General features: G+C 47.3%; 7 protein-coding genes, 2 long non-coding RNA genes and 1 pseudogene across 16 annotated transcripts; 3 read left to right on the top strand and 7 right to left on the bottom strand.

The window, feature by feature from the left end:
• Positions 1–188,302: 188,302 nt before the first annotated feature.
• On the bottom strand, positions 188,303–229,311 carry C8H1orf94 (chromosome 8 C1orf94 homolog). The gene is made up of 7 exons (XM_047788689.1): positions 228,983–229,311; positions 209,194–209,891; positions 205,627–205,887; positions 204,092–204,267; positions 198,757–198,834; positions 194,429–194,625; positions 188,303–188,378 (listed from the first exon to the last, which is right to left on the bottom strand). Exons 1-7 carry the CDS (start codon positions 229,309–229,311, stop codon positions 188,303–188,305), a joined length of 1,815 nt encoding a protein of 604 aa, XP_047644645.1.
• A 16,121-nt stretch (positions 229,312–245,432) lies between these two features.
• Positions 245,433–894,399, top strand: CSMD2 (CUB and Sushi multiple domains 2). Its single transcript, XM_047793175.1, has 71 exons — positions 245,433–245,616; positions 309,914–310,130; positions 361,959–362,071; positions 462,427–462,621; positions 480,432–480,639; positions 552,924–553,036; positions 566,989–567,066; positions 572,163–572,250; positions 572,940–573,064; positions 582,860–582,981; positions 599,429–599,532; positions 603,494–603,606; positions 620,421–620,603; positions 649,360–649,686; positions 653,934–654,128; positions 668,480–668,618; positions 669,630–669,817; positions 670,506–670,694; positions 670,869–670,985; positions 681,553–681,768; positions 683,088–683,276; positions 689,112–689,281; positions 699,512–699,668; positions 701,626–701,817; positions 705,244–705,370; positions 729,361–729,563; positions 736,015–736,206; positions 741,273–741,411; positions 745,516–745,703; positions 756,551–756,745; positions 757,711–757,827; positions 760,720–760,833; positions 767,456–767,551; positions 768,073–768,276; positions 768,646–768,770; positions 769,658–769,754; positions 770,876–770,980; positions 774,183–774,301; positions 774,836–774,905; positions 777,037–777,153; positions 781,255–781,464; positions 784,234–784,422; positions 788,952–789,129; positions 790,988–791,133; positions 803,894–803,974; positions 804,455–804,568; positions 812,282–812,470; positions 814,915–815,061; positions 818,552–818,740; positions 825,588–825,773; positions 826,717–826,911; positions 829,073–829,246; positions 830,852–831,025; positions 837,863–838,036; positions 841,141–841,329; positions 856,800–856,973; positions 858,706–858,888; positions 864,517–864,693; positions 866,180–866,359; positions 866,775–866,948; positions 869,777–869,950; positions 870,272–870,345; positions 874,147–874,258; positions 874,877–875,056; positions 881,725–881,787; positions 883,201–883,362; positions 884,845–884,957; positions 886,769–886,856; positions 888,291–888,429; positions 888,652–888,866; positions 892,319–894,399. Exons 1-70 carry the CDS (start codon positions 245,433–245,435, stop codon positions 888,809–888,811), a joined length of 10,818 nt encoding a protein of 3,605 aa, XP_047649131.1. The 3' UTR covers positions 888,812–888,866; positions 892,319–894,399.
• HMGB4 (high mobility group box 4) lies at positions 532,444–541,879 on the bottom strand. Of its 2 annotated transcripts, XM_047793177.1 has the most exons (3): positions 541,610–541,879; positions 538,183–538,373; positions 532,444–533,640 (listed from the first exon to the last, which is right to left on the bottom strand). In XM_047793177.1, exon 3 carries the CDS (start codon positions 533,046–533,048, stop codon positions 532,452–532,454), a length of 597 nt encoding a protein of 198 aa, XP_047649133.1. In that variant the 5' UTR covers positions 533,049–533,640; positions 538,183–538,373; positions 541,610–541,879; the 3' UTR covers positions 532,444–532,451. The 2 variants fall into 2 exon arrangements, with proteins under 2 accessions (XP_047649133.1, XP_047649134.1); XM_047793178.1 differs by lacking the exon at positions 538,183–538,373.
• A 24,815-nt stretch (positions 894,400–919,214) lies between the features above and the next one.
• On the bottom strand, positions 919,215–940,540 carry ZSCAN20 (zinc finger and SCAN domain containing 20). 3 transcript variants are annotated; one of them, XM_047793171.1, is made up of 8 exons: positions 940,463–940,540; positions 933,486–934,009; positions 928,087–928,273; positions 927,593–927,669; positions 927,263–927,347; positions 924,619–925,302; positions 921,615–922,043; positions 919,215–921,058 (listed from the first exon to the last, which is right to left on the bottom strand). In XM_047793171.1, exons 2-8 carry the CDS (start codon positions 933,900–933,902, stop codon positions 919,800–919,802), a joined length of 3,138 nt encoding a protein of 1,045 aa, XP_047649127.1. In that variant the 5' UTR covers positions 933,903–934,009; positions 940,463–940,540; the 3' UTR covers positions 919,215–919,799. The 3 variants fall into 3 exon arrangements, with proteins under 3 accessions (XP_047649127.1, XP_047649129.1, XP_047649128.1); XM_047793173.1 differs by having other exon boundaries at positions 921,615–922,040; XM_047793172.1 differs by having other exon boundaries at positions 940,467–940,533.
• Positions 940,541–980,859: 40,319 nt separating this feature from the next.
• PHC2 (polyhomeotic homolog 2) lies at positions 980,860–1,092,393 on the top strand. Of its 3 annotated transcripts, none has more exons than XM_047793152.1 (15): positions 980,860–980,940; positions 1,038,988–1,039,212; positions 1,041,986–1,042,144; positions 1,043,131–1,043,208; positions 1,043,643–1,043,807; positions 1,045,613–1,045,765; positions 1,046,862–1,047,174; positions 1,061,163–1,061,590; positions 1,061,862–1,062,027; positions 1,081,710–1,081,912; positions 1,083,607–1,083,736; positions 1,084,596–1,084,710; positions 1,085,811–1,085,952; positions 1,087,011–1,087,287; positions 1,090,957–1,092,393. In XM_047793152.1, exons 2-15 carry the CDS (start codon positions 1,039,036–1,039,038, stop codon positions 1,091,109–1,091,111), a joined length of 2,661 nt encoding a protein of 886 aa, XP_047649108.1. In that variant the 5' UTR covers positions 980,860–980,940; positions 1,038,988–1,039,035; the 3' UTR covers positions 1,091,112–1,092,393. The 3 variants fall into 3 exon arrangements, with proteins under 3 accessions (XP_047649108.1, XP_047649109.1, XP_047649110.1); XM_047793153.1 differs by having other exon boundaries at positions 980,861–980,940; positions 1,045,679–1,045,765; XM_047793154.1 differs by lacking the exons at positions 980,860–980,940; positions 1,038,988–1,039,212; positions 1,041,986–1,042,144; ... (4 more) ...; positions 1,061,163–1,061,590; positions 1,061,862–1,062,027 and adding an exon at positions 1,067,255–1,067,444.
• Positions 1,014,479–1,025,178, bottom strand: LOC125134181 (uncharacterized). The gene is made up of 3 exons (XR_007136578.1): positions 1,025,106–1,025,178; positions 1,017,672–1,017,873; positions 1,014,479–1,016,265 (listed from the first exon to the last, which is right to left on the bottom strand). It is a non-coding gene; the product is annotated as an uncharacterized LOC125134181 (long non-coding RNA).
• LOC125134182 (uncharacterized) lies at positions 1,072,786–1,075,219 on the bottom strand. The gene is made up of 2 exons (XR_007136579.1): positions 1,074,825–1,075,219; positions 1,072,786–1,074,526 (listed from the first exon to the last, which is right to left on the bottom strand). It is a non-coding gene; the product is annotated as an uncharacterized LOC125134182 (long non-coding RNA).
• Positions 1,092,394–1,094,482: 2,089 nt separating the features above from the next.
• A3GALT2 (alpha 1,3-galactosyltransferase 2) lies at positions 1,094,483–1,108,474 on the top strand. The gene is given in 7 exon segments (XM_047793684.1): positions 1,094,483–1,094,505; positions 1,103,960–1,104,043; positions 1,104,245–1,104,334; positions 1,104,649–1,104,786; positions 1,107,361–1,107,386; positions 1,107,389–1,107,724; positions 1,107,727–1,108,474. Coding segments are annotated over 7 exon segments (984 nt in total). The 3' UTR covers positions 1,108,014–1,108,474.
• Positions 1,108,475–1,111,477: 3,003 nt separating this feature from the next.
• Positions 1,111,478–1,112,348, bottom strand: LOC125134179 (uncharacterized; annotated as a pseudogene).
• On the bottom strand, positions 1,111,478–1,152,559 carry ZNF362 (zinc finger protein 362). Of its 3 annotated transcripts, none has more exons than XM_047793148.1 (9): positions 1,152,391–1,152,559; positions 1,137,951–1,138,076; positions 1,132,625–1,132,688; positions 1,132,206–1,132,452; positions 1,128,797–1,129,118; positions 1,127,904–1,128,128; positions 1,117,394–1,117,472; positions 1,117,115–1,117,273; positions 1,111,478–1,113,072 (listed from the first exon to the last, which is right to left on the bottom strand). In XM_047793148.1, exons 2-9 carry the CDS (start codon positions 1,137,986–1,137,988, stop codon positions 1,112,956–1,112,958), a joined length of 1,251 nt encoding a protein of 416 aa, XP_047649104.1. In that variant the 5' UTR covers positions 1,137,989–1,138,076; positions 1,152,391–1,152,559; the 3' UTR covers positions 1,111,478–1,112,955. The 3 variants fall into 3 exon arrangements, with proteins under 3 accessions (XP_047649104.1, XP_047649106.1, XP_047649107.1); XM_047793150.1 differs by lacking the exon at positions 1,152,391–1,152,559 and adding an exon at positions 1,144,341–1,144,358; XM_047793151.1 differs by lacking the exon at positions 1,137,951–1,138,076 and having other exon boundaries at positions 1,152,391–1,152,557.
• Positions 1,152,560–1,153,433: the final 874 nt, after the last annotated feature.

Raw genomic sequence — 1,153,433 nt, 5'->3', positions numbered from 1 at the left:
AGTAATGAGTTGAGAAACCCTGGTTTAACACCAAAACCATATTTGGACTTTTCAATTATATAAGCCAATGTGTTTCCTTGATTTTTTTTTTTTTTGGAGTCATTTTGATTTGGTTTTCTTGTGATTTGAAATGGAAAGAATCTTAAATGATAGTTTTCAAACAATGCCACCTCTTCCTTCCTCCCCTAAGATCCCTCCTCTGTGCCTTTCCTCACCCTTGCAGATTTCCTCTTAGGTATATTGAGAGAGCTACATCTCTGTCTCCTTGATGGCACTTTTTAGAAATTGTGTCCTGCCCCTTCCTGTGCCCCCATCAAGGAGGGGAAAGTAGGAGGGACAGGGAGTTTGGGGTTAGCAGATACAAACTACTACATTTAGAATGGATAAGCAGTGAGGTCCTGCAGAATAGCACAGGGAACTATATCCAATCTCTTGGGATAGAGCATGATGGAAGATAATATGAGAAAAATATGTATGACTGGGTCACTTTGCTCTACAGCAGAAATTGGCACAACATTGTAAATCTGCTATACTTAAAAACTGTCAAAAAATGAATTTTAAAAAAAGAATTCCATCTCCTCAAATCTTAAAGATAATTGGGTGAAAGCATTTACAATTTTGCTTAAAAATTTCAAGGTCACTCTTTAACACTTTTATAATGAAAGATTTCAGACCTCCAAAAGGAGTGCTGTACTATATGGTCTCAGGTACTCACTCACCTTGCAGCTTAATAAATAGGTCCCCTTCCCCAACAGAACCTTCCTCTCTACCCTCAGAGAAATAACCATCCTCAATTTGGTGTCTGCCTTCTCATGTGTTGTTTTCGTATCATGGCACCTATATATGTATTCCTAAACAACATGGAATATTTTGGAGTTTTTATGTGCATTTGCACAAAGGATATCATATGTAATCTCCTGTGACTCTTTTTCTTGGTGATGAGTCTCAGAATCCTCTAGGCTGTTTTAGGTAGCTGCCTTTCCTGGAAGTGGCTCTGTTTTTCCCTTCCTGAAATCTGGAACACTGATATGCCAGGGAATTCAGGGAAAGATTCTAGAGGAGAGAAGGAAAACGAGATGGAAGGGGTCCGGGCTCCTGAATGACTTCATGGAGCCGAGCTGCCCATCAGCCTAGACTCTCTGGACTGTTGTGCGAGTGGGAAATACATTTCTACTTTATTTAAGCCAGTCTGTCTCTGGGTGTTTTTGTTAAAGAAGCTGAGTCATTTTACCTTAATTAATATAACTACACTGTACACAGCACCAAGAGAGTGATTACTCAGGCTCTACACTTGCAGAAAGGATTAAAGTTATTTAGAAGAATAAGCCTTGGTTTTTGACCGCATGGATTACAAACTGGATCATTCCCCTATCCCTACTTCACTTTTGACTATAGAGTAGAACTACATCTTAAGTTGGGGTTAATTTCTAAAATTAGGGCATAAGGTAACAATGATTAATATTCAAAAAAAACTTTAATACTCTTAGTAAGTCCAGTGCAGCAGTGTTTTCTTCCAGTATTGAACACTGGCTGTGTCTTCGGTTGAGCTCTTGATGGGAATTGACAATTAAGGACCTTATTTTGAAAAATATGTTTTGATATATGCTTGGTTTTTCCTCCCCCACTGCAACTTTTTTCTTTCTGATGGCAGGTGGATAGGATTGAATTTACCCAAGTTTACTGTATGCATGAAGCAATTTGGTATAAACATTGGTGGCCAGTAGCTTGGCTGCCAGGAAGGACGGGGACTCTAAATGCTGGAGGCTAAAGAGCTCCCAATCCATCTGGCCTGCTTCAGGTTCAGTCTTGCCTTGAGTTAGGGAGCTGGACACAGTGATTTAACGAGATTGCTTTGAGCAAAGACAGGCAGCCCCCAGAGTCACAGAGGGAGCAATTGCTTGCATTGGTAATTTTTTCTGTCTCTCTTCCCAGCTTCTCCAACATCTATTCTAAGCACACACCAACCTATACTTAAAATTCCACAATTAAAAATCTCCTTATTCTGACTTTTTTTTTTTTTGTCTTTTTAGTACTGTACCAAGGCATGAGGAAGTTCTCAGGGTAGGGGTTGATTTGGAGCTGCATCTGCTGGCCTACATCATAGTCACAGCAATGCCAGATCTGAGCTGTGTCTGCAATCTACACTGCAGCTTGCAGCAAAGCCAGATCCTTAACCCACTGAGCGAGGCCAGGGATTGAACCTTCATCCTCATGGATACTGTTGGATTCTTAACCCAATGAGCCACAACAGGAACTCCCTGACTTATTGTTTTAATAGATATTTCAACATAAATCCTCACATAATTTTTTTTTTCTTTTTACGGCTGCACCCATGGCATGGGGAAGTTCCCAGGCTAGGGGTTGAATCCGAGTAACCGCTGCCAGGCTATGCCACAGCTACAGCCATGCGGGATCTGAGCCGCATCTTCAACCTACACAGCTCATGGTAACGACAGATCCCTGACCCACTGAACAAGGACAGGGATAAAACTGGCATCCTCGTGGATAATAGTCAGATTTGTTTCTGCTGTGCCACAAGGGTAACTCCCAGAATTCTTTACTTGCATTATTTACATATTATTTTTGCCACCTCATATTATCTATTAAGCATTCACTGTGGACATTTGGTAAAGAAAAAAATATTACTCATACTCCCATCACTTTTCCCCAACAACTGTCTTCATTTTAGTGCAATTCCTTTTAGACTTTGTCCAAGGTTTTGGACACGTTTTCCTTTTTTTTTCTTCTTCTTCTTTTTTTTTTTTTTGTCTTTTTAGGGCTGCACCCTCAGCATATGGAGGTTCCCAGGCTAGGGGTCGAATCGGAGCTGTAGCTGCTGGCCTACACCACAGCCACAGCAACACCAGATCCGAGCTGCATCTGCAACCTACACCACAGCTCACAGCAACTCCAGATCCTTAACCCACTGAGCGATGCCAGGGATCGAACCTGCGTCCCCACGGATGCTAGTCAGATTCGTTTCCACTGAGCCATGATGGGCACTCATTTTTCCTTATTTGTAATTATATCAAACCTGCTTTTTTATAACTGACCCTTTAATTTAAAATTTATTATCAAAGTCATTATATGTAAGCATTCCCTTTTGGTGCAATTGGTTAAGGATCTGTAAGGATCTGGTTTTGTCACTGCAGAGGCTCCGGTCACTGCTATGGTGCTGGTTTGGTCCCTGGCCCTGGAACTTCCACATGCTGTGGGCGCGGCCAAAAAAAAAGAAAGAAAAAAATCCCACTATGTAGTTTCCTCTTCGTAAATATAATTTTAAGAGTTTCACAGAGTCTATTGAATTTATCAACTATATTTTACTCCACAGCTGCCACAACCTGTAATGGAGAGAAGAACATCTATTTCTCAGAATTGTTGAGAAAATGACATGGCCACGTGCTGCTTAGCCTGGGGTCTGGCATATCCAGGACTGATGGAGAGTGTTATTTTTGGACCCAGATTCCCTGACTTGGGATCCCCACTTGAAAAGTTTCTTACCTTCTCAGTGCCGGTTTCCTCAGCTGTAAAATGGGGATGATAGTAATCTTAGCTCATAAGTTTGTCATAATAATTAAATAAGTAAGAAATACATGTGTTAGTTGTTGTCATTATGATTATCATTTTAATTTCTCTCCAGTACACTTGGTCTTGGTCCAGTCTCAAGAACCAATCTTTTCAAGGTATTCAATGTCTTGTCTTGTTGCTTTATCTGAAACACCCACAATAATGATAACTGATTATAAAGTGATCTGGCCTAATTGTTCTGTTGCTTATTTTAAGTTTGTGTTTTTAGAATTACCATTAAGTGTTCAGTTGAGCTTTTGTACATAATGAATATTAATTTTTATATAAAAGTGGATATTTCTCTCCGTTTCTTTAAAAGTCTCAGCATAAGGAATAGCTGTTAGATGTATCAATGATTTGTTTCATTTTTTTCTTGCTTAATTATTGAAGTGCTGAGCTTTTTTTTTCTTTTTCTTTTTTTTTTCTTTTCAGGTCCACAGATGCAGCATATGGAAGTTCCCAGGCTAGGGGTCAAATTGGAGCTGCAGCTGCCGGCCTGCACCACAGCCACAGCACCATCAGATCCGAGCTGCATCTGTGACATACACCACAGCTCAGGGCAATGACACATCCTTAACCCACTGAGTGAGGCTAAGGATCGAACCCACATCCTCATGGACACTAGTCAGATTCATTACCACTGAGCCAAAACAGGAACTCCAAGCATTTGTTCTTAGTAAGATCTGCTAGGTTAAGTCTCCTTATCTTACCATTTAATTATCATTCTTTTTCTTTTGATGTCCTTTTGTGTTTTTGTTTTTGTTGTCCCTTTCTACCTCTGCCTGTAGCCTCCGTACACACATTAAAAGGTAGGAAAGTTTAGATAAGATCCCTCTGGGTACTCCAGCCAGTAAATGAAAAAGGGCCAAGTGATGAGTGAAAGCCATTCTTATTCATTTTTAAACATTGACATTGATAGACCAGCAACAGGTGACTATTTAAAATAATGCATTTAATGCATTTTGAGTGCTTATTTACTTAATATTTGAAAATTAAACTTATTGTTTCAGTAATGTATAATGTTAAATATTTCACCTTTTTTGAACTTAAAAGGATTTCTTGTATGTGGTTCAGGACAGACTTTTGACTGAACCACCTTATATAGTCTTGGGAACCTGTGTTTAGTCATAGCCAACACTGTATGACTCTTAAGAATAGTTTTCAGGACACATCAAATATTGTATCTACTATGACTATGATTGTTGATTATGTTTATGATATTATCTGTGGATAAATAATAGAATAGGTGAAGTCAGTAACTATTAAGATATTATAGACCAGCATATGGTATGCCAAGTATGGTCCATATGAATACGCTTCCTCATTTTGCTAGAATAAATCATACATGCTTCTGGTATGTTATTCTTTTAATGTAGGGATGATTTTTATTCCTGATATTTTATTTCAATATTTTATATTAATATTCAAATATGATGTTGGCATAGATCATCCTATGTTATCACATCTTTATCAGATTTCAGGCTTTGTATCATACATACCATGTAGACCAATATAGGCACCCTGAAATCCTTTGTTTTGGAACAACTACAGCACACAGAAATCATTTGTATTGGGAATAATTAGCAGCACATCTTTTTGGCACTTGTAAATAATCTCCTATGTAAGCCTAATACTGTTGTCCATTTTCCCTTGCATGAAGTTTGGAATGCCATGTTTTTAAAGACATTATTCTCCCTATTTTATTGAGCTTTCAAATTATCTGATAGTTTGGCATAAGATACCCTCATAATTAAAAAATGTTTTATATTGGTCGTTATGTCAGGTTTCTGATTTTAGTATTGTTAACCTTGGGAGTTCCCATAGTGGCTCAGCTGTAACAAACCCAAGCAGTATCCATGAGGATGCAGGTTTGATTCCTGGCCTCACTCATTGGTCTAAGGATTTGGCGTGGTTGTGAGCTGTGGTGAAGGCAGCGGACCCGACTTGGATCCCACTTGGCTGTGGCTGTGGTGTAGGCCAGCAGTTGCAGCTCTGATTCGACCCCTAAACTGGGAACTTCCATATGCCACAGGTATGGCCCTAAAAAGCCAAAAAAAAAAGGAGCAAAGTTATCGAATTTGTTTTGATTAGCTTTACTAGCTTAGGTTTTCTTATCTTTTCATTTGCTTATTTCTACCTTCCTTATTTCCTTTGGATTTCTGTTGCTGTTACCCTTAGGGACAGTCTGCCTTGTCCATATGACTTCGCCTCCTTTCCCTAGCCGTAGATGTTTGGCTGATACAAGCGCAAGTCTTCCAAAAGGTAGAGTTAACTATTAGATTCTTACTCACTAAAAAATATTATTAAGAGACCAAGAGACTGTTAGATTGGTAACTGCAGGGAGTGAAGCTGCGATGTCAGAGTGTGTATGAATTGATATTGTCACCAGAAACCCCACATGCAAACGGAAATTAAGGGAAAGAGGGATACCAGCCTGAGCTATGGAAGCTGATGGAAAAAGACATAGAGGTACAGAGAGAAGCAGAGACCAGGGAACAAATAACTGCAGGGAGAGAAAGATGGAGAATCTAGCTGACTCGTATCCTTCTTGTTCCCATGAGGCTTGACTATATTCCTTCATCGTGAATTTCCATGAGGCTCCGCCCCTATTTTTATATGTCTATTTTATCTGAGTTTCTGTATCATACAACCAAACATGTCTTAAGATAGTTCCTTGCCTTTTTTTTTTTTCTTTTTAGGGCCACACCTGTGGTGTACAGAAGTTCCCAGGCCAGAGGTTGAATTGGAGCTGCAACTGCTGGCCACAGCCGCAGACACAGCCATGGCCACTCGGGATCCAAGCCATGTCTGGGATCTACCCAACATCTCGAGGCAACGCCCGATCCTTAACCCACTGAGCGAGTCCAGAAAACTAACCCGAATCCTCATGGGTACTAGTTGGGTTCGTAACCCACTGAGCCACATCAGAAACTCCCTTATCTCTTCAAGCTTAATGCTTATTTGTCTTATTTGATTTTAAAAAAAAATAACAGAAGCATTTAAAAGAGTTAAAAGGCTAAATTGGTGGAAATTTATAATTTTTCTCACTAATTATTCAGAAATATTTGGGCCACTTGATTCTCTGATAATCTTTGGCCATTTTCACATATGCCTAGCAGCCATTACCATCCTGTGTCCTACAGTTTATTCTCCTAACAGTTGTCCTAAGTTTCTTCCAAATAGGAAAGAGAGTCTCATCTCACCCTCCTCCTTCCACAATGAGATTCTGCCATGTAGCATTGAGAACTATGACTAGATACTTACATCACAACACAACAATGGGAGGAAAAATTGTGTAACTTGGTCCCCATGCTGTACAGAGGAAAAAAATAAATAAAAATTAAAAAAAATAAAAATAAAAAATAAAATGACCTCATGGCTGAGTACCTTTAAAAAAAATCCAAAGAGGCAAAAATAAAAGCCATCTCTATGAATATATATCTATATTCTATTTTCATTCTACTCTATATTCATATCTATATCTACATAAGGAAAAAAACATTATCAGTGATTACCTACAGTTTTTATTTTCTGGTTTGTTCCTTCCTGTTTTCTGCAAATAATGAGAGTACATTATTTTATAATCAGATAAATGCAATTATACAATACTGAAAACTGAACGATTAATTTTCTGGACAAAGTCTGACTTTGCTGTACTAGAGGGGATTTTATATATAGTGTTTTTATTTTTATTGATTTCCACTTTTGTTGTTATTTGACCTAAGCGCAATTTTGTAAAGGATTTTTTTCACTTACAAACTTCAAAAATGGTTTGACTGTTTTAGTTTGTATTACTAATGAAGCATTGTTTACCTGACCACCAGATTTGGAATAAATAGGGTCACAAATCTGTTTACTGTTTATTTGCATCTGCTCTTTTGACTGGTTCTGACTTGTCTTTCCCAGGTCCTGGTGGAACATAAATGGTTCATGCAAGTACATTTGTTTTCAGCAATTATTTGCGTGGGATTTACAGCATGCCTGGCACTGTTCTAGGGTTTGAGGATCCAAAAATGAGTAAGACACATAAAATCAGTTTTCATGGGGCTTATTCTAAAGGAGGAGCAAGCACATAAGTCATAGTACAACGTATAGAAATAAGAGCTACTCCCACCCCCAAAATTTGCTTAACTGGGATGTGATAGAGATTGAGTTTTTAGCAGGGTATCAGTGGCCATTTTTATAATGCAATCTGAAAATACAGGGAACTCACTCCAAGCAGCAGGGGCACTTGGTGAAGGCTATAATACAGAATGAGCCCAGATATTGGAGAAAGACAAAAAAGACTGAGTGGGCAAGAAGTGTGGTAAAAGATGAGCCTGGAAAGGTGGGCACCAGACAGTTCATGAAAGTGCAGACCAGGGGATGGGGTGTGGATTTTGGTTTAGGTTGGATATGAAATCACTGGAGCATTTTAAGCAAGGAAGTGACATGATTTGTTTTATGTGTTAAAAGGATACCTCCAGGACTTCTGCTCTGGGCAGATGAAGTATGTGTCCTTTTTCTATTCTTTGCACCAAGTATATCTAAAATTTCTGAATGTTACATATAAAACAAATGCAAGAAAACTCTAAAAGGTGGAGAGAAGTGAGGCTGCTTAGAAGCTCAGGGCCTAAGGAATGACACAATGGTGAGTTCCTGAATTTTAAACTTTTAAAAGTTTTGATGCATATATTTCAGACTTGGAGCTGAAGAAAGCAAGCAACTCATAAGTAGGTACTGACAAAAGATCAGGAAAGGGTTGGGCTAACAAGAGACTTTTAGACAATAACCTCTCTATTCTAGCCAAAGACTGTGGAAAAACGGGTGGCCCCAACCAACTCACACCAGCAAAGACCAAGGGAGGAGCCTAGACTTCCACATTTGCCTGGCTATAACAGGCCGTCCTAGACCTGTCCGGGTTAGGAAGGTCTTAGTGAAAGCTAAGTGGGGAGCCAGAACTCTTAACTCTTCCTGGAAATAATGAGAGACATGCCCCCAGGTGTTCATAGAGGTGAGCTGGGAACCTGGATCTCACCCCCACCTGACAGTAATGAGTTGGCCCCATTCTCCTTCCCCTGGAAAAATGCGTTAGAAGCCAGCTAAGGGAGAAGATTTAAATAAGATTCATAACAGCATACCCCAAATGTCCAAGCTTCAATAGAAAATTACTTGTCATACTGAGAACTAAGAAAAGCTCAACCTAAATGAAAAGAGACAATTGATAGATGCTCACACTGACAGGGGTTAGAATCATCTGACAAAAATTTTAAAGTAACTATGATAAAAAATGCTTCAATGTATAATTATGAACACACGTCAAGCAAATGAAAAACAGAAAGTTTCAGCAAAGAAATAGATGATATAAAATAGAACCAAATGGAGATTTTGGAATTATAAAATACAGTAACCACACCCAGCCAAAAAACACAAGAAACCCCAAACTCATGGATGGACTTAATAGCAAAATGGAAGAGATAGATGAAGGGATTGTTGAAATGGAGGAGAGAACAGTAGGATTCACTCAAAATGAACAACAGAAAGAAAATAGATGAAAAAGAGTGGAGCATCAAGGACATATGGGATTATAGCATTCAAAGTCCTGGAAGGAGAAGAAAAAGAGAGCAGGACTGAAAAAGTGCTCAAGGAAACAATAGTTGAAATATTCCTAAACTTGACAGAAGACATAAATGTAAGAAGTTGAGCAAATCTCAAACAAGAAAAACCCAAGATAGCATAGTTAAAGTTTTGAAAATTTAGGGAAAAAATTGAAACCATTGAGAAAGAAATAACATTGTGTTTATAAGGGAAAAAAATAAATAACACTGGATTTCTCAGTAGAAACGGGACGGGGGTGGGGCAGGAAGAAGTGGCATAGCATTTTTCAGGGGCCGAAGAAAAGAGCTGTCAATTCAGAACACCCAGAGAAGTTGTCCCTCAGGAATGAATGAGAAATCAAGAAATATTCAAACGAAGGAAAACTATGAGAATTTGTCACAAGCAGACATACCCTAAAAAAAAAAAAAAAAAAAGGCTAAAAGTGTTTATCTAAATAGAAAAAAAAATAATAAAAGATGGTACTTTGAGGGGAGTACCCTCATGGCACAGTGGGTTAAGGATCCAGCATTGTCGCTGCAGGGTTGTCATTTGGTGTGGGTTCATCCCTGACCCAGGAATTTCCACAAGCTATGGGCATGATAAAAAAAAAAAAAAAAAAAGAGTTCTTGTTGTGACACAGTGAAAATGAATCTGACTAGTACCCATGAGGATGCAAGTTTGATCCCTGGGCTCACTCGGTGGATTGGGGATCCAGCTTTGCCATGAGCTGTGGTGTAGGTCACAGATGCAGCTCAGATCCCACATTGCTGTAGCTGTGGCATAGGCTGGCAACTGTAGTTCCAACCCCTACTCTGGGAACTTTCATTTTCGGGCCATGGGTATGGCCCTAAAAAGCATTAAAAAAAAAGGCAAACCTAAGTCCTCATATATAAATGATTATATTTATGCAAATGGTCTAAATATATCAGTTTAAAGGGATATATTGGTAATATATGTTAAAAAGTATGACCCAACTATACGCATCAATAAGAAAATAACTTCAAATATAGCAATATAGGTAAGTTAGAAGTAAAAGAGTATAAAAGCATGTATGATGCAAATTAATCAAAGGAAATCAGGAGTAATGTTTATTTCAAACGAAATAGATTTAGAACAAAGAAAATTACCCAAGACAGAGAGGAACCTTATATAATGATTTAGAAAGTGTTGATCCACAAGAAGACATGATAAATTATAAATGAATATGCACAAAACAAAGGAACTGAAAAATATGTGGGGAAAAAATTAATATAACTGGAAGGAGAAATAGACAAATCTACAATTGTGGCTGGCTTTTAACATTCCTCTCTCAATAATTGATGGAACAACTAGACAGAAAATCAACAGAAATATAAGAGAACCCCAAAATACTATCAAATACTAATTGACATTTATGGAGCACCCCATTCAACGAGAACAGAATACACATTCTTATCAAGTACCCACAGAACAACACCAAGATAGATTAAATCCTGGGGCATAAAACCTCAACAAATTGGAAAGAATTGAAATTATACAATGCATTTTTTCTGACAAAAAATAGAATCAAACTAGAAATCATTAACAGAAGGATGACAGGAGATCTGCAAACACTGGAAACTAAACAACACACTTTTAAATAATCCATGCGTCAAAGAGAAAGGCTCAAGAAAAAAAAATTTTAAACATTAAACTAAATGAAAATGAAAATATAGCATATCAAACTATGGATGATCACAAATAAAGCAGTGATGAGAGGGAAATTTATAACATTAAAAGTGTATGTTCGAAAAAAGTAACACTTCAAATCAATAACTTAAAAACCTCAGACAAAGAAGAGCAAAGTGAGCCCACATCAAGCAGAAGTAAGGAAATAATAACGAGCAGAAATCAATGAAATAAAAAAGAGAAAAAGAATAGAGAAAAATCTGTGGAAGAAAAAAGGTACTTTGAAAATGTCAATAAGATGGACAAATCTCTAGCAAGATCAACAAATTAAAAAATAGCAAAGACATATAGAGTACGAATATCAGGAAGGAAACAAAGGATATTGCTACAGACCCTGTGGAAATCAGAAGGATAGTGAGAGAATACAATGACCACTGCAGTGAATACTATGCACTGCATTTTGACAATTTAGATGAAATGAACAAATTGCTTTCAAAACATAAACTACCATAACTCACCCAAAATGAAGCATAATTTCAATAGACCTCTAGCTACCAAGGAAATTGAATTCTTAATTTAAAAACTTCCCTCCCCACAAAGAAGTCTTCAGGCCTAGATAATTTCGTTGGGGAATCCTACCAAACATTTAAAGAAGAATTAACACCAATTCTAAACAATCTCTTCCAGAAAACAGAAGGGTGAGGAAACACGTCTCGATTCATTTTATAAAGCTAGTATTACCCTGATAACCAGAGAAAGACAGCATAAAAAAAGAAAATGCAGGCCACTATTCCTCACGAATATGGACAGAAAAATCTTTAACAAAACTGTAGGAAACAAAATTTAGCAATATATAGAAAGAATTATACACTATGACTGAGTGAAGTTTATGATGCAAAGCTAATTCATTATTCAAAAACAAATCAAGGGGAGTTCCTGTTGTGGCTCAGTGGTAATGGACCCAACTAGTATCCATGAGGACGCAGGTTCGATCCCTAGCCCTGGGTTAAGGATCCAGGATTGCTGTGAGCTGTGGTGTGGGTCACAGATGTGGCTTGGATTCTGCATTGCTGGGGCTGTGGTGTAGGCCAGCAGCTGTAGCTCTGAGTGGACCCCTAGCCTGGGAACTTCCATATGCCACAGGTACAGTCCTAAAAAGAAAAAAAAAAAAATCAAGGTAATTTACACATGCAATAACATCAGTCATACAACATATCTGTAATGAGAGTCCCAAAAGGAGAGAGAGAGAAAAAGAAATAAAGGTTTTTTTAAATCCTCATATGAAACAACAACAAAAACACAGATATAGGAACTCAACAAATCCCAAGAAGAATACAAAGAGGTAATACAATATATAAAATATAACAAAAATAAAACCAGAGACACCCACAGCAACACCCTCCAGCAAAACTGTTTAAATCCACAGGAAAGGAGCTCTCATTGTGGCACAGTGGTTAACAAACCCGACTAGTGTCCATGAAGATTCAGGTTCAATCCCTGGCCTTGCTCAGTGGGTAAGGATCCGGCGTTGCCGTGAACTATGGTGTAGGTGGCAGACACGGCTTGGATCTTGTGTTGCTGTGGCTGTGGCGTAGGCTGGCAACTGCAGTTCCAGTTCGACCCCTAGCCTGGGAACCTCCATACACCATGGGTGTGGCCCTGAAAAGACAGAAAGACTGAATAAATAAATAAATAAATAAATAATCCACAGACAAGAGAGGAGCTCGAAAGCAGCAAGAGAAAAATGGCTTGTCATATGCAGCAGAACATAGAAGATTCCCAACTGGTTTCTCTTCTGAAACAGTGAAGGCCAAGTGTAGTGGAACAACATAGTCGAAGCGCTGAAAGAAAACAGAAATTATCCATCGAGAACTCTATACCCCACAAAACTAATCTTGCAAAATGAAGGCAAAAAAAAAAAAGATATTTGTATATAGGCAAAGACTGAGAGCATTATTATAAGATAGTGAAGGGAAGTCTTCAGACTGAAAGGAAACGACAACAGACAGGAAAACACAAAGGTCTGGAGAGCACTGGAAATGGTAAATATGCGAGTTAATATAATAGAGTCTATTAAATTTTTCGCAGTTCTTTTAATTTTTCTAAAAGAAATAAAATTGTATAAAGAAATAATTATAGCAATTGTTGGGTTAGTACACACGTGGATGCAGTAAGTGTGACAGTAATGGCACAAAGGTAGGGGCAGAGAATGGAGCCATATTGGAGCAAAATTTCTATATTTTACCAGAATTAGGCTAGTATTCATCAGAAGTAGACTGTAAGAAATTAAAATGCATATTGGTTTGGGTTTTTTTTTTTTTTGCTTTTATTATTTATTTATTTATTTAGCACTTTTTAAGGCCACACCCATGGCATGGGGAAGTTCCCAGGCTAGGGGTTGAATCGGAGCTACAGCTGCTGGCCTATGCCACAGCCACAGCAACGCAGGATCCAAGCCTCCTCTTCGACCTACACCACAGCTCATAGCAATGCCAGATCCCGACCTACTGAGTGAGGCCAGGGATCGAACCTGCATCCTCATGGATACTAGTTGGATTCATTTCCACCGTGCCACAACAGAAACTCCACAACCCACATTTATTATCTCCGAATTTTCATGGATTAGGAGTCTGGGCATAGCTTAACTGGCTTCTTCAGATGCATCAAGAGTGAATGTGGGAGCATATGCTATAGAGTTCACAGTATAGGTCAGGCGAAAAGTGATAGTACTTTAGGCTAGGTTCATAATACAAAGAAGTGTTGGAAGGAAAATGATATTTATACATACTTCCCTATGATTAATTAGTAGACTATAAAATTCATGCTAGATACTAGACTTTTGGCAGAATACATTTTCTGGTTATGAGTCTGGGGAGCAGGTCATACACAAGAATTATATTTAGCCTAAACCAACCACATGGTTATTTGCATAACATTCTCAACAAATCCACAGCTGAAGATCAGGTCAGATGGAGATTTACATTAATCTAGCCATATGGTAAGCTGATATAATAATCATATAAAAATCCTGAGCAGAATTGAGGATATGCCAGGTCTTCATTTTTCACCAGAGTAGATACCAAAAAGTGCTTAGGTTTCTGAGACTTTTCACTTAGTGCTCCAGTTAAGATCACTTTTTTTTTTTTTTTTTTTTTGCCTTTTTAGGGCCCCACCTGTGGCATATGGAAGTTCCCAGGCTAGAGGTCGAATTGGAGCTGTACCTGCTGGCCTACACCACAGCCACAGCAATGCAGCCACGTCTGTGACCTCCAACACAGCTCACGGCAAAACTGCATCCTTAACCCCCTGAGCAAGGCCAGGGGTCGAACACACATTCTCATGGATACCAGTCAGGTTCGTTACAGCTCTGCCACAAAGGGAACTCCTCAGATCACTTCTTAAAAGTAGTGTTACAACTCTAAGAAGGGATAGAGAATCTCTAATGGTATTTTTTTAGAGCAGAAGTACTTAACTAGAAGTTGATTGTGTCACCCAGGAAACATTTTTGTGGTCACAAATTGGAGGAACAATTAACATCAAGTGGATAGAAGCCAAAGATGTTACTAAATATTCTACAGCAAACAGGACAAGTCTCACAACAAAAACTGACCACCCCAATACATCAGCAGTGCCAAAGTTAAGAAACCTAGTTCAAAGTTCCATCCTGCTTCTGCAGCTGACCACTGTATATCCACAGTGTGTACTCGAAAGGTCCAAACAGCCTGTTCTGCAACTACCAGGCCATTTGATTTCCCAATGTTCCTCTTTCAAAAATAGGCTTTATTTTTATAGTAGTTTTAGGTTTATAGAAAATTGAGCAGGCGTTCCCGACATGTCTCAGTGGTTAACGAATCCGACTAGGAACCATGAGGTTGCAGGTTTGATCCCTGGCCTTGTTCAGTGCGTTAAGGATCTGGCGTTGCCCTGAGGTGTGGTGTAGGTGGTAAACATGGCTCAGATCCCACATTGCTGTGGCTGTGGTGTAGGCTGGTGGCTGTAGCTCTGATTAGACCCCTAGCCTGGGAACCTCCATATGCCGAGAGTGTGGCCCTAGAAAAAACAAAAAAAAAAGAAAAAAAGAAAATTGAGCCCATAATACAGAGAGCACCTACATAACTCTTTCACCCCTACTCCGATGCTTATGTTAATTGATTTTCTAATAAGGAACCAGTTTTGCATATCTGGAATAAATCCCACTTGGTTGTGGTGTGTGATACTTTTTGTAGATTGTTGGACATAATCCACTAGTGTTTTGTTGGGGATTTTTACATCTGTGTTCAAAAGAGAAATTTCTTTAGTTTTCTTTACCTGATTTGTGGTTTTCTTTATCTGATTTTCATTTTAGGGCAATGCTGGTCTCATGTAATGATTTAGAAAGTGTGGTTTCCGCTTGTGTTTTCTGGAGGCGATTATAGAGAAATGGTATCATTTCTTCTTCAAATGTTTGGTAGAATTCACCAGTGAAATTTTCTGGGCCTGATGCTTTCTATTTTGAAGGTGATTGATTAATCATTTCATTTCTTTAATAGATATGGGTATAGTAAGACTATCTCCTCTTATGTGAGTTTTGGTAGTTTGTATCTTTTAAAGAATTGGTCCATTTAATCTAAGTTATCAAATTTGTGGGCACCAAGTTTTCATAATATTCCTTTATTATTCTTTTAATACTAGTAAGATCAGTACTGAAGGTCCTGCTTTCATTTCTGATATTAGTTATTTGTGTCTTTTTTCTTTTTTCTTGGTTAGCCTGGCTAGAAGTTTATCAATTTTATTAATCTTTTCAAAGAATCGGCTTTTGGTTTCCTTGATTTTTTTTCTTCTACTGTTTTCCTGCTTTCATTTTTACTGATTTCTACTCTAATTTTTATTATTTATTTTTTCTACTTCCTTTAGGTTTACATTACTCTTCTTTCTCTAGTTTTCTGAGGTGGTAGCTTAGATGATTGATTTTAGATATTCATTCTTATATACTGTATACATACAATGCTATAAATTTCCTTCTAAATGGATTTTGCTGCATCCTACCAATTTTGATGTTATATCTTCAGTTTCATTAGTTCATATTTAATTGTTTTCTTTTTTAGATAAACAATGTCATAACTTATGAATTCTCTGGGTTTTCCACCTGATCAAATTGTCACAGTAAAGTGAATGAACCTGATGATGTCATTTGTAAGAAGTGAAAGAGACAATAACTAAAGAAAAGTTGACTTAGTGTTCCTCTCCAGTTAAGAAGGAAGAAATAAAATGTATTATCTAAACAAAATCAACTCAAAACACTCACTAAGGAATTACTCCCATCTTCAAATCAATTTCTGAGTACCATTAAATTTAATGAAAACTATTATTAAAATCTCTGAGCAGGTCATAAAAGCAATAGTTCAAGAATGTCAAACAGATACAACATAAACTAGCTTTTTCATGCTTAACAGGCATTTGCATGGAGAGTTAAAATTTTTCTTTGAGATATCTTTTTTGATCTATATGTTATTAAAAATTGTGTCACCTAAAATATTTAAATATATCCAAATATTTTGGGATTTTCTGGCTATATTTCTGGTATTGGTTTCTAATTTAATTTCATTGTGATCTGGGAGCATGCTGAGTATGATTTGTATTTTTTGTTTTAATTTGTTGAGGTATGTTTTATGGCCCAGAATGTTTTCTGTCATGGTGAGTGTCCCATGTGAGTTTGAGAAAAATATGTATTCTGCTGTTGTTTGATGAAATATTCTATACATGTCAATCAGAGTCAGTTGATTGATGATTCTGTTTAGTTCAACTATTTTTAACTAATTTTTCCATCTGTAGGATCTGTCAATTGCTGATAGAGGTGTGTTGAAATCTCCAACAGTAATAGTCTCTTTGTTTATTTCTTCTTGCGCTTGTATTGGTTTTTGTCTCATGTATTTTGATGCTCTGTTGTTAGGCACATACACATTAAATATTGTTGTGTATGCTTTGAGGATTAACCTATTTATCATTAGGTAATGCTCCCCCCACCTTTTACTCCTGATAATCTCCCTTGTTCTGAAATCTGCTTGCTTGAAATTAATGTAGCTGTTTTGGCTTTTATTTGATTTATAGGACATGTCTTTTTCAATTACTTTACATTTCCCCCCAACTTCCTTCAAGATTTTCTCTTTGTCTTTGGTTTTTCCACAGTTTGAATATGACATGCCTATGTGCACTTTTTTTTTTTTGTATTTATCTTATGTGGTATTCTCTGAGCTTCCTGGATCTGTGGTTTGGTGTCTGGCATTGATTTTGGAAAATACTCAGTTATTACTTCAAACATTTCTATTGTTCCTTTCTCTCTCTCTTCTTCTTAGATTCCCATTACTTTCATGTTTCATGAAATTTTGTAATTGTCTCAAAGTTCTCAGCATACTGTTAAATCTGTTTCATTTCTTTGCTTCTTTCCATTTCAGTTTTGAGAATTTCTGTTGACCTCTCTTTAAGTTTACCAATTTTTTCCTCTACTACGTCCAGTCTATTGATGAGACCATCAGAGACATTTTAAAATTTCTGTTACAGGGAGTTCCCATCATGGCGCAGCAGAAACGAATCCGACTGGGAATCATGAGGTTGCAGGTTTGATCCCTGGCCTCACTCAGTGGGTTAAGGATCCAGTGTTGCTGTGAGCTGTGGTATAGGTCACAGACGTGGCTCAGATCCTATGTTGCTGTGGCTGTGGTGTGGGCCAGCAGCTGCAGCTCTGATTAGACCCCTAGCCTGGGAGCCTCCATATGGCATGGGTGTGGCCCTAAGAAGCAAAAATAAATAAATAAATAAATAAATAGTAAAATTTCTGTTACAGTGATTTTGATTTTTGGCATTTCCTTTAGATTCTTAGAATTTCCAGCTCTCTACTTATGCTACCCACCTGTACTTGCATGAGGTCCTCTTTTTTCCATGAGAGCCTTTAGTAGGATATTAATCGTAGTTATTAAAATTCCTGGTCTGGGAGATTCCATGGCAGCTCAGTGGGTTAAGGACCCAATGTAATCCCTGTGAGGATTTGGGTTTGCTCCCTGGCCTTGCTCAGTGGGTTAAGGATCTGGCATCCAGCATTGCCATAAGCTGTGGCATAGGTCACAGATGTGGCTCAGATCCGGTGTTGCCATGGTTATGGTGTAGGCTACAGCTGCAGCTCTGATTCAACCCCTATCCCAGGAAATTCCATATGCACTGGTGCAGCTGTGAAAGGAAAATAAATAAATAAATAAATAAAATAAAATTCCTGGTCTGATAATTCAAAAATCTCTGTCAAATCTGATTCTAATTTTGATCCTTGCTTTATCTCTTCAGACTGCTTTTTTCCCTTGCCTTTTAGTATGCCTTATAATTTTTTGTTGAAAGCTGGACATTATGTGTGGGTAATAGGAACTGAGGTAAATAAAACTTTAGTGTGAAGGGTTATTTGTATCTGATTAGGAGTATGCTGTGTTTACTATTTGCTGTAGTTTTGGGTGCTGAGGCTTCAATTTTTTTAGCGTCCTTATTTTTCTCTCCACAACTGTCTTTGTGTTTACGTAGAAACTTTTTTTAATTTTCTCTTTTAATTGCAATTTTTTTTCACTGTCACTGAGTATCTTCTACTATTTTGATTTTTTTACTCAATGAATTTTATTACATTTATAGTTGTACAAAGATCATCACAACCAAATTTTATAGCATTTCCAACCCAAAGACTCAGTGCATCCCCCCACCCCCCAACCTGTCTCCATTGGAAACCATAAGTTTTTCAAAGTCTGTGAGTCAGTATCTGTTCTGCAAAGAAATTCATTGTGTCTTTTTTTAGATTCCACATGTAAGTGATAGCATTTGATGTTGGTGTCTCACTGTCTGACTGACTTCACTTAGCATGATAATTTCTAGGTCCATCCATGTTGCTGCATATGCCATTATTTCTTTCCTTTTAATAGCTGTATAATATTCCTATGCCAGAGCCACAGCAACACAGGATGTGAGCCGCATCTGCACAGCTCAAGGCAACACCAGATCCTTAACCCACTGAGCAAGGCCAGGGATTGAACCTGAAACCTCATGGTTCCTAGTCGGATTTATTAACCACTGAGCCACAATGGGAACTCCTTTTTAATTTTTTTTTTTTATTTTGGGAGTTCCCTTTTGTTGTAGTGGATTAAGGAACCAGCATTGTCACTGTAGCAGCTCAGGTCACTGCTGTGGTACAGTTTCTGTCCCTGGCCTGGGAAATTCCACATGCCACAGGCATGGCCCAAAATATTTTCGTTTGTTTGTTTTATTGAAGTATAGCAGATTTACAATGTTGTGTTAATTTCTGCTGTACAGCAAAGTGATTCAGTTATACATACATATTCTTTTTCATATTCTTTTCTGTTATGGTTTATCACAGGATATTGAATATAGCTCTTTGTGGTATACGCTAGGATTTTGTTCATTCACTCTTTATGTAATAGCTTACATCTTTGTTAGTTTTCTTCCTGATGTTAAACCTGGAGTGTCGCCCTCCAAACTCTTTACATGTTGGAGTGGAAAACAGAATTCCCTGAGTTGTTTTATACTACTTTAAAAATGATTAAAAATCATGTGTATGTGGTCCATGAAAATCAGGGGAATTTTTTTTAATTGATAAAATTAATCCTGATTCACTCATGTAGTTAAGAAGTATTTATTGCATGCCTATTGAGTTCTAGACTCTGTTTTAGGCGCTGAGGGTAAAATAATAAAATAAAGGCAACCTTTTCCCTCAAGGAGCTAACATTTAAATGCGAGAGATGCAAGATGGATCAAATTACAGTTATTTAAATTACAACTACAGGTATTGCTAAGTGCCCTAAAGCAGGATAAGATGGGGGGAGGGTTGGGGGGGGGCATACTATTTGCAATTAAATGATCAAGAAAGGCCTTTTTGAGGAAGTAGTTTAGGCAGAGGGATAGGGGATTTTAAGCTATGACTTAAGGCCTTTTTTCATTTTTTTTATAAAGTTTTATCGATGTGTAGTTGATTTACAATATTGTAAAAATTTCTGCTGTACAACAAAGTGATTCAGTTATGTATATATAGACACATCCATTCTTTTTCGGATTCTTTTCCCATATAGATGATCACAGAATATAGGGTAGAGTTCCCTGTGGAGTTTGGGATTGGCATATGCACACTGTGGTATAGGGAATGACTGGCCAACAGGGACTCGCTGTGTAGCTCGAGGCCTTTGGAGCATTTGGAGCAGACAAGAGACACGACCTCACTAACACCCTGAAAAAATCAACCCAGCTGCTGTATGGAGAGCAGACCGAAGAGGAAGAAGGGACATGAGCTAGAAGCTATTGCAGTCATCCACTCCAGAGGTGCTGGCAGTTTGGACCAGGCTGGTAGCCACAGGGGTGGTGAATATGGTCAAATTCGGGATATATTTGGAAAGTTAAGCCAGTTGGAAAAAAGCAAAAGAAGAAAACATTCTAAATCCCTCTAATCTCTTTCTTTAGAATGAAAATTATTTTTTTGGCTGTGCCCAAGGCATGTGGAAGTTCTGGGGCCAGGGATGGAACCTGCACCACAGCAGGGACTCAAGCCACGGTAGTGATAATGCCAGATTCCTAACCCACTGAACCACCAGGGAACTCCTGAAAATTCTAATTACCAGTTGTCTGCTTTTTCTTACATATATTAATATTTTATTTGCCACTTTATCATGTATTACAAACATTTTCTACATAAATCCTATTCTAAAACATAATTTTAATAAACACATAATCTTGATTATGAGATGCGCCAAAATTTACTTCGCCCATCTTCTATTTTGGACTTTTAGGTTATTTTCAGTTTTTCACTATTTATGAAACACCTACCATATATGTCTATTCTATTAACTAAATGCACACGTTCTTATTTCTTTAGGACACTTTCCTAGGTGCATGTAAAGGGTTTGCATGTTTTTAAGGATTTTCACGTGCATTTATTAATATCATTCGCCAAATTATCCTCCCACCAGCAGTTTATGAATATCCTCTCCACAGCACCCTTGTTAAGCATTATCTATCTACTTACCTCAGAGCATTGTCTTTGCACTTAATCTTTGCCACGTTTCTAGGCAATGTTATCTCATTGTTTGAATTGCCTACTCTTTGACTATAAGTGTGGTTGAACACTTCCTTGACGACATGGATTGACTCTTACCTAGTCGTTACTCTGGTCACAGTTCACCTGTGCTGGCATGAAAGATAGACTAGTCCGGGGTGGGAGGGGCAGGGGGTTTCTATAGCAAATGGCAAACAGACCATCTCATGTAATTGGGAAGTCCAGGGACAGAAAAGCCATATTCAGGTCTAATTGGATTCAGTGCCCAAAGGGTTTTCTGAACTTCATTTCTCGCTGTCATCCTTAGTTCTGTTTCCTACTGGGTTGTGTTTTTGATCTCAAACTCCTAATGGTACCTCTGTGGTGGCAGCCATGGGAAAGCTTACTCTTCTCAGGGTCAATTGCAGCTGGCGAATATACCTCCCTCTGCCCAGAAATTACACCCAAAGCCTCGGGCACCCACTGGTTCTGTGGGCCGAGCTGCAGCTCTCGAAGCAGGTTTGGGGAGTATGGGGTTCCCATTGGCTTGGGTTGGGGAGTATGGGGCTCGCATTGGCTTGGGTTGGGGTCTCTGGAACTAGGGGTAGGGCCAGCCTCATAAAATGGACCTAGGAGGAGAAAGCATGGAGACTCAACTGAACACTGAGATCCACTTTGGAACAAAAATGGAAAACTTCCACCACCAATTTCCACCCCAAAGGAAGTAAATAATCCTTCTCTCTCTCTCTACCCCTTCAGGTTCACTGAATTCATTAAGAACTCTTTCTACTATCTATGGCCCTTGGCTGGGCAGAGCAGAGCGTAACTAGCCAGCCTCACCGCCAAGGTAATGCCACATGGTACCTATTTATTGATTATATACAGTGGGCAAAGAATAGAAGTGGTGCTGGAGAGAAAAGAGGATGAGATCAAGATGTTTTAGACGTGGTCTTACCCCTCAGTGAGTTTTCACTGAGAGAGGCAGAAACAAACAACCATAATTCAAAGTAAAACTGTAGTGAGCACTAAATGCAGGTGAAATGACTGGAGGAGAGTAGATAAACTGGGGGGGAGGAGAGCTTCCTAGGGAGACTCTGCGGGGGCAGCACTTGAGCTGAGCCCTCAAGATGGAGCTGGCTTTCCATAGGTCGAGGAATGGTGATGATGCCCCAGAACCCACGGCTTACAATATACGGTTTCCAAACCCTTTCTCTCGGAGCTCCGCGCAAACGACAACTTGTAAATTACAAGGAATTAATTGCATCATTTATATTCCCTACAGATCCAAGCCAGATCTGGTCTCAGCCTCTTTAAAGCAAACAGTACAGCCACATTTCTCCCCTATGGCAGCTGCTGCTTCCTTCAATTATTTAAGCTCATTTGGATCCAACACCAAGGTCCAGCTGTCCAGGCAAGTCCTCTGGTCCAGGCCTGGGGTCACCAGGGGCAACAGGAAGCCAGGTCAGGAAGCAACAGGCTGGCCTCTGCTGGGTTCAACCTGATTCTGATTGGGAAAGACTTGTTAGTAAACAACCTTCCTAATAGTTACCATTTTTAATTTCTCCTGAAATATTGGCAGGAGAGGGCCCTGCGGAAGAAAAATGAACCTTGAGAGATTACTCACTGACACAAGGTGCAGTCATGCTCAAAGCCAAGCCAGGTTGCTTGATCAAGGGCTGCTCCATCCATTCCTTCTCCCAAATTCCCATCAATAACCCACTAACAATAACAAATTGCTACTTGACGCCCACACGGAGCTGTTGGGACCAAGCACCTGATGAGGTGTTTGCAATAGATTCCACTCCTCTCCTCTCCTTTCCTGGCCCTTATTTCAGAGTCCACGGGTGTTTATGGAGGACCCATCTTGTGCCAGGTACGTGGTGACCAAGACTGGGAAGGATCTTCTCTATGAGATACTTATTCTATGGATGGACACAGATACCAGGAAAGGAAAGGAAACTCACCATTTCAGACATTTCAGAATGGCTATGTGGGAAACAAAATGGGCTGATATGATAGAAGGTGATGGGGGCTGGAGGGGACTCTGCCTACTGAGTGGTTGGGCACGGCCTCTCTGGGGAGGTGAGTTTTGAGTCACAGCTTGAATGATGAACAACAGTCAGGTATGTGAAGAATATGGGGGAGAATGTTCCAGAAAGGCAAGGCATGCCAAGACAGTGGAGGGTGAAAGGAGGCCTGTGGGGTTGGGTTGTCATGAGTTGCGAGAAGGATGGGGCCATCTAAACACCTGCCGTCTGTCTCTCCGTTCTTTCCTTCTTCTCTTCTCCTCTTTCTCTCTTTGGCCCTGACTCCCTCCCTTGTCCAGGCCGACAGGATTCTCTCCATCAGTTCCTTGGTCTGTCCCTTCCAAACTCACAGACTTCTGAGAGTCTGGATATTGTGTTTTTTTTTTTTTTTTTTTTTTGAAAGTTTGGCTCTTGGCAAAGAGCCAGTGCTATTTCCATCTTGTGTGGAAAATATAGAATTACCGTGAATTATATTGAAAAATTAGATTCATTCACTGCTGTGATAATTTATCTCCCAATCTGTCTCAGAGAGTTAGCAGCTGGTGAGAAAATAAAATGTAATTTAGGCAAAAAAAAAAAAAAAGAAATCACTTTTAATCTATGTCTGGCAGGGAGAGAGCCTATTAAGTGAGTTTACTCTTTGCCAATCAGGTGGTTTTCTTTAGCACACCCTCAAATGAAGTGTTGAGATGGAGACTAATGGATAGCTTGCCCTCCCTGATGGGCACTGCCAACTGTGGGTGAGAAGTCAGACCCCACTTAAAATTCAAAACTGCCTAACCCGGGGCTCCTCCCACGGCTCAGCTCCCCGCGAGCCACTTGGACTTGCTCCTGCGAAGAGAAGAATTGACTTTGCAGCGCTAGGGTTTTCCAGGACAGTTTCTGCCTTGAGAGAAGAGGAGAACCAGCCCCCCAATTTTCAGGCATATCGATTTAAGGTGTTTGAAGTATTCCTCTCTGATTGGTAATGACGGCCATTTTTCTTCTCTGGAGTGCCTGATTCTGTACCCTGGAATTGTCCTGACATCATCGAATGAGTCAGAGCTCTGAGCTAATCGCGCTCTGCCCAGAGTGGAGTCCAAAGCTCTCCGCCTCTGTGAGTCAGCCTCTCACCTCAGCAGGCCCAGGCCAGGCCATCTGGGAACAGCAGGCTTTAGGCGGCACCTGTTTAGTCACTGACCTAACGTGCCTCCCCATGGCCTCCTGCAGCATCTCAGCAGCCTTTTCTTCCTCCTTGCAAGGGGTCCTGAGCAGAGGAGGACAGGGTTAGCCTAGCCCACCTGCTTACTGGGGAGTGAAGCCCCTGACTGGCAAGGCTGGAGGCGTGGAGTAGCAGGCACTTGATGCTTTCCATTCTTCCCGGCTTAGAATCCAGCATCCTTGGGGAAACGGAGACACAAGTGGAGGGAGAATGCTCTGGATTGGAATCAGGAGATAAGGAATGAAGTAGGGGTTCTGTCGTTTGCTTATTATATGAGCTTGCATTGGCGGGCAGGGGGTCTCTCTTCTTTTCTCCTGGCTAAAGCTGCCTTATCTCTAAAGTAAGGGGCCTGGGGGAGATGGGCATGTTTTCCTTCAGCTCAGAGTTTATTAATCCATGAGCTTGGAATTCAGGCTTCACAGATGTGTGCCCAGCTCCACTCTGTACATGTTTGGCAGAGCATACACCTTGTACCTGTGCTCCAACCTCCCGAGTCCTTGCTTAAAAGAGGGTGGGTCAGGTGACTCTAGGGAATGGACAGGGGCTCTAATTGAGGGAGGGTACCAGTTTTTCATTGATGGCTTACACATTGGGTGCATCTTATGGACTGCCCCGCTGTGTTGGCACTTGGTTTTCTCAAAGCAACCTGGGGACTCTCCCGCAGTAGCCGACGGGACCCTATGGGTTGGGAACAGAGATAAAGTACCCAGGTGTTGGAGAGCCCTCCTAGAAGTCTCCTTACCCACCAGATGTCACTCCAGGCAGAACTCATTCTGTTCCCCAAAGATCTTGCCAACTTCTTGAACATAACCTCTGAGGTCAGGCAAAGAGAGAAAGGATTTGATTTAGATTCAGTTTGAACTTGCGAGAAAGCCAGAGCTCTCATTAGAGATTCCACCTGCCCCGCCTCCCTCCCTCCGCCCCTGGTCAGGTTACAATTACCAGTGGAATATAAAAGCAAGAGAACATGCATAGGCAGAGCTGATGGAGACCGAAGAGGATGCTTGAAAGGTAACAGGCAGGCTGGCCCGGCTGGAGAGTGGGCTGCTTCTATCCGCAGAGGAATGGGCTCCATCCATTCACTCATTTAATGAGGACATACTATGAGCCAAGCAGCACTTGATATATTTGAAATGCATTCCAAGTCCAAAGATGCATTCCCTGGTCTCACGAAGATTATGTTCCAGTCTGGAGAGACAGACGGAAAACTAATAAAGACAGAAACCAGATATTTCAGAGTGAAAACCACTGTGGGACTTCATGGAGGGCAAGTCTGGGTGAACGGGGGCAAGAAGTTATCTCAATAGGTCATCAGCAAAGCCCTTCAGGGAGTTCCTGTTGTGGCGTAGTGGAAACGAATCCAAGAAGTAACCATGAGGTTACAGGTTTGATCCCTGGCCTTGCTTAATGGGTTAAGGATCCAGCATTACCATGAGCCATGGTATAGTTCGCAGACACGGCTCGGATCCTGCATTGCTGTGGCTGTGGTATAGGCCAGCGGCTGTAGCTCCAGTTTAACCCCTAGCTTAGGAACCTCCATAGGGGTGCAGCCCTAAAAAGAAAAAAAAAAAAAGGCCTTCAGGGGAGATGAGCTTTGAACTAAGACCTGAATGATAAGAAGTGTGAGAAGTTGCCAGTGGATTCTGAGATGGGGGCAGCCTGGCATGCTGGAGGGAGTAGGAAGAAGGGCAGAGTGTAGGGGTGTGGACCAGGAGGGCTGGCATAGTGCAGAAGGGGGTCAGGAAGGCAAATGGAGCAGATCATGTAGGGCCTTGAAGGCCAGGGTGAGGAATCTGAATTTTATGTGAAAAGTGATGGGGATACATTGAAAGGTTTGTGCAAAGTAACACAAGCTGGTTTATATTTTTTACAAAGCACCCAGTCCCTGCAGATTGGATTTTGGTGTCCTCCTAAGTTAAAGAGAGAGATCCTGGCAGAACTTCACTCTCTCCCCCTCATATCAAAGGGAAAGCCTGCAGGTGCAGGAGGGCTGTGGGCACATCAGGGGCACGTATGGCTTCAACCAGAACTTGGAGAAACATGCCAGGGGCATGGGGTCTCATGAGTGACATCTGTTCTTTACTGGGTGAGGGGAAGCAAGAGCCACTGCTTCTGTACACCTCTCCAGAGACAGCAAGGCCACCTCTCGGTCCTTAGGCAGTGTTCTGAAGCCTCTGCCTCCCTCCTCCCCAAACTGGGTTTCTGATCATCTAGCACATTTACTAGAAGCCTGATTCTTCTTCTTCCCTCTTCTGCCTCCACCTGACAGGTATAAACAAGGGCCCCTTTCTGACCATCTCAGCCAGCACTCCTTTCAACTTTCAATATTGAATGTGCCAACCTTGGCCCTGGGAGGGTGAAGTTCCAAAAAATTACCAGGCACCGGAGAAAAGTTAAAAGTTCAAAAGAAGGGGTCCATCTGCAACATCCGAGAACATGTCTTCCTAAATAGTAAAATTATGGGAAGGAGCAGGAGATAATTTTAGACAACTTTTAATATTCCTCTCAACGAGATTCAAAATGTCATTGCATCTATGAATCTAAAGCAGAAAGTCAGCCATGAAAATATGAAAAAGGACAAATTAGGACAGACTAGGCTACAAGGCTATGCATGCAGAGGGTGAGGAGCCTTAGCTGAATATTGGTTCTGTATTTGCTGGTTCTGTGCTTCTGGGCAAGTTTTAGAACTCATCAATTTCCTACAAAAAGGGCATGTAAGGAGTTCCCATTGTGGTGCAGCAGAAAGGAATCTGACTAGGATCCATGAGGACACAGGTTTGATCCCTGGCCTGGCTCAGTGGGTTAAGGATCCAGCATTGCCATGAGCTCTGGTGTAGGTCACAGATGTGGCTTGGATCTGGCGTTGCTGTGGCTGTGGTGTAGACTGGCAGCTACAGCTCTGATTCGACCCCTAGTCTGGGAACTTCCATATGCCGCAGGTGCGGCCCTAAAAAGCAAAAAAAAAAAAAGGGGGGGGGGGGAGGTGGTAGTGGATGTAAAATAGTGCTTCTCAGAGTGTTGCAGGGGCTGAGACAAGATGCCAGTGTACAGAGTACTTACCACAATGCCAGGCACTTAGGAAGCACCCAACACACATTATTCTTCTTAAGAAAGTATACAAAAATGGAATGTGACTGCTGATTTTAAAGATTGCAAGGAAGGTAAAGAACAGCGGGTTAGATTCTTCAGGAAACTGAAAGCAAAGTGGAAATCAAGTTTTGGGAAACGCTCCATGATTTCAAAAGAAAAGAAATAGAAATCAAAATAACAGGGTTTTTTAAAAAAAGAGAGAGAGAGAGGCATAAATCACGGGAACAATAGATTCAAGACAGAAAGTGGAGTAGGTGAAAAGAGAGCAAATGAGGTTGAATTAATTATTTTTACAAACTGGGAAAGCATTTTCTGGCATTTCTGCAAATCAAAAAGACAGACTGAGCAACAGCAAAGGAAAGCCGACCAACAACCGGAAATAGCCTCGTCAGAATTTTGAATCGCAGGGGTAAGGAGAAAGAGGTGCCAGATGTAAGAGAAAATAGAAGTTCATTTCAAAGGAAGAAAATCAGGTTAGCTTTGGATTTTTCCACAAAACCAAAGACCCGATGAGAAGGCACAATAGGGCAGGAAATCATGATGGCGGGTTCCGATTGTCATCCTGAATTATCATTCCCGTGGCAGAAGCAGGAAGGTTTCCTCTTACATGGCAGGGCTCATAAGTACACTTCCCATGGGGCAATGAGAAAAAAATCGCTTGAAGACACGGCCTGCTGCTTGAGAAATGAATTAAGCCCAGAATTTAAGATCGTGGAAGACATAAAGAACTAAGGTGAGGCTAAAGCCAAATGATTATCTTTAATGAAGTTTCACAATATGCAAATTTTTAAAAAAAATATCTTCAAGCAGAGTTCCCATCGTGGCACAGTGGTTAACGAACCCGACTAGGAACCATGAGGTTTCGGGTTCGATCCCTGGCCTTGCTCGGGAGGTTAAGGATCCGGTGTTGCTGTGAGCTCTGATGTAGATCACAGACAAGGCTCGGATCCTGAGTTGCTGTGGCTCTGGTATAGGCCGGCGGCTACAGCTCTGATTGGACCCCTAGCCTGGGAACTTCCATATGCTGTGGGAGAGGCCCTAGAAAAGGCAAAAAGACAAAAACAAAAACAACAAAACTGCAAGCAAGTTAATATCTAATGTTCTGAATTTCTTTTTCCCTTTTTCTCTTTTTTGGCCACCCTGTGGCATATGGAATTCTCTAGGCCAGGGATCAGATCCAAGTCGCAGTTGTGACCTAAGCCACAGCACCTACAGCAATGCCGGATGTTTAACCCACTGTGCTGGGCCAGGGATTGAACCTGCGTCCCAGTGCTTCCAAGATGCTGCCAATCCCATGTGCCACAGTGGCAACTCCTGAATTTCTTTTTGAAAAAAATTTTCATTGAGGTACAAGTGACATATAATATTAAATTAGTTCAGGTATACAAAATAATGCTTTGATATTGTATACACTGCAGAATAATCAGAATGAATCTAGTTAACATCAGTCACCACATATAGCTACAATTTTTTTTCTGTATGAGAACTTTTAAGATCTACTCTCTTAGCAACTTTTAAATATGCAATACAGTATTAACGATAGACCCCCATGCTGTGCATGATCTCCCCAGGACTTATTTATTTTATAGCTGGAAGTTTGTGCCTTTTGACCACCTTCATCCATTTCTCCCACCCTCAGCCCTCCTCTGGCCACCACCAACCTTTTCTCTGTATCTCTGAGCCAGATTTTTTTTTGGTTTTGTTTTTATTTTTAGATTCCACCTATAAGTGATATAATGTGTCTTTCTCTGACTTATTTCATTTAGCACAAGGCCCTTAAGGTCTATTCATGTTGTCACAGGTGGCAAGATTTCATTCTCTTTTATGGCTAAATTATATGTATAATGCACACATTTTCTTGATCCATTCATCCATCAATGAACACATACATTGCTTTCATGTCTTGGCTATTCTAAGTAACACTGCAGTGAACATGGGGGAGCATATATCTTTACAAGTTAGTGTTTTCATTTTCTTTGGATAAATACTGAGAGGCAGAATTGCTGGGTCGTATGGTAGTTCTATTTTTAATTTTTTGAGGACCTTGCATACTGTTTTCCATAGCAGCTCCACCAACTTACGTCCGTACCAACAATACTCACATCTTCTCTAACCCTTGTTATTTCTTATCTTTTTGATAATAGTCATTATAATAGGTTCTTTTTTTTTTTCTTTAACTGGGAAATGGGGGTGATAGGAGAGAAGTCAAAATTGATTAGATTTCTCATTTTTCACCAGGAAGTATTGATCAAAATTCTTTTTTCAGCACGAAGTAGGATTTTCTATTTTTTTTTAACCTTTAAAAGCAACTCTTTAAGGGAAAAAACCCAGGATATAAAGTTAATTCGTCAGACAAGAAGAACAGAGGAAATGTATTTCCAGACAGCAACAACAACAAAAAAAGCAGAACAAGGAAGATAATAAGTAAGCATAAAAACAAAAGCTTAAAATAGCAGAAATAAAACCACCTAGTGTTCATTGTGAAAACAGATGTGAATGAGCTAAGCTTCCTTATTAAATTTAAAAGACTCTCAATTAAATGATGAATTGAAATCCATCAAGTTTATATCACAGGAAGTTACAACCCTACTCTAGGACATAAAAGAAAGTGAATTAATGTCAAAATACAACATGTTCCCCAAGAAGTTTGAACATTTTAAAGATGTGATTTATTTCTAATTAACTCATGAATGCAATATAATTCTAATAAATATTCAAATATAATTTTTGAAACTTATAAAGATGATTTTAAGCTATTCTGGAAGAATAAACACAGGAGAAGTCAAAATTTGAAGCAGTGGAAAAAAGAAGGCTCTTACTTTTAGACATTAAAATATATTTTAAAAGTGCATTAATAGAGAGTGCAGTGTGGGTATAAAAATGAAGATATCATGTCAGTAAGCTAGAAACCTCCAGAATAAACCCATGTAAATAAGACAGCATATCACGCTATTGGGAAAGAATAGATTGTTCAATACTTTGTGATAAGGTAACTTACTAATTATCTGGAAATTAATAAAATTGGATTACTACATCATAGTACATACCTAAATGAAGACCAAATTGATTAAAATGTTAAAAGTTAAAACCACAAAACAACTAAAATAAAGATAAAACAAGGCTAAATATTTACTCGATCTCTGGGTAGAGAAGAATTTCTAGATCAAAAAGCAAAAGCAAAACAAAATAAAACAAACAAACAAAACCAGTAGAATAAAATGTAGGACTTTACTATGTAAATATTAAAATAATTTAAAAAATAATAAAACTTCTCTTTTTCAATCAAGTTTAAAGGAGAATAAACAAAACTGGAAACTAATGCCCCCCCAACAGGGTTAATGTTTTTCTGATTGTATATAAATTAATATCCATTAGAAAAAAAAAAGCACCTAACAGGAAAAAACCGGGCAAAATGAGCAAACTGATGAGTTATAAATGAAGAAACACAAGTGACCAGTCAACATATATAAAAATGTTCAATCTCATTAGTAGACAAAGATATTAAAATTCAAACAACATGACTATCAAAATGAAACAAATCAAAACATACACATTTACTGAGTGCTGGAGAGGGTACCAGAAATAGACACTCCTACACACTTATTGGTGGAGATGTTAGCAATATACATCAAAATCCTTAAAAATGTTTATAATCTTGGGTATAGATATCCCATTTCTAGGAAGTGATTCTAGGGAACCATCCAAGGATTTACACTAAGATTTACCTGCAAGAAAAATCTTTACAGCATTTCCAAAGCAAGTCAAAACTGATGATAATAAATCTAGTATTTATACATTATTTCATTTTATCCTCAAACAGCCATGTGAGGTCTGTCCCACTGTTATCTCTATTTTAGCAGATAAAGAATAGATGATGAAAACAACTCAAATGCCCAGCAAAAGAGGGCGGTTACACATATCATGGAACAAAAATAATGCCACTTTAGTAAAGTCACATGAAACCGTATTTCTCAGACAATATAAAGGGACCTCACAAAATGCCTACGGTATATTTGTAAACATGCGTGTGAACAGGGTGCCAAATGTATGGCCACATGACTTTGCAAAAAAACATATATCGAACATATGTACCTTCTTAGAAAAACAAGAATTGATGGTGAAAGAAAGAAGCAGAGTGGGGGGAGAGAGATAGAAGGCTAGAAAGAGTGGGTTTTGCCATCTAGGTTATAGAATGGTGATAATCTTAATTTTCTTTTTTAAAAATCATCCTTTGTCCTCAAATTTTCTTCAATAAATAAGGCCTTTAGAATAAAATACAGTTTTATTTAAAAGGGGCAAAAATTTCAAAAGTCTTCTCTTTTTTTAAGTCTTCTTTTTAATAGAGAAGAAGGATTGTTTTCAGATTTACAGCTGAGCCCTAAAAGTCTATCCAAGGTTGCTGGGATCAGTGAAGTTCACAAAGCTACCTGATCCTGGAAGAATAGGACTGATCTATTTACCTTGGAAATTCCACCCTTTGGTCCAGAGAGACTCTGGTTTAAAAGCTACTCCTTAGATCACTAAGTCCTCCCTCTGGCTAAGGGTTTTGTTTTGAGACTGAAGCCCCTGTGCTTTTTCCAGCTAAATATATACGTCCTTACGTTCATGCTTGCATGTTGGTATGTCTTCATGCTTTCAGCTCCATGCTGGTCTGGAGGGAGTGACAAATGCCATCTGAATTTCCACAAACTAAGATTTTTACTAATAGGAAAAAGAAAATCCTCAGAGTTCCTGATCAAGTCGTTGCAGCAAGGTGATGTGGGCTGCCAAACGAGGGCTTAAATGTAGAAGAGGGTGTTAGGGTGTCTGTCAAGTCTGGCTGGCTTGGGGAAGGTAGCCACAATGACAACCACAGGAAAATGGACCATAGCTCTGCCCAAGGCCGAGGACCACAGACAGGAGGGCTCCTTCTAGAAAGGCAGCACTTTGGAAAACTTATAAGAGTTGGGTTTTCAGGTCAGGAAAATAAATGATGGCCTCAGATGACATGATACTATAGGTAGAAAACCCTAAAGTCTCCACCAAAAAAACTATTAGAATAAATGGATTCAGTAAAGTTGCAGGATACAAGATTAAAATATAGACATCTGTTGCTTTTCTGTATACTAATAATGAGATATCAAAAGATAAAGCAAAAAAAGGCTAGAAAGAGTGGGTTTTGCATAAAGAATAAAATACTAAGGAATAAACTTAACCAAGGAGGTGAAAGACATGTATTCTGAAAACAGTAAAACAGTGATAAAGGAAACAGAAGATGATGCAAAGAAATGGAAAGATATCTATTGGTGCTCTTGGATTGGAAGAACGAATATTGTTAAAATGGCCATCCTTACAGAATGAGCAGAACTTCAAGTGGACAAGAAGAGAAAATTATTCTAGGAACAAATAGGGAATAGCACAAGCTAAGGCAAGGAAGCTTAAGAGGCCTCTGGAGCTACAGTGCCAAGGTTGGAACCTGGCTCTGCCACTTACTGTGTGACCCCCAGGCATGTTAGTTAACTTCTTTGTGCCTCAATGTCTTCATCTATAAAAGAGGCAACAATATAGTACTGACTTCATAGGATTAGCATGGAGATTTAAAAACTTTATATATATATAAATTGCTTAAAAGAGTATCTGGCACATAGTAAGCTCTATAGTGGTATTTGCTGTTACTACTATTATTGTTGCTACTGCCATTGTTGTTATTATTGATTACCATCATCTTTGCATGGTTGCCCAGGGAGGACTCAATGAGGCTGCAGGTGGATGAGTGGTCAGACATGGGATCTCCAAGGGAAACGAGCCAGGTTGAGAACAGCAGATCCAGCAAGGATTTCAACCCTTCTCTTCTGTGGGTGAATTTTCATAAGCAGAAGGCCTGCAGCTCAATTAAGGGGTCCCATGCCCTAGACCTATGGAGCAGAAGCTCATTCAGAGCCTGAGCCCCAGGTTCAAACACTTATCCAGCCAATTAGCCAGCTCAGTTTGTCCTCCAGAGATGACAAAATCAACCTTACATGCCCCCACCTTGGTCGTTAAAGGAAAAAGCACAGATGGCTTCAGGACTAGAATAGAAGTTGCCACCCAGCAGGAGAAATTATAGGCTGTGGATCTGAAACCTAGATGGAGGCACTGGCAAGAAGTGGCCTTGACACCAGGGCCCCAGCCAGGTAGAGTTCAACATGGGCTCAGTCACCAGGGAAGTGAAGCTCTTAGGCTGATGCCATCGAATGAGCAGGATGCCAGCAAAAGACAACTGCTTTCTCACACCTGTCATTTTATTATTATTATTATTTTAATAGTTATTTCCCCAGTACAATTTTTTTTCTACTGTATAGCATGGTGACCCAGTTACACATACAGGCACACATTCTATTTTCACACATTATCATGCTCCATCATAAGTGACTAGACTTAGTTCCCCGTGCTACATGGCAGGACACACCTGTTCTTTTAATATCTGCTTTCCTACCACTGGGTGATCTCATAATCTGAGCTGGTCACTCCTTTGCCATAAAGTCTTCTGATCTCTTTAAGGCACCCCAATTATATCAATTTAGTAATTAAAGCACCCAGTCCAGTACAACAGTTAAAACTCAAAACTTTATTTAAAGGAAGTGTTCTTCCCTTTTCCCCAGCTTGGCCTTCAGCACATTAAGGGTAAAAGCCAAAGGTTATCTTCTCTTTTCCTCTCTTTGCATATCTCCTCTGCCTCATCCAACTCACCAGGCTGACTTGGCACCTCTGGGGATAAAGCAGGAAGAGGGAGAGAAGGTTGGGGCAGGCAAGACAGTGCTGGGCTTTCTATGATTGCTATGGATTTTCTTTGGGCTTGATTGATGTTCGGTGTAACTCAAAGACCATTCTTGGAGACATTCTATGCAGGTGGTCAAGCTTGTCACCTGCCTCCTTTCCAGACTGAGAGCTTGTGAGGACAAGGATTGTGTCTGTTCACAACTGTGTTCTCAGTGCCTCAAGCTGCATTTGGAATTTAATTGGTGTAGTAGGGTGAATAACCCCCCACCCCCACCCCCAGGGTCCACACCTTAATCCTGGGAACCTGTGAACATGTTAGGTTACATGACAAAGAGGAATTAAAGTTGCAGATGGAATTAAGTTTGCTAATTCCTTATCAACTGACCTTGAGAAGGGGAGATTATTGGATTTTGTAATGCAAGTGTAATTACAAGAGTCCTTATAAGTGGAAGAGGGAGGCAGAAGATCAGAGTCAAAGAGAGACTTAAGGATGCAGCTGGTTTTGAAGATGCAAAGAGACCACAATGGAGTTCCCATTGTGGCTCAGCAGTAAAGAACCCAACAGGTACCCATAAGAATGTGGGTTCAATCCCTGGCCTCACTCAGTGGGTTAAGGATCCAGATTTGCTGTGAGCTGTGGTGTAGGTGGTAGATGCGATATGGATCCTGCATTGCTGGGGCTGTGGGATAAGGCAGCAGCTACAGTTCCAATCCAACCCCTAGCCTGGGAACTTCCATATGCACCGGGTGAGGCCCTAAAAAGACAAAATAAGTAAGTAAGTAAGTAAGTAAGTAAGTAAGTAAGTAAGTAAGTAAGTAAATAAATAAATAAATAAAGCAGAGAGAGTGAGAGACCACAAAGCCACAGAGCCATGGAACAAAAGGAGTAGCCTCTCCTTAGAGCTTCCAGAAAGAAGTGCAGCCCAGCTGAGATATTGATTTTAGCCCAATGAGACCGATTTAGGGCTTCTGATCTCTTGTGATCTTCTGTAAAGATAATATATTTGTGTTGTTTTCAGCCACTGAGTTTGTGATGGTTTGTTACAGCAGCTGTAGAAAACTAATACAGTCAGCACTCAATACATACTAGTTGCATCATAAGATAACATTGAATAGAAGGTTGCTTTGCAAATGTGGAAGGAAGGACAAAAATCTGGAGGGCTGTTTCTTTCAGGCTGTTGTGAGTCTGTTGAACCATCCCTGGACACTCACTCTGCCCACCTCTGTAGTGACTGGTCTTCAGGTCTGCCATGCTCCAAGGTGGACCTCCATGGACCATTGCTAGATTAACTGTGCCATTCCTGGTTTGCAAACTTCTCCTTTTCCAGTCTGCTTGAAGACCACTCTCTTCTGCAATTTTGCTGTTATATTTCAAAATTATAAATTAATATATGCACTTACTAAATGTTTTTCTTGCAATTCAAATGAGTCTTATAACATGAAAATAGAAGTACCCAGAAGTACCCCTCCTACTCCCAACCCCTCATTGCTGATCTTCAGAGATAAACTACTGTTATGTTTGTGGATCTTTTCAGAATTTTCTACACATATGCCAGCATGCATTTACATATTTATTTGTGTACACACGTACATGAAGTATTTTCATACAAAATGAATCACTCTGTAGACATTGTTCTACAATTTGCTTTATTCCTGTAACAATATATATATATATCTCCATTGTCTTCTCCTACTAGAACATCTAAACACATTTTGTTCTTTTTGAATGTTTGCATGGTTTGCCATTGTTTACCATGATTTCTACAACAATTGCCACAGTGGCACTTAGACAGCTTAGTGTATAATATACGAGATTCTTTACTATTTAATCATGTTCTCCCAAGGCCACATACATGCTCACAGGCATTTTATGACTTGCATAGGCCCTAAGCCTGTGACACTCATTTTTGGAGTTTCTACCCAACATCATACCAAACTATGTAAGTATGCCCACATTCTATGTCATATACATTTTGATGTAAAAATTAGGAGGATTTTTATGATTTTGCTTTTGAAATAGTTTGCCTCTACTCATTTAATTTATGGTTGACTACACTTTCTCAGAAATCACCAGGCATACTTGGGAGTTCTCTCAAAGTGGGACAATTTAACCTGCAAATTGTTTGTAAATGGAATGACGTTTTTATGAATATGAAATTAAACCATTAATGGATGTGAACTAATGCCATGCTTTGCAAACTTTTAGGCAAACACCTATTAATTTTGATTTTGCTGCTCTCTTTTTGTGTTTTGAGGCCAATAGCTGTCTTTTTTGGACCTCATATTTTTCCTAGGGGCTTGGGGAGTTTACAATTCCTAGAAACAATGACTAGAGAAGCCAAAAGGTAAATTAGTTCTGTGCCTGGTACCTCCTGCCTGATGCATGGACTCACTCTCAAGGTCAGTAGGTGGGAGAGGTGGGGTGTGCCTGGGAATGAAGCTCACCAGAATCCCCAAGGTAGGTGTTTCCCAAGGTGGTCTGAGCAGTATAGTGGGGCATGGAACTGGAATGGGTCATAAAGAGGGACCACAATCACAGCTAAGGAGATGAGGGTCATAGCCCAGGGCTGGCCTTTTATGAACCAAACAAGGCTGGTCAGGAATTGAGTGCCCCCCACCCTAATTCCTCATTCACATATTCCAACACTGTCTTGCAGAGGCTTGATTTTATTATGGGAAGGGTATCCCCTCTTTCTCTTTCAAAGGGTAGCCAAACCTTCAAGTTCTGAGGGTCTCTAACTCTGCCCCTATGCTCTGCCTACTATAAAACCAGAGCAGGCAGCTTAAGCAGAGCTGACAAATGGGCAAATGAGGGGTCTCCATCAGGAGGTAAATTTCCCCATCTGCATGGCTACATGTAAAAATGTCACACTGATCTGAGCCATAAGTGCTCAGGAGGGAAGGGCAACATAATGACGGAGACAATGTGCCATCTCATTTGATTTCCTCACACACACACAAAAATTAACATTTTTGAAAAGATTGACTTTCTCCATGGAAATTCCTCTCCAATGTAAGCACTTGCTCGATGATGGGCTGTTATAAATGCGATGGGCTATTATAAATGCTTATGATCACAAGGATGAGATTTCTATAGCATCAGATGCTGTTATTACTTTGAATGAAATCACTGTGAGGACAATTTCAGGTCCCACAAGCAGCTCTTAGCTTGAAGAAGTCCCCGTGGATCAGTATACAATTTCCATAGCTCAGTGACACAGGCGGCCAAGAAGCAGGGGCACAGCCAGGCGGCGAGGAGAGAGGCCAAGGGCATGGGATGCGTGTGACCAAGAAAAAGCCTTTAAGGGAGAAGGCAAAGGCTTGTAACATTTGTCACTAGGGTCACGCCACCAGAGATAGGGAAGAGCTCACAGTTTTAGGCACACACAGTATTTCCCTGGATTGGTCTTAACAGATTCTGTGGGACTCCCCAGAAGTCTCCTGCCAGGGATTATGTGTATCCTAGATCTTCCTTTGGGGGCAAACATCAATGTTCATCATCTTCCTCCTGTCCACTGTAGGTCACTGTAGAAATAACCTCTGCCACCACAGGAGCAAACATGCAAGGATGCTGAAGGCCAAGACATGGCAACAGTTACCAGAATGGCTGCCAATTTAAGATTGTGGTTGAGGCTGCCCAGAATCAAGGGTGTCTACACTAGTGTTTTCTCTGTGTGCGAGAAGCTGCTTGTGGTCCCCCAATACCTATTATATTCTTTTTTCTTCTTCTTCTTCTTTTTTTTTTTTTGGACTACTGTATAGTGTTATTTTTTCCTTTCATTTTATTAAAGTATAGTTGATTTACAATGTTCTGCCAATTTCTGCTGTACAGTAAATTGACCCAATCATACATATATGTGTGTGTGTGTGTGTGTGTGTGTATATACACACACATATTTTTTTCTCATATTATCTTCCATCATGTTCTATCCCAAGAGACTGGATAGTTTTTTTTTCCTTTTTTTTTTTGTCTTTTTGCCTTTTCTAGGGGCACACCCGCGGCATATGGAGATTCCCAGGCTAGGGGTCTAATTGGAGCTATAGCTGCTGGCCTACACCACAACCACAGCAACGCAGGATCCGAGCTGTATCTGCAACCTACACCACAGCTCACGGCAACACTAGATCCTTAACCCACTGAGCAAGGCCAGGGATCGAACATGCAACCTCATGGTTCTTAGTTGGATTTGTTAACCACTGAGCCATGACGGGAATTCCAATGTGTGTATGTGTGTATATATATACATACACACAAACACACACACACACACACACATTTTTTTCTCATATTATCTTCCATCATGTTCTATCCCAAGAGACTGGATAGATTTTCTTGTGCTCTGCAGAAGGACCTCATTACTTTTCCATTCTAAATTTAATAGTTTGTATCTACTAATTTCAAACTCCCCGTCCCTCCCAATCCTCCCTTCTCCCTCCCCCTTGGCAACCACAAGTTTGTTCTCCATGTCTGTGAGTCTGTTTCTGTTCTGTGGAGAGATCATATTTTAGATTCCATATATAAGTGATATCGTATGGTGTTTGTCTTTCTCTTTCTGACTTACTTCACTTAATATGAGAATCTCTAGTTGCATCCACATTGCTGTAAATGACATTATTTCATTCTTTTTTATGGCTGAGTAGTATTCCATTGAGTATATGTACCACATCTTCTTAATCAATTCATCTGTCAATGTACATTTATGTTGTTTCCATGTCTTGGCTATTGTGAAGAGTGCTGCTATGAACATATGGGTGCATGTATCTTTTTGAAATGTACTTTTGTCTGGATATATGCCCTAGAGCATATGTCCTTTTTTCTTAGTAAATGAATGCTAACATTTAGCTAGACATATTGACATCCAGCAGAAAGACCATCTCCCAGACTTCTTGAGGCTACTACACATAACTGTGAAAGTAAATTCTGACCAGTAAGATTTAAGGAGAAATGCTATGGGAGACTTCAGAGATGTCTTAAAACGACAAGAGAGGGTATGAAGGTACTTCCCTTCCCCTTCCCCCTTATTTGGCCCAGAATGCAGCTCATGACATGGTTGGAAACAGCCTTAGACTGGAAGCCACAGCTGAAAATGATGGAGACTTGCTCCCTAAAGGCCCCATGGAGCCACCATACAATTTCGTTTAAGCCACTTTCATTTTGGATCTCTATGTTTTTGTTTTTTAGGTAAAAGCCAAGCTAATTTCTTTCATATTTATTAAATAAGTTCTTGGAAAATGCAATAGCTATTATTTACTATAATGTGTAACATCATTTTCACTGAGTATTTATTTATTTATTTGTTTGTTTGTTTTTTGGTCTTTTTGCCTTTTCTTGAGCTGCTCCTGCGGCATATAGAGGTTCCCAGGTTAGGGGTCTAATCAGAGCTGTAGCCACCTGCCTACGCCAGGGCCACAGCAATGCGAGATCCGAGCCACATCTGCGACCCACACCACAGCTCACGGCAACGCTAGATCCTTAACCCACTGAGCAAGGCCAGGGATCGAACATGCAACCTCATGGTTCTTAATCGGATTCGTTAGCCACTGCACCACAACAGGAACTCCTTCACTGAGTTTTTTAAAATCGAGATATAATTGACATATACCATTGCACTAATTTCAGATACAGAACATAACGATTTTGATATATGTATATATTGTGAAACAATGTTTAGTTAAAACTCATCACTACACATAGTTACAATGATTTTTTCCTAAGATGATAACTTTTAAGATTACATCTATAGGGCTTTTGTTTATTTTATAACTGGAAGTTTGTGCCTTTTGAACCCCCTTTTCTCATCCCTGACCCCTGCCTCTGGTAATCGCCAATCTGTTGTCTTTATCTACGAGTTCAGTTTTTGGTTTTTAATTTCTTTTTTTTTTTTAATTCCAAATACACTTGAAAGCATACAGTAATTGTTTTTCTCTGTCTGACTTATTTCACTGGGTCTTTAAGTTATATGCAGTCAAACTCTATGCTGATACATACCTGTTGCTGTAGAAACCCTGGTTCCAAAGCTTCTGGAAACCATACAGCAATAGTTCTCTGAGATTTTTCTTCTGCCCATGGAAATCCTTTTACCCTGTACCCAGATGGGAGTTCATGGCAGCTGAGGACACTGAGTAATAGAAGAAGCACCCTACTAAGCTCTCCCTCTTATGACATCTCCTCCTGACCACTCACCACACCATGCACTTCCACATAGCCCTTCCTGGGGTGACTTACTTCCCTGCAGATTCTTCTGCATCCCAGCAAAATAGGTCCTCATGGACCAGCCCCAGGGGATGCCTCAATCCCCAGATGAATACCATTCATGATAGAGTCCTGACTTCTGCTCTACTTTTTCCCTTGTAAAATGCATGTGACCTCATTCCTGAACTTCCTTTGAGAGGGCTTCCTGGAGAAGACTGAGGGATGGTTAGGCTTCTTGTAGGCATGCTGGTCTTCTCCAGCAGGAATCTCACAGCCCAGCCGAGAGCACCAAGAGAGTGAGGTACTCTTCTCTGTGGTCAGCAGGCAAGTTTGCCCTTGGGTCAAGTGCTCCTTGGTAGAAACTGTGAGGTTAGATATTTATTCCACAGGTAATTTCTCCCTGCCACCCATCCTTCATGAGAGGAGTGTAGTCCCCTGCCCCACTGATGTTAAGCTTGGCTATGTGACTTGCTTGGACCAATGGAATGTGGGCAGAGTGATGGTATGTGAGGGCCAAGTCTTAAGAAGAGATGTCTAAGGAGGTATCCCACCCTCTACTCAGTCCTCTGGGAACATCCACCTTACACTGTGAGAATAATATTGTGGGTTCCAGAATGAATCACATGGAGCAGGGCTTCTCCAGCAAATCTGTAGTCTGAAGTAGAGCACCCTCTGCCCCTGCTCTGGCTGACCTATAGACCCGTGAGCTTGAAAATAAGTGCATTCTTGGAGTTCCTGTCGTGGCACAGTGGTTAACAAATCCGACTAGGAACCATGAGGTTGCGGGTTCGATCCCTGCCCTTGCTCATTGGGTTAACGATCCGGCGTTGCCATGAGCTGTGGTGTAGGTTGCAGATGCGGCTCGGATCCCGTGTTGCTGTGGCTCTGGCATAGGCCGGTGTCTACAGCTCCGATTAGACCCCTAGCCTGGGAACTCCATATGCCTCGAGAGTGGCCCAATAAATGGCAAAAAAGACAAAAAAAAAAAAGGAAAAAGAAAAGAAAATAAGTGCGTTCTATTTTAAGTTACTAGATTTGGGGATGGTTTTCTCTTTTCTTTCTTTCTTCCTTCCTTCCTTCCTCTCTTTCTTTCTTTCTTTCCTCTCTCTCTCTTCCTTTCTTTCTTTTTCAGCCACCTATCAGCATATCAGCATATTGAGTTCCTGGGCCAGGGATCAGATCCAAGCTACAGTGGTGACTTACGCTGCAGAAGCTGTGGCAATGTCAAACCCTTATCCACTGTGCTGGGCTGGGGAATTGAACCTGAGTTCCAGCACTGCAGATCCCATTGAACAACAGCAAGGACTCTACTTGGGTGGTTTAAAGGTAGCATCATTTCAGCAGAAGCCTTGTCAATATATCAGAAACCCCTCTTAGTCCTTACAGCATCTCTCAAGGCCTTGGTGGAAAAAGACTTTTTAAATCTTCTGGCTGTGAATTCAAACCTGTGAATATGGACTGATGAAGGGGGGAGGGGGAGCCTCTCCTCTGGAGGATCCAATTCTTCTTCTTCTTCTTCTTCTTCTTCTTCTTTTTGCCTTTTTAGGGCCACACCTGCAGCATATGGCGGTTCCCAGGCTGTCTAATCAGAGCTGTTGCCGCCATCCTATGCCAGAGCCACAGCAACACCAGATCCAAGCCGCATCTGTGACTTACACCACAGCTCATGGCAACGCTGGATCCTTGACCCACTGAGTGAGGCCAGGGATCTAACCTGAAATCTCATGGTTCCTAGTCGGATTCATTTCTGCTGGGCCATGATGGGCACTCTTGGAGGCTCCAATTCTTGATGTCTCTTTGTTCTGAGAGAGAAACTTGGTGGCTGGGCACCTGTCTGGAAGTGCCTTCTCCACCAGATTGATGGCCAGCTCCTTCCGAGACCACCGCCCCCAAAGTTCTCTCCAGCAGTTGATTCTTTTCAAACCACCTTCTAAAAGAGAGCCAGGAGTTCCCGTCATGTCTCAGTGGTAGGGAAGCTGATTAGCACCCATGAGGATGCAGGTTCAATCCCTGGCCTCTACCAGTGGGTTAAAGATCCAGCATTGCCATGAGCTGTGGTGTGGGTCACAGACATGGCTCAGATCCCATGCTGCTATGGCTGTGGCATAGGTGGGCAGCTACAGATCTGATTTGACCCCCTCTAGTCTGGGATCTTCCATATGCTGCAGGTGCAGCCCTAAAAAGACAAAAAAAAACACCCAAAATCCCCCTATAAAATAAAATAAATAAAAGAGAGACAGAGCTACCATCCTAGCTGTTCTTTAGAACATCTTCACTGGCCAGGTCAGCTCCATGCTGACAGCCTTTCAACGGTTCTCTGCAAGTATTTAGTGCAAGTTCCCGTTACTTAGCTGAGAGGACAAAGCCTTTTATGGTCTGCTCCTGCCATGTCTGCCAGCACCCTCCCCCACCTCCCGGTCCACCTGGCCCTGACTCTAGAGAGTGCCAGGAGTTCCCAAAGGCATCTTGCTGCCCCATACCAATGTGCATGCTTTCCACCACTTGCATGCTCTCCCCCAAATCCCTGGGGTTCGACTGTCTCAAGGTGACAGTGATATGATTGATGGAGAAATGCTAACAGTCACAGGAAAAGGAAATGAGTTCCTTTAATACAAAGTGAAGGATACAACAAACTACACAGAGCAGGAGACACAGCAGCAGGTACATTATTGGGGGAGTTCCCATTGTGGCTCAGTGGTAATGAACCCGACTAGTATCCATGAGGAGGCAGGTTCAATTCCTGGCCTCTCCCAGTGGGTTAAGGATCCTGGGTTGCTGTGAGCTGTGCTGTAGATTGCAGAAGCAGCTCAGATCCAGCATTGCTGTGGCTGTGGTGCAGTCCAGCAGCTACATCTCTGATTCGACCCCTAGCCTGTTTACTTCCATGTGCTACAGGTGTGGCTCTAAAAAAGACAAAAATGACAGGGGGACCATGATTTAGACTCAAATTTAACGGCAGACACAGAGACCCAAATTCCTGATGCATTCTTCAAACCCAGCTCAAGCCTCACCTCCTCCAGCCTTCCCTGGCCTTCTTTGCCACCTGCTACTCAAGGCCTGGGCTCCTAAGAGACTTAACCATACTATGGCACCATTGACCTGTCCAGGTACAAGAGCCACTTTAGGAGCTTGGGGAGGGCAGGTAACATGTCATAAGCTTTTTTTATTCCCCAGATGGCACCCACATTGCTGGTGCTCACGGCCTCCTTGATGGGTGACTGGGCTGCGTGGGTTGGGGATGGGAGAGACAGCAGCCCTCCTGGTTGATATGTGCTGCCAGGGTGGCAGGGGTTTGCCGTGAACCTGTAAGTGCCCTCGAAGCTGCCTTCCTGCCTTGGGCTTGTCTTCATAATGCAGCCAATGCAATTTTCTATAGCACACTCCTCTTTTTAAAACTTTCCAAGAGCCCCCTTGGCTGTGAGGTTGAGGTCAGAACCCTTCCAGATGGTCTCCAAAGGAGGGTTGCCATATTTAGCAAATAAAAATATGACACACAGTGAAATTTTAATTTCAGACAAACGACATGCTTTTTTTGATGTGAGTGTGTCCTGTGTGATATTTGAGACCTACGTACATTAAAAACAAACATATTTATCTGCAATTCAAACTGGGGGTCCTGAATTTTACCTGGTAGCCCTATTTCCAAAGCCCTCTACCTCCTGCCCCACCTTTTTCTGTAGCCTCTACTCTCACCCTAGTTCTAATGAACCACTCCAGTCCCTCCATTTCTTTCTTTATTATTATTATTATTGTTATTATTATTTTTGCTTTTTAGGGCTCTACCCTTGGCATATGGAAGTTACCAGGCTAGGGGTTGAATCGGAGCTACAGCTGCTGGCCTACACCACAGCCATAGCAACAGAGGATCCGAGCCATGTCTGCGACCCATACCACTGCTCTTGGCAATACCGGATCCTTAACCTACTGAGTGGGGCCAGGGATCAAACCTGCGTCCTCGTGGTTACTAGCCGGATTCATTTCCCCTGTGCTACAATGGAACTCCCCTTCCATTTCCTCTTCTGTACTTGCTCCTGGGAAGATTAAATGAGTTAGCACACATAAGGTGCTTCGGACCATCTCTGTTCTAAGGGACAGCCATGGCCCATGGTAGGAGATACTGAAGTTTCAATGTTCTCCCCAACTCTGTCAGGCACACCCACCCCACGGCACCTTCACTGCCCCATTTTGCCAGGTTAATCATAACCCATCCCGGAGCAAGTTGGTGATCTCAGACCACTGATCTCTACTTTGAGATGAGATGCTTGGGGTATAGGTCCCCAACCACCCTGTACTAACCATATTATAGCTCCTATCACCTTTTGTCATGGCTCTTAGTGATCTGTTTCCTACCAGATGGTAACTCTAGAGAGAAAGTGGTCCTATCTGTCTTGGTCACCTCTTTTCCCTCAATTCCCAGCACAGTGTCTGGAATAGGAGGTGACATCCGGTACATCCTGAAAGAATAAACGGCACCCTGGGGCCCCCATATCACTCAGGAGCTGGATTCCAAGAAACTTTGATCTTTTTGTCATCGAGAGGTGTTTCTTGTTGGTTTTTTTTTTAATATCCGCTATTCACTATACTCCTTTTTTAAAAAAATTATAGTTGATTTACAATGTTCCTTCAATTTCTGCTGTACAGCAAAGTGAGCCATCCATGCATAATATATACATTCTTTTCTTTTTTTCACACTATCTTCCATCATGTTCTAACCTAAGAGACTGGACACAGTTCCCTGTGCTGGACAGTAGGACCCTGTTACTTATCTGTTCTAAATGTAACAGTTTGCATCTACCAAACCCCACACTCCCCATCCATCCCCTTCTCTCCTTCCTTCCCAGTAGCAAACACAGGTCTGCTCTCCATGTCCATGACCTGTCTCTGTTTTGTAGATATAGAATCGTTCGTGCCATATTTTGGACTCCACATATGCTGTCTAGTTGTGGTTCTCACTTCCCTTGAGGTGTTCAACCCCTGTCCTAGTAGAAAGGAGGCAGAATAGGGGAGTTTTCACTTCAGTTCTGCGTTACTGCCTGCGAACAATGTTTGCAAGTTGCTTCTCTGCCCAGTGTTCTCAGCTGAGATATGGGGCCAGGAAAACTCTACCTGGACAGGATCAGGCACAGACTTAACTCTGATGATGTTGCAAGAGGCCCCAGGGCAGAGTAGATGCTAGTTTTCTTCTCTTCCCTCCTAGAAGGCTCCCAGGGCTTCTTCCCTTCAGAGAGAATAAAACTTTGGGTAGCATGGGACCCATACCTGGTCAGTTGTCATAAGGCAATGTATTTCATTTTCAGATCAGAACCAGGAAATCCCACACTTTAAAGATGAGAGGGGAGAAGATGTGGAAGGGAGAGAGAGGCCATGTCCATGGACTTGAGAGAGAGAAAAAAGGGGCTGGAAGTAGCGGATCAATCATCAAGGTGAAAACTTAAAAGACGATTGATTTTTCTCCTTGATGTCCATGTTTCAAGGGCCTTGTTGGATTCCTCCTGGGAAATCAACTTTGAGGCTCATCTGCCACAGAAAGTCATTTCCTCTGAGCTCTTGTTTCCTGTGGCTCCCCGGGCTCTAAGCAGGGAGCAAACACCATTATCCTTGGAAATGAGCAGCCTGACCTTGGGGCCAGCCCTCACTCTTTTGCTGTAGCCCAGATGGTGTCCAGAGTGCTGAGTTCAGAGTGGCCATACTTGGGCTCAACCTGGCTACACTGGCTGTGTGGCCATGGGTGAGCCTCTTCACCTGTCGGATTGACAAGAGCCAGACACTGTCCAGAAGGCAGCAGTGTGGAGTCTTGAAGATCATAGGTAGGTAGACAGGATGGGCTTTAAACCCATGATGGGTGATGATGGGGATGATGGGCGTACATGTCCTTGGGACACGGAGTCAGAATCAGAAGTCCAGTGTTTCCCAGGGGGGAGGTCAAGGAGGCGTGGAGGAGTTCCCATTGTGACTCAGCAGTAAGGAACCCGACTAGCATCCATGAGGATGCAGGTTCCATCCCTGGCCTCACTCAATGGGTTAATGATCTGGCTTTGCCATGAGCTGTGGTGTAGGTCGTAGACTTGGCTTGGATCTGGTGTTGCCATGGCTATGGTATAGACTGGCAGCTGCAGCTCTGATTGGAACCCTAGCCTGGGACCTTTCATATGCTGCAGGTGCAGCCCTAAAAAGACAAAAAAAAAAAAAGGAGAGGCGGAAGCAGGTACAAGTGCAGAAGAAAATGAACAGGCTCATATTGGCTGCAAGCTGGGAAGGGTGTAAGGAAGAGGGTCTGGAATGTCCAAGACCCTGGCTGAGGTGGGCCAATCTGGTTTAAAGCCCATAGTCAAGGTTGACTGCTGTGACCTTAAGCCCTCAAGGATGGTGTGAGGATTAAGTAGGGTAATGGATGAAAAGCCCTGTCAGAGAGGGCTTGATCAATGGTCTGAGTTGCAAGAATACGAATCAGGCAAGGGACAAAAGGATCAAATGGAAATGTCTCTCCCTTGCCTCAGTGACCTGGGCCCTCAGCTGGACTCTTGGGCACCTCTGGACTCCCATGACAAGTTTGGCCAGAGCTGACCTGCCCCAGGCAGCAACTCCACCAAAACCCCTTCCCATCGGTGGTCCCTTCAGCAGATGCTCTTTCTCTGGTTTTCTAAGGCAGCTAAGGCCTGTGGACTAAATCTGGCCCAAAGCTTATTTTTGTCAATAAAGTTTTATTGGGGTTGAGCCACGCTCATTCATTTATACACTGTGGCCACTTTCACGATCCATCTGCAGATTTGAGTCATTGCAACAACGACCTCATGGCCCACAAATCCGAAAGTATTTACTATCTGGCCCTTGACAGAAAATGTTTGCCAGTTCCTGGAGTAGATGCATAAATGTTTATGGGTGAAGCCAGATGTGTTCCTTTACGGCTCGGGTAACATTATCTTTCCCAGAAGGCTTCAGGAGGCTGCAGCCTGGACTTTGTTGTTCAAATCAGAGCAATGAGGAAAGAAGGAGAATTTCAGGGCTGCAAAGAAAGAAGGAATTATAGAGGAGGTAGAAGATGGATGCTGGTCTGACAAAGACTTTCTAGCCTGCTCCCTGGGTGAGAAGCATCCTAGAACAGAGGCAAATGTAACAGAAAGGTTAAGAGCAAGCTCAGCCTGCTCAGTTCAGTTCAGGTCTGCTGCCTCTTTGCTGTGTAACCTGGGAAAATTGCTTAACTTCTCTGAGCCTCCATTTCATTTCCCATAAAATTGTAAGGAGCGAGAATAATAATTCTCATAGGGAAAAAATCTTTTCACACTTGTAAAGTATTTAGCATGGAGCCTGGTATATGGAAAGGATTTATAAAATGTCATTATTATCACTACTATAAACAAGACTTGGGATGGAGAGAGGGATCTCTGTCCCCTTCATTCTCAAGTTCCCAGAAGGAAATGATTTTTAAGTTTTGGAATACATAATAAAAATTGTCCTGAGTACAGAAAAGCTGCTTCAGAAGTTGCACAGCAGAACTCATCATTCTATAGATTCTGGAATAGTGTAATATTAATAACTGTCCATCATATGCAAAAATAAAAGTTACTCACCACTTCATTGGTGCCACTTTCCCCACTCCGTTTTTAAAAAATTGGCCTATGAAAATCATTCAGCCAAAAGAATGCATATATATGTGTGACTGGGTCACTTCGCTGTACTGCAGAAATTGGCAAAACACTGTAAATCAACTATACTTTAAAAATAAAAAAAAGTAAAAAAGAAAATTACTCAGCCACATTCTCTCATCTTTCTGATGAGCACCCAGCAAGCAGCTCCAGCTTCTCCTCCAGCCCCCACTCAAGTTCCAGGTAGAAGTCAGAGCTTTGTCCTACACCCCCAGCTCCAGCTTCTCCTCCAGCCCCCACTCAAGCTCCAGGTAGAAGTCAGAGCTTTGTCCTACACCCCTATCTGTACCAGAGTCTGGCTGCTGGTTGAACTCTGCCCAGGCCTGTTCCCTCTCCCCACACACAGGCCTCTAGGGTGGAAGCAGGCTCCAAGGCTTCCACACGTGACTGGAGGATGCTGAGCCTCTGGGAGAACAAGTCTGGGGTCAGTGTCTCTCTCACTCCAGTGATATGCCATCGGCTTGCAAAATTCCCAAACCAGTATGACCCACTCTAGCACACCAATGCCTCCATCCCACATACTATACCTATCCCTGTGTCCCAGCTCCAGGTATGCTGTTTGAGAGAACCCCTTAGCTCTACCTCTGGGGGACTCCTTCCTGGACCTAGGATCCCCAGTGAGTTTTACGAGAGGGTCTGGACCATTGGAGAGCATGCATTCACCCAGGCTCTGCCCCTTGTAGCACCTCTGCCCCTATGTCTGCAGGTTCATACCCTTCCTTATATTAGAGCTAGCCTTCTCTGTGACCCACTAGGCGATCCACCAGCTCACAAGCCCATCCCTCCCTTAAAGGCTCACCTGCCTCTCCCAACCTTTGACCCCAACCACCAGCTTTTGCATTTTCCCCTTGACTGGGCTGTAATCTCCTCACTGGTCTCCCCAGCCCCAGACATTCTCTCTCCAATCCATTCTCCAGAGAGCCACCCAAGAATTTTTTCTAAAACATAAATAAAATTTTATTACCCCCCACTGCTTAAAAAAACAAAAAGAACAACAACAACAAAAAAAACTTTTCTCCCTATTTCCTACAGGGCAAATCAAAGAATGCTTTTTGTTGTTCGTGTTGGATTTTTGTTTTGTTTCTTTGGGGGATCATTTTTGGACTCAGGCACAAAGGATCAAGTTATCACACTCCTTGTTTTGAGGGATGCTAATGCCATCAGCTGTACTAGACCTCTCTGATTTCATTTATTTATGTGTATTATTTTTCACCCTTCCTATTATTATAAGTAACTACACCAGTATGTTTTGTGTACATTCTTCAATTTGATTGGCTCCTTGGAAAATTAGAATTGTTTTAATCTACATTAAATGGATCTGTGCTCAAGATCTGCCATGCTTCTTGTCTCTTTACTCAGCACTAGGCTAATGCTTGTCCACTCTGTTGTGTATTCTTATAGTTCCGTTGCTTCTACTGCTTCGAAAGAGAAGCTGGATCACCTCCGACTCCCTCCCCTGCGCATTGTGCCACCATGCATATTCCCGTGCATATCCCCTGTGGACTGGCGTGAGGGTTCTCTGGGGAATTGTGAAGTCACAGGGCATACACCTAGTTGACTATCCCACTATGTTGCTCTCCAGTTTGGTGCACCATCCATACTCCAGCAGCTCCAACCCCATCATCATTTAACACCCGACCCCCACTTCACCAGCCCCATCTTCTGCCACCCCCACCCACATTCTATGTTCTCACCACCTAATAGACTCACTAATTCACTGAAGGTGAATGATTTTGGAGACCAACTAGTCCAACACCCTAGTTTTACAGATTAGGACACTAGGATCCAGAGAGGGACATGAATGATTCAAGCTCACATAGCACAGAACAGCTTAACTAGGGCAGCCTGAGTCTCTTGGTGGTTTGAGACAATTTCACTTCATTCCAGCTCATTTTGCAGGAGTGGAAAAAAGAACTCCAGAATTATGAAGTCATAAACTTTAGGTTATGGAAAGTTAGAAGAGGAGGGAAAAATCGTGGTCTATTTGTTCCTGAAATCCTACCTTCAGAATAAGCAAGAGCCACACTCTCATATCAACGTAGCCCAGGGGGTTGTACTGGGCTCAGGCCAAGTCATGCAAAGCAGCAACAGCTGGGGCTCAAACAGCACCCCCAGCTGCGCTCACCTGTCATCTGGCACTGGCCTCTGAGGCCTGGATGATCGAACAGGTCTTTCATCAGCCTGATCTTCCCAAGGCTTCAGCTAGAAACGGTGCGTTTAGAGTGAAGTTTGTTTCCATGTAATTGTCAATTATGCCAATGGATCAAAGTTGGTTTGGGAAACCCGAGGCTAAATTTAAAAGTCAGTTAAAGCTTATGAAATTGTTTGGGGACAATGATAATGTAAACAAGCAGGCTCTTTAATACATTTTAAATGAATTCACTTCATTTTTCATGGGGTTTTCATCTGCTCTTCCCCTTCCGTCTTCAGGGCATCATTCGTAAACAGAGAAACTGTCTGGAGTTGGGGGAGATGGACAACAAAGCGATACTGTGTCTGGCCTCCCCTGAGATTCTTCTTCATTCAGGTCCATCCACAGGGGCCCCTAGAGAGTGGTTCCCACACTGAGCGAGGAAGAGAACTCCCCATCTGGACCCAGGGCATCCCCAGACTACATCACTTTTCAGTTTCTGCAGCAAGAGCCAGGAAAATGGTCTCCTTTGGTGCCTGTTCTTTATGCAAGAACCACTCCATCCCGCCTCACCCCTCCAGCTCCCCTTGGCTCCCCCAATCCACCCACGAGTTACAGGCAATTTAACAGGTGGATCTAATCTCACCAAGATTTCAAAGCCATCCAGTCAATACCTCCTAGCTCTGCTTTCCTCTCCCTGTTCTCAGCCTCCTCTCCTTCTCCTCCCAAGCTGCACCCATAGCAGAGACCTGTCAGATGGATCGGAGGCTCTCCCCTTCTGGCTTTGTTGCCTTGCACCAGCATTCGCAGTGGAGGAATGCAAAGTCTTAGTCTTCAGCGTTTCTGAGATAATGTAGAGCAGAAGGGCCCAGAGCCTGGGCTCTGGAGGCAGGAAGCCTGGATTTATGCTAACTGTGTGCACTGAGCCACAGTTGCTCTTGAACTTCTCTGTGCCTAGGTTCCTTGGATTAGCAAAACGGGAGGACTAATAAGTACTTACCTACTACAGGACCTACTTCATAGGCTTGTTTGTGAGATTTAAATGAGTTAATGCCCTTGTTCATGTGCTAAGAACAAGGCCTGGCTTACAGTAAGTGCAGTGCAAGAGTTTGCTATGATGAGGAAGATTGATGATGGGGGCGGCAGTGATGACTGTGATGTGAGCAGCTCAGGAAGGGAAGAGAGATGGGAAGCGGTTGAGTTGATGATTTTTGGATCATCTTCCCTTCATTGTCCTTGGAGCTGAGATTCTCCATGTATGCAAAGGGGCCTCCAGGAAACCAGCACTAAGCTGACTGGAATGAAATCAGTCCCTGGACTGAGGTCAGTGATAGGAACAAGCTCTGGACACCCAGGAGGGTGGGGCTCACCAGCAGATGGGGTTACGGATACAAGGCTATTGTCAGGATGGCTGCAGTTTTATCTTCTTAGGAAGGAGAGTTAGCATCTTGCCACACGCAGTGTTCTAATTTCTTGTTACTCAAAGTGTGGCCAGAGATGAACAGCATGAGCCCCCGCAACCCAAAGTTGATCAGATATGCACTGAAGTTGATCAGATAAGCAGAATCCCATGTCCGTCCCAAATCTACGCAATCAGAATCTGCAGTTAAGTAAGATCCTCAGGTGATTTCTACAATTTTTTTTTTTAAGTCTGCACCCTTGGCATATGGAAGCTTCCCAGCTAAGGGTCAAATCAGAGCTTCACCTGCAGGCCTACACTACAGCCATGGCAACACAGGATCCAAGCCACATCTGGGACCTATGTCGCAGCTTAGCAATGCCAGATCCCTAACTCACTGAGCGAGGCCAGGGATAGAACCCACATCCTCACAAACACTATTTATTTATTTTTATTTTTATTTTTTTGCTTTTTAGGGCCACACCCACAGCATATGGAATTTCCCAGGCTAGAGGTTGAACCAGAGCTACAGTTGCTGGCCTACACCACAGCCACAGCAATGCCAGATCCAAGCTGCATCTTTGAATTACAGCACAGCTCACAGCAACGCCGGATCCTTAACCCACTGAGCAGGGCCAGGGATAAAACCCATGTCCTCATGGATACTAGTCAGATTCTTTTCTGCTACACCACAACAGGAACTCCCATGTTGGGTTCTTAATGTGCTGAGCCACAACGGAAACTCCTACGCATCTTACAGTTTCAAAACACTCTTGCTGTCCAAATGGGACTGTGTCTGTTTTATTCTCCATGGTATCCTTTGAATTCGGTATCATGCCTACCATCATCACATAGCCAGCCCTTGTAAATATTTGGCAGAGAGATGTGTAATGAGTAACTTTACAGGTGACGGAGTGAGTGGATGACTGCTGGGCTCAGAAGTTCTGCTGATTTTTTGGGGGTCCTCAGTGACTGGGGCTGGGCTATGCCAGCAGGAGGCAAATGGGTGAACCGGACAGCACTTCATTTGCTGTCCAGATTGAGCAAGATTGGCCGCAGGGACCTAAGACTTTCTGTTTCATGCAGCTGGGCAGAGCGGGGGGCCTGCAGGGCCTGATCTCATGTCTACTGCGAGTCCCTGCTCTCAGCATCAAGTGTCCCTGACAAAGAAGAAAATCAGGTCAGTCTGACATGACTTGTTCCAAATGAGCTTGTGCAGCCCAACACTACGCCTGAGTTCTCATCTGGGCACTCACTGTCCAGCCCCTACCGACACTGGAGGCGCTTTCCTGGGTGCAGACAAGGGCTTTGGAAACCTGTCCTCTCCAAGGCTTCGAAAACGTAAATGATATTTGCTGGTTTTCAGACCTTCAGCCACTGCCAGACTTGCATGATTCCTCAAAGATCAACAAACCGTGGTTGGGCAGTGGCCTTTGCAAGTGTTTTTAAATACTCTCGCACATCATTCGTCTGGGCCAAGAGGCAAGGGACAAACATAGTAACTTAGTGTTTGATTGTAGTGACCTCTTCCTCCTCCTTTGGATGTCTTTTATCCCTACTAATATTTGCTCTAACCTTTACAGTCTAAAGATTATGCTAAAGATCTGTCCAAAGAATAGGGGGCCCTATGTGATAGCCCCAAAGCTTTTGAAGATCTGTTGGCAGCTCAGAGAGAACCCCGCTGATTAGGGCTCTCTTTATCTGGTTTCCTGCCAGCCCCATCCCCTGTGATTACTCAAATAGAGGAGAATCTTTAAGAATGAAGGCAGAGGTTCCTGTTGTGGCTCACCTGTAATGAACCTGACCAGTATCCATGAGGACACGGGTTCCATACCTGGCCTTGCTCAGTGGGTTAAGGAGCCAGTGTTGCCATGAGGTGTGGTATAGGTCACAGATGCAGCTCAGATGCTGTGTTGTTGTGGCTGTGGTGTAGGTCAGCAGCTGCAGCTCTGATTCGACCCCTAGCCTGGAAATTTCCATATGCCTTGGGTGCAGCCCAAAAAAGATTAAAAAAAAAAAAAAAAAAAAAAGCAATGGATGCAGAGGGAAATGGGCTTAAAGTTTGATGTTCAATGAACCAGGGCTTGGATCCAAGCTTGTGAGGGACACGCTAATGGGGAGAGATCTGGGGACAAGGGGACAGCTGCTCACTGGGCATAAGGCCATCTGGGTCCCCAAACACCTGTGAAACGTGAGGCTCATCCTCTCCTCTCACCTGCCCCCACAACTCTGTTCCTCTCCCCTGCACTGCATTGAAGCAGAACATTCCAGCTCTCCCTTCACCTCGTGAGCTGGTAAGTGTGGCAAGTGTGGTGGTTACTGACACCCGATATCCACTCCTACCCTTTCCCAGTGGAACCCCGATTATGTTGGAGATCTCATTTTCCCAGCTTGCCTTGAGTGTAGGGAGAAGTGGACACAGCCTTGGTGATGCTTCCTGGTGAGTCTATGGTTATTCCCATTTCCACTGCTGGGGACTGGGCATCAATTCCAGAGAGTAAAGTGTGAGAAAAGCCTTTGTGTGTGTGTGTGTGTGGAGGGGGGGGTTCTGGGAAAGACTTACCTGCTCTTGGAAGTCAACCCTCAGAAAAGATGGTATCGTCCTTTTCTCAGTGCCAGCAGGTCCAGATGTGGTGCCTGGAACAGAAGGTCTAGGCGTGATGGCGGTAGCTATGGGAAGAACCAGACCCAAGACAAAGCCCAAGATATTTTAGGCAGCAGAGAGAAAATAGAAAAGGAGCCCAGGTCCTTGATGACATCTATGGGCCACTGAATTAATCAACCTGGGAGCTGCCCTACCTCTGGACCAGTTGTAATATGAGGTAATAAATCTTCTCATTGTCTGGAGCTGTTGAGTTGAGGTTGCTGCAGCCGAAATGGAAAAAGCAAAATGTGTGATTAGATGTACCGGTCTCAGGAGGGGCGGTGGTGCTCCTGTCTCCTTTGTGGTGATTGATCTGAAGAGAAATTCAGGCCTCAGTGTCAGGCTTTATGCCTCCTGTAAACACGCACCCTCACATGCTTCAGGACACTCACACAGACACGCGTGTCAGCATCCGCCAAGAAATGGAAGCAATTATCTGAATATTCTTACGAGACGAACCTAGTTATGCTTCAAGCCTAAAGAACAAAGGCCCAGTTTTGTTCAGATCAGGGGAAATGAAACACCACCAGGTGGGATTGGATGAGAACAAGCCAATTAAATTGTGGCATTTATTAGTATCTTGTCCTTGAGCCTAGGGCCTAATTGGGCCAAGTTTTCTAAGAGAGGATTTTGAAAACCATAATTCTGCTGTTAAAACTAAAACCCATAATATTGATGCTAAAAGGTCCTTCTCCTGTTTGGAGCTCATTATGTAAAACAAGAGCTATGCAATAGCTGAGGTATAGAGTTCTCATGAGGAAGATGGTGCTGAGCCTGCTGAGTCGAGCCCCACCCGTGCCAGCCTGCTGTGATCCCAGGGGCCATCCTTACATCTTCAGCCAAGCAGAAGTGAGGGCCTTACACCTGTCTCAAGAGATAGAGATTTGCACACAGGAAGTTTATTGTCCTGAAGTAGGGGTGTGCTGGGGCTGGGAGGAGGGTGCTCAGGATCACCTGGAAGGAAATGAATGAGAGAGACATGATTGGGCAGAGGGAGAGGTTGTAGTTTTGACAGCTCTTAGCAGATCCCACAGGGGGCTCTGGAACTGGGGCGGCCCTTCCTAGCTGCCCTGAATTAAGGCCAGGAGCCTGGGTTTTGACCCTACTCATAGACTTATTATAGGATGGGGGCTGCCCCCTGGAGAAGGCATGGAACCTTGGACGAGGCAGTTCACTTTGAGGGAAGGAGGGCCACTCCCAGGGAGGAAACTGTGGGCCATCAGCAGCCACCACTCCTGATTCCTTGGGGACTAAGTGCCTTAGTTCTGTGGGAGGCTCTGGGTGGCACCCCACAGCATCCACTACACATCTGACGTGGATGTTGGACTGTGCCGCCCAGAAACTCATCTTACCCTCCCTCTATTCTCAACACCTCACAGAGTGCCCATTGCAGGCACTTCTTAAATACTGTTGGATAAATGATGATGGATGATGATGGACATGCAGGACCAACTGAGGCAAAAATTAAAGCATCGGGAATTCCCATTGTGGCTGTAGCCAAAATGGAAAATGATAATGAACCTGACCAGTATCCGTGAGGATGCGTGTTTGATTCCTGGCCTCGCTCAGTGGGTTAAGGATCCAGCATTGCCGTGAGTTGTAGGTCCCAGATGCAGCTTGGGCTCTAGCGTTGCTGTGGCTGTGGTGTAACCAGCAGCTGTAGCTCCGATTCGATCCCTAGCCTGGGAACTTCCATATGCCACTGGTGCGGCCCTAAAAGAAAAAAAAAAAAATGAAAGCATCATGTTCCATTTCTCTCTTCAATCTACCTCCCCAATCAGCGAAATCACTGTTACCTCCCGTAGATATGGTTCAAATTGCATAGATCTTCTTCAAACGATGGAAGAAAAGATGCTGTGGTGCTGGGAGGTTGTTTTTTGCTTTTTTTAAAAAAACTATTTGGCGAAAAAAAGTTCAAGCATTACTGCAAAGCATGGCACAAAATAAAATTCAGGTGGTTAAAGAGTTAGATATAAATGAATTAAAACCATAATATAATTGGAGGAATATTCTAGAGGCATGTTTATCTAAACTTGGGGCAGGTTAGGCCTAAGTATCACTAAGCACTCAAGCATTTCTAAATAAAAACAATAAAGAAAAAGATGGATGAATGTGATTACTTAAAAAGAAAATCTTCTCTGGATAAAAACAAAACAAAACAAAACACCACAAGCAAAATTAAAAGGCTAATGATACACTGGGAGAAATAATAAACGCGTATTATAGACAAAAGGTTGATGTATATGAAGAGCTTTGAGAAGTCAGAAGATAACCACCCCCATAAAAGTGGGCAATTGACATAAATAGGTAATTTACTAAAGAAAAATTACAAATAGACCATAAACATATGAGAAAACGTTCAGCCTCACTGGGAACAAAAGATATGCAAATTAAATCAACAATGCGTATGGGGAATTGGGTATTTTAGCACCCTGCTGGAGGGAGTACAAATTCGTGAAACCTTTGTAGAGGGCAATATGGCAGTATTTATCAAAAGTCTTATAAATGTGCCTACAGATCTTTGACTCAGCGGTTTTTATTTCCAGGGATTTATCGGATGATCGAAGGAAATATATGTGCAACTATTTATGTCTGCATAAGTATATTCTATAAAGAATTATTTATGTTAATGAAACCTGGAAATAATCTGCATATCCATAGGCAGTTGGTTAAATGATGGAACATCTATACCGTGGGATGCTATAAAACCCATTAAAATGAAGTTATGGAAGAATATTTGCTGACATGTTTGTAATATAGTGCTAAGTGAAAGAGGCAGGCTACAAAAAACAATACGGATAACACCTTAAATGTGTGCATGTATGTGTGTCTGTGGGTGTACCCAGAAACGTGTATTTCCCAAATATTTACTTTTCACTTGGCAGTAGATTACTTTTTTTATTTCCCTTGTGTTTTTCTGTGTTCTGTCCCAACTTTCTGCATTAACAAGAACTACTTTTGCATTTAGAAAATAAAATGTCATGAACAAAATAATGGAATTTGGTAGAATTAGCAAAAGTAATAGAATTGATAGAAATATCAGTATCAGGAACAGACCCCTAACTCCAAGGTGGACCTAGACCCGGCTTGATTTTGAAATTGAGGACTGACAGCCAGAGCAGAGCTCACCAGAGTTCCAGAGAAGATGCCCCATATGAAGTGATTGGTGGTATAAGACCATCTGTGGTTTGAGGGCAGGGAGAAGTCCTAAGCATCTCTGTGACCAGAACAGGACTGGCAATGAACTGAATGAAGTTATGAATGAGTGGCGTAATTAGCAAATTTTCCTTCTCCCTACCACCTCTCGTGAGAAGTTTACTGCATATTAAAAGGACGCAGCACGATGCTCTTGACCCCAAGATACCCTGGTTCTGAGCAGAGGTTGCAGCCCTACTGGAGCCACCTTCCACTTGGGTTCTCTTCTATATGCCTGTCCCTCCCCCCCCAGCACCCTCTTGTCTGATTCTCTCTCCAGGGACAGTCAATCTCACTGAAGAGACAGTTGGCTGCTCTACACAAAGACGTTTTGTATTAAACTTGGACTCCAGGTGCAGTTGCATGAAACTCCTAGGGGCTCCCAAAATAGCATTGACTCAGCTTTACTATTGGAATTGATGGTGAAACTGTAGTTAAGCTTAGGTGCCTGGTTGAATGGATAGATGGGTGGATGGATGGATGAGTAGATGGATGGATATTAGTCAGTCTTAACTAAAATCAAGGAGTAGAAAAGTAGGACAAGGCTGGAAGTGAGCAGGAACGCTGACAAGCAAGGACGGAGGTGATCTCCATTCATTCTCACCTCCTCTGATTTCCATGTGTCAGCCCAACCTTTTATTCAGGACTGAGTGACCTCACCACCCACACATAGCCCTGGAAGCTCTCACAGCCCTTGTTTATATCCATAAAAAATCTGCCACTCTGTGTCATAACTGTATTTTCATATCTGCCTCGCCTTCTGACAGGGAATCCTCTGAAGGCAGTGATTTTGTTTCAGTCAGCTATCTCTCAGTTGCAAGTTAGAGACACCCAATCCACACTGGCTTGAGCACATGGGAATTTGTGTCTACTAAAACTGTTAACAACCTAAGAAACTAGGGCATAGGACTAGTTTCAGGTATATTTTGGTTCAAGGGTTCAAGCAACTTCACTATGGATGATCTAGTTTCTCTCTCCATCTCTGTGAATTTTTTCTTTTAGGTTGGCTCCATTCTCAGACAGACATTTCCCTTGTGGTAGTAAGAGGGCTGCAGCAGCTCCAGCAATCATATCCTCTCTGCTCCAGGCTCAGACAAAGAAATATCTAGAATCTACCCAAAAGTCTCATTGTACCCCCAGGCTCTGATTTGGCCTTCTGCCCCTCACTGATCAAATCACTGTGGCTAGGTGAAGGTAGAACTTTACGATTGGCTTAAGTTTAGGGAAGAGGTGGTTGCCCAGAGAGAACCTGTGTTATCTAAGAAGGGTAATGATGCTGATTTGCACAAGGAACAGATGCCCATGGCAAATCTTATCTTCCTCAACACTAGGTTTCACCAGCTGGCACATAGACAGCATCAGTACACATTATTGCCACTACCCCATTCCAACGGAGGACACAGTGTAAGCTTGTCACAGAAGCCCTTCAAGACTTCACTAGTTCAGTGTTGGCTCTGTAAACATGAGGTTCATTCACTAGCCACTCCCTCAAATTTCCTGTGTCACCTCCCTGCAGCCCTCAGCTCATTAGGCCTAAGCCACAAGCAGCTGTCAGAAGGTCAGCCCACCCTTCCTCATTCTGGAACACTAAAACTGAATTGGGTTTTTTCCCTCTTTTTTGCAGCATACATTTTGTTCAGCCAGCCAGAATTGGGGGCAACTGACACGACTGCCCAGTTCTGTGCAGTGATAATGACCATACCAAGGACAATAATAGTTACTGTTAGTACAGCTATCATTTTAAGGGTCTACAGAGCACCAAGCCCTTTAAACATATCCTCACATGCCTGTACAATAACTTTGTACGAGACTGTAATTGAGATCATCCCATGCCAGTATGATAACTTTGTAAGATAGTATAATTGAGAGCGCCACAGTCTTTGCCCACCGTTAGTTACAAATGGGACCATTTTACTAATAACTACTCAAACTTCACAGATTTGTTGCTCCCCCCAAATGCTGGAGCTAATCTCCTGCCCCCTACAGATGTTTCTGTGGGTTCCTATCTAATATGGGCTCATAGGCTCTGCCAAACTTCATGCTCTCCACGCTGCTGCTCACCTGCACCTAAGTCCTTGCCACAGAGCCACCAGGCACCGTGTTCTCTGCACTGCACTGGCACCTCCACTGTGCCAATCTGCACAGTGGTAAATTGGGGGAAGATGCCCCTCTCATCTCTTCCACTCTATGCCACACTCCAGTAGGGCCCTAGTGCAGATCTGTTTATGCCCTGATATGTAATAATACAGTTACTGAAATGGCTCCCACTGTACCCCACCCCCGTCACTTACACCCTGACCACTGGATGCTGGTGTGAGACAAGTATAAGGACAGAAACCAGGCTTTACTCAAGAATCACACCTCCCTCCCTCTTCCTTTTTCTCTTTCTACTTCTTCCTTTCTCTACCCCACCAACTCGAGTCAAGATTGTTTTTCTGGGTCAAGTCCTATACTTCTCATTCTCTTTTCTCAGGAGAGTTCCTCCTAACTGGCTGAGAGTAGGCATTCAATAAAAATATGTTGAATGGTTGGTTGGTTAAATGGATAAAATACTGCATCAGTTCTCATGTCGATTAGTTTTCTGGTGAGCCTACTCCACATATATCTTAATTTCATTTATACTCAACCCAGCATCCTTGCTAGAGCTGGTGTGATTCTCTTCCATTTTACAGATTAAAACATGAAAGCCCAGAGAAGTTAAGTTGCTTGTTGAAAGTCACAGAGCCAGCAAGTGGCAGAACTGGGATTCAAACCCAGCTAATTGATGTTCAAGTCCTTTCCTCTTTCCACAGAAAGACGTTGGATATATGGTTAATGAAGTGCATGACTACCTAGTGCAGAAACTGCATCCCTGGGGGCTGGGCCCCCAAGAAAATGTTGGCACTGCCTGCTTCTCCAACACACTCCCAGATTTAATGAATCCAGGCTAAAAGTCTTCATGGACGGCCCACCCCAGGAGCTGGTTTGCCTGCCTGTCCTGGGGGAAGAGGATGGCAGCTCCACTGGTCTGAGCCTGATTTTCCTGTTCGTAGGCCTCTCCCACAACTGCATCTGAGAGGCCAGCTCTGTCCTCTGAGTCCTCCTGACCCCACTGGCTGCCACATCTTTTCCCAACTGTCTCTGGTTCAGAGGAGTAACAGTCTTGAATAGTGTCTTTAGGGCTTCTGGAGAAGATGGGTCAGCCCTTGGGGTCAGTTCCACTGGTGGGGCAGGAGCCCTTTGAGGTCAGAAGTTCCTGGCCCACCACGTGGGCTGAGATATGTTCCCTGAGCCTCAAGCCATAGGCCCCTGTCCTGGGTGTATGCTCGGACCCACTGACAGGATTTCTGACCCAGCCCTGGTTTTTACTTCCACCTCTTAACTCCTGAATCAAAGCAGATGTCTTGGCTGGGGCCTTGCCTCCCATCTACTAAGATTCCTCCATACCTCCCTCTGGGCTGGTCTTGGTCCCTGTGATTTTAGTTCACAGGCCCACCCATTATAACCTCAGCCTGAAATGACCAGGACCTGCTATGGCTGCCTTTTTCTTGCTTCTGGGGCCAAGCCTTCAGGTATCGATCTTGGCCCAGATCAAAGTTCACTGGTTGGACTTTGGAGATTGAACTCCTGGTCCCTCTCTCCAGCCTGAGTAGCCTCTACCTTAAATCACTGCCTGGCAAAATTCTTCTCATCTGGACTTTCAAGCGGACAGAGCTAAAATCTGTGTGATTGATTTCCAGTGTGACAGTTGGAGATGTCCTATTACAACGCCATTGGTGGAGGCCTCCACAAACCTACAGACTCACTTCTACACACTAGGGTGATTAGATACACAGTAATAATGCAAGACTAATGTCTGGACTCTGCCCTGCAAGAATCACTAAACAAGACCTGGAGATCAGCCAGACTGTATGCATATGCATGTGCCTGGGTACATTTCCATAGAGGCATTTCTATCGCTTTTATTAATTACAGCAAACATTTACTCAAACTTATTGTGTGCCAGGTACTGTTCTAAGCACCAATGCATTTGCATATATTAACTGCTTTAATCCTTATCACTCTAGGTGATAATCCTATGAGACAGGCACTACGGTCATCTTTACTTTATTCATGGGGGAACTAAAGCACAGAGAGATTGAGTAATGTATTCAAGATCGCACAGCCAGCAAGAGGTGGAACCAGTATTTGAACCCAGATCCTGTGAATTCCAAACCTCTACATCTGATTATTAAAGTCTCAAAGACATGTATGGCCCAACAAAGTCTAAGGGGCTTCACTCAATGAGAAAGCATTTAAAAAAAAATGGAAAAGAACCTTGCTTGAGTCAAAGCACAGGGCAAGAGAGCAGGGCTCTGCATAGGTTTTTCATTTCATCCTCATGAAAACGGTGGAAGCTTCACAACCCCATTTTACAGACCAGTAAAGTGTGGCTCAGTAAGGATGAGTCACCTGCTAATGGACACTTACATATGAACACATGGGGATTTCAGATTCAAACCCAGGCCTTTTGAATCTTAAACTTGGGCCACATGAGGGATGAGACTTCCTAATATGGATTTGCCCACCATGGACAGCAGTGAAGTTGGGAGAAATGGCCCTCTGTGCTTCTCTTTCATCTCTTCTTGCATGTCTCCTCTCCCTGCCTCCCTGCCTCCCCACCTCCCTCCCCCACTCCCCGCCCCATCCACCATACATATCCCTCTTCACTTGCTGAGGATTAAGTTAGGAAAACAAAAATGAAAGAACACTGCTCTGCCAACCCATCCCTGGAGATGCCGATTTACACGGGTCTGACGCCGTTGATGATGTTCTATCGATTTCCCCTCTAATTGCTGCAGCAAGATCTATATTCATTTTCTGTCTCAAACTTCTCTTTTGTTGGTTCAATCAGCTAAATGAAGGGCCCATTTCTCATTGCTCCTGCCCTGAAAAGCCAAAGAGTTTTCAGATGAAGATCTCTCTTTAGGGGTCAGTGAGGTCAGCAGACTGGGGAAAAAGGGGGTCAGAATTGGATGACCTCTTTTGAAGGCTTGGCAAAGAACAAGACTGGAACTGGAAGGCCCAGGAGACAGACCCATTTGGCAAGAAGCAGAAATGTTCTACCTTGAATTCACAGAGCAGGAGTCCATTTGTTCATTCAATATCTTTTTTGAAACTCCAGGGTAGGACCTAGAAATATTCAGGACACGTGTCCTGGCCTTAGGGAGTTAAATGTGAGTTGAGTGGATGGATATTAATCAAATGGTCTCGTAGATAAAGAATTTGTGCTTTGGAAAATGTCTAGGTCAACCTCAAGAACCAAGGAATGAAACTCAGGTAGGAAATCAGAATTCATTCAAGTAAGACTTAGCTTTCCCTTTGTTAAGTTGGCCAGCTTTTCTGATCCACTCAACTCAACACGTACAATGAAGAAAGAAAAGAGGAGGATCTCTAATCTGGAGAAGACTTGGTGCCTTTCTCCTAGAAGCTCACCACAAAATGAAAAAGGCAGGTGCTGTGGCAATTGTACTTGTGTGCATAGGACCTGGGGTAGGGGTAAGATGCATGCCAAATCAACCCTCTTCCTTGGTGATCTGACTCTGGCTTTGGCCTTTTGAGTAAACCTGGCACTTGCCCTTGGAGTTCACCCCTGAATATTCTTTCCTTCCTCAAGAGGCATTTGAGACAACTTAGTCCCCATTCTTAGACTGTGATTATACCTTGTCTTTCCAGCTCACCTCATTGCCAGTTACAGACCTTCCAGAACATTCTTCCCCCAAATCTTTAATCATTAGACCAAGTGAGTGTACAAGGTATTCTGAAGCATTAATCAGGATAGACTAGGTTATGCTGCAATAACAAATAACTCCCAAATATCAGTAACTTAACACAACAAAGATTTGTTTCCCATTTTTGCAAAGTCTGCAACAAGTTCAGTGGTTTTCCAGGGCAGTTTCCTTCTAAGCAGTGATTTAGGGATTTGGTGAGCTTCCAGCTTGTGACTCTGGCATCTTAACACATATTTGCTGTGGCAGGAGAGGGGGCTGGAGAGCCATATGGAAGCTTTTCACTGTAAGTTCCCAAAAGGGCCACACACTATTTCTGCTCACAGCCTTGACTAGAATTCATCACATGGCATGACCCAACTTCAAAGCCCCCCAGAAAGAAGAAAAGAACCACATATATATAAGATCTAGTAATGTCCACCACAGTGGTTCAGCCTCCAAACAAAGGATTTATTTACAGACATTCTTGTCTGGGGCCCCAAAATTTCAACACATCATAGCCCAGCTTCTTATATCTCCTGTTTATTCCTTTGATGCAAACTTAATTCACAATCCATCTCTCCATTTTCACAAGACATACTTCCTAGCAAGTAACTGGTAAGCTATGATTCAAGATGATAACTATTTTCAAAAGGAAAATTCACATCTTTTCCTGTACATTAGACTACCTTCACGGGGAATGTCCATGTCCTCAACATATTTCTGTTCTGTTGGGACAACAATACTGAGACATACATTAAAGGTAGAAAGGTTCAAGTGCAATGGCAAACAGCTTAGTTCATGAAGTGAGGCACACATAGGTTCAACAGTTGACTCCACCATTTATTATTTTAGCAACCTTAATTAAATGACTTATCCCATTTGCACATCTGTAAAATGGGAATTGTAATAGTAACAACTCAGAATAGTTATGGTGCCAAATGCTCTAATGTAGTTAGTAAAGCCTCAATAAACAGTAACTGCTATTAGTATTACTATAGATTTCTTTAAGTCAATATCTAATCAAGAGTTTGATAATGTGTATCAGACTCAATGCTAGAGATGCTTGGAGAAGAGGGAGGGGAAAGCAGAAGCACTTGGAGATCTTAATTTTCTGCAGGCTCCAAATAAGTTGCTGGGCAATTAAGCTGCCAAGAAAGCCAGGATGCTGAGAATGCTTCAGGCATACATCTCAAGAGTAATGGGGCCTATATGTAGGGGCAGATAAATCTCAATATAAGGAAGGGACCAGGGGAATGCAGATCTTACTGCCACACTGAACTTGAGTTAAATGTTGCCATGCCTGTAAAATGCATACCATAATCCCAGGCTTATAATTGATTATCAATAAATAATAATTATAATGATAATAGTTATTATTATTGTTCTACCCCAATAAGTTGGCACATTGATATGGGAGACCATACAAAGTCAGCTATCTCTAAAGAGACTTATTCTGCAAATTGTCAATCCCCACCTGCAGCTTCTTAGGGGACCCTATTCAAAAGCAAAATCTCCCTTGAAAAGTGTGAGTTTAAAATTAAGGAATGCATTGTTTCAGTCTTTGAGGAGCTTATAGCCTAGAAAGGGAGCTGGATATGATGCAGTGACAAGGCGTGTGGAGTACCTAGCTCTGTACTGTGACCATCACTGGCATTATCACCAGACTTCACAGCAGCCAAATAAGGTAGGTCTCATTCTCCTTATTTTTCAGATGAAGAGAATTGAACCTTCATTTCTTTAGCCTTAAACAGGGTACAATAAGAAACTTCACTGCCTTGCTATGAAGATTAGACACAGCAACTACACAAGGCATGGGATAATTTCAGGCACAATGATATTATGGAAGATTATAGGGAAGTCTCCAGAGCATGATCAGAATGTGTCTATTGATTTGCTTCCAGTACTAGGAAGGCATGCGGGTGGGAAGTAAGGTGACCTAGGATTCTGATAGCTGGGGTATGAGATAGAAGAGGTGTGTCCAGGGAACTCACAATGACTGGCGGAGGATGGGGAAATGAGGGAGAGAATAAGTTGATGAATAGGTGAGAGGGAGATGATATGAAGCATAGCAGCTATCCCCATGGAGATGGATCTCAGACTCTACAAGGCTGCCAGACTCTACAAGCTACTGCAGGGCTAGGGCTTGGTATGGGGATGGGATACCTCCCTCAACCATGTTCAAGATAATCAAAACTACATCCAGTTCCTAGCCTGAGATATATAGACTTTCTGCAACTTTAGCTTCTTATGTTTCCCCTAAGTCTCCTTTGTAACAACCAGATCCAGAAGTAAATGAGCCAGAGGTAAGCTCTGGGTGGGGCAACTCCAAGTCTCCCTACAACAAACTACTTCCTCCTTTTGTATCATTTAAGGCTGTAGGACTTTTGTATCCCCCTTTTGTATCATTTAAGGCTGCCTATCATTCCCATAGCAGCACTCCAGATCAGAACACACTGAGCTGATCCAGAACCACAGATTCTGCTACATGTACACATCTCCTTCTTCTCTGCTCCTGAATGTTTGACTCAAGGTGACGTATTTATAGAACCTTTACAAGAAAAACAGAAACACATGCTTCTCAGATTAGCTGGAGAAAGCTACCTGTAGGGTGGACTTTTTGGAAGCCCCCTCAGTCCAAAATACTTCCTTTGCCTGCTCAAGTTCTATAAATTCCATCATCGAAGATATTTTAATTTGAATTAAGAATCCTTTAAAGTGCAAATATTTCTAACAAGAATAACACATCAGGTTTCAGGCAAAGCCTTAAAAATTGGAGCTTCTTGATAAGGTTGCCTGTGGCAAACCAAGAGTCAGAATGCTGGAGGGTGAAGTGAGCAGTCAGTTTAGACTTCATAAAGCCAGGACCATGGAGAGTTCCCTCCCAGTTTGTAGCAATTTCAGGGCGCTTTCCAGATCTGCTCCATGTTCTGGAGGCACCATTGCCTTCAGGCCATCTGCCTCTCTGGAATAGAGTCTTCTAACAGAGACATTAGACATTGAAGTCTTCATTCCTGAGAAAAGGCAAAGGTCTTTCCTCTGAACAGAGTTAGAGATTGGCTTGGAGTTTGTGCTCAAGAGATCAAATTGCGACATAAGGACACAGAACCCCCTGCCTGGATTTGTCTTGATGATAATGGTGGTGATGATGGTAATGGAAATGGTAATGATCATGATAGCTAATATTCATTGTAAATTTACAATGTGCCAGATACAGTTTTATGCAATTCACACGAATTAATTCACCAAACACCCAGGATAAGCCTAAGATTTAGGAACTGTTATTATCTTTATTTTACAGAAGAGGAAGCTGAAAACACAGAGGTTCAGGGTTTCCCTGAACCACCGCATCACCCAACTCCAAGGGTGTCTGTCATTCTCACCTGGTCTATGCGAATGGCGCCCCCTGGAGGTATATATGGCTCAAGGGGTACAGTTAGTCTGTGGAGAGGTCAACAAAGCTTAGGACCAAAGAAATGTTCTAGAGTTCCTGTTCCTAACCACTATCCTTGATGAGACGCTCTTTATCAGGGATTCTTTTCAGTTAAGTATACAGTAGCATGATGGATAAAGTGGTATTTTTAATTTATTTTTAATCTTTGTTACTAAAAGATGACACACACTCTAATAGCAAATCCAAACATTACCAAAGTCAACAATGCAAAGTCAAAGTTTCCTCCCCACTCTCCTTCATGTTCTCCTTTGTGGGTGTCTCTGCTCTATGTACTTTCTACTAGTGTCCTACAGACAAGACATCAGAAGACAGGAGTTGATACTACTACTGATTTGATTATTATTTGGGAGCAGGTGTTGATATAGGCAGAGAAGACAATAAAGCTTGAATTTCATAACAATTTTTGGCACTCTGATCCAGATCAGAGACCCCTGGATCTCTCATTTGAAAGGATAAGATGTGTACTCCACTGTATACACAACTTCAGAGTATATGTAGAACAGTTTTATGAATGGGGCTTTCGGAGTTGTTAAATCTCACCTACCACTTCCTAGAGCCCTGCCAGGAGGACAAAGCAAGTATCAGCATATTGCATCAGGAGCAAAATGTTTTCTGGCCTCATTTTACGGACTTTGAAGATGGTGTGGCCCTTCTGAGAATTTCTATAACCATAACCACAGCAGCAACTGCCAGAACATTACTAACCAAGGATCATTTAGCCTAGGACAATCCTCCTAATTTTATAAACATAGGCATTTTTTCTTTATCAAAGTGGGATCAATAATATATTTGCTCACAAAGAGTTTTCAGTTTTTCTACTCAACCCAGTTACATATCATGCACGTACCTCCCTGTCAGTACAAAAATGCCTACCACTTTTTTTTTTTAATAGAGGTGTGGTGGTCCACTGTGAAATGGCACTACAATTTTCTGTCATACTCCTGCTGATGGATGTTTAAATTATTTCCAATTTCTTTTTTTTTACTGTTGCAAGCAATGCCATTTCAAATGTTCTTACCTATGTCTTTTCACCTCACACTAATATTTTTGTATAAAGAGAAATTACTATGTCAAAGGATAGGCAATTGGTTGGGATTTTTAAAAATTTTTGTTACAGTATAGTTGATTTACAATGTTCCTTCAGTTTCTGCTGTATAGCAAAATGACCCAGTCACCCATACATACCTGTTTTTGTTTTCATATTTTTTCCCATCAGGTTCTTACCCCAGAGACTGGATACAGTTCCCTGTGCTGTACTGCAGGACCCCATCGCCCATCTGTCCCAAATATAAAAATATGCCCACCAATCCAAAGCTCCCCAGCATCCCTGTCTCCCCTCTCTCCCCTGGCAAACACAAGTCTGTCCTCCATGTCCATGATCTGTTTCTGTTTTGTAGATAGAGCATTTTTGCCATATTTTGGACTCCACATATGAATGATATCATATGGTGTCTGTCTTTCTCTCTCTGACTTACTTCATTCAGTATGAGAGTCTGTAGTTCCATCCATGTTGCTGCAAATGGCATTATTTTGTCCCTTTTTAAGGTTGAGTAGTATTCCAATGTGTATATGTACCATATCTTCTTAACCATTCTTCTGTCGTTTGACATTTATGTGTTTCCATGTCTTGGCTACTATGAATGGTGCTGCCAACTGCACATAAGAGAATGAAATGAGAACATTTTCTAACACCATATGCAAAAATAAACTCAAAATGGATTAATTGGTTGGCTTTAATGATATAGCCAGATGGTGTGAGAAACAAAGGAGATGTGTTAATATGAGTGGATGCATAATGGCTTGAGAAGTGGTCATGAGGACTGAGAAGAATGCTGACCTGAGCTTTTGTCCCTCGCAGAATGAGCAGTCTTGACTCGGGAAGATCTCAAAGGCAGCAGGGTCCTCTGGGAGGCAGGAATCTCATTCTCACTTCAGGCAGGAGGTGAGAGGAGTGTTCTGGGAAAAGCCAGGCATATAGGTAGGTCTGTTTGAGAGACCAGCTGAGAAGGATTAGGAGTGTGGGAGCTATGAGCTTGGATCAGGGTTTAGGGAGCAGGGAGCAGTGTGGGATAAAGGATAAGAGTTGAGAGAGGGTTTTTCATCTGTGAGGTGGACAGCGACAAACAACAAGACTGCAATGCTGGCTATAAGGTTTAAATGGATCTCAGGCAATAGTCCCTGAATAGTACCCAAGGCTTAATGACATTTGCAGAATTTGGATTTAGCACAGGGTTTATCTTAGGTCTGATTCCCTAGAAAGAGAGCCTGAGGAATCTGGGTGGAGGGCTCTTGAGGAAAACCTATAGAGGAAGGAGGGAAGCAGAGTAAGCAAAGGGAAAGAGCCAAGCAAGTCTGTGGCCTCAAGTAAAGCCTAGTGTTGTCTGACCCCAAGGATGCTCTAGAGGTAAAATCCCACGTGGAATGGTCATTCAGTGAGACAAAGGGGCAGGTGTGTGTTCCCTCATATCAGCCAGACACTGGATGCCCCTGGAGGAGGGAATGTCACCTCCTAGGCTTCTCCAGGCTTGGGGGGTTCCTATCAGCTAAGGGAAGGTCACAGGTGTTAAGTCATTAGCTACGTACTTTCAGCAGCTCAGGAAGAGGTAAAGGGATCTGGGAGATCTGAAATTCCTATAAGGAAGGAACGAACTCTCCCTAGTCCTCATCCTCTGAAGTCCAAACTGACTTGGCTCTCAAGAGATGCTTGGAGCAAATTAATGAGGATGCCTCCAGAAATGTGCCAGCTAGACAGACAAGGAAGCAGTGGGAACTGCAAGGTTCACTCATTCCGGGAAACTTGCCCCACAGTGGAACAGCGAGAATGACAGTGAGTGGGAAGACTCAGATTTCTTCAGGTGAACAGCTTGCCAAGGGCTGGCTTGGGCACACACTTTAGAGGAACACTTGTTTTGTGGAGGAGTGTCTGTCCTGAGAACCAAAAGGCTGATGTAGATATGGAACATCTAGATGCTAATGCTGGGACAGGTCACTGCTTCAGGGCCCTGGAGGGGGTTCCAAGAACCCTATGGAGCCTGGAGAGTGTGCAGTGAGCTGCAGACAAGGTGGGGTCAGGCATCCCTTTTCCTGCCTCTGCCCGTGTTTTGCCTCGTTGCAGCATCTCACACCTACTAATGCCCTGCTCCATGGAGATTAAATCCATGGGCATTGAGTCAAACGTGCATTCAGACTCCTTTCTAACTGGGTGAGCTTAGTGACCTCACCTCTCTAAGCCTCATTATTCTCATCTGAAACATGGATGCGACAGTAATCACGTCATTGAAAGTTGTGCAAATAAGATAATGTGTGTGAAGCACCAAGCACAGTGGATGCTCAATAAATGCCAGTTGCCTTTATGGTTGTATTTTTAAATCACTATTATTGTCATGCCTAGAAGTGTCTAGGCTGGCTCTCTCTTTGCCTATGGGCCTGAAAACATACACCTCATAAGAGGGTTTCTCTCACTTTTTTCCTCTGGGAATCTTCCCAAGCTCTGCTTCCTGATTCTGCTGGTCCAGCTTGTCTGTTCCTTATTTATGATTGATCACAAGATATTTGCATTTTTATGATCCAACCGGAGTAGGAAGGAGATAGGACCAGATGGGACCAGGACTGAGAGCGTAGCTATGCTCTGGATTTTGCCTGCCAAAGAGGTTGCGTTCATCCTGTATGTAGTGTTCCTAGGGGCATGGAGAGGTCAGGCTGGACTCCCACAGGTTCCTTTATTACTTAGGAATCTATTCAAGCTTCAAGTAACAGAAAAACGGCTAAAAGTAGTATAAATAAATAGGGGGTTGTTTTTATCACACTGCAAGGAACCTAAAGGTAGGAGGCTTTGGGAAATGGCTCAGCGGCCAAATGGTGTCAGAGGCAGCCTCTTTGAGATGCTCTTGGTCTTTGACCTGCTCTAGGCCTTTATCTTTGCCCTTTGCTTCTTGGTCACAAGATGGTTGCTGTAGCTTTGGACATGACACCCATGTTCAAGGCAGGAAGAAGAGGGAAACTCTTCTCCAAGTCAGCCTTTCTCTCGCTTTAATCAGAGCAGTAGAAGCCTTCCCCAAATCACTCAGAAGACTTCCAGGTGGCTGATGTATATGAAAAACATGCTTTTTTGTTTTGTCTTTACTCATATCCACTACCACACTTCACCTCTGGTCACCAAATATGTGGGTTTGTCTCCATACATCAAGCAATTCTCCAACACCGGCTGGGCGTCCTACAATTTAACTCAAGTCCAACACTCTCCACCTGGAGATGGCATAAGATCACACAGGTTAAGTGCTCAGTTCCACAAGACTGTCTTCCCACACTTCAGATGCCAGTCACAAGTCCCAGGTGGTCATCTGTACGTGTATCCAACCCACGATTAATCAGCCTTCCCTCCTTAGGTTAGATAATTTGCTAGAATGGCTCACGGAACTCAAGGAAACATTTATTCACATTTACCTTTTTATTTTATAATAATGGATAGGATAAAGGATACCAATGAATAGATACACACAATGAGGTCTGGAAGTGTCCTGGACGTGAATGGCGTAGGACCTCCTGTCTCCTTGGATTTGAGGACGCAACACCTTCCCAGCACATAGATGTGTTTTCCAACCTGGAAGCTCTACAAACCCCATACTTTGGGAGTTTTTCTTTTCTTTTCTTTTTTTTTTCTTTCTTGGCTGCCCCGAGGCATATGGCATATGGTATTCCCAGGCCAGGGATCAGATCCGAGTGGCAGTCATCGTGACTTAAGCCACAGCTACAGCAATGCCTGATTCTTAACCCACTGTGCCAGGCTGGGTGTCAAACCTGGGTCCCAGTGCTCCCAAGACCCTGCGCCATAGCAGGAACTCCATCCTTTTGGAGTTTTATGAAGGCTTCATTGCATAGGCATGCTCAATCATCAGCTTGACATCCAGCCCTTCTCCCCTTCTTAGAAGATAAGAGTCAGTTGTGACTTGGTCTTTCTGGTGACCAGCCCCCATCCTGAAGCTATACGGGAGATTCCCAGGAGTCACCTCATTAGAACAAAAGACAATCCTATCACCCAGGAAATTCCAAGGGATTTAGGAGTTCTGTCACAGGAAATGAGTGCAGAGATCTATATCTATATAAAATTTCACAGCACCCCAAAAAAGTTCAGATGTTATTGCCAGGAAAGCATGGACCAGTATGGTTATATTTGGGTTAGAGACTAATCATGGCTCATCTCCAAGGATGGAGCACGTTGCTGACCTGAACAAAATCAAAGGTTACGGCCAAGGAAGAAAGAGAATGGATATCGAGGAGGCACTGAACAGAGCTTTGCTACCTTCACACCCAAGAAACTCAGCCAGCGGGAAAGGGCATGGCAGCAGAGGTGCTACTGCCAATAGGGGCGGCACCCAAAGTCTGGTGCATCTCCCTGGGTCCCTGAGCCATTGTGTGCACCCAGCTCCCAGCCTGCTCTCATTCTCTCCCCAGCTCCTGCATCTCTTCGTTGGGGGGTTGCCATGGGCAACCTTACCCATGCACACAGAGAGCTAGCAGGGTACAAATACTTTTACCTCTCACTGAGACAACTCTGAGGGGTGACTTGGGTTATCTTCAGATCTCCCTTATGAAATTCAGGCCAAGTTACCCTATATGGGATTTTGCTTGAGAGCACAGCTTGCCTGGTTTCTTCCTTCATGTGTCCCACTTTCCCACCCCCTCAAAGCAAATTACTTTCATATGGATCTTTGGGGTCTTCTTCTGGGGGACCCAGCCTCACATCCTGTCGTGTGATTCAAGTAGTCTAATCAGAGGAGCCCATGAGAAAAGATGAGGACTGGGTCCTGGGAAGGCCCAAGCCATGCATTAGGGCCCCGCTGAGCAGACTGGGATTTAGGGCAAAGACTCCAGCTCAGGAGTTCCTGTTGTGGCTTAGTGGTAACGAATCTGACTAGGAACCATGAGGTTGCGGGTTCGATCCCTGGCCTTGCTCAGTGGGATCTGGCATTACTGTGGCTGTGGCATAGGCCGGCAGCTATAGCTCCAATTCAGCCCCTACCCTGGGAACCTCCATATGCCAAGGGTGTGGCCCTAAAAAAAAATAAAAATTAAATTTAAAAAAACAAAAACAAACAAACAAAAAACAGCAAAAAAACAAAGACTCCAGCTCAGTATTAGCTGTGGAGGAAAGAAGGAAGTGGAGGCAGAAGCTTGAGGTGAGGGACAGCATTTCAGGTACTACAATGCTGCCAGGCCAACCCGGGGACCAGCGTTGACATGGGATCTCCAGCTCTCCAGAAAGAAGACGAATTCCAGGCCATGCCTCCTAGTGGCTGAGGTGCCCGGTACCCTGGTAGCCTGGGTCGAGCCATGCAGGGCGAGGAAGTGCTAAGTCTGAGGTACCGGATACCTGTCCTAAAGCTCTTGCCGAGCGTGTATACCAAGAATGCCGACACAACCTGGTAAATCAACTATATTTCAATAAAACTTTTAAAAAATGAAAAGAAAGAGCTGTAAGTTCAGAGTGGGAACTGTTGTGCAGAAGTGACTAATCTTAGGCAATTGAGGTGGAAAAACTAAGCAGTGGGGGTGCGGGGGGCGGGTGTTGGGTTCCAAGCCCAAGAGCTAGTTGTTCTGCTATGGGACAAAGAACAAGCTTCTCCAAACCTTTGTTTTCTCATCTATGAGGTGGGAATAAATAAAAGTTGTAAAAGAAGACCCATACCTAAGAAATATTTTTTAATGCAATCTATAAAGATTAGATGAGAGGGTGTCTGTAAAATAATAGGCAGAGTGCCTTACGTAGAGTAACTGAAGAGAGATGAGATCCAAAATATTTACCAACTAATATGACATGTGTACCAACCCATCAACATGCTGCACTGACCAATCAGAGCAGATCCACTGTCCACTGAGGATAGATGACTGCACACACAGACCTATGGAACGACACCCTCGGGTGCTCCTGAAAGCTCTTAGAGGGGTTGTATAACTGATGGTCAGCTAGCATGAACTGCTAAACAATTTTGCTTCACCCCTTGCTTTGGAAACTCTGAGATGCTCCAGTTATCTTTCCCTTCCGTCAATAAGGACAGAGGGAGAGAGATTTCGTGCCTCCCCCTTTCCCTGATAGAGGCTCAACAGGAAGATGGAGAGGGGAGAATCTGAATCACTGAGTGTCATCTCAGGCGTACTCTTGGCTGAAGCAGGGCAGAGAGGGGAAGGTCAGAGACAGACACGTTCCCCCAGGGACGCTGGCAGCTTCTCTACCAGAAGCCGCCATCCGGATCCAACATCTCCCGAGCACACTGAGTTTTGTCTTGTGGCCTTGCTCACGATTCAAAGTTCAGGGAGCCAGAGTCTGAAGGAATGGGTTTTATTCACAGATTACTTTTGACTGTACCAAGACCCTGAGCAGGAAGGTCCACCAAAATGAGATAATTCTCAAAAGAAAAAAAAATTGGAGAATTAGAAAAGGGCGATGAATGCAGAGAGATAGAGATGTGTCATCCCCATGAAGAGACCTATGATTCACTCCTTAATGTTCATCCTCTAAGTTGACAGAAACCTCAATTCGCCAACTCACTGGAAGCCCTATTACAAATACTCTATGCTGTTCAATTTCATTCATTCAGCAATGGTGATCAGAGGAAGGGAGGTGGTGTCTGCCACTAAGATTTCCTGGAGGTGTCCAGGTACTGCCAATTCCAAGTGTGTTGTTGTTGGTTTTTTCTTTTTTTTTTTTTTTTTCACCTCCTGTTACGTTTGCAACATACTTGCCCCTCATAGTTTTCTAATAAATGCCACTTGGGATTTTTCCTTTCTTTTTATAGGGCTGCACCCAAGGCACAGGGAAGTTTCCAGGCTAAGGGTCAAATTGGAGATGTAGCTGTCAGCCTACGCCACAGCCACAGCAACATGGGATCTGAGCCTCCTCTGCAAACTACACCACAGTTCACGGCAATGCCAGATCCTTAACCCACAGAGCAAGGCCAGGGATCAAACCCACACCTTCATGGATACTAGTTGGATTCATTTCTGCTGCACCACAACAGGAACTCCTCCTCCACCCTCACCTTTGGCTTAAGAGAGCCCACAAACCTTAACTAAAATGATGGTAAATAACTGGTTCCCTTTGTGCACATAAAATATGACATGATTAATGGATATTCTGTGTAGACATCATGTCACAGACATGGCACAGAGAAACAACACCAAAGTCACTGTTTTGCCACAATCACACCATGCACCTTTTTTGCCTTCATGCCACAGTGAGTTTGCCAGTACAGCTCTCTCCAAGCAAATGTCCCCTCTCCTTGCAGTGACCATCTCCTGCGGTGGACAGTAAGCCCATGATGACCCTTCTTTGGGAATAGTCCTGGACTCAGTGTTGGGTTCAGAACTCTCTGAACTCAATTGCAGCTCCAGCTAAATAAACTAGGCATGGGCCTATGACTCGAGCTTAGCCAATCAGGTTCTTCAAAGAATCAGGAATTTGGGACTGAGACACCCAGAGGGTAGGCGATGGCGGAGGAGAGTTACATCCACTCACACTCTCTAGAAAGGAGGATCATAGATTCCTGGGGTCATGGTCTCCTAAAGTTCTGGGTTCTTGACATTCTTAAGATTTACTTGTTCTTCTCTCCCTTGGAATCTTTGAAACAACCAGGACACTTCCAATAATTCTCTTTTATTTGAACTAAGCAGTTGGTTTTTGTAACTTAACAGCCTTATTTAACACACTCCTGATTCTCTGTCTCTTTTTCAAGTCAGCCACATCCCTTTTTCCATGAAGACATTTTTGACTCACCACCCCCTGGCTGGCATAATGCATCCCCTTCCTCTTCTGGTTCCCATAATACCTAATGCTCACTTCCGCTGCAACATTTTGTACACTATTATGTAATCTGTTGTGTTGTGTTTTTAGACCATGAGTTTCTCCAGGAAAGAAGCAGCCTCATTTACACCAGGGTCCCTAATGATGATCTTAGTACTTGCAACATCGTAAGTGTTTATTAAATTCTTCTTGATGAATTGGTTAAATGAATGAATAATTAGGGCTAAAGGGGAGACAGGCTCCATGAAGGGTTAAATCTTATCCTGTTTTGTGCGGGTAAATTTTGCTGACAATGTGAGCAGCAAACCAGTGCTGTTCTGCTCCTCACTCCATCAGGATGAACTCCACCAGCTGCCGAGTCCCTTTGTCCTGCTGAACGTTGTTAGTTGCATGTTGCTTGGAATGAAAGGCCATTCGATAGGGGGCTAGAGAGTCCCTTGGTTGTACAGAGATTTCTTATTTCTAGAGGGCCCGACCTAGCCGTCTTTCTGGCAGCCCTATTGACCCGTGTCTGTCTGGAGTCCGTCCTCAAGGAGTAGAGAAGCGTGCCTGGGGAGGAGAGCCGACAGGAAGCATTGGAGAGCCTAGCCATGCTCTTCTCATTCACAAGGGTTTGAATCTGAAAGGATGTTTTGCTCTGACTCTAAGCTGAAATTGACAGACAATTGCAGGAGTTCCCGTTGTGGCTCAGCAGGTTAAGAATCTGACATAGTGTCCATGAGGATGCAGGTTTGATCCCTGGCCTTGTTTAGTGGGTTAAGGATCTGGCATTGTTGCAAGCTGCAGTGTAGGCCACAGAGACGGCTTGGATCCAGTGATGCCGTAGCTGTGGTATAGGCTGGCAGCTGCTCTCTGATTTGCCCTTAGCCTGGGACCCTCTGTGTGCCTTGGATATGTCAGTAAAAAGAAAAAAACTAAAGACAATTGCAGGATGGATGAACATAAGACTCCTGGCAAAGTAAGGATTTCCAGAACAACCAATCCCATAATTGTAACTACTGTACAAGACAAGCGCAATTTGGAAAAGCCGGGTGGGAGTGGACAGAGGCATCTTAGGCCAATCAGAGTTCAAGTGGTCAGGATACAAGTTATCTGAGAAGTAAAGCCCAAGGCCAAAGCTTAGGTTTCAGCTGAGCTGCAGCATCTATAAGAAAAATGCCTTTGCCCCAGGAGGACTGTCTTTGGGCCATTTGGACCCTGGATTAAAAAGGTGGAAACTGCCTAGAAGGAAGAGTTCTCTGGATGTTCCCATCATGGCTCAGTGGTGATGAACACAATTAGTATCCTTGAGGATATAGGTTCGACCCCTGGCCTTGCTCAGTTGGTTAAAGACCTGGTGTTGCCATGAGATGTCGTGTAGGTCACAGATGCGGTTGTATCCTGTGTTGCTGTGGCTGGCAGCTGCAGCTCTGATTTGACCCCTAGCCTGGGAACTTCCATATGCCTTGGGTGTGGCCCTAAAAAGACAAAAAAAGAAAAAAGAAAGAAAGAAAGAAAGAAAGAAAGAAAGAAAGAAAGAAAGAAAGAAAGAAGGAAGGAAGGAAGGAAGGAAGGAAGGAAGGAAGGAAGGAAGGAAGGAAGGAAGGAAGGAAAGAAAGAAAGAAAGAAAGAAAGAAAGAAAGAAAGAAAGAAAGAAAGAAAGAAAGAAAGAAAGAAAAAAGTTCTTTGAACCAGGGCTTAGGCAAAGGATGGTTGTTAATTATGATAAAATAGTGATAACATAATAACAATATAACAATAATGTAATCCCAATAACAGCTAACAAGTCAGACACAGTTTTAAGTGCTCTAAAATGTGTTATCTCATTCAATCCTCCTATTACACTTATGACAGCAACACCTCTTTTTTTTTTTTTTTTGTCTTTTTGCCATTTCTTGGGCCACTCCCGTGGCATATGGAGATACTCTGGCTAGGGGTCCAATCGGAGCTGCAGCCGCTGGCCTACGCCACAGCCACAGCAACACGGGATCGGAGCCGCATCTGCAACCTACACCACAGCTCATGGCAACGCCGGCTCCTTAACCCACTGAGCAAGGCCAGGGATCGAACCTGCAACCTCATGGTTCCTAGTCGGATTCATTAACCACTGCACCACAACGGGAACTCCAAGCAACACCTCTCTTATCCTAGTTTACATAAATGAAAACAGCCCTGGACATTGCATAGTTTGGCTAAGCTCCACAGCTAACTGGTCGGTGGTAAACTCGAGGGCTGAATCCTGGGTCCTCACCCAGAGCCTCCAGGCCACAGATGCTCTCCAGCCAACCTGAGCTCTTTCCTGCCTCAAGGCCTTTGCCATGTTGTTACTTCTGCCTGGAACACTCTTGATAATTGGTAATAATTGTATAACGAGGTGGGCATTTGCTCCAAGCCTCCATGTAACAGATCTCAGAGAGCTATTAGCTTGGGTTGCGAGATAGGGCAGCCAGTAGAACTTTAAAGGGTGAACAACAGCCAACTAGGGGTCAAATCCATTTTAAACTTTTCAACATCTCTTGGGGGAAGAGAAAATGGGAGAAGAGGATTTTTAGGGGAGAGGAAATGGAGGCATAGGGATTTTTAACTTATCCAAGGTTATCTAAGAAACAGAATTTGTCATTCTGTGGCCTGGAGCAAGCGAACATTGACCTTCATTTCTCTTTTGTGGCAGTGACTAAATTGCTATTCATCAAAACCATGTTCTTTTTCTCCAGGCCACAGGGCTAGAAGGCATCTCCCAGCCTCCCTTGCAGCTGGGTGTGACCTGAGCTATGGGCATTGGAATGAGAGTGGGCACACTGGCATTTCCCAGGCTGGCTCGTACAATTCTCCCATTCTTGGTACCCTTTTTCCATGCCTGCCAGCAGGGCCTCTAACAAAGGACTCTTAGACCCTAAGGGGTGATGGAACCACAAGATGTATGGATCTGGGTCACAGAATTCCTTCATGGAAGGCCACTCTCCCAACAGCTGACCAGATTTTTCATGGGTGAAAAATAAGCTTTATTTTCTTAAGCCACTGAAATTTGGGGGTTATAGCTGACACTGTCTGACACATCTCTGCTGAGACAAGAACACAGGTAAACAAGCTCACCATAATTGCAAAGGGCAATTAACTAGTTAAAGTGCTAGTTCCAGAGTCAGATGGGAAATCCCACTACAGAACATCTCCCAGCCCTTCACGGCTCCTACACTTCGAAGCCATCAATTTATCAATAATGCTTTACTGGGAATTCCCGTAATGGTGCAGCAGAAACCAATACATCTAGTATCTGTGAGGACTCGGGTTTGATGCCTGGCCTTGCTCAGTGGGTTAAGGATCTGGTGTTACTGTGGCTATGGTGTAATCAGCAGCTGTAGCTCTGATTTGACCCCTAGCCTGGGAAATTCCACATGCTGTTGTTTGGCCCTAAAATGCAAAAAAAAAAAAAAAAAAAAAAAGTCCTTCCCCACCCACCAGAGGCTTTTAGGGGACACCTAACCTGTCCATGGAGTGAGAGTCCATAGTGGTCTGGAGGCCTATGGCGAATGCTTGGTACATACACCATTCATTCTTTTGGCTCCTCTCTGACCTCAATAGTGGTAGCCCCAGGAGTTATGCAAATCAAGACAGAAATGTTGCAATTGTAGAACCTTGGAAGACTTGTCTCCATGCTCCAGGCCAAACTACCCTATGAGAGAGGTTCTCATAAATAATATAGAAGCGACAAAATTGTATCCACCTCCCCAGTCCTTCCCACTGACCCCATCACAGTGCCAGCCCAACCCTATAACCTCTACACACTCGTGGTCAGTGGTTGGAGGGTAGGTTCATTTATCTGTCCATCAGGCAAAGATTCATTGAGACCTACTAAGTGTGCTAGGCTCCTGGGTGAGAGCAGTGAACAAAACAGATTAGAAGCCCTGCTATTGGAGAAGTAATTGGGAGAGCTGTGGAGCAGGGTAAGAGAGCCAGGGAACCATGGAGTGAAGAGGTTAGAAGAGTTCTCTCTGAGAAGATGACATTAGCACACAGACTTGAATGCAGTTAATCAGCAGGCTGTCTGGAGGGAGAGCTTTCTAGGAGAGAGAAGAGCAAGTAAGTGCAAAGGCCCTGAGGTGAGCACTTGCTCGATGCATTCAAGGAACAGCAAAGAGGCCAGAATGGAAAGAATAGAGTCAGTGCCAGCAAGAGTCATTGCAGCTGAGGTCCTGAAGGCAGTGGGGACCTTTGGCCCTTATACACCATTGCAAGGCCTTTGGTTTTTCCTCCAGGTGAAATAGCAAGTTAAGGGAGAATTTTTTAGCAGAGACGTGACATGATCTGATGCGTATTTTTTAGTTTTTTGATTTTTTTGGTTTGTTTTTTAGGGCCACAGCCATGGCACATAGAAGTTCCCCAGCTAGGAATCAAATCGGAGCTACAGCTGCTAGCCTACGCCTACACTGCAGCTGCAGCTCATGGCAACGCTGGGTCCTTAACCAACTGAGCAAGGCCAGGAATCGAACTTGCATCCTCATGGATACTAGTCAGATTTGTTACTGCTGAGCCACAGTGAGAACTCCTCTGATGTGTATTTTTAAAGAACCAAAAATCCACCAAGCTTCTATGTTGAGAATAGATGTAGGAGTGTGGTGGTGGAAACCAGGGGACCAATAAATGGGGTGCTATAACAAAAATACCATAAACTGGATGGTTTATAAACAACAAACATTTCTTTCTTATAGTTGTGGAGGCTAGGCACTCTAGGATCAAGGCACTGGCAGATTCAATGGCAGGTGAGGGTCCACTTCCCTGTTCTCCTCCCTGTGTCCTCACATGACAGAAGGGGCCTCTTTCATAAGGGCTCCAATCTCATTCACGAGGACTTCATGCTTCTCACCTAATCACCTCCTGAATGCCCCACCTCCCACCACCAACACTTTGGAGATTAGTTTCAACATATATATTTTGCAGGGATCCATATTCAGGCTATAGCAAAGGTTATTGAAATAATCTAAGTGAGAGATGATAATGTCTTTAGCCAGGGTGGTAGCATCAGTAGTGGTGAGAAGTAGTCTTATTCTGGCCCAATTTCAAAAGAAGAGCCAACAAGATTTGCTGACAAATTGAATATGGAGCTTAGAAAGAGAGCAGAGGAGATCATTCCAAGATTTGGGGCCTTAACAACAGGGAGAGTAAAGTGGCCAACTTCTGAAACAGGAAAACTTCAAAGGGAGCTAGTGTGAGCATAGCTGTCAGATGTTCAATTTGGGGAGAGTTCCTACTGCGGCTCAGCAGGTTAACAACCTGACATAGTGTCCACAAGGATGCCGGTTCCATCCCTGGCCTCACTCAGTGGGTTAAAATCCGGCATTGCCACAAGCTGTGGTGTAGATTGCAGATGAGGCTCTAGTTTGGTGTTGTCATGGCTGTGGCAGCTCTGATTCAACCCCTAGCCCAGGAACTTCAATTAATTAATGAAAAAAGAAGTTCAATTTTGGATACTTAAGGTTAAAGTTATCCATTCAATAGTCAAATGGAAATGATCAATAAAGTGAAGTGTGGGTTGGAGACACCTAGAATTTAAAGTTCCAAGGCCAGATATGATGACCTAGTTCAGGCAGAGAAGAGAACAATTTGAAACTGAGCTAAACTGCACTTTCACGTTGAGAGGCAAGAGAGCCAAGAAGGAGCCAACAACGGAGGGTGAGAAGACTTCCCACCCAACAAGACAAGAGAAGAATCCGAACCTGAGAGAAGAAAGTGTTGCAGGAAGCATGGGAGGCTCAGCTGTGTCGGGTGACCACTGAGAGGCTGAGGAGGCGAAGCTCTGAGACCCTTCCTTGGATTAGGCAGCATGAAGTCTCTGGTAACCATGATGAGAGCTGTTTGGTGGAGCTGTTGGAGTGGAAGTCAGGTGGGTCCAAGGGGAATAAGAGGGAAGACATGGATAGAACAAGAACAGGTAATGCTTCTCTAAAGCTTTGCTGTACCAGGAGGTGGGGGGTGAGGTAGTGTCTGGGGTGAGAGAGGTGCAATCCAGAGGGATTAAAAAAAAAAATCAATGTCTGGGTGCTTATGAGAATGGTCCAAAAGAAAAAAGAAATTGATATGAAGAAAGTAGAGGATATATTTTCAGGTCAAGGGACATCTCTGGAGGTGAGAAGGAATGAGATCCAGTATACAAGTCAGAGGGTGGCCTAAGACACAAGATGTGCTGGTCAGTAGGAGGGCAGGTAGTGCTTAGCGACAAAGATGCAGGTATCAGTCAGGCTGTTAGCTGAATTGCTGGAAACCTGTGACAGTTATCTTCCGAGTGTTTCCATTTTCTCAAGGAACTAGGAAGCAAGATTATAGCTAAAACTGAGGAGGAGAAGGAAGGACGTGTTAAGTCGTTTTCTAGAAGAAGGGAGAGAACACGAATCTGGAGCATGTCGGATAATTACCAGGTTGCACGAAAGGCTTGTCTGAGGTCGATGGACAGAAACTGAGAAAGAGAGAGCAATTAGCATGGTTGGGGTGTAGGGGCTTTTTCCTTCAGCCCCATCCATCTGTAAAGATGCAGGCATCAAGTCAGGAAGAAGGTTGGGTTTAACCCAAGCTGGTTAAAATGGACAGTCGTAACAGGGCAGCCACCTTGTCTGCAAGAGAGCTCACTGATGCCACACTTGTATTGTGCCCAGAGACCTCTTGCACTTGGATGCCTTTGTGCTTTTGGAACTTTATGACATGTTATTGTGGTAGTAGAGCTTGTTAATGTTTGCTGAGTTCCTCTCTGCCAGATGGCATGCTAAGCACTTTACACAGATGAACTTATTAAACTTGGTGACAATCTTATGAGACAGGTGCTCTTATTATTCCCATTTTGCTGATGAAAACACTGACACACAGAGAAATTTACAACGCTTGTCCAAAGCCACACAGGAAATAAATGGCATCTTGACAGTTCCCACAAAGCCCAGAGGTTCCACCGCTACTCTATGCTGCCCAAACACCCGAAAACACCACAGCACCCCACAGAACCATGGGCTTTGTCATAAATCTCAGCATCTCCTGGGAAATCGCAGATTCCCTAAGTTTGGATACCAGATGGGGAAACATATTCCAATTTATTGCCTAATTTATAAAGGGCTCCAACTTAGCTTAAGTTCTGGAGGCATGCTTGTTTAACTTAGGCGTTCTAACCCAATTACGGGAGTTGGAAAAGGAAAGAATGATGGCTGGTAATTCACAGCCAGCCTGCCTTAATTATCAGTAAATGGAGGTGGGAGAAAGTGTGCCTCAATTCCTAAGCTTCCTCATAATTAACAATATTGTGACTCAACATCACATCCACACACGCCCACAAACGTTTGCATTTTGGCATTCCAAGGGCGGATGCCATAGCCACCAGGCTTCTTGGTGAGTAACCAGGGAAATGGACTTGATACGCCCAGAGATTTGAAGTAAATGCCCCAGCTAAAGATTCTAAAAATCAGTATATTCTTCCCCTCAACTCTTTGATTGCCTAAATCCGCTGGTCCCCCATGTCCCATGACCCCCCAATCATTTTGCCATTTCAGCAACTGTTCCCCAGTCTTTCTCAGCTGCCAGAATCCAGCCGTAGCTGCCTCATCAGGATCATCCACCCTTACCAGCGCATGTTTGTTCACAATGTGACAAATAACCTTTTGGGTAAAAAGCATCCACTCTTGCAGTAGTGGTTGGAATAGTTCATTTTGCTTTCAGCAAAAGCTTAAGAGAATAAATGGACCTACAAGGCTCCTCCAGGAGGAACTAAGTCAGCTGTAAGGGAGGCATCAATGGGGGATGTTTCAGGGCCCAGAAAACTCCCCAGAACCAGGAGCAAAGACAGTGGGGACATGGGGAGAGACAGTGCTAACCAGAGTGGACCATTCATTTCCCCCAGGGCCTGGGGGCTCTCCTGCTAAAATTATGGCTAATGGACATTCTTGATTTAATAAACATCTCAGCTGACCGTAGCTAGGGTGGTGGGTGCCAGCCTCTTTCCTTTCAGGTCTGATGGGTCAGTAGTGTTGCTCTTGATTCATAGTGAAGCCAGAGCAGGAAGCTGCAGCCCCCCTCCCCATATGTCCTAGACTGTCCAGTGCCCAGCCACTGCCATGTCCTGGGATGCAATCTTGGATGGATTCGGGGCAGCCCCAAAGGACAGCCAGCCCATTTCTCCCCCAAAACTAACTTCATGGGGACACTTAGGGCATATGCAAGGAGCAGGAAGAAGAAGTAGCTGTAAATGTCCTCAGAGAAAAAAGCCCCACAACGAAGGTCAGGAGTGAACTGCTGTAGCCCCTGAGGAGTTTCTGGAGAATGTGCCTTAGAGCCTCATGGAGGCACTAGCTTTTTCACACCAGGCACCCAGCACAGGGCCTGACAATAACAGGTTCAAAATCTCTCAGTGCCACGTTCAAGGCCTGGCATACAGCAGTGGTTTTGAAGCCTGCCTTCATGGTGACCCAGAGCAGCTCTCCACTGCAATGTGTTTTGTTTATTTGTTTTATCATTTACTTATAAATATTTTTTCTACTGTACAGCATGGTGACCCAGTTACACATACATGTACACATTCTTTTTTCTCATATGAAGTGCTCCATCAGAAGTGACTAGACAGTGTTCCCAGTGCTACACAGCAGGATCCCATTGCTAATCCATCCTGAAGGCAACATTCTGCATCTATTTACCCCAAGCTCCTAGTCCCTCCCACTCCCTCCCCTTCCCCCTTGGCAACTGCAAGCAATGTTTTTTGTTTAGTTAAGTAACACATTTCACTCTAGGAAATCTAAGATTAAAGAGGAAAAAAATTCAATATTCTCACTACATGAAGATAGACATGTTAACATTTTGATATTTTTCCCAAGACTTCCAAGTGTGTTTATACACATAAGTATATTTTACACAGGTGGCTTTGTACTGTATGCACTATTTTATAACCTTCTTTTCCACTTGATAATATGTCATGTTCTCATGTTCAGTTTTCAATGTCAGCACACCCAGATATACACTATTTTATTATTTTATTTTATTTTATTTTATTTTATTATTTTATTTTGCCTATTAGAGCCACACTTACGGCATATGGAAGTTCCCAGGCTAGGGGGTGAATTGGAGCTACAGCTGCCAGCCTACGCCATAGCCACAACAACATGGGATCTGAGCCGTGTCTGTGACCCACACCACAGCTCATGGAGACCCTGGATCCCTGATCCACTGAGTGAGGCCAGGGATCAAACCTGCATCCTCATGGATACTAGCCAGATTCATTTCCGCTGCACCACAACAGGAACTCCTACATTATTTTAAAATAACTGCACTGCAATCCTTTGGGTGAATATTCTAAAATTCTTTTAACCAAGCCCCTATTGTTGGATATTCATGCCACTTTCAAATTGTTTCCTGATATAAACAAATTTGCAGTGAATATTTTTGTGCATACAGTCCAAGCCCTTAGAAGTCACAGGATAACAATCTGGGATTGGAATTCTGTTGCTTTAGTTTATGGCATGTGAAATGATGACTTGTTTTTAATGCTAATTGTGAGAATAAAAGTCACTACATGAAGCATTTGCTCTGTGCCAGGCATGGTGCTAAGAGCTTTACACCCCAGCCCTGCAAGATTGGAATCATTAATATCCTTATTTTGCAGAAAAGGAAATGGAAGTTCAAAAGGAACGTGACTTACCCAAGGTCACACAGTGCATATGAGGCAGGGACAGAATTCAAACATCAGTTTGAAGACTCCCAAGAACAAGCCCTAGGCTAAGCATTAGACTCTCTCTTGATGATTACTTGGAGCCTCTGTTCCTGGATTTTAGCCTCAAACCTATTCCTTTCCAGGTTGAGGTTGAAATAATGAAACAGCAGCAACGTTCTCCTTATGGCAGATTTTTTTTCCTTGCCTATATGCACATCTCTTTGCAAAGTATGTTGCAAACCTTTCCCTTTGAGAATGGAATGGGTTTCTCTTTCCCTGGAATCAGCCTGTGGTTTGCTTGAACGAATAGAATGAGATGGATGGGACCTTCTTCCAGTTCCAACCTTACGTCTCAAGAGGCCCTGCAGCTTCTGTCCTCACCTGAGAACCTGTCTCTGTCATGTAAACAAGCTCAGGTTAGCCTGCCAGAACCATGAGAGATATTAGACTCAGTGGCCCCATGTCCCCAGGGTTGCCAGCCAACAGAACCTAGCTGACTGGCAGGTAACCAAAGATGGAGGAATCCAGCATAACCACCCACCCAACTGTGAGCACTCAATGCTTAACGTTGTAAGCCCACAAGTTGTGCAGTGGCTGTTATGTATCAAAAGCCGATAGGTGCCTGGCTTGGTTATGTGTGGGTGATGCAGTCTTGGAGAGGGGGGCTCCGGTGGGGCTGTGAGCCATGTGGCTGGGAAGGCTTCACAGAAGAGGTGACAGCTCGTGCGTTGTGGGATGTGCAATAAATAGCAAAGGCTCCTGAAGCAGAACAGGGAGGTGGGCCTGCATGTACAATTAGATAAATCTCACCACTGGGGCTGCGGGTTGCCAGAGATGGCTCTCCAGAGTCTGAATTAAGCAGGAACCATCCTCTGGCCAAAAAGACAGCTAGATGTCATTTACACACCGATGAGAAAAATAAAATACCTGGCAAATTCCCTGGCAGCTTCTCTCAGGTCTACACCGAGGGCTGAAGCGGAGAGAAGTTGGAGGCTGGTCTCCCTTTCAAATGGAGAATTGGAATCCCAGTCTGGGGCCACAGGAAAATGTTGCTCCTTATCCAGCTTCTCCTCCCCCTGCCCCTACCCCCCACCAACTGGGGTGGTCCTGAGGCATCCTGTGCCCTGGGAAATCCTGAAGGAACAACTTTCTTGCACCCTCTCATAAGGCCTGGGTTTTCCAGTGATCCTCACACATGTGACCCAGTGGGGCTGCTCTTAGCTCTGTCCTGATGAAAGCATTGCACCAAAGAATCTGCCAAGGTTAGCAACTCAACAAGTCATTCATTCAGTCAGTCATGCCTTCATCCACAAACATTTCCAGTGGTTTTAAGATGCCCTGGAGAAGTTCACAGCCTTGGGTAGAAGGCAGACACAAGCAGAAGCCTGGGGTTCACAAAATCTTTTCCTAGTCATCTCTTCCTTCTTTGCTTCCCCTTGTTGCTCAATAAATGCAGCTCTTGAAAATTCTGTTTCTTGTTTTAACTAAACCTGTGTGAGAAAGTGGGAGGTCCGAAAGGTAGACCGGGAGTAGACCCTGTCTGTCCTGCTTGGTGATAGAGGCAGTGAGCTCTCTTCTCTCAGATCTGAAAGAGCCTGGGGCCTTGGATGGTTAGAAGAGAAAGGCAGATGAAGTGATGTAGTGGAGGTTGGGTCTGGATGCTGAAACCCATGCACTTCTGGGTTTCAGGGTCACCCAGGGGACGGTAACAGGTTTTTCACACCTAAAATTACTTTTCAGCACTTGTTTGTTAATGCCCTATTGTACTGGCCTTGGGAATGTTGAGGAGATAAAGAGGCGCCAGGAACTCATGGTCCTGTCTGCAGACAAACTGTTGCATTCCAAGGTGATGACACTGATGGGAACAAGCCCAGAGGCAGCAGGGAGCAGAGCGAAGGGGCCTGGCTGGGAGGGCTTCATATATGGGTTGGATGAGTAGGAGTTTTCTGGGGAAGATGAGGCATTTGGGGAGGAATAAGGAATGGAGTACACCAAGAAGTAGCAGGATGAAAAAGCAGAGAATACCCCAGTGTTCCTGAGTATAAGATGAACAGGATTCAGTGGGAAGCAGGCTGAAGAGAGGCAAGCAGGAGCCAGACCATGCAGGAATTATGGGCCAGCTAAAGGAGCCTGAACTTCATCCCATGGAGAAATGCAGAGTCCTTGAAAGGCTTTAGCCAGAGAGTGATGTGACCAGACCTGCCTTGTGCAAAGGGTTCTTTGGTAGCTATATGGAGGATGGTTTACAGATGGGGAAGACCAGAGCAGTTATACAAGCTAAGAGATACTGCAGAAATCTCAACAAGAGACCACGGTGGCAGGTATGATGGCAAAGTGTTAATGCAGTAGTTATGTGCTCTGGAGTCAACCTCTGGGATCCAACACCTGCCTGGACTCCTTACTAGCTGTGTGATCCTGGATGAGTTATTTAACTTCCCTGCACCTGACTTTCTTCATCTGTAAAGTGAGGATAATAAAAGCAATGACCTTATAGTAGTTTTTCTGTGAATGAAATGAGTTCATCCATATAAAGCATTTGAACCATCCCCAGTACATGGCAGATGCTCTGTAGTTACCGATTATTCTCATTTAATCTATTAGACCTATGATGATTTGAGGTGGACAGTGAGCTGGATTGTGTCTCAACTTGCTTCTACAGAGCTAGCTAGGGTGTTGCCATTCCCAGGAGCAAGACATATGAGAGCACTGCAAAAAGTTTACGCCCCTCCAGGAAAATGGAAGTGGTATCCACTGCTTAGAACTAAGCTTTTCTCTGAGGACTCCTACTGATGCTGTAGTAGTTTTGTGTGAGCAGGTTAAATTCCTGCCCAAGACTAACAGCAATAATGGGCATCAACAGAGCCTGTCATACTTTCTTCTCTTCTTCAAGGCTCACAATAAGCTTATAATACTGGCTAGATAGCTATGCCATTGTCTCCATTTTTACAGATGAGGAAACTGAAGCTCAATGCCATTGCCAAGGAGAGATGGATAAAAAGGGAAAGAGCCATGAATCTGACACTCAGGTCTTCTGACCTTCAAAGACAGTACTCTTCCTTTGACCCCAAGTTGCTACCATCCTTTACTTCCTCTTGGGCTTCCCAAAGTCCGTGTAATAGCGTAGAGCCCCACTGAAGCTCCACACGCTGATCTTCCTGTCTCCCAGGGGAGATGAGATTTCTGAGTACCACAAAAAGGGTGGAGCAGGAGGGTGCCCTCAACTTGGCTTGAGTTTCCAGAGAAGGAATTTAGTGCCCTGAAGCCCCTGATACAAGCCTGGAGATCTCTGGCAGCACTGAGAGGAGGGAGGGTGAGATGTCGCTTAGATGTGCTTTAGAGAGCAGTCTAGAGGAGAGCAGAGAGGGAGGCGCAGGATGACTATTCTTCTCCAAGCTCTATGTTCCAGGTGCCAGGCATTCATCATCTCATTGACTGCTCACATCCACCGCGAGGTCATCAATATCATTTCCATTTTTTATCTGAGCAGACAGAGAGCCAGAGAAGTTAGATACCCAAATTCTTAATCATTCTATTAAGGCCATCTTATCTACAGATGAAGAAATAAGGATGCTGGATCCTCTCACTCTGGATGTGCTTTCTTGTCACCTGCGAAGGTGCTCTACCTTTAATTACTGCTTTTGTGAGAACAACAGGGTGAATAAAATACTGTTAAAGAGGTTCCAGGAGCAGCAGGAGTGGGAAAAGGGGGCTTGTTTTTTCCACCAGGCTCAATGTGTATGTGTCTCTAGCCTGAAGGCACATTTAAATAAAACATGTCAAGTGCCAGGATATGTGATAAGTACTTTATATACATAATTTAACACCTCAAGCACCCTTATGAATTAGGTTCTACCATCATCCCATTTTCTAGCTGAAACCTGAGACTCAGGGAGATGGAGTAATCTCTTACTCCAGGGTCACATAGCCATTAATAGCAAAGCCCAGCCCATGTTCTTAATCCATTTGTTCTTAATCAGTTTATGCTGCCTTCTGAAAGGGGAAAAGAATACCCCTGCTAGTTTACAGGACATTGTGGGCATGGTACATAGACCATCCATGGCATGTGGGTTCACCTTAGAGACCAGAGGGCAATCTCCAGAGTCAATCCCTAGTATGCAACTCAAACAGGAGCTCTCAGCCTTAGGATCCATCCCTGAAGGGGGTCCGCAACTTAAGAACCTTCTATCATCTCCATAGCCAGGCTGTCCAGACAATTGCTTAATAGATGGAATGGAAATAGATGGAATGGACAGTGGCAGCATATAGGCTGACCACACAGGCCAAGTGGTGCAAAAGACCTAAGTTTCCAGTCCTAACCGCTTACTAGCTCTTTGACCTTGAGCAAGGGATTTACTTTGTTTGGTCCCAGATTCCTCAACTTTAAATCAGAGCCATAGCAATAACCTATAGTAGTTTTGGTTACTACTGCTTTGTAACAAACCATCCTGCAATGTATTGGTTTAAAACAATTGCTCATAGATTTCTGGGTCAGGAGTTTGGGGAAGGCAAGGCTGGGCAGATCTGCCCAGAGACTCTCATGATCGCAGTCAGATATCATCTAGGGCTGCTGTCTTCTGAAGGCTCAGTGGAGCTGGACATCCAAGATGCTTGCTCTGGGGGTTCCCATCATGGCTCAGTGGTAACGAACCCAACTAGTAACCATGAGGATGCTGGTTGGATCCCTGGCCTCGCTCATTGGGTTAAGGATCTGGCATTACTGTGAGCTGTGGTATAAGTTGCAGGCATGGCTCAGATCCCGTGTGATTGTGGCTGTGGTGTAGGCCAGCAACTGCAGCTCCTAGCCTGGGAACTTGCATATGCCATGGGTGCAACCCTAAAAAGCCAAAAAAAAAAAAAAAAGGATGCTTGCTCCAAGGCTGGCCATAAGTAATGTCTATTGGCTGTGAGCACAGCTGGGCTCCCCCTTGGAGAACTTACACATGGTGTCTCCCACTTAAGTCTCAGGGTGGACTCCTTACACGGCAACTCAGTGGTCCAAAAGAGAGTCTCACTGACAAGGGGAAGCTGCGCCCCTTTTGGGACTGAGCCTCAGAAAATCACTCAGTCACTTCAATTGCACTCCATTGATTACAAAAGAATCATGAGACAGCCGGGTCCAAGGGCAGTGAATTAAACTCTGCCTCCTAATGGGAGAGTGGGAAGAAGAGCCTATGAAACAGGAGATATTGTGGTAACCTTTGGAAAACGCAATCTGCCAGCCTTGTATTATGGTATTATACACAGATTAAATAAGGCATTTCGTGGAAAGCACTTAAGACAATGCTTGGCATATAGAAAATGTTCGTAAAGGTTAGCTATTGTTATTAGATACAGCACATTTGGGAGCTGTCTTTCAGCATATCAGGATGCCGGAAAGAGTTGAAGCAAGAATAAAATGCAGTTACTGGTGATTAAATACTGGCAGCCATTGGTTCAAAGCAATGACAGAGACAAGATTTCCCTCAAGAGACAGTCACTTGACCATTTAGCAAGTAAACAGGGAGAGAAAAGGGTAGGACCTCTGGGAGGGTAAAAGAGTGGAGAATCAGATTTGTGCTGGTTGAAGGGCCCAAAGTCTTGGTCAGAGGAGGTGCAATCGAGAAGCCAGGCAGGAAGAGGTGAGAACACGGGTGGAATGACTGTGACCGAGGCTGAGGTGGCTAGAAGCAGCATGTCCTGGGCTGTTAGTGACTGAGAAGAGAAGAGAAGAGAAGAGAAGAGAAAAGAAGAGAAGAGAAGAGAAGAGAAGAGAAGAGAAGAGAAGAGAAGAGAAGAGAAGAGAAGAAAAATCTTTGAGAGAAAGAGTCCACCAGGCCTGGCAGGGGAACAACATGCAGTGCAAGGTTTTAGATCTTGGTCCATAGAGTCTGGCTGGCTCCTTCTGACACATGTCTGGGGCTAGTCCCGAGGATGAGGAAGTTGGTTTTAGAGCTTGGTCCATAGAGGCTGGATCCTTCTGCCCCATGTGTGGTGCTGGTCCCAAGGATGAGGAAGTTGGTTTTAGAGCTTGGTCCATAGAGGCTGGCTCCTTCTGACACATGCCTGGAGCTGGTCCCAAGGATGAGGAAGTTGGCCTGCAAGCTCTTCACTTTGAGGAAAGAAGATGGACAGGAGGTGTTTCCTTCTTGGTTCCCTACAGCATTTCTTAGCCTTGGAATTCTCAAAAGGAGATGAAGTTGGTCATAACTGAAATTTTCAACAGGAGATGAAGTTGGTCATATCTGAATTTCTCCGATTTGAGAAGATCTGAAAAAACATTTCATTATTTTACTATTGTATTTATAATAAAATTCAAACGTCACAAAGTAGCGTACCAGATCATACATAATTTGGCCTTTGCTGTTTCTACACTTCCCTTGAACTTCTCTTTTATTTGCTAAACTTCAATTCCATTGAGTTTCTTTCAGGTGCTCAAGCACTCCACTTTTTCCTGTCTCGGGACCTTTGCACCTGCTGTTACCTCTGCTTAGAATGGCCCCCTCCTTCTCCCTTTATATTGTTGACCCCTTTTCTTTTTCTAGCTCTCAGATGGAACATCACTTTTTCAAAGAGGGCTTTCCCAATCACCTGATCTACACTGACTGCTCCTTCTTGTTCTCCCTGTTGTTTCTCTTCATATCACCTATCACAATTTATAATGTATTTATGTATTGGAACATTTCTTTGTGTATTGTCTCCTTTCCTACTAGACCATGAATGGTATAAGAGCAGGGGTCATGACTGTTATTTTCATTCTATATACCCAGAACCTAGCCAAGTGCCTGGTACTCAGTGCTAGTCAGTAAATATTAGTTGTGGGGAAGCCTGTAACCTCAGTGTGGCTGAGCTAAGGGACATAGACTTTGACCACTCTGAGGCCACAAAGCTAGGATAGGTCAGAACATACTGGAATGGAGTTTCTGCTGTGGCACAGCAGAAACGAATCCGACAAGGAACCCAGAGATTGCGGGTTCAATCTCTGGCCTTGCTCAGTGGGTTAAGGATCCAGCATTGCCATGAGCTGTGGTATAGGTCAAAGACTCGGCTCAGATTTGCCATTGCTATGGCTGTGGTGTAGGCTGGCAGCAACAGCTCCAATTAGACCCCTAGCCTGGGAACATCCATATGCCATGGGTGCGGCCCTAGAAAGACAAAAAAGACAAAAAACAAAAAACAAAAAAACAAAAACCCAAAACCCCCACACTGGAATGTTAGAAGTGGTGGTGACCATGAACCCTCATGTACAAAGCTGATCTCCCTTTCCTGGTTCTCTGGAAACATTTGAGATGGTTCTCTGGTTTTCTAGGAAATATTTGTGTGTGTGTGTGTGTGTGTGTGTGTGTGTGTGTGTGCAGATGAAGTTGCATGTTTTCTGATGTCAGAAGATGAAAACTATCACCCAGTGTGCTCTTTCTACCAGGAATTTATGGTCTGACACTTAAGATGGGCTCTGCTGTGGGCCTGACGTTATCTGCATTCGGTTTAGGCTGCTCTCCTTGGTCCTGAAATGAACTGTCTTTGCAATGCATACTTGCAGAAGCCTGTATTTCAAGAGCCTTAGAAGAACATAAATTAACACCTGTACATGTATACACACACACATACACACACACACACACACACACGAGAGACACATACACATCATAAACCCATCCACACGTACTCCTTTGTCCTGCTTAGCGAGTTGGCAAAACTCACTTAATATGTATGCATTAAACACCCGATATATTTATGCTAAGAATGAGGATGGCTTAAGCCTTTTTTGGAAAGAAGAGGCAACAATATGCCCCATGGTGAGTTGGTTGCAAGTCCATACTTATTTCCCACCCTGCAACCATACCTCCTGAAATGTGAATTTGCACTTTTCCCATCTAGAAGCAGAATCTGGCCATGAATCTGGGCTGGACTTATGAACTGCTTTAGTCAATGGAAAGTGATGAAAGTCAGATAACACTGCTTCCAAACCTACATCTTAAGAAGTCTTGAACACTCCCATTCTCTTTCTTGGAACCTTGCCCATCTGCTATGTGAACAAGCCCAGGACCACATAGAGCAGAAATGAGCCATCTTAGCTGAGCCCCTTCTAGACAAGTCAGTCCACATCAGACAGCAGATACATGACTGACAATTTTAGCAAGTGGTCTGACCCAGCTCAGACCAGAAGAGATGTCTAGCCAATCCATGGACCTGTCAGTTATAATAAATGATTGTTGCTTAAAGTCCTAAATTTGAGGTAGTCTGTTACCTTAAAATAGCTAAAAGATATACTTCCTTGCATGAAGGACTAAATATGAACTTTCCCTGATCTTTCATCTTTTTAAAAGTCAAATGTCCATACAGAACCCTGAGGTAATTCTACTTTTAATTATAAAGCCCCAGAGGAAGATGATCAAAAGAGCACTGCTTTGAAAGCAAGGAGACCCAAATCTTAATCCTGACTCTGCCACTAAGTGACTATGTGACTGTAGGTAAGTCATTTGACATCTCTGGATCTTGATTCCTTTAACTATAAATTTCAAAGCAAGTTTAGCTAATTTTAGGCCCTTCAGGCTCTGACACATTTTGTGCTCCCATGATTCTCAGCCTCCACTACTTTCACCTATAAAGCGAGAAAAGATAATTCACGGTTCTTTCTGTCTTGCAGGATAATCCAAAAGGATGAAGTGCTATTTCCTTGGTGGCGCCTCTGCTTCCAGATACTTTCAAGAATTTGAATGTCTATGCAGTAGGAACAGACACCCTGAGATGCTAGTTTTGTGATAATTCATTGGGTTTTTATCAACATATGTGAACATCCAGATTTTCAGCTAATATTAGAAGTTGGGATAGAACTGATGAATGTGACTCTCAGACAATCTCCTGACTCTCAGACAATCTCCATCACATCTCCTGAAAGAAGTATAAGCATCCTATTAGAACATGCACCCTTGTCCTCTCTCCTTTTCTCTCACGTTCCTTCTGGAGAAAGTTGCTTGGAGTTGTTTGCATAGTTCTGACCACCCAGAAATCAGTGTAAAATTATTCCTGTACATAGTTCTGAATTAGTTCTAATAATTTGAATAAAGTTGTTCCAGAAAAGGAATCTAGGAAGTGCAAGGTTAGACACCAGAGTCTGGAATCCGCTTTAAGATAGAGTAGGTGGGAGTTCCCGTCGTGGCACAGTGGTTAACAAATGCGACTAGAAACCATGAGGTTGCAGGTTTGATCCCTAGCCTTGCTCAGTGGGTTAAGGATCCGGCGTTGCTGTCAGCTGTGGTGTGGGTCGCAGACGTGGCTCAGATCCCGCATTGCTGTGACTCTGGCATAGGCCAGTGGCTACAGCTCTGATTAGACCCCTAGCCTGGGAACATCCATATGCCACGGGAGTGGCCCTGAAAAAGGCAAAAAGACAACAAAATAAAACAAAATAAATAAGATAGAGTCAGTGACTCAGGAGACAGAATTGTGTGTGGGCTGTGGGATTATAGCATCAGGATTAGGCATTCCCATCAGAGGACATTAAAATCAAAAGGCCCATCAAAGAGCTATAACTCCAATGTGCACAGGAAAATCAGAGTCAAGGACCATGGCCAGCACCAATGCTGGCACACAACAGAGGATAAAGCAAGTAGGGAAACTTTTTCTGGAGGTGTTTAAAAACAACATTTTAAAAAAAAACATGACTAGTGTATTGTTCGGGATTTGGGGGGGGCTGAAGATCACAGAAAACTCAATCTAACGTGACTTAAACTGAAAGGGAATTAAGTGGATCACAAAACTGAAAAGTTCAGGGGGGATAGGATTATTTTAAGGCATGGCTTATGCACTGGTAATGTCACCAGCACAATTTTCTATCTCCTGCTCCAGCCTTGCTCTCCCCAATGTTGTCTTTGATAGGTTCCTCCTTTCTAGGCATAAGAAAACTATGGCTGCACCAGATCTTTTATCTACTGCAATATCAACCCAGCAGGAAGAGAGAGCTTCTTTCTCAACAGAGTATACAAATCCTGGATCTGACACTTTTTGGTCCATTAGGTTACTTGAGCATACTTGTACCAATCCTGGTGACCAAAGTTAGCCTATACACTTATTGGCTTAAGTTGCTTAGGGCCCTCCCTGAGAGCTGGCAGGGCCCAGTCCTTCCCAAACACCAAGAACTTAAGAGTGGAAGAAGGGTAACTTCCCAAAGGAATTCTAAGATTCTTTTTGCTTGTTTTTCTTTTTTGTCCATCCTGCAGCATATGGAGTTCCTGGGCCAGGGTCAGATCAGAGCTGCACTTGCCACCTATACCGTAGCTGTGGTGACGCAGGATCCTTAACCTACTGTGCTGGGCCAGAATCAAACCTGTGTCCCAGCACATGGAATCCAAAAACAGGATCTTCCAGCCAGTTGTAGTGTTAGATGATACATCTGAAACTGAAAAACTAGTCAAATGGAATTAATGTTTCCAGAGACTATAGGACTCAGAAAGATAAGATGCTCTGAAAGGAAACAGGTTGGATTTCTTAAAAATATAGGCATATTTTAAGGCATATCAAGCAGAGCTCTTTCTTTTGTACGTTGTATAAACCTCCAGTACAGACTGCAGAGGCAAAGGAGGTCTTGTTTAATGCTCAAATTACCATAGCTCCGAGGGCCCACCTGCTGGATTACAACATTTATATAACATGATCACAGTCTTCACTACACCTCTGTCACACTCTGTCACCTGGGCCCAAAGCACGTCTGCTTGTTCCTTGAGTCCATGATAGCACTCAACAAAACAACTCAATCAGCCGTTAGCTTCAGCCCTCTAACCAGTGAGGCTTAAACTTAGCATCTGGAACGAGCGAGAAGCAGATATCATAGCATCTCTCCCCTCGGTGTTTTTGCATCTCTTTCCTGTACCTGAAGTTCAATAAACTGCAATCCTCCTCTCATAGCTTCTTGACACATACAAATAAATATATAAGGGGGTGTAATTCATTCATTTAACTAGTGTTCATTGAAAATATAATATGCTAAGTGCTCAAGTTTACAGTTTAGAGGAGAAGATAGAGAATAAAAAATAAACACACATGTGTGCATGTGTGAGTATATGTACAACTAGTGATAACACTATTAAAAACTATCTGGATGAAATAATTGCTGTTATGTAGCACATCAATAGGCTAAAGAAAAAAAAATCCTATGATCATATCAATAGATGCAGATATAACATTTGACAAATTCCAAAACCCATTCATGATAAATACGCTGAGAAAACTAGAAATGGAGGGAAACTTCTTCAGCTTGATAAAGAACTTTGAAAAACCTACAGCTAATATCACACTTAACAGTGAGAAACTACATTTTTTCCTGTTAACATCAGAAACAAAGCAAAAATGTCCCCTCTTAGCATTCATTTTCAGCATCATCCTGGAAGTCCTATTCAATGCAGTAAGATGAAGAAAATAAAGTGTATACAGACTGGGAAGGAGGATAAAAAGCTCTCTTTGTTCACAGAGGACATGATTTTCTGTGTAAGAAAATATCAGAAAATGAACTACAACAACAAAACTCCCATAATAATAAGTAGTTAAAGCAAAGTTTCAGTGTACAGCGTTAACATAAAAAAGTCAATTGCTTTTTATTTATACAAGCAATGAACAGCTGGGATTTGAAATTAAAAACATAGCGTCATTTACATTATCACCAAAAAAAGAGAAATATCTTTGTATAAATCTAACAAAATAGTTACAAGATCTATATGAGGAAAGGATAAAAGCCCTGGTAAAAGGAACAAAAGAAGATCTAAGTAAATGGAAAGATATTCATCTTCATGGAAAGGAAGACTCCCTGTCATCAAGATGTCTATTCTTCAAAGCTTGATGTGTGGATTCCATGCAATGCCAACCAAAATTCCACTAAGTTATTTTGTGTATGTAGACAAACTGATTCTAAAGATTACATGGAGAGGCAAAAGACCTAAAATAGCTAACGCAAAATTGAGAGACAAGAACAAAGTTGAAGGACTGACATTACCTAATTCAAGTCTTAATATAAAGCTACAATAAACAAGACAGTGTGGTATTAGTAGAAGAATAGAAAATAGGTCAATGGAACAGAAAAGAGAGACCAGAAATGAATCTGGGCAAATATAGTCAGTTGATCTGGGGTGAAGGATCAAAGGCAATACAATGGAGAAAAGATAGTTTCCTCAACAAAAAGCCCTGGACCAACTGGATACCCACATGCCAAAAATAAATCCAGACACAGACTGTACACCTTTCACAAAAATTAACTCTAAATGAATCATAGACATAAATGTAAAATGCAAATCTATAACATTTCTAGAAGTTAGCATAAGAAGTTGTTAACAAGTAAAAGATGTATATTATAATTTCCAGGGCAACCACTAGAAAATATTGCAAAGAGACATAGATAAAAAGCCAGGAGAGTACTCAAAATGGAATACCAAAAATATTTAACCCAAAAGGAGATAGATAAGAGTATCAGGGGAATAAAAACAAAATGATGCTGGAAACATCGTACATGCCTAGACAAGAAAGTGACTTTAAATCTAAGTCTCACACTTTAAATAAACATTAACTCAAGCTGGATCATATACTTAAATGAAATATGTAAAGCTATAAAACTTTTAACAAACATATGAGGATATTCTTAGGAACTAGGGGCTAGGCAAAGGATTCTTGACACAACACAAAAAGCATGATTTCTAAAAGTAAAAACCAGATAAATTGAATCTAATCAAAATTAAAACTTTCATTCTGTGAGAGTTCAGGTGAAAAATATAAAAATATAAGACTAGGAGAAAATATTGGCAACACATATATCAAACGAAGAACTAGCATTTGGAATACATAAAGAACTCTAAAAACTCAACAGTCAATTAAAAAAATACAATTAGAAAATGAATGCAAGACAGAAAAGATATTTCATCATAAAAAACTACAGATGGGAAATAAACAGAATAAAGATGTTGAATATCATTAGCTATCAAACAAATACAAATTAAAACGACATGAAGGAGTTCTCATCGCGGCTCAGGGGAAACAAATCTCACTAGTATTCATGAGGATGCAGGTTCAAACCCTGGCCTTGCTCAGTGGGTTAAAGATCTGGTGTTGCCATGAGCTGTGGTGTAGGTCGAAGACTTGCTTGGATCTGGCGTTGCTGCGGCTGTGGTATAGGCCAGCGGCTACAGCTCTGATTCGACCCTAGCCTGGGAACTTCCATATGCCGCAGCTGCGTCCCTAAAAAGATGAAAAGAAAAAGAAAAACACATGAGCTATCAGAGTACACCTATCAGAATGGATACATTTTTAAAAAATAATAATGGCAACACCAAATGCTGGCAAGGAAGCAGAGAAAAGAGTACTCATACATTGATAGAAGGAATATAAAATATTGCAGTCATCTTGAAAACAGTATGACAGTTTCTTTAAAATCTAAACATGCAATTGTACTCTTCAGCATTTATCACAGAGAAATGAAATTTTATGTTCACCTAAAAGCTATACATGAATGTTCATAGCACCTTTATTTGTAATAGCCAAAGACTGGAATCCCAATGTTCTCCAACAAGTGAATGGTTCAACGAATTGTGCTATATACATATTATACCATATTACTCAGATAAAAAGGAGTAAACTATTAATACATACAAGAAGTTACTTGAAAATCTCCAGGGAGTTATGCTGAGTAAGGAAAGCCAATCACAAAAGCTTGCATCCTATGATTCAATTTATATGACACTTTTGAAATGACTAAATTTTAGAAATGGAAGACATAAAAATTTTTTGAACTCCTGGGCTTACCCTCAAGCTACATGTGTATGAATCCAATCCTAAGTGGCATATTAAAGAATCTGAAAATTAAACTAACCTATAGCCCAACATCCAGACCCAAGACTAGTCTCTAGGTGGTGCACATGAAGAAAGCTTAAAATAGCACTGAGAGTTTTGAAAGTTGAACTCTCATTGAAAGAAGAATCCACAGAAAGCCTGAATTTGAAGCCTATTGCTCACCTGGTTGATTGTTGGCTAAACTAACAGTATCAACATCTGCATAGGATTTAAATAAGACTCAGTCTCTTAACATAATATTCAAAATGTCTAGAATACAATCCAAAAATTACTCACTGGAGATCCCATTGTGGCTCAGCGGTTAATGAGCCTGACTAGTATCCATGAGGATGAGAGTTTGATCCCTGGCCTTGCTCAGTGGGTTAAGGATCTGAAGTTGCCGTGAGCTGTGGTGTAGGTTGCAGACGTGGCTTGGATCTTGCATTGCTGTGGCTGTGGCGTAGGCCAGCAGCAACAGCTCTGATTCAACCCCTAGCCTGGGAACCTCCATATACCGCGGGTATGGCCCCAAAAAGACAAAAAAAAAATGAAAACAAAAAGCCAAAAATTACTCACCATACAATGAAGCAGGAAACAACTTTCATCATAAAACACGATCAACAGGTACCAACATCAGGATGGCACAGATGTTGGAATTATCTGAAAAAGACTAAAAGTAGCTCTCATTAAAACATTCCAACAGCAAGTTAAAAACTCTTGAAACATGTAGGAAAATAAAAAGTCTCAGCAAAAAAAAAATGTTTTTAAATTGAACTGGAAAACAGTAACAAATGAAAAACTCATTGGATGGATGACCAGCTCAATAGAAGAATGGAGATGACAAAGGAAAGAGTGAATTTGAAAATAGATCAATAGCAATGATTTAATCCAAACAACAGGAAGAAAGGAGGTTAAAAATAGTGAACAGAGCCTCAGGGACCTGTGGGACAGTAACAAAATGTCTAACATCTAATACATGCTACAACATATGCATCAGAACAACAAACATTCCAAAGGCTGACAACAAAATATTACTAAAGATGGAGCAACCAGAACCCTCATATATTGTTTGTGGGATATAAAAGCAGCACATCTACTTTGGAAGAAGTTCTGGCAGTTTCTTGTCAGGTTAAGGCTGTGGGTCACTAATTTCAGTCCCAGATATTTACCCAAGAAATAAAAGGAATGCCCATTCAAAAAGTTGTTCGTGGCAACTTTATTCTAAATAAGCAATACCCAGAAACAACCCAAATGTACATCAGTATAAGAACAGGCTTTAAAAACTTGATAGATTCATACAAGGGATTAGGAATCAACAGTAAAACGATATGCCATTGATACATACAACATGGTTAAATAGCACAGGTATTATTACATTGAGCAAAAGAAGCCAGACACTAAATTTTTCATATTACATTATTCCATGTACATGAAGTTCTAAAACAGACAAAACCAGTAGTGAAAAATCAGAACAGGAGTTGGGGGTGGGAATTGACTGGGAGAAGATATGAAGGAACTTTCCGATAGCAAAGCAAATAACGCAGATGTATGCATTTGTCAAAACTACACAACTTATGTTTATTTATTGAATGCATATACAAATTTTATTTTAAAATAAGAAAATTAAAAAATATATAAAACATCAAATAAAAAGGAGCCAGCCGTGTGTAGTGATGGCGAGAATGTCAAAGATAGACCAGCATCTGTAAAGCCTGATTGTAAAAAATGCTTGTTCGGTTTGAGAAGGTAAAATATCAGCAGGACTGGAAGAGTTGATGAGATAAGAATGGAATGAGAAAACCGTTGAACCAGATATGGTCCAGATCATGCAGTCCCAGTTAAGCCAAAATAAGGAGTATACATTTTATTTAAAGCTACCAGGGGTGTTAAGCTGGGAAATACCATTTTGACTTTTGCTGCTGTGGGGGGAAAAATTGAAACAGCCAAGAGCCATATTAGGGAAGTTAGAAGAGGCTGGTGCAGTGGTCTTGGTAAGAAATGAAAGTTACTGGGACTAGGAGGTATCAGTAGCAGCACTAGAGAAAGGGAAGTCTATTGTTCCAAGCCACATGCAGATGGAAATATTTACACTGGATAAAGGATTGGATGTGGAGGAAGGAATTAAAGGAGACAGAGAAGCAAGGATGGTATCCAGGTTTCTGAACTTGAGAAATTGAATATAAGGTGGTGCCATTTGCAAAGGTGGGAAAGATTAGAAGTTCATGCATGGGGAAAGAGGAGCCCAGGGATGTTTGGACACACTGGCTCCAAGAATCAAATGGAGAGGCCAATGAGGTCATTGGTCAATGAGGTGCATGTGGAAGTCAGAGGAGAGTTTCATCTGGGGATACAGATCAGGGAGTCCTCAGCATGTAATGACACTGAAAGCTTTGGAAATAGATGAGAGTGCAGGACGGTGAAGAGAGCAAAGATCCCAAGGAATGTCCTCATGAACACAGAGAAGACCACACAGACCGACTCATCGCAGAGAAGCCAACATCTGTGAGAAGACTGAGAAGCGGCCAGAGGAATGGGAGGAAAACAGGAGACAGTGATGTCACAGAAAGTGTTTAGAGGAGAGGGAAATAATTAACTGTGTCCAAAGAAGCTGCGAGGTCTGGTAAGAGTAAAGTGAGGAGTAAATTGTCTAAAGGATTTAGTAACAAGGAGGATGCTGGTGACCTTGACAAAATCAGTTATGCTTAGATGAGGGGCAGCTAAACCCAGACAGCACAGAAGAAAAGAATAACTGGGAGATGAGCAAGTACAGTGTAGATGTGGTCCTATATTTCTAGAACATTTGCTGTGAAGGGAGCCAAGAGAATTGGGGCATAGAGAGTATAAGAGGGAAAGCATGAAGCAGACTTCTTAGAGAGTAGAATTGCTGATCACTGATGGGGGGTCTTCCTACAAACAGGCTGATATTCAGCTGTGTTCAGTATGATATTTCTTTCTTTCAGTGAATAAAAGGATGAAATTAAAAAAATCATACCTTTGGAGTTCCTGTCATGGTGCAGCGGAAACAAATCTGACAAGGAACCATGAAGTTGTGGGTTCAATCCCTGGCCTCACTCACTGGGTTAAGGATCCAGCGTCGCTGTGACCTGTGGTGTAGGTCACAGACACAGCTCGGATCTGGCATTGCTGTGGCTGTGGCGTAGGCCAGCAGACGTAGCTCTGATTAGACCCCTAGCCTGGGAACCTCCATATGCCGAGGGTGTGGCCCTAAAAAGACAAAAGATAAAAGACAAAAGAAAAAATGATACCTTTGTATCATTTTGATCACTTTGATCAGAAGCTGATCAGTTTGCAAGTGTGATGTATTTAACCTCCTTGGATGCAGGCTTGGGAGAAAACCAACGGTTGAGTTTATACATAATTGGAGTTTTTCAGGAGAGTATGATAAATGAAGAGATGAGCCAGGGAGTTGAGGCTCTTTGCGAGGGGGTAGATATAGCAATGGACCCCAGAATCTCAATGGTAAAAGAAGTGAAGTGATGACCAAGGGGAGTTGATGAGGTGGGAAAGCATGTGTGTGTTGGAGGAGGTGGGGATCAATAACTGGATATCAGAAGGATTAGTGGGGGCATTGGAAAAAGCGAATGTAAGTTGTAGTCAGAGGGCAGTGTGCTGGAATTATTTTGGAGGTAGCAGTACCGCTTGGGGTGATATTTTAGAATCCAGAGGAAAGCCTCGGGCATCACTTTTAGAGTGGAAGAAAGTGTCATTGGAGGATAAGGAGGCCCCCAAACTCCCAAAGATGGGTTTTTAGTTTGCTAGAGCTACCATAACAAAAATACCACCAATAGGATGACTAAGCAGAAATTTATTTTCTTGGTATTTTTGGAGGCCAGAAAAAACAACATAAAGGTTTGGTTTCTTCTAAGACCTCTCTCCTCGGCTTGCAGGTGGCTGTCCTCTCACTGTCTACACAGAGGGTCGTCCCACAGCCTTTGTGTGTATATGCACCTTAATCTATTCTTGTAAGGACCCCAGTCATCCTGGATCAGGGCCCACCCACCTGTCTTCATCTTACCTTGATTACCTCATTAAAGGCCCTCCAAATGCTAGTAAGGACCCTCTGAACTGTCTTCTCAAATAGGTCCTGCCTTTTGGGTTTTCGTGTTTACCACACAGCATTGCCCAATTTCAGCAGTTATTTTGATCCCAATCACTCAATATCTGATCATATTCCTCCTCCTTCACCCTGTCCCAGCTGATGTCTAATCACCCCAGCATGACTTCAGCAAGACTATTGTTAGATCAGTTTAGCCAGAATCTCACTTTACCCCTGATGCTTCATCTTAGTAATTTTCCATCCACCAACACCACCCCCTCTTTCTGGATCCTTGGCTAGAAAATCCTCACTTTCCCTTGTTGTATTCATAGCTCTCCCCTACTGCAAAACCCCAGTAGAGCAGCCCCTATACCTATTTCAATCATCTCCTGATAGTCTGCCTTGATGTTCTTTAGCAAGTGGTACCAATACGTTTTTAACAGTCTTTAAATATAGTCATATTCTGAGGTTCTAGGGGTTAGGACTTCAACATACGAACTTTAGAGGCACAGTTCAGCCAACAGCAATGGGGTATTTGATGGGTATTTACGCAGACCTTTGGGTGCTCATAAACAAGACTTAAAGGAAGCTGAAGAACCAGGGACAAAGTCTTTAGGGAATGGAGGTGCTGACCAGGCCATGGGTGGCAGCAAAGGAGGTGTATGTATGAGGGGAGCTGAGTCTCAAAGGAACAGTGGCTTTTGAAAAAAGAGATATGGTCAGGAAGCAGCCATGAGGAGTAAGGAGAACAACCAGGCTTTCATTCCTGGTCCTGAGGCATTTGGAAATACAAACCTGAAGATAGAGTTTCCACCTGAGAGGCTGTCTGAGCAGTGATATGGCCAGGGAACAACCATGTTTTCACAGAGACAGGAGGTGGATGGGATTTGGGGAGAAGAGGCTGAGGATAGAGGGGATTTTGCCAATCAGACCAGGAGTCTCCATGAGTAGTGTTTGGGCTCCAGCCATATAGCATCTGTGTGTGTGTGTGTGTGTGTGTGTGTGTGTGTTACATTTGTTTCAAGGCTTTCCCTCCTCCCAAGCAAGAACTGTCATTGTCTACCACCCTTGTGGGACATTTTCCCCACTTCAAATTGGGGGCTGGAAGAACCACACTTGATGCTAAGATGGGTCTACCTGTGAAATGGCAGGTGACTCTTCAATTGAACTTTCAAATCCATTTGTCAGTTTGCTCCTGGTGAGTAGGGCCCCCAGGAGTTCACACCGCCAGCTTTCTCTCTATTATTCCAAGGACAGCCTGAAGCTGAAGAATCACATCCTGGGATTTAGTGTCTCTGTTGGCTTTTCTCATCAAAAGGATCCAATTAAACTGCCAAGCACTGAAATGCCTCTTTATTTCATTCATGTAAGGCCAGGTGATTCTTCCCCTTCAGATTTGTACATTAATGTTCAAAATAAAAAGTCAGCTGTGTGCAGTGGCTTAAACTAATCCTACAAGATACATTTGGCCAAATAAGCATGTGCAAATGCAGAAATTTGAGTTTTGAGCTGGAACATCTAAAGGACAGGATGTGCCTGCACATTTAGTACATTTTACTCCGTGGAACGAGCCAGGCACTTTACTAAGATGATGCATTACTGAAGACTGTCTAGAAACAGAAAAATGAACCTGAGCCAGAGCAGGCTCCCGCAGCTTAAATAGACAGAAATCCAAAGACGTGGACCCTAAGGAAATGGGTTGAATTTGAATCATCTTAATCACTAGGGGGCAAGAAATTAGGACTTAAAAAAAAAAAAGAAAGAAATAGGATATGTGAGACTATCTGGGTATCTCACATTAATAATAAAATCATTGTGTAAATAATTCTATTTTCATTCAGTTATAATTTTCTAAAAGCTGTTTTGTCTTCTGTCTTATGCTAGATGCAGGGGATTTAAAAAAGGCAAAACTTCTCTCCCTGAGGATGCCCCAGTCTAGGAGGAGGGCAGACAGTGACAGATGGTATCAAGGCCTATTAGAAGATGGTCTAGACTAGATCTTGATTCTCAACCTGTAGACTCCAGACCTGGGACAGAAAGCATTTAGATATGCAAAGTTTTATTGCACTAGGCATTTTCTAGAAGGAAATCATTCCACATATGTGTATACTACTTTTTTTGGCTTTTTTTCTTTTTTTAGGGCCACACCTGTGGCATGTGGAAGTTCCCAGGCTAGGGTTCGAATCAGAGTCACATCTGTGACCTACACCACAGCTTACGGAAATGCCAGAGCCTTAACCCACTGAGCGAAGCCAGGGATCAAACCTGCATCAAACTATGCAGCTTCATAGTTCCTAGTCGGATTCGTTTCACCCGCACCACAGTGGGAACACCTTGTGTGCTATTTCAAAGGACTGTGGATAAAATTGTGATTAACAAAGAGAAAACTCATTTAAAAGATTTTTTTGAACTCACATTACTCTTTGCCACTATCTATTTTCTCAATCAATGGATATTAAAAGTATAGCTACATTTGGAAATCCAGGAGATATTTTGAAATTCAAAAAGGGCTTAAAATAAGGAAAAGCTGGTCACCCACAGGTCTAGTCACCAGCATGGAATCACTGTTGCCAGTGTAATCCCAGCCCACTCCTGCTTGGGAACCCCTCCTGTTTCTCTCCTGCTTGGGAACCTCACTCCACCAATTACCTCTTCTCTTTGATATTTTTAACCTTTCCCCCTCTACTCGATCTTTTCCTTTAGTCCATATAATGATCAGGTCTCTACCATCCTTACAAGAATATTTTTTATCATGTCAGTTCCACAGACATTTACCGGGCTTCTTTGTAACCTTGCAGATGTCAGGGAAAGACCCTCTGAGAAGGTGGAAGTTGACCTCAGAATACTGAGTTGGTACTAGCCAGCAAGTACAGGAGCCGAGGGGAGGATGGATGCTCCAAACGCTTTGTTTTATCTCCTAAAATATCTCTCAACACCATTTGCTTTTCTCCATCTACAACACCAGCTGGTCCAAGCTGCCATCAACTCCTGCCTGAGTATTATAACATCTCTGTAACTGATCTAACTGCAGTCATTCTTGCCTCCCCTCTGTCTGGTCTCCACATGGCAGCTAGAATGATCTTTTCAAAGGGGGACTCTCTCACCTTCTCATCACCATAACCTCTAAGGCCCTGGGGGTCTAGCCCCTGCCTATCTCTCCTGCCTCATGGAACATCCCTCACGCCCTTGACACCTTCCTCTCTAACCCACACTGGCCTTGCAGTATTTGTATTCACTCTGTTCTCTGTTCCCTCTCATTGAAAGAGATTTTCATGTGATTCCTTGGCCTGGATTCACTAGTAAGGAATTTGATTTCATTCTGAGAGCAATGGGAAGCCTTTGAAGAAGTTTTAGGCAGAAGAATACCTACATATGATCTGACATATTCCTAAGAGAGCACCCTGGCTACTGTGTGAGCAGTAAATTTGTGGGGGCAACAGGTAAAGCAAAGAGAACAGTGGGGAGCCTATTTCTGAGGTGCAGGTGGGAAATAATGGTGGCTTGGGACCCCGATGATGGCAGTGCAGGTAGAGAGAAATAGACATATAGAGACATATTGGCAAATGGACCCAATAGAATTTGGTAATGGATTCAGTGACAGAGTGGGAAATAAAGGAGTCAAGAATGACTTTGACTTGAGCAATTGAGTGGGTGCTGGTTTCATTTACTGAAAGACTGAGGAAGGATCAGATATGGAGCCTCCATGCCCAGTCTTTACTGATCCCTTTCCCTTTCCAGCTCTTTATGGGATGTGAGTTGTTAAGGTAATTGGGGTGTGTGTACTTGATTAGGAATGGATTGAAAGATACCAAAGCATGGAGAGGACTAAGGAGCAAGGCCTATACAGAGCATTGTGAAATTCACTCCTTAGAGATGGACTTGAGGTTGCCTTGCTGGACCGTAACACCAACCTTTATTCTTCCCTATCAGCCCCTCCTGTCTTTACTTCCTTCCCTACCCAGGACAGATAGTATTTCTTGTCACTACAACCTCTCTTTACCCATACTCTTGCCCCAAAGTTCCCCCAACTCAACTTCTGGCAAAACTCCAAGTGCAGATGAATCCAGTTATCACTCATCTCTGGTTGCTAATCACAGCTGGAAATCCACACCGATTGGTGTCACTATAAATCATGGGTGCCGCTCTAAATTTATGGTTTCCGACTTCAAATGGACCCTCGGTGCTGCCTGGCAATCCTTTTCTGCTTCCCCACCAGCTCTCGCTCTCATTCTCCACTGGCCATTGCAGATTTTAACCCCCTCTTAAATCCCACTTCTCCTTCTCTCTGAGCAGATGAATACACTCCTACTTCACAAAAAAATATTTAAGCCGTCAGAAAGGCGACCTACCTCAGTCCTTGTCTATCAACCTATATACTTACTTAAGTCTAAAACTATCCTTTCCTGTCTTCTCCAGTCACCTCTTTCTTCTATGTAAAAATAATACTTCAGCTTGGATCTCATTCCCTTTTACTTTTCAGGAATCTTCCTGATGTATCCCCTCCATTCCCCGCTGTTTCATCCACTCCTCTACCAGCTCCTCCCCAACTGCACTGAGACTTGCTCGGTCATTCCCATCTTTAAAGTATTTTCAAAGACCCCAGTTTTCCCTCTGCCCCTAACTAGTTACTGCCAGATCCCTCTCCTTTTATCTTCTTAAAACTTTCTGAAAATACTGTCAACACTGTTTGTGTCTCCAGTTCTTACTGCTCACTCTCTCCATAAACCACTGTAGTGTTGCTTTCATCATGAACGTGCCCTCGTCATTGCCCTTCATTTGAAACCACCTTCATTTGAAACTCCAGTTACCATCTTTCAGTCATTAAGCACCTTGAGTTCTTGGCCGTCTGTTGCTGTCAGCTACTTCAGCCTTCTAGAAACTGTCTCCTCTCCTTGGCACACTCTCCTGGTCTTCCCATGACCTCTTTAGAGTACTCTTCAGCCGTATTCTTCTTGACCTTGAATGACAAGATTTCTAAGCTGGGTTTTCTTCTCTTTCCCTGCTATACTTTAAACTTGGATGCATTCTGTGGAGGATTATTTACCAAAATGGTCCCAATTTCCTACCCCTCCTTATATCTTTGCTCTTTATAATGTAACTTTGCAACTTATCCTATCAAGAGGTAGTGTTGTTTTCTCTACCCCTTGAATCTGGACTGGCCTTGACTTACTTTGGCCATAGAACATGGCAAAGCAATGCTGCACCAGTTCCAAGCCTGGGCTAGCCTCCTGGATGATGAGACTATGGTTCAGTCACCACAGCCAATAACCAACCTAGCAGCTGGTGAGTGAGGCCCTCAGAGATCAGACAACCTCAGCCAACCATCCAGCTGACCATCAACACATGAGCAACCCCATTTGAGATCAGTCAAGCCTGCCTGAGATCACAGAACTTACAAACTCATAAACACTAAGTTTGGGGATAATTTGCTATGCAGCAAAAGCTAAGTGATATAGTTTCATTCTCTCTCATGCCTCAGTGGTCATCTCTATAATGATAATTTTCTAGACTACACCTCTGACATAAATCTGCCTTCTTAAGGCAAGACTCACATCCATACTTGCCTATAATACAGTAGCATTTGTCCAGCTTTTTGTATGGTCTGGATGCAATGCTAAAACTCACCTTTCTCTTCACCCTCTCAACCACCCTATGTGGTAGATTTTTTTCATTACTGTAACTTACCAATGAGAAAAATCAAGGCAAAGAGAAGTTAGTAACAAGCCCATATTCACACAGCAGCAATTGGTAGATTTAGGATTTGAATCCAAGTCTGTCAGGCTCCAGAAACCTGTGATTGTCACCACTCTGGGGGCCTTTCCCCACTACTTGTGGTTCCATGTAACACATTCTTACATCTCTGACTCTATGGATGTTGACTTTTCCCTACATGTTCTCACCTTCTGCTCTTCTTGGCTAAATCCTACTTATCCTTTACAACTCTGTTTGGATATTACTTCCTTAAGGACTTTCTCTGGCTTCCCCTTCCTCCCCAGAATGGATTAGGTGGCCCTCTTTTCTGCCACCATAGTATCCCCTGAAAACATCCCTACTCTCACTGCATTATATTGCGGTTATGTCTCTCCATAGACTGTGGTCCCCTTGAGGACAAAGACTCTGGCCATAGGAATGGGGTCAGTGGGGTGAGGTTCACTTCATCCTGCCAGGTACCACAAACCCATGTACACCAAAAGAATGTCACTTAGATAGCACCATGGCGCTGCCCAAAGTGAGGTAAGTAAAGCTGGAATACCTAAACCTGATCAAAAAGCCAGCAACCCATCTAGAAATGGAAATCTCCATCCATTTGGCAATTTCTGAGACAGTGGGTCTTAGAATGAACTTTTCACAGACGGGAAATTTGTGAAGGCACTCACCCCAAACTCTGATGTGTGGGCTTGAAACTGCAGGCGATTGCAGGGTTCCTGCTCTTTCTTCTTTATTTCATTGCTAGACACTTTCTTATGGAAACAGACTCTCAAAGGTGCTGGAAATGAGAGATTTAAGGGATGGAAACAATCACTCTGACCATATCTCAGGTGATGTGAAATTCAAATGGCCCCCAAAGAGCATTTTGCTTCTGGCAATGAAAGCAAACCATCTCTAGATGGGTGGGGTTTCCTTAGGGCCCCCATCTCAGAAGCTGCTATTGTCCAGCTGGGGAAGGGAAGGTGTCATATGGTACAGGGCTATCAATTCCACTTTAACCAACTATGATGTGATGAGACAGTGATGCAAAAAGCTGCCTTTAGGAGAGGAGAATCTTTAGAGAACAAAATACTGGGTTCTCATAAGTGTCCCAAGCAATTAAAAAAGCCATTACAAGGTGTGCAGGGCATGAACACTGATATGGTGGTATGACATGTCTAGAATACATTTTGCAAAGCTTCTCAGAGAAACACCAGGGAATCTTTTCCCATCTACTTTTTTTATAGCCTTCTCTTAAAAGTCTTTGATTCTAAAATTAAGCCAGTGAGGGGATGTGGAGCCAGCATAATCACAAGGAGTTGTGGGTTAGTTTGTTCTTGAGTTAGTGATGTTTGCATTGAAATAATGGCTTGGTACTGTTTTGGAATGTAAATATTATTGTACATAAGTATTTACTTCTTACTAAAAAAAACCCCATGGTTTTCCTCTTCTTTGACTATTTTGTCAAAGTAGAGATAAACTACATTTTCCAGTCTCCCTTGCAGTTAGGTGTGGCTATGAGACTAAGTTCTAGCCCTTGAAATATGAAAGGAGATGATGTGTACCACTTCTAGGCCTGACTTCTTAAAAATTCCTATCCCCTAGTTTTGCAAAATGAAATAGCTCTAGAGATGGACGTTGGTGATGGGTACACAAAAATGTGAGTATATGGGAGTTCCCGTTATGGTGCAGCAGATATGAATCAGACAAGGAACCATGAGGTTTCGGGTTTGATCCCTGGCCTTGTTCAGTGGGTTAATGATCAGGCATTGCCATGAGCAGTGGTGTAGGTTGTGAATGTAGCTGGAATCTGGCGTTATTGTGGCTCTGGCATAGGCCGGCAGCTACATCTCCAATTAGACCCCTGGCCTGGGAATCTCCATATTCCGTGGGTGCGGCCCTAAAAAGACAAAAAGACAAAAAAATGTGAATATACTGAATGCCACTGAACTGTACACTTAAAAATGGTTAAAACAGTAGATTTTATGTTATGTATATTTTAATCATAATTTTAGAGTTTTTAAATAAATTTTTAAAAATTCCCATACATTGTCCATTACACACTTGTTCCCTTCCAACCAGTTGAGATGGAGACAACTTCAGGGAAATTTTGGAAGCCATTGAACATGTTGAAAGTGACAGTCTCTGTAAGCATGGTTATGAGTATTAGACATAAGCTTCTAATGCATTTGAGCTATATATACGTTGGTGTTGGTATTTATTATCTATGGCTTGTAACAAACTGCACCAAATTTAGTGTATAAAAACAATGATATTTAAGGAGTTCCCATTGTGGCTTGGCAGGTTAAGAACCCAACATAGTGTACATGAGGATGCAGGTTTAATCCCTGGCCTCACTCAGTGGGTTAAGGATCAGGCGTTACAAGCTTCAGTGTTAAGTTGCAGATGCAGCTCAGATCTGGTGTTGCCATAGCTGTGGCATGGGCCACAGCTGCAATTCCGATTCGACCCCCAGCCTGCACCCATGGGTGCAGCTGTAAATAGGGGAAAAAAATGCCATTTGTTATCTTACAATCTTTGGGCATCCAGGTTCGGGTTAGCTGAGTCTTCTACTTCAAGGCCCCTTACAGGCCGAAATCAAAATATCAGCCAGCGCTACAGTCAGCTTAAGCCTCAACTGGGAAAGGAAGTGTCTGCTTCCAAGCTCACTCATGTGATTGTTGGTAAGATTTAGTTCCTCATAGGCTGTCGTTCAGAGGCAGCTCTCAGCTCCTGACCACACGGACCTCTCTGTGGGGCTGCTCGCAACATGGTGGCTTGCCTCATCACAGCAAGCAAGCACAAAGAGTCAGAAAGAGAATAGGCAAGACAACAATCCTGGTCCTCTATAGCCTAACACCAGAAGTGACATCGCATCTTTTTGCTACATTCTACTCATTAGAGGTGAGTCGCTAGGTCCAGCCCACACTCCAGTGGAGTATGAAAGGCAGGAGAAAGGGATCATGAAGCCATTTCAGAAGCTTCCTACTACAGGGTCTGTTTGTTACAGCAGCTAGCCTACCCTATCACAGTAAGCCTGATGGAGTGTTTTCACCTTTGGTATTGCTGAGAATTTTGCAAGTTGTTTGAACCTCCTATCCCAGGATTCTTGCTTATCCCTGGGAGCAGAGGCAGAGGCAGAGGCAGAGGCAATTTCATGTTTTTCATAACCGAAGAGAGGAGTGATGACATTTCAAAGAGGACTGAAGTCTCCTGGCATGATTCACATCAATGTCATGAACACAGCTGACCAAATCCAAGGCCAAATGGAGAATTAGTTTCTTCTAGCTGCCAGATGCTCCTTTCTTCCCCCAGTGGCTAAAAACCATGACAGCAGAACCTTCCCTACAGTAGTGACTTTGCCACCACATTCTCTGAAGGGTCTGATTAGTTCCTGATATTTTAGAAGGTGGAGAAGAGGACACTTGCCTGGCTTTCACAAATCCTGTATGGAGGAGGGGCTGGCCAGACAGCTGTCAGATGCAAAGATCCTCACTATGTGTGTAGTTCAACTTAATTGCTCATCTGGCTAAGCCCTTTCCCTTCCAGATGTTGTATCATAGCGCTGCTGGAATTGCTGCTTTCGGCCTCCTCTCATCCCCCTAATTAAGCCAAAATAATAAGGCAACATGTTAGACGTGACAATCAAGTTTTTAATTAGACTTTGATAAAACCCAATGTGAATATGGTCTTGTCAGGTGCAACATTTCTGACAAGGAGTGAGGCCAGTGAATCATGAGATGGTTTGGGTATAAATAGCAACTATGGTCTCAATTTCATCTGTGTGGAGGGAGGTCAGGGATTGGATGTGTATGTAACCATAATAACCCTTCACCTTTGAGGAACACTTTCCAGTTTGCAAAGTCCTTTCAGCCCATTGCTCTGTGACAGTGGAAGCTGAGGCTCATTTGGCAAGAAGACATCCAGGCCCAGATGGGGAGATGAAGGCAGACGCTAACATTTAGTCAGTTTCTAAGACACACCAGAGACAGTGCTAGGAGCATCATATAAGGAATAGAAGTCAATGTCTCACCCAAAGTCTCAGGACTTAGGAAGTGTCAGAGCAGAACACCCACCCAGGTCTATTCATTTCCTCTATAGAATCCTCTTCACCACTTTGTGCAAATAATCTCCCAAAGCCATCTTGAAAGGCAACTGAATTAGAGCTGAAAGTACCTTAGAGATAGAGCTATAAATCTTCATTGTATATATATGGAAGCTGGGGCTCAGAAAGGAGAATATGTGTCCCCTTGTTATAGAATAACTTGGTGTCAGAACTAGGCAAGAACTTAAGTCTGACACCACCACTCTCTCTGATTTATTTAATGCAGTTTGAACCAAGAAATATTTGCTGAGCATCTACTATGTGCTGAGTGCTGTTTTAGGGATGTATCCATGAATTAAAAGAGATGAAAGTCCATGCTTTAGTGGATTTCCATTCTAGGAAGTGGGGAACAGAGAGTGACATGAGTAAGTAAATTATATAGTACGTTAAGAGTGAAGAAATGCGATGAATAAAAACAAACAAAACGATAGGGCAGAATAAGGGGGATGGAGAGCTGATAGAGAGCTGAGATTAAATTTAAAACAGGATTAGGGTAGGTCTCATTGAGACTTTAGAAAGCATCCTAAAGGCAAAGTTTCCATTCATTCATCCATTCGTTCAGAATTTACTGAATACTCACTTGTGTCTAGCCTTTTGATAGAGGTGGGCAATAATGTATCTCAAAGATCCCAGCCAGCCATCTCTCTCAAGGATCCCAAGGACACCACTGTGGTCTGAGCTATTTTTTCCCTGACAAATGGTCCCCAAGCTCAGGATCAACCAAGCAGGCCCAGTGCTACTGACCACTTCCACGTGGTACAGACCATCTGGATACAAGATGAAAAGTGTGATAACCAGGCAGTGGTCGGGCATGGAAGTGACAAAGCATCCTTGGTCGTGCTGGGGTTCAGGCAGTTTATCTGGAGGAAACTTCCTCTCCTCTCACTAACTCACTAAGCATGTCACCCCTACAAGTCTCCCCTTCTGGAAAATGTCCCACCTAACTTTCACCCACCTTCAAAATTTCCCCAGACTAGAGCTAACCCCACAATCAGACCCATGTATGAAAGCCCCAGGGGTCAGCTAGTCACCCCATAACCTAAATGAATCTATAGATTCCTGTGTCTATTCTAGTCTGCTAATTGGAATCTACTGACCCCAAACCATTCATTTTCTCCCTCCTTCTAATTTGTTGAAGTAGCATTCTGGAGATGCGTGGTCTCTGACGGTAGCCTTCATATTACATCATGCGGGAGCAATAATGCTGGGCATCTGGATAGAATTTTACGATTGACAAGGGTATTTTCTCATCCATCATGTCATTTGAGCCCCACAGAAGTGCTAGATCATCATTATGCCTATTCTTTTTCTTCCCAGATTAGGAGGCCTATGTTCTTAGGACTGAAGTATATGTCCAACATCACACAGCCATTGAAATACAACTGAATACCCGTGCTCTTTCTAGAACTCCAAGCTGGCTGGCCCTGTGGATAACATTTGGTAACAGGCCAGATGGGCAAAATAAGGTGACCCAGCCACAAGTTAAGAAAAGAAGATAGCAGAGACAAGAGCATAAAATCCAGGAGCAGTACAGTATTTCCCAAACTTCAGTGTGTAACAAAAATCAGCTGAGAATCTTGTAAAAACACAGACTCTGAGTCTCTAAGTCTGGGGCAGAGCTTAAAATTTTGTATTTCTTTAAAACCCCCAGGGGATGTCAATGCAGCTGGTCCTTGTGCTGCACTTTAAGTAGCAAGAGGATGATCCAAATCCACACACTGAATGGTCCAGTTGGAAGGAGCTCAGATCCCAGTTCTGACCTTCAGCAGCCATATGACTTCAAGTGAATCTTCACCAAGCTCAAAGTCAGGGTGGTTTTTACTTTTTCTTTCCAAACTTGAGAAAAGAGAAATGTCATGGTGGGCACTCACATTTGTCCCGAAAAAGACTTTGATGAACCAACGCCCTGAGACCATCAAGCAGGATGAAGCCAGGTGTGTCCTGCACAGAGGCACCGATGCGGGGGCTGGCTATCTGTGGAAATCCAGCCCATACTGCACTCACCATGCAGCATCCCGTGCAGAAGGCTAATCCGCCTGGAGGATATTATTGCTCCCATTTTCACAAAAGCACCACATGGACTGATGGAGGACCTGACCTTCCCACCATCCTAGACAACTGCTCATGGTCTAACTGAGCTGCCGTTACAGAGCTCGATCCAGTTGCCACGCTTCTCATCTACACTGTCTCCTCATTCAGGTTGTGGCTTCTTTGACTCCTCTTCCAAGTCACTACTGAGTCCTACCCCATCCCTAGCTTTGTGGTAGGGGCCACATTCACTCATTACCTTTCATCCATTCAATGGCAAATATTTACGTGGTGTTCTCTGTGTGCCAGGCATGGTCTCAGGCACTGAGAATACCGTATTGAACAAAATAAAGCCCCTACACTTATGGAACAATTATTCTCAAAGGGAAGATGCAATCCATAAATAATGTAAGGGGTAATAGCAGGCAGTAGTATGTGTAATGAGGAAACTAAGGTAGGAGGTGGCGTTTGAACCTGAAGGAGGTGAAGGAGTAAGCCTTGTGGCATGAGGTGCAATCTGAGTAGAAGAAAGGCTTCTGCAACAGGTCCTAGAGCAGTAGTGTGCTTGGGGTGGTCAAGGGAGATGCAGGAAGGCCATGGGGCTGGAGTCTCATTCATCAAAGAGAGCATCTAGGTCACGCAGACAACTTTGGGTTTTATTCCAAATATGATGGGATAAGGCTGGTGAGCTTTGAACCATGGTCATAGTCGCTGCTACAGTTATGTCTCGCTTTTTCTTCCCATTTAGGTGTTTTAGGGAGATGGGGTATGGAATAATACATTCAACAAATTCAACATAAATGTCTAGGTCCCAGGAATAGCGCAGTGAGCAAGGTAGGTCAACTCTCCACCCTTGTGGGGTTTACAGTTCTATGAATGGGAAGATGAATCTCCATACTGCACACTTCCTGCTGAGACCCACTCAGGGATGAGAGAGTGATGGCACTGGCCTGCCTCTCCTTGGATTTACAAGTGGAGCTGGATGCAGAACAAGCCAGAAAGAGCTGAGGGACCACTGCTACCAGCACACAAATAAATGCTTTGTGTTGGTAACACTGTGGAAATCAAGAGCAAGTAGTTGATGCTATGTTGGGGTCAATGTGAAGGAGAGGGAAACCAAAGTCCCAGGTAGGAAAAGCCTGTGGGGCTGAGCATCCTGAGGGAGCTAGAATTAACCTTACAAATGAACATAAACCTTGAGAAGGCACATAAATTCTGGGGAGGAAAGGAAAAGAGATGGGAGGCCCGACCTTGCTGATATTTTACAGGCATGGTCATAAGCATTCTGCCCAAATGGTACTTGCCCTTCAAATTCCAGCTTAAACAGCACCCTTCACAAAACCATCCCTAAAGCCTTCATCACTTCTGTCTTTCAACAGATGTTTGGCCTCGCACCTAGCTCAGTGCTTCTAGTGCCTATCGTCAAACCTGGCTCATGGCAGGCACTCAATAAATACTTGCTGGATAAGTAAATAAGTGGGTGGATGGATGGATGGATGGATGGATATATCTATGGATGGTATGATTCCTTAGATTGTTGGTTCCAAGGTGTGTGCATGTGGCAGTGAGGGAGCCCACAGGAAAGATCTGAGACTGCTTAATTAATCTCTTTTTCTCCTACACCACCTAGACTGTGGCCTTGTACATAATAAGAGTCCAACAAATGTGTACTGAATGAAAGGAGATAAGCTTTGACCAGAAATATGAGTCCAAGGGATCCGTTTTTTCCCATGAAACTTTAATGCCAAAAAGGATTTCTGCATATGAAATTCACCCTTCTCTGCTCACCTTTACATAATTCAAGCAGCATGTGGTTCCTTGGGGACTTCTTTGGACATTAAGTTCTCTCTCAACAGTCCGAGGATTGAACAGCTGCACTTAAGCAATTACCATCGATTTGTCATTAGGAGGCGAGTTTGGGAACAGTGGGAGGAAGGGCATGGAAACGCAAGACAGAGGTGCAGAAGAGCCCAGGGACAGAGGGACCTGGGCACCAAGAAGCCCAGGGGCTGCCTCTGTGGAGGCTGGCAGCTTGGGGAAGTCAGAGTCCCTGGAAGAGCAGGAATGTGAGGCGAGACTGTTAACACATCCCATAGGCATGGAAGACTTTCAGCAGCTTCCTGGCATGTTTCTTTCTTTCTCCCTGAACAGTAGCTGGCTCATGCCCCTCACCATGGGCTTGACAAGCACATCTCAAAAAGGCAAGTCAGAAAAGGGAAGAGGTCAGAGAGGTTGTCTTTATTTTGCAGCAAAAACCCAGGAGACGATGAGGAAAAGCATTGAGGTGCTCTTTGAAGATGAGAGTCTCCCGGGAGCTGTCAGAGATGTGGGAAATGGCTTAGGCAGGGTCTGCTTGCTCCCCCACCCTCAGCTCCCAGAAACATCTGTGCTGATGACTTGATAAGGAGAGATGTCTTGATAAGGAGAGATGTCTTGATGAAGAGAGATGTCTTGATAAGGATAGGTCCAGGTTGGGGATGACCAGGACTGCAGAGGAGCAGCTGGCAAGGACACTCTGGGAGGAAAGAGAATAAATAACTCCTGCAGGCATCCAGAATTTAGAAAGGGGAAGCTCTGAGTAAACGAGGAGTCATTTCCCTCTCCTGACTCCTCATTTCAAAGGAAATTTCCTCCCAGGGAGTGGGAAGGGTTGGAGAAGAAAACTCTCAGCCTCTCCTGCACCATTGTGAATTAGCCGTGCTCAACCCTCTTGAGGACAGAGACACCTGGAGAGGGAGGAGTGGGGAGCAAACCAGCATTTAGCAAGGCATGTACTACTCCTAGGCAGGCAGCTTCAAACACCTTGTCTTGTCCAACCCTGACAACAGTTCTCTAATAAAACAAGTTCTCTGACTCCCATCTGTGGTGGGTTAAATTGTGGTCCCCAACAAGATACACCCTAGAACCTGTTGTGGAACTCAAGCTGTAGCATATCAACTCAAACATAGAACCTGAATCTGATATATAAAACCTGGAGCCCATGCTCATGACAGGCCTGGCTCTCTTCCAATAAGGAAGTAACCTGCCCCAGCAACTCTCTCATGCTCTAGATAAAGAGCTGGCTTACCCAAGCAGGCCCTTATCGGGGATGTGGAGAGTTTCAGACCCTCAGCAAAGCCCCACTACCCTTTCCCCTACCCTCTGGCTATATAAAAAAGCAGCCATCTTCCACTGGAGTCGGATCTCTCTGATCACCAGGAAATCATTCCGCTGTGCTAGAAGCATTTCTTATCCCAATAAACTTTTCTCTTCACCTCGCTGTGAGTCTGGAAATTCTTTTTCTGACCTGTGCTAGGACCACAACACCTGCCACCATGATTTTATTTGGAAAAGAGATCTTTGCAGATGTAACCAAGTCAAGGATGTTGAGATGAGATCATTGGATTATCAGATGGGCCCTAAACCCAAGCCCAAGCTGGGAGAGAAGTGGTAGGGAAGGCCATGCAAGGATGAAGGCAGAGGTTGGAAGGATGCTGCCACAACCGAGGAAATCCTGGAATCACCCACAAGCTGAAAGATACAAGGAGGAGATGTCCCTTAGAGCCCTCAGAGGGAGTGGAGCCCTGCTGACCCCTTGACTTCATGCTCCAGCCTCTAGAACTATGAGAGAATATAGTTTTGTTAACTTAGGTTCCCAAGGCTGTGGTATCCTATACAGCAGCCCAATGACATGATTTCATAGATTAAAAAAACATGGCTCAGAGAGGGTGAGCAACTTCTCTAAGGACACCTAGCTCTGATGAGAGTGATTTGGGTTACATACCTTGGGATAAAGCATAAGGTGAGTATTTTCCAAAGAGCCCTTGCAGACCTGCATCCAGAAAGGCCCTCTTGATAGAATTCCACAGTCAAAGAGCTGAGAAAGGCCCTGCTTTGGTGGTCCTCTCTGCTAGCATGTTTGGTAAAACTGTATAAAACCTGCCTAAATTTTACTTCCTCAGCAAGACCTGTCCTCACACTCTCAGCCCAGCCCAGTTCCTTCTCATGGCATCTTCCCTTGGCTTCGCTCCATCCCACTGACAATCACAAGGCCGAGCAAAGGTGTATTTGGAGTTTGTTATTGTTTAGTGTCTTTTTCCCATAAGCTCCATGAGAGGCAGGTTGTGTCCAATTTCTTTCCCACGACACACACACACACACACACACACACACACACACACACACACACATTATTTTTCTCATGCTATCTTCCATCATGTTCTATCCCAAGAGACTGGGTACAGTTTCCAGTGCTGTATAGTTGGACTTCATTTCTTATCCATTCTAAACGTTAGGGTTTGCATCTGCTAACCTCAAACTCCCAGTCCATCTCACTCACTACCCCCTCCCTCTTGGCAACCACAAATCCGTTCTCTAGGTCTGTGAGTCTCTGTTTTGCCTATAGGTTCATTTGTCCCATATTTTAGATTCCGCATATAAATGATACCATATAGTATTTGTTTTTCTCTTTCTCTTTCTGACTTACTTCACTTAGTATGAGAATCTTTGGTTGCATCCATGTTGCATCAACGTTGATACAAATGGCATTAATGCATTCTTTGTATGGCTGAGTAGTATTCCATTGTGTATAGGTACCACTTCTTATTCCATTTATTTGTGGGTGGACATTTAGGTTGTTTCCATATCTTGGCTATTGTGAATAATGCTGCAATGAACATAGGAATGCATTTATATTTTTGAATGATAGTTTTGTCCAGATATATGCCTAGGAGTGGGATTGCTGGATCATATGGTAGTTCTATATTTAGTTTTCTGAGGAACATCCATGCTGTTTTCCAAAGCGGGTGTACCAATTTACATTCCCACCAACAGTATTCTCTTTTCTCCACACCCTTTCCAGCATTTGTCATTTGTAGACTTGTTAATGATGACCATTCTGATTGGTGTGAGGTGATACCTTGTTGCAGTTTTGCTTTACATTTCTCTAATAATTAATGATGTGGAGCCTCTTTTCAGGTGCCTATTGGATATCTGTACGTCTTCTTTGGAGAAATGTCTATTTAGGCCTTCTGACCATTTGACCATTTTTCTATTGGGTTGTTTGGGTTTTTTTGTTTTGTTTGTTTGTTTGTTTGTTTGTTTGTTTGTTTTGCTGTTGAGTTGTGAGTTGTTTTTATATTTTGGAGATAGGCCCTTGTTGGTTGCATTGTTCACAAAGATTTTCTCCCTTTCTGTGGGTTGTCCTTTTTTTTTTTTTTTATGGTTTCCTTCACTGAGCCAAAGCCTTTGAGTTTAATTATGTCTTCTTGGTTTATTTTTGTTTTTATTGTCATTATTCTAGAAGGTGGATCAAACAAGATGTTGCTCTGATATATGTCGAAGAGTGTTTGCTGCCTATGTTTTCCTCTAGAATTTTTATAGTATCCGGCCTTATGTTTAGGCCATTAATCCATTTTGTTTATTTTTTGTTTATGGTGTGAGAGAACTGTTAAACTCTTCCCCCTTACAGCACCTGAGAAGGTCAGATTTGGGGGAGGATGGGGATATCTGTCAACAAGTTGGGCTGACAACACTGTTTTTCCCTGAGGCCAGCTTGAGTATAGACCATCCCCTCCCAGGGGTCTCTTGGCTCAAGAAAAGTCTTCTCTATCCCTAGGAAAGGGAGATACTCCTGATGCAACATAAACTCAAAGAACATACTGTGGGATCTGAGCGTGAGGAGGAACAAATGAGCTGATTTAAAGTCTATGTGGAGGGAGTTCCCCTTGTGGCTCAGTGGTAGCGAACCCGACTGGTATCCATGAAGACACTCATTCGATCCCTGACCTCTCTCCATGGGTTAAGGATCCGGTGTTGCTGTGAGCTGCGGGGAAGGTCACAGATGCAGCTCAGATCCCACGTTGCTGTGGCTATGGCATAGGCTGGCAGCTACAGCTCCGATTCGACCCCTAGTCTGGGAACTTCCATATGCCACAGGTGCGGCCCTAAAAAGACAAAAAAAAAAGTGTATGTGGAGAAATTAACATGTGATGCTAGCCACAAAAATTCTGAAATTAAAAAAAAGAATAAATTAAAATGGCAAGACTTAACAGATATTAACAAACAATTTAAAAAATTACTAATCCTTAAAGTGTTTGGGAGTAGGACAAGCCAGTCAAGCAAAGGAAGATAGAATCCAGATAAAAATTCAAGAAAACACAGGAATTTCTTTATGTAATGAATACAGTATTTCAAATCTGTTAGGCAAAAAGGATTATTCAATAAGGGGTGTTGAGAGAACCAGCTTGCCATCTGGAAAAAAAATAAATAAAACTGGATCTTGTCTTCACTTCTCACATCAAAGCAAATTCCAGATGGAACAAGGAATTCAACATAAAAAATAAACTCATAAAGATACTAGAAAGGAACATGGAAGGCGCAGTGGAGGCAGCCTTTCTCAGCAAGACAAAAACTCTAAACTGAAAAAGAAAGGAATTGATTCATTTGAATAGAAAAATAAAAATTTTCAGAACTTTAAAAAGTACTGTAAGTAAACTCAAAAGTCAATGAACAAATTAGGAAAAAAATATCTACTACACATATGACAAACAAAGGCCTGAATGACAAACAAAGGCCTGAATGACAAAAGCTCTTATAAATCAATAAGAAAATGACAATCAAACAGAAAAAAGAGTGGGTGAAACACAAATTGAAGCAAAAAACAAAAACAGACAACTCAGAGGAAAGACCTACAGGTGGTATCTTTCATAACTAAAGAAACGCAGTTAAATGAGAAGTTATTTTTCATCTTTAGATGGGCAAAATGCAGAAATTTGACAGGACACAGTGGTACCACAGGGTGGGGAAATAGGCATTCTGCCTGTTGATAGAAACATAAATTGGTGCAGGTTTTTCTGGAGACATTGGTGACATTTCTCAAAATGAAAAGAGTGGTTCAGATGCTCAGTGGGTGCAGGTTCCTGATTCAGCTGTTCTTGGGTTGAACCCTGGCCAGATCCTCGAGGTCCCCAGGGCCGCCTATCCTTAGCCTCCTGCAAGGACCACACATCCCTCTTGAACGCTCACAAGCACTGGAGACCTTGCTCAACCCCAAACCAACTGCTGGTGTCTCTGTATCTACTCTCCACATCTTACTATGTTGACCAGGATATAAATGGCTTTGCTCTGCAAATACTTTCTTCTCATGTCCCATTAGCCAAAAGCACTGCAGAATCTACAAGGTGGTGATCTTTTTTCAGAATCAAGAAAGCAGCCCAAGGTAAATGGAAGTGGGATTGAATACAGGGAAGTGTGCCTTTCACTTGAACAAGACTGAATTTGCAGTTAAAAGTAATCGCATAAACAGGCTGTTGGCTCAAGTGACCCTCACTTTGCGAATTCTCTGAGATCTGTTACCTGATGAGGACTTATTATTCATCAAAGTATGGGGTGAACGTGGAACCAGCTTTTACACCCTGTGTAAGCTTTTCCAAAACACACAACAAACTACACCACCTGGTTTGTTTGTTTGTTTAATATTTCTACTAATCCTTCCATAAGGGATATTGTAGCTTTCCCCAAAGATTTAACCCGGAAATCAATCTTTTAGGAATATATCTTTCAGATAGGCTCACAAATGTGCTAAAGACATGTGCAATTATAGGATTTGTGGTAATAGCAAAAGACAGAAATAATTTAAATGTCAATCAATAGAGAACTAGTTAGATAAATTACAGGACATCGTGCAATGGAAAATCAGGCAGTCATGAAAAGGGTGAGACAGCTGCATAGATGCTTCCAAGATATATTAATTTTTTTAGCGCAAGTTACTGAATGTTCCACCACTGATGCAAAAAAAAATCTATATATGCGTGAAATATATCTAGAAGAAAAATTGTCAGCACAAAAAGTATACAGTAAAAAGGATCACTCTGTTCCATTAGAGGCCAACCCTATCCTAACTCTAAAGAAGGGAAGACCTCGCCCCCTGAAAAGTGAGGATCTTCAGGTGTGGCCCTCAGTCCAGAGTGTAGAATTAGACTGTTTAGGTTTATCATTCAGAATCTGCTTGACCAGCCAGGCCCCCAGCAAGGATGCAGTGGGGCTGCATAGGGTGGGTGCAATCGTGAGACCCCCAACTCACAGCCTTGGGGCAGAAACCTGTTCCCAGGATATATGTCTCTATTACCAATCGCCCCTGACGTGTTAAGTGCAGTCTGCCTAGAATACCCAGGTCCTAGAGTCCTAGTTGTGCCTCCTCCATGAATGCTGCCTCCTGTAGTATTTACAACTGCACCTAGAGTACCAGGCATTCCCTCCCGGAGCGCTGAACTCTACCCTCAGGTAAACCAGGTAGAACCCACTGGATTCATCAGCCCCCAGATGCCCACATGGCTCAGTGTTGGCACCTGGGGTCCCAAGTTCTCAGCCTGGATGGCTGATGGCCATCTGTCTGGAGCACAGAGCAAATGCTGGCCTGGAGTTCAGAATACACCAGTCCTAGTTCCTGCTATGGCTTATCGGTAGCGAAGCCGACTGGGGTCCACGAGGATACCAGTTCAATCCCTGGCTTCACTCAGGATCTGGCATTGCCATGAGCTGTGGTGTAGTTTGCAGATGCAGCTCGGATCCCACATTGCTGTGGTTGTGGTGTAAGCCAGCAGCTGTAGCTGCCAGGGACGTGTGCAGGCAAGGGCTGATACAGGGACCACTGAGTCCAGTGTGCTGAGGGTTGTGAGAACAGTCTCAGAGACATGATCATCATGCCCACCCCACCACCACAGCATGGACCATTACTGTTTCAGATTAGGTTTTGTTTCTTAGACCTACTATCTGACCTCTTGTTCAGCATCTTCCCCAGGATTACTCTATCCTACAATAGCAGTCACATTATTTTTAATTTGTTAAAATGTTATTTATTTTTTTAATTATAGTGCTGTGTCAATCTCTGATGTATAGCATAGTGACCCAGTCATATATATATACATATATATGTGTGTGTGTGTGTGTGTACACACACACATATTCTTTTGTTCATACTATCTTCCATTATGGCCAGTACCTATTTATTGAACACCTACTATGTGCTGGGCACAGTGATACCTTGATACTGACTGTGATCTGAGCCTCGGAGAAGCCCTATAGGATTGGTGGTTAATAGCAAAGGACAAGCCCTGCTTTCTTGACCAGGTCTTGATTAGATGCATGCACAGTGGTCTGGCAGTTTTCTGAGCTGCTCAGACTGAATTTAGCTGCCAGGATATAGATCTTGGTTGGCCAAGCTCCCAGAAAGCTGAGGGCTAGAAAGATGGATTGACTTCATTTCAGGAGAAGCCAGGAGATCTGAGATTGGTTATGAATGCTGAAAGATTAGAGCCCAAGATATGCTAAGTTAGTCCCAGTGTGGGTCAGGGAGACTCATGGGTGTCCTATGGGTCAGAGGCAGGAGAGCCTAGGTTATGCCACAGGACCCAAGTCCCTGTCTTTCTCCTGACTTGGCCCCTGCACTGCCCACCCCTCCTTCCAACAACAATTTAAGCCACACTTGTAATTAAACCATTCCAAATTATGATGGCAGGTTTTGCCAGATGCAACCTCTGAGATGGCATCAGCAGCCGGTTTGCCCCCAGGGCTACCCATCTAGGCACATGGTCAATGGTTTGTAGGTGGTAAATTTAGTAATTATTCCCTGCCAGGGGTCATTTTCTCTCCCACTCCTTCCCTATGCTAATAAGTATTCTCAGTTCTGACCCAGGCTTTCTGGATAAAGACAGCTCCAGGGGGACCCATGCCTGTCTAAGATAAATCACACACTATAATATAATCAAAAATTTCTGTGGCCAAGGCTATCATGTGTGGTGCCCCCACGGTGTCCAGGGGTGTCTGGTGGATGAGCATCGAAGCCTGGGGAACTGGGCTGCAAATTTCCATCACAAGCAATTTGCTTTATTTCTCCATGCCTTCATTCCTTTCTCTGGCAAAATAGGATCCAATTCACGTCTCTTTCATAGAGTTGATGGGGAGACTAAAGGAATTAATCCATCTAAAACCACTTTTTAAACGATGTCTGATCCACACTAAATGCTCAGTAAGTATTAGTGAATATCACTATGGACAGTGTTATACTGAACAGGAGACATCGTCCTTCAGGTGTGTTGCCTTATTCAGTTCTCATATAGTGCTCAGAGGCAGCTATTATCATCTCCCCTTGATGGATTAGAAAACTGAATAAAAGAGATGCAAAGTAAACAGCCCAGGGTCTGCTGAAATGTGAAGCCAAGCAGTTGACTCTAACCTGGAACCCCACTGCTCAGCAAGGCAGTCTCCTCATCTTGATTTGCTAGAAGCAGCATCAGAGGCCAGGTTTCTTCTGAGACAGGCGGCCATGCAGAGCCCACTTCAGGTATGCCAGGAACCATTCTTTGTGGCACAGAAGATCGCCTGACTGAGGTTGCTATAAGAACAGTCCTTGGTATCAGGGAGCTGGCTCCAACGAGTGCAGGGAAATTGGGACGAGAGTCAGCACTCATTACAGCTAGCACTTACCTAACCCTGAGTTCAACACTGCATCCTCATGTAAGCATCAAATGGCCCTAGGAATTAGGTACCATTTTACCCCATTCTTTAGATGATGAAGCCTAGGCATAGACAAGTCAAATAATTTGCCCAAGACCACACAGCTAGGAAGTGACAGAACTGGGACTGAACTGAACCTCAGAGGCTATGGTTTAAACACTAGCCTAAACTGTGTTTGAAGTGCTCAGCTCAGAGCACATACACAGAGGGCAAAGGATGGACCCCCTAGGACCTCCTTCAGAAAAGCAATTAGGAGCCTAGACCCTGGGAAATCTGGGAAAATTGGGCATTCCAATGGGAGCATATACCTGGAACCAGTCAGATGGTGCAGAATTCCAGTCACCCCTACGTATTGCACGAAGGAGGCTGCAGGGCACAGAAGGAGGAGGACAGGGCTGGGGAGCCAGGGGAACTGAATTCTGGTTCCAGATTCGTGAGCCACGAGCACCATTTTCCCTGTCTGCACATTCATTTTCTTGGCTATAAATTAAGGTCATCAACTGACATGAACTCTAAAGCTCTCTTTTGTTCTGATGCTCTTTGTTGTATCAAGAGAATTATGGTCCATCTGGGAACAGAGGCTTGGCGTGGGTTGATCTGTCTGGGGCTGACACCACCCAGAGGGTGGGCACTCTCCCTCTACTAATCTAGGAAGAAGCCTGGTGGGGTACAGCAAACACCATCAACATGAGAAAAGGCTGAGAAGGTGATGGCTGCCCCTCTGATGTGATGGCCCCTCACAGGGCCCAGAGGTGGAATGCATCCTGGGCAACCTCCCAGGCCAAAGCATGAGCCAAGAGGAAAGGTTGAAGAAGGACAGAATCCAGCTCTGTAAGGAAAAGCAGTATAATGAGTATCTTACGAAAAGAGGGAGCTCTCCACAGCTGAAAGTGTCCCTGCAGAGATGCATGTTCATTGACAGGGGCCTTGGAGAGTCCACTCCTTCTTTCCCCAATGGATTCAAGATGTACCACATCCCAGTCCATTCATTCATATATCATTTATTCACTGAATGAATATTGAATGAGTACTTTCTGTGTGTGGGATACTGGACTATGAACAGTTGATGCAAAGATGAACAAGACACAGCTCTACCTTTGACCACAAAGGTGTCCTGTGGTATCAGGGCTGTTCTGAAGGATGCTTACTCACTGAGTTGTAACCTTTCAGTGAGTCATGTACCACTTGAAGAAAGCTTTGGATGTACACACTTACACAGTATTTTATATCCAAATTTGAAGTCCATAGAGGAAGAAGAGATGGTGTCCTAGAGACCGTGTTTCCAACCTCTTAGCTCCCCTGCCCACACAGCTGAGCAGGGACTAGCTGGCTCCTGGCAAGTCTGGGAAGATGAAGACCCATCTGGGGACAAGAGTACAGAGCCAGCAGGGATGCAGAGCAACTGCTGCCTGAACTAGTGTTAAGGGAAGCCAGCCATCGGGACAGAACCCAAACTCTAAGAGGGCATAGGCAGACATGCTTCATCAGATCAAGGTTCAAGAGGAATGAATGCTTCTGGTAGGATGAGTGGGAAAAGATGTTTCTGAAGTGCAGGGTAGGAGGAGGGGAGAAGGAGATTCAGAGCCAGGTCATTCCCGAGATTCCAGGAGAAAAACCAAACTAGGCTCATTCTGGCAGGTGAAGACCCAAGCGGAAATCAGAGCACCCTCAGTCCTCCACCAATCCTTTGAAGGATTAGATGCATGGAGGAGAAAAACCCAAAGGATCTTGTCAGAGAAGAGCCAGGCAGCCACCCCAAACTCCTACAAGTATTTCTCTGTTTTTTCTCTGCAAGGAGCCATCAAAACTATTTCTAATTCTTATCTGTTTCCAGGATAACATCTCTTGTGGTTGGGTTCTATGGGAGGTCAGGCCTGGCCACAGTCCCAGAAGGGTGGGACTTGAATGAGTGAGCACTGCTCAGAGCCCCCAGGAACACCACTATACTCCGAGCCCTGGGGTCAGTCCAGGTCATGTGGAGAGAGGGGGCTGGGGCTACTCTCAGGATGGGTTCCGGAGAACAAAGAGGCTGGGACCTCCCCCAAAAGGCCTTGGAGATGGCAGAAAACCAGATGAGAAGTTGGGATGAGAGCCAGGCTCTGAGATGAAGCTGACCATTGATTCATCTTCCATCAAGAAGTGGTTCAAAGAGCGTCTCCCATGGTGACGTTGTTCCAATACCGGTCTTTCATCATGAAAGGCTGGGGTAGCTGTTCTCATTGGCAGAAAGGCCTGTAGGATGGACGCGGCTTGTCTCCAAGCACTTCTCCACTAACTTAAAAAAAAAAATAGCCCACTGTCTCCCTTCTGCTAAATGCTAGAGGCTTCTGGCCATTGCACACACCCCCACACCTCCCCATAATCCTCAACAACCACTATTATCTTTAAGAGCTAAGTCAAGGGTTTTGGTCATTGTCCAAGATCACAAGTCAATCATAGCAGACCTGGGATTCAGACCCAGTCAGCCTGGGAGCTGCAGCACTGGGCCACCCCACCCGCTTGTCACCCCACCTGCTTATCAGCCGGCTCCTTCAATGATGCCCCAGGGGCATGTGGTTTCATGGCCTTTCATACTTTGGTGTTTTGATAACCACAATGATGACACACCTTCTTGATGAGGATCTAGACTCTGCCTCTGAATGGTCACGGCTCTGGCTTTCTCCCTCAGATGGCAACAGTAGGTCCAGGCAGCTGGCACCCCCGCATTTACAATCCCCACTCTACTTCCTCCACCTGGCAACTGGCACCTCCATGCCACTGACCCTTAAGGCTGATGCTCCTCCTTTAGCAATTCTTTCCCCAAACTTCATGACAGCGCTATGGCTCTGCCTGCTCCTCACTTGGGTTCAGCCCACCCACAGCCTGCCAGCTGAGATGCAAGAGGCAGGCCGGCTGGACCTGACACCATTCCCTTTATCTCTCCCCCACCATGATCCCTCCCTAAATATCTTTTGATGATGTCAGAGGCTTTAAGCTTGAGCCTCACCCACATGTTTCTCCAAAACGGTTCTGCCTGCTGTGATTTTCTATCCCCAAATGGTCTAGCCCAGGATGTCCAAAAATCTTTCTCTGGGTTAACTGAGGTCTGCTCTGTTGCGTCTCAGCTCAGGATAGATCTGGATGTTCAGTAGATTGGCCACTGTGATCAATAGGAGACACTGCTCCATCTAGTACATCTCTAAACAAGCCTGGACATTTGGCCCTTAAACGAAGGCCATCAAGAGTTGTGACTTCACTGTTCCTTGTCTTCTCTCCCCAACTAGATTGCAGTGTTCTAAGATTAGTCACAGACTATGAGTTCAAGATTACTAACTGAATTAATGATTGGAGGAGGGGAAAGGGACTCTCATTTACTGGACACCTACTTTGGAAAAGGCAGTAAGGGGCTGCCATGGACTGAATAATATCCTCTCCCAAATGTGTTAAAGCCCTAAACCCCAGTGTAATGGTATTTAGAGATGGGATTTTGGGGAGGTAATTAGGGTTAGATGATGTCATGGGGCCCTCATGATGGGATCTGTGACCTTATATAAAGAAACATCAAAGTACTCCCTCTCTCCCTCTCCCTGTCTCACTGTTCTTACACAAAGAAGAGATCATGTGAGCAAACAGCAAGATGAGTGCTACCTATCCCTCTAGAGAAGAAACCTACATTGCTGGCACTTTGACCTTGGACTTCCCAGCCTCCAGAACCATGAGAAATTAATGTCTGTTTTTTAAGCCACTCAGTCTATGGTATTTTATTATGGCAGCTTGAGCAGACTAGGACAGGGGTATTCTGCCTTTTAACTCTCTAACAACCTTATAAGGTAGGGGGGTAAAATAGACACCACTGTTTTCTACTCCAAGCCATTCCTCATTCTTTCTTAGTTTATAGAACCCAAATTTGGCCCCTGTAGTAGGCAGGTCTAGGAACATAGAGATGCCTGGAGCTGCCATCTTGGTATTTTAAAACCCAAGAACAAAAAAAAAGCAAACATGCTGATATGGCAAGATAGAAATTTACAACAGCCTAGTTCCAAAATTCTCTTTATGGGAGATAACCATTAACCACTCTGTACCTTTTTTTTTTTTTTCTTGGCATGCCACCCTGTGGCATGGAGTTCTTGGGCCAGGGATCAGGTCCAAGCCTATCCACAGCTGTGGCAACACAGGACCCTTAACCCACTGTGCCTGGTGGGGGAATCGAACTTGCATCCCAGTTCTCCAGAGACACCTTCCATGGCGTTGCACCAGAGCGGGAACTCATTCTATGCTATTATTCACCCATTGTGCCAATGAGGAAACTGAGGCTGGCAGAGTGATTAAGTCATTGGCTCTGAGTCACCCAGCTAGAGGACAGGTCTAGGACGTAAACTGAAGCCCAGACTCTTCCCTTGGAACCAAGAGGCCTGGAGGCTTGGAGAGGGGGTGAGGGAGGGGTGTGCTTCTCCTGACCCCACACTTCCTCTGGAAGAGGTGTATCAGAGCAGGTGCCTGCCTGCTTCCAGCGCCTTGGCTGTCAATAAAACCCCCAGCCTGGCTGTGGCAAGCTGCAGATTCATGCAAATTCAGGGCCTATATTTAGCAGTAATTTAGCTGTCATCAGTCAGAGGGAGAAGAAAAAGCCCTCCCCGATGTAATGGTTATTCATATCGACTACCTACTCCTCCGGTGCCTTATAAATCCAAAGGAATCCGGCTCAAAGCAGTGGTGACGCGCAGGGGGCTGGCTGGCTGGGGTTATTTGACTTATTTGACCCCTGCCCCCGACCCCTTGGCAGGGATGATGGGGCAAGAACCTGAGCACAAAGGGAAAGAAGGTTCATTTTTCATGGAGGGTGATGATAAAGAAAGAGAGATGGAGAAAGATGAGTCAGTCGTAGAAATCTAATAAAAACCCCGAAACAAGAAGGATGCCAATGAGTCAGAGGATCTCAGAGCTGGGAGGGCCCCGGGAAATCAAGGAGTCCAACCCTGAGGAAACTGAGGCCAGGGAGGAGAGTCATCACATTAACAGCTCTCATAATTACCGCTAATTGAAAGCTCGCTCTCTGTGCCAGGCACTGTCCTGAATGCTCCGTGGCGCAGAGTCATCTGTTCCTCCCAGTAACCCACAAGATCAGTAACAGGCCCCACTGTCAGACCAGAGACCAGAGAGATGGAGAGATTAGGTCACTTGCTCCAGGTCCCAAAAGAGCAGAGCCAGAATTGGTATCCAAGTCTGTCTGATGCCAGAGTCATTGCTTGTAACCATTTGTCAACAGGTCCATGGTTGATCAATGTCAGAGCTGGACAAGACTTTGCCTTGACCTGCTGTCTTTTTTTTCCTTCGGTATCTTCTAAGTAGAAAAGAGCCTGACTAGAGGATGAAGGAATGAGAAAGTGAATGTGAGAGATGAAAAGCAGAGTGGGTTGGGTTTGTTTTTTTTTTCTCTTTTTCTTTTTAGGGGCACACTTGTGGCATATGGAAGTTCCCAGGCTAGGGGTGGAATCAGAGCTACAGCTGCCAGCCTATGCCCCAGCCACAGCAATGCCAGATCCGAGCAACCTACACCACAGCTCCCCTCAATGCCAGATCCTTAACTCACTGAGTGAGGTCAGGGATCGAACCTGCATCCTCATGGATACTAGTTGGGTTCATAACCCACTGAGCAACAACAAGAACTCCTGGAGTGGGTTTGAGCTTGAGGCAGTTGGAATTTGGTGGGGGTGGGGGGGTGGGGGGAGAATTACTCTTTTCTCCCTCTAGGGGTATTCCCCTTGGATTTATCTGAGGGTGTTATGAGCTGCCTGGAAGATGAGAACAAGAGGCTGCTTTGGAAAGGGGTGTGGGAGGCATGTCTGGGAGGCATGATAACAGGGGCTTGGGGGCATTTGGAGGCTGCTGGGGAGACGGGACACAGAAAGAGAAGGCACTGAGCTAAACCCTGCCTGCCAAGTCTCTGCTCTTTTGCCTAAACCACAGCAGGCACCACTTTGCATGAGGAAACTGCAGGAAAAGAAACAACCTGAGAAGGGAGTGAGATTCAGACTTTATCATTGATTTAATAATGGTTGGGCCAGAAAGAAGCCACATCCCTGCTCTCGGTCCCCAGAACCTGACCTCAGATTTCAAAAGGTCTCGGAATGTACATCCAGAGCTGGTGTTGGGATCCCTTGCATGGAGCCCCTCCAGGACTAAGAGCATGGACTCTGGGACCAAAGTTCACATTAGCTGTGTGACCTTGAGCACATCCATTAACCCATTAACCTCCCCATGCTTCAGTTTCCAGGCATAGCCATAGTTCCAGGGTTGGTGTGAGGATGAAATGAGTTACCATATGGAAGGTGCTCAGCATAGCGCCTGGCAGAGGCAGTACTGTGTAAGCGTTAGCTATTACTATTGCTTTTGTTCTTGTTCATTCTGAGATGCTTTTGTCTGCCAGCTCAGGAGGTCTGTAGGACTAAGCATTTTCCTTCTGTAAACTCCAGATGATTCACTAGCCACGCCACGGAGTGTACAAGCCAGTCACTCAGGTGATATGCAAAAATGACTGTATTTCTAGTCCTATGATTTTCTCCACTACTTCCCCATATTTTACCCACCACCCCAACCCCAGCATAAGCACACACACCATCTCCTCATAACTACCTTTATCTGGAGGAGAATAGAGAAACAAATTTTCTGCTTTGTCATCAAATTGCTCTGGCATCTTAAAGCCAGCTCATTTGAGACAGTTTTGGCCCAGAGTGACTCTGGCCTGCCTCCTTTTCTGCCTGCAACCCCCCCCTCCGTGCCTCCCTTCCACCCCTGACCCCCCCACACACACAGACCACAAGAGGTGCTGCTACTGCCTCAGGTTCCCCCACCCCTGCCTCATGCAGCTCTGGTCTTCTGGGTCAGAGACTATCCTAACCCTCCCTTCCGTCCTGGACGTTTCAAACCACAAGTATGGCTTCACCGTCAGCATTTTATATCCTGAGCAGCCAGGAAGAGGAATTGCTGCAAATAAGCGTGCTAATGGAGGTAATGGAAGGAGAAAGACTGATGTCTCCAGTTCACAGGAGGGCTGGTGGCACAGGCTTGCCCAGCCAAGCCGGCTGAGCACTTCAGGCAGCTGCTAGCTCCTAAAGGAAAAGGAAAAAAAAAAAAATGCCATGGACCAGACTGCCCAGAGCGACAGCATCTCAGGAGAGAGTCCCTCGGTCCTCAGGTCTGGGGAAGATGCAGAGAGGACATTCAGTCCATTCTCCCTGCCTCCGAAAGTCCTGCCCCAGTTTCCCGTTTCAAAGCGCCTCACAGGAGGGACATGCATGGGGAGCAAATGGTAGCATCCATCAGTGACTGTGCATGAGTGGACCCTGGACCAGTGGAATCAGCATCACCTGGGAACTTGTTAGACAAACTCCCAGTCTCTACCCCACATCTACTAGACACTGATTCAGAAATTCTGGAGGTGGGTCTTTGCAATCTGGGTTTTAATAAGCCCTCTGGGGAATTCTATAGTATGTGCAAGCTTGAGAAGCACAGGTCCATATATAGTTCTCAAACTTTGCTGAATATTAGAATCACCTGGGGAGCTTTTAAAACTCCCAACGGCCAGGCCCCACTTCAGCCCAATTAAATCAGAATGCCTCAGAGTGGGATCCAAACAGCAGTGTCTTTAAGTTCCTACAGGTGATTCTGATAGATGTTGAGGGTTGTGAACCACTGATCTAAATATTTAATAGGCGAATCCACAAAAAGCCTCTTTCCAAGACGAATGTACTCAGCAAAAGCTGTAAAGATATTTGGTCTCTGTGCAAGTGAAGGGAAATCAAGTTCATTGAATCTATTAGATGCCAAGATGTCAGTAGATCTATTTTACCAGGGAATAAATGAAGGCACATAATTTGCTAAGTAGATTGTCTGAAGTCAGAAGTAAATCCACACACCAGGGGGCGGGCTATAAGTTTAACCTGGCATCTCAGGCTAGACCCTGTGTCTCTGGCTAGACCATGACACCACTTGCCATGTAAATGGTTTACCACTCTTGTCTCCACAAAGGATGGTCTTGAAACTCAGCTTTTGTGAAGGACAACACCAGCTGGCAGACCTCAAGTACATTTAACCAATAAGAATTCAGCCAGGCCAAGATAACACACCAGTCAGATACACAGAACAGCTTGGATACAATAGCTCACAAGATAGACATTGAACTATAGTTGTAGAGGGTGTGGCACACTATAACAAATGTAAAAAAAGGCATTTCCTCTGGCTAGTACCCAAGATTATAAATTAGAACACTTTAACCACCACTAATGGAAGATATTATGTTAAGGGTAAAAAAATGTAAATCAGATTGTGCAACCAAACCAAAGCAGCCAAGACATGAAAGCAACCTAAATATCCATCAACAGAGGAATGGATAAAGCTGTGGTACATGTATACAGTGGAATATTATTTAGCCATAAAAAAGAATGAATGAATGCCATTTGCACTACATGGATGGACCGGCAATTACCATACTAAGTGAAGTTAGAGAGTAAAAGACAATGTATGATATCACTTATATGTGAAATCTAAAAAAAGAATAACAAATGAACTCATTTGCAGAGCAGAAACAGACTCTTAGCCTTTGAAAAACTTACGGTTACCAAAGGGCACAGGTTGTGGGGGTGGCGAAGGGATGGACTGGGGGTCTGGGATTGACAAATACACACAGAGGTATATGGAATGACAGAGACCTCCTGGATAGCACAGAAAACTCTACCCAATACTCTGTGATAATCTATGTGGGAAAAGAATCTGAAAGAGAACAGATTGTGTATATGTATAATCAAATCACTTTATGGTACAGCAGAAATGATCACAAACTTGTAAATCAACTATACCTCAATAAAACTTTAAAAAAAAAGGAGTTCCCGTCATGGCACAAGGAAATGAATCTGACTGGGAACCATAAGGTTGCTAGTTCGATCTCTGGCCTGGCTCAGTCCATTAAGGATTCAGTGTTGCTGTGAGCTGTGGTGTAGGTCACAGATGCAGTTCAAATCTGGAGTTGCTGTGGCTGTGGCGTAGGCCAGCAGCTGTAGCTCCGATTAGACCCTTAGCCTGGGAACGTCCATATGCTGCAGGTGAGGCCCTAAAAATCAAATAAATAAATAAATAAAATAAAAATAAATAAAATTTAAAAACCCAAAGCTGTGATCTAGTTCTTACTGATTTCATATACCTTCTGGCGTTCATTCCCCATTCAGTAAGTTTCAGTGCTAGAATTTGATTCTTCCTTAGCCTGGTCTTAAGCTTAGGCACTTAGTACTAATTTTGATGATTAATTCTTTTTTTTTTCTTTTTAGGGCAGGGCCTGCAGCATATGGAAGGTCCCTGGCTAGGGGTCAAATCAGAGCTGCAGCTGCTGGCCTACACCACAGCCACAGCCACAGCAATGCCAGATCTGAGGCACATTTGTGACCTATACCACAGTTTCCATCAGCACCAGATCCTTAACTCACTGAGTGAGGCCAGGGATTGAACCTGCATCCTGACGGATACTAGTTGGGTTCTTAACCCACTGAGCTACAACAGAAGATCCTGGTGATTAATGCTTAGGCAGCTATTCAATAGAAGCAAAAAAATTTCTCCATAAGGATATTCATCAAAGCACTATCTACAATTTCAGAAATAAATTGAAAAACAGAATAACAATAACAATAATAACATTAATGATAGTTTACCCTTTAATGAGTGCCCTCTATGTTCCTAGGACACCGTGCTAAGAACCTTACATATATGGTCCCATTTTAATTATATGTTGTGGAAATAAGCATAATAATATATAATTCCACAGTCATGTGTAGTGGAAATCATCAAATGCTTCTAGTTCCCCCTCTCTAACAAGGTAAGATGGTACTTCTGGTCTGCTTTATGGATGATTGGGGCCATGTAATTCTGTCAAGAAAGTTATAAATATGTGACACATGGTTGCTTTGTCATTCTGTGTCCCCAACTGACTACAATGAGCAGAACCACACCAACAACAATTAACCCCTGATATGCATGTAATGAGGAAGAAGTAAACCTTGGTTTTTTAAATTACTGAAACTTGGGGTTTTTTGTTATGCAACATAAAACTTATGCTGACTGTTACATAGATAGTATCTCATTTCAACCCTGGTAATGTCCCTCCGTGATTAGTATTGATTCCACTTTGTAGATGCAAAAACTGAGGCTCAGGAAGGTTAAGCTGCTACCTTTCCCAAGGTCAAAGAGCAAGGTTTTGAATGAGGCAGGCTAACTCAAAATCATTAATCATTACACTAAGGAAATGGTATATCCACCTCACAGGACTATTAGGAAATCAAGATCAATAATTTCAGAGATAATGGGAAAACAGAAGGAGAATATGTAAGATGAATTAATAAATGAAAGAAGTGGGTTCCGAACGGTGGGAATTCTGTGTTTGCAGTTGTATCTGAGATGAACCAACCCAGGAACGGAACTACGCAAAAGTGGAAGTGGTGGTTGTATTAGAACAGTGGGAGTATGCGTGACTTGTCAAAACTTTATCTGACGTTATTTCATCCCTTTTTCATTAATCAGACAGATCAATCTTCTTTCAGAAATGTCCGCATCTGCACGGTGTCAAACACGTGGGTGGCAGGTAGAAAGTGCCATCCGTCAGCAGCATGACTCTCTTGTCCAACATCAGACATCTGGAAAGTCTGAATGAGCCAAATAACGGAATTTTTCATGCTTCACTGAAGACTTTGGGGACTAGGGAGGGCGGATCTCTCTGAATAGCTTGTAAGCTTCATGGAGAAGCTGCCTTGGGGAGATGTGCCATGGATAGCAATGCCCTATTGAAGAAAAGTAGGAGAGGGCACGGATACTGTCTCTGAGCAAATCGGATGAAAGATGCTGCCCTGGTTAGCCACTGCCACCCCAGGTCCTGGTAAGAAACACGGTCCCTAAAGAGCTGACATCTAGCTGGTGACAGATGTTGGATTTACGGGTCAGGTATACTCTCTAGTCAGGTCCTCTGGGCCCCCATCTCTGAATTTGGGATGTTCCGAGGATTCCAACTCACCTGAAAGAAACAATATTTGTCAAAATACAGAGCAGATAGAGTTTCCAAACAGGCGTGCCTGTTAGACCATTATTCTGAAGTCCTCCTACAAAAATTGTCATGCTGGGGGTTCCTACTGTGGTGCAATAGGATTGGCGGCATCTCTGCAGTGCCAGGTTTGATCCCCGACCGGGCACAGTGGGTTAAAGGATCTGGCGTGCTTCAGCTACAGCTTAGATCTGATCCTTAGCTTGGGAACTCCATATGCCACAGGGAGGCCAAAAATAAAAAATTGAAATGCTGGAATTACATGACCAGTCTCACGCAGACCCCTCAGATGTCCCCATAGGACTGCACCTAAGCCAAGGGGTAGATGAGCTACAGACTAGTGAGTAGCACCTGACATGGTCTAGCCAGAAAGCTCTACTCAAAGGAAAATGTCAGCTTCCAAGTCCAACCCAACTCTATGCGGATAGTAAAATAAGGCAGAGACTGACCAGTGGGTGGCAAGAAAGGAAGCAAGAGGGGAGAGCTGGGAAGAGAATGTGTCCAGTCAAGGTGGATTGCTGGATACATTCCTGCTTCTGGGGGCAGATGGGCAGGACTTCAGATGACTTGGTGGTTAAGCAGTGTTGGCTCCTGGAAGGTCTTCCATCCCCAAGTTATGGTCCAGTCTTGGGATTCTGAGGCTGTGTGGCTGGTCCTAGGATAGCTTGTCTGGGGGAGTTTCCTAGGGTTGTTCCCACCTGGGGTCTGATGGAAGGACATGGAGCTTGGCCCAGGGAGCTGGTCTAGGACAGGGATGCCAAGGAAACAGTGGAGGGAAGTGACTACCACGTCCTGCAGGAACACTCCCAAGTCTAATCAGTTGGGCCAGGAGTTGGCAGACTTTTTCTATAAAAGGCCCTATTGGCAGCTTTGAGGGCCAAATGGTCTGTCACAATGATTCAACTCTGTTGTTGTGGCTGGAAATCAGTCGTAGACAACAAGTCAACAAATGGATCTGGCTATGGGCCAAAAAAACTTCACTTCCAGAAGCAGGTGCAGGCTCGTTTGGGCCCACGGGCTACAGTTTGCTGACCGACCCCTGGGTTGGGCCATCAGGTTTCTCAACCTGACAGTGGCACCTCCAGAGGCATCTCAGAGAGAGTGTGCCCGTGCTCACTGAATGCCTTGCCAGGGCACAAAGCGGATGATGGTAGTGGAGGGGGAGAGCAGGAGCCAGAACATCAGTCTCCAGTTAATGTCACTTTCTTCCGCTTTGTGGCCTCTAAGTCTTTTGCAGCTCCCGGATCCCAAGGACAGACTGATAATGAGGAGATACAGGGATGACAGAGGGCCTGGCTCCAGGGCTTTGCCTCTCTTAACAACTCCTCTGCCTTCTGGGAAAAAAAAAAAGAAAGAAAAAGAAAAACAGCTTCCTAAGGTGAGGGGAGATGTGACTATTCAAGAAAAGAAAACACCATCGGGGAAAATAAGAAACCTAATTCTGACTCCACCCATCCTTAAATAAATCCTCTTGCTCACAGCAAAGCAGATTTCTAATACTGCCCAACCTTGCTGTAATAATCCTCTCTTTCAGACATACACACATTCTGGTCCAAGCCTCTGGCCTCTGCCCCAGGTGCCCACGGATGACTGTCTCCACTTGAGTGTTCAAACAACGTCTCTTGATTTCTACTCCCCATGGGTCCCAGATCTGTTTTCCCCCCAGTTTTCCACATCATTAAAATGTCACTTTCAATTACTCAGGAGTTCAGACCTGAATCCACGGAATCCTTGTTCTCCCTTATCGTGTACATCCATCGGATTCATCAGCAAGTCTGATCTGTTCAACCTCCAAAATTTATCTCAGGTCTTTTCTCCTGCCTTCTTCCCCAGTTTTACTTCCAGAGCTCATGCCTGATCATCATCCCGGACAATAACTTCCAAAATACTCTTTTTACTTCTCCTCCAGTTCTTTACAGCCCACCCTCCACCCGTCCTCTGGAGTGATTTTTTTTTTTAAAGAGAAAGATGGGGATCAAGTGTTCTCCCTCCACCCCCTGTTCCACATCCCCCCTTGGCTCTCAGAATAAAACTCAGTATGCAGATGTGGCTTAGAGGCCGGGAGGAATCTGAGACCGGCTTCTACAGCCCCATCCTGCAACACTCTCTTTGCTCACAAGCTTCCTTCCACAATGGAAGAAATTCTGTTCTTTGAATACAACAGGCTTTACCATCCTGCAGACTCTACACTCGCTGTTCCTTCCACCTGGAATGCTCTTGCCCCAGTTCTTTGCATGATTGAGTTATTCTCACCCCTCAGGGGTCATTTTCCTTTCTCTTTCTTTCTTTCTTTCTTTTTTTTTTTGTTTGTCTTTTTGCCTTTTCTAGGGGCTTCCCAAGGCATATGGAGGTTCCCAGGCTAGGGGTCTAATTGGAGCTGTAGCCACTGGCCTACACCACAGCCACAGCAACTCCAGATCCGAGCTGCGTCTGTGACCCACACCACAGCTCATGGCAACGCCACTGAGCAAGGCCAGGGATCGAACCCGCAACCTCATGGTTCCTACTCGGTTTCGTTAACCACTACACCACGACGGGAACGCCTCAGGTGTCATTTTCAATGCATCTGCTCATAGAGGCCACCGTATCTACAATCCAGCCCCCAGTCACTGCCTCATGACACTGTTTCCTTCAGAGCCCTTACCCTAGTCTGAAACCATCTTTTTGGATGTTTGTTTACTTGTCGGTTGTTGCCTCTCTCACTAGAATCGGATCTGGAAAAGCAGGAATCTTGTCTGTCTTCTCTGCTACTGCCTCTGTGAGTACCTGGCACAGAGTCGTGTTAATAAATACCTGTTGATTGACTGAATGCATAACCTCCCCTCACAACAAATGGGGGGAAGAGCCAGTGGTCCTCCTTTTCTTCTCCTTCTCCCTACTCACTTAGGACTCAGAATTTTAATTACTTGAGCCACACTTCCAGCTCATGGGAGGATAGAATGTACTCTCTTGTGTGTCCCTTGTACGTGGTAAGAACAGGTAACAGAGGATCTACCCTCTTAACAAATCGTAAGCGTACAGTACCATACTGTTACCTCAGTGCAATGTTGTACAGAGGCTCTCTGGAACTTATTCATCTTGCAGAAGCAAGATTTTACACATGTTGAACAGCAATTCCCCACCCCGTCTCCTCAGCCCTTGGCAACCACCATTCCACTTTGTGTTTCTAAGAGTTTGTCTACCATAGATACTTTGTATAAGTGGAATCATGCAGTATTTGCCCTTCTGCGATGGGTTTCTTTCATTTAGCATAATGTTCTCAAGGTTCTTCCATATTGTCACATAAGACAGGATTTAAGAAGGGACTTTTTGCAGTGTGCCGGGGGCCCCATAGACTTTGGTACACAATCAAGAGCAGCAGATAGAAAAGTAAAGATTCCAGCAGTCCCACTCCTGGGCACATATCTGGAGATCATTCCAGTTTGAAAAGATGCATGCACCCTTATGTTCACAGTAGCACTATTTACAATAGCCAAGATATGGAAGCAACCTAAAAGTCCATCGACAGATGAATGGATAAAGAAGATGTGCGCACACACACACACACACACACACACACACTCACAGTGGGATATTACTCAGCCATTAAAAAGAATGAAATAGTGTCCTTTGCAGCAATATGGATGGACTTTGAGATGATCATACTAAGTGAAGCAAGTCAGAGACAAATGTCATCTGTATCACTTATATGTTAGAATCTAAAATATGATACAGATGTATTTATTTACAAAATAGAAATAGACTCACAAACACAGAAAACAAACTTATGGTTATTAAGGGGGAAATGGGGGAGGGATGAATTAGGAGTTTGGGATTAGCAGACATATATTATGTTATATAAAACAGATTTTAAAAATAAGGTCCTTCTATATAGCACAGGAAACTATATTCAGTACCCTGTAATAAACTGTAATGGGAAAGAAAAAAAAGTAAGGATGAATGTAAGCAAGTGCCCAGAGCAGCAGTGTCCCCATTAGCTTTTTATATCCTTTACTCCAAGGAAACTCCTTGATCAAGAGTTTTCGTGTCTTTGCTGCAAGATGGGATCAGTAATGGCTAGCACACCAGGTGTCGTCAGGATGAAATGAGAGGACAGTCTTTTTTTTTTTTTTTGTCTTTTTAGAGCCACACCCATGGCCTATGGAAGTTCCCAGGCCAGGGGTCCAATCAGAGCTGAAGCTGCTGGCCTACACCACAGCTGCAGCAACACAGGATCAGAGAGAGCCACGTCTTCAACTTACACACCACAGCTCATGGCAACACCGGATCCTTAACCCACTGAACAAGGCCAGGTATCGAACCCGAGTCTCCATGAATACTAGTCAGGTGCACTAACCGCTGGGCCACTCTGGGAACTCCTGAGAGAACATTCTTGGAGCTAATTTGGTACAGAGAAACTCTAGAACCTGGGAGCAGGGGCAGGGTTTTCCAGTGCTGCTTTGATGGGCATGTTGCCCAGTGTCCCCTAAAAGGAGAAGGTCCAAAGACTGTCTAGAAGAATGCAGGCTCCCTGGAGCAGCAACTCCATCCTATCCTTGCAGCCTGCCAAGTGCCTGGAACAGTGACCAGCACAGAGCAGGCACTCAAGACCCAAGAGAAATAGTTAGCAAAAGGCAGGTGCTCTTACTTTTTATTAGTCAAGAGTGAATGAGACCAAAATCAAATGAGTCTGGGTTAAGACTGCCAAAATCCTTTGCTTTCAGTTATAATGAAAGAAAGGAAGAAAGGAAGGGAGAAAGGAAAGGAAGGTAGGAAGGAAGGAAGGAAGGAAGGAAGAGAGAGACGATGAGAACAGAAGAGACGCAGATGGAGAGAAGGCGAGACAAGGAATAGTATAAGGATAGGAAAGAACGGAAGTCGGGAAGATAGGAAGACCGACATACACAAAGAATGAAAGAAAGGCAAGAATGAAACAAAGAAAGAAGAATGACGATAGAAGACAGAAACAAATAGCTCATAGAAACTGAAAGAAAGAGAAAGATAAGAAAAGAAAGAGAAGAAATGACAAGAAAGAAAGAAAGGAGGAGGAGGATTCCGCCAGCCAATGGCAATGACAGAAGGCAAGAGCAAGAATAAGACATAGAGCAAGAGTCCAGGTAGTAGAGGAGTCCAGAAGCGCAAAGAAGTCAAGAGACATAAGGAAGGAAGAAGGACAGAAAGGGAAAGCGACAGGAAATGGAATGATCCCCTAGGAGTAGAGGATCTAATACAGAAGGAAGGAGAAGGAAGGAAGAAGGAATGGAAAGGAGAAAGGAAGGAGGAGGAAGGAAGAAAGAGAAAGAAAGAAAGAAAGAGGAAGGGAGGGAGGGAGGAAGAAGGAGGAAAGAGGAAGGAAGGAAAGAGAGAGAAAGAAAAAAAGAGAGGAAGGAAGGGAGAAGGAAAAAGAGGAAAAAGTGTAACCGTATAGCCAGGACTGTAATGAAATACCTTGAACCTGTTTGGAGCTAATACAGGACTTGGCACTTAGGCACCTTGTTCCTCTGCACTGTTATTTTGCCCCTTTCTCATCTCTCTCCCGTTAGGACTCAATATATTTCCCAGCAGCAAGCCTTCCATATTACTTTTCTCCCATGCTTCACTTCCCTCAGACAGACTCCGGGATTAATTCGGGCAATCCGTTCTGTTCCGATGAGGGAATTCTTCATTTGGTCTGATGAATGTGGAAACACAAGTAAATGATTCACTCAGGATCACTCACTCTTTGTGACTGTGGTGAGGACACAGCAGGCTGGACTCCAGCCTCTCCTCCTCCTACCCCGTGCCTGGTGCCCGGTAATAGGGCTTCTTGAAAATTGTTCCGTCCTGAGCGCTGCCACTGTCCTCCTTGGCCAGTTCCCAAAGCAGAGTGTTCACAGTGGACGTTTGGGTGTCCAGACACAAACCCAGGCACAAACCAGGGACCACTCCTGACTTGGGGTGGGCGTCTGAGCTTTGTGAGTGAGCTTCAGGTACGGATGAAGTTGAGGAGTGGGGAGCAGGGTCTCAGAAGCCATCCGGTCACTTTGTCTCTTGCTGAATTCCTTCTGCGCTAAGACACAAAGAACTTGAATCCAGTGAGTCCAGACACCAAGTGAGAGATTCTAATTAAAAACAAACAACGACAACAAAACAAACAAACAAAAAAATGTGGGTTCAGGAGTTCCCGCAGTGGTGCAGCTGAAATGAATCCGACTAGGAACCCTGAGGTTGCAGATTCGATCCCTGGCCTCCCTCAGTGGGTTAAGGATCCGGCGTTGCTGTGAGCTGTGGTGCAGGTCGCAGACACGGCTTGGATCCGGTGTTGCTGTGGCTGTGGTGTAGGTCGGCAGCTGTAGCTCTGATTAGACCCCTAGCCTGGGAACCTCCATATGCCGCAGGTGCAGACCTAAAAATACCAAAAAAAAAAAAAAAAAAAAAAAAGTGAGTTCAAGTCCCAGTCTGGGTTCTGGCTAGGTTTGAGTCAGAGGTATTGTCAGTTTCAGGCTCTGGGGACCATTTTGACTCCCTAAGGAGCTGGGAAAGAAAAGAAGTCAAAGACGGACTAATGCCTAATTATAAACTAGACTCAGACTAGTGACAAGCAACATGGGGGAAAAAAATCAGGCGATACCACTCAAAAATTCAGATGTCTGGACCCTAGAGAAATTGGAAGATGAAGCCAGGCTAGCTGGCTTTCCCATGTGGCAATGGTTGGCTAGCACTGAGTAATGGTGCAGCTGAGCATGGCTGCCCCTATTAACTGGGACATAAGCTCTGGTCTCCAGACAGACACAACCCCCTCTCCCCCCAAAGTCTGAATGTGCACCTGATGAAACTGAGCAGGGCCCTTGGGGCTCTTGGGCACAAAAGCCTTTCTGTTTCCCCCATCTCTTGCCTGTAGGGAATAGGTTTTATTCAGCTTCCCTGACTTTCCCAAAGTTCCAAAATGCAGGTTCAAACAGTTGCAAATCAGGGAAGGGGGTGGGAGGAGGCAGAGACCAGGGCGGAACCGTCAAGAAACAATGGTGCAGCCTTGGGGCAGGGTCCTGGTTCCCCCTTTGAGGAACATATATAACAGTATGTTTGAGCACCTCTGCAGGACTAAAACCCCCGAGGAATGGAAGATGCTAAATATCGTCCATCGCTAACTATCTAGTGATAAATTATCCTTTATTTCAGGACCATTGAAACATGTCCCAGGGCCACCAAACACCAATTTGCAGAAGGAAAGCTTGCATCTACCTTGATCCTTTTCCATGGCCCTCTTTTCCACTCCCACATTATAAGACCACCTCCTGTTCTCTCCCAAAGGAGGGCATAATCTTTAGGGCTTTAACCTGCTGTGGCCTCCTTTGCCTGGCAAAGCAATAAAAGCTATTTTTTTCTCCTTCACCCCAAACTCTGTCTCCATGTTTCTATTCAGCACCAGTGGACAGAGGCTGAGTTTCAGCAACACTACCTACACATTCTCGCCTGCTTCACTCATTTATAGTACTCACATGGCCCCTGTGGGTACCTAGAGTTTTCAACTCATTATTTATTTATTGCCTGCTGTGAAAGAGGGACTGTTCTAAGAGCTATTTGTTCTCCTTGTTCCATGACCTTCCCCATGAACCGTGCAAAAGATTGACCCTTCCTTTTCCAAACTTCCCACTCAATTCAGTGCTCTGCTGAGAGGGTCACAGAATGACTTTGGGGCCAGAGTGACTGGTATCCGAAAGGTCCAGTGAATTGTCTTTTTTTGTTTGTTTGTTTCTTTTTAGGGCCATACTCATCGCATATGGAGGTTCCCAGGCTAAGGGTCTGAACGGAGCTACAGCTGCTGGCTTACACCACAGCCACAGCAACGCCAGATCCAACCCGCATCTGTGATCTACACCACAGCTTGCACCAATGCCAGATCCTTGTTCGATTTGTTTCCAGGGGGCCATGATGGGAACCCTCCAGTGAACTGTCTTATTTAGACTATTGATGTCTTTTACCTTTGGAATATTCCCTATTAACTCATCCTTGTCAGTCCTTATGAGGCCATCACAGTTTCCTCAGCCCCTGTCTCACTGTAACAAAGCATTGGAATGGCAGAAGTTTTACAAATTTATTAACGTGAAAGTACTTTTTCAGAGAGGGAGTGAGAGAACTCACGTATGTGCAGGTTAAAAAATAGGGCCTGACTCACTCTTCAATGGTCTTTATACCCTACAATGTGACCTGAGTGGAAACCCAATTTGATGTTCTGATTGGTCTTGGCGGAATACCTTATTTGCATGGGGAACAGGTTATATGGTGGCCACGTGAGGAATGGGTGACATTCCATCTCTAGCAGGAAGTGAGCAGCCCAGGCTCGTCAAGATGGGGGAAGGGACATTACAATGAGACATGGCCAGAGGCTTTTGGGTTTAATCTCCTTGAAGGGGACTTGACGCCTATAACACTTATTGTTCACATTTAGGATGATAAGAAATTTGCAAGAATATGGGTTTTAGGTCAAACTGACCTGGACTCAAATTCCAGCTCCAAGTCACACAATTCTCTGAGCCTGTTTCCTCATTTGTAAAATGGGCATATTAATTTGATCTCAGTGGGCTGCTAGGGGGATGGAATACATGAGATCATGTATGTAAAAAAAGCAGACAGTACCTTGTAAAATATTCAATGTTTCAGCTCCTTTTCAAAATCTCATCCACTCTGCAGCCTCACAAAATATGAATACTTGAAACAGGTAATAATTATACAGAGAGAACATTAGCTAACAGATATGAATGAGAGTAGTCTCTCAAAGAGACAATGGAAAAGAGGTGGGTCCCTCAGTTTTAGGAAGGGAAGGAATGCACTATTGACCATGGATACCATGCCCTATTGAGGCAGGAGGTAGATGCTCTCCAGGATAGACACTTAGAGCTAGCCTCTTGTTTATACTTCCTGAGACAGAAGATAGGTGGACTCTGGGATCAATATTTATAACCAGCCACCTATCTATACCTCACTATAGAAATAACAACAGGCACAAGGCAAATAATTGGTACTTGTCTTCTGTGAACTTGTTAAACAATGGTAATGACAGGATCAGAAAAGGGGCTAAGTCCTGCTTGGACAAAAGACCAAGAAGTCACATGCTCCCCATCCTCAGGGTCCGGGAGACCCCAACTACACATGCGCGGAGAGACCCCTCTGGGTCAGAAAGGGAGGGGGCACCAGGCCATAATGAGTCTAGATAACCTTCCCACCATGCCTTGCTTTGGAATCCATCTTGCCAAAAGATGCTCACACAGCTCAGGGAGGGCCCTGGGTCTGGTCAGGTGTGAAAGATAAGACAAGATAATTGTCCAAAGGAAAACAAAGACCCGGGAAGAACCATCCTCTATAAGTGATTTAAATAACCTCTTTGGCATGCTCCTCATTTGGGGGATGCCCACACTCCTCTTTTAGATGTGCATTAGTGCTTTGCTTATGACTTAAATAAATAAACTACTTCTCTGTGTTCTCCCACATGTTGTACTGTGTTTCTAACAATAAACGTTATGCCTGTTTTCACAATCTTTTGCCTCCTTGAAGCATTCTTGCTTTCAACAGGAGGCAAGAATCAGGTCAATTCTGCTGCTAACCTCTAGTTAGTCCAGTGGCTAGGATTCCTGGTTTTCATCCAGGTTGCCCAGGTTCAATTCCTGAGCAGAATTGAGATCACGCTCCATACCGTCACTCACTGCTGCTCTCCAAGATCACTAAGACATGGCCCAGTAGACAGGCTAGTTCAGTTTCGTCTGTGAAGGTATTTTCTTACTTATTGTTGTGTTTTTATTTCTTAACATTGCACTTGGCTTTTTGAAGCTGGCTGGGCATGTCAACTTAAGGAAAAAAAAAAAGCACAACCTGAAAGTTGAGAGTTAAGTTTTAACTGGGGCAAAATTAGGACTTAAGCCCTGGAGGCAGCATATCAGGTAGCCCTGAGAAACCAGTCGGAGACCAGGGGGAGTCAGGGTATATAGTTTTTTGCAACAAAGGACAGGTAGTAGAGGTCTGGGCTCACTGAAATCATTCCTTTGATATGCACCTCCACTATGGGGCAAGTTAACATGTGTTTTCACAGCCATGAGTTCATGGCTTACCCTTGGAGGTGACCGCATTTGCAGATGACTGTGACATCCTTTGTTTTGTCCACTCAACTACTACCACCCCAAAGAGGCAGGGGGAAATAATATCAGTGTATATGACAAAGGTGAGGGGGAGGTGCATGTAGCTGTGCACACATTTTACAGATATTTGTTGCTGATCTCATGAAGGTTACTACTAGCCATGAGGAGCAGACATCACCATAAAGGATTTTAATGGTTTTCTAGATATCAGGACATGCAAGAATTGGGCTCAGAAATCTTATCCTAAAAAATATCTGACTGTCTGAAGACCTGTTCTTCCAGTTTTCTCAGAGCACAGAGTGCCTCAACCCTGATTTCCACCCTGAGCTCCTCTCGGGGTGCTGCAGGTCAGCAGCTGCAGCAGCTCATGATTTAATCCATGGAGAGGCGGACAGCAAGTGATGGCAAGTGCCAAATTCCAGTTCACAGGCAGACGCTGTCCCATCATACAGATACAGAAAATAAGGCTCAGGTATTCTAGTCAGTGCTCTTGGTTGCAAAAGCCAAAAACCACTCAAGATAGCTCTGGTTGGACAATCTAATAAACAGGAGCAATCTGGCCTCACAGTACAGCTGAGAGTTGCAGGGACAGAAATTGGCAAATCAGGGACCCAGGCAGTTCTTTCGCTGAGCAGGCTCACAGTCTCTGTCATCTCTTTTTCTCTCTGTGTACTCAGCTTACAATTGGCCCAATGTGATCACCAGCCTGACTCTACCTCTTGTCCTTTGAACTTATCAGCTCCCTACAGCTGAAGGTCGTGCCTCTGTCCTAGAGTCTGAGGTTCTTGCCCTGCCTCTGGGAATAAGATGCCAGGTAGAAGACCTTATCATGTAGACTGCACCTGTTTGGATGAGTTTTTCTGCCCTCTGGACATTTTTCATAATAGAGTGGAGGAGTGGCAATATTCAAAGTAATAGCAACTTGGAATTTTCCAGAACTGATAAAGGAACATATTAACATGTGGGTAAATCCACAGAGTTTCTGCTGTGGCTCAGTGGTTAATGAGTCCAACTAGGAACTACAAGGTTGCAGGTTCGATCCCTGGCCTCACTCAGTGAGTTAAAAATCCGGCGTTGCCGTGAGCTGTGCTTTGGTCACAGACACGGCTTGGATCTGGAGTTGCTGTGGCTCTGGTGTAGGCTGGTGGCTACAGCTCCAATTAGACCCCCTAGCCTGGGAATCTCCACATGCTGCAGGTGCAACCCTCAAAGGACAAAAAGACAAAAAAAAAAAAGAAGTAGGTAAATCCAGATAAATACTGACTGTACAAATAATAATAATGTCTAATTTGGGATGTTAAAAAAATACTCATCAACATTAGCTTCTCCACCTTTAGTCAGGAGGAGAGTAATTGCAATTAAACTGTAGTGGAAATTCTTTGATTAATTTTGATGGAAAACATATATTTAATTTATTCAATTTAATTTGCTCAATTTAATTTATTCAATTAAATATGCTTAATATAATTTATAATCTAACACTAAAAGAACAAAAATAGGATGTGTAACTTCCATACTATCTGAGGAATAATGACTAAGTATAGAGAAGAATCAATCCAAAGGAGAGCAAAAAGTAGAACTAAGTGGGAAAAAAATAAAAGGACAAGACCAATGGAAAGCACAAAATAAAATGGTAAAATAAAGTCTGACGCTACCAGTGATCCCAATAAATATTAAATGACTAAAATTTCCCATTAAAATCAAAAGGTTACTAGAACTTTTTAAAAGTTGATAGGATAATAAAAGGTTACCAGAAAAAAATCTTATATATATAAATAGTAAACAAAAGAAATATTAGTGCTCTATTAGTATTACCTGATTAAATAGACTTTAAAGTAAAAAGCATTACTAGAGATAAGATGAGTCACATTGATAAAAATTCAATTCACTAGGAAGATTTAACAATTCTAAACTTGCATGTAATATAATGATACTACCTCAAAATAATGAAACAAGAACTGATAGAACCAAAAAGGGACTGATAAATCTGCCTTCATAATGAGAGATTTTCAAGTATTCCCATAGTACAATGGGAGATATTAAAATAGTCTCATAGCACAGTAACAAACAGACAAAGCAAGAAAAAAGTCAGTACCAATACAGAAGATGAAAACACAAAAGTCAAAAGTTTGATCTAATTGAAATCTGTAGCAATAGCTGGAGGAGAATAACCTCTCCTCATAAATAAGGAACATTAAACAAGATCTGAATGAATTTCAAACAATTTGTATTACATTTCATGACCATAATGCAATTAAGTTAGACAACAAATGAATGACTATAAAAAGCTATTTGAAAAACAAAAATCACCCATCTAACTAATTCATATGTCAAAAAAGAGAACATACTGGGGATTAGAAAACACTTGGAACTAAAGAACATTGAAAACACAACATATATGAACTTGTGGGATGCAGCTAAAATTGTACTTGTAGGAAAAATCTGTGAAGTGAAATGCTTATATTCATAAAGATTGGAAGTTAATGAACTAAGCTTATTCCAACTTAATTAAAAACAGAAAACAATGAAATAAGCACAAAGACAGTAGAAGGGAGGAAATAATGAAAAGAGCAAAGTTACTAAAATTAGAAATATGTGCAACAGAGACAGTCAGTAAAGTCAAAAGTAAATGCTTCAAAGAGACTAAAATAATTATTATCTGCCAGTGTTCTTAGGGAAGATAAAATTTTGAAGTATAGAAGATGGCACACAATGCAGATATAACACAGAAAAAAGGTAATAAGAAATTATTATGAACAACTTTATAGTAAACTAGGAAACAGATAAAATAAAGCAATACCTGGGAAAATACCAAAAGTTATTCAAACAAAAGAGATAATATGAAGAGTTCTATAACAATTAAAGAAGCCATCAGTAGTTTATCGCTTATATCTAGAATCTACTACATGGCACAAGTGAACCTTTCCACAGAAAAGAAAATCATGGACTTGGAGAACAGACTTGTGGTTGCCAACAGGGAAGGGAAGGGAGAGGGATGGACTGGGAATTTGGGGTTAATAAATAGATGTAAACTATTGCCTTTGGAATGGATAAGCAATGAGATCACACTGTATAGCACTGGGAGCTATACCTAGTCACTTACAATGGAGCATGATAATGTGAGAAAAAAGAATGTATACATGTATGTGTGACTGGGTCTCCTTGCTGTACAGTAGAAAACTGACAGAACACAGTAAACCACCTATAAAGGAAAAAAATTAAAATCATTAAAATAAAAAAATATTAAAAAAGAAGCCATCAGTAGTTAAAATTGTCCCACATAGAAATACAGAATAGAAATACAAAATAAAAATTGTCCCAGAAAGTTGTACCCATGAGTTCTACCAAACATTTAATAAATGGGTAATTCCAATATCACAGAAATTCTTTCAGAGATTATGAAAAGAGGGAGCACTTCTGAACTCATTGAATAAGGCTGGTATACCTTGTTACCTAAATCTAACATCTTAGGAGATAATGAAAAGTAGCCAACAGAAGTTAACACATATTAAGTTTTTAAAAAACACACTATTGCGGAGTTCCCACTGTGGCGCACTGGGCTAAGAATCCAACCGCAGTGGCTCAGGTTGCTGTGAAAGCGTGGCTTCGATCCCCACCCTGGCGCAGTGGGTTAAGGATCTGGCATTGCTGCAGCTGTGGCATAGCTTACAGATGCAGCTCTGGTTTCAGTCCCTGGCAGGATAAATTTCTTATGCCATGAGTGCAGCCTCCCAAAACAAAACAAAACAAACTATTGCAAGCTAAGAATAGAAGGAAACTTCCTTAAACAGATATAAGATATTTATAGTAACATTATGGCAAACAGCAAGCTGAAAAGTTTAAATTTTAAAAAATTCTCCTCAAAATTGAGAACAAGTCAAAGGAGGTTGCTGTCACTATTTATACTCAACACTATGCTCTAGTACTAACCAGCTGAGTAATATAAGAAAAAAAAGTCATAAAGATTAGAAAGAAGTAAAACAAAGCTATCATTATATATAAATGTTGTGATTTATCTATGAAGATTTCCAAAGAACTATCTGCAAATTATTCAAATTAAGATAATTTAGTAAAGTTGCTGGGTAGAAAATCAATATGTATACTGATAATTTTATTTCTATACACTAGGTTAAATTGCAAAAACAGTTAATCTAACAAAAATATGCATGAGAGAAAATCACTCAACTGTATTGAAATAGAGAAGATCTAAATTAATGATCTAAATAATATTTAATTAAATTGAGAAATATACATTATTCATGGATAGGAGGAATTAAAACTACAAGAATATTAGTACAATACTATTCCTATTGCAATCCCAATAGGGTTTCTTCATGAAACTTAACAAGTTGACTCTGAAATTCGGGTGAAGAACCAAAAGATAACTCCTGAAAAAAAATCAGTGTGGGGGCTTACTGTACCCAATAAAAATGTATTGTGCAATTATCATAATTAATACATTGTTCTTTTATTGCAGTGACAAATAAATTGAACAATGGAATAAATTGGAGAGCCCAGAGACAGACCTACAAATATTTGGAAATAGATATATAAGAACTGGCACTGCAGATAAATAGAAGGAAGGTCTTTTCCTTAAATCTTTCTGGGAGAATTAGTAGTCTTACAGGGAAACTGTACATTGTAATTTGTCTCAATAACATGCAAAAATAAATTCTAGATATGTTAAGTATTTCATATAAAAGGAGAAACCATAAAACTTTTAGGAAAACAATGGAAAATAATATCTTTTAAGACCTCAGAGTTGTGACATATCTCTAAAACTCCAAAAGCACAAATCATAAAGGAAAATATAAAGTCAGCTCATTGAAATTAAGTCTTTTTGTTTATTATGAGAACCCATAAAGAAAAAAAAAATCACCAATTAGGAAAGCTTTAAAGGATTACTATTCAGCCTATAAAAGTAGTCGTAAATACCATATGATATCACTTATAACTGGAATCTAATATTCAGCACAAATGAACATCTCCTCAGAAAAGAAAATCATGGACTTGGAAAATAGACTTGTGGCTGCCTGATGGGAGAGGGAGGGAGTGGGAGGGATTGGGAGCTTGGGCTTATCAGACACAACTTAGAATAGATTTACAAGGAGATCCTACTGAGTAGCATTGAGAACTATGTCTAGATACTCATATTGCAACAGAACAAAGGGTGGGGGAAAAATGTATACGTGTAAGGATAACTTTATCCCCTTGCTGTACAGTGGGAAAAAAATAAATTAAAAAAAAAAGTAGTCGTATAAATCCATAAGAAAAATTTAAAAACAGAAAAACCTCATTAAAAAATAGGCAAAGGCATGAGTAGTTAGCTACTTGACAGAGGTGGAAGCAAAAATGACCAACATGAAGGGAATTCCTGTCGTGGCTCAGCGGTAATGAACCCAGCTAGTATCCATGAGGACTTGGGTCTAATCCTTGTCCTCGCTCAGTGAGTTAAGGAACAAGCGTTGCTGTGAGCTGTGGTGTAGGTTGCAGACACAGCTCAGATCTGGTGTTGCTGTGACTGTGGTGTAGGCCAGCAGCTATAGATCCAATTCAACCCCCAGTGGAAACTTCCATATGTCTTGGGTGCAGCCCTAAAAAGACAAAAAAAAAAAAAGGACCAACATGAAAAAGCAGATGTTCACTTTCATAAGGAATCATGAAAAATTCTAATCTTATACCCTTAAGAATTTTAAAAATAGAAGTTAATTTCTTTAAAAGATAATTGACTTTAAATTTAAATTAATAATAGCCAGGTATTTATGTACAAGGATTTTTAACATAAAAATGAAATGTATGCCATAAACAGCACAAAGAATGGGAAAGGAAAAATAAAAGCATACTGTTTATATTTGTTTGCTAGGGCTACATTAAAAAAGTACCACAAGCTGGGTGGCTTAAACAACAGAAATGCTTTGTCTCATAATTCTGGAGGCTAGAAGTGCAAATACAAGGTGTCAGCAGGATTGGTTCTTTCTGAAGGCTGTGAGGAATAACCCATTCCAAGTTTCCTTCCTGGATTCTGGCAATCTTTTTCATTCTTGGCTTGTAGAAGCATTACTTCTATCTCTGCCTTCAGCTTCACATGTTGTCCCTCGTTGTGTGCTTAATGATGGTGTCCAAATTTCCCCCATTGGTCATATTAGATTAGGGGCCCACTCTTCTCCAACATGACCTCATCTTAACTAAATATACCTGCAACAACCCTATTTTCAAATACGATCACATGCTGAAGTTGTGGGAGTTAGGACTCCAGCATATGAACTGGGAAGGAAGGCACAATTCAACCATAACTGTCTGTTCTCTGGAGCCCTCAAATTCACATCCTTCTCACATGAAAATTACATTCACCTGATGCCAACATCCCCAAAAGTCTTAACCTAGTTCAGAATCTTAGTCCAAAATCTCATCTAAATATCATCTAAATCAGGTTTGGGTGATACTTGGGATATGATTCATCCTGGGATAAAATTCCTCTCCATCTGTGAATCTATAATCTGTTTTCAAACTACGATGGTACAGACATAGGCTAGACATTTTCATTCCAAAAGGGAGAAATATGAAAGGGGAGAAAAAGGTCTCAGTCGATTCAAACCCTAGCAGAAAAAAATCCATAAAATTTCATAAGTTAGGAGTAATCAACAGTCCTTTTTGCCTTGATGCTTTGCCCTTCAGACCCACCCCTAATCCTGGTGGCAGCTCTTCCCCTGCTCTTTGGACCTTTGCTAGTGACAGTGGCAGCTCACTGGAGTAATTCTTCCTTCAGTTCATCCCATCACTGCCCTTTTCAGTCCAGGCCAGCAGTGTATCTGTTAGTAAAAAGTCTCAAAACCCATGTTGTCCTCACCTGAATTCCATGAAAGTTCAAGCCATTAGACAAGAGAGTCTTCCCACATCCTTCCTGAATAACTACATCTCTATTCTTGGATTCTGCTAAGGTGGTTGATTGGACCCATGAGTCATATGTCTAGTCTCTTGAGCCAGTGGTTGTCCAGTCACACTCTTAGCTCCATTTCCAGAACATACCATCTGGATAGGCTGAGATTCTTCCCAATTGTCAAGTGCTGGTTTGTTCTTGCCTATTAGTTCGTTCTTCAGTTTACTTCTCCCTACCCACAGCAAGGAGACATTCTGTTGCACATTCAACACTTTGCTTAGACATCTCCTCAGCTAAATATCCAGGTTTATTTCTCTCCATCCAACACAGCACAATTTAGCCTAGTCTTTTGCCATTTTACAACCAGGATCACCTTTCCTCCAATTTTCAATAACATGGCCCTCCTTTCTGTATGAGATCTCACCAAAAACATCTTTAGCATTCATGTTTCTAGTGAAATTCTATTCATGATGCTGTATTTATTCTCTAAATCAAGAATCTTTCTCTTCAGCTCTCTTCTTTTCTTTCTCCTCTTTTCTTTTCTCTTCTCTCACCAGAATCTCCTTTAATATCCATATAGCCACTAACAGTCCCCTTAAGGTAATCTAGCTTCCAATTCAACCCACAATGTAGATGAGGTCATATATTACACATTACTTGAATCTGATGTAACACATTAAAGAAGTGTATTATAAATCCCAGGGCATCTACCAAAAAATAAATAAACCAATCAAAATACGGAAGTATGGTTAATAAGCCAAAGTGGAAATTAAATGGAAGATTAAGAAAAAAAACCCTCAATTTAAAAGAAGGTAGAAAAGAAGAAAAAGAAATAAAGAACAGATGGAACAAATGCAAAACAAATTACAAGACAGTAAATTTAAACCTAACCATATTGATACTTACATTAAGTGTAAATAGCGTAGGCACTTCAATTATAAGGCAGAGATTGCCAGACTGGATTTAAAAAGCAAAGCCTGGATTGACATCAACAAGATGGAGGAATAGGAAGTCCCAGCCCTCATCTCCTCACTGAAATGCCAATTCAATAGCCATTCCCAGATGAAAATACCTTTATGAGAGCTCTGGAATCCAAGTGAGAGATGACAGCACACAATGAGAAAAGGTAAGAATGATTTCATTTCACACTCATCGCCCCTCCCCCAACCCAGATCAGAGCAGTACCTGGAGAGATCCCCTTGGCCCAAGAGTTCCTCCATGGGGGAATTCAATAGTAAGTCTCCCTGGGGACCCCATTTATGGGTCCACCCTACCTATAGGCTCTGCCATCTTGCCTATTCAGAATCTCTGGTGATATTGACTAGTGAAGGTCTTTCCCTGTTGAAAAGAGTCTATAAAAACTGAAAGTGGTTACTGCCTCTTTAAATGTGCAGACACGAGTGGAAGCTACAAGAATCATGAAAATCAGGGAACCATGACACCACCAAAGGGAAAAAATGAACCATTAGTAACCAACCCTAAAGAAATGGACATCTATAACTGACTGATAAAGAATTGAAAACAATCCTTTTAAGGAATTTCAATGAGTGACAGACAACACAGAGAACTAAATGAAACCAGGAAACAATACATGAACAAAATCAGAGGTTGAATACGGAGAGAGAAAACATTAAGAGCTTTGGAGCTGAAGAATATGACCAAACTGAAGCTCAATCAAGAACTTCAACAAGACTTAAGAAGAAAGATTCAGTGGATTCAAAGACAATTCATTTGAAATTATCCATTTGGAAGAACAAAAAAAGAAAAAAGTGAAGAAAGAAAAAAGTAGTGAAGAAACCTGTGTGATTATAGGACACCATAAAGAAAGCCATATGCATTATGGAAGTCCCGGAAGGAGACGAGAAAAAGAAAGAGGCAGCAAGTTTTATTTAGAGAAGCAATGACTGAAAACTCCCCAAATCTGAGGAGGGGAAATGGACATCCAAGCTCATGAAATCTGAAGGATTCCAAAGAGGTTGAACCTAAAGAGGTCTATACTAAGACATGTTACAATTCACTTATCAACCATCAAAGATAAAACGACAGTTTTTAATGTAACAGCAGAAAAGCAACTCATCGCACACAAAGGGCTCCTCTACGTAAGACTCTCAGCATATTTTGCAGCAGAAACCTTGAAGGTCAGGAAAGAATGGGGTGATATATTACACTAACAGAAAAACCTGTAAAGCAAGAATGCTAGACCCAGCAAAACTGTCATTTTAAAGTGTAGGAAAGATAAAGACTTACCCAGACAAATAAAAACTGAGGAATTCTGTCACCCATACAGCTGTCTTACAAGAAGTGCTAAAAGGAATTGTTCAATTTGAAATGAAAGGATACTAAAACAGTAACATGAGAGTGTAAATCTCACAAGTAACACTATTGGTACTGGTAGTAAAACAGACATGTAGGTGAACAAGCACAACAGCAAACTCAGAAATAAACTCATGCATTTATAGTCAACTGAGCTTCGACAAGGATGCTAAGAATACACAATGGGAATGAATAGCCTTTTCAATAAATAGTATTGGGAAAACTGGATATCCACATGCAAAAGAATGGAATTTGATGTTTACCTTACAACAAACACAAAAAAATTAACTCAAAAGGGATGAAACACTTAAATGTGAACCTGAAACCATAAGATTTGTAGATGAAAATATATCAAAAAAAGCTTCTTGACATTGGTCTTGCCAATGACTCCTTGGATATTACACCAACAATACAGGCAACAACAACAAAAAAATAGACAAGTGGGATTATACCAAATTTAAAAATTTCTGCACATCAATGGAGGCAATTGACAAAATGAAAAGACAAACTGCAGAATGGGAGAAAATATTGGCAAACCATGTGTCTGATAAAGAATTATTCAAAATATGTGAGGAACTGCTACAACAAAATAGAAAAAAACAACTTGATTTTTAAATTGGCAAAGAAACTGGAGACATTTCTTGAACGAAGACATGCGAATGGCCAATGGCTGTATGAAAACGTGGTCAAAATCACTAATCATCAGTGAAATGCAAATCAAAACTACAATAAGGAGTTCCATGCTGTTGTCACTGCTGTGTCTCAGGTTACTGTTGTGGCATGGTCCAATACCTAGCCTAGGAACTTTCACATGCCATGGGCATGGCCACAGAAAAAGAAAAAATGCTTGGACATGGTTGGTGGAAATATAAATTAGTGCAGCTACTATAGAAAACAGTATGAAGATTTCTCAAAAAATTAAAAATAGATGTCCCATATAATCTATCAATCCCACTTCTGGGTATATATACCAAAAGGAATTGAAATAAAGATCTCAAAGAGCTATCTCTGCACTCCCATTTTTACTGCAGCCTTATTCACAACATCAAGATTTGCGATTTAAGACTTATTGACAGATGAATGGATAAAGAAAGATGATATACATATAATGGAATATTATTCGGTCTTTAAAAAGGAAGAAAATCCTACCATTTGTAACAACACAAATGGAAGATATTATGCTACGTGACATAAACCATATACAGAAAGACAAATACTACATGATACCATTTATATGGGAACCCTAAAATAGCCAAACTTACACAAGTGGAAGGTACAATGCTGGATGCCAGGGCTGGAGAGAAAGGAAACAGGGAGTGATGAATCAAAGTGTACAGTTTCAGATATGCAAGATGAATAAGTCCTAGAAATCAACTGTACAGCAACTATAGAGCCTATAGTTGACAATATTATGTATTAATGAATAATTAACATTTTTGCTAAGAGAGTATACCTTATGTGCTCTTATCACAAAAAGAAAATAAATAAAAAGGAAATTTTGGAGGTGATGGATGCTATGGCATAGATTGTAGTGATGGCTTCACCAATATTTACTTACCTCCAAACTCAACAAATTTGTTTATATTAAGTGTGCATGGCATTTTAAAAGTCAATTATACTTCAACAAAGTGGTGTTTAGAAATTTAAAACATGTTTAAATAAAAACAAGGCCAAGGAGTTCCAGTCATGGCTCAGGGGTAAGGAATCTGATTAGTGTCCATGAGGATGTGGGTTCAACCCCTGGCCTCACTCAGTGGGTTAAGGATCCAGCATTGCCATGAGCTGTGCTGTAGGTCACAGATGCAGCTCAGATCCTATGTGGCTGTGGCTGTGGTATAGGCTGATTCAACCCCTAGCCTGGGAACGTCCATATGCCACAGGTGCAGCCCTAAAAAGTGAAAAAAAAAGCAAGGCTCTGTGATAAACTGTCTATAAGAAATACAATTTAAATATAAAAACTCAAGTAGGTTAAAAATAAAATCACAGGAAAAGATATACCATGCAAATACTAAACATGAAACTTGGTTACTATACTGATACCAGACAAAATAGGCATCATGTACACACACACACACACACACACACACACAAATTAAAAGGATAATTTCATAAAGGGAACATGAATTATTAATTAATTAATAAAGGAGCCATAGCAATTTTAAATGTGCATGCACACAATTAAAGAACTTCAAAATACATGAAATAAAAACTGACAGAACAGAAAGGAGAAATAGACAAAACCACAATTACAGTTGGTTACTGAAAAATATCAATTATTTTCTTAGTAACTGATAGAACAAATAGAAAAGCAGTACGGATATAGAATATTTGACCAATGCTGTCAAAAATCTGGAAATAATTGACATTTATAGAACACCCTTTCCAGTAACAGCAGACCACACATTCTTTCACATGTACATGGAGTTTTCACCAAGTTTATACTGTGTGCTTGGCCATGAAACAAATCTTAGAAATTTAAAAGAACTGAAATCTTATAGCGTATGTTCTCTGAATAAAGGGGAATTTAATGAGAAGTCAGTAATAAAAAATATTTGGAAAATTTATAGATACTTGTAAACTGAAGCAACCATTTCTAAATAATTCATATCAAAGAGACAATCAAAACAGAAATTCGAAAATATTTTGAGTTGAATGAAACAAAACCAAAACATATCAAAATTTGTGAAATGTGAGTTACTTTCATGGCTCAGTGGTTAACAATCCTGACTAGGGCCCATGAGGATGCAGGTTCGCTCTCTGGACTCTCTTGATGGGTTAAGTTTCTGCACTGCCATGAGCTGTGGTGTAGCTGCAACTCCCATTCGACCCCTAGCCTGGGAACTTCCATATAACCTAAAAAAGCTAAAAAAAAAAAAATTGAAATGAAGCTACAAGTGTGCTTTAGGAAAAATGTATACCTTTATATGTTTTTATTACAAAAGAAGGACCTAAAAATCAGTTATCTAAGCTTCCATCTTAAGAAAATACAAAAGTAACATATTAAGAACAGAGTACAATTAAATAGTTAAAATAACATAAATTAATAGAGTAGGAAATAGACTAAACACTGTGAAAATATAATTGTTGCTAAAACCATAGTGAGACTGATCAAGAAATAAAGAAGGTACCAATTACCAGTATGACGAATGAAAGAGGGGCCATCACTACATATCATGTAGGGAATATGGTTAACAACTTTATGCTAACAAATTCAATACTTTAGATGAAACAAGCAAATTCCTTTAAAGATAAAATATACTATAGCTCACTTTAAAAGAAGCAAGGAATCTGAAGTGTCTTATATCTATTAGTAAAATTGAATTCCTCAAGTCTTCCCCCAAGGAAACAATGTGGTCCAGATGACTTTGCTGGTGAGTTGTACAAAATATTTAAGGAGAAAAAATAATAGTAGTTTTATATAAGGTCTTTCAGAAAATAGAATAGGAGAAGTATTTTCCAAATAATTTTCTGAGTCTGGAATTATCATGAACCAAACCTAGACAAAGGTATTATAAGAAAAGCAAACTATAAGCTAATATCCTTTGTGAACATAGACACAAAATCCTTAACAAAACATGAGCAAATTTAATCCTGCAAAAGTACAAGAAGATAATACATCTTAACTAATTGGGGTTGGTTCCAGCAAGGTGATATTGGTTAACATTCAAAAATCAATCAGTGTAATTCGGTATATTAACAGAATAAAAGAAAAACCTTACTATCAGCTCAACAGATGGAAAAAAAGCATTTGAAATCTTCGAGACCCATTTGTGAATCTCTCAGCAAACTAAGGATAAAAAGGAATTTTCTCAACCTGAAAAAGGACTTCTGCAAAAAAAAATCCTACATAAAAACAAACAAAACAAAACAAAACAAACGAACAAAAAATTTCTACATTAAACTTAGTAGTGAAAGACTAAATGCTTTACCTCCTAAGTTGAGAAAGAGACAAGGACGTCTACTATTGCCATTTCTATCTGATATTGTTCTGGCAGTCCTAAGCAGTACAAAATAATAGGGAAAAGATTTTAAATTCTTTAAGTAGAAAATCCTAAGCAATGTACCCAAAAGCCACCAGTACTAATAAGCAAGAGTTTAGCAAAGTCAATATACAAAATCGATTGTACTTAAACATACTGCCAGCATTCGACTGGAAATTGGCATAAGCAAACCATGACATTCACAATAACATCACAAAATATGAAATGCTTGGGGATACATTTAATATGTTCAGACCTATAGCACTAAAAACTATAAAACAAAGACCAAGTGAAGAAGACTAAATAATGGAAAGATATATCATGTTCATGGATGGGTACTCAATATTGTTATGTTGTTTGTCAGTCTTCCCAAGCTGATCTATGGATTCAATGCAATCCCAATCAAAACCCTAGTAGACTTTTATACAGACACTGAAAAGGGGAGTTTAAAATTTATATGGAAATGCAAAGGAACTAGAATAACAAAGCCTTTCTTTAAACAAAAAAAAAGAACAAATGAGGGATTTACACTATTTGATTTCAAATTTGCTACAAAGTTGAACATAAAGATATTGTAAGCAAGACAGAGATGTATTGATCAGTAGAACAGTATAGCAATACAGACACACACACACACATATGGCCAATTGATGGCTCAGTATTAATTTTTTGTTGCTGCTGTAACAAACTACCACCAATTTGGCAGCTTAAAACAACACAAATTTATTATTCTACAGTTCTATAAATTAGACGTTCAGCACAGGTCTCACTGGGCTAAAGTCATAATGACAGCAATGCTAGGTTCCTTCTAAAGGATCTGGGAGGAGACTGTTTCTTTGCCTTTCCCAGCAACTAGAGGCTGCTGTCAATCCTTGGCTTGTGGCCCCTTCCTCCATCTTCAAATTCAGCATTGGTGGGGCAAGTACTTTTCACATTGCATGACTCTAACTTCTATTTTGCTTCCTTCTTCCATTTTTAAGGACCTCTATGACTGACATTGAGCCAACCCAAGCAATCTAGGACAATCTTCCTATTTTAATATCATGTTAAGATTTCCCAGTGTGGCTCAGTAGTAACGAGCCTGACTAATATCCATGAGTGTGCAAGCTCAATCCCTGGCCTCGCTCAGTGGGTTAAGCATCCAGCATTGCCATGAGCTGTAGTGTAGGTCGAAGATGCAGTTCGGATCCTGCGTGGCTGTGGCTGTGGTTTAGGCTGGCAGCTACAACTCCAGTTCGACCCTAGCCCGGAAACTCCATATGCTACAAGGGTGGCCCTTAAAAAAAAAAGGCAAAATAATAGTAGTAATAATAAGGTCACTCTATTAACAAACTTAATTTCTTCAGTAACCTTAATTCCTCCTTTTCATGACATGTAACATAGTCACATGTTAGGTTAGTACATGAACATCTTTTGGGGGGAAGGGCATTATTCTGCCATAGATGCTAAGGTGATCCTACAGTGAAAGGTAGTCTTTTCAACACTAAAGTGTAGTCTTATACTGGTACAATTAGATATCCATAAAGAAAAATATAAACCTTGAGCATTATCTTATCCCACCCAGAAAAATTATGATCTTGAAAAAGATCAAATCTCTAAACATAAAAACTAAAACTATCAACATTTTAGAGGAGAATCTTTATGATCTGAGAGGAATGGCATAGACATCTTAGGACACAAAAGATTCAAACGATTAAAAAAATTGGCAAGTGAGTCTGCATCAATATTAAAAAATCTTTGATCCTCCAAAGATGCTATTAAAAAATTAAAAGCAAGTATCAGACTAGAAGAAAATATTCACATGTATGTATATAACAAAGGATTTGTATATAGAGTATGTAACAAATTCTTACAACTCAACAATAGAAAGACAAAAACTCAATTTCTAAAAACGTGCAACTGGTTTGAACAGACACTTCTCCAACCAGATATATGAATGAAAAATAAGTACCTAAAAAGATCCTGAACATGATTAGTTATCAGGAAAAATGAAAATCACAATGAGATACTCACAGACATTCATTAGACTGGCTAAAACTAACAAGACTGATAATGCTAATGGTTAATGAGGAGGAAACAGAACAAAACTTCCATAGTTTCCTGGTGGGAATGTAAAATGGTACAACCACTTTGGGGAAAAGTTAGAAGATTCTTATAATGTTAAACCTACACTTTCCATAAACCTAGCAATTCCACTTCTAGGTATTTATTTAAGAGACATGAATACATTTGTACAAAGACTTATACTTAAATGTTCACACTAATTTTATTCATAATATCCATTAATTAGAAATATCCCAAAGACCTAACTTCAGGAAAGCTGTGGTGTATTCACGTATCATCATGAATGAAGAATGATCAAATGCATCAACATGAATGAATAATATCATTTGAAAAAGACAAGTCACAGGGATTTCCCGTTGTGGCTCAGGGGTAATGAATCCAACTAGTATCCGTGAGGACACAGGTTGGATTCCTGGCCTCACTCACTCAGTGGATTAAGGATCTCACACTTCTGTGAGCTGTGGTGTAGGTGGCAGACGTGGCTCTGATCCCGCATTGCTGTGGCTATGGTGTAGACTGGTAGCTGTAGTTCTGATTTGACGCCTAGCCTAGAAACTTCCATATGTCTAGGGTGTGGCCCTAAAAAGGCAAAAAAAAAAAAAAGAAAAGAAAAAGACAAGCCATAGAAGAATATGTACAGATTGGAGTTCTATATAACGTACATAAACATATGTATCATCTATATGTGGGAGAACTATAAAGAAAAGCAAGAGAATGACAAATATAAATGCAAGTGAGTAGTTAGGGTTAGGAAGGAATATGGGTTTGCAGTGAGACAGGAAGAAAAAGATAGAGGTGTTGGCAATATTCTACCTCTTATGCTGAATGATGGTAACATAGATTCTTATTCTTTAGAAACATACATTATAATTACTCTTTTGAATGAATATAATATTTGAGAGTGTAAAAAAATTAAAATCACTCTGCATCTCAATTGCAAACCTCTTGACCCCTGAGACCCCTGAATCTATGGACCCTGAGCAGAATAGATCTTATCATCCTGCTTCCAGGTTGAAGTTGAGTTTGGCAGGCCGGGGAGAGGCAGTCAATGCAGTAGGTAACTGGGAAGACAGCCTTCACCCAGCTATTTCCATAGATATAGTTAATATCATCTGCCTCTTCTCTCCATCAAATATCTCCTCTGGGTATTAGGACACTGGATAATAGATTAGATCCTACAGAGGTTAGATCTGCCACATAGTGACTTTTCTCCTTCCTAGTGAAAGTAATAGACAATGAAGATGCTGGTGATTAGCATACGTTCATTTTATCCTGAAGCAGCTGGGAGCTCAGGGCAAGCTCTCCATGAGATGGGGAGCAGTCTGCTGGGTTCCCTTCCCTAGCCACAGGCAGAAAACCACCTCTATTACAAAGGGAGGACCCATGGGGTCTCTCTGGAGAAGACTGTCTCCATGTGCCACCCACCCCCCTGGCTGGCATGACAGACCCATATCCTGTTATTCCTCCAGGTCTGTCAAAATGCACATTCGTTACCTTGGACTGCCTGTTGGCCCTCTCCCATTAGCACATCTGTCCCAATGGGATCCAATCTCTAGAAACTGTTCCTTCCTCCACTCATTAGTCCAATATTTGTTAAATAGCTACCAATTGCAGGAGCTGTGTCAGTAGAAGAGGTGCAAAGATGATGAAGTGGACAAGAGATCATCCCATAAAGAGTTTGTAGGAGTTCCTGTCGTGGCGCAGTGGTTAACAAATCCGACTAGGAACCATGAGGTTGCGGGTTCGGTCCCTGCCCTTGCTCAGTGGGTTAACGATCCGGCGTTGCTGTGAGCTGTGGTGTAGGTTGCAGACGCGGCTCGGATCCCGCGTTGCTGTGGCTCTGGCGTAGGCTGGTGGCTACAGCTCCGATTCAACCCCTAGCCTGGGAACCTCCATATGCCGCGGGAGCGGCCCAAGAAATAGCAACAACAACAACAATAACAACAACAAAAAGACAAAAAAAAAGAGTTTGTAAAGGGGGAAAAATATATATACATATAACTGTGGCACACTAAGCTTGGTGCATAATTGAGGAGGTTTTCTTTGTTTCTTTGTTTTTGTCTTTTTAGGGCTGCACCTGCAACATATGGAGGTTCCCAGGCTAGGGGTCGAATCGGAGCTGTAGCTAACAGCCTATACCACAGCTCGTTGTAATGCTGGATCCTTAACCCACTGAGCAAAGCCAGGGATCGAACCAGGTCCTCATGGATACTGGTCAGATTTGTTTCCACTGAGCCATGACAGGAACTCCTAAATTGAGTTTTGTACAGAGGAAAAAGTAGCAAACTGCTAGGCTCATCAGAGGAGATGACATTTGAAATGGGATTTAAAAGAGGGGTAGGGATTTGCCCAGAGAGAAAGTTGACCAGAGACCCTCTGAGAGGGTATGGAAGGTTCTAGGGTGCACTGAAGCCCTTGGCTATACGTACGAAGGTAGTGTGCATAGAGGCATTTTAGGAGAGCTGGAAGGAACAAGAAGTTTAGAGTTAAGTTTTAAGTTTTAGGCTAGTTGTTTTTAACCTATGAGACCCCAGAGAACTTTTGGGAGATCACGAAGTTATATGGAAGTTATTCTCAAATTATGTGCCCCAAACCTTGCCTGTTGAACAAATAGTGTAAATACATATGCTACTCCTTTTTTTGGGGGGGTGCTTTTTTGGGGCTGCATGTGTGGCGTTTGTAAGTTCACAGGCTAGGGGTCCAATCAGAGCTGTAGCTGCTGGCCTATGGCATAGCAATGCAGGATCTGAGCAGCGTCTGCCATCTACACCAGAGCTCACAGCAACGCCGGATCCTTAACCCACTAAGCTTCACCAGGGATCAGACCCTCATCCTCATGAATACTAGTCAGGTTTGTGACTACTGATCCATGATGGAACTCCCATATGCTACTATTTTTAGAGCTAAATAAATATTGCCATGATTTTTAAAATCCAGATGCGCTTAATAGCCATAGCACGTTTTGGCATTACGCATTTTCCCATTTGACAGTTACTCCAAGTCAACCCTCTATCACGCGTCGAGGTGCAGGGAGCTGTCTAGGAACGTGTCCAATGTGTAAGATGGGGAGCGATGGTCCTCCTCATTGAAGTCTGGGCATCCTCTGTGGCGATGAGGAGAAATGAGACAGTTACGCAGGGCAAGGGCAGAGTCAGGTTTCCAGTTTGGAAAGGTCATATTGGCCACGACAGAAGCAGAATGGACCACAGAAGGGATACCCCCCTGGAGACAGAGCCATACGTGTGGGGACCCTTGCAGGGATGGCATGAGAGATACAGCCCGCCTGTACCAGATAGGTGGTGGTGAAGGTGGCAGAGAGGCATATTTAGGAGGTATTAAATCAGACTTGGTTTGGTGGAGGGACGTAGAGGTGAAACACTGAGGATTTTTAGGGCCGTAAAAATGCTCTGAAAGAGATTCACAGACATAGAGCATAGACTTGTGGTTGCTAAGGAGGAGGGGGTGGGGGAGGAATGGATGGGAAGTTCGAGATTAGTAGCTGCAAACTATTATATATAGAATGAAATGAATAACCAACAAAGTCCTGCTGTATAGCACAGAGAACTATACTCAATATCCTGTGATAAACCAAAATGGAAAATAATATAAAAAAGAAGGTATAGATGTGTAACAGAACAGCCTCGCTGTAGAGCATCAATACAGCCTTGTAAATCAACTATACTTCAATAAAAAATACTCCAAATGACACCATAGGGATGGATACATGTTGTTCTACATCCGTCCAAACCCACAGAACTCCAGAGTGAACCCTGATGCAAAGTACGAACTTGGGTGTTTATAATGTGTCAATGTAGATTCATCAGTTGTCGCTAATGGACCACTCGGGTGGGATACAGTAATAATGAGGAGGGGATAGAGGGCCTATGGGGAATCTATGTACTTTCCCCTTAATTTTGCTATAAACCTATAACTGCCCTTAAAAATCGTCTTAAAAATTATCAATGTTTAAAGTCATAATGCATGCAACTTAGTGACCAACTGGATGCGGGAGGAGAGGGAGAAGAAGGAGTCCAGGATACCTCCAGGTTTCTAGCTCTGAGAGTCCCTGAGGCTGTTCATCAAGTCCACCTACAGTGTCTCCTGTAATCCTATGATTAACCCCATTCTTTTCTTTTTAGGGTATGGAGCTGCATCTGCTGGCCTACGCCACGACTACAGCTACGAGGCATCCGAGCCCCATCCGTGACCTATAGCTTGCAGCAACTCTGGATCCTTAACCCACTGAGCGAGGCTAGGGATCAAACCTGCATCCTCACAGACACCATGTCATGTTCTTAACCCGCTGAGCCACAATGGGAACTCCAATTAACCTCATTCTTGAGATGGCCTGGGCTTTGAATTTGGAAATCACTAACCTCTACATTAAAAAAAACAAACAAAAAATAAAAATTAAAAAAAACCTACAAAACCCCAAACCAAAAAGCAGGCATGAAAACTTGGCCAAATATTTGAGACAGAAAGAAGTAAAAGGGGCGAAGTAAAAAAGTGTAGCCACTGATGCATCCTTAAGGGAGAGGCGATTGAATGACACAAGTTACTAAATACAGGTAAGTCTTCATTCTCTGGGTCATGGCCCAACCAACAGAAAACCTTCTGAGCCAAGAGGACAAGGCTTGTCTTGTTACCCAATCCTGTTTGCTCATGGGAACGAAATCAGGGCTGCCAGGAGACAAGGAGGGAAGTGTTGGAGCTGGGGCTTAGATTAAATCGCAGCTGGCACATGTTAGGGAGGGGATTCAAATACCTACACGTACAGAGCCCTTACTAGGTGTCGAAAACTCTTCGCAGTTCACAACACGTATGAATCCATTTCTTAAATTTCTCCTTTGCTCCCGAAAGTAGGTAACATTTGTAACGCCATTTTACAGATGAGAAAACTGAGGCCCACCATGTTTAGATAACTTATCCAGGATAGCACACGCGGTAAGGGGAGGAAGCTAGGAATGGGATCCCAGCAACCTTGGCACCAAAGCTTGTTCTCTGGCCCCACTTCTGTCTGTCTGTCTGTCACTCAAGACCCCAGTTCTGTTGGTCCAACTCCAGATACTGATTGAGACACCATGTGTAACTATGGAGCCATAGGGCCCTGACATGGGAGGGGGTCCAATGTCAAGGAAGCTGGTGACACCAACCCAAATTCCAGGCAGTCAAAGGTCAGGAGGTGTGGGGTGGCACCTGGGAGGTATCTTAGTTCAGTGAGGTGGGTCTGGTGGAACCCTGTACCCAGGGGGCCTGGGATGGGGAAGGGCAGCAGCAGAATTGATGTTTCCCACTCACCCTGGACAAAGGCAGGTGAGGGATGGAGAGACTGCAAATTTCCACAGAGGCTGGAGCCATGGCACAGGGGTGGGAGGGGTTAGGAGCCTGGAGATGCCTAAGCTTGTTGAGATTCTGTGAGGACACTTCACGAGCATCAGACTTTCTGGGTCTTGTGAAATTGATTTTATTTTTATGTCTTAAGTTTGTGCCAGGATGTTATTTCTCAGTTGAATTCCTCTGACTACTTCTATCTCCAAATTATACTCTCATCTTCCTCGTGTAGCTGTGCATTCATTCCCACGTGCAGACAAGGGACGGGAAGCCGACAAGCCTTGTTTCCTGTAGGCTAAGGATGTTGTCTGCCTGTTGGCCATGGCCCAGGAAAGGAGCACTTCTGAGCCTAGTAACCTGTGTTAAGTCAGACCTCCTCCCTGAACCATTTTTACTTTTTCTTTCTTTTTTAAAATTTCTATTTGCCTTATTAACTCTTCATTCTACAGCCCCACTTTTTTTTTCTTTTTTTAGCTATAGAAACTCAGTGACTACCAAAGTTTAAAAGTACCAGGAGCACATACCTTTGCTTCCTGCCTTTGGCCTCCGCTAATAGGCTCCATCTAAACTTCAGTGCCCTTGGGCAAGGCGATGTCCTACTTAAGGCTCCACTTTCCCCGGAGGAAATCAGGAATCAGCAGAGGGCAAAGGGGCTGGAGGTGTACATTTACGGAGACTTGGTTCTGCACTCTGCAAATACTGGACATTCTCCAATTTAATACTCACATTTACCAGATGCTGGACTCCACGCAAACTGCTATACAAAACCCACAGTGGTCTTTAAAAGTACAAATCTAGGGCTGCCACCCTCCTGCTAAAAACCAGTCAAGGGGAGTTCCTGTCGTGGTGCTGTGGAAATGAATCCAACTAGGAACCATGAGGTTGCAGACTCGATCCCCGGCTTTGCTCAGTGGGTTAAGGATCTGGCATTGCCATGAGCTGTGGTGTAGGTCACAGATGCAGCTCGGATCTGGCATTGCTGTGATTTGACCCCTAGCCTGGGAACCTCCATATGCCACAGGTGTGGCCCTAAAAAGACAAAAAGAAGGGAAAAAAAAAAAGTCAAGGGTTTCCCATTACTCTTAGGATGAAGTTCAAAATGGGGTTCTTACCAAAGGCTACAAGGCATCTGTGGTCTGGTCCCTGAGAACATCTATATTTTCATCACATTTCCCCTTTCCTCCCGCATCTATTATATATATATATATATATATATATATATATATATTTTTTTTTTTTGGTTGCACCCACGGCATATTCTTAGGCCAGGATCAAACCCAAGCCACAGCTGTAACCAGAGCCACAGAAGCAATAGTGCTGCATCCTTCACCCACTGAGCCACCAGGGAACTCCCCTCATCTGCTTTCTTAACTCTGCCCTTCATCCCTTAGCTCTCAGCTCAAAAGCCACAGTATGTGGCAGGGAGGGGAATACAGTAATTTGGGGCATAGCCTCTGTGGCCAAACTGTCTGAGTTCAAATCCCAGCTCTGGGCCTGATTGGCTTCATTAGGATCAGGTGTCCATGAAGAAGCCAATCACCGGCCAAGGTGATGGAACATCCTGTGCTGTCCCCGGGGACCAGTTGTAAAATCAACTTCACTTGGAGCATGGTGGTCCGAGCATGGGAAAGAGATGATTCACCAGAGTAAATCAGGAAATGTTGCCCCAAGAAGGGAAAGCAGATGCAGGAATAACACGTGTCCTCTTCACTGTCACGCTATGTTTTCCAGACTTTGATCACCGTGCCCCCCTGTGATACTTGCTACAGTCACATCTCACGTGCACTGCTACTTAATTTGCACTGTCACCACTGCCTTTTTGTACTCCCAACCTTATTTTTAAATACATTTATTTATATCACTGCTGTAAATGAAAAACCAATATTACTTGCCATAAATAGGAGGTAATCTCAAAGTTGTTTTGTTTTTTTTTTTCAGTGAAAACGAAACAATGTTATTAAATTCCAACTAAGACTGTGGCCTGCTAAAAAGGCTTTGAGATTGTGGCCTTGTTCTCCTTTTGTTAAAAAGAGAGATTATCAAGTGTTAGAGAGGTGTAAAGACATACTAACACCAAACTGAGCCTTTCTCCCTGATGTAATCAAAAGGCCTAAGAAAGAATTGAGAAGGAAATTACTTTCTCACTATGTGATTCAATGTGATGGTTTGCCGTATCCATACAGCATTGAAACGTCATTGGCCATGCCACTTGCAACCATCTGGTAAACCCCTAATGCTACCTGCCTGATGCTTTGAGGAGCACTGTCTTGGAAGGTTTGAACTTGATCAAAATTGTTGAATGAATGGCCAAAGATAGTGAGATTGAGGACGAATTGGCCATTGGAGGGGTTGGCAGTGCATTTGATCAACGAAAAATTACCTCTTGGATTGGTCCTCTCTGTTGAGATATGAAAGGAATTAGCTCCAGTCATCTTATTTCTCCCCTTGCTTCCTACAGAGCCACTTCTCCTCTGTGTCAGACACGGTCCTTCTACGCTGGTGCCGACACAGTCTTCAGTGCATATCCCTCTAGCTGCCAGCCTCCATCCTTGACACCTCCTAGTCACTCATCATCTTCACCAGGACAATTTCCCCCACATATTCAGTCATTTCCACTTCTTAAATATTTTCTCCAACCTGTCCATTTCTGTTCCTCCCCGCTGCAATCACCATAGTTCACACCACTATTTTCTCCATTCTGGACAACTACCACCGCCTCCTAACTGTCATTCTGTTTCTCCCTTTGCCCTAATTCACACATCCACTTTCTACCTATCATCCAGGGGGATCTTTTTAGAAAGTGAATTGGAACATGCACTCCCCTGCATTAAGACCTCAATGGCATATGCATCTGTATAATCGAATTTGTGCTGTATGCCTGAAAATAACACAACACTGGAAATCAACTATATGTCAAAAGAAAAATTATGTCAAAAAAAGCCTTCAATGGCTCATTGAGATTAGAATAAAAGCTGTGGCACGGGCTACCTGACTCTCACCTGGCCCTGGGCCCACTTCACAGCTCACCTCTTTCTACCCCCTCCTCCATCCCCACACTAGAGATTTCCCCTTTTTCCTAGGGTCCTGGATAAAGGGGTTCCCGGTCCCTGGAGCCCTCTTCCCCACACTCTGCCCCTCCTGCCCCTCTGGCTGGTTCCTTTTCATCCTTCAGTGATGCTTTCTCTGGCCCCAGTATCATCTACATCCCCTCATCACTGGACTCCATTCTTGGCCCTCTGAGCATTTTCACTTTAACTACGTATATTCGAGTGTGTGTTTGCTAAATGTCATTCTCCTCCATCAGACTAAAAGCTCCATAAGTGGAGGGAGCAGGTTTGTCTTTCTTATTCACTGATACATGCCCAACCATTAGCCCAGAGCCTGGCACTCATTTGTGTTTGTTAAAAAGCATAAATAAATACTTTCCATAAAGCAAATAATGTCCTTAATGTCTAAAATTGGCTGAGAGGGAAATGTACTGCATTAGAAGAAGAGAATTTGTAAGTTAAGCATTAAGTGTATTGAATACATTGGGTAAGAGGTTTGGTTTCGGGTAAGGTATAATTTTGCAGCTAAATGTGGTTAGGGATGATTTGTGTTTTATGTTTAGCTGGTGGAAAATTTTAAAAATCTGTTAAAATGGGAAATTCAAGACAAAAAGTGAAAAGTTCACTAAGGCTTTGGAGAAGACAGACTGGATAATCGGAGGATGCTGTGTTCACCTCCTTGAGCCCACGGGAGTGAGGCGAGCCATGGGCGTGGCAGGATTCCAAAGAAGGAAGAAAGAGGACCTTGCAAAGGCCAGGTGATATGACCACCACTCCACTTGCCCTGCTCCTCCTGCAATGACATCAGAAACGGAAAATCCTCGTTCAAGTGAAACCATTACTACAACATGGAGTCAAGGTCGTTCCACCCTGGGGAGGAACTGAGTGGAAATGTCACATCATTTGGAAATGACACAGGGGATGTGTATTAAAAGAATAAGCTGGGCCTGTATGCTTGAGGTCATCTTGAGCAAGCTACTTTCTTGTGTTTCTCCTGCAAGCATGCGGCAGCCAGTGTTAATAAAGTAAGGATCTGTGAAGCCACATGCCCCCCCCCACACCCCACCGTCCTGCTCACCACTACTGCTGCCTGGAAGGCAACCCCACAGGGAGGAGGGCAAGGAAAATCAATAGTCTCCACCAGATTTTGAAAGTCAGGTGTCTTCTTCCCATTATGCTGATGAGGCCAACAGGACCAGCAGACATGAAATAGAGACAGGATGCGCTCCTATGTGATCACGACATTCACACTGTGTGTGTCTAGTCCGCATGGGATGCCCAAAATGCAGACGTACGATAACTCTTCCTGAGAGCATCTGTTTAATGTGCATCAGCTGGAGAGTAAGACTGACTATCAGCACAAGCCCTAAGGAGGTAAACCAGAAGTGTGCTAGGACCAGTCCATCCATTCCAGCTTTCCAAAGTCAATTGATAAATTTTCTGGAATTTTGTGACCTGGAATTCTAAGCACAGATATTGTTAAAAATTTGATTCTCTAAATCTACAATTAAATACATTTTATTAAAAACAAAGGTAACAAAGACTCAGAAACTCATACTTCCCAATTATTTTGCATTTTACTACCATCTATTCTCTTGAAGTTATTTACTTCTATTACTCCCGAAGGGGGAGAAGTACTATATAAACTTGTGCGACAACCGTCTCTTCCCAGTTCAGTGTTTGATGGCATCACATGGGTGGCTTGACATCGGCCAAGGTGGGAGTATTTATACCAAGGAAATCAGAAAGTGCCACACATCAGGGCTCTATTTATTGTTCTGTTGATTGTCTAGACTTAAGAAAGTGATGAAGAAAACGTTAATAATGCAGCTTAAACTTAAAAAGGCTGTCCTGTCTGTACATGTTGCATTGAGAATGGCACAAAAACTGAAGAAATGTTCTTCCACTATTTGAAAACGATTATCTGGTTCAGCAAAGCATTCACTCACATCACTGGCGAGCATGTGGAGTTCCAGCACACGCCTTCATTGTTTCACTTTCATCTGACTTGTTAATGTACAAGCATCAGCCACCATTCATATCAGAACCACATCCATTCACCGATGCCTCCTTAGGTTGGTTATAGATACAAGTTTGGCAAAAATCGATGAAAGCCGCCTATGAGAATCAATTGGCTGTGTGGAATTTACGGCAGCTAGTGTTGAGTATTAAATTATTTACAAACTGTGTGAATTTTAACAAATGTACGTACATATGCTCAGTGTATGTGTATGTGTCTTTCTAGTTGAACACTGACCAGTATACCCCTCGGTACCTCCCAAACCAAAGCAGGAGGGAGGCTTAGGAGATCACTGGGTTCTTATCAAGATCATGGGTAGTATTGCAGGAAATACCAGTGGAAGGAAGCTGAACTTCAAAAGCCCTAAAAGGATCCAGCAAAGGGGAAGTTCATGGTTTATCCAATCCTGCCCGAGAGAGTAGACACAGGAGAGACAGGGAGTGAGAAGCATTAGAGAACAGTTTTCTGCTGGGACGAGCAAAGGTTTCGTCAGATCTCACCATTGTCTAGATTATGGTTTCTTAACCTTGACACTGTTTGGGGCCAGATCATTCTTGGCCGTGGGGGCTGTCCTGTGCATTGCAGGTTGTTTAGCTGTATCCCTGACCTCTACCCACTGGATGCCAGGAGCAACTCCCCAGGTGTGGCAACCAAAAATGTCTGCAGGCATTGGCTCTGGGGGGGTGAAATTGCCCCTGGTGGAAAATCACTGGCTGAGATGAAATATCACTTCAATACCATTCAACTTGGCAAATAGCTACCATCACCCACTATGTGCAAGGCACCCTTCTAGACACTGAGTAACCCGATCAACAAAACGAAGGGGCTGCTCTCACAGAGCTGCCAGTCGTCATGATCAGCTTCGATGATCCACTGAGTTGATTTATCCACCAGCCTGTGAGCTCCTTGAAAGTATTACTGTGTATCATTGAGTTCAGGATCTGCAGCCTGTCTCAGCACAAGGCCTGGCACCAAGGTCCTCCTTCAATGTGGGACTGGAGTGCCCTGAACACCTTGGCTGCTTGATGGCACTGCCCACCTCTACAGCCCCACCCCCTTTCCCACCACAGTGCTTCAGCTATTTTCCTTCTCCAGAGGTCTCATGCCATTTCTCGTCAAGATCTTCCTTAACCTGGTTCCCTGGGTATGTTAGTTTTCTGCTGATGCATCACAAATTACTAGACACATAGCAACTTAAGACAACACCTGGTTATGTCACAATGGTCACAAGTCCAGGCCTGTAGTGCCTGGTTCTCTGCTCAGGTCTCATCTGTCTGAAATCCAGGGGTCAGATGGCTGCATTCTCATTGGGAGCTTGGGTGGAGTCGGGGTGGGGGGTATTCCAAGCTCATTTCTTGTTGGCTGTGCACTAAGGGTATCATGCTCAGCTTCGAGAGGCCACTCTCCTGTCCTTGTCACATGGGCAAGTCCATCTCCAAAGCTGACCATGGAGAACTTCTCACACATCAAATCCCCCTAGTGGTTTTTTTTTTTTTTTGTCTTTTTAGGGTCCACACTTATGGCATATGGAAGTTCCTGAGCGAGAGGTCAAATCAGAGCTGCAGCTGCAGGCCTATGCCATAGTTACAGCCATGCCAGATCTGAGCCATGTCTGTGTCTTAGACCGCAGCTCACAACAATGCCAGATCCTTACCCTATTAAGTGAGGCCAGGATTCGTACTCACAACCTCATGGGTATTAGTTGGGGTCTTAACCCGCTGAGCCCCAAGGGGAACTCCCCCCATGCTTTGAATCTCTCCGACTTTGATCTCTTTCTCCAAGAAGGGGCTTGTCCCTTTGAGGGGCTCATGTGATGAGGTCAGGTTCACCGAGGACAATCTCCCTTTCTCCATCAACTGTGCCGCAGAATGTCACGTAATCCTGGAGGCAAAATCCCTTCCTATTCACAGTTCTCCCACCTCGAGATGGAAGGATTTTATAAGGATGGGGCGGAGTTCCCATCATGGCTTTGCAGTGAAAGAACTCGACTAGTAGCCATGCAGATGCAGGTTTGATCCCTGGCCTCACTCAGTGGGTTAAGGATCCAGCGTTGCTGTGAGCTGTGGTGTGGGTGTAGACGCAGCTTGGATTCGCGTTGCTATGGCTGTGGTGTAGGCCGGCGGCTGCAGCTCTGATTCAACCCTTAGCCTGTGATCCTCCATATGCCCCCCCAAAAAAAGCCATGGGTATGCCCCCCCCAAAAAATTATAAGAATGGGGCTTCTTGCAACTCCCTTTCAACGTCACTACTCCAGTGCTCTTACCTTTTAGATCTCTTCACTTAGCTGTTTCCATTTAATGACAAAAGTAGTTTCTTTGATGGAATTATTTCTAAAAGCTGTGCACTGCTCTTTACATACTGTTTGTATCTCCTTTTCACTACAGCCATGTGAAGTACGTATTATTTTTATTCTTTGCCCTTAGAGTTCCCTCTGCCTAACACTCTTCCAGATAATCTTCACGTTCATTCTTTTACTTCTGTCTAGTCTCCATTCAAAGGGCACCTCCTCAGAGAAGCTTTCCTAGATAACCCTTACTAAAAATAGCTCATTGTAGATTAGCATCTAATAAATGCAGAAAGAAAGAATTAGAAAATCACCATGTGGCAACCATCAGATTAGTAATTGATTCAGGCAAGAATCATCAGTGGAACTAAAATTAGTAGTAAAATTTTGATGAGGAACAGGACAGTTCTCTAGGCTCAGAGTACCTCCCCACAAAATGCTTATTAATTATAAAGGAAAAATTAGTGTCTTTATAATGGAGAAAGCTGACAAACACCATCTTAACTAAATGATCAGACTTAATATCACCAGTAATGGGACAAAGCTACCTCATGTGCCTCCTGATAGGAGGCACTGAGAAGAACGCAGTCCTTCTGTGGTTTTCCTGTGTTACCAGATAGGCCCCAATTGAGGAATTGCTAGCCTGGACTCTTTAAAAATATCAGGACAAAGAAAACTGAGCAACTATTCCCAATTAAAGGGGATTAAAGAAATGTGACAGCTAAATGGAACATATGATCCTGGATTAGGTCCTGGACCAGAAAAAGAACTTTTTTTTTTAAGTATAAAGGACATTATTGGTTCAACTATTAAAAATTTAATATGGTCTGCAGAATAGATAATAGTATTAAGATAAGGTCTTGATTTTTGATAATTGTCTTGTGGCTGTGTAAAGAAACTATGTTTGCTCTTAAAAAATATATGTTGAGGCGTTCCCGCTGTGGTGCAGCAGAAACGAATCCAACTAGGAACCGTGAGGTTGCCACTTCGATCCCTGGCCTTGCTCAGTGGGTTAAGGATTCGGTGCTGCTGTGGTGTGGGTTGCAGATGTGGCTCAGATCTGGCGTTGCTGTGGCTGTGGTGTAGGCTGGCAGCTGTAGCTCCTATTTGACCCCTTAGCCTGGGAACCTCCATATGCCACAGGTGTGGCCCTAAAAAGCAAAATATACATATATATGTTGAAGTATTTAGGGGTAAAAGGGCTGCATGTCTGCAACTTATTGTCAGGTGATAATAAAATAATAAAATTAAATAAATAAATACTAAAATGGTAAAATGTCAGCAATTAGGAGCCCTGAGTGAAAGATATATTGGACCTCCTTGTACTATTCTTGCAATTTTTCTGTATACCTGAAATTATTTAAATTATTATTTTTCAAACAAAATAATGTCATTTGCAGCAACATGGATGGAACTAGAGACTCTCACACTAAAGGAAGTAAATCAGAAAGAGAAAGAAAAACGCCATATGATATCACTTTTATCGGGAATCTAGTACATGGCACAAATGAACCTTCCCACAGAAAAGAAACTCATGGACTTGGAGAACAGACTTGTGGTTGCCAAGGGGGAGGGGGAGGGAGTGGGCTGGACGGGGAGTCTGGGGTTAATAGATGCAAGCTGTTGCATTTGGAGTGGAGAAGCAATGAGATCCTGCTGTATGGCACAGGGAACTATATCTAGTCATTTATGATGCAACATGATGGAGGATAATGTGAGAAAAAGAAGGTATATATGTGTGTGACAGGGTCATTTTGCTGTACAGTAGAAATTGATAGAACACTATAAACCAACTATAATGGAAAAAGTTAAAATCATTTTTAAAAAATAAATAAAAATTCTTAGTTATTCCTAAAAATTATTTTTCTAATATTAAAAACATAATTTTTTACAAAATAAAATTTAGCAAGAGTTCCCATCGTGGCTCAGTGGAAACGAATCTGACTAGCATCCATGAGGATGCAGGTTAAATCCCTGGCCTCCCTCAGTGGGTTAAGGATCTGGTGTTGCCATGAGCTGTGGTGTAGGTCACAGACATGGCTCAGATCCCACATTGCTGTGGCTGTGGTGTAGCCAGGCAGCTATAGCTCCAATTTGACCCCTACCTTGGGACCTTCCATATGCCATGGGTGTGGCTCTAAATAGACAAATAAAATAAATATATGTTCCACAAAACACGTCCATTTTAGAGTAGAGGCTTAGGAAAAGAAGATACTATGAGAAAACAGAATATATATGACTGGGTCACTATGCTATACAGCAGAAATTGTAAATCAACTATACTCTAATAAAAATAAAATAAAATAAATTGAAAATGAATTTTAAAAGTTAAGAAAAAATTGTAAGTCTTGAATCCAGGCTTTGAATTCAAGCCAAATGATTCTAGAACTTCTACTAACTACTCTGCTTTCTGGCTTCATTGTTCCAGAAACCCCCCTAGATTCTCTGAACTGCCCTCCTCTTGAGTGTGGGCTGGACCTTGTAACTCACTTCATTTTTTTTCTTTTCTTTTCTTTTTTTTTTTTTTAAGAGTAACTTGTTTTCTTTTCTTTCTTTTTTTTTTTAATTTATTTTTTTCCCACTGTACAGCAAGGGGATCAAGTTATCCTTACATGTATACATTTTTCCCCCACCCTTTGTTCTGTTGCAATATGAGTATCTAAACATAGTTCCCAATCACTTCTAATAATAGAATGTGGCAAAGATGGTGAGAGGCCACTTTCACGAGTAGGTTAGTTACAAGAAGACTGTGGCTTCCTTCTTCTAATGGACAGTTGCTGGCACTTTTCCTGGCTTTCTCGCCAGGTTTCTGTCCTTGTGAGATGCTTGATGGAAAGGCCTACCTGGCAAAAAAAAAAAACAAAAAACAAAAAAGGGAGGCCCCTGCAAGGAACTGAATCTTGCCAACAAACACGTGAATGAATACTCACTGTGGGAGTGGATCCTCCCCAGTTAAGCCTTCTGTTGAGATTGCAGCCCCAGCAGACACACTTGGACTGCAGCTTATAAGGGCCCCTGGAGCAAAGGGTGGAACTAAACTGTGCCCAACTTCCTGACCCACAGAAACTGTAAGACAGTAAGCACTGCTGTTTTAAGCCTCTACATTTTAATTTGTTACACAGCAATAGGAAATGAATGCTTCAACCCTCTGTATCTCCACAGCTATGTTACACTATTATAATAATATTTTGTGTTATGTTTATTTATATTTTCCATCCTCCCCGTCACCCATACTATAAGCTCTCTGTAGGCAAGGACTGTAATTAGTTTACTGCTTCATAGTGTGCTGCCTGTCTCATATTTAGAGCTCAGTAAGTGATTGTCCAAAATTAAGGGTACCTCAGAAAACTAAATACAGAACTACATATGATCCAGCAATCCCAGTTTGGGGCATCTATCCAGACAAAGCTTTCATTAGAAAAGATGCATTCACCCCTATGTTCAATGTAGCACTATTCACAATATCCAAGACATGGAAACAACTTAAATGTCCATTGACAGATGATTGGATTAAGAAGATGTGGTACATAAACACAATGGAATACTACTCAGGCATAAAAAAGAACAAAAGAATGGCATTTGCAGCAACATGGATGCAACTAGAGATTCTCATACTAAGTGAAGTAAGTCAGAAAGAGAAAGACAAATACCCTATGATATCACTTATATGTGTAATCTAAAACATGGCACTAATGAACCTATCTAAGGAACAGAAACAGACTCACAGATATAAAGAACAGACTTGAAGTTGCCAAGGTGGAGGGCAGAGGGGGATGGACTGGGGGTTTGGGGTTAGTAGATGCAAACTATTACATTTAGAATGGATAAGCAATGAAGTCCTGTTGTATAGCACTGGGAACTATATCCAATCACCTGTGATGGAACATGATGGAAGATATTTTGAGAAAAAGAATGTGTGTATATATGTGTGTGTGTGTAACTGATATATATATATATATATATATATATATATATATATATATATACCTGAATCACTTTGCTATACAGCAGAAAGTGACAAAACATTGTAAATCAATTATAATTAATTTTTTAAAAATTATTGAGGGTGTCCCTCATCAGAAATAAATTGTATTTGGGTTTATACATCAACCTATGAATTTGCAAAGCTCTGAAGCAGAGTCTGAACTGTGGGCTCTTCACCAAAGTTCTGCTCCCCATGAGGCCCCATCTGGGTGGCCAGCTGGTCCCTTAGATGGCTTTTCCTTCTCAGCTTCTTCACTATCATAATTCTTGAAACTAGTGTTTGTAACACTAATCACATGAGAGGACAAAGTGACCTGCCCATCCACCTGTTCTAATTAATATACTTTTAAACCTCTCAAAGAAAACCATTTTTCCTCCTTCTTTTACACCAAACAAAGATTTAGCTATAACATTTCGGCTTAGAGTAATCACATCCTTAATCAATGGCTTATTTTTTGAGCTTTTTTTTTTTTTTAAAGATCCCTCTAACATGCTCATTTTAATTTTAAAAATGCTATTTTAAATGGTAGGGAGCCTTTTAATTCTTCACTCTGGGTTATAAAAAAATAATAGATAGGCAGAAATGTGTTATTAAAGCTATTTTTCTTGGCGTTCTGGTAATTTAATAAACTGCTGAAGCTAAGCCTTGAGACTTTATGATGCAGAAAGAAGACGACTTGGCTGTTGATTAATAGTTTCTGATCATCCCCCAACCAACCCCCCTGTTTCCTGGGGGTGATTCTTGAAGGACAACGGGTGATGTCTGAAGAATGAAGATTTGGAGAACTGTTATACAAAAATGTCTTGTCCAAGGAAGCTTTATATGTGAGATGACCCACACACTCTTCTCCAAGACTGGGGGAGCTGGGAAACTGGTAGAGGTGAGTCTCAGAAGGTAACTCTTGAGATGATCACTTCTATATTTGACAGCTTCAGGGCATTTCACAACCTTGAAAAGCTTCCGTGTCAGTCATGGAAGAATGTCTTAGTCTGTGGGGGCTGCCATAACAAAGTACCATACACTAGGTGGCTTAAACAACAGAAATTTATTTCTCCACGGTTCTGGAGTCAAGGAAGTCCAAGATCAAGGTGCCAGCCAGGTAGGTTTCATTTGGAGGCCTCTTCTCCTGGCTCCTAGGGGCCACCATATGGCAATGTGCTCACATGACCCCTTCTTTGTGTGCAGATGGAGGAGAGCAATCTCTCTGATGTCTCTTCTTCTAAGGGCACTAATCCCATCATGAAGGCCCCACCCTCATGATCTCATCTACCTCTCATTACCTCCCAAAGGTCCCACCTCCAAATACCATCACACCAGCATATGGATTTGGTGCTTATATAAACATTCAGTCCATAATTGGGGCAGGGATACCAGTTATTAGTTTTTCATTACTACTACTAATAATCCTGAAACTCTGCACACCACAATTCTGCTTTGCCTGCTGTATCTCTGTTAGGCTCTTTTAAGAAGGAAAACTAGTGGGAGACCCAAGGCTGGAAGAGGAAGAAGGGATCTGTTCATCCCTGTTTGGCTCCTATTCTTATTGGCATAATGCTAGAAAGAAAATTTTCTTTCAATACAGCAATTGCAGACAGTTTACTATTTTCCCAATACTTGCAAAACTGGTCTCACCATGCTTTCTTAGAACATCAACCCAGTTGGCTTTCCTGTTGTAGCTCAGCGGTAAAGAAGCCAACTAGTATCCATGAGGATGTGGGATGCCAGTAACATCCCTGGTCTTGTTCAGTGGGTTAAGGATCAGACATTGCTGTCAGCTGTGGTGCAAGTCGGCAGTTGCAGCTCCAATTTGACCCCTAGCCTGGGAACTTCCATTTGCTGTGGGTACAGTCCTAAAAGGACAAATAATAATGATGATGATAATAATAATAATAAATAAAAATAAAATAAGAACATCAACCCCAGTAGTCTGATGCCTCCTCCTTAGAGGTCTGGGTTCCTACCCCCTTGGAGTCCCTTTTCTGAGTGCAGAGACACCAACACCAACCAAAGAGTTCCTGCTCCCTAGATCCACACATCCACGATCTTTTCTTTAGATGGTAGCTGCTTTTTTGCAGTGACTACTATGTTACCCTTGGAATTTAGAAATTTTTATTTTTGCTCTTTCATTTTCTCAATATAGAGTTAATTAGTTATTCATATTAAATTATTTCTGCTAATATAACTAACATTGTTCTGTCTCCTGTCTGGGCTCTGACTAAGATTGGGGAGTTGGCTCCATTTACATGACGGAAAGATGCAATCCCCCCAAATGGTGACAGGCCACTCTTGCATTCTCTAGTCCTGTTCCTCTCCCTGTAAAGTGAAGCAAGTGGTAACTATGTTTCCTGGGTGAGACTGACCCCACTAAGCCATTTTTTTCCCCTTTCTTTCAGTAGGAACTGGGTAGTATGGCTGTGGCAAGGAACAACCTTCCTTGTTGAAAGGTTAGCTCCGTGAGGGCAGAGATTATGATTGTCCAACTATGGAACTCAGGACTTAGTCCATTGCCTGATGCAAGGGAGGCAATCAATAAATACCTGCAAAGTGATGAATGAATTGAAAGGTGGATAGATAGATGGATGGGTGACTGGATGGATTGGTAGATGGAAAGATGATGTAAGCTGATCGGAAGAACATCTAGCAGTAGAAAGAAGAAAGTCTTGAAGAAATGGTGTCATTTCATTTTTGAGCAGGTCACCATAGGATTATCTTTGGTTATGTGTGAAAGAAATCTCAAATAACAGGGGCTTTTCAAAGGTGGTCACTTTCCTCTCGGGTCAAAAAAGTTAAGGGACAGGCACTCCAAGGCTGGCCCTGCATCACCACAGTCATCAGAGGCTCGGTTCCTTCTTTCTTGCTGCTCTACCAACTTCCTAACGTGGCTTCGCTCTCTAGAAATCACACATAACGCTTCTGCCTACATCCCATCTGGCCAGAACTAAGTTGCACATTCTGGGTGGTCCTGTGCCAATCTGGAAAGGGGTGTCCTCTTACAAGGGGGAAATGTATATTTGATGCCACTGGAAATCCCTGTCATGCTGAGGAATAAACCACGCAGAACTAAAGATGCCCTCCCAAAGGAGGGAGACTTGGAGGAGAACTTGAAGTCAGAAGGAGGACTTACTCCTGAGGATCCCACCCCCTTTCTGGAGAGCTGCATCCCCCCCAGTCCTCAGCCCCTGCCTCCCACTTCTTCTTCTTCCACAGTGGCTTAATGCTGGAAAATGACTGCAAGCTCCTAGTTGCCTGGGAACTTAATAGGCATTAACCATTTGATCTGTCTTCCAACAAAAGTTCATTCACTCTGGGCTGTGTTACTACAAACAGGGAAGTGGGAGGAAAGGGCATAAGAATATAGACTTTTGAGTCATTTGCCATGTGACCTTAATAATACTTAATCAGGGGCTCCCATTGTGGCTCAGTGATAACGAACCTGACTAGTATCCATGAGGATGTGGGGTTTGATCACTGGCCTCACCCAGTGGATTAAGGATCTGGTGTTGCTGTGAGCTGTGGTATAGGTCGCAGATGCAGCTCGGATCTGGCAGTGCTGTGGCTGTGGCTGTGGCTGTGGCGTAGCCCAGCAGCTGTAGCTCAGATTCGACCTCTAGCCTGGGAACTTCCACATGCCGCAGGTGCAGCCCTAAAAAAGAAAAAAAAAAACACCTCATCACTCTGAACCTTAGTTTCTGCATATGTTACACGCACTCACACACACATACACACACACACACACACACACCTCACAGAATTATTAAGAATGTTCCATTAGATAATAAATGTGATGTACATAGCACCGTGCCTGTTCCAGCCTAAGTGCTCAATGTTAGTAGCTGCTTTTATTTTATTAAGTATTTCTGGAACCCACAATTTTGCTACTCCTCAGTGTTGTTGCTTAAAGGACACATGGACTATCATTAGTTTTAAGATTTGCAAATAAAGTATGTTCTGAGGAAAGAGACAGGGGTGGGGAGATGTGACTTGAATCAGATGAGAATGAGCTGCAGAGACCAGGGATGTTCGAAGATCAAACGTCACTTACCGGACACTGAGCTGGGGTGGACACATCCCTTTAATAAACTCCTCCCCTTTAGCAGTAACTGTGATTTACCGTCTGGTCGTAAAATGCATGGGACAGGCACAGTGTCTGTCTTGCTCACTACAAGTTGAATGTGCATTGAATGGAGGGGAGAGCTCCTTGGAAGGAACACAGAGCAGAGATGAAGATTTTCCATCCCTTCCCAGACTTTAGGATCCCACTTCCCAAGAGTTCCAGTTGCCACTACTCTCCATCTGTTTTTGGAATTCTCTCAGAGGAATGCAGAGTCAGGGAGTTTGATGTGTTAGAAAGACTTTGGGCTCTGGTTCCAGCCCTCCCTTAAGTTTCTTCCTAAAGAATTTCTTTAGGGAAAAGAATCCATAGAGGCTTCTGAGAATCTGATTCTCAGACATGTTAGCCTGGGGACTTAGGCAGTGGGTCCTGTGTCAGAATGCAGCTCGATACAATTCCACAAGCCACAGAAAGGCGGGATCCGAGCCACATCTGTGACCTACACCACAGCTCACACAATGCCAGATCCTTAACCCATGAGGGAGGCCAGGGATCAAATCCACATCCTCACAGACACTATGTCAGGTTCTTAATCCCCTGAGCCACAGTGGGAACTCCATCAACAGGCATTTTTGATACCATGTTCCAGGCACTGTATTAGACAGTGTTCTGCATGCATTTTCTTTCTTTTTTCTTTTTTTTTTTTTTTTTTTTTTTTTTTTGCCTTTTCTAGGGCCACTCCCATGGCATATGGAGGTTGCCAGGATAGGGTCTAATCGGAGCTGTAGCCACCGGCCTACACCACAGCTCACAGCTCACCACAGCCAGATCCTCAACCCAATGAGCAAGGCCAGGGATCGAACCCAAAACCTCATGGTTCCTAGTTGGATTTGTTAATCACTGAGCCACGAGAGGAACTCCAGCATGCATTTTCTTCTTCTTCTTTTTTTTTTTTTAATAATTCTTATTAAAGTGATATACATTTTTAAAAAGCCAAATAGTGCTAAAAGATTCATAAACAAAGCACCGATCCCCATATCACCATCCCTCACAAACCCATCCTGCTTCGGAGAGGCAACTCTTTCAACTCTCTTTATTGTGGGAGTGACCTCCAGATTTCTAGATAATTATGGGAATTCCACTCCCTCTCAAATCAACCATTTTTAGATATTACGTATTGGTTTCCTATTACGATAAAGGGATCTCAGTTCTTTTCACACCCTTCTCTTCACCTCCATCTTCTCACTATAGTTATCACTAATTTTTGGTTAAATCCATATTTGGGCTTTTTATGATTATGACCACGGAAGTACTGTTCACCGCCCAGTTAATAACAATTGTTCATTTCTTACTGGAATTTATAGCTAAATCTTCCCAACCCCACCAATGGCTATAAAACAACTCTCAGTACAATCTTCCACCCAGTCAACTCTGTCAGAATAATCTTTTTCTTTTCTCCAGCCACCTCCTTCCCCACACCAACACACCTCCCATCTGAGGTCTCCAACTTTCTGCCCTAATCTGGACCCACACTGCAGCTGCGGCAATGCCAGATCCTTTAGCCCACTGCACATCTGGAACTGCAGAGATGCCCCATCCTTCTCGTGGCGGCACAAAGGGAACTCTACCCACTCATCTAATGGGGCACATCTTCCCTTGGCTCCCCTGACAGAGGTGCAGGGAGGCAAATTTTTTGAGATGCTGCATGCCTGAAAACATCTTCATTCGACCTTCACAGTTAGAGAGTTTAGTTTTCAGGAGTTCCCATTGTGGCTCAGCAGTAACGAATCCGACTGCTATCCATGAGGATGTGAGTTTGATCCCTGGCCTCGCTGAGTGGGTTAAGGATCTGGCACCACCATGAATTGTGGTGTAGGTCGCATATGTGGCTCAGATCCCACGGTGCTGTGGCTGTGATATAGATGGGCAGTTGTAGCTCTGATTCGACCCTTAGCCTGGGAACCTCCATATACCGTGGGTGTGGCCCTTTAAAAAATAAAATAAAATAAAGGATCTGGTGTTGCCGTGAGCTGTGGTGTAGATCACAGACACGGCTTTGATGTAATATTGCTGTGGCCATGGTGTAGGCTGGCAGATGCCAACTCCAATTTGACCCGTAGCCTGGGAACTTCCATACGCTGCAGGTATGGACCTAAAAAGCAAAAAAAAAAAAGAGAGAGAGAGAGTTTAGTTTTCAGATTTTCAGTTAAAAATCATTTCCAGGCAGGTTGAGAATCCAACAGTATCCATGAGGATTTGTGTTCAATCCCTGGCCTCACTAAGTGGGTTAAGAATCCAGCATTGCTGCAAGCTGCAGCGTAGATCAACAGATGCGGCTCGGATCCTGCTTTGCTGTGGCTGTGGTGAAGTCCGGCAGCTGTGGCTCCGATTTAGTCCCTAGCCTGGGCATTTCCACGTGCCACAGGTGCGGCCCTAAAAAGAAAAAAATATATGTATCATTTCCACTCAAAGCAGTGACAGCTTTGTCCCAGGACCTTCTAGGTTCCAATGTTACTCTTGAGATGTCTGATGAACATTCTGATTCATGAACATTTGTATGCGAGTGGGTTTCCTGAAAATCTTAGAATCTTGCCTTTATCCCCGATACGCTGAAATTTCACAATGATATGCCTTGATATAGATCTTTTTCATTCATTTTGCTGAGTACTTGTCTGGACCGTTCAATCTGGGAAATTTTCTTATGTTTTTCTATTGATACTTCCCACCCCTCTCTTTTCACTGTTCTGCCTGGAACTCCCTTTAGCCAGCTATTTGGTTTCCCGGGCTGATCTTCTCATTTTCTTATCTTTTATCTGCTTTAATCCATCCCTGTGTCTTTTAAAAATTCTCCTTTCCATAAGATCTCTTTGATGTTAGCCTCCAACCCTTTCCACTGAAAAAATTAGCTATCACTCTTTCAATTTCAGAAGCACTTTCTTGTTCTGGTTTTTAAAAATAATCATACGGCAGATTGCCTTATTTTTTAAATGCACGATCTTCTCTTATCTCCCTGAGAACATTACACTCTCTCTTTCTAGTTCCTTTTTACCTTGGTTTTGATCTGTGTCTTTCTTGTTGGAGATTGTCCATTTCTGTTAAACATTAAATGCTCAAAAGTTGATTGGAAGCTCTTAGTAAAAGGGCATAGTCATATGCTAATTTTCATTGTGCCTTTGGGGGCCATTTGGTTTCTTCAGAGGATCTTCCAAATTTCTGCCTCTTGGGTCAAGTCTATTTGCTGGCATTGGAAGCGGGTGTGTATTTCACTGAATGTTCAATTTCTATCAGCACCCTCATCTCCACAATCCTTATGCGTGGTCTGTATGTTTCTCTTCTATCTCGTAGAGAACTATCAATGCTCCTGGATTTGTGGGGCCAGGATAGGAGCTCCCTTTTTTTTTTTTTTTTTTTTTGTCTTTTTAGGGCTGCACCTGGGCATATGGAAGTTCCCAGGCTAAGGGCTGAATTGGAGCTGCAGTTGCCAGCCTCTGCCATAGCAACACCAGATAGATCCAAGCTGCATCTGTGACCTGCACCAAAGTTCACATCAACTCCAGATCCTTAACCCACTGAAAGGGGCCAGGAATCAAACTTGAGTCCTCATGGATTATAGTCTGGTTTGTTATCCCCGAACCACAATGAGAACTCCAGGAGCTTCCTCTTACACCAACCCTTTCATCGCTCTTCAGCCCTATCCTCCAACTGACACTTGGAACCTCCTGAGAACTTCAGGCTCTGCGAGAGAAAGTGATTTGCTTCTTATTGATTGGCAGGTATTTTAGAAGGCATTTCACCATGCCCCTCCCCTCTTCTGCTACAGCATTTACCACTCCTTTGTATATAGCAGATAGAGTTGCTGGCTGCTCCTAGCATCACTGAGAATGGAGTTTGTGTAGATGTTCTTGCTCTCCTTCTGACTTGGGGGAAAAATTTTGTAAGAGGGACAGAAACAGCCTTACTCCATCATCTTAAAACCACAAGTGTATATGAGGTAGACATGAAGCCTATGTTAAGACTACAGGATTTCCCACTGTGGCGTAGAATCCAACTAGGAGCCATGAGGTTGCAGGTTAGACCCCTGGCCTTGCTCAGTGGGTTAAGGATCCGGCATTGCCGTGAGCTGTGTTGTAGGTCACAGATGTGGCTTGGATCCTGTATTGCTGTGGCTATGGTGTAGGCTGGCAGCTGTAGCTCCAAGTGGACCCCTAGCCTGGGAACCTCCATATGCCATGGGTGCGGCCCTAAAAAGACAAAAAAAAAAAAAAAAGACTACATTGTCTTTTTATCTATTAACATTACAGTTAATAGAACAGGTTCAGAGAGGTTAAGTTCTCTGCCCAACGTCAGAGTTGGGAAGTGGCTAAGAACCCATGTCAGGTCAAGGGCAAATTCATGCTCTCTCCTGCCTCCAGGCACTCTGTGATCCAAAGAGGGTGGTAAATTATGGCTCAGCCTGGGTTAACACCTAGAGGCACAATGTGAGGAAGCCTTCCAGGGAGCACAAGAGCTCCTGCTTTTGCAAGAACTCCTAACCAACCAGCCTCTCTCAGTCAGTGGAGGGTCTAGACTGTTAACCACGGAAGCCAACAGGAAACATGAGGCACTAGAAGCGGGGTCAGCCTTGGGGAAAGGGACTAAAGGACTCAGGGAACCTCAGCCTGAGACCACGTCGAAAGGGAGGAGGCATAAGTCCTAAGAGAACGTGGCAGAGAAAGTGCTCTCCAGGGACCCAGGAAAGAAGGTCAATGAGGCCCACTGTGCCACATTGTGAAGGCAAGAGAAATGCTCTAATGGGCACTGAACACAAGCCCATCCCGAGACACTGGAGACTCCCAGACCTGGCCTGTCACCGCAATCAGGAAGGGGCTCCTAATGCCCTCAGACCTGGCTCCTCCCGGCCTCGGCGGGCGTGGGGCCGAGCTCTCAGGTGAGTGACGGGGTTGGTGAGACAGCAACTTGGAACTGACGGTGGGGTCCTTCTGTTCGTGCATGGTTCCTTTTTGAGAGCCTGAGGGAGATCCTTCCATTAACCCTATTTGATTTCCTCTCTGGAGGATTTGCCAAAGGATCGCACATGAGGGTCATTTCATAGACTGTCCCTGATCAGTGATGGCTGCCTGGACCACTGCAGGCAGAAGTAGTCTGTGGCTTTGTCCAGGCTCAGGGGAACAGCTGCGTAATGATGCATATGCCATGGGGCCGAAGGAGAGTTAAAGCACATGCGTAGCACTGACTTGGGCATCTCCTCTTCGCAGATTTGTGTCCCCCATAAAGGTGATCAGGACACTCTCGATGTCCCTCTTCAAGTCACTGATAAGAGCTGACTGAGAATGACCCAGGGACATGCCATTAGGGGCAGTTCTGAGACTGACCTCTAGCTTGGCATTGAACTACAATCACTGGATATAGTCACACTTGGGATTATTTTTAGAAGTGATTTTCAGGCCACATTTTCCCATTTTTCCCAAAAAGAGAGACTTTTTCTGTAACTGCACCCCACCCCCGGACAGGCCAGAGCAGGATGGACTTTGTTGATGGTTTCATTTGGGGCCACCCTGCGCATATGGAGTTCCCAGGCCAGGAATCAGATCCGAGCTGCCGTCGTGACCTAAGCCACAGCTGTGGCAACACTGGATCCTTCATCCAGTGTGGGGACTGAGCCCATGTCCCAGGGCTCCCAAGACACCACCAATCCCATGGCACCACAGAGGGAACTCCAGGATGGACTTCTTTTACGTCCTTTCCTGAGATGCATCAGCTGGGCTGTTAGGAAATGAGTAGATCACAGAAGAGAAGAGATAAACCCTCAAGTTTATGGTCCTTGGGGTCCTGTATTCAGAAGGAAGCACTAGGAGGACTGAAGCCTGTGCTCTCTCCTCCTGTCCGCAGGAACTATGAGCCTCCCTGAGGGCAGTGAAAATTATATAGAACATAACAGAAAACAAACAGGCCCACTCCATTTCAAGTAGCTCATACTTTTATCATACAATACAAACTTTCTAAAATTAAGTGTCTTACTTCTATTTTACCAACAACAACAACAACAAAAATCACTCATGTTAGCTAAATATGGGATGAGCAACTGAGTAGGACTATAAGGGGTGTGTGTGTGTGTGGTTTGTGTTGTGTGTGAGGGCTCTGTGTGTGTGTCTGTGGGCGTGAGTGTTGGTCCGCAGACAGATCTAGTCTTGGCTCTTTTGTGTCTGTGACCTGGTCAGAACCTTGGCTTTCCAAACTTCATACCAAGCTGTTGCAGAATCCAGAATCCCAGAGCCCTTAGCCCTGTTTCAAGGGTTGAGGAAGGAGGAGGCGGATGAGAAGGAGATCTAAAAATTTATGCCATTCCCACTGGAGGAAAAATAGTGGCCGTTCATCAGGGGCCCACCAGACGTCGCGCCGAACCTGGAGGGGAAAGAAACAGACGTCATGATGACATTCCTGATGTCAGCCAAGATATGAGGAAATGTAACATATTAATTTTGTGGCTGTCAAAGACTGGGGAGATCATGACAGGCTTGGAAGCTGAAAGCTTTAGCAATAATAAAAAAGCGTGGGCTCTGGGAAAATAACAAATGAAAACAATACAACTGAAGGACAAGGCGTTCCCGTTACAGCACAGTGGAAACAGGTTCGAGGACACAGGTTCGATCCCTGGCCTCGCTCAGTGGGTTAAGGATCCGATGTTGCCATGAGCTGTGGTGTAAGCCGGCGGCTGTAGCTCTGGTTCAACCGCTAGCCTTCTAACCTCCATGTGCCGTGAGTGTGGCCCTAAAAAGACAACAAACAAACCAAAAAACAACTGGAGGACAATAAAGCTTTTTCTGCCACTTCCCAAAGTCAGGAAGCCCTTGGCAATCTGTAGGGACTATTTCTACCAGGACTGCGCTCTCTCCATGTCCAGGACCACAGCCTAGGGCACTTCTCTGGATCTGAGCACCTTACCCGTGGGCCTGCAGCCACTCTACCTTATGTGTCCCCCAGGAAATTCCACATCTGAGACCTCGGAGCCACGTCCCAGTGGGAGATGCTGGTGTCTGGGCCATCCTAGGGCTGCTGATCCCTTTCTCGGCACCAACCTAGATCAGCCCTTCCGTTTCATCACCAGTCTCAGAAAGAAGGACGTGCACGGGCACCCCCGACACCCGGAACTTTGCTGGAGCCTCAGGGAAGGAAGAGCTGGGAGGCTGTGCGCTCCGCCTCTGGGAGCAGACACACCCCCTTCTGGCTTTTCTCCCTGGCACACGGCTACTCAGACTTGAAAAGAGGGTTCAGAAGCCGTCTCCTCTGTGAAGCCTTTCCTGGCCCTTCCAGCTGGAATCGTTTACTCACACTTCTGGGATCCGATTACACTTTCTTTCCCCATCTGCTGGGATACGTTGAATGAATGGAATCGAGCTCACCACAAATCACGGCAGAGCAAATGGCTAGATTTAGCCTAATCCAGGGATTCTCAGTCACTTTTCAGCTGGGCAGATGCATTTTACAGAAGATGTGCGTGGCGTCCTCCCGTGAATTGATGAAACAAAAAGGGGTGGGGGGAGTGCCGGGAAGGGAAGAAGCGACGGGAACAAACCAGCACATTAATTTGTAATGCCTCAGCTGGTATCAGTGTCTGTCGCTCACTGTGAGCAGCTGTGGACAAGCTGGGCTTTGGGTTGTTTGATTCCCTTCTCACTAAAATCCACTGCATGAGAGAAGGGACGCTGTCTAGACCCTTTGCCGTTTAACACCCAGCCCCCAGACCAGGACCCGGCACAAGGTAGATGCCAGAGAAGCAATTGATGCCGGCGGTCACCCCAATCTCTTTTTCTCTTATTCAAAAATCATATTGGCAAAGGAATGTTTGAAAGCGCTGTTATTTATTATAGGGATACTTTTGAATTTCACTCCGATTTATAAGAGATTTAATAATTACTGGTCACAAGTCATTCACGAGGCATCTCCTATCTGATTGCCACACCCCATGGACCTGACCCCTTCAGGCTGAGAACTTCAGATCCACTGCCAAGGGTATGGTCTGAGCAGGATGTGTACTAGAGGGAAGAGGGGCAATCCGTGTAGAGTTTTCGAGGAATGCTTCCTGGAGGAAGAAGAGTTTGAATTGCGTCTTGAGCATGGTGACCTATCCTGGTTGGTCGGGGACAATTTCTACACTGGTATTCCCAGTGTGATTATCATTTGTTTTGTTTTGTGTTTTTCTTTTTTACAGCCACACCTGTGGCATGTGGAAGTTTCCAGGCTAGGGGTCAAATCATAGCTGCAGCTGCCAGCCTAAGCCACCGCCACAGCAACACCGGATCTGAGATGCATCCACAACCTACACCACAGCTTTCAGCAACACCAGATCTTTAATCCACTGAGCAAGGCCAGGGAGCCAACCTGCATACTCATGAAGACTACATTGGGTCCTTAACCCACTGAGTCTCGATGGTGACTCCTGCAGTCGAATTCTTAACCCACAGCACCACAGTGGGAACCCTGTATTTGTGGTTTTTTCAGTTGTCACACTTATTATCATTTGGAAGATAAACTAACCGTATGTCGACCTTGCCCTCATGGATGGATGGATGGATGGATGAATGCAAATGGACTTGGCAGAGGGCAGGGAGGGATCCTCTCCTCCTTCTCTGAGAACATGAGGCCATCTGCTCCTTCCTCTCCCACTTCATAGAGTTGAGTCCCTTGGTTCTCTCCTTTGCTCCTGACTCAAGGAAGCACTCACCGGCTTGTCTTCCAGACCACACTCTCCGCCCAGGCCCCTGAATCCCTCCCTGCCAAGTGCAGCCTCTCCTTGACCTTGTTCCATCCAGCACGACTGATAACCCCCAACACCACAGCTGTGTTGCTCCCTACAGCCTTTGGCACCCAGGCTTCCTTGCCGTGCCATGATCCCTCCCTCTCCTCACCTGGCTCCCTGTGCTCCACTCCCTCCTATTTTCCCTCTGACCTCTTAGATCCTTTGCTGGTTCTTTCGCATCTCCCCGATCCCTCTCCCTATGTTGGGGTCCAGGCTTCAGTCCTTGGGTCTCCTCCTGTGTACATGTGCTCCCCGGGCAAGCCCATCCTATCCCAGGCCTTTCAGCGTCATCTATATGCTAATGATGCACAAAGGTATATTATCAGCCACAAACGCTCCCCTGAGCCCCAGACTCATATTTCCACCTGCCTATCAACAGCTCTGCTCATGGGTCTAACAAGCATCTCGAATCTCATATATGCAAAACCAAACTCCTGATCAACAGACACTTGCTCTCATCGTTGTCTGGACCTTACTTAGTATTTTGGCATTGCCACTTATCCAGCGCTCAGATCAAACATTTCAGAATCACATCGGATTCCTCGCTTTTCTTCATTGAACAGCCAACCACCATCAAGTCCATCAGTTCTACCAAGAAGGCAAACACTCCAGGTCTTTTCTCACCCCCTCCCCATGGTCAAAGCCCTAGTCTACACTACCAGCACCTCTTGCTTGGGCAGCTTTAAAGGCTCCTATCCTGGTCCCCTCCACCAGGTCTCACTCCACAGCTCACTCTGCATACAATGGTCAATGTCAACTTCCTCACTTGGAGAATTAGAACAGTCCTAGCCTCCCCCTTCTCTTCCTCACCTGCCTCCCAGGTCCCCTCTCCTCTGGCCCTGCAGCCCCTCTGACTTCAACTCTGCCCACTCTCTCTGTCCCAAGTTTCCCATCTCAGGGCCACTGCACTGTCTATTCTTTCCGCCCAGCATGCTCATCACCCATAGATACACATGCTTCAATCTCTTGTTTCCTGTAGGTCTCGGCTGGAGAGCCATCCCTCCATTCTCTCCCCGCTTATCCCTTGCCCCTAACATGTGTGATGCTTGTTTTCTTACTGTCTAGCTCTCCTCCTGGAATGAGAGAAAGAAACACGTTGTCTTGTTCACGCCAGTAATCAGTGGCTAGAACAGTGCCAGGCACACGGAAGAGGCCACAAATATTTTTCAAATGAATGAATCCTCCCTCAGTGGAGTTCCCGTTGGGGCTCAGTGGTAACAAACCCGACCTGTATCCATGAGAATGTGGGTTCGATCCCTGGCCTTGCTCAGTGAGTGAAGGCTCCAGCGTTGCTGTGAGCTGTGGTGTAGGTTGAAGATGCAGCTCAGATACCGCATTGCTATGGCTGTGGAGTAGGCCGGCATCTGCAGCTCTGATTTGACCCCTGGCCTGGGAACCTCCATATGCTGCAGGTGCGGCCCTAAAAAGAAAAAAAAAATCATCCCTCGCTTTGCCGTTCCAAACTCACTTTCCTGGTCTTCCCAGCCTCTCAGGTCCCACTCCACCCTGCTGACTACTTCTCCCCTCTCTCTCCTCTGTCACCCACAGAGTCCCCGGATGGCCCCAGGTGCTCTCACTTCTAAGGCTGCTCCTTCTTCAGCCTCCTGCTACTCCTTTTCCTCTCACTTCTAAGGCTGCTCCTTCCTCAGTCTCCTGCTACTTCCTTTTCCGCTGAAGACAGACAGAGGCCAGGTTTCCACCCTCCACTCTTACGGCTCCGATCTTGGGACCACGCTCCCTCCCGAGCACAAGCGGTTCTGGCTTCTGCGGCGAGTCTCTCTTCCTTGAGCCCAGAGTCACAGTGTGGAAGACGGATGTTTGCCAACCTGGAATGCAGGCCGTCTGCCCTCTGAAGTCTCATCTACTTTCCCCTCCAGGGAGGTGAGAGCCCCTCTTACAGACCCCAGACTACACTGTCTCCTGCCTCCTGTTTTTCTGCCCCCTCCAGCCCTTTCAGTCCACTCCAGTGTTCACAGATCTTGCCCCTAGCCTTCCAGTCAGAGCTTTTGATAATCCAAGCCCAACCTCCCTTTTCCTATTTTCACCTTTTTCAAGAGATAAATCTAATGCTTCAACCAGATGTCTTTATTCCCCAGGCCTTAAGCCTGCCCCGCACCATCCCACCCAAGGGCCCTATTCCTCCAATTGCTGCTCACTGGACCCTGCCCATCCTGCAGCCCCTGCTGTCCACCCATCAAGGATCCTCCCTCTGCCCTCCGGCCACTCTGATGGTCTTCACTTTGTCACGGCACCAATACCCCTGTGCCTCCTTCTCACCCACACTCTGGCTTTGATCAGATCTGATGGAAGGGAACTTGGCTTAGTCATTGACAGTGCCCCGCAGGCTAAATTTGTCCTAAATACAGGAACTGATGGGACATAGCATGATGTGCTCTCAGAGAAAAGGGAAGGAGAAAGGGAGGGGGGGAAGGAAAGAAAGGAGGGAGGGGGGAGGGAGGGGGAGGGAGGGGGGGAGAGAGGGGGAGGGAGGGGGGAGGGAGGGGAGAAGGAAAAGGAAGGGGGAGAGAGGAAGGAAAGGAGGGAGGGAGGAAAGAAAAGAAAAAGAAAAAGAAGGGGTGATGGGTTTTATATTCAAATGACACTATCAACCACCATCTTGCATGTTCTCCATGCTCCCTAGGAAAGTAAATAATCTGCAAATGCCACAGTTAACACATTTGTTTATCCCTGTTTCTACCTTTCTTTTCCCAAACAGATCTGAGTATGGAAACCTCTTTCTAGCATTTATTCCTATAACAAGACATTCGGAGGCAACGCTGAAAGGCTAAGAGTCTGGAACCCACAGTCCACACTATGGTGAGGGGCTGTGATGGGAGGAAGGGAATCACTGGCAGGCTGGGGAGTTGGGCCCTCATCCTATAAACCGAGCTGCCCAGACTGGGGCACACATGCTCCAGGGTGCACCCAGGACACTCAGAATCTCGGGGCTGACACGGTACCACCTGCCTCGCAGAGCCTCAGCAGGGAAGGTTTGGTGGGGGGATGCAAGTTGCGTGTGTTATTATTATTAAAACAACAAACACAAATTCCCTACTGACCAGCACGTAAAGTTTGTGTGCAATTGCCAGCTAACATGTTGAGCCTGTGTCAGCTGTTCACAGCTAAGCTCCTCTCCTCTGCTCTTTGGGGCATTTTTGGGGGAAAGTGTGAGCAGCCAGATAAGCAGTGGGAGGCCCTTCAGCAGGGCCTGTCTCAAACTCATTGGGATGTTGGAGAGATTAGCCTGGCAAGGAGCTGAGGATGCGGAAAGTGGGAGACAGGGCTATAAGAAGATTACCTGGCCATGTCCTGCTGGAAGCCAGGCAAACGGGGAAAGGGAAAGGCATATGAGACACACGCCACCACCTGCCACCTGCTGTGGGTGGTGTGCCCGTTGCTACTGAACGACCGCACAGCTGCATTTCTGCACCAGGCTGCAGGATTCCAGCCCCAAAACAGGTCTCCAAAAGGACCCCAGCAGGCCCAGAACAGGCTCAACCTCCATGCCAGGTCCACCCAGGACCCACATAGCCTCTGGACACAGGCTTGAGGTCTCCCCTCCCCGCAGCCATGGAACAGAAGTACCAAGAAAGCCCCAGTGAGGCCCAGCCCTTTTAGATACGAGCTGGACTTCCAGTGTGGGCTCAGGACTCACCCGTATGCCTGGGGGAACAGGTACTGCGGCCCATCTCCTGCCATGGGGGAAGGGTCTCGGGCACTGCTGGCCAGCTTCTGAGGTGTCCTCTGAGGGTACGGATAGTTGGGCTGGACGAAGGGGATGTAACTCAGCAGGGGAGTGTAGGAAGAGCGGAAAATCTGCTGTCCCATCTGTGGTGGGTTGTATGGCGCCACCTGCAGGGCAGAGAGGAGAGGGGGGCTAGGCCAGGCAGAGACCGCTGCTTCTGAACGTCCCGTTCACCAGCCCCTGGGCCCCTCGGTCACACAGGAGGCTGGAAAAAGCACAGAGCTCAGCTTCTGCATGTGAGAACGGCCAGTTGCTGCGTTATCTGAACCTCAGTTTTCTTACCCATAAAATGGGCCAACACCTATCTCCATCGTGCGGGCACTGAGTCAGTTGTATAAGCAGAGACTGGTGCATCATAAACAGCAAATGAAGATGATTTCCATTCTCTTCTCTGTCCCCTGCCTTTCCCACAGTCAACGTCCACCTCAAAAGCCCCTTGTTCATTTCTGAAGTCTTTTACCATCTCAGGAAAGGCTGTTGAGGTTTATACATCCCTGGCTTCTATCTCAGGATCTCAACAGATTCCAGGTCCAAGACAGCCCTGCCTAGTGGAAACTCCTGTGATAGATGATGGAAACTTCTGTGTCTGTACTGCCCAGTATGGTAGGCACAAGGCAGAAGTGTGCCACCTGAGCACTTGAAATGGGGCTAGTGTGACTGAATGTTAAGTTTTACTTAATTTTGATTGATCTCAATTTAAATACCCACACATGGTGGATGGTAAACAGTATTGGACAGTGTGAGTGGAAGAGGAAGCCCAAAGGGGGGGCAACGGAATTCAGCTCAAACCCTAGAGAAAAACAGGACCTCACTGGGTCTCTGAGACTACCTGGATCAGATCCCCACCAAGAAGCAGGATTCCTACTATCTTGCCCCCAACAAGGCAGGACCCCACCTGTCTTATTTACTGATTTACCCTGGGCCCTAACACTGTGCCTGTCATATAGTAGCTGCTCAATAAACATATGAATGAATAAGTGCAAGAAAGGGAGTTCCTGTTGTGGCTCATCAGGTTAAGAACCTGACATAGTATCCATGAGGATGTGGGTCCGATCCCTGGCCTCACTCAATGGGTTAAGGATCCAGCATTGCTGTAAGGTGTAGCATAAGTTGCAGATGCAGCTCGGATCCACCACTGCTGTGGCTGTGGTGTAGGCCAGCAGCTGTAGCTCCCATTCAACCCCCTAGCCCAGGAACCTCCATATGGCACAGGTGCAGCAGTAAAAAGGAAAAAAAAAAAAACTGCAAGAAAGAAAGAGGAGGAGGGAAGAAAGAAAAGACAAAGTGTCCCCTTGATTACCCCAAATGACAGGGAGCTCATTACATCTCGAGGACTGTATTCCACTACTGACTGCTCCAAATGTCTTGTCTGGAGCTGACATCCATCTTCCTGAGTGTTTCTGTCAAAACTGAGGGACGTTCTGGATTTCCACTTTAATAGCAAGAGTTTAGAGTCCAAGCTGTTACAGAGGTCAGCGTGCCAACAACTCTCTCTCTTGCACATCCTTATCTGATTTTTTAAAATCACAAAGGCTAGAGCTTATTAAGTGCTTGGGGGGTAACTGGCCCTTCATATGGATCCTCTCACTTAAACTCCAGACAGCCCTGCGAGGTAGGACCATTACATTCCCCAGTTTAGAAACGAGGAAATTGAGGTTCAGAGAAGTTAAGCAGCTTGCTTAGTACGTTTCAAGTGTCTGAGTTTTGTCAGAATCCCAGTTGGGTGAGCCCAGAACCCGCGGCCCTGAACCACACCCCTACGCTTGCTGCCTCTAGAAGCTGAAGCCCCTCACCCCTGACCTCTCCATCCTTCCCTCAGTGGACATGTAGGATCTGGTGATGCTGGACAAGGGCAACAAACCCCCAAAAGGATGAGCTGAAGGTCAGAAAGTGCACAGAGCTTACAGAGAGAACCCAGGACCCAGGAATGCACCTCCCAGGACAGACACCTGTGAGTCAGGGTGGCAGAAAAAATCCCTGCTTTTCACAGTGAGGGGGTCCTGGACCTTGGAGGTCACTGATGTGAAAGAGAAGATGTGTGTCCTAGAGCTTAAACATGCTTTACTCAGCAATGGCTCTCACTACATGTCACTGATAAAAACCACAAAACAGGGAGTTCCCATTGTGGCTCGGTGGGTTAAGAACCCAACTAGTATCCATGAGAATGTGAGTATGATGGCCTCACTCAATGGTTTAAGGATCTGGCATTGCCGTGAGCTGTGGTGTAGGTCACAGACGTGGCTCAGATCCCGTGTTGCTGTCACTGTGGTTTAGGCTGGCAGCAGCAGCTCTGATTCGACCCCTAGCCTGGGAACTTTCATATGCTGCAGGTGTGGCCCTAAAATTTTTTTAAAAAAAGGAAAAAAACAAAAACAACTCCCCTACACACAAAACAAGAGGTGTGTAGAGCTCTGGAACCTTCTCCAAGATACACCTGTTGCTGACAAAAGCAATGATACAGCAGTATGTCCAGAAGGCCACAATTACATAAAAATATGTATATAAATAGATACCATTGGAAGGATACTTAAGGAACCAGTCACAGTGATTGCCCCTAAGAGTTTTAAAATGTCTGCACCAGGTTTTTATATTACTTTTTCCAATACATGCACAGGCATCAATGGTCTAAAAAGCATTCCCTTTGGAGCTAGGTGGATGACGTCACTGTTCGCAGGGCGGAGGGGATGTGGCTGAGAGACTGTGAGCCCAGCTGTCTCTTCTCTACTTCATCTCAGGAGGCAAAGCTCATTCTGCTGAAAGAGCAGTCCTGGCCCATGTAAGAAAGCAACCCGTACCTATGGGTCCTTCTCTACCTTCTGGAACATTCTAACATCCTTCAGGTCAGAGATGGAGTCTGAGGGCTCCCCAGGGAGAGAGGAGAGGCAGAGGGGGTCTGTGGGTTTGAGCGTGGGGATGCAGGGCCAGCCTGAGAATGGAGCTGCTTCTCTGCTCCTTTCCTCACATCCCCAGCCCTGCCCCAAGACCTGTCTCAGGACCTGAAGTTTTGTGTTTTGCACATGCAGCTTGATGGCGTGTATATAACTCCATCTTTATTCGAGTTGGTGTGTGTTTGTAGTTTTGTCTCTGCTGCTTTATTTTGACACCATATTTTTGTGAATCGGTGTCCAAGAGGCTGTAAGCCACAGTCATTGGAAATGTGGTGCCCAAGCCACGCTGCCCAAGTTTTAAACCCCAATCCTATTGTTGGGTTACTGTTGGGTAGGTACTGACCCTGACCTATCCATGGGAATTGGGGTGAGGCAGATTTAGCTAACAAAAATTTATAACACCCAGTTAAATTTGAATTTCAGATAGACAAAACAGCCAATTTTGTATTCTAAGTATGCTCCACGCAGTATTGGAACAGAATTCTACTAAAACCTTATTGACCATTTACCTGAAATTTAAATTTATCTGTCTTGTATTTTATTTTTTGGCTGCACCTGCAGCATGCCAAAGTTCCCAGGCCAGGGATCAAACCCAAGCCACAGCAGTTAATCCCAAGGCCACCAGGGAACTCCAGTGTCTTGTATTTTAACTGATAGGGGAGGAATATGACTCCCAACCCCACCGATGCTGGGCGAGGCTGTGTGATTTGCTTTGGCCCCTGGAAGGCAGGTGCACCTCACCACGTCCCAGCTCTGAGCTGGGCCTCGCGGAGGCTTTGAGTGTTTCTGCTCAGCCCTCCCACACCCCCTGCCATCCAGCATGGCAGCAGCAAAAGCTACCATTATCTTCAGCCCGGGCCCCAAAGAGGGATACATGGAACAGGCTTGAACACAATCTCAGCTCAGCTCAGCCAATCTGCAAACCCATGGGTAAAAAAATAAATATTTTATTGCTGTAAATCTGAGATATCGAGGCCGTTTGTTGCCACAGCAAAAGCCAGCATATGGGTTAACTTTATAACTTTGGACAAATTATTTAATCTCTCTGCACCTCAGTTTTCTCATCTCTAATCTACTTCATAGGGTGGTTCTGGAGGTTAAATTAATGCAGGTAAAGCCCATAGAGAAGGGCCTAACAAGCAGTCATCTGTAAGTGCCAGCTGGCATTAGCACCTGGGGACACTGGTTTGTTCCCACAGGCATGTTGGTATTTGTGTCTGTTCTCTGGGGTCAAGGGTGGGCGGGAAAGTGTGGCTGGTGACCAGCTGGACAAAGACAAGGGAACAGACATCTTTCTGACCTGAAGGCCTTCATGGAGCTGGGTCGGAGGTGAGGAGGTCATCTACTCACCTGTCGGGAGTAACACCCCAGCTGGGGGGGTAGGGTCTGCTGATAGGGCATCCTGGCTGCTCGCTGTGGATACAGGCCCTGGGGAGAGAAGGAGCAGGCTCAGAGCCATGGGGCCATGGGCTCCCAGCCAGAGCACGGTAGCCACTCAACCCAGCTCGCTCGCCTGCCTCGCGGACACAGCCAAGACCGTCCCATCACCCTGCTGGCCAGAACCACCAGCTGCCCAGTCCAGCTGGAATCAAGTCCGGCCAGCACAACCCACACCATGCAGGCAGCCCCTGCTTAGCAGGATTCACAGCCTTTGGGGGTGAATAATTCAGGAACCTGCTTGCCTCTCGATTTCCAGATCTGCCCCTTTAGAGGCTGTGTGACCTTGGGCAAGTCACTTCCCCTCTCTGAGCTCTTGTTCCTGGTCTCTAAAGTTATGTGTGGTCAAGCCTGTAAAGCTGGTGAAAGTAGCCAGATTATCTTTGTTGCTGTCTCTACCCCTTTTCTAAGTGCCTTTCCCCAAACCCCACTCCCGCCCCCAAGACGTGAGCGGCCCATGTCCATCCGTGTGCATGTGTGTGCAGTTTGCCTCCATGTTCATTTAAGCCCATCTGCACGTGTGTTTCCAATCGTGTCTGCAGCCATAGGTTTCTGTGTACAAATGGGCAACCGGGAACCCAAGTGTGTTAGTTTGGGCCTCTGCTGCTCTGCGTCTATCTGCCCACACGTACATCTCTGTCTGTGTCTGATGATGGAGATTGACAGGAAGATAAATGAGTTAATCCATCTAAAGGGCTTAGAACAGTGCCCAGCGCATTGTAAGGATCCTGCAAATGCTAGGTATTTTTTACCATCTCTCACTGCCCCCACCCTCCACTTGAAGAGGTCGCCTGGCAGCTCAGCCCAACAGGAACAGAAATTTAATTCACAACTCTGCCTGGGTGGCCTTAGGCATCCATGTGTATAAACACACACACACACACACACACACTCAGCAGACCTGCTGCCGGGGGTGGGGTCAGCCCATGACCCCTCCAGTCCCAGACTGCTTCTATCTGTCAGTCCTATGTTACCCCAAAGATGCAGCTCAAAACTCAAAGCACCTCTCAGACCCTATGTCTTTCCCTGAGATGCTGCCTCCATCCTGGGCTCAGCTTGTGCCAACTGTCAAAGGGTTGGTGGCTGCCACTGTGCCCTCGACGGCATCCTCAGGGCCCACGAGCTCCTCATAAAAGGCTCCAAATCCCCCAGCTCTCTGACAGCCCATCCTCCAGGCTCCCCGAGAGCACACATCCTCTCAGAGGCCCTCCTTATCTCTGCTCCCATGCACCTGACACTTGCAGTGGGGCTCTTCCACTTCCACCAACCCCTTGACCCCAAACCAGTGCACCTGCTTGCCTTTTCTCCAAGCCTTGTAGCTCGGGGCAGCCTCACTCACCACCACGACCAAAGTCTGGTCTCTGACCCCAGGCGCGGCCCAGGCGTGGCCTCAACTGGGACAGAAGAGGCGCCCGGATGGCTCTGCCCTGCCCCCTGCCTGTTCCCAGCCCTCAGTGGGCTCCAAGGCCACGTTCTAAGTATCCCTACTATGTATCCCTCCCTCCCCCCTCAGCTCTGCTTTCCAGGCTGCCATCCTCCCCACGCCTGCCTGGGTGAGTCTACGCCCAGGATCAATGAACTACCCATCCCTGCTCCATCCTAGGCAGGATTTCAGGAGATGATACTATTATTCATCAATATGAGCCACACTGTATCACTATATGACTTCAAGCTTTTTTTTTTTTTTTGCTTTGTAGGGCCGCAAATTCAACCCCGGGCTAGGGGTTGAATTGGAGCTGCATGCAGCTGCTGGCCTACACCACAGCCATAGCAACACGGAATCCAAGCTGCATCTGTGACCTACACCACAGCTAGTGGCAACACGAGATCCTTAACCCACTGAGAAAGGCCAAGGATCGAACCTGCGTCCTCATGGATACTGGCTGGGTTTGTTACCACTGAGCCACAAGGGGAACTCCTAGTTGTTCAAATTGCAATTCTGTAAAATCACAAGCCAAGGTAAATAAACCTTCACTCCTCTCGGCTCGAGGCCATGGCCTCTCCCACGTGCCCTCCCTCCTTAATTGGGAGCTGAGTTCCTTTGTGCCAAGCAGCCCAGGAGCCTCTGCAACTTCTTGGTGCTGGGGGCTTAGTCTCTCACGGCTCTGCATCTGTCCACAGCAGGGCTCTGAGTCAATTGGATTTGGGACTTCATCTTTATTCCTAACGCCAAGCAGGGAAAGAGACTAGCATAGACTGTTTCCCGTTTCTCCCCTGCGTCTTCTCAAGGTCTGCCGAGCTCCCTGACCCTGTTTCCTAGGAAGATCAGGGCTGAATAATAATATAAACCAACATCTGTATCATACTTGAGATTTGACCAAGCCCTTTCCCAACTACCGACACAATTAACCTGACAACTGATTTAAATCTTTGCTGCTGCTGCTGCTGCTGTAATTATTATGAGACCATTTCATAGATGAAGAGGCCAGGGCTCAGAGTATTTGGCTCACTTGCCCAAGGCCACACAGCTTGGAAGCAGCAGAATTCCCTTAAACCCAAGCCAGACGATTCCAAAACCTGACTTCTTTTTATCGTATCAGGCCCCTTGAAGGCATGACGCAATCATGAGGAGCTGGGAGAAGGTAAATTACACTGTCCCTGGTTAGCACCGGGGAAGGTTGGCAGGTACAGCCAACCTCAGCTGGGCCTCTCAGGTGCCGAAACTGCAGGAGCCCCAGCATTCAGGGCCCTCGACCACTTCTGCCCAGCAGCCAAGGAAGCTCGGAGTCAGCCCTGGGATGCAAACACCAGCATCTCTGAAGATAAGGGAAATTCAGGCTCAAAAAGATATGTCCAAATCTCACCTACCCTATAAGTCAGAAGTTAACAGTGTCAGGTAAGAAGAGACACTGTCCCTCAAAACAAAACAGAAAACAAACTTCGTGAATTAGCTTTACATGGTAAGGCCTGAGAATGCATTTGAGAGTGAATCGGTTTATGTTAAATAAAATTATGCAATTGTTTCTGTCTCCAAGGTGGTCTTTGACTTGCTCCTGATTTGCACTGGACTCAAGTTTCTTAGTCATCTTGGAATCCCCTCACCTAAGTCAAGGCTCAGCCAAGAGTCAATGTGAAGCAAGGGGATAGAGGTTCCCAGGCTAGGGGTCAAATCGGAGCTGCAGCTGCCGGCCTACACCACAGCCACAGCTACACGGGATCCGAGCCCCTCCTTCAACCTACACCACACCTCATGACAACACAGGATCCTTAACCCACTGAGCTGGGCCAGGGATCTAACCTTGCATCCTCACGGATATTAGTTGGGTTCATTTTTGCTAAGCCACAATGGAACCTCCCACAAGGGGTTTTTAAATTACTTAAACAAATGAGGAAATAAATAAATACAAATGAGAAGGTCAGGAAGTCTGCGGATAAATGACGGAAGAAGGAGGGAGCAAACTCAAAAATGAAGAAAGCAAAAATGAGCAAACGCAAAAATGGAAGAACGTCCATGAGGGATGGGGAACCCCGAGAATGGGGAACGGGGCATTTCTCTCAAGACCTGTGCAAGGACCTGTATCACAGGTATGGAATGTGACGGATGCAGTGGGATGGTCCCCATGAATCACACCTCATCTCAGCGTCTCACCTGATGGGGCCCAGAGAGGGGGTGGGCACTCGCTCTCTTTAGCAAACAAAAAAGGGCTTGAAAACAAAACTCTGCAGAGAAAAAGAGAGACCATGCTAAACATGTTTTACTGCAGTTCCTGTTTAAGATTCAAGGGCTAAGCCAGGTGGACCCGCTCAGAGAGGCTTTACATGGAGTAGGGATGATCCACCTTCCGAGGGGATGTCTAAGCCACCCTGCCGTAAAGGAGGAAATGACATGGGGACCCACGGGGCAGGGGGAGGGGCCCAGAGGCAAGATGAGACAATCTGGGGGGGATTTCCTTCTGTCTTTGCCCTCTTGGGCTTGGCCATGCCAGGCTGGGCCAGCAGGTTCCTGAGAACCTGGCCCTTCTGCATGTACCTGCTTGCCATTCTGGAAAGGAGCCAGGGAAGGGGAGAGAAAACTGAGAAATCTTAGACACCAAGCACCCTTCCTGGAGGAACTGGGCACTACCTAAAGGGGCAATTTAAGATCTTGGTTTGGACTATGGGTTAAAGCAGAGTGGACATTGATTTGATTTTTTTTCCTTCTATCTACCCAGGGGGACGGCAGCTCTTAAAGGAGATTAAGTTAACTAAACTAAAGAAACCACATTTTCCCTGCATAAAGGAGTTCCGTGAGTAAAATTTCTCACCCTGCAAGTGGTTCCCCATTCCTCTGTGTCTGGTCTCTTAGCTACATACCCCACGACCAAGAGTGTGTGCTAAGCCACCTTAGCTGGTAGAAGCTAAGGCTTCTGGGCCAGAGTTTAAAGTGGCCACGGAAATTGTCACCCACACCAGGACACTTCAGAATGAAAGGGTGTGGGATCAATAATTGGGCTGGGACTAAAGACCTGAACTGGGACTGTCCCAAGTAATCTAAGACACATGTCATGCAACTGTAGTGAGAGTCACCGGAGGTGGGGGAGGGGAGGGGAAACACAGACTCTGACATCAATCTGTCCTGGGAGCCCAGATATTTCATAGGCCAAAACTAGGCAAGCAGCTCTGGAAGACACAGCATAGAGTGAGCTGGAATTCAGACAAAGGGAAATGAGAAAAACACACGCAGATGCATGTGGGTGCACCTGTTTACAGGTGGTTGGTCTGATGTGGCCACAATGAAGAAGCTAATGGAGTTCTCTTGTGATGCAGTGGGCTAAGGATCTGGCATTGTCACTGCAGTGGTTCGGGTTGCTGCTGCAGCCTGAGTTCGATCCCTGGCCCATGATCTTCCACATGCCGTGGGCTTGGCCAAAAAAAAAAAAAAAAAGAGGAGACGTTAAAGAACAAATCTAGGAGTTCCTGCTGTGGCTCAGCAGAAATGAATCTGACTAGTATCCATGCAGATACGGGTTTGATCCCTGGCCTTGCTCAGTGGGTTAAGGATCCGGCACTGCTGTGAGCTGCAACTTAGGTCCCAGATGAGGCTCGGATCTGGAGTTGCTCTGGCCATGGAGTAGGCTGGCAGCTGCAGCTCTGATTTAACCCCTAGCTGGGAACTTCCATATGCCACAGGGGCAGCCCTAAAGAGCCGACAAAAACGAGTCTAAAGGTTCTCTGAGAGCCACAGCTCCCCATGGATGGCCACCAGAGACCCCGGCCTGGGACCCGTCACTCACCTGGTACTGCGCCCGGCCTGGGACCCGTCACTCACCTGGTACTGCGGGAAGGTGGAGGGGTTGCTGAACACAGGCGGAGGTGGATAGTTCAGGTTGAGCCAGAGTGGCTGGTTCAGGGTGGCTGAGGTCAAGGTGGTGGTAAAGCGTGGAGTGAAGACATTCCCTGTGTACTTGAGGTTGTTCTTGTCGGCCCCCATCGCTGGTGGGTTAACTGTAAGTCACAGGGGAGGCAGAGCATTTCCTTGACCGAGGAAGGGAGAGGCCAGGAAACCCTCAGCACCACGACCGCCCCCCGGGTTAATGTTCTCAGAGGTCAGGCCTTTTACGCTCCCAGAAGGTTCTTCAAAAGTTCAGGTGAATTTCCAACTCTAGGAAAACACCGTTAGCTCACATCGCTGCCCATTCGGAAGGGGCGAGAAATCCCAGCTCAGGCTGGCATGGAGCATCTCTCTCTCCATCACTCACTAGTAAGGAGGCCGTTTAGGAAGAGAATACAAGAAACCAGACTGCCGAGGCTGTGTCTCAGCTACGTACAAAACCATGTTTTTCCAAGGGCTTTAGAAAAATCCAGTTCAATACAAACAAATTGCCATGTGATAGGAAGTCAATCTTATTAAATCATTAAAGCACCCCCCTGAGGACAAGTACATGGCAACAGGGAGGGCCTTGTGCAGGTGGTTGTATCTGTGCTAGAGTCATTTTTTAAAAAATATATTTTAGGAATTCCTGTCATGGCTGAGCGGAAACAAATCTGACTAGTATCCATGAGGATGCTGATTGGATCCCTGGCCTTGCTCAGTGGGTTAAGGATCCAGCATGGCCGTGAGCTGTGGTGTAGGTCACAGACGCAGCTCGGATCTGGCATTGCTATGGCTGTGGCGTAGGCTGGCAGCTGTAGATCGGATTAGACCCCTAGCCTGAGAACTTCTATATGCTGCAGGTGCAGCCCTAAAAAGACCAAAAAAAAAAAAGGAATAAACAACAGATTGCATTATTATAAAAAACATTTTTAAAAGTTATATAATTCAGGATGGTAGAACCCAAAATTAGGCAGAATGAATGAGATTTGGTTGGGTTGTTTCAGGATACGAATCCTGGATTCTCTCCTTCTACCATATGCCTGTGGGCTTATAGAGTCAGAGATAGGGTGACAATTTCCCCTTTCTGGGCACATTTTTGGTGGCGAAGGAGATTTGACTAAAAGAGTTGCAGAAGTGCAAGGGAGGGAAAACAGGGACATGAATAAGCTCAGTGTAGAACGATCTTGAAGAATGGATTTTTCTTTGGCTTGGGCAGCTGGAAGGGATCTAACACTTGCCGAGTCAGGGCTGCATTCAAACTAACCACTGACCATGTGACCCCTGAAAGCCAAGGGCATTTCTCCTAGCGATTGTATTCTCTGTAGGGGAGAGAGAGAAAGCAAGCCATTTCCCCATTTTATGAGACTCGGGAAAGACAGCGACTTGCCCATGGATAAGACAGCTGTTTGATGGCCGAGCCACTCCCCAGAAGCCTATGAGGGCTTCTGAAATCCCATCCTCTACAGACTCCCTGGGCGAGGTCAGCTTACATTTCAGCTCTAGCCCGTCCACCTCCACTCTGCTGCGAAGCTTCAGCTGCCCGCTTGAGTTCTTGGCGGCCCCGAGGAACTCATAGAGCAGGTTCTTCTCGGCTGGCCAGGCAGGCTTCTTGGCCGGCAGAGCCATGGACATGGAGCCCCCAGGGTCAGTGCAACCCTCATCACCACAGATGTCCTTCTGGCTCTGGGGCCACTGACTGAGAAAGAGGCTCTCTCGACCCTTGGTCAGCTCCTTGATGCCAGGGTTCCGTTCTACAGCAGGAAGGAAACTGAGTCACTGACTCTGGAAGGCCAAGTGCTGGAGTCAGGGAGCACCGTCTCCCAGACCAAGTGATGGATCCTCCACAGCACACCTGAGGCTCCGACCACTATGGACTCTCTCTCAGCTCCATCCAATCCCTGAAGCCCCTCATGGACCAGCACCCATTCTGGTCCTCCCCTCTCCTGCTCACGTGCATGGTCCAGTCTTATCTTCCTCCCTTCCATCCTCCCATTCATCCTTCCATTATTCCTTGCTTCCTGTTACTTCTTTTTCTTTCCTTCCTTCCTTCCTCCCTCATTCCTTTCTTTCCTACCTTTTCTCTTTCCTTATTTCTTTTTTGGCCGCACTTGAACCAAGCGGAAGTTCCAGGGCCAGGGATTGAACCTGTGCCACAGTAGTGACCAAGCCAGATCCTTAACCTGATGAGCTACCAGGGAACTCCCTTCCTACCTTTTCCCTTCCCTCTCTTCCTTCCTTCCAACCCTCCATAGGTTGGACTACAAAGGTTCGAGATACAAAGCTGACTTAGACATGGTTCTTGCCCCCAGGGAGCCCCTGGCTTAGTGGGGGTCACGTGTTCCTGCAGCACACACGTCTGATCCCTCGTCATGCACTCTGGCTCCTGCTTTGTTGCTCACAGGCCGTTCAGCACACTCATCAGTGCCAGGCCCTGACCTGAGTCCTGGGGACACTGTGATGAGTCAGAGCCAGACTTGGCCCTGCAGGAGCTCACAACAAGGAGGACAAAAGAGACGGTCCCAGAAATAGCTCCGGGACAAGGCAGATGGGGACCAGGAGGTGACAGAGGGACACAGTGGGAGAAGAAGGTGGCTGAGATGGCTTCTGTCTGAGAGGGCCAGAGGGCTTCCAGAAGAAAGAGGGCCCTCAGCAAGGCCTTACAGCCAGGGCTATGGGTGACTTAGGCACAGGCATGGCAGCATCCAAGAGACACAGTGAGGCACTGGCTGTGGTCGGTGCGAGGCTCAAATCTCTCCAGATAGACTGAGATCTGTCTGGACCATCATGGATCCTCCAGCAGCAGTGGTTTTCATCCATACTTCCTTCTGACCAATGGAACTTTCTTCCAACAAAATGAAGTATGGGGGGGAATATATGTGCATTTATATATTATATATTTATACAATATTACATAGTATAAGTTTATTTATAATATTACATTAGATATTTATATATAATATTGCATGTTATATACAATATTTCATATATATTACATGTTATATTTACATATAGTATTGCATGTTATATATTTATGTATAATATTGCATGTTGTATACAAAATACATGCTATATATTTACATATAATATTGTGTGTTATATATTACCTGCTATATATTTATACACAATATTGCATATTATCTACAATGTTATATGTTATATATTTATATACAATATTGCATATATATAATATTACATGTTATATATATGTATATAATATATAAATGCACATGTATAACATATATACATATGTAAACTTTTTTAAGGCATTGCTTGGTTGAAGCAGGGAAGAGGCCCTGGCTCCCAGCATCTTCACACCTTCCCCAGACTGGAGGTCCTGGAAAAGTGGAGTTTGGCTGGGAAATGGCACTGAACACACAGCAGGCACCTGGGATGACTCTGGGATCAGAAGACCTGTGCTCAGTGTTACCTGTTGGGAGTGGATGTGATCCCACAGCTCTTGGCCCCACTGGCCCAGTGTCCTTGGGGCCGAGTCTGGACAGGACTGGGCCTGCTCTCCTAGTGCCATCCTAGCGAAGGAAAGAACTCCTCTGGCTTGAGCCAATTTAGGAGAAAATGACATTTTTAGCAAAACATGTCCCTAGAGTCTCTTCCAAGAGTTTCTCTGGTTGCTGAGTGTAGCCCCCAGCCAGCGTGCTGAAATAACAGTACCCACTAATAACAGCCCTCTCCCCAGAGGCCCCCACACCTGCAGTCGCTTGAAACACGCTTTCCGCTCACTCATCTCCAAAGCTCCCTCCTCCAGCCTCTGTGTCCACAGACACACACACACACTTCTGCCTGTCTTTCCTTTGGCTCACACACACATAACTACAAACACACAGAACAGAAGCACGCACATGTACACGCGGTCACACTGGGTTTTCTCTAACAAATACACATGCACCTGCACAGCTCCCCTTGACACACCTTTGCCCACACACTGTGCACACAGACACACCAAGCAGTGGGAGAGTGGGTGGGACAGGACAGCCTTCAGCCCAGCAGCCCCCTCCGGCAGAGACATCCCGGCCTCCCTCCTGGAGAAGGAGGAGGGAGGAGGGAATGTCCCCTCCCCCAGGTGGGGCTCCATACAGCCCATCGTCCCCAGAGTCCTTGGGCTCCTAGAGGGCTGCCCAGAGCCCAGCATGCCGTCCACAGCTCAGAGCCCCTGGCCTTCCTGGAAAAGCTCCGGAGCTCAGAGTGTTTGCTATGGTTCCCCTTGTTCCTCTTTTTTTAGGAAGATGGATTTGGACCCTCCCAATACAGGCATCTCTCCATTACCCGCCCATGTTCACAGCCTGAGGGAGAATTTTTCTTTTGCTTTTCTCCTAGTGGCTGCTGATGGCAGGCAAATGCCACCGCCATCAGTCTACCTTCTTGGAACCATCCAGTCTGAGTGGCTGGATCAGAACAGGCACAAAATGCAGAATCCTGGGGCGGTGGGGGGGAAACCTGGAAATGGCTGGATTTCCAGGGCTGGGGAGGTGGGGTGTGGACTCCTCAATTCAGGTGAGGGAATGCACTTTTCTAAAGCCCTGTAGTCCCTGGGGACAAATCCGAGGACCAACAGCCCACACTGGACTGGAGAGTTTACACGTTCAACCCCCTGCCCGGAGAGGGGCTCAGGCCTCGTGGTCAGAACAGGTGTCTCCCTCAGAAAGTAATCAGATTTCCCTCCTTCCCAGCTTAAAACCCCACGCTGCAATTAATCCTTGGACTCAGCGGGGGTAAACGCTTCCTTCCATTGTACCTGGGTACCTGTGGATTCAAAAACCGAGTCAGTTACCAAATGGGCCCATCTCTCTTCCCAGAGCACGTTGAATTCAGGACCACAGGACCTGCCTGCACGAGCCGGGCCCTGTATACAGGCATCCAGCAGAGGAGGCCTGTGGGGGCTTGAAAACAGCCTGTGCCTGTGGACCCAGCTCACCAGCGAGGCCGTCTCTTCCTACTTTGCACAAAGAGGCTGCCTGTGCCTGATGCAGCCTGACTCGCTTCCCAGCAAGTTTCTCCTCCCTGCAGGCACACTCCATAGCCCTGCTGCCAGTCCCACTCACCCATCAAGTGGTGCCCCCCCGTGGCGGGGTCAGCCTCGGGCTTGGAGCAGATCTTGGCAAACACCGGGAGCTGCTTCTTCGGAGCTGGGAGTTCGAGGAGCTTGTCGAGCTTGTCGGGAGGCCTGGGAGGAGGGGGAGGCGGCAGCAGCAGGAACGGGCCCAGCCCTGCAGGCTCCTTGGGTCCAGGGCCAGAGAACATGCTGTTCTGCAGGAAGTCTTTGATGACTCTGGTTTCCTCCAACACCACCTTGCTGTCGGGGGCCTTGGACGTCTCAGGGGACTTTAGTGGGAACTGGGCCAGGAGCTTGCTGATCTCCAAATTGGAGGCCCCCAGGCCATGGCCCCGATCCTCCATTCTCTTGGCACCCTTGACCTTGGCAGCACGGAGGATGCCCGTGACTGTAGATAGGGCAGAATCGCAGTCCTGCCGGCTGCCGACAACAGACACGGCCACCTTCGGCTCCAGAAGCTGGTCACCGGTGATGATGGAGGCCCCTGGGCACTCACTGCTGCCTGCCACCAGAGAAGGCACCAGAAGGCAGGGAGCCGGGGGTCGGGGTCCCCCGGGAGGGCTGCCGGGTGCCTCTAGCTCTCCCGAGCTCTCTGCGATTAGGATGAGGTGCTCTTGGGTGAGGTTCAAGAACTCCTGCTCCACCAACAAGGAGATCTCATCTTTGCCACTGGTGAGCTCCAGAGCCCTGCCAACAGGTCAGAAAGAGGTGGCTTTAGTGCCAGTTCATTGAGGGTGGACCTGCGGATAAGGTGCAGGCCCCAGGGAAAGGCGCTGGAGGAAACACATTTCCAGGTATGAGAAACTGACAGCTTTTTTTTTTTATTTTTCCCTTAAATGGCTGCACCCACAGCATATGGAAGTTCCCAAGCCATGGATATGGCAATGCCACATCTGAGCCACATTTGCAACCTTTAGCCAGCTGGCCGCAACACTGGATCATTAACCCACCAAGAGTGAGGCCAGGGATGGAACCTGCATCCTCAGAGAGACTCTGTCAGGTCTTTAAACCACTGAGCCATACTGGAACCCCTAACTGCTTTTTAGGAGAGACAATGGACCACCAGTGGACCCCAAGGGGTTTCTACACCACACCACTGGGCACAGTACCAAGAGCTTGGTTCTGGGAATCAAGACACTTCCCGATACTGCATCTTGCTGAGAGCTGAGCCTTAATTTCTATCCATCTCTCTCTGTTCTGCTGTGCCCAGGACTTGAGCAACAAAAGACCAGCAACAAAAGGGGCAGGAGTGAGCCAACAGCTCTGAGCGTGGAGGCCAGCGTGCTGGGGATGAGTCCTGGGAAGCCTTCACAGGCACCGCAGGATGGCTGGGTGAGAGCAGGGGCGACAGCTGGAGCTCACAGCCTGGCTCCATCACTTCCCAGCTCTGTGACCTTGGGCATGTTGTTCAGCCTCTCGGTACCGCTATCTCCTCACCTGGTTAATGGCATATCACGGAGCCTTCAGACCATGTCTGGCACAGAGCAAGGGCCACACAACTCCCAGCTAGTATGCCTAAGCTCCTGGCTGGTCCTCTGGATCCTGAAATTTGCACGGTGGCTCCGTGGATACCCGTGTCCTCCTTGGCTGCCATGGCCCTTTGACCAGATGGCTGCCTCTGCACTGGACCCCACTTCCTGGGAGCACTAGAAATTTCTTGAGCCCTGCACTGATTCACAAGCATCTCCCTGTCTCTAAACATTGGCCTCTACCTGCACCTCTGACCCAGGGCCCCCAAGTGGACCCTCGATGGCCGGCATCAGCCTCACAGGGCCTGAAGGTGCCATGGACCCTAGGCTCCTGACTGCTGGATCTCTCCAGGTGTCGGAGAGCGTGGCTTGTGGCCCAGCCTGCCTCACCAGTGTCCTCAGCAAGGGGGAACCTTCCTCCTGGCTCTCCCAGAAGGACCAGGGTCACCCAGCTTAGAACCATCTGCTCTCCCTGCTAGATGTGTTCTCATGAAGAGGGGATGAAGTGACCTGCACAGAACATCTGGAAACTGTTCAGCATTCTACCCCTGGGAGAAGGTGGTGAAGACGGTAAAAAAGAGGCAGAGGGACAAGCGAAAGCTTCCCAGGAGTGGAGCTCTGGGGAGGCCTCAGGGCACATTCCTGCTTGGACAACCTGTTCAGGGGTGAGTCCCCCAAATAATGGCTATGGGATGGTCCCAGCAGTGACATGCCTCTCTGGTACAGCTCCGTGTCTGAGCACACACCACACCCACCCACATGCAGTATGGGTAGACAGTGAGACACAGTCACCACACAGAACGGGGGTGGGGGGGGAGGCCATCACCACACCTGACAACCAATCAGAATAGGCCCAGGCTATGTTTCAGATGTGCAGGGCATGAACCCCTTAGTTGCTGGGGTCTGTTGAGGCCCAGGGGTCCTGGAAAAGGTGCTGGCTGGCTAGAGCACCTGGGAAGCACAGGGAAGCATTTAAAACATGGGAGCTTGTCACTGTTCTAACAAACCCAGGCAGCGGGGCCTCCTGAACACCAGCCCTGCATGTGGCCTCACCGGGCCTGGAGGCAGCCAGTGGGGTCAGGAACCGCAGACTCTGGCCAAACAAACGGAGGACAGAATTGGGTACCACTGCTTATTTCATGGCAGACTCCAAGGCTTGGAGACTCCCCTATGACCTGAGTAGGACCCAGACCCTGGGTGGTAAGAGAACGTGGTGGGGTCGCCCCTGTGCGGGCCCAGCACAGACACACAGGAAGCACTGGGCAGGTCCACTCAGTCTTTCCCTTCACCCTGCCCTCGGTCCTATTCCCATCCTTTCCTCCTCCCCATGTCTAGACTTGGTCTAGAAGTCGGCTCCCCACTCCCCCACCCACTGCTGTGTCCCTAGGAATAAAGAGGCTGCCCCATGTTCTAGATTCTGTCTTCCTCTCCATCCTCCTTCTCAAAGGGAACCAGGGAGTCTCAAGTCACAGAAACCAGCCATTTGAAGGACATTTTGCCTCTTCCCCACCTAAAAATTGCAACGTAACCTGTATACCAACAGATTTTCTGAATTAGAAACACTGACCCCAATTATGCTAAGTTTTAAAATTCAGATAATGGGGAGTTCCTGTCGTGGTTCAGTGGAAATGAATCTGACTAGTATCCATGAGGACACAGGTTTGAACCCTGGCCTCGCTCAGTGGGTTAAGGATCTGGCATTGCTGTGAGCTGTGGTTTAGGTCACAGACAAGGCTCGGATCTGGCGTGGCTGTGGCTGTGGTGTAGGCCAGAGGCTGCAGCTCCAATTTGACCCCTAGCCTGGGAACCTCCATATGCTGTGGATGCTGCCCTAAAAAGATGAAAAAAAGAAAATTGGCGTAATGGTATTGTGGTTACACTTCAACAACAATAGAAAGGGTCCTTACCTCTGAAAGATACATACTAAGGTATTTACAGATAACACTATGTCTGGGATGGGCTTTAAACTTAATCCGGCAGCAGGAGGGAGAAGGTGGGGATGAGGGGATAGATAAAACAAGACTGGCCGTATGTCGACCTTCGCTAAGGCTGGGTACCTGGGTTCATCACATACTATTTGCTCCATTTTGCCTGTGTTAAGTTTCTGGTGTCCCCCCCCAAAAAAAAATTAAAATGTTCTATAATAGATGCACATTCCAAAGTCTTATTACTGAGTCCTTTAAAGTATCAGCTGCAAGAAGTCAAAGCAGTTTCTGAAAGACCCATAGGACCTGAGGTCCCTGTACCAAAAACCACCCCACAGGTGGTGACTTCTCAGCTGCTGGGAGGACACTCCTGCCCTGTCCCACCTCAGAGTCCCTCTGGAGGACAGAACTCAGTCAGAGCTGAGTGGAAACCCACTCTCCTCTGGACCTATCTTAGGTCAATGGGCCTCTTAGGAAGATGGCATTCCCAGAAGCGTCATTGCCAAGGACTCTGGCTGTGGGTCCTCCATGTGCCCCGGAAAGGCTCGCCCAGAGCACCTGGCTCTCCCGGCAGATGGTCTCTACAAGCTCCTATTTCCTTTGCACCTGCCATGAATCCACTACAGGCCAGACCAGAAGCCGGGCATCCATCTATATACCTGCATTTAATCTTCTCCACGCCCCTGCGCAACAGACAGTATCATTCTCACCTTACAGACGGGAAAAGTAAGCCTGAAAGAGGCTAAGTACCTTGTCGCTGAGAAAGTGAAGACCCTGGTGTGGGGATGCTGCTGAGTCCAGCTGACTTCCCCACGTCTTCCCACCCCGCCCCCGGCTTCCTCTCCAGGGACAGTTCTCCAGCACCGTCTCCCTGCTCCGTGGCTGGGCTGTAGTCCCCCACCTGAATGCAATCAGGGCTATTGCCGGGCTCATCCCATCACTCCAGCCTGTAGAGGATGGTCACAGTGAATCCTGAGCCCGTCATCCGTGGCATTAGCTGTCCCTGACAGCTCTGTGTCAGCTGCATGTCTGATGAGAACCTCTCCTGCGTTCTCCGCCAATGCATGGATAGAAATGTTGAAGGGGAGAGCGTCCAGAGCTGAGCCTTAGGGACAGTGCTGGAAACCCGCCCCCCTCCGCCCCCGGTCTGACAGTAATCCTGGCTCAACACTTTGGGGGAATAAATCAATCCAGTCACTATCATCCCATCGCCTCTTCTCCAAGACAGCCTTTATCAGACGCTTCGTTGCAATCGAGATTCAGGACACAGTCACCAGCGCCTGAGCCAGGGTCTCCCCTACCTGCCCTCTCCAACCCCAAGAAAACAAGATCCGTTTGCTCTTTTTTATTCTAGAAAACGGCACGTCGGCAGAGCTAAGACATTCTCAGAACTTAGATCAAACCCTTCCCCTATTTCAACACTTAAGTGGGTTCTCGCTACATGTAGAATAAAAACCTAAACTCCTTTCTGACTCTGAGGGCACCACACAGAATGGCCCCATCAGCCCCCCCTGCTCTGACTCCTCTATTTCCAGCCACTCTGGGCTTATACCTGTTCCTTGGCATGGCGAACTCATTCCAACCTCAGGGCCTTTGCACCTCCTGTGGATGCTGGATCATCCCTTGACTGGCTCTTTCTAGGCACTCTCTGCTCCATCAATCTGTTTATTTTCTTCCTCCTATTTCTCAGCATCACATATAGTATTTTTGATGCCTTTACTCCCTACAACAGCATCTACTCCCTGTACCTTGTTCACTGTGGAGGCCTCAGGCCCCCAAGCAGTGCTGGGCACCTAACCCCAGCTCGGTAAGTATTTGATGAATAAATGAAAGAAATGACTCATGAACTTATTATTATTATTATTATTATTTTTTGGTCTTTTTGCCTTTTCTAGGGCCGCACCCGCTGCATGTGGAGGTTCCCAGGCTAGGGGTCTAATCGGAGCTGTAGCCCTGGCCTACACCAGAGCCAGAGCAACGTGGGATCCGAGCCGTGTCTGCGACCTACACCACGGCTCATGGCAATGCGGGATCCTCAACCCACTGAGCAAGGCCAAGGATCGAACCTGCAACCTCATGGTTCCTAGTCAGATTCATTAACCACTGCGCCACGACAGGAACTTCTCATGAACTTATCTTTACCCTTGTCCATTTCTTAGAACTCTTGACATTAAAAGGTATGTTGCCCAAGACCACCCAACCCCTTACACTGGTGGCCACTTGCCTGGCTGTTTATTCCATTCCCTGGCCTCCCATCACATGTCCCACCTTGAGCCTGGGATCCCTATGAGCTGACAGGATGGCACTGACCAGCCTGCTTGGCCCCGTCCTAAGAACTCGCAGCCCCAGGTGCACAGCAGATCCCATCCAGACCCATCCCACTCTTATCGACCACCTTGGGGCCCCCAGAAAGATCTCTCACTCTCCCCACGACTTTGCTGGGCTCCACATCCAGCTTGTACTTGCTGGAATCTATCTTTTTTCCTCTCTTCTTAAGAAGTTTGGCCAATGCTGGCATTTCTCCCATGCTATTTGCTTTCTCCTTTGAGTTGGTAAAAACCATAAAATCTGCCACAGACTCTATCACAGTGAATCATTTGGGGAGGTGAACCCAGCTGCCAGGCGCTGACAAAGGAAGCTCGTCAGAATTGGTGCCGTGGCTCCAGCTGCTGCCCCCACCTCCAGAAATGATAGGTGTCTGATGGGGACCCTATACACGGGTGCCACGCATTATTTCTGCATTTGCAGTGTACACAGTCATATAAAAATAAAGGCTATTGACTGGCTGGCACCCCTTCCTAGAATAATGACTAAGCAAGCATGCTGTTAGCTCCCTGACTGCAGTTCTGTGTACATGATAACACAGAGCAAAGATGAAAACTGCTATTCATCTGAGCCAAACAACAGAAAAATGCAAGCAGAAAATTGTTAGTGCTGGAAGAGGACACCAAAACAAATATTTTCTTCCCACTGTGGCATTTCAGATCGACGACAAACACGGTACTCAGGCCCGGTGCCTGGGCAACATGGCTGATTGAAGAGCACAGCAAGGGAAGGGCTTGGGTTCCATCTGGAGACTCTGACCTCGTGGCTGCCAGTGAGACAACCTCTCCACGTGTCTGCGTGGGTGGAGCAGCAGAGCACGGTGGCTAACAGCTCAGTGCCTGGAAGGAGGCAGAGACTGAATTCAACTTCCCACGGTTTAAGGGAGGCCAGCCCTCAGGCAAGCTGCCTAATATGTCTACACTTCAGGTTCCAGTGCACAAAATCAGAAGGAGCATTTATGGAGAATGAACTAACCAGCCAGGCACTGCACTAAGCGCTTTCCATGCAAAACTCTCACTTGCATCCCCACCACAGCCCTAGTGGGGGTGCTGTGAAGCCCAATTACCATCATGACCTATGGTAGTTCCTGCCCATCTTGGATCAGTACTAAGCAGAGGCTTGGAACATGCTTGGGTTTTAGGGCTTAACCTCGTTTCTCTTGGGACTCAGCAGCCTCCACATGAATGAGCCCAGGAGAGCCCAGTGGAGGATGACACCTTCCATGGAGGAAAACCTCAAGGTCCTCGGCCAACAGTCAGCCAGAGCCAGCTGACTATAGAAATGCGGGTAAGCACAGGCTACATCCTGCCAAGCCCAGCCCAGCCCAGCCCCTACCAGAAGAACCACCCATCAGAGCCCAGCCAAGACTGCTGAACGACAGAAATGGGAGCTAAGTGGGAAGCTGTAGTTTTGAGCCTCTAAGCTTTGAGATGGTTTAGAGTTAGTTCCCTGGTGGCCTAGCAGTGAAGGATCTGGCATTGTCACCCCTGTGGCAAGGGTTCGATCCTTGGCCCAGGAACTTCCACATGCCGTGGGCACTGCCCCAAATAATAACTAAATAAACATTGAGGTGGTTTGTTACACAGTCAGCCCTTCATATTCACAGGTTGGGCATGCACAGCTTTGACCAAATGTGGACTGAAAATATTTGAAAAAAAAATTTCAGAAAGCAAAACTTGAATTTGCAGATACATGCACCTGTATGTTCACAGTAGCACCATTCACAAGAGCCAAGACATGGAAACAATGTAAATGTCCATCAACAGATAAATGGATTCAGAAGATGTGGTGCATATACACAATGGAATATTACTCAGCCATAAAAAGGAACAAAATAATGCCATTTGCAGCAACACGGATGCAACTAGAGATTCTCATACTAAGTGAAGTAAGTCGAAAGAGAAAGACAAATACCCTATGATATCACCTATATGTGGAATCCAAAATATGGCACAAATGAAACTATCTAAAGAACAGAAACAGACTTACAGACATGGAGAACAGACTGCGGTTGCCAAGGGGGAGAGGAAGGAGTGGGATTGGAATGGACTAGGAGTTTGGGGCTGGCAGGTGCGAACTATTACGTTTAGAATGGCAAGCAACAAGGTCCTGCTACTCTACAGCACAGGGAACTATAGCCAATCACTTGTGATAGACCATAACAGAAGATAATATGAGAAAAAGAATATATATATATATATATATATACACACACACACATATATATACATATATATACATATATAATTGGATCATCTTGCCGTACAGCAGACATTGACAAAACATCGTTAATCAACTATAATTTTAAAAATGTTTAAAAAATTCAAATTTGCTACACATTGGCAACTACTCACATAGCATTTGCATTGTATTTTAACAACTGTTTACATAGCATTTACACCACACTACATATATTACTAGCTATTAAAAGTAATCAGGAGATGATTTAAAGTATATGGGAGAATGTGTGCGGGTTATATCGCAAATACTATGCCATTTTCTACAAGGAACTTGAGCATCTGCAGATTTGGGTATCTGCGGGCATTCTGGAGTCAGTCCTCTGTGGACCTTGAAGGATGACTGTTTATCAAAAGCTAACTGACACAGAGAGATACAATTACCCCAATTTTTAAAATGAAGACGCTGAGGGACCGAGAAGTTAGCAAAGTTTCCCAAGGTCACAGAATTAGGAAGGCACAACGTGGGTGAACAGAAGCGATCTTGTTCTGAAACCACTCTCTTATTAATCACTGGGCTATACTGCTCTGAAAACCAAGAGTGGCATGCTGTGTGTGAGGCTACTTGGGCTCCATGCTGTGCTGAAGTTAAGGAGGCCCAGAAAGGCCTCTTCAAGAAAGTGTCATTTATGCGGGGGCCTAAAGGGTAATAAATATTTAGCCAGGTAAAGAAGACAGGGAAGAGCTCTCTGGACACGAGAAAAGGCTTCACAGGTGCAAACATCAACAAGGTGGGAAAGAGGTGGTACGTGGGGTGGATGCTCCAGTGGGCGGGGCATATGGGAGGGGTGGTCACACAAAGAGAAGTTGGAGATACAGGCAGGAGTCAGTACCTGCCAGGCCTTGGAGTGATGCTAAAAGATTTTCTTCTTAAAGGCATGGGGGGGGGGAGTTCCCATCGTGGCTCAACAGAGACAAATCTGAGTAGTATCCATGAGGACACAGGTTCAATCCCTCGCCTCACTCAGTGAGTTAAGGATCCAGTGTTGCTGTGATCTGTGGTGTAGGTTGCAGACGCAGCTCAGATCTGGCATTGCTGTGGCTCTGGTGTAGGCCGGCAGCTGTAGCTCCAATTAGGCCCCTAGCCTGGGCATTTCCACATGCCTCGGGTGTGGCCCTAAAAAGAAAAAAGCGAATAAATAAATACAGGCATAGGGAAACCACTGGAAAGATTTCAGCAGCAAAGTGACAGGCCCCGGATTTCCTGGATGAGAGGGGTTTCTCTAGTCCAAAGGAGTGAGAGGAAGGGACCGAGGCCTGGGCCAGGAGCTGTGCTGTGTCTACCAGGTTCCAGGTAGACTTGGCACTTAGCCTCAGAAGCACCCTGAGAGATAGGTAGCATCTAGAAAGAGAACACTGAGGCTCAGGGAGGTTTAAAGATGGATTGAAATTCACCCAGGAGAGTAGGTGTTGGTGGAGGATGGAGTTCCAAGTACACGTGGCCCCAAGCCTCCTCTCAGCAGTACTCCACCCTCCTAAAACAGGAGAAGTGGGAGAAAGATTGAGGCCTTTGCAGGCAGGAGAGCTGCTTTCAAACCCCAGCTCTGTTGTTCCTTCTGCAATCCACTCCCCTTCTCTGAGTCTCAGCTACCGGAGGCCCAGGGAGCCAGCCATGAAAGAGGAGCAGGAGGAGGCAGCAGAAGGCAGAGCTTGGAGGGCAGGTGGGTGTCCCACTCAGGGACTTGTTGGAGCTGTGGATGTGGGGTAGGGTGAGAAAGAGGTACCAGAGGGCCCCAGACAAGGAGAGGCCTCCATCATGGCCTTTCTTGACCAAGGAGGCTGTGGACTTTTCTAGGTCTTTCTGTGTGGGGAACAGGACCCCATCTTCTCTTCCCCTGGGGCATATGTCACAGCCCCACGTGGAGGGCAAGGCCACAGCCACCTCTGTCAAAGCTACTTTGTGTCTCCATCTTCCCTTCCCTCTGGGTCTAGGATTCACTGAATAGTCCCAGGGCCCCCTCCCCATACACACACCACACGTGTACACGCCAACCCATGCAGACACACACAGCAGACATGTATGTGCACAGGTGCATATCCTGACCCATATGTGCACACACACACACCCTCACAACCTCTCACACACGCCTCACAGCCATGCACACATACACACTAAGCCATATGCACACACACACACAAAGCACAACCAAGTACACACACATGCTGCAACCAAGCGCCCACACATGCCACAGACATATACACACATACGCACATGCAAACACACCAGAGTCATGCGCACACACCTCACAACGATGGATATACATCCATGCACACTTGCACACACAGGCACACACCACCACGCTCTGTAGAAAACCAGCAGGAAAAAAGGGGACAGGAAGGAAGGTGGACCCCCCCTTCTCATAATCTGAGGGGCCTGGGCTGATTGTTTTCAGTTTGGGGGGAAGGGGACAGTGGGGAGAAGCTGCAAATTCAGTTGTCATCCCAGGGCCTGTGCACTTGGCAGCCCAAAGGTACCTGGAAGCTCACTGAGCTCCCCTTGAGTTCGATCTGCCGGCCCTTCTCTGGTCTGGTGGGGGCGGGGTGGGCAGAGAGCCTTCAGGAAACGCTGACTCCCGCCCCTCCCCCACCCTCCAGGCCGCGTGAGGATTAAGTGAAATGATGAATGTGAAAGCGCTCAGTAAACTGTAACGGGCGCTATGCAAATGTTAGCGGCTCTGATGGAGAGACTGCGGTGCGGAGAGTCAGCCCGGCTGCAGCACGCTGACCCTTCACAGCCCAGACAGAGCCCGGCGGGTCGGGGTGCAAAGTCAAAGTTGGGAAGGGGTCACCTGCACCGTGGGGATGGTGACACGGCCCAGCGATAAGGGAGGTAACACCGCGAAAACGTCTCAGCTGCCCGAATTCCAAGTCTGGACTAGATGTTCAACTCGTTTCTGTGCAAAGGGCTTCCCAGAGTGGAGTCTATTTTTTACAGCCATCCCTAGTCTTCTCTTAGAATTCAAAAAAGGCCCGTGTCCTTCCTTCACACTTGTCTTTGGAACACTTCTTCCTCAAAGCTGTGTTCCTCTTCAGCCTGAGGTTCCATCATCTTTGATCCCAAAAATATCAGAGAATATCCTACAGATGTGCACAGGAGTCACCTGCAGTACTTGTTTCAAATGCAGATTCCTGGGTACTCTTGGGGAAATGGTGACTCAGTCGGTCCAGAACAGGACCCAGATATCTGCATTCTGAGCCAGGATCCCCTCCTCCAGCCTCTGCCCCCAGGCCTCTGGTTTTGAAACAAACAACTAAGCACTTGGAGACACACATGCTGGTGTGAATTTCCCTCCAGACACTTTCCAGCTCCTCCTCCCTCCCACCTGTCCCTCAGGGCAGATGCAACCATCTTTGAGGGCAGACCCGCAGGTGGAGGTGAGCCCTCTCCCCACCACCCTCCATCCCCCAGGAGGGGATAGAAGGGAGGAGACAGGAGGCAGGCTGGGGGTGCGCCTAGGACTGGGAGGGTTGGGGGATGAAGGATTCAGTGAGCTGGGGAATGAGACAAGAAATACTGGGGAATAAATACAGCAATAAAGGAGCTTCGGCTGGGAGCTACAGAGTGATTCTTATTGTTCAAATTATCTTTAAAACTTTTCATTTGAATCTGTTTAATAAGAGGAGGCTTACCCTAAGGAAGAGGTATTTTTTTAATGTGACTTGGGAGCTGAATTGGAAAGAACGTTGCAACAAAGATATTAAAAAGGGGATTAAACCAAACCACTGGTGGCCCATCTCTGCAGGCTCCCACAACCTGCGACACAGCTCCTGAAACCATAAAATTAAATTAAAAAGGGGGACACGGGATGTGGGATGTTAATCATGATTCATCTTCCCTTCACCGCTCATGGCTCCCGGTGCTAAGTAGGTACGGAAAGGCTATTCTGAAGGGCTCCTGGTGTTGGGAAAGAACTGACCTTGAAGTTCCACTAGGTTCCTATCCCTCTCCTTACCCCTCTGAGCTGGATGACCCCAGGCAAGCTGCCTAACTTCTCTGAGCCCCAGCTTCCTCATCTGTCAAAAGAGAATATTACTGACCATCCACTGGGAAGGACGGCTAAGACAGTGAGATAAACAGAAAATCGGCCAACAGAGCCTGGCATCTATCAGGTGCTCAAGAAATTGTTAGTTCCTTCTCTGCAGCTTAATGCAGAAGGAGGAAAAGACCTTGCAATGTCTTGGCTTCCTGATATCCTGTCCCTACGTCACTCCACCCGCTTCCTTTGATGGCTGTGACCTCTTGCTTGGATCCTGGCCACCTCTGGGCCTCATTCTCCTTGCAGTGGCATTTTTATGGTTCATCCATCATTCACTTACTCATTCATTCATACACATTGCATTGCCACCGAGTGCCAGGAACTCGGCTGGGCACTGGGGAGACGGAGATGAGTAAGACATAGCCCTTGCCCTTAAGGAGCCGTGGTCAGGTGGGGAAAGAGGGACTGCTGCCATAGGCAGTGTACTAGATGACTACCTCATCAGAAATCCCATGCCAGAACTGTGCTGACACATCCGCCTGGGACTCTGTGTCCTTCCCTCTGGCCAACGGTCAACACAAGGGCTGATTCTGAACCATTCCATCACCCTCATATAAAGACCCCTACCGTTTGGTCCTCAGGGCTAAGGACGTCTTTGTCTCGCCTGACGATTGCTCCTGTTTTCTCTTATTAGATGACAGGAGTTCTGGAAACCAACTGCTATAGTCCCTTTCGGCCGCAGCTCCCAAGAGTCTCAGAACAACATGCTGGCCTCAGCTGAGTACTTGGCCTTAGCTTAGGTTTTCTGGTCTGTGAGCCTCCTTTCCCCAGACCATTCTTAGTTACTCAAGCCCTGTCATTTGGTCTTGACGGTAACTATACTAAGGTGATAATGAAGACGGTGAACCTCCTCGAGTCCTTATTTCCTGTCAGGTAACTGTGCAAACTTTGCATACATTCTTTCATTAACCTCCACAACAATCCTTTAGGGCAGTCGCTCTGACTTTTTCCATTTTTCAGATGAGGAAAATGGGGCACAGAAAGCTTGAGCAACTTGGTTATAGCCAGGAAGCGTAGTGGGATTCTAAGCCACCTGCCTCAAGTTATCGTTGTCTGAGCCAACTTTAAAAACTCTTAGGAAAGAGAAGGGAGGTAATTGTTCATTTAAATTAAGAAGAGGAACAGGGAAGAGGGAGGAAGGAAAAATGTTATGGGGGGTGAGCAGTGAAAAACTCAGAGGATAATGCACTAATTCTAGGTGTTGAAGGATGGGTAAGATGGCACAACAGGCAGAGATAGGGAAGAATAACTTGAGCAAAGGCAAGAGGAATGTGCACCTGCTGGTGGCTTATCTCGGTTTATAGAGAGTTTGAAGAAGAGCAGCCAGGTGTGCTTCTTGAGATATAGGTGGGGCTAAATGTAAGACTCTTGGGGACCAGATCAAGGAGTTTAGAAGACAATGAGGGAAACTTGAAAGATGCCTGAGCCATGCTGTTGATGGGCTTCAGAAAGGTGAAGTTGCTGAAGACTGAAGGACATCCAAGAGGGAAAAAAACCAGGAGCAGCAAAATGAGATGCTCTGAAAATGGCAGGGGAGAGACCAGCAGGGAGGCAAGGAGTCAAAAACCACCAGGAGGGTGACCGACAGATACGTAAGGAGGTGGGAGGAGGGATGGGTTGAGGGCCTTGAACCTCTGTGTGCATTACCATTTGTGCACCAATTCACTTGACAACCAGGATGGAGGGTGCATTGAGGTCAATGTGATTGGGGTCGTAGGAGCAGCCGAGACCCAGCCCTGGGAAGCTTAAGGGAGGGGGACACTTAGTGTCCTGGAGAAAAGGATTCTAACCTGGGGTTCCAGGGAGTCTCTGATGTTCAGAAATGTTAAGGGAGGTGAGGACGTGTTTCAGGCAAAAGGGCCTATGGCAGCTTCCTTCAGGTTCTCAAAGAGGAGCCTGACCTCTCCAAGGGGAGAAAATGCTAGCCTAGAGCATTAGACCCCAAAAGTCTCCAGAGCCAGCTTCTCCTCTAGGGCAGCAGTTTCCACACGTGAGTCTTGCCCTCATCACTCCCATCACCAGGTTTCAAGCTTGTTTTTAAAAAGTTAATAAATAAAGGTGGGGATATATTCCAAGCAATTTTTCCAGAAAAGTAGGATCCATCTCATTTTTCCTGAGCTGAGTCTTGAGAAGAGAAACTCCAGAGAGTCCTGTGAGTGCAAGGAATGACGGGAAATTCCCTGGGGGTGGGGTGTAGCCCTAGGTGGGATGGGTGGAGGAGAAAAGTGGCTCTCTTACTGTGTAAATAACAATACCAACAAAGGACTGGTTTGTTGGGAAAGCAGTTCAAACAAGACAGCACCTTGGGTTTCTAGTGTCTGTGGTTCCACCAGCCTGGAAGACCAGCCAATGGGTGCCAACAGTGAAGATTTACTAGTTCTTCTTGCAACAGATACCCCAGAAGGCTGCCAATTAAGAAATTATTTGTTTTTTAAATGCTTTAATGGATTTCCCTTTTTCCTGTAGACTTATCTTCCTACTTGAGTCCGGCTCGAGATGACCTTCTAGCTCACCTCCCTCAGCCTCCACAGGAAGCCTTCTCTGAACCCTAAGCCCGGATTGTGTGTCCCCTCAGTGTGTCCCCAGTGGCACTGGTGTTTCAGGACACTTATCCTGATATGGTGTCTTTCTCAAGACACTGCAGGTCCATGCAAGAGTTAAGAGGCTGTCCTCATCTTTTCCACCACTGCATCGTTTTCATGCTTTGTCAGGCATGCAGTGGGTGACTCGATAAATACATGTTGAAAGCCATTGTTGTCACATGATCTGTGTCCACCCCACTCACTAGACTGGTAGCTCAAAGAAAGACGGGCTTCTGTCCTACTTGTCCCTGTATCTCCAGGACCCACCGCAGAGCCTGGCACCTGTAAGTGTCTGTTGGATGACTCCATAAATGAAGGAATGGAACAAATGCCATTTCATAGTCAGAGCAATGGAGTCAACACAAAATCCAAAACCCCTTTTCTGAGGCTGTGAACTTTTAGCCACGAGGGGATCGAATGAATAATCTTCCAATATGAGTCAGTAAGTGGCTTTCCACAATTCTCTCAGCCCCAATTTAAGACTAGTTAAAAGATAACTAAACAAAATTCTAGAGTTTAATTGATCCTAGTCAGAATGACTGATTTCTCCCCAGAATCCATTTCTCCCCATTTCTTCCCACTTTCATAAAAGTACCACTGTCCAACCAGTGCTCAAGCCCAAAATCTTAATTCAGCTTTATCGTCTCTTGTCTGTGGGCCCCCCAAAGCATCAGCATGCTCTGCTGGCTCCTCTCAAATACACACCAAACCCCCTCTTTTTTTCATTTTCACTGCACTCACTCTGGTCCAGCCGCCATCCCCGTCATGCTCACCTGGACTACTGTAGCATCTTCCCAGAGGTCTCCCAACTTGCTCTCGCACATGCCTGATAAACCATCTCCACACAGCAGCTGGAGACATCTTTAAAAACTAGTGAATATGATCATGTTACACCCCCTTCCTAAAAACCTCCAAAAATGGAGTTCCTGCTGTGGTGCAACGGAATCAGTGGCATCTTGGGTGTGCTGGGATGCATGCTTGATCCCCAGCCAGGCACAGTGTGTTAAGGATCCAGCATTGCTGCAGCTGTGGCTTAGGCAGAAACTGTGGCTAGGATATCTGACCCCTGGCCCCGGAAACTCCATAGGGCAGCCAAAACAAACAAACAAACAAACAAACAAACCCTACAGTGACCCTCCGAGACCTTGCCTGCCTGTTTCCAATATCACTTTGTACCATATCCCATCACTCACTCTTCAGCCACACTGTCCCTCTCCAAGGCTACTCTCACCTCAGTCTCTGTGGATTCTCCCCTTTTTGCCTGGACATCCTTCCCCGGATAGTCACCTGACTGGCTCCTTCTTGGTACTCAGAATATATCGTATCCACTGGTACTCAAATGATCATCTCTCCTCGGAGAGTCCTTCCCTGACCACCTCATCTAAAGGTGCTTCCCCTAGTACTTTAGTCAATTTTATTTCCATGAGCGCACTCACTGCTATCTGAAATTATTTGGTTTATTTTTTATGTGTTTATGATTGTTTTCTTTCCAACTAGAATACCAGTTCTTTTCCCATTCTAAAGTTATCATTTACTTTTTTTTTTTTTCTGTTTCTCTCCCCTACTTAAATGTACGCTCTAGGAAGATAGGACCTTATCTGGTTTACAGCTCTTAGCATACACTAGATGCTTAATAAATATTTGTTGAATGAATAATTGAAGGAACAAATGAATGAATGACTTCAGAATCTGTCCACAGGGTGAAGTCAGCTGGGGAGAAAAGTGAATGTGATGCTAATGGCGATTAACTGGAATACAGATTATAGATGGGGAGGATCCAGTCTGCTCGGATTGGATCATACCTGGATTACTATACTTGGTTCTGGTTGCTACACTGCCCCAAGGACCAGCCAGGTGAGCAGGAAACTGACCAAGGTGGCATATGAAGAGAAACAGAAAAAAGAGATGCTCAGCTTGCAGAAACAAGAAATTCCAGGAGGGGAGTTCCCATTGTGGCTCAGCGGGTGACGAACCCAACTAGTATCTATGAGGACACGGGTTTGATCCCTGGCCTCCCCCAGTGGGTTAAGGATCCAGCATTGCCCTGAGCTGTGGTGTGGACCACAGACATGGCTCAGAACATGCGTTGCTGTGGCTGTGGTGTATGCCCCTAGCCTGGGAACATCCATATGCTGCAAATGCAGCCATAAAAAGTAGAAGGAAGAAAGGAAGAAAGAAAGAAGGAAAGAAAGAAAGAAATCCTAGGAGAAATGTTGTCGCCATATTTTAAAATCAAAGGGCTATTGAGAGGAAGGGGGAATAGATTTGGTTTGGGCCCTAAGGACAGAATCCAGATCAATGGGTATTAGTTTGATAGACACATGTCTTAGTACAGGAAGAAAAATGGTTTTTGACAGTAGGGTTCATGGCAAGGGAAGGAGCTACCTTAGGAAGTAGTGAGCTCCCTGTCTAAGAAAGTATACAAGTGGATAACCACTGGGCAAGGATGTCGAGGAAAGGAGACAAGCAGCAACAGATAACCCCCAAGATCACTTTCAAACTTGAGATGTCTGGGTTTCTAGGATAAATAGAGACAAAGTGAAAAAAAAAATCTGGCTAACAAGAGTTCTAGAACTTCTCTAGCTATCCTGATCACCAAAACCAGGTCTACAAATTAAACAGTAGACAGATTGGCTGAGAGGCTAGCTTGTGGGCCAGAAGTTATCCCATAACTACCCTCCCTAGATTTGAAATCTGTTACCCTTGGGTGATCACTCAGAACATGGGACTGTCAAATATTCTGACTCTCCAAAAAGATGCCTCTGTTTCTAGCGGAAGATAGCCAACACTATCATGGACGGCTAAGATGGTCCTGGGTTTGCTTTCTCAAACTCCACTACTTCCTAACTGTAGGACTTCTTGAAAAGGAAATTAACCCCTCCAAACCTGTTACCTCATCTGTAAAAAGAATTTGATTTAAAAACAGGGGAGGGAAGAACTGAAACAAGAATGGCACAAAGTTAATAATTAATGAAGCTGATTGATAGACATTTCACTATACTATTCTCTTTTATGAGTTTGAACATTTGCATAACAAAAAGGAAAAAGAGAGGGAGTTTAAAATAGTACCCACTTCATGTAATAATTGTAGGGCTTAAAGAAATCATCATCATTATTACAAGGAATTTTTACAAATCCTAGTTATTACCAGGAATGTTTAAATATCCATTTAATCATCCCAACAACCCCAAGAAATGCATAGTAATCATCTCCATTTGGCAGATGAGGAAACTGAAGCTCACATAAATTAAACAAATCCTGCAGCTGGCACAGGGCTGAAATGCGATCTGAAACCAGAGCTATCTGACTCTACCATCACAGCTGCCTTTATTTCAAGAATAGCTCATTGTGTTCGACGTGGTTGATATCTGCACGACTATGGTATTGCTTATTCATCAAAGGCAACGGTTTCCTCGCTCTTTTATCATAGCAGACCCCTTTTATCAAATGCAGCCAGTACGCAGAACTTCAGTAAATAAAACCCCTAAAAGCTGAACAGCTCTGGTTGAGGTGGGGATTGGGACTCCAGCAGGGCCCCTGAAGCACCCTAGGGTCTATGAGGATCCCGTGAAAACTGCAGATAGAAGCCATCAAAAACACCAACCAAACCCAGAACCCCGAGAACTGCAATTAGGGACAGCCTCGTTGGTATAACGCAGCTTCCAGTTTTCTGTCTCCCATCACATTTGATCCTCATTATCAACTCTGAGGTGGACAAGGCAGGGCATATTAGCCTCACTTTGCAGATGAGAAAATCAAGGCCAAAGGGAGTTAAGCAACTGGCCAAAGGTGTGCCAGTTCGCTTCTTGGCCAAGCACAGACTGGAAGTAGAGTCTGGCTCCATTAACTCCCTGTGACCTGGCAGAGAGGGTGCCATCGACTGGAAATTGCCATTGACCCTTGGTCCATAAAGTGGACAATCAGCTCCTTGGCCACTGAGAGCTGAACACAGCCCCACAGGCCCCCTGCCAAGGCCTCGTCCCAGAGCAGATGGTGGTGGGCAGAGGAGAGGGGCTCGGTGGCACTGGAGGGCCGGACAGCAGGATTTGGGCTGTAGACAGGCCATTGCCATCCCAGCCATGTCCTGCTGAGCAGGGAGCAAGGGAGGCGATAACAGCCAAAGTGCTTTCCGCCTTCCTGTGTTGCAAGTAAGGGAGCTCAAAAAAGGACAGCAGGTAGCGCAGAACTGGGGAGCAGTTACACTTTGCATAGAAATTCCTGAAACCAGATGCAGCTGATAATTGCCTGAATGGCTCCCTCACTCCAGAGCATCTCTGAGCAGAGCTGGAGCATGTGTTGAAACAGGCAACACTTAATTATCGCTTAGTCTTTAATTAGCACTTAATTATTAACACCTAATCCATCTGTAAAATGGGGACACTAATACCTGCCTCATAGAGACTCTGGGAGGATTAGTTAATGTTTGCAGCCCACTTTGAAGATGCAAAGCAGCGAACAACTGCTCAGTGGTGGCATGAATAACTCGGTGGATTTACTCGCTCTTCCTAACGAGGTCCCTTCTTCCTCTCTGTTGCTCCCTTTCCTTTCTAATATCCATCCCCAACAACATCTGCCCAACTTTGCCCTGGTGGAGAAACATTTAGCTCTGCGTTTCCCAGACACAGGATTTCCCATCCAGGAAACGGGCTATTTACAGCCATCTTCCCGCACTTTAATTTTCTATTATGTCCTCTGAATATGTCAATGCCTTCCCAGTAAATATTTTGATGTGCGTTCTTGCAGCAGCTTCTGTGGAGGCTGAATGGGACAGCTGCTCCCTGTATTAGGGAATTCCAGATGTGGTTTAAAACCATCAGACTCATCTGTGTCAACGCCTAGCCTTTGGGGGTGGGAGGGGAGAAGGATCTCCTTGTGCGTCTGAGGAAAGCCGTGGACATCTAACCCTCAGCCTTGGCTAGGGTGGCTTTTCAAGGTCTTCAGACCTACATCCGAGTAGCCTATGCCTTGGAATGAGAAATTGCCCTTAGTGGGCTGGGTCAGAGGCAGCAGCAATACAGCCCTGGTCTGGTTCTTTGCCCAGGTAACTTCAGGACCCCAATCAACGCTCCCATAAAGACTGGGAAAAAGGACCATTGTGGGTAGAGGAAATATACACAACCTTTAGTGTTTAGCCAGACTCAACAAGAGGTCAGAGCCCTCATCTCCTCCCTCCTCCCCTGGGTCACGAAAAGGGGACACTTACTCTTCTTGGAAGCTGGGCCCGTTGTCTCTTGGAGTGCCAGCCACGGGGGCAGAGAGCTGCTCCTTTGAGGTCCTGGGCTGCAAGGCCTCGGGAAGGCCCTGAACTCTCTTCCAGATTTCATGGCAAGTCTTGTCTAAGCTGTCTTGGGGTGTGTCCTGGTGGATCCAGATGTATCTGGGGAATGGGCCCAGGGCGGAAGGGCGCTTGGCCACCAGGGCCGAGGACAAAGCCAGCCCATTCCCACTGGCCATCCTCTTCCTCTCTTTCTGGAAGCCCCTTTGTCCACCCAGAGCTCGAAAACAGGGCGACCATCCACCACCACCCCTCATTCACCAGAAAGGGAGATGAGGATGGGGCAGAAGCAGGTCAGTTCTGTCTGGCTGTTGGTCCAGCAAAGTGACTCTGTTCAGAGGCCTTCGATGTGTGTATGAGTGGTGGCTGGAGGACAGCTTTCTTTTGGGGAGGGGGAACTTATTTTGATTTGTTTTTATTTGCTCTTTCCTGACTTTTGCCCCCCTCACCCCCTCCCTTAGAAGAAAATATTTAAAAGTCAACAAAAACCAGTAGCTTAGTAACCGTAGAATCCCCCTGTGCTCAGGAACCAGGCGCCTGAGCCGGCAGAATGACATCTGGGAACAGATGAAGGGGGAGGGCTGGCTCTCCCCACCGTCCCTGGCTCTCCCCACAGTCCCTGGCACTCCCCCGTTGCGACACGTCCACAGCAGCCCCTGACACCTTTTGGTGTCTGGGGCTCAGCGCATCATCGCTGGCTAAGCCTGGAGGATGACCAGGTGAGGGCCTGGCACTGTGCTAGGCACCAGTGTCCAGCAGCCTGCCATGGGATTCTCGCCTGGCTTTCCCAGGGACCCCGCTCCCACCTAGGGCCAACGGTCCCCGGTCGGCAGAGGCCGCTACCCCCTCCCCCCCACTTGCTCGCCCACTGCCGCCTCGGGTCCCCCCTCTCTTGGCTACTCCTCCGCCTGCAGGAACACTGTTGAGTGCCCTGGCGACCCCCCGGAGACACCTGCCACGGCCCTAGGGGTCGACAGGAAGGGTCCCAATGCTTTAAAAGAGCGCTGTCTCAGCGGGGCAGCTGGGGCCGATTCGCTTGCGGTGGTTCCCACACCCTTCCGTCCAGCGCTGGAATTCCGCGGAGGGTTTCAAAAGCAACGGCTCGGTGCGCGCGCGCGGCGTCCTAGGTTGGGAGGCCCAGGCCCTCCGGTGGGGGAGGCTCCTAGAGCGCTTCCCCCGTGAAAAGTCGAGGGCACCGCGCCCTCCGCCTTGTCCCCCTCGCTCCTCCGCACTCTCCTGAGAGCCTACCGGTCCCTGCCCCAGGATCGCTGATTTCACCCCTAACTGTCCTTTGCTTGGGTGCTAACCGTGTGCCAAGCTCCCGGCTTTCCGTGGCCGGTTCACTCCGAAACAGCTCATGAAGTTAGTACCTTTACATATTATCCTTCCACGTTTGAAGAAACCCAGTCACAAAGTCCTGAAGGGACTGAGCCCACCAGGAACAAGGTAGTTGGGGTTCAAACCCAGGCACCCCAGGCTGCTGAAATAGACCGGCCGGGTCCTCCAGCGCTGCGTAAGCCTTCCCTGGGGGTGGACGGAGGTGCAGAGAAAAGGGCTAAGCTAACCTTGTGCTGCTCAGAGCGCTCCGCCCCTCGCTAGAGGGACTTTAACTCGGAACTGACAAGGTGCCTCTGCCTGCCCCCGAGCTTTCTGGCCCTGGGAGTCAGTGGTTGTTCCTCCAGAGTTTCCCCAGAAGAGGAAGTGCCAGAGGAGGGGAAAGCAGAAAGAGGGACCGACTCGATGGCAGCCCCTACACGGAGGGCCCCCTTCCTCCTTGGGTGACCCTGACAACGTTCTTCACTTCTCCCGTCCTTCATTTATTCGTCAGATATTGACAGAGCCCTGCTCTGTGCTGGTGAGTGGCTGGACACTGAGGAAGCATGAAGATGAGCAAAATGGGCGTGGTTCTCATGGAGCCTGTATTCTAGGGGAAAAAGACAGACGGCCAACTAGCAGAGCAAGTAAATAATAATAATTGCGGATGTAATATGGGCTCTGATGGAAACTAACCAACAAAGTGAGGCAATGGGGAGAGGGAGCATGGCTGCCTCAGATGATCATCCAGGTAGGCCTCTTTGAGAAGGTATGGTGACATTGGAGATGAAACAGTAGGAAGAGAAGGGGTCCTTTTTTGTAAAATGCTGTTAATAAATTATTATGAACATCACATTACTGGCACAGAGTAGGCACGTCATAAATAGGTGTTGGCTGAATTTGTGGTGTACTGCATGGACTGCGTGGCATACAATAGGTGCCCACTACACAACCTTGCTCTTTACAGAGGGCCTGAGTTCCTGGAAATGTTGACTCTCAATTTTGAAATCCGAGCTTGATTCCCTTTTGATTTTCATTATAAAATTGAAAATGTGCTCCTTTGGGGAAAATTCCAAGGACTCAGACTGAATAAAATTATAGTTAAGAATGTAGAAAACCTTTTAAGATAGTGTATTTAAGGGAAAAGTGATCATTTCTGATGAAATATTAATAGTTCTGAAAATGTCACTCAGTGTTTGTGCTGCTTGGCATTTGGTTGGCTAACACCTATGCTTAGAGCAGAACGCCAGTGACCCTGTACTGCCCAGGCTACAGGATTCTGGAAAGGTAGCCAGCTCACTCCTTCCTTCTCCTGTTCTTTCTCCCCTTCAGCAGGAGACCAGGCAACAGGGACCAAGGATTGCCAAAAAAAAAAAAAAAAAAAAAAAAGAAGAAGAAGAAGAAGAAAAGAAATACAGCAGGGATAGGGAACAAAGATGGGGCATGTTTCTAGGAACACACAGCTGAGGTATCTAGAAGAATCTGCAAAAAACAGATTTGCAGTGGAAAACAGCATGAAGGTTTCTCAAAAAACTAAAAATAGAACAACCATATGACCCAGCATTTCCACTCCTGGGTATATATTTGAAAAAAAAAAACACACTAATTTGAAAAGATAGATGCACCCCCAATGTTCATAGCAACAGTATCTACAATTGCCAAGATATGTAAACAACTTAAGCATCCATCAACAGATAAGTGGATAAAGAAGATATATGTGGAGTTCCCATTGTGGTTCACTGGAAACGAACCTGTCTAGTATGCTGGCAGCTTCAGCTCCAGTTCAGCTCCTAGCCTGGGAACTTCCATATGCTACACCTCTGCCTAAAAAAAAAAAACAAAGAAAAAGATATGTGTATCTTCTATAACTGTACATATATATGTATTTATATATGTGCGTGTATGTGTGTATGTATATATACATATACAGAACTATATATATATATGTACAGAACAGTATATATATATATATATATATATATATATATCACATTCCAAATACACACACACACACACACACACACACACACACACACACAATGGAATATTACTCAGCCATAAAAAAGAATGAAATTTTTGCCATTTGCAGGAACATGGATGGACTGAAAGGGCATTATCCTAAGTGAAGTAAATCAGACAAAGACAAATATTGTGTGATAGCACATATGTGAAGTCTAAAAAATACAAATACGACAAACTAGGAATGTAACAACAAAAAAGAATACTCACAGATTTAGAAAACAAACTAATGGTTTCCATTGGGGAGAGGGAAGGGGAGGGGCAATATAGGGATGGGGTGTATGAGATACAAACTATTAGGTATAAAAATAAGCTACATGAATATATTGTACAACCCAGCAAATATACCAAATATTTTATAATAACTATAAAGGGATCATAGCTTTTAAAAATTGTGAATCACTATATTGTATACCTGTAACATGTAATATATATCAACTATACTTCAATTAAAAAAAAAAACTTGTGGAGAACTTAGAGCCAGTATAATGAAAGCTCTATCCAAACTGGTAGCCATTAGCCACATGTGGCTTTTTTCATCTCATTTTAATGTAAATTAAATTAAAATTTCAGTTCCTTAGTCATATTAGCCACATTTCAAGTATGACTGTGGTTTGTGGCCACCATTTTGGACAGCCTAGAGGACACTTTTCATTATGGAAAAACACACAGACTTTAGAACCAGGCTATCTCAGTTTAAATTCTGAGTTCCTGTTTTCTAGCAACATATCCTTAGGTAAGTCACTTGGTGCCTTGATACATTAGCTGGCAAGGGCTACCATAACAAAGTGCCATGGACTGGGCAGCTTAAACAACAGCAAGTTATTTCCTCCCAGTTTTGGAGGCTGGAAGTCCAACATCAAGGTATTGGCAGGAATGGTTCCTCCTGAGCCTCTCTCATTGGCTTGTATACGGCTATCCTCTCCCTGTGTCTTCAAATGGTCTTCACTCCTAATCTCCTCTTCTTGTAAGAACACCAGTCATATTGGGTTAGGACTCACCCTAAACCACTCTTTGAAGGTCTTCTCTCCAAATAGAGTCACTTTCTGAGCTATGAGGGGTTAAGACTTCAACATCTGAATTGGAATGGACACCCTTCAGCTTATAACACTTGGTCTCCTTATCTGTAAAAATGGAATGGTAATAAAGAAAACCGCTTTTGCAGAAATGTTGTAGACGTTCTATTACTAAGTAATTCCTTAACACACAGAAAGCCCCTAAAACAACGCCTGGCATGTAAGAGACACTTGAAAGTGCTGTATATTAGTTTCCTTATCGATTACACAGAAGTGTATGCCATTGGAGTTTCTCCATAACAGCTTCTGTGTTATGTGTAGGGAGAGAGAATTTTAGATGTGCTGGGGAAATTGCTTTGTGATGGAGAAATGGACTCGAATCATCAACTAAGCCTTTCTGGGCTTCATTGTGTTTTTAGCACCAACCATGGCCAAGAGTGTGCAAGGCACAGAGCTGGGAGACGAATACGACCTCTAGCCTACACATTGCCACAGGCCAGTGAAGGGAGTGAAGCATCTCATCAAGTGCCTGGTGCACAGCAGGTATGGGAAAAACTGACCTCGTTTCTCTTTCTGTTCAACATGTAGTTCTGTTCCTCCAGCATATAAATATCGATGTGCCCAGCCCCTGAAAGGGTGTCCATGACCATTGCATGCTTCACTTTTTTAAAAAAAAATTTTTTTATCATAGTCACTGTACAATGTTCTGTCAATTTCTGCTGTACAGCAAAGTGATCCAGTCATACATATATATATATACATTCTTTTGCATACTTCGCTTTAAGTGCTAAAAAAAGCAGACACCAGGCTTCACAGTTCTATCTTCAGCACTTTGAACAGTGATTTCAATTTGTGTGAAAAAATTCTTAAATCACCCATTACACCCCTGTTACCCTGAGCAGTTTGTTTTACCTCTTTATGCCTCAGTTTGCTCATCTGTGAAATAGGGATAATAAAATACTGACCTCATAAAGTTGTTTTGTGACAACTGAGATAATACACGAGCCATGCTTAGAATAGTGAGTCTGGCACGTGCTACCAACCCAGTGAATGTTCCCTTCTGCTATTTAGGATTCTGGGATTCTCACTTTTCTATCTGAAACCAGGGAAGCCTCATGAAGAGGCAACTCCCTCTACCTATTCTCCAGCCCAAACCTGGACGCACCTGTTTCCATCAGAGACCCATATGCGGCCAGGATGGAGAACTCAGAAAGGTGGGCACGGCCTATGCTCTTCCGAGATTCACAGCTTCCTTGTGGAGGCCCTATCCCTTCTCTAACAGGTTTGAAACACACCCACCTCTCACCATAAATAGAACTTTTTGGCTGTAAAAGAAAATGGAACATTCTTTTGCCACTTTGCTTTTGCAAATGTTTGGCCGTGAGTTAATTTATTTCATTTATGGTCGGCTAAGATTGCTCACCAGTCTTGGTGCCTACCTGGGAAATCTTGCATGGTGTGAAAACGCCAACCTGCAAATGGTGATCGAATGTCATGAAATTTTTATGACTACTAAGTTCAACAGTTAATGAAGTTGACATAATGGTACATTTTGCATTTAATTAAATATTTACTGATTCCCACATTGCAGTTTTCTTCTTTGTATTGTGGAGCTTATAATAACACTTTAAGGCCTCAAACTTTTTTCTGTAGGCCCCTAAAAACTATGGTGACACTCTATACCTTGCTGATGATGCCTAAAGAGTCAAACTACCCAGAGGGGGTACCATGCAGAGGGAGACCGCAAGCAGGAATTTGTTGTTTTTTTTTAATTGAAGTATCGTTAATTTACACTGTTGTATTAGTTTCAAATTGTATAGCAATGTGATTCAATTATATATTCTTTTTCATATTCTTTTCCATTATAGGATATTTCAAGATATTAAGTATAGTTCTGGGTGCTAGAAGTAGGTCCTTATTGTTTACCTATTTTATATATAACAGTGTGTATATGTTAATCCTAAACTCCTACTTTTTTTTTGTCTTTTTAGGGCCATACCCACGGCATATGGAGGTTCCCAGGCTACGGGTCTAATCAGACCTACAGCTGCCGGCTTACACCACAGCTATGGCAATATCAGATCCGAGCCGTGTCTGCGACCTACACCACAGCTCATGGCAATGCCAGATCCTTAACCCACTGAGCGAGGCCAGAGATTGAACCTGAAACCTCATGGTTCCTAGTTGGATTCATTTCCACTGCGCCACGATGGGAGCTCCCCTAAACTCCTACTTTATCCAGCATCTCCACTATCCGCTTTGGTAACTGTAAGTTTGTTTTCTAAGTCTGCAAATGTATTTCTATTTTGTAAATAAGTTCATCTGTATCTTTTTTTAAGATTCCACATATAAGCGATATCATATATTTGTCTTTCTTTTTCTGACTTACTTCACTGAATATGATAATCTCCAGGTCCATCCATGTTGCTGCAAATGATGCAAACGAGCAGGTTTCTTGAGAGACAAACCATGGGAACTGGAGGAAGAGGAGGGTGCAGCCATTTGTCATTCAAACGGACCTCCGCTGGATGTTGTTCCAGCAACTGAACCTGGCTTTAGAGCAGCCAGCCCTATCCAGGGCTTTGAAAAGGACACCAGAATGTTCTAGAAGCAAAGCTGTGACTCTGGGACTCCTCTCTCCTGGCAGCACCATCAGCAATCCCTGCCATTTCCTGGGGGATTTCATCCCTTATTATTGCCTCCCATCCTTGCTCATTTGTGAGGAGATGGTTAAGAGCTTGGGCGCTGGCAGCTGACACACTTGAATTTGAAATCTGGCTCTGCTACTTACTGAAGGGTGGCTTTGCACACGCTCAACTACTCTGGCATTTCATCCTCTGCAAAGTGATGGAGACAAGAGACAGGTCTGGAGGGGGAGAGGTTCAAAGAGGAACATTCATGAAAGTTCTCACACAGCTCCTGTCATGTGGTGTGCCCTCAATAAAAGAGATTGATTATTGTGGTTGTTATTAGCTATTAATGTAAAAATGGTGGCCCACGAGATCTCCACTTAAAGTTAGGGGGAAGGAAGGCCATGGTTGGGAGAGGAAAAGAATATGACTTGGCAGTGGTGGCCCAGAAAGGTGGCACCAGAGTCAAAATGAAATGGGTCTTCATTTCCCCTTCGGCCTTCCTTCCAGACACCTGTCATGATAGGAGCCCCAAGAATTCCTGGAGAGGCTCTCTCTGTACAGGATCCCTTTCAACTAGAAGCTCAGTGTTCTGCCCTTCCTTCCAGAACTTCCATGCCTGGACATTGGTCAGCGGTATACATTCATTTAAGATTTATACACGCTTACCCTGAGATGATCTGAAGCAGCTTTCAGATTAAAAAGTAAAAATTTCAGCATCGGAGAATAAAGCAAGAACTGACTCCATCTAAAAAAAGCAGAAAGAGTTGCTACTTTCAGGCACCTGAATTGGTCAGAATGCATGGAGGTAATAAGGTAATAAAACTGGGTATCCCTATTTGTCAGCTAAAGCAAAAATGGAAACACGTTGGAAGGCAGAGTTTTTATTTTCTGACAGCAGAAAATACACATCTTCATCTGCAGAGACAAAATGTTTCCTGGAAATAACCCCAAGCATGAATTTATCATGAGTCCTTGTATAAAGGACACTGAGTGACATAGTGGGCAATATATTCAATTCTGTTTTCATAAAGACAGAAATGCCATTAAGTTGGTCAGTTTCTCACATCAGGGTTCTCTGAAGACAGAGAGCATAACATTAAATCATAACTCAGAGAAGGCTTTTTTTTTTTTTTAAAGAACCCAGATAATGGAGTCTAGGAGAGACACCTCTGGGTCCATGCCACAAACATTACCGAGCACCTACTCAAGCATCCATCCATCCATCCATCCATCCATCCATCCACCCATCCAGCACAGATCTACTGAATACCCACCATGTACCAGGCACTCTGAATGGTACTGGCGAAGACTATAAGAGCTGATGCCTGGGTTGACTTTCGAAGGACAAATTGGGGAACGCCAGACACAGGAGGAGGGGAGAGCGTTCCAGGCAGAGGGAGCGGCATGCACAAAGACCCAGAGGGAAGGGAGAGAGAAAGCATGGCTCATTTCAGGAGTGCAGAGGCCTCTGAGTGGCCAGCGCATGTGTGGTGGTGAAGAGTAAGGAGACAGGGAGCACAGGAGCAGCGAGGGGCAGCAGGGAGGGTCTAGAAAAGAGCCTGGATTTCATTCTGTAGGCCCTGGAGAAACATCCAGGGAGGGCAGGGGAGCTGTGAAACAAGGTTTTTTTGTGTGTGTGCATGTGTTGTTTTTTAGGGCTGCACTAGCAGCTTATGGAGGCTCTCAGGCTAGGGGTTGAATCAGAGCTGCAGCTGTCCGCCTATGCCACAGCCACAGCAATGTCAGATCCAAGCCACATCTGTGACCTGCGCTGAAGCTTGTGGCAACGCCAGATCCTTAATGCACTGAGCGAGGCCAGGGATCAAATTGGTATCCTCACGGACACTACGTCGGGTTCTTAACCCCTGGAGCTACAACAGGAACTCCCAGGTTGCGTTTTAGAAGATACCCCATGGCGAAGAGGAAGACATGTTGGGTGGGACAAGAGTAGAGGTGGGGGCACCTGTTGTGAGAAACCCGGAAAAGAGACAGGGCCTTGCTGGGACCCAGGGCACATTAAGGAAGCAGAATTTAGAGGACTTGGGGGCTGCCTGGATGTGGGGGCTGAGTGAGGGGGGAGTCCCGGATGATCCCCCAGCTTTCTGACTCAGAAACAGGGTGGATGTGGACACTCATTCCTGAGATGGGGGGCCGAGTAGAGAGGCAGGTTGGGGGGAAGGGTGGGGAGAAGGCGAGTTCCCTGTGAATAGGCTGGGCCAGAGCATCCTGCAGGAATCCCAAGAGCAGAGAATGCCAGACACCATACAGGCACTGGGGACTCGGGAGACCTCCAGGAGAAGGTTTCTGCCACAGGGATGGGGGGGTGGGAAAATGAGAAAGCCATCATTTAGAGAGACTGCAGTGTGGCAGAGCAGAGGTAGACTGCTGGTCCGCCGTCGCTCTGGCACCCTGGACACCGGACCCCACAGATTCTTCATGCTGTGCCCACCTCCCTGCATTTGTTCACACTGCTTTCTCCCTGGACTGTGCCCATTCTCACATGTCTCTCTCCTGGGCAGAGCTGGAAGCCCTTCTTATTTCCACAACATCCTCTCTTTCTCCCCAAGTCATTAATTATGCATTCCTGTTTAACTCTCTTCTCATAAACCATCAACTCCCTAAGGGTGGGGACCACTGGTCACGTCTTATTCTTCTTTCCATGTGTTTCCCCAGCACCTAGCACAGAGCCTGGCATGCAGATACTTGCTGGTGCCCCTCCACAAATGAGAGAATGAGCGAGGAGTCAGCCAATGACTGTACACGATACTGCAGGAAACACACGGAGGGGCATATGAAGGTATTGCCAGCTGCTGTTAGCACCCCTCAGTATTGCAGTGGCTTCTTCTTGTTAAAGGTCACTTCTCACCTACCAGTCCAATTCAGGTGTCTCAAATTGGTGGGTGGCTTTCCTCCACATGGTGATTTGGGATTCAGGCTTCTCCCATCTCTTGGCTCTGCCACCCCATAGGGACCCCAAATGCTTGGTATCCAGCCAGCAAATGGAGGAATAAAGGTGGGAGGGTTTTATGGGATAGGCTTTGAAGTGACACATATACCACTTCTGCTTACACTCCTTTAGCTAGACCATTGTTTTACAACTGCGCCAAACTACAGAGGGGACTGGAAAACCTAGTCCTGGCTGGGCAGCCACTTCTCAGTGATAATTCAGTACCACGGATATTTTTGCACAAATAATTCTTTGGGGTGGAAGGGAGCTTGTGGGCCATTGTCCAATGTTTAGCACCATCTCTATGCCCCTAGATGCCAGTAGCACCCTCCAGTGGTGATGACCAGAAATGCAGACATTGCCCAATGTCCCCTGGGGGCCAAGCCACCCCTGCAGAGATCCATTGATCTATACTGTGGAAGAGGAGGCCTACAGCCTTTTTTTTTTTTTTTTTTTTTTTTTTCAGCCACACCTGCAGCATATGGAAGCTCCCAGGCGATGGACTGAATCTGAGCCACAGCTTCGACCTGCACCACAGCAGGATCCTTAACCCACTGTGCTAGGCGGGAACTGAACAGGTACCTCCACAGAGATAAGCCAGATCATTAACCCACTGCGCCACAGCAGGAACTCTGAAGCATACAATCTTTTTTTTCTTTTTTCTTTTAAGGGCCGCAACCATGGAATATGGACGTAACCAAGCTTGGGTCAAATTGGAGCTGCAGCTGCCAGCCTACACCACAGCAATACTAGATCCAAGCCACATCTGCGACCTACACCATAGCTCATGGCAACACGGGATCCTTAACCCACTGAGCGAGGCCAGGGATCGAACCCACGTCCTCATGGATGTTAGTTGGGTTCGTTACTGCTGAGCCACAAGGGGAACTCCCAGGGTCTTGATGTCCATTTAGCTGTCCATGTTGCAAGGGACATCTATCCCAGCAGAGGGTATGTGTGTGGGAGGGGTCGATTACCTGAAGGGGGTGACACTTAAGCTGAGTCATTAGGAAACATCTACCACACACGTCTCACACAGAAGGAATGCAGTCAGAGGACGCCGCAGACGTGAAGGCCTATGATAGCATAGCTGATGGGAGAGAGGTCAAGTAGAGATGAGAGCCTAGAATCACCCCTCTCAGGGGACTGTGGCCTCTGACAAGCAGAGGAAACATTTGACCTCTTTTGCCCCTGGTGTGAGCTCTGGCCCTTTCTCTATTTCACGAGTAGAGAATTTTCTGCAAGAAATGTCAGCCTTCAGTGGCCCCAGCATTTGGTGGCACTGGAGGAATGGCCCAGGCGGTGGGTCCTTCTCATGTTCCCTCTCCTGGCTGTGGCCCCAACTGCCTGACCTAAGTTTGGTCTGGGCCTTTTTTTTTTTTTTTTTTGTCTTTTTGCTATTTCTTTGGGCCGCTCCCGCGGCACATGGAGGGAGGTTCCCAGGCTAGGGGTCTAATCGGAGCTGTAGCCACCGGCCTACGCCAGAGCCACAGCAACGCAGGATCTGAGCCATGTCTGCAACCTACACCACAGCTCACGGCAACGCCGGATCGTTAACCCACTGAGCAGGGGCAGGGACCGAACCCGCAACCTCATGGTTCCTAGTCGGATTCGTTAACCACTGCACCACGACGGGAACTCCAAGGTCTGGGCCTTTTCTTTGTGAATCCCTGTCATCTTTCCTTGGGAAGCAGATCACTGTCATCTCTACGGTGACAGCCTTGCTCTCGGGAAACACTAGCTTCTGTCTGATTATGCGCATCATTCTAAAATCCCCACCCTCCACGCAGATCCCAGGCTCTTCCTTTGAGCCGTGGCCTCGGCTCTGTAGCCCTCCTCCGCAGTCCTGCTTAGCCTCAGCCTCCATTTCTGCGCTCATTACTAGAACAATCCCATTTGTACGCTCATTTTTTCTCTCTCTCGGCTTCAAAAGGTTCTTTTATTTTCTTCTTAGGTCAGAATGAAACTTTCAGGGCACAAAGAATACAGCCCCTACCTGAATCGGGCTGGGCTCTCCAGAGCATCAGGCCCTTGTTTTCTTTCTAAAACAAACTCTGATCTTATCTCGATATTAGACTTATCTTGGTGAGTCACCACATCTCATTGGGCTTTTCTGCAATGTGATATTGTGAAGAGACCTTGACCCATGGCTGTCTATTGCTCCTGGGGAGACTGGAAGGGGTGGGCAGGGAGCCAGCCCTGGGGGCTGGGCTGAGAGCCATACTCCCCCAGGAGGGGAGGGCTGTTGTCATCTCATGCACCCCTGCCTCTCCCCTGCCCTGCAAATGTTCCCAAGGCCCCCATCAGAGCTGTCCACCTTGAGAGAACTGTCACACACACTGCCTAATGGACATCCCTTTAACTATATCTTTGGACTCTCATGTATTTCTTCTCTCTCCTCCAGTCCACTTGGAAAGTCCTCCCCTCTTGTTATGGACTGAATTGTGCCCCTCCCTATGCCAAAGTCCTAACCTCCAGGACCTTGGGATGTGACCATATGGAGACAGGATTTTTTTTTGTCTTTTTGCCTTTTCTAGGGCCACTCTCACGGCACATGGAGGTTCCCAGGCTAGGGGTCTAATCGGAGCTGTAGCCACCGGCCTACGCCAGAGCCACAGCAACGCCAGATCTGAGCCGCGTCTGCAACCTACACCACAGCTCACGGCAATGCCGGATCTTTAACCCACTGAGCAAGGGCAGGGATCGAACCCGCAACCTCATGGTTCCTAGTCGGATTCGTTAACCACTGCGCCACAACGGGAACTCCTGGAGACAGGATTTTAAAGAAGGAATTAACTTCAAACTAAATCTGTAAGGTGGGCCCTAATCCAGTATGCCGGCTATCCTTATAAGAAGAGGAAATTTGGACACAGACATGTCAGAGGGAAGACAATATGAAGATGTAAGGAAAAGGCAGCCATCTACAAGCCAAGAAGAACAGGTTCAGGGAGTTCCTGCTGTGGCACAGTGGGTTAGGAATTGACTGCAGTGGCTTGGGTCGCTGCAGAAGTGCAGGTTTGATTCTGGTCCAGCACAGTGGGTTAGAGGATCTGGTGTTGCAGCTGCAGTGTAGGTCACAGCTGTGGCTCTGATTCGATCCCTGACCCAGGAACTTAGTATACCATGGGTGTGGCCATTAAAAAAAAAAAAAAAAAAAAGATTAGACTCTGAAGCTAACCTTGTTGGCACCTAGATCTTGGATTTTTAGCCTCCAGAACTGTAAGACAATACATTTCTGTTGTTTTTCAGCCACACAGTGTGTGGTACTTTGTTATGACGGCGGCAGCTCTAGCAAATGAACACACGTGCCATTTCCCCCTGCTCAAGACTAAAATCGAACTCCTCAACACCCCCGACGAGACCCTGTGCCTGATCTGGCTCTGGCCCCATGCCCTCCCTCAGCTTAGGTGTCTCCTCTTCCTCACCTTGACCCAGACACAGCCTCCTACCCTGGGCCCCCTCCCTTTTCAGGGGCTCGCTCTTCCTTTTCCAACTCTGCATGGCTGTTTTGCTTAATTTTTACTCCCACTTTCAAGGTCACTGCCTCAGAGAGGCCTTCCCAGACCACTTATTTAAGGTATGCCCCATGTATGCTTTCTCACAGTACCATGAACTTTTTCTTCATAGCATCCTTAATTAGTAACTTTTACATATATTGCTTATTTATCATCTGCCTTCATCAAGCCAGGGACAGTTCACTCGGGTGGATGTATCTAGCACAGTGTCTAGCATGTCATGATGTTCAATTAATACCTGTTGAGTAAATCAATCTTCACCTCATCGAAGTTGATACCCAGCCTTCGGGGTCCATCCCAAATTCTACTTCCCTCCTTAAATTAGCCTTATGAGTCCCCAAGTCCAAGAAAAGCTTGCTCTTTTGATAGGGCTCTGTAATATGCCTTCCTCATCACGGTGATTAGCCCTGCCTGACTGTCTGGGTTGTGCGGGGGTTTTCCATCTCTGCCCCACATCCTCCAGCGCTGGACCACACACTGTGCATCTCTGCATTGCCCACAGCATAGGCTGGCAAAGGGCCCAGAGCTCAGGAGGCCTCGGTAAATGTATGTGGACCCAAATAGATCAGAGAGAGGGAGGGATGGTGGAGGAAGTGAGTAGCTGGGCCCCAGACAGGGATAAAAAGGGTGCCCCGCCCTCCAGGGCCCCCAGGGAGAGGGATAGCAAAAGTCCCATTGCCAGGGAAGGTTCTGGGGTAAACATCGCCTGTGGGCTGCAGCCACAAAGCAAAGTCCTGGGGCCGAGAAGGGGGTGCGGGGAAGTCCACTGGCCTGGAGCCCCAGAATTATAGAGCAGCCCAGAATCTCTTCTGCCCAGCTGTGGGCTGCGGGGGAGGGCTGGGCAGCTCTGCCAGCTTCTTTCTCTGGAGAAGGACCCCTCCCGCAGGAGAGGGGAAAGACCCAAGCTTAGGAGCCAGGGCTTTCCCCCAGGGAAGACCCTATCGACAGCCCCCCCTCCCCCCAAGGCTGCCACCCACTTAAGGCCCAGCCAGTAGCTCCCTCCTCCCAGCGCAGGCAAGGCTAGTCTTGGCTGTCTGAGCCTCTCTTTGGGGGCCAGGGCCTAGACAATGGGAAGTGAGGAGCCCCCTCCTCACTGTTCCGGGGACATAAAGCAGGCCTTTCACTGTGGAGTTCTGGCCGCTTCGGTCGGCTCTTGGCACGCAGCGAGGTGGTGTGGGGAGGGGCGAGAAAGCCAGCATGTTGGGGGTGGGGATTCGGAGGAAGCTCACCGGCCTGGGGCCACAGGGCTGGCTCCCCAGCTGCGGGATGAGCTCATACAGGGAAACCGGAACAACTTGGGGTGGAGGAGGGAGCCAGGCGTCCAGGAAGCTGGGAGATCGGGGCTCTGGGGAGCAAGTTTTTCGTGAGGGGCAAGGGGCAAGCATCCACTCCTCCGGCCCTGTCCGCAGCCTTCCCCACTTGGGATGGTCAACCCCATAGCCCTTTCTACGCTCCTTCCCGGAAATTCCCAGGCCTCACTAACCGCAAGCCATTGCCCCCGGGGCTCCGAGACAGGAGCGCTCCGGCTTGCCAGCCCCCCCTAGGGCAGCCGCTCTCCGGTGCCTCGGGCAAAGGGGGTGGGTGCTCACCCGCTAGGGCCTTTCTGCTGGGCACGCGGACCCGCAGACCCGGGCCTCCTCCCCAGGCCCAGCCCCTCCCAGTCCCCCCCACACACCGCTCCCCCGCCCAGCAGCGTCTGTTCCCTCTCGCGGAGAGTTTGGCGTAGACAGCGAAGGAGCCATCGTGACTAACAGAGGAGCCTAGGAGAGACGAGACGGAGACGGCGACCGAGTGGGGGTGGGGGATGGGGTGGGGACCGGCGCTGAGCCCTTGGGGCCTGGCGGCAGCGGCGGCGGTGAAAAGATGGGGCTGCTCACGCCGCTGGGAGAACCTCGTCTGGTTTGGGGCCATGGCTGGGAGGGGGAGGGTAAGGATGAGAAGCAGCAGCGTTCGGTTATTTAATTTTGAGGGTAAATTGTACAAGTAACTCTTTCACCGTCTTTCCACCACCCTCACCTGCCACCCTCCCCCTCCCAGCGCACACACGCATTCCTCCCGCCACCCCAAGATTTTGCCTTAGGGTAGGGGAAGGAGGGAGGCAAACCAACGGGTACCCCCGCCCCCCGCCCCACTGTCCCTCCAGTTCTTAATCCTGGGTCTGCGCACCCACACCCTTCTCCTCGGATGGGGCAAAAGGCTACTGCCAATGGGGTTGGTAAGCATCGCCCCCTGCCCCCAGATGGCAAGTTCAAAACCACCACCCAAGAGCAGCTCCTTAGAGCCACGACTTGGGAGCCGCGTCTTTCTTTGGTTACCTTTTCCCAGACAGTATTCCAATTTTCAAACGTGGAAGAGGCGTGTGTGTGTGTGTGTGTGTGTGTGTGTGTGTGTGTATGTGCGCGCCTGTGTATGAGTGTCCGTGTCAGTCTCACTGTGTGTGTGCGCGCGCGTGTGTGAGGTGTATTAATGGTGATTTTATAAATGGAAACGAGAGGACCGAACTTAAAAGAAACTGGTCAATTGTAAAACAAACAGGAATAAACAACCCTTTAGATGTAATTTGTGGTTTATCTGGAGGTGGAGGTGGCGCTGAAGAGGAACACCCACCCCCCAATATTTTTTCCTTTGCTGCGCCTCCACCCCCAGCATTTGGAGCGGCGGAGAAGCGGCTCCGGAGTGATTAATCCGGGGATAATTCACCCCCCCCCCGCCCCCCGGCGCGAACCCCGCGAAGCGGGATTGGAGCGAGTCATTTCCGAGAGCGCAGCGCGCCTCTCCCCGGCCGGGCGGACACTTGGTTCATTCCAGCCGCAGAAGCTCAGGGCTCCCGCGTACCGGGATTTTTTCCGAGCAGAAAAAAGCTCCAGAGCTCTCCTGACCTCCTTTCTCCTCAGCGGCGAGTGGAGCCTCTCCCTCGGCGCTGCCGGCCTCGCCATGCCGCGCTCGCGGGGACGGAAGCAGGGGCGCTGCGGCTGCCCCGCGGGGAGGGCTCGCGGTGAAGCCGGGATTTCGGCGCTGGTGCCGGGCGCTGTGAGCCGCTGGGGCCGCTCGCCGCCGCTGCCGCCGCCGCTGCTGCTGCTGCTGGGCTGGGGGCTGCTCAGCGCCTCGGCCGCCGCGGGTAAGTCCGGCCGCGCCGGGGAGCCGGCGGCTGCCGCGCGCCCCACCCGAACCCCGAGCCCACCCATCCCTGACAGGGTCCCCGTCTCTTCCTCCGCCCTCCCCCTTAACCTCCCGCCCTCCCAGACGCCCACCCTCCTGCTCAGCCTCGCCTCTGTTGCTCCCCATTCTCCCCCCACCCTAAAGCGTCCTCACAGCCACCCTCACCCTCACTGCTACCCCCAACCCCAGCCGCAACTTGGCCGGATCCGGCCGATGTGGGGGCCTGAGAGACAGACATCCTCGCCCGTGGTTGCGGGGCGCCCGGACCGTGGCTTCAGTTTCTTCAGCCTCCCAGCCCCCAAGGTGCCAGGCTTTTCCCCGATAAACTTTCCTGGAGCCCTCCCCGCCTCCCGATCCCGGTTGGCACACCCGTTCTGGGGGCTGGAGAGGAATGGCGCGCCCCCTCCCCATTTCCGCGTCTGCTGGGTCTGCCCTTCCCTGCCCCCGCCCATTTTCTCGCGACTGAAGCCCGCGCCCCCGCCGGAGCCGACTGCGGCCGCCGCCCCCTCCCCAAGTGTCCCCCTCCCTCGCCGCTCTGGGCTCGGAGGGGATCAGGTGGGCGGGGGTCCCGAGCTTGCGGCACCGGAGGACTCAGGTGGGGGCTGGAGGGTGCTGAGCGACGGGCGTGCGGGGGCGGGGGTTGTGCCTGGGGGCGGGGGAGGGAGTGTCGCCGCCAGGCTCCGCGCCGCCACATTCCCCTCCGTTGCCACTCCGCGCCAAAGTGCCCTTTCCCGCGCCCTGCTGCAGCCGAGTGCCGGGGCTGCGGCAGCGGCAGCGGCGGCGCGGGTGGCGGGACCTGCTCCCGGCGACAGAATCGGGGAGGGGAATAGACCTGGCGGGTGCGGCGAGTCCCGGAACTTCGGCGGTGTCTGGCTGCGGCTTGTGGGCCGGGAAGGCACGCGGATCTTCGAGAGAACCCAGCCCCCACTGGGGACCACTGGCCTCTGATGGTGCCCTCCCACTTTATCCCCGGCACCCCTTTGAGGCTCAGCTCTAGCCACAGCCTAGAAAGTTCTGTGTCCCCGGGTGGGGATGGATTCAAAGGACGATGCCGGGGACGGCATTTTTGCTCAGCCCAGAGGCTGACACCCACAGAGGAGAGAAAACCCGTAACACCTGCTGCCCAGGTTTGGACTTAGGGCACTTCCGGCCTGCAGCCGTGTTGGTTTTTATTTATTTACTTATTTATTTATTTTGTATTTTAAACCACCGATTGAACCTTTGAAAGCTTGGCCTCAGCCACCCAAGCCTCCAGGTACTCCCTTTTTGGAAAGCGGCGAGCTTTCCGGTCCACTCTAGGGTCCAGCACCTTGGGAGCCGGTCCCCGCAGACCGTGTCGCCAGCTCTTTGGCTGGAATGTTAGGATCGCTGGTCTGGAAGGGCGCCCCAGCCAGCCCTAGCTCTCGCATCCCTACTTGACCGGACTTTCTCAGGTTCTCCTAAGAGCCATAGCCGCCTACACCCAGAGAGGGGCGCCCGCGGTGCGCGTGCTTAGGAGATCAGGCCTCGCGCGCACACCCACACCCACTGGGTGGCTGCACTGTTCGCAACGACGCCGCTGGTCAGCCAGACTTGCCACATGGGCGGTGGGGGGTTCCGCTGCTTCTGGCTGGGGCTGTCCTCCTCAGGGTTTGTCCAGGTGTGGCTCCTGCCCTGGTTTATCAGACCTGAGATTACTCTTAATATGATCCAACTGGTTTTCTGTCTAGATTTGTCCCTGCCCCTTGGGCATGCCATGCCCCCAGGGAAAGAAAAAGGCCAACTCACCTGAGCTTGCTCACTGATGGGTTGTGCTGGAATCCTGCCTTGGAGAGATCCGTTGGTTTGCAGCTCTGATCAGCAGAGAAGTTGGGGGTAGTGGTGCAGCTGAATGGCTTGGGGGAGGGGGTGCTTGCTCTCTGGCCAGCCTCCTCCCGCTTCCCATGCTCTCAGTACATTTCTTTTTAAACCCTTCTCGCATTTAGATGTGCTGTTTGGCCTTGCAAGCAGCAGAGATTTGGAAATGGACTTGGTGACAGATGATGGCAGGATTTGGCACATTAGAGGGGAAAGCACATTTATTTTGTGTTCTCTTTACACTGTTGACTTTAAAAGACGTTCTTCACTGAGCTGCCTCCCTTCCTTGGCCCAGTGATGCCTGGATGAAATGAATACAGGATTCAAAAGGGGGAGCCTCTTCACCTACCTTTAACTTGGACCCCCACCTTTCCCCTGGCCCCCAGCCTCCCTAGACGCTCCATCAGTTACCGCCTCTCTCTACAATGGATAAATTATTTTCCCTTCTTTTGTTATAAACAACTTAATCTTTAACACAAAAACAAGTCAACCAGACTTGTTGGTCCTATGGACCTTTTAGCTCCCATCCCATCTTTTTTTTTAAAAGTCAGCTCTCTTCAAACAGGCCTTCGACTCACTTTCCCGGCAGCCATTCACTCCCTACCATCTGGCTTCTGTCCCCAGGGCTGGAACTCTATAGGAAAGATCACCGATAACCATCCTACCTAATTGCCAAACCCATCTACCTTCTCTTGCTTTATCTTCCTTTACCTCTTAGGACCGTAAACACTTTTAAAATTTCTCTTGCTTGAGCTTCCGGGACACTGTGCTTGGCTGATTTTTTTCTGCTGCCTCTTGGCTGTTCCTTCCCAGTTGCTAATAGTAGCACTTATTCCCCTCTTGAAAGTCTACTTTCCTGCAGTGTGCCGTTCCTTATGCTTCTCCCCATTTCCTTTCTTCGCTCCCTGGGTGAGCTCATCCAGGTCCATTTCTTCCACTACCCCGCTCTGAAGCTTCCAGCCAGGTTTCTCCTGCCAAGATGCTTCTCCTGATATATATCTATTGGCTTCCCAGCCCAGGGAAGCTCTGGTTCTAGACAGCCCATATATCGGGCTGACTCTTGGACATCTTCACCTAGATGTTTCCCTTCCAAAGCAAACCCATTAGCTCCTCGCCTGACCTCCAGTATCCCCCATGTAGGTTGGTGGTACCTGCAGCCTCTCAGTTACCCTGCCAGGAGCTCAGGATCTTCCTCAACTCCTTCTTTATCAGGTGGCCTTCCAGTTCTGTTAGTTTCATTCTCTCAGTTGTTCTCAAACCTCTCTATTTCCCCTTGGATTGAGATGCTCTAAGCATTGTCAAGGTGGTCATGCTTCCCATTTCCTTAATAAGTAATTTAAAATAAAGGCAATATTAAATTGTAAGTATAAGGCATTCTGATAAAGTTCAGATTTTTCCCATGCTAACCACTTCATTGCTTGAAAAAAAAAATCGAATGCCAAATTATTTTTTTAAAAAACCACAATGCTCTCTGCTTTGCTTGTTTTCAGAGATCTCTTAAAGAGTGAAGCACTGACCATACCCAGTGTTTGATTAGAGTGCTGTTTGGTTGAATTGTATTCAGACTAGTTATTTATCTGCTTATTTACTTACTTATTAAATAAGTAGTTATTGAACTGTGAGCTTCATGAACGCAAGGACAGTGCTTTATTTTTCTTGGTATTTTCAGCACTCAGCTCAGGACCTGGCATAGACTTGGTGCCTGATAGATAGTGGTTAAATCAGAATAAGATTTAAAATTTTTTTTTTGCTTGGACAATTTTCTAGGGACTGATAAGGCTAAAATCAAGAGTTTTAGGGATCAAGGAAGCCAGCTGGTTTGCAGAGGTGATTAGATGACAAGGGCACTGATTGCCAGTTACTTTCCCCCTCAACCAAATGTCACAGATTGAGAAGCTAGCTCCTTGGGTTCTAGAACCAATGCAACAACAAGCCCTGAGCATACACTGCATTCCTTCTCCCAAGCAAAGGCCCTAATATATGGATTTGAATTTCCATTTGCAATTGAGCTGTGGGTTTACGGTTTTAAAAAATAAGCTGACTACAGCGGAGAGGGGTGACCATCCCTGGGGCTGGGGAGTGTGTGGCTTTGTTGAAGGTGAGACTAGGATGATGTGGAAAGGCACTGGAGAACCACATTGCTGGGGCTGGGACACTGCAAGGTTTGGTGTGTCCAAAAGAGTCCAGCAGGTGGCTTCAGCGACACCACCTTGCCTCATGTGTCTCATCTGCCTTCATTATCATTGTCAAGCCAGCAGGATTAAGGGACTCTGATGGCTTAGCTGTTCTTTGCTGGGGAACTAGCTGATCTTCGGACCTCTCTGAGGCTCAGCCTCTCTGAGGCTCAGGCCATCCACCTGCAAAAGGGACAAGTCATCCCTGTGTTTTGGACAGATTAGAAATCACAGATGCAACAGGCCCATGCATACATATTGAATGTGCCCATTCAGTGGAAGATTGGGGTGAAACACTGAGGGCAGAGGACTCGGCCAGGCCAGGAAGTCCGTGTACCCTCCCAATATCCTCTTCCACTCAGCCTGCTCAGGAAGCTAGCTGTCTGAGTACCCAGGGGAGTAACACTGACAGTTGATGTCCACTGAGTCCAAGCCACGTGCTGACAGTGACCCAAGCACTTGCATATATTAGCTCAATCCTCATAGCAACCCGGTGAGGCTGACAATAGTATTATCCCCACTTTATACAGGAAGAAATAGATTCAGAGAGGACATATATCTTATCCGCACAAGTAGCCAAGCTGGGGATTGAACCCGGGTCTGCCTGACTCTGAATCCTTTACCAGTAACCACAGTGTTATAGTTCTAAGGAGACCCAGCTGGTGCTACAGCCCTGCATTCCTTCCACTCAGGCTGCCTGTCTCTGCCCTGCTTTTCCCTCTGTTTCCACATCAGTTATGCTGTGCCGCTTTCGGCACTTGGCGGCTGGCTTCCAAACTTCCAGCCCCTCAACATGGGTCCCATGGGCTGCTGTCTCTCAGGGCAATTTTGATATTTGATGTTTGATGTGTCAGAGTGGAGGGTCCAGGCTCAGTCCCTGGAGAGAGGTCTGGCCTTGTGTCCCTGCAGCCTACATCTCAGTAGGATTGAAACCCACTAACAGCACCTGGACACCATTAGAACTCCCACCCTGCAGATTTGCTAATCAGGAAGTGAGTGTGTGTGTGTGCGTGTGTGTTGCGTGTTGTATGTTGCAGGGCCCCCAGTACTCTGGTTGAATGATGAGGATCCATAAGCCTGAAGCCCTGGGAAACTCCTTCCCCCCACCACTGCCCCTGGCCAGGCCCCCACCCACTTCATCCCACCCCCAGCCCAGGCTGCGCTCACTTCTCCATCCTCAGGACAATGTAGGAACACTGTAGCCTCCATCAAAGGCATTCAACGAGCGCTGCATGATCAGCACCCATTGGGCCCATCCATCTCCACCGCAGCTCTTGGGAGCTGACTGTACAGTCATCCTAGATTTGCATCTAGTCCCAGACACCCATCTCGACTGAACTCTGCTGTAAGCCCTCCCAACCCAGGTTTTAAAACACCCCATGTTGTAAAACTCATCAGGACATATTGGAATTTCTAGTTTAATGAGACCATGTCCGCCTTTATTCCCTAAGGCTCTATGAACTCAGGCGAGTGGTGTAGCCCAGATCACAGCACATGGCAGGCACTCAGTAAACACCTGTTGAAAGCATCAGAGGTAGGTTCTCTGAAGCCCATGACTCCCTTTCCCTCAAACTGCCCTCTTGGACACCCCCAAGGCAAGGGACTCGACTTGGAGGAACAGAAGCAGTGAAGGGGGATCCCCCAGTGGGAGGCAGTGGGAGGTCCTTCTGCATATTACTAATAATAGCTCTCCTTTACTGAGTGCTGGCTAAGTGCTTTATAGACATTACTCTTCAATTCTCAACAATTCAGACACTATAATATATTTGAAGAGACCAAGGCTCAGAAATTAAGCCATTTGGCCCAGGTTATAGATTAAATAAGGAGAGGAGACAGGATTGAACCTCAGGCCTACCTGACTCTAGAGCCCATCCTTTTAATTCACGGAAAGCATCTATCACAGTGCCGGACCCATCCTTAGCATTCAGGGTATGCTAGACGCTGCCACTATCTCAATGGGTGCTACTACTTGCCACTTGCTTTCTGCCCCAGCCTCTTAGAATTATAAGAGAAACAGTTATAATCCTATGCCACTCTAAGATGCCACCATATGCATCCACAAGACTCTTTCCTTTTTTCTCCTCCCATGAAGAGCACCTGCCCTTTGAACCTCACCAGGCCACAGGACATCAGCCCTTGTCAGCACGCCTCTTCCCAGAGAGGTAAAGCAGGAGGACCTTCTAGCTCCCCCTAGAGGCTGGAGATTGTCACTGATGCTGTCTTTCTTGGGGTTCCATCTCCCAACCCCTTCCTTCTCTCTGCTGGCTGCAGAGATTTTCCACAACAGGTGAGCATCTGGGTGAACCTGTAAATGGAGGATTATTTCAGAGTTTTCTGCCTCACAGAGGCACTGTCTCAGGATTCATTGGTTTTGACTAGAAATTGACTTTCCTTGGGCCCGCAGAAAGCAAAGGGTGGGCTCTGCAGTGTGAGTGTTTTCTCAACTTTAAAATGACCGTGTGGTCCTTACAGCTCTTTCCTGGTTCTTGTAAGTTGTGAGAAACCTGAAACTCATATTTATTTTCTTTCTGGACTTGGGAGATCAACCCCCTGCCCTGTCTTTTCATACTTAACCTTTAATTAGAGATGGATTCTGGGGAGTTCCCGTCGTGGCGCAGTGGTTAACCAATCCGACTAGGAACCATGAGGTTGCGGGTTCGGTCCCTGCCCTTGCTCAGTGGGTTAACGATCCGGCGTTGCCGTGAGCTGTGGTGTAGATTGCAGACGCGGCTCGGATCCCGCGTTGCTGTGGCTCTGGCGTAGGCCGGTGGCTACAGCTCTGATTCAACCCCTAGCCTGGGAACCTCCATATGCCGCGGGAGCGGCCCAAGAAATAGCAACAACAACAACAAAAAAGACAAAAAAAGACAAAAAAAAAGATGGATTCTGGGAGTTCCCATCGTGGCGCAGCGGAAACAAATCCGACTAGGAACCACGAGGTTGTGGGTTTGATCCCTGGCCTCCCTCAGTGGGTTAAAGATCCAGGGTTTCTGTGAGCTGTGGTGTAGGTCACAGACGCAGCTCAGATCTGGCTGTGACTGTGGTGTAGGCTGGTGGCTACAGCTCTGATTAGACCCCTAGCCTGGGAACCTCCACATGCAGCGGGTGTGGCCCTAAAAAGACCAAAACAAAACAAAAAAATGAGATTCTGTATCTTTTTTCTCCTCCTCTACCACCCAAATATACAGTTAGCTCTTAGCTCTTCAGGGCCTTTTGGCCTTCTCATGCAGCTTCAAGAGACGTGAAGCATGGTCATGCTGTGTGTGCAATCACAAATGGGAACTTTGGCCAAGCGGAGATGGGGGTGGTGGTGGAATGGAATATGATGGGAGTGGGATTGGAGAAATATGATAATCTGAGATGGACTAAGATCAAGTAGGAAGGAGTGAATTTGGGTAGGAACAAGAGTGGGTTGGTATGTATTGGGCTGGGATAGATAGAATGAATTGAGATGGACTGAGAAGGGTGGTGGAGTGAAACGGAACAGGATTGAGTAAAATATGATGGTTAGAGGTGGGATGGAGAGAGTGAGATATAGAGTATTCAGGGATTGACTGGGATAGGATGGACACAGATGGGATAGGAATTAGAATGGGTTGGGATGCGATGGGAGAGGATGAATTGACTAGAGTTGGGTTGGAATGGCATGGGACCATCGAGATATGGTGGAGTGGAGGGGAGTGTGTTGTGGTGGGTGGTGATGAGATGGGGGTGAATCTGGGTGTTTTGGGGGTGGTTTGGGTTGTGTGAATTGGGCTGGGATGCTGGCCGATGTGGTGAGATTCTATAGCCAATTGAGTGGATACCATGGGGAACTGGGAAATTAAGGAGGGTACCAGAAACAACATAACTTGCTTCACATTCTTGTAGCATCTTCCTCTTCCTCTGCAGAGGCCCAGAGTTCCTTATTTGCCTGAACTGTGGGATTTCCAGCAGATAAAAAGTCCCCATTAGTCCTTGGTTCCACCCTGGTGTAGATCCTAAAATGCTAGTGGCTCCACTTCCCTGTTGTCGGGGAAATAGGGAGCCCTGTGTGGCCACCACCAGGAACCCTATCGAAGTAATATGCCAGGCACATGGCAGGAGCCCCAGTGTAGCCCATGTCAAGACCCAAATCAGAGAGGGGCACTGTGCCCACCCTAGAGCTCGAAAGGTGGCTGTACCTACAGGAAGCAAAGTTCTAGGTGGTGTGTATAGGGATTCACCTCTGTGGCTCCCTCTTTAGATGAGTGTCCCCACTGGAAACTACCTTTTTCTTTCTACCTATTTGTTTCTGTATTGTTGGAAGTTTTTAAACTGATCTCTAAAGGGATGTCAACCTTACCCTTGAAAATCATCATTATGAGGAACTCTTATGATGCTAAAAATAATGCATGTATGGTTGTATTACTGAGAGCACCAGGATATCTGTAGAAACTTATTTGAGAATCTCCTGTGTGGTCTGGAGCAGAAAATAAGGGCTCATGTTGCGGCACAAATAGCCTTTCCCTCTGCCAGTGCCTCGTTTATACTCAATTAAGTGCAATTATAATCCAGAAACCTCCAAAAATTATGTGTCCATCTTCTTGGTTTTCAGCTAGGAAATAGAATAAGGTCCATTGTTAAGTAGTGACATCTACTTATTGATTGGAAGTAAGCAAGTGTGACAGTTGTAACTTGAAAGGGAGAAAGCGGAGACTTTGAAATTTAGACCATTTGAGATACACGTGTGTTATCAGAGAATGTGCGGGCATTTTGGGCCAAATGATTGATGGCTTTTTCTGAGATGCTCAGGTGTGGTAGAGTTGACTCGGGCTCCGGGAGTTTTGCCTGTGGGCTGCTGCCCGACTCCCCAGCCCTGCCTGAGTCTCGCTCCCTCTGGACCATGCGTTCTTCCCCCAGCGCCATGTCAGGGGTGGGAATCAAGGGTGGAGAGAGGCTCAGAGATTAGGGGAGGCTCAGAGATTAGGGATGATGTCTGGCCCATTTCTTGGCAATAAGAAGGAGGCACAAGATGAAGGATTTCTTTCCAATCCATGTTAACACATCCCTGGCATGAAAACCGCTACCTCAAGGTTGTCATTCCTCCTCCTGGGGACCTATGTGGCATGTTCTCCTGGCCCTTGTCATTTATATCATCCTAGAAGGACTGACTCACAATAGATCATGGCTGGAAGGAAGACGTTCTGATGTATTTGATATGTATCTTTTATTTTTTTGCTCTTTAGGGTCACACCTGCAGCATATGGAAGTTCCCAGGTTAGGGGTCAAATCGGAGCTGCAGCTTCCAGCCTACACCACAGCCACAGCCACTCGAGACTCTAGCCACATCTTCGACCTATGCCATAGCTCATGGCAACACTGGATCCTTAATCCGCTGAGCAAGGCCATGAACCAAACCTGCATCCTCATGGGTATGAGTTGGTTTTGTTACTGCTGAACCAGTCAGGAACCTCTGATATCTGATCTGTGTCTTGAAATTTGGCCTGAAAGTCAGGAAACTAGTCTTTCAGCCTTGGTCCTGCCTCTATACTTTGTCTTCCTGGGCCTGCAGTTCCTTCACTGTAAAATGCAGATAATAATACTGACCTTGTCTATGTAATGATGGACTTGGAAGCTCTTTAATCATCAAAGCAAAAAAGGAATTCCTGTTGCAGCTCAGTGGGTTAAGAACCTGACTCAGTGTCTGTGATGGTGTGGGTTTAATCCCTGCCTCAGTGGGTTAAGGATCTGGCATTTCTGTGGCTATGGCGTAGGCAAGCACATGCAGCTCCGATTCGACCCCTAGCCTGGGAACTTCCATATGCTGCAGACATGGCTGTAAAAAAGACAACAACAAAAATAAACAAACAAACACAAAAAGCAAAAAAGGATCCAGGGATTTTAGGTCACTAGTCCAAGCCCCGGCCAGTGGGAGAGCCTGTCCAGTGGCCAGGCTGTCTTGGTGTGCAAAGGAAGGCAAGAATCTCCCTTACCTCTGCCTGGCTATGCTTCAGGGCACAGGGGTAGTGGGTGAAGGAGGGTGGCCTTGCTGAGCTTCCTGGCCCCGATCCATTCATACCCTCCAAGTGGCTGATCCTGAAAATTTGAATTTTGAAAGCATTTCCCATCCGCCGCCCATCAAACATCTGCTGCAACCCTCCCCCCAACTCCCCCCATTCCCCCCAGGGCAGCATCACAGAGCCCCATCCAGAAGAGGTGACGGCTAGGGCTTCACTTTCACTAACATATCCAGCCAGGGGACAAGATTTGCCCTGAGGCCTTTTAACTCGAGTAAGATGAAAATTTCCTATGTTTAGGAACCACTGGGATTCACATCTCTTGTGACGTTTTGTTCCGAGAAACATGGGAAGAGGGATATGTTACAAGGAGAGTTTTCTTGGCCATGTGGAAGGCATCACTGGGTGTTTTTTTGTTTGTTTTGTTTTCAGCTTTTTTTTAATTTTTGGAGCATGACAGTGAATTAACCAGCCCTCGGATCATGACATTTTATGATCATCCATCTATGAAAGGCTCCTCTCTTATTTTATGTAAGACATTTTCCACCCTTTTCTCCAAATCCCAAGACGCTGATTGCCTTCCCCCATCAGTACCCACTCTAATATATTTTATATATATACATCTTGAAATATGCATGGATCCTTATAAAATATGTAGGGTTGTTTTGTATGCATATGTAAATTTGCATAAATGATAGTGAACTTATAAATTTTACCCGGTTTCCTACTTTATTTACTTAGTAGTATAATTTTACAGATCTAGTGCTGCTCCTTGTGTGGGTCTAGACCTGCCTTGCATTATGAGTTCTGCATCCATCACTTTCTATGCATCCACTCCCCTTCCTTGTCTCTAACTCCTCCTGGCTACACATGAAGTTCTGAAAACATCCTTGTGCATGTTCTCCTGGGACTCCATGTGAGAATAACTCTGGGCTTTACAAATGGAGGGTTAAGATCCCTGAGCCAACCTGTAATTTCCTGTGTTCTGCTGTAGTGTTTTCTAGAACATCTGAGCTAGGGCTCATTTTCACCAAGAATGTGCAAGAGTTTCTGGCTCCCCATGTCATCACCAGTACCTAACACTGTCCGCCTTTCTAATTTTTGCCATTTGGATGTGTTTAAAGTGCCATCTCATTGTTTTATTTTATTTTGCGTTTCTCTGATTACAAGTTTGAATATCTCTTGTATGCTTGTTAGCTGTTTGAGACGTCTGTTTTTATGAATTGCCAATTTTAAAACTGGACTTCCTGTCTTAATTTAGAAAAATTGAGGTTTGATTTACAAAAGGTCCTTTTATATTCCAGATATTGCCCTCTGTCAATTTTAGAGGTTATAAATAACTTTTCCTAATCTTTAATCTGTCTGTTTTGTTTATGATGTCTTTCTTTGGACAGAAAGGCTTTATTAAATTTTTTAGGTTTTCCCAAGGTTATTTTTAAAGGAATCGATGCATTATATAAAAATTTTTTAAAAGTGAAAAAAATTGTGAAGTAAATTTTTCATAAAGTTTATTTCAAAGTTAATAATCCTCACGTTTTTTAAAATAAATTTTATTGGAATATAGTTGACTTAGAAAGTTGTGTTAGTTTCACATGTACAGCAAAATAAATCAGTTATGCATATACAAATATCCATTCCTTTCAGATTCTTTTCCCATATGGGTTCTCACACAGTATTGAGTAGCTTACCCTGTGTTATTCAGGAGGTCCTTGTTTATTCAGTAGGTACTTTATATATAATAGTGTGTCTATGTCAACCCCAAACCCCTAGTTTATCCCTAGGGGTTAAGCCCCACGTTTCCCCTTTGGTAACCATAAATTTGGTTCCAGAATCTTTGAGTCTTTTTCTGTTTTGTAAGTTCTTTTGTATCATTTTTATTAGATTACACATATTAGTGATCTCAATCTCTTACGATATTTGTCTTTAACTTACTTCACGTAATATGATAATTTCAGGTCCATCCATGTTGCTGCAAATGGCATTACTTCTTTTTTCTTTTTCCTTTTTTTTTCTTTTTTTCTTTTGTCTTTTTTTACGGCTGCACCCACGGCATATGGAGGTTCCCAGGCTAGGGGTCTAATCAGAGCTGTAGCTGCCGACCTATGCCAGAGCCACAACAATGCCAGATCTGAAGTGCATCTGCGACCTACACCACAGCTCACAGCAATGCTGGATCCTTAACCCACTGAGCGAGGCGAGGAATCGAACCCGCAACCTCATGGTTCCTAGTCGGATTCATTTATGCTGAGCCACAACAGGAATTCATTTTTTTTAAATGGCTTAGTAATATCCCCTTGTATGTATCTTCTTTATCCAGTCCTCTGTTGATGGACATTAAGGTTGCTTCCATGTCTTGGCTGTTGTAAATAGTGCTGGGATGTACATTGTGGTGCATGTATCTTTTTGAATCATGGTTTTCTCTGGGTATATGCCCAGGAGTGGGATTGCTGGATCATAGTGTAGTTCTATATTTAGTTTTCTGATCAACCTCCAAACTGTTCTCCATAGTGGTTGCACCAGCTTACATTCCCACCAACAGTTTAGGAGGGTTCCCTTTTCTCTACACCCTTTTCAGAGAAATCCTTCATGTGATGTAGTCAGATCCATCAGTGTTTTGTGGAAGGCAGAAGTTGGGACATATGGGGGCCCTGATGAACTAAGGGGCAGGGTGGGTTCCCAGGCTTATCTGGGTCCACTCACCTACAGGGCTGGCTCTCTGTATGGAGGGCTTCGAGGAGTTCCAGAACCTTCCTGTCTATACTGGGCTTCCACATCCTACAGGATGTCTTTCTTCTGGCTCATGGCCCTTTGTTTCTGGGAGATGCCAATTAAAGTACCACACTTAAAGAATGTGAGCGATTATTCAGTCCTTCAGCTGGCATTGATGGAGGGTCTGTGCTGATCCTGAGCTCTCAGATATAATAGGGACCACAGATGAGTTTCAGAGATAAGGGTACATAAGAGAAGCAACTACCCATATGCCCATAGCAGTGTCATTCACAATATCTAAAAGGTGGAAATAGCCCAAGTGTCCATTGACAAATAAAGAGATTAGCAAAATGCGGCATCTCTATACACTGGAATATTATGCAACCTTAAAAAGGAAAAAAAGATTCTACATTCTCCAACAAGGATGAACCTTGAAGACATGATGTTGAGTGAAGTAAACCAGACGCAGAAGGACAAATACTGTTATGATTCCACTTATATGAAGTACCCAGAGTAGTCACCTCCATAGAGACAAAAGGTAGAATGGAGGTCACTGGCGCTGGGGGGTAGGGGGCGGGTGAATGAAGAGTTATTATTGTTTAATGAATAGAGTTTCAGTTTTGCAAGATGAGAAAGGTTCTGGAGATGGACGGTGGTGATGATTACACAACCGTGTGGCTGACCTTGATGCTACTGACCTGAACACTTAAAAATGGTTAACGTGGTAACTTCTAGATTACGAATATATACTGCCACAATTAGAAGAAAAGAGGGGTGACCATCTGGACTCAAGGGGTCAGGGAAGGCTCCTAGAGCAAGTGCAGTTTAGGCTGAGACTTGCAGGGTATATGAAGGGACTTGAGGAATATGAAGGGTTTGGAGCAGGGGTGTGGCCGGCTGGGCTCCATGGGCTGATCTCAAAGGAATGAGGTCTTGGTGATGAGGGCAGGGAGGGGGTGAGGGCTCTGCTGGGGAAGGCAGGTCTTTGTGCCCCATGGGGAGAGGTCAGAAAGGAGGAGCTGAGGGCATCCTCTTCCTTCCTCAATTTTTTTACCCTGTTCCCTGCCTTCCCAGGGAGGGTGACCCATCTGTTAACACTGTCAAAAGTCCATGAAACCCAGACTATACGTTGTGGATTATCAATCACTTTTTTTTTTTTTTTTTGCATTTTAGGGCCACACCCGTGGTATGTAGAAGTTCCCAGTCTAGGGGTCAAATGGGGCTACAGCTGCCAGCCTATACCACAGCCACAGCAATGTGGGCTCTTAGCCACACCTGCGACTTACACCGCAGCTCATGGCAATGCTGGATCCATAATCCAGCAAGACCAGGGATTGAACCTTCATCCTCATGGATATCTGTCAGGTTCATTACTACTGAGCCACAATGGGAACTCCTCAATCCCAGTTCTGTTAGTCCTGCCTAGTGAGAACATCCTGCCTCAGTGGGAACATCCCACAACTTTCTTCAAGCAAGAAAATAAAAAGAGTTAATCTCCCTGCTCGGGGGTGACTTGGCAGGACGTTTCCACATATCATCTCCTGGGGAGACCTGCCATCATCTGCTCTGTCCAGGTCATGTGTGACCCTCCACATGGTCATTCTACCTCCCCTGTTCCCTCTCCTCTCCTCTTCCGACCTTTTCATTTATCTCCTGGCCCTGGCCCTTCCTGTCCCCTCCTTTCCCCAGTCGTGTTACTTTCCCGACACCTAAAATCTTCACCCTCATTGTGGAGTCGTCCTCCTCCCCACCCCCATCACTATTAGTTTGAGCCTCTTCCTGACCTTTGACCTTGTTGCTGCCACCCCCTCCCCACCTAGGACCCGCCCTCTCCATGGCCTTTCTCGTGGCCAGACTTCAGCCCAGCAGCTCTGTCAACAGGGAGGATTTTCAAGGCCTTTCGCTGCTCCCAGCTGCTTAGGACCAGTGGACTGGGTCATTTGAACATTCACTGAGTACCTAGTGCAGAGGCCCTGGCCTGAGGGGTCAGAGATACAAATACCATTTGAAACCAAGTGCTTTGGAGTTCCTTGGTGGCCTAGCAGTTAAGGGTTAAGGCTTTGGCATTGTCGCTGCATGGCTCAGGTTTGATCCCTGGCCTGGGAACTTCCACATGCTGTGGGCACGGCCAAGAAATAAAATAAAATAAAACCAAGTGCCTTCGCCAAGGACAGTTACATGCTCCCAAAGGCCCAGGGAGCAGGGTGTGGAAGCTGCCTCTCTGTCAGATTTCTGTTATTCTTATGCACATCAAGTCTGTCTAGGAACCTCTCAGGCCTGCAGCTTCCCTGGCCTCAAGGTGGAGCCCAGAAATGGGTCTTCAGCTACCCCCTCCTCTGCTCACCTTGCGATGACCCTGGTCTTGACCTTGCCCAAGAATCAGTGGTAAGAGGGCTTCCCACTCCCCCTCTCCCTCCTATCCTCAGCCCTGCCCTGGTGGAGTGGGGACTCTGGAGGTGACCAGATGTGTTCTGCTGAGATTTGGGCCCCCCCGGTGGGCAATGAGCCCCCCAGGCTGGCAGTCACATTCCTAAACTGCTAAACACACAGGACAAAGGCCTGTTGCTCAGGGTGGGCCTGAAGCTCCTAGGGGCCTCATGATTTACTGTGTCTTTCCACCAGCTCCTCATTCGTTAGAGGAGAAAGCAGAGCGCCCAGTGAAGTCTTATCCTCTACTTCCTTGTGTACTAACTCCTGTTATTCCAGATTTAATACTTGACCAGCAGACACAAAGCACCGAAATGCCCTTTTCCCAGGGGCCTGTTGATGGGAGGCCGCTCTGGCATTTTAGGACAGAGGCAAGGCCAGCAGGCTAAGGCGGGTCAGCCAGGGAGTTGGGACAGACTGGGAAGGAATTTGCCAAGGGTGGAGCCAAGGAGTCCAGGTTTGTTCCAGGCTGGAGCAGGACCCAGCCTCCAGGGGAGGGGTCCTAGCCTGGTGAAGGTACACTGAGGGAGTCTGTGGTCCCTGTGAGGAGCCAGGGACTCTGCAGGGAAACCGAGGCAAGGGGCCAGTTATGCAGGGAGGGACACTAAGACAGGAAGTACAGAGACTCTGGGAGGCCAGGAGGAGGGGTTTGTTCATTCATTCAGCCAAGTGTTTTTTGGATTTCAGCAAGTAGGATAGGGGCAGTTGAATGAGTGCCCTGGGAGAAAAAGATTTCATGATCAAATGAGTTTAGGTCCACGGGGTGGTCCAAGGCCTTGCCAGGAAGCTTCTTAGAAATGCAGCTTCCCGGAAGTCCCATCGTGGCTCAGCGGTAATGAACCTAACTACCATCCATAAGGACACAGATTGGGTCCCTGGCCTTGCTCAGAGGATTAAGGATCTGGTGTTGCCGTGAGCTGTGGTGTAGGTCATAGATGCAGCTCAGATCTGGTGTTGCTGTAGCTGTGGCATAGGCTGGCAGTTGTAGCTCCGATTCAACCCCTCGCCTGGAAACTTCCATATGCTGCAGATGCAGCCCTAAAAAGACAAAAAAAAAAAAAAAAAAGAAAGAAAGAAAAAAGAAAGAAATGCGGCTTCCCAGTTCTTCCTGTAAGCGTCCATGTTTGCCTAACTCTCAGCACGTAGCTCTCCTGCCCCTTGTCCACATACATTCCTGCCCCACTGACAAGGGTTTGGATTCTCTTATTTACCCCTGTGTCCTCAGCACTTAGGACAGTGCCTGGCACATGGACTGAACAAACAAATGCTCATAGGCCTTTGTCAGGTCCAACTGAACACCCTGGAAGCTGCTTTCTGAGCAGCAGAGACAGTGTGGATTTCCTTTCTGTTTTCTGTTGCTGCACTAGATTGCAGCAGGTTTCGCAAGGTGAAGGACTGCCGAGAGGCTGGGGCGAGGGGGCTGTGCAAGTTTTGGATGCAGAGCAGTTGGGATAGCTGCTGTTTGCCAGTATGTGTTTCTGGAAGATCCTGATGTTGCTGAAATATTTGAGTTGGAAGCTGTTTTTAAAATTCCATATTTTGAGAGTTATTAGCCATTAACACCTTAGTAAAAAAATGAACTGATCCGGGGTTCCCACTGTGGCACAACTGAATCAGTGGCATCTCTGCAGTGCCAGGATGCAGGCTCGATCCCTGGCCCAGAACAGTGGGTTAAAGGATCCAGTGTTGCTGCAGCTGAGACATAGGTCACAATTGTGGCTCAGATCTGGTCCTGGACCCAGGTACTCCACATGCTGTGAGCAGTTAAAAAAAAGGGGAAAAAAATGAATTCAACAGTCTGGACAGATTAGGGTCAGGTAGGTGGGAAAGGGTAGACTTGTGTGTATCTGGACCCACCCATTGTCCCCAGGCCTCCAATTTTGAACCCAGAGGTTAACCTGACCCAACCTTTCTCCTCCCTTTTCTCTTGATCTGGCTCTTGTTGACCTCTGCCACTCAGCTCAGTCCTGCCTCTAGCTCCGTGCCGCTCAGAACCACAGGCTCCATCTCGGGACAGCTCATTCTCACCTTGGGGGCAGTCTCACCCACTCGATCTCCTGAACGGCCTCGCATCCTACACCATGGAAAAATAGACACTCAAGGAAACAATTGCACAAAACCTGTTGCCGAATTTGGGTGGGAAAGCTGTGAGGATGCTGTGCCTCAAGCCACCCAGGAACCTTGCTGCTTTAATTGGGATCCCTGCCCCCCCCGTTTCTCTAACCCATCCCCTCTCTGTTTCTTTCCATTCGCCCAGAAACACACTTTGTTTTCATCTTAGAAAACACACTAAACAACACCCTTTCTTTGACTCTGCACCCGCTTTTGGCTGTCACCCTGTCTCTCTCCTTCCTTTCCCGGTCTTGCTTCCTGAGAGCGTGTCTGCCAGTGCATTTCACAGCCCCTGTCATCTGGCTTCCACACCCTCCACTCTGGGGGAAGTGCTCCAGCCCAGGGCACCGTATGACTTCCTGTTTCCCAAATCCAAAGCTCTCTTTTGGCTTCTAGACTTTGCTCAGTCTGCCTCTTGCCCGTCTGTCTGTCCTCCCCCATCTTTAGCATCTGACACTGCTCATCCCTCCCTCCCATTGGAAATTTGCTGTCTTATTGGTGTTTCCAGGTCTTTGGCTTTAGCTGGGTGACCTGTCTTTTTACTCGACTTTCATTCCTCCCTGTGGCTTTAATGCCACTGTCCAAATGCTGATAATCCCCAGCTCCCATGGTGAGGTGAAAATCTTGCCTCTGGACCTCAGATCTGCATATCACCCAGATGGTCCAAGGCTCTACCTGCAGCAGGCCAGATGCCAAATTCTTCCTTTCTGTTATCATCTGTATCATGCCTCTTGCCCCCAGCAATCTCATATCCTGTATTCTTTTGTGGCCCGTTTCCATGCATCTTCCTAAACCAAAAAGCTGGGAATCATCCTTGAGTTTCACCCCTACTCCCTCCCTTTCAATAATCAAACCCACCCTTCACTGCTGGATGCTTGGACTTAGCATTCTGGCCTTGGCCGTGGCAACCCCGGGGTCTCCCACCGCCACTCTTGTCTTCTTCCAATTTGTGGTGCACAGTGGGGTCAGAGAGATACAGGAGAGTGGCTTGGCTTTCTGGATGGAAGGGGAAGGGCAAGGCAAAGAGCAGTGAGACCTGTGCATCCCTTAAGAAGTGGCCAAGACTCTGAAGCTCTTGGGATAAGAGTGAGCCTGAGAAGGAGTTCAAGCTGATATGCCACGGATGCCTGTTCCTATCACCCCTTCCCTTCTGGGGTCCTGAGTGATACTGTGTCTGGGCAAACATGCTAGCAGAGAGCAAGGGTTAATTTATAAATAAATGAGCACTGGTTCATTTATTCATAGCTAGGCACGGGCCTGACCCCCCTCAAGGCACAGGCCTCTGGTCCATCATGTTGGTGAGCATGGCTCAGGCCTGAGACCCCTGGTGCTTTCCTTCCCCAACCCTGAGAGTAAATCTTGGGAGCTGAGCACTCAGGAGTGGCTGAAGAATTAGGACAGGGCCTGGGTCTACAGTGTACATGCGGTGCTCTCTGTCCCAGCCAGCTGTCAGCGTGGGAATACGGGCTAGCTCTGACCAAGGGTTTTAGGTAGGATGGGGGGCTTCTGGTAGACATGCTTTGCCTTTCAGTCCAGAGTCCCTGTCCACTGGTACAACAGGGCCCAACGAGGGGTGAGGAAGGATGGGGCAAGGGGCGAAACAGCCTTCGGAGGAGCCCTCATTTGCCAGCTGGGGAGGGGAAGGAGGCTCTCCCCTCCTCTGTGTGCCCGGACCACGTGGCGGGAGGCAGGGGACAAGGCTCCTATATGTCCCCCTCCTCCAACACAGCTCAACTCTGTTATGCCCGGGCATGCTCCTGTTCTCTGGGTTCCTCCCAAGACACCTGTATTTCAAGGCACTGTTTCCACCAGACTGCGTTTATCAAGTGGGGCGTGGATTCTTTCCCCCACTTTTATTCCTAAAAGACATATATTATTGCTTGTTGTTTCAGACCCTTGATCATCTCTCCCCACACTCCACCCACACCCCACATCCCACTTGGAAACACTTACAAGGAAACTGTGCCGAGGGGCCAGAACATGTTCACTGGAGATCCCAGCTTCCTAGACATCTGCCCCCAGACTGAGGCAGGCAAGGCCACGGCCAACCTGTGGAAAGCCCCTCCTTTCTACCTTTCAGCTCTGCTCCAGAGCCCCCACCTCCTCCCATCTTCCTTCGCATCCCACGAGTTGTCTGAGTTGAGGCCATGAAATGTTCACTTTCCTGACTCAGGTGGTTCAGATCTTCAGCTCTGGGAAAAGGCATCTTCTTGGAAACTCTGATTCTCTTTATCAAGACACTCCCATTTATTCCTCCTGATGCATCTCATTGCATTTCCTCTTTCAAAGCAGCAGACAGCCTTGGCAGGGAACTAAAGTTTCTCATGCAGTAGGCAGAGGGGCTGGGGAAACCAGCATCTCTTAATTGTCAAGCCTGTAGGGCCCCGAGGGGGCCATGGCTCCATCCCTCCAATCAGAATGGACAAAGGGCAGTGTGACCTCACTGATTGGGACTCATTCCAGCCCGAAGCAGACACTTGGCATTTATTTGCCTGAGCATTTTGATAGTGGATAAAATGCAGTTTCTCTTGGGTTCTTTGAAGTGTGGAAAAATAGCTCAGAAACTCTCATTACTGCCTTTGAAGACCTGCAGGGGTCTGGGAAAGCCAGACAGGGCACACGGATCTTGTCCAATTCCTCCTCTGCACCCTCCCTGCCACACCTTTCTTTCCCTCTCAAGTTTGGAACCAACCGAGTGAAAACCACAAGAGGAGTCAAATGGAGGGATCAGAATGTCAGCTCATTACCGATACAGCTGACTGGAGAACGTGGCTTCAGATATGTGGCCAGACTGGCTTGTTAATACATCACTCTTGAATGAGGCTTACCCACCCTTTCAGGGGCACACGAGGGGGACAACCTGGTTCCTCCCTTACCAGGGCCAAGCCTGTTGGATCAAGTATAGGGAGAGGTGAGGGAGATGGGGCTGAGCTGAGTTTGCCAAGTTCTTCTCCCAAACTCACCATATAGACAAGTCACTCTCCTCCAGCGTGTGGAGAGGGTGAGGGGGCCAGGCGAATGGAGACACATCTGTGCCTGTGGTACTTTGTCCTCTCGGGCTTCGCGTGGGAATGCTCCCCAATCTATGGAGATGAGGGTGGGGCAAGCATGTGCTCCCCTGCCTGGCTGTGGTGGCTCTGGGCCAGAGCAGGTCTGCATCGCCTGCCACTGGGGTGAGGGTCTGGGGCAGGCATGACCACCACCCACCCAACCCCCCGGGAGGGATGGTCGGAGCCCTGCCCACCTGGGGCACAGCTGTGGATGCCAGCCAGCCTCGGAGATTTTTCCAAGCCCTTACCCAGACCGAGAGGAGATGTTGACTAAGACATTGATCGTCTGGCCCGCTTATTTCTGTGACATAGTTAAATAAGAAAATAAATTGTTCATTTTTCTTTTCCCTTCATTGTCCCCTGGAAGAGTGGATAGAGGATGTGCTTCATCCAAGAGAATTGTTAGGAAATGGGACTGCTGTTTAAAATGCATCTGCTCTGGAGTCAGACCCGATTCTCTTTGGTTAACTCCTTGATAGAAACTGATGTCAGATTAGGGCCGGGCACCATACATTTGCTTTGCAGATGAAGGACCAAAATCGGGTAGAATAACAGATCCAAGGCTACAAGAGCAAGTAGGGGACAACGGACGGGAGAAGTTACTAGCATGACATTGGCAGTGCCAAGCCTTTTCCCCTCCTTCCTCCCTCCTCCTTCCTTCTTTTTACCTTCCTTCTGTGCATCCATTCAGCCACGTTGTACTGAGCTCCCACACTGTGCTGGATTCCGTGTGGGGTCTGGGATCTGGACGTGATGACTTGCATGGTTTCTCTCCCCCATCCCTAAACTTTCATCCTCTCTAATGTATCACCACTGGGGTGGACAGATAACTAAACATAATTTAAATGCAGCGTGATGGGTACCACAATAGAGTGTAGCATGAGACTGGAATCAGGGTTATGAGAGCCCAGAGGAAGGGCAGGAATCCAGTCAGGAGCCACCAGGGATGACTTCCTGGATAGATTTTGAAGAGCCAGCACGGTCCAAGACACCACTGATCTCGTTGCACCATAGCCGGAACTCCAAGGAGATTGTCAGTTTTGCTCCCTGTGGTATGCCCAACTCTAGAATAGTGTTTTACACATAGTTAGGGCTCAGTGACTATTTGAATGGATGAATATATATACAGAGGCTGTGGAAGCTCAGGAGATGGTGCAAACAGCTCCATGTGTGGGTGGGAGTGTGGAGGGTCACTGGGTGAGGTAACATGGGAGGTGGGATGTGTTGGAGGAGCAGGCAATTTTCAGGGGAAGGAAGTGGGGTGGTGATCCTGGGAGGGACCTCCGGACCTCCAGGGGCCCACTGGTGACAGGAGCGGTGGAAAAGTTCTCTGTGGAGTTGGGAGCCAGGGAGAGTGGGGCCACTCCCTGTGAAGCAATTATGAGTCTGGACTCTGGGTTCACATCCTGGCCCTGCAGAGAGATCTCCCAAGTCACTATTTGAGGTGCCGAGAAATCATCGCTGGACCTCGTAGAAAGCACTGGTGTTGTCAGAAGCGCAAGTTGCAGCTTCAGAGAGACTTAGGCTTAAATCCTGGCTCTGCTGGGTACTAGCCTGCAGAAGAGGCTAACCAATCTCTTTCGGCCTCAGTTCCCATCTCTAAAATGAGAACAAGAATCCCTAATTCACAAAATCTTCGTAATGGTGCAGCAAGATTATACATGAAGCACTTACCTAGGCCTGGCTTGGTACTGGGTCATGGTTGCCAAGGCAACAAGCCTGCTGAATCCAGTGGGATCAGGAGCATCCGGAGGAAACTTGCTCTTTAAGCTCCCAGCAGGCCGCAGGTGTTCTCCAGACATTTGCTCAGAGACCCTGCCCTCCAGCCCACTCCTTCCTTCAGGTCCTGAGAGGGCCATGCCCCCTCCTGCCTCTGGGCCTTTGCACATACCAAGTCCTCTTTCTGGATTATTCCTGCCTCCTTTTGCCTCATTAACCAAGGCTTATCCATTACAGAGTTGTGTTCCTTGCCGTTGGAGAGCTTATCTCAGGTAAGGACTGTACAGCAATCAGAGTCATTAATGTATTATTATCACTCTCTTCATAGACTGTAGGCTTCAGGAGGACAGGGACAGTGTCTAGCTTATCTCTGGACTATGGACAATCCCAAGTGAACAGCAGTTTCTCAGTTCATTTCATTTGAAGACTGACTCAGGGAAGGTGGAAGGGACAATCACAACTGTCATGACCTTGTCTGGGAAGACTGAGAGAGGCGCCTTAGCCGCGAACCTCACACCGTTAGGAAGGATGCCAGTTCTTTTTAAATTTGCAACAACAACAATAATAAATAACACATACTCAACACTCTAGTTGCTATGCTAAGTACTCTGTAGACATTACTTCATTTAATTGAAACGTCATTATGCTGAGTGAGAAAAGCAAGATGCCGAGAAGTATGTATAATATGATCCAATTTTTAAAAGATAAACAATGTCAACCCCCTACTATATATGTAAATGCGTATATGGGAGTATGTAAGTTTATGTTTGTATATGGCTTTATGAGCAAGAATAAAAACAGGGAAAGATGCAAACTAGATTGTTAACATGGGTGGGGGAGTGAGGGAGAAAAAGCCAAGTGAAAAAAACGAGAGTAAAAGGTAAAATTGCACTTAAGGACTCAATATGCATAATAAGATCATACTTATGTATTCATGCAAGAGTGTATATGAGTGTGTATGTAAAAAGAAATAGAAAAATTGTTCCAGAAAAAAGTATGAGATGCTGGCAAGGGTGCAGTGTGATGGGCACTTTCATAAACTGCAGGTGGGAGTGCAAATTGTTACACAGTTTCTGGAAAGCAACTTGGCAATGCATTATCAACAGCCTTAAAAATATTCGTATGTTTGGACTCAGTATTTTACTTCAAAGAATTTACCCTGAAGAAATAAGCAGAGTGGCAGTCAACTATTTATGTATAAGATGCATAGCATTCTTGATAACAGAGTGGGGGGAAGTCGTTTGACCTTGGTTGCCCTAGTCTCTTCACCTCCAGAGGCAGAACCAGGTCCAGGCTATGGAATGGGATAAAGAGATGCAGTTGATGAATGGATGGGTGGATGGATGAATAAGATAGTAGGTGATGGTAGGTGGATGGGTGGAGGAGATGGATAGCTAGATGGGATTGATGGGCATTTGGCATGGATGAACAGAGGGATGGGCTTTTATATAGGGGTGGTGGATGAATGCATAGATGGCTAGGACGGAAAGATGAGAGTCAGTTGATAGCTTGGTAAAATGGAAAGATGGATGGGATAGATAGGATGGGTGAATGGATTGGGTGACTAAATGGAAAGGTGAATGAAGAAATGCAACAACGGGCTTGATAGATTATACAGATGAAATGTGATGGTTGAAAAGATTGAGGGGATGGATGATGAGTAGGTTCATGGGATGGGTTGATTTAAGAGTGTTTGGATAGATGAATGGGTAAAAGAGAGAACCCAAAGATGTGTGGATGGAAGGATGACTGGGTAGATCAGGGTTTTCCTAATTTATTGTTCAAGCAAACCCACTTCGGGGGTGGGGGTGCTGTCTGGTCAACCATGGAGATAAAGGCTGAATGGGAGAATGAAATATATTGACTTCTTAGAGGGACTGCCTGGAGATAGGAACTAGACTCTTCTGTATCATTCTCTTATCAGTTCCCATGATGTCCTTAGCAAACACTTGATGTATCAGGCCTAGAACACAAACACAACATGTTCACACACCTCTGGGTCTCTTCTAATGCGCAAACCGTGTATTTATTGACTCACACACAAACACAAGCTATGTCCTCCCTGGCCTGTACACTCACATGTGGTTTGTGAAGGAGACAGCCTCTTTGTTCTCTGCTGGAAACCAAATGAGACTCCATGGCAACAGTCCACAGCTGGCCCAGTTGGGTGGGATGGCCTAATGGGAAGGAAGATCAAGTGGTCCAGGGGCCTTTATCTTTTAATGGATGTGGGGTTTTACTCTTTGCTAAATGAGTAATTTATTTTGAAGGGCATCTGTTCTGTGAAATAGTTTTTAATTCTTTATCAAAGCAACATGGTGGCTGAAGATAAAACACCTAAGGGGTCTCTGAAGTGGTCAGTTGGGGCTGAATAGTCTCTAATTAGAGACTATTAGTTAGTCTAGTTAGCCAAATAGTCTACATTTCTTCTTCTCCCGCCATGCTTCTTTCTTTTGCTCTTTCTCTTTGTCGTAACTTAATTAGTTATAACTACTTTCCAATCACTATAAAAGTAGTACATCCTCAGGGCAAAAATTCAAATAGCCAAAAAGGGCATATGGTGAAAAAAAAGATCTCCTCACCGCAGGTCCCCAGTCCCACTTATTAATCATTTCTTCTGATTTACTCGAGAGATTTTCAAATTCATAAGTAGAAATACAACACAAACTCTCTGTATTGCACACACATGGGATCATCTGAGGTGTATCAATGTACTATCCTGTAACATGCTTTTTTCTCTTGACAGTATCTCTTATACATTTTTCTGGGTAAGCATACATTGATTCATTTTATTCTTATTAATGATTGTATAATATTCCACAAAGTACCGTAAATGACCTAATCAGCCCCTTGTTATTTAGGCTTTTTCTAGTTTTTGTTTCCCCAAATAACAACACAATAAAATAATTGTGTGTGTGTATTTGTGTGTGAGGGATTTCAATATGAATGAACGAGTTGATAGAATGCATTTAATGCTTCAATAGGTATATGAATTTATGCTGATAAAAGTGCCAAATGATATTAATTTAAATACTGCCAATAGTATTTTAGGGTTCTTGGTTTCTCTACATCTTAGAATGTATTAGAATCATTGAGAGGGCTTTTTAAAGTACAGATTTCTGGGCCTGAGAGTTTCTTTTCAGTAGATCTGAGATGTAGTAGGTCTGCTACAGGACTGAGAATTTGCATGTCTAACAAGTTCCCAGGTGATGCGATTATGCTGGTCCAGGAACTACTGCTCTGTACCTTTACAATAGCTTTTTAAAACTTTCCAATCTGATATATATCAGGTATCTTATTATTGCATTTCTTTAATTATAAATGAAGTTGATCATCTTTTCATGTTTCTTAGTTATCCTTTTTTCATAGAGATTGTTCATGGCCTTGGCTTGTATTTCTCTTTTTCTATGGCTTGCTTATATTTTTTATTGATTTATGAGACCTTTTTGCATGTGAAAGACACTGACTCTTTATCTGTAGCAGTGTGACAAATCTTTTTCCCAGGTTGGAGTTTGTCTTTAGATTCTATGATGCATTCATTTCTTTCCTTCTTCCTCCCTCCCTGCCTTCTTTCCTTCCTTCCTTCCTTCTTTCTTCATATAGAAGTTCTACATTTTTATGCAATCATATTTGTCCATGCTTTGGCTTTCTATTTTTGTGTTATATTTAGAGAAAGATCTGTCTCATTCTAAGATTATATAAAAGTTAACAATGAATATGTGTTAATGCTTTTTTTTTTTACTTCTAATCTAAAATAGGGCAGCAAGTGTTACTATGGCAATGTAGTAATTACTTAATTGAAAATGAAAATGTGAAGTCTTCACATTTCTGAATTAACCCAAAGGGATCTTTTCAGCCTCTTCATCCCTTGGGCCTGTAAGAGAGAAAAGAAATTCCCATTTGATGATTTCCTCCTCTTCAGGCTATTTCTGTGATGAGCTGAGATTTAAAAAAAAAGTTGAAGTTTAAGGGCAAAGTGTGTAGGCTGTTTTCAGACAAACAGATGTTTCTAAAGTAATGCAGGCACAGAAAGAACTATGGAGGCCACAGGCATGAGGCAGCATAGCAAACAAAAGCTCCCTCCTCTTCTGACAGTCTGGCTGCCAGAGCGGCCCAGGCTTTCATGTGTACATGCTTGTCCCCAGGCATACCTTCTTCCACTGAGCTGCAGGGTTTTGCATTGGAAAAGAGGACCAGGAATGCAGAATTGTGAAAGCACCCTTTGCACAACCTGTAATGATGTGTGCCTCACTAAATGTGAGCTGACTGAATTAATGGAACTATCATGATTTTGAAAGGTTTGCCTTTTCTATTATTTAGAAAACTTCATGTGCAGGGTTTTGGAACAAGGTCCTAGCTGCTGGGACAATATCTTTAATCAGCCACTGTACTGGCCTCAGAGGAACTGATGGCCTAGCGGACACCTGCAGATGGTAACAAGTGGTATTTGCTAAAAGGGAGAGGGGTGCTAACAGAAGGAGCTAGGTTGTACAGGGCAAGGACCCTGTCTTATCCATCATTCTGTCCTAGGACCTAGCACAGAACCTGACATGCAGGGGCTCAACCAGTGTTTGATGACTGAATGAATGAGTTTGAGGGCAGAGAGGAGTGAGCAAATAACTCTGCTCATGGAGGTAACAGAGGAGGAGATAGCTGAGTTTTCTTTTTCCTTTTTAGGGGTACATCTGCGGCATATGGAAGTTCCTGGGCCAGGGGTTGAAACAGAGCTATACCTGCAGGCCTATGCCACAGCCACTGCAACGTGGGATCTGAGCCACATCTGCGACCTACGCCACAGCATGTGGCAATGCTGGATCTTTAATGCACTGAGTGAGGCCAGGAATCAAACCCACATTGTCATGAACACTATGTCAGGTTCTTAACCAGCTGAGCCACAACAGGAACTCCTGATAGCTGAGTCTTAACAGGAAGAATGTTACAGAGAGAAGTGGGTAATAAGCAAGATGGGTCTCTGTAGGTGCTGCCCATTGCTCAGCAGGGCTCAGGATGAATTCTCTAATGTCACGTGGCAGGGAGGAAGGGAATGATGACAAAGTCAAGGTCAGCAAGATGAGGCCATCGTGCTCTATCTGACATCAGTGGGGGTCTGTGTTCCAGAGGAGGGGCCACCCCCCTCTGTTGCTCTTCCTCCTTACAGGTCAAGCACTCATGCCTCCTTATCAGTGAAGGGACAAGCTGCTTGGGAGTGGACTGTTTATAAGATTTGCCTTGGAGTTCCCATTGTGGTTCAGTGGATTAAGAACCCAACTAGTATCCATGAGGATGCAGGTTTTACTCCTGGCCCTGCTCAGTGGGTTAAGGGTCTGTCATTGCCATGAGCTATGGTGTAGGTCACAGGTGTGGCTCGGCTCTGGCATCACTATGGCTGTGCCATAGGCCGGCAGCTGCAGCTCCGAATCAACCCCCTAGCCTGGGAATGTCCATATGCCACCAGTGTGGCCCTTAAAAAATTTTTTTGTCTGGGGAGGTCATTTGTCCCATAATTGGGAAATTTGCAGCCCATGGGAAGTTGGAGTCCCCCTTATCCCTTGGAAAGCTGAGCTTTGGTGCTCTTGGTCCCAGCCAGCTCATGGTTCAGGGGACCCCAAGTGAGCTCCCCAGGATATTTTCAGAAAATCCTGATGCTTGTGTCACACTGTGGAAGGGTATTCTGGGCTGAGAGATGAGCTTGTGCAAAGACTGCAAGGCATGCCTTGGTCCATTTCAAAATCAGAAGGACATTTTAGGCCTGGAAGGGAACGAGCAGGTTTGTGACAGTGAGTTTCTGGGCCCCCCTTTCCCTGCTCTGTGCTAACTTACAGGGAGGCCTGGGCTGGGCAGCTATGGGTGGGGGCAGAGTGAATCTGAGATTTCAACCTGTGCTTCACTTTCTGCAATTCCTGGGGGGTGGGCAGGCCTCTCTCCAGCTGGGTGCTGGAGGTGGAGTGGAGGGAGAAGGTTCAGGATGTCGAGGCCAAGTTCAGTCTGTGTGTGGTCCTGAAGAGGGCACATGGAGGAATGCCCAGGCCATGCCGGGCATAAATAACTTGCAAGATATATTTATCCATGTGTTTATTAAAAATAATTAAGGAGTTCCCTTGTGGCACAGTGGGTGAAGGATCTGGCATTGTCACTTATGTGGCTCTGTTTGCTACTGTGGTGCAGGTTAAACCCCTGGCCTGGGAACTTCCACATGCCACAGGCATGGCCAAAAGAAAAAAAAAAATTAAGGCATGGCCTACGCCCCCATCCCCACCCCACCATCCCAGTGGAGCAGGTAGAACTTAAAGTCAGGTAGAACTTGGCTGTCATCCAGTACTGCCACTACTAGCTGGCTGTGCCACCCAGGGCAAGTTATTTCCTCTCTTTGCATCTCAGTTTCCTCATCTGTGAAGTGGGCTTACAATAGCCCCTGTCTCATAGGATGATTGGGAAGTTGAAATGAGAACGTGTACTTGGAAAGACTGAGCACACACACAAGTGCTTAGTAATGTTTGTGCACAAAAACAAAGCATCTGTTGGTAAGGTAAGAAGTAGGGTGACACTGAGTGCAAAACTCTGGGCGGACTGGGGCCATATTGCAAGGATGCATTTATTGAGCACCTGCTCTGTGCTGTAACTAGTGGGTAGGTATGTAGTCCTAGGTAGGATGGCCTTGGCTTGTCCTTTAAACCAGGAACCAAGTGCGGGGGGTGCACAGAGGTGCGGCCCAGGGAGGGTCTCCTGGGGAGGTGGCCTTTGAAAACATGGCTCACAGAGTTGGAACGTGGCCTCCGTGGTCTGGAGTCGTTAGAGGAGGTATCTTGAGAGAGGAAGCTGAGATGGGTGGGAAGGTAGGAGATAGTGGGGAGGCAGGGAGGGCTTTGGGCAGAGTCAGTCCTTAAAACCCTCTTTGTCTCTCCCCAGGGACTTTAGCTCCCTGGCTTCTCTGTCTCCCTCCCTCTTGTTCTCACCTGTGTTCCTTCTCTACACAGCAGCCAAAGAGATTCCCCCACCCCCCGCCCCATGTACACAGTTCACACCATCCTGATTTGATCTGGCCTTGGTCTACCCCATCTCATCCCCCGCCGCCCGCTGCACTCTTTACACCCCTGATACCTTGAGACCAACAGCTTATTCCTGTCTCTAGGCATCTCTGCCTGATCTTTTCTCTGCCTGGAATGCTCTCCCCTTAGATCAGCTGTGGCTCTCTCTTACCCCCTCTTCTGGTCTCTGCTCCAGAGTGACACCCCTAGAGGTGGGCCACCTCACAATGGAGTGGCAGGGGCAGGTTAAACTCCACCATAGCCCCTTCATACTCTGATCATGCTCCCTCGACCCCCTTCATACTCCGATCGTGCTCCCTCGACCCCGTTCATACTCCGATCATGCTCCCTTGATTGCTTATCGTTTACTTGCTTCCATCTGTCTCCCCACTAGAAAACAAGCTGTGCTGAGGATGCGCACAGGGGCTTTGCACCTGCCAGGGCCTACAGCAGGCTTGATGCACAGTTAGCACTCAATAAATACTTATCAATTGTGCGAATGAAAAGCACAAGGGTAGGTGGAAGGGAAAGAGTCAGTTGTAATTAGTGTTTATTGAGTTCCCTGTGCCTGGTGTTTCACATCCATAATCTCATTTAATCTTCCCAGCAGGCCTGCGAGGGACTATTATTACCCTTCCCTTACAGATGAGGGAGCTGAGGCTCAGAGAGGGTGAGCTGGGTGCCCAAGGTCACACAGCCAGCAAACGGCAGAGTGGGGCTGGGAATTCAGGTCTGTCCCTGGAATATGTGTGTATATGTGGTAGCGGGGTGAGGGGCGGGGGGAGGTAAGGGAGAGGTGGCAGTGCAAAAATGTATCTCTCATTTACCCCCTCCCCCATGCTCATATGCATCTTTCTGTGTAGTCTCATCTATGTGTGTAAGCACGATTTCAACACACACACACACACACAGAGCACTGCCACTCACAAACAGCATCAGGTGGAAGAGACCCTCAGAGCTTTGCACAGAGTCTTCCAGAAGGCCATGGGGATCCTGGTGGAGGGAGAGGAGCAGCAGGAGGGCCCATTGATCCCTCCATCTGGGACGGTGGAGTGACGAGCCTGGGAGTGTGGGGCGTGCACCCATATACTGAAGAGCACCTCTGTGCACGTGGTAGAGCTGAGTGAGTGTGAGTGTGTGTGTGTGTGTGTGTATGTGTGGTGGATGTGAGTGTTTGTGTCTGGAATTATCAGTGGGCGTGTGAATTCTGTGTGACTGGAGTTGGGCATCCTGTGGATCTTATGTATCCTGGGTCCCAGCTCCTAGTTCTAGGGATGGAATCAGGTCTTGACCTTGAAACCTCCCTCTCCCAGCCACCATCTTCTCTGTTGGAGAGTTCATGGGCCAAGTCCCTCCCAGGCCACACTCAAGGGCTTTTTTTTCCCATCTCCATGCAGCTTTCTGATGACCCAGGATAGGAGTCTGTGCGTGGCAGCCATGGCAACATTCAAGGCCCAGCCAGGCCAACTGCACAGAGCCCACTGGGTCACGTGGATGCTTCAAGGATGTGGATCTGGTGCCCCGAGGTAGCAGGACAAGGTCTGCACCTTCACTTGAACTTCAGGCCTCTTCAAGCATCTAGGACTTCTCTTTTTGTGGAGCCCCTGCCTCTTTGAGTACCTGCTGGCTTGGAGCCAGCGTGGTGGGTATTTTCTGGGGGGAGGAGGGCCAGGGGCAGGCCCTCAGACCCCAGCAAAGCAGCCCTGTCTGTGGGTGCAGGCTACAGGGGAGCCCTGATTGCCTGGTTTCCACAAGCTTTATTTCCTGCCTCAGTCTCTTCACATGCAGAAGCTTCCAGAAGTGGGGTGGGCAGGCCAGGCAGGGGGCTACTGCCTGGGCTTTATTTATGCCTCTGAGCAATCAGTGCTGAGTCTCCAGCAAAGGAGCCCTCAAACCAGTCTGGACTGAGCTCAGAGTCCAAAGAGAACGTGGGAGAAAGGAGGTCCATGCCCTGGTGTGGAGCAGAAGTGGTGCCAGGGAGCAGCCGAGGCCGGCTGCTGAGAAGGTGGTGGTGCATGCCACTTCCCCAGGGGACGAGTCACCGACCACAGCCAAGGGCAAACCGAGGTCGAGAATGGCCAGGGCTGGGCAGAGGAGAGCCCAGGAACCAGAAGGCACGAGAGGTGGGTGGCATGATGGCAATGCCCAGCCGTGCGAGGCCTCTTTAGAAAGGAGACCTCATCCTCTCCAACAGTTCCTTTTCTTTGGAGTCCAGCCCTTGAATGGCTGTCACCCTGACCCTCAGCCTCTAGTCCTCTGCTGCCCTTGCTTTGCACACTTGGCTCAGGATGCATTGCACACATCAGGTCTTAGGCGGTAAACCCTGCTGCCACTGAGTCCACGCTCAGCTCAGCTTAGCCCACCTTTTGTCAGCTTCCCAGCCAGCTTCCTGCCTTTGTCCTGAGAGTGGCCATCCCAAGGCACAGCTTCCTGGGTCCAGCACAAGGTAACCTGGCCAGTACCCTGCTGGCATCAAACAGACCATCAGGATTGTGTTTCTCCCCAGTCCTGCTGCCCTTCCTGCCTGTCCCCTGTGCTTGTGGCCCCTTCTCCCCTCCCCCCACTCTCCAGAGAGGAAGGGAGGGGTCCCTGCCTTGGTTCCCATTCCCAGATCTCTGGTCCCACCCTTTTCTCTCAAACCTCTGGGAGCTGGCTCTTCTCTCCCCTCCACCGCTCCTATTTTATTTTTCTTCTCCACTGACTCTACTCTTCAGAATATGTTCAGAAGGAAAAAGGCGGCTCTCTTTGGACCCTGACCTTCTCTGGCTCCTGCCCTGTCCTTCTTCCATTTAAGGCTGAGCTGCCCTCAATGGATACACTCAGTCTCCTGTTCTTCCCAATTAACTCGTGCAGGGCCCGTGGTTCGGTGATGGCCTTTGTCACAAGGCTGGGGACCCATGGATCCTCTTGACTCCCAGTCCACATCCCTCTCTTTATTGTTGCCTTTTCTGCCCCCGATTTGGTCTCTGTCTGCCTCTGTCGCTTCCATCCCTTTGTCTTTTTCTCTCCTCTTCTGTCTCCCTCTTTCTCACGCCCTCTCACTGAGTCTGCCTTTATGTCTTTTTTTCTGTCTCCCTTTCTTCTGTCCATTTTCCCTTTGACTCTCTGGTTTTGTCTGTCATTGTCTTTCTATTTTTCTCCCTTTCACTGGGGTGTCGGGCCATAGATGGTGTGATAAAGGGGGTGCTCGTGGGTCCTGAGATACCCCCTCAAGAGCCTGTTCTGGGGCCTGGGCTGGAGCGGCGTAGGTCTATTCTGGGGCCTGGCACCGTGGTCCCCCTGCAGGCAGTGCCCTCCAGGCAGCAGTGGGGCTAGGAGAGAGTCCATCTTTGTGTGGATCCGTGGAGGTGTGCAAACGGCGGGGGCCTGGAGCACCTCCAGTTAGTGTAATTACATTCTTCCTGCTGACAATTCCCACCATGGTCTCAATTGGATGTGACATTCTTATTAAATAACTTCACCAGTCACTAGTAATAATAACACAGCCCTTACTTCCTGACCTAAATTGCACGATGCTATTTTGGTGAGCAGCCACGGTGGCCTGCCAGATTGCCAGCAGCGCATGCACATGCTTGCAAGAACACACACATGTGCACGCTGTGCGTGACTGGGGCTGATGGGAAGTGCGCGTGTACGCCTGTGCGCAGCCTACTTGCATGTGCCTGGGAGCGCCTGATGGTCCAGCATCCCTGGCGGGGGTGACTCTGTGTCACACAGTGGAGATTTGACTGCGGAAGGATCTCCTGATTCTCCGGCCCTTTCTCTACCTTGCTCCAGCCTCTGTGCCTTCCTCTGTCTCTCCAAGTGGAATTGTATTTGTCTGTGCTTTCCTTCCCTTCTCCTCCAAGTGGAATTGTATTTGTCCTTTAAGGCCCAGTGCCAAGGTCACCTCTTCTGAGAAGCCATCTCTGATTCCACCATCACAGGGTTCGTCACCCCCCCGAGTCCTTCTCCTACTTCATTCTATCTAGTCTGGTGCTATATCTTAATTTTGTTAGCTGGATATAGGATTATCTTTTGAGTGATAAACTATAATTTATTTAAAGGCAAGGACTGGGTCATAGCCATTTCTGATGATGTACCCACCCACTCCCTTAGCAAGAGTCCCTGAGTGTTTCCTGAGTGGAACTGATTCAGGTTTAAGGGGAGGGGGTATGGCTAGAAACTGAGAGGTGGCCATGGGTTTCTCCACAAAGATGTAACATTGGCAAGGCTCCTAGTCTTTGTTTTTATTTTCCATCTTGATGGAAAAAAAAAAAAAGAAAGTGAGGTGTTCACTCTCCCAGAACAAATAGAACTGTGACTTTGGCTTCACAATTTATGTGGCTGATTTTGCCTGCTTTTGACAGTTCTGTCGTGTTCCTGACAGTTACAATTTGGTTTCTCTCTGGGACCTCAGGATGATAAGTTGGGATGCCAAGCCTTCATCGATCCATCGGGGGAGCACATAGCCCCTTTGGTTTCTCCCCATGCTGTGCTTGCGAATTTAGAATTCTGTGCAAGCCAGGAGAGCACAGATGGGGGGTGGGGCATGAGGCCCAGTGAATACGTGTGTGGGTGACTCTGCGCTGGGGGAGGGCCATCACCCGGATCGTCTGACCCAGTGGCACGGGAGGATACAGGCATTGCCCACCTGGACTTCCCCAGACCTCTGGCCCAGAGCCACTTCATCTCCCGTTGGAGTTCCCTGCCCCCTCTTTCCCAGTCCACCCACCAGGCTGAAGCAGTTGTCTCCCAAACTTGGCATGAGCTTTTGAATAGAGGGGTCATGGTTGATTTCTCTCTGGATCCTTTACCTGAGACATGAGACCTCAAGGAGCATCAAGAGTATGTGTGGCGAGTGCGTGATGAATGGGTGGATGGATGAATGGTTCTGTCTTCCATAGCCTGTTGTTTCCTCCCCTGACCTGAGCAGGGAATGTTGAGTCTGTCTTAGATTTGAATCCTAAGTCCCCTGATCACTACCTGACTGACATTGGAAAGTTCTTTTGCCTTTGAAAAGCTGATTTCCATCTGTAATATCAAGAACAGAATCCAAGCCTGCCTGGGTTGTCATTGAGGTAAAATGCACTGTGGGCCATGTAAAGTATAGTAGTTAAACCCATAAGCTCTGGACTCAGGTTGCCTGAGTTCACATCCAACTCACCTACTTCCAACCTGTGTAGGAAGTAACTTGGGCAACTTAAGTCTCTGTGCCTCAGTCTGCTCACCTGTGCATGGGGCAAATGTAGTACCTACTTCTCAGGGCTGTTGGGAGGATTATATAAGGCAAAGAATTTCAAGCAGGGCCTGGCATATGGCAAGTGCCCAAGACGTGTGACAGAGCACCTAGGCTGTCACAGCTGAGATTCAGATATAAAGTATTAAAGAATCAGGCCGTACCCTTCTGTTGGGCTCTCTGTCCCCTGGTCAGATGTCTTCTTACATCCCATGGAACTTTTGGGGTGACTAGCCACAAAACCGGGTTTGGGTGGAGTTTAGGAATTTCAGAGGAAGAACTTGAATCCTGAGCAGAGGCGAGGTTTGGAGATATGTAGACCTCAATCCCATGGGTGGGGGGAGCTCCATGAACATTAAAATGCTGGGTGAGACAAAGTGGCAGCAGAGAGAAAATTCACCATGAATAAGTAAGGGGCTGGACAGCACCCCCACCCCCATAGCTTGAAGGTCAAGAGAAGACGGGGCTTCTGGATCAAGGACAATGAAATACGTCTTCAGACCATTGCCAAACGGCCCCTGGGGGGCAAAAATCCTGGCAGTTGAGGATCATTGTTCTCCTAGACCAGAAGAAGAGGACAGCTCCCTCCCAGCTGGAAAGAGAAGTGAGAAGGGGAAGTCAGGAGGTGGGAAAAAACAGGAAGGTTGCTTCCAGCTGCCTATGAGTGTTGGTGCTGCCACATATCCCAGATCCCCATGGGCCGATGTCAACACATGGCTCTCAGTAGACCCTCAGCAGCAGTAGTGAAGTTTCAGTGGCCCAGGCAGTCAGGAAAGAGCCCAGGGGCTGGGTGAGGACTGCAGAGTCCAGAGCAGTGGCTCTGCTTTCAGGTGAGTTAATGCCCTTGGAGAGCCCTCTGAGGGCTTGTTCTTGGCCTTGGCTGCACTGTTGCTGGGGTCCCACTCCAAGATACTCTAGTTTCCATGGTCTGGAATGGGGGTGCCTGGAAATTGATTGGGAGCCTACAAAGCTTGTCAAGTGCCATAAGGTTGAGAACCAGCCACTGTTAAGATAGGTTTTGCATTGTATCACCTGAAAGCATGTGATGAATGCAGATTCTCAGGCCCCACCCAGACCTACTGAATGCCCAAGAGGTTCATACTCACATTAAAGTTTGAGAAGCACTGACCAAGGGTATGAAAAGTGGGAGAACTGAGGACCTTTCAGTCTGGCAGGTAGAGCCTGTTGATTCAGCACCCTTAAGGAAAAACAGCTGCATCAAACTGGTAGGAGCTAGTGGGCATAGTCTCTGTTTGTTTGTTTATTTATTTGCTTTTTTGGGGCCGCACCTGCAGCATCTGGAAGTTCCCAGGCGAGGACTTGAGTTGGAGCTACAGCTGCCAGCCTATGCCACAGTCACAGCAATGTAAGGATCTGAGCCACATCTGCAACCTACACCACAGCTCACAGCAACACCGGATCCTTAACCCACTGAGTGAGGCCAGGGATTGAACCTGCATCCTTATGGATACTAGTTGGATTTGTTACCACTGAACCACAACAGGAACTCCCATAGTCTCCATTGTTTTGCTGAACCAGAGGGAACCAAGGGCAGAGATCTTCTAGTGGACGGGTCTTCCACATTCCTCATACACTGGAAACTGGTCTGGCTGCCCCCACAAGCCCAACTAAAAGGTTTGCTCATCCTGGTGTATTCTTGTCTTCCTCTTTCTCCCTTTCTCTCGTTACCAAGAAGATTGACACAGAACAGATGCCCCAGGCTTCAGATGCTCCATCTTGTCTCTCCTCATTACCATATTCATTCATTCATTCATTCATTCATTCATTCATTCATCTATCACATACTCATTGTGCATCTACTATAGATCACATGTTCTTCTAGACTCTGAGGATTCAGTGATAAGCAAGCAAGCAAGCAAGCAATTCCTGCCTGCAGGGAGCTTGCATGTCTGGTTATTTGCAGACAGTAAACAAATAAGTAAGTAAATACATAGCATGTTGGGTAAGAATAAACTCTCTGAAGAAAAATAAAGCAAGGAAAGATGGTCGAAAAGGCTTCTGAGCACATGAAGGAGGAAGACATTTTTTTTTCTCTAATTGGAAGGCATGAAATTAAAGTCACCAACTGATGGTTGTCCTGCCCCCCTCACATTTTTGTCTGTATAATCTTACCCAAACTTCCAAGTCCCCCATCTTTTCTATATTATGGTACAAAACATGTAGCATAAAATTTGCCATCCTAACAATTTCAAAAGTGTTCTATACAGTAATGTCAGCCATCTCCACCTTGTTATGCAACAGATCTCTGGAACCTTTTCATCTTGCCAAGCTAAAACTCTGTACCCATGAACAGCAACTCCCCTTTCCTCTCTTCCCCCAGCCCCAGTAGAACCACCATTCTACTTTCTATATAATAATGTTTAATATAATCATGTATAATGATATCATCATGGTTCATTCATATTACAGAATATTCCAGGAATTCCTTCCTTTTTAAGGCTGAATAATATTTCATTGTATGTACATACCATATTTTACTTGTCCATTCATCTGTTGATGGACATTTAGGTTGATTACATTTCTTGGCTATTGTGAATAATGCTCCAGTGAACATAGGTGTAAATATCCCTTTGAGATCCTGATTTCAATTCTTTTGGATATATATACCCCAAAGTAGGATTGCTGGATCATATGGTAGTTCTATTTTTAATGATTTGAGAAACCTCCATACTATTTTCCATAGTAGCTACATCACTTTGTGTTCTGACCAGTGCTATGTAAGCGTTCTAATTTCTTCATATCATCACCAACACTTGTTTTTTTTTCCATAGTGGCCATGTTGATAGTGTGAGGTGCTATCTTATTGTGGCTTTTGATTTGTATTTCCCTGATGATAAGCAATGCTGAGCATCTTTTCATGTGTTTATTGGTAATTTGTATATTTTCTTTGGAGAAATGACTAGTCCAGTCTTTTGCTCATTTTTAAATGAGATTATTTTGTTTTTGGTTGTTAAGTTGTAGGAATTCTTTATACATTGTGGATATATGGTTTGCAGGTATTTTCTTGCATTCTCTAGCTTGCCTTTTCACTCTGTCAATTTTTTCCTTTGCTGTGCAGAAGTTTTAAAGTTTGACATAGTTCCATTTGTCTATTTTTGCTTTTGTTACCTGTGTCTTTGGTGTTATGGCCAATAAATCACTGCCAAGTCCAAAGTCTTAAAGGTTTTTCCTCTTTTCTTCTGGGAGTTTTGTAGTTTTAGGTCTTACATTTAGATCTTTAGTTCATGTTTGAGTTAATTTTTATATATAATGTAAGGTAAGGTTCCAAGATCATCTTTTATGTAAGGATATCCAGTTTTCCCAGCACTCTTTGTTGATCTTTTCCCCGTTATGTAGTCTGGGCACCCCTGTTGAAAGTCAATTTGACTGTGTATGTGAAGGTTTATTTCTGGGCTACCTATTCTGTTCCATTGGTCTATATGTCTACCTTTATGCTAGTACCATCATGTTTGAATTACTGTCAGTTTGAAAAAGGCCTTGAAATCAGGAAATGTGAGGCTTCCAGTTTTATTTTTATTTCTCACATTTTTTTTTTTTTGGCTCTTTGGGATCTTTAGATACTGTGTTTTAGGATTCCCCCCTCCTCCTACTTTTTGCAAAAAACAAATACCACTGGGGTTTTGATTGACATTGAATTGAATCTGTGGATAGCTTTGAGTAGTGTAGACATTGTAACAATATTAAGTCTTCAAATCCATGAACAGAATCTTTCTGTTTATTGTGTTTTCTCTAATTTCTTTCAGCAATGTTTTAAGTTTTCAGTGTGTAAGTCTTTTCCCTCTTTGGTTAAATACATTCCTAAATATTTTATTCTTTTGGATGCTATTATAAATTAGATTATTTTCTTAGTTTCCATTTTGGGCTGTTATTGTTAATGTATAGAAACACAATTTTTAAATTTTTTTTTGCCTTTTTGTCTTTTTAGGGCTGCACCCACTGCATATGGAGGTTCCCAGGCTAGGGGTTGAGTCAGAGCTGTAGCCGCTGGCCTACATCACAGCCACAGCAGCGCCAGATCCAAGCTGTGTCTTCAACCTACACTACAGCTCACGGCAACGCTGGATCCTTAACTCACTGAGCGAGGCCACGGATCAAAGCTGCATCTTCATGGATGCTAGTCGGATTCGTTAACCACATGACGGGAGGCATGATGGGAACTTTCAATTTTTTAAATTTTTGATAAATATAGCAAAGTGGGAGTTCCCATCGTGGCTCAGTAGTTAACGAATCTGACTAGGAACCATGAGATTGCAGGTTCAATCCCTGGCCTCGCTCAGTGGGTTAAGGATCTGGCGTTGCCCTGAGCTGTGGTGTAGGTCGCAGGTGTGGCTCAGATCCCAACTTGCTGTGGCTCTGGTGTAGGCTGGCAGCTACAGCTCCAATTTGACCCCTAGCCTGGGAACCTCCATATACAGTGGTTGTGGCCCTAAAAAGACAAAAAAAAAAAAAAAATACAGCAAAGTGACTCAGTCATACCAATATATACATTTCTTTTTTTAATGTTATTTTCCATTTTGATATGGTTCTGTGTGCTATGCAGTAGGATGATATTGTTTATCCATTTAAATGTAATACTTTGTATCCACTAACCCCAGATTCCCAGACCATCCCACTCCCTCCTCCCTCCCCCTTAGCAACCAGAAGTTTATGAGTTTATGGAAACACAATTAATTTTTGTGTGTTGATTTTGTACCCTACAATTTTGCTGAATAGGTTTATTAGTTCTAACAGGTGTGTCTCTGTGTGTGTGCGTGTGCATGTGCATGTGCGTGTATGTGTGTGTGTGTTTTAAGTCTTTAGGTTTTGGTACCTAAAAGATTATGTCATCTGTGAACAGAGATAATTTTATTTCTTCCTTTCCAATTTTGATGCCTTTCATTTCATTTTCTTGCCTAATTGCTCTGGCTAGGATTTCCAGTACTCTGTTGAATAGAAGTGGTGAGAGAGGACATCCCCCTTTGATCCTGATTTTGGAGGGGAAGCTTTTAGTTTTTCTCCATTGAGTATGATGTTAGTTGTGGGTTTTTCCCATATGATCTTTTATTATGTTGATGTAATTTCCTTATATTTCTAGTTATTTGTGAATTTTAAAATTATGAAATGTTGAATTTTGTCAAATGCTTTTTCTGCACTGAGATGAACAAGTTTTTTTTCTAAGCTTTTGTTCTGTTAATGTGATATATTACATTGATAAATTTTTGGTATGTTGAACCATCCTTGCATTCCAGGATTAAATCCCACTTGGCCATGGTATATAATCCTTTTAATGTGTTATTGAATTCAGCTCGCAAGTATTTTGTTGAGCATTTTTGCATCAATATTTAACAGGGATATTGATCTGTAGTTTTCCTGTAGTATATTTGGTTGATTTTGATAGCAGATCAAAATCATAACACTGGCTTCATAAGATGAGTTTGGAAGTGTTCCCTCTTCTTCAGTTTTTTGGAAGAATTTGAGGAGGATTGGTGTTAATTCATATTTAAATGTTTGATAGAACTCTCCAGTGAAGACTTTGAGTTTTGGACTTTTCTCCGTTGAGAGGTTTTGTGATTACTGGTTTAATCCTACTAGTTGTAGGTCCATTTAGATTTTTTTTTACTACTTTATGATTCAGCCTTGATTGTTGTATGTTTCTAGAAATTTCTTCTTTTTCTAGGTATCCAATTTTCTGACATATAATTGTTGATAGAAGTTTCTTATGATCCTTTATATTTCTGTAGCATTGGTTGTAATGTCTCCTCTTTCACTTCTGGTTTTTGTTATTTAAATTCTTCTCTCTTTTTCTTAATCTAGCTAAGAGTTTGACAATTTTGCTGACCTTAAAAAAAAAAAAACCTCTTAGTTTTGTCAAATTTTCTATTGTTTTTCTATTTTCTATTTTGTTTAATTTTTTAGATTTAAAAATATATTTTAATTTCATTTTTTTGCTGTATCTACCTCTTTCTATTTTTTCATTTTTTAAAGTTTTATTGAAGTGTAGTTGCTTTACAATGTTATGTTAATTTCTTCTGTACAAGAAAGTGATTCAGTTATACATATTCATGCATCCATTCTTTTTCAGATTCTTTCCCCATATAGAGTATCACAGAATATTGTGTAGAATTTCCTGTGCTATATGGTGGGTCCCTGTTGGCCAGTCATTCCATATACCACAATGTGCACATGCCAATCCATCCATCCCCCAACCTGTCAGCTTTGGTAACTATAAGTTTGTTTTCAAAGTCTGTTAGTCTGTTTCTGTTCTGCAAGTAATTTCATTTGTATCCTTTTTTTTTAATTCCACATATAAGTGATATCCCATGATGTTTGTCTTTCTCTGACTTACTTCACTTAGTTTGATAATCTCTAGGTCCATTCATGTTGCTGCAAATGGTATTAGTTCATTTTTTTCATGGCTGAGTAATATTCCATTGTTTATATGTATCACATTTTTTTATTCATTCCTCTGTTGATGGACATATAGGTTGCTTCCATGTCTTGGCTAATGTAAATAGTGATGCAGTAAACATTGGGGTGCATGTATCTTTTTGAATTACTGTTTTCTCCAGATAGATGCCAGGAATGGGATTGCAGGATCATATGGTAACTCTATATTTAGTTTTTTGAGGAACCTACATAGTGTTTTCCAAAGTGGTTGTACCAATTTATATTCCCACCAAAAGCATAGGAGGGTTTCCTTTTCTATGCACACTCCCCAGGATTTATTGTTTGTAGGCATTTTGATGCTGGTCATTTTTACTGCTGTAAGGTGATATGTCATCATAGTTTTGATTTACATTTCTCTAATAATTGGTGATGTTGAGCATCTTTGGATTTTATTTTTTTTACCATCCGTATGTCTTATTTGTAGAAATGCCTATTTAGATCTTCTGCCCATTAAAAATTTTATTATAGTTTATTTACCATCTTGTTTAACTTTGTTTTAGTCTTTATTACTTTCTCCATCTGCTAACATTGAGTTTAGCTTGTTATTCTTTTTCTGTTGCCTTGGGATATAAAGTTAGATTGTTGATTTGATATCTTCTTTTTTGAGATAGGTATTTAGTGCTAAAAACTTCCCTCTTAGTACTACTTTTCCTGTATCCATTGTTTTGGTATGTTGTGTTTTCATTCCCATTTGTTTCAAGATGTATTCTAATTTCCCTTATTATTCTTCTTTGACTTATTGATTGTTCAATGGTGGTGGTGTTTAATTTCCATATATTTATGAATTTTCCTGTTTTCCTTTTGCTGTTGATTTCTAGTTTTATTTCACTGTGGTCAGAAAAGATACTCATATGATGTCAACTTTCTTAAAATTGTAAGACTTCTTTTGTGTCTAACATGTGATTTATCCTGGAGAGTGATTGATGTGTGCTTGAGAAAAATATTTATTCTGCTGTTTCTGGATAGAGTATTCTGTATGTGTTTGTAAGGCTTAATTGGTTTATGATGTTGTAATTAAACACTTCCCTTATTGAACTTCTTTCTTGTTGATCTATCCGTTATTGAAAGTGAGGTATTGAAATCTCCTACTATTATTATATTATTGCCTATTTCTCCCTTTAGTTCTTTCAGTGTTTGCTTCTTTATTTGGGTGCTCTGCTTCTAGGTACATATATTTTTACAATTATATCTTCTTAGTGCATTGGCCCTTTTATCATTATATAATATCTTATCTTGTGACAGTTTTTGACTTAAGGTTTATTTTGTCTGATATAAGTATGGTCACCCCTACCCTTTTTGGTTACCATTTGCATGAAATATCTTTTTCCATACTTTTACTTTGAGCATATGTATGTCTTTATATCTGAAGTGAGTCTCCTAGAAAGCATATAGTAGGATCCTGTTGTTTTATCTATTCAGCCACTCTGTATCTTTTGACTGGGAGTTTTAATCCATTTACATTTAAAGTAATTGTGGGTAGAGAGGGACTTACTATTACCATTCTGTTAAGTGTTTTCTGTATGTCCTGAGGTTATTTTGCCCCTCTTTTCCTCTCTCACTGCCTTCCTTGCATTTCATTGATTTGTTTGCAAGGATATATTTTCATTCTTTTCACATTTTCTTTTGTGAATTCATAGGTAGTTACCATGGGGGTAACATAAAATATCTTATAGTTAATGCAATCTATTTTAAACTGATAACAACTTAGATCACATACAAAAACTTCACTCCTTTACATCTCTTCCCCAACTTTTTGTTATCAATGTCACAAATTATAGTTATTTACATTTTGTATCCATTAACTTAGTTTTATAATTATCGTTATTTTTATGTTTGTCTTTTAAATTCTATACCAGAATTAAAAGTGATTTTTGCACCACAATTATGTATTAAAGGATTCCTTATTTTCTATATATTTACCTTTACCAGAGAGCTTTATAATTTTGTACTGCTATATAGTGTTGCTACACAGTGTCCTTTTTGTGTACTATGTTGCCATGAAGTGTCCTTTCATTTCAACTTGGACTCCCTTTAGCAATTATTGTAAGGCAGTGGTGATGATTTCCTTCAGCTTTTGTTTAACTGGCAAGGCTCTTATTTCTCCTTCATTGTTGAAGAACAGTTCTGTCAGATATCATATTTTTGGTTGCCAAGTTTTTTTCCCCCAAGCACTTTGATTCTATCTTCCTGCTCCCTTCCAGCCTGAAAAATTTCTGCTGAGAAATTTGCTGATAGTCTTATGAGCACTGATAATCTTATGAGCTCAGATAATCTTATGAGCTCATTGTATGTGACAAGCTGATTTTTGTTTTGTTGCTTTAAACATTCTCTATTTGTTTTTGACTTTTGACAGTTTTATTGTAATCCATCTCAATTTGGGCTTTTCTGGGTTCATTCTAGTTGAAGTCTTTAGAGTTTCTTGAATTTGAATGTGCATTTCCTCCCTCGGATTTGGCCGTTATTTCTTCAAATAAGCTGTCTGCCTCCTTTCTCTCTTGGCATTCTGGGACTCCTGTAATGTGTATATTGGTCCAATTGATGATGTCCCCTAAGTCCCTAAAGCCTTTGTCACTGTATTCTTTTTTGTTTCTCTGAACTTGATGGTTTCAAATGATCTGTCTTTAAGTTCACTGATTATTTCTTCTGCTTGTTTTTTTGGCTTTTTTTTTTTTTTTGCTATTTCTTTGGGCTGCTCCCGCGGCATATGGAGATTCCCAGGCTAGGGGTCTAATCGGAGCTGTAGCCGCCGGCCTAGGCCAGAGCCACAGCAACGCGGGATCCGAGCCGCGTCTGCAACCTACACCACAGCTCACGGCAACGCCGGATCGTTAACCCACTGAGCAAGCGCAGGGACCGAACCTGCAACCTCATGGTTCCTAGTCGGATTCGTTAACCACTGCGCCACGACAGGAACTCCTCTTCTGCTTGTTAAAGTCTGCTGTTGAACACCTCCAGTGAATCTTTCAATTAGCTTTTTAAGATAAAAAAAAAATGTTGGTTCTTTTTTTTTTTTTCTCAGACTTTCCATCTTCTTTGCTGATATAATCATTTTGTTATGCATCATTTTCTTTAGTTCATGTAGTTGTCTATTTGTGTTCTCTTGTAGTGCATGGAACTTCTTTAAGATTATTATTTTGAATACTTTGTCATTAGTAAATGGATCTCCACTTCTTTAACTTCAGTTTCTGGAGATTTATTTTGTTCCGTTGATTGAGCCATGTTTTTCTATTTCTCCATGTACCTGTTTATTTTTTTGCTGTGATTTGTACATTTGAAAAAATAGCCACCTCTCCTCATCTTTATGCACTGGCTTCATACAGGGGAGGATCTCCAGTTAGCTTGGCTAGAGACTCTGGAGGCAACTCAAACCTTTTACAGAGACATGTATTCTCTGTGTTTGTGTATGTAGTTTCTCAATTAGAGAGGTTTGCTATTTTCTTTTTCAGGAGCTTGTCATTTCTTGTTCCCTCTGGTGTCTGTGTCACTACAGTTTCCTTGGTCCTGCAACAAGCACTGAGCTCTCTTTTATTCTCTATGGCTCCCAGACATCCAAAGTATGCTAGTTCCCTGTTTGCAGTCTAAGTCAGACAAGACAGAAACCAGTTCCTCAGTTTCAGACTCTGGAGCATTGGATTTATGTTTCCTTCTTCTCTTTCCTCCCAAGGGAGAACCTGCTGGTTGGGCTATTCATCTTAATCTTGCTGAGCTATGCTGTCTTGGGGCTATTGTGCTTGGTATGAAATGGCTTTCTTATCTGTTTCAATGTGACTGTTCTTAAGTTTGAACTTGCCTGGGGTACTGTGGCTTATGACTTCTTAACAGGATTCTGGAGGTTTTATAAAGACTTTTGGTCACATATTGTTAACTTGGCATCCCTTTTGGGGGAGTGAAGTCCAGAGCTTCCTATTTTGCCATCTTGCTGATGTCATTCCTTAAACCTCTTTTTAATGGCACTTCCTCCAGTTACCCTTTCTCACTGTCCCTCAGCAGAGACTACTGGACTGTAAAGGGTATAGGAGCACCAGGGTCTTTCCCTTGTAAGTACCTTGCTGGGCCCTAATAAATGCTCTCCCACCCAACAGTTGACTTTGGGGCATAAGTTAGTTGACTGTAACTGTGTTTCTGCTTTGTTTGAACAAGTTCAGCCTGCATGGTTTCCATGCTGCAGGTGAACCTGTGCTCCAAGCCATTTCAGGGACAAATGTGTTTTGAGAGGGTATTTTATTTGTGGGGTCCGTCAGGAATCAGAAGTCCTGGGTATAAACTCCACCACCCCAATAGATGTGTCACTTTTGGTTTCTCTCTAGTCATTCATGATTAGACCCACACCTCCCTCTTGGGAGACACAAGGAGATGGGTACCTCTATATCCTAAGAATCCACATGGGAAGTGTCACCAAGAGGGAACAGGAAAAAGGAACAGAACAGATTCCCCAGCCTATGCTGAGAGATTGGAGCTGAGGGATGGCCCAACCAGAGTAGAGCTTTGTTCACAGCAGTGAGAATGAATTTGACTCCCACCTCTCCCTCCATGTTCCTCTTTTTCTCTTTTCTATAAATTCCCTGTCCTTCCTTGTTATACGCCTGCTTGCCAGCTGCCACTCAACCAAGAGCATTGCCAGGGAAGGGTCAGACTGTCTTGTAGAAGGCCCTAGTAAATATCCATTGAATTGCATTGACTTCTGTTCTTCCCATAGCCCCATACCATTCCTCAAGCAAGTGTGTTTCCTACCATAACCCCCCAGCACTGGGGCCAAGTAGATTCTAGAGACCCTTACTTGACTTTTTGCTTTACAGAATCTCCCACTATAACGCCATTTCATTCATTCATTCAGCATACACTTTTGATTTTTTCTCATGGCCATCCATCAGATGGCCCTGGGAATTCCTGCCACTGTTTTAGTGTGTCCATAGGAGAAGGGAACCAGCACTAGCAGGATTTCTGGAGGCCCTGAGGGTCTCCAGGACTATCACCCATAGATCTCTGCAGAGCAGTCCTCTGGGAAGCCCTTTGAGTGGCCTCATATGCTGAATGTCTATGGATGGGGCTCTTGTTGGAGCTAGGATTCTACTGAAACAACAGGCAAGTATTTAGGCTAGGCTGTGGCTAACCATGTTGGAGGAGGCTGAGGGTGAAGGAAAATTTCTAAGGCCAGCACTAGGCATTTGGGGAGACAGCCGTATGTCTTTTAACCAAAAGTCTGAGGCCACTGGGGTGGGTTCTAAATCATATGTTTCCACATGTCCAGCTTCATTGTGCTGTTCACCATGCTTGCATGTATATAAGTGAAGAGCAGCAGTGGAGCCATGATTTCCTTCTATAGAGATTCTAAGAGGAAGCACATTTCTCTTACTCCATGACACAATTTTTAGATTATCTATCCACCCACTCAGTCATAGTTTTCCCTCTGTTTATTCAATCTCAGAGAGACAAAAAGAGAGAGAGAGTAGATTTAAAGGAATTAATTAAAATAAAGTCCCTTCTAGGACAAGGTGTGTCATCTCTGTGCTTCCTCTGGGGTGGGGGTGCAGGACAGGGCTCTAATGGAGTCACATCCAGCCAAGAGGAAAAGCTCCTTAGCTCTGATCAGCTCTTTTTGATCTCCATGCTACATCTGGCATATGGCCTACCCCACCATCTTTTTGTCTTCCTTCCTTTTCTTCCTCCTTCCATCCTTCTCTCCCTTCCTCATTCTCTCTCTCTCCTCCCTCTCTCCATCTTTTTCATTCCAGTGCAGTGATAGAGCATATACTTTCAGATCTCAGCCTCAGGAGTCAGACAAACCTGTGTTTGAAGACCAGCTTCACCATCTATTACTGTGTGTGTGAATTTGGGCAAGTTACCTAACCTAAGCCTTATTTGTGAAACAGGGTAAAACATAATACATACTTCTTTGTAGGTGGTGAGGTTTGGAAGAAATAATGTGAGTAGGGAGTGCAGCATCATCTGGGGCACATAGTCAGTGCTTGATAAATGATGGCTGAAATTCCTTCAACCTTGTGCTCACCGACATTTGCTTCCTTTGGCAGCCCTGGGCTGGGCCCTCAAGGATATGGGTGAAAAAGCCTGACTGTGCTTACTGCCCTCAAGTTTAGTCTGGTGGGGAGATAGCCATGGAAACAGAGGGCAGTGGCACCTGGGAAGGGCAGTGGTACCCCCTCTTTAACTCTAATTGCACTGTGGGCTGGATCTATGGGCTCTTCTACCCTAAACTGCTTTCAGATAGAACCACATCAGAGGGTTTAGCTTCCTGAGCCTTTAGGGAGCTGGGTTTATATGAACTGTGCATTTGGGAGTGCACTGAGTTGTAGTTTATTCATTCATTGAACACTCGTTGCCTTACTATGTGCCAGGCACTGTTCTAGGCATTTAGCGTGTATTAGTGGATGACACAGAGACTTTTCTCTTGTGAAGTGAAGGTTCTAGCAGGAAGAAATAGACAATAAACAGTAAGCGCAATATATAAGTAAACTCATGGGATGCTATGGAGTGATACATTCTATGAGAGAAAGAAAATATGAATATAAAACAGTTAAGGGAGCTTGGGGATGCCAGGGATGGAGGTGGGGAGGCAGGATGTGATTTTCTAAAGAGTAATCAGTGTAGACTCATTGAGAAGGGAATGCTTAGCAAAGACCTAAAGGAAGAGAAGGAGTTTGCCCTAACTGGGGTAAAGAACTTTACAAAGAAGAAGGAAAAATAAATACAAAGACCTTGAGGCAAGAACATGGACGTTGGTGGGAGGCACAGGAGGGAAGCAGTACGTTTGGTGAAGGGTGAGCAAGGCAGGTTATCGCTATGAGGGCAGGGATTGTGTCCACCCCATGCCTGGCAGGTGGTAGCGGTACAGTGAGTATTGATTGAATAAATGAATTTTTATTGGCTTCTAGGCTGGTCTGAGCAGAGCCAGGCCAGAACTGCTCCATCACTGATTTTCCTGAACAAAGAAGTCTGACTTAAGTCCTCTGATAGGAACAATCTTCAAATCACCAACAGAGCTCATATAAAATTCAAATGTGCAGTTGGGGGCATCAAAACACAAAGGCCTTTCCTTAGCATGTGTAAAGAACAGTGCATCTGCTGAAGAGTGGGGAAAACAAAATGAAATTATAGATGACCTTTGAATGCCTAATTTAAAGAGAAGCCTGTGCTGAACTTTTCCTGTAGCTGCTGTGAAAGTCTCCATGAGGGAGCCTTCTGGATTTGCAGCAGATGTCCAGTCTGAGGCTGTTGGAAGAATGAGGGAGGTAGACTGTCTACAGAGAAAGAAGAGGCTGCACCCAACTGTTGGTGACCACACAGCACGTCTTCATTTACTCTGGCTTTCAGGCTGTCTACTTTTGTGTCTTCCCCTGATTTTGTACTCAAGTCTTCCTGCCTCTCCTCTCCAGAGAGCTAGTCTCCCACCTGTCCTACTCCTTGTGCTGTTGAGGATTAAGTGCTAGGAACATCTCAGGAATACATTCCCGAGGGACCACCCCCTTCTCCCTCACCCCAGGCCTCCTATGTTAGAACATCTCTAGTGTGGCCTCTGGTTCTGTCTGGCCTAAGGCTAGAGGACGTTGTGTCAGGCGCTTAGGACCTGAGGAGCTCCAGTGCTCTCTGCCCCGAAAGCCCCTTTCCCCAGCTCTTCCTCTTTCCCTCTGCTTCTTCATTTCACCAACTCCCTTCTTCCTTTCTCACCTGGCACAGAAATCCTGGGAGAGGTTGAACAGGCATCTTGATGGCCCAAGGTCAGGAGAAACTATACAGTCCCTTAGGACAGTAATGGTTCAGGACCATGGATAGAGCTCTTTTGCTACACAGGGCACTAGCCATTCACTTGGGTCAGGTGACCCAAGGCATCTACCTGAAGGTGGCCTTGAGATCCCTTTTATAAGATGGAGTGGTGGGGGTGGTAGTGACTAAGGGGCTTGGCCATATTCCTTGGTATGAAGTAGCAAAGCAGAATTAAAAACCCAGGCTTTCAGATGTTAGGCCCCCCCTCCCATTTTTTAAAATTAATTTTCAACTGTGAGTCACATGAGACCAAAGTGCTTGAAGTTGCCTCTGTCTCTAAGAGATGAAGGCCAGTTCCACCAGAGATGTGTGCATTAGAAAAAGTAGCAGCCATGAGCTTTTGAGGGATAATGAAACAAATGAAAAGCAAGACAAATAAACAAACCAAAACAAACCAAAAGAAGCACAGATGACAACTGGATGTTTTAATCTATTTGCTCAGCACATATTAACTGAGAGTCTATGAAGTGCCAAATTCTGTGCTGGGGATTTAATAGTGAATTAGATATGCTCCTGGCCATCATGAGGCAGTCAAGCTGCTTGGGAGAAACAGAGACATAAGCTTGTTTCACAATTTCACAAAACAAGCTTGGTTTTGACAATTCACCCCTGTTTTCCAAGATAATTGTTTTCTTTTTGGAAGTCCAATGTGGGCAGAATTTTCCATGTGGCCTCCCTTCAGATGTCACACTGAGCCTCACCGTAGTGGGCTCAACCCCCAAAAGGCAGGCAGAGGACAGAAGCCTGGGAGTTTGGGATGAGATGATTGACACTTAAGAAAAGGGCTCCCTCCCCAAGGGAACATTCTCTGTCTATCAGAGTGCTCTAGAAAGAGATACGGCTTATCATATTGGCTAAAATAGGCATCTAGCCACCCCACCCCCACCCCCAGTCCATCCATCCATCCATGGAGTAATGGTTAAGAAGACAGGCTTTGACAACCAGATCGCCTGGGGTTGAATCCTGTTTCCACCATTTATCGGCTGCCTGACCTTGGGCCAATTACTTAACCTTCCTGGGCCTCACTTTCCTTACCCAGAGATGGAAATCAGAATACTGCATATCTAATGCAGTGGCGAAGATGGAATGAGCTTTAGATGTAAAGTGCATAAGACAGCTCTTGGCACAGGATCATTTTATTATTTTTAGACAAAGCTCCATGAGGGCAGAGATGGTGCCAGGGACACAGTGGGTGCTCAATACTAGCTTTAAAATGAGTAAATGAATGAATTTGCCAGGACCTGAACTTTTGTGTATCAGCGCCTGAGCCCAGCTACCATCCCTTGAACCAAAGGCACAGCTCAAGAGTCTTCTCAGCTGACAGGAACTCAGTGAAAGCTCCCTATGTTTGCTCTGAAAGACCCAGCAGGAGTAGGACCAGCCTGGCAGAGGCACCTGTCCCCAGACACTCGTGGCCCCTTCTCTTGGTGCTGATCCAGGGATGTAGCACAACCCACAGAGTAAGAAGCTCCACCATCAGCAGTGCAGAGGTACCTCTGCTGGTCCAGGATTCCCTGTCAACATAGGAATGTTGGTACTGGTACTGGCTCAAGATGCTGACAGATGAGCTGCATCTGTATCGCCAGTCAGGGAAAATCGTATTTGGTCCACTGTGGTGGCTTCTGTGTTCAGGATTTTCTGGAGGATCAGAGAGCCTGAAGTTAGAATTAGGAATTTGAATGGCCTGGGATTATTCCCACAGAGCAATTGGATGTGCTACAGAGACAAGTTTGCTGCCTTACCCTGTCTGCCATACATTGTTTTGCACCTTTGCTGCATGCATCTCGAGCTTGGGAGGAAGAAGGAGACCCTGCTTTTTTTCCATGTCCCCAAGGAACACCAACTGCACTAAGCTCTTTTCAGTAAATCCCAGGCTTTGCCCCTGGAGTAGAAACAGGACTGTAGCTTTGGATGATGTGTGAAACTTTGCAGCCTCGCAGAGGGAGGAGCCTGAGCTTTGCTTTCTCATCGATCTGGCTTTGAATCCCCAGTCTTTGAGGGCCCCTTCTCTTGAGATGGCTTCACTGCTACCTGTTTGACCTTGAGTATGTGCTTAAACCTTGAGGAGCTTCATTTCTCCACCTGTATAGTGGGTAGGGGTCGGGTAGGGGCATAATAGCTGTTTCAAAGGGTCATAGATAATGTTAGGGAGGCACATGGATAAATGTTGGTCCCCTTCTCAGACCTGCACTGAAGCATCCATATTTCTGGTGTGTTTGTATATGTTCTCTGCTATTCCCCTAGGACCCAATTATGAGGTTTCCCCAAACCGCTCATCAAGTGGAGACACTGTTAGTGGGATGGGCTGTGTCTGTCTGTCTCCTGTACTCCACTGCAGACTCCTTGAGGTCATAGACCATATAATACACAATCCACCCCTCCCATTTCCCCACCCCTCCCTGGGATCCCCACACACCTCCCCCCACCATACACACTTACAGCCTGGAACCAAGCAGCCCTCCCCAGACTTGCTGAATGAGAGTTGAATTTGGCTTGGACCTCTGGGGTTCTGGATAGATTCCAGGGCTTTCTTAACTTGGATGGGAAAAGTTGCATCTTTATTTTCACTAATCTTGTACTGAAACCCAGCATTTCTATTAATCATGAATGTAGGCAACAAAGCACAGCAGTATTAGTAGTACCTGTGAATTTGTTACTGATAAGATCACAGGTATTTTCATAGATCAGTACAATAGTGGCAACTATCTAGAAAGAACATTTATGCTTTGAACTATAGTATTCATCAGGCCCACTGCTAGATCTTGTTAATAATGCATTCATAAAGGAGCACCTATATTACTGTATGACAGATTTTTGAAATATTTTGAAAACTATATTTCAATATAATTGGTTTCCTTTGAAATTCTATGTATTTGGTTCTTTGCATTTAAAAAGATAATTTGAGATGGCTTCATCAGACTGCCAAAGGGGACCATGGCACAGGAAAGGTGAACACCTTGCCTAGGAGATCCATGGGTGGCTTTCTTTGGCCTGCAAATCTAAAGTGAATGAAAGAGGTGGGAGGCTGGGTTCTATGTATATGGACATTGGGCAGTTTCTGGAGACATTTTTGGTCATCACAACTAAGAGGTGCTCCTTGGCATCCAGGGATAGAGGCCTTGGGTGCTGCTAAACGTCCTCCGTGCCCAGGATAAAAGTATCTTGCCCAAAATGTAAATAGCGCTGTTGTTGAGAAACTCCGGACTGGACTGCACATGAACGAACATTTCTTGGATTGTTAAGACTTCGGGGGGAAAAAAAATCAATGTATGACTTTATTAGAAACACCTGTGATAATTCTCTCATTCAGCATTTGATGCACATTTGCAGTCTATACCCGGCACTGGGCACTAAGATCACAGTGAGGAGTATGACCTTGGAGATCTGGGCCTGTGATTCAGCAGGATGTGTGACCCAGTAGAGTTGCATGCAAGGTGCAGCCATCACGAATGTCTCTACAGGGCACCTGTTGTCCAGGCAACGTGCTGGGTGCTGGGGATTGGTGTGAATGTGACAGGTCATGATCTCTACCCCATGGAATCCACACCTGTTAGGAAACTAAATGATGCCGTGATGTATGCTGTGAAGAATGATGGAGACGCAGGGCTCTGTGGGGACACGCAGTGGGGTGTGTGCTTGGGTATGTGTTGGGGTGAGGGCAGTACAGTTTAGCGCAGTGGTCAGTAAGGTCTTGTGGGGGTGCTGAAGTTTCAGCTGAGACCTAAAAGATGAATAAGAGTTGGCCAGACCAGAGGATGGGGAAAGGATGCTTCTGTCAGAGGGAACAGCAAGTTTGAAGGCAGAGGGAGCAAAAGAGCATGGAGCATCAAGGGAACCATACAGAGAGAGTCTGGCTTGGGCTGAAGTGTCACTTAAGGGAAAAAGTGGCAGCAAGCAAAGGCTGGGAGAGGAGCAGGGGCCGGCTCAGTGGCATCTTGAACTCCCTATTTAGGATTGTGGACTTTCTTCAGAGGAGCCATGGAAGGACTTTAAGCAAGAGTGTCAGGCCAATTTTAGTGTGTGTGGGGGGGTTGTTTGTTTTTTAAAAGGATATATTGGGGAGGAAGAGGCATGGAATTTGGCGCCTCTTCCCTGCATGGATGGTTGTTGCAGGGAGAGAGTAAGAGAGAGCGAGAGAGAAAACATAGAGGGTAACTGCACCGGAAACCAAGGGAGGCTCCTTGGAGGAGGTGCTCTAAGAACTGAATCTGGAACAGTGAGTGAGGTTTGCTAAGTTGAGAAGGCCAGGGGAAGGCATTCCAGGCAATGTGCCAAGCCTTGTACAGGCCTGAAAGAGCCTGGGGTATTTATCGATGATGAGCTGTTTGTTGTGACAAGCATAATGTGCAGAGGAGAGGGGCTAAGATGAGGCCCAGTGCCAGCATCTCTATGACCCTGGGCTCTTGTTGGCAAGTCAAGGGTGACAGCAGAGGCCAAAGATACTGTTAGGCCCCTGCTTCTCCCATCTGTCCAGACAAGCTGCCCCTGCAGAAGACTGGTATAGAGATGGGCCAGAGTCCCATGGTAGGAGGAGTGTGGTCAGCTTCCCATGTGCAGGTGAGACATCGTTAGTGGGCACGGTTTACCTGGCATCTGCAGTGCTCCTGTGTTTCCTCTTAGGGCAGTTTCATTAATTGCATGGCTTCCATAAATCCATATCTCCAGCCCAGATTGCACTCCAAATTCCAGTCTACAGCCCTAATTGCCTTCTGGCCATCTCTGTCTAGATGTCCCACTGGCTTCTCCAACTAAATTTGTCCAAAATTGACCTTATCAGTCAATAAATATTTGCAGAATTGAATTGAATTTTTCTGCCAAACTTCTCAAAGGAGTTATCTCCTCAAAATTATCATTATTTGTAGACAACATGATTGTGTACCTAAAACACCCAAGGGAATCAACTGAGAAATCTTCAGAATTAATAAGAGTTCAGAAACCCAGTTGGAAGCAAGATGAATATATAAAAATCAATAGGTTTTCTGTATATCAGTAATAACCAGCTAGAAAAAAAATAATGGGAAAAATGGCACTCACTAGAGCAAGAACAAGTGCATAAAACATCCAGGAATAACCTTAACAAGATGTGACTGAGACCTATATAAAGAAAAGCACAAACCTTTATTGAAAGCCTAGCTGGTATTTATTGGTCACTTGCAGTGTGTGAAGTACTGTACCAAGCATATCACAGTTTGGTATGTATTATCACATTAATCCATACAACCATCCTAGAAGTGAGTGTTAATTTTAAAGATGTCAAAATAAGGGTTTGAAGAGTTTACATAAATTTTCCCAAAATTAATGTGGCAAAACTAAAATTTGAACACAAGACTTTTTGTTTCCAAAACCCAAGCTTTTAACCTTGTTATGAAGTCATCTCCAGAATATACCATCATGTAAAAATGACACCCATACATGTGGTCTAAGTATTATAAAAGGATTAATTCATTTCACTCATCCATTCATCCAGAATATCTACGGAGTGACTACCATGGGAAAATATTGAGCTAGGTACTAGAGATAAAAATATGAATAAAATCTCAAGTAGTCTATGGCTTGAGAAGCTACATAAACATATCATTATATCATCATTGGTCAAAGCAGTGATATTCACTAATTCCTTCATTTATTCACTAAGGATAAGCAAGCAAAGGAAGAATACTTGCTGTTATCTCAAGGGTTCCAAGAGGGCTTTCTGGAGGAGGTAACGAGTCTTAAAATGCCTGGAGTTCACTGGATGAGGGAACTAGAGAGAGTGCTTTCTAAGTACAGAGAGCTGGGTGGGCAGTTAATAGGCATGAATCATTTGTTCAACCAACAACTCTTCTGTGAGTACCTGCTCTGTGCCAGGTACAGGTCTGGGAGCTGGAGAGAGAGTAGGAACAAGCTAGCCCCTCTGCTCTCATGGAGATTGCTTTCTAGTGTGAGGGGCATACTGAAAAGAAACAAGCAAAATTGAATGTCAGAACTATAATTCAAAAAGCTGTAGAACCCCCATGCTCATAGAAGCACTATTCACAATAACCAAGACATAGAAACAACCTAAATGTCCATTGACAGATGAAAGGATAAAGATGTGGTACATGTGTACAATGGAATACTACTCATCCCTAAAAAAAGAATGAAATAATGCCATTGGCATAACGTGGATGCAAATAGAGATTATCATATTAAGTGAAGTAAGTCATAAAGAGAAAAACAAACACCATGTGATAGCACTTATATGTGGAATCTAAGATATGGCACGAATGAACCTATCTACAAAACAGAAACAGGCGCATAGACATAGAGAACAGACTTGTGGTTGCCAAAGGGGATGGAATTGTAAGGATGGGGTGGGAGGTTTTGGTTAGCAGATGTAAGCTATTCTGTGTTGGATGGATAAACAATAAGGTCCTACTGTATAGCACAGGGAACTGTATTCAATGTCCTATGATAAACCATAATGGAAAAGAATATTATAAAAAGAATTTGTATGTATATGTATAACTGAATCACTTGGCTGTGTAGTAGAAATTAACACAGCATTGTAAATCAACTATACTTCAAGGAAAAAGAGGAAAGAAATGCCAGAGGATGCTCGGCACTATGGGAAAAGTCAAACGGGAACCGGGAGCAGTGGTTTGAGAGGAGGGAGGCCTGGATTTTCTTTAGGGTCATCTCTGGGGAGGTAATACTTGACTCAGGCTGAAGGAAGTGAGGAAATGGGTCACACAGCTCTTGGGGAAGAGCTCTCTGGGCTGGAGGTCAAGCATATGTAGGGTCCCAAGGGGGGCTTGTGATGGGCTTAGGCAGCACGGCCAAGCATAGGGATAAAGGGATAAGCGACTGCAGAGAAGGTCAAGGGGCCATGAGGGGTCCCTTCAGGGATGGCTCTCAGGGTGTGGCAAGGACTTCGGCTTTTATGTTGAATAGGATTAGAAGCCAGAGAGAAATCTTTCTAAATGTCAATAAAGGAAAAAAACATTACCAAGAAAAAGATGGGTAAATGTGACTGCCAGTAAAAACCAAACGTTTTACTCTGCTTAAAAAATCTAAAGGAGGGAGTTCCCGTCGTGGCGCAGTGGTTAACGAATCCGACTAGGAACCATGAGGTTGCGGGTTCGGTCCCTGTGCTTGCTCAGTGGGTGAACGATCCGGCGTTGCCGTGAGCTGTGGTGTAGGTTGCAGACGCGGCTCGGATCCCGCGTTGCTGTGGCTCTGGCGTAGGCCGGTGGCTACAGCTCCGATTCAACCCCTAGCCTGGGAACCTCCATATGCCGCGGGAGCGGCCCAAGAAATAGCAACAACAACAACAACAATAACAACAACAAAAGACAAAAAAAAAATCTAAAGGAAACAAAAAGCATATGACAGGTGGAAAACAATATTTGTGACAAATATGACAAGAGTAAAATCCTGATTCTGTAAAGAGTTATTACAAATTGATAAGAAAACTATGGAATATTTAAGAACAGAAAAGTTAAATACTTTTGTATGTCAAGTATCACAAAATTAAAAGGCCAAAATGACTACACATGTGTATGTAGCACGTAGGATGCGTAGATGATATAAATTTGTAAATCTGTATGAAAAAATAGACACCACAGTGGAAAATGAGCCAGAAATTTCATCAGATAATTCCTCAAGGGAGGAATTAAAATTATTGAGGAACGTTGAAAAGATGTTGAATCTGAGAAGGCGATGCTCAATAAAACAAGATAGTAGGGAGTTCCTGTTGTGGCTCAGTGGATTAAGAACCCAATGTAGTCTCGCCGAGGATGTAGGTTCAATCCCTGGCCTCACTCAGTGGTTTACGGATCAGCATTGCTGCAAGCTGCAGTGTAGGTCACAGATGTGGCTCAGATCCACTGTTGCAGTGGCTGCAGCATAGGCTGGTAGGTGTATCTCTGATTCCACCCCTGGCCTGGAAACTTCCATATGCTGCAAGAGCAGCTGTAAAAAAGAAAAACAAGAAAACAAACAAACAAAAATGGAGGGATAAAACAAGTAGGCATAAAACATCTCAATAAGAAAATACACAATGTGGGTAAAGTTGCCTTGAGATAAGCATTTCTAGACATGGCTGTTGAGAATGTAACTGTACTCTTCTAGAAAGTATGTGGGCAATCCGGAGCCAAAGCCTCGGAAATGTTCCTACCGTTTGACCTAGGCACCTGTACTTTTGAAAGTCTGCCCTAGGGAAATCATCCAAAAACAAATGCATGAACAACAACCCGATGACTAGTTCTTCAGGATTGTTCCTGAACCCCAAACAGGTCTTGGCCATATTTGGCAGCTGCACAGAGAGAGAGGCATGGATGGGAGAAGGCGCAGCATCCTGGGTACTGGGAAGGAGAAGCACAGTGTCCTCGGGTGCAAGTCTGTAGCAGTGGTCCTGTCATCTCCAGGGCTGGTCACCAGACGTGCAGAGCAGGTAGCTCTTTGCTTGGATGAAATTCAGCATTTTCTAGGCATGAAAAGCCGTTGAGCCCTTTTGGCATATGGCCTCCCACTCTGTTAGCATTTCAATCTGGAGTGGCTGCCCCGGGTTGCCGCTTTCTCAACACACTCACTAACCAGCATTTGATGCCAGGGCGGCATCCAAATGAGTCCGGCTTCCAGCCGTATCTCACCATCTCCCACAGCGCCTACCGCAGAGGTCAGCCAGCATCGGATGGGTGAGACCCCACCCCCACCCCCATACTAAAGCTGGACGCTGTTACCGCATAAGTGAACATTCATTCTGGGACCCTGGCCATGGAAAAGCATTTTCCACTGCACTGACCAGCATGCTGCCACCAGACCTTACTATGAGCCCAGGTCTTCTTTATAATGAAAAAGAATATCCAGAAACAATTTAAATGTTTGACAAGCGGAGAATGGTTGCGTAAACTCTAGTATAACCGTGGACCAGAATGTGGTGCATCCATTTAAAATGCTGTTTTGGACAGATTCAATATCTTGGGGGGAAAGCTCATGTTATAATGTTTACTGAATTGTTGCAAAAGAAAACCGAGAAATGACCTGAATGGCCATCAGCAGGGGAGTGGTTGAGGACATTGAGATACATCCAGGCTATGGAATATTACACATTTATATAAAAAATAAGTTAGATATGGATCTACTGACCTGGAAGGTGTCCCTGATGTATTGTTAAATGAGAAAGCAAGTTGCAGAGAAATGAGTGAAACTACGATTTCATTTTTAAAACAAGGTAATAAAAATTCTCCCAGAACGTGTCCATTTGTTTGCATGAGAGAGGAGAAGGTTGGAGAGGAGAGTTGCCTGTCTGTTAACTCTGCTAACTTTGGAGCGGGTGGAAGGGAGAGAGAGGTCTTTATACATTTTTGTGTTGCATGGGTGCATATCCATGTATACCACAAGGGACATGGCCTTTTGTAATTTAAGACTCAAGAATAATTTACTGAAAAGAAGAGCACAGAATTACATATACAGCATTACCTCAGCGATATGAAATGTGCATGGAAAATTCTAGAAAAAGAAAATATTAATGGCAGTTGCCTCTGAAAGGAGAATGAGATTGTAATGTCTTCTCTCTCTTATTTTTGTTTTTGTTTTTTCTTTTTAGGGCCACACCCACGACACATGGAGGTTCCCAGGCTAGGGATCTAGCTGTTGCCGCTGGCCTACACCACAGCCACAGCAATGCCACAGATCCAAGCCGCATCTGCAAACTACATGTTGTAGTGCAGGGTAAGGCAATGTCAGATCCTTAACCCATTGAGCAAGGTTAGAGATTGAACCCACAACTTCATGGTTCCTGGTTGGATTTGTTTCTGCTGCACGATGGGAATTCCTCTCTAATTTTTTATTCTTGCCTATATTTTCCAAATTTTCTACAAGGAGCAACTGTTTAAAATATAATGGGAGTTCCTTGTCGTGGCTCAGTGGAAATGAATCTGACTAGTATCCATGGGGACACAGATTTGATCCCTGGCCTCACTCAATGGGTTAAGGATCTGGTGTAGCCATGAGCTGTGGTGTAGGTCACAGAAGCAGCTCCGATCTGGCATTGCTGTGGCTTTGATGTAGGCCAGTGACTACAGCTCCAATTCGACCCCTAGCCTGGTAACCTCCATATGCTGCTGGTTTGGCCCTTAAAAAAAATACAAAAAAATAAAATAAAAATAAAATATAATGGCTTCTACCTTCTGACTAGTCAGTCTTGCCTTGACTTATTACAATCTGGCCTCTGTCCACTTGTCACCCACCATCTGTCTTTGCTGAAATGCACATATCCATTTGGCAAATACTTAGTGAATTCTAGGCCCTGGGGAGGCAGCAGGAACCAGGACAAAGCTCCCATTCTCAGTGTCCTTACTTCCAGAGGGACCATTTGGACATCAAACCAAGTGACCTCATCCAAGGCCCTCATCTTGGCCTTTCTGTGGTGCTCAATGCACAGAGTCACCTTCTCCTGGATGGAACTGTCCTCTCATTCTCCTCCCGCTATTCTGCCTGCCTCCCTGCCTCCTACTCTGTCACTTTTCTTGTCCCCCTATAGGTAAAGTGTTCCCAGGTTCTCTGTTCTGAGCCCCCCTCATTTTTTTCTCAACAGCAGGAGGGACTGTTCATGCCCAGGTTCTGCATCAGAAACTCCAGACCCACACACATCTGAATGGAGGCAGTGGCTGGGATGCTGAGGCTGGCAGCGAATGTTGGTATCCGTGGTTGTCCAGAACATGAATGAGGGTGGTCCTTAAGGTGTGGCCCCTGTGGGGTCTATACTCCAGACATCCTGTGTACCCCTGTAACATGGTTCTGCCACTTGGAGGTATTTGCTTATGTCTGGTCTATGATCCAGACCCCATGACCCATCACAGGGTCTAACCTAGAGGAATGAATGAATCAGTGAATGCATCAATCAATGAATGACGTGGTGCAATGACATTGCTGGATTTCGGCCCTCTGTCTGCTGGTGCTGAATTGAAACGCAGAGACACAGTTTTGGGTAAAGGAAAACAAAAAATGGCTTTATTGCTTTGCCAGGCAAAGGAGAGTCACAGCGGGCTAATGCCCTAAAGACTGTGCCCCTGCCTCCCTTACAAAGAAGCATGAGGAGTTTTATAGTAAAAAAGAGAAAAACGGGTTTTCATATAGGAATCAGGATTGGGACAAGCGTGCATTCTTCTTTCTTTGGGGGAATCTTTGTCATCAAAGCTGGAGTCAGATGTTCCCGATGGTGGTCTTCTGGGTTATTGCCTCAAATTAACAGTACTTGCGAAAAGGGCATATTGATCAGAGATGAGAACAAACTAGGAAAGTTCCTGAGCAAACATCATGTGCTAATAATCTTTCACCCACAGGCCATTGTGCTCAGGGTGCCTAAGCACCCTGGGGTGCTTATGGGTGATTGTGTCTAGGGTGCAATTAAGTCAGGGAGAAGGACAAGGAAGGACTCTAGGCTGTTCAGTTTCCAAGTATTCATTTCTAAAAGAAGCATAAGGAATGTAACTTTTCTCTTAGGTGTATAAGATGCCTATGTTATTGTGTGTATTCCTTGAGAGGGAACCAGGATCCTGCCCCAAGGCTGTACTATCGTTGCTTGACTGTTCCTCCCTTCCCTGATCAGCAACTGTCTGAACATGCCCTAGGAACTCAAGGAAGGTCAGGGTGGCTGAATGAGGCCCATTTCCTAAGAACAGAGAGGCTCTTGTGCCCCGGAGCCCCACAGGGCCGTGTCCAGTTTCATCACCAGGCAGGTTTCAGAGACATGAGCTGAGTCGATCTGGCACAGGTCCCAGTGAGGTGAAGTTTAAGAATGTGAACCCACGGATAGCTTTGAAAGTTGTGGATCTGGCATTGCCATGAACTGTGGTGTAGGTCGCAGATATGGCTTGGACCTGGCATTGCTGTGGCTGTGGTGTAGCCTAGCTGCTACAGCTCTGATTAGACTCCTAGCCTGGGAACCTCCATATGCCATAGGAGTGGCCCTAGAAAAGGCAAAAAGACAAAAAAACAAAACAAAACAAAACAAAAAAAAACAAAAAAGAAATTTGTGGAGATAGAAGCTCTATTGCATTATTATTGTAGTTGATTTTTTTTTTTTCTGATTTCTGGGCTATTATGTTTTCCTTTGTGAACAAAGCTGTTCAAGACCTTGTTCAGTTTTTTTTTTTTTTTAATTTCAGTGCTTTTTGCTTTCCTATAGATTAGTAATAATTCTTTCTACATTAATATATTACTTTACTACTTAATTTTTTATGAGCCTTTTGATTTTATTTTTAATTTTAATTTTATTTTTTGTCTTTTTGTCTTTTTTAGGGCCGCACTCTCGGCATATGGAGGTTCCCAGGCTAGGGGTCCAGAGTCACAGCAATGCAGGATCCGAGGCACGTCTGCAACCTGCATCACAGCTCATGGCAATGCCAGATCCTTAACCCACTGAGCAAGGCCAGGGATTGAACCTTCGTCCTCACGGATGCTAGTTGGGTTTGTTAACCATTGAGCCACGACAGGAACTCCTGATTTTGTTTATATTTTTGACCTACACATAACTTTTTTGTATAAACTATCAATTTGGTGGTATCCTCCATAGCTTTTACATTCAGAAAATCATGGTCAGATAATTATTTGCGTACATTTCTTTCTAATTTTGTTTGGTTCTTTTGGAAACAATTCTCTTTATTCCACCTAGAATTCATTTTACGTATAGTGTGAGTTGAGTTGATAATAATTCTTTTCTCAAACAGTTAATTAGTTAACTTTGAAAAATGCTTTTATTTTCTCATTGATTTTTAATGCTGTCTTGTACATTTCAATTTTTATGTGTATTTAAGGCTGTTCCTATAATACTGTTTTATGTTCCGCCTGTCTACTCTTGGACCACCTCCACACAATTTTCTTAAGCATCATTTGGTGATTCTATTCAGTATCTTGTAGAATGAGAAAAAAAAAATAGCCATTGTCTGTGACCATCTATTTTTTCCAGTTAAATTTAAGTGTCCCTTTACTAAATTTAAAACAGGTCATTGGGCTTTTGATCAAAATTGCATTAAGCTTATAAATTAACTTTTCAATAACTTTTCAAAAGGTTAATATTCTAAATTAACCTTTCAGTAGTTAGTCTTTCCACTCAAGATTATGTTATGTCTTTCCAATTATTCAAATTCTTCTATCCTCTCTAAAAGTTATTTTTATACCGTGACTGCCCATTTCTTATTAACTTGATTTGTATTTATTATATGCAATTTGTAGTTATAATAAATAAGACCTTTTTTCTTTATATTTTTATCTGTCACTGGCATATGGAAATGTCATTGATTTTTTATACTTATTTTGTGTTTGGCTATTTCATTGAAATTTTTTTATTAGTTCTAATAGCTTTCTAATTGATTCTCCTGGGTTTTCTGGGTATATTAATATATCATCTGCAAACCATATTTTGCTTGCTTCTTTCTCATTTCTTTTTCTTGTGTCGCATGGATTAGCTCTTCCAATAAGGTGTGAAATCTCAGAGGTGATAGTAGCATTTCTATCTCATTCCTGATCTTAATCAGATGTTTCACCGCAAGTAAGATGTAGGTTATTGTTCTAAAATGGATGCTCTCTCATGCTAAGGAAATAGTCCTTCTCTTATTTCCGAAAGCTTATTTTAATCAGGGTTATGTGTCTAATTTTATTAAATGCCATTTAACATTTATTCAGAAGACTTTAGCTTTTCTCCCCCCTCTTTTAATGGGATCTTTGTGTTATCCCTCTTTTGTGTTAAAAGAGATTTTTCAATATTAAAGTCATTTGAGAGATTAACTGTCCTTTGTCAGTTTAATCCCTAAAGTGGGCTTTAAAAAGAAATAGTGTTGAGTCAATTTATCAGCATCATAATTGAGAAGGTAGCTCTGAAGTGGACTGCTTATGTTTGAATCCTATCTCTGAGTAATGGGGTGACGGTCCCCTTCCTTAATTTCTCTTTGCCTTTGTTCATTGGTAAAATAGAGGCTATATGAACAGTATTCACCTTCTAGAACCATTGTGAGGATTAAACAAGTTCACATATGTAAAGTTCTTGGAAGAGGGTCTAACCAAACAGTCACTAAATACAAGCACTATATTATATTATTGAAAACTTACTGTGTGTCTGCTACTGAGCTTGGGGTATGGATTCAAAGATGGGAAAACTCAAGTATGATCTGTTTCCTGGAGTGCGCAGCTTGGCAAGAAGACAGATACTTATACATTAATCACATGGAGGCATGAGAATTTGTTTCTATGGGAAGTGCTACTGAGGAGAGGTGATGGTGCCATGAGAGCATACAATAGGGGGTTTGAGCTAGTCAAGGAGAGATACTTGACTGAGATCTGAAAGATAAATATGCCAAGAATAGAGGGAAGACTTCTAGGAAGAGAGAATAGCATATGCAAAGGTCCTGTGACTGTGCAATGAGAGTGTGGCCAGTACAAGGGACTGAGAAGAGAGGGGAGGGTGGGGGTGTTTCTGCCAGTTTTATTGAGAAATAAAGGACATACATCCCTGTGTCAATGTAAGGAATGGTGGTTTGATTTACATACATTGTGAAATGATTATCACAATAGGTTCAGCTAATATCCATTTTCTCATGTAGAAACAATAAAGAGGAAAGAAGAAAGGAAAAAAAAATATTCTCCTTGTGATGAGAACTCTTAGGATCTGCTTTCTTAACAACTTTTCCTGGCCGTAACACAGCAATGTTAGTTATGGCCATCGTGTTGTACAGTATATCCCTAGTATTTATTTTACAACTGGAAGTTTGTACCTTTTGCTACCTTTCTCTGATTCCCTTCCCCCCATCTCCTGCCTCTGATAACCACAAGTCTGAACTCCTTTTCTATGTGGTTGGGTTTTGTTTGTTTGCTTGGAGTTTTTGTTTATTTAGATTCCACATATAAGTGAGATCATATAGTATTCAATTTGTCTTTTTCTGTCTGACTTATTTCACTTAGCATAATGCCTTCAAGATCCAATTCATGTTGTTGCAAATGGTAAGATTTCCTTTTTTATGGCTGAGTGATATTCCTATCTCTCTCTCTCTCTCTCTCTCTCTGTGTGTGTGTGTGTGTGTGTGTGTGTTCGTATCTTATAACTAATTTATCCATTCATCCATTAATGGATACTCACATTATTTCCACGTCTTGGTTATTAGAAATAGCGATTCTACAAACATCTTTTTGAGTTAGTGTTTTTGTTACGTTGAGATGTATTCCCGGAAGTGGAATTGCTGGATCATATGGTACGTCTATTTTTAAATTTTTGAGGATCCTCCATACTATTTTCCATAGTGGCTGCACCAATTTACATTCCCACCAACAGTGCGCAAGTGTTCCCTTTTCTCTATATCCCTGCTGGCATTTGTTATCCCTTGTCTTTTTGTTGGTGGCCATTCTAACAGGTATGTGGTTTTAATTTGCAACACTGGATCCTTAAACCCACTGAGCGAGACCAGGGATTGAACTCGCATCCTCATGGATCCTAGTCGGGATTGTTAACCACTGAGCCACGAGGGAACTCCCTGGTCTGCTGGCCTCTTGTTTAAACTCTCTGAGCCTTTGTGTCCTACCTCACGGAGTTGTTCTGAGGCTTGAATACAAGGATGCTCATTTTATCACCTGGACAGCGCACGGCACAAGCAAGCTCACACTCAGGGTCTGTCACCCAGGCCCCCTTCTCTCTGGGCCCAGCATGGGGTGGTCCAGAGGAAGCAGTTGGAAAAGGGGATTAGCGATCCTTTAGGACACGGCTCTCATCTCCCTGGAAGAGTCTGCGAGTTCTTCTGGCTATACTGAACTGTGCCCTTTCTCTCTCCCAGGCCAGAACTGCACGTTCCAACTGCAGGGTCCCAATGGCACCGTGGAGAGCCCAGGCTTCCCTTATGGCTACCCCAATTACGCCAACTGCACATGGACCATCACTGCGGAGGACCAGCACAGGATCCAGCTCGTGTTCCAGTCCTTTGCCCTGGAGGAGGACTTTGATGTCCTGTCGGTGTTTGATGGGCTGCCCCAGCCAGAGAACCTGCGAACCAGGTACTACTCCTGCTCCCTTGGCCAACAGCTGGGGAGGAACCCCACTGGAGTGAAAGGTTTATGGTCATCTCCAAAGACCTCTGAGTTTATAACACCTGCCCTCACCTCCTCTGCTTTCTTTACATTTCCTTTCTCCTGCTTAGAAGTTCTCAATAGGCAGGATTGATGAGCAAGGACATCTGGGAAGACCAGATAGAAAACATACCAAGCAGTTCAAGTCTTCCTATTGAAACTGATTTTGCATATCTATGTGTGTATGTCTGTAGATCTGTTGGTATACGTGTGCAAACACAGAAATATATTTTCTCCCCCTTGAATCCAGCAGATGTGAGTTGAAGCCTAATAGTGACTATGTCTTGCATCGTGTATTCAAAAACCATGACTACTTTGTTGGAATTTGCCTTGCATTTGTGTGGCTTTGGCTGTGCATATAGGATTGAGAATTTAGGGAAGTTCCCATTTTTTTTTTAAACCATCACAGTTGATGGAAGAGAAAACAATGGAGAGAGCAGGACTGCTTTTCTGCAGCCTGGGCTGGCTCCCAAGAGAAGTGTTCACATCAGGGAGGGAGATGGGGAAGAAGACTACCACCTCTGTGGAAAGCAGACTTTGGGGGGGTGGGAGGACAAAAATAAAGACCCCAGAGTCACAGCTCTCCATGTTTTGTTGACCAGGTGACCTGGTGTACTCCATCTCAAGCCTTGTCCTAGTTCTGCCAGATGGGCTTTGGATGCAACAGGGAGTCAAAGGGTTAATGGCTCACCAGCCAAGCCCTGGGCAGCCTACGATGCTAATTGTGGGGCACTAAGGAGAGATTCCTCACCAAGCCCTTAACCTCAAGGCTTTAAGATGCTTGAGAGGAGAGTCCTAAACAACATTCTCTGGACTACACCGGCCCCCTTCTTGCTCACTCCCTGCCCTCTCAGGGCAGTGCAGAGATGATACTGCTAAGCCGGCAGCAGAGGTGGGCATCTGGGGCTCCCCTGATTAGTAGTCCCCCCCACCAGACAAGATTGGGCTTGTCCATCTCATGTTGACATTCTGCAGGGATTGGCACACAGTAGGCGTTCAGTGAATTTTGGGTGAAGGGCCTGGCGTCCTCTTCACTCATTCATCCCATAAATGTTTCATGAGCACCTACTATGTTCCAGACACTGGCTTGAGTGCTGGGGACATAGCAGTGAGCAAAACAAAGCCACTGTCTTCACGGAGGTTACATGCTAACTGGTGGAGTTGGGGGTAGGGGAAGGGTAGACTTGGACTTGAATATGTGAGTTTAGAGTTCAAGGACATGGAGCTAGAAATATAAAATTGGGACACCAGAACTGGATAGTGCTTAAAACCAGGAGACTGGATGGGGTCTCAAGAGAGCAAGTCCTCACCATCAGATGTCGTGCTCAGATGACTGCATCTGTGGGACACCTGCATAGACTCCATGAGTTGAAAGATAGAAAGTCAGGAGTTCCTGTTGTGGCCCAGTGGAAACAAATCCAACTAGGAACCGTGAGGTTGCGGGTTCGATCCCGGGCCACACTCAGTGGGTTAAGGATCCTGCATTGCTGTGAGCTGTGGTGTAGGTCACAGATGTGGCTCGGATCTGGCGTTGCTGTGGCTCTGTTGTGGGCCGGCAGCTATAGCTCTGATTAGACCCCTAGCCTGGGAACCTCCTTGTGCTGTGGGGTGGGACCCTAAAAAGACAAAAAAGCCAAAAAAAAAAAAAAAAGAATGAGTCTAGGAAGCAGCACCTTCCTAGGACTCCCAGATGGTGGTCAGCCCACCCCTAAAACAAGTGATCAGTAAGAATTAGGCAGAGTTCCCACTGTGGCCCAATGGAATTGGCAGCAGTTTCTGCAGTGCCAGAACGCAGGATCAGTTGGGCCCAACACAGGGGTTATAGGGTGTGGAGCTGCTGTAGCTGCAGTATAGGTCCCAACTGTGGCTTGGATCTGATCCCTGGCCCAGGAACTCCATATGCCCCAGGGCAGCCCCAAAAAAAAAAAAAAAAGAAAGAAAGAAAGAAAGGTGGACGGAGACAATGGGGAAGTTGGTTGGGGCATAGATGGCTGGAGGCCAACTCCACTTCTGCATCTTGAGATTCTTCCAGCCTTCTTCTCTTTAAGGCAGGGTCCATGCATGTGCCAAGCTCTTTTTTTCCCACCTGTGGATTTTCTGGCTCTGAGAGTGAAGTGTGGAAACCCCATCCAGAGGTGGGGATTGCTATGGCCTGTAAGGGTGAGGCTTTTCATGACCTAGAGGGGTAGTCCTGGTGTGGGAGGCCCTGGACATGTTCCTAGGTATCTGAGGAGGAGGCTCCTGGGGTTTGTATCCTCTCTAGGTCATCACTGCTTGGGCCCTTTATCCCTGTCGTGGTCCTGATGGGTTCACTTTGGTTCATTTCAGAATTGTATATAGATTTCTTTTTTTCTTTTGTCTTTTTAGGGCTGCACCCGAGGCATATAGAGGTTCCCAGGCCAGGGGTCTAATTGGAGCTGTAGCTGCCAGCCTATGCCACAGCCGCAGCAACGCCAGATCCAAGCTGCGTCTGTGACCTACACCACAGCTCACGGCAACTCTGGATCCTTAACCCGCTGAGCAAACCCGCAACCTCATGGTTCCTAGACGGATCCGTTTCCACTGTGCCGTGACGGGAACTCCAGAATTGTATGTAGTTTTCTCAGGCAGCTTTTCTACCTCCACAGTATCTGGGATCACCTCCACTTTCTTTCATCCATGCCTGTGCATTTGCATTTTTTTTTTCTCAATTAGTTCTTGCCGGAAGTTTGCCTATTGTATCAGTCTTTTTAAAGCTCCAACTCTAAAGCTATCAACTTTATTCCTTTCCTAACTAATGGATTTCTGCTTCTATCTTTATTCCTTCTTCTCTTCCACATACCTTAGGCTGGTGTGGCTCTTTTACTATTTTCATGAATTGAGTTAATTTCATTATTTCTTTTTTGATAATAACATTGAGACATTTTCCCCTAAGTACAGCTTTGACCATATCCCATAAGTTTTGATGGATGGTTGTTATTTTAGAAATAGTCTCTAACTGCAATTTTGTTCCTTCCTTGATGCTAGGGTTTTTTCCCCCTCTCAAATTTTCCAAGTAATGTGTTTTTTTTTTATACTTAAGAAGTTATTATCTAGCTGTACTCATTATAATTTCTATTTTGCAGAATTTGTTGACTATTTTTCCTCATTTTAAGATCATTTTTGTTAAATGCTCTGAGTATTTGAAAAGAACATGTGTTCTGTGGCTGAAGGGAAAAGAACTTCATGTTATTAATGTTGTTTAATTTTTCTGATTTCTTGTTTATTACCTAAGCGGTGTTTGTCAAAGATGAGCAACTTATTGTTCTCACATTTTCACTCTTGTTTTTGTAAATTTCTCCTTTTATTTCTAAGTCTTTATTTTATATATTTTGACTTTATACTCTTCAGTATTTTTAAACATCCAGTATTAAGAGTGGATTATAATTCCTTCAGTATAAAAGCTATATTTATTCCCTTTTGCCTTAAATTCTGAATTCTACTTTTGATACCAATACCATCACTTTCATTTTCTTTTAGGTTTGTTATTTATCATCCGTCTTTGCCAATTCCTCTTCTTGTAATATTTTATGTCATTTTATATATAGCTCTTAGATTTTTATTTTTAAACATTTCATGAGAGTTTTTATTCTTTAACAGAAAATTTTAATTCATTCACCCTTTTTGGTGATAACTGATGTATTTGTTCTATTTAATCGTTTCGGTTTTTAAGCTTCCTTACTATTCTTTGTATTTCTCCATCTTTAAGCACCGGTTTTCTTTGCCTCATCTCTGATTTTTATTCCACTCATGGTTAAAGTTACTTCTTAAGAACAGCTTTGAAGCTGTGTTTCTCTGTCCACATCCTGGCTAGTGAGCCGTCTTCTGCGTCGTCTCACCTCAAGTTTTCTGCATCTTATAGAAATTCCTTAGTGTTTGTAGCATGTAGGTGTCTGTCTCTTTTTCCTAGTTTCCCTCATGACCGTATATAGGCTCTCTTTTTTATACACCTTAGACCATTTCCATGACAGCTTAGGAGGCCAGGTTGAAGGAGAGTTTAACATGTTGTCTTGGCTCTCCATCTTCAACTGGAAAGTTCTCTTATGATTTTTATTCTTTTTGATGCTGCTGTGAATAGAACTATTTTTATTTTATTCTCAGATTGTTAATTGCTAATAATAGAAATACAACTGATGTTTGTATATTGATCTTGCATCCCATGACCTTGTTGAACTCCTTGTTAATAGTTCTGATAGTTGTTTTTTAATACCAGTGAATAAAAATGGTTTTAGTTCTTCCTTTTTGATCTGGATGCCATTTATGTATGGATGTATGTATTTATGCTTATTTATTGCACTTGGCTAGAATATTGAGTATTTTCAATGTTCAGTACAATGTGGAATAGACGTAGTGAGGGTGGACATTCTGACCTTGGCCCTGTCTTAAAATATTCTGTCTTTCCCAATTAAGTATGATGTTGGCTGTAGATGTTGGGTAGATGTCCTTCTAACTAAGTGGAGGATTTTGGCATGATCTAGTTGCAGTGTGAAAATGCACTGGGGTGAAGGCCAGACTGATGAGGCCAAACAAGAGATGGTGGTAGCCTGAGCTAGAATAATGAAGAGAGATGAAGGCGTGGATTTGCATGATGTTGGGAAAGTGTGGGACCTGGAATTAAGAGTGGATTTAGAGGGCATGGGAGTGTGAAAAAGGAAGGAGTGGAGGATGATTCCACAGGGTCTGGCTTGGAAGCAGAAGACAAGCCAGGCCAGCCTGACAGGAATTCTAATCTCGGGTAAAATGTGTTCTCAGGACATCCCAGGGCATTTTCCACACTGATGTCTTTCTTCATTCATCTAACAGAACAGGTAGGTCACCTCCTCGCCCAGGGTTTTCCTGTGAGACAGTAGGGTACAGTGGTGACAAGCCTAGATTTATGCCTGGCTGGCTTCTCCATTTATTTGCACTGTGACCTGTGCAAGGTTTGGCTTCTCTGAGCCTCATCTATAAAATGGAGGTGATGCTGACCCACCTTATGGGGTTGTTGTATGCAAACCACCTGCCACGCACCCCCAAGTGCTCCGTAGACATCATTTGCGTCCTTCCCTGCCCTTCTGTTCTTAGGAACTCAGACCACTCCGGGGGCTTTGGTGCCTGGCTTGACACCTTCTCTGGGGCCCACCCATCAGATTTTCTAGATCAGGGGCTGCAGATATGGAGGACAGACACTGGAGAAGGGATCAGGCTCAGGGGAAGTCACTCCTTGTAGGTGGCATTGCTGACCCCATGGTAGCCCAGCACTGGGGCCAGACTGGCAAGAAGCTTGCAGCAGGGTTCTCTCTGCATCACTTGGGGCTTTCTATCTTGAACGTGACAGGTGTAAGTTTTGTAGTTCTGCTCTTTGTGCATGTTAATGCATTTCTCTTTTCCTCCCTTACCTTCAAGCCCTTTCATTTTATTTATGGATGATGCATTCCAGCAAAAGGCTAAAGAGCCACCTCCCTAGCCCAATCCTCCACCCTTTTTAAACTCGTCTTTCTCCAGCTGCTTGCTCACGGGTTGTGTTGTGAGCAACAAAACTCCTTCCTGGTTAGATTCTAAGCTCCTTGAGGGTGGGAGACAAGCCTCCTGCCACATTTGACCATGGCCAAGCCATGCAGTGAAATACACATCTTGCTCATGGATGACATGAGTTCCAGTTCCTTGTGAGCTGCGTGGTGTAGACAAATCACTTTGTGCCTTATCCTCAGTATCCTTGTCCACGAAGCGGGTGTATCAGTATCGACCTTCCAGGTTGGGTGGTGAGGATTACATTAAATAATGTGTGTAAACTGCTTTGAGTTGTGATGAGATATAAACAAAAGAAATACTTGTATGTTGGTAGAAAAAAATTAGAAAACGCAATTAAGCCAAAAGGCACACACACACAAGCCCAAGACATTCATAAGACACGAATGGTTCTCAATTGAAGGTGATTTTGACCCTCAAGGGATATTTGGCAACATCTGGAGACATTTTGGTCATCACAGCGGGAGAGGGGCCATGGCATCTGGTGGGTCAAGGCCAGAGATGCTGCCAAACGTTCTACCATGCACAGGGCAGGCACCCCTAGCAAATGCCAGGGGTGCTGAGGTTGAGAAATCCCAAGGTAGATGATTAAGGAGTTAAAGTCGTTAGCATCATACTTCCCCGGATGCTAATTTCTTTGTCAGTGACCTTCTCCAAGGAAACGAGGAGCCTCAGTTTCCTCCTCTGCAAAATGGGGAAGTCTTAGCGATGCTGTGTACCGACAGCCGCACCAGGCCTCTTAATGAAGAGATGCCAGCAGACGCAACACACACAGCTTGTTCTATATGCAGATGCCATTCATTCCCCAACGACTCCCTTTCTCCACCAGGAGTTCACAGCCATCTTCTTGAAAGCATCTCACATTTCATCTAGAGCTATTCACAAGCAGCAACATCCCAGGGTGCCAGAAGGCAGCGTCTGGCTGCTTGAAATTAAATTTACAATAGAAGCTGATCAGATTCTTCTCTTAATGGATCGGGGTAGGGAATCGGAGTAGGAGCTGGTCCTGAAGGCTGGGGAGCCTGTAGGAGTTTGGAAATGAGCATGAAAAGAACAAAGAACCTCCCAGATAATGCAGTGTCAACCCTGCCTGGATGAATGACTGCAACAATCCCCACGTCTCTGCTTTTGCACAATTAGGCGGCCTCTCCTTGCTGGCAAACATCCTATTGCATTGCAGTTTAATGTGGGATGAAGTTTTCTAATGGAACACGAGCAAACGTCATCTATGGAGATGCTGTTGATAAATGACGTCCCTGTATAGTGAAGGGTTTATAGGGTACTGGTGATGACGGCACCAGTTAAGCACAGCTAAGCATCCCTTAATTTAGACATGTGGGCTCAAATTATGGGAAAACACTGCAACTGGTTCCCTTCTTTACTAGCAATACACATTCTGTCATCAGCCTAAGGTGGAATGCAGTTTTAGTCATTTGGGGCTGGTTGCAGATTTCACTCAACTGGCATTAGACACCTGTTTGAAAGCTGTTAAAAAAATCCACAAATTTGCCAGATTTCCTGTCTGCTTATGACTGTATCTTGCAGCAGAGGCCCCTAAAGGGCCTGCCTGTTGGATTCCTTAAAAAGTGTGCCTCGCTGTGATATATGGGATGGTTGGCCAACGGAGACCTGCTGCATTGCACAGGGAACTCTACCCAATATTCTGTGATCACCTATGTGGGAAAAGAAGCTGAAAGAGAGTGGAGATGCGTATACGTATAACTGACTCACTTTGTTGTACAGCAGAAATGATCACAACCTTGTACTAACTTCAAAAAAACTTTAAATAAATGAAAAATAAAAAACACTAAAAGAAAAAAAAGGGTGCCTTACCCATCAATAAGGCTGTCCATGGAATGTTCTCTCCCCAGAGTGCCTTGAAAATGTGCTCTTGTGGTCAGGAAGTGTCTGGAAGGACCCATGGAGGAGGAGGGAACGTTGCTGTTTAGGGCTGAACTGGAGGGAAGATACTGGAAAGGAGAAAGAAGTGATGGTGCAGCCAACCGCCAGCGGCCAATCACCATGCTAGACACGTTCATTCACTCACTCATTGTCTTTTTTTTTTTTTTTTCTTTTTTAGGGTTGTACCTGAAGCATATGGAAGTTCCCAGGCTAGGGGTCAAATTGGAGCTGCAGCTGCCGGCCTACGCCACAGCCACAGCAAAATGAGATCTGAGCCACGTCTGCCACCTACACCACAGCTCATGGCAATGCCAGATCCTTAGCCCATTGAGGCCAGGGATCAAACCTGAGTTCTCACGGATACTAGTCAGATTCGTTTTCACTGAGCTGCAGCAGGAACTCCACTCACTCACTGTGATGTATTCAACACTATTGAATGCCTACCAGGAACACCAAGCCTTGGGGATACAGCAGCTAATAAGACAGCCTGTGCTTTCCAGGAACTTCCAATCTCTTTTGGGAGACAGGTAAATAAGCAGGCAGAGAAAGGCCAGGAGGCTGTGACTGGGGAACCTGACCTAGTCACGGGGAGCGCGTTGTGGCTGCTGGTCTGTGGGCCTGGGATGCCCTCCCTCCATCCGCCCCTTTGCTGACTTACTGCTCAATCATTTTTCACATCTCAGCTCACTGGTCACTCTCTCACCTGGGGAATCCTCTGAGACACCCCTGCTTCTCAACCTGGACACCCTCCTGTGATACCCCTCAGGTTACCATGCGTCGGTTCTTCATGGCTTTGCATGTGTGTCTCTGTGATTCGTGGATTTCTGCCCATTTTCCTCACAAGATCATTAGATCAAGCTCCTTTTTTTAAAAAAATTGAACTATAGTTGGTTTACAACGTTATGTCAATTTCTGCTCTACCGCAAAATGACCTAGTCATACACACACATACATTCCTTTTCTATTATCTTCCACAATGGTCTCTCACCAGAGATTGGATATAGTAGGACCTCGTTGCTTATCCATTCTAAATTTAATAGTTTGTGTCCACTAACTTCAAACTCCCAGTCATTCCACTCCCTCTCACCTCCCCTTGGAAACCACAAGTCTGTTTTCTCTGGCTGTGAGTATGTTTCTGTTCGTTAGATAGGTTAATTTGTGCCATATTTTAGATTCCACATATAAGTGGTATCGTAGGGTGTTTCTCCTTCTGACTTATTTCATTAAGTATGAGAATCTCTAGTTGCATCCATGTTGCTGCAGATGGTATTATGTTGTTCTTTTTTATGGCTGAGTAGTATTCCACTGTATATATGTACCACATCTTCTTCATCCAGTCATCTGTCCAGGGACATTTAGGTTGTGTCCAGTTCTTGGCTACTGTGAATAGTGCTGCTATTGATCAAGCTCCTTGAGTGTTTCTGTTTTATTCTCCACTGCATCCCTAGGACCTACCTGGCCCATAGGAGGTACCCAACAAATATGAGTAGAGTGAATGCATGAATGCTCTCTGGAGGCAGGGATGCCTGATAAGGCATGAAAGGAGGGATGGGGAGAGTGTTTCAAGCCAAGAGAAAAATATATGCACACGTCAAGGCAAAATCAAGAGAAAGGCGAGGTGCAGAGGGTTCCGTGTGGGTGGGGCATTGTGGGGAGGTGGAGGATGGCCGGGCCGGGTCACCAGGGGCCCCATAGGATGATTCTGGGGAGGTTGCACATATCTTAGGGGAAGTTGGGTCACACCGACAGGTCTTAAACAGACATTACACATGTTTTGTGATAATCCAGTACCACCCCATGAGATGGGGAGTAGTAATATTTTTTGCAGAGGTTCAGTAAGCGTTGACGGTCTCTTAGCTCCTGCTACTGGAGGAGGGGACCATGGATCTCCTTGAACCAGAAACCAGGCTTCTCCCTACCCCAAGACATCTTCTCACAGCTTCGGACTCATTTACATTCACTCCATTTCCCTGTTAAAAATTCATTCCATTTTCCTTTCAAGCTGTGTCTTTAAAATGGTAAAAGTATCAGGAGCTCACTACTAAAAAAAAAAAATAAATAAATAAATAAAAAGTCAAACAGTGCAGCAACGTATAGGGTGAAAGAACACAAGTGCCTCCTTTCCCAGGCCCTTTTCCCAGTCCTGCTCCCTGGAGGTAACCATTGCTAACAGTTTGGTGTGTGTCCAATTTCTTTTTAAATAAAGATTCATTAAACTGCCCATGAGGCTTATTGGGACATCCATCAGCCCTTTAAAAATTGTTCTGATGAATTAAGTGTAAACTAATTAGAAACATGGATTCAATTACCCTCGAAACACACAAGGGTTTAATAATTAATAGCAAGAGGGCTTGAGGCCAAAGGCATTATGGATTTTATCAAACCCCTAACATCTGAAAAGTAAATAGGTTTGACTCATCCTAAATGTGGGCAGATTTGCCATCCAGAGGCAAACCTGTCAGTAGGAGCTTTGTATTTAATCCAGAAAGTTATCTATGATTAATAAGGAGTCGGATGATGCGTATAGAGGCCAAGGCTTGCTGGACGCCACTGGCTAGGACTGCCTGGGACAGGGCCTTGGCCTGTCTTTCTGGGCTACCGCAGTCGTCTTTGTTCATGACCTTTCACCAGGCAAGATTTGGGGGACTTGCTGAGGTCCCCAGAGAGATCACTGACCCCTTCTGTGGGCTCAGAGCATCTGCAGAGCCATACTGGGGCAAGAAACACTCTAGGACTTTGGGGGGAAATATTCTGTTTATCCTCTTGAAAATGAGCTCTTTGACTTAGATGGACTTAGAGAAGGGTCAGGGGTTTGGAATAAATACTTACTTGTTGGGTGTCAAGTGCATTATATACCAGCTTTCACAAAAATGTCACAGTTTCCCCAGAGGTAAGGATTATCACCTCCATTTTATCACTAAAGAGACTGAATCTCAAGGAGGCTGCCTGCCTTGGGGCAGCTGTATTCAAACTCCCATGTTCACAGAGGTTGGCACCAGTGCCATGGAAGGGAGGGTGCAGGGTCTGCCCAGCTTGGGGCTTGGGAAGCCAGCTGTGACCCACAGGCAGCCACGTGCTCCATTACCTACGGCCAAGGGGTTTGGGGCCAGCGTGGGGCAGGGAGGGGCTGGCAGTGGGTTACAGAGCCAGGTGGGCAGCCATGTCGGGGTCCTGAGCAATCTTTCCATTCACAGTAGGACCCTGTGGTTCAAGGTCAGAGTGAATTTTTGTGGCAAAGCCTTACCTTGCTCATTTGCCAAGTCTGCTATGTAATTGCAGCCAAAATTTAAGGCTCCATGGAGCCTGAGGCTTGGGCCAAAAGGCTGTGCTGCCTACACCCCTCCCCATGATCGGAGCTGCCCACAGGGTCATCAGGTGTTGTCAGAGATGCGACATCACCCCAGAATGGAGTTGGCTTCCCCTCGACTCTCCTCTGCCCCTTTCTTGCAAGTGGTGGCCAACAGGGGTGTGGCCGAAATAGGAACATGTCCCCTTCTTTATCCTCAGCTCTTATTCCCTGAACCTTTGGGACAACAGAAATCAATTGCAGGGGACCCAGGTAAGCCAGAGATGTGGTCCTCGGCGTAGAGGCAGGTGGACGTGTGTACTTTCAGCATTTACTCCATTTGTCATCAGAAATGGTACCTGAATAAACACCTCTGGTTACTGAGCTCCTAGTTTCCTTAGAGTTAAGGTAAATATAAAAGAAAACCAATTCTCAGCTTTTAAGCGAACTGAGAGCCAAGTTATTGCTTCCTTGGGTGGGTCTGAGCTGCCACAAGGTGTGGTGCCAAGAGCCAGGACTGCGGTGAGGAGACCTGGGTTCTCTCCCAGCAGGGCCACCCGGGTCCTTGTGACCTTCACCAAGTCCCATCCCTTCTCAGGGCTAGCAGCATTTTCCCAACTTAGAAATTAAGGACCGAAGTCCAGGAGAACTCCCAAGATTCTTCCCACTCTGAATTGGGTGATTGAATGATACTGGAGATGTATGAAGAAGGGCTATAAAATACCCCTGATCTTCTCAGATTATTTCTGCCCTATTCCAGTACTGCTCTCAGCTTTTTTCAACAAGCTCACCATTCATCTTTGGCATAAGGGTTTATTTTTCAGTGGCCTGTTAAGCAGTGTGGCTGAGAAGGCTAACTGTTCACCGTCATTCTCGCTCCTCTTACGTGGGGCATCGTTGTCTGTGGGATGCAGCTGCCCAGCCAGGGACGATGTTTTTCAGCCCCCTTTGTACCTGGGTGGGGCCGGGTCACTTAGTGATCAGTTAAAAGTGGATCAGGTCATGTGCATCCTTCCCAAACAGGACCTGGGAAAGCTCCCTTATCATCTGCTCTGTCTCTTTCCCTGGAGACGGATATAAGAAACTTGGATGCCTGGATGAATCCATGAAGTAGAATCTACCCTCCACCCCCACCCCCACTGCTGTTAATTGACTGAATTTTGCATAAGTGAGACATAACGTTGTATACAGCCTTGGACCTCCGAGAGTTTATCTCTCACTGTAGCTAGTGTTTCCTTAGCCATTGCAAGCTCTGAGTCTTGGCATTTCGGAATTTATTTTAGAACCAAGAAAGAGGTAGGTGAGGGTTCTAGATAGCAGATTCGTTAGCTTTCCAGATCTGGCGCTTGGGCTTGTTTGCTTTGGGGGAGATGAAGCTCCTGGACAGTCTGGACTTCGGGCCCCTCAATTAAGCCATGGGCCCATAAAGTACAATTTTTAACAAATTTTTTTTATTAAAGTATAGTTGATTTGCAATGTTTCTTCAACTTCTGTGGCACAGCAAAGTGACCCAGTCACACACAGTTGCCTATGCTGTACAGTAGGACCCCATTGCCCATCCATTCCAAACATAACAGTTTGCATCCACCAACCCCAAGCTCCCCATCCATCCCACTCCCTCCCTCACAACCACAAATATTCTCTCCTGGGCTGTGGCCAGAAGAGTTCTTGCAGACGGAGCCAGGCTGTGAAACATCCACCATTGAGTGCCTAGTATTGATCCCCCCCAGTTCTGTTTGGCTGTTTAAGCTTCCCAGATACCTTGTGTTACTCACTTCTCTCAGCAGTTCCCAAAGGGTCTGGTTTTGGTCCCCATTTGCAGAGGAGAAAGCTGAGGCTCAGAATGGCCAACCAGCACGATGTTCACAAGAGATGACCAAGCTCTCAGCTCGTCATCCCTGCTCTTTGTCAGTGCCCTCTAGCCATCTAGACGGCTGATGCAATGAGGGATGGGGCGGAGGGAAAGGCAGCCTGATGTGTTCAAGGACCTCGATGGAGATGGATGCGAGAGAAACCACCAGAGATGTGATTTCTCTTCCACACCTCCCCACCCCCTACCCATATTAGAATTGACCTGAACTTGGGCAAAAAATGAGAGAATGGAATGACCATCTTCTCTCTGCAGGGCTTTTCCTCCAGCGTCAGCCAGGTGAAGACCTCAACATGGCAAATGATTTGTAGACCCCCCCCAAAGGAGTGGGTCCCTTCTATTTTGGAGTATGTAGAAGTGTAAAGATTTTCTTTAATTAGATAGTGCCGGATAGATTTAATTAAAACTTCAAACCTGCAATTTTCTTTGTTTGATTGATCAGTTGGTGCTGATTGCCTGGAGTAATTATGAAGGAGGAGGTGGAGTTTGCAGTCTGGTGGTGATAAGAAGCAGACTGCGTCGACCCCTGGATACTTAGGTTGTCAGTGTAGATTCTGAAAAGGTTTAAATGCACCAATGTTTGCTAGCCGGTCGAATGAAAAATAAGGTTTCTAAATTATACTTTTGTCTAAATTGTGCTCCTGGCTGATGCATTTCTGTAGGAAAGTTCCCTTTCCCCTCCTTTTCTCCAAACGTAATCACGCCCCCGAGATCTGGCGATATTCTGTTATTTTTGTCTTCTTTTGTGAAATAATTGAAGCGCACTGTTGGGAGTGGCTCCTAATAGCCTTTTTTAGATTGTGGGAGCCCATGGCAGGTCAGGCAAAAAAGACAACCTCTCACAAGCGCATTGTGAGTTTAGGGAATTCAGAGTTTTGAAGTCAGGCCATCCTGGGTTTGAATCCTAGCTTGTGACCTTGGGTGAGTACCTTTTTCAAAAAAAAACTTAAGCAAGTTTTTAAATGTTTTATTAAAGTATAGTTGATTTATAATGTTGTGCCAATTTCTGCTGTGCAGCACAGTGACCCAGTCACACATATATATGCATTCTTTTTTCTCATACTGTTTCCATCATGTTTTTTTTTTTCTTCATTTGCAAAATGGGAGCATTGCTGAGAACAGATGAACTGATGTACAGATAGCTAGTGCCTGGCCTGCAGTGGGTTTTCGGAGAATATCACTCCCTTCCCCTTCCTGTGCTCTGACTCCTCTTGGAGGTACCACTATGGAAGTTCCATGAGCTCAGGAGACCAGAGCCCCTTGCTCACCATTGCAAAATAGCCTCCTGGTGCATTGCTTGGTATATGGAGGGTCTCAACAAATATTGTCCAGTGGATGAATTAATGAATGGATATCCTGTGATTTAGGTGTTTCTTTCCCCACCCCACCCCCAATAAGTGACACCAGTGCAGGGTGGCAGAGAGGGCTCCATTCATGACACCCAAGGAGGACTGTGTCCCTATTGGACACAGTACAAAGAGTGAGGTGTGGGGGCTGCTGTTTGAGAGCATTGGTGGGAAAACTGTTCTCTTTTCTTCTGAATGGGAGACTGAGTTTACTCCTCCTTTAGACACTGAAAGAGGCCCTAAGGATGAATGTCACAAGTGTTGCAGCATAAAAAAAATGTTGGCATTAAAAAAACAAATCAGGATTTCCCATTGCAGCTCAGTGGAAGTGAATCTGACTAGCATCCATGAGGACAGGCAGGTTTGATCCCTGGCCTCGCTCAGTGGGTTAAGGATCCAGGGTTGCTGTGAGCTGTGGTGTAGGTCACAGACATGGCTTGGATCTGGCCTTGCTATGGCTGTGGCATAGGCCAACGCTACAGCTCCGATTCGACCCCTAGCCTGGGAACTTCCATATGCCGTGGGTGCAGCCCTAAAAAGACACACACACACACACACACACACACACACACACAATAAATCAGGCTGCAGAATTGCCAAGTGCATGATGTATGTCACTGTGTAAGAACAGATACACAGGTGAAAACGATTGGAGGGAAATACAACAGCCTGCTAATAATAGAGGTATGAGGATGGCTTGATTATAGATTTGAAAATTTTTGGGGGGTAACAAACATAGTGGTGTTATTTTTTACAATAAGAATACATCTTCAACTAATACAAAGTTAAATGCACGAGAAGAGGACACACTCAACTCTATTCCTTTCCACGCCTACCCACAGGAGGACACTGACAGACAGCAGAAGGCCCGAAGGAGCATGACCAGGGTGAAGAGGGATTTCATGTATGTTGCGAGATGGCAGTTGAAGGGCTCCAGGGTGTTTACTTGGAGGAAGGGGATTCTTAAGAGAAAGGATGGCTGTTGTCAGAGGCCCAGGGGAAAGACTCAAAAGCTGACATCCGATGGCGGTGCACAGGCTGTGACGTGGAAGGGACAGGGGAACAAACTTTAGCTCACTTGGAACACTAGCATCTATCTGGAAATGGGGCTCCCTGTATCAAGAGGCACCAAACTTCCTGCTTCTGGAAGAATCAGTGCAAAAGCTGCGGCATCTAGGGCTTGACCCACTCTAGGCTGCAGACGTGGCACCTGTACCGTGGGGGCCATGGCTTTGTAGATGTGCCACCTGGTAACATGCCTCCCCCAGACCTTGACCCTTGGAGCGGGGCCTGGGGCAGGGGAGTGGTGTTGCATCAAATATCCTAGGAAGGAGCCAGAGGGGAGGCATACATGCAGTTTTAAAAAGCCTCTCCAGAATACCCATTTCTTTGATTTGTTTGTATGCACTTGATTTTGAAATCTGAAACCACATTAAAGAAGGAAGTGATCATTTTATGGGGCTCACAAGGAGTCTGAGGGTTTTCAGAGATTGACACGCAGTGGTTTAGATGGGTGCTTCACAATCTTTAATGTGTATGCAGGTCACCTGGGGATTTGGGAAAGTGCTGGTTTGGATTCTGAGGGTCAGTGGGGGCAGAGGGACAAGATTCTGCAACTCCCAGGGATGATCCCAGGGATGCTGATGCTGCCGGCTCCTGGCCTGTTCAGGAGAGTCTCTGAGCCCTTCGCAGCAGCTCCCAGGACCCTGGCTCCCGAGAATGGCAGAATATTGGTTGCTTACATACAAGTCCTTGGTCCATTCCTTATAGAGTCTGTTAAATGGAGAGGAACCAAGAATGAAGGCCCAGGCATGAATGAATCCAGGCAGGCCGTTAAGAAGTGGGGTTTAATAGCAATAGAACTAGGCATTCATTGCTCAGATTTACATCTGCTGCACATGTTTATGTCTGTGCCCATTGACTGCTGATCATTTGCAAATAATGCTCTGTTGTCTTAATCCTGCTTTTATGGCTAATGATGTGTGTTTCATTCTGATCAAGTGTAGAATTTGAGTAAACAGAGATTTCTCAATATTTTCCCCTCTAATCGCCACCCAGGGCTGTGAGTCATTGAAAGAAATCATGTGTGAGGGAGCAGGATTGTTTCTGGGGCCCATCCCCTAACGCCAGCCTTCCCTGGCTGCCCACCACGGGCACACCCTCCAGCGCTTCTCCCGTGTGATTTTGCTGCTGACAGACGGAGCCAGCATGACTTTCTCCAGGAATTTACACCAGCTGGACCAGCCTGCCAATACCATTGATCACTGGTCCTTTAGAGCAGAGTCGTTTCACTCTGTTTCCAGGAATGTGTGATGTTTCTAATTTAATTATTCAGTATCATTATCCACAGTCCTCATTCCTGCTCAGCTTCAGACAGTGCTGTTCCCCACACCCCAACCCATCCTGTCCCCAGACTGACTGTGGAGAGACCCCCTCCTTACCGGAGGGTGACTAGGGGCTGAACATTCTGGGCCTGGAGTCCAGGGACCCCAGATGCTCCAATGCCCACTGGGCTGCAGTGCCCCAGGCCCCTTGACTGGTCCAGGTCTGCTGTGCCCCAGCCCGTCCTGAGCCCTGGCTCCCTAGGCCAGGGCTGGGCTCCACTTGAGTCTTGTTAGCCCACTTCTCCCAGCAGCTGGGCCACTAAATTTGGAAATTCAAACTGAAATAGAGCCAACTATCCTATGACTTCTCTTAAAATAGTTGTAGAATAATTAATTAGAAACCATATGGAAGCAAAAGAATGTAGACACACATTTTTCAACTTGCACAAAAACTCCTTCAAATTGTCCATAGAAAAATGTGAAATGCAAAACTATAAAAATTGTATATGAGGAGTTCCCATGGTTGCACAGCAGAAATGAATCCAACTAGTATCCATGAGGATGCAGGTTCCATCCCTGGCCTTGCTCACTAGGTCGGAGAGCCCGTATTACTGTGAGCTGTGGTGTAGGTTGCAGATGTGGCTCAGATCCCGAATTGCAGTGGCTGTGGTGCAGGCCAGCAGCTGTAGTGCTGATTTGATTCCTAGCCTGGAATCCTCCATATGCTGAGGGTTCGGCCCCAAAAACAAACAAAACAAAAACAAAAAAAAAAGGAAAAATTGTATATGAAAATATAAAAGGATATCTACATAATCTTGGGGTTTTAATACAGCATACACTTGATAAACTTTTTTTTCCTGACTCTGGACTCCACATCCCATGGGGTCACCAGCGCCCTGCCCCCAGGCTTTGAGCCACCAACATCACTGCGTTCCCCCCTCAGCCAGGCTTGGTGGCTGAACCCCAACCTTTGACTCCCTCCCCTCCCTTCCATCCTCTGCCTCTTTCCTCTGACGATTTAGAGGATGTTTTCTGATTCCAGCCAGCAGGGAATGCTGATCTAGAGGCAGTTCCAAGGCCAAGGTGGGAAGCAGGAGGGAGTAAGTGAGGAAGAGGGTGGGAGAAGGAAAAGCAGCCTTTGGGACAGTGGGTCCTGATAATAAAAAATAACAAGAAGTTTTTTACATATAATATAGAAATGCAAATATATTTATATGACACACATACACACATATCGACCACGTATGTCCATGTGCCTGGCATTCTTCTAAGCCTGACATGTGACATGTCATTTAGGGCTCTCAACAGCCCAATGAGGGAGGCGTTGTTATTGTCCCCATATCATGGGTGGTGCCTGGAGTGAGGAGTAGCAGAGTAGGGTCACACAGCTAGTGAGCGGCAGAGCCAGGATTTGGAGCCGGTGGTCAGACTTCAGAGCACTATTGTCCCAAGTTCCTGCTTGGGGGGAATGGGGGTCCTGGACCCCTCTGAGCTCCTGATGATAGCAATGGACTCTCTTCTTCCCCCCAAATACACAGTCATCTAACTGTGTGCATTTAATTGAACGGATGGATGCATAAATGCCTTGGGACCCATCTTTTAGCCCCAGTTCAGAACTCCTGCCTTAGAGGCTGTGCGATGAATGGCAGTAATAATGGTGACAGAAATTTATATCTGTGAGCATTTGGGCACAATGCGACGGGCTTCCTGGGAATTATCTCGTTTACTCTTTTTTTTTAAATGATTTTTATTATTTCCATCATAGCTGGTGTACAGCGTTCTGTCAGTTTTCTACTGTACAGCAGGGTGACCCAGTCACACATACATATATACATTCTTTTTCTCACATTATCATGTGCCATCATAAGTGACTAGATTTGGTTTCCAGGATCTCATTGCTTATCCATTTTCATTGACTCTTGTTTACTCTTCATAATTCCAGAAGGAGGAATCATCACTCCCATTGTGCAGGAAACTGAGACTTAGAGAGGCCAAGATGCTATTAAGCTCTGGCAGCTAGTAAGCCCCAGAGATGGACTTAAACCAAGGTCTGCTGATGCCTGCGCCCTGTACACACTACCAATACCCTCAGAGGCCTGGGCAGTGGTGCAGGAGAGAAATGGAGGTTTGAGGGGTTGGTTTCTAACAGGTGTTTCTAGGAGATTTTGACCTCAGCCTGGGCCTTTGGTTCTGTGCACACTCTGCAGAGTTCTCCCATCTTGGAGAATAGGAAGGCAGTAGGAGGAAAAGAGGGAAAGAGATGGGAGACCCCAAGGCAGAATGGGGCATAGGAGAGAGGAGGAAGGTTTGTTCCAGGAAACGGAGAAGGCAGTCCCAGAGCAACGGACAGCAGGAGAAGGGGAGGGTCGAGGGGAGCCTCCTGGAAGAGCGAGGCTTGGGGCATTGCTTTCTGCAGCCAATTTTGTTGCTTGGCTTCTCCAGTGACTGTCTGTTGTAGAGTCAGAGAAGGGTCTTAAAGACCAGCAGAAGCAAGGATGGGGCTGGGGGCCATCAAGCAGGACAGGACAGGTTCAAATGCAGACATGTGTGGGTCGCCCTTGGCTGTCCTCCTTTGCCGCACCGTCTGTGATGGGTCCTGATTCTCTCTTCTCACCGTCACGGTCCTCCCCCCTCCCGCCCCCTTCTCTGCCCTCTCCACCACCTTCCTGGTCCTCTACATCCCCTGTCTTCCACACGACTAGCTCAGGCCAGCTCAAATGTATATCCTGAAACGGGGCCCCAGCAGGACTTTCTGACTTGGCCATTTTAAAGCATCCACATTAAAGTGACAGTGTCAGAAGGCACAGGCCACTCTTTTGTTACCAGGCGTATGTGCCACGGACACCCTTGGTAGCTGCCAGTGACATGTCTTACTCAGTAATAAAAATAGCTGAAGGCTTTAAGGTGTATTTTTAGGCTGAGTCCAAATGTTGCTGCCTGAAAACGCTGCTGCAGAGTCTCGGAGGGCCTGGTTGGTGGGTGTTTATGCATCAGGTCTTGAGCTCTTGACAGCTCCTGGGGCTCACTGAGGTCAAAGGCCGAGCTAGGAGTTCCTCTGATTGATTTTAGATTCATCAAGGCCAGGAGTTGAGGGTCCTAAGAGCCACATTTTTGTCCTGCTTGACTCCCTCCTGGAGGGGAGGCCAGCAAATTCTCCCGAAGGGGGTCTGGTCTCCTCCTGGCCCTGGCAGTGGGGATCCCACACCCAGATAGTGAGGGGCTTGGAGAAAGTCCCTTTCCCAGCTGAGCCAACAATCTCCTCTTGGGCAAATGGAGATAATATGTCTGCCCGCTTGGGCAGTGCCTGGGGGTGGCGATCACAGGAGCAGGTTGTGAGGCCTCTGAGGCCCGTGGGAACCAGAACCGCAGTGTGTGTTCCCGTGCGTGGTGAGGATGCTTTGCGGTTGTGGTGAGTTACGGTGCCCGGTGATCAGTTTCACTCCCCTGAGTTATACCTTTAGCTGCCCTCTCCTGTGCTCTGCTGGGTAGTAGGCACTGCTCTGAGCCCTCTGCTTGCATTGACTCCAAGTCTTAGGACAGCTCTATGAAGTAGGTATCCCCCTTTTATAGGTGAGGAAGCTGGGGCACAGTGACGTTGAGTGATACCTAAGTGGCCGTACTTGATGTTGAATTCAGGTGGCCTTTGAGCCCCACTCTTACCAGGAAGATGGCGCAGAAGCTGTGAGCAGTGGCCCGTGGTGCCCAGGAGAGGCCAGAGTATTGTCTTTGGCTGGGAGAGCCTTGGTGAGTGTCTGGAAAATCCAAAGATGGGACAGGGACAGAGGCTGCCTTGCTGCCGAGATTAGAAGGCTGCTTCGAGCCTTTCTTGCTCATGGCACCACTGCCGTTGGGGGCTGAGTAATTCTTCGTGGGGGGTGGGGGCCTCTCCTCCATGTGGCCGAGTATTTAGCAGCATCCCTGGCCTGCGTAGCGCCCACTCCCCACTGGAGAAAAAGTCTTCGGACATTACCAAACGCCCCTGGAGGGGAGCACACTTGCCCTTGCAGAGGTCCGCTGCTCTGGGGTTAAAGAGCGAGCTCTCCTTCTGTCCCCAGGTCTTTTCCATGCCGGTGGGTCATGGTCTCTTGGGCAATTAGCTGCCTGACATTGCAGCCAAAAGCTGGCATTCCTGCGCCCCACCCCCGGGGATGCAGGTGGGTGGGGTCTTTGTGCATCTCAGCTTCTAGGTAGAAGCAGGGGCTTGAAAGTGAGACCTGAGGCTGTGATGGGGGCTGGGCAGTAACTGCTTCCCAAGCCTTCCTGGCCTTCTTATCCTGTCCCATTACCAAGATGCATGACTCTTCTGTTACTCCGTTTCCACCAAGAATCAATTGAAAAGATCAAAAAATATGGCATCTGGAGAGTTTAAAATTAGAGATTTTTTACCAAATACAAAGTGGAAGAGAAAGGGGAAAAAATAGAAACAGGGAGCTCCATGACTTGCACATTTGTTGCCTGGGAGCAGAGTAGCGTGGCCTCCCACGGGAAAGGATTCCAGGATGCCCGGGGGCGGGGTCTGTGCCCTGCGGAGCAGGGGAGAGGCGCCACCCTTCCGGCTCCCTCCAAGCCTCCTCCGACTCTTCCAGGGCTCCCCCATCCTCCACCTCCTGGTTCTTCTTCCTTTCCTTCAATACATACGCTTTTATTATATAAATATATTCTAATTATAGCAAACTTATAAAATGCAGACTATTCTAAAGGAGAATAAAAAAAAATAACTATAACGTTGCCTCCCCCAAAGAACTGCTGATAACACCCCTATACACTTAGACATTGAGTTTACCCGAATTAGATCATACTGTATGTCTTATACTGTGCCTCTTATTTTATTTTGCTTTCTTTCCCCCCATTTAATTTGTCCTAGACCAGTGGGAGGAATCCAGCCTTTCTGGGGTACCCCTGCCATGAGCTCCCTGGTACTCAGTGTTGTAGGTACTGATAGAAATGAGACCAGGACCCCTCCAGACCAACTTCCCTGAGCCCTCCCAGGTTGGAAAAGGACACAAGACCACAGATGGTCTGAATGTTGTCAAAAGGCAGTGTCTTATCTTTTTTTTCCCTCCTTTTTATGGCCACACCTGCAGCTTATGGAAGTTCCCAGTCTAGGGGGTGAATCCTTAACCCACTGAGCCAGGCCAGGGATGGAACCTGCATCCTCACAGACACTATGCCAGGTTCTCAACCTGCTGAGCCACAGTGGAAACTCTGGCAGTGTCTTATCTTTGAAGACTTCCTGGAGGGACCCAAGCTGGGCTTGGAAGAATCAATGAGATTCAGCTGGGAGGACAGGACCAGGGAAAAGGCGCAGTGGGAGCAGTGGCCAGGAAGAGGGGCCGGCCCAGGCAGGTCTGGATGGATCTTGAGAAGTGAGGTTCAGAGCTTGTGAGAACTAAGCATGCTGTCCCAATGGTCACACTGAGGATGAGCGGTTCCTGGAAAACTCCCACCATCTGCTTCTAGGGTCCTCGGAGCTGCAGCTGTGTGCCGGCCACCTCCATTCAGTCTCACACTGGCCACCTGGGTCCTTCCTGTGGCCTGGGCCGCCCCTGTTATCTCATCCTGCATCTGGGATCACATGTCTTTGCTGGCCTATCTAAATGTCCTCTGGTCAGCTGACATCCTCCACCTTCTCATCTGGGTGCACAGCCAGTGCCCACTTCACCGTGTGTGACCTCCTTGGTCACACAGGGACCTATGCTTGGAAAGGACACACTTGGTTTAATGTTATGCTGTTACTGCTTTGAAATTTCTAATGATTTTTGAACCAAGGCCTGCTTTTTATTTGTTCCTACCACTGTACCTGAGGCCCTTCTAGGGGTCAAATTGAAGCTGCACCTGAGGCCTATGCCACGACTTGCAGCAACTCTGGATCCTTAACCCACTGAGCAAGGCCAGGGATTTCACCCACATCCTCACGGACACTGTGTCAGGTTCTTAACCTGCTGCCCCACAACAGGGACTCTTGGGCCTGTGTTTTTATTTTGCATGGGGCCCCACACCTTATGTGGCTGGTTCTACACTCAGCAGAAGGCCTCACTTCTCATTGTACTGAGGTCCTCTTAGAGGCCTCTCTGCCACAGGGACCTGCCAGGTTTCCATCTGCCCCTCTTCCTCTGAAGCCACCCGCCTCCCTGGCTCTGCCGGCCGGTCCCACCTGGACTGTTCCCCCTTGACTGTCTCTCTCTCTGCTTCTCACTCACCCTCATCCTGTTCCTTCACTATAGCCTACACGCAGGATTGGTTATTTCTATTCCTCCAAAGCAAATTAAAAAAGCCAACTTTTGCACCCCTATGTGCCCCTCCCCTCCCAAATACCCTCATTCTCCCCCTCCCCTTCTCAGTGACTTCACAGGAAATCTCTGTTCTCTTTGTCCACTTCTGTGGCATCTCCTGAAGTCTTGCTTCTGAGCCCTGCATCCCCCACCTGCACATCCTCTTCGCAGATCATCAAGTACCTGACCCAGGGCTCTTTTCTTAGTTCAGGCTCCTTGAACTCCGAGGCATCACATCTGTTAGGCCTTCCTGGTCCTGGTCCTCACGCTCAGCTCTTGGCACCCTCCTGTCTTTCTTCTCTCCCTTTCTTCTCCATCCCACAGATGTAGTAAAACCCAAGGGGTCCATTCTGTCCATGCCCGTGACTTCTGGCAGCCCAGAGCGAAGATGTGAAGATGCCTGATGGTCCAGCGTGGCAGAGGGTGTGGGGGAGTGGGGATGGAGAGGTGGGCATATGGACTTACACAGATGAGATGATACCAGCCAAAGGGTGGTGGCCGATGAGGACTCAGACTCCAGGGATGTGGGGCAAGGGGATTGGGAAGGCAGGAGACACCCATCTGGACCAGGGCGTGCTGCAGTAACCACAGGAGCAGCCTCTACTGCCTCTCTTCACTCACTCATCCCCCCAAACAGTCGCCGAGCACTTATGGGGCCAGGCACTGAGGGCTCCGTAATGTGTTAATTATACTGGGCCATGTGGTCACCCTGCAGGGGTAAGCAAGGAGTTGGGAACACAGTGGAGGGACAAAGTACACAGATTTCCATCTCTCCCAAATTTAGCCCATTGTAGGAGAGATCAGTAAGGAAACAAAGAAATAAACCAAACGAGGGATTACAGCTTGCAATAAGCTTTCTGATGGAAATAAATGGGGTGCTAGAAGAAAGCGGGCCAGGGTAGGGGTGGGGCAGCATTGGTGTGAGGTTTTACAGAAGGACCGCCAGGGATCCAAAGAGTAGGGTGGGTAGAACAGAGAGGAGAGGGTGCCAGGCAGGGCCCCCCCTGGCCAAGGTCCTGAAGGAAGTCCCTGCTTGCCCATCCCAGCCAACCAGGCATAGCCATCACTGGTCGCTGGAAGCACCTTGACTCCCAGTGATAGTGATGGTTTGATCCTTTTGCATGCATCAGCAGCCACCTGAGGGCCACAATGTCACCAAGGACTCAAGCTCTCCTGACTCAAGCAGGACCTGGTCAGGCATGTTGCTGTGGTCATTGCTCATTTCTTTGTGTCATGCCTGACCTTCATGCTTCTGTCCCATGGGACGTAGCCAGGCTCCCAATCTCCAGATTTGCAGAGACCTCAAATGTGGGACAAGGTGGAAGCAGGGGTAGGGTGGGGACCAGGGCTGGGCCTTACTGCCTGGGATGTTCACTGACCAGTGCCCGGGAAGCAGAAGGTTCTAAAGCGGGTTTAGGCTGGGGGCCCGCCCCAAGCTTCAAAGCAAGGTGGGATCTAAGGGTGTAGCATCCACGTCTGGAGTAAGAATGCCATTCAGGCCTGGCATGTGGGGAGCAGGGTCCCATCTTCCTGGGCAGGGGGCTGACCGGACCTTAGTAAAGCTGAACAAGCAGGGCTGAAGGCCAGGTGTGTGCCTTGGGTACCGGGACCAAGCAGCCCTGTGGGCATGTGACCCCCTCAGAGCTGACACCCCCCCCGACACCCGCCGACCCCCAGTCAGCAGGCAGAGGTAGCAGTTAGAGCCCTAAACCCAGCCTCTCCCTGTGCCATCAGCCCTGCTGGGTACCAAGCCCCCCTGCTGCTGTAGGCCTTTTGTGTATTTCTGTCGTGATCCACAGCTTTGTAGACTGTGGCCTGACAGCTCATTCCTTCTCTTTCCTGAGAGTACATCTTGGTTTATTTTTCTTCATAAATTGTGTTTGATCACTGGAGGGATGTAGAGGATTTGTTTTTACATCATTATCAGCATTGTATCGACCCCTTACTCTGTGCCAGCTTCCTGCTAAGTGCCTTCCCTAAATTAACTCACTGGGTCCTCAAAGACATTCTGAGGTAGGTGCCGTCATTCTGTCCATTTTGCAGGAGGGGAAAGGAGAATCAGAGAGGGGAAGTGACCTGCCTGGGGTCACGCAGGGAATGCACGGCAGAGCCAGGGTTTGATTCAAGGGTTTGAACCCTTTGCTGGGATGAGCTTCTATGTGATGGAGAACCCTGGGGAGGGGCCCTTGCTGCCCTCTGGCACAAAGGCCATCCTTTGCAAAGGGGCATCTTCAGTTATCATCTCCCACTACAGCTGTGCCCACCTCTGCCCCCGGACTAGGTGCCTATACCTGGCTTCCTCTCCTTCCAACCCCGCACTGATCTCCTGGCTTTTAGGCCAGGAGAAGCCAAGTCTGCCCCACAGTCTGGGTTAAGGGAGAAATCAGAAGCCTCTCTGGCCAATGCCACTGCCCATTGAGAGCACTGCTCACCTCCTTGCCCCAGCCCCCAGCCTGCCTGCCAGTGCTCAGATGTGTGGTGCTATAAAAAGCCAAGTAGTAATATGCAAATCACCCTGATTATTTATGGCCAAGTTAGTAAATAAGCCACAGAGACAAGGTGGGTTGTTGTTTTTACGATCTCTGCAGTCCTTGCAGGAAAATCTACGGTAAGCAGAGTTCTGGTGAGCAGAGCCGGAGCCCATGGTTTAATAAACACAGCCTAATTACCAGGCACCAGGGACAAAGGAGCACGGGGCTGTGGAAAAGAGTAATGAGAAGCAGCAGCGGGAGAGGAGGAGGTGGAGGGGGCGGAGGGCAGGAATGGGCAGCTGGGTCCTGGCTCAGCCCACCTCTCTCCAGCCCAGCCTCTGAGCCTCCTGCTGGGAGGGGGCGGGGAACTGGCCACAAATCACCATAATGGCCTGTACGTGTTGCTGTGGGTCTTGCCAGAGTGCCAGGAGCCACTGCTACTAAAGCTGCAGAAAAAAGATGTTGGAATGGGACTGGTGAGGGAGGCCAGGGGGATGCGGGGTCTAGCAGGGGGAGAAGGGATGCTTTTCGCTAGTCATCAATCTGGTGCTAAGGACAGCGTGGCTCCCTTGCCAGTTACCCTGATCACTTTTCAATGCTGTTGCATCTCTGCAGTGCCAGCCCTTAGGAAGCTGTGATCAGGATGGAGTCAGGGGTTGAGATGGGGCAGAGGGCCAATGGCACTGAGCCACTTCTAGGAGAGCAGAAAGCCAGTATGATTCCTGAGGGCACCTTGTGTGACTAGGACCCCTTTACAGGACGCATTTCCTTTCCAGCCCACTTCCCCTCTCCCTCACTTTCCTTCCTGAGATCAACTCACAAATAAACTCACTTGCATCCAAATCCTTAACCCAGGTCCTGCTTTCATGGAAACCTGACCCAGGTGGCTATAAGCTACCAGGTGCTAAAAAACTCCGGTAGAAAAAAAATTATGATAATGGCTATTGAGCACTTACAATATGCCAAGCACTGTTCTAAACATTTTACCTATATTAACTCATTGAATCATCTCAACACTCTATGAAGGAGATGTCATTATTAATCTCCGTTTGACCAAGGGGAAAATGAGGCACAGAGATATCAAGGAACCTGACCTTGGTCACACAGCTAGTAAGTGCAAACCCAAGCACTACCAGCTATAGAGACTAGTTTCTTAACTGTCACACTAAACTGCAGGCCTTTCAAATATCCCCCAAGCACCTCTTCATTCCAAGCCTTATGCTTGTTGGATGTTGGGATCTAGAGGTGAACCAGACACAGGCCATGACCTTGGGGAGCCTGCAGCAGAAGCCTAAAGGAAATAGACAAGTTGGTGCCGTTTGGAGAGATGTGTCCAGAGCAAGGGGAGTTTAGAGCAGAGTATCTGGAGGAGACAGGAAGGTACTGCTAAGGAGGTGCCACCTGGGCAATGTCTTAAAGAGGAAATTGCGCAGTTTCTGACTAGGAACCATGAGGTTGCAAGTTCGATCCCTGGCCTTGCTCAGTGGGTTAAGGATCCAGCATTACTGTGAGCTGTGATGTAGGTCACAGACACAGCTCAGATCTGGCATTGCTGTGGCTGTGGCATAGGCCAGCAGCTGTGGCTCCAATTAGACTCCTAACCTGGGAACTTCATAGGCCATGGGTGTGGCCCTAAAAAGCAAAAAAAAAAAAAAAAAAAGAAGAAGAAGAAGAAGAAATTGGGATGCAAACTGTTGCCTTTGGAATGGATAAGCCATGAATGACATCCTGCTGTATAGCACTGGGAACAAGATCTAGTCGCTTATGATGGAGGATAATGTGAGAAAAAGAATGTATATATGTATGTGTGACTGGGTCACTTTGCTGTACAGCAGAAAATTGCCAGAACACTTTAAACCAGCTATAATGGAAAAAATAAAAATCATTTAAAAAAAATAAAGAAGAAATCAGAATTGTAAGATCGCAGGGGATGAATGGGGCAGGAAGATTCCAGGCAGAGAGAATAGTGGGTGTTCAGGGGCTGGAGTATCTTCAGGGAGTTACCTGATGTTCTGTATGGCAGGAGCGCTGGGGCTGAGTTAGTTCTTTGCTTGTGTGTTTATTGTTATTGTTCCGGGTGGAAGGCTGATGGGAGAAGTGGCAGAAGCCAGATCACAAAGGGTCCTGTTGCCCTGCCAAGGGGAGGGGGAGCTCCCCAGGGCTCCGACTGTGTTTGCAGTGCTTCATTTCCTTAGTGGGTGTTAAATGCAAGAGTGCTCATTATAGTCTTCTCTAGCCTTCCTTATGTTTCTGAAAGATTCTTTTAAAAATGATTTAGGGAGTTCCTGTTGTGGCATAGTGGAAACAAATCCGACTAGTATCCATGAAGATGCGTGTTTGATCCCTGGCCTCGCTCAGTGGGTCTGGGATCCAGCGTTGCTATGGCTGTGGTGCCGGCCAGCAGCTGCAGCTTGGATTCGACCCCTAGCCTGGGAAATTCCATAGGCTGCAGGTGCAGCCCTAAAAAGCAATAATAATAATAATAATAATAAAATGATTTAGATAATTAAAAGCAGTTAGAAGGTAAGCAAACCCACATGGATAGACCAGAATTGCCACCCTCTCCCTTCAGATACTCTAGCCCTGGGAAGATAATCCCAGGTCTCTTGAACTTTCTTGACACCAAAGCACACAATGGGAGTCAGCCTTGAGTTCCAGGGATGTCTGGCAATTACTTTTACAGTGTGAGTCTAGGACCCCCAAGGACAAAAATCTTCTCTTAGCTGTTTTCAACACAAATCCTCTGGATTAAGCCTGGGGGGACCTTTTGAACTGGGGTCTCCATCATACCAGTTCTGAGCTGACCAGGGTGCCCCCTGTGTTTCCATACAAGATGTTCAAAATGAAGGCGCTAAATGCGATGTAGTGTCCTGGGCTGGATCTTGGAACAGAAGAAGTGGAAACACTTAAAATCCACATAAAGGCTGTAGTTTAGCTACCACTATAATGCCGTTGTTCCTCTCTTCATTTTGGCCAATTCCATCGTTATGGAAGTCGTTACCATTAGGAGAAATTGCATGCAAGGTATATAGGAGCTCTCTGTCCCATCTTTGCAACTTTTTTATAAGCCTTAAATGATTCCAAAAAAGGGCTTTATTTAAAAATGATGGTGGGCAGACCAGGACTGAGGGTTGGGCTCTGTTACAAAGCCCGGCTCCCAGTTGACATATGGGCATGGGGAGCCCATAAAGAGTCGATATTATTGAGATGATGTCTAGTCACATTTTCCTGATTTTCCCACCTGGTAACTTTCTAAAAGGAAGTGACATGATGAGAATATGCACTTGGAGAGAGAATTCCACTTGATCAAAACGTTCACTAGGGGCTGTCTTGAAATGATGTACTTTCTTGCCTCATTTTAAGAAGTTCACCTTCTGGAGTTCCTGTGTGGCTCAGCAGGTTAAGTGCCTGGCATATCCATGAGGATGTGGGTTTGATCCCTGGCCTTGCTCAGTGGGTTAAGGATCCAGTGTTGCTGCAAGCTGCCGAGTAGGTTGCAGATGCAGCTCAGATCTGGTGATACTGTGGCCGTAGCGTAGGCTGGCAACTGCAGCTCCGATTTGACCCCTAGCCTGGGAACTTCAATGTGCCGCAGGCACAGCTGTAAAAAGACCAAAAAAAAAAAAAAAGTTCATCTACTAAAACTGTATTTTCATTGGCCTTTTTGGAAATCTCTAGAGCAATGCAGAATTGCTTTCCCCAAGGAACAGAGACAGGAAGAGGGTGTCAAGGGTGGCAGAGCCAGAATGAAAATGGAGCCATTGTGACCCTAGACGTGCCACTACATTTTTACTTTCTTTGGAGATTCCTTGTCTCTATTTTGCTCCAAGGACCCAAGAAGCACTAATGAGGAGTCAGTCACCCATGGAAATGTCCCATCCTTACTAGAGATAGTAGGGACCTTTCAGTCTTTCCTAGACAGGCGACACAGCAAGTCACCCCCCACTTACATCCTTCTAATTGTCCCTGCTGATTAATGAGGTCACTTAAGGTATCAGTTATTATCCTGCCAATGGAAGGAATATTAGGCTGAAACAAATGCCCATGAACTTGCTTATTCTGTTAAAAAATAAAGTAATGAGAGATGATTAATGGTGTGTGCCCTGGACGAGCCCCAGGAAAGGGTGGGCAGGAGAGGAAGGTAGAAAGGAGCATTTTCTGATTAGGGGCAAGAAAGGCTTTTGTCTACAAGGAGCTTTTAATTGACTGTCTTCCTTTCAACACCACTTCTTAAGAGAGCCATCAGGATGCAGTGTCCCCACTTCCTCCCTCTAGACTCCAGTCTAGCCATCTAGACTCAGTTCCCCCCTCTCTGGTAACAGCTTCCCCCGCTGTAACCCAGTTTCAGTCTGACTGCTCCACCAAGCTGCTCTAGGAAAAGTCACCACTGCCCTAACTGCCATCCCATTGACCCTCTGGTCCTCCCTCTTCCCTCACCAGATGGCTTAAAAGTGTTTGCAGTTAACTTCCTTTTTTTTTTTTTTTGATATTTTTAGGGCTGCACCTGTAGCATACGTAAGTTCCCAGTCTAAAGGGGGGTTAAATCAGCACTGCAGCTGCTGACCTATAACACAGCCACAGCAACTTGGGATCCAAGCCACATCTGTGACCTACACCACAGCTCACAGCAACACCGGATGCTTAATCCACTGAGCGAGGCCAGGGATCGAACCCATATTCGCATGAATACTAGTCAGCTTCTTTACCGCTGAGCCACAATGGGAACTCCAACTTCCTTCTTCTTGAGGCACTTTCTTTTTCTAGCTTCTCTGACCCCACCAGCTTCTCCCCCATTCAGTCCATTTCCCATGTATTTACTGAGCATCCACTGCGTTCCCAGCACTGTGCTGGGCCCTGGACACATAAAGTTAACCAAGATGGACAAAGTCCTTGCTTTACATGGAACTTACATTCAAGCAGACGAAATAAGCAATTAACAAATAAATACAAAGAAGCCATTCAGGGTTATGAGGAATTATTGCCGAGTGACTGATGGAGAGGATGGCAGTATGGGAAATTCCCTGAGGATGTGGTCACGTGATGGGAGGTGTGACCAATGGGAACTTCCCTGTGGAGAAGTCAGTCCCTTAGATCCTGCCACCATCTCCAGGCTTCCACATCTTCCCTGTGTCTCATCTCACTCTCCGTAGACTTGGGCAGGGTCTTGGGGATTAAGGGATTATTCTGGATCTGTCTCTACTTTACAAAGCATGGCACCAAAGGTGACCAAATAGATGGCATCCAAGGGGTAAGACCCAGTTCCAAATTCAGGCAGATAGTTGCCTAAGTCTGAGGGTCCAGGCGAAGAGACAGAATTCAGAGATGAGGCTGCAGTTCCGAATCCAGGGACAAGGACTGTGATGTGAATGGCACCTCTTGGAGTTGTGCCCCAGGGTGGCCCTGGAAGCCAGATGGAGTTAGAGAATCATACAGACACTGGCCAAGCCTGAGAGAGTCCTCGACTCCCCTGCAGAAAGTCCCAGGTGACCAAACTGTCTCCCTGCCCTTATGAGTTCTTCCCGTGAGGTCTCCAGGTGTTGGCACAGGGAAGGGCTCTTTCCCATCAACTACACATCTCTCTTGTTCGGATGTGATAATTCAGGTGGACCCTCTGCTATTCTCCACCAGCATCGGCCGTCACCTGTCACCTGACCTTGGGCGCTGTGCTTCATTCTGCACAGCCATGGGTCCCGCCAATGCAGCCCAGCCTGAAATCTAGCCTGAGCAGAGCCCCCATCACTCCTCTTGCTCAGAAGGGAATCTGCACAGTAAGTACTTCCCTAAGGCCAAGATTCTGGAGCCTTCTGTGTATCCTCGATTCTGGAAGCCGGGGGAAACAGTAGGCATGGTGCCCTGTGTGCCCTGGGCCTGGCCCTGCCCTCCAGCCATGTCCAAAGGGCATTACTGCCCAGGTCACAGGGATAGGGCCTGAGTTCCTTAGCTTCCTGCCCAGCACCTGCTGGAGGGAGGGGTGCAGCAGCTGACAACGTTGATAGTTGTCATTCCTGGGCACAGGTGCTGTACGCTGTGAGTTCTGTCTCTGATATGGAGACCCAGATGCTCTAGACCAGGGACCATGCTCAGAACAGACTCTGGTGGCCAACAGAAGGACATGGTGGTGCAGGAGCAGGTCAGGTGGACCCCTCTATTCTTTTAGTAGAGCCTTCCCACCCTCTTGCAGACGGTTTCAGTATCTTGAGTAGCCCAGAGCTCACAGAGGCCCCACTTGCTCCCTTCCCAGGGCGACCTCAGCAGCTCCTAGAGGCTAACTGGGCACAAGTCCTCTCAGGACAGAGTGTCCAGGGAGAGACACTGCTGGCCACCCCCTCATGTTTGGAAAACCATTGTGACCATTGTTGTTTGTGTCTCCCTGGTATGAAAACAACGGGAAGTGCCAAGCTCTTGGTAGTGCCAACCTTAGGATCGTGCTGTCTGAGGCCCTAAGTAGGTCCCAGCTGTTCCACGGAGCCCCTTGGAGGTTCATACTTTAAGGGCAGCCTTGGAGGAGAGAGAACAGTGCCCCTTTCCAAACGGGGGACGTCCCTGGCCTGATCTGGGGGAGGCAGACACAGGGGCAGCAGTCTTCTGAAACATGGTGGCCTCTCTTCCCCATTCCCCCCACCCCCACCCTGACCCATGGTGCTGAGCACTTCAGCCTTTGTCATGGAAGCCTAAGCTGGGTCAGGGTTTTCTAGGATCTCACGGAAGCAAATAGAGTCTGCCCCTGCTAGAACCCCCCCTCTCTTGGGGAGACTGGTAATTAAGCAGTCATGGCAAACATGTGGAGGATGAACAGCTGGTTGTCTCCATTTGTTCTCCTGTCAGTAGTTGGACGACAATTTCATAATAAATTACATGTAAAGTCAGGTGTTTTCTCCCTTCTGCTTGTGTCAGTCTCTTTGCTTCACATGGTCTCTCCTCATCCCACTAACTTTTGGATGCTTGGCTAATAGTTTATTTTTTCAATCAGCTCAGGCTGGGGATGTCAGAATCCCCAGGTACGTCTCTATCACTGCACTTGCCATGTTGCGTTATCATGTCTTCAGCCATAATGAAATTAGTTAGCAACTCCTATTGTGTACCTGGCACGGTTCTCTAATGCTGGGCATAGTCCAGGGAATCAAATGTATAAAAGTCCCTGCCGTCCTGGAATTCGCATGCTAGTGGGGAAATAAGGATTGGAGTTCCTGTTGTGACTCAGCAGAAACGAACCTCACTAGTATCCATGAGGATTTGGGTTGGATCCCTGGCCCCGCTCAGTGGGTTAATGATTTGGCATTGCTGTGAACCGTGGTGTAGGTCGCAGACGTGGCTTGGATCTGGCGTTGCTAAGGCTGTGGTGTAGGCCGGCAGCTGCTCTGATTTGACCCCTAGTCTGGGAACTTCTATATGCCTCGGATGCTGCCAAGAAAGGAAAAAAGGAGGGGGGGGGGAGGGAGGGAGGAAGGATGGAAGGGAGAGAGAGAGAAAGGATTAATCACATATATAATATGTCAGATGGTTATTAGCATTACAGTGAAAATGCAGGACGTAGATCAGAAGTGGTGGTGGGGAGGGTTACAATTTTATTATTTTGTTTTATTTTATTTTATTTATTTGTGTGTGTGTGTGTGTCTTTTTAGGGCCTTTCTTATCTGGAAGTTCCCAGGATAGGTGTCCAATCGGAGCTGTAGCTTCTGACCTATGCCACAGCCGCAGCCACGCAGGATCCGAGCCCCATCTGGGACCCACACCACAGCTCACAGCAACACCGGATCCTTAAGCCACTGAGCAAGGCCAGGGATCGAAGCTGTGTCCTCATGGATGCTAGTCAGATTCACTTCCGCTAAGCCATGACAGGAACTCCCGGGAGGGTTGTAATTTTAAATGAAGTGCTTATTGAAAGCCTCAGCGTAAAAGTGATATGTGAGCAAAAACCTGAAGAAGATGAGGGAACTAGCCATAGACATGTCAAGGAAGGGATGAGGTAACTGGGGAAAACTGAGGGAGCCCCAAGTGCAAAGGCCCTGAGGCGGAAACTGGCCAGCTGTGTTTAAGGAATGGAGAGGAGAGATTATGGCTGGACAAGGGAGCTGAGGGAGCTGGACACCAATGAGAAAGGGGTGCAGTAACAGAGTGGGAGCGGGTAGTGGTGGCAGAGGATTGCCCAGGGCCTTGCCCAGAATCAGGCGGGACACCTTTAGAAAGATTCTGAACGGAGAAGTGACACGATCTGACATAAAATAATCATGCCATTTGCTCTGTAGAAGGACAAGGAGGAAATAGGGAGACTAGTTAGAAGTTTATTACAATAACCAAGACAAAAGATGGAGGTGCCCTAAACTAGGATGGCAGGAATGAAGGTGATGTGATGTGGCTGCATTTCCAGTGAAAGTAATGTGAGTGCCTCCTTTTCGGGGTGAACTTCTTGAGTGTCAGGCCCCTGTCTTAGAAATTTCTATCCTCAGAACCAAGCATGGTATGTATAATAGGGCGCATAATCAACATTCACTGAGTGAAAAATTGAGGAGAAATAATTTTTATTTATTTATCTATTTTTACTTTCTTTTTTGGCCATGCGCACGGCATGTGGAATTTCCTGGACAGGGACCGAACCCGCGCCACACCGGTGACAATGCTGCCTCCTTTCTCCTTAGCCACTAGGCTATTAAGGAACCCTGAGGAGAAATAACTTTTAAATGTTAATAGTGAGACTAAGTCAGACTCTGGTCTGGTTTGTTTTGAAGCTGTCAGATCGCAGAGCAACCCTCAGGTCACATCTACCTAGATTCCCCAAGCTCATATCATAAAGAAGGCCATTCAGGTGTGTACTGAACCCAAGCTTCAGCTCTGTCCATTCTTCTTGCTGCAGGGCTTCTCAGAGCCTTTAATGCAGTAATGCTCAGGTACCCAACATTGCTTAGTTTGAGGTGCCATTAAATGCATCAGTCATTTTTTTCATGTGTTCATGGGTAAAGGAAATACCCATCAGTTCCATTTTTTTTTTTTGTCTTTTTGTTGTTGTTGTTGCTGTTGCTATTTCTTGGGCCGCTCCCGCGGCATATGGAGGTTCCCAGGCTAGGGGTCTAATCGGAGCTGTAGCTGCCGGCCTACGCCAGAGCCACAGCAACTCGGGATCCGAGCCACATCTGCAACCTACACCACAGCTCACGGCAACGCCGGATCGTTAACCCACTGAGCAAGGGCAGGGACCGAACCCGCAACCTCATGGTTCCTAGTCGGATTCGTTAACCACTGCGCCACGACGGGAACTCCAGTTCCATTTTTTATGTAATCAGGTTTAACTAGCTGAATTTGTACCCTAACAACTTCTTAGCTCTTTGAAAAGACAATAAATATATATTGAAGGAAAAAATATATTTTTACTTCATCCTTAAATAACCAGAAGTATTTACTAATGGATTACGTTCCTTGTTGGGCCTTGTACAGCTTCTCAAACCTTGGAATCAGACTGGGCACTCTCACCATCACATTCTGTTCCATACTGATTGTCACACAGCGGCAGCTACTTTATATCACACCAACCACCATACGCCTAGCTCTGCAAAGATATGATGGCATTTAATGGAATGTAGCTTCAGGTTGATGCTGGAACTACCTTGAGCTAATACTTTGGGTGCCCAACAAGTGTTGAGTATCAGGGTTTCCCTTGAAAATTTAAAATCTCCCTCGATGCTCTTGCAAATCCCTTGCAACACCCCTGGGTACCACGGCACACAGTTTGGGAACTATGATGCCACTTAGTGTATAGCATTGCCCCCACCTATTTGCACCTGTTCTTGGGCAAATCTACTAACATAATGCCGGACTGTGTTCTGTGGAATGTGTTTGGGGAACTGTTGGGAGAGAGCAGGAGGAGAGAATACGTAGAACTCCGGCTGCAGAACTAGAAGCTACAGTCTTGTGGGAAAGTGTCCTGAGTGGTGACAGAGTAAATGTGCTGAGAGGGTTTGCATTTCAAACAGACAGTGCAGCTCCCCTATTTTTAGACCTCAGCAGGTGGGCCTGCTGTGATTCCAGACCTTGCTTCTCCAGCCCGACACATCCTAGAAAGTGTCTATGGCGATATGGAGGTCTAGTGTTGCCCCTCCAGACCACACTTAGGACAGATATCTGGCCTTCCAAAAATAAAGAGACATATGCAGCTGAAAGCAGAGGTTTGTAGAGTCAGTGGTTGTTCTGTGGAGAGACTGGAACCTTTGAGAGAAGATCCTTTGGACTTAAGCTGGGTTTTTCAGTAGATATCTGGCTAATGCCAGGTCACTCTCAGAAATGGGGGTTTATTACAAGGATCCCTAGAGCTTGGGGCTGCATAAGAAAACCTTCTCTATAGGTTTTGGGTTATTGTGGGTTTCCGGGCTTCTGAGACCAAGAGTGTCAATACTCTTATAACCAATATAGCAGCAGAGCAATCTCCGTGACCTGTCTGGTCCCGACATTTCATTTCCCAAAGTGTTTCTGAGAAAAAAGTGTTTTTTTTTTTTTTAATTAAAAAAAATTTTTTATGGCCACCTCTGTGGCATATGGAAGTTCCTGGGCTAGGGGTTGAGTTGGAGCTACACCTGCCAGCCTACACAGCAGCCTAGGGGTTGAATCGGAGCTACACCCGCCAGCCTACACGGCAGCCAGGACAACACTGGCTCCAAACCACACCTGCAACCTACACTGCAGCTCATGGCAACTGGATCCTTAACCCACTGAGCAAGGCCAGGGTTTGAATCTGAATCCTTTGGGATGCTATGTTGGGTTCTTAACCTGCTAAGCCACAACAGGAACTCTGAAAAAAAAAGGGGGGGGGTTATGATATATATACAGAAAAGCACAAAAGCCCAATTTTTCAATTTTTCTAAGTTTCCTAGTTTGGGAAGCTCTTGATGAAATGCAAATGGGAATTACCAGAGAGAACATGTATCTGCAGGGGTGTATGTGTGTGTGTCTGTGTATTTTGTGTGATTATGACTAATGTCCATCAATTACCTGAAAATTACTAGATGATGCCTGTAATGATAGTTCTGCTTTTAGCTTAATGGTTTATGTATCTAACTAGTAGCTGCTACCTGGAGTAGGGCTGCTGGCAAATCAAAACACTATTTGCCAAGCCTGTCAGTGTGACAAATACCGCTTACATTTACTCTTTTATTCCCAAGGTCAATTGACATGTCTTTTTTTTTTTTTTTAATATATATCACTGTTTGATGTGCTAAGGGCCTAAATGAGAGCTACTCAATAAAAGCCCAATTTGCTCTATTACTGTTTATTCCTGGATAATTCTATATTCGTTGGGCTCTTTAAAATTGCAAAGAAGAAATATGCATGGATCCCCCTCACAAATGGGGATTTCTTAGAAGGATCTGCAGATTTGGGCCAGCACAGAATCCATCTCTTCAGCCTCTTGGTGTCACTTTTAGTGTCAGAGCTTCTGACACTGGAATCAGCAGCAGCCTCCTGGGGAATGTAGCAACAGCTCGAGCTTTGTGACCTGCCTTCTCTGGGCATCTTATTTACTAGAGAGAGGGTTCCGTGGAACCTCAGCCCATGTGCTGCTTTAAGAATAAAAGGGTTCGGAGTTTCCATCGTGGCTCAGTGGTTAACGAACCCGACTAGTATCCATGAGAACACGGGTTTGATCCCTGGCCTCTCTCAGTGGGTTAAAGATCCGGCGTTGCTGTGGCTGTGGTGTAGGCCAGTGGCTACAGCTCCAATTGAACCCCTGGGAACTTCCATATGCCATGGGTGCGGCCCTAAAAAAAAAAAAAGAATAAAAGGGTTCATGATCAAATGTGTTGGAAACTGTTAACGTAATCCAGTCCTAACCTATTCTCTAATTCATTGCCCCCATCAGCATCTTATTTTTTATTTTCTGAAAAATCCTGGCTTAATTTTGTTTAACGCAGCACTTCCTATTTCTGTTTAACGACTGGACACTGTAGAAGATCCTTTGGAGCATAATCTAGTATTTGTAGTTGGCAGAAGAATCTGGTTGTGTTCATGTATCACCCCCTGTGTTGGGGGTCCCCCAAACCTCACTTAGCCGAAGTTAGTGATGGACTAGGACTCACAGGATTCAGCCTCTATTTACACTCTTGGCTTTGATTTATTACAGTGAAAGGTTACAGCACAAAACAGCAAAGGAAAACCATGCATGGGATGAATTCGGGGGGGGGGGGGGCAGAAACCAGGCACAAGCTTCCAAGAGTCTTGTCCCAGGAAAGCTGCACAGACTAAACTCACTCCCCCCAGCACGACAATATGTGTAAAATGTTTCCACCCAGGGACGCTCATCAGATACTCTGTGCCCAGAGTGGCTTTTTCCTTTTTTTTGGAGGGTGGCACAATTCCATAGGCACCCTCTGTCTGGAAGGTACCAAGGTTCCAGATTCCCAGAGGGAAGGCAGGTGTTCAGTATAAACCCTAATGTTTTGCACAAATAGTTTAGGGCACTCTTATCCATTCTGTGGCTGGTGAGGACCCTCCGGAAATCCCTGTTCCCAGATTCTAGCCCAGGGCCAACCTTGTAGATTGACCTTTCAAAAGACTACAGTCAAGCCTTTTCTGTCCACTGACTAATAATTCGATGGTCATTGATTCATTCATTCTATACATATTTGTCTCAATCAGCTGAGGCTGCTCTAACAGAAATTCCATAGACTGAGATTTATTTCCCATAGTTCTGCATGGAAAGGTTGAGATGAGGGTACCAGCATGGTGAGGATCTGGTGAGAGTCATCCTCCTGGTTGCTGATGGCCTCCTTCTCATCATATCCTCACATGGTGGAGAGCAGAGAGGAGAAGAAAGCTTTCCTTTGACTCTTATAAGGGCAGAACTCCCGTTCAAGAGAGCTCCACTCTTATGACCTCATCGATTCCTAATAACCTCCCAAAAGTCCTGCTTCCTAATACCATCATATTACCTTGGGGGAGTTGGGTTTCAACATATGAATTGGGGGGGGGCAATTCATTCTCTAACAATGTTGCATCTTATATGTGCTGTGTACTAGTGAGACAGAGAAATTCAATGCAATCTTTGCCTTCAAGGGACCCACTAACAAGCAGGAAAGACAGGTACATCACAGGTAATTCAATAAGAAAATCAATTTATTATTATTAGAATGAATATTACAAAGGAAAAGCACTCTGTTCTTGGAGCATGTTAATCAGGGATCCCCACACTCTTTCCCAGAAGAAGCAACATTGAAACCGAGACCCCAGAAGCCAGTGGGGGATGGGCAGGTAAGATGGTGGTGGTCTGGGTGGCTACGTGGGAGAGCAGTACATGAAGCCCTAGGGCAGCATATGCAAAGGCCCTGGGGTAGGATGAAACACAGTACATTTGAAGGAAGTATAGAGGCCGTTATGGTGCAGTGGAGAGAGAGCAAAGGAAAGAGAGATATGAACAGATGCAGAGAGAAAGGCAGGCCAGGAGTTCCCATTGTAGCTCAGCAGTAATGAACCTGGCTGAATCTATGGGGAGGATGCAGGTTCAACCCCTGGCATCACTCAGTGGGTTAAGGATCCAGCATTACTGTGAGCTGTGGTGTAGGTCACAGACACGGCTCGGATCTGGCGTTGCTATGGCTGTGGCATGGGCTGGCAGCTGCAGCTCTGATTTGACCCCTAGCCTGGGAACCTCCATATGCCATGGGTGTAGCAAGAAAAGAAGGAAGGAAGGAAGGAAGGAAGGAAGGAAGGGAGAGAGAGAAAAAAGAAGAAGAAAGGCAGGCCAATTACTGCAAGGGCAAAGCCTTGGGCCACATGACCCAAGGGCAGTCTGTCTCTGTCACTCCCAGGCATCATGCCTTTGGGGCTGACCAGATCTCTGGTTTCACTTGAGTGTAGAGCACCGGCCACAGCCATACTCCTGTGGGGATGACTCAGTGTTCTGTCCCTGTCCTTACAAGGCCACCGTGTGCTTGGAAGACATTTGCACAAAGCCTTACTCTTCCTTCTCTCCTATTCTCCTGTTTCTCTAGCCATCAGGCATCAAACTTTACACACACTCCAGTAACGGAGTCACTTCACTGTCCTAATGGGCTCCAAGGCTCCAGATTACAGTTTGTGGAGGTAAGAGTTTCATTCCGGAGTTCCCGTCGTGGTGCAGTGGTTAACGAATCCGACTAGGAACCATGAGGTTGTGGGTTCGATCCCTGTCCTTGCTCAGTGGGTTAAGGATCTGGCGTTTCCGTGAGCTGTGGTGTGGGTTGCAGATGTGGCTCAGATCCCGCGTTGCTGTGGCTCTGGTGTAGGTCGGCAGCTATAGCTCCGATTTGACCCCAACCTGGGAACCTCCATATGCTGTGGGAAGCAGCCCTAGAAAAGGCAAAAAGACAAAAAAAAAAAAAAAGAGTTTCATTCCAATCTTTCCCGGGGGTCCTCTGATTGGTGGAAGCAAAGCCAAATTCTGGTGAGCTTGGCCTATGACTGCAACCACCTCGGACCTTCAGCATCTGAGTCCTGCCGACACTCGATAAATAACGGAGGGATTAAAATTGGATTGACCTTGAGAGGCAGCCCACTCCCTCACCAGGCAGGTGTGACTGCCCATGCTCTTCTGTATGTGGACCCAAGCTGCCAAGCTGCCAAGCTGCCTCCCAGAGCCTCTGCCCTATGGTCCTGGCTCTCGATCTTCCTTTCCTGAGGACATTGGTGTTGGACATGGCCTTTCAGAGATTTGAAGACAGTTCTCATCCTGACAAGTTCTCTGTTACCTTCCATGTCCACTTCCCTCACCCAACAGCGTTCCTCCAAGGTCTCACCCCAACCCTTGTGCCTTAGAGCCCAGAGGCCATAGCCTGGCAAGTTGGCAGTTGGTCCACTGAAAGCCTTGGAGTTCTCAAACACAGGTACCCGCTCCTGGGGACACTAGACTATTTTTTATTTTTATAGATAGGAATATGCAAAGGCTTCCACTGGGTGAAAGAAGTGTCCTATCAGTGCATTTTTTAAAATTCGACCTAGAACCCCCACTCATAAAGGTGAGAAATTCCATGTCAGCCACTGTTGGGGTTCCCCCAAACTAAGTTGTACACAGATCCCTGTATTTCAGGAGGTCCCCTGGTCTTGAGGCCACACTGGCCACTGCTGATATGCTGGAGACCTCAATGTTGATTCTTCTTCTTCTTCTTTTTTTTTTTAGGGCTGCACCTGCAGCATATGGAAGTTCCCAGATTAGCGGTTGAATCAGAGCTGTAGCCCCAGGCCTACACCACAGCCACAGCAACACAGGATCTGAGCTATGTCTGCGACCTACACCACAGCTCACAGCTATGCTGGATCCTTAACCCACTGAGCAAGGCCAGGGATCGAACCTGCGTCCTCATGGATGCTAGTCAGATTCATTCACCACTGAGCCACGATGAGAACTCAATGCTTCTTGAAAGTGGGCAGCACCAACTCAGCTGCATCCACACTCAACTTAGGTGGGGGAGTACAAGCCCTTCTGTGTACAGTCCAGCCTCGCCGGGTGCCCCATTAAGCAATTCCCCTCTAAGGGTCTGGCCCCTCCTCAGCCTTCATGGTGGTACAGGTCCGAGCTTGGGTCGGGTCTCACCTTCCTACCCTGGCTCACTGCTTCCTCTCCACCCTCCCTGCTCTTTGCCGTGTCCCCTCTTACTGATACCTGCTTTGAAAGCCTCTCTGCTTCCTGGAGTGATTGGGAGGAAACGGAGATGTTCGGAACAGTATCAGACCCCGTTTTGTGAGTATGTAGGGAGTTGCCTCAGTCAGTGTTACTTAGACCATATCCGGCTGTCTCCTCCTCCTATTGTCCTTCCTGGCAACATCAGGACGCCCTGTGACAGTGCATGCCTGCCTCTGGAAATGATCAATAACCTACCATTCATCTATGCAAGGCGTTGGACAAGGATGAGCAAAGAAAACGCAGCTACAGCTTTCATGGAGCTTTCTGTCTGGACAGGGAGACCTGAATCAAATAAACACAAAAAGAACAGAAATATTTCCCCAATAAACATCTAATTAGGAAAGAAAAAAAGGGATATTAGTTAGAATGGGCCAGGCTTTGCTGGTATATTAATCGTGTTTTTTTTTGTGTGTGTATTTTCTGATGCTTCGACATCTCGGGACCTTGCTGACCCAGGAGAGGCAGCCCCTCTGGGGATGCACTAATTCTGAGAGATCACAACCACTCTTCTGGGAGTGAGCCTTTCATGTGCCAACCCACTGATCCAGAGCCAGCCTCCCTCCTTTACTGAGCCCTTACATGTTAAACCACTGTCCCCCAGCCCTAATCACCCCGGGGTCAGGTGCGAGACAACTAAGGGCATCACCTGCTTACCCACCTCACCCGTTCCTTCCCCCAAGGAAACCCCAATTAAGGCTTAGAGTCCACATATTAGTGATCTCATATATTTGCCTTTCTCTGTCTGACCTACTTCCCTTAGTATGATAATTCCTAAGTCCAGCCATGTTGCTGCGAACGGCATCACTTCACATCTAATAGCAATGATACAATAGAACTTATAAAACAGAAACAGACTCAAAGGTTTCACAATCAAACTTATGTTCTACCAAAGGGGAAATGTAGCAGGAGAAGGATAAATTATAGGGTTGGGATTGATATATACATACTATTCTATCTGGAATAAATGGATAACTGGGACCTATTGTATAGCACAAAGAAACTTACTCGTTTGTTTGGGAGGGGAATCTGAAAAGGAATGGATATATGGATATGTGTAACTGATTTACCTTGCTGTCTACCTGAGATTAACACAAATTTGTAAGTCAGTTATATTCCAATAATTTTAAAAAAAAATTTTAAATGAAATTAAGTTTAAAAAGGCTCTTGCTCACATTTTTCTCCTGTCCTATGTCCTGAGCAACCCTGGTGCTTCCCTGTGTGGCCCTGTATGGCTCGGTATGCCCCCTCCCACCCCCACCACCTTTGGGAACTGTAGCAAGCTATGTTTTCAATGGTAATTGTCTCCTTATCTGTCATCCTCACCATAACTGAATAGTAATAAAAATCTACATTTTGAAACATTGTGGTAACAAACAACTCTCACATCTCAAAGGCTTAGCTCACTAAAAATGTCTTTCTTGCCATACTGCATGTTCAAAAATGGTTTGCCAGAGCAGACTGTTTAGTGGAGTCACTCAGAGACCCCAGCTGACTGAGGCCCAGGGGTGGGCCTTTTCACACCATAGTGAAAAGGGAGGAGGGATTTGGCAAAGGGAACCCAGGCTCCTTGAAGCTTCCTCCCTGAAACAGCACACTTTGCTACTGCCCACACACAGCCTTGGCAAAGCCAGCACCATGGCCAGGCATGCACTCATCAAGGATGGGGAGGGGCCATTCCACCAGTTATTTGAAGGAAAGCTGAGGATACTTGGAGTGTAGCGGTGACCTGCACAGGGACCTTCGAGAATGCAAACTAGATAGGCTAGTCTGGGAGGTCGGGAACATACCTTTCTGAAAATATGGCATTTGTGATGTGATCTGAATGATGAGAAGGGGTTAATCAGACAAACAGGTGGAAGGGATGCGCCAAAGCAATCTAAAGAGGAAACAGCATGTGCTAAGACCCTGGAGGATGGGGTTTGGCAAGCTGAAGGAACTGAAGCCAGCCGTGTACCAAGGAAGAGGGTGGGAGAGAAGATTCTGTCACTGACGCTATTTGGAGTATAGACTCATGGCTATAATAAGTGGAGTCTTCAACTTTGCTTTATTATTATTTTCAAGTTCTCCACAAGAAATGCACCCCTTGGAGTTCCCGTCATGATGAATCTGACTAAGAACCATGAGGATGCGGGTTCGATCCCTGTCCTTGCTCAGTGGGTTAAGGATCTGGTGTTGCTGTGAGCTGTGGTGTAGGTGGCAGACGCGGCTCAGATCCCGCCTTGCTGTGCCTCTGGTGTAGGCCGGCAGCAACAGCTCCGATTCAACCCCTAGCCTGGGAACCTTCATGTGCCAGGGGAGCAGCCCCTAAAATGGCAAAAAAGCCAAAAAAAAAAAAAAAAAGAAATGCACCCGTTATTGCCTGCACTCTGGGCTGACCATTGCCCCTGCCCTTGACCAAAGAGGACTGGAGGGGCCAGAGCCAGGCAAGAGAGAGTACAGAGGACCTGGCAGGGACTGAGTGGTACAGGCTTTGTGGGCCTCCATAGGGACTTTAGTCTTAACGCTAAGGACAGTCAGAAGCCACTGATAGATTCTGAATTGAGACAGTGAGAAGTTCAAGGTCATGAGCATTGCCAGTTTCCAAGATTCTGGGTTCCTCTCAGCAGGGAGACAAAAGTCAAGAGGAGGTTCTTGAAGAAGTGGGAAAGCCAAGAAGCCTTCATAAAGCGAAGGCAGAGTGTTCGCTTACCTCTATGGCCATGCCACCTGTTTGCAAAAGCTGTTCTCTGCACATCTTAGAGTCAGCGAGGAGATAACCAACAGCTTTTGCCTTTCTTGCCATCATTTTACCCCATTTCTCTGTTACATCTGGGTTGCATTATTGAATGATACCTCACTCCTTGCAATGCAGGATTTAGCCTTGTCAGATAAAAGATGTGAAAGTCTGAAAGTTTTATTCGCTTATTCTGACGTGCAACATGATAACTCCTCCTGATGGGTGGGGTCAGCCACTCATCTAAAATCTATTCAATGATAAGGAGCAGATGTGGGAAGAGCAGGCAGTGGAGTTGAGGACTGGTGATTCAAGTGCCCAGATGGGGAGACTCAAACTTTCCCACCCGTCCAGCTTCCCACCCCCACCAGCCTCCATGTCAGAATTTTTTTTTTTTTGTATGTTTGGGGCCACATCTGAGGCATATGGAAGTTTCCAGGCTGGGGATCAAATCAGAGCTATAGCTACCGGCCTACACCACAGCCACAGCAATGCTGGATCCTTAACCCACTGAGCGAGGCCAGGGATCGAACCCTCATCCACATGGATCCTAGTCAGGTTTGTTACCACTGAGCCATGATGGGAACTCCAGTGTTAGAATTTACCTAGCAAGCCTGGAAAATAGCAGAGCAGTGGTAAATATCTGATTAGAGAAAATGCCTAGTAAGCTGCAGTTCCATATATTACAAGTGATAAAACGGTAATTGTTTGTTGACAGTGTATATTAGCTATTCACAGCTTGTGTCAATATAGTACCCAGAAACCAGGGTCTAGGAATCCATGGTGGCAGCTTAAAAATATCATAGAACTAGCTAGGGGGATGAAATCAACAAGTTCTACTCGGTGGGAAGAATGCCATTTGCAGAGACGACTTCAGGGGAGAAGCCTCAGTGAGGGGTGAGATTTCTTCTCAAAGCTGCAGGTTGTTGAAGGAGACCCTCAGACTGTGTCTGAAAGGGTATGCAGTGATTCTGATTCATGTGGGTGAGAGGTAGGTGGTGGCTGCTGTGAACTGGGCCCACTTAGAGGGAGAGACAAGGAGGGCCAGATGTCTGGCCTCTTTGGGGACAATTTGGTATTTTGATGCCATGGTCCACTGGGGTCTGCAATCTAGCATCATCATACATGAACATCTGGGGTTGTGCTTGGGCAAGTCCGTGGGAAGCCAGTGGATAAGGGCAGGGTGGCCCCGGGGGCCTGGGGTTGTGGTTCTGGTGCTCAGCCTGTTTCCAGTAAGGACCTTGCCAGGGATGCAGGTTTGTGTGATGTTTGGTGATGGTTGGTGGGAGGGGGACACTGTAGGGGTTGGAATGAACAGAAGACAGCTGAAGGGAGGGGGCCCCAAGGACCCAGTAGCAGCTCAAAGCTCAACCTAGGTAGACTGAGATTCTAACCCTTTTGATGGAGGACTGAGGTGCAGTCCAAGAAAAAGAGAATGTGAGCCACATATATGATTTCTAAAAACTTTTTTTTTGGAAGTAATTATAGATGTACAGGAAGTGTCAAAATTAGTCCTGGTTGCCCCTGTGGGTACACCTAATGTGACTTTAGTCCAATATCAAAGGCGGGAAATAAACGTGGGTGCAGTGGATGTGTGTACTTCTGTGTCATTTTGTCATGAGTGCACTTTATCACCAGTGCAATCAAGGTGCAGAGCTGTCCCATCAGCACAAAGATCTCCCCCAAGCTACTCCTTTGTGGTCACCCCTTAGCACCTCCTTTCACCATCCCTAACCCCTGACAACTGCTAATCTGTTTTCCATCTCTTTAATTTGTCATTTCCAGAATGTTATATACATGGAATCATCTAGTAGGTCATTTTTTGAGATAAGCCTTCTTTGCACTCAGCGTAATACCCTAGGGATCCAGCCCAGATGTTATGTGTATCAGTAGAACATTCATTTTTATTGCTGAGTACTATTCCATTGCATGGATGTTCTGCAGTTAGTTTAATCATTCACCTGTTATAGGACATTTTGGTTATTTCCAGTTTGGAACTCATAAAAACAAACAAACAAGCAAAGCTTCTCTGAACAAGCTGGGCAGATTTTTGTGTGGACATAGTTTTCCTTTCTCTGGGATAAATGCCCAAGAGTGCAATTGCTTTGTTGTATGATTAGTGTATGTGTAGTTTTTTTTTTTTTTTTGGTCTTTTGTCTTTTCAGGGCCGCTCCTGCAGCATATGGAGGTTCCCAGGCTAGGGGTCTAATCAGAGCTGTAGCCACCAGCCTACACCACAGCCACAGCAATGCCAGCTCCGAGCTGCGTCTGCCACCTACACCACAGCTCATGGCAATGCCGGATCTTTAACCCACTGAGCAAGGCCAGGGATCGAACTTGCAACCTCATGGTTCCTAGTCGGATTTGTTTCTGCTTCGCCACGATGGGAACTCTGTATTTTTTTTTTTAAAGAAACTGTAGACATTTTATATTCTATCAGCGACGTATGAGAGATCCAGTTGCTCTGCATCCTAGCTAGCCTTTGGTGTTGTCACTATTTTCTTTCTTTTTTTTTCTTTCTTTTTTTTAGGGTTAGGGTTAGGGTTAATTGATGTTGTCACTACTTTTATTTCTATCTGTTCTGATGGTTTGTAGTAATAGCTCATCATGGTTTTAACTTCCATTTCCCTAATGGCTCATGATGTTGACCATTTTTCACGTGCTTTTTGGCCATCTATATACCCCCTTTAGTGAAACATCTCTTTTTGTGTATTTTGCTGATTTTCTAGTTGGATTAGTTAGATCCTGCCTTGTTTACAGTCTTAGGAGAAAAGCATTCAGTCTTTTCCCATTGTGTGATGTTAGCTATAGGATTTTTTAGAGGCTTTTATCAAGTCAGGAAGTTTGCTTCTATTCTTAAGGGTTTTTTGTTTTTGTTTTTTTTTTTAGGGCTACACCATGGCATATGGAGATTCCCAGGCTAGGATTAAAATCAGAGCTACAGCTGCCGACCTATGCCACAGCCACAGCAGCGTGGGGTCCGAGCCATGTCTGTGACCTACACCAGAGCTCACAGCAATGCTGGATCCCTGACCCACTGAGTGAGGCCAGGGATTGAACCCACATCCTCATGGATACTAGTAAGACTCATTTACACTGAGCCATGAAGGGAACTCCTATTCTTAAGTTTATGAAAGATTTTGTTGTTGTTTGTTTGTTTGTTGTTGTCGTTTGCCAGTGCCTGTGACATGTGGAAGTTCCTGGGCCAGGGGCTGAACCCGTGCCACAACAGCGACCTGAGCTGCTGGAGTGACAACAATGGATCCTTAACCCACTGCACTATGAGGGAATTCCAAAAGTTTTTTGTTTTTTGTTTTTTTTTTTTTCATTTTTTTTTTAAATCAGGAATGAGTGTTGAATTTCATCAACTGTTTTTTCTGCATCAATTGATATAGTCATGTGATTTTTCTACTTTCAACCTGTTAAATGTGCTGCATTGCATTGATTGGTTTTCAAATATTGAACCAGCTCTGCATCCTTGAAATAAACCCTTCTTGGTTATGGTGTATAATTATTTTTATGTATTGCTGAATTCTCTCTGCTAAATTTTTTGGGGGGCAGGGAGCTGTGCATATGGAAGTTCCTGGGCCAGGGGTTGAACCTGTGCCACAGCAGCGACCCAAGCCACTGCAGTGACAATGCTGGATCTTTAACCCCCTGTGTCACAACAGAAATCTTTCTCTGCTAATATTTTGTAAAGGCGTTTTGTGTTTTTATTCTGTGGGATATTGGTCTTTAGGTTTCTTTATTTGTATTATTTGGTTTTGGTATAAGGATAATACTCACCTCATAAAATGATTTTGGAAGTGCTCCTTAATTCTCTATTTCCTAGAAGGGATCATACAGAATTGGTGTAAATTCTTTATATATTTGGTAGAATTCTCTGTTGAAACCTTCTGGGCCTGGGTCTTTCTTTTTGGGGAGTTTTAAAATTAACTAATTCAATTTCCTTGGTAGCTATAGGGCTATTCAAATGATGTATTTCATATTGGGAAGGTTATGAAAGTTGATTCTTTCAAGGAACTGGTCTATGTCATCTAATTTTTCAAATGTATGTGTGTAATTTTGTGGTATTTTCTTATTATCATTTTGGTAACTACAGGCTCTATTTTCCTTAACCCTTGGCAACTCTGGATATTTGCCAATCTGATAGGTGAAAAATGAGTCTTGCGGATTTAGTATGCATATATTTTTATTAAAGTATAGTTGATTTAGTGTGTTGTGTCAATTTTTGCTGTACAAAATAGTGACCCAGTCACACACACACACACACACACACACACACACACACACACTCTTTTTCTCATATTGTCTTCCATCATGTTCTATCCCAAGAGACTGCATATAGTTCCCTCTGCTGTACAGTAGGATATCATTGCTTATCCATTCTAAATGTAATAGTTTGCATCACCAACCACAAACTTCCTGTCCATCCCACTCCCTCCCCCTCCCCCTTGGCAACCACAAGTCTCTTCTCTATGTCCGTGAGTCTGTTTGTGTCTTTTGTAGATATGTTCATTTGTGCCATATTTTAGATTCCACATATAAGTGATATCTATGAGAGTGTCTAGTTGCATCCATGTTGCTGCAAATGACATTAGTTCATTCTTTTTTATGGCTGAGTAGTATTCCATTGTATATATGTACCATATCTTCTTCATCCATTCATCTGTCGATGGACATTTAGGTTGTTTCCATGTCTTGGCTACTGTGACTAGTGGTGCAGTGAACACAGGGGTGCATGTATCTTTTTGAATTATAGTTTTGTCTGGATATATGCCCAGGAGTGGGATTGCTGGATCATATGGTAGACAAAGGAGGCAAGAACATACAGTGGAGAAAAGATAGTCTCTTTAATAAGTGGTGCTGGGAAAACTGGACAGCTACATGTAAAATAATGAAATTAGAACATTATCTAACACCATAAATAAAAATAAACTCAAAATGGAGTAAATACCTAAATGTAAGGCCAGATGCTGTAAAATTCGTAGAGGAAAACATAAGCAGAACATTTTTTGCCATAAATTGCAGCAACATCTTATTTGATCTACCTCCTAGAATAATGACAATAAAAACAACAATTAACCATTGGGACCTAAATAAACTCAGAAGCTTTTGTACAGCAAAGGAAATCTTAAAACAACAACAATAAAAAGACAACCCAGGAGTTCCCGTCGTCGTGGCACAGTGGTTAACGAATCTGACTAGGAACCATGAGGTTGCGGGTTTGATCCCTGCCCTTGCTCAGTGGGTTAACGATCCGGCGTTGCTGTGAGCTGTGGTGTAGGTTGCAGACACGGCTTGGATCCCGCGTTGCTGTGGCTCTGGCATAGGCCAGCGACTACAGCTCCGATTCGATCCCTAGCCTGGGAACCTCCATATGCCGAGGGAGCGGCCCAAGAAATAGCAACAGCAACAGCAACAACAACAAAAAGGAGTTGCCCAAGAAATGGCAAAAAGCAAAAAAAAAAAAAAAAAAAAGACAACTGAACTGTAACACTTTCTGTGCCGTAGAAATTAACACACTATAAATCACTATACCTTAATAAAATTTTTTTACAAAGAAAAAAAAAAGCCCACAGAATGGGAGAAAATATTTGCAAATGATGCAACCTATGAGGGCCTAATCTCCAAAATATACAAACAACTCATTCAATTTAACAACAAAAAACAACCCAATCGAAAAATGGGCAGAAGACCCAAATAGACATTTCTCCAAAGAAAACATGGATGGCCAATAGGCACATGAAAAAGATGCTCAACACCACGAATTATCAGAGAAATGCACATTAAAGCTACAACGAGGATTGGTCAGAATCACCATCATTAACAAGTCTGCAAATAACAAATGCTCTCTGGAGGGTGTAGAGAAAAGGGAACCCTCCTACACTGTTGGCAGGAATGTAAATTGGTACAACCACTGTGGAAAACAGTGTGACTTTCCTCAGAAAGCTAAATATAGTTTTCATATGTTGATATTAATTCATATTTTTTCATATTTTTGATGTCATCTTTTCAATTTTTTTGTATCTTTTGCTCTTTTACTTCTTCCCTATTTGTTTTTTCATATTGCTCCGTAAGTGTTCTTTGTAGGTTATGAATACTAACCCTCTCCGGTCATATATGTTATACATGATCTTCCCAGTTTGCACTTTCATCTTTATCTTTTTTACCGTTTCTTTTGGTCCACATACATGCCTTTAATTGTTATGTAATTAAATCAGTCAACATTTTCCTTTAAGGCCTCTAGGGTTTCATGCTGTATCCTTCAGTACTCCATCAATTTTAAGAGATAGAACCCAATCATCTAGGTTGAGAGAGAAAGAAAGGAAGAAGGGAGGGAGGGAGGGAGGAAGGAGGGAGGAAGAGAAAGAGGAAAAGCAAGAGAGAGGGAAGGAGGGAGGAGAGAAATAAAGGAAAGGGAAACAAAGGAAAAAGAAGGAAGAGGAAAGAAAGAAGTACAGATGTGGGCTTATGTAACTGGGGGCTGCAAAGGTAGCTCTTTCTGTGCGGCTGGATTAAGAGTCTGCACAATACATCATCAGGGTTGTGTCTCTCCTCTCACCACTCAGCTTTGTCTCTATCTGTATGAGATATCATTTTCTCTAAAGCAGATAGTCTCTGTGTAATGATAAGAAAAAACTGCTGGCAATCCCGAGCTTACATTCTAGTGATTTAGAACCTCCAAATAAAAGACTCTGCAAATCATCTCCCATGGAAGGAGTCAGAATGACTTTGCTGCGGCTACGTCCCCTCCTCTCTCTGCTCTGTGCTTTGAACCCGTCCATAAAGATGAGGGATGTGCCATGATTCGTCCTTTGTCCAGGTCTGTGGCCAGTGAGCTGGGAGGGTACCTGTCAGAAGCCCATGCAATGGAAGCTGTCTAGAAGAATGATGGGCAGATAGAAGCCAAATGGAAAGACCTTCCCCAGCATAAGAGGATTAAAAAAATAGTTTGTTTCCTTTTGGTATGTATGGTTTCATTGTTTTACATATAAATTTTTGACCCATGTGAGAAGGCGAGGGAGAGACAGGAAGATGGGACAGAGAAGGGGAGAAAATATAAGGGATCCTTTGCTGGGTGTTTTGATATCTGAAGAGAAGATGACTTGGTCACCTATTTCACACTTTGATTACTCTTCCTTAAATTTATTCTGAGTTAACGGGAATCTGACAAGATTAGGTTGGTGGGAAGGGCACGGGCTTCACCTAGCACAGGGCTTTTCATGGTGGGCATTAGTAAATATTTGATTTAATTTGTTTCAACCCAATACTCATGCTCTCCAGGGACACCTGGGTGTCCAGATATTATATAGCACTGGGAGGCATAGAGATGGAGCCAATAGCACCGCAGATATCCCAAACTGCCTAAAAATGGTGGTAAAGGTACACCTTGAATTCCATCTCAGAGTCTTGCCAGGTGGGGCAAGGCAGATGAGCCTCAGGGACAAAGGACAAAGGTGGCAGGAGCCTGGTCACCCCCCCACCACCACCACCACCGTTGTGCACCATCACATCACCTGTGGGGGCCATTGTGTGTGGACACCCAGCAGTGGACAACTGCTTTCCTAAAATATGTTCCCAGGTGTTCAGTGAAAGCTTCACTATTTTATCTTTTTACCATTAGAAGAATCTTTTAAAAATGACTCTCTCGTGCTAAAAACATATTATTTCAGGTTCAACAATTCCTTTTGTTTCACCCCTGTTTCTTTTTGCTCCCTTTACTTGCAGGAGAAAAATGTGAAGCGTTTAAACTTTAAAAGCACGTAGGATATGATTCCATTTGTATGAAATTATTTCATTGAATATGATTCGAACTACTGATCCCTTCCATCTCTTTGTATGTCAACTGCCAGGAATGATTATTTCTAGATTGCATTGGGTTTTTATTTTTGGCTTTCATCTCTTAAAAATAATAAGCCCTTATCATTTCTCTAAAAGCAGTAGAACTACTCCTTTTAAAGAATAAAGTCTATGATGAGAAGCATCCCCATTCCGCTACGTAGAGTTGGACATATTTTCCTCCATATGTGACTAAATATTGTCTATTGGCGATTATTTGTTGTAAATTTGTAGCGAAGTCTATCCAGAGCCTCAAGGGACCTCAGCCAGAAAGGGAAGAGTCAGGAGAAGAAACTGGAGGAGGAGAAAGAGACATAAGTAAGGCAGGCTTCCAGGGTTGGGGATAGCCCATGGCTTCAGGGAAATAGCCCTCCGTATTTCTAGGGCTGGTCTCCATCAGTTCTGCTGGGAATTCCTTCATCTTGGAACACCTTGCATGTTCCTGGAGTTCGGCTTCTTCCATATCCCTCCCTGTGCCTAGATCAGCACTGCGCATCCAGCAGGTGCTCAGTAAATGCAGTTCCCAACAGGGACATCCTCCCTCAATCTCACCTCTTTGTCTTTCAGACTCACTGGCTTTCAGCTGCCTGCCACCATCGTCAGCGCTGCCACCACCCTCTCTCTGCGCCTCATCAGTGACTATGCGGTCAGCGCGCAGGGTTTTCATGCCAGCTACGAAGGTAGGTGCCTCGCCCGGCCACGGGAGTCCGATGTGTGAGGTCCCGGTCACCGCAGGCGGGACTGCGCTGCTCTCAGCCGTCTCAAAGGGTATCTTCAGATTCAGAGCTTGAGTCTGTCCTAACGAGGCTGGTTGCTAACCAGTAACTCAGTTACTTAAATTGCCCCTGCTGTGTTTCTGGGAAACTGAGACTTGAAATCAAAACTGAGCTGCAGTCCTTTATCCTGAGGGCCTGGTGACATCTCCTTCTCTCCCCTTAACTGAGTTTTGTTGTGTTTTTCTTTTTTTTTTTTTAATTGGGTTTTCTCTTGGGCTTCATTGTATCATAAGGTGCCTCAGCTTGGTTTTGGAAATAAGAGAGATATAAGCCCTAAGTAAAAGACATAAAATCAGTAGCTGAAAAAAATTTTTTTGCTCACTCTAGTGCAAAGAGTCAGTTTTATGTCATTCAGAGAAGAACAATCAATTTTTCCTTAATAGCACAGATAAGGGTTTCTTGGTTTGAGTTATGCAAATAATTTCCACTTCTCTCAGCCTGTTTAAATATGGTGTTAGCATTCAAATTAACACTAATATCTTCAGATTATACACTATTATTATTATTAACTTTATTATGTTAGTTCAGAAGGTGGTACTTCTAGATCGCTGTCATTTCCCTGGGAAATTTCCATCTCATTAATAGGTAATTATGCTGCTCCTGGCTAGACCTACACTGCTATTTCGTGTTGAGATCATTAATAGGCATATTTTAAGACTGTTAATGATAATTAATAACAATAATGACATAACACCCTAGTAAAGCATGCCAGTTATTCGAAAGCTTTCTTCCTCTTGCCTATGAGAACTTAAAGAATAAGCGATGCTTTCTTGAATGAAGCTATAGCAATGTAGAAATAGATACCCTCTTTGTCTTGGCTAGGAGTACACCATGGAAAGAAGGCACATCCTACCTCCTTGGCAAAATTCACCGCTTTTAGCAAGGAGTATGGGGGACAGTTTGGTGCCTTAACCTAAGTGACAGAGGGCTCCTGAGAAGGTCTCAGTTATTTTTAACTAAAAGTACTGAGAAGGTTCCAGAGAAAGTTTGCTACACCTTTAACTGAGGGCTTCAGACCTAACTCCAGATTGATTTAATTGAGGGCTCCTGAAAAGACCTACCATGTCTTTAAAGTGAATTCTTCTAAGATAGCCTAATTTCTTTGAAAAAATAATCAGTTCTTCCCAAATCAGCCTGTGAGCTTGGTTCTCCTGGTTATGTCCTCACCCTGAACCTTTGGCCTTGAATCCAAACTACTTCTCTTCGAGTCTAAGCTACAACCTCCTAAGAGAGGCCTCTTTAGAAGCTTCTTCTACTCCATGTTGGCTTTGAGGAGACTGACTGTGTTTGGGGATGGTGGGGGCAGTGAGACAGTGACACTAGAGGTGGTGACAGCAGATATCCCAGGAGGGGCTGACACAGGGGGATCCGGCTGGACCCTCCTGGTGTCCTTGTAGGTATTTGTCTGAGACCTGGACTTTTGTAAGGCTTTTGGAAAAAAGTGTCCTACTGATCTCTGACCACACTACCCCCTCCCTGGGAAAAAATGTCAAGTGCTTCTCCATCAGGAGGAGCAGAGCTGAAGCTGCATTGAGAGAGCCCTTTAAAATAAGAGGTTTTACCTTTCCACAGAAAAGAAAATCATGGACTTGCAGAATAGACTTGTGGTTGCCAAGGGGGAGGGGAAGGGAGAGGGGTGGTTGGGGAGCTTAGGGTTAATAGATACAAACTATTGCCTTTGGAATGGATTAGCAATGAGATCCTGCTGTGAGGCACTGGGAACTATGTCTAGTCACTTATGATGGAGCATGATAATGTGAGAAAATAGAATGTGTACATGTAGGAGTTCCCGTCCTGGCGCAGTGGTTAACGAATCCGACTAGGAACCATGAGGTTGCAGGTTCGATCCCTGGCCTTGCTCAGTGGTTAACGATCCAGCGATCCAGCGTTGCCGTGAGCTGTAGTGTAGGTCGCAGACACTGCTCGGATCCCACGTTGCTGTGGCTCTGGCGTAGGCCGGCGGCTACAGCTCTGATTGGACCCCTAGCCTGGGAACCTCCATATACCTCGGGAGCGGCCCTAGAAAAGGCAAAAAGACAAAAAAAATTAAAAAAATAAAATAAAATTTTAAAAAAGATGTAAGGGTATGTATTTCCAATTCCACTCTCAAGGGTACAAATAAAGTATACTTATTAGTGGAAAAAAAAAAACCAGAGGTTCTCGCCTGGAATTCATGGGGAAGTTACTGTAGGGCATCAAATGTCTGCAAACCCCTTGTAAATTGAAGCGTCATTCCAAATGTAGAAAGGAGTGTGTATTTTTTTTTTTTCTTGGAAAGGTCTAGAACAGCGATCAACAAGATATGAACCCCCTGGCTCAATCCAGCTCCTGACATGTTTTTGTAAAGAAAGTTTTATCAGAACACAGCCAAGGAATTCCCATTGTGGCGCAGCACTAAAGAACCCGACTGGTATTCATGAGGATGAGGGTTCAATCCCTGGCCTTGATCAGTGGGTTAAGGATCTGGTGTTGCCGTGAGCTGTGGTGTAGATCACAGATGTGGCTCGGATCCCACATTGCTGTCACTGTGGTGTAGGCTTGGCAGCCACTGCTCCAATTCAGCCCCTAGCCTGGGAACTTCCATATGCCTCGGGTGTGGCTCTAAAAAGCCAAAAAAAAAAAAAAAAAAAAGAGGAACACAGCCGAGCCCATTTACGGACAGTGTCTATGCCTGTTTGTATGCACTACAACTTCGGAATTGAGTTTTTGCCACAGAGACCACACAGCCTGCAAAATCAAAAATATTTACCATCTGGCCCTTTACAGAAAAAGTTTGATGACCCCTAGTCTAGAGCTGTGTTATCCTCTACAGTAGTATTTAATCATATGCCATCATCAATATTTAAATTAATAAAAATTCAAGAAAGTTTGAAACTCAGTTTCTCAGTTGTGCTAGCCTCCTGCCAAGTGTTTGGCTGCCCCACATGCCTGGTGGCTTCCATACTGGGCAGCACAGCTAGAGAACATTTCTATCGTTGCAGAAAATCCTTTTAGATGGGGCCGAGCTAGGGCTTCCATCAGATTTACGAAGGGTCTGTGATTCAAACAAGGTTACAAAACATTAGGGTGAAGTGGAAGGCAGTGGGTCCCTCCTCCCAGCTACCTGGCTCAGCAGAGGAAGGACCAGTGGGGCAAAGGGAAGGCCCTACCCTATCTCAGCCACATAATGGGATCAGGTCTCTTAATCATTGGCACTGAGAGGACAGAGGCTCCAGGTGAGGCCCAGGCAAACCCTGGACGGGTGCAAACAGGTTGCTCTAGCTGAGTGAGTCTCTCTCTGCAGTCACCTGGACAGGGTTTCTGCCAACCCCACAGTCTGGGGGTCTTTGTGCTCCCTGGCAGAGTGGCTCCCAGATGTTGGGGCTGCCAAGGGAGACAGGTGCAGGGAAGCCAAGGCTGGGGCTGTCACCAAATCTCACTGATCTGGCTCAGGACTGGACCACGGGGCAATTGTGCATCCAGAGCAGTTCACATTGCACTGACTTCTGGGAAACCCATCGTGGAGGGGCCAGGAGGGACCGTGAGAGGAACCAGGAGGAGCTGGTGACCAACCGCATGACCTGTTGCATCCACAGCCATCCTGGGTCCTTTCTGTCACTGGACTTATCAACAAGGCACAGGATAATCCCATATTTAGGGATTTATTGATAAAAGAGTCCTTGGATCTATAACTGACCAAGTTGGTAAACTTGGGAAGGTTTTTTTAAACCCCCTGGGCCTCACTGAGGGGAAAGGGTGATCCAGTGATCCACAAGACAATGAAGATCTGGCTCTCAGGGAAAGAAGTCATCTCATCCCCATGGCAGAGCCCACCTTAGTCATTTTCGCAGACAGCAAGCAGACAGACAGACAGACAGGCTCTAGAGGAAACCCACCCCCACCCCCCACCATCAGCCCGGACTGCCTCCAGTCGGCAGCCTCCTCACATTCACTATTCTGGATGTCAGTGGACCTGTTTAAAAACAACATCAGGGCCCTGCTTTCTGTAGCTCCCCTTGGCTGACGTCCCCGAAAAGTCTGCTATCAAAGGGAGTTTGATCCTCCTCCACCCTCCTTGGGAGAGTGAGAAGTGCAGATAAGGAACTGAACTGCTGCAAGGGATTTGGAAGGAAGGTGAAGTCAGGTGAAGGGTGTCAGCTCCTCGCTGCTGCTGCTTCAAGGGAAAGATCAAAAAGGCCAGTCGTCAAAGCCTGAGATGACAGGAGATGCTTGAGTTGTAATCCCCGGGGGCAGGAGTGCAGGCTGTGGCTGTGGACGGGTGGGGAGGGGATCAACTTGTATGAAGCACTGACTCTGTGCCAGGCACTTTACATACATTATCTCATTTAATCCCCACGGCAGCCTGCTGGACAGACCTCACTATCTCCATCTTACAGATGTTCGAGCGGGGCGCAGGAGTTTTGTGTTCAGCTTTAAAGCTACTTGAGGGCCAGGGGTTTGAATGTGGCCTTTTCTGAACTCCCTGCAGAACTCCTAGAGGAAGGCAGACTGGTGACTCCCGCTCATGGGCAGGTAAACTGAAGCTCTCAGAGGCAGGGAGGACATACAAAGCCTTTCTTAACCTTAGATCACCTCCAGGCTGGTGTCGGTCATCCCAGGGAGGTGACAAGAGATGTGTCCAGGGCTTCTCAGCTAGGGTTGCCAGATAAAATAAAGGCTGCCTGGTTAATTGGATTTTTAGATTCTTTGAATTTTTTAAAATTTGGAAAAGTTTTAATAAAAGTATATCCCAAATATTTCATGGGATATACCTACACTAAAATTTTTACCTCTTGTTTGACTGAAATTCGCATGTCACAGAGCATCCTGTATTTTTATTGGCTACATCTGGCAACCCCATTCCCAGCTCTGAGCCCACTTACCCACTCCTCTTCCTGGCACCTGGAACTGCCCCTGTCCAGCTCTGCCCAGCTCTGGCTGCCCACCCACTCCAGGGGATCGAGCCTCATCTTGCCCTTCCAGTGAGCATCCACTTGACACCTCTCTGCACCCCCTACCCATGTGCACAGAGATGCAAATCCATGTCCCTTGGGTTACGTGTATATGCAATTTGTAGGCTGGTTAATAAAGCTGACTATGCTAATGAAAGTAGCTCTGCTTGCCCTTCCTAATGAATATCAGTGAGGGAGCCATTGTGGTTTGTCTACACCACAATTATTTAACCAGTCACCTTCCATGGACATTTAAGTGAAGAACATCCTTGTACATACAACTTAAAGCCTCGTCTAGTTATCTTAGAATAAATTCTCGAAAGTGCAGTTGCAGGGTCAGAGAGTGTGTCGATTTTCTGTTTTAATACATAATCCCACAGGGTCTGTAGGAAGAGTACTGAGACACACCTCCACTGAGAGGGCGTAAGAGTACCCAGCCCCCCCTCTTTACCTACGTTGCGTGTTGGGGAGTTTTAAGTTAGGTTCATTGATTAATGTGGGAGAGATGAAATCTCATTTGTGCTTATAATTTGCATCTCTCTGATGAAAGGGAAGGTTGCGCACCTGCCATCACTTTCTGGCCTTTTGTAGATCATTTTGTAAATTGCCTGTCCCTGTCTCTGCCTACTTTTCTTTAGGGGTGTTAGTGTTTTTTTGTTTTTTTTTTCTCTTATCCCTTTTGCAAGCAGTTTGTATATTAAGGATATGAATATTATGTTTCCTTTTGATGTGCCAACATTTTAATTTTGATGTCACAAATTTTTTAATTTTTAATTTTTCTCTTATCATCGAGGGTGTTATGCTTAGAAAGGCCTTTTCCATGCCAAGATCAGTTAAATACTCATTTCAATGTTCCTCTTTATTCTTATAGCATTTTATTTTTCCACTGCACTTTTTTTTCTTTTTTCTTTTTTTAAGGGCCGTAGCTGCAGCACATGGAAGTTCCTAGGCTAGGGGTTGAATTGGAGCTGCAGCTGCCAGCCTACACCATAGTCACAGCAATGCCAGATCTGAGCCAAATCTGTGACCTATACTGCAGCTCGTGGCAGCACCAGATCCCTAACCCACTGAGTGAGGCAAGGGATCGAATTTGCATCCTCAGATACCAGGTTCTTTCTTTTTTTTCTTGTAAACTCAGATTCTTTGGAGTAAAGCAGACTTTTATGTTCACAAGGTTATTTGTGAATTGCAAAATATTAGCCCCTGTATCCCCCCATTCAGTCTGGGCTACCACAATCAGACAGACGGAAAACACAAGGATGCTTTCCTCTTGCATCTGTAGTGGAAACCTGAGTAGCAGGAGTTCCCGTCGTGGCGCAGCAGAAACGAATCCGACTAGGAACCATGAAGTTTCGGGTTCGATCCCTCGCCTCACGCAGTGGGTTAAGGATCCGGCATTACCATGAGCTGGGGTGTAGGTCACAGACTTGGCTCGGATCTGGTGTTGATGTGGCTCTGGCGTAGGCCGGCAGCTACAGCTCCGATTAGACCCTTAGCCTGGGAACCTCCATATGCTGTGAGTGCAGCCCTAGAAAAGGCAAAAAGTCAAAAAAAAAAAAAAAAGAAAGAAAGAAAAAGAAACCTGAGTAGCAGACAGTAACTGCTCCAGCCCTGTCAAGTAGATGCATTCTAGTCAGGTTCTTAACCCACTGAGCCACAACGGGAGCTCCCCATTGCACTTTTAAATCCCTCTGGAATTCAGCAGTGTTTGTCATAGCTTCAGTGACTTTCTGGCTCTGACTCTTCAGCACTCGTGGTGTGTCCTTCTGTCTGTCTTTCAGTATGTGGGAGCCTCTTACTTCCTGATTTGCCCCCCTCTCCACCGGAGGTATTCTCTCCCTGGTGTTTCTAGTCTTGCTGCCCTTTAGACATCGTTTCTCCCACCAAAGCTCTCAGGCTTCACACCATCCACACATAATTCTCAGACATTGTGTGGGATTGGTTCTGTCTCTCCCAGGCTGATCAGCAAGTAAACAAGAGTTATAAGCACATCAGAAATGTCAATTAGAGTCTCTGCGGTTTTAATGCCTAATCCTAGCTGCCCCTTTTGCATTTTTGCAGCATTAATCTTGAGCAGTCATTCTGTCAAGGCGAGCTCATCTCTGGGCACTGGCTCTCAGGCTATTTAGGTCTGTTTCATCATCTAGATCTAATAACAGGTATTTCTGTTTGGCTAAATCTAACTGTCATCTTGGGTTCTTACTTTCAAAGATATGAAAGTCTTCCTTAAAAACCAGACCTGTTTCATTTCATTTATTATCCCCACATGGAATTGAGAAGGACAAGGAACACTTGTTTTCACCAACTCCCTGGTAACCCTAAGGGAAGAGGCTGCGTAGTACAATGATTAAGACCTTAGGTTCTGGATTCCAACATATCTAGAATCAGATCCCATCTCTGCCACTCACTTGCTGTGTGACTTTGGGTACGTTACTGCATTTCTCTGAGCTCTGGCCTCCGCATCTGTAAAATCCGGGTAAGACTAATACTTCCCAGAGTTGTGAAGATTAAGAATAGAATGCACCACTCGCAGGATGTGCTCAGCACAGGGACTGGCAGAGTGTTGGTGCTCGATTCAGTTTAGCTAATTCATGAAGTCCCTCTCCACCTCCTCTCACTGGCCTGGGATTATTTCAGGAGATGGAAAAAAAGATTTGTCAACTCCATAGTTCAGAGTCCCAGCCCCAGCCCAGCCCCTTGGCCCCTAAGTTTGCATAAAATCCTCAAGCCACTTGTTCATGGTGTGTCTGTGCTTCCGAGCAGACCATTCCTTGTGAGGGAAAGGAGCAGAAAGGTCTCCATATCCTTGAGCTTCAGCCTTGCCCGAGAGGGTGCCCATTGGATGGGGGTGAGGTCGAAGGCTCTGCCCCCTGGTGTATTGGAGCTGATGCAGCCAATGCCGGGGACTTCACGGCCTCTTCTCTTTGTATCAGAGATGTTGGCTTGAGGGCTAATGGTGCTTAGTGACACATCAGCAGACCCCAGACTTTGGGGGTCATGGACGTGAAGGCTGTGACTGTCTCTATACACACACACACACACACACACACACACCCCTATGAACCCAAATGCCCTTTTCCATCTTTTTTCCATCTAATTCAGATGCCCTGAAGCCTACCCATGTACCTCTAGTCCATCTGAAGAACTGAGTCCGGAGAGGTGGTCATCACACATCAGGTTGATGGCAGAGATTCTTTAATTCACTGAGCGAACCTGGATTGAACGTTTACTGTGTGCCGTCCTGATGCTTCCGCCCAGCCTCATCCCCACAGTCACGATTTGCCCCCGGTACCCCCACACACACACATGTCCCAAAGGGGGCAGAATAGCGGAGGAGGAGCTCGATTTCACGCCACGTCTTGGTGAACTTTTGCTCCCTGGGCAAGGTCAGCAATGTCATCTCCCCCTAGGGACCACAACATGGTGAAACAGGGTCAGACAGATGCATCTGCATGGGACAGACAGACGGAGGTGGAGCGCCCTGGGTCATTCTATCAGCAGAGGCAGGCTGGGGACAGAGTGCTTTTCTGGCTTTGGGAGGAGGAAGTGGAGCTGGGGTGATGGTGTCACTTTGCACACAGGGAAATGGAGGTTTCATTCCCTCCTGTAATTAGACCTGCTGATTCCCCTCTCCCGGCCTCTCATACAGTGTCCTCATTCTGAGAGAATTCCCCAGTTCTGGGACGTTCTGCAGAGATCTCAAAATTGGGCTAATGGAAGCTATTTGACCGTATACATATATGCCCTGAATATGCAATTTGCACCACTCAGGCCCGACCGACAGGCCTGGCGAGGCCTTGTCTTGGGTGGGAGGCCACGCACATCCATTTCCTCTGCCCTGGAGGGGACAGTGTGTGCTTCCTGAGCGAACCTGCTCCATTTCTGAGGGCTCCGCCTTGGGAGTTGAGAACATTCCTTTTAATCAGTACTGCGGAGGAGCAAATGAACACACAGGGATGTGACATTTGAGACAAACTGGGCAGCACTTCTCCATAAGTGGGGGGTTGGCTTGAATTTCGTAGCGCGTCCTCGATTATCCCACAAACAGTTCATCATGCATAGTGATATTTACGCCCTTGGGGGAAGACTATGCCCATAGCTCGAAGGTGGTATTATCCCAAATTCTAGTGCCCTGACCTTCCTCACATCAGGGTGGCAGAAGTCAAGGTGAGGAGGAGGAAGGAGTGCTTTCAGGTGGCTGGAGGACCTGCAGGTAAGGTCCACTTGGCTTCTCTGTCCCGGTTCATTCATTCATTTCCTCAACAGATATTTATGGCCTACGTGCTCTACACTAGGTCCTGAGGACCATGGGTGAATAAGAAGGGGCCCCCATCTTCAAGGAGCTCTGAGAGCTGCAGCTGTTGGAGAGAAGTGAGAAAGAGGAGAGGAACAGGGGCCAGGACGAGGGAGGTTCAACCCTAGGGGGCGTTGCCACCTTGGCCATCTCCCAACCTCCCAGAGCTGATTTTTTGCAAAAGCGAAGCTGTCCTGCCCACCTCAGTGGTTTGTAATGGGGACTGGAAGAGTTAATGCCTGGCAAGGGCCTGGCACAGAGTCTCTAGTCAAGAAACACCAATTTCTTGAGGAAGTGGAGAAAATTCCTCTCAGGCCTGGTTGGGTGTCTGGAGATCAAGTTTGAGCCCTGCCATGTGTGACCCTGAACAAGGTGCTGAGCCTCTCAGCTCCCTCCTATGGGACATGGGACAACCCTCTCTTCCTTTCAAGGGGAGAGTGAGCATTCGCGGTAAGGTACAGAAAGCACCTAGTGTGACATTTGGCACATAGTAGGCACTCAGTCAAAGGAAGCCCTTATACTAGGACCTGGTGTGTTCTGTAGGAATGAAAAAAAGAATTTCTTTCTTGTGATTAAACCTTTGGTCGAGCCTTGTGGTTCTCCAAGAGTAGGTTCTCCTTGCGGTTCGCCTATTTTTTGTTTCTTCTGTTACCATAATCTCTTAGTCCAGGCCTTGGCACACAGTAGGGACACTGCCTTATTAGCCAGTGCTTGTCTCTCCTAACCTGGATCTCTGCCAGATCCTGATGGTCAGGGGTCTTCCTTTTCAGCATTCAGGTGGTGGCCACAACATGTTATCACTTTTTTTTTTTTAGGGCCTCACCTGCACACATGGAAATTCCCAGGTTAGGGGTCAAATGGACCTGCAGCTTCAGGCCTACACCACAGCCACAGCAACACCAGATCAGAGCCTCATCTGTGACCTACCTGCAGCTTGCTGCAATGCCCGATCCTTAACTCACAGAGAGAGGCCAGGGATCGAACTTGCATCCTTTCAGACAATATGTCGGGTTCTTAACCCACTGAACCACAACGGGAACTCTGAGTAATCACTTCTTAATTCATTCCCTCTGCTCCAAGTCTCATTACTTCTCATATAGGATTTTTGGGCCAATTAGCACCAGTGGCCACCCTGAGAGAACACAGCCCTGTGAGCGTAGGGCTCAGTGAATATAGTCTGGGTTTTAGTTCTCCTCATCCCTCTGCTGGGGCTCCCCTTTGCAGTACTCAACCTGAGCAGCTGTACAAGGCAGCCTTCCTCTTGGGAGACCACAGTCACCCACTGTCCCACAGAGTCAAGGAGTCACTAGAGGCAGGGTGCAAGGGTCTTGGAGAGCTTTCACTTAACACCCTCAGTGGCTTCCCGGATGGAGTGCAAACTCTTCGCCTGGCCCTCAAAGCCATGGGCATCAGCCCACACCCACCTCCTGCCTCCTCCAGACACTGGCCTTTGTCTGGTCTTCAGATGCACACGCTCTGTCTCCCCACTCATCCTTCAGGCACGCGGAGTCCCTTCTCCTGAATCTTCCCTCCTCAACGCAGCCACCCTCCTCTGCTTCATATTTTCCTTCCAATCTCTGCTTAAACCAGATCCTGAGTCGGCCCCTGGTGTCCGCACTCCCTTTACTTTCCCTCTTGGCTCCCCGAGCATCCCCTTCCATCACATGCATCCCTCGTGGGTGTGTGTGTGTGTGTGTTCCCTGTTCCTCGTTTGCATTCTCCCCTCTAGTGCACACTCCTGCACAGCCAGAGCACACGGTAGAGAACCAAGACAAAAAGCTCAGGATCTGGAGGAAGAATCCAGTTAGTAGCCAGTGTGGGACTTTGAGCGGGTCGCTTAATCTCCTCTGACCTCCGCTGTCACAGGGGCAATGATAATAATAATCCCTACACCACAGGATTATCGCTGGGAACACATGAGGCAGCATGTGTGCTGATGGGTAAACACTCAGAAAGCAGATGTGGGAGTTCCCATCATGGGTCAGTGGGTAACGAATCTGACTAGGAGCCATGAGGTTGAGGGTTTGATCCCTGGCCTCGCTCAGTGGGTAAGGATCCAGCATTGCCTTGAGCTGGGGTGTAGGTTGCAGACACAGCTTGGATCCCACATTGCTGTGGCTGTGGTATACGCTGGTGAGTACAGCTCTGATTAGACCCCTAGCCTGGGAACCTCCATATGCCATGGGTGCAGCCCTAGAAAAGGGCAAAAAGACAAAAAAAAAAAAAAAGAAAAGAAAGAAAGCAGACATGTGGGCAGTTATGATCATGGTTCACAGCTGCCCCCAGGGTCCAACACATCATAGGTGTTCAATAAACTATGGTTAAATAACTGAATGGATGAAGGATCATTTCACCCAGTATAAAAGGTCCAGACAGGGAAGGAGATTTGCCCAAGGCTCCTCCATTGAATCCCGGATGCCCTCAGTTAAAAGACGCAGTTTTTGTGGGAGGTATCACTAAGAAAGAAAAAGTGCTGCCGATTAAAGTATGACGTGCCATTGATTTTAAGACACATTCCAATTTCAACGATATTTAAATATGGGAAAATGTCCTCCCTAGAACTGATAAAATATGGTAACTGCTTAATTGCTCTTGACCATCCCTCACCTGTATGGGGCACCCCCTTCTCTGACCCAAGGCTCTCCGACGGTCAGGGCTCCTCCTTTCAGCATTCAGGTGGTGGCTCTTGCCCGACATGTGATCACCTCTTAATTCATTCTCTCAGCTCCAAGTCTCATTACTTCTCAATTTTCTGCATTGAACTCTGTTTAACACCTATTAGCGCAGGTCTTCAGCTGATAAATGACCTTCTCACGGGAGGTGGCAGTATGTGCCAGTCTTGATCCCATCTCCCAAATCTATGCAAAACCCAAACAGGGATCCCTCAGGACCCCTGCCAGCCCCTCCCCTAATGGCCCCCAAGGCACCAAGAATACCACTGGGTAGGGACCTGAATGTGATCTCTCCCATTTGGATGGGCAGCGGGAGGGTCAGCCTTCAACCGCTGCTCTGGCCGTGACTGTAGCTGGATACACTCCTCTGCCTCCTTCCTGTGGACCTGGGTCAGGTGACCCCATCAGCACTTCCTCAAAAGGCCCCACCCTGGAGGTTCAAAGGTGATAGTTCCTTCTAGAGTCTCTTCCTTAGAGGATCTTACCTCCCGACCCATGAGCCGAGCATCAGCAGGGAGAGAACACTGCTTCCTTGCAGAAGTATCAGATTGAATATTCCCATCCCACCTCTTCCCATTAATTGATTGTTTGGCTTTGATTAGCCACTTGTTTTGGATTATTCCTTCCAGCCCTTCCCTTCCTGTGTGGATAATTGAGAGTTGAGCCCACTGACGTTTCATCTGGAGGGCGGGGGAGAAAAGCACATAGGGTGCGGGTGGGAGGTTCTGGTTTGGAGATCTGGTGGTCCGCAGGCTACCTGTCTGTCTCCTTCTGCTTTTCGCCTCATTGAATGACAGGCGTGTTTGCCAGTTCTGTATCCTCACACACACTCTGGGTCTCTGAGCCCAGGCCCTCAGAGATGAGAGAAACAAAGGTACCAGCTCTTGGTGGGCGCCCTTGACATGACATGTCCAGCACTGCGGTGGGAGCTTTGTGGACATGTCCACCTCCCAGCAGGCAAGGCTTCAGGAATCCCCATTGTACAGAAGGAAGTGGATGCTCAGAGAAGTTAGTTACCTCGTCTGAGGTTACACAGCACTTAAGGGTCATGCACAGTTTGAAAATCATTTTGGTTCCAAAGCCCACCTCTGTCCACATGGTGCTGTCTCCCCAGATAAGCCCCATATGGTCCTCCCATGTCTCCTGACCCCACCGCCCCAGAAAGGAGGGGACACTGAGAGGCAGAGGGGCCAGTATGTGATGCGAGGGCTCCTCCAGGGATGGCCATCTCCAGCCTGCCCTTGTGGAGGGCGTCTTTGCTGCCTGAGACCCTGTCTTTTGGGTAGTGGCTTTGCTTCCCTGCTTCTCAACCCTCTTTCCAGCTCTTCACATCCTGCCCCTCCCTTATGCAGCCACAGTTTAGGAGTCATGCAGATTGAGCTTGGTAATGCATTAAATTACCAGAGGTTAGTCTTGTGAAGTAGAGGGGGGCAGAGGAATGGTCAAGCCAGGCATGTTTCAGCCTCAGGGCCACCGTACATTCTATTCCCTTTGCCCTACACTGCTCTGCTCCGGTAGCCCCATAGCTCTCTCTGTTCTTGTTCTCATCTCTGCTGAAACATCTCTTATCAGAGAGGACTTTCCTGACCACACATATAACACAGCCACCTCACCCCATCCCTCCCTGTCCCTCCCCTGAATGTATAACGTAATTGTTTGTCTATTGGTTTATTGTCTGTCTCCACTACCAGAATGTGAGTTTCCTGGGTCCAGGGCCTTTGTCCCTTTTGCATTGTTGTTGTTGTTCTCTGCTGAGTCCTTAGCTCCTAGAACAGGTTCTGACCCATGTTAGGTGCTTAATAAATATTTAGTGAATGAATGAATGAAATCAAAGACCAGAAGAAAGAAAGAATTGTGTGTTTAAGTATATCTGTAAGGAATCCTGAAGTGTGGAAGTGTCAAGTAGGAGAAGCTGGGGTGGCAGGAGCTGAGCTGGGGTCAGCTCATGCAGGGACTGTGAGGCCCTGGAAAGAGTTTGGGTTTTATTCACAGATAGAGGCCATCACCAAAGGGTCCTAGGCAGGGAGGTGACACAGTGAGGTTTCTGCTTTAGAGATGGTGAGGAGGGCGGGCAGTGGGGAGACTGGAGGCAAGGGAACCAGTCTCGAGCAGGGACCATTGGCCAGCACAGGATGTGCAGGGACCTTTCTCAGCACCAGGGAGGGTGTCAGGATAAGGGGAGAGCTAGCCCGGGCTCACACCACACTGCCCACATTCCCTATGCGTGGGTATCTAAGCTGCTGGGACAGAAGGAGTGACCCACACATGGAGCAGCTTGGCTTTCCCAATGGCTTAAACAAAAACATCTGTGATATTTTTGCCTGTTCCACAGACATTTGTGATGTGACGATAACCCACTAAACAAACTCAGAGTCCCAATGCATAGGTGAATGTTCAAGTGCTGGTATCTCCAGTTGTAAGTGATGTGGATGACGCCCTAGAGATCACATGTGGAAATTTTGCCGAGGATCCAGAGGAAGGAAGAAGAGCAGATGCATTGGGCAATGATGATTATAAGGATGACAATGAATGCTAACATCACTTCAGCTCTTAACAGGTGCCGGGTACTCTTAGGTGTGCCTGACATTTTAGCATTTAATCTTCACAGTCATCCTATGAAGTAGGCACTGTTATTATCCCTGCTTTGCTGATGAGGCACAGAGAAGTTAAGTAACTTGCCTGAGGTCACACAGCTAGTTAGGAGGTAGAATGTGGGTTTGAACCCAGGCATTTCACTTTCAGCCTGCAAAAAGAGAATAAAATCATTTCCCATAGCTGGGACTATTGGATCAAAATGAAATATTCCACTACAGTAGAGAACATGCCAAGGTTTGTACTTTAAAGGATCTAACCACAGGGAACAATGTAAAAGATCTGTACCATAAAAATCATCTAAAAATGGGGAAAAAACACACAACTGACTGTTGAATAATATTATGCTAAGTATGGCAGGAAATGGTTAATTTCGGTATTTTTGTAATGACCAACCCAACCGAAGTGGTGAGAAAGGTATCTGGAGTTCACACCAGAGGAAATAGAGGCAGGAGGTCAATATACAAGAAAGCTCTTCGATCTTGCTAGTAATCAAAGTTATGGCAATTACTTTGTCAACAATGAAATGGCACTTTATCCCTAGTAAATCAGTTCAAAGAGCCTTGTGAGGACAGGATGCAGAGCTGGGTGGTTGCAGAGAAACGGGCACACTCACGTGTTGCTGGTGGGGATGGAAATTAGTCCTTTGGGAATTCAATTTGACAACATGTATCAAGAGTCATAAAGTACTCATGTCATTTGACCCAGTAATTCCCCTCCTGGGATTATGTCCTATGGAAATAATTCAACAGAAGAAGAAAGTTATATGCATGAAAGTGTGGATATCAGCATTATTTATAATGATGAAAAATTGGAAACTGTAAAAATGTCCAACAATAGGGGCATGACTAGGAAAATTATGGTGTATCTACCTAATGGATTTATGCAGCCATTTATAATTATTAATAGCATTATTTAGTAATACAGAAAGATGTTTATGATATTACTTTTCAGTGGAAAAAGCAGAATGCAAAATTGTCTCTCCATGTTTAGTACAACCATGAAACTAAGTCTTATGTAGACAGGAACTGGATGGAAATAAAATAGGGAACATTTGATATGGGATGGTGGTGAAATTGTGGGTGATTTTTAAAAAAGGTCCTCTTTATGGCTGCTCTAGTGTTGATTGTATGATAAAGAGCAAACAGGAGAAATTCCACATCTACAGCAATGAAGTCCTGGCTTATGTGAGAACTACAGAGAGGTTTCAGCTGGCTGTGAACAAGGCGAGCCAAATACCATGTGGCTGGGTGGAGAGCAGTCTAGACCCTTCACATAATAAAGCAACGATCAGACAGGGTATTTTTGAGGGTCATGGGCTGTATCTCCCATAAGACTCAAAACAGAGAAGGTGTTTGGGAGGAATGAGTGAGGAAAGTAGGGGTCACCCCACAAAGAACAGTGAAAGAGAAGACCTGGATGTGACTTGAGAATTTGTCACAGAAAAGACAAGTCATTTTTCTGGATTGCTCCAAAGAGCACAACAGTGTCCGATGGATGGATGTTACCAATAGGCGAATTTCGGCAAGGAATCCAGAAGAAATTTTATACAGCCTTAATTAGCATAAGTTGGAGTAGGCTGCTCTGTGAGGTAATGAGCTCCCCATCTCTGGAGGTGATCAAGCAAGGGTTTGTATGATCAAGGTCTACCTGAGATACTATTGGCATACTTCTAGTGTATGTACTAGAGTTCATCAATTTGATATTCCATCAATTGTAAGATGCACTATTATTTTATGCACCATCGAGAAAGAAGAAATGGTGTGCACATGTACACACACAGAGAGGGAGAGAGAGGAGGAAAGGCGAATCAAATACAAATGGACACTTAAGAAAAAAAAGAGCAGGAAACTTCAGAGACGTGTCCCGCTGGTAGCCAGCCACACTAGCTTGAGCCCCTGGACCCCAGGCTTATGCACACACATTCTTTTCCTGCTGAGGATTTCTTTGGTGTAAGAAGCTTGACTGAACTGGAAAGGGCATTTCCTTAGATGCCTTCTAAAATTCATGACAAATTCAAGAGTCACTAATTCAATGGCTCTGTGATTCTGTAACTCACTACTTTCAATCAGCAACTCCCTATCCATTAATTCAATTGACTTTGATTCCAAAGCATTTTCTAATCTCTAGTACTGGCCTTGGCCCTGCCAATCAAGTCCCATTGATGCTGAGACTGCAGTGATACAGGCACATGGGCAGTCCTCCCGTCCCATAGCCCTCTCTTGACCCACATTCCAGCATCTGTGGGGCTGCGGCAGCCCTGCATGATCCAGGAAGCTGTGGAGGGCTTGAGAAGGCAGGGCCGCCTCTCCTGGGGCATCAGTCTCCTGCAGGCACAGGGAAGCCTGGACCCAGTGACCACAGTATCTGCTCATGCCTTTCACCCAGCTTGTCTTCCAGATCCTTCTGGAGGCGGGGGAAAAAAGGACAGTAGAATGAGTTTGCATTTTGGGACTCTGTAGTTCTTGGATTAATCTGCCATGCACACTGTGTGTTACTTGGGGATGCTTTATAATAGCTCAGAGCCTCAGTTTTCTCATCTGTAAAATGGAATTAGTGCATGAGTACAGTGAGGTAACAGCCGTGCTCATCCATAGCCGTGTCCCAAGGGGGTGGAGTTGGCTTCTTCCTCCAAGACCCCTTCTTGCTCTGGGGCCACTTGAGACTCCTCTAAGGCTTCCCTGTTCATTTCAAATGGAGGGTGAGTGTGGGGAGACTTCCTTCCTGTCTTGGAAAACATGGGAGGCTGTGGTTTCAGCAGCTCCACCCTTCACCAGGCAGGGAGAGCATTCTCTTTGGAGAACAGCACGGACTCAGCTTCCAGGCAGCACATGCACTGGTTGACTTCTGCCTGAGGCGTCTTGAGACACAGAGTCTATTTATTAGTTTATCACTGTCCAGTCAAGCACAAACAGGAGAAAATGTCCCCAGTAGTGTAAAAATTGTTGAAAACTTAGCTTTTTGATTCTTCCATCCATCCATAAACATGCCTTGTACACCTACTCTGAACAAGGCCTGGGAAAACACAAATGGGCAAGACCTGGTCCTTGACATTGGACAGTCATGATCCAGTTGGGGAGACAGAGAAGAAATCCAGCAGCTGTGATTCAGTGTGACTATTGCCTGAGACCGGAGGGCAAGGGACCTGGTGGTCACTTGCTTAGGCTCAAGGTGGGGTGCATACTGCCACCTGCTGGTGAATCTCCAGGCTGAGTCCACTACACCTTTGACCACCCCCTCACCCCCACTGCAAGGTGAGAACCTGCCTGGGGCATATGAAGAGCAGAGATGAGGCAGTGTGACCAGTAGAGTGAATGGTGGGAAAGGAAGGAGTTAATAAAGTCAGAGAGAAGGGACCAGATCAGACACAGCCACTCCATTATGGGAAGGACCTGGCTTTTTACTCTGAGCATGATGGGGCCCATCGGCGAGTTCTGAGCAGAGGATGGTCTGATCTGATCTACAAAAGAGGACAAGGGTGGGGGCAGGGCAGCGGGCAGGCTTTGGCTGCAGCGATGCCGGTGACAGACAAGGGGCCCTGGACAAGGGCGGTAACAGTAGAGGGTGTGAGGAGTGGGCTCCTTCCAAGTAGATTTTGCAGATAGAACCAACAGAGTCAGCTGACGGGTTGGATGTGGGGTGTTAGGGAGAAATCCAGGTGGCTCCAGGGTCTCAGCCAGAGCAGCTGGTGGTGTGGAGCTGCCCTTAACCAAGATGGAGAAGCCCATGATGGATGGGCTTGGGAGTGCGGCGATGGGGAAGTCTGTTGGCATCGTTAGGTGGGAGATGCCCACTGGGCATCCGGAGGACTGGTGGGTAGGCGGTGGGATGGGGGGAGCTTGTCTCCTGGTGTGACTTGGAGCCTCTCCAGCATATAGACAGTATCTGAAGCTGTAAGGTGAGATGCGATGACTTTGAGAGGGAGCGGAGACAGAAAAGAGAGATTCTCTTTACTCCCTGAAACTGCGTTTGCTGGTGATATTCAGAGTGGGCCCATCACCCCTTTTGTCCAGGCCTGCCTTTGGGAACCAGTCATGTCTATTTCTCTCTTTCTCTCAGTGGCTGTAGCTTCATTTTTTACCCGGGGTCTAGGAGAGGGCAGGTTGGCCTGCAGAGCACTGATGACTGAGGATTATATTGGCCTTGGCAAAGGACAGCTGGTCCCCACCCCAAAGGGCTCACCAGTTCCCTCTGTATCTTCCTGAAGCAGGCCCCCAGCTTCAGGGAGCTCAGGAAATGTCAGCTGAGCAGAGGGATGCCTGTCTCCGGGGAGTGGGAGAGCCTGTAGGTTCTAGCCTGAGGTCCAGAGAGAAACAAGAAGAAGCCTTGGTGCTGAGAAGACGCCCCTCTGAGCAGTGAGGCAGGCCGCATGCGCGCGTGGGTGCTGGGGGCTGGAGCAGCACAGACAAAGGATCGCCTGCAGCCTGGGGAGCAGAAACTCATCTCTGCCTGGCGGGCACCTGCTGCCCGGGGAACTTTGGATTGAAAAATCCATAACAGGCACGACAGTGAGTGATAATACTTGAAAGGAAATCCGCCACGTACTGCTTTCAAAGCCAGGTTCCCCGGAATGCCGATCTGAGCTCGGTTCCCGTGGCTGTGCCTTTGGAGATGTCCCCGAACGCTCAGCCGGCTTGCTGGTGTGAGCCCTCCGAGAACAATTAGTGAAACTGTGGCTTGGCCCTGGCGTTGGGCTGTTTCCTGAAGGCTGGACCTTGGTTCACAAAAGTGAGGCCTTGGGGACACATCACAGGTGGGGCCCCAGGAAAGCAGTGGCCTGTCCTGGATGTGTGACATGCACACAAGCTCGAGGAGAGGCAGACACGTCACCTTTTTTCCAAGGCCTGTCTGCTGTCATAAAAGAGGTCTTTGGGATTTGGCAGTTGCTCACTGGTTTCGTTGATGGGACTGTGCATTTTTGATGGAGAATCATATATTCATTCAACAAATATTTATTGAGCACCTATTATGCTCCAGGCACAATTTGAAATTTGGGGCTTGAAGCAGTAAACCTAACAAGAACCTTTATGGCACTTACATTCTAGAATATGGAGCAAACTAAATGGACAAACAAGATGAATTAAATACTTAGTACATAGATGACAAGTACAAAGCAAACCAAAAAGAGAAAAGGGATAAGATGGGTCCAAGGTGGGGAGGTTACAATTTTAGATTGAGTAAGCGCCCTTGAATTATATGAAGATCTGAAAGAGGTGAAGTTGTGATCCAGGAGGATGTCTCGGGAAAGAGGGCTCCAGGCAGCAGGGATGGCAAGTGCAAAGGCCCTGAGGTGGGCCTGACATGTTCAGGGAACAGCAAGGAGTCAAGGGTGGCTGGGGGGGATGAGGGGGCTTGAGGTAAACAGGAGGCAGAATCAGAGGCCACGGAGCCAGATGATGTAGGCCCTGATAGACTGTTTACAACTGGAAGAAAACTTGGAGCCATCTGCCTTAGTGCCCAATTTTTCAGATGAGGAAACTTACCCCAGCCAGAATGGTCTGTCCATCGTCTTGCTGTAGGTGACCTGGTTCTAACCCTCAGGTCCCCTGTCACCCAGATTACTCCTTTTCATTCAACTCATATCATCATTCAGAAAGTGTTTATAGGTGCATCATTCATGGTTGGAAGTGAACAACACACAAAACTGGTGGAGAGGCCCTGAGAACCTAGAGGGGGAGAGGGTGGACTCTCATGGGAAGATGCTCAGAGACTGGTTTTGTTTCCCATCCTTTTTTTTTTTTTTTTTGCTTTTTAGAGCCTCACCTACATCATTATGGACGCTCCCAGACTAGGGATCTAATTGGAGCTGCAGCTGCCGGCCACAGCCACAGCAACACCATATCTGAGCCACATCTGCAACCTACACCACAGCTCATGGCAATGCCAGATCCTTAAGCCTCAGATGCACTAGCTCAGTCCTCAGTAAATGAACTGATGGTGTAAATCCCAGACCAAGGGTAGGGGAAGATGAGGTATGACGATACATACCTGTATCCTCCACGTTCTTTGGTGTATTCAGGCCCTCAAGGATTGGCTGAGGGTCTGACCCCGACCCACCCTGGGGAGGGCCCTTCTCTTTACTGAGTCCTCTGATTCAAATGCTAATCTCCAGAAACACCCACACCCACACAGACGCACCGGGAAATATGGTTTAATCAGGTACCTCCTGGCCAGACAAGTTGACACACGAAGTTACCCATCACTGTGCGAGTCAGCACCACGAAGGGGCATGAGGTCACCAGGGAGAGGCAGTGGGGAGAACAGGTGCAGCGTGGGGAACGCTGGGAGACACCCGGGGAACACTAGGCAGAGGAAGAGGCTGTTATGGAGGGACCGTCACAGAGGCTCTGGGAGAGCTGAGATTCGGGTGTGTGAATCCCAGAGGGTCAGGGAGAAGGGGGAGCATTAGTGGGCAATGCAGCCAAGTGTCCAGGAAGATAACTGCACAACATCTGCTGGACCTGGCTCTCAGGACACTGCTCCAGGCTGAATGTGACATGCAGGGCTCCCCCACCCCCAGTGCACCGGGAGCGGAGGATGAAGGGAAGGTGAGAAAGGAGAGAGGGGTGTCTCGGCACCTGTTTAGAGACCTTTGAGTGATAAGGGGAGATGTTAGGCCAAGAGACGTTCTGGGTTTGCTTATCTCTGTTCTTACTCTGAGAGAGACAAGAGTGGGCTTGAAAACCCAGCTAGATAGAAAGGAGAGAAAGGGATGACCAAGTCCTGTGTAATTTGTTGAGAAAGGTTTGGGGTACCTACACCTGTTATTCTGCTCAGTTCTCCTGTTGAACAGGCCAGGCTGATGAGAGAGCCCTGTGGCAGACCACTAGAGACTACCTCGAGCTGGAGGAAAGTCAGCTGACTTAACCTTGGTCACTCTCCCAGGACTGAGGCCTCGCCTGTCTCCATCTTGACTCCGAGAAGCTTCTGCCCACCCACCACACCCCAAATGACCCGAGGCAGCTGAATGTGGGAGCTGGAGTCGGGAAAGCTAGATTAAAGCCCCAGCCAGGCTCCTCGCTAGAGCGACAAGTTTGAATGAGACATTTAATCTTTCAGGGCCTTCATTTCCTCTTCTATAAAAATGGGGTTAGTGCTAATACCTGCCGTGCCTTTGTTCACGCGGTACTTGGGAGGGTGAAACGGGGAGCCTGGGGGAAGATGCCTGGTAAAACGTCAAGTGCCCAGCGCAGCTGTGGTTTTTATTCCTCACCTGTGCCCACTTGGAGTCTGAGCCACTGGCTGGGAAGCGCGGAGAACTGGCAGCACATTTCAGAACCCTGATTTGGTTTTGCGTGCTTTATAAAGCGTAATCATTCGTTAGTTTTAATGGGATCGCTCGGCTTTTTCAAAGAGTCAAACGATTTATACTCAAACTGCAGCTTGTCAGCCAGACTTGGAGATGCTCGTCTTCTTTTTCTTTTTTTTTCTAGAGCACATGTCTCGCTTTTACAGATTGTAAAATATTACATGTTCATGGGAGAAAATGGGGGAATGCACAAAAGCGTAAAGAAAATAATGATCTGACCCTCTAGACGGGACCTTAGTTAACATATTGGTATCATCCTTCCAGGCATTGTGTGTATATGTGAGCATAAAATCAGAATTTTTAAAATTATAACATATCTATATTGGTGTATTATTTAACCAACTCCCTGTGTTTAAAATTTAAATTGTCTCCACTTTTCTCCTATGATGGATAATGCTGCAGTGAAAAATTTTTATACATAAATCATTGGGTGCATCTGATTATCTCCTGAGAATAAATCCATAAGGGCATGGCCATTTCAAAGACTTTTGGTAGGCGGTTTCACATTGTGTTCCAGAAAAATTTATATTCTTACCAGCAATGTATACCTTACACCCTCCCCGGCCCTGACTATTAACATGTTTAGACAGAGGCTCGCCAGTTTGACAGGTAAAAGATGGTTCGCCAACAGGGGTCGGGAGGCCAGTCCTGAGGGGTTGTCTGTATCGCAGCAGCTGGAGGAATGGCAGCAAAGCTCCTGTTTTTTCAGGAGCTTCTTGCTTCGCGGCCACTACCTGGGCCTCTGGGCCTGCCACTCATTTACTGAGGACCAAGCTAGTGCATCTGAGCATTTGGCCCAGGGTAGGACAGTGGGGGACAGTGCTCAGGGGCACCTGAGTCCTGGAGAAAGGGAGGGAGGAGGTGGGGGGAGGGAGAGAGGGAAGGAAAGAGACAGAGAGAGATGGATAGGTAGGGAGGGAAGAAGGGAGGGAGGGAGGCCTTTTCAAGTGGGGGGCAACCAGCCCCCTGCATGTCGTCATGGATGTACTTCTGGGCTCAGATGCTAGGAGGCTCTTTTGGGCTCCACCCATAGTCTGGAGTGTTCTGCTGTTCACAGGGCCTGCCTCTATCTGGACTGGAGGCAGACCTTTTGGAGGCAATGAGCTTGCGGAGTGCTCAGAGTGCCCAGGCTAGGGGAGAGTCTGGCCAGCTGGCTCCCTGGAGGACACTCAGCCTCCTCCTCCTCCTCCTCTGCTTCCTCCTCCTCAGTGCTTTCTTGTTACTCCTTGGGGGCTTCTGCTCTCCCACCTACACTCCACCTACAAATGGTCATGTCTCCCCCTTGGACCATGGCTGGAGGCTCAGGGGCAAAGTGGAGGCAGAGAGTAGAAACTTCCTGACTTGGTACCCCAGAATGAGCTTGGGTGCCTTCGTTTATCCATTCCAAGTCTTGCCTCGTGCTTGACAGTAGGAGAAAAATGAAGATGGACATGACCAGGTCCTTTGGTGCCCACAAGGAGCTCATAGCCCAGATAGACAAGCCCGTAACCAGCTATCACAAACACAAGTATGAGGGATGTACCCCAAGCAGCTGGTGCCAACACTTGTTCTGCTCACCTGTATTCATCTGCTATTTGTGCTTTAGAAAGAAATTCCTCCAGAAGCCAGTGTGGGATGGTGAACTGGAGTTGGGTAATGAGGACTTGGGGGTTGCAGGGGGATGGGGGTGTGAGCAGCTGACCTGTTGGCAGCCCTTGGTCGAAGCTCCTGGAATAATAAGAGCAGGTATGAGTAGTGTCTAGCAGCTGCAGAATCTTCCAGGTGCAGTTGGAACGTTTCCCTCCTAAGAGACAGGATGTTAGGCTCTGAGTTAGGGACCAAGGGAATCAGGTACAGGTAACCTGGGAAGACTGCCCCAAGGGCTGGGAATCAGGATGGGCTTAGCGATGAACCAAGATAGGTGGGAGCTATGGAGAGGCTGATAGAAGGGTCTGGCAGAAAGGTCAGATGGGTCTTACCTTGAATGCTAGTTATCTGTCCATTGGCAATGGCTGCCGAGGACTATGTATTAAAGCTGCATCTCAATTCACTGCGAAGAGTGCAGAGATCTGTTAGTGATGTCTGCACGGGAGTGGATGAGAGGAGTGGTGGTGTGTATGCTATTTTTTTTTTTTTTAATCCCTTATCTCAGCCATCACAGAGGATATTTCTGGCAGGGGAGGGGGAAGAGAGGACACCGTCATGATTTACATTTGTCCCTGGGACAGGGACTGCATAGGCCCCACTGGAATACAAATCCAAGGTGGCAGAGGAGCAGGAGCCACCCATGGAAGATTGTCAGAGCTTAGCAGAGCATCAAGGTCCCAGGCTTGGTGCACAGAATCAAATAAGGTTCCAGTCGTTGGTGGTGGGGGGGTGCTGAAGCACCAGACAGAGAAACAGGCAGGAGCCCAATCATAGACACCAGACCAGCCAGGTGAGGACAAGAAAGGCTCCAGCTCAGTGGGCTCCCCTCGGCTTATGATGCTAAGTCTGGGGCCACATATGTAATTTGAACTCTATCTTTTAATGAACTTCTTACCCTATTCAGGATGGAGTCAGGATTTGGACAAGATTGAGTTTACCGGGGGCTGCATGGGTTACATCAAATGACAGACATGTCATGGGTCAGCCAGTTAGAGGGGAATTAGAAGGAAGCCTGGCAAGTCAGGTTTTAGGAGAATTTAAAAGTCTCCTTTTCTTCCCCCCCAGTGAAATCCTCTCCTGTATCCTAAGCACCACCTACATTTCTGCCATCAGAGGTGGTCCCATTCATCAAATGCCCATACCAAAAATGAGCACATGACCCTTCCCTGTCCAGGGAGTATACCTCTCCCCCCACCTCTGCCTCTTGGCTGTGGCAGAGAGGGCACCCCTAGCTGAAAGTGCTTCTGTCTGGGCGTGTTGTACGTCTCTGGGAAGATTTCCCCATCTCAGATCTGATTAGCTTCCCTACTGAGAGATCATTTTCCCTAAATGGGACTCGGCTCATGGGTTGCCCATGTCTGTAGGAAGAGCCATTGACAGCAGGTGGTAGGAGATTGTGCTCCTGAGGCAGCCTCGCCATGTGCACTGTCTTTAGTGGTAATTGGCCAATGACCAATAGCAGCAGGACTGGGGCTGCCCAGCCCAGCCCAGAAAGGCTGGAGGCGGGAGTCTTTGTCAAAGAGGGAGGGAGAGTGAGGGTGGCTGAATCCAGAGTCAGACAGGATTCCCTCTCTCAGAACAACAGGAGAGAGTTGGAAATAATAGAATTGAATGGAATTAAGATGGTGTTTAATGGTAAAATGGTAGCCATAGGACTACCTAAAACCTACCTTAGACCATCCCTTCCTAAAACATCCTCGAGGGAAGTTCTCTCTGTCCTTGATTCTAAGTTGTATCCCCCGCTCTTCTGCACTCCACCCGATAGTTTAACCCTTCTGAAATCAAAACAAACCTTAAGACAATCCACACATGCAGTTCATGCTGTATTTTTCTATTTCCAAAAAAAGCTCTAATTAAATTGACAGTGCCTGTCATTACTGATGGCATGCTTGAATCAGGGAACTATGGTATATATACAAAGAATGAAGCTGGCGAAGGAACCCTTGATTACTAGATACAGCTGTGGCTCCAACTGCTCTGTGAGCTGGCTGGATTCCAAGGAAACGGTCTTTAACTAGCTTATCTCCATGATTCCTTTCGTGGTCCATGAGAGAAAGCCAAGGCAAAGAAGCTTGAACAGGAAAGGGCACCTACTGACTTAGGGTCCAAGGAAGGCCATAGGGTGGATGGCTTCTGGAATGGCTCGATCCAGTGTTACTGGGATCTGCTTCATCTTTCAGCTCTGCTTTATACTTTTATGTGACAACAAAAAGGCTACTGGGAGCTTTGGGCTTACATGATCCTGGAGAAAAAGAGAGATCCTCTTTCTCCCAACATCCATATGGAATCTAGATGGAAAAACTGTTGTTGGCCATGTTTGGAGGAATCACAGTGGGATGGAGAGGAGATGCTGTGCTGGTGAGCCATGTGTGGCTAGGAGACAGGCTGGACACTGGGATTTCATGGACCACCCCATCCGAGCCACCTGGGATGGAAGTAAGGCAGTTTTTTAATGCGCAGAGAGAAATGCTGGGCGGATAAAAGCCACCCTGTCCCCTCCTGGGTCAGCCTGAAGGCCCAGAACCAGAGTTCTTCCATCCAAAGTTTTATCTGAGACTAGAAGCTGAGCACTTCTGGTTGAGGAAAGGCTAGTTTGGAAGAGCCCTCAGAGTGACAGAGGACATGGAGAGGAAGAGGCAGAGTGTGGCATCGCTTCAGTGCCCTCCCAGGTCAGGGCTGCCACTGGGCCCATCCCCACCAAGGGGACCTGAGTGTCTACAGAGAAGGAACAAAATAGCTGGAGAGGCTTAGGGCAGCCTAAGCCAAACCAATAGGAAGCAAGAGGCAGAGCAGAGACCTCATCTTCTGTGAAGATAAAGCATAGGGATGCTTAGCCCAGTGCCCGGCACTCAGAGCCCAATCAATAAATGGTAGCTATTATTATTACCCATTAGGGATCATCCCTCAGCGCCTGCAGTCTGGGTGTGATGGATGCAGGCTGTGTTTGTGTAATGGGGATTATTTATTAGTCACCTTGCAAAAAGCAATGACAGAAAGGCACAAAACTATATTACCACAGAGTGATCTTATCTCATGGAAATCAAAGGCTTCTGTTTTTTCCACTAGGAAACAAGAGCACTTGTTCTCAGAGATTAAATCCAGTTCCTCCGTTAAGACCTCAAGGGGAAAGTGGACGTAACTCCCACGATCTCCGCACTGCTTTGGGGATAATTCTCCTCCAGCCCCCAAGTACCTGCGAGGGAGTGGGCTGGGAGTTGGCGGCTGCTGGTTGGGAGCAATGGGAGGAGGGAGGGGGAGTGGGTGTGAAGACACGAAGTGTCCCATCAGAGCTCAGGCCTTGGCTCCAACTTTTCCACCTTTACGGGCTCATGGCAAAGACGCAGACATGGTGCTTATGGGGGATCTGATTCTATTGGTTGGAGGAGGCCAAAGCACCCTGCCCATCCCCGTCTTCCTTTTCACCCCCTCCCCCCGCCACCCCCACCCCCACAGCCACATCTGCCTTCAGCTGCCTGGCTTGGCCCATGGCCGAGGCTGACCAGGGACCTCTTTTACAGAATTGTGGTCTATTTCCATGGCCATCAAGCCCCATATCCTGTTTTAGAACCACTTAAAACAATTTTTAAAAATTTTATATCTTCAGCCAACAGAATTAGCATGAACATATTTATGTGGCAATACCCACATAACTATTCCGAGTGGCCGCAAAGTCCCCATGTGTGAGATTAGGTTCTTTGCTAATGATTTGTTTAATAACAGCTCTGCCTAACAACAGTTGAAGACTTAAAGACAGCCATCAGCCACTGTTCCCCAAAGAACATGAGGACGTTTTAAATTTATGTGGCGAATAGAAGGACGCATACAAATCACCGCTTATTAGCCTGCGTGGGGGCTTTGGGGCCACTCTGAATAGAACATTTGTTAAGCGCTTATATTGCCTGGCACCTTATGATCATTATCTTACTTCTCCAGACGATTATCTGAGGTGGGTGCTATGGACTGGTGTGGTCCCCATCTTATAGGTGAGGAAATTGAGGCTCCAAGAGATGAATAGACCAACAGAGTAATGAACCCAGGCGGGCTGACTTCAGAGCTGATGCCTGCCCCTGCCCCAAGACAGGGCTTGGTATGGAGCTGCCTCATCAGCGTGTAAAAAGGAATCATGATTTTATTCTTTGTAAATGGTTTATGCCTATTATGAACATCAGAGAGAAACAGCAAAATTATAAATATCAATCATGGGCTTTGTTATCGCACAAAATCCCAACCATCCGAAAGTAAAGCACTGTTGACATTTTGAGACTGTCAGTCTGGACATCCAGCTACCTGGGGAGAAAACCAGCTAATGAGACCACTAGAAAGAAAGAATTTTAGAAAAAATGCAATTCCCGCATGCTCTCCATTTTATCTGTACTCTTTGAAAATTTTACTTGAATTCAACAGGTGAAAAATTAAAGAAAAATGAAAGGAATTGTTAATTTTCAAATAAATAGACATCAGTTCCTAAAATACACCTCTAAAGCAAAGGACAAAGATTAAAGAACACATTGAGATGTTGCAGTCATTGTTACTATTATTTTTATTTTTATTTCTTTTGCAATATGGCTTAACCCCTTGCCTTGAAAAAACGAGCAGGTTAGAACATTTATACTTGCTCTCATTTCCTCAACCTTCTGGTTAGATTTTCTTTCTTTCTTTCTTTCTTTCTTTCTTTCTTTCTTTCTTTCTTTCTTTCTTTCTTTCTTTCTTTCTTTCTTTCTTTCTTTCTTTCTTTTTGTCTTTTTAGGGCCACACCCTTGGCATTTGGAAGTTCCCAGGCTAGGGGTCAAATCAGAGCTGTTGGTGCCAGCCTACACCACAGCAATGCCAGATCTGAGCCAAATCTGAGACCTATGCCACAGCTCATGGCAACACCAGATCCTTAACCCACTGAGCAAGACCAGGGATTAAACTCAAGTCCTCATGGATACTAGTTGGGTTTGTTACTGCTGAGCCACAATGGGAACTCCTCCTGGTTAAATTTTCTCAAAAAATTGTTTTACCTGGCAAGATCTATAACATTTACATTCTATTCTGCACAGTCATTCTCACAGCTGTGTAATTCTACACAAAATATTTACAAAAACTCCATATTTATGGACTTCCTGTTGTGGCTCAGTGGGTTAAGGATCCACTGTTGTCTCTATGAGGATGCAGGTTTGATCCCTGGCCTTATTCAGTGGGTTAAGGATCAACATTGCTGCAAGCTGCAGCATAGGCCTTAGCTGCAGTTCTGATTCGACCCCTAGCCTGGGAACTCTCATATGCCACAGGTGCAGTCATAAAAAGAAAATAAATAAAGGAAAAACTCCATATTTATAAAAGGATTTAATACTCGCTGCCAGACTTCTTACTACCTATTTTATATTCCAGAGTCCCACATTTTGATTGGTCTCTTGGCCTTCTGAAGTTCACTGTCAAATACCTTTTACAAGAAGCGCTTGTGAGTGCTGTAGTCTCTGAATTCCTGTATGCTCAAGAGTGTCTGCTTAGTGTCTAAATACCCAGGTGATAACTGCATTGGGTATATAATTCTTAAGCCGTCATTCTCCTCAAAACTCAACTGAATTGATAGAGGGTGAACCAGACTGACTTCTCTATTGTTTAGGTTGTTTTTTTTTCTGCCTGGATGCCCATATGATTCATCCTTTTTTCTTGAAGTTTAGTAAATTCACCAGGTGATTACTATATATAAAAGCTTCAGACACATAATTTGCCCTTTGGATCTTCAGATTCAGCTCTTTATTTCAGGATGTTTTCATTGACGATATCTTTGCATATTTTCCTCTATAGATAGGTGGGATCTCTTTTGTAAATATTCTCTATGAGCTTCTCAACCATGGTTATATATCTGCTCCTTTCCATTTATTTATTCAATTTTCTTAAACTTGCCTGCCAGCCAAGTTCCTGATTTGGGTTTTCAAACATGCTTGATTCTTTTTCTCCCCACCTCCTGTCCCCTCTCCTCCCTCCTCCCTTCCCTCCCCCACTTCCTTTTTCTTTTTTTATTTTACTTTTATTTATCTATTTATTTATTATTTTTATTTTTATTTTTATTTTTTTGTCTTTTTAGGGCCACACCCATGGCATATGGAGGTTCCCAGGCTAGGGGTTGAATCGGAGCTGTGGCTGCTGGCCACAGCCATAACCACAGCCAACTCAGGATCCAAGCTGCATCTGCGACTTACACCACAACTCACAGCAATGCTGGATCCTTAATCCACCGAGCGAGGCCAGGGATCAAACCCGCATCCTCATGGATACTAGTAGAGTTCATTACTGCTGAGCCACAACGAAATCTCCCCCCTTCCATTTTCAATTGCTTTCATTGCAGTCTTTCTCTCTCTTTACCCTGCTCTGCAAGTTCACCGCCACATCTTTTGCTCATCTTGTAATTTCCCTTGTAGATCCTTGAAACTCTTCTTTGAATTCCTTTTTTTTTTTTTTTAAATCTACAATTCTTTGAGACTAGAGAACTCCGTTTTTCAGAACTCATATTGTTTCTTTTGATAATTCCTTCTGAGGTATATGTTTTCCATAACATCTCCCTTCATAAATTCTTTCTTTCCTTCTTTTGTTTATTTTGTGATTTCTCCTTGTACTTCTCTGGTGAGTTTGCTACCAACTATCTCTGTTGTTTGAAAAGGACCAAATATTTGCTAAAGAATAGTGTAGAGAACTCTGGGGCCTGGGAATTGAGGGATTATGAATTGCTCAATCCTGCATTGCAGGTCAGGTTTTATGGCTCAGATATCCTCTCAATAGACTTTGAGCCAAACTTCTCTGTGTGGTGGTCATGGGCTGGAGACATCACTGCTCACAGCCTTACTCTGCAGCCGCCTTAGGACAGGAGTGAAGCTGTAGGTCATTAAGCAGGGCCTCTTCCTCAACTTCCTGGCCTCCTTTCTTGCCTCTAATGCTTATGGGGTCTCTGCAGAACACTCTCAACCCTGCCCTGGTTGGTCCACATTATGACATCTTGTCACTCTCATCAAAAGTTCGTTGAAGCCTTTTAGGTGCTGAAATATGTGATTTGGGGGAAATCTGCATTTGGCTGAAGGTCTGAGGATGCTGTCAACATTCCCCCTCATTTCGGTCCAAATTCTGCAGTTTTTGGCCAATATGCTTAATGGCAGTTGCTGGGGACCATTTCCTTGCCAAAGATGCAGCTTTTACCCCCATATATGTTTATCCTTTCTGTTGTGGTTTTTAGTGGATGTCAAAAGAAATCAAAAGTGTAAATACTTTGCCTTGACATCTTTATTTTTTTAATTTTAATGATTTTATTTATTTGTCTTGTTGCCTTTTCTAGGGCTGCTTCCCGCAGCATATGGAGCTTCCCAGGCTAGGGGTCTAATCAGAGCTGTAGCTGTTGGCCTATGCCGTGGCCACAGCAATACGGTATCTGAGCCACATCTGCGACCTACACCACAGCTCATTGTAATGCTGGATCCCCAACCCACTGTGCAATGCCAGGGATCGAACCTGCAACCTCATCGTTCCTAGTCAGATTCATTAACCACTGCACCAGGACGGGAACTCCTGCCTTGACATCTTTAAAAGAAAGTCTTTTGTGACCTCATTGTCAAATGGTTACATAGAATTCCACCCTGCCAGTTAGCAATATTTCATTTACTAAAATTCTCTCTTGAAGGACATTTCTGTTTCCTTTTTTTTCCCATTGAAGATACACGGATGCCATGACGCATGTTCTTGGATCTTTGTCAGTTGCCCTCATCCAATTGCAAAGAACCAGGGGAGGGCCTCAGGGAGGATCAGGGTTCACCCAAGATTGAAAATCTAGTTACTGGTGGACCTGCACCTATAAGCCCAGCTGGGAGACCCCGTTTCAGAGCTGTCCACCTGCCACAAGCCTGTGTCTCTGTTGGTCCAGGAAAGACCCTTCCCATTGCCTGTCCTCTCCCATTTTTACTGTCTCCTCTTCCAGCTCCACATTCTTATAGATTTCACTCCTGTTCTCAGTGGGATTAACTGTAAGAGGATTTCTGTGCAGCTTTTCTCCTGGATTCACACAAAAGGACTTAGATAAGTCTTGGCTTATGAGGCCTTAATGGGCCCTCAGGGGAGATTGGAGCATCTGGGGCCAGCCGTAACTAGGGGGAGGTGGCAGAGAGGCTGGGACAGGCCTGGGGAGGGCCTTCTAAAGGCTCTTCTTCAATGTCTTTTTTAAAGGCAGCCTCCATGAGTCTGGGCTGTTTACGGGATCCAGATATTTGGACTTTCTGAAATTGAAGATCAACTCTCTGTGGGCATTCAAACGCAAACAACAAATAATTGAGTACCTGACGTATCACCCAGGGCTGGCTTCATAGGTACGCCACTTGTGTATTGCCTGGTTTGAATACTCTGCTCCTGCCCTCTTGAAGTTCTTAATCATATTAGAACAAGGGACCCTACACTTTCACTTTGCGCTGGGCACTGATTATGTAGCTGGTTCTTCATGTGCCAGAGACAGTCCTGAGCTCTTGCATCAGGGCTGGCTGAGGCTGTGTAGGAAGCAGTAGAGACCTGGGCTGAGGGTCTTCAACTCCTGCAGGCTGCAGTCCAGGCATTGAAAGCAGGGAGGCTCATGCAGCTGTGCAGATGGACAAGGTGACGGTCCTCTGGCTGTAACCGCAGCTGGTCATGCTGCAAAGAGCCACCACTGGGGGAAGGGAGGGGGGGTCTCAGGGCTGCACCAGTAGGGCAGACAAATACCTATTCTGCCTCCCCAGACTGCAGCCTGCTGATGAGTCTGCCAGCAGAGACGTTGTCCATTAGGTTTTCACTCCCTTTTTCTCCCATCACCAGTGGCATCACCAAAGCGAAGGAGCCAGTTTGAATAATTGTGCAGACAGATCCCAGCGTTCCTACCTAACAGTGGCTGGAAGACAACCTCCCTCTTCGCTCCCCGTCCAAGACTCTCGCTTTCTCTCTCTTCTTTCTTCTGTTTTATTAGCTGCACACACAAAAAGATTTTTATTACTCAAATGAGCTCTCAGCACGTCTGCTAATACACTCCTAATGGGTTTTAAGACTTAAAAGCAACAGCACGGATCACCATTTGCCTGCTCAGCAAGAATTTGCCTGGTGGGAGGGCGGGATGAGGGAAGGGAGGAAGGAAGGGAACAGGAGATACCTCTGTTGGCCAGACCCACCATGCAAATGAGCTGGGATGCGGTCCCAATATATTAAATGGATCAGAGCAACTTCTCGTTCACTTGTGCAAATTAGATTAATCAGACCAGACTCCGAAAGAGGAGAATAATAACGCCGTTACTAAGGACACATGGGTACCCGCAGGGATGCACAGGAACTGGAGTTGGATCAGAAATCATCTTTGGGTGATGGGTCATAACCCAGCCGAATGGCTGGGTCCAAATCCATCAACCAAGCCCTGCCTTGCCTTCCCGTTGGGCCTGACCTACTCAGGCAGCTTCTAAGCCACCAACGAGGAGGAAATCCAACTCTGGTTTCTTCACTGCCCCCTTGATGCCTAAGGCAGTGCACTGCACACAGACCAGGCTTCAGAAAGATGCAGGGTCCCGGAGTTCCCGTCGTGGCTCAGTGGTTAACAAATCCAACTAGGAACCATGAGGTTGTGGATTTGATCCCTGGCCTCACTTAGTGGGTTAAGGATCCAGCATTTCCGTGAGCTGTGGTGTAGGTTGCAGACACGGCTACAGCTCCAATTAGACCCCTAGCCTGGGAACCTCTATATGCCACAGGTGCGGCTCTAGAAAAGACAAAAAGCAAACAAACAAAAAGAAAGATGCAGGGTCCAGAGCATAAGACCCAGAGTCTGATGAGCTGGCACTGTCTCGCTGGCCCACTGCATGACCTTGGGTTAGTGACTTGATCACTCTGAACTTCAGTTTCTGTAGATGTTAAGGATAACTTCCTCCAAGGGTTGCTCTATGGATTAGATGAGATAATACCTGCAAAGCACAGTGTCAAATGCAATCACTGTTAGCTACGATTTCCTCCCTTTCTTTCTCTCTTCCTTTTGCTTTTCTGATTCATGGAATCAGTTCCAGTTGTCTGGTTTTGTTTTGTTTTTTGAACCCACGGCATATGGATGTTCCCAGGTTAGGGGTCAAATTGCAGCTACAGCTGCCAACGTATGTCACAGCCACATCAATACCAGATCAAAGCCTGAGTCTGCGACCTACATCACAACTCACGGCAACACCGGATCCTTAACCCACTGAGCGGGGCCAGAGATAGAATCTGAATCCTCATGGATACTGGTTGGATTTGTTTCCACTGAGCCATGACGTGGACTTCCTAATTTTCTAAGTTGATTCGTAAAACTGACTCGATGATTTGGCTAATCTGATCAACTAGGGGAGCCGCACAAACCCATCCCACTCAGAGATGGTGTCTTTAGGACACTTCCTGCCTAGAGCAGCCCTTGGGGTGGGAAGCCCTTTTTCTCACAGTCTTTGCAAGGTTCTCTGTCCCCCTTCTCCAGGAGGTGGGGTGTGCTTGGCTCAGCTTTCTTGTCTGCCCAGTTTCAGCAGCTGCAGGACCATTAGGACTGGCTGCCAAGACGTTCTGTTTGCTCCCGCGTGTTGTGCCCTGACAGCTGATACATACAGAAGCTTCACACCTGTGCCAGGATCCATGGGCAAAGAGATTTATGTGGCAAAGCCACCATCTAGGAGAGAAGAACTGAAAGCTTAGCAGAATACGGCTTCTTATCGTCCATTGACATTTTTTCATCCCTCTGTTCCGGGTTTCATTTCAGCAGTATGTGTCTGGATGGGGGATGGGGATGGATGTGGCCGTCCAGCCATGGGTATGGTCCGTACATGCTGTGCTGATGATCACTGAGCCTGAGCATCTGTCCATGTTTATCGGCCATTTGTATCACCTTTCCTGTGAATTTTTATGTGCCTTTCCTTTGCCTGTTTGCTTGGGCCATTCGAATTTCTTTTCCTTTTTCAGTAATTTGCAGGAGCGCTTAATACTCAGCCTCTCATTCTTTGTTATGTGCCTCATGCATATTTTCTTCCAGTTGGCTGCTCGTCCCAACTTGGTCAACTGTACTTTTCACCAGGCACATCACTCTGCTGACCTCAGCGAGGTGTGCACCAGGCCTGGGGTGGGCATGGTTGCAGATGGCTGGGGTCACACCTGGGTGTGCATCAACAGCAGAATCTAGGAGTTCCTGTTGTGGCTTAGTGGTAACAAACCTGACAGGTATCCATGAAGATGTGAGTTCTATCCCTGGCTTTGCTCCTTGGGTTAAGGATCTGGCTGTTGTTGTGGCTATGGTGTAGGCCAGCAGCTGCAGCTCTGACTCAACCCCTAGCCTAGGAACTTCCATTGCTGCACATGCGGCCCTGAAACAAAACAAAACAAAATAATCTAGATGAACTGCTGCTCCAGGTGCCTGGATAGTCGCATAACTAGACTTTGACTTTTTTTTTTTAAAGTATTGCTTTTCCTATTTAGAAAAAAGTCAGTTTCTTCCCCAAGTGACAGGGGAGCAGAGACCAAGTGAACTCTCACTGTTCTGCTATAGAGGGAACCAAGCGGGACCAAAATTGGAGAATAATCCAGGAGTGGGGACTGGCGAGACAGCCGCCATAGTTTTCTATTTCCTGAGAGCTTAGCTTGATCTAAAGACTCTGGGGGGACATGAAGGTTTTCCATGGGCCTGAAATCTTGATCAGGATGCCAATTACAGAAGCAAAATCCCATAGGAGGTGTGCAGTGGCTTTGGTCCTAGATTGCTTGACTAGTACGAAGTGGTATCCAAAGAGATCAGGGCTGATGTCCTGGAGCACAGCCCTGAAGCCACTGCTCCTGCCCAAATCAGCCACTTTGCAGACTCTGATGGTGACTGCATAGCCACTGTGTATTTTAAATGCATGATTCCAGCTTCACTAATGCCAAAGGCCCACACATGAGCTTGGGGGTGCTTGTTCTGTGAGGAGCCAGGATAGGACAGAGGAGTCCAAGTATGAATTTTGGGGTAGTCCACCTGATCCATGATGGGAATTTACCATCTTAGAGAACTTTTCTTCTCTTTCTCTTCATCATCGGGAGATACATTACCAGGCACCTGTGGTGCTCAGGACTGATGGGAACTCTTGGAAACACCTCTTAAGTGCATACACCAGCTGGTTGATGTGTCAGGCTTCCTGGGTGCATTGGTGTGTGGGGAGTGGAAGTGGCTTTGGGGAAGACGTTCCAGGATGAAGAGAGTTTTAACTAACAGTTAACTAAATTCCTTTCTTTTGGTGACTATGGACTATCTACCACATGTTGGTTACTGGGTTGGGCTCTGGAGATATAATGAAAGAAAAACAGGTGCCCACCCGTATGTTCACAATAACCAAGCCGTGGAAACAACCTAAATGTCCATTGACAGATGAGTAAATTCAGAAGATCTGGTACATATACACAATGGATTACTACTTAGGCATAAAAAGAATGAAATAATGCCATTTGTAGCAACATGGATACAACTAGAGATCCTCATACCAAATGTAGTAAGTCAGGAAGAGAAAGACAAATGCCATGATATCACTTATATGTGGAATCTAAAATATAGCACAGATAAGCCTATCTAAGGAATAGAAACAGATGCACGGACGTGGAGAACAGACTTGTGGTTGCCAAGGGGGAGGGGGAGGGAGTGAGATAGACTGGGAGTTTGGGGTTAGTAGATGCAAGCTATTACATTTAGAATGGATAAGCCATGAGGTCCTGCTGTATAGCACAGGGAACTATATCCAATCACCTGTGATAGAACATGATGGAAGATAATGTGAGGACAAGAATATATATATGTATGAATGGGTCACTTTGCTGTACAGCAGAAATTGACAGAACATTGTAAATCAACTATAATGAAGAAAAATTTTTAAAAAGCAAGTGCATGGAGTTCCCGTCGTGGAGCAGTGGTTAACAAATCCAACTAGGAACCATGAGGTTGCGGGTTCGATCCCTGCCCTTGCTCAGTGGGTTAACGATCCGGCGTTGCTGTGAGCTGTGGTGTAGGTTGCAGATGTGGCTCGGATCCCGCGTTGCTGTGGCTCTGGCGTAGGCTGGCAGCTGCAGCTCCGATTTGACCTCCATGTGCCGCCGGAGTGGCCCAAGAAATGGCAAAAAGACAAAAAAATAAAATAAAATTAAATTAAAAAAAAAAAAAGCAAGTGCAATCTGTCTCTGGGTGGATCTGAAAGAAGACATTAATCAAGGAACTCATAAACACATGTAAGGACAACTGTGGGAAGGGCCTGACCCCTGATGCTGGGAGCAGGAGGTCAGCACAGCTGGCCTGGCAGGAGGTGGTGATTGCTGAACCTGGAGCTGGAGGGAAAAGGGGTTCAGCTGGGGGAAGGGCAGGTGTTCCCAGCTTTTTTAGTACACCCTCCCATCACTCATTCTCCCCCCTTTCTCCTACTCACCTTCCCACCCCCTTGACCCAAAGCCCACCCACTGTATCCAGTTGGTCACACATCTTACTTACTCTGCCTCCCAGCCATCTCTAGAATCTAGCCTCCTTTTCTTCTGCCTCCACCGTCTCTGCCTCAATAGCTGTCTTTTTATCTCTCCCCCAGTTTCCTCCTCCCAGTGACATACTCCAACATCCCCCTTCATGAGTTCACCCATCCTGGAGTCAAGGATTTGTCTCCATCCATGGGCAAAAGCCTTCTTCACAGAACATGTATCTTACTCAGTTAACCATTGAAAGGTAGTTATGAGGTAGACACTGAGGAGGCCATGGGACTTACTAGGCAGAAGGGGTTGGGTTTCCTGGTTGTAAAGGGTGGATAGAGGAGGCCATTGCAGACAAAGAGGGATGCTCAATATTGCCAAGGGCTCCAGGGCGTGAGGCTTGAGAGCAGGCACCTTTGGGGATGTCCAGCGCAGCGTTTCCTTATTTGGCAGGAGCAGATAAGAACTACATAACGTGGAATTATGAGTCAAGGGGTCTGATCTGTAAGAGAAGCAAGCAAGGTGATAGCTAGAGGATGCAGAAATACTAGGGGAAAGAAGTGGATGGTGGGGCTACTGGAGATGCAAAACGGTCACTGGCTGATGAGGAAGGTCCTAGAAGAAACCAAATAGACAGAGGTGGCTGAATGAGGTTAAGAGCTCAAGCCCAAGGGTTCACCATTGTTGGAGACAGGAAGGCCCTTTTCTGATACAGGAGGCAAGCAGAAGTCAGCCACATATGGGACACTGAGGTGGGGAGAAGCTAAGTAAGCCCACCCCCCAATTCTGCAGATCAAGTTCTTAACTAATAAAAGTAATATGGGGATATAATATTTTGCTGTCAAGTTTTCACACAGTGCAAAAGTCTCCAAAGGAGAAACAGTGTCCCCTTTCCCCAAGCTTCTCCCCCATTTGCCTCTCAGAGATTTTCACGGTTTGGTCAGTAATTGTCTAGATCTTTTCTATATACTTATGCCGTCGTACATTGTAGATAGAGATATATACATCTCTAGAGGCATAGATGTTCAGACACAGGTATTGTGCTTTTGGATATAAATGGGATAATACAGAATGTACTGTTCTGAAACTTTGCTCTTTTTCTCATATGCCGTATGTCTTTAGAGCTCTTTCCACATTCATATTCATTCTTCTTGGCAGCGCTAAGGGTTTCTGCCATGAATTATCTATGTTACTGATGGACATTGAAGTTCCTTCAGTGACCTCTGCAAAAAGCAGAGTTGCAGGGACTGCCATTGTCCATGCATGTTTGTGGGCATATGTAAGAATGTCTGCTGCGGGCATATGGAAGAGTATTTATCAGATGCAAAGCTCGAAGTGGAATTGCCTGGTCAAAGAGTCGGCAGGCTATCGTTTTTATATTGCTAATTGTCCTCTCCTGAGCCATTCTAATTTACATTCCACCAGCAACCCGAGATGATTTTCCTATCCTCTCCCCACATGAGATTTATCAGTCTTTTCCATTTCTGCCTATCTGATTGTCAAACAGTGCTATCTCATTGTGGTTTTGATTTGCATTTTCCTGGTTATTAATCAGGTGCCTCTTTTCATCTGCTATCCTCCATTTTTTTCCCCCAGTTTTTTACCTCTTCCTATCTCCTGCCCATCTTTTTTTTTTTTTTCATGTTGGAACATTTGCCCTTTTCTTATGTTGTGGAGCTCTTAATATATTTAGGACAAAATTGTTTTGTCCATTATATGTACATATTGTGACTTTTTTCCTCCTACATCTCTGTAACCTGTATTTTAACCTTTTTTTGAGGCCCCTTTTGGAGAGGAAGAAGCTGAATCGTAGAGAGTGATTTTAAATGAGTTGCCCAGGACTATTTCTGAATCCCAGCGTTCATTCCACCAGAACCAGCATTCCTCTGGAGAACAGCAAGGCTGGGTCCTCCTGGCTCCCATCCAGGAGGATTTGGAAAGTTGAACACGCACAGTTTTATTGAGCTACAGAGCTGAGTGAGATGGGGAGACTGTGGTGGTGGCTCCTGCTCAGATCCGCTCCACATCCTCCAACTCTCTTCCATATTCCAGTGGAAGAATTGCAGAAATTTACCAGCCCAGAGATCATATTGGCTTAGGAGCTGCTGGAGCCCTACAGGTTCAAGGTTAGTGTGTCAGGACCACCTGGGAAAGGGCTGCTCAAGTTCGCAAATAAAGTTTGGGGCGAGTTCACAAATAAAGTTTGGGGTTGCTAAATGCAAACTATTACATTTAGAACAGATAAATGAGGTCCTGCCGTACAGCGCAGGGAATGATATCCAATTCCTGGGGGTAGAACATGATGGAAGATAGGATGAGAAAAAGAATGTATGTATATGTACAGCTGGGTGCTATATATCAGAGATTGGCACAACATTGGAAATCAGCTATACTCTAATAAAAAATAAATAAAAATAACAGGACACTTAGTTAAGTTTGAATTTCAGATAAACAACAAATGCTTTTTTAGTAGAAGTGTGTCCTATGCAATATCCTTGTGTGTGTTTGCTCCAGGCAACATTTACTTCTACTAAAAAACCATTCACTTTCAGGAGTGTTCCTGTTGTGGCTCAGGGGAAACCAACTCGACTAATATCCATGAGGATGCAGGTTTGATCCCTGGCCCTGCTCAGTGGGTTAAGGATCTAGCATTGTCGTGAGCTGTGGTGTAGGTCAAAGACGTGGCTCGGATCTGGCGTTGCTGTGACTGTGGTGTAGGCTGGCAGCTATAGCTCCAATTCAACCCCTAGCCTGGGAACTTCCATACGTCACAGGTGCAGCCCTGAAAAAAAAAATCACTTTGTATCTGAAGTCAGACTTACCTGGGATGTGCATTTTATGTGGCAGACCTAACCTGGAGGAGGCGGGACAGGTTGGGGCACCTGAAGAGGCTCAAGAGCCCTTCCACACCCCCAACCTCAACTCAAGAGAGATGCTTTACATGGCTCCGATTTTTAGATTTAGAAATATAATGTACCAAGAGGTCAAGGGACTTGGTAGAGCTGGGATGTGGATCAGATGTTTCTGAGAGAAGCGCCGGGGACTTTTCCCATGTTCCCTCAATCTGGGGAGACCAAGCCTCCTCTTTGTGGCCTCTCTTCATGTAGGAGAAGAAAAGGTCCAGGAGCAGCAAAGGGTGGGAGGAGACAGACCAGTTATAACATGGGCTGTCCCTGGGGAAGAGACTGATGGAGAGAGAAGAATGTGTGTTTTCTGCAAGACTCTCATCACCTTAAATGGAGTGAATCCACCTTAATTCAAATTAAATAAGTGTTTAATTGGCTTTGACTCCATTTGCAGGAGTGAGTTCACATAGTGAGTTCACTATGTATTTTACACTTTTTTTTTTTTGGTCTTTTTAAGCCTGCACCCAAGGCATATGGAAGTTGCAAGGCTAGGGGTCCAATAGGAGCTACAGCTGCTGGCCTACGCCACAGCCACAGCAACAGCCAGATCCAAGCTGTGTCTGCAACCTACACCACAGCTCACAGCAATGACAGATCCTTAACCAACTGATCGAGGCCAGGGTCGAACCCGTGTCCTTATGGATACCAGTCATGTTCTTAATCCACTGTGCCACAATGGGACCTCCTACACTTTAAAAATATACCCTTTCTAAATTTTAAAAATCACCTATATTGCGATATAATTAGATATAATTAATGCATAGAGTAACATGCATTAATCTTAAGTGTACGATTGGATACGTTTGACAAGTTTGTACATCTGCCTCACGATCAGGACACAAACGTTTCCATCACGGGAAAATTCCTCTGTGTTCTTTCCTTAGTCCTTCTCTTCCCTCCCCCAACCCCAGCGAACCGAGCTGCTGACACTTCAGATTAGATTTGTCTTTCCCGGAATTTCCTATAATGGAATCAGATGATATAATCATGCAACATACATACTCTTTTGTGTCTGGCTTCTTTCAGTGTAATGATTTTGAGATTAAACCATGTCGGGATGCATATCAGTTGCTATTCATTTTTACTGCTGAATAATATTCAGTTGCATTATTATACTGTAATTTGTTTATCCATTCACCTGTTGATGGAAACTTGGTTTATTTCAAGTTTTGAGCCATTGTAAATAACTGTGAATGAATATGTGTATATAAGCCTGTGCATGTTTTCATTTCTCTTGGGTAAATACCTGGGAATGAAATTGCTAGGTCATGTGGGAGGAGTGTGTTTAGCTTCATAGAAAATGGCTCAACAGTTCCCCAAAGTAGTTTTTCCTTTTTACATTCCCAGCAGCCACATATGATGAGGGTACCCTTGCTAAAACTTAGTATTCTCTGTTTTTAAATTTTAGCCATTCTCTCTATATATTTTTGGTCTTTTTAGGGCCTCACCTGCAGCATAAGGAGGTTCCTAGGCTAGGGGTCCAATTGGAGCTGTAGCCACCAGCCTATGCCATAGCCACAGCAACGCTGGATCCTTAACCCACTGAGCAAGACCAGGGAGCTAACCCTAGTCATCCTGGAGCCATTCTAATAAGTGTGTGGTAGTAATTCCTTGAGGATTTAGTTTGCATTTCCCGGAGTTCCCATTGTGGCTCAGTGGTTATCGAATCCGACGAGGAACCATGAGGTTGCAGGTTCGATCCCTGGCCTTGCTCAGTGGGTTAAGGATCTGGCGTTGCTGTGAGCTCTGGTATAGGTCACAAACACAGCTTGGATCTGGCGCAGACATGGCTTGGATCTGGCGTTGCTGTGGCTGTGGTGTAGGCCAGTGGCTACAGCTCCAATTAGACCCTTAGCCTAGAAACCTCCATGTGCTTCAGGTGTGGCCCTGAAAAAACACAAAGACAAAAAAAAAAATTTGCATTTCCCCAATGCAAACATCTTCTCATGTGTTTATTGGCCATTTGGATACTGTCTGTTCAAGTCTTCTGCTCATGTTTTACTTGAGTTATGAAATTTTTTGTCTTATGAGTGAGTTAGATTTTATATGTACATTCATAATCTATATGCATACATATAAAATATACATATGTGTATATATGTAAATACATATACATAATGCATTTTATATATATAATGTAGAGAGAAAGAGAGAGAGAGTTGTTCCACCGCCATTGGTTGAAGGGATTATTAGAGCATATCTTGATTAAGATGCAACAGGATTGATTCCCAATCAGCCTTACATTTTTTCACTTTCTTTAATCAACAAGCATTTGGTGCATTTCTGCTGCATGTCTTGCGTTGCTTTAAGTGCCGAGCATCAGCAGTGAACAAGGTGGAACAAGAATCTGCTCTCATGGAGGTCATCGTCTAGTGGAAGGAGACAGACAATCACCAATTTAACCAAAAATTATAATGGCGACCCAGGGACTAGGGAGAAAAAGCAAATAGGGTTTGGGAACAGAGAGCAGGAGGACAGGCTGCAGTGAGACAGAGGCCTAAAGGATGAGGGAGTGAGGACTGGGCTCTCTGTAGACAGGCATTTAATACCTCATTCCAAATACCCTCCATGGCCAGCTCAGCTTCTCAGAAGCCCTTTGGTGTGGTAGGGTCCCTCTGCCTCATCCTGTGTCCCATCAATGCCAGGCCAGACCTCATCCACGCCTGGCTGCTCTAGCCACTGCTCCCAAAGCTGCATCTTAAAGCAGTGGCTTTGCTGCCAATCTGCTGGGGATGACCTTAGCAGATTTCACTCCCTCACCCATCTCTGTAATCAAAGGCCATGTATTAAGCACACTAAGTGAGCTTGGCACCGTGCTTGACCCTGGGGAGACAGAGGTAAATGAATAAAGGGGAGCAGGTTAGGGAATGAACCCAAGTCACTGCTTTAGCAGGAGCCAGTTGAAGAAGAGTCTTAAATGCATCGAGTGTGCTAGGTCTGTCCTCTGGAGGCAGGGCTGCTCCACGAAACGGCTGAGGCAAAGACCGCTTTTGTGGTTGTCAGCTACCAGGTCGTGGTTGTGGGGGGTGGAGGGAAATGGGGGCAAGTAGGGCTGAGCCTAGGAGCTGTTGCAATAGGCCAGATGGGGGTGCTGCAGATATGAATTAGATTGGGGGAGACGGGGAGAGGGAGAAAAACTCTTGGGTGACTCCAGGTTTCTGACTTGAACAAAGGGGGCTGGTGGTACCATTGATTGCCCAAGGGGACACAGGAGGAAGATGGGGTTTGGAATGGGTAGATGGGGTGATAATGAGCTCATTGGCAGCCTGCTGGGAGGGAGGCACGCCTGGTAGAAATGTCTGCGGCTTCATTGCCCTTGAAGGTCTAAAGCTCAAGAGCAAGGTCTAGCCTGGAGGTCAAGCCTTGGGAGTCATCCCCATGGAGATGGTGGTTGCTGCCCGAGGTGGATAAGGTAGTCCCAGGAGGAGGAATATAAATAATTACTTGCTCCACATTGGCCTTTGCACCGAGCACACTGCTACATAAATAGTAGAGAGGTTAAAATAAAACACAGGGTCTGACGCACATCTTCTGCTCAAACCTCAGCACTCTCACTTCCCACCAACTCACTTCACTCTCTATACCTCGGCTTCTTTGTCTCTAAAAGGGTGGTAATAATAAATTTACTCTTTGGGGGTATGGTAAGCATTAAATTATTTAGAACTCATGTAGCACTTCGAATAGTGTTTTATTTTGTGATCAATAACTGTGAGTTAATTACAGTGCCCTTTAATTCTCATAGGCCACTTATTAAATAGGGATTGCCATTACCTATTTTAGAGATAGGGGAATCCAAGTTCTGACAACAGGTTCATGTCTGAGGTCATGAAATCAAGAAGTGGAAGAACCAGGACTTGAACCCAGATCTATGTGGCCCAAGTCTATCCTGCCAGCCTGTCTCCAATCGTGGACTAAGGCCTGGGCATTCTTTGGCTTCTTGACTAACTCAGCGCCTCTGGGCAGAGATGTTCTGACATTTAACTATGCCCTCATTACCGCTGTGCCGCCAGCCATGACCAGCTGCTTCTTCCCACCCCCAGTCTGGATCCGGCACCCAGCTCCCAGGCCTTGGGTGGGCATGAGGAGGTTGCTGACTTTCTTACCTCCTCTAGATGCCCTCACTCTTTAGAATCCAGATCCTCCTCCTCTCCCAGGAAGGCTTCCCTGACCACTCCAGTTCCCAGAAGATCCCCTCCTCTGGGCACCCTGAGCTCTGGTGGCCCATCCCACTCCCTTGGGACTTGCATGCACGGGGCCCCGGACAACCTCTGGCATTCTGTGGCATGAGGTTCCTCTTGCATCTCTGATGCAATGTCTGAGTCAGGTGCTGCCTGTCCCCTATCTCAGTCTCAGGACAGAGGGAGAGAGGAGCCTTTGCGCCAGTGCTGCTGGCAGTCTATGTTCCATGCCCAGCCTGGCCTGCCTTCTGCTCCAGGTGCCCCATTTGGAGAGGAGAGCTAGTCAGCAGCCCTGGCTGAGAGAGCATGGAGGCCTGGGGTTGCAGCCAAGACAGCAGACTTGGAAGGACTTGAGGCTATTAGCAAATAAAGCACAGATAGAGGCCAGGAGTTCTGACAGGAGCCAGGGTTAAGGAGCTGGCTGAGTCATGGCTCCAGGGAGGGCACTCAGAGCCAGCTTGGAAGCTGGGCTCTATCTCAAGATGCCCTGCCTCCCCAAGCCTCAGTTTCCTTAACTGTGAAATGGGCATGTAGTTGGTACAGCCCTTCCAGGATCATTGTGAGAACTCTGAGCAGTGCCATGGGAGGGAAGACTTCCTGCAGAGGGCAAGCCATCAGCAGTGTTTGGGAGACACAGAAGGATGTGAACTGGGAGAGCAGAGGGAGGAGGGCATTGCTGCAAGGGTGTGAGCCTTGTAGCCCTGGACATTAGCTGTGTGGAAGGCTCTGTGATGGAGGGGTTAAGGCATCTGTACATAAAGAGGAAAGGAACTAGCTACTGTCATTCTGTAAATCTTCACTGGTGCCAGCTCTGGACTTGGCCTTGGGCTTGAGTGGTGCCAGGGTGAATGAGGTGCCACCTCTGCCCTCGAGGAGTTCCTGGTGATGGGACAGTCAGGCTAAGTAATGGGACATCTCCCTCCAAGGCGTTGGGTGATGATCAAGGCTTTGGGCCAGGGCTGCAGAGCCCAGATGAAAGAGCGATTGCTTCTGCCTGGTGCTTCCATCAGAGCATTGATTGCTGTGGCCTAGCAGCCTAGGCCCCTGTGTTCCCCTAAGGGTATGTGGGATGAGGATTGGAGAGGCTGTTTGGGCTGGATGCTGAAAAGGGAGAATGGATTATATTAGCAGTTCTGAGCTGGGCAGTGCCCTGAGAACATTGACCTCCAGCTGGGGAAACTCAAGGGCACAAGATCTGCCGGGGAACAGAGATTGTCACATGCATTATCCCACTTAATTCCCCCCTTAATGCACAGAGTATACCTTAATGTACCCCTTTTTTGTCTGAAGCCCAGAGAGGTCAACAGCTTACCTAGCACTACACAGGAAGCAAGTGGCACCACCAAGGTTCCCACTGGGGTCCTTTTGGCTCCATCAGCCTGATCTTTCCCACATGCCCCCACCCCCCGCCAGCCAGCCTTGTGTCTTCCCAACAGATGGGCCACTCCCATGCTTCTGCCAAGTCCTGCAGATTCAGCCCTGTCCCGCCTGCCTCCAGAGGAACCTGGGCAGCCACGGGGCCTGGCCCACTGCAGTCCCTCCTGTCCTCCCCAGCTGCCAAACCACTAATTAGTGGGCCTGGCCTCGTGGACCCCAGTGTGCACTAGCAATTGTTCTCACAGCTTCCCTCTGCTCGTGCCTCCCCTAGAAAGCCTGACCACCTTGGGCTGTATTTAGTAGTAGCTACTTGGATGGAGAGGGGGAGGAAGGCTGAGACCACAGCCTTGAGTCCCCACGCTCAGAGGGGGATGCCAGACCAGCCTCTCCTCCATCACCTGGATGCTGTGGCTGGGGCTGCTGCACATGGTCCGTTCCAACGTGGTAGATGATGCGGTCCATGTAAAATAGCAATTGAGATCTTCAGCATCAGACTTCCATCTTCATCCAAACTGCCTTGTTTTCACTGACAGATTTTATTATAAGCAAGCATCACACATTTGTATGTGTACGGTACTTTTATATTGATGTCATCTCTTTCATACATTGTGATTTGCACAAGGTTTCTTTTGAGAGAAGCTTATTCCCTTAAAAACAAAAAAACAAAACAAAACAAAAAAAAAACAAAGGTTGGGGAATCAGAAGTTTCAGCCTTTAGTGCCTTGTAGCTCAAGGAGCGGTCCATGGACCAGGAGCCTGGACATCACCTGGGAGCTTATCAAAATGCAGCATCTCAGGCCCCATCGCAGACCAAGCTGATCAGAACCTGTGCTTTGGAAGATGCAAGGGCAATTCCTGTGCTGTTTGAGCAACACTGCACTGGGGGATCTTATAAAATGCAGACTCCCTGGCCTGGCTTCCTAAGATTCTGATTCAGGACCAGGGCGAGGCCCAAGCAGTCTGTGTGTTTCAGAGCACCCTGACCATGGTGCAAGCCCTCTGTCAGGCCTCAGAGATGCTAATCAAGGGAGCAGGCTAGCCAACAAATACACAGAAACAAGCTTTCCTGAGAAACTCCCCTCTTTCTCCCAGGGACACTCTCTCTCGAGGTCCCTGACCCCGGGGCAGTGGGGTGGATGACAGCCTCTGCCAGCTCAACCTGGGGGAAAACATACCTGTGACCCACAGCTTCACATGTTCTCCCTTTGGCCTTGACCATGGAGACATTCTTCAGCTGCAGAAAGAGAAGGAGTAAGACAGTGGACACTCTGGGGACCAGGCTGTCCCCAAGGAGAGCACTGTTGTGGTCGCAGACCAGATCTGCAGGCTCTTCTCTGTCACTTTCTACATAACCACTCCCCAAGGACTTCGTGCCCATTCTTTCCTGCCCTTCCTGCCCTGGCCTGACCTTCCCACCAGGAACATGTTCCCAGGGAGAGATGATATCTCAAGGGAGGTGGGACGGAGGCAAGAGACAGGTGATCAGACAAACTGGATTATCCCTATCCTAGAGGACGAAACCCTAAACAACTTCTTGGTGCTTGTTAAGTGCTCAAAAACACTTGCTGAATTAAATTTTAAAAAATAAAAATAAAAGCTATCCCTCACCTGGATTGCTGAAGAAGCCTTGTAATAAGCCTCCAGCCGCCAGTCTGCCCTGTTTTAATTCATGCTTCTTAGGGCTCCTGGGCCCTGCCATTCCTTGCTCCGAGTCCTGTGTGGCTCCCTGGCACTCTCCGGGTCTGGTCCAAACGCCTCTGTAGGACTTACAGGGCCTTGTGACCTAGGCCCTGCCTGCTTCCCCAGCCTGAGTCTTTGCCTGTCCTCCCATGTGTCTTATGCTCCACCCGGACTACTTCATATCTGTGCCTTGAGTGTCACCGTGCCCTTCCAGGCCTCTCCGCCTGTGCACCCTCAGTGCACAGGGCCATCCTTTCCCCACCCACAGCAGATCTGCAACTCACTCCAGGAGCCACCTCATAAGTCCAATATTCATTCAGTTATTCAACAAGTTATTCATTGAGCCATCCAGTTTTTCAGTGAGATCCTACCACGTGCCATGCACCAAGCTAGAGTCTGGGGTGTAAACAACAACTAATTTTAATGACTCACAGAACAGCAGACTTTGGAATAATCTCTCCCTGCCTCCTACATGTTACAGATGAGGAAGTAGAGCCACAGACTGATTCAGTGACCTGTGCAGGAGACACCGCTAGAAAGAGGAAGGCTAGGATTGGAACGCAGCAGCAAAGCCTTCTTCTCAGTGTCATCCAGCTCCTCATCCCCCTTCTCCTGCTTCCCTGTCCTCTGCCCTGGTCCTCCGCCCTGCCCCCAGTGCAGAGGATGGAACCACTGCTTATCCAGTAGCCCAGATGGGAAACTGCCGAGACCAGCTCAGCAGGATGGGGCTGAAGAATGGGTGCTATGGAACTTAAGGAAAAAAAAGTTAATATAAAACAAGATACAGAGACATTTATCTTAAGTAAAGGTGGGAACTGGGGAACTCAAGGTCTCAGGGACCAAGATCCCTGCCTCAAGAAACCACACTGCTTTTATTGTGCTCTTTTTTTTTTCATTTTTTTATTACTCAAATGAATTTATCACATCTGTAGTTGTATAATGATCATAACAATCTGATTTCACAGGATTTCCATCCCACAACCCAAGCACATCCCCCCACCCCCCATAAGTGGAACCATAAGTTTTTCAATGTCTGTGAGTCAGCATCTGTTCTGCAAAGAAGTTCTGTCTGTCTTTTTTTCAGATTCCACATGTCAGTGAAAGCATTGGATGTTGGTGTCTCATTGTATGGCTGACTTCACTTAGCATGATAGTTTCTAGGTCCATCCATGTTGCTAAAAATGCTGGTATTTCGTTCTTTTTGATGGCTGAGTAATATTCCATTGTGCATATGTACCACATCTTCTGGATCCACTCCTCTGTCAATGGACATTTAGGTTGTTTCCATGTCTTGGCTATTGAAAATAGTGCTGCAATGAACATTGGAGTACATGTGTCTTTGCGAGTCATGGTTTTCTCTGGATAGATGCCCAGGAGTGGGATTGCTGGATGAAATGGTAGTTCTATGTTTAGTTTTCTGAGGAATCTCCATACTGCTTTCCACAGTGGTTGCACCAATTTACAATCCCACCAAAAACAGTGTATTAGGGTTCCTTTTTCTCCACACCCTATCCAGCACTTATTGTTTGTAGACTTTTGGATGATGACCATTCTGGCTGGTGTAAGGTGGTACCTCATCGTGGTTTTGATTTGCATTTCTCTAATAATGAGTGACGCTGAACATCTTTTCATGTGTTTCTCGGCCATCTGTATGTCTTCTTTGGAGAATTGCGGATTACATCAAGCGAAAAGGGGGTTGTAGGTGCTGGATATAGGGGTTTTTTTTAATTATTTTAAAAGTCACTTAGCTGGTAAATGGTTAAACTTTTTACTCTAAACTATAGGCATTTAAGAATCATTGGCATTTGAGTTAGCTATCTATGCATAGCATTTCAAAGAATCCTCACTGTGCTTCCGCAAATGGCATGCCTATTTGTGGCAGCTCTGTGTGCCTAGGTTTGTACCTTGGCTCTCTTTTTTAATGCATATTCTGTTACGACCACTCATAAACCACTTGGTCATGAGGTTCCTCTTTCTCTTATTCTTTAGAGGACATATCATGCTTGTGCAAATGGCGTGCCCATCTGCATAGGTCCGGCACGCCTTGACCAATGTATTATGTCCTCATTCAGCTGACCCCATGAATAACCCATGCCCTTAGGTCTTTGTTCTTAAGCTTAAGTCATTTACTATCACCGTGACTGTTTCTCAAGCAGGAAGATGGGACAAAGTAAGGAAGGATAAGATGGAGTTTTCAGCAGAGAGCCTAAGAAAATATTATAAAAACATGTCCCACAACAGGAAACCTGGGAGCCTCTGTCCTCCCCATCACCTGGTCCTGTCTGTCTTCCTCCTAAAAATCTCTCACCTCGGTCCCCATCTCTCCAGATCCTGCCCCCTCCTAGTCCAAGAGTCCCTCGTCCTTCACCTGGACCACTGGTGCTTCCACTCTTGTACCCCTGCAAGCCATTCTTTACATAACCCAACAGTTTCACAGCCAGTCTGACCAAGTCACTCCAACGTGGCTCCCATTGGCCTCACATGCTGCCCTCACTGTCCCTGCTTCTACCCCCTGGCCATTTGTTAGCCCTTCTTCTGAGTGTTTGCCCATGTCACCCCATCTGCCTGGAGGCTCTTCTCATCCCTCACCTCACCCCCAACCCAGCCGAATCTAATTGTGCCCATTCTGCAACTCCCAGTTCAAGATTTGTCACCCTCTCTGATCACCTGTTCAGCTCCAAATACCTCTGCTTTCTGCATGGAACTGTCTTGCTATATACGCTACAGGTGTGTCATTACTTTATTAACATCTACCTCCTTCTTGAGACCCAGAGCTCCAGGAGGACAGTGCCCTCGCTAGCTCTTGTCTTCATTCTGTACCCAGTGCCTGACAGTGCCCGGTGTGCAGTAGACATGCCAGAAATAGTTCATGAACCAATGATGGTGTTGCTGTAAGATCAGACCAGAGAGTACATGTAAAAGCACGTGGTACAGCCCCTCACCTGAAACAGGCACTGGATCATTAGCTAATAGCAATTGCTTTTGTGGTTAGGACTCATCTTGAGCAAGCCTTACCTGATGCCCAAAGCGGGGTGGGGGGTGGGGGTGGGCATGGAAATTGCAAATCACTGGGGTGGTGACTGCAAACAGCTGGAGATGGATTATTATGAGCCAAGGGTGGTAGCTGCAAACAGCTGGGGTGGTGACTGGAACTATCTGAGGTGCCGACGGTGAACAGCTGGGGTGGTGGTGGCACATTCCTGAGGAGAGGGTCTGCAAATAAGTAGGTAGTGACTGCAAATAGCTGGAGTGTCGAACTGCCAACACTGGGAGGAAGGGCTGCAAATAGCTGGAGGGGAGGCTGCGAATAACCCAGGGAGCAGAACAGCACTCAGGCAGACACGCAGGCGTGAGGGCGAGGCCCGCTGTCCCACACCGGCTGCAGACCCCATCTGCCAAGAGTACCCCACTCTCTGCACACACACACATCCTCCTCTCTCCCAGCGGAGTGGGCCCACAGGTGTCTGGGTCCACAGACACATCTGGCGCACTGTCTGTGTTCTGATCCCCTGGGTGACTTCTTTCTTTCCTCTCCTCCTCCTGTGCCCCAGGCTCGCCACCCTCCCTCAGTTACCTTGCGTGGGCCAGTCCCCTCCCCCAGCGAGCCTCTGCTCCATCCTTCAGATCCATGTTCCAGTATCCTTGTATCCCAAGGACTAGACTGGGCTCTTCCTCCGCACCTTCCTTCACTTCCTCCTCAGTGAGAACAGTGATTACCCTTCCTTCGTTTGCAGGTACTTGCGGGCTGTTCTGATTAAAGCCCATCTCCCCTGCCAGCCCATAAGCTTTTATTATTTTGTTTCATTTCATTTCATTTCATTTCATTTCATTTCACTTTAATTAAAGTCAGGCCGGAAGCTTTTAGACAGCAGATGCCAGACTCTACTCGCCACCTTGTGCTTAGCACCTAGCCCCGAGTCTGGCTTCTAAGAGTTAGGTGCTCTTTTTTTTTTTCTTCTTTTTTTGCTTTTTAGGACCACACCCATGGCATATGGAAGTTCCCAGGCTAGGGGTCGAAAAGGAGCTAAAGCTGCCAGCCTACGCCACAGCCACAGCCACAGCAGCACGGGATCTGAGCTGTGTCTGTGACCTACACCACAGTTCACAGCAACGCCAGATCCTTAACCCACTGAACGAGGCCAGGTATTGAACCTGCATCCTCATGGATCCTAGTTGGGATTGCTAACTGCTGAGCCACGAAGGGAACTCACAGAGTTAGGTGCTCTTAACTGTGAGCTGAGTGCAAGGATGGACAGAGGGACTGAAGTGGCCACTGAAAGGGGCTGAATAGTTTCTTGAAGGCAGGTGACAAAGAAAACAAAGACCTACTTATGGAGTGCCAATGGTATACCCTGCCCTGGGACGAGGGTGCTGTCCATCAGTACCCCTAGATGGTGCTGGGGATGCCTGTGTGCTTCTCCAGGGAGGCAGAAGGCCCGGATTCCCACCTCGGCTCTGCTATTTCACCGCGGACCTAGCCTGATAGGAAATCTGTTGGGAAGGAAGAAAATGGGCCCGTGGCACTCAGCACTGACAGCCACCCACCCCGCACCCTGCCTCAGACACGGCAAGGAAGGAATCGACGACCCCAGGCCTCAGTTTACCCCGCTTTAAGATCCGGGCTCCTAGGTGATCCCTGAGGACCAGGCCAGATGTGACAGTCTGAGTTGGGACTGAGTTCTCTGGGGACTCCCTGTATGTTCATCCCAGAAGCAGCCAGGCCTCCCCAAGAGTCTCAGTCCCCAGACTCCAGACACAAGAAGGCCTGGCCACCCATGTCCACTGCCTCGGCCAGGAAAGGGTCCACAGCAAGAGTTCTCCTGGCTCCAGTCCCTGGTATTGTCTTTTTCTCCTTTGCTTTTTAGGGGCACACCTGTGACATATGGAGGTTCCCAGGCTAGGGGTCAAATAGGAGCTGCAGCAGCTGGCCTACACCACAGCTACAGCAATGCAAGACCTGAGCCGCATCTGCAGTCTACACCACAGCTCATGGCAATGCTGGATCCTTAACCCACTGAGTGAGTCCAGAGAGCGAACCCACATCCTCATGGATACTAGTGGGGTTCTTAACCTGCTGAGCCACAATGGGAACTCCCAGGCCACATAGTCTATCTCCTAGTGACCTACAAGAATCTCACCGATTCATGAAGCCAACTCAGAGCCTGGACTCAGGCAGGCACATAAAGCCCCTCAATAACAATAATCAACTCTTAAATCCCTGGCTGAGTGCTCTAAACTGAAGCTCAGAGAGGCTGAGGAACTCGTGGAAGGTCACACAGCTAGTAAGTGACAGGGCCAGGCTTTGGATGGAGGCCAGTGGTCCAGAGGGCCCCCCCCCCACCCCGCTCTTGACCCCAGCACATCGCCTAAGACACCCAGACGTACTCCGTACCAGACTCACCAGCTCACAAAAGGACACACACGCATGAAACAAACGCACAGGTTTTTTCAGGGAAGCCAGCAAGATGGCTCTGGGCTTCTTTCCTCTCCTGAAGTGCGCTTGGGCTCTGCTGGCTAGAAGCTCTGCACAAAGCTGGGAAGGGGCTCTTGTTACTGGTAGGTTCCTCTCTCCGATAGATTGGCTCTTCCGGTCTCTCTGCCAGCTGCGCTGGAAATGAGGCTCAAGAAGCACTGGGGCTGCAGTTCCCTTGAATACTGGTATCCACAGTCGGGGGTGGGGGTGAGGGAGGGGGAGGGGGCAGGGCTATTTCTCAGCAGCCCCTGACCTGGCTTGACAGCTCCTTTGAATAGCAGCCCAAATGCTTCCTTTATCTCTGTCCCATTAATTCAAAGATGCCTAGGAAACCTGTTAGGAAAAAGACAAAATAGGCCTGCTGGCACTCTGCACCGACCGCCGCCCCTTCCTCCACCCGCATCAGACCCAGCAAGGGAGGCGGCTGCATCCTGCCAGGCACAGCATATGACCTGCGAGGCCTGGGGCCGGGGTGGGCAGGGGGAACCTGAGCAGGACTGGGGCAGAGCAAACCAGCAGGAGGGATGGGAGCGTGGCAGACGGGTGCATGGAGCAGAGGGGAGACGTGGGGATGAGGGCTAGGAGCTTCTAGAAATGGGTATGTATCTGTCACGGTGGTACAGATGGGAGGGTGGGGTGGCCTCTCTGGATCCTGTCTCCACTACTTACTGGGCCGTGTGGCTTTGAGCAAGTTACTTAATTGTGCTTTAGTTCCCTCTTCTGTAAAATAGAGGTGGCAATAGTACTCACCCCGAAGGGTCATTGAGAGGGTTTAATGAAATCAGCTTGCAAAGAGCTTAGTATGGCATGTTCTAAGCATGCAATGGATGTTAGCTCTTTTTATGGTAATAAGGATGGTGAGGAGGATGCAGTTGAGGAAGGAACGTTTAAAGGGACCATCCAGGGCGAGGTGGGCTCTGAGCATCCTGGTGTCACCCTGGCCACCCTGAGTTTCTGCCATTCCTTGGACACGCTGCCCTCTCTTAGCCTTCGCATGTGCTGTTCCCTCCACCTGAGCACTCTTCCCGGTTCTTCTCCAGATTCCTTCCTATAGCGAGCACTAAATAAGTATATTGAGAGTGAATGAAAGACCCATTCGTACGTCATATCTTGCCCATCTAACCTGAGTGCCTCTTGAGACCAAATTGGCATGTCTCTTAGCAGCTTGAAGACAAACTGAGATGCTGAGGTTGATGTGGTCAAGAGGAGAAGCTCTGAACTCAGAATCCTCAAATTTTAATCCCATCTCCTTCCTTAGTAGCCACGTGACCTTGGGAAGGGCGCTTAACCTTTCTCTTCCTTGAGCTCCTTATCCACAGACTGTTAATCAGAAGAGTCCTTGGGAGGATGAACAAGCTAATATACTGAGGTTACTTGGGTCGGGGCTGGCCCCGAATAAGCTCTGAGTAAGCCTTAGTTGTCTTAGAGCAAATGTCCTGCCCAGCACCCCTTGTCCACATGGGAAATCTGCCATGTGCAGGTCCCTTTCCCTCTTTTGTTAACTGTTCTAGTAGGTTGTGGAAGCTGCTGTGATTTTCCTGATTTAATGTTAGTATCCATCTGTGTCTAAACCAAAAGCAAACAAAAAATGCATGATGTTCAAAACAGAGAAATGAAAGCCATGTTGGTTAGGACAGGGCAGGGTCTCAAGTTTGAGCCCTGGTCCGTGGGACAAGGCTTGCTGGTCCCCATCTGGGTGGCTGGGCTTGCTGCTTTGGATATAACCCAGTCCCTGCCCCACTGGGGGCCCAGAGCAGCCCTCTTCAGCCTAACCTTTATGGACGTGGCCTTGAGGGCTGCCTGGCCCTTCATGGGAGCTGGAGCTGCTTTCAGATCTGATCTGGGGAGGCATTCCTGCCAGAGTCGGAAGGTCGATGGTTGTGAAAGAGGCTGAGCTAGCCGCTGAAGGAATGGAGAACAAATCCTGCCTTGGCAAAGGGGCTGGTGAGGATGTTAGGATCCAGGCAAGCAAGCCGAAGAGTGGAGGAGACAGGTAGCCTTGGCCAGAAACCAGATGAACAAGTAGGTCCAGAAATAAAGACAGGCCACATGGAGGGACACGAGGCCCGGAGAGGGATGGCCTGGCTCTCCCCACAGCACACACAGACACAGACACACAGTCACACCAGCATTTATTCACAGGGCATCTAGCTGAGGACAACCTGGCCAGTTCACGATCTGGTGGCTTTTAGCCTTCTTATCTAGCCTGGGATGGCTGAGCAGGGCTGCTCACCCCTATGGAGGGGACCATAGAGGAGAGTTTGCTGGGTGATGTAGGGGGTGTCTTTGAACAACCCAGCTTGAGTCTCCTGTTGCCCCAGTCATCCACTAGCCTATTTGCTACTATTTGCTACTCCGTTCCACTCAGCCCTCCTGCCAGATGGGGACAGTCATTCCTGCCTGTCTCTTTAAGCCCAGCACCCTGGACAGGGCCTGGCCCAGACTAAGTAGAGGTGATTCCTTCCTTCCCTCCTTTCCTCCTTTCTCACTAACTTCCTAACCCTTTTCCTCCAACCCACTGCCTTACCTCCCTCCCTCCCGTCATGGAATGACGGCTTGGACTATGAACTGATTTCTCTCCTATTTCTCCTGCCCCCCTCATCCCATCACCTGTCACTTTGTTGGAAAAGCTCTGAACTCTTCAAGACACACTTGAAGAAGGTAAAGGGAGGGGTGGGAGGAACGAGTGATGTCAACGGCACACCTTTCACATGCCGAGAACCACACTAGGAACTTTACATGAGTCACGTCATTAAAATTTGTAATCAACCCAAGGAGGTAAATGTTAGTGTCTCCATCTTATAAGCAAGGGTTGGAGCAGTTCACAGCTGCTTAGTGTCTCATTATGGCAGAGCCAGAGGCCTCATCCAAAGAAAGGGCCTCAGGTGGTGCAACTTCAGACTCTATGTTGGGCCAGTGGGAGACAGATTTTGGAGCAGGAAGACCTTCCCAGACCAGTCCCGTCACAGGGCAGCTGTGAAGTCTCCATCTCTCTGCCTTGGGTCAGAGCAGCCCTGGGCTGAGCCTGGAGTAGACGGACCATCGGCTCCCCTGGATCAGAGGGTGCCCCCAGACAGGGTGAGCATCTGGCTCGGGCAGAGCTGCCAGGTGGTGCTGGAGACAGAGTAGAGATGAGGTCAGAGGTCAGGGCCCCAGAGGCATCATGGAGCCCAGGGTACACCTTAGCCAGAGAAGCCCTGGTGGGTCCTGGGACCCCCTTTTAGCATCCCCTCCACTTGGATCCCTGTCATCACGTCCTCAATCATCTTCTGTCCCTGCCTGTACACGTCTCCACGCCCCAGTCACAGCCCTAGATCAGAACGGATGCGCTTTCATTCCGGGCTTCACGGCGTTGAGTAGAAACACTGAGCCACTGAGCCTCTGAGGCGACCACAGCCTGATCTTCCTCCGCAAGTTAAATTAGTACATTCTACTCAGGTGAGAAATCGACCCTGGTCCCTTGGCTCAGCATCAAAGGGCCCAGAATTATCTGCAAGTTCCTTTTAAAAGAGTAGAGAAACAAAACGTGTGAGGATATAACTTTTAATTTAAAATACGGTGCCCTCTGCGTTTGGGTGTCAGGAGAGATCTTGAGTGACATTTGCGGAGCTGCTGGGGCGAGCGTGTGAGGTCAAATGCACACATTAGGCATGCTTAGAGGCAGCAGCGGAGAGAGCCAGAGGGAGCGCAGAATAAATCGGTTCCACCAGCCGGGTTTCTCCCTATCAGGAGGGAAGCAGAGCTCAGACTCACGTCAGCATCCATGGGCTGGGGCATGTCTAGGCACAGAGAGAGTGTCCCTGGCGGCCGCGGTGGGTGGAGCATCGGAAGGAAAGCCAAATGGCTTCACAATGACCTTGTGCCTCCCAGCGGGAACTCCAGGTGGTTCCTTCAAAGATGGCACCTCTGTGGCATCGGCTCTGCTCAGAGCAAATCAGATTTTATTTGCCAAGAATTTTATCAGGGGAATAACCTGGATGACCAGACATTGTGGGGAATCCCGTGATCCATGGACCTCAGATATTTATGCAGCCGTGTTGTGTGTGTGTGTGTGTGTGTGTGTGTGTGTGTGTGTTCGTTCGTGAGCGGGCACACTCTTGGGAAAAGGAGGATCCATAGGTCTGTTGAATTGCTTCAGATTCTGAAAGGGGTCCATTCATTTATATAACCATTATTTCTCGCTCACGCTCTCTCTCTCTCTCTTTTTTTTTTTTTGGTCTTTTTGCCTTTTCTAGGGCCGCTTCCGTGGCATATGGAGGTTCTCAGGCTAGCGGTCCAATCGGAGCTGTAGCCGCCAGCCTACATCACAGCCTCAGCAACAAGGGATCCAAGCCGCATCTGCAACCTATACCACAGCTCAGGGCAACACCGGATCTTTAACCCACTGAGCAAGGCCAGGGCGCGAACCCACAACCTCATGGTTCCTACTGGGATTCATTAACCACTGAGCCACGACGGGAACGCCTGTGATTTCTCTTTTAATTGAAGTATAATTTTTATACAATAAAATGAACAGATTTTGTGTTCAATTCAATGAGATTTTGACAATTCTATACACCCATTTAATTATCACCCCAAACAGGAATTTAACATTTTTATCATCCACAAAATTACCCTCATCCCCTTTCTAGTCAATTCTCCTGCCCATATGACAGTTTTTGTTTAATTGTGAAAGACCCCCAAATGTTTTTAATGATGTCTTCTATTTTTGTTTAATTGAAGTTTAGTTAATTTACAGTGTTGTGGTAGTTTCTGGTGCACAACAAAGTGATTCAGCGATGTATACCCACACACATTCTTTTGCATTGCCTTTTCCATTATGGTTAGAGGCGGTATTATGAGATATTTAATATAGTTCCCTGTGCTATACGGTAAGACATTGTTACTTATTTATTTGATATATAATAGTTTGTATCTGCTAATCCCAAGCTCCTAATTGGTCTCTCCTCCACCCTCATCCCTTTTGGTAACCTTAAGTTTGTTTTCTACGTCTGTGCGTCTGTTTCTGTTGTGTCAATAAGTTCATTTGTATCTTTTTTTTTTTTTTTAAGATTCCACATTTAAGTGATATATGGGACTTGTCTTTCTCTGTGGGACTTAATTCATTTAGTATGATAATTTCTAGGTCCATCCATTTTGTTGCAAATGGCATTATTTTATTTTTATGGCTGAGTAGTATTCCGTTGTATATATGTACAAAATCTTCTTTATTCATCTATAGATGGACATTTTGGTTATTTCCATGTCTTGACAATTGTGAATAGCACTGCTGTGAACATAGAGCTGCAAATACCTTTTGAATTATAGGCATACACGCCCAGGAGTGGGATTTCTGGGTCATGTGGCAACTCTTATTTGTGGTGTTTTAAGGACTCTCCATACTGTTTTCCATAATAGCTGTACCAGTTTACATTCCTACCAACAATGTAGCAGGGTTTCCTTTTCTCCACATGCGTTCCAGCATTTCTTACTTGTCGACTTTTTAAGGATGGTGTGAGATAAGACCGCATTGTGGTTTTGATTTGCATTTCTCTAATAATTAGTGATGCTGAGGATCTTTTCATGTGCCTACTGGCCATCTGTATGTCTTCTTTAGAGAAATGTTTATTTATGTCTTCTGCTCATTTTTTTGATTTTTTATTATTATTATTGAGTTGTATGAGCTGTGTGTGTATACTTTGGAAATTAATGCTTTATCGGGTGCATCATTTCCAGATATTCTCTCCCATTGTTGTCTTTTCATTTTGTTTGCCTTATAGTTTCCTTTGCTGTGCAAAAGCTTTTAAGTTTGGTTAGGTCCCATTTGTTTATTTTTGCTTTTATTTCTATTGCCTTGGACCATCTACCTAAGGAAACATTGGTGTAATTTATGTCTGAGAATGTTTTTTTGCCAACGTTCTCTGCTAGGAGTTTTATTGTGTCACGCCTCATGTTTAAGTCTTTTAGCTGTTTTGAGTTTAGTTTTGTGTGTTATGTGAGGGAGTGTTTTAACTTCATGGATTTGAATGCAGCTGTCCAGCTTTGCCAGCACCACTTACTGAAGAGACTGTCCTTTTTTTATTGATATTCCTACCTCCTTTGTTGAAGATTAATTGACCATAGATATATGAGTTTATTTCTGGGTTCTCTGTTCTGTTCTCTTGATCCATGTGTCTGTTTTTGTGTCAGTACCATGCTGTTTTGATTATTGTGCTTTGCAGTATTGTCTGAAATTTGGGCGGGTTCTGGGAGGGTTGTTCTTTTTCCCCAGGATTGTTGGACAATTCTGGTTCTTTTATGGGTATAAATTATAGGATTATTTGTTCTAGTTCTGTGAAAAATGTCATGGGTAATTTGATAGGGATCGCATTAAATCTGTAGATTGCTTTGGGTAGTATGGACATTTTAATGATGTTAACTCTTCTAGTCTAAAAGCATAGGATAGCTTTCCATTTCTTTGAACCGTTTTTACTTTCCTTTATCAATGTTGTAGAATTCTCAGCATGTAAATCTTTCAATTCCTTGGTCAGGTTTATTCATATACATATACACACACACATGTATATATGAGCATATATATATATGTAATTTTTAAAGAGTTATTTTTTACTTTCTCTTCCTTATATTTCAGTTTTAGGGTAAAGAAATGCAACCAGCTTCTGCATGTTAATGTTGTACCCTGCTACCTTGCTGAATTCATCAGTTCTAGTAGTTTTTGTGTGCAGTCTTTAGGGTTTTCTATATATAGTATCTTGTTATCTGCATATAATGACAATTTTACCTCTTCCCTTCCAATTTGGATAGCTTTCATTTCTTTTTCTTTTCTGATTGCTGTGATCAGGACTTACAATACTATGTTGAATTGAAGTGATGAGAGTGGGCATCCTTGTCTTGCTCCAGATTTTAGTGGGAAGGCTTTCAGGTTTTCACCATTGAGTATTATGTTGGCTATGGGTTTGTCATAAATAGCCTTTGTGTTGAGATATGTTCCCACCATACCCACTTTGGTAAGAATTTTTAATCAACAGTGTATGTTGAATGTTATCAAATGGTTTTTCTGCACCTAGTAAGATGATCAGGTGGGTTTTGTCTTTTGTGTTTTCTTTTGTTGTCATTCATTAATTTTTTAAAAAATTGTATTGAGAAATTACTATGTATCTGGCATTGTTCTAGGCACTTGGGATATAGCAGAGAACAGTTTGTTGATGTTCTAATCCAGGAGTATAAAATATGAATTATATATAAAATATAAATAAATCCAAGCACATAGAACAAACACATGACATCAATACTGTGTTTGGTAGGCCTTTGTGCCACAAAAAATAGAACTTGGTAAGGAAAACGGAGAAGGATGGACAACAGTGCTGCTGGGTGTGTGACCTTAAAACCATTAGCAAGGAGTTCCCGTGGTGGCTCAGTGGTAAAAAACCCACCTAGGATCCATGAGGATGAGGGTTCGATCCCTGGCCCTGCTTAGTGGGTTAAGGATCCAGGGATGCCATGGGCTGTGGTATAGGTCACAGATGTGGCTTGGATCCTGCATTGCTGTGGCTGTGGCATAGGCCAGCAGCTGCAGCTCTGATTCAGCTCCTAGCCTGGGAACTTCCATGTGCCACAGGTGCAGCCCTAAAGAAAAAAGACAAAAAACAATACAAAGCAAAACAAAAACCCATCAGCAGCCATTGGTGGAGATAGTAAGTGGATTCCAGTCCATGTGAAGGATGACCCTGGATCCACTGCACCTTGCAGAACAGGTCTGTGTGTGAGCTGGATGCCTTTGGAAGCTAGGTCCTCTGGTGATGGGAATGAAGCCTGCAGAGATACAGTGACTCTCCTGAGCCTCTTTCCTGAACCTAGTCCTGTGCCAGGCCCCTAAAGGGAGGAGTGGAGCTTGCCTGGTGAGGGGCAGGCTGAGTGGTGCTCCATGCAGTGGAAAGCACCCGACTTCAGAGTCCCCTGAGCTGGGTCAGTGCAGCCCCTTCCTCCCTTGAGAGGTGAGCTGGGTAGACACATCGCACACCTGGTGTCATTTCTGTCTCACTCACGTGGCTGCTTTGTCCATAGAGTGCCCTCTTCCTCTGGCTCAGAGTGTCCTCTGAGGGACACTCACAGATAGAAAGTGTGCAAACATCCAAGTGCGCTAGTGTGGAAGGGACCAGGAGGCTCCAGTCACTCCTTAGAGAAGCTCCTTCTGCTCTCTGGGCTTCAGGGCTTCACTGTGCAATGCAGGAGATAGGTTCTAAGATGGGCTTCTGGTCCCTCGTGGCTCTTAAGTTCATGCCCATACATTTGCCAACATTTTCCTCAGAGCATCTTTGTACTGAATCCTGTGCTGAGATGAATGACCTTCAACCCTGACCTTGGGATGCTCACAGTCCAGTAGACAAACATGCAGGCAAAGTGGATCTGCCACTGACTGACCTTGTGACCTTGGTCAAGTTACTTAAACTGTCCTGGGTCTCAGTTTCCTTATCTGTAAAACAGGGAGAGTCAGAATACTTTTGGGGGCTTTGGCAAGGATTAAATGCACTACAATATACAAAGCACTCAGAACCCCACGTGGCAAAACCAGCCGCTTGGGGGACGAGCAGCCTGACTTGGGGATGTCAGTGTCCCCTGTTCCCGGCCCAGTGCCAGGTCTGGAGAAGCATTTCCAGAAGAAAGGCGGAATGAGGACAGGGTGGGAGGAATCTCTCCTGAGGGCCAGGTGATGGGTCCTAGAGACACAAGAGAATTGTGTGAACCCACGTGACCCTCAGACAGCTCTCCAACACCTGTCCCCACGAGCCTCTGCATTGTGTATTTGAGCCTTTGATATACAAGAGATGTTTGCCAAGGGAGAGAAATGTCATTGGACATTTTCTGTGGTTGTAAAGATTACTTCTTGATGAAAACACTCACAGAGGAAGATGTACAAGCCTCCCTTAAAGTAGGCAAATGAATGATGGGTGTTTACAGCATCCCAGCCATTGCTTAGGGCTGTCAGCTTCGCAGGGGCGGGGGCTGAGGAAGCAGACCAGCAGCCACGTGCAGGCAGAGGGGCGGTTTAGCCATGACTCTGAGCCATTCCTTTGCTCTACTTGCTCCAGTCCCAGTTTTTCCTAGAAAAGCCTCAGACTTTTCTTTGAGGTCTGTCTGTGTCATTCTTGCCTCTGTCTGGAATGTTTGCCCCCTGTGCTCCGGCCCTTCCCAGGCTGAGTGCTACCTCCCCAGCCGGGTCCTAAGTCCGGGAGGGCAGGGTGCATGGCTGCTCCTCTAAGACCTCCGCCAGCTCCATGGTGCGCAGTTTCCTGCAAGCGGCAGGCTGGCTGGGGCTGTGGGGTGGGGACGTCTGCAGGCAGCCAAGCCTGGGTCTCACGGCCTCACTGCTCTTCTCACACCTGCAGCCTCCTTAGGGGATCTGGGAACCCAGGGGGACAGGACATTTATTTCATTCAACAGACTTGCTCAGGGCCTGGGGCAGTTGGTGGAGTGCATGAGTGCCTGCATAATGAGGTGCTTCTCCAGCTCCCTTGCTGACTCCCCAAGCCATTTCAGACCCCATCTCCTTTGCCCTGAAGTCCCCTCGGTCAGCCTCTTAGGGGGAAGGAATGTCCCTCTCCTGGCTGGCAGCACTGCTCCCTCCTCCCGGTCTGATTCCTGCCAGAGGTCAAGAGATAGCCATCCTGCAGCAGACACATGGGTGCCCTTGGCTGTGAACACTGGGGCCATGCCAAGGAGCCAGGCAATAAGCCCGGGGCATTGGGAGATGCTCAGTAAAGCCAGGATGGGGCGAACCAGGCTGGATTCTGACTTGGCCAGGCCTGAAGTCTGGTTGAGGAGGGAATTAGAGGCAGACAGGGTGTGGATTCAGGATGGGTGCCTGGGAGCTGAGACTTAGGATTAGAGGCCACTATTGACTTAGAGCTGTGCAACCTTGGCTGAATGGCTTACCCTCTCTGTGCTGAGAGAGGTATAATGGGGGACAATGAGGGCTAGGCCACATCCCCCCACCTTTTCTCAAGCTGAGTCAGTTCTCATTGCATTGTCTGCCACCCAGATGTCCCCAGGGAGTCCATTTCTGCAGCCACCCTCAGTCCATACCCACCCTGCACCCCCCAACTCCCCACCCCACCCCTGCCCCAGTCCCTGTCCCTGGCCAGGGAAGCCATAATGGTTGCCAAACCGTAAAAGTAGCCCTCAGGAACTTTAAAGTGTTTTTACCTCCTAAGTGGCATGTGGTTCTATATAGATCAGCTTCCCTAGGGAATGTCAGTGATATAAACAGTATAAATACATGTCTCCTGGGCTGATAAAAGTATCAAGCTCTGATTTATTTGGTCAGTTGTGCTGTCTTTCCAACCCACCCGAATCCTCTGGAAAAACATCCTGGCATCTCTATGAACAGTAGACTCTTGGCCTCTTTGTTTTGTTTTGGTTTGGTTTTGTTTGTTTGTTTGTTTTTTGCTTTTTAGGGCAGCACATGCAGCATATGGAAGTTCCTAGGCTAGGGGTCAAATCAGAGCTGCAGCTGCCACCGTATGCCACAGCCACAGTAACACCAGATCCGAGCTGTGTCTGTGACCTACACCATAGCTCAAAGCAATGCGGGATCATTAACCCACTGAGCGAGGCCAGGGATCAAACCCAGGGATCAAACTCACGTCCTCATGGATACTAGTCAGGTTTGTTACTGCTGAGCCATGACGGGAACTCCGACTTGGCCCTTTGGAAGTCCTCCGGAGCTGGCTTAACACCAGCCCTCGAGGGCTCCCCGAGGCCTCTGAGGAGCCGGTCAAGAAAGGTGAGGAGGGTCGGAGATGGGCTCCTCCAGGACACTGTGCTCACTCATCCCTCGAGGAGAGCCCACCCGTCCTGCTAAAGGCACTTAAACCTCCCACTTGGCTTCCGGAAAAGGCAGAGGAGCAATCGGCCTCCCTGCCCCTGGGTTCCACTGGGAAACCACAGCTCCATCCTTGTTTCACCCAGTTGTTTCCCGGAACTTTTGTGAAGCTGTTCCCCCCGCCCCCCCCCCCCCCCGCCCCAGTGCCCATGCAGCAGGAAGGACGTTGGAATGTCTGTCATCACCCAGAACCTGAAGGGATGAGAATCAGGAAAGGACCCAAGCCAGGCGCACTTCTTCCAGGGGGCTGCAGACCTTCCTGTTCCCAAGCAGCATCAGGGCTGGCTGGGCGGCTGCCACATCCACCGGCTAGAAGACGGTCGGTCACAAGTGTCCACAAGGCCAGCACACCCACGCGCTCAGGGACCCCCGGGACTCTGGAGGTCACCACTGATGTGGCCCAGGCAGGGCTTCCAGGGAGGACGAACGATGCTCATCCACCACGTGTTCATCTTGAGTCATGCTGTCCAGAAAGGTGTCCTTGGGCCGCTCCAGAGGCCTCGACACAGATCCTCTTAACTATAGTCCCTGCAGACACCACAGGGGCTGCCGTAACGATGAGGAGGATCCCGATGATGCTAATTGCACTCATTGGTAGAGTGTCTGGGCTAATATTCCAGGCACTGTGCTAAGTTCCTTACACGCATTATCCCAAAGAATCCTCCCAGAAGCCCCATTATTACCGTCCCAATTTTACTGATGAGGAAGCTGAGGCTTAGAGAGGTAAGCAATGAATGAGGCAGATGGAAAGTTCAGAAGGTAGGCAGCATGAGTTATGGGGAAAAAAAAGGCACACATTTTGGAGTTCAACAGATAAGGATTAGAGTCGAGCACTTACCACTTACCAGTTAAGTGGTCTGGCAAGTCACTTCCCTGCTCTGAGTTTCAGGAAGGCAGGAGAAAGCAGGCACCTCCCAGGGCCCCAGCCTTGCACCAGCGCATGTGAGCTCAGTCCATACAGGCAGGGAAGAGCCTCATAGGTAGCCACCTCCTGCCTACAAAGGTCCAGGCTGGCAGGTAGGGCTGTGCCGTCCACTGTACAGCTGTTCTTCCCTTCCAGGCAGGGCAGGAGTGGCACTGTGCCAGGGGACCTTCTATAGAAGTGCCCACTCCCAGGTGCCAGGCCAGAGCACATTCTTGGTTGCCATCAGATGTCACCTTGTGATTCTGCAAAGCTGGCCTCACTTGATGAGAGCAGAGACTAGGGGGTGATCTGAAATGATGCTCAGATCAATGGCTACAGACTCTGAGATTCCCAGAGGAGGCTGTGTGGCATCCTGGGGTGCCATCTCTGCAGCAGGGCTTGCCTTTGCCTAGGGAGCCTGGTGGCAAGAGCCGAAATCATTCTGCATTTCATTGCCATCAGAAACATACACCCTGGAGTTCCCGTCGTGGCGCAGTGGTTAACAAATCCGACTAGGAACCATGAGGTTGCGGGTTCGGTCCCTGCGCTTGCTCAGTGGGTTAATGATCCGGCGTTGCCGTGAGCTGTGGTGTAGGTTGCAGACGGGGCTCGGATCCCGCGTTGCTGTGGCTCTGGCGTAGGCTGGTGGCTACAGTTCTGATTCAACCCTTAGCCTGGGAACCTCCATATGCCGCAGGAGTGGCCCAAGAAATAGCGAAAAAAAAAAAAAAAAGAAAGAAAAAGAAACATACACCCTTACCCACCCATTCATCTAAGGAGTCAGCAGAGCGTAATGGTTACCAGCAAAGGCTTTTTAAAAATTTTATCTTTATTAGCATGTAGTTGATTTAGTGTTGTGTCAATTTCTGCGGTACAGCATAGTGACCCAGTCATACATATATACATACATTCTTTTGCTCATACAATCTCCCACCATGTTCTAACCCAAGAGATTGTATGTAGTTCCCTATGCTGTACAGTAGGACCTCATTGCTTATCCATCCTAAATGTAATAATTTGTATCTACCAACCCCAGACTCTCCATCCATCCCACTCCCTCCCCCTCCCCCTTGGCCACCACAAATCTATTCTCTATGTCTGTGAGTCTCTTGCTGTTTTGTAGATAGGTTCATATGTGTCATATTTTAGATTCCACATGTAAGTGATATTGCATGGTATTTGTCTTTCTCTTTCTGACTTACTTCACTTAATATGAGAATCTCTAATTGCATCCATGTTGCTGCAAATGGCTTTTTTTTTTTTTTGCTTTTTAGGACCACATGTGTGGCATATGGAGGTTCCCAGGCTAGGGATCGAATCAGAGATACAGCTGCTGGCCTACACCACAGCCACAGCAATGCAGGATCTGAGCCAAGTCTGTAACCTACATCACAGCTCACCGCAATGCTGGATCCTTAACCCAGTGAGTGAAGCTAGGGATAAAACCTGCAACCTCATGGTTACTAGTCAGATTTATTTCCATTGGGCCACAATGGGAACTCCTATTTTGTTCTTTTTTATGGCTGAGTAATATTCCATTGTATGTATGTACCACATCTTCTTAATCTGTTCATCTGTCACTGGACATTTAGCTTTGCTTCCATGTCTTTGCTATTGTGAATAGTGCCCAGCAAAGGATTTTAAGTCCCACATACCTGGCTTTGAACTTCTTCTTTATGAATTCTTAGTGCAATCTTGAGGAAGTAACTTCTCAAACCTCAACTTTCTCACTTGTAAAATGGAAATGATATAGGGTTACAATGAGGATCAGATAACATAGTGTCATAGTATTTAGCGCAGTGCCTGGGACCAGAAAATAGTTACAGATAATTCCAAAATATCTATCCATTGATTGATCTAATAGAAATATAATGTAAACCTTAAATGTGAGCCATATATGTAATTTTAAATTCCTAGTAGCCATATTAAAACAATAAAAAGAAACAGGTTTAATTAAATCGTATCATATATATATATATATATATATATATATATATATATATTTTTTTTTTTTTTTGGCTTTTGTCTTTTTAGGGCCGCACCCATGGCGTAAAGAGGTTCCCAGGCTAGGGGTCTAATCGGAGCTGTAGCCACTGGCCTATACCACAGCCACAGCAACACCAGATCCAAGCTGCATCTGCGACCAACACCACAGCTCACAGCCACGCTGGATCCTTAACCCACTGAGTGAGGCCAGGGATCAAACTTGCAACCTCATGGTTCCTAGTTAGATTCTTTTCCACTGTGCCAAGGCGGGAACTCCATAATCATATATTTTATTTTAGTTAACACATCCAAAATATTATTCTTTAACCATGTAATCATTGTAAAATATATTAATGATATATTTTTATATTTTTCTATCATACTAAGTCTCTGAGATTAAGCATGTATTTTATACTTATAGCACATCTCCATTTGGACCAGTCACCTCTAAATGTGCACATTTCCCAGGGTTTGGTCCTTGTTCTGTTTTCTTCTGCCCACTCTCTTTTTCATGTGATCTCATCGACTCCCGCAGTTTCAATTATCACCTCTAAGTGAATGATGATGGGAGAGCCTTACAGAGCCTTCTCCAGGGAGGTAAAGAACAGACAGCATGTGTGCAGAACATGCTAAGAGGGGGATGCAACCAACAAGGATGAGGGTTAGCAGAAGCCTAAGAAAATAGCCTCAGGATGGTAAAGTCCCAGCAGAAAGTGGGTGAAATAGTTATCATCACAATTATAGATTCTCACAATTATAAAACTGGCATGCATTTGGCAGCCTACAACAACACCCATTCATTATCTCACAATTAATAATTATTGTAGTAACACAGCTTTCATATGTGTTAGGAGTCTGGGCATGGGCTAACTGGATCCTCTGCTCAGGGTCTTAAAGGCTACAAGCAGGTGTTAGCTGGGCTGCATTCTCATCTGGGGGCTCGACTGAGGAGGAATCCCCCCAAGCTCCTTCAGGGTGCTGGAAGACTGTTTCCTGCAGCTGTGGTATTGAGGGCCCCCAGGTTTCTGCTGCATGTCATTTGGATGCCACCCTTGGGTTCTGGAAGAAGCCCTTGGGTTCTAGAGGCCACCTCCTTTCCTTGTCACATGGGCTCCTCCAACATGGCCTTTTAGTTCATGAAGCCTGCATGGGGAGCCTCTCTCTCCAGTCTGCTAATGTGGCGTAATCATGAGTGGCATCCCATACCTTTTCTATATTCTATTAGAGAGAAGCAAGTTACAGGCTCCACCCACACTTGAAGGGATGGTATTACACAAAGGTATGAACATGAGAAGGCAGGGAATTTGGGGGGATCAATTTGGGGTCCATCCGCCTCCTGGGATTTATAATAACTGTAAAGATGAGTAACAAGAGTTCAGGGGACTTAAGACATTCCTCTTCCCACTTAGGTTCTAAGTCAAAGAAAGAAGAGATGCACAGATAACTTGGCCAATAGGTACCAAAGAACCAGCTTTCTTATTTTCTGGGCAAGCCCCCCCAAATGGAAGACTTGGATAAGTCTTGACTGGAGAATAAGGTGGGGCCACCCATCTTCCTTCTAAAGAGAAGGTAGCCAGAGGCTCAAAGTGCAAGGCTGCCCTATTTAACCCACCTAGTCGCACACAGAAAAGGTGGACCAGAAGGAGAGAATGGTGTGCTTTCTTCTAGAAGGCAGATTAAATCAGAGCGAAATGTAAGAGTCAGCTCTTTTGCTCTTGAAAATACAGCCTGATAGCTCTTAGCCTCTCAATAATCAGTTGTGCTCCTCTTTTCTTGAGGAAAAAGAAAGAAGGGAGTAGGGAAAGAAGCCAGAAATGCCCTCGTCTCTCCAGAAGGGAGGTTAAGGACCTGCCTTCAATAAACATAAAAGGAATTTACAATTAGGTTGAAGCAGGAAGAAGTGCCAGGCGCACTGCTGGGTAATAACCCCTCACGTGTACAGTGGAATTTATAGACTCCTGAATCCTTTCATGCCCGCTGACCCACTGGATCTTGATAACAACAGTCAAGGCAGGGATGGTCATGCTCAGTTTAGAAATGAGGAAGCTGAAGGTCTGGGGGGTCAAGTGACCTTGCTGACCAATTGCATGGTTGGACCTTGATGCCATATTTTCCAGTTCTCCACATAGCCCCCTTCTGCTGTCTATTATGCCAGCCACTGGGTGAAGAGCAATGCCAAGTGACTCAACTTCTCTTATACAGACCTCTGCTGTTATGTTTACATCCACCTTAGAGAAAGGTGAGCAAAGACTGTTAATTTCATAGCTGGAGAGCATCTAGGTGCTGAACCAGGATGGTTGCACCAAGAACATGTCCCATCACATTTACTTGCTTGTGACAGTGGGCCAGGGATTGAGAAAATCCCAGGTATGTGCTGCTCCCAGGCTTTCACATCTAAGAGCGCTCCAACAGGGATGGTCCTCACCTGGGGTTTCTGAGCTCTGCTTGGAAAATCATCAACTCAGCCATAAAAAAGAACAAAATAATGCCATTTGCAGCAACATGGGTGGAACTAGAGACTCTCATCCTGAGTGAAGTAAGTCAGAAAGAGAAAGACAAACACCATATGATATCACTTATATCTGGAATCTAATATACGGCACACATGAACCTTTCCACAGAAAAGAAAATCATGGACTTGGAGAGTAGATTTTGGTTGCCAAGGGGGAGGGGGAGGGAGTGGGATGGATTGGGAGCTTGGGGTTAATAAATGCAGACTATTGCCTTCAGAGTGGATTAGCCACAAGATCCTGCTGTGTAGCACTGGGAACTATGTCTAGTCACTTGTGATGGAGCATGATAGTGTGAGAAAAAAGAATGTATACATATATGTGTAACTGGGTCACCCTGCTGCACAGTAAAAAAAATTAATAAATAAAAGGTGAAAAAAAGAAAATCGTCCAAGGAAGCCTTGTCCTCCTGAGTTTCTATTATCCAAAAGAAAGGATAGAGCTCTTCACACCAGCCCTCCTTCCTCTGTCTTCACCTGTTTTGTCTTGCTCCACTAAGGCTCTTTTTCACAGACTAGATGTCTGAAAGTACAGCAGGAGTGAAGCAGTGTGCCCTTGGAGCTTCTCAGAGACCCACTGCCCCTAATGAGGCATTTTTGTTGGGTTGCTCTAAGCCAGTTGGCCTCCGTCTCCCTGGGCAGGCCCTGTGGGACTTTTCTTCCCAGTGTGGAAGCCCTGACTTCCTGGATAGCACCTGTGGGGAGGTGGGGGAGGGGATGCACAAAGAGTTCATGCCTTTTCCTTAGGACACCTGTAAAACAACTTTTATGGACCTTTGGCAAGGCTTTGACCTGGGGAATAGGATCACATAGAAAGAGAAAGTCTGTGGAGATATCTCCATGATGTAAGGAAAGAAGGCTGTACACACTTGAACCTGGGGGCACCTGTGAGTGCAGGTGTGCTGGGGGATTAAGCAAGCGTATACCTGAGTGTGTTCACACGAGGGCGAGTGAGTGTCTCCATGTATAGATCCTTGAAATTCAAGTAGGGGATATTCCGAAATCTTGACATTCCCAAATCCTCACATATCTTTACAGGCTATTTCCCCCAATAAAAAATTAGTAAAGTGTGTACTTGACAAAAAAAGTACTTTGATGACCTCTTCATATCTTTAATGACTCCATCACGAAAGACCAAAGCCATGTATAAAATATTAAAATCACTTCTCCACTAAAATAAACTCCCCTCTGCACGGTCTCATTTCATTCCTCGACCAACATTCATGCGGAGTTTGAGCAAAGCTTCTGAGCTGAAATGGGACCGTGATGAATGGGACTACCACATCCCTGTTAACTTCTCCTGTGGCAAGAGAAAACACTTTGCAGAATGTTTAAGCCTTTCCTAGTGCTTAGAGGTCAGCCCTTAGCTACAGGACCGCCTCCGCCATTGGATGCTTGATGGAAATGTTGATGGGGCTCCCAGCTGTATTCCAAGAGCATTTCCATGGAGAATCACGGGTTCCCTGGGCAAATTCTCACAACACTCAGCCGCCTTTTTAACTGTCACCGAAGTATTCATTCCCACTCAATGAGCAATTTTTGCCCTGGCTGAAGCACTTGCTGAAATGATTTCATAAATCATCTTTTTCTTGTTTTCAAACACTCGCAAATCAGAGCCACCATCCAATTCAACATCCACTCCTTAATTCACCCACGGCTTCTATTTTTCTAGCTGAAAAACCATTACTTTCTTAGATTCCTCTCTTACTTTTCACTTCCAATACCACCCCGGGCAGTTGGCTGTATTTGGGGAAATGATTTTTCACAACAAAATAAAGATTTTCATCACATCACAGGAATCGCTGCATAAACTCAAGAATCCCAGAAGACCCCAGAGAGGTGGAGAGGGCTGGTGATCAAGCTAGGTTTCCGCACTAGCTGGGGGTCTCCCTCCCATGCAATTCAAAGCTAAGCCTCAGCCTAATTAGGAATGAGGGGTTGGGTCAAATTTCACTTTATGGATAATGAGCCTTCAAGGATTTCTGCCATAAAGGCAGAAAACTTCCATGGCTGTGGTTATGCTGTACAACCAGAACTGAGGTTGGCCTGGAATTGAGGTCTAGAAGGCTCCACAGCTAGTGGGCTGGCTGGAGTCTGGGGTCAAGATGAAAGATCCAAGGCCCAGCTCCAGGGACCAGAGAATTCCCTGAGAGTTCAGGAGCTCTTGTAGGTTTCCTGACCTACAAAATTCAGGTCTTGAATCATTTCTTCCTAGAAGCCGTCCCTGGCCTCCCCTGGCCTGGACACAGCAGAGCAGCTGCTTCCGTGAAGTTCACACCACTCCCGTCATGCCTTGGCCACTGGGCCCGTGGCTCTGTGCTAGGCTGACCTGCTGACTTCTCTTTGTGTCCCCTTTAAGACTGAACTCTTGGAGGCCAGGACTGTCTTCCTGTCCTCCTGGCCCAACCTTATATCTGTTGTTTCATGGCTCATGGAGGGCGATGGACATTTCGTAGCTTCCTGCATTCAAGACCAGCTTCAGGGCTGGGCAACCTCTGCAGTCACACAGGATACCAGGGCCCCGCGCATAGTTTTATGCTCTGCTGCTGCTGTCTAGAAATTATTATTATTATTATTATTTTGTCTTTTTAGGGCCACACCCGTGGCATTTGGAAGTTTGGAAGTTCCCAGGCTGGGGGTCGAATCAGAGCTGCACCATGGCCACAGCAACGCAGGATCTGAGCCATGTCTGCGACCTACACCAAAGGCTCAGGGCAATGCCAGCTCCTTAACCCACTGAGTGAGGCCAGGGGATCAAACCCACATCCTCATGGATCCTGGTCAGGTTCATTACCACTGAGCCTCAGCAGAAATTCCCATCTTGAAATTCTTAACCATGGTTTGAACAAGGGGCTCTGCCAAGCATGTAACTGTTCCTGCCCATGTAGTACACTGGTGAGCAGGCGGAGGTTTTGGGGGCTGGAGAGCCTCCATGTGTAAAGTTGGTGTAACTTGAGATGAGAATCCCTGAGGGCAGACACTGCAGTTGCCCAGTACTTCCTGACAGCACTCAAGCATCGGCCTAGGCACAGGGCCATCCCTACCGTGACCTTTACCCCCTGACCTTGACTGTGGCACATTGACAATGAGGAGAGAGCTCCCTACATCCAGGGAGACTCTTCAACAAGAACCCCGGACCAACCCCTAAGATTATGCGTTTATGACACTAAGCAGGGCAGGTTTGTCCTCTGACGTCATTTCAAAGCCAGAGATAATGGGCTCTGATGAGGCCTCATAAATCAGGGAGGACACAGCACCATAAGCCAGAGCTTTTTATCAGGCCTCAGCTCAGGAGGACTCCTAGGGGAAGCAGGGAGCAGGAGGGCCTGGGCTCCATGGTCAAGGGGAAGAGGATGGTGCTGAGATGAAGTCTGACTCCATCCTGGGCCACTTTGATTCAAGCCCATGAGGTTTACCAAAAAGATGCCCGCTGAATAGAGGTGACCGAGATGCTGCAGATGCCAAAACCAAGCAGCCCTCCACCTCTGCCTCCTGCCTCCAGGAGGCTAATAGTCAGCATTCCTGAGCACTTTCCCTGTGCCCCTTGTCACAGGGCTGAATGCTTATGTACAGGTTCTCCCGTGACCCTCCACAATTCTCGGAAGGAGGTGGTAGGAGTGTCACCATTTTATAAATGAAGAAACGAATCCCAAAGAGATCTGAGGATCTGTTCAGAGTCACCCAGCTAAAGAGGGCAGAACAAGGATGTCAACCCAGACCTGTCTGGCGTCACCACTCACTGCCTCGCCCCCACCGGGGCCCAGGAAGCCCCAGCTCTACCGCAGTGGCCTCTGGGGGCGGGAGGAAGGCTTTCCTGTGGGGGACTGGGTTGTGCCTTGGTCCCCCTGGACAGGGCCAGGGCAGAGAGGAGGCTTGGGTCCCTGTGGTCAGGGATAGAAACAGAAAGCAGAGCAGGAGGAGTAAGTCCCAGAATTATCTCAGAGGGCCTTGAGCACCCTGATTCTAGAACCTGTGTCATTGCCCCACTCCAGTTGCCAAATTGTCCATCCAGCAGTGCCCAACATGTGCCAGACAAGTTTTACCAGGCACCAGAAGTGTGGAGATTACAAGATAATTGCAAATATTTACGAGGTGTTGACCACATTCCAGGGCCCACTTTAAGCACATTCTAAATACATCCTCCCCCTGACTCTCTGAGACGGGTGCTGTTATTATCATCTTTATTTTATAAGTGAACAGATTGGGGCATGGAGAGGGTAGTAGGTGCCACCTCTAGTAAGTGGCAGAGCTGGGATTTGAACCCAGGGAGTCTTGTTCCAGAGCCTTCTCTCAGCCATCTTTTTGATCTGTTTAGAGCCCCAGTTGTACATTAGCAGCACCTAAGGAATTTTAACCCCCCTGCTGCCTGAGACTCTTCTACACTGTGGGTGAGAATACAAAAAGGACACAACCGCTGGGGGAAAAAAAGCTGGGCAATTTCTTAAGAGGTTAAACATACACCAATGCTGTGACCCAGCCATTTCACCCCCAGGTGTTACCCCAAGAAAAATAAAAGCATCTATCTACATGCAGACTGGCAGTGGAAACGAATCCGACTAGGAACCATGAGGTTGCAGGTTCAATCCCTGGCCTCGCTCAGTGGGTCTCTAAAGATCCAGTATTGTCGTGAGCTGTGGTGTAGATCGCAGATGCAGCTTGGATCTGGTGTGGCTGTGGCTGTGGTGTGTGCCAGTGGCTACAGCTCCAATTAGACCACTAGCCTGGGAATCTCCATATGCCATGGGTGCAGCCCTAAAAAGAAAAAAAAAAAAGTTGAGCAGCTTTATTGGTAAGAACTGAAAACTGGAAACAATCCACACACTTGTTGCATAAACAGTGGCTAAACAAACATCCCATGGGATACAGCTCTGCAATAAACAATGAACGGGAGAGACACGTGTGTCTGTATTGCACATGAATCGTCCTGAGTGAGAGACGCTGAGAAAAAAAGAGTGTACACTGTATGATTCCATTTACAGCAAATTCTAGAAACTGTAAACTGATTTAGAGGGAAGGAAGGCAGATGGATGGTTGCCGGAGGAGGGGTGGAGAGGGAGGGATGGGGAGACTACAGAAGATCCCGGGGAAACTCACAAGGGTCATAGATACCTTCCTTATCCTGCTTGTGGTGATGATTTAACAGATCAAAATTGATCTTGGAGTGCAAGCAATTACATTTAGAATGGATAAGCAATGAGGTCCTACTGTATAGCACAGGGGACTATAGGTAGTCTCTTGGAATAGACTGTGATGAAAGATAATATAAGAAAGGAAATGTGGGAGTTCCCGTCGTGGCTCAGTGGTTAACGAATCCAACTAGGAACCAGGAGGTTGTAGGTTTGATCCCTGCCCTTGCTCAGTGGGCTAGGGATCCGGCGTTGCCGTGAGCAGTGGTGTAAATTGAAGATGCAGCTCAGATCCTTTGTTGCTGGGGCTCTGGCTTAGGCCAGTGGCTACAGCTCCAATTTGACTCCTAGCCTGGGAAGCTCCATATGCTGTGGGTGTGGCCCTAGAAAAAGACAAAAAAAAAAAAGGAAACGTATATATGTATGTGTGTGTGTGTGTGTGTATAGACAATGTCGTGCCAATTTCTTCTGTACAGCAAAGTGACCCAGTCGTATATATATTTCTTAATCAACTATACTTGAATTTTTAAAAAAAGAAAAAAAAGTTGATTTTGGAGTTCCCTGGTGGTTCAATGGATTAAGTATCCAGCATTGTCACTGCTGTAGCTCTGGTTACTGCTGTGGCACAGGTTTGATCCCTGGCCCGGGAACTTCCACACGCACCGGCATGGCCAAATAAAAATTGATCTAAGTGTGTACTTTAACTTTGGACAATTATTGCATGTCCATCATACCTCAACAAAGCTGTAAAAAAGACAAAACGCAAAAACATGCATTCTCTCACACGCTGTCAGAACAAGTCAGTCTCTGGCAGCAGAACCCAGACATGGATGTTTTTAAAGCTCCACAGAGATTCCGGTGGGCTGCCAAGCTGCAGACACACCCATGCAGTGGGAAAATAGATGCATAAGAGGACAGCAGGTGTTCCAAGGAGGTATACTCACAGCAGGGCCACTGAACACAGCCTGGGCACAGTCAGAGAAAACAGCCATGTGGCAGCTGGTCATGCATGAGGTAACAGTGTTTTGAAGGCTGAACAGGAGTTTTCCAGGGTAGGGAGAGTGGAGGAGGCTAGGGAGGGTGGTGCAGGCAGAATGGGCAGCGCCAAGGTCGAAGGCACAGAGGATGGAGATAAAACAGCCTCTGAACAGAAATGTCCTACTGGTCCATTGCCTGAAGCTTGGGTACATAAAGCAAGAACATAGGAGAGGCCACAGAGACAGGGCCCGGGCCCTGCTGGGGAGTTTGTCCTTTATCTTAAAGGTCTCCTTGGGGTGGAAGGAGAAAGTTGATCAAATAATGACACTACCCTTTCCCAGGCGTGGCTCTTCCTCCCCTGGGGAGGCTTGGGCACAGCACAGATTACTGGGTGAGGGGCTCGATAAAGGACTTTGAAGAAGAGAGTGATGTGGTCAGGGAGGGGTTTGAGAGACCACTCTGGGGGCCCCAGGGAGGGAGGCAGGAGGGCAGGATCTGGATTCTCACCCTTTGACAGCAGGATCTGGGCTCTCAGGTGGCTGGCACCTACCCTTTCTTCCATCCTTCCACTTAGTCATTCAGCAGACATTTACCAAGGGCCAACTATGTGCCAGGCACTGCTCTAGGCTCCAAGGATCTGAAGGAACAAATCAGAAACCTCTTCCTTCAATGAGTTTATGTTCTAGAGAACATAAAGAGCAGAATTAAATGACTATAGGATGTGTTAGATGGGGGAGGTGGGGGGAGGCTTGCAATTTTAAACAGGATGGTCAGGAAGGAGCTCACCAAGAAGCTGACATTTGCAGAAACAGCTGAAGGAGATGAGGGAGTAAACCCTCTGATCCTTGGGAGGAGGATGGTTCCCTGCAGAGGGAACTGTAAGTGCAAAGGCCCTGGGGCAGGAGGATGGGGAGGGTAGAGCAGTAGAGGGGAGGACGGAGGAGGAAGAGTTTGTGTGGGGCCTTGCAGGCCTTGGCAGGGACTTTGGCATTTACGCCGAGTGAGGGGGATGCTGTGGACGCGCTGAAGCAGAGTGGTGGTGATAAATCTATTCCTGCACTGTTGTTTGTAAATCAGATTCTTGTCAAATGAATCAGATTTAAAAATCCCTATGAGAACTCAGGCTGACCTCACGATCCTTGCTTGGAGGTGGCTGGTTCCCACAGAGCAGGTGACTTCGCAGAGACCCGCTTTACCAAATTAAGTCTTTATGTCTCTCCCTCCAGCCCTTCTGGGTGAGAGGACCAGCTCCTCAAACATCAACACTGCCCGCCTACAGCACCCGCTCCTCCCCCAGGGCCTGCTTCCAGGCAGATCCGCTCTTCCTCATTAAAAGTAGATGAGGCCGCAAAGAGGGGATCAAACATGCCGAGAAGGTGGGAAGTAAGAGCGAGGCTGCTGGGCCCTGCGGTCAGAGCTTAGGAACAAAGGAGCCTGGAACATTCTCTCACTAGCCCAAACCGTGTGCATTTGCTGAAGGCTCTCCAGCCTAGCCAGTCTAAGCAGCCCCCTTACCATGTATTGAGGACTTACTATGCATCAGCATCCGTGATAAGTGTTTCCCATGATCCATCTCATTTAATTCTCTCAATACCTCTGAGCCCGTAATACCCATTTCACAGATGAGATGCCTGAGGACAAGAGAGGTGCTGTGGATTTCGCCAAGCCACACGGCTGAACTGGAGCCCTGGTCTGTCTGACTCCAGAACCCTGCTTGGAACCGCTACATGACATGGCCACCCTCTCCCAGCTGTCACTGAAACATTGGCGGCCACTGCTTTCCAAATAGTAGAGGGTCTGCTAAGGCGAGGAGACCCCATTCCAGTGAGCACAGCAGTCTAGCCCTCTGTGGCATGAGGGGACATGGGTGGCAGGCTGTGGGGAAGGTGTGGGGGTGGGGACCGGGCTGGGCTTGAACTGGGAGAAGTGGTCAGACTGCTGACGCCAAAGAGAGTGCCCAGCAGAACCCAAATGCCAGGGGTCTGATATGGAGGGTGAGACCATGCGGGGGCGCCCCTCCAAGCCAGTGTTCTGGGTACTCTGTCCTTTGAAAGTCAGACTCAGCTGCCTAGTAAGGGCTTGGCAGACAGTTATGGGCTCTGTCCCATTGGTAGACAGGATTTAGTTTAAGGTCCAGTGCTACCTTGGAACGGGAGAGAACCGGAGGTGGAGGTGGAAACCCATTGGCTATCTGAGCAAATGCAGAGATCAGAGAAAGGATGGGCAACACAGCCCATGCCAGACCTGGTGCCCCACGGGCATGCGCCCTGGAGCACTGCTGCCCCATACCTCACCAATCCCAGCGTTGCCTTCCAACCAGATTTATCCCCAGTCAAGGAGAGTTTTAAACACTTATGTGTAGATGCTTCAAAACACCACCAAAGGACTGCCAAACTCTCATGCTCCAAAGAAAATGTTAGCTGGGAGAGGAGGCATCTGATTCTCTGGCTCAGAAAGGTTGGCAGATGAGTTTCCATTTTCCTGGGAAGTGACTGTAGCCTCCGGGCTCCCCCAGTACCCAGTGCAGCCTTCTGCTCCAGCACCCCCTCATCTCCCTGTAATTATTTGCTTATGCATCTGTCTCCCCGACAAGCCCACGAGTCCCTGGAGGGCGGGGTCTGAGTCTGATCCATGGCCCTGTCCCTGGTGCCTGGCACAGGCTACTCCATAGAGTTATAAAATAAATGAATGAATAATTAGGAAGAAACGGCTGCCAGAGAGCACAAAGGTTCCAAGCCAGTGGTCTGATAATGTCTATGGGTGCATCGGGCTCCCGTGGACTTGGTGTGTTGAATAATTGAGCGAGGGATGCAGCAACAGAGCAGATGTGAGATTTCTCAAACCTGACAAAGGAAAGACGGTTTCAGTACAGAGGGAAAGGAGTGAGGTTGAGACCCATCCTGGGGGTGCGTCCTCTGGGGATCCCTGAGAAGCTGACTTAAGGAGGAGAACAGGCCGGGTGATGGCACAGCTTCAGATGGAGGACAAGGACAGGACAGCACCAGGGACCAGACGAGGGGGCAGGGGCATGGCAGGCAGACCCTGAGACCCAGAGGGCCTCCTTCTTGTGGGGATCAGTATTGGGAGAGGGGCTGCAAGTCCAGGTAGAAGATTAGGCTTCATTCATTCATTGCCCTGTGTCCTTGGCACTCAGACACAGCAATGAAAGGACAGTCTCTGCCCTTACGGAGGCTGGCTTCTAGTGTGCAGACAGATCAACAGATAAATAATCAAATTCAGATTGGGATAAGTGGCCTGCAGGAACAAAAGCAGGGCCAGAGAAAGAGAGCGGTGAGTTGAATTATTTTGGACAGGCTGATCCAAGAGGGCTTCTTCCAGAAGTTAATGCTTGAGCGGACACCTGAGTGATGGAAGTGTAGCTGCTTTGGTGCCTCTGAGTTTGGCACATTTGAGGAGCTGCTGCCTGAGGGGGCAGGAGTCAGAGGGGAGGGGGCAGGTGACCCCCGGTGCTGCTGTGTCCTGCCCAGGCTTTCCTGGGACATGGGACCTTCTGTCCTAAACCTGAATGCATCCCAGGCACACAGGGACTGAGCTGGTCACCTAGAGGTAGGACAAGAGAACAGAGAGGAGGGTGTGGCCGGAGGGTGTGGCCTGAGCCTGTGGGGCTGCCTCTGCTGAGGGGTTTGAGCAGAATGGAAGACAGCAAATGTCTTTTTTTTTTTTTTTTTCCCACTTTCTTTCCAGGACTGCACCTGCAGCATTTGCAAGTTCCCAGGCTAGGGGTCACATCAGAGCTGCTCCTGCAGCCTATACCGCAACCACAGCAATGCCAGATCCAAGCTGCCTCTGTGACCTACGCTGCAGCTTGCAGCTAGCACTGAATTCTTAATCCACTGAGCGAGGCCAGGGATCAAATCTGCATCCTTATGGACACTATGTCGGGCTCTTAACCCTCTGAGCCATGGTGGGAACTCTAGCAACTCCTTTTTGATGTAACTAGTATCTCTGAGGGCTTCCTTTGCCCATGGCACTGTACTGGACGGCGCCGGGTACCGTCCTCGTGGACTTGGAGCTTTTGTAGTCTCTCACACTGGCAGTTAAGCTACTGTCACCACACACTTCCTCTTTGACTTCATCCAGCTAGGCTCGAGGTAAACAGAGGAAAATGACCGTAGCCAGCAAAGCAGGTGCTTTCCTTTTCCATCCATATCAACGACACCCTATTTCCAGACATCATTTCATGGTGACAGAGAAGGAAGAGAATGTTATCTGATCTCACACGGCAGCCAGATTACCTGAAAATTGAACCCAGGCTTGCTTCGCACACCTGACTGGGAAGGTCACGGGGCAGCAGGGAAATGGAGATAAGGGGGTAGTTTCAGCACAGCCTGGTGAGAGCTGTGGTGGCTGCAGGGGCCAGGGAGCTGTCACACCAGCAACAGAGAACATGTCCTCAACTATCTGCTTCCCATTGCTGCGTCACAAACTGCCACAGACATGGTCGCTTAAAACACCGTTATCATCTCACAGGTTCCTGGGTCCAAAGTTTGGGCATGGTTCCACTCGGTTCTCTGCTCAGGGTCTCACAAAATGGAAAGCGAGGTGTCAGCCAAGGCTGGGGTCTTATCAGAGGCTTGGGGACCTCTCTCAAGATCACGTGAGCATGGGAAGAATTCATTTCCCTGCAGCTGTAGAGCCATCGCTGCCTGCATCTTCAAGATCAACAGAAGAATCCCTGCTATGTCAAGTCTGACCACCAAACCTTCAGGCTCCCCTGATTTGGTCAGGCCCACCCAGAACAATTTCCTTTTTGATTCACTCACAGTCAACTAATTTGGGCTTTAATTACATCTGCAAACCAATATTCCTTCCCCTTTCCAAATAAATTTATCTAATCACAGGAGTGACATCCCATCATATTCGTGGGTCTCATCCACACCCAGGGGAGGGTCTTATGGGGGTGGGACTCTTAAAACTCTGCTTACTGTACTAATCATGTGAGGCATGCTTTACACACATCAGCTCTTTTTTTTTTTTTCCCACTTTTTAGGGCCACATCTGCAGCATATGGAAGTTCCCAGGCTAGGGATCTAATTGCAGCTGCAGCTGCCGGCTTGTGCCACAGCCACAGCAATGCAGGATCCAAGCCTTGTCTGAGACCTACACCACAGCTCATGACAATGCCAGCTTCTCAACCCACTGAGGGAGGCCAGGGATCCTCATGGATCATGAGGATCTACTCGCATCCTCATGAATACCAGTCAGGTTCATTACCACTGAACCACGATGGGAACTCTCACCAGCTCATTTCATTCTCAGAATTATCCTATGAGAAAGATACTGCTATTGTCCCCATTTCATAAATGAGCAAACTGAGACAAAGAGAGGGTGAGTGATAAGCCTGAGGTCCAGAGCTAGGAAGAGCAGTTGCTTTGGAAAAGCACAGTCTCCTGGAGCCAGGATCCCTGTGGCAGGCAGGGATGGAGGAGGGGAAGGGAGCCCGCCAAAGTTCCCATTGCTGTTTCATAAAGCGTTGCCATGGAAACCCTGCATGAAGCATCACTTAAAGAGCTGTTTGATTATTTTTTCAGATTGGCATTTGTAAGCACAGATCAGCAGCACCAACACATGCACACACCATGGTAGAGTTCATGGGTCAAGCAGCAGGCATGTGGCAGGAAGTCCAGAAGGTCCATTAATAAAGATATACGCCCCTTGGCACAGTCAGGGACTGGTGAGTGTCTCTGCGGCAGGGAACCCAGATTTGGGGAACCATTCAGGTCCTGACAGTTTTCACTGACTGGGGACCAGGAGGGAGCCTTTTCCCAGTTGTTCCCCTCTCTCTTCACACCAGGCCTGCATTTCTGGCCCTTCCTGGCCACGCCTTTCCTGGGCCTTATAGCAGCTGTCTTGGTGCCTTAGGCCAGCTGGGAAGAAGCTAGGCCCGTGTAGAATTCTTGGAAATCAACCCTGGACAAAGGACTCAGGAGACACCAAACCTTCTCACTAAGCCCTTGGAGGAGCTCAGCTCCCATCATGGCACAGAAAGTCCTGGACACTCACTGATCGTGTCCTGAATCTTGAAGTGAGGGCTGGCCACACAGATCAGGGAGGCAGGAGGTCCAGGATAATAACTGACAGCAATGGTCATAATGACTGCCATCCAGTGTGACTTCTTGCCAGACCCCACGCAAAGTGCTTTGCATCCATTGTGTCTAATTGCTCATTTGTCAGTTCATTCAATGAATATTTATTGGGCAGTGACTGTGCCAAGCTCTGGGTCTACCCTTATGAAGCGGTTAGGCATGGAGCTTACATTCTAGTGGGGGAGACAGACAGTAAACCAAAGGGGGAAAGTGACCCATTGTGGTAAGTGCCACACAAAGATTTAAAATATAACAGTGTTGGAGTTCCCATTGTGGCTCAGTGGTAATGAACCCAGCTAGTATCCGTGAGGACCCGGGTTTGATCCCTGACCCCACACAGTGGGTTAAGGATCTGGTATTATGGTGAGCTATGGTGTAGTTTGAAAATGTGGCTCAGATCCCACGGGGCTGTGACTGTGGTGTAGGTCGGCAGCTGCAGCTCCAATTAGACCCCTAGCCTGGGAACTTCCATAAGCTGCAGATGTGGTCCTAAAAAGATAAAAAAAAAAAAAAAAAAAAAGAAGAAGAAGAAGAAGAAGAAGAAGAGTGCTGGGTGGAGGGCCTGGGGACTTCTTTCATTTGTGTGATGAGGGGAGGCCTCTCTGAGGACCCAAGAGTTAAGCAGACATCAGAATAAAAGTCTGGCCAGGGAGAAAGAAGTTGCAGCTGATGCAAAGGCCCTGAGACAGGCACGGGATTTGTGAGTCTGAGGAACAGAAAGAAGGGCCAGTGTGCCTGGAGCATGATAGGACAGGAGCAGAGGTTGGCCAAGCAGTCTTTGTAGGTCCAGGTAAGGAGCACGGGTTGTAAGTGAAGGGAGAGAAAAAGCCATTGATGTGTTTTCAGCGAGGCAGGTACATGTTGTCCCTTGTGTTTTAGAAGGTCACCCTGGCTGCTGCGCAAAGAATGGCTGTGTGGGGACAAGAGTAGAGTCAGGTCCTGTTAGCAGACCTCTGTGGGGACCTGGTGGAGGCTGCAGGTGGCTTGGGCCGTGGAGGCAGCGCTGAAGCTGGAGAGAAGGGCATGCATTCAGGTGTTGTCAGTAGGGCTGGCCGATGATTTGGATGTGAGGGTGGAGAAAAGGATTCTGGACCATTCATAGGGTTTTGGTCTGAGCAGCAGGTAGATAGAGAGCCCATCCTTGGAAGAGCTCTCAGGTGTATTGCTACCTTACAGTAAGTTAAGCAGGTTATTTCCTAAGTTAAAAAAGCAGGCCCCCACTGGCTGGACATTTGCTATAATGTCCATAAACCTTGAGGACCTTATGCTCAAGGATGATAAGGAGCCCTGTTCATAGAAAGAAGGTGGAATGGCAGCTGCCAGGGGCCAGGGGGTTAGTGCTTAGTGTTTACGGAGTTTCCATTTCATAGGATGAAGAGTTCTGTGGCTGGAGGGTGGTAAGGACAGCACAGCAATGCGAAGGTACTGAATGCCTGACCTGTGCCTTAGAAAGGGCTAGGATGGTAACTTTATGTCATGTGTGTCTTTCCACAATTAAAAACAAAAAGAGTTCCCATTTTGATGTAGCTGGTTAAGGATCCGGCATTGTCTCTATGGTGGCAAAGGTTTGATCCCTGGCCCAGCACAGTGAGTAAAGGGTCTGGCATTGCAGGAACTGTGGCACAGGGTGCAGCTGAGGCTTGGATTGATCCCTGGCCCAGGAACTTCCATGTGCTGCAGGCGCAGCCAAAAAAAAGAAAAGAAGGAAAGAAAGGAAAGAAAAGAAGGAAGGAAGGAAGGGAGGAAGGAAGAAAGGAAGGTAGGAAGGAAGGAAGGAAGGAAGGAAGGAAGGAAGGAAGGAAGGAAGGAAAAAGAGAAATAAAAAGAAGCCCAGGCTCTTTGAACTGGGCTCAGCAAGCTTCAGATCTGGTGTGTCTAACTGCCTCTAGGAACACGGGGCCCCAGCCTCTGTGTGAGCACCCACCTCCCCAGCACCAAGGTCGAGGTCACCCCACTTTGTGTGGCCTTCAAGAGAGCACTGCAACCTTACATATAACTGGTTTGGTACCTGCTTGTGGGACATTTGAGTGGAGAGGGGGACAAGAGAAGGCAGATCAGATCCCAGCACTTCATTTTGTCTAATAATAGTGCATGTGTGTATGTATATATATAATTTTTTTTAAAAGTAGCCCTTTAGAGATGATGATGCTGGAGTTCCCATTGTGGCCCAGTGGTAACGAATCTGACTAGTATCCATGAGGACACAGGTTCAATCCCTGGCCTCAGTCAGTGGGTTAAGGATCCAGTGTTGCCATGAGCTATGGTGTAGGTAGCAGATGCGGCTCAGATCTGGAGTTGCTGTGGCTGTGGCTGTGGCTGTGGCTGGTAGCTGCAGCTCTGATTCTACCTCTAGCCTGGGAATATCCATATGATTCTTGTGCAGCCTTGAAAAGCAAAAATGAAAAAAAAATGATGATGCTGATGAAGGCGATGATGACAATAACAAAGTGATGGAATTGTCAGCTCCCCCACGTGAACGTATGTGTGCCAAGCCCTTTACATAGTACATTTTATCAGCTCTAGCCATAGCCTGACAATGTGTACACTTTCATCATCCCCATTCTACAGATGAGAAGACTGAGGCTAAATGCCATTAAGAGCCTCACTCAAGACTGCCTGCCAGTAAGTGGGAGTCAAAATTCAGAGCTTGGCCCATCTGTCTCCAGATGCCTTTCTAGGAATGGCCCAGGTTAAATGAGGAGACTAAATTAGGAAGGTATAACTTCGCTGCTTCTCAGAGTTCTATTTTTTGGGCCAACTTGAAGGGACAGAGAGTAATTATTTCTTGGAATGAGCATCTCCTGCACAGGCCCCAGGATCCTCCATACTCAGCCTCCTGCCTGGAAGCTGACACTGCCTTTGCTTGGTGACAAGTCACAGCAAGGCTCGGCACACTGCCGCCCCGCCCCACTCAGCTCCTCACGGGGAAAACAAGATAAAACAAAATCAAGCTGCGCTCCTAATTCACATTCCATCTCCGGCAGCTCCTTGATGATAAATGGACCTGGAATTGGAAATGAGGCAGGAGGGAGGGGGCTGGGGATGGGGCAGGGAGGCTCGGCAGACCCCTTCCCCTCGGGAATCACCCTCCCTCCTCCTTGGGGCAGCCAAGGAGGCGGGGCCCACCGGGTTGAGCGGGCACCTTTGCCTCTGCCTTTAAAAAAATTATTTTTTCCCATCATGATAAAATAGACATAACAAAGTCCGCCATTTCCAAGTGTACAGATCAGTGGCATCAAGTATATTCATGTTGTTGTACAACTGGCACCACATTCTGTCTCCAGACCTGGTTCATCTTCCCTGGCTGGCACTGCACACAGAAGATATTAAGCCCCGTTCCTCCCTCCCCCAGCCCCTGGTGACCACCGTTCCACCTTCTTTCTTGGTGAATTTGACTTCTCTGGGGACCTCCGGTCAGTAGAGTGTGTGCCATTTGTATTTCGGGGACTCGTTTCACTTAGCGTGATGTTCTTGAGGTTCATCCGTGTTATAGCCTGTTACACAATTCCCTCCCTTGTTAAGGTTGAGTAGTATTCCATTGGATGGATGTACCACACTTGGCTTATCCCTTCATCCATTGATGGACACTCAGATTATTTCCCCCTTTTGGCCACTGTAGGTAATTCCTGTGGTGAACACACCTCCTTCTCCTCCACCCCAGGCTTGGCCATAACTGTATACTCAGGGTATTGAGGTGGCCAGGCTAAGTCAGTGTTCCCCACAGGACTTCTGCCCTGCTCAGTGCCCCCACGTGCCCCTCACCTTGCCTCACCAGGTGTCATCTAAGGTCCTGCAGGTTTCCATAGCAACCCTGTATCAATCAGCTGTAAAAAGCAGTCAAGTGTAGTGGTTCAAGAACCAATCATTTCAGTTACTAGGTTGGTGACTTCAGGCAAGTTATTTTATGTCTACAGTCTCAGTTTCTTCCCCTGTAGAGCTGGAATAATACTAGCACCCACTTCACAGCTAAGAGGAGGGGTTGCAGGCAATGAAACTAGCCCTCGTTTCATGCCAAGCATCATGCTAGGTGCTTTGCATGGATTCTCCGACTTGACCCCATAACTACCCTATGGGGCAATTATCCCCTTAATTAAAGTTAGTGTAACTTTATCTATAAACACCTCTGCTTTCTGGATGAGGAAACTGAACATCAGGGAGGTGAAGCCCTTTTCAGTAAGTGGTGATGCTGGGATTCTTGAGCCCTGGGCTTGCACTCTTATTAATACCTTATCTTGCCTCCTGTGCATAGAAGGCACGCAGCACAGGGTCTAGTCCATAGGAAGTGCCCAGCCAATGAGGACCAGGCTGATAAATTTTGGACATGGCCGTAGCTGGTTGTGGGTGGATGAAATCAACCCATCTCCCCTAGGGAGCAGAGTTGACTATCAGACAAGCCCTTGTTTGGCTTGGATATCTTAAAACGAATGTTTCCTGGAGCATCATTGACTTACAATGTTGTGTTAGTTTCAGGTGTGCGGCAGAATGAAGCAGGTATACATATATGTGTATCCATTCTCTTTCAGATTCCCGTATCGGTTATTGCCGAGTATTGAGTAGAGTTCACCGTGTTATACAGTAGATAACTAATCTGGATATTTTGAACTTGGGGCTGGGCTGATAGGTCTGCCATACTGGACAAAAGCACCAAGGATCTGTACCTAACCTCAGGGATCGGTGTCTCCTGTGATCCTGGGAAGAGAAGAGTCCATGAGTTTTATCCTTTCTCAAAAGGTTCCTGACCCACAAGTGGTAGAGACCTACTTGGGCTCTATGCCCATGGAGCCCAGAAAGGGCTGCAGGCTCTAAGGTCTGTGAGCAGCAGAGATGCTGTCGGGTAGACAGCTCAGAGAAGGGCAAGCTCCCGGGTCAGCCAAGCTGCAGTCATCAGGGAAACATGGCAAGTCAGCACGGGTCATGTTTGCGGGACAGACAGAACCAGCCAGAACTTGGATCATGTAGGAGAAGCTGGTCCTGACTGTAAGGATGATCAGGTCAGAGCTCTGAGAATGGTGGGCTGGGCTGTGGCAACTAAAAAACACTCAGATTTCCATGACCAGGAACTGGAAGCCCACTTCCTACTCTGGTATCCATCCTGGGCAGGTGTTCAGTTCGGTGGGGTAGCCTCCTCCACATGGTAGTTCAGGGATGAAGCCTCCTTCCATCTTGGAGACGCAGCATCCCCTCAGGTCTGGCCAGCTACACCAAGCCTGGAAGAGGCTGCAGAGGTTTTTATGAGCCAAGCCTGGAAGTAGCATGTATGACCTTTGCCCATATTCCACTGCAGAGAACCCCACTGCAAGGAAGTCTGGAGAGTTTCATCTAGCTGTGCCCAAGTTTTCATCTAGCTGGCTGGAGAGACAGCCAGCTTATTTTTGACACTTGCAGTCAAGCTGATAAACAATGCCTCCTACAGCCTTAGGAAGTCTGTGGGTGACAGAAGCCGCTGAAGGAAGCTCAGTAAGGAGGGGCCCATGATAAGGGCACAGCAGGTCCTCTCACAGGAAACCAGGTGCAGGTACATGGAGGTTGCTGCGCATCTACTCACTGCTTCCTCCATTCATTCTTAGAGTCATTCATTCAATACAGAGTTTCCGAGTGTCTGCTCTGCGTGGGTCGCTAAAGGTCGGAAATGTCAGACAAGGTCCCTGTTCTCAAAGAACTTCCATACTAACAAGAAGTGAGGGAGAAACTACAGCAAAAACAATTAAAAACACATAAAATGATTACACATTGTGGTCAATGCTCTGAAGGTCACATCAAGTGTGTTGAGACAGAGGATAACTGAGGGTAGGCTAAGTGGCAGGGTGGGCCTCTCCAAAGAGGCGACCTTTGAGCTGAAACCTGACTGAGGAGTATGAATGAGACACGCAATGAGCAGAGGCCAGAGCACTTCTGGGCCCAGGAAAGCCGTGCAAAGGCCCTGGGGCAGAAAAGAGCTTGATGTCCTTGAGGATCATCCACAGCCATTCAGGTCCTGCTGACTCAGGCCTTTCACTCTATGCGCCACTGTTTACCTCTGCGTAATACCTCTGCTTCCATAATCGGGCCCTTAAATTCAGTGGCTCTGTTTGTTCTCCTGTTGCCTCCAGCTCTCAGTGACACTTACACATCCCTGGCCATGGCGTCATGGCAGGATCCTTCTGGGCACCACGGCCCCCACTCATTCCTGTTTGTACAGGTTTCCCAGGACTCTGATCTCCTAGTTTTCTCCTCCTTCGAGGCCGTGGCCTCCCCACCAGCTTTTTAGACTGCGTGTCTTCACGGAGGCCAGTGCCAAGCATGCGGGACTAGCTGCCTCCATGGTGGAGAAGGGGAAGCCTTCTCATAAGGGGTATTTGCACTGAGTCTTAAAAGTGGGATAGGATGCTCCCAGATAGGAAGGAACGAAGGACATTTTCAGAGGAGAGGGCAGCAAATGCAGAGGCCTAGGAGCATGAGGGGCCCTAAGGGAGAGGTCAGCGGAGGAGAGGTGACAGTTGCTGGGGGTGGGGGGAGCTTGGCTGAGGGTGGGAACTGTGGGAGAAAAGCCCAAACGGGTGGCTGAGCCTTGATAATAAAGGGCCCTGAACGCCTTGCTAGGAAGTTGCCCGTTTGCTCTGCCAGCCTCAGGGAGCCACAGAAAGCTTAAGGATGGTGACTGGATTTGTTGTTCTAGGCAGGTGATGGTGGAAGCAGTTCAGGGGCCTGGAGAAGGAGTGAGGCTGGCAGGGAGCCCGCAGTGGGGACTGGGTGGATGGGTAGGAGAAGGTCTGGAAAGAGACCCATCTTTCTTGGTGATCAGGTCTGTAAGGTGGGGCAGAATTCCTGGCACAGAGCAGCCACTCAAATGTCACTTGTAGGGGCCACAGACTTGGGTGGGCTCTGGCAGTTTCTTCAGTAAAAGCATACCATCTCCAGGTGTAAGCATAATGAGGGCGGGGAGGGTGGGCATTGGGGGACCCCCAGCCTACCACCTGTGTGCTAAGACATTGATTGGATGGATGGGCGAATGAATGAATGAGCAGCTCTTCTGTAAGCCAGCGTGCCTGCTGGGCAGCTGACAGTGTGGAGTGACAGTGGCCCTAGCCTTTACACAGATTCCTGCTCGAGGCTGAGCAAAAACAACCAGGCCTGCTTCTGGAGCCCTCCTCCAGCCCTAATAGAGTGGCCTAAGGAAAAGAGGGTGGGAAGGTCAGAGACCCGGCCTGTGGCCGGCAGCAGTGACTGTGAGTCAAGTTCAGATATTGGACAAAGGGGAAGGAGAGACTGGAGTCCCCGGTGTCTAGAAACACACCGGAGGCTCTGGGGGAAGCTGTGACTCCAGGCTCTAAGCAGTCAGGAGCCAGAGTTAAGAGCTTATCTGCCTTTGGGGAACAGTTCCAGTAACAGTGTGATTGGGTTCTAGCAGCTGGTGGGAGACAGAGGGTGGTTCCAGTTCTCCCGGGCCTCTTGCCTCCATCCTCCCTAGGATGGTACCCGGGGACTGTGATGGATTTAGGAATAAGTCACATGAGGGACAAGAGCCTGAAACCCACCAGGGGACCTGGTGCTCTTGGACGTGCACCAGCTCCTTTACCTGGAACGCCCTCCCTTCTCTGCCAAGAAAATACCACCCGTCTCTTCCAGGAAAGAGCTCTGAATTATTCCTTCCCATCCTCCTTGAGGCTGGGTGCCGCCGGCTGATGGGCAGCCCAGGGCGGTGAAGAGAGAGGCAGAGAAGGGACAGGCTCCTGGGCTGGAATCCATCCCCTCCAGGCCTCTGTGTCACCTGCATTTTGCTTTGAGGCATAGTAGGACCATTCTTGAATTGCTCTTCTTTGGATCTAGGGGTGGCCTTTTAGGAGCAGACCCCTGCATGGCTCTTTCAAAGTGCTGTGGTCAGAGTTCCCGTTGTTGCACAGCAGAGACGAATCTTAGTATCCATGAGGATATGCATTCGATTCCTGGCCCTGCTCCATCGATTAAGGATCTGGCATTGCCGTGAACTGTGGTATAGGTCACAGACACGGCTTGGATCTGGCATTGCAGTGGCTATGGTATCGGCTGGCAGCAATAGCTCCAATTCAACTGGATCCCTAGCTTGGAAACTTTCACATGCCGCAAATGCGGCCCTTAAAAAAAAAGGCAAAAAAGAAGATACAAGAAACAGGTGGATGATGGTGTCTGGAAGCCTCACTTCTCAGCTCCTCTCCAGGCCCCTCTGTCTAGTTCTTAGCGGGACACGGAGGGGTCCAAAGCCTTTGAAATATTGTGCTTCTTCCCAGGGGATGCAAGTGAAGAGAGATGGCCGGGAAGTGTGCTGGGGCTTCATGGCCCTGGACAGGAAGCCAAGAGGAGGAAACAAGGCTGGAGGTGGCAGGCGGGGTATCGTCATGGGCATCCCAGACAGAGCTGGTGCATAGAAACAGTATTTCATGGAGTTCCCGTTGTGGTTCAGCGGAAACGAATCTGCCTAGCATGCATGAAAACACAGGTTCGATCCCTGGCCTTGCTCAGTGTGGTTAAGGATCTGGTGTGGCCATGAGCTGTGGTGCAGATCACAGACGCAGCTCGGATCCCTCGTTGCTGTGGCTGTGGCATAGGCTGGGCTGTAGCTCCAGTTCAACCCCTAACCTGGGAACCTCCATATGCCGCAGGTGCGGCCCTAAAGAAAAAAGAAACAGTAGTATTTCCTTCCTGGCCAGTAAGATTCAGGGGGCTAAGACCAGCCCTGGGGAGAGGCCTGCAGAGCCCTGGTGAAGGTAAGGGGGAAGCTAGGCCGACTGTGCAGCTGGTGAATCAGCCCCAGCAGAGATAGGATGACCTTTGGTGTGGGCAGCCTCTCCAGGATCCTGTCCCCCCAGCGGCAGGACAGGACCCCCAGCTGAACCAGATCACCACCTCCTCTTTGAGCCCCTTTGTTGGATTGGTTCAGGATTCCCAACTTCCAGTGTGCTGGTGGCAGGGCTGGGGACCAAACCTGGCTGGCCCTGGCCACAGACCTCTGGCAGGAAGTCCAGGCCCAGCAGGTCAAGGGTCATTCTGCCACAGCCAAACAGAAAACGTGACCTGCTCTAAAAGTTGGCAGATGACAAGAACGAACCAATGCCTCTGCCCGTCTGTAGCAGAGGCTGCCCTCAACGGGGAGTGATGAGTTTACTTCCTGGGTAAGAATTGATAACCAGTCCCCAAGCTACTGACCACTGGGGTCTGGGAAGCCTCAGGCCAGCCCAGCCCACAGCAAAACCTAGGTTTGGATGGGCCAAAGGGAGTCCTGTTTGTAAGAACAATGCTGGTTAACCTGGAAAGGCCTGTGTAAATGTTAACTATCATCTCTCTTGTTGTTTTATGATGATAATGACTAAGAAGGCAAACAAAGCCACTCAGGTTTATCTGATCTGGAATCTAGCTGGTCCCAGGGCGTGTTCCACAAAAACAATTCAGAAGCTAATAGATGTTTCTGAGAAAAAAGGAGAGGAGAGAGTCTGGAGTCAAATTTTTGGAGACTCTGGTTGAAGCAAAGGTTAAACAGGTTTCTCTCCTGCAGAACCTCTGAGAGAAACGTAGAAGCCTTGGTTTTTTTCCCCGAGGAGAGAATTTCTGAAGCATTTTTCAAAGTTGCTTTGACCCGCTGAATGCTTTCCTCTTGGAATTCATTTCTCAGCCTCTGTTACATAGAAGGTACTTTGGGAAATGTTTCTAGGCTTCATTCTGCAAATAATCCTATTAGGTCTCAATTGCAGTTGGCTATTCTAAGCTTAACCCTGACGGGCTTTTGCCCTGTTTCTCCATAGGGGACCATGGATTCTCCAAGAGTTGCTCTGTCTAGATGAGGTGGAGAATCCCCGTGCTAGGGCTAGCTGAGGACCGGGAGGGTTGAGAGGGGAACAGCGGGGCTGGGGGTTGCAGAGGGCAATAGAGGCTGCATCACGGAGGGCCTCTATTGTAGGCCTGTGTGTAGGCCTCAGCTGCAGCTCCAGTTCAACCCCTGGCCTGTGAACTTCCCTATGCTGCAAGTAGGGCCCTAAAAAGAAAAAAAGGAATGTCTCTGTTTCTCTGAAATTCAAATTTAACTGAGTATCCTGTATTTTAACTGGCCAGCTCTATTATGGAATCTACGATGTAATCTTTTTGGTGTTGCTTTTAAAGAATTGCAAATGAAAGAGAGGAGGCTATGGGGCCCTATGGTTACTGAGTGTGTCCAGGAGAATTCCCACTGATAGCCTGCTGGTGGGATGCTGGATGCCCCACAGCCCCAGGTGGTTGTGGGTGGGGGATGGGGCCAGCGAGGGCTCTGACTGGTCAAGCAGACTCTAGGCCTGGTAAGGAGAGGGACTGTGTGGGTGCTCAGAGCACTGCCTCCTTTCTGGGAAAGCAGTGAAACAAACACAGGCCTTGAAGATCAAGGTTACAGCCTGAGTAGGACACTGGCACTGAGATCGAGTGGCTCAAGTGTCAACCCCGCCCTGATGCCAGCCATCATTATGACAGAGTCAGAGTAGCTCCCCTGTTCCTCATTCCCCTTGACCCCTGAAAGGGAACTGTCATAGTGCCTCTGGAAGAATAAGATGAAATACAGGAGTCCAGATAACGTACTGAGTGCCCCGCCCATATTAAATACCCCAGAGGTGACTATTATTATTATTCCAGGAGTTCCCATCGTGGCTGAGTGGAAACAAATCTGACTAGCATTCATAAGGACACAGGTTTGATCCCTGGCCTTACTCAGTGGGTTAAGGATCCAGCGTTGTAAAATGACTTTTACAAATACAACCTAAAGAGCCACCCAGAGGACTCACATGAATTCTATTTCGATAGGAAAGAGCAGGGACTGAAGGCAAAGATGCAAGCCCTTCACTGTAGCCAGCACAACGCCCCCTGTCCCCAGGGCCACAAGGAAGGGAAAAGGAAGTGTGGTTTTGGTCTCAGGCCCCAAGTTCCAACCTCCTGTCTCCTCCCTGCCCCCTCCCTGCCAGTCACTTTCTGTCCAGGACTCTCCCCTGCACAGCCACCCCCCACTCCCCTCACAGCCCCTCCTATCCCTGACTCCAGGCAAAACTAATCTTTCTTAGTTGCCGTTCTCTCTTGTGGGGAGAGGGGAGGAAGTTCCTGAGATCCAAATTGTACATATGGGGTAAGTATGTAACTGAGTTAGCATGAGTTCAGGGGGGCCAAACGGTGGCCTATGGGCTGGGGGCCTGTTTTATAAGGAAATCTTGGTTGGAGCGTGTGTGGTCTGTAGCTGCTTTTGTACCACTGTGGAAAAGCTGAATCACTGAGACAGAGATAAGGCCAGAAATATTTTCTCTCTGGTTCTCTACAGAAGAAGGTTGCCAACCCTGCTTTTAGTTTGTAGCTTTCTCTATATAATGCATATTTTTAAATGCACGTAGCATAAATTACATACACACAGACACACACATATATATTCATTCAACACATTTCATCAGGGTACTCCTGCCAGGCATTAAATCAAACACTAGATAAATAAAGAATATGTCATTCCTGCCCCTGGGGGAAGTCCAGAGATGAAAATAGGCACCTAAACAAACAATTACGAGCAGGCTTAGCTCCCGTTTGGAAGTCAGGGTGTTGGAAATGAATGAATGATGGAATTGTAATGACAATTGTATGACAAGTACAGGAATTGAAGCACCAGTAAAAGCCCAACTTAATTCTCCAAGTGGGGTCCAATAAAAAAAACACAATCATGTCAAATGTGGGCTTGTGCGATTGTGAAATTAACCCAATGACCAGCGTGAGCCTGCGTAATGAATGGGCTGGGAGTTCCAGGCTTCTGGGAGCCACTTCCCAAGGACATTGTACCTGAAGTTACATTCTGTCCGGGTGTGTTCTCCTGGGGTTTCCCAGTTTATACAAGACACTAAAGGTATCAAGGAGGGATTCACAGAGGAAGTGGGGGAGGCAAGATTGGGGGACCAAGAGATAAGGCAGGAAATGCCAGCAGGGGTCAGATCACAGAAGGATGGGGCTGTGGGAGCCCAAGACTGGATTTATCCTGACAGTGATAGAAGAGTTCGCATTGTTTTCCTTTTCTTTCACTGATTTATTTCTGTTAATCTTTAAAATCATGACGTATTTTTGCATGCATCATGCAAAAGGCTAAAGGGCCTGCATTTGCCTGTGCACCTTGGTCGTAGGGAACCTGCTTTTGGCACAAGCGCTCCTGCTGGGAGAACAGGGCAGGGCCACGGTGAATTTGCAGTTCTAGAAACCTCACTCCAGTGTCAGTGCAGACAATGCATTAGAGGGAGCAGTGCAGCCTCAGGGAGATGGGAGTTGGGTGTAGACATCCAGGCCAGAGATGATGAGACGTTCAAGGATGATTCAGAGATGATGAGAAGGAAGGAGAGAGCAAGAGTGATTTATGGGGGATGGTGGCATCCTAGGGAGAAGCCAGCCTTGCTGCTCCCGGAAGTCAAAGCCCGATAACAAGAAAGGCGCTGGAGATTAAACAGTTCACAGCTCAGAGTGATATCCCAACCGGGCTAATGGAATCTTCACCCACATGAATAGGTTACTGCGAGTGGTTCTCATTTTCAGCTCTGCTTTAGTCACCGAGAGGGGCTCTGACTCTGCCTCTGAAATTCGGATTCAATGGGTTTGGGGACAGGTCTAGGCATCAGTATTTATATAAAACTCCCCACGCGATCCTGATGCTGAAGGTTGCAAAATTGCAAACGTGAGCTAAGAGAATCGGCTCACTTGGGAGAACTTATGCCAGAGGCTAGTCCAGGAGAGGCTTGGCAGAACAGGGCCCTGTAAACTCCTGCGTAGTACCACATCTGAGGCCCTGGCACCCCTGCCTTTGTTTTATTGACAGGAAGTAAGAAATGTATGGGACTAGGCTAGGCGTTGACTGGCCTGCTTGCCAATCTAAGTCACCTCCACAAGGAGAATGAGTGTGAGTCCCCGGTGAGGGTGTTTCAAGGTACACCAGTCACCACGGACTCTGTGTAGACTGGTCAGCGCCAGCACGCCTAGTGCAGGCAGAAAGCACATGCACTTGGTGGCCAGGCACGGCTGTGGACACCCAGCTCTAACCTCGGTGAGCTATGGGGCCTGGGTCATGCTCCAACTTCTCTGGCATTCACACTCATCTCAACAGTTATTATAGCCTCTCTCTCCATAGGTTATTGGGAGGATTAAATATGATCATTAAGTCACTCAATAAACTTTTAGCGAGGTAATATTCTGCATCAGGCACTGTCATAGGAACTGGGACACAGACAATGACAACATAGATTTTTAAAAAAATGTCTGTATCATGGAGCTTATATTGTAGCAGAGTGAGAAAAACAGTGAACAAATGGGAGTTCCCATTGTGGCTCAGTAGGTTAAGAACCCTACTAGTATCCATGAGGATGTGGGTTCGATCCCTGGCCTTGCTCCATAGGTTAAGGATCCGGCATTGCCATGAGCTGTAATGTAAGTTGCAGATGAGGCTCTGATCTGGCATTGCCATGGCTGTGGTGTCTGCTGGCAGCTGCAGCTCTGGTTTGACCCCTTGCCTGGGAACTTCCATATGCCACAGGTGCAGCCCTAAAACAAAAAAGAAAAAAAATGAACACATGAATATATCAGCTCTATGCTGTATTAGATGGGAGGAGAGGAAGTGGAGACAGTAAGTGTAGACAACTTGGGGGGATGGAAATATACACAGAGCACTTGATAATGAGGATGGCACATAGTCAGTGTGCAATAAATTATGTTTACGAAGCCAACAGCTGAAAGTAAGGGAGTTTTAAAGATTAACTAAATAACGTGTGACGCAGAAGTGCCTAGCACAAAGTGGGTGCTCAAAAGATAATGGTATTTATTCTTCCCTCCCCTGACCTAGCCTACTCCCCCTCAAGTACCACTCCCACAAATACACCCCCCCCCACCCCCACCCCCAATCTCCATGTCCCCTATTCTTCTTCCTCCTTTCTCCCAGCCATTCTGCCACTTTGTATCAACCATATGGCCATGGAGATGAAACAAGTTACTTGATGGATGATAAGAAATGAAAACATATGGAGGGTCCTTGTCCAGAGAGCATAAACGACTCTTCATTATAATATGGGAACTAAAGTCTCAAATTAAAAATAAAAGAAGGCATGATGTCGCTTTTACTGCACTCCAACCACAGTGGAGATTCATTGTCATACAATCACTGAGAATATCACGTTGATTGGCAAGAGCCGGGGCTTTGTAGAAGGGACAAAATTCCCCACAGCTAATCTACAATGGAATTGTACAATGTCAGGCACAGCTTTAATAACATTGTTCTGGGCTGCTTTGGATGTAAATATCCCACTCTTCACTTTGTAAGCAATCAAAGGGATTTTATATATGGGAGAGCATAAACGGGTATAATATCTGTGCCAAAAAAAAAAAAAAAAACACATGGGCAAAATCCAAAAATCAAAGAATGCTGTGCCTTAGAAATCCTGGCTTTGTGGCTTATCTCCGATCTCTTCTGTCCGTCCAGAAGTTGTGCATCAGACACATTACAAAAGGCCACACTTTAAATGTTACCCTTGACATTATTCAAAAGTACAGGATTGGCAAACCAGACTGGAGAAGAAAAGACAGACAATTAAATCTGGACAATCAGGTAATCACCCTTCATCTTGTCTCGGAGTCTAGAATAATGAAGGGAGGAAGGGAACTCTTGGTTATTATGCACCCACTTGATGCTGGGCACTGTCTCTGTCAGAAGCAGTGTTTATTCCAAAATTGAGGGTGATGGAGTTCCCGTCATGGCTCAGTGGTTAACAAATCTGACTAGCATCCATGAGGAGCAGGTCTCGCTCAGTGGGTTAAGGATCCGGTGTTGCTGTGAGCTGTGGTGTAGGTCGCAGACGCAGCTCAGATCCTGTGTTGCTGTGGTGTAAGCCAGCGGCTACAGCTCCGATTAGATCCCTGGCCTGGGAATCTCCATGTGCTGTGGATGCAGCCCTAAAAAGCAAAAAAAAAAAAAAAAAAAAAACCCACAAAATTGAGGGTGCTGAATGATGGAGCCAGAAGGACCCATATTGACAATCTAGCTCTGAAACTGTGTGGCCTTAGGGAAGTTACTTAAGTGCTCTGTGTCTCAGTATTTTCCATCTCTAAAATGAGGATAATAGGTATCACACGTGATTGTTTTGAGGATTAAGTAAAATAAATTTGTAGCCCAGGGCCCAAAACATACCAGGAACTCAATGGTGAGTTTCATAATTCTAGCTTTACTGAATCTGTACGGCAGCCCTGTTATGAATTGAATTGTGTCCTCAAAAAAAGATATGTCAGGGAGTTCCCGTCGTGGCGCAGTGGTTAACGAATCCGACTAGGAACCATGAGGTTGCGGGTTTGGTCCCTGCCCTTGCTCAGTGGGTTAACGATCCGGCGTTGCCGAGAGCTGTGGTATAGGTTGCAGACGCGGCTCGGATCCCGCGTTGCTGTGGCTCCGGCATAGGCCGGTGGCTACAGCTCCGATTCGACCCCTAGCCTGGGAACCCCCATATGCCACGGGAGCAGCCCAAGAAATAGCAACAACAACACCAACACCAACAACAACAATAACAAAAAGACAAAAAAAAAAAAGATATGTCAAAGCCCCAACCCCAGTACCTGTGGATATGATCTTATTTGGAAATAGGGCCTTAGCCATTAGGTGTGTCCTAATCCAGTATGATTGGCGTCCTTATAAAAAGGTGAAATTTGGTTGTTTTTTGGGTTTTGGTGGGGTTTTTTTTTGTCTTTTTTGTCTTTTTAGGGCTGCACTCACAGCACATGCAAGTTCCCAGGCTAGGGTCGAATCAGAGCTACAGCTGCTGGCCTACACCACAGCCAAAGCAATGCTAGATCCGAGCCGCATCTTTGACCTACACCACAGCTCACAGCAACACTGGTTCCTTAACCCATGGAGTGAGGCCAGGGATCAAACCCGAGTCCTCCTGGATACTAGTTACCATGTGGGTTGATTCCAAGGTGGGGCTGGAAATGAGTCCCCAGCTCGTCACACCCAAGTTCCAGTGAAGGTAGCAGGTCACAGTGGTATGATTATGAACAGCTCATTAAGTAAAGAGCAGTGAGCGTTTGAGAGTGACTTTTTAAAAAGAATCAAATTTTATTTATAGTGACGTTCCAGTCATTAATTTCAAAGGAAGAAAGCCCAAAGCAGAAGCAGGTTCATTAAAAATTTGACATTAGTAATTTAATTAAATTGGGTTTTTGCGTCTTGTTGTGGAAAATGAAACGTTAGTTCTACACCAGTTCTCAGCCCATTTCCCCTGGTTGACTCCCCACCACCACCTTAGATTGCTCTCTTCTCCAAATGTTTGCTTGACCTGCCTCTCCCACCCACAACAGGACAAACACACGTCACAGACACTGCCTCCCCTACAGCCAGCAGCATGGGATCATGGGAAATTCCAAGGAAGCCAGGAGCAGAATCATGGGAAATGTCAAGGGAGCCAGCACTATGGGATCATGGGAAATGCCCAGGAAGCCATTGCTGTGGGATCATGGGAAATGCCCAGGAAGCCATTGCTGTGGGATCATGGGAAATGCCAAGAAAGCCAGGAGCACAGGGACTGTTCTAAGCTAGGCTAATGGATAGGGCGATGGAGGTTCAATCCTTTTGTCTGGGTCGTTTCACTTGTTAGAGATAGAGAACAGACAGGGAAGGGCTCTTTGGGCCTTGCAATAGCTCTCCCAAAAAACATAAGCCACTTAAGGACAGGGACCTTTTTTTTTTTGTCTACTTTATTGCTATTTTGCCAGCACAGAGTGCAGTAGGCCTACAATAAATTTTCATTGCGTGAAGGAAACTTATGCATCAATGAATAACTCTTCCAAAGGAGTAATTGAGGGATGCTCAAATAGGTCCTGACGAATGCCAGCACCATGTTAGGCTCCCAGGATATACCCAGGGACCAGACCAAGCCTTTGCCCTTGTGGCCCTACAGCACAGTGGAAGGATAACTTCTGCCATTTTTGAGTACCTACTATGTGCTGGACACTGGGCCAGCCATACATCAGCTATTATACCCCTCAACCACCTTTCTGGTTGAGAAAACTAAAGCTCAGAGAGGTCACATGACTCAAGGCCACAGAATAAGACAGTGACATCATCTGGTTTCAGGTCAGATCAAGCTGGTACCAAACTCTGCCCTTTCCCTCTACAACAAGCTCTCTCCTCCTGGGAGGGGAGGAAAGGGGGGAGGGAGGAAAGCCTTCTTTCTGAGGACTCTAAGATTAGCAAGGCTGGCAGAGAGAGTCCTCGAAGACAGCAAAATGGGCTGGAAGAGGACACTGAAAGGGCCTGGAAAGTTCTCTAGAATCCAGGCTGGTCACCTCCACGTCTTCGTTTATATTCCTCAACATTGCCACCCCCTACCATCTCACTCCAGGCTCCCTGAGATCTTCGGCTATCTCTGGCCTCAGGACCTTTGCACATGACATTTCCTTTTCCTGCAGCACTCTTTAACCTCGCTAATTCTTACTAATCTCTCAGCGTTCAGCATAGACATCACCTCTTCCAGGAAGCTGTCTCTGACTACCCCTGACTGGCTTTGGTCCCCTGCCTGGTCCCTGTCTCCGCATAATACTTAGCATACTTTTAATCGTGCACATCTCTCACTTAGATTCGCTTGTGTGGCTCACACTGTAACCAGGCTCTGCCCTAAGTGTTTTACACACCTTCACTCATTTAATTCTCACAGCAACCCCAGAGGAAGGTACTAGTGTGAACTGCCTCTTACAGATGAGGAAACTGAGGCACAGAGAGGTTAAGAGACTTGTTCAAGGTCCCAGGGGTCATGAGCCATCAGGCCAGCATGCAAAGCCAAGCACTGAGGCTCTCAGGTCTGTACTTTCCACCACCCTGCCCTATGAATCATTGCCAGATGAACTAATTCGGAGGTACTTGGATGGCAGTCTGTCTAGACACGGCCGTGACCACTTGTCCTCACCTTAGGGGGAGGTGTGGGAGGGTGGGGGGGGTGCCTTTCTGGACACAGGCAGTTCCAACTCAGGAAGAACAGGAGAGAGGAGGGGTTGCTGAGTCAGGTTGAACAAGGAGCTGTGCCCTCCCTCTCCCCCTCCTGATTGGCAGTCATGATGCTCTCACACCCTCACCAAGACTGTTTCCCTTGGATAAAGAGCACGCCTATGTGGCTGACCATCATTGCCCTGGCTCGCTGGCACAGTGTATGTCACAGTCTCCAGCTCCCCATTTTCCCCTTGAAATGGGTCAGTCTGATCAGAACTCAGGTTCTTGTCTCCCCACCTCACTGCCTACTCCAGCACTAATGACCCCTTCAACTCCCCCAAACCCGCTGGGCCAAAGTAGTCCTCTGACTGCCAGGGCAGATAGACATGAAAGAAAGGACATCGGATTTAATGAGCACCTACTTGGTGCCATTATCTATGTCCCTACTGTGGTGTTTAGTGGACAGGATTGTAGAGTCTGAAATCACAGAGACCAAGTCCAAGAGATGAAAGTGATTTCCCCAGGGGCAGCTCCAGGGATAGGTGGACATGTCACTGAGCCCAGCACAGAGCAAGCCAAAATGTGGAGACACCGAGGTTTGCGGCAAAGAGAGGGTTTATTCATAAGGTCGCTGAGCAAGGAGATGGGAGGACAAGTCTCAGATCGGCCTCCCTGAAGGCTCGGGGATTTATGGGTTCGAGATGAAAGAAGCTGGGCCGTCTGAGGCGTGGGGAGCGTAGGGAAAGCTGCCGGGGAAAAGGGGCAATAATCACGGTTCTGCGCAGCTGTAACTAAGCTCCCGGCCTCTGCACGTTTGTGGGGGCGGGGGCTTAGCACCATCTGAGGGTGGAGTTTGGGGCCTGCTGACATCAAAAGGTCACTGAGCGGACACTTGCGCATGCCCAGTTAGAAGGTCCGTGGTCCTATAGTCTTACCCGGCTCAGCTTGAACTAGACCGCAAATTCCTAGGAAACAATTCAGGCAAACATCTTATCATTCAGGCTCCTTGCCACTTGGAGGACATGCAAGTCTTTTGCAGAAACAATTAAAACGATCTTGATTGGTCAAGGCAGGATACAGGTGAAACCGATTTAGCTGAGGCTTATCCGAGGGTTCAGACGTCACATTCAAGGCTGCACGTGAGAAAAGGCAGGAAACCTGGATGTCCAGGTATAAATTGCTTATGCGTGACCTCTTTGAGGACTCAGGGACCAGGCAGCCTTGAGGGGGTGGCCCTTTCCTATCGCAGGAAGGAGGCTCAGGAAGGAGGGTCGCCCAGGGAGGTGCCCCACCGCTGCTTTCTCGGAGGCTGGAGCCCGGCTCATGGCCCGCGTGTCTCTCCCTCTGCTCGCAGTTCTCCCCAGCCACACGTGCGGGAACCCCGGGAGGCTGCCCAACGGCATCCAGCAGGGCTCAACCTTCAACCTCGGCGACAAGGTCCGCTACAGCTGCAACCCCGGCTTCTTCCTGGAGGGCCACGCCGTGCTCACCTGCCACGCCAGCTCCGAAAACAGTGCCACGTGGGACTTCCCGCTGCCCTCCTGCAGAGGTAGGTGGACAGGGAGGGTCCAAGGGGTGGGGGGCACCAGGGAGGAATGCTGGAGCTTCTGATGGGACCCAGTCTCCATCCACTCCAGCAGGATGTGGGTCACTGACTATAGGGAGGCCATTCCTGGGGGCCACCAAGGGCCCTCAGGGTCCCCAGGCGTTCTAGGGGCTTTTTGGTCTCTCTGGACCTTCTAGCCCTCAGGTATGCCTTCCCTCAGTCTTCCCCTACATCAGCAAATATGGTTTTAGCTGGTCTGCCCTCCTCTCTCAGAAGATGCATCATTTCATGTTACACAGAGTGTCTTGTACATGGCTCACTCCCTGCTGCTTTCCTTCTGACCTCACCCTGGCATTGATTGTTTTTTCTTTTCTCTCTCTCTATTTATTTATTTATTTGTTTCTGGTCTTTTTACCTTTTCTAGGGCCGCTCCTGCGGCATATGGAGGTTCCCAGGCAACGGGTTGAATCGGAGCTATAGCCATTGGCCTACACCAGAGCCACAGCAACGCCGGATTCGAGTCGTGTCTGCAACCTACACCACAACTCACGGCAATGCCGGATCCCCAACCCACTGAGCAAGGGCAGGGGTTGAACCCGCAACCTCATCGTTCCTCTCTCTCTGTTTAATGGTGCCCTCCTCTAAGCCCTCTCATATAGTCAAAACCACATGTATTCTTTTTCAAATTTTCTTCTTTTCCATTATAGGTTCTTACAAAATATTGACTAGCTTGCGCGATACAGTAGGACCTTGCGGTTTCTTTTGTATGTGGTAGTGTGTATTTGTTAATCCTAAACTCCTAAGGTATCCCCCCACCAGCTTCCCCTTTGGTAACGATAAATTTGTTCCCTTTGTCTGTGAGTCTCTTTCTATTTTGTAAATAAGTGAATTTATATCATTTTTAAAAATCCTACATAGAAGTGATAACATATGATATTTGTCTTCTCCATCTAATTTACTTCATTTAGTATGAGAATCTTTAGGTCCATCTATGTTGCTGCAAATGGCATTATTTCATTCTTTTCATGGCTCAGTAATATTCCACTGTATACACATACCACTTCTTCTTTACCCATTCATCTGTCAGTGGAAATTTAGGTTGCTTGCATGTCTTGGCTATTGTAAATAATGCTGCAATGAACATTGGGGTGCATGTATGTTTTTGAATTAGCATTTTCATCTTTTCTGGTCCTACACCCAGGAGTAGACTTGCTGGATCATAAGGCAACTCTATTTTTAGTTTCTTAAGGAACCTCCATGCTGTTTTCCTACTGATTGCAGCAGTTACATTCCCATCAGCAGGGTAGGAGGGTTTCCTTTTCTCCTCACCCTCTCCAGCATTTATTATTTGTAGACTTTTTAATAATGGCCATTCTGACTGGTGTGAGGTGATGCCTCATTGTAGTTTTAATTTGCATTTCTCTAATACTTAGCAGCTTTGAGCATCTTTTCATGTGCCTGATGGCCATCTGGATGACGTCTTTGGAGAAATGTCTATTTGTTTCCTACCCATTTTTGATTGGGTTGTTTGTTTGTTTTTTGATGTTGAACTGTATGAGCTGATTGTATGTTTTGGAAGTGAAGCCCTTGTCACTCATATTGTTTGTAAACTTTTCTCCCATTCCCTAGATCATCATTTTGTTTATGGTTTTGTTTGCTGTGTAAAAGTGTGTAAGTTTGATTAGGTCTCGTTGGTTTTTGCTTTTATTTCTATTGCCTTGGGAGACTGACCTAAGAAAACATTGGTACAATTTATGTTAGAGAATGTTTTGCCTATGTCCTCTTCTAGGAATTTTATGGTATCATGTCTTATGTTTAAGTCTTTAAGCCATAATTGAATTTATTTTTGTGTATAGAGTGTTCTAACCCCACTGATTTACATGCACCTGTTCAACTTTGCTAATACCTCTTGAAGAGACTGTCTTTTCTCCATTGTATATTCTTGCCTCCTTTCTTGAAGATTAATTGACTGTAAGCATGTGGGTATATTTCTGGGTTCCATTGACCCACATGTTTTTGTGCCAATACCATACTGTTTTGATTACTGTAGCTTTGTAGTATTGTCTGAAGTCTGGGAGGGTTATGCCTCCAACTTGTCTAATACATATTGCATATATGCATATATTATGAATAGATACATAAATATATATTGAGATTATAATGCATGTAGATATTTTTTAACTACGTTATACAGAGACCATGACATTACAGGGAAGAGTTTCTTCATACCACCAGCAAATGCCCAGCATCTTCAAAGCTCTGTCCAGCCTTGTCTCTCCTCACCTCCCACTTATTCCTCTACAAACTAGCCTTTGCTGTCAATATTCTGCATTGTGTTGCCAAAGCATATGGGAATTGTTTTGGCCCTGATATTCCTTGACCTCTCAAAATGGTTTTACACTGTTGACCAGTCTTCTTGAAACTCTCATCTTTCAGTTCCATGGATCCCAGAACACTCAGGTATAAGTCTAGGAGGATTGTTTCAAGGAGTTGAGAAGTGATTGGGACAAGTAGCTCTCCTTGGATTCAAGTTTAGAGGAAGGTTTTCTATCATTACTATAGAAGACTAGCTCAAGGAGAAGCAGCTTCCTTCTCCCACCATAGGCTCACACACTCTTAACTGTCTCTACAAGTGATGAAAAAATATCTTGGCACATAGGTCTCTTCCTCTTCTCCCACTCCCATGGCAGACATAATTAATTGATCATAGTACCCTTCCTTCTTGAGTCCAGAGGCAGCTTTGAATTCCTTCCCAACAGGCAAGCCATAACCAATCAATCTGAGTTGCCATGTTTGTTTAGCCCTTCTCAACCAATGGTATTGACCTCAGGCTTGTTAGTCCTTCTTGGCGGAGCCCAAAGGAGCTAGAATCTCCTTTCCTGCCTTCCACAGTCCCTTCCTCTCAGGCCCCGTTTCTAAGTGGGGGCATGCCTCCCTCCATGTGACTGAAACCAGGAATGACCAAACCAATCATATGAGACCTTGGCACCTGCACACAAGTGTGTGGCCCTGAGTGGCTTACCCATGGCCTGTATCTGCTATTTCCATTCTCCCTCATAGCACCTGTACCCAGTCTCTGCCCAGCAGATGTCACAGTGTAACACTCTGACCGTCCCAAGAGGAGAGTCAGAGTTGTGACATGATAATAGAATGTGAAACATGATAGTACATGAAGTTGAGCATTTAAGCTGTGAAACAGATAACACAGCTCTCTCTTTATGGGACTATAACTATCATCCTCTTTTAGTCAATATGGAAACTGAAAACAAATGTAGCCCAAATATCAGAGGCAGGGGGGCTATCACCTTGTCCTGTGAAGTACAATTCACATCAACATCCCATCTTAATGTGGTGGAAACCTACAATCTTTCCCAATATTTTCAGGAATTTTTGTCATTGTCGGCTTCCTCTGAACCTTGAACTCACTACCATGCCTCATCTCCCTTGGTTCCATTCTGCCAACTTAGAAGGAAAACTTGGCCTACTTTTCTTGATCCCCCCCCCCCAAAAAAAAAGCAAAATCAAACGCCACTAACACAGGTGTTTGCATGGTGCAGTGTCTTTATGAAAAGTTTGTGGCAATGCAGGGAATTTATGTCTCAACATAAACTGGCTTAAAATGAAAGTGAGAGCATTCAGGAATCCCAAAACCTTTGGGCCCTTCACCATAGAAGCTTCTCTCTGGCTCCTATCTTGGCAGGCTCCAGCTTCCCTGTGATGTGTGTCACCCCCTCTCCTTTCTCCAGTCCTTTCCACTTTGCTGCCTCTCAACCTCAGCCCTATTTCAGGATTTCTGTCAACTTCTTAGGCACAGGAACCCAGTTGCCCTTGGCTTTGCCATCTCCTTACAGGCTAATGTCTCCCTTTCCCACCCAAGCTATTTCAGTATAGGATGGTATTTCCCTGAATATAGAGAGCTTTCACTTGAAGGAAACTCTGGGGCTCGCTGTTAAATTATCTTTCTTGGTAACCCACTAGTCAAAGGTAAGGAATGCTCACAACTTTATAAATCAAATCTACTTCAGTACAACTTTAAAGAGTGAGAAAGTGGAGTTCCCATCATGGCTTAGGGGAAACGACTCTGACTAGCATCCATGGGGATGCAGGTTCAATCCCTGGCCTCGCTCAGTGGGTTAAGAATCCAGCATTGCCGTGAGCTGTGATGTAGGTTGCAGATGTGGCTCGGATGCTGGTGTTGTCCCAATTCTACCCCTAGCCTGGGAACCTCCATATGCTGCAGGTGCGGCCCTAAAGATACAAGAAAAAAAAAAAAAAAAGGAGTTCCCATCGTGGCATAGTGAAATGAATCCAACTAGAACCCATGAGGATTCGGATGCGATCCCTGGCCTTCCTTAGTGGGTTAAGGATCCGGTGTTGCCATGAGCTGTGGTGTGGGTCGAAGATGTGGCTTGGATCCCACCATTGCTGTGGCTGTGGCTGTGGCTGTGGCTGGCACCTGTAGCTCCGATAGACCCCTAGCCTGGGAACCTCCATATGCTGAGGGTGTGGCCCTAAAAAGCAAAACAAAAAAAAAAAAGAAAGAAAGAAAGAAAGAGAGAAAAAGAAGAAAACACGAGTGACAAGGGCCACCTCATGGACATCTTGCTTTGCCCAGTCGGATCATGGCCCTGCAGTGCAGGGTCTGCAGGTCCAGGCGTGGGGAGTGGTGAAGGCTGCCCCTCGGTGGGCAGAGTGGGCTGGTGACAGTGCTCCCCCAGGGTTCACATCACAGCAGTAAGTCATGGGCATGGAGAGCCTTCTGGGGTCACAACTCTCTCCCAGGTCACTCCTGATTCTCTTTTAAACTCTCAGATGACAACAATTCTTTCCCCACTTCTTCTCCACTGACTTTTTTCTCCATCTTTCCCCTTAAATGCTGGAGGGCCCAGTGTGGCCTCTTCTCTGGGAACTTCTTGCATCTCTTAGACCTTCTCATCCACTGCATGGCTTTGATCTCTCCCTCCAAGCCTCCCTCTCTCCTAAGCACCAGACCCACATGGATATCACGCTCTCCCGAACCCCTCCCTGGAGGGTGCAGCAAATGTGGCAATGCTAAAACCTAACTCTTTCTCTTTTTCCAAACCTGCTCTTTTTCTTGCCTGCCCAGCTCAGTGAAGCATGTCACCATCCAAGGTGGTCAAGCCAGACATGCCAGTAGCATGTTACTTCCTCACCCTCCTTGCTCCCTGCATCCTTAGCCACCTTGTCCTGGCAGATCCTCCCCACCATGCCTCTGCCACTGCGCTGTCCAGGGGACCCGGCTGCTGATGGTCCAGGCCCTCCCAACTCTCTCCCATCTCACTGCCAAGCATCTCCAATCCCCCTGCCACACACATCCCAATTCATTCTCCATCCAGGAGTGAACGTCCTAAGATACAGATCTGACACCACCACTCGTTGCTTAGAATCCTGCCAGTGGCTTTTTATCACTAACAGGGTCAAGTTCAGATTCCTTAGCATGGAACACAAGGCCCTCCTGGAAGGAGTTCCAGGCTGACCTTTCTAAGTCCCCTCTAAGTAGCTTGTAATTAGCCAAACCAGAAAGGCTCCCTTCCAGAACATGCATGCCAGAGAAGCCAGCCGAGCATGGAAATCCTTCTTTCAGAAGGGCTTCAAGCCTGGGAGACTCCCCAGGGCCAGAGGGGCCTGAGATGAGGCTCTGCTCAAAGTTGGGAGGGAGCGGAATGCTGTCCTGCTCTCGGAGTCCCCGGGGCTTCAGGTCCATTTCTCTATTCTCATTCACCACATGCTGCAAGAAGAGCCTGAGAAGCATCCTCAGTACTGCTCATGACTTTCTGAAAGTGATTTTCCAAACCATCCTCCTCAGGAGGCCGAGCTAACAGGAGCAGAGGGTATCCCTCGCATGTTGCCCGGTGCCAGGAGCTACAGTCATGCCAGAGTTAGCGGGTTCAGACTCAGGGAGGATTAAAGCCTTTTGGCCTTTCTCCCTCATGTGTAGAACTCTCAAGGGCTGGCATCTGTGAGTGGATAAACCTCATCCACTGGGCAGTGGTCTGTAAATATTTGCTGAGCGAATGGATGGTTGGATGGGTCTAATTCACCATCAGGATTATGTAGGCATGTGTGCCCGAAAGGGAAACTACTGGCCTAGGTTAGCCCACCTCCCAGCAGTTCCAAGAGACATGACTTCATTGAGTCCAAGGCTTCGTGGAGCAGGTTGGAGACTGGGGTGCCTCCGCCTCAAACAGGAAATACCACCTGCCTGGCTGAGAGGTAGGCTCAGTCTGGAGACACAGACCAAAAAGACAGGGCACCAGCTGGGGGCCAGGGACAGAACAGGTGTGAGCCTGACCTCCAGGGAGGCCCATCCCAAGGCTACCAGCCCAGCTTGGCAGAGAGAAGGGGGAAGGTCTCCGATCACTTTGTGACACTTTGGGCACTTTTTCAAAGGCAGAGGTCCCTGGGTGCCCTGAGCCTCGTGGAACCTCTTTGATCCTCAAGAAGGAAGATCATGTGGATTTTACAAGGGTTCTTTGATGTGTGAGGGGCATTGGCCTTGTATCAAAGAGGGCTGCGGAGTGGAGGAAAGGGATTCAAGTGTGCTGGGGGCTGAGAGGCGGGTGGTGGAGAGAAAGCAGCCTGAACAAGAAAGACTTGACTTATGCAGTCCAAGCCAAACCCAAACCTGCCCCAAACCCAGGGAAACGGGTGTTTGGTCTGTAGCAGCTTGGCCTCCAAGTGCCTGGCTGCATTCCAGTTTTTCCAGTCCCAGGGGGAGGAAGCTCTGTGGAATATGAGACAGAAGCAGAGTGTTGGGCACAGAAAGAGCATGGAATCCAACATGTCTACATTCAACCCTAGCCGTGCCAGCTCAGAGCTGTGGGTCACTGGTGTGCAGCTAAGCTGCTCTGAGTTTTCATGTAGGGACATGTGGGGAGGCCTAAAAGGGCTGATTGCTTACTTGTTCATTCACTTGGGTTTCAACAACTTTTGATTGAGTGCCTACTATGTGCCAGCCAGTCATTGGCTCAATCCTTAGTTATTAACTGCCCATTAAGCACCAGATGTTGTTCCAGATGCAGAGAAACAGCTGTGATGAACAAGTCAGACCAAGCTCCATGATCTCGTGGAGTTTATATTTTAGCACTGGGGAGGTAGAAACCAGATAAAGATCAAAGAAACAAATTTCATCTCATGATAGGAACTATGAGGGAAATAATGTAGCTAGGAACAAGGAAGGCTGCTTTAAAGGGAGCTGTCAGGCGAGGTCTCTGAGGAGGTGAGAGATGAACTGAGTTCTGAATGACAGGGAGCCTATTGTTGAAGACCTTGGGAGGGGACAACAGGAAAAGCAGGTACTAAGGCCCCCAGGTGGGAGAGAGGGTGGCATGTTAGAGAAATAGAAAACAGGCCCAGGGGGCAAAGTAGGGTCAGGAGAGGAGATGGTGGGAGTGAGTGGGGCTGTGGTGAAGCAGGACTAGGAGTTGGGGTTAGGTTCTAAACTCAGGAGGGAGCCAGGGATGAGTTTTAAGCAGAGGAGTGGCACAAGTGAACTTAATTTAAAAAAAAAAACAATCACTCTGGATGCTAGAAGGGAGAGGAATTGCCTTTGGCACAGTTACACCTTGGGGGCCAGTTGGGCGGCAGCTATGGCAGGTGTGCAGGCTGGAGATGATGCATCTTGGTCAAGGGTGGCCGTGGTAGAGGTGGAGGAGAGGGGGTAGATTGGGGCCATGGTTTGGAGGCACAGCCGACAGCCTTGCTGATGGAATGCATGTAGGTGCTGATGGAGCAAAGGGTCAAGGTTGACTCCTAGGCCCTTTCTGGAGTGCTGGCAGGGATGCCAGTGGTGGGATGCCAGTGCTGAATACGGGGGTGACTAGAACAGGGAGCAGGAATTGTGTGCTCTAAGGAGAATTAAGAGAGCTCGTTTTGTCCACATCAAGTTTGAGGTGCCTGTGAGACATCTCTGTGGGAGCATCACTTCTGTGGCTGGGGGAAGTTCTGAGCTTGCAAGAGATCAAGAGAAGAATAAGAAACCCTACTTAAGACCCTAAGAGATAGGGATAGCCAGGAAGGGTCTGGGAGCTGCACAGTGGCCCCCCCTTGTGCTGATCAAATCATACAACATACAGAAAGCACCAAATACCATGCCAGGCAGTGTGGACCATGAGTGATTCTGAGCATGGGACCTCGACATGGACCATGGCACCTAGGTTGCATTCCCAGTAGGGGTCCCCCTACTCCCAGTGGGCTCACTAGTCCTTCTCCCATCTCCTTTGCCATCACAACTATTACTCCAGCAGACTCGTTCGGAACATGAGCTCTGGAGTCCAACCACCTGGATTCAAATTCTGGCCTTGCTACACCCACTAGCTGAGTGGCTTTTGGCAAGCTACTCAACCTCTCTGTGCTCCAGTTTTCCAGCCTGCAAATGATAATAGCAACAGTACTTAACTCATAAGGTGGAAGTGAGGCTGGAGTTGATAAATGCTCAGCAAGCAGCAGAGCACCTTGTTCACAGTAATGACACAGTGACAGTTAGCTGTCATCATTCTGACGGCTGCAGCCACTACTGGCCAGCATTCACCAAGCACTATGCCAGACCCTGTTTTATCTAATTTCATAGTCATAAAAACCCCAGGAGGTTGAGATATTACAGTGAGGAAGTGGAGGCCTGGAATGGTGTGTGGTCCCACAGCTAGAAGGTGATTCTGCCCAAGCCATGATCTTGGCCAGCCTCACCTGCAGACAGAGGCGATGGCCTGTGACCATGGCAGGAGGTGCATGATGGCAGCATTACTTCCAGGGCTCCTATGGCCTGGTCCAGGGCCTAAGAACTTGGCCCTCTCACAGGTGCATCCCCTGAGTAAGTCCACCAGGCCAAGGGCTGCCCTGTCTCCTGTGTTTCCCCTTTAACTTTCCTTTTTAACTTGCCCCAGGAGCTCCTTTGGTGCGAAGCCTCAGGGGAAGAGCCTAGGTGGTTCTGCTGGGCAGGTGCCACTTCAGGTGGGGGCCAGGTTCTGGGGGACCAAGGTTTCCAGGACTCACTCACCTCTACCTGAGCATGGGCAGCTGGTCCTTGCTGTGGGAGCAGCACACAGCCTCTGCCTCAGTCCCCTCAGGCAGAGGAGAAGGGGAACAGAAAGAAGGTTCTCCCACCTGGAAAATGCTCTCCAGGATTGGGGGCCTCCAGGAGCCCGTGTCAGGAAAGGCATTGCAGCCACTGAGGCCAGGGAGGCACAGAAACAGGTGGATAAAGGCATGGGTCTGGAGTCAGAGTGCTCTGGCTTCAAATCCTGACTCTAATATGTGGTAGTCATGTGACCCCAGGAAAGTTTTTAAAACTCTCTGAGCCTCAGTCTCCTCATCCGTAAAGTGTGGGTGAATTAACATCATCTCTTTGAGCAGTTTGAGAAAATGCATGTGAAGCGTCTAGCGCAACGACTGTCTGTAAGGAAAGTGTAGCAGAGAAGAGATTGGTCCAATCTCCATATATCCTCTTGGAAGGACACCTCAGGAGGCAGTTTCTATGGAAGTTGTCTGGGGATGGAGGAAATAATGATGCTTTCAGGTAACTGGTAATTTCTTAATTTTAAGAAGGGATGTCCTTGTTAAAGCCAAGGATAAATGGGGCAGAATCCTGAGCCCCCAGCCTAGTGGAGTGATGAAGTGGAGCAGGTTATGGGGGCCCCAGTCAAGGACACTGAGCTACACAGTGTAAGGGAAAGGGGGAGTGCTGCTGGCAGTTTGGGGGCACTCAGCCTTGCACTTGAGTTGTAATAAAGCAGCTTCTCCCCAGTAGGGGTCTTTTGGGATTTCCCTTTCCCTAGAGGCTGAATGGCCCTGGGGAGGGAGGATATGGACAGAACCCCATTGCCAAGGACTCCAGAGCTCCTAGACATCCAGGATTGTGCACTGGAGTTGGTCTGAATGTGCAGGGGGCAGGGAATGGTATGATGCAGCTTTCCCTCCATCCCTACTGGAAATTTGTGAGTCACTGGAGAGTTAACAGACATCAAAGGAAGCTGAGGGATAGTTTTCTAAAATTATAGTTAATTGAGGAAATTTCAGCAGAACTTAAAGACGATCATAAATAAAGTCATAAACTTGGAAAGGCAACTATCAGCCTAACACACCTGCACCCTAGAATATACATGACTTAGTGGCAATGGAGAATGCCCATTGCTGGAGAAGGAGAAAGTGTAAATTAATATTTTAGGAGTGTGGTGTCAGCTGAAGGTTATATTTTACGACTCTGAAGTTGTAACTGTGAAATACGATGCCTTGTTGAAAGTGTGAGAAAATCTCCAAACAACTTTTACAGCCTCTTCAATCAAAACAGGATGGTGCAGAAACGGGGTGTCAGAGGAGCCTTAGAGACAGGGAGAACTCCAGCAGCCATGGGGCCATCTTCAGAGTAGACTGTGCCTCTGGCCAGAGAGGCATATAATCTCCTGCGTCATCAGTTCCAGCACAGTCTAGGAGTCACTGACTAAAACTGGGAAGTTCAGATATTTCGGGATGGCTTGCCAAATGCCATCAAGCAGGGAGTATTACTGAACCAGACATGGGTCTGCTTGCCTGACACACAGCAAAGCCAATCTACTGACATGGGATGGTGGTGAAGGAAAGTACAGTGTTTATTGCAAGGCCAAGCAAGGAGAATGGGCTACTCTTGTTAAAAGACCTGAACTCCCTGATGGCTTTCAAGGAAGGGTTTTTAAAGGCCAGGGAAGGGAGAGGGTCACAGGGTACCCAATCAGCTCATGGACATTGTTCTGATTGATTGGAGGTGAGGTAACCAGTGGTAGTTTGGGGGTCAATATCATCAACCTTCTGGTTCCAGGCTATCTGAGGTCTACTTGCTGGTGATCAGCATGCAGCTAGCTTCTTTCACCTGCTAAGGGTTTTGATATCTGCAAAACAACTCGAGGATATGGCTCTAGCCTTCGAGGAGGAACTAAAAGTCCTTGACTTTGTTTTATGACGAAACTGTTGTGATTTTGACTTGCCTGAATATTTTCCTTTGTTTCTGCATTTTCTCATTTTCTGATTAAAGTTACTCTTTGAAATTCAAGGCAGGCCTAGGAGGCTACAGCTTTTTCAGAAACATGAGGCAGGCCAGACGGAGCTGGGGTGGGGTGGGAGGGGTAGGGTGCACGAGGAAAAGTCTGTCCATAAGAAGATTCTGCATGGTTCTGCTCAGTTTCAGGAGGTGTGATCTAGTCTAGGGGAGCAGTCCTGGGCCAGAGAGACTCCGCAGAGGTCCTGGCCTAGCCACCTACTGCATCACCTCAGATATTTATTGGGTGCCTGCCATCCACTAGGAAATGTGATAGATGCTGGGGATAAAACAGACATGGCCCCTGCCCTCATGGAGTTTACTGTCTAGATATTTAACTACATTACATCATCAATCAGTTAGTTAATTATGGGAAAAGTATGGTGATGCTGGGAAAGTGTATGATGGGGAGAAGGGATTTTCTGTTTCTGGAAAGATCCTTGAGGAAGTGACACTTAGACTGGGATCTAAAGACTGAGGAGGGGCCAGTCAGGCCCAAGGAGATAAGGAAGAAGGCTCCAGAACGAGGAAGTAGTGCTTTCAAAGGTCCTTGGGCAGGGGGATGCTTGGTGCATTAGAAGAGCTGGGAGGAGCCCAGGGTGGTTATGGGAAGTGGGCGGGGAGAGGCGGGTATGACGCCAGGCCCTGTGAGATCCTTGTCAGCCCCCAGATAATCTGCTCATTCCTGGGTGACAGTGGAGTTGTTGAAGGTTCCTACAGAGGGGCGTGGCATCATCAGGTCTGTACTTTTTGGGATCCACTGTCTGAAGAATGGGTGAGGTGGAGCAGGAAGGATGCTCAGAGACAGGAGGTTTCACAACCAGACTTGGACCATGATGTGGCTTAGAGTAGAGCAGGTGCAATGAAGGCAGGAGACTGAATAAAGAGCCCTTAGAAGGACGGACAAGCTTTGGTCCCTGGTTGAGCATGGGGTTCAGGGTGGTGAGGGTGTCCCCTAGCCTCTGGGTAAAGCACGGGTTGAGCAGTGCAGACATCCTCCCTCTAAGACAGGAAGCTCCGGAAGAAGGCTGAGCTTAGTGGGAGGCGAGAACAGGGAGGGTCTTGGTCAGGTTGGGCTGAGAATAGCACGGGATATCTAGTTGGGTTCCTAAGTCCGGAACGAGATAGGACACTGTGGAGTCATTACTTCTCTCTCATGACCTGCCCCCACCCCAGCTCCCTTGCTGCTGTATTGTCATCTAGATGTGCAGACCGTGGAGACCCCTGCACACATGGTGGCTGGCCCCTCTCATGGTCCCTGCTCCCTGGACACGGCTCCCTCCTTTTCCCACCCAAGGACTTCCCCTCCCCTCTGTCTGACTGCTCCTTCTCAGCCTCCTTTCAGGTGCCTTTGCTCCTGCCTGCTGCCTCTGTCCCCAGCCTTCCCTGCTCTGGGAGCCAGGTCCCTTTTCATCCTGCCCACTTCTGGCCTCTCAGGCTCCAGGCCTACGTGCTTAGCCACCTGCCACCTCCTCTCACACTCATACTCAGCACATGGGCAGGGAAGGGGCCATCACCATCCCCTGTCGCTGTCATCATCAGCCCTGTTGCCTGGTTAGAAATCTCGTATCCTCTTTCCCTCCTGCTCTCCTTCCCAGGCCACTCCCTATGGAGGTCACATCCTCTGGCTTCTCCCCTGCCTGGCTCTTGAATCTCTTTGGTTCCTTCCCTTCTGTCCCACAGCTGTGAGTTCAGGCTCTGACAACAGCTTCTTCAGCATTCTCCTCGCTGTCGCCTCCTCTACCTGCCACCCTCACCATCCCACTAATCACAGCACCATCACACGGGCACCAGAGTCGTCTTCCTAAAGCTGACCTGGGCTTTTACTCCCTACAGAAAACCGTGCAGGTCTCCCAGACACCTGCGGGCAGAATCCCCCCTTTCATCAAGGCCGTCAGGGCCTTTCTGAGCTGACCCCTCCCTTTGCATGTCAACTCCCGAATCCTGCACCTTCCTCCGAGAGAAAGAAAGCTGGCCATTCCCCAAGCACGCAGCGCACATTCAGGCCCCGGTGCCTCCCAATGCCTTGGTTTTTGTCCCCCTCCACACTCCTACTCCTCTTTCAAGGTCCAGGCTAAGTGTCCCTTCTTTTACCATGATTTTCCTAACGTTCAGTGCAGCCAAGGTGAAGCCATTGCGGCTAGGAGTGTAGACACCTCCACCTGGTGTGGACAGTGCCAGCGCGGGACTGTTGCCGCCGGCGGGCGCGGTGCTTGCTGGGAGAGATATTGACAAATCTCCCGCTTGCCGGCTCCTGTAGCTTATCTCCTTGGTAATGGTCACCGCGAAGTTATTTACATCAGAGGGAAACAAACTCTGCCTTGGATGTCTGACTTCATAGGCTCCTGCCAGAGAGACTCCCAGGGTGGAAATACCGTGCAGCTCGATACAACAAACAAATAGCACTGGCAAACTCGATTTAGAGCCATGGCGCACCTGCCTTCCCTTCCTCCCTCCTTCGCGGGACCTGGGCACCTGGATTGGAGGTAGCAAAAGAGAAAGGGAAGGCATTGAGAAAGGATGCTAGAACCGCGCCCTTTCCTGGGCATCCGAGGCCCTTCACAGTGCAGCTCTCACCTCCTGCCCAGCCCAGCATTGCCATCTGTGCCCTGACCTTTGAGTTCAGGCAACCCTAAGTCCCTAAATGCCACACGCAGCCCTGCATCTGCCTTGCCGTTGCCTTTCCTCTGCCCGGGACACCCTCTCCCCCGAGTCTTACCAGCCAGTCATCTCTCAACTCAAGTAGATTGGCCAGACCAGCATTCAAAACACCACCAGATGCCGACTCCCTCTCACTGGTGCCACCTGGTCCGAGCCACTGTCATCTCTTTTCCAAATCATCGCAGTAGCCTCGACAAGCCCCTTGCTTCTGCCCTCTTCCTCTTTGGTGTATTGTCTACACAGCAGCTCAGGGGATCCTACAAATCAGAGCACGCATCTGCTCAGAACCTTCCACTGGCTTCTCATCTCTCTAAAGTAAAAGCCCAAGCTGGGAGTTCCCACTGTGCTGCAGTGTGTTAAGAATCTAGCATGTCTCTGCAGCAGCTTGGGTAGCTGCTGAGGTGTAGGTTCCGTCCCTGGCCTGCCTCAGTGGGTTAAGGATCCAGTGTTGCCACAGCTGTGGTGTAGGACCCAGCTGTGGCTCGGATTCAATCCCTGTCCTGGGAACTTCCATATGCCATGGGTGGGGCCAAAAAAAAAAAAAAAAAAAGAGCCCAGACCTTGTCCCCACCACTCTCCTCCTTACTCCCACTGCTCCAGTCTCTTGATGCTTTTCAGCAGCAGCAGGCCTCTGCACACCATGGCCTTTGCATTTGCTGTTCCATCTGGAATGCTCTTCCCCCAGATAACTGCCTGGCTCGCTCTCTCTCCCTCCTTCAGGTCTTGGCTCAGATATCACCTTCTCAGTGAGGCCTTCCCTGACCCCCTTTCTGCAGTGTCCATGCCCCCATTTCCAGTGCAGGATACTCCCCATCCTTCTGCATCTGGCACCGCCTCATTGCCCGCAGGGTTTACTTATTTGTCTTGGGTATTATTTCTTATCCTCTAACTGAGATATAAGCTCCATGAAGGTTGGGATTTTCTTTTCTTTTATCTGCAAATGAATCCCTAGCACCTAGAACAGTGCCTGACACATAGTAGGCACTCAGTAAATGTTTGTTGAATGAATGAATGAGTATCTCAGCACAAATTTTGCCTCCTCTGTGAAGCCTTCCTAAGTCTCATATGCTATTATTGGGCCTTAACACTTTGGCTATATCAGTTCCGAGGAGCCACTCGGAACTGCCTGGCTACCCTCACTCTGAGAAACAGCAGGGTGGGATGAAATTAAGCTTTTCAAGACGTGGTGCATGTCCTGTTTGGCACATAGTAGGTGCTCACTTAATGAGCATGGGCGGGAAACATTCATAAGTTCCTACTGAGTGAGGCCCCGTCATTTCTATGGTCATACATCCTCAAGAGCTGGCATTTGGAAATGGGCTCATTCTCTTGAAACAGACCTTGACCCTGTAAAGTGACAATATTAAGAATAGTTCAGGGCCACTGAGTGACAGTAGTTAAGAATAGTTCAGGGGGAGTTCCCGTTGTGGTGCAGTGGTTAACGAATCCAACTAGGAACCATGAGGTTGCGGGTTCGGTCCCTGCCCTTGCTCAGTGGGTTAACGATCCGGCGTTGCTGTGAGCTGTGGTGTAGGTCGCAGACGCGGCTCGGATCCCGCATTGCTGTGGCTCTGGCGTAGGCCAGTGGCTACAGCTCCAATTAGACCCCTAGCCTGGGAACCTCCATATGCCGCGGGAGCGGCCCAAGAAATAGCAAAAAAAGACAAAAAAAAAAGAATAGTTCATGGCCACTGAATAAGCTCGCTTTTATCTCCATCCCATCCTGTCTCTGTGTATCCAGATGTCAACTCCTTCTCTCCACTGGGATGTCACCTGCACACAGCCTTGGAGTCCAAAACTGAACTCCCCATTGCCTTCCACACCACAAGGTGCCCCTGTCCCGGATCCCCTGCCTCAGGAAGTGGCACCTTTCATCCATCCAGACGCTCATGCCTAAAGCCTGGAATTCCTCCCTCCTGACGGCTAGTCCTGGAGATCCTATTTCCTAACCAGCTCTCCACCAGGTCCTTTTCCCACCCTTCCCATGGCATCAGCTCGGACCTCACCTGGCCTCACCAGGACTTCACCTTACCTGGTGACTCTGCGCTACCAAGAGCATCCTGCCTGCTCCCCCCACTCAAAACTTGTCTATGCCACAGGCACAGGGATCTTTCTAAAATGCAAATTTAATCATATTTCCTCGCTGCCTTTGATCCTCAAGATGGAGCAGAAGGAGAAGTTGGCATTGGTCAGGCATCTAGCACAGCCAGTCACATTAATGATCCCATTCAGTTGTCACAAGAAACCATTGTACAGAGAAGCAGAATGATGCTTAGAGAAATAAATCACACAGCTGGCAAATTGTGGAAGCTAAATTCAAATCTAGACTTTCCTGACCCTAAAATATATTTTCTTTTCAATATAGTGCACTGCTTCCAATCATTTTGGGCCCAATGTTCTCTGTTGTGTGTCTCCTATATTTTCATTGCCATCGCCCATCATTCCTCTCTGTTCATTCTGATAGGCCACCTAGAACTACTTATCTTAGATATGACTTGTGCTTTTGTGCTTCCATGCCTGTGACCTTTGGTTCTCTTTTCTCATAAACACCTTTCCATTTCTTCTCTATCTAGTGAACTCCTATTCATCCTTCAAAACCCAGCTCTAATGGCACCTTCCCAAATTGACTCATCCAAGCAAAGTAACATACTGCTTTATCTCTCTCCTCAAAGTGTGAATTATACTCCTGAGACACAAGAGTGTGTTTGGTTAAGAGCATAGGCCCTGAAATCAGACTGTTGGGCTTAAAATATCAGCTCCTTTAATCACTACAAGCCCATTTTTGGCAAATAACTGAATCTCTTTGTGCCTTGCTTTCCTTACCTGTAAAATGGGAATGATACTTCATATGGTGATAGTTTGAATTACAAGAGATAGAAAGTTAGGATAGTACCTGATGCGGTATAAGTGCTCAGTAACTAGTAGCTTTGATTGTTGTTTCTCTGCTGCCTCTGATACATCTTTGAACCCTGATAGTGTGTTTCTCCTTTCTTCGCAATTCATCCTGCATCTCTAATACAGCATGTGCTAAGTGGATTATAATCACTAACTCGCATACAAACTCCAGGAGGGCAGAATTAGGAAATTTGGATAACTTCCGCTAGGTCATCCAGCTGGAAGCTGCAGCAGAGGGATTCACACTGACGTCTGCAGTGATTGAAAAGCCAGTGCCTTTAACTATTCTATGTCAGACCATGTTCCTGGGATCACTGTTTCTGAATATCTGGTAACAGCTGGAACTCAGGCTGGAGTGGTGGCATTACACCAGGATGTGCCACCAGGATGACCAAGACATGGTCCCTGCCCTGGGATTCCCAGCAAGTTCAGATCTTAGAATGACAGATAGACATGTGACAGGGCATTCAAACAGTATGAAGTATCATGTTTGAAGTCACACATGTTGTTACAGGAGCACAGAGGAGAGAGAAGTCACTAAAACCTTGGGGTAATGAGGCTTTACCAAGAGGTGGCATTGGAGGTGGGTCTCAAAGCATGACTTGCTGTGGACAAGAGGCATCCTGGGCGGAGGAATGGTATTAACAAAGGACAGGAGGGCTGAGCACACGCACAGCACTAGAACCAAGCTAGCCTGGCCCAAGGGACAGCCTGGAATGCCCTGTGAGTTTTGCCTCAGGGAGCTGTGTTGAGTTTTTGTTCTATTCTGTCGCTTCTGAGTTTACTAAGATCTGGTGGGAGGAAACATCTTATTCACTATGGTCGTGACCATGAAAATACCTGTGACAACTAATTTCTCCTTCCTTCCTGGTCATTGCAGAACAGTGTGGTGTAGTAGTTAAGAAAGTGCTCTAAAGGGCAGAGTTCAATTTCCAGCTCGTTGGCTGTGTGACCTCGGGCAGGTTCCTTAACCTCTCTGTGCCTTGGTTTCCTCATCTGTTCAATGAGAATGGTAATAACTAAAATCCTCAGAACAGGGCCTGCCACATGATGAGGGCTTTGGAAGTATTTGATGTCATTATTAGGAAGCCAGTTCAGACTAGGGTCTCAGCACATCCTGTCTGTGTGTCGTGTTCCCGGACCCCCTCTGCTTCTCAGGGGTGAAACGCGTGATGAGTACCAGAGCCTGGAAACCAGATTGACTCACATGAGCCTCTTGTCTCTGCCACAGCGGACGATGCGTGCGGCGGGACCCTGCGGGGCCAGAGCGGCATCATCTCCAGCCCACACTTCCCCGCGGAGTACCACAACAACGCCGACTGCACCTGGACCATCCTGGCCGAGCTGGGGGACACCATCGCGCTGGTGTTTATTGACTTCCAGCTGGAGGACGGTTACGACTTTCTGGAAGTCACGGGGACCGAAGGCTCCTCCCTCTGGTAAGCACACTGTGTTCCCACCCGTCTCCTGCAACTGTGGCTCAGTTGTACCGTGCCTGGAACTGCAGCCAGAAGTCCCTTCGGCACTTCCCAGGCCCACTGTTGGAGAGTTTTCCTCTCATTGTGATGAGAAATCACTGCGTAGTCCTAGAGCTGGGGACATTTTTACAGCGATTTTGGTGTCTGATTTGCAACATGTCCCTGCTGAAGAATCTCAGGATGAACCTTGGTCGAGTAACTTGCACTGAGATTAACTAAGTTCTGGAGTTCCGGGTGTGGCTCAGTGGTAACGAACCCAACTAGTATCCATGAAGATGCAGGTTTGATCCCTGGCCTCACCCAGTGGGTTAAAGGATCTGGTGCTGCCCTGAGTTATGGTGTAGGTGGCAGATGCGGCTCAGATCCAGTGTTTCTGTGGCTGTGGTGTAGGCTGGTGGCTACAGCTCCGATTTGACCCCTAGCTGGGAACCGCCATATGCCATGGGTGTGGCCCTAAAGAGAAAAAAAAATGCATATTGTATCTCAATAAAACTGTTTAAGTAAATAAAATGCATTAGTTTTAAAAGAAAAGATTAACAATGTCCTGGTCTCAGGATGTGGACAGGCTCTCAGAGAAATGATCTGAGTTATCGTTCCATTTCCGGAAGAATATTCATAGCACCCAACAAGGGGAATAGAAGCTTGAGTGGCAGTTGCTTTTCCCCACCCAGGGCTCTGAGACGGGAAAGGCATTACATCTCATTCTCTGCAGGAAGTTTAACCTTTTCCCCATCCTCATCTGCCTCTACCACAAAGCATGGCCCTTGGCGAGGGGCGCTCTGCTGCCGTGGAGACTCCCGGTGCTGACAGGTTTGGGAGGAGAGGATGATGAGGGCTTCGTGGCCTTAGCTGCTTGTGGTCTCTAGACTGGGACCCATGGGACCCAGGCAGGCTGAGGTTGGCTTAGGGAGCGTCCTGTTTGGGTGACAAGCCTCCAGAGAGGTGGTGTGGCATTCAGAACGTACTCTCATAGTCCTGTGGCTCTGTTATCAGGACGAGGGCACCAGGGGGGACCCTGCGTTAGCACATCGGTTGGGAGCCAGTAGAAGGATACGCTCAGGTGTGCGTCTTTGCAGCCTGCATTGCTGCACGGGGCTGGGAAAGGCAGGGCTTGGTGCTGCCTGAGACTGAGGGCCTCGGAGGGGGTCACCTGGGGCTCGGAGTGAAGCAGAAAGTGGTAGCTGCAACAGTTAGGGATGGACAGTGCCTTGGGAAGACAGACACGGCGGTCATCGGCCTGAGGAGGCCGGTGGGGAAGGGGAGGGAGGGAGGGAGGGGAAGAAAACAGGGGTCCGCTGATATTGAAAACCCCTTTTGTAGCAGATTTCATGCCGTGTGACAGAAAGGCCAGTCGAGTAAGACATGGCCCTTTGAGGGTGAGGAAATCAGACAGACCCGCTGTAGGAGCCAGGTGTGACTATGAGAGAGGATAAAATGGGGACAGACTCCTCCCACATGTGGACTCTGAGCTTTGGGGACCAGGACACACAAATTTCCTGGTGGAGTGGAAGGTGAGCCTGCCTGGGAGTCAGAAGACCTTGGTGTCATAAGCTTATTGCCTGAACTTGGCCAAGTCAGGTCATTTACTTCCTGGATGGGGTGTTGAGAGAAGCGTCAGTGCGCTGAGGATGTAGATTGCCCAGTGGAGGGTGGTGTCCTGCAAACCCGTCCAGGGCAGCGGCTGGACATTCGGTACTTAGAGGTGGGCTGAAAGTCTAGATGACTCTTCACTGAACTGCACTCCCCGAGACCTGCCCAACCTGGAGACCTTCTGTCCCCCCGCCCCTTTTTGTAAAAGACCTATTTTTCTGATCATCAGTGTAATACATTACGTGAGAAATGATACAGAAAACATGGAAGATATTAAAATGTATAGAGAAATGAACAACAGGTATTAACATTTTGATGTATTCCCTTTTGGTCTTTTTGCTTTGCCTAGATGGAGCTAAGTGGCCATGAATATATATGTATATATATTAATATTACAAAATTAGGATCTTAATATATATCTGAAGTTATATATTTTTAACTTATCACCATATCATGGACATTTTTCCTATATCATTATAGATGCTTCCAAAATACGACAGGTGTGATAATAGTATTTACTTAGTAAATGATCAGTATTTATTGAGCATTTATTATCAATATGTGGCAGGCTGGCTCTAAGCTCTTAGAGCTATAATTTCTTCTTACTTTCTATGAAGTCGGTAGCATAGTATTCCCCTTAACAGATGAGGAAAATGAGACCCAGAGAGGTTACGTCACTTGCTTGAAGTCACACAGCTGGTAAGGAGCAGAGGTGGGATTCCACTCCAGGTTAGTTGGACATGAAAGCCCATCTTCTCAGCCAGGTCTGTACACCATGTCATGCTGCGTTAGGAAAGGACTCTCACAGTTATGTGGCTTTCCCTTGTAAGCCTTGACACAATTGACTCAATCAAATCTTTTGATAGATTTTTTTTCCCCAAGTTTTCACTTCTCTAAACAGTTCCCAAGATGAATATCCTTGCCACTTCCCTCTCTTTCAGCCCCAAGGCCTCTTCGACTCCCTTGTTTATCCATGGGCCAAATGGGCTCCCACCGCTTCTACCCCCAGGTGGGAATCTACACGGTTGTCCAAACTTTTGGAGTGAAACAAATCTGCAAGAGTATTCCTTTTCCTATTAAGTCCCTCAGTGGGGAAGGAATTAAGCTGAGGAAATCGTTAAGAGAGTCATTCAGAACTCTTTGCTATAAGATTAAATTATAATTATTTACAGGGTTGGTGCCACCACTGCCAGGCAGGATGCATTTGTTGTTCTAATTTATACCTGCGTGGCAATTATGCATAAACAAACTTGGAGGCTCGGGACATGTGGGCAGAGAGCCTACTCCCTCCCGGCGCCTCTCCTTTATGAATCCCTGGATTCCTATGAAAATGTGATGCTCCTGGTTTATGAGAACCCAGCTTTTATCGGCATACGGTACGATTTTAGGATGTTCTCTTGCGTTCTGTGCCAAGCATACAATGACAGCAGATCTTCTTAGAAAAGGCACATTTGAACAACCAGGCATCCCTCACCTGCTGAGAAAACAGAAACACCTTTGAGAGAAAAAAAATCCACTCTCCCCCTTATCAGGTAGCAGATTGCTGCTGCTGATTCAGTATGCGGGGGAGGTGGCGTGGACTGTCCGTGGCTCCGTTTCCACTCTTATCCTCCCCCAAGTGGGATATAGATGGGAGAGTTTAGGAGTTCCTGCCATGGTGCAGTGGGTTAAGAATCTGACTGTAGCTGCTCGGGTCAGGTTTTATCCCCGGCCCAATGCAGTGGGTTAAGGATGCAGCGTTGCTACAACTGCAGTGTAGGTTGCAGCCACAGCTCAGATTCCATCCCTGTTGAAGGAACTTCCTATGCCATGGGTGTGGCCATAAAAAAAAATGAGAGACTTTAAATCAGGGGTTCCCATGGTTTGGATTTCACTGACTAGTAACATTTCCAAACAATTGGGGAAACACAGGGTTGATAATTTTTTTATTTTGCCAAGGATATCAGAGGAAAAAACCTGCCAATGCCTCAGAACATTATTTCATAAAACAAAGGCTAATTCAAAGCCAAAACTGTGGCAGGATGTGATCAATTGCACTGACATAATGAAAGACCGGGTTGGGGCGGGGCACACAATAGCAGCCTGCATTCCTAACTATAAAGTCCCGTGATATGTAACTGTCAATCAGTGGGCTGCTGCTGCTTCTGGTTTAGCTTGTCCATGACTGGCCTGTGGGAATCCCACAGTACAAGTTTTGAGCAGGAAAATGCTGTTACTATGGTGAGCACCGAACCCTGTAACTCTGACAGGCTGAGAGGGTCCCAAGTAGGTTAGACTGACTCTCCATAATGTTAATTGCCTTTTATGTATGTGCCATTGACCGTGAGCAAAAGCTAGGTGTGAACTGACTGAGAGTTGCAGTAGATTTGGTGTCACTTCCCCACCATACACACACACACACACACACACACACACACACACGCACGCACGCACGCACGCACGCACACAGCCACATCCCCCTGACACACACCCCTCCAAATTGCCGCCATACACACATCACCAAGTCAACCTCCCTTACACCTACATACTTGGCTGAACTCAATTTAGGGGACAGATTTTCTCTCACTGATCCTTCTCAGGGGTGGGTGGTGGTCTTTGCTCTGCTCTGACCCAGTCTGTTGGCCATGACCTTCGAGGAGCCTCCTCCCTCCCGCCTCCAATTCTGGGCAAATACTCACCATTGCTCTAGTTCCTCATGACTCTCTAGGACTGGGAGATGCAGAGGGCTCTCTTAAAACACAGAGTTCTGGGTCCCTGGAGAGAATCAGGATCGTGTTATCGAAATGAGGAGAAATAACTACCAGCCTGTTACAGACCCAGCCTCTCCATTTTGGAGAAAATCCCTGAATTAATGTCCACCCAGAGTCTCTCCCCTCCTCCCTCTGCCTCATGCTCACCTCTCTCCACTGGAGTCTCACCAGGCACATCCTCTGGGCTATGAGAGAGCCAGGCATCCTCTCCAAGGTCAGGGGAGAGGGCTGCGCACTACCTCCAGGATGAGGCATTGAGCCTGCATCTTGGCATCTAACTGGGAGGGAGCAAGTTTGGGAGTCAGACGGACGTGGATTCAAAACCCAGATCCACCTCTTAATAGTTGTGTAATCTTGGGACATTTACTAATCTCTCTGAACCTCAGTTTCCACATCTGAAAAATGGGCTTCATTATACCGACTCACAAAGCATGTTGAGAGGGGTAAGCATGTAAACTGCTGCCTGGCTTAGGAATAATCATCCTAGGATGGGGACCAGAGCCAGAGGCTCCCTCCTTGAAGGGAAGAGGGGAAGACAAGGCACCTGTAGCAACTCGGAGCCTCATCGGCCCCCTTCTTGGTGATCCCACTGAAGCTGTCTCCGAGCCTGCCATCCCAGTGACACGTCATCAGGCGGAAGTGCACAGCCTAGTCCCCCTGCCTTGATCCCGCTCCCAGGGGAATTGCCTGGAAACCAATTGAGACAGATTGGCAGGGAGCCCTGGGGTCAGACTGGAGGATGCCCTTTCAAAGGTCAGGAAGTGGGGGTGGTTTTACCATCTTCCCAGGCTACGTTGTGAGCCATTGTGGCCAACAGCCCCTCATCTCTGCCTGGACCCAGCTTCAGGCTGGGCACTTAGCTGCTCCTTAGAAAGGCAGTAGATGCAGCTCCTTCAGTTACAGTGGCTGCTTTGCGCAGGGCTAGGAGCAGGGAGACACCCCTAGGAGCCGGGCACAGCCCCTGCCCTAAGGGCCCTGAAGTGCTGGGGTGAAGGGGCAGAGAGGGTGGATAAGACCCCCAGGAGAGCACCATACAGGACAGAGAGGGGAGGGCCATCTCTCCCTGTCCCTGATGAGGATGCAGAGTTAGTCGGGCCTTCCTTTCTCCTTCTCTCCTTCTGCCTCCCCCCACCCCCATGGCAACTGCTTCCTATAACACTGAAGCCACCCTTTTCCTAGGGGGCAGGAGAAGTGCCAGCCACCCGGCTGTGTCTGGGGGATGTGTATGGTCGAGGGAATTCAAAGATCCTTCCCACCTGTGGGATTTCTGTGCGGACCCGGGACTGCTCTCCGTCTCTTCTGTGGGTCAGTCTCTGCTGTGATTCCCAGGCTCTCTTCCTTACCTCTTTCAACACACTTTGATTTTCTTTCTTTATTTGTTTCACTCTGATCTTTTGGGATCTACTTCCCCTTTTCTATGCACCCTCAAGCCAAGCCCGCATAGACCCCTAGGGACAAACTTGCCTCCACCAAACATTTAAAGTGGGCAAAGGAAGGAGATGGTGCAGCAGGGCTTCAGAGGAAGATGCTGTCCTAGGGCGGGAGACCAGGGCCTCAAGGTGGGGCCTGCGTTTGAGATGGGTGGGTACCCTTTTGATCCCTGCCATCTACCTCTGAGCCTCGGTGGCCTGTTCCACCTGGACAAGAATGGAAGAAAGTCAGCTCCACTGTCTGGAGTTCCCACATCCTGCCCCCATAGCCGCCCAAGAGACTTCAGCTCTTTTATAAAGAGATTTTCCCTGGAAAGCAGGTTCAACCTACTCTCCAGACTCAACTTTGAGGCGTTTTCTTTACTATGTTCCCCTTCATCTGCTTGCCTTTGGTTTTTGTTATAAATAGGGATATGAAAACTCCCATCTGTTTTATAGACATACAGTTTGAAAATTTTGCTAGCAATACTCTTTCTCCTCCTGAAAGACCATATTTTAATGATTAAGCCTTTTACACATGGAATTTGAGCCAACTAGACCATTTGATCTCAGCAACTTTTAACTAGATATTTCATTCAGGAGTCATTAGATTCAGATATAATTAGAATGAGAACAGCATGCTAATGGGGATTTGCTAATAATAACTATTCACTTATTTATTCACATATACTTTATTAAACCATTGGTTTAGAGTATTGTCGGTCTTTGTTATTTTTCCCCTATTTATTTTCAGTAATCATTTATTGAGAGTATTCTATGAACTAGATTTTCTGAGATGTGAGGGAGACAAAAACACAGTCCCATTCCCAAGGAGTTATTTATTTACTCCACAACTGTTTATATAATAGCCTTGTACTGTGCAGGACCCTGGAGCTCACAGTCAGGGTCAAGAGGCAGAATGTAATTAAGTATTTTACACTCTCTGTGTTAGGTACTTTTCTAAGAAGTATACAGAAGTTCCTATAGTGGCTACAAAAGGAAAAGTAGTAACTAGGATTCTTTTGGTTCAAGAAATAGAAAGCTACTTCCAGCTGATTCAAGCTAAAACGGAAATGTGTTGTCTTCTGTAACTGAAATGTGCAGGGGCGGGCTTCAGGTACTGCTGGATCAAGGCAGCACATAGTGCCATCCAGTCTGTTTCTCTCCTTCCCATAGCTTTGATCTCCTGTGTGTTGGCTTCACTGTCAGGCAAGCTTTCTCCACGAGGTAGCAGAGGTGACCCCCATCAGCTTCCTCCTTCCTACTGGTTTAGCAATCCTAGCAGAAAGTTTGCATCTTTCCTTCTGGTTCCCACAAAAACCCTCAGATGATCCTTGATTGGACCCGACTGAATCATGTGCTCAACCCTCAACATCATTGTGTCCAGAGGATGTTCTTATAGGTCAGGCCCGGATCACATGACTATTTGCCCAAACCTCTGACCAGTGGAAGAAGAAGTGCCAGGTCACTGGGAAGATAAAAACAAAAGATGTCCTCCGAAACAGTTGTCAGTCTTCCTGTCATTAATGGAGGGGCTGTTGGGAAGACTCAGATAAATGAGTCTCAGAGGGGATGGCTTTTCAGTTGAACCAAGGGGCGAGTAAAAGTTTGCCATAGGTGTGGAGCAGGAAAGAGCCCTGGTGTGTTTGGAGCATTGCAAGTGGGGTGCAGGGTACAAGGGAGCAAGGGCAGGTTATGAGGCCTGAAACAAGTGCAGGAAGAGCGGGGGTCATGAAGACCCTTGTCCCCATGTTCGTGAGCTGGGCGAGGATTCCATAGACTATGGAAAACTCTTGAAGTGTTTGAAGCAGAGCAGTAGCATAATCACCCTGAATCATAACTGGGTTCAACTGGAAGCTTCAGAAACCAGCTATAAAACTTTGTGAGCACTCAGGTAAGAGCTTCTGTAGCCTTGAACTATGGCAGTTATAAACGGATGGAGCAGAGGGGGTAACATCAGAAAACATCTCAGATACAGAATTGGTGGGGGTGGGGGGGCTTCATTGGGAAGGAGGAATGAAGGCGAGGGAGGAAGCTGGGGTGATTCCCAAGTTTCTGTCTAGATGACTGTGGCAGGGTCATTACCAAACAGAGGAACTGGGTGGAAGGAGAAGGGCTAGGGTGGAGCGAGGGATGGTGATGCTCGCTGGCCTCTCTGACACAGAGTGGGCACAGGGAAGGACATTGAGGCCCCAGCAAGGAAGGAGATGAGCCTGGATACAGCGACACAGGGGACCTTGGTTATTGAGCCACAGTCTTTGGGATAAGATTTGTCAAGATGGTCACGGGAGGTCCATAGCTATGGCTGAAAAGTTTAGTGTTTAAGTAAATACTCTGGCAGGGCCTTGAGAAGTCCTCTTCGGAATCAGCACCAGCGTCATCTCCATCAGCAGTGCCTCCTTCCACATCACCGTCAGGCTTCCCACCTCCTCCTGTACTGCCAGTGTCTTCCGTCCTCACTCATCCATTCAAACAAACTACTTAGGCCCTTCTGTTATCTGACATTGAGCTTGGCACTGGGAATACAATGGCAGGGGAGACAGATAATGCCCATCTTTGTGGGACTTCTGGTCTCCTAGGGGGATAAGGACATTAATAAAAGAATCACAGGAGTTCTCATTGTGGCTCAGTGGTTAACAAATCTGACTAGGAACCATGAGGTTGCAGGTTCGATCCCTGGCTTCACTCAGTGGGTTAAGGATCCGGCGTTGCTGTGAGCTGTGATGTAGGTGGCAGACGTGGCTTGGATCTGGAGTGGCTGTGGCTCTGATATAGGCTCCGATTGGACCCCTAGCCTGGGAACCTCCACATGCCGCAAGTGCGGGCCTAGAAAAGACAGAAAGACCAAAAAAAAAAGAATCACAAAATAAATGTAATATATACTTTTGAGGAACGCCATGAAGACAATGCCTAGGATGGGGAATAATAGCAGTGGAGACCTTATTATTAAGATAAAAGGGTCAGGAGGAGCCTCTCTGAGGCGGTAGGATCTAACTATTGAGAAGGAGCCACCACCCTGGGAGGAACATGGGGATCTGCATTTCAGGCAGAAGGAATTGCACATATAAAGGCCCATCATCACAATGTCTTACTTTCCCTTGGACTTCTTATAGGGAAGTAATATAGGCTATGCCTGTCCTCTGGGGTTTCAGCCTGTTTGAATGTCAGGGGCAAGGCAGGGTCAAGGTCTTAGGCAGCTGAGATGGTACATGACTGAGGCCTCCGAACCCGGTGGCAGCTGGAGCTGGTAAGGGGATGAGCCTCTTCCAGCCGAGACTCAGAACCTCCTGGCTTCCTGTGGGTCTGTGCCACCCTTGCCTCCCTCTCCTTCCCCGCCACATCACAAAACTTTAAACCAGCCCAAGAAGCCGTTCTCTTCTGATGGAGCCCATGAAATTGCATCTGTTGTAGCCATCAGGAGCCAGGCCATAAATAAGCAGCCCTTTAAAATCTCATCTCCTGTATCTCTCGGAGTTGGAAGGCACATCACCAGCTCCACAGCCAAGCAGCAGGAAAGGATTAGTGCCCTGGCGGGCTGCTGGCAGAACACGCCTGGGGAGCCGGAGAGTGAGGCTGGGGCTCCCGCACACGCCGCCGTGGAGTCGCGACGTGACTTCCTTGTTTGCATCGGTGAGACCTTGTTCTCAGAAAGAGCACATAGCCACAGCTGGAAGGGGCAGGAAGTGAGCTGGGGTGGCCTGCTGTCGGCACAGCGGCTCCACTAGAGCAGGCAATTTGGCCAAGTTCTGCATGTGGGAAGCCGAGGTCGGGCAGCTGGCCCGCCCCCCGTGGATTTGACTGCACGGTTGTGCTAAGTATGGGGTCTGTGTGGCAGCCCGAGCCAGGACCATGAAGGGCACCAGACAAGACGCTCTTCTCGACCTCTCTCGAGGAGTTGCCAGATGCCTGGTGGTCCCACGAAGACAGATGGAAGGAGCTGTTCTGGGCCCTTCCAGAGGCCCCTCGTTCTGGCACAGTCTGCCTTCCAGGATGATGTCAGTTTGTTCAGAACATTCAAGGCCCCAGTCCTGGTCTCCGTCTCCACACTTGGCCACGAACGTTTGTTTGGCTCCTTCTTGGCATCACCTCTCCCACGTTTCATGCCAGTCTTGCCCACTCCTTGCTCTTACAGCCTCTTCTGGCTGCCTAAGACTCACTGTGTCCCCAGCTCTAACCCTGAGCTTATACGTCTTTTAATTCCAGCTCCTCCTCATCCAGGGGCTGGTGTGTGATACCTACAGGCTCACCAGGGAAGCCAGATTCGCACTGAAAACTAGCATTTCATGCTCTGATGAAATGGCTAATGATTATTCTTGAACTCAACAGATTTCATCCATTTGAGAAGGGAGAGGGTGGGCTTGGTTTGAACACAACGGGGAGGCTCCAGGAAACCACAGCATCTCTGGGAACTTCCCACCCAAATTCTTGGAAAAGGGGTCCACAGTAAGTCCTCACCTACTTCCCCATGCCTTCTACCCTTAGACTTACCCCAAAACCATTTACGCTTAGATCCTCCCAGAGAGTTACCCCACTCCCCCAACCCTGCCATTGCCAAAGCCAAGTCCAAAAGGTCGTTTTTAGGTCTCATCTTACTGGACGCTTCTGCATGCCTTTGCATTGTTGGCTGTTTCTCCATTTGGAACTTTTCTTTCTTTTCTTCCCTTTCTCAAGCTACTCTCTCTGATCCTTCTTGACCTCTCTGACCCTTTCTTCTTGGTTTCCTTTGTCCCCAAGATTCTGCTCTTGTCTCACTGCTCCGCCCATCCCACACCTTCTTCCTGGGTACGCTCACGTGCTCCTGTGGCTTCAGATCAGCCACCTGCTTGTTGCTAACCCTCACACCTGGCTCTCTGGCCTGGCCTCCCCACTGAGCAGCAGCCTGTGGAGGCGGCCACCTGTTGGACAGCTCCACCTTGATGTCCCACCAGTATCTCCAATTCAGCGTGTCCCACCTTCACTCATAACTGATGAGTAAAAGGGTCAGAGTTTGTTTCCTTCCTTCGTTTATGGCCCCACCCTCTACAGAGTCATCCAGAACTCTGGGAATCATCCTCGTCTAATCCCTCTCTCTCACCCGCCACATTCAATTAATTGCTAAGTTCTCCCAATGTACCTCCTGTAGCATATCGTTCCCTCTTTACTACCACTCCCCCAGTTCAGCCCATCCTCTTTTCTTCTTTGTGGGTTGTAATAGCCTCCTTGCTGATCGCTCAGCTTCTCAGCACTCTCCAATTCATCCTCCCCACTGCTACCAGAATGGTTTAATTAAAATGCAGCTCTGACATGCTAAGCCTCAGGCAAAAGCTTTCAATCATCTTCCATTGTCTTACAGAATAAGATTCCAGACCTTCGTAGGGCACCCCAGACCCTTCTCCCTCCAGCCCTTGCCTATCACCCCGGCCTCATCTGCTGCCACGTCCTTCTTTAGAGTTCATTAACCCTAACGCTCAGCAGTAAAACACCACAAAGGTTTATTTCTCGCTCATGTCACATGTTTGTCATGGGTCAGTGGAAGTGGCTCTGAGCCACACAGTCGTGCCGGTGAGTATCCAGGCTCAAGGATCTTGTAGCTGCACCATCTGGAATATGTGGCCTCCTCCAATGCCATGGCAGAGAGGGACAGTGGAGAATCTAGGGTGGGCTTTCCGCCTGCCCTAGCCCAGATCTGATAAACATTACTCCCAAGTCACATTTCATTGGCCAGAAATAGTCACACGGTCCAGTGTAGCCATAGGTGGGGCTGGAAACACGATAGCATGAAATGGTTAATGAGTCAATATCTCCTCTGCACCTCAAATTTCAATAGACAAATGCCCTGGCTCCTGTCAAAGAATAGCGGCCCCTCTCATTATGCTCTAGACTTCGTCTTCCCCAAAGACTTCCCTGCTAAATTCATGTCCTTTTTCTTGCATCTATCTTTTTTCCCCCCCTCTTAAACAGTGTTAACAGCATTGAGGCATGTTCTAATATCTACCATCCAAAATCGAAAGAAAACCAACACACTCCAAACTCCCCCCATCCTTCAGCCTCATTCAGCTGAGCGCCAACTGCAGAGACAGGTCCCTTTCTCAGTATCTGCCTCGAAAACTGCTGCTAAAACTGACTTTGGTAAGATGGCCAGTGACCTGTGTTATTTCTCCATCTTCCTCTGACTTGGCTTCTTGGCAACATCCGACACCAGCCATCTGTCCTTCTTGAACTAGTTCCTTTTCTTGGCTGATTTAAACCACATAGCTAGCTGCCTATGGCCGCTCCTTCTCAGTCTTTTTTTTTTTTTTTTGCTCTCTCTGCCACTGTCCCACCTCTGTCAGCCCTTTGCATGCAGACTGCCCAGGGGGTCCTGGGACCCTCCTCTTCTCCACGGACCCTCTTTCCCAGGTAACCTCCGCATATCACATGTTGGCTTTTAATAGCATCTCTATGCCGATGGCTCTCAATTTAAATGTCCAGCCCTGAGTGGCCTTTGGGGCTCCAGATATATGAACAGGAATCTCAGAATTTTAGCAGGATCTCAAAATGAACACTTCAAAGCAGACTTTCTTTTTTTTAATGTGGTGAAATAAACATAACATAAAATTGGGTCATTTTGATCAGGTTTAAGGGTACAATTCAGGGTCAATTCACCTTGTTGTACAACCCAGCACCACTGTCCATCTCTCAAATTTTTTTCGCCTTTCCAAATGGAACCTCTGTACCCGTTAAACAACTCCCCGTCCCCGCCCATCCTCTGGTAACCACCACTCTCCTTTCTACCTCTGTGACCCTGACTATGCTGGGTGCCTCAAATAAGTGGAATCATACAATATTTGTCCTTTCTCTGTTAGAATGTTTTCAAGATTCACCATATACTAGCACATATTGGAATTCCCTTTTAAGGCTGAATAACATCCCTTGGTCTGTTTATAGCACATTTTGTTTATTCATTCATCTGTCCGTGAACATAGGAGTCCCCTCCTCCCCCTCATCTGTTCTCTCCCAGCCTCCTCCACCTCTGTCTGCTCCCCAGAGGAAGATGCTTTGCCCGTTTCTGTGCCACCAGCAACTGCCCACTCAAGGGCCTGTTCTTCCAGCTTCCGACCCTCCTATAGTCCACTCTCCATACAGCAACTGGAGCCACTGGTGTGTACACATCACATCATGCCTCGCCCCTTTAAGGCCTGCCAACATCTTCCCATTACACTTAGAATAAAATCCTACAGCAAGACTCCACACTCGAAATTCCTGTTGTGGCTCAGCGGTAACAAACCCAACTAGTATCCACGAGGACGCGGGTTCAATCCCTGGCCTCACTCAGTGGGTTCAGGATCCAGCATTGAGCTGTGGTGTAGGTCACAGACACAGTTCAGATCCTGAGTTGCTGTAATTGTGGTGTAGGCCAGCAGTTGCAGCTCCAAATTCGACCCCCATCCTGGGAACTTCCATATGTTGCACATGTGGCCCTAAAAAACAAACAAACAAAAATTTAAAAAAACCTCTACACTATGGGGTCACCGCCTACCTCTTTGATCTCCACCCACCCATGCCCACTCACAGTGTGGGAAACACAGGATACAGGCCCCAGAGGGCTGAAGTGCACATCAAAGGAAATGATTTCAGTGAGCCCAGACCCTTGCATTTTCCATACAGAGGAAGATGCTAAATTCCCTCACTTTAGATATCTAGTTTTCTATTATTAACAGTCACCTTTTGTTCCTACTACCTGCCCTTTGTTGCAAAAACTCCTCTATATCCTAGCTCCCCCCCCCCCCCCCCCCGGCCGCCTCCTCGGAGCAGTTTGCTCAGGGTCACTTGGGATGCTGCCTCCCAGGCTTAAGTCCTCATTTTGCCCCCAGATAAAATTTAACTCCCGGCTTTTAGGTTGTGCATCTTTTAAGCCGACCGGGCTAAAGCAGATTCCCTCTTAGGGCCCCTGCCCTGGCTGTTCCCAGGGCTTAAGACCCTTTTCCTTCAAAGTTACAACCAAACCAAACAAAAAGACCTGGCTGTTTTGAAAGGCAGATTTCAATTTAAATACCCCCTCCTTAAAAATACTTTCCTTGTCCATGCAACCTAAAGCAACCCCCCACTCTCTATCACAGCATCTTGTTTTATTTTAGGCATTTGTCATCCCTGATATTTTCCGGTTTTCTTAGTCTTTTTTTTTTTTTTTGTTCCCTCCTTTCCTCCACCACTGCCTGCAGAACCCCAAAAAGCTGCAAAGGGCAGGGCTTAGCACTTAGTAGGTGTCCAAGATGAGTTTGTTGGGAGAAGAAACTTGCTTCTGCCTCACGAGTAACAATGTCCTGGGGCTAATTGCAAAGGTTAACGATGAGCCTCTCCACCAAGTATTTTAAGTAATAACCTTCCTGGGGGACATTTGCAAATTAGCCCTGACTCTTACTGATTACTCATCCTAAACTCAGTCTGATTAATAATTAATCAGCAAACTGCTTGGCCAGAGCAGGCTGATCAGTGCTAGAAAGGATCTTAAATTATGCAAGTCACTTGGCCAATCTTAAAAAAAATACAAAGCTCAGCAGTCGGCAGAACTGGAGAGGTCTGATTGCAACTTGAGGCAAGGTTTCTCAGTTGTTGTTTTTTCTTTTTGTCTTTTTTTTTTTCCCTTTTGACTAAGAAATCAATTAGGCTCAAACTTGCCACCTCAGAGAGAGAGAGAGAGAGAGAAAGACTGTGTAGCACGGAAATAGAAACGTGTTAATATCACTTTCTTTTTTGTTTCCTCCCTTCAAAAGAGTTTTGATCTGGGAGACAGAGGTTAAAATTAGCTGGTTTGTTAAGCAAATGCCTGTCTGGCCCCTGATGTCAGTTTCTGCAGCCATGTCAGTTTCAGTGCCCACCCTGACATTCCTCTGAGCAGCAGTGGCACTGAGCCTGGCAGGAAGGAGGTGAGAGGTTTGATGAGCGTTGCTCCCTCCGCCTGCCCCAGGGTTAGGGCAGAATCAATTTACTGGCAACCTGTCCCACCAGGAGTCCTTCTAATGCTCTTTACCTCCGACCTCCAACCCCCAGGGAGACAGGAAAAAGGCAATCAGGGTGATGAACAGGCTTCCACTGCAGGAGTGAACTCAGTGACCTCCCGGGACCCCTTTTAATCCTCAGTCTGCAGCCTCCATCCCCAAGACTGGTCCTGCAGGTGGCTTCATCTCTCTTCTCCAGATTCCTCTTGCTGGTCCCTGGCGACATGGCTGAGAGGGAGAGTCAGGGAAAGCAGAGGGCTGGGTTGACATCGACCCAGGGCCAGAGGAAAGCCAGAGAGAGGATTTTGTACAGTTCATGGAGCCCCGGTGCCCATTAGAGCCAACACCCAAACTTTTTAACGCCGCCCCCATGAGATTCCCCGTGTGCACAGAAGTAGGGAGCCAAGGGGGCGAGGGGGGCTTTGGGGAAGGAGATTAAGAAGGACATCAAAGAGTGAAGTAGGAAATGGGCTTTTCAGGAGTGATTATCTTCTCCAGAAATAAAGGGACATCTCTCTGTCACCTTGGGATGGGCAAGGCGGGGGGGTGGGGGGAGTGGGAAGAGGTGGCCAGACACAGAAACTTCCAGGAGCCCCAGAGCTCCTGATCTCTCTCAGTTACAGCCCCGATTTTAGTGATACTCCCTAGAACACAGATGTGTGTTTCTTTCTCAAATGGTGATGCACTAACTCCCTGCTCAGGAGACTTTCCTGGAAGGCAGCTGGGAATGCAGATTCCTAGGTCCTATTTCAAATCGCTAATTCCAAAATTTCTGAGACTTGAGGCCCAATTCAGTATTTCTGACTGTTGTCTCAGGTGTTCTGAAGTAGATGAAATTTGGAGAGCCACCCTGGGCCTAAACAGAACTCTCGCCAAGGCAGTAAGAGGGAGGGAGTGGATTTGGGCCCATTAAGAAATGCTCCATCTTCTTAGGAACGGGTCCATTATTGAATTTCTTGGCATGAAAAATCCTAGGTTATATTTGACTTACAGGTTTTGTTATGGCTTATGCACAAGGTTGGGCAAGCACATCTATTTCCTGAAACAAAGCACACTGACTCCTAGCAGACTTTATGAATTTATTTAGCAAGTGTTTTTGCCTGCCTGCTCTGTGCCTGTTTCTGGGATAAGCCCTGTGATTGCATTGCTGAACTAGAAAAATCTTAGCCCTCTGGCTTTCAAGTTTCCCCTCCCCTCCTTCTCTCCCTGGTGGAGGCCCACACGAAGGCCATCTCCTTTCGGATACCATGAGATGGGGCAGCACCTCTGCCTTCCCTTCCCTCCCCTCCCCCACCCACCCTGGCACCAGCCCCTCAGCTTCTCTAGCATTGTCCTCCTCCCAGCATGACCTCTTGAAGAGCATGAACTTGTCCCAGCATCCCTGAGCCCTCAGTGCTCAGCCAGGTTCCTGGCAACAGGCAGGCATCAAGGTTTGCTGACTATTGGTTGAATAAATAGAGCCAATGACATCTTGCAGGCTCAGTTCCCTCCTTGCAGCCCTATCTCACCATTGCCAGAAAGGCAGGTAGCACTTCATCCCACCCGGCCTGGCCGAAGAGCCCTTTGGCCATGGGATGGTTATCGAATACATAAGCAGGCAAGTGTCTCTTGATTGTCTCTATGAGCCAGTTGGTTCCTGTGCTGAACATCACATATGCTGTCTCCTTGACTCTCCGTCAGCATCTCCAAGTTGGGTATCACTTCTTGCAGAAGAAGTCATTGAGCCTTAGAGTCTCAGCATCCTCCCCGCCGCCGCCACTCTCCTCCCCATCTGGGTTCTCGCCATTCCATTCCCTCTGCACACCCTAGGCCAGCACTCGGGGATCAGTCCCTGCCCTTAGAGCAGGCTCTGGTGCTCTCTCCTTGGCCTCTTCAAGAATCTAATTATCCGCCTCCCTCTTGCCTTAATATCCCTCCAAGGGTGTAATGATCTCGAAGAGCTACAGGGTGTCAGGCACTGTACCAAGGGTGTCACATGCATTATCTCATTCAATCCCCACAACTTCTCGTAAGGAATGTACCATTATCCCTGTTTTTCAGGTGGAAAAATTGAGTTCCAAGTGGTTAGGACATCTGCCAAAATCATACAGTTAGTAAGCATCTGATCTAGGCATTGGATACCTGCCTCTACCCAGTTGCCCCGCCACCCCCGCTAAATTCTAAATTCTGGTCTACCCCTGCCTCTCTTCCACCTTTTGAGCTCCAATTCATTTTCTGTCCTGACCCCATCGTTCATGTGGCTTCTTGGTTCTTTCTTCTTGAGTCACAGGTCCTCCCTGTCCTCCCCTCATGGGCCTGTAGAGCACCCATCCTGAGTCCCAGACAACGGAGAGCAGCCCCCGCCCGCTGTGCCCTGTCCACGCCTCCAGGTGGCATCTCCCACCCAGTTCTCTTCATGTCCCAGGACAGTCTGAGTTGCAGCAGGTCCTTGGGTCTTGAGCTAAGCTTCCAGTTTTGCCTAAAGTTATCCTGGAGTCCTGCTGTGTCCCTCTGACAGGCCACTGAGACTTAGGCTGCTTCCCGTGTAAGGGGTTGCCATAATGTGACTTCCGTCCGATGCGTCTCCCTTCTCGCAGTCTCCCCTCCTGCATCCTGCACTGCCAGCTCCACGGAGGAGACCGGAAACCTCCACGGTGGATGCTTGTGGAGGTGCGCCCACAGAAGCTTTGTCCAAGGGGCATCTGGGCTGCTAACTCCCATGCTGGGTCCCCGTAGGTTTGATCCTCCCACTTGGGTGCCTGCAGCCCTTCCCCATGAGGCCACAGCTCCAGGGGTCCATGGCCTACGGGGGCAGGTGGCAAGGGCTTGGCCCGCTCTATCTCCAGCCCTGGTCGCTGAGTCCAGGTCTGCAGAGCTTGTCGAAAGAGCACCACATATCAGGTGCTCCCCTTCGGCATCCTGGGAAAGATCCCCCGGACTCCCTGCTCACCCCTCAACCTCAAGGATGGCAGAGTTAAGCAAGAGAAAGGGCACAGATTTAGGAGTCCATGTTGAGTTCAAATGCTGCCAATTAACCGTGTAACCTCAGTTAACTTTCCCTCTCAGGGCCTTGGGTAGAGTTACAAGAAACATTTGGCAAGACTCTGAATGGACCTGACTTCCCAGCTTGTGTCCTTCCTCTGACCTTGCGTCGCTGAAGCACCTGGAAAGGCCTCCCTCCCTCTCCCCCCCAGCCTGCCCCTGCACCCTGCCCCCACCCCCACCGCAGCCCTGAAGCCTCCCAGCCGGTGCTCCTTGCAGACAGCTGCATACCCTCCCAACTCCCAGGTGCTATGGGTCTCGGACTCTGCAGCTGATTGGTCCAGGTGGCAGCTGCAGGCTGGCCCCCAGCGGGGGACCGCAGCAGGAGTTGTCATGACCCTCCGGGCCCCAGCAGCTCTGAGGTCCCAGGGCCATGTGGCAGCACCCTCAAGGGCACGAGGAGAAGGACAAGCATGGACAATATGGCTTTGACTCTCCCTCTGAGCCTGGCGCTCGGCTTTCTGAACTTCAGCTGCCCCAGTTTTACAAGGCAGGTGGCGAGCACCCCCCCACCCCCCCGCCCCGCCCCCGCCCCGGTCTGCTAGAAACATGCACAGAGACTTCCTAATTTTTCATGCACAAACACAGCACCACAGATTCCCCTCCAGCCAGATCCACCCCCTACGGTGACTCTTCTGGAACGGGGAGGGTGTGAAGAAACAGGTAGACTAGTACTCTTGGTAGAGCAGCACCTACGGGCCAGGCATCTGCCCTCATTCCTTCCTTTGCCTCTTCAAGTAACTGTGAGAAACAGACCGAGCAAGGTCACATCCCCAAGGTCACAGACCTGGAAGTTGCAGGCTGAAGCCAGGGCCCTTGGCTTTCTAGCCTCTTGGTCTCTGTGCCCCTCTGGATTGGGGTGGGATTTCCAGCTGGGGAAAGACTTGGGTGTCCTGGAAGGGTGCCCCAGTCTACAGCCTCTGCTCCTGCTCCCTTCCCTTGGTGCAGCTCTTGTCCTTTGAGCTGCGCTTGGTAGGGGCTTTGGGCTGGCTTCCAGCGCATCTCGGCCTCCCGGGCCACCTGCCGCCAGCTCCCTAGCCGATGCCTGGTGAGCACAGGACAGACTGCCGGCAGCCTTCCCCTGCAGGAGAGCCCTGTCACTGCAGACAAATGGCCCGTGTCATTCAGCCGCATCCTCCCCATTGCTGGTCTGTGGCCTGAGTTGTCCAGATAACCCTTCTCATTTAGTGTTGTCTTCACGGATGCCACAAAGATCCCCGGGCAATGACATCCCAGCCGTTGCCCCAACCAAGAAGAGAAGCAGGCAGGCCTGCTTCCTGACTTCTGTTTGCTGCCAGTTCGGCTCTCACAGTTATTAGAATCTGTCAGACGCCATCAAGTGACGTTTTTTTCACGTTAAGGCAAGTGTCCCTTAGGCGGCACTGAGCAGAGGTGGCGTCCTGGAGGCTAACAAGGCCTCCATCCTTCCACCAGCGATCTCCTTCACAACTGCCCATCTTCTCCCAATCCTTGCCCAGCAGTGCCCTCCTAAGCTCCCCCAAATCCCTCCAATCCCTCTGTTTGTAATTCCCCTCCCCCAACCCCTCCCCCCACCCCGGGTGCCTCTGCAAGTAATTACTTTCACTGGGAAGTTGACAAGTCTCTGGCGACTCCTAGCCCGGCTGGGAAAGACTCATTATTCTGTATCTGGAAATAACCAGGCCCATCAGCCCAGGGCCGAGATAACACCAGTGTAAAAGTTCTCTATTCAGGGGAATTAATTAGGATTCCTTATTAAAGATCCAATTAGGCAAAAGGGCATTTTTATCTGTGATAGTCAGCTGCTCCTGTTTTTCTAAAGCCATAACTCCAAATTTTAGGGGGAAAAAAATGGGAGAGAACCAGGGACTGTGTTTTCTGCTAAAACAATTCACTCTTTCAGTGTCAGTTATGTCTTCATCAGGATGTGAAAATAGATTTTCTCATTCAATTTACAATGCTTTATCTCTTCAGAGTCCGGGAATGACTCCACTATGTCCCTTTAGCTCCAGATGGGTATTTGGGGAGTGGGACATTTGGTTAGGATGACTGCAAGGGAAAGAGCCTTTTTTAGCCACCAGACTCATGGGCTGTGACCTTGGGCCCGGTCCTTCACGTATCCGAGCTTCAGTTTCCTCCTTTCTAAATCCATCTCTCGGGGCCAGGGAGAGGATCAGGACTAAACTGATGCATTATAATGAAGGGACTAAGAACTGGCTCTTCACTGGGAAGACCTTACATCACCACGTACAAGCCAGGAGTCCTTGGACCAGTTCATCTCTCTGAGCTTCGGTTGGCTCATCTGCCCAATGTGAGGGAAATCCCTCCTGCAGGGCCACGGGAGGATTAAATGAGAACAGGTGAAAGCACCCTGCCTGGGGAGCCTGTTTGTCACACTGGAATCAACCCCCTTTGCATTTGGTTCAGAGAAGCCCAGGGAGGACCCCTGGGGAAAGCTGTTCCTGCTTCCCACCCCCACCCTGAGAGAATGGAGCTCATTTTGTCCCAGGTGGGGCCTGGCTGTTGAGTTCCCTGGGTGGTTCTAAAGCTGGGACTGAGACTCCGTGGCTCCCAAAGGGAGCCGTTCAGACAGGGGAGGGGTCTCCTTGACCTCAGTGGTCTTCCCGCTTTACTGCCCGCCTGGGACCCAGTGCCCAAAGTCCACCTGACCGTATGACCAGAACACGCTCAGTGGAAACCGCACAGATTTTTTTCATTTGCATCATTGAAGAGAGCAGCTCGGTTATCCCAGGGAAGAGAAGAGTAGGAGGGAGGCTTTCTGAGGCTTCCAGAAAGTTCTATAAAAAGAATGCTGGAGTTCCTGTCGTGGCTCAGTGGTTAATGAGTCCGACTAGGAACCATGAGGTTGTGGGTTTGATCCCTGGCCTCGCTCGGTGGATTAAGGATCTGGCCTTGCTGTGAGCTGTGGTGTAGGTCGCAGACGCAGCTCGGGTCCCGAGTTGCTGTGGCTCTGGTGTAGGCCAGCAGCTTTAGCTCCCTAGCCTGGGAACCTCCATATGCCTCCGGTGCAGCCCTAGAAAAAGTCAAAAAGACAAATTAAAAGAAAAAAAAGAATGCTGTTGCCTGCCTGTTGCTTCATTCCAAAGAGCAGGACTGTTGAGTTCCATCCAGCATAACTCCCCAAGCACCTGCCAGAGCCCGGGTGGAATCCAGGCTCTCCACATCTGATCCAGCCCTGTTTCCAGCATCTTTGGTAATTCCAGGCTCCCTACCCCTGGACCAGCTGTTGCCAGGCTTCATGGGAGAGAATCCCAGCAGCGCCCTCTTCTGCACGATCTGCATCCGCTCAAACCCCGTCTCACACCGTGTTCCTCTCCCTCCACCTGCCCTGACTCCCCCATTGCTTGTGCCCCCGTGCCTCAGTTTACCCTGTGGGGGAGGCTCTTTATCTTCTGGGTCCTACTCTCGCATTGCCTTAGTATTTTTAAATTTGCTTTAATTTAATTTTGTCTTTTTAGGGCTGCACCTGTGGCATATGAAGGTTCCCAGGCTAGGGGTCCACTTGGAGCTGCAGCTGCCGGTCTGCACCACAGCCACAGCCACATGGGATCTGAGTCACGTCTTCCACCTACACCACAGCTCACAGCAATGCTGGACCCTTAACCCACTGAGCAAGGCCAGGGATTGAACGCACATCCTCATGGATCCCAGTCAGGTTTGTTACTGCTTAGCCACAAGGGGAACTCCCGTCCTAAGCATTCTTTGGATCCCAAGACCTTCTTTTAAAGTCCCTGCACCCTCTGACACCACTCCCTCCTCTGTTATGTCTATGACTGTACCTCCTCCTCTCTGTCTGCCATCCACTCCTGCAGCCACAGGGGCCTCCCTGCCGTTCCCTAGACAGAGGCATGCTCTTCCCACCTCAGGGCCTTTGCACATCCTGTCCCTTCCACCTGGAATGCTCTTCCTCCCACACAATGTTCACTTTTTTCAGGTGTCACCTCTAAGGTCACAGCCTCGCCGAGGACCTTTGTGACTACCTATTTAAAATTACACGTGCCCCTGCCCACTCTTTGGAGTATCTGATTTTTCCTCAGCTAGATCCCCACCCCTATAAGTGTGCCTAGCATATAAGAAGCTGGAATTTAGGGGTCCCGGCCCCTGTCTTTGGTGCCATTCCTGGAAGCTCTGACGCTTAATAGGCAGGTAAGGAAACTGAAGCTCAAGGAGGTGGCATCTGGCTTGTGCCCAGGTCACTGAGGGAGTTAGTGTCACAGGAGCGTCTGTGCCAGGTGATCTTAAAACAACTAAAGGGTCATCTGTGTCTGTCTAAGTGGTTTGCCCTGGTCCCCAGGGTCTGACCTCACTAGGTGATGCCCTCAAACTTCCCTGAAGCCTCCAGAAGGCGGCCCTGTTCAGGACACACATCAGGGAAACAAACTGCCCAATGCTGCAGAAGTGTGATGCTGAAAGAGAACACAGTCTGGGCTGAGAACCAAGAAATCCTCTCCCCCTTGGCACCCGGCTCCTGCTCTCCTATCCCCCTGCCAATTCCCCCATCAAATAATTCCTGATAATGAAGTTAGGATGATTCATTGGTTTTCTGATGAGCGTGAATTCATCATCAAAATCTACATATTTCAATCCCCTGATATGTGCTCTCAGATTCCTAACCTGATTAATATGTAAAGTGCTTTATCCTGTGACTTAACAAGAGAAAACTCAGCTTGGTTTTAGGGGCCCGCGTGGCTCCCAGCCTCTGGGGTTCTGGGGAGATGCTGCTGACTCCATGTTGGGAATGGTGCAGGTAGCTCACCGAGGTTGGGTCAAGGGGCCAGCAGGTACCACAGCAGAGAGGATGCTGGCTGCTCAGGGTCAGGCCCCGGGAGGCACGGCCCTGCAGCCTCAGACCTGCTGTCTCATCACCCAGAAAGCCCTGGTGGCCAAGTGCAACATTCACGACCCCACAGACACGTAGAGGCTGGGAATAGCCCACACCCCACATCTGGGAAACTGGATGAGACACAGCAGCCCCCTTCTGAGCCTTTCTGGAGGGACAGCCCATGTGCCCAGCCACCTTTCAGCCAAGGCCATCTAAGCCTGATCTCTGCCCCAAGTCCTCAGGCCTCTCCAGAGGGAAGGCTGGGGCTCGACAGGCAGCTTCAAGCCTCCTTTCCTCAGCCCCAGCCCCGGCCCCTGGAGCCGGCCCTGCCGAGGCTCATCTCTTGTCATATCTGAGACGCCTTCCGTTGAGGACCTGGCTCCCCAGCCTCTCGCCTTGCCCACCCTCCATCCCCGACCCTCCCCCACCAGATTCCACTGGGGGCTCAGACTCTACCAATTTTGTTCCACGCTTCCTTGGACTCAGACAGTTCCTCATAGCCCCAGGTAGAGACAGCCTGCCTCTCTCCGCCTCCCTCCTCCCTGACCCGCAAACCCACAGGCACCGCCACACCCCACGGGGTCTCCTGCCAGGCACTGTGGCCCCTAACTTCATGACAAGCTGCTTGGCTGCAGGGCTCTGGAGTCAGACACAGATCACACCTCAGCTCCAGGCTTCGGGCAAGGGATTTCACCTCTCTGAGCCTCCGTTTCCCTAGCTTTAAAATTGGGCTGTCAGCAATAATCATTTATACCGCTTAGGGCTGCTGGGAATTTTGTATTAGCATGAAGCAGCATGTCTGGCATGCAGATAACTCTCAGTAAAGTAGCTATTATTGTTATTCATTCTCAGAGCCAGACTGAGGTGGACTGGCACGCCCAATTTTCTGAAGTGGAAATGGAAGCTCAAAGATGCTGAGGTTGGGATGTGGCTGGGGGAGCTGGGTAGCACCTCTTCACAGAAGTACCCAGAGCCTTGGGGAAGAGAAGATTTGGTGAATTCCCATGCTGGCACAGTGGAAACGAATCCTACTGGGAACCAGGAGGATGTGGGTTCGATCCTTGGCCTTGCTCAGTGGGTTAAGGATCTGGCGTGGCTGTGGCGTAGGCTGGCAGTTGTAGCTCCAATTAGATCCCTAGCGTGGGAACCTCCATATGCCGTGGGTACAACCCTAAAAAGCAAAAAAAGAAAAAAAGAGGATTTGGGACCCTGCAGAAGATGGGAGTTCCCAGGAGGAGGTCTCCCTGCAGGATATAGGGACCCAGTCTGTGACTTGAGCATCCCGACAAGAGGGTGGTCCCAGCAGAGGACGGCTTCTGTGTCTGATGCTGGGATTTTTTTCCCCCTGGGACCAGGGTATTGACTTTGTTTGGGTTTTCCCAAGAGCAGACCTGTGACAGAGGTTCAAGGTCAAGTAGTTTAGTGGGAGGTGCAGGTGACACAAGCAGAGGAAGTGGCCATGATACGGGAAAGGGACAGTAGCTGATAAAGGGTATATGACCACACCAGGTGCCACAGTGGGGGCCTGGGACGTTATTCTGCATGAACACTCTGGGAAACCCGGACCTGCAGAACCCACATCTTAGAATTATCCTACCCACGGAAGAAGGGAGCTGGAGTGTTTATGCACCACTTCTAAAGTCAGGGAATGAGGGCTGCTCCTGGGGCTTTAGTAGTGCCTGGCCCTTCCAATCTGTTGTGCACATGGGCAAAGTGGCCTTCCATGGGGAAAAACAGCCTTGGGCACCGGGGTGTAAATGATGGCAGTTGGCAGTCGGCTGGCCCAGGATTATTGGCCAGACACTAATAGTACCTGCTATAGGTTTTAAGGTATCAAAGGGCAGTGTAGAGGCAAACTGAAAGGGGGGAAACATTTGGGGCTTAGGCAACTTTATGGTGGGAGCCAGCTCACTAGACATGACCTTGGGGAAGGAGCATCTTCCCTTAAGCCTTAAGGAGCCACGGAGACTTGGGCAAATCCACAGAAACCTGCAGAGGGGGAGTTCCTGTTGTGGCTCAGTGATAACAAACCTGACTGATAGCCATGAGGATTCGGGTTCAGTCCCTGGCCTCGCTCAGTGGGTTAAGGATCCAGTGTTGCTGTGGTGTAGGTTGCAGATGCAGCTTGGATCTCACATTGCTGTGGCTGTGGCATAGGCCAGCAGCTACAGCTCCTGTGGAACCCCTAACCAGTGAACTTCCATATGCAGTGGGAGGGGCTGTAAAAAAAGAAAGAAAAAGAAAGCTGCAGAGAGATGGTGGCTCTAATGAGCAGGTATCTCAGGACCCCGTTAGCTTGGTAGCCCCACTGCTGTGTCTCTAAACCCTGTCCCCACTGTCCTACAACAGCCAGGGAGACCTCCTAGGACAGAAGGGGTTGACCTGATATCAGGGTGTGTTTGGGTCTCCTGCCCTTCCAGCAGACTGCCACCAGCAAGGAAGAGGACCCTTTCAGGGACCAGTATCCGGCACCCCAAGGGTCCTGGAAAAAGGCTAGGCTTTCTGCTAGTTTGGCAAATAACCATGGAGATTTGGGATATCCGGGGTATGAAAGTTCTTTTGTCATAGAATCATAAGTTCTCTGGATTTAGGTCACATACACACACATACACATTTACACAGCCAATTATTCACTGGGATGCAAGAATCTGCTGTCAACATTCAAATATTTTTGGAAAGTTTTGCTTGTTCCTGGTGGTGCGCTGAGTGAGGTCGTGCTTATTCTGCAAGCTGGAGGCACCAGGGGTGAAGTCACATAGAGCTCATGCATAGTTGAGCAGGGACGCCCACATGGGGGCTTTATTTAGACACACCCCAGCAGTTCACTTCATCTCTTCCAGAACCACCGTGAGAGATGTTTCAGGACTCAGCCTGGGGAGAAGGAGAAGGGCTCAGAGTTCAAACACACCCCTGACCCATTTGCTCTTCTCTGCTCAAGTCTGTGGGTGGAAACTCCCCCATGCTCTACTCACCCATCCTTCCTCCTCTCCCACCCTCTGGCAGGGAGGCCAGGGGGCAGAGGCCAGGACCTGGAGCCAGATCAACAGAGTTTTCCTGGGCCACCTTGAGCAGGGACTGATCTCTGAATATTTCCTTCTGCAAGGTGCATATAATAGTGCCCCAGAGGCAAGTGGAACATAATAGGTGCTCAGCAGTTCCTGGCCTGGCTCAGCAGTTAATGAACCCGACTAGGATCCATTAAGACATGGGTTCGATCCCTGGCCTCGCTCAGTGGGTTAAGGATCTGACGTTGCCGTGAGCTGTGGTGTAGATTACAGACGCGGCTCAGATCCTGTGTTGCTGTGGCTGTCATGTAGGCTGGCAGCTGCAGCTCCAATTCCACCCCTAGCCTGGGAACTTTCATACGCTGTGGGTGCAGCCCTAAAAAGACAAAAAAAAAAAAAGTGCTGAGTAAGTGCTGCTTTCCACACCCCGCTTCCTTCCCCATAAGTAATTTGAATTCTCTCTCTGCCTTCACTGCCCGTTCTCCCTGCCTCAGCCAGCTAGATTGTACCAGGCAGAGGTGTGGTCTGGATCTTTCTATTGATGCGGGCAGTGGCTGGATGGAGAGTGTGATGATCCATTCAAATCACACTAAAGCATCCACAACTTACTGCAGGCCTACTACTATGCTAGGAACATCCCATTAATCATTTTTAGAGAAGGACATGAGCCATCTCACCGACCCCTTTGCTCTGGTTCCTGGGTGCATTTGGTCATTCACCTCCGACAAATGCCCTCAAGGGCCCAGGGATTCCAAACCCCCATTTGCTACTTCAGAATCTCCCACCCGGCTTCCGCGAAAAAGAGCGAAAGCGTAATTATTTCACTGAATTGGTTCCCAGCAAAGGGAAAACGACTTTAAAAGAATACAGAGTATCTGTATTTTTGGTTTCCATTATAAACACAGCACATCATCATTAAAGAAAATTTAGAAAATAGGGGAAAAACTAGATAAATAAAGAAACTCTTAGCGAGAACATTTTGATGTATTTCCTTCCATTTTTTTCTAGACGTGGTTTTATTTTGTTTTTCATTAAAGAGCTGTGTTCTTGGAGTTTATAGATCTATATCCTTTTTTGTTCTCGTTATTTACCAAAGCAGTTCATGCTCATTGTGAAAAATTCAAAACATACCCAAGAGTAGAGAATAAAACGTTTGATCTTGTTTGTCAACCCCCTACCCAAGTTCTCCTCTTCTTGCCAGAGGCAAGCGTCAGTAACAAGTTGGTATATAGCTTTGTAGACCTGACTGTGTGCATTTACACATACACACAACACACACATGGGACAGGGAGCTACACAGGGTCCTACAGCTTGTTTATATTCTCTTAAGTGCATAGAGTAGATATTTTTCCATGCCAGTACCTTCATCTGCCTCATTATTTTTTAAACAATTGCTTAATAGTTATCATTTTTCATCATTTCAAACAATGCAGTCTTCATGCATCTTGGTTCAGTTGACATCTTGGTGCACATCTTGAGCCATTTATAGGATAACTGCCTCTAAGTGGAATTTCTTGGTCAGAATATATGTCTTCTAAACTTAGATTCTGCCTAAGTATACCCCCCCCCACCACAAGTTGGGCCAATTTAATATTTCTGTCAACCATGTATGAGACTGGCTATTTGGCCCCCATCCTTCCCCAATTAAAATTTTGTTTACTTTTATCCATCTCGATGGGTGAAAAATAACACCTCATTCTTCTTCTGATGTCCATTCCTTTGATGATCAATGGTTGATCACCTTGCATGTGTTTATGGTCATTTTTATTTTCTTTTCTGAATTACCTGTTAATATTCTTTATCCATTTTTCTATGGGTTGTGTACATTTTTTTCTATTGATTTTTATGTGCTCTTTGTATATTTTCAATATGAAAGCTATGTCTATGTCTTAATCTGTTCGGGTTGCTATAAAAGAAATACTGCAGACTGATGGCTTATAAACAATAGAAATTTATTTCCTACAGTTTCAGAGGCTGAGAAGTCCATGGTCAAGGTGCCGACTTTGGGGCTGGTGAAAAGTTGCTTCCTGGCTCAGAGTTGGCCATCCCCTTGCTGCATCCTTAACACAGTGGAAGGGGCAAGGGAGCTCTCAAAGGCCTCTTTTATTAAAAGCACTGATCCCATTTGTGAAGGCTCCACCCTCATGACCTTATGAACTCCCAACGACCCCACCTCCAGATTCCCTGACCTTGGGGGTTAGGTTTCAACATAGAATCTGGAGAAACATGGGCATTCAGTCTGTATTACATGTGGTTAAAATTTTTCTGTCAATAACTTGCCTTTCAGCAGATATGTTACATTTTTATGATAAAATCATTTGTTCTGTTCCTCTGTGACGCCTGAGTTTTGTGTCTTGGCTAAGAATACTTCCCCACTTGGAAATTTAAAAAGAAAATGGTCTTGTGTATTTCTTCTAGAACTCTCAGCATTTTATATTTTGCTGTTAGCGCTTTAATCTGGCTGAGTTATGTTTTGTGCCAGGTGTGAGATATAGATCTAACTTTTAGTTCCAAATGAATAATGAATTGTTCCCACACCTGTCCTTTCTGATTTGAAATGGCCCTTTTATCATAAACTAAGTTCGTATCTATTCATAGTTCTATGTCTGGATTTTTTTTCTTCTGTTTCATTTATCTGGGTTATTTTTTTTTTTTTTTTAATGTGCCAGAATCACATAGTTTCTGTTGCCATTGTTACATAGTAATTCTTGTTTTCTGGTAGGAAATGTCCTCCCTCACTGTTAGTTTTAAAACATTTTATTGGTAATTCTTGTGCATTTACTTTTCCAGGTAAATTTTAGGATGAGGTTTTCAGATTTACCCGAAAAAATTTCCACAGTGATTTTGGTTAGAATTTCACTGAATTTGCAGGTTAATCTGGAAAGAGCTGATATTTTTACAACAGTGAATATTCCTGTACAGGATCATGGCATACGTCTCATTTTTCAGATCTTTGTTTATGTTCTTTAATAAAAGTTTATAGTTTTCATCATTTAGGCCTAGTAAATTTCTTGTTAGGTTTATTCCTAGGTAGTTTTATAGCTTTTATTGTTACTGCAAATAGTATCATTTTTGCCATTACATTTTCTAATGGTTTATGGCTGGCAAATAAGAAAAGCATTGATTTTTGTACATTTCTTTTGTAATCGACCGTCTTATTGACCTCTCTCATTAGTTCTAATAGTTTCAAAGTTGATTATTTTAGATTTTCTAGGTTAGACAATCATATTAGCTGCAAGTAATGTGATTTTGCTTCTTCCTCTCCAATATGTATGCTTTTTGTTCCCCTGGCTTCTTACGTGGCTAGTGCCTCCCGAACTGTACTAAGGAGGAAAGATAGGTTTGGCAGCCCCATGATTTCTGCAGAGGAGAGATTTCAAAGTGTAGTTTTTTTTTCCCCCCCTAAATTCTATATTATAGATCAACAAAAATAACAAAATATCTGAAGATGATTATCTTCCCACTTTGTATAAGACTGATCAGTCATGCATCATCCATATTAAATAAATGTATTGATTTTTAAAATCTGGAGTGTTTTTTTTGTTTTTGTTTTTTGCTTTTGAGCTGCACACATAGCATATACAAGTTCCCAGCCTAGGGATCAAATCAGAGCTACAGCTGCCGGCCACAGCCGCAGCAACTCAGGATCTGAGCCACATCTGTGACCTACACCACTGCTCATGGCAGTGTCAGATCCTTAGCCTATTGAGGCCAGGGATCGAACCTGCATCCTCATGGATCCTAGTCAGGTTGTTAACCGATAAGACACAAACGGAACTTCGGGGAGTGATTTAAAAGGGGCTGATGGAGATTGGAGGGGAAAGTGCCAAAAAATGGAATGTGTCATTTTGCATCCTGATTATTTTGCTTATATAACATTGGTATTTTCCTTACCACTACAAACCCTTGGCCCTCAAATATTCCATTAAAGGGATATATCACAACTTAACCATTCCTGTCTCTGTGGACACTTGGCTCATCTCCAGTTGTTCATGGTATAAATATAGCTAGGAAGAACATTGTAGTATGGAAAGATTTTTTTCTGAATTTATGATGATTTCTTTAGGAGTGATTCCCAGAATGAATATTTTTTAAGACTTGTGATTCTTATTGCCAAATTTCTTTCTAAAAGCATTCAATCATTTTGCACTGCCCCTGGCAGTATGCGAGTGTCTGAAGAAATGGGACTTTTAAAATTAAAACCTATGAAATATGTCATAGAGGAAAGAGAATGGACTGTGGAGTCAGTTGGGTTTGAATCCTGGTTCCTCCCTTGGCAAACAGTCAGATTTTCTTTTTTCGTAGTTGCTTGCTACTTTTTTTGTTTTTTGATTTGATTGGATTGATTTTTTATTGAAATATAGTTGATGTCCAATATTATATAATTACAGGTCTACAGTATAGGAAAAGCTCTGTGAGCCTCAGTTTCCCCATCTGTAAAATGTGCAGCTAATCCTTTCTGCAGCCATGCTGAAGCCTGAATGAGAAATAGGTGGCGGTTGAAGAAATAGGGCTAGAAACAAATGAGAGTCCTGGGAGTTCCCGTGGTGGCACAGCAGAAACAAATCCCACTAGTATCCATGAGGATGCAGGTTTGATCCCTGGCCTTGCTCAGTGGGTTGGGGATCCAGCGTTGCTGTGAGTGTGGTGTAGGTTGAAGACTTGGCTTGGATCCCAAGTTTCTGTGGCTGTGGTGTAGGCTGGCAGCAGCACCTCCGATTCAACCCCTAGCCTGGGAGCTTCCATATGCAGCAGGTGTGGCCCTAAAAAGCAAAATAAATAAATAAATAAATAAGTGAGTAAGTAAATAAATAAATAAATAATAAAAAGAGAGAGAGAGTCCCTTTCTCTTTCTTTGGCCTATTTTGAGAGGTTTTTCTTTTCTAACCGGCTTAGGAGACTTCCTCTGAAAAACACACTGCAATTAGAGTGCCTTCTGTCCCTCCGCTGAGGCCTGTCTGCCAGGATGGAAGTCCTTTCCTGCTGCAGGCCCCTGGCCTCCCCTGCAAGGCCCACGGGCCTCTTTCCTCAAAGAAATTCTATGGGCTGCCCACCGTGCCCTACTCTGTGGACAGGCCACTCACCAGCCTCATGAACCCTGGGACGAGAAAGAGCAGCATGCCCTGTGGAAACAGTGGCCAGGGCCTTCCAGGGTGGACATAGCATCTCCCGGAGTCCCCACCTGGATAATCTTTTTTATGGACATTGAACTTGCTCAGTAGCAGGGCAGCTCACATCTCTTGGTTGTCAAGTCTGGCCAGATCTACCTCCTAAATGTCTTTCCATTTTGTCCCTTTCACTGCAGCACTGGCTCCCCAACCTCGCTCAGGTGCTCTCACACCTGGGACACTGAGGCAGCCTCCCGTCTCATCTCTGCTATTCCCCCTTCCCATCAGTCCTCTATTCTGACCCAGTGCAAACCTTCTAAAGGCCCATATCTGGGCCCTCACCCTCTCCCTGCTGCAAACCCTCAGTGGCTACTGTCCCCTACAGAGCACAATTCAAACTGTTTAGCTTAGCTCCAAGGCCCTTCCAACTGGCTGGCGCTCCTGAGATAGGCATCCCACTCATGCATTTGGTTTATGTAAGAGATATTTATCAGGAGTTCCTGCTGTGGCTCAGTGGGTTAATGATCCAGCTTGTCTTTGTGGAGTCACGGGTTCACCCCCCAAGCCTAGTGCAGTAGGTTAAGGATCCAGCATTGCTGCAGCTGTGGCGTAGGTTGCAGCTCCAGCTTGGATTCGATCCCTGGCTTGGGAACTTCCATATGCTGTGGGGGTGGCTGAAAAGGAAGAAAAGAGAGAGAGATTTATTAAGTATCAGGGACCAGGCTAGGCATTTAGAGTTATGATGATTTTGATTTGTTTCAAGCTAACCAGTCCAGAAAATCAATGATATGGGCCAACACTTTACACTCCTTCCAGGCGCTTATTGCTGTGCTAATAAGCACTTTGTCTGCATACTTTCTCTTACCCCTTTCAATAACCCTATGAGTCAGGTATTATTTTCATCCCCCTTTTACAGATGAGAACACTGAGGCTCATAAAGTTAACACAGGCTGCCCACAGTGGCATTGCTAGGAAGGAATAGAGCCAGGTTCTCTGTCACTGGAGCCCATGCCATCGCTCAATCGCACATCAATCTCAATTTCTTTCATATGTGTTACTCCTGAGACTTCCTATTAGACTAAGCTGGTGGTATCTTTTCTATACTCATAGTTGGTAAGAAATATAGGTACAGGGAGTTCCCTTCATGGCTCAGTGGTTAATGAACCTAACTAGAATCCATGAGGATGTGGGTTCAATCCCTGGCCTCGCTCAGTAGGTTGGGGATCCAGCATTGTTGTGAGTTGTGGTGTAGGTCACAGACACGGATCAGATCCTGTGTTGCTGTGGCTGTAGCATAAGCCAGTGCCTATAGCTCTGTTTGACCCCCCACCCGCAAGCCTGGGAATTTCCATATGCTGCAGGTGTGGCCCAAAAAAGCAAAAAGAAAGGAAGAAAGGAAGAAAGAAGGAAGGAAGGAAGAAAGAAAGAAAGGAAAAAGGAAGGAAGGAAGGAAGGAAACATAGGTACAGAATTTATGGTTCTAATTAGCAAAGTTACAAAACTTGCCACTGACCAGAGACTAGCATAAGAACCTGGCAAATTCGAGACCTCCTAATGCTCCAGGGCTGACCACAAGACGCCTGTCCTGACCCCTGGTTCCAGCACCCCAGTTCCTGCCTCCTCATGTGGTACCCCATGGCTGGGCTAGTTACGATTTCCCAAGAGGGATCTCTGCCTTTCTCCCTGGACCTTCCGTAGCCAGCTCTTACTGGGTGAATAGTGGGCACTCGATAACCGCACGGAATTAAATTGGATTGAATTGAACCAAATTGAATTCAGAAGCAGATATTCTCCAGCAGTGGCTGGGATTTAAGTTCATTGTTGTCCTAATCATCTTGTGGTAGATAACACTGCCTCCTCCCTAAGCCGGGCTAAGCACTTAGGGGGTTGAGGATAGTATATCTTAAGGGGTCTCTGTTCAGGCAGGGTAGCTTTTTCTGTGTAGACCATTGGAAATAGATCTGAGTTGTGTTCTTTGATGTGGTTTTCTGATATGTCTCGCAAGTCAGACAACCCAAGCTTAAGAACCATCTGCACTGCTGGTATCGCTGTGTGACCTTGGGCAAGTTCCTCAACCTCTCTGAGCCTTTCATTCCTCATCCCTCTCTCTCTCTCTCTCCCCCTCCCTCTCTCTGTCTATCTCTGTGTGTGTGCGTGCGCCATGGGAATATTGCCAAGGATTAAAATGAGAAACTGAATGTGAAGCACTTACTACGCACAGTGATGCATAGGAAGGGCTTACGTATTTTGATAATTACAATAACTGCTCTTCATGTCTCTCCTATCTGTACTGAGCTGGATAGTGAGATGGCTTAGGGGCAGTGACACTAGGGAAAGGCAGAGGCAGGTCATCAGAAGCATGGTTTTTAGGAGACTGATGAGCCCAGGGGACCTGGAAGGAGGAGGAGTTCCCAGGTTTCATGCCTGGAAATACAGCTGAAGGGTGTGGAAAATGGAGATGGGATGAGCCTTAAGAGGTAAATGGAGGCCAAGTTATCTATATTTTTTTTTTCCGGGGACAGTAGGTTGGCACTGACAGGCTTACAGCAGGGGAATGACATGCTCACCTCTGCAGTTTGGAAAGGCCACTCCGGCTGCTGCTGGAGACCAGGATGGAGGGATGGATGCAGGGATGGATGCAGGCACAGACACAAGCTGCTCCTTGTTGCGTAGCCTGGGTAAGAAGTGCTGAGGCCTGAGTGAACACCGGTGGCAACTGTGGGGGCTGAGCAGAGGGGTAGGTTTAAGAGACTGGAAGGCTGTACACACAGCATCGCACAGTTAGTGATCCAATGAACCAGAGGGACAAAGGAGGAGGTGGATTAGAGGTGGCACCCACTCTTGGTTCAAGTGGCTGGTGGATGGCATGAGGTGGCGAAGGGGGGGATGGCGTGCTAAGCTTCAGATGCCTCTGGGACATCTAAGGTAGATGAATATAAGGATCTGAAGTTTGAGGGGTATAAATAGACTTTGGGGAGCCACCAGGTCACAACTGGGTGCAAGGAGAGAACTTACGCTTGGGAAAGAGAGTGGAGTGTGGTGACAAGAGGGCACAGGAGGGTAAATTTGTAAACTGTTTCAAGTGAGAGGACTCACTGGGGTCCCCGCTCCACCAGAGGGCTAGTCAGGAGTTGATTGCACTGATATGTATTATGTCCCAGAAAGGCCTAGGCATTCCACCATCCAGCACACCTCGCTATGGTCAAGATGGCCCTCCAGCTCCCTGCCTGGCCTGGTGTTTGCCCTCAACAGCCATCTGCTTGGCTGGTTCCTGGGCCCCTGCCCAGCTTCTCTCTCCCAAGGGCTGATCCTTGCCTTCTGACAACATGAAGGTTATTGAAATAGTTGAAGCCCCAGTGTACATGGCAGCACCTTTCCCAAAGCCTTCCCACTTCCACATTCCAAATCCCAGGATAGAGAGGGAGGGCCTCTCTCTGAGTGGGAGCAGAAGAGTGAGACTCCCCCAAACCAAAGCCTTGTTTCCCAGTTCAGAGGCACACATCCTCCAGGCGGCATCTCACCTGGCTACCAGGGCCTTGAATGTGGACCCCTGAGCAGCTTGGACAGTTCCAGCAGTCTTAAGGCCTTGCAGCTTCTTGGCACATGGATACTGCTCTGAACGAAATAAAGGAAAGTATCCAGATCCTACTCTCACCGGAAGTGACTTGGTAGATGAGGGCTGTGACCGAGAAATCTACATTTTCGATACTCCCACCCCCCCAGGCCATCTCAGTGCCGCAGGTCAAAGAGCATTTTTGAGAAATACTGACTTAAGGACAATTACAAGAGGATCCAGCATCTATCAACCACTCATCCCTTGCCACACTCCCAACATTTCATTTAGTCCTCACTACTCTCCAGTGAGGTCAATGCATCATCATTTTCGGTCCAGGAAATAATTTGAGGCCCGGAGATGTTTAGCAATTTGCCCCCAGACACATATCTGATTACTAAAGTCAGCAGTGGAACCCAGGTCTGTCTGACTTTAAAGCCTGAGATGTTTATACTCCAGCACCTCACCTGCAGAGGGGAGAATGGCTCCCATTTGCAGGTAGTTGAATGTCCATCATCTGGAAGAAAGTTTAGATGATTGACAGAAATGGAAGCAATGGGGTATTTGTGACTCAGTGCAAGATCTAAAATTAGAGTAGCTGCCTGCAGGAGGACCCTTGCAGGGTCCTCGGAGATTGAGTAGGTGCTGGACAAACACTAGTTAAAGGTGTGGTGGCGGAGATTTATGGCGTCGGCTGCAGTGCACCTCTGAAGCCCTTTCAAACCTGTAATGTCTAAGATACGGTGCTTTGATGAGAGGAATCCCAGCGTTTAGCCCACATGTTCTGCCTAGATTTATCTTATTGCATTTGTGGCCATGAAGGGAAAGGATGAGAGGGAAGGAGGGAGGGAGGGGGGAAAGAAGTCAGCCAGTAGATCAAGGTATGAGGATTGAAAGAGCTATGATCCTGAATCTTTTATCCCTCCTTGAGTCATTTCATTTCTTAATTATGGAACAACTGAGAAAACATGTTGTAGCCCCAGAGCGATGGGTGCCTCTGATTTCCTTACTGCTGATTGAAGGGTGTGTTTCGTGTAGACTTGTCCAGTGAACCCAGGGGCATGAATGAGAAATCCTCCTTGAATCACACTTCAGATGACCTGGCAACTTTTCACATGTGCCTCGTCCACCAGTGCCAGCCCTAGGCCCAGGTCTACAAGGGAATAACAGAGTCAAGAGAGAGGTAGATGTGTTTTATTTCTCTTTGGTCTGAATACTCTCCAATGGGAAGAGTCATGAGACAGGCAGCTTTATAGAGAGTATGAGATTACAAGTGTTGTCCATTGAACAGCTCGTCTTTTGAAGCTGTCTCATTAGACCCTCCATCCTCCCCTGAGTCAGTGTCGGTCCTCCGGATTCAGTTACCTCTGGCCGCCCCATTCCCCATCTCCCACTGAAGCTCTGTCGAGGCCCTGTGCATTCCAGGGCCCACATTTGATTTCCAGCCCACCAGCTGTTTGATCTTAGGCACGTCATTTAACCTCTTGGAGCCTCCCGCCCTACTGGTGGTATTATGAATGGGCACAACCTTTTTAGGGGTTTGACAGTTCATAATGATTAAAATGTAAAAGGCGCATGGCACTTGGGGGAATTTACCTGGAGGAAATGAGAGGGTTTCCGTAAAAATGAGATGTCTGAGGATGTTCCTTGCAGTATTATTTACTATGGTGGGAAAAGGAAATGGTTCAGATCTGACATTAATGGTTCCATAAATTGTGGTACACGTGGCTGATAAAACATGGAACAATCAATTTCAAAGATGGTTCAAAGAAGTTAGAAAATGCTTGATAATATAGTAAGTGAAAAAATCAACATTCAAAACTGAATATATAGTATGAACTAAAAATTTTATACACATACATATATAAACATCATTAAAAAAAGAAGACAAAACAACATGAGCTCAGAATGGGGTGCTAATGTATTTTTTATGTTTTTTTGTATTCTCTTAAAGTTTTACAACAAGAATATATCACTTTCTGGGTGCAGAAAAATCCATAAAATCTAAAATACATTTTAATGGCTCTACCTACCTGCAGGATGAGGAACAAACTTTTTAACAGAGGATTTTCATAACCTGACCCTGTCCTAATGCAGCAGCTTCATCTTCTGCCACTTCTCCCCATTATCATCAGCTCCCCACGCCACTCCCATGTGCCTTGCTTTAGCCACTCCAGCTCCTTGCCATTCTATAAATACATCCTAACCATGCATCCTGTCATGCCTTTATCCTTCATGTGTTCTCCATCTGGAATGACCTTCTCCACCTGGAATGACCTTCTCTGCATTTTTCAAGAATCAATTTGAGTATGTACACCCTTTCCTTGACAGCTAATTATTTCCTGTTCTTTACCCCTGCAGAAATGTGTGTGTGTGTGTGTGTATTTACTTATTTAGTGTCTTCCACCCCCACTTTCCCTTTCTTCAAGATTTTGTGGGAACGCTGGGAGGAAAGGTAAATTCTGTCTTGGAGAGTCAAGAAGGAAAGGATTCAGAGGAGAAGCCATCTCGTTTGAGTTCTCGAAGAATGAAAAGGAGTTCGTCAGCTAGACATCCCACGCAATTCTTGACCCAGCTCCCAGCTGGCAAGCTCTGGTACCTATTTCTAGCACAACCCTTATCTCACTGCACAGTGTGCTGCAGAGGGGTATGTGTCTCTCCCCAGCCAGAGAGTAGGTCCTTGAGGGCAGACACGGTGTCTTGTTTTCCTTGCAATATTCAGCACAGTGCCTGCCCCATACTGGGCATCATAAATACATTTTGAAGGTCTGAAAGTACCAGTCCCACGATTACCTTTCCCCTTGTCTTAGTACAAATATGATCATATTCTTTGTCTCTTATCACTGGTTTCCAGTACGGGCCCAGAGATGCTTAAAATACCTACTCTATAAATTGCCTGCTGATTTGAACTAAATTGAAGAAGTTGCTCACCTGGTAGGCATTAAGAGCATCTTCTGCAACATTTGGACTTCATTTGAGTATAAAAATTCCACCCATATGAGCTTTGATTTCCTTTTAGACAACATGTCACAGTTTCAGAGCGATGCCTTTGAAATAAATCCTGTTTGAGAAATGTTTCTCTTGGACTCATAAAATCTTTATGGCAATCTTTTCTCATCTGATAGACTATGAAAAGAAAGACAGAGCCAGAATCATGAAGCTGGAAATGAGGAATGCAGTATTTTCTCATATGTGGGTCACACATTTATCGTAAATAATTTTTAAATACAAATACAATACTTACTGTACATTAGCCGAAGGAAAAAAAAAAACGAAAAAACCTAGCTCTGTCCAAAGTGCTGAATCTGTGAGTCCTCTCTGATTAAAGAGTAGGTGGTATGGAAGTTATGTATCCATTCAGATAGAACTTTTGAATGTATTAAATATCCAGTAATAGCCATACTGGGGATAAGAACACAAATACTGGCAGAAATAAAACACAAATGAGCAGCTTAGTGTCCCCCACTGCAAAAAAAAGGGGGGGGGGAGAAATAAGTATGAGATCACAATCAGTGCTTGCTCAGCCACTACCCAACTCCTGACCTTGAGCTATCTAACCTAACATTTCAAGCTTCAGATTTCTCACCTAAAATTTTGGGAAAATAGGATCTCCCAAGATAACCGTGCAAATTAACCAAGGTATTGCTTGCAAAGCACTTGGCCCAGAATTTAATGTATCATAAGCACTCACTGAGTGTTACATGTTAGTATTATGTGTTGTAGATTATGCTAAGTTTTTTCTAGCCATTATTTCATTGACGTTCTCATTTATTCTATACCAGTCACACAAGAAACCTTTTAATAGTCATCTTATATAGGTGAGGAAAATAAAGCTCAGAAGAATAGTCAACTTTCCCAGGTTCATACAGTTGGTCCACAGTGTGGACAGAATTCAGGGTCAGCTCTTTTCATTCTAAAGCCAGTGCTCATAATTATGATGATCTGATCAGAGCAGTACTTGAAAACAGACCAACTTTCCAGATCAACAACCAAGGAGAAAAAAAGGCAAATTCTACACTTACCTGGGCTTGTATTTCTGAAAAGGCAAATTCTAAGAGAAGAGGGTGGACACATGGCCCAGATGCTTGTGTGAATTTTAGGTCAGGGACATTTGCCGGTTGATGGAGAAAGGAAGGATAAATCTCAACCTCCAGAAATGCCAGAAAGTCTCCCCAGGCTCCCAGCCCGTGAGAGGACAGGAGTGGGGATCAGAGAGAGTGGGGGCAGGCCATTGAGGCAGACAGGCCACAAGTTGGGGGTATGGTTAACTACAATGGCTGCAGGGGCTCCAGGGGCTCAATGCCACACAGCCCGTGGCATCTTGGCTTGTGGGGGTGCAGGGGAGGGCAACAGACTGTGTTCAGAAACCACTTGACCAGAGGGCAAGGGGTAGATGATGAACTTCCTGCTTGAGACTCACTGGCACTGGGATGGGGCAGGTTGAACTTGAAGATGGGGCTAAGGAAGGGCTGGGCAAGAGCCACCACCACAGAAACCACTGTCTCACATACTCTGTTTGGGACCTCCAGCTGAGAGAAGCCGGTGACTGTGCTGGACTGTGTCCCATGGAGCAGGGGTGATGGGGCTTCAGCATTAGTGACAACACATTGCTACCTTGGAGGGGGGGAACGATGAGCTGGGTTTTTTGGTTTTTTGTTTTGTTGTTTTGTTTTCTTTAGACCAAGAGTTCATGATTCAGTCCTACAGACTCCACATAGATATAAATTCTCTTTGCTTTTCTCCCTGTGGGAAACATAGGGCTACATAGCACAACAATACCCACCCCTCCTGCCCCACAAAACTGCCCAATAAACAAGGGGCACTATTTGGACTCCCTTGATTGAAATGGAAAGGTCACATCTCAGTAGAGTCTTTGGAGCTAGCTTTTCCCGTTTGTGACAACACCAGGCTGTCCTGGGGCCTCCCAAAGGTGCCCTTCCAGCCCTGACCTTCCGTGAGTGTCTTTGAAACACAGAGAGTCTGGCCAGCCATCAGGAAGGCACATGGATCAATAAGGGCTCTTCATCGAATTGTGCTCCCAGGGCCTCCGTGTCTGCTGCCTTCCGCCCCGCTGCTGCCGTCAGATCAATGCGGGGAACAGAGCGCTGTCCTGTGTCATAACAATGGTGCCTTTGCAGGGACTCTTCTCAGTCCTTTTCTTTCAAGCAGCAGAGGTCAGGGGCAGCCGTGCCCCACACAGCAGCACTCTGGGGAGGACCGTGTTAGCACCAGCAGGGGTCTCTGGAATGGACCATGTGCCGGCTCCCGTTCACCTCTGGTGCCAGCTGCTTTGTCCCCATTAGAGAGGAAGTGTGGTTGCTCTTGTCTCATGTACCCACAGGGCCTGGCCACGTGTTCCACTAAAGCTACAGGGAGGGCATGGTGTGTCAGAGAAGGAGTTGCAGGTTGTTTCCAATGCCTCACCTTCATGCAGTAAGGGCCTCGTGGGGAAAGCTCCTGGCTTAGGAATCCAAAGGGCTTAATGAATAAATACCTGGGACAGAAAGTGCTGGAGAGCAACTTGCAGGTCCTATGTGGCCTCTTCCCCTACTCTCTGATTGTCCATCAGTTCACATGGTCCCAGATGGTAACCCCAATCCCTGAGTCTGCCTGACTGTCTAGCTTGGGACCAACTGACTGACTCCCAGTTTCTACATCCCTTGTCTTGAATTATCAAGAGAGAGAATCTGATTGGCTCAGCTTATTAGTTGAGTGTCAACTTCCTGTCCAATCAGATGATACCAAGACAGGGGTGGGGAGTGCTCAACTGGGATAAAGCTGCAGGAAGGAGGCCATCTCTTCTGTGGTGGACAGGGGAAGGCAGGGCAGTCCTGAGAAGAGGGCATGGGCTGGGCACACAACCCAAGGCACACCTTCCACGTGGGTTTCACCTTTCCATCTTCTCTTGGTTCTCTCTCAGGAGGTAATGGAGGAAACTATTTTTTTCATCTATCTGCTTGAGCTAAACAAAGACTGAGCAACTAAGGGGCTGGCGCTCTGTGAAAAGAACTTGAGAGCAATTTCAGAGTGTCCCCGCCACTACAGTGTTGTCTATCTGGCTTTCATAGTCTACAAAAGGAAGCTCTGTAAATACCAGAGATTACTGTGATTATTGTGAATCCTCTAAGCAGCTAAATTTCCCCAATTCTCACAGTTGTAATGCCTTGGGATTTAGAGATATAATTAAGAACAGATGAGCCTCAAGAAGGTTGATGGTGATGATCTGGGGTTGCATGAAGCAGAAGAGGGAATATTGCTAGGAGTTCCAGGACTTTATCTCCCCCAAGGGATGGTGGAATGTGGACTGAAGGGGGGTCAGTGGCAGGAAGGACCTCAGTTATTGGCATCGCTAGCCCAGGAGTCCCTGCCTCCCTGAACTGGGGACAAAACCCATAAACCTACTCAAGTGGTTAGGACTGATCAGTGCCACTTCAGCCTCGGATCGTGGTGCTGCAGCCACTCTGAACAGCTTCCTCTGTTGTGAGATAGAAGGAGACCGACCAGCCTCTTCTGGCCCTCTTCCTCTTGGGCAGTCCCCTGCCCACACGTCAGCCTTGCCACAAGCGGGCTTCTGCCAAAAGACTGAGTCTTTCCCACCCCCTCTCCACCGCTCCCACCCCCTCCCAGCCCCTTTTAGTTGTTACTCATTTCTCGATGTTTTTCCCTGACTTCTGTACTTACTGAAAGGCACAGGAGTACCAAGAAGGCAATACTATGCTTTATTTGATCTGTTGACTGTGGTGAGCCGCATCTATGTTCTGTCACGCCAAGAACATTTTGACCTTCTCAAAAGAAACGAGTGCTCTCTGAACCAGAGCCAAGCAGGCCACTTGGACCCTTCCACAAGCAAAAGTCTGGGATCCTGGGATGTTCCAGAGCATGAAATCACCATCAAAATGACGAGACTCCTTGACTAGCCTCTCCCTTGCAGCAAGAGAAGAGTAGAGCAGTGGTCCAGCAGCTGCCAGGAGGCAGTAGAGTGAGGGTCCTGGAGCCGGCTTGCCTGAGTTCTGCTCCTTGAGAGCCGACTGACTTCAGATAAGTTGCTTAACCTCTCTGGGCCTCCATCTTCTCTCCTGCCAACCAGGGCCTATAACAGAACGTGTCTCGTGGGGTTGCTGTAATAGATGAGTCAGTACACGTGAGATACTTAGAACAGTGATGGACACGCAGGAAGTGCTCAGATGGACTCTCTGGTTCCCAGGTGTGGTGTGGCCTGGGTGCTTTATACTGTGCCTTTTTGTGTTTTTCTCACAATAACCATGGGAAACAGATTTTTATATTCCCATTATGCAGAGGGAGAAATTGAATCTAAGATGATTAATAAATTGCCCAGAGCTGCATAGCTGGTCAGTAGCAGGGACAGATTGCTAAAGTGGAGCAAGCTCTCTGGCTCCAAAACCTGTGTTCTATTTCACCCCTTTTGGGTCCCCTTCGTGGCCAGCCTGGCCTCCTGTAATCACACCCCTTCCTCTCCAGTTTCCATGCCCTTGGAATCACAACACCACTTTTTAGCTGTGGCAACTCTCTGAGCCTCAATGTTGTTATTTCTATAAACTGACACAGTAACAGGGCCGGGAAAGAGCAGAGCAGCCCCTGGTGCTGCCAGGCAGGCCACCACGTTGCTGAGAGCTGGCCTGGCCCCCACACCTAGACTTTGGCGTTTTCCCGCTAAATATCAACATCAACCCAGACAGGGCTGCTCCATGACTGTGAACGATTAAGACAAAAACAAGACCACGTCATAATCATGTCTGAATTTGGGCACAAACAAGGACTTTACCAAAAGACAGAAATGACCCAGTATGCCTCTCCAGCTGCATTTTGGCTGTAACGTGAGTGACAACTGCTTCTTTATTAATTACATCGTTAGTCTTGCTTCCTTCCTGGCACCTTCTAGAAAAGGTGGATTAGGTACCCGATCATAGAATTACATTGACTTCCTGACAGCATCCAATCCAGAGCAAAGTGCCACTTCCTTGAACCTTCTCCCAAATCAGCTGCACAAGTGCAAACTCTGCGCTTAGTCCTTTCCAACCTCCTCCCATAGACGCCCCACAGTTCCCAAGAGCCAGTCATCCCAAATTTTTCAGCTACAGGTGAATCTCCAGTGCTCTTTGGCTCTGGTTTGTGGTTATGGGGTGGGGAGGGGCATCGACACCACCTTCTGGAATTAAATATGATGATGCCTAAGAGAGCAATAAAAATCCGGGCTGGAACATACAGTAAGTGCCCAGTATGTGCTCATTATTAGCGTTATATTTATGACCAAACATATCCTCCACCTTTGGACAGAGCTTGTGCGCACCCAGTACCTCTGGCCAACCAGCTCCTTCTCTGCAGTCCGTGCAGACACCCCCGTAGGCCTGCCCCGGGCACTCCAGCAGCCCCCTCTGCATCTTTTCACACACCTTTACTCCGCACCGCAGACCCCAAGCCTGTGAAAACCCTGATCACCCTTGACATCTGGGACTGGCGTCTGCCCTTTGGCGCCCCCGTGGAGGACATCCTCTCAGGGTCTTTACACAGCAAGGGGCCGGGGGAGGGCAGGGGGGCCAGGGCGTCAGTGGAGTGACCATCAGGCTCCAGCAGGCCCTTGCTGCTTCCCGGCAGAGCCGGCGCGACGCAAACGGGACCTCCCTTGCCCTCTGGCCAGAGCCGGCCGCATGGGCTCGGGGAGCTGGGCCAGATCCCTCCGCGCACATGTACTCGCAGCTGCATCCGCAAAGGGCAGCCCCAGGGACCGCGAAGTTCTTTCATGCCTACTGCTGCTAATTGCAGATAATGCATTAAAAATACGGAGCCGCATCTGTTCATTTCAACATGAGCATCGAGGAATTTACGTGGTTTGTAATGACAGGGTGCGAAGGGAGGAAAATGCTTATTCTGCCTGCGGGCCAGAGGCACAGCTGCGATCAGAGAGCTGGAGGTGTGACTTCTGGTGCCCAGCAAATTCTCTGGGTGACAGCCCAGCTCTTCCTTGGAGGCACCAAGGGAAAGATCCGGGTATTTCTCTGGAAATGCCAGATTATGTAATGGGCCAAGCACAGAGTGTGAGTCTGGGTGGTCAGGAAGCCTTCGGGACCTCTCTGCGGTGAGTAGAGCCCTGAGGGAGGAGGGACTGACCTGCCAGGGCGTCGGGAGACAAGCCTCCCAGGCTTCTGCTGTTCACCTTCCATCACTGAGCACCTCACCTAGTCTCAGCTGCCCATCTGCAAAATGGGTGTGTTTAAAGTTTCTGCCTCCCCGAGTTTATCGTTAAATAAGACCGTTACATGTCAGTTGCCTCAGACACTACCAGGCTCGGCATAGACACATGAATAACATTCTCTTATTGTTTGGGTGCATGTCGAGCATTGCGTTAGACTTTAAGGAGAGCAGGATCTATAAGGCAAGGTCCCTGTCCTCCTTCTCAAGTCAAGAAAACACTAGTTAGAATGTGATTATGAATGAGATGGTGAGTGGTATAGGAGCACAAGGGAGAGCAAGAGGGTCATAAAGGGCTTCCTGGAGGAAGGGGCACTGGACCTGAGCCTTGTCCCACAGGTGGAAATTTATCAGACCTAAAAGGTGGGAGGGATGAATTCAGCCTGGAGTAGCATGTGCAAAGGCCCCGAGGAGACCATGAGATTACAGTGTGTTGTGGGAAAATACTGTACAGTGGAACTTTAGGATGGGTATATGGAGTATCTATTGCAGTGTAACAAATTACCCCAAAACTTACGGCTTGAAGCAACATTTTTTATCTCACCTTGTCTGTGTGATAGGAATCTGGTGGGGCTTGGCTGGGTTCTCTGGCTCAGAGTTTCTCCCAAGGCTCCCATTGTGGAATCTTCTGGGGCTGTTATCATCTCAAAGCTCAGCTGGGGAAAAGGATTTGCTCCAAGCTTATTCATGAGGTGGTCTATAGGATTTGGAGTGAGTCACTTCCTTTCCGCAGGGTAGCTGTCAACGTGGCTCCTATCCTCATCAGAGCAAGTCCAAGAGAGAGAATATTACAGGGGTCACAGCCTTTCCTAACCTATCTCAGAAGCAGCAGCCCACCACTTTTGCTGTAATCTTTCTGCTAGAAGCAAGTCACTAGGTGCAGCCCACATGCAAGGGGTGGGGGTTGTACAAGGGTGTGAATGCTAGGAGACAAAGATGGTTTAGTCATTTCTGAAGCTGCCTACCAAGCTGCCTGCCATGGTCCATGTGCCTTCCACATGCAGCACACATTCCATGAAAGATCAGCTCAGAGTCGGAATCTCACCATCTCAACCAAGTTCAGGGGTGGAGGAGGCTCTTGGGTGTAGTTCATGAATGATAGGTCCTAGCATACTGTTATGCTGGGTCAGTAGCTCTGAAAAACTAAATGGACAAGTTCTCTGCCCCCACGTACCCGACATCCATCCAGGGGTGGCATAGGCACAGGGTCATGGCCGCAGACCTTCTTATTCCAAAGGGGAGAAAATGTGCAGCATAAAAATCTCTGGTCCATAGCAATTCTGAAACCCATCCAGGAAGATACTAGAAATTTCTTGATTAGTTTCACAATATGGAAATATCACATTCCACCGTCTGAGCGCTTGGTTTCTCCCTCTGAGTCTTTTTTCTTCCCCCATGAAAGGAAGTGTGTGCTTGAAGCTGACTTCAGTCTGCTTCCTGCTGAGAACTTTTGCAGGTCCAGTGACCTCTTTTTATTTTGTACTCCCTCTGTCCTTTTCAGTCCAAGCTGACAGTGTTTCTTCTGATAACAGTTTTCTCAAAAACTTTGTGGGTCTTCTGTAAATTTCATTGAGATTCTATTACACAAACGCCACCACAGAATTTCTTTGAACTAAACTCTTCTCTACCTTGGGCTTCCGCTAAGATGGCCAAGAAATGACGCTCTTAGGCTTCCCAGAGGCCCTATTGTTTGATCTTGAGGATCTGTAAGGCCCACCTGGATCTCTTTAAAGGACCTTTGTGTGACTGAATAATACTATAATCCTTTGAGCTTCCTGGGATCTTCACCAAAGGCTGTACCATCACACCCTCGGCTTTATCTTTCGACCACCTTTTCTGGGCAGTGCTCAAAGCCATTTCTTAATTTTTAGCATCCTTTGCTGTCTTGGGAGACTGAGAACTTTTAAAACTATTAAGTCTGGATTCTTTTTTCACCGTCTTTCCCTCAATTTATGGCTCTTCTCACCTGAGTAGCAAGAAGAAGCCAGCCAGTACCTTGAGCGTTGCCCAGACATCTCTTTAGCTGGATGTCACTCCTTAGCTGGGCCCATGTCCTGCATTCCGTATCACTGTAGACGACATTGTCGCCAAGCTTTCTTCCACTGCATGACGAGGATCCCTTTCCTCCCGTTTCCACTAACATGTTCCTCACTCCCCTTTGAGCCTTCACTCGTCGCATCCTCCACGTCCTGTTTTCTCTAACAGCTCCTCTGCCCACTTCCTGGCTCCAAAGCCATCTCACTTTTTTAGATATTTTTCATGACACTCTCCTTCTCTCGATGCCAAAATCTGTATTCATTATCTATTCTGGTTTGTCACACATCACCCCAAACCTTAGTGCTGCAGAACAGCAATTGTGATCTTCGTTTCTAGGGGTCAGGAATCAGGGATGGCCTAGCTGAGCCCTGTCATAAAGCTGCAGTGAAGGTGTCCACTGGAGCCGGGGAGCGGTCCGCTTCTACGCTTGCTCGCAGTTGCTGGCAGAAGTCAGGTCCCGCAGGCTGTTTGGTGGAGGGCCTTCGTTCCTCGCTGGGCGTTGGCCAGGAGCCACCCTCAATTCCTTGCCATGTGGGCCTCTCTACAGGGTGGCTTTCAACATGTCAGTTTGCTTTAAGCAAGCAAGCGAGAGAGAGAGAGAGAGAGAGAGAGAGTCTTTATAGCCTAGTCACTTCTGAAGGAGTGACATCCTGTCACTTTTACCTTATTCTGTTCATTAGAAGTAAGTCACTAGGTCCAGCCCACACTCAAAGGAAGGAATCACACAAGGGTGTGAATACCAGGAGGCGGGGTTCACTGGGAGCCATTTCAGATGCTGAGTGTGGGCGACAGCGCAGCTAGCAAGGCAGCAGTGGCCTGATTCTGCCATGTCAGACTCCCGAGGTCATGGGCAACCACGGAAAAGTTTCACTGTGGAAAGGGAGGCGTCCTCGGCCAGCCAGAGCAGAGGAAGCGTTGGAAAGGGAGCAGTGGGGGCCGGGGAGGGTGTTGCCAGGAAATGTCACAAGGGGATGGCCGCTCCAGAATGCTCATTGTGTCCCTGCTGCTCTACCCCGGAGGTCAAGGCCAGCCTGGAGGGTCACATGGCCTCCTCTTGGCCTGTGTCCAAGCTCTTTCTCCTGCTCGAACTGCCTTTTTGTGTGTTGTTCTCCCCTTCCTTACACCCTCCTTTAGAGACCGGGGCAGGCACCCCTTCGCCCGGGCGCTTCCTGTGCACCAGGCTTCATTTGCAGTGATGTCCCACACAGTTCCTCTATTCGCCAGCATACCTGTAGGGCAGGTGTTGTTTGTGGGCAGGTGATTGTGTGGTTAGACGTGCATGACAGGACAAAAAAGATGCCGATGCTTTGTGATTTCACCCTGATCACCTCACCTGGCCTCGGACCTGATCTTCAGTCTTATAGGCCCAGAAACTGGACCTGGACCTGTTTGTCCCCAAACAATTGATGCTTTAGTGGAGGCTGAAATCAACTCCAGAATCCCAGGCTGCTGTGCAGCCCAGATGCTAATTGACTGTGTGCAGCTGGGATCTACAGCTCTGTCGGGATTTGAGGGAAGCCCCGTGAATATATGGACATACCGATTCCTTTGTCAAGTTCAGAATCAGTCAGCAGATGGGGAAGGACAGATGAGGGTCAGCCTGCCGTCTTTATTACTGATGCACTGGTTGGAGAGCAGACCTGACCACACTTTACAGCTGGGGTTGGGGGGTCGGGGAGGAAAGAGCAGGTCAGCCCCTCCTCTCAGACTCCCTAGGCTGACAAGTTATGCCTCCTCTTCAGAGTAAATGCCTGCATTGGCTGCACGAGGTAAAAGAACTCCCCCGTGGACTTGGGATCAGCAGCATTAGTATCACTTGGGAACTCTGAGAAATGCAAGTTGTAGGCCCAACTCCCAGAAAAATGGAATCAAACTTTAGGGGTGGAGCCCAGAATTCTAGGTCTTCATACGGTGTGAGGTGATTCCAATGTGGGCTCGAAGTTGAGCACCCTGGGTCTGGTGGAGCTGATCCGTGTGGAAATCTGAGGCCTAGGAAGAAACCTCCCCTGGGATATTTTGCCACCCAGGCTTGCCCTTCCCCCCATCTCCGGGAAAATGAATCACAGGGAGCCAAGTTCCACCGCTTCCACATTGGCTTTTTAGCATGCAGCTCTCCCAGGACCACCACGGGGAGGCCCCTCTTGTCTCCCCCCTGCAGAGCAAAGAATGTCATGGGCGTGGTGTTTGCCGGCCTTGCCTCTTTCTCTGGTAGAACTTGGGAGGCAGAGGCTGGCATCCCCTTGTTGGCACTTTGTAGTCTCTGCAGACTCTAGAATGACCATTAACCAGAAGTGGAAACGGAGCACATTGGCCCCCCTGCAGAAAGCCCTCTGTGCACCCCACCTCCCCCGCACTTAGATTCCCAAAGAAACTCCCTGCCAAGCCCCGCCCCTCTCCAGCTGCCTCTCACCAGCTCCCGGGCTCCTCCAGTCATCTGAGCCTCTCTCTGTCCACATGCCAGGCTCACTCCCACCCTGGAGCCTTGCAAGTACTGTCCTCCTACCCGAACAACTCTTGCCTAGGACCTTGGTGTGCCTGGCTCCTTCTTGTCCTTTCAGTCGAAACCCGAATGTCATCTTCTCTGACCGCCCTTTACAGTGCCCTCAGGTGTCATCGCTTAGCTCCTCACCCTGGTTGATTTTTCTTACAAGCGCTTGACTCTCAAAAAGTGACCTGGTGTGTTTCTTTGCTGACTTACTTATTTATAAGAAATCAGGGACCTGCTACATCCCTAGCGTCAGAGCAGCTCCTGGTCTGTGGCAGGCGTAAGACGTGCATGAATATTTGTTGAATAAATGAATGAATACATGACCGCAAGAAGAGGCTCTAGGAGAGAAGGCTCAGCGTGGAGCCTCGATGTCTTCAGCCATCGTGCCAGCAATGCGCCCAGGACTGAGCCTTCTTCTTCCCAAGGGCTGGGGCACCTGAGCCCAGCCCAGTGGGTCTGAATGGAAGACTGGCATCACACCAGGTTTCCTGCCTGCCTTTCCTCTCTCTGGATTCCTTAGGCCCAGGCTCCCCTGCCTCCTCCGCATCCTCCCCCTTCACTGTCATTACATTGCAGTCATTAGAAACCAGCAGATCCACATCCTCCTGTCGGCTTTTTCATAAAGAAATGTTAATAGAGTTAGTTTTCAGCAGGGGCACTGCAAACTGCTGTCACAACTCTGACTTGGCCACCCACACGCATATAATTAATCACACAGGAAACCAGAAAAGGGTGGCGGCCCAGCTGTGTGGGGGTCCCCTTCTCAGAGAGGGCTGTGGTGTGACACACAGCCACTGCCCACCAAGAACCCACAGGTCAGGCTGGAAACAAGACAGCCTAACTGGAACCACTATAGAGTAGTGCACGTCAGGATCTAATTAGTGCTGGGGGGGCTTCCTCCACCTTGAAGAGGTTGGTAACAGAGGAAAAGAAACAAGTCGGGTAAAGGCTGGAGAGAGAAAGGAGGATAAAGATGGTTTCTGTTAGAATTATAAGGAAGCTGGCATTTACTGAGTATGGTATTCATTATAAATTGCTGTGTAGCAAACTGCTACAAACTTAGTAACTTAAAACAACACATGTTAGGAGTTCCCTTGTGGCACAGTGGATTAAGGGTCTGGTGGTATCACCGCAGTGGCTTGGGGTTGCCGCTGTGGCACAAATTCAGTACTGGCCCAGGAAGGTACATATGCTGTAGGCACAGCCAAAACACAAACAAACAAACAAAAATAACACCACACATGTTCATTATTCATTATCTCATTGTTTCTGTGGATCAGAATCTAGTAAGAGCGTAGCTGGGTCTACTGCTTGAGGTGTCACAGGGCTGCAGTCGAGGTGTCAGGCAGGGCTGAGTTCTCACTCATGTGTTTGCTGCAGCACTTAGTTTCTTATGTTTGTAAGACCAAGAGCTTCAGTTTTTGCTGGCTGTTGGGCTGAGGCACCTTCAGCTCCGAGAGATCCCCTGCAGTTCCTGGCCCGTCCCCAGCTTGGCTGCTTACTTCATCAAAGCAACAAGGAAAATCTCTAGAGCAAGTCAACTAGCAAGACAGAGTTTTGTATATCATGACATAATCACAGAAGTCACATCCCGTCTTCCCTGTCACACTTTCTGCCCACATTTAATGGGAGGGGGTCATACAGGGTCGTGAACACCAGAAGGGGGAGATTATGGGACAGCTACTCTAGAGGAACCACCACCATGCGTACTATGAGCTAAGGACTGTGGCAAATGCTTGCATATGTGTGACATCATTTAATGACTAAAACAACCTGTGGGGCAGGCATCATCTCCTCAGCACGGATGAGAAACCCAAGACAGAGGAAGGAGAACTTACGTGTCCAAGGTCCTGGCAACGACGCGAACCACTTGTGTCAGGACACCAAACATGTGTAGAGGCTGGAGAGTCAGCATCTTGACAGTGAGGAGCAAGAGGGTGGGGGGCGGGGGTAGGGGAAGGGAGAGCAAGAGGCTTCCAGCTCCGAGATGTGAGACCAGGAGGAAAGCCGACCGCAGCTTATATGGTGAGAAAGAAGAACACCGAGAGGATTGTGTTTGATGGTCTCTATTTTCTCAATGAAGCAGAAAATGAGGGTGTCTCCCGAGAGCTCGGGCTGGAAGGGAAGAGAGCCAAGTAGGAACCGCAGCTGTGGGGAATGGGGAGTGGGGAACAGGGCTCCTGCCAGCATGAGTATGGGGTTGCCAAGAAGGATAAAGCGGCTTCCTCCCTCCACGAAGACTTCAGCTGTCGCCTTGGTAGGTGGTCCTCACTGCCACCCACCCCACCCCACCCCTGCCCCCAGCCCATCGCGGTGCTCTGGTTTATGCCTACATCCATCCCTCTCATCAGGGCAGGAACCAAGACGGTGTTAGGCCCCCTGGTACCCAGCACAGGGTCTGGTGCACAGAAACCCCTCATAAACGGCCTGCTGATTCCAGACCCTGGATGTCTCCGCCGTAATACCCCTCGCCCCCCTAAAGGCTCACCTCCTTCTAAAAGGCTTTTCAAAAATGTGTATTTTTACTTTTGTTCTGCTTGTAAATGTTTAAACAACAGCAGGTTACAAAGATGCAAATCCCTCATGGACTAGGGGTCCAAGGTGGAATTAGGGAAGTCTGGTGCATGCCGCACCAGGTGACAGAAAAAGCAGTTTTGCATTTTTGGCCCAATCTCTTTGATGTTGAAAGTCAAGAGCCACTTCAAAATATTCCCTATCCATCTAGATTGATTGGTGTGAAACGTGGCCCACGGCTTATGGTTGCCTGAAAAATACATTTACAGTAGACAACAACAGCCCCATTTGTGTCAGATTACCAGATTTGACTCATTGTAAGTGGCAGAAAACCTAGTTCAAAACAAAAAATGAAATGCAGAGCCTCATCTTCAATGGAATGTCCAAGATGCCAAAGGGACTCACATTTTGGCCTAAGAGTGAGGCCTATGGCTGCCAACAGCCCCCAGGGCTGCATTCTCTCCCAGGACGCCTTACTCAAGTCCTGAGATCCACTCTGATTGGACCATGCCCATCACTGAACCAACCAACTGTGGCCGGGGGCCGAGGGTGGGGCGGTTGGGCACACAGTCTATCTGATCAGCCTTGGTCAGGATGGAATCGGTCTGCCATGAGCAGGAGAAAAAGGAATGGATTCTGGGTGGTCAAAAAGGCAACCAATGTCCACAGCGTGTGTTATGCTTATATCCACGAGAAGTGTCTGGGTAGACGCCCACCCAAATGTTGAGAGTTTTCTCTGGGTTATAGTGCCTGGGGCAGAGTCAGATGCCTCTTTTTGCAAAATCAGCCCCAAGCTTTATCCTGCCTAGTAGAGGGATCCCCACTGAAGACTCCCTCTGGTCCCACTAGTATCTAAGCCTTGCTGGAGGACCAGTTCTGGAATTACTGAAGACCCTGGGTCCCCTAAGGCCCGCCTAAACTCCAGTTTCCCAGCCTCTGCTGGGGCCCACCCTAGGGGCCCAACCTGAACTCCAGGCCTTTTGCCCTCCTGTTGAGAAGGGTGGCAGGATTGATGTCTGTGCACTTCAGCCTGAGCTGCAGCCTCCATCCTGGAGAACTGCTTGGCACCAAGACGTTCCCACCCCTGGAGACCCCACCCCCCGCCCAAGCCAAGCCCAAGTCATTACTGACCCCGTACCCATACCGCTTTGGACGCTCTTGCCACTTCTCCCAAAGCCACCCCCTCCCAGATCAGTTTCCAAACCCTGATCTCAGCTCCACCGTGCCACTTACTTTTTTCCCAAAGCAGCCGCTGTGGCCACTCTAAGGCCACACATGAGACCAGGGACAGGCAGTACTGTTGCATGGCATTTTATTTCTGATTGGAGCCATCAGCTGTGTCTGACTCAGTTTGTCCCAACCCTTTGCCCTGCATCGCAGCCGCCCCTTGGAGGCTCTTCTTGCTGCCGTTGAATTGTTTTTGGTAGATGCTTAGCTCCTCGTGGTACTTGGCTCTCAGAAGAGCTGCCCTTTGTTCATAGGGCTGCTTGTCGACGTCTGTCGTCGTAGACCACATCCTCGCTGAGGCCTTTGCCACCTGCGCTACCGACCAGTTTGGGTTCTCCCTCTTGAGCTGGGCATAGTTGTCTTGGCAGAAGAGCAGGAAGGATGATGGAGGCCGCCTGGGTGCCTGGGGGTCCCGCTTTCTCCTTTTCCTCTTCCCGCCCACGTAATTCATCATCTCCTCCTGGTATCGGGCTTTGTCGAGCTTGGCCAAGGCTTCATATTTGGCCTTTTCGTGCTTTGAGATGGACCTCCATTTTTCCGAACACTTTCTAGAGAACTCTTTAAAGCCAAGGTAAGTGTTTGGCTGCTGTTCCTTGAACTTGTTTCTGTAATTCAGCAAAAAGTGGATGTAAGAAGAGACATTTGCCTTGGGCTTCAGCTGGATTTCTTTTCCCATGTTCATGAGGTCATTTTTTTTTTTTTTCTGGATCCAGTAACTTGGACAGCAGAGACTTTTGTCCCCACACTCCAGGAGTAATTAGAAGGTGCTCTGCTGGCGGTGAATTTTTCTCTCTGTAAGAACTGCAGGCAAGGGACAGCCTCTTCAGGGGCGGCGGCATTGTTGGATCAGAGGGGATTGTGACATCACTGGCAAGCTGGCCCCTTCAGGCCAGACCGGTGCTGGGGCATTTGCATACAGGTGCTCTTATTGGTTGGGTCCTTGGAGGTCCACCTTTGCTTCTCAGGCAAGGTGATGGTTCGTGGAGAGAAGGCTCTGGAGCAGCCGCTTCCCCTGGAATATTTCTCCTTGGCTTCCTGGAGGCAGCAGGCTTTGCTCGTGGGGGAGCGTCCCATCTCTCGGGTGCAGTAACGAGCCATGGGGTCTGCCTTCCTCGCCCTGGAATTGTCAAGACGGCACAGCATCCAAAGACAGGCTGGAAATAATGAACATGAGGAGATGGATGGCTCCAGCACTGTCGTGATGAAATGCGAAGTCTTTTCTGTTTCCCTTGAGCAGTGGCAGCTCACACCGTACCAAGCGTTTAGTAGTAACTCTAAAAATAATCAGGTATGACAGCTGTGACTCGATTCCTGTCAGGACAAAGTTGTCTAATTTAAAACCCAAGCACCTGGGCTGTAAGTCTGAACTCTTCATTTCTCTGAAGGAATCTGGGGGGTTGTGGAGGAAGTGGGGAGAAGCTTGAGATTTTACTAATTCCACTGGAGTCCATGGAAGTGACATGGAAGCCTTCGCCTATCAGGAGGTCCCCCCCCTCACCCTGGTCTCGGGGGTCCCTGTGTCTTGGGGCTACAGCACAAAGCTCTCTAGCAGCTACACTCAAACTGGTTGGCTTCTGCATTGTGGAGAAAAGGGCTGCAGATAGTCCACCAGTCTTCCAACAGGAGGAGAAAGAAAAGAGAATAAAAGTGTCTTTTATTGACCTTTGGACACTGCAAGGTATTTGATTGTTTGGTAATAGTGTTAATACAAGTCAGTGATTGGTGATAGAAACGGAGTTTACAGGCCTAGAACACCGAGCCTCATTAGCAGAAAAATTAACCTATTTAAGGTAAAACAGCCACTAACAGGTTGGAATCTGGGTGGGAACCAATTTGCCTGACTCAAGCCTGTGCTTCATGCCCCCTGCACAGAACTCCGCCTCGGAGGCTGAGGGTCTGGGTACCTGGCCTCAGCAGCTGAGCCCCACAGGGGAACTTGCCTAAGCCTCGATCACTTTTTGAATGTTTGCCCAGGCTGTTCTCAGGGCTCCATGACCGATTTCAACCTCCGTCATATGTCAAAGAAAGGTGGAAATTGACTAGAGTCTCCAATTCTGAATTCTAGCTGCAGTTCCCACGAGGTGGCCAGGCTCCCCAAACCAGCCCCCTCCTTCCCATAAGCCTGTGACTTCTCACCTGTGAAATCATGGTGTGGAATCAGTGTTCCACTGGCCAGGAAAGACCCTCCAGGTGACATGCTGTAGTTTTATGGCTAGATTGGTGTCGGGGGTGCCGTAAGATATCAGACGCCAGCCCAGGAAGTCTGGGCCAGTGTGGGAGGCAAAGGGGTCTGGCCAGTGGGAACAGATTACTCTGGGGACACTTCTCAGCCTAGATGGCTTTTTTCCACTCCGGTTCTTTCTCCCAAGGGGCAAGAGGGTGGCTCTTCTGTTTGCTGGACTGGAGCAGGGCTGCCAAGATGAATGAGACCCTGCTCTTTCAAGAGGGAGAAGGGTGGGTTGTGAGGGAGAACTCGCCTAATGTCCATACATGTTAATCAGCTTCAGCTCAGACTCACAAAAACACCCAGCAGCTTCTGCTCACAACCTTTCACCCCTCTTAGGATGATATAATCCAGGATTTTTTTTTAAATTTTTTATTTTTTTTGCTTTTTAGGGATGCACCTGTGGCATATGGAAGTTCCCAGGCTAGGGGTCGGATGGGAGCTGCGGCTGCCAGCCTACACCACAGCTATAGCAATGCCAGATCCGAACCACGTCTGCGACCTACACCACAATTCACGGCAACGCTGGATCCTTAACCCACTGAGCAAGGCCAAGGATTGAACCCGCCTCCTCATGGATACTAGTTGGGTTCTTAACCCACTGAGCCACAGTGGGAACTCTAGGATCCAGGAAGATTAAGCCCAGGATAACCATCTGGAGCCTAGCAGATCCAGGGAGAGAAGGGCAATGGCAGCCCTTTGGGGCTGGGGCCACACTCCTGACTTGGAGGAGGGAAGCCAGAGGCCCCTTTGTCTAGGGGAGGTGGACGTACACCTGACTTTTAACTCGATGCTGTGCCTGCAGATATCTGAGCTTCGCTCCTTTCCAAACTTCTCTAGCCTTCTCCCAGCCCTGGGAAGCTGCCCCATATGGACCACATCAGTGGCTGCTCTGCCCTTGGCTCCTACTTTGGTTTGGTCAGTGGGGACCCCAACAGTAGATCAGGGCGAGAGGGAGGTGAAGTCAAGGTCAAGGTGTTTGCTCTCTGGCTTCCTCCCTGTGGGGTCACCAGCAGCGGGCTCCCCATGCCCTGACCGAAGGCCCCGGCTATCCTTAAGCCATCTTCTCTAAAGGACTCTCTCCTGAGTTCCCTCTCCTTGTTCCCTCCTGCTGAGGTTGTGAAAAGTCTTACCTTTTACTAGCCTCTGAGCATTTTGCTGTCCCTTGTGGCTTTCTCTACCTGCCCTTCCCTTTGTAAATAGTCTCTTTGCTAAACACTCCTCAAATTATTCTAATTTGAGAGGCCATCTGTTTCCTGCTAGGACACTGACCAATGTGAAATGTTTCGAACCTTCCACTGTGAACAGCCATGGAGGTGGCTAAATAAAGCAGGTATGGGCATCCATCCAAAATAGAAGCGTGTGGAGCTTCTGGAAGCCCAAGTGCTGGGCAGTCACACAGCCTGGAGTGGTCTGCAGGGACCACTGTGTCTGCTGGGTGGTGGCAGGGTGGGGCCACCTGGCTTAGGAAGAAGTATCTAATGTCCTTTGTATCATGAGTTGACCTCTCAGCAGGGGTGCTCAGGATGGTCGGGTAGTAAATATTACAGGCTTTCTGGGCTGCACATTTTCTGTTGCAAGTTCTCAGCTCTGCCATCGTAGCTCAAAAGTAGCCAGAGACAGCAAAAGAGTGGCTGTGCCCAGATCAAGCTTCATAAACACCAGCTGTGGGCCGGAGATTGTAAGCCTGCCCACCCCAGTCTAGAGATGAGAGTTTAGTATTTGCAAACTTGTTTTTTTTTTGTTTTGTTTTTTCACGGCCACACCCACGGCATATGGAAGTTCCCAGGCTAGGGGTTGAATCGGAGCTGCGGCTGCGGCTGCCAGTCTCTTCCACAGCCACACCAGGTCTGAGCCACATCTGTGACCTCCACTGCAGTTTGCAGCAACACCGGGTCCTTAACCCACTGAGTGAAGCCAAGGATTAACCCCACATCCTCATGGCTTGTCAGGTTTTTAACTCTCTGAGCCACAATGGGAGCCCCAGTATCTGCCCACTTTTCAATTGCAGTCTCCAGGAACCAATACACTTTACATCGTGACCCGTTTATGCACATGCACACTCCATGCTAAGAAGGTTCATCCACTGCCTAATGTGTGTCAGCCTCTCTTCTAAGCACTTGACTTGTATCAGCTCCTTTCGTCTTGGTAGCAACCCTGGAGGGGGGTGGTGCTCTTTTTATCCCCCTAAAGATAAGGTCTCTAAGCACAGAGTTCAGAAACAGAAGTTTTATGACACTGTACTTACTATGTAAGGGACACCCTCGTCTTTTTCTATTCTATTCTGCCATAGTCTCCTCTACTTTATTTTTTGATTGAACATGCACCCCACACATGGTCTGATCTTATGACCATCTGTGGATGGATTTGAAAAACACCATTCTGGCAGGCCGGAACGGAGCTCCCACCTCGGAGGCGGTGAGGGCCTCTTTGCTGGGCAGCGATAACATAATGTGGAACGGACGTGGCCTCTGGAGCCAGACAGATGTGAGTTCAAGTTCGAGCTTCACTTATTAGCTGGGTGACTTTGGGCAAGTCTAGCTTGTTTTGACCTTATCTGGATCAGAGTGAAATAATAAAGCGGTGACGATGAACTCACTGAAAGGATGGGAATAAAAGCACGCCCCCTCCCCTCCAGTGCGGGCGGGACCTCGGGACTTGCTTCTCAGGAACAGAGTATGGAAAAGGACAAGTGGCATCTTTAGAGTGGAGGAAGGGGGCAGAAGCCACCGTAACCAAATGACCAAAGAAAAGACTATCGCGAACAGGTCACGCCGACATCACTTCCGCCCTGCTCTGATGTGCTAATAAGATACCGCACATCATTAGGGGCATTCCTCCCCCAAACCCCTAAGGCTGGTCTGACCGTGAGAAAATATTAGACCAAATTAAAGGGCAGTCGGCAACATACTTGAGCAGCACGGGAATGTCAAGGGCTTGAGAAAATCAGGAAAAAACCCCAGAAAGTGACACAGCCTAGAGGAAACTCTGTGGACAGGATGGCTCAGTGCAGTGAGAAATGCTGGCCTGTGTCCTGGAGCAAAAAAGGGGCCTGAGTGGGAGAACTGGGGCGACGCGAATAGTCTTCCATTGGGCGAACATTACTGCACCAATGTGGATTTCTTAGTTTTGCCACATGGACCAAGCTTATCTAAGATGCTACTATTAAGGGAAGCTAGGGGAGGGGTAGACAGGAAATTTCTGCACCAGCTTTGCAATTCTATGCTCATTTCAAAATAAAGTTGTTTTGTTTTGTTTTGTTTTTTCTAATCTCCCAGCTGCTAGGACTGTGTGCCCAGGGTTTGGGGCACCTTGCTCTCGATCCTTCCCCAGGATTCCTAGGGCAGATTCTACCCTCAATTGCAGTGGCATATGTCCTGGCACATCTTCTTTCACAGTGTCTCTCACATTTGGGGCCACACATCAAATGTGAGGAGCTCTTAGACATCCCAGGCCACGACAACAACGGCACGAAGAGCCGAAGTCCTTGGCGGGGGCAGGTGACAAAGGCTGCGAAGCTTTCTCTCCACCCACACCCCCCCGCCCCCGCGCCTCTGCCCCTCCTCCTGTAGGAATCAGTGGTGGCACTCACCCTCTGAGCGAGGTATCTGTGGCAGGTAGAATCACGGCTCCTCAAAGACATCTGAATCCTAAGCCCCAAAGCCTATGAATGTGTTACCTTCTGTGGCCAAAGGAACTTCACCGAGGTGATTATGCTAAGGATTTTGAGATGAGAAGATTATCCTGGATTATCCGAGGGGGCCCGATGTCATCACACGGGTCCTTAAAAGAGGAAGCCAGGAGTGTCAGAGTTAGACGCGGAGATGTGATGACAGATGCAGAGAGGCAGAGGCAGAGAGGGATTTCAAGATGCCAGACTGTCGTTGGCTGTGAAGATACAGCAAGAGACCACAGGCCGAGACATGAAGGCGACTTCTAGAACGTGAGAAAAGCAAGCCAATAGATTCACCCCTAAAGCCTCCGGAGAGAGGGCAGCCCCCAGACACCTTGGCCTTGGTACAGTCATAGCCATTTTGGACTTCTGGCCTCCAGCATTGCCAGATAATAAATCTGTGTAGTAAATTGGCGGTAATTTGTGAAAGCAGGAATAGGAAATGAACTCAGTATCTTTCTCATCCAGCTGGTGGTCTGTAACTATTCCTGTGCTATTCTTAATCCCTGCTTGTGTTACGTTAAAGATGAAAAATTTATGCCACCACTTATTAGATTAGTTGAGGGAGCAGGGAGCATGATCTACTCAATTTCACACACTTCTTCCCTGACTCGCTGACTCATGAAGTCACTAATTCACTCATTAGCTTGCCAATTAATTCGCTCTTGTGTTCTTTCAGTTCGTTCACTCACTCATTCACCATTTATATACACACGTGTGCATGCTTGCATGTGCATGCACACACACCTCGATAAATAGCTGTGAGTTGCTAGAGCAGCGTGGCTGCTGCCTTGATGACCATTGGGAAGCAGTGTTGGAGAGAAGGAAGGTGGTGGTAGAGAAAGGCCTCTGGAATTTCCTAGAAGCCAGACTGGCGGGGAAGGCAGGGTCACAAGCAGATGTGACCATGGTAATTGAATAGAAATGGTGATAATGCTTTCGATATATCATCTCCAGAAGCCTAGAAAAAGAGATGAATTTGTCCAGGGCAAATGAGAAATGCTGGATTGGACCCTGGAACAAAAACTGAGGGGATGTAGGTGGAAGAAATGGGGAAATGTGAATCAAGTCTTCCATTGAGCTAATGGTCCTGTAACAATGTGGCTTTCTTAGTTTTGCCACATGGACCATAATGCTGTAAGATGCTAATATTAGGGGAAGCCGGGGGAGGGTATATGGGAAATTTCTGTACTGTCTTTGCAGCTCGATTTTCATGTCACAGCAATGGGTGGCAGAAGCAGCTCTCAAACTCAGGTTGCTTGGACTGGGAAGTCTAGAAGGCTATGTGTTTTGCCTCTACTGGTGATCTAAGAACTCCCTTGGGCTGGGGCCAAGGAGCAGAGGAAGCTGGGAAGGAACAAGGCCAAGTCTTGCCGGAGAAGAGCAGGTGGTAAGAGATAAGGTGTCTAAATGCCAACACTTAGAGATTCCAGGGAGACTTTTCTCTGCGCCGATCCTGGTGCCAAGGGCATCTGGTGAAGTTCTCGGTTCATAGGATGCCCGAGTCCCGCAGGCAGACTCACCTGGATGGCCCATTGAACCTCACCAGCATCTGTGGGTATCAGCATCTGCGGGTACACGCGGAGCCTGGGTCCCCTCCATGGGCAGAGGCTGGCCAAATCCTAGTGTGGGCTCAGCGCCAGCCCCCCGGACAGGTGGGCAGGAAATGGGGCAGACGATCAGCCATCAGAATGGGGTCAGCACGGTGGGGGCCAAGCATACCTGTTTCCCTTTGGCAGGATGCCGCAGAGAGGGAGCAGGTGAGATCAAGAACAAGACCGGCTCTGGGGAGATAAGCCCCACAGCGAGCAGTGACTACCCCTTGTGGGCCTTGGAAAAACCCCACCCTTTTACCACAGTGTAGGAAGAGTGGCCTCTGATCTTTCTGTCCAAGCCTCTGCCTCAACCACAGTGGACACCGTTTGTCTGTCTGACACCCCTCCCTTTTTTTTTTTTTTTGTCTTTTAGGGTCACACCTGCAGCATATGGAAGTTCCCAGGCTAGGGGTTAAACTGGAGCTGCAGCTGCCGGCCTACACCATAGCCACAGCAGAGCCAGATCTGAGCCCCGTCTGTGACCTACACCACAGCTCACGGACACGACAGATCCTCAACCTCCTGAGCGAGGCCAGGCATTGAACCCATATCCTCATGGATATGAGTCTGGTTCATAACCCACTGAGCCACAGCGGGGACTTCACCCCTCCCTTCTTTTGAGCACTGGGAGAACTGTCTCCCAGACCAGTCATGGGGTCTAGCAGGAGCTGTGCCCTTGGGCCCAGGACTGGACACATCCCCCCAGCTAGACTAATCAGAGGCTTCCAGGGAGCTTTTTCTAACTGGACCCTAGGGAAGAGAATGCTGTCTCCTCTCTGGAGGTGACGCTGCAAGGGTGAATCAGGGAGCTGGTCGGCGTGGCCGTGGTTCCATCTTCCAGCAGCACCTCCTGCAATGGAGGGAGGTGAAGCCAGCAGACACAGTGGAGCAGAGACAGCCACAGAGTGAGGGCCCCGCACATATGCGTTGCTGGCTCTAGTCATCGCTGAGGGCAGCTATGGTTTGAGGACAGCAGCTAGTAATTTCTTCTCTACTCCATGCTGGTTTGATCTGGATTTCTACCACTTGAAACTGCAAATATAAGCCGTTAACTTAGATGTGATGGGGGTAAGTGTTACGAAAAGATAGAAACTCTCCCCTCCCCCATTTCCCGGTCTTCCCTCCTCCCCCCTCTGCTTGTGTTCGCTCTCCCAGGCTCATGGCTGGGTCTCTGGCTTGCTGTTCAGAGAGTATATGGTCTCACCCATCGTGAGCCCTTCATGATAGCAGGTACTTTTTGAGCACTTGTGGCGTGGAAGCCCTGTACTGAGAACTTGTAAAGCCGTTATCTCAAGGAAGCCTCCTGGAGTTGTACTGGGTGGGTGCTGTCATTATCCTTATTAAGTAGATAGGGAAACAGGCCCCAAACAGGTCGGTTATTTGCCCAAAGTTAGGCAGCTGGGAAGTGCAGAGATGAGACTTGAACTCAGACAGATGCCTTCCAGGCCCACGGGCCTCTACCCCAAACTGCTTTGTACTCAGTAAACGTTAGTCCCTCTGCCCATGAATCTCCCTCCCTGCATGGAGAGATGGCCAAGAATTGTGGCTGCTGTATCTTGTAGGCTTAACAGGAGTGTATGAGCCTCACTGCCTCACCTTGTGTCATCACAGTCACACCATGAGATGCCCACTGGGAGAGGACGTGCCTCTCCGAGAGGGAGCACAACCTCCCCTAGGTCACAGAGCCAATAGATATGGAAGCAGGATCAGAATCTGTCTCCATCTGACTCGAGGACAGCTCACTCACTTACCTTAGTATCCTTGGGACATTTGGTTCTCCAGCCACCTGGGAGGCTCACTCCCTCCGCCAGGGCTTCAGAGCTGCCTCCTAGAGGGGGAGGGGCAAGCACCGAGGGTGCTTGAACTCAGAATGGCAGTCGAGTGGCAGGCAGAGGCTGGCGTGGGAGGCTCGTCGATAAGCCATCTGCAAACATTTCCTCTGGATGAGAAGTATTATCCAAATGTAATTCCCAGAGGAGGCAACTGTGAGGCATCCCCTCCCTGGAACGGGGGCATGTCCCCTCTGCAGTGACAGGCAGAAGCTGGGCAAGGCTGAGAAAGCAGAAGCTGGTGGAGGCCAGGCTGGGGCTGCCTGAGGGAGAGAGGGAAGGCAATGCTGGGTACCACGCAGTGCCCTTCCCTTTTACCCCTGCATTGTGCTGACACCAGGGTGGATGCAGACATCTCACTTCCCCCAGGTAAAGGAGGCCAGGCTGTTCTAAGGCCTGCCTATTCCCTGTGTTCTCTAGAGGATAGAGTTTAAGGCACCAATAAGATCCCTTTCCCTCTCTGCTCAGACTTAAGCAGGGAGTAAAATAGGTCACATTTGTGAGACACCTACTGTGTGTCAGGCACAATCCTAGACACATTATAAGCAAGAGCACAGGAAGCCTGCTGCACAGATATAGAAACTGAGGCTCAGAGAACGTACCACACATGCCCACAATTCCCAGCCAGTTAACAGTGGAGCCCAGATTCAGACACAGGGCTGTCTGATTCCAGAGACCTGGCCTTTAAACCTTGATCTTCTTAAGTCTGTTGCCTTCGTGTAGAGGAATAAGACAGGTGATGGCCCAGACAAGAGGCATCTCCACCTGGACAGAGACTGGAGCTGGGAAGGGGAGAGGTTCCAGGTAGAGTGGGAGTGCACCTCTGCCCTCAGGCTCTTAATATCCATGTCCTGTTCCTGAGCCAAGCCTGGTAGGGGTGGGCTTTAATATTTTCAGGCATGGGGACCCTCAGATTTCCAGACTGGATTTCAGGTCTAATTTGTAATGACAGAGACTTGGGTTGGGGGCCAGGAAACAGCCAGCTGAGGGTCCAACAATTGGTCAGGGCCCAGACTACTTTTATTTTATTTTATTTTATTTTGATCATCAAAATCATGTATTATTTTTTAATTATTTTTACTTTTTCCATTATAGTTGGCTTATAGTGTTCTGTTAATTTCCACTGTATAGCAGTGACCCAGTCATACACATATATATTCTTTCTCTCACATTATCCTCCATCATGTTCCATCACAAGTGACTAGATAGATGTACTTTTTTCATTTTTTATGTTTTATAGAAGTTAAGGTGATTTATAAGGTTGTGATCATTTCTGCTGCCCACAAAGTGATTCTGTTATACATGTGCACACATCCATTCTCTTTCAGATACTTTTCCTACATAGATTTGGCACAGAATATTGGGTGGAGTTCTCTGTGCTATCCAGCAGGTCCCCTTTGGCCTATCCCTCCATATACCTTATTGTGCATACCAGACCGCTTCTACATCGGATCCCAGTCATACTGGGAAGACGAATGCACAAGGTGCAGGACAAGAGTGATGGGTGGGAGTTGCCATCGTGGCGCAGTGGTTAACGAATCCGACTAGGAACCAGGAGGTTGCGGGTTCGATCCCTGCCCTTGCTCAGTGGGTTAATGGTCCTGCGTTGCCGTAAGCTGTGGTGTAGGTTGCAGACGCGGCTCGGATCCTGCGTTGCTGTGGCTCTGGCATAGGCTGGCAGCTACAGCTCCGATTTGACCCCTAGCCTGGGAACCTCCATATGCCGCGGGAAGCAGCCCTAGAAAAGACAGGAAAAAAAAAAAAAAGAGTGATAGGTGAGGGGCAGCCACAGAGGTGGAAGAGATGATGCTGGGAAACCCTCTTCCCAAATCTCCTCTGGGAGAGCCAAGCCTGTGGGGCCAGCCTTCTCTTCATCAATGTGTGAGCCCAGTCCCATCAGCTGATTGACCCAGCTTGAGTCACATAACTGCCCTGATCCAATCAGCTGTGGCCTAGGGTCAGGAGACCGCCCCTTCCAGGAGCTGTGGGTGGATGGAGGGAGGCTGATCTTCAATGGCTTCTAGCCCTGGAAAAGGAGTAGAGCTGCCTAATGTAGACCTGGAGGCAGGAAAGGAGAGAGTTGGGCGTGGCCTGAAAGGTTTTTGGGGATCCAGCACAAGCCCCCTGGTCCAGAGCCTGGCACCCCGCACCAGTTCCCCTCTCCAGACCCCACCCCATTCTGTTCACTTCAGCATCATGGACACAGCCTCTCCTCAGAGACAGGTGACCCCTCACCCTGGCAGCCCTGCCCGCTGGGCAGCTGAGGTAGGAATAGAAGTCACTGCCGGGGGCCTTCTCAGCAGGCACCCCCACCCTCCAGCTCACAGCCCCAGGACATGGTGATGACACTCTCACCCCAGCAGCAAACACAGCCAGGAGCTCTGTCCCGCAGCCTCCTGGGCTCAGACATGTCCTCCAGGGAGCAGTGTGCCTGGAGGAAATACATTTACCTGATGGGGTATGTGTGGGTTCCTGGAGCTCATAATTAGCTGAGCAGCGAAGAACCCTGCTAATTTGTTGAGTTTGTTGAGTTTATTGTGTTGCTTCTGGGGAATAGGGAACATTTGCCCACGCTGATTATCAGACTCCACTGTTGCTGTGCTGGGGCTGCGTTGCCATGAGAAGAGTTTCCCCAAAAGGTACCAGCAGCTGCCATGAGCACAGTGGGGACTGAGGGACCGAGGGACTGGGGCAGCACATCCTCACCAAGATGAAACCCCCCACCCCCCCACCGCCTCTGATCCCCGACCCCTCTGCTGTCCCCAGGCTTCCCTGTCCACCTGTCTTTTCCTCTGCTTTCCCCACCTATGCCCTCTGCTACCTCCAGCAGGACCTCATTCATTCATTCATTCCATTTCCAAGCGTTTCTTCTTCACCTGAGCGCTTTTTCCTAAGCCCTTCCCATGTGTCAGGCACTCTGCAAAGTCCTAAGGAAAGAACTGAATGGGAAGAAACAGCTCCCATCTTCAGGGAGCTCATGGTTTGATGGGGAAGCAGATCCCCCTGCACGATGTGCAATGAGATGAGCACTGTGCTGGAGAAAGTGCAGAGATTCTTTGCAAGAGAAAATAAGGTAGCAGGGAGGAAGCCCACTAGATGTCCTGGAGCCTCTGGCTGATGGATGAACAAGGCGTAGCTTGAAAAGGGTGGTGATGAGTCAGAGTGGACAAGAGTTTGGCCAGGAGGGAAGTTCTTGATCTTTAGAAACATTCAGAACAGATCTTGACTGACTGTTTGTCAAGAATGCCAGAGCTGGAATTTGGATAGAGCTGGGCAGTAGACCTAGGCCTCTGAAGTTCTCAGATAGGATGTTAAGACTGGTTCCCACCCTCCTGATAGCAAAGAAAATAGCCAGAAAAGATGCCCTACTGTCGAAAGCAAGAGGCTGCCATTTGCTTGTCTGATCATTCATTCATTCACTGACACAGCATGTGTAATAAAAGTACTTTGATCATGTTCCCCCAGTAGCTCCCCGGAAAAGCCATCACCCTTCATTCATTCATCCATTGACAAAGCATGTGTAATAAAAGTGCTTTAACCATTTCCCTCCAGCAGCTCCCCCGCAAGAGCAAACCCTCTCAGCCTGGATAGATCTTCCTGCCCGAGGCTCTGTGGCAGTCTACGTGCTGGCTGCCTGCAGGCTGCTTCCACCCCACCCTTAAGGCCTGAGCCCTTCATGTTCCCACCAGCCAGGCCTTGCACTTTCTGAGAATCCGATGCATTTGTTGCCAACTCTCCTGGTGCCAGTCATACTTGTTATTGTAATTATGCGACTTAAATTAAACATCACATAAACTGATGAAATATGAGTGTGAAAGGAAGTATAGTTGCATCTACGGAAACTAAATTGAATGCTTTGGCACAGTTCCATGAAGGAGCGTCTCTAAAAAGACTTGCTTCCTGAATATTAGGTGTGAGTGAGCGAGAGAACAGCATGCCCCGGAGCCCACTGCATCGGGGCAGGGACCAGGTTGGTCTCGTTCACCGCCGCATCCCCAGTGCCCAGCACAACGCCTGGCACATAGCAGGTGCTCCGTAAATAGTTGTTGACTGGCCAAGCTGTGGCAGAATTGGAAAAGGTGAGCAATGCACTGTGGGTATAGTTTATGTATAATAGATAATGCAGGGAAGAAACCTGTGGTCAAAGGAAGGAACTTGCTCCTGCATTAAATGACCTGGCAAATAAGAACACGACTTCAAGTATTTTTATATTATAATAAAATGTTTAAACTCAATGTATTCCTTTATTACTCCCTACTTAGAAATTATGTTTTACCAACCCATTGTTTCATCTGCAAGGCATCTATGATTGGTGTCAGTAAACTCTCTAAAGGGCAAGATAAATATTTTTGGCTTCACAGGTTATAGCTTCTGTCACAATTAGTCAGCTCTGCCTTGGCAGTGCAAAAGTGACAATATGTAAATGACTGAGCACAGTTGTGACCCTGAACCTCTACCGACAAAACAGACAGCAAACCGTCGTTTGCCAATCCCCGTTCTATGGAACTGACTTGCTCTGTGTGCCAGGCAATGTGCTGTGTTGCCACCACACCAGAGACAAAGAAGATTCTGTCCCCATGCTTAGGGAGCTCACCTTTGAATCAGGGAGAGGGTCATCAAGCCACAAAAATGATTACAGGTGTTCCTTGGTAGCGCAGCAGGTTAAGGATCCAGCGTTGTCACTGCAGCGGCTCAGGTCGCAGCTGTGGTGCAGGTTCGATCCCTAGCCCTGGAACTTCCACATGCCTCAGGTGCAGGGAAAAAGAAAAAAGATAGTTACAATTTGCTGTGCTCAGTACAATGCTGGGTCATGTCCAAGGTGCTGAGGGGACACAGTGGAGGGAACAGCTCCTCCCAAAGGGCCGGGGAGAGGGAGAGGAAAGGTGTGGTTAGGTTTATGGGATCAGTGATATTTCCCCAGGTGGTCATGTGGTGCAGCAGGAAAGGGCATTGCAGGCAGAGGGACTAGCATATGCAAAGGCATGGAGACGCGAAAGTACCTGGGGCTCAAAGTGGAACTCACTGGGGAGGAGAGAGATGAAAAAGTTTAGACTTTATCCTGGACATGGTGGAACTTTGCTGCTGGGTTTCCAGCAAGGCAGAGACTTGAGCCAGTGCCCCCACAGAGTATGGAAGATGGATAGGGCGGAGGGCACATCATGACCCATGAGGTGGGTCATGCAGTGGAGTAGACGTGGCTGTGGGAGCGAAGGGATGGAGGGAGTTAAGGATGATACGTGGGCAAGGGGACTGGGAGGAGGGTGCAGATCATGGGGCGAGGGCACAGTAAGGAATATTGGGGGGAAGCTGTGGTTTCTTCAGAGTATGGAAAATAACCCCCAAAACATATAGGTAGGCAGCTGGGAGTTGAATTTTTATAGGGTGGCTCAGGCCTCTCCGAACCGCCTCGACACCTGGGTGGGCAGGTTCTACTGGGAACCAGAGCCTGGGGAAGCTGAGGGGCCTCTTCCCAAAAATAAGTCTAGAGGCTGGCGGACTCCAGCAGCCCACGGCCACAAGGAACTTGCAGTCACCTCAGGCAGCCACCCAGTTCTTGAAAAATATGTAACATGATGGGTTTGTCTTAGGGAAAGAGTTTATTTCGACATGGCAAGAGTCATAGGCATTTGGCTAAAGGAAGATTGATAGGGAATCATTTGTGATGAGACTTGGGTTCAGGGTTAAGTCAGTAAAGGCTGAGAGGGAGCAGGAGTCCAACAAGAGCGTCGGGGCCTTTGCCACCACCTCCAAGACGCTTCCTGAGGGTTTCCTTGGTTGCAGCTCAGTGTCCCCTCCATCCCTCAGGGAGGGGAGCAGGCAGCAGGTGGGAAGGTTAGAGAGCTCGGGAGTACTGATGGGGTGGCAAGCACCTCCTATATGTCACACTCTCCCCTGCCAGCTTGAGGGATGGAGGGGTGGTTTATGCTTGGCACCAGAAGATCCTTCCAGCCTGAGTCAGATTCAGGCTGTGCATGTAGCCTGGTTAAGAGATAAAGCCCAGGAGTTCCCATTGTGGCTCAGCAGGTTAAGAGCCCAACATAGTGTCTATGAGGATGTGGGTTTGATCCCTGGCCTCGCTCAGTGGATTAAGGATCTGGCATTGCCACAAGCTGTGGCATAGGTCGCAGGTGCAGCTCGGATCCTGCGTGGCTGTGGCTGTGGCGTAGGCTGGCAGCTGCAGCTCTGATTCAGCCCCTAGCCTGGGAACTTCCATGTTGCCGCAGATGTGGCCCTGAAAAGAAAAAGGAAAAAAACAAAAAAAGAGATAAAACGTATAGGAGATGCACTGGGAGCACAGAAGCCAGAGGCTATTGACCGAGGCGCGGAGACTGTTGAGAGAAGGAGACGCGGAGGCTGAACCGTGTAGCTTACAGGCTTTGCAGGGAACCACAGTGGGTGTGGCTCCTCCTGGTGAGCACAGTGCCTTGTACACAGTATGTGCTTGGAGAGTAAACAAATGAATGAATGTCCCCTGAAGATGTCCATTTTCAGGGATGCTGAGATGTAAACCCAAATCTCCTAACATTCCTCCCTCTCAGGTTAAAGTTAGGCAGTAATTCCTGGCAGAGTCACTGCTGTCATCTTTTGGGGGAGTCTCAGCACCCCAATATCCTGACTGTACAAGAAGCTTCTTTAAAAGAAATACTTTCCACACAATCAGCTCTGACCTCTTCTATTACCGAAAGCAGAGCTTAGAGCTTTCTGCAGAGGAACTCAAAGCCACTTTTTCTATAATCAACTACATGCATTAAAGGGAGTGATTTTTTTTTTTTATTCTCCCCAAGCCAGATTCCATTAATGAAGCCCCATTTAACGGAAGTCAATTTACCAAAAAGAAAAAAAAAAGAGCATAATTGCTTAAGTACATTTTATGTTGTACTACGGTAGCAATTTCCTGGGCGAACTTGGAATTCCCCAGGCCCCCCATAGTGAAGTTAATGTGGACAGAAAGGTTTTGAAGGGGAGACTCTCTCTTTGTGTTTCTCTTCTTTAATTATGATTCTGACAGGGAGCAAAATTGAAGAGGATCCTGGAGGGCAAGGAGGAAGGCAAAGAAAAGGAACAGCATGGAATTCAGCCTCAACGGAGGACAGAGATTCCGAGTGGGATGGTTTGGGTTTGAATCCCACTTCTGCCACTTGATAGCTGTGTGACCTTATGCAAGTTTCTTAACCTCTCTGTGCAGCCAGGTGGTGCAATGGGGAAAGGGATAAATAGCAGTAAGTGCAAAGGCAGAGAAGCACAGAAAAGCAGCATGTGTTCTGGTTCACACAAGGTCTTGTATTTGACTGGAGAACGGGGTGCATGTCTGCGTGTGCATGTGGGTCAGGGTGTGATGTGCTCAGAGGGGAACGGCAGACAAGAGTCAGATCAGGAAGGCTTCACTGAGCAGGTGACACTTGATCAGAGGCTTTGAGGAAGTGAGAGGGTGAGCCAGGTGGAGGTGTGGGAGAAGAGCCCGCCAGCAGGCGGGGAGGAGAGGGACTGTTGAGTGCAAAGGCCCTGAGGCAGGAGTGGGCCTGGCTGGTTTAGAGCTGCACGATTGGAGCATCACACATAAGGAGAGGAGGAGACGGGAGAGGTAAAGACACACTGGCTTTTCTAAAGCCTGTGGGCCCTAGTAAGGTCTCTTACGCTAAGGATTGGAGCTATTGAAGATTTGTTTTTAATGAACTCTGTTCAAGTATAATTTACTTAAGCTTACCCATTTAAAGTGCACAGTTCTTGGAGCTTTGACAAATGCATACAGGCCATAGAACCACCCTCTCCTTCAAGCTACAGAACATTCCCATCACCCCAAAAGGGTCCCCTGTTCTCCTTCCCTGGCAGCTGCATCTGTAGCTCCCCCCTACTCCGGCAACCACTGCTTTCTTGCACTGTAGGTTCATCTTTTCAGGGTTTCATATACATGGGATCACACGCTATCTACTATTTTATCACCCAGCCTAACGCTTTTGAGCGTCCTTTATGTGTTGTGTGTGTGTCACTAGTTTGTTCTTTTCATTGGAAACTTTTTTTTTTCTGTCTTTTGTCTTTTTAGGGCATAGGGAGGTTCCCAGGCTAGGGGTCTAATCAGAGCTGTAGCCACCAGCCTACGCTGGAGCCACAGCGTCTGCAACCTATACCACAGGTCACGGCAATGCCGGATCCTTAACCCACTGAGCGAGGCCAGGGATCGAACCCGAAACCCCATGGTTCCTAGTCGGATTCGTTTCCACTGCGCCACAACGGGAACTCCTTCACTGGAAACTTTTGAACGAGGCATGGCACCGTCATGGCTGCAGGGTTTGACGTGATGACTCCAACTCTTAAGCCTCCCATTCTCTGATTGAAGATGCCAGGAAAACTTGCAAACGCATGTCGATGTCCAAAGGGGCAGGAGCAGAACAGAGTAGAGATGCTCCAGACCCTGAGAGTTTAAGGCTCAGGAATTAACAGGTGACAGGATTCCTAGGAGCAAGGGAAGGTGGGGGAGTATTGGGAGATGGGCAGTGTCCCTTCGGGCTCCTCTCGACTGTGCATCTGGGGGTTAAAGATGCCTCCCTGACTTCCTGTTCCCACCTTGATCTTTACTCTGGTCCTGCTCTGGGGACCCCAGCACCCTCCCTTCATTCCATTTTGCAATAAATGGGTCTTTGGTTCTGAATTATTCACTTCCCTTATGTAAATAGCCTCCAAGCTTTGTCATTGAGATAGAATTGAATTTGGCCTGAGGGGGAAAAAATCCACAATACTCTTTGTGGCTCCTTAGAATACTTAAATGACTCAGCCTGTAATAAACTACTTTAAATGGGATCTGGTAAAATACAGTAATTGGTTTCTGGAATAGCTCTTACCCTAGCAAAATGGGTGATATCCCTGGAGTTGGGTGTGTGTCAGCATTTTCATTCTAGTAAAAACTCTAGTTTTGCGGGCTTTGAAGCTCCTTGGTTAGTCTTTGTCTGACGCACGTCTATGGAGACCCACCATACCGGTGCTCTTCCATCGGCCCCTCCAGATCATCCCCCTCCCTTCTCCACCCTGTTCCACGCTTAGGAAGACTCACTCGTGAGTCTGCATCAGTGTGTTCCTGTGCCCTCTGGCTTCCAGTTGGGCCAGATCAACAGAAGCAGCAGCAGTAGTTTGGAGGAGGGGAGGTAGGAGAGTGAGATCTGGGAATTCGTTCCTTGCTCCCTTCCAGTGGGATTTGTGCAAATGGGCTATAGTTCCAAGCCACTGAAGATCTGGGTCCTGCATGGTGACCCTTTCGATGCCACTCTCTCCTTCAGGGATAAAGATTTCCTGCTCAGGTCTGTGAGTGGTAACCAGCAGGGAGCTCCCCACCCCCCACCCCCACAAGCCTCAGGATACTGCCCCACTCCCCATGGTAAAGAGTCCATTCATTCAACTGGAATTATTCTCCTGTCACTGAGCCACCTGTTTTCTGCTGGAAGCCTGACACACCTGCTTTATATGAAGCATCGTGTCAGGTGCTTACACAAAGATGAAGAATAAAGATGATGAAGAATAAAATAGCAGCTGCCAAGAGCTTTCTGTCTGCCAGAGATGGTGCTAAAGTCCTTTCTGCGTATCATCTCATTCAATCCATGCAACCCTTGGAGAGAGGGGTTATTATTATTCTCGTTTTGCAGATAAAGACACAGAAAGTTTAAGTCATTTTCATGAGCTAACACAGCTGATCCCTCTAGAGCCCCAGCTCCCCCCTCCCTGGGCTGCACTGCCCTCTTTGAGGCTTTGAGGCATTATCCTAGGGAGAGACACACCTAAATGAATTATAATCTGAATAACATGCTATAGCGTCACAATGGGGGAAAAAGGAAATTTATGTTTATCGAGCTAATATGTGTCAGATACTGGCCGAGCTTCTTTCCCATAAGGCCTCTCGTTTATTCCCACCAGCTTTCCAGGCTGCTGTCACTCTTCTCATTTTCAGAAAGATCAAGTAACTGGTCCTCGGTCACACTGGTAGTAAGTCGTGAGGCCTGGATCTGATCCCAGATCTGTGTGGCTTTAGACCAAAGAGGAGAGTAGGAAAGGCCTTCCTGAGGAGATGGCATTTGAGGGCATTCTGAAGTCATCTCAGGTGACACGGCTGGTGCAGGAGAGAGGGTAACTCATGGGTATATTCCAGGCAGAAAAGGCGAAGGCATGGAAAATGAGAATGCTTGGAATGCTTGGGTGTAAGCAGGGTGTCTGGGCAGGGTGGGGGCCAAGAGTGAGGGGCCATAATGCCTAAGGGGAAGCCTCAGGAGATTTTGTACCTGATTCAGATGAAGGGGGAGGAGCGGGAAGACACTGGGCATCCAGCCGGAGGCCGTGGGGCAGAGGAGAGTGTGGGAGGGGCTCCTGGGCTGCAGGAGAATGACCAGAGCCAGGAGTGGCATCCGGGGCTTGGCCCGACTGCCATGGAAGGGCCAGCATTGAGCAGAAGCAGGGGAGGGGTGGAAAGTGGGGAAAGCCAGTCTTGTGTGGGCACTGGGGAGCCGTGGAAGGTTCTTGAGCTCTGAGCAACTCTAGGAGGAAAGATCTGATTGACTTGAAAGATGGCTCAGAACACAGCTGGTCGAGAGGCTGGACAGTAACCCTAACCCTAACCCAAACCCTAACCCTAACCCTAACCCTGGTGCTCCACCCACTGAGCTGGACTGGCTGGAAGGCAGAGGAAGCTAGTCTAAGGGAGGAGGGGCAGCCCGGCAGTGTGGGAGTGGGGTTGGGGGCGCCTGTGGAGGTAGCAGGGACAGGGGCAGGAACCAGAGGAGTCCAAGGGCCTGGTGATTGACTCCTCGGAGGCCCTGTAGCAGAACCTCTGCCTGGGATCGGGGGCGGGGTGTGCTGAACCTCTATTGGAGAGCGCGTGGGCTGGTCCTCTGCCTGGTGGCTAGACCTTTGCTGGGGGATCTGGACCTTTGCTGGGGGTGGGTGTGTGGACATCTGCCTGGGCCTGCGCCTCTCTCCTGGGTGGCTAGACCTAGGCTGGGGGTAGAGGAATGGGCTTCTGCTCCGGGGCTGAAGGATTACCCCCTCCTTTCAGCATCGCAGGGAAACCCAGCAGTGGGAAGAGCCCCTAGAGGAGCCACCTCAGGCTCCAGGCTCCTGGAGGGCGGCTGTGGCAGCACAGCGCCCCCTTCTGATGGGCCTGGGCAGAGGGCCTAGCATGCCTGGGCAGTGGGGAGACTCCTGGGTGCCCCGTCTCAACCACCCGTGGTCCCTGACCCCTTGCTTCCTATCCCCGCAGGTTCACTGGAGCCAGCCTCCCGGCCCCCGTTATCAGCAGCAAGAACTGGCTGCGGCTGCACTTCACGTCCGACGGCAACCACCGGCAGCGCGGCTTCAGTGCCCAGTACCAAGGTAGGCGGGCCGGGCTGCGGTGCTTCCTGGGCCAGCAGCAGACAGGACACCTGGAGCCATCCTGTCCCCAAACGGGGCCGATGTGGCTGCCATGTGTTCTTGCCTCTGTTGCGCTGTTCTGATTTGCAGCCCCAGGGGTCTGCTTACTATAAGGCGATCGCGGAGAAAAAGAGAACTACCTGGGTGTTTAAGGAAAGAGAAGAAAATTTATTAGAGGGGAAAGAGGAGAAGGTGACTGACCCTTGAGAAGAGCCAGCCCCCCGCCCTTCTCGCAGGGCCTTCTTATACCCCAGGGATGGGCAATTGGATTCCCTGAGGCGGGGGGAGTTTGGTTTATCTTTTGCTTGCAGCTGAACTCTGGTGGTCACATGTAGTCATGAGAAAGTCGAAGGTGTCTCATGGAAGGGTGGTCTCGTAATCCTGAGAAAGCTGGAGGTGTGTGGTGTCCCACGGCGAGGGGGGGAGGGTCTCGTCGTCTTGGGAAAGTTGGCACCAGCCACGAAGACAGGATGTTGCCTGAGCTAGGCAGTCTGTCTCATGGGTCAGGATAAAGAGCCATTGTAACAACGAGCCCCCATGTAGCCCCTAACACATGTCTCTATCTGCCACTGTGGTCTGTTGCCCAGGGATGGACACTTCTCGAATCGTGTAGAACTGTGTGCCCCGAGCTGCCCCTCTTCTGGCCAGGCTAATCACAACCTTTATACCATGGGCCTCCTGAGAGCTGGGCACTGTGCTAGGCTCCTGGTCAGCATCGTCTCACTAAATCTTCATCATTACCCTGTGAAGTAAATACTGTCACCAATCCCATTTGAGGGTCAAGGGAGCTGAGGCCCAGAGAAATTAAGCCAGTTTCCCAAGGCCATCTGCACTCCCACCTTTTGAGTCCAGAGCCCACCCTTTTATGCAGCAGAGTGTGGCCTACCCCGGGATAAAGTGAGGGAGCGGCCCTCATTTCAATCCTCCTTCATTTTACGTAGAACACAGATGTGGGACAAATGATAGGCAGACCAACTTTTGGGAGCTCCCTAGCTGAGATGTTCAACCTGTGAAGCGCTGTGGGGTGGCAAGAGGGCAGAGTGAGGGCGGCAGGAGGAAACTGCAGGTGAGCAGATTTCTGCTCCAATCTCAAAGAATTTCCTGACTCCGAGAGCCGCCCGTACAGGGAGTGGATTAACCCCAAAGCGGGGAGCTCTCCAGGCCTGGAAGAGATCCCAACATCCAGCGGATGGGTGGGAGTAGATGCCGGCACTCCTTTCAACCTTGAGTCTGTTCCAAGTACACAAAACTCATCAACACCAAGGGTCGCCTTCAGACTTGCTCATTAAGCCTTCAACTAGCGTTGGTGACAAACTGAGGTTGGTTCTAATTGAATTGACAGGGAGCTGGCATTGCCCACCTACTAAGTAGAAGGCCCTGCTGTGAGGCCCCTGGGGAATATGAGAGGTGCGATCTGTGCTAAGTGAGAGAGTCCGGAAAATTGGGCACAGGACGCTGGCTTGATGGAAGAGGGAGCTGTGATCCCTGTCTCATGGCTGCGTGTCAGGAAGGAGCACGGACTCCCAGTGGAGGAGATCCTGGCAGCTCGGCCTCGCTGCCTCACCCGGGAGGCTGTGAGGCTCAGGCTGGGACTGCGAGCACACCGCACCCCGGAGGTGGCTGTGGCCAAGCAGAGGTCCCTGGGGCTGGGCTCTCAGGCTGGAAACCCAAATAAAAGCCGTACTGGAAGCAGCAGCGTTACTTTTAAAATCTAAAACTTTTAGGAACAGCCTCCTTTCCTTAGTCTTTAGTAGCAGGACTCCCTGGAAATATTTTTAAAAATAAGCAGAAAACCAGCTGAGTCTGATGGGCTTCACAAAGCCTAGCTCTGAAAACTTTCCTGTAGACATTTTTCTGCCTCCAAAGTTGGGCCTTTGTGGGAGTAAAGCTCCTGTCTGGATCTTTCTGTTGTGTTTTCTAAAAGAGAAAAGCAGAGATGAATGCTATTGTTTCATCTGCTTAAATAGGTGCTAGGTGCTTCTAAAAGTTCAAGTTTCTGGGGCCCCATTTGTCACCCTCATAGGATAAGCTTTGATGCCAGACTGCAGGCAGCAAGAACCCAGACCAGGCAGTTTCCACAAGGTCAGGAGCACACATCCACTGCACACCTACTGTGCAGCAGGCCCTGTACACGTGTTGCCCCATTTGATCCTCCCCACGGTGCAGCTTGTTTTAATTTTTAAAATTTTTGTCTTCTTAGGGCCGCACCTGCAGCATATGGAGGTTCCTAGGCTACACCACAGCCACAGCAACACAGGATCTGAGGCGTGTCTGAGACCTACACCACAGCTTACGGCAATATGGGATCCTTAACCCACTGAGTGAGGCCAGGGGATCAAACCTGCAACCTCATGGATGCCAGTCAGATTCATTTTCTCTGAGCCATGACCTGAACTCCTGCCGTGTGTTTTTAATTCCCATCTTTCATTTGAGGAAGCTGAGGCTCCGAGAGTCTAACCCAACTCACCCAATACACACAGGTCACTCAGCCTGTGGGTGGTGAGGTTCAAATCTATTCACAGACCCATGTGAGTTTTTTTACGAAATCACAGGGCCTTCACCCCTGGTACTCTGTGTGCCTCACTTTTCCTATTTGACTGGTAGCTTTTAAACTTTGTTTTGTTAATTTCACCCCACCATAAAAACACACACTTTCCATCACAACCCAGGACACAGAGATATATCTGTAGAACTAAAAAGAAAATGTCACCAAGGGCTATTTACCCTCAGTGAGGGTGGTGCACCCTGAAAATTTCGTTTCCAATTTTTCGTGTTCGTGACAACCTCTCAATCAGCTTCTGTCCAAGACGATAGCAGGGAACAACCCATGATCTGAAAAACTGTTTTCCTTATGACCGTCTCAAGAGCAGGCCCTCTTCTACCCTCTCTCTGCCTCCCTCAACGTAGCCCAGAACAGGATTTGCACATTCGTGTGGGGCAGCCTTTGCGGAGGGCTTGCTGAGTGTCAAGACCTTGGCATTTAGTCCTTCATTCAGTCCTAACAGGAACTGAGTGAACAGGCGTTACTCTTAGCCCTGGTTTACAGACGAGGAAGAGAGTGGCCGAGAGGGTGCATAGCTGGCGCAGGTTTCATAGATAGAGGGTTGGAGCCCGGGTTTGAACTGCAGCTGTATTGATCTGGATCTGGCATCCTGATACACGGTGGTATGTGCAGATTGTGTCAACACATGATTCTCCCCTGGGGACAAGGGTTTTCAAGACTGAGGGTTCATAACACAAGGGTCTACAATAATCATTAAAAACTTGGAGTTCCCATCATGGTGCAGTGGTAAATGAATCCAACTAGGAACCACAAGGTTGCGGGTTTGATCCCTGCCCTTGCTCGGTGGGTTAACGATCCGGCGTTGCCATGAGCTGTGGTGTAGGTCGCAGACGCGGCTGGGATCCCGTGTTGCTATGGCTCTGGCATAGGCCTGTGGCTACAGCTCCGATTGGACCCCTAGCCTGGGAATCTCCATATGCCATCGGTGCGGCCCAAGAAATAGCAAAAAGACAAAAAAAAAAAAAAACCTCAACTGGTAACGTCATCAAGCAGGGTTTCTCAACCTCTGCGCTATTGCCGTCATGGCCTGGATGATTTTTCGTGGGAGCCAGCGCTGGGTCTTGAGTGACCCTTAGCAGCATCCCTGGCCTCTACCCACTGGATGCTAGAGGCCAGCAGACCCTCTGTGCACACTCACGCACGCCTGCACGCACACACAGACACATACAGAGTCATGACATCCAAAGAGTTTCCAGACCTTGCCAGATGTCCCCTGAGTGCACAATCACCCCCAGTTGAGAACTGTTGCTCTAAAGGAGTAGAAAACTCTGGAAGCCTTAAAGACCTTTCTAATTTTGCTGCTTGCAGTTCCGTCCAAAACAGTGGCAGAGTTAGGTTTCTGTCAGGGCTCTAGCAGGAGGCAGGTGCATCCTTACTGCACGGCTTTCACTGAAGAAGGGTTAGTGGAAGGTCTAATTACAGAGGTAAGATGAAAGGGACCCAGAGGGATGATGAGATCCCTAGGGACCAAACAGCAGTGAAACGGCGGTACCACACTAGAGAAAGGGCCGGGGGAGGATGTATCGGGAGCCGGAGCCATTGAGGTGGAGCTGCCTGGCAGAGCTGAGGAGGCTGACCACTGCCAACCTACAGAGCAGAGGAAGGGGCCCCAGGAACCTGCGACCAGTGCAGGAGGAAGAGCCTTGGAATCAGCATCCAGTGCAGGAGGAGAGGTCTGGGAATCAGCAACCAGTGCAGTTGGAAGGGCCTGGAAATCAGCAACCACTGCAGGAGGAGGGGTCTGGGAATCAGCAACCAGATCTTGCCCTTCTCCCTCCCTTACTTCCATGCCTTCCATCTGCCAAGCCAGCAGAAAACCAGGAACAAGGGTTCAGAGGCCCTGCCCTGGTCTGCTTTGTGTACTGGGAGGCTGACCAGTTTGACCAGTGGCCCCCCTTGTTCTCTAGCTGTCCACAGAGGTCCAGCTCCGGGGGCACAGAGCAGGGCAGAGAAGTTTGCAGAATGAACCGGGGGCTCATCAGCATGGAATCCGTGTCCCCCGTCATGCTCAGCTTTCTGGCATTAGAGTCTCAGGGGATGTAGCATGTTCCAGAGCCAGTAATAACCAACTCCTGACTGTATCGATGGGTGTGTTGTCCCAAAGAAACAAAAAATAAAATTAAAAGAAACACAATTAAAATAAAATAAATCTCACTAACCTACCATAAGGCACGTTCCAGGCTTGTCTCAGTCCAAGCTGAATTTAGGGCTGCCCATGGCCACACACAGTTTTAGCTAATACCACGCACTATCAGAGGGTCTGAGTTCTAGGCTTGATCTCCTGGAGCGGGCTGTTGGAAGGTAGCCAGTTGTAGTTCATTTAATAAGAGTGTTTCATGTGACACTATCCCTTGACAGCACAGAAAGATGAACAGGACCGAGCCAGTCTCCGCTCTCAAGGAGAACAGGTTAAAGAGAAGAACAGACACAAGTCTAGAATTTCTGTGCCGCGTGAGAAGAGTTAGCACTGACGTCTGAGGTAGGGTTCTAGGACTGGAGATAAAGGAGCGCTTCGTTTTGCTAGAGGCACTAAGGAAAGCCCCAAAAGGCAGGCGATGGGGGGAGTGACTCCAGTGTGGGTCTCAAAAAGATGCCATCTGGACCATGGGAAAAAGCATTCCAGGTTAAGGCAAGATAACGTCAAAGTGCTAAGTTAGGAACCGCAGGTATGTGTGGAGCCCAGGTCTGCACACGGCCTGCAGGCCAGACGCAGCCCTCTGTCTGTTTCTGTATGGTCCTTGAGCTAAAAATAGGTTTTACAATTTTAAACAGTAGAAGAAAAAAAAATACAAGGAGACAATTTCATGACACATGGAAATTACATGAAATTGAAATTTCAGTGTCTAAAAATAAAGGTTTATTGGAAGCCAGCTACACTCATTCCTAGACACATTGCCTTTGGGTGCTTTAGTGCTTCCAGAGTTGGCCAGAATTAAGTAGTTTGCAACTGAGATGGATGGGCCAAAGCCCAGTATATTTATTCCCAGGCCTTTTGCAGAAAACAACTGCAGACCTAGAGCCAAGTTCACAGTCAAAAGCAACAGTGAGCGAAGAGAGGTAGCGAGTTGTGAGACCTGAAAGTGAGTCAGGGGTCTCGTCTTAAAAAGCTGCGGAAAAGCTGGGCTTGTTCCCATGGCGATGAGAGGTGATCAGGGATTTCAACAAGAGGGAGATGTGATCCTGTTTTCATTTTAGAAACATCTTTGGGCTGCTCTAGGGTGAAAATAGTGGAAGAGAAGTGAGAGTTTTGGAGAACTAGAAGATGACAAGGATCCAGAGTTTAGGCACAAGCAGTGGCGATGGAGAGGAGGAGACAGACCAGAAGAGACCTTTCCGGGGCAAAGCACGCTAGACTCGGGACTCAGATTTGGGAGTGAGAGGGGATGGGGGAAAGGAGATGAAAAAGTTGGGGGAATCTTAGGTTTCTAGCTTGAAAGAGTAAAAAGAAAGAGAAAGAAAGAAGGGGGGAGAGAGAAAGAAAAAAGGAACTATTAACCAGGGTGATCTCTAGCAGAGGCAGAGGGATGGATTTTGCTTGGGTCATGTTGATTCTGGGGTTGTGTTGGAATATCAGGAGTTGGGAGACTAAGGTGACTATTCGGTCTGTCCATCTGTCGCTCAGAGGAAAGGGTCTGGGCTAGAGATAAAGCTGTAAAAGTCTTGAGACAAAGCAGAGGCTGAGGCCACTGATGCCCTTTGAAGGCCTGATCCTCCCCGTGTGTGTAGCATCTCAGCATGTGTGTAACACCATGGGTGTGACATGAGAGGAGGGGGGCCAAAAGAATGGGCTTTCAAAGTGGGTTCCTTGGAGGAGTTCCCGTTGTGGCTCAGCAGGTTAAGAAATGGACATAGTGTCTGTGAGGATGCGGGTTGGATCCCTGGCCTCTCTCGGTGGGTTAAGGACCTGGCATTGCTGCAAGCTGTGGCATGGGTCGCAGACGCGGCTTGGATCCAGCATTGCTGTGGCTGTGGTGTAGGCCAGCAGCTGCAGCTTAAATTCGACCCCTAGACTGGGAACTTACATCCGCCACAGGTGCGGCCCTAAAAAACAAAAAGTGGGTTCCTTGGAGGCCAGGGGGTTCTCCCAGTAGCTGTTTTGCTAGGAGCCGAACAGGTGGGATTCTGTGTTTCCATCGAACTTCAACCAAAGCAATCCCTTTTTGACCTGTTTTGTGCAAGCATTTACCTAAGTGGGTTAAAATAGGTTCCTATACCTAAAGTATTTGGCCACCCAGGATTTGAGGTTCTGTAAGTTTCCTAACAGCTCTGGAAGACCACTGAGTTTGTATAATCAATCCCACTGTCTCCAGATGAATATATCCAGTCCTTCTCAGAGTGTTTGTTGCTTTCTTGGTGGGTCGGCTGGTTGGTGTTTTGTTCTTCTTTTTCTTTTTACGCCTACCAGGAATGACAGTGAAAAGAGCCTTTCTTAAATGTCCCCCCATGGCCGATGATCACAGGGGGTGAGGGGCTTCCCTTTGAGTGAGGCCTTCCAACAAGAGGTAGCCACGCAGAGCAGAGGAGAACAGATGTTCCAAGAAGAGAGGAGAGCAGTGCAAAGGCAGTGGCCAATGGCCACAGTGATTTCCTGAAGCATCCTTCTTCCAGTCATTTTCTCCAGCTGACTGCTGGGAAGCTGTGCGTTGAAGACGGCTGCACAGTCTATTACTCATAGCTGAGCACCAGTCTAGGAATTAGAACATGCCACCCCTGACGCTGCCCATCTGCCATGCCAAGGTCCTTCTCTCCCTGAGGAACTCCAGTGGCACAGCAACTTTTGCTGTGGTTAATCGGCAGCTTCCAACAGAGCTCTGCTTACAACCTGAGTTGGGTTGATGATTCTTTTTCCCGCCATATTTGAAGATTCACCCAGCGTGGCGCATAAGAGCTTCTGAGGAACTTTGCAAAAATTTCTCAACGATCAGTTATCCTTCAACACCTGCATTCTTAGCTGTGGTCATTGCCAGAGTTCTGAGTGCTCTTTGAAGTATTTCTGTACCAATTTTTGGCTCTTCATTTAGCTGGAGCCGTAAATCTAAGCCCGGGATGCACCAAAGTGAATGAAGCACCCAGGTGAGGGCTTTGCCACCAGCAGCTCTGGTGGCATTCAGAGCGTCTGGGACTATTTCTTTTCATCTTCTTCCATGTCGCTTGTCCCAGCAATCTTCAGCACAGTTATTCTCTCTGAAGTTTTGCCAGATACTCATTTAGGTTTTCTTTTTCATGGTCACGGATAGTAACCTTCTCACTGCTCGGTGATTTCTTAAATATGTTTCTCAATTTGAATATTGTCACCTTTTCCTTGCAAGAATGTGGCCTCATCCTTGGTGGCAGTGACCTCTCCAACTTTTCCTAGGTCGTAAAGCAGGACATAGATTGAGGGTCCAGGTCCCTTTCTCAAATACCACACCCACAGTGGCAGTGGCTTTGTTCATTCTGTAACACCAAAATCTGGAGCTTGGACTGCTAGACCCTCAAAAGCCAACTTTCATCCTCTCCCAAATGAGTGTGCTGAGAGCATCTTCAGCCATTATAACCAAAGACTTGGCTCTGGGGATTGGCAGTTTCAAGAGTAGGTACAATGAATGGACTGGACGCTGGAAACCATCAGTCTGCTCGAATTCCCGTTTCTGAACTTTTGCTGTGTTAGTCAAGGAGGGAGATAGGTCACCTTAGAGTCAATTTCTGTGCCTTCAATTCCTAACTTGCCACTCAGTGTTCTCCTGTCCTGGACCTTAAGCACAACTTTGGGACCCTTGTGATTATGTCAGACACGATGTTGCTGATCCCTCCGTGGAGACCGTGGCAAACGGAGCAGTCTCTTCAGGGTCTGTGCCAGGTTTGGGCTGCTTCCTGAGTTCAGCCGTTACAGCGTCAACGTGCAGCATTGCACCTTTCCTGATTCCCGCCGGATTAACATCTTTGCAAATCTTCTTGACACTTTCTGTGATAATCAAGTGTGCCTGTGTGGCAACAGTGGTGGTGCCACCCCAGCTTCTCCCTCTGTGTGTTAGCAGCATCCCGATCAAGCCTGGTGTGATCGTTTTATATTTATCCTTTAAGTCCGTGGACCTAACAACAGCTATCTCATCTTTTGTGACTTTGAGGGGTCCCCACATCTGTTCTGTAGTCACTGTCCTCCACAATGCACTTCTCCATAGCAAGGGCTTCCTCACCTGCTAGAAGGTCTTCAAGCATTAGATCTTAGGCACCTGTACTGAATTTTACATCTTTGGCAAAAAAAAAAAAAAAAAATCTCAGTGAGATGAGGAGCCAGTGAGTTTGATGCTGGCTGTGTCTAGCAAAGGACAGTGAGTATTGAAAGCATTTCTACAGGGCTGGTGGCCAGGCAGCCAGGCAGGACTTCAGTGACAAGGGGGTGGGACAGAGTGCAGGAGGCACACCCAAGTTTGCAAAGGAGAGATCAGACTTCAGTTTTTAAAAGAGCACCATCTGCAACATTTTTAAAGGATGAGCTAGAGAGGTAAATCAGTGAACAAAAACCAGGCAAAAAAGAATGAGTTTAGGGCAGGGGTGGCGGCTTAGAACATTGAAAGAAGGATACAGGCTGGAGAAACCTTCTCAGGTTGAATGGACTGGATTTGGTGTGGGTGCAGGGGGAGATGAAGGGATGGTCCAGCCAGCAGGACAGCCAGGTGGCGGGTGATGAAGCTGGGTGCGGGGACTTACTGTCATGGAGGGCTGTCTGGATCCACTGGGATGAGAAGAAACTGTAGTTCCATCCATTTCCTGGTCCCTGGAGATGAGGAGACAGGTTAAGCCTCCCTCTCCCATCTTCTCCACTAACAGGTTCTTGTCTCCCGCTAGCCCAGCCTAGTAACTGACGCTGCAGCCTAGAGAGGCATTTGTATTGCCAGATTCTTCTCGCTAAATGTGTACCATGTGTCCCGCTAACCTTTACAACAGCGGGGAAATGTCTTGTAATTAACCAGAATATAAAGGATGAATGGAGCAGCCTGGCAGTCTCCTGTAGTCATTATCATTCAGAGGAGATGAATGTACCTACTAAGATTTCCATCAGCCAGTTAAAGCCCTCACTCTTCTCTGGGGAGTCCTGACTTTGTTCCCATACAGTGCAGGCACGTGGATAAGTGAGTTATATTTGCATGTGAGTGTTTTAGCCATGCACACCCAGAGGTGCAAATGCATTCTTGTGGGGGCGCTGCTTGTAGACACGGATGTGCATGCGTGCATGGATGTGCAGTGTGCCTCTGTGCATCAGGGATGTGCGTTCAAGTGTAGGGGGACCAAGGAGCCGGCGCCAGCTCCACTCTATCTCCTGGCAGCTATGGCTACAGAATCCTCGTAAGAGACCAGTGCTTCGATGTCATATCATCGGTGCCACGCTAGTGGGCGCTCCATGAATTAATGTACAAAGAAGAACAAAATCACCTCAGAGATTCGCCAGGACCTTGCCGGTTTGCCCTTCCTTTCTGATTGGCTGTCAGTGGCACCCTGTGGAGACCCGTCTGGAGCGAGAAGCGCCCTTGTTCTCTGACCCTTCACATGCAGGTCTGCCCTGGTCTGTCCAGTTAGTTCTTCTCTGGGCTCATTTCAAGGCTGATTTCCCATGGTGCTCCACTCTCCAAGGTCACTCACCATGCACTTGGTCAGACTGTTAACTCTCTGTCTGTAATTCAGGTTGTGACCCCTGCCCTGGAATTGCCCCCAAACTGCAGCCCAGCCTGTGGAGGTAGTTTCTGGATGCTAAGATCCTTGATGATATAGATCGTGCCAAGTGGGCACCCCTCTAGCCCGGACGTTCTCTTGACCCATTCATCAGGTCTGGTGATAAAGTGGGCCTGGCCAGATTTTTTTTTTTTTTTTTTGAGAGAGTGTGTCGGTGTGAGGAAGCTCTGTATCTTCCGAGCTAATGTGTGGGGCTCACCAACGGCGTGGGTGACACAGCCTCTCCGACCCGGCTCGGAGGGGCAAACAGTCCCAAAGTTTGTACGCAAGTTAAGGAGTCCCCTCCAGCTCTTTGATTTCCTTCTCACCCATTCCTCTCATCACCTTAACAAACTCCATCCTGCAGTAAATAGCAGGATGCAGAAGAGGAAGAACGGAGCTAGCTCCCTTTGGGAGGCGCAGTGACGTCATCCCGGGACTATCAGGTGCTGACCCACCAGGTGACACGGTCCTTCTTGGAGAGGAGCGAGTAGAGAGGATGGACATGGATGTTAGAAGGATTCCTTCTGGCCGCTGGAGCTGGGGAGGGGCAGGAGCCTTGAGAAGAGCATAGGAGGCTCGTTGTGAGCCACCCCCTAATGTTGACCTGCATCTCACGGTCCCCCTTCAGCAGCTACAGGGAAAACCCAAGCAGCCTTTGCCCCTGGAGCACATCCCTGGGCACATCCCTCCTCCAGTGGATGCTAGAACCTGAAACAAGGGGTTGGCCAAGTTCTGACTCCCCTCCTTCCCCTTAGCCGGAGGTCCTGAGCCATCTCCGCAGACCCGCCCCAGTGGGCTGCGCTGGGTCTTAGTGTGCCCTCTCCTCACCCCTGCCCAGGGCTGGGCCATCAGGGAGAAGAGCTCGAATGCCCTCACGGTGCTGGTACGACTCCTGTTCTCTCAGGGATGTTGAATCAGAGGAAGTTTTTTTTCCCCTGCTGCACCGTTATTAGCTAGGCTTGAATAATGCATGTTTCCCTACTAATACCCTCTGTTTGATAATGGGTCCACGTTAGTGTTCATTGGAAATTTTCCTGCTGGATACACATGGAGAGTAATGCACAATTTATAAAGGGGATTTGAATGCATGTCGGGAAGCGGGGACTCTGTGGTAGTGACTGAATTTTATCAGGCATTCAGCTTAGACCCTTGGGAAGCTTTTGGTTACAGGCAGTACAGGGAGGGGCCGGGGGTGAGGGGTCCTGGGAGATGCCCCCTTTGCCCACCTGATCCCGCTGGGCTTTGGTTCTGGGATTGACATGTTATCTCAAGTGCAGAGTGAATCCCTGAATTTTCAAGGGCTGAGCTGGGGCCTGGGGGGGCAGATGCTGAAGGTGGACCAAGCCCTTGGGATTACTTTGTGGGAAAGTCACAGGAGAAGATGCTGAGGTCCAGCCAAGAGCACAGCTGCCTCCTGGCTCTATGTCCTACAGTAAATCATAGAAACCACTGTGAACCTCAGTTTTATCATCTATCAAGGGGGTATAGTAACTGCCGGTCTGGGATGGACTGGGAGTTTGGGGTTAGTTGATGCCAACTCTTACATTTAGAATGGATAAGCAATGAGGTCCTGCTGTATAGCACAGGGAACTATACCCAGTCTCTTAGGATCAGACATGATGGAAGAGAATATGAGAAAAAGGATGTGTGTATATATATATATATATATATATATATATATATATATATATATATATATTTGTGTGTGTGTGTGTGTATATATGACAGGGTCACTTTGCTGTACAGCAGGGTTTGGCACGATATGGTAAATCAACTATAATTTAATTAAAAAATAAAATAAAGATGAAGAAATTGGAAGAAAAAAAAAAACCCACAGGTCAAGGTTGTCCAACTTATAAGGACCAAATGAAATGATTATTGATCCAGGCACTGTGGACTAGACGTTGAGGATGCAGCAGTGAACACAGCAGACCAAGATCCCTGCCTTTGTGAAGTTTACATTGCCATGTAGGATGACAAAAATCACTAAGAAAATGATATGTGTGCTAGAACGTTAAAGTAGGGAGGCGTGGGGAGAGCCGGTATAACATGTGGTATGGCCTAGAGCCAGCTAGGGAGAGTATTTAGTGGCACCATCCGAGAAGGCTTCCAGGAGGTAGTGGTGTCCCCACAAAGGTTTCAAGGAAAAAAAGGGAGGGAGTCATGAAGATATCCGGGGCAGTGCATTCCAGGGAACCGGCATGCCTGGTGCATTGTTGGCGTATCAAGGGGGCCCACGTGGCTGGAGAAGAGTGATTGAGGTCAGAGATAGGGTGAGAGAGGTCCCAGAGAGGGCAGCCAGTCTGGCAGGCACTTCTAAAGATTCTGGCTTTTATTGTAGGAGAGTTGGGTTGTCCCTGAAGAGTTTTGACAGATATGTAATTTGGTCTGACTTATGTTTTAACAGGATCCCCCTGGCTCTCGTGTTGAGAACAGGTTAGATGGGGGCGAGTGTGGCAGATGGAAGGCCATAGCCACAAGGGGGGGGAGACGCCTCGGAGATTTGGACCAGGGAGATAGGCATGGAAACCGCACTGGGGAAAGATGTGCTGATAGATGATGTGTGGGTGTGAGAGAAAGAGAGGGGTCAGTGCTGCTGATTTAAGTGAAGAAGTTGTAAGACCTTCAGCCCAAGGCCTGGCACGTAGGAAGTGCTGGTCACAGTGGTTACCGCTGCTGGTATCCATTAGAACAGGGCCAGGGGGTCTGGGGTTGGACACATAAACCAAGCCAGAAAACCAGAGGCACGATGGAGCCCTTGGCAGCCAGCAGGATGCATTGCGGCACAGGGGTACTGAGACCCAAAGGAGGTTGACGGAGCAGAGGAATGGCCTTTGGAATTGGAAGGTCCGGGCCTTTGTGTGCCATTTGGCACAGTCCTGATGAGCTTGGGACTGGACTTGGTGTTGGGATCTAAACCCAGTTCAATCCATCAGGCCACCACCTGCACCAGGCACCATTCCTCAGGGGCCTCCTGGACTCAGCTGCCCGTGCCCACAAGGTGGGCTGGTGTGGGGCCAGGCTCTGCTGGTGGTCTGTTCCACTCGTTCTCATCCTCCTAGGACCAGCCCTGTCTTCTGCCAGCAATGGCAGACATTCAAGTGGGCAAGCCTAATCCGGCAGGCACTTTTCAAGTCTTGGGACATGTCAAGGCCTCCAAAAGTCTAACGACCAAACCCAAAGTCAAGGGGTAGGGAAATAAGCTCCAGCTCTTTCATGGGAAGGGCTACAGTCACATTGCAGCTATTGTGGATACAGGGAGCGTAACAGCTTGGGGCCAGGGGTAAGCCAGTGTAACACACTTGGCTGGGGCTAGTTCCAAAATTGAGCAGGACTGGACCTGAGGGGAGCCAGACTGCCGAGGGCAGGCTGCAGAGCTTTGAATGTGAATGCTCACCACGTGTTTGCAGGAAGATCACCTTGGCTGCCTCCTCCAGGAAGTCAGCCGTGATAGCAGCTCTTTCTCCCTGTCTGAGATCCTGCTGCACTTGAGTGCTACCCTTGGTATATCCCTGCCCCGTGGGGCTTCTGGCTTTGACCCCCTTCCCCCCCCCCCCCTTGGAACATCCCAAGCCAGGAGAGGGATCATTCTGGAAGGACCTATCTTCCAGTCCCAGAAAAATGACTTAAACCGATTTTTCTCTCCCATTCTTTCTAGTCAAGAAGCAAATTGAGTTGAAGTCTCGAGGTGTGAAGCTGATGCCCAGCAAAGATAACAACCAGAAGACGTCTGTGTGTAAGTGTCCGCCCCGCTGGGCCTCTCGCTCGAGGTCAGACCCGCCGGCGCTGTGACCGCGGGGAAGCCAGATGACGCTGCCCTGGTTCCCCCTCAGCCCCACTTCCCTCTGCCCGGGGTCTGCGGCGGGCACACTGACCATGTGGCCAGTGAGCAGCCCCAGGGCCAGCCCTCTGTCCCCTCGTGTTCGTCCCGCATCCCCCTCCTGCCTCTTCTTTCTCCTGCCCTTCCCATTCTAAGTGCAGTCCAGGGAGTCATTACTGCTACATTGCTTTCTTTCTTTTTTCCTTTTGAATCACTTCCACCTGCTAAGACAATCCTTTTTCTGGCTCCTGGCCTAGGAGTCAGTAAACCGCGGCTGGGATTTTGGAGGCTTCAGGGCCCTGAATCCAGCTCCCAAGGCAAGGTCGAGAAGGGGAGAGAAGGGAATGCCTCAAACCCTCCACCATGGTCCCTGGACCTGGCTGGGCAAAGAGTGGACTAGAGGGTGGGGGGGCCTTGCTTCTCGAGCCGATGGGGCAGTGCTGGGAGCGCTCCACTTGGGCATGGGGAAGAGCATGTCTCTGGGGACACTCCTGCTGTTAGTGTTTCAAAGATCGAAAGGGGGATGTCCAGTGCTGGAACGTCACTCCAGAAGCACCTAAGCAGAGCCTTTGCTAGGAGGCTTTTGAACCACGGCGTAAGAAGGGTTTCTGGAAGGTTCTGGGCCACCCTGGAAGACTGGACCTGAAAGCAGAACAGATCTTTCCAAGAAACACTCCTTTTTCATTTGGCACATGGGGGCAAGGAACCTCCCTTGGTCCCCAAACGCCCGGCGTTCTGGTCTACCCTCTGCCCTCTGCTTCTCACGCTCTCCTCTCTCTCCCTCCACTTGTCCTCCCCCTCCCTGCCTTCCTCCTCCACCACCCTGTCTGCCTCTCCCTCTGTCTGTCTCTGCTCCCTTCTGACCCTCTTCTTTCCCCTCCTCACTTCCGTGCACTCACTTCTCCTGCGATGCTAGAAGTACTTGCAGGAGAGCGGCAGGGAGAGCGGCCGTGATGGCTCCAGGGCTCAGGGCCATCTGTGGCAGGGAGCAGGAGTGGGGAGAGGCAGTCTGGTCCCAAGGCCCTGACAACACTGAGCCTGCCTGTGGGGTTTTCTCTGGTCTTTCAAGCTCTCCAATTGGAGGTGGGCCCCACTCCTTGCCTCAGGGAACCATGGTCTCTGGTCACCCCAACCCAAGGGCACTGGATGGCAGAGAGCAGCCAGGACTCCCTGCTTCTGGGCTTGACTAGCAGGCTGGTGAGGAGCAGAGGGTTAGGTCAGGAATCTGCAGAGAAGGCTGGAGACATGGCCTGGGCCTGCCCGGGTCTTTCTTTCTGCAGCCACAAGAGACCAGAGGAACCAGAAGCAGGCACGATTTAACTTCAGAGTTTGCCTTGAGGCCACAGGCAAACTTTAAGAAAGTTGTTCTGATTTGGGAGAACAAGGGTAACCATGTCACCCCAGGTACTCACACCTCGGCTCCCACATCTGTAGAATGGGGATACGCAACTTTGCCCTTCCTTCCTCCCAAGGGCACTGTTGGATCTGAGATGGGCCTCCTGGACCTAGGACTTCAAGAGGTCCATGAACTCACTAAAAAAATTACATGATGTTGTGGGTGTGTCCTTTAGGAGGAAAAGGTCTATGGTTTTCAGTAGTTCTCAGAGGCACCCCAGACTCCCTCGGAAAGATGAAGAAAGTCTATTTTAATAAAATAATGCAAAACCTCTCTGAACAAATATACATCTCTCTACAACCTGGTACCGGCCTCCTTTCTGAGATGTTCTCAGACAGGTGGGGGTGACTCAAGCCGCCTGGGAGGCGGGGCGCTAGGTGTCTGCAGGGCTCTAGCCCGTTGTGTTCTGCCTGTATCCCCTGTGGACAGATGTGCTGAACTTCAGGGAGGAGCGGGCCCCATTTGCTGCCTTCACCAGACAGTCCGTGGGCACCATGGACCCCCAGGCACAGGCTGCAGTTCCCGTCTCTTGGGGTAGAAGGCATAGTCTTTCTGAGTGTGCTGTGGCATCTTCTTTATCATGGTGACCGGGGCAGGGATCACTTTCTCGTCTTTTCCCTCCTTAGCCAACAGCAAATTCATGCTGTGGGCACAAGCGGCTGGTTTTGAATAGGCAGGAGAGGCTGGAACCCAGAAAGGAGAGGGGAAAAGCCCTCTGCCTCCATAATTCAAGCAGTAGACTGTTCGCTGGGATTTGGGTTTGCTCGTTTCCGAGAGCCTCGGAGGCTCATGTGGGAATATGGTCACCTGCTCGGTCCTTCTGGGAAGAGGGGACACTGGTGGGGTATGAAGCTGGGCTTACAACTTCCTGGGTGCCGCCTGAGCCTTACTTCGGGCTGGCTGGTGAGAGGGAAGGTGAGGGGGTTGCTGTGCAGGTCAGGGGCTGTGGTTCGGTGGGTGGGCTTCGCCATGGCCTCTCCCCCTCCCGTCCAGCCACATCCTCATCCGACAGCCCTCCGCTCTGCTCGCTGAGCGGCATCCGCACTGAATGAGAGGGCGAGAGAAGGAGACAAGAAACTGCTGGGCATTCTTAACGTGCCTCGAGGTGGGGCGTGGTCCCCACGTGGTGGTTGGCAGGGGCTTTGGGATGGGGGTGGTCAGTGGGCAGGGGTGGGCGGGCAGGGCTGAAAGAAGGTGGGCGCTTAGCTGAGAAAGCCTCAGCAGGGACAGATCGTGGTGAGGCCGGCTTGCCAGCAGGTGAGCCCGCAGGTTCAGCTCAGGACCGACATCCTCAACTTAGAACAGAACCTCCTCTCTCCCCCCACCCCCGGGGATCCTGGAAACTCCAGTTTTCTCTTTCCTTCCTCCTGCTCACAGAACACCGAGGCTCCAGGAGACAGGGGCTTGCTCTGCTTTTGGAGATGGCACTTCCATCTTATTATCCCAGCCCGAAGGGTCCTGGACTAGGGGGAATGGCGATGTGGCTAAGTCTAGGATGGGAAAGCTTCGGAAATAGAAGTTTGGCAAGGAGGGGATGGGAGTGGGGGACAAGTGTCCGGTGGGCGTGCCTGGCGTTAACGTAGCAGTGGGGAGTGTTGGGGAAAACGAGGCTGCCCAAGAGGCCTTGTGCTCATCCCCACGCAGCCAAGAGGGTACCTGGTCTTTGGCTTGAACGGGCAGTCTGTTCAAACCCCCAGGTTCCCCTGGCCAGCCACACCCTGGGCTACTTGGAGATTTGAACAGGGTCTACAGCAGGTTTCTCTCTGTAGAAGAGAGCTCCAAATTCAGGTCTGAAATGAGACCGAGTCTGAACTGGGACTGCCTGCTGCCCTACTTCCATCAACTCACCAGCATCGTCATAGACTCCCCGGGTCAGGAAGTCCCCTGCTCCCTCTCCCCAGGCCCCAGTCTTCCATGAGCCCTGGTGATTCTTTCTTTGCCACAGCCATTCGCATCACCTGATTTCTGTCCCCACAACCAGGGTCTCGTTGTTCTTTACCTGGATGATAACAAAACTTCCTGCCTCATCTCGCAGTATCCAACCTCGCCCTGAGCCACCCACGTCTTACCATGCCCTTCCCCATTCAGCACTCTTCCCATCGTCTTTAGGATCAGACTCAAGCCCCTTCAAAGTCTGACCTGAAACCTCACCTTCACTCTCCCATGTTACTCATACCCTTCCTCCTGTTCTGGCACATCGGACAACCTATAGCTCTGTTTCCATGTTTCTGACTTGCCCCCTGGCCTGTCTGTCTGCCTGAAATGTCATTTCTCTGTTAGCATGACTCTAAATTCTGCTATCTCGGAAGGACCACATTAAATGCCACCTCCTCCAGGCAGCCTTCCATGCTTTCTCTTAGCAATATGTGATGGGTCCTCTCTCTGAACCTCCCTGTAGCTGCATTTTTCCATCACCTCCTCTTTGTGGTTCCATAGTTTCTTTCCATAGTTCACAACTTCACTCACTTGGGAACTCCTTGAAGATAGCGGAGTGGTCATGTCTGACATCTGGCATTAGTATCTCCCATGGTATTCAAATAGGGTCTTGTATGCAGTAGGTGTTCAATTAATGCTTGTTGTGTACCACGTGCAGGAATGAGTGGGTGACGGAGCACATGGCTCATATTGTGGGACATTGAGGGGATGGGAGGGAAATGGGCCAACTCAGGGACCGTTGCTCAGATGCCCCGTCATTCTTCGTCAAGAGGTGTTTGTTGGGGACATGGGTTTTTGAGGGCTTGATTGAAACTCCAGCTCCTGGCCAAGACTCCAGAGGTGCAAGGGAGTTCTTGCCTCACAGCTTCTCAGAGCAATGAACTGCAGGGGCCAGAAACCTTCTCCACTGGAGACAGGAGAAAACTTGACTTCGTGTGTCTCTGCCGCCTTCTGACCAAGCTTCTCCTTTAGCCTAGAGGACCATGCATGTGGTTTTTTAAAACAAGACTCTGGTGTTGGCAAATGTGAGGGCATCATAGCATCTGCCAGGAGGACTACGGTGCCACCTCGGTGCCCTCGACTGACGGCGTCAGGCGGGGGAATGTTCTGGCCACCACTCGCTCTGCAGTGAGAACTGTCTGGTGGGAAGGGGTGTCTCAGCAGAAATACCCGTGTTTGAACTCAAGTCCCTGCTTTGAACTTCAGACTGCAGCTTTCTCTTACATTCTTTACCGTTTCTGACCACGCATCCACCTTTTATTTACCTTTCTTTGAGTCATTTCTCCATTGGGGGCCGAGGTTGGGGGGCTCATCTCATCTAGAGTCACCATCAGCAGGCTGGCAGGGTGGGGAAGCCACCAGGAGGACTGTGGACTGTCCGCCTCTGGCCGCTGCTGTCGGGTAAGGGAACGGGGTGGTCGTCGGCTTGGCGTGCCTGCCTCTGAGCCCACATGCTCTTGATGAATTTCACTTGGCCTTTGCTTCCAAAGGAATTTGTCAAAAGCACCTCCCTCGGGCACACTGGGGAAACCCGAGCCCAGTAGACCCCCAGCAACCCCACCGGCCCCAGCAGAGCAGGGCCTCCTTCCCGGCTCTGCGTCCACCTGCCCCTGAGACACGGCCTCGGCTGGTGCCTTCCTGTGATCGTCCATCTCTGTCTGTGCTGTTTTTTGCCTTGTAGTAACTCAGGTTGGTGTGTCCCAAGGGCATAATATGTGTCCAGACCCTGGCATACCTGAAAGGGGCAAAAGACTAGGCTCAGATTTCAGGTAAGCGCTGTTTGGGGCTGTTCTTATGGCTGGAAGGGTGGGAGGCCTGGCTGGGGGGAGGCAGGGGCTGGCCTTCCTGGAGGTAGAGCGGAGAGGGCCACGTGGGTACGGATCGCTTTCCAGGGAGAGCTCTGGCCTTTAGCATTCTTTCTTGGTGCACACTTTGAGTGGGGGAGGGGAAGGCTGTGGCCTGCCAGTGTCACCCAGCAGACCCACATGCAGGGTACGGAGGATTGCCATCCACTGTAACGATGGACAAGTGGGCAGCTCACACCTCCGTTCACCTCGGAGGTCCCAGGGCCCCGAGACAGTGTATTTTGTAAAGTGTCTAACTCTCAAGGCATATTCCCGTAGTTCTCCACTTTCGTGCAAGTTAGTGGGTGTCACCCCCCTACTCTTGGCTGTCCTAATTGATCCTTATCTCAGAGGATTGCCATTTTGCTCACACAGTCATCTTTTAACTCAGTCCTAAAACCATTAAATGGTCTAAAAAAAAAAAGAAAAAAGAAAGAAAATAAAGCGCAGGTGTTCCTTCCACCGGAGGTTATAAGTGATAAAATGGTGGAGCGAGATTAAGGGCCGGAGCAGAAATGGAGTTGGGCGTGGTCCTTCTTTGTGGAACTAAAAAGGACTCAGAGGGGGCCTGGCCTGCCCAGGGGAGGGGCTCACAGACACGCCTTGTCTCCCAGGTTAGGATCCAGCGTCCAGTTCACCTGCAACGAGGGTTATGACCTCCAAGGGTCCAAGCGGATCACCTGTATGAAAGTCAGCGACATGTTCGCAGCCTGGAGTGACCACAGGCCGGTCTGCCGAGGTGAGGATGACCCTGGTAAGGGGTGGGGGGTTGGGAGGCTGGCCAAAAACGTGGGCTGAGCTGGGCTGGGCATGGAAGCCCAGCTCCTAATGCCTGAGGTCCAGGCCCTGCTCCAGACTGGCTGACCTCACACTCACTGTTCCCCAGGCCTCAGATTCTGCATCTATTTATGGATTGACTCAACGTATTTATTTAGCATCCAGGCCTGTAGAGGATCGGGGGACACAAAGACGGGAAAGATAGGCGTGGTCCCTGCCCTGCCTGCACCTGCCTGACAGTCTATCCAGGAGTCACACATGAGCAGCTAGCCCACTGCACAAAGATATTATGACTGCACCTGGCTGGATTGGAAGGAAGTTCACCTTGAATCCCTCCATTCGAGCGCACAGATATCCTGAGCCCTCTATCTTAATGCCCTTGTTTCTTTCCCCATCCTCAGCAGCACACACACTGCCACTTCTGAAAGAGTGTGCCAAGCTCTGCAGGAGTAACGTGGACCATGACCTCAAAAGGCTTCTTGGGGGATTCCTCTAACCCCACACCTGGCCAAGGCTGGCCTGGTCAAGTCCCTGTCCCCCAAAGAATCTTAAAATATCAGACCCGGGTGATTTTTCACTGGGACAGGATGGCAGCTGCTTCAGTGGTAGAAGAACTTGGCCTCAGCCACTCCCAACCTCGGGGACCACTAGAGAGCTTCTCATGCCCTACAGAGGGTGCAGCTCACTTCTTCCATTGTTTGCAGGCATGACCAGGCCTCAAGAGGTCTTGGTGAAGGAGTGAGGAATTCTGTAGAGTTAATAAACAAAGACAACCCTTGCTCTATGGTTCCCACTAAAGTTACCTCTGGCTCCTTCCAGTTGAAGAAGGGGATCTTTGCCTCTCTCCAGACACATGCACCAAGATGCAATTCATGGAGGGCCAGATGGGTCCGGGGTGAAGAACTTAGGTCACTTCTACACTGAGGAAGGGACACCCACTCCCTTTTTTTTGATGTATTGCTAGGCACCCTGGAAGAGGGTCGAGACAATCTCTCTCAAGTAAGCCTGAGATTTATTCATTCTCACCAACTTTGAGGTGGCCACGATCCACAACTAATAATGTTCTTTGTATCCCCACTGATGTTAGCCATATTATTTCAAAGATGCCACCTAGCTAATATTTTTCTTAAAAAAAAAATCCAACAAAAGAATTCTTGGGTATGACGCTCAGCTTGGCCACCAGCTGGCCACAGGCAATTTGGCAGTCCTCCTATTTTCTCTGGGCTTAGTTTCCTCCCTGCCAGTGTAGACTGTGGTTCCTACCCTGCCCGTCTTGTGTGAACATGAAGGTCAAATGGAGTTGTGGATGTGGCAACGCTTTATGACTTGGGAAGTCCTGGACCAGAACACAAGCAGCCTTGTGCTAGAGTCTAAGCTCTTTAGGGCCAGGACTTCTGTTTTGTTCACTGCCTAGGATAGAACCAGGCACATAGTAGGGGCTCATTAATGTGTTGAATGGATGATTGAATAACTGAATAGCACAACCCTCCATTTCTGGGGAACCAGGACACCAGCTGAGTGGAGAGGCATAGAATTATCGAGTCTGAGGATCAAGGGACCTTCGCCAGCCTGTTATTTCAAAATTCCTTTTGAGGAGCCAGAACAAGGATGCCTTCAGGCAGCAGTGGGATCTGCTCCCTCCCCCAAACCTTTTCACTGGAGGCAGGTTGTTCTCTTAGTAATGGTGATGATCTACATGAATGAGCCCAGGGTGAGGAAAGGCTGGCGTTTCAGAAAAAGGTTTGCAGTCAAGTAACATGCTCACCCTTTTCTCCAGACCCGGTCCCGGTCCTCCACTGATTTTGACACCCTGGACGCTGCCTTCTCTAGCACGCTGTTGCCTAAGCATCCGGCTGCATTTTCCACACCCATTCTTATCCCATCCTCTGCCCCTGGGAAGTGGGTGGAAGACAGAGCCTGGCAGAATGGGGTTCAAACCCAACCATTATTCTTTCTTTTTAAAATTTTTTTTTGGCCATGGCTGCAGCATGCAAAATTTCCTGGACCAGGGTTCCAATCTGAGCCACAGCAGTAACTCGAGCCACAGCGGTGACAATGCAAAGTCTTTAGCCACTAGGCCTCTAGGGAACTCCTTTTTCTTTTTTTCAGTCATCACCGCTTTTCAGCGGGGTGTCCTTGGGCTGGGTCTTCACCTCTCTGCATCTCTTCTGCTAAAAGACAGTGATTACAGAACATGGCTATATGGCATTATGGCAAGAACTACAGGAAGTAGTGGCCATGAAAGGGCTTGTTTAGAAATGATGCCAGCGCATCCGTGCACATGTGTATAGTTTAAACTGCTGAGCACTGGCAGGGTACAGCTTCCTCACACCTTGGGACAGCACACTCTCAGCCTCTAGAGGCCCCAGATCTTTTAGTGTTTCCTCACTGTCTTGTCCCATCATGTTGCCAGCATCCCCCTTGGGAAGCACACAGACTTTGATCTCGAGCCCGACTTTGCCACCTGTTAGCTCACTGGCCCTAGCGAGTTCCTTCAACTTTTTTTTAGCCACAGGGCCCTCGTTTAGCAACTGGGAAAACAAAACTCACAGTACCTAGTGGTTGCAAAATTTAAAACAGCCATTTTGTAGAAAGTGCCCAGTGCCAGCTGCGGTAGAGAGGGGGTTCTAGGGCAGGTTCAACTTCCTGCCGTTCTCTCCCCGCTTTTTCTCCCCCAAGGTCATTGCGAGGGAGGAAGAGAGAAGTGAAGCTTCCTGGGTTTGAACTTGGGTGATCTGCCCTGGACTTCCCCGAAGGCCAAGGGCTGAGATCAATATTTACTTCAAAGGTCTTTTTCTTTTTGGCAGTTTTCTTTTCAAAAAAATTTTTTTTAAACCTAAAAAAAATGTATTCAAGTATAGTGGATTTACAATGTTGTGCCAATTCTGCTGTACAGCAAAGTGACCCAGTCATACATATATACATACATATACATAACACACACACACACATTCTTTTTCTCATATTGTCTATCGTGATCTATCACAAATGACCGGACACAGTTCCCTGTGATGTTCGGCAGGACCTCATTGCTTATCCATCTAAATATAATTGTTTGCATCTATTAACCCCAAACTTCCTGACCATACCACTTTCTCCCCCTCCCCTAAAACCCTCATGTTTTTAATTAGTCAGAATCACTGTGCTGTGAGTTTTTTTTTAGGAGGATTGACGTGAACCCCACTTTGAGAATAGAAAGGGGCAAAACCCTTTGTGTTCCACTATAGCTTCACGAATCAGCAGGCTACCCAAAGATCGCATTCTGAGAAGGATTCACCCCCACACGGAGTGGTATTATTTTTCCTCTAGTGCATTTAAAATATGATTTGATTTTAAATATTCATTTTCCACACAATTAATTCTACTAAAACATGGGGCCCGGCAAATGATAGGTTCTCCACAAATGTTTGAGGACAACCTGAATGAACCAGTGATTGGAATGAATGAACAATATGGCACTGTGCCCTCATTTTGGAATTTGAAATGAGATATTCACAGGCTTTTTTTTTCTTCTTCTTCTTCTGGCCCTCCCACCAAAGGAAATAAGCTTCTCATTTGACTACGGGAAAAATGTTTTCATCCAAAGGAGATTGAGGACAACTTGAAACATTGTTCTACTGTTATACGAACTCCACGCACGCAGATTCAAGCACGTGGTGTGATATAGGGCTGGTCGAGCTTATTTCACACAGGGAGCCCAATATATTAAAATGAGCTTTTGCAGAAGCTCCATAAATAAAACAAATGCAGTGGAGCTTCTCTCAATGAAGTGGGGGCAAGGATTTGGAGTTGCTCCTCCTCACCACTCCCAGCAGCCCCTAAGTCACTTCCAAGGAAGCCCTGAGGTTCTAAGGAACACACTTTGTAAACCACTGATGGAGTTAAAAGGACCAAGCTGACAACCAGGAGATATGGTTTCTTCTAACCACACATTGGTGTAGACAGAGGATAGAGACAGAGTACCAGCCCCAGATGAAATACAGTTACGGTGTTTCACAGAGTAGGTAATCAGCAGAAAACCAGCCATTATTTTTTTCCCCTAGGATATAAGCTTTTTTGGTAAACAGAACACCAGACTCAGGACTCAGAGACCTAAGTTCAAGTTCCCACTTTGCTATTAACATTCCATATGGTGCAGGGCAAATTACCGGAATGCTCTGAACCCTCTCCCTCATTCTCCTAAGACAGGAGAGAAATGCAGGAAGCATTGCACCGACGAGCTGGATTAATGCCATGAAGATTAGAGATGGCTGTCTTCTTTCTCAGTGGCCTTCGCTAGATCAGCGTCCTGGGCTTAAACATAAATGTTCAGAAGTTTGTCTTCATCCTCCTCCTCTCCTCTCTCCCCCCCCCCATGCCCCCTCTCCCTCACCACCCCTTCCCCCTTCCCTCCCACTGGCTACCCCCACCTTCCTCTCCTCTCCTCTGTAGTCATTCTCCCTAGGATGACATACCGGGTACACTAGAACACATGCCCCCTGCTCCCCATGTCCCTTACGTATCCACTGTACTAATGATAAAGCTCCCACCTGTTAAACCATCTATAACAGGAAGCACTTTCATAATTTTTTTTTTTTACAAGGAAAGTAGTAGTATCCATATGTTATGTCTAGCTCAAGCTTGGAATGGTCTGCCAGCTTGCCCAGGGGCACAAAGCTAACGGTTGACCTGAGATTCAAACCCTGACTCCAAAGGCTCTATCCTACTCCTACTTCGAAATTGCACCTGGACATCAAATCGGGGTCAATATCCTGGATGGAACCAAATAGGTCCACCTCTTTCCCCCACATTTTGGTAACATTTATTTTGATATAATTGTGACCTCACAGAAAATTTGCAGGAACGGTGCAAAGTGCAATATATTCTTTGCCCAGATTTAAACAACTGCTTTTAGGGAGTTAATGGATGAGAAGGATCAGAGAGATAGGAAAAGAGGCCAGGGGCATCACGGAAGCCAATGAATGTGAATTTCATGAAGAGAGAAGGGTCAGTAGAATCAGCAACTTTCGAGAGGTCAAGTACAGCAAAGACCAGAAAGCAGCCCATGGGATCAAGTGGCTCAACCAAGTAGTGAAATTTCCCCATAAAGGAATCATTGAGCAAACAGAGCAGATACAACAAAAAGGACTGGTTTGGACCAAAGCTACCCTTACAATGGCAAACGACAAATCTGCAGTGGTACCGCAGTTCTCCTGACTGCCCCCTGGCACCAAGGGTTAGGAATAGATGTTAGAATTAATCAAAAGCAGATGTGAGAGTATTGAGGGAGCTGCTGGTGAGGGTCTGGAGGTCCAGACTAGCTGGTGAGAGGCGGAGGGTCAGGAAGGGATGAATAGATGGGGAGAAATGAGGAAGCCAGAGGTTTGGAGGGACCTATGATTTAGGACCACAGGTGCCTCAAGACCAAAGTCACTCTGCCGGATGCCCAGGCAGGAGAGGAAGGAATGGGGTGATGGAGTTTAAGATCTCACAGATGGACTCTCCTGGGTCCCAGAACAGCAGCCCCTAGGTGTGGCCTTGGGCAGGGGCACCTAACCTCAGGAGGAGGGGCAGACCTCTAAATGAACGGGAAGGAAAGAGCACCTAAGCAGACAGAATTGCAGACATGGGGGATGAGAGAGAGGGTGCACCTGCCAAATGTCCTCTGTTTCACCCACAGAGACTGAAGCAAGGTCGTCATCTGAGAGTAAGGGGAGGGACAGGGGAAGAGGCCTGAGGGACGTGTAGGATGCACAAAAGGGTCTCTGGGCAGAGGAGGAGAGTGAGCTTAACCGAGCTAAATGGCCGAGTTGCTGGACAATATCCAGGACTTTGTGAGGTGGGTGATCATGTGTCTATAGTGACCCCAATCCTCCTTCTCATGTGGTTTTTCACCAGCAAAGCTTGGCCATATGGGGGCAGGGCTAGAGAATGGAGCTAGAGGGGTTCATCCACATTTGGTGTCTTCCAGCAAACTGTTTCAAGGGAAAAGGAGCAAGGGTCTTAGGTGGATTTGCCAGGTGATCGTAACGGTGGACCATGAGATCTAAGTTGCCTCAGGATGGAAGAGAAGACAGGGAGCTGATGGGTGGAGAGAAACCGTTGGTCAGTGGAGTGAGATACAGATGAGGTCAAAGAAGGCTTCCTCCAGCAGTTGCTTCTGGAATGCAATACCGGAGGGCAGAACAAAGCTGTTCACAGCTGAGTGCTGCCGGAGGAAGCAGTGGGCCCAGGACAGGGAGAGGGGCGTTCCATCACGGCGGGAGCTGGAGCAGGAGATTCTGAAAGATGGTGCAGCTACAAGTCAGTTTGCCTTGGACTTGGTGTTCAGGAGGTGGTTCCAGAGGACTGTGGTGTTCGGGAGGTAGTTCCAGAGGACTGTGGAAAGGATGAGGAGGAAGGTCAGCAGTAGGAGAAGCCAGGGAACGCAGCATGGAGCAGGATGGAGTACGATGTGGAGAGAAGATAGAAGACCAGAGGCATTTGCATCTGGTGCAGTTCCCTTTTAGGTGGCTATGGGTCCAAATGGCATCTCTCTAAAGTCCCCTTTGTGGCTCAGCAGTAATGAGCCTCACTAGGCTCCATGAGGATGCGGGTTTCATCCCTGGCCTCGCTCAGTGGGTGAAGGATCCGGCATTGCTGTGAGCTGTGCTATAGGTCGCACATGCAGCTTGGATCCCAAGTTGCTGTGGCTGTGGTGCAGGCCAGCATCTGCAACTCCAATTGGACCCCTAGCCTGAGAACTGCCATATGCCACGGGCGTGGCCCTAAAAAGACAAAAAAAAAAGAAAAGAAAAAAAAGACTCTCTACAAATGCAAACTCAAGTAGGTAATAACGTAAGATTGAAAAAAAATTTTTTTAATAATAAAAAAATAAAGTCCCTTGGAATGCTGTCCCTGTAGTGAAGTCCAGAAGAAGAATGGAAGTGGCTAGGGAGCTTGGGCATGGAAGGACCTGGAAAGGACTCCAAAGTTAGCTAGCAGAGCATTTGATGAGAAAAGGCAAACCGAGAAACATCAGCATGCGTTTATTCATGTATTCAGTCACTGTCTCAGCAGCTACCTTTCGACCAGCTTGTGTGGGTCGCAGCGATGAGCTAACCATCTGTTGGTGAGATCCCAGGGGCCAGCTGCCCCCCAGGGGCGTTGGGGGGGGGGGAGTCTGTCTTTCCACAGACCCTCCGACCTTACCCAGACAGCAGAGGGAAAACGTAGCTGATGCTCCACGCTGAACCTATTTTTAGATGCTCCATGCTAACTAGCTGCAGATTGTAATATTTTAATTAAACCCCTCTAAACCCTTAAAGTGGTAAATGCCTTTTTGACCTGCTCTCTCTAATTACCTTCGGCATGTTTCAGCAAACAGCAAATGTCATCTAATTTTTGGAAGCAAGCGCAGGATAGATTGAGTGTGAAGCTGAGGGCTTTTGGCAGTAGAACCTGACTTTCCAGGAGAGGTGTGAGGTGTCTGGGAGAGATTAGAAAGGATTCCCTGAAGGGCTGAATCCATGGGTCCTCTTTGCAAAGGTGGACTGTGGGATCATGGTTTGGGTTTTGAGTTTCTTATTCTAATATGTTTAGTAATGTCACTTGACTTGTGTGGTCACGGGGGGAAAAAATCCTATAAAGAAACTTCAGGAAAGGTAGAATAAAGATCCCCGACCCTGAGAAATCTTGGGGAGAATGAGATGAAAGGAATCGCGCGTGGGAGTCCAATAGTCCCAGCTCCCCTTTGTTGATTATTGATGATGCCCCAGGTCCTGAGTGAGCCTTGACATCTGCTATGCTATAGAACCTCATCCTTGACAGGCCTCAGGGGACCAGCATCACTAGTCCCATTTTCCAGGAGAAGCAGCAGAATCAGAGCAGTTTTCTAATTTGACCCAGACTTCAACAACCAGCAATCGGATTTAAAACCCAGAATGTCAGAGTTCCCATTGTGGCTCAGCGGAAACAAATCTGACTAGCATCCATGAGGGTGCAGGTTCGATCCCTGGCCTTGCTCAGTGGGCCAGGGATGCATCGTTGCCATGAGCTGTGGTGTGGGTCACAGACGAGGCTCCGATCTGGCGTTGCTGTGGCTGTGGTGTAGGCCGGTGGCCATAGCTCTGATTCGACCTCTAGCCTGGGAACCTTTTTATGCTGCGGGTGCAGCCCTAAAAAGCAAAAAATTAAAAATAAATAAATAAATAAATAAATAAATAAATAAATAAAACCCAGAATCTCAAGCTGGTAAACCCCACAGCCTGCTCTCCCCTCCCCGTGCCATGCTGCCTTCAGGCTGGGTTGTAGCAAGTACAGTCTGTGAATGTAAGTGTTTCTCAGCACAGAATTCCAGCAGCAATCAGATGCACAGGAGAATGATGGACAGGGTTCCCCTAGGGCTTCGTTCAGACTTGGCTCAGCATTTGAGCTGCAGGTGCAGGACAGGAGCGAGCCACCAGAAGGAACTTCCTCACTGAAGGTGAGGAGCTTACGGAACAAAAGGAACAATTCTGACCCAGGGGTCTTTTGCAAATAACCCCCTGACAACACTCACTCTGCTTCGTTATAACTGTTTTTCACATCAGTTCCCTCTGCTTGCTGGTGCCGCTCCAGGGAAGAGGGACTGTGTCTTAGACATTTTTCTCTCCCCACACTCTGCCTGGCCTGTAATAGGCACTCAATAAGTGTGAGAATGAATGGGTGCAGGAAGGAGCACGTGAAATGAGAAGAGATTAATTCTGTCCTGGAGCCCAGGAGCCAGCTTCCCAGACCCTCCTCGGAAGGGTTTCCTGGGAAAGGTTTATCACGGCCCTGTCCACATGCAGAGAGGATGCTAGGATATTTGCCCCGTCAGAAGAAACCAGATTTGACACCACTTTCATTTTATATACTTAGGCTGGTTGAGTTGGCTCACCGTTTCTTTACTATTAGGCACTTTGCCTACAATTAGGATAAATGGCCATGTGGGCAGCAACAGAACAGGCTCATGGAACTCTTTATTAAAATAGCTGAACACTCGCATTAAAGAATGAAGTGGCTGGAACTAAAGAACACGTTTTTAAAGAAGGCAAACACCTAGGTACAATGTAGTACCCTAACCGTTATCAATCACTACTTAATCTAATTAGTTTAGAAGCTATTTTAAAGAGCTTAATTAGATTAAGCTGTGATTGATAACACTTTATATCTACTTGAGGAGAGCACTTCTTCTAATTCACCTTGAATTTTTCTGCTTCCAGTCAAAAGCCTGTTTCAGGCGTGTGCTGAGCTTGGGGAAGGGGTGGGAAGTACTTGGTTGGCCCTGAAATTACTCTGAGTGCCTGGCACCGGGTTGAGCCAGGGATCTCGGCCGTGTCCTTGGGCACAGATGTTCCAGTACCTGGTAGGCCAGCCTTGATAAGGACACCCTGAGATTCTACCTCAGAAGGCTCAAGAGCAAATGGGGGGACATGGAAAGGTCAGCAGAGCAGCAGGTGGGCAGCTTAGCAGGCCCATAGCTGGGACCACCTAGCTTTAGGTCAACATGAGTAGTGCTGCCCCGCACCTTGGTAGAGATGAGGTGCGGGATCATGGTGGAGTCAGGGTAGGTGGGCTTGCTTACCCTGATCATGGAAGTCCATCACTGCCTAGAGAGCCATAGGTCAGGGCCTGTGGGGCTTACCCCACCCCATTGCTCCAGGAGCTGTGACTTCCTTTGAGCCTACCGAGAACTATGGGGCTGGGAGTGGGAGGCAGGGATGGGAACTGGACCTTGTCTAAACTAAAATGCTTGTCTTCCATCTCCTCTCTGCAGCCCGCATGTGTGATGCCCACCTTCGAGGCCCCTCGGGCATCATCACCTCCCCCAATTTCCCCATTCAATACGACAACAATGCACACTGTGTGTGGATCATCACAGCACTCAACCCCGCCAAGGTAAGGCTCTTGGGAAGGATGGGGAGTGTCCTATGGACAGCATTGGATGGGGGAACAGTTGTTCTACCAGGGATTTCAAACCCAGAACGTGGTGGTGGTGGAGACTCTGAAGACAATTATTAAAAATTTTTTATTAAAAATTAAATAGATAAAAAGCATATTTGTAAAATATAAGAGGTAAAGAACATTCATACAGCAAACATCTGAGTAGTTATCTTCCAGCTCAAGTAAAAGGAAAAAAAAAAGCACCATAGTTATTTTAGTGATGTGTGTTCCTCACTAACCTCATTCCATTCCCATCCCTCAAGTCTCCATTACCTCAAATGTATGCTTTATTAGTCCTCTGCTTTTCTTTACAGTTAGCACATAAGTAGGTAGCCCCTAAAAATTCAACATTTAGTTTGCCAGCATCTGAACTTCCTATAAATGTAATCATGTTGTATATAGTCACTCAAAATTATGTCCTTAAGATTTATCTGTGTTGTGTGTTATTTTAGATGGCGACATACATCTTTTGACATCTTTATTTCTCATTTAGTAGTTTTTTTTCCTATAACATGCCCTTTGTTCTCTTATAAATTTTACAAATATCTTGCCAAGTCCACACAATCATCTGTTGGAATCTTTAATTATATCAAAACCACAGATAAATTGGAGAAGAACTGATATCTTTGTGATACTGAGTCTCCCAGTCCATGAATATGGTATATCTTTATTTACTTAGGGCTTCTTTAATGGCTGTCAATAAACTTGAGTAATTTTTTTCCCACTACAAATCTTATATATTTCTTAATGTGTTTATTACTAGATATCCGATATTTGCTGTTGCTTTTATAAATCATGTCTTTTAAAATTGCATTTTCCTCCTGTTCTTGCATAGTGGTTAGACATGCAATTAATTTTTAAGTTTAATTTTTGTGTATAGCAACTCTGCTGTAAAAATTTATCTGCGAATTCTTTGGGGTTTTCTACATAAGGCAGTCATCATCTCTAAAGAATGATGGTTTTATTTCTTCCTTTTCGATTCCTGTACGTTTTCTTCAACCTTTTTCTTGCCCCAGTGTTCTCACTAGAACCTCCAGTATAATGTTAAATCATTGTGATTATGGTGGGCACTTTTGCCATTGTTTGGTGTTAAACAGAATGTTTTACTTTTTCACCATTCAGTATTATGCTTGCTGAAGTCTTTTTTAAAAATTATAGTTCTTTTCTAACCCTAGTCCTTCTCTATGGAATTAATTTCTTTCTGTCCTTTATAGTGAATGGATTTTGAATTTTTTTAAGCACCTTTCTATATCTACTGATAGAATCATATGATTTTCTCCTTTATTCTCCTCTGTGGTGAATTCCACTGGTTGATTTCTATAATGTTAATCCAATCTTGCATTCCTAGGATTAAACCCAACCTGGTCATTTAGTATTATCATTTTTAAATATGCCTATATTTGATTTGCTAATATTTCATCTAGTAATTTCATCTGTTTTGTGTACACACACACACACACACACACCAAATTTCTGTGTCAAGATATTGCTTGCCTCATACAATGATTGTTTTCTCTCTTTCTATCCTATGGCATTACTATTATTATTATTTTTTTTTGCCTTTTTGTCATTTCTTGGGCCGTTCCCACGGCATATGGAGGTTCCCAGGCTAGGGGTCAAATCGGAGCTGCAGCTACCAGCCTATGCCAGAGCCACAGCAACGCGGGATCCGTGCCACGTCTGCAACCTACACCACAGCTCACGGCAACGCCGGATCGTTAACCCACTGAGCAAGGGCGGGGCCAAACCCACAACCTCATGGTTCCTAGTCGGATTCGTTAACCACTGCGCCACGACGGGAACTCCCCTATGGCATTATTAGTGGAAGATTGAAATTACTTTTGCCTTAAAAATTTGGTGGAACTTTTCAGCAAACTCTCTAGGCCTGGTGTTCCTTTATTGGAAGAGTTTTAAACTGTATACAATATTTTTAATGACTAAAGAACTATTTAGATTATTTTTATTCTTGAGTCCATTTTATTAAATTTTCAAGTTTATTGGTTATAAAAATATGCATATTATCTCTTATTATATCTTTAAACCCTTTTTAATTTCTCATTTTGTATTTTTTTAATCAGTATTGCCAGACAGTTCACATTTTGTTATTTTTTTCAAAGACTGAGTTTGTCTTTTTTAATACTTCTTTTAATATTTTTATTTTCTATTTCATCAATGTCTACTATCTGTATTTTTCTTCTATTATATTTAGGTTTGTTCTACTATTCTTTTGTTAGCATCTTAATTTTAATCCTTAATGACTTTTCCACCCTATTTAAGCATCTAAGGCTTTAAATTTCCCTCAAAATTATTTGGCTACATTCCCACAGGTTTTCTTGTTTAGTATTTTACTATGGTTTACTTCTGAATATTTTCCAATTCCATTACCTTTCATCTTCAACCATAAGTTATTTAGAAATATTTCTTAATTTCTAAATGAAGGATTTTTCCAGCTGATTTTTTTTTTTTTTTTTTACCAATTCTAAAGCTTGTGGTCAGAGAAAATTGTCTGTAGTTGAATCACTTGAAATTTGTTGAGAATTGCTTTTCGAACCAGAAATGGTCATTTTTCATATATATTCCGTGTGTGCTTGAAAAAATAAACTGTATATTTTCCAGTTTTTAAATTATAACATATACATTACATCAAGCTTGTTAATTGTGCTTATATCTTTTATATCTTCATTGATTTTGTCTTCTTGATTGGGAGGCATATTAAAACCTCCCACTGTGACGGTGGGTTTATCTATTATTCCTTGAAGTTCTATCAATTTTTTACTTTGTATATTTTGAGACTTTGTTATTAAAGCATGCAAGTTGAGAATTGTGCATCTTTCTGGTGAGTTGAACTTTTTCAAAAATAATTATGTAATGACTGTCTTCATCTATAGTAATGTTTTTGACCTATTATGTTAGCTTTCTTTTAGTTTTTGTCTGGTAAATCTTTTCTATTCTCTTGCTTTAAACCTTTCTTCTTTCTTATGCTTTATATATGACCTCTGTTTAGCTGGATTTTTAAAAATCTACCCTGACAATCTATCTTTTAACTAGAAAAGTTAGGCCATTTCAATGATACAACCATTTCTATTCTTGTATGGTTACCTAAGAAATATGGATATGCATACTTAATAAAGTCTAGTGTAAATAATAATTTTATATTCCTCCTAAAAAGTCAGAAGTCTTAAAACACTATGGCTTTAATTACTCCCTCCCAATTCACACTCTATGGTGTGTGTATATTTTCATGTTGCCCTGCATTTGCTCAGAAGACATTCTTATTATTGTTTAATAAAACCAAACCAATGTCGATTTTGATTTACTCACACATTTACTGCTACTTTGTTCACTTTTCCTTCTTGCACATCAGTCCTTCTCTATGGAATTAATTTCTTTCTGTCCAAAGTACATGCTTTAGAATTTATTTTCCTGTTGATGACAAACTTTCTTAATTCTTGCTTTGTGTTAAAATGTCTCTTCCCTCCTTGTTTTTGAAAGAACATTGGCATGCATGAGATAATTGATTCTTGGTTAATAATTAAATGGTTTTTGCACATGGAAATATTATTCCAGTGTCTTCTAGCTTTCATTGTTGCTGCAAGTTTATTGTCATTCCTTTGTATGACATTCCTCTGGCTGCCATTATGGTCTTTTCCTCGTTTTTAGTGCCCTACAAGTTTCACTATCATATGCCTACTTGTAGTATTTATCTTACTTTATTTTATTAAGTTTCTTGAATCTGTGGACTTCATCTTTCATCAGTTTGGGAAAATTTTTAGCCTTTATTGTTTAACTGTTGTCTTTCCGTTATTCTCTCTCTTTTCTTGCTTCTGGAAGTCTGACGAGGCACATTAATATTCCTCATTCTATCTTCTTTGTTTCTTAACTTCCATCATTTTCTCTCTTTCATTCTATTCAGTAATTCCAATTCAGTTATGTATAACTGAATTCAATGGCTGTTGAATTCATTCACTGACGATATATTTTAATTTCAAATATCGTTTTCAGTTTATGTAGCCCTACTTGTTCCTTTTTGACATGCTTTTTGATTTTATTTTATACTCTCTTGCTCCTTACACATATGTTTAAATCTTTCTTTACTTAAATATATTAAACATATTTTTTAATGTTCTGTGTCTGTTAATCCCAGTATGTGAAATCTTTGCAAGTCTCACTCTGTTGCCTGTTGTTTCTCACCTCTGGCCCCCAGAACCATCATGTCTCTTTCTTTGTTTTGTAATTTTTGACGATGTGATTAGAATCATACATTTGTGGAAATTCTTTCAGACTTGAGGAGAAGGTGATATATTTGCTTCTACTCAGTTCAGACTAAATTTTCAGTATGAAGCTTTCAAACCACCCAAGTAATCTAAAGGCTGCAAACCCATGTGAAGGCAGACTTATTGTGATGGAGTCTCAGGGGAAGTTTTCTGCTTGCTGTTCACTCCGTGTCAAGGTCTGAGATAAATAATCAGCCTCCTGATCCACCCAGAGGGTAGCAGTGCCCCAGGAGAAGGAAGGTAGCCTTATTGCTGGTTCCTACTCACACTAAGAGTGCAGCTTTAACTAGCTCCGCTTTGTTCAGGGCTGTCATACGAGAGGCCTCAACCCTGATGGGCCCTGACCTTTTCTCCTACTCCCTCTTCTCTTCAAGGCCCTGAAAACCAAAGCTCTACTTCACCCATTTTTTTCTTTTTCTTTTTAGGGACACACCTGCAGCATATGAAAGTTCCCGGGCTAGGGGCTGAATCAGAGCTGTAGCTGCTGGCCTGTGCCACAGCCACGGCAACGCTGGATCCAGGCCCTATCTGCAACCTACACTGCAGCTCACAGCCATGCCAGATCCTTTAACCCACAGAGTTCATTATACTTACTAACTTACAAAAAGCTTTTTTTTTTTCTTTTTAAATTTTAATCAACATTTTAAAATTTTCTCAAGAATGCCTAGGACCAGAATCCTCATTGTGGCTTAGTGGGTTAAGACTCTGACTAGTACCCATGAGGATGTGGGTTCCATCCCTGGCCTCACTCAGTGGATTAAGGATCTGGCATTGCCACAGGCTGAGGTGTAGGTCACAGATGTGGCTTGGATCTGGCATTGCTGTGGCTGTGGTGTAGGCTGGAAGCTGCAGCTCTGATTTGACCCCTAGCCTGGAAACTTCCATATGCTGCAGGTGCAGCCCTAAAAAGAAAAAAAAATATATATTGAATACCTAGGACCACAGTCCTTAGAACACTGGAAACGGATTTCCTCTGCAAGTCATTTTACAAAGAAAGATTCCTATTTTATCAAACCATGTGATGATGAACCTAGCCAATGGAGAAGGATGCTGCAGCCACACAGGGATGGAGATGGAGGCTAACCTAGACGAAGGACCTTCTACCATGGAGTTATTAAGTTGTCGACTGGAAGGCTCTGTCTGGGGCATTGTTAAAGATACTTACTTCTGTATTCTTTTGAACCTGAAGGTGAGGTACAGGGGAAAGTGTAGGTAAGGCCTGAAAATTTTCTGAGAAATAGCTTGATATACCCGCAGAAGTCCTAGTCTTGGCTGGTATGTGGAGGTCAGGGGCCTCACATTGGTCACTACTCCGCATGCCCTGAAGGAGGGCACACCAGCTCAGGGTTCTGAAGCCAGTCCTTCGGAAGGGCACTCCTTCCAAGTCAAGTTGTATAGAAGAGTGTTCTCAGCATCTTCATTGGTTCTTAGGCTTCAAGGAGTTCCAAGGGAGCCCAGAGAGGCTGAAGGGATTTCCTTACTGACACCATGTAGGAGAAGAGCCAGGGAGCATACAGTGCAGGAAGGAGGGTGTAAGTATAGATACTTAAAGTCTAAGACCATGGAATCAGAACTGCCTTCCTGCAAACAGCAGGGAAAATGCTTAGTGTGTTCCTACCCCTGTTCACTGGCCCACAGAGAGATACACATGCATCCAAAGCCTGCTTTCAGTCACCTTTGGGGCATCTCCTTCAGCAAAAATCACAGCCTCTCCAAGTTCACACTGTTTTATAAGATGAGCATTTATTTGTTCTTCGACCATTGGCGTGATCTCTGCCCTTGAGGAACATGCACACAGGAGAGAAGACATGCGTGTAAATATAGAGCTGGAGTTTGCATAAGTGCTAGTGGAGGTGTGTCCAGAGTATGATGAGAAAATCTAGAAAGGAGCTGCTAACTGCCAGGTCAGGGAATGTTTCCCAGAGGAGGCGACGTTTGAACCAAGTCTTAAGGATGAGTAGGCTTAGAAGTGAATATCTCAGAGTGGACACACATGCAAAGGCACTGAGGTTTAAAATAGAATTGAAAATCACTCAACATGCCTATGCCAAAGTGAGGCTGGGGAAGTCAGCAAGATCTAGATCATAGTGAACCCACAGGCTTGGTAAAGAGGCTTTGGTTTTATCCTGAAATAGACTTTTTAGGGTAGAAGGGCTAGGCTGTTGGTAATAACAATCATAGTTATCTCTTGTTGAATGCCCATCATGTGCCAAGCACTGAGCTAAAGCCTTCTGTAGAAATGACTCTGTCTCATTCTCTTCACAGCACAATTAATTAGGTTTTAAAAGATCCATTTGATGGAAGAAGAAACTGAATCACAGCAAGGTTCAAGGTTAGGAAGCTTAGTCATAGCACATAACCTGTAAGTGGCAGCACTGGGATTTAAACCCAGTCTTTGCCCATGAACTTAAGTAGCTGTGCTGTCCTGCTGGATGAAACAAAGTCTCAGAGTAGATGGGAGGGATGGGGGCTAACAGTACCAGGATCAGCCTTGAGAAGGATGAGGTCCACCCTTTCTCCTGAACTGGAGCAGTAGCAGGAAGGTCTGAATTTTTAAAGATTCCTCTGGCAGCAGTAGAGATATTAGGAATACTGGAGGGAGTCAGACTAGTGAGGAATCTGAAACAGTTACCTAAGTTCCAAAAACAGGGTCATTGACCAACCAAGGCTTTGGAAACCTGGTGGGGGAGACAGACTTAAGGGAATTTAAGGAAGGTGATGGAACTTAGTGGCTGATTGGATGTAAGGATGGAGGAAGAAAGGTCTCAGTCAGCGTTGTGTCCCAAGTGACCAACAGAGTTCCTAGCATGCAGTAGGCACTTAGTACACATTCATCGCACAGCTGGATGATGACTCGGTGCCTTCTCACTGGGACCAATGGGAGGCTTTAAAAGGTTTGCAAAAGGAGGAACATGCTTGGCGGCAGTCAGGAAGGACACGTGGCACCTTTGACATGCCTGTGTTTCATCCAATGATACTGGGATACACTGATTGAAAACTGGATCAATTTGGATTCGAGAGAGATTTGTGTTAGTTCATCAGCACACGATTGGAAACAGAAGCATAAGGAGTGGAAAGAGCAGAGAGTGAGAAGATTCGGGAGGGATCTGGGGACTCCATCCTTAAAGATGAAGGAGATCCAGTGAGAGAAACAGAAAGAACAGTCAATGAGGCTGCAAATCAGGAAGAGTTTCCTGCCAGGATCCACCTGACGATGGCCGTGATGAACAGGGTCCTGTTGGAGAAGGACTGGAAAGAGACTGTGGCTTTGGGCTTTGGAAGAAGACCTTTCAGTGGAGCTTGGGGGGTAGAAACAACAGTGGGGGGGGAGTGAATGGATGAGGGGGGAGCTCTAGAGGCCAGGCATGTAGACAGCCCTTTTGACAACTTCATGATGAAATGAGAAAAGGAAAAAGGGTACAGGGGTGGGCTCTTGTGAACAGAGAGCTTTGGGCTGCCTCGGGGGTGTTTGTTTAGGCTATTGGGATTTTGAGTATGTTCCCAGGCTGAGGGTGAAGCAAGCGCACAAGAAGAGAGCAAAGACTTGGGGAAGAGGGTGATGAGGGACGGGAGGATCTAGAGAGAGTGAGAGGCCAACTGGGCTGAGAATGCGGGGGTTCCTTCCACATGGAACAGGTGGAGGACCGCGCTGTCGGGAGAAGGCGCTGAGAGTTTTGCCTGCAGGGGTGGAGACTAGGACCTATGTCCCTGGGTCTCCATATAATCATGGATGATTATGCATCCCAGGGAACTGTGCATGTGTGGGCACGAGGACTCTCCCTGGAATTTCATCCCTTTTGCAGGACCTTTCCTGCTTGAGCTTGAGAGAGAGCTGGGAATGTTCCAGGGACGAGGGCCCCCAAGAGCAATACGAAGGTCCAAAAGATGATCTGGCGTGGGAATGGCTGAGACCCAATGTCAAGGTACCAGCCTTGACCGAGCACCCAGAGCCTATGCAGCTCTTCACTGTGGGAACTAGAACTGAGTTCTGTTGGGGAGGCAGGTGTCAGGTGTGTCTCTCCTCAGTAAGAATAAAACAATTAAAGCCACCCTAGTCCATCCAGAGAAAAGAGAAAAGAAGGCTCAGAGCCAGTGGCACTGACCGACTCAGTACGCAGCACCCATGCTCCCTTAGACTGGGCGGCCTTGAGATACGCGAGTCCTGCCTTGGGCACTTGGGCTAGCTTAGTTTTTATAGTCATTCTGCTGACAATAACACTCCTCAAATTTGGTTAATCATCAGAAATACTTGGAGGGACTGTAAAGACAGAAATTCCAAAGATTTTTCCTCAAAGATCGGATTCAATGGCTCTGGGGTGGGAACTTAGAAGATATATATATATATAGGCTTTTTGGCTTTTTCTAGAGCCGCTCCCGCAGCATATGAAGGTTCCCAGGCTAGGGGTTTAATCAGAGCTGTAGCCACCGACCTACGCCAGAGCCACAGCAACGCGAGATCCGAGCTGCGTCTGCAACCCACACCACAGCTCACGGCAACGCCGGATCCTTAACCCACTGAGTGAGGCCAGGGATCGAACCCGCAACCTCATGGTTCCTAGTCGGATTCGTTAACCACTGAGCCACGAAAGGAACTCAGCACCCTAGTGGTTCAGACCAGCACCCTAGTGGTTCAGACCAGCCTAGCTTGTGTCATAAATAACAACCCTCTTCCCTCCCAGCAAAGCACGCAGGGCCCACCTGCCCCAGCCCCCTCAGGCAGCCCCGGCCTCAACCACCCTGAACTTCTGGCACATTGATGGCCCTGGCCCTTTAAGACCTTCTTCCAGGGCATCCTATCCAAGTGCCCCTTCCCTTCTCCTCCCAGCAAATTCCCATCCCCTTTTGAGACACGGTTCAGAGACCACTAATTCCTAATTCCCCCAGGTCTTGGTCCCGCCTCTGTTCCTCAGCTCCTGTTGATGACCTTGCATGGCCTTGAGAAGTTCTTGCCCCCATAGCTCATCAGCGTCCTGAAAGCAGGGATGCCCTCTGGTTTATTTCTCCTGCCGTTAGCACAGTACCCAGCAGAGGAGCCCAGTAGCTGTTTGACTCCCTTCCTACCTGATGGAGGAGACCTGCCTGCATCACGAGGCTCCTTGGGTGGGGCCCCGCCCGCAGGGGGCCCCAGAGCCTCCTCCTGTTAGAGCCTTTCCGCTCAGCATCAGCAAAGACGTGACTGATGAAATTTCCATGGTCAGGCCTGAAACCCAGTCCTGCGTCCATGTCCCCTCCCTACACACATCGGCCTTTCCCAGCTTCTCAGTTAGGAACTCAAGACACATGATTCAATTTGCAGGTGAGCCTCGCTGGGTTTGATCTGGACTGCTAATCCTCCTTTGCTAGAAATGAAGTAAAAGGCAGGCCAGAGAGAAGGAGAGAGACAGTTGGGAGGGAGTCGGGGGAGGAGGCACGGGAGAAGGAAAGGCCTGGAAGGGAGAGAAAGGAAGTGCATCTCAAGAACTTCAAAGCCAAAGATAACAGCGGCTTGATTATTCACTCCTTGGGGAGTATCAGTGTCACTCTTCCCTTCGTAGACCCAAAGAACTGAGAAATGACTCTCCAGGCAGTGATCACTCTCGTGCAAATGTCAGGAACCCATACGTGGCCCATGTGTTCACTCACTTATTCATTCAGCAAACATTGACTCTCGCGCTGTCTGTGCTAGGCCCTAGGCGAGATGCTGGCTGGTGATCAGAGAGGTTTTCCCTCAGTGCCCCTACAGCCCAGTCCTCATGACTGGACCACCCTAGAGGGACCCTCGCTGGCCCCTCCAAGTCCTCACCCAGATCCCTTTCCTTTCACAGTTGTCTTCATGTCACAGCATATCTTGGTGTGCCTCTTCCTTAGAGCTGGCTGGGCCCGTGCCCGCATGCCCTCCTCTATTCGCAAAGATAAGGCCCGGTCCCCGCTCTAGCCGGGACTTTGTGTCCCTCTCATTTGCCCCCTCCTGTGCTCCCCTGATTTCAGCACTAACACACTGGGCTGCATATCTCTTCTTCTAGACTGTGAGGCCTCAGGGCAGTGGCCGTGATGGTCCTTGCTGCTGTTGCCTCTCCAAAGCCCAGAACATGTCAAGAGCATATTCACTGTGGAATAAATAAATGAATCCACCAATCCCTGAGCAAATGAATGGATGAAAAGACTTACTACTCTTGGAGCCACCAAAATTAAACCTGAGGTGGTGACCTAAGTTCCAGAATCTCTGACAAAGTTTCTCCACCTCTGCCCCTCGGCTGTCTTAACCAGCATCCTCAAAAGCCTTCTTCAGAGGCGCTTGGAGGCCTCTCTGCTTGAACTCCTGAGGGGTCGCACCAGCCCCTCCATGGGCCTCCCCTCCTCCCCACCGCAAGAGCCCGTGGGATCCAGCCCTGCCCTGGGCCCTCGGCAAGATCTGGGCTGGAGTCACCATGCAGGCCGTGCCTGGGGAAAGGGAGGGCCCTTCCTTTCAGGGAGCTAATGGTCTGACAGCAGCATTAGGCAACAGAGGCAAGAGGGGAGGCCAGGGTCAGCCCTCAGGAGCCCAGAGATGTACCCTGAGGGGGAATAGAGAAGCAGGCCTAGAGCCCAGCAATGGGGAGCTGACCCGCTGGGAAGGGGCAGAGGCAGGCCGTGTAAACCTAGCATTTCCCTGCTGAGAAGCTGAGCTTTATCCTGAGGGTCAAGAGTTGGTAAACTCTTCCGCAGGTGATGAAGCCTTTCTTCAGAACCCATCGTCATTCGGTCACAATTGGCCGTCAGTTGCAGAAAACGGCTCAGCAGAAGCTGAACCAAAACAGATTATTTCCCTCCCATCCCAAAGGTGCAGAGGGAAGACTTCCAGGCTGGTCTGGCAGTGCTCTCAGTGTCCTCCAGCATCTCCTATTTTCCCCTCCGCCATTTCTTGCATGTGGCTCTTGTCCTCATGATCACAAGAAGGCTGCTCCATCTCTGTCCTCACATCTGTAGTCCAGGAAAACAAGGAGAAAGGTGGGAAAAATGCCCTGAGGACTTCTCAGCTTGTGGCTCACGCTTAGCATCCTGTCACTTCACTATCCTTAGTTCTCAGGTTAGCCAGCTACACTGTACTCTTCAGACAAAGCTATTAAGAATGGGTAGGAGTTCCCATCGTGGCGCAGTGGTAACGAATCCGACTAGGAACCATGAGGTTGCAGGTTCGGTCCCTGCCCTTGCTCAGTGGGTTAACGATCCGGTGTTGCCGTGAGCTGTGGTGTAGGTTGCAGATGAGGCTCGGATCCCGCATTGCTATGGCTCTGGCGTAGGCCAGTGGCTACAGCTCCGATTAGACCCCTAGCCTGAGAACCTCCATATGCCGCGGGAGCGGCCCAAAGAAATAGCGAAAAGACAAAAAAAAAAAAAAAGAATGGGTAAACAGGAATTCCCATTGTGGCTCGGTGGGTTAGGAACCCAACATAGTGTCGGTGAGGTTTGATCCCGGGCCTCTCTCCATGAGTTAAAGATTCGGCATTGCCACAAGCTGCCGTGTAGGTCGCAGAGGCAGCTCGGATCTGGCGTGTTGCTGTAGCCGTGGTGTAGGCTGGCAGCTGCATCTCCAATTCAACCCCTAGCCTGGGAACGTCCATATGCTGAGGGTGTGGCCATAAAAAAAAAAAAAAAAAAAGAATGGGTCAAGAGTGGGAGGGACATTGAGTGAACCACTCGCTGTTATCTGTCACAGAATCCCAAAACATGAACCAGATCTAAAGGAGCTGCTTTGGCTGGAGAAAGGCCCTGGCCCCTCTGGTTCTTTCCCCACCTTTCTTTGTGCCTTGTAGTACATTTATGGAACCCTGGGGTGCCTAGGAACCCAGTTTGAAAACCATTGCCCTAGGCTAGTGGTCAGCAAATGGTTTTGGTAAAGAGCCAGATAATAACTATTTTAGGCTTTGAGAACCATGTGAGGTTTCTGTTGCATGTCCTTCTTCATAGTGGTTTATTTATTTATTTTTTAAGCCTTTAAAAATGTAAACACACCTCTTAACTCAAGGGGCCAAACCAAAACAGGCCACAGGCCAGATGTGGCCCAATTCCCAAAATAAGCCTGTGGGCTCTCAGATCCTCTGCAGCCCCACCAAGGCCTTGGGCACAAGCTGGCACCACTGGGATCCCTGTCCTTTGACTGGTGCTGGACAGTGATCAGGAAGCAAGATATGTCCTCCAGGACCAGGGCGGGCACCCTCCATGGTCCCTCTCCCGTCCCCCCTGGTTCTCGGGAAAGGCAGCTGTGTGCAGTAAGCTGTGGTCTCCAAGACTCCCTTTCCCAGCCGCACTCCCTCCCCACAATGAACACAGACCCAGGCTCCCCTAAGCCTCCTCCCACCCCTGGACCCTGGATCCACCTCCCAGCAGGTCTTTCTACCTCCAACCCTTCCTCCATGCCAAGCTATAGCATCCTCTCAACTTCACCCTCGAGCCCACTCTGACCTGCCAGGCAAAGCCAAGTGCAGACTCAGCCAGGCCACACCTCCCTCCCCTCCCCCACTTCGGCTGCCCTCCCTGCTCCTCATTCCCCTGTCCTCCGCTCAGAGCATCTCCCAGATGGAGCCCACACCCTTCTCCATCCTGCAGGGCCCAGCACACCCACCTCCTCCCCCATCCGACTGCCTTTCATCTCTCCCTCCTTTGCCACCCTCCGGCACTCACCATCTGCGCGGTGCCCTCGGCATTTAGATTCTCTTCTCAGTTGTCAGGCGAGTGAGATAACTTATGGGAAGCAGCTAGCTCGGTGCTCAGCATGGGGCAGGTGCTCGGTAATTATATCCTAGTGAAGGGTCCGTTCATTCATTTACCTAATGGGTGCAAATTGGGTGTCTGAGCTGTGTGCACACGTGCCTCTTTGATCATGCCTATTTCATGCACTGCCACTCTCCTGTCCCAGAAAAACACTGTCCAGCTTGTTGGATCTGCATGTTACTTAATGAATCATTATAGGATCCTGTCTTTAAACAAGGGCCAAAGAGAAGGGGGGGGTGGGGGGAATGAAAGCACCAGTACATTGTGCACTGCGGCCCATCCCAAAGCTTCAACGGGGTGCGTGTTGTCCAGCTACTTGGTGTAATTAGCTCCTCTGTTAAGGTCAGACGCTCTAAAATGCAGCTCACATCAGTGGCTGCTCTAATCGGTGATGTAAATCACTTCAAGGCTCTGGGTTCTGGCCTTCAAAGCAATGTGTTCCCATTATAGACCTACTAATCACATGCTCCCTGTTTTGGTGGTGGCTTGGCGAGCTGGCTGGTGACAATGGCAAGAATGTACAGCCAGGACCCTGACTCCCTGCAGAAGCCAGGCCCCTCCGTCTGCAGAAGGCATGACTGGCCTTGCAGTATTTTATGACCAAGTGTTGACTGAGCTGGGTCTCTGTGGGTCCAGAAAAAAGAGCTGAGGGGGGGTTGGGAGGATAAGTCATGGTCCCTATCTGGGGACCTGAGACCTCGCTGGAGTGCAGCGAGCATGGCAAAGAGCCTGGCCCCTGGCTGCCTGATGAGTCCCAGTTCTACCACTTAGCTGTGTGATCTCAGGCAAGTGGCCTAACATCTCTGTGCCTGGGCTTTCCCATGTGTAAAATGGAGGTATTCATAGCGGCTGTTGTTGTTGTGAGTCTTACGTGAGTTGATGAGTATAAAGGGCTCAGAACAGAGTCAAGTACATTATGAGTGTCAGCTCTTACAGTGACGAGATCTCTCAAGAGATGTTCAAAAACCGTGATTAAGTGTCTCAAAGACTCTCCCAGACCCGGGGTCAGCAAAATACCACCTCGAGCCAAATCCAGTTCATTGCTTGTTTTTGCAAACTTTTATTGGAACACAACCACACCCATTCATATGCACATGCTTGTACGTGGGTTAGGGCTGTACATGCTACTTGGGTGTACGCAGCCATGGCTCCATTCATCCTGTGACAGCAAAGCTGGGTCTCTGCGACGGACATCAGATGGAATGCACAGGGGCAAATATTTACTCCCTGGCCCTTTAAGGGAACAGTCTGCCCACCTTTGTTCTAGATGGTATCTCCTGTGAGGGGTCCAAGAGCCTGGCAATCCATCCACACTGGAGAGTCAGGAAAAGTTTGGAAAGCTTTCTCCTATTCAACATTGTCTGAGCCCCTGGCACGTGCCTCGCACACCAGTGGATGCTGGCAGGTCAGAGGCCATGAGACCTGGCCCCTGCCCTCCAGGGGGCTCATGGTATGGTGGAAGACCAGTTGCCAGGTCAGTCACAGGTAAGTCCTGACACAGAGCAAGGAGGAAGGGCAGTCAGGGAGCACTTGACCAAGAGCTCAAGGATGTGGAGACATGGCCAGGGGAGCCGGGGCGCAGGAAATGGCAACATCTTTCTGGAAGGCAGGACCGGCTTCCCCTTCCTTCTCCATTTATTGAGCTCCACTCCATTTCGCAAACAGCCTGGGCTTCATCTCCTCCAGGAAGCCTCCTCCAGCCTCCTCCCAGCCAGGGGGACCCCCTCGTCCCCGTGAGTGTGCTAGAGGTGGGGAGCCTGCACACACTGTACTGGGCTCGTGCCCAAGGGCTGCACAGGTTTCCTGCTGAGGTACCTGAAGATCCCCTGGGGGAGCTTCCCTCCGAGGGGCTGTTTGGTTTGGACAGGGAAAGCCTGCACAGCTAGGAAGGATGATCCACGGGAATTCTCTAGTCCCTGGGTTATAGAATAGAAAACAAAGAAGCACCTCCAGCCTCCCTACTGGGGGACTGAGCATCTCCATTGCCTTGAGGCCAGACTGAAGCAGACAAGAGACGGAGACTAGATGTTAGGAGAGGGGCCTCTGTGTGTCCTGTCTTCGTGACTAGCACTGTCACCCAGCACCCAGTTGCCCAAACCCGAAACCCGCAAGTCATCCCGATCCTTCCATATCCATCCAATCACACGGCCCTAAAGATGTCAGGCCCTGTCTCTCTTCCACCCCTCCTGCCCCCCTGCATCGCTCACTTAACTGCCACAGAAGCCTCGAGCTGTCCTCACCGCCCCCAGCCTCCCTTCTGCATTTTCCACCTGAGCACCCAGACCTACATTCTCCAGCACTTAGGTGTCCCTGCCACCCACTGTGCAAGACCCTCTGTCCCTCCCCCCCAGGATGAACCCCAGCCGTTTGGGGCAGGGGAGACCACGAAACCCTTTGGACTTAGCTCCAGGCAAACATCTCAAATTCCAAGCGTTTTTGAGTCATCTCCTTGCACTGAGGGCCCATCCACATTGTCCCCCAGAGCAAGGCGGCCTGCCAGCTGTGCTGTTTGTGGACGTACAGTTGACAAGATGCTGACTATTTGTTCTGAAACGTTCCATCTCTGCCCCAGCTCAGCCCTTGTGTACCTGACCCCTCCTGTCCCAGCATCCCCCTTTGACTTGGCTGTCTTCCATAACCTTCCAAATTCTCAGACCACAACCCCCATCGTGAACAGCCCCCGCCCACACTGCTCCCGACTCCCGCCCCCCGACAAGGCTCTGAGATCTGCAAGCCCTCACTGTAGCATCTGTCACCTGGCATTGCAGTTATCAGTTTACTTTTCCGTCTCCCTGTTCACCGAGGACAGGGCCCATGTCGTGCTCCCTGTTGATACGCCCACCTCCTAGGGTGGCATGTGGTGAGTGCTTCATATCTGTGGAAGGCAGGACCAAAGTTAAGAGAGAAGCATCTTGTCGAAATCTCTTTCCCGGAACATTCATTTAATCAAAAAATAAACCAGTGGATGGCGAAAAGCAGGCAGAGGAGAGGCTGAGAGAAACTTCTGCAGGTCCCCCGGGACCAGATAGCTGAGATTCCACATGTGGCCTGAAAATTTGCCACCAATTCCGCGGGGATTTCTATGCATTCAGGCATGAAGGAAGAGTCTAATCATCTCACAGTCGGCCAGATGTGCCTGATGTTGCCATGACAGCCCCCAGAATTGGCCAGATGTGCCGTGATCATCTTTGGAAAACATCAGGGGACCCCAGAGACTCTATGGCCCAGAGAGAAAAAAGTTCACACTCAGAAAGCTGGTGTGGATCGAGGGCCTGTGGGTGGTGTCTTGGGTGCTCTGGGCACTGGGACCTAATGAGGCAACTTCTCGTTATCCTCATGGCTGTGGCGGTCCCTCCTGGCAGCTCCTGCCTGCTCCCTAATCCCGGCTCCCTCCCTAGGTGATCAAGCTGGCCTTTGAGGAGTTTGACCTGGAGAGAGGCTACGACACCCTCACAGTCGGGGACGGAGGGCAGGATGGGGACCAGAAGACAGTTCTCTACATGTGAGTGAAGTGGAACTGGTGGTGGGAAGGGGGAGGAGCCTGCACACCTTGGCTGAGGGCGGTGGGAGTGGCTGGCCAAGTCCCACCTGGTCCCCCCTGACCCCACTCCCTGCCACCAGCCTGTGACAAGGACAGGTGTCCTATAGCACTACTGGTTTCAGCAACAGTCCTTCCATCTCTCTCCACTCCAGCCGAGGAAAATGGAGCTCTGGGCCACATTCCCAGGGCAAGTGCATACAAGGAACAGTCCCTCGGGAGGGAGCAGGGGAAACAGAGGTTTGGCATCTGCACCTGGAGCAGGGCCCTGGGCTGTCTGGGTCAGTGCAGACCCTGCTTCTGCCCCCAGGAGTTTTTCCTCGTGGCCATGTGCATTTGGTGGTCTGCCTTCTAACAGAGACAATGAAAGTGTTTTGCTCATTTCCCTGCATGCTCTGAACTATCTGGAACATGGAGGGTTTCAGGGAATTGGGAGCACGTGGGTATAGTGACCACGTCTTCTGAGCCCAGAGAGGCTGGTTTGATGTGGTCTGGTCCAGGCAAATGACCAGGTCAGGCTGTCCTGGCTTCCATTACACTGGGGATCACCTCTTAGGGGGCATGTGGCTCCTCCTTTGCCCACCGTGGTTAGGCTGGCACGAAAGCAGGAGAACGCTCCTGCCCAGCATCAGAGAGACAGATCTGACCGTATCCACCTCCCCCGCCAAGAAGGAGGAGACCTACTGCGTACTGAGGCCCTGCGATGGGAACTTTCACATCAGTGATCTCATTTCATTCCCACAGAGCCCTGGGAGGAAGGTGCTATTAGCCCTGTTCAACAGGTGGAGAAACTGAGCCCCAAAGGCTGAAAAGATGAGGGGTGGCAGAACCAGCTCTTGAGGTCATGTCTTTTGATGTCAGTCAATGACTGTCCCATGCCCTACCCCTTCCCACCCAGGCTCACGTGATCTGGTTTTAATGCTGAATGAGAAATGGCAACTCAGGGAGTTCCCATTGTGGCTCAATGGCTTAAGAACCTGACTAATATCAATGAGGATGTGGGTTCCATCCCTGGCCTCGCTCTGTGGGTTAAGGATCCGTTGCCTCAAGCTGCTCTGTAGGTCACAGATGTGGCTTGGATCTGGCATTGCTCTGGCTGTGGTGTAGGCCAGCAGCTACAGCTCTCATTCAACCCCTAGCCTGGGAACTTCCATATGCCACAGGTAGGACCCTAAAAAGAAAAAGGAAAGAAATATCCATTCAGTAACAGCTGGCTTATCCAGAAGCTGTTCTGTCCTGGGTGCTTTCTATACTTTCTCCTGGAAAAGATCCTATTAGGGCAGTTGAATGACATTACCCAGCACGTCAAGTGACATGGCTGGGACTTGGGATCTCTCAGGAGAAAGGAGTGGAATGTCAGCCCGAAGGGCACCTTCCCAACTGCCTACTCTCCATTGTATCAGCCAGGGTTCTCCAAAGAAAGAGAACCAATAGGAGATATATATGTGTGTGTGTGTATATATATATATATATATATATATAGAGAGAGAGAGAGAGAGAGAGAGAGAGAGAGGGAGAAGGGATTTATCGTAAGGAATTGGCTTGCATGGTAGTGGAGAGCAGCAAGTCCACAGATCCGCAGGGTGAGTCTGCAAGCTGGGGACCCAGGACCACTGAAGATGTAATTCCAGAGTAAAGACCAGCAGGCTCAAGACCCAGGACGAGCTGATGTTTCCGTTCAGGTTCAAGGTGGGAAAAAAAACAGTGCCCTAGCTGGAAGACAGGCATGCAGAAAGAATTCCCTTTTACTTGGGAGGGAGTCCACCTTTTGTGCCCTTCGGTTCTTCCACTGATTGGACGAGGCCCACCTTCACAGCGGAGGGCAGTCTGTTTGACTCGGTCATCCAAGTTAAATGTTCATCTCATCCAAAACTTCCCTCACAGAAACACCCAGAATAATGTTTGACCACACAGATGTGCACTTTGTGGCCCAAGGAGGTTGACACATAAATGACCCATCATGACCAACCCTGTCCCCTTCTTTTGGTGCAGCCCCATCGCTCACATGCCCTGGTGGGCTGACCTGTGTGGTACGTGAGCTTGATGTGCCCAAGAAGCTAGGATCCCACTCTGCCTCCTCCCTTGTCCCCAGTGTGCTTTGTCATAGAACCCTAGAAGAGCAGAGCTGAAAACACTAGGGGACCGCACCAGTCAACCCCCACATTTATATGGAGTGAAAAGGCTCAGAGAGGCTCAACTACTTGCGCAAGATCCCACAGCAAATGAATGGCAGATCCAGGTCTCTGGACCAGTTCTGTTTGAGATGAGACCCCTACAAGTTCTGTAGCAGCCTGGGGGCTCTCCTACCTCTCCCCCCTCTCAAATCTCTTTAGGCCAGTGTCAATTTCAAAACTTCAAGGAAACACATGCAAAATGGTTGGGTGCCTTTGTTGTCATCTTTGGATCACAGGGAGAAGAACAGAGTCTCGGTTGTCTCTCTTGCTCACCAAGAAGTCAATCCTTACTCCTTATAGAAGTCAGGGCCCCCAGCCCAAGGAGGTCACACAGGCCAGGCTGGGTTGTCCCCGGTGGTCTAGCCCAGCTCCACCCCCATGACACTCATGTCATACTCATCATATCTCTGCAGCCCACTCCACAGCCCCCCTTAAGCTGTGGAGCAGAAATTAGGGACCATTAATCCAGTCACCCCCTCCACAACCCTCCACACCCCATCTGTGCTGGCAGTGTTTCTGGTCTCAGCAGGAAAAGGAGGCCAGGTTTCTTCTGGAAACCCCAGCCTACGCGGTGGACTCTGGCTCTGCCTCTGTCCAGCAGGCTGACCTTGAGAAAGCCACTGCCCGCTTTGCGCTGGGGATAATGAGATCATGGGAGGGAAATTGTCTGACCTGGGTAGGTACCTGGTAAATGTGAGTTGAATCAGAATCCTCTCCATGCTTAAACGCTCTTCTTCAGAAAGAATGTGGCCTGGGGTGGCTGCTGTGTTTTCAGCCTCGTGTCTCCTACTGGAATGGAAGGAGACGCCTCATTAAAAGGCATAACTGGGGAGTTCCCATTGTGGTTCAGCAGTAACAAACCTAACTAGTATCCATGAGGATGCGGGTTCAGTCCCTGGCCCCCTTTAGTGGGTTAACAATCTGGTGTTGCCTTGAGCTGCAGTGTAGGTCACAGACATGGCTTGGATCCCGAATTGCTGTGGCTGTGGTCTAGGCCGGCAGCTACAGCTCTGATTCAGCCCCTAGCTTGGGAACTTCCATATGCCATGGGTGCAGCCCTAAGTACATACATACATACATACGTACATGGCTGGGTCCCAACTGGGGAAGTAGGTTTCTGTCTGTCTTTTTTTTTTTTCCTTTTTAGGGCCACACTGGCAGCAAATGGAGATTCCCAGGATAGGGGTTGAATCAGAGCTACAACTGCCGGCCTATGCCACAGCCATAGCAATGCAGGATCTGAGCCGTGTCTGCGACCTACACCACAGCTCACAGCAATGCCAGATCCCCAGCCCACTGAGCGAGGTCAGGGATCAACCCCAAATCTTCATGGATACTCGTCGGATTCATCCCCGCTGCACCACAACAGGAACTCCCTCTGTCTGTGTCTTTTCTGCCATAGAGTTCACACGAGAGACAGAGGTTGCAGGAGTGCAGCCACACCCCCTGATTAGCTCTGGCTCCAGCTGTCCTGAGCAAGTGCAGACACTGATCTCTCCTCTGAGCCCAGGACTCTGGGCTGGGGAGTTGTGGCTGAGGTGCAAGCTCTGCCTGTGGCCAAAGCGGGGTGACACTGAGTCTCCCAACTCATGTGCATGAGCTGCTGGGCTCAGTGCAGAAACATTGGGGGCCCAGAATTTGCCCAAGTGGGCCTGGCTCCAAGATAGTCCTTTAGATGGGGTCGCTCACACAGTCATTCTCTTGGGGTGCCATGATGGGGTGCACGCCTCTAAATCTCTCTCTCCCGATAGCCTGACAGGTAACTCGGTCCCGGATCTCATCGTCAGCACCAACCATCAAATGTGGCTCCTCTTCCAGACCGACGGCAGCGGCAGCTCCCTAGGCTTCAAGGCTTCTTACGAAGGTAACTGCTCTTGGGGAACCAATGAGTCAGACACTGGGGTCGGGTGTCAGCAAGCCCTGGGTCCAAGTCCTGGCGTTGCCCAGCACTAGCTTCCTCTCCTTAGGCACGTGATTCCACTTCTCTAAGCCCCAGCCTCCTTCTCCAGTGGGTCTCCTGGGCTGTTTTAAGGATTATCTGGGATAAATCACTTAGAAGGCTGGCCTGCAGCCCCAGGCACATGCATCAGTTCCATCCCCAGTTGATACCTGGCTTGTGTGACCTTTGAAAGGTCCCATAAGCTTTCTGAGCCTTGGTTGTTTTTTCAGATCTTTAGACTGGAGATGGTAGATTCTCAGGCTACTCTTTGAGTGTCAGAGTGATGAGTGACTATGTGCACAGAGCTGGGGACAGACACGCACCATTGGTGACTTGAGGAGAATGCGCACAAGGGTGACCTTCAGGTCTTGGTGGGGACAGACATTGAGGGAAGAGCAAACGCTGGGGCCCGAGAGAGACGGTCACTATGACCCCTCCGTGCACTGCCAAAGCCTCTGTTGGTCTATGACTGCTCGTGCAGACCCCCACGGAAAGGGGGGCAAAGGCCATCCCCAAGCATTTGTCAAGGCCCTGGTAGGTATCCCAGCCTGGGCTGGCACTAGGGGAACAGATACATGAGACTTGCTGCAAGGGGCCTGGACTTTTACAGTCAGAGGAGGAAACACATGAGCTGTCATTAAAGCAAGATGATTGCAGCCAACAGAGCCAGGGTGAGCACAGAGAAGGGGCAGCCATCCTTTCTGGGGCATGGAGACAGGCTTTATCAAGAAAGGGAGAGAGTTCCCACTGTGGCTCAGCAGGTTAAGCACCTGACATCATGTCCATGAGGGTGCAGATTCCATCCCTGGCCTCGCTCAGTGGGTGAAGGATCCGGTGTTGCCATGTGCTGTGGTGTAGGTTGCAGATACAGCTCGGATCCCATGTCACTGTGGCTGTGGCGTAGGCTTGTGGCTGCAGCTCCAACTCAACCCCTAGCCTGGGACCGTCCATGTGCCTAAAAGTAAGAAAAAAAAGTGAGCTTTAAGTCTTTTTTTTTTTTTTTTGTCTGTTTGCTATCTCTTGGGCCGCTCCCATGGCATATGGAGGTTCCCAGGCTAGGGGTTGAATCGGAGCTGTAGCCACTGGCCTACGCCAGAGCCACAGCAACACAGGATCTGAGCCGCATCTGCAACCTACACCACAGCTCACGGCAACGCCGGATCCTTAACCCACTGAGCAAGGGCAGGGACCGAACCCGCAACCTCATGGTTCCTAGTCGGATTCGTTAACCACTGCGCCACGACGGGAACTCCAACTTTAAGTCTTTAAAATGACGAGGTGGCTGCTAGAGAGACAGGGGGCCATGGCAGGGGAGAGAAGGCATCCCCCCCGATACAGAGACCCAATCGTTCTCCCTATTCAGGATGATTTGGGGGGAGCAACTCCAGAGGACTCTTGATCCCCCAGCATGTGTCACCAAGCCCCAGTGGACCAAGGGCTCTTCCTGCACCAGGACCTGCACTCCGTCACCAGACTGGGTTCACAGGAGGCATATCTGTGTCCTAGGGCTGCCCTAACAAAGTATCACAGCCTGGATGACTTCAACAACAGGACTGCATTTGCTCCTAGTTCTGGTGGCTGAAGTCTGAACTCAGGGCATCAGAAGGACTGTGCTCCCTCTGAGACTTGGGGTAGAAGCTCCCTGGCTTCTTCTTAGCCTCTGGTGGTGGCCAGCGATCGGGAGCTTGTAGCTACATCTTTCTAATCTCTGCCTCTGTGGTCACACACAACCCTGTGTGTCTCTCTCTCCTCATCTTATAAGGAGCCCAGTCATATTGGACTTGGGGCCCACCTCACCTTAACTTGATTACTTCTGCAGAGACCCTATTTCCAGATGAGGTCACCTGCACAGGGACCAGGGGTGAGGATTTATTTAGCACATCTTTGGGTGAACATGATTCAATCTGCCACAGAAGGCCAGCTCTTCTTTCCTGCAGGAACATGGTCAAACCAGGATATGTCCCCTGGGGGTAAGGTGATGGGTGCTGTGTTCCAAGAGGAGGAAGCATGCATCTCAGGGAGACCAGACAGCAGCTAAAGACCACTTGTTGGGTGACAAGTGCCAAGTTCAAATCCTAGCTCTGTCACTTTCTAGCTCCGTGGCAGGCCTGGGAGCCTCTCTAAGGCTTTGTTTCTTGACCTGTGAAACAGAGGTAATGATACACCATTGGTCACGGGGCTTCTGTGAAGATTCAGTTTAGATAAAGAATGTGAAAACAAAACGGTGTGAGTTACAAGGTGATTAGTGAGTAACTAGGGAGTGAGCCAAAGGTAGTTAATGAATGGGCTCTTCTGAAACATAAAGCTACATACCTGCAGCTCTGAGGCCATGGAAGGAGCACCAGCCAAGCCATCCAGAGACGGTGATTCAGGTCCAGGCCCTGCCCTCACTTCTTTGGAAGTGGGAATGGGTTTAGAATTGAAGTTTCGAAGGTTTCCCCGTTTCTGAACATCTACGGATATTCGGGAGTGAACATTTCCAGAAGTGGGGGGCGGAGGATGATTCTGTGTCATCTACATTCCCCCTAACCTTTCCACATTTGATCCGCGGCTCAGCAAAGACAAAAGTAACACGGGCTTGAGGGCGATGATGGTACAGCAGTCAGCAGACAGTGTGCAGAAAGATCTCAAGGGAGAGAGAGCAGTTGGCTCAATTCCCAGGATAAGATGGAGTGGGAAAAGAAATACCAAGTCCTGTTTGAAGGTTCAAAAAATGAGCTACTAGCATTGATCCCAGGGAGTGAGCTGTGCTTTATTCTACCCTGATCAGGCGTCAGAGCATCGGGCATAGATGTGGGGACCTCAGCTTGAGATGGATAAAGGAGAGGACTTAAAGTCCAGGCCAGTGAAAAAGGTTAATGGCCCCCTGAGTGCTTATTTGGGGGAAAGTGGTCTCAAGGGAGACTGAAGAGTTGTGTCCAAATATTTGAAGGGTTGTTATGTGGGAAAGAGGAATTAGACTTGTTTGGTGTGATTTCACTGCAAGAGGAAGGGACATACTTGTTGAGAGCCTTCGTGTTCCAGAAGCTGCATGTTCATCGTCTCCAGGTTTTCCAACAGTGTCACGCAAAGACTTGGGGTGCCCTTGGGGACCCCTGAGGAGGTGGGATGGGGGTGCCCAGCAGGGAGGGTGCTGACCCTGCTCCATGTCACCTCTTCTCCTCCTCTAAGCCTTTTTGTAAGAGGGGGTCCATAGCTCAGCACTAGTTTGATCAGGACGTTGCATCTCATTCAACACTCACGGCTGTGTGACAGCTGCTCTTTCATAGAAGAGGAACCAGAGACTCAGAGGGCATGTCACCTGCCCAGGGTCACAGGGAAGCGTGGGACCTGGCAGAGTCCAGATTCAATCCTGGGTCTCTCTGACTTCAAAGCCCATGATTTTCACTTAAACCAGAAGTCTCCCAAAGCTATAGAGTTTCAATTCCTTGTAAAATCTTTATGGACGCCAAGGCTTTGCCCCACATGGGCCACACACATATCACAAGCCCAGGTTCCTTGTTACTGGAGGTGGGGGTTTTGTTTGTCAGTTCATTTATCCATTGCACTCAGTCAGTATTGACTGAGCTCCTGTCGCGTGACCAGTACTAGGCTCGGCGCTGAGGTTAGGGTAGGAGCAACAGACACTGGACTTAAAAACATACCCTGCGTGACTGCTGGTCATGGGCTAGGTGTGGGCTGGACTCCTCCTAATGTGTGGTGTCACAAATTAGGAAGAAAGAGAGCATGGGCATTTAGAGGCCTCGCTAACCTATAGGGGCTACACGGTTCTGTGCACAGAGGCAGCAGGTTCTGTGAAGACAGGAAGGACTCGGATGGGACCAGAGCAGGCGCATCCCAGTCTGGCCCCCAGCTACGTGGCCTTAGGCTGGTCACGAGGTCTCTCCGAGCCCGTAACCCATAAAATGGAGCTGGCAATGCTGACTGTATCGCATTGGTAGCTAGTGTTAGGAAATGAGATGACAGGAGTCTCCTGGCACAGTGCCTGGCACAGAGGGGCCGTCCCGAGGAGCTGCTAAAGTCCCGTGATGACCGCTGCCCTCCTCCCTAGGGTGTATCCTCCTCTGCTGGGACATGTGGCTCCCTGCCTGTCCCCCGGGTGGCCGGAGCTTGCTCTGATAGCCCCAGTCCTGGGTTCCTGCCTCACCGTCAATCCCCAGACTGGCTGGGAAAGGAGCTGATTCGTGGGGGCCACCGTGTAGGATGTGGAGGCAGAAGGTGCAGGAGGCAGACCCCAGTCACCCAGGGCCTCAGGGCCTTGTGAGGAGGCCACACCTTGTCCAGCAGGAAGAGAAGCCTGGGAAGGGTTCAATGTCAGGATGGGCCTGCCTTTCCCTTCTTGTCCCTTTGACCTTGTGTGTGAAGGTGACACCCACGAGTCTCACGCCTTCATGGTGAGGTGTCCTCTTCTGTGGAGCAGGTAGGTGTTGGGTTCCCTAGGGCCTGACATGACAGTGTCCCTCCCACCTGCTCCGAGCCTTTCTCCCTGCGGCCCTCTGGGTCCCCTCCACCTTCCCGGCTCTCCCCTCAAAGGTCCTGCCCCCTCAGCCTCTGTGCTCAGCACTCATCCCTCTTTTTCTAGAACTTCCCACCATCGATCACATCTTACTCCCACAGCTTCGACCTCAGCCTAAGCCCTGGTGACCTCCAGCTCTGCTCCCCACTTGTGTATCAACCTGTGACTCATCTTACGTAGCCCCCCGCCTCAGACAGCTCAGGCCCAGCCCACCTGCCTTGGGTCTGTTCTGGCTGCCATAACGAAACAGCATAGACCAGGTAGCCTGAATAACAGAAATTTGCTTTCTCATGATTCTGAAGACTAGGAGGCCAAGACCAAGTTTCTGGCTGATTCCGTTTCTGGCCTGGGCTAGCTTCAGAGGGCTGCCAGGTGTCTTTCTGGCTTGCAGATGGCTGCCTTCTCACCATGTCCCCACATGGCCTTTCCTAAGTCTGTGCACAGGGAGGGAGGGAAAGAGTGCAGTTTGCTGTTGTCTTTTCCTGTAAGGGCACTAATCCTCTCAGATCAGCCCCCACCCCCATGACCTAGTTTAACTTTGAGTCCCTGTCTCTAAGTACAGCCACACCAGGAGTAGGGCTTCAACATATGAATGTGGGGGAGACACTCGCTCAGTCCATTAACACCATCCAAAACCAAGCTCTCCATCTCCACCTGGACCCCCATACCCCCTGCCCCCGAGTCCCCATCAGCTGTACCATCCACGCCATCACTCAGCCTCATCTCCACCTCCTCCTTCTCCCTCTCCCACTGCTGACTCTGTCCCCAGACTCCGTCAGTTCTCCCTCTACAGCGACCCAGCTCCTGTGTCACTGACGTGGCTGAAGCCCTCGTTACCACTCACCTGAGTGATGACACCCTCCTCCTACCCAGCATCCCTGAGTCCAAACCTCTCCCCACCCCCACCCGACCCACCTGCCTCATACAACACAGGGATCTTCCTAGACTCCAGATCTGGCACAGTTCCCTGCTACTTAAAAAAAAGAAACAAAACAAAACAAACAAACAAACAAAATAACTTAATGACGACTTCGCACTACTTTCAGGATAAACCACAATCATTGACGTGGCATATGAGGCCCTCTGTGATGATTATTCTAAGCCAAATTCTGGCTCCTGAACCCGTTCTAAACACATTACCTTTTATTAATCTATCTAGTTTTACAGGGCCTCGCCCAGCACCTGGCACACAATATGTGCTTAAATTGTAATGACTTTTTACTCAGGCACAATCGGGAGCCCTTCCTCAACCCCCTCTCAATCCCCTTTTGACCTGCTTTCCCACCTCTCAGGACTCAGGTGCCAAGAGCCCACATTCTCCACTGTCCCCATAGGCCTGGGGTCAGATGAACCGGATTTATACTCTGTTCTGCCATCAGCTCTGTGTGATCGTCAGCCCATCCCTCCACGTCCCTGAGCCTGAGTTTTCTCATCTGCGAAGAAGGGCTGGGGAACATTCATCATACAGGGCTCGCGAGTGGACTCGTGCATTGAGACCCCAGGATAGGCCTGGATTTTGTAAACATTCAGTTCAAAGGCCAGCTCCCCTCTGCTGTTTCCCTGGTCCTGCAGCTCTTCCTCCAGCCTGCACTCGCGACTCAAAGCTTCCGAATGACCTCTGCCCCCATCATAGCCCTCCTTTTACTCCAGCTCCCGGGGGATTTCATCAGAACAGACACCTTGGCCCAAGGATGAGAAAGTGGCAGAGATGCAGATGTTCTGCAGGTGGCAGGATACATCTGAGGGCATACACATGCCCCCAGGCACACACGGCCCCATCAGCATCCACACCACCTCTGCCCCAGGGACAGGCAGGGGGCCCTGTGTCATTGTACCCCGCCTCCAGCTGCCCCTTTTAACACTGTTAACAGTGTGAGCCCCTGGGTGGGAAAAGTTCAGGATTTAGTTTCCAGAAATTCCTCTGGTTCTGCCTGTCACAATCCCACATTGGGGTCAGGGACAGCACTTCAGCTCCATCAATATCTGAGTCCTCAGAGCCTAGAAACCCAGGCCCCCTCCATGAGGGCAGCCAGCTGTAGGAAATGCATTCGTAGTTGCAAATGCTCTGCTTCCCAGCAGAACAAGAAATATTTAAGGAACAGGCAATTAGCACTTACCAGAAACATTATAAAATTACATACAACTTGCTAACAAGTTTTAGCATCAATCTGGGAGTCTCCTCGCTTCCTGACTTGGAGCCTGGAATCTGGCAGCCTCATGCTAAATCTGGGAGGCCAGCCCAGGGGAGGAAGGAGCAGGGGCCCTGACTCTGGAGATCTGGAGGAGCAGGGTGGTAGAGATCACGCAGAAAGGAGGCCCCAAGAGTCCAGGGGACTTGTGTGGGAAGTAAGGTCCCCTGTGTATCCAACTCCTTCTAGGCTCCCATTGTGTGTTGCAGACTCTGTTTAGACTACGAGAGCCCACATGGATAACAACACAATTGATGCCTTGACCCAAGCCATTGTCTTCACCAGCATCCAGGAAGGGCCAGGAAGGGGGCGGGGGGGGGGGCTATCAAGGAAGGGTGGCTAACCGTCCCTTAGGGCATCAGGAAGGCTCCCTAGAGGATCTGTGTCTGAGACTGAGACTCGTTTGAAGGATGGAGAGGAGTTGGCCCGACATCCCTGAGAGCGAGGGTAGGCCAACTTAGAAAGCGGACGTGTGCCTAGAGTTGAAGCTAAAACCTCTGCAGGATAAAGTTTGAGCGCAAGCAGGGAAGAAGACAGTCAAGCCTAACTCCCCTGCCAGCGGTGTCTTGTCCCCTCGTCCAGAACTGAACCCCAGAGGTGGCACAAGGGCACCTCCTGAAGGAGTTGGCACTGGACCTGGGCTTGAAAGGAGGCCAGGGGCAGCAGGCCGGCATCCTGACTCCACTCCTTTTCAGATTCTGCCTTTCCTCCTATCAGAAGGTCAAGCTCATGGCCATTTTCAGCCTCAGGTCTGCCGTGTCAGGACCTCTGCCTCTTCTTTATCCCGAGAAGCTGAGAGGCCCAAACTTTCTAACTTCACCCAGGAACAACACAAAGCATGTTCCTCAGATGCTCACTGGATTTCCATAATATCCTTAAAGCGTTCTCAGGCAGTGGGAGCTAGAGGTTCACTAGATACAGGCGGCAGCTGCCTCCTGTCCAGATGGCCCAGTGGGACGCAAGCTATGCCTGAATCTCTCTTGAGTCTGGGGGCAGAGGATGCTGTACCATTAATGTTTGGCAGAAAGTCATTATTAAAGAGATCGACTCTCTGGGAGTTGCTGTTGCGGCGCAGTGGAAATGAATCTAACTAGGAACTGTGAGGTTGCAAGTTCGATCCCTGGCCTCCCTCAGTGGGTTGAGGATCTGGCATCACTGTGAGCTGTGGTGTGTCCAGCAACTGTAGCTCCGATTGGATCCCTAGCCTGGGAACCTCCATATGCCATGGGTGCGGCCCTTAAAAAAGCAAAAAAAAGATATATATATATATATATATATGTGTGTGTGTGTGTGTTTTTATATATATATATAGAGAGAGAGAGAAAGATCTACTCTCTAAACAGGGGCTTTTGCAAATGGCAAGCTCCCATGTGGCGCTAATGCAGACAGCTTGGCGGCAGCCTGGATGGTCTCCGTGTGTATATTTACCGCATTCACCCGGTTTCCCAACCTCCTTCAGCCTATGACCCACCCCTAACTGTGTGGTGCGGGAAGGAGAGGGGAGGGAAGAATGTCACCTACTTGATCCGCTCACATATCCATCCCCTTCGTGAGCACTGTGCTCACAGGACGTGCACAGATACCCCGAGGGGCACACACGTAATCTTTCTGTCTTGCCTGCTGGTGCCCTTCCCATCATCAGCAGGAAAGGCGAGTGGGATGTGGTTCTAAGGAAATCCTGGAGATCCAGGCATGCCCGGAAGTCATCTTAATGCACCACAGACGTCCTGGTCCCTCGTCAGGCATCTATGCTGGTTGAGCATCCTGGTTCTGGCGCCCCCGGATGCCTAAGACACTGTGCTTGGCTCTGGAGAAACAGAGCAGAGCGGGTGGGACCTCGGCTTTGAGGAGCTGATCCCAGCTCTTAACGGTCTCCTCTAACCTCATCTCTTCTCATGGTCACATCCTGCCACATTGAACTTCTAATCATTCCCCGAAATAAAAAAAAAAAAAAATTTGTCCAGGGAGGCTGGGAGTGAGAGAGAGCTCTCCTAAACCTGTCTGGGTGACTCCAGGGGACAGCCCAAGGGACGCACTTGAGCTGACACTGAAAGACAATTCTGCCTGGCAGACAAGCAGGGGTGTTCATTCCGGGGGAGAGTATAGCAGGCACCAAGGTAGAGCCGCACGGGAGCCGGCTGGGTTCTGCCACCATCAGGACAGCAGTGACCACAAGGAAACACTTCCTCGTTACTGGTTACATGCCATGGGCCAGACGTTTTGACAACTGTCTTCCATACCTCAACCGATTTAATCCTCAAAACAACCCTGCAGGGCAAGGCGGCTGTCATAATTACCATGTCCCTATGATAGGTGACAAAACTAGGACTCAGGATGAGGAAGGGGCCCAAGGGCTACCACTGAGCATCGGAGCCAGGGCACTGCTCAGGGACCTTCTGACATCAGGGCCCTGTTGTGCCTCCCAAGAGGGGGCTCGGTTTTGTGGGGTGTAAATCTCAAGGCCGGAGATGGACAGGGATGAGGCTGGGGTAGGAGGGGTAGGCGCAGGGACTATATGCCAAGGAGTTAGGGTTTTCACTGTGCATCGTGGGAAGCCGTGGACAAGTCACGGAGCAGGACACACTCTGATGGGGGCTTTGTTTCTGAGCAATCTCGCGAGTAGAGGGAAGAGGCAAGGGAACAGCTCTCGCCAAAGGTCTCGCCAGATGAGAAACTGAAAGAGACAGTGAGGGGAGGGATAGAGAGCAGAGGGTCAGGGGAGGAGAGCCACCAGGAGGGGGTTGGCGAGGGCTGCAGTGGTGGGGAGAGGAGGGCAGAATCCAGGCTGATTCCCTGGCTACCTGAGCAAGCTCCCCAAAGCCTTTCTTCCTCTCCCAGCCCCAGCCTGAGACCAGAGCTGTCTCCCCTGCACCCACCCGCTCCTGGCTCGCATCCCTTACACTGTAACTATCTGTAGAGTCACCTGACTGTGAGTTGTCCGAGGTCAGGCAGCTCTGTATCTTTAGCACCGAGCATGGTGTTTGGCACAGTTCCCGTGCAACGCATATCAGCCGTGCTCACACCTTGAGCAGCGCACTCTCTGTGCCCCGGGCACTGTGCTAAGTGATCAGCAACAAATAGCCGAAGCCTGCCTCCACGGGGCTTGTGGGGACAGTGGGCGGGAGGGGAATGAGAAAGGAGGAGGCCAACCTGGCAGCCAGCAGGATGCCAGGGGGCTGAGATGGTGAATCTGCTTGTCCCCAGTGCCCAGCAGACAGTAGGCTCCAGAAGGGCAGAGTTCGCCCTTTTTCCCACCTTCCATACCTGCAGTGCCTGGAACAGTAAATGAACAGATGCACACGTGCAAAGGGCAATCGGTGCTACAAAGGAAAAGACTGGAGTGCAAGGGAACAAAGGAAAAGGGGCACCTCTAAGAAGCATGGCAGGGAAGGCATCTTTGGGAAGGTGACATCTTAAGCTGAAGTCTATAGCGGGAGCAGTCAGCCGTGTGACATTGGGGAGGAGAGGAAGCTGTGACCCAGGCTGAGGGAACAGGGAATGGACGAAGGAACATACGAAGTCCCACCCTATCGGAGAGGCTGCCAGTTGCAGCCCACGCTTGGCCTCCCCTCTCCCTCCGGCGCTGTCCCTTCTTGGAGCACATCAGATAGTGAATTTATAGAGACACAGATGCAGTTCCTTCTCTGCGGACGTTGTCGTACAAGAGGATTCCAATTTGGTGTTAGAAATTGAAAAACCTGGGGAGAAGACAGTAAGGTTGATCACAGATGATAGGAATGAAACAGCCGAGAAGGGGGAAGCAGATCCGCTGAGCTGCAGAGCCGGGTCGTGATGGAATTCTGAGGGTCTTTGAAGCATGCGTCTCCTGCTGCTCAGCTTGCTTCTGGTAGGCAGGAGAGAGAAAGACACACACACACAGAGAGAGAGAGAGAGAGAGTAACACTTGTAAAGTGAAATTCTCTTAAGCCAGATAACAGGAAACTGCATGCATAATTTTCTCCAAGTCAAAATCTGGCTTATGGATTTGCAGTTCTGGACCCTGACATTGGGTTTGGTGAGCACTTGGCCAGGAGGGTCACCGCCAAGTGCCCTTTCTGGCAGGTCCAGGAAGCCCCTTGCAGGAGGCCAGGGGGGCTTGGTTCCCGAGTGCTCCCAGCAGGGGTTGGCTCTGGGCTTGGAGGGAAGATCCAGAAGAGGACAAGGGGTATCTGGGGGCCAGAAGCCAATCCCCTTGCCTTCCTGAAAGGAGCTCTCCAACTCTCAAACCTCCCTGCTCTGTTCTTCCTCTCCCCCTCCTGCACCCAGCCCTGGCTCTGTGGTCTGCACAGGCCCCTCTCCAACACCTTGAACCTCTTTGCCAAATGCACCCTTAAACCTGACCTCCCCCGAGATCACCGTTACCAGCAGCCCTCTCCAGCACTGGACGCTCGTGCCTGCCGACCCCATGAACTTCACATTGGAGAGCTGGGCTCCTGTGCTCACTCTCTGGTGCTGTTCCACCCTTGTGCAAACCCTTCGCTTTTGACCTGACCTGTCACCGCCTCTGCCGTCGCTACCCTCCTCATCGATGTCTCCAGTCTCTCCCTGTCCGCCCCACATCTTACTGTCACCTTGCCTCTCAGTTTTCTCACCTCCTGGCCATGCAGACTCTGCTCTCCCGTGCCTCTGAAGCCCTGACCCCACCCATCCTGCTCTGGGGCCCCTCGGCCCTTCTGCGCCTCCACTCATTCCTGCCTCTATTCCCGTTCGCCTTCCTTCTCTTGGCCTCTCCATCCCATCCCCTCTCACTCTGTTCACGTCTTTCCTCCTTTCACCTAAGCCCCATTACACATCAGCCCTTCTTTGAACCATATCCTCCCTGCCTGCCCACCCCCACCCTTCCGTTGCTTCTCGTGCACAGAAACCAAGCCACACAGCTCTGCTTAGAGATGCCCCTGTCAACAAGTCGTCGCTGCCCTCCGCGGCCCCCTGGGGTCCCTGGCTGTCCATCCGGGTGTGATTCTTCCGCTCCCGTCTGCGCCAGTGTCTGCCTGGTACAGACATTCTTGTCGACGTTGCATCCTTTTCCCCACAACTGGTCCCCTCACCTTTAGCAAAGACCATGACACCTCCTCCTCCTCTTCCACTCGGAACGTAGAGCCTGTGTCATCACAGGGTCTTCTTCAGCCGCCTGCCCTCCTACCCAAGAGCTCCTCCTGGTCATCTCTTCCCCCTTCCCCCATCACAACGGAAGGAGAGTTTCCTGGTCTCTAAGGCGAGGCCCCCAGTGGCTCTGGTCCCAGGCCTTCCCCCAGTCTCAGGCTGTCACTCCTCATCTCTCCTCCGCATCTTCAGTTCACCATCCAGCTTCTCCCATTCATTCATATTCTTTCTCTCCCTCCGTCCCTCTGTTTCTCTCTCTCTCTCTCTGTCTCTCTCCCCCTTCCCTAGAATGTAATTATGGTCAAGCTTCTTCGACCTTAAAACGCCTGCTCAGTTGCCCCTCGCAGACCATATTCCTCCTAAGTTGCCACCTGACTTCTCTCCAAGAAACGCCTTCTCTACAAGTCATCTTTTCCTGCATCGTCTTCCTCTTCTCCCGTCCAGTGCCAGCCCCATCCTTACATCCAGATGCCTGCCAGTGTCCAGTGCACTCCTCCCACTGACCTGCTTTCTGGTCCTTTCTAAGCTTCCCTGCCACATCTAATGCTGTTGGTCTCCTTCCTGAAATTCATTCTTCTCCAAGCTTCTGGGACCCCTGCCCAGTCCAGGAGGCCAGCAAAACAGCTCCCAGATTGTTGCGAGCCTCCCACTAGGATGGAAGCTCCATGGTGGCAGGGCCTGTGTCTGCCTTGTTCACCACTATACACCCCCCCATGCCCAGCACAGTGGCTCACACTAGGTAGGCACCCAGATGCTTGTTGAGTGAATGAGTGATCTCCTCACCTTCAGACTTGCAACCCCCAGACCATTCTCCAGGCAGCAGTCAGGGTGATCTTTTAAAATACACACTATGAAAAGCCCAGTGGGATGGAATGTTCTTGACACCCCCCACAGCACAGTCCTTTTCATGGGTACCTTTGCCAGCCTCATTTCCCATCACCTTATAGAAGGTGGCATGGTGGTTAAGAGCCCTGGAACCATACAACCTGAGTTTGGACCTCAGATTCACCATTTCCTAGCTCTGTGACCTTGGATAATTTCATGACCGCTCTGTGCCTCAGTTTCCTCACCTTTAAAACGGGGATAGTAGTGCCCTGCTCACAATTGTACCATAGGGATGGCATGAATCATTGTATGTAAAGTGCTCAGAGGGGCTGCTGGCACGTAATAGCGACTGAGCAATCAGTTCTCTAACCAAAGTTGGTTATGATCATAAGGATTGCTTAGTTATCATCACTGCTACCTCTGCAGTCCTACCAGCCCTCTGACCTCTGTGACTCTTCCCCCACCTGAAGGGCCCTTCCTCGCCCCTCCCCACTCATGACTTCCTTTTTTTCTCAGCTTTATTGAAATATAATTAACATATATCATTGTGTAAATTTAAGGTGGACAACATGTCGTATCGATACATGCATATATTGTGAAATGATGGAGTTGCCATCATGGCTCAGTGGTTCATGAACCCAACTAGTATCCATGAGGATGCAGGTTCAATCCCTGGCCTCACTCAGGGGGTTAAGGATCCGGCGTTGCCGTGAGCTGTGGTGTGGGTCACAAACATGGCTCGGATCCCACATTGCTCTGGCTGTGGAGTAGGCCGGCAGCTACAGCTCTCATTCAACCCCTAACCTGGGAACCTCCATATGCTGTGGGTGCCGCCCTAAAAAGACTGTGTGTGTGTGTGTGTGTGTGTGTGTGTGTGTGTGTTGTGAACTGATGACCACGATGGGTGAATTAACACATACACCCCATCACCTTGCAATTCCTGTGTGTACGTTGCGGGGGAGAGGTTGAGAACTTTTAAGATCTACACTTTTAGCAACTTCCAGATGCACAATTCAGGGTTGTTAACCAGAGGCACCACGCTGTACGTCCCATCCGCCCTCCCACTGGTTTATCTTGTGACTGGAACTTTGTACCCTTAACCTGCACCTGTTCCACCCCTGCCCCCACTCGACCTTTGGCAATCACTGTCCTACTCTCTGTTTCCGTGAGTTTGGTTTTTTTTAGATTCCACATATAAATGATATTATCCAGTATTTGTGTTTCTCAGACTTATTACACTTAGTGTCGTGTCCTCAGGGTCCATCTGTGTCACAGACGGCAGGATTCCCTCTTGTTTGTGGCTGAAAAATATCCCATCACATATGTATGGCACATTTTGTTGACCTGTTCATCACCTATCAGGGCCACCTTAGTTGTTTCCATGTCTTGGCCATTGTAAATAATGCTGCAGTGATTTCCCACTTATTCCTTTCACCTGCTGATGCCTGCACAGACTTCAGGCCTCAGCTTAGACATCACCTCCTCCAAGAAGCCCTCACTGATGCCAGGGCTGGGACGGGGCTGAGGTGAAAGAGGCCCTCGCCTTGGGTATAATTTTAAGGAAGGCATCAAAAAGCTCAGTCATTAAATACTATTTTAATGTACTATTTTTCAAAAATCAAGATTAAAGCAAAATAGCCATGATAAAAACTCAACATTTCAATAATGGCAGGTTCTGGTGGCCAGGTCTAGGGTGAGGCAAGTGAGGTGAGTTGTGTAAGTGTTGCATCCAATGTGGTCTTTATATTAAGTTCTGGTATTTTCCTTCATGCTGGATTTATGTGTGTCAATTTTGATTTTCTAAAAAAAAAAAGAAAAAAATTCCGCTAAGATATTATTTGTCTTATGTGCTGAGTTTGGGGTGCACTCTAAAATGTTGTGCCCTAGGTTAATGCCTCACTCTCCGCACCCTATTTCCAGCCCACCCTCCAAGTTTGGGTCCGGAGCTCCTCCTGGGTGCATCCATGGCAGGAATCACCCTGTGATTCAGAAGCAAATACCTGCTTCCTTGTCTAGATTGTTCAGTCCTGGAGACCAGAGCCCACATCCAGGTCTCAAGTGTCTAGCGCAGGGACTGGCCCACAGTAGGTGCTCATTATATGCTCTGATCACACAGAAGCCAGGAGAAACTGGCCCCCACAGGGAGAGGGGAGGGCCAGGCTGCTTCCTTCCTCCTCCTCAGGATGCTTGTTCTCTTGGGCTGATCACACCTGAGACATGGGATGCAGGCAGGTGGAGCTCCCATTTACATCTTTGACAGCATGCTGCGGCCTCACCAGGACACCTTAAATTGGAGTCCCAGCCCAGGCAGTAAGCGCCAGCTCTGTCTTCCAACACTGGGGAACCGTCTCCAGGTCTTGGAATGCCCGCACAGATAGTCCTTGCCGGGGCCTGGCATCCCAAAGCGAACATTTCAGGGAAGACCCGGAAGAAGGAGGCTTTGCTGCTCGAGTCTCCAGGCTGACTTGTCCCGGAGGCCCCTCTGCCTTTCCTTCAGGCCCCCTGGGGCTCTGGGACCTGGAGCAAAGGGGCTACCTTCCCATCGTTGGCTACCCTCTCCCAGCCCTGGCCAGAGAAGACCCAGCTTCAGAGAAGGGTTCAGTTGTGCTTTCAGGTGTGTGTGCAGAGGAGAGGCCAAGGGCACATATGAGATGAGAGGTGGGTGAGCTGACCCGGACCTGAGTCCTCAGGCCTGGTGCCTGGGCACAGACACCTGAGGACTCTCGCTGTTCGACTTAGAAGACACACACACACACACACACACACACACACACACTCACACACACACTCCCAGCCAAAGAATGCCTTGTTCTGCCAGCTCTCAGCAGAGGGCTGGAGGCCCTGGTTTTGGGGGTACCATGAACGTGACAGTCAAGAGCCCGTGCATATAAAGCAGGCAGTGCTCCAGGCTCACCTGACCAGCCCATGGGGCCCAACAGCTGTGGCAAGAAAGCTTTGGCAGAGTCACGCCTGTCAGGGCCACGCCCAGCAACTTCGGGGACTGTGGCTCCTGACAGCTTGTGATGGTGTCCACGGAAAAGACAGGGTCCCTTTGGCCATACATTCCTGGGAAGGTGTCCAAAACCCCCTCGATGATCCCGCCCCCTCTCTCCCTCATCCTGCGGTCCCCACCTCTCTATCTGTCACTTCATTCAGGACTCCCTGGCCTTCCTGCAGGTACCTGCCTCCCTGGGGCAGAGCTCCTCCCCCGCCCCCACTCTCTCCTGCTTCCTCCCCTCCCACCTCTGCCCCTCCTCCCACCCCCTGCCGTTCATCTCACAGCATCATGCAGGTGCATGGGGGCTGGTGGAGGGAGTGGTGGGAGGCGATTCTGGAGGAAACTGCAGGCAGGGACTTGGCCAGGACAGACGCCCCGCCTGGAGCAGCTAGGTCCTGATTGACTCCCCCACAAGGTAGCTATGCCGACATGCTCCCTGAGTCCAGACTCCCCCCTCCAGCTGTCTCAGGAAACCCCTTCCCTGTCTTGACTCACCAGTGGGCGAATCACATGAACTTTAAAAGCATACTGAATGAGTCATTTGCTTCCTTTTACCTGCTCCCAGCTCAAATTGAATTAAAAATACATCTTCATGAAAGTGCTTCCCCATCAGAAGGCGGCGAATATTGATTCTCACTTAATCTCTTGTTTGGGGAAAGGCAGACGGCAAGGCGTCTGCTGCCATCTCATCTCACGCTTGCCTTGGCCGCTCAGGAGTGGACTCTGGGCCTAAGATCTAGCAAATGACATTAGTCATCAGAATGCAGAGTCCAATCAGTAAAGAAGTGTCCAGACTCTGTGAACTTGAGAATTCCCAGGACAGGCATCTCGCAAAGAATGCAGACCCTCCTCCCCTGAATGACAGTATCCAAATACCTGGAACATTCTATGTAGACATGGAGGCTCTGGCATTTGAGAGCTGGAGGGCCTGTACTTCTCAGGATGCTGTTTTCAAGAGGACGGTGCAGGGTTGCCCATTCAGTGCCCACCTGGTCTCTCCGCGCACTGCCTGGTGGCAGAGGTGCCTCGGAGCCCGTGGCCCCGCCCTCCAGTTCCGGGAGGTGTGGCGTCACCATGTGTCTCTGTTTTCTCTTTTCCTGTCTTTCAGAGATCGAGCAGGGCAGCTGTGGAGATCCTGGCATACCTGCCTACGGCCGGAGGGAAGGCTCCCGGTTCCACCACGGTGATACCCTCCACTTTGAGTGCCAGCCTGCCTTCGAGCTGGTGGGGCAGAAGGCAATCACGTGCCAAAAGAATAACCAATGGTCGGCTAAGAAGCCAGGCTGCGTGTGTAAGTGCGAGGGGAGAGGGCCACTTCGGGGTCTCCCCCGAGAGGCCGGGGGCCGTTTCCTAGCTAATCCGAGGGACCCCGTCTGTGGGAACCTAGCAGATCGTAACCACAACGTCCTTCCGTTGGTTTCTTCTCGCGACGTCACTGGCTGGGTCCGTGTTTCTGGCAGTAACGTGGAGGGGAGCACTGGGATGATTGCTCTTGAATTTGGGGGCTTTCTTCAATGCCGTCTTCCTCTCCCGGGTAACCCTCAGGAGCAAGGTAGAGGTTCAGACCCATTCCTTTCCTCCTCACCTTATGGCCATCAGTGACGCCACACTGTTGAGCCAGGGTAGAAAGAACTGGCGGGTCTGGGTGACTTGGACGCTGTGCCAGCCTCTGGGTCCTGTCGGAATCTGTGGCCTGGCCAGGATATGTGATACTCCATCCAATCATTTCCTCTTGCTTTGGATCTAGGGAGGCATGGGCTCAAGCTGTCTTTGGATTGTTGATCTTTGGGAGAAAGGGATGGAGTTGAGGGCTCTGTTCTCCAGAGAGATCCAGGAATCCTTCCTTCCTTCCTTCCCAGGGGATGGTCTGACCATACTTTGCGGCGCAAATAATACTCAAAGTCTTGGCTCCCAGGTTTCCAGCCCGGGTGAGGGGGCTGCGTGTAGGAAGAGCAAACTCAGTCTTTGTTGAGAAATCAAAGGTTCTACTTCTCCGGGCTGTCACCACTTCATCTCCAAGCCCTCGTCCCCCCATGTCCTGCCATCTCTTACAGTCTGCCTCCCTCCAGGAAGGGCGGACAGCCTGACCCCGGGATCCTCAGGACCTCTGGGTGCTGCGTCCTAGAGAATGTGCCCCACCCCCGCCCCAGAGGGGGAAAAGGCATAAGCTGGGAGACCACGGGGGAATGTCACAGATGACAAAGATTGGCATGTGAGTTGGTGACTTGGGTCAACCACGGTGACTGTACTTTTCAAACAGACAAAAATGACTTTGTTGCATTGACCAAGCATTTTTGATGACTGGTGGGTTTATGTGAAAATTCTTACAGAGGTTTTAAAGATCAAATCGCTCTAAGATACACATGAAGCAAATTGAAAAAAAACATTGTAAGAAATCGGCCCATCTCTGACCTGATGTGATTGCAGGAGAGAGCCTGACAGTGTTAGCCTCACTGGGAGCCAGGGGGGCCAGGAAGGGCAGGGGACATCAGCAGGGAGCAGCTCAGAGCTGGCAGGCTAGGGACCAGGGAATGAGCCCAGGGCCAAGTGGGTGGGTGGAGTGCTCTGCAGGGAGGGTTGGAGGCAGGGCTTCAGTAGGCAAAGGCCCAGACTCCAGGAGTCCCAGGCAGCAGTGGCGGGTGGGGGGTGGGGGGTAGGCCCATGGGCGAAGTGGCCTCCATCTCTGAAACAAGGCACCCAGAGCTGGAGAAGGTCAGGCCTCTGGTGCAAAGAGCTGCAGGGACAAAGTGAATACCAGAGCCAGCTAGCTACTTCGAACGAGAATAAAGTCCCCTGCCCCCCAGGCTGAGAGATGCAGGTAGCAGGATGCTCCCTGGGGGACTGTCTCTCAAGCCCTCTAGACCTGACCCTCTGGCTCTTAGAAGTAGTTTCTAGAACCTTCAGTAAGGGCTGAGGACTAAGAAGTGCTGTTCAGCAGGTGCCCTTGGTTTCCAGGAGGAAAGCTGGCAGCCTCTGCTGAGCTGAGCACTGCTTAAAATCAGCTGAGAAGAAATGAGGGCAGCGCCATCCTGGCAGGTACGAGGTGGTGCTCACTGTGTTTAAAATAAAGACGAGGAGGCAGACGCTTATTGTTGGGAACTGTGGAGCAGGCACTCTGGGCTGGGGGATAGGATGGCGTTTCTTCTTCTGGGTGATTCTGGGAGATGGGAAATGGTATCCCCGAGGTACTCCCATCACTCAGGTTTTCTGGTCATTTGGGTGTGACAGACACAGCTTGAGTCTCAGGGATGCCAGCTTCACTGGAGGCCAGAGAGATTCAGCTGGCCCCAGGCCTTTGCGCCACATAGCAAGGTCCCAAGGGAGCGCCATCTGTCAGCTCTCTACCAAGAACCCAGCTCCTAAGCTGATGCGTCCCCAGGTCTCAGGCATTGCCCTCAGGGAGCTCCCGGTTAACTGGCAGTGGAAGATGGTCCTAAAAAAATCCGGGTGCATGGCGAGAACTTTGGATTCAAAATCTGGAGACCTGTGTCTTAGTCCTGGCTCAGCTTTGTGACCATGGCCAGGGCAGCGGCTCTCCAGAATTGAGTTTACTCATCTATCCAAGAGGGGGGCAACCCCAAAATTCTAAGCCTCTGTGATCATATTTACAGAAAAGACAATTGTGATATGGACAGTCCTCACATGTTCCACAAATGAGTAATTGGAAACCACTTTCTAAAGTGGATCATTTTCAGAGCAGCACGTAATTCGGGGAGTAATGCTAAACTTCCACCTTCGGCTCCTGACCCCAGATCAAATGTATTACAGTGTGTGATCAATAGTAGGCATCTATATGGAGTTCCCATCGTGGCTCAGCAGTTGACGAACCTGCCTAGTATCCATGAGGGCACAGGTTCGATCCTTGGCCTCGCTCAGTGGGTTAAGGATCCAGTGTTACCCTGAGCTGTGGTGTAGGTCAAAGACGCGGCTTGGATCCCGGGTTGCTGTGGCTGTGGTGTAGGCCAGCAGCTGCAGCTCCGATTCAACCCCTAGTCTGGGAACTTCTATATGCCATGGGTGTGGCTCCTAAAAAAGAAAAAAGCAAAAAAAAAAGGAAATAGTAATCATCTATAAAACTATAAAGTAGTAACTTCCGTCTCTATGTTTTATAATGTGCTCATAATTGTACAGATAAAAGCACTTCTAGGAGTTCCCCTTGTGGCTCAGCAGAAACGAATCTGACTAGCATCCCTGAGGACACAGTTTCAATCCCTGGCTTCACTCAGTGGGTTAAGGATCTGGCGTCGCCGTGAGCTGTGGTGTAGGTCGAAGATGTGGCTCAGATTCCGAGTATAAGCTGTGGCTGTGGTGTAGGCCGGCAGCTGCAGCTCCAGTTCGACTCCTGGCCTGGGAACCTCCATATGCCGCAGGTGCAGCCCTAAAAAAAAAAAAAAAAAAAAAAAAAAAGATAAAAAAACCCACTTCTAGCAAACATCAGCTTAAAGTGCCCTACGTCTTAGCACACATTAGTCAGGACAAATACTAACACAGTATTTAGCAAACAATCCTGTTCTTTCCTTTTTGGGGTTTAGAAGAGGACGGGGGGGGGGATGTTTTGACAGCTCAAATTTCTTTGAACACTTGTCCAGAGACGTGTGCAGCAGTCGCTGTTCTTCTCTTGAAACATTTTCTTCCGAGCAGCTCCTTACTCGGGAATTGCCCTGCCGAGACGACACAAGTGCACTCTTTGCTTCCTGTTCCAAAACATTTCCTGTAGCAAGCAGGGACTTCAGAATCTTTTTGTTGGCTTTCGAGCTGCCCTCACAGTCGTAGCTGCTCCATAGATGGTCTTTTTTTCATCTCGGTTTTAAAGATGATGTTTCTCGTAGTGAGAAGCATTTGGAAAGAAAAGATGGAGCCCACTTCTTTCCTCTGACTCTCGCTGCCTCCATGGCTAATTCACCTCTGCAGGGCTCCCTGCTCCAAATCTAGTGGCAGCAGGACCACGTGACATCCACCAACAGGATTCTCTGTGCGTCTACCCTGTGCCAAGCGCCAGGCATTGACATCAGAGCTCTTCAGGCTCTGCCTGGGGTCTCGATGAGAATGCGCCCCCCCAGGTTATCCGTCCTCTTCACCTTCTCAGAAGCTCTGCACCTCTCGCCCCCCTTCCTTATGGAAGAATCCGGAGGCTTTCCCATCCAGCCTTGTCCACTCATTCCTCCACAACAAGAGGTACAAGGGAAGGGAGATACAAAGAACTCTAAGAGTGGTTTGCACAACACTTGATGCTTTGTTGACAGGCTGGCAGAACACTTCACACTTCATAAGGAAGCCAGGAAACCAATTATCAGTCCATTAGCAGCCACTTGCAGGAGAAGTTTCAAAACAGCCTTCACCAGAGAAATGCCAAGACGGCACAAACGCAAGCTTCCCTTCGCCATCTTGCAAGCCACCCCGAGAAGGTGTGAATCCTAATTGCTCAGTTCCTAATGTATATGGCATATGTGTGAAATATGTGGAACATATAGCGTGTGAGTTACAAATCAGCAGCTGGACGTGGAGAGACCGAGGGAGGGAGAAGTGGGTCCTCGAGAGCACAAAGAAAATGTCACAGAGGATCCAGCGCTGGCCTTGAGGTGTTGGGAGGTCAAGGAGGGTGTTCCATCCAAGATACTGCAGGAAATGGCCCCTTCCCAGCACCCTTCTGCCCCTCCCCCCATGAATTCCTCCCCCATCCACACACCCCCCCCATTCTGGACACACACACACACACACACACACATACACACACGTTTCTGGACAGAGGAATGGATTGATTCTTGGGGTCATCAGACTTTCAACCTCAGCACTACTGGCATTTGGGGTCAGATAATTCTCGTGGGGGAGGAGGGGCAGTCTTTTGCATTGTAGGGTGTTTTAGCAGCATCCTGTCCTCTGCCCACTAGAAGCCAGTAGCATCCACACCCTCCTCCCTGGCCAGTTATGACAACCCCAAATGCCTCCAGACATTGCCATGTATCTTCCGAGGGGAAAAAAACCACCAGTCTAGGATAACCTAGTCTTGTCAAATTCTAAAATCTGTACATTTGCAGTGGAAGTTAGGCCATGATTAAAATCTATAGAATTAGGACGGTGAGGAAGCGTGCGACAAGGGAAGATGCCAATATTTATTCAATGTTTTATGTCGCTGGGAAGATAGGAATCTTCCCAAACTTTATGCAATATTTATTCTCTCATTTCGCAGATGAAAACACAGTTCAAGGAGATAAGGTTCCTAGGCTCAGAGGTTATAGAACCATTAAATGACAGGCTGGAATTAGAACTGTTCATTGAGGAGTTCCCATCGTGGCTCAGCAGTTAACGAACCCAACTAGGATCCATGAGGATGCAGGTCCAATCCCTGGCCTTGCTCAGTGGGCCAGGGATCCGGCGCTGCCCTGTGCTGTAGGCTTGGATCTGGTGTGGCTGTGGCTGTGGCTGTGGTGTATGTAGGCCAGCAGCTGTAGCTCCGATTGGATCCCTAGGCTGGGAACCTCCATATGCTGCGGTGTGGCCCTAAAAAGAAAAAAAAAAAAAAAAAAAGGAACTGTTAATTGACTGAGCAGGCTCCTACTCCAAATCCTATCCTCTCTCCACTGCACCAGGTTTCCAGAATCCAAGGGGCCATCTGCAGCAGGAAGGACAAGGAAACCTTATAGGATGGCAGTGTTAGGCCAGTGTACAGAAATGAACTCCCATGAAGTAACAGAGACTGACAAGGGTGAAACAAATTCATGAAGACTAGTCCCATGACCCCTGTTGGGACTATACCAGTTTTGTGTACCCATGTGCAGTATACCAGTGTTGAAGACCTTTCCTAATCTTTACATCTTCTCATTCCATCTACCCATCCATTTATCCATCCGTTGTGTTTTATTGAACACCTACTGTGTACGAAGTCAGTTGCAAAGGAAGTAAGGCTGTTCCTGGTAAAGTTCTAAACTGGGGGGCCTCTGGGGATGATTCTACCCAGAGTCTACCCATGACTCTTAGTGCCATGTCTTACACAGGAGCTATGACTCTTTCCAGAAGTATCTGGAGCTCAAGGGCCACTACTCAACACAGACCTTTGGTATAGTCTAGTACTTTACAAGTTTAAATCAATGTAAGGGTTGAAATAAATAAGATACTCTACATTTTATTTCCTTAAACCAGGACCAATTTCAAATTTAGCCATTCCTTTTTTTGGGTAAGATTTTTATTTTTTCTACTATAGTGGATTTACAAATGTTCTGTCAATTTCTGCTGTACAATGAAGTGACCCAGTCACTTTTTATATACATTTTTATATATATGTGTGTGTGTGTGTGTGTATACATATATCCTCCATCATGTTCCATCATAAGTGACTAAATAGAGTTTTTTGATACTTACCCAAGTACACACATATTTCATATGGTTTTAACCAAAGTGAAGATGCCATCTCGCATTCTGTCTTTTTTCCGGAGGGCCCCAACCATTACATACAGAAGTTCCTAGGCCAGGGATGCAACCCATGCCATAGCAGTGACAATGCTGGATCCTTAACCACCAGATCACCAGGGAACTCCTTGCATCCTGTCTTTTAAAGTTCATTTATATTGCATATTTTGCCATGTTACATGTCTTTTGCAGTTATCATTTCTAATATCTATTAGAATTATCTAGAGAATACTCTGTCTAGTGAGTGGACCATGACTTGGTCAACCAGTTGTGTTCAGATATTTTTATATAAGGCTGTAATGAACATCCTCAAGCATATGGCCTTTTTTTTTTTTTTTCTCTTGAATTATTTCCTTAAAATAAATTTCCAGGAAGAAGGTTGTTGGGACGGAATAGGAAACTTTAAAAATAACTCCTCATGTATACTCTTGTATTCCTCCCCCAAAATGGTATGCTAGTTCATAAGGTCAATAACAAAAGCTTTAGGGTAAGAATAAGACTCATAATGTATATCCATCCCACCCAGAAATATGGCATATATTTCTCTTATGTTCATCTACTTTCACTTTTCTAAATAAACAGCTTCATGGTTTTCTTTATATAGGTCAGATATATTGCTTATAACCTTTATCAGCACGCCAAATTTCAAGTATTTGTGTGGCCCTTTTTTATCATTTACTTATATATATATATTTTTTCTACTGTACAGCATGGTGACCCAGTTACACTTACATGTATACATTCTTTTTCCTCACATTATGTGTTCCATCATAAGTGACTAGACAGAGTTCCCAGTACTACACAGCAGGATCTCATTGCTAATGCATCCTGAAGGCAACATTCTGCATGTATTTACCCCAAGCTCCCGGTCCCTCCCACTCCCTGCCCTTCCCCCTTGGCAACCACAAATCTATTCTCCAAGCCCATGATTTTCTTTTCTGTGGAAAGTTTCCTTTTTGCCATATATTAGATTCCAGATATAAGTGATATCATACGGTATTTGTCTTTCTCTTTCTGCCCTTTAAAAAATGACTAACTTAATAGCTGTAACTTGACTATATCCCTCCACACCCTCATCAACTTCTGCTAAATGTTATAGGGGCTACAAATCTAGAGTTGAACTGGGCACAGCCCTTGACCTCCAAGAGCTCCCTCCAGCATGAAGATAGACATAATTATGTAACTTAAAGTGGCCTCTGTGGTTCAAAATTTCTTTTTTCAACTGGAAAGCATCGATGAATCAGATGTGTTTGGAACCTGCCCCGGGAAGATCCGTTCTTTAATCTAAAGCACATTCACTGGGAGTGGGCAACGCAGCAGGCTCATAGTGGGTGCAGGACAGGAGAGTAACAGCCCCTCTTCTCATAGAGCATAGACTTATGTCCTTGTGTTAGAATAGCTGGGTCTCAAAGATGGGAGGTTGGAGTTGGGGTGCTCCTGGGAAAGGAGCTACCCTGGTGGCAGTACTGGGTTCCCAGAGAAGTCAGGGGGTCTAGGGCTCTGGTCTTTTTAGGGCTGCACCCAAGGCATATAGAGGTTCCCAGGCTAGGGGTTGAATCAGAGCTGCAGTTGTCGCAGCCACAGCCACATGAGATCTGAGCCGTGTCTGCAACCTACACCACCACTCATGGCAATGCCGGATGTGTAACCCACTGAGCAAGGCCCAGGGATCGAACCTGTGTCCTCGTGGATATTAGTCAGATTCCTTTCCACTGAGCCAGGATGGGAACTCCCTCATTGGCTACATTGACACACATACACACACACACCACACACACACACACACACACACATATGCATATGCATGCACATGCACTCCCAGTCTGAGTACTTGGTTTGCAATGGCTCCTAAAGAGGTTTGCTGCTGCCAAATGTATGTGAGTAAAAGAAGTGTGAACTGAGGATTAGCACCTGCCATCTGTCTCTACATGGATTGACTCAGGAGCCACTGCCAGCTGCCAACCCTCAACACCCCCTTGAAAGGAGCTCAGGGTGCAGATCAGGAGGGAGGCACTCTGAGCTCTGGGAAAACTGGCCAGAACAGGTCTTCAGATAGTTAGATATTTTCAGGAGAAGATTTTATGAGCTCAATTCTTGCGTCTCCTTGTATCTGAAAAACCACTAAAATCCTTTGGGGTGACATCTGCTCCTCGTGACTAACAGTAACCTTCACAAGACTAGCAGCAACCTTCTGTAAAAATGTGTGCATGGTTGCCTGTTCCTCCCGCTTCACCAAAATCACATCTACCCTGACCTTACCCCACCTCTGTGGCGCGGAATATCCGAGCTCTCTGAAATGCTGCCTCCCCGGCTATAGTCCTCATTTTTGCCCCCAATAAAACTTAATGCTCAACTTTCTAGTTGTGCTTACTTTTTAAGGTGACAGAGGAAAGTGGGGTCCATAGGAGGAGGGTCTGGGAACCCAGGGGCCAGAGGAATGTCCCTGTTGGAGCAAGTGGTATGACAATGGTGTCACGATTTCCACTACGGGACCCTGGACAGAGACTTGAGTCCTGGCCTTTCTCCAGCTGGCCTGCCCAGCAGGAACATGGGGCATTTGCTATTTGCAACCCCTGTGTAACAGCTGTCTATCCTAAGTGGCTACAAGACTGTTGTCTTGGTATTCTTCTTTCCACTTGGAAAGCTCTTTCTATCTGATATTCGTATTTTCCCAATCTCTTGTTTTCTTTTTCTGTTTCTTTTGGTTTTGCTATTCTGCACTCTACAGTTGTTTTGCATTTTCATGTAGACAGATCTCTCTATATTTGCGATTTCTTTTCAAAGCTGACAAAGTTATCATTCTGCCACAGATCTGAGAAGCTGTTCTATTTTTGGTTATTTGTCAGTCATTTGATTTCTTTTTTAAATACAATTTGTTAATCCATCTGGAGTTTATTTAGATGAATGTATGATATTGTCCAAACTATTACACAGTTTTCCAACACAGTTTATTAAGTAATTCATTTCCCTTTTGATTGGAGGGAAATGAATTGTTCTATCACATTCCGAATCGTCACATGGAGCCGAGTCTGTCTCTTCACTCACCGCTTTGTTCGGCTGCTCATTTCTATCTTAGCACCGGTATTGAATAATTTTAATTGTTGTTTTATAATATGTTCTAATATCTGTCAGAGCTGGAAACCACTCCTTCCTCCTGTAATTATTTTCTTTCATAAGATTCATTGTTGTTTTGTTTGCTATTCAAGATTAATTTTAGAAGTATTTTGTCTTAGTGAAAAAAAAATCCTATAGGGATCCTGTATGTGTGCTCCTATTAAACTAGAAATTAACTTGAGGGAAATGGGTATTTTTATACTACACAGTCTTCTGTTCCAGAAATACGGTGTGTCACTCTCTTTGTTCATCTATTTTCATTTTTTTAAATATAGCAGCTTTGTGGTTTTCTTCCTATAGGTCACATACGTTGCTTGCTAGCTGTATTTTGAAATAGGCAGGTGCTTTTCCACTCCCCTCCCACCTCGACTGCCATGCCCTGAGCACACATGAAGCATGTCTTATTTTTCCTCCTTCCCGTGACTGGATCCTGGAATTCCCCATAAATATATAATCCTAGATTTTCTAGGCCAAGTGCAATCTCAAGCTTCCTTTCCATTGTCCCAGAAAATGTGATCACAATAGCTAGAGTTCTTGGAAATTGCCTTTTTCAAATGTTCAGAGCCAGAATTGGGATCCGCTGATGTTTGAAAGCATCAGCCTCAGTGTGACGGATAAAATTCCTGGGAACTTCTTGTGATCAGGGGCAGGGGCCATAATAAGGGCAGTGTGAGTTCTTTCTTTCATTTCCCTGGGCTCCCTTAAAGGTCCCATTAACCCACACGTGGACCTGGGGGAGAAGCAGGGAACCTGGGATTGCTTTGGCCCAAACTTGTATTTCTGGTGAATTCCTGCAAGTTGAAAACCAGCATGTGTAGTTCTGGCCCCCCTTCCTCTGTTACCCAGTGCCCCAGCACATGGCTCTGAAGACGTGTGGTCTCATTGTGCTTGTGATGTTGGGGCTGGGACCGCCTGCTCTGCAGAAGGACCCCCAGTCATCCAAAGGCGTCATTTTCTTGAGCAGAGAGTCCTGTTGGTGGTGGGAGCTGGGAAACATCTGTATCTGCGCCTGCCGCGGGGAATGGTGCTGCAGTCTTGGCTGTGATGCAAGCCGGGCCCACAGGGTGGCCTGGGCAGGGAGGCTGGAGCTGGGAGAACCGACCTTGGAGGAAGAGATGGTTCACAAAGATGCCTGCCAGCATTTCCTATCAGAATATCCAAGGAAGGATTTCTCGTGGCTCAGTGGGTTAAAAACCTGACATAGTATTCATGAGGATGCGGGTTTGATGCCTGGCCTCGCTCAGTGGGTTAAGGATCTGGCATTGCCGCAAGCTGCAGTGAAGGTCACAGAGGTGGCTCCGATCCAGCGTTGCTGTGTTGCTGTGGCTGTGGCGTAGGCCAGCAGCTGCAGCTCTGATTCAACCCCTAGCCTGGGAACTTCCATATGCCATGGGTGCAGCCGTGAAAAAGAAAAAGATTATCCAAAGAAATAGAGTCAATACTTGTCCTTCCAGGCCAGTGTGGGTCCTACATCGCTTGTTCCCCTCTTCTTCAATAAGCAGACATTTGATGGGGAAAGTAGCTTCTGAGTTGAATCAGGTCCTCCCGCAGGGGAACAAGGACTATCATGCAGAGTACCCCAGCCCCAGCAAGAGGCTGCAGTTTCACTAAGAGCGTCCCTCACAGCTGGGACTGGAGAGGAAACCACGAACCAGAACAGAAGCCCAGTCCCTGGCTGGGGCACACGTGGGTTGGGGGTGGCGGGACGGCGGTGGGTGCAGGGCTGCCAGGTGGGGAGGAGCCTGAGACTCTGCAGGCCTGTGGGTGTGCTGAGAGCCTCACAAGCCAACCCAGTGCTGACTCTACGGAGCCATACTCACGTCTCACCCCAGGGGTCTGAGGGGACAGGACTCCCCTCGACTGGCAGCTGTGGCCGGGCTTCGCTCAGGATCTGGCTGTGAGACCGGAGCCCGTGGAATAAAGCTGTTCAGTGTCCCTGGGTAGCGCCTCCTCAGGCAAAGACTGGCTTGAAGGGAAGCCTCACAAGGGCAGCTGCCAGTACAGCCAAGGAAGGCGTGTCAGCACTTTTCCCACCAGGCCACCTTGGGTCCCTAATATCACTTTTTTCCTCTATTTTTACATAGATACTTTATGGGAGAAGGAGGTAGCTTTCCCGATAAAATGGACCCAAACCCAGCTAATCATTAGAATTATGCTGGATCCTTAACCTACTGAGTGAGGCCAGGGATCGAACTTGCATCCTCAGGGATACTGGTTGGGTTCATTACTGTTGAGCCATGACAGGAACTCCTAGGCTCTTTATCATTATTATTATTATTATTATTATTATTAAAGTATAGATGACTTACAGTGTTGTGCCGATTTCTGCTCTACAGCAAAGTGACCCAGTCATACATAAGGATACATTCTTTTTCTCCTATTATCTTCCATCATGTTCTATCCTAAGAGACTGGATATAGTTCCCTGTGCTGTACAGCAGGACCTCATTACATCTATTCTAAATGTAATAGTTTGCATCTACTAGCCCCAAACTCCCAGTCCATCCCACTCTCTCCCCGCTCCCCCTTGGCAACCACACGTCTGTTCTCTATGTCTGTGAGTCTGTTTCTGTTTTGTAGATAGATTCCCTTGTGCCATAGGCTTTTAAAAATACGGGATCCTGGAGTTCCCGTCATGGTGCTGTGGTTAACGAATCTGACTAGGAACCATGAGGTTGCAGGTTCGGTCCCTGCCCTTGCTCAGTGGGTTAACGATCCGGCGTTACCGTGAGCTGTGGTGTAGGTTGCAGACGCGGCTCGGATCCCGAGTTGCTGTGGCTCTGGCGTAGGCCGGTGGCTACAGCTCCGATTCAACCCCTAGCCTGGGAACCTCCATATGCCGCGGGAGCGGCCCAAGAAATAGCAACAACAACAACAACAACAAAAGACAAAAGATAAAATAAAATAAAATAAAATAAAATAAAATAAAATAAAATAAAATAAAATAAATAAAAATACAGGATCCTGATCTTATCCCCAGAAGTTCTGATGCAGCAGGTCTGGGATGGGGCCCAGGAATTATTGGTCTAAAATCTTCCCAGGGGATATAGATCAGATTAGTGAACACTCTTCATAAGGAATGCCTACCATGTGCCTGTTGCTTGCAGGGGAGTTTGGGGTCATCCCGGAGGGGCTTGGCCCCTGATGAGATGGCAGCCTCTTGAGGCCTGGAGCCAGGATGTATGTGGCGATACACTTGGTCGTATGCTGTTGCTATGAGGTGGGCTAGGCTGGGGCTGCCATAACTCGGTGGTTAGGATGGTGGTGGCTTTCCAGGCTCCAAAAGATGTTAATTTCCATGTGGTTATCCTGGTAAAGAATGGGATGCAAAGTTCAGCACTGTGTCCTTATAGCTTGGTGTTGCCACTTCTGGCCTTTCATTGCTTTGGGTGCAGCAGAAGGTACAGGGGAGGGGCTGCCTCACACTCAACATTGTGCTGCTGGGCACCGGGACAGGGATGGGCATCATGCAAATGTGGTTCTTGTCCTCCAAGAGCTCATGGTCTCGTGAGCGTGCCGAGCAGGTTTAGTTATTATAAAGCAATCTTTGAATTATTGCAGTGTGGCCACCAAGTGCTGCCAGGTGTGAGGAGGAAAAATGTATTCCAACTGGAAGAATCTCTGAAGATTTCTTGGGGGATCATAGCACAGGCAGAATTTCAGCCCAGTCCAACCCAGGACTCTATCCAGAACCAAACTGCGAAAACACCTTAGAACAAGGCCCTGTCCAAAGGCCATATCCCTACAGCTAAGAGTCCTGGTTTAAAGCATCTGATGGTCACAGCCACCTGGGCGGACTGGGGGATGGAAAAACCCACCAAGCTTTAGGGGTGTTATCGTGGACTCTGACCTCTGCTTGTGGGGGCAGGGGGAGAAATGGGTATACCTGCCATGCTTACTTCAGCTTTCACCTTTGGGATCAGAGCAAACAGGTCCTTTCCTCTTGGTAAAATGTGCAAAGTCCTGTGCATCCTTGGTGCAGCACCACCGACAGTGCCTTCTCCATGGAGCTCTGTGCAACTGCTCGGAGAGCCATGCAGGACATGTAGAGTCTCCCCAACCAGGGTCTGTTTTCACAGCTGCTGGCTCAGGAGCTGGGGCTCGAAGCTCTCCCAGTACTCTCCCCGGTCCTGGCAGCCTCAGGGACATCTGTCATCTCACTCGTTCAGAAGTGCATCCCCATCAGCGCTGGGTGTGTGGGTGTCCTTGGCTCTGTGCTTCCTGGGGAAGGCACCACTCACCTCTTCTAGGGGTTGGCTTTCAAGGGGAGCCTCAGGCTACCCCCCTTGGAACATAGGCCCTTCTCTTAGTCCTACGTACCACGGGGGTCGAAGGAATTGGGCTCAGGTATGGGACTGCTACCCGAGGCTCTCTGGTTAACCCCCCTCTTGCTCAGAGAGTCAGGCGTAGCCTCCCTCCCCTCAACGTGATCTTGATGTAGCTCTTTCAAGCTAACTGCAAACTCTCCTGGATCATGGATTCCCCTGGAAGGACATCCAGACACACTCCCTTGTGATCGAAGAGAACAGCCATTAAGTGTTCTTTTTCCAGTCTTTTTTGGTCTTTTGTGTATTTAGGGCTGCACCTGTGGCATATGGAGGTTCCCAGGCTAGGGGTCCAATTGGAGCTACAGCTGCCGGCCTACACCACAGCCATAGCCACGCAGGATACGAGCTGTGTCTGCAGCCTACACCACAGCTCACAGCAGCACCAGATCCCTAACCCACTGAGTGAAGCCAGGGATCAAACCTGCATCCTCATGGATACTAGTCGGGTTCGTTAACCACTGAGCCAGGACAGGATCTCCTCTTCTCCAGTCTTCAGTGGCTGGTGGTCTGCAGTGAGACTGGGCCTGAGGTTAATTAAGAATGGGGGCCCAGGAGTTCCAGCGTTAATAAACCCAACTAGTATCCATGAGGACACAGGTTCAATCCCTGGCCTCTCTCAGTGGGTTGAGGATCCGGCATTGCCATGAGCTGTGGTGTGGGTCACAGACGCGGCTCAGATCCCACATTGCTGTGGCTGTGGTGTAGGCCGGCAGCTGCAGCTCCAAGTTGACCTCTAGCCTGGGAACCTCCATATGCTGCATGTGCAGCCCTAAGAGAGAGAGAGAGAAAGAAAGAAAAGAAAAGAGAGAGAGAAAGAAAGAAAAGAAAAGAGAGAGAGAGAGAGAGAAAGAAAGAAAAGAAAGAAAGAAAGAAAGAAAGAAAGAAAGAAAGAAAGAAAGAAAGAAAGAAAGAAAGAAAGAAAGAAAGAAAGAAAGAAAGAAAAGAAAAGCAAAGCAAAAAAAAAGAAGAAGAAGAATAGGGGAGGCCAGAGCAAGGGGAATCCCCATGAGTACCTGTCAGGGATCCTGGGGACCAGGCACTGGCAGCTGTGAGACGTCACAGCAGTGAGAAGGGTTTTTTGAGAGGCCTTTGCTTGGCTCATAGGAAGACTGGGTCATCAGGGAACCTGTTACTCACCCCACAGGGCACAGCTCCTCAGAATCCCAGACAGAACTGGTGACCGACAGAGTACCCCACACTCATACATCAAGCTGTTCTGCTGCAGGTACCTCTGTGTGGCTGAGAGCATCCGTTTCCTATCACAAGTCAGTCTTCCCATCGAGTCATAGTTAGCAACCAAGCAGTCATTCCTGCAAATGAGTTTGGTCTGAAATCTCTGGGTTTGGAGTTACATCGTCAGCCACTAGGAGGAGGTACTGAGGATCCAGTGCAAAACTTTGGGTCTGGTGTCTTGTTTGGTGGAGGAATGGGCTGTGCTGGGGAGGGGTGGGGCGGCCCCGCGCTTGCTACATCTGGGGACTAACTGAGACGCAGAGACGCACTGAGCAGAGGCCTGTGTGGAGACCTGGCCTCCACCAACAGAGCCGAGAAATGCCACTCGTTTCAGATTCAACCAAAATTGCATGCGTATGTAACTCCCATGCACCCAGGCACAGGGCCACACTCTGTGCCTTCAGAAGCTTCGTCACAAGGAATCTTCTCAACAGAGGTGTGATTTAGAAGCTATTCATCTAATTTTTCTACATGTGGAAATAGAACCCCTTCTCCCCAATAGGCAAACTCAAATTTTTCAGGACGTGCATTTGCCCCAACTTTGGGGTGGTGGCTTGTTTTGGCCGAATGTGTTTTCCAAAGACTTCGTGGTCTGTTTTCTAGGCAAAGACTGAACCCCGGGAGTGTAGATTTGGCTCCTTTCCAGGAGTCCAGAGCAGGGACTTTCTTCATGCCTTGTTCCATAAAGCACCAGCTCTGTCCTAGGAGCTTGTGACAGGAGACCCTCAGCCAGCAGCTAAGGAGTGCACAGGACCCCAGCTCAGAGCCTGGCCTTGGCAAGGCCCTCTGAGCAGGTCTGAAGAGGGGTAAAGCCTAGGGTAAGCGCCAGGGGTGGGATGTGGGTGGCCAAAGTCAGTCATGACTGCAGGGTGATTGCCAGAGGTTGGCCTTGTGCTAATAAGGCCAGTTTATACCAAGAACCCAGCCAGTCTCCAAGGGGGTACAGGGATCAGGGTCCAGTCATAGGAGGCAGAACTAAGCCATTGTCAGACCCCCTCCCAGTGAGCTTTGGTTTAAGATTCCATTCCAGAAGGGGATGGATTGTGAATTCCTTGAGACAGAAGCTGCTTTCTCAGGATAAAGGATACTTCTGTGGCCAGGAAATAAAAAGACCGTGAATGGGGTGGCCATACATCCACATTTGCTTGGGACCATCCCAGTTTACGTCTTTTGTCCTAAGGTAATTATTAGTGGTACCATCTTTCATTCTCAAAAGTGTTCCAATTTGGGCATCACGGGGCCTCCCTAACTATGACCTGACAGACATCATGCCAAGGAAGGCATTGAGCCTCAGCCGAGCGCTTTGGATGCTGAGGGTGATCTCTGAGCCAAAGATCTAAGAGGTGCTATAATTGACCCCTTCCCCTTCTCCCCTTAATCTGTGTCACTCTCCCTTTGCTTCCTCTTCTCAGACACACTGGCTCTCTTTGCAGACCCTCAGACCCTCTAAACTCTTTCCTACCTCAATGCCTTTGGCTTGCAGTTCACCATGGCGGAATGTCCCTCCAGAGGCAGGGTCCTTCTCATTGCCCCTACACCTGCCATATCCCCAGAGAGGCCTTGGCTCATCATCCTATCCGAAAGAGCTATCCTTCAGTTTCTGATTTCACCATATCCCTTTTCATAAGTCAACCATTGCTGTGGCATCAACAGTGCAAAAATCTCAATGAATTGCAACAATAAGTACTTATTTTTCAACTTGCATCCCAGGAGGACTGTAGGTCAGTCACAGCGCTGCAGGGCTCAGGGATGCTCTACACACACACACACCCCCATTCTGGATGTGCCTGTTTAGATGTGCCAGTGTCATGCCTTCTAACCTTCCATGGGGTAAAGCAAGTCACAAGGCCAAGCCCAAAGTCAATGTGGGTCAGAGGGCTCTTCCCAAAAGGAAGCAAGGCAGGGCAGAGAGGGAACAAATGGCTCAGACAAATGATAATAAGTGCAATAAGCCATGCTTATGCTATTTGTTGATTGCCAGGTGCCCTCACTAGACTGTAAATTTCCGAGAGCAAAATGATATATGTCTTGCTCACTATCATAGCTATAGTGCCAATCAGAAGTAAGTTCTGGTAATAATAATACATGCCATCATTAGAAAGTACTGGTTTCCTATTTTTGTTGTAGTAACTATCAATCATATTAGTACTGGTGTTTCCATATAGACAAAGCCAACATGGTAGGAATAGGAGAGTTTCTGATCCAGAAGACACTGGGCTACCCAGAGCCTGTTACTGTGGGATTTCATTCTACAGCCCTCAGGCTGGTGGGGTTGTAACTGAGGGTGGCTTGTGTACAGCTTTCCTCTGTTCCAGCTGCTATAATGACATGTCACAGAGAAATTTACTGCTCGCCATTCTGGAGGCTGGAAGTCTATCAGGGCACTAGCCCGCTTGGGTTAGCGTCCTCCTCGGGGTTGCAGTCACCTCTTTGTATCTTCACATGGCAGAAGGGGACCAGGGATCTCTCTGGAGCCTCTTTTACAAGGTACTAGGCCCATGTATGAGGGATCCACCCTCATTACTTAAGTAGCTCCCAAGAGTCCCCTCCTACTCAAACCAGCATCTTTCGGCATTAGAGTTTCATCTCATGACTTTGGGGGAACAGAAACACTCAGACCTCGGCAGGCCCTGAGGGGGATGAGCCTGGTATGCAGACTCTGTGGCTGCAGATGGGAAGGATAAATGGAGGTTGAGTGGGGTCCACGCCACTCAACAGAAAGTGATGCTTGACAGAGTTTTCCAGATGGACAGGAGAGAACATTCTAGAAAGAGAAGATAGATTGAGCAAGCCGTGAAGTTAGCCTTGCACATTTGTAGGGCTGCAGTAGTCGAATATGGCTGGAATGTCGGGGGCAGTGGGGGTGGAAAAATCAAAAGAGCTTGGCAAGAACCTTTGGTCTTTCAGGGTCTTTTTGTGCCCTTCTGAGAAGTTTAGGCTTTATCCTCTGTGCAACGGGAGTCTTTAAAGAGTTCGGAGCAGAGATGAAACATCAGGAGAATCTGTGACTTACAGAATTCACTCTGGAGCCAATATGTAGGATGGATTCAAAAGAAATGAGATTTAAAGGCGGAAAACCAGGTAGACGATGGCAGTCGGAAGAGCCTTAACTTAATAGGGGTGCGATGAGGCTGTGACAAGTACAAGAGATATTGAAGAGATAGGATCAACAGAAGTTAGTTACGGACTGGATTTGCGAGTGAGGGAAGAGGACTTGATAGATTTTGCTTAGGCAACTGGGTATTGTCATTCACGGAGATAAGGAGTGAAGGAGGCTTAGGGAAATAGATAAAGAGATCAATTTTGGACACGCATCCGAGGTGAGGGTGGGATCTCAGAAGAGATGTACATCAGACGGTTATATACCAAGTTCAATGTGCGGGAGGGTCTGGGCTACCCATATTACTTAGGAGGCAGGGCATGCGGAAGGGTGGTGGGGAGGGAGAAGCCAGCCAAGGGCAAGCCCTTAACTGGGTGACAGCAGGGCTGAATCATTCGCTGATGCCAGGAAACATGCCAGAGGCTGGAATCCAGGAGACCCAGCCTTGGGAAAGAAGACTAGGAATCCTGTTTGAGCCATAATTAGTTTAACTTGCTATGACAAAATCCAGACTCCTTCTCCTGGGTCTAAAAGACCTCTGCTAGGTGTTCCTATTGTGGCTCCTTGGCTTTAGAACCCAACTAGTATCCATGAGGATTCGGGTTCGATCCCCGGGCTCGCCCAGTTGGTTAAGGATAGGGTGTTGCTGTGAGCTGCGGCATAGGTCACAGATACAGCTTGGATCTGGTGTTGCTGTGGCTGTGGTGTAGGTCAGCTGCTACCACTCTGATTTGACCCCTGGCCTGGGAACTTCCGTGTGCTGCCAGTGCGACCCTAAAAAGACATAAAAAACAAATAAAAGATCTCTGCCATCCTCTCCAACTCGTCTCACATTCCTAGCTCCATCCTTCACCTGCTTCTGCACCATCAGCCTGCCCCTCACCTACACCAAGTTCACTCCCACCTCGGGATCATGGTTCTTGCAATTCCCTCTATCTGGAGTGATCTTCCCCTGGGACAGCTGGCTCCTTGTGGCCAAGCCACATCTCAGAGGACGCCTCCTCAGACAGGCCATCCCCAATCCCCTTCTTGAAAGTGAGCCACCCCCACCCCATTCACTCTTTCCTCCTCATTCTGTCTGATGTTCTTTGTCACCTGTTCGAATATATAACTTCGTGAGGGCTGAGGACTTGCTGACCTGTCTGGTTGGTTGCCTGCCTCCCCCCACGTCTAGATGAGCGTTTATCAAACAGCAGCTGCTCCGTTAATTAACTCGAGCTTGGTGGGGGCCTTCCAAGACCTTGTAATGTGAGAAGACGACCCTGAAACCAATCCTTTCATGTTCCAAGGTGTGAAGTCAGAGAGGAGAGAAAGCGTTCACACGCCTGCGAAGGTGCCATCAGAGCTGGAGTAGGTGTGACGGGAGATAGAAGGGAAGCTTTCGGAAACGGGAGGGCTCAGCTCCGTGGAATGCCCTGCTCACCTGAAGCAGGATGCCAGTGCCCAAACGTCACCTGCCTGGGAGGTGGGGTCGGACAAAACGAACAAGTCCAACAACTCAAGCACAATCCATGGCTTGTCCATTAGACCACCTCAAACATGACTCTAAGAGGACCTGTCCCGCACTTGGGAACCATGTGCACAGCATTGTCGTTCTCCCTGACGCTGCTTTTGGTGTGTGTCTGAGTTTCTAGATGGCATCAGTAGTCTCCTCAAAGACAACCTGGCACTGACTTGATCTCGTTCGTGAGACGGATGAGCTGGGCTGGCTGACCAGAGTCAGCCCTCATGTGTGTGACCTTGAAAACCTTGCCCAGCTTCCTCAGGACGAATGAAGTTAAATAGTTAGGTTCACCAGCTCCAGCGCCAGAGACGTTAAAATAACTCAGATGAAAATTACCATACCTGGGCTTCTGAGCAGAAAGAGGTGAACGGAATTCATTAGCGGGTTTGTAAAGCCTCTGCCTCCAGCTCAGCTCTATTTTTCATCAGCAGAGCTGCCTCAGTTTACTGGTCCAGAGACACACAGTGAAGCGAGAACAATTTGATTGGGTCTCTCCCGCTTGGGTGAGCACTGCTGGAGAAAATCGCCCAACCAGGCAAACTGGCGCTGCTACAAATTCATGGTCCCCAATCTCAATCAAGCCTGCAACAGTCCCCCGGAATCCATCTGTGTTTCTCAAGTCAGTCTGTTCTCCTCTCCCCCGCTGGAAGCTATCCCAAGCATTCTCCACGCCCCTCCATCCTGGGACTAGCCCCCCCTCCTCACCTTAGCCTAGAGAATGACCTTGTCTCTCACCTGGCAGGCAACGTCCTCAACTTCTAAATTCCAAAGATCCCAAGTCTGCAGACCGTACCTATCTCCATCCTTTCTTCTCTCACCTTCCCCCTTTTTATACTGGAAATGCTCACTCCTCTCTCCCATCAAAAACCAATCCCCTTGTAGATTACACATCCCATGTAGACTTTAGGGGCCTTCAAACACTTTTAAAGTCACAGTAAGAAATGCAGTGCAGGAGTTCCCTTCGTGGCTCCATAGTTAACAAACCCGACTAGGATCCATGAGGATGCGGGTTTGATCCCTGGCTTCGCTCAGTGGGTTTAAGGATCCGGCGATGCCGTGAGCTATGGTGTAGGTCGCAAACGCAGCTCAGATCCTGCATTGCTGTGGCTGTGGTGTAGGCTGGCAGCTGTACCTCCGATTAGACCCCTAGCCTGGGAATTTCCATATGCTGTGAGTACAGCCCTAAAAAGAAAAAAAAAAAATACAGTACAGCACACATAATCTCTCTCTCTCACACACACAGACACACACATACCTGTATGTAATTGAAACATTCAATTCACAAATAGTACTTACCTTTATACCTGTGAGGCACTCAGACATTTCTCACTCTCGTTCTTTGTTTTATCTGTCTTTTTTTAAAGCATTCAGCTCGTGACCCATCAGATTGCTTTGACAACCAGTCACTCTTTCAAAAATTTTGCCGTAGATTTTCCCCTCCACTCCCACCTTCTCAGGAATCCGTGCCTCGTGTAATACATCCTCTTTCTTCTGTCTCTTCAGCTTCTCCTCTTCTGCTGTGTCTTTCCCATCAATATTGAAATTTTCTCAGGTCCCTCTTATCTTCAAAGTAAAGCTCTTTCTTCACACCTCACCTGCCCTTACCCTTTCTCAAATACTCTCCTTCACATCCAGACTTCTTGGATGGAACGCCTTCCCTTGCTGTGCCCACGCCTCACTTCCCAGTCCCATCTCAATGCATCCATTCTGACCTCTGTGTCCACCACACCTGGAAACTGCTGCCACCGAAGTCACCAGTGAGCCTCCTGTTGCTCAAACGCAATGGATTTTACACAGATGCTCCACTCTATTTCAGGACAGATCGCCCTTCCCTCCTTCTGGAAGCCACTCTCCTGTTTTCCTCCTACCTTCGGCTGCTTTGTCTCCATCCACCCTGCCAGCTTCTCTCCATTTTCTTGCAAGGTTCCATGTCATCTGTTTTTTCTTGGCCAGCATGCTAGCTCTGTTGTTTGAAGCTTTTGTTTTCTAATAATAGCACACATTTTCCTACATCTTTATTGACTAGCGTTATTCATATGTTAGTCGCCTCTTAATTTCCTTAGCCCGTATTTCTATTTTGAGTGTTTTAACTTTTCGTTGAATTGTAGTTCTTGGCATGTTAAACATAGTAAGTATTTAGTCATAATAACTTGCAAATATTTCCTCTCCATTCAGTCCTCACTGTTTCACTTTTATGGTGATTTTTGAAATCCCAAGGTCTTCATTTCTATAAATAAAAATATTGTTTCCCTTATGACTTTTAACATTAATATAAAGTTAAGGAGATCCTTTCCCACCGCTGAGATTATACCAACATTCCTTGTATTGTCTTCTAGTACTTATGTGGTACACTGAGTGATATGTGGACCTAATTTTTCCACAGCAGCTTAGTCATTTGTCCGAGCATCCCTTATTGATCAATCAAGCTTTACTCTGTTAATCTGAAAAGCCCCCTTCATCATATACTACATTTTTGGATGTCTGTGTCCATTCCTGAACTTTTCTTTTTGGGTTCCATTGATCTTCTTTTGAAGCTGATAAAATACAGATTCTTATTATGGCAGCTTTATCATATGTTTTAATATCTGAGCTGACAAGCCGTCCTGCCACTGGAAGGAAGAATATAGATTATCGTGGTTGAAAGCCTGGGCTGTGGAACCAGCTTGATTGTTCACATCCCTGCCCCAGTCACATGCCTTGTGACCATGGGGAGGCTATTTGAACAGCAGAACTCTGCTTCTGCATCTGTAAAATGTGGGTAGTAATAATATCCACCTCAGAGGGTTGCTCTGAGAATTGATGGGTTAAGACATCTGACATCTTGGAATGCCAGCTAGCAGCTATTATTCCTCATCTCTTTCAAGAGAGCTTGGCTCTTTTCACTGTTTATTCCAACACATGGGACTTACCATTGTTTTGAGCTCCAGAAAAAAAAAAAACCAACAAAAACAAACAAACAAACAAAACTTTCTGTGGGTCTTGGCTGGAATTATATTAAATTTATACAATAATCTGAAGGTAATTATTATCTTACTATTAGCCCATCATCAGGAAAAGAGCTAGTCTCTCATTTTTCAATATTCTTTTCTGCCTATCAGTAAAGTTTTGTTGGAGTTCCTGTCCTGGATCAGCAGTTAATTAACCCGACTAGCATCCATGAAGACACAGGTTCAGTTCCTGGCCTCGCTCAGTGGGTTAAGGATCTGGTGTTGCCATGAGCTATGGTGTAGGTCGCAGTCTCGGATCAGATCCCAAGTTGCTGTGGCAGTGGTGTAGGCTGGCATCTACAGCTCCTATTCAGCCCCTAGCCTGGGAACCTCCATGTGCTGCCGGTGTGACCCTAAAAGACAAAAAAAAAAAAAAAAGTTTTGTTGATTTCATTGTATAGGTCTTGTTTGTTTATTGTTTTAAGGCTGAATTTGATTTGGTAACACTTTGCATATAGCATTTTTTTTTTTTTTACACTGTGGGTGTATCGGTGTTTGAGTAGATGGATGTGAATATGTGTATCATATGTATTATTTTATGGAAGTATTTATATCAAGATTAATATAAATAGCATGGCTACTATATTTGCTTAAAATTTAAAAGCTCTGGCCCTAAAACTACCTACTCTCTAAATGTTTTGCAGTCCTCTCAGGTTTTTTTCTTTTCATAAGATTTTCATAATTTAAAATTCCCTGGAATTCTCCATTTTACCAAGAGTTCAATCTTATTAGTATGTTATACATACTATTCTTTTATAATTGGCTTACTTCCTTAATTTTAGTATCCTCTCTCTCTCTCTCTCTATATATATATATATATGGACATATATAGACATATATATATAGACATATGTATAGACATATATATATAGACATATGTATAGACATATATATAGAGAGAGACATATATATATATATATCTCTTGGAAGATATAGATATATCTTCTTTCTTCATTTCTTGAGTAGACTAATGAGGAGTTTCTCTTTTCCTAGTCTCTTCAGCTAATTTTTTCTGCTTTTATTTTTCCCAAGCTTATTCGTCTCCCTCCTTAATCTTGTTTAGTTATTCTCTTTGTCACTTTTTTAGTTTAAAAGTTCATTTTACTTATTTCTTTATTATTGAATAATGAATAAGGCTATGAATTTTCCCTAAAATGCAGCTTTGCCCTAGCATCATCACCATTGTTATAAGTAGTCATATTAACAGACTTTGTCTCCTCTTTGAACTCAAGAACTTATTTAGGAAAAATAAGGTGATTAGGGCTTATTTTTATAAAAAATGTTTTCAAGTTATTAGGGATTTTTCTTTGTTCTTTTATGATTGATTCTAATTTATTTGCACTATGAGTAGAAAATGTGTCCCAGTAGTTTTTGCCTTGTGGAGGAGTTTATGGAGAGTTCTTTGTAGTCCAATACAGAGTCCATTTTTGTACTACTTCATGGGTACTTTAAAGAAGGTGGTGTTCCTTGTTTGAAAGTTATAGAGTTTCATATTGCATATACATACTCACAGTATTTTACAGATCCTCTTTGTCTTTATTTACTTATGACTTCAGATTAGTATGTTTTTCTCTAACTTGAATTTTTTAAAATAATTTATTCTCTCTGTTTCTATGCTTTGTGGCCAAATGTATCATAACTATCCTACTTTCATTTTGGAATGTGCACATCATCCATTATTTGAATGTCATCTTTGGATTTTGGATTTTGCTTTCCTTTATCAGGTCCCTAGTAATTGAATTATGATTTTGAAAGCACTGAAACTAGTATTGACAACACCAAAAGAAAAGATAGTAAAAGGGGGTTTTTTAACAAAACTTCTATTTATGCAAGGTCCTATTACATAATAAAACAATGGTATACACAGTAATGATGTATCCACTTGTGGATGAGTTTTGCCTTTATTATTTTTCTAAAGTCTAAACCATTCAAAGGCGTATCCAAGGTTAAGATCTATGAGCACAACCTGCTATTTCCAAAGGAGGGAGACACCTCATCTCCCTATTTACCTGGGTAACTGATAGAGATGATATCCAATCACAGTAACATGTAAAATTAAATTTCCAGAGTGAGAGAGATTAGATCTTTGTTAGATAACACACACTGCCATTTCCTGTCCTCATTCCAACAAGTCTTGAATTATCCTTTGGGATAGAAGACCAAGCTTTTAGAGGGCCACATTTCTGCTCTATTAACATCAGTTTATCAGCACCATCTCTTTCCAGGCATAAGAAGAAATGCTTTGGTAGCTGTCCAGAGGACTTTGGGCCTAAAAAAAAAAAAAAAAAAAGTATCATCCAAAGAGTCTGGTGTAATACTGTAACACCCAAGGGTCTGATATTAACATTAAAACTCCTTTGTGTGTGTGTGGTTTGCATTTGCCCTCACCTGTAGTTCTCAAACCCTGGCTGCATTGAGGAATCACTTGGGGTCTTTCAGAACCTGTGATACCCTAGGTCCACTCCACTAAGTAAATAGGAATTTTGGATGTCGGGCTTTGGTAAATTATAACACTCTTCTAATCTGAAGCCTGAGCTATCTTGGCTCATTGCCTTATTTAGACTATTCTGAGTCACTTTAAGCTTGTGTGTCTTTTCCCAGAATGTGGGTTATATTTTTCTAAAATAGATTAACCTGTATACATTTATTATCATAAATGATGATTTGTCTTTTTTCCCCAATTTTAACATCTTACTTTACATTTCCCCTCTTTATGAATCCTTGTTGTTTCCTTTGAATTCCACTTTTTTGCTAAATGGACTGCTTCACTTTTTCTCCTTTGGTAATTTTGAAGATAAGCTACTTTATAGTTTATTACTAATTACACTTAACATCTTTAAAAACACGCTCTAACCTATATTTCTCTAATTAACCACAGAAACTATATAACAATTTCTTGCAGAATGAGGAAATTAGCATATCTCCTTGCTTCAGCTTTATACTTTATATCAGTATAATCTGCAGTATATTACCCTGGGGTTTAGCAAGAGTGATATCTTTTATCTTCTCTTCCAACAAGTAGTTGCATTCTGTTTCCTAACTATGTTTATAGCAATTATTTAAATTCTTTACTCTGTGGCTTATTTGCTTCTTGCCAATCTTTTTTCATTTTGTACTAAGCATAACTTTCCCATATTTGAGTTCTGCATTTTGATTCATCTCTTGGCGGGGTAGAAAACATCTTCAAGTATCTTTTTAATGTTGTATGGATAATACTTTTTGAGGTCTTTGATATGAGAAGCAGTTTCTGTTATCTTTGCTGTGTAACACTTTGGGTCATACTCTTTTCTAATCTAAATTATTTGGGGACAGATCTGTACTGTGTCTAAGAGAAATGCAGTGAGGATCATGGCATGGTATTTTTCCCTCCTTTCCAGACCCGACACAAATATCCATCTGTTTTTACAGATTTTGGTCAGTTCTTTGGTTGGGGCTGGGAAGGGGATGGGGATGCGAAACATGTGTATTCATGTCACCTCCTTTCCAGATGGTATCAACCATTAAATACTCGCTGATTCATTCAGCAAATACTGATGGAGTACCAACAATGTGCCAGGCTTTGGGAGAGCCATAAGGGACTCAGAGGAATCAAACAGATGAGATTTCTGCTCTCATGGAGTATATAGTATGGTTGGGTAGAGGGAGGGACAGGCCATAAACACCAGCCAATAAGATAATTTTAGAGAGTGGTAGGTAGAGGTACCATATATAGCTGCTCAAAATGGTGTCCCTGGAGTTTATATCATGGCAATTCTGGATAAAGGGTATAAAGAAAAAATAGTAGAGTGATGGAGTGATGGGGTGGGAACTCAGGTGTTGTTCATTAAATTCTCTGCAGTAAATCTATTTGTTTTCATGCTTACAGTGCCTCTGATGATCTTCCCTCTGAAATCATAGAGCTTTTCTTTGTCTTGGGTCCAATCTTAATGTTCTGCTGATAGGCAGACCACGTGGTTCTTCCCCTTCTGTCTTCAAGGTCAATGGCTTTGTGCTTTTAGGATTCCTCACTAATTATATTATGCTTCCAGCTGAACTCCCACAAAGCTAAAGATGGGAGAGCTGTTTGGGGGCATCTGTGTCCAGCCTAAAGCCTCCAGTTTAGGGCTGATATAAAGCTTGGGGTCATCAGATGGATCTCTAGCAGATTCTAAGAACACCCTCAAGGACTTCTCTGTTAGGCTTGGTGAGCAGTACTGTTCTCATACCAGGAGACAGTGTAGACAGGTGGCTAAGGGCTTGACCCCTGGAGTCAGGAGATTTAAATTTGCATGGATTTGAATTTCCTGCTACTCTTTACTGGCAAGTTATTTCATCTCTGTGTGCCAAGGTGTCTTCATCTTTAAATGGGGTTAATAACAGTACCTACCTCTTACTGTTATTATGACAGTTAAATTGAGGAATTGATGCAAATGCTTAGACCAGTGCCTGTACTTAGTAATGATAATTACTATTAACTGTACTTCCTGTTGCCCAAAAGCTTTTTCATGTCCTTCTCTCCCTTTGGCTCAAACTTTCTGTACTTATAAAATTCAGAGATTACAAGGATGTGCCTGAATGTGTCCTAGGAACCAGGTTCATTTGCTGTAACTGACGGGAGGGCTTTGAGTAGCAGGTCAGAAAAGTAATACCTAATGAAGAAAAAGGGGAAGGTGGGTGAAGGCAGGGAGAGAAATGAGGTGCTCAGCAGAAGCAATCACCAATTCCTTGGGTTTGCGTGGTTTTTTCGTTGTTGTTCTTTTGCAAACACGATTGCATTATTTTTCACCTTAGTTCCGTTATAATTCATAAGTCAAATATTACACTTCCTTTGATTTCAATATTAACACCAAACATCAGCCTAAATATTATAAAGGCACTTAAATGTTTGTCCATGTTCATTTTTAACCTTCTTTACACTTTTATCTATTAAAAAATGTGTACCATCAGCCCATACCACTTTTGCAGCCAGAAAAATGAAATACTGTTTTCATTTTGAAAAAAAACTCCCCCCCCAAATCTTTTACCCTCATGCCGTTTTTATGTGGGGGCTCATGTCCAGTCTTTACCCATATATAAATAAATATTTAATAGCTATAATCCAGAGTGTGCATATAATTTTATGATGTACTGCTTCACTGAAAAATGTTTAACATTCTTCTTTCTACAGGGTCATATTTATCACTTTAATGATTGCGTTCCAACTGCACCACATTAAAGGCTATCATTTACCTCACATTACCAGGCTGACATGTAGGTTGTTCACATTTTTTCCTCTGTAATAAAATTATGTCACTCTAAACATCTCGGTCCATGTGGCTCTTTTGCTTTTGAATTAATTCCTAGAGATGACTAAATCAGAATATTTGAATAGTTTTGTGGCTGTTGTTAAGGAGGCCTATACTCCCTTCCAAAAAGATTATATCAACTTTACTGTGTACCCGGCAATAAATACATGTGAGTTTCCACAAAGCCTCAGCAAGATGGGCTGTTTATTTTTTTTCCTCGTGAAATGGATGGCTTTTTCATCTTCATTCTGTTTTCTCACATGAATCCCCTGAGCACACTCATTGCTTATCTTGGTGATCTTATACAGTTATAAAAGCTCCGATTCAATATCGGACAGTTGCCCTTTGGCATATTTGTGGCAATTTTTTTTTCCATTCTATTATCTTCCTTTTTAATTTGGGTTTTGTGTGTGTTTGGTTTTCCATACATAGCACTTTCCTTTGCCTCAGCCTTGTGCCAGCGTCTGGTAGTTACTGGTATGAAAAGGGCTTCAAGATTTTCAGAGGAGTCCATCCTTGGAAAGTGGGCAGGGCCTCTAGATAAAGCCTATCCTTCCTCTCCCCTAGTTTCTTCCAAAGCTTTGGTCTCTGAAAGGTGGTGCTTACCTGGCACCTCCTTATCATAGTTTTGTGGCTTCGAGGTTGCCAGAATCCCCAGGGCACACTTAGCACTTCCCCCACCGAAAATGTTTAAGGGACAGAAATGGGCTTAGAATATCTCCACCTGTTACCTGCTGGAGTTGGGAGGTGACCACTAGCTAAGGGGAACCAGGCACTGACTGCTCTTAAGCTTGGATGGTGGTTTTTCCCCAATGCAAGAGACCCAGAGCATGCAGACCCTGGCTGGGTGGGTCTCTGAAAGGGGAGAGGGCCAAGATACCGCTTCCCCATGTCTGCAGTTGGCCAGAGGGAACCTGCCCGGCGCCATGTGCAGCTATATGTACCCAGCATGTTTCCCACCTAGAGCTCAGAGCCCAGCTGGTCCAGCCCAACCCTCGCGTCACCCTTTCCCTCTATCGCTCATTAGACGCAGGAAATGCTCCCCCGCCAGCTCTCCGTAGCCCAGGCAGAATAGCAGGGCCGCCCACTGACCTCCACTGCTCTTCTCTTGCAGTCTCCTGCTTCTTCAACTTCACCAGCCCCTCTGGGGTCGTCCTGTCCCCCAACTACCCGGAGGACTATGGCAACCACCTCCACTGCGTCTGGCTCATTCTCGCCCGGCCAGAAAGCCGCATCCACCTGGCCTTCAATGACATCGACGTGGAGCCTCAGTTTGACTTCCTGGTCATCAAGGATGGGGCCACCGCCGAGGCCCCGGTCCTGGGCACCTTCTCAGGAAACCAGCTCCCCTCCTCCATCACAAGCAGCGGCCACGTGGCCCGTCTGGAGTTCCAGACTGACCACTCCACCGGGAAGAGGGGCTTCAACATCACCTTTACCAGTGAGTCTGCCCTGTGTCCCCAGATCACTGTCCCTCTGAAGATGTCTAGTGGTGGGGAGAGCTCCCGTAGAGGATGTGGGTGGGTCGGTTCCAAGGGCCTCGCAGGGCTACGGGTGCCAGCATGACCGGGAGAAGCAGAAAGTGCTGGCTGCTGGCTGGGTGTTCTGTTCTGCAGCGTCACTCACTTTTGAGCATTTCTTTCCTATACACGTGACGTGCACTGTGAAAGGAGCCTGAGGCCTCATTTCTCCCCCCACCCCCACCCCCCCGGAGAAGACCCAGTTAGAGCCAGGAAGGGCCCAAGGGAGGGCAGGCCTCCACCATCCTCTCATTAGTGACTGATGCCTCTCTGATGGCCTCCCCCAAGTCCTCCGACGCCTACTCACTGCCGACTTCACGCATTCCCCTGGGGCTGCTGGCACTTTGCTTTGCCCTATTCCCACCCCCAAAGTCAAATCAGAAACAAAGCTCTGATGCAGCATTTGCACTTGGCTCTGAGATGTGTTAGAGCCAACTCCTGGGGCATGTCCTCACAGCCCATCTCGGGGCCACAGTCCCTAAGCGGTCGCCTCCAGTGTCAACCCTGGGCTCCTTGTGTAGCAGCAGCCTGAGACTCAGCTGTGATCTTTTTATTTCTGTGTCTCAGGGGGTCAGGTGGGGGTGGAGGTGAGGACAGAAGCCTGAAGGCTGGAAACAGCAAGCCACCAAAGGTCGAAAGAGGTGGCTGATCAGGGCAGAAACAGCTATAAACCTGGGCCCTTGGCTGGATGGGGCTGGAGCTGCATCCCCCTGAGCAGATCCTTCCCAGAGGCCACTTGTGACATGCAAGTCCCCCATTCAAGCTCCGCCCCATGCTCACAGCACACATACGTAAGCTGGTCCCTCTGGCACTTGCTAATAGGACCGATCTCTGCCCACCCCATCCCCACCCTTGACATGAAGGTCTTGCTTCCTCCTTCCCATCTGTCCCTGGGGTCTGGTTGAGCTGAAGACAGTTGGTGCCCAATGGGGGGTCACTGGGGACCCCAGATCCCAAAGGACCACCCAAGCTAAAACCCTTGCCTGATGTTCCCCTCAACACCTCCTTCAGGACACTGGACTTGATAGAAACACCCTATCTTCCCAGAGTGCCTCCTCCAGGGCGTCCCTCTGCCCATCATCTGTGGGCGGGAGGAAGCAGAACCCCGTTTTGGGTTCCCCAGTCTTCCCAGTCTAGCGCCGCAACACCAGCTTTTAGAATATTTATCATATCTATTCTCATCCCTACTCTCCCGTGAGATCATGGCCTCTGGAAAGATGGGGGTATTATTTCCTGTCTTCCTACCCCTCTGCCCAGTGCAGGGTCTGGTGCATGGTAAGGACCAGTAACTGTTTATTGAATGGAAAGATCCATGAATGGCTAAAGGATCTTTCTTCCCCCTGGTGGGAGTGGGAAGAAGAGCCATCCCAGGGAGCCCACCTTTCCAGGATGGGGAGGGCCTAGAGGTCTCTTCAGGTTAAAAGCCAGGTGTAGACACACCGATGGAGGACCTGGGACAAAAATGGATATTCATCATCTCCTAGGAAAACCAGATCCTCACAAGTCCCCACTTGCCAGGAGAGGAGCAAGTGCTGAGTCCTTGGGAGGAGGAGGCAGAAAGCAGGAAACCTGACCTGAGGACCAAGCTCTAACTCAGCATTCCTCCTGCAGGTTCCTCCACCACCATAAAACTAACATACATCCAACATGTCAACGGTCAAAAAATAGAGGCAGGTCAAGGAAGAAACCACCTCCAAAACCCTCACCCAGAAATGATCCTTGCCCACATTTGGTGAACACTATTACAGACAGCAGATAATTTTCTGTGCATTTATCCAGAAAGAGTTGGATGGATAGGTAGAAATAAATTCTAGGAGTCTGGGCTGTGTCCTAGGCCTGCTGAATCAAACTCTCTAAGGATGGAGGCCCTAGTATTTATGTTTTTATAGGCTTCTGAGGTGATTCTGATGCAGCTGGTGAGACCATTGGCCCCTGGAAGTGTTTGGGAACAAATGTTTGGGAACGCAGGCTGTCCCTCTCCTTGGTCACATCCCAGCTGACACTCATCTAGACTGAGCTTGAATTTTCCCACCGTCAGGGAGGTCACCTCCCCTGACAGCTCTTGTCACAGACAGAGAGCACGTGGGGCTTCCCCTCATGATGACCTGAAATTTCTGTCCCTGTGACAAGGCCCAGGGGTCCCCTTTCCACCCCCAAAGCTCCTTAGAGTAAGCCTGGTCCTTCTTCCACGTGGAGTATTTTGGACAATGGTGAGAGCAGCTACTGTTTCCTGAGCATGTGCTGGGCGAGCACCCCGCAGGCATCATTGCTGGCCCCACTACATAAACTTCCCATGCCAAGATCTGTCCCCTTTCACAGGCCAGAAACTGAGGTTGGTCATATGGCACGAATGAACCTATCAACAAAACGGAAACAGATCATGGACACAGAGACCAGACGGGGTCGCCAAGGGGGAGGGGGAGAGAGGGGGATGGACGGGGAGTTGGGGGTTGGTAGATGCAAACTGTTACACTTAGAATGGATGAGCCATGAGGTCTTGCTGTCCAGCACGGGGAGCGATGTCCAGTCTCTTGGGACAGCACCTGATGGAAGACAGTATGAGAAAAAGAATGTGTGTATATATGTGTGTGACCGGGTCAGTATGCTGTACAGCAGAAATTGGCACAACACTGTAAATCAGCTCTACACTAATAAAAATAAAATTAAATTTAAAAAAAGAAAATATACACAGGTAGAACCCAGCAGTATTTAAATCCATGACTTAGACCTTTTGCTTCAAGACATTAGAAATACCTCCAATAGACCTGCTTTGTGTGTGTGTGTGTGTGTTTGTGTGTGTGTGTGTCTGTCTGTCTGTCTGTCTGTCTGATAGGATTTTGAATAGACAAACTCCAGGATTTCTGGGCCCTAAGTACCACTTTTCTTCCCACCCCATATTTCTAAATATCCGGGCAACCTCAGGGTCATAGTTCCTAATGAAGGAGAGTTGGGAGACTTGACGTCTGGGCTGACTTAAAGTTGCATTTCAAAGGGAAGGGGGCCCGGTACCCGCAGAGGCTCTGCAAGGGTTCGTCCCCATCAGCTCCATGCCAGAGGCTCCCGCAGCTCACCTTCAAGAGGAAGGATCACCAGGTTTGCCTCCAGCAAGATCTGACAGCCTCCGGGGCTGCTTCTGCTTCTGACCATGCCAGCGTTTTTTTCCGATCCCTAGGGAATTTCAGAAGCCTCTAAATTGCGTTCCTTAAAGTGGCACATACCTGCGCAGCCATGGAGCCCGGTCTCCACTGGAAAGCCACCATCCTTAAAACAGCAGGGATGCACATAGGGCGTGGCTTCGGGGACTTGCCCGTGAGAACCGGGCACCCCGATGGAGGGAAGCCGGGAGCAGGAAGAAGGAAGGGCGTTCAGACTTAAGGAGCACTCACCGCTCATCAGGTGCTGTACCAGGCATCCTCCACTTGCAAATTGTATTCCTTTTTCGGAATGACCCAGCCATTAAAATAGGATCTTCACTTTATTAGTCAGGAAGCAGGGGCTCGGCAAGATTACATAAGTTGCCCAGAACCATGTAACTAATAAGAGACAAAGCTGGATTAAACCTGCAAGTGTTCTGACTCCCCCACCCCCCACCCCCATTATCAGTTGCCAGGGCAGAGGGAGAGGCACCCTGACCAGAGGTGAGGAAATAGAATTGGCTTCACCAGGGGTAATTCCGGAGACCTACTGATGTGCTCAGCGTCTCTTTGGGTCACAGAATTTAGAGGCCAGCTCACCTGCCGCATCAGTGATCCCATAACTGTCTGAGGTTAGGGAAGCTCAGAATGGATTTGACATTGAGGATACAGAGCCGCTCCTTAACCATGTTGAGGCTCCGTTTCCTCATTCACACACCGGGGTAATAATTTAACGTCATGGAATCATTATTTGATGTAAATGAGCCAACAGGAGAAACAGCCCCCAGCCTGATCTGCAGATGGGCCTCAGGATGAGGTTGGGTTCAGTGCTCAGAAAGGCAGATCATTTAACAAGTACCTGCTTGATGCCCAGTGTGGTTTTAGGGTTGGCTGCTCTCCCTCCAGCATGCCAGGCTCTTGGGGGAAGTGGAGGAGGTCTGGGGTTGTGACCATCGTCATGAAGCTCATTTTCTTTGGGGGCCCAGTTGCACAGCTGCTCTGTCTAATCTTGACCTTGACCCTCATCCACACAGCCTTCCGACATAATGAGTGTCCAGATCCAGGCGTTCCAGTGAATGGCAAACGGTTTGGTGACAGCCTTCAGCTGGGAAGCTCCATCTCTTTCCTCTGCGACGAAGGCTTCCTGGGGACTCAGGGCTCAGAGACCATCACCTGCATCCTGAAGGAGGGCAGTGTGGTCTGGAACAGCGCCGTGCTGCGGTGTGAAGGTGCGTGCCCACCGGGCAGGGGTTCGGGGCTGTCAGCAGGAGAGGCCAAGAGGGGGACCAAGGGGCTCAAACCCTGGTGGTCCTCTTCTCCTAGGACCCCAGCGCACTGTCTTGCCCCATGCTGGAGTGGCAGGGGCTTTGTAGAACCACTTTGCATGGAAATCTGAGTTGTAACCAGAGATGAAACCCAAGAAATGCTAGTTCGTGATGTCAGGCATCAAAAACACCTCCTCTTTCAACTGGGACTGCTCTCAATACCAGAGCCATTAGGAGCCCTGCTTCCAGCTCCCGCCCAGGGGAGCGCCAGCAGCCCGATGCAGTGTTGGCAGTGCTATGAGTTTTCACGTCTTTCAAGCCTCCTGCCACTTCTTCCTTCTCCACATGGTAATTGCCCCCAGTTCCCGGGGACCTCTCATAGGCTTGGCCATGGCGCCCTTGCTAAATGCTGTCTTGATATCCTTGCAGTCAATGTCCAGGAGACCAGGGGCAGACCAGCTAGAAAAAAAAACACAGCTTGAAGCAGACACAAGGATGCTCACGGTGTCTCCCCAGGCCTGCCTGGCCTCACAGGCAGGTTTTGACTCAATTTCAGAGACCAGACATCGGGTCCACCCAACTGCAGGCATGGAAACACAAATTAAGCTTCTTGAGGGTAGGAATCATGACATATTTGTGCACTGAGCACAATGCCTGGCACAGAGTAGGCCCTCCATCAATATTTATGAATAATGGATGAAAAGTGAGTCTCCCACAGGCCCCTTGAAGGCAGTGGCGGCTTCCCCTGGGGCAGAGGCTGTGGTTCCCTCCTTCTGGGAGCCGGAAGGCTTCTTCCTCTCATCTCATGTGATGAGCAGGGGTTGGAGCCCTGTGGGACCTCTCTCCATACCCTGTCCCCAGACTCCGATCTAAGTACCCGGCCAGCGAGGAAGAAGGATAGAGGAACAAACAAAGAGGGGGACATGCCTTAAAGCTAGCACTGCCCAAAGCAGACAGGCGAGGGGACGGGGGACGAGAGACCACCGAGAGAGAGCACAGGGCACAGGGCAGAGCATCTGGCGCAAGGTGGGCTTTCAAGTCAGAGGGGCCTGGGGCTGGAATCCTGGTCATTCCCCTTTTCCCTCTGAGCCTCTGTTTTTTATTCAGTTGAAAAGATAGTGAGGAGATAGTAAGATGCACGTGTAAAGGGCAGTTCCGGGCATGGAGTGAGTGTTATCAGTCTTCCGGCTGGTTTGTAAGCTCCACTATGTTAGAGAATCTTCCTTGGCCTTGTATCCCCACAGCTGGCATATTGTTTGACCCTTGCCCGGTGCCTAGCCAGTACAAGTGGATGAATCACTGAATGAATGAGTGAGTGGATGAATGAATGAATGACCTTTTAACCAGCTTGGAGCCTCCGTAACGGCCTCCAGAGCCCTGACTCTCACCAGCCTGCCTTTTGTCTCCTCCCCGAAACTTACCGGCTGAGTCGCTGGGACAAGTGACTTGACATCTCTGTGCCTCAGCTGCCCCAGCTGAAAAGTGCAGTTAATAGCAAGCGCCCCTCACAGGCGGTCTGGAGCAAGCCCTGCTCTTGGAAGCAGTGCCTGGCAGAGAGGCAGCGCTCAGTAAGCACTGGCCCGGGGCATGATTTTAATCTGATTTTCACCATTTCCTCATCAGGCTCACTCAATGAGTATCATTCCACTTCAGGGGATCATGGGGGGGCATGGGGGTATTCATCCTTTGAGGCACCTGTGCCAATAATGGCAGGAACAGGCGTCTTCCTGCCCCCCCTCCTCCATCCCACACCCCGTCCACACAACCTCCTGCGCTATTTTTACCCAGCCGAGTGAGCGCTTTGGAAATAGCATACGCTTTGGTGTCAGGGCACCGTGGAACTCCCAGCATCACCCCCTCCCGGCATGGACCCGATGAACTGGGTAACTCCATCAGCAGCCGGGGGATAATCATATCCTTAGCAGGGGGCTAATCCTGCGTGTCTGATGGGGTTGTTTCTGGGTGAAGCAGAGCTGGGGGAGTCTGGAGGCTTGTTGGCTGGTGGTTTCCCCTTTCCTTTAGGCTGGGCCCCTTTGTCTCCCTTGTTCTCAGCAAGACGTCTTCCCTACTGTCCCTCGCTCGCCTAATCGCTCCCTCTTCTGGTTCCCTTGTTCTTCATGGGCCACCGTGGACCATTCTATCAGACACTTGGTCTCACCATGGCTACCGGTTCCACGGGGCTTGGTCCTCTCTTCCCACCACGACTGTGGGACTTGCAGGGCAGAAGCCCAGGCACCAGTGCCCTCAAGCCTGCAGGGCTCAGTCCCAGTGAAGTTGACCCCTGAGCGGCACAGGACTTAGGAACTACTGAATCCTTCCTCTTCTTTCCACGGCTGGCCCCCCTAAACCAGTTGCTCCCAGACCATGGTTCTGCCAGTGCAGGGTAACACACCAGACCACATGTGACTACAAGGGAACTCAACCTTCCTTAATGGACCGGGGAGTTGGGGGGGGGGGGAGGGGGGTCACTGTTTCCTAGCCAGAGTCTTTTTTTTTTTTGTCTTTTTGCCATTTTCTTTGGGTGGCTCCCGCGGCATATGGAGGTTCCCCAGGCTAGGGGTCGAATCGGAGCTGTAGCCACTGGCCTACGCCAGAGCCACAGCAACGCGGGATCCAAGCCGCGTCTGCAACCTACACCACAGCTCAGGGCAACGCCGGATCGTTAATCCACTGAGCAAGGCCAGGGTCCGAACCTGCAACCTCATGGTTCCTAGTCGGATTCCTTAACCACTGCGCCACGATGGGAACTCCTCCTAGGCAGAGTCTTAATGTTGATTTAAAGCTGTCTCATTCATTCTGTCCCTGGAGGGAGAAAGGCTGAGGTTGGGGGACAGTAGACAACCAGAAATAAGAGCACAGCCTGTTGGAGAGACCCTGACTTGGCATGAGGGAGGGTCTGCTCAGTCCTCCTCAGAATGCTGGGCATTTCATGCCAACCTGGTTTGGGGGAACCTAGGGGAAGAGCGAGAGCCAGACACCACCCAGGGTGGCCAATTCTGGACTTGAAATGGTAGAGCAGACAGGGTAAGATGCTTCTAGAATCTGGCTCCTTTCCCTCCTGCTTTATAATCAGCATCTTTGTCTTTTCATTTTTTCTAATTTTGTTTTTGATTAAGTATCCCCACCTTGTGGACAATTAAATGCGGGAGCTAATGGTCTTTTAAAAAATCTTTTAATATATGCTAAGAGCCTCTTAGCTTTTGAGAGGCTCTAATAAGACAAGGGAGAAAATGGCTCCTTCTCCTAAATTTAGAAAGAAGGATGATCATCTGGCCAATCTCAAGCAGAGGTTGGCAAACTTTTTCTTAAAGGACCAGCTAGGAAGTGTTTTGAGGGCTCCAAGTTTCTCCATTCAACTCTGCCATCGTTAAGCAATAACAGCCTTAGACAAAACACACTTGAATGGGTTGGATTTGGCCCCTGGGCTGTGGTTTGCTGACCCCTGATCTACAGAACAGAGAGCAGAAGAGATCTGTGTGTTTAAAATAAGAAATGTCCTAAGAAAGTCGTGAAGAAGCTACAAAGGAGTGCCTGGTTCTCTCCACACATTCATCTCTTCTGTGTCTCTTTTAAGAAAGGAGTTCCCATTGTGGCTCAGCAGAAACAAATCTGACTAGCATCCATGAGGACACAGGTTTGATCCCTGGCCTGGCTCAGTGGGTTAAGGATCTGGCATTGAATCCGTGAGCTGTGGTATGGGTCACAGACTCGGCTCAGATCCCGTGTTGCTGTGGCTGTGGTGTAGGCCAGCAGCTACAGCCCCAATTCAACCCCTAGCCTGGGAACCTCCGTGTGCCGCAGGTGCAGCCCTAAAAAGACAAAAAAAAAAGAAAGAGAGAAAGAAAGAAAAAAGAGGCAAGGAATCATACATCATCATGCTAAGTGTTTTATAGGCCTCATCTCATTTCGGCCACTCACAAGTCTAGGAAGTAAGTGTCTTTATTGTCCCACTAAGGCACAGAGACATTGTCACTTGCCCAGGGTCCTCCCTAGCTTGTAAGTGACAGAACCAGCATCCAAACCCAGGCTCTTGGCTCCCCCGTTACCGTATTTTTCTTGAATTATATCACTAGAGAAAACATAATTTGAAACATGTTTGTAAAAGACTTAAAAGCATCCACAAATAGGATGAAAAGCAGGTTTTCTACTTTCCACATCCCAGTAGAAAATTGAAACAAAAGGAAACATATTGCCTATTGCAAAAGACAAAGAAAACAGGACACCACATGGAGGCATCAGAAATTGACAGCATAAAACAAAATGACAGCAATAAGAAGAACGTATCAGTTATGGTAATAAAGGTAATTAAACTCCCTATTAGAAGACAAAGACTCTCAAACTGCGTTTAAAAAAATACGCTGCTTAAAAGAAATACATGGGGAAAAAGATAAATTATCTACAGTGAATATGAATTTTCATGTTTAAAGTTGTTCTTGGCAGTTGTAAGAAATTTAAACTATACACAAGTACAATAAAGTTGAAGTGAAAATATTTATTTCCTAATCCCATCCCCCAGAGGAAGATAGTTTAACAGTTGGGTGTAAACATGTCCACATTTTTTTTTTCTCTCTGTCTGTATACTAAATGTGTTACTTCTATAATTTTAAAAAGTCTATAAAAAAGAAAGGTCAGTTCTCCTCACTTCTGTAAGAGGAATCTAAGGGATGATGGTAGTTCATTGACGCATCTAAGGAAGAAGGTGATTACTGAGTTTCTGACATTATTCTATTTAATCTTGTAGAAAAGATTGTTGTGCTCTCTGCACAAGAACCCTGCCAACCAGCAAGGTGAATTGACTTGTCCGAGGTCACCCAGCTGGTAATCAGTGCACGCTTGCTCTGTGCTAAATACTCATTCAAGTGCTTTACCTACCTTTCCCTATTGTATCTTCATGGCAGCCCTATAAGGGAGGAACTGTTATCCTCACTTCACAGATGAGGAAACCAAAGCACAGAGTGGTTAAGTAACTTGCCCAAGATCACACAGCTGAATGAATGGGAGTCAGGATTCAAAGCCAGATATTCTTTTTTTTTTTTTTTGCAATAATTTCATTTTATTTATTTATTTATTATTTTTTTAAAAATATTTTTTTTTATTTTCCCACTGTACAGCAAGGGGGTCAGGTTATCCTTACATGTATACATTACAATTACATTTTTCCCCTAGCCTTTCTTCTGTTGCAACATGAGTATCTAGACAAAGTTCTCAATGCTATTCAGCAGGATCTCCTTGTAAATCTATTCTAAGTTGTGTCAGATAAGCCCAAGCTCCCCATCCCTCCCACTCCCTCCCCCTCCCATCAGGCAGCCGCAAGTCTCTTCTCCAAGTCCATGATTTTCTTTTCTGAGGAGATGTTCATTTGTGCTGGATATTAGATTCCAGTTATAAGTGATATCATATGGTATTTGTCTTTGTCTTTCTGGCTCATTTCACTCAGTATGAGATTCTCTAGTTCCATCCATGTTGCTGCAAATGGCATTATGTCATTCTTTTTTATGTCTGAGTAGTATTCCATTGTGTATATACACCACCTCTTCCGAATCCAATCATCTGTCGATGGACATTTGGGTTGTTTCCATGTCCTGGCTATTGTGAATAGTGCTGCAATGAACATGCGGGTGCACGTGTCTCTTTTAAGTAGAGTTTTGTCCGGATAGATGCCCAAGAGTGGGATTGCGGGGTCATATGGAAGTTCTATGGATAGATTTCTAAGGTATCTCCAAACTGTTCTCCATAGTGTCTGTACCAGTATACATTCCCACCAACAGTGCAGGAGGGTTCCCTTTTCTCCACAGCCCCTCCAGCACTTGTTATTTGTGGACTTATTAATGATGGCCATTCTGACTGGTGTGAGGTGATATCTTATGGTAGTTTTGATTTGCATTTCTCTTATAATCAGCGATGTTGAGCATTTTTTCATGTGTTGGTTGGCCATCTGTATATCTTCTTTGGAGAAATGTCTATTCAGGTCTTTTGCCCATTTTTCCATTGATTGATTGGTTTTTTTGCTGTTGGGTTGTATAAATTGTTTATATATTCTAGAGATTAAGCCCTTGTCAGTTGCATCATTTGAAACTATTTTCTCCCATTCTGTAAGTTGTCTTTTTGTTTTCTTTTTGGTTTCCTTTGCTGTGCAAAAGCTTTTCAGTTTGATGAGGTCCCATGGGTTTATTTTTGCTCTAATTTCTATTGCTTTGGGAGACTGAGCTGAGAAAATATTCATGATGTTGATGTCAGAGAGTGTTTTGCCTCTGTTTTCTTCTAGGAGTTTGATGGTGTCCTGTCGTATATTTAAGTCTTTCAGCCATTTTGAGTTTATTTTTGTGCATGGTGTGAGGGTGTGTTCTAGTTTCATTGCTTTGCATGCAGCTGTCCAGGTTTCCCAGCAATGCTTGCTGAATAGACTTTCTTTTTCCCATTTGATGTTCTTGCCTCCCTTGTCAAAGATTAATTGACCATAGGTGTCAGGGTTTATTTCCGGATTCTCTATTCTGTTCCATTGGTCTGTCTGTCTGTTTTGGTACCAGTACCACACTGTTTTGATGACTGTGGCTTTGTAGTATTTCTTGAAGTCTGGGAGAGTTATGCCTCCTGCTTGGCTTTTGTTTCTCAGGATTGCTTTGGTGATTCTGGGTCTTTTGTGGTTCCATATAAATGTTTGGATTGTTTGTTCTAGTTCTGTGAAAAATGTCCTGGGTAATTTGATAGGGATTGCATTGAATCTGTAGATTGCTTTGGGTAGTATGGCCGTTTTTACAATATTGATTTTCCCAATCCAGGAACATGGAATATCTTTCCATTTCTTTACATCTTCTTTGATTTCTTTGATTAAAGTTTTATAGTTCTTGGCATATAGGTCCTTTACCTCCTTGGCCAGGTGTATTCCGAGGTATTTGATTTTGTGAGGTGCACTTTTAAAAGGTATCGTATTTTTGTATTCCTTTTCTAATATTTCATTGCTGGTATACAGAAATGCAACTGACTTCTGAATGTTAATCTTATATCCTGCTAGTTTGCTGAATTTATGAATCAGTTCAAGTAGTTTTAGGGTTGAGTTCTTAGGGTTTTCTATGTATAGTATCATGTCATCTGCATACAGTGACAGTTTTATCTCTTCTCTTCCTATATGGATGCCTTTTATTTCTTTTGTTTGTCTAATTGCTGTGTCAAAGCCAGATATTCTGATAGCAGAACAATCACTCGGAACCACCAAATGAGGTCAATCTGACTCCCAAGTTCATTTTCTTTTTGTCTGACCACAAAATGGTGGGGGATGGGTTGATGAGGGTCATGAGGCGGCAGGGCTGGAAGAGTCAAGGAAGAGGCTTCCACTGCTTCTCGACATTCACCTTAAGACCCCCAGGGGGCCGGTAGTTAGTGTGGGTATGCCCACATCCACCATAGAGGTCAGAAATGCTGGCTTTGGGGCCAGACCGTCCTGGTGAGGACTCAGTGAGCTCGGGTTCCTGGAATCCCCCTGTTCCATCACCCTCACCCCCACCACCCACCACCCCCTCCCACCCCTCTCCCTTTGCCTCAACTTCAGCATCCCAGGTCAGGAGAGGCGGGTCCTCCCTCACAGGGGACACCAGCTCCTTGTCAGAAACCCAGTTCATTAGCCATCTCATGCAACCTACCACAAACGGGGTCACTTAACATGTGCTTTCTCGCAGTTCTGAGTGCTGGCGGTCCACGGTCAAGGTGCCAGCAGGGCTGCTTTCTCCTGATAGCCCTCTCTTTAGGTAGCAGATGGACGTAGTCTCGCTGTGTCCTCACGGCCTTTTTCTCGGTGTACGTGCATTTCCAGGGTCCCTTCTTCTTATAAGGACACCAGTCCCATTGGATGAGGGCCCACTCTTAGGACCTCATTTCACTGTCATTATGTCCTTAAAGGCCCATCTCCTAAGCCAGTTATATATGGGGGTTAAGGCTTCAACCTATGAATTTGAGGGGACGTAATGCAGGCCTGACACCTAGTATCTCTATCTTTCAACCAGTATTTCATAACTTCTACAAAATATTTATTGAGCACCTACTGTATGCCAGGCACTAGGATAAGGCACTGGGTCCCTCTTTTGTCCTATTGACAAGTTCTTCTCCTAGTTCAAAGCAGAACCCTCCCCCTCTTTTTCTTCTTTCCCGTGTGTGTGTGTGTGTGTGTGTGTGTGTGTGCGCGCGTGCGCGCGCACGCGTGTGAGTGTGTGTTCCCTTTTAACCCTAACATTTTTTCATGGAAATTTTAAATAGAGTGAATAGTAGAGTGAACCCCCATGTGGCCATCACCCAACTTCAACCATTATGAACTCAGGGCCTGTTTTGTTTCATTCATACCCCCCAGTGTTACCAGTATCCCCCCACCATCACCCGGCTCAGGAATTATTGTGAAGCAAATTTCGGGCATCATATTTCATCCACGACATTTTAATGTGTCTCTCTAACAGATGACAAGAACTCTTTAAAATAGAACCCCAGTATTATTACCTTAAAAATATAAAAATAATTATTTCATGCAATCAAACATCCATGATTATCTATCTAATCCTTTCTTTTACAGTATTTTTTTTTTTCAAGTCAGAACCCCAGCGAGGTTCGTACATTACAATTGGCTGCTATTTCGCCAGTCTTTTTAATCGCCACCCCCTTGCGATATTTTTGTGGAAGAAGCCGGGTCCTTTATCCTGAGGAGTCTCCTACAGTCTGAATTTTGGTGATTATGTCCCTGGGAGGTTGTTAAACATGATTCTCTCTCTCTCATATTCCCTTTAATTGGCAGTAAGATCTAGAAGCCTAATCAGAAACAGGTTCTGGTTTGGGGCCAGATTATTTTAAGGCAGGGCTCTTTGCCTCCATCAGATGCACATCATGTCTAGTTATTCCTCTTTGGGTGATATTAAGAGCCATCAGTGATCATAGCCTAGAGACTGCAAAATGGTACTGTTCTCTCTCTTCTTCTTTTATAAGCTGGAATGGTTCCAGAAAACGTGCTTCATCAACTCTTTGGTTACCCCAAGGTATAGTTCATAGAGGAAAGTCAGGAGAAATACTTAATTATTTTCTTTTATCTACCAGTTTTCCTATTAATAAATTCACTGCCTAACATCTTCCAAAGTCGAATATTTTTTCGTATTATTATAATCCAAAGGATTTAAACATATTTGATACATTTAAATCCATTGCAGTTATTACTCGAATTGATTCTTAAATTGCACCATTGGCCGGTTGGGAGCCTTTTGAAGTTGGCCCAACTTCATCTTGTACATTTTCTGTCCTTGACCCAGAATCAGCTGTTTCTCCAAGGAGTCCTGGTTCCTTTTAGTGAGATTTTTAGTATCTGGGCACTTAATACTATTGGGTGGGTCCTTGTTTCTAAGCCTTTTCAACAAACAGAACCAAGAAATACTTTTTAAAAGATAAAATGCATCATGGGTTCATTTCATTCCAAATATAAGAACTCTTTTTCTTTTTCACTGAACTTCCTTGATGTCATGTCTATATCTTCTTTCATTCTTGCCGATAGTCCCAACTTTCCAACACCAACGTAATTCCCATTCTTTAATACACATCAGGAGTCTCAGAATTATAATACCAATACCGCCAACAGCAATATGATTACCAAAAATAGTTTTCATTTTTTTTTCCTTTCAATTCTTGTTTCTACATCCTACTAGGAATGGACTATCAAATTACTGTGTTTTAAAATCTCTTTAACTAGTTTCTTCTTGTGTGATAATGCTACCAACAGATAACAGTAGTATATTCATTTATTTTACTCTGCTTTTAAGTTTTGAGAAATGGCTTATCAAATTTAAATCTTTTTAAAAAATTATGTGGAGTTCCCATCCTGGTGCAGGGGAAACGAATCCAACTAGGAACCATGAGGTTGCAGGTTCAATCCCTGGCCTCGCTCAGTGGGTTAAGGATCCGGCATTGCCGTAAGCTGTGGTATAGGTCGCAGACGTAGCTCGGATCTGACGTCGCTGTGGCTGTGGTGTAGGCCGGCAGCTGTAGCTCCAATTGGACCCCTAGCCTGGGAACCTCCGTATGCTGCGGGTGTGGCCCTAAAAGGACAAAAGACAAAAATAAATAAATAAAGTGAAATGGTTGCATAGTTCCAAAGCTAAACCTCTAAGAGAAACAATATTCTAAGAAAGTCTGGTGTTTATACCTTCCTTCCATAGGTAATTTTGTGTTTGGGGTTTGCCCTTTCATTGATTGTTTTTGTTTTGCGGTTTTCTTGGCCGTACCTGCAGCATGTGGAAGTTCCCGGGCCAGGGATTGAACCTGTGCCACATCAGTTACCCAAGCTGCTGCAGTGACAGCCCCAGACCCTCAACCCACTGTGCCACAAGGGAGCTCCTCCCACCCTTTTCTTAGATGAATGGAATCATACTGTACCCTTGCTTTCACTTCTTACCTCTCTATCTTGCTTTTATTCACTTAATCAAATATTCTGGGGACCATTCCATGACATTATACAGAACATTCCTCAGTCTTGTTTTATAACTGCATAAATAGTCCATTTTGTTGATTACCCCAATTCATTCAGTCAGCTCTCTATGGCTAAACATTTGGGCTGTTTCTATTCTTTGGCTTTTAGAAATAGTGCTGCCTTATATAGCCTGGTGCATATATACGTCTTTTCATATTGTTGCCAGGGTATCTTTGGGGTAGAGTTCTAGAAGTAAAGTTGCTGCGTGAGAGAACAAGGTCCCACGAATTTTGCTGGAGGCTACCAGACTTCCCTGCATAGGGATTGTACCCTTTTGCATTTCCAGAAGCAAAAGGGCACTAGAATTCCTACTTTCCCTTAGCTTCATGTGTCACCAGACTTCGGGTTTTCCCAACCTGATGGATGAGAAATGATTTCTCAGTGAAGTTAAAATGTGTATTTTCTTATTAAGAGCGAGGTTCAGCATCTCCTCACATGTTAGAGACACTACACTTAGGAGTCCTCCCTTCCTCTTCCCTGCCTGGTACGTCCCCACCCCGGGATATGAAGCTGAACTGGAGAGAGTGAAGGACTGAATGAATGGAGGGGTTATTGGGCCAATCATCTGAGCGGAAGAGAGGAAGCACCCAAGGTAACAAAATGATGCGGCAGAGAAAGAAAACAAAATGATGACCACTGAAGGAAAGGGTTGAGTTTCTCTCTCTGGAGACTTTTTTTTTTTTTTTGCTTTTTTAGGACCACACCCACAGCATATGGAGGTTCCCGGGCTAGGGGGTCTAATTGGAGCTGCAGCTACCAGCCTACACCACAGCCACAGCCACGTGGGATCTGAGCCACATATGTGACCTACACCACAGCTCATGGCAACGTTAGATCCTTAACCCACTGAGTGGGGTCAGGGATCAAACCTGCAACCTCATGGTTCCTAGTCAGGTTCGTTACCACTGAGCCGCAACAGGAACTCGCTCTCTGGAGATTTTATAGGGGATCTTGTTGATGGGTATGACTGAAGAGAGAGCAGCCTTGGCAGGCAGCAGTGACCATGTCATCCATGGCTTCCTGGAAAATGAGCGAAGACATCATAGTCCACCCACCAAAGAGCCTGTGCTGAATGGGAGCCGAGAGAGAGTCCCCACTCCCTGCTGAGGCTCAGTACCTGCCTGGGCAGGGGTCCCAGGCACAGAGCAGTAGGCACACTCCTGCCAGCTTCCAAGGTCTCACATGTCTCTTGAAACAATAGAGAGAAACATTGGTCATTTCAGCCACAAGGATGAATGGGTTTGGAAAACAGGTTCCCTGGGAAGTAACAATACCCAGAGGCAAGTACACTTTCAATGTTTGATATAGGCGATGTAGAATTACTTAGTTTCTCCAAGCCTCAATTTACTGAAAATGGGGTAATAATCCCTGCTTATCAAATAAGAATAATAATGGTATCTGCCTCTTAGTGTTGCAGTTGTCACGAGGATAATCCACATTAAGCCCAACACATAGTAAAGTCAATAACCATGAGCTCATGCCTAACAGCTGTGCTTGTAGTGCTATTATGTGCTGCAGGGGGATTTGGAGACAGAGGTCTTGAGGCTAAATCTCTGCTCTAACTTTATTAGCTCTTGATCCAGTCTCTTAGCCTATTTAGACTTAGTTTTCTCCTCCGTACAAAAGGGATAACTTCGGAGTGCGGCTCAGTGGGTTAGGGACCCAACATTGTCTCTGGGAGGATGGGGGTTCGATCCTTGGCCTGGCTCAGTGGGTCAAGGATCTGGCGTTGCCGTGAGCTGTAGGCATGCGGTGTAGGTTGAGAATGCGGCTCAGATCCAGTGTTGCCATGGCTGTGGCGTAGGCCGGCAGTTGCAACTCCGATTGGATCCCTAGCCTGGGAACTTCCGTATGCTGCAGCTGCAGCCATAAAAACACAAGCGGGGCAGGGGATAATTTCATAAATGCCGTGTACACGTAAATGAGCTGATACATGTAGAGTAGTTAGCATCATAAGTCATCAGTAGGAGTTGTGTACTGTTAACATCGTCATCATTGTTATTCTTTTATCTTCTTTGTTAATTAAACTTCCCAGTATAATTTACTATCAAGAATGCTCGACAATTATTGTAGATATTTCCAAGAAGGTTATAGCATTGACAGAGGAAAGGTGTGGCACCTTTGGCTTTATGTCATGAGCCTGAATGCTCAGGGAAATTTGCAAAAATTTGCTGCATAGGAGTGTTGTGTGGCTCTTTATTCCCCTTCCTTTCCAGTCCTATTTAGCACATTTTGGCGTCTGGTAGCCCCACAGCGAGGGGGTCCAAGGGCTTCTTCCAAAGTTGGGAGGCTGCTTAGCATAAGATCTCTGGAGGTGTGCTGTCTTCCTCAGTCTGCATCCACACTCTACTGCTTGCTAACCCTAGATGGGAAGGGTTAGTTACTTAATCTCCATAAGCCTCTGTTTTCTTAGCTGTGAAATGGAGAAAAATAATAGCATCCTCGTCACAGAGCTGGTGTGTCGTGCAGAGGGACCGTGATTAGACATGTGAAGCTCAGCATGGGGCAATGCTGGGCTCTCGGTCCGTGGCCTTGGTCGTGACAGCGGCAACAGCTTTGGTGGCAGTGGAGATCCGCATCCTCACCATGGGTCTTGGGGAGGGAGGTGTCTTATCAGGGTGGGCGAGGTTAGACGGTGCTAACAACCACCCCAGAACTCAGTGGCTTAAAAGCATCACTTCCACCCTCAACTGATTGGTCCAGGCGGTCACGTGGCCTTGCATACATGGACGTGAAAGGGATGGAGAGTGAAATCCAACTGTGGGCCCCGAAGGGGGAGTATTGGACTAGGTCTAATGACCACCGCAGGGGCCGAGGGTCTGGTTGCAGGAAGAGGCAGGAGTGATGGGAAAGATGGGAGAGGGTGGAAAGCGGAGGGATGGGAAGATGGGCAGAGAGCGCCAAGGGACCGAGATAACAGGGCCTGCAAGCTCGGAGCCAGCATGAGACAGGCCCAGACCCCGTGGGTCGTGTGGCTTTACCTGCCTTGAACTACACACATCCTGCCGTCCACTCACTTACTCATTCAAGCGGTGGTCACTGGGGGACCTCTGTGTGCCTAACCCCAAGCGAAGGGCTGGGGATTCGAGTTGTATAAGATTGAACAATATGGAGTTCCCGTTCGTGGCTCAGTGGTTAACGAATCCGACTAGGAACCATGAGGTTGTGGGTTCGATCCCTGGCCTCACTCAGTGGGTTGAGGATCCGGCATTGCCATGAGCTGTGGTGTAGGTCTCAGACGCGGCTCGGATCCGGAGTTGCTGTGGCTGTGGCGTAGGCTGGCGGCTACATCTCCAATTAGATCCCTAGCCTGGGAACCTCCATATGCAGTGGGAGCGGCCCAAGAGATGACAAAAAGACAAAAAAAAAAAAAGACTGAATAATATGGTCCCTGAGCTCAGGGAGCTCACAGTGGGGCAGGCTGTATGGGGCTCTGACCAGCTCCAAGGCCAGGGCGCTGGGTGCCAGCCATGCCCAGTGGGCTCATGCTTCTGCCAGGGGCCTGACAATGGAGTAAGGAACAAAGAAAGAACCAGGGTGACCCAAATATGAGCTGTGCTTCAGCCCTTCTAGAATGGCAAAGAACTTGGCTTAAAGGATTCTTTTCATTCCCCTCCCGTGGCCCTTTATAAAACTCCAAGTGATGTCGCTGGATGTATCTATCCATCAAGGTCCCCAAAGACAGAACTCACAGTTTTTACAGTTTATGTCATTCTCCATAAAAATGAAAACAATACCTGCTGACAGACACATTTTATAGAGAGGTTTTTTGTTTATTCGTTTGTCCCCTCAAGAGAGCTTTCTTAGCTCCCTTCTGTCCCCCCAGCTCCCTGCGGTGGCCATCTGACGTCGCCTAGTGGCACCATCCTGTCTCCGGGCTGGCCTGGCTTCTACAAGGATGCCCTGAGCTGCGCCTGGGTGATTGAAGCCCAGCCAGGCTACCCCATCAAAATCACCTTTGACAGGTGCTGGTAACCACAGCCTGGGGGGGGGGGGGGATGAGGGGTGATGTCTCTGGAATGGGTGTGGAAGGGAAGCTGGGGTGGGTGGGGGACCTGCACTGATGCTGAAATGACAGCAAGGTCAGAGAACATGGGAGCGGCTGCCCTGGGTGAGGATAGGCTGCACTGTCTTTGCTCTTGGCCTTGGATGCACCTCAGTAGGGGGGTTTGTGCCATTCAGGGGACTGTGACTGGAGGGGTAAGAAGAAGGCTGGGGTATCATTTGAGAGGTCAGAGCCCTTTTGTCCCCCAACCACATCAGACATTGAAGCAGGCCTTAGCATCTGAGGAGCATAACCCTGAAATCTCCAGTATGGGAAGGCATCTTCCTCACCTCTGACCCAAACCCTGCTCATTTGCTCCAACTCCAGCTCTCACCCTGGTGGTGCCCCTCAGGTGGGGAAAGTGGCCACTTGAGCATGAACACAGACTTCTTCTAGACAAAGCATTCGTGACCTAAAATAGCAGTCACAATCTCTTCTGTAAAAGGCCAGGTAATAAATATTTCAGGTTTTGTAGGACACTTGCAGGTATCCATTGCATAGTCTTTGCTTTTTGTTTTTTTAAATACTCCTTTGCAAATGTAAAAACCAGCCTTAGCCCTTAGGCCGTACCAGAAAAAAAGAAAAAAAAAAAACAGACACTAGACAAGATATGGCCCTGGGGCTGTAGTTTGCTGACTCCTGGTCTTTAACTTTCTGACTCCCAAGAGGCTGGTCACCATGCCTCTAGGTCTGAAGGTGGGTCATGGCCCAGGCCACAGAAAGACCATGAGAGCCGCATCCGGCCACAGGAGGAAGAGGGCAAAACACGCCAGGGAAGGTCCTCTCCCATCTCCAGTGAATGTATGCAGGTTCCATGGAAATCTCCCAGCCTGCCAGAATCCGGTTGCTCTGAAGCCCTGGGTCAGGCAAGGCTTTTTGTCCTCTGCAAATTAATGAGCCTTGGGTTTCTCAAGATGTCTTCATTTGGCAGATTTAAAACCGAGGTCAACTACGACACACTGGAAGTGCGAGATGGCCGGACGTACTCGGCGCCCTTGATCGGGGTATACCATGGGACCCAGGTCCCCCAGTTCCTCATCAGCACCAGCAACTACCTCTACCTCCTCTTCTCTACCGACAAGAGCCACTCGGACATTGGCTTCCAGCTCCGCTACGAGAGTGAGTCTCAGAGGGGCAGATGATGGGTGGCCGGTTGGGTGGGAGGACCCAGGACTGTGTCCCCTGGGAGGTCCCGCTCGGCCGCATCCCTAGGTGGTCTGTGGTCCTCGGAAGATGCTCCTGGCTCTCAGCATCTCCCAGAGCTCAACTTTTGGGACAATGCAAGGCCCTCCTCTGTGGGCAGATGACTGGGCGCCACCCTGCTGGGGGTTCCGGGGACCGAGTGCTTGACAGATGAGGGCGTTGAAGTGAGACGTCACCTCCTGCTCACTCACCCCCTCTCGTCACCTGCATTCATCAGTGGTGCCTCGATTTAAAGAGGTTGATGTCAGTTCAGTTCTTTGCCAGCCACTCTAGAAACCTATGGCTGAGAACAGCCTGAGGAGAGGGTCATTTTCTTACTTGTGTTCGTGTCCATGACCCTTAGCATGGCATCTAAGCTGTGAGGGACACTGCTGATGTTCACTGAATGAGGGATAAAGGAACAAGTGGTCAAGCTGGCTTCTTGTCCCTGGCAGAAGGGTCTTCGGGTACCCTCCGCGGATACTAACAGCCACATTTGATGGGGGCAGATGACAGCCTCAGCCCTCCCTCAGTCAGGGCTCGCTCCCCTCCCTTCAAGTCAGCCGGGGCCCCTCTGTGCTCGCTCGCAGTGAGCTGTCTGTTCCAGCCGTGGACTCTTTTCCAGCCATCACACTGCAGTCAGACCACTGTCTGGACCCAGGGATCCCCGTCAACGGGCAGCGTCATGGGAATGACTTCTACGTGGGTGCTCTGGTGACCTTCAGCTGTGACTCAGGCTACACTTTAAGCGACGGGGAGCCCCTGGAATGTGAGCCCAACTTCCAGTGGAGCCGGGCCCTGCCCAGTTGTGAAGGTGAGTCAGATCGCAAGGGGGCGCTAAAGTAGAGGGTTCCTTTCCTGCCATGAAAAACCAGGGAAGGAGCACTTGCTCACCCCCGTCAGGGAGGGTTGGGGGCTTCAGAAGAGGCTGTGGGGGAAGCTCCCTGGGCCACTCCAGCCTGTCAGTGCCCTCTTCCCTCCTCTCTAGCACTCTGTGGTGGCTTCATTCAAGGCTCCAGTGGGACCATCTTGTCACCAGGGTTCCCTGACTTCTACCCCAACAACTTGAACTGCACCTGGGTCATCGAAACATCACATGGCAAGGGTGAGTGTTCAGCCCCATGGCAGGTATTGGGATGTGACGTGGTCAGGGGCCCAAGTGCCCTGGGGTCAAGATCACCTCCATGGCCATCTCCCTCTATGGTGACCTCTGGGCTTCGTCTGAATTTTTTCCACCAACCAGAAAACTCCCAGAGCTTTCCTATCTCTCTGAATCACAGAACTCATTCAACACATATTTTTCAAGTCTAAAATCTCCATACTGGAAGAGATCTTAGAGATCACCAGCTCTTGACATCTCCTTAGTGCAAGAATCTTCTCTAAATGACTCCCCACAAGACAGCAGCCCACCTTCTGTCTAAGAAGCGCCCCCCCCCCGGTGGACAGGTGGCCAACCCACCCAGCAAACGGGCACCTCTTCTCACTTTCTGGTAGATCTTATCCCTCCTAATAACCTGAACCTGAGCTCCTTGTAACGTGTCCTGGAGGAACACAGGCTGCACCTGCCACCTGTTCTTTATGTCCAGCCTTCTGGTATTATCTATAGCGATCTTCTTCTCACATAACTCTCCCTGTTCCTCAGAGGAGTGTTTTCACATTCCTCCCCAGGTAGACTGCAGCCCCATCTTCCCTGATATAAAGGACTTTTGGAGTCCAAGTTCAAAGTAAGGGTGCCAGGAGTTCCCACTGTGGCTCGGACATAAGAACCTGACATAGTGTCCTTGAGGATGCAGGTTCCATCCTTGGCCTCACTCAGTGGGTTAAGGATCCAGCGTTGCCATGAGCTGTGGTGTAGGTCACAGACGCAGCTCAGATCCCAAGTTGCTGTGACTGTGGTGCAGGCCAGCAGCTGTAACTCCAGTTCGACCTCTAGCCCAGGGACTTCCATATGCCATAGGTGCAACTGCAGAGAAAAACAAACAAAAAAAATTACAAAGTAAAGGGGCCAGCTAAAAATAAGCATGAGTCAGTGTACCCTCTCATTCAACAACTATTGATGGAGTGCCACCTAGGTGCCAGATACTGGGGCTTGGGAATAACCGGTAACCAGGCAGATGTGGCTTTCACCCTCAGAAGCTTACTCTGAGGTTCATCTAGAGTCAAAGTTCTTAGCCCCTTTGCAGTTTGGCAAGTACTGCAACATTAGTCTCTACCAGCGATGCTTAGATTCCCTGCATTGGAGGTAGAAACCAGGGAGCTATATTTTTAGAGCACTTCACTAACCATTGTGAGGCGTGCCCTTCAATAAGAACCTCTGATCTGGGAGAATTAACATGTAGAAAAGCCAAGAAACAATGTAAAGGGAAAAGGCACCCTTCCAGATGGGAAAATGGTGTTGTGGGCTAAAATAATTTGAACGATGTGGTATGAGTGTAGAGTGGACACACAAATCAGTGGAGGAGAATAAAGATCCAGAAATAGATTCCTCTGCATATGTGTGTGAGAAAGAAAAAGAGAGAGACAGACAGTCTTTAGTATATGATTGAAATGTCATTTCCAATCCATTAAAGAAAGGATGAATTATTTAATACATGGTTTTAAAACAGTGGGTTTAACCATTTGGGAAAAAAGAGGGAAAAAAATCATACCTCACACATTTAACCACAAATTCTAGTATTAGAAGGATGTAAAAGTCTAGCATTAGGTGGGACGTACATAGAGAGTAGCACTAAAGGTAGACTCCACAAAGGCAAAGACTGTTAGATCTGATTAAATAACACTTTGAATGGATTTATGTTTTTCATAAAAGCCAGGAAATATTCATTAAGTTCACGGACAAAAATATTTGCAACCTGTATCATCATCGAAGGACCACCAAACCTGATGCGTAAAGGGCTCTTAAAACTTTTTAAGAAAAAGATGCCTGGAGTCCCCGTCGTGGTGCAGTGGAAATGAATCCGACTAGAAACCATGAGGTTGTGGGTTCAGTCCCTGGCCTCGATCAGCGTTGTCGTGAGCTGTGGTGTAGGTCGCAGATGCGGCTCGGATCCTGCGTTGCTGTGGCCGTGGCGGAAGCTGGCAGTTGTAGCTCCGATTTGAGCCATAGCCTGGGAATTTCCATATGCCGTAGGTGTGGCCCTAAAAAGCAAAGAGAGAGAGAGAGAGAGAGAAAGAGAGAGAGAGAGAGAAAGAAAAGACAAAGATGCCTGGATGATAGGCCTATAAAATAAGCAAAGATATAAGCTAATACTTCATAAGAGAGGATATAAAAATGAAAAGGCCTCCACCCCACTAACAACTTTAAAACTGCATATTCACTGGGTCATGAAATGCCACTTCCCTTTTCAAGTCAGCAGAGAAAATAGTGACAGTGTGGGGACAGTGTAGAGATGTGAAAACTGTTCTTCGGTGCCAACATTGTGTGAAATGGTTCAAACTTTCCAGAGAATGATGCAGCAGTGAATCAGAAGCCTTGAGAATGTACATGCCTCTGGGCCCAGCAGTTACCTCTTGGAATTTATCTGAATAAAATAAATAAACTTGACATCAGATTTAGCTACAAGGCTATCCCTTAAAACACTTTATTAATCAAAAAAACTAGTAACTATTCAAATGTCTGTTGATAAGGCAGCATTCAGTAAATATATGGTAAAATGTATGCTACAGCCGTATAATGAGACATTGTGCAGCTACTGAAAGGAATCATGTGAAGGAATATTTAAAGACCTACAAAGGTTGGTTGCAATACACAGATGACTAAAAAAAGAAGTTTGCCAAAATAATATACTCGATTTATAAAAAAATAAGCAGGGATGTGTGCCTAGAAAACAGTCTGGAAACTGTGCCCCCAAAAGTTAATACTAGTTGTCTCTTATTTTCATCTTTTGACTTTTTCCTAATTTTGAGCAACAGGTATCTATGGCATGTAAAGTAGACTATTTGTATAAAAAAAAGAAAACGTGAAAGAAAAATCCCTTGTAATCCTACCGCGTATACTTAAGCACTGTCACTTGTGCCTTTAATAGGCCTGATTTAGCCAGGATTAGGATGGCCTGGAGCTTCTTGAGCCACACAGGACTTTCTTTTTTCTTTCTTTCTTTATTTATTTATCTATTTTTGTCTTTTGTCTTTATAGGGCCGCACCCGTGGCATATGGAGGTTCCCAGGCTAGGGGTCGAATCGGAGCTATAGCCTCCTGCCTACGCCAGAGCCACAAGCAACGCCAGATCCCAGCCACGTCTGCAACCTATACCACAGCTCACGACAACGCCGGATCCTTAACCCACCGAGCAAGGCCAGGGATCGAACCCACAACCTCATGGTTCCTAGTTGGATTCATTTCCGCTGCGCCACGACGGGAACTCTGAGCCACACAGGACTTTCTAGCAGTCTGGGCAAGAAGGGGCTGTCCCCCTCTTCCCACGGTTTTGTTCCTGAGGAGAGGAGGGGTGTAGGCAGTGTCCTTGTTGCTCTTGCAGAGCTGCTTCCCCCGAGCCTGGTCCAGATATGGCCACTGCCGGAGCCAGAAGCTACTCTGTGGCATCAAGAAGGAACATAATGGCAGCCCTTGGTGATCCCTAGAGGAACAACCCCATGTAGTCATGCCTTTCTCTGTGTCTGATGCCTGTAATCATAGGCGTGTATGTTCTTCGCCGCCTTCCTGTGTGTGCCTCTGCTTAGAAGTCAATACCTTTTGGAGTTCCCGTCGTGGCTGAGTGGTTAACGAATCCGACTAGGAACCATGAGGTTGCGGGTTTGATCCCTGGCCTTGCTCAGGGGGTTGAGGACCCGGCGTTGCCGTGAGCTGTGGTGTAGGTTGCAGACACGGCTCGGATCCCGCGTTGCTGTGGCTCTGGCGTAGGCCGGTAGCTACATCTCCAATTAGACCCCTAGCCTGGGAACCTCCATATGCCGCAGGAGCGACCCTAGAAAAGATAGTTAAAAAAAAAAAAAAGAAAGAAGTCAATACCTTTGGACGAATTCTTAACAGATGCTTATTTGAGACTTGCACTTACTGAAGGGACTAGGCAAACACAGGGGAACAAGCCCTCTGGCATTGCCCGCCTTGGATGCTAGTGGGAGAGATCAAAGTATCATGCCAGTGCTGGGATGGAGTAGACAGAGGTGAGGGAACATCTGGAGGCCAGCCCAGGGGTTGGGCAGGTGTCCTAGAGTTGAGACTTGGGCCATCCTTCAAGGATGACTAGCAGTTAGCCAGGATGAAAGGTGTTGTTGCTTTTTTTTTTCTTTTTAGGGCCACACCCCGGGGCCTATGTAAGTTCTCAGCCTAGGGGTCTAATCGGAGCTTCAGCTGCCTGCCTACACCAGCCACGGCAAAGCAGGATCTCAGCCACATCTCTGACCTACACCACAGCTCACGGCAGCACTGGATCCTTAACCCACTGAGCGAGGCCAGGGATTGAACCCGCATCCTCGTAGATGCTAGTCATGTTCATTAGTGCTGAGCCACAATGGGAACTCCTGGGATGAAAGGTGTTCTGAGCCAACAAGAGTCACTGGTTATGACCAGGTCACGTCTTCCTTAGAATCACTGAAAGGCTTCACTAAACCCTTGCCCAGCCTTAAGCCCCAAGCTGTAAAATGGCTATAGCATGGCCCTAGAGGCCAGGCTCACTTTTCTCAGCCTCATTCTAAGCCCTCTAAACACTAAGTTCTAGCTACACTGAACATCCTTCAGCTCTTAGAACTTCCTAGGCTTTCATTGTCCCCCAGAGCTTTTGTGCATTGGGACAATTTTCTTCTGGAACCCTTCTCTCCCTGCATCATCTCCGTGCTTGTGTGGCCAGCTCTTCATCCTTCTGCATTCACTTCCTCTATTATGCCTTCCTGCCCACCCCCACCTCCACCCCCGCCCCCAGCCCCAGGCCTGGGTGGGCCAGGCCTCCATGGGGTCCCGGTGATCCTGTACCTCCCCAATCCCAGACTTCACCCACCGTGCAAAGCTTACATTTTCATCATCTGCCTCCGCAGCAGGCTCTCTAAGCTCTTGGAGAGAAATGTTTGCCTTGTTTCCTGCCGTTTCCCCAGCTGCTGGCTTGATGCCTGGCACATAAGAAACTCAAGCAATATTGATATGAATTGAATGAAACTGAACTCAGACCCTTCTCCAGAGGGCCCTCTGCAGGCTCCGCGTGCAGCAGTATCTCAGATTAACAGACTATGAGGCTGCTGACGCTGATTGCTCCTGACCGGGTAGCGGGACGGCTGGGGCAACTCAAAACTCTGAAATTCAGACTTGTTCCCCTTGCCACATGCCCAGCCCCAGGGAACAGCTGGTTGAGGAGTCCAGAGAATGTGCCCTTGCTCAGACCCCCAGACTGACATCTTTTTGTTTGTTTGTTTGTTTGTTTGTTTGCCATGTCTTGGGCCGCTCCTGTGGCATATGGAGGTTCCCAGGCTAGGAGTCTAATCGGAGCTGTAGCTGCCAGTCTACACCACAGCCACAGCAACTCGGGCCCTGAGCCACATCTGTGACCTACACCACAGCTCACCGCAACACCGGATCCTTCACCCACTGAGCAAGGCCAGGAATCAAACCTGCAACCTCATGGTTCCTAGTCGGATTCATTATCCACTGAACCACAATGGGAACTCCAAGATTGACGTCTTTTAACTCACAAGGCTGTCTGGGACTCAGAGGAACTGCGCACAGAGAACACCTACTATGTGCCAGGCCCTGGGCTTTGCACGTGCTTCCCCAAGTGCCCCTCCCTCCAAGGCCTTGACGTCACCTGTAAGGGAGGCACCATGGCCGAAATGTGGCCTCTGTACACTGACACCAATTACGTCTGGGAGACAGAGTTTGGGGTGAAGCAGAAAGAACAGCTTTATTGCTTTGCCAGGCAAAGGAGGCCACAGCAAGCTAACGCCTCAAAATTGTGTCCTGCCTTGAGAGGGGACAACAAGGGGTCTTAGAAGTTTAATTTGAAAGACAGGGTTATTGATTGAGGTGTCTACATTATTCTCCCTCCATAGATCGTTTCAGAGTCAAGTCTGGCACCAGTGGGTCTGGTGATGGTTTCTGGGTGTCTTTGGGGTTATGGTCCCTTGACCTTCTCTCTGGAATGAAGATTGATTCCAGAGAAGGAGTGTTGGGGAGTGTTTTAATTACAAAAGAAAACATTAGGTGCAATATAACTCTAACTAGAAAGTAACCATTAGGAATTCTGTCATGGCTCAGGGGTTAAGGAACCAGACGAGTATCTGTGAGGACATGGGTTCAATCCCTGGCCTCACTCAGTGGGTTAAGGATCCAGCATTACCATGAGCTGTGGTGTGGGTCATAGACACAGCTTGGACCCTGCGTTGCTGTGACTGTGGTGTAGGCTGGCAGCTGCCACTCCGATTGAACCCCTAGCCTGGGAACGTCCATATGCTGCGGGTGTGGCCCTAAAAAGACCAAAAGAAAAAAAAAAAGTAACCATTAGTAATAAGTGTGTGGGCCAAGGCAGGACATAACATAACGGAGACTCTTTTGATGAATTTATAGCTGTAGTGATATTTCCTGATCATCACCTCTTGAGTCAGCCTTTTGAGATTAAGTGGAGGCCTGGGAGGCTGAAGGAAAAGCATCTTCCTTCAAAACACAAAGACTTAGGGGCTTGCACACGGTTTCAGTACCGGCACCCGCATAACCCAGACGAGGAAACTCGGGGAGTGTAGAGCAGCTCTGGCCCAGACCCGTCCGCTGGTTGTCAAGCTCTTGATCTGGAGCCCTTCGTCGCCCAAGGCTCTGCTGCTTGGGCTCCAGCGTGGCACGGGCGTCCTTCCCTCGATTCCGCGTGGTTTGCTCCAGTGAAGCCTTGGTTTGTGTGCGCATCTGTCACACGGAATCTGGATCCCAACGCCAACAGGGGCCTCTCTATTTCTGTGACAATGTCTTCATTTTCTCATAGTAACCGCAAGAGCCCCAAGCGGTCGGCACAGCTGGGAAGCCCAGAGGTGTTCATCTCAGTTGTTTACTCATCCTTAGCATCCCTGCCAAATGTTTACTCCTTCGGAGGGGTTATATTTGCACGCTAGTGAAACAGAGGGAAGGCATGCTGCTTAAAGCAGCTTCCTTTCCGCCCGTTCCTGGGTCTGAATCACCCTCCACCCAGCCCTGTTCCAGCCAGGAGGGAAAGGACCTCTGTTCCGCTAAGCCTGTTCCCAAGCTCTGCAGACGGAGGACGGTTTTCCCATTTGCACACGTGTGCATGGGTCGGGAGGAGAGGGTCCCTGTGGGTGCACATAGGTCACTAAGCATGCTTACACCCCTCGTGTCACACACTGTGACCCCTTCGAAGCCGTCCCAGCCCAGAGGGCATGGTTACTCACGTCCCTCCGTGCCCCTACCCTAGATCCTCACCGTGGACGTTTCTGTCTCTTCCACCCAACGGGGAGACCTTTCTTGGTGCTTAGCACTGACCTGGTCCTTTTTTTTTTTTTTTTTTTTCTTTTTAGGGTCACATCAGCAGCATATGGAAGTTCCCAAGCTAGGGGTGGAATCGGAGTTGCAGCTGTCTGCTTACACCACAGCCATAGCAACATGGGATCTGAGCCATGTCTTTCACCTATGCCACAGTTGATGGCCACGCTGGATCCTTAACCCACTGAGTGGGGCCAGGAATCAAGCCCAAATCCTCATGGATACTAGTCTGGTTCATTACTGCTGAGCCAAATTGGGAACACCCAGGATCTCTTTCTCTGATAAATGGGTGCATCTCTGTTACCTGGGCACAGAGCATTTACAAGCTGCATCCCTGCTCCTGCCACCTCTCTTGGGTTCTGTTCCCCCCAGCCCCACCCAGAGCATCCCCAATACTCTGGACATCAGATTCTCTTAACAGAGGCAAGAATGCGAAAACAACTAAAATGCTTTAGCAGTAAGATGTTGGCTGTATCATTTATCAAAAACGTGTCAGTAATTATCTAGAGAAGTATCTCTCACGCTTTTATGTGCCTGCAGATCTCTTGGGGGATCTTGTTAGCACACAGATTCTGATCCAGGAGGTCTGTGGTGGAGGCCAAGATTCTGCATTTCTTTCTTACTTTCTGTCTTTTGTCTTTTCAGGGCCGCACCCATGGCATATGGAGGTTCCTAGGCTAGGGATCTAATTGGAGCTGCAGCTGCTAGCCTACACCACAGCCACAGCAATGCAGGAGCCGAGCCGAGTCTGCGACCTACACCTCAGCTCACAGCAATGCGGGATCCTTAACCCACTGAAGGAGCCCAGGGATGGAACCTGCATCCTCATGGATACTAGTCAGATTCGTTTCCGCTGAACCATGATGGGAACTCCGAGATTCTGCATTTCTAACAAGCTCCTGGGCGATGCCCAGGCAGCTGGTCCCTGGACTCTGAAGAGCACGTGGGTGCAGCATTCCTGGCCTTCCCAAGTTTCTGCCCTGGCGTATCCATGGCGTGTATTCCCTTGGGCACACCCACGTGTGGGTGCACGTGCATTATACATCTGTCAACACGAACACGGCTGCCATGTGGATAAGTTCTGAGTTGCTCTGGGTGTTAAGAGCCTGCTGTCCCATAACCTTGCTACACCCCCACCCCTCCCACTGCTGGCCCTTCCTACCGCGGGCTCTCCTTCCCTAGTGGGAGAAGCTGCATCATGGGGCGGTTTATTACACAGCCTCTGCCGCCAGGTTGCCTCAATTCAGATCCCAGCTCTCCAGCCTACTAGCTGGGTGACCTTGAACCGATGACTTCATCTCTTTGTGCCTTGGTTTTCTCAGAGGTCACATAAAGAGGAGAATAATCATAGCCATGCTGGAGGGTCATTAGCTGGATGAAAGGAATTTTCTCGTATCTTCCCTTCCAACTGATAGGGGCCAGCTTCAGAGCAACTAAAACACTCAGGACAGTGACACACCAGTACTCAGTGCCGAATGGACTAATAAATGAATGTTGCTGTCTTTATTGTGTGCTCAGCCCCTCCCTTTTCTCCCGCTCGGTCGGCCACCCGCCCCCTCCCCCAGCACTCCCCCCCCCCTCCTCCCTTCTAGTTGATACCACTCCTCCCCAGGCTTCTATCTCCCTCCTCTGACGCCCTCTCTGCCCTCCTCCAGTCCTCCTCATGCTTGTGCATTCAGGTAGCACCTGTTCCCAGACCTAGTGCTGTGATCCAGCCTTAACCATGAACTCCAAGTCGGTACGTCCAGTTCCCACTAGCTCGCACTGCTTGAATGCTGAACACGCAGGGTCTTCCAGACTAAGGCCATCGCCCTTCCACCACCTGCTCCTCTTCCTCCTCTCCCCCTGCCCCCCACCGGGTCACGAAAGACCTCAGTGCCCTTCAGGTCAGGACCCTCCCCATCATCCCTCCATTCCTCCTTTGCATCTGTTGCCTCTCACCCCTGTCCACTCTGCTTCCTGAGGTCTCGTGTCCATCCTACTCTCTGCCAGTCCCCATCCCTTCTGTCCCAGGGCACAGCCACTGTCCTCCTACCTGTTCTCTCTCCTCTCCCTCCACTTCATCCTCCTCACAGTCACCAACATCGTGCTAATCTAAAGTCAGACCCACTCGGGCGTACCCGTCATGGCTCAGTGGTTAACAAACCCACTAGGTGGTGTAGGTCACAGACGCGGCTCGGACCCTGCGTTGCTGTGGCTCTGGCGCAGGCTGGCAGCTACAGCTCCGATTCGACCCCTAGCCCGGGAACCTCCATATACTGCAGGAGCGGCCCAAGAAATGGCAAAAAGACAAAAAAATAAAATAAAATAAAAATAAAGAAATAAAATAAAATCTGGCCCACTCGGGAGTGGCACAGCAGAAATGAGTCCGACTAGGAACCATGAGGTTGTGGATTCGATCCCTGGCCTCGCTCAGTGGGTTAAGGATCCGGTGTTGCTGTGGCTGTGGCATAGGCCGGCAGCTACAGCTCTGATTAGACCCCTAGCCTGGGAACCTCCATATGCGGACCTAAAAAGACAAAAGACAAAAAAATTAAAAAATAAAATCTGACCCGCTCTGGATAGGATGGTGTCTCAGTGCCTCCAGTCCGGCCCCAGCCTCTATTTCCAGCCCCTTTTCCAGACGTTTCCTGTGAGGGTGTCCAGCCACGCTGCACAGCTCACTGATGCCTGGAATCCACAGCGTCTTGTCCCTTAACACAGGCCCATCCCCTGCCTGGGGGTTGGGGGGCTCGCCTTTTACTGGGCTCACTCCTATGCATCCTTTTAAGACCCAAATCAAATGCTCACTCCTTAGCGAAGCTTCCCTCCCCTCCCCTCTTCCTACCACAAGCTGCCTTCCCTCCTGCCCCCCAGCGCAGTCTCATCTACAGTCGTTCCAGCATTTGTCACTCTGCTCTGTGGCTGTATCCCCCTTGCATCCACCTAGCCCCAGATCCTGGCCCATTAGGAAACACCCAACAAATATACAAATACTTGTTGACTGAATGAATGACCTAGCCATAAATCTCCCTTTCAAATTAGGACAACCATAAAGCAGCTTCGTTCTCCCGGACTGGACCTGTGGGCCAGGGCATGTCCCATTCACCCGGGTTCCTTCCGCGTGTGTTTGTCGGTCATGCTTGGACTTCTGCCCACCCATAGACATTTGCAAATGGAAAGCGATCATGCAGACCCCCGTCATGCAGCTGGGCCCCTTCCGCCCTCTCACCATCATCACCCCAGCCCCCTGATCTCCTGGCAGGTGTATTCTTCACTTTTCACACCTTCCACCTGGAGAGTGGCCACGACTACCTCGTCATCACCGAGAACGGCAGCTTCACACAGCCCCTGCGGCAGCTGACTGGCTCACGGCTGCCGGCCCCCATCAGTGCCGGGCTCTACGGCAACTTCACGGCCCAGGTCCGCTTCATTTCCGACTTCTCCATGTCCTACGAAGGCTTCAATATCACCTTCTCAGGTAAAGCCTGTGAGGGTCCCTCGGCGGGGAGGGATGACCCTCTGTCCTTCCCCTGGCTTCTGGTCTTCCCAGCAGGTGGCTGTCAATCCCCTCCCCAGCCTCTGGGGAAGGGGGGGGGACCTCGCTGCTGCAACAGACAATAGTTGGGTTAGACACAAGGACAAACTTGGAAGGAATTAGCAAGTGTGTTGGGCAATCTCCTTCTGTTAACGTGCTTAGGGTTCACTCTGGATATCACCGACCCAACTGATTGGACTAGAGGACCTCAAGGAAGTCCCTTCCTCCCCTAGTAGTTCCAGATTCTTCTTCTGATTCCACTTCCACTACTTCACAAACCATGGAAATAAAAAAAAAAAAAAAAAGAAGAAGAAAGAAAAAGAAGGGAGGTTGAAATGAACATACTGGAGTGTCATGGTCTCATCTGGGGCTGCTTCACCCATGCTAATTTAGTAGCCATGGATACTTCTCTCTGCTGTTAGAAATCCTGGAAAGAAAGCTCCTTAATTTGCATTCAGGGAGGAAAGAGGACCCTTCGCTCCTCTAGCACCAGGTCCTCCCGCTGCCCTTACCCCACGGCCCCCAGAGCACCACCTACCTCCCAGCCAGGAAGAGGCAGAAGAGGGACCCCAGGATGGGCTAGCGCTGTCTGATCCCTGGATATGGCCCCATTCAGCCCACACTGTCCCTCCAGTGATGCCCCCTGCCATGTGCCTGGCTGAGGGGACATATCCAACCAGTCATGCTCATCCTGTCTGAGAGAGACCCTCCCTCTCCCCACCACACCGAGCCCCAAGGGATGAAGGGATGTCTTCTGCCTCAAGTGCCAGCATAACCGAGAAACAGCTTCTTCCATTGAAGCAGGTGGATTCTTTCTTACCCTGCAAGTTGCCCTAGGCTGGGTCCTACTTTCTGACCTTCTAGAACCAGGCTGATTGAATTGCTCTGGCTCAGTGCCTAGGGAGAGAGAGGCAGGAGAGTCTGCAAGCCTGAGGCTGGGGTTAATGTGGAGATGAAGGGGCAGAGGGGTAAAGGGGCAGAAGAACGACGGGTCAGCCTCATAAACACTCCCAGGGGTTGTGTCTCCAGAAACGCGGTGCCCTCTCCCGCTGCTCGTGGTCCTGAGGTGCTCGGAGCACCCGGAGCACAGCAGGCCGGTTCTCACCTGCCTTTCCTGTCAGGCTCTCTCCTCACCTGTCTTGGATTGGTATGTATCCTGTACCTCTGTCTGTCTTCACCTCTGCCCCCTTCTCCCCCTAGTGTCTGTGTCTGAGTGTTCGCATCCTCTGTCCCTGACCCCAGCTCTTCTGATCCCTTTGCAGAATATGACTTGGAGCCCTGTGAGGAGCCCGAGGTCCCAGCCTACAGCATCCGGAAGGGCTTGCAGTTTGGTGTAGGGGACACCCTGACCTTCTCCTGCTTCCCCGGGTACCGGCTGGAGGGCACGGCCCGCATCACGTGCCTGGGGGGCAGACGGCGCCTGTGGAGTTCGCCTCTGCCAAGGTGTGTTGGTAGGTGGTCACGTGCTTTCATTTTGCTTCACTAATGGGGTTGGCCGAACTTTAGTCAATTGCTGTGAGGTCGTGGAACACACATGGGCCAAGAGGCCAACGGAACTGGGTTTGAGGACTGTCTTAGCACAGGGTTACCTGCAGTGGGACCGTAGGTAGGTGGTCTGACTTCCTTCTGCGCCAGCCCCCTTATCTGTACAGGAGGAATGGCAATGCCTGCTTCATGGGCTGTTCTGTAGCCCAAACAGACCTTTACAAAATCTTATCCTCACCCAGATAAAACTGATTTCCATACTGTCACCTACCCACCCCCCACCCCCTGCCCCTTAACATACGTTCCCATGGCTTTCAGCTGCCTCTGGCAGAGAGAAATCTAGGTGGGGTGTGGGTGAACCTGTAGGAAGAAGGTATGACTTTTGCCCATGGAGCGTCCCCATCTGGGGGAGTAGAGGGCTGATTTTGCTAATCTGTTGAGTGTGCTAGCTTTTGAGCATCTCCAGAAAGACTTCATGCATTCCACCAGGGAGCAGAGAGGGAAGCAAGAGTTGGGTTTGTTTATAAAGCATTCCCTGGAGGTCAGACAGGCTTCTAGGTGCTGGGAAGACCCAGGTGAGCAACACCGAGAAAGTCTCTCCACTCCTGGTCTCACATTCTGGTCGGAGGACATAGACTGTGACCATGTGGCTGTGTAGTGTATCGGGCAGTGTTGAGGGTTATAGAAAAAGATTAAGTCAGCTTAGGAAATGCTGGAGGTTTTCATATAATTCTTTTATAAAAAGTAGTCAGGAGGAGTTCCCTGGTGGCTCGGCAGGTTAAGGGTCTGGCATCATCATGGCTATGGCTCTGGTTACTGCAGGGGCATGTGTTCGCTTCCTGGCCTGGGAACTTCCACATGCCAAAAATTTTTTAAAAAAGGAAAGAAAAAGAAAAAGTCAGGAAAGGCTTCTCTGATGAGTTGACATTTTAGTAGAGATCAGAAGGAATTCAAGGAGCTAATTCCTGGCAGAAGAGGGAGCAGAGCGCCGAGGCCCCGGGTCACAAGGATGCTCAGTGTTTGAAGAACAGCTTGGAGGCCAGTCTGGAGCGAGTGATGGGGAGAACAGTAGATGATGAGGTTGAGAGGTAGCTGATGGAGTTGGGACCAGGAACCCTGTGACCCAAGACCCTGCCTGCCTCCTGCTCAGAGCGCCAGGCAAGGCTGTTCAGAGCGCCAGGCCTGGAAAGTGGAGAGAAGTAGGGTGATAACCAGGGAGCAGGGACAATTGCTGGCTGTCCCTCAGTTATAAGGTTCATGGCTGTGCTTGCTCGCAGGGCGAGATGGACAACAGGCTGGATGAGGGAGGACTTACCCCCCCACACACAATTGCCCACGAGGAACTCATGCTTATAGTGAAATAGTACATAAAACGCCAGTATACCAAGCAGATAGAAGCAGCACCACACTGTCTATAACAGGGGCCCGCATCTTGAAAGCCTGTGAGGTCAGCCTTCCCCGAGACAACTCTATGGAGCCCAAGGTCAGGTCTCCGCCCTGCCACTTAACAGCTGGTGGATCTTGGGCGGGCCACCAAACCCCAGCAGCCCCCGCTTCCTCGTTTATATAACAGAGATAACAACATCCAATTCATAGGCTTTATTCCAGATTAGATGACATAATTTACATAGACCAATGGGATGCCATGTAATTATCATCATTTTGCCAGTAACCTTTTGTCCTTATTTATTGATGACCAAGAACCTTTTACAATCCCAGAGGGAAAACATTAAGACAAAGAGATGCAGAATTCTATTTGGGACCAATTGGCTAATTCCGAAGTTTATCCTTTCTCCTGGAATCATCCCCCAGAGCCTCCGCCCACCCTGACCTGGGCACACACTCAGACACACACCTAACTCCCGCTGTAGAGGTTCAGTTTCTGTCTGGCTGCTAGCAGCCCTTTTCTTCTCTGGGAAGATGGCCTCAGCTAAGTAGTCCTGGGGGAAACTGCTTCCTGAGTGGGATTATCCGGGACCACAGATGCACACACCCCTGTAAGCTCTCGCCTCATCGATCTCATTACATATACTCATGCTTTAACTTATTCTTCCAGTTACTGTTTGTTCAGGGCACCTCACAATATTTTCATCATTGCAGTTGTCTTCTGTTGTGTCTGTTATTAATAACGCATGGTAATTATAATCACCTCTCATTACCACCAGCCCTGCAATAGAGCCTCAGGCTGGAGGTACCACGAGAACGCCCCCTCCCTCCACCCAACCCCTCGCCCTGAGGTGCTCCCAGTTGCACTGGAGGTGTAAACTGGATGACCTAGCCCACTCATTGTAACCAGGAACATTCCTGGCTGAGGAGGAGATGAAGGGCCCTGGACTCTGACTCATGGGTGACAGGGTGACACAGCCCCTGACCTCAGGGTCCCCTGAACTGGGTAGAAGAGACAGCCTTGACCCCAGAGGAGCCCATTCTGCAGCAGGAGACATGGCCCTGTCCTTGGGAGCCTCAGATTGATGGAGCAGACCTAACTCTGTCTCGGGAGCCCCAGTGTGATGGACAAGACCCAACCCCTGCCCTTAACGAGACCGCTTCTGATGCGGATGACAGAGGCTGCAGATGTCTGAATCAGCGGCAGCAGTTCCGGTGCACACAACGGAGTGTTCCTCTGGAACATTTATTTGTTTCCATGCATGCTTGTGTTTGGCTTTTCAGTGCATCTGCTCACCGCCCCTGTTACTTTGGAAACTCTCCCGGAAGCAAGCACCGTGTTCCTGTCCCTCCTATACGCTCCCTGGTCCCTTGGGAAGAGGTCTTGGCAGGGGGTCAGGAATGGCTTTTGGCCAAGGACCAGTCCCATCTGAAGCTGTCAGCCCCCTTTCTCTCCCAATAAAAGGATTGGGCACGTGGGAAAGAGAAGTGGCTCATGCTGGGACGGAGATGGCCCTATGGTCGTTGTGTGGCAAGCCAGGGGCAGGAAGGGTGCAAAAATGTGCCAAAGCCCGTGTTTAAGGAAAATCAACTTTTAGGAACGAGGCAGAGAGCAAGAGGCATCAGGAACAGGAAGGGCGCTGTGACTGGCAGGCAGCTGACACATGCTTCCCGAGAAGCTCCTCGTGGCTTTCTGCCAGACCCCGAGCCTGGCAGTTAGGGCTCCAAATGAAAGCACATAAGCTGCATAGCATCAGTGGGATCAAAGAGGAGAGAAAAGAATAACACTTGATGAGGGCCTGCAGCGTGCTGACCACCTCCTCTCTGTTCACTTATTTTATCATAAGATATTGCATGTTTATTTTCTCTAGTTTTATTTGGATACTGTGATTGTCCAGATGAAGGCAGATGAAGAGACCGAGGTTCAGAAAGGGGACATAACTTGTCTGTCTGAGTCCTAGGTCCGTGCTCACCCCCACCACCCCACATGCCTTTTCCTAGATGGGAGGGGAGGCTGTGTGACCCCAGGGATGATGGAGCTGCTTCAGAGGGCTGCCCACGTGATGTGACTGGGTGATACAGTTCTAGAGGTACACGACACCCGGCACCCCCTCCCCAAATGCCCACCTTCACCGGAGCCCAGAAAATCCACACCCCCTTTAAAACCTATCTCCCTAGGGTATCAGCCACCACTAGGCTGCCTGTCCAGTGCCTACCTTTAGTTTTACACCCCAGCCCAGCACCGTCATTCTGCACGACTGGAGACCTTGCAAGCAGGCTGAGCTCAAAGTACTGCCAAGTGAGATTTCTCCTCCAGGACAAATGATGGCTGTCTTGTCCTGTTCAAGCTGCTCTAAGAAAATACCATAAAGTGGGCGGCTTCCACCACAAACATTTATTTCTCACAGTTCCAGAGACTAGCACATGGAACATCAAGGTGCCAGCAGATTCCGTGTCTGGTGAAGGCCTCTGCCTGGGTTGCAGATGGCAGCCTCCTTGCTGGATCATCATACAGCAGGCAGACAGGGGGCTCTGGTCAGTTCCTCTGCTGATAAGAGCATGAGACCTGTTGTGAGGGGTCTACCCTCGTTATCGCATCTAGACCTAATTACCTCCCAAAGGCCCCAGCTCCCAATGGCATCGTACTGGGATCAGGGCTTCAACGTATGAATTTGTTACGGGGACACGACAAAGTCCATCGTAAAGGCGTATGTGATGGCTTAGGAAACTGAAGCTGGTTCTGCACTGAACAAAGCCCAGGAAGTAGGCTTGTTGAAAAAGTAGGACTGGTTGGTGGGACCCAGTCACTGTCTTCAAAAGCCTAATGCGCAGCCTTGGGGACAAGAAAACACACAAAGGTACAGCTAAGCCCATGAGAGGCTCAGCCCTGAATATTCCTGTATCTCGTGCTCCCTCTACATTGCCGGGGCCTAGACACTCCAGGCTTAGGGCAATTAGAGGTGAACATGTGGCCCACTGGTCAGTAGCCCATTCATTGACCTCGGGGTCCTTCCAACCAGTGACTCTGCCTAGAATAGGGACACTGAGGAGTGGGTTGGAAAAAGCAGACTTGCTACCACCAACTTCGAAGATTCAAGATGTCCTTCAGACTCCCCATGTGTCCAGACAAATCGCAGGCCTGCCATCTGGATTTGCATTTACATCCTTGCAGAACCTAATTATTTTTAGAGCCATGCATCCTCTGAGGTCAGTGTCCTCCATACTCATTCATTCATTCATGTGGCAAATATTTACTTTACAGACAGTCTGGGCTAAGCCTTGGAAACTCATGGATTCATTGACCCTTGCCTTTGAGTAGCTCACAGTTTGGGTAAGGGGTGCAGGCAAGTAACAGGCTATCAGGGTGCCATCTGGTAGGTGTTCTGCCAGAGGGAAGCCTGGGAAGAGGCGTCACAATTATCCAAGGCTCTAGAGACCCAACTTCAATGCATACCCTGCCCTGAGCTATCCCTCCCCTTTTGTCGCTGATGCCTGTCCCAAGTGGGTGGCTGTTGAAGACATAGAGATATGGCTAAGCCCTAAAGCATCCGGTGGAGGACAGGGACATGTTCACAGATAAGTCTGGTAAAATGTGACAACCACTATAAATAAAGATACGAAAACAATGGGGAAAGGATGGCTAATTCTGGAGGAGGAGAAAGAGATTTTGAGAGGAAAGTGTGAATTCATTAGCCCTTGAATGAAGCAGGATTTCCATGGGTCTGTGCCAAAACTTTCTCCAGAGCCTCAGAGGCCCTCAACTGCAGGGCCAAGAGGGTTGAGTTTTCAACCCACTCCTCATCTTGAATAGAGAGACTTAATCTAAATTGCTAAGTACCAGGGTCTTTATCTTTAAGACAAGGATGGTAATTGCGCCTACCTTATGGGATCGATTACTGTGACTAATGGCTGAAATGATCTTTGTGAAGCTTGGGAGATGCTAGCAATTATTATTCAATCTTGTCCCCTCCTCCTTTCTATCCCCTGATACTGAAAGGCTTCATCCCTCCTCACTTGGTTGCCTCCACCCTCCCCGACGCCCTCCTGGGTCATTTCTGTTGCTATGATACTCTATGAATGGGGCCGGGGGGGGTGGGGGGGGGGAATGGCTGCTTCCTAACACTGTAACATAAAGGGTGCCGGTGGGTTTATTCCTATTTCTATGGACAAGAGACAGACAAACTGAACAAGAAGAATAAAGAAACCTAGCAGAACTATAGCTGGGCAAGTGTTTAAAACAACTTTGATCAGCAGTCCTAGAGACAGGCAGACAGATGGACAGTTAAGCAGGCACTTTGGCGAATAGAGAGGCAAGCAACTTGTCATCTTTGTAAGGCTCTCCAGCAGCGCTGGGAGTTGTTTGCTGGGTGTAGCCAGTGGGCGCTAATCCATTATTGTTGTGATTCTCTTTCCAGCCGAGTGTGGGAATTCGGTCACGGGCACTCAGGGCACTTTGCTGTCCCCCAACTTTCCTGTGAACTACAATAACAACCACGAATGTATCTACTCCATCCAGACCCAGCCAGGGAAGGGGATTCAGCTCAAAGCCAGGGCGTTTGAACTCTCTGAAGGAGACGTCCTCAAGGTAATGCTGATAGATTTCATAGGGGGTGTATGTAACAGTAGGCAGGAGTTCCCGTCATGGCTCAGGGGTTAATGAAGAACCTGACTTAGTATCCGTGAGGATACAGGTTCAATCTCTGGCCTTGCTTGATGGGTTGAGGATCCGGTGTTGCCGTGAGCTGTGGTGTCGATTGTAGATGCGGCTTGGATTCCATGTTGCTGTGGCTGTGGCATAGGCTGGCAGCTACAGCTCCAATTGGACCCCTGGCCTGGGAACCTCCATATGCCTAGAGTGTGGCCCTAAAAAGACAAAAAACAAACAAACAAAAAACCCATTAGGCAGAAGTATGGTTACCACACTCAGGTCTGTGTGAATGACCCAACCTTTCTTCTTCCCTCTTGAGTCTCAAGATATTGTCCTCACTCACCTGGGACACGTAGGAACCTGAGAAAGAAGGGTGTGTGAGTATATTCCAAAGAATGTGGCTTTAGGGTTTGCTTAGGGTCTGACTGCTCTGAAATACATGTGTGATTGAGTAGAGGGACCACGCGATAAATCATCGTAATGAATTCAGTTGGAGTGGCCCATGGATCAGGTTTTCCACTGACCGTCAATCCAGATAATGAAGAGCTCACAGAATCTGTGCATGTGTGCATTTGTGTAGATAGGTACGGCTATAAATACGTTTGTACATGTGTGTGCCTCTGTGTCTACGTATGTCTTTGGTTTGGGGGATCTGCATCTGTGCATACTTGTCTCGGTGCATTTTGTGTGTGTGCATTTGCGAATGTTTTGAGTTTATGTTTCAGCAAACTAGTGAGCTGTTCCAGCAGCTTCAGTATGCCAAGGTGATGACCTACAGGTGGCAGTGGGGTTAAAGAAAGCAAATTCAAGACCTACATAAGAGAAAGAAGTGAAAGGACTTGGTCTAAAGAAAGGGTTATAGAGAGGGAGTTGTTAAGACATTGAGCATACATATGACTTGCGTGTGTGTGTGTGTGTGTGTGTGTGTGTGTGTGTGTGTGTGTAATTATACATGTACCTCCAATAACGTGGTATGTGTGTATATGTATAATCAAAAAGTTGATGCTGGAGAACTTATCAAAACACTGCCTTATTAAAATGGATTATAAGGAAAATCACACACGAAGTAGATCCACCTTCCTCCTAGTCCAAGAAACATTTTTAGCTTATTCTAATATAGTTTTATTCCCTGGAGCCAAAGAAGTTGAGACATGAGACGCAACCAAAGGTCACTACTCTGGAAAATCCAAAGAGAGACCATTAAATCCATCCCTTAGGACTCTCTCTAGATAGGATGATCATACCATACTATGCGTTTTAATGCAGATAGAATGCTCTTGACCCACCCTCTGGGCCATGTGTTCCGTGTGTGTGTGTCTGTGTGTGTGTGTGTGTGTGTGTGTCTTATTATCTTTGAACTCTAACTATCCTTGAACTCAAGAGGATGTACCATGAGATGACCAGTTGGACCCAGATATGCCTGAAATAAACCAGAGTATGGCAGAGGGACCGGGGCCCTCTCATTGGCTTCTCAAGCTCTACTTTCAACCTCTGAGCTCCCCCTACACAGAAAAACATCTCCCAATAAGTGAGTGATTGATGGGACTTCATACTTTCCAAGACCATGTCTTGAGGCAGCCCCCTTGACCTCAGTTCTCTCCATCCATTTGTCCATCATCAAAAGCAGAACCTCAGAGAACACAGCCAGGGACAGCAAGGCCAGCAAGCTGTAGTGCCGCAGGTGCAATTGAGGAAAGCTGGATGATGCAGAGACCTTCTCAGAGGAAGGCTGTTGTTAACCCTGCAGAACAAGGCATTTTGGAGACTTTCCTTGTAATTCTCAGGTTCTGAGAGGAGTGTGAGCAGCCTTTCTGGGCATGTGGCCTGATGGGACCAGCCAAGGGGGCTCCTTGGTTGCAGGAGGTCACATGGAGCATGGCCAGCACCTGAGCATCTTCTCCAGGGCAGTATGGCTCCAAGTAGCACCTAAGGCATAGTCAGCAGGTGCGCCCACCCCACTGCCCTGGTGAGGTTCTGCCTCAGGATCAGGCGAGCAGATTAATAGGCCAAAAAGAGACTTTTGGAGGCACTCAGGGTAAGAAGGGAGGGACACATGGCATTGTCCCAGATCAGAGGTCAAGGGTGGGGGCTCGTGCAGGGCCCAGGACATCAGGTGGTCCTGCAGGGCTGTGGGGAGAGGGGATACTTTCCTGTGTTTCTTAGACAGATCTTCCCAGACCTCAGGCTTTGTCTCTGCAGCCACCTGCCCAGCTTGCCTTCCACCCTGCCTGTGCACACTGGGCTCGACTTTCTTGCCAAAGAGCCTCTTTGTCCTGTTCCGAGGCCCCTGTGCATCCTTCTCAGAAGGTTGGGCTGTGGCTCTGACCTGGCAGAAAGGCCATCCACACGATCCTATAACCATCAGAGCTTCTATAGAAGGGGGCCTGGGGCAGGGAGGGCAAGGCCCCCAGGGAGATCATGTGGTTTCCTGCAGCCCCTCCCTGTCCTAACTCCCCCCTCAGGACCCTTTCCCTCCCCAGGGAGAACCTGGGACACGAGCTGTTTTGGAACTGAAAGAAATGTACAGAGTTCCCATGGCACAGTGGTTAATGAATCCGACTAGGAACAATGAAGTTGCGTGTTCGATCCCTGGCCTCGCTCAGTGGGTTAAGGATCTGGTGTTGCCGTGAGCTGTGGTGTAGGTCGCAGACAAGGCTCGGATCCTGCGTTGCTGTGGCTATAACCTCCATATGCCATGTGTGTGGCCCTAAAAAGACAAAAAAAAAAAAGAGAGAGAGAGAGACCCTCACCTCCTCCACACGTGCCTCTGACCAGGCCTCCAAACCTTCCAGTCTTGTATTTCTGACCAAGAAATGACTATTTGACTATTTTCTTGCATTTGCAATCCCTGATCACGGTAACTGAAACAATACCTGGAAATTTCTTTAATAACTGAACATTTCTTAGCCTTCCCCCTCGCACACACTCCAGCTTATCTCCCAGCACCACCTGATTTCTTTTGGCCCCTACCAAAGTTACAACCTCTGATGTCAGCAAGACAGAAGGGCCTCTAAATGCAATCCTGTGGAAAGACAGCTCCCAGCTCCGGATGGCACGCGAAACGCATGTATGTAACTCCATCCTCCACGGTTCCCGCTGAAATGACTAAAGGGACATCAAAACAGCGAGATGTGAGTCTCCGCACTGGACCGAGGCAAACGTGCCTTTCCTATACAACTTAAAGGAATTTGTGCTAAGTGGAATACCCCCCAAAGGGGTCCAAGATTGAGAAAGGGCCTCATCAAATAGAAATTCACATAAATGAAGGGAAATCCTGCCTGTGGATTAAGTGCTTAGAAAGCTCAAGGGAAAAGGCATCTAAGGCCACCCTAGCTCAGAGCAGCAGAATCTGGCACCAAGGACACACCAGGGGACCATCGGCAGGGACAGGTCTCAGCCACACTAGCTCCTCTGAAAGTGTATTGGGAGACCACACAGAGCCACAGTTCCCTCGCGACATGACATTCTGGATTTGATTTGGCTGTTGCTGGCAAGCAGGATAAAGCAGAGCGATGCCATGGCTGGTGCCTAACAAGGCTCATTAGAGAAGAGGCTGCCATGGCCACACACACACACACACACAAGCACATACCATTCAGCACCATGAGTAGAAGCAGCTCTTACTATGGCCTCTTCTGGTTTAATTCTTCTGCACCTTAGAGACTAGTGGCACTTTCCATTATCCATTTTTATTCTCCCTCTGTAAGGATGTGCCAACAGGAAGATGAACTGGGTACTTGTAAATATTCAGTAGAGCAGAAGAAGGGGACCTGTCTGAGGAGTCAGAGCTGTTTGCCCCCCTGTAAGCAGCAAAGGGAAGAAAAAAAAAACTACTTGAAAAGCTTCTGTTTGTATTCTTAACAGGATTTGAGAGGATATTATATTTACCACACAAAAATAGGCAGTAATGAAAACAGGGCAATCTGAGATGAGGAGAGATTGAGCAGAGATGAAAAACATGATCACCCAATTAAAAAATGGAATGAGGCAATGAACAGAAGATGGTAAACCACAGAAAAATGAAATCACTTTATTGTAAGATAAATTTGAGAACTTCTCTTGCATCTCATAATGAAATGAAAGAGGGAATTATTTTATATTAATAAAATGTGCAATCAATCCACAGTAAAACTTCATGGGCCAAATCACATAGCATGAATAAATTAAATAAAAATTGCCAGAAATGTAAACAATTTTAATAAAGTCACAGTCATTGTGGAAGATTTAATATAGCTGACATGTCACCTGGGTTAAAAATAAATAAGAATTTAGGTAGCTTGAATAAAATAACAGAATAAATCCAAAGAAAGTAGAAGGAAGATACTTTTAAAGATAAAGGCAAAAATGCCTGAAAAAAGAAAACTGAAAAACAGTAGCAATTAACAAAACCTACTGGTTTTTTGAAAAATAACTAATAAGATAGACAAAGCTCACAGGACTGATCAAGGAATAAAGACACCACCAATACATAACTTTAAGAATGAAAAGGGAGGAGTTCCCGCTGTAGCTCAGTGGTTAACGAGTCCGACTAGGAACCATGAGGTTTCGGGTTCGATACCTGGCCTTTCTCAGTGTGTTAAGGATCCAGTGTTGCCGTGAGCTGTGGTGTGGGTCGCAGACATGGCTTGGATCCCACGTTGCTGTGGCTCTGACGTAGGCCGATGGCTACAGCTCCAATTAGACCCCTGGCCTGGAAACCTCCATATGCCACGGGAGCAGCCCCAGAAAAGGCAGAAAGACGGAAAAAAAATGAAAAAGGAACATAGTCATAGATAAGGTAGAGATTATTTCCTTAAAACAATAAGAAAACATTGGGAAAAAATATAAACCAAATAATCTGAATGCTTAGATGACATGGAAATTTCTACAGATAATAAGTGCTAATATCAAGGGGAAAAAATCTGAATAAACCAATAACCATTTAAAACATTAGAATTCTCCCATATTCTCTAAGTCCCCAGGCCTAGACTATTTTATAGATAAATTCACAAAACTTCAAGGAAGAATTAATCCCTGTAATAATCAAACTATCAGAAAAGAGAAAAATTAGCACCCATCTCCCCAATCATTTTATTTAAATGGGGCAAGTAGAAACATTGATATCAAACTAAATAAGGGCAATATAAAGTATTAGGCCAGTTTCACTTATAAGCATAGGTCTAAAAACCCTCAGTCGAGCATCATGTTGAATCTAGCTGTGTATTAAAGCAAAAATGATCTAATGGGATGGATTCCAGGAATGTAAGAATGTGTAAACATTAGGAAAACTCTTGCAGTTCCCATCATGGCTCAGCAGAAATGAATCTGACTAGTATCCATGCGGTTTCGGGTTCGATCCCTGGCCTTGCTCAGTTGGTTAAGGATCCAGTGTTGCCACGAGCTGTGGTGTAAGTCACAGATGCAGCTTGGATCTGGTGTTGCTGTGGCTGCGGCGTAAGCAGGCAGCTACAGCTCCGATTCGACAACTAGCCTGGGAACCTCCATATGCCATGGGTGCGGCCCTAAAAAGACAAAAAAGAAAAGAAAAGCTCCTAATTTTATTTATTGGGCAACCCATATGAAATTGCCACTTTTGTAGGTCAAGAGCAGTCCAATATGGGCAGTTTTATCCTATAAATAGATTAGGAGAGAAAAATATGTGATCTTGCCAGTGTATCCCAAAACATCATGTGATGAAATTCAGTATTTGTTCCCGATTTTTTTAATATCTCCTAAAACTATGGACAGAACTCCTTAATCTGATAAAAATTTTCTGTCAACCCTTATAGCAAATATTATACTTAATGACAAAACTTCCTAAGGATTCCCAGTAACGTTAGGAACAAGAGCAGTTATTCTGCTATTACCAATAGTATTTAGATTCAAGCCATTGCAATTACACCAAGTAAAGAACGAAGAAACTATGACAATTAGAAGGGAATATCCAAATTGTCTCTTATTTAGAAAATGCAAAAGAACCAACTGATAAATTCTTAGAACCAATAAGACAATTCAGCAAAGCTGCTGGTGTTTCTACAAGCAATTCAAACGTGTAATCAGAAGGGGGGGAAGCTCTCAGAAACAAAAGCTATAAAACACTTAGGAATAAGCTTAACAAAAATGTGTATAATCTTTACTGAGAAAATTGTGAAATTGTATTCTGAAGGACATAAAACTAAAATAATGCAGGGAGTTTTCATATTCAAGGCTGAACAAAGGATATGAACAGGCAATTCACAGAAGGGGAAAGTAGAATTGTTGATAAACACATGAAAAGATGTTCTACCTCGGCAGTAATCAGGGACATATGAGTTAAAACGAGATACCATTTCACACACATCATACTGAAACTTTTTAGAGTGCCTGAAAACATCAAGTGTTGGCAGAGATAAAAAGGGCAGTGAAAATTGGGAGGGTGGGATTAATATACATACTACTGTGCTTAATAGATGATTAATAATTAGAATCCAGGAATGTAACAATGTGTCAACAGTAAGCGCCTACTTTTATTTATTGGGCAACCCTTATGCAATTGTCATTTTCATATGAACAGCACAGGAAACTCTACTCAATGGTCTGTAATAACCTATGTGGGAAAAAAGAATGGATGTATTTATACGTATAACTGATTCACTTTGCTGTACACCTGAAACTAACACCACATTGTAAGTCAACTATACGCCAGTAAAAAAATTTTTTAAAAATCAGTGAAATCTGTCCCACGTTGCTAGTGAGAGATTAAATCAGCATTACCCTTTGGAGAGCAATGTGACCATACCTGACAGAGTTGAAGATGTGCCTTCAGTGTGCAAACTGCCTCTCCATTTTAGTTCTAGATGCATGCCCTAGAGACATATGAGCGGGTGTGTGCAAGCATGCATGCGTGCAGCAATATTCCTAGGAACGTTCCACTGTAGCTCTGTGTTAAAAGCTACCCATTTGGCATATGCATTTTGAAGCCAACCATCTTGCTGAGTTGTCTTATTAGATGTGGTGGTATATGTCCATCAAAACATCAGGTTGTACACTGTAAATCTATGCAATTTTTGTCAGTCATACCTCAATAAAGCTGAAAAAGGTGGAAACGTCTAATTAAAAAAAAAAAAGATTAGATGTGATGGATGTGTATGGATTCGCTCAGATTTGTCAGAAATAAATCCATCACTTGCATATAATGATGAACTGAACCATCAAAGCCATTTCCTTAACAAGCCGTATTCTGTTAGGAAATAAATGTATGCAAAGGCCCAATTCTCAATAGCAATAAAAATACAAAAAATATCCAGAAATAACTACAGAATTTTACTGAAAGATATAAAGGACAACTTGATTTAAATGAGCCACGTGCCATGTATATGGATAGGAAGATTTTATATCATATAGACATGTGTTTTCTCTTTAATCAATCCATATATTTAATGTTAATCAATGAGAATTTTACAGGTTGTTTTGGGTCTTTTGAGGGTAGCATAGGAAGTTGTTTTTCTTAATTTAAGAAGATTCTTCTTGAGTTTATCTAAAAGAATAAACGTGGGAGAATAATTTTTTTAAGTTAGAAGCAAATAAGAAGGGATTTGTCTTCCTGAATATTTACATATATTACAAAACTATAATAACTAAAACAGTATAGACCATGCATAGGAATAGACAAAAAGATGACTGCAGTTAAAGAGAAAGTTGACCCCCAAAATTTATATAACTCTATATGTGATAAAAGTGAACTTAAAGTAGATAATGGGTGGAATATTTACAAAGAGGGTTTGGTTAAGTCTAATCAACCAAGAAGAAAAGTATCTTATCTTATACCATAAGTCAAAACTCCAGGTGGATTTAAGGATAAAAGTACTAGAAGAAAAAAACACTGGTTCATTTATTTATCATACACTGCCAGGGCACGTATTCTGAACAGTGATATGTGAAAGATTATTTATGGGTTGGGTTCATTTTATGATGGAAATTTCTACAGCTATTTAAGCACTGCTATGGAAAAAATAGTTAATGATTTGAAAAAATATACACGTTATATTAAGTGAAAGGGCAGGTAATCATATAGTATCTGTAGTTTGATCTTGTTTTTATGAAGAAAATAAATTTAAATAAATGTATAAGGAGGAGTTCCCTTGTGGCACAGCAGGTTAAGGATCCAGCATTGGTTGTCACTGCAGTGGCTGGGGTCACTGCTATGGTGTGGGTTTGATCCCTGGCCTGGGAATTTCTACATGCCATGGGGCAGCCAAAAATACACACACACATACACACACATATATATAATTATATATAATTATCTGTAATTTTCCATATACATATGGAAAAATATGAACAGAACAAAGCCTAGAAAGATAGTCACTAAAATGTTATGGGTGCTGAAAGTTACTTCTATTTTCTTTGTGCTTTTCTGTTTCATAAATTTTCTGTGATGACTATTTTACCATAACACAATAAGAACATCTTTGTTCTTAATGAGTTAGGATGAATTATGCTTTGAAAGTAAGGAAAAACTCCTGTTCCCATTATATTTTTATTAACTAGCAATTTCTTAATACCATAATATATCTAGTGAGTGTTCAAATTTCCAGTTATCTCATAAATGTCATAATATTTTTAAAATTTGCATTTATTTGAATCAGGATTCAAATAAGGTCTACACATGGGATTAGTTGCCTCAAGTATTTTTTTTTTTTTTTTAGTCTTTAGATTTCTACCTCCATCTCTCCCTCCCAACCCTGGTTATTTATTTGTAATTTATTTGTTTATTTGTAAGTAATTCATTTCATATGTTCCTCTGCATTTATTATAAGTTGGCAATTGGATCCAGTGCTTGATCTGATTCAGGTTTGATTTTTTTTTTTTTTTTGGCAAAAAATGACTCCACAGGTATTGGCATATCTTCCATTAAGAGGCACCTTACGTCTGGCTGTCTCTCTTATTGCCGTGTCAGCAAGTGTTGATAAGAATGCCTTGATCAATTAATTAGAAAATACATGTTTTAGTGGGTACAACTATTTTTTACAGCAATCTGGATGCAGCTGTGGGCTAAACCCTTTGAACCGGTGTCATCGCTGTATCTGTTGGCCCTCCAGAGTTCTCCCCATCCATCAGTGCTCTAAAACAATTGCACACAGGGTCTGGAAACAGACTTTTGAGGCTCCCAGGGCCTAAACAAATCTCTGTAATATACAGCACTGTTAGCTTGAAGGATGGCTTCTCTTAGAAAGCTTTGCTTCATAAATAGTAGGATGGAAATATTGTTCCAATTTGCTGGCAGCTGGCGCCAATTCCTGTGCCATGCACAAATATTCATCACCCACCCCTAGATCCCATCTTTGATATTTACCAAAGCACCAGGGGGTCCTTCACTCAATCACAACTTCTGCTGTTATTTGTACAATTATCTAGAAAGGAGCAGCAACCTCAGAACCTGGGGAGCCGGTTCATTATTCTGATGATTGTTGTCTTTGCTGGTGCTCCAAAGTTCAGGGGACAGATGGGAGTCAGGGAAGCCAGATGCATGCCCATTCCACCCCTGGCAGGCCCAGCAGACTCGCTGGAGCCCTTATTTTAGGAGGGAAGGGACAGAGGCTGAGCCTGGGCAAGGGAAACACCCTATGATACCTGACACTGGACATTTAACTCCATCCCGCTGGATCCCAGGGGCCACGTTCAGCAAAGTGTGAGACCTGAGGCCATAACCACAGTGGGGTGGGATTCAGGAGGAGGATAATGGTCTCATTGCCTAGAAAGACAGGATGGAGCGTTTAGCAATGCAGAAATGCTGAATGCGTGCAGCCTGCCTGCCTGTCTGCAGAAACAGATGGCTTGGGCAGTCAGGCAGCCCCAACTTAGCCCCCACCCCAAGCTGCCAAAGAGGAAGCTGGTGCCATATGGGACTTGGGGGTACAAGAGCAGATCTCTCCTGGAAAAGGTTAGAACAACAACCAGTTCCTAGAGATTGGATTCACACCGAGATGGGCTGAGCACAGAACTGACACCAAGTGGAGGCGAGAGGGGCTGAGAGCTCACTTGGGGGCCAACTCCACTCTGCTGGCTTCTTTGCATCTGATGGCTCACCGCCCTCCTATCAATTGTTATTAGGGATGAACGCTGGGAGGGTGGGCTGTGGGGCGAGAAACCGTTGCTCAAGAGAAAGCCGTGCTGCTGACATCCGGTTGGGGTCTCTCCCCTGCTCAGGTCTACGATGGCAACAACAACTCTGCCCGTTTGCTGGGGGCGTTCAGCCGCTCCGAGATGCTGGGGGTGACACTGAACAGCACATCCAGCAGTCTGTGGCTGGATTTCATCACGGATGCCGAGAACACCAGCAAGGGCTTTGAGCTGCAGTTTTCCAGTAAGTCTTTCTCGCATCCAAGTGGACCATGGACTCGGGCTTTCCTCGATTTCACACACAGGGAGGTTGGGCTCCAGGATGTCACCCATCAATTAGTAGGTTTGATTTTCTCTAACTGGTGCACGCTTAGCTGACAGTTTCACCTAAGACACTGTGCCTGTGAAGTGGATAAGCTGCCACTTGGCAGACAGCTCTATGGTTACACCTGCGATTCACTGAGCTCAGAGTCACACACACCTTCTACTCACTAAAAAGAACAAGCACTGAGCCTTTTAATTAAAGCACTCAAAGGTAGCCTTTCCTAATCATGACGTTTATAAAATAATATTCACCCACAGTCAGATGTGAAAAACACAAACACTGATGCATAATCGTGCTCTTTTTTACTACTCTCTAAAGAGCTGAGTCTTGATTCTTTCCCTTTTTCTGTGATTTTACCTTTCTCTGTTACACCTAAGATTTCAAAAATAGAAGCACCGAGGTTTGTACCCAGCCCCAGAGTATGGGAGGACATTTCTGTGCTTTGACTGCACAGCTATTTGGCTGTAAAAAAGGATCCAGGTCTGGCCCATGGATGAACCTTGAAAACATGATGCTAAGTGAAGGAAGCCCATCACATGACATGCAGACATGTGCATTGCGTGACCTCTTGACATGAGCTGTCCAGAACAGGTGGATCCATACAGGCAAGAGGAAGATTGTTAGTTGCCTAGGGATGAGGGAGTTAGGGAGCAATCACCTTTGGAGGGATAAAAATGTCCTAAAGCTGATTGGGATAGTGGTTGCACAACTCTGTGAATAAAAGACACCGAATCATATGCTTTAGATGCGGGAATGTTTAGTGTGTGAGTTATACACAATGAAGCTGTTAGGGAAAAAAAAAAAAAAAGGCAATAAGTCCACTCAAGATTCCTCTTGCCTGGGGGTGGCCGTCTATGCCTGTTTCAGCAGGCACATCAGTGGGAGAGGATTAAACAGAGTGACATTCAAATTCCATCTGTATCATCTGAGAGTGTGTAACTTTGGGGCAATTTCTGTCACCTTCCTGAGTCAATGTTCTCAGTGTAAGACTCCCATGAATAATAAGTAAGAGATAACACAGGTGACCCCCATGCCCCAGGAGCTCTGTGTAAGCTCACAGAGGTTTCCTTCTCCAGGCTCTTTCAATAGAGTGTCTTTAAGCAGGATGTAATTGAGCTTGGACATTTCAAGTGAGTTTTCTATATTACTCTCTCCCATCAGAATGTCTCAGAGAGCAAAAGGGAAAGAGCAGCTCTGGCTAGCAAAAAGCTATGAGGGGAAAAAGAAAGAGCGAGAGAGAGAGAGAGCGAGAGAGAGAGAGAGAGAGAGAGAGAGAGAGAGAGAGAGAGAAAGAGCAAGGAAGGAAGAAAGAAAGGAAGAAAAGAAAAGGAAAAGACAGAAAATCCAGTCCCTATACCTGAAAACTATGAAAAGCTGTGCTAGATGCAAACTATTACATTGAGAATGGATAAGCAATGAGGTCCTGCTGTATAGCACCGGGAACTACATCCAGTTTCTGGTGATAGAACATGACGGAAGATAATAGGAGAAAAAGATTGTATCTTTATGTATGACTGGGTCACTTTGCTGTACAGCAGAAATTGGCACAACACGGTAAATCAACTATATTTTGCGAAAAAATATATGTGCAAGAATAAAGAAGAGAGAAAACGTAAGGACAGACATATCGCCCATAAAATTTTGGAAGAAAAAAAAAAAACTGTCCTACGAGAAATAACTGAAATCATTTACATAGAACCACAGCGGGGGAGAAACACGCCGGAACACACCCTCCGCTCAGCACAGCCGCGGTGTGACCACCAGGACCTGGAGGCATGAGCAGGGGCTTCCTCGAGGACCAGCGCTGAGAGGGAGGGGAGGTGTGGTTTGTGCCACGATGCGTCTTGCTCACCCTTATCTTTCCTCCCGTGCCCAGGTTTTGAACTCATCAAATGTGAGGACCCTGGAACCCCCCAGTTTGGCTACAAGGTTCATGATGGAGGCCATTTCGCCGGGAGCTCCGTGTCCTTCAGCTGTGACCCTGGGTACAGCCTGCGGGGCAGCGAGGAGCTGCTGTGTCTGAGCGGGGAGCGCAGGACCTGGGACCGGCCGCTACCCACTTGTGTTGGTAGGAACCCTCTTGATCTTCAGGGGACCCCTTGGGTGTCGCCATCCCCAAGTTCCCAGCTCTGGCCTCATTAAGGGCACCCCGTTGGCCCCCAGGCAGCAGGACCTTGGGGCTGTCTGAACCCTCCTGTCCACAGGCATCATCGCCCACATTGCCCTCCCTTCTCCACGACCTCAGGTGGAGAAGGGAGGGCAGCATCAGCAGGTGGTGGCTTGGCACCGTCACACATTTAGCGAGTGGGACCAGAGCCCAGCTGGGCCCTCAGAGTCCTAATGCTGGTGACAGTGAAGAGGGGAGAGTCAGTGAAGAAGGAAGAGGTGGGCCTTTTGCCTGTTTCCAGGGGTTCCTGCAACACTAGGCTCTAAGGAGCCTGCAGCCCACTCTGGGCCTCAGTTTTCCATAGGCAAAATGGGGCTCCTGCTCCCTTTTCGGGAGCAACGTTGAAATAAAGCGTAAGATCATGAACTAAACATCTCCCTTCTTCCAAAGAAAGAATACAGGAACGAACAAGCCCCTTCTTAAGCCTCTGGTGCTTCCAGAATGTCGGCACAGGCTCTCCAGAAGCATTGCCCATGTGTCACAGGACTAGAGGAGCCTGGTCCAAGGCAGATGTGGGAAACGGGCAAAACCCCATCCTTCGGTCCTGCTGGCCTTTCCACCTCTCGCTCACTGCGCACATTACCCTCCCTGCTGGTCAGGATTCTCACTGGGCTGCTTGGTCCTGGGTCCCCACCCTGACCACCAAGCCTTTCCCTCTCTCCACCCCCTTCCCCATGACCCACAACTTCAGCCTCTCTGAGCAGCGCTGGCTCATCTTATGAGAACAAAACATCCACTGGGAGGCCATTTAAGTGCCTACCCAGCGCCATGTGCCAGAATCAGTGCAGGTGTATGGGTATGTGTGGAAGCAGAGAAATAAAAAAAGAAAGAACAAAATATTCTTCCTTCATCTTGATCTCATATCCTGGCAAGGAGAACAGACGCAGAAACAGATTAATATAATACAGGCTAAGCACTGTAAAAACAGTAGGTGCAAAAGTGTTGGAGGGAGTTCCCACTGGGGTGCAATGGGATGGATGGTGTCTCTGCAGCAGCACAGACTTGAGCTCTATCCCTGGCTCAGCACAGCGGGTTAAAGGATCCGACGGTGCCGCAGCTGTGGCGTAGGTTGCAACTGTGGCTCAGATTCAATCCCTGGCCTGGGAACTTCCACATGCCTCTTGGCAGCCAAAAAAGAAGAAAAAAAGGTGTTGGGGGACTACAAGAAAGTATGCATAGGAAGTGACATTTCAATTGAGACTTGAAAGGATGGGTAAGCATCACCCACAGGAGCGGAGATGGGAGTTGGACACTCCAGCCTGAGCATGTGTAAGAGCTGAGGGTGGCCGCCAGCACAGGGACAGGCGTGATGGCAATAACAACACTTTAACGGGATCTTTTCTTTTCTTTTCTTTTTTTCTTTTTGTCTTTTTGCCTTTTCTTGAGCCGCTCCCATGGCATATGGAGGTTCCCAGGCTAGGGGTCTAATCAGAGCTGTAGCCACCGGCCTACACCACAGCCACAGCAACTGGGGATCCAAGCTGCATCTGCGACCCACACCACAGCTCACGGATCCTTAACTCACTGAGCAAGGCCAGGGATGGAACTCACAACCTCATGGTTCCTAGTCGGATTCGTTAACCACTGCACCACGACGTTAACTCCCAAATGGGATCTTTTCTTAATTTAATTTTGATTTTTATGTTGGAGTATAGTTGATTTACGATGGTGTCTTAGTTTCAGGTCCCTTCCACGAACAGTGCTCGCCCAGCTCTCCAGCCCCATCTCTCGCCATGCCCCACCTCACACCCCGTCCCCAAGCCACCATGCTCTTTCCCACCCCTGCGAGGTTTGCAGAATCCTCCGTCTGCGATGTCCTCGCCCTGCTGGTCTCCCAGGCCACCCCTCCCCCCGCCCTCCCTGCCTCTGCCTGCCCCCGGCACCTGCATGCACAGGCCCATTTCCCGTCAATGAGCAGGTTCAAGTGTCTGCACTTCCTCCAGGAGGCTTCAAGGCGTTTTGGTCATAGGATAGGCCATCAGCCCTGCACCCGGGGATCTTTTTTTTTTTTTAAAAAAAAGTAGCTTTAATGTAAGAGATGGATTTCATATACCCTAGAGTAGGCCCGTTGAACGTGTTCAATTCAGTGCTTTAGACTATGTTCACAGGGTTGTACAAGCATCACCACCATCTAACGTTTGAACATCGTGTGCACCCAAAAGAAACCCTATACCCATTAGCACCACTCCCCACTTCCTGCTCCTCTGTAGGCCTCAGCAACCACGCATGTACTTTCTATCTCTGCAGATTTGTCTATTCTAGATATTGCATAAAAATAGAATGGCCTTTGGCGCCTTAACTTAGCCTAACGTTTTCAACATCATGTTCATCCATGTGGTATCGTGTGTCCGTACCTCATTCCTTTTTATGGTCAAATAATATTCTGTTATGTGGATATGGCACATTTTTTAATCCGTTCATCAGCTGGTGGACACTGGTGGACACTGTTGCCCGTGTTTGGATATGATGAATAATGCTGCAGGAGTTCCCATCATGGCTCAGTGGTTAACGAATCCAACTAGAAACCATGAGGTTGTGGGTTCCATCCCTGGCCTCGCTCAGTGGGTTAAGGATTCGGCATTGCTGTGAGCTGTGGTGTAGGTTGCAGACGAGGCTCGGATCCCCCGCTGCTGTGGCTGTGGCAGAGGCCAGCAGCTACAGCTCTGATTCGACCCCTAGCCTGGGAACCTCCATATGCCGCGAGAGTGGCCCAAGAAATGGCAAAAAGACAATAATAATAATAATAATAATAATAATAATGCTATGGCCATTCATGTACAAGTTTTCATCGAACCTATGTTTTCATTGCTCTTGGGTATATATCCAAGAGCAGAATTGCTGGGGTCAGCGCGTAACTGTTCAACCTTTGGAGGACCTATGTGGGGAAGTGTTTTCCAGAGCAGCTGCACCATTTGGCGCTCCCACCAGCAGTGTTTGAGAGTTTCAGTTTCTCCACATCCTCACCCACACATTAGTGTCTATCTTTCTGACTACGGCCATCTGAGTGCGTGTGAAACAGGATCGCATTGTGGTTTTATTTTCTATTTCCCTAACGACCTGATGTTACACACCTTCCGGGCGTGCTTATCAGCCACTCGTATACTTTCTTTGCAGAAATGCCTTTGCCTGTCTTCCAATTGAGTTGTCTGTCTTTTCATTGTTGAGTCGTAGGGGACTTTGGGAGGTCCTGGATACACATCTCATCCAGGGGCCTTTCTCTACGCTGCCCCCAGTCACGTGGTGTGAACACAGGCAGGAGGGGCCAGCGAGTGGCTGCTGGGAACACAGGTCACCCCGTGAAGCTCACTCCTTTGGGGTCTCTTTCAGCTGAGTGTGGAGGGACAGTGCAAGGAGAGGTGTCCGGGCAGGTGCTGTCACCTGGGTATCCAGCTCCCTACGAACACAACCTCAACTGCATCTGGATCATCGAGGCTGATGCCGGCTGCACCATTGGGTAAGTGTCCGGCGGCAAAATAACCCCTGCCAGCTGTTCAGGGGAGTTATCACCAGTGGCCCCACCCATTCACCTGGCCAGTGGCTGGCCCTGCCCACCACGCCTGGAGGCCCTGGTGATCCACAGTGGTTGCTATGACCCCAGGCCCAGGCCACGACCCACGGAAAACCTAAGAAGGCCAGCCTCAGCTTCACAGGGCTGCAGTCCAAGTTCAGCCAGTACCCTGGCCCAGACAACTCAGTGACCCCATAGCAGCTGAGGGCGGGAAGTCATGGGGCCCCTGGTTAGAATTCCAGCCCTGCTCCTTACTGTTCACAGGACTCTGGGTAAGTCCCTCATCAACGCTGAGTCTCACTAGCTCCTTCTGCGGCGCAGGGTTTTGATGCTGGCTTCTCAGGATGTAGGGAGGGTTCTCAGCACAGTACTTGGAACATAGGTGAATATTTCAGCACAGTTCTGTCGTCGTGTCTCTGACAACAGTAAGGATCCGCTTAGAGCTTGCTTCCCTTTCTCAGTCTAAGTTTCCACATCTGTAAAATGCAGATCAACACGTTGGGGTGTTAGGGTTGCGAATGGAATCATCAGAAAAGCTCAGCACGTTGTCTGGGACTTTGGACATAATCCTTCAAAGTCTAACTTCTTTTTCACATACATGCTTGGTTAACAGGAATTACTTACTGGAGTTACAAAGAGTCAGAGAAGAAAGGAGTGTCCCATTTATTGAGCATAGGGCCTGGCACATGTATGGTCTTATTAACTCTTCACCGTAGCCCCAGTCATACAAATAGTAAGCCCTAAAAATAAGTCGACATTCTTTTTTTTTTTTTTTTTTATTGACGTATAGTCAACTTACAATGTTGTGTTAGTTTCAGGTGTACAGCAAAGCGCACCAGTTACACATATGCTTGTATTCATTCTTTTTCAGATTTTTTTTCCTTATAGACTATCACAGAGTATTGAGTAGATTTCCAAGTAGATATTCTTTTTTTTTAAACAATTTTTTTATATTGTAGTTGGTTTACAGTGTTCTGTCAATTTTCTACTATACAGCAAAGTGACCCAGTCACACATATAAATATACATTCTTTTTCTCACATTATCCTCCATCATACTCCATCCCAAGTGACTAGATAAAATTGCCGTGTTATACAGCAGAATCTCATTGCTTATCCATTCCAAATGCAATGGTTTGCATCCATTACCAAGGAGACCTTCTTATTATTCCCATTGTATAAATGAGAGAACTGAGATTCCAAGAAAACGCATCCCATGGTGAATCAGAAAGCTGGGGTGTGAACCCAGGTCCTTCTGAACCTTCACGCCAGATCACGACACTGGCAAAGCTGGTTTCCGAGAAGCTGTGAGGGAAAGAGCGGGTTGGGTGGAGGTGTGGAAGGAGGATTGGACCAGGCACTTGGAGAGGAGACAGGAGTAGGGGATGCATGTGGACAAGGAATATGGGAAAGGAGGGGGTTCCCCCACCGAGGATCCTAAATGCCAGTGAACAAGAGGGAGCCACGGCAGTTTTCTAAGCAAGATCATTTACAGTGGAGAGCTCATGGGAGGAGAACCAGTCAGGAGTCTGCTACAGTAATCGAGGAACAAAAGGCTGAGGCTTTCGAATAGTGGGGAGCCAAGACACGTGGCAGAAGCATGGCCAGGAGCGGATCCCTGCCCTGAAGGGTTCTCAGTCAAGGGGAACGGGCTGGATGTGTGTGCTGCTGCCAGAAATACAGCTGTGTGTACATTTGCTGATGTGCAAGTGTCCTTAGACTCAGTCTAGTTAAAATTAAAGAAACACTTTAAAGTGTTTGCTACGTGCAAGTGTTTGAGCTCAGCCCTGTGCCCAACGAGATCAGCACAGCTCTTAGGGATTTTGTGCTATTAAGACAAGTTCAGTACGCCAATTCATCATATGCTCTATCGCTGGAATCGCCTTCTGGAAGCACAGCTCATCAAATCACCCTCTCACTAGAAACCTTGTGTGGCATCCATGCTCCCATAAGCTGATTTCTTATCCTGATTTTCATGGCCATCATGACCTCAGCCCACTCCCAACCTTATTTCCCACCACTTCTCTTCAATACCAAAGCTAAGTTGCTGGTGGCCCCTGCCCACACTCTGTGTCTTGGTTTCCACTTGCCCTCACTGGAATACACCTCTTCCTCCAAAGGCTTATATCTGAAACTCCCCACCCCTCAAAATCAAGTGCGCATGTCAGCTCACCCAGGAAGTCTCCCCTGATCCCCTCTCTAGGGAGCCCTAGGAGTCCCTCCTCCTCTTCTGCATCCCCATTGCCCATGACCTGTATTTCCCTTGTGACCCTGACTGCCTGCCTCCTCTAGTTATGCTCCTGCTTCCCCAGCCAGAGCTGTGCTCTCTGCCGGATTCATCTTTGCACATCTTCCTGCTCCCACACCTGGCAGAGGCTTAACAAGCATCAAGCATTGAATGAATGAATGAAGCAAGCAGGACCCAGGTATAAAGGTAGTTATATGACCAACAGATCCCTGATAACCTTTCAGTAAATAGTAAATGAACAGTGAATGCATCACAAGCATAAGGACTCCTTAAGTGTCTCTGTATGCAAATCAGGAGAAGGTTTTCCCACGTAACTGCCTTAGTGCATCACTCATTCATTCATTCATTCATTCCTCCGTGTAACAGCTGTCTGTTGAATTCATGGCAGTGCCCATGAGGAGCGCTGATGTTGCATGGATGAACCAGACTCTCCCTGCTGGCAAAGAGGAGATGAGTGTGTACACAGAGTGAGGTGGCGAAGGAGGGAACAGGGGGGTTGAAGGGCAGGACAGGATATCAGAGAAGCTATTTCGGAAATAGTGACACTTTAGTAAGTCATGCAGGATGCAGGGGAGGTCGCCAGGAGGAAGGAGGAAGGTCAGTGGAACAGAAGGGCCTACTAGTCAGAAGAGGTGAGGCAGGGTGGGCAGGCTCAAGGGGCTGGAAGTGGATCCAGGTGGCTGGAACTTGGTGGAGGGGTGGGCAGGGCAGGGGGACGAAGCTGGTGGAGCCTGCTGCATGTAGCCAGAGCACGGAGGATCAGGGGCCATGTTTCTGGGTGGGCCCCATCCTGGCAGCCTTGTGCAGGAGAAGGGGACAGATGGGGTCCGGGAGTCCCTGTGCAGAGGAGGCTGTCTCCAGAGTGTCACTGAGGTGAGGAGGCCTGACCCCTGCCTGTGGTGGCAGGGATGGAGAGGAAGGAACACATTCAGGAGACATTTAAGCAGTCACTCCAGCTGGTCTCAACCTCCTCAGTAAATATGGAAACTGAGGTTTCTTCTGTTTCCCCATCTTTTTGTTGAGTCTCATACAAAATGTAAAATAGAAAAGTCAAAAGAAAAATACACCAGGCACCTGTATACCTACCACCTAGACCCAACTGCTATGACTATTTCGCTGTATTTCCTTTCTTTTTTTCTTTTCTTTCTGTCCCCTTTTTTTGTGTGTGTGTGTGCTTTTGTGCGGAATCACCCGAAGATAATTGTAGACATCCTGATACTTCTCTCCTAAGTACCTTGCATGCCTCTCCTCTGTGACGTAGTAACCTTCGCATACCCAGGATATGCAGCCTTGGTCCCCAAAAATTAAGGTTTAGGACAAGGGTCAGAGGGAAGCTGGGAGGTCTTGGAGTGGCTGGAAGGGAGAACTCACAAAGTCCGTGATGATATTTCTGGGCAGAAAATGGGGACGGGGTGACGCTTTTCCCATTCTCCACTGGCTCCTCCACCCCAGACGTTCATCCCAGACAGCGCCTGTGCATCTGGACTGGTGTGTGCTCGCTCCCCTCTCCTCCCCCCTCCTCCCTCTCCTCCACTGACCCCCGCACCCTGCCACCCCTCAACGAAGTTAAGGGAATTCCCAATCAGCATGAATTCAGACTCACACAACTTCCCCCCCTCAACCAGGGTTGCACCCTCATTTAGTGCAATACTTAGTGATTTTTTTTTTAAAGTGCGACTAGCTTTATAGACTTTTTATATATAAAAAAAGAGATACTCCAATTTCCTGTTGTGGTACAGTGGGAGTGATTCCAACTAGCATCCATGAAGATGCAGGTTCGATCCCGGCCTCGCTCCGTGGGTTTAGGATCCGGCATTGCCGTGAGCTGTGCTGTAGGTCGGAGATGTGGCCAGGATCTGACATTGCTGTGGCTGTGGTTGTAGCCGGCTGCTGTAGCTCATAGTGGACCCCTAGCCTGGGAATTTCCATATGCCGTGAGTGCAGCCCTAAAAAATAAAAATAAAAATAAAAAAGAGATGCTAGTTTTGAAAAATTCAAAAGGCAAGCGATAAAGACATTTATAAAATGGAAATCAAAAGCCCCCATCTTCTTACTCCGTTCTGCACACACCCCACGTAAGACAACCGTTGATTTCCATTTGTTCAACTTCCTCTTTTAGATATTTTGTATGCCAGCGTGTAGAAAACAAAGCAAAAAGCACACTTTCTAAAACAAGATCACCTCTTTGCACGGCTCAGTAACTTGCTCTTTGTTTTACCATTTAATAATATATCGTCGTCATATTATGTCAATACCTATTGATTGGCTTCATCCTGGTTGATGGTTACCGTGAATTCTGTTGTCCGTACAACCATAATTTATTTAACTACCCTCCTATTGATAAAGTGAATATTTTCAGGGTTTCACTCCAGTAAACATCCTTATACATGAATCTTTGAACAGCTGTCCAATTATTTCCTTGGGATATATTCTCAGAAGGCAGATTTTGATTCATGACCTCAGATTTCCCTCCAGCTATTACAGCAATTTATGCATCTACCAAAAGCCTGTTTCCCCACACAGCATCACTCAGTGGTGTCAAGCCCGGCAAATGTTTACTTGTTTGACGGACAAAATAGTATTTAATTGTCTTTGCTGCCTCAAGTTTTTTGTATGTTTTTCTTTGGGGAAGTTTTTTTTTGTTTTCAGTTTTTTGGGTTTTTTTTTTTTTTTTTCCTTGTAGACCATTCATCTGGGTTTGGTTCTAAATAATCTATAATTTTAGTTTAAGTTTCTCTTTAACTTGAGTATTTCAGGATGTTTTAAAAGTTACTCAAGTTGTTACATATTTTGAATGGTCTTTTTTATTCACTCTATTTTCACTGCATTGTGCCCTCATGACTTTTTGAATTTTTCCCCTATTTATGTTCTATAATATATTTGAAGAAAGTGCAAAGTGTCTAGGGCTTTATATGTTTCCTTTATATCAAATGTATTATGCTTTTTTTTAAACAAAATATATTATGCTTTCTGATTGCTTTCTTTTATTTTTAACTCTTCCTTTCATTGGCCGATTTGATTTAATTGGCTTTGTTTCTTCTCTAGCAATTCGAAAGATCTATATCCTATTTTTTCATTCTGGCAATGATCTTGTATTTTCCATTCCGTCTGTTTTCAATGGCATTTGTTCTGTTATTTCTCCCTCTTTCTTTTGGAAGTCTTGTTTTTGTTTTTGTTTTTATTCCAAGAAAACTGCACTCTTTGTTTTCAGATTGTTCCAGACAGCCCGCTTTCGTTTTTCTCAATGTATTATCATCCTGCATCTCTCTGAGAGCACTGCTTGTGTTTTGTTTTACAATGACTATTTTTCCCTGCATTGACCGTGTTCTGCAGTTGGGCCATTTGATCTGATTATTCAGCTGGATTCCTTTGAGGAGCTGGTGATCTTCATTGCCGGTCATTCAGTCCCAGTTGCAGATGAGAGCCAGACCCAGACCACGCCACTCACCACCTTTCCTCGCTCCGTAGCTTGGGAAGCTCTTCAGGCAGACACCCTGCACCTCTGATCTCTAATCTATAATATAGTGATAGAAAATAGTGCCTACCTCCTAAAGCTGCTGTGAGGATGAAGTGAGTTAATGCACCTAGAACAGGGCCTGGGATGCAATTTCCAAACGTGGAGATACCCTGCCATGAGCTGTGGTTCTTTTGACCCAAGCGGGCATCCTTGAGCACAGCAGGTTGTAGGTCAGCCCTTAGAGTCACAGAAGGTGGGTGTTGTGCCCTTGGTGGTAGGAGGCAGGCCAGGTGACAGGGACTATGAGACAGCCCACAGGCCAGTCCATGAGACTGTCCCCGGGACACAGACAGAAGGCCTGCAGATGACTCTTCCCACCCTGCCCCAGCCTCGACCAAGCATTCGAGGTAACTAGAAGGATCTGTGGGCGCCTTACCCCAGAAAGTCAGGCAAAGATAGTCCCTTCCCAGAAGTGCCCCGGAGGGCCAGTGAGTAGCTGCAGGGGTTAATAGTCAGGCTGGCCCGTGGGTGTAGCCCAAGCAGGAGAGCAGGCCCTTCCTGATGTGCATGGCAAGGTCTGGTGGCCAGACCTGCCCTTGAATCCATGGGGCGGGAAGGGGGGTGTCTACAGCATTTGGCAAGTGTTTCTCCCTGAGGGCCAAGAACAGGACAGGCTGGCTAATGACCCAGTCCAGGCCTTGGCCACTAACAGCAGGAGAGCAGACCAGTGAGCTGTGCCCTTCATATCACCCCTAACTGTGTGGTCAGTACACAGGACATAGAAGCTTCACCCCACATGGGTGGGACCTCCTCTCGGTGTCCAGTGTTGGGTCCGAGTTTTCCTTTTTCTAATCAGTGGACCAGCTCAGATGAAAATTGGAGAAGAAAAGGAGACAAAGCCTTTCCATCTTGGTCCTCCATCTATTTAACACTTATCAGATCTCTGCAGCACACCTGGTTCTGGATCTGTTACTATTGTCCCCATTTCATAGATGAGATCATTGAGGCCCAGAAAGGACAAATGTCTCACACTTACCACTCATGCAGATTTCAAACCCACTCGATCTGGTCCCCAGATCGAGAATGGTCCCTACCATTCTGACCCTGGTTTAGTTCCTTTTAACAAAACACACCTTGAACACCTTCCCTGTGCTAAAGACTGTGTGATGCTATACAATGGGAAACACAACAGCCAGACAATAGCCAGTCCTGTCTTCCAGGGGCCTGCACTCGAGTGGGAAATAGGCAAGACCGTGCTGTAAGTGCCAGCCAAGTTCGGTAATAGAGAAGAGAGGGGCGGAATTCCCATCGTGGCAAAGTGGTTGACGAATCCAACTAGGAACCATGAGGTTGTGGGTTCGATCCCTGGCCTTGCTCAGTAGGTTAAGGTTCCCACGTTGCTGTGAGCTGTGGTGTGCGCCGGTGGCTACAGCTCCGATTAGACCACCCCTAGCCTGGGAACCTCCATATGCCGCGGGAGCGGCCCCAGAAAAGGCAAAAAGGCAAAAAGACCAAAAAAAAAGAGAGAGGGGCAAGTTCTTCTGGGAGGTGTAGAAGCAAATTCCAGCTGAGGGAGAGGAGCGTGAAGGTATGAATCTAGGGGAAAATACAGGGTCTGTCCACAGAGGAAGGAGCACTCACTTGATGTGGCTGGATGCGGGGGCGGGGAGGGCTGCATGGGTAAAGAGGGGTCTCTGCGGGACCCTGAATGCCAAGAGGAGAACTCTGAATGGATTTCTCAGCATAATGAGGAGCCATTGGAATGTTTTGAAGACAGTAATGACATTCAGTTCAATTTTAAAACTTGGAGCATTTACTCAGCGCTGGGCATTCTGCCAGGCACTGAGGGTATAAATATAAATAAGAAACAGTCTTTTCCCTTGAAAGTCTCCGTTTTACAGATAGAAATGTTATCCATTAGGAATAGAAATAAAAAAGACTGACTATAGCCGACTTCAGCAGATAGAGGTTCACTTTCTCCTGGAAAAAAAATCTGAAGGTCCTGTCTAGATCCAGTGCAGCTTCCTTTTTTTCTTGATCCACCGTCCTTAGGCTTTCATCCTCCTTGTTACCTAGTCAGCTGCTGCAGCTCCAGGCATTGCATCTGTGTTCGAGTCTCAAGAGAGAAGAGGAAAGGAGCAGAGCTTTCTTCTAGAGAGGGTTTACATATTTCCTGGGGAAGAACCACCACCCTACATTCCACTGGTCTGAACTTGCCATGCTTGGCCAAGGCAAAGTGAGGAATCAGTTCTGTTTTGCTTTCACGCTTTCAATAGTAGAGACAGCTAAGAGGTTTGGAAATGGAGTACAGATAAGCCCACCTATAGTGCCTGCTTAGACTCTTATATAATGAAATAAATGCTACAGTAGAAGCATGTATAAAACACAGTAGAAAGCATTTGCAAGGCCAGTTCATAATTCCAGGCAGCAGTTGGGGGCAGGGTGTTCCAGAGAGGAGGTTCTCTTCCAGCTACACATTACAGAACAGTAGGGGTTCACCATGGGAACTGGGAGGTGAAGACTTTCCAGGCATGTGAAAGAGAGGAAGGGCTGGGTGTACACAGCTGCTTCCGAAAGACCTCATTGTCTGGTGTGTCGTGATGGTACTTGTACTCAGGAAGTTCCGGGGCAGCAGTGCAGGGGATAAATTGGCTGGGAAACCAAGGATAAGTCTAGTATGACTGTTTGAGGGGTCCTGGTTACACTCAGAAGAACTGAGCTTTGTTTCTTGAGTACAGATTAGGTGGTGGTTGAGAGCTATAAGGAAGGGACGGGACCCAGGTATAAGACACAGCCCTTTGCTCGTACGCTTTCCATAAAGAGAACTGGGGCACTTGGAGGATGGAGAACCTACGGTTCCTGGAGCCTCTGATTTCTGCTCCTAATGCCCATCTAGTCATAAAGATTATATTTGGCTAACAGTTCTAGTTCATTGATTTTTAACCGTAGAGATGCTTCTTAATGATTAACTCAGAGAGCAACCTGGACACTCCAGTCTTGGCTGTTGGTCACTAAGTGGTAGGATTACCGAGAGAGGGGGCCATGGTTTTGATTAACCAGAACCCCTGCCCAGCAGAGCTTGTCTTCCTGAGAGGATGCTGGACCAGACAAAACATCTGGCTGTGCCTGAAGCCCAGATGCCCCCACTGCAGTTTCATATCAATCACAGGGCAGCAATTCCCCACTGCGGTGAGTGTGGCTTCCCTTACCCAGCAAGTGGGCATCTGGCCCAGAAGAGGCAGAAGGCATCAGAAGTAAAGCTTCTGTTCACAGCTCTTGCCAGGAATTGAGGCGGGAGGTTTAGCAGCTTCCAGAAGGTTTATTTTCACGCAGTGACAGTCAGTTGCTGTACTCACACCGCAAGAGCTGACCTCCTGAAGGAACCAAACAGATAAGCACAAACACAATGGGGTATTGCTTTGTCTGATTTACAGTTTCAACAAATCAGGAAATAATCAAAAGGAGCTCAGAAATTTTTTCGAAGGAAGGATATAGGTAACCTGGGAGGTATAAATGTAGCTTTAAGAGTGGTGGTGCTCTCTGGCCATTTACCTTTTCATGGCTAACCTCTAGAAAAAGCAACACAAACTACTTAAAATTACCCAAGGATAATAATCCAGCCGAGCTACACCGGATAGTTGAATTGGCCGGAACACGTCAATTTGCCTGCTAGTTTACAATCCCAGGAATGAATTCCGACATCTCTTAGGAAAGAAATAAAAAATTCAACCAAAAAATTTGCAGACTTTGTTGGTTGGCTGCATTGCACCAGTACAGAGCTCTCCCTTTCACAAGATAAGTAAACAAATAAGTAAGCAATAAAATAAATTATGTTAATAAAATTTAAAACTCGTGATACCACTTAGAACATACCATTCTTTAAAAAGAGAACCATTTCCCTAAAAAAAATAGAAATATATTTCCTGAAAAGATTTTACTACAGTAGGCAGAAGAAATTTTAAATGGGTATATGGATAATATTCTCATATAAATGTAAGAAATAGGGATGAGAAGTAGCAGGAAATGGATGGTGAAATGGGGGAGGGGAGCTAGAAAGACAACAATAGAGACACGTGGAGAATTAAAAGAAGCTAAATACACAATAAAAATTAAAATTTACAATCACAGCATTGTCTTGTAAGAAATAAAAGCATTGAGGAGTTCCCTGGTGGCTCAGTGGGTTAAGGATCTGGCATTGTCACTGCGGTGGCTCGGGTCGCTGCTGTGATGAGGGTTCAGTCCCTGGCCCAGGAACTTCCACATGCCACAGCAGTGACCAAAAAAGAGAGACAGAGAAATAAAAACACTGAAATAGGAGACAAGCTGAAGAATCTCTCTGAGACTGTCCATAATAGTTGTGAAGGTGTGGAAGTAATGAAAAAAAAAAAGTTGTCTGATGACAAAGACAGAGCACCCATCCAGGCAGCATATATAAGAAGAAATATGGACAAATGGAACAGAAACAATAAAACACAAAATGTTAGCAAACTCCTCTTATCCTTGATGAATTGAAAGGACTCACCGAGTTCCAGGCAAAATGAATTAGCTTCAACTAGGTACAAAATGAAGCAGTTCCAAGGATACATTTTAAAAATCCCTACAAGCATTTGGCAAAAGACACAATCAGCCTTCATCAAATAAAACAACCATTTACAAAAAAACAATCACCACCACTAAGCCAACCCTCCTAAAGTTTCTTCTCCATAACATCCAAGGCCAAAGCCAGTGGTATTATGAGACCCAAGAATCATTGATCCAGCCAGGATATAATATGCACAAGAGCCATAGGAAATTGCCCACCAGGGTTCTTGAAGAACTTGCCAAGACGGTGCAGTAGGCTGAATGATGGCCCCCAAAGCTCTCAGGTCCTAAAGCCTGGAACCTGTTAACATCACCTTATTTGGAAAAAGGATCTTTGCAAACATGGTTAAATAAGGGATTTTGAGATGAGGAGATTATCGTGGATTATCTGATGGATGGCCCTGAACATAATCATATATATCCCTGTAAGAAGGAAGAGGAGAGAGGGCGATTTTACATACACAGAAGAAAAGGTCATGTGAAGACAGACCCAGAGACTAGAACGATACAGCCTCAAGCCAAGGAATGCCAACAGCCACCAGAAACTGGAAGGGGCAAAGTGCAGATTTAACCCGAGGGACCCTGGAGGGAGTGCTGTCACCTTGATATCAGCATAGCAAAAATGTTGATTTCAGACTTCCAGTCTCCAGAACTGTGAAAGAATAAATATCTGTGCTTTTAAGTCACCACATTTGTGGTACTTTGTTCCAGCAGCCACAGGAAACTAAAACAGACATAATTTTTAGCCTAATGAGATGCTTAGGAAAAAACTCTGCTAAGAATTGATGACCATGAAAGACGATATTTAATTTGAGTCTGTGGTCCCCTGCCTGTATTGTCAATGGTTTCATAGTCAGGGAAAGGCAGAGAGGAAAGAAAAAAATCTTCTTAGCTTTTCTGTCTTATATAAAGAGAAGTAAAAGGGTATCTTGCCTTTCTTCAATTTGATCATTAGAGAAAAGGCAAGTTGAGGCGTATTTTGGAAAATATTGAAAGATGCTCAAAGTAGAATAAACAACAAAATGTATACTTTGCAGATTACTGAAGGAAGTGTGAAAACTAAGAAAGGCTCCGAAAAGAAAAAGGAAAGAGCAAGAAAACATAATGAATAAAAGACGTAAACTAGGCTGATGACAATGAGCTTGTATTAGTCAGCAGTGATGGCTGGCATAACAAATAAGCCCCAGATCTCCATGTTTGAACGCACGAAAACACTTGGACGCACTTCACCGTCCAGTGCTGGTCTCCCGCAGGAAGCGGGGCCCTGGGTATGTGTGGGTGGGGGTGCCTCCTCCACAGAGTAACTCAAGACTCCAGGCTCCTTCCAGGTGAGAGCCTCGTGGTCCTCCAGTGCATCGTCATGCCTGGCCAGGGGAGGAGGGAAAGAGAAAGCCTCAGAGAGTGGAACAGATTTTTGTAAGAGTCGGATCATCTTCCCCATCCCACAGGTCACATTTCACAGCTCACCTAATTCTAAGGGAGGTCATGCTAAGGAGGAAGAGCAAACAAGTGTCAGTGAACCCGGAACATCATCATCATTGCCCCCAAGAACAGATAGACCAGTTCGGATCATAAGTAGAAAATTCGCTTTTGTCTGGCCACTCCACAGTGTGAGGTAGGAGAGATCAGGAGAAGAGGCAGTCCCTGGAGCAGGCCAAGGGTACAGGGAGGGGGAGGATGAAGGATCAGCCAAGAACCAAGGTCAAGTGGAAGAGCAGAGTGCAAGACTGAACTGCTGAGCTAAGAGTCTGCAGAAGGAGCAGACAGAATGGTGTGTGGGCATCCCAGATTGAGGCCCCGAGATGATGCCATGCAGCAAAAGGAAGCCTCTGCTGTTCCGGGTGGAGCATTTGCTGACCGACCCTTGGGCAGGGAGGGAGCTGCAAGGAGCTGTGAGCTGGTGCCCACAAGGTAAACTCCCATATTGCAAGAAAAAGATTCTTAAGTTAGATTTAAAAAAAATGCTGCTCAACAGAAGAACCGTAAAATATTAAAAGGTTGAGACAAAGAAATAGCATGGGCACACACAAATAAAAACAAGGGCCATGATATTGCTTTTCTAAATAAAGATAAAATTCAAGATTGATCTACCTATCTATCCATCTATCGTCTATCTATCTATTGACAGAGGGAGTTTTTTTCCCTTTTTCGGCTGTCCCCACAGCATATGGAAGTTCCCAGCCTCTTGATCAAATTTGAGCCAGAGCTGTGACCTATACCACAAACTGCAGCACCACCAGACCCTTAACCCACTGTGCCAGGCCGGAGACCAAACCTGTGCCTCCACAGAGACAAACTGGATCATTAACCCACTGTGCCACAGTGGGAACTAGAGGGAATTACTTTATGTGATTAAGGACTTAGTCTGCAATTATGCCAACAGTCATGAGTCTTTATGCACCAAATAACCTAAAGCCAAATCTGTCAGAAAAACAAGAAGTTGACAATCGTAGGAGACTTTAACACATCTCTCTCAGCAGAATAAAATAAATATAAAAATAGACTAAACTGGAATTTGTTTTCAGTGACGTTACCTTTTTTTTTTAATTTTATGCTATGTGTCAGGCTCAGTGCTGGGTGCTTTATACATGGTTTCATTTACAATAATCCTCTTTGCAACACTTCTGGATAGATGATGTTACTGCCATTTTACAAAAGGATACGCTGAGGCTCTGCAAGTCACTCAGCGGTCAGGAACGAGTATTTGAACCCAAGTCGTTGGCTCCATAGCCACTTTGTTAGTTAGCTTCTTCAGGAGGCAGAGCTTCATTTCATGGAAACCATTTCTTCCAAGAAGGATAAAGACACATCTGCCCCTTGCAGACTCCCTGACACCTCCAGGGCAGGCTCTGGCCAATGATAGGCAGTCCCAGAGCCTTCATTTACAGGGCGATGATGCTGAGAAAACAACTGGTCCAAGGTTGCTCAGCAAGGAAGAGTGAACCCCAAGGCAGTAGCTTAAGTCCTGCGTTTGTGCCCTGCGCCAGCCTCCCAGAACATGCAGTGACCTCAGGGTTAGTCTTTCACTTAGGAAAATAACAAAGGAGAATCTCTTGGCCTATTGAGCACCAGCTGGCACCAAGAAAGGGGAGCCTCTATTTTTGCTCTAGACACCAATGCTTGCTTTGGGCTCTGGTCCGACGTCTCCGTTTTTGCTCTTTGGATAGCACGATGCTTTAATTATTATTGTCTGCTATTATAATCATGGTTTAATTGTTGGTTTGCAGCGCCCTGGCTCAGAGGGGGGCACTTTGTAAAACAAGTATTATTTTCTTACTTGTCATTCCCAATGTCACTGAGGATAATTTAAGCTGCTCTCTCATTTGGGGACAGGAATGATTTCTGACCCCCTTCCCCCTGCAGCAGCTGTTGGTACACATGCCGTTTTCCCCTGATATAAAGATGCGCTGTTTCGACTCTTACCGGTGCAGCATCCACTGTGTTCGTGCAGTGCTGACAGTTGCTTGGAGGCAGCCGAAGCCCTTTCATATTCTGGGGCCCACTCAGAAGGCAGATGAAATCCACATAGAAAGAGGCTGTGATTTTTTTTTCTACCTTTTGCATATCTTTCTAATGTGTGAGGGATGGAGATGAACCCCCTGTTGGGATACAAGTGGGCAACAATCAAGAAATGCCAGTGGCTGATGGGCTTGAGGGCTACAGCCTCCTACAAAGACAATTTGATGCCCATCTAGCTTTTTAGATGCAGGTTCTGGTAGTAAATCTCTTCCTGTGGTTGAAGCTGAGTGTCATGAACCTGACCAGCAAAGCCAGGGGGAGACTTAGTGGTGGGCTGGGGGGCAGAGGTAAGGGAGTGAGGGCCAGGCGGGGGTGCCCTCATCTCAGGACCTGCTGTTGGGACATGGTGGTGGAAGGTGGGTCTCTAGGGAAACACCATGACAAAAAGGTATGCAGAGATCCTGGCACAGGACAGACCCACAATCCTGGGTGCCCTGCAGTTAAAGTCAGTGGCAGCCAACCTGAAATCAAGCCCCAGCCCCGGAGAGAGCACCAGAGTTTCCTGGCAGCCCCCAGGGGAATGGGAAAGGGACCCAGAGGCCAGTGGGGCTCAGTAGCTGAGCTTGAATACTTGTTGGTCATCATGAATGCCCAGGCTGTGAGCCAGGCAAACTCACATCAGATTTAGGACAGAGATGAACTCAAGGCCCCTCCTTCGGTGGGAACAGACCTCCCCCTCCCCGCCCCCAGCACCATGGAAACTGCCCCTCCAGGAACACAGGGGCCATGCCTGCCTTGCCTTCTTCCACAGCCCAGATGGCATGGCCCTGCCCTGAGACTCTCCTCTCTTGACTCCTTGGGCTGCACCTTCTTCCAGGTGACCTTCTCCCCTCTTGACACCTCATTCTTAGTCCCCTTCCTGGGTTCCTCCTTCCCTGCCCATCCTGAATGCGGTGGATCTCCAGGACACCCTTCTACATACTTGTTGGGTGGGCTTGTCCAGACCCACAGCTTCAGGTCTCACCCACCTGCACCCATGCTCTCATCCTCCTAAATGACCTCCAGTTTCCTGGAGCCAGTCTCTCCATCCCATCTGTGTCTTTATACAGCCTCTTTCCTCTGCCTGGTATTCCCCCTCCTTCTCACATTCATCACCACCCTCCTCTTATGTTTATTGTCAGGGGTTTTTTTTGTTTGTTTGTTTTTGGCCGCACCCATGGCATATGGAAGTTCCCAGGCCAGGGATGGAATCCAAGCCACAGCTGTGACCTACACCACAGCCGCGGCAACCCTGGATCTTTAACCCACTGCACCAGGCTGGGGATCAAACCCGAGCCTCCATAGGGACTGGAGCCACTGCAGTCAGATTCTTAACCCACTGTGCCACAGCGGGAACTCCATCACCCTCATCATCTGAACACCCTGGTCATCTCTCGAGACTCAGCTTAGTCGTTCCCTCCTCCAGGGGCCTTGCCTCTTGCCCCTTGGCCCGAGGTCAGAGCCTTCCCTGTGCATATCGGTACCACAGTACTTGTCACAGCATAGTTAGGGGCAGACACATGCCGTGTTCCTGCAAGGGAGCTGCTCAGGCTATAACCTAGATGTCTGTTTGGGCCCAGAATGGTCCTTACAATGAGAATCTCCTCAGCCTCTTAGAGACTTTGGTTTCTATGGGATGGGGAACATTTTCAATAAGAGTCTTAATACACGTGGTTGGTTTGGCAGAGCAAGTTCTCACCAGCTCGCATCCAGGATTTGTAGTGAAAGCGGTCCCTCTGGGGAAAGTGGTCTAGTGAAACTGGTCCCTAGCACCTGCAGCAGCCACCAAGCTGGTTTCCTTACATCCCATCTCACCCTTGCCTGGCTCTTCTCATCCGGTGGCAGGGGTGACCTTAAAATGAAAATCAGATCCTTAAGGCCTCAGTCTAAAACCCTTCAACATGGAGTTCCTGTCATGGCTCAGTGGTTAACAAACCCGACTAGGAACCATGAGGTTGCAGGTTCGTTCCCTGGCCTCGCTCGGTGGGTTAAGGATCCGGCATTGCCGTGAGTTGTGGTGTAGGTCGCAAACATGGCTCAGATCCCGCATTGCTGTGGCTATGGTGTAGGCTGGCATCTACAGCTCTGATTCAACCCCCTAGCTTGGGAACCTCCATATGCCACAGGTACGGCCCTAAAAGGACAATAAATAAATAAATAAGTATGCGGGTCCAATCCCTGGCCTTGCTCAGGATCCAGTGTTGCTGCAGCTGCTGTGGCATAGGTTGTAGATGCGGCTTGGATCCAGTGTTGCCAGGCTGTGGCATAGGCCAGCAGCTGTAGCTCCAATTTGGCCCCTAGTCCAGGAGCTTCCAAATGTCACATGTGCAGCCATTAAAAACAAAGAAAAATAAAGAAACCAAAACCCTTCGATGGCATCCATTAGCCCATAGAATAAAATCCAAACTTTTCCTGACCCACAGGGCCCGACCTGACCTGGCCTCTGCCTGCCTCTCTTCGCCGTGACAGTCTCAGTGGCCTTTCTCTTGTTCAGATGCTCTGGGCTGCTTCCCTTTTGGGGCCTTGACTCACGCTGCCCTTTATCCACAGAAAGCGACCTCTCAGCCCTTGCCCTGCCCTGCCCTGCCCTTCACGTGGCTGGCTCCCTCTGAGTCGCTCCCCTTCCTTCAATGTCACCTCCTTAGAGAGGTCTTCCCCTGGCCAGTCTGTCTAAGGCGGCCTCTGCCTCAGTGCTCTGCTGTCTCCTTCACTGCGTTTGCCACAGCTGATCACCTCCAGCTGGGGTTGTGTATGCGGGAATATTGCCCATCTCCAGAAACAACTGGAAAATGCCACTCTGTCTGTCATCTTTGCCATTATCTCCCAGCACCCAGCACCCAGGAGGTGTTTATAGAAATGAAAGCAGTAAGAGGTCGTGAACTTCACCTTCTGTTCTTTCCGTTGCCAAGCCACAGAGTTTCTGCATGCAAAGGACCTCAGGCTCCCTCCTCTGGCCTCCTCCTCCCCCCACCTCCCTTGACCTCATCAATGCCAAGCCTTTGACATTGTCTGATGATCAGATCAGTTAAGCTAAAGGCACCAAACTTTTCATTCAGGGCCTTGAGTCTCAGCCCTTCACCTTTGTGAATGATTCGAATGTAAATGCTTGTTTCCTGATGGGGTCTCTCCAGAGCATGGCTGGCTCTCAGCCACGGCCTCTTCCTTCTGGAGGTGTGGGCAGCATGGTCAGGGGAAAGAGGAAGCATCAAAGCCTGCTCTGGACGGTAATTATATAATGTACTTCTCTCTCACGTGCTAACCAGCCCTTGCCTTTGAGCAAGTTATTTAACCCCTCTGAACCCCAGTATTCTCATTGTTAAAGACGGGAATGATGCTACCTACAAAAGAAAGATGCTTGTGAGGACTAAATGGGATAAGGTGAAATTGCCTTGTAAACAGTAGGGGTGGTATAAATAGGTTTTCTTTCATTGCTACTTAGTCTCCACATTCTTACTTTCCATGCTCCCATCACACTGGTCCTCCTGGAATTTCATTTCTTCATTCATCAATTCCCACTCATTCATTCCATTATTCACCCTCAAGGGGCCGAGTCTGTCTCTAACCAGAGGAAGATAAAATCCACACTCCTCTGGCTAATACTGAGGCCCCTCTCTCAGTCCAGCTGTGTCCCCTACGATGTCCTAACACCCCCTGACCTTAACCTCCCCTCCTCCCCTGGGTCTTGTCTCGTGTTATTACGTCACCCAAACTTCAAATCTCATTTCCTCCTTCCTTCCCTGACAAGTCTGGCCAGCAAGAGCCTCCCTACCCTGGGAGCACGGACAACAGCATGGCACAGCTTACACTTGCTCTGCCTCCCATCCCCCGCCAGGTAGCTGCCCATTTCCCAGCGCATCACTTAGCGGAGAGGCCGGGGGTGGCTTAGCACAGCCGGGAGTTCGCTTGTTTGCTTTGCTTCCTGGGGAGCTCCTTCTCCCCTTTCAATCAAGTGGGGCCCCAGTCTGCCAGTCTGTTTCCTGCTAAACGCCATGAAGGAAGCCCATCTGTTTTCACTCTGTCAGGAGCCCTTGGAAGGGAGGCCTGCCAGGGGAACCAGAGCACAACCACGGAGGAAATCCATACAGCTCTGGTACAGAGGGATCTCTCCCTGTATCTGGAAAAGGATCTACCCAGGAAATCCAAGAGCTTAACTTGAATCCCATTCGAACTTGGTCCTCATGGTGACGGAAAATAAAATACACACACACACATACACACACACACACAAACACACACATATATATCCAACAATAAATATGCAACTAATAATTAAATCCCACTCACAGAGGAGCTGAAAACCAAAAACTGAATTTAAGAGAAAGTCTGCAAAGAGGAAAACAAACAACTTTACCAAAGTACATAAACTAAGCCCCAAATAAATTAAGACGTCTGTAATATTTCTGGCCAGGGAATGTAAGTAAGCTGAAGATATAAATTTGCCCAATTTAATCAATAAGGGTGTGCCATTTCAATCATAGTATCTGTGAAATTGTGGGGAATTTGATAATACGAAGTTCAGAAAGTATACATTTGGGAAATTAAGAAGAAATTAAGAACTTCTTTTTAGGGGGCGGAGGAATATGAAGGGGAACTTGCCCGGTAAGAATATCAAAATGTGAGACTGAAAACTGAAGTCAGCTGAGTGGCTGTGCTCCTGGTACCACAGGTAGAATCCAGTTGCGGCAAAAGAGGGAGCCCTGGAATGGAGGAGAGTTTAGACTGGAACCCATGGCCAGGGTTTCAGACTGGTTGGGATAGAGGTGTCTCAATCATGGGCACTATCTGAAGGGTCAGCCCAGCCCAGGCAGTGGGGCTACCGTCGTGAACAGGACCTGGCCCCACACTCACGAAAATCGTGTTCTGCTTGGAGAGAGGATAGTAAACAAACAGACAGACTAAGCAGAGATGGTAATAAAAGCTAAAGAGGAAGCAAGCGGTGTTTTGATAGAACACGTTAAAGGGGGGAGTTCCTACTGTGGCTCAGCAGAAACGAATCTGACTAGTATCCCTGAGGACGCAGGTTCGATCCCTGGCCTCGCACAGTGGGTCAAGGATCCGAGGTGGCCCTGAGCTGTGGTGTAGATTGCGGACGTAGCTCGGATCTGGCGATGCTGTGGCGTACTTCGGCTACTACAGCTCTGATTCGACCCCTAGCCTGGGAACCTCCATATGCCACGAATGTGGCCTAAAAAGACAAAAAAAGAAAGAAAAGAGCATGGAAAAGGCTACTTTAGGTAGATGGTGGGACAGTTGAGGGTCCTTGGGAAAAGCGATAAACCTATAATCCTCAAAAAATGAAACTGCAGAAATTCTGAAAAAATTTTGAAGTTTGTTTTTTTAATCCTTTGGGGAAGAAGAGGGTTTGCCCAAGCATACCATGACATCCAGTATCCTTAAAGAAAAATAGGAACATATTTAATCACATAGAACGAGTAACTTCTATACAGAAAATACGCCATAAACAAAATTTAAAGGAAAAAGGGACACCAGATGCTAAGAGAAAATATTATCAACAAACATATACAAGAGGCATAAAATATATAAAGATAATAAATAAAAACTGTAACGTGTAAACAGAATTTTAAATGGCAAATAATTCAATTAGGATGAATAAAGGATGTGAAGATATACAAATGACCAATAAATATATGCAAAGATATGCAAGCTTACTAAATTATCTAAATTTAAAACACCAGTGAGCCTCCGTTTGGGCTTAGCAGATGGACAAGTATTTTAATATAGAATATATTTACATTATAATATCTGATGTTGGTAAGGTGAAGTTTGGAGAGAAGAGTCATGAAGACTGTTCAGTGGGAATGTACATTGCTGCACTCACATAGGAGGATAATTTAGCAGATTTATCAAAAATTTTAAATATATACCCATTCCTCCCAAAAATTATTCCTATAAGCCAAATGAAATATTAACAGAAATGTGAAACATTACATAAACATGGCAGTGCCCCTTGTGGTTCTACAGGAAATAATGAAATATAACAATGTATGCTGCTATAGGAAAAAATGAAGTAGATATATACATCCATAATAGAGTATTAAGTGGAGAAAGTTACATAAAACTGGGTAAAACAGGGGCGTTCACTTGTGCAGCGGGTTAAGGATCCAGTGTTATCGCTCCAGCAGCTTGGATCCCTGGCCCCAAGAACTTCTACATGCCATGGGTACAGCCAAAAAAAAAAAAAAAGAAACTGTGTAAAATATAGTCCCATTTAGGGGGAAAATATATGTATCACACTGAAAAAAACCTGGAAGGATGCACACCAAACCTAATATTAAGTGGAACATTCTAGAGAGCAGATTGGTTTGTATGATAGAGGCTTCTTCAAAATTTAGGACATCTGTGTATTGTTTGCCTTTTTTCTGCCTTTATCATGTCTTATTTTTATAATTTTAAAAGATATTTTAAAAAGGAAATAGTGGAGTTCCCATCATGGCTGAGCAGAAGTGAATCTGACTGGTATCCATGAGGACGCAGGTTCGATCCCTGGCCTCCATCAGTGGATTAAGGATGCCTAGAGCTGTGGTGTAGGTCACAGACGCAGCTCGGATCTCATGTGGCTGAGGCTGTGGTGTAGGCTGGCAGATGCAGCTCCCATTCGACCCCTAGCCTGGGAGCCTCCATATGCCACAGGTGCGCCCTAAAAAGACAAAGAATAAAATATAAAATAAAATAAAAAAGTGGGATAGTGATAAATGAACTGGATCCTGGAACAGCAAAAGGACATAAGTAGAAAACCTGGGGAAGTCCAGTCAAGTCTGGATGGAATTCATTGTCATGTACTGATGTTGGTTTCTTAGCTGTATCAACTAAGAACATTTTCCCACCAGGGAAATGCAAGACGTTAACAAGGCAGAAGTGGTGAGGGGTCTATAAGAATTCTCTGTGTTACCTTTGCAGCTTTTCTGTAAGTCTGAAATTATTCCAAAGTGAAAAATTGATTGGGAGAGAGAGAGACAGGCTGGTATCCAAGTTCTGTTCTGGGAAACAGAGATGTAGGTTCACCCTTGTCCCCACTGCAGCTGGGCCAGCTTCCCAGAGATCCCGCAGCAACCCCTGACCTTTCCCCCTCAACACACACCTTTCTTTCTTTCACTTTTTTTTTTGGGGGGGGGCCTTTTTAGGGCCGCTCCTATGGCATATGGAAGTTCCCAGGCTAGGGGTCAAATCAGAGCTGCAGCTGCCAGCCTACACCACAGCCCCATAGTCATAGCAACGCCAGATCTGAGCCATGTCTTTGACCTACAGCATAGCTCATGGTAACCCAAGATCCTTAACCCACTGAGAGAGGCCAGGGATCAAACCCACATCCTCATGGGTACTAGTCGGGTTCTTAACCTGCTGAGTCACAATGGGAACTCCCTAGTTTCTTTTTTTTTTTTATTAAAACACAGTTGATTTACAAGGTTGTGCCAGTTTCTGCTGTACAGCAAAGTGACCCAATCATACAGATATATACATTCCCTTTCTTATATTATCTTCCATCATGTTCTATCCGAAGAGACTGAATATAGTTCCCTGTGCTATACGGTAAGACCTCATTGCTTATCCATTCCACACACCTTTCTTAAGACTTAGATTTTTGGAGCAGATTTAAATTCACAGCAAAATTGAAAGGAAGGTACACAGCTTTCCTACTCACCCCCTGCCCCACACATGCAGCCTCCCCCATGATCAGCATCCCACATCAGAGTGGTCCTTTTGTTATCACCGATAAACCTACACTGACACATCATCCCCCAAAGTCCGTGGTTTACATTAGGGGGTCACGCTTGATGCCCATAGTCTATAGGTTTGAAAAAAATGTGTAATGACATGTATCTACTATTATAGTATTGTAAGAGTATTTCCACTGCTCTAAAAATCCTCTGCGCTCCACCAATCCATCCCCTCTCCCTAACCTAGCCTCCAGCAATCACTGACTTTCTACTCTATCCGTATTTTGCCTTTTTCAGAATGTTATATACTTGGAACCATCCAGTGTGCAGCCTTTTCAGAATGGCTTCTTTCACTAAGGAATATACACTTAAGGTTCTTCCATGTCTTTTCATACTTTGATAGCTCATATTTTTTAGTGCTGAATAATATTCCACTGTCTGCTTGTACCACAGTTTATTTATCCACTCACCCACTGAAGGACATCTTGGTTGCTTCTAAGTTTTCGCAATTATGAATAAAGCTGCTGTAAACATCCATGTGCAGGGTTTTGTGTGAAAATCAGTTTTCAGCTCCTTTGAGTAAATACCGAGAAGCACAATTTCTAGATCGTGTCATAAGAGTACATTCAGTTTTGTAAGAAGCCAAGCTGTCTTCCCAAGTGGATGTACCATTTTGAATGCCCACCAGCAATGATGAGACTCCCCCGTTGCTCCACCTTCTCACTGGCATGTGGTGCTGTCAGTGTTCTGGATGCTAGCCATGCCAGTAGGTGTGCTGTAGTATCTTCTTGCTTTTTTTGTTTCCATTTTCCTGATGACATATGATGTGGAACATCTTTTCAGATGTTTACTTTGCCACTTGTATTATCTTCGTTGATGAGTTACCTAGTAAGGTGTAGCCCATTTTTTCAGTCATATTATTTGTTTCCTTATTGTTAAATTTCAAGCATTTCTTTGTACACAGTTGGCCCTCTATATCTGCATTTCAGCATCCACAGATTTAACCAACTTCAGATAGAAAATATTTGGGAAAAATTCCAGAAAATTTCGAAGAGCCAACTTGAATTTGCCGTGCACAGGCATCTCTTTGCATAGCATTTACATGGGATTTATAACTGTTACATAGCATTTACATTGCATTAAGTATTGTAAGTTACCTAGGAATGACAAAGTATACACGAGGATTGCACAAGTTTTACACCAGTACAAGGCCGTTCTGCATGAGGAACTTGCGCAGCCTCAGATTTTGATATCTTACTGCCTTTTGCAGAGCAGCAGTGTTTAATTTTAATGAAGTCCAGCTGGTCACTTAGTTTCTTCATGGATCGTGTCTTTGGTATTGTATCTAATAAGTTTTCACTCTACCCAAGGTCATCGAAGTTTTTTTCTCCTATGTTATCCTCTAGGAGTTTTCCAGTTTTGTACGTACATTTAGAGCTGCGATCTATTTTGAGTTCATTTTTGTGAGGTGTATAAAGTCCGTGTCTAGCTTCATTTTGGCACGTGGATGTCCAGTTGTCCCAGCACCATTTGTTGAAAAGACTCTTTGCTCCCTTGTATCGCCTTCTTTGCTCCTTCCTCGAAGATCAATGGACTGTGCTAGTGTGGGTCTATTTCTGGGCTTTCTGCTCTTCCACTGATCTGTTTGTACGTCATTTCACTGATGTTTCACCATCTTGATACTGCAGTTTTATAGTAAGTACTGATATGGGGTAGTGCGAATTCTCCAAATTTGTTCTTCAATATCGCATTGGATCGTCTCCATCTTCTGCCTCGCCATATAAACTTTAGCATCAGTTTGTCAGTATCCCCAGAGTACCTTACTTGGATTCTGCTTTTTTTTTTGTCTTTTTGCCTTTTCTTGGGCCGCTCCCGCGGCATATGGAGGTTCCCAGGCTAGGGGTCGAATCAGAGCTGTAGCCACCGGCCTACACCAGAGCCACAGCAATGCCAGATCCGAGCCGCGTCTGCAACCTTCACCACAGCTCACGGCATCGCCGGGTCCTCAACCCCCTGAGCAAGGCCAGGGATTGAACCTGCAACCTCATCGTTCCTAGTCGGATTTGTTAGCCACTGCACCACAACGGGAACTCCTTGATTTTTTTTTTTTTTAATAACATCCTTTATCCCCAGACTCTGCCTTTTCAGCATTTCCTTCCAATAATACGGATAAAGACTCAGGAGTGAGGTCTGTGGAGTCCTGTGTGGAGGTGCGGAGATGGGTAGGCTTTGACAATGGCAACATGAAGCTTGGTCAGAAGAAACAAGCTGCTCACAGTCTACCCTCCCTCACCCCTGTCCCCGTTTCTAGGGACCCCAGTGGGTAGAACAGGCTGGGAAGAAATGCAGAGGATCATCCTCACTAACCCTCTTCCTTCCTGCAAGTCCCTCCCAGGACTAGGACGTGCCCTGACCAAAAGCGCCTGGAAAGAAGCAGCTGCGCCCCAAGTGACCCCCTGTCTCTTTTCTCCGTCCAGGCTCCACTTCCTGGTGTTCGACACGGAGGAGGTCCACGACGTGCTGCGCATCTGGGATGGGCCCGTGGAGAGTGGGGTTCTGTTGCGAGAGCTCAGCGGCCCCGCCCTGCCCAAGGACCTGCACAGCACCTTCAACTCAGTCGTTCTGCAGTTCAGCACCGACTTTTTCACCAGCAAGCAGGGCTTTGCCATTCAGTTCTCAGGTCTGTGTCCCCTCCATCCGTCCTGCCACAACCTCCGTGTCCCCTTCCTCCCTCGTGTCCCTTCTTTCCTCCATCCCTCCACTCCTGTAAAGGTATTTATTGAGCATCTGCTACGTGCCTGGTACATGGGCGGTGCTTGTTCGCATACCTGTGCCGAGCTTTTATGCTGATGGGGACGACAGGCAGGTTGATAGACACTGATGTACAAATTGATAGGTATCTGGAGGCAGAAATGTGAGCTATAATGGACACCTCAGAGCATCAAGGAAGATGTTCCAGGGACGATGATGCTCAAGCTCAGACCTGAAGGATGAGTAGAAGTTACAGGAGAAAAGACGGTATTTCAAGGAAGGAGTCATCAGCTGTGACATGGATTTACAGTTGCCATGGAGTTGGATTTTGCGGATTCATGGGTCCTTATTAGATGAGAGAGAGAAAGGGGCCTCCTGGGTGCAGAGAGTGCATGAACACGTGCAGAGGCAGGAGAACGGGCCCTGGAAGCGGAGGGGTTGTCAGCTGAAACTTGGAGAGTGAGGAGGGAGGCCAGGGGAGAGGGGGAGGGGACAAGCTGACAGCGGTTTGGGGACAGTCTCAGAAGAGCTGATCTGACATGCCACACACTCTGGCTCTTAGTTTAGTGCAGGTCTCAGTAAGGGCTGGAAGCCAAATACGAGTCATCGAAATTCAATGACTTGTGGACTGCGGTAGCCAGTTATGGAGAAGCGTGACAAAGAGCTACCCAAATGGGCAACATGCACATATCCAAGTCCCAGCATTAGCGAATGCCCGTGATTAGTCCTGCCTCCCTCTGTGATGCATCATCTCATCTCCTCCGAAGTGCCTCTTGCATCACTCATTTCTCTGCACGGGTGACTCTGCCTCGCTCTCCGCTTATGTTTGTTATACAGCAGCTGTCTTCATTACCATCGCCTTACTCTACTGTGCGTGCGTGCGTGAGGGGGGTTTCCATGGTGATTCCAGAGAAAGGCTGTGTGGCACCTGGACTGTGACTTTGCCTCCAGACTCTCACCTGATAGCTGTATGAGCTAAGGGTGGTTGGGTGTATCTCTTAGCACCAGTAGGATTGTGATGGGGTTACAGAGCCTACTGTCAGCTCTTTTGTGGATCTGTCTTCTCCATGGAGATGAGCATTTAGCAGTGGGGGTGGGGCAAATGAGGGTCTCCAGGCCATGTTTCTGTATGCTCATTAACTTGCCCACGCAACACTCATGCAGGCTTCCAGCCTCGCAAGGAACAGCTCCTTGCCAGGTTCATTGGGAGTCTTCTTACTAGAAATCCAGGCACCCGTTCACCCTTGGAGAGAGTACATGAGGACCACTGAGTAACAATAAACTCACCTAAGATTAGGGTCCCAGGTGAGGCCACAAGAGAGTCATTTTTTTTTTTTTTGGTCTTTTTGCCTTTTCTAGGGCCACTTCCCGCGGCATATGGAGGTTCCCAGACTAGGGGTTCAATCGGACCTACAGCCGCTGGCCTATGCCAGAGCCACAGCAACGTGGGATCCGAGCTGCGTCTGCAACCTACACCACAGCTCACGGCAACGCCAGATCCTTAACCCACTGAGCAAGGCCAGGGATCGAACTGGCAACCTCATGGCTCCTGGTTGGATTCATTAACCACTGCGCCACGACGGGAACTCCAAGAGGGTCATTTTAAATAAGCACTTCCCAACACCTGTTCACAGGAGTTCCGTGGACAATTCATTGGTATTGTAGGAAAAGGAAGTCTGCGTGATCAGATGGCATTGGGAAGGTGCTTAGGTCAAGGCTGACCTAAAGAGGGTATCTTTAATTTGGCACCTCTGAGAACATTTGTTCTGCAAATGCAGATGAATTGAGAAAGGGTCTGTTAGGTCACAATTCACGAACATATTTCATCATGGATGACTTTTTTTCTAGGGCAGCTCTAGAGACTAGCATTTCGTGGAAATTGCAGAGATAAGCAATAGAAGGCTCTCCCAGCAGTAAGGAGGGTAGAATACTAAAACGACAGAGAGTCCACTCTCTGGGGAAAAGAGAATTATGAATAATTAAGCCAAATGTGCATTTTCTCTGACGGCTCAACCTGGTGGGTATGGCTAAAAAAAAAAAAAGGAGTTCCCCTTGTGTCTCAGTGGGTTAAGACCCGATGTCTCTGTGAGGATGTGAGTTCAATCTCTGTCCTTACTCAGTGGGTTAAGGCTCTGGCATTGCTGCAAGATGTAGCGTAGATCACAGACACAGCTTGGATCTGGTGTTGCCGTGGCTGTGGTGGGGCCAGAAGCTGCAGGTCCAATTCAATCCCTGTCCTGGGAACTTTCATATGCCATAGGTGAGGCCGTAAAAAGAAAAAAGAAGAAGAAGAAAAAAAAAAGGCCCATAATTGTACTGGCAAATTCCCCCAGGATTTTCTTTTCCTTTCCTTTTTTTTTTTTTCTGCTTTTTTAGGGCCACAGCATGGCATATGGAGGTCCCCAGGCTAGGGGTCGAGTCGGAGCTGTAGCTACTGGCCTACACCACAGCCACAGCAATGTGGGATGCGTAACCCACTGAGCAAGGTGAGGGATCAAACCTGTGTCCTCGTGGATGCTTCGTTAACTGCTGAGCCACGATGGGAACTCCCCCCAAGGATTTTCATTATCTGACCTCCAGTGTGTCCTGAGTGTTGCCATGTGGGACAGAGTCCCTGGGCGTTCCCATGAGGCACACCCAAGCCCTGCAGCTTCGGCTGCTTTCTCACGTGTTCCCCAGCTCCTAGAACCCCTGTTCCTCCTTCAAGTTCATCTCAGACACCACTTCCTCCCAAGCTCCCCATTCGGAATAAAGTGCTGTCACCTCCGGCACCCCCAGCACTTTACTTCTCTTTCTTTGGCACATTCCCCATTCCAGGGCCTCTGCCTGGTCTGGGAGCTGGCCCCCTACTTGACGTCCCACAGGAAGCTCTTGGAGGGTGGGGGCCACCTCGTGCCCATCGGACTCCTCCAAGGCATTGTGCCCGCAGCCGCTACTGGACAACGGGGCCCATGAAGACCTGAACAAATGAATGGATGGTCTTCTTTAACACCGGCTTCCTTAGGCAAGCCACCCTGAGCATCGCATTGGTCCACAGAGAGGACAGTGGGCAAAACTACCTGGCCTGGGCTCCAGGAGGGCCGTGCCAACCCAGCCCGGCGTGCCTGTGAACCCGAGGTTTGGGAAAGGTCACCTTCCCTGTTGCTGTCATCACTTAGCAAATACCAGGACTACTCTAGGGAAGAGAGAACGGCTCACCCCATGTTAACTTTATAGTGTGTGTTTGACAGAGGATTGTACAGAAATGCCAGGGACGATTAGTGCAGGCTTGGCTTTATTGAGTAAACATGACTGTGTTAACATCTAACATCCTGTCTGTACCACGTGGATCCTGCCTTTCCCTGGAGGCTTTGCCAGGCAGCTCAAATCTGGGAGCATTAAAGGGAGAAAGTGAGGATGAAAATAGATGAGAGGGAGCACGGAAGGAGAGGAAGCACCATCAGTGTCATCCGTGGAGCCGACACCACCGTAAACTCTCCATGACATTATCTCTTATAATTTTCACAAAACCCATAAGGCATGGACATCGTTATTAATCCATGTTGCAGATGTGGGCTCTGAGGCCCAGAGAGGTTTCTCATACAAGGTCATCTAGTTAACATAGAACAGAACCTGGGTCAAAACCCCTGTGTCTGGAGTTCCTGACATAGTACAGTGGGTTAAGGATCCGACTGCAGCAGCTCGGGTGGCTGCAAAGGCGCGGGTATGATCCCCAGCCCAGCACAGTGGGTTAAGGATCTGGCACTGCTGCTGCCGTGACATAGGTCACAGCTGTGGTTCAGATGCAGTCCCTGGCCTGGGAACTTTCATATGCAGTGGGTACAATCAAACAACCAAACAAACAACCCCTGTGTCTGATTCCCAAACCAAGGCTCTTAATCATTGATTGCACTGCATTGCCTCCCGTATAAATCATCTTTCTGAGTGTGGTCAGAACAGTGAGTTGTTTTTCTTCCAGGGTATCATTGACATGTGCACAGTGCACTGTCAGGCTGGAGATGAAAGCTACGTCTGTTTTTAATTGGGAAGGAAGAAGATTGGTTCTTGTTTGACTTTCTAGCTAAATTCAGAAAGTGTTTGATGGTGACAATTCGTTCATTTATTTATTCACTCAAGAAATATTTACTGAACTCCACTGTGTGCCGGGTATGGCTTGGGGCCCTGGAGATACAGTTGGAAGCAAAACGGCCAAGGTCTCTGTTCCCGTAGAGATGCTCAAGTGATTTACAATAAACAGGCAAACAAATGAACTGGCAAGATGATTATAGATTGTGCTATGAAAAGAACAAAATCAGATAATGTGACACATTTGATGGAAGGGGGTTAAGGCCCGAGCCGGGAGGAAGTGATCAAAGAGGCCTGTCTGAGGAGAGGATCCTGGAGCTGAAACCTGAATGACAGGATGGAGCTGGCATAAGAAGACCTCTGGCAAGAAGGGCCAGCAGGTGTAAAGGTCCTGAGGTGGGGCTTGGTCGGGGAAAGGGGGGCTTGAGCTTGCTGTGTTGGAAAGAGATTTTACAGCATGGCTAGGACATAGGGGCAGCAGACCATTGATGGTGCTCATGATTAAAGCCGATCAAAGCAAAGGATAGGTTTTAAAATGTGATCTGCAGAGGAGAGTTTAAGAGATCACATACCAGGAGTCGGCATGCTTTTTTCTGGAAAAGACCAGGTGGTAAATATTTCGGGTTTTGCGGACCACGTGTCGTAACAACTGTCATAACAACTCAACTCTGCCGTCAGAGCATAAAAGCAGCCATAGACTGTGTGGAAATGAGAGCGCATGCATGCGTTCCAAAAAAATTTTCTTGCAAGAACAGGCCTAGAGCCAGATTGGGTTGTGGGCCTCAGTTTGTTGTTTACTGACTTAGGCATGACTGGGCAAAAGGTATTAGGCACTCCAAACTTGTCTCTGCAATTCTAGATCTTATAATTAACAATGTGAGTGTGGACAGTTGCCCTGGGCTCTTCCACCAAAATCATCCTAATGGCAGAGGAGAGTGAGGCATATCCCCAGGAGATCTGGAGGGTGTAGGGAGTGTAAATCTCTTTAGGCTTCCTAGTTTGCTTAAAAACACATGTGAATTAAAAAAAAAAAAAATAGTTCCCACTGTGGCCCAGCAGGTTAAGAACCCAACTAGTATCCATGAGGATGTGGGTTCAGTCCCTGGATCAGTGGGTTAAGGATCCAGCGTTGCCACAAGCTGCAGTGTAGGTCACAGATTCAGCTGGGAGCTAGCATTGCTGTGGCTGTGGTGTAGGCTGGTAGCTGCAACGGATTTGACCCCTAGCCTGGGAACTTCCATATGCTGCCGGTGTGGTCCTAAAAACAAAAACAAACAAACAAACAAAAAGAACCTATTTGAATTTTACATTCTACTCCATAAGTTCATTTGTTTTCATGTAAAAGTTATTTTCCCCAGAATTTTTGAGAAAAACTGGCCTTCCAAGCCAGCGAACATCAGTCCTCCAAAATCTCCCTTCCCGGGACCTGGCGACCACAGTCTGTGGACATGGCACAGAGGCAGCCTGGTTGGTACGGCTGCCTCCACATCCTTTCTCTGGGCTTCCTCTTGTCCCATGTCCTTGGGTGTGTTTTCTCACACTGCATTTGTTCATCCATTCACTCAGTCAAGCTTTTATTCCTTTATTCCTCCCTTCCATCGCTTATTTGATGTTTGCTCTTAAAAACACCTTCTCTGTATTATACCGTCTGGTATTTGGCTGCCAACGTCTCCAAATTCCTGAGCTTTTCTAGGCTTTTTAATGCTACTTCTGTTTATCTGGAACTCTACCTTTCCGCTTGCTACAAACATCAGATTTCTATCAGGTTTCCGTCCTTGCCATTTGCCACGTGAGAGGGAATGTGACCTTCACTGGACCTCAGTAACTGCACGCATCTTCACCACCAGCCCTCAGCGTTCAGGCAGGCCAACTCCCAACCTCCTTTGCGGACCTTTCTGATGGAATATTGGAGTTTATGCTTAGGTACCTTGTCACTCCCTGAGGATGGTCATGTTAGCTACATTTTGCAAAATTGCAAAACTTATCTATGTAACAAGGACTTGTATCATTAAATCGCATTGAACTCCGTCCTACAACCATAGCAGTGCAATCTCGCTTAACTCACAGTGTAGTATCTCGTGACAGGTGGATGACTGGTGGTCCCAAGTGGCAGTGGAGGTAGTGACGGTAAAGGGTGTGAGAACGGAGGTGGTGGTGCTGTTGCTGCAGCGGATGACACTAATGGGAGGTCATGAAATTTCTGACAGTGGCCGTGGTGATGGACATGGTGATGTTGGTGAGGGTGGTGAGCTGGGAGCTTCATTGTCCAGCAACACCTAGGCAACCCCACTTCCTCCTCTGTTTTCTTGTCCCAGTGTCCACAGCAACATCCTGCAATGACCCTGGGGTCCCCCAGAATGGGAGCCGGAGTGGTGACAGCTGGGAAGCCGGCGACTCCACAGTGTTCCAGTGTGACCCCGGCTACGCGCTGCAGGGAAGCGCGGAGATCAACTGTGTGAAGATCGAGAATAGATTCTTCTGGCAGCCCAGCCCGCCAACGTGCATCGGTACAAAGCAGCTGCAGCGCGAACCCTGTCCTCTGGTCCCACCACTTGTGAGCTCCAGACCCTCAACCACCCCCTTAAGTGGCAGCTGCATCTTGAGCCCGGCCAGGAGAGGCAGGATAGCTGAAAGTTGCAGAAAACTCAAAGTGTATTCTGCTTTGCCGGTATATGTGCACACACACAGACACACTCACATTCACACACGCTGCACGCTACACATGCTTCACTCTCCAAAATGGTCCCAGAGATTCCTAAGCCAGGTGTGTCTGTCCCTTTTCTCCTGGCCCAAGATCATAGGATTAGAAGGAGAAGCATGGGTCTCCAAGGGTCTTCAGCTTCTGAAATGACCCTCCCGTTACCTGGAGCACTGGAAGGGCAGGCACCCAGGCTTGGATGAAGGGAAAGACCTTTGCTCTTCCTCTTTTTAAGGAAGTTATCTGTTCCCTGCTTTTTGGTTCTAGATGGGTCCTTAGTCCTTAAATCCCCCTATTTAACAGATGACAAAGTAGAGGCTCTGTGCTGTGTCCAAGATCACGTAGCTCGTAAGGCTTGGGACCTAACTAATCAATACTGCTTCTGAGCTCCTTGAGGCTGGGAGGAGGAAGGAACTTGAAGGAAGAGATGGACAGGAACGAAAGAGAAATCATGAAAATAAACATTCCAGGGGCCCTCGTCCCCATGGCTCTCTTTCTCAGGCAAAATACCGAGTACCGTTCCCTCCTGTGTCAGTGATGGATGTTAGAAGGGAACCAGTAGACACATGGTTTATAGTCGAGGAAACTGAAACGTAGGCACCTTGGAATATCTCATCTCAGATCACACAGCCAGGATGTGACAGAGCCGAGATTCACACCCACGTCAGTCTGAACGCAAAGCCTTTCATTTTCCTACTTCCCATACCAACTCCCAGGCTAGAGATGGGCTCAGGGGACTTCTCCAGATGCACCCCAGCTGTGCCCGCCCCCGGCGATGCCCGCACCTCCCTCCTTGGAGGCTCAGTGGGAGATGCTGTCTGGGCATCTGAGAACTGGCCTTTGCTGGTCATGCTCAGAGGCCTGGCGTTGAAGGTGAGGACACTCAGTCCTGCCCGCAGTGGCAGTGAGTGAGGGTCACGTGGGTATGTGGTGGGGGCACGGTGGGCATGCAGTGGACGGAAAGCTGAGACCTGGGTCCCAGAACCAGCTCAGTTCTCAACTGTGCATGGTGATATGTGGGGAAAGTACAGGATATTGAAGAAGACAGATCCAGGTTTAGCTCCAGGCTCTGCCGTTTTCTAGTTCAGTGGCCTTGGGGGAAATCACTTCAACTCTCTGCTCCTCGTTTCCTCATCTGAAAAATGAAGGTAATTTTACTTTCCCCCTGGCATTGTGGGTGGGGCCACAGCTAATCTCAATCTCAAGAAATTCCCTTTTCTCTCCTTCCCTCCTTTCTCCCTCTTTTCTCCCTTCCTCTCTCCTTCTTTCCCTTCTTGGTTTCCTTCTTTTGAGTGTTGGGACTCACTTCCCTTCCTTGTACCAGAACTCCATCTGGTCCAGGGAATTCTTGTAGGGCCCGGGGTGTGTGTGTGGGGGGGGGGAAGGGTCCAGTGCCCTCAGAGGCTCCTTCCAAATCCAGCATCATCTTAGGCTGGGATTCCTCTGGCTGGTCTGAACCGAAAAGCAAGTCCCGGCCTGGACCATCGCAGGTGGAGGAGGAGGGGCTACGGCTGTGCTGAGCTGGTGAGAACAGCCAGCGTGCAGCCGGCAGGGCAGAGAGGTTAATTCAGCTTTCATTACCCCTGCTCCTGTGCACGGCGTGGGAAAATGTTCCTTGCCGCTAAACGAACGTCTGCCTCTCCTCTCAAACAGTCTGGACATCCCAGTGACAAGTCCCTAATTTCCAGCTCCCTTGGCGCTCCACCAGGGCAGGTCTGGCCGGCCTTCATACCTCTTCATTGTAGGCAGGAAGCAAAAGAAGATCATAAGTATTTACTGAGCATCAGCCCCACGATAGGCACCGGGCTGGACCTGGTAACTACGTGGACACAAATGAAATTACTGTGTGGTGAGCTTAGAACTTGGGCATGGATTCCAACTCCCTGGGTTCGAGTCCAGCTTTACCACGACAAACTGTGTGGCCTTGGACTAATCACTTCCTCTCCCTGTGCTTCCTCCTCCTCCCCTGTGAAAAATGGAAAATAAGAGTCCGTCCCCCAGGGGACTGTTTTGAGGACTAAGAGAACACTGTAAAGCCCTTAGAACTGTGCCTGGTTCGTGATAAACATTGTATGTGTCAGATGCCATAATCACCATTATTCTTTTTTTAAAGTTTTATAGACAAGAAAACAGAGGCTCAGAGAAGTGGGATGGTCTTCCCCAAACACCTAGCTAGGAGGTAGCCTGACCAAAGTTTGAACCCAGGACTGTGTAGTGCCAAAATCGATGGCCATTTTCACAGCTCTTGCCTCTTGGTACAACCTGCCCACTTTTGGGCCACCTGGAGTGATCAGCACCTGTTCCCACCCCAACCTGGGCATCGTGGTTTGTAAGGTCAAACCTGGGCCTCAGGGCAGAGCAAAGCCTGCTTTCTCTTTCTAACTCATAATAGGGAGCAAACAGAGCCTGACTGCAGCTGTGGCGGCCAGTGGCCAGGATTGGAAGGGAGACCCCTTCTGGTTGCAGCCTCATGTCCCAGCCCCAACTGAGTCCCCACTGAAAGGATGGGGTGCCACTGGGATGTCGCCCAGGCCCTGTTTAGTCTCCTGCAGCTCAGCTGTCCTGCTGGCTAGCGCCTGGGCCTGGAAGGAAATGGGGGGCTCTGTGTCCCTCCCGAGCAGCAGGACTCATCCTGCAGGGGGGGAGCAGCCCAGGAGTCCAGCCAGGGCCTCGAGGCCAGACTGGCAGAGGGCAGTGAAGCCCATGCCCAAGTCCTGAGTGGGAAGCAGATGCCCAGTTGTCAGATGCCGGCAGCCATCTGGTGGGAGCTGGGCCAGCACAGGGCCCTCAAACCCAAACAAACTGAGAGCACTATGGGGGCTGGCAGAATAATGGGAGCAGTTTGGAAACACAGCTTCACCCCATCCATGGCAAACCTAAGGGACGAGACCTCTGGGCTGGCAGGGAAGCTTGAGCCTGATGGCCCTGGGCCTGAACAGAGGCATCGTTGGGAAGAGGCCCCAGGGAGCTGGGACCGCTAATGTGACCAGGGCTTTCTGCTCTCACTGGCTGCCTCCCGGTGTTTCTAGGCCAGCCTGGGAAAGGCCTCTCCCTGTGGACTGGACAGTGTGGTCTTGCCTTGTTAGTAAGTTCAAGTTTCATCCTGATCAGACAGGCCTCTGGGGTTCCCATTCATCTAACCATCTTGTCTGGAGAAGGTCCAGTGGAGATGGAGTGAGTGAGACACAAGGCAGATCCGACTCTAGGAACATCCTTGCTCCCAGAAACTCTTCACCCGGGGCTCCTCCCTGCAGCCTGTGGGAGGGACAGTCCTTTCTACTCCACTGCCACCAACAGTCCTGGGGCAACACAGCAGAATGGGGAAAGGACAGACTTTGGGGCCAGGCAGATGTGGGTCTGAGTCTCAGAGTGACTCTGGGCAAGTTCCTTAATCTCTCTCGAGCCTCAGCTTCCTCCCTTCTGAGTCAAGCAGAATAATCCATAACTCATCCATGAGCTATGGCTGATAATGAGATGATATATCTAAAATGCTGTCTGACATGCCCACTCAAGTGTTTCTGGTACTCAGGTTGGTACTTCAGATATATTTTCCATGGGAAAAAAAAAAATACACTCCTCCTAACGACTCCTAGGTTTTATGATCAGCCACATTAGGGCTTTTATGGCCTGGTCTGAAGACCTACCATTTGGTAAAGAGACCCTGTGGGGGGGGTTGATCCAGCCCTTGAAACTCACCTCAAGTAAAACTACACCAAGGCAATAAAGCTCAGCTCTGGGACGAGCCAAGGGCCGCTCTGAAGTTCAGTCTTGGATGTCCCCTAGGCTCCCACCTCCGTGTCGCCTTGGATTTTCTGTGGGCTCGTTATTTGCCAATGCTCCCGCCAACCCCTAATGGTGCCCTGAGGTTTTCGGACCCAGCCTGTTTCTAGTCTCAGCCCCCTTTTCCTGTGAGGGGCCCCACACACCTCTCAGCCTCCACTGTCTCAGACCCTCGTGCTACAGCATGATACCCCAGTCATTTGGGGGAGAGCTGGATTCAGGATTTCGGGCTCTGGATGCGCAGCTCACAGGATCACTCGCCACCTCCCCCCTCCCCACCTGTTGGAACAAACTGTCATCTCAGGGGAGGGGGACCACCATGGACTAATTGGGGACTTGTGATATCTCCATACAGCTGAGGAACACATGCTCTCTTGGACAAAAGCCTCTTAGAAAATTGGAAGGTACGTGCAGCCCCAAGCAGATGCCAAGAGCACTGGCAGTCTAGGAGGCCAGCCGCGCTTGGCAGGTACCCATGACTGTTTTCTGCCCCTCCTGACATCAAGTGCACTGGAACTCGTAAATACCCACAAAGCTCACCCAGGAACTAGATGCCAGGCAATGGGAAGAGAGCATGTCTTTCATAGGTCTGCGAGCCTAGGGATGGCTCCATACATGGGCTGCTTACATCGTGCCAAAGGCTTTCCCAGACGTCTCTGAAATCGGACATACCACCCCATGAAAGAGGTAGTATCTCTGCAACAGAGGGTGGACACTGAGGTCCAGAGAGGTTAGGTAAATTCCATAAGGTCACACAGCCAGGAAGTGGCAGAGCCAGATATTTTGTTTTGTTTTGGAGTACTAGTTCATCAAGGTAAAAGTTCCCATAGCAGAAAATGAACCATTGAGAAATGAACAATTCAGGGGCATTTAGTACAATGACAACGTTGTGCAGCCACCTCCTCTGTGCAGTTCCTCACATCTCCATCACTTCAAGGTGAAACCTCACACCCAGGGTTCTCTACCCTCCCCTTGGCCCCCCCAGAGCCAAGTTCTAGTTTAGGTCTATCCGACTTCATCCCTCCTCTAGCAATACCGGGCGAAGGGTGACCAGGCAAGAGGGCCCATCTCACGCTCGTCTTCCTCTCTCCTCAGCTCCCTGTGGGGGAGACCTAACGGGGCCATCAGGCGTCATTCTGTCACCAAATTACCCAGAGCCCTACCCGCCAGGCAAGGAGTGTGACTGGAAGGTGACCGTCTCGCCAGACTACGTCATCGCCCTGGTATTTAACATGTATGTACCTTTCTCTGGGGTGGGAGATGAAGGGTTCAGAGCAGCTAGGGGTGCAGACCTGGGTCTCTGGGTGAGTATACGCAGGTCTGCGGTGAGTGGGGTTCTTCGTTCCAAGGGAAGTGAAGGAGTCCTGGAAAGGAGAGAAACGAGCATTGCTTGACCATCTCCAACGTGCCCAGCATTGTGCTCCATGCTTTCACATGTATTATGAATCCTATGATAATGTATGAAGTGGCTATTATTCCTTTCCTACCTCTGAGGATGCTAAGGTTCAGAAAGCAGGGTCTTGCTGGGCCCTTTTGAATGCTTCTCCTCTGCTCCCACCAGTTCCTCCCATCGCTGTCCCCAGCACAGGAACGGCTCAGGTGTGTCTCAAGGAGCTTCCCCATCAAGCACCATCTCCTTGGTTTCTTTTATGTTTTTATTTTTTATTTTTATTTTTATTTTTTGTCTTTTCGAGGGCCACACCTGTGGCATATGGAGGTTCCCAGGCTAGGGGTCCAATTGGAGCTACAGCCACTGTGGCCTACGCCAGAGCCACAGCAATTCGGGATCTGAGTCGCGTCTGCGAGCTACACCACAGCTCACGGCAATGCCAGATCCTTAACCCACTGAGCGAGGCCAGGGATCAAACCCGCAACCTCATGGTTCCTAGTCGGATTCATTAACCACTGAGCCTTGACGGGCACTCCCTTTGTTTCTTTTAGAGGCAAGCTCTTCAAAAGAATTGTCTCTGCTTTCCTCTCCTTCCCCAGTTCCTGCTCACTCTCAAATCATTAAATTAGTGTCCGCCCCCTCGGTTGCATTGGAAACTCTTCTGATTAAAGACACCCACGCACTCCTGGTGGCCAAACCAAGTGGCCTGTTCCATGCTTTATCCCTCTGCACCTGTTGATCTCTGCTCCACTCTCCCCCTGCTTCTCCACTTGGTTTTGTGCAGTTACTCCCCTCTGGCTCTCCAGCTTCTTTGGGGACTTTGTGACTTCTTTTTCAGGCCTTCTGTCCTTTGCCAGGCTCTGTCACAGGCCCCTGGTCTTCTCTTCCACACCTCCTTCCTGGATGAGCTTGTCCCTTCCAGTGGCTTCACTCTTCTCTTATAAACTGGAGACTCCCCTCCTCTGCCCTCCTGGACTCTCTCATGGGTCTCAGGCTCCCCGATCCAACTGTTGATGTCTCTGCCTGATGCCTGCAGGCTCCTCAACTGCAACATGCACAAAACTAAGCCTGTCACATCTCCCTGCAGACAAGCTCTGTTCTGCAGATTGGACAGCGGCACCATCATCCACCTTCACCACTTTTTCTGTTCGTGGCCAAGGCGTGGAGCCTCTGCCACCCTAACCTCTCATCTTCTCCACCCTCCCAGTTTCCGTCGTATTGTTTCCCATCTAAATTACTGCCATAGGCTCCTAACTGGTCCCTCTGCCCCGTCTCACCCTCTACGCCAATCTCATCTTTAGCTAGCTGTCAGGATGACGCTGTCACTGGAAAATGCTGAAATATGCACCTCATTTTCCATTTTAACATATGGTAATATACTACTCAGCAATAAAATGAAATGAACTACTGACACATGCAACAACGTGGATGAATCAAAAATATCACGCTGAGCGAAAGCAGACAGACACACAAGACGACATAATGTATGATTCCACTTATGTGAAGTTTTAGGATCAGTGAAACTAACCCAGGGTGATAAAAATCAGTTCCGGGATATCTTCTGGGGGAGGGGAAGATTGATGGGGAAGGGGCACTGGGGAACTTTGGGGGAGGACGGGAATGTTCTGGATCTTGATGTACACATGTCAAAACTGATGCAGTGATACACTTAGGAGCTGATCATTCCGTGGCGTATAAATCAGACCTAGCTTTAAAAACAAAGAATGAAACAAATACCTCCTTTATTTTTGAATCCTATAATGGCTCCCTCTTTATAAATTAAGGTTCCAAACTTTTTGTTTGGTTGGATGGTTGGTTGGCCGATCGGAGTTGGGGGAGCATCCAGTCTTTTGAATTTCACTCCAAGTGATCCGGCCCTGCCCTCCTCTCTCCTCCATTCCCTACCTGGTCCTAACCCCACACCATCCAAGCCTTGAGCTCCAGCCAGCCTGAACTGCTGAACTCCTTGCAGTTTGCAAGACTCTTTCATGCCTTTGTGACTCTGCTTCTGCTTCTCCCTTCATAGCGACTTCCTTTTCCCTCCTTGTCCAATAGCGACTTCCTTTTCCCTCCTTGTCCCTCTTTCATGCCTTTGTGACTCTGCTTCTGCTTCTCCCTTCATAGCGACTTCCTTTTCCCTCCTTGTCCCAAGACAAACTTCTTTTCCATCCTCCCTGACCCGCTTTGGGCTGTGTTCCCAAGCACCTGTACAGACTTTCAACTTTATCCCATTATCTTCACATCTGTCACTTCCTTCAGATCCGTCACTGCCTTGAAAAAGGGGTGACGCTGGGCACATCCCCATGTCCTGGGCACCTTGCACAGTGTCCAGCATATCAAGGGGGCTCAGATAAGATCTGATGCTTGAAGGAAGACCAGGGCAGACAGAAGGCATTTCGGAAGTGATGGAGCCGTCATTTGTGTCCCAAACTGACCTCCTCCTGGGCCCTTCCCTGGTGACCTTTGGAAGAGTCAATGAAGAAGCTGAGCTTTGGGGGCAAGAAGACCATACCACCCGGCAATGATGGGGTGACCCTGCAGCTGACACCAGTGTAGGAGGGAGGCCAGTGCATCTCTGGCTCCACCTCCAGTCCTCCCAGACCCCATCCTGTCTCTCTGCCAGCCCTGTCCCCTTGGTCCAAGATAGTTTCCAGCCTCCTCTCTTTATCATGTGTCTTAGCTAAAGGGTAGAAGTGCCATTTCTTTCTCTGTCCAGCTAAGTAGAGTATCTGTTTCTCAGCCCATGGCTGAGCTACAAATGAGTTTGCATCCAAACTCTATTCTCCACAAACTCATTCTCTTCTGTTGTTGCCACCTCTACCCCCTTGGTTGGTATCCACTGCCTTTGCTGGATGTGCTTGAGAGTGGGATCACTGCATCATAGGGCAGGCTTACCTTCAGGTCTAATAGATATTGCAAAACAGTTTTCCCAAGTGGTTGAACCAGTTTACACCCCCAGCAGCAGGAGAGGAGCGTACCAGTGGCTCCACATTCCTACCAGTCCTCGCTATTTCCCATCATGTTCACTCTGGCCCTTCCAACAGGATCAATTACCCTCAAGAACTCTAGTACTCAACTTGCTAAACTAATACAATTTTTTAAAATGGATTTTTCTACCTAGACATGGGTCAGGATTGTTAAGAAAGAGGCACACCTGTGGGTGCCAGGAGTGGGGTGGGAGCAGATCCTGAGGAGCTGAGAACTGGCTCGGGGGTGAAAGAATGCAGCTAAGGTCCTTCCTGAGAACAGACCCTTCCTGCTTGGGAAGAGCTCCCTGGGTGCCTCTCTGCCCTCAAAAAAAGGAGGTGCAGCACAGCAAAGTATAAAGAACGTCAGGGGCAGGTAGGAGACCTGGTCTGGGACCTGCTTGGGCTGACCCCTCAGGGTGTAGAGCTGGCAGCTGATTTTCCCTTCTGTGCACAGTGTAGTGAATATAGACAACCATGCTGTGGTATCATCATCAAACTTGCTAATAGACCAGATCTTAATCATTCCAACCCCTGAAAAGAAATAATAATTATGTGATATGACAGAGGTGCTAATTATTGCTGCAATGGCAATCATGTAACAATATATAAATGCATCCCATCAACATGTTGTACCCCTCAAATTTACATGTCAAGTGTATTTCCATTTTTTAAAATATCTTGTTTCAAAGAAGAGGGTGTTAGGTTTTCAGCTCTAGTTTTCTGATGCCAGAAACTGGCCCCTCTGCCCGAGACTGCCTTATCCATCTTCTCTCCCAACTGGGAGGGAGGCCATGGGGGCTTTGGCCTCTTCCTTCCCACCAGGAAGTCTCAGGGGTTGGGTACCAGTCTCAAGGGTTGGGTACCAGTGGGATGGAGGCCTTGCTGTCTGGGAGGCCTCATCCTTTGGCTGAGCCTGAGGCCCGGTACCAGCCTTTATTTGACCTTGGTGGGTTGGGGGTGGGATGTTTTTGTTCCCCAGCTTTAACTTGGAGCCTGGCTATGACTTCCTCCATATCTACGACGGACGGGACTCTCTCAGCCCTCTCATAGGAAGCTTCTATGGCTCCCAGCTCCCAGGCCGCATCGAGAGCAGCAGCAACAGCCTCTTCCTGGCCTTCCGCAGTGACGCATCCGTGAGCAATGCCGGCTTCGTCATCGACTACACAGGTAAGGACCCCGGCGCAGAGGTGACCCCAGGCAGGGCTGGCCAGACCTGGCAAAGTGGAAGGCAGAGTGTGGTGAGGAAGGGCATTGGACAGGATCACAGGGAGCCCATGCCAATGCTGGCACCAGGTACCTGTAGGGCACCTGCCTTTCTGTGGCCTCTGGGTGGCTTAGTCCCTCCCACCCAGGTGCCCCAGGCCTGAGAAAAGGGACCTGTGTTCTTCCTGCAGCTCATTTCCGTTTGCACATAACTATTCCTCTGCATTCGTTTTTCTATGAGGATCATTCTTAGACCTTCCTTGGTCTCATAACCTCAGCCCATACGATCAAGTGACAAGTTCTCGGCCATGCCCCTGCGTTTGCTGAGGGTTCTGATAGAACAGTCCATTTCCTCTCTACCCCAAAGCCTCCCAGGCCTCCTGGATAACTGCAGCGCGCTGTGCACAGCCCATCCAACTCCTGGGGACACAGCACCTGGACCTCTGTCCCAAGAACACCCCTTGGCCATCCTGTGGCACCTGTCATAGCCTGGATCCCGTTTTCTCTCTCCCCCAGCTATCATCCCATTCTTTTATTCTCATTCCACTTTTAGGTTCATGAAGGCAAGCTGAAGAGTGTAGGGGGTCCAGAGCTGGGGCCAGCGAATTTCTTTTTTTTTTAAAGGACCAGAGAGGAAATATTTTAGGCTTGTGAGACAGGTGGTCTCTATCATAGTTGCCCTGCGATGCTTCTGACGCTGTTGTGGCACCAAAGCAGCCGAAGACGAAACTTAAAGGAAGGGGAGTGGCTGTGTTGCATTAAAAATCTGCTTACCGGAGTTCCTGTCATGGTACAGTGGTTAACGAATCTGACTAGGAACCATGAGGTTGCGGGTTCGGTCCCTGCCCTTGCTCAGTGGGTTAATGATCCGGCGTTGCCGTGAGCTGCGGTGAAGGTTGCAGACGCAGCTCAGATCCCGCGTTGCTGTGGCTCTGGCGTAGGCTAGTGGCTACAGCTCTGATTGGACCCCTAGCCTGGGAACTTCCATATGCCACAGGAGCGGCCCAAGAAATAGCAAAAAGACAAAAAAAAAATCTGTCCACTTAAGAGCTTTGACTATTATCTGGTCAACTGGGTGCAGGGCTCGTGTTACTCTTTAACAGTTGTGGGGCCTTGAGCGAGTTATATAATCTCGCAGAAGCTCCATTTCTTCATCTGTAAAACGATGACAGGATAACTCCCACAGCACAGAAATCTAATCGATGCATCTCTGCATCAAAGCCCTTGGTCTGGGGCCCAGCACATTCCACACATTCTGTGATGTTCAGACTATAGCAGCAGCCAGATGTGTATGCCAGGCTCTAAGGCCCTCCACTGTCTTCTATTCTGTTATTCTCTTTTTGACCTTTTCTTCCTCTCTAATTATCCCAGGCCCCATTATCCAAATCCTAGCTCCATTTTTTGCTTGATTTGTGAGCTTAGCCAGTTATTATCTCTTGGAACCCTTTTCTCCCATCTATAAAATGGTGGCAGGAATAGTTATGTTGCAGAAGGTTAAAATTAAAAGATATTTTATCCATACAAATGCTGTGTCTGAGGCTAATGCCCAGTATGGACCAAACACTGTAGATACTCAAGAAATGATGGATTTTGTTATTGCTACTGTAACCCAAGTTCACCCAGGCCTCATCAGCCTGTATGTACAAATGGGGTCACATTACCAGTTAAAATTAAAAAGTCCCTGGCTCAGGTCCCCCACTTGCATAATGTAGGACCTCAGCAACCTTTTGAAGTGTCCCCATAATTAAATATTTGTAGCACCTCCCAGGGATATCTCACATGAGCTCTCAAATAACCCCAGTCATAATGATAGTTAACGTAGAATCTGCCCACCACCTGCTTGTTCTAAGCACTGGACATCCATCACCTCACCAAAAGCCTCCTAACTCTGGATTGCCTGCTCTGTGTCAGAGGCAATTCTCGAAGTGGCTTGGTGCCCAAGTCAGAGAACATTTTGCCTGCGGCCATCTTTCCTTGTGGGGCTGGCTTGGGAAGCAGGTACTTCACCATCCTGTCTTCCTCCAGACACCTGCCATTTGATAAACCGGTACTCAACCTCCACATGCTGACATCAGAACAAATAGCATCCCCAGTTGTGGAATTCTAAGGAAGGCATGACGCAGACTCAACCCAGGACCCCCATTTCTCCGCCCACTGCCATCCCCACTGCCATATTATCACCATCATCATTTTTCTTGTTCATCTCTTTAATCACACTCTCCTCATACCCTCGATGTTCCTGCCCCTGATCCTTCAGTTGCATAAGCCTGGTAAAACTGCACCTTTTATTAAACCCACACTCAAGTGGCTGAGCACAGCCAGAAGAAGTCCCACAAACATCACGTGTGGAGCTACCACAGTGATATCCTTCAGCCCCAGCCAAACCTTAGCAATGACCAGAGCCACATCTGACTTGTCCCACCTGGGTCTTCTACCAGGCAGAGATTCTCATATTTCACCCCAAATGCCGCCACGTTCAGCCTTCTCCCAAGATGACTGCATTTCATCAACCCTGGACATGGGAGTTCCTGGGTAGGAACTCCCTCTGCTTCCTCCCTGGTCACCTCGTTCGTGGCATTGTGGCTGCGGCCAGGTCTTCTCCTCCAGTCTGTGTACTAGAGCCTCACTTGTAGGTCCTCTTTCCCAAAGAAGCCCCTTCCACTTTCAGCTGTTGGCCCAAGACGGTATCTAAAGGGGTCCTCAGATCCGAAACACAGCTCTGGGGAGTACAGCCTCCCAAGCTATTGCTGAGCCCATCGAGCAGCTGAAGGAAGCCACTTCCTGGGGAGCAGGAGGGGGAAGATACAGGCCATTCCAGGCACCCTCCATGGCCTTATGAGGATCTATGGGACAAGTACCAAATAAACGTGCCTCCTTGGAGTGGGAGGCCTGAAGCTGCCTTCCTTCCTTCCCAGATCACATACCTCCTAACATGAGTCACCTCTACTCTGTCCCTGGCCTCTGGTCAAGTAGCCCATTTGGCAGAACCCAGGGACACGCTGTCTTACCCCATGGTTTCCTTCTCTGTGTCCCAGGATCCCTGGATTCCTGGAATGGATCTACTCTTCTATCAGATCCCCAAACTTGATGGTATTCCCCCTTGGTCAACATCTATATGGGGATACTGCCATTGCTTATTGCCTATATGGCCTGAAACAAGTTGCTTAACTTCTCTGAGCCTCACTTCCTTGCCTGTCAAAGCAAGATGGTGATACTCTATGAAGGGGTTGTTGTAATAGACCCAGCACCTAGCAGCATGCCTGGTACCAGCAGGTAGTTGGTACATACTTCGTTGCACCCTGTTCCATCCCATTGGCTTTTTACTCTGTGTGATGGATAGTTCATTTGTTCTGCCTTTGTTTGGAAGGAAAAACCTCTCTTCATGGGACCAGCCCAGTAGAACAAAGTACATTTTCTTCTCTGTTTATTTATTGAATATATAAATTATGAATATGATTCTTTGCACACACATATATGGGAAATATATGAATATTTGTGATGTGTGCATATGCATGCCCTGTATACACACTACTATATATAAAACAGATAAGGAATAAGGACCTACTGTGTAGCACAGGGAAATCTATGCAATACTGTGTAATAACCTATATGGGAAAAGAATCTGAAAAGGAATGGATGTGTGCACACATATAACTGATGCACTTTGCCATGCACCTGGAATTAACATGACATCGGAAGTCAACTATACTCCAATAAAATTTTTTTAAAAAATGATAGACAAGCAAATGGGGGAAAAAAATTTAGATTCCCTGCACTCTGTAAGTCAAGGAACACCTGTGATTGACATGGTAGCCCATTGAGGACTGGCACACTGAGGCAGGTATGGATTCTTAGGAAAGAAGAATTGGCCTCATCTATGGAGATGCCCTCTTCTGACCAAAGGTAGAATCTTAAGGCTCCACTGATGCTGAGGATCTGGGTCTCCTCGGAGCTTTGGCTTTGGAGGCTCTGCTTTGGGAAGAGTGAGGACCCATCTAGGGAGATGTTTTCAGACCCAGGCAGGCCTAGCCCAGTGAACACTGCTCTCTGACCCAGGGTGGCCTTTCCCCATTTCCTACCCATTTCCCATGGGGGAATCAGGAGCAATTTAGTCACATCTTAATGAGGGATCATTCAATTCCTATCCAGAAACTCACTCAGACCAACTTAAGCAAAAAAGGGGAGTAATTTATTATAAAAATATGGAAAAACAGGAACACTTAAACCAGCCTGAGACAAAAAGAAGACTTTGTTATAAGAAAACAACCAATAGCCAACCTGATTTAAGCTAAAAACTGTTCTATAGTTTAACAACGGAGATAACAAAAACTCACTGTAACTTAACACTGAAAGGGAACACATCTTTAGAAAACAAGAGCCCAAGGGCAGGAAGCATGACCTCCCAGGGGGGTGACAATCAGGATGGAGAATCAGAGGTCAAAATTACCCTCCTCTATCTCCAGGACCACCCTGTCTCCTCCCTGCTCCTCTCTGAGTACTTGCCACATTCGCCTTTCTCTGCAGGTCAGTTTTCATTGCTTCTCCATTCTCCTCCAACAGTAGGGCTGCCTCACTCTTGGCTTTGAAGCACTTCCCAGTTTGTATGCCCACCTCCAATCCCAAAGGACCATCAGATGGACCGGGCTTAAGTCAGGTGTCCACCTAGCAGTGTCATGCGATTAGGCTTTTGCATAAGGAGCATCAGCAGATTAGGCATTTTGATTCATGTTGTTCACTCAATATTTATTGAGCACCTACTATGTGCCGGACACTATTTTAGGGGCTGAGAACAGAGCAGGGAATAAAACAAAGTCTTGGACTCCATGGAGTTCACATCCTAGGCTGACAGGTATTCCTACTGCAAATGAGATGTTGGAGGCCCACCTAATTATAAGGTCAAGATAGGTGGATAGAGTGGGTTTGTAGGTGTCTCTGTTCAGTTGCTCCTGGAAGGTGGCTGTGCCCTCTCAGTCACCTCTGGGTGGGCCTCCTAAGAGATGATTCTGAATGCAGCCATGTCAACTGTGCACTTCTATTAGTCCATGCTCTGGAGCCCTTCTTATCTGAATGCAGCCTTCATGGGTAGTTTTACCTTTTGCTAGAAGGATGCAAAGGGGATGAAAAGGCTCCTGTCTCTTGAATAGTTATTTAAAATGTGGGGAGTTCCCGTTGTGGCGCAGTGGTTGACGAATCCGACTAGGAACCATGAGGTTGCGGGTTCGTTCCCTGCCCTTGCTCAGTGGGTTAACGATCCGGCGTTGCCGTGAGCTATGGTGTAGGTTGCAGACGCGGCTTGGATCCCGCGTTGCTGTGGCTCTGGCGTAGGCCGGTGGCTACAGCTCCGATTCAACCCCTAGCCTGGGAACCTCCATATGCCGCAGGAGTGGCCCAAGAAATAGCAACAACAACAACAACAATAACAACAAAAAGACAAAAAAAAATGTGTCCCAGGGAGGTTTATTGTATTTTTCCAGGCCAGAGAAACTAGTAGGATGGGTGGAGGGACCTTTATTCTCATCTTGCAGCAGGTGTGGTGGCCTCCTCTTGGGCAGGGACAGGCTAGGACCTCTGTGCACATGTGTAGAAACCACTCATTTACTCAACAAATCTTTAATGAGCTCCCATTTCATGCGACACCCTGTGCTAGATGTGATGGATACAGCGGTGAGCAAAAGGGTCCTCACCCTTAGGTAAAGGCGAGTGAAGGAAACAGTAAATAGGTAGACACACAAGAAGCAGAAGTTGAGAAAGAACAAATTACGCTGAGAGAGAGAAACAGGGAGCCCATTCAGAATGGCGAAGGCCTTGTCAAGCAGGTAACAATTGAACAGAGACCTAAAGGTTGAGAAGAAGCCCCCTGTGCAAGATCAGGAGTGGGAAGGGTTTCAAATAGAAAGAAGAAGAGTTCAAAGCAAGGGTTAGAGAATCTGAAATAACTCAGGAAAGACCACAATGAGTCAACTTTCACGGAAAGGTACTAAAAACTCACTACTTTCTCCTTCAAGCCCTTGGACCCTGTAGGTCAAGGAGTTCCCACCAGACTTCCGCTTCTGCCTCCACCATCACCACTACCACCACTCAGCTCTGCCATGGTCTGCCTTTCTAAATCAAAGTGGAAGTCGTTTCATTTATGCTTATTTTAAAAGTAAAGTGTTTGGAGTTCCCATTATGGCTCAGCGAAAACAAACCTGACTAGTATCCTTGAGGACACAGGTTTGATCCCTGGCCTCGCTCAGTGAGTTAAGGATCCTGCATTGCCAAGACCTGTGGTGTAGGTTGAAGATGTGCCTTGGATCTGGTATTAACTGTGGTCGTGGTGTGGGCTGGCAGCTATGACTCCAATTGGACCGCTAGCCTGGGAACTTCCATATGCTGCGGGTATGGCCCTAAGAAGGCAAAAAAAAGAACATGTCTGTTGGAAATGTTTAAACAATACAGAAGCATATAAGACATGCTCTAAAAACTTAACCACCCCCGAAACGACCTTCCCCTGAAGTACCAGTATTAATAGTTTATTATTTTATTTCATATATTTTCTATACATATAAAGTGATATACATTCTATACCAGAGGTTGGCAAACATTTTTTGTAAAGGACCAGAGAGTAAATATTTTAGGCTTAGCAGGCCAAATGGTCTCTATTGCCATCAGCTCTGCTATTGTAAGGCTTGCACAGCCATAGCTGATATGTAAACAAATGAGTGTGCTGTGTTCCAATAAAGCTTTATTTACAAAAACAAGCAGTGGGTCAATGGACTGCAGTTTGCAGATCCCTGTTCCATATGAATGGGAATCACATAATAAATATTAATCTGTAACATGGGTTGGCTTTTTTTTTTTTTTCTTCCTTTGGGTTTTCCCCAACAATAGATCTCAGGCATCTTTCCATATCAGTATTCCAAGACTTTTGCTATTCTTTTTAAAGGTTGCTGGTGTTTCAGTGGATGGCTGTCATCCCACCTTTTAACCAGTTCCCTACTGTTTGGGTTGTTGTTATCAGTTTTTGTGTGTGTGATTACGGTGTTTGGAAATAGGTCTTATCTATTAGAACAAAAAGAATCTGGTTCTTTCCCATTTTGGAGGGCTTGGGGCTTATTATGATCATGATGCTTTAGTCGTTTAGTTTTATCATTCACAGCTGAGCTCTGGTTCGGCCTCCTGAAGACCTGATTTGGTCTTAATTCTCTCTCTTAATAGTTGAATGGCTTGGACAACGCATGTAGCCTCTCTGATCATCACATTCTTCCTCTATAACCTGAACAGGAGCATACCCGGCCCTGCCCGCTGCAGAGGCCATTGTGAGACACAGAGAAGATAACAGACTGGAAAGTGCTTTGAAAATCATGATGTGATATTCCTGTGTAAGGGGCTAACATCATTGTCATTATCATTAGCCTTGTCATTGTTATTAATGGGATGATGCTTAGGATGCTGAGCTCTTCTGGCTCTGACATGTGAGTGATGCTAGAATAGAGTCTGCAGTTGGAATCACTGATGTGGTTGTTGATTTTCTAAGCCCAGCGAATCAATTCGGCATCTATTTATTAAACCCCTTGTATGTGCCAAAGAGAGATGGCCCCAGTGCCAAGTTATGTGCTGATTGCCAGGGCTATGAGAGAAATAGATGATTGATCTCTGTTCTCTAGAACCCACCGAATCCACTGAAAGAAATACACTTACCCAACGTACTAAGATAATGGCATGTCTGCTATAATCTTGGAATTCTGCCAGAGAGAAGGCACCATTCAGGACACTTGCTTAGGAGAAGGTGGCATTGAAAAGCGTAGGAGTTTGCCACACAGAGAGGGGAGGAAAGGACTTTCTGGTGTAAAGTTCAGGGCAGCCATACCCAGCTGGGTATGCCGGTGTGGCAGTTACCCCAAAGCACAGTTGTTTATATCTATGGGTAGAAATCTATTCTTCTTCCTATAAAAGAAATCTGAAGATTACCACCCAGGGCTGTTAAGATGGCTCCATCTGGGCTCCTTTTGTCCTGCTTGACCATGCTCCATGGCTCCCATCCTCAAAGATATCTTAGGACCCAAGGTGGCGACTGGAGGTCCAGCCATCATGTCTGAGTTCCAAACTGTGGGGAGAGGAAGGGTCATTGAGCATTCTCTTGGCTGAGTCACCTTCCCTGAAGCAGTCTTTCTAGAAGCCCCCCATGGAACTATTTAAGAAATATTTTTTGAGTGCCTGGCATATGCCAGGCACTGGACTGTGGCAGTGAACAAAACTGGAACAGTGGCTTCATGGGACTTACATTCTAGTGGAGGGAGATAGAAAACATAAGGTGACTATATGGTGCATGAGATAGTGTTGAGCTCAAGTGCAGAGAAATACAGCAGGGAAGGGGGCTGGGGAGTGCTGGGGAGAGGAATATCACAATTGTAAAGAGCTGGCTGGGGAGGTGTCACTGAGAAGGAGACTGTGAGCTGAGTCCTGAAAGAGGTGAAAAGGGAGCCATGTGGATGAGGAATGTCCTGTACACAGGGGCCAATGTGACTGGAGCAGAGTTAGCAAGGGGACAATAGGAGTCAAGGTCATAGAGGGAAGGATTGGGCAGAAGGTTCAGGGCCTTGTCAACTTGCAAGGATTTTGGCTTTTCCTCTAAGATGAAAGGCAGTGATCTGACCTGCCTGTGTTTACTTCTTTTTGGCCACACCTAGCTGCCTGGGAGGCTGGAAGGTGTCGATCTTAGCCGGTGCCTTGGTACCCTGGATAAAACCTGGGTTTCACTATTTAAGGACGAGGGGGTGGGGAAATCGATATTGGGCACCACAGCTTGTTCTGCCTCTGACGTGAACTTGTTTCCAAGTGACTTAATTTTTCTGAACTTCAAATAAGATTTGACCCACTGTGAGTTTATAACAAGAACAGATGAAATATAAGACTATAAGACCTGGTAACAGTTCCCTGTATCTCTGCAATTCACAAATGGGCCACCCTGTAGTCAGTTGCATTCTGGCCAGAGCCACTAAGCTTTGGGGGAGGACAAATTGGATATAGGCATCAAGGCAATACATCCCAGGGCACATGAGGCAACCACCGAGGGGTCTGTTGCTAGGTGAGGGACCATTTTCTGGGTCCCACTTAAGTTTAAATGCAGTAGTGTGTCTGGGACTGCTCTAGCCTAAGCTATAGGCGAAGACAGCAGGCAGGGCTATCCCATCTTAAGGGCTCAAATGCAAGAGTGTCTAAACTTGACTGGATCACAGACTCTCAGAGTCCCATCCTGTCAGTGGATAGGCTGATGGACAGCTGAACAACACCCTCGAGCCATGACTGCCTTTTGTACAGGTAGTTTAAAGGTACTCAGGTGACAAGGACAGCCCTTAGCAAAATTCCTCCTGACCCATTCATCTCTGAACTCTAATCCCTTCTGTGCTGGGCCTTTCCTCCTTAAATCTGCTCTTGGACTTTCTGGCTCCTTCTGCAAGGGCTATGCCCGCCCCCCCCCCCCCCCCCCCGCTTGGTGAATCTGCATCACTAGATCTCTCCCTAGTATAGCCTCCAGGAGATTCCAATGGAACCCTGATACTCAGTTGAATCTTCCTGACACTGACCATCCTTGGCTCTGTCCTGAGCCTGCCCAGCCCTGACAACAGGCCTCTTGAGCACTGGTGGTTCTGGAACAGGAAGGATGAGGAAAGGCCGCAGTGGATGGCAGTGAACTCTGGCTCCCAAGACGCTTAGGAGGCGTGGCTCCTTCTGGCAAGGGAGGCTGTGGGGTGGTGCCATTCTCCAGAGACTCAGACCCTGGCTAATACTCTCCAGGGCTCAGGCAGCATGAGTTCCCTCTTCAGTGCACCGGGACAGAGTGGATGCCTGTTAGGCGCATCACGGTATGCTTGATTGGGAAGACATACAAGCATCCGTAGTCAAATGAAAAAAATACTGCTGTTTCAATAAGCCAGCCAGCACTCAGTACCCCAGTGCCAAGCCCTGGAAAACAGTGTTGGAGGCCTGGACTTATTCCAGAAGCTCAAGTGGGCTTTCCTTCTTTCTTCTTACGTCTAAATATCGGCACCCGTACACTTAGAAGTGCCTGCAAGGTACGGATACGACAGCCCGCAGAGCCGGTGTCAGTGCCACCTCCCTGCCCCGCCCGCGGCACAGCTGTCTGACAGCCCGCAGAGCTGGTGTCAGTGCCACCTCCCTGCCCCGCCCGCGGCACAGCTGTCTGACAGCCCGCAGAGCTGGTGTCAGTGCCACCTCCCTGCCCCGCCCGCGGCACAGCTGTCTGACAGCCCGCAGAGCTGGTGTCAGTGCCACCTCCCTGCCCCGCCAGCGGCACAGCCGTCTGCAAAAGGAAGAGAAGAGGAGCCGCCGCGCTTCCCACGCAGAGACGGGAAGCTGGAAGGCTGCCCCGCGGAGGGTGGAGGGGCAAAGATGAGCAGAGATGGACGGTGCCTGGGCATTGACCTTTCCCACAGTGGCCTGGTCACAACGGAGGTGCCATCCAGGGACTGTGAGCCCTGCCAGTCAGAGCAGGCGAGCTTCTCCTGGGAGGCGTGAGTCAGGGGTGAGAAAGGGCCTCAAGGCTCAGCCGCAGCTCCCTCCTTGGTGGGGCTGGGCCAGGACGTGGGAAGAAGGAGGGACATCTCACGCTCCAAAATGACTTCTGGCCCTAGATTTCTAACCACATATAGGGAGATTTCCAGACCCAAAGAGAATGGGCCCCTCAGTCCCAAAGTCCCAAATCCCCCTGTGCTCTGTGGCTAATTAGAGTCGGGGTCTCCCCGTAGGTGCTGCGCCCTGGAATCAGGCCACTAATGACCTGTGTGTGTGTGTGTGTTTCTTTTCTCCAGAAAACCCACGGGAGTCATGTTTTGATCCTGGTTCCATCAAGAACGGCACTCGAGTGGGGTCCGACCTGAAGCTGGGCTCCTCTATCACCTACTACTGCCACGGGGGCTATGAGGTGGAGGGCTCTTCGACCCTGAGCTGCATCCTGGGGCCCGATGGGAAGCCTGTGTGGAACCATCCCCGGCCAGTGTGCACAGGTGGTGGGGGCCGGGGCCGGGGCCAGGGCAGAGGGTGTAGGGACAGGACCAGAGAGGCTGAAGCGGGAGAGGAGGCAGGACGTGGTTCTCAAAGGAGGGCCTCTTGGGTTTGCTGTGGAAGAGAATGGCCAGGAATTCAGCAGGTATAGCGGTCCCTGTCCGCGTGGCAGCTCTCTCAGACCCCATCATGTCCTCGCCCCCACTCTGATCCATCTCAACCGTGGCCCTGAGACATGTCAAAATCCCACAGCAGGGTGGTGAGAGCTCATAGGTGACCCTGAGATTGTTCCTAGACCTAGGGAAAGTTGCCGAAATTTCAGATGTGTAAAACTAAGGCCAGCAGGGTGGGCTAACTCCAGAGGGCATCCAAGTTAGCCAGGGGTCCTGACACAAGGGATGGAATGTGGAAACTTCAGGAGCTTGGTGGCCACCTAAGTTGAAAAGTAAGGATGCCCCTTTGCCCAAGTGGGAGAGGCTGGCTCTGGGCTCCACCCCTTGTGTGACTGGGCATCATGGCTGGGCTGCGTGGGCTGTCTGCTCCCTATGGGGCTGTTCTGGGGAAGCCTCGGCTCTGTAGTCCTGAAGACACTAACTCCCCAGGTGCAGACATCAGCGAGTGGTGGCAGACCCCCTCCAGACCCCAGTTGTAGGTGAAGGGGCTCCTAAAATGCCCCCCAGGGCTGGGCCTCCGGGGACCAGTGCCAGTTAGAGGGCAGAGACTGGCAGGCACCCAGGAGGGCCCTTGACAGCATCAGGGTGGTTTTCGGGCCACATGCCAGGCCAAGGGTATATGTTCTTGGACAGGGCAATGTCCCCGGGACTCTCCTCCTCCACGTTAGTGACTCTGGGCCTCAGAGCAGACCCTCCAGGACTAGAAGCTCAGACTGGGAGGGAGCAGAACAGAGGGCAGGCAGCTGGCAAGAGGCCCAAAGGTCACCTGGCCCTCAACCTGATTTCTCTTTCAGCCCCCTGCGGGGGACAGTACGTGGGTTCAGACGGAGTGGTCCTGTCCCCCAACTATCCCCAGAACTACACCAGTGGACAGATCTGCCTGTATTTTGTCACCGTGCCCAAGGACTATGGTATGGGATTTTTTTGTATGTTTGTTTATGTGTTTTCCAACTCCTTCTTCAGGCCCTTCCGAGTCGTGTCCCAGTCCCACTCCCGACTGTATTCACTCCGCTTGTGGAACCGAACAGAGCAGTCTCCTGCAGGACAGCTGAGTGCAGATGCCATGCAGCGGGCTGTAGAATACGCTCTGACACAAGGAAGGAATGCTAATGAGCAGCCAGAGCCAAGGGATGGGGCAGTTAGGGAGCAACCAGCCAGGGCAGAGGGCAGCAGGTACATGGGGGCTGCCCAGCACAGCCCGGGTCTGCACAGAGCTTCTGCTGACCCAGGTGGATTGGGAACCCAGGGAAGGGTGGTGGGGCAGGGGCAGGGAGAAGGGAAGGAGTGGCATGGAACTGGGTGCCACCTCACTCCACTGTTCCATCTGCGGCCGGAGCCTGGTCCAGCAGCAATTGGTAGGATAAGCAAGAGAAAAGGGAGGAGCAGGTCAGTGCCCTGGGAAGGCAGAGAAGCCTCCAGATTCCAAGAGACCCAAGACGAAAGAAGTCAGGCTTGGCAGTATTTCAGCAGTGGGGACAGTGGAGAGTCCTGCCAGCCCTGGAGGATTCAGGAAGTTCCCAAGGGTCAGAGGCTGGTTGTACCCGGGCAGTCAGTGACTGGCTAGGCTGCACTCTCCCTGAATCTTCTCTTTGTATGAAGAGGAGCAACTATTTCTAAACAGGGTTGGTGATGGAGGGGTCAAGGGCAGCCGGGTGTCCTGACCATCTATTAGAGAAACGGCAGCCTGCTGAGACCTGGCGGCTTATTCCCCTAAGATAGGATGGAATGAGCCCCGGGGAGCGAGGCCTGATCATTCAGCACCCATTCATTAAGCACCTCCCAGGGACCACGCACCCTGCTGGGAACTGAAGCTGGAGTTAAGAGAAACCTATTTCCTGCCCTCTGTAAACTCCCAGCCCCACCATTTACCCACAGCTCCTTCCAGCAAGCACCACGCCAGCACCCGCACACCTCACGTGCATGGACACACGCTCCCCAACACACTTAGGTGACAGGAGCTTTTGGCCCACAGGATCAGTTAGAAAAGCACTGAAATGTCTGATCCCATCTGCCCTCCAGAGCAGAATCTTTGCTAGGCGGGCCTGCAGATTGTACTCGAATTCCTCCAGTAACAAAGAGCTCACTGCCTTTGCAGTTTCTGGGCAGTTTCATTGAGCAGAAACCTGTATGTGAGGAGCTGGTTCTAGGTGGGGCTGTGATCGGTCTTGAGCATCTTCTCTGTTAGTGATGCTGAGCGCAGAGATTAGGTGCAGAGTTTTGCCTGGCGTCTGAAATACTTGTCCCCAGCCCCAGTCTCAGCTTTAACATCCTCTCCCCATAGATCTTTCTTTGACCCCCTATCTGAAGTGGCCAGCCTTGCCCTATCAATTTTCCCCATTCCTTCTAGAATTGAACACTATCCAAAACTGTCTTGTTTATCTAGTTACTTTAAGTGCTTTCTTTTCTTCTTTTTTGACTGTCTCTTCCCACCAGCACGCATCCTCTGTGAAAGCAGGGGATGTGTCCATCCCTTCTGTAGGGGGGAGGGTGGAAATAGCCCTGTCACCACCCCTCACTCGTTGCCCATTGTCAGGGTACCAAAGCTGGCTCTTGCCCCTGCTGCTTCTCTGCCTGTGAATTGAGAGCCGAGAATCTCTTATGCCGTTCACTGCGGGACTCATCATTGCAAATGCTTTCTTCCTCAGGCAGCCAACTCCATGGCTTGAGTCCCTTCCTGCCCCAACACAGCACACACACACACACTCACACATGCATGCATGCACACACACACACACAAACACACAGCCTACTTCCTACATGCTCAAGGCTTGAGCCAAAATAAAGAAGGGCTTACCCTGGTCCTTGCTCTCAGAGGCACCTGGCCCACTGGGAGACCAGTACAAGGCAGAATGTACCAGACTCTGAACTGGAGCTGTGCCCTCCATGGCCCAGCAGTGTTAGTAACCCCAGCCCCTCCCACAGTGACTGGCAGAGATGGGACTTTTGAGGAAATACCTTTTGAGAGCCATCAAATGGCAGGACCCTTGGGTCTTAATCTGAAAGGGGACTCATCTAGGTCATGGTCCACCAGCTTTTCCGACCCCCACCCTTGAGCAAGCTGAGTTGGGCAACTGCCTTGGGCAACTTGACCCCCACCCTTGAGCGAGCTGAGTTGGGCAGCTGCCTTGGGCAACTCGACTTCAGTTTCTTTGTCTATAATGTGCGGACATCTGGAAGAGTTGTGGTTGAAGAAATGATGTACATGGCGAGCCCGATACCTGGCCTGTAGGTGCTTAACGTCATCTTGCCTCTCCCCTTGAACTTGCCAGAAGGAAAGGAGGTAGCACTGTTCCCCCATTCCACGGAGAAGGCTGCTGCTCCCCTCCCCCTCACTCCTCTTAAGATCTTGTATCCGGGGCTTGCCCTCATCAGCAGGATCTTTGGAGGAAAAGGAAAGGAAAGCAGGCTCCTGAGAGCACATGGAACATGGGGGTGTGACGGAAAGCTCTTCCATGTCCTTGAGGAGCTGCCGCCACTGCCACCTGAGAAAGGAGCAGCGGTAGCTCGGTTCCACCTGTACCAGCCTGGCTGTTGGATGCAGTCCACTGTGTCACCTGGACCCTTGTGGGAGAATGCCAGCTGGGCCCTTCTCAGCTCCCTGCGTCCCTGTGCCTGGTGTCTGGCCGCTGCACTAATCAGCTTGTAGGAAGTCTCAGCAAGCAGTCAGCCCCGTGAACCAACATCCTCTGAGGTCGCCCTGCTCCTGGGACGGGGCCCCCAGCCCTGCAGGTCTCCCCCGCCCCCCGCATGCCTGCCCAGGCTTCCCCCAAGACACCCCCCAGCCCACAATGTCTCTCCTGCAGTGGTGTTTGGACAGTTTGCCTTCTTCCACACGGCCCTCAATGACGTGGTGGAGGTGCACGATGGCCACGACCAACATTCTCGGCTCCTCAGCTCCCTGTCCGGCTCCCACACAGGTACCCAGGGCCGGGCCAGCAAGGTGAGGGTGGTGGGTGGGGGCGCCAGTGGCAGGCGGAAAGGAAAGGGGCCACCTTCCTGTTTGTCACATGCGGGTGCTGTCTGCACCCACACCCAACACGTAGGAGGGGGCCTCAAAAGCCACCCTCCCCCAGGCTGGGTCTACATGGCCTTCCAAGTGGTGTAGCCTTCCCCTGTGGGTCGATACTGAGACCCAGTGTGTTTTTTTGATTATAAACATGCTGCGTTTTCTCTGTAGGAAACTTAGAGGCAAGACAAAATAATTATTACATAGAAGATTAAAATAAAAATCACCCTGAAAGAACCACTGAAAAGATGGAATGCATTTCCTTCCCGTCTTTATATCTACTTAGACTTCATCTTTTACATATTTTATTAAACACGATATATGTATTTTTATTAAAATGTTCATTGTGAGCATTTCTCTGTCCTTATTTTCCTGTCTAATAGAATTTTTACATGATGGCATAATAGTCTATCGTATAGTTATTTAAAATTTATGTAATGAATTCTCTATTATTGAACATTTAGATTGTTTCCTGTTTTTCACTCTCATGAATGTAATTCAATATCGTATAGAGATGTCTACCACATCTCCATGACCTTAGAATAGATAGAAACACAATTGCCAATTTAAAGGAAATGTGTGATCTTTAAGGCTTTTTATAAAGATTGTCAACTACCCCTCTAGACAGTTCTTGCCACTTTGTCTGCCAACAAATCAAAGAGCATGTTTTATTCCCACAAAACTAGGTAGTTAAGACAACAAAAACACCATCCGCTTGAAAAGTGAAAATGCTTATTACCTAGGTTAACCTTTTATGATGTCATTAGTGGCCCATGCATTTTTTATGTGTGAATTTACTTGTAAATTAGCGTTGATTTTTCTATTAGCATTTACTTTCCTATTTATTTAGTAGAGCTCCATAGTGTTATTAGCTATGTGTAGTATATGCCATAAAAACCTCTTGTCTATGGTATATGCTATGGAAAACCTCCCTCTACAGTTTGTCATTTGCCATTTAAATTTCTTCAGGGTGTGTTTTAATGTCAGAAAAACCTAAATTTCCCATGATATCAAATCTATCCGTATTTTCTTTTATAGCTTTTTCCTTTACTTTTACTCTGATTCAATACATATTCCTCTGTGTTTTCCTTCTTTTCAGTTTCATTGTTTCCTTTAATACCTTTGGAATTTATTTTGATTTATTATTTGATATTGGAAATCTAACCAACATTCTAACAAGTTTGGTGAACCAGTTTTCTTAATGGAATTTTCAAAATGCCAGATTTACATATATTAAATTTTTGTAAAGTTAGAGGTATGTTTCTCAACTGTTTATCCATTTCCTCTAAGTGTCTGTTTATTCTTGTTATCAGTATCAAAAAGCTTTACTGAATATAACATTATAATAATGTTTAATACTATGCAATTTTAAACATATGGTGCTATAACCCCACTGTCATTCTTTGTTTCCCATTTTTATTGGCTATTCTTGCTTATTGTGCCTCCAAATAACTTTTAGAAATATTTCATCAAGTTAAAAAATTGCAGTGGAATTCTCATTGGCATTCCACTAAATTTATAGATTAATTGGGAGAGAACTCACATCTTTATCATAGTAACTCTGCTTCCCATTAGGAATATGGTATGTCTATTTATTATCTTTTGGAAGAAAAAAAAAACTTTGGAAAGGTGCTATAATTTTCATGTAGACAGTATCCATTTTTGATGACTTTATTCCTAGATATTTCATGGAAATTTTTGTTGTTGCTCTTGTAACTGAGTCTTCACTCTGGGCCCCTGTCCACCCCTGTCACTGTATTTTCTAACTGGTCTTCGTTAGTATATTAGGAGCCTGGGATCTGGGTATATTCATTTTGTAAAGTCATTGAACCCTCCATAATAATGCTAATACTGCGGACTGATTCTCCTGGGTCCTTAAGGCAAGAAGCACTATCATCTGCAAATAAATGTGTCTCATTATTTTATCTCTTTTCTGTGGGTTTTCTTTTTTATTTTCTTCCATGGTTATTGGTCTAGTCAGGTATATTACCTCAACATCAATGCTGATATTTTATGTTAGTAAAAAAAATCCATTTTGTAATTATGTAAAATTTAATACCATAGCTTACAGAATATCCTATGATGGTATTTATTCCCCTTTGTATTAGCAGTTATGCACAAGAAGAACAAAATAACCTGAAGAGAAAAAGGAGCAGAGACATTGTAAAACAAAAGCAGAGGTTAATTAATTGGAAAATAATAACAAACTCCACGGACTGAATTCTATATTCATGGTTGCCCTTTTTGCTCAGCTGGACCAGAGGTTTTATGTTGTTTAGTTTGTCTTCTTTTGTTTGCTTCGTTCTGTTTTTCTGTTTTGCTTCTATTTTTCTGTGGACTTTGTTATTATTTTCTAATTAATCCCTGCTTCTGTTTCATAACGTCTCTCCTTTTGTTCTTCAGATTATTTTGTTCTTCTTGCTCTAACTTCTTGAATTGAGAGCTTTGTTATTTTCTCTGTGTAATAAAGAAGCAAGTTTACAGCAATATATATATATATATATTCACCTCCAAGGATAGTTTTGGCTTCACGCAATAAATTTTGATATGTATTATTTTCATCATCATTACTTTATAAATAATCTGTGATCATGATTTACTTTTTCTGCCCAAGGGTTATTTAAAAATGACTCTTATTGTCCCCCAAGAACCTGGATTTTGTTCTTATTACATTTAAACATGTCCATTAATTTCTATTTCTGCTGCCAAGTAGTTAGCGAATGTGGCCTGTACCACGTCTACTTTAGTAGTTAAATGAGGTCCTCTCAGTAGCCAAGGACCCTTTTTTTTAATCCCCTAAGTATCAGGGAAGAATGCGTGTTCTCTGTCAGGTCGAGAGTCCCCGTAGAGGGAAGGAGCACACCCAGGCCCAGTGGTCACACTGCTTGGTCTCTTGTCTGAGTTCTCCCCCTTGCTTGCGAGGGGTGCCTGCAGTCACAGTGCTTGGCCATGCTGAGCTTCAGTTTCCTCATATGTAAAATTCAGAAAGTAAAAGGTCTACCCTTAGAGTTATTCGGATTAAAAAAGCTTTGTAGTAGCCATTAGATCAGTCTTACTCAATTACATTCTTCAAACCCATTGTATCAGTGATTCTCAATGAAATGGGACACCCCACCCATACACACCCAACCAGGATTGTAAGTCAGGATTCTGGGGGGAAGGATGCTCTTTCAAAATCTCTTGATAGATGTTAAGCAGAGCCATAGATAGAGAAGTATAAGTATAGTACAGGTAGAGAGATAAGTCTAAATTTAGAACCTATACGTATGAATATGAATATAGATCTAGATGTATAGGGCCAACAGAAGTAGGAAGAGAAGTTCCTGTCGTGCAGCGGAAACAAATCCGACTAGGAACCACGAGGTTGCAGGTTCAATCCCTGGCCTTGCTCAGCGGGTTAAGGATCTGGCGTTGCTGTGAGCTGTGGTGTAGGTCACAGATGCAGCTCGGATCTGGCATTGCTGTGGCTGTGGTGTAGGCCAGCGGCTATAGCTCTGATTGGACCCCTAGCCTGGGAGCCTCCATATGCCACAGGTGCAGCCCTAAAAAAAAAAAAAAAAAAAGAAGTGGAAAGGAAGACGGATAAAGATAGATAACTTTGTAGATGGACAAATGGGTGGATGGGTAGGTAGATAGAAAGGATGGTTAGGTAGATAGATTGATAGATTGATGGAGCGATAGATGGTTAGAGGTATAGGACCTATGTATATCAATATCAGTATCCTCAGATCATCTCTTATTCCTCATGTGGAGAAACATGGATGATGGGCCATTGGTGCTGATGGGAGCAAGCCGCATCCCTGTCCCTGAGTTGTGTTTAGGGGGAAAATCTTGACAACCACTGCTCAACAAATCTTCATTTTGTTTTCTTTATTGATACATCAGTGAGAATGTTGTGTGAAAGTATCTCCCACCACAATTGTGATATTTTGTTGTCTTCTTGAGTTTCTAACAATTTTTGTAGTATCTATGTTTGCCCGATTTATCTTTCCTTATTTTCTTTGAGAGTCTTTTTCTTTTAAGAGGAAGTTTATTTTCTAAGTGAAACATGCAGCCGCTATCTGTCCTCTTGTTTTATTCGTCCTCAGATTTTGTTTGTATTGTTTTGCTTTTGCTTATTCATGTTTCCATTCATACCTGCCCCATCTCCGATTTCCAAGTTTTCGTTGATGTATTTGGATTTTATCAGAGTTATTAGTAATTATTTTACAATTACGGACTTCTTCCCCAGGAGCAATTGTTTTCCATTCGCATTTAGTTTTGTTACCTCATGAATAATAATTTTGGGGGCTTAACTATATTTTCCTAGTTGTCTTTATCCCTGATAGTTTTTTATTTCCCTACTTTTGTTCATTTTTATAGTAGGGTTCATAACTGCAGTAGTTTCTGTCACCTTGTATGTATGAGAATGGCTTTCCTTTGAAGTATTGCATAAATGACAACTTGATTATAAATCAAATTATGGGTCACAAATGTCTTTCAAAACTGCAGTGGTTAACTCTATTCCACAGTTAATGTTATAGATGAGTTGAAGTCCAGCCTGATTCTTTGTCCTTGTAGGAAATCTATGCTTTTTTCTTTTAAATATCTTTCGTATTTTTTTGTCTTTAAAATTGAAAAGCCTGCTAGGATGTTTTATGGTAGAATTTTCTTTTCATTAATTAGATCTGACACTTTGTGAACAATTTCATATAAAATCTCAAGTCTTTCTTAAGCTTAGAAAGGTGTCTTCCTTCTTAAATTATTTTTTTTCCTCCAATTTTTCTTGTCTTCTCTCTCTAGAATTCTTGATATATGCATATTGGGTTGTTTTTTTTTTTTTCATTTATCTTCCATGTCACTTGTCATTTCTCTCATGAGTTTAATCACTTTATCTTTTTTTCTGTGGATTCTGGGAGAATTCCCCAAATTTAATCTCCCCCTTGCTATTCAATTTCTGCAGAATCCAGCTCTGTGCGCTAATGTTTCTCATCTCTGTGTAGCCTTTATTAATCTCAGATCTCTTCTTCGGTACATCTTGCTCCTCTAATTTCAGAGCTGCAAGACTAGATTTAATCTTGCGGCAAACATGATTGAAAATCTTCTGAGATTTTTACCTGTTCTTTGTTGTAGTTCGCATAAAGAAATTTGCTTTGTCTTCTGTGAGGTCTTCTCCCTTAAAACTTCAGAATATGTTCTTATGTCCAGTGATTTTACTGTGCACTTCTCCCTGGAGAAGATTTGTGGATGTCCAGGACCAGAAGGTGAAGTGGGTTCTGTGAGAGATTATGCGGGTCCTACTCCACATATATCCAGCCAGATAATGGGAGGGTGGGAAAGTTGAGTTTATTCTGTTCACATTCATTGAGAGGGCCAACTGGAGATGGTGACGTTAACCAAGGGAAGATTTTTCTTCATGAATCCCTTTTTGCTGTGGCAGCCAGAAATTGGCTGGGGCAGTGACTCCTAGGCTCAGCCATCTGGGAGCTACGCAAATCAAAGTGTGCTGTGCCAATAGCTCTCTACGTGCCATGACCAGTAGCATCCCATGGGCTTTCGTGGGTGGACCCCAGATGTTCTTCCAAATGAATGGCTCCTTGGCTGGTTCCAACTCTAGCCCTCATGCAGTGGAGGTGTAGCCTGGCTTTCTGTAACCCTTGCTTCATTTCTGAAGGTGGGGTCAGCAGACATTCTCAAGGGTCCCTAAGGCTGTGGAGGGACAACATGCAGAGTGGCCATGCCACTGCCTGTCACCCCACGTTTTCCAGCCTTCCACCTCACGACTGCAGGTCTGGTTGGTGCTGTCTTTACTCGCGTCCATCTGCACCACACCAAGCAGAGGATATATCTTTATTTTCTGATATAAAGGCTGTTGGGCTTCCTTAGCTTCCCAGTCTGTGCAGGCTTTACCCAGTTTATGTGTCATTGCTTGGGTGACAATATGTCCTGCTTTGCCTAGGATAGTCCAGCTTTCCCTTGGTTGCCCCAGCGTAATTATTAATAGCATGCCCTCTGACTCTCAGAAGTGCCCTAGTATGAGCAACAAATTTTATGATCTCTCTGGTTATTAATCATTTCCCAAGGGGTCTGGGAAAAGCCAATTACTTTCAGATGATCACATCACCCTCCTTCCCAGAACTTGGTGCCATTTTAAAAAATCAGATTTATATCAATTTTCCAAATCAACCCACCAGTCAGCCTGGTAATGGCCATTCTCCCCATCCCTGTGGATCAACATATCTTTAGAAGCTTTCTCCTTCCCGGGCAGGCCATGTAATCTTTCTGAACCTTTCTTTCTTGATCTATAAACTGGGGTCATGAACTCTTGTCATGCCAACCTTGCATTGACCATAGGTCAAGGTAAGACGATGGACTGTGACTTTCTGTAAACTTTAAAGTCTAGTAAAAATGTGAGGTTTTATTCCCAGAAAGCTTGGGAGGTGGAAGGGGTTGCTATGTGGGGTGTGGGCAGCCCCTCCATCCTGGTTAGGATTTCACCAGCCAGTCCCAACGTTTGGACTCACTGCCTCTCTTCTCCCTCCTCATCTCTGCAGGAGAATCGCTGCCCTTGGCCACCTCCAATCAAGTCCTCATTAAGTTCAGTGCCAAAGGCCAAGTACCAGCCAGAGGCTTCCACTTTGTCTACCAAGGTATGCAGGACATGGTCGTGGGAGGCATGAAGGCAATCTTGATTTGTCAGAGGCAACAGGGACCTTTGACCCCTAGTCTGAGCCTCATTCTTAGGGTGTTTGGGGGCAGTTACTGGTTTATGGGGCAGTTCCCTGAAATTCAGTTGAATTTGATAGCTTCATGTTCCCAACAGACAATTCTGGAGCCAAACTTCATGTTGGGGAGGGGGAGAAATGAGAGGTAGGAAGCTAATTTGGCCTCCCCGCCCCCACCCCCTTTGTCTGGCACGTCCTGATGGCATCGAGAAGACCAGCCCTCTCCCACTGCCTCCCATGGTTTCCAGAAGCTCTGCTACAACATTGTGTGTCCAACTCTATTTCACTAAGCTGAACACCATCCTAGAAGAGCCCCTACCCCTGCCCGAGGGGAAGCACCCAGAGCCTCTCAGGGTCCCACCCAGTTCCAGCCCCAGGGTGTGTGCATCCCCGGACCAGTTCCTAGAGGGGTGAGGCCTGCTCCTCAGTGCCCTTGTCCCCTGCAGCGGTGCCCCGAACCAGCGCCACGCAGTGCAGCTCGGTGCCGGAACCCCGCTATGGCAAGAGGCTGGGCAGTGACTTCTCCGTGGGGGCTGTCGTCCGCTTCGAATGCAACTCCGGCTATGCCCTGCAGGGGTCTCCAGAAATCGAGTGCCTCCCTGTGCCCGGGGCCTTAGCCCAGTGGAATGTCTCAGCACCAACGTGCGTGGGTGAGTCCTGGACGACCAGGACATGGGGGAGAGGGTGGCCAACAAATAGCAAGACACACAGCAGCCCTGCTGGCCAGCCTAACTTAAGAAGGTGTCCCCTTGTGGAAGAGCAGCCAAGGGGTTGCTGGGGGAGGGACGCCAGTGAAAGGGGCGGGACGCCAGTGAAGGGGGCGTGGTCCAGTCCCCGCGGAGGGTTCTCAGGGGAGGAGTCAAGGGAGGAGCCGGGACAGGGGTACCTGGGAGAGGCCACCAGTGGGTGGAGTCACAGTGAGGCTGGGGAGCCTTGGGAGAGGTCAGCTTGGGGACACTCCCCTGGGGACCCACAGAGACAGCGCAGGGCACTTCTGACCAAAGCCGCCTCCTTCCCAGTACCCTGTGGAGGCAACCTCACGGAGCGCAGGGGCACCATCCTGTCCCCCGGCTTCCCGGAGCCCTACCTCAATAGCCTCAATTGTGTGTGGAAGATCATGGTCCCTGAAGGCGCTGGCATCCAGGTAGGGGCAAGGAGACGCCTCTGGTGGGGGAGAGGGGGAAGGGGAAGGGATCCCCGAAGGACACCCTGCCCCTCAGGCCAGGTGTGGAGGTAAGGCCCACAAACAGAAAAACACAGAAGCTCGGGGCTCAGGAAGGAGAAGGGCGAGGCGCTGGCTATGCCATCAGAGAGGCCAGGAGAGGAGATGGGCCCGGAGCTGGAGTGCGAAGACTGGGGAGGATTCATACGAGATGTTCTTCAAATGGCTTGAAGGATTCTGGGCTTAAGGTTGTGGGGGATGGGAGAGGAGACACTGCAGGTGAGGGAAGGACAAACCAACACCAGCCGAGATGAGGCAGGAGGTGCACCTGCACACACCTGGGGGGTCGCACCTGCAGCCTAGCCTGAGGCAGCTGCAGAACCAGGGCCACTCTGGTGCTTGGGTAAGAGCCAGGTGGAGGAGGCCCAGAACCACTGCAGTGGCACAGAAGAGGGGCCAGGGCCCGCGAGGCCAACAGAGAGGAGCAGCAGGGACTCAAGGTGGACAGGTCCTGCCAGGGGTGGGACCTGCTCAGCTGCAGGAGGTCTGGTGCAGCCGAGACAGGAAGACGGGGAAATACAAGGAGAGCCGTCCAGGGGCCGAAGTAGTCGTATGTCCTGGACTTGCCTTTCCCGCTCTCTGTTTTGCAGAGCACCCCACGGTCCTGTAACCATTCCACCTCCCTCTCCCCCACTGGACAGTGCGCTCCTTGGGCACAGGGACTGCATCTTGCATTTACCCAAGTTCCTAGCAGTGTTGGGTCCAGACTAGGTGCTCAGTCATTGAATTTAGTACATGAGGGAAGGAGTGGGGAGGGAGGGAAGGAGGGAGGGCTGCCTGACCAATCATTCATCCCCCTGCCTTCCCAGATTCAAGTCATCAGTTTTGTCACAGAGCAGAACTGGGACTCCCTGGAAGTGTTTGATGGTGCAGACAACACTGTAACCATGCTGGGGAGTTTCTCAGGTAAGGTGGGGCTTCCAGGGACCAGGACTCAGAAAGCAGTGGTGGACTTTTATTATTGTTATTGTTATTATTATTATTATTATTATTGAAATCTAATTCACATGCCCTAAAATTTACCATCTTAAAGTGTACCATTTAGTGGGTTTTAGTATAGTCACAAGAGTCTACAACCATCACTACTATCCACTCCTGGAACATTTTCATCACCCCAAAAAGAAACCAGGTACCCACCTGTTCATTCCCCATCACCCTGCCCACCCCCACCCCCTGGCAACCACCAACCTACTTTCCATCTCTGTGGAGTCATTTGTTCGGGACATTTCATAGAAATGAGGTCCTCCAATGTGTGGCCTTCAGGGTCTGGCTTCTTTTACTCAGCGTGACATTTGCAAGGGTCACCGTGTGGCAGCAGGCATCAACACGTCATCGAAGGGACAGACCACATTTCCGTCATCTGTTCGTTAGTTGATGGACACGTGGTTGTTTCCACTTGCTGGCTAATTGTGAACAATGCCGCTATTGTACAGGTTTCCATGGGAACATGTTTTGCCATTCTCTCGGGTGTATACCTAGGAGCAGAATTCCTGGGTCATATGGTAATTCTATATTCAACTTTTTTGAAGGACTCTCAGCAGGGTGGCTGCACCATTTTCCATCCAGTGGTGGACTTCTGACTAAGGGTGGTGGTATGATTTTGCCCAAAAGCCAGGGCAATTATCTGGGTCTCGTAGGCCCCAGAACCCCATGTTGCCAAGATCTAAGGAGTTATGAGCCTTGTCTACACTGCCTGGATAGCCCAGAAAATTATCCTTGTCAGACTCACCTTGAAGATGGCTGGAAGGGGACCAAACTCAGGCCACCTGAGGAAGTCACCCTACTGCTGGCATGTGGCTCTGGCCCTGCTCTTTTGCAGGAAGCTGTTGGGAATGCTTCCTCCCTCTTGCCACTGGAGGCCCAGCACGCTGAGGGGGAGCTAATTTGTCATTCAGTGGATTTGATAATTGGGGACACCAGGGGTCTTGGGAGCAGAATGTCAGCAGGTCACAACAGCAAAAGAAATGGGGAGGTGCCCAGGTCGGGGGAGGAGGCTAAGCCTGAACAGTCCCTTTGTCCTTACCCAGGAACGACTGTGCCTGCCCTTCTGAACAGCACCTCCAATCAGCTCTACCTGCATTTCTACTCAGATATCAGCGTGTCTGCAGCCGGCTTCCACTTGGAGTACAAAAGTGAGAATCCAGCGTCTCAGCTGCGTGCAGGGTTCGGGGTGGGGGCCGACAGGGCCCGAGTGCCCACAATGAGCAGGGGTTATCCTGGGGCGGTGTGCTCTCCACCCCACTTAAGCCTTATGCAGACCTAGATGAGGACACTAAAGCTCAGAGACGGTCTGAAACCTCCTCAAGACACACAGCCAGTCAGTGGTGGAGCCGGGGTTCCCATCTAGGGGTCGGTTACTCAAACTCCTCTGTGCTTCCTCCGTGAGCACAAGAATGGAAACGGGGCCTGATCACTGGCCTCAGCCCAGGAGATTATTCGGGGTGTAAAAAAAGGGCGGTGCTCTCCTCCCCTGTCTTAAAAAGTGGGCTCTCCAACCACTGGTCAGGGACGCAGTTGTCCTTGAAGTCCCTCTGCTCATGGGAAACTTCACTCCACCTTCACCAGTTTCCTCCCTCCACCCTCAAAAACCTTACATCTTGCCTTCCAGCATCCCTAACTGATCACAACTAAAAACTCAAAGAAAAAAAAATTCAGGGGGCGTGGGAGATACAAACGCTCTCAGGTATAAGATAGGCTCAGTGAGGTATCGTACAACACGGGGAATACAGCCGATATTTTGCAATAATTGTAAATGGAAAGTAACCTTTAAAGGTTGTATAGTTTTTTTTTAATTTTGAAGAAAAGAAAAAGAGTTGCAGGTGTGCCTGTGGGGCGATAAAGACAGAGGTGGGGCGCTGGGTGGCTGCCTTCATCCTGAGCCTGCCCGCCCGTCCCCTTCCCCACTGCATACAGGGAAGAATAGACTGGCTGTTGCGTTTGTCACACATTCACTCAGCAGATATTTCAGGAGTATTTGCAGTGTGCCAGGTGTGATGCCAGATTTTGCTAGGATTGGATACAATCAGGATGGGTAAGTCCCTCAGAGGCCTCGGGAGGGAGACAGACCCCTGGGCAGAGAAGGGTGTGACAGCATTCCAGGTGCCCTCATGAATGTCGCCAGGAGGTACAGCAGTGGGTCAAAAGATAGAACAGTCACGTCTCCCAGAGGGCGGTGGAGAAGTGAATGTCCTGAAGAAGCATCGGACACCTGTAATGGGGCACGACCTGTGCTAGGTGCCGTGAACAAAGATGATTAAGTCTAGGAGGAGAGATGGACGTGGAGACAGTAATTGTGGTGCTGGAGTTCCCGTCGTGGCGCAGTGGTTAACGAATCTGACTAGGAACCATGAGGTTGCAGGTTCGGTCCCTGCCCTTGCTCAGTGGGTTAAGGATCCGGCATTGCTGTGAGCTGTGGTGTAGGTCGCAGACGTGGCTCGGATCCCGCGTTGCTGTGGCTCTGGTGTAGGCCGGCAGCTACAGCTCCGATTAGACCCCTAGCCTGGGAACCTCCATATGCCACGGGAGTGGCCCAAGAAATGGCAAAAAGACCAAAAAAAAAAAAAAGTAATTGTGGTGCAACCTAATGTGGTCAGGGAGTGCAGAGGAGGGGAGCCATCCCTGGCCAGGTGAGACTTTACAGAAGGGGTGCCCGAGTCAGGTTTGGAATGATGAGCAGGACATGTGGGAAGGTATAGTTGGGTGGACCCTCTTTGACAGGATGGGCAGGTGGAAGCCCCACTTGCTGCTGGAGGCCAGCATCACCCAGCTGGTCTCCAACATGAATGAGCCTTGTCCAGGGAGTTGGGAGAGGATTAGCTGGATCCCAGGATGCTCATGGCCCGAAAGAACTGAAATGTGCATCTAGGTCAGAAAGCCCTGGGGCAGATGAAGCTAAGACCCCAAGGGATGGAGGACAGGACAGGGACCTCTGAGACCCTCCTCCTGCAAACCTCTCAGGCCTCACTCACCTGGCGGAGTGCAGTGTCCTGGGCTCTCGAATAATTCGCGCATCTCTCTCTACCCTCTCTTTTCTATTCTCTCCAGTTTTATTTCTTTATCCAATCTGTAAATTCAAGTCCTTAAATGTTCCCTAGAGTCTCCGCTTTTCTCTCTTGTTCCAAAGATAGACTTCCTTCCTGAATTTCTTTGTCATTCTCCTGCCTCGTTCCCAGGAAAAAATCACCTCTTCTGAATTTTTTTGCTATTGCTGTCCAAGAGAAATGATAGTTTTCTCAGTAGCTGATGTTTATCATGCACGTATTCTCACGGTGGAAAGAGCTAGAGGAAAACAAAGTCGCTGCTAGTATTTGGAGACTAAAATTCCTAGGGGCCAAGATCCAGAAGTAACATTTTTGTTTTATAGATAATCTGTAAAGATGGTACAGAAGGGGAAAATTAACTGCTATTGTAGGGGCAAATGGTTTTGAAGGATACTGAAAAGTCCTGTCTACTGCAATGACTCATATTTAATGTTTATTTCATTGAAATGGAAATGGAACAGTATGCTTTCAAAAGTAATAAATTGCATGTGATTTTTCGAAGTCTTCCCCTGTATGCATAGTTTAAATCGTATCAAGCTGTGCAATGTCAGAGAAATTAGAATGGACAGGGCTCTGTCTCCCTCCGTCCTCACCTTTCTCCCCATTCCACTTTTTCTCCCAGCACACTCTTTCGCTCTTGCTTTCTCTCTTTTTCTCTCTGTCCCTCCTCCCCTTCTCTCCACCACTGCCATTCCAGGAAGTAAGTCTTAGGTGACCACATTGTCCTCGCCCCCACTAAATACTGAGTTGCATTCTCCGTGGAGTGTAGGGAGGAGTGGGGAGAAAGGGGCAAGATGACAGACGAGATGAAGTACTTTCAGTTCAATTTAATGATGTTTTCATACTGTCCTTGGGCTCTTTTGTCCAAGAGGCTGAGATCTGTGGACACAGGCCCAAACAGCTTTCATTTCCAAGTATCACGTTCACTTCTTAAAAGCACATGTAGGATAGGAATGGCCTGGGAAGAGCATGAGGGGACTTTCTGGGGTGATAGCAGCATTGTGTAGTTTTGAGCCTGGGGGCATGTGGGCAGCCAGAGTTCCCCAGTGATACCCACCTGCCCCAGGAGGCTTTGCTCTCTTGATCCTCTGTGCCATAGAAACGTTCTGACTTTCTCCACGTGCTGCAAGGTGAAAGGGTTGGGACACACTGGCCCAGAGGCTGGGAGGAGCGATAGCAGAGAAGGCACAGCTCAGAGGCAGCTTCTCCTCCCTCCTACCAGCACCGCCCTCAACCTGCAAGTGCATCGACCTGAGGGCCTCGTCCCTTCCCTGTTTATCTCTGTCTCGTTTAGCGGTGGGCCTGAGCAGCTGTCCAGAACCTGCTGTGCCCAGTAATGGAGTGAAGACTGGCGAGCGCTATTTGGTGAATGACGTGGTCTCTTTCCATTGTGAGCCGGGATATGCCCTCCAGGTACCGCCCCTTGACCCCCACCCCCCGGAGGAAGGGGTGCGGGACACAGGAAACAGGTGTCCCCTGAGCTGGGATCGGCCAGCCCTGCACTGGCAGAGCTGCAGTCACCAAAGAACAGAGAGACGCCCCCAGGTCCCCTGAGGCCCATTATCCCCTCCTGGAGCCGTTCATGCAAAAGACAACAGGCTGACTTTAGCCACATGGCACAAGCCAGCCTTGAATATGTTCCTGCAAAATTTTGGTTTGATTAGACTTTAGGAAAATTTAATTTCCCTTTGAAGGCCATGAGGGACTCCAGTAATTAAGGGAGTCTCACGAGGAACCTTTCGTAATGAGAATTCCTTAGTAATGGCTCTTAATAAGCATCCTTCCCCAGATCTCTCTCCCTCAGCCTTGCTCCCCATCCCGCAGTGGATCCATCCATGTACCTTGATCCTTAACCCAAGGCCCCAGAACAAGCCCCCCACCCCCTGGGTAGTACCTGCACGTGTGCCCCAGGGGACAGCTCGCCCACCCTGTTCCTGATCCCTCCAGGGCCACGCGCACATCTCCTGCATGCCCGGGACCGTGCGGCGCTGGGACTACCCACCTCCGCTCTGTATTGGTAAGAGAGCCCCAACTTTTCTGGCTCCTCTGACCTGTTTCTCCCAGGCATTTTAGTTCAGTGACATATCACTGGAAGACATGTGGTTGCCACGGGGGAGGGAGGGAGATGGACGGGGAGTTTGGGGTTGGTAGATGCAAACTATTGCATTTCAAATGGATAAGCAATGGGGTCCTGCTGTGCAGCACAAGGAACAATGTCCAGTCTCTTGGGTTAGAATATGATGGAAGATAATATGAGAAAAGGAATGTATATACATGCATGCCTGGGTCCCTTTGCTGTACAGCAGAAATCGAAAATGGTTTAATACACATTTTTTAAAAATTAAGTTCAGATCCAAAGGAAGTTAGTTATCCTGGGTCTGCTCAAAGGCAGCAGTTTGAGATGGATGTTTTTTGAAGTTTTAACTCTCAAGATTTTAGCGACTTTGGGACACCTTCATTCACCAAATGAAACACCACAGGAGGCGCGCCCATTCGAAAACCTGATGATGACCATTCGGATTCCAGATCGTCACCAGCACCCGGAATGGAACCTCTGGGCGCTTTGCAATTTCGCCTGTGACTTTTTGTGGGTGGCCTAGATGGCCTCCGCTGACGGGAAGGCTGAGGGTTCCCTGTGAAATGAGGACTTGGCTTGGTTTGGTGTCCATGCTGAGCAGTGATGTAGAGATCAGTGGATAAGAGAAAAGACGGGGTCTCCACCCTCAAAAGCTTCTAGTCTGGTGGGGGCAGGGGAACATCCATTTATCCAGGGTCTGCCATGTGCCAGCCACAGACCTGTCTCCTGACTGCAGCTCTCCAGGGCCAGGGTCATCACCCACATTTTTGCAAAGAAAACAACTCAGGCTTTTAGGATTAAAAGGAACATGGCAGAGTTGGGAGTGGAAATTCAGGTTCCTGGGATGCCCCGCCACCTGTCAAGTGAAAATCTAGGCTAACCTCGGGGTAGGAAGCACGGTGAGCGGAAGGAGGGTCACGGGAGCATAGTGGCATTTTCCTTCTGTGACCTCACCGGGAGGCAGCGCCTGGTCATCTGCAGAGCGGTCAGAAATGTCACTGGTCAGCCTGTGGCCCTTTCTCCCATTTGTCCTACAAAGGCCGTGCCCAGGATCCACTCCTATGAACAGCAGCAGGTGCCGTGGGTTGGGGATTTACTGAGCATGCCAGCCCCAGCTCCTGAAGCCAAGGCCTTTCTGTCGTAACCTCCTAACAACCCTGTGACATGGGTCCCGGCTGAGAGAGACCGAGGTCTGAGGGAGGAGACCAGTTAGAACTTGCCAGAGTCACACAGCAAGTTGGAACATGGGGATGGCGACCCCGGGGGCCGATGCCAGAACCGCTGCTTGAACCCGGGCACTGTTCCCTTCAGGTCTGTGTGCCTGTCACCCTCTCCCCAGAAGGCACTTGTGTGGACACTGCAGATGGCCCCCTCCGCTCCTTTCTCTGGCCTTCCACGGCTGGCTGACCCCTTTCTGCTCACACAACCTTGTCCTAGAAAGCTGTAAAAAAAAAAAGAATCCATGTTAACTGACCAGATGTGGTCAAGCCCCAGCTCTGCATTTTCAGGTCACTCTAAAGTCACCTCAATTGACATTTCCGATGCTCCAGCCCCTCCTGGTTGGCTCCCCGTGGGATAATCGATCATTTGGTGGAGGGTGCATGTGGAAGTTCTGAGGGTGACCCTGGCGGCTTCTCCACTGACGACCCAGCCCCAGAAAACATATGTTTGCAAAGAGCCGGGCCTGCTGCCTGCACAGAACAGGGACTCCATGCCTCCCCGCCCTCTTCCATCTTCCTATTTCAGTGCCCGATTGTTGATCAAACAGTGATGAGGGGAGGTCTGGGGGAGGGACCACTTTGGCATCCTCGCTAAGGAAACGACCTGTGAAGGGCAGGCTCAAGGTCAAGGGTCCAAAACCTGCATTTGTGGACTGCTGGGCAGACCTAGGATATGCTTTGTTCCTGGATTTACGTACTCCCTTTGCCCTCATGTGCAGTTTTTGAGGAAGATGATTCCTAAGTTCCTTTGGCTTCTGAAAGGGAAATTGACTTGGGAGAGTCCAAATGCTGTGTGGCTCTGTACTTGGTTCTGTGCGGTCCTAACGCTCTGTCTGGTGTCACGGTCACAGCACAGTGTGGGGGAGCAGTGGAAGACATGGAGGGGGTGATCCTGAGCCCTGGCTTCCCGGGCAACTACCCCAGCAACATGGACTGTTCCTGGAAAATAGCCCTGCCCGTGGGCTTTGGTAAGTCTTCAGGTGCCAGCCTCTGGGCTTAAAGCAGCTTTGGCTGCGGTCCCTCAGCGTAATCTTGGCCAAGTCAGTTGAGTTTTCTGCCCCTCTGCTTCCTCAGCTATAGACCTCTTAGGCAAGCATGAGAATCAATTAAGAATGGTAGAGATGAATGGGCTTGGGGAACATGAAATAGGGAAAAACCTTCAGAGATGGCCATTATTATTTTTACCATCTGAGTAATGAGCTAACATCCAGGAATGTGGAAGGAGAAATTACTCAGGGATGGTTAAAGAAGAAAAAAATCTATTTTACAGAGACTGAACCTCAACCTGTGCTTTTAACGCCGGTATCCAATTTCTCGTCCTAATTGAATTGAGCCAAGGTCAATGTGAAATTGAGTTTGCATTCTTTTTTTTTTTTTTTGTCTTTTTAGCTATTTCTTGGGCCGCTCCTGCGGCATATGGAGGTTCCCAGGCTAGGGGTCGAATCAGAGCTGTAGCCACCAGCCTACGCCAGAGCCACAGCAACGCAGGAGCCAAGCCGCGTCTGCAACCTACACCACAGCTCACGGCAAGGCCGGATCGTTAACCCACTGAGCAAGGGCAGGGACCGAACCCGCAACCTCATGGTTCCTAGTCGGATTCGTTAACCACTGCGCCACGACGGGAACTCCCAAGTTTGCATTCTTTATATTCACATTCGAGCTGGCCTTAGGGGTTGGGAGAGGTCTTGGGTGTGTGTGTGTGTGTGTGTGTGTGTGTGTGTGTGTGTGTGTAGATGGAGTGTGCCAGGCAAGGGGGTGGGTGGGTGCAGAGGACATTGATCTGGCTACAGAATTTCATTCCTGGTGATTCATATGTTGTGCACTGGGAATGGAATTTAATCCCAAATATTTCTGTTGACGAGATGAAGGATTTGTGTGGACAAAGGAATTTGTAGGCTGAACAGGTAGGTCATCTCGCCCAAGTCCTTGCTCTGCTCCTAGGAATGAAATGTCCCAAGGGGATCCCTCCCACCCAGGCCTGTGATTTCCCCCAGTCTGTGACCTCAGGAATGAAGATCATCTCTTTTGTCCTTTATTATTTATCCTAGAGTGGGGCTTCTTTGTTTTCTTTTTATGGCTGCACCTGTGGCAGATGGAGGTTCCCAGGCTAGGAGTCAAATTAGAGCTGCAGCTGCCAGCCTACACCACAACCACAGCAACACAGGATCTGAGCCACAACCTCGACCTACACTGCAGCTCACAGCAGTGCCAGATCCTTAACCCACTGAGCAGGGAGAGGGATCGAACAGGAATCCTCATGGATATGGGTCGGTTTGTTACCGCTGAGCCACAACGGGAACTCCATAGAGTGGGGTCTTGTGATAGAGAAGAGGCTTTCCAGAGAAAGGGTTCTAACTGGACACCTCCAAATCTTACCTGTGGGGAGGGGGGAGATTGTGACCCTCAAAACACAGACTCATCTTAATTACCATCCTCTGAAGGAAACTGGGGGTGGATGATCAGGGAGCAAAATGAGGACTTTGGCAGCCTTGGGAAACTCCAGATTTTGAGACACTGAGGAGCTGGGAGACCCAGTAGCTCTGCATCCAGGCACGAGCTACAAGAACTTCAGATGATAAAGGGATGGGGGGCGCAGATCCAAAGGAAAACAAAAGTTTAAGTGGAAAGCATTACTCTTCCCTGTAAGTCCTGAAGTTAAGCCACTAGAGAGCTCTTTATCTGTAAGTCCTCCAGGCAATCAGCTTCCTGCAGGGACCAGTCACAGGGGACCAGATCCTTTGTTTTCAAGTTAATGTTGGACTCTAAACTGTCCTTAATGGTACCTGGTTTCTGCTGAAAAGCCACTGCATTTACAAAGTTCTGCCACTAGATGGAAGCAGTCAGGCAACTCGATTCTGAAATTCTTCAATCCTGAAAGAGCCCTTTTGAGGGGCACGCAGCCCCAGTGCTAGGGCGGTGAACTGGAAAGCATAGCTTCCGTGGATCTGAACAAAGGCACTCACTGTTTGGAAACAATCTACATGTAAATTAATAGGAGAGTGACTAGTGTGGTTGGATAATTCATTAAATGGAATTAATTAATATGTAGTTAAAATCAATGAACTGTATCTTTATATATCAACAAGGATAGACCTTGAAAAACACAATGTTGAATAAAAAAGAAGTTTGCAGAACTGTATGTGCAATACAATCACATTCATGCAGGTGTTTAGAACAAACCAGATCTCTATGTTGAAGAATATATACATGAAACATGAACTGTGGAAGGTTATCTTCCAAATTCATGAGAGCAACTGGCTCTGTGGAAAGAAGGCCAGGAGACATGAAGGGTCTCCAACATTATTTTATTTTATTGAAGTAATCAGATGTAAAAAAAAAAATGTAAAAGAAAAATCACATAGATGTATGTACTCATTCTAAGCCAATTCGTACAGGTGATCAAATTATAAAAATTCAGATCCCTCTGTAATCCCACCATATAGAAGTAATCACCCATAGCTTAGTCTTCACCATTTAGTGTTTTAATACAAAAATTAGAATTGGGAGTATCCGTCGTGGTGCAGTGGAAACGAATCTGACTAGGAACCATGAGATGGCAGGTTCGATCCCTGGCCTTGCTCAATGGGTGAAGGATTGGGCGTTGCCGAGAGCTGTGGTATAGGTTGCAGACGAGGCTCAGATCTGGCGGTGCTGTGGCTTTGATGTAGGCCGGCAGCTGTATCTCTGATTAGACTCCTAGCTTCGGAACCATTTGCCTTGAGTACAGCCCCAAAAAAAGGAAAAAAATTTTTTTTAAAAATTAGAATTGTATACTGCATACTACTTTGCAGTCCAATTTTTACAATTAATATTGTGGACATCTTCCTAAGCTCAGAAATATATTTCTATATCATTCTCAATAGTAATCTAATTTTGAGAAATCTTAGCAATAAACAAATATTAATAGCCCCACCTTTATTCTCCAAAGAATATATTAATATGTAAGTTAAGATGAGGTTCATTTAAGCTGTTGGATTGTAGGCAATCATGATTAATCAAATAAGATCTAAAAGTATAAACTTCACTTGGCATCTTAATAAAACAGATGGGGGAGTTCCCATTGTGGCTTAGTGGTAACAAACCCGACTAGTATCATGAAGATTCAGGTTCAGTCCCTGGGCCTCGCTCAGTGTGTTAAGGGATCCAGCATTGCCGTGAGCTGTGGTGTAGGTCACAGACATGGCTTGGATTCCCATGTCGCTCTGACTGTGACATAGGCTGGCAGCTGCAGCTCCAATTCGACCCCTAGCCTGAGAACTTTCACATGCCGAGGGTACAGCCCTAAAAGGAAAAAAATAAATAAAACAGATGGGACAATGCATTCTTCTAATTTCTGAATTATCATAGGTTCTCTAGAAAATACCAATATTGAAGTTCATGTCTTTTGATTGGGTGTAGTTTGGGGAGGGGAGTTTTGGCGGGGGAAGTGTTATCGTTGTTTGTTTGTTTTTGTCTTTTTAGGGACACACCCACAGCATATGGAAATTCCCAGGCTAGTGGTCGAATCAGAGCCGCCGCTGCCAGCCTGTGCCACAGCCACAGCAACACCAGATAGTTGCAGCATCTTTGACCTACACCACAGCTCACGGCAACGCCAGATCCTTAACCCACTGAGCAAGGCCAGGGATCAAACCTGAATCTTCATGAATATTAGTCAGGTTCATTACTGCTGAGCCACAACAGGAACTCCCGGGTGTAGTTATTTTTAAATGGTGGTATTTTTAAGTAAAAAATTTAATTTAGCAAGGCTATCTTCATATTCATACTAGGCATATGAATCCCAAATTAAATCAGGTGTCAACTCTGAACTTCATTTTCCATAAAATAAAATAGACGGGGACGGAGCTCTGAAATGACTATGCCTTTCCTTTTGAATGAATAATATTCTTTTAAGTTCAGTCCTGCCTGAAGACGAGACTGGACTGGATTGGCATGTGTTCCAGGGCCCTGACTGGGTGAGTCGGTGGCAGGGACATGCGGCCTCTGTCAGGTCCTTCTTTCACGAGGCGGCACTTCGGAAGCAGACATGTATTGCTTTGGGCCACTGTCCACCTCTCTCTCACTCTCAGGAGCTCACATCCAGTTCCTGAACTTCTCCACGGAGCCCAACCATGACTTTATCGAAATCCGGAATGGCCCCTACGAGACCAGCCGCATGATGGGTAGATTCAGCGGGAGCGAGCTGCCCAGCGCCCTGCTCTCCACGTCCCATGAGACCACCGTGTACTTCCACAGCGACCACTCCCAGAACCGGCCAGGATTCAAGCTGGAGTACCAGGGTGAGGACGGGGAGAGCCCATCCACCCCCACCTCTTACCCACGGCCACCCATCTTGCCAGCCTTCCACGTAGCGAAGGAGCAAGCACGGGAAGGGCCGAGGGGTGTGGGGCAGGCCTGTCCATGGTGACATGACTTCTGGCCCCTTTGACAAGCCTTTTCCAGGGCGGCAGCTCTAAAGTGTCCTCTCAGTCTCCACCCTGATCCAAGCCCAACAGCCAACAGCTTCCCCTGAACAAGTGACCCGTCTGTTCCCCCTCAGGCCTCCCCAAGTGTCCAACCAGCCACTTCCCCTTGGCCTTAAGAGGCTCACACTTTACCCCATGACTTCCCTGCATGTCCCCTTGAGGATTCCCTTGGCTCATGGGCCCAGTGCCCCCTCGGCACCTGCCTGCTGCTGCAGTCCTGATGGCACCCGTGGAGCCACTCTTAGTGTCAGGGCACTAAGACTTGACCTCGGCTTCCACTGAGGCTTCTCCTTAGTGATGCCCTTGACCACTCAGACTCAGCTGTCTCTGGTGCCAGGGGCCCAAGCACCCCACTGAGGCCTCCTGGTTTGTGCCAGACCCAGATTCTTTAGGCCCAAGGAGCTTTACCTGACTGCGCACCCCAGCTTTTCCTTTATGCCAAGACCTGCTTCATGAAAGAGCCACCTGCCACCCCGAGGCCATTTCTGTCCAGCAGGCCCAGCTCTTGGTGGCCTTTTGCCTTTCTTCAGAAGAAATACAACTCCTTACTTTTCTCAAAAGCCCTCCTCTTAGACACTCTGAACCTCCCAGAGCCTTTTCCTTCTCTGGGTAAATAAAGTTGTCAGTAGCAACTGAAGCTACCTCTACCCACGTCTCCTCGTTGGACAGGCTTAACTTATGCCATTAAAATTTCTCAGGCGATTTTATAAAACCTTAGCAAAGGGACAAGTCATTGTTCCAAAGTGTTAGGCATCATCATTATCAATATTTTTAAGATAGAGCTTTGTTTGAAATTGGATCTGTTCTCACTGTAGCGTCTCCCTTTGGGACAAACCCAACCACTCGCCCCAAGGAGTCCTTTGCTGGGAAGGTTAATGACGCCACTTCTTCGGGTTCATGCCTGCCCTGGAGGCCCAGCCTCTCCCCTGGAAGGTGCCTCTGGTAGGACAGGATCTCTGTGGAAACCATCCTGGTGCCTCACTTCAGTGTCTCTCTTTGTGAGAAGCCCAGCTCCTTCCCCTCGAGGCAGGTCCTGCAAGAGAGACCCGGCCTCTCTCTGAGGCTGCTCCCAGCTTCTGACACGTGGCTCTGCAGGTTCCTTGTCATTGTTGGGTCCACATTTCCCCCTGAGGCTTCTCTTTAAAGGCCCAGCTCATCCATTCAGCCACTCCCTGGGCCACAGGCTCTCTACTTCTCCTAAGACTTTCATTGGCCAAATCGCCCCAACCCTCTGCTGCCACCTCTTCTTCGGCTGATCAGCCCACCCACTCTCTCTAGAACTGCTCCATCTTTTTTTCTTTCTTTCTTTTCTCTTTTTATGGCCACACCTGCAGCATATGGAAGTTTCCAGGCTAGGGGTAGAATCGGAGCTGCAGCTGCCAGCCTACACCACAAGCTGCATCTGTGACCTATACCACAGCTCACAGTAATGCCAGATCCTTAATCCACCGAGCAAGGCCAGTGATGGAACCCGCATCCTCCCGGAGACTCATGTCAGGTTCTTAACCCACTGAGGCACAGTGAGAACTCCTAGAATTGCTCTGTTTTTCAAGACACCCAATTACTTTGACGATTTCCCAGCGAAGCCTGCCCAGTTCTTCCCTGGATGATACTGGAAGGAAATACATAACATAGCCACTGTCACAGAGGGAGTACTTAGGAAGTCAGCTTCGTGATGACTGTTATTTCTATGGTTAAGGCACGTGATGAAAGCACTTGGCTGCATGGAGCCTACACTTGGGCTCAGCTACTCCCCCGAGAATTTCCACCATAGGAACGCTCCATCTGCTCCCACACTGATTTCCTATAGGGCGGGCCGATCCCTGTCCTGTGCATCCAGTTAACTGAGGGCTCAGCTCTGGATCAACTGCTCAGTGAATCCCTCAGTGATGTGCCCCTGTGGACCAGGCTTCAGCTACTTCCACTAAGGCCTCTCCTTCTGGGGCAGGTGCCCTCATTCTCATGGAAGCAACTTCCTTGTTCTTTGGAGGGACTTCCTTCTATGACAGTTACATGGTCCTTTTACCACAGCAATTCCCTCTGAACAGTTGCTCTCCTTGTCACAGGAGACAAGTTTCTCCCCTCCTGGCAGGTTCTAATCTCCCAGACTCTGAAAGACCCCACTCAAGTCCTCCCTGGACTGCTTCCGGCGTTCATGATCTTGGTGGTGCTTGTCATGATTGAATGAGATAAGCAGCATGAAAGAGCCAAGATCAAGGCTGAGCCTCAAGGAGGTGCTCAAAGAATAATGGTTCAGGCCAGGCTTGTCTTCCTGGAGCTCGCTTTTCCCATGGAAACAATCAGAGTAGATAACACTTTCTGAGCTCTTACCGCGTACCATGCAAAGAGCTACATATATATTATCCTACTGAAATGTGACAGTGACCATTTTCAAAATGAGAAAACAAAGGCACAGAGAACTTCAGACACTTGCCCAAGACCAAAAGCTAGAAAATAGCAAAGGCCTATGAGTCCACATCTTGGTTCTCCACCACAATGCCAGCTTTTTGGCACTGCTGTGTTCTGGTCGGGGAGAAAATGCACCGAGAAAAAAAAGTAACCTTCTCTCTGGATCTTTTCCAGCCTATGAACTTCAAGAGTGCCCAGACCCAGAGCCCTTTGCCAATGGCATCGTAAGGGGTGCTGGCTACAACGTTGGGCAGTCTGTGACCTTCGAGTGCCTCCCGGGATATCAACTGATGGGCCACCCTGTCCTCACATGTCAGCATGGCACCAACCGGAACTGGGACCACCCCCTGCCCAGGTGTGAAGGTATGTCCCGCCCTCATTCCTAGTGATTCCTTGTAGGGATACTGGTCCAGAGCAGTCCTACCTTCCACCTGCTTCCTCATGGGATCACCCATGCTGGGAGGCCTGGCAAACCTTGTCCATCATATTTTCATATGGATGAAGAGGGTCCTGGGGACAGAGCTCTGGGCCAGCACTTGGGAAGACGTGGAGGAGATCTGGGTCACAGCCAAAGGAACACATCCTCGGCTCTTGGGAAGAGCCAACCTCGTGGCAAATAATGTGCTCGGTCAGAAGGAAAGACTGGTGTGCCGAGGGGGAGAGAGTTAATCATGGCACCTTCCCAAAGGGAGAAGAGGATGAAGCGTCTTTCTAGAAAATTCTTGTTCCTCTCTTCACACCCCCAGCTTAATCTCCTTCTCCTGTGTGAGCCCAGAGGGATCTGAATTGACAATGTCAGGGAGCTAGAGGCGGTGCTTTCCTGGGTCTTGGTGAAGCAGAACCAGGACAGGAAGATCAAGACGTGCTGCCCCTCCCCCATCCGCACAGCTCAGTCCCACGTTCGTTCCTTCCTTCCCACGCTGGGGGCCCAGCATTTTCCCGGAGGAGAAGCTGGGATTTGTCTCGAAAGAGGAAGGTTCGGCAGGAGGACAGTGTCATCCAGGAGACAGTGCCCCAGCTGTGGAATCAGATCGCCCTGGGCTTCACCCCCAGCCACTCCACCTCTCTGACCTTTGGTTTCTTCCTTAGTACATCCAGGCTTCTCATCTCCTCTTGGTAAGAGCTGAGAGGGTTCCGGGATGGCTCACATGACACACCCATCCTGGTGACTGGTGAGCTGGAGGTATTAGCTCTCCACAGACAAGGAGACCTTGTTTGCAGAACTGAGCTGTCCTGGTGTTGGAATATAAGATCACAATTTGCTTTGTTTTGTTTTGTTTTGTTTTTTAGGGCTGCATGTGGGGCATATGGAAGTACCCAGGCTAGGGGTTGAATCAGAGCTGCAGCTGCCGGCCTACACCACAGCCACAGCCACCTGCATCTTCAGCCTACACCTCAGCTCATGGTATCTGCGACCTTCACCTCAGCTCATGGCAATGTCAGATCCTCAACCCACTGAGCGAGGCCAGGGCTCAAACCCGCATCCTCGTGGTTCCCAGTCAGATTCGTTTCTGCCGCGCCACAGCAGGAATTCCAAGATCACAATTTCTAGATCCATCAGCCCCCCAGTTGGTTTGTCAGATTTTCAGAACCATCCCCGTGCGTAAGCAGTCTGTCATTCTAGAGCTGGTCACCTGCTACATGATGCGCTTCGTTGTGGACTTTTTCCTTTCGTTCCCTTTTTGTTCCTTTTGACGGCGTCACAGCGGAGAGGAAAGAGCAGCGCTTCCTCCATCAGACGTCTTTTGAGCCAGAAGCTCTTCTCCCTCCTGGGAACACTCTTCCCTCAGCTTCTTGGATGCCCTCTTCTCTTGCTTTTCCGACTACCTTTCTGCTTGTGCCAACTTTTTGGTTGTCTTTTTCTTTGTCCCTGAAGGGTGGTTGTTCTTTGAAGTCTCTTCCCAGACTCTCTTCTCTCCCTCCCATCTCCAGATGCCATCTGTGTCTGCAGCCTTTACCTCCTTCCTGGCATCTTCACCTGTACTTCCTATTCCTTACTAAATATCTTCGTTTAGCCAGAGGCATCTAAATCCCAACAGATTCAGAGTTCCCGTCGTGGCTCAGTGGTTAATGATTCCGACTAGGAACCATGAGGTTGTGGGTTCGATCCCTGGCCTTGCTCAGTGGGTTAAGGATCCGGCATTGCCGTGAGCTGTGGTGTAGGTTGCAGACGCGGCTTGGATCTGGCATTGCTGTGGCTGTGGCGTAGGCCGGCAACTACAGTTCTGATTCGACCCTTAGCCTGGGAACCTCTGTATGCTGCAGGTACGGCCCTAAAAAGACAGAAGACAAAAAAAAAAAAAATCCCAACAGATTCAGAATGGAAGTCATCTGGAATTCCCGCTATGGTGCAACAGGGTTGGCAGCATGTCTGGAGCACTGGGATGAGGCTTTGATCCCTGGCCCAGCACAGTGGGTTAAGGATCTGGCGTTGCCACAGCTGCAGGGTGGGTCACAACTGTGGCTCAGATCTGATCCCTGGCCCAGACACTCCGTGTGGTGCAGAGCAGCCAAAAAAGAAAAAAAAAAAAAAAAAAAAAAAGAAGAAATCATTTATCTACCATTGCACTGAAATCCTCATTTCAATGTAATGAAAACCTCTGGTCCCTGGTTCTTCACCCTCAGTCTGGCCCCATCCCTTTCTCTCATCCAGCATATCCACCAAGTCCTGTTCATTCTACATCCTGATCGCCCTTCAGAGGCATCCACTTCTCTCTGTGCATGACCTCTACCATAATCCTGGCCTTTTATTTTTTTTTAATTTTTTAATGATTTTCATTTTTTCCATTATAGCTGGTTTACAGTGTTCTGTCAGTTTTCTACTGTGTGGCAAAGTGACCCAGTCACACATACATGTATCCATTCTTTTTCTCACACTATCCTCCATCATAAGTGACTAGATACAGTTCCCAGTGCTACACAGCAGGATCTCATTGCTTATCCATTCCAAAGGCAATAGTTTGCATCTATTAACACCAGATTCCCAGCCCATCCCACTTCCTCCCCCTCCCTCTTGGCAACCTGGCCTTTCAGATGAGGCTCCTCCTGGCTCCCGGCTTTCAGTCCTGGGCCCCTCGGTCCACTTTTCAGATGTAGAGAGAGGGAGCCTTGGAAGCCAGGCACACACTGCAGACCCTCGCCTGCTCCGAAGCCAGCAAGGCAGTGCCAGCTCCCTTGGGGTAAATTCCTACCCCCTTCATGGGCACACGGAGTGTCCCAGGGCCTGGGCCCCACTTACCTCCCAGGACCCTCCACTCTCAGGCCCTGTGTCCCAGCTTGGCCGAAATCCTTTCCGTTTTCCACATACCGTGCTCGCTTGCCTCTGGTTCTCAGCGTGTGCTGTGCCTCCTCATGGACTGTTACCCTTCTCTCCCACCTTAACTGTTCAGCCCTTGTCATCCCTCAGGTCCCAGTCTAACTGTTATCCTACTAGGCATCGCTCCCTCCCCCTCACAGGACCAGCTGAGGGGTCCCCCAGGTGTTCTGGTAGCATTCCACGCCAGTACCATGCTCCACGCTGGACTGGAGATGCCTGTACACTGGGCGGCATCCCAATGGACTGTGAGTGCCACGGAGCAGAACCACATGCCCTGGTACCCTTGCCATCTTTTGCCTCCCCTGGTCATGCCTGGCACTGAGTGGAGGATCCATAGTGGAGGAGGCATGGCCTGTCCATGTGCACCCCTTTCAGGATGCATTCGCAGTCACAGGAACCCTGGCCTCTGCTTGGAGGCCTTGGGATTCTTTCTTCTCAGTCCTGTCTGCCTTCATCCGCATCCCTGCTAGATGCCCAGGCCAGCCAACGCACTCATTATTCTGCACCAGTCTTTTCTTGGCCCGGAATCTCTTGTTATTCTCCTCCATGGAGAATTCCAGGACTCTATCTCCCTACCTAAGGCCTAGATCAAGGTGAGTCTGAGAGTGGGTGTTGCTTTGGGGAGACGGGAAGATGGGGAGAGAGGACCATATCTGTGCATCGGATGCCTTCTCTGTGAACATCTCACATGCATCAGCTTATCTGATTGGCACCACAATCCCATGAGCAGGGAATCTCAGTCCCATTTTGTAGGTGAAGAGAGAGAGAGACTACTTATCTCAGGTTATCTGGTCATTTAATGGGTTAGCCATAATTTGAACCTGACCTTAGCCTCACCACAAGGATCTGCAACTCTTTTTTTTTTTGGTTTTTTTTTTTTGGTCTTTCTAGGGCTGTTCGCACAGCACATGGAGGTTCCCAGGCTAGGGGTTGAATTGGAGCTGTAGCCACCGGCCTACGCCAGAGCCACAGCAACATGGGATCCCAGCCGAGCTATACCACAGCTCATGGCAACACCATATCCTTAACCCACTGAGCAAGGCCAGGGATTGAACCCACAACCTCATGGTTCCCAGTCGGATTTGTTAACCACTGAGCCACAATAGGAACTCCAAGAATCTGCAACTCTTAAGACCAAAGTACCATTCCAAAACTCCTGGCGTAAAAAGAGAAAGAAGGAGATACTATCATAATTTCTTACCACTTTCCAGTGAAAGTACTGAAGCCCCAGTACTGACCTTCCCAGGAAAGGAAGGGGGTAACTGGTGTGTCCTTCCTTCCAGACAGGCCTCTTACATGAGAAAGAAGAAGAGGGGTGCCCGGGGCTGAGGCCGGCCCACAGAGGCACCTGCACTGAAGGTCAGGGGCCAGGACGCGCGGGCCTTGGCCCTTGGCGTGCTGCATGGAGGGGGGGGAACGCCAGGCCCGGCCAGCCTCAGCCCCATCTCCTCCTCCTGTCCCACCTTGCCTCCTGGAGCAGAATGATTCATGCTGGGGGTCAGGACTGCATCAGGAAGTCACCGGAACTCCCCAGTGATCTCCAGCGCTCACCTGCGTTGTGTCCTCTCTCTGGCAGTCCCCTGTGGCGGGAACATCACCTCTTTCAACGGCACCGTGTACTCCCCGGGCTTCCCCAGCCCCTACTCCAGCTCCCAGGACTGTGTCTGGCTCATCACTGTACCCATTGGTCACGGCGTCCGTCTCAACCTCAGCCTGCTGCAGACAGAGCCCTCCGGAGACTTCATCACCGTCTGGTAGGGCCAGCTGCCATACCATCTAATTGCAAAGGGTATAAGCTGGGCTCTGAATGAAGTAGCCCATCTCTTTGTCCAGAAAACCAAGGCCTGGACGGTATTAAATAACTGTCAGCCTCCCGGGTCTCAAACAAACACGGTGGGATGAGGACTCAGCTTCAGTTAGTTTTATGACTCTTTGAAGGGAAGGGAATGGCAGGGTGGTGGGTCCCAACCTGAAATCCTGCTGGGGGTCAGTCAGAGTTACCAATGGGTGTGAGCAGACTTTTCTCAGTATTTCCAGAGTCCAAAGCAAAATTCTGCATTTATTGGACATCAGCTACCCAGACGAATGGAAAAGCTTTGGGTGGGAGTTGCCATTGTGTCTCAGCGGGTTAAGAACCCAACATAATGTCTGTGAGGATGCGGGTTTGATCACTGGCCTCACCAAGTGGGTTAAGGGTCCGGCCTTGCCGTGAGCTGTGGTGTAGGTCATGGATGTGACTCAGATCTGGTGTTGCTGGGGCTGTGGTGTAGGCTGGCAGCTACAGCTCTGATTTGACCCCTGGCCTGGGAACTTCCATATATTGCAGATGCAACACTAAAAAAAAAAAAAAAAAAAGAAAGAAAAAAAAAAGAAAGAAAAAGCTTTGGGTGGAATTTTGTGAAGTCCCACTGCTCATCCTATGCTGAGCCATTGCTCACAATAGACCTGTCTCAGTGATGGAAAGGTTCCAGATGTGTGCTAATACAGCAGCCACTCTCTACACGGCTACTGAGCACTCAAATGTACCTGGAGTCACTACAGAGCTGATTTTTTTTTTTTTAACTCTATTTATTTATTTATTTTCTTTTGTCTTCTGAGGGCCGTACCCATGGCATATGGAGGTTCCCAGGCTAGGAGTCTGATTGGATCTGTTGCTACCGGCCTACGCCAGAGCCACAGCAACGCCAGATACGAGCTGCATCTGTGACCTATACCACAGCTCACGGCAACGCCAGATCCTTAACCCACTGAGCGAGGCCAGGGATTGAACCCACAACCCCATGGTTCCCAGTTGGATCTCGTTTCCGCTGCGCCATCACAGAAACTCCCAGAGCTGATTTTTAAACTTTACTAAATTTTAAATAATTTAAATGTAAATAGCCACCTGTAACCTAGTGGTTACCAAACCACTGTGCTCTGAGTTACAGAGTTAGTGTATTTTGAGTTACTGTCAAACTGGGAATGTGAATTATTAGTTGATATGTACACTTTCCTAGACAGTTTTTTCCCAAACCACTGACTCTTTGGACAAAGATATACTTAGAATTCCACCGTGTGGAGGCTCCAGGCATCAGCAGGAGGTAGCAGGACTCTCAGAGTTTCCAGGGCTGGCTAACTGTAACCAGGCTGCCCCCAACTGAGTTCCCACTCAGTGTCCAGCAATGACTGAGAACAAATGGGAAGGACTAATAAGGCTCCAGGGAGGAAGCCTTTGCCCCAGGAAGGCCACACTGTATGTCTCTGCTTGGGGGACAAGGGAATGGGGCTGGCCTGGACAGCAGCCTGAGCAGGGGTACCTCCACTGCAGCCCCATCCTCTTGATGTGGGAAGACCTGCAGCCCTGCCCCATGGCTCCTGCTTCTCCCGGGAGAGTGCTGAGCCAGCATCCATTAAGGAGGCTGCTCTGGTGAAGAGTCCAGGGCATGAGGCGTCAATGTAGGCTTCGCTAATTCTATCAACTTTGTTGGGAGATTGGAGAGAGGTGCTCAGGGCATTGGGTGTTGGGTGCAAGGAGAGTTGCAGCCAGCCCCTCACTGAAGGCCACTGATGCACCAAGTGGAACAGGCAGCTGTGGTGTCACGTGACAAGGCAGGACCGTCCTTCCTCTTACAGGGATGGGCCACAGCAAACAGCTCCCCAGCTTGGAGCCTTCAGCCGGAGCTTGGCCAAGAAAACAATGCACAGCTCGTCCAACCAGGTGCTGCTCAAGTTCCACCGCGATGCGGCCACCGGCGGGATCTTCGCCATAGCCTTCTCTGGTATGCAAGCTGGGCCGGAGGGGGAGGGCCAAGCTCTCAAGTCCGGGCTGGGCTCCACTCCCAGCTCCCGCTTTTGTCAGTTGTCTGACTTGGAATGAGTGACACAGCCTCTCTGTGTCCTCAGGGTTATGAGAATTCAATGTGCAGCGCCTATGTGAGAGCTCCATAAATGTGTTCTCCATAAATGTGTTCTCTCTCCTTCACACCAGGAGGGCACAGGGGCCCATGACACTGATCCTTGGTGCCAAGTTCAAGTTGAGGGGCAGCAGAGTGAGGCTTCTTATCTTTCATTCACATCAGCCCCCCGGGCTGGGTTGTCTGTTTAGCTGCACCCCACCTTGTCCCTCAGCACATTCTGGAGGATTGTCCTGCTCCAAAGGGATCTGGGGCCTCTGTCCACCCCACAGGAAGTACTATGCATAAAGAAGTCATGGAGGAGTTCCCGTCCTGGCACAGCAGAAACGAATCCAACTGGAACCATGAGGTTGCAGGTTCGATCCCTGGCCTCGCTCAGTGGGTTAAGAATATGGCGTTGCTGTGAGCTGTGGTGTAGGTCACAGATGCGGCTCGGATTTGGTGTTGCTGTGGCTGTGGCATAGGCCAGCGGCAGCAGCTCTGATTAGACCCCTAGCCTGGGAACCTCATATGCCACAGGTCTGGCCCTCAAAAGACAAAAGACAAAAAAAAAAAGAAGAAGAAGAAGAAGAGGTCATGGAGAATTCAGATGGAGGAGCCTGAATGCTTCAGGGTGCATATGTCCTTATCGACAGCCTGTTTTCTTCTGAGTCCAAGGTTATGGACCTGGGTATCTTCTCATTTTTATTATAGTGGACACAGCATAACAAACTTATAGAAAGTTCTCTTGGGGCTTGTGTCCAGCCATGAAATACAGCCCCCATGCTTACAGTTTGCAGAACATGACACCTGTTTGGACTGGAGATCAAGAAAGCTTGACTTTAGTCCTGGCTCCACCTTGTGTATCTGATCTCGTGTAGGTCTCTGCCCAGCTTAAGACTTTAGTTTCTACGCCTGAAGAACAGGGGGCTTGGAGTTGGTGACCTCTAAGAATTCCATGAGGTAGTAAGGCAGACTTTGTTACCCTCGCTTTACAAACCAGGAGTTAGGGGTTCCCATCATGGCTCAGCAGTAATCAACCTGACTAGTATCCATGAGGACTCGGGCTCAATCCCTGGCTTCTCTCAGTGGGTCAGGGATCTGGCATTACTGTGAGCTGTGGTGTAGACTGCAGATGCAGCTCAGATCCTGTGTTGCTGTGGCTGTGGTGTAGACCGACAGCTGCAGCTCCAATTCAACCTTTAACCTGGGAACCGCCATATGCCGCATGTGCGACCCTAAAAAGAAAAAAGAAAAGTATAAAAAACAAACTAGGAGTGAGGGCCAGGAAAGGCAGGAGGGCTTGTCCAGAACCACACAGACGGAACTGGGAGGAAAACCCAGGCTTTTCAGCGCTGCACTGCCTGCTCTGTCGGGACCATGCAGTGTTGTTGCATTTATAGAAACTTGAGTGCATCCAGCCCTAAGTCCTTGGGAGAGGTGGTGATGTCATGACAGAAAGAGACAAAGAAACAAGACTATGAGAACATAGGCAGCTGCAGCCACCATCCCCGGGGAGCTGAGCCAGGCGAGCATGACATGGAGGTGAGACCCCAGCCCCTCCGTCAGCCTCCTACCCGCACCCTCCTGATGGGCCCACTCTCACCCATTGATGGGACCCAGGCTTTGAAGGCCAGGTCGTTTCAACTCCAGCTGACTTGCCCACAGAGTGGCAGCGTGTGGACTCCAGAGTCACACAGACTTGGGGTCACATCTCTGCCACATGTTAGCTGTGTGACCGTGGGTCTGTCACTTTACTTTCTGAGGCTTGATTTCATTATCGCAACAGGGGAATCGTAGCAGTACCTAACCTCACAGGGTTAAAAGAAATCACGCATGGGAATGCTTAGCTTCAGACACAAGACTATAAAAGGTGCTCAATAAATGGCACTTTTAATCTTAGTCGTCGTCCTTGTCATGATCATCGTCATTATTAGAGATGAACAGGATCCATATGACATCACCCCAGCCCCAGGCCAGCTCTCTTGTTCCTGCTCTTGAGCCTCCACCTGTGCCAGGACCAGGTGAAGGAGGCCCAGCACTGCCCTGGGCCAACCTGATTTCTGAGTTCTCCCGGGTAAGTCTGCTCAGGAGAGCACTTCCTTCTGTGTGTGCTCTGCCCACGGGGCCCCACCGCCCTCAGATGAGACATGGGACTCAGGTGCCAGCCCGGACCTGGTGGTCCAAGGCCTCTTGGACTAGAGGAGCAGGCAAGGGCCTGGGGGAGAGAGGACCCACTGCTAGGCTCAGGCCAGGGGGCTCGAGTGGGAGAGGCACTGTGCATGGGGCCGAGGGAGCAAGAAGCATGTTCTACCCACGCATAGGGCTTTTGACAGATCATGGAATATGGCAACATGTAAAAAGTGTGTGTAACATGCACACACAGTTTAAAGAAGAATAAGATGAACACCCATCGGAGAGCCTTAAGAAAAGAGCACAAGTACCTTTGACACCTCTAGGTGCCACCTCTAACATGTTACCCTGCGCACCCAGCAGGTAGCCCAGGCCCTGAATTTTGTGTTATCATTTATTGCTTTTCATTATAATTTTACTCCTTGGGTGTATGTCTCCAAAGTATATCTGTTGTTGGATTTCATACGTTACTTCTCTTTGTGTTTAATTTTATTGGAGTATAGTTTACTTACAATGTTGTGTTAGGTTCATATGTACAGCAAAGCGATTCAGTTATACATGTACATATGTCCATTCCTTTTCAGATTTTTTCCCATATAGGTTATCACAGAATACTGAGTAGACTTCCTGGTGCTACACAGTAGGTCCTTGTTTCTTATCTATTTTACACATAGTAGTGTGTATATTTTAATCCCAATCTCTTAATTTTTCCCTCCCCCTAGTATTGCCCCTTTGGTAACCACAAATTTGGTTTCAAAATCTTTGTGAATGAGTTCTTTAGTATCGTTGTTATTAGATTGTACGTATTCATGATCTCACATGCTATGTGTCTTTCTCTGTCTGACTTAGTATGATAATCTCAAGGTCCATCCATTTACTGCAAATGGCATTATTTCATTCTTTTTATGGCTGGGTAATATTGAAATGTATATATGTACCACCTCGTCCCTATCCATTCCTCTGTTGGTGGACATTTAGGTTGTTTCCATGTCTTGCCTATTGTAAATAGTGCTGCAGTGAACATTGAGGTGCATGTATCTTTTTGAATGATGGTTTTCTCCAGCTCTGTGCCCAGGAGGGGATTCATATGGCAGTTCTCTATTTAGTTTTTGAAGGAACCTCCATACTGTTCTCCATAGTGGTGGCACCAGCTTACATTCCTACCAACAGTGTGGGAGGGTTCCCTTTTCTCCGCACCCTCTCCAGCATTTCTTGTTTGTAGACTTTTTGATGATAGTCAGTCGGACTGGTGTGAGGCGACACATCATTGTAGTTTTGCTTTGCCTTTCTCTAATAATTAGTAATGTCGAACATCTTTTCATGTGCTTTTCGGCAGTCTGTCGTCTTTGGAGAAATATCCATTTAGATCTTCTGACCATCTTTTAATTGGGTTGTTTCCTTTTTTTGATATAAAACTGTATGATGTGTTTGTGTATTTTGGAATTAATCCCTTCTTGTTTTGTCTTTTTGTATTTTTTCTTTTCTTTTTTTAAATTTTTTTATTGTTATTTCCCCAATACAATTTTTTTTCTACTGTGCAGCATGGTAACCCAGTTACACATACATGTGTACATTCTTTTTTCTCATTTTATCATGCTCCATCATAAGTGACTAGACATAGTTCCCAGTGCTTTGCTTGCAAAGATTTTCTCCCATTCCATGGGTTGTCTTTTCTGTTTTTTGTGTATGTGTGTGGTTTCCTCTGTTGTGCAGAAGCTTTTGAGTTTAATTAGATCCCAGTTATTTACTTCTGGTTTTATTTTCCTTACTCTAGAAGGTGGATCAAAAAAGATACAGCTGCAGTTTATGTCAAAGAGTATTCAGTGTATGTTTTCCTCTAAGAGTTGTATAGTATCCAGCCCTATGTTTAGGTCTTTAATAAACCCATTTTGAGTTTCTTTTTGTGTATGGTGTAGAGAGTGTTCTAATTTCATTCTTTTACATGTAGCTGTCCAGTGTTCCCAGGACCACTTATTGGAGAGACTCTCTTTTCTCTGTTGTATATTCTTGCCTCTTGCATGTTTTTTCTGTTGTGTAAAGAATTGTTCAATAAGTGTTCTTCTGTGATGTGCTTTTTCTCACTTGAAATTAAGTTTTTGAAATTCGTGCTGATGCATAAGACTAGACTTAGATCATTTTTCAAAGCTGTATAGTATTCTGTTGTGTGAAAATGCAGTGATTTATCTAGTCTACTGTTAATAGGCATTTACATTATTTTATTTCAAAAAGCAGGCGCATTGTTTTAGATTCCTTCTTAGGGACTTGTACAGGAGTTTCTCTAGAGTATAAGCCTGTGTGGAATTGCAAGGTTGTAAGTCTTCACATATTCAGTTTTACTAGGTAATGCCAAATTGATCTCACAAGGTAATTATAACAGTTTACACTCTTCCTAGCAACTGAGGTAGAGATATTGTGGTTCTACATCCTTGCAAACGCTGGATTTTATTGGACTTTGTAAATTTTTGGCAACCAGGGGGGATAAGCAGTTCACTTTTATGTTGATAATAAGGATGAGAATCTTTTCATATCTTCATTGACTATCCATACTCCCTTTTCTGTGAAATGCCTGCTCCCCATATACAGCTTCCTTCTTCCAAGAAGAGAGAGAGAACAAACAAGTCGACAAATAAAACCTTTGCTATTTGTAATAAGTGCTATGAAAGAAAGAAATAAGATAGAAAACAAAAAAGTAGAGAACCTATTTCATGTAGAATAATTGGGGAAAACTGGTCTTAGGAGGTGATGTTTTAGATAAGAACTAAAGAAGGATGGATTCCGACTTGCAAAAAGTAGGGATTGGGAATGGGGTAAGGGAAAGAATGTTTGCTTTTTCATAGGCAAACATTAGCCCTAAATAAATTTCTTTTCATATAGGAACCAAAAAGAAGTACCTTAAAGAGACAGATGACAATATTCTACAGTATTTTTTAAATGACAAAATAGGGTTTGAATTGCAGGAAAAAAAGTGCCCGTGGAAGCATGCAGTTTAGGAAGCAGAAGTAAATCTTGGAAAGCATCTGCTTCCAGCATAAGAGTCTATGTAACATGGATTTCAAATAAGATGTCGCTAGCTAAAAGAGTCATAAGGGGAGGGGAGCTAAATCTCTTCCCTTCCCTTCCTGAACATCCGTTCTAAAGCTGGTAGGTGAAATGAAGCAAAGTAGATATCCACGCCCTCCATCAGGAGGTGGCCCAGGCCAGGGAGTCAGGGAAAGAAGGGAGTCCACCCTGAGGGGCAGCCTTGCATGAGGAGTTGGAGCCCATAGAGGTGAGAATCTCTGTAGGGACAGGGACGTGGGGTATCAGAGCTCCAAGCAAAACAAGGGGCAGGGTAGTGGAGCCCAAGCAGACTGAGGGGGACATCCACAAGGGGAGCAGTCAGAGCTCAAGGGAGTAGTGGCAGCTCCATGTGAAGAGGGAAGAGGGCAAGGACTTGAAAATAATGAAGGGAAGTTGCTAGTAAAGAGATCCCATGACCAAAGAACCAAAATACTAAAATAAAGTATTTAGGAGAAGAATGTGATGGATGGAATAGACATAATCAAACAAAACTCCCTGAGATGAAGGGAAACCTGTGCGCATAGAATAAAAGAGCTCCCTATAAACCAGGAGAAATTAAAAACAGCCTGGCAAGTTTTCCAAATTACAAGTATTAAGAAAGGGTAGAGGAAAGCTGCTAGCATCCAGGTTGAGAAAGTTAACTACAAGGAGCCCCCCAAATCAACAATGCTCAGATTTATTATTTTTGACATTTAATCCCAGAAAATAAAGGAGGCATTTTTAGAGATGTTGGAGAAAAAAAAAAATTGTGGGAGCTTCACGTGTGAAGACGAGAGAGCATCATTTGCAGATATCCAAGAGCTTGAAGTTAGTGTCACCCATGGTTTCAATCTGAATTGTCACTCAAGGATGTAGCCACCCAATGCGGGATGAACCAGAAACTGAATATAGAGGAGCTGTGTCAAAGAAAAGATAAAAGTGGGAAGCACTGACTAGCTAATCATGGATTTAAATCTGATAACAATATAGATCCAAAACAGAATGCAAATACTATGATTTTTTTTTTTTTTTTTTTTTAGGGCCACATCCACAGCATATGGAAGTTCCCAGGAGGAATTGGAGCTGTAGCCGCCAGCCTACACCACAATCCACAGCACACCAGATCCGAGAAGCATCTTCAGCCTGCACCGCAGCTCACGGCAACCCCACCAGATCCTTAACCCACTGGGTGAGGCCAGGGATTGAACCTTCATCCTCATGGATACTAGTCAGATTTGTTACTGCTGAGCCACAGTGAGAACTCCAAATACTATAATTCTTTTTTTTAATAATGATTTTTATTTTTTCCATTATAGCTGGTTTACAATGTTCTGTCAAAGTTTAAAAATAATTATTTCTTATTAACAAATGCCCAAGGAATTAGAAGAGGCAGATGAAAAATGAAATTTCTTTATCATCCATGAGGTAGAATCAATAGAGATGGTATTCAATTATTGATTTTATAATTAGAAAAATAAGAGTTCCAAGTATATATTTTACTCACTAATAGCTTAAAAATAGATTATAGCACTTCCAAATTGCTAAAAGGAAAAAATTAAACAAAACTTATATATAAAAGAAAATAAAGGACCTCATTGCCTATCCATTCTAAATTTATATGTATGACTGGGTCACTATGCTGTACAGCAGAAATCGACGCAACACTATGAATCAACTATACTCTAACAAAAATAAAATACAATTTTAAAAAATACCAGTCACCAGAGGAAAACAAGAAAATTTGAAATTTAAAAAAAAAAAAGAAAGGAAACTGTATAGAAACAAAAGATACAGAAAGTACAGGATCAGCAGAAAATAAAATAGTTCAAATATTATGACAAATGTGAATTTATTAAAGCCCAATTCCCTTTTAAAAATAAAAAGACTCTAAGATTAGGCTAAATAAAATATAACCAGATTTTCCATGCCAGGAATACAACTAAGACCATGTGATGGCTTTAAAATAAAAGGCTGGGTGGTGCTCTATTTAGCAAACACAAACAACAACAACAACAGTCAAAGAAAAGAGTAGCATTCAAAGAAGAAAACATTTAATGGAAAAGGAGGATTCTTTAATCATAGGGAACAATCTTTAATGATAATTTTTAAATGATAATCCTATTGGGAAGGTCATAGGGAGAAGCCCACTTAATGGTGGACAGTCGGAGAATACACATCCCAAGGTTAATTAACACAGTGGGATTGGCTACAGTCAAACATTTTCAGGTGTCTGCACAGCTCATAATGATCTCCACTGCCCCTCTCACTCGGGCACCTGTCGGTTTTGTTTGTGCATCATGAATCCTCTCCATCTACGCCCCCAACCCCAGTAACAGTAGCCAGAACCTGACTCCAGCAGAGATTCTCAGATGCTCTGTCTTGGGAACTTGAAATTGAACCTGAGAGATACTGCTTCTGCCTGGACGCATCTCCTGAAGAGAGAAGGTATAAATGCAAGTGCAGTGGATTGCCTGTCTTCTACTATCCGTGGAGAACCAGAAATAGAAAAGTCCGATGTGCAGAAAGAGAATTGCTGAGATACGTGGGAAAGTTTCCCAGATTCCCAGTGGCCATTCCCTTCTTCGTCCTCTGCCTTTATGAAGTCTGGCCCCAAATCCACCCGGGGGTTCGCTCTGCTCTGAGAAGTTTTTTGGCTTTGTTTACCTTGAGTTGATTTGTGTTACTTACCCCCAAGATTCCTAATTAACAATGCCCCCCAGTCCTATTTCTGGAAATTGTGCCAAAATATGTGCATAAAGATATTTCTTGATGTGCTATTTGTAACAGGGTAATTAGAAACAATCCACATGTAACATAATAGGAAATTGGGTGTGCAAGTTATCTCACACACACATGGAGGGAAATACAATCATTAAAAATCATTCATGTAGGAGTTCCTGTCATGGTGCAGTGGTTAACGAATCCGACTAGGAACCATGAGGTTGCGGGTTCGATCCCTGCCCTTGCTCAGTGGGTTAAGGATCCGGCGTTGCTGTGAGCTGTGGTGTAGGTCGCAGACATGGCTCGGGTCCCACGTTGCTGTGGCTCTGGTGTAGGCCGGTGGCTACAGCTCTGACTGGACCCCTAGCCTGGGAATCTCCATATGCTGCAGGAGCAGCCCCGGAAAAGAAAAAAAATCATTCATGTAGAATATATATCATTAATTAAGGGACATGTTAATTATACATATTCAATAAAGAAAAGCAAATAATCTGGGGAGCTCAGAGGATGGTATAACCAAAGGACGTGGTGACTGTGGACTCCTGAGACCACAGCCACCTTCCTTGTGAGGTTCTTGAGAAAGAGATCTACAGGAGCAGTGGCAAAGGAGGCATTTTAATATCCACTGGGCTTGGAACCCACGTCCCAATGCAGAGCCCACGGTCCTCAGGTGAACTGAACTGATCCATGTGAACCACACTTGTCCGTAAGCTAATTTGGCTTTAAGAGCTTCAGAGATTAGGTCAATCCAACACATCCATCAGCATGAGGGAGAACAAATCCAACAAGACTCAATGAGAAAGAAAACAACGTGCAATGAATGACCCACCATGGCTACTGCTGAGCTGACAGCTGCTTGACCTAAGAAAAGGAGCCCTGCCCACCAGGTAGCATGTTAACATGTGCTGGAGTCTGATAAGCTGGATCAGCCCCTCACCCCCAGGGGAGCAAGGGGATGGGGACAAACAGAAGCAGAGGAGTCTTGGATGTCCCCCTGCCCTCGAGTTCTGTGGCAGTAACATGGTAGATACAGTGTGTGTTGGGGAGGGAGAGGAGTTGACTGTTCAAGATCGAGAGTCATATACCGAAATGCTAACAATGGTTATACCCAGGTGATGAGATTTGGAGAATTTTTGTCTTGTTGCTTTTCAGTATTCCACCAGCTTTCTGCACTGAGCAGAACTTTGTAAGGTTTAAAAATTAATTTTAGGAATTCCTGCTGTGGCACAGTGAGTTAAGAATCTGACTGCAGCGGCTCAGGTTGCTCTGGAGGCTCGGGTTCAGTCCCCAGCCTGGTGCTGTATGTTAAAGGATCCAGTGTTGCTGCAGCTGTGGCTCAGACTCAGTCCCTGGCCTGGGAACTTCCATATGCCATAGGTGTGGCCATAAAAAAAAAAAAATTATGTAATGGGAAATCACCTGATCAGACTAATAACCACAAAATATAAAATATGCAGGCTGTGTTTAGGTGGAAATTTCTTGTTTTATTAATTAAAATTGATGACTTTCCCCTGAGCGCTCTAAATTGTGTGAGGACAAGGACTGTGTCTATCTGTTTACTTTTGCATCGTCAGCATCTAACAGTGCCTGACCCGGGGCAAGCCCCCCCCCCCAACTGATAATCATTAAATTGATCGAATTACAGAAGAATGAGAGCGCCCGGGGTTGGAGAAACTGACACTCTGTGGATGGTATTTGTTGGGGCAGTTTTCCTGGAAAGAAAACTGGAAGCATGTATCAAATACAGGCCTGGCCCTCCCTGACTGATATTAAATCAAGGTTAAACCTGTTTGGTTACCCCAGGAGGGCCTCTTGGTTTTAATACTCACACTTCATAAAGATATGTGTCACTCATTATGACATTCTTCAGCTGACACGCCCGTAGAAAAAAGTTAAATCCTCAAAACGTAATACAACATTTTAATTAAAACCACATGCAGGAAAAGTCTTAAGTGACATGCCAGCCTCAGTGGGTAATCTTTCAGAATGCCGTGCGAACATCCAGAATGTGTGTTTCAGGTCCCCTGGCTCTGAAAGGTATCACAGTGATGCTCGGCGTGGAGGGTCCTCTGCCACACGGAACTGCCCCAAACAGGTTCTCTCTGGGTCTTTCCTGTTGAGCCCTTGTTTCTGCCTAGGGTTTCTGTCTCCAGCTGAAAAGTTTGCACAGTGCCCTGAAAGTTTATGGTGCAATATACAATGCATAGAACTGCTGTTTTGTCACAAATATGTGTGGTTGTTTTCAATACTTCTGGTGTTTGGGGCTACACATTATAATTTTTTCCCATTTAGTTTTTATTTTTTTGTCTTTTTGCTACCTCTTTGGGCCGCTCCCGCAGCATATGGAGGTTCCCAGGCTAGGGGTCGAATCGGAGCTGTAGCCACCGGCCTACGCCAGAACCACAGCAACGCAGAATCCAAGCCACGTCTGCAACCTACACCACAGCTCACGGCAACCCGGATCGTTAACCCACTGAGCAAGGGCAGGAACCGAACCTGCAACCTCAGGTTTCCTAGTCGGATTCGTTAACCACTGCGCCACAATGGGAACTCCAATTTTTTCCCATTTAAAGTGATGGGAGGAAGTTCCCATCGTGGCTTAGTGGTAGCAAACCTGACTGGTGTCCATGAGGACGCAGGTTCGATCCCTGGACTCTCTCAGTGGGTTAAGGATCTGGTGTTGCCATGATCTGTGGTGTCGGTTACAGATGCGGCTCAGATCTGGCGCTGTGGCTGTGGTATATGCAGGCAGCTACAGCTCTGATTAGACCCCTAGCCTGGAAACCTCCATATGCCACAGTTGCAGCCCTAAAAAGATAGAAGAATAAAATAAAGTGATGGGAAAGAGGCCTCTACTTACAATCTTAGAAAACATCTGATTTCCAGGAATGGATTACTGACATTCAGTAGGAGATGCCTGTACTTTAAAAAGGTCACACACTTTCATCATTCCTGGTTTTAGAAAAAGAAAAATGCTTCATAAAAGATGTATATATAGAAGGCTAGTCATCACAGTTTCATTTTATTTTTTATAATGATTTTTATGTTTTCCATTATAGCTGATTTACAGAGTTCTGTCAATTTTCTGCTGCACAGCAAGGTGACCCAGTCACACATACACATATACATTCTTTTTTCTCACATATCATGCTCCATCACAAGTGACCAGACATAGTTCCCAGGGCTGTGCAGCAAGATCCCATTGCTTATCCATTCCAAATGCAATAGTTTGCATCTGTTAACCCCAAATTCCCAGTCCCTACCACTCCCTCCAGTTTCATTTTAAATTGCAAAACTTTTGAAACCTAAATAGTTAACAATACCATATTTGTTTAAGAAATTCTAGTAGATTATATGATTAAATCCACTATGAAGTCATTCAGTCATATTTTTGAAGAAATTTTTTTTGCTTTATTATTATTTTGTTTGTTTGTTTCGCTTTTTTTATGGCCACACCCACAGCATATGGAGGTTCCCAGGCTAGGGATCTAATCATAGCTATAGCTGCCAGCCTACACCACAGCCACAGCAACGCAGGATCCAAGTCGCATCTGTGACCTACACCACAGCTCATGGCAACACCAGATCCTTAACCCACTGAGCGAGGCTGGGGATCATACTGCAACCTCAGTACACCGTGATGGGAACTCCATATTTTTGAAGAAATTTAATTATGTGAGAAAATTCTTGCAATATAATAGTGAATGCACAAGGATCAAAATGAAATATATAATATGGTGCAAATTTTGTAAAGGAAAAATACACATGCAGAAGGTATATACACTAAGAATTTACAGCAAAGGGTTAACACTGGTTGTCTCTGAGAAGGCAATGGATGACTTTAATTTTCCTCCTACTGTTTTCATAGAAAATCTCAGATTTTCTTTAATGATAATGTGTTAATATTTGTAATTTTTAAGAGAGAATGCTATTTAAAAAAAAAAAAAACATAACAAGGGTTGAGGTGACTTTGGAAATAATAACAGCGACAGCAGTGGCAACAACAGCTAACACATGTAGCACTTAATTAGTGCCAGATAATGAAAGAAGCTAAGTGTGAGGCCACACGGAACTTTGCATCAGTGTCACCCTCCACGCACAGACCAGTTTCTGCTCAGAGGGATGATTTCCAATTTAGAAAATCCACTGAAGCCAGAGTGTTTGCCCAAAGGTCAAAAGAGAAACAAGCTGACTTTTCTGGGCACTTACCCAAGCCACACAAGTACTTAGATGCTGTGCAGTGGAAAGAACATGGGATTCTAGAGCAGCCAGACCTGGATTCAAATCCTGCCTATACCACTTACTTCCTGTGTGACCTTGGAGAAGTAACTGAACCTCTCTGAATCTCAGCTTCCTCTTAAATAGAGTGGGAATACCTTGCAGGGGGATCAGCTATTGTGAGAATTCAAGGCAACAGCATGTGAAAGTGCCTGACATATAGTAGGTGCTCAATAAATGCTTCCCTTCCTCTCCCTTCAGCTCTAGTCACCATCACTGCCTTCTTAGGTCCTCTCTCCTTTATGTTTGTGTGGATATATGGTTCCTGATTTTCGTATCAAAAGCAAACAAAAAGGATGAGAACAGATAAGCAAAAATAGTGCTTGGCTAACCTTGCCCTGTGTACAGATAAATACTCATTGGTATCTGCTGTGTGAACAGATGAGGAGGAGAACATGAAGCAATAAACAGATAAATGACCTTGTGCCCCAAGAATGATGTTCTTAGACCTACTTGCCTGCTTTTGTCTTTTCAGCTTATCCACTCACCAAATGCCCTCCTCCCACCATCTTCCCCAACGCTGAAGTCGTCACCGAGAATGAAGAATTCAATATAGGTAACACCACTCCAACCAGCAACAACGGGGCTGGTGGGGAATGGCCAGGGACAAGTAGGGGCTGGGCAGTAGGGCTCATCTCTCCTCCTGTCTGTGGAGAGAAACAATAGACCCAGGGCAAGAGGGTTGATATTCTGTCAACTGAGTTTCACCCAAAAGACAATCATTCTTCCTTTGAGCCATATGCAGGCAGAGGAGCTTAGGAAAATGGTGTTCTTATGTGATACAAGTCAGGATGTTTTTGAGAAATAAGTCTATGCAAGACACTATAAGAAATTCCCAGAATGTGGGATGTTCTTAGGCTCAGCAAGGCGGAGCTGGGTGAGGGGAGCTGCAGTCATCCGGGTCATTTGATTGGAGTTGAGGTCACAACCCGCCGCTAATCGTCTTGACAGAAAGTGGGTTCAAGATACTGAGAGAGGCTGGTCAGCCCTGCCCAGAATTCTCCAGGGAATCCCCGTATTGTTCTCTCCTTGACAGGTGACATCGTACGCTACAGGTGCCTCCCTGGCTTTACCCTAGTGGGAAATGAGATCCTGACCTGCAAACTTGGAACTTACCTGCAGTTTGAAGGGCCACCCCCAATATGTGAAGGTAATCACACTGAGCCATGCCTTGGAGTTCCTCCAAAATACAGCCCCCATTTTCCTCTCTCTATATTCCCAGCCCCTGCCTATGAAATAAAAGGTCATTTGGTAAATGTTTGAGTGAGTGAGTGAGTGAGTGAGTGAGCGAGCGAGTGAGCTCTAGGTAGATTCCCTGCCCTGCTCCTAGGACTAGAGCTGTGAATTAGCCAGAGTGGCCATGTTGATTTCTGTCTTCCTTTTTTCTAACTGGCATTCCCTGGAAGGAGGTAGTGGTACCTCGGATCACGGGGCAGGGGTGTGTCCTCACACACCAACCTTGCCTTTCTGGAGTGCAGTTGTGTTCCACACACTGTGTGCTGAACCAGGCAACCAAGATACCACAACTGTCTTCATTCCAGGTGATGCCTTGATGGAAGATGAATTTGCTTCACCATGTTATCCCAACGTAGACCAAAATCAATACTTTCCACTCCCAGAGCCCCTGACCTGTCGCAAACCTGGGGCAAGATGCCTGACTGTCCTGTGCTTTAGTTTTCTCATCTATAAAATAGGGATCATGATAACGCTTATGCCATGGGTTTATTATGAAGAATTAAGTGGGTCAGTAATGTAAAGCACTTTGGAACTATGCCTGACACACAGTAACTGCTCCATGTGGGCTGTTATTACTGTTACCAGTTCCACTCCTGTTTCTAATGCTGTTGCTACCAACAAATACGTAGTAGCAAATATGGAGAGACAGGTCAGCTTCTCCTCCATCTCTAGGAAAGCAAGAGTGTGGGGGGGGGGGGCGGGGCGGGGGTCTGTAATATGGATTATTAGTGAGGAAGAGAGCAGCCACAAGCCCCAGAATTAAGTTGCTGATACATTGAGAAATGCAGAATGTATTTCAGTTGAGAGGATCCACCCACACGCCAAATGACCAGCCCCTAATAAGAGTGAACTGTAGCCTTCATCTGCTCCAGAACCTCCTTGAATAGCTCCAGCCCTAATTTCTCATCATCTCTGGCTGTTTCTGTGTCTACATGGCCCTAGTCTTCCTGGCTTTACTCCCCAGTCTCAGCCTCATGTTTTCCTCTGGGACTTGGTGTCATACTTGGCTTGCCAAGGTTGACCCTTCTAGACTTTTTTGTAATCATAGCTTTATCGGGATATAATTCATATACCATTGCAATGCATCTACTTAAAGTGTATACATCAATGGTTTTTGGAATTTCAGAGTTTTGAATCCATTATCACAATTAATTTTAGAACATTTTAATCACCCCAGAAAGAAATCCTATACCCATTACCCATTTCTTTTCAGCACCTTCAGTTCTAGACAATCACCAGACTAGTTTCTGTCTCTATGAATTTGCCTATTCTGGGTATTTCATATAAATGGAATTCCATGACATGTGGCCTTTTGTGACTGACTTTGTTCACTTAGCATAATGTTTTATAGGTTCATCCACGTGGTAGCATGATCAGTAAGTCATTCTTTTTTATTGCCAAATAATATTCCATTATACACATACTACATTCTGTTTACCCACTCATCAGTTGATGCACATTTGAGTTGGTTCCACTTCTAGCTATTATGAATAATGCTGCTGTGAACATTCGTGTACAAGTTATTGGGTCAGACATATGTTTTCATTTATCTTAGGTATGCATCTAGGAGTGGAATTGCTGGGTCATATGGTAACTCTATGTTTTAACCTTTGCAGGAACTGCCAGAGTGTTCTCCACAGTGGCTAAACCATTTTTCATTCCCACCAGCAGTGTACAAGGGTTTCAATTTTTCCACATCCTATTATTGCTGTCTTTTTAATTATAGCCATCCTAGTGAGCGTAATGGGTATCTCATTGTTTTGACTTGTCTATTCCTGATGGCTAATGATGTTGAGCATTTTTCATATGCTTTCTGTTTATTTGTATGAAGAAATATCTATTTGGATCCTTTTCCCTTCTTTAGTCTGTTCAAGTATTGAGTTGTGGGAGTTTTTTATGTATATTTTAGATACAAGTCCTTCATCAGATATGTAGTTTTTCAGAAATGTTCCTATTTTGTGGGTCGTCTTTTCACTTTCTTGATGATGGTCTTAGAAGCACAAAAGTTTTTAATTTTGATGATGTCCAATTTATATATTTTGCCTTTGGTTTCTTGTGCTTTTGGTGTCGTATCCAAAAGAAACTATTGCCTAATCCAAGGTTGAGAAGATTTACATCTATATTTTCTTCCAAGGGTTTATAGTTTTAGCTCTTACATTTATGTATTTATCTATTTTGAGTTAATTTTTATATCAATGTGAGGTAGGGGTCCAACTTCATTATTTTGCATGTGGCTATCCAGTTGTCCTGGTGCTACCTATTGGAGAGACTATTCTACCCGCCCCCCACCCCATTGGATTGTTTTGGTACCCTGTAGGGACCAATCGACCATAAATTGGGGTGTTTATTTCTTCTTTTTTTTGTGGGAGGGGATTTTATTCCTATTTTATTTTCCCTAACAGTTCACCAAATCCATCCCTTTATATCTACAATGCCATTATTAGATGGAAAACAAACTCAATCTGGGATTTGAAGACTATTGGGCCAGTTTACAAATTTTAGGACATCCAGAACTAGGTAGAATGTTCTCTGATGATATGAGCCTAAACAACTGTGAAGTTTTAGGTTTTATTTATTTATTTATTGGGTGTTTATTTCTTGATCCTCAGTTCTATTCTCTTGATCTGTAAGCCTATCTTTATGCCAATACACTATTTTCATTACTATTGTTTGTATGTTTTGAAATCAGGACATTTGAGTCCCCCAGCTTTGTTCTTGTTCACAACTATTTTGCATATTCTAGATCTGTTGAATTTCCATATGAATTTTAGGATCAACTTGTCAATATCTGCAAAGAATCCAGCTGGTATTTTTTTATAAAGATTGAGCTGAATCCATAGATCGGTCTGGATCACAATGCTACCCTAAAATATTAAACCTTCCAGTCCATGAGTATAGGATGTTTTTCCATTCATAACCTCTTCAATGTACAACTTTCTTCTACCTTCTGGCTTATTCTTCTCTCTTCTGCCTCAGCTAATGTCTTGTCCAATGACGTTCTAGTCCCCTATGCCAAGGATCAAGCATTCCTCAATTATCTCAAAAGCATACCTCTTGCTATGGCAACATAGAAAATTTGGTGAAATTCAAACCTGAAAACATCACAGTGTAATTATAAAACATCAAGGATAAAGAGAAAATTTTAAAGCCATCACAGAGAAAGATAAATCAGATTCATAGCTTTTTTTTTTTTTTTTTTGTCTTTTTAGCCCATACCCAGGGCATATGGAGGTTCCCAGGCTAGGGATCCAATCAGAGTGTAGCTGCCAGCCTGTGCCTCAGCCACAGCAAAGTGGGATCTGAGCCATGTCTGTGACCTATACCACAGCTCACAGCAACACCAGATCTTTAACCCACTGAGCAAGGCCAGGGATCAAACCTGCGTCCTCATGGATACTAGTCAGGTTTGTTAACCACTGAGCCACAACAGGAACTCCAGATTCATAGCATTGTTGCATCAACAATAATACCTACCAAAAGATAAAATGCAAAAGGAAAAATAATGTCAACTGAGATTCTAAACCCAGTCAAATTATCAGTTAAGACTGAGAATGAAATAATGAAATCTTCAGGCACACAAGGACTAAGTAAAGTTACTGCCTTACTATAAGCGTAATTAAAGGATTCACTTCAGTCTGCCCTCTTAGCACAGCCAGCAGTGCATCAGTCTCATAAAGGATTAATTTCAGTGCATTAGTCAGGCTAGGATAGGCATATGCTGCAATAACAAGCAATCCCCACATCTCAGTGGCTTGACACAACAAAAGTTTATTTCTTCTTTAGGCAAAAGTTTCTATAGTCCAGGTACCTCTATAGAGCTAATAACTCAATGATTTAGGCTGCTTGAATCTTGTGCTGCCATCTGAAAACTAGGCCTCCTCCTCAATCTTTGTTGCAGCAGAGGAAGAGAGAGAGAATGAACATTCACATGTAGGCTTTTCACTTCCTCAGCCCCAAAATGATACACCTTATTCTGCTTACATATAATTGGCCAGAAATAGGTAAATGGGTGGAAAGTTAAGTTTTTTATATGCTCAGGAAATAAGAGAAATTCTGCAAATGGTAAACTCTGAAAATATCCACCACATTCAGCAAGAAAAAGGTGAATACAGGTAGAATGATTCAGATGAAAAGGTTAACAATGAGTTAAGAAACCAGTAAACTATGGTAGTAAATCTAAACAATATTTAGTGTAGAAAATAAATCTCTGAAGACAACAGGACAAATAAATGACATTGAAGAAGCTATTTAGAAAAGGAGTTCCCACTGTGGCTCAGTGGGTTAAGGATGTGGTGTTGCTGCAGCTGTGGTATAGGTCACAGCTCCAGCTTGGATTCGATCCCTGGCCTGTGGACTTCCATATGGTGCAGGGGGAAGCTTCCTGGAAAAGGAAAACAAAGAAAAGAGAAAAAAATAAGCTGAGGACCCCTTTCCTACTGAGGAAAATCATAAATACTGCTTAATCATGAGCATGGTTAAAAATATATACATTTAAATGTAATGCTTAAATTTATGCGTGGTTTTCTTAAATTATGTATAGCCATAGTATGTGTAAGTTCTAAATCTATAACCAAAAATAAAGAGAATAAAGAAAATTTGATAGAAACGTTAAGGAGAAAAAATTTAAATCATGGTAAAAATGGGGTAGCAGAACTAAGTGCAAATATATGTGCAGCCATAATAAATGTAATCAAATCAAACTACTAATTAAGGGACAGAGGCTTTCAGATTAGTTAAATTTTAAAAGTCTAGTTAGAGGCTTTCCATAGACTTAGAATTGCAGATCTTTATTTGCCTCTCTAGGATCGTAACTAGAAAAGTGTCACTCATCCCTGGAGTGAAACACTATGTTTTAAAAAATAGGTAGTAACTACTAACCTCTAAAATCTAGTGTATCAAAAGTAATACCAGACAAAATAGAATTTAAGGCAGAAAGCCTTAGTCACCTGCACAGGTCATCAGGTTGGTGAAATCTGGAACATTTCAAAAGCCAGGCTGGTTTCCTCCTGGAATACGTGTGCTTTTCTGTTCCTCTTATAAAATCCAATCTTGTTCTACCAGTTCTTCCTTTTCTAAATACCACTCTGACCATCTTCCTTAGGGTGACCTGTTTTTCTTTAGCTATCCTTTTTAAGTTGAAGTATAGTTGATTTACAATTTTTTCTTTCGTTTCAGGTATACAACATTGTGGCTTGATATTTTTATAGATTATGACCCATGCAATTATTACAATATTCTTGACTACCTTCCCTGTACTGTACAGAACGTACCTGTAGCTTATTTATTTTGTAACTGTTGGTTTGTACCTCTCAATCCCCTTCAGCTATTTTGCCCACCCCTACCCCCTCCTCTCTGACAACCATGAGCTTGTTCTCTGCGAGTCTGTTATATTTGTTTGTCTATTTAGTTTTTCAGATTTCACACATAAGTGAAATAATGTGATACAGGTTTTTATCTGTCTGACTTATTTCTCTTAGCATAATACCCTCCAGGTCCATCCATGCTGTTGCAAAGGGTAAGCTTTCATTCTTTTTTATGGCTGAGTGATATCCCATTGTGTATATATTACCACATCTTCTTTGTCCATCATCTGTCAATGGACACTTAGGTTGCCTCTCTATCTGGGCTAAGGTAAATAATGCTGCAGTGAACCTTGGGATGCATATACATTTTTCCACAGTGGTCACACCAGTTTACATCCCCACCAACAGTAAACATCTTTGCCAATTCTTGCTATTTTTTGTCTTTTTGATGATTGCCATCCTGACAGGTGTGAGGTGATACCTCGTGGTTTTGATTTGTATTTCTCTAATAATTAGTAATGTTGAGCATCTTTTCACATGCCTGCTGTCCATCTGTATGTCTTCTTTGGAAAAATGTCTATTCAAGTGGTCTGCCTATTTTCTAGTCAGATTGTTTGGGGTGGGTCTTATATTGAGTTATATGAGTTTGGATAATAAATCAGACATATCATTTGCAAATATCTTCTCCCATTCAGTAGGCTGCCTTTTCATTTTGTTCATGATTTCTTTGCTGTTCAAAATCTTTTTAGTTTGATGTGGTCCCATTTGTTTATTTTTGCTTTTGTTTCCCTTGCCTGAGGAGACAGAGTGAAAAAAAATACTGCTAAGACTGATTTCAAGGAGTATACTACCTACATTTAGGTCTTTAATCTGTTTTGAGTTTTTTTGTGTATGATATGAGAAAATGGTCTAGTTTGATTCTTTTACATGTAGCTGTCCAGCTTTACCAGTACCACTTTTGAAGAAACTGTCTTTTCCCCATTGTATATTGTTGACTCCTTTGTCATAGATTAATTGACCACAAGTGTGTGGATTTATTTCAGGACTCTCTATTCTGTTCCGTTGATCAGTGTGTCAGTTTTTGTGCCAGTAGCATATTGCTCTGATTACTATGGCTTTGTAATATAGTTTGAATTCAGGGGACATGAAACTTCCAGCTTTATTCTTTCCCAGGATTTCTTTGGCTATTTGGGGTCTTTCGTGTTTCCAAAATTTTAGAATTTTAGACTTATTTGTTCTAGTTCTATGAAAAATGCCATCAGCATTTTGATAAGGATGGCATTGAACCTATATATTGCTTTAGGTAGTATTGACACTTTAGTAACATTAATTCTTCCAACCCATGAACATGGATTATCTTTCCAGTTATTTGCATCATCTTCAATATCTTTCTACATATCTTTCTGTTTTGTTTTTTTTTTCTTTTTTGGCCATCCTGTGACATATGGACTTCCTGGGTCAGGGATCAAATCCGAGAGGGAGCTGCAACCTGTGCCACAGCTGCAGCAACACTGGATCCTTAACCCTCTGCACGAGGTCAGGGATCACACCCATGGCCCCACTGCTGCAGAGACACTGTTGATCCCATTGCACCACAGCAAGAACTCCTCTTTCTAGACATCTTAGTGCTACTAATCAGGTTGCAGCCAAGCTGTTCTGTTCCTTTCTGTTCCTGGTGTAATTATCATTATCATCTTTACAATTTAGGAGGCACTGTGTTGTATACTTTACATATATTTCTTATTACAATACTATAATATATAATCTTAATATATAATTATATAACATAATATATAAGTATATAATACTTTGTATAATATAACAGCCCTATAAGGTAGATGTGGTCTTTCTGGGTTGGAGATGGAGAAGCCATGCACAGAAAAGAAATAATTTGTTCAAGACCACACAGGTAGTTAGTGACAGAGGTGGACTCTAAATCCAGGTGTGTTTGGCTCAAAGTCTTTACCTCTGTCCTATGCTCCCTTTGTACAAATCAAACCCATTTAACTCTTGGATTTGAAGATACCTTACTATTGTCTTTACACATTATCCCCACCTGCTCCAAAGCCCGTATCTGAGCTAAGAAGTGATTCTAACCAACTGGCCAAGCTTGAGCCTTATCCATATGGCAACACTGACACAGAATCTGAGATCAGCCCACACCAAAGAGCAGTACCATGCTGAATGTTGGCATCTTGTTTGAATGTGCCCAAATACTGGCTGGTTTTCCAGTGGTTGTCTTTTGTACCAGGGAAAAGCAAAATGTGTTGGCACTACTTCCATCTCCATCCTATGTACCTGGTATTTCTTTTTCTTTCCCCAAGTGCACTGCCCAACGAATGAGCTTCTGACAGACTCCACGGGTGTGATCCTGAGTCAGAGCTACCCTGGAAGCTACCCCCAGTTCCAGACCTGCTCTTGGCTGGTGAGAGTGGAGCCCGATTATAACATCTCCCTCACAGTGGAGTACTTTCTCAGTGAGAAGCAGTATGATGAGTTCGAGATCTTTGATGGTAAGTAAATCAAATAGCCCCCTGCCCCAGGTAGCCCAAACTTGCTTCGAAACCCCAGGGGTCTATGATGCAACCTCCCAATTTGAACTTTCCAGATGCTCCATACAATGTCTTTCTCTACCACAGAAACCCCAGCACCATGGAAGCTGATGAGTTGTTATGACCTAAACAGTAGGATGGCTTGTATTACAGCCTGGAGCTGTGAGAGCACAACTTCTTAAATCACCCTTTCTCAAATGTAGCCACCGCTCAAGGCTAGTATACCTTGAATGTCAACCAATAAATGGGTCATAGCGGTTTTCCCAAGTGAAGCCTATGCTGCCTGCAAAACCCAAAGAGGTCTACCAAACGCTGTGCTTCCTTCTTGGTGGTGGGAGGGAAAAGGTGCAATAACCTGCTTTTTAATGTGGAATAAATAACCCAACCTGCTCCAGACCACAGAACCCTAAAAAATTCACCTGACTCTTTGTAGTACTTCTTTCTCTCTTACCCTCTGGAGCACTCGTGTCTTGCAAAGGCTTCTACGCTAATGGTCCCTTCCAGCACATCATATCCAATTAATACAAAGTCATCAATACAGTAAATCAATATGCTGTATTCTGCAGGATGTCCAGATGGTCCACATCCCTTCTGACTACATGATGACAGAGCAGGAGAATTAACATAGCTCTGGGACAAAACCATGGATGTATACTGTTATCTGTCTCATGTAAATGCAAATTGCTTATGATCCTTCTTTCTGGTGGGGATAGAAAAGCATGCATTGCTGGATCAATAACTACATTTCATACAACCAGAGCTATAAGAATCTGCTCTAATGAAGAGGCTACATCTGGCACAGCTTCTGCAGTTGAGGCTACTTCTTGGTTAAGTTTGGGCTGTGAGCTGAACCTAGGACAAGACCCCATTTCCTACCAACTCCCCACTTCATACCCCCCTGTTGTTACAAAGGAGCCACGATAGTGCCTTGGATCCCAGGTATCAGCATTTATTCACACACTCTGTATACAGACGTCTTCCAAATAACTGGACATTCCCTTTTTTCCAGGATTCAGTTACCTGAGTTAATAGTGGTAGGTCTCTGGGGATAAGGACTTGGGGAATCACTACCATATACAATTGGTGTTATTTTGCAGGGTCCTTTTTCATAAGGACCCAGCCATTCCTTCAGCTAAGGTGTTCTGGAGTCAGAAGTGAAACCTGGCTTAAGTGTCCAAATTATTCAAGGAATTGGAACTTCCATGCCCTTTTTGGTATGTATTCATGATGCATTTTGTTCATATTTCTGGGGCTGGCCATCTGTCTGGCCCTTAGGAAAATCATGTTCTGTGAGCCATCTCCATAGAACCTATGGTTTAGGCCCTTCTGGCTGCCATGCCAACCTTGCTGTCCGTTTAAGTAGTTATGCCAAGCTGGCTTCTGACTGTTCAGTGCTTCTGTCTGGGCCTTGTATTTAGGCTCCTCTTCTCCCCCATCAATATGAGGAAGCCTGGCTCTGTGCCGGCATCCCCTCCCATCAGTTTCCGCCTACAGAGGACAGCCATTACTCAAGTGGCTGGTGATATTGGTCCTCACCCATCACCAGTGCATCCTTTATTGCCCCAGGAACCAGAGTGTCTTCCAGATCCTCCCGAAGGACGTGGTCAGTGAGCGGGTGATCTGGTCTAATACAGTGGTCCTGTCTCACCATGCCATTTCTCCAAGCCTTTTGACCCCTTCCTTCATAGTTTGTCTCAGCAGCTCTGATGGCTCTCCTTTGTTTAATGTGGTCCATGACTTTTGCCAAGCCCCCAAGAGCTGTCTCAGCCGCATGTGAGAACCATCACTCAGGTAACAAATGCTGTGCTTTGGATTATCCCACTTGATGCTCTGCCTCCCTTGAATCGGTCTCCTCAGGTTGCACTTCCAGGCCTTTAAGGTTGGAAAAAAAGAAGAGGGAGGCCTTGGAAAGGAGCACTGGGGAGTCGTGTTACTTACAACATTGAGACATGATGCTTTCCTCTAGCTTTACTGGAGTACACTGATTTATAAATACTTTTTCTCTGTGGAAGGCGCTGAGCTGGTTTTAGCAGGGGAGTAGGATGCTGAGGTAGAAAAAGCTCCCAGGTTGAACATCAGTGCCTCCATTAACTAGATGCTTGACCTTGGGCCAGTCCCAGGGTGACAAATAGACTTCATCTCACCTGCCAACGGCTCTGCGTTGGCAAGGACTTTTTGGAAACCTGCGTTAGGGCTCAGGAGGAAAGAGCACCTAGGGTGAGGCTTGTGGATGCTGAGAGAGGAGCCGGGGACCACTGATTGTGCTGAGTTACCTCTGAATCTGCACGTCTTCATCTGAGGAGGGGAACCAGAAGGAGGTTCCATTAAAGTCATCCCATCCGAGAGCTGGGTCACCAGCTGTGATCTTGTGAGTCTGTGATCTTGTGTCCGCCCTCTCCCCCCAGGCCCCTCAGGACAGAGTCCTCTGCTGAAAGCCCTCAGTGGAAATTACTCGGCTCCCCTGATTGTCACCAGCTCCGGCAACTCTGTGTACCTGCGCTGGTCCTCCGACCACGCCTACAATCGGAAGGGCTTTAAGATTCGCTACTCAGGTGAGTCAAACAATAGGACTCTTGAGAAGGGCCACAGCCCCAAAGCCCCTTAAATTTCTCACTCAAAACACCCCAGTAAGCTATGGATCTTATCCTTGTCCATGACAGAGCCCTTCCACAGGGCCTGGGGACTGGCAGCCTTTCTCCGCCTCTAAGTCTCTGTCACAGTGACCTTGACATTTTCCCACCTCCCTTTTTCTATACCTCTCCCCACTTTTAGCCTCTTCCCTCTTTCTGCTGATGCTGTCAGCCTGTGGCTTCTGGTTAAGTTTATATTTGACCCGATAATGCCTATAGGTGGTCCTGTCCCTAACACTGTTGAAATGCTAGTAAAAGTCCTTAACTGAAAAACACGAAGATGTAGGTCTCCAACTGACAAATATGAGACAGGAAGCAAAGGATGGGAGCCTCCCTTCTGTTTTGCGAACCCTGTCTCGTAGGCAGAGTCAGATCAAGGGCCCAGCCAGCCAAACAGCTGACCAGCCCGAAATCTATAAGGTGCAACAGAAATAACCTTGGAAATGTCATGAGATGGAGAAAATCAAAGTTATCTGAACTCCCTTCATGGGGATTACTGTCTGCCATCAAAAAGGAAACTTGAAAAGCTGCTTGCTGCCCCCTTTGCAGGACAGTGGGTTTGATGAACTGCTAGCTGAACTTGGAGGCAGAAATAAGTTACTTAAGACCATGGCGAGTTCCACCAAGTCCCAGTCCCCCTTCAGCACTCTTTCTCCGGGGTGCGTTGGGCCTGCATTCCAAACAAATGTTGGACAGGTTTTTAAAGAATATTGGTTGGAAGGGATGTCACATCATAGCCCACGTTGCCGCTTGTCACGGTCCATCTCTTCTGCTGACTTGGAAGACCAGCCCACACTTGGCGGGTCACTGACGTCTTAAGAAACTCTTGCATCTTAGCTTAGCGGTGGAGTCAACCAGTGGGAGCCGAGGGGAGCCTGGAGGGTGGAGGATCTTTACTATCTCAGAGTCCATTTCCTCTCCAAAGTGGACCCCAAATTTCTTCCCCTCACACGCCCAAGAGGGAGGGTGGCTTCACGCCCCCACCCCCGCCAGGGTCGGTGATCAGCTCTGTCACCAGCAGACAAACAAGTCACTCAGTCTCCACAATCCTCAATTTCCTCATGATGAAAAAGAAACCTTAAGCTGTCAGGGAGATTCAGGCTGGGTTTCTGGCAGCTATTCACACACAAAAAAAGAAATAAAGCAATTTAATAGCATTTCCCTAGGCTGGTCGCTAAACTCTGAACTAAAAACCCTTAAAGGGAGTTCCCATCATGGCTCAGGGGTTAATGAACCTGACTAGTATCCATGAGGATGCAGGTTCAATCCCTGGCCTCGCTCAGCTAGTTAAGGATCCGGCGTTGCTGTGAGCTGAGGTGTAGCTCACAGACGTGGCTCAGATCCCGCATGGCTATGGCTGTGGTGTAGGCAGGCGGCTACAGCTCCGATTGGAGCCCTAGCCTGGGAACCTCCATATGCCTCAGGTAAAGCCCTAAATAGACAAAAAGACAAAAAATAAAAATAAAAAAATAGAAACCATGAAGGCGTTCCCCTTCCCTTGATGTTTTTAAAGATTAATCACGTTTGTGAGTAATGAGCCATTATAATTACAATACATAGGCCATGTAGGAAGTGAATTAATTACATGGTGAAACAATGAGTCCTTCATGGAAATACAGTAGAGTTATATAATTTGCACACGCATCTATGATTGTGCCTCTACTTTATAACCGAGATTCTTGTTCTTAACTGAAATAGATTTATAGATGCCCCAGACGGCAAAGCAGGAGCACGGACGCGTGTCTGACTTGGAAGGAGGGTATTTTTTTGTTTCTGCCTTTTTATTAGAGTACAGTTGATTTACAGTGTCGTGGCAATTCCTGCTGTACAGCAACGTGACCCAGCCATACATACATATACTTTCTTTTTCTCATACTGTCTTCCATCAGGTCCTGTCCCAAGAGATTGGACATTGTTCCCTGTGCTAGACAGCAGGACCTCATGGCTCATCCATTCTAAGTGTAATAGTTTGCATCTACCAACCCCCAACTCTCCATCCATCCCACTCCCTTCCCCTCCCCCTCAGCCACCACAAGTCTCAGTCTCACCAGCAGAGGGATGTGGTCACAGGAGGACCACGCTGTGGGGAGGAGGCAGGAAGGGCCCTGGCATCCTTATTCGACCTTATCCCAGGCCCACCTAGGAGACCTGGCCAGAGACTCTTAGAGCAGGTAAACGGCTGGCTTGCTGTGCTCCTTTGGTCACCCTTCTTTCTCAGCCTCACGGAACTTTCCCCAAGGACCCTGGGAGAGGCTTTCGTTGCAAGTTCTCTGAGGCTGGGGATTTGTCGGTCCTCCTCACTCTTGTATTCCCAGCACTTACAGCAGCATCTGGCATATAACAGACACTCGGGATCTGTGGAATCAATGAAGGAAAGAAGTTGCAGCCATACGTTAATGGGCACTGGGACTGTGGATTTCATGTCCTGGATTGCTGCAGCTCCCTCTCCCCCTCCCCCTACACAACAGAAAGCAGGACAGGGGCCATTTCCCGAACACTCAGTACCCTGCGCTGGGGTGGGGCCTAACAGACACCGTGCCATTTCACCTGTCCCAAACCTAAAAGGGAGGCATTGCCAGTCCCAACATGCAGGTAAGGGAAGTGGAGCTGGAAGGGCCTCCGTGATTTGTCCCAAATCACAGACCTGCGGAAAAGTCAGAAATGGAACGTTAGTGTAGCCCTCACTCCAGAGACTTTGGCCATGTGGTCACACCCTTCTGCAACCAACCCCTCTGGGTTCTATTTTCTTTCTGTCTGTCTGCCTGTCTGTCTTTTTTTTTTTTTTTTTTTGCCTTTTTTAGGGCCACGCCTGCAGCATATAGAAGTTCCCAGGCTAGGGGTCAAATCAGATCTGCACCTGCCAGCCTACACCACAGCCAGAGCCAGAGCCACACCAGATCCAAGCCATGTCTGCGACCTGTGCCACAGCTCATGGCAATGCCAGATCCTTAACCCACTGAGCAAAGCCAGGGATTGAACCCGCTTCCTCATTATTACATGTCGGGTTCATAACCTGTGGAGCCACAATGGAAACTCCCGGTTCTATTTTCTGAGTCTCTTTGGGATCTGGCAGGATTCGAGAGCCTGAACTTTTCTGCACAACTAGTGCTGCCCCAGATGCAAAGGGGACCCGGTGCTACCCGGAGCTGTTTTTTCTTGTCTTTTCTCTTTTTCCTTTCCTTTGCTCTCCTTGCCTTCTCTTCCCTTCTCTTCTCTTTTCTTTTCTTTGGCTTTTCCTAAACGGATTGGATGTTTTTCAGTATCAACTGCTCAGACTTTCCTGACTCGCAGCGGACCTGGTGGTGATGACGATAGGGCAAGGCTGGGAGAAGCAAGGGGAGGGGGCCTGGGAGAAGGACCACGTCTGTCTTCCCACTGCGCGTGGTCGCCTGACCCTCATCTTGTTGTCCAGCTTCCTACTGCAGCCTGCCCAGGGCTCCGCTCCATGGCTACCTCCTGGGCCAGACCACCACCCAGCCCGGAGGCTCCATCCACTTTGGCTGCAACGCGGGCTACCGCTTGGTGGGACACAGCATGGCCATCTGTACCCGGCACCCCCAGGGCTACTACCTGTGGAGCGAGGCCATTCCTCTCTGTCAAGGTGAGAAGCGGGAGGAGAAGAGGGGACAGGTGTCTTGGATCCTATGCTCAGCTCGTGCTTGTCCAAAGACCAGTCACTTCCAAATGTGGGTTTCCTCCTTAATGATTAGAGCCAGGGGTAAGAGGGGACTTACTAGCTCCTGGACAGCTAGGGGAGGGAATGCTTGAGCTCGGGCTCATAGAGCAAGGGAGGTTGAGGGCCAGGCATTGGCAAGGAGAACATTCTAGGCAATAGCAAGAGTGTTTGCAAAACCACAGACTCTGAGCAAGATCACAAAATATGCAAAGCAATTGGGCCTGCCTGAAGCGCCAGGTCAGGTCGGAGGAGCAGAGGGAAGTAGGATGAAACGTGGCCATCACCTGCTCAGTCATCAACAATCAAGCACGTGGTATACACCAGGCAGTTTGCAAACATTGTGTTTGATCATTTATGGGATTTTTTTTTCCTTAAAGTAATGTACATTCAGACTAGAAATCTGAAGACAGAAGAAAAAAAAAAACATATATAATGCAAAAGAGAAAAGCTAAAATGACCTGTAACCCCATCAACTACAGTCACTGCTGTTAACATTGCCTTTAGTCTGGTGTATATTTATACAAATAGCATTATTGATATACAAAACTCTTCATGTTTTGTTAGCATCTATCACATGATTAAATACATTTTGTCGTCAGTATTGGCAATGGTTGCATAGCATTATAGAAAAACTGTCATTTATTCGAGTATCATCCTATTGTTGATCATTTGCATTTCTCCATTTTTTGCTGCTCTAAACAATGCTGCTTTTAAAATCCTTGTAATTCCATCTCTGTGAATATTTATATTTATTTCCTTAAAATAAATCCCAGAAATGAGATCGTTGAATCAGACCTATATAAAATCTACAGCTTTTCATGCCCATTGGTGTCCAGAAGGTTTGTCTTCACTTTCACTTCCACTAGCAGCTAGTTGTCTTTTCTTCCCACGTTCTCAACCTCACGTACTGCATTTTCTAAAAAAAGAAAGAAAAAGAATTACCAATTATTCAGACAAAAACAGGAAATCCCTTGATGTTGATGTTCCTGTGTTTGGGTTCCCGGCATGGTGACATTCTTTCTCATGGTATCTGTCATCTCTGATTCTCACAACCTTCTCTCGCTTGTGCCTGAGCTTTTCCGAAGAACAGAAGCAAGGTGTCATTAATATTCTATTTGATGCTCTAAGCAAAGGTCACAGAGAACTGACTGTCCACAAATGGCAAATGTCACTTGGCTTCGGGTTTCCATTTCTCTAACTGTATCAACACAGACAAGTCATTTTCCTAAATCTCTGGTGGGAACCAACCAGGACTCACATCTCTGCCTTTTGTCACTTCCCCAAATCAAGTGCCTCTGGACTCTGTCCACTCGTCCCTACACTGCTCCATGCTGCTTCCCCCCCAGGCCCACCCCAAGCTTCCTTCCTGGGCCCTCTGCTCTCTCTGGAATCCTGGTTCCACGGCCAACAAGCATACACCCTCAGTCACTGCCCAGAAGGCTCTCTCTTTTTCTTAATTTTGTATGAGGGTATAGTTGATTTATAACGTTGTGCCAATTTCTGCTGTACAGCAAAGTGACCCAGTCCTTCATATATCTATAGATGAGAGACAGACAGATCGGTCGGCATTCCCTTTCTTATATTAGCTTCCATTATGGTCTATTCCAGGAGACTGGACATCACTAATTATTAGAGAAATGCACATCAAAACTATAATGAGGTACCAGAAGCCTCCCTTCACTTCCTCCCTTCATGGAGACTGAGGCTGTCTCCTGAGAACACAGAGGCTGTGGCCCTTTCGAGGGAGGCGGGAGCTCATCCCCTGTTTCCCACATAGCACAGGGCCAAGAAAGACCTGGCCTTCTTCCCATTCTCTGTTGCTGCTCCCAAACCATGACTCCTCCACTGACAAACACATGCATTGGAGAGTCCGTGCCTCCTAACGCTTCCTCTCTCCTTCCCCAGCCTGTTCTCCCCATCGGAGACCTCATTCCCCAGAAGCTTCAAGTACTCAGTGATCCTGCTCCCTCCTCTCCTACTCACCCGAGGGGTCCCTGTCACCTCTGGCTTTGGGGGACTGTGTTTTGGCATGGAGATCTCAAGACTGCCTTTGAGGCTCTCAGGCTGAGAGGTCCTCGTCCTTATCCATGGGAGAAGGGCCAGGCCAGGGACGGTGACACATGCTGCCTTTGGCCCCTTCCATCTGAACACCGTCTCTCTTCAGCTCTGGGGAACTTTCATCTGTGATCATTCCATCCCCTGTATTTTCTCTGTTCTCTCTTTCTGGAACTCTGACTTGTTGGATGGTGTGCCTCTTGGACTGATCTGTGTTTTCAGTCCTTTTCTCTCGTTCTCAATGTCTTTTAGGTCTGTATTCTGGGAAATTTCTTTCACTTTTAATTGTGTCATCTGTAAAAGAATGCACAACCTAAAAGTTGAGAATTTCTTTCTTTTTTTTTTTTTTTTTTGCTTTTTAGGGCCACAGGTACCGCATATGGAAGTTCCCAAACTAGAAGTCTAATAGGAGCTGCTGCTGGCCTATGCCACAGCCACAGCAACGTGGGATCCCCAACCCACTGAGTGAGGCCAGAGACTGAATCCACATCCTCATGGATACTAGTCAGGTTTCGTCCATTGCCCCATGATGGGAACTCTGAGAATTACGTTTTATTTGGCAAACTTAAGCCCAGAAGACAGCCTCTCCATTATTCAAATATTGTTATTGTCATCTGTAAGACTCATTGAAGGGAAGCAGAGACCACAAATCAGATTTTCCAAACCGGTTATTTTCATTTGTTTTAAATTACAGAAGGTCTTGTAGTTCCCATCCTGGCTCAGCTGTAACAAATCCAACTAGTATCCACGAGGATGCGGGTTTGATCCCTGGCCTCGCTCAGTGGGTTAAGGATCTGGTGTTGCCGTGAGCTGTGATATAGGTCACAGATACAGCTCTGATCTGTCATGGCTGTGGCTGTGGCGTGGGCCCGCAGCTGAAGCTCCGAATCCACCCCTAGCCTAGAAACTTCCATATGCCATAGGTGTGGCCCTAAAAAAAAAACAAACGAAAAAAAATTACAGAAGTTCTTAGCTTAGCTGTGATAGATCTTTTTCCACCTTTTAATTGGTGTTTTGTTCCCCTATAGGTACTAATAAAACAGCTGTTTATAATCAGAGCCCTCTAAAAATTTACCAATTTAGAAGTTTCTCCAATTTAAAGGATCCATCATCTGGCTATTGATGAGGTATATCTTAATAGTGACTCAAGTCAATAAGACACAGGAGGCAGCCCCGTAAGACAGCACAAAGGGCGAGGACGTAGCCTTCGCAAGATCTAGAACGTTTACTTCCAGTCTAAGAAAGCAAAGGCTGGCGTGGTACAGGCTGATGCAACAAAGGTTAAGGTGGTAAAAAGCCCCTGCGGGTTGGCACAGTCAATCCCAGTGTGTTTGATTGGCTGCCGGATGTACACCATACGTGTACCTTTCTGGAGGACAGAGGCCAAATTCTCAAAAAACACACGCGCGCGCGCGCGCACACACACACACACACACACACACACGAACGAGACGCCTAGGAAGGTCACATAGGACCTTTACATTTCCAAGGGACAGAGAGAGAAATGAAAGTTCTGCTTTCTAGGATCAGAATTCTGAAAAGATGTTTTATGATGCTAGCTTTTTTTAACTTAAAGTGCATGTGCAATGAAAGAACCCTGTGTTGGCCATTTGGAGTTGAGATCTATTTTAGCATAACTTCCTCAATTAATTAGGTACTTGTGGGAGTTCCCATCATGGCTCAGTGGAAATGAATCTGACTAGCATCCATGAGGACACAAGTTAGGTCCCTGACCTTGCTCAGTGGGTTAAGAATCCGGCGTTACTGTGAGCTGTGGTGTAGGTCACAGACACAGCTTGGATCTGGTGTTGCTGTGGCTGTGGTGTAGGCTGGCAGGCACAGCTTGGATTCGACCCCTAGCCTGGGAACCTCCATATGCTGTGGGTGTGACCCTAAAAAGACTGGGAAAAAAAAAAAAAAAAACCTACTTGCAAGTAGAGACATGAATCTGGCCGGGGAGTTAGTTGGAGTTCGGCTTTCTGAGGCCCTTCATTTTTCTGTTTAGGAGACTCTGTTTCCCATCTTAAAGTTGAATTTGCCAGGGATAAAACTCACTAGTGATATTGTGTGGTGGGTCAGTGTGCTGTTTATGAGCTTAAATCCTCAGTTTCTACCCTGGAGTCATTTTAGCTCCTCTTCCATGTTTCGGGTTCTCCCTCCAGAAGAATTAGCCACATGGGTATTGATCATGGAAGGGCCAGTTCTTATTTATGTCCCCAGCAGAGCAATTTTTTTTTAATTAAAATGAGCGGGTTTCCCTCTAGGCATGGCTGTGTGGTATGAGAACGTGCCTCCATCACTCCCATAAGTTTCCCAGTTGCTGTTGCCAGCCCAGAGGAGATCTCCTTTCTTAAGAGCTGAAAGCTCTCATATAATATTTTCACTTGTATCCCAACAAATTCTTGGTAAGGCAGCCAATGTGAGGAAACATGTCAGGTCAGTCTCCTACTTAACCATTCAGCCCAGACTGCACAGTCTCTTTCAACTGAGCAAATCCCAATGTCTTGCAACCAGGCTCCCCCTATTTCAACTGGGGAGCCAGGTACCTGTTGGATGATAATCAGGAGATTTGAGAACCCGAAGAGACTCACTCAAATTCATCTGGACTCCCTGAGGCGGCAGATGGGCACAAGAGACCTCTGCTGGTCTAAGGCTCCAGATCCTCATAGAGTTCAGATGAAAGAGAGAAGCCTGCTCTGGGTCTCTTTGTTGGTCACCAAAACTATCAACTAAAAAAAAATGTACTCAGAGTTCCCTCCATGACTTAGCAGAAACGAATCTGACTAGTATCCATGAGGACACAGGTTCAATCCATGGCCTCACTCAGTGGGTTAAGGATCCGGCATTGCCATGAGCTGTGGTGTAGGTCACAGACACGGCTTGGATCCTATGTTGCCGTGGCTGTGGTGTAGGCCAGTGGTTACAGTTCCAATTCAACCCCCAGCCTGGGAAATTTCATATGCCGCAAGTGTGGCCCTAAAAAGACAAAAAAAAAAAAAGGTACAACCTTGTGAACAAGAATCAATCAATAGTCTATGAAAGAAGTGGGAATTTTTATTTGAGCCTAATTTGAGAATTATAACCCAACAACAGCTTCTCAGAAAGCTCTGAGAACAGTTCCACCCACTAGAGGTCACAGTTAGAAGTTTTTTGAGACAGAGGGCTGTACATTGAATGACATTATTGACAGTTTACACAATCCAGATCTAAACATTATCATAGCATCTTTCAGGATCAAGAAGGAATGTTATCTTAAAGGATTTGTCTTATTGATGCAAGAAGAATGTTGCTCTTGATTGTTGAGCAGGCACTTCTGCTGATGGGAGAAGTTTAGTTCATGAATTCTGCAGATACACAGTGCCCAGTGGGCAGGGGAAGACAAAGGATGGAGAACATTTTCTGTTTAAATTTGTCCTGTCTTGGAGTTCCCATTGTGGCACAGTGGAAACAAATACGACTAGTATCCATGAGGTTTTAGGTTCAATCCCTGGCCTTGCTCAGTGGGCTAAGGATCCAGCATTGCCATAAGCTGTGGTGTAGGCTGCAGATGTGGCTCAGATATGACCCTTAGCCTGGGAACCTCCATATGCCGCTGGTGCCCTCTGTCTGCTTATCTCTGCCACATATTCAACTTAACTGGCTGACTGCTTGAGGGTAGACATCCTGTTTGCTTCCATCCTGAGTTCTTTCAGGGCTCACCATCAGTGGGGGCTACAGCGGCTGATGGATTGATGGCTGCAACATCCTGTGTTTGTTGATGTGACCAGCAGCCATATCTTTGTCCACAATTTCTACCCTCTCTGTTGAATGCTTATTTTTGTGGTCATATTTTTAACTTAAAAGAGCCCTTCCTTATTCATTTTTTGTTCTCTTTTCAAGGCATTCTCTTCTCATTTTATTATACATCGCCTTGACTTTCTCAAGGTACTACCAGTCAGAAGTTTCAAGACTATATGTCTTCTGTTACCTGAGTTAGCTCAGTTTCTTAAAGAAGACTTTTTTCTATTTTTGATCTTATCTTTGTTTTTCTCTTTCATGCTGCTGGTTTTCTTCATAGGTATAGTGATTTTTTTTTTTTTTTTTTTAGGGCTGAATCCTCAGCATATGGAGGTTCCCAGGCTAAGGGAGGAATCAGAGCTATAGCTGCCAGCTTATGCCACAGCCACAGCAAATGCAGGATCCGAGCCATGTCGTTGACCTACACCACAGCTCATGGCAATGCCAGATCCCTAACCCACTGAATGAGGCCAGGGATCAAACCCATAACCCTCCTATCCAAGAATTTAAAGTGCTTTACTCTGGGATGCCCACTCCGACCTTAGCATCCCTGATTCTCTCAAGGGAGTTCTTTCCTTTCTTTTGTTGTTGTTCCGAAGAAAACCCTATTTGGTTTGAAGAACGGCTGCTGGATGCCTCTGCACTGTCTTGTGGGAAGGCGTGGAGAACTGGTCTAACCCCATGGCTCCCTATATATTTTGTACAGCGGCTTCTCAGCTGCATTTAATCCATCAACACACTTCTAGCGACATTCATCTTCCAAAGTTTTTTTTAATCTCTTCTTCTGATGATCTTCCCATTTTCTTTTTTGTTATGAGGCCTTTCCTTTTATGAGTCTCGTATAATTTTATTAGGGCCTCTGGGGAGAAGGAACATACGAATATGTTCTCAGAACACCATCTTGAAGCAGACGTGCTCATGACATTTTTTACTCCACTAGCTCTTTCCTGTGGGCTTCCTGAGGCCCCCAAGAACGGAATGGTGTTTGGCAAAGAGTACACGGTGGGAACCAAGGCTGTGTACAGCTGCAGCGAAGGCTACCACCTCCAGGCAGGTGCTGAGGCCACAGCAGAGTGTCTGGAGACAGGCCTGTGGAGCAACCGCAATGTCCCCCCGCAGTGTGTCCGTGAGTCCTTGGGTAGTGGAGGCGGGTGTAATCAGGGGCTGGGTACGCAGCTGGAAAGGTTCCTGGAAGGTGTGAACTAAAAGCCCAGTCATGGGGAAAAAACACTCATGTGGAGGTTGGGGACTCAGAGCTGACAGTGGAGAGTGCCATCGACCAACGTGGGTTCCCATTTGAAATTGCTTCAAAGCGTTGATAGACCATGGCTCCCTAAGATGTTCCCATAAACCATCACAGAACTCAGGAATGACTGGTCCACTTCAGGTTTTCTGGAAAGACAACTCTCAGAAAGTTTGCATGAACGTACTTTGATCACAGAATCTTAAAATGACAGAGGTATAGATCAATGTTAAGGCACAAGTCACAAACTGGCAGCCTCGTGGGCTCTATTCAGTCTGAAGATAGAGGGGTTTGTGTTTTGCTTTGCTTGGGTTCTTTGGCTTATGCAATGCCTTATAACAATTTTTTTGGACTTTCTTCCTGACATTTTAAAGTCAGAAAATTTTACATTAACAATTCATATTTCAAAAAAAAAATTTTAACTAAAAAAAAATGTGGCATTTTTAGGGGAATTTCCATATGCCACAGGTAAGGCCCTAAAACGCAAAAAAAAAAAAAAAAAAGGCAAAAAAATTTATTTTTTTTAAATTCACATTTCTAGCTCCTCTGGAAAAAGGCAGATCCAAGACCAGTTGAAATGTGCAGTCTTCCACCACAATCAACAGAGTGCCACCTCCCTTTCTTTTTTCAATCGGGCAGCTCTGCCCACCCTGGTCTGCCACATGCCCCACCCAGCTCCCTTCATTCATTGACCACCGCTGCCTGGGGAATGAAGACCCTTGGATTCCTCATCACTGCATTGTGGTCTTTCAGTCCCCAGCTCTGGACTCTTTGCCAGCGTCTCCCCTAATTAATGAATCCTCCTCTCTGCTTCTTACCTCCCCAGCTGTGACCTGCCCTGATATCAGCAGCATGAGTGTGGACCACGGCCGATGGAGGCTCATCTTCGAGACACAGTACCAGTTCCAGGCCCAGCTGATGCTCATCTGTGACCCTGGCTACTACTACACCGGTCAGAGGGTCATCCGCTGCCAGGCCAACGGCAAATGGAGCCTCGGCAACTCTCTGCCCACCTGCCAAAGTAAGCCCCTGAGGGAAGGGTGGGCCAGTTTGGCACAGTGCCTCCTATCTGAAGCATCTCATCCATGGGCTGAATCGGGGGGCCGGGGAGGGGAAGAGGGGTATAGCCAGGGATTGCGGTGAACCTCATTTTGAACACTCACCTAGAACCAGGAGCTGGGGAGAGGCCTACTCCTTTAAGGAAGCACTTCTCAGCATCTTGTCATCCTATTAAGAAGCTGCCTTTGTGCAGGTGAGCATCCACCCATTCATCTATTCAACATTCATGCCAGGTGTTGTAGAGGTGGGACGGTCAAAGCTTGCGGTTCCTGCCCACAAGGAGCTTATGGTCTACTAGAGAGGCAGAAAATAAAGAAGCAAGGATCACAAAGCTGGATAAACCTGCAAGTGTGTGTCTGAGGGATGAACCTAAGTGTGCCTGCCTCTCCTCCACTGTGAATTGTTTTTCTTTGGTTCTTAAGGTAGTTTCAAAGGTCAGGGTCCCTAGGAAGCAGCTCTAAGATGCAGGTTTATTAGGAAGTGTTCTTGGGGTCACCACCTAGGGAAGGGAAGGGGAGGGGGTGGAGGTGGGGGAAGGAAGGAGAGTAGAAAGTGGAGGGGAGGGAGGGGAGGAGAGAGAGTGGAGAATGGAAGGGAGGGAAGGAGGAAGAGTGGCAGGGAGGAGAGAGGAGGAAGGAGAGTGGAGAAGGGAGGGGAGGAAGGAGAGGGGAGGGGAGGGATGAGAGGGGAGGGGGGAAGGGGAGGGGAGGAAGGAGAGGGGAGGGGAGGAAGGAGAGGGGAGGGGAGGAAGGAGAGGGGAGGGGAGGAAGGAGAGGGGAGGGGGAAGGGGAGGGGAGGAAGGAGAGGGGAGAGGAGGGGAGGGGAGTGGAGGCAGCAGGACTGGGAAGATGGAGAAGGTGATCTCTGATGAGGTATCAGCGAAGGCCTCAGCCAACCCTGCAAAGCTCTCTGAATCTGGGCGGCCCTGCAGAATTGTCACAAGTTAGGGCAAGAGGCCTTTATACTCCATACTGACCAAACTTGGGGTGCAGGCTGCCCCAGGACAAGAGCACGACCTTAGGCAGGAAGACTCTTTAACAAGGCAGTCTGAAGAGGGCTGGCAGCAGCCGGGGAAAGAAGCCCTTCAGTCCTGATGCTCTTTACTCCCTGGGTGAGGATGGGATAGAGGAAGCGAGTGTGCGGGGACAGAAGGTGGTCCCTTGTCCGTGCACAGGGGGATGTCTGAGCCTGGGTGGAAGGGGTGGTGTCTTCCCAACACCTGGGACCCAGGACACTGCTGCCTTTGTTCATCCACGTCCCGACTCCAAGCTGTAACCGTGTGTGTGACAGGGCAGAGGTCACGTTACAGTGAAGGCGCTCCCATCTCAGTGCAGCCTTGGCCATGAAGCCTCCCCTCGTCTGTCACCCTGTGGCCCTCGGCCATGCCCTGTGGAGGAATGTGAGGCTGCTGCTGGGCTCAGCAGAGGACAAGGACAGTGACGGGCAGGCTCTGTGACGGGCAGGCTGTGCCCCGGACAGAGAGGCGCGTACCCCATAGAAAGGCCCTCTCTCTGGGGCGGTGGTTCCTACCCCGGGTGCACATCTGACCCGCCTGAGGAGTTTGGTTTTGTTTTTTGTTTTTCCTTTCTTTTCAGGTCCATGCCTGCAGCATATGGAACTTCCCAGGCTGGGGGTCTAATCAAAGCTGTAGCCACCAGCCCACACCACAGTCACAGCAACGTGGGATCCGAGCCGCATCTGCGACCTACGCCACAGCTCAAGTCAGCGCCAGATCCTTAACCCACTGAGCAAGGCCAGGGATCAAACCCAAGTCCTCGTGGATACTAGTCAGGTTCATTAACCACTGAGCCACGACGGGAACTCCAAGTTTGGTTTTTTTAACACACATGCTTGGGAATATCTCCAGAAATGGTGCATCATGGGTCCAGAGTGCAGCCTGGACATTTTAAAAGCTCTTCAGGTGCTTCTGGCAGTATCTTCAGTTGAGAATCACTGGTTCAGGGTAACAGCCCAACAGGCACTGTTGCAACCCATTTTCTGGTCATGAGTCCCCTTAGAGTAGGTTAAACGGATCTTATGTTTGTCATTATCCTTGCTAATCCGAAGCAGCACAGGTCCCGTGTCTCAGGGCTGCCTTCCTGAGCCTTTTGTGGTCTTTGCAGTCATCTCCTGTGGAGAGCTTCCCGTCCCCCCCAACGGGCACCGCATTGGAACGCTGTCCGCCTACGGGGCCACAGCCATCTTCTCCTGCAATTCCGGGTACACGCTGGTGGGCTCCAGGGTGCGCGAGTGCATGGCCAACGGGCTCTGGAGTGGCTCCGAGGTCCGCTGCCTTGGTAAGTAGCCTCCCCAGGCTTATCCTGCCCACTTTTCCCTCCTCAGAACAGGTTGAGTCTTTCCAAAGCCAGATCCCAATCTTTGACCAGCGCTCTGCTACCTACTGTCGTAAAATGCGTAATCCACACTCTAGCAGTTGGGCATCTCCCCTAATTGAAACTCTCAACTAGCTTCCCCCTTGGAGCACCCAAAAGAATGAGAAGCAATTCAAGTCTGATGAGACAAACCTTTGAGCGGTTCTCATTCTGATCAAAAAGACACCCCCTTCCTATTGGTCCTTGTATGATGGGTGAACTCCCAGTCTCCACCTTGGGGGAAACTTACAGAGACGTATTCCTGCAGTACACCTAAAACACCATTTTTATGATATATTAGCAGAGTTTACATGTATGTGTATTTTACAAATATACAATATTATATTACTCTATTATAATGTATACTGTATATTACTATATTATACAATATGTAGATTTTTTGTCATCAGCTTGTTTTATCACAAAAATATGGCAATGGGGAGTTCCCATCGTGGCGCAGTGGTTAACGAATCCGACTAGGAACCATGAGGTTGCAGGTTCGATCCCTGCCCCTTGCTCAGTGGGTTGGTGATCCGGCGTTGCTGTGAGCTGTGGTGTAGGTCGCAGACGCAGCTCGGATCCCGCGTTGCTGTGGCTCTGGCGTAGGCCGGTGGCTACAGCTCCAATTAGACCCCTAGCCTGGGAACCTCCATATGCCACGGGAGTGGCTCAAGAAATGGCAAAAAGACAAAAAAAAATATGGCAATGGATGACAAAAGCGTGAAAACCAACCTGACCTGAAAAGGACAGAGCTATCATTTCCCCCTTGGTGAATCCATTCCCTGCCTAAACCTTAGACTCTAAAGTTCTCTCTTCTCTCCCTCTTTTCTTGGACCCCTCAAGTCCAAAGGAGAGTCCCAGCTACACAGACTCAACAGCATAGATTGGACAGTCTATCCTGGAGTGAACAGCACTGCCCTCCCACTGTCTCAGGCCTCTGTTAAAGACACAGTCATGAGTTATTCCCACACAGAGCCAAAAAAATGCTGGTGGGAACACTGGGAATACACTCTACCCAAACCTCGTTTAATAAAAATAGCTCACTGAGGTTTCTAAGTTTGCCCCTCCAGGAGAAGGAAGGATGGCTTTAGCCAAGCCGTCTGCTCTTAAACACGGTTGTTTTCAACACAGCCAGGCTCTGACTGCCTTAAAGGAGAGCGTGCCCTCCATGCACTAGATGCTCTCTGGACATCTGGCTGGTGAGAAATAGAGGAAGGATGATCCCAGAGGCGGGACGGTGACAGCGATCATTTCTCACCAAGGTGCAGACACAGACACTAAAGCTCAGAGATGGATAGCCATCTGGGGTACAACCTTGGGATTTGGAGTTGCCCAAACCATTTCTATCACGTCTAGGATTGCCGAAGTCCCTCCTGGATGCGGCCGAGGGGGAAGTGGGGAAAATGATGAATGGTTGAGTAACTTGGTCCTTTTCCCCACCTTCTTCCTCTCCCCCTACCCTTGACCAAGCCCCACCTCATTTTCCATAAGCTCCTCCTCAATGTACTCTTTCTCCCTGTACCACCAAAGCCGGACACTGTGGGACCCCTGAGCCCATCGTCAATGGGCACATCAACGGGGAGAACTACAACTACCGGGGCAGCGTGGTGTACCAGTGCAACGCCGGCTTCCGCCTGATCGGCATGTCCGTGCGCATCTGCCAGCAGGATCATCACTGGTCGGGCAAGACCCCTTTCTGTGTGCGTAAGTATGTTGCCCACTCTCCCTAGACACGGGCTCAGGTGCAACATGGACTTCCTCTCGTGTTGGCTTGATTGGGTTAGCTAGAGGTTTTTGGATGTTCTGTTAATGCTTCTCAAAGTCAAAATTATGTTTTTGTTTTCAGTTTTCTGCATCATTTGTTATTGCTTTCACCTTTATTATTGTCATCCTTGTGATTAACTGTCTTTGTTCATTTCCTTGCTTTTGTTTTTTTAACGATTTTTATCTTTTCCATTATAGTTGGTTTTACAGTGTTCCGTCAATTTCTACTGTACAGCATTTCCTTGCTTTTGAATTAAGTATTCAATTTGTTTATTTTTAGTCTTTCGTTTTTATTGATTATTGTGGATATAAGCGTTTAAGGCTATAAAATTTCTTCTGATAGCCGCTCTAATTGTATCCCACAATTAGTGGTTTATTATTTGTTGGAAATTCTGTCACTTTGGTTTTAATTTCTCCTTTTGCCCAGAAGTTGTTTTAATAGGAGAGTGTGTGGTTTTTTTAATTTCCAGATGGAAGGGCCTTTTAGATGTTCTTTTGTTATTTATTTCTAATTTATTGTGCTGTATATATTTCTACTTCATGAAATTTACTGATGCTTCCTTTGTGGCCTAATGTTTCATCAATCGTTATAAATGTTCCATATGCATTTTTATTTAAGAAGAAAGAGTATTTGGGTGTGAAGTTCTATATATAATCACAAGATGTGCTATTGATTTTATTGTTTATGTCTTCTGTAGGCTTACTTATTTTTTTGTCCACCTGACCTGTTTTGTTCTGAGCAGTGAGTTTTGAAGTTTTCTATTATTAGAGTTCTATTTTTCTTTGCATTTCCCATAGTTTCTGTTACATAAAGGTAATTGCTGTGTTATTTGGTACCTAGATATTCATAATTATTCTATCTACATCACAAAATGTGGTTTTAGCCTTCAAAAATGTCTTTATCATCACTTTTAATATTTTCTAGCCTGAATTGCACTTGTGCCTAATAGTATTAGGCTTACTTCCCCTGCTTCCATCCTTTTCCCATTAGCCTGCTGTACTTTTAACCATCCCTTTACTTTAGCCTTTCTGAATCACTTAAATTAGATGCATCTCTTGTATACATTATAGAGCTGGGCCTCGCCTTCTGAGCCAATTTGAAAATCTTTTTCTTTTAACAGGTTAGTCTAGTTCATTCAAATATGCTGTTATGACTAATTATGTTTGGTTTTAATTCTGTTTATTATGTGTAAAATATCATACACATATTTCATTTCTCTCTCTGTATGATGTGAACTCTTTGCTTTTTTTTTTTTTTTCTTTGCTTTTTTTTATCATTTCTTTTGGTATTTAGGAAGGATTGTAAATGTTTATATCCCTTTCCTGTAGTTAGTGCATCAGGATCATTCTTCAGTATGTTCACATTTAAGATGGACTTTCTCTTTCCAGTGGTGACTTTGGATCAATATTCCCCTGTTCCCCTCTTCGCCTTTCCATATGGCTTAGCTCTCTACAAAGGCTTGTAACAGAAGCATGAGAAATAGTTCTGCCTGGATCTAATGTTTATTCTCCTACTTACATGTAATTTAAAGTTTATAGCATTCTCTGTCTTCTAGGTATGCCGCAGGCCTGGGCTTTCTACAGTTTTATTTGTTCTTCTTGTTAGTCTGCATTTTTTGGATTTAGATGGGAACTGTTATTCTCAGCTGCCTGGAAGTGATTTGTAAAATTCTTCACTTTCTAAAGTTCCATAAAGCAAGCCTTTATATAAAGTGCAGGGGTTTGTTCTTAATTTTTGTAAGACAGGGTCTTGTTTTTGATTTGTCTTCATTTGGCTTTTCATAGATGAGATGGAGCAATGAAATAATGAGACTTACTCAATAAGCAATGCATGAAAATTGGTCTTAATAGCTACTTAAATATTAGGTTTACAGAAAGCAAGACCCATCTATATTCAGTCAGTCTTCTAGATGTATCTAAACAAAATGTATTTGGTTTCATCCAGGAAATGCGAATTCAAATGCCTTTAAGAAACTGGCAGAGAAGGCATGTGAAGAGATTTGGGTTACAAATAATAGGAAATGCTGGAGTCTGAAATTAAATGGAGAATGTCTGCCTAACCTAAAGATACTTAATTTTACACCAGGTCCATCCTGAAAGACCATAGAGTAAAGCAGTTAGACACTTGGACCCTGGACCTAGATTGCCTGGGTTCAAATCCCAGATCTACCGCTATATAGCATGTGGCTATATGACTTTAGACAAGTTAGCTCATCTCTCTCGGTGCATTTCCTCATATATGAAAAACAAATACCTCAGAACCTATCGTGTGGATTAAATAAATGAATACATGTGAAATGATCAGATGCTGCCTTTGCTGTTGTGACGATGACAACGATGATGGTACAGGTGCTGGTGCCACCGCCCAGTCACATCCCAGAATCCAGGATCCCTTGTACCCAGCTCCATTCTCTCCTGCAGCACAGAGATTTCAGAAGTATCAGGAGGAGGAAGGCAAGAGTGAAAGAACAAGTATTTATAAGCAGTTGCTCTGTGGTAGGTTCTGTGTTGGTTGCCGTCGCTTAGAAATCCAAAGTTTACAATATCAACCAGACTCTCAGAACTTTCCAGCTTCCTTCTCTGTTTCCTTGGCCAGCTCTCTTTGCCATTCCCCACCCAGCTAGCTCACAATTTCACCTCCTTTCTGAAGACCCGCACTCAGCACCCTCTACCGCTCAGCAAATAGCTAAAGCAAATAGTTAAGGTGGCCTGAATGCAGAGAGGCTGGGTTCAGAACTCAGATGGGCCACCTAGAAGCTGTGCCCCTGGAACAAGTCCCCAGACTCCTCTGAAATCCTCTTTTCCTATGAGAATAATCATGGTGCCTACCCCATGGGGTTGTGAGGATTAAATGAAATAACGCATGCAGACCCCAGGAGTTATTAGCTAATTACGTCATCTCCTTTTCTGCTGTGCAGAGCGAATAGGAGCCATCAGACAAGAGGGAAGCCATCCTTCCACCTCCTGCTTCCCCGCCCACACTGTCCTTGGCTGCCTTCAACCTTGCCCCTTCCTCCCACCGAGAAGAATCTCTCTTCAGGCCCACGGCGAATCGCTCCATGAGCCTCTGGACCCCATTCCTTTCTGCCTTCTTAGTGAGCTTGGTCTGTTTTTAAGTCCCTTCTCTGTACTGTGGACCTTCCTTGTCTATTAATTTCTCTCAGTTTATAAAGCCGAATTCAAGAAACATTTCCTTGGCACCTGCCTTGTGCCAGGCACTGTGTTAGGTGTTATGGATGAAGATGAGTTGAAGGTGTCATAGTCTCTGCCCTCAGGAAATTTGGGTCTAGGGGTGCCTCCACTCATGCTCCAGTTAGGAGCCCCAGCCCAGCAGGACCCCTCTTTTCCTTCCCAGTGGTGTCCCCTTCTCCCTTTGCGCCTATATCCGTCACGGTTCTTCAGAGGAACAGAGCTTGCTGGGACATCTGACAGGTCTTGAACTGTCGCCCTGTGTCTGTGACACTCCCACCTCCTGTGAGCTTGGTTTCCATCTTCGATGCCCACCCCTCAGTGTCCTTGGCAAGCGTTTCAGTCAATCTGCAGTTCAAAGCTGGTACCACTCCCAAAGGTTTTACTCACTCCGTCTCACTTTATGCAAATGGTTACTTTAACCTCTGGGGAGGGGGTCTTATGCTTTGAGTCTGGTGGGAGCAATGGATCCTCTCCCGAGCTGATTGCAAACACCCAGGTTCACATATAATTGCATGGGGTTCACAGACCCTGTGAAGCTTACCTCCACTCTCCCTCCTTCTCACTGACCTGGCAAGTGCTGTTCACCCTTGAGACTCAGCTCAGATGGCAGGCCATGCCCTCTGGGAACCCACCTTAGCCACTCCCTCCCCACTGGAGGGTAGGGCTCCTCCTGTCTGGGCACCAGCCCCGGAGCTGAAACAGCCTGCATCCCTGCCTGCTTTCCTACTCCACTGAGCAGTGAGCTCCTTGAGCTCCTCACGCATTGTCAGCATATAGCAGGGTGCCTGGCACTTTGAAGGTGCCCAGTAAATATTTAATGATGCAAATGTATGAATCTGTTTTCAAAGCAACTCTGTTAAGAAACAGATGCACAGACATAGAGAACAGATGTGTGGGTGCCAAGGGGGACAGGGGGGTGAGGGAGGGATGGATTGGGAACGGGGTATTAGCAAATGCAAACTATTATATATAGGATGAATAAACAATGAGGTCCTACTGTATAGCACAGGGAACTATATTCAATATCCTGTGATTAAACCATCATGGAAAAGAATATGAAAAAGAATGTATATATATGTATAACTGAATCACTGTGCTGTACAGCAGAAATTAATACAACATCATAAATCAACTATACTTCAATTAAAAAAAAAACAAAGCCACTCTGTTAATGCATATTAAAATCCTTACTTTACAGATCAAGGAACTGGGGCTCCAGTTCTCTGCAAGCAGCAGAGCTCTCTTCCTTGTCCAGAGTAAGGAAAGGACCTGGCTGAGTCGTCAGCCCTGGTCTGCTGGCCTCCTAGCCACGTCTCGTCCCAGCACGTCAGGCTGCCTTGAACCCCCGTGGCCCATTAACAGCACTTCTCCCACTCTGCCCTGCTCTCTCTGCTAGAGGCAGGTATGCTAGTGTTGGAATTTACAAAAGAGGTCAGACCCAGAAAGACAGCAGAGTTGCCCACAGCAAATCTTGCTCTTTGTTCTCTGTTCCTACTTGCTCTTGTTCCCTGATCTCTATCCACAGTCTCTCTGTGCAGGCTTGGTTGATATTGGCTCTGGCTCAGTCGAGATTGGCCCAGGAACTGTGTTTGGGTGGCGTCCTTATAAATCCAAGTATTGGTTTAAGAAAGCACTCCTCATGGTTCCTCAGCCTCTCACAACTAACATCCAGAACCAGAGTTCCAGTTGTGATTCAGCAGTTAATGAAGCCGACTAGCATCCATGAGGACGAAGATTGGATCCCTGGCCTTGTTCAGTGTGTTAAGGATCCAGCATTGCCATGAGCTGTGGTGTAGGTCGGATCCTGCGTTGCTGTGGCTGTGGTGTAGGCTGGTAGCTACAGCTCCTGATTCGACCCCTAGCCTGGAAACCTCCATATGCTGTGAGTGCAGCCCTAAAAAGCAAAAAATAAATAAAAATAAAAAATAACATCCAGAACCAAGGGAGAGGCCTGCCGAAAGCATCCAGTGGGTGTTTAATCCAAAGAGACTGGGTACCAGGCAGGTACTAACTAGAGCTGAGAACTAGGGAGCCGAGAAGAAGCCCAGACCTCCATCCATTCACCACGCACTCCTTTGTTCACTTACTCAGCACAGGCTTATCAAGTTCGTCCCTGTATGTCAGGCAGCGGTACAGACACGAAAGCTATAGCAAGAAACAGAACAAAGTCCCTGCCCCCATGCTGATGTTCAGGTGGCGAAAGATACGCAATGAACAAATGGAGACATGCACAGATGGCGCTGAGTGCCATGGAGAAGAGCAGAGCAGGGCAGGGGGGCTGGGCAGTGCCAGGAGGTCATTTATCTGGTCATAAGCCAAGGGCTTACTGCTCTGGTGACAATTGAGGGGGGACCTGAGGGTATGGGGGCAGGAACCAAGGATGTTCCAGCCAAGAGGAGAGCAAGTACAGAGGCTCTGGGGCAAGGTTTTGCTTGATATGTTTCAGAAAACTCGGAGACCAGTGCCACTGGGTGGAGTGAACTTCAGCACTGGGAGGAAGAGGGGGACGCCTAAGCCCTGCAAGCAGCAGAGCTCTCTTCCTCTTCCCTGCCCAGGCTTGAACAACTTACACCATGACGCCAGAATATCATCTTTATTCCTAATAAAGGCTAAGTGGGAAACTGTAGCTTTTTAAATTATAGTTGATTTATAATATTCCTTCAATTTCTGCTATACAGCACAGTGACCCAGCCATCCGTACACACACATTTTCTCTCTCTCTCTCTCTTTTTTTTTCCATTTTCCATCATGTTCTAACCCAAGAGACCAGACACAGTTCCCTGTGCTGTACAGCAGGATGGAAACCATGGCTTAATGTGAGAGATACATTCCATGCAAATGGAATCTGTGGAATAAGCCCCAGAATGGGGTGGATTCACATGTAATCAGAGGCAGCCCTGCCCTGGGGCAGGTGTCCCTTCATTGCCGGCAGGGGTGATGCGATGACATGGCTGTCTGCCAGCTGCTGGGTCCCAAGAGAAGGAAGGCAGGGCTGAGCCTTTGGTCTTCTCAAATTGCACAGAGGGGCTGCTCCACGTTCCCCGAGGATGCAAAGGACGGGAGCACAGAGGAAAGCCAGGAATTACAGGCATGGAACTCCCTTCGCATGGAAGGAGTGGGGGAGGGGATGCCCTCCTTAGAATGCTGGTTCCCACTGGCCTATCAGTCCCTCTGTGAAGGCTTGGTTGGTATTGGCTCTGGCTCAGTCGAGATTGGCCCAGGAACTCGGCTGGGTCTGAATCACATGAGGGGGAGTCACCAGTTACCTGGCGAAGAAGTGGGGAGATGGGAGCAGAGGAGGCAGGTCCAACTGCCTGGGCAGAGAACAGCCCTGCAAGCCTCACGCCCTGTGGAAGTCCTAGAATGACTTTTCTCCAGGTGTCCACACTGCGGACATACCTTCAAGGGAAAAGGAATGTCCCCTTGCCGATTTCAGGAAAGCAGAGTTTGGCAGCAAAAGAGACTGGAGTTAGAGCTAGGGCTGGACTCCACTGATGGGCACGAGAAACGCCAGATGAGGAGAGGATGGAGTTTGGGGGATGTGCAATAGCAGGGGGGCTTACCTCTCTTCTGTTCTGGTTATAGCAATTACCTGTGGACACCCGGGCAACCCAACCAACGGCCTCACCCAGGGCAACCAGTTCAACCTCAACGATGTGGTCAAGTTTGTCTGCAACCCTGGATACATGGCCGAGGGGGCTGCCCGGTCCCAATGCCTGGCCAGCGGGCAGTGGAGCGACGTGCTGCCCACCTGCCGAAGTGAGTCACCTTTTTTCTCCTCCCACCCCACCCCCGGTCCCCCCTCCACCCCGCCATCTGTGGTCTGCAATCCAGGAGCAGAAACCAGTGGATTCCCTTGTGGTGCCGTCTTGCCTCAAATGGGGAAGACTTGGGGCCGAGATGAGCCATAAATGGGGACTTTCTCACCCCCTAGGTAATACCTCACCAACTTTCTTCACTGCATATATAAAGAAAGGAAAGGGGAGTTCCCGTTGTGGCTCAGTGGTTAAAGAACCCAACTAGCATCCATGAGGACTCGGGTTCCATCCCTAGCTTCACTCAGTGGGTCAAGGATCCGGTGTCCTGTGAGCTGTGGTGTAGGCTCGGATCTGGCATTGCTGTGGCTGTGGCATAGGCCAGCGGCTACAGCTCCGATTTGACCCCTAGCCTGGGAACCTCCATATGCCATGGGTGCAGCCCTAAAAAGACCAAAAAAAAAAAAAAGGAAAGGAACTTTCATCTTTCAAAACAGAAATGGAAAACCATCTTCTTTTTACATTTCATAGGACCAATAGTTCATTATTAGCATAGACAGCCCCATTCTGGATGAAAGAAAAAAACAGAAGGATTCGAATGAAAAATAAAAGACAATGTGAATTCCTTTTACCTTTTTAAATCTTTCCTGAGGTGCATACCTGTGTTGGGTTAACAATATATTCAATAAATAACTTAATACTGACTTGGGTTTATTTGCTCTTAACTATCAGTGTGCTATCAGTTACTGATACAGGCTTTTGCTACATCAAGAGAAATGCTTCTAGTTACTCATATTAACATTATGGCTTCTACTGAATAGATTATAAGGGATTAGTGCAGTATTAAACTAGGAGTGTATTTACTTATTTTTAGTGTTACGGTAAATGTGTTGAAGAGTTTAGACACTGGGATGAAAGGAGAAGGAAGAGAAGAAATTGAGGGCTCAAGAGGCAGATTCAGTCTAGAGGATATTCCAGCCCCTTCTAGACTATTTAGAAAATAGCTTCTAAAGGCTGGAGTTCCCATTGTGGCTCAGTGGTAACAAACCTCACTAGTATCCTTGAGGACATGGGTTCAATCCTTGGCATCACTCAGTGGGTTGAGGATCCGGCGTTGCCGTGAGCTGTGGGGTAGGTTGAAGACAAGACTTGGACCTGGCATGGCTGTGGCTGTGGCATAGGCCAGCAGCTATAGCTGTGATTTGACCCCTAGCCTGGGAACTTCCTTATGCCACAGGTGCAGCCCTAAAAAGCAAAAAAAAAAAAAAAAAAAAAAAAAAAAAGCAAATCTGATCACTCCCTGATCATAACTCCTCCCAAGACTTCCCACTGCCCTTAGGTAATAATACTCTCTTCTGCTTGTTTTCGGGGACCCATGGACCTGGCCCAGCCTCCTGTCCAACCTCATTCTTCTCTTCTTCCTCTGCCCCCAGCCTCACCTTTGTGTTGGATCCCAGCCACACTGAACCTCTTCCATCTTCTCACACATGCCCTGTGCTTGTAATCCTCCCCCATCCCACCCCGGGGCACCTCAAATGTATTCTTCTTGTCCCCCTCCCACCCTCTCTTTGTCTGGGTGATGTTTACACCATCATCGAGAGCCAGCTTTAAATGTCTCTGCTTCTGGGAAGCCTTTCCTGCTCCACCCCTGCACTGGGCTAGATGCTCTGCTTTGTGCTTCCAGAACTCTCTGCTGCCCCATCAGAGCACTCATCAAACAGGGTAATTGCTGGTTCGTCCCTTTCTCTCTAGACCAGCAGTTCTCAACTGGGAATGATACTACCTGCTCCCTTCCCCCAGAGGAGACAGATGTTGGAAGACATTTTTGGTTGTCTCGACTGGAGGGTTTCTATTGGCATCTGGGGGCAGAGGCCAGGGATGCCATTAGACATCCTGCAATGCTCAGGACCGCCCCCACAATAAATAATTATCAGCCCAAAATATCCATAGTGCCAAGGAAGAGAAACCCTATATCAGATTGTAAATTCTGGGGCATCCTTACTGCTCAGCACAATGCTTGACACTCAGGTTATCACGATAAATATCACAAATGAACAAATGCTGCTTACCTGTTTTGTGACACCAACCTCTCTGAGCTTCAGAGAGACTCATCGCAAGTAAAAATAGCTCACACCTTAAAAGCTTATCAAAGACTTCAAGGACCTGCCCTGCCCATCTCCTAAGATGCACATGAGAGTCAGGTAAGATAATGGATGTGAAAGTGGTTTGAAAGCAAAAGTACACATCCCGCGTTATGAATAATATTGTCAAATATTCTAAAATCTCACTCCGACTTTGAGGTAAGATGCTTTGGAAACACTTCAGCCTTTAAAAGTCGCATTTATCCCCAGGATTCCTCTTCCCCTGAGATACTCACAAAACTGATCAAAACAGTTTCCAAAAGAACCCAACCCCCTTCCACAGCTTTGCCTGGGAGACACATGGTGCTAGGGGTCTGCTCACAGAAAGGAGCATCCATGCCCTCAAAGGATTCATGTATTCAGGAGTTCCCATTGTGGCTCAATGGAAACAAATCTGACTAGCATCCATGAGGATGCAGGTTCGATCCCTGGCCTTGCTCAGTGCATTAAGGATCCGACATTGCCGTGAGCTGTGGTATAGGTCACAGAGGAGGCTCGGATCCCAAGTTGCCATGGCTGTGGCATAGGCTGGCAGCTACAGCTCCAATTGGACCCCTAGCCTGGGACCCTCCATATGCCGCAGGTATGGCCCTAAAAAAGCAAAAAACAAACAAACAAACAAAGACTTCATGAATTCAAACAAATCCAGGTTGATAAAGCCAACAATAGAGGTTTGTGCCAGGAAGAACAGGGAAGAAAGAGGTTGACCAGTCTGGGAGGAGGTAGGAAGGCTTCTGCAAGGAGGTGCTGTCTAGCTGCACATGGATGAACAAATCCCTTAACTAGGTGATCAGGATACAGCAGCCTCAGGACCAGCCCACCTTCACAGGCAGGATCTGCCTCGTGTACCTGACTTGGTCTGGGAATCTTGCTGTGCTGGAAACACGTGCCTATTTGAACTTTCAAATTCTCATTTCAAAGTGGAAATGTCCAGGTCTCTGCATCTAACTGTCCTGTTCCGTTGCAGTCATCAACTGTACGGATCCTGGGCACCAAGAAAACAGCATTCGTCAAATCCACGCCAGCGGCCCACACAGGTTCAGCTACGGCACCACGGTGTCTTACCAGTGCAACCACGGCTTCTACCTCCTGGGCACCCCAGTGCTCAGCTGCCAGGGAGATGGCACGTGGGACCGTCCCCGCCCTCAGTGTCTCTGTAAGTCGATGTCTTCTATATACAGTGATCGCCTTCACAGATTGACGGGATGGTCAAAGAACAGCTCTCCTCGGGGGCGGGGGTGTATGTGCGTGCCTGTGGCATCACGATGACGGTCACTCTGAATATCAGAGTCCTTCTTGGGCCCCTGTGGGGTTCGCTGCCACACCAATTCTCACACCTACTTCCTGGCTACAGGCCTATTTCTTCTCTGGTGCTGCCACCAACCTCCTCAGCCTCCAACATTCCCTTCCTGCAGGATCCCTGGCTACCTAGCAGGACACAGTCTCCCTTGCTTTTTCTGGGAATAAAACATATGAGCCCCTTTCTTTTGAAGAACTGAAGCAGAAATGCCACAGGCTCTGGAGGCAGACTGACCTGGATTTGAATTCTGGCTCTGCCACTGAAAGAGCTGTGTTATTTGAGCAAAGTCCGTTAACTTCTCGGAGCTTTTATTTCTACATCTCTAAAAATGACGCTAACGCCTATTCCATAGGGTTATTACAGAGTTAAATGAGAACATCCATTGAAAGTGTCTAGAAATTAAGGATCTGGCATTGTCACTGCTGTGGCTTTGGTTACTGCTGTGGCATGTGTTCGATCCCCAGCCCAGGAACTACGGCAAGGAAGGAGGGAGGGAGGGAGGGAGAGGGGGAGGGAGAAAGGAAGGAAGGAAGGAAGGGAGAAAAAGAGAAAGGAAAATAGAAGGAGGGTGGAAAGAGCCTAGGATAGTATGTCTGGTATATAGTAGCTACTCAAGAAACAATAACTGCTTTATCTATTATTAGGAAAAAATATGGGGACATGTGAGGGGGGGAAAGGATGGGGGCCAGCACTCAGAATCCTGGCATCTGGTTGCCAGCCTCACACATGCCGAAAAGCACATCAGCTCCTTGGGTTCCTGCTCTCTCCTCTTGTTGCAGTGGTGAGCCCTCTGGGCTCCCCTCCCTGGTCTTCCTCATAGTGGACGTGAAGATGCCATCCAGAGGGACCGATGGGGCAGAGCTGGGGTCCTTCAGCAGTCCTCCTACCTGTGGTTTGTGGGCGTGTGAATGGTGGATCTGTGGATCATACATACTTGTAGGGCCCCCCAGTCTGGATACTCATCCCCTTATGCCCTTGTGCCCCTAGGTACCATAGGAGACTGCACAGCTACTTACGTGCCCATAATTCCCTTGCTTGAGGACCGCAATCTGGCCATCCAGCCCCATTTATGACTAACAGATCATTTAGGGTTGGAAATGAATAGCTACCTGTGTACAGTGGTGGCAGCTGAGATTCAGAGTACATGGTATTTTCAAAGTGTTATATCTTCTGATAAAATGAGGCTTTATCATAATAAAGTGACCCTATGTATATTAATTTTTTGCCCCAAAGCTTATTTTATCTGATATTAATATCGATGTTGATATAACTAATTAATGCATCATTACTTTAATGTCATTTATAACCACTTCCTTAGGAGAATTTAACCCATTTGCATTTTTCTTCCTCATTCTTATAGTGAAACATAATTCACATACCATAAAATTCACTCCTTTAAAGTATGTCATTAAGTGATTTTAAGACATTCACAAAATTGCACAGCCATCACCACTATCTAATTTCAGAGCGTTTGCATTCCCATTGCCCACCATCTGGCAACTATTAGTCTACTTTCCATCTGTGAATTTGCCTATTCTGGAGATTTCACATAAGTGGAATTCTGTGTTTGGCCTTTTTTGTTTGGCTTCTTCCACTTAGCATAAAGTTTTCGACGTAAACCCCTGTTGTAGCACGTACTCACAGCATAGAGAAGTTCCCAGGCCAGGGATGGAACCCGTGCCACAGCTGTAACCAGAGCCACAGCAGTGACAATGCCAGATCCTTAACCCACTGAGCCACAGGGAACTCCAACTTCATTCCTTTTTATGGCTAAATACTATGCTATTGTATGCATACAGCACATTTTGTTTATACATTCATCAGCTGATGGGCATTTGGGTTGTTCCTACTTTGGGGGTGTTATGAACAATGCTACTGTGAACACTTATGTAAAAATTTTTGTGTGAACACACATTGCCAGCTCTTTTGATTATATACCTAAGGTGAAATTGCTGGATCGTATGGTCATTCTGCTTAACTTTTTAAGGTTAACTGTTTTCCAAAGTGGCTGCACCACTTTACAGTCCCACCAGCAGTGTCTGAAAGTTCTGATTTCTTCATGTTCTCATGTAAACTTGTTTTTGTCCATCTTTTTTATTCTAGCCATTCTAGCAGGTGTGAAGTGGTGTATCACTGTGGGTTTGAGTTGCATTTCCCTAATGACTCATGAAGTTGAACATCTTTTTATGTGCTTATTGGCCATCTGTATCTCTTCTATATATTTTCTTAAAATAGAAAAATGTCTATTCAAGTTCTTTGCCCATTTTTAAATCAGGTTGTTTGTCTTTATATTGTTTAGTTTGAATTGTTTTTTATATATTCTAAATACTACACCTCGATCAGATATAGAATTTGCAAAATTTTTCTTCCAAAGATAATTCTGGATAATGTCCTTTGGTGCATGAAAGTTTTTAATTTTAGTTGTTTGATTTATCCGTTTTTTCTTTTGTTCCTTGTTCTTTCGATGGAATAGTTAAGAAGCCATTACCTAATCCATTGTCTTATCATAATCCAATATCATAGCGTCTGTAAAGAAACATAATTTTACTTCTTTCTTTCCCACCCGATGCCTTTTATTTCTTTTTCTTACTTAATTGCCCTAGCTAGAACTTTCAGTACAATGTTGAGCAGAAGTGGCAAAACAGGCATTCTTGTCCTTTTTCTATTCTTTGAGGAAAAGCTTTCAGTCTTTCACTGTTAAGTATGATGTTAGCTGTGGGATTTTTGCATATTCCTTTTACCAGATTGAGGAAGTTCCCTTCTACTCCTAGTTCGTTGAGCATTTTTACCACGAAAGGGTGTTGGATTTTTTCAAATGATTTTTTCTGCATCTGTTAAGATGATCATGCGGGGATTTTTTCCCTCATTCTATTAATGTGGTATATTACATTGATTGATTTTCCTATGTTGAACAAGTCTTGTGTTCCTGGAACGAATCGCACTTGGTCACGGTAAAACCCATTTTAATGTGCTGCTGGATGTGGTTTGCTAGTATTTTGTTGAGGATTTTTGCAACTGAGTTCATAAAGGATATTGGTCTGCAGTTTTCTCTCCTTGTGATAGCTTTGTTATCAGGGCAAAGCTGTCCTCATAGAATGAACTGGCAATTGTCTCATTCCTTCTATTTTTAGGAATAGTTGGAGAAAGACTGGTGTTATTTCCTCTTTAAAATTTGGGTAGAATTCAGCAGTGAGATCATCTGGTCCTGGGCTTCTCTTTGTTAAAAATCTTTTGATGATTGATTGATTCCATTTATTTGTTGTAATTCTCTTCAGATATTCCATTTCTTCTTGAATTGGTTTTGGTAGTTTGTGTATTTCTAGGAATGTTTCCATTTCATCTGGTTATCTAATTTACTAGTATATAACTGTTCACGTTCATAGTATTCTCCTATAATCTTTTTTACTTCTGTCAACTTGGTTGATAGTAATATCCCACTTTCATTTCTAATTTTAGAATCTGAGTCCTCTCTCTATACCCTACTCCTCAGCCAGATCTATCTCTCTCTCTCTCTTCCTCTCTCTCTTCCTCTGTCTTTGTCTCTGTGTGTATGTGTGTGTCTCATCAGACTAGACACATTTGTTAATTTTCTTGAATTTTTTTTTACTGTATTGTAAAACTTTTTTTTTAATATTTTTTTTTATTTTCCCACTGTACAGCAAGGGGGTCAGGTTATCCTTACATGTATACATTACAATTACATTTTTCTCCCAGCCTTTCTTCTGTTGCAACATGAGTATCTAGACAAAGTTCTCAATGCTATTCAGCAGGATCTCCTTGTAAATCTATTCTAAGTTGTGTCTGATAAGCCCAAGCTCCCGATCCCTCCCACTCCCTCCCCCTACCCCTCCCATCAGGCAGCCACAAGTCTCTTCTCCAAGTCCATGATTTTCTTTTCTGAGGAGATGTTCATTTGTGCTGGATATTAGATTCCAGTTATAAGTGATATCATATGGGGATTTGTCTTTGTCTTTCTGGCTTATTTCACTCAGTATGAGATTCTCTAGTTCCATCCATGTTGCTGCAAATGGCATTGTTTCTTTTTTATGTCTGAGTAGTATTCCATTGTGTATATATACCACATCTTCCGAATCCAATCATCTGTCGATGGACATTTGGGTTGTTTCCATGTCCTGGCTATTGTGAATAGTGCTGCAATGAACATGCGGGTGCACGTGTCTCTTTTAAGTAGAGTTTTGTCCAGATAGATGCCCAAGAGTGGGATTGCGGCGTCATATGGAAGTTCTATGTATAGATTTCTAAGGTATCTCCAAACTGTTCTCCATAGTGGCTGTACCAGTTTACATTCCCAGCAACAGTGCAGGAGGGTTCCCTTTTCTCCACAGCCCCTCCAGCACTTGTTATTTGTGGATTTATTAATGATGGCCAATTTTCTTGAATTTTTTTTTAAAGGGCCAACTTTGATTTTTGTTTCTTTTCTCTTTTGTTTTTCTATTTCATTTATCTCTGCTCTAACCTTTTTTGTTTCTTTTCTTCTGTTTGCTTTGGGTCTAGTTTGCTCTTCTTTTTTCTAATTTATTAGAGAAGAATGTAGGTTATTGGTTTGAGATCTCTCTTCTTTTTAGTATAGACATATACAGCTATCCCTCTGAGCACTACTTTCACTGTATCTCCTAAGTTTTGGTATGCTATGTTTTTGTTTTTGTTAACTTCAAAGTATTTTCTAATCACTCTCCTGATTTCTTCTTTGACCTACTGATTATTTGGAAGAATGTTGTTTAATTTCCATAAATTTGTGAATTTTCCAAATTCCCTTCTGTTAATGATTTCTAGTTGCATCGAATTTTGGTTGAGAACCTACTTTGTATAATTTCAGTCTTTTAAAATTTATGGAGATTTATTTTATGGCTTAACATATGGTCTATCCTGGAGGATGTTTCATTTGCACTTGAGAAGAGTATTTATTCTGCTCTTATTGGATGAAGTGTCCTATAGATGATTGTTAGGTCTAGTTGGTTTATAGTATTGTTTACTATATTTCCTTGTTGATCTATTCATATTCTGATTGTTCTATCTATAATTTAAAGTGGGATGTCAACAATAAATCAACTATTATTGTTGATTTGTCTGTTTTTCTCTTCAATTCTAATTAGTTTTTGCTGTTTGTATTCAGAGGCTTGTTATTAGGTACATTTTATGTTTATCGTTGTTATTTCTTCTTGATGGATTGCTTTTTTTATACTATAGAATGTCCTTCTTGTGCCTCGTAACAATTTTTTGTCTTAAGGTCTATTACATTTGATATTAGGACAACCATCCCAGCTCTTTTTTGGTTATTGTATCCATGGTATATCTTTTTTTCCTTGTTTTTATTCTCAGTCCCTTGGTGTGGTTGGATCTAAAGTGTATCATTTGTAGACAGCATATAGTTGGGTCTCGTTTTTTAATCACTTTGCTAGTATATGCCTTTTATGTGTTTAATACTCATTTAATGTAATGATTGATAAGGTAGGTTTAAATCTACCATTCTGATATTAGTTTTCGATGTATCTTAACTTCTTTTCTGCTGGTTCTCTATTCTATTGATGGCTTCTTTTGTGTTGAATAGATCTTTTCTAGTGAACCATTTTCATTTTTTTGTTGTTTCTTTCACTGTATATGTTTTTTAAGATACTTTTTTTTTTTTTTTAAGGCGACACTCACACACATGGAAGTCCCCAGGCTAGGGGTCAAATCAGAGCTGCATCTGCCAGCCTACACCACAGCCACAGCAATGCCAGATCTGAGCCACATCTATGACCTACACCACAGCTCACAGCAACACTGGATCCTTAACCCAACTGAACAAGGCCAGGGATCAAACCTGCATCTTCATGGACACTAGGTCAGGTCCATGACCACTAAGCCACGATGGGAACGCCCTCTAAGTTATTTTCTTAGTGGTTACTCTGGGAATTTAAATTAACATCTTAATTTATAACCACATAGTTTTAAGTAATATCAACTTAATTTCAATTTTATGCAAAAACTTTGTTCCTATATAACTCCATTACCTCCCCTCTCCTTTGTGTTCTTATTGTTATACACATTACATCTTTATACAGTGTACAGCTGTCAACAAAGATTTCTAATTACTGCATTATGTGATTTCTCAAAAAGAAGGAAGAGTTACAAACAAAAAAATATATACTTATGCTCTATGTATATTTACCTACATATTACCTTTACTCATGTTCCTTTTTGTTGTTGTTGTTATTGTTGTTGTTGTTGTTGTTGCCATTTCTTGGGCCGCTCCTGCGGCATATGGAGGTTCCCAGGCTAGGGGTTGAATCGGAGCTGTAGCCACCAGCCTACGCCAGAGCCACAGCAACGTGGGATCCGAGCCGCGTCTGCAACCTACACCACAGCTCATGGCAACGCCGGATCGTTAACCCACTGAGCAAGGGCAGGGACCAAACCTGCAACCTCATGGTTCCTAGTCAGATTCGTTAACCACTGGGCCACGACGGGAACTCCACCCATGTTCTTTATTTCTTCATATGGCCTCAAGTGCTTTCATTTCAGCCTGAAATACTTCCTTTAGAATTTCTTTTTTTTTTTCAATGTTATTTTTTTATTTAAAGTATTGTTGATTTACAGAGTTTCAATTTCTGTTGTACAGTAAAGTGACCAAATCACACACAGTTCCCTGGGCTCTGCAGTAGGACCCCATTGCCCATCCATTCCAAATGTAACAGTCTGCATCCACCAACCCCAAACTCCCCATTTCTTTATAATTTAGAATTTATTTCCAGGTTTGCTAAGTGACATATACTCTCATTTGTGTTTATCTAGGAATATCTTTATTTCCCTTTCATGTTTGAAGGATAGTTTTGCTGGATATAGACTTCTTGGTTGAAAGTCTGCTTTTCTTTCATCACTTTAAATATGTAAAGTTACTGATATATTTGGGTTTTAAATCTACCATCTTATTTTGTGTTTTCTCTTTGTTCTACCCATTAGTTTCTTTTTTATCTCTTTTCTTCATTGCATTAATTATTTGTGTAATTCTGTATTTTTCTTCTCTACTAATAAGTAAGTTATATTCCCTACTTCTAAGGGTAGCTTTGTCACTCCCTCATTCTCCTCCTTCATTATTTATGGACTCCACCATTAGACGTTCTTGTGCTATAGTCTATGTTTCTGAACCTATCATTTCTATTTTCCATCTCTGATGAATTCCCCTGGTTCTGTTTACCATTTAGTAATAACCTTTTTAACTAGGTCTAAGCTGAGGTTTAATCAGTCATTGAGTTCCTATTTCCAATTATTTATTTTGCATTTGAGAAATAAATGCAACATTTGTTTTTCACATTTGCTTAATTATTTCCATAGAGTATTGTTCCTATGTAAACTTGTTATTTTTTATCTCTAACATATTAAAAAATACTTATTATGTATTCCATATCTGATACTTCCAATACCATCCTTTCAAGTGCAGTTCTGCTATTGTCATTTCTGCGGATTCTCAGTCTTGGTGTCTTGTTTCTCATTGCTTTATGTTCACATCATGGTCTTTTATTTGACTGATCTTAATCTGTGGGAATTAGGAACCAGGCTCCCAGTCTGGTAAAAGCCAAAGTCTAAAAACAGGCCAGGTGTTATCTCTCTCTCTCTCAAAAACAAACAAACAAACAAAAAGAAACAAACAAACAAAAAAGGCTAATGCTCATTGGTTGCTGTTTTTTTGTTTTGTTTTGTTTATTTTACTCCAGAAATCCAATGGTCACTTCTTTTTCTCATTGGAATTTACAAGGTGCTAAGCCCTACTGACACGAATTACGGAGACCACCACAGTATGTTGTTATTAGGGTCATAGAAACCAAGCAAGAGACCAGTTATTTTTGGAGTAGGTTTTCCCAAGGCAGGCCCCATTCAAAGACAGCACTGTTTATCACTTACTCTAGTTTTTTTACTTTATTTTTTATTGTTATTTCCCCCAACACACTTTTTTTTCCCACTGTACAGGATGGGGACCCAGTTACACATACATGCATACATAATTTTTTCTCCCATTGTTGTGCCGTGTTGTAAGTATCTAGGCATAGTTCTCGGTGCTACACAGCAGGTTCTCATTGTAAATCCATTCCATGAGCAATAGTTTGCATCCATTAACCCCAAGCTCCCAATCCCTCCCACTCCCTCTTCTTCCCCCCAGGCAACCACAAGTCTATTCTCCAAGTCTGTGATTTTCTTTTCCATGGAAAGGTTCATTTATGCTGTATATTAGATACCAGATATGAGTGATATCATATGGTATTTGTCTTTCTCTTTCTGACTTATTTCACTCAGTATAAGAGTCTCTAGTTCCATCCATGTTGCTGCAAATGGCATTGTTTCATTCTTTTCTATGTCTGAGTACTATTCCATTGTAATATATATACCACATCTTCCTAATCCAATCATCTGTCAATGGACATTTGGGTTATTTTCAGCTCTCGGCTATTGTGAATAGAGCTGCAATGAACATGCGGGTGCTTGTGTCTTTTTTTAAGGAAAGTTTTGTCTGGGTATATGCCCAAGAATGGGATTGCTGGATCATATGGTAGTTCTATGTAAGGTACCTCCATACTGTTCTCTATAGTGGTTGTACCAGCTTACATTCCTATGAACAGTTCAGTTCCTATGAATAGTTTGCATCCATTAACCCCAAGCTTTTCTCCACAACCCCTCCAGCACTTGTTATTTGTGCACTTATTAATGATGGCCATACTTACTGGTGTGAGGTGGTTTACATTCTTACTGGTGTGAGGTGTTTATTACTTACTATAAATATGAGTTTTAGCAAGATTCCTAGAAAAGTGATACACTAGCATCAGAATCCCATCTGCCTGTTCATTTGTTGATGGGGGAAGATATAGAAGTTTTCTCTGAGATTTGATGAGAATATTTCAAAAACAACAGCCCTGGGGATCTTCCACTGGCTGTAAGTTTCTAGATCCCATGTGAATCCCAGTAAAGCTGTTTTCACTGATGTTTCATAATTATTGTGACATTATTTTAGTGGACTAATTGCATTTCCACTCCTAGAAGATCTGATTACCTGTGAATAGTGTTGTGGCAGGAATAGGGTTGTGGTATGTAGCCACCACATATCCCTTAGTCAGCTGAGTCAATGACAATATCAGCTGCTCCTTCTATATTACTGCAAATTGCTTTAATTGGTGGGTTCTTGCAGGGGCCAAGGGAAATGCATGATCTGAGTCTGCATTATATGCCATTTCTCTGCTAACATGCTTTAGATAACAGTGGAAGCTCTGGAGACTGGCTGGACATAGTATAACTTTTTTGTTTGCTTGCTTTGTTTTGTTTAAATATACACACATTCTTTTTCAGGTTCTTTTCCCTTATAGATTATCACAGAGTATTGGGTAGAGTTCCCTGTCCTATACAGCAGTTCCAACCATTTCATATACTTCAGTGTGCATACACCAATCCCAAACCCCCAGTCCATCCCTTCTCCAACCTGGCCCCTTTGGTAACCATAAGTTTGTTTTCAAAGTTTATGAGTCTGTTTCTGTTCTGCAAATAAGTTCATTTGTATCCATTTTTTTAGATTCCACATGTAAGTGACATCATATGATACTTGTCTTTCTCTGTTTGACTTACTTCACTTAGTATGGTAATCTCTAGGTCCATCCATGCTGCTGCAAATGGCATTATTTCATTCTCTTTTATGGCTAGTATTCCACTGTATGTATGTACCACATCTTTATCCATTCCTCTGTCAACAGACATTTAGGTTACTTCCATGTCTTGCCTATTGACATGTGCTGCAGGGAAAGGGAACCCTCTTTTACTGTTGATGGGAATGTAGATTGGTGCAACCACTGTGGAGACCAGTATGAGCTTCCTCAAAAAACTAAAAATAGAACTACCATATGAACTAGACATCCCTATCCTGGACCTCTATCCAGAGAAATTGGAAAAGATACAAGTACAACTCTCCTACTTAGGGTTTATGCACCAGTGTGGGGGTCCTTTTTATTTTGCCCTGGGACTCAGTGTAGCCCACACCCAAACAGGAATTTGTGTTACTGGTTTTTGCTTAATTACCATTTTATTGTTTCACAATCCCCTGATATATATCTATTCTGTGTAATGCAAGAAAATCTGCTACTATTAGAAATGCTAACTATCTGTCTTGCCTATTTTTATATACATGTTTAAGCTTAATATGCAGTTAGCAGCTAGGAAGCCACTGCAGAAACTGGAATGAGCCTAAGAGATTCCCATTTGGACATGGGCCTGAGCGCTAAAAACATTAATATTTTTATACTGACAAACTGAGAAATGCAGTGGCAGCTTTTCAACTTGTCTTTGTTCTTCGCCTCCCAGATTTTTACACAAATGTACACTGAATATAAGTAGTTTCTCTTTATTGTTATCATATGTCCTTTTCTTGTTTTTCCTTCTCCACAGCAGCCAAATTGTATTGTCATCATTTTTTTCTTTTTTCACAAGCATTATTATTGTTGACTTCTTCCTCCTTTAAAACAAACCACAGGAAGGAAATAAAACAATAGAGTATATTCCAGTTGCTCATTTTACAGACACCCAAGTAATCTAGATCAAGCCAGTAACAAAAAAAAAAAAAACAATTTCAGGCATTGCAATTTCAGAGGTTATGAGGTATTACCATAATTTAACACTACCCTCAAATTCCCCAAAGAAACATTTTGAAACCAGATAAGAACGTCAGAACAACAGCCAACTGCTGTCACAGAAATCATTACTGGTAGCCCACATGAGTGTGTACATGTGAACACGAAAGACATGAAGAGAAATGTCTTATCAGCATCATTTGTAAGAGTCCAAAACTAGAAATAACCCAAAAGGCCATCAACAGGAAGTGGATGAATAAAATGTGGCATAAACCTTGAAGACAGCCTCAATGACCCATACCTCCTATATTGGGCCAGTCACTCTGGGGCAGCCAATCAAGCCTTCAGATAAATGCACCCACAGTCAACATCCTGGCTGTAATCTCTTGAGGAATTTATTTATTTATTTATTTATTTATTTATTTATTTATCGGCCACCCCACAGCATAGGGAATTCCTGGGCTAGGGATCAGATCCAAGCAGCAGTTGGCAACACCAGATCCTTTAACCTCCTGTGCTGGGTCAGGGATTGAACCTCTGTCCTACTGCTACAGAGATGCTATGGATCTCATTGCACCGTAGCAGGAACTCTAATCATGAGGAATTCTGAGTCAGAACCACCTGCTAAGCCTCTCCCAAATTCCTGACCCATAGAAACCATGGTCAATAATAAATGTTTATTGTTGGGGCAATTTGTTCCACAGCAATAGATAACTAACACAAACTATACTGTATAGCAGAGGTCAGCAAACATTGGCTGCTGCACCAGATCTAGGCTACAGCCTATTTATTGTATGGCTCTTTGAGCTTAGAAAGGTTTTTTTTAATATTTTAAAATATTGTACCCAAAAAAACAAACAGAGGAATATACAACAGAGACCACACATAGCCTCAAAACCTAAAATAGTTACTGTCTGGACCCTTAAAGAAAACATTTACCAATCCCCGGTATAGTGCAGTGATAATGAACTACTGGTACACACAGCATAGATGAATATCACAGACATACGGGGTGGTGGTGGGGGGAAGCTTTTACTCTTATTTATTTATTAATTTTTGCTTCTTAGGGCCACACCCAAGGCATATGGAAGTTCCCAGGCTAGGGGCTGAATTGGAGCTGCAACTGTCAGCCTACACCACAGCTCATGGCAACACCAGATCCTGGGCCCACTGAGTGAGGCTGGAGATCGGATCCACATCCTTATGGATACTAGTCGATTTGTTTCTACTGCACCCCAACGGGAACTCCACAGACATACTGAGTGAAAGAAGTTGAGGGAAAGAAGCCAATACAAAAGAATATATACTATGTGACTTTATAGAAAATTCAAGGGCAGGCAAACTAATTCCTGGTGTTCCAAGTCAAGCTGATAGTTTGATTTGATGAGGGAAGAAGAGAGGTCGTGATCGGTAGAGGGCGTGAGAGGCTTCTGAGGTGCTGGTGATATTCTTTTCTTGATCTGGGTGGTAGTTCTCTAAGTTACATAAGTAGTTCACTTTGTGACTACTCGTTATGATTGTGTTCTTCTGGATGCATGTTGAACTTCCATTAAAAAAGAATTTGTTTGAAAAATCATTAGAGAGTTAAAATTGGGCAATTTCTAGAAGCCCAGAAATTTCTAGTAAACAGTCATAAAACTATTTAAATTATAATTGGGGGCTCCGTTCTTTCCAAAAGGAGAGAATTCATTGGTATTATTAAACAGTACTGCAGAAGAGAGTCAATTCTAGTATTTAAGAGTGTGGCTTCTAGAGTCAGTCTGCCTGGTTTCCAAGAAATAATTCTAGTGTTGAACAGGTCTGTGACCTTGGGTAAGTTACTTTGCCTCACCATGCCTCATTTTCCTCATCAAGAAGGTGAAGATAAAAAAAATGGTGCCTACCTCATAGGATTGTCTTAAGGAATAAAAGGTATAATCCTTGAAATTCACTCTATCAGTTGCTTATTGCTGTGTAATAAGCATCTCAAAATTTAAAATAGCATCTGTGTTTGTTTTCTCCTGATTCTGAAGATCAGAAATTTAGGGAAGATGTGTTATCCGGGTTCTCCAGAGAAAAAGAACCAATAACTAATAGGATATATATTACTTACATATATTTTATAGATAGATAGTATATATAAATATGTAATAAGGTCTCTATCTATCATAGATATAGAGAAGTAAGAGTTATATCAATGTATTTGTATCTATAGAATCCATGAGCCATCTATTTCTCAATATAGGTATATAATGTATATTATAATCATGTGACCCACTCCCTTATAGATATAGATACCGATATAGGTACATAGGTATATAATAAGGAAATAGCTGTCACAATCAAGGAGCTGAGAAAGTCCTAAGATCTGCACTGGGCAAGCTGAAGACTTGATGGAGAGCTGATGGCATTGCTCCAGTCTGAACTTGAAAGCCTGAGGAGTAGGAGAGCCAATGGTATGAATTCCAGTCCAGACTTGAGCCCCCGGGCAGGAAAATATCCCAGCTGGAATATCCCAGCTCCAAGACAGGCAGAGGAAGGATTTTTGTCCTATTCAGGCCTTCAAGAGACTGGATGAGGCCTGACCACAGGGTGGGGGCAGTCTGCTTTACTCAGTCTACCAATTTAGATGTTAAGCTCATTCAGAAACCCTCCCGGATACACCCAGAATAATGTTTAACCAAATTTCTGGGCATCCTGTAGCCTAACCAAGTTGACACATAAAGTGAACCATCACGGCAGGACTGGCTCATGTGTGCCCAACGTGGTTCATCTAGGACTGGAGGCTCCAAAATGGCCCCACCTACATCTTTGAGGACTTGCTGCTGTTGGTTCTCCTCCAAGTGGCCCCACTCACGTGGCCACTCTCTCCAGAAGGATGATTGGTCTTCTTTCCTTGGAGGCTGAGCTCCTAGAGAAAAAGAGGAAGTTAAAAGATCTCTCAAGCCGGAGCTCTGAATTCCTAAAACCTCATGCCACTGCATTCTGTGGATCAAAGCAAGTCACAGGCCAGCCCAGATTTAAGGAGGGAGGAACTAAGAGACTCCACCCCTGGGCGTGGCAGGAGTGGCAGGCTTGTCCGGAATGGGGAACCATGTCTTTGCAGACAGTCAGCCCTTGGGTCCCCAGAGTACGTATCCTCCCCACTTGCATACCAGACCCCAGAGTTCAGTCCGTCCAAATCACTATCATCTCTTCTTGAACTACTGCCACAGCCCCCTCTTTCTTGCCCCGCCCTTAGAATGTTCTCCACACAGTAGCCAGAATGATCATGTTAAAATGTAAATCAGGAGTTCCTGTCGTGGCTCAGTGATTAATGTATCTGACTAGGAACAATGAAGTTGCAGGTTCGATCCCTAGCCTTGCACAGTGGGTCAAGGATCTGGCATTGCCATGAGCTGTGGGGTAGGTCACAGACGCGGCTCAGATCTGGCATTGCTGTGGCTGTGGCATAGGCCGGCGGCTACAGCTCTGATTAGACCTCTAGCCTGGGAACCTCCATATGCCGTGGGTGTGGCCCTAGAAAAAGACCAAAAAAAAAATGTAAATCAGATCATATCACTCCAGTGGCATCCCTCACACTTACACTAAAATCCGGATTCTGTGCCGTGCTCTGGCTCCTAGCAACCTCTCCACTCATGTCTTCTTCTTCTCTTCTTTCCTTGCTCACTTCTATTCTAACAACCCTGGCCTTCTTGCCACTCCTCAAACACCCCAGGCTCATTCTGACCTCTGGGATTTTACGCTTGCTGCCTCTTCCCCTAGAATGCCCTCCTCCCAGATCTTACGTGGCTGACCTTTCCACGTCACCTGATGCGCTGCTCAAATGTCACCTCCTCAGGAGGTCTTCCCTGACCCCCCTACTCAAAAACAGCGCCCTCATCCCACACCTGAGCACTCTTTCCCTGATGCAGCTTCATTTTCCTTCAGGGCACCCCCTAAAAGTACCTATTTACCTATTTTCTTATCCGTGGTCACTCTGCCCCACTCGAATAAAAGTTCCATGAAAGTAGGAACTGGATTTCCCCAAACACAAAACAGCACCTTGCACATAACAGGCGCTCGATGCGTATGTGTTGAGTAAGTTAAAGAGCCTGGGATCCACCTGTAGCAAGAACACTGGGAAGGCAAAGCCAGCGATATTGACAGTATGTTCTGCCCTGGCCTGTACACCTCGACTCCAGCCTTATCGCTGGTTTCCACCATCAGACTCTGGTGTTTCAGCAAAGGGGACTAAAGGGGACAAGCTGGAGACAACTGATGTAAGATGCAGTTGGAAAGGACAATAACTGGTCCTCATTCTGGCTCCAGCGGTACATATGGATGGTTCTAGGATGACAGATCATGCATCTGCCTTCTGTTTCACTATACATACCACCTTTCTGCAGGAGACATCTTAGTATGTCCTACGGCCATGAGGAAATAGGCAGAGGTGAGCTCAAGAGGCAAGGAAGAGAAGAAACACGTATGATGGTGTTCCTGCTATGTGCTGAGCAGTTTCACATGTATTATCTCACTTAACGCTTAAAACAACAGGTGTTGCTGTGCGTTTCACAGACATGGAAACAAGGCAGTGAGATGGGTCAGCATCATTTGCTGATGCTGGTGGGTGTGGCAGCAGGAAGTGTGCCAGGAGAAGGTTTCTCTTCTTCTCTGTCTGTCGCTCTGAAAAGCCCAGCATGTGTCCCGTGATAATGACCCATCCCTGTACCGAATCGCTGAGATGTTCGCTCCTCCCCACAGTGGTGTCCTGCGGCCACCCGGGCATCCCGCCCCATTCCCAGATGTCGGGGGACAGCTATACCGTGGGGGCAGTCGTGCGTTACAGCTGCACGGGCAAACGGACTCTGGTGGGAAACGCCACCCGCATGTGTGGGCTGGACGGACACTGGACTGGCTCCCTCCCCCACTGCTCAGGTACGGGGGCCTGGTGTCAGGGAGAGGGGTCTGACCTGACTGATGGAGATGGGTGAGCTCGTGAGGTGTGAGTGTGACAGATGCATGGAGGGAGGCTGACCTTTTGAGCACAGAGGTCCCAACTGGACTTTAGTCCTTGGTGGTCTGAGCTCCCATTCATCCCTTTAGTCAGCTCTGGTCAAGTCTATACTTCCAAGACATTGCAAAACTGGGAGTTCCCACTGTGGCTCAGTGGGTTAGGAACCTGACTAGTATCCATGAGAATGCGGCTTTGATCCCTGGCCACACTCAGTGGGTTAAGGATCCACTATTGCTGTGAGCTGAGGTGTAGGTCGCAGACTCAGCTTGGACCTGGTGTTGCTGTGGCTGTGGCATAAGTAGCAGCTGCTGCTCCAGTTCAACTCCTGGCCCAGGAACTTCCATGTGCTATGGGTGTGGCCCTGAAAAGCACAAAAAGAGAAATTGCAAAACTAGTGAGGAGACACTTTGTGAGGTTACCTATGGCCAGAGTCATGTCCAGACACTTATTTCCATGAGGTCCCAGGAATAGGCCAAGTCTTCCTGTGGTTCAGCCCAGGTCCCAACCCACTGCTGTATTGTCTCCTTACCTGTTGGGGACTCCTGAGCCCCAGCCTACTTCCCTCTCTATATCGCTGCCTCTCCCATTTGTCCAGCATCCTCGCTGCCTGGTGGAATATAGTTCTTCCCAAAGTGCTAACACACCAGTCCCCGGACTTTTCCTATGAATGAATTTCTTTAACTGCTAATCTCTGGGGACGGGGACAGATGTTATCAACACAGCGAATGCAGGGAAATACGGAAGCCCCCACACCCTAGGGTCCAGAAATTCGTCTTTAATATCATAGCAAAACAAAACATTGGAAATTGTATTGTCCCACCAATGACAGAAACAAAAAAAATTAGTACCCCTACAAATTTCTCTTCTTCGAGGTGAGCCTATTAATCTCACTAATCGCCCAGGTCATGAGCCGGACAGGACTATACTGGGACTCCTATGGCCTGTGAAGCGAGCCCCAGACTCCTTTCTGTTTGGGCTTCTGTTGGAAGTGTCTTGGGGAGACTGGCATGGGGAAGGCAAGGATCATGCATACGGAGGCCTCCTGAATCATCTTCCGAGCACGTTCGAAGGGGAAGAAGTGTTCCAAAGAAGAAAGGCATGCATTTCCCATCCCCACACCCTTCCAAACATGCCTTTGTCCAGTCTCTTTGGTGTGAATGTATCTCCTCATGGGGCTTAGAGGACAAGGTTAAGAGGAAGGGACACTAGTTAGGAGGCTCCTGCAATATAGTTCAGGCTGGAGAAGTTGAGCACCTAAGACAGTGGACCTGGGAAGGGAGAGGCTGCTAGTGGAGAAGACGGGAAAGGGAGAAGGCCAGCTGGGACACTCCACACTGGCACAGGCCAAAGAGCGGAAGGTATGACGTCCCCCACAGAGTCATCCCTCTGCCTTCTTTCTGCCCTTGCCACGTGGCCCCCAGGGACTCGTCCATGACCTCAGACCTCTGTGTTCTTTGACCACTGAGTGCTGAGGACTAATGACTAAGGCAGGCACCTGTCCAGCGACTTGAGCTAGACGCACAATCCGTCTCACTGCCCGCATCCTTAGGGCCCACTGCCTCCCCTTAGCAGTGGCGCGCATCTTTCTCCCTCCCAATCCTCCCTTCCCTTTCCTTCCATGATAAACACTGTCGGGGGGGTTCTGGTCCATAGGCACGAGCGTGGGAATTTGTGGTGACCCTGGCACCCCAGCCCACGGCATCCGTTTGGGGGACAGCTTTGCGCCGGGCAGCCTGATGCGCTTCAGCTGTGACGCTGGCCATGTGCTCCGGGGATCGTCAGAGCGAACTTGTCAAGCCAATGGCTCGTGGAGCGGCACCCAGCCTGAGTGTGGAGGTAATGCATACGACCATTCTGCTTTTCCCCTTGCCTGCGCCCAGGCTCCTCCCCCGTGTTCATACGCGAAGCACCTGCCCTCACAGGCACGGATAAAATCCAGGGCCCCATTTGAACCCTTGGCCTGGTGAATAGTGGACATCAACAGATGGTTCACATTCATTCTCACTCGTAATCCAAAGGCAAACATACTCCCAACCCTAACCTAAGACGGGAAGAAACCAGGGTAAACTAAGTTTAGTGCATTTATTCATTTATTTCCCATATAGTTTCATTCAACAGCTGTGTGCCTAATACTACATAGTATGTGCTGGAGACACAACAGTCCTGGAGACAGACACCCCTTGCCCTCTTGGAGCTTCCCATTTAAGGGAAAACACTGTGTTTAAATAGCATCCAAAGTGCCAAAAGAAACACAAATCCAGGAGTCCCCGTCATGGCTCAGTGGTTAACAAATCTGACTAGCATCCATGAGGACGCAGGTTCAATCCCCAGCCTTGCTCAGTGAGTTAAGGATCCCATGTTGCCCTGAGCTGTGGCATAGGTCACAGACTCGACTCGAAACCCAAGTTGCTGTGGCCGTGGCGTAGGCCGGCAGCTACAGTCCCGATTCAACCTAAAAGACAAAAAAAAAAGGGCAAAAACAATACAAATCCAATTTTTTAAAAACCCTTTAAAAGTAATATAAGCCCTTCATGACGTTTCCTGAGGTAGCCCCAGTGGGCAAAATTATATCTTTCCACACATTCCTAAACTTCCAAATGAAAAAAAACAAAAACAAAAACAAACAAAAAACCCCCCACACTTTTTATTATTTTTAATATTTATGTATTTATTTATTTTGTCTTTTTAGGGCCACACCCATGGCATATGGAGGTTCCCAGGTTAGGGTCCAATGGAAGCTATAGCCGCCGTCCTACACCAGAGCCACAGCAACGCCAGATCCGAGCCGTGTCTGCAACCTATACCACAGCTCACGGCAGTGCCAGATACTCACCTACACCACAGCTCATGGCAATGCCAGATACTTAACCCACTTAGTGAGGCCAGGGATCAAACCTGTGTTTTCATGGATACTAGTTGGGTTCATTACTGCTGAGCCACAACAGGAACTCCGAACAAGCTCTTTTTAAAAACCTGTCTCCCCAGTGTCTGACTTTTTGTAGCTGCTCTTCAAATTGTGCTCTCGCTCTCTCTCTCCCTTCCTCCCTCCCTCTCTCTCTCTCTCTCTCACTCAAATACAGCCTGCATAGCACTCTCCTCCTTAGGAAGCAGTTCAACAACTAAGAGTAAGATTGAGTGAGAAGGTGTTGGAAGGGGGAGGACGCAGTGTGAAGTCATCACCTAGCAGAGGAGGTGTGGGCAGGAAATAGGGAAATAGGGAAAGATGGAATTACCAGGCAGCACGGAAGCCTCATTAAGTTAAGAGCCATTCACTTAGAGGGACAGTAGTCAGCACTGGTCTGGGTGTTTGTTCAAACACATTTTGCTTATAGATGCAGGCACAGGATGGATGAAGCATTAGGCGTAAGGTCGGGGTCTTAAGGGATTAAGACATTGGCGGAAAGTGGCAAAGGGGAGATGAGGATGTACACACAAAACAATGAGGATGAGGGACCTTGGCATCCAAGCTGGGTAAGAAGGGAACGGGTTTATGCATAAGAGGCAGTGAAAAAGTGGTAGGATCAATGGATTATAAGTCCCACAAGGACTAAAAATCACCAGAGAAAAAATTCCAGAGGCAGGAAGCTACAGAGATAAAAGGCAGTGGGTTTTTGTCCATAGAGAATGGGCTGCATGAAATTGAGATGTGGCATAGCCCTGCAGAGCAGAGGGAGGTGCCCTGGCCCGTGATCAGGGGACGCCTTCCCAGGAAGTGATGTAGAAGGAATCGGTGCCCACTCTCACTTGTCTCTCCAAAGTCCTGCCTTTCTGGGGATGCAGTTAGTTTTGATAGGACTTTGTAGGCATAGTAAGAGGTTTGTGATAGTGGGGAGTGTATCGGCAAGGGGAGAATTTGGTGTAGTCTCCAATATCCACTGTGCCCAGGTCCCCTTTGTTGCCACTCAGGTCCCAGGATGGAGTTAGCCACCATGTCAGGAGTGTTCAGGGAACAGAAAGTGGGTGGCTAAGAGTTTTGACTAGGAAGCAAATATTTGTTGAATGAGTGTGTGTGTGTGTGTGTGGGCTCGCAACAGGTACATAGCTCTTTGTGACTTCCCTTGACAAGCTCCCACTTACCTTTCAGGGCTCTACTCCAATTCTTATCTTAGCCCCATTAAACTGTTGCCTTATTAGTGCTTTTATTCCTTCAAATATAGGACTTATTACACCATAATTTTTTTTACCTTTTATTTATTTATTTTTCTACTGTACGGCCTGGTGACCCGGTTACACATACACGTAGACATTCTTTTTTCTCACATTACATGTTCCATCTTAAGTGACTAGACAGAGTTCCCGGGGCTACACAGCAGGATCTCATTGCTAATGCATCCCAAAAGCAATAGTCTGCATCTATTAACCCCAAACTCCCAATCCATCCCACTCCCTCCCCCTCCGCCTTGGCAACCACAAGTCTATTCTCCAAGTCCATGAGTTTCTTTTCTGTGGAAAGGTTCCATTGTGCCATATTTTAGATTCCACATATAAGTGATATCATATGGTATTTGTCTTTCTCTTTCACCATAATTTTTTTAATGGTAGACTTTTTTTTTTTTCTTTTTGTGCCACACCTGTAGCATATGGAAGTTCCCAGGCTAGGGGTCAAATCAGAGCTGCAGCTGCCAGCCTGTGCCACAGCCATTGGGAACACTGGATGTGAGCCACATCTGTGACCTACGTGACAGTGTACAGCAATGCCAGATCTTTAACCCACAGAACAAGGCAAGGGATCGAACCTGCGTCCTCATGGAGACTACATTGGGTTCTTAACCCACTGAGCCAAATGGGAATCCATACACCCTATTTTAATTCATCTCTTTATAGGAAGGCTCTTCAAACAGACTGGGCTGCCCAAGGGCACGAGGCAGGATTTGGTCATCACTGCATGTCCAGTGCCTAGGCAGCACAAATACTTGTTGAATGGATAGGTGTTAGGGCCTATCTGTTGTGCTAATTACATAGGAATCATTTTGTAGATCTAACTTTGGGACCATGTAAATATTGTACATATAAAATAAAATTAAATGAAAGATTACAAAATAATCTCTAAATATCAAAATCAAAATGGAAACAAATGAACTTAACTGTGTATCAAGTTGATGCTTTACTAACCTGGAGAATTACTTCCACTGCCTTGAAAAAAATGAAAGTTGCCTATGGTGTATCCATCCTAAGGACAGATGACTACAATGAAATGAAATCTTAAACTGGTTTTAGCAATCATATCATTTGTAATAAAAGTGGTATTACTATTCTGAAACTATTACATATATACTACCGTAATATATGGGTATAAAACAAGTTAAAAATTATTTACTGTCATTAAGAACCAACATTTTCAACATAAAAGAGATAGCATATAAAAATCAAAAAGGTAAGGAAAAACTCTTAATTCTAAACATGCATTGATAATATCATATAAGCTCATAATGTAGTTTCTTGTTTTTTATTTAATGATTTTTACTTTTTTCCATTATATCTGGTTTACAGTGTTCTGTCAATTTTCTACTATACAGCAAGGTGGCCCAGTCACACATACATATATACATTCTTGTAGTTTCAATTTGAAAAGTTATTTTCCCACTCTAAAAGTCTAAAACCAATGACGAGCTTGATAGCAATGAGTACCCTTAATGCCCAGATTGTAGATTTGTTTGTTTGTGTGTTTTTTCTTTTCTCTTCTCTCTCTATTTTTTTTTTTTTTTGGTCTTTTTAGGGCCACGCCTGCAGTATATGGAAGTTCCCAGGCTAGGGGTTGAATGGGAGCTGGAGCTGCCGGCCACAGCCACAGCCACAGCCACAGCGACACAGGATCCAAACCAGGTCTGCGACCTACACCACAGCTCACAGCCACGCCAGATCCTTAACCCACTGAGCAAGGTCAGGGATGGAACCTGCGTCCTCATGGATACTAGTCAGATTCGTTTCCGCTGAGCCACCACGGGAACTCCAGACTGTAGTTTTTATATCCATTCTCTACTCCAAGGAACCAGAGATCTTTAGGAAAAGTGACTGATTCCAGAACTGGGGCAGGAAATGTACAAGATGAGCATGGAACATCATGTCCCTCCAGCAAGGAGTCTACCAAATGTAACAGGGTCAAATCAAAGGAACTCAGGAGCCAACTTGAAGGGGCTCCCACTAGCCAAAGATGGGTTAATTTGAGCATCAACAAGAATAGAGGTGGCAACAGGTGACAACTAGCAAATAAATTTAAATCCATGAATTCAAATGATTGTTAGTCACCCTTTGGCGCTTGCTAGGGAACCAACTCATCATCATTCTGATGTCTGACTTTAAAAAAAAAAAAAATCAAACATTATCCTTCCTGCATGAACTCTATTTCACAGTAAGCAAGTAGTTGACAATGGGGTGCTAACGCAGGAAGAATTATGGAAATGTCACCATTTCTATCCCCTAATGAAATAACAAATCTGGTCAACAATATTCAATTTCTGTTAAAACCATTAAGTGAAAACTCATAGGAAATTTATGATGCCAGATCAGCATCGTAAATTTATGACCCACTGATCAGTCTCAACTCCATGTACAAGGAAACAACTAGACATTCTGTGCCTCCTAATGCGATGCAGTAGGAAAGACGCAAAGCTGCCTGCAGTACCTTTGCCAAAAAAGCAGAACTTTGGAGTTCCCACTGTGGCTCGGCGGTAACAAATCCAACTAGTATCCATGAGGATGCAGGTTCAATCCCTGGCCTTGCTCAGTGGGTTAAGGATCCAGCATTGCCTTGAGCTGTGGTGTGGGTCGCAGATGCAGCTCGGATCCTGTGTTGCTGTAGCTGTGGTGTAGGCCGGCCACTGAAGCTCTGATTCGACCCCTAGCCTGGGAACCTCCATATGTCTCAGGTGCAGCTCTAAAAAGACCAAAAAGCAAAAAAAAAAAAAAAGTAGAATTTGACTACAGAAACTACAGGGGACAAAAGAACACGCTGAACAAGGCCTCCCTGGGGCTGTTAGTATATCCAGGCAGTGGGAAATTCTACTGGATAAATGTTCTAATTTCTGCAACAGATAAACCATGGGAGAGGGTAATCCAATAACCTCTGGGTTCAGAGTCCAAGAGATTCGCCAACCAAATGTCACATGCAGCCCTTATTTGGGTGGTAGTTCTAACAAATTAACTATAAAAAGAGAGAGAGATGATTGAGGGGAACGAAGCACTGATTGGATATTTGGTGATATTTAGGAATCATTTAAATTTTAAGTATGATAATAAAGAGTCTTCACTTTTAAGAAATCAGAAAAAAATCCCTACAGGTCTCTCCTCCCCTCCTGAGGGTGAGATGATCTGACATGAAAGCATTATGAGGGGCGTTTCAAGCCGAGGGATCCTTACGTAGCACATGGTCCGCACTCTGGGCAGCGCTCAGCCCCCCACCCCTACCCCCACCCCAGGGATGCCTGCCCTTGTTCAGATGGATAATGTGTTCTTCCGGCTTCCTAGTGATCTCTTGTGGGAACCCCGGGACTCCAAGCAATGCCCGAGTCGTGTTCAGTGACGGCCTGGTTTTCTCCAGCTCCATCGTCTACGAGTGTCGGGAAGGGTACTACGCCGCTGGCCTGCTCAGCCGGCACTGCTCGGTCAATGGCACCTGGACGGGCAGTGAGCCTGAGTGCATAGGTGAGAAGCCTGGTCCCCGGGGCTCTGTGGCAAGTGGTGTCCGAGGCCATCAGGTTCCTCCCTGCCGAAGAAGGAGGCTGACCTCGGGCGATTGGGAGGGCTGGCCGGCGTGGTGGGACACGACCCTGAGTAAGACTCATACAGATAGCCTCCAGGTACTGAGCACATGGTTCCTGACAGCCACTGAGCTCAGTGCTTTGTCTCACATGCGTTACGTCTTTGGATTCTCCCTGGGACCCCATGAAGTAGACACTATTAGCTCTACTTTACAGATGATACAGCTGAGACTGAGAGGTTGAGAATACACACACACACACACACACACACACTAATAGTATATATGTATATTATTAATATGCGCACACACACACACACAGTGTATACAAATATAGATGCTATTTCAGACTCTACCAGTCCCTTAGGCTTTCTTTTCCTTTTTCAGGGCAAACCCCCAGTACTCAGTCTAATTCTCTTTCCACTTGAACGCTGCCGCCATCCACTGTCTTTGTTAATTCCCTCTCTCCCGTGGACCCATCCTCACCCCAGCCTGGCTCCCAAACGTGGTGTAACCCCAGAGCTCCCATTTCTTGCTTCTCCTAAAGGCAGCTGCAGACCCTTTTCTTGGAAAAGCAAGTCACTCTGGGACCCCGATGGAGGGACGTGACCAGATGAAGGAATCTGATGATACTCTCCCTTTCAGAGTCCTCCCTCTGAAATCCCATGTCCAGTTCACTTTTGTTCTGAGGCCAGAGCTCACCAACCCCCACCCTTACCTGAGACCATAACATAGGTAGGGCCTTTGCAGAGGTCCTAGGCCACAGACCCCACAGAGGCTTCCCAGGCAGAAGCGCAGGCGGAAAGATGCCCTTCCCAGCAGACAAATTGTCTTATCTGGCCCACTGGCATCTCTTAGGCTCTTCAACCTGGAAACCTCCCTCTCCCGGGACCCCAGCCTCATTTATGAAGTCGGGTACTTCGTTGCAGAGGTGGGGGCTTTATTTTTTATGGCACATGGAGTTTCAGGTCTAGGGGTCAAATTGGAGTTGCAGCTTCCAGCATACAGCACAGCCACAGCACCCTACACAGCAGTTTGCAGCAATGCCGGATCCTTAACCCACTAAGCAAGGCCAGGGATTGAACCTACATCCTCATGGATGCTAGTCAGGTTCTTAGCCCACTGAGCCATAGTGGGAACTCCAAGGCATGTGCTTTAAATAAGACGGATGGATTTCACAGCCCAAGTTGCTGGGGTGCATCAGGGTGGCGCAGGCAGACAAGGGAACATAGACCAGCTTTGCAAGGAGACGGCTGCAGGGACCTTAGAATGGACAGCGCCCTACTAGAAACCTACAAAGAGACAGGCCATTCTTGATCTGACCATTTTCCTTCCCGAACACGTGCAGGGCGTGATAGGGACGGTGTTGGACTGCTGGGTGGAAGGGGCATCTGTGCTGGGAATGAAGGATGCTCTGTCTCCTCATCCTAGTCATAAACTGTGGGGACCCTGGGATTCCAGCCAACGGCCTCCGGCTGGGCAATGACTTCAGATACAACAAAACTGTGACCTACCAGTGCGTCCCTGGCTACATGATGGAGTCACACAGGGTGACCGTGCTGAGCTGCACCAAGGACCGGACGTGGAATGGCACCAAGCCGGTCTGCAAAGGTGTGTTTAGGGACCCACAGATACAGACACAGGGGAGGTACAAAAGGCAGGCAGGGGCCTCAAACACCCAGAAGGGAGGGGGGGATGAGGCAGAGCCCTCTCATCTTATGTGGGGCAGGGCGGGGGCGGGGGGGGTGGGATGTGCAAGGTAAGGATCAGTCCCTGAACCTCTGCCGGGAGGGAGTGGGAAGGTCCTGGGCCTTGAACCTGGAGGAGAGGGCCGTGCAGAGAGGAGTGGGTGGTAGTAAGGTGCAAAAAGAAGATCTCCAAGTGAGAGGGGTCGTTCCTGATTCCTCCCACCTGGCCCAGACTCCCAGCAGTCACAGGGTGGCCTGTGACATTGGGGCCAGCAACCAGGCCCTGGTGTCCCCAGGACAGACAGCCCCAGCACTCAGCCTGCTTTGGTCTCTCCCAGCCATCATGTGCAAGCCACCGCAGCTCGTCCCCAATGGGAAAGTGGTGGGATCCGACTTCACATGGGGCTCCAGCGTGACGTACGCCTGTCTGGAGGGGTACCAGCTCTCCTTGCCTGCCGTGCTCACCTGCGAGGGAAACGGGTCCTGGACCGGAGAGCTGCCTCAGTGTTTCCGTAAGTTGTTCACGGGAGGCCTCCAGGGCACCCCATCTGCTGCCTCCCCACCCTTACCCTCTTCTGAGCTCTGCTGCTGGAAGATCCAGAATGAGAGCTCCCACCCCGACACCCCAAATCAGGGAGAAATTTTGGCAAGGACACCATTACAGAAGGAAGGGGTTTTATTTATTACTCATGTATTTAATTTTTGGCTGTGGGGTTCCCGGGCCAAGGATCGAACCTGCACCACAGCTGTAACCAGAGCCACAGCAGTGACAATGCCAGTTCCTTAACCTGCTGAGTCACGAGGGAACTCCAACGAAGGGGTTTAAAAGGAGGAATATGAGAATTATCTCAGTTGAGTCCTGACTCCCGTCACTGTGTGGCGTCACAGTGGAAGGAAGTTAAGCCAGAGACAAGGGAAGAGTTTCTTAACCTGAAAAATTGTTAATTGGATGGGTTAGAACCCAAAGATGGGGATGGGAGGGGGCAGGCGGGGCTGGGCCAGAAACATGCCTGGCTTCAAGGAAAATACTTTGCACAGAAAAGACTCTGGGGCACCTGTGACTTTCTGGCAAGAGAGTCATTTCCTATCTCCCTGGCTCAATTGAGCCTCAAGTCTCAAAGAGCCTCAAGTCCATTCCAGGGCTCGTTCTATACCGAGTCCCCCAAAGAAGCAAGTTCCAGGTCAGTTATTCTTGTCTTGCCGCATAATCAGGCCCTGGATTGTTTTCTCAGTGTCCATGCTTTGGACAAACGGTAGGACCATTTTTTCTTTCTGCTTGGCTTTATTTTAACACTGCCGAAAACTATCAGCATGCTCACAACACTGTTTGGGGATCTCTGAAAATTTGCTTCAGTTTGGGAAATTTCCGCCGAGATGAGGGCCCATAAACGTGAATGCAGGAAAGGCGGCCTTTGGTGCGTGATTAACCCCTTAGACCTTTGCATTTCTCCAGGGAGGCATCGGGAAGGTAGAGGGTCTCCGGGGTGAGTCTTCTTTTCTTGAGAAAGAGCTGGATTGGTTTTTAAAAATGAATTATGATTATCATAAAAAAATCATACTATATCTGAAAATACAAAGAAGAAGGAAATAATCACCCGAATCCTCTCTCCCAGAGAAAACCAGTTAGGCTTGTCGTTCTACTTCCACGCAGTTACCACGCAGCTTTGCATGTTTAGCGGTATGTATGCAATTTTCTGTAAGCAGTGTGGAACCATGCTGTTCACAACTTGTATTCATTGTTAGGCCATCAGCCCCTTGTTCAATCAATAAGTACTAATCTATGCATCATCATTTTTAATGGCTTTCAAGAATTTCCTTGCAGATGCCACAACCAGCTTAATCTCCTACTGGAGATGAATTTGGGTTTGAGTTTCTTCAGTGTAATCATGTTAGAAGCAGTTCTGCAATAAAAGGCTTTGAAAACAGTATTTCTTTACCCTCGTGGTCAAGTTCGAGGAGGGAGGCTGCTGGGTTGACCAGCGTGTACACTATACTTCTTGATATATGTTCCCAGACTGTCTTCTAGAAGGATCGTCCCAATTTACACTCCCCCCACCCCAGCAGTTGATGAGATTTCTTGACTCACACCCTCATTTAGATTTTGCCAATATTCTTAATATTTACCAGCCTGAAGAGTTTTTAAAAATCTCTCTCTCTTTTTTTTTTTTTCCTTTTTTGTCTACACCCCAGGTTTGCAGAAGTTCCCAGGCCAGGGGTAGAACCCGAGCCACAGCAGCTACCTGAACCGCTGCAGTGACAATGCTGAGCCACACGGGAACTCCAGATATCTCATCATTTTAATTGGTATCACATTGCTTATTAGCAAAACTGAGCTGCTCTTTCTTTGCACCCATGTGTATGTCTTATTCTTTGAGTTGCCTCTTCCTGGATGTGGTGACTTCTGACTGGTTCAGCCTTTAGCTGACTTCTCATTGGTCCATCCAGGTTCCCCGGCTTCCAGGGCCAGGCTTCTATTTGATTTTGCATCTGATTATAAACCTCATGACCCTGTGTACACACACACACACACACACACACACACACACACACACACACACCATAGCATAGCATGAAGAATGTGCTTCACACTTCAAGTTATGTCTTGGGGAACTTGGCCTTCCATGGCCAATTTTTAATGACACTCTCTGATGAACCAAATGAAATGGACACACCCAGACACTATTCACTGCAGGACACATGCACACTCTTTGGAAAGACATTTGGCAGTATGTTAAGAGCTGTGAACACACTCAAACCTTTAAAGATCGTAAGTTCACTCATAGAGAATTCCTCTAAGAAAATAGTACAAGTTAAAGAAAAGCCAGGTGTAACTTGATAATAATAGAAAATGCCTAATATGATAAGCTGCAATCATGATACAGCATCTCATTGCAAATTTAATGTAGCTGATAATCAATAATGCTGTCATAAACATGGATAATGTTTATAGAATATCATATGAACAAAGCAAGGTCAACAGCACCTGGACATCGGGTTTGCAGCCATACACCTAAACAAAGACGAGGAGGAAATGAGCACAAAAATGCAAAAAAAAAAGGTGTTTTGGGTCACAGGATGATAGTTTATTTTTTTCTCCATGTTCTAAACTTCCTGTAATGTTGCTCCACTACTCGGCTGTGATTATTAAGAAGCACTTGAATGTGGAAGGGAGAAGAAACACACAGCAACACAGAGGCAGGTGTAATCACCCAGGGCTGCCCCGCAACCAGGAGGAAAGCAGTACAAAGACCAGAGATGGTTGGCAGGAGTGGTTGAGGGGGGCGAGCAGACTGAGTTCCAGAAAGTGACTTGGACCTGCCTTTCTTCCTCGACTTCCCAGCTGTGTTCTGCGGAGACCCCGGCGTCCCACCCCGCGGGAGAAGAGAGGACCGAGGCTTCTCATACAGATCGTCCGTCTCCTTCTCCTGCCAGCCCCCTCTGGTGCTGGTGGGCTCTCCACGGAGATTCTGCCAGTCAGATGGGACGTGGAGTGGTACCCAGCCCAGCTGCATAGGTGAGAGGTGACCTGGGGCAGAGTGTGTGCCAGCAGGTGGGGATCCTTCTTGGAGGGCCTGAGATGATGACTTTGCTTCCCTGTCTTCAGTATCTCATCTGCAAAAGGGGCAAGTCCTCCTCTGAGCACCTTAGACAGGACGTGAGTTCCTGGGCTGCCGGGACTTACCTGGTCAGCCAAGGCCATGACTCAGGTGGAGATTCCAAAAGGCGGGGAGGTCAGGACGTGGCTCCATGTGCTCCCCTCCATCTGTTTCTTGGGATGAGTGGGGGCAACGGCAGCCTCCATGACCACAGTCTGTTTCTTTGTTTTGCAATCCAGACCCGACGCTGACCATGTGTGCAGACCCTGGCATGCCGCAGTTTGGGATACAGAACAGTTCCCAGGGCTACCAGGTAATGAGGTCAACCGAGATGGGGCCCTTTCTGCCTCCTGTCCCTCCCTGTCACTGTCAGTCTCCTAGGACCCAGGGACCTTCCTCAGGATAGCGCAAGGGGAGACGGGACCTTGGAAGCTGGAGTGCTTCTTCAAGCCAGGAGGCATAGGAGCCCCCTCAGAAATGGGCAGGCGTTTCCACCAGCTCAACTCAGAATCCATTGTGGCTCAGTGGGTTGAGAACCTGACTACTGTACACGAGGGCCCAGGTTCGATCTCTGGCCTCACTCAGTGCGTTAAGGATCTAGCATTGCTGTGAGCTGCAGTGTATGTTGCAGATGTGGCTTGGTTTCGGCGTTGCTGTGGCTGTGGCGCAGGCCAGTGGCTGCAGCTCTGATTCGACCCCTGGCTTAGGAACTTCCTTATGCTTCGGATGTGGCCCTAAAAAACAAGCAGATGTGGACGAACAGACTCACACATGGCTCCACAACCACTTCCCAGCAACCCCATGTGGTTGGGGCAGGGTGTTTGAGGACACACAGAAATGAATGAGGCAGGTGGACTTTCTGTCCTCAGGGCACCCATGCCCCGCAGGGCTCAGACAGGGTGGCAGGAGCCAGCAAGTGCCACACGGGAGGCAGGCTTCTGCCCAGTGGGCCCATCCAGTGGGCTCCAGGCTCCAGGGACACATCTCAGAATCAGCTTCAGAGGGAAAGGCTTTGGACAGCCTGGATGGGACACTGAACAGAAGGAAGCAGGAAAAGATGGATGTGTTCAGGCAGGAGCATGAACTGGAGCCCACCAAGTGCCCAGGGGAGTCTCAGGGACTGAGCTGTAAGTGGCAGGCTGGGATCTAGCCCCCAAATGTGATTTATCCACTCAGTCTATATTCAACAAATATTTACTGCCATGAGCTATTTCTAGGCACTAGGGATATAGTGGGAATAAGACAGCCTGAGTGCCTGCTCTGACGGGGCTCCTGTGCTGATGGCAATAAATAAATAAGGTCACTTCTGAAAGCGATACGCTCTCCAAATGGTATAACATAAAGGGACATGACGTGGTGGGTTGCTCTTTCAGGACCCTTAGGGAGGGAAGAGGCCTCCTAAACTAGAACGGTGGTGCCCCTGATGAGAAGGGCCAGCCCTGGACAGAGCTGGGTGGGCATAGCTGGCAGAGGCAGCAACCAGGGCGGAGGAGCCCTCTGGCAGGGGGGGCTTGCAGGTTTCAGGACTAGAAAGCAGGCCAGCCAGGTGGCCCAGAGGGTAGCGAGAGAGGACGTAAAGCCGAAGCGCTTGGCTGGGTTTAAAAACAACCCGTCCCTGCCTTGTGAACTTAAATCACATCCCAGGACCCAGAAATTGTCATCACAGAAACCAACCCCGGAGATACTCTCGTACACGTTACCAGCACATGAGAAAAATCGTGCTGTGGTCCCACCATGGCGGATCACACAGCAGTGACAATAATGCAAGAACCATTGTTCTCCACCATGTGGGTGGATCTTGGAGACATGGTGTTGAAGGTCAAAGGTGGCAGAATGCTATTTCTAGGAAGATTAAGACCGAGAAGAGCTTAACATCGTTTAGGGATTTATGTACACATATGGAATCGAATTGTTTTCCCACTAAGCAAGGAAATGAAAAACACAAAATTCAAGATGCTGGTTTGCACTTGGAGGGCACAGGAGGGCCACGAAGACAGTTACCACCGTGTCAGTGGTGTTCTGACCCTTACGCTGAGGAGTGGGCTCAACTTAAGGTGCCCATTTTGTGATGATGATTGACATCTGTGTCTGTTCCGTATATTCTTTACTACGCATCAAATATCACGTAATAAATTTTGGAAAGATTTAGGGCATTGGCGTCCCACTGTGGCATAGTGGAAAGGAATCCAACCAGTATCCATGAGGATGCAGGTTCGATCCCTGGCCTTGCTCAGTGGGTTAAGGATCCGGCGTTGCTGTGAGCTGTGGTGTAGGTCGCAGACACGGCTCAGATCTGGCATTGCTGTGGCTGTGGTATAGGCCGGCAGCTGCAGCGCTGCTTCAGTCCCTTGCCTGGAAATGTCCATATGATACAGGTGCAGCCCTAAAAAAAAAAGAAATAAATAAAGAAAAAGAAAAAAGAAAAGAAAGTAGGGTATGGACTGGGTCATGTGGGACCTTGAGACCATGATAAGAATCTTGGATTTTATTCTCAATATCAAGGAAAACCACATGAAGGTGATTCAGTCTGATCCATTATTTGAACACTCACCCAGGACCCTGAGGGGAGAATGAGTTGTAGGGCGTTAGGAATGGAAGCACTTGGACAAATAAGCCACTACTGCAGCATCTGGAGAGAGAGATGAGGGTGGGACTGAGCCAGGGCAGTGACCATGAAAATGGAGGGAGGTGAAGGGGTCAGGATGTAAGTTGTAGGCAGAACCAAGAGGGCTTGGTGACGGATTGGATGCAGGGTTGAAGGAAAGGAAGGAATCAGGGATGACTTCAGGGTTTTGATTTGCACAGCTGGGTGCAGAGAGGTGCCATTTGCTGAATGAGGTGATGAAGTACAAAACACAATCAGGTTGGCACCGAGGAAGGGAGTGGAAATTCAGTTTCACCTTGTGAGGAGTTCCCACTGTGGCTCAGCAGGTTAAGAACCGACATAGTCTCCATGAGGATATGGGTTTGATCCCCAGCCTTGCTCAGTGGGTTGAGGATCTGGCGTTGTCTCAAGCTGCAGTGTCAGTCAAGGAAGCAGCTCAGATCTGGTGTGACTGTGGCTGTGGCGTAGGCCAGCAGCTGCAGCTCCAATTCAGCCCCTAGCCTGGAACTTCCATATGCCACATGCAGATGCAGCCTCAAAAAAAAAAAAAAAAATTCGCCTTGCACTGTTTGAATCCACTCCCAGAGATAGTGGGCTCATCCTTTTATGATGATGATTGACGTCTATATCTGTTGCATATATTCTTTACTATGCATCAAATATCACATAATAAATTTTGCAAAGACTAGAGCATTGGCGTTCCCGTTGTGGCATAGTGGAAAGGAATCTAAGGAGTTCCGAGGAGAAACCCAGGAGTCTTTTGAGCTGGGGAAGAGCATGAGCCGAGATGCAGTTTAGGAAGCCAACTTGGCAGTGTTGTGCCACCTGGTTTGGAGATGGAGAGATGGAGCTGGTGGTTGCAGGGATGTTGAGTCAGACAGTGGAAGAGCTTGTGGAAGGTGAGGATGGGGAAACAATGGAGCAGAGGGAAAGATGCAGGGAGGGCAATTCTGCTTAAGAGATGCTTACAACACACAGCCCGGTTTCTGTAGGGAACACGCCCTGAAAGAATTTACAGATTCATCGAAGGAAGAGACACACACCCAGTACGATTCTGTTTGGCACAGTTCTTCACATTTTATAAAATGCTTTGAAATCCACCATCACATTTGAGGGTCCCAACATTCTGGTGTGGTCGTGGCAGGGATGGTCCTCCCAAGTCTCTACAGAGGAAGCCTAAGGTGTAGAGGTTTTGTGCAGCCTGGCATCCCGTGAGGATATGTAGAAGCCAGAACTTGGACCCAGGATCTTCTGATTCTGAGTCAGGCACTCCGTCCACCACAGCAGAGGATGATGTATCCCACGAGAGCATCGATCTGGCCCAGGGAATTGGATGAGGCCTCAGAAGAGATATAGCATAAGCTGCCTCAAGGGATAAATAAGATTTAACCAGGCAGAGAGACAGAAAGGTGGGCGGGAGGGGGTTGTGGGAAAGCAAGCAGCCAAGTGATGGGTATGAAGCATCCGCTGGATGGAAGGTGACCGTGGGAACTTCCGTCCTGACCGCAGGTTGGAAGCACGGTGCTCTTCCGTTGTCAGAAAGGTTACCTGCTCCAGGGCTCCACCACCAGGACCTGCCTCCCCAACCTGACGTGGAGCGGAACCCCGCCCGACTGTGTCCGTGAGTGCCCAGCTCGCCTGCATCCCAGACAGCTTCTCCTGGCCACGCAAGGTCTCCCCAAGCTGGGCATCCAGGATGCTCTTGAATGCTCTGAAGGACAGGGAGCTCACAACTTCTCATTGGGACCAATATTGGTCTCTCTGCACCCCTGACCCCTTGGGGCCCCGCAGAAGATATTTCCACACACAAGCCTTTTTGATATTTGAAGGCAATTCCTGTGCCTTAGCAAAGAAAAAGAAAGAACGGACCACTGGCAGCAAATACTATCAACTACAAGGACAGTCCTACAGATGAAAGATTGCAAGCTTTGGACCCTAATTCCTCCTCTTCCAGAAAAGAGCTACTGGCTTAGGCTCCCCCAGGGTGACTGAGTCGGTATCCACATGCTCTCCACCGTGGCCACTCATGTTGACATCAAGGCTGGGGTGGATCAGGGCTGGGGTGGGTGGGTTGGGTGGGGAATGGGGGGGCGGTGGGGGGAACGGGGAGGGGTTTCTGGACAAGAAAGGGAAGCGAGAGGGAAAGGAAAGGGATGTTTCTTTGAGAGACAGGGCAGTGGAGGAGAGGCCCCTGGAGACCCAAATCTCCCCATGCCCAGCAATCTCTCCTCTCGTCCAGCTCACCACTGCAAGCAGCCAGAGACACCCACCCATGCCAACGTCGGGGCCCTGGACTTGCCCTCCATGGGCTACACACTCATCTATTCCTGCCAGGAAGGCTTCTCCCTCAAGGGTGGCTCCGAGCACCGCACCTGCAAAGCAGATGGCAGCTGGACAGGCAAACCGCCCATCTGCCTGGGTGAGTGTGCCCCCTCGGCGAACCTCTCCAGGGAGCGAGGCCTAGGGCACAGCTGACCTTGAGTGAAAGAGAGCCAAAGAAGAGAAAGAAATGTGGTTTCCAAAAACTGCACCCCACTTCTGAGGGGTTGGGTCTAGGAGAGGAAACCAGAGCCATCAATCCCAAGAGGCAGAGAGCGAAGCCGTCCCAGGTTGTAGCTTGCTACCTTCTGCCTGAGCTTAAACACTCTCCCAGGATTATACTTAATCACCAGACAGAGAAAAGCTCTTTGTTCCACCAGAATGAAGAATATTATAGCCTTGATAAAGCAGTGCCCACTCACAGATCCCTTGGGGTGACCAGAATGCCCCAGACCTTCCTCCTCTTCTCCATTCATTTATCCTCTATTTATGGGGCATCATCACTGTGCATGCAGTACTGGGCATGGGGATGGGGAGGCGAAAGAGCAAACCCTGCCCTCGGGGAGCTCACGTTCGTCTGGGGATGACACACTTGTCATCAGATATAACAGTACCTCCAGGAACACAGAGATGCTCTGAATACTGTGAGGATGAGGAGGAAGGGCACTGATCGAGCCTAAGGGGGAGGGGAGAATCAGGGAAGGCTTCCTGGAGAAGGTGATCTGAGTCAAGTCTTAGGTGAAGAATCCAGCAAGGATAAAGGATCCGTTCGGCACTGGGCTGGCGTTCAGCTCTCTCTCCCAGGTGCTGATCTCATCCATCCCAGACATTGTTCCAAGTGCTTCGTGTGCACTAACTCACTTAATCCTTGCAATCATCCTATCAGGCCTATGTTATTCATGTCCCCATTTAATATAGGAGGAAGCCGAGGCACTGAGAGGTTAAGTAACATGCCTAAGGTCACCCACTGGTAAAGGGAAAGAGCTGAGATTCACACTCTGCAGGTCTAACCTCAGAATCCAGGCCTTTAAGGGTTTTGCTGTCCAGCCCCTCAGAGAGAGAAGGCTACAGGTTCAGAGCCTTTATCAGAGTTAGACTTTCATAATGTGTTTTCATTGTATGAATTGTTGTAAATGTCTTTTGTGGAAAGATATATTTGTGTTTCACCCATGGTAGTGATATAAGGTTTCTTCCTTGGAGTATATTGGTTTGAGTTTTTATTGTGGTAAAATATACAAAACATAATATTTACCATTTTAACCATTTTTAAGTGTACAATTGAATAGCATAAGTACATTCACAATAGTATACAACTGTCATCGCTATCCATTTTCCGAACTCTTTCATCATCCCAAACAAGAACTTCATACCCATATTGTATAATAACTTCCTAGGAGTTCCCGTCATGACTCATCAGTAAGGAACCCAACTAGGATCCATAAGGACGCGGGTTCGATCCCTAGCCTCACTCAATGGGCTAAGGGTCCGGCCTTGCCATGAGCTGTGGTGTAGTTTACAGATGTGGCTCAGATCCCGTATTGCTGTGGCTGGGATATAGGCCAGCAGCTGCAGCTCCTCTTCGACCCCTAGCCTGGGAACTTCCGTATGCCACAGGTGCAGCCCTAAAAAGGAAAAAAAAAAAAAAAAAAAAAAACTTTCCATTCCCTTTTCCCTCCAGCCTCTAATAACCTTTATTATACTTCCTATGTCTATGAATTTGCCAATTCCACCAACTCAGGTTAGTGGAATCTTATGACATGTGTTCTTTTGTGACTGGATTATTTCACCCAGTATAATTTTTTTCAAGGTTCATCCATGTTGTAGCACTATGACTGTTTCATTCTGTTTTAAGGCCTGAATAATCTACGGATGGGTACATCACCTGTGGTTGATCCATTTATCCATTGATGAACATTGGAGTTGTTTCCACTTTGGGACCATTATGAATAATGCTAATTTGAACATTTTTTGGATGGATATATGTTTTCAATTCTCTCGGATCTATATCTTGAAATAGGCTAACTCAGCGCTTAACAGTGTAAGAAACTGTCAAACTGTTCCGCAAAGTGCCTTTATATTCACCTTGCATTCCTACCAGCAAAGCACCAGGGGTCTCACTGCTCTCCATGCTTGCCAGTACTTGTTATTGTCCATCTCTTTAAGTAGAGCCATCCTAAGTGGCTGTGGAGTAGTTTGACATTGTGGTTTTCATTTACATTTCCCTAATGGCTAATGATGGTGAGCATCTTCTCATTTGTTATTGGCCATTTGTGTATCTTCCTTGGAGAAAAGTCTATATTCAGATCCTTTGCCCATTTTTTAATTGGGCTATTTGTCTTTTTATTGTTAAGTTGTAAGAATTCTATTTTTTTATCCTGTTGATTTCTTTTATCCAGCTTTATTGAGGTATAATTGACAAATAAATTGAAATATATTTAAAATGTACATGATAATTTGATATACATTGTGAAAGGATTCTTACCATCAAATTAACACATCCATCACCTCACCTATTTATCTCTCTCTTTTTTTTTTTTTTGGTGAGAACATGGAAGTTATGCAGTATTATCTACTATAGTTACCATATTATTACATATACATCTTATAACTGAAAGTTTATCCTTTTACCAGCCTCCAGCTACTTCCTTCTCCCCAAGCCCCTGGCAACCACCATTCTCCTCTCTGTTCTTATGTGTTTGACTTTTTTCTTTTTAGATTCCACATATAAGTTGTAACATGTGATATTTATCTTTCTCTTTCTTGGCTTATTTCACTTAGCATGATGTCCTCTGAATTCCTCTATGTTACCACAAATGGCTGAATAATATTACATTGTATGTACACACCACATTTTCTTTATCCATTCATCTATCAATGGGAAGTTTGTTTCCATAGTTTCTCTATGGTGAATAATGCTGCAATGAAATGGGAGTACAAGTAAATCTTTGAGATAGTGATTTCATTTCCTTTAGATATACAAAGTCAGATTGCTGGATCCCTTGGTAGTTCAATTGTTAATATCTTGAGGAAACTTCATACTGTCTTCCATACTGGCTGTACCAGTTCACATTCCCAACAGTGTACAAGGGTCCCCTTTTCTCTACATCCTCATAAGCATTTGTTATCTCTTATCCCTTCCATGATAGCCATCCTAACAGGTATAAGGTGGTATGTTGTTGTGGTTTTGATTTGCATCTCCCTAATGATTAGTGATGGTGAGCACCTTTACAAGTGCACATGGAATGTTCTCCAGGATAGATCATATGTTAGACCACAACACAAGTCTTAATAAATTTAATTTTTATTTTATTTTATTTTATTTTGTCTTTTTAGGGCTGCACCCACGGCATATGGAAGCTCCCAGTCTAGGGGTCAAGTTGGAGCCGTAGCCGCTGGCCTACACCACAGCCACAGCAATACCAGATCCCAGCTGCATCTGTAACCCACACCACAGCTCACGGCAATGCCAGACCCTTAACGCTCTGAGCAAGGCCAGGGGACAAACCTACATCCTCATGGATGCTAGTCAGATATATTTCCATTGAGCCAATGATGGGAACTCCCAGTCTTAATAAATTTAAAAAGATTGATATTGTATCAAGAATCTTTTTTTTCTAGTTTGGTCTGAAACTAGAAATCAGCTACAAGAAGAAAATTGCAAAATTCACAATTGTGTAGAGACTAAACAACATGCTCCTGAGCAAACAGTAAGTCAAAAAAGAAATGAAAGGGGAGATCAAAAATATCTTGAGATGGAAACAGCATACTAAACTTATGGGATGCAGCAAAAGCAGTTCTAAGAGGAGTGTTTATAGTGATAAATGCCTACATTAAGGAAAAAAGAAAAACATGAAATAACCTAAATTTCCATCTCAAGGACCAGAAGAAAAAGTACAAACTCAGCCTAGAGTTAGTAGAATGAAGAAAATAACAAAAAAGCAGAGCAGAAATAAATGAAATAATAACTTGGGAAAGATTAATAAAACTAAGATTTTTTTTTAAAGATAAACAATCCTAAAATTTGTATGGAACCACAAAAGACCCTGAGTAGCCAAAGCAACCCTGAAAAAGAAGAACAAAGCTGGAGGCATCACACTTCCTGATTTCAAATTATATTTTACAAAGCCATAGTAATCAAAGTTGGCAATATTTACCCCATTTTGTAGGCTGTCTTTTCACTTTCTTTTTTTATTTACAATACTTTCTTTTTATTTCATTCATCATCTAAATTAAGGCCTATTTTATGCTGTGTTAAATTTTTTTCTTTTTTTTCAGAGATAGGAATTTTTTTACAGGCTTATTACTGAGATATAATTGATATACAAAAACTGCATATATTTAATGCATGCAGTTGGGTAAGTTTGGATCTTTTCCTTTTCTTGTTGGTGCCCTTCTAAGCATAAAAGTTTTCATTTTGATGAACTCCATTTTATCTATATTTTATAGGCTTGCTTGGTCTTCTACTCTTATATCTAAGAAACCATTGCCTAATCTAAGGTCACAAAGATTTTTGCTTGTGTTTTCTTCTAAGTGTTTTGGTGTCCAAATTCATGCTGTTGCATGTGGATAGCCAGTTGTCTCAGCATCATTTGTTGAAATAACTATTCCTCTCTCATTGGATTGTCTTGGCACCCTTTTCAAAGGGCATTTGGCCATAAGTATGCGAGCTTATATCTGGATCCTCAATTTTATTCTATTGATATTTATAACTATCCTTATGCTATTACCACACAATCCTAATTACTATAGCTTTAGAGAAGGTTTTAAAGTTGGGAAGTATAAGTCCTCCTTTTTGTTCTTTTTCAAGATTGTCTTGGCTATCCTGAGCCCCTTTTATTTCTACATGAATTTTAGGACTGGAGTGACAATTTCTGCAAAACAGACAGCTTGGATTTTGATAAAGATTGTGTAGAATCTGTACATCAATTTGGGGAGTGTTGCCATTTCAACAATATAAACTTTTGCAATCCATGAACATGGGATATCTTTCCATTTATTTAGATCTTTAATTTCTTTAAGTGACAGTTTGTAATTTTCAACATACAAGTCTTATACATCCTTGGTTACAGTTATTCTTAAGTATTTTATTTTTTAATGCTATTATAGGTACTGGTGTCTAAAAATACAAAATGCTTTAGATGCAGTTGAATCTCAACTCAACCCCTTTCTGTAAGACCTTGGGCAAGCCCTTTACCTCTTAACAAGTTTCTCTTTTATTAAATGAAGACAATAATGTCTACCTCACAGTTCTGAGAGAAGGACTAAAGGGAATAATGTGGACAAGAGTGCCTGGCACAGTGTCCGGCACATGGGATGCTTTCTCCCTCTTTGCTCCCTTCATCTTATAAAACCTAAGACAATAAAGGCATTTCGTTAGAAGTATGCCTTTATGGGTCACTGTGCAAAATTTGTCCACTGCCCTCTGTACACCCGAACATAAGCTGGCCTCAGAGTTGGAAGGGGTGTTCCCCAACTCCGTGTCCTCCCAAAGGGAGGTGACAAGGCAGATCTTTCTGTTGTTTTTCTGCAAAAGAAGAAAAGACAGGAATATGTCTTGACTGTGACTTTCATGTTCATAACCTCATTTATTCAGCATAGACCTGCAAGATGGTTTTTAGTATTTTTCCATGTTTCAAATGAGGAGACAAGACTCTGAGTGGAGACAGGGCTGGCTGAGGTCACAGGGTCACCAAGCAGCACTGCTGGGACCTGAACCTGGCCTGTCTGGCTCAGGCCCAAAGCTTTCGCCTTTGCCTTCACCTGGGTGGGTGTCTCAGTTTTAATATCTTCATTCCAAGGAAGGAAAGCACCGCACTGAAAACCCACCTGGGCACAAGGAGTTCACTTTCACTTGGTGGAAGGACCTCCTTTGTGCCAGGCCTCTGGGAGGAAAGCAGAATTCAGGACAGCACTTTTCAGCCAAGCGTCCTCGGTAGTGGCATTCAGCTGACCCGTGTACTAGACATCTTTATTTAATAGACATCTTTATTTCCCTTTACCTCTTTCTGAAGTTTAGCATTTCTTTAATTGAGGATGTGGACCAAAATTTGTAGTAGTGTTGGAGTTTCCGTCATGGCTCAGTGGTTAACGAATCCGACTAGGAACCATGAGGTTTCGGGTTCGGTCCCTGGCCTTGCTCAGTGGGTTAAGGATCTGGCGTTGCCATGAGCTGTGGTGTAGGTTGCAGATGCGGTTCAGATCTGGCATTGCTGTGGCTCTGGCGTAGGCTGGCGGCTACAGCTCCAATTCGACCCCTAGCCTGGGAACCTCCATATGCCATGGGAGCGGCCCAAGAAATGACCAAAAGACCAAAAAAAAAAAAAAATTTGTAGTAGTGTTAACATTACCTGTGAGTCTGTCACCCGTAGAAATTGCAGAGATTTCCATATTATACTGCAGTTGTTCCTGATATCATGAAATATTATGTTCCGGACTATTTCAAGATTCTGATAGTTGCTGAACCCACGGCCACATCCTGTTATTTAATGCACTCATAAAGAATCACATATATAATTCTATTCTCATTTTTTTCACATTTCCATGACTGTAATTGATAAATGGATTTCCTTTTCACTCTTTATGTTATTCTGACAGGGGTCCATAGCATCCCCAGATAAAGTAGTTCCCCCACCCCCCACCCCCCGGTCTAAGAGGATAAGTCCAAAGCAAGGATCCCATGGACCTGATGTCAGAGAGGTGGCCATTATTTTTCCAACAGCGTAGAGACCCGAAGCTGAACCCGTTTCTTCCATTCTCTTTTCCCAGCAGAGGTCCGGCCCAGTGGGAGACCCATCAACACAGCCCGGGAGCCTCCGCTCACGCAAGCCTCAGGTGTGTGTGGTCCAGATCTTTGGCTCAAGAAACTGGCATCACTTCTTTCACCTCGTCCCCCAAAAACACGCACATGGTTTCTGAACACTCAGTGGAAAGGCATGAAAACAGTCTGTAGAGTCGAACAAATTTCCCCATCCCTCTCTGGACCCCAGGCAGACCTCAGGAGGAAGTGAGCTTGAAGGAGGCAGAAACCACATCCAGAAGAGAGAGCCCAGGCCTTCTAGAAACACATTCAGAGCTTCAAGCTCTGGAGCCATTGATGACCACAACCCCTCCTGGCACAGGGCCGGCTAGTGTGTGGTCATACAGACACATAGACCCAGGTTCTGCCTGGGGAGTTTGCTGGAGATGGCTACATTTTTAAGACAGGTATTATGTCTTTCCAAGGGTGATGTCCCAGTTCCCACTGTGGTACGGTGGGTTAATGATCCGGCTCGTCTCTGTGGAGATGCCAGTTCCATCTCCAGCCTGGCGCAGTGAGTTAAGGATCTAGCATTGCTGCAGCTGTAGTGTAGGTCACAGCTCTGACCTGGGAACTTCCATATGCTGCAGGGGGGCCAAAAAAATTAAACTAAAAAAAAAATTTTCAAAAAGGGTGATATCCAGAACTGGACACAGAACTACGGATGTGGCTGACCAACACAAAATTATTTTAGACCATCATATCCATTTTTGAAGCTTATACTTTTATTTACCATATTAGCATGTGTGTTATACAAAAAACAAGATGAGCTTTGGCATAAAACCCAATTCAAGTTCCGTTTTGGTCACTGACCAGCTGTGTCCTTGGACAAATAAAATTCACCTCTTGAGCTTCAGTTTATCTTTTGTAGGATTCATGATACTCACCTTAGAAAAGTATTGAGAGAATAAGTCACAATTGTAGTAGCTCTCATTCATTATAGGCTTTTATGTGGCCAACATCATGTGACACACGTTCACTTAACCACTGATGAGATAAGTAGGATGGCCCCTATTTACAGAACTGCAGGTGTGACATACCCAGGTGAGGAAGTGGAGGCTCTTGCACGTGATCAAATAACTATTACGTGAGAGCCAGGATGAGAAGTCCGATCTGCCAGACTTCATTAGTCCATGTTCCCGTGTACCACATGACAGTGACCTTGGTTTTCTCTTCCCTTTTCCCCTTTCTCCATCTTTTCAACTCCTTAGCCCTTCCCCTCTGCCTCTCTCGCATTCGTCTTTTCTTTTTTCTTTACCCACTTTCTCCCCCTGCCTCCACCCATCCACTCCAAGACACAGAGCACCACAAGGGTCAGAGCGCCCCGCCACCTCCCATGTGTTAGATGCTGTGGAAAAACCATCTCAAGGAGTGAACTGGATCAGGTGGCCTCCATTCTATCAGTACACATGAAAGTCCCTCTCACATCTACTTCTCCATTCCTCTAGTTCCTGGGGATGTTTTTGCCAAGAATTCCCTATGGAAAGGGGCCTATGAGTACCAGGGGAAGAAGCAGCCAGCCATGCTCCGCGTGACTGGCTTCCAGGCCATCAACAGCAAGGTCAATGCCACCATGATTGACCACAGTGGTGTGGAGCTACACTTGGCTGGTAAGGAGCTGGCCACCTCGGGGAAGGCCTGCAGGTGGTAAGGGTGACCAGCACAGGTTCTTCTCAAGAACAAGTCCACTGTCATCATGCAGGGCTCAGACTCGTCCGCTAAGCAGGGGGAGAAGTGTCTATTCACTTTGGTTTACGTGAGAAAAGTGCCACAGATTGGAGGGAAATAGATGACAAATATTAATATTGAACATACAAGGAACTCTTACAAATAAAAAAGAGAGAGAGATCCCTAAAATCTAAACCAAAAAATAGAGGCAAAGAACTCCCAGAAGCCAAAGTACAGAGTTTGTAATAAACAAATAGAAAAATATTTTTTAGCAGTAATCCCAAAAAAAAGTCAACACAAAATGTCACTTTCCCTCTATCCCACTAAAATATTTTTGAAGTGATAAACTTTTGTGCTAGTTCAGGGTACTGATGCAGTGCTGGTCAGAGTATAAATATAGTATAGTTCTAGAAAATAATATGGCAATTTGTATCAAGAGACATGAAAATGATCGGACCCATTAATTACACTTCTTAGAGAAGTGTAACTATTAGAAGCAGTTATAGAGGGGATCAAACATTTATGAATAAAGAATGTTCACATTACAGGGCTATTTGTCTTACATAAAAACTAGGAATGGGAAATTGTCTCAAAAGAAATGGATGTATTAATTATAGTATGTCTGCTGAATAAAATATTATGCCAATTGGGGAGGAAATACACCCACTGTAATGCATTTAAAATGTGACTCCAGTTTTTAAAGGAAAAAACGATATTCATGAGAAAGAAAATTGGGAGTAATTACACCAAAATGTTAACAGTGGTTATTTCTCCGAAATAAGATCAGAAGTGAATTGTCTTTCTCCATGCATCTCTGCATTTTCCAAAAATCTCCCCAGTTTTCACATTTTCTATAATCAGAAAAACTAAATATCTTAGAAAGTGTTTATTGTGTAGATGAAGAGATTGATGGATGCACGAGTAAATGACTGTACACGTGAATACACAACCCCACGTGCAGTCACAGCCACTCACACAGACACACACAAACACAACCAACACTCCTACTCACACAGCTGCTCTAAGACATAGTCCTAAACACATCTGCACACTCTTATATATATATCCTCATGCATTCCTGCATGCACTGAATTGTAAGCACACCCATTCACTAACCGACCCCTTAACACGTACAAAATCTCATTCACTTCATTCTCACACATACGTGTGTAAACGGGAACACAACCACGGGCCAGTAATCCTGTTGTTTATTGGCACACATGTGCCCATTCTTGCATGTCCTCGCATTCCGCCTCCACAAACACACAGGCCACACTACGCTCCCCTAATTCCAGTCACACACGGACACTGATATCAACATCTGCCTGTGAAATCCCACTCACTCACACCCACATACCCACAAATTTGGGTCTGGAAATTTTCCTGGATCTTTCAAGTGTTCTCTCTGAACTTTCTCTGCCCAGGAATCTACAAGAAAGAAGATTTCCATCTTCTCCTCCAAGTTTACCAGATTACAGGGCCTGTGGAGATCTTTGTGAATAAGTTCAAAGATGATCGCTGGGCCTTAGATGGGCATGTAAGTTCAGCACAACCCCACTCAGTCCTCGACCTCCCTGTGCCCTCGCCCCGTCCCTGAGGCCCAGATCACTGGCAGGGGAGGGGAGGAGAGAAGTGGTGGAAACTCTTAGGATCGACATGGAAGGTGGGAGGAGGTTTTCTGTGGCGCCAGGACTGGGCGCAAGGGAGTCCTCATCTGCTGGTGACGTGACCACAGAAAAAGATGAAAAGGGCCAGGAGGCTGAGAGCCCAGAGATCAGTACACCTGAGCAAGAGGAAGGAGGTGCTGATGTTGGAGCAGAAAGCAAGGAGTTGGAGGTCAACAATAGAAGAGTAAATTCAAGCAAGTTGAAGGTCACGGTGTGGTGGTGAGAGCTGGGAGAAGGTGGTGAGTCCCAGATGAACACTGCACATCTCTCATTTGAGGATGCAGGTTGAAGGCAACTTAGCACAGCTCACAAGACACCAGGACTTGGGGGAAAAGAGACCACTCTCATACATCCCCTTGTGGGAAAGCCTTGTTATGTGCAAGGGCATTCTTGAAGTGGGATCTGGGTCTGCAGTGACGCTCCTCTGCCCATACCTTCCAAGTTCCCAGATGGAGGAATGGAGCAGTCACCTGTCCCATCCTCAGCTTCCCTGTCCTGGGTTGTTGAAGCTAGAAGAAGTGGGGGGTCGGCGGGGGGTGGTTGGAAGGAGGAAGGGGTCCTGTGGCCAGAGGAGCAGAGAGCAGAGGAGTCAGGGTGTGTCCTCATGGAAAGGACCACGTGGCAGAGGACTGTGGGTTTAGTGAATCTGCTTATAAACACATAAGCAGAAGCAGGTGGTTTCTCCGGGGTGGCACTGTGGTTAGACCCTTGGGCTTCTCCAGAATATTCGGTGGATTCTCTTGGGTAGCCCAGTCCTGGCTGCCATCAATAGTAGTCCAGAAGCTGTGCCAAGACAGTAATCTCCCCCATACTGGGAGGGTGGCCAGAGGCGGGGGAACAGGGGCAAAGCTGGGAGCTGGAGCTGGAGGGCAGAGCAGGGCAGGGGCGAGGTGCAAACGGAGCTCCAAGGAGCCAGAAACAGCAGGAGCAACTGCCTGGAATGACAGCCAACCTCTGGGCCCACTTCTGTGTCACCCAGGGTATGTTGGGGAGGTGGGGGTGGATGGGAAGAGAGGTCAGCACCATGGACAGGGGGTTCTGGGAGGGACCCCGGCAGCACAAGCATCCTCAAAGCTCGCCCTCAGCTGAGCAGTCCCAGCTCACAATGTCTGGCTGGCGCCTGTGCTTCATACAGGCAAGGGTGGGGGGAGCAGGGAGGACATATGGCTCCGTAGTCACCTCCCAAATTAATAGCTGTTGGAACTGGGATGAAGTACATTCAATCTTCCAAGTCCAGTTTCATCACGGCTTGGCTTCTTGCACGGTGCTTTCAAACTCAGGTTTTCCTCACATTGGCAACAGCTAACACTTATCCAGGGTGAAGGACGTGTTCTGGGTGCTTTATCTGTATTCACTAGTGTGAATCTTCACAGCAGCCCTAGGACCTGGGTATGGTCATTGTTCCCATTTTATAAATGAGAAGCTGAGGCACAGACAGATGAAGGGGTTTGACCAGTAGAAAATAAAAATGTCTCCCTACCTCCAGCAAGCAATTGGAGCCCCCGCCCCAGCACATCCATGGAGCGCCACCCTTGCCTGGGTGTGGCAGGGTGTGTGTGTCATGGGGGTGATGGGTGGGCCGGTGACACCAGCGAGTTTGGCAGTGTGTACCTGGCTGGCAGGACTTCCGACTGTTTCTGGCACACCAGCTGTCTTATGCTCTCTGCTCCCATCATCTCAGGTCTCCTCAGAGTCCTCCGGAGGCACCTTCATCTACCAGGGCTCCGTCAAGGGCCAAGGCTTCGGGCAGTTCGGCTTTCAAAGACTTGGTAACTAGCTCTTGGCCCTAGAATGTGAGCTCATGTGGGTGGTGGAGACACTTCTAGGATGGGATGGAGGGGTCAGGGGCTGGTGAAGTTCCACAGCCCAAGGCAGGGGTTCTTAGCCTCTTTTGGACCAAGGAAACTTTGAGATCCTGCTCAAAGCCGGGGAACATCTCCCCAGAAACAAACACAGTGCAGGGCATGCTCAAGCTTTGCCTAACAGCTTCATGCTCGGCCCTGAGTTAAGAGCCCCCAGCTTAAGGGACACCTGGTCTCCAATGCACCCCCACAATGCTATCTGGCCCCAGACCCCTGAGCATTAAGACGTGGGGCTCCTTCAGGAGTCTTTACTCAGTCCCAGAAGGCTCGTATTGCTGTCATTTTACAGATGAGAAAGCCAAGCGCCAAGGAGGCTCCTTCCCTAGCTCTTCCCCAGCATCGCTACCCTGCACGTCCCACGGCATCAGTGTCAGGCATCCTCACTCCAGATATTGACCTTGACCCAGAGCCCCTGATGGGGGGAGGGGTCCTGGCTTCTCAGAAGCAGTGCAGGGGGAGATAGGAGGCAGGCCCAGCTCTATGGGCATGAGGTCCTGATGCCACCAGTCCCCCCGGGGTGCCCCTCACCCACCCCACCCCACCTGCCCAGGCAGTGCATTGCATTTTCTCGAAGATCTGACCTTCCGAAAGCTTCTCCTTGCCTTAAGCGGAAATCTGCTTCCCTGTGGTTCCCACTCTGCCCTGCTCGTCCCCTGGAGTTGTTCCCTGCTCTGTCCTCTTGAGCTGCTGGGGGTGAGGGCTCACTCTCTTCCACACATACTGGAAGGCAGTTCCTCTGGCCCCTCAGTCTTACACACTGCAGAGACCTCAGGAAACCAAGTTCTTGTTTTGGCTTCACGGCTGACCCCTCACCGCCCTCGGCAGACCCGTCCCCTCTCCCGTCTGGTGGCCTCAGCCCCTGAGCTCAGTGGGGCACTTCACAGGGGCAGCGGTTCCCACTGGGGTCTTCAGAGCCCTCCCAGTGAGTGCGGGAGGGGCAGGGAGGAGGGGGAGGGAGACCCTCCAGGGCAGAAACTTCAGCATCCCCTCCACCGCCTCTCCCACACCCCAGAGCAGAACACCTTCCTCTGTTTTCTAGTTTGGCTTCCTTGGAAGGCTTCATGTGATAAAAGGCTTCCATGGCCAAAAGAAGTTTGGAAACTTCTAGAAGGCTGCACTCTTTTAAGATTTTATTCTGCGACGCAGTTTCCAGATCCCCCGCAGACTGGCTTCCCCAGGCCTGACCTGCCCGTGTGGGAGCTTCCTCCAGGAGGAGGTCCCTGGGGTGGAGGGTTGGGTGGGAGGCAGGGGTGGGCTCTGGGCAGCATCCCAAGCCACAGCGCCCCTCGTGGCAGTGGCCACTGTGTCTGTGACCTGAGGTTCTGTTCTCGGACTTTGCAGACCTCAGGCTGCTGGAGTCAGACCCCGAGTCCATCGGCCGCCACTTTGCTTCCAACAGCAGCTCGGTGGCAGCCGCCATCCTGGTGCCTTTCATCGCGCTCATCATCGCGGGCTTCGTGCTCTATCTCTACAAGCACAGGTACAGGGAAGGGACGCTCCCCGGGGCGGGGGCAGGAAGGTCTCTCCCTGACCCTGACCCTGACCCTGACCCTGACCCTGACCTGCCCAGAGGCTTCCTGGCCCAGGTGGGCTGTGACCTCCTAAAGGGAAGACAGAGCCTCCCTGCCCCTCCCCCCCCCCCCGCCCCCGAGAGCCCTGAGTCTCCTCTTTTCCCATCTTGGTCACGCGCTCCCCTTCCCAGGAGAAGACCCAAAGTTCCATTCAATGGGTACGCCGGCCACGAGAACACGAATGTTCGAGCCACGTTTGAGAACCCGATGTACGACCGCAACATCCAGCCCACAGACATCATGGCCACCGAGGCGGAGTTCACAGTCAGCACAGTGTGTACAGCGGTATAGCCCCCTGCCTGGCCACCCTCGCCGCCGCCACCGAGAGCCCCGCCTCCGGCAGCCGGTGAGACACACTGCCCTGCAGACATGGCCAGGGAGAGGGGGACTGTGGGCCTGGGACTGCCCCGTGCCGGCCCCCGAGCCGGGCACCTCCCTACACCCAAGCTGGGGCCTGCCATTACCCCCTTTACAGATGGGAAAACTGAGGCCCAGGAAAAGGAATTCATTTGACCAATCACACAGCGAATAAGAAACAGGGTCAGAATCCAGTCCCAGACGGGCAGCTCCAGAGACTGTGCTCTCAGCCACTGGGTTCAGCAAACACACCACATGGGTGTGTTAGAACTCTCCAGAGAGAAAGAGATACGTGTACACACACAATATGTGCATACACGTCTATATGTACTCTCTCTGCAGAGAGGCGTTGTGTGTATGTGTTTATCTTATATAGAGACATAGAGGAAGAGGGAGAGATTTATTTTAAGGAATTGCCTCACATGATTGTGGGACTGGCAAGTCTGAGGTCCACAGGGCAGGCCGGGAAATTTCATCAGGAGTTGAGCTTGTAGTCTTGAGTCCAGAGGCTGTCTGGAGGCAGAATTCCTTCCTCTCGAGGGGCCCTCAGTCCTTTCTCTTAATTGGTGCAGCCCACCTACATTATGGAGAGTAACCTGCTTTATTCAAAGTCTACTGATTTAGGAGTTCCCATCGTGGCTCAGCAGTAATGAACCCGACTGGCATCCATGAGGACACAGGTTCGACCCGTGGCCTTGCTCAGTGGGTTAAGGATCCAGTGTTGCCATGAGCTGTGGTGTAGGTCGCAGACATAGCTCAGATCCTGTGTTGCTGTGTCTGTGGCATAGGCCAGCAGCTACAGCTCCGAATGGACCCCTAGCCTGGGAACCTCCTTATGCAGCAAGTGTGGCCCCAAAAAGACAAGAGAAAAAAAAAAGTCTACTGATTTAAATTGTTAATTGCACCAAAAAATTCCTTTCCCGCAACATCTAGATGTGTTTGACCAAACAACTGGGCACCAGAGGTAGGCAGGTTGACATATAAAATTAACCATCACCTAGACCGTAATGGATAGTCCAACACAGTCCGTGGCATTGGGCTAGAGAGGAGGGCCCCCATTACACAGATAGGGTGGTGGACACACATGCGCAGAGGCTTTCAGGTGTCCCTGGGACACTGTGTCTCACACGCACACATAGGCCTGCTGGGAGGAGCTGACACGTATAGAAGCCATCGCCTTGTGTCCTTCTTCATAGGTAGCCCTTCCTCTGGGGGTTGGGGACCTGCAGGAATTGTCCCCACAAGGTGTGCAAGCTGCAAGGTGTGCAAGGTGTGACCTCTCAGAGACCTGAGCCATCCCACCTTCTGGAGAAGGCAGGTGCCCTCCTTCTGGTGTCTCCCTGACCTTGCGGAGCCCAGCCCCCAGGGCTCTGGGAAGAGTAGTCCCCAGAGAGGTGGGCTTCCATTAGGGCAAGGGGGTCACCAGCCAAACCCTAAAGCTGGTGACAGCTCTCCTTCCATGTCCCTGTCTGTGACAACGCATGTGATGGATAGTCCTGGAGGGAGCAGGCTGTGTGGACGAGGATACAAGGGCTGGGCTGACCGGAATGGCCAGACCCGTGAATGCCAGACGAGTCAGAAGAGCGAGGGGACTTTTAAAATCTCTGCCAAGCACTGGCTGCCCAGCCCCTCGCGTGTGTTGCTTCCTTTCATCCTCACAGCAACGCCGGGAGGATTTTCACAGCTGCAGCCCAACGCCCAGACCACACAGCAAGTCAGGGATGCAGAGCCTGCTTTAAGATTCGCCAAGCGGCCCCCGATGCCCCCCTCCCCCTTTGGGTCCACTTCTTTTCGCTAGATCATTTATCTTGCTTAAATCTAAGTTTAAAATTGTGGGTATTAAGATAAACTGTACATAAAGAGATACAAATTATTTTCAGAATATATAAAAGCAACTCTTGAATCCAAGTAATTAATTTATTGAGCTTTTCTGTATCTTTTACATCTATCCAAAACAAACATTTAATGAAGGAGGAGGAATTATGCCAGTGAGATCCTTTTAACATGTCAAAGTTAGTTCTGAGCCTTCACCTGTGTGCTCCATCTTTCATTTTTCCTACATTTTTCCTACTCATGTATCTAGAAAGCAAGAAAGAAAAAAGTAAAATCCCCTCTGGTGACATAAATCGGGCCTTACAGGAGATCTGTCGTGACTCTGAACTTTGAGTTGCAGAATCATTGGACAGGAGAGGAAAGAAACACGGGCGTCCAGGGACCTACCCACTACCCCCACCCCTGCTCCACATCTGGGGTTCCGCTGGGTCCCAGGTACCTGCAGGCCCAAGGTTTCAGCTCTGGGTCTTTTGGGGTTGGCGCTCCTCATGCTGCTCCTCGCCAGCATCCAGGGCCTGGGAGCATATGCCCCCAGCCCACGGCTCTCTGGCTGGTCCTTCTGTTCACTTCCATCTCCGGCCTGCCTGGAGCTTGGCTCAGGGAGGGGCCACTGGAAAGACTACTCTGAATAGACACATGCACGTTTTCAGTGAGCGACAAGGTGATAAATTCAAAGGATGCCTAACAAGAACAGCTGAAATGAAAATAAACCCCACACAGGGAAGTCATCAAGGCCTTATAGGGTCACTGAGTTGGGGGCAAGGGGCAGGGCTGGGTCGTGACTTTCACGGATCCCTTCCTCTGTTTAAGAAAATATTTAATATGATACTGTGTTGTTATAACGATGAAGATAATCCAGGCTAGATTTATTATTGCATGGCCATTGGCAGGTGCGGGGCACTCCTCTAGCATGTGGAAGTTCCGAGGCCAGGAATAGAACCCTCACCACAGCAGTAACCTGATCCTTAACCTGCAGAGCCACCAGGGAACTCCACATGGCCATTATTAGTGTATTCATTTTCTTTCTTTCTGATTTTGGAAGAAACGAAAAACATTTTCTTGGTCCCCTAAAAGTATAGCAGCCCCAGGCACTAGGTCTCCTGTGGCTCACGGGTAAGTTGGCCCTGTCTGGGGAAGACAATGACGTCGGGAAAATATATATTCTTCTGTGTGTATTTCCTACCTAACCCCCACCCTCAGAAGAGTAAAACGCCAACAGTAAAACCAAGGCAACGGAGTTCCTGCAGTGGTGCCGTGGGTTAGGAATCCAGCTGCATCGGCTCAGGTCACTGTGGAGACCATGGGTTCCATTCCAGGCCCAGCACAGAGGGTTAAAGGATCCTGTGTTGCTGCAGCTGTGGTGTAGGTCGCAGCTGCCCCTTGGATTCAGTCTCTGGGCTGGAAATTTCCATGTGCTGAAGATGCAGCCATAAAATTAAAAAAAGAGAGAGAGAGAGACAGAGAAAAAAGATCAAGGCAACTAATTTTCTTTCATTCTCTCTCCTTATTCCTTCTCTGCTTTTCCTCTTTCCTCCTGCCTTCTGCTCCCCGCCCCCACCTGCTGCCTCCCTTGTTTTACAAACTCGGGTGTGATCTGTCGGGTCCCAGTTCTCCAGGGGACAGGAAGTAGGCTCCCCTGAGCACAGTGCCCAGTGCCCATCTCGTCTGTCTCTCCGCCCGTGTCTGCTACCGCTGGGACTTGGGCCTTCGCCCTGCCACCACCCGCACCCGCCACCCTGGAGAGGACTCCTACTCTGCCCTGATTGGGGGCCATAGAGGAAGAAGGGCTGCAGATGCTATGGACTGAAACTAGCAAAGGATTTTGTGGGTGTGCACGTGTGTGTATGGGCCTGAACACACACACACACCCCTCTCCTTTGTCTGAATTCAACAGAAGAGACCACAGAAGCTTAAAAAAGAGAAATGTGTGTGCAAGATGCCCCATGCTCTGCTCCCCACAAACCCTGAGAGACGAGGTCATGAAGAAGAAGCACGATCAGATCAGCATGGAAACCAACACGCCCATCCTGCTTGTCAGGCCCTGGGGGATGTGTCAGCAGGACGCTTCCCCAGGGCGATGGCAGCAGAGACCAGCCACCCGCAAGTGGGCAGTCCCACCTGCAGGCAGGCGGCAAGGATTACCCCAAGGGCAGGAGCCAGTCTTAAGAAATCATTTGGAAATTATTTTTTTCTGCCATAATTTTATTCAGTTCTAAACCCAGTGAATTACAAAGCCCTTTTAGGTTGAAGGCAACGCTGAAAAAGTGGGGCGCATCCGGAGAGGTAAGGGCAGGAAGCCGGCCAAGAGCTTGCCAAGGTCAAGTCTTGGCTTGAAGAGAGCAGAAGCAAGTGTGTGGCCCAGACCGGGGACACCACCAAGTCTGCAGGCATCAGAGAGGCGCTGGAAGGGACAGGACAGCAAGCCTACCCCAGGGTGCAAAAATACCGGCTACCGTATGTTGTTTCTTCTCTTTGCCTGACATGTTACGTGTATCATTTCTAGTCCTTACAGCAACCCCAGAATGTAGGAAATACTATTCAGGATGGATGAGAAGCAGAAAGGTGAAGAAATACAAGCCTTTAGTTAGTAAGTGTGGAGTCAGGCTGCAAACCCAGATGGATCTGACTCTGGAGTCTACTACACCAGCTTCCAGAAACCCAGGTCTAAAAGGAGGCGAAGGAGGTAGATCCCTGTGTAGAATGATGGCCAGGGGTGGTGGGCCAGGCAGGGGACCCATGTGTCCTTCTGGGTTCTGTTCTCTCCACCTTGGCAGCGTCAGAGCCAGGACCCAGGAACCCAGGCTTCCCGGAGCTGGTGCTGGCCTCTTGGCTCCCAGCAGCCCCTCACAGAGCCGACCCAGGACCTGGGAGCTCCTGAATCAAAAGAGTGGAGTGAAGGGGTCTCATTCTCTCCTGCTCCCTGCAAGTAGCTTTGGTTTACGTTACGTTTCATCACCGTGCCCGGGTGGTTGATGAATTTCATAGAAGCGCTGGCTGACAAGCAAACGCCTTTGGGAATCAAACGGTGGCATTTAGAGCCACTTTGTCCGTCCTCGGGAAGGTCCCCAGGGGCTGAAGCCCCTGTGCTTGTCTGACATGCTGGCTTCAGAACACGTGTTAAAATGACACAGAGAGACGTACGGAGTGGAGTGGCAGGGACACCTGGTTTGTAAGCAAATTCCAAGTTGGAACCATGAGATGTGACTCACGTGAAGATGGGCTCCAGCAAGAGGTGTCCCTTTCCAGCACCTGGGACTGGCCATGGCAGGAGCCCAGCCACACACACCCACTCTGGGTCCCAGCATCCCTGGGCTTGGCAGGAGAGGACCAGTCCAGACGAACCCACTCTCATGCTCATCTCTCTCTCTCTCTCTCCGGAAGCAAATGCAGGATGCTCTTCGGCTGCCCCCACCCCCTTATTACACTCCTCTGAGACCACCCAGCAGACGCCTCCTCCAGCCCTGTCACCTGTGTCCCTCCCCGTGTCCCATTGTGAAGTCCCAGGAGATGCCCGAGGAGCACTCTGCTGTGCGTTACCCTTCCCCACCTCTGGCATTTTCATGCCACCTCCAGAGGCTTGGAAGCAACCAGGGCAGACTAGGCCCTTCACCCACCATCCATACCATGTACCCACCGCCATCCCATGAGGAAAAAAAAAAAGTAAAACAAAAATTAAAAAAAAATCTTTTGTACAGAGATATATTTTTATTATACAAAGTTTGTACAGTACCAAAAAAAAAGAAAGAAAAAAAAGGTGTACATTTTTTTTTCATTATTGTAGGTAAACGGTAGTGGAAGCCTTTTTTTGTAAATGTAATAAAATGTATAAATATGGTTTTCAGAAAACATCAAGTGCTGTAAATATGTAATCTACACACCTTCTTGGCTTGTCTGCAGTATATACATTTAATTTATCTGTCTCTGTATATGAGGCTTCCCCCTGGGGCCCTGCACTATGGTACTTTCCTGAATTTGAAAGCAATTTTAAATTTTTTGAATTCAAATAAAATATAAATTTTTGCATTGGTTTTCTTACATTTTTATCACCTTTTTCATGGCTGGGGGCAAACAGTTGTTGGGGGAGGGGAAGAAAGACATATTTGGGACTAAAGGCTACGCTCGGAAATGTGGAAATCTCTCGCTCTCTCTTTTTTTTTTTTTTCGGTCTTTTTGCCATTTCTAGGGCCACTCCCTCGGCATATGGAGGTTCCCAGGCTAGTGGTCCAATCGGAGCTGTAGCCGCTGGCCTACACCACAGCCACAGCAACACAGGATCCGAGCCATGTCTGCAACCTACACCACAGCTCACGGCAATGCCAAGGATTTAATCTTTGGAACGGTTGGCTATTGGAACAGCTGGTCAATGGACAACAACAGGCTTCACTCAGTGGTTTAAGGATACGGCATTGCTGTGAGCTATGGTGTAGGTTGCAGACAGAGCTCAGATCCTGTGTTGCCCGTGACTGCAGTGGAGGCTGGCAGCTGCAGCTCTGATTTGACCCCTAGCCTGGGAATTTCCATATGCCACAGGTGCAGCCCTAAAAAGCAAAAAAAAAAAAAAAAAAAATTACAGGTAGAACTACCATATGATCCAGCAATTCCACTTCTATATATCCAAGTGAAATGAAATCACTATCTCAAAGCGCTATCTGAACTCCCATGTTCACTGCAGCATTATTCACAATAGCCAAGGTATAGAAGTAATCTGTGCTCATCAATAGATGAATGGATAAAAGTGTATATGTACATACACACGCACACATACACACACACACACACACACACACACACAATGGCATGAATAATAATAAATAATTTTTAAAATTATTGTGATGCCCAATAGCTCAGGGCAGGATCCTGGGGACAAAGAAGCTGCTCCCCTTCAGGGATGGGGATGGGGTTTGGCTTGGACTGAGGAGGTCAGGATCTAACAATTGCAGCCTAAAGGGCAGGTGGCCTAAGACTGGTAAGAACTAAGAGTCTCCCTCTCTAAATACAAATACATATATATAGTGGGAGTCATCATCTTATAAGGAAAATTCATCCAGATTACCTTTAGGTTCCTGACCCACCCCCTCCTTCACTTTTGCTCTGCATCCTGGCTCCCTGGCTCCCATTAGCCCCCAGATACCTCAATAACCTGATTTGTATGAACTTTCCCAGTTTTAAAAATGGCATTTCATCTGGGACATAATGTCTTGCATTTATTTCCTGACCACAGGGAACCAGCTGGACAGACCCAGCCCTCCCACTAGGTAGCTTGGTTGGGATCCAGGGTCAGGAAGTGGACCATTGCAAAACACAGGCAACTGCTGGATTAGGAGCTAGAAGAGGAAGGTAGCAAGTTTTAAATCTAAGCTTAAATATAAATTTACCCAGCATACAAACACATTACAGTAAGTTGCTGTCGATTTCTAGAGTGAGGAGCACTTTCAAACATCAGGCTAGGATAAGCTTCCAGAAACCTAAGGACCTAACAAGGACAGCACCTGTAAGACAAGCTCCACGGTCCCTGTAAGATTACCCAACATGGAGTTCCTGTCATGGCTCAGTGGTTAACGAATCCGACTAGGAACCATGAGGTTGCGGGTTCGATCCCTGGCCTTGCTCAGTGGGTTAAGGATCTGGCATTGCCGCACTCTGTGGTGTAGGTTGCAGACACAGCTCAGATCTGGCGTTGCTGTGGCTCTGGTGTAGGCCAGCATCTACAGCTCCCATTCAACCCCTAGCCTGGGAACCTCATATGCCATGGGTATGGCCCTAGAAAAGACAAAAAGAAAGATTACCCAACACCAAAAGAAGACAGTGCCTTTGGGTGCACAGGCTGTGGGCAGGGAGGGTGGCTGGTATATAGTGGCCCCGGCCCTGCCTCAGGCACCACCATGGTGGGCTGGCTATTAAAAAAAGAGAGAGAGTACCTTTGAATCAAGAAATCAAATAAGAAATCCCTCCATGGCTCACTCCAGTAAGATCACCTGTTATTGCTGGTTTAGGAAAACTTTACAGATTTATTTTATCATGGACGGAAAAAGGACACTCAATATATCTACAACGTTTCTAGGAGAAGAAAACAGAAAATCAGTAGTAAAATATCTTAGCTAGTGAAAATGCTCCCCCAAAAAATAAACAAAAGAAAAGATTTTTTTTAATCATTCCAACAAATGGCAGGAATGTAAGTTGGTACAGCCACTATGAAAAAGAGTTAGCATATGATCCAGGAATCCCACTCCAGGCCATACATCTGAACAAAACTATAATTCAAAAAGATACATACACATCTCTGTTCACAGCAGCATTATGCACAATAGCCAAGACATGGGAACAACCTAAATGTCCATCAGCAGATGACTGGGTTAAGAAGATATGGTATATGTGTGTATATATATATATATATATATATATATAATGGAATACTACTCAGCCATAAAAAAGAATGAAATGATATTCATAGCAACATGGATGCAACTAGAGATTATTATACTAAGAGAAGTAAGTCAGAAAGAGAAAGACAAATACCACGTGATATCACTTATGTGGAATCTAAAATGTGACACAAATGAACCTATTGACAAAACAGAAACAAACTCACCTGTCAGAGAACAGACTTGTGGTTGCCAAGAGGGTGAGGTGAGGGACTGGGAGTTTGGGGTTAGTAGGTGCGGACTATTACATATGTAAGGAATAAATAACAAGGTCAGGGACCTATAGTGAATATCCTGAGATAAATCATAATGGAAAAGAATATAAAGAGGAATGTATAGGGTGTCAGGGTGTCAAGTCCAGGAACCCACTGCAGTGATGCAGTACATAATCAGCAAGCTTATGGCCTTCGAGGCCAAATGATATCAAAGCGCCACCTGAAACGGTGCTGGACTGATTGAATGAGCTGAGAGAGCAAGGACCGGTTTTGCAGCCTCACCCCATTTGCTGTCGGAAACACCATCTTTAAGCACAGAAGGCTCTTTCGGCAGCTTGAGATGGGATTAAGATGGCGGAATAGAAGGACTGGAGCTCAACTTCTCTCCTAAAAACAACACAATTCACAACTAAAGGCTGAGCACTCTTCACCCAAATGTACCGGAAACGTTAAAAAAGATATCCTACTCCAGAAGAAAAAGAAGCCACATCAAGAGGTAGGAGGGGCGATTTTGCAATATAAACAACCCCATACCTCCTGGGTGGGAAGCCCCACAGACTGGAAACTAACTGGTTCACAGAGACGCACCTACATGAGTGAGAGTTCCCAGCCCCACATCAAACTCTCATGTGTGGGGATCTGGCCCTGGGAGAAAGAGCCCCGGAGCATCTGGTATTGAAGGCCAGTGGGGCTTGTGCGCAGGAGCTCCACGGGTCTGGGGGAAATGGAGACCCCATTCTTAAAAGGTGCACACAGACTTTCAGATGCACTGGGTCCCAGGGCAGAATGAGGTCTCCATAGGAATCTGGGTCAAATCTGACTGCAGTTCTTGGAGGACATCCTAGAAAAACAGAGGTGAATGTGGCTTGTTGTGAGGGACGGACACTGAAAGCAAAGCTCTTGGGAATATTCAGCAGCTGCCTTTCTCTGGAGGGGGCCATTTTGGGAAAACTTGGCCCCACCCATTAGTCAGCCTCAGAAGCCCCGGGGCAAACAACAACCCAGGTGGGATCACAGCCCAGCCCCTCAGTAAACAGGCTACTAAAGACCCCTCGGGCACACAGCTGCCTCTCAGCCCATCCAAAGACTAAGCCCCACCCACCAGAGGGATTAGAATCAGCTCCACCTACCAGGGGGCAGGCGTCAGCCCCTCCCATCAGAAGCCTACGGCAAGCCTCCCACACCGACTTCAGCCACAAGGGGGGCAGACGTCAGAAGTAAGAGAGGCTACAACTCTATTATCTGTCAAAAGGTCACCACACTAAAAACCTATAAAAATGAAAAAGCATGCCAGGAGTCCCCTGGTGGCTCAGCAGGTTAAGGATCCAGCATTGTCACTGCTGTGGCATGGGTTCAGTCCCTGGCTGGGGAACTTCCACATGCCATAGGCATGGCCAAAAAAATTAAAATAAATTTTTAAAATAAAAATCACTCCAATATTAATTAAATACAATTAAAAGACAATTGCTAATATTACAGTACAACATAAATAAGTACAAAAACTTGAAATACAAATGGACATATAACAGGAAGAAGTGAAATAGCACTTACCAAAAAAAGACATAGCTTAGAAATTAAGACTGAAAAGTGTCCAAGGGCTAATAGACACAGAGAGAATAACAAAGGGTATAGAGGAAGAAATCTACAGCATTTAAGAAAACAAAAATGAAATGAAGAGGTAAGAAGGATAAGCATAGAAGACAAGGATAAACCAATTTTATCTTCAGTAGGAGTCCCTGAAGAAGGAAATAGAAATAAATGGGACAGAATTGATATTTATAGGTACACTCTAATAAAAGCTTCTAGAACTAAAAGAAACTTTTTAAGCTATATATGGAAAGCCCCACCCATGTTCCTGGGGAGACTATCTTGGAATAGCCAACTCTGAGCTACATCCCAGTAGAATTATATTTTAAAGAAAAAGAAAACATTCTCTGGGCTTCTGGGTTAAAAATTAAATCGGGTATAAGGAAAGAAAATCAGGTTGTTATTAGATTTCTTAATAGCAACACACAAAGCAAAACAAGAACGAAGCGATATTTCAATAAACCGAAGGGGGGAAAGTACCAGCCAAGCGTTGTATATACAGTGATTTTTAAGCATCAAGACTGAAAACACAGTATTAAATATTTAAGAACTCAGGAATATTTTACTCAGGAGCCTATCCTCAAAAATCTAATAGGGGAGTTCCCTGGTGGTCTAGTGGTTAGAATTTGGCACTTTCACTGCCATCGCCAAGGTTCCATCCCTGGTCTGGGAACAGACCTCCCACATCAAGCCGCTGCACATTGCAGCCAAAAAAAAATCTAATGGGAGGACAAGTTTCATCCATCCAGGTGATCACTGGGAATCTTTGGCAAAAGGGCTGGTATGACTGTTACTGAGAATTGTTTTTATCGAAATCTAAAATGAAGATGGAGATAAAGAATAGTATGTAAGTGTCTTCACATGTAAAGTCTTTGCCAAATGTCTTTACATACTATTCTTTATCTCCTATATAAAGACATTTACATACTATATGTATATATAGTGTATATACATATATACACACATATATATATGTATATATATCTGGGTCTGTATGCTGTACAGCAGAAATTGACACAACACTGTAAATCAACTATAGTCTAGCATAAATAAAATAAATAAAATTCTTTATTGCTAAAAAATGCTAAGTATCATCTGACAACATAGGGTGTTGCCACAAGCCTTCATTTAGAGGGGAGTTCCCATCATGGCACAGTGGTTAACAAATCTGACTAGGAACCATGAGGTTGTGGGTTCCATCCCTGGCCTTGCTCAGTGGGTTAAGGATCCAGCATTGCCGTGAGCTGTGGTGTGGTTTGCAGACACAGCTCGGATCCTGCGTTGCTGTGGCCCTGGTATAGGCCAGGAGCTACAGCTCCAATTCAACCCCTAGCCTGGGAGCCACCATATGCCATGGGAGCGGCACAAAAAATGACAAAAAGACAAAAAAATAAAATAAAATAGTAAGAAGATAAAAAGAGGACTAAGGGCTTTATATAAATATGTTAGTATAGAGGAAATCACCAAAATAAAAATATATATTTTGCTAAATATTCACACTTGCATTTTTTTTTACTTTATATTTTTAGGGCCGTACCTAGGGCATATGGAAGTTCCCAGGCTAGGGGGTGAATTGGAGCTGCAGCTGCCAGCCTATAGCACAGCCACAGCAACACAGGATCCTAGCCACATCTGCAACCTACACCACAGCTTTCAGAAATGCTGGATCTGTAACCCACAGAGAGAGGCCAGGGGTCAAACCCACATCCTCACAAACACTGTGTCAGGTTCTTTTTTTAAAAAAATTTTGGAGTTCCCGTTGTGGTGCAGTGGTTAACGAATCCGACTAGGAACCATGAGGTTGCGGGTTCGGTGCCTGCCCTTGCTCAGTGGGTTAACGATCCGGCGTTGCCGTGAGCTGTGGTGTAGGTTGCAGACGCGGCTCGGATCCCGCGTTGCTGTGGCTCTGGCGTAGGCCAGTGGCTACAGCTCCCGATTAGACCCCTGGCCTGGGAACCTCCATATGCCGCGGGAGCGGTCCAAGAAATAGCAACAACAAAAAAGACAAAAGACAAAAAAAAAATTTTATGACAGTTGATTTATAATGTTCTGTCAATTTCTGCTGTACAGCAAAGTGACCCAGTAATACATAGATATAGTCATTCTTTTTTCTCACATTGTCCTCCGTCATGCTCCATCACAAGTGACTAGATATAGTTCCCTGTAGGATATGTCAGGTTCTTAACTCACTGAACCACAGTGGGAACTCCTCATACACGTGGTTTTTTTTGGGGGGGGGGGGTGGGTTTTTTGTCTTTTTTGTTGTTGTTGTTGCTATTTCTTGGGCCGCTCCCACGGCATATGGAGGTTCCCAGGCTAGGGGTTGAATCGGAGCTGTAGCCACCGGCCTACGCCAGAGCCACAGCAACGCGGGATCCGAGCCGCATCTGCAACCTACACCACAGCTCACGGCAACGCCGGATCGTTAGCCCACTGAGCACAACCTCATGGTTCCTAGTCGGATTCGTTAACCACTGCGCCACGACGGGAACTCCAATACATGTGTTTTCAAAGTACCCAAAATAATACATTGTGAAGGAACCAATAATTATGACAAATACGGAAAGTAAATACGACATAAAATGACAGGTCTGAAAACAAACATAGCCCTGATATCATTAAATGTAATTAGGTTTAATTCACCTATTGGAAAAAGATTTTCAGATTAGCACACAAAGTAAAGCTTAGTGCTATGCTGTCACAGGAGGCATACCTAAAACAAAATGATTCAAAATAACTAAAAATGGATAGATCATGATGGAAGATAATATAAGAAAAAGAATGTGTATATATATTTATGACTGAGTCGCTTTGCTACACTGCAGAAACTGACACGTTAATCAGTGTGTCAACTACACACAACTATACATAATAAAAAAATAAATTCAAAAAAATGGAGTTCCTATTTTGGCTGATCGAGTTAAGAACTCAACTGGTATCCACGAGGATGCAGTTTCAATCCCTGGCCTCGCTCAGTGGGATAAGGGTCAACCACTGCCGCAAGATGAGGCATAGGTCACAGATGTGGCTCAGATCCTGACTTGCTGTGGCTGTGGTGTAAGGCTGACAGCTGTAGCTCCGACTCGACCCCATATGGCACGGGTGCGGTCCTAAAAAGAAAAAAAGAAAAGAAACAAAACACAAAATAGCTAAAAACAAAGGAAGAGGCAGGTCTTCTGCCTGGTCCAAGACTTATACATGCTGGAAAACTGGACCTTTAGTAGGGGAGGGGCTGGAAGGGCAGAGCTGTCACACTCACACTTTGGAGCCAGATATGGGCACTTTGGGCTCTGGAGTCCAGTGGACGCATGATTACCTGGGGCTCCTGCTGCTAAAGTAAGGAAGTTTTGTTGCTACAGTTGTTCTTATTAGTCTTTACAACAGCAACAAAGGACTGGGCAAAGGAACAGCCAGCCTGTGCAGACAAGAAATCAGAGATCACCACCATCTTGGTATCAGACAGGTCCAAATTCAGGCCCAAAGGCGTCACGCAAAACAAAGGAGGATGCTTCCTAACACTAAAGGCCACAACTCACAATGAATATATAAATATTAACTATTCACCAAATAAGAAGCGGCCACTTTGACCAAGCAGAAACTAGGAGATGCAAAGAGAAATAGAAACACACCAATAATAGGAGCTTTGGCTCATCACTCTCAGAACACAATACATCACGGTCACAACAACAACAAAAAAGTATGATTGTGGAGTTCCCATTGTGGCTCAGTGAAAACAAAACTGACTAGCATCCATGAGGACACAGGTTTGATCCCTGACCTTGCTCAGTGGGTTAAGGACCTGGCGTTGCCATGAGCTGTTGTGTAGGTTGCAGACTCTGCTTGGATCTGGCATGGCTGTGGCTGTGGCGTAGGCTGGCAACTACAGCTCCAATTCAGCCCCTAGCCTGGGAACCTCCATATGCCGAGGGTGCGGCCCTAAAAAGACAAAAGACAAAAAAAAAAGTATGATTGTAGAAGTCCTAAACAAAGTAATCATAAGGAAGTTTTTGTGAATGTGAGATAGGCTGGAACATGGACCTCTTTACCGGAGTGTCTGTACCTGGGCAAAGTCACCTTGAGCAACGGAATACAAAGAAAACTATAAGGGACTAAAAATAACTGCACACATGCTCAGTTGGGGCAATCATGAACAAAAAGATACAAAAAGGCCACAAACCAACTGCCGCTTCTGAGTGCAGGGAGCAAGAGCAGGGTACTGCCGGTGATTCCTGCACACACCACCACCGAAGGGGTGGGGAGACCACTAGGCCACAGCTCAGGTGCCCCTCTTCTCACCTCATTTAAGGAATCAGCCTGCTCTCCTCCTCCACGAGGGAGCAAGGGAACCTGTTACTTGTCACATGTCCCAGTAAAGCCTTGCTTTTGAATTCTTAGTCTGATCGCTTATCAAGTTTAGTAACTTGAAATCAAGTTCTATTGATTTGGACTCGAGCTGCTAACAAGTATGTGTCAAGCTTTGCAACTCAATATTAGAGAATATAGTTCTCTCTCTCTTTTTTTTTTTCTTTTGTCTTTTTAGGGCCCCACCCACCGCATATGGAGGTTCCCAGGCTAGGGGTCTAATCGGAGTTACAGCTGCTGGTCTACACCACAGCCACAGCAACACGGGATCAGAGCTGCATCTGCAAACTACACCACAGCTCACAGCAATGCCAGATCCTTAACCCACTGAGTGGGGCCGGGGATGGAACCTGCATCCTTATGGATGCTAGTCAGATTCGTTTCCACTGAGCCACGTGGGTAACTCCATGAATATAGTTCTTTTTAAAGCAGACAACACATTCATGTAAATATCCCTCATAACTGAGGGAGAAAAAGAAGGGTAAGCAAAGATTCCTAAATATATGAAAAGATGCTCAGTTTCACTCTTTGGATAGGGCTCACCTATCACTTGGCAAAAATCCAAAAGCTAGACACTGCTCCCTGCTGGCAAACTTGTGAAGAAAACACACCCTCAGACACTGCTGGTCCAACTCTTAGGAAGGAGAATTTGAAAATGCAGTTTAAGCTTTCATAATTATTTACCCTTTGACCCAGCAATACCACTTGCGGGAATTTTTCTGAAGATATACCTCCTCAAAGATGAAATAATATATGCAAGTTTACTCACAGCAGCATTATTTATGAAAGCAAGAGACTAGAGACAACCTCAGTGTATATCAGTAGGTTAGTGCATAAACCAGGATACATCCATACAATGACGTATTACACAACTGTTAAAAAAACAGTGAGGGAGTTTCCATCATGGTGCAGTGGAAATGAATCTATTATCCATGAGGATGCGGGTTCGATCCCTGGCCTCGCTCAGTGGGTTAAGGATCTGTCATTGCCGTGAGCTAGGGGCAGATGGTGTAGATTGCAGATATGGCTCAGATCTGGTGTTGCTGTGGCTGTGGTGTAGGCCGGCAGCTGTAGTTCCGACTAGACCCCTAGCCTGGGAACCTCCATATGCCTCGGGTGCAGCCCTAGAAAGACCAAAAAAAAACAAAAACAAAAAACAACTCCAGAGTTGAACAACAGTTTATAAATGATATGGAGGACAAAGAAACCAGTTCATTGACACCATAGGGATACAACTAACAATATACAAAGCCTGGAAAATTCCCCAGAAAAAAAAAAAAATGACCTAATCCTAAGTCTAGTTGCAACGTATTGACCTTATCTGAATCTTGGTTCAAACTAATTATTTAAAAAATTCTTGAGACAATCCATGAAATGTGAACACTATTTTTATTAATAATTTTAAAATTGTAGGTGTAATAAGGGTACTGCAGGTATGTTTATTGGCAAACGCATTATTACCTTTTGGAGTAACATACTGAAATATTTGTGGTAAAAGGATATGACATTTGGGGTTTGCTTCCACGTGATCTTTGGAGAGAGTGGGCGACAATGCACGAGCTGATAATTGTTGGAGCTGGACATTCACTCTACCTTCTCCTTTTGCATATATTTAAATTTTTTCCAAAGTAATAAGGCTGTTTTGTTTTTGTTTTTTTAGGACCACACCTGTGGCATATGGAGGTTCCCAGGCTAGGGGTCGAATCAGAGCTGCAGCTACCAGCCTACGCCACAGCCTCAGCAATGTGGAATCTGAGCTGCATCTGTGACTTATGCCACATCTCACGGGAATGCTGGATCTGTAACCCACTGAGTGAGGCCAGGGTTTGAACCTGCAACCTCGTGGATACTGGTCAGGTTCATTAACTGCTGAGCCACGACAGGAACTCCAAAAAGCTTTTTTTTTTTTTTCAAAGTAGAAAGGGCTAACAATAATTTATATACATATTTTCTCTTCTTGCCCCGAAAGACAGGAAGGAATAACCCTCATTTCCCAGGGAGGATGGATGAGCACAGGAACAGAAACCTTCAACTCATCTCTCTTTACAGAGTTTCAAACTTTCATACCAACTAAATTTATATATTCAAATATTTAAAACTTGAAAAGGTTTTAAAATCCTTAAGCTGAATATAAACTATAACTAACAGCCTAAAACTTCTCAAAGTGATAACATAACCATGCAGAGAAAATAATTATTTTCAAGTCACATTTGAACACAGAACTGACTGAATGAGATCTAGTCTCAGAATATGAAGGACTGCAAAGGAATTTTAAACATTACTTAGTTTATCGTTAATGGTAATATTGGTATTGGAATTTTGACATAATTTCTTGTATCATATCTGACAAAGCAAGTAATAGGCTAATGTTTATGAGTGCCAAGATGTTATCTATAAAATATAAAACTGTACAATAAAATAGGTTAATAACAATCATGTAATAATAAATTTGAACTGGAAATATTAACATGAATTCATAACATTTAAAATTCACATATATTTCCATTGAAAGTGTCTAGAAGCAAGGACACTCAAGTGGCAGTGAGCACACAGAACATCCACCTCTTGGTTTCTAAATACCATTCCCCACTCAAAGGAACCAGAGCTCCATTGAGAAATTCTGCAACTGGGATAAGACGTCTCTTATCATGACAGAAAGCAAAGAAGCACTCAAAAAACTATTGATTAAGTATCAGGCAATATCATTATCAGCCACTTAAATTAACTATTAGAAACTTTTAAAAATAAAAGGTTGGGAGAAAAAAAAACAAGTCTACATTATTTTACGGAGTACTTTCCCCACACCTTCAAAAAATACATAATTCCAACCTTGGATAAATTATTCCAGAGGACAGAAAAAGAAGGATGTGCCCCCCAAATCCATAGTACAAAAAATAAAACTTCAAAATTGAAAACCCGTTTAAATAAATGAGCCCAGTGATATACAATATTGGTAAATAAAACTCCAGATTATCTTTGGTCCTTGCTTTTATTTCAAAGAAATGTAAATTTAAATTTTGTGATAAATTAATACTGAGCACTACATAAAAATCACAGGAGAACACCATTAAAAAATCTATAATTCTAGCACCCGGATATTACCATGGTAACATTTTGCTTAGATCTTTTCTGAGTGCTTTTGTACCAACGCCTTTGTAATATTACTCTCGTCAGCTGACAATTTATTGTGGGCATTTTTATATGCATTGTGTGTTTGTACCTTTTTCACACTGTAAAGGACTGCTCGGTTTTCTATTGCCTGCTCATACTGTAATTTGTCTCACATTCCCCTTTATTGGATATTTAGATTATAAAGTGTTTTCTCATCATATTGCTGCCATGAACAACCTCATAGCATGATCCTTGAACATTGTTTAGGACCTAATTGACCATAAATTTATTATGGTACCAATCTTTCTGATAATGGGTTTTTTTTTTTTTCTTCCAGTGAAAGTCAATCGCATGAATGCAGGTAATTGAGAGGCATTATTGGATCCTCAGATGACTGAGATGATGTAACAGGCAGATGTAACAAAAGAAAGCAGGAGAAAAGGCAAGGCTATGGGTAAGAATGGTTGAAATTCTAAACTATGGTACTTAAGCTGGGTAGATAGGAATACGAAGACAAGAAAGAGGTAATAGGTTGGGGAAAGAATATACTAGAGATCAAAAGTCTTTAGGTGTGTTTCTTTTGGCCGCAAGGGAGATGAAACCCAACTCAAACTCACTTAACAAGAAAATGTATTGGTCCACATCATAAAATCTGGTGGCTGAGTGGGCATTGGCTTAGCCAGCATCTCCAGTTCCATTTCTCTTGGAATTCTTCAGCTATGCTCTGTGTGTGGCTGTGGCCCCAGGCAGCCAGGTTCTAAGGTAGGAACGTTCAGAAAGAATTCTTCAGTCCCACCCCCCAACTTGCTGTTTCACCTCTTCGGTACGAATCAGGCTGTGAATTTCTGACCATCCATCCATTCCCTGTCATCATTCCCTGATTAACTGATTGTGATCCTAGATGGAGAATGGGACAAGGAGGATGGGACTGCCTTTTTTTTTTTTTTTTTGTCTTTTTAGGGCTGCACCTGTGGCATATGGAATTCCCAGGTCAAATTGAAGCTGTAGCTGCCAGCCTACAATACACCCACAGCAATGCCAGATCTGAGCCACATCTGCAACCTACACCACAGGGCAACGCCAGATCCTTAAACCACTGAGCGAAGCCCAGGGTCGAACCCACATCCTCATGGAAATGAGTTGGATTCATTACCACTAAGCCACGACAGGAACTCCCTCATTTGCTTTTTTTAATTTTTTTTATTGAGGTATAGTTGATTTATAATATTGTATTGGTTTCTCTTGTACATATCGCTTCTCAGCCTTTTGGCTAAGATCAAGTGTAATTTCTCTTGTACAGCAAAGTCACTCAGTTATACACATATATACATTCTTTTTCATACTCTTTTCCATGATATTTTATCACAGGATATTTAAAGTAGTTCCCTGTGCTATGCAGTAGGACCTTGTTATTCATCCATTCTGTACGTAAGAGTTTGTATCTGCTAATCCCAAACTCTAAATCCATCCCTTCTCCCCTCCCCCTCAGCCACCACAAGTCTGTCCTCTATGTCTGCGTGTCTGTTTCTGTTGCGTAGATAAGTTTGTTCGTGTCATGTTTTAAATGATACCACATGGTATTTGTCTTTCTCTTTCTGACATTTCTCTTAGCATGATAGATAATCTCTAGTTGCATCCATGTTGCTGCAAGTGGCATTATTTCATGTTTTATGGATGAGTAGTAGTCCATTGTATATATGTACCACATCTTCTTCATCTACTCATCCACTGGTGGACATTTGGGTTGTTTCCATATCTTGGCTATTGTGACTAGTGTTGCTATGAACATAGGGGTTCATGTAGCTTTCTGAATTATAGTTTTGGGAGTTCCCGTGGTGGTGCAGTTGTTAATGAATCTGACTAGGAACCATGAGGTTGCCGGTTCAATCCCTGGCCTCGCTCAGTGGGTTAAGGATCAGGTGTTGCCGTGAGCTGTGGTGTAGGTTGCAGACATGGCTCGGATCTGGCGTTGCTGTGGCTGTGGTGTAGACCGGTGGCTACAGCTCCAATTGGACCCCTAGCTGGGGAACCTCCATATGCCAAGGGAGCGGCCCTAGAAAAGGCAAAGAGACAAAAAAAAAAAAACAAATGAATTATAGTTTTGTCCAGATATATGCCCAGGAGTTGGATTGCTGGATCACATGGTAACTCTTTTTAGTTTTTTGAGGAATCTCCATACCATTTTCCATAGTGGTTTCACCAATTGACATTCCCGCTAACAGTGTAGGAGGGTTAGAGAACAGGATGACTCTTGGATAGAGCAGGCTTGAGTCTGGGGGTTGGGAGTAGAGGAAGCGCTGAGGCATGTGGGCTTCATGGGCGGAGCAAGGAACCTAAACAAAAACTGCAGTACTCTTAGGAAGGGGAGGCGACCAGGGGTGCCATCATGACACTACAAAAAAAAACATGTAATATAACAGACTGGGGTGAGGGTCATGAGGAAAAGAGGGGTGAGAGTTAAGGACTGCCTTTCTGTGCCTTTTTCTTGAGACCTGAAAGATGAGTGGGAGTTAGAATTTAGGGGATGAATGCAGGGAAGAACAATCCAAGAAGTAGGTACTGCACATACAGAGGTTGGAAAAGTCTCCGCTGTTGGAGTAACAGAGAGGAGGCCAACGTGGCTGAAGGATGAGAAAGTAGGGGGAACCGTGTGGGACAGAAGGCAAGCATGAATCACACCTGTAATGGGAAGCAGGGTCATGTGACCTGCTTTACATTGTAAGAAAAAAAATGCAACTTCTACAGCTTGGGTTGAAGAAGAATACTAGTTAGGAGGCAGCTGCAGTCCACCAGGTAGGGATGATGGTAACCACGATGAAAGCAGTAGCAGCAGGAATGGAGAGAGATGTGTGAATGCAAGATGTCTTTTGGAGATTTATTCATGTGACTTGGTGATTGGTTATAGAGGCAAAGGAGAGAGGAGATTCAAGGGTGACTCTTAGATGTGTGGCCTAAGCAACTGAATGGATGGTGATCTTTCCTGGAATGAAATGGAAAGGGGTGGAGGGCTGGGGAGCAAGCTAGGGGCAATCAGTGTGGACGTGTGGAGGTCCAGAGGAGAGGCCAGGTAATGAGTTATGCAAATCTGAAGCTTAGTGTCTGGACAGCTGGACTGGTGACATCAAAGGTGGTGGGTTCAAGGACAAATATGGCTGAGCTGGAGTGGCAGAGGCAGCCATGAAGTCAAAGACCACGTGGCCCTCCTGTGGATGTCTGAGTCCCCAGGGCAACGGCAAGAGTTGGGGTACAGAGGAAGACTCCAGCCAGGGGAGTATGTCTTCACTGAACACAGGAGCACATCCAGGAGGTGGGGCTGACATAGGCAGGGGGAGGCTACCAGATGACACAGGCAAATGGGATTGGCCTCAAAGAAGGAGCAGGCTTCAAAGGACCTCGCAGTTAAGAGCGCAGGCCCTGGAGCCAAACCACTGGATTGGAACATGGACTGTTCCACTTAACAATTTGTGTGTGTGACCTGAGGCACGTTATGAATTTGCGTCTGGCTCCCAAATGGGCATGATAACACCACCATCTCCTGGAGTTATGGCGAGGCCGAAATGACATCATGCACAGTCCTTAGCAAGTGCCTGCTTTCAGGTACTTAACAAATGTGGGCCTTTATAGCTATGAGCTCTTAACAATTGGTCACATGCACGAAGGAGGAAGAGAAGTGATGATCTGGAGGTAGCCTCAAGGAGTGAGGAGAACATCAGCCTGGCCTCCTCACCAAGAGGAACTGGGGTCTTAAGCAGGGGAGCATCCTCTAGCTGAGGGCTGTGGGGGGCGGGGTCAAAGGCAGGCTTCCATGAGGCCAGCGGTGCAGCAAAGGTTAGGCGAAGAGATGGAGCTGTAGGGGTCGTCAGTGTGGAGCTGGTTGGGTTTGAGTGGAGGGCAGGAGTCCAAAGAGATTGGCCCAAGGAATCAGCAACTGCCTGGGGTGTTCTTAGAGACTGATCAGCGAGTCTTGGCAATGTGAGGGGCCTGGTAGAGGTGGTCCTGACCCTGGGCCCTCGAGTCTCCGCGAATTCAGCCATAGTTCTTCCTTACTCCGGGGACAGCAAGAGGAGGTCCAGGAGAGGGTGTGCAGCAGAGGTACACACAGCAGAGGGTGAGGAGCAAGAGAACTGAGTCGGGTCAGTTGGCACTCTAGATGGGCAGCACTGAGGGGACAGTGGCCCTGACTCAGTTTACAGGTCAGACACGATGGGGAGGAACTAACTGCCTGTGTGTGTGGAGCAGCCAATGAAATCCACCTTCCACACCCAAAATCCCACAGAGGTCAAGAGTAAATCAGCATTGGAAAGTCCCAAAAGAGAGCAGCCCAGAGTCTTTCTTTATCTTCCCTGGGGCCAAGAGAGTCGGAAATGAGCTTACCAGTGGCCAGTGGCCAGGCTCTGTGCTCTAGCCATCTGGCTCTTGGCTGTTAAGTAGAAAGAGCACTGAAGCAGCATCAGGAAGTCTCGCCAAAAGCCACCTGCTATTCCAGGAGTTCCCTAGTGGTGTAGCCTGGCAGTCAAGGATCCAGCATTGTCACTGTTGTGGCTTGGGCCACTGCTGTGGTGTGGGTTTGAGCCCTGGCTCAGGAACTTTCACATGTCTTGGATGCAGCCCCCCCCAAAAAAGGGGAAAAGAAGGGAGGAAGGAAAGAAGGAAGGAAGGGAGGAAAGGGAGGAGGGACGGGAGGAAGGAAAGAAAGGCATTTGCTATTCCTGCTCTTTTGTTCATTGGATTGGGAACTTCTTGACAAGTTCTTGTTCTAACCCTCAGTTTCCTTACCTGGAAAGTGGGCTTAATATCTTCCCTTGAAATCTTCACATGGGTAGGTTTCAACAGGATAAACTCTAAAAAGCTTTTGAAACCTGAGATGTGACATACAGGCTGAAGCTGTGACTTTGATGTCTTCCCTTCAAACTATTCCACCTTTTTTTTTTTTTTTTTGTCTTTTTGCCATTTTCTTGGGCAGCTCTCGGGGCATATGGAGGTTCCCAGGCTAGGGGTCTAATCGGAGCTGCAGCCACCAGCCTACGCCAGAGCCACAGCAAATCGGGATCCGAGCCAAGTCTGCAACCTACACCACAGCTCACGGCAATGCGGGATCGTTAACCCACTGAGCAAGGCCAGGGATCGAACCCGCAACCTCATGGTTCCTAGTCGGGTTCGTTAACCACTGCACCACGACAGGAACTCTGAAACTATTCCACCTTGAGAAGCTTCTTCCCAGTTCTCAGCACCCAGACTCAGCTTTATGGGTTACAGCCCACTGAGATGGTCAGGTTTGCTACTGCTTTCATCTGGAATACATGGCCCATCACTCAGTGGCCTTCCCAACAAGAGCAATAAGGGGGACATTTAAGGCCCTGGGCTTGCCAAAGAGATGGATATGAGGGCGAGAGGTATGCCTTTGCTTCTCGTGTGAGAGACTTGATACCTGTGCACAGGCTTGGCCGTGTCTGACCAGTTTGACCTTGTGGAGAAGATCCTGCACTGATGGGGAGGGATCTTAGTCCAGTGCTGCTACATTCGTCTGGTGACCATGAAGAAGCCTCTGGAATTTAATTTCCTTACCTATAAAATGAGGCTCTCAGGGGTCTTTTCCAGTACAAAATGCCCTAGAACCGTGCTGTCTGATCGAAATATAATGCAAGTCATAAATGCGAGCTGCATGAGTATGTCCAATGTTCCCAGGGGCCATGTTAAAAGCAAAAAGAAACAGGTGAAACTAATTTGAATAATATATTTTATTTAACCCAACATATCCTAAATATTATCATTTCAAGATGTAACCAAAATAAAAAATATTGAGATAGTTTGCATTTTTTTTATATAAGTACTCAAAATCTGGTGTATATATTACACATTTCAACATATCTTGGTTCAGACTAGCGACATTTGGAGGGTTCAACAGCACGTGTAGCTGGTGGCTACCATACAGGACAGTGCAGCCAAGCATACTTGACCTTGGTGACTCTGGAGTCCAGGTCACAGGAGGGTGGAACAGGGGAAGGATATAAGATACTGACCCAAGCAGTCCAAGCCCTCCATTTCTAACCTGAGAACCGTGAAGAAGCTGCCTCCTGTTTCCTGCTTCCCTGCCCTCCACCTGCTCCAATTCCTACCCCCGCTTCAGTTCCGCCCGCCCCGTCCCCCACCTCACTCACCAGACACCAGGACAGCCGACCCCCACCTCCACCTCTCAGCCTTCCTCTCTTCCAACCCTGGCTGCCTCCTCCCCTGCCTGCCCCTTGGCTCCTCTTCCCTGTTTCTCTCCCCTCCCCATACACCCATCACCCTTTCCAACCTGCTCCCCTCTCTGCTTCCAAGCCTTCCTTTGACCCTGACCTGGCTCCTTCCTCTAGCTGCCTGAGCCCTGTAACTACGGGATCCCAAATGCCTCCTCTTCAGACCTTAACCCCAAGGATGCACAGGTCTATCTGGTGATTCTCGAAGCCTAGCTGGGGGCCGGCTGCCCTGCCAGTCAAGCTCCTGCTTCAGCCCAGAACTTCCAGCAAGAGGAGCCCCCAGCAGCCTGTAGACATGGGGCCAACGGAGAGCTGGTCCAATCCACAAGCATTTTCCTCAAGTAGGTTTCTCACCTACAGCCCCGGCCAGCTCTGCTTCTGCCTGGTTACCCTTCGTGGACCCCAATTAACTGACCTCTCGACCTTGCTAACAGCAAGAGCATGACCATGAGTTGTCTATGGCCTCTGTCCTGTCTCCAGGAAGGCAAACCCTGGGGCTCTGGCCACAGCTGGAGCAACTGCTAGAAAGAAGTTCCATGAAAACATGTAAACAAGAGCCAGAACTTCTCTTCCTGGGAGACCAGAGATCATTTTCCCCCATATCTCATCTTTGTCCCAAGATGTACAGGACATTAGTACGTTGCAATCGCTACTAAACCTACACTTGCGATTCTGACTCCTACAGGAAGAAACAGTTTCCTGTGGAGTCTGATCAAAATCTTGTCAAACTGTGAACTATAGCACTTTCTCTAATTCACGATCCGAATTCAAGGATAAGTGTCTAAAAGGCAAAGAGCTGCCTAGACCCCATTTAACAAGGATGAAAGAGGAAGAGTTCATAAAGGAAACCTCAACCTCGAGCTGCACATCACCAGCTGGATGTTACCAGAAGGGGGGGTGTCGGAGGAAGGAGGGGAAAGAACCCCCATAAAGACTCTCCAGCTCCCCCCTTCTTCTCAAATACACAGTGTGTCAGCCCTGGTCCTGAACTGGGCAGCAGATCAGAAGAGTCAGGTGAGTTCAGGCCTTTGGATGCCTTCCTCTCTTTCCATCTGTCACCACCCTTATGATATTTAGGTCCCAGATACCTCCGATTCCCCAGCACAGAGACCCTGGGGCATCTGTACGAAGAAGGCCAGCAGACCAAGGAGCCATCTGTTACAAACAAAAGGCCAGGACTCCAGGGCGACACACCTCTACTTACGTCTGAAGAGCCCCATCGAACAGTGAAAGGAAAATGCCAGTCCAACACAAGATCTTGGGCCCCAGTGCTCCCTGACGGCCGCACTGTGTCCCCGACTTCCCCGCTCCTTTCCTCCGTGCTTCTGTGTAACCAGTGTGATGACAGAAGAACCCAAGTTCCTTCTTTTTCTCTTGTTGCAGTTCAGTTAATACAATTTATTAATTTATCAAGTCACTTCATCTCAAAATAGGATTTGACTAGTTTTAAAAGAGATGTACATAATATCACAGGAAAAAGAAAATAATAAAGGATAGGGAGGTGAAAACAAAATCAAAGAGAAAGAAGGCAGGGGTTGATGCACAAATGGCAAATCAAAAGAGCCTGTTCTATTTTTAGGTTTGGACCTTAAATCTCTGAGCCTCCTAGTGGCCAACATTTTATCCACTTTAATGCCACAGTCACCAACAGGGAACAACAGTCAGTCACAAAAGTCTAGTTTCCTTAAGAAATTAGTTGCTCAAGAAGGGTCCCTGAGATAACATCTGTGGTTGCTCTTCCCCCCAGGACATACCAGATGGGATCAGGATGACCTTCAGACCAGGCAGCCTCCCCTTCTCCGTCTATTTCTGGGAACTTCGGTATGTGATCCTGAACAAGCCCCTATCAGGTGCTGTCCATAGCAGGTGCTCCCGGCCTGGCCCCCTGGGTGAAGTCTGCAGGCACCACCACCTCTGGGGCACCCCCCTGACCCACCTCCTGCTGGTCTCCACCACCTCTAAACATGCAGAAGCTACTCTGGTCTGTGAATTCCCCAAGGCACTCAAGCCAAGCCGTGTTCCGTGTGGAAGGAGGGAGAGGAGCCCTTTCCCCTCTGGGCCACACTGGTCACCTGGCTCCAAAGTAGGACCCCCTGAGCCCCAGTGACTCTCGCGAGACTTCAGCGATCCCCAGCTGTCAAGCCACGGCCACCACTCCTCTCCTGCTGGGACTCAGATGGATGTCACGCTAATCCAGAAGCAACCTTAGAGGTAGACTTGTTTTCCTCATCTCCCCCCCCCCACCCCCACCCCCGTGGCCCTCATCCCCTCGATGGCAAGACTGTGGGGCTATCTTCCTACAGTGAAAATGTGAACAATAAAGGTGTTTTTAGAAAGAAGTACAACATGTGGGCAGACAGGATCAGAGTCACCTTCACAGGCAGAGAATCACCAGCCATGCTCTGATGAGAAAATCCATGTCTAGGTGGATTTCTATTCTAGTGAGTTTAGGCAAAATGGTTTAACTGGATCCTGGCCTTGACTTAACCAAGTGGCTCTTCTAACAAAGCAGCGCTCAGCCTTGAGAAGCAGGAGACCTGACAGCACACCGAGAAGAGGGGCTCTGCGGCCCTCAGCTTCCCTCCCAGCAGCACGGGAGGGGTGACTAGGGTTCCTGACGGGGACCAGGTGAGCGAGGCAAGGGCGAGGAGGACAGGGCATCCTTCTGCCACAGGGTGGGGAGGGGGAAGTAATAGTGAGGTGAGAAACTTGCCACACATCCCCCAAAAACTGCATTTGGGGGTAATCCCAGACTTGCCTAAAATCAGAGCGGGGAGGAAATGGTGCTGAAGATATGCTGGTGGCAATACCGCCATGGAGAATGTGCGGAGAACCAGCCACGGGCGGTGGGAAGACAAACGAGTCACCTCCAAGGCCGAGGCCCAGCCTGAACCCCACCTGGCCTGCAAAGCCTTCCTGACCCCCCACTACAGGCAATACTAAGCTCTCATAACAGACCGTGGCAAGGGCCTAAGACGGGTGTGTGCCCCTAAGAGGAGGAGGCTAAGGGACCAAAATTCAGGTAAGGGGATGTTTCACTTGATGAATTCTGAGTCTGTTGAGATTTCCCAGGCCATACATGGAAAGACTTATTTTCCATTTAGACTCCCGCAGCCTAAATGGAAACCGCCCTCAGAAGGGAGAGCATGCGTCTGGGGGCCGCGTCTGTGCTGAGTCAGGGGAGGCTTTCTGTGAGCCTCTGACTGTAAACGCACATAAACGCACTTGCTAAGTGGGTGGGCCTGGGGCTGGAGGGGCCCAGGAGTGACCGCAGGGCTGGCCCCCAGGCAACCTATAATTATCAGCAGCTACACTGCAATAAAAAAGCATGTGAAAGAGTGAATGAATGGAAGGAGAGGCAGGGCTGGGATCAAAGGCCAGGCTACAGAACCCAGGGTGGCCTGAGAGGAGACTGCTGCCACCCACACCCACTCTGGACGTCACTGCATTCATTACTTCAAAACCTCTGCACCCCTGGCCTCAACAGTGTTACTCCTCTCCACAAAAGGACAAACACTCTTTTCTGGAGCCTGAGGGCAGAGAACTCCCTGCCCTGGGGGGCCCAGGACAGGGGGAGGCAGGGAGAACCCAGGGGTGCTGGCTGCTCATTTTCCAGCATGGGAGGACCCCAGGTGCCTTACACTCCTCAGGGAGGGGCTGGGGGCAACAGTAGGCCTGAGGAAGCCATGACCGTACCTTCAGCTGCTGGGGCCAAGGCCTAGGAAGAAAACCAGGAAGCCAAAGCAGCCTGGCCCCTCCTTGCCCTCCCCTACCTTTGGTCTGCTGGCTGCTGCGGGATTTGTGCCCTGAGTCTTTGCAGTGCCTTTTAGTCACCTCCGAGGAGGGGGGGTACAGGAATCAAGCAAGGGGTGCAGCTCACACATGACACCTTCCCAGGAAGGCATGCACCACGTCCGACTCTAGGATCTGACCTGTGGCCACAAAGGCTGAGAAACTGTCCATTCTGAGGGGTGAATCTACTTCCTAAGAGCAGACACGCACTAACAAAGAGCACGGGTCAACCAGATGCCGGGGTTTTCAGAGCAGCACAGACCTGCTGGAGGACCTCTGGGTGCCCCAGCAGAGTCCTGGGTCGGGCTCCAAACATGGAAGCCACTTGGAAAAGAACTTCTGCCAGGGGAAGAGGGAGGTACACCAGGAGGAAAGGTCCTCCGGGGCCATTTTCTCTTCCGGCCCACACTGCCCTCGATTTCAGGGCATGAGGAAGGGAAAACAGGTAGTAAATATCAAAACGGTTCACTTGAGAACATGAGACACCAGCACACTTCCTAGAGCAGGGGAACCAGTGACGGCTGAGGGGAGAGAGCGCTACCATCTCACATCTACAAAGAGCTCAGCTTGGCTTCCCCAGGGAAGGTTCCAGAAAACTCAGGACCACCTTGTCAGCAGCCACGGAAGCAGTGTCGGAAAGCTGGCTGGAGTGTGCAGGAGATGGTGGACTGGGGAGTGGTCTAGATCTTTGAGGGGCCTCCTCCTCTGCACAAGTGCTGCTCAAGTTCTGTCCTGGGCCCAGCATGTCTAGGACTTGAACGTGAATGTAACTCCCATGCGTACGGACAACTTTCTGGTGGTTTGGGCCCAGCTTCAGGCCCAGCTAGCCCAATGCCTCCTGTGTATCACCTCTTGGATGTCCCTTAGGAACCTCAAGTTCAAAGTGTCCCAAATGTCTGATCTGCCCTCCTGCCCTCTCTGCCTCACCGGCCTGTAGTCCCAGTTCTGAATGATGGCAGGCCCCCCACCAAGTCACCGAGGCATTCTAGCTTTCCTCTGCTGTCCTCCGCTCTGTCTGGGAAACCTCTCCAATGCAAACCCCCCTCTCCAGCATGACCACTGCTCTAGTTCAGACCCCTACTTGTAACTGGAATTACTGCCACAGTGCCCCAACAAGTCATCCTCACTGCAGCATATCCCAAGTTGCATTCAGCTATTAGATTTCAACAATGCAAATCTGACCATGTCCCCCTCAGCCCAGTGCCCCAGCTCCACTCAGCCATGAGGTTTCCCAAGAGCCATGACTCTGCCCCAGCATCCCTCCAACCTCAGTTCCTAATGCCCCCCACCTCCCACTCTGCACCCCAACAGTGCTAAGAGGCTATGGCCCCACCCCCATCCATGCTATTTCCCAGCACTGTGCCTCTCCCTGGACCGCCCTTCCGCTCCTGGGGAATCCTTCCTCTTGGTTCACTTGCTGCCCTAGCCACCACTTACTGTTGCAGTTACTGACACCTGCTGGCTCAAAGCCAAGGCTCACCTATGATCCCTGCTCCTCGGAGATAACGTGAACCAGGAAAGGTAAGCTGGGAAGAGGGTGACAGGTGGTGATCCTAAGTGAGACGGTGGTTGTTGGGAAGCAGAGGAAGGGGTCAAGGAGTGAGCATCTTTTGTGGGGGTGCAAATTCCTCCCATGACTCCCACACATGTGAATAGAAAGGTTCATTCTTCAAGGTACCATCACATCCACTATCTATCAAATAGGTACTTCCCAAGTTCATGAAATGGTCAGGCTATGAACAGCACCCCAGTATCAACCCAGAGTAGGTGTCAAGAGACAGATTTTCCTTTAAAATCTTTTGGAAACCAGAGTTCTTGGCCAACATTTTTAAACCCTCTTAAGGAGACATTCTGGTGGCCCAAGTACTACAAATTAGAAAACCATCCTGTGGGAATCTTTCTGGTGGCGCCTGTCAGTGCTGGAGGTGAGTCTTTATGGACAACAGTTAGAAAGCACTGGGGAGCCTGGGACAAGATGGCTCAGACTAAAACTGCACCACGAATCTGGCGTGCGGAGCAGTGTCCATAGCCCCCTCTGTGGTGCTCCACACACGGACCCCTCCCACCTCCCTTCTGGCCTCAGTCTTGGTACAAAGCTTCTGCCGTGCCAAGGGCCGGGGGTGGGCAAACACACAGGGGTGAGTGAGCCCTGGCCAGGAAGCCCAGGTTCCTTGGGGTTTAACCTACGACCCAGCCAAGTCTACAAGAAGCAGAACTGATCCCCTGAGAAAAGGGAAATTCTGAAAAACCCCATTTCCTTCGCCAAAGCAGTACCTCACGAACAAACATGACGTTAGCTACCTATTCCCAATCTCAACTCACCTCTATCTCTCACCCATCTTACTGGGAAGATGGAAATTCACATCTAGTGCTTTGATAATTGCTCAGCCTTGCTCCAAGCATGCTGCCAATTCTGACCATCCCAAGTTCTTCAATCTTTTAGGGTTCTCGGTGTCCATATTTATCAAAAAAAAAAAAAAAAGAGAGAGAGAGAGAGAGAATTCACAGGGAGTTTTAACAGGAAACGTGGTCTACAAAGTGCTTTGGCACCTGAGTTACCTGCCCTGATGTGAAAGGGGATCCAGCGTAGTGGTGAGAGCACCTTGGGCCCTAGAGACAGATCTGGGTGAACCCTGCCTCTGCTATTTTCAGACGAGTGACCCAAGCAAGTCACTTCTCTGGGAAATGAGGGAAATATTAGTACCACCTGGGGCTGCTGCGAGGCATAAATGAGATGATGTGTATAAAGTGCTGAGCACAGAGCCTGTCCAAGAGCTCAGTAAGTCTGGCTACTTTTGCTATTATTAATCACAATCCAGTAATGACGTCACGGTTGTTCCCACCCTTTGCTGAGCTCATGGCAGCCTGCTCTAGGCCACTGATTCGCCAATTATGCCCCCCTCTCCCTGGAGAGTCTCAAAGTTCTTCGAGAAGGTTACACCCCAGGGGAAAAGTGCCATGTAGGACGATTTGCCCATGCGCACCAATGGGACACGTATACAAAGGCACAGCGAGGTCTGGAATCACTGCTCAGGACCGCTGCTTCACCTCTAATCCCCTAAGTAACCAGCCGGGCTCAAACATGACACAGCTCTTACATGACAGCAAATATAAGGGCAGCCTGAGGACGATGCGTGGGTTTTTCGCAGGAGGAAAACATGTTACACTTAAGAAAAGCGCCTTCAAACCTGGATCCTTAGCATCTGTAATTCACTTCCAGATTACCTGGGTGATACCAGGATAACTTCCCCGGGTACACGCCGGGCTTAAAAATTGGGACAGTTTCTCTCTAGCACACGTCTGAGGATCGTGGGTGATTCAAATATGCATTCCTCTCTGCCGCTGTCAGGGGAGGAGTCTCCTACGAGGCCTTCCCTGCTGCATGGGTTCTGCGGTGGGCGCTGAAGTGGGAGCTATTGTTGAAATCTTTGCCGCACTCCGTACACTTGTAGGGCTTCTCCCCAGTGTGGATCCTCTGGTGGATGATGAGACTGGAGCTCTGGTTAAAGCACTTCCCGCACTCTCTGCACTTATAAGGCTTCTCTCCTGTGTGGATCCGCTGGTGGGTGATGAGGTTGGAACGGTCACGGAAGAACTTCCCACACTCGAGGCACTTGTAGGGCTTCTCCCCCGTGTGCACTCTCTGGTGTGTGATGAGCTTGGAGCGCTCCCCGAAGCACTTCCCGCAGTCCGCACACTCAAACGGCTTCTCCCCGGTGTGGGTGCGCTGGTGGTTGGCCAGCGTGGAGCTCTTGCTGAAGCTTTTCCCGCATTCGGCACATTCATAGGGTTTCTGTCCTGTATGGATTCTTTGGTGGCTGATGAGGGCAGAGCTCTTAGAGAAGCATCTTCCACATTCAGAACACTCGTAAAATCTCTCCCCTGAGCTGGTGCTGGGCAGTCCAGGAGAATGCACGTTCTTACTGGCACTTCGAGGTTGTCCTGGAGATGTCTCCTGTGCGGAGGTCCTCCAGTGTGCGGGAAAGGATGGGCTTTGGCTGGAGTTTCCCCCAGGCTCCCTGCAGGGGTCGGGATTTTCTCCCAAGTGGGTTCTCTGATGTTTCAAAAGGTTTGAGCTCTGGGTGAAGCTTTCCCAACATTCTCCACACTTATAGGGCTTGACCCTTGTGTGCGTTCTCTGGTGGGTGATGAGATTGGAGTGGTCGCTAAAGTTTTTCCCACATTCAAGGCATCTGTAGGGCTTCTCTCCAGTGTGGATTCTCTGGTGGGTATTGAAGTTGGAGCGGTCACTGAAGCTTCTGCCACATTCAAGGCATTTGTAGGGCTTCTCACCTGTGTGTGTCCGCTGGTGGGCAATTAACTGCGAGTTCCGGCTGAAGCTTTTCACACACATGTCACACTTATAGGGTTTCTCTGCAAGGTACAGGCCTTGCTGGTCGATGAGTTTTTCTAAATCCTCTTCAGAAGAACACTCTTCCCACTGTTCCTGGGATGGGTTTCCCCACCGCCCTTTACCTTCGTTTTCATTCTCACTGTCCTCCCCCCAGTCGTGAGGGTAGCAGTTGTTCTCGGCAGCACACGTTGATAAGGCTCCAGGTAAATCTTCAAAAATGTCCTGCTCTGAAATCTGGTCTTCATCCTCATGCCTCATCTCAAAACCTGAAAAAACAGACAGAAAAGCAGTTTTTGTTCATTCATTAGTGGTTATTTATATATCTGGACCTTGTGAAGGTGGCTAAGGTGAATTTGTACATGTATCTCCTATCTCACACCTTACAAATGTGACTAACAGGAAATCAATCAAGTTTCAGTGCACACATGCATTTCTGACCTGTAAAGCCTAGGAGCAGAGTCTGGGGCAGGGTGAGCCCAATGGGGGAGCCATGAGTCCCTTCAGGCAGTCAGCCGTCAGTCTCCCCGGCCAACTACCCCCATCCCACTACTGCAACCAACACCTCCTTCTTCTGGTACATTTAGTATGTCCTGTGTCCTCGGAGGCCGAATAAACTCCACAATTACTCAGGAAAATACAAGAAAAATCAGACCCCACTGCTACTCTCACTTGCTAGAGACTGGATAACCCGAGCAAAGAACAAATACTTTTCTTACTCAATTCCGTTCTCTCTTTTAGTTCAGAGTAAAGATAATGAGCCTGACTCCCGCAGTCTCTCTGTGTGCTTGCAGATCTGTGGACATGTGATTACTCCAAGCTTACCAGTGTCTAGGATTTTAGGACTTGGGATTGGAGGTTTGATGGCATCTTCATCTGCCATCTCATCCCAGGCCTCCTGGTTGACAGCCTCAGTACTGCTCTGCCCAGAGGTAGGGAGACCCGCTACCTCCTTGCTGGTCACCACATCTCGAACTGCAGTCCGGGCCCTCATCAGCGAGTCCAGCTCCTCATAGAAGGGGCAGGTCCCAGGGGGGTGGCTGCTCTTGGCTTTCCGGTAGCTTCGAAGGAGGTTTTTGAATCTGTAGCGACACTGCTCCAGAGTCCGCAGGAAGCCCTGTGCACACAGTCGCTCTGCAATGGCCCGGTACACTTGGCTGTTCTGGTGACAGGTGCGAAGCTTTTCAGAGAATGGGGACTCACTGAGGATGGTCAGGAAGGCTTTGGTCTCCTCATAGCCCCAGTGCACACCTGCTGTCAGGAGTGAAGAGTTCAGAATTGAGAGACTTGACGAGCTCTGCCGGGTTCATCAGGGCTCCGGGTCACCTGCCCTGCTGCCCACCTAGAACACAGGCACTTCGGAAACTGTCCAAGTGCCTGGGGGCACCAGCAAAGAATACACCTTTGTTTCTCAGGGCTGTGCCAGGGCTTGCCACCCCCACCCCCTTCTAAGAGAGTCTATTAGCACTTAAGAGTCTTGGCTGAAGGAGAGGATTTAAATGGCCATATTATACCAGGTGACCCACTCCCTTGGCTTCAGCTAAATGGCTCAAGGAAAGGTTTGTAACTGAGATACAATTCAATCCATGTCCTCTGATTGCTTTAAGAATTTCCTTTTTGGAGTTCCCGTCGTGGCGCAGTGGTTAACGAATCCGACTAGGAACCATGAGGTTGCGGGTTCGGTCCCTGCCCTTGCTCAGTGGGTTAACGATCCGGCGTTGCTGTGAGCTGTGGTGTAGGTTGCAGACGCGGCTCGGATCCCGCGTTGCTGTGGCTCTGGCGTAGTCCGGTGGCTACAGCTCCCGATTAGACCCCTAGCCTGGGAACCTCTATATGCCGCGGGAGCGGCCCAAGAAATAGCAGCAACAACAACAACAACAACAACAACAAAGAATTTCCTTTTTAACAAACGTGGGAACTGAGAATCCCTACAGACACAAATGGACTTTAGATAATCGTGCAATAGAGTCCAACTGAGGATGGCCTTTCCTCTTTTGTGGAGGAAGGAAAAGGAAGTGATCTATTTTCAGTTCCTCTGCAGGAAAATGCTGCCGCAACGGAGGCAGCATGATGGAGGCAAAACCACATAAAACTGGAGGCAGGAGCCCTGGGCTCTGGTCCCTGTGTATCTTTAGATACGACACTTCATAGATTGGGCTTCTGTGTTTCCACTTTTACAGTGACTGGGTATTTCCCCAAATTGAGTTGCTCAAGTATATACAGTCACGATTTCTACTGTATCTATTGAACAGTCCACTTAATATCTTTATGTAAATTTACTTTTTTTGTGAAATCATGGGTTGATGTGCTCACACACATTAAAATTAAGTTTACTCATGTAACACTTACACTCCTCCCCACACTACCAGAGACACATTCCGGAAATACTGAACTCTTTAAGGTCCCTTAAGGATTTAAAGGTATTTGTTTCTTTTTTGCACAGCAAAGGAAACCATCGACAAAAGAAGACACAACCTACTGAATGGGAAAAAATATTTTCAAATGATATGATCCATAAGGGATTAATATCCACTATGTATAAACAGTCATACAACTGTAGACATTTTTTCCAAAGAAGAAATGCAGGTGGCCAACAGGCACATGAAAAGGCGTCCAATATGGCTAATCATCAGGGAAACGCAAATCCAAACTACAGTGATATGCCACCTCACACCTGTCAGAATGGCTATTACCAAAAAGTCTGCAAATAACAAGTGCTGGCAAGGATATGGAGGAAAGGGAACCCTTGTATACGGGCGGTAGGAATGTAAATTGGTGAAGCCACTGTGGAAAATAGCATAGAGGTCTCGATTAAAATGAGAACTACCACATGACCCAGCAACTTCACTCCTGAGCATATACCTGAAAAATGCAAACACACTAATCCGAAAAGATACATGCACCTCCATGTTCACAAAAGCACTATTTACAATTGCAAAGGCATGGAAACCCTGTAAGTTTCCATCAACGGATGAATGCATAAAGAAGATGTGGTATATATGTATATATGGGGTATATAAACGCATACATACACACAATGGGATACTACTCAGCCATGAAAAAGAATTTAATATTGGAGTTCCTGTCGTGGTGCAGCAGAAGCAAATCCAACTAGGAACCATGAGGTTGCAGGTTCAATCCCTGGCCTCGCTCAGTGGGTTAAGGATCCGGCATTGCCGTGAGCCGTTGTGTAGGTTACAGATGAAGCTCGGATCTGGCGTTGCTTCGGCTCTGGCGTAAGCCGGTGGTTACAGCTCCGATTGGACCCCTAGCCTGGGAACCTCCATATGCTGTGGGTGTGGCTCTAAAAAAAGCCAAAAAAAAAAAAAATGGAATGTTGCCATGTGCAGCAACATGGATGGACTTGGAGGGTATTATGCTAAGTGAAGTAAGTCAGAGAAAGATAAATACTGTATGATATCACTTCAATGTGGAATTTAAAAATGACAACTAGTGGACATAGCAAAAAAGAAGACGACTCACAGATACAGAGAACAAACTAGTGGTTGGGGGAGGGGCAATATCGGGGTAGGAAGAGGGAGCTCGAACTACCTGGCGTCAGTTAGGCTCTAGGATGCATGGGGAACATAGCCAATAATTTCATAATAACTATAAATGGAAAGGAACCTTTAAAAACTGTGTAAAAAATTTTTCAAGAAAATTTGTTAAAAAAAGAACACTGATCAAAGGGGAGAGAATAGGAGTTGAGGATAACCTCACTCCAGTAGCATCAATGCAGATGCACAGTCCATGCCCTGAACTCAGAGAACAGAGGTTTGGTTGGCAGGAGGGTTGGAAACTGGATCCAATTAAGCCCCAGTGTTCTTACCAATCCGACTCTGGAACAGAGCTGGGCCCCCTGGAATCCTGGGGCCCTGGCCAGACTCCTCGGTGGTTAGGTCATCTCCATTACAGTCTTCGGCTGTTTCCTCAGGCTCCCAGCCCCCTTCCTCCTGCTCATCCACTTCCATGTCACTATCCCCCAGCCTGGGGAGAGCCACAGCCGCTCCGTGGCCCCCTGAGGCTCTGAGGGCTGCCCGGGCCTTCACTAGCGCCTCCAGCTCCTCATAGAAGGGGCAGGTCCCAGGCGGGTGGCTGCTCTTGGCTTTCCGGTAATTCCGTAGGAGGTTTTTGACTCTATAGCGACACTGCTCCAAGGTCCGCAGGAAGCCCCGTGCCCTCAGCCGCTCTGCAATGGCCCGGTACACCTGGCGGTTCTGGTGACAAGTCCGGAGTTTTTCAGAAAAAGGAGACTCACTCAAAATTGCCAGGAAGGTCTTGGTCTCCTCGTAGCTCCAGTGCACTCCTGACACTTTCACGTCCTCTACCTCCCACCGGGATCGCTCTTCCCAGGCCTTGGAGTCCCTCCAGGCCAGTGCCTGAGCTGGTTTCGCTTGCTCAGTATCCCTGTAATCTGCAGGGCTCTTTTCCCCAGAATTTATAAGGCCTGGACCCCAAAATTCTGGTCCATGATCTCGCTGGGAGATGATGGCTGGTTTTGAAGCTGGAACTCCTATGCCAAAGGAAGAAGAGAAATGATTAAGTAGAAATGACCTGTTGAGGAAAGCTTTTCTCTAAAATTTGCTTGAAACAAGAGTTCCCATTGTGGCTCAGCAGAATAAGAACTTGACATTGTCTCTGTGAGGATACAGGTTCGATCCCTGGCCTCATTCAGTGGGTTAAGTATCCAGCATTGCTGTGAGCTGTGGCACAGACTGCAGATGCGGCTCAAATCCAGCATTGCTATGGCTGTGGCGTAGGCCTGCAGCTCCAGCTCCAATTTGACCTCTAGTCTGGGAACTTCCATATGCCACAGGTGTAGCGGCTGTTAAAGAAAATAATGAAATAAAAATAAATAAAAATAAAATGTCCTTGAAACATATCACTTGCCTGTAAGAAATTAATGTGAAATTCCCATACTAATCTCTTAAATTAAAAGTCCAGAGGGACAGGGAAAGCTAACTAGAGGCCACCTCACCAGAAACATACTGACCTGTTTGCTTTGTTCATTTGCTTTTTTGTTAGCTCTGTGAAATAGATCGTACAAAAGAGTGACTGTTCCTGGTCCACAGACAAGCACATACTCTAAACAGGCTGAATAAATTTAATGGGTGGAGGAAAGGTCTGTGTGTGTATGTGTGTATGTGGTATGAGTCTCTCTTCCTAGAAACCTGAGACCTCAAATGCCATTGGTGGAGTTCCTGTCGTGGCTCAGTGGTTAATGAACCTGACTAGCATCCATGAGGACACAGGTTCGATCCCTGGCCTTGCTCAGTGGGTTAAGGATCCGGCATTGCTGTGAGCTGTGGTGTAGGCCGCAGATGCAGCTGGGATCCCAAGTTGCTATGGCTGTGGTGTAGGCCAGCAGCTACAGCTCTGATTTGACCCCTGGCCTGGGAACCTCCATATGCCGCAGGTGCAGCCTAAGAAAAAAAAAAAAAATGCCAGTGGCCTCTACCTTTTGTCTATGATACAAAACAGCTTTCACAGGAAGCTGACACTGAGCCTGGCAGAGCAGAGAGAAAGGAAGAAGCCAGGTCCGCTGTGATGTGGCTGAACCAGCTTGTACTGTGGTTCGAGTGTGCCCTCCTCTGGAATTCCAGTCATGTGAAAAAAAAAATCCCTTATTTCTTAAAACACTTATAGCTACATTTAAAGGACAGATGTCCCAAGTGCTCCCAACTCAAGCAAATAGGAATCCTTTAATTAAAATAAATATTTGAAGAAAACTAGATGAAAGAGTTTAGAACTAAAAGAGGCTTAAGGATTATCTAGTGCAGCAGTTCCCCAAGGTTGTTCCTTTGAACACTTTTCTCCCCAGATATCATGTGTAAAAAGGGCACACTGCCCAGCAAGAAGCCAACACGCTCCTAGCGTCTTACTTTCGTGCCAGGAGTCAGTATGCCACTGTCTCTCCCGCCTTATCCCACTCTCCTCTCTAAGGCCCTCGTACTGACCGCGGGTGCCCCAGGGAAATGTTCATTATTGTTTGACTTCCCATGAAGATGCGTCTGCAGAGAGGGGTCTGTGCCAATCACAGGGGCTTCGGGTATGTTAAGCTCTGCGATATTTATTTCTCAGTGTGGTTTAAACACATCAGCCTCCTGAGCTCAGTTCACTTGAATCCACCCTGTTTGATGCGGCAAAGACTGAATTTCTGGGCTGGCAGGCTGGGCGCAGACCCAGGCTGGAGGGGGTGGGTAGATTAGGGGGTGGTAAATACACTGAGGAAATGAATACAATGAGCCCTGAGAGGGCAGGCTCTTGGCAGCCAGCCTGTGGGCCGCTAGCCACTCCCCACACCCCCTCCCTGCCACCACAGAGCTGGCCACAAAGGCATGTCTTCTCCCTAGGTCTGAAATTCCAGAGACTTCACAGAGCCACGCGTCTGAAGGGCATGATGAAATGCTCCCTGGGAACTGAGTGTACCAGAAAGCCGACGACATCTCATCCGGAGGGCACTGTTTCCTTACCCAGGGGCACGCCGTTCCCACAGCTGTCTCCTGGGGGGTCCCTGCAGAACTCCTTCTCAGCATGTCTGCCGGGGCCCAGGGCTTCCTGTGTAATGTACAACAGAAGGACCTCACGTCACTGACCCTTGAAAACAGACTGCGGATCCCAGCAGAGGCCTGGAGAGTCATGGACACAGCGATGCCACAACCACAGGGAGGCCAGCGGACAGGGGCAGGCGGCTCAGACCCTGCACCGAGGTCAGTCCGCAGCAAGAGGAGCGAAGAGGAGTGGAGCAGGGCAGGAGCACAGGAGAAGTGATGACAAGAAAGGAAGAACCCACAGCAGCTCACCTGGGACTCTGCTGTCACCTCCCAATCTCCAACGCTCCCCATCTTTGGGAGAGCAGGGACTCGGGGCGTGAGGACAGCTGAGGAGAAGAAAACATCTCTGAAACCCAAGCTCAGGTTCCCAAAAAACCACCTGTAAGGTCCAGCTTTCCTAAAGCCTTCCTTGGAGCAAACACAGACTACCTGCTTCCACTTCCCTTGGAGAGTATCCAGCCCCTGGGCTGCTGTGGGTGAGATGGCAGCCCTGAACTCCCACGGTCACCAGCCTGCCCCAGTCCCCGCCTGAACCTGCTCTGGGACTCGGCTACAATGCAGTGTGCTGACACCCCTGGGCGCTTCATCTTTGACAAGGCTTACTTGCCTTACTTCTCAGGGTGTCCATCAGACACTGCTCTAGCCCTGGCCTTGAACTCTGCACATTCCTCCTCCTCACGCACCCATCCTTCCCCCCACCTGCTGCCCCTCTTTCCTGATGTCCCCTGACTCTTGGTACTCACCACTCTCTTTCAAGGGCTGTGGTACCATCTTGGTGTCTAGATGCTCGGGAAGGTCAGGACATGGATTCTTCACCCACTGCTTCTGGGACTGTCCCTCAGGCTGGTGATCTACTGGCTGCAGCTGGAAGCTCTGAGATTCCTTCACTGTCTTTAAGGACCTGGTCTCTTCTGCACACAATTCCAGTTCCTACACACAGATGCCCAAAATTCCCAATCGTAAATTCAGTAACTGGTAGGGCAGAGAATGTTCTTTTGAGTACAACTGTGGTTCAGAGGTTAACAGGCTCTTTTCAAAAACCAAAGGCAGAGTTCCTGTTGTGGCTCAGCAGGTTAAGAACTTGACTAGTATCCATGAGGACGCTGGTTTGATCCCTGACCTCGCTCAGTGGTTTAAGGATCTGGCGTTGCCGTGAGCTATGGTGTAGGTCACAAACATAGCTCGGATCCAGCACTGCTGTGGCTGTGGCTGTGGCTGGCAGCTGCAGCTCCGATTCAACCCCTAGCCTGGGAACTTTCATATGCCACAAGTGCAGCCCTCAAAAAAAAAAAACAAAGAAGATGATGACAAAGCTATCAGACTGACTTTGGTAAACAGACCAGCATTTATACCATCAAGTGAGTTCTGTCTTATTCAACAGAGACGCTATACAAGTGTCTAAATGAGGCCACTACTATTCAAAACATTTTTGAATTATAAAGAGATAAATTATGTAAAACTTCTGTGAAATAAAAATAGTCTCTAAACATCAAAAACAGGTTTTTAAGTTACCCAAAGAAACAACAACAAAAAAGAAATAAGTTAACCAGGTATATATTAAATAAGCCAAAGGGAAGCACAAAAGCAGATACAACTACAACTCTAAATGTAATTGTTCTAAATATTCCTGCTGAAAGGCAAAGAAAATTCAAAGAACTGTAAATGTAATTTTAAAACAAAGTAAAAGTATGTGCTGCTTCAGGAAAGTACATCTAATCTTTAAACAGAAGACTACACAGAGATAAGGCACTGTAACTCAAAAAGAAAACAAAAGCGGCAGTTTTAATCTCTGTGTAAAAGATCAAGCAAAAAAGCACTCAGAGAGATGGGGAATATATATATAATAAAAGGAAATAATCAGTTAAGAGATAGCATTACCTAATTCAGCACTAGCAATCATAAAGCTAATTTCTTCTCTCTCTCAACTGGTTCCAAATTCAGAGGTAGAGGCTGAGATATTATTTCCTGGCCCTAAAACTCCAATATAACAATCTCATTATATCATAGAAACACCTAACTTTTAAACATGAATTTCAGTGTTTTCAATAGGTACTTTCAATACTCACATGGTCCAAAAACAGAAAATACATACAAAGATATAATCGGTGAGAACACCCCATCCCACCTGTCTCCATTCCACCTGCCCTGTGTCTTCCCTGACGCCTCACCACAGGTAACCACCGTTCTTCCGCATCCTTTTGAGTTTCTGTATATACAAGCAACTGTAAATTTATATTCTTATTCTCCCCCATTTTTACACAAAAGACAGAAACTACATATACTACTCTGAACCTTACATTTTTTTTTAAATCCATCTTTATCAAACTTCATTACTCAGTTTGCCAAACTTCACTCCAAAACTCTTGGCCAATCTGAAAACCCAAATCCATTCTCTAACAACAATCCCCACTCCTAGCCCCAGCTCTTCCAACGATTTCTACCTAAGCAAAGATTCTGATTCCAGGGACAGTAACTGTGGACACGGAAAGATACAGATCCAAGGGGCAATGAGGCTATTGATTGGGGTAAAGGTGAATTATGAATCCACCAAAAATGCCTGTGCACCACACAAAAACCTGTGCACGGACGTGTACAGCAGCTTTATTCATAACTGCCAAAACCTGGAAACAACCAAGATGTCCTTCGGTAGGTAAATGGATAAATAAGCTGTGCTACAACCAGACAATGGAGTATTACTCAGCGCTAAAAAGAAATGAGCTACCAAGCCAAGAAAAGGCATGGAGCAACCTTAAGTGCATATTACAAACTGAAAAAAGCCAATCTGAAAAGGCTATATATGGTATGATTCCAACTATATGACATCTGGAGAAGGCAAAACTATGAAGACTGTAAAAAAAGAGCCAAGGTTTTGTGGTTGCCAGAAGCTGGGGGGAAGGAGGGATGAAGAGCTGGGGCACTGATGATGTTTAGGGCAGTGAAACTACTCTGTATGATCCTATAACGGTGGGTACATATCCTTACACATTTGTCAAAACCCACAGAATGTACAGCACCAAGAGTGAAACTATGGACTCTGGGGGATAACAACTTTCAAGGATTGTAACAAATGTCCCAGTCTGGTAGGGAATGTTGGGAGCGGCAGAGGCTGTACAAGTGTTGGGGAAGGGGGTAAATAAACACTCTGTACTTTCCGTTCAATATGTTATGAAACTAAAAGTGCTCTGTAAAATAGCCTTTTTTCTTTGTTTTTTTAAAGTAGAACCTTTTCTCTTATGATGCATTTCAGGTTCTACTCTTTTTTTTTTCTTGCTCCCTCCACACATGTCCAAAGTCTTTTCAGGGCCGCGCCCAAGGCATAAGGAGGTTCCCAGGCTAGGGGTCTAATCGGAGCTACAGCCGCTGGCCTACGCCACAGCTGTAGCAACTTGGGATCCGAGCCACGTCTGAGACCTACACCACAGTTCACGGCAATGCCAGATCCTTAACCCCTTGAGCAAGGCCAGGGATTGAACCCACGTCCTCATGGTTACTAGTTGGGTTCATTAACCACTGAGCCAAAACAGGAACTCCTTTTGTTTTCTTAAAAATGCCTAAGCACGTGCTGGGGAGAGGGGTTGTGCATGAGGGTGACAACAGAATAAACAAGCTCAAAACCACGAAAGAGCAAATCTGAAAGGAATTTTTAAGGAAAATATTTTAGAGGCCATTAGCCCCAGTAGGCAGCAACCCTTTTCAGGAGGCCGTTCTCTTTGAGGAACACAGTTAATGTGTTTCATTCCATTACCAAGACTTGGAAAACTTTTACCTGCAGAGAATGTAACAAACCTTGCAATGTAAGATCACAAACTACAACATGTCTGCCTTGCAGGGAAAACAAGCTTCTATGCTACTTATCCATTTGTTTTGGCATTTCTGAGTACTCAGAGGCGGGTAGAAAAGTTTAAAAATAAAATAAAAGTCACAGAGAAAAAAAAACACTATAATGTTTTTTTATAACTACATTATAGAGAACTACTATAATATAGTTCTCCATAATGAGAAGATTCTATTACCTTTTTTTTTTTTTCTATTTGAGAAGCAGTTCAATCTTTGCTCAGTTCACAGGCGTTCACAGGGATAAAATCTGAGGCCTTTTGGTCTAGTGCAACCCTTTCATTGTACAGATAAAGAATTATAAAGACCTTGACTTAGGAGTTCCTGTCATGGCTCAGTGGTTAACGAATCCGACTAGGAACCATGAGGTTGTGGGTTCCATCCCTGGCCCTGCTCAGTGGGTTAAGGATCCGGCGTTGCCATGAACTGTGGCGTAGGTTGCAGACACGGCTTGGATCCCGCGTTGCTGTGGCTCTGGTGTAGGCTGGTGGCTACAGCTCCAATTATACCCCTAGCCTGGGAACCTCCATATGCTGCGGGAGTGGCCCTAGAAAAGACAAAAAGACAAAAAAAAAAAAAGACCTTGACTTAAGTCAACTCTTATCTCTGGGTTTCAAGTTCTTCATCTCTCATCTCTGACAAAAGACAACCTAAGACATCCATTTGTTTCTCCACCGCCACTGAGAACAAAGAAAGAGCTTGTTTCTTTAGAAGAAATAACCTGGGAAGGTGGGGTAATATATCAAAATAAGGTAACTCTCTTGTATTTCGTTCTGTTAACTTTAAATATTATGCTTTCGGAATCTTCAGTTTGTAAAGGAATCCAAAAAGCGGGAGAAATCCACAGACCTTAAACCTTCTTCCTGTCGTCTCACATTTAAACAGAGCTTTACACTTTACAATGTACACAAAACCCCTGCTTGTGTGCAAGGGCTATGCTCTCAAACCTATGATTTTCCCCAATGAAATATGATTAAGTATAATATCACAAGAATTACTGACTATATAAAAAGTGAAAGGAACAAGGCTATGTTGAGATGACGGTTCTGGGTGGCTGGCTCAGCCCATAGCCAGCTGAAGGACTGGTTGTACAATTACCATTTTCGAAGCAGGACTCAAAATATGTGTCACAGCAAAATTATAAATTGTTATCATGGGCTTTCATGTGGTTGCTAAATCCACAATACTTTCACTTCCCTTATCTCAGCTCTACCACTGAAATAAATGTGGGCAGGTTACTTACCTGAGTCTGTTGAACCATTGGTAAAATAACAGCACCCACCTCGTTGGCTTGTTGGGCTGGTTAGATGATACATACAGAACGCTTAGGACAGTATCTGACACACAGTGAGTGCTTAACAATGTCAGTTAATACCTCGACTGAGCCTCACGACTCAGAGGTATTTTAAATCCCACAGTTTGCAGGTGAGGTATCTATCGTGTAGTAGAAAGAAAAAGGAACTTGGAACCCAAAGACCTGGGTTTAGGCTCCGGTTCATACTGACTAAGCTTTATGAGGCACCTGACTGGGCGGGCGCTTAGTTTCATCTATCAAATGAGGACAAAAATGCTATTTCTGTCTAGCTACATTACTGCTGTCAACATCCAAAGAGATCACATATGTGAAAAGATTCTATTAAATACAGAAAGCAACACAAATTAAATCTACTGGGAAGCAGCAGAGCAGTGGTTATGAGCTGGCTTTAGAGTCAGACTGAATTCAAATCCTGCCCCTACCATCCAGCAGCCAGTGACTTTGAGCCAATTATCTATCTTTTCCTTGCCTCAGTTTCCTTATCAGTAAAATCAGGACAACAGTACCTATCTCACTCAACTGTTGACAGGATTAAATGAGTTAATACACGGAAAGCACTCCGAACAGTGTCTGGTATATAATAGTGTTCAAGAAATGTCAGATGTGGAGTTCCCGTCGTGGCGCAGTGGTTAACGGATCCAACTAGGAACCATGAGGTTGTGGGTTCGATCCCTGGCCTTGCTCAGTGGGTTGATGATCCGGCACTGCCGTGAGCTTTGGTGTGGGTTGCCAACGCGGCTCGGATTCCGCGTTGCTGTGGCTCTGGTGTAGGCCAGTGGCTACGGCTCCGATTCAACCCCTAGCCTGGGAACCTCCATATGCCACGGGAGCAGACCAAGAAATAGCAAAAAGACAAAAAAAAAAAAAAAGAAAAGAAAAGAAATGTCAGATGCTTGATCATACTGTTAGTGCGGTTTCGGCAATTATAACCTAGGTGCGGCTGCACCGCCTTACCTGACCCGCTCCTTGGAGGACACAGACTATTTGCCTCACCTGCTGTCCCGCAGCCTGGGCCTCTCGGTGCCAATCCTCCACCAGGGCCACCGCCTCCTCACCGCTCTCAGGGTGGCGTGCCTGTACCCAGGCCTGGACCTCCCTGGGTAGGATAGTCAGGAACTGCTCCAGCACCAGCAGCTCCAGGATCTGCTCTTTGAGGCGGATCTCTGGCCTCAGCCAGTGACAGCAGAGCGCCCAGAGCTGACTGAAGGCCTCGTGGGGTCCCGCCGCGTCCCTGTACTGGAACTGCCTGAAGCGCTGTCGGGAGGCCTCGGGGCCAGGAACAGGGTTGAGGTCCTTCTCCTGGGGCTGGGAGTCTGGTCTCCATGAGTCCTCCTCCAGCTTCACAATCAGGAGCTCTTCAGGCTCTGATCGGGGAGAGGCCTGTGCCTGGGATTCCAGGGCTACCTCCATGGTCTCTCCTGGATGCCTCCCTTCAGCTGGGCTGTCCTTGCCCAAAGTCTTCCTGCATCTGTGGTGTGTCCTTCCGGGGGCTCCTGGGAGAGGAAATCCCCCAGGCTCTGAAGGCAGAAGGACAAGTGTGAGCAAGAGATCAGGAGCCTTACTTTCCTACTTCCCCCGCACCTTCCACTGCTCTGCCCGGGGTCAGGGGTGCCAAGACGCCCTTTCCCACAAACAGGAAGTTAGCCCACAAGCTGTCACCAAAACCAGTAGCCAGCACACCTTGGAGGAAGACAGTACAGTACTGAATCCTCTGGAATCCTCTGGAATGATCTGATACCAGCACAGCCTTGCTCCCTCCACACGTGTCCAAAATCGAATGTTCCCTCAAGTTGGGTTCCAAATGTCACTCCCTCCATAAGGCCCTCCTTGCTGGGCTTTAAGCTTTTCTCTAGGGGTACTCTCCTTGCAAAATCCCTCTCACTCTACACCCACCCATGTGTCACCTTCTCTAAACAGACCACTTCTAAAACTCCAGCCAGGACCTGTCTCCAGACCCCGAAGTCCAACCACCTACTAGACATTTCTACTTGACTCTCTCTTAGGCACTACCAACTCCAGAGATCAAAAACTGAATTCATCATTTTCTCCTGCAAACCTGTCCCTCTTCTGGAGCTCTGCATCCAGCAAAGGCACCACCTTTCGTCAAGGTACCCAAGGCAGAAACCTGGTTTTTTTCCCCCCACATCCATTCGTCACCAAGCTGGGTCTACTCCCTCGGCATATGAAGGTTCCCAGGCTAGGGGTTTCATCGGAGCTGTAGCCGCCGGCCTACGCCAGAGCCACAGCAATGCTGGATCCAAGCTGTGTCTGCAACCCACACAACAGCTCACGGCAACGGCGGATCCTTAACCCACTGAGCAAGGCCAAGGATCGAACCCACAACCTCATGGTTCCTAATCAGATTCGTTAACCACTGCGCCACGATGGGAACTCCTACTTGGCCTTGCTTTAGCACCTCCATCCCCAGTGGCACTGCCTCGTCCAAAGAATCATCACACTTTTCAGCCTCTAACTCATGTCCCTGCCTTCACTCCCCTCACCCCAACCCCTGGTCCATTCTGTGCACAATCAGACAGGATCAAAATCTGACCACATCACTTCCCTGCTAAATGCCCTCCAGTCACCTCCCATTGCCCTCAGGATAAAAGGCAAGCCTTGCCTCATCTCTTGACCATGCTGCCAACTCAGGAGGGATTTTCAGGCACAGCTCACAGCTCTTGTACTGGGCTGCCCCCTGAACCCTCCAACATGCCACCGTCTCCTTTGGCAACAGCATCCTCCCTTTCTTCACACAGCTAGGTGTCAGCTGAAATTGTACTTTTCCAAGTGGCCCTCCCTACACCCTGAAACAAGAGTCAGTCCTGAGCCACAGGCTTCCATGCCACCTTAGGTGTTCTGACCATTACCCTGATCCTACGTAACTGTAATTATTTTACCCACTAGATCACAAGTTCCCAAAAGGACCCAGCATAGCGCTCAGCACACAGAAGAAGCACTCAATAAACAGCGTAACAATGGTCAACTGATGGCAGTGATGGGTCATGAAGCAAGGATTGAAATTAATCTCTCTGTAGATTTAAAAAAAAAAAAAAAAGAATGACCTTCTTGCTGATGTCAGAAGGAATTCTCTTCTCTTTATTTCCATCTCTGTGACGTGTGCCACTTTCTACGTTGTCCTGGAGGGGTGTGTGTGCACACGAGACCACAGCCTCACTGAGGGCAAGGGGTATAACTAGCTCCTCTGTTTTTTCCCCGCACCCTTCCCTCCCCCACCCCACAAAAAGCATGGTTCACTAAACACAGGAGGCTCTCAGTAAATGCTTGTTGAGTGAATGCCTGCGCTTGCTTCTTTTACACAATGAAGACTCTGACAACACTCATGCTGGGATATCTGGAAAAAAAGAGCTCTTTGTGTCACTCCCAACAAATATAGATAACATTAAAAATGCCCACTCAAAAGAGGCTATTAGCTGCTTCCAAGTGGGAATGACACAGCTGAACTGAGAATGGAGGAAGGGTGGTATTCTGACTTTAGGCCATCTGACTGGACTGTCTGGAAAAAAGACAAGGATGATGAAAAACAAAGCCTCGTCCTAAAGACCTCCACACACATAGGGAGACACTAGGAACACAACTCATGACCACCTGGCAACTTCCTGCTTGTGCTTCAGTTACCAGCTCAATGTCACCTCCTGTTTCTGGACGTGCCCTTGTCAAGCCCAGCCCGCAAGAATCACCTCCCCTCATCCTGTGCACCCAAAGCGCTCTATATACGTCTAACACAGGCACTACCCTGCACTATTATAGACACCTGTTCTTACATCTGAGAGTCCCGTTAAATTATACTGCTAGGGCCAGTACTATATCTTACCCATTTCTGTATCCACGGCGCTCAACCCAGTGTCTGATGAATAGCTGGGCCATTGGAAGTTTTGTCTCTTATTAAAACAGTAAATCAGGCACATCAAGAGCCTTTCATCTGGCTATGAAAGGTCCAGAATTTATATTGAGCTAAAGAATTAACTTCTCATGAAATTTCTCTTTTAACCACAGCCTAAATCATGCACTAGTCCAAACACATCTGTATCTCTCTCAATGAAGACAAATTCACCCGTAATCTACAGAGTCTTGTGCTGTACGGGGAGCCGGCGCGCCAACAGTAACTAGGACAGTCTCCACTTTCACCGAAGTTACAGTCTAATGAGAGAGACAGTGGCTAAAGCAAGCAAAGAAGTGTATGCTCTGCACAGAGAGAACACTAACAAAAACAGGCAATTAGTAGTCCCACCAGGCCCAGAGCCCAGAGTCTCAGACAACAAGCATTTTCTTCTGGGAAGACTTGAAAGTCCCAAAGGTTAGGTTCGCCTACAATCTCAAAGATGCTCCTGCTACTCTCTTAGACAGATACGAACAGCAGTTTACCCATGGAGGGAGGTCAACAGAGTCAGCAAAGCAGACGTCACACAGCTGACGGAGGAAAAAGGGACAAGGGCGCTCCTCAGGCCTGAGACTCCCAGGCATATGGGGGCCTGTATGGGTGTCTTTCATACAGCATGGTCCCTAAAAACAAGTCAAATCTTTCATCTAATGTTCAACCAAGGAAACCCGGCTGTGCTATTAGCTTGTTGAAAGGCAGCATGTTGAAAGGGCATACGGACCAGAACCTCAACGAGTATCCATGTGCTGAATGCCCATAGGGTGCCGGGCTTGGTGCTAAGTGTTCTACGTTCAGAATCTCACCGAATATTCCAGGCAAGCAACTGAAGAGCCACTAGCATTGAGGTGCCTTACACTGATCTGTAACTTACACACATTAAACTACATACAAACAGCAGAAAGAGAAGCAAAGGGCATAATTTAAATAATGCAGCCAGTTCCATTCACTATGTGTCTATTACAGAGCATGTAGTGATGACACCCATGACTCTGCTGGTCCCCATGTTAGCTGAGCTCCCCCAAGCCTCTCTTTTCACTGAGTGTGAGCTGAGTGTCTTTCATACAGCATGGTCCCTAAAAACAAGTCAAATCTTTCATCTAATGTTCAACCAAGGAAACCTGGCTGTGCTATTAGCTCGTTGAAAGGCAGCATGTTGGTTTCTAAGTGGCTCCCTGCCAAAGGATTCTCACGTTGATTGTGATTTTTGGCTAAGTGGGAGCTTCACTGTCTGTGCTGACCTTAGAATATAATTCTTCTGTAAGGTATGACGGTACCACATCTCCACTTACATATAGGGAACTGAGCTTCTACAAAGACTCATGTGAGAGTCTACAAGCAGCAAGTGGTAGGGTTGGATCTAAACCCAGTTTTCTCCAGTCATTTTTCTTAACCATCCCACAGAGCCTCCTCTAGAGGTGCCGGTCCACCAAACCCCTGAGAAGATGGTATGGAGAGTGGAAAGAACATGAGGCAAGAGTGAGATCAGGGTTCCAGTTCCACTTCTGCCATTTACCAGCCATGTGACCTTGCACAGGTCATGTGGCCTGGGTGCGACCTATCTAGATTGCAGCATTCAACGTGACCCTACACAGCAGTTGTCCCAAGTTCCCCAATTAGTAAGATGGGTGCACAGCAAAGGGACAGGGAGACTAGAATCAGTGGCTACAGATTTAAATGGCTATGGGGGCCAGGCAATGTAAATGAGGAAACGAGTGGAGTTGGGACTGCGGCTAACTACAGTGCACCGGATGCACACCGCCCCAGTGTTCTCAGGCCTTCCAACTTTGCCCAGAGAAGCCAGAACTCTGTATTTCTAAGTGTTGGCAGCCAACTCAAAACTGTTTCAAACACCATGAGGATTAAATAGAGTGTGATGGTAGGTTTCATTCAGCAGGGGCTGTCATTCTGCCACCTTTCAATGATCTCAAGGGTCTCCTCCAATAGCCAGGAAGACCTAGTACAGATTCCCCTCAGCAATGAAGGATCTTGGGAGTTCTCCTTGCGGCGCAGTGGAAATGAATCCAACTAGTATCCATGAGGATGTGGGTTTGACCTCTGGCCCCGCTCAGTGGGTTAAGGATCTGGCATTGCTGTGAGGTGTGGTGTAGGTCGCAGACATGGCTCGGATCCCGAATTGCCATGGCTGTGGCGTAGGCCAGCCACTGTAGCTCTGATTTGACCCCTGGCCTGGGAATTTCCATATGCCACAGCTGCAGCCCTAAAAAGCAAAAAAAAAGAAAAAAGAAAAAAGAAAAAAAAAGAAAAGAAAAAGCAATGAGGGATCTGCCACCAAAGCCAGGATCCCTTCATAAACACAGGGAAGCTGAAGGCCATCCTGTCTCCTGGGGTTGTGAGTGTGGGTATGGACATGACGAATGGGACCCCAGTGAACAGTGGGTTGAAAGATCTGCCCCGTCCCCACGGGAAAGGCCACGACCAGTCTGTGACCTCCAAAGAAAAAGAAACTGAGAGTTTCCAAAGGCTATCGAGCTCACATGGCTGATGGTCCAAGCTACAGCTTAAAGCAGCCTGATCTGACACTTAAGGGCTTAAACCAGGAAGAGCAAATAAGTTTCATTTAAAGCACTAACTTTAGTCAACTGTGCTAAGGACTCTGAATCCCATGGGAGTATGTGCTGTGACCAATGAGTTGTGACTGCCAAGCACAGCAGGGGGAGTAGCAGCACATATTCCATGCGGTTGCCACCTCTGGCTTAAACTCCCATAGGCAATGAATCAGCTTCCAGCAAAGACAGCTCTGAGAGGCAAAAGACTAAAGCTCACACCCCTGGAAACCCACTGGAAGTGGCAGTCTTCAAGCCTGGTCTAGAGGAGCTCACTCTGGAATGTCTTTATTCACACATTCATGAAGTATTTACTGATTTACATCAAGTACTTACTATTCTAGCTGAGCAGTGGGGATATGGAAGTGCCTCAGAAACTGTTCCTGTCCCAGAGATGCTCATAGTATAGTAGAAGAAACAAAAAACCAACAGCAACGAAAAACCCACAGATAATTATGATCAAATATGGTAAATAGAGTAAAAGAGGTCTGTGGTAGCCAGAGTAGGGGGTGACTTAAATGAACCAAGTAACAGCTGAGTTGGTTCTAGAAGAAAGACTGGTTCTCTTGACAGAATGGGGGTTGGGAGGAAGGTGTATATTCTAAGCAGAAAGAACAGCATGTATAATGGTGAGAGACCAAACAGCCTCCCCAAGATAGGTACCTTGAGAGCACCAAGATTAGGCTGTAAAGGGTGTTCATGAAGGGTCTTGAATGTCAGGCTAAGGTGTTTGGGTTTAATTCCATAGGTTATGGGAGTTAATGAAAGTTTTTAAATAGAAGGTCTCATCTGATTTGTGGCTATAATGAGTTTATTCAAGCTAAGGAGGTGAAAAGGGGTAGGCTTCAGCAAAAAACCTGACAAGGAAATGTCACAAGATATGTTAAGGAAATTGAAAGATTTTAAGATCCCAGAATGGGGAAGAATGCAAGAAGAATCAGAATACACCTGGGTAAAGTGGATGTTGGTGCCATTCAATTCCACCTGGCAGAAGGAAAGAGGTGCAGGTTTGGAGCTGAACACCACAGCCAGTCCCACCCACTGGGTTCCAGAGGTCACCACCAGGAGAGAAAGTGTAAGGGGTTAGCAAATCTAGCATGTTTGTCTTAGATGAGCAGGGAGAGGCTGGAACACTATTTTAAGGTCAGGCTTTAATCTCAGGCCCTCTTATCTTCACTTCTTGCCAGGGCCCAGGAACCCTCTATCCTTCCCTATGAGGTCTCTAGATGCTTCCACCTTCAGAACTTCTCCCATTTCCCTCAGCTACAATCCTTTCTAAGAACCTCTTCACGCTCAGGGCCTTCTATCTCCCTCCTAGTCCCCGACCCTTGTGTGACCCTTTCCATCACCGGACGCTTCATCCTCTGACCGCCCCTCACCCCCGACCCCACACAAAAGCTTCTTTCTCCCCTCTAACCTTCCCCGGCCCCCTGTGACACCACCACCTCCTAAGTCTCCAGCCCAGAGCCTTGAGTCTCAGCTGCCCCCGCCCCGCCACCCGGACTCACCCACCGAGACACCCACTTCACAACAGGGCGGAAGTGCTCCAGGGCTCGCGCAGAGAATGCTGGGACGCGGAGTCCCGAACGGCGCCACCCCGGGAATGGAGCGTCGGCGACTATAACTCCCAGAAGGAACCGCGCGAGCGCGTGTGGGCGGCCCCCTCCGCTTGCGACCTTTCAGACGTCGTCAGCCAATAGATGCGTCATCTTCTCCAGCCCCGCACCGGAACAAATCCGAACAGCGTTTACGCATGGGGGCGGGGCCTGTTGTGATCCCGGTCCTTTCCACAGGCTGCAGGATAATGGCACCGCCCAGTGGGCGGGCATTCAACCGAAGGGGCGGAGTCTATTGAAAGGGTGAAACGAGAGCCGGCCCCGAAGAGAGGAAAGCAGAAACGAGGAGAGACGGTGTTTAGAGGTGACCAGACTGGTGGGCGGGAATTGTCAATTCAAATTTAAGCAGCATGACTTTGGATCAAGTGTGAACCTCGCTTTCTTCACCTGTGAAGTGAGAATAATAATAGCATCCGAGACTTCCTTGGGCTAATATATCTGGAACGATTAGCTCAAGACCTGGGTCCTGGAGTTCCCTTAGTGGCGCAGCGGAAACGAATCCGACTAGGAACCATGAGGTTGCGGGTTCCATCCCTGGCCGCGCTCAGTGGGTTAAGGATCCTGCGTGGCTGTGAGCTGTGGTGTAGGTCGCAGACGTGGCTCGGCTATGGCAGTTGCTGTGGCTCTGGCGTAGGCCGGCAGCTATAGCTCCGATTAGACACCTAGCCTGGGTGTGGCCCTAAAAAGACAAAAAGAAAAGAAAGACCTGGGTCTTAATAATACACAGCGAATATTAGCTATTATTATGTAAATCAGTTAGTACAGAGCTTGGCACTTCGTGGGTGTTGGAAGACCGTTAGTCATTATTAGAATAATAATAAGAAGAATGATTTTAATAGAAATGCAGTTGCTTTGTTCCACTGTGAATATTCTAGGGTATGAGCAATCCGAGTTTGAAGAGTGGGTTTTGTAGTCAAGCACCGATCCACATCCCAGCCCAATGACTTCATAGCTATGTGGTGCTGAACGAATTACTGCATCTCTTTTGTCTTCAGTTTTCTCTTCCATAAAAAACAGGTGATGTAACAGAACCACACTGCAAGGTGTTGCAAAGATTAAATGAGATAATGCAGGTTAGGTATGGTCTCTGAAGTCAAGCTGCTTGTGTCTGAAACCTCAACTTTCAAATGCCGGATATAGGCCTTTCCACTCACTAGTTGTAAACCTTAGGCAAAGTACTTAACCTCTTTATGCCTCAATTTTCTTATCTGTAAAATGGGAATTATAATTATGGCATCTACCTGATAAAGTTTGCGAGAGGAATAAGTGGGGGGAAATATGTAAAGAGCTTGAGCTTGTATCTGGCAGAAGGAATTTAATCATCATTAGCTGTTACCATTTCTACTAATAGTTAGGAGACTTTGGGGAAATCAACAGTACCTAGCATATGGAAAGTGCTCAATACATGTTAGCTATTGTTAAAATTACAGGAATTCTATATTTTAATTTTAAAGACCCAGTTCAAAGTGCTTCCCCTCTGTGAAATATGTTCCAACTCATTTATTGTAATAACTCATGTGATTTTACTCAGTGAATGTAGTAGGAACCTACCAGCATTCCTTGTTTTTGAAACTTCACAACCACCTCCAGAGGTGGGTATTATTATCCCCAATTTAAAAGGAGGAAATGAGGGCTTAGACAGATGAAGTGACCTGCTCAAGGTCACATAGCTCATATGAGCCAGGGCTGAGATTTGAACTTCGGGACACAGGACTCCAAAGGTTTCTTCTCAGCCCCACACCCCATAAGGAAAAGATCACAGGTAGAGGAGGGTGTGGAGTGGAAAGAGGGACAGTGCAGCAGTGTGAGTGGCTGGGAGGGCTGGAGACATTTGAGACTCGGAGTGGCAGGCTCTGAAGCCAGAAAAATAGCTTTGCAGGGTCAGGTAAGGACATCCTCTTCAGGATCATGGCGCTGAAGAGGAGGAATGGAGGCGAGGATGCACAGGGAGAGGACACCATTAGGGACACAAGAGGGCGCCCCTCACCCTAAATCTGGCCTGGAATTGGTCCTTGGTTTCCCTCAGCCTTTGTCTAATCAATGCCTGGTATTTTACTGAAAACTAAGGCCCCAAGAGGCCAAGTGCCCCACCTAGTCTCAGCTAGAAATAAGCAACAGAGCCTGAACTAGATCCCAGTTCTGTGCTCCAGCACCCACCAGCATTTTTTTCTGTCCACATTTGTCTATCAAGACCCTCTCTGCCCTGGGCTAGCACTGGGCCGTAAGGATGCAGAGGTGAATCAAACCCGGTCCCTATCCCCAGAGCCTGTTCTCCAAACTTGCCCAATCGAGTTTCCTATTAGTAAATTAGCACTGTTTCCTATTAGCGAAACATGTGTGTATTTACCTACTTATAAATGATATATGTTATACATCGAAAATTAGGTGAAAAGCTAACTTTTATTGAACATTGACAGTGCATTGTTAGGTTCTGCTCTCAGACACATTAAGTCATTTAGCCTCTCAAAACCCTTTGGCGGGGGGCGGTCTAATACTATCCTATATTACTAACGCCGCCTGGCTGAAAAGCAGGCTGTCTAGCTTCAGAATAAGATGAAATTTTAAAAAATAGAAATAGACGTTTTAACACTTTCTTGGCAAACTACACAGGGTCATCTTGGCACCCCCTTTGAAGACCACTGCTCAGGAGGCCCCCAGATCTGTGAAGCCAGTGCAGTATAATCAGTACTTTGAGAGAGGGGAGGGCAGGGGATTGTGGGAACCCAGCGGCAGCCACTTACCCAGGCTGGGAGGTCAGGATGGCATCTGGTGACAGCTGAGCTGAATCTTAAAGGATCTCTCATAGCTCCCCAGGGGAAAGAAACTCGGGGAAACGGTGTTCTTGGGTAAAGGAGCAGCACATGCAAAGGCCCGGGGCAAGAGTGCATGGTGTTCCGGGAGCTACCTATAGTTTAGCATCGCTGCAATGCCGAGTGTCAAGGGCATAAGCTCCCCATCCCGGTGTTGCTATGAGGCTCAAACAAAAATATGCCTTCATGTTCTTATTGAGGGAAAAGGCAAACAATCTGCTGCCTCCTGGGCAGCATCCCAGCTTTTTGGTCCTCAACTGCCAATTCCTCTATAATCCAGATGGCAAAGGGGGCCCATTTGCCCCTGGAAGATCCACTTGAACTTGGCCTGGATCCCATTCCACAGCTTGACAGTGCTCAGCGCCCTCATTCCTTCCCCATCCTATCCATCATTTCCCAACTTTATTTCCTCTGGGCTACAGTTTCCATGACCCCAGCCCCTTTACCCTCTGCTTCATGTGGGCTCCATCAGAAACAGGAAGTCCAGGGAGTTCCCATCGTGGCTCAGCGGTAATGAACCCAACTAGTATCCATGAAGGTGTGGGTTCGATCCCTGGCCTCCCTTAAGTGGGTTAAGGATCTAGCGTTGCTGTGAGCTGTGGTGTAGGTTACAGAGGCAGCTCTGATCTGGCTTTGCTATTGCTGTGTGTAGGCCAGCAGCTACAGCTCAGATTTGACCCCTAGTCTGGGAACTTCCATGAGCCCCGGGTGCAGCCCTGAAAAGAAAAAAGAAAAAAAAAAAAGTCCAACTAAGCCAAGAATTGCATGGATTTAGTAAATTAACAGAGGATTTGGAGATCTCAAGATCACATGGCATATCGTACTGCCACCTGCCATCTCCCAGATTTTCTCATCCAGCCTTCAGAGCCTTATCAAAACCTGTGTGCCCAAAGTGACCAGTGGATCCTCTCTACACACACAGCACCCTGACCTTCCACTAGAAGCTGAGGTCATTGTCACACACCCACAGGTACCCACTATCTCTGGGCTAGGCTGGCTTGCTTTTCCTCTCCCCTCCCTCCAACACACTCTAGCCCAACCCAGGCTGCCCCAGCCAAGTCCAGAACACATGCCATAGCCTCCTCTGCAGAGCAGCCAGGCCAGCCTAGGGCAGTGGGGGAGCTGGTAGTGGGAGACAGACTCCAGGAAGGCCAGCAGCAGCAGCACTGCTGGGGTTGGGGGGACGGGCAGCCAGCAGGAGCTAGGTGGCCAGGCAGAGCTCCGGGCTGCAGCGTGGGGTGTGCAGGACCCAGCACACTGAGCGTGATGCAGCTACTTGCCATCCTCTCTGCCACCTTGTCAGCGACATACTTGCCTGGCTGAAAGTCCCACTCAGGGAAGCAGAGGTGCGGCCCCCAGCCCATTGAAGGGCTTCCCTCCAGCACAGGCAGCAACTTTCAAATTACCCACTGGTCTTGCCTGCAGTGGGAGACAAATAAAGGAACCTCTTGCACTCACCCTTCCAACTCTATAGATGCTGAAGCCAAAGCCCTGAACAAGGCCTGGAGATGGAGGATCCAGGAGTTTCTGGCTTCCTGTGGGAAGCAGCAGGGTAGAGCTGACCAAAAAGCGTTCCAAGTTCAAAGTCATGGGGCAGTGGCTCCAGAGAAAGGGGAAAGGGAATGCTTGGGGTGGCCCTCAGCTTCTGGTTGGCACAGCTGGTGTGATACTCTGTGCATGTATGTTTGGGTGGGACTGCTCAAGCCAGGGCCCCACCCAGGCATTGGCACACTGGCAGGCCAAGGACGTACTCGGAATACGCATGTACTGGGCATCTGGAGACTTTGATCTTAGAGGTTGCTGTCTAGCCTGAGGTCTGTCTTCCAGTCTAGCACTAAGACCTGAAGACTTCCCAGGCCCCAGAAAGCAGCAGCAGACTGTGTTTCCAACCCCGTTTTGACCAGATGCAGCACCTGGAGCCTGGGCAGCTCACCCACCAGCTTCTTGAGCCACACAGGGAGGGGCCAGGCATGGGACTGCAGTGCCTGCAGCTTCAGCTCCCAGGGGCAGGTCAGCCCTGTGATGCAGCAGGGCCTGGGGCTGTGCCCACTCCCCTTACCCTTAGATACTGGAACCTGGGGAGCTGCCAGAGGAAGAAGATGGGGGTATCTGGGGAGCAGAGGGCCTGTGAGCTCTTGCCAAGCAGGGAGAGTTGGCAAAGGGCAGGAAGATCTCGGTGACATTCCAGCTGTAGTCCCCAGCCTTTTAGATTCAAGGTCTGCAAGACTGGGAAGACATTAGAAGCCAGCTTCCCAGGCTTCCTGCTCGAGACTGCATGAAGCACCAGGCAGAAGTTCATGGGCACAAATAACACTATCCCAGAAGGGCCAGAGGGGATATGCATTTTCAAGGTGTGCAGATGCTCTGGGCCCTGGAAGTCCCAGGCCCGGCTCAGCACCAGCAGGTTTAGAGTGGTAGTGCAGGCAGTGGAGCCAACCAGCCCTCACTCAGGGCTCCCAGTGGATTCTTGGCCAAGTCCAACATCTTGAGCCTCCTTAACCCCTGAAATGCCTGGCCTTCTGGACAAATCAGCTGATTGCCCTAAAGTAGCAGCTTCCAAAGCTGGGGCAAACAGGAGAAGGTGGCTGGGAACAGGGTTTTTGGCCCACTGTTGGAACAGATCCAGGGCCCACAGTCCTGAACACAGCCCCTGTCTCATTCGTGCACAGCCTGGCCTTCCATAGCTGGTTGCTACTCAGGTTCGGTTTCTGAAGGCTGGGCAGGGCAGCCAAGAAACCTGGTGGCAGGTCAGTCAGGCCACTGTTCTTGAGACCCAAGCTCTTTAGGCTGTGGCAGGAAGCCAGGGCCTCCAGAGCTACACACCCTATCAGAGTGGGTCCCAGATTCAGCTCCTACAGCTCAAACTGGGCAAGTGTTTATCACAGACAGGGTGTCCAAGCTCTGCAGCCCCAGCGCCACCACTGCAGCTGACTTCATCTTTGTGCGGTCCAGATGCAGAGTCTCCAATCCTTGGAGGTTCCCCAGGATTGGCCATCTTCAGCCAATTGAGTGTTCAGGCTCCAGACATCACCAGAGGAGGAGAAAAGCACCAGGTCTGGGAAGATGTCAGCCAGCTCCCCTACTTTCTGAAGGCAACTATACTTGACAGCCAGCCACCATAGACTGGGAGGCATCCAGACACCCATGTTGCCATCCATACAGGGGCCCAAGAAAGCAAGGTGCTGGAAGGAACTTTGGTTGCCAAAGGCATCAGGGGGTAGAAAGAAGTAATCCGTGTGGGGGCTTCTGAAGAAGGGATGCTGCATGGAGTTACCATCGTGGCGCAGTGGTTAACAAGTCCGACTGGGAACCATGAGGTTTCAGGTTCGATCCCTGACCTTGCTCAGTGGGTTTAGGATCCGGCGTTGTCATGAGCTATAGTGTAGGTCACAGACGTGGCTCAGATCTGGAGTTGCTGTGGCTGTGATGTAGGCCAGTGGCTACAGCTCCAATTAGACCCCTAGCCTGGGAACCTCCATGTGCTGTGGGAAGCAGCCCTAGAAAAGGCAAAAAGACAAAAAAAAAAAAAAAAAAGGGATGCTGCAGCTGCCTAAGCTGCAGAAAGCTTCTGTCGGGAAGTGGGTGATATGCAGGCTCTTGCAGGACCTTGAGCCCAGAGAAGGGGGAGAAAGCGTCCAGGCACAGAATGGAAGCAGAACCAAGCAAGACAGAGTCCCTCCACGCTCTAGGGCACCAAATCACCGAGGAGCATGCCGCAAGGAGGGGCAGGCTGGAGTCCAAAGGGCAGAACAGGAGGAAGCGGGAGACCAGAGGCAGCCAGGAGTCACCAGGCAGTTAGAAGCCATCCTGCCTGAGGTCAGAGGAAGGGACAGGAGCAGACCAGACCACAGCAAGTGCCTGCCCATCTCAGCAGCCAGCCTGGTCCACAAAGAAAACAGAATTAGAAGCCCTCTCTCTGCTCCCTTCCCTTCTCCAGCAAGGAACCCAGACTCCATCCTCCCCACACACTTACGCACATATATACTCAATACTCACAACACTGATGGGATGCACAGTCCCCAGTGTACCTAGGAGGGTCTGGAAGCAGCGTCGAAGAGCCACAATGCTTCCAAACTGAAGAATGGCTGGGAGGGTGGAACCAGACACAGAGATGCTTAGAGCTGACGGAAGGGAAAGACAGAAGTATACGCATGGGAAGTGGGATCTAGGGCTTGCTTCCCTGTTGTGAGGGAGCAAGCGGTGTTTGTGAGCACAAGGTCTGAGGGCCGAGGTCCAGGATCCCATGCTGCCATTGTCCTGGGCAGTGCACTTCTACTCTCTGGGCTTCAGTTTCCTCACCTGTAAACCAAGCATACCAATACCTGCTTCTTCATAAGATTGCTGTTAATTACATATGGGTGTCTGAGTAGGGTTTCTGCCTTCAACACTCTCTTTACTATTTTACTACTGTAATAGAAAGGAGGTCTTGAATAAATCAGGATTTTTTTACAAAAGGATGTTTTGTAAACAAATTAATACATCGAAATGATGGCTTCATGGACATCTTGGAAGATTCCAAGAAGCCCAAAACTTACCCAAGAGGACTGGAAGGGCTCCATTCCTACACTTCCAGGCTAAGGCTAAGAAGAACAGTCTCCATATCCTTGACCTTGGTGTGCCAAGGTGCCAAAGTACCAGGATGGAGCCAAGACCTCAAGGGAGAGCAAAACAAGAAAAAAAAAGGAGCTTTATGATTATCTCAAACAACATAGTAAACCTCTCAATATGATTCAATACCCGATCATGATTTTTTTTTAAATAATAAACTCAAAAAGAAGAAGAATTCCTTGACTCATAAAAGGGTATCTACCCCAGATCTACAATATGTATAATTATTAATGGTGAACTATCACCTACATTACATTATAGGAATGAGACTACTATAATTACTTCTATTTAACATGGTAATAGAGGCCTTAGCTAGGAGAATGAGAAAGAAAAAAAAGAGAAATTAATGGAGTTCCTGTTGTGATGCAGTGGAAATGAATCTGACTAGGAACCATGAGGTTGCAGGTTCAATCCCTGGCCTCACTCAGTGGATTGAGGATCTGGCATTGCCATGGGCTGTTGCAAAGATCGAAGATACAGCTCAGATCCTGCATTGCTGTGGTGTGGTATAGGGTGGCAGCCACAGCTCCAGTTGGACCCCTAGCCTGGGAACTTCCATATGCCATGGGTGTAGCCCTAAAGAAAAAAAAGAATAGAAATTAAAATTATAAAATTATAAGTATTTCCAAAACCCAAAAGGTCACCATTTATAAGATGTTATTGTCTACATAGGAAATTCAAGAATTTCTAGAAACAAACTATTAAAACTAAAGAATGTTTAGCAAAAATACTGGATACTAGATACTTTTAAAACTTTCTAGGAGTTCCCGTCGTGGCGCAGTGGTTAACAAATCCGACTAGGAACCATGAGGTTGCGGGTTCGGTCCTTGCCCTTGCTCAGTGGGTTGACGATCCGGCGTTGCCGTGAGCTGTGGTGTAGGTTGCAGATGCGGCTCGGATCCCGCGTTGCTGTGGCTCTGGCGTAGGCCGGTGGCTACAGCTCCGATTAGACCCCTAGCCTGGGAACCTCCATATGCCGCGGGAACAGCCCAAAGAAATAGCAAAAAGCCAAAAAAAAAGGGGGGGGGGAATAAAACTTTCTAATATACAAATGCACTAGTCAGGGTCTCAAAAGGAAATAGCACCTTCAATTAGGATTCTTCTAAGAGGTTGGTGTGGAAAGAAGCTAACCACAAAGGTGTTAGCAGGGCTTACCTATAATAGGAGGGGTAGTGTAGGAATTCCAGGGCCAGCAAGCCATCAACACTCCTAGAACTGAAGAGGTAAGACCTGGAAATTACCAGAGCCTGGAAGGAGAGGGAGTCCTAGAGGTCAGCTGCCTTAAGAGGAACAATGACATTCTGTTGAGTCACAAACCCAACCCGAAGGGATCTCATAGGAAGGAAGTTCTGGAACTGAAAAATTCAAAATCTGAAATGAAAAGTCCACAGGATAGGAATAAGAACATATTCCACACTATAGAAGAAAATAATCAGTGAACTGGAAGACCTAGAAATAGAAACTATCCTATGTGAACAAAACCTCAATAACCTGTAAGAAAATACCACAGTCTAACACATGCGTAATTGGAGTCCCAAGGGGAAAAAGGAGAGAGGGAGCGTGAAGAAATAAGAACCCAAAATTTTCCAAATGTAATGAAAACTCTAAACCCCATATATAATGAATTTCAAGAAACCTTAAGGAGGATAAACACAAAGAAAACCACAATGAGCATGACATCATTAAAATGTTGAAAATAATTGATAATGAGAAAATCTTAAGGGTAGCTAAAAGAAAATAACAAAGTGACCCATTACATAAACAGGAAAAAAGACAAGAATTGCCACTACGGGAACCCTATGTTGGTAGAACCACCAATGACTCAAATTCCTCAAAAATGAAGATTTTGGTTACCCTACTGGATAAACAAACAACGACAACAGTTGGAGGTACTGGATTAAGCTAAACTGAACATGGAAGGGTAATTGGAGAACAGAAGTAAAAGATAGATCAGAAAAAAGAACTATAAATATAGACCTGTATTTTATTCCTTGTTTTGTCATGTGCGTTTTTTTCTTTTTTTATCTTTTTTTTTTTTTTTAACTTTTTACAGCTGCACCTGTGGCATATGGAAGTTCCCAGGTTAGGGGTCGAACTGGAGCTGCACCTGAGGTCTTCACCGCAGTAACATCAGATCCAAGCTGCAGCAATGCTGGATCCTTACCCCACTGAGTGAGGCCAGGGATCGAACCTGCATCCTCACAGACACTACATCAGGTCCTTAACCTGCTGAGCCACAAAGGGAACTATTGTTATGTGTACTTTATATTAATTATTATATTTCATCAATCATAAAATTTTTTTCCATTTTTCACTTTTAACACCTTCGAAATAAAGCTGCATCCTAAAATTAATTACCTTGCTATTGCTGGTAACCAGGCAACATTCATTTTGTCATTACTTTTGACTGCACATATACTGCCTTGGCCATAGCAGTTCATATTAATATAACTTCAATTGAGTTGTAAGTGTCATTGATATTACTCATTTTATTTTAATTGTCCTTTAAAATACCTTCTGAAATATTACACCGTAGTTCTACATTGAAATGAAAAGTTATTGTATGTTTTTTAAAAAAAAATGCAAGGAAAGAAGACAGTAGGGCAAATAATCTTTGTTGGAGAAGTAGCAAAGGGGGAATTCAGAGTAGGATTATAAATATGAAGATGTCTGAGGAATACCATAATCAATATATTTTCCTTGTACTTTAATTTTTGTATGCCTAAAGTTATATAAGATAAACATTTATATCTATGTCTAAATAAATATAAAATAGCTCTAAGTTATAAGTGATGAGATTGTGTCATCATTTACTGGATCCTTTTCCTTAATGGTACATAAAATAAGGGTTTCTTTTACCACCGATTCTTAGATTCAGTCAAGTGCATTAATTTAACTATCTTAATTTTTCTCTCCTTTCCTTCATTATTATTAATAGTGTGTTGGTGGTAATTAATTTTACAATTTATTTCTCAGACTATGGAATTTTTAGACAAAATAGCAGTTATCAGAGGGGTGACCATCACCCACAGACTGTGGATGTACAGCTGAATACAGTTACTGATGAGATTTAGGCTGACTCTTTTGAAGATGATTTGAATACATTACCAGGTTTTTTTCTTTAAGGGCTGGTTGTGTTATAGTTGGTGAAAGCTTTGAATGGAAGTAAGTATTGAGAAAAGGAGGTATGTCAATGGACAGGCAAAGAGAGAGGAGTGGGCATTTGTTACTCATCTAGCATCTGAATTCCTTTCTGATGCCTACTTAGTAACCATGTCCACCTTGCCTTTTTTTTTTTTTTTTTTGGTCTTTTTAGGGCTGCATTTGTGACAAGTGAAAGTTTCCAGGGCGCGGGTCAAATTGCAGCTGCAGCTGCCAGCCTACACCACAGTCACAGCAATGCCAGATCTGAGCCAAGTCTGCAACCTACAGCATAGCTCACAGCAATGTCTGACCCTTAACTCACTGAGTGAGGCCAGGGATTGAACCCATGACCTCATGGATACTAGTCGAGTTTGTAACCACTGAGCCACCATGGGAACTCCCACCTTGCCTTTAGTGCGCCTGCTTGGACTCTACCACCCTAGAAGCCTGGTAACCCTATTGAAATCAGGGAGCCCACTTCAACTGCAGCATCCTATGACTATCCTCAGCCTTACAGACAATAGACATGACAGTGATTTTCAAAGAGGATATTGTTCCCTCACTGATGAATTTCTCACTGCTCTCCTAAAAGGACTGTCTTCCGGGACCATTGTAGAAATAGTGGATGGAAAAAACATTGAACGGAAATGTACCCAATATTCAAATTTCCCTTCTCTATCCCTTCTCCAATCTCTATACTGAGGAATTTATGACATCTTAACTTTGTTCAGTAGACCACTTTTTAGTCCAAGACTCAGCCAACTAGCCAAGCAAACAATTAGAACTCTTCTGGCTACTCAAACTAGCCTACTAAAGTAAGGGTCTCTGGTAAATGCATCCATATAAATAAAGTCAGTATAATCTAAAATTATATTGCACCTTCCTTGATCTAGCAACACCCTCAGGATCTGTTTGCCAGTACATATCAGCAAACTTTACCCTCATTTGCCTTTTCTCCTGGGTCTGACTTTGTAATGACCTTCTAGATACACTGGAATCTGACAGCAGGTATCCGTCTCTTGATTGTGAAGAAGGTGGCTTTCCTTTGGTACCATTTCTGGTTTCTCAGATCCATTCCTCTCCTTCCTCTCCTCTGTTCCATGTCGCAAGTGAACTGATATAAGTCATATTTCCTGACTTCTGTGTGAGTAGGAGGTTGGAGGGCAGGAGAAAGGAAAAGGCTCAGATGTCTTTCCCCTCCTTCTCTGCTTTGGTATAGCACCACCACCAGCAGCGGTGGCAACTCTTCTGTGATTCCAACTCCAACAGGGCAGACTTGCTATAATTCTGGCTTCCCACTGGTTGACTTGGGGCCCTGGGCCCCAGAAATATACCTCTTCCCCTTGTTCCTGACTCTGCAAGAAATGTGAGATTCTTCAATAACAGTCATCAAAAGTCTTTAGCTTTTAGGTAGACCTTGGAGCCGAGTAGTTAGTATATGAGCATGATGTCTCTGTGCCCACATACTGCTCTATAGAATGTCCACTCAGCCTCTTAGAGTTTTGCTTTCAATGAGCATTTCATTTTAGCTAACTGGAAGTTTTCATTTAACTGACCATTTTGCCATCGTCTGATCTGTCAGAGCCCCATTGCATAAAGCTAGATTTTCACTGTCTTTGGTCCCAATAGGAACAAATAACCAATCTTCAGATTCTTCCTCTTTTCCTGAGGGTCTGTAGTTTGCAACCTCTCTGTATGAGCCAGGTTTTAATTACATCCAACAGAAGTTGACTCGGGTTGATTAAAGCAGAAAAGACATTTATGGAAAGGATTGGGGGTAGGTCATGGACTTTTGGGGTGGGGGTGGGGTGTTCAGAACCAGACCTATGGCCATACAGGATCAACATCCCAAATCACACTACAGAATTAAACCAGCAGGGACACCACTTCTGCTGTTACTGGGCTGGCTTGCACTGCCCATCTGGCAAAAACTGGATGCTGGAGCTGCTACTAGACTAGAAATCAGATATAGCTCCCTGCTGCCCCTTCTATCCCATCACCAAAAAGGGATTTTGCTCAGTCCTTACTTTTTTTTCACTGTCTCATGATTTAACAATCAGACTTATCATGGAGTTCCCATCGTGGCTCAGCAGTAATGAACCCAACTAGTATCCGTGAGGACATGGGTTTGATTCTGGCCTTGCTCAGTGGGTTAAGGATCCAGCATTGCCATAAGCTGTGGTGTAGGTTGCAGACACGGCTCAGATCTGGCATTGCTATGACTGTGATGTAGGCTGGCAGCTACAGCTCCAATTTGACCTCTAGGCTGGGAACTTCCATATGCCACAGGTGCAGCTCTAAAAAAGGCAATAAATAAATAAATAAATAAATAAATAAATAAATAAATAAATATCAGACTTATCTAATTTGTGAATACTAGTTCATTAGTCTACACTACAGTTCAAAGGAGGTTGAGAATGCAAGCCATTGGTAGTTTACATCTTCTCTAGTGAGAAGCAGACACTTCCTCCCTGTGGATGAGTGAACTCTCTCCCATAAAAAAGAAACATAGGAAGAAGCTTGGACACTGGGCAGCCAAAAAAATGATAAATATCCACCGCTCTATGCGTAACTTACTGAGTTCATGATACATGCCTAGAACTGTGTAGTTAGGGGCAAATGTTTCTTAGCCACTCCTGCTTCCATGTGCAGAAACCTCCATTAGTACAATCCTCCTGGGTCTTCAGCCTTTCACACGTCCTGGAGGAAGAAGTGGGACCTACATTATTGATGAGTTTGGCAAAGAACAGTGGGTACGTGGAGCTCTGTGCCTTCCTCCTGCCTTTCCCTTTGGGAGAACACATTCACATCTGCTTCATGTACTGAGTTTCATAAGACCAGACCTCCCGTGGGGAGATGTGCATATTCCTTGCACTGTCTCTAAGTGGATGGTGTGAACTGGACCCTGGCACCTGCCATCTGCCTCTACATGGACTGAATCAGGAGCCACTATAGCTGCTGACCCTCAACACCCCCTTGAAAGGAGCTCAGGGTGCAGATCAGGAGGGAGGCACTCTGTGCTCTGGGAAAACTGGCAGAACAGGTCTTCAGATAGTTAGATATTTTCAGGGGAAGATTTTATAAGCCCAATTCTTGCCTTCTCCTCATACCTAGAAAAGCACTAAAATCCTTCATCGTGACATCCTCTCCCATGCCTAATAGTAACCTTCACAAGACCAGCAGCAAACTTCTGTAAAACGTGTCCATGGCTGCGGGTACCTCCCCCTTCACTGAAATCACATCTATGCTGACATTTCCCCCATCTCTTGGGAGTGGTATTTCAGAGCTATCCAAAATGCTGCCTTCCAGGCTATCATCCTCCTTTTGCCCCAAATAAAACTTAACTCTTGACTTTTAAGTTGTGCATATTTTTAAGTCGATGAAACTAGGGCTAACTGCTGTGTCTGCAGCTCTAAGACATAGTCTGCACTATCAGCTCTCCAATAGGAAAGAAGAGAGTTTATTCTTTGGCATACTTCTCAACTGTTCATATGTCAGGGAGGAAAAGGAGGCCCCTCAACCCACTAGCATCTACTACTCTTATGAAGCTACATGTGGCATAAACTCTGCCCCTGGAGGGCTCTCAGTCTAGTGGAAGAGGGATGCGTAACAGGTCCTTATCATCCCCTGACACCTGGGTCTGTGCCCGACTACCACACTCCCAGGACATACTCCAGAGCATTTAGAATGCGAAACTATAGGCTCTACCCTTTTGATGTTTGCCCAGCTGGCTTTTTCCTATTTAAAAGTGAAAAGAGTAGAGTTTGCAGTCAGGTAAAAGAAAGGAAATATTAGAATGGGGCTGCCTCCGTTTCCCTTTGTTACAGTAACCAGATTAACCTGCTTTACCCTAATTACCCAAGTCAGGTCTGGAGGGTGGGCATCGGATAAGAAGCTCTGGGATTCCTGCCCTGTCTCTTTCCTTTCTCTATTTATTCGAGGATCGGGGACTGCAGAGATTTACAGACTTAGCTAGAAAGGCCCTCTGAGTTCATTCAGTCCAAAGCTTCCTTTTTCAGATGAGGAAACCAAGACCCAGAGAGTAGAAGGGGGTTTTCCAGAGCCAAGCAGAGGGCAGGTGGCAGAGCTGGGATCATCACCCAAGGCCACAGTCTGGCCAGGTGGGGATGGAGGGTTAGTGACAACAAGCGACCTCCACTCCCAACCATAGGAAGTGAAGTGAACCTCCTGGAGTCAAGACCGCTCCCACCATCACCCTGGCCCACTGCACCCCACACACATTCAGAAGACAGGGGTCTTACCATCCCCTGCCTGGGTTGGGATGAGAGGAGTTTATGGGAAAAGGCTGAAGTCAGACAAGTTTTTTTTGTTTGTTTGTTTGTTTGTTTTTTGCTTTTTAGGGCCACACCTTTGGCATATGGAAGTTCCCAGGCTAGGGGTCGAATTAGAGCTACAGCTGCCAGCCTATGCCACAATCACAGCAATACCAGATCCAAGTGGTGTCACAGCTCACAGCAACGCTGGATCCTGAACCCACTGAGCAAAGCCAGGAATCGAACCTGCATCCTCATGGATACTAATCAGATTCTTAACCTGCTGGGCCACAACAGGAACTCCCAGACCCATTCTTGTGTTGCCATCTGGCCAGGGCTGCCTAGAAACATCCTCTGGGAAGGAGAACTGAGAAAACCAGCTTTGCAAATAAATAGGTGAAATGAAATCATGTGACGTGACAGAATAAAATTAAAGTAATAAAATATGATAGATGACTTTGTTTTCGTCAGGTGGCCACATTCTGGAGAGGCTTTCCCTTTTCCCTCTCCATTCACCCATCTCTCCTGCCGCCACGCTCAGCAGACACTTTCTCCCCATACTTTCCCTTGATCCCGTTTCCACCACCTCCTTTTCCTACCCATCCCTGCTGAGGCACTCCTGCCCTCCCGAAGGACCAACTTCTGAAAAATGCGGTGATCATCTCTGTGAGCTGTTAACTGCTCAGCAACTATAATTTTTAATCAAACAAGTTTTCAGCAATCTCATTGCAAAACCACATTCAGGGAACATCAATAAAATTCTTTAAAAAAAATTTTTTTTTCTTTTTACAGCCACACTTGCACTGGCTAGGAGTCAAATTGGAGCTGCAACTGTTGGCCCACGCCACAGCCACAGCCATTGCTGTATCAGAGCCGCATCTGCAGTCTACACTGCAGCTTGCAGCAATGCCAAATTTTTAACTCTCATTCTCACAGACACTAAGTTGGGTTCTTCATCCAGTGAGCCACAAGGGGAACTCCCTAAAATTCTAAATAAAGAGAAGAAACACTTGGCCCATAGCTCCACCACCGCCGAATCAAGTGGCTTTTGCTTGCCTGAATTTGCTTCCATCCTTGTCCCAACATTAAACATTTTTCAGATGACTACACTTATTTTTATACCTTCCTATATGCCAGGCATCCTAGAAATATTTTACTTCCCAGAATCCCTTTTGTTGACTACCTAGAATTCCTGTTAATAAGAAGCATAACTAACAATTGTTGAGACTATGCTACGTGTATATTCTATACACTCTGCTCATTTCCATCCTAATGACCTAATCTGTGTACTTTCCCGCCCCCACCAACATCCTCCAGATGGAGAACTGTGGCCCGAGGAAGTTCAGTGGCCCATCCAAGGTCCCTGGGGTAGTTAGTTCCTTCCTCTGTAAAAGGTGAGAATGTTCTAGTTATTACTTCCCATTTGGGTTTCCAGGGAACAGTTGGGGTTTGGCTGTCAGTTCCTTTGCTATCATTGCCTTCGTGGCTTTACTGTTTTTCAGGTGTAATTCCCAGACAGCCTTGAGCGAAGGACACCCTTGTTTCCTGTTATTCCAAACACCTCAAGGACAGACAGTGGATCTAAGCAAGAGTTCCAGGATGAGGAGATATTTTCATTGATACACAGAACATATGGGAACCCTGCCAAGGGCAGCTGGACAGAACGTTTGGAGATGAGGTCCTTGTGGTTCAGCCGCAGCACTAGCCCTTCTGGGGAGGCGACAGAGGCCAGGCCAAGGCTGGCCTGGGCTACTCTGTTGTCTTAGCTGAGGTTCTGTTTGTGTTCAGTCACTCAGAACACCCCAAGCACAATTTGTTGGGAGGATGTGAGGGTATCTCAAGGAACCCTAAATCAGCTGGGCCTGGGGAAGTCCTGGCATCCAGAAGTAGAGCCATCAAAGACCTTCCAGAAGTTTCCCTCTCTCTACTTCAACTTACCCCTTTATCCTAAACAGTTATCTCTGTTCCTGTGCTCTCACAACTGATAAGGCCACCCATGCCAAGGGAACAGTAGGCTGAACTAAACCAAAGGCCAGCTTTGGAGGGGGCAGAAGCCCGGCCCCTCCTTGCTCTAGTTATCCCCTCCCACCACCTGCCACATCTGGGGAGCTCCCTCCCCACTCCTGGTTTGTTTTGTTTTGGCGGCACCCACGGCATGTGGAAGTTCCCCAGGCCAGGGATCAAACCCTGACCACAGCAGGGATCTGAGCCGATACAGTGACAATACTGGATACTTAATCAGCTGCACCATGAGGGAACTCCTCCCTACCACTGGTACTGATGCATTCCCCCACCCCCACCAGGATCCACTTGGGGAGCATTGGGGGAAAGGAAAAACCAGCATCATCCTTCCTTGGGGACTCCTGAGAAATCCCACTCCATATGTTCCCTACGTCGTGGGCTTGCAGGATGCTTTGCTAGGGGATGAAAGGGCTTCTCCACAGTTCTGGAGAGGGAAGCAAAATATTCTCTTGTCGGGGGGAGCAGCAAAGCATGCCACTGATCCATCCCCAAAGAGGGCTGGAAATTCAGACTGTAAGGAGCCATCCGGTCCCAGCTTCTCAGTCCCCTTTCCTGTTGGCCTGGAGATCTCATTATTCAGACTGTCTCCTTTTTAGACCATCTGTACAAAGCCTGTTAGACAGCCATTCTATTCCCTCATTCATGCCACAGCTATTCAGAGCTGGGCGCAGGGCACAGAGGCAAAGAGGCAAAGCACCTGCCCTCGGGAGCCTCGTGGTAGATGGGATAAACAAACCCGTGAAAAGAGGAGACTTGGTTGTCCTCTTGTTTCTCCTACTGGCAAGTCATAGTTCCTTTTCATGCAGGAGCAGCAGTAAACGGAACCCTCAATCTGTAAGACTTCAAGAAATCCTGTCTCTTACAGAATTCCCTTGCCTCAGGATCTCTGAGAATCCCCCCATGTTCCACCAGCTCATATGGTTGTCTTTTATCACCCCTGTCTGCCCCACTGGACCCTCAGAAGGGACCCCGAGTCCTGGGATACCCGTTCTCCTCAGCTTCCTGTTTCGCATACAACCTTGTCTAACAAGGGTTTGATCCCAGGGTCGCCAAGCTCCTTTCTCTCCTCTGTACTCTCGCCCTACATGATCCCATCCTGTCTCATGGCTTTTAAATACCATCTATTTCCCAATGAGTTTATAAATTTATATCCCCACCTCTGACTTCTCGCCTGAGCTCTAGACTCTTGTATCGGATTGCCTATTTGTCATCTTCACTTGGAGGTCAAACAGGCAATTGAAACAACTTAGCCAAAACAAACTGCTGATTTCCTGCCCCGTGGGGCCCACCCCAGCCAGCTCCCCTCCAAGTAGCTCCCTTTCAGGGGTCGTTTCTATACATAGCCTGATACCATCCACTTGGTTGCTCAATCTACAAACCTGAAAGTCATTCTCGCTTCTTCTCTTTGCTACCCCACAGCAGCTAGCCCTGCGGATGCCACTGCAGAACCCATCCTGAATCTGCCCACTTCTCTCCATCACTAGGCCTCTAGATCACGTGACCCTCGTCTTGCCATCATCTCTTGATATGAAAGTGAAAAGTCAGGTGTGGCAACCTGCCTTGCCTCCCTGCTTTCACTCCGGTCTCCTGCAACGCATTTTTTCACACAGATCCAGAGCAGGCTTTTAAAAATACAAACCAGGAGTTCCTGCTGTGGCACAATGGGATCTGCAGCACCTCTGCAATGCCAGGATGACGCAGGTTTGATCCCCGGCCCAGCACAGTGGGTTAAAACGTCCAGTGTTGCCACAGCTACAACATAGGTCGTAACTGCAGCTTAGAGCTGATCTCTGTCTGAGGAACTCCATATGCCATGCGGCGGCCAAAAAAAACAAAAAAAAACAGATCAGGGAGTTCCCTGGTGGTGTAGCAGTTAAGGATTTGGTGTTGTCACTACTGCGGCTTGGGTTTGATCCCTGGCCTAGGAATTTCTGCATGCCACAGGTGCAGCCAAGAAAAAATAAAATGAAATAAAAATACAAACCAGATCATATCACTCTGCTGCTAAAGCCCTTCCATGGCTTCCCATCACATTTAGAATAAAAATTTGATTTCTTACTCTGACCTACGATGTCCTCCCTGAGCCAGCTCCTGCCTACCTCTCTGCCATCCTCAAGTACCACACACAAAACGGTCCTCTTTCCGTCCCTCTCTCCACCTCCCCTTCCAGCCACACTTGGCCTCTCTGTTCATCAGAAGAGTCAAACCCACTTCCACCCGAGGGCTTTTGCAATTGCTCTTCTCTCTGCCTAGTAAACTCTACCCACCTTTGAGGGCTGCGTGTGTGTGTGTGTGTGTGTGTGTGTGTGTTTACTAATCATGAGTCGTCACAATATTAACGACTTTGCATATGAGTCACCACTGTAGGAATTTTTGCCTGAGACAAAACAATTTTCCTGGGCTCTTTGGAGATTCTGTTCTCCCATCCTATTTTCTTAGCAGATAACATGACTTGGAACCTAAAACAAAAAGAAACATTTTGAAGTCTTTCCAACAACGGGGGGAAAAAGACCATAACTTGGTAAGAAGAACAAAAAGGAGGCAGTGGTGGAGGAGAAAACAAAATGAAATTTAAGACCGAGTCATTAGAGATTAAACAAGATCATGCTGAAATAATGAAAGCTGTTTTACTAGAGCAACTAAACACACAAACCATGGTTTAGAGAAGTTGCCAGAAATACAATGGTAGTTTTTCTTTATTCATCCAACAAGTGAGAGCGTAACTATGTACAAGGCATTGATCTAAGAGTTAAAGAATAAGTAGTGAACAAAACATATAAAATCCTGAGATGTGAAGTTTACTTTTTCTTTTTTCATCTTTTGTCTTTTTAGGGCCACACTGACGGCATGTGGAGGTTCCCAGGCTAGGGGTCAAATCGAAGCTACAGCTGCCGGCCTACACTATAGCCACAGCAACACCAGATCTGAGCTACATCTGCGACCCACACCACAGCTCACGGCAACACCGGAGGATCCTTAACCCACTGAGCAAGGCCAGGGATCGAAACTGCATCCTCTCGGATGATAGTCAGATTCGTTTCTGCTGAGCCACCATGGGAACTCCAAAGCTTGCTTTTCATGGGATCCAAAAGACAGTTTTATTCTTGGCCGAGCCTGCAGCATTCGGAAGTACCTAGGCCAGGGATGGAAGCTGTGCCACAGCAGTGATACTACTGGATCCTTAACTGCTATGCCACCAGGGAACTCAAAAAACCACTTTTTAAAGTAAATATATAATATGTATCATAATAATGGGTTCCAGGGATAAAAATGAATCAATAAAGGGGATTGGAGAGAAGCAATTCTGGGGAGGGAGCTGCAATTTTAAACAGGGTGGTCCAGGAAGACCTCCTAACAAGGTAACATTTGAGCAGAAGCCTGAAGCATGTGAGAGAGAACCATGCAGCACTCCCTGTGAGACAGTCTGGGACCTGGGACACATTGCTGCAGTGGCTACATTGCTTGCACCTGGACAAACATCTCCTCCTTCAACAAAATACAGAGAAACTATAAGGGACTAAAAATAACTACGCATATGCACAGCTGGGGCAAATTATGAGCAAGAAGATGTAAAAAAAACCCCTAAAAACCCAGCTGTCACTTCTGAAGAGCCAAGAGCATGTTAAGGGTACTAACACATGCCCCCTGCATACACCACCACCAAAGGGGTGGGCAGACTGTCTAAGTCACTCCTCTGGTCCCACTCCTGAATCCGTCCCTACCCTGGCACAATATAAGGAAACAGCTTCCCCCACCCCCACATCCAGTGAGTGAGGGAACAAGCAAAGGAACACATTCTTTTCCCTCCCCTCTGCTGCAGCCAGGACCCCAATAAAGCCTTGCCTGAATTTCTTGCCTGGCTTCTTATCAATTTCTATTGGTAAAGGAAGGCCAAGAACCCAGGCCAGTAACACCTGGAGAAGGAAGAGCAAATGCAAAGGCCCTGGGGTGGGAGTGTGCCTGGCCCATTCAAAGAAAAGCCAGGAGGCCCAGGTGAATGAAGCAGAAGGAGGCAGGAGAGTTGTAGGAGATAAGAGAGGTCATTGTAAGGACTGTGGCTACTCTGAGCGAGATGCAGGGTCATTACAGAGTTTTCAGCGTGACGGGATCTGATTTACACCACTAAAGAATCATTGAGGCTCTACGTTGGGAGCATAATGGCTAGAGCTATTGATGGGTGAGACCAGAAGCATAAAAACAAGCAAGGGGTTACTGGAGTAATTCAGGTGAGAGGTCACATTGGCTTGGACCACGGTGATAGACCTGGGGAGGAAAGACAGGGGCAGACTCAAGATGCATGTCGAAGCTAGAACTTACGCATTAACTGATAGTTTGACATGGGCCGTGGGATACAAAGAAGTCAAGGATGACTCCAAACTGTGGGAGAATTAGGGAAATTAGGAATTTGGAATTCGTCTTTGGAAATATTAAGTTTAAAATAACTATTATAGGAGTTCCCACAATGGCACAGTGGGTTAAGAATCCAACTGCAGGGGCTCAGGGTGCTGCAGAGGCACAGGTTCAATTCCAGCCCAGTGCAGTGGGTTAAAAGGATCCAGCCTTGCTTCAGCTGCCGTGTAGGTAGCAGCTGTGGCTTGGATTCCATCCCTGGCCCAGAAACTTCCATATGCTGAAGGTGCAACAATAAAATAACTACTATATATCCTAATGACGACTTTTTGCCACTTTTGCTGCCATAGAACGTTTCCAACAAGCTATAGCCAACTATGCCGCTGTGTTCTCTCTCACACTCTTCCTCTGCCTCAATGACCCTTTCCTCCCTGGACCCCAGGAACTTTGAGTCCCAGATGCCTCCTTCCCCTTGCAAGGGCTCCCTTCACCCAGTCGTATCCAAGGTGAGAACAAAAAGCTTCCTTTGGGGAAGAGCGTCTTCCCATTTCCCTACTGAGGTCTCGGGGCCACTTTCTAGAAACATACAGGACCTTAGCAATAAGGTCCAAAAACATTGCCTCTTAGCAATAAAGTCCCAGAGGATGGAAGAGTGAGGAGGAAGGGTGGTGCCTCTACCAGCTGCCAGGAACCCAGCTGCTGGGGGAGAGGGGAGGACCCATGGGCATTAGTGACAGTGATTATGAGTGATGAGAATGCCTCCAGAGCCCTCCAAAATATGCCCACCAATCCTGTTGGTCCCCAGGGCACTCCTCACTTCTGCTCAAGAATGAGACTATTCCCACGGCAGCCCTGCCATCTAGCTGACTTTGGCGTTTTCCACACTTCTCTGCTGAGCTGACCCATCCTCCTGATCCTGATTTACACAGCTGCTCCTGCCAGAGCCAGCTGTTGTCTGTGATGCCTGCAGCCATGCTTCCCCGGGGCCTGAGCAAGGCCACTGCCTCCTGCTTGATTGCTGGGCATGGCATGCACAGCAGACTCTCATCTGTTGGGTGAGTACATGAAGACAATTGGGTCTTTGTCATCTTCTTTTATTTTGATCTGGTGCCTGGACCTTCCCGTGTCCCCACCCCTAATCCCCGCCCCCCACCACCAGGCCCAGCAGCTCCCTGAGCCCCCTAGATGATATACAGTGGCTGGGGGCAGAACAGGGGAGACCGGCTTCCCTTTGTGTTATACAGATAAGCTGGACACCCAGGGGCCTCACCAGCCTGCAAGGACGAAAGAGGACACAGTGTCATTTAGACACATATTTTGCTAGCTCAGCACTGCACCATCCCTAACTTGGATAACTGCTGGGCTCAGAATCATCACAAGGTCACTTTGCCCTTGGCGTCTCTGGGAGTCCCAGTGGTGTCCCTGAATGCATCTGCATTGGTCAAGGCCACTGCTCAGGCTGCCTGGACATCATCCAATCTGCCCTGGACATTACCCTGCACTTTACTTGGGCAGATGCTCTCATTGCAGGGCCTGCCTCTCATTGCCTCTTACTGATCTGCTGGACTGGTGGTCAGTGCCTGTGCCCCCGAGACTGGGCCTTTTTTACTTCTCTGAGGAAAGAGAAACTGATCCCCCTCCTGTGTCTTCTGCTCCCTTAGAGGGGAAATCACAATTTTGAGGTGGCACATTATTTAGAGAGACTATTGTTTTGTTTCCAACACCTCCTCTGTGCCAGGAACACCATCCCCCTTGCTTACTGGAACATCTCCTGGGTCGTAAGGGAGAACAAGGAAGGTTGCCCTGCTAGACCCTCCGTTCCCCAGTGGCCCCTCATCCCAGGCTAGGGGTCGAACTCTGAGTGCTTGTCAACAGGATGTGGGCAGAAGTGATGGGCTAACCCCTTGGTCTTACTCTTGGCACTATGGGCCCAGAAATGGGAGCTTCATTTTAAAGATGGTAGCATCCACCCATCAACTTGGGTCCCAGATGACTATGACTCCTTGGGACAGAGCTGGCCCTGCCAGCCACGGGCGACCCAGATCTGGACTTTTTATGTAAGGAAAATAAGCTTATATAAACAGCAAGGTCCTAATGTATGCCACAGAGAACTGCCTTAAATGTCCTATGATAAACTATAAAGGAAAAGGATTTTTTAAAAAGAAGTATATATATATATACATGCTTTGCTATGTAGCAGAAATTTGGGATTAGCATAGGCACACTGAGGTATACGGGATGACTGGCCGAGAGATACCTGCTCTCTAGCACCTCTACCCAATAGTCTGTGGTAATCTATATGGGAAAAGAATCTGAAAAATAATAGATTGTGTATATACATAACTAAATCACTTCATTGTACAGCAGAAATTATCACAACATTGTAAGTCAACTATACTTCAATAAAACTTTAAAAAATGAAAAAAGAAATTAACATTGTAAATCAACCATACTTTGATCAATCAATCAATCAACTTATAAATTATTTAAGCTATTGCATTTTGGAATTTTTTTTTTTTTTTTTTTTGTCGTTGTTGTTGTTGCTGTTTCTTGGGCCGCACCCGCGGCATATGGCGGTTCCCAGGCCAGGGGTCGAATCGGAGCTGTAGCCACCGGCCTACGCCAGAGCCACAGCAACGCGGGATCCGAGCCCTGTCTGCAACCTACACCACAGCTCACGGCAACGCCGGATCGTTAACCCACTGAGCAAGGCCAGGGATCGAACCCGCAACCTCATGGTTCCTAGTCGGATTCGTTAACCACTGCGCCACAACGGAACTCCGGAATTTTTTATTTTTTTTTTTTTTTCCTTTTTAAGTCTGCCCCACCTTAAAACCTAGGCTACAGGTTGAACTGGAGCTGCAGCTGCCAGCCATAGCCACAACCACAGCAATGCTAGATCCACAGCTTGTGGCAAGGCCTGATCCTTTATTTATTTATTTATTTATTTTGTCTTTTTGCCTTTTCTAGGGCCACTCCCGCATCATATGGAGGTTCCCCAGCTAGGAGTCTCATTGGAGCTGTAGCCGCCAGCCTAGACCAAAGCCACATCTGCAGCCTACACCACAGCTCACGGCGACGCCAGATCCTTAACCCACTGAGCAAGGCCAGGGATTGAACCCGCAACCTCATGGTTCCTAGTCAGATTCGTTTACCACTGTGCCACGATGGGAACTCCAAGGCCTGATCCTTAACCACTGAGCGAGGCCAGGGAGGGAACCTGCATCCTCATGGAGACTAGTCAGGTTCTTAACCTGAGCCACAATGGGAACTCCCGCATTTTGGAACTTTTTTGTTATAACAGCTCAGTCTGTACTTAGGTAATATAGCATTGACTCAAAACAAGCCATCCAAGGGCCTTCTAAATTCTCAATCACCCTTAGTCTACTTTAGGTCCTCCTCTCACAGCACCCTGTCCTTCTTCAAAGCACTATCACGACTTGTGATTACTCATTGTTTATGTAATGTAAGGGTCATTACTGATGGCCTCCCCAGCAACTGTCTCCCTTCTCCTCTTTTCATCTCACAGAATCCTGATTTCATCTAGGTCTTCATGCTTCCCTCATTCATGGTGCATGAAAAGATGAGCTAAGGCCAATCAGATTCTCTTAGATTTTGAACTAAGAAACAAATAATGAGCCACTTATCTAAAGGATCTAAGATGGAAGGTTCACAGCACAGACGGGGCCAGTGAAGCTACAATAGACCATGTGCCAAAACTTAGAATGGAGGTGCCAGGAGGCAGGAAAGAAGCAGGTATGTAAGGGGCAGGCAGCTTGTACCAGTGAGGAAGGCAGCGTCTGTCTGCTGAGGACACACCTGGACCCAGGATTATCACCCAGTTCCAGTCTCTGCTCTTGGCTTTCCATAGACAACATCTACAATTATCCCTAAAACAGATCATCTTACCCTGGGCGAGCAAGTGTGCACACCTGTTTCTCATACTCAAGCAGGCCTGGATAAAATAGTAACAGGGGGTAAACTTATTGAACAAATACTGTTCATTCTATTGAAGTATGTTTGATTTATGAGGTGGTGTTAGTTTCTGGTGTACAGCAAAGTGATTCATGTATACATATATACAATAATTTGCATCTGCTCATCCCAAACTCCCACCCATCCCTCTCCTACCCTCCTTTTCACGAGTCTCATCTCTATGCAACAAATATTTTTAACTACCTATTATGTCCTAGGCAGTAGTACTAGGGTGCTAGGGAGAATAAAGCCTCTCCCTAAAGATGGCCTAAAGCATCTCTCTGACACATGAAATCAACCGCCACTCGTCTCCCTGCTTATAACTCTCCAATGGCTCCTAACTGACCTCAGAATAAAGCCCTAAATGCTCATTAAGGGTTCAAAGGCAACCTTGCAGCCTCTATCTACTTTTTGAACCTCAATTATCAGTTCTCACCCCTCCCTTCCCTTTCAGCCATATAGGATCACTGTCAGGTCTCCAAGCGGGCTGCCTGTCGCCTGCTTGCAGGCTTCTGCACACACTCTTCCACCTACCTGAATGCGGTGAGAAGAGGTAAGAGGCAAGACTGAGGAGGAGGAGGATAATAACATTTACTGAGCATTTATATATACTTTACATGTGTTATTCTTTATCTTCATAACCATGCCATGAGGTAGTTCCTGTTTTCTCTATTTCAAAGATGACCAAAGTTTAGTCATTTGCTTCAGATCACACAGTTAAGATATGGCAGAGCCAAGCAGATAAGCAACGAGATCCTGCTGCAGAGGGCAGGGAACTATATCTAATCACTTGAAATGGAATATGATGGAGGATAATGCAGGGGAAAAAAAAAGAATGTATATAAATGTATAACTGTGTCACCCTGCTATACAGAAGAAAATAACAGAACATTGTAAATCAACTATAATAAATTTTTTTTTAATGAAAAAAGAAAAAGACCTGGCAGAGCCAACATTTGAACCTAAGCCTATTTGACCTCAAAGGACAGGCTCCCTAGGCTAATGGCATGCGGATGTTCCTGGGCCAGGAATCAAACCCACACCCCAGCAGCGACCCAAGCCACAGCAGTGATGATGCCAGATCCTTAACTTACTGGGTCACCAGGAAACTTCTCTCTGCCATTCTTGAGAGCTCACCTTCTGGTGGCAGACTTGGGTTTGAACTGGGGGCTCCAGCACTTTCTAAGTGGGCAGGCACTAATCTTACTGATCAAGTCATCCCACCTTACTGAGCCTCAGTTTCCTCATCTGTAAAAGGAGGTCAGCCATAGAACCTCCCTCAGAAGGTTATCATGAGGTTAAAATGAAAGAATGCATATAAATATAAAATGCTTGGCATAGTGCGTGGCAGTCCGTGGAGGTAGAGAATGTTCTATTAGCATCATCGATACCTTCTTCACTTAGGCAAATAGCTCTCTGTCCTATGTCCTGTCCAGGCTGGAGGCCTGCATCTTGTCATGGACACAATCCAAGGGCTGAGTCCTGCAGGGCCTCCTGGGCCAGGCCTACACAGATCTGTAGAAGTAAGCTCAGGCGGGCAGAAGAACGGCCTGTAATTGATCCCAGTTAGAGCTGGGCAGGCCCTGTCTTCCTCAGCCGGGGCCTCAGGAAGCAGGGCGCTGCCTGATTTATGTCCCTGCTGCACCGAGGATGACCTGGTGCCCTCTCTACGTGTTCCAACATCAGACAAGGCCATAAAACGGAATTGGTCCTGCACGTTTGTTGCTATCCAGGCTGCCTTGTACAGCTGCACCCAGCTTACTTAGGTCAATCCCCCGCAGGACCTGCCCCGGGAAAGGTTGGTGTGTGTGGTCACCCTGTGAGGTCAGGCTGCCGGGAATTCAGGGTCTGGATACTAAACGAACATCACAGTCTCATGTGCTCTCATGACTTCAGTGACCAGCTACGTGTGAATGACCCCCAATCTGCATCTTGGCCCTACAGGGCCCCAGCCTCAGAGCCAGCTGTCCAATGGCCTACTGGATGCCTCTCCCTCCATGTCCCATAGGCCCACATCTGAACACGTCTGGTCACCTCTCTGCTGTTTTTCTCCCGGAGGCTGAGGAAGCCCTTTCCTCTGGGGCCTGGAGCAGCATTTTTTGCACAACCCCCTTTTCAGCTCTGACCACACTGTTTTGTGATCAGGGCCACTTATTGCAGGTTTTACCCTTATCTGTATATCCATCTGCCTCTTCTAGTAGACTGTGAATTCCCAGAACCAAAAGACCAGATCTGCTTCATCTCTGTACCTCCCAGGGCCTAAAGCAGAGCCTGGCGCAGAGGCTGTGCCGCTAACCTTTGATGGATGAATAAGTGGATGGATGGATGGATGGATGAATAAACATAGATGGGTATCTTTCAGAGTAGCTTTTAAATAAAGAACAGGGCTTCTGAACAAGGGACCCCTGAAATCCTACTAGGAATAGTGAAATTAGATATTCACATCTTCGAACCAGATTAATCTTAAAACTGTGTGCTCCTAGTTCCTCCATGTTAGATGACTGAGACTAAAGAGGTAAACTGAACTTTCTGAAGCTGAACAGTGATGTAGAGGCAGAGCCTTGGACTCGCCCTCAAACCTCCTCACTTTATAGTCAGTAGCCTCTTCCTTTACACTTGCTGAGCCTCAGTTTTCTTTTTTTTTGTCTTTTTGTCTTTTTAGGGCCACACCCATGGCATATGAAAGTTCCCAGGCTAGGAGTCGAATCAGAGCTGCAGCAGCAGGCCCATGCCACAGTCACACCACTGGATCCTTAGCCCAGTGAGGGAGACCAGCAATTGACCTCTTGTCCTCATGGATACGAGTTGGTTTCATTACCACTGCACCACAGTGGGAACACTTGAGCCTCAGTTTTCTCATCCACAAAAGGGGAATAATAACAACATCGCCAGCCCTGATTTTTTTCTTTTCACTTTAGGCACTTAAGGTAGGTTGTATTACTATTCTCGGCTACTTGCTGGACTCTAAGTAGGAGGCTTATCGGCCTCTGCCCATTGCAATGAGACTTGCAATGCCTCTCTGGGGAAAGTATACCTCACTGCCCCCTTGGTGTCGGCCTGGACCACTGGCTTCCTTTAGCCAATGGAACCTAGATGTGATGTAGATGTGATGTATGGCACATCCCAGCAGAAGATTTAAGAGCCACTGCAAGGTTCGACCGTAGCAATTTTCCTTCCATCTCCAGACTGTTCTAGGAGCTGCTCCTTCAGGCAGAGACACAGAATGTGAAGACGCATAGAACAGAACCTCAGATGCCCTGCAGCTGTCATGTAACATAAGTGAGAAATCAACCTTTGTTGTCAACAGCCTTTGAGATTGTGGGGTGGCTTCGGCTGCATAGCCAGTACCAATGAATAAGCTTTTGCTTATAATAAAGACAGATTCACTGGGAGCATCATAAAAGGGAGGATGGGGTTTGTGGTAAAGGCATCCACCAAATGCATCAAACCCCAGGTAGTCCTAGGGCTACGTATTCGTTAGTGGTCAGGGTAAGCTGCCATAGTAAAGAGACTTCAAATACAAGTCATCAGTCAGCTACACACTGACCTCTCTCATAAAACAGTGCAGAGGTGAGTGACTGACCCAGGGTTGTTGGGCAGCTCGGCTGCAGAAGCTCACCCAGAGGTCCAGGTTCCTTCCAACAGCTGCTTCTGCTATCTTTATGGTGTTATCCTCATCTGCCCCACGTCCTCATTGCAGCCTGCAGGAGGGAGGAACGAGAGAACAAGGATAACCAGTGTTCCTTCATAGGATGTACTGAGAAGCTGCCCCCTTCACGTCTGCTCACGGTCTGTTGAGCAGATCTTACATGGCCATAGCTAATATCGGGAGGCTAGGAAAGTACCTTCTCGACCGGTGGCATGTGCTCTGATGAAAGGCCAAAGGGGCTTCCTGTTGGTAAAAGGAAGAAGGGGTAATGGCAGTGTTCTGGAGCCAGCTCACAGCAGCTCATGGGAGCCCGTCAGGTGTTTTTCCCCCACTTCCATACTCATTGATGGGACGTGCATTCAGCCTTCTGCGGTACTGACACCACAGAAATTGGCAAACACCACAAATCTGGACATACCCCCGTCCCGTCACCCCAACCTGCCAGAATAGCCTGTTATTAAACATTTGCCAGCACGGGGGGTAATTGATCACTTGGAAGGCCATCAGCAGACTCAGCCACAGTCAGGTCACATTTTCTTAGTATCTCGGCTGCCCTTCCCTCTCACTCCTCAGCATCTTCCTCATCTTCTTCTCTACAGGAAGGTCTCCTTGGTTCAAATTCACAAGCACAGCTTATCTGTTCTCGTCCCTTCCTTGCTGGAGGTTGTCTATGCCCACACTCGGGCTACTCAGCTCTGCCCGGGGATGGAGGAGCTGGACGGGGATCATGCGTAAAGCTGCCTTCAGCAGTACCAGATGCCGACACCATGTGCAGCTGAGTGAAAGCCCATTCTCTGTTTAGCTTGAAGGAGGCTCTCCTTAGGCTGTTTTTCTAATCTTCCTTTTGTAAAGAATATTTTATTGTGGTAAAATCCACAAAACATAAAACATATCACCTTAACCATTTTTTTTTAAGATTACTCTTCATTATTTATTAGATGAGATGGGAATTAAAATAGCATTTTTTTTTCTTTTGGTCTTTTTGTCTTTTTAGGGCCACACCTGTGGCATATGGAGGTTCCTAGGCTAGGGGTCCAATCAGAGCTGTAGCCACCAGCCTACACCACAGCTCACGGCAATGCCGGATCCTTAACCCACTAATCGAGGCCAGGGAACGAACCTGAGTCCTCATGGATGCTAGTGGGGTTCAATAACCACTGAGCCATGACGGACTCCCATCTTAACCATTTGTAAGTGTATCATGCAATGGCATTAAATACATTCCTAATGCTGTGCCAACACTGCCACCCTCCAGGTCCACATCTCTGACACTCCTGTACCGCTGGTGATGACATGGCCCAGTTTGGTGAAAGACACATGTACTAAGGGACCAGGAGGCCTCTGGCTGAGGCTGTGCCCTATACCACAAGTATATCATTTCATGTGATGGGATAGCAGTGATTTGAAAGAGACCTGAGGTCCACACCCAAGGACCTAGGAAAGGCGGCTGGATGAGCAAAGACAAGACAATCCAGGAGGAAAGAAAGAACATAGGCTTCAGAGTCGGACAGAACCCAGAACCCAGCCCTGCCCCTTCTCAGCTGGGTGACCTTGATCTAACATCAAGTTCACCTATTGCCACATTATTCATTCACACTGTGCCTCTGTGCAGGAACATTTCTTCCCTCTCTTTGGTTAATGTTGAAACCTTTCAGAGGCCTCCCATCTAAAAATGGGTCTTAGGGGGTACCCCTGTGGCTCAGTGGTAACAGACCCAACTAGTAATCATGAGGATGCAGGTTCGATCCCTGGCCTCACTCCTCACTCAGTGGGTTAAGGATCCTGTGTTGCCACAAGCTGTGATGTAGGTTTCAGATATGGCTCAGATCTGGTGTTGCTGTGGCTGTGGTATAGGCCAGTAGCTATAGCTCCAATTTGACCCCTAGCCTGGGAACTTCCATATGCCACAAGTGCAGCCCTAAAAAGCAAAAATAAAAATAAAAGTGGGTCTCAGAGTTCCCCTTGTGGCTCAGCAGGTTAAGAACCCAACATAGTGTCTGTGAGAATGTGGGTTCAATCCTTGGCCACTCCTCTCAGTGGGTTAAGGATCCTGAGTTGCCTGAGGCTACAGTGTAGATCACAAATGCAGTTTGGATGCTGTGTTGCTGTGGCTGTGGGTAGGCAGCTCCAATTCGACACTTGGCCAGGGAATTTCCACATGATACAGGTATGACCCTAAAAAGAAAAAAAAAAAAAGTGCATCTCTGCATGATTTTCTCCCACAGCACCCTGATTTTTTTTTTTTTTTTGTAGCACTAGTCAGGCTTATATGTGTATCTACTTCCTCTTCATTTTTCATCTGTCTCTGTGCTAATATGGACACTCCATGTTAGTTTTGTTCAGCATTGTATTCTTAGCACTAAGCATAAAGCTGCCATTCGGTTAAAAAAAAAGTGTTAAATGAATGAATGAGTTTTTTAAAATGAGTTATATTAGTTTACTTCTCAAAACCTAACTACAAAGGAGGGTATTTAAAATATCTAATTAGGCAGGGGCAGGAACACATCAGAAAGCATGCCAAGTATTCAAGTCAAAGTTTTAGAGCAGTGGGTATACTTGGAAGTCCCTGCTGTGCCAGGTGTTAACTTTTCAGTTGCTGGATGGCGCAGAGGTCTGGGGGATCCCAGTTGAGAAAGTGGGGTGAAAGGGAGCTGGAGGGGCACTTAGGAGGCTTGGAGCAACTATTGATAAAAAAAAAAAAAAAAAAAACATTTCACTAAATTAGCGAGCATTTGAGGCTGTACTGGTACAAACCAGCTAAATGTGATCCCTATCTGTGCAATGCAAGAACTGATACCCAGGAGTTCCCGTCGTGGCGCAGTCGTTGACGAATCCGACTAGGAACCATGAGGTTGCGGGTTCCATCCCTGCCCTTGCTCAGTGGGTTAAGGATCCGGCATTGCCGTGAGCTGTGGTGTAGGTTGCAGACGCGGCTCGGATCCCGCGATGCTGTGGCTCTGGCATAGGCCAGCGACTACAGCTCCGATTAGACCCCTAGCCTGGGAACCTCCATATGCCGTGGGAGCAGCCCTAGAAAAGGCAAAAAGACAAAAAAAAAAAAAAACTGATACCCAGCTGACCAAAAGGGGTGCTGAGTCAAGTAACATCAATCAGCTCTGGGACATGGGAGGAAAGGCAGGCCTGAGGCAAAGAAAACTCCTGAAGCTGAGGAAGTCCTAGGACAGAAGTGGCTGCCTTCACTTTACTGTTCCCACCCCAACTCCCAGCCCCAAGAGAGGCAGGCAAGTCCTAATAACCAGTACCAGGTGTGGGGGGGATCCAGCTCTATTTGGAAAGGGTGCCAGAGTCTGAGGGATTGTGAATATGAAGGAACAGAACAGGACCAGATGACACGAGAGAGTGTGGCTCTCTAGGAGTCCCTTCTAGGAAAGTTAGAAAGAGGGGTCCCTCCATCAAAGGCCTGGCCAGGCCCCGACTAGTGTTCAAGATCCTAGGCCCTTTCCTCTTCCATGCATTCCTAAAGTTCTCTGACCCAAAAACTCATTCAAAGAAGGGACAGAGGCTCCAGGGTGCGGCCAGGGGTCTTTGGTCTCAAGGCTCCAGACCAGGACCCTTGAATTTGCTTTGCTCTTGAGCAGCCCTTGGGAAATGGACTACTCGGGCATGGGAGAACTAGCTGCTGAGGGTAGAGCCGGCCTCCCCGGTGAAAACAAGTGATGCCCTATATCTTACCTCAACGCAAAGAAGAATTTATTGTAAGGATAGAGGGTGTGTCCTGGAATCCAAAGCTGGAGACTACGGTGGGGGAGGCTATCAAGAACTTCAGGACCTGAAGAAATCCAAGCATGGCCTTGCTCTTCTTTCTCACGACAGGCTGACTAGCCCTCTTCCCTGGTACGCACGGTGGAAAATGTTCACAGCCAACAACTCCGGCGTTGATATCACCTTCGTTCGAAAGAGCAGCCAAAGTCAGGCAAGTCAGCATGGCTTCAGCACCATTCCTAGGCGCTGGAGATGAGATGTGATTGGCTCAGCTGGGGTCAGGTGCTTGCTCTGACCAATCATCTGTGGTCTGGGTGAGGGGCGGAACCACAGGAGTGCTTGGCGGTTCTCCCTGCCCTGTGGAGGTGGAAGAGGAAAGGCCATTCCTAGAACAGGGATGCTGGGTCGGTAGCAGACAGATAGTACCCTCTTCATAGGACTTATCCAGTGTCACTCGGCTAGAAAACGGCACATCAGGTTCAAATGACTCCTACTATTTTCCTTCCATTTTTGCCCCATTTTACGGTTATGAAATGAAGGTCATTGTGCCCAGGGGATGGGGCTGAGGGGCAGATGGAGCACCAGAGGTGAAGCCCAGAACCTAGGACTCCAATAAGGGTTCAGGGAGCTGAAGTCAGGGAGTAAAACTTCCCTACAAAGACAGAAATATAGATCAGTGGAACAGGATAGAAAGCCCAGAATTAAACCCACACACCTACAGTTAACTAATCTGTGACAAAGGAGGCAAGAATATACAATGGAGAAAAGACAGCCTCTGCAACAAGTAGTGCTGGGAAAACCCGACAGCCACATGTAAAGGAAAGAAATTAGAACACTTCCTAACACCATATACTAAAATAAACTCAAAATGGAATAAAGACCTAGATATAAGACCAGATACTATAAAACTCTTAGAGGAAAACACAGGCCAAACACTCTCCAACATAAACGACAGCAACATCTCCTAGAATAATGACAATAAAAACAAAAATAAACAAATGTTAATTAAACTTAAAAGTTTCTGCACAGCAAAGGAAACCCTAAACAAACAGAAAAGACAACCCACAGAATGGGAGAAAATATTTGCAATGAAGCAACTGACAAAGGATTAATCTCCAAAATTTATGAACACCTTCTGCAGCTCAATACCAAAAAAAGAACAACCCCATCAAAAAATGGGCAGAAGACCTAAATAGACAATTCTCCAAAGAAGACATACAGATGGCCAAAAAGCACATGAAAAGATGTTCAATATCAGTAATTATTAGAGAAATGCAAATCAAAACCACTATGAGGTACCACCTTACACCGGCCAAAATGTCTGTAAACAGTAAGTGCTGGAGAGGGTGTGGAGAAAAGGAACCCTATTACATTGTTGGTGGGAATGTAAATTGGTGCAACCACTGTAGAGAAACAGTATGTTGATTCCTCAGAAAACTAAACATAGAACTACCATTTGATCCAGCAATCCCACTCCTGGGCACCTATTCAGAGAAAACCATGACTTGAGCATGTACCCCAATGTTCATTGCAGCACTATATACAGTAGCCAAGACATGGAAACAACCTAAATGTTCATCAACAAAGGAGTGGATAAAGAAGATGTGGGTACATATACATAATGGAATATTACTCAGCCATTAAAAGGAAAGAAATAATGGCGTTTTTAGCAATATGGATGGACCTAGAAATTATCATGCTAAGTGAAGTCAGTCAGACAATGAGACACCAACATCAAATGCTATCACTTACATGTGGAATCTTAAAAGAGGACACAATGAACTTCTTTGCAGAACAGATTTGAAAAACTTACAGACTTTGAAAAGCTTACATTTTTCCAAATGAGACAGGTTGCGGGGTGGGGGGATGCACTGAGGGTTTGGGATGGAAATGCTATATAATTTGGTTGTGATGATTGTTGAACAACTGTAAAAGAAAAAGAAAAATATTTGAACTACTGACCAAAAAAAAAAAAGAACAGTGCTTCCCAATCCTACCTTCCTTGCCAGACTGTAAACTGGGGGAGATTGTGTGTCTAGCATGAGTCCTGGCAAGTAGGTGTCCTTGGTAATTATTTACAGAAGGAAGGGAGGGAGGGAGGAATTGTGCTTCTAAATTACTCGTAGAGCTTGGTACAAAGAAAGATAACAATTATAAATAACATGTATTTAGCACTTAGTATTCTAAGACTTGGTGTGTATTAAAGCATTAATCTTCACACCTAGTAGTGGAATAGTATTATTCTCTTTTATAGATAAGATACTGAAGCTCAGAAGGGTGAAGAAGTTCAAGCGTGTTTCCTGGGCCAGTGGCAGAATCATTGCCAATCTAAGCAGCCGGGCTCCAGCGCCTCCATACTCAGCCACTGCACCGCACAGCCTCTCAGGGTGTCAGCAGCCCACGCTGACTTAGAGAATCAGAATAGCTAAGGGTAGGACCTGGGGATCTGTATTTGAACAGGTTTCACAGCTGATTCTGATGCACAGCCAGAGTTAGACCTAAAACTGTAAATCTGAAAATTAGCAGTATGCCTGGGGCCATGTGACTGAAACAAATAAGGCTGCTTCCATGCTTTTAACGTTTATCTGATCACGTGAACAGGAGGCTTGCAGAATAATGTTAACTGATTGTATCCCTTTAGTGAGGAGAGAACCCACACCCAGATCAATTGCAAAGAAACCTCCAGGGACCTGCGAGCAGAAGGCCAGCTCAGGAGATCTGCCTCTGAGACATTGTCCAAAGGGGGTCCAGCCACAGGCTGCTGTCCTCCAAAGAGCTGGGATTGACTGTGTACCTGCCTAGTTCCTGGACTTTGATCTCCCATCTGACCTCCTTCTCACCCCTGCTCTGATCTGACAACTCCTGCTGGGTTGACCCCGTCTCTGACCCCAGCCTGCCCCAGTTTTCAGCCTCACTGCTCCAGGCTGCTCACATGATGACAGCTCGATGGCAGGACAATATTCATATCAGCCACCAATAATGGGAGCAAGATAACATCTCTTCTAATAATATAGTAACTAATGGAATATTCGTGTCCAAAAAACCGTGACTTTCAGGGTGGAATTCAGGTATCTTAAACCAACTCTGCCACTCTCACTGAGCATGGGATGTAGAAACACTGAGAAATAAATAGCCCTTGGTACTAACTGGAGCAACGTTCTTTCATGCTTTAAACAAATGATTATTGAAAGCCAATTCCATGATGCTTTCTGTGTTAGCACTGGGGGCAAAAAAGATGAACAAGACATCTTGTTCTGCCCCCAAGGAGTTCCTTATGATGAATTCTGCTGTTGGATTCAGAGAAGATGATGCTTCCAAGATTAGCCAATGAATGGGACCAAGGAAAAGAAAGGCTGCAGGATTGCACTTTCAGAGATGGGATGCTTCTAGATCTGTCTGAGGTTCCAAAGTCTCTCAAATACTGGACCAGTCTGTGGAAGCCTGGACAAGCTGGTAATGATCCTCAGAAACACAACATACCTTTTAAAAACCTAGGATCTTTGTGAGAGTTCCCATTGTGGTTCAGCAGTCACTAACCCAATTAGTACCCATGAGGACATGGGTTCCATCCCTGACCTCGCTCCATGGGTTAAGGATCCGCTGTTGCCATGAGCTGCGGTGTAGGTTACAGACCCAGCTCAGATCCCCTGTTGCTCTGGCTGTGGCATAGGCCGGCAGCTGTAGCTATGATTCGAACCCTAGCCTGGGAACTTCCATATGCCTCAGGTGCAGCCCTAAAATGCACACAAAAACAAAAACAAAAAACCACCTAGGGTCTTTGTAGATATAATCAAGTTAAAATAAGGACATACCAGATTAGAGTGGGCCCCACTCCAAAAGACTGGTGTCCTTAGGAGAAGAGGGAAATGTGGACACAGACGCACAGGGAGAATGCTGTGTGAGGATGGAGGCAGAGATAGGAGTGATGCACTCACAAGCCAAGGATTGCTGCCAACCACCAGAAGCTAGGAGAGAGGCACTCAATAGATTCTCCTTCTGAGCCCATAGGAAGGAACCACCAAACCTGCACCAAACCTTGATTTTGGATGTTTGGCCTCATTGAGCACATTCATGATGTTTTAAGCCTGGTTGGTGGTATTTTGTTAAAGCAGCCCTAGGAAACTCACATAAATATGCAAAGCCATTATTTGGAAATCACCCCACTGATGGATGTTAACAGAGCCCTAAAAAGCACCAGAGCCCTGACTTCTCTCCAGATGTTCACAAAGAAGAGTCATCATTGTGCCTCTTTGAAAAAAAAAAAAGAAGAAGCAGCAGCAGCAGTGGCCTGACTCCCCCAAGGAGGAAGGAGGAAGAACTTCCACATGATTATTTAGCAGGAAGAGGATGCTAGGGGATGGAGAGGAGGGTTGCCAGCTGCTTTTCCTCCCCACTGCGGACAGACCAAGAAAGAAAGGGGCTTTCATCATTATCAGAGGATATCACAGTCATTTACTTTTGCTCGTTCAGTAACTACATGTGAAGCGGGGCTGTGCTGGGCACCAGGGGAGAGTGTGTGTGTGTGCATGGGGGCAGAAAGGCTGAAGAAATACGCCACATATTCCCTGAGTTCTCTGAACCAAGCTGGAGTGGGTGGCCTGTGGCAGGTGAGCAGCATGGACTCAGGAATCAGACAGTCCCGGCTTGACTCCCGGTTCCGACACTGACTGCCACTGAGATCTTGGAAGAGTTACTTGATCCCCCGCCCCCCACCTCCCCGGAATCTTCATCTTACTGTAAGTATGAATGAAGTAAGATGATGTATATAGTACAAGGCCAGAGTAAGTGCTCAATAAATGTTTGTCCTTTTCATTGTTGGAGTGCAAAGATGTTCACCAGAAACAGCTCAGTAAGAGAGCAAAGTGATGATGATCAAGCAGGACCTCTGTCCATTTCAGGTCCTCATCCCCTCTTACCGGGTACTATTTGATTGAATGCTCAGAACAACTCCAGGAGGCAGTTAATCCCATTTTACAAACGGTATAACTCTGGTTCAGGGATGAAAAGTAACTTGGCCAAGTTCATGGAAGAGGGAATGTGGCAGTGTCTGAATTCAAGCTAGAGCTCGCAAGTCCATATACTTCCTACTGCAACTCAGGGGGATGAGGGGCAGCACTGAGTTGGGAGAGTGCCCAGAGCACTTAGCTTAAGACTGTGGTTCTCTCTGTAAAAAGTATGCAGGTTTTATTGGATTTCTATGTTGATTCTGTTTAATTAGCAGCTGTATCTCTAGGGCTTATTCTTGGGTGTTCTAAACACTTTGTTAGCAACTCTTTTATCTTCATAAGAGCCTATAAGGTGAGCACGGTATTATTCCCACTTTGCAGATGTGGAAACTGAGACACAGAGAGGTTAAGCTTGTTTCCCACGGTCACACAGATAGTGAATAGTGACAGCAGGATTTGCACTTGCTTCTTCAGCTCCAGAGACAACACTCTTAATCATTGTTCTATCCTGTCCTATCTTTTGCGGGGGAGGGGGGGGATGTTGGCTGTTGAAGTGTGTACATGGGGGAAGGGGAGAGGATTAACACCCACCACCATAAGCCACCCTTTGGTGCTATTGCTGCAATAAGACCATGAGTAATTTGACCCTATAAGGTGAATGGCAGGATGGGGGCTGTTTAGCCCTGAGAATCTCTGAGTCAACAGCTTCTCATCCCTGGCCCACTTCCTGAAAACTCTTTGCGCCTGAGCTTTGGAAACCCTTTGAGCACAAAGAGCTCATTTCCTGTGCCCAGGAAGGATGGGACAGTTCCTGATGACAGCTCATCTCCCTCATTAAGGCACTCATAAAAGTGTTTCAAGAAGCCTGACTTATGGCTCCACTGTTTGTCAAGATCCCCTTCTGCGAGGAGCCACTCCGGTAATTTGGTGCTAGGAGATGTGCAGGAGAAACGAGCTCCTTTGAGTCCCAGAATTATTTATGATCCTAAGAAGAGAATGTCATTTGGAGAGATAACAAGCTTTCACCGGCACAACAGGCTGTTTAATATGCCACAAGGGATGAGAGACAGCTCCAGAATTCCAAAGCTGGCTAGGAAACCTTAAGAGATTCTGTACATGTCTGTCATCTGTTCCTATGAAAGCTCTTATGTCAATAACAGCTAGTGATTATGGAGGTTTTATCTCTCAGCCAGGGCTTGTGCTAGATCCTTTTTATACATTAATTCAATTCTCACACCATTCCTATCCTATTTTACAAATGAGGGCATTGAGACACAGAGAGGTTAAGTAACTTGCCCAAGAGCACACAGTGAGTAGCCAAGTCAGAATTTTAACCCAGGTGGGTTTGCCTCCACGTTTGGGCCCTTGAACAGCCAACATCACAGCTTAGGAGGAAACTGTATTTAAAGTCAGCCCAATAAAGTGAAATGCACAGATATTCAAAATGACATTTGATAATCCCTTAAAACGCCTATAAAGTTGAATATATTTGATTTGAGGCATTATTTTGTCCAATAATTAGAAAACCACTGAGCTAAACTAAAGGAAGGAGAAGGAAAGTCTATATGCTGATGCATAGACTTTTAAACTATTCTGCCTTTAGGCTATCAGATCTCTAGGGGTAAATATGAAGAGCCAAGAATTATAGAGTGTCCTTAACCCACCTGCAGGGGTGACTCTATTTTCTTTCAAAATTTAGCCTCTGTGGCCTTGACACATATCACTTGTCATGCGTGTGATATTTTGCTGGATGGTCACATCTTAAGACAGGAGAGAAAGACCTCTTAGAGAAGGGGTTCTGAAGTCCAAGTCTAAATTAAATTAACCTGTTACAGTGAGACTCCATGAGACTAGCTTGGGAGCCACATAAGCCCGGATTTGAACTCCCATCTTCTACTTCTTAGCTGTGTAACCTTGGGAAATCTTCTTAAATTCCCCAAACTTCAGTTTCTTACTGTGTAAAACAGTTATAGCAATACCACCACGTTGAGAAGATTGAATTTAAAAATTTACAACTAGCAGGCTTGAGTGTAAATCACAGTAGTTAAGCACTAGGCTCTTAATAGCTGTTTAACAAAAGGCAGGGCACCATCACCTCTCTGAGCCTCATTTCGCCTCATCTGCAATATAAGCATAATTGTTCTGCCTACTAACTTCAAAGGTCATCGTGAGGAAACACTAAAGCACGTACAGAGTGTCTATGAGGATTTTCTCAGCGGCTTGGTGTACCTGGAATTGTGAGGAGGTGCTAGGAGACCCCTGGTGGAGAAACTAACTCAGGAGCGACCCGAGCCCCAAGTCAGAAATGGGCTCAGATCTCCACTTTTGTCATTTAGTGTGGGTGTGTGACCTAGGGTGAGTGGCCTACCTTCTCTGAGCCTCCTCTTTCCCTTCTATCAAGTGGGGTTAAACATCACAGGGTCATCTCGAGAATCCTATTCTGTAGAAAAGTGTTAAACATGTGGCAAATGTATAAATGTTTGCTGAATCTCAGTTCCTCTGGGGGGAACCAAATTCAGTCTATCTCCTTCCGCGAGGTGGGAAATATGCAGATGCCTCCACACGTATCTCAGGTAGGAGCGATGCTCTGTGCTTCCCCACCCCCCTCACCCGTTGCCATGGCCACCGGTTCAGGGCAGCACCTGGGCGTGTTCAGCCCAATCCCCGCCTTTCTAGAGTGACCATTGGCTGGAGAAGCCACGTGATGCACGTTGGTATGCTAATATATGGTAATCGCCCCACGCTCCTCCTCCCCGGGCCTTGGCCGAGTAGCCAGCAGGGTGCGCGGCGCCGAGCCGAGGGGGCGGGCTGAGGGGCGGCCCCCGGGAGAGAGCGGCCAGGTGGAGGAGGAGCGCGAACGCGACCGCAGGTAACGGGCGGGCGCGTGCGCGCTGGGGCCGGCTCACGGCGGACTGGCAACGCGCGGGGCACTCGGGCCGCTGCGCTGCCGGCTTAACCCTTTGGGCACCCAGCTGTCACCGCTGGGCCGGGCCGCACGGGGCGGGGCGGGGCACTGCCGTGGGCTCCGGCAGGCAGGCGGACGGCGGCCTGACCCGGGATCCGCGGCGTGGGGCCCGCGCGAGGGCCGAGCAGCCCGAGCCGGCGGATCGACCCGCCGCAGCACGCCCGGGGGCCGGACCCAGTCTCAGGGAGGGCTGCGGGGCAGCTTCGGGGCCGGGGCTCGCGGGAGGCTACGGGGAACCGGCTGGAGTACCGGCACTCACACGGTTTCTCGGGGGGCCGAGCCCCTCCCGCCCAGAGGCCTGGGCCTCTGCAGCCCGTGGCCTTGCGCGGCCTGCGTCTCCTCCGCGCATCCCGCAGGGTGCGAGGAGACCCCAGAGTCGGGCCTGACCTCGGCGCCCCCTCTCCAGCCGCGGCCTGACAGCCCAGACCCCGGCACTATTGACCCGAAGTCAAGCTGGGGCCCCAGTGGGACGAAGGCAAGAGTGGTGCTTAGGAGACATCGGCCAAGGGACGCGGGGATTGTCGGCGGACAATCCCCTAAAGGAAAAGCAGACTCCAAGATTTGCCAGTATGGGGAAGGAGAGATGCCCAAGAAAGGCACTGGCCCCTTATTTTCTGTGCTGGGTGATGACTTGACATTCATGGGAAAATGTCACAGCTGGACACCTGGATCAGGTCTGTCATGTCCAGAGGAAGCGGCTGTTCTGCGTGAGTTTCTAACAGATTTCTTAAAAGGCCAGGTTTAAATTCATTTTACTCCCTCACCCTCCTCCTAGGCCTGCTACAGAAGTGTGTTCTTTTAATTATCCACCGCCACCCCCCCCCCACCACCACCAGTTCACTAAGATTGGTGGCAGCTTTAGGCTTACAGTGTAATTTAGCTTTCACTACAATAGAAATGGTAGGATGGGCCATGTGCCACTAATATTAAGCTTGCCCTGGGAGCTTCTTGGAGGAAGTGTGTGTGTATGTGAAGTGGGGGTTGGGGTTGGGGGTGTTTCTATTACCAGGGCAGATGAAAAATTGGCTAATGTAATAAAATTCATTAAGTAAAAAAAAAATGGCTAATGTGCCAGTGATATCAATAGAATTTCTTTTATGGATCTAAAGTCTTTTCTTCTAAAGCAAGGAAAAACGTGAGTACACATGAAAAGTACCAGAAACCAATTTGATTTGTGCAAGTGAAGTGCAAATTGCCCTTTCATGTTGCTCTTGATGTCTTTTATCACACAACCACAAACACTTGCTCTATGCCAGGCACTCCGCTAGGTCCTGGGGATGCAAAGATGAATAAGATAATTAGTCCTTGTTCTCAAAGAAGTAGTGGGAGAGATGGAAATAAAGTTGCCAGTAAAAGTGATAACAGCATAATAGATGTGTCTATAAAGAGCTGTGGAAGCACAGAGGAGGGAACAATTAGCTGTTTGAGAGGATCAGGGAAGGCTTTCCAGAGAAAAATACGTGTAAGTAAGGTCTTCAAGGATGAATAGGAGTTCGCCTGGTAGAGAAGATCAGGAAGAACAGGAAGGGCAGCCAAAGCAGAGGACACTGAATATAGACACTTAAAACAGTTTGGTATCTCAAGGCCGTGGCTTTATGTTGCAGCCGTGGCCTTTTTCCTTTCTCAATACAGTAACCTAGAATATCAATTCCCACCACATTTTCCAGGGATAGTTTCTATCTTGTTCTCCCACATTTTCTCCTTGTTTTTTTTTTTTTATTTATTTATTTATTTATTTATTTATTTATTTATTTATTTGAGATTCACTTCTGGTCTGTGTCACTCACATCTTTCCAAGAACGGTCCAACCATATGGAGATGGGAAAGGGGTGGTTTACGGTGGCTCCAAGATAGAGGGCTGGAAAACCGGGCATAGGTGTGCACTAGAGGCATCATCCCAGGAGGGCAAGCCTAAACCATACAGTGAGGGAAGCCTTGCCAAATGTCAAGTCTGCAAGATCAGATCTGTGAGACCTTGGGAAACGAGCTAATCAGATCAGAAGCTGGAAGGATCTGGACTGGTATGTGGGTCAGGACAAGCAGTTCAAGACTGAGATCATGACTCATGGAGAGATGGGGGAGCCCATTGTGTAGAGCAGGCCTGTGCAGGAAAGGACAGCACTGTCTTCTCAATAGAATATTTCCAATACCTCCTTTCTGTTCTTTCGCCCTCTTTACTGCTGGCCTATTTTGATCCAGTTTCCACTCATGACTCACTTTTGCTAGGCTTCTCTTACTGAGGTCTCAGCTACCAGAGCAGAGAGAAAATCCTGTTCTGCTGCCTTAGCATCCACCTCTAGAACTATAAATAGTCCATTTTATTTCGTAAGCCATTAACTAGCCAGCCTGTTTTCACCTCCTGACCATTCAGAAACTGAGCAAAGATGGGCCCAGAGGTGGTAAAGGAGACCTCACCCCTCAAACTCATCTATTGTCTGACTCAGATAAAGGCGTTTAGCTTTGCTCAAACCAAAACTTATTTTTAGAATGGATTGTGGTGAATTTTTGGCAAATCCCCGGTCTTGAGCTCTCTTACAGATCAATCCGGGTAAAGAAGGTGACACTGGGGGGCTATGCCTGATGTGCTCTGCTGAGATTGACAATTCTGTGAGTGCTGGAGAATCATGGGTGCTATTTAAGCAGTCTTCTCAATCAGCATGTTTACTGAGCACCTGCTTGTGTGTAAATACTGTGCTGTGTTTGTGCTTTGGAGACAGGAAAATGAGAGAGGTGGCGTAGTCTGAGGATTATTCTCAGCTAAGCAAGGATTCTGATCCCAGTTCTATCCATGACTTGCCGCCTGATTTGGGTGTGTTATTTGACTTTGTTTCTTCATCTGTAATAATGCCACCTCTTCATACGCTTGTGAAGATTAAACATAAAGCAGTACTTCACTAAATTTTCAAAGTGCTAAACACATGGTATATTATAGGAGTTGAAGAAAGAGAAAGATCACCATGGGCTATGATTGTCTAGGAAGGCTTTTTTTTCAGAGACATGGCGAATTTTGTTATATAAAGGAAAGTGGAAGGGCTTTCTAGACAGGAATAATAATGTTCAGAAAACACAGGACTGTGGGAGTTCCCTCATGGCACAGCAGGTTAAGGATCTGATGTTGTCACCTCAGCAGCTCAGGTTGCTGCTGTGACGCTGGTTCAATCCCTGATCTGGAATTTCCACATATCATGGGGCTCCGCCAAAACAACCACCACAACCACAACCACAACAACAAAACACCACAGGACAAGAACACGGAAGAAAGTTTTCCGGGATCAGTTGATGAGCTTGACCAGTCTGGCAAGATCGGAAAGTTAAACTAGAGAAGTAAGATTGGAGGCGTTTGTTGAAGCCGGATTTTAACGGGTATTAAATGCGGAACTAAGGAATGACTTTATTCTGTATGATGGAAAGTCTGAAGATGTTTGGTTAGGGATGTGTGGGGTTATAAAAAGTAGTATTTTAAGAAGATTTTCAACAACAATGTGGAGCATAAACTTTAGTAGGGATAGAGAACCATACAACCAGTTAGCAGGTTATTGAATAGTTTAAGTATGAGGGGATAAGGAATTAAATTAGGGTGATGGCAGTGAAAATAAGTATTATAAAAGAAACATCAACAGGGCTCTAGGACTGATAGATACGGAGGACAAGAAATAAGGAGGAATCAACTGTAGCCTTGAACTTGGGTGCCAAGATCAACAGAGATAGGACAGATAGAAAGAAAAGCCAATTCAGGGGAGAAGAGAAAAAGCTAAGTGCTATATATCTTGTGGTGATATTAGTTTTTTGTTTGTTTTGTTTTGTTTTGTTTTTTGTCTCTTTAGGGCCACGCCTGTGGCATATAGATGTTCCCAGGCTAGGGGTCTAATCAGAGCTGTAGCCACTGGCCACGGCTACAGCCACAGCAGCGCCAGATCCGAGCTGCGTCTGCAACCTACACCACAGCTCACAGCAGCACCGGATCCTTAACCCACTGAGCAAGGCCAGGGACTGAACCCACAACCTCATGGTTCCTAGTTGGATTCGTTTCCACTGTGCCATGACAGGAACTCCCTCTTGTGATATTGGAATTTATAAGTGGATGCATCCCCTAAATATTTGGGGGGAGGGGGCTGGGGGGACCAGAGAGAGGAGTCTTATATGTGGGTGATAAGTGAAGCCATGTGATTAGCTTAGTTCCCACTTAGTTCTTAGCGGTGTAGCAGCATGGAGATAGAGGGATAGAGGACCAAGGCTGAAGCATGGAGATTGCCCACATTCAGGGAGGGGGAAGAAGAAAGGAGGTCAGTATGGTGAAAAATAAGGACTATCGGAGAAGTAAAAAAAAAAAAAAAAAAAAAAGCCCGTCTAATTTATTCACCCAACAAATGCATTCTCTCTACGACCATTTATTTGTATACCTGATAGATGCAAGGCGGATTAGACAGGCTGTTAGCCATGAGGGTGTAGCACCACAGAAGTCAAGCGAAGAGAGGAACTGGTCAGCAGCGTGCAATTTTACAGAAAAAGTGGGAAATGTTCCATTATACTTAGTACACAGGGGGTTCTTTCCGAAAATGATACTTCAGTTCCATGAGGAATGACCGTAGGGGTATAAAATGCCAGATTAAAGACAATTGGAGCATGAAATGTGGGTAAGAAATGGAGACAGCAGGTAGATCTGTCTCCATTTCTTATCCACAGTAAAGGCATTGGAAGTAGAAGGAAGAAGAGAAATAGGAAAGAGGTCTGAAAAGGCAGAAGAGTCAAGCAAAAGATTTGCCCTTCCCTATCTGCATCATTATTTTAGTTGTCCTAAAATACCATTTTCTTCTTTCATATCCTTAATAGCAATTCAGCAGTTCATTTCTTAAACCCACCCCTTTGAGAATTACCTGTACATTTCATTGAACAGTAAGAGTATAGCTACCACTTGTTGAGTGCCTATTCTGGGCTAAGCATTGTAGAAATGTTCATTATTCCATTTAATCTTCACAAGGCTGGATTACAACCATACAACCTCTTGGAAGCATGGAAAAGCTAAATAAATTGCTTCTGACCACATAATTAATGAGGGGCAAAGATGGGATTTGGACCCAGCTCCGACTCTAAAGCTGTACGAAAGGACCAAACTGTACTGTCCCTGAAGGTGGGGCCAGCTTCCCGGGTGTGTGGCTTGTGCAGTTTTCTGGGGCCCTGCATTTATAAGGGCCCCACACCTGGTTCAATGCTCTCTTGTTGCCGTCTTGAAATTCTTCAGAATTTTAAACAAGGGGATCTGCATTTTCGTTTTGCCCTGGGCCCCACAAATTATGGAATCAGTTCTACCCAGGAAAGTGTTCAGCGCTGTACACTTCTTTTTGGTTGCCAGCCTAAAGTCCTTGCTGTGTCATGGTACACGATCACATTTTCCTGTCTTCTCTTTCTGGACTCCTAGTATAAAGGGCAAAAAGGGGATATCCTGAAGTTCAAGTAAATAGCCAGGATAAAGAGAATCGAGAATAGAGGCAAGGAATTATTTACCTAGAATGGCTTCTGGAAACTCATCCATCATATCATGAGAGTATTATTGGACAGAAATGCCATCCTGATCCTGTTGTTACTCCCAATTTAAATAGAAAATGGTTAGTTTCCATGCCTTTTGTAGATGTTTTCATTTGCTAGGAAGATCATTTTTCAACCTATTGTAACAGAAATTGGGGTGGAACAGTTATAATACAATTTGTCCTGATCTGATGCCTCTTTAGCCAGGCTGGCACCCACACCAAGGACCACCCAGCAAGTCTGAACCATGTAGCCCTGCTCACCACTTTTGTCCTGAGTGATCATGTGACCATCTTGCCTGTGTGGTCCACTCTGTCCCTCCATCTACCTGTATGGATCATGAAAACCAGAAAAACTTAACTTTTGACATGGTCCCTCACTTGGGGTTGTATAATCACTCCTTGGAACTGACAGCACTTTCGGTTTTTCTAGTTTTCATGGTTATTGCTCTCTTAGTTACAGCATTGGCTCATCCTCAGGCTCCTGCCACTCCCGGTCCCTCTGAGTAATCATTTGACCAGGTCCTGACCAAGCCCTGACACTTGACACTAGCTGACCACTTGCCCAGATCTGAACACCATCCAACCTAGATTCCTCTGCAGAGGATATCAGGCAAGACTGAGGTTGTGTTGCTTCCTCCATCACCAGCATCAATCTCATCCCATCTCACTTTCTACTTCCATCGTGGATCAGGTGAGCCTAAGAATATGTGAGATTAACAGTAGGAAGAGATTTAGAGTGTGACCTACAGCATATGTCATGAAGGAGTCTCGGTGACCAGTGTTCTCCGTGGTCTCCTATTTGTGCTGCTGGTAGAGTCTCCATAAGGCCCTGTAGTAGTTCTCTATTGCTGTGTAACAAATTACCCCTGGATTTATCAGCTTAAAACAACAGACTTCCCTGTCTTTTAAGAATCAGTTCAGAAGCATTCTTCCACTTGCTTTCAGTGAATGAGCATCCTTCCTCTCTGATCTCTCTTTGTGCTTTAACATCTCATTATAGTACTTACCACATTGTTGTAATTGCTCAAGACTCTGTCTTTTTCATTTCCGCAGCTTCAATTCCTAAAACTATTCCTTGAATGTAGTAGATGCTCAATAAATGGTTGTTGAATATACTTAAGAATGGCTTGGACTTTATATGGTTTTTACTGTATTCATTAGAAAGCATATGTATACGGCAAAGTACCTAGCGGTTGCACCTTCTGAAAAATATACCCTTCATCTCCCTATCTAGAAGCTCATGTATCATTGTTGTTGAAGACATAAAGAAACCATTGCATATGTCAAAGACTTCCTGACTTGCCAGCTTACCTTCTCCAGGGAGGACTTCTTGAACTTGTTTCTGTCTGTAAGTCTCTGCTCCATCCATACCCTGAAGCCAATTCTGGCCCTTGTAGGAAATCATATAATGAGTCCCTAGCCCAAAGACACTTGGTTCAATAACAAAACCAATACTGGTTCCCTTTTTTTTTTTTTTTGGCTTTTTAGGGCCACAGGTGTGGCATATGCAAATTCCCAGGCTAGGGGTCAAATTGGAGCTATAGCTGCTGGCCTACACCACAGCCACAGCAATGCCAAATCCGACCTACATCTGTGACCTACACTGCAACTCACGGCAACATCGGATCTTTAACCCACTGTGTGAGGCCAGGGATGGAACCCGTGTCTTCGTGGATATCAGATACCACTTGCCCAGATCTGAACACCAGTTGAGTTTGTTACCGCTGAGCCACAATGGGAACTCCTGACTCACTATTTAATATCTGACTATAAACTTTATGAAAGCAAGATCTGGGTCTGGCTTATCAACTGCTGTCTTGCCAGCAGTAAGCACTATTAGCTGCTTAATAAATACTTGGTGAATGAATTAATAACACTCCATTCTTGATCTTCATATCCCATTCCTTTAATCAGGTCCTGAGCTCTGATCAACCAGAATCTTAGGCCTGAGTTCATCATTTCACAGGGTCCAGGTATTTTGTCTTGATCCTTCATTCATTTATCACAGCTTATCTTGCTCGACTCAGAACTGAGGCACCTCTTCCCCTCTTTGTCTTCCTAACTAGTAATATTGGCCAGATGCCCTTAGGAGAGTATTCTTTTCTCTACATAGAGCCAGAAATATCCAGCACACATATTTGATGTGTTTTAAAATATTTGAACTGAGGAGAATTATATCCAGATTTCCAAAGAAGCAGGTTTGGGCCAGAAACCGAGTTCTAAAATTTTATGAGTCTGACAGAGTTCCCATTATGGCTCAGCAAGGGTTAAGAACCCCACTAGTATCCATGAGGTTGGGGGTTCGATCCCTGGCCTCACTCAGTGGGTTAAGGATCCGGCGTTGCCGTGAGCTGTGGTGTAGGTTGCAGATGCAGCTTGGATCCTGTGTTGCGGTGGCTCTGGCGTAGGCCGGTGGCTACGGCTCCAATTAGACCCCTAGCCGGGGAACCTCCATGTGCCATGGGTGTGGCCCTAAAAAGATAAATAAATAAATAAATAAATAAAATTTTATGGGTCTGTTAAACTGATTAACTTGTGAGCTTGGGCAATTCAGTGCAAATTAATTTTCATACCAAGGAATTAATCAAGGGAGGGGAGGGAATTAATGTAAATATGGTTGCCAGGGAAACTTTTCCTGATAGAAGAGAGAACCTCCCCAGAATTTATACAGGCCCTAGAAACCACTGTAACTACTGTATTCTCTTTCTCGTGAGAGAAGAAAACCACGTAGAAACCACAAGTACAGATAAAGGTGGCTTTAGGCTTTTCCAGAGACTCGAGGAGTTAAACTCTCCCTCTGGTCTGAAGATTTTCTCCAGGGGAAAGATGGCTATTATAAGGCACCCGTTCCTTCTGAAGAAACATCTGGAAATGCAGAGTTCCTCCAAATCCATCTGTGAAATAGTTTTCATGCATTCAAGGGATGTTTATTCAGCACTTTTTAGTGTTCCCATCGCCCAGCAGGGAATATGATGATAAGAGATTGATGACAATTTGGAGGTATCATACTATACCTAGTGGATGTTCCTTAAATTTTGTCTAAGTTAATGTTTTGAGTAGGGTGTGATATGTACTGAAATATGTCATGCTTTTTTTAAAAAATAATATGCTGTAGAAAAATTCCGCGAACAGCTGTATCTTCTGCACCTGAAACAGTTGTACGGCAGCACCTGAAAAAAACCTGACTCTCATCTATAAATGCCCCAAGGTATATGTCATCTGGTGGCAGTGTCTTACAAATTGTACGTGTCGTACCGGTGAAGGACAGATTCATCTCCTTAATGGCTCAAATCATGAGAGTACCTTCTTACTTTAGCTAAATATGATGGGTGGCTTGAGTTGTAAAATCTTGGCCGTAAAATGCATTTGGATTGAAATGTGTAACCCTCTCGCATCCCTGAGGCCTACCATTCAGTGTCTCCTTTATACACTGGAATATACTGGAGTTTGGTACAATGCACAGTGCCTTTCACCAGGCTGGAGAAGAAGTAGAGGGTCATGGTTCATTAGCACCAGGCTGCTTGGGTTCCTGCCCTGCCTCTACCAGTCATCAGCCTTGACCAAGCCCTCACCTGCTCTGTGCTCCATCTCCCTGTGCACAGTGGGGATAATAGTAGGACCTGCCTGGAAGGATTGTAGGATTAAACAGGTTAATATGTTTGAAGGACATACCTCATCCATGTGAAGTAAAACTGTCAGTTTTACCTTTTACTGTTTCCTGTGACCTCCTGGATATAGGGTCGATGGCATTTGAAGGAGACTGTTGAGAGGCAGAGAGGTTTAATAACTTCCCTAAAGTTGTACATTGAGTTTGGGCTCAGATTATTTTAACCCCAAAGTTAAGTTAACAGAGAAAATGAGAGTTAAAGTGCAAGAGAGGAACCTGGCTTTTGGAACATTTTCAAAGAGGGGTTACTTCGCGGAAGATGGTGACACTAATGCATGCGAAAATGAAATTGCTTTCTCAGCGGCAAAATGAGTGTGCAAAATGGTTGGAACTAATAATATAAGACAAGGAATATCATACTGGGTCAGGTCTGCAGTATATCCAGCCCCAAATTGTGCCCCTGATCATGGCAACAAGGGACAATTGGAGGGGAGTATTTAGCTGCCATCCCTGACGAACCCTTCTAATTATAGACCCACTATCCCTGATTGTCTTTCAGTATCCTGCTGTGTCATGCTCACCCAAGTATTTAAGCTGTATTTCTACTTTTGGTCTTTAAAATCTGGTCATTTTTTCAACAAACAGTTTTAAAGCCTCTGTGTCTGGTAGCTCGGGATGCGAAAATGACTCCACCCCAATCCTGGCACCCCAGAAGTTTATGAATGAAGACAGGCGTGGAAATACTGATTATGGGATGGTACTTGTGCCTTAATAGAAGTAGGGACAAAATGTCTTAAAAGGTTAGAGGAGGGGTCCTTTAGCTCTGCTTAGAAGGGGCTGTCACCTTCTGGGAGTTCCCTGGTGGCCTAGTGGATTAAGGATCCAGCATTGTCACTGTTGTGGTACAGGTTCTATCCTCCGCCTGGGAATTTTGGCATGCTGTGGGCACTGCCAAAAAAAGAAAAAAAAAAGTGTCACCTTCAGGAGAAAGTGACACTTGAGATGATGTCTGAAGAGGAAGAGTCCCTCAGGCAGACAGGGCACCTTAGGGAGGAGGGGCAGCACGTGCACAGGTGGGGCGCAGGTGTGAGAGCAGAGTCCCTGTGGAGAATCCCAGTGACCCCACATGTTGGAGCAGGACGTGTAAGTAGAGTAGGGGTAGAAACAAGGCTGAAAAGTAGGCGGGCCTCCCACACAGAAGGCTTGTTTCCAGCCCACGGACCTTGGACTTTTGTCAGAGGCCACGGAAGCTGTTGAAGCACTTCAGGAGAAACGTGAGCACAGGATCACATCCCTGGGGCGGAGGCTGGCCTAGACAGGACAGAGACAGGAGCCAGAACCCCACGGCAAGAAGGGGCCACTAGCTCAGTTTCTCCTCTCCTGCCAGTATGTTTACTCTCGAAGATATACACCAGATTTACGGATGGCATGCAGAGTACTGGGCTACTGGCTGGGAGCGCTGAGATCTACAAGCACCCACGTCTTGGGGTTGCTTGCAGTTTTATTTGTCCTGAACCAAAGCTTTCTTGAGTTTTGGGCTTTCCTGGTCCATCTTCTAACTTCATCCCGGCCCCTGTGCTGGCATCTGGGGTGTAAAACAGAGCTGGTGTGTGTTTCTCTTGTCTGTACCCATCATGATTTTACCATTCCTGTCCTAAGTCCTTCCTCTCAACCTTCATCCTCCAGAGTCCAAAGTTCCAATCACTCAGTGCATTCCTGTAGAAAATGAATCTATTACATCTCTTATTTATTTATTTATTTGTTTATTTATTTAGTCTTTTTAGGGCCGCACCTCGGCACATGGAGATTCCCAAACTAGGGGTTGAATTGGAGCTGCAGCCGCCAGCCTACGCCACAGCCACAGCAATGTGGAATTGGAGCCATATCTGCAACCTACACCACAGCTCATGGCAACACCAGATCCTTAACCCACTGAGCAAGACCAGGGATCAAACCTCCATCCTCATGGATACTCGTCGGATTCGTTTCCCCTGAGCCATGACAGGAGCTCCTATTACATCTCTTTTTCAGACTTCTGCTATTGAAATTCTTATTTTTCTCTCATTTACCCTCAACCTCAAATGCTATGTGCTAGTGCTCTTAGGTCACATGTCAAATTCTTTGGGTCCTATTCCTGTCCTTTTCTGACTTACAGAGCTCTCACATTCTTCTTTTCTTGTTTCTGCAAAGATGTGCATACCACAACTGCAGCCTGCATTATTGTCTGCTTTTTCTGTGTGGTGTTAGGACGTTTCACCCATGAGATCCCAGTCTCCAAAGGAAAAACTCCTCTACCCAAGAAAATTATTAAATTGAAGATGAAATGATGTTTCTAAGAGTTTTATGAGAAATAGTAGTATTTATTATATAATAGTAAATTGTGATTATTATTTATTATTATTATTATTACTTATTTTACATGCAAATTGCCATGCTAGGACATTATGTGAGTTCTTATTTAATCCTCACAATGACTGTGCAAGGCAGGTGCTCTTATTACTCCCATTTTACAGATGAGGAAACTGGCTCTAAGGGATGAAATGATTTGTCCCCTATTAACATCACTAATACAGAATAGCTTTATCTGTTTTGAAATTCTGATGCTAGGTGCACGCACATTTAGGATTGTAAGTCCTCTTGATGAATGGACCCCTTTATCACTACGAAATGATCTTCTTTTCCCTAGTTCTGTCGTCTACTTTTATTCCTATTTTTACAATATTCCCTGTCCTGAAGTCTATTTTGCCTGATGTTGACTCAGTCACTGCAGCTTTCCTGTGTTATTGTTTGCATAGTATAACTTTTCTATCCTTGTGTGTGTGTGTATATCCTTATATTATATATATATATATAAAACATATGTATCTTTCATTTTAAAATGGGTTTCTTTTAGAAAGCATATAGTTGAGCCTTGCTTTCTAATCCAGTATGAAATACATTTCTGCCATTTAATTGGGATGTTTACAATTTACATTTATTGTAATTATTGCTATGATTGGGTTTAAATTGCCCATCTTGCTGTTTGCTTTCAATTTACCTCATCTGTTCTTTGTTACTTTTTTTCTCTTTTTTTGCTCAAGTTTGGATTATCCAACTTTCTTATTCATATCTTTATTGTATCTTTCTTACTGGTTTGTTGCCTGTGTCTTTGTTTTACCTTTTTTTAGTAGTTGCTTTCATGTTTATAATATTCATCTTTAACTTATCCTTGTTCATCCTCAAATAATATTATATCACATTATAGGACAGAACTTTAAGACTGTATACTTGTATTTCTTCCCTGCTGACCTTTGTGTTATCATATATTACACTTAAAATGTTATTTTTGTTTTAAATAATCAATTTTCCTTTTAAAATAAGAAAAAATGACTTTTATATTTACCCACTTATTGTTTTGGACACTTTTTTTTTCCTTTGTATTTCCATCTTTTAATCTATTTAGTAGTGCAGATATACCAGAATTAATTCTTTCAGAATTTTCTGTTTTAAAAGTTCTATTTTACATTCCTATTGAGAGAGATTTTTAATGAGTAAAGAATTCTCGATTGACAGGTTTTTTTCTTCCAGTGCTTTAAAGATGCCTGTCCATTGCCCATTGGCTTGAATACTTTATGATAAGAAATATGCTGTAATTCTTATTTTAGTCTTGGGTAATGTGTCTTTTTTCTCTGGCTGCGTTTAAGGTTTTCTTTTTATCATTTTAGCAATTTGTTTATGATGTTCCTTGGAATTGTTTTCTTTCTATTTATTCTACTTGGATTTGAGCTCCTTGGATCTGTGGGTTTATAATTTTTATCAGATTTGGAAAAAATTTAACCATTATTTCTTCAAACTTTTTTGTTCCCTTCCCCCCCAGATCTCTTTTTCTTCTAGAACTCCAAATTCATGAATGTCCCATGGGCTACTGATATTGTCCCATGGGCTACTGATTCATTTTTATTCTGTCTTCTGTCTGTGCTCCATTTTTTATAGTTTCTAATAAAACTATATGTTTATAGTTTCCAATAAAACTATGTATGTCTCTAAGTTTACTGGTCTTTTCTTCTGAAGTTCCTATTATATCAAAACCTAATTCAGTGTACTTGTAATTTCACTTGTTATATTTTAGTCTCGAGATGTTTAAGTATTTGTTTTTACATCTCCATTCTCTTTGTCTCCATGCTTTTTTCCTTTCCTTCTTAAACATATGGAACATGTTTATTAAAGGTGTTTTAATAACCTCATCTGCTAGTTCTCTCATCGTTGTCATTTCCAGGTATGTTTGTGTTTCTTGTTTTCTCCCAGCTAATGAGTTTCTTTTCCTGCCTGGTTATTTTTTATTGGATATTGGACATTGTTAATTTTATATTCCTGGTTGCTAGATTTTGCTTTGGAATGTAGTTAAGTTACCTGGAATCAGTTTGATCCTTTCAGGGATTGTTTTTAAGCTTTGTTATGGAGGATCCAAAGCAGCCTTTATTCTAGGACTAATTTCGCCCTCACTACTAAGGCAGAACCCTTCTGATGATTCTATGTAATTCCTTGTGCATTACAAGGTCTTTCTACTCCGACTGATGTGAACACAAACTACTCCAAGCCCTGCGTGAACTCTGGGAATCGTTCTCCTATCTCCTTTACAGTATTGAGTAGTTTCCTCTCATGCATGTGCAAATCTATACTCAGCCGAAGACTCCAAGGAGGCCTCCTATAAATAGAAGAGTGTGTGCTGCTTCACTCTTTCTCTTTCCCTCAGTGCAGCTTCCTTCTCTGTGGTTCTCTGGTTCACAAATTCTAACGCTCTGTCCTCCTAGATCTCTAATCTTGGGCTCTTCAGCCCAGTGAGACCACTGAGCTCTGTTTGGGTTCCCCGTTCTTGTGATACATCCTGGAAACTGCCTCCAGGCAGTAAGCTGACACAATCTCAGGGCTCACTTTGTTTCTCTTATCTCAGATCAAAGGCATGCATTGTCTGTCAACCCATGTCTGGAAAACATTCCTTTATGTATTAGGTCCAGTTTTTTAGTTCTTTGAGGTGGGAGAGTTCCTGTTTCCCTAGTTCTTAAGTGCAAGTTTCTAACATCTTTTTGAGGGACTTTACATGTTGATAGTAGGTTCCTTTCTTTGAAAAAACTCCGTCACTTCAGGCATGGGTTTTGAATAGTTAAAAAGTAGATCCATATTTAAAGTAACAAAGTCATACATCTAGATAAGTCAAAAATGGGTATTAGGGATTTAGGGACTAATTCATTGTTATTAGAATGGCAGGGAGTCTAAATGGAATTTCAGAATAGGACTGAGGCTGCCGAGATGGTGCTTTACTGAGGTTCCATGGTTGTAGAGAGCTTACTGAGTCTTGGCTATAAGCCCTGCTATCTCTTTAAATTCCTTCTTTGTCGATAGTCTTCAGTGTAAAAATGTTTAGTTTGATGCCTCATCCCAATAATCAAACAAGGAGTGAAACACTTAGAACCATTGAGATAAGGACCAAAACTACAGTGAGAGAGTCAGACAGAGAAAATGCTAACAGTGTTTAAACCCTGGCACCTTCCACCAACTATTGACTGTCTGGTCCCAGAATTACTGTTTTTCTCCAAATCCTTGCTGGTCACACTGAAGATAAATGAGGACAATTAGAATAGGGTATCCCAGGGCCAGGTTTTAGGCAATACATAGACTTCACCAATTAACCTTTTGTGTGTGTGTGTGTGTGTGTGTGTCTCAACATGCTAGCAAGCATGGCCAAGCATCTCATCTAATCTTCGTAATAACCTTATTAAATTCGAGCTTTAGGTATTACATATTGGGTATTCAGTGAAAAAAAACTGAAATCCGGAGATACCAAATGACTTGTTCAAGTTTTTCCACCACATCATACCCCCTCTCACAATGCCATACTGCATTCCCCTCAGTAGCACCATAATTCCATTGTCAATAGACCGTAAATACAGCCTTGGGCCATTCGTCTTGCAGTGGTGTCCTCTGGGCCACAGGAGGCATTGTAAGACAGGGCTGGACAGATAATCAGTGTCTTTCACTAGAAAAAAGGATTCAAAGTTCATAATTTACATAGAGTGGAACAAAACAACAGTAAGGTACTGAGAACAGTATATTATTATCCATAGAGTCCAATTTAACCAAGAAAGCCTGATACATTCTCAATACCATACCATCAGTTGCTCAAAGAGAGACCTTTTAGTTTGAGGTTGTCATCACTATTAGCAAAGCCTTACAGTGTTTGCATTTCTGTCTTTTAAACTTATGATCTTTCTAGGAGTTCCCATAGTGGCACAGCAGAAATGAATCCAACTGGTTTCTATGAGGTTGTGGATTCAATCCCTGGCCTTGTGCAGTAGGTCCAGGATCCAGCATTGCTGTGAGCTGTGGCGTAGGTCGCAGACGTGGCTTGGAATCCATGTTGCTGTGGCTGTGGCAAAAGCTGACAGCTGTAGCTCTGATTTGACCCCTAGCCTGGGAGCTTCCATATGCCTCCAATGCAGCCCTAAAAAGCAAAAAATAAAAATAAAAAATAAAAATAAACAAACTTATGGTCTTCCTGAAGAGCCTTCACATTTGAGATTGCTACCATGGAATGGTGTTTCTGTGGTTGTTCTCCAGCTGTGCCATGCTACATTAGATGAGGTCCTATACCAAGTCATATCATTTTGTCTACTCCGCTCGCTAGCAGTTTCCTTGACTTAGCGCATCGTGATGAACATATCTCAGTATCCTGCTGTGATTTTTCTCTGCCTGTGCCCTGTCCAGTGTCGGTGGACTGTCTATATTTTAAGACTTCAATATTCAATAGTAGGTTTAATAAATACTTATTAATTTAGCAATGCTTGTTATCCTATTATTCATGTTATTTCTGGTACAACTTTTTCTTTTTTTTTTTTTTTTGGCTTTTTAGGGCCGCACCCATAGCATATGGAAGTTCCCAGGCTAGGAGCCGAATCAGAGCTGTAGCTGCCAGCCTATGCCACAGCCTACACCACACCAGATCTGAGCCACGTCTGCAACCTATACCACAGCTCACGGCAACGCTGGATCCCTAACACACTGAGCGAGGACAGGGATCGAACCCACAACCCCATGGTTACTAGTCAGATTCATTTCTGCTGAGCCACAATGGGAACTCCATGGTACAACTTTGATTGTAACTACTTAAAACCCGTATATAAAGTCCCTAATGATAATCCTATATATGTCCTTAAAGACATAAATGCTACCAGCCTTTACTTTGGCTTATGGCTAACTGGGTATTGGCACCTTACTTTCAAAGTCTATACCAGTTTTTAAATCTGTCAGTGAACATGCCTTCCTTCATGTACAAGAAGGATGGTCCTGATGCATCATCAGTACCCTTTCAAGTTTTGTTTTCTATTATTAGAGATAAGCTGTACTGGCCTTGCGCATTTGTGACTTACCTGGGGAGGGACTGGGGAGGGTACATACATCTGGGCTGTGTTAGTGAAGTTCTTTCCAGGGGGATATGCCCTAGCCTGTTTAAGGATTAGACCTACAGCTCTGACTTTATTGGGCAATCAGCAGTCATACTTTTTATAGAGAGAATGAGAATTCAGGATTCACATCTTGTATTTTTCCTCCTCTTCAGAAAAAGTGAAGCTATGGGTAATTGAATAGAAGAAGAGAAATGATGTTAGTTTTTAGATGTATGTATATAGTCACGCCTTGATTATTAAGTGGTCGTATAAGTAATGGTTTAGAGGAACCCTCCAGGGCCAGACTGCCTGGGCCTGAGTTCTGGCTCCTCTGTTACTATTTGAGTCACCTTGGTCAAGTTACTTTACCCTTTCTGGTATTGTATCCTGTGACTGATCAATTCACTTTAGTTCTAATAGTTTTGTGGTTTTGGGGGGTTTTTTGGTAGATTCCTTAGGGTTTTCTACAAACATAACCACGTTGTCTGCAAATACAGTATTACTTCTTCCTTTCCAACCTCTATGCCTTTTTTCCCTGACTTATCTAGTAGAACCTCCAGTATAATATTGAATACACAACTGAATTGTCATTCCCGATCTTAGGGTGATCACATTTGGTCTTTCACTAAATAATGTGATGTTAGCTGAAAGTTATTATTACATTTCCTTTATCAAATTGAGGAAGTTTCCTTCTATTCCTAGTTTGCTGAGAGTTGTCACAGTTAAGTACTGCATTTTGTCAAATGCTTTATCTTCATCTATGAGCATCATCATATGATCATCTTCTTTATTCTGTTAATCTGGTGATTTATATTGATTGATTTTCAAATGTTAAATTTTTTCTTAATGTAAAACCAAGGAAATAGAGATATTCCAGTACATATTTCTGTGTACTTTTTTTTTTTTTGAAACTGGCAATATCTTAAGGTAATTTAAAATCTCTAGATTTAATCCCTAATTGTCTCTCAGTTATGAAGCTTTATGTTAAGGATGTAATAATCAACAGTAATACCTTTTGGGGAGTAAGCAAATGATTATGTCGAGTCTTTCTGATTAATGATTTAAATGTTTTAGTGAATTCTGAACCAGCACAAGGAGAATATCATATTTACACTGACTTCCTGATCATTTACTTCTCCCATACTCCGCAGAAAAATAATCTTAACTCTTTTGATATCCTATTTTCTAAAGAAATGAATAGGTAATGAGGCAAGCTGGGTAGTACCTAATTGTTGAGAAGTAGTTCACTGCATATTTAGAAATTATTTTGGCGTAGTAATCATAATCAGCAGACGTTTGCAAGTAAAACGTCTTGGCTCTTTATCTGGTGATAAAGAAAAAGATGACCCCCCGCAGTTGGTGCCCTGATGTATCATGTTTGCTCTTTGACTGTGACCATAATGTGATGTTCATTCTCTTTATAGGAAGGCATTTTTATGGTTTGTTTCTAGGTATTTCGGGGCCTGTTCTATTATAGTGCCTGCTATTTTTGTCAAGACGGCATTCAAATATAGTAAGAGTGATTCATCCCCTCCCATTGCCAGTTGTAGTCCCACAAATGGAAACAGCGCTGAGGGGGGACCTCAGCTGATTTAATCTCCCATTAAGGTTTTATTTGCATAGCCCATGATCTCTAAAGGCTTAGTCTGCCATTGCCTCAACCGACCTTTTGTACGAATAAAATTGAATCAAACAGATGAGTGGGTAAGTGTGTCTGGAGAGCAGCCCCGGAGGCTCGCTGCCTGGCTCCTGTGTGCAGCGGGGTTTCCCAGCCCTCTCAGTGCACTCAGGGTGCACGGGGTCAACCGCGATGGGGTGCTCTCGTCGACTCCTTTATGGGATCGGCCTTTTCAGCTTGGAGAAGCGGCATGACCCGTTCCATTCAGCTGCCGCTCTCAGCCCATTCTTCAGCTTCTTCTCCCGTGTGTTCCCATGGAGGGAGGCTCTGGGCTCATCCCGCACATGCTCCCTGAGTGAGTCATTCACAAAGACAGTCTGCTGTCCAAGGAAAAGCAGCTGAGCCGGCAAGGAAGCAGAAGAGGAGTCGTGCCAACCAGAGGGGAGAGGAAGGCCCGTTGGCAGTGGCATCAGTGCAGACACCATGCAGGGGCTTGAATTGAGCTGGGATTTTTTACTGAAAATTCCAGCTCATTCCAGGCATTTGGGGGTTTTTTTGCTATAAAGGAGTGGGGGCAGGTATGATTACCTCCAAGCAGACAGGGCCATTAAGCCTCACTGAGCACCACTGCAGAGAACTCCTAAGTCTAGAACAGGCTGACCTGACAGGGACAATGCATGAAGCCATCATAACAATAACTTTTGCCTGGGGTATTCTCTCAAAATATTTTTATTTAGTTTGGGTGTGGGAGATAATATAATGCCATAAGAGTCGTTTCAGTGGAGATTTTTGGTAGAAAGCAATCACTTTTTTTTTTTCCCTGTCTTTTTAGGGCAGCACCAGCAGCATATGGAAGTTCCCAGGCTAGGGGCTGAATCAGAGCTATAGCTGCTGGCCTACACCACAGCCACAGCAATGCCAGATCTGAGCCACCTCTGCGACCTACACCACAGTTCACGGCAACACTGGATCCTGGACCTGCTGAGCAAGGCCAGGGGTTGAACCCTCATCCTTATGGATACTGGTTGGATTTGTTACCACTAAGCCACAATGGGAACATCCAGCAATCACATTTTAAATATGTGACATTCTGTTACGTTTATGCAGGTAAATTTCTGGCCTTTAGCAATCCATTTTCAGTTCAACAAATGTGTATTATGAGCCACCTACCCACTGCTGATGGCTAAATGTTAACTCTTTGTTCTGGGTGGCTGAAAAGCTGAGAAAAGTTGTGTATGGCCTAAAGCAAAAGAATGAAGTCAGAAGAATAGAGACTTCTCTGCTAATTATGGATCGATGGATTGGACCTAGAAATGGCTGATCTGAGGTGGCTGGTTAGATGTATCCACAAGAGAAAGGAACTCTACATAAATGATCATTTTTTCCTTATTATAAAAATAATATATTTTCATGATAAAAATGGGGGGTCGTGCAGGGTATAAGCAAAGCCAAGGAAAAACCCCCTGCTGTCCTACCAACCCGAAATGATGCTGTTAACCTTTTATTTTATTTTATTTATTTTGCTTTTTAGGGCCATACCCACGGCATATGGAAGTTCCCAGGCTAGGGGTCAAATCAGAGCTACAGCTGCCAGCCTATGCCACAGTCACAGTCATGCCAGATCCAAGCCACATCTGTGACCTACACCACAGCTCATGGCAACACCGGATCCTTAACCTACTGCATGAGGCCAGGGATCGAATCCGAATCCTCATGGATACTATTCGGGTGCATTACGGCTGAGCCACAATAGGAACTCCTAACCTTGTATTTTAGATCCTGCAGTGAATATATGAGGCAAGTCTGACTTCTAAGCTGGATATAACTGAACACTATCAAACTCTGTATTTGTTACCTACTCGTGCATCTTTGCACTCTGATTAAGTCCTCACACTTGATATAAGGTCATTTTCATTGCTCTCAGTATTCAGCTAATGCCCAACCACTAGTAGGCAGAAGATAAGGAAAGAGATGAATTCCAGAGAATCTAGTTCTCCTAAAGTTCCCTGAAGCCCCAGGATGGTGACAAAGGAGGCAAGAAGACTGCCATTTCATCTTGTCTCAGGTCCCAGAGAAAGGGGGACCTTTCTAAACCAAACTGATCTTCAGTCTTCAAGAGCTCACTGTCCAGTCTGGAGAGAACACCCATCCATGTAAAGCAGACATTGTGCAAATACCAAATTCACAAAATTCAAACTGTTATTTTCTCTGTTGGTTAATGTTTTAAATATGTTATCCCTTCTGCTTATAAACAGAGTCTGACAGACTGTGACCAAGATAAATTAGTTGATTTCCTCCCTCCTCTCTTTAAAAGTTCTCTTGGCTTCCCATCACAACTTAATCTGAATTTTCATTTCTGGTAGCCATGGGCTAGATAATTAGGACCATTGAGGACAACTAGAAAGTCTAGAGAAGTATACTCTTTAATTCTCTTAAATGTACTGAAGAGCTAGCAAAATAGCACAGTTTGTAGACCTGAGTCAAAAATCTAGGATAAATCGAGAACCCAGAGATGTAAGCTGAGCACTCAAAGCCTCTTTTTCTCTGAAGACATTTCGCTAATCTGGAAGACATGCCTGTGAAATCAAACTGAGTAGCCTTATAGTGCAAGTAAGACAGGAACCAGAACCTCAGTAAGAAATCTAATAAACCTAACAAACCTTCCCCTTCTTAAACTGGTCCCTGAAGAGATACACCTTCAGAGTAAGAATAAAGCAGAAGTAAACCAGCCCTGGAGCAGCTAAAACTTGTTGACACAGGTGGCCCAGGGAACCTCAAACCTTTATTAAATTAAACCAGAGTGAATACTAGTAGTGTCCTCTGGTAAAAACAAAGGAAAATTCTATCTAGAGGCTTAATGCCATTATCCTAAGGACTCAAACTAATCTCAAAAATTTTTCCCAGGTATAATAACCAGTAGTCAAAGATCATGAGTTCAAAAAATAACAAACTACCCTGAGTCATGACCAACAGAGACAAGAGACAACCTAAAGCCGCACAAAAATTTCCGACATTGCAGTTACTAAACAGACTCTAAACAGCTGTGCTGAATGCATTTAAAGAGGTTTTTGTTAAGAGCTTGGAATGTATCTGCAGGAACAGGAATCTATAAAAAAGTGTTACAACAGATTGTAAAGTGAACTTCCAAAACTGAAAAATACTGTAATCAAAACTAAGAACTCAGTGAACATATTAATCAACAGATCATACACAGCTGAGGAGAGAACTGAACGATGGATCTAAGAACTTACCCAGAATGAAGGAGAGGCGATAAAATAATAGAGTGTACACAAGATAGGATAAAAGAGAAGGTAGGAGAAGACCCAACATGCTTTTGATGAGAGTCCCAAAAGGTGAGGAGAAACAGTTTGGGACAGAGACATGTTGGAAGAGATGATGACTGAGAATTTTCTCAAGCTGATATAAAACACCACCCCATAGATTCAGGAAGCCTAGTGAGTCTCAAGCCAGCAAATGAGAAAAAAAATACTTAAAATGCATCACAGTGAAAATGCAGACAACCAAAGACAAATTGGTAATAAATAAATAGATTGCCTTCAAACGTAGCGGATAAGCTGATGGCTACTTTCTCAGTATCGACAGTGGAAGCCAGAAACCAAGCTTCCATAATTCTTTCTGCAGATTGTTTGCTTTACTTCCTGCATCGAGTGAGTGGAGGCAAAATTGAGTTCTCATTCCAGTCACCAGAAGACATGCTTGGCTCTGGGCTGCTTCTGCCGAGGGAAAGGGGTGCCTTTTTCTAATTCCCACAAAGATAACTTCCGCTTGCCAAGCCATGTGCCAGTGGGGCAGCATCTGCCCAGGGGAGGTATTCTGTTTTAACGTGAGCAAAATCACCAAATGAGCTAGCAGCAGTTCTGCCGAAGAAAGTAAAATAATTTTATTGTGTCTCTACTAGTTTGAAGCTACACATGCTTTCTTTTCTTCCCATTATAGAAAACGGCTTAGCTGGATATCCCAGAAGGAAAATATTTTGAGGCAAACAAAAGCAGAGAGTTTACTACTATTACATTAAATGTGAATAGGCTCAATGTTCCCTTTAGAAGACAAAGACTGTCACACTGAATAATAACTCAATTACCTGATATTTATAGAAGACTACATAAAACATAAGCCAGTGTTTTTGAGTGGAGGATGCTTTTTGCCCCCAAGGGGCATTTGGCAGTGTCTGGAGGTTCTTTGGTTGTCATAACTGGGAGGAGAGGGGTGTACTATTAACATCCAGTAGCCTGGGATGCTGCCAAACTGCAATGTACAGGACTGTCCCTACAACAAAGAACTACCTGGCCCCAAATGTGAATGGCACCAAGGTTGAGAAACTCTTAAGCAAACAGAAATTTTGAAGACTGAAAAATGGAAAAAAATATATACCATGAAAATATACACCTAAAGGAAACTGTGAAAATATACACCTAAAGGAAACTGATATACACCTAAAGGAAACTGATATATTAATAACAGACAAAACCATCTTAAACCAGAAAACACTTCCAGAGATAAAAAGTATTACTCAAAAGAATAAATGTTTCCATTATCATAAAAATACAAGAATTTGAAATTTCTAAGTACCCAATAAAATGGCCTCAAAATACATAAAGCAAAAATTTGCAGAACTCTGAGAACCAAAACAAATTCACAGTCAAAGTGTTTTATGTTTACATCTCTCCCACAGTATTTGAAATAACAAAGCAGTCCAAAAAACCAGAATGTATAAGGTTTGATTAGCAATTAACTAATTTTCCCTAGTGGGCATACATAGAGTCCTGTAACTAACAACTACAGAGGGCATATTCTCTTCAAGCACATTTATAAAATTTGACCCTATATATACTGGACATAGAGCTAGTCTTAACAAATTCCATAAGATAAAAGTTCCACATAATTACACCCTCTGACTTTGGTGTAACAAGAAACAATAAGAAATGGGTGACTGGAAACACACTCTCTCCCCAGATATTTCAAAACTAAGCACTACACTTCTATATAACCCGTGGGTCAAAGAACAAATCACAGTAGAGATTAGGATATATTTTTAACTGAATACTAATGAAAAATACTGTATATATAAAACTCCTAGGCTGTAAAAAAAAAGCTGAGTTAAGGCATATTCTATAGCTTTAAATTCATCCATCTCAAGAAGCTAGGGGGAAAAACCCAGCAAATTAGACCCCCCCCCCAAAAAAAAGTAGAAGGAAGAAAATAACATAAATTCAGGGAAGAGAAAATATTCAGAGAGGTTGAGCAAAACCAAAAATTGGTCCTTTATAAGATTAAAAATCCTTACAAAGACTGATGAAGAGGAGTTCCCTTGTGGCGCAGCAGGTGGAGGATCCAGCATTGTTACTGCAGCAGCTCAGGGCTGCCTCGGCACACATTTGATCCCTGGCCTGGGAATTTCTATATGCCATGGGACGTGGCAAGAAAAAAAAAAAAAAAAAAGACGGATGAAGAAAAAAGGACAAAGAGGGAGTTGCCGTCGTGGCGCAGTGGTTAACGAATCCGACTAGGAACCATGAGGTTGCGGGTTCGGTCCCTGCCCTTGCTCAGTGGGTTAAGGATCTGGCGTTGCCGTGAGCTGTGGTGTAGGTTGCAGACGCGGCTCGGATCCCGCGTTGCTGTGGCTCTGGCGTAGGCTGGTGGCTACAGCTCCGATTAGACCCCTAGCCTGGGAACCTCCATATGCCGCGGGAGTGGCCCAAAGAAATAGCAAAAAGCCAAAAAAAAAAAAAAAAAGAAAGAAAAAAGGACAAAGATTACCGATAGCTAGAATGAAAAAGAGAATGTCCCTATAGAACCTACAGGCATAAAAATCACATATATATTAACAGTGCACTGCAGCTTCTCACCCTGGGTGTACACAGCCCCATGTGATTTAATCCCTGCATTCTTCTCATTTTACACCTCGTCTATTATGCAGCCATCAAACCTGCCAAGTCTGTCTCTATCTTAAGGACTCAGCACTAACTTTTCACTTTTTCTTGGACGCCATGGCTGTCTCCTTGTAGCTTGATCTCCATTTTAACAATAACCTCAGCGAAGCCTTTCCTGACCACCAGCCAAATGTGGCCACCAGTCATTTCCCCATCACGTGACCCAATTTTAATTCCCTGATTAGCACATATTACTATCTGGCTTTTTGATTATTTCCTCCCTGCCCCAGATATAAAACACACAAGACAAGGAGCCTTTCTTGGTCACCACTCTGTTCCAGAGAGAACACAGTAGGTACTCAATAAGGATTTGTGTTGTTGTTGTTGTTGTTATTTGTCTTTTTTTTAGGGCCGCACCCACGGCATATGGAGGTTCCCTGGCTAGGGGTCCAATCGGAGCTGTAGCCACCGACTTATACCACAGCTCACAGCAATGCCAGATCCTTAATCCACTGAGCGAGACCAGGGATCGAACCCCACATCCTCGTGGATGCTAGTTGGGTTTGTTAACCACTGAGCCATGATGGGAACTCCCTCAATAAGTATTTGTTGATTGAAATAACATTTTCCAATTCAGTCAAGGAGAGGTGGGCTAGGGAAAATATTAAAAAAAAAAAAGTGGGGACAGAAAATGAAGAAAAATCAAGCCAGTTGAGAACCTGTTGTATACAAAAATAGAGCATTTTTAGAAAAGAAAAAGAAGAGACAAGAAAATGTGCACAACGGCTTGGGAGGAGGAGGGAAGAAAATACTTTAATTATATAGTAGTACCATTGTGTTCAGAAAAGCTCTTTTAATTAGAGGGGAAGGAACTAACTTTATTGAGCTTCCTCTATGTAGGAAGCCTAAATTTCCAGATGAGGTTTTTTGAAAAGTTTCATTTCTACCTAGAGCTGTAACCAAAATAATTTTGTTTATTTTCAACCCTTTCCTAGGAAGAAAAGAGCAAGTTCTTTCATTCTATAGGATTAAAAATGAAAGGCTATCTGCTTTCCTCTTGTAATATTTGTACACGATTACTGGTAGTGCCGTTCACTGAGAGAGAATACTAGAAAACCCGTTTGGAGGGAAATCGTAAATTTCCTTTTTAGCAAGTTAAGATTTAGAGGCTTTTAAAACACCCAAGTAAAGGGAGATGTTGACTAAGATGATGGGATAACATCAGCCTTCATCTCAGAGGAGAGGTCTGAGCTGGAGATCTAAATCTTTGATGTCTGGAAGGTAATTGATGCTAATGTCTAGAGGGAGAGAATAAAGTATGAAAAAAAAAATGAGATTCCAGGGATGTCCCTTGAGAGACACCACCATGAAATGGTTAGGTGGTAGGAAACAAGACAGGGAAGGAGACCAAGAAGGAATGGCCCGGAGAATGTGGATTCATGAAAGCCAAAGTTCAAGACCTTTGCAAGGAGAGGGTCAGCAGTGTTGAATGCTGCTGAGACGTCAAGGAGAACAAGGAATGGAAATGTTTAATAGATTTAGTGACATTAAAGCCTGTCCTCGGTGAAAGTCCTTTGAGCAGAGTGCTGGTAGAATCTCAGTCAGTCTTAGATCTGCATCCACGATGCCTTTGCATAGCGTAGACACCAGATGTATCTATTCATTTTTTTTAACGTGAAATATTTACTAATGTAGAAATGTGTATAATATGTATTTGTAGAATTTGACGCATAATTATAAAGCAAACAACATTTACCGATCACCCAAGTCAGTAGAACCTTGGAAGACACCTGGTTACATCTACCTTCTCCTCCGCCCAGAGAGTCCACTCTGCCAACCATGGCAATAAGAATTCCCTTTGCTTTTCTTTGTAGTTTTACCACATATGAATGATTCCCTGAAAAATACACTGCTATTTTTACAATATCCTTTTTGGTTTTGGCCATTTTCAGTTCTGTGGGAATGGAATCATTCCTGGATCTACTCTTTTGGGTTGCCCACCAGGCTGTTTTTCTGATTTGTCTGGGATGACGATGAGACTGTAGGTCATTTGTTTTTGCTGTCATATATAGTATTCTGTTGAATCGATACACCGCATTTATTTTTCCATTCGGCCTTTGATGGACATTGGGGTCAGTTCTAGTCTTTGCGCTGACAGCATCGCCACCATGAGCATCACCATATGTGCTGCCTCATGACCTTGTGTAAGAGTGTTTCTAGGATGGTGTATCCATAGGAATGGAACTGTGGGGTCACATGGGTATGTTCACCTTTACTGTGAAGGACCAAACTGTCCCCAAAAGTGACGTTCAGTTTATATGCCTCCCCGTCTGTGTGAGAGTAACCATCACTCCAGATCCTCCGCAGTGTTTGACATTGTCATGGTCTAGAATTGCTCCCAGTCTGATGGCTATGAAGTTTTATCTCATTGTGGTTTTGATTTGCCTTTTCCTGATTATTAATAAGGTGAACATTTTTGGATACTTTTTGGCCATGTATTTCACAAAAAAGAAAACCCAATTGAATCTATTGTCTATTTTTCTGTTTTCTCTCATCCTCATTGATGCATAGGTATTCTTTAATATTTTGGATGCAAAATTTTTTGGTGATGTGTGTTGAAAATATTTTTTCAGCATAAGACTCAAATTTCCCTTTCTTTATGATGCCTTTTAGTGAACAGGTTTAAATTTTAATACAGTCAAACTTATCAATCTTCTCTTGTTTAAAAAAGCCTTTCCTACTCTGAAGTCATTATGATTTTCTTCTAAAAGTCATATCTTTGTCTTTTCCACTTAAATATTTAATCTCCCTAAACTTAATTTGGGGGTTTGGTGTGAAATGGGATGTCAGTTTCATTTTTTTCCATGTAGACACCTGATTTTCCCAGCACTGTTTAATGAAATGTCCATCACAGCTATTGATGTGACACACACCCTGTCAGATAACGAGTTCATGGATGTGTGGCTCCGCTCCGGGAATCCCTATTTTAGTTCCATTCAGAGGTGCCCTGGTAAATGTTTAGCAACTAGCTCTTACCTCTCCTTTCCTTTATACACAAAAAAGCCCTGATTTGTACCGTTTGCTGATTTCTGGTGGAGTGTAAATCCCCCACCGAGACCAGTTTCAAGGTAGCAACATGATGTCACAGAAGCAGAGTTTGGAAGAGATGCCAACAATGGGCTCTCGAGAGCAGGGTTTATGCTGATGCTCACCCCAAACTCTCTTAATGACCATAGTTGGGTATTTGGTAGCATGCTTTCCCCACATTGTCCTTCTCTTCAAGAATGACCTGTCCCCCAAAAGAATGACTCTCCTATTCTTGGTCTTTTGCTTTTTTATATAAATTTTAGAATCATCTTGTCATGTTTCTTTAAAAAGAAAAACTCGGGATTTATATTGCAATTACTCAATCTATAGATTGATTTGGGGAGAAATTACATCTTTATATAACACGGAGCTTTCAAAGCCATGAACATAGTATATGTCTTCATTTGTTTCGGTCTTTTTAAGTGTCTTTCACTAAATTTTTACAATTTTTCCTCATAAATGTCCTGTGCTCTTGATAGATGTTTCATGGTATCTTTTGTTAGGTTTATTCCTGAGTATTTTATATTTTTTGTATCCTTTTAAATTTCATTTTTTTATTTTTTATTTTATTTTATTTTTTAATTTTATTTATTTATTTATTTATTTATTTTGCTTTTTTAGGGCCACACCCCAGGCATATGGAAGTTCCCAGGCGAGGGGTCAAATCGGAGCTGTAGCTGCTGGCCTACACCAAGCCACAGGAACACAGAATCTGAGCCTCGTCTTCAACCTACACCACAGCTCACAGCAACGTTGGATCCTTAACCCACAGAACGAGGCCAGGGATCAAACCTGCATCCTCATAGATCCTAATCAGGTTCCTTAACCGCTGAGCTATGAAGGGAACTCCTAAATTTCATTTTTAAATCTTTGTTTCTAATATATAGAAATACAGCTGATTTTTGTATGTTGATTTTATAGTCAGAAACTTAAATACCTTTTTTATTCTAATCATCTAACTATAGATTCCGTTCTATTTCCTATGTACACAATCATGTAATCTGCAAATAATGGCAATTTTGTTTCTTCCTTCCCTATACTTTTTACTTTATACATTGGAATTATTTTTCTTGCCTTACTGAGATGGCTAGGACTTCTAGCACAATATCTACAAAGTGGTGGTAGCAGGCACCCCATCAGTTTCCATCAAGTATGGAATCTCAATACATTTTTGAACAGTGAAAAGCACACTGGGGGTTAAATTGAGGTGTGACTTTTAAACTGAGTTGTGGGCTAGAAAAGCTTTGAAGAAGAAAGGATTTGTTGAGTAAGGAAGTCTCTTGCTCAACATTCTGAAATCCAGATTCGAATTTATCAAATAAGACAGGCATGCCCAGGCAGGAGGAGGGGAATAGCGGGAATGAAGGCAGAAATGAGCTTGGCATATAGGGGGCAGAGAAAGCAGGAGGTGACTTTTGATGATGTCCACAAATCCTATCAGCTCAGCCTTTAAGATTCATCCAGCAGCAGACTTCTTACCACCTGTAACACAGCATCCTAGTTCAAACTACCATTAACTCTTACTCAGATCGCTGCAAAAGCCTTAAAAGAGGTCTCTGCACCAGCCCTTGCCCCTCTGCAGTCCGTTCTCCACTTGACAACCAGAGTGATACTTTAGAAATGTAGCCAAGGAAATTCCCATCATGCCTCAGCGATAACAAACTTGACTAGTATCTATGAGGATGTGGGTTGAATCCCTGGCCTTGCTCAGTGGGTTAAGGATCCAGCATTGCTGTGAGCTACGGTGTAGGTCACAGACACAGCTCGGATCTGGCTTTGCTATGGCTGTGGTGTACGCCAGCAGCTGCAGCTCCAATTTGACCCCTAGCCTGGGAACTTTTTAGGGCAGGTGCCAGCCTAAAAAGGAAAAAAAAATGTAACTTAGATCACATTATCCCTTTACTCACAAACTCTAGTGGCTCCCCGGCTTACTTGGAGTAAAACTCAGAGCCCCTGCAGCAGCCTACAAGGCCCCACACCCGTGTTTCTCAGCCTTGACACTATTGACACTTGGACCAGATCCTTTTCTGATGCAGGGGCAGTCCTGAAGGTGGTAGAAGTTTAGCAGCATCCCAGGCCTCTACCCACTGGATGCCAGTAGCACCCCAGCCCCAATTGTGACAATAAAAAAAAATGTCTGCAAACATTGCCCAGTATCCCCTGCAGGGGGAGGTTGCTCTCAATTGAGAACTGCTGGCCCATGTGATTCAATCTGCTCTATGCTCCAGTCTGCCTCCCCGACCCCAGCTCAGCCACCCTGGCGTTTTTATTTTATTTTATTCTTTTGCTTCACTCTTGTTTGAACACACGAAGCATGCTCCCACTTCAGGGCCTTTGCAGCCTTGCTACTCTTTGCCGGGAGGCTGTTCCCTCCCCAACCCCACCCCCATAGCTACATGTCTCACTCCATCATTTCTTTCAGCTTTCTGCTCAAATGTCCCTACATGGCAAGTCCTTTTGTGATTACCCTATATAATAGCAACCTCTCCTTCCACCCCAGGGCCCCTGTCCCCTTGACCCTGCTTTAATTTTCCCAAAGCATTTAACATAGCCAAATACTCATTTTCTGTCTCTCCCAACTGAAATGCAGTGTCCACAAGTCAGGGACCTGGTTCTGTTCCCTACTGTACCCCTGTGTTGAGAACCGTGTCTGGCCCGTGGTTGATGCTCAGTACTCAGCTGAAGGAGCAACAGGGATGTTGAATGGCTGGAGTCCACCGGGTGGCAACTGCATGAATTCTTTCCTAAGGTTTAATTCTTAAGGTCTTTAAGGGAGTGGGCCAGGAAGTCAGTAAAAATTATAGATTTATATAGAAATACATAAATGTCTTCCCTGCCCCCTGTTCCCCAGTAGCACCAGCTTCTTTGCTGAATTCAATGATGGTAGAGGAGCCTTGCCAGAGGAATTTCAAGGGAGTGGACAGAGTCACATCCTAGGATGTAAATCACTCATTGGGTCGTGCACGGCCTGGGAAGCAGAAGTTGTCCAGAGGCAAAGCAGACCCTACATCTCTCCACGGATGAGGTTCAAGTCTATTACAGCACATGAAATATTAGCCTGTTTGTGTGGCATTGAGCCAGGAAACCTTGGCACCAAGAACCTGTAACTGTACAGCTCCATAGAACTTTTTCTAGTGGGGACAGTGGTGATGATAACATTCTATAATGTGGCTCTCATGGCCCTGGTCAGCTTAGTGTCCAAAGTTGTAACGACTGCAGCAGCTTCCGTGTGTACCTCTGACGTGTGAGTGCTGTTTAGAAGTTTAATGGGGATCCTATCTGTTCCTCACAGTGTCCCCTCAAGGGTGGTTTGGCCCCTTGTCCTTAGTGACACTGGTGGTGGATGACAGGTGTACCCCACCCCAGGCCACTACCTCACACTGCTGTGTCCCCCTGCTCATTTTGTACGTCCATGGTAGGATTCTCCACATTTTGCCTTGCATTGTAGTTCCTTGTATATATTTCTACCATCCTTATAATATTGTCAAAGTCCTTGAAGGCAGAAAAATGTCTTTTTCACCTCCTGGCCAAGCAACCCAAGTAAGGCCCAAGAGGCGAACTGGACTGAATGACCCGCTCTGGGAACACTTTGTGGTCAATGTCTAGGTCTGAAGCTGCACTCTCTGCCGGCAGACCATCCCAGGAGCCAAGTGTCTCCCATCTTTGTGTGCTTTTTTTTTTGTCTTTTTTTTTTGCTATTTCTTTGGGCCACTCCCATGGCATATGGAGGTTCCCAGGCTAGGGGGTCTAATCGGAGCTGTAGCCGCTGGCCTACGCCAGAGCCACAGCAACTCGGGATCCGAGCCGCGTCTGCAACCTACACCACAGCTCACAGCAACACCAGATCATTAACCCACTGAGCAGGGGCAGGGATCAAACCCACAACCTCATGGTTCCTAGTCGGATTCGTTAACCGCTGCGCCACAGTGGGAACTCCTTTGTGTGCTTTCTGGCTCTGAAAACTACTGAACAGTCCCTGGGTCCATCGGAATATGTATTTAAGAAACAAAGAATGCCTCCAGCTATGACTCAGCAGGTGTCTGGACACTGTGGGCAAACCTGTACCACTAGCTTCTGAATGACCAGGAATTGTTCAGCTGGAGAAAGAACATCCCTTCCCTGAGGTTTTTATTTTCCACTTAATGTTTTGTGCTAAGAATATTGTGATATTTAAGCCCAGATACTTTTAAAATATAGACAATTAGGAAAATAAATGAAAGCACAAATGAGAAAATAATAATCAGCAGTAACCATACCACCCCAAGAAACCATTTTTTTTTCTTATTGAAGTATAGTTGATATAAAGCATTGTGTTAGTTTCTGCTGTACAGCAAAGTGAAATCAGTTATACATATATATTTTTTCATATTCTTTTCCATTATGGTTTAATCACAGGGTATTAAGTATAGTTCCTTGTGCTATACAGTAGGACCTTGTTTATCCATTTTATATGTAATTGCATCTGCTACTCCCAAACTTTCAATCCATCCCTCCCCTATCCCCTTTCCACCTTGGTAACCACAAGTCTGTTCTCTGTGTCTGTGACTCTGTTTCTCTTTCCTGGCTAAATTCACTTGTATCTTTTTTTTAGATTCCACATATGAGTGATATTATATGATACTTATCTTTCTATGTCTGGCTTCACTTAGTGTGATAATCTCTAGCTTCATTCATGTTGCTGCAAATGACATTATTTCATTCTTTTTATGGCTGAGTAGTATTCCATTGTGTATATGTAGCATGTCTTTATCCATTCATCTGTAGATGGACATTTAGGTTGTTTCCCATCTTGGCTGCTATGAACATAGGGGCGCATGTTTCTTTTTGATTTTTTTTTTTTGGTCTTTTTAGGGCCCCAACTGCGGCATGTGGAGGTTCCCAGGCTAGGGGTCCAATCAGAGCTGAAGCCACTGGCCTACGCCACAGCAGTAGCAACACAGGATCCGAGCCGTGTCTGAGACCTACACCACAGCTCACGGCAATGTCGGATCCTTAACCCACTGAGCAGGACCAGGGACTGAACCCAAATCCTCATGGATGCAAATCAGGTTTGCTAACCACTGAGCCATGATGGGAACTCCTCCTCTTTTCAAATTTTAGTTTTGTCTGGGTATATGCTCAGGAATGGGATTGCTGGATTATATGGCAATTCTATTTTTAGTTTTTTGAGGAACCTCCATGCTATTCTCCGTAGTGACTGCACCACTTTACACTCCCACCAACAGTGTAAGAGGGTTCCTTTTCCTCCACACCCTCTCCAGCATCTTTTGTTTGTAGACTTTTTTTTCTTCTTAGGGCCACACCCGCAACACATGGAGGTTCCCAGGCTCAGGGTCAAATCGGAGCTGTAGCTGCCGGCCTATACCACAGCCATAGCAATGTCAGATCCTTAACTCACTGAACAAGGGCAGGGATCAAACCCACATCCCCATGGATACTAGTCAGGTTCATTAACTGCTGAGCCATGACAGGAATTCCTGTAGACTTTTTAATGAAGGCCACTCTGACCAGTGTGAGATGGTCCCTCACTGCAGTTTTGATTTGCGTTTCTTTAATAATTAGCGATGATGAGCATTTTTCATGTACCTGTTGGCCATCTGCATGTCTATTTATGTCTCCTGCCCACTTTTCTTTTGGGTGGTTTGTTTTGTTGTTTTTGGATTGTGGGAGCTGTTTGTATATTTTGGAAATTAAGCCCTCATCGGTCACATCATTCGCAAATATTTTCTCCCAGTCTGTAGCCAAGCAACCATTATTAACATTTTAGTATATATCCTCCCAGCTAGCTATACACTTAGTAATGTAGAATTAACAAAAATGGATCATATTATTCATCTTGTGTTTGCAACATGCTTCATCCTCTTCCATTTTTACTGGTTATTCCAAACCTAGTGAAAGCCCAGTTAGATATGAGTCCTCTCCTTCCCCTTGCTGTGATTTAGTACAGTGAGGAGGGGTTAAGTCATAATTAAACTTATTTAATATCATCTAAAAGTTTGTAAAGTGCTTCACATCCTAATGAGGAAAAACCTCAGTCCGACTCAGAGTGCAAAAGCAACATCGGAGTCTCTATCTGCACAGCAGCCTCACAGTCTTTCCACAAATGCTTTAAAGTTTCAGGTTTCAGGAGGAGAAAGAGAAACAGTACAGTGGTAAGTAGGGCTAGCTGATCAAATGACAGGGCCAGATGGGGTATTGTTTTTAACTGCACGTCTATCTGTGGCATTCTTCTAAAAATTATTATTGATTAATTTCTGAATATGTTTTATATGCATAGGGAACAAAATTTCAAAGATATAAAGGTATACCATGAAAACAACCTCCCTACCCTATTTCCCAGCCCCCGAGATCCTCTGCCGCCCAGGTGCTCTCTCTGGAACATCACTGTTAGCTGGTCTCATGTGTCTCTCACCTGAAGCACGCTGGGTTCAAAGGGCAGGAGTGCACGGAGGTCATGAAGGGTGAGAAGAACGTGTTTCGGTATTTTCCTCCATCACGTCGCATCCTCCACTAATGTCATCTGAGTAACTGGGTGCAACCCCCCCAAAAAAAATATTCCCAATGAAACATCCTCCCCCTTCCTAAGCCCCCTGTGGCAGTATCTTGAGGCTGTATCCCTGTATCCCTGAAACTACTCAAAGGGAGAGAGCAGCATCCTGTTCCGCTGGAGGCACGGCTGACCCCAGACCAGTCTCAGGGTCAAGGGATCCAAAAGCACCGTCTGGGCTCTGCCCTGAACCCACTCTAGACAAGTTACTTAACCTTTCTGAGCTGCAGGTTTTAACCCAGTTATCTCCAAGTCCCTCTCTTCTCTGACCATGTGAGATTAATTAAGAGGATGTCTTAGCTTGGGCTGCTCTAACAAAATTCCATAAACTGGTAGCTTACAGACAACAGACATTTATTTCTCAGAGTTTTGGAGGCTGGAAGTCTGAACTCAGGGTACCAGCATCATAGGGTTCTGATGAGAGCCCTCTTCTGGGTTGTGGATGGCTAACTTCTTACATCCTCATGTGGCAGAGAGCAGAGCAGAGGAAGCAAGCTCTCTGGTAGCTCTTATAAGGGCACTGATCCCCTTTATAAGGGCTCCACCATTAGGACCTCATCTAATCCTAATTATCTCCCAAAGGCCTCACCTCCTAATACCATCACACTGAGAGGGTAGGGATTCAACATGTGTATTGGGGGGGCACAAACATTCAGTCCATAATAGGTGATAACTTAACACAGTGCTTCTGGAGTTTTACCATGCCTATGAATCACCCAGGAATCTTGTTACAATGCAGATTCTGATTCTGCTGATCTAGGCTGGGGCCCAAGAGTCTTCATTTTAAACCTGTTCCCAGGTGATGACATCCTGTGGGGCTGAGGCTCGGGTCTTGAGTAGCAATGACCAAGCTGGCCTCCCTAACGGCCCAAGACCTCGTCTGACGATTAAGCACCTCGAAGTTTGGCGTAACGTTTCCTTTGAAGCTGAGCAGCTCCCTCTGGAGAACCCTGACATCTGGTCAAAGAGTCTTCTCTCTCGAGGAATGCTGACGTTCTGTGAGCTCCACTGTGTGCCGGGCGCTGTGCTGAGCGCTCCAGGTGCATTCGCTCTCTTAACCCTCACAGCTGCCCACTGAAGTCAGTGCGGTCATTATCCCCATTTTACAGACGAGGAACACTAAGCCTTGGAGAGGTTAAAGCGCTCACGATTACATAGCTGGTAAGGGGCAGAGCAGGCGGTCCAGCCCAGGCTGTCCGATTCCAGACCCCTCATCTCCCTGCAGAACCAAAGAGCAGATGGAAGTGAGCAGCACTGCATCCTGGCTATGCGGGAGGGGGACAGTGTGGTCCATCAGTGCTGGGTCTCCTCCAAGGGAACACGTCTCAGCTCGCAGGTCTTTCCTTTGCCTCAGATTTTCTTGATAATCTGAAGGGGCTCAGAAGGCAGCAGTATCAGCCAGTGGGGTAGGAAGGCTGCTTCCATGAGTCTTCTGTCCCCAACTAGAGGGTTCCGTGGCTGTCTGTGAACAGCACTTAGATCGTGTCATGGGAAGGCCGTGGGTCTTAACAGGCCACATCCATTTTCATTTACCTTCTGAAAGAAGATTAAGGAGAAAATTCAATTTTGCCTAATGCCTCCCCCAAATGGCTAATTTATATGCTAATTAGCAAGATAAGAATCGATGAAACTGGTAATCAATATGATATCCAAGGCACCAGTAATGAAATTCATTTTGAGATGCACTGCCGGTGGAAATGAAGCAATTACGCGGAATAAATGGGGCAGCTCAGGGAATAGGGGCTCCATATTGCACTTGACTGCATTACCCCCCACTCCTCCTCCCCTCACTCTTTCCCCACCCCATGGAGATCGACGGTCCGTTCAGTTCCCTGGGGGCCCCACACACCAGCTTCTCCCTCTCTGATACCTGACCCTGCATTATCCCTGTGGATTTGTGGTCCAACCAGAGGAAAATGGAGGAGGGAAAATTACAGTCTGAGACGACTAGACGTAAAGCCCTGGAGGAGAATCGGGGGCTAAATAGAAGCTTCTAAGCCAAATGCTGAGTGGTGGATAGCACTTCACTCTCTACTTGCTGAGTGTGGTTTAAGGTTTGCCAATTCTAGGCTTAAGTATAGCTCCTGCATTGCCTAGGTTTTTCAGAGCTGTCCTGATTTCAAACCTTTTGTCTCATTAGACCCTATGTCAAATGATGTGTCCTATTTAAGTCCACAGTGAAGTAGGCCACAGTGTCTTCATAAGGTTTAGCCTGACTCTAGGAAGTCTTATTTCTACTTGGCCATTTATTCCAGGGTTTCAAATTTTTTTTCTTTCCTTCTCTCTCTCTCTCTCTCTCTCTCTCTGTGTGGATGTGTGTGTGTTGGAGGTGTTTGCAATCATCACAGCATTATTCATTTTGTATTCTTCAGCTAAGACAATTAAAGTTTGTTTTTTAGCCCAGTATCTACTCATTAGTGTCACCTGGGAAGTTTCCTCCCTCCCCCAATTTATATATTTATGAAAAAATTTTAACATGAAAAAGTTGAAACAATTATACAGTGAATATTTTATATCTATTTATCTAGATCCCACAGTTAGCATTTTACCACACTTGCCTTATCACATATCCATCCAACTATCCATCCCTCTGTCCATCCATGAGTCTATCTTTTTTTTTTTTTCAGTTTTAAGGTAAATTGCAGGCATCCACTAACACCTAAACACTTCAGTAGGCCTATCATTAACTAGAGTTCAATAGTTGTTTCTTTTTTCTTTAGAGGTAACATTTACGTGCAGTGAAATGCACAGATCCCATAAGTTTGGACAGATACACACACCATGTATATGTCCACATGTCCGCATATGATATACACGAATGTAATGTCAACCCCATCAACATCCAGAACATTGCCATCACCCCAGAAGTTCCCTCATGCCCCCTTTCCCATTATTCCCCACCCCCCACTTCCAGAGGTAACCACCACTCTGATTTTTCTCACCATAGATTAGCTTCTCCTATTCCTAGGACTTCATATCAGTGTAGCCAGACGGTTTGCCCTCTTGTTGAAGGTTTTTCATCCCGCATCGCATTTTCGAGATTCATCCATGCTGTTGCCTCTATGGAGAACTTGTTCCTTTCTACCGCTGAGTAGTACTCCATCGTTTGGATTTACCACAGCTTTTGAGCTCGTATGAAGAAGGCTGCCAGGAGCATGTGTGTATAAGACTTTTATGGACAGATGTTTTCACTTCCCTTGAATAAATTCCTACGAATGCAATCTCTGAGCTATAGAGTAGGTATATTTAGTTTTATGAGAAACTACCAGACCATTCCCAAAGCAGTTGTGCTTGGGAAGGCTTTTTAGTTTGGTTGGGGTTTTTTTTCTTTGCTTTTTAGGGCTGCACCTGTGGCATATGGAAGTTCCCAGGCTAGGGGTTGAAGCGGAGTTACAGCTGCTGGCTTATATCACAGCCACAGCAATGCAGGATCCGAGCCACGTCTGTGACCTACACCACAGCTCGTGGCAGCACCAGATCCCTGACCTACTGAGGGAGGCCAGGGATCAATCCTGATCCTCATGGATACTAGTTGGATTTGTTTCCATTGCACCACAGCGGGAACTCCGGGAAGCTTTTAAAATACAGCACCTCACCCTTCTTCCCAGAAATTCTTAATTAATTAATTAATTATTAATTGGTCTAGATTGGGGCTCAGGGGTAACTCTTTCTGCTATAATCATCTGGTGGTTCGAATGTGCAGCCAGAGCTAAGAATTGGTGAAGATGTATTTCTTGCACTATATTAAGTGCAAAAAGTTTATTTACTTTTTTATTTGGAAAAGTGGCTTTTTGTTGCTGTTCCCTTTTTTCCCTTTATTTTTACTGCTATAAAACTTTGGGCATGTACATGTGGAATCTCATTTTTAAATGACACAAAATAGGAGTTCCCATCGTGGCGCAGTGGTTAACGAATCTGACTAGGAACCATGAGGTTTCGGGTTCGATCCCTGCCCTTGCTCAGCGGGTTAACGATCTGGCGTTGCTGTGAGCTGTGGTGTAGGTCACAGACACGGCTCAGATCCCTCGTTGCTGTGGCTCTGGCGTAGGCTGGCGGCTATAGCTCCGATGAGACCCCTAGCCTGGGACCCTCCATATGCCACAGGAGCGGCCCAAGAAATGGCAAAAAGACAAAAAAATAAATAAATGACACAAAATAACTTATTCACAAAATAGTAACAGACTCACAGATTTCGAAACCAAATTTATGGTTACCAAAGGGGGAATGTTGGGGCAAAGCATAAATTAGGAGGTTGGGATTAACATACACACCCTTCTATATATAAAAGATAAGTAACAAGGACCTACTCTGTAGCACGGGGAAATCTACTCGTTCTTCTGTGATAACCTATACGGCAAAATAATCTGAGAAAGAATGGATATGTGTTTACGTATAACTGACTCGCTGTACACCTGAAATGAACACAACATTGTAAGTCAACTATATACTCCAATAAAATTAAAAAAAAAAAAAAAAAGACTTGGGCATGGTCTAGGATGTTCTGGATGTCACAGTACAGACTTCAGAGTAAAAAGACCAGCTTTCTGATCCCAGCTTTCCCACTTGGTATTATTTGACCAAGTTTCTTCTTCCGTGAGATGGGGCTCACAGTATGTATTCCAAGGTTATGAGGATAAAATTGCTGGACTCAAAGAATTTTCTGAAATTGACCACAGGCTCGGGGTATGAATAGTTGCCAGCCCCCGGGAGGAGTGGGATTCCTTAACTCCGCCTTTCTGAACAAAGGCAGATTGACAGTTCTTTTCTTTGGTTCCATAATACGGCTCTGGATGGTGAGGCTGTGAGTGTCAGAGGTTGGAGAGCTGTCACCACCTCCCCATAATGACTGAAGTATAATTATCTCTTGTCTTACAAATATGTAAAAGCCACAAGTCAGTAGGATAAGGATTTTGAGTTGGTTTTCCATCCCACTGGTAACTCAGATTGCTCTGTTCACCGTGTAACCAACAACATACCTCCTTGCAAGACTATTGGCTAGAGGCTGAATTAAGACAACTGTGAGGCGCTGTCCAGTAGCATGGAGTCAACAACAACAAAACCAACCACTGAAACCCGACCCCCGCCACCTGAAGCCTGGCCCGTTTCCCCAGGGGAGAGAGACCTGGACACTTGGCATCTTCCCAGTCCACCTTTCACGATACCAATTCAGATCAGAGCAAACTGGCCGGCCCCTGAGCCTTGCAGAAAGTTTGTGTGTGTGACTCCTGACAATGTTTTATATCGGATGTTCGGTACTTGTTGGGAAAACGACAACAGAGATTTCTTTACAAGGTCCTCTGAATGGTGTGGCTTCTCTCATTGTTCAACTACTTGAATGAGGATTTGCCAGTGAGCAGCAGCAGGACTGCAGCTGGGAACAATAGGTTTCCCCACGTGAGACAGTCCAGCGTGGGCTGAGATAAGGCTCTTAAATCAGACTAGAAGTGCCAGGTTTTGGCTCCTTTCTGAACAGGAGGGCTGTGTAGGCCCCTCCTTATGTCCTACACAGACACTACTGAGAACACAGCATTCTTGCCTTCCTGGCAGAGTAGGGCTTTCACAGAATCAGAGGCTGCTCTGGGCACCAGTTATCAGCACGGAGATCCAGGGTAAAGGACAGCTGTGATAAGCCCCTTTTCAACTTTCTGGCCTCCCTGAGTGTCTGTCTGTGGAACCCACATGCTTTGTTAGAGGGTATGGGGCAGAGGGGGCGAGGAAAAGAGATCAGATGGCCTGCTGTCTGGTACATGTGTCTGGCTTCAACAGTCCCCTTTTGGTTTGGTTTTATTCTGTAATGTGTCCCCTGAGAAGACAGACTAAGCAGCCTGGGTTACCCTGCAATTTCTCCAAACTATTTGCATGAAATACTGCAGGCAAAAAGCCCAGCCCCTGATTGGCTGTTGCTAGGTAACAACATAATCATCAGGAAATTAGGCTGTCCCTTTTTTTTTTTTCCCCAACCCAGAGTATGTGTGTGATTGCAGCGTTGTGCAGGAAGAGAGAGGGAGTGGAACAAAGAGAGATAAATGGGATGGTCTTGAAGGCGGGGACACCACAGCCACAAACCTGCATCCCACGGTAGGACAATCTGCTTTGGGTGGGCTCGTTACTCAGTCAAGCCAATATCGGTGCATTTTCCTTGCTTAGACGAATGACAAAGCTAGCAGGTCCTGCAGACAGCAGGAACAGAAGCTATGGAAGCAACTTTGACATTTGAAGTGATTTTTAGAAGCAGGAGGTGGTGCTTAATATATGAGAATGACTCCAAGTGAGGCTGAATAAATGAATGTGTCTGGAGAGCATGTGCAGGCAGAGAGGACTCCATTAGCCTGGCTGCAGGATGCCTGTGAGGAAGAGCCGTGAGAATGTGCATGTGAATGAGGCGTGTGACAGAGGAAAACCACGCATGCTTTCAAATGTGGAAGGAAGCCCCATAAACTGAAGTTCGGGGTTGTGTCTGTTATGACTCCGCCAACGTTTAGGCATGTGGTCCTACTGTTACTCAACCAGGCCATCTTCCGCCTACCCTGGTTAGACTTGGCCGGTGAATGAAGAGTAATAGGCAGAGAGCATTGTGTGCGTGCGTGTGTGTGTGTGTGTGTGTGTGTGAGTGTCTGTGTGTGAGTGCCTGTGTGTGTGTCTGTGCCGGTGTATACATGTGCACACGCACGCACTTTGAAGCACCTAGATCATTTTCGAGACTGTATCCTTGAATGACAAGCAGGTCCAGCCCTGACAAGTGTACAGCTACACCTGGACACTTGCACGGGGTAATGAATATCCACGGAGACTGTGAGCACTTTCCTCCCCCTTCCTGCTAGACCCAGGTGGCTTTCCACCTCCAACCATCCTTATCTTGTCCTCCTTTTGAGTTTCCTAGCAATGACCCTGCCCTTACACTAGACCCTCTGCGCCATACTGCATACTTCATTGGCTTGCTACAACCCCCGGCAAGCTAATTGCCTTTTACCATTCATTGTCTGCCAGATTAATGACTCCTCCTGTGTCTGGTGGCCCTCAGCCGCCTCTGAGATTCTTCCGTGCCCTCTCTGGCTTGTCTTTCCCTTCTACCTGCATCCTCAGCTCAGTCCCTCTGAGTCCACATCTGAGTTTTTAGAAGTCATTTAATTTAAATGCTAAAATAGAAGCACTGTCACTTTTTTTTGTCTGATCAAGGGAGGCAGTCCCCAGCACAATGCACAATTCATTTCGTAACAGTGATGCAAATAAGCAAATGTATCAGGAGCAAGACAGGATGTGTGCCAATAACCAGGACACAGAAGGGAATATTCTCCTAAATACACAGCCCCCCACAGTGACTATCTGCCTCCAGTGGGTGAACCTAACGAGATTCATAGCCCCTGGCCCAGAGGAAAAGAGCCATTACGAACTTAATAGTGGCTCCAAGCTCCTTTCTAAACATGTGCACTAAATGGCAAACCTGGTGCCGGGCTAAGTGGCCACACCTTGTGTACAGATGTGACAGATGCTCTCTAAGTCAGTGGTTCTGAGTGTGGTCCCTGGACCAGCAGCATCAGAGATCTGAGGGGATGCCTGCAGGCCTTTTGATGCACTCCAGGTGATTCTCAGGTATGCTGAAGTTTGGCATCTGCTGTGGGCCTGAGATTTTGCACTTTTAATAAATTCCCTGATGATACTGACCCCTCTCTGAAAAACCTCTGCTCCAAGAATAGAAAACAGGGGAACGGTGTGTAATGAGAAGGATCACTTTCCACCTAGAACGCCCCCTCCCTATTCCAAAGTCCAGTCAAACCCATCATCGAAGGCCCACCCCCCAAATGAAGCTTCTAGTCAATTCTACTGTAGGTTATCTCCCCCCCCCCTTTTTTTGTCTTTTTGCCTTTTCTTGGGCCGCTCCAACTGCATATGGAGGTTCCCAGGCTAGGGGTCTAATTGGAGCTGTAGCCGCCAGCCTACGCCAGAGCCACAGCACTCAGGATCCAAACCACGTCTTCGACCTGCACCACAGCTCACGGCAAAGCCGGATCCTTAACCCACTGAGCAAGGCCAGGGGTCGAACCCGCAACCTCATGGTTCCTAGTCGGATTCATTAACCACTGAGCCATGACGGGAACTCCCGGTTATCCCTTTATACCTTATTACATCTCAGGGGTCAGCAAAGTAGGAATGGTTGGGTGAGGGGGGGGTCAAATAAGAATATGCAACAGAGACCATATGTCATCCTCAGAGCCTAAACTATTTACTATCCGGCCCTTTACAGAAAAAGTTTGCCACTTCCTACTATATTTATTTATGTACTTTTCTTACTTCTCCTCATAAACTATTAACTCCAAAGTCAATATCTGAATCATTTTTGTATTCCATTCAGTACCAAGCACATAGTAATCGTTCCATAAGAACAGAAAGAATGGATGTTGGTTGGGGAGCTAGTTGCATGTTAACAGGTGTTCTGGAAGTCCAAAAGAGATGGTCAGCTTTTCTGCTTAGCCACTTTGTGGCTGCCCCATCCATGACATAAGAACAATAGTTTCTCATTTGAGTCAGGAAGGTCACACTAATGAAATTTACTCTTTGTTAATAACTGGAATGATGAAAACCAGTGAGGAGCTGTCGCGCTGCTTGAAAAACAAGATTAGCATTTGGAATGTGCATAAACAGAAATGTTAAAAAATAAGCAAAAAGCAGAGTTCCTGTCATGGCTCAGTGGTTAATGAATCCGACTAGGGACCATGAGGTTGCGGGTTCGATCCTGGCCTTGGTCAGTGGGTTAAGGATCTGGCGTTGCCGTGAGCTGTGGTGTAGGTCGCAGACACGGCTCAGATCCCTCGTTGCTGTGGCTCTGGCATAGGCTGGTGGCTACAGCTCTGATTTGACCCCTAGCTGGGGAACCTCCATATGCCACTGGAACGGCCCAAGAAATGGCAAAAAGACAAATAAAAATAAAAATAAAAAATAAGCAAAAAGCTTAAATTTTTACTTGGATTTCTGGTGTCCAGTAAAAAATCTTCATGGATTTATATGCTACTAGGGTTAAAAGAGACCCTAGAGGCAATGCTGCATGGATCACACCTGCCATTGCTCACCCTCTGCTTGTATGCCTCCACCGACTGGAGACTCACTGCCTCACAAAGCAGCCCACTTCCCTTTGAACAATTCCAACTATTAGTAAGCACTTTTTTCTATTGACTTAAAAATCTATCTACTTACCATTTCCACTCTGTAGTCCTATTCTAGCTACCTAAGTTTTATAAATATGAGCAAATAAGTGGGCAAATGTATACTTTTCCAGAAAGAGTGGAATGTTAAGGGGGCTCCACCCCATTTAGGTAGTTTTCTTCCGCAAACAGTAGCCAGCTGGTAGAAATATAAGAAGCCAAAAGCCAACAGGTATGCCCAAAAAAGCAAATGTATGGGTATAAAGTAGACCAGGACATAACATTCCAAGTACAATAGGAAGTAAAAGACTGATGGTCACAGTAGATCCCAGGCTGACCACAGACATGCTGTATGTTTCCACTAGAGAGGAATGTTAATAGCACTTAGAGGCTATTCTTTGGGACAAATTCGGGAAAGGAGGCCCCAGAGCTGGGCCAGGGCAGACTCTGGAATTGCTTTGTGATCCCAAAGCTATGAAACAGCTGCCAGGACAAGTTGCTAGGGCAGAAGCACAGCCAGAGAAAGCCTCTTAGGAATGGCTAAGTCCTTTAAATGGCCATCTGGGCCAAAGCAGTGTGGGACTGAGGCGGGAATGGTCTCAAAGAAGATGGGAGGAGTGGATGGAGGGAGGAGGCTAAAATCTCAAGTTGGGGAGTTCCCGTTGTGGCTGAGTGGGTTAAGAACCCACCACAGTGTCCATGAGGTTGCTGGTTCCATCCCTGGTCTCGCTCAGTGGGTTATGGATCCGGTATGGCCACAAACTGAGGCATAAGTTGCAGATGTGGCTCGGATCTGGCATTGCTGTGGCTGTGGTGTAGGCCAGCAGCTGCAGCTCCGATCTGACCCCTAACCTGGGAACCTCCATATGCCGCAGGTGCAGCCCTAAAAAGACAAAAGACAAAAAAGAAAAAAAAAAGAAAGAAAGAAAGAAAAAATCTCAAGTTGTACACCTATTCACAGTGTACTGTAGGCTTAGTACTAATACACAGTGTGATGTAGGCTTAGTACCAATCTAGACACCTTGCAAACTAACAAACCAATCACTACATGTTTATTGATCCCTTACTCTCTGGATTTCTAAAGCACTCTTACTGCATGCGCTTAGAGTTGCATGGGGCACTTAATCTAGAAATAGCAGGCACTAGTAAGCTTCTAGTCTCTCGCCTTCCCCCTTTCTTCCCAGTGTATATGTGCGTGAATGCATGTGCACACACCCCCCCTCTCACACATACACATACCAGATACACCCTGGTTAAGTCCACCTGGATATCACTTCTTCCAGCTTCTGTAGGTGGGATGGGTTTTTTTCCTTTTCCTAGGAAGAAAATTCCTCAGATTTGAGACTGGGACTTTTGGGATCCTGGTGAAAAGCTTATAACCAAGCCTGGACCAAGAGTCTGTTTAATAAATGGTACAGGATTAGGAGTTCCCGTCGTGGCGCAGGAACGAATCCGACTAGGAACCATGAGGTTGCGGGTTCGGTCCCTGCCCTTGCTCAGTGGGTTAACGATCCGGCGTTGCCGTGAGCTGTGGTGTAGGTTGCAGACGCGGCTCGGATCCCGCGTTGCTGTGGCTCTGGCGTAGGCCGGTGGCTACAGCTCCAATTCAACCCCTAGCCTGGGAACCTCTATATGCCGTGGGAGCAGCCCAAGAAATAGCAACAACAACAACAATAACAACAATAACAACAACAAAAGACTAAATAAATAAATAAATAAATAAATAAATAAATAAATAAATAAATGGTACAGGATTAAAAACCCAAATTTTTGAGCCATCCCTTCTCCACATTCAAGAAGCTCTTGTGTTAACAGTTTGGACTTGAGTTCTAGATTCAGACTGCTCTGGTTTATGCCACTCAGTAGCTTTGTGATCTTGGGCAAGTCACCTTACCGCTCAGAACCTGCTCCCTCATCAGTAATTACTACTCTGCAACAACACCAGCAAGAGTAAGCAAGCAGAGGGGGGCTGATGATTATTAAATGCCTGTTCTGAGCTGCCTACAGCACTAGGTTTTTTGCTTGCATTTTATTATTTACTCTTCCCAATAACTCTTAAAAATCTATATCATGAGCACCGTTTACAGATGAGGAAACTGAGGCCCATGGATGTTAAATAAACTGTCTGTGGTTTCACAGCTAGAGCAGAGGCAGGACTCCAAGAACTTTCCCTGAGTAGGGAACTCCTTTTTCTTCTGAATCGTGTGGCCTCTGTGAGACTGTGCCTGGCACACAGCGGGCTTTCAGGAGAGGCAGCTTTCCTTCGTCCCTTCTCATCAAAAGACGTGGGGCAGTTGCTTCTGTTTTGTATTACTTTTTAAATTAGATGGTGGAGCATGATTTTGGAAACACCGCTAACAGGACCAGACGTATATCTAAATAAGATAGTACATCTGAAAATAAGAAGAGGAAAGGCCTCCATATGTTAGACAGGCCCCTATTCTTACTCCAGGTGTGATGTCTGGGGTGCGAGGCAATCCCTGGCAGAGCTACAGCTGCCAGGTCTGCTGTGGATTGTTCCCCCTGCTTGAGATGACACCCGCAAGACCATCTGTCAGATGGAGAGCTGAGCCAAGTTAGACTGGGAAGAACCCACTAACCCAGAGAGGCCTAGACCTGAGTGAGCAGAAGTCGTTCTGCCTCTTTCTGGACTTGCAACCCTGGTTTCAGATACTGCACTTGCTGCTTGCAAGCTCCATGGCCTCATGTAAGTTATTGGACTCTTTGGAAGCTCATTTTGCTTGTGGGAAAAATGAAAACCTAATCCCTAGGCCATAAGTGTGTTGTGAGAAATAAATGCCATCATGCATATCAAGCTCCTGTCCCTGAGCAGGTACCCCCTCCCCCCCATACCTCAAAATGGCAAGAATTATCAGTTACCACCACCAGACCTAAGCTTACAGGCCTCCTAGTAAATAAAAGATCATTCACATGCAGAACAAGTCTTCTTAACAGGAGGTACCACTTCCATCCCAGGCAAACCGTCTCTTTAAAATATATCAAGGAGTTCCTGTCGTGGCACAGTGGTTAACGAATCCAACTAGGAACCATGAGGTTTCACGTTCGATCCCTGGCCTTGCTCAGTGGGTTAAGGATCCAGCGTTGCTGTGAGCTGTGGTGTAGGTTGCAGATATTGCTCAGATCCCGCATTGCTGTGGCTCTGGTGTAGGCCAGCAGCTACAGCTCCAATTAGGCCCTTAGCCTGGGAACCTCTATATGCCACGGGAGCAGCCCTAGAAAAGGTAAAAAGACAAAAAAATAAATAAATAAAATAAAATATATCGAAGCCCCATTTCCTAATCTCCTCATAGGGGATGTAAAAGGAAGCTCTAAGGGGGGAAGGCTGCACCCTTGGAATAAGCTTGGGGGGCGGGGGAGAGCATGCTCAGATGGCAGCACCCCAATATAACCCCTGCTTCTCCTAGGGACTCCTGACCCTGGTGTTCGTACAGTCAGTACACTCCTCAACCTCCAGTGCTGCAAAGTATCAGGCAATATCTGTGGGCCACTGGAAGGTCTGAGGTATATCCAGTTTGGAGGCTAGGATAAGAAGAAGAGAAACGAAGGCTGGTGACACCGTATAGATAAGTTTCTGTGCACTTGAACAATTACTTTGAAAGCCTGGTTGTTTCCCGTGATCCCTATCCTGACTTGATCATGCTTGTCAGGAGGTGGCAGTGGCAGAAAGACAAGCCTGCCCTGGTTTAACCCAGCATCAGGCTAGTTCAAGGCCGAGATGGAGTGGCAGAAAAGGGCATGCTCTAGAAATGGTGCAGGCGGGGTGTGTGTGCATGTGTGCTTTTGGAGAACCTTAGCATGAAGAGGTTTTTGTAGAGGTCTTTTTATAGCCTTGGCTACTGAAATTTCTATGTATAAATCCCAGGAATGCATAGCTCTACTAGAACTAAACAAGGAAGAACTGACTGAAACCATCGCATGAAGAATCTACCTTGTCCCCAGACATACAGGAGAAGGTTTTTCTAAGTTTTGGGTTTATTGGTGAAAATTAAGTATCTTTTTATCATTTTTTTCTTTTATCATTTGATTTCAAATACTGCTTGCTATGTGTTAGCTCACCTATTACTCCAGACAAGCCTACAGGGTGGTACTGTTGTCCAGTTTTACGGTTGAGGAGACAGAGGCCTAGAGGGGCTCTCTCACTTGCTCAGAGTCGCACAGCTAGGAGGCTGAGGTCGAGCCAGGTGGTCAGGCTTTAGGGCACACATTCTTAATCCCTGTCAATCTTATGCTCCTAAAGAGCCTTCTAGAAAATCTGCCCTTTAAAAAGGAGACAAAAATTTAAACAGGTAAAACAGACCCCAGTGCTTTATAAAGAGGCTTTCAAATGCAACTGTGACCCGTGATGATAATGACCTATGAGGTCCTCACTATTTACTGTGCTTAAAGTAATCGTTTTCCAAACCCCCAATCAGGCTCACATCTTCGCCAGTCACCACATGCTTACTGTTTGCTAAGTGTGGCCCTTGGTGCTTTGCAAACTTATCATATAATCCATGTAACCAGTCCATGAGGGAAATGGGATCTCATCACACTGCTGAAGAAATCCAGGCCCCAAAGATGACATAACTTGCTCCTAGACACACGTCTAATGTGTGACCTGGTTACACTTTGAACCCGGGTCTTGTAACACAAAATCCTGTGCTGTTAACCGAGATGCTGCAGGTACACGGTCAGCCACGTGGGTTTGCATAGAACAGGCCCGTGTACACCACAGGCCACATGCCAAACCCAGCCCGCCTCCTTTTTGGTCACTAATGTTTTATTGGAACACAGCCATGCTCCACTTAGGACTTGTCTGGGGCTGCTTTCGCACAGCAGAGACCATATGCCTGCAAAGCCTAAAATATTCGCTCTCGGGCCCTTTACAGAAGTGTCAGTCCCCGCCTTAGAAGACACAAGCTGTCTAGCTGCCCTGTCTTCGAGCAGTGAGACTAAAACCACCTCTGTCCCCAAACACACAGTTTATATAACGTGGCTTTAATTATATATTCCTCAAGAAGAGATCAATTCCTTTTGTTTTTCTCTTGATATTCTTCAGCCAACCAGCACCAACTTGTTATAGCAACACTTAATAGTGTCTGCCTTCTCTAAGTTACAAAGAAAACAATGAGGCTTCAGAAAAAAAGATTATTCATGTAAATGCCTAGGGTTCTGACCTTAGCCAAGAAATGGTGGTCACGTCACCAATAATAGATGCATTGACAACACGGAACCCTTGAGATGAGGGGCCGGGAAGGACACAACATCCCTTCTGTGGTATTTTTGCCAAAAAGGATGACCTCAATCTAATCATGTGGGAAAAAACAACAAAGAAACTCAAATCGAGGGCCAGTCTGGAGAATCACGGGCCAGTACACGTCAAAAATGTCCATGGCGTGAAAGACAGGGCAAGACAAAACCATCATGGATTGGAGGAGACTGAGAGGCACGACAACCAAAGCTGTGTGATGTCCTGGACCAGAAAAGGGACCAAATAAGGTCTATGGTTGGGTTAATAATAGTGTATCAGTCTCCTGGTTTTGATCATCACACTGTGGTTCATGAGGTGTTAACACTGGAGGAAGTTGGGCGAAGAGTATAGAGAAACCCTTGTCTATTTTCCCAACTTTTCCTGTTAAGTCCAAAATTATTTCAAAGTAAAACAAGTAAATGCATCGCAGCACTTGTCTTTAAAAGCATTGTTTGTTTGTTGGGTTCTGTTTCCCAGTGAAATTGTTCCACTCTGATTGCTAGGACCACACGGCCAGTTTTAACGTCTCATCCTTCGTTTCTGCCTTTGTGAGCTCTCGCTTCAGTTTCCAGAGACACTAAAGGAGACACAGAGAGGATCCAGGTGGGGAGGGAGGAACTTTTTGAGGAGGTTTGAGCTGATTCCATTTGGCCTGCTTCCAGCGTATCAGTATAACCTCAGCCAGCTGCCGGAGGCGTAATCAGATTAGTGCAAATCGGGACACTTAGGGTGACGCAGCAGCTGTAAGGAGGCATAAGAAGGCCTCCCCTGGGCCCCTGTGTCTAGAGAGGCCGCACACTTTGCTAATACCGACTTATACCTGGACAGAGAAGCGGCCAGAGGAGAGGCAGAGCCATAGCAAAGGACAGCATCACCTGCTTTTCGGACTCTCCAACCCAGAGCCACTACGGGCTGATGACACCACTGGGGGCTGTGGGGAGGACCAGACTGCCCATCTCCCGTCAAGTCTGTGCTTCCATTAGGAGGAGCCCCAGGGCTTCAAGCTCCATTTGGAGTGCTCTGTTTTCAGTTTCTTCCCCCTCTACTTCCCTGGAACCTCTGTCACAGCTGTAATCCACAGCAAATGGATTTCCCGGACCCTGGGGACAAAGGCCTACTGTTCCCCAGACTTGGTGGCTCCTGGGAGGGCCAGACCCTCAGCACTTCTCCAGCTGCTGGTCTCAGGCCTCATGGGCAGCCAAGACCTGTAATCAGATCACTATCAGAGCCGGTTCCAGTCAGTACAGCATTCAACATGTTGGGAGGGAGCATTGACTAAAGTACGAATTCCAGCTTTCAGAGCCCCGGCTCACACAAAACCACACAGCAAGTTGGAACCCAGCGAAAAACAAGACTTCCACTTCTAGACATTAGCCATTAATCAGATTTGGCTGTGGTTCATGGTGGGAGGCCACAGCGATGGGTGGCCTTGGGGGAGAAATAAGGAACTAGTTAGAAGGAAGAGAAGGGAAGAATAAGGGCAGGAATTAAAGGGAAGTTGAACAGGGGTATAAAATGCTTAAAGCCCGAATACATACAAGTCTGTGTTCAGATTTTCTTCTTTCTTTTCTTTTTCTTTTTTTCTTATTAGGGCTGCACCCACACCATATGGAAGTTCCCAGGCTAGGGGTCGAAACAGAGCTGCGGCTGCTGGCCTACACCACAGCTGCAGCAACATGGGATCCCAGCTGCATCTGCGACCTATACCACAGCTCATGGCAATGCTGGATCCTTAATCCACTGATCCAGGCCATGGATCAAACCCACATCCTCATGGATACTAGTTGGGTTCTTAACTGACTGAGCCACAGTGGGAACTCCTATGTTCAGATTTTCTAATGTGGGGCCCAGGGTCGGGGTGTAAGGAGACCACATGTGCCTCAATGGCCCTCACTGAGCCTAAGAGCCTCCCTTGCTTCCCAAAGAGCAGGGCTTTGAGGCAGAAGGCCCTGGAAGCTTGGGTTCAGTGATGGGAACTATAGTAGAACAAGTTTGAAAGCTTCTATACTGCGTTACACTTCCTAATTAGTTCTGTTTCTTGCTAACCCAAGTTCCCTTCCACTAGGAGACCAGTGAGAACGTGACATATGGCAGGACCCTTGCCTCAGATTTCTCCTCAGGGCAAAAGCCAACCCTCTGGTTGAGTAAATCCTCACCAGCATGAGTCCAGGGGGGTTTCGGGGGTTGCCCTCCATGCCCATGCTGCTGGAGGAGTGTCAGCAGAGCCCGTCTCCTTGGGCAACTCACGTCCCAAAAAGGAAGCCTCCATTTTTTCAGAGGAAAAACAAGGGAGATTATGGTCATGTTCGATTTCTTTTCCTTTTTTTTTTTGGTCTTTTTGCCTTTTCTTGAGCTGCTCCCACGGCATTTGGAGGTTCCCAGGCTAGGGGTCTAATCAGAGCTGTAGCCACCAGCCTACACCAGAGCCACAGCAACGCGGGATCCGAGCCACGTCTGCGACCCACACCACAGCTCACGGCAACGCTGGATCCTTAACCCATTGAGCAAGGCCAGGGATGGAACCTGCAACCTCATGGTTCCCAGTCAGATTCATTAACCACTGCGCCACAATGGGAACTCCCAATTTCTTAAATCGATTGGTGGGTACACATGCATCTTATCCTTTGTATGTCAATAGAGAGGTTATTTTGTAAGTATAAAATATTTAATAGACATTCACAACATTGAAAATCAGCTATACTTTAATAAAAATATTTAATAGACATGAATTAATAATTAGGGATTAAATTCCTTTCATCTGGTATGCTCCAATATAGACCTTGGCCAATGTCACTGAAATACTTGCTCAGGGTGAAACTATGAGTGGAGTCTCACGGGTGTAGTGTGGGAAGACTTCTGGCTTTTGGAGTCAGACTTGGTTTTGAATCCTAGTTCTGTGAGGACCTAGTTCTGTGAGGACCTTAGACAGGTTACTTTGATAAGTTCTTCATTGGCAAATTGGGAGAAGACCTACCTCCTAAGGGAGGTCATGTATATATATGTGTATATATGGCATCTGCTCTAATGCTTGACATACAATAGGTGCTCAATAATCAATATGACTAGAATGGATACCACTGATGGAAGGTACTGAAATTAGAGCACCCGTGGTATATGCTTTAAAATAGTTGGTGTGGAGTTCCCGTTGTGGCTCAGTGGTAATGAAACTGACTAGTATCTATGAGGACATGGATTCCATCCCCAGCCTCGCTTAGTAGGTTAAGGATCCGGCGTTGCTGTGAGCTGCAGTATAGGCTGCAGACACAGCTCAGATCTGCTGTTGCGATGGCTGTGGCATAGGCTGGCAGCTGTAACTCTGATTCGACCCCTAGCCTGGGAACTTCCATATGTTGCAGGTGTGGCCCTGAAAAGCAAAAAATAAAAATAAAAAATAAAGTAGTTGGTGTGAATTCTGCAGATGAAGTAGAAAATAAGGTGAGCTTTCAGATGAGAAGTGTGATGGAATGTGGCGTTATGTCAAGCACTTGTGTTCAACAGACGTTTATGGAATGAAACACTAGGTATATATCAGAAAGCAGAATATGATCCCTTTTCCCTAGGAGTCCAGAGAAACATAAGCAAATCTCTTTCTTGTGATACAACATTACAAGTGCTAGGAGAAAGGTAAGACAAAGTGTCATGGGAGCAGCCAACCAACTGGATGGCTTTAAGGAACAAATCAGGACCTTGTCTGGAGGAAGCAAGAGAAGTGTTAGAAGAAGATGCATTCAGTGACTGTTTCACAGGAGAGATTCAAGTTGTTTTGATGATCTAAGAAGTTGGTTAAGTGAAAAACGGAAGGCAGGCATTTTAGGGAAGGGAACAGCATGAATAAAACCACAGATGTAGGAAATGACTAGGTGTCCAGACCTTCATGTCATTCAGAATAATGCTGACCCCAGTGAGGGTGTAATGTAGAAAAGGAGGCTGGGGAGGCAGCAGGATCTGCTCGTGGGGGCTCATATGCCACAGTGAGAAGCTTAGCAGGGAAACTGTGTGGACCCAAGAACAGAGGTAATTCAACAAATGGTGCAGGGGCTGTAAGAATATTCACATGCAAAAGAATCCAGGGTTCCCACTGTGGCTCAGTGGGTTAAGAACCCAATAGTATCCATGAGGATGCAGATTCAATCCCTGGCCTTGCTCAGTGGGTTGGGGATCCAGCGTTGCCACTCACTGAGGTGTAGTTCGAAGATACAACTCAGATCCGGTTGCTGTGGCCGTGGCATAGGCTGGCAGTTGCAGCTCCAATTCAACCCCTAGCCCGGGAACTTCCATATGTCACAGATGCTTCCTTAAAAAGAAAAAAAGGGGGGGGGCAGTTTGGTGGTTCCTCAAAAAGCTAAACATAGAACTCCCATATGGTCCGGCAATTCCACTCCTAAATATATACCCAAAAGAACTGAAAGCAGGAACTCACACAGATACTTGTACAGCAGTGTTATTCACAATGGCCAAACATGTGGAAATAACACAAGTGTACATCAGTGGATGAATGGAAGAACAAAGTGTGATATATACATACAACAGAACATTATTCAGCCATACAAAAGAATGAAATTCTGATACATGCTACAGCATGGATAAACCTTGAAAACATCATGCTAAATGAAATAAACCAGACACAAAAGGACAAACATGGTATGATTCCACAGATACAAGATATCTAGAATAGAGATTCAAAGAGACAAAGTAACTGAGAATTTCCTGGGGGACAGACATGGAGGGAGAGAAGGAATTATTGCTGAATGATGACAGAGTTTCTGTTTGGAGTGGTGAAAATTCTAGAAATAGATGGTGGCAATGGTTTTACAACATAAGTGGGCACCGTATACAATAATTATTCAAAATGAATCAAAGACCTAAATGTCCCAATTAAACTATAAAACTCTTTGAAAAGAACCTATGTATAAATCTTCATTACACTGGATTAGGCAATGGTTTCTTAGATAATGGTTTCTTTAGGCAACCATACAAAAAAAGTTAAATGGGACTTCATCAAAATTAAAGAGCAGAGGAGGTAATCATGAGCATGTGGGCATGTGATATTTGGGAGAAAGCAAGCAGATCCTCCAGGCCAGAGCAGTGGACTTGCATTATAGAATATCAGGCTAGAGAGTTCCCCTATGACTCAGCAGTAACCAACTCAACTAGCATCCATGAGGATGTGGGTTCAATCCCTGGCCTTGCTCAGTGGGTTAAGGAACTGGCGTTTCCATGAGCTGTGGTGTAGGTTGCAGATGAGGCTCAGATTCTGTGTTGCTGTGGCTGTGGCATAGGCCTGCAGCTATAGCTCCCATTTGACGTCTATCCTGGGAACTTCCATATGCCACACATGTGGCCCTAAAGAGCAAAAAAAAAAAAAAAAAAAAAAATTAGAATATCAGGTTAAAAAGGTGGAATGAGGCTAAGAGATTCATCCTAACCCATATTACCACCACCACCATTCCAAAGAGGTATTCTTATCCAGTTCTGCAGTTTAAGAAACCAAGACTAAGAGAGATCAACTGCATTGCCCAAGGCTGTACAATTGGTCACAGTGGAGCTGGCATTCCCAAAGCTGGGATTACCTGACTCCTAGGTCCATGTTCTTTCTGCTTTAGCACATTGCCTTTCCTGGGAAAATTAAGACACCAGAGAATGGCAGAGGGGAGGGCTGGCGATCTGTTCTCCCCACAGTACCAACCACACAGCAGTAGCGTTGGTCTTGGCATTCCCAAAGCCTAGTGTAACCCCCTCCACTTCCCGCTTCACACACACACACACACACACACATACGCACACGTTCCTTAACACTTCACGCTTCTGAGCGCCGGCAGGTATGGTCTCAGCACTCATTTGGAACTTGGCATAGGGTCAGCAATGTAATTTTGATCTTTAAATTTGTACTTTATACCCAATCCCTACCGACTAAGAAACAACAGTCTAGAGCTAATGGACAAGGCTTCAATGGCTTCATTAACCTCTACAATTTAAGCACATTTTTCTATATGCTTAGGGGAGAGAGCTTAGAGGAGAGGGAGCTGGAACCAGGGAGCAACCCGCAATGAGCCCAGCCAGCTGCAGCTAGGAGAGGGTGTGGGAAGGGAGCAAAGAGGGCAGGAGAGGGGAGAGAGTTCATCAGAGTAACAGAGCAGCCAGACAGGGTCAATGGAATGGGGGGGGGAAGTGGAGGAGGAGATAAGCACGTGTTCAAGAAAGAGGAGGGGAGGGGTGGGTATGAGCACACAGGAGGGTGAAGCCAGCCGTGCCACCAGGTAGGGCAGGTGTGAGCACAGGTGTGCAAGAGGATGGGAGCAGGGGGGTAGCAAGGAGAATGGGAAAACCAGGGGTTAGGGACCAAAATGAAGAAGACAGGAAGGGAAAAGCAGAAGAGGGGGTACAGAAGCCCAGATGAGGGGATGAAGAGAAAGGAAAGGCAGGCTTGGCAACAGAAAGGAGGGGGCCAGTGGGCGAGAGAATTCAGGAAACCTATCCCCCCCCCCACATGGCTAAGGTCAACCTCTCTCCCCTGTATGGGGCGCAGTTGCTGTCTTGCCTGTGCAGTCCTTCCATAACGGAATGCCATGCGCTCTTGAGAATATTGTCTTGTGTTATTTCTTACCAAGGATTGAGGACACACCGGGCCCAAGATCTACCCTAGCCACTGCAAAAGAAAAAAGAAATAGCACTGAGGCTTGATCATCCAGGATGTAGACTGCCCTCTCCTTAGTTTGCTGTGGCTGCCGCCCTGTTTTCCCATGTGATTGTTTAGTTTATAAGTTCTTCCCTTGAGATTTCCTAGGGTGGGATGCAAAGCAAGAACAGAAACCCAATTCTGGTCAACAATCTGGGGAAAGGAGGTGGGGCACTGAACTAAGAGAAGCCTCTGGGACTCTGTGGGGTATTCCAAGTTTGAACATAACTCTTATTTACTGACTTGTAGCTCAATAAGCCTCAAAACTCCAACCGAGCCTCATCTCTACAACTAAGCTGTCAGTTTCTGCATGATCAGCATTATGCCTTCTACTGCTTTCTACCCAGTGAGACCCTTCCTTCTATGGAACATAAGGTAGATTTCAACTCAGCAGAGCACAAGAAATACTTGGTGACTTTGCTGTTTCATCAGCCTGCACCACCATTATCATCATAAGCATATTTAACAAGTGAGTGGCCAAAATGAGGCCCAGAGCTGACAGCAGTTCAGGACAAGGGGAATTCATGGAGAAGGGTCTTGCCCTGTGGCAGTAGAAACAGACATATAAACATTAGGGGAGGGAGTTCCCATTGTGGTTCAGTGGTTTAAGAACCTGGCCAGTATCCAGTTCAATCCCTGGCCTCACTCAGTGGGTTAAGGATTGGGCGTTGCCGCAAGCTGCAATTGTAAGTCATAGATGCTCAGATCTGGCTTTGCTGCGGCTGTGGTATAGGCCTGTGGTGCTGCGGCTCCTATTCAGCCCCTAGCTTGGGAACTTCCATATGCTGCAGGTGTGGTCCTTAAAAAAAAATAAATAAATAAGGAAAAAAAAAAAAACATGAGGGGAAATCACTGCTTAAGGACCCAGGTATTAGGTACTGTTTGCTGGCTGCTGCACTGCCTTGGAAGCCATAGGCCTCTGAACCTCACCTTCCTGCCTGTCCATGGGGAGTAGCTTGGATTCCTCACCCCCATACTTTGAGCTTTTGCCCATGGTTTTTGCAGCCCATGGTGAAACCCACCAGTCTGAGAAAGGCATTCTGAGGAATGTGGACAACATCCACCCTGAGCAGCACTGGGAGGAGGGTGACAGGCTGTTAATGGCTATTTTTCTTCTTTGCACTAATCATATTTTTGTTTATCAAGTTGGTATGATCTACAAGCAGAGCATTGAATGACTATGATGGAATGACAAAGAAGTGCTGTTTTTAGATGTAGGAAGGAATGGGTAGAAGGAAAAGACATACGTGTGTGTGTGTGTGTGTGTGTGTGTGTTTGTAATTAGGATTTTGAGAATAGCATGAAAGAAGAAGAGAGGAGCTTGATCTCAGACATGGGTAGAAATCTCCCACCACGTCCTCCTTCCCCAGCCTTTCTCAACTCTTAAACACACTGCCTTGAGGAGCTGAGGGGACATGCAGCCTCAAGTTCTGAATCCCCATCACAGGATGCTCCCTGAAGGAATTTCCAGCACCCTTAGTGATGGGAATAGAAGGTCCATTGAGGAGTTCCCGTCGTGGCTCAGTGGTTAACAAACCCAACTAGCATCCATGAGGACACGGGTTCAATCCCTGGCCCCACTCAATTGATTACAGATCTGGCATTGCTGTGAGCTGTGGTGTAGGTCACAAACACGGCTCAGATCCCACATTGCTATGGTTCTGGCATAGGCCAGCAGCTACAGCTCTGATTTGACCCCAGCCTGGGAACCTCCATATGCCACTGGTGTGGCCCTAAAAGACAAAAAACAAACAAACAAAAAATAAGGTTCATTGGGCTCTGCCAGTTCCACTTTGGGAGAGGACTGATCTGTTGGAACCAGGCAGTGAGAACCAGGCTGGGGGTGGTTTTGAGGACCACGGTAACAGCCAGTGCCTAAGGAACACTCAGTATATGCTTGATACCTCATTTAGTGCTTCGTATCATTAAATCACTTTATCCTCCCAACAGCCATATACTGTTGTATATGCCAGACTGAGACAGAAGCTTAGAGAAGCGTGACTTGCCAAGGTTTTCCAGCTGGAAAGTGGCAGAGCTAGGACTCAAACCTAAGTCTTTCTGACTCCAAAACCTGCGATTGTAACCAAGCTGCTCAACCTGGTATCCTGCTCCCCATTAATCCAGAGAGCCCTTCATCAGGGAAATAGAGACTCCAAATGTACTTGAAGCACGCCTGGCCTGGGAAACAAAATGAACACTTCAGCTTATTTTATTGCCTCTTTCTCTCAATCTCTTCTCTCTAGAGAGTCTTTTTTTTCTTTTCTTTTTCTTTTTCTTTTCTTTTTTTTTTTTTTGGTCTTTTTAGCTATTTCTTGGGCCGCTCCCGCGGCATATGGAGGTTCCCAGGCTAGGGGTCCAATCAGAGCTGTAGCCACCGGCCTACGCCAGAGCCACGGCAACACGGGAGCCGAGCCGCGTCTGCAACCTACACCACAGCTCACAGCAATGCCGGATCGTTAACCGAACCGGCAACCTCATGGTTCCTAGTCGGATTCGTTAACCACTGCGCCACGATGGGAACTCCTAGAGAGTCTTTAATCCCAATTCTTTCAAGAACTGCCTGTATAAATATGGACACATATTCATTTCTGTGATGTTCAATTTCTCCACCTCAGTGACGAAAAGCGGACAGTCTGAGAGATGGTCCCTGAGATCACTGCCAGAAAGGCTGTCCTGGGGAACCTACCTCTGTGGCTGTCTGTTACCTCCTCTGGCAGAATAACAGGTCCTAAGGAGGTCCCTTCGTGGCTCAGCGGCAACGAACCCGACTAGTATCCATGAGGACTCGGGTTTGATCCCTGGCGCCGCTCAGTGGGTTAAGGATCCGGCATTTCCATGAGCTCTGGTGTAGGTCACAGACATGGCTCAGATCTGGCATTGCTGTGGCTGTAGTGTAGACTGGCAGCTGCAGCTCTTGTTCAACCCCTGGCCTGAGAACTCCCATATGCTGCAGGTTCAGCCCCAAAAGACAATAAATAAATAAATAACAACAGGTCCTAGAGTTTAGATTCAGGCCGACCTGATTTCCCCCTCACCTAGTGAGCCGAGCCTGCTCCTGTCCTCCCGGTGGCAGGTGCGACTCAAGCCCTCGGTTCAAAAGTGGTCCCACTGCAGGCTGGTGGGGAGCGGGCGCCCACGCGTGCATTCTCTAGTACACGTTCACTGAGCATTTCCTTCTGCCTCTTTCTTCCCAGTTCCTGCCTGCCCTTCTGCCACCTGAGCTCCGTGCCATCCTACAGGCCATGGAGAATGAGCTGCCGCCCCCCCACACGTCTAGCAGTGCCAGTGTCACCAGCAGTACCAGTGGGGTCAGTAGCAGCAGCGGCGGTGGCAACAGCAGCAACAGTGGTGGAAGTGGCCGCCCTGCAGGGCCCCAGATTTCTGTATACAGTGGCATTCCTGATCGGCAGACTGTCCAGGTAAGACACCACCTGGGTAGTCACCTCCAGGCTGGCAAGAGGACATGTTGGCAACGTCTGGGAGGACAACCTGGATGCTGAACCTAGAATGGGCACAAGAGTGTATGTTAGTGGGTAGATAGCAGAGCAGTGTTAGAGGAGCAGTGATGTTGGATGGGTTCAGTCAAGGAAGTCTGGAGAGAGTGGGGATATTTATCAGAAAATTCCTATCTTACCTGGTGATTCAGATCCCAGAGTCCCGCTTGGGGAGGACAGATGTGTGAAATTATAAGGGGCAGACAAGTAAAACTGTCAAGCAGACAAAACGACTGGCAGCTACGCAGCTACAATCTAGACCCACTGTCTAAGTGACTACTGCCATGTAACATATCTAAGTTTCTTACACACGAGACCAAAGAAAAAAAAAAAAAGAACCCCCAAACAATCTTTGCCTTTGCAGCTTTTTACCTTCTTCCCTAAAGCAGCGGTTTGCAAAGTGTCATCTGCCAGCCTTCAGGGTGATGACACCCTGTTCCAAAGCACAGTCCTGACACATGTGGCCATCTGCCCTGTGCCCCACACTGTATGAAGTGTTTGCATATTCATCTTCTCCTCCAGCTGTGAGGATGGTTATTATGAGGCACAATTTTCTAATTGTGAAAACTGAGGTTCAGAGGAGGTAGCGACTTGTCCAAGGTCACTCAGGTCAAGACAAAAAAGCAGAACCTGTTTCTCCCCCCACAACTGTGTTCTTAGTCACCGCATTGTCTATTTGAGGCTCCTGGATAAAATAGGCAGAAAAGAGAGACTACAGCCAAGACGTGTTTACTCTAACAACTTTGATGTTACAGTTTAGATCTTCTAGACAAGTGACCTCATCCTGCTTTGGCCCAAGGCTCTGATTAGGGAATGGAGGAGAAGCCAGAGCAGACAGTGAGAGGGTCTGAAAAGCCTAGTTAAAGAGAACACCATTGGAAGTTCCCTTGCAGTGGGTTAAGGATCCAGCATTGTCATAGCAGCAGCTTGGGTCATTGCTGTGGCACAGGTTCAATCCCTGGCCCAGGAACCTCTACATGTTTTTGGGTGTGGCCCAAAAAAAGAAGACAACACCATCAGCTACTCTAAAATCTTCCCTTTCCCAGTTATCTCTGCCTCAAACTTAATAAAACCAAACTTCCATCCCACCCAGCCTCCTTCCCCAGCCCCTTTGTACATGAGTATTTTAGCACCAATTTCTAGCAGCTGACATTAGAATGAGCCCTCCTCCTGCTCCTCACCACAGTTCTAGGCAAAAGGGATTGGAGTTTCTGCTTGGACAGATGAGTGACCCAGAGTTGTGTTCCAAACTCAAGCAGAAGCACTGGGGTATCTCCTGGTTCTATTCCTTGACATCCTCCAGTGAGAAGAAGTCACAGTAACTCTATTACTCCTGTCTGGATGGCTAGGAGGTGCTTTTCAGAGTCTAAGGAAAATAGGCCAAGATAAAGGAGAACACATTCCGAGAAGAATAAGCAATAAAAGGAATTGAGTTCATGGAAACCAGGCCCCTCAGAGGGGAAAGTGCACGGAAGAAAGTGTATGGAGGAGTAGAGTGGGGTGGAAGTATCTGGGGGACCCCAGGGGCCAGGGAGAATATGGGATATCAGCCTGTTTTTACAGGCAGCCAGAGGTTGTCTGGCCTGAAAGCTGCCAACCCCTAGAAATGACAACAAGCCAGGGAGAACAGGACTGGAGGCTCAACTGCTGGAGCAGAACACAGAGTGGGGGCAGCCCGGCAGCCAGGGACTCAGCAGAGCTAAGTGGGGAAGTGGGCCAAAGCCTGGCCAGGGCCAGGGTAGGACACCCCCATGGGAAGACGGCAGGTAAGGAGATGGGAGCAGAAATGTCTGGGGCTAATGAGAAGATAGAGGGTCTCAGGGATGGAGGAAAGGCATTCGCTTTTCCTTGTTCCTGGCGGGAGGGAGAGGTTTGGCGGGGGGTGGGGGTGGGGATCAAAGAACAGCCTTTTATTATTTCCTAGAGACTGTAGCTCACCAGTCCCATCAGGAAAGAGAATAGCAGTAAGGCTGGGGAATGGGAGATGGTGGCTCAAAAGAGGGTGATGGAGAGAGGGAAGGAAAGAGTAAAAGAGGAATGCAGCATCCCAGTGGCTGCAGCATCCCAGTGGCTGCAGCATCCCTGTAGCTGCAGCATCCCAGTGGCTGCAGCATCCCTGCTCTACAAGGTCAAGGGAACTGTCTTCTGAGGAACTGATAGGACCTTCCAAAGCAGCTGAGGGCACACTCTGCTGGGAGGGTGTTGCTCTTGAAGAGGTTTTAGTTTGGCTGACTGTGTGGCCAAAGCTGGAGAAGCCCCCCTTCAGACTTGTCTCTTTCCTCCTACTCCTTTCCTCCTCTCAGCCTTGTTGAGCTTCAGTCTCCTCTGTCACCACCATCCCTGTGGTCCAGGTAACCCTCACCTGAGGTTGCAGAACTGTGGGGAAGGGGGTACCTAACAAGCCTGGAGTGGGGCCCAGGGTCACTGGAGGCTTAAAGAACTCCCAGCCCCTAGGCTGAGAACTGGACAGAGCAGTGCATGCTGCTCATATCTGGGAGGAGCATGGGCTGAAGAGAGACGCAGGATAGACAAGGCAGGAACATGTGATGCTTTGCAAACAGCTGTCTCCCCTCTGCCTGGAGAGTGGGGATCCCAGGCCTAGTCCCTCTCTCTGGGGAAAAAGGAGTTGAGCAGGTCTCGCTGCCACCAAAAGGGTGGGTGTGCAGTGCGGGCTCCTCCCCTTCCCTCCCTCCCCCAGGTGATCCAGCAGGCCCTGCACCGGCAGCCCAGCACAGCGGCCCAGTACCTGCAGCAGATGTACGCAGCCCAGCAGCAGCACCTCATGCTGCAGACGGCAGCCCTGCAGCAGCAGCACCTCAGCAGTGCCCAGCTCCAGAGCCTGGCAGCCGTGCAGCAGGTAAGACAATGATACAGGAACCCTGAGGAGGCCACCGACTGCACGCACGTCCCCTCATGTTCTCTTACTGCATCCTCACGAAACCCCTGAAGTAGGTACAGCTGTCATCATCGGAGTCCTTTCACAGGCAGAAAGAGGTTCTAGGAGGTTAAGCACCTTGCCCAAGGCCACCCAGCGCTCGAGTGGAGTGGCTGGAACTCTCCACCTGCCTATTCCAGGGAGGGACTTAGGGGCAGGGAACAGTCTGCTTCACTGCATCACTGCACTGCAGGGAGGGGACCGAGGGTCCAAGGAGGTGTCCACTGTCCATTCAGCTTGCTCATCTGTCCTTAGTGGCCAAGAAGAACTCAGTCATCCATTCAACAGAACTTTTAGGCACCTACTGTATGTCAGAGTCCATGCTGGGCACTGAGTATGCTTTGGAGTAGGGAGACGGCAAATAACAGAAGCTCAAACAGAGAAGGAAGAAAGCATCTAAGTATCATGGTTGTAATAAGCCCCACCTGCAAGGAGGACCACTTTAGGTCGAGTGATGGGGAGAGGGTGCTGTCTGCCGGAGGAACAGGGGAGCTGACCCTGAGGGACGAGAAGAAGCTCGGCGAGGCTGGGGGCCAGGTGGACAGTCCAGACAGTGCGAGCACACCTCTCCACGTGGGGCCGCCCAGGAGGCTGGTGTTTAGAGAGGGGTGAAGCAGGGACCGAAGAGAGGTGGACCCAGTGCTGACAGTCCAAGCCAACTGTGTGGGTGCTTGTGTGTAAATGCTCTGTCTCGCATCATCCTTTAGCAATCCTACAGGGGACGTACTCTTATCTTCCCCATTTTATAAAGAGGGAAACTGAGGCACTTGCTCGAGGTCACAGAGATGAGCCAGAATAAAGGTTTGACTCCTTACCACTGCCCTAGGGTCCTTCCCTGGGGAAGGCGAGTGCCTGGGGAATGACTGGGGGCATCTGGGTCTCCAGTGACAAGATCTCTTCTTTCCTAGGCAAGCTTGGTGGCCAACAGACAAGGGAGCACATCAGGCAGCAGTGCGTCTGCCCAGGCCCCAGCCCAGTCATCCTCGGTGAGTAGGATGGGGAGCAGTGGGCAGAGCCCACAGCTCAGAACCGGCTCCTCCCACCTTACCCACAATGCTCGTGGGCTTCCAGACCCATTGTGGTGAATCCTTAGCCATGTAGAGTCATGGCTGGAATCTATTAGTCTTGCCAGGAAAAGAAAAGACATGCTACTGTCTAACTTCCTTTAACAAATCCCCATCATCGTTCCAAGGTCAAGGCTCTCTGTTGGCAGCTCAGTCCTTTCTGCATCAGATCTTCCCTGTAGCTCTGGTGTAGGCCAGAGATGCAGCCGTGCTGGGTGAAGATCCAGGGCCCAAGGACCTGGGATGATCCCAAAGAAGGCTGGATCCACCAAGGAACAGAAGAGGGGGAGGGGAGAGAAAGAAATGGATGAAAGCGCACAGGGCCTGTTTCCTACGGCTCGTATCTCTCTCCGTAGATCAACCTGGCTGCCTCGCCAGCAGCAGCGCAGCTCATCAACCGGGCTCAGAGTGTCAATTCAGCAGCAGCCTCAGGCATCGCCCAGCAGGCTGTGCTCTTGGGCAACACGTCTTCTCCGGCCCTGACTGCAAGCCAAGCACAGATGTATCTACGGGCACAGATGGTGAGTCCCCAGCCTGGACCACGGCTCAAGTGGGCAGGGAGGACCGAAGCAGAGGAGTTGGGAGCTGAGCTATTAGAGAAGGGTGGGGATTACAGAAGGGTGGGCAAGAAGCACTAGGGGGACAATTGGCAGGAAAGAAGGGGTGGCATAAAGAAGGCAGCCTGGAAGGCTTTGGCATAGGCTCCATGACTCAAGGACAGGTGGGGTTCCAGGCCGAAATAACGTTACCCATGATGCCTGCCTTCCTCCCCCTCCTAGAGTGAAACAACTGTCCTCTTCTTATCAGAAACCATTTCCTAAAATTAATTAGGGTAGAAAATGCAGGGATCTGTGAGCAGGTGGTCTACACTCAGACATGTAAGCTAAGCAAATGCACAAACATCCAAGTACCCTACCGGAGTGGGGTCTTACCCACTGCGACAGTCTTTGCGGGGACTGGCCACCACTAGTTCAGAGCCAAAAGTGCCTTCCAGCCCAGGTGGTGAAGGTGGCAGCCAGCTTGAGGACGTGCCCTCCCAGCTGGGCCCCCATTCTCATCAGGATCACCCTATCAACTGTTCATGACGTGGGCTTGCGTGGGCAGAATATGCTCGGGACAGCATCTGCCTCCAACACGCAGACCTACAGTCCCTCCTTTACACCTGATCCTAAGAGGTGCAAAGGCCCATAGGAAGCTGAGAGGTTCCTAAGATTTGCAGAATTCCCCAGGAAAGCAGCAGCATGTGCCCTAGGAGGCAGGAGCGCCTCGCTGTACGCTGGGGTCAGGTCACTGAGTCCTGGCGCCTAGTCCCCATTCCAAAGACTTCTCCCTCCAGCTCCTCGATGCACTATCCTGAAGACTGTACAGCCCTACCTCTCCCTTGGCTCCTGTGCCCAGAACTTGGCACTGGGAGCTTTTCTGGTCCTGCTCCAGCACTTCCGCTCTTGACTCTGAGTTCACTGAGGTCATTCCATTCCCAGGGAATAGACTCTTAGACACACAGTGGGGAATGGACCTCCACATCTCCAGGGAGCCAGGCAGCCCATGTGACCCCACCCAGACCCACTCTGGCCTCTCTTTACTCTGTCCCTTGTCCCACTCAACTGCCCCAGCTAGAGCCTGGCAGCCTGGCCACCATCCCCTCAAAGTCAGGCGTGTAAGTTCAGAGGAGCTGACACCACATGCCCCCACAGATGCTGAGCTAGACTCGCAGGGGTGGGAGTGAAATGCAGAAACCCTCAGTCACCTGCACCCCCATGGAAAGAAATGCAGAGACAAGTATAGCTCTGGGCATTCTGGTTCCTCTACCATTGTTGTCTCTGCGTGTGTGTGCGTGTGCACACACACACACACCCCAACATACACACACAGCCCAATTTAAAAATAACCCTAAGAATATTGCTAATTTGGTTCCTTCTGGCAGAGAGTCCTGTTCTGACCCAGACCTGGCATCGGGAGTCACTCAGACCTAGAATATGGTCCCAGGGCATCTGTTTCAGCCCAGCGGCCCTGCTCCCTGGGATGCTGCCAAGAGGGACTTGAGTGTGTCCTGTGATCATTGGTCCCTCTGGGGGGAGTTCCACACAGAGGCTGCTGAAGTAAACCTGACCTGGGTGCACCCCCAGAACGGCCCCCAACCCCTGCCCCTTCACTGCCCAGCCTGGTTCAGGACACTACAAGCCGCCTGAGATTTTCAGGAGAGCCCATGGACTCTTCCCCTCTCATGCCTCCCCACTTTCCCGTTTGCTCCCTGGCTAAACTGTCGTGTCCTGTGGCTGAGCCCACATTGGGCAGGTAAAAGGCGCCTCGTTTCCTGTGATTCCAGGCCCAGCCAGGTAACCTGGTGCAGGTAGCTAGGAGCCTAGGCGGCACTGTTCCTTTGTCCCCTCAGCTCATCTTCACGCCCACGGCCACCGTCGCTACTGTGCAGCCTGAGCTCGGCACTGGCTCCCCCGCCCGGCCCCCCACCCCTGCCCAGGTGAGGATTCCATGCTTGTGGGAGGGCAGGGGGGTGGGCGCCCCCACAGAGGGGCACTGACACGGGGTATGGGCCCGAGCCCTGGAAGAGCTTTGCATCTCTGGAAAGACTGGGACCTTCGAGGAAAGCAGGTGGGAGACAGGATGTCCTAAAGCTCCTAGACTTGCTCCTCATTCCCCGCTGAGAAGGCCTCGGCCACCCCTGACGCAGGAGTCAGCAGCCTGCTGAGGCACGCGTGCCTGCTAATAATGGGTGATCATCACTTCCTTTTACCTTACACCTTCCCCAGGGTAGCCTCCGTGGCTATTGTCTTTAAGAGGAAAATTCCACTCTGATTAACACGTGGTAGCAGCTCTAGGAAACAGGAAAAATGACATGGAAGAGAGAGCCAAAGATGAGCCCTGGGCCCCCACCTTCTGCTGGGAGCCCACAGACACTTCTGTGGCCGTAAAGATGCAGTGGGCGGTGGGGGAGAGGAACTGTCCCCAGCTGCACAGTGGGGACCCACAGGGTGAAGACAGTCAGGTTTGTCAAAGGCGCATCTGGCACAGCCTCCATGTGTCCAGCAGAGGGCACCAGGGACCGGGCTGAATAAGCATGTTCATCCTGCTGTAAACCTGATCCTGAGGACAGGATAATCCTTCGCCCGGGGACCTCACTGTTCAATTAACTTTCACTTTTGCCCTGGCCTTTTCCAGTGTGGGAAGCCCCAGGCCTCGCTCTATCTGGGAATTCTTGCTAAGTGGTATGCAGCCCTTCCTGGTAGTATGGGGGAGGAGGGGAGGAAAGAAGGGAGAGCGAGCCTAACTTCCCTGCCCTGGCCTGCCCCCACTTGGGGCAGCCATCCCTGCTCAGAATTTAATTTCTCCTGCTGATGAAGCCAATCCAACTTGTACTCCTTCTGTCCCCTTTAGAAACTCTGCCTGCTCCTGGTTCCTCTTTCAGCCCCTAGTTCATTCTCTCTCTTTCTGATTTTACACCCCACTGCCCTGTACGGCCATTCCTGGATCCATCCCAGCTCCTTCCCTGCATGGACTGTGTGTTGGCATCGCTCCTACCCACATTCTCTGGACTCCTATAGACCCCTCTTTTCCAGGTACAGAACTTGACCCTCCGAACACAGCAGACACCAACTGCAGCAGCCTCGGGCCCTACCCCCACCCAGCCCGTCCTGCCCAGCTTGGCCCTGAAAGCCACGCCAGGTGGTAGCCAGCCTCTGCCTACCCCATCCCAGGGCAGAAACACTGCTCAGGGTTCCCCTGCAGGTGCCAAGCCTGGCATAAGTGACAGTGTGATGGAGCCAGTCAAGAAGGGAGATGGCAACGGCAGTGTGCCAGGGAGCTTGGAGGGCCGGGCTGGGCTCAGCCGGGTGGTGCCCGCTGTGGCTACCCACCCCCTCATTGCACCAGGTAAGGGCTCCAGGAGGAAGGATCCTATCCCAGAAAACGCCATAGGACTGTGGGTTGGGGGAAACTTTGAAAATTTCCTTTTTCCCACAGACATGCTAAGATGTCAGCCATGTGTCTCTCACTCCCCTTTACACTCCTGAGATGCTCATCAGCTCCAGATTCTGTTTCGTGCATCTAGTCTAGCTTTAAAGAAGGAAGCCACCTCAGTGGAATAAATGAGACCTTCCTCTCTTGGGGCACCATGGTGATTCAATCATCGCTCTTGGCCTTGAGAGTGGAGGGTGGAGGTTGGCACTTGGACTTTTTTTTTTTTTTTGCTTTTTAGGCATATGGAACTTCCCAGACTAGGGGTCGAATCGAGCTACAGCTGCAGGCCTATGCCACAGCCATAGCAACTTGGGATCTGAGCTGGGTCTGCCACGTACACCACAGCTCACGGCAATGCCAGATCCTTAGCCCACTGATCAAGACTAGAGATCAAACCCACGTCCTCATGGATCCTAGTCAGGTTCGTTAGCCACTGAGCCATGAAAGGAACTCTGGCAGTTGGACTATTTTAAAATCCTCTAAGAATCAGCAAAAAGGGCAGGGGCTAGCCAGAGGCATATAAGATCTTACCCCCAGGGAGAGGAGGAAGTGAGAAATTTATTTTCTCATCACTGGACAGACATTTGTTGACTAATATTTACCAGGTATGTGGCCAGTTCCGGGTGTGCTGAGATCAGTAAGATGTGGGCCCTGGCCTCCAAGGAGGGCACAAACTGGGGCGACAGACATGGACAATGCAATATAGTGTAATAAGTGCTATAACAGGTGTGAGCTCTGCGCCCTGTAAGATCACAGAGGCACCATTTAGCCTCAGGGAGAGGTGCCAAGAAAGGCTTGCTGGTGACGGTGATACTTGAGAATAAATCTAGCAGATTAAAAAAGTAGTAAACCCGCAAATTACTTGTGAAGCAAATTCTGTGAAGAGGATGAATCAGTAGTCCCTGGGGCTAGACTCTTTTCCGGCTTGCTGAAATTCTCCCAGGCTGCCTATGTAGGCGATCTTTAATGAGAAAATCTGCCAAGAGCCCTGGTAGCCAGACTTATCAGTCTTAGAAACAAGACCAAGCTGTTACAGCACAGAAATACAGTGGTGGACTCCATGGCCTTGCATTAAAAAAATCACCCTGGTCACAACCCTGAAATAATCACTAACCCTCTGACCTGATCCTGGCATTTTACCACCCAAACCAAGCTGCAGATTTTTGTCTTGAGAGCCTACTTGATGCCTGTCACTAGATTAACTAGCATAGTCAAAATGTGATTTCTTACCTGAAGGAGTGTGCAGTCAAAAAGAGGGTGCCATGGAGTTCCCGTCATGGCTCAGTGGAAATAAATCTGACTAGCATCCATGAGGACGCAGGTTCGATCCCTGGCCTCGCTCAGTGGGTTAAGGATCAGATGTTGCTGAGAGCTGTGATGTAGGTCACAGATGCAGCTCGGATCTGGCGTTGCTGTGGCCGTGGTGCAGGCTGGCAACTACAGCTCCAATTCAACCCCTAGCCTCCATATGCCTCGGGTGTGGCCCTAAAATACAAAAAAAAAAAAAAAAAAATAGGGTGCCAGGTATATAAGCAAATCCATTCAATTTCATAAATTCCACTGTAGGAGTGAGGGTGACATAAGTGTGGGCCTAGATGGGCACCTCAGTGCCAGGCAGGATGGGTCAGAGATGCTGTCCCTCTGAGGGAAAGGCACTCAGTGTTAAAGCAGGAGTCATCTCCCCCACAAGGGAGGGGAAGGTATTCTAGAAAGACAGGAGGCACAGGGGAGAGGTGGTGACATGAGCTGGGCAGAATCCGAATCTGAGCCCTTTATTCCCCCGTTTGAGGCTTCAACGACAGAGGCGGTCTCTGCCCCCAGTGGCCACTCTAAGCTGAGGCAGGTACCTCCCTGCAGAGGCCTGACTGCCCTGTGGCTCCAGCCATTTCTCCAGCTTTGCTTTCTCCAGGGACTAGTCAAACCTCTTCCTTTTATGGAGAAAGAAGCTGAGGTTCAGAGGGCGAAGTCTTGGCGGAGGAGGGGGAGCATTACAATGAATTGATGGCAGCTGAGACTAGAGCAAGGACCCGAAATTCACATTTCTTCTTCCTTCTCCTGCAACCTCCAAACCGTAGAGCAACATCTGGGATTCAGGACTTCCCGAGAAGCCCATTTCTGCCCAGGCCACAGTGTAACCTCTCCCTTGATCTAAGCCAACACCACCACCACCCCCCAACCCCCCCCTTTCTAAGGACCCTTCAAAGGAAAGGTTTCTTCTGTTCCTTCCTAAGCCTCCTAGGCAACCCTGGGGCCTTAAGAAACTGAGCAGAAAGGGGACAAGGGGACAAGCACTGATTTAAAAAAAAAAAAAAAAAAAAAAACCTCTGTTCTATACTAGATAATATGTACCCCACGTCTTTAACTTTCTAAAGAACCCTGTAAGGTAGATGTTTTTATCCATTTTACGGTTAAGAAAACTGAAGCTCAGAGCAGTTACCCAAGAACTTTCTATATTATGTCACCTAAGGTCACATAAGTAGTACGTGGCAGAACTGGAAACCAATTACATGTCTGGCTGAGTCAGAACTTATGTTCTTAATCATCGAGCTGTACTTGCCTCTCTCGGTTCTTACGGTAATTTGGGGCTTTCTAGGCCTTTCTTATGACTGACCCAAAGCTGGAAGAGCCCAACAGTTCTAAGACTGTACTAGGTTTTGCAGCGTCTAGTGGTTGGGCTTGCTTCTCTTAAGCCTGGTAAAGGGGAAGGCCGGTGAGTAACAGACTGGGGTCCAGGGCCCCAGGTGTGGCCTAAGACTAACAGTATGCGGCTAAACGCAGTACAGAGACCAGTGGTTCCCCAGAACTTTCTACGGAGCAGCTGTGAGCTGCAGATCACAAAGACAGACCCCCATAGACACAAATCGCTAGGCTAGGCTTTGTTCCTGCCTCCCACCGCCCCCTTTCTTCCTTTCCTGCCCCCACCCCTTCCTCTCTGTGGTTCCACTCCCCACCCCCACCGGCCAAATGGCAGGCAGCGGGGAAGTTTAAGATGCTGCGGATCCCCTCAGGTCCCTCTAGAAAAACAACAACTAAAAAGACTGAAATAATCCTCCTGACCTGACCGGGGGTGGGGGTGCAGCCTGGAGCAGCACCTGCCCTGGGCGTCGCAGTTCCCCAGGCGGAGGTAACTTCTGGCCTCCTGCCCAGCCAACCCGTGTGAATGAACTGAGGGAGCAGCGTGTGTGCGCATGCGTTGGGGGTGGGGGGAGCAGAGCGGCAGGTTTTTTTGTTTGTTATTGGAGCCTTTTTTGAGCCGGCTGGCTGGTTGCCCCCAGGGAACGTAACCGGTGGAGACTTGCGGTGAGGGGGGCGGTGGGGGGAGAGCGGGGAGGAATGTGTGCTCCTGGGGGCTGCTTGCTCCCCCGAGCAGGCCACCGCTCTAGTCCCAGCTGGGACTGCTCCCACTGACAGCTGTTTGGGGGCAAAGCCCCTCCCCCATGGCAAGCTCCCTGCTGTTCCTACTCCTGTCACCTTGGCAACGGGCTTCTTTAGGCTCTGCAAATAGAAAAGGTCCCTTATGCCCTGAAAAGGGGTGGGTGGGTGGGTGGGTGGGGGAGGGGCGGAGAGGGCGGAGCGCACTGCCTGAGAGGTTGGGCTTCTGGGTGATCCGAGGACTGAGCCAAGGGGCAGAAGAGGGGCAGACCGCGAGGTCCCGTGGGCCTGGCTTCCAGAGAATTCTGAGACCTAGGGGAGCTGGGCCACAGCTCCGGATAGGAGGCCTGCCTCTTGGAGCCCCCCTTCTAGTGGCTAAATTCAAGGCCTAGAGGCATACTCAAACTCAAAGATGAGGAGCAGGCAGCTGACCAGGAGGGAGAGGCTGTGATAATCCTTGACATCCTGGGCCCTTGTGGCACAATTGTGCTCCAGATGCCAGGTCTTTGTTGTGACGCCTGGTCCCTGCTCAGGTCTCAGGAAGGAGAGAGAATTCACTGTGGGGAAGGCCTGCCACACTGCGGCTTTGTTTCATCACAGAGGGGGTTTTGTGCCTGGGAGTGGCGATTCTGACTGCGATAGGCTGGATATTGCAATGCTTGCTGATTTGAGGACCCCGGGGGTACCATATTTGCCGCCCCAAAGCAGCTGCCAAACTGGGGAGTAGATACACTTTTTCTCAGAGAATCCAACAGAAACCAAAACATACGGGTGGGCCTGTCATCTAGCTGGAATCAAATCCCCAACAATTTTGATGTTAAAATCATGCAACCAGCCGTGAAAGTCATTGCAGTCATTCACTCTAGGACTGGATTTAGATTACTAAGCATCTCCTCCTGGTTTGGGGAGGCAAGGGGGAGCCAGCAGATATCAATGGGGGAGTGTTTTGCTTAACATTTGCTTGATACTGTGAGTGTGCATGTGTGTGCCCGCACATGTGAGAGAGAGAGAGAGTAGACTGTGCTTTGGCACTGTGAAGCATTCCTTCCTTCCTGAAATCCTTCACCCTAGGCTCCTAAGATGTTACTTCCACGGTTGCTGCCAGCTAATAATAATAATTACTGGTTAATGAACAACCATGTTCCAGGCACTGTATTGAATGCCTAACCTACATATCTTATTTAATCCTAACAATCATTATTCATCTCTGAAATGAAGACGATAGGGCTCAGGGAAAAGAAATAATTAGCTACCATCTCCACATAGCTTTTCTCTCTTTAATCAGTTCAGCTCAGCGGATATTGGTTTAGCACCTATTATGTGCCAAACATGATGCCAACCATATGGGAGTTAGAGTATCGAACAAGTGTAAATTCTAGGAGGGGTTGTGGAAATTTGAGTCATGCCTTGAAAAATGAGTAAGATTCCAGAAGGGAGCTGAAGGGAGATTATCTCCGTTGGCCCTTGGAGGCACCTACACCCAGAGCAGCCCTGTGTGTGAGTGTGTGTGTGTGTGTGTGTGTGACCATCTGTACGGGTAGGTGGATCCTGCTGCTCCTGGCTTTTCCCTGGCCCTGCGACCATTAGCTATGAGACGCCCAAAATACTCAGTCTGCGCCCCCTCGTATTTGACTCCAACACCTTCCTTCTGGCAGAGCTTGTCTGTTCTTACATTTCCCACCTGCCACCTGTCGGCAGATGACTTGTTGACATGCGTCCATCCCTGTCCTGCCCTTTCCCTGGGGACTCCCAGCAGAATATAGGATGTTCCCACGTGGATATCACCCCACCCACATACACATTTTAAAATTTGGAGATTCATAAACAAAACAAAAACAAACCCCCAGAAATCTTGCTCTACAGAAAGGACCCCCCCCCTTCCTGGTTCCTGACCACTGTCCGCAGTCCTCAGCTGTTCCTGAACCCGGCTTACAATCCGGAGGCTTCTTTGGACTTCATTGTCCTTCATCAGGGAGCCAGAGCATTGCAATGAGAAAAGCATGGACTTTGGAGTTAGACCTGCTTTCAGACCCCAATTTCATCTCTTGCTAGTTTTATGGCCATCTTCAAGTTACTTAATCTCTGTAAAATGGATTTCTTCATCTGTAAAACAAGAATCATTATACGTACAACATGCTGTAAAGATGAATGAATGGCCTGCAAAGTGACCCGGTGCGGAGGAGGCTCATGGTAGATCTCAATTCCCTTTCCTTCTCATTGCCATCCTCCACCACCGCCCAGTTTATCACCAGGCTCTGACCATACGTCCTCCAAGTAGGCTCCCAGCTTTGCTTAAGGCCTGCTGATTGTACCAGGCTTAAAACTGACTGTCTCAACATCCTGCTCATAGCTTCCAGAATCACCTTCTCAAAGACTTTCTCCTTTCTTGTTTAGGAGCCATCAGTCACAATGCCTAGCCTATAGGAAGGAGTCCAAAATTAGTGCCTTAATGACTTCAGACAGGCTGACTGGGATCTGGAGTGGGGGCCTTCAGAGACCCCTCCCCAGTTGCCCCTTAAACCACTCTAATTGTTCACAGCTTCTTCACACAGATCCCCTGCCTCTCCTTCCCCACTCCCACCCCCTTGTGACTTACTTGACCTGCACTGACCTCTTACTTCCCGCCTTCTGGCCTAACACTCTGCTTTCACTGTCCATCCCTCCAAGATTACCTCCAAAGTGCTCAGCAGCCTCCACCTAAGGCTCTGCCTGCTGTTTGCACTTGTGCTTGCTGGCTGTGCCATTCACTCGCCCGTCAGCATTTTTTGAGCATGTGTGAGATGCAAGGCACCATGCCTCCTCTGTCAACTGAAGTCAGTTTTCCCTGAGCCTGCTGCACTGTAGAAGTCTCTCGGAAACAGCTCAGTCCTTGCTTGTGAAACAGGAACACTGCCCATTTGCCTCAGAGGCTGATTATAAAGAATAAATGAGACCCAAATGAAAAGAATGCTTTTGAGAAGTTCAAAGCAATATACAGATAGCATTTTAAGAAAAGCTACCATTTCTTGAACATCTACCAAGGACGACAAAAGGCAGTGAACCTCTCCTCCATGGTTGAAACATAATATTCTATTTGATACTAACAACTACTCTATGAAATATGTATTCCTATTTGCCGAACAGGTAGTGAAGATTCAGAAAGGTTAAATAAGTTGTCTTAAGTTGCAAAGCCTATAGGTAGCAGAACCAAGATTCAAACCAGATCTGACTCTAAAACCTGTGCCTTTAGCCTCTTATGCTGTATTCTCACCCCTTTGCCAAGGATGGGTGGTTTCTCTTTTTTTGCCTTTTTTAGGGCCGCTCCTTCGGCATATGGAGGTTCCCAGCTAGGGGTCTAATCGGAGCTGTAGCTGCCGGCCTACGCCAGAGCCACAGCGACGTGGGATTCGAGCCGTGTCTGCGACCTACATCACAGCTCACAGCAATGCCAGATCCCCAGCCCACTGAGTGGGGCCAGCCAGGGATCGAACCCGCAACCTCATGGTTCCTAGTCGGTTCACTGAGCCACGACGGGAACTCCTGGTTTCTTTTTTAATGCTGTGAGCTGCTTTATAAGGAATACTGCTCACAGAGGCTATTCGGTGGTTTTGCCAGGTAGCTGCCAAGCAGGTCTGGAGATATTAAGGCATACACAGACCACCGTGGAGTGCCCCCGTTTTTGTAAACTTATTTCCTTTTGTGGGGACACTTCCCTTGGCGCCATCCTCCCTGTCCCTATATTCCTCCTAGCTCTCAGCCTGGAAGAACTGCACCTCGGAAAATTCACGTGGCTATTGCTTTAGGTTTTCCTAAGAGGAGCTTCCTTGTCTATTGATATATATTTGAGATTGTGATCTCTAGAGTCAACCTCAATCTCAGGTCTCTTCCTGCAGCCTGATCACATGAGACATCTTTGGAAATGAGCAGCCTCTGGAGAATGCTGGCATAATTTCGACCCAACCCAAAACTGCCTCTTCTCTGACCCCTCTTGCATAGCCACCCCGGGTTCAGCTGTGCAAAAAGACTGTCTGTCCCTGAATGCACCTTGGTATTTGACGCCTCTAAGTCTTCTCACATGCTCTTCCTTTCATCATCTTCCTAACTCTGAATCATGCTGAACGCTTACTCTAGGAAGCCTTTTCTGCTTTCTCTCCCAAACTGAATCCCTTCTTCCATGCCTCAATATTCTGTGCTTATATCCTGTCATAACATTTACCAAGTTATGCCAAGACTATCTGTTTACCAGCTGTCTCTTACTAAACTGTAACCCCTTCTAGGGACCATGTTTTAGCCAGCAGCAAACATAGCACTTAGCCTGTAGTAGGTGGTTAGCAACGTTTGTTGAGTGAATGAATGGTTGAAAATGGCTCTTCACTTAACTCTCTAAACCTTGAAGAGTGGTGAGTAGTAAAAAATGCCATTTCTCTCTCCCAGGAAGCCTCACCTCACTCTAGTCCAGGTAACTCCACATTCTGGTCAAGTATTGCAGATCAGCGAAAAATACACATTTGAGCAAACCTACCCCTGGATGCTTGCAGCTCCCAGTTACTTTGAGACAAGATTCCCAGCATTTCTGGACCCTGAGCTCTTTCCTGCATACCTAAAGCCTTGAGATCAATTGAGATCCATTGTTGATAAGTTCTGGCAGAGGATGCAGGGAAGGGGGTGTGCCATTAATCCCTCACAGCCAGCCCTCCTACGCAGGAGACCTTAATCCTCTTGTTGCTAACAACCCATTGTTTGGGGAACAGTGAATTGGTCTCTTCAAATTCTAAGGAGGCTGTAAAGGTTAGAGCACCAGACGGAAGATGAGCCTTGCCTGGGGTCTCTCCTTTGAGCCAGGCCCTAATTCGTGGAGGCCCTAGGCCTGCCCCTCCTCCACTCTAACGGAAAGCGCTGATGAGGCCTTCCAAAATTGTGGCCGAGGGCCCACGGAACCACCCCAGTGTTCCTTAGAAGCAGTGATGGGGCAGCCAAAATAAGTGCAAAGGAGAAATAAAGCTTCTGGACCATAGGAAAAAATAGGTCCAGAGAGATTTCTGTGCACTAACATTTCATAAACTGGGAGTTCCTGTTGTGGCTCAGCAGTAACAAACCCAACTAGTATCCATGAGGATACGGGTTTGATCCCTGGCCTCACTCAATGGGTTAAGGATCTGGTGTTGCCATGAGCTGTGGTGTAGGTCGCAGATGTGGCTTGGATCTAGCATTGCCGTGTCTGTGGCATAGTCTGCCAGCTGTAGCTCTGTTGGACCCCTAGCCTGGGACCTTCCATGTATCATAATTGCGGCCCTAAAAAGCAAAAAATAAAAAAAAGATAAAAATAAATAAAACATAAAAAATCATAAACAGATATGCCCTATCCTAGCTGTGGATAGGGACATGGCCTCCTCTGGCATCATGGCTTCCATGGGAAGTGCCTGCCTTCACCCCGTGCTGAGCTAGGAGGGTGTGGAAGAGGCAGGAGAATTCATTGATCTCACCATGATCAGCAGCAGATAGTTGCTAAGCACCTACGGCCATGTTGGACATTGTGGAAGGGGAAAGAAACACACTTCAATTAAAACCATACTTCAATTGAAGCACATCTTTTAAGTTTAAAAAAGAAAGAAACATAAGACAAGTCTTTGACTCAAAGAACGTATAGTCTAGTCAGATAGATAGGCAATAAAAATACAAATGCATAAAAGTATTCCTGTTTAATATGCTGCTGACTGTAAGATGAGCCATTATTTTTTTTTTTACCTCTGTGAAAGAAAAGCACTACCAATTAAGCCACCATCAACTGTAATATGCATCCCAGTTCAAGAGATGTTAAAATGTGGAGTTCCTGGCATGGCTTGGCAATAGCAAACCAGACTAGTATCCATGAGGATGTGGGGTCGATCCCTGGCCTTGCTCAGTGGGTTAAGGACCTGGTGTTGCTATGAGCTGTGGTGTATGTTGCAGATGCGGCTCAGATCCTGCATTGCTGTGGCTGTGGCTGTGGCTGTGGCTGGCAGCTGCAGCTCCGGTTCAACCCTTAGCCTGGGAACTTCCAAATGCCGCACCTGTGGCCCTAAAAAGCAAAAAAAAAAAAAAAAAAAAAAAAAAAAAAAAAAAAAAAGTTGTTAAAATGTGGGTGGAGGGATAAGGATCCATTTTTAATAATCAATGAAATAACATATACAAGATAGCACATGTGAAATCCAAATGAATCAAACAAACAAAAAAAGCATTCAGGACTGCTGAAGGAGAACCCACAATTGAGAGTGAAGGCAAAGAGAGAAAACACAAGCTGAGCCTGGGCCAAAGAAACTTATGCCTAAGATCACTGAAGCAGAAGGAGGGCATCCCAGGAAATTCATTCCAAAAAGGCACAAGGGGAGGTGATGTTGTTGGGACAATGAGGAGAGTGGTTGAGGTAGGTGACAGTGAAGCAGGGAGGTGCGGAGCAGAGGTTAGACTCAGACAGGTCTGCCATAAACCAGAGTGCTGATAAAACCAAAATCAACCTTGGGGTCAGGCCCATCTCATTCATATTCGGGCTCTGAAGAGGAAAAGTTCTATGGGCCAAACAAACTGGAGTCCCCCTGTGTTGTTCTTTGTTCATTCATTCATTCATTCAGCAGTACCTTCTGAGCCTCTGCCAAATCCCAGGTGCTTTGGAAGAAACAAATGAATCATAACTTCTGCCTATCAAAGGTGATGAGTCATTTATTGAGATAACTATGAGTTATGTGTCGTCGTTACCCCCGCTTTAATGATGACACAGAGGTACAGAAAGGTCCAGTGACTTGCTCAGCCTCCCACTGCTGATCAGTGGCAGGAAAGGGATGACGAGAACTTGATATATGGTGCTCGAGACTGTATGAGACAAGGCACAAGCTTCTGTACAGCGGGCAGTGAGCTGTAAAGACGGCTTGGATCAAAGAAATAATAAAAACTAAAAGGTCAATTTATGTTATAAGAAGATCCTGAATGCCAGGATCCTTAGACAACCACAGACAAAGAAGAGTCCCTGATGGCTTCTAATCAGGGATCAGATCTGTGCACTAGGAGGATTAATTTGCCATCTATCTACCAGATATATCAATCTACCGGATTATAGAGAGCAGAAACTAGAATCAGAAAGGCCCATTAGAAAGCTGTTAGAAAACTTTAAATGAAAGGAATGTGACCCAGGATAGGGCTGGAGTTAAGTCATGGTCTTCACTTTTTATTAACCTCAAAAGGTTAAGGATGTACACTCCGCCTCCCAAAAGTACCCTGGGGTCTTTGATCTATGAACTTTTAAGCTTTCATGAGCTTTGTTGCCAACCTTAGCATCATTTGTTCCAAAACAATGGCCTTCGGTTTCCCCCAAGCAGCACAGAGTGGGAGAGATCGTGGGACTGAGGGGAGGCCCAGTGACCCAGGGCCAGGAGGCCCGAAATTGCCTCCTGCAATTTTGACAAACAAGTGTGTACTGTGCCTGCTACACTCTATGCTCTATAGATCTAGAAGCTTCTTCTTCTCTAACCCTCCTTTTTCCACCTTATGAACCCTGAATTTTCTCTCTCTTTTTTTTTTTTTTTAAGGCCGAACATGCAGCATATAGAAGTTTCCAGGCTAGGGGTAGAATGGGAGCTGCAGCCACAGCAGCCTATGCCACAGCCTACGCCACAGCCACAGCAACACGGGATCCAAGCTGCATCTGCGACCTATGCCGCAGCTTGCAGCAAGGCCAGAGCCTTAACCCAATGAGCTAGGCCAGGGATCAACCCTGAATCCTCATGGATACTAGTCAGGTTCTTAACCCACTGAGCCACAACAGGAACTCCTAAACCTTGAATTTTAAACTCTCTTCCTATGATTGTCACCCCTATCAGACTGTAGAGCTGGAAGAGATTTGTGTGATCACCAAGCCCAGACCTCTTGTCTCACAAATAAAACCTTGATGCCCTGGGAAGGAAAAGCACATGTCTCAGGCCACACAGCCGGTGGGTAATGGGGACAGGCCTTTGACCCTCTTAGCCTCTCTGACCTGCACCACCTCCCACTCTCAGCTCAGATCAGCAGCCCCTAGACTGTTCCCAGGGCAGCAATTCATGTTTTTGTAATAAGGGAGGGAAAGTTTTACTGGAGCCTTCAGTGAGCCCATCACACTGCAGATGTTTTGGCCGCTAGAGCCCAGCCAGGCACTACGTGGCATCTGCCGTATCTCTTGGGTATCAACAACGGTCATGTTAAAAGAATCTCTGATGATCATTTGGCCAATTAACAGTCTTTTCCTGATTGTTAAGTTTTGAGCCATTCAGCGTAAAACTAGGAGACAAGGCATAGGTTGGGATCAGGGGAAATTTGTAATCACCAAATGCCATTCTACCATCACTTCAACCCCTGCACATTTCTCTCAAAGCCTCATCACTGCCCACGTTCCTATTTCCCATCATTCACTGCCATCCAGGCTGCAGCCCATGGGCCAACCACCCCCCCCTCCTTCACTGCCTTCAACAGTCGGTCTCCAAGGAGTATTTTGTTTCTCCCTAACACCTCTAGTTTCTGTCCTTTCCTTTCCATTCCCATTGGCATTCTGCTTGGAAGTCCATGTTGGGTTGTGATGAGAGCGATGGAAACTTGTGAGTAAATAGACAACATTCAAGAAAGAAGGTACCTCCCCTAACTCTCTGAAGTCTATTTACTTTGCACCTGTCAGCTCAGGACCCAGAACTTACATTCCCCTCATTAGCTGGGAGCCTTTGGTTATCAAAACCCATTTGTGGGAGTTCCCATTGTGGCTCAGCGGTAACAAACCTGACTAGCATCCATGAAGACGCAGATTTGATTCCTGGCCTCATCAGTGGGTTAAGGATCCAGTGTTGCCTTGAGCTGGGATGTAGGTCGTGAGAGCAGCTCCGATCCCATGTTGTTGTGGCTGTGGCGTGGGCCGGCAGCTACAACTCTGATTCGACCCCTAGGCTATGCCGTGGGTATGGTGCTAAGAAGAGCAAAAAAAAAAAAAAAAGTGTGAGGTTCCAGCTGCGGTCCTCTGTGTACTTCCATGGCACAGCCTGCCTCTGCTGGCCCTCCAGCTGTGGGAGCGTCTACGGAGGATGGCTTTCAGGCAGGACTGATTCAGCTGAGCAGCCCTGGACACTCAGCTGTCCTGAATGCCACTAGACAGAGTGTGAGCAGTGTGAAGACCTTTGCTCCCTGTGCTGAATTTCCACTGTCCCTGCTGTCTATAAGGCATGAGCTGGACCCTGGAGGGATGACTAGGAAGTCTAAGAATCCGCAGCTCAATGAGCCAGCCTGGTTAAAATGGAAGAAGAGGGGACGATAGCTAGTCACTTATGATGGAGCACGATCATGTGAGGAAAAGGAATGTGTGTGTGCATGTGTGACTGGGTCACCTTGCTGCACAGTAGAAAACTGACAGAACACTGCAAACCAGCTATGATGGAAAAAATAAAAATCATTTAAAATAAAATAAAATGGAAGAAGAGAGGGCAAGCAGCAAATGGCAACACGTGAATGCCAGCACAGAATAATAGGTTTATTTATTTAGCCCCCATCTAATATTAGGCATCATGTGAGGTTCTAGATAAAGACACACATGATAGTTTCTGATCACCAGGGGTTCATGATCTGCAAGACAGCTAAGAAACATCATGATGAAAAAGGCGAGCCCAGGATACTTTGAGAACCTAAACCAAGACTGAAGTAGTAATTTTAATTATAGCTAGAAATGACTGACCATGTCTATGTGCCAGGCACTTGCTATGCACATTAGGTTTCCCTCCCTTTATTCACACAGTTTTTTTCTTCTTTCACCCTTACAACTTTCTGGGTAAGAACTATTTTTGCTTTTTAATTTTCAGACCAGGCACCTAAGGCCTGGAGAGGTTAGGCAGCTAGCCCAAGGTCCCACACTGACAGCAGAAACTGGTAGTCCTCCCACCAGTGTCTGAGGGCCATGTGTGCATCTGATGCTCCCTAGAGGAGGCCCAGCCTGTGCAGAGCCAGGAGGGTGAATAAGAACCAGCCTTAGAGTTCCCTGGTGTTGGGTTAAGGACCTGGCATGGTCACTGCTGTGGCTCTGGTGACAGCTGTGGTGCAGGTTTGATCCCTGGCCCAGAAACTTCCACATGCCACAGGTGCAGTGAGAAAAAGAAAAAAGAGCCAGGCTTACAGAACTGGGTTGGGTGATGGGAGGCTGCACCTGTTGCAGGCCAGAGAAAAGCAAGTGAAGGGCACGGAAGAGAGGGAGAAGATAGCACATTGCAGAATCCAGTGTTTCTCTAAATGGCTGGATTGATCAAAGAAGGCTTCACAGAGGAGGCGAGCTTTGCACTGGGCTTTGAGGGACCACCAAGAGCCCAATGTTTCAGCCTGGGAAGAACGTAAGAAAAGAGAGAGAGAAAACTGGGCCATGGCAAGGGCCAGGCCAGGTTCTAAGTGAAAGGCGAAAGCAAGAGATACTGAGTTTAGGAACCCTTCTAGACATGGAGGTGGGAGGGAGCACAGCTGGGGACATGGCAGAAGACGAGGCCGAGCTGTGCCGCCTGACCTGGTCTCTCCCTCTTCAGCCTATGCTCAACTACAGCCACACCAGCTCCTCTCCCAGTCATCCTCAAAGCACCTGCAGCCCCAGTTTGTGATCCAGCAGCAGCAGCAGCAGCAGCAGCAGCAGCAGCCGCCGCCACCGCCGCCCCAGCCATCACGGCCAGCGCTCCAAGCCCAGTCCCACACCCAGCTCGCCTCGGTGCCTCCGAGCCTGGCCCTGCAGCCCAGCTCCGAAGCCCACCCTGTGCCGTTGGGCCCCGTCACATCCACCCTGCCTCTCCAGTGCCCCTCTGCCAACCTGCACAAGCCTGGCAGCACTCAGCAGTGTCACCCTCCCACGCCAGATGCTGGGCCTCACAATGGATATCCTGAGGGCCTGCCCCATACCCCTCAACGCAGGTTCCAGCACGCCTCAGCTGTCATCTTACAACTACAGCCTGCTTCACCGGTGGTGAGTAAGCTGATCCCAAGGTCTAGGGAACAAAGGGGGAGCACACAGCTCAAGCAGCTCCACAGTCCCCGCTTTGGATGTGTTTCTGGGTGGGCTGAGCCCTGAAGTCCTCTCCAAGGACTCCAGGAAAGAAAAGGGGCCTCTCCCTCATTTGGGGCTGGCTGAATCTTAATGTCCCTGCCTTCTACCCAAGCTCCACGGAAACAGGGGACGTGTCCAGGAATGTAGAGGCCATTCACGAGAAAATCATCTCTGTCCTGCCCTTTAACAGCCCCAGCAGTGCACCCCCGATAACTGGAAGGAAGTGGTACCTGGGGAGAAGAGTGTGCCTGAGACGCGGTCTGGCCCATCACCACATCAGCAAGCCATCGTCACTGCCCTGCCAAGTGGCTTGCCTGTGCCCAAGAGTCCCAACATCCAGCAGTCCCCGGCTCACGGTATGAGGTGTAGCGGGGCCCTCGGGGGAGGGGAGAGAGTCGGCCTTCCTTGCCATCCTCTGGCACATGTCACTTGGGCATCTAGAGTGGGAAGGAAACTATCGCAAGCCCCAAGGGGCAAGAAAAAAGCCAGGTAGGTAGAAAGAGAGGGAGGAGTGAGAATATGAAGCAAAGATAAAGGGGACTCGGAAGCTATAAAAGGATGGAAAAAGAAAAGGAGAATGGAAAGTTCCAGATGAGGCCTCCATCCTCACTGGATATGTCAAACGCATCCACATATCCATATGGCAGGTTGAGAGTCCACAGGTATCTGGTTGCCTCAACCCTCTGCTTTGCTTGGTCTGAGGACGTTCTTTTTTTCTTTTTTCTTTTTTTTAGGGCTGCACCTGTGGCATATGGAAGTTCCCAGGCTAGGGTAGGGGTCACATCAGAGCTGCAGCTGCCGGCCTGCACCACAGCCACTCGATGTGGGATCCGAGCAATGTCTGTGACCTACACCACAGCTGAGCGAGGCCAGGGTTCAAACTCGCATCCTCACGGATACTAGTCGGATTCATTTCCACTGCACCACCATGGGAACTCCCTGAAGGCCTCCTTGCAGCTGGCAAGATGGCTGCATTGCACAAAGCTGAGTGAAATGCCTGTGGGGAGCTAGAGGGGGACTCAGAGTGAGTGCAGCTCATGGAAAGCATCTTAGAAGTCACGGTACTTAACTCTGGGACACCCCCCTCTTCTGTGAGTGCTCAGTGACAGTCGGGCTTCTCCAACACCTGGGTTTTAAGAGCCTCTGCTGGATCCCTCTACCCTGATGGGAGAGTCGCAGCAGTGCCACTGCCTCCGCGGCGATCCGTTTGCTTTCCTTACCTTTGCTGCCAGTGTGCACAGCAACTTGGCCCAGATTCTGTGACATTCTGAGCCGTGGGCCGCCTACCACTCGGGAAGGCAGTGCCAACATTGGACTAAATGTGTGCTGGGAGTGGGAGCGGGGAGAGCCAAGAGAGAAGGGGTTTGGGCGCTGAACGAGGAAAAATGAGAAGAAAAGTACTTGGGGACAAAGGAATTATACATGTCCTATAAGAACAGAGGATGGGAGCAAGGAAAAGGAAAGCCAAAGAATATGGAGAAGGAATGTTCGAAAAATTAAAAGACAGTAAGAAGGTCAGCATTCTCTTGGCAGACTTGCGATGAGAAGGGCTCACCCTTTTGAAAAGCAGCCCATTCCATTCTGGAATTGCTCTAATTATCAGAAAGTTGCTCTTCAAATGAAGCCATAATCTGCTCTCCTGAACTCCCACCACTGAGTCTGTCTTGTGGATTGTAACCAAGTCCATCCCCTACAGTGTTTGTAGACAGCTATTACGTCTCTTTCCTCTCCCCCACTGCCTCCCTCATTAAAAAAGAGAAAATCTCCAGGCTAGAAATCTGAGATTTATTTCATTTTTTAACCTATCACATATCAAGACCTCCCATCCTCCCCATGCAGATCATTCTTTTCTGGCCACATTCCACCTTTCCACTAATTCCCTTAAAGCGTGACTCCCCAAAATGAAGCACGTTAATTCCAAATATAAAGAGCCCCTAGTCGCCATAGGCTGGCACCTGGACCTATCTTTATAAGCCCTTCCAGGGGCAGGACTGTCTCCTCGATCTGCATGGTATGGTAGAGAGGAACTAAAATTTGTCAAACACCTACTGCGTGCCAATTTTTTTTTAAACTTTATTGGAGTGTGGTTGACTTACAATGTTGTATTAGTTTCAGGTGTACAGCAAAATGAGTCAGTTATTGCCAAGTTCTAAATTTTCTTTTACTCATTTCCGATAGCTTTGAGAGATAAATATGATTGTTTTATTTAGAGGAGGAAACAAAAGCTCAAAGAGGCTCCAGGTCACGCAGATATAAAAGGGTAGCACCAGACTTTGGCTCCAGGGGTAACTGCTTCACCTTCCTTCAATAGGATGTTGCACCTATGGTCCCACAGTCACTCCTCCCATCCAGGGGAATGATACCATGGGTTCCCAGAGCACTGTGTCACCTGAATCCCAGAGGGCTTGGGTTTGGGTTTTGTTTCCATTTTTGCTTTTGTGGTTTCTGTTCTCTCTCTCTCTCTCTCTCTCTCTCTCTCTCTCTCTCTCTCTCGCTCGCTCGCTCGCTCTCGCTCTCGCTCTCGCTCTCTCTCCCTCTCTCTCTCTCTCTTTTTTTTTTTCTTTTTCTTGTTAAGGCCACACCCATGGCATCTGGAAGTTCCCAGGCTAGGGACTGAATCAGAACTGCAGCTGCCGGCCTACGCCACAGCCACAGCAACTGGGATCCGAGCCATGTCTGTGACCTATACCACAGGTCACGGCAACACCAGATCCTTAACCCCCTGAGCGAGGCCAGAGATCAAACCTGCATCCTCAAGGATACTAGTCGGATTTCTTACCACTGAGCCACAACAGGAACTACTTGCATTTTCTTTCGATATAGACCACGATCACTTCAGGTCTTCTCCATCTCGAACTCATACAGTTTATATCTGTGCTGAAATATGATGAATTATATCTGTTAAATGTTACCTTGTGAATTTAGCCCACAGTTCTAGCTTAGCCAGAAAATGCTAATAGTGAATAGCTCATATTTAATGAGTCTGCTCTGCCAGTTTTATATGCATTCCTTTATTTAATCCTGACAGCAACCCCCTGAAGCAGGAAATTTTATCATGGGCATTTTAAAGATAAGAACACTGAGGCACAGAGAGAGTAAGTAGTGGAGCAGACATGTTTTATATCTGAATTTTGTCATTCATTTATATGAATGCCTCTGCTTAACTTTGCCATCTGTAAATCATATAGTGTGTTTCCTTTGTCTTTAACCAATTTGCTGATGATAGAAATATTGAATAGGATCTGACTGAAGACACATGCCCTGTCTGCAGGTTGGTGATAATCAACATTCTTTGTTCAAGCATTTGTTATCCAACAACTCCTAAATGAACTGGCGTTTGCCGACCTTTCTTTGTTGTCTATAAAGCTCTTAAAAATCCTCTTTCTGAAATCTAATCAAGATGATACACATATAACAAAGCATGCTGCTCCTGAGGTACTAACTCATGATGAAAGTAAGTTACGTGCAGAGGAAACAATTGTCAACCCCCCGAGATTGAGCTATTCATTCTGTAGATGTTTGAATTCCAGCTCTGTGCAAAGCACGTGGGACAGGAGGTAATCCACAGAAAAGTAAGGTCTGTACACTACCTTCAGGGACTTAAGGTCTGCTGGAAAAGATGAGAAATGCACAGAAAAAAATACCAAAAAAAATGAGATATGGAGTTCCCGTCGTGGCGCAGTGGTTAACGAATCCGACTAGGAACCATGAGGTTGCAGGTTCGGTCCCTGCCCTTGCTCAGTGGGTTAACGATCCGGCGTTGCCGTGAGCTGTGGTGTAGGTTGCAGACGCGGCTCGGATCACGCGTTGCTGTGGCTCTGGCGTAGGCCGGTGGCTGCAGCTCCGATTCGACCCCTGGCCTGGGAACCTCCATATGTCGCGGGAGTGGCCCAAGAAATAGCAACAACAACAACAACACAAAAGACAAAAGACAAAAAAAAAGAGATATGATAAATGTCATAGAAGGATTATAGGTAAGTCCTTTAAAAGTTAAGAAAGCAAAAGTTCCTGCCAAGTAGAGGTGATCAGGACAGATGGGCATTGTTCTAGAGCAAGGATTGGCAAACTACATCCCAAGGGCCAGATTCATCACATCACCAGAGTCTGTATAGCCCACGAGCCAATAATGGTCTTTACATGACATCCAAATTTCTATGTCCATAAATATTGTTAGAACACAGCCACATTCATTCATTTAGTGTTGTCTGTGGTTGCTTTCCTGCTACAGCAGCACAGTTGAGTAGTGGCAATAGAGACCACATGGCTTGCAAAGTCTGAAATATTTATTATCTGGTCCTTTACAGAAAAAGTTCGCCAACCATTGTTCTTGAGTCTAGACCTCGAAAGATAGGTAAGACTTGGACACCTGGAGGTGGGGAAGAGGGCATTCCGGAAGGGACTAGTGAAATACAGGTATGGAGACAGGAAAGTAGGAGCATGTTTGAGGAATAGAGAAGTTGAGTATTTAACCTTGTGTTACCTTCATTTATAAAGCAAAATGTAAGTGTAAGAAATGCAAAGGCAGAAAGGGGGAGGAAATGTGAATATCAATGAAAGAAGGCTTTGAAATTTTGAAAAATAGTATGGCTGTGGGGAGAAAGGGAATGGAGGAAAGAGAAAGGGAGCAAAGTAAACAATCAGGGAATAAAATGCACACCATGGAAACAAAGGAAAAGGATGAGGCCTGGAGTGGAAGGGGTGGGGATATGAAAGGTAAAGAAAGGTAAGAATATGTTGGAGATAGAAGTCACGCATGGAGAAATTCAGCATAAAGCTAGGGTGGGAAGAAGGTAGTGACTTGGGAGTCTTGCAGGCTCCAGCACACCTACTGAATGAATGTGCTTCCCTAGGACAGTTCACTTTAAACTAGTGTGGTTTAGGAAGAAAAGTTACATTTATTGGGCTCCGACTGTGTGCCAGGCACTGCAGGCAATTTGTATAATGCCCTCAGTTAACCTTCACAGTAAGCCTAAAGAGCAGGCATTATCCCCGTTTATGGAGGTGTAACTGGGTCACTTTGGTCATTACTTAACCTCTCTGATCCTCAGTTCCCACTGGGGAGGATAATGACTACTTGTGGGGTTATTGTAAACACTAAGTGAGAGCTGAGTGCGCACATGTAGGGCTTGACATGTTAAGCACTCAATTACTGCTAGTCGTTATTCTTCTGCCTTCGACTTGGCCGAGGCGGGAGTCACAGTCCACCACCGCACTGGGGAATTTTGACCAGGCGAAGGCAAACGGCGGCGTGGCGTGACGCTCGCCTCTCTAAACCAAAGCCTGACGTCCCTAACCAGCCGCCGGCCTCGTAGCGCCTCGGGAGGGCGCGGGGCGGGGCCGGCGCGACAGCACAAAGGAAGCGCGCGGCCCGGCTTCCGCGCCGGCGCCCCGCCTCCCCGCCTCCCGGAGGCCCCGCCCCGCGCCTCCAGGCCCCGCCCCGCGCTTCGCCCCGCCCCCGGCGGAGGCGGCCGCGGGAGCCCTGCCGGGACGCGCTGCATTGTCTCCGCGGCGGCTGCAGCCCTCGAGCGCCCGCCGCGCGCGCGCAATCCGGCCGCCGCCCGCGCCCCTGCCCCGGCCTCGCGCCTCTGCCGCCCTTTGTGGACGCCGGCTCGGCCCGTGCGGTCGGATGCGCCGCGGCAGCCCCGGGCCCCGGCTCGGAGGCTCCCGGCGGAGAGGAGGCGGCCCGCCTGGGCCCGGGACCCCGCGCGAGGCGGCGCCCGGCCGAGGGGCTCCGTAGGCCCCGCCCGGCCAGGCCCAGCCGGGCCCTGGACAGGTCAGTGCCCGTGGCGGGGGAGGGGTTCTCGCCAGGAGGGGTACCGCGGCGCCCGCTCGCCGCACTGGACACTGGGCACCGCCCTCCGGTGCCACTCCCGGCCTGGGCCTACTCGGCTGCCAGGCCGTGCCAGCCCGCGACTCTCGCCCTCTCGGCGCCAGGGAGGTGCCCTACGCCTCCCTCCGTCGTCGGAGACCCTGCTTGCCCCTCACACCCTCGGCAGCCGCTGTGTCACCTTCGGCGTGCCGAACGCTTCCGTGTGTCCCCGTCGCTACCCCGAGCCCCCGCACACCCCACCTCCGCTTCTGTCCTCCGGGACTGCGCTCTGCCAGGGATGGACGGTCCGTTTAGGGGCAAGGCTGCTGGCATCCGCTGTACTCTCTGGGTAGGGGACTGACTGCCTCTCTTAGAGGGCCTGGTGCTTCACCGGAGAGTTTTGTTTTTAATCTAGTTCAGTCTCACGAGGTTTTTAATTGGATGGAAAAGGACAGGCTGCTCTGTGTCTTCTCTTCCATTTTTAGAAGTGTTTCTCTCCTTCCCATGCCGAATGAAGGCATAGTGTATTGTTGATTCTTTACATTAAAATCGGGATTTGTGAGATTCTCTGTTATAGTGTAATCCACAGAGAGGGAAATAATTTGCCCAAGGTCACGGTGCAAACCGATGGTGAACCTGCAATGTGAACCTCTAGCCCCCGACTCCTGTATTGTTGGATACCAGTTTGTGCCAGGGATACCCTCACCATCCCTCCCGCAAGGCCGCATTTGAGACCTGAACAGATTTCACTGACATACTTTCAGTTCTAATCAACTTTCCTTTCCTTCCTGCTCCGTACTTAGAATGTTGACCTTCTTCCTGTGCTGTCTGCAGACACACTCTTTTCCTTTTCCTGCTTAACAAATCAGTGACAGCTCTCCCCTCAGATAGCTCCCATCCTAGATCTTTAAGCCCCTTCCATTAGCATCTTGCACCCAGAGGATCCCTTGTTGTGAAATAAGCTACCGACCTAAATCCACTATATGTCCCGGATTTTTCTAGGACAACCCCAGTTTAAAATATTCCACCTCATTGTCTCTCAGCCGCATGTCTCAATTTTTGGTTTAGAAAATAATATCATTTTAACCATACAGACCCTGCTGTCCTGGCCTTTTCCAGCCATTTGGCTCTGGGGCATAACCGGGTAATCCAATTATCATTCACCTGGGATTTTTCCTCCCCTCCTGAGTCAACCCAAATGTTGGAATGGCTAGGATTTCTAGATGAGTCTGAAAATGGCAGGCTGAAGAGTCAAGGAACTTCCTTCTTGTTCCTGTATATCAGTCCCCTTCCCCTTCCCATTTTTTATTCCAGTACAGGGCCTCAGACCTGTGGTAGCGTTTATTGATTAGGGCTTAGGTTTAGGTCACAAAGAATGTTGGGTTTCATATCATTTTAACTCTAGAATAGAAAGAAAGAGACTGACTGTGTTGGTTACAGGGCCAGAGATGCCATCTTGGATCTTAGGATATCCGTACAGCTAAATGGTTTGGGTTCTGCTCAGATTTCACACACCTTCACTAGGCTTCAGCTTCATGTGAAGCAGCGTCCTAGGCACTGTGGAGAATATAAAAGTGGTTTTCCCACCAGGCCCCCCAACACCTGGCTCTGTATTTGGAAAGAGCCGTACTTTTGAATCACTCATACACACAAATGTGTTTCCCACTGTTTCTGCACCCAAGCTCCAGTCCCTGCAAGGCGGGAACCAGCGCTTCTGGCTTGGCTCCTTCACAAGGGCTGGCTTGTCTCACAGAGGCCCCAGCAGATGGGTAGTGGTGCTCATGTGGCACCTGCCCTTTCCAGGCACTCATCTTGTGAGCTCTGTCTCTCAGCCCACCCAAGGTCTGTTTCCAGGCTTGTCCGCACAGACGGGGAAGAATAGATGCCTTTTTTCTCCAGCGTTAATCTTGAGAAAGGAGGTGGTTCCTTCGTCTTTTTCTGTTGTTCTTGAGTTGGTTTCTTATTTGTCCAACTGAATTTTCGTGAGCAGTTGCTCCTGTTTTCATCCCCTTCTCCCCACCCCCGCCGTCTTTTTTTTTTTTTTTTTAAGCTGTTGTCTTATTGATAAGTGGCACATGGCTACTTAACGAATGTTGGTATTTCGTCATGTATTCACCTCCCGGCCCTTTCCACTTCTCTTCCAGGTCCTGGCTCAATTTCTCATTTACCTTTGTCACATGCACTCACTGTATATTATTTCTACTCCCTTCAAAGTAAGGAAGAAACTCTAGCTCTTCTTCCTTCTGTCCCAGCAGTGATTGTCCTGGCTGTAGGTCTCTCCAACCATCGTTCCTCTGCATTTCAGTGGAGGATAACCTTTTAGGAAGGTAGTGTTCTGCTTCTCCAGACATACCTCCTCTGTCACTGACTTTCTCATCGAAGCTGATTGACCCTAGACTTCTCTTCCTGCCACCAAGACCCCTTCCCCCATCTATGACCCTGTGCCTGGGACTTGTTCTGGCTCAGGCCCAAAATCCACTTTTTTTCAGACCACATCCTTTTTCCTGCCTTACTCATTTCCTGTCTCAGATACTTTGGATCCCTTGGATCTTTCAGCAGGAGAGAGAATAAACTAAGAGGAATAAATAGATGTGATTTTATAAAATTGAATTGTTGTTACCTCTGGTCTTGCATGCTCTTACATTGGCTGTCCCCTCCCTAAGTTTTCTTGTTTTCAGGGGGGAAAATGATTACCATCTTGGAATTAAGAACTTTGACCTGAGTTGGTGAATGTCCTTTTATCTGTTTTTTCCTGTTTCCAATGTGTGAAGAGGATACCTTGAGCCCCTTAGACTCTTCCTCTAAGTCCCTGTCCTCCTTTGGGCTTCGGGCCTCATGCTAGGCATTTGGTAACCATTTGCCGACTAAAGTACACCCCCTTTCTGTCAAACTTCTTCTCTTTCAGCCGGCATGGATCAGTAAGCCACCATAAAATTTAAATTGAAAAACCTAGGGAATAGGATAGGATGGTGGCTCCAGGTCCAGCAATGCTGCTCCATGTTAGTGTGACATTCACTGAGGGTTTTTTTGTTTTGTTTTTTCCCTCTTGGTCAGTCCAAGGTTATATTAAAGTTCTCCCAGCTGTACAATGCCATTTACTCTCCAGACACATTTGGTCCTGTCCTGAAAAAGATTCTCTCCTGCAAAAATAGAGAGATGAGAGTAGGGAAATGAGACTAAAGAACCTTCATAAAAGTGTAGTTTCTCTTTTAGTCCCTTTTTTTGGTGCCGTTTTGCAACTGGAAGATGAAGATGATGATTTTCTGTGGTCGGGAGGAATCTCACAAAAGTGACTGTAGAGATGCTTTTGTGTTTTCCACCCCCGTGGAAAAGCACGATGAGGCCTGACTGCCTTATGCAATCTTCTCTCATGAGGCCTTTGTACCAGGAACAGAAATGACTCTCTCTGCAGTGACTTAGCACCTTGTCTCTGATGGAAATCAAAGCTGGACTACCCTTCAAGGTAGAGGTATGAACAGACACAGATTTACGTTTTCAGTGCTTTTATGGCATGGTTTAAACTACAATGTGAGTCACTGGCTTAAAAGACTCTGAATATGTGTTCTGTTAAAATTGTGTAAAGTGGGCCTATTGAAGATAACTTGAATTGCTTATTGACAGTTCAAATAGATGCAGGCTTCATTTTAAGCATTGACTTGCTTAAATATTTCAGTTTGAATTTAGCTGCATCAGAACGCTGATTTGATACTTGCAAAGAAACTAAGAAGCAAAACCATCTTTAATTTAGCTGTATGACATTTGTTAGGAAAATAGTCAACCATTTGTTTATCCAAGACAACAGACTTAGAGATTCTGGGCTTTTTCCCCCCTCAGTAACAAAAGTAGAGTGTAATTGACATGGTCAAGAAATGGGCTATTTTATAGTTATTCAAGAGTTGTTGGGGCTCCCACTGTGGTGCCCTGGGTTAAAGATACAGCATTGTCTCTGTGGTAATGAGGGTTCAATCCCTGGCCCAGCACAGTGGGTTAAGGATCCAGTGTTACCACAGCTATGGCATAGGTGGCAGGTACTGCTCAGATTCGATCTCCAGCCTGGGAACTCCACGTGCTGTGGGAACAGCCAAAAAAAAAAAAGAGTTGTGCAATCAAGAATGACTACTTTTTTTTTTGTCTTTTTGTCCTTTTAGGGCCGTACCCTTGGCATGTTGAGGTTCCCAGGCTAGGGGTCAAATTGGAGCTGTAGCCGCCAGCCACAGCAACACCAGATCCAAGCCGTGTCTTTGACCTACACCACATCTCACAGCGACGCCGGAACCTTAACCCACTGAGCGAGGCCAGGGATCAAACCTGCATCCTCATGGATGCTCGTCGGGTTCGTTAACCGCTGAGCCATGACAGGAGCTCCAAGAACGGTTACTTTTTGAAGATAAAAATATAGTAAGGAACATAGCATATAATTTAAATGATAAGTTATTGCTGTGTGATTCATTGTAAGACCATCTAGGCCAGCGTAATAAACTTTATAGGTGGGGATTCCGATTCTTTAGATTCCCAAATGATGTTTTTAGTTTAGATAAGCCCGAAAGAGAACATTCTTTCTATGTCTGTCAAAGAAATGATTGCTATTAAATAGGGATTGCCAGTGTTCTGAGGTTGATCCAGATGCTGAAGAGAGTCCCAGTTTGCTATTATGACTTTCTTTAAAAAAAAGGTTTATTCAGTGATTTTCTTCTTAGCAGCTTCTTTCTTCACAGCTTCTCTTAAGAAGTGCTAACTATGAGATGCCATGTCATAACCAAACTCTGGACCAGTAAATTAGAAGGAGCAGGCCTGATGCTGATACTGAGACTGTTGGCAAGAAAATGAGAGTTCATGACTGCTAGGAGTTATTTTTGAAGCTCTAGTTGCATGGCTATTATGTCTCCAATACTGTATAATTATCCCTAGTTACTGATATCTTTAGCATATTTCAGACCATCCATATGTGGCTGAAATCCACACTATGTTAAGACATTTATTTATTGCTTTTTTTTTTTTAGGGCCACACCCGCCGCAGCATATGGAGGTTCTCAGGCTAGGGGTCTAATCGGAGCAACAGCTGCCAGCATACGCCACAGCCACAGCAACGCCAGATCCGAGCTGCGTCTGCCACCTATACCACAGCTCATGGCAATGCTGGATCCTTAACCCCCTGAGTGAGGCCGGGGATCGAACCAGCAACTCCACGGTTCCTAGTTGGATTTGTTTTCGCTGTGCCACTATGGGAACTCCAAGATATTTTTAAACAAAGCAAATGATACTCTAAATTAAAACAATTTTAATGTGAATCAAATATATTTTTTTAAATCAATTAAATCCACATTCTCATGCCTCCAGTAATCAGTATTAATCTCTTCTATCAGCTGATTGACAGCAAAGTAGGGTGATTGGAGACAGCGGTTACTGAAGAAAGGGGACTGTGTATTCTAAGAGCAGAAATTATTGTGATAAGTATTATATGTCTTATACGGACAAAGCAACAGAGGCTTAGCTTTCTCTAGAGCGCTCAGGCTCTTTCTCTCCCCGCCCCCCAATCCCCCCAATTTATCTAAAAATATTATGCTACTGCAGTTGGTAAATAAATAGGGCATCATATCAGGTAAAATGGTGGCCTTTCCTTGTTAACAGCCTGGAAATAATTAGGGAGTTTTCTAAACATCTAGGTTTTTTTTTTTAACGGCTAGAAATCCATCTTCCATGATTTCGTTTTCAGCCCTTTAAACCCATTTCTTTTCCTAGGTTAAACCACCTCCTGGCATTACAAGAACCACTGGGAAAAGTGGATCTTTATTTTTTTTCCTAAGTTCTCTTGTCTGGTTCCTGGGGTTTTTCTGTGATATCCTAGGACTCTATAAAAGAAATGAATGGGAAGGGAATCAGACAGTTGTCTCATCCTTTGGATGAGTGACTGTTGAAGGTGAATTGAGATGCGTGATCTGCCCTGAAGGGCAGCTGCGTTTCCCCTGTGCTGCAGTCATCGTCAAGGTGGAAGTAAGATTTCTTCCCGAAGCCTCACCTCAGGAGTTCAAGGACAGGATGCTCTTGAGTTGGACCAGAGCATCTGAGGAACATGAGTGATACATGAGTTTGGGCCAGTGAAAGAACAGCTCTGCTCTGAGGCTGAAAGAGGCTAGACTTAGTGGGAGTGAGACTAGAGCAGTTTTCTAACCTCTGAAGTCTCAGTGATGTGAGCCCTTCAGTGGCCATGGCAGGCCTCTTCTACTGTGTTACCTGAATTATCTTATCTAATCCTTACCATAGCCATATGAGACAGAGATAAGAACCCCGTTTTACAGATAAGGAAACTGAGGCCTAGAGTAACTTGCCTGGAAAATCAAACTAGTATTAAAGCATAGGGTCCTTCTGATCCCAAAGTCTTAACTGCTCTGTAGCATAGCTTCTAAATGTGTGCCAGACATTTTACATGTGCAAACTCTAATACTCACTGTACCCCTGCCAGATGAACCACGTGATCATCATTTTTATGAATAGAGAAACTAAGCTGCACAGCAGGTACGTGTGCTTGCAGCTGCACAGGTAATCCAGGGTGGAACCAGGTCTGCCCCAGAGCCAGTGCTCTTGCCGCTCTGGCATTCGTCCTCTCTCCTGCCATCTTCATGTCTAGTGGGGAGCCTCTCCCATTGGTTTTTGCCATCACAGCGTCTGCTGGAGAACTGTGACGTCGGGATATCTGGGAGCCCTCGACCTTGGCACTGGTTATCGTGGGCCTGGCTCCAGCGCGTAGAGCTCTTTTCGAAGTCTCTGTGGCTCCCGCAGTTGGAGTGAGCTATCACAGTGACCAGGTCCTCGGCCCACGGCCGGCCGGGAAGCAGTGCCTGCAGCTGTTGGAAATCCCTCCCCCTCCAGCCTCCCAGCTCCCGGCGGCCGGAGCCACGCGGGCAGGGCGGCTGTTCGCTCCATTGATTTCTTCCTCCAGAGCTGGGGGTGGCCGCTTGGAGAGCATTCAGCTGTTTACAATTCAGCTTATGTACACTTTCGCTGGGGACTGTGGGTGAGTCAGAAGGGCCGCTCTCTCTGCCTGTGTCCTGAGAGACAGTATGAGAGTCAGCTGTATGGTAATGGCCACGGGGGAGGGGGAGCCCTCCCTAACAGACCCAGATGCTTGAGACCCTGGAAGCCTGTCTGCTCTCCAATCCTCTTAACCCAGACTCAGCAAGGTCACTCCAAGTGACTCTGAGGCCTGTCTGGAGCCACCTGACCCAGCCTCCCTTTCATTGTGCCCACCAGCTCCTCTGCAGGCACCAGGTATGGACCCAGGGCCTTGCCCTCCTGTGACTCAGCAAAGTGCCCCAAAGGGACCCTCATGTCACAGCCCTTTCTTACCCTCTCCGGAGATGCCCTTGAGAGCAGAGGTGTTTGCGGGGCAAGATGGAGATGGCACCTGTGTGAGAGAGCCACAGGCTGCTGTGTGTCTTGGAGGCCAGGACTTCTTGTGCGTCTGACAACTCGGACCTTAGCAGAATTGCAAAAGTTAGAAACATTTGGCATTGGTGCCTCCGGCCTTCTGGTTTTCAGGGGAAGCAGGGTGGGAAGGGGCGATTTTTCCCATCAGAGCTCCTTTTGTGCGTGTTTTAGAAGGGAGTTTCAAGGCATCCACTCTTGCCTTGATTCTAAAATGCACACTTTTAACTATGCACCCTTTTCTTCCTATGGAAAATTAAGATATTAGACCCTGGGCCCTTCTGAGTCCAGTCCTCTGTGCTCTAGTGCCCTTGATCCAAAATGTCCACTCTCCACCCCCCACCCCTCCCTCCAAACCTTCTGTCCCTGAACTTGGAGGACTGCCATCTGCCTCTCTGAGTCCAGCAAGTCACAGCAAGATGTGAATGGCCATAGCTGTATATCTGCATTTTAAAGACGGTTGTTAACAAGGTGAATCTCTTTAATTGACTCAGACTCTGTCAGGGTCCCAGATAGAGTGCCATTCCTCCTTCCGCCTCTCTCCCTGCTCTCCACCCCACCCCCACCCCCCGCTTTCTCTCGCCCCCCTCCATCTCTCAGCAGATTGGTGCTTACATGAGATGGCTTGCTTCCCTCACTCACAGTGGCACTGATTTCTTCAGGGGCCAAAATATAATGAGGTTATAACAAGTGGCCGCAGCCTTTCCAGAGGGCTGGGCCCTCAGCTCACCATGTTGTGTGGCGCCCGCTGCCAGGTGCGATGGGCTCTGCGTCAGCTGCTCTCAGCCTGGGATGTGGCCTGGGATGCGGCTGCCCGGGGCGTCCCTGTGCAGGTGCTCCATTCAGGGTCTGTCAAGAGCAAGCAGTTGTTTACGAATCCTGCTGTCAGCCCTCCTGGCCACATGACTGTCCTGCTAAGCTCAGGCACAGCAAGCAGGACTTCAGAGCCAGGGGCCTGGAGAGAACGTTCTGTGTTGTATAAGCGCCCTTGTTTTGCCATTTGTTGAGCAGAATTTGCTACAAGCAAATGAGCCATGTTATCACCTACTCTGCTTCCTTAAATCCTTTATTAACTTCATTAGCTCTGTCTCACTCCTGCTACTGCCACGCAAGGGTCGCTAGAAGTCTTGTGAATTAAAATACTCCTTTCGGAGTTCCCGTCATGGCACAGTGGTTAACACATCCGACTAGGAACCATGAGGTTGCAGGTTCGATCCCTGGCCTTGCTCAGTGGGTTAACGATCCGGCGTTGCCGTGAGCTGTGGTGTAGGTCGCAGACACGGCTCGGATCCCGCGTTGCTGTGGCTCTGGTGTATGCTGGTGGCTACGGCTCTGATTGGACCCCTAGCCTGGGAATCTCCATATGCTGCGGGAGCGGCCCTAGGGGGGAAAAAAAGGCAAATAAATAAATAAATAAATAAATAAATAAATAAATAAAATACTCCTTTCTCCTTAGGTCTAGAGAAAGTAGAAGTAGCCACTGGCCAAGCCGAGGGGAGGAGGGTCTCTGCTTGGCCTCCATTTCCTCTGAGGTCAGGTCTTCAGGGCTTCTTGTTTTAAGGGCATCTAGAATGAACAGCCAGGTCATCTGAAATACCTCCAATAAATGTTAGTACTGAACTGTATTTCAGCATCACTGGTGATTTTTGTCTTATCTGTGCTTGTAAAGAGCATCATAACTGGTTCTGAAGTGGCTCAGATGGTGCATAGCTGGGGCCAGCCTGACCTCTGTCCTCAGCGGGCAGGAGAGCTCAGCCTGTCTGGACACCTACCTCCAGGCCCTGGGCACGGGGCTGTTTTTAGAGCAGCCTCCAGCCTCCGCCTCTAAAGGCCGGCATGCCTTTCTGAATGCCCAAAGCCAGCATTAATATTTCAAAGGGGCCCAGGAATCTGGAGCTCCAGTCTTTGGGGTCAGTGTAAGGCTGTATCTCCCTTCTGCTGAAGAAGTCCCTGCTCTAACAAGAAGAAATGTGCTAAGGAGTAGCTCTTACTCTTTTTTATAGCCAGGTACTCAGAAATGCCACTCTGGGAGGCAGGCACCAGCCCAGCCGCTGGCAGTCATTATCACTTCAGAAAATGATTTACAAACCTCGGCTGGTGACAAGTTGCTGTTGAAAGCGTGCAGAGATCTGTACTCTTTGGGCAACCGTGAAGGCGGAGACCACAGGTTCCACACACCCCAGTTCAGCAGCCATTAAACGGCTGCCAGACCTTGGACACTGGGTTGACCCCCGAAGATACAGCCCTGCCTAAAGACACCTGCTTTGCCTAGTAGAGGAGATCAGCCCCATAGCAGATAATTTCACAGATGGGGCCACTTGGGATGGGGGGGGGTCCCTTTCTGTTTTCTCCCATCCCTAGAAGGGCTGTTTCTACCTGAGCCTATGAGCCCCTAGTGGAGAAGCAGCATAGAGGTTGAGGCATATATTAGGTATTGACTCCCCCAGAGCACACTGCTTTGTTCATTCGGATCTGAGTACCTAGCCCGTTGTAGTCAGCTTCAATTAAAGGCTAGATTCTACCCTCCCGCCCCGCCACTGAAGCCTGGCTTTCCTTCCCTCCCAGGGCCGCTCCTACTCAGGGTGTCCTGGCCTCCACCTTTCAGATCCAGGTGCCTGAACGCTGTGTGAAGGCATTTGAGACCTGTGAGAATCCCAGCAGCCCTCACCTGTCAGGGGAACTGTGTGAAGAAGAATTCCAAAGATAGAGTATTTCTTTGTCTCTGTCTTTTCGCCCTTGGGGCCAGCAGGGCAGGTTTCTGCAAGTTTAAGCTGCTTTCCCCTAAGCAGGAGCAAAGCAGTCTGGGAGAGCGGGAAACAGATTAAATTAATCTTAGTGTTGTGAGCTTGGCAGGTGGCAAGATCCTGTTTGGTCATTCCAGAAGTAGCCCAAACTCCTTTGTTACTGAAGCAGATGATGAGGTGTTGGCCTGCAAGACAGCTGCCGAACAGAACATCTGCAGACCTTTGTACAGGGTTTCCGTGCCTTGGATTCTGTCTCCCCTGTCACCTGCCCCAGAGTTATAATGGAGAGTGGTCGTTTCTAATGTTGTGGTGAAAGGGTTTATTAGTTTGTTCTCTTGCTTTTTTATAAGATCTTCTTAAAAAAAAAAAAACCTTAAGATTCCCAAAAAAACTTTAGATTCCAAAAAAAAGTCTTTGCATCCCAGAGTTAGGCATTGGCTCTGTAGCCTTGGCGCTGTTGAATGTCTCTGTTTGCTACTGTATTTGGCATGAGGAAAGAATCTGACCTCAAGAGCTACCACCTTGTCTGACAGCGTACATTAGTGGCATAGATCTGAGAGAAGAGGGCAGGGGGCAAGGAGAACTCCAACAAGATCCCAAAGAAGGAGCCAAGGTATCAAGCTGTTTGGGGATAAATATCAGTGAAAAGCGGGAGGCGAGTGTGATCCCAGAATTGAGAGGAGGATGAATTAATTCCATAGAAGGATTATAGACTAAAACAGGGGAGTCACTCATTTCCTTCCATCTGTGCTCTCAGTGAGGAATGCAGTTGCATTCAGAGAAACAAAACAAAGCAAAAATCTTACCAACTGGATCTCTCAAATCAATCCACTTGATACATTATGTTCGTATGGACTAAGTACCAGCTTTAAAAGAAGACCTAAGGTGATGATGAACTCAGAGCATTTTAGGTAAGAAATAGTTGAAGGAGCAGAAGAAGTGGGGCTGGGAGGAGAGAACATATACTGGGGTCCTGAGTGACATCCTTCAGGACACCAAGAGTGCTTCTGGAGCCTTTCCCAGTGTGCTGGCACTGCACTGCTCTTCATCTCTCACTTAGTCCTCATGGTGACACCACAGGGTAGGTCTTACTGTGGTCCTTATTTTATAGCTGGAGAAAGTAAGGCTCAGAGACAGATAGGACTGCCCCTAATTCACTTGAGGGATAGAGGCCAGTCTCTAAGCCAGGTCTAAGCCTGTGTTTTTGCCCCTTATATGAATATGATTAGAACCAGGATAAGCGGGCAGAAATTAACAGAAGATAGGTTTTTGGCTCATTGTAAGCAAGAACTTATTAAAGTGCCCAAGGTGGGAACAGACTCCTTCAGAGATAGTGAGTTCCTTTGTCACTCACAGTCTTCCAACGGATGCCAGCAGATCACCGGATGGGGCTGTCATAGAGAAGGGCCCAGCGTTGGGAATCTTATGATTCTGTAATCTGTATTTAGAGAAACCAGGGAGTATTTTCCTGGGCTCTAATTAGATGGCCATCATCTAAAAATAGAATTTTAACTTACATAGCAAGCTTTCTACTTTAACAACGTGTATTTATAGCTTCAAATAAAATGTGGATTTCTCTTTGTGCATTTTAAAAATATTTTAAAATAAAAGCAGAGAAAATGCAATTATGTAAATACAGACTTAAGTATTTAAAATTTAAAAGCAAAGAAACATAATATGATTGGTTGTGTAATTACCACTATCCTTCTTATTCGTAGAATGTTAAGGAAAGATTTTTTTTTCCAGTTCCCAAACCTTTACAATTTAGAAAGATTGATTGCAGAGTTCCCATTGTGGCTCAGCAGGGACATAGTGTCTGTGAGGATGCGGGTTCCATCCCTGGCCTCCATCAGTGGGTTAAGGATCCGGTGTTGCCACAAGCTGCAGTGTAGGTTGCAGACATGGCTCAGCTTCTGCGTTGCTGTGGCTCTGGCATAGGCTGCAGCTGCAGCTCCCATTAGACCCCTAGCCTGGGAACCTCCATATGCCACAGGTGCGAGGGGTAAAAAGAAGAAAAAAATTCCAAGAGTTTTTTATCCCTATAGAAAAGTCAAAACTGTCAAAAAAATTTTTTCACAGTTTCCTTGTGGCACAGTGGGCTAAAGATCCAGCATTGTCATTGCAGTTCCTTGGGTCACTGCTGTGGTACAGGTTTCATCTCTGACCAGGAACTTCTGTATGTTGTGGGCGTGGCCAAAAAGGAAAAAAAATTTCAAATGACTGTAAACACTGAAATAAATTTTTGTAACTTGCTGGTATGACTGTCGTTCTCTGCCCCCCCCCCCAATTAATTTTTTAATATTTTTTATTTTGAATTTAATTTTTATCTTTTTTCTTTTTATGGCCACACCTGCAGTATATGGAGGTTCAGGCCAGGGTTCAAATTGGAGCTACAGCTGCTGGCCTGTGCCACAGCCACGGCAACACCAGATCCAAGCTGCATCTGCAACCTACACTGCAGCAATGATGGATCCTTAACCTACCAAGGGAGGCCAGGGATCGAATCCGCATCCTCAGAGAGACAAGATCAGGTTCTTAACCTGCTAAGCCACAATGCAAACACCCCCAAAAATTAGTTTTTAAAAAATCTCATTAATCACACCCCTTAGGTGACTCCTGCTTAGCTCTGAAATGTATTACAGTTAAATTACAGAGGTCTCAGTGCTAAAGCATATGTCATGGCCAACTCTTTTTTTTAATCCAAAAAAAAAAAGATTTATCTCAGTTTATTGCACACAAAAACTACTAGCAAGAAAATGAACCAATTATAAACATTTTCTAAAATGAATTTATTTGTATTGCCCCATGCTATGTAACTAAGCATTGAGAATTCCTGTTCTGTGGTATGTATCTTAGATCTTTAACATGAGAGAAGAGCATCTTCATAAAAATTTCGTGCAAAAATTGCCTAACTAATAAATATACTGAAATCGTTTTTTAAATGTGTAACACTTATACACACCCTGGGTTAGGCTTACTGTCAATAGCCTTGTTGCAGTAAAGAAATGGCTTTTTCTTTTTTTCTTTTTTAGGAAGTTCCAGGTGAAAGGCAGCCCCTACTCACACAGTTGGTGGTAGAGAAGGGCCCTGGGCAGGGGTGGTGGGAGAGTTACCAAAATGAGGAGATAAAACTTGCTTATAAAACAGTGAAGCACCAAATGAGAGGTACTGTTTGAAGTGGGGAAGAGGAGGTCCCTGGTGGTGTGGGTGCCTAGAAGCACCTCATCACACTGTTTGAAGCGCCCTGGTAGGCCTTTCAGAGGAAAACTGGCAGGCCCACAGAAAGGAGAACTTAGGTGAGGCTGTCTGTAGGGGGAGGAATCTGGTTGGCTGGAACTCACTGGCTCTTGAGCTGAGAACTGAACGAACGAGTGGTTTGATTGGGAGCATAAGACTTGGAGAAGCAGCGTAGAAAACCTCCGCTCTGCCTGGTGGCTTCCTTGGTGGAGAAGTGGACACGCGCGTCTTAACGCAGTGAGCCCAGAAAATCAGTCTCCGCATAGGCAGCTGATGGAGTGGGGTTTCCTTGAGGTTCCATACTTTGACCTTTCCCAGCCTGCTTGGCATCTACCCCTTCCCTGAGGAACCTCGGAGAAGGTTCATTCAACCTCTCTCTCCCAGGCCCCATCACACCCCAAGCCTTATGCCTGGTTCAGCTTTTCATCCTGCTTTTAGATACCATGTTGAATATATTGTCTCTCTTGAGCGGCTGTTAACTTGTTTGTCCAGGTCAACATTGACCAAGGTCTTAACTCCTCAAAGACAGCATCCTTGCCTATTTAAAGTGTTGGAACTACTCCTAGCACAGTTGGGGAAATTAAGAAACACCGCTGGCCGTCGAGCTGCATTGCTGCAGAGCAGACTGTAGTCACACTTGATGGTGTGTCTGTTGAAACTGCACCACTTTTGAACGGGTCCTTGAGGGAGGGAGGGGACTGCTGGGTTTGCCTTGCCATTTGGCTCCGGGAGGAAGCCGGGTGCTGTGGCGTCCCTGCTGTCCTTCTGCCGGCCTGGACCTGGTGCTGACCTCCCCTGCTTGTGTTTTCCTGCTTCCCTTGTACAGAGACAGGGCAGGGCATTGTTCATGCACTGACCGACCTCAGCAGCCCCGGCATGACCTCAGGGAACGGAAACTCTGCCTCCAGCATCACCGGCACTGCCCCCCAGAATGGTGAGAATAAACCACCACAGGCCATTGTGAAACCCCAAATCCTGACGCATGTTATCGAAGGGTTTGTGATCCAGGAGGGGGCGGAGCCTTTCCCGGTACGGACTACTTCTTTTCCCCTCTTTTTTTTTTTTTTTTAAATAAGTATATTTTGGATGTGTCTTAGAATATTTTTACATTTCCATGTGAAATTTCTGAATATGTGAAAATTTTGCTCTTCCCTTGCTAACTTTCCCCCAAAGGAATATCAGAGCCATTTTCTTTGTAGGATTGAGTGGCTCCCTAAGGTCCAGAAGGGGTCAGTGACTAAGACTAGTTAGCAGGACCCTTGGTTAGAAGTTTCCACCCAGACTCAGCTGTGTCCCTGCCTGGTGAAGTGCAACCCCCTTGGTTGGAAGGGCATTCACATTGGGGCGTTTGGTGCAGGATGATGGACTTTGGGAGATGAGACCTCTTTCAGGTTTTAATGCCAAAACCCCCAAACGGCAACACCGTGGCCCGTTAGAGAGCAAAAGGCACGTGTGTAGAGGAGACATCTCATGATCTATCTGAAAGGAAGACCACAGAACAGAGTTTGAGCCTGAAGCTTCTTTTCTGGGGACAGAGCCTTTGAAAGGGGAGTGAAGGAGAGTAAGGGGCCCTTCATCAGGTTTCCCCAGTTAGAGTGTAAGGCCAGGGCAGGTGGAGAAGAGGCAAGAGGACAGTCTCAGAGCACAGCGCCCGGAGCTGACGGCGCACAGTGTGGATTGGGGAGGCAGGTGGCCTGCTCTGTGGGAGGGAGGAGCCCAGAGCCAGGCGCCCGCCACCCTCTCTCGTGAGAGAGGGAACCAGCTCTTGGAGACACAGCGTCTTCATGGGCCTTCTGTCTCTTGTGCATTCTTTGGATCCAGGAGTCGGCTGAATGGTCAGCCGAAGTCTCTAAGCTTGATTAACGGAGATGGGTGGGCTGCCCTTCCGAAATGCCAAGAGACAAAAATGCCAAGAAAGATTCTTGTCCTCTTTCCCTCTGGAGGTCGGTCAAGGCCTGTGACAAAGTGGCAGAGGAATCCCGGAGCACCGTAGCTCTAAGTAGCTCTAGCCCTGTCACATCTGTTCCCTCATGGGACTGGGTCCTTGCCTTGGCCTCCCAGAGAAATACCAGAACCCAGCTGGTCTCACAGGGCGGGGGCAGAATGGCTAGGGATCCGGCCCCCAGGCTGCCTGACCAAAAGGCAGCAAAAGGAGTGAACCAGAGAGGGACTCAGCCAGTCCAAGATCCTGGCATCACCAAAGGCCTTTGCCTTCCCGTGTGGCCCAGCGTCCGCGTTTTCCTCCTCTTTTCTGTGGCTGCCTGTCCCTCTGGCTCGGGTGGGGCAGCGGTAAGGGAGAGAGCAGTAAGACATCCGGAAAGGATGAGTCTCTGGCTCACGCACACTCACACACAGCCTCGGCTGTGTTCCTGCCCAGTGACATGGGAGCGCTAGGCCTGGCCCTTGTTCCGGTGGTGTGGGGAACCTGATCCCTGCCTCCACCTCTGCCTCTTAGACACTTGGGACAGGAGGTATTCTCCTGACCCCCCCAGCCATCCACTGGTCCTGGGTTGAAGCCATTTCCGTCCCCATATTTTAGTGGCCATTGGCATCTGGCCTCATAGACTAAACTGTGAAACAGGCCTTGAGCGTGGTGTGCTTTGGGGGGTGTGGATGCAGGGGCCAGCATCTGTTCTGGGTGCTTTATACATGTAATTTTGATGAGGCTGGTTAGCAAGGAAGCCACCTGACCCTCATGGCCTCCATGTCACCTTGTCCTCTAGGTGGGACGCTCGTCCCTGCTGGTGGGGAATCTCAAGAAGAAGTATGCACAGGGGTTCTTGCCTGAGAAGCTTCCACAGCAGGACCATACCACCACCACTGACTCGGAGATGGAGGAGCCCTATCTGCAAGGTAGCGTCTCAGACTCTGGATGCAAGGGCTTCTGGCGGGGTGGAACAGGATGTCGGCGGGGCTTCAGGCATCTTTCTTGGTGTGTGCAGACGGGCTCAGAGCCAGGGAGAGTGTGAACATGTCAGTTGACCAGACGTTTCCCCCAGTGCCTGCTCAGCCTTGTCCCTAGAACATGAGCAAGAATCCCTGCCCCGGGGAACTGTTTATCCCCTGCCCCTCCTCCAGCCCTGGAATTCTATGAGTGGCTTTTCCTGTCTGAGTGCTGGTGAGTTGTAGGCCTGCAGGAGCAGCCCCAGGCAGCTCGTGTGCTTCCTCCACTGCCTCAGGAGCCTATCCTCCGGACGGGGGCCAGCTCGGAGGCACAGTGGTGGCCAGGCAAGGGCTGCACTTGCCACATGAGCCACTGACTCAAAGGAGGCGGGCGTGGTGCCTGCCTAGGCTACAGAACCCCCCGGGCTCTGTTAGCCAGGCTGGCAGCCAGCTCGATGCCTCACAGAGGGTGGGGTAGTTCCAGACCAGCGGTGACAGCCTCAGGTATTCCTCCGAGCCTCCTGCTGTCTTCCAAGGCCATAAACAGGGGTGCCAGTTCTTCCCCATCCATGTGTTGTCTCTAAAATGAAAAACTGTCACGTATCCGGGAGCTGTCTTTGGACACCCTGGGCTGCTTTCCAGGGGCAAAACCGTACCCCTTCCAAAAGCAGTGATGAAAGCAGTTTGGCATTCTCTGAGCTGCTGCCACCACCGCTGGGCACGGCTCTGGGGCGTGGGGGACAGGCAGGACAGAGCAGAGAGGCCCCGGGTGGGGCTGTGGGCAGTCCTGTGCTCCTTCTCCACACTTATCGATTTTCATGCTTGTCAGAATCCAAAGAGGAGGGTACTCCCCTCAAACTCAAGTGTGAGCTCTGTGGCCGGGTGGACTTTGCCTACAAATTCAAGCGTTCCAAGCGCTTCTGTTCCATGGCTTGTGCAAAAAGGTAAGCGCCCCAGCCCGCTGCGGGGCCCAGCCCCTTCCCTTTGCTCAGGGATGCACCTTGATACCCAGCTACCTGTTTCCTCCACCTGGAAGGTCACTCATGCGCCAGAGAACTCCCACAGGCAGATCAGAGCAAGCGGCTTGGAGTCCAAGGGAAAGAAGTGGCATTTCGCTTGGCTGGTCTCCTGTGTCCCCAGCACTGTCCTTGGCAGCCCCCCTTTCCTTAGGGTTTACCTAAGCCTCCCCCAGACGTTCTGCCCAGAGCCCCTGCTCTGCTCCCAGAGATGTTCCCTTTGTGAGCTTTCGCCCAGCCTAGAAGATAAAGGATTGCTGGGAACACCAGTGTTGTTTATTTGCAGGCTGCCGTGCACAGGCTCTCCTGGGGGCCGATATGCTTCATGCCATCTAAGCTTTAAAGTGTCACTGCGAGGCAGGTGTTGCTCTTGTGCTCTTCAGACATGTTAGGAAACTGAGGCTCAGCGGAGAAGTAACTATGCCTCAAGTCCTCAAGCTGGGGATTTAGACTTGCCTGACGCTGAGCCCTGGGTGGTCTTTGTGCCAAGGCGGAAGAGGCTGCAAGCTCCCCCAGGAGAACCCTCTAGGCCCCCAGGCAGAGATGCCCTGCAGACCAGCGAGAGTAAGGCTGTCCCCAGCCCTCCCCCCTCTGGCTGTGCTGGAGGTCCTCTTGGCACCTTTGTGATGCTTTGCCAAGCTCCTCTCCATCAGGACAGTGGACACTAGTTTCCAGGCACAGGTAACATGTAGAGTAGAGTACACGGTACCTGTGTGACACAAGCAGCCCTGAGTTCTCGCCATGACCCAAGTTGTTGTATCAGCACTTGGCGTACATTAGCTCGTGTCATCGCCGACCAGTTAAAGAAAGAGGCGGGGTGGTCTCACCCCCAGCTCCAGAGAGGGAAGCAGGCTCAGGGGTAGAGTGACTTGCCCCGATTCACACAGCCAGTAATAAGCGATGGGCTTAGGAGCAGAATGAGGAGACGAACTCCGATTTTGCCCACTGCCTTGGCTGCTCTTAACTCTTCCTGGGGCCCCTTTGCCCTGCGGCTGCCCTGACTCCCCTTGTTGCCTGGACTCTGGCAGGTACAACGTGGGATGCACCAAACGGGTGGGCCTTTTCCACTCGGACCGGAGCAAGCTGCAGAAGGCAGGAGCCGCGACCCACAACCGCCGTCGGGCCAGCAAAACCAGTCTGCCAACACTTACCAAGGATACCAAGAAGCAGGTGAGAAGGCTGGCAGAGCCTGCAGCTCATTCTCTCGAGTTCTCACGACCTCCCATCCTGACGGGAGCCAGACACTTCGGGAGTCAGTGCTCCATTGTGGTTTCATCTCTCCTCGCCGGCCAGATCCAGCTTCCCCCTTGTCTCTCTATAGGTCCCTTCATTTAGACCTATGGATGCTTCACTTGCTCTTGTCTGTGACCTTGTCCCGACTTCACCCTTTTCTTCCAGTCTGCCTCCATCCTTGACTCCTGGGGCTGTGGAAGTGGGGCTCCCCCACCTAGCCCTGCAGAGAGACAGGCTCTCAGCTCCTGTCTTCGGTGGAGGGCTTAGGCAAGAAGGAGGCGGGCACCCCTTCCTGCCCCGCCTTGTTGCCTCAGAACATTAGAGCGCTGAGTCCCTGCCAGGAACATGGGCATTTGTTCATATGTTTTGGCACTGGCTTCATGCCAAAAACCTTGTTAGGCAGTAAAGCTCTAAGCTGTACTAAAGGAACTCACAGCGTAGTATTACGCCTCTGACCTTACATGTATTTGCAGTTTACTGTTACTGTTTTGGTCATAAACACTCTTTAAGCATCTGATGAAAGTTGGGTGGGTTCCAAAGTGCACATGCACACCTTTTACATGCTCTTTCAGGTGATTCCCAGACCATCCCCCCAAACCCATAGAGCCCTGCTTAAAAACCCCCTACCTGGGGAGTTCCCTGGTGGCTCAGCAGGTTAAGGATCCAGCATTGTCGCTGCTGTGGCATGGGTTTGATCCCTGGCACTGTGCCACTAGCGCAGCCAAAAAACCCCAAAACCCACATCTAGAAGAAAAAAAAAACAGATACATAATCAGATTGTTGCAGTACAGTGCATTATATAGTCCAGTACCAGGAGTAACTCTGCTTAGGCTCAGCGAGGGGACATCACAGAAGATGCTTTTTGATCTAGGAATGCAGAGCTGCGTGGAGGCACACGTAGTGTGGGAAAGGGAGACGCTAGCTGCCTTTGCCCACACTGTGCTCAGGGCGGTTTCTCCCCCGTCCTGAGGAAAATGGTTTCTCTCCGCTCTCAGCCAGCAGGCACTGTACCCCTTTCCGTCACTGCTGCCCTGCAGCTAACACACAGCCAGGAGGACTCCAGCCGTTGCTCAGATAACTCAAGCTACGAGGAACCCTTGTCACCCATCTCAGCCAGCTCGTCCACCTCCCGCCGGCGACAAGGCCAGCGGGACCTGGAGCTCCCGGACATGCACATGCGGGACCTCGTGGGCATGGGACACCACTTCCTGCCAAGTGAGCCCACCAAATGGAACGTGGAAGACGTCTACGAGTTCATCCGCTCCCTGCCAGGTAGGGCCCTTGGGAGTCCACGCCCGCCTGGAGTAGCGCGGGATGAGGGGGCCACTGGGAGGGATGAAGAAGTTCTGTGAGGGACTCAGGTTCGGAACCAGGGGTGCAGAGATGAGCTGGAAGAGGTGCCTGCCTGTAAGAGCTCACATTCTAGCACAGACAGACTCTAAATACTATTCTGGGGCTGTAATTGACATATTTACAGGCCCAGGTAGGAGCCTGCATGGAGGGTGATGCTGTGACCAAACCTGTGTGTCTCTGGGGTGGGTTGGGAGGGGCGTCAGGCGGGAGCCCAGGAGATCTGTCAAGGAGAACATCAAGTGAAGGAAACATCACCCGAATGTCAGCTGGCACACAGGCCTGTGCCTGATGGAGGGCTTGCCTCAGGAATACCCTGAGTAGAGACAGGAAGACACGCATGCATGTGAGGTGGGTGGTGGCTGTGTGTAACCCGGCCGTGCAGTGCGGGACAGCTCGAGGGCTGGATCTAGGGACAAACCTCACATCTGCACACCTGCTTTCAGTGAGTCCCCAGAGCTTCTCTACCATTTTCTTCTGCCAGTCTCACCAGTCGCTGAACAGGTCAGGTATTGATGGCGACCACAGGAGACCGAAGTGGGGTGTAGTCATCAAGCACAGACTTGCGGGAGTTCCCATCGTGGCTCAGAGGAAACTAATCCAGCTAGTATCCCTGAGGATGTGGGTTTGACCCTTGGCCTCGCTCAGTGGGTTAAGGATCCAGCATTGCTGTGAGCTGTGGGGTAGGTTGCAGATATGGTTCAGATCCTACATTGCTGTAGGCTGGCAGCTGCAGCTCCAATTCGACCCCTAGACTGGGAACCTCCATATATCTCAGGTGCAGCCCTAAAAAAGCAAAAAAAAAAAAAAAAAGAAAGAAAGAAAAGAGCAGACTTCCTGCTTACACAGACCCTGGCTCTGCCACTTAACCCAGGGTAGTGGTTATCTCTTGCTGCATCCCCCAAATTTGATAGCGCACAGGTACTGTGGGTAAGAAATTCGGGAGTGGTTCAGCCGGCTGTTCTGCCTCAGAGACGCTTTCGAGGTTGTGATGAAGATGTCCGCCAAGGCTCAGGCCGTCTGAAAACTCGACCGGGGCTGTGTGATCCTCTGCCAAGGAGCCCCACTCACACATTCCCAAGGAGGGTGTGGCTGTTGCAAGAAGCCTCAGTTCCTCTCCACGTGGTTCTTTTCTGAACCAGCTCCTGCTTGAGTGTTCTTACAGCAGCCAGTTGTGCCCACAAGGGGTGATCCAAGAGAGCAAGGTGGAAGCCACCGCTGTGCCCATTATGATCTAGCCTCAGCAGTCACATGTTGTCACATCAGCCATAGCTTATTGATCACACAGGACAACCTCATTCATTGTGAGGGACTCATGAAGACATGAAAGGGAAGCAGGGATGATTGGGAGCTGTTCGGAGGCTGGTTACCTCGTTCACCCCGATGATTCATGTTCCTCCCTCCTGCAGAACACCCTCACCCCCACCCAAGGCCCTGAGAGTCTCATCCCATTACAGCAGTGGTTTGAGGTCCAGCATCTTGGCACCTAACTCAGGTTCAAGCACAGATGAGGCTCCCTGGGCCCAGATCCTCACATGTGATTCCTCTCAATCTGAAGACCCGAGGCCAAGGAACAGGTTATCCACATCCTGCCACAAACCCAGGATCTGGTGGGACAGGCACAGGCTAACCACTTAGACGTGCCCATTCAGGATGCCCCATTCAAGAAGGGGCTACACACGAAGTTCCTGTTGTGACTCAGTGGGTTCCGAACCCGACTAGTATCCATGAGGACGTGGGTTTGCTCCCTGGTTTGCTCAGTGGATTGGGGATCTGGCATTGCCGCAAAGCCAGATGCGTTGCCCAGACGCGGCTCAGATCCCACTTTGCTGTGGCTGCAGTGTAGGCCTGCAGCTGCAGCTCTGATTCCACCCCTAGCCAGGGAACCTCCCTCTGCCGCAGGCAGGGCCCTAAAAAGATAAAACATTTAAAAAATAAATTAAAAAAAAAGGGACGACATGGGAGGTTGCAGGAGTCTCTGATCCATATCAGGGCACTTGCTGGCATTTCCTTGATAGGACTCAAAGCCTGCAGTGATTCTCTTTCCCTCCGAGTCACCTTTTCTTTCCTGTGAAAAGCAGCCTGTTTTCAGTGGGGTGGTTTTCTCAGCCTACTTCTTGCTGCTTTTCTTTTGTATTACCTTCTGACCCTTTCAGTCCAAGTGAGCAGTGTTTCTTCCAGATGGTTCTCTGAAAGTCTTTGTGGGCTTTTTATGAATCCAGTTCGGGTCTGGTCCATTAGACAAAACCCATACCCAAAAAGGTCCCCAAGCCCTTCCCTACACTAGGCTTCTCCTGAAGCTGAGGCAGTGCCCTTAACGATCTTAGAAGCAGGCTATTGCATGGAAAGGCTCCGTGAGGCACACCCATCAAGTCCTGTGAGAGCCTTCTGATGCAACAGATCTCTGAAGCTGCAGCTTCAGGCTCTCCGAGGTTACAACAAAAGATGTAAGTCACCCCCTGAGTTTCAGCTTTAGACCGTGCTTTCTTGACTGTGTCCTGGATTGGGCTTTGCCTAGAAACCATTTCTTAGTTTTAGCATCATTCGCCTCCTGGAGAGGCTGGGGATTTTCCAAACCAGCCCATCCAGGCTCCTTCCTGTTACATAGCATTCCTCCACCTCGTCCTCACATTTTTCTGCAGTAGGAAGCCAGGCAGGACCTGCAGCGTTCTGAGGCCTCCTAGCTAGGGCACTCGGCGCAGGGGGTGGCTTGGCTTCGCAGATTACCACCAGCAACAGTGCTACTAAATTTTCTATTTCATAGCAAGGATCAAGTTCCATCCAGTTTCCAGTAATGGTTTCCTTGCTTTCCCTTAAGCCTCCCCAGCCGTGTCCTCCAAGGCCATCAGCCTTCTACTCAGTTTCTCACAGCACCTTGAATATTCCCTGACACTCTCCTCCAAGTCCTTCCAGCTCCAAGGCCACACCCCCGACTGCACACTGTTAGGGCATGGTTACAGCAGCACCCCCCCAAGACCCCCCCTCCAAGCCAGATGCCAGACTCTGCAGGGGTTACCTGCTGCTGTGAAGCAGGGTACCCAAGCCTCATGGCCAAACAATAATCCCTTCTCATCTGGAGTGTTGGGGGTTAGACTGTGAAGGGGCTTAGCTGGGCAGTTCTGGCTCGGAGTCTTACCAGGCCTCACTCAGATGGCAACAAAAGCTGCAGTTCCCTGACGGCAGGGAGCTGCAACCCCTCCAAAGTGCCCCCTCGGGCAGCCGCTGGCTGAGAGCAGAGGTCCCAGTTCCTCCCCAGGCAGGCCTCCCCTGAGGGCTGCTTGAGTGTCCTCACGACACGGTGGTGGCTTACTCCAGAGACCAAGGGGAAGCTGCTGTGCCCTTCGAGATCTAGCCTCCACGACACCGTATGACTCTCCCAGGGTCAGCCCGGTTCACTGAGGGGGCATGAAGGAGCACCCACGTGAACAAGGGGCACGGCCTCCTTGCGAGGCACTCAGCCTCTCTTGAGCTGAAACAACAGCAACACCTTCCCCGGGGGTGTGGTCGTGAGGATCAGGTGAGAGGATGCGTCTGAAGGGCAGTGACTGCCGGTCGCTCTCATTGACACGGTCTTTGGTGGCCTCTCCTCAGGCTGCCAGGAGATAGCAGAGGAATTCCGCGCCCAGGAGATCGACGGGCAAGCTCTGCTGCTGCTCAAGGAGGACCACCTGATGAGTGCCATGAACATCAAGCTGGGGCCCGCCCTCAAGATCTACGCGCGCATCAGCATGCTCAAGGACTCCTAGGGCTGGCCGCGCCGGCGGCGGGCAGGCCAGGGCTCCTCCTCCCGACTGAGCAGAGCCAGCTTTGGACACTCCTGGGGGCCCAGAAACAGGGCTGGTCGAGGGAAGGGGCCCTCCCCGTGGGGCATGGCTGGGGAGGTCTCGGCACCTCCTCGATGGCTCTCAGGGGCCTTTCTTTCCGTGGGAGGGGCAGAGAGGTAGGCGGCGCAGCAGATGGGGCTTTACGCTTGTAAATACTGATAGCACTGGCTTCCTCCGAAGTCCCACTACTCTAGCCCCGCTCTCTTCCCCTCTCTCCGTCCCCCATTTTCCAGGGGGCTTATGGTCAGGGCTCCCAACCTGAGTTGGGTCACTTCCAAGGGCAGGCCGGGATCAAAGGCCTCGGAAGCCCTTGCCTGCCTTCCTCCCACTTTTTTCTCCAGGCCTGGCTAACTCTTCCGTTGCCAGCTTCTCCCACTTCAGCCTGTTTCTCAAGCAGCCAGAAGGGTTCTCCCCCTTCACCCTCTGCAGGTGGAGAGAGAGAAGCTGGGCCCAGTTTGGCCACGCCTGCTGGCACAGACGCCTTAACGCTGTGTGTGTGACTGTGTAACTGTGTGGGAGCCTGGACTGACAGACAGGCCGAGAGCCACCCTCTGGCATCTCCAGGTGTTTTGTAGCAAACAGCCACTTAGTGCTTTGTCCTGGACTCCACTCAGCCTCAGGATGGGGAATAGGAAAGACGGGCAGCCTCAGTGCAGAGAGGCGAGATCAGAAAGCCACGGGGTCAGGAGGGTTTCCTCTCCAGAGGTCGAGGTCTCTCCGGAGCCCCTTCCCTGCACTGTGACGTCCCCTGACTGCCCTGCTGTATCACAGACGGCATTAAGGAAGCTGCTAGTGGGCCGGGCCGAGCCGAGCCTCCTTGTCCGCCTGCCCGCCCGCCTCAGGAGCCCAGTGGGGGCGCCCATCGAAGGCCTGAGGGCAGAAGCGCTGGAGTGACCGCTGAGGTGAAGAAGGCAGCCTTCGGCCTCCACTCGCACACTTCTTTGCCTCTGGAACTTGCTGGCAGCAGTGTGAGCTGCCGTGGAGGAGGAGGTGGGGCAGGAAGGGCGAGGGCCTGCCTCTGACTTGCCCTGTCCTCTGCAGGCTCCTGGGGAGAGTGGGGCTCTCCTCGATGGGGGGAAGGGGGAGGCTGGGCCCCCTTCTCAGCTTGTTCTATTCCCCCACTCACACCCCCAGGCAGGGTTGGAAATGAAGGACTTTTTTAACCTTTTGTTTTTGTTTTTTAAAAATAAATCCATAAAATCTGTTCTTTCTGTGCCTTTCTCCCCTGGGGATGCCTCTCTCTGGTCCTCAGTGGCTGCTCTTCACCTGTAAGGAGCGGGGTGGGTGCAAAGGGGACGACCACCCTAACCGGACAGCACATGCTCTGTGCTTGGCCGGCCGGGTCATTGGCAGGTGCCCTTAGCCCCAGTTCATGTGAGAAAAACAGATACCGCCTCTGCTCTTCACATGGGTGTCCCTTGGAGTGGGAGGGCCCTACTCCAAGCCTTCAACCCTGAGCCCCCCTTGCCCACCACTGCCCCTGGGGAGACGTGACGCTGTTGGGCCAGGGATGTCTGGCACACGTGGGGCCGAACCCAGACCCTTCCCTCCGCCAGCAGACACCTTTGGTTGGTGGAGCTCCATGTCCAGAATTGCCCTTATGATGCCTTCAGCTCCAGCGACACCTGCTGAGCAATTTCTTTGGATGCTGGAATAGCAAACTGGAGAGTCTCTGCCTCAGGGAGGTAACTCCTAAGCCTCAAATGAAGGAGATGGGCCTTCCAGGCGCAGGCTGCTAGGGCACTCAGTCTCTAACAGTGGGGCCCGGGGAGAAGAGAAGGGGATTTGTGAGCCAGGACCCATGTCTTGATAACTCCTCTCCAGAAAGCCTATAGAAATGTAACGAATACCTGGAGGAAGAGGAGACGCTAGTTAGTGGAAGACCCAGAGTATGGAGCCAGGATCCGAAAGCCGGGTGTTCCAGGAGGTAGAGAATGGCTAGCAGGAGGGCCAGCCTGGGACCCCGGGCACAAAGAACCTTAGAACTTCGGGAGGGGCCTAGTGGAGAGGGGGCCCCAGGAGCAGCCTACAGCTCAGTGAGTCCATGCTGGACCTCAGCTTTCCCTCAAAAAAGCCAGGCCCACCCTGAGTTTGTTCTTACATGTGTGGTGGAGCAGGGAGGCAAAACGGAAAGAGGATGTCGTGGATTTGAGGGACTGACCTAGGTAAGTATTGGTGCTATTTCTCTGCTCTGGGTGAAGGGCCCCAGTTTGAACAGTGCTTCCCTCAACACATGTTTGTTCCTGATGTTTACACAGAGTATTGCAAAAGTTTTTTGATCATGACCAACAGTTTAAAGGGTTTCCCACTCTCGGGAGTTCCCGTTGTGGCTCAGCAGTAACAAACCCAACTAGAATCCATGAGGACACAGGTTCGATCCTTGCCCTTGCTCAGTGGGTTAAGGATCCGGTGCTGCCATGAGCTGTGGTGTAGGTTGCAGACGTGGCTCTGATCCCGCGTTGCTGTGGCTGTGGTGTAGCCCTGCAGCTGTAGCTCCAATTCGACCCCTAGCCTGAGGAGAACTTACATATGCAATGAGTGTGGCCCTAAACAAAAAAAAAGAAAAAAGTTTCCTACCCTGCATACATACTTAACTATATATAACTGAAACAAAAATATCACAATACTATACTGATGTACAATCCATTCTGATATTTTCTTTTCAATTCCTTCCCTGTTCATACATATACATTTCAGTCATAATCCACGAGATTAATTTCATGGCCCTCTGATCGATCATAACCTGTACTTGAAAAAGCCCTGCTTGGTGTCACCTTGACAGAACTTTTCCGTAACACTATTTTGTGCAACTGTTACCCTGTCCGGGATGACTGGTGTAAATACCCTCTTTTACCGAAAAGGTCACAGGCTCCTTGAGATGAGCTGTCCAAGGTCACAATCAGGTGACCAATGCCCCGAGGTCCAGCTGAAGCTCTGGACAGAGCCGGATTCTCCCCGGGTGACAAACGCCACAGCCCTTCCGGAGGACCAGGACACTGAAGAGGGGCAGTGGGAGGAAGAGCAGTCCGTACAAAATGCCTCAGATCCACCCTCTTCCAGGTGATTGGTCCCAGGGGGTTCCCAGCCCCCACCCCATTCTGGGGCCAGCTTCTCCCGGCAGGACTGCCCCCAAACCAGGCCCTCTGGAGCAATTCTTCCCTGCTTGCTCCAGTGGGTGTGGCTTCTGACAGATGGCCTGGAACTGCTTTGTCCCAGTCACCTAGAAAGGGTCATTTCATCCCTGGCTCTGAGCTGAGAAGATTCTTGGCAGGCTCTCCCACTAGCTTCTTGACATGGCTCTCCAGGAAGGAATCAGGTGAGCGGAGACACTGCCGGTGTCAGGGGAAGAGGGGATGGGACAGCTGACCTGAGAGAAGTCCAGCCTGGCGGCCGGAACTGTCAAGGAGGAGACACCAAGGCTGGCCTGCTGAGAACCAGCTGAGCCACAGAGGTCTTGGGAGAAGGTGACAGGGGGGACATCGCCCATCCATGGGAGGCTGGTGGGGTGGGTTAAGACCGCATCCTGGGAGGACTTGCAGCCTGTGAAGAGTTCGGCAAGACCTCTTGCTGCCTTGAACTCTGAGCCCTCTTGGTTACCCAGAGATTAGAAACTTTGGGCTGCATCTTCCCCTGGAACTGAGCACTCTCTGTCCCACAGGGGGTCACTGTCCAATGCTGCAGACTTGTTCCCATTTAGGAACGAATGACTGGTCTTTAACCCCTTCCTGAAAGTGAGGAGGATACAGGAGCAAGGTGTGAGGTGGGCTTGAGAAGGGACCACCTTCTGCAGGGGAAGCAGGGTGAAAGGGGGATCCTTTTGAAAACTTCTGAGCAACGGGAGTTCCCGTTGTGGCTCAGTGGTAACGAATCCAACTAGTATCCATGAGGACGCAGGTTCGATCTCTGGCCTTGCTCGGTGGGTTAAGGATCCAGTGTTGCCATGAGCTGTGGTATAAGCCGGCTGCTGCAGCTGTGATTTAACCCGTAGCCTGGGAACTTCCATATGCCACAGGGCGGCCCTAAAAAGACAAAAAAAAAAAAAAAAGGCAGGGAAGAAAAGAGAAAAAAAGAAAATATCTGAGCAAAGAACATGGAGGAATGGATCTGGCAGGGGCCTCTATGGACCAGGGGCTCCAAGGCCGGGGCATGGGAGGGGGCAGCAGGAGCTGGCAGGTGCCTGTCACAGGCCGGGGTGTCAGCACGCTTCCAGAACTGACAGTTTGAGTGCCCCCGGACCGCATAGGGCGGCTCTGCCTGGCTGCCCTGATTGGGAGGGGCTGGCTAAGAGGGTTGGGATGGCAGCAAGGGCAGAGGAGGCTCCACTGCAGCCTTTTCCTGCCCTGGCACCTCCCATCATGCACTTCCAGGGGCAGTCTTGCTTCCAGGAGCCAGAGAGGCCCAGCTGCAGCCAGCCCTGCAGCTCGACGTGGAGCTGGGTGAAGAGTGAAGGGACAGGCTTCTCGTAGAAGGGACAGTGACTAGCAGGGAACACGAGGTGTCTTGAGAGGAGCCAAGCCTGTGGGGAATAATAACAGGGCAGGGCCCTGGGGGGATGAGCCTCAGGGTCGAGGTGGGCTGGGTCATAGGAGCCCCAAATGCCATCCTCTGACCTGGGAGTCAGACAGACCTGAGTTCAAACTAAAGCTCCACCTTTGCCAGCTGTGTGACCCTAAGCAAGAGAGTTAAACTTTCTGAGCCTCGGTTTCCTCATTTATAAGGTGGCAGTGATCATAACATCTCCTTCAAGGGGTTGTGTCAGACTTCACTGAGATGGGGGCATAAAGCATAAAGAGTGCAGACTTAACCCTGAAAAAAAATGCAGTTTTAAGCAAAATGTAACCGTTTGGGAAAGAGGCGGAAGACAAGGCAGTCACTCATTTGCTGAACACCTAATTACTAATACCACCAACTAGGAGATGCTCTCTGGGATCTGGCGCCAAGAGCACAAAGTCTAATAAAACTGGAAACTCACAGCCTGGCAGGGCCGACAGATGGTTCCAGAGTGGAGTCTGCAAGTCCTTGAGCAGAGGCGGGCACCAGCACAGAGGCGCACTGAGGGAGTGGGTGCGGGGAGGCCAGGAAGGCTTCGCAAAGGAGGGAACTGGAGTTGAGGCGGGGTGGAGCTCGGTGGTGGCTGATGGGAAACGAGCCATCAGGGCGAAGATCCAGAGCTGGGAGGACATGGGGTCGTGGCAAGTGTAGGAACCTTCGTAGATGGAGTCGGAGAGGCTAGCTGGCAGACGCAGGCATCGGATGAGGAACCCTGAGGCCTGAGCAGCTCGGTGAGGGTGGGGAGGAAGGAGCTCCCCGAGGGGAGCAACAGAAGCCACAGAACTTGGGACCGAACCCCCATGGGAGGAGGGAGACAGGGTCCCACCTGAGTCATCGGGACCAGTCACGCAGGAGGAGGAAGAGATGAAAGGAAACACAAAGTCCAACTTGAGCCCCAAATGTGAGGAGTCTGTGGGATACCCAGGTGGACAGCCGGGCAGGAGCGCAGAGCTGGGGGCGTTGGGCTGGACGCCAAGACAGGGGACCCGGGCAAGAAGGATGCGCATGCGCATGCGCAGGTGCCCAGAAGGCGGGGCTGGGGTGGGAGGCAGTCGAGAGGGCAAGAATGACGCCAAGGAGGCCAGCAGGACCGGGAGGGACGGAGCTTTCCGGATCAGAGTCCAGGGTACCGAAGATATTCTAACAGTGGTGAGATGTCATTGGAAGATCTTGGAGTCACGGGCGGGCGGGGGGGGGGGGGGGGAACGTGTTCTATTTTGTGGGTTTTTTTGTTGGTTTGTTTGTTTTTGTCTTTTTAGGGCCATGCCTATGGCATATGGAGCTTCCCAGGCTAGGGGTCCAATCGGAGCTGTAGCCGCCGGCCTACACCAGAGCCACAGCAACGAAGGATCCCAGACACGTCTGCGACCTACACCACAGCTCACAGGAACGCTGGATCCTTAACCCACTGAGCGAGGCCAGGGATGGAACCCACATCCTTATGGATACTAGTCGCGTTTGTTACCACTGAGCCAGCACGTGGCTTGTATTTTTGAAAACTCGTTTTGGAGAATGAGTTGTTGGAGGACAGGAGTAGAGCAGGGAGGCTGGGCAGGGGGCCATGGAATTTAGCAAGGTGACGTCCAGTGAAAGAGGCGATGGCCCAGAGTGGACCGAGGGGAGGTGAAGGCCGGAGGATGGATGGGGGTCCACAGGGTTTGCCGGCAGACTGTGTGCAGGGGAGGGAGCAGGAAGAACTCGGGTGGCCTCCCAGGCCTTCAGTTTGAGGGACGAGTTAAGCCATCTGGATGTCATTTACCAAGATGGAGCTGACCTGCGTGGGGAGCAGGTTTCTGAAGAAAATGGAGAGTTCCTTTCTGGCCACACAAGTTTGAGATGCTTGTGAGACATGGAAGGGGTGAGATCAGGTGGCATCAACGCCGGACGCTGTCCTCTGTCACTGCACCCACCATGCTCGGATTAGTCCCACCCCAGGCTCCAGACCATGACTTGGCCCCCAGTTCCAGGAGGGAAGTCTGATGGAGGGTGTGGTATAATAAGGCTCCTGGCAGAGAACTCCTAAAACCCTTGGAATTTCCTGAGTGATGAGAGTGTGTTCTGTTATTCATAATGAGACCCTAGCACAGCTGCATTTATGCCACGAGGTTGCTTAGGGCAGGGCCCCAGGATGGGGCTGAGCATCAGAAAGACCTAGTGATTAGAGGCTTAAAACTTTCAGTGCCACCTCGACGCCCCTGCCCAGGAGGGAAGGGGCTGCTGAACACTGGGTTATAAAAACTTTTGAGGCTCAGTGGTGACAAACCCAACTAGGACCCATGAGGTTGCAGGTTCGATCCCTGGCCTTGCTCAGTGGGTTAAGGATCTGGTGTTGCCGTGAGCTGTGGTGTAGGTCGCAGATGTGGCTTGGATCCTGCATTGCTGTAGCTGTGGCTGTGGCCGGCGGCTACAGCTCCGATTGGACCCCTAGCCTGGGAACCTCCATATGCCGTAACCGTGGCCCTAGAAAAGACGAAAGACAAAAACAAACAAAAACAAACAAAAAAACCCAAACTTTTGAACAGGAGTTTCTGCTGTGGCGCAGTGGTTAATGATCCGCTTGTCTCTCTGGAGGCACTAGTTAGATCCCCGGCCTAGTGCAGTGGGTCCAGCATTGCCACAGCTGTGGCGTAGGTCGAAGTTCTGGCTCCAATTTGACCCCTGGAACTTCCATATGCCATGGGGGCGGCCAAAAAAGAAACAAACAAACCAAAAAAACCCTCTCGAACACAGTGTTCAAAGTTTCCAGTTGGGAACACATCCATATGTTGGGAGGATCATGCACCCCAACTCCCTGGGAACTTTCTGGGTCTCACCCCTGTACCTCTTCATCTGGATGTTCATTTGTATCCTTTGCAATAAGCCAGTAACAGTAAGGAAAGGGCCTTCCTGAGTTCTGTGAGCCTTTCTAGCAAATTATTAAACCTGAGGAGGGGGTTGTGGGAACCCCTGATGTATCGCCGATCAGAAGTATGGGTGGCCTGGGCTTTGCAATGGCATCTGAAGTGAGGGTGTTTTTATGGGACTGAGCCCTTTAACCTGTCGGATCTGATACTGACTCCAGGTGGTTGGTGTCAGGATGGAACTGAATTTTTGGACATGCACTTGACACTGGAGAACCGAATTGGTTGGTGTTGGAAAACATGAGGGGAATGTGACCAAAACATAAGGGGGGCTGGTAAGAGATGAACGTGAAGAAAAGACCTCATTTTCGTTCATTAGATAACAAAAGTAACACGTGCTCACTGTGGAGTCCACTGCTATGAAGTTCATCAAGTAAAAAGTTGAAGTCAGAGTTCCCGTCGTGGCTCAGCGGAAATGAACCCAACTAGTACCCTTGAGGATGAGGGTTCGATCCCTGGCCTTGCTCAGTGGGCTAAGGATCTGGTGTTGCTGTGAGCTGTGGCGTAGGCCGGCAGCTGCAGCTCCTATTCAACGCCTAGCCTGGGAACTTCCATATGCTGCGGGTTCGGTCCTACAAAGCAAAAAAAAAAAAAAAAAAAATTTAAAGTCCCCCTGCCCCTTCCTCCAGCTACCCACGGTGACACATCTCTTTTTCTAGAGGTGGAAAAGTTGGGTCCAATGTAAGTATTTAAAATGTAACAGGAGTTCCTGTCGTGGCTTAGTGGTTAACGAACCCAACTAGGATCCATGAGGATGTGGTTTCAATCCCTGGCCTCGCTCAGTGGGTTAAGGATCTGGCGTTGCTGTGGCCTAGGCCGGTGGCTATAGCTCTGATTTGACCCCTAGCCTGGGAATCTCTATATGCCACGGGCCCTAAAAAGCAATAATAATAATAATAATAATAACAAATAAATAAAAATAAATAAAATGTAACAACTGAGGAGCCAGGTTTTCAGGTTCCTCAGGCAGGGCTGAGAGATGTGGACTTTATCTTGCAGTCTACTAAGAAGGCTTAAAACGAATTTTTTTTTCCCTAAATGACTCTGTATTTTTCCTTCATTAAGAAAGCAGTGAAAGTGCATTATAAACAACTGGGGGTGGGGGAGGGAATAAAGGGAAAAACTCCTCCCACAACTTATTACATTGTTTCCTTTTGGTTTTATTTTCTGGTGCATGTTTCATTGCTAGCTTGTAATCACAGTACCCACCAATTTTAGATTCTGCGTTTTTTCACTTAAAGTTCTTACGTACACATTCTTCCACGTGGCTGCAGTCTTCATAAAAAGTTTATTTTAGCGGGTCCCTTCAGCTGGACACTGGAGTCTTTTTCAGTTGTACGGGAGCAGCCTACGCAATGCTGCTCTGTGGGTGCCTTCCATCCTGCGTGCAACCAAGGCCACGTCTCCCTGTATAAAAGAAACACACACATCTCCATTCTCCATCAATCCCAACCCCTCAGCCCCTCCAGTTAACTATCCTCTGTCCTTTTACAGCCAAACTTCTGGAAAGAGCCACCCAGCCCTCTGCCCGGCCCCTTCCTCCTCTGCTCGCTGAGTACCCTGCCTGGGCCCTGGCTCTCCTCCCTCTGCTCTCTCCTGCTCCCATGGCATCCTTGCCCTCCTGGTGAATCCCAGAACCCTCTCCTGAGCCTGCCTGCCTTCTGGGCTCCAGCAGCTCACCCCCAACCAGACAGTCAGGCCTCTTCCCCTTTCCCATTCCCCCAGCCCTGTCCCTCTCATCAATGGCCAAGTCCTGCCCATCCCACCTCCTTGCCAGCCCCTCATCACCTACTTGTCCCCAACCCACTGCCAACACTGACCTGTCTTCCTGTGCTCCCTGCCCCCCACCGCACATCCAAGCACAAGTGTTCAGCTGGAGTATTTTTTATTTTATTTATTTATTTATTTATTTATTTATTTATTTATTTATTGTCTTTTTGCTATTTCTTTGGGCCGCTCCCGCGGCATATGGAGGTTCCCGGGCTAGGGGTCTAATCGGCGCTGTAGCCACTGGCCTACGCCAGAGCCACAGCAACGCGGGATCCGAGCCGCATCTGCAACCTACACCACAGCTCACGGCAACGCCGGATCCTTGACCCACTGAGCAAGGGCAGGGACCGAACCCGCAACCTCATGATTCCTAGTCGGATTCGTTAACCGCTGCGCCACGACAGGAACTCCTGGAGTATTTTTTAAATAAAATCTGACTGCATCACTCCCTGGGCAAAGGATCTTTCAGGACTCCCTGTGGCCTTCAAGATGAAGTCCAAATCCCTTGGCCTGGCACACAGGCTCTGGGTGACCTGGCCCTGGCTCCTCTCCAGCCTCCGCTCTCACCACTCCTCATCCATACTCTACACCCCACCCCTGCGGGGGCCCTGCAGCTCCACGTATTTCCTGAGCTCTCTCCCTTCCTCACTTTTACACACTGTTGTTTCTTTTTCATGGACCTCCCTTCCCCTCCACTGCTTTCTTTGCTTGGATAATTTCTAATTCTTCAGATCCTAGCTTAGAGGTCACCTCCTCCAGGAAGACTTCCTGACTTTTCCCTCATCTGTTAAGGCTCAGATGCCACTTATATTTGCCCTTAGTGGCATCTTGTATTTATACTAATCACAGCCTTCACTGCCCTGTGTTCCATTTCATCTGTTTGCAATCTGTCATCTGACCCCACCCCCCCTCTCCTTCTGGCTCCCACACCTGCCTGACCCCATTCCCTGAAAACAAGCTCTGTGTCCCGCTCACCTCTGAAATCCTCGACCTAGCACAGTGCGTGATTCTGAGCTTGTGACCGATAAGTGTAGGTTGAATGCACGAATGAGCAGACTTGTGAACATCTTGATGCATAAACTTATTACGAGTTGATGATTTTTTTTGGTTTTTTTTTGCCATTTCTCGGGCTGCTCTCCTGGCATATGGAGGTTCCCAGGCTAGGGGTCGAATCGGAGCTGTAGCCACCAGCCTACACCAGAGCCACAGCAACGCGGGATCCTTAGCCCACTGAGCAAGGCCAGGGATCAAACCCACAACTTCATGGTTCCTAGTCGGATTCGTTAACCACTGAACATGACAGGAACTCCTGACGATCTCCTTTGAACAGATTCTCAAAAGTTTCCCTGACTGGATTAAAGGGGATGACTATTGAAAGCTTCCATTCCCTTAGCTAAGTAGCTTTCCAAAAAAGCTGTAGCAATTTACATCCCACCAGCAGGTGCAAGAGCTCACTGTATTTTCAGAGCGTGGCTATTTTCATTTCTTTCTTTTTTAAAAGTGCTCATTTTATAGGCAAAACATCCCACCTAGTTCAGATTTGTAAGTCTTTAATTACTGGTAAGGGTGAACATTTTTCCATATGTTTGCCTACTAAATGCTTTTCCCCTTCAAGGATTTGTTTATCCATGTGACCTGGACACTGGTAAGGCAGGTGGCGTTTTATGAGCTGACTCTGGGGGCTGTAGGGAGTGACTGGGAGCAGAGGAGGTCGCTGGTCCTGGACCAGTAATGGTCCTGGGCAGGGGGCAGGAAGGATAACTGGGGGGGGGAATGGGGGGGTGAGATCAGGGAGACTAAGTTAGCCACGCCCTGGGGACTGAGAGCAGACAGTGGGCGTGGCCAAGGGAGGGGTCAGGGGGCCCCCAGGTTTGGCCAACTGAACAGAAGGAGGTGTCTATGCTGAGATGCACAGGTGGATATGTACACACAAACTGCAAGGTGCCTCTCTGAGCTATTTACTGGATACACCTGCTGAGGGGTGATGATATGGGGGGAGCAGAGAAGGTCTGATGAGTCAGGCTTCTCGAAAGAAACCAGGGGATGCAGATTTTGGAAGGGTTTCTATGGCAGGGAGTGGAGCTGGGAGGAATAATATTACTAATGATAATCAACAATAGCTAAGACTTCCTGAGCTATTGCAGTGTGCAAGGCCTTGTTCTAACCCCTTAGCAGGGATTAACTCAATATCCAGGACAGCCCTCCAAAGTAGGTGTTCTTAGGACCCACCTTTCTAGATGAGGAAACTCAGGTGTGGAGGTCCAGAACCTTGCCTGAGGTCAGACAGCTAAGAAGTGGTGGCCTGGGATTTGAACCCAGGGGGTCTTGCTCCAGCAGTCTTGCTTCTCACCCTAGGGGTCCAGTCTGTCTAGAAACACCAGCACCCAGCAGGGGTGAGGAGAGATGGAAGAGATCCCCCCAGAGGAGCTAATTCAAATTCTTCATTTTAGGGCCCTTCTGAAAAACAGCCAACCACGCGCAAATCCTAAAGTCCTCCTCCTCTGAGCCAGCAATGGGGCTGATACCTCTGCTGGAGGTACCTGGCTTGGGGACTAAGAGCCACCATAGACACAGAGTCCCTGAGCACAGCTGGCCCTCCGTGCAGCCCAGCAACACATCTCTAAGCCCCAGAGAGCTCTCAACTCCTAGCTTCCAAGCCACAAACTTCCCTGCATCCCTCTCAGACTCTCCCCTGTCCAAGGTCAGTCCTACACACTGCCTGGATGAAGCGCCCCACCCCCTAATGTTACTGTCGCTTGAGTCTGCCTACTGGGAAAAGCAAGGAATTAAACATCTAAATGCTCATCAGAAGGGACCTGGTGAGGTAAGTGATGCCACCACCCGTCAATGGCATGTTAGGCAGCTGGAAAAAGGGGTGAGGAAGCGCTTCAAAAATAGGAAGTTCCCATTGTGGCTCAGTGGAAACGAACCCGACTCGTATCCATGAGGATACGGGTTCGATCCCCGGCCTCGCTCAGTGGGTTAAGGATCCGGTGTCGCTGTGAGCTGCAGTGTCGGTTGCAGGCTGGCTCGAGTCCTGCGTTGCCGTGGCTGGGGCGTAGGCCAGCAGCTGCAGCTCTGATTCAGCCCCTAGCCTGGGAACCTCCACATGCCATGGGTGTGGCCCTAAAAAGCAAAAAAAAAAAAAAGAGAGAGAGAGAGATGGAATAAACTCAAAGACATAATGGTCAGTGGAAAATACAAGGCAGGGAAGAGCATATCAGCAGGCTACCGTGTGTGGGAGGAAAAGCACAGGAAGAGAAGGAGAGAGCGCATTCGCTACCATATTTACATTTGCCTGCATATACACGACTGTCCCCATGCAGAGGAACAGGAAAGACTGCACTGTCTATACTCTCTAGGACCTTTGAATGTCTGCCATGTGCACAGAGTAATATATTCATAGTCAAAGCAAATAAAATGAAACATTAAATTACATACTTTCCCATATATATGTATATATGTGGAAATTACACACACACACACACACACACACACACACATATATTTTGTGTTGCTAATGTCCCTCCCTACTCCCCGCCCACCCAGGGCCTGGAAGAGAATCTTCTGGTGGTTGATCCTACTTGCACTTGGCCTCTTAGGGCTGCTCCTGTTTGGCCTCCCTGCTGTCAGGTACAACCCCCTTCCCCCAGTGCTCAAGATGGGACCAGCAGGGCAGGGTTAAAGTGGCTCTTTCCCAGTGCCTCCTTAAGGGATAGAGAGTGCTGGCTCTCTCCTGCACAAGTGTCCTTGCGGGCTCTCCCCCTTGTAAGGAGCAAAGCCACAGGGCTCCTGAGCAGGCTGGCACCCCTCACTGCTGCTCCCATCCCCCAGGCATCTGGAAGTCCTCGTCCCCATGGGTGTCTGCCCTTTGACGAGAACACCCCTGCTGAGAGACAACTTCACGGGTCCCCTGCATCCTTGGTAAGGAGCTGCCATCCCTGCCACTCCAGGATCTCCAGGCCTCCAGCACCCCACCCCCACATCCCTGCCCTCCTCGCATCCCCCACCCTGGCAGGGCTAGGCGCTCCACCCCAGGGCCCCAGCAGGTTACACATCTCGAAATACCCTGCTGGATCTGGGGTAGAGAGTTCTAGGATCTGGGGTAGAGAGTTCTAGGGCAGGGCCTGGGTGTGACCCACTTGCAAGTCCCTGGGGCCCAGGCCTGGGGAGGTGACAGTGACCACGCACGAAGCAGGTGGATAATGGACATATCCCTCCATCCCTGCCCTGGCCAGGGCCGGGCCTGAAGTCCTGACCTGCACCTCCTGGAGGGCCCCCATTATATGGGACGGCACATTCGACCCAGATGTGGCCCAGCAAGAGGCTGCCCAGCAGAACCTCTCCATTGGCCTGACGGTCTTTGCTGTGGGCAGGTAAGGCCTGGAAGGCGAGCAGTGCTGTCCAAGCGAAGGGGTGGGAGGGGCGTGCATGTGAATCAGGGCGTGGGGTGCCCCATTCTCCGGGGCCACAGCATCCCAAGCGGAAGCAGAAGGCAAAGACAGCACCTCCTGGGCAAGACTTCCGGGGTGAGGCAGGACCTACCCCGTCTTCCCTTCCTCCCTGGACACCAGCACCATGGAGCCCAGCCAGTGCAGGCAGCCGGGGGCTCAGGACCATGTCCTGGAAGGAACCTGGCTTGTGGTGAGAAAACAATGGCGTTTTTCAGGCGAAAGTGAGTAGAGGTGAGAACTGGGTAAGTAGAGGGGATGACCCAGCTGCAGTGAGCGCCCCATGGAGGTCAGTGGCTCAGGCGCAGGTTAGGGAGGGAGGAAGATTCACCAAGCAAGTCTGATGGTGGGACTGGGGCCGGTGGACAGAGGGCTCTTGCAAGGGAGTGGATCTGGGCTGAGTAAAGAGAAACGTGAAGAAATGGGGATGCAGCAGTAACGAACCTGACTAGGACCCATGAGGACCCGGGTTCGATCCCTGGCCTCGCTCAGTGGGTTAAGGATCCAGCATTGCTGTGACTGTGGAGTAGTCGCAGACACGGTTCGGATCCTGAGTTGCTGTGGCTGTGGCGTAGGTGGGCAGTTGCAGCTCCAACTTGACCCCTAGACTGGGAACTTCCATATGCCGGGGGTGCGCCCCCCCCCAAAAAAAAATAAAGGGGGATGTTGAGAGTGGCAGGGTCAGCAGGCCAGAGGGCTCAGTGAGGGAGGACTGTGGGGGGTGGTATCAGGAAGCAGGCTGGAAGGACGGGGCTGCTGAGGGGGACGGGTGAGGCTGCAGTTTGGGAGGGAAGGCAGACTGATAATGAGCAAGCTGAGGGAGAGGTCATGGGGGCAGGTGGCTCAGGAGAGGGAAGGACAGACTCTCTCCAGGAGAGGAGGCCAATTGAGGAAGTGAGAGGCCCCCAGGTATGGAGGAGGAACCCGGAATGGTAGGTGGAGAAGAACTCACAAGGGTGCTGGTCTCCCCATCTCCCGATTAGGGATGGCGGGGGGTCCAAGCTGGGTACTCACTTTCCAGTAGTGATGCAAATGGGACTCCTGGCTGAGAGTGGCACTTAGATCCTACAGTCCTAAGGCTCAGAGAGGTAGAGTTCAGGACAATTTAAGGGAGCATTTAATAATGGAAGAGGCTGCTTTCGGGAGGCAGTAAAAAGCTTTGCGTCCTGGAAAAGATATCCAAAAGTATCTGATGAATTCAACTCCTCCAAATGACTCCTCTCTGTCCCTCATACCCTAGATGGGAGAGAAAGCCAGGAGGACCCCTGGGAGGCCAGGGTGCAAAGAGGACCAAGGTGGACGGAACTGCTGGCCTCTCCAGGGCCTTGATGTCCCCACTTCCGTTCTGGATGCTGAGGAGGGTGTTCCCGTACCAGCCCTCTGGGTCAGAGTCTCTGGGTCCAGAAATTCCAGAGTCCTGAGATCCAAATTCCAAGGTTCTATGAGTCCAACACTCTGGGATGCTGAGGCTTCCAAGGTCTCTCATTCCAGTTTTCACAGTTCCACCAGGAATAGAACAAGTGCAGGTAAAGCTATGGGCTCCACTGCCAAGCAGGGTTCAAATCCTGGCTTCATACTTACCAGCTGTGTGCAAGGGTGCATGAGTTCCTAAAGCTCTTGGAGACTGTTTCCTCACCAGGAAACGGAGCTAATAATGGTGAGGATTAAATGAGATAATACACATTACTTTGAACACTGTCTGCCACATGATAAATGTTCAAAAAGATCAGGCATTATTATTATTATTTTAGAACCTTAGGATCCCAAAGTCTGTTCATACAGTTTCCAGTATTCTGGATGTCTCGGTTATCTGTGTAAGGAATCACTACAAACGCAGTAGCTGAAAGCAGTTCACTATTATCATAGCTCATGACTTTGTGGCTCAAGAATTCCGACGGCTCAGCAGCAAAGGTTCATCACGTCTCTCAAACAGCTGGGTCTCCTGTGGAACAGCTGCCTGAGGAAGACCAGCAGGGTGCCTCTCCGTGGCTAGCTTGGGTTCTCTCACTCTGTGGCAGCATCGGAGTTCCAGGACTTCTTATGCGAAGGGTCAGAGCTCTAAAGGGACAGAGGCTAATGCGCGGGTCTTCCCAAGGGCCAGCATGGCATCCCTTCCTTGTGCCTCTATTGATCAAAGGGGTCCGGGAGAGCTGAGTTCAAGGGAAGGGACACAGGGGCCCTAGGGGCAGGGCTGGCAAACAATGGACAATTGTTATGATTATTATTTACCACACCTTCCGCATGAGGAAGTTCTTGGGCCAGGATTCCAACCCAGGCCAGGGATCAAACCCACGACCCAAGCCACAGTAGTAACAACGCCGGATCCTTAACTTGCTGAGCCACCAAGGAACTCCAATTGGCAATTAATTTTAATTTGCCTCCAATGGGGACTGGCCTTTCCGGAGTTCCTGGGCCTGGGGTCGCAGGGTCACCAGAACAGACATAGGGACGGCTGGGAAGGACGCAGTGACCAGCTGACTCCGACGGCCCGCTCCGCAGGTACCTGGAGAAGTACCTGGCACACTTCTGGAGACAGCAGAGCAGCACTTCATGGTGGGCCAGTGCGTTGTGTACTACGTGTTCACCGAGCGCCCTGCAGCCGTGCCCCGCCTGCTGCTGGGCCCCGGGCCGCGGGCTGCGGGTGGAGCGCGTGGCGCGCGAGCGGCGCTGCACGCGGCCCTCGGGGGGCGCCTGGGCCACGAGGCGCGCTTCGTGTTCTGCATGGACGTGGATCAGCACTTCAGTGGCGCCTTCGGGCCCGAGGCGCTGGCCGTGTCGGTGGCGCAGCTGCACGCCTGGCACTACCGCTGGCCGCGGTGGCTGCTGCCCTTTGAGCGTGACACGCGCTCGGCCGCCCGCTGGGCCCGGGCGAGGGCGACCTCTACTACCACGCGGCCGTATTTGGGGGCAGCGTGGCCGCGCTGCGGCGTCTGACGGCGCACTGCGCCGGGGGCCTGCGGCGGGACCGCTCGCGCGGCCTGGAGGTGCGCTGGCACGACGAGAGCCACCTCAATAAGTTCTTCTGGCTGCACAAGCCCACCAAGCTGCTGTCGCCTGAGTTTTGCTGGAGCCTCGATCTTGGCCGCCGGGCTGAGATCCACCGCCAGCGCCTGCTCTGGGCGCCCAAGGAGTATGCCCTGCTGCGAAGCTAGCAACGCCGGTGGGGGCCCTTCTGGAAGCAGCGGGACACTGGGGGTGGGGGGAGACTGCGTGAACACCTCCCCCGCTGCGGCATGGCTGCAGGAGGCTGGGCCTTTGGGACGTGGCTCCCGGAGGAGGATGAGCCATCCCTTTCCATCGAGACCCGGGCACCTCCAGTTGCCTGGAGACCTTTCACCTCTGACCTTACTGAGTTCAGCAGAGGCCCTCTGAAGAGATGTTTTAGCCCCTTCCCCATATCCCCTACGCTTTATATGGTACTGAGGCGCCAAAAGGGAACATGATGGCCCGAGGACCCAGAGGATCTATGAGTCAGCCTGTGAGGTCAGCAGCTGGAGAGCAAGACTGACCCTCAGGCCAAATACATCTGCTTCTAGGCACAAGCCCCAGATGAAGAAACTCAGTGGCATCCGGTTCCCTCACTTTGCTGGTTAACCTCCCCCGCTCTTGACACCGTTGGTACATAGTTAAGTAATATTATAATAAACTACATTATTCCAAAGTGCCCTTATGGCCCTTTCTCCTAGAGAGTCAAAAGTCCACAAAGAAGACATTTCCCGGCCACGGGTCCCATATGGCTGTTCGGCCAGTGTCTGGGAGATCAGTTTCCTCACCCATGCTTGCTGTCCAGACTCTTCATCCTCAGTAGGGAAAAACACGTCTGAGTAGGAGCGTGAAGTCATGAGGCCCTCCAGGAAAGGTGGTTCCCTCCAGGAAATAGCTGTGGGGACAAGGACATTATCTGCTGGAAGCCTGCCCCTGAGATTGTCTGACAGTTGGGGAAATGAGAGGGTGGGCCTTCCCTCTGGGTCTTTTGAACCATTTAGGTAGTGTTGTCATAGACCTTGATTTTTTTTTTTTTTAATTCGTCTTTTTAGGGCTAAACCCATGGCATAGGGAGGTTCCCAGGCTAGGGGTTTGAATCAGACCTGCAGCTGCGAGCCTACACCACAGCCACAGCAACCACGGAATCTGAGCCGTGCCTGCGACCTACACTACTGCTCACAGCAGCGCCAGATCCTTAACCCACTGAGCAAGGCCGGGAATTGAACCTGCATCCTCATGAATACTAGTTAGATTCGTTTCCACTGAGGCACAGACCTTGCATTTTTAACAGCCTCCCCTGTTTTCAGGTAGGAGAGCAATTCTGGCTATAAGCCAGCTCTGATGGTTTTCACAAGTGAACAATTTTAAAACATGTTCCAGTTGTTGATGAGGTGAGATAAGAGATAACTCTCCTTTCAGAAGCAGTTCCAAGGTCCCAGGGTCTCCTGCCTAAACTAGCAGAACCCAGAAGGCCTTTTGGACTCCGGGTTAGAGCTAGGAACAGGCCAGGTGTGCCTAAGAACAGGTTATCGCTTGATAACTGTGAGCTGGCACACCCCTTCCTCTAATGGTAGAATATTCTCCACCTTACCCTGCATCATTCACCACGGGCCACACATGGACCCCTGAGCCAGCCAGGACGTGCGCGCAGGCCGCTGAGATCTGGATGGGAATCTGCTCCTCTTCTGACTCCCCGTGGCTGTGGAAAGGAAGAGTCCTTACCTTTGCTGCGTTTCAGTTTTCTCAACGTACAGTGGGGATGCCAGTCACCTTCCTTGCAGGGGTTGTGCTGCTCCAAAAACTAATTCGCCTTCTCCCTCTCCTTGCCTGCCCCTTCCCCAGCAAGTTTGTGGCTTGCAAAGGATTCACCAAAGGACAGCCACTTCCTGTTTTAAAGAGGAAGGGATGGCACAGGTCAGGGGTTTTCAGGTGCTGGGCTGGGGCAGCCTCGTGCTAGGGGTCAAGACCTTCCTGAGGAGGGGGAGGGGTCAAGGAAGCTGCAGCGGAGCAGAGTGGATGACCATGTGGGAACAGCTCCCTCCTTTGTCTCACCCAGAGGCCCAAGGTGGGGGTGAGGGCTGTAGAGAGGCTCAGGACGGTGGCAGGAGTAAGAGGACAAGCTCCTTCTGCAGCTACCTCTCTGTGTCCCTGTCAATCCGCACGGTCCTCAGCACCCATGCTGGGGACCCTCAGGGACCAGGCAAGTTCCTGAGAACTTCCTGAGGAGCTGGTGAAAACCAGACTCTCAGTCCCATGAGTGTCATGGCTACATGCAAATTCTCCACCTGTCCAGCCATGCCACCCTGCCATGCCAGCTCGGATGTCCCCCCGCCCCCCCCGAACTCCCTCAACATCATCAGCTGTTTAGCCAGGTAGTCAGGGTTCCTCCATCATGAGGAACATAGATTCATCAGGGATACAGCAAATAATAACAATTACATTTATTGGGTATTCACTATGTGCCACAGTTCTAAGCCTTAGATACCTGTCGACACATTCAATCCTCACATCCACCCTATCCGTTGGTTACTCTCATTGCCCTCATTTTACATGGCAAAAATCAGGCAGGCACAGAGAGGTTAAGTAACTTACCCAATGTCACACAGTTAGCCACCTGTAAGTTCACTGATGCGAGAACAAGCAGGAAATTAAACCTGACCAGAAGATGGAGACAAAGTCAGGAGCTGAGGTTGCCACTGGCCCTCAGTCTCCTCCATCTGTCTTTGCTTCTGCCTCCTTTGTCCTCTGTTTCTGTGTCTGGCCCAACACAGCCACTGGGGCCAGAGGCTTTTCCAGTTCAGGTGCCCCCATCTTCTAACTTATTGCTGACTCACCGAATGAAGAATCTGGTTGGCGTGCCCCCTGGGGAGGGGTGCTGGTAAATGTTTAGCAACGGACTCCTTGAGGAAAATGAAAGGCCAGCCCAAAGGAGGATTTACTAGCTTACGCAAAAGGACAGTGCTGGGGTGAGGCCAGCATCAGGGCTTGACGAAGCGTCTCCAGCTCTCCACTTGGCCTTGTTCGAAGTCAGCTTCATCCTCGGGCTCCTTCAGCGGCAGCAGCTCCAGCCTCGCAGCCCCCAACTGTTCCAGGGACTGAGGGGACCACGTCCCCTCCACAGACATCTTCCCCATGGGGGGTCAACGTTTTGATTGCCCAGGAGGGAAAGGTAGGCATCTCCCCCAGAACGTACCATGGGAGAGACAGAAAGTGACTCAGCCATGAGTCACCGTGGAACTCGCCATTGGGAACTCACTCCTCTGAGCCGTCATGGTCCTTGGCCACAAGCGATGGACACAGGAAGGGCTGTTTCCCTTCTTCCCCAAGTCTGGGGGGCGGGGGAGGGGAGAGGAGCAGTGGAAAGGTGCCCCCCAGCCCCACCCTCGCACAGAGCACGCCACACACGGCCACCACCCGGCTGCAGGTTCAGTTTATTCTTCACAACAGAGAAATACAAAGAGCAGAGGGTTTGGAATTCCTTTGTTTCTTGCCCCCTTTAGTGTCTTCACCCACCTCTTTTATTTTGCTCCCCACCCCTTTTCTTAAATATAACGCAAATTTCGTTCCTGAAGCGCCGAGGGACACCTGCCCTCACCTCCCTGCCACCACGATGCAGACTGAGAAGCCAACAGACTGTTTTCTCTTTTTTAATAAGGTAACTAGTTCTAAATATGGTGGCCTGGAGGTCCCATAGAAAAAAGCAAAGGGATGTTAACAGTGTGTATAACAGCGTATTTACAGGGTAGTAACATGCGGACGAAAAGCTACAATACTGAGTATCAGACGCAAGTCAAACAAAGGGGCAGGGGCGGGGCAGAGAACCCCGTGGGAAAAGAAACCCCAGGAGACGTTAAACTGGTAAATCAATGGCGAGTTAAGGCTTAAAAAGTGTATAAAAATAACACAGTTAATATTCAAAACGGAACTCCAGATACAGAATATATAGATGAGTTTCTGTCTAGTTTTCTTTTTTTTTTCCCCCCCGGGGGACGTAGGGGGGGCTTCTCCGGGCTCTGTACATGGTTCCTATATACACGGACACGCATGGCTTTCAGATTGGGGTGTGTCTGTGGGGGCTGAGGGCAGGGTCTGCTCCTGGGACCCTCCTCCCCGAGGATCCCTTCCCTGCCGAGGGACCGAGGGCCTGGGCTGGGCGTTCCCCTCCATGGCAGGGAAGACAACCTCTTCTCGGGCACTGCCCCATCTGGAGGAAATTCTGGAAAAGGGGGGGGGTCCTAGCCCCAGGCCCACTCCCTCCCCATCCCACTGCCCACAGTCTGGGATGGTGGGAGAGGTAGCCAATAGGTTTCCTGGCCAGCACCGAGGTAGACTGGGGTGGTCTTCAGGGCAGTGGGGGTGCCAGGTTTTACCCAGCCCACCCCACCCCATTTCCCTGGGCCTGCGCCCAGCCCAGCCCAACGCTGCACCCTTTGGTCCTGCAGACCTGCCGGCCCCTCTCGTTTTGTCTCCTGAAGCCTGGGCTGCCCCGGTAGCTGCCACATCCCTCTGCTCAGTTGAGGCCCAGGGCGCAACTGCAGAGGCTCGAGCTGGGCACCCAGAGGTGAGTGGCTCACTCCAGCTGCCTCCTTGCCCCTCCCACCTGGGGGCCCCCCTCCGCAGTCCAGAAACCCAGGCCTGAGCCTTCCCCTCAAGGCCTGAGGCTGTGGCAAGAGAAGGTCCCACGCTGCCCTCTGGTTCTCTGTCCATCTGTCCGGTTCTTTTAACTTCTCGGTCTTAGCAGCACCAACTTCTTGGCCAATAAATATCTTTTTTGTTATTTCCAAAACAAACTTAAAACAAAACAAAACAAAACAAAACAAAAACAGTGAAGCCAAGTGAAGGGAACAAAAGGAAAACCCAGCAGAGAGGTTCAAAGTGCTCTGAGATCGTCTTTGGATGCCACCAAAAGAGTCCAGAATCTTGCAGTTGGCCTGGCCGCCCCCAGAGCTGGACCGGGCAGGGCTTCTGCGGCCCAGGCCTTCTGGAAGGTCAGGAAGGTCATGAGAGAGCTCCGCTGTTCCTGTAGGGCCCCTGGAGGGAGCCGGGGCCTAGGTGCTGCCTGGGTCTATGTCTGCCAGTGGGCAGGGCGGGGCGGCGCCTTGGGTGGGCTCAGATAAGGGAAATTCGCACCGGGATGCCGGGGGACTCCGTCCTCTGGGGTGAGTGATGGCTCACCAGGTGCTCCACCACCGTGTGTTTGGACATGTGCTTCATCAGGTAGGTCTCCTGTGGGCGGGTATGAGATGCAGAATTTAGAACTAACGACAGGCGAGACGGGTGGAGGGGGAGCTGCAGTTCCCAGAAGCGGCCACTAGAGGGCTCCCTGGGAGGTAGGACGGGCTAGTGGTGGATAGCCGCATCTTTGGGGGATCAGAGGGAGGGGCTTCCAGCATTGGTTCCAGCGACGCTGCACTGCCACCAGCAGCGGCGGCTGGCTCATTCACCAGAGTCCGAGCCCACGTGTGCTGACTAGCGAGCTGGCAGGCACTAGGCTCCCCCTTCACCAGTGCCCACTTGGAACTCCCTAGGGCCAGACTAGGTGCCATTTACCAACTGGAGTGGAGTTCGGCCAGTAGAGCCCAGTTGCCCCCATCAAGCTGGTGCGCCCAGTGAGGTCTTGGTTTGAGCCTAGCTCTGTCATTTCTCAGCAGGAGAACGTTGGGCAAGTCGTCTCACCCCTCCAAGCCTCAGTTTCCCCCTCTGCAGGCAGGGATGGGGAATGTACAAACCTCAAAGGGTTCCTATGTTGATGGGAGTAAAGTTCTTAGCCTGCAGTAGGGTTGAGGGGACCACTGCTTCCTGGGTGTCTACCTTTCATTCTAGGTGGTGGTGGGAGACCTGGCCTCTGCACCCCCACATTCCATCTTCTCTTGGGAAGAAGCTGGGCCAGATCTGAATGGTGACTTTAGGAAGCATAAACTGGGCATGCTCAGTTCATCCCCTGAGCACTATTACAGGTTCTAAGTCTGACCAGAGGCACCCAGACTGGGGGGGGTGGGGTCACCCCAGGCTCCACCTGTAGGCCCACAGGCCCTCCCATGAAGCTGCCTGGTGGCGCCCTGGTTCCCACCTGCCACTCCTTGGCCTCGTACCTCACTTTGCTCAGAATCCAGCAGAGGAAGCCCTCGAATGTGGTGGCGATCAAACACCACAAAGGGAAGCAATCAACAAAATCCAAACTAGGAAACTATTCTTCAGTGAGTAAAATGTGAAGGAAAAAAAAGGCCGGGGGGAGTAGATGGACTAACAGTTTAAAAGCTATATTGACTCAGTGCTATATAAAAATCATATTTGGATCTTGGTTTTGAAATAAAATTTATAAGTAAATAAAATTATGGCATCCATGAGGCAAATGAAACTATGAATGCCAATGGGGTATGTGATGATATTAAATTTAAGGTGAGTTATTTTAAGGTATTATAAAGGTATTTGTGGGTAAGTTCAAAGAAAGGAGGCCTTGTGTTTAAAGCCATAAACTGAAAATTTTCAGATAAAAATGATGTCAGTTTTGTTTAAAAAAACAGGAATAGGAGTTCCCATCATGGCTCAGTGGTTAATGAATCCGACTAGGAACCATGAGGTTGTGGGTTCAAACCCCAGCCTTGCTCAGTGGGTTAAGGATCCGGCGTTGCCGTGAGCTATGGTGTAGGTTGCAGACTCGGCTTGGATCTGGCGTTGCTGTCTGTGGCTGTGGTGTACAGCCTGGGATTTGACTCCTGCCTGGGAAACTCCGTATGCCTCAGGTGCAGCCCGATTTGACTCTTAGCCTGGGAACCTCCACATGCCTCAGGTGCAGCCCTGAAGAAAAAAAGACAAGGAGTTCCTGTCGTGGTGCAGTGGTTAACGAATCCAACTAGGAACCATGAGGTTGCAGGTTCGATCCCTGGCCTTGCTCAGTGGGTTAAGGATCCAGCATTGCCGTGAGCTGTGGTGTAGGTTGCTGACTCGGCTCGGATGTGGCGTTGCTGTGGCTCTGGTGTAGGCTGGCAGCTATAGCTCCAATTAGACCCCTAGCCTGGGAACCTCCATATGCCGCGGGTATGGCCCTAAAAGGACAAAACAAACAAAAACAAAACAAAACAAAACCCCAGAACAGGAGTTTCCATCGTGGCGCAGTGGATAATGAATCTGACTAGGAACCACGAGGTTGCAGGTTCGATCCCTGGCCTTGCTCGGTGGGTTAAGGATCCAGCATTGCCGTGAGCTGTGATGTAGGTCGCAGACTCGGCTCGGACCCCGCGTTGCTGTGGCTCTGGTGTAGGCAGGTGGCTACAGCTCCAATTCGACCCCTAGCCTGGAAATGTCCACATGCCACGGGGAGTGGCCCAAGAAATGGCAAAAAGACAAAGAAAAAAAAAAGAAAAAAAGAAACCCCAGAACAGGGCTATGGATGAGGCAGGACTGGCTGATGCCAAGTTTTGGGGGCTGATGGGAACATGAGGGCTTGCTATTCTAAAATGTTTCTTTTATATATTAAAGTAGTTTAAAAGTCAATCTATTAAAATGCTTTAAAGAAAAAAAAAGTAATTATTCTTTTCTATGGAGTCCAGTTATGCATTCAGGGTAGGGCCTCAGGCCAGGTGAGGTCTGACACTCATCCCTCCCAGTTCAGATTCCCTCCAAGAACCATGTCCGTGACTGCCTGCAGCCTCTCTTCCAAGACTGGGCATGTATAGGAAGGTAGGAAGGTGCAACTCACGCACCCTCTCCAGCCAAAGCGAACTTTCGAAAATACTCTCCTGGGAGTTCCCTGTGGCACAACGGGATCAGCGGTGTCTTAGGAGTGCTGGGATGCGGGTTTGACCCCGGCCCAGCACAGTAGGTAAAGGATTCAGCGTTGCCACAGCTGCGGCTTAGGGCACAGCTCTAGCTGGGATCTGATCCCTGGCCTGGGAACTCCATATGCCGTGGGGCAGCCAAAAAAGAAAAAGAAAAAAATTCCCCTCCGAGGACAGACCTGTCCCCAGGGTTCCCACTCCACCTGGAAAAACATCCAAACTCCTGCAGCCTCATGTGACCTCATTTTCGTTCAGTTCCAGGAACACACGGAGTTTGCCCCACTCAGGGGGTGTGCCTCTACTGCTCCCCTGCATGGAAAGTTCTTTCCCCTCCTCACCTGGCTAATTATCCCTCAAGGCTCCCTGTAAAGGCTGCTTCCCCCGACACCTACCCTGACCTGTCTTCCTTCCCCAGGGCCATTCTGGCCTCCCTGCAGCGGTCTTTGGAAAAATTGTTTCCTTTTTTCCTTTGTAGCAGTGGTTCTCCAGCAGAGGCGACTTCACCCTCCAGGTACATCTGGCAAAGTCCCGAGACATTTTGGGTTGTCACAACTTGGGGAGGGGTGGCTCGTGGGCAGAGGCCAAGGATGTTGCTAAACATCCTACAATGCACAGCAGCCCCCAGGCAAAAAAATGTTGTCAGCATGCGCTGGGGTTGAGAAACCTTGCTTAGAGCAGCTGCCACAATTTGTCATTACATATTTATTTGTGTGGTTACTTGTTCAATATCTGTCTCTAGCAGCAGATTCCAACCTCCCCAGGGGCAAAGAATATGTCTGTTTGATGCATCCTGATTCCCGAGTGCCGGGTACAAGCGTTCAGTAAACACTGGGTGAATAAATAATTGTGTTAGCTAAGGTTTGTCAAGCACTGACTCTGCCAGCCAGCAGCCCTATGGGTGAAGAGCTATCACCTCCTCCTCTTTACAGATGAGGAAACTGAGGCTCAGGGATCTCTGTCTAGGTATACGTGGGGTCTGTTAACCAGAATCTTTGATTAGCCAGAAGCACATCAACAGGTATCTCACCTGGACTCCCTCTCCTGGGTCTGCAAGGCCCTTGTTTAGGGAAATTCCCACCTAAGGACAGGAGGCTGGCACCTTTCTTGCCCTGTTGGAGCCTTTCCTGGGAGATGAGGGTGACTCTGGGCCAGGTCATGGTGCCACCTTGTGGCCATGATGGGGGCTGCAGCTTCCTCAGTGGTGAAAGGCCCTTCTCTCTCCCTGGCTCTGGGGAGCAGGGGTGCCAGGCTCCCCACCACTGCCCAGAATAAACCAAGACTCCGACACCCAGTCTAAAGGCTGCCTGGAGGTAGCTCAACCGGAAGCAGCCAAGAGCCGGGAAGCAGAAGCCCTGGCTCAGCCACTCACTGTGATCTTGGGGAGTCACTGCCCTTCTCTGGCCTCAGTTTCCTTGCCTGGAAAATGGGAGCCTCAGCACAGATGTGAGGAGGCCGGGAGAGGGAGAGGCTCCCGGGAGACTGGCACTCACCGAGGTGTAGGCCCGCCCGCACATGCTGCAGCAGTAGGCCTTGGCGTGCTTGATGGCGTGGGCTGAGAGGTGGATCTGCAGGGAGGCGGAGTCCGAGTAGGCCCGGTAGCAGTTGGGACACTTGTAGGGCTTGTCCTTGTTGTGCTGGCGCTGGTGAGACTATGGGGAGCACAGCAGGGGGTCAGGAGGCGGCTGGTCTCCCCCAGCCCCGTCCCCTTCTCATGCTCCCCTTTGGCGGGGGGATGGACAGCAGTACGCATCGGCTGGGTGGGCACTCACCTGGAGGTTGGAGAGCTGAGTGAAAGCCTTTTCGCAGCCAGGATGTGGGCACTTGTAGGGTCTGTCGCCTGTGTGGATTCTGCAAGGGGCAGCCCAGTGAGGTGGAGTCCCTGACTGATCTCCCAGGCCAGCTCCAGCCCCTGAGCCCTCGGCTGGCCGGCCCCCACCTCTGGCCCCCAAGCCTCCCAGGCTCCACTCCACACACCCTCCTCAGCGTGAGCCCCAGACAAGAGCTGGGGGCTTCAAGGGCCACCCCCTCTCCTTTCTTCCCCAACCTCCCGGCACCTCCTTGCTCCCCACCGATCCCCGCTGAACCCACCCTGGCCCAGACCTCCGGGTGATCATGGTGGGCTTGCTTGGACTGCGCCCAGCCCTCTCCTAAAAAGGCCATCTGCAGACCATCCGCTGCGAAGAGCGCAGATTCACAGCTCTGCCCTGCGCGGTTTGCCTTTTCCCTCAGAAGGAGGCATCTGGGAGATGCCTCTCTTTCCTGCCCCCTCCTCATGCCAGGCACATGTCTATGACAGCCATCTGGTCACCCCAGTGACTGGGAAGGTAGGGCACAGTGGCCCCGAAGGTCAGCCCCACCGTGTCCTTCCCATGAGCCCGTTTTTGTTCTCGCCCTGGCTCTGCCACACACTAGCCAGGTGACCTTGGTTAAAAACCCTGAACCTCAGTTTCCTCATCTGCAAAATGGGTATAAAGATATCGTTCCTACGTCACTGGGCTTTGTGGAGGTTACACTAGACCATACATGGAAGGGGCTTAGCCAAGCACTGGCACAAAGTCAGCACTCAGCAAACACTTGCTATTAATATTAGTATTCATTCACTCAACAATTATTCTATCAGGTTCACATGTGCCAGGCATCGCGCAGAGTGTTTGGAACCTACCAGTGAACAAAACAGACAAGACTCACTGCCTCGTGCAAACCATGAGCGTGAAATAAAGCACACGTAGCAGGTAATAAGTGCTGTGAGAAGAAACAGAGCAAGGTGAGGGCATCATGAGTGCCCGGGGGCAGGGCAGGTACCATCTTAACTAGGGTGGTCGGGGTCGTCACTGGGAAGGTGACTTGGGGGCGGTGACTTGAAGGCTGATGGCCGCATTTTCTGGCAGCTGTTGCAGCTCGTGCTCGTCCAACAGCCAGGTGAGGATGGGGAGGCTGGAGAGGGGTTGGGATGAGGTGTGTGTGTGGGGCTCAGGAGAGCGGCGCACGCAGGGATGGGAGGCCCCCTGCTTCTTGCTCATCTTCAGTTATCTGCTCTGGCAAATCCCATGCCAAGCAGGTGGGCAATGAGATGTGGGCTGGACCTGAACCTCTTTTGCCTAATTTGCCGATGAGCACTAGATGGAGGGAGAAACCAGCGCTGGCCGCACGGTCCTGCTCCTTCCCTAGAGCCCCAGCCCCCCTACCCCTCGCCGCCTGGGTTTGCTCTGCCCATCAGCAGACTCATGGAGCAAACCAAGGCCCCTTGGGCTGGGCTGGAATAAAGAACACGGTGCTGTCAGGAAGCCCAGAACTTTGACTGGCCACTCAGAGCTGACAGTCTCAATTTCTTTCTGTTCCGGGCCTTTGATGTGTGGTTCGGCCTCACCTCCCTGTTTCTGTGCCCTGGTCAGGGAACTGTTTCTCATCTGGCCACTGTCCCCTGACGGATGCTTCTGCCCACCGCCCCTGTGCCCTAGCTGCGCCCTCCTCTGTCTACTCTACGAGACGGGGAACATTGAGGGCAGGGAGGGCTCGTCTCAGGCTGTGTGGGGACAGGCCGGGTGCTGCTGGGCCAGCCCAGTTCTGAGGACCCCTATTCTACCTGCATGTCTGGGGGTATCACATGCTAGGGGACATCATCCCAGGTGACTGCACCCCGTCTCTACAAAGGAAGGACCATGGGGGTCACCTGGACCAGCCCCCATCTCTGCGGCCAGAATCCCTCCAGTGCATCCCATCCCAGTTCCCCTCCAGGGCTGGGGAACAGGTCAGTGAGGGGTCAGGGGGCAGAGGGCATGTACTGATTTTGTTTGAACCCCACAAGGCCCACCCCCGGGTCTGCACCTCCCACTGCTGCCCAAGTCACACCTCTTCCTCACCCTAAGGCTCCAGGTCCGGCCTCCCTCCGGCCGGGCCAGCGTTCCAAGTCCCTTTCTACTTTCCATCCTGCGTCCAGGCTGCTCCTCTTCCGGGCACACTTATCCCTCAGCGAATACCTGTCTAAAGGCCAGGTTCCCATTCTCAGTGTAAAAGTGCTGGATGGGGGCAGCGTTTCCTGACCCCCCCACCCCACCCCCGACTAGGCCTGACCCCCTGCAGCCCCTGCATGCGGGCACATGTTTTGTTAATGTCCAGTCACACCTCCCTCCCTGAGAGCAAGGCTGCCCTTGGTCTCGTTTATCACCTTCCTCCCAGAGCCCGGCTCAAGCTCAGCAGAGAGGACTTGATACCTAGGAAGGTGAGTTCTTTCCTCCTGAAGTCAGTCACTGACGATAGTAATACGCTCCACATAATCAACAACACCCATTCCTCAAGGGTATTTCACACACGTTTGTCGACTGACTGACTGATGGTCCTCTAGGAATATCAAGTCCTTCCTCAAGACCTTGCTTCTCTGGCCTCCACCTCAAGTGCCAGAGCTGCCCAGCCTTCTTCCTGGACTCCCAGCTCAGCCTCTCCCCTCCTCACGTCCACCACCACTGCAGCACAAGGATCTGACCTTGTCACAGCCTTGCTTTGTATCCCCCACTGTCTCTGCCTTGTCCAGGACAGAATTCAAACCCCCACCATTCAAGGCCTAAAGCACCCCTGACCACTGCTTTCCCCAGCAGGGCATCTTACCAGTCTCCCCAAATGCACACGCAGACACATCTGCCAGCAAGCTGCTAAGCCTTTGCTCATGCTGTTCCCTCTGCTGGGAATACTGGTCCCATCTCTCACTATGGACCCTTCAACACCCAGCTCAGATGATCCTTCCCAACCTCCAGCACATACTTCCCTCATTCATGGAAATGTTCACATCCACCAGCCTCTCAGGTCGTGGTGGGAGTTCCTGTGGCCCAGAGCCTACCTCTGACTGCTGATCTTCATTCTGCATGGCACCCAGCACTGGGCTGGCTCAGAGGGGCATCGGGGAGCCAATGTTCCCACGGATAACTGGGCCCTGAGCTCTTCAGCTCCTGATTTTCAAGACAGAGCCAAGCCCTCAATCCCAACATCAGAATCCTCTCTCTCCAGGGCATCTTCACAAGAGGGGCACACCCAGCTCTGATGCCCACATCTGCCCTGACGGGGAGCTCACCACTGACTCCAGGCCTGTGTAGCATAGGGAGGCCGAGCTGAAATCAGTGCCCCTGGGCTGCTCCTTTACCTCCCTGCCCCAGACCCAAAGCCTTGCCCTGCTCTCCTGCTTGGACCTCACTTCATCTGAGCGTCTTCTGCATCCCGACACCCTCAGCCTCTTCCTCCCTCCAAGGCACGGGCTGCTGCTCTGGGTCGCATCTCACTTCCGCCTCCTCTTAGCTGGGTGGCCTTGGGCAAGGGACTCTGCCCCCGAGGCCCAGCTTCCTTGCCTCTAAAATAGGGATGATAGGAGCTCCCTGGTAGTGACCTGGTGGTGTCACTGCTGTGGTTCTGGTTCCTGCCATGGCGCAGGTTGGATCTCTGGCCCAGGAACTTCCACATACTGCGAGTGCAGCCCCCCCAAAGAAATAATGAAATAAAATGGGGATAATAATAAAGACTGAGGAGTTCCCATCGTGGTGCAGTGGTTAACGAATCTGCCTAGGAACCATGAGGTTGCAGGTTCGATCCCTGGCCTTGCTCAGTGGGTTAAGGATCCAGACATTGCTGTGAGCTGTGGTGTAGGTCACAGACGTGGCTCAGATCCCACATTGCTGTGGCTCCGGTGTAGGGCAGTAGCTACAGCTCCAATTAGACCCCTAGCCTGGGAACCTCCATATGCCGCACGTGCGGCCCTAGAAAAGGCAAAAAGACAAAAAAATAAAATAAAATAAAAATAATAATAATAATAAAGACTGAGATGACTGTAATTTGCATAAAGCGCATCCCTAAGGTATTTCCACAGTGTAGTTTTTAATACATGCACATCTATTTAAGATAAACAATTTATGAAAAACAACAAAGGGGGGAATTTATTTGAGGTTTGAATAAAATTGTTGAGGACTGATTATCATTTATCCTTTATTTTCCAGGTGATAAATGACACATTATCTTGAAGGGCTTCATTCATGCTGTGCTTTGTAACCAAAACAATGGTAGATATAGAGAAAGTGAACCTTCGAGATGGTTCTCCGTCTGCGGCTCCTTTCAGGTTCCTTATCTCTTACTCGGAAACAATTTCGCACCATGTAAGGACTTACTTTACCGCTGCCTTGTATGTAAACACCTGTGCAGGCCAAGCACTCTCGAGCTCTCAGACCAAGAATAGTTGCTGCTGGGATGTTACAACCATCACTGTCATCGCACTGGAGAAAACGGAATGACACCTACCCCTGCCACAAGTGTCATCACACAGGCACACAACATCTCACAGCCAGAAGGAAAACAAGGGCAAAAACCGCTCTGCTGGAGTTCCCATCGTGGCTCAGCAGGTTAAGAACCCAACTAGGATCCATGAGGATGCGAGTTCGACCCCTGGCCTTGCTCAGTGGGTGAAGGATCTGGCATGGCTGTGAGCTGTGGTGTAGGTCGCAGACACGGCTCGGATCCCGCGTTGCTGTGGCTCTGGTGGAGGCTGGCAGCTGCAGCTCCCGTTCGACCCCATATGCCCCCAGTGTGGCCATAAGAACAACAAAACAAACCCCGCTCTGCTGCCGGAACAAATAAACAAACCCAGAGTCTCACATACGTTCCCCAAACAGGTAAAAACTTGAGCGAGCCCTTTCCTAAACCTGACTAACTCCCACGTAAAACAAGGTTATCCGGACTGCATTGTGATTCTCTACAGATATATGATCTTAACCAGATGCTGCTGGCACCAGACAGCCGCTGTACCTTCACCATGAACAGACTCACTACCAATTCCTATTTACTGTCTCCTTAAATACACGCAGTTTTACAATGTGCGGGCCGATCCTTCTGAGGTCTGCGTTTCTGCAAACACATTGCAAAGCACCTGCTTTTTCTTGCCCTGTTGTGCCTTCCTTTCGCCGACGGAGGTCCCTCCAGGATCCTCCAGAATCGCCAACGCCACTCAACCACAGGAACCCGGCCATGCTCCCAGGCACACCGCTTACAACCCCCAGGGGGTCTGGCCCACCCGGCTGCTAGCTCTACTTTTATTACCTGAGCCAGGCTGGTTCCATTTTGACATGACCTTCTTTTCCCCCCTTTAGCATTGGCCTGACAGTGGGAAGGTGGATTTGATTAAATGCCCCGACTGCCTGATTCTCTAATGAGGGGCAAAAAACCAGAAGTCTCTGTGGAATGGTAGCAAACAAGCAACCTGGCATCTGGTTGCATCCTGGCGTTTGGCCTTTTCTGGTGTGTTTGTCTAAAGGCTTCGGGGACTCCTGGGCACGAGCAACACCCACCTCTTTGTCACTGGGTTAGGACGCACTGGTTTGATTACACATACCACTGCGTAATGCCTCATAATTCGTTTCTAAATGTTGATAGGACCTTCTTGTGTTGTTTGTTTGGTTTCCAACCACGATGAACTCAAGTCACTCAGAAGAAAAAAAGAACAAGAGAAAAAACATCGTGCCCCCAGGAACAGAGAACCATCCCTGGACAAGGAACGTTCTGACAAAATCTCCTCCCTCGAGGCCTGTTAATTTTTTGTTGCTTGTTGGGTCCTGGTCTTAAAACATATTTTTAAACAAATGTCTACTTCGGAAAACACTAGGATCCTTACTGAGTATTCCCTGCTACTGTGTTCATTTCCTACCAGACTTCCTACTACTCTGCCAACTCTGGGCTATGGCCTTTCTTAAATCCAGGCCCCGAATGCAGAATAATAAAATATCAAGGTATCTTTTACACCCAAACAGTCCTGGCATTTCCAGCTAGCCCTTGGGCAACACCAAAGATTTGTTCCCTCGTTTTATAAAAGCTCTTAACGAGGGCATGGTTTATAGTCTCCACATTTTCATTAGCCAAACACTAGAGTGAAAGCCGTCCTAGGAAGTTTCTAGTATAAGAAAGTTGGCAAATCAAAAGAAAAGGGGCTCAATCTCCCAGAGTTAATTTTATGTGTGTATATATGTAATTATATATAATTTACATAAATATATAGTCATATCAGAAAAAATACATAATTACATAGAATATAAATATATACACTTGTGTACTTTTTAAGACAGGGGAAAAAAAACCAACAACTTTTTTTTTCTTTTTTTAGGGCCACTCCCGCGGCACATGGAGGTTCCCAGGCTAGGGATCAAATCGGAGCTATAGCCACAGGCCTGCGCCACAGCCCCAGTAACATGAGGAAGGGAAAGAACTTTCCATGCAGGGGAGCAGTGGAGGCACACCCCCTGAGTGGGGAAAACTCTGTGTGTTCCTGCAACATCTGAGACACATCTGTGACCTACACCACAGCTCACCGCAACGCCGGATCCTTATCCCACTGAGCAAGGCCAAGGATCAAACCTGTGTCCTCATGGATGCTAGTCAGATTCGTTTCTGCTGAGCCACGATGGGAACTCCCCAACAACTTACTTTTATTCAGACACTAGCACCATAAGTATCCAGAGAGAAATGTCTTTCAAAATATTTTTTCTAGATTTAACTACACTTATTAGTGCTAACCATGATGCTTTATGAGATCAATTAAAAGACTGAGAAGATGGGGTCAATACCTTCGCTGCCTTACAATATGCTCTGAGTCTGAAAAATTGATAAGGCACAATCCCTGAACAGAGCATGCCACGCTCCTCCCTTCTGATATTGTTGATTATATAATAACTGGACCAGAGTCATTTAGTCTCATCAACAGGTCTGACCTCCACCCTCACACTTGCCTAAAGCCTGTGCTTCAGATCAGAGGTTGAGTCTTCCTGGGGCTCAGCAGATGTCAGCTGTAATACAGGGGGATAACCAACAAGATCCTACCGTGTAGCCCAGAGAGCTATAGTCAATATCCTATATTCATGGCAAAGAATGTACTTTTTAAAGTAAACCCATATGTGTGCATAACTGAATCACTGTGCTGTATTATAGCAGAAATCAACACAACATTGTAAATGAACAATACTTCAATTTTTTAAATGTAAAATATGAAAATTAAAAAAAAAAAAGATGACCAACTCGGCAGAGGACTGAAGAGCCAGTGCACTTGGCTCTTCACACTTTGGGGGATCACCATGGGCCATCTCCACGACCAGACACTGCCTGAGGCCAAGGCAGGATCCGAGAGTCTCAGGTCTAGAAGCAGACAACTCTGCAAAGCAGACTAACTCCCCAAGTTCAGGGAACAGGGATTATGACCTAGGACTGGATGAAAGTGATTTAATTGGGCTTACTGTTCTATTTTCCAAGAGGCATATGAGAAACCTTTTTTTTTTTTTTTCTTTGATCTATTTCTAATCCTCAGTTTAGGAGGCTATATTGGAACGAACTGGGTTAAAATAATCCTTAAGTGGTGCCTCGCTCCAGCTAACCCTTCAGTATTTAGGGGATGGGGGAAGTATGACAATTTAACATAGAGATAAACGAATAAATTATCAGGGAAGTTTTAAAATAGTAGTTCTATTAAAAAGATGTAACTGGAGTTCTCATCGTGGCTCAGCAGTAAGGAACCCCTCTGGTATCCATGAGGATGCAGGTTCAATCCCTGGCCTCGCTCAGTAGGTCGGGGATCCGGTGTTGCCATGAGCTGTGGTGTAGGTCACAGACGCGGCTTGGACCTGGTGTTGCTGTGGCTGTGGCTGTGGCATAGGCTGGCAGCTGCAGCTCTGATTCGACCCCTGACCTGGAAACGTCCACAGGTCCCAGGTGCAGCCCTAAAAAAGACAGAAAAATCAAAATCAAAATCCAAAAAGTAATTGGCCTGGTCTGCAAAATTTCTCGGAACAACTGCTAAAAAATATTCAAAGTGCCTTTTCTGAGACCTTTTCCTTTTCACGACCACTGGTTTCTGTAAATAGGTTCACGAAGAATCTGTCCTTCTTTCTTACAGGATATGATTGGGCAAATCAAATGTGTAACCATGACCAGGCCAGAAATGTCACATTTAAAGACAAATTTCATTTAATTAGGCATGACAAGCCTGACAGGAAGAAGTGAGGCCTGTCTGTCCTACATGGGAATGCAGCCTCCCCAGCTTTCTGGAAACAGGATGGCACCTACTCCATGGCTTGTGGAATCCCTGCCATTCAGGTTATGAAAAAGTCATTCCTGCTAACACAGAACCACTGACAAACTTGAAAAGATGGTACCCTTCCCGTTTCATGTAGCACAGGCACAATCTGACAAGAGGTGAATTGAATGGTTCTAGATTCCTGACCTTAAATAGGAACTTAGAGCGATCTTAGATTAAATAGTACGATAAGAAAACAAATTTTTCAGGCGTTCCAGCTATGGCAAAGTGGGTTAAGAATCCAACTGCGGCAGGCAGCTTGGGTCTCTGCGCAGGCGTGGGTGTGATCCCCAGCCCCGTGCAATGAGTTAAAGGATGCCACATTGTCACAGCTGTGACACAGCTTGCAGCTGCAGCTCGGATTCAATCCCTGGAACTTCCATATGCTGTGAGTGTAGCCATAATTTTTTTAATTAAAAAAAAAAAAGAAAAAAAATTTTTCACACACATACAGATTAAAATTATGGCCCAGGGGCTTTACAAAGTCCCCTGACAGAAGTTAACGCTCAAACTTTGGGGTCACATGCTCTAATTTCCATAACCGTTTAGCCAGGAGGACTTTGTTTCTAGATCAGCACCTCGTTACACACAGCTATGCACATAAAATTAGCCAAACTTAAAAAAATAAATTAATGACAAAACCAGGAAGTTTCTGAAACAAACCTACGTGGTCAAATCCATGCCTCAGGGGGCATGGGAACAAGAAAAGCAGACGGAGGCCATGTCCTGCTGCCATCGGGTCATTTGTCTTTTACTATCAAACCTACAGGCCCCCAAGTCAGAGCAACAGCCAGGACATCTTGCATCCTGGGATAAAGCGTACAAAGACAAGGAGAGACACGGATAAACCACCACCACCACCAAACAAAACCGAAGGTCCCTCTGTCTAGCCTTGGTCCCTGAAACAGAAAAAAACCTTGAGGACTCTCTGTGAGCAACAAACTCCACAACCAAAACAATTTTACCCCTGACTTTCACAAGGCTGATATTGGCAGACGCACAGCCGTGCTGATAGATAGGAGAACCGGCATGTGAGAAAATTGCTGTGCTGCTTCTCCTCTGAAGAGAGGAACTGTAATTTGGTAACCTTTAGTTTTTTTTTTTTTCTTTAAATACCTATGGTATTTTTATTTGGCAAGCCAGTCTTTCTGAGGTCTATCCTCTCCTACAAAAACTCTTCTTTCCTGAAAGCATGTGTATCTCTGAATCTCCCTTTCACACATGCGACTGGACTGTACACCCTAAGAGGGCAGGAATGTGGATCTGTGCTGTTCATCACTGTATTTCCAAGCACCGAGGGGCACAGCTGGCATACAGTAGAGACACTGTAAATATTGGTTAAGTGGATGACTCATGTGCCCTGTAAAAGCTAGTTCTATTTATTCCACAATATTAAACAAACGCCTCAAGGCTTATTATGTGCCACCCACTGGGGATGTGGAAGTGGAGGAGACCAAGCCCTCGCCTTCAAGAGCCCCCAGTATACTGGGGCGGGGGGGGTGGGGGGCAAACGACCAGGCAAGTATAAGATGGTCTCCCACTGCTGGGATGGGGAAGCCCAGGGCCTGTGGAACCAGATCAGGGGAGTCCAGGAGGACTTCCTGGAGGAAGCTGGACTGAAAGATGGATCGGAGAGGGTGAGAGAAACAGGGTAAAGGAGGGGGAGAGTGTTTCAGGTCAAGGCCATGGCATGTGCAAAGACCCACAGACGAGAAATAGCAGGAAGGGAGTTCCCGTTGTGGCTCAGTGGTTAACAAAACTGACTAGGAACCATGAGGTTGTGGGTTCCATCCCTGGCCTCGCTCAGTGTGTTCAGGATCTGGCATTGCCGTGAGCTGGTGTAGGTTGCAGACAGGGCTCGGATCCCGCGCTGCCATGGCTCTGGTGTGGGCTGGCAGCTACAGCTCTGATTAGGCTCCTAGCTTGGGAACCTCCATATGCCGGAGGAGCAGCCCTAGAAAAGGCAAAAAGAAAAAAAAAGAGAGAGAGAGAGAGAAATAGCAGGAAGGGCAGTGAGGTAGTGAGAGCTGAGGCCAGCGAGGTCCACAAAACCTGTATCATAAAAGGCCTTGCATGCCAAGCAAAGGCCTCTGGTCTTGATCCCCTGAGGGGAACAGTCACCGAGAGAAGGTCCTTGTCCCTCCTTGCACCTGGCGCAAGTGCTGCAGCAGGGCAGCACCAGACAGGCCACTCACCTGGTGTGCTGTTGGAGGTGGGAGAGCTGTCGGAAGGACTTATCACAGTAGGAGCAGTGGTAGGGCTTGACGCCCAGGTGGATGCGCAGGTGCTGGGCCAGGTAGGAGGCGTTGGCAAAGGACTTGGAGCAGTGCGGGCACTTGTGGGGCTTGGCCTCTGTGTGCGACTTGGAGTGGATCTGCATCTCGGACTTGGTGAAAAAGGTCAGCGGGCAGACCTTACACCTGTGGGGTGAGAGGCAGGTTCACACCTGGTATAAGATCCCCCACGCGGTGCCTGGGCAGCTCAGGGGAGACCTTCCACCACAGAGGGACCTTGCCCCAGGGGTAGAGCTTCCCTGTGAGGGCAGACTCCCAGCCTGGATACCCTCTAATCCGGAGAGGAAAGAGGAAAGAGGAGGCATATTTACAGCAGACTGGGGACCTCGAAAGACTGGCTGGTGAGCCATGGCTCGCCGGGCGGGGCTCCAACACCGGCGGTGAGAAGTCCTCCACCCTGACTGTGCTTTAGAATCCTCTGGGGAGCTTTCTAGAAAGGCTGACCCCAGGCCCTCGGCATGTTAGGTCAGAATTTCTGGAGGTGTGCCCTGGCACTAGCACTTTTGGAAATTCGATGCTAAGGTTGAGGCTTGGGAACACTGCCTGAAGACAGGAAAAAACAGATTCCCAGGCTGCAGGTGGGGCTGCACCAGCCAGAGACCACCGTTGAAGGGGTTGTGCGTGGGGCTGGCCAGGAGACCCCGCCCCCTGGGCCGTAGCCCCGCCCCCCTCAGCCTCCGGGGAGGCTCTTTCCCGTCTCCCATCCCCCCCTTCTGGCTGGGCTCCTGAAGCAGCCCTAGGCACCCGGCCTCTGTCCCAAGCCCACAAAAACCCCTTCCCACCAAGACCCCCACCTGTATGTCTTGCCCTCCTTGGCAGTCTCGCCCGAGGCCAGGATGGGGTAGGGGACTACGAGGACAGGCGGCCCCCCTGGGTTCTCCGCCTTGATCTTTTTCCGGCCGCGCTCAGACTTGGGGGGGCCAAGCAGGCCGTGGCCCTGGATTGTCTTGATGGAGTCCAGGAGGGGGGGGCTGGTGATCCCTGAGATGAGGGTGGGGGACGAGGCGATGAGGCGGCTCTGGCTGGTGGTGGTGGGTGTGGACGGGGTGCTAGTACCCGTGCCGGCACTCGACTCGGAAGTGCTCACAGCAGGGGTCCGGGAGGAGAGCCCCAGACCTGCGAAGACATGGGGGACAAGGGTGAGGGGTAGCTGCAGAAGCCAGCTCAGTCCCCGCTACCCAGCTATGTGACTGGCAGGTCACCAGCCTTTCTGAGCCTCCCCTTCCCTTTGTAAATTATTACTCAGGGGTAACTAAATGAGAGCGCGCGTGCGTGCGTGCGTGCGTGCGTGTGTGTGTGTGTGTGTGTGTGTGTGTGTGTGTGTGAGTGATATGCCTTAGATACCTAAGGACTAAACTGAGTCCTGTTATCTATGACAGGGGCACTGTGGGAACCATTCAAACAAGAAACAAGCAAATCCAAGATGTTCACTACTGTATTATTTATGACAACAAAAACAACTGAAACATGCAATATTAGGGAAGAGTTCAATAAATTGTGATCAATCTCCTCTACTGAACAGTAACTGCCCATTAAAAAGAAGATTATAAAAAAAGAAAATTTTAAGGCACAGAAAAAGTTTTAAGTAGGAGATGGAGATGCAACAATGGATGGTAGAATTAAGAGTAATTTTAAAACAATTTTTTTTGGCCTAACTGTACTTTCTGATTCTTTAACAATGAACTTTTCCTCTTTTTTTATTTCTGTAATAAAAGTTATTCTTCTAAAAGCAAGGAGACCAGAAAACATCTATGATATCAGGTTAAGTAGACAAAAAGATGAAAATGGTAACAGATTAAAACTATGATTTAAAAAAAAAAATCAAAAATTTGTGCATTGAAAAGACTAATATCCAGAGTTGGCACAAGCATTGTGTGTGTGTGTCATACATGCTGGGAATGTTTATTTATCAACCTTAATGGAGGGCGGTTTGGCAACAGTCACTTAAATTTCAAATGTACATAATTTTTGATGAAGCAATGCTGATACTTGAAATAGCTCATAAAGAGATCTTTGCACATGAGCACAAGAATTGGTGTACTTGAACCTTTCATACAGAACTGTGATCAGACAAAACTAAACACAACCTACTTGTCTGCAGCAGGGGCTATGTAAAGAGACGTGGTCCATCCTCGATATGGAGGACGGGGAAGCCACAAAAGCAAGACACTTGTCGGGCAGTAATGTAGAGGGAATGCCAGCGTGCTGTCAGGTGAAAAAGCAAATCACAGACAGTACGAACCTATCTATTTAAAAACACACATCCAAACTACATATGTATATGTGGACAATGTACGTGTGTGTGTGTGTGAAAGCAAAGGAATAGATCTGAGAAGAGACACGCCAAAACTGTGGTTCTCTCAAGGGAGGGAGAATTTGTTGGTAAAGGAGATGTTCATACTTTATGTATCTGCTTCCATATTATTTGAATTTTTTACCTGGAGAATTCATCCATTTTTTACATCTGTGATTAAAGGATAAAATAAAATAAATTACAGAGAAAACATATGAAAAATGCTAACAATAGTAGGACTAGCGTTAATTTTTTATTCCTTTCCGTTTGTAGGCCATTTCCTAGAATGACTATGAATTACCTTTATAATAAAAAATGCACTCAACATGGTTTATGATAGAATGGTGAGTAGGAAAAGAAAGTTAAAGTCATGGGAACAGCCCCATCACAAGCTCAGCAAATCATACCCACATATTAAAAAACAAACAAAAAAGATGGATAAGGAAGGAAATGGTCTAAAAGGCTGCTGGGTTACGAGCTGGGGATTACGAGCGATTTTTTTTCTTAGTTTCTCTTTTTTCCAAATTTCCCTTAATGTGCTTATATTACTTTTTTAATATTACTTTTATAATGAAAAAATAAATTTAATAAAATAATAATAAAGAAGGAATGTGCAGAGTGGCTGGGGCCTAGGGGAGGCTCACCGGGCCCCATAATTCTTGGGCATCTCTGAGACGGAGGAGGGGAGGAAAGAGGCAGAGGCATCCGGCTGGCGGCGGGGTGAGCTCTCCAAGGAACAAAGGCCCAGCCCCAGTAGTCTCCAGAGAAAGCCTGTCCACCAGGTGCTGAGGTGGGCACCAGGCAGTCCAGCCCCATGACACTGACTGGGATGTCCTTCCACCCCCAGGCTCAACCTATTCAAGCCTGAGCTCGCATCTTTCCCCTACTCCGTCCTCCTACTTCAGCTCACTTCCATCTCACTGCCAGTGCCAGGGGAGTCTCCCTTACCTCCTCTCACTCCACACCCCTACATTGGGCTCAGCACCAAACACACCTCACATCTGCCCCCTTCTGCCTATCCCCTCTGCCACTGCCTTGCCCAGGCCACCACCCTCTCCTGCAACTCTCCCACCTCCATGCTTGTCTCCCCACAAGCAGGTCTCCACCTTGCCGCCAGACCCAGTAGTGTTTCCCTCATCTACTTAACAACCTTCCATGGCTCCCACTGCCTGAGGGCAAAGCCCAAGCTGCACAGGTGGCCCACAGGGCCCCTCACGATGTGGTGCCTACATCCTCTCCAGCATCAGCAGAACCAGGAAGAGCAAAAGGGTTCGCCCACGGGCTCTGGAACCACACTGCCTGCCTCTACCTCTTCACAGGCTGTGACACTGCGCCTCAGTTTGCTCATCTGTTGAATGGAGATGTTAGGCTGAACCACACTAAACTGTTGTTTTTATGAGACAACCTAACAATAGCCGCCTCCCTGAAGGGCCGGCAGTAAGTCAGCAATGCTAGGGACATTCACAGGTGCTCACCTGGAGGTAGCTGCCACACTGTGATTATCATCACCACCACCACCTTTCCCGCCTCCCCACCCGGACACTGTCCTACTTTGCTTTCTGCACACGTTCACTTTGCTCGTGCCATTTCCTCCTGCTGCTCCGCTTCTCTAATCCACCGCCAACCCTTCTTTGCACTGGGACTCCTCAAGGAGGTCTTCCCTCACCCCACAAGCTCAGTTAGCGTTCTCTGGATTCCCGAGGTCCTCTACGTGGATGTGGCTTCCCTGGTGAGTGCTCCCCCACGGGCAGTGACCAGCCCTCACCCTGCCTGGTCAGCTTAGTTCATTCCAGTACAGAATGGAAGGAAGTCTCTTGGCGGTGACGTGGGGGAGCTTCCCGCACCCGCCCTGCCCACGCCCCGCCCCACCCTGGCCACACCCACCCCCGGTAGTCTCCGCCCAGCCCTACCTGTGACGGTGCTGGTGGCCGGCCGCGCGTGCAGCGCTACGTCGGGCTGCGGCACGGCCTGCGGGTGCAGCCCGGGCACCTGCTGCAGCTTGGGCAGCGACATGACGGCCTGGCTACTCTCGGCCGGCGCCGGCGGCACGAGCAACGGCTGCTGTGACGAGGCCGACGTGGGCGGCAGGTGAGGCGGTCGGATCTTCTCCGCCATCAGCTGCTCCTTGATCTTGTTAATCAGGACCAGGTTGTCCAGCTGCGGGCGGGAGAGGACAGGGACTGAGGGGGCTTGGGCCGCGCCCGGCCCCGTCCCCGGGCCGCCGGGCCACCCCTGGGCCCCTTGCCCCACAGGCCACAGCCAAAGCCCGGGGCAAAGCAGAGCAGCTCCGAGAGGGGGAGGACGGCGGAGGGGCGACGCTCCATCTTACCTGGCTGGGCATGGTGGGAGGTGGGGGCCAGAAGTAGGGGTTGTTAAATCGAGGCTCGGCCATCCTGCGGGGAGAGAGCGACTGTCACAGGGAAGAGGGCCCTCCCCACCGGCCAGGGGCGAGCTCCCATCAGCTACGCCCACTCAAGTCTGGGCCAGTGTCTGGGATCCCTGCCCCCGTGGGACCTCACCCCGCAGCAGAGCAGGCCTCCTACCAAGCCTGGAGAACCACATCTCCAGGCTGAAAAGTCTGGAATACAGTGCCTCCCTCAGTGAGCCCTAGAGGACAAAGGTCATACCCAGAACAGAGTACCGCCCAGCCCCTTTCCACCTCCGGTCACCGTTATGCCAGCAGACCAGTCTCTAGCCCCCGGAAGGATCCTTGGCCACAGAGTCAACCCCATGGACCCACACAGAAGCCCGCTGTCCAAAGCCAAACTGAAGAGTACTGGGGCACCTTTGTAAATGGCCACAAAAAAGAGGCAACTGCCCCTCTTGGATCCCTGCCCTTCTGACCCATGGCCCCACCAGAACATAGGGGGCAACTTGAGTCATCGGATACAGGTGTTCTGAAGGACGACTTGGCAGGATGATTTACGGAGACCCAAATAATTATAGTAAATTGCCCTTTGACCCAAGAAATGGCACTTCTGGAAAGTTATCCTCAAGAAACAAACACGACTAGGTATGACATTTTACCTACAAGGATTGTCAGAACTCTGTGCTTAAGGAGAGGGTCGAGGAGGCCGAGGCTAGGGCTGTTTGGGGATCCTCAGTAGGAGTACGCGGCGGTCTGTCTGGTGAGTTCTGTGCAATTAGAAGGGCTTTGCAACCTGGGCAGGATGAAGGCTAGGCCTCCAAAGCTATCTTTGTCTTCCAGAGGGTTCAAGTCTTCCTGAGACCCTAGAGTAAGTCAAGAAGTGACTTACAGGGACCATACTGGACAGAGGTTAAGTCTGGCTCCCTATCAAGTTTCTCTCTCTCGTACAGAAATTACTAATTAAGTACCTACTGGTAATGGTCACTTAAATGGAACTGTTTCTTTTGAAAGGCAAGGCTGAAATGAAGTGCCTGTCACTTCTTTTCTTGTCCCTACAAGCTGGAGAAGCCCCTACTTGAATAGCAGGCAGAGGGCTGCAGGAGAAAACCCTCAAGGATACAATATAATCTCAACACTTGGAGAAAGATCTTTCCTATGAATTATCTCTTGTGATCTTTACATGGGAAGCAGGCACTGGAGGTATGACGACCCCACTTTTTAAGGTACACAAACTGAGGCTTGGAGAGAGGGGAAGAGACCTGACCAAGACCACAGGGCTAGGGTGCTAAAGTTGTGCCAGGGTCAAGACTAGAAATCAGATTTGCTCAAGCTGGTTCCTTCAGGGAGTTTGCTTTGCAAACCCCAGTCCTTGGTGGAACAAATATCCACATGCAAAAGACTCAAAACCTGTATGCAAAAGCCTGGCCTCTCACTCCCAGCCTAGGGGCTGGTTTGGGTTTGAACCTGGCCAGACTGGGGATCAGAGGAGCCTCTGGGGTGCCCGGGGCAGCTCTAAGAGCCCTCCTGCTTCCTCCGCCCACTGACACCAAGCTGCCCTCCCCTCTGCCCGGTTCCAGAAGCACTCCTGCCTGGAGTTGTCCCTGACTGCTCCAGATCCCTGGGACTTCTCCTTTCTCAGAAAGACCTCAACACGAGAAAGAGGGACAGGGCTGCCATGTACGAAGTCCCCACCTTGTGCCAGGCACACTGACACCAATAGGCAGGTACTCTCATCATCCCCATTTAACAACTGAGGAAACTGAAGTTCAGAGAGGTAGAGTGACTTGGTCAAGGTCACACAGCAAGTAAGCAGAGAGCTGAGATTCCCACTCTCCAAAGTCCAACTCATCAGTCCCTTAGCTGTTCAGGGGAAGGACAAAGCATGCTGACTGTAGGACTGGGAACATGCCCTATCTTAGAAGGGTACAGCTGCAGCCCTGTGGGCAGGCACCCACTACCCACCCATCCAGCAGCCTTCGATCTGTCCCTCCCCTGCTATTGTCCACTGGGGAAAACGTGAAGGGGCCCAAGCTGTAAAGCCAGGCTGAGGAGGCTCCAGGGCTGGAGGGAAGGGGAACTGGGAGCTGCCTCACAAAGGCCTGGGTACTGGCTACACCTGTCTCTTTCATCTTGGTGTCCCCAGCACCCAGGCCCAGAGGTGACTAACAGCATGTGGTGAATGACAGAATGAATAAAAGAAGGAACAAATAATCAAGAGTTATTTTAAAGACAGTGCCACACAGTTATCTAGTGCTGCTGACAGTGTACAAAGCCCTCTGCAACCAGCAATGTTCTCGCCAGAGCCCTAGGAAACGGGGAAAATGTCAGCCCCATTTTATAGAGGAAGCCAGGACAGCAGGAGGGACACACTTGGCTCCTGGCCACCCAGGTGGGGAAACAGGAGGGACTACTGTGGACATCAGCTCTCAGAGCCTCCGTTTTCCTCATCTGTAAAATGGGATCAAAACAGGCTGCTCTGCCTCATTCCTGCCCTGGCCCAGGACTCTGCCCACTGTATCCAACTGCTCCTCAGACAGCTGCGGCGGAGCTGTCCTCGCCCCCTCCTCTTCAGTTCAATGCCAAGTTCAGGCTACTGAACGCTCCACGCTTCTCAGCAAGGCCGAGGGTCCTTATAGCTGGGACAGAGCACCCTCTCTGCCACTTATCAGACCCCCCTGGTCAGGCGGGGACGACCCTGAACCCTGGCTTGGGAGGCAGGCGCATAGAAAGGGAGTCTGCTCTGGGTCACGGAGTCTCCCCTGATCCACATGGCCTCTGCTTAATTTCTCTGTCCTTCTCTGGCTGAGCTTGAGTAACTTAAAGATTCGGTAGGTGACCCAGGTGCTAGTGTACCTCGACCGGGGACGAGGGGTTTGGGGGGTGTGAGCACTTGCTGAGCCCTTACGGACAGTCAGGCACATTGCCGGGTGTGCAGCAAGGGTATCTCACATGAGCCCCCTCAACAAGCCTGTGAGGTGGGTGTGCCCTGCGCAGCCCCGGGACCTGCATGACAGGGTGGGAAGGGGGCCAGGGCCACACTAAGCCGCTCAGAGCTTGTGTTGAGGGAGATTTTAAGCAGAAGCGAGACTGGTTAGATGTGTGTTTAAGGACAGGTGGACAGAGCAGACACGGAGGCAGCCAGGTACCAGGCAGGTTGGGGACACTGAGCAGCCACCTACAGGCAACAGAGAGCTGGAGAGAGGTGAGGTGGTGAGACAGGCCAGTCGGCAGGGCCCTGGGATGCCAAGCTCAGGGCTGGGATGGAATGAGGGGTGAGGAGGCAGCAAGGAGTGTGTGGGCGTGGGAGTCCGGAAGCAATGCGCTCAGAGGACTGAGGTCAGCGGGAGGAGCCACGCTGGAGGTCACGATCGGGCACAACACGCAGATTGGGCTTCAAGTCCCAGAAGCCAAGACTATGCTGTGAGCCTCGAGGCACACAGCCCTGATCCTTGCAGTGGGACCAGCAAGCTGTCCTTTTGTTTTTCTTGCTCTAAAGGTGGAAGAAGTTGGATGGGTCAATGAGTGAAACACCTCCTAGAGCAGCCTCTGAAAACAGCACCCTGCCAGCAGCTGGCCCGGCCACCCACCCGCCCATCCATTCGTTCTGTGTACAGCTTCTGGGCTAAACTGGGGACCAGTGCTGGGGAAGCGAAGGCACACAGAAGTGCCCTACCACCGGGAGCCGGGAGCTAAGCAGAGGAAGCAGACACGTGACCCACAAACTTCTGCAAAAAAAAGAATTTTGCCCATGAGAACTGTCACACACCATCAGGGACCTCCATGTGGTCAAGGCCAACGGGCCATCTTCCGGTCCTATCCCTCATGGCCTCCTGGCCACCTGGCCCTCGGGGAAGATCTGTGTGCCCTGAGCCCTGGCTTCCTCATCTTCTCAGTCTCTCTTTCCCAGCCCCCACCCCCACAGCCTGGGCTCCTCGGGGTGGGGCGGGAGCCTCCCCTCTCCCAGTGGCTTCAGACCCTGGGTGGCCCATCCACTCTGGGACTGCAAATACCAGCCACCGCCCAGGTCTCCAGCTCCAGACCAGGCCGGCCTTCCCATGACCTCCCTGACCATCCATGGGCCACTCAGACTCAGCAGGCCTCCCCCTAAGAGACTCTTCTAGTACTCCCTGCTCTAAGCGGGGCATCCCCATCTGCCCTGGTGCTCAGGCCACAGACACTGACCCACAGCAGGTCCCCTCCCTCCCCACCCAGCTCAGATCCACCCTCAGCCAGGCCCTCAGGATTCCATTTCCAAATGCTCCAATCCACTCCATCGTCTGCACAAGTCCCAGCCACCATCCCCTCAACCCAGACCATGGAACAGCCTGCGTTATTTGGATCCCAGTGCACTCGGTTCAAATCTTGGCTCCAACTCACCGGCTGTGTGATCTTGGGTGAGTCACTTGCTCCTACCCCCCCAAGTCAGAGCTGAGCGACCAGAGCCCGGGATGGAAAGAAAGCAGCAGGGAGGACTTCCCAGTGGAGGTGATTTGTGCTTTGGGTCTTAAAGGCTGAGTGGGAGTCAGCCAGGCAGAGAAGGGGTGGGGAGCGTTCCTGGTGGAAGCAGCAGCCTGAGCAAAGGCCCAGAGGTGAGAAGCAACACGGTGGGTGAGAGAAGCTAAATTTAGATCACTGTGGACTGGGAGACAGGACATGGGGCCGGGGTCAGGGCCATCAGTCAGGGCCAGACCTGGAAAGGCAGATCCTGAGTCTGAGCCTGGAGTCTGGACTTGAAGCAGTGGGTGGTGGGACAGAATCTGTGATTTAGAAAGACCCCACCCCCGCCCCTGGCAACTCCAGAAAGTAGGCGGGACTGAGGAGAGGAAGCAGGGAGGATCCTGGTTGAAGTCCCCCAGGGGTGGAACCAAAGTGAGAAGCTGGAGAGTAACCGAGGAGGCCTGGCTATTTGGTTAGAGCTGGAGACCATGGAAGCGTGCAGGTTGCCCCGTGCAGTGTGGCCCAGGAGGTCCTCTGGATACGGACACAGACAGACAGAGTCACAGGAACATGCAGACAGACAGCACCAAACTCCGACAGACACAGATCTGTGGTCCCAGACGTGGACAGATGGGGACACAGCAACTCCCGTGAGCAGGACCCCAAAGCCACCAGGACCGAGTCACAGATGGATGCTATTGCAGGAGGGCGAGAGCACACAGCCCCCAGGCAGATCTGGAAGGAGGCAGCGAGGGGCACTCGGGGAAGTTGGGATGAACACGATGCCTTCGTCCCCCAAAGAACAAACCCCTCATTGACAGGTTTCAACCTGGAATCACAGGCTCCTTACCTAGAGTGTCCTTTCCCACTTGGTGAACTTCTACTCATCCTTCAAGACCCAGCTCAAGTGTTCCCTCTTCTACGGAGCTTTCCCTGAACCCCCAGTCAGTCACTTCCTCTGTGTTCCCAACAGCACCTTGTATATGGGAATAACAATAACAATAATAACAATAAAATGGCAGCTACCATTGATTTCAACACCTACTACGTGCCAGGCACTGTGCTGAGTATGTTACACGCATCATATCACTGAATCTTCCCGATGACCCTGTGAGATATGCATTTAACGGAAGAGGAAACTGCAGCTCAGAGAGGTTGACCAACTTGCCCAAAGTCACACAGCTGGCAAGTGATGGATTTGGGATGCCACCCAGATCTGGTGCAGCACCACAGGGCTATTCACACCCTGGTGTGGTCATGTTTCCCTGGGTGACCTCCCCACCAGACTGTGAGGTCTGAACAGGCAGAGCTGGTGCTCATTCCAGCATCTAATCCAAGGTGGTCTCAGAGATTTAAAAGGTATAATAATGTCAATTACCTTTTCCTGAACGCTTACAATAGGCCAGGAATGGTATCAGGGCATTTTACAGCCATTATTTTACTGTTTCAATAGACCATTATACATACAAGGAAACTGAGGTCCAGAGAGGTTAAGTAACTTGCCTAAGGTCACAGAGCTGAGTCTGGATCAGAAACCAGGTCTGTCCATCACCCTTTCCCAGGAGGGTGGCCTCTGAGGCTCGCCTAGCAAGCTCCAAAAAGGGGCAGGGGCACTGAGGAAGGGGTACAACCAGGTGCCAGGCCCTGCCACCTGGGAAGGTTCAGGCCTAGACAGACACAAAAAGAATGGGCAGCCCAAAGGGGAGTGTGCTCAGCCTTACCCGCTGCAGGACAGAGAATGCCATTAAGCAACTTTTGTCCCCCGCTCCCCACACCAGACCAGAGATGTTAAAAAGTGAGATGTGCCCAGACCCCCTGGCCACAGGGGAACTAGCTTCCAACAAAGCAAATGGGAGAGAACAGGACCCAAAATTGTCGGGATACTATGATTACAAGGAGGCAAAAATAAAAACCTGAGTCAGAAAAGGCAGGCTGCAGGGAACCACGCCCAGAGGAGGCTGGGAGTGCTGGAGGAGGCGGCTGAAGATGAGCTGGGTTTTTTTTTTTTTTTTTTTGTCTTTGTTTCTCTGATTTGCGGATCCCTGGCTATGTTGTTGTTCCTTTCATAATGAAAACAATAAATTTATTCTTTTTAAAAAACAGGGAAAGAAAGTGGTTGGTAGCCAAGGGGGTGGGGGTAACGCATGGAAGGTATGGAGGGAGGGAGAAGCAAGGGGGACAGAGGGGATCAGGGATGGCGGGGGCTCGACGGACCCTCGCCAGCGGGGCCCTGCAGAGACCCCATGCTCCAGGCACACGTGACCTGGGTGGGTCATGGCAGATGTCAGCAAGGGCTGCCTGGCAGAGGTGACAGCACTTTGAAGCTGGTTAGGGTTCCACAGGGGAGACCCCCCAGCCCCTTCCCTGCCGTGATCCAGGCCCCCTTCCTCTCTGGCCTCAGTTATGGAGCCTCCTCCCAGGGTTCCTCACCTCTGCCCATTCGCCCCATTCCCTTCTCCTACTGCAGTACTGTGACTTTTCCAAGATACGAAGCAGATCGAAACATTCCCCTACTGAGGGAGTCCCCGTTATGGCTCAGCAGTAATGAACCTGACTAGTATCCATGAGGACGTGGGTTCGATCCCTGGCCTTGCTTAGTGGGTTAAGGATCCGGCGGTGCCGTGAGCTGTGGTATAGGTCGCAGACGTGGCTCGGATCTGGTGTGGCTGTGGCTGTGGTATAGGCCGGCGGTTATAGGTCTGATTCAACCCCTGGCCTAGGAACTTCCAAATGCCACACTGTGGCCCTAAAAAACAAACAAACAAACAAACAAACAAACAAACAAAAAAACCCTACTGAGAACCTTCCATGGCTCCTGCCTGCCCTCCAGACAAGGTCTAGTAGATTCCTTAGGCCTTCCATGTCCGGCCCCTCGCTGACCTATGGGGTTGTTTCCACCCTCCACCCTGTCCAGCCAGACTGAGTGCTCCCCCAGTGCTCCACTTCCTTCTTACTGCCTTATCTCAGTCAGACTGCCGCTCTCCCTGGAGCCCTTGGCCTTTCCCACTTCACTGGTTAACTATAATTTATTCCTCAGGCCCCAGTTTACAGGCCACTTCCTCCTAGAGGCCTTCCGGGACTGCTCCACCCCCACCTGCTGGGCTGTGTTGGCTGCCTCTCCTCTCTGCTCCCTTTGTGTGAGTTTCCTTCATCAGACACCTGTCACTCCATTTTCTGCCTGACTTCTTGTCCATCTCTGCTGTTGGCCATGCTCTCTGTCAGGGCAGAATCAAGGCCAAGTCCTTTACCTTTTAAGCCCCAAACAGTACCTGATAAATGTCTGAATGAATGGTCTAGGTGGAGGGAACTGAAAGCGTCATGGCCTGGATAGAGGAAAGTCCCCTCCCCCTCCTCTGAGTCCCTGCCACCCACTCTGGCTCTACGTTGTTGCCTGTGTTACACTCTTCCTTATTTCCTGTATCTAAACCCTATCTTCCTAACTGATTTGAGAAGAGGCAGCGTGCTATAAAGACCAGCAGTCCAACCTAGCTGTTAACAGCTAAGAAACACAGAAAATGGTTCTGCACCCCTAGCAGCGAAAATTAAAGATGTCGCATGTTAAAATAGCAAAAAGCAATAAGAAAACAACAATACCCAATGCTGGTGAGGGTACGGTGAAATTAGCACTCCCATGCATTATTGCTGGGAGGGTAAACTGGAACAATCATTTCTGAAAACAATCTGGCAATAATGTGTCAGAAGAGCTATAAAAATTTTCAGACTTCCCGGCCTAGCAATCCTATTCTTGGTCATCTGTCCCTAGAAAACACCCTAAATATAGACAAACTTTTATGCACAAAGCTGTTTGCTTCAGTGTTTTTTTTTTTTTTTTTTTTACAGAAGCAAAGACCTGGAACAGCCAAAATTTTAAACAACAAGGGGATGGTTCTGTAAATCATGTAACACAGTGACACAGTCTACGGTCGTTAATAATAGCCAGTGTTGACTGGCATTATAATGCTTACCCATTTCACATTCACATCAACCCACCAAGGAACTGCGACACAGAGAGATCAGGTAACTTACCCCAAGTCAAGCACTGCCTGTATAATTTGAACCCAGAAAGTCAGGCTCCAGAGCCCATGCTTTCCACCCAGACACCAGATCCATTAGAAAGGATTAAAACCACACTGCAGTCATTTAGAGAATACTCATGATACAACATTAATTGGGGGAGGGGAATAGGAAGATTTTTAAAAATTATTTGTACAGATAGAGCAATGACACTGATCATGAAAATCAGGTGCTGAGAGAAAATATGGGAAGGAAACACCAAAATGCTAACAGGGGTGTGTTTTGGGCTTGGGGTGGGGACAGAAATGGGGGTGGGTTTTGGTTTATTTCATTTCCCTATTTTCTGACTTTTCTGAAGTGTGGCCATGTGCCTTTTCATGGAATATTTTTATTTATTCATTTTGTGTGTGTGCTTTTTAGGGCCACACCCGTGGAATATGGAGGTTCCCAGGCTAGGGGTTCAATCAGAGCTACAGCTGCCGGGCCTACACCACAGCCACAGCAATGTGGGATCTGAGCTGCGTCAGCAACCTATACCACAGCTCATGGCAACACTGGATTCTTAACCCACTGAGCAAGGCCAGGGATCGAAACTGCACCCTCATGGTTCCTAGTCAGATTCGTTTCTGCTGTGCCACGATGGGAACTCCTCATGGAATATTTTTAATAAAACTAAAGGTTCAGCCAGCTTTGACCAAGGAAGATACCCGGGCCCCTGCCTACAGCCCCATTAGGATTCTGGCCTCAGGCCCTGCAGGTTTACTCAGGAGGAGAGAGGGGCTCAGAGAGGGCCAGGGGCTTGCCCGCAGTCCCACGGTGAACTTGAGCCCCACCCCAGACACCAACCGAGAGTGCAGAGAGCGGCTCCCTTCCTATCTGAGGACTTCGGGGGAAGGACCAAGCCAAACAAAGGAAAGCTGCCTGCTTTCTCACTCATGCTCCCACTTAAAATCCCTACTGGCTTCCCATAACTTCTGGGGTACAGTTCAAATTCCCTAGTGTGGCCCAGGGGCCTTTGCTAAGGAGGCCTTGCTGGCCATGTGCATCCCCAAAGGTACATCCCCTTCCCACTGGCCTCACTAAACTACCTGCTGACTCCCAAGGCAAGTGGCTCTCCCGTGCCACCGTGCCTTTGCACAGGCTGTGCCCTCCCACATGGGGGCCCTCCCCGAGCTGGGACCCTGTCAGGTGTCCATCAACCATCAGTTCAGCTGAGGTGTCACTGCCTTGAGGAAACCTTCCTGACCACCCCGTCCTACCCCCATCTTAGGCTGTATTTGCAGCCTCTCTCCCCTGAGCTCCCAGTTTCCTGGGCTCCCCCGACCAAAGCACTGATCCCGCTCCCCTAGAATTGCCCGGTTACTTGTCCGCCCAGTCCCCCAGGTGGCTGTGAGCTCCCTGCATTCAGGACTTGGGTCTGGTTCTTGGTTACAACTCCAAACCCAGACTCGGGGGCACAGCTCGCTCAGCTCTTCCTTCAGGTCTCAGCTAAGGGTCACTCTGATCCTCTCCTGTTACATATGCCCAAGCCCCCCTGCAGTCTCCCTACCCCACCTCCGTATCACACCTCTAACTACTTCCTCCAGCCATGACCCTCAAGGACTGGGCCGTTGCTGCAGCTCCAGAGCCTAGTGCGGGCCACACAGTAGGTGCTCAAGTGCCTGGCTCACCGAAACTGCTCGATAAATGTTCACAGAGGGACCCCACTGGGAGGAGGGGGCTCTGTCTACGCAGGCCTTGAGGACGGGAAAGACAGGCAAGTCCACCAGGAGAGTGAGGGTGCAGGGGGAGCATCCCGAGCAGAGGGGCCGTGTGTGCAAAGACATGGAAAGCTGCTAGCTTCCTAGGACAGCAAAGCGTTCTCAGAGATGGCCCCTGCCCCAGGGAGGGGCAACGAGGTACCCCTGGGGTATGGCTGGGCTAGAGGCAGGGGCGTTCCCAGGAAGATGAGCTGAGGGATGAACAGACTGCACGAACAGACTGCATGAAGGTGTGGGACCTACTGATGGTGGGAAGGGGAGATGTCAAGAGAGAGGGTACCAGGGAAGGGCAGGCCAGGTGGGAAGAAGTGCACGTGCAAAGGCCTGGAGGCCGGAGAGCACAGGGCTCAGGTCTGGCCAGGTAGGGGCCCAGTGCAGGGGTTCCCAGGGCAGGAGGGAAAGGTGGCCAGGGCAGTTCATAAAGAGCCAGAGTTCCAGGCTAACACACTTGAACCAAAGGCCATGGGGGCCATGCTCAAGGGTCCCTGAGCAGGGAAAGGCCACGGTCAAGGTTTTCAATGGATACAGCATCATGGGGCCAGAAGGACGGCCTGGAAGGGACAAACAGGAGATGGTCTAGGAGAGAGAAGCTGAGCTTCCCCATTCTCCCAGACCTTGGGACCTTCATGTACTCAAAGTTCTCCTCTCACGACCGTTCTGCCTTCCATGTGCCCCCCACTCCTTGCAGCCTGGAGTCCCAGCTGCTGCACCCCACCCCACCCCCAAGATCCAGGCCAGCCTCAGAAACTTGCTCCTGGGAACTTCCTGTGAGGAACCAGGCTCCCGAGGGTCCTGGATCCAATTAGGCTGGTTTCCGCAGCCCTGCAGGGCCGGGAAGGGCTGTTTTCATTGTGACGGTGGGGCTGATCAGAGCGGGAGGGGGCAGCTGGTCAGGGGGAGCTGGGATGCTGCCCCTTCCCCTCCCTGTCCCTCCCTCCCTCTCCACCAGCCACCCAGAGACACCCAGGGTGGTGACCCTCTCTGGGAGCCTCGGTGCCCCCACCAGGGAATAAGCCATGACAGCCTTCTCAGGGACGAGAGAACACTCTGCAGGCTTGGAGCACACGCCCTTCTCTGCTTCCATTTCCCCTTGAGACCCCCGGCTCCCATCCCCACTGGGAACTCCTGCCAGCGTGAAATGACGGTACGAATAAGTTACTTCTTATTCGTACCAGGTACTAGATGCTTTAAAAGCATTTCTCATCCAGGCCCCCCATGGCCCTGTGGCGTGGACTCTGTGAACACTCTGAAATATAATACACATTCAGAAAAATGCTCAGAACAAAAATGAGCAGCTTAATGACTTACTACCAAGCGTGTACCCAGGGTACCCCAAAGCCTCCACCCCGTGTCCCTTCTCAACCGCAGCCGCTACTCCCCGCATCTCCCAAAGGTCCCTGCTGGCTTCTAGGGCAATCTCTCCTTGCTGGGGGTCAGGAATGAGGCTCAGAGGAGATGGAACCCACCAGGGTCATGCAGCTGGTGAGGGCGGGGGGCACTGGAAGCCTCTGCCGTCAGCTCGCTGTGTGACCTTCAGCGAAGTCCATTTCCTCTCTGGGCCTGTATTCCTTCCTCTCTAGAACAAAGAGATTCAACTAGTGAAGTAGGTTTTGGGACCCTCTGAGGGGCTGTGTCCACTGAGGGGTTAAAAGTACAGCTCCTGGAACAAGACACCCTAGGTCAAAGCCGCAGAGATGGTTACCAAACTGGGGGTGATAATGGTCTCTCCATAACTGCGTCATTGTGAGGATTCAATGCGTTAATAACAAGTCCTTAGAACAGTGCCTGGTCCACAGTAAGGATTCCGCGCTGGTTGCGGAATTAGGTTCCGTTATTAGGTTCTCCAAGACACGTGGGAGCCTTTCCCAACATCCCAAAGACCCACGTGGAAACATGACCAACCAGCGGCGTCGGCTGGGCTGGGGGGTGGGGGATACGGCAACTCTGGGAGCCTTTGGGGACCCAGGGGGCTGTCTGGCAGAGTGGTGGAGAACCAGGTCTGGGATCAACCCTCAAAGCAAGAGAGCCAGCTGCTGAACCCCAGCTGTGGCCTGGCCCCCAGAAGCTTTCTAGACAGGCCCCAGGGATCCCAGGCCGGGAACCCCCAGCAGGTGGTCAGAGCCTGTTCTCAGGCTGTGCCTTGGGATCCTGGGGTGGGCAGCCTGTAGGACAGGACAGACAGGGCTCAGGCCTGGGGTAGAGGCCAGCAGACAAGTGGGCCCCGAGCAGGGCAAGGCAGCAAAGGGAGGGTTGGGCTGGTCAGAGTGGGGGGCCGGGAGGGCCGGGGGTGGCCCTGCGAGCTGGGGCAGAGGCCAGGGAAGACCTAAGACAGGCCCCTGGCAGACGAGGCCCCACCCCCTCCTTGTCTTGTACACCCTCCCCCAGGTCTCAGCGCTACGCCTTCCACGTGTTCCTGGATTTCCCACCTCGGGGCCTCTGCCTCGGCTGTTCGCTCTGCCTGGAACGTCCTCACCTGGAAAACCTCAAGCCAGTTCCGATAACACTTCCTCCCGAAAGCACCTCTGCCCTACACACGCCACGATCGTCACGGTTATAGTAAATCTAAAGGCACCAGGCTGCAGGGAAGCCCTCGTCACAGAAAAGCGGGTCCTTCCCAGCAGCCACCAGTCGGCAATCACATCATCGCTGCTATCTGTCCACTGTCAGCCTCCTGAACCCAGGCAGGGACTATATCAGCGTTCCTCACCTCTGTCCCAGCGTCAAGTGTGCGGCCTGGTAGGTAATAAACGCTCAAGAAGTACGGGTGAATGAAAGCAGGAGGTCCGGGCAGGGCGCGGGCACACACGAGTGCCCGGGTGTGTGGGAGGGATTGTGTGCAAGGCTAGAATGTGAGGCTGCATCCCTGCAGGTGAAATACACACGAGCACGAAGATGCCTTTGTGCAGGTGACAAACATGGCGTGGACCTGTGTGGAAGTACACGAGGGGGGGGCAGGCAGGCAGCTGCATGTGGTTTCCTGGGGGGTGCATGTGGGTATATGGACATATGTGTAGTCCGTGGGTGGCAGGAGCATAGGCTCGTGTTCCTATGTGACATAGATGTATCATGTGTGTGCATGCACACCCTGGGGGACCTGTCTCCTGAACTCCCGGCTCCCGTAGGCCCAGTTCAGGGCATCTCTGGTGGTGATTTTCTTTTTTCTTTTGTCTTCTTGGGGCCACACCCGTGTCTTATGGAGGTTCCCAGGCTAGGGGTAGAATCGGAGCTGTAGCCACTGGTCTACGCCACAGCCATGCCAGATCCAAGCCGCATCTGTGACCTACATACACCACAGCTCATGGCAATGCCGGATCCTTAATCCACTGTGCAAGGCCAGGAATCGAACCTGCATCCTCATGGATGCTAGTTAGATTCATTTCCGCTGAGCCACGATGGGAACTCCTCTGGTGATGTTTCTGAAGTAGCAGGGGAGCACCTCAAATTGGCAAAAGTGGGGCAGAGGGAACAGGGTCACGGGTGGTAGTGGAAAGGCTGATGGTGGGAATATGTGCGAGTGTGTGTGTTTGGGTGTGTCTGGGGGTGTGCTCACCCAGCCTGCATTGAACCTAGGAACCTGAAATGACTAGACTGTCCCCTCAAGGAGTGTGAAGCCTTTGCCCAAAGCTTGGAGAAAGACCCAAATAGTAGGGACCACCCCTAAGGAGAGCCTGCCACACGGACAGGGCAGGGACCAGGCAGGGATAAAGCAGGACGCTTTGGGCCACAGAGCGAAATCCCCTGGCCTTCCCCACACACCTTACCCACTCAAGACACTCCTCGGCCTCCTCCCCATCCTCCCCAGCCTCCAAAACCTGCCCCCAGCCCTGGGTTCCCGGAAGCCAAACCCATAGCCCCCCAATCCACTTCCACTCCTCAATCCCACCCAAGTCCAAGTGGGGCGCTGAGTCCTCTGGCAGCCCTGCGGGTCCAGGAATCTTAGCCTCATCATGGAGATGAGGAGGCGGCTGCAACAGAGTGAGCGGCTCCCCAACCAGGGCTGTCGCTGCCTTTGAGCCCCAAGGCACATACTGCAGCAGCCTGCTGGCCCCAGGGAGAGGGGAGCCCACCAGGCAAGGCGTCGGGAGGTGCAGATGGCCCTGGACAGGGCCTGCGCCTCCCCTTTCCCGCTTCCTAGTTTCCCCAGGGCACAGACTCAGGTTGGGCTGGATCATCTATGAGGTCTACCTTGCTCTAATTAGCGCGTGACTTTAGATCTCGAATGGTTTTCCAAGAACTGAGGATCCATGGGGCTACACGGAGAGATCGCTGTCCTCTTTCCCCAAGTCCACCAAGCCTGTCCAACACCCTGGGCAAGGGCCTAGCACGGTGCTACAGAGAGAGGGGCTTGGGGTGCAGGCTCTGTCCGCAGACTCATTCATTCATCCATTTGACACCAGGCAGCGAGGCGGCCTGTCCTCGCGGAGCTCACAACCCAGAAGGGAGAAAGGAGCTACTGGAGTCGTGAAACCAAAAGGTCAAAAGCACTGGGAAACCATATCACTAACATCACTTCCCAGGTGTTATTCACAAGGGAGGTGCAGCACTTTACACTTTGTAAAGAAAACCTTTCCGGCAAGGACAGTTGTCTGACAAGGGAGGGCTGGAGGGCCTGTGAGAAGGGAGCTCGCCGCCACTCGAGCAGAGGTCAGAGGCCCTTTGGTCAAGGATGTGGGAAGGGGGTTCCCGCTCTGCGCAGGGGTTGGGTCAGGCTGGGCTTCCCCTCAACGGCCGTGGGATTCCAAGGAGGAGTTCAAATCCCACAACGCGCCCAATGAGCTCTGTGAACTTGGGCAGATGCCCCAAGCTCTCTGCGCCTCCATTTCCTTGGCTGTAAATTGGGGGGAATAACAACGAGGATTAAATACGACAACATTTCTAAAGCCTTTTGGAACATGGCCTGGCACAAAGAAAGCTCTCGTCCATTAGCTAAGCAAGGCCGTGAGAGCCTCTTTGAAAAGGTCTAAATCCCAGATCGGACCAAGTGCAGGCTCCAAGTGTCAAAGGTTCTGCGGGGGGAAAGCGTCTCAGATGCTAAAGTTCTGAGAATGGAAGAGACCGGGATTCTTAGATCCCATGATTTAATCATCTCGTTATTTCCTGACAACAGCCCAGAGGCTCCGCAGAGGGCAGAGCCTGGTGTCACTTCATCTCCCAGGCGCTGCCCTGCAGCCCAGGCCCCCGGCACACCCAGGCTCCCCAGCATCTCCCCACCTCCACGAAAGCTACAGCCAGCCCATGCTGGACCCACCTGCCCCCTTGCCGGCATAAGGCTTAAGCTTGTGCCAGCTGTGTAGACAGGCAGGAAGGGCAAATAAATAAATGGGAAAGTTCTTGATATTAATAAGAGCTGTATGAGAAAAGAAAAAGGGGCTGATGTGACCAAGAGTGATGATGGGAAGCTATTACAGAGCAGGTGGCCAGGGAAGCCCCAACAGATCAAAACCTGTGAAATGAGAAGGTGCCAGCCATGCAGGCATCCCAAGGCCCTGCCAACAGGCTTTGTAAATTTGAGGGGTGGAAAGAAGTCAGTGTGGCTGGAAGTGCTGAGACTGGGCCAAAGGGGGAGCTGACGTGAAGGGCCTTGTAGGCCCACAAGGACCTTGGATTTTTGTTCTTCAAAATGCCCAGGAGGAGTTTCCCAGTAGCACAGTGGGTGAAGGATGTGGTGTTGTCTCTACTATGGCTTGGGTCACTGCTATGGCACAGGTTCAGTCCCTAACCCAGGAACTTTTGCATGCCACAGGCATGGCCAAAAAACAAATTAATTAATCATCAAACAAGTAAATAAAGCAAGCATTAAAAAAAAAAATGCCCAGGAAATATTCAAAGAGTTTCAGCAGGGGAATGACAAGGGTGAAAAAGGCTTTTGGGGTCCCCAAATCATTTGGCTCATTCTGAAAACACCACAGTGGTTTTCAAAATTAAGGTAGGGCCTCAGTCAGTAATCAACAAATGCTTATAATTCAGTTGGTGTACACGGAGCTCCTACCACATGCCTGGCCAGGGCTGGGAGATGTCGCAGACACTCTGGTGATCATTCCCAACGAGCCATGAGAGATTCGTAGAGATTACCCCATTTTAATGATCAAGAAATTGAGGCTTAGAGAGGGGAAGAATGTGCCCAAGGTCACACAAGCCATATACCACACTCTATAAACTGTCAAGTTTAATTCACAAATGGGTCTTGGTCCCAGGACCCAGATTCATCATAACAGTCTCTGAAACGGCCTGCGGTATTTTCAAGACTCTGCTTCTCCAAGAGACCTTCCCTGGGGACTGATGTAGGCACCCATGAATACTGCCCTAGCTCGTGCTTTCTGCACCCTGCTGCCTTTGGAGTCCTGGAGGACTACACTTGCACCTCTCATAAATGCCCAACCTAGGCTAGGTAAACCAGGGACTGGATGGAAGGATGGATGGATGGACAGATGGATGGATGGACAGACAGAGAGATGGATGGATGGATGGATGGACAAGGAGGTGGGCAGATGGATGACTACTGAAATTAACCAGTAAACTAAGGAACGTAAGATGAAAGAATAAAGGAACAATCTAGCAAACTAATGAATGAACTAATGGATAGAGATGAATGGATGAAGGAAGGAATGACTCTCACTTTACAGAAGGCAGGGAAGCGTCTCCCCGGGGAAGGGCTGGGGCCAGGTTGGCTTCAGGCCCAGTCCACTCCTCACCCCCACACCAGCTTTCTCTCCACCTGGGGCCATCTGGCCTCCATTCCCCAAGACCACGATAGCCTATTCCTCAGCCCTTGCAACAAACCCAGGTTTTTGCCAAGTTATAGTGTCCACAGCCCCATCACCACCACCACCAGCAATCACTGCTCTCCTGGACCCAGTGGAGTCTGGCAGAAGGTAGAGTGGTTCCCTCTCCCTCAGAGTGTCTCACAGAAAGGGAGACAGAAGGCCAGGGCTCTGGTCCTAGCTGGGACCTAACTGCTGGGTGACCTCAAGCTAGTGGCTTCCCCTCTGAGCCCAGATGACTCGGGGCCTTTCCAGTTCTGACATTCTTTAGTGGGTGGGCTTCTAGCTTTTGTACACAGTCACTGGAGTCAGCAGAAGAATGTGAACGATCAAAATTATAAGTTGGGAAAGAGACCTGTCCGCAAGTACCAAAGTCCACCCAGGAAAAGGCTCCCTGGACAAGGAGTCCGGAAGCTTACGTTTTAGGCCTACTCTGCCGCTGCTCAACCCCTCCAAGCCTCAGTTTCTTAAATTTTAAAACAGGGTTAAGTATATCCACCTTGACACTTTCACCCACCCAAGTTTCTGGGAGAACCTGATGTGACAACAGCCATGCACTACACACAAACTGTAAAGCTCCACTCATCGAGGCAGGATTGACAGTGGGCGGCAGGAGTAAAAGTGAAGGCGGAAGTGCTGTCTCATTCCAGTCCAGTTCTAGCCCAAATTACTCTTCCAGGGGTCAGGGCCCCCAACAGAGAACAGTGGAAAGAGCCCACATGTGAAAATCTGAACACCAGAGTCCCTGTCTCAGCTCTCCTAACGGGCAGTGCGACTCTGGGCAAGTCACTTCCCCCCGCTGGACTTGTTTTCTCCATTTGAAAAATGCCTGGCTTGGTACCCTCTGGCCCAGACATGCCGAGTTCTGCAGCCCTGAACCCCTAAACCCCAGCCTCTACCCCTGACTCTGCCCAAAGTGAGCTCACATTGCCCCACGGAGCCAGGTCACAAACCAGGAGTGACAGAGGGGTCTCAGCAGACGTTAGAGAGGTTTAGGGTCCTCGCAGGACCGACAGACTTTCACAAAGAGGAATGACCAGGCCTGACCTGCCCAGGCGCCTTGGACAGCGCCAGGCACCGTAGACCTGTGGGCCTGTGGGCCTGGCCTTCAGAACCCTTCTGTAGCCTGAAAACCAGCAAGCCCTGACCTGTCCAGAGAGAAACTTCAGGAACTTCATCCAAGTCCAAACTGTCTCCAACAGGCAGCCCCCAGGGTGCAGAGCAGGGGTGGCAGAGGGGGTATGAGCACACCTCAGGGGAAGAGGCTCAGATCACCCTCACCACCAGACAACCTCTCCTACCCCTCCCTCAGACAGGACCCACGGGGGCTGCCAGCCTGCCCTGGGCCAAGAGCCAACCACCTGGGGGCCTCCACCACCAGATGCCACCTACCAGGGCCAGGAGGCCCACCAGGTCGGGGATGGGGCTCTTCAACTGCTAAGCACATTTGCCCCAGGGCTCAGGGAGCCACCCCAGCACCCAGGGCAGGATTTCCGCCTAGAGTGGGGCCCCGGGCCACCCATGAAGGAGACACCCCCCCCCCAACACACACACTCACATACAGAGCTCTGAGGGTTTCTCACTGCTCTAGGGCAGGGAGGGGGAGAGCAGGATTATTTCCTCATGCCGAGGGTCTTAGCTGGAAAGCCAAGGCCCACTCAGAGCCCTTACTGCCAACCTTCCGCTCCAAATCTGAGAATCTAGTTCCTTACAATGCCATCTTACACCGTCCCTTCCAAAAGACATTTCCTGTTCCCCCAAAACCCCCATTCCCATCCCTCCACCCCCCCCCCCGCCCCCCACAGCTCTGAGGAAATCGGCAGTTAACTTTTTCTCCAAAACCCCGCAAAGGCATCTGGCTGGGGGAGGAGATGCTCCCGAGATCCTTTCGCGGCATTTCGCCGCCTTAAAAAAAAAAAAAAAAAGAAAAGAAAAAAAAGAAAAAGAAGAAGAAGAAGAAAAAGAAAGAAAAAAAGCTAAAAAAAGAGAAGAAAAAAAAAAGAAAACTTTCAGAGTTAACTTTAAATTCCCAACCCTTCCCCCTAAATCGCCCAGCGGCTTCCTTTTTTTTTTTTTTCTTTAAAGTGCAATTGCATTGTGTCTCACCTCCCCGAAAGGCTCGCGGCTCTTGCCAAAGAAAAGGAAAAAAGCCAACCCTTCGGGTGCCCCCTCTGCCTCCAGCCGCCTCTCCCACATTCTCAGACAGTTTTATTAAAATTTTCAGACAAAAGAAAAACAAAAATGGCAGCCTGGCTTATTTTTAAAACAGGACAGGGACGCCATATTCTGCAGATCTGCAAAAAAAGGGAGAAATCCGGCACTGGCCGCTCCACCCGGCCGGCTGCAAAGTGCGCGAACCGCGCCGTTTGCAATCCGTTTATTTGCATTAAGCCCCATGAATCATTGTTTACCGGAGAATTGCAGCAGGTTTGAATAGCCCGGCTTAAGAAAACACACACACACACACACACGCGCGCGCGCACACACACACACACGTACAAACACACACACGCACACTCGGAGAGCAGACCAGACACGCCGCCGGAGACACTTCCTACCCCGCGCGCCGCCGCCGCCGCCGCCGCTCCGGGCCGGGCCCGCGGCGCAGACAGCCCCGGGCCCTCGGAACGCCCCGGCCCGCGCTGACAGCGCCCGCGCCCCGGCCGGCCCCCCGCCCGCAACTCCGCGCAACTTTCCCGCGGGCGGGCGCCCGCCGCCGCCGGGCCCGCTCCCCGCGCCCCGGGCCCGCACGGACCTGGCTGTGCTGGCGGCGGCTCCGGGACGCGGCCGCAGCCCCGCGCCCGGCGGCCCGAGCAGGGCCGGGCTGGGGCTCCGGCTCCGGGCTCTGGCTCCGGCTCGGTGCGGAGCGGCGCGCAAACCTTCCGGGTCGCCTGCTGTTCACTTCTGGGTTCTGCAAGCGCCGAGGAGGAGGAGGCGGCGGCGGCGGCGGCGGCGGCGGCGGCGGCAGCAGGAGGCTGGGTCTGCAGCGCCGCGCGGCCCCCCGTGCGCTCGGCGAGCCCCCGCGCCAGGCGCCCGGCTCCGGGAGGGGGGGGGCCCGCGTCGGGCCCCCGCCTCTCCGGCTGCGCAGCTCGTCCGGCCCCGGGGGCTCCCGCGAGTGGGCAGCGCCGGGCGCGGGCGACGGCGCGCGAGGGGAGGGGGCCGGGCGGGGGGCGGGGGGCGGGCCGCGCACTGGGGGCCCCGCTCAGGCCCCGGGGCCTCGTCTCTCGCTCGCCGCCGCCGCCTCGCAAAGTTGCGCGGCGCCCCCCGCCCGCGCCGCGCCGGAGGCTGAGCCACAAAGGAACTCCTCGCCCCCCTCCGCCCGCCCGAGCCGCGCGGGGAGGGCACCGGCGCCCGGCCCTAGGCCAGCCCCTTCCCCAGCGCGGGGGCTCCCGGGGCCCCGGCGGCCGCAGCCATTGTCCCGCCCAGGCCGGGACGCCGCCGCCTCGCCGCCCCCTCCCCGGCGATGGCGGGCCGGGGACTTGGGCTTGGCGGGCCGCGGCCCCGACCAGGCCGAGCCCGCCCGGGGCCAGGCTGCCCCTGGGGGTCTCCCTTGCAGATGGCAGGCGGGAGGGTGTCCCCAGGATGCCCCCTCCGCACCTGATAACCAACGATCGTGCTCAAAATCCAGGCCGAGATTTTTTTTTTTTTTTTTTCAAGACGAGGACACGGGGATGAGGGGCAGAAGTTTGTAAAGGCCAAGCCACCCTCCCTCCATAAGCCCCGGCCCTCCCTGGCCCTAGGCCCAAGCCCCCAAAGGGTGGGGCCTCCCGAGGCTGCCAGCGGTTCTCCTCGTCGAGT

Source organism: Phacochoerus africanus, chromosome 8, assembly GCF_016906955.1.
Source record: "Phacochoerus africanus isolate WHEZ1 chromosome 8, ROS_Pafr_v1, whole genome shotgun sequence".
NCBI lineage: Eukaryota > Metazoa > Chordata > Mammalia > Artiodactyla > Suidae > Phacochoerus > Phacochoerus africanus.
Note: the sequence above shows the minus strand (reverse complement) of the source record. Positions and strands in the feature narration are given on the sequence as shown.

Coding starts and splice junctions, on each gene's coding strand:
- C8H1orf94 (XM_047788689.1), bottom strand. CDS start 229,311: ATGAGGGGTGGTGGTGGATGGTCGCCCTGTTTTCGAGCTCTGGGTGGA. Junction 205,888..209,193: donor GGGGGGGCACCACTTGATGG/GTGAGTGGGACT, acceptor TTCCTGCTGTAG/AACGGAACCCTGGCATCAAG. Junction 198,835..204,091: donor CCACCTTCCCGCAGTACCAG/GTGAGTGACGGG, acceptor TTCTCTCCCCAG/GGCCTGTATCCACAGCGAGC.
- CSMD2 (XM_047793175.1), top strand. CDS start 245,433: ATGCCGCGCTCGCGGGGACGGAAGCAGGGGCGCTGCGGCTGCCCCGCG. Junction 462,622..480,431: donor CCCGCTGCCCTCCTGCAGAG/GTAGGTGGACAG, acceptor TCTCTGCCACAG/CGGACGATGCGTGCGGCGGG. Junction 831,026..837,862: donor CAAGACCCCTTTCTGTGTGC/GTAAGTATGTTG, acceptor TTCTGGTTATAG/CAATTACCTGTGGACACCCG.
- HMGB4 (XM_047793177.1), bottom strand. CDS start 533,048: ATGAACATGGGAAAAGAAATCCAGCTGAAGCCCAAGGCAAATGTCTCT.
- ZSCAN20 (XM_047793171.1), bottom strand. CDS start 933,902: ATGGAGGTAGCCCTGGAATCCCAGGCACAGGCCTCTCCCCGATCAGAG. Junction 927,348..927,592: donor AGGTGACAGCAGAGTCCCAG/GTGAGCTGCTGT, acceptor TACATTACACAG/GAAGCCCTGGGCCCCGGCAG. Junction 921,059..921,614: donor TCCTAAAATCCTAGACACTG/GTAAGCTTGGAG, acceptor CTGTTTTTTCAG/GTTTTGAGATGAGGCATGAG.
- PHC2 (XM_047793152.1), top strand. CDS start 1,039,036: ATGGAGAATGAGCTGCCGCCCCCCCACACGTCTAGCAGTGCCAGTGTC. Junction 1,043,808..1,045,612: donor TGTATCTACGGGCACAGATG/GTGAGTCCCCAG, acceptor CTGTGATTCCAG/GCCCAGCCAGGTAACCTGGT. Junction 1,087,288..1,090,956: donor GTTCATCCGCTCCCTGCCAG/GTAGGGCCCTTG, acceptor GCCTCTCCTCAG/GCTGCCAGGAGATAGCAGAG.
- ZNF362 (XM_047793148.1), bottom strand. CDS start 1,137,988: ATGAGTAGAAGTTCACCAAGTGGGAAAGGACACTCTAG. Junction 1,129,119..1,132,205: donor GGCCACCAGCACCGTCACAG/GTAGGGCTGGGC, acceptor ATGTCTTCGCAG/GTCTGGGGCTCTCCTCCCGG. Junction 1,117,473..1,127,903: donor CACCTCCAACAGCACACCAG/GTGAGTGGCCTG, acceptor TGCCCCTTGCAG/AATCCACACAGGCGACAGAC.